Source organism: Chiloscyllium plagiosum, unplaced genomic scaffold (genome assembly GCF_037043375.1).
Source record: "Chiloscyllium plagiosum isolate Xiang-an unplaced genomic scaffold, Cpla_swu_hap1 HiC_scaffold_8, whole genome shotgun sequence".
NCBI classification, from domain to species: Eukaryota; Metazoa; Chordata; class Chondrichthyes; order Orectolobiformes; family Hemiscylliidae; genus Chiloscyllium; species Chiloscyllium plagiosum.
Genome location: NW_028270146.1, coordinates 86,284,171 through 87,244,789, shown reverse-complemented (window position 1 = coordinate 87,244,789; position 960,619 = coordinate 86,284,171). Strand labels below are relative to the sequence as shown.

The window sequence follows — 960,619 nt, the reverse complement described above, 5'->3', positions numbered from 1 at the left end:
AGTGAGCATCCTGTTACTATAGGTTGGTTTCTCAACAGATACCAACTGACAAAGATCATCGAAGCCTATCCTCCATCAGCAATATTCAAACCAGGAGAGTGCTGGAATATTTCCCACTTCCCAAGATGAGTACATCTCCAACAGCTCTTGAGAAACGTCATGAACAAAAGAACCCACCTGACTGGCACCTTTAAACTTTCACTATGTCTACCACCAAAGCACAGTAGCAGCAATGTAAGAACTTGCCAAGGCTCTTTCGAAAAGACTTTCCAATACCACAACCTCTACTACCTAGAGGGACAATGACAAAACCGATGCATCCAAGTACTATTCCCTGCACTTTCTCCTCCAAGCCACACACCATCCTGATTTTGCTCTGTTTCCTCAGTGTTACTGGGACAAAGTCCTGAACCTCCCTTCTGAGCAGTACAGAAAGTGTACTCAGAACACTTGGATCTCAATGAATCAAGAAGACCTTAGTCACTAAAACAAAACTCCCTGTCTGTAATTGCCGACAATATTGAATACGTCACCATCATAGTGACAGGTAAATTGGTGTCACCCCAGGAACACATGCTCCTCCATTTTGACTTACAATATAAAGATAATATTTAAGCATTGAGAGTTTGATGGTACATGTGACCTACATAGAGGCACAGAGGTCGAAAACACAGACCAAAGGCCCCTCTGCACCAGTCAAAAACAAGCAGCTAAGCCCATGTTCATTGGCTTTCCTGCCTTTGGCTAGTCTTAAATTTTGGTGATGTCCAAAACGTTCCACAAAGTGATTTTCTACATTTCGACTCCATGAAGTTTGTGGTCTATATTTTCCCAGATAACAATGAAGCCTGAAAGAAAATGAATCTTTAAAACTGAGGAATAAAAGTTGATTGTAAAGCTCCTTATGAGATGGATTCGTACACCAGATACAATCTCTGCAGAGCAGCACTGAGAGTAAGACTTGCTCTGTAAATGAACACTGGAAAGAGGGTTGGAAATGTTTGGAACAATTAGCATAGGGGAGATGAGGAGATTTTTTGTGACTTTGAGCGTACTACCTAAAAGGCTGACAGATACTCATTCAGCAGTGACTTTCGAAAGATGAACAGTTGAGAACGAAAATAAAAATTGAAGGGAGATCAGGCAGGAGAAAGGTGTGCAACTAATTGGTCGGCTTGTTCAAAGATCTGACACTGGTCCAGATGGGCTGAGTGGTCACCTTCAAGATTCGGATTCACTTGCCAATTTTTGGTACCGTTTCTCTTTAGAGTGTGGAATACAGCAATGTAAGCTGTTTCAGAAACCCATTATGACACTTTTTGCAAAGTGTCATCGTAAAAAGCACTGTCAGACAGTTTTTGTCACTGTATTCAGCAATCCAGTAATAAGAAATCACCCTGCTGTGGATTGTGTTCTGTGACAGTTACTCTAATGCTGAGCTGTTGTTGAACAGATAGGCTCAGTCAAGTGAAACAAATCCTTCCCAAAATTCACAATAAAATTTAAAGAAACAACTTGATGCCTTTTATTGTCAAAATCAGAAATATAAGGACAATATTTAAGTTTCATGGTAAATCTCAATGCATTACTATGTAGGTAAATGTGACCTACAGAGAGTCATAGAGGTCTACAACACAGAACAAGACCCTTCCAATTTTGATAATAAAAAGCATCAAGTTGTTTCTTTAAATTTTGTTGCGAATTCTGGGAAGGATTTATTGCACTTGACTGAGCTAACACTACCTTACGAGAGAGACATGAGAAAGGAGGTCTCATCACAGCAGAGTTCAGTGTTATTAGAGGATTTTATTTAGCTGGATGAATTCCAAAACAAAAGCCACTTTTAGAATTCATTAGATGGATCTAATTAATCGAAAGGCAGAGTAACTTTGAAAAGAGAATAAACCTGGCTGAGTGTCAGCACAGTGTGAGAATTTTGGCCCTGATTGCAAATTTGCCATTGATTTATCCAAATTTATACACTTCATTTATTGTCAGAAGGTAAGAGAGACTTAAGTTTATCTAGCGTCTTCCACAACCTCTGGACACACCCAAAGCAGTTTGACAGCCAATGAAGTATAGTTGAAGTGTAGTGACTCTTGACATGTGGAAGGTGGAAGTTTGCTGACAGCACAGTTGCTATATGTGCAGCAATGTGATAATGTACGTATTGGATAAGATAGAAATACTGCCACGGGATGTTTTGTGTTCACCTACTAGAGCACATATAACCTTAGTTTAAAGTCTCATCCAAAAGACAACATCTTTTTGATATTGCGCTGGAATGTTAAACCAGATTTTGTAGATTTTTTGGAACAGCATTTCATTTGGAGACAAGAATATTACTGCTGGGCCACAGAGAAATTGCAAAGATGCCACAATGAAAGAATTTTTAATCAGTGCATATTAAACTGCAACTGTAGCAATCTAATTCCGATATAATGATTTGATTATAGTTAAAAATTCATCATACTCAGAATCTGCAAAGATGAGTGCCCATGGTAATCACATCAATTTCATCAATTGCAGTAACCAGATGAATAACTGGTTGGATGCACTGTGTTGTGTTTTTTTTCTCCTTGCCCTGATAAACATCAAAGCACAGCAAATGCAAAATACTGCAGATGCTGGAATCCTGAAATAAGAGCAGAAAATCTCCGGTGCAGCATTATGGAGAGGAGCAGAGTTAACAGGCATGATTTTCCTCACATTTTAGCTGGTGAGAATCTTCTCTCCAATTCACCCCATCATTTCCCCTCTTGCTACCCACTGATTCAGGTTCTCGAGTTGCCTTTGTGATCCAGAACCAATGAAGGTCGTTGAATGCTCCATTAGCACTCACTTAAAGGCCACAACCTGCCACTGCCTGATTCTCTGCCTTCTTGTAGGCAAGAAATGTTGCTAGTTTCCTGATGGTCGACCAGCATAAGCTAGTGTGTGTGTGTGCACGCGCACGTGTGTGTGGGTGTGTATACACGTGTGTGTACGTGTGTCTGTATGAACCCGTATCTGTACTGATGTTTGTATGAACGTGTGTATGTGTGTCTGTGTACACACGTGTGTGTGTGTGTGTGTGCTTTGGGGGTTGGGCGGGTCCACCAATTGCCCATTCTGAGAGCAATGGGAAGCACACTAATGCCACTGAAAGCTAATACTCTGCCCTGACTTCCAAAACACCACTCACTGCAAACCCCACCTCATGAGAAGAATATAAAGAGTATTACCGTCACAACACTGGATTCCTTCAGGAGTAGGTCTGCATAAGCACTCCTTAGGACCTGGTAACTACCACCTTCTCAGTAGCCAGCTGCTCCTGGTGAGGCCTGGGATTCCCAGAGAAACTCACCCAGCCTCATAGTGAGCTGGTTGGCAGGCGATGCAGTGAGTTGTCTCAGCTGTAGGGATGATCCCGCTTGTCAGCATGCTCCTGCCCACATTTGTTTTTTAGAAAAAGGGAAAATTCATTCCAACAATTCAATAATTCAAGTCAATGATCTTTCATCAGAACTGATGTAGCAAGGTAATAATTGCAATGAGGTTAACCTGGTGGACCTCATGGAATATATGTTCCCTGATTGGGGCTGTTAATCTGATCCAATCAGGGAACCTTGGCTGACAGATATAAACAGGAATGTCAGAGGTTTTGTTCACTCATGAGGCTTGATCTGAGGGAGCTGGATCAGTGTCAAGGACTCTCCATGTATAAATAAAGGGTGACTTGGTGATGGGATACTGGCCTCTGTGGAGTTACTTCAGTATTAATCAAGGAGAAGATTAGCACAAAAATATTTTGGTTAATCTATTAAGGATTTGAGAAATTGGTAATGGTCTAACACAGGTAGAGAACTTGTAGGCGTTTCTGAGTTGGTGCCTTCCTCAGAACAAGCTGATACTAAGTCTGGATCACATGACATATTGCATTATTTCCCCTCCATCATTGTGAATGGAAGTATAGCACACCAATTTGTTCCACAACACAGTGTGCTCTGTCTGACATGTTAGAAGCACTACTTATTGTTAACAGCATCATAGCTTGTACATGAATCAATAGATGCTTTTCTGGGGGAGGCTGACTCATTGCCTCTTCATTGTGATGAAGAACTGATACAGTCAGAATCTCATGCCCTCTCCAGCATCCGCCTACATTCTACTTTGCGTTTTTGCTCCTATCATGCTCCGCATCCACATTTTCCTTCTCCGGTTTGCAGTGGGCATGCACAGAGAGCTGAAATATTACTCCTTGGTTGAGCTATGAGGAAATGTATGAATATAACTTCGCTCCCCCTTCGCCACATTACCATAATAGGGATCAGAAAAATCATTCTCGGTGTCATGACGACGGGCATGAAGAGGACAAATTTTCAAAATTTGGGTACTCTGAGATGCGGCAGTCACAGACAGACTGCCACTCTATTCATAAAGGCAGCGCTCCACACTTCTCACAGGACATTCCAATCACAGCAGCTTCAGAAATGCAGAGATTCCCCGAATTTTAGCAGATCCGATGTCATGCAGGATGCTCAGAAGAATTCAAACTATTCCCCACTTTTTACAGGAAGCTGTTATTCTGCAATCTAAGTGCCCAGCACCCCAGCCAACTGTTTTGACAGCTCCTAGGAAAGGGTATGCCTGGAAACAGGCTGGCAGTGGATCACAGGGTTAGAGTGCCAGGGTGGCAGGTAAGACTATAAGCAATAGGAACAGGAGTAGGCAATTCGGTCCGTTGAGTCTGCTCAGCCATTGGATAGGGTCATGGCTAACCTGACATTCCTCATTCCACTTCCCAGGCTTTTCCCCACAACCCTTGATTCCCGAACTGATCAAGATTTTCTCTGTCTCAGCCTTAATATACACAAGGACTCTGCCCCCCACCGCTCTCTGTGACAAGGAGTTCCAAAGACTGACAACCCTCTGACAGAAGAAATTCCTTGCCATCTCAGACTTAAATTGACACCCTTTTCTTCTGAGTCTATGCCCTCTGTCCTAGACCCTCTGACGAGGCTAAACTTCCTCTCAGCGTTTACCCTGTTGCGTTGCTTAAGAACCCAAAATGTTTCAGTGAGATCACCTCTGATTCTTCTAAACTCCACTGAATAGATTCCCAATCTGTTTAATCTTTGCTCATGCAACAATCCCTCCATACGAGGGGTCATTCAAATGAACCTTTTTTGAACTGCCTTCAATGAAAAGATAGCTTTTCTTAAATAAGGGGACCAAAACTGTTAACAATACTCGAATGTGGTCTCAATAGCACCCTGCACAGTTGCAGTAAAAACTTTCCTACTCTTACGCTCCAATCCCCTTGAAAGATGGGCCAACTTTACACTCGCCTTCCTGATTGCCTGTTGCACCTTGATACTAACTCTCTGTGTTTCATGTGCAAGTACCTCCAAGTCCCTTTGTGTTGAAGGTTTCTGCAGGTTTTTCCATTTAAATAATACTCTGTTCTTTTGTTCTCCCATCCAAAATGAATAACTTCACACTAGGGTGCGATGTAAGTCGGGTGCCAAGTGGATGGGGTGCTATCCATAGGGTGCTGGATGGGTAGGAATGCTATTTAAGTAGGATGCCATGGTAGGGTGCTAGATAAGTAGGATTCCAGGGTGCCAGGCAAATTAGGGTGCCAGATGAGGAAGATGACAAATAGTAAGGTGTCAACTGAGTGATGGAGTGCATTACATAGGTTGGTAGTGTGAATACTCAATGTGTCAGGGTTGGCAGAGGCAGGGACTGCATATATTGGTGCCAGTAGACAAGTGGGGTGGTTTTCAGGACCAATGGGTGGGGTACTAGGCAAAAAAGAATAGTCCATTGGAATCGTCAATATCCTAGACAATTCCCTCAGAGTCTACTGCCTGTCCGTTTCTGCTGGGTCATGACATACAATTCCAACCCACTGTACTGCAAGGATTCTCTAACTGTTGAAACATCCAGACTGTTGCCAAGGAGATCGGGTGGACTTCACAACTTTAACCCAGCAAGTGCAGATTGGAATCTTAATGGGTGGGAGCCGCTTCCTTGAATGGACTGTCTTAAACTGCTTTAAATGCATTTGTAACATTGTAAACAGAGTCAGTGGACACAGTGGGCTGAATCTTAGGTTGTTTTTCGCTAAGTGCAAGTTTTGATGAGGTTTTTTGGAGGTTCTCTAGCAGAATTGATGGGCATCCTTGGCGCCATCTTTAAAATGTCGTTTTGCATGCTCTGGGCAAGCTTTGACAATCCAGAGGTGCCCTGCATGGTTCCTGACCTTTGTCCTAAACATGGAAGACAATGGATCACACCACCCAGTTTTATGGGCAAGGACTTGGGCATCCTGCTGGATGGGGTGATACAGAAGCTGGATGGGGTGATAATTTTCCTCTTAAGGCCACGGCAGAGGTCACGACAGCGTCCATGCCAACCTAGTCCAAGCTAGAATCGTCTCCGCAGTCTGGAAGCATTCCCTCTACGGAATTGTACACAGTAATAGCACAGCTCAATACGGGTAAAAAAAGCACAGGAACTGAACGCAATGAATGTGAATGTTTTCCTTTCCCACCTCACACATCTTTTACACTGCAATTGGTTTTACCTTGTTACATTCAAAGTGGATTACTTCATAAACTGACATTTCTAGTTCAGTGTGTTCCTTCCACTGATCTGGAATGTCTGAATTATTTTGTTTTAAGTCAAGAAGAAAATGTTATTCTCTGTAAGAAATGAGGCACAGAACAAACACCTTTTGTGTTCTTTAATTTGCATTTTTAGGAACTTACATTAATTTCATGCTAATCATTAGGTGATACCAAATTGTCTGAACCGCTTGGTTGATTGGTGAATTCATGTGGAAGGTTTGCAGCCCATTGGGCTGAGGATGAGCAATGATCACATCTCGGAATAAACAGCAGTGAAAACTGATAGGGTTTCAAAATGGCATCCTCCAACTCAAAATGCAGTTACAGCCCCAGATAATATTTGCTTTTTCGATATGCATAAACTGTATATCCTTCGTGACTCCAGGATTCTCCTTTCTCTTATGGCTCTCTCCAGGAGATTAGGCTGTTCAGGTATCATAGACGGTTCACAATCCCAGCCACCAGCATCTCCGTGAACGCCGATCAGAGGTTCGTGTTGGAATAGGGAGCTCTTGGGTCTCAGTAGGTACTGCTCCAGATTTTGATCAGAAGGTCTACGTTCACGTACCTCCCGTGGATTCAATGGCCATATGAGATGCATTTATAACGTGGCCAGACACATTGATCACAACTGGATGGTAATAGCGGAAGCATCTTCTGGTCAGCCAAGTTGTGCAGGGGCACCCTTCAAGAAAAATAAATTCATATCCAACTCTGTTGGCTTAGTCAGGTCTATTGAGAAGCTTGCACTTGATCGAGAAGCAATAATGTAGTTATTTTATTAATTTGAATGGGTTTGAGTTTGGTTATTTATAAATGTTAAAATTAAGTCTTTTTTAGAAAAGAAATTTAATCTGATTTTTAATGTTTTAATGGTGGATAGACAAATTTCTTAACTTGCGATGGAGCGTGAAGGTTCTGTTTGTTGAGCCTAAAGGCCCTGGCCCAGATATCTATGGTAACAACAACTTGGATATCATTCCACTTAAAGTGGAACCTTTTTCAAATGACAAAGTTACATTTATATTTGCAATGGCACTGTCCACTTAGAAATTCCATGGACCATGCCTGTCTCAGGTGGTCAACAGCTCTCTTGCTGTAAGTCTGGCAAGTTCTTTAGACAGAGGGTGGTGGGTGCCTGGAACATGTTGCCAGCGGAGCTGGTAGAGGCGGGCCAGATAGCTCCATTTAAGATGTGTCTAGACAGATACATGAATGGCAGGGAGCAAAGGGATACAGACCCTTAGAAAATGGGGGAGAGGTTTAGATAGAGGATCTGGATCAGTGCAGGTTTGAAGGCCGAAGGGCCTGTTCCTGTGCTGTAATGACCTTTGTTTTTTTGTGCTTTGCTGCTTACGCTCCCTGCTGGTCCAAGAATGGAATTCACCTCTATTTGAGACACCAACAAAATAGCATTGAATTGGGCCTTTTATGCTGTTGGTTACTTTAAGAGGGCATTAGTGGACAATTGTAAATGAGCAGATAAAAGGAATAAACATCTATTAGACGTTTAATGGCCAACCTTCAATTGGCACTTTACTTCCTACCACTCTGCTGCTCACAGTATAGGCTTGCCCCAAGACTTACAGAACTTCCTGTGATAAAAGGACCAGTAGCTCAGCCCTCTTCTGTTGTTGTAGCTGTTTGTCTTTGGCCTTGAAATACTTTGACTAAATAATATTGAGAACCAATTTCATAATGCCATTTTGTTTTTATATGCGTTCAGGGCAAATGCAAATTATTTTAAGATTCGATATTACAGAGATGAATCAATATGGATGCCTTGGGACTGGAAAGGGGGATCACATGGAAGCAGCTTGAAGGAAGTGGGATCTCTTTGGAATGACTTGACCAATCGTTTTCTGAAGCAATGGCGCAAGGAAGAGAGCCAGGATTGTTAACAGGAGAAGGAGTTTTATTTCATCTTTACAAAATAGATTTATAGAGTCACAGAGTCACACAGCAACGAAAAAGATCTGTCAGTCAACCAATCCATAATCCCAAACTAAACTAGCCCCACCTGCCAGCGCATGGCCCATGTCCCTCCAAACATTACTTATCTAAATGTCTTTCAAATGTTGTTCACCACTTCCTCTGGAAGTCCATTCCACACACTCAGTGAATCACTCTCAGTATAAAAAAGTTGCCCCCTCATGTCTTTTTAACATCTTTCTCCTCTCACCATGAAAAATGCCCTCTAGTCTTGAAATTCCCCACCTTAAGGAAAAGATACCTGCCATTCATTTTATCTATACCCCTCAACCTCCTACACTCCGGTGAATAAAGTCCCAGCCTGTCCTTATAACTCAAACCCTTCATTCCCAGCAACATCCTGATGAATCTTTTCCGAACCCTCTCCTGCTAAATAGTGGTGACCAGAACTGGTCGCAGTACACCAGAAGCAGCCTCACCAACATTCTGTTCAACCTCAACACGATCATAGAATCCCTACAGTGTGGGAAAACAGGCCATTTGGCCCAACACCAAACAGCATCCCACCACAACCCTGCATTTCCCATGGCTAACGCACGGCTCCTAAACACTATGGACAATTTAGCATGGCTAATCCACCTAGCTCACACATCTTTGGATGGAAGCCTGAGCACCTAGAGAAACCCACATTGATCCAGGGCGAACATGCAAACTCCACACAGGTAGTCACCTGAAGGTGGAATTGAATCTTGGTCCCTGGCATTCTGAGGCAGCAGTGCTAACCACTGAACCACAGTGCTGCCCAACTCCTATACTCAAAGGTCTGAGCAAAGAAGGCAAGTGTGCTAAAAGCCTTTTTAAACCATCCTGTCTACATGTGACATGAACTTCAAAGAACTATGTACCTTCTGGTGATATATGATCATATCCTCAAAGTAAAATTGCCTTCATTGTTGTCAACTTTGCAGAACAAATTAGTCATCCAAACTGCGGTAAACCTTGCATGAGAGAAAAAAAATGCTCTTTTTGTTGTTTTTTTTTTGATTTGGTCATTTCCCAGTTACATGATGTGATCATGCAGTGACATTAATGGGACCAGAATGTAACACTTAGCAGTAACAGTGAGTGGTAGCTGCCTGCTTGATGCTGTCATCACATCGAATGGGAAAGCACTGAATTGATCATGGAACAGTTTGCTCTAGATTTCAAGGCAAGCCGTTTTCATCAATCACTTATTAACCAAAAATGTACACTCAGCATCTCAGAGAATTTCTAACTCACATAATTATACAGGGTAGGCAGAGGCTTTTCAGATCACTGCACGTTTGCTGTTGTCTTTAAAGGAGCTATCTAATTTGCCCCAGGATTCTCTTCCTTCCTATTAGCCGTGCAATTATTTTTACCTTCCAATAGTTATCCAATTCCCTTCTGAATGAATTTACTTACACCAGCCTTTTAGGCAATTCTTTCCAAATTGTAACAACTGTGTGTAAAATGAAAACCTCATTTCACCTTTCGTTTTTCTGGCAATTATCTTAAATCTATGCCCTCTGCTTCCTGATCCTGCTGCTATATCACTCTGGTGCCACATCCATTTGCTGTCATGTATTAAGTTCAGCTCACCAGCTGAAAGCTAATCAAGGTCGAGCATAATTTCCTTCGTTGGCAGTCCGTATCAGTCTATTTCGAATGACTGCCATAGCCATATAATGTGAGGCAGCCATTGATTCTTTTTGAAGGTTATGCTGTTGCACAATTTTCCTGAAGCACTCTGTTAATTTTAGAGATGGGGAATTGGCTTCCTGCCAGAAAACCGGATGTATTTTTGGAAGGAGAATCAACAGAGTAGAGATAAGCATGAAAGTGCTGGGAGGTGACAAAAAACTAGAAAGGTCCAAAATCTCTGCAGAAGTATATCTCCGGTTGCAGTGAAATCCAGTGAGGAGAGGTCTAACGTTCACTTTCTTTTATTCTTCCTTGGGATGTGAGTATAACTGGTCAGGCCAGACTCTGTGTTAGTCTCTCGTTGCTCTGGAGAAGGTCTGGTGATTTGCTTTCATGAGGCACTGCAATCCATCTCATGCAGATGCTCCCATAGGAGAAATGGAGTCCCAGGATTTTGACCCAGCCACAGTGAAGGAATGGAGATAAATTTCCAAATCATGATGGTGCGCGGCTTGGAGGGAAACTTTTAAGTGGTGGCGCTCCCATGCATCTGCTGCCCCTGTCCTTGAAGGCAGTGTTGGTCAGCGATTTGGAGGAGGGTGTTTGAGGAGCCTTGTTGAGTTGGGGCCAGACGTATGGTGCCCGTGGATGAGTTGGTTAAAGTGTTTGTCTAGCAAAGAGGAGATCCTGGGTTCAAATCACAGTGTACCTTAAACTTCCAGGGTGACGAGGTGGCTCAGTGGTTAGCACTGCAGCCTCACAGCACCAGGGACCCGGGTTTGATCCCACTTTCGGGTAACTGTCTGTGTGGGGTTTGCACATTCTCCCCGTGTCTGTGAGGGTTTGTTCCAGTTTCCTCCCACAGTCCAAAGATGTGCAGGTTAGGTGGATTGGCTGTGCTAGTTTGGCCATAGTGTCCAGGGATGTACAGGCTGGGTGGATTAGTCATAGGAAATGCAGAGTGACAGGGATCGGGTGGGTCTGCATGGGATGCTCTTCAGCTGATAAGCTGTATGGCCTGCTTCCACATTGTAGGGTTTCTATGATTCTATCTTGCAAATGGAGTACACTGTTGTCATTATCTATCAGTGGAAAGGGAGTTAACGCTGAAGATGGATAAAAAAGGCTGCTGAATAGTGTCAAGCTTGTTGAATGTTATTCAAGCCTTATTTTACCATTTGACTACCATCCTGTTTAGTGCTTTGCAGATGTTGGACAGAATTTGGGGATCAGTATTGGAGTCACTCACCACAGAAATCCCAACCTATTCCAATAGCCACAGTATTAACGTGGTTGGAGTAAATACAGAAAGTGGTGGAGAAATTCAGAAAGTTTGCCAGCATCTGTGGAGAGAGAAAAATAGAATTAACATTTCAAGTCTGGTATGAATTTTACTTAAGAGCACCAAACATTTAACATGGCTGGTTCAGTTCAGTCTCTGGGCAATCGCAATGCCCAGCATGCTGGTCATGGGGGATTTAGCGATGATATCACTGAATGTATTGAGGAAGATGATTAGATTCTGTCTTGTTGGAGATGGTCACTACGTGCACTTCTGTGGCGTGAATGTAACTTGCCAATAATCAATATAACACTGAAAGTCATCTTGGTCTTGTTGCATATGGACACAGGCTACTTCAGTATCTGAGGAGTCACAAGTGGTCGGAACAATGTCTAAATGAAGGACAAAGTGTAGTCAAGTGTAGGCTAGGGCAAGAAATGAAACTGAGATTTAGTAAATAAGGGGATTTAGAGGGAAAGCAATGGTAATTGATTAAATCCCAATGCACCTTCTTTTTCTCGAGTCACTGCCAAAGACAGGTCTGACCCTTTATTATTTAGCAGCTGTGATGATTCTGTCCTTGTTTTTTTCCAGAGGGGTTGTAAAGGCAGAGGTGCTGATCTGTCTGAAAATGGCTACTTTAAAACAATGGCAGGGGACTAGCCAATTCTCCCAGTTCAGGTTTTTTTTCTAGGAGAAAGTGAGGACTGCAGATGCTGGAGATCAGAGCTGAAAAATGTGTTGTTGGAAAAGCGCAGCAGGTCAGGCAGCATCCAAGGAGCAGGAGAATCGACGTTTCGGGCATAAGCCCTTCTTCAGGTTTTTTTTTCTAGTTTGGTTTAGTTTTAGCAAGCATTTGGAAAACTGCTGGGGACCTAGAGAAACAGCTACAGTGAAAAGAAGTTCCATGTTTCAGCAGAGGTCTTGCCTGAGCTTTCTCTATGAAAACTCCTGCCTGTAAGAACCTGTGCTTGATTTTACTTTTTGCCAAGGGGTGCGCTTATGGGATGTTGTAGGGATTTGAACAGCTGTGTTAAGTTGCGATATTGTGTCGGCTGGGTTATCAAATACGTTATTATAAATTCTGTTTTCTTTTGCTTGTGTTTTTCACCTGTAATATTGAAATAAATTCTGTTTTGTATAAAGCTGAGTGGTTTGACCAGCTGCATCACTCCTGGACTGTACACTCTACATCTGCCTAAAAGAGAATAAAAAGTTAGGGTCTAGGCTACCTTCTTAAAACATTTTGAGGGGCTCTGGCCCGGTCCATAACACTGCTCATTCCTGATGAAGGGCTTTTGCCCGAAACGTCGATTTTCCTGTTCTTCGGATGCTGCCTGACATGCTGTGCTTTTCCAGCACCACACTCTAGACTCTAATCTTCAGCATCTGCACTCCTCACTTTCGCCCAGTCCATTAACACAGTCATTCGAGCAGAAAAACAAAGTAGAAACCAGTCCTGTCCTGTTTTGCTGTTCACAATCTCTGCCATAATAATGTAAGGAGGTAGGTCATAAATCCATCCTGATTGGAGTGGGGAGCGAACCCCATGCTTTGATCCTAAACTGATCCAGACCACCGTTCACCCTGTTGGCCCCTAAAGAATCTGAGCTGCTTCAGCATCAAACCATATTGTTTACAGATGTAGATAGTGATGTTAGCGGTTCGAATTTCTTTCACATGGCTGACCTGGAATGTCTCCCACTCTTACTGCCTACCACAATTGTATGTTGAAAAGACTTTGCATGTTAACATACCTGCTTGTTGCATTGTTGGTGTGACTTTCCTTGCCATCATATTCTGGAATGGAGCAAAAAGAACAGAAGTTGCTGGAAAAGCTCAGCAGGTCTGGCAGCACCTGTGAAGAGAAATCAGAATAAACGTTTTGGGTCCGGTTACCCTTCCTCAGAGCTGGACCTGAAACGTTGACTCTGATTTCTCTTCACAGATGCTGCCAGACCTGCTGAGCTTTTCCAGCAATTTCTGGTTTTGCTTCTGATTCACAACATCCGCAGTTCTTTCATATTTTAAATTCTGGAATAGGTTTTGTACCTGAACCTTCTGGCTCAGGGACCTGGGCGCTACCTACAGCACCACCAGAGCACTGCCCACATATTGATTAATTGCTGATGAAGAACAAATTTGGCAACGTTCACATAATTATCACATCTCAAATGTTTCACTTCTAACCTGTAAACCTAATACAGGTAGCAGCCAATTTCATCATAGCATAATGAGGAATGATATAAATCCCTAAATTTGAAATCATTATTTCAATTGGTTTTGACCAGAGCGGTGGAAAAGATCATTTTGTCACTCAGCGGAAAATCCAGCTTGCTGTCTGATGGATGAAAGTGAATGGATCATATTGACCTTCCATTGGATTATCATGGTCTCTCATCCCACTAGAATAGCTATCTCCAACTTTCAAGGTGTCAAACAGCAACACAAGATGATTGGAATCAGCTTAAACACCACCCTTTATTTGGAAGAAGGACTTTGAACTTGTGGACGTCACATCATGAGGGAGCCATTTTTTTGTCAATTTTTAATCAGGTAGAAGTTGCTTGCTGGCAAAATATTCCACTAAATACCATTGAACAAGCTGCAGGATATGCAAACAAACAAAATGTTAATATACAGTCAAACCTCGAAAGGTGGGGATCTAATAAACAGAAGGAGTTGCCCCCACATTGTGTTATGTGTTTGAGAATTAACAGCCTGTTGTATTTTAAAACTCACAAAAATCTTGCTGCTAGAATAATTTATGGGGAACCACTCTGAGGGTAAGAAAACACAGAGTCATAGAGTCATAGAGATGTACAGCACGGAAGCAGACTCTTCGGTCCAACCCATCCATGCCGACCAGATATCCCAACCCAATCTAGTCCCACCTGCCCGCACCCGGCCCATATCCCTCCAAACCCTTCCTATTCATATACCCATCCAAATGCCTCTTAAATGTTGCACTTGTACCAGCCTCCACCACTTCCACCAGCAGCTCATTACATACCCGTACCACCCTATGTGTGAAAAGGTTGCCCCTTAGGTCTCTTTTATATCTTTCCCTTCTCACCCTAAACCTATGCCCCTCTAGTTCTAGTCTCCCTCATACCAGGAAAAAGACTTTGTCTATTTATCCAATCCATGTCCCTCATAATTTTGTAAACCTCTATAAGGTCACCCCTCAGCCTCCAACACTCTAGGGAAAACAGCCCCAGCCTGTTCAACCTCTCCTATAGCTCAAATCCTCCAACTCTGGCAACATCCTTGTAAATCTTTTCTGAACCATTTCAAGTTTCACAACATATTTCTGATAGGAAGGAGACCAGAATTGCACGCAATATTCCAACAGTGGCCTAACCAATGTCCTGTACAGCCGCAACATGACCTCCCAACTCCTGTACTCAACACTCTGACCAATAAAGGAAAGCATACCAAACATACTGATTATGAATACATGTAGTACAAATGCAATCTGGCTGGTGCTGGAGAGATTCAGTTGTCAGAGTGATTGGGGATGAGACATTCCATCAATCTGAGGCTCTGTTCGTACACCATGTCAACTGGGGTAATGCCTTCTTTGACCTTCGGGCAATATCCTCGTCCACTCTCCGTCACTTCTTCAAGTTGTTAGAGATTCCCTCGTTGTTCCACAGCTCCCCCATGTGGCCGCATGTCCCACCTCTCTTTCATTCTCCTCCCCACTGGAAAATTCAAGTTCTCAATACTATGCACCCATGGAGATGGAACCAGATGAAGGTCTCATAGCAATGAGTCTCTGAAACAGCTAATTCTACTCCAGTTCCTACTGCATACCTGGGAGACCTACTTCCTTGAGGACCCCTCACTACATTCCCACCATTTGCACTTGCTCCAGGCTTTCCCACCCGCGCTGCGTTGCTTTTGCATCACAGATTTCCAACCCAGGGAGCTGATAGCCTAGTGGTATGATCGCTGGCCTGTTAATCCAGAGATCCAGGTAATGTGCTGGGGACTTGCATTTGAATCACCACAACAGATGAATTCAATGAAAATCTGGAATTCGGAGTCTAATGATGGCCATGGATCCAATGTCAATTGTTATAAAAAACCCATTTGGTTGACGAATGTCTTCCAGGGAAGGAAACTGCCATTCTTACCTGAGCTGGACTGCAATGACACAACGAATTAAAACAAAACTGACTGCCAATCTGTGGCTGACCTGTGCTCCCCTTGTAACATCTCAATCACTGGACAAGTCACTGTTACGTGATTGCTTAACAGTCTGCTTGCCACTATTCGGTGTTAGGGTGAGCCTGTGCCAACTACAACTGTGAGGTTTGGCCAGTACTGCAGTGACCAGCCTGACATGGCCCCAGCATGTTTTATCAGCCTCCCGTCACTTTCTATCTCATGCCATGCGGTCAGCACACTCATGCTGACAGTGCTTAAACCAGGATATGCCATGGAAGGGCAAAATGGGTCAGCACATGCTTCGAGGGCCGAAGGGCCTGTTCCTGTGCTGTATTGTTCTTTGTTCTTTGATATATAAAGCAGCAAGTAGCAATTAGTTTTAAATTATACCTGGAACACAAAATAAAGACTGGGAAATAAGGATAGGAAATACAGAAAACAAATGCTCCAAAACTAACATTTTCAGGTGAAAAGATCCTTATGTTGTAAAGTTATATTTTCAGAGCCAATATTTATGCAAAAGTAACCATCACTTATCACGCTGTTAAAGTTTACTCACTCCTGAATGCATTAGCCCAAAATCTCCAAATTTTAACGGAGTGCTGCTGGGTATATATTCAAAATTCACAGGTTGCCGCAATCTCAGTGCCAAGTCTATGATTGAAGAAATGGCAGCACAATCTTACAGCAACTTCTGGATTTTCACATTCAGTTGCTTGTCCATGTCCCCCAGAATTGCATTTCATCATGATAACATTGAGTGCTGATCATCTCACCATTATTCTTATGACAAAAATGGTGCCCCATGTCTCCCCAGAAATCAGCAGATCAGCATCCACATGAGAACAAAGGAGCTTAGTTCTGGCTAAACATGCTGGAGAATCATAAGACCATAAGAGCAGAAATCAGGCTATTCAGCCCATTGGGTCAGCTCCACTACTCAATCATGGCTAGTGTTAGAGCATTTGATTTTCTGTATTTCCTACCCTTATTTCCCAGTCTTTATTTTGCATTCCTATCAGGTAAATCTAATTGATACTTGCCACTTTATATATCAATTGTGGAGCAGACGTTAGGCCATTCAGCTGCTGTTCAATCATGGCCGATCAGGTTATCAAGGAGGAGAAAGTGAGGACTGCAGATGCTAGAGATCAGAGCTGAGATCGTGGTGCTAGAAAAGCACAGCAGGTTAGGCAGCATCAGAAGAGCAGGAGGATCAATGCTTTGGGCATATGCTCTTCATCAGAAATGAGGCTTGTGGGCTGGGGTCTGAGAGATAATTGGGAGGGGCTGAGGTTGGAGGGAAGGTAGTTGAGAATGGGATTGGTAGATGAAGGTGGGTGGGAAGGTGATAGGTCAGAGAGGAGAGTGGAGCAGATAGGTAGGACAGATGATGGACAGGTCAAGAGGGTTGGAGGCTTGGGACTGGGATAATATGGGGGAGGGGAAATGAGGAAACTGGTAAAATCCACATTGATCCCATGTGGTTGCAGGATCCCAAAGTGGAAAACGAGCTGTTCTTCATTCAGGCTTCGGGTGGTAAGGGTTTGGTGATGGAGGAGGCCCAGGACCTTCATGTCCTTGGCGGAGTGGGAGGGGGAGTTGAAGTGTTCAGCCACGGGGCAGTGGGGTTGGTTGGTGCAGGTGTCCCAGAGATGTTCCCTGAAACAATCCACAAGTTGGCGTCCTGTCTCCCCGATGTAGAGGAGACCACATTGGGATACAGTAGATGGCATTGATGGAGGTACAGGCAAATTTCTGTCAGATGTAGAAGGATCTATGCATCAGTAGAACGAGTCTGGCAAGAGAATAAAAGAATTCACATTTTAACAGTGCATGCAACAGTTCTGATTTCCTCCAAATAATTTCATGTGCTCTTTCATTATTGATGTAATTCCATAGTCATGCTGAGTTAGATTGTCCTGCTCTTCAATGTGTACAAAAATGTCAAATCAATTCACTATCTGAGGTCAAGGTCTCTATGAATAGAAATGAAGATTTCAAAAGAGCCACGTACCTTAATTAAAATCAATAAAACTTCTACATTATGATATTCAAACACAGTCTGGACAGTTTTCTGGAATTATTAAATATAGTGGTTTGTTTATTTAAAAAGAATCAATTTTATTGAACTGCTGTCCCAGTCACCTCTGCACAGCTGCTTTTTGGAAACCTGTCCTTCAATCAGCCAGACTAGGTGATATACGAACACCTTAAAGATTCTTTTTTTTTTAAATTGCCATTTTTCTTTGAGTTAGTTCATCAGCTAATCTTATTCAGCTTAGGCACTCGGAATCGAAGATGGCTTGCTTGCACTTTGGGTTTGGAAATAGCTGGAAAGTCAAATGTATAAACTGCAGACTCTGTCACGTGTGGTTCAGGCCATACTTGAGGGTTTGGATAAATGAGTTATTGAGAGATCTGTGTGCTTTATTGGATGCCTCACTTGGCTTGGCCTCTGAGCAGAGTCTCTCAGTGTTTGGTTCCTTCCCGACAGCACCTTCACCCTTATGTTTGGTGAAAAATCATGGACTCCAAAGTGATAAAGAATCAGTTTATCGGGTTGATGATACGTGTTGAAGAAGGAGCATTGCCTACACCCTGAGAATAACTCTCTGTCATAGAGTCATAGAGATGTGCAGCACGGAAACAGACCATTCGGTTCAACCTGTCCATGCTGACCAGGTATCCTAACCTAATCTAGTCCCATTTGCCAGCACTTGGCCCATATCCCTCTGAACCCTTCCTATTCAGATACCCATCCAGATGCCTTTTAAATGCTGTAATTGTACCAGCCTCCACCACTTCCTCTGGCAGCTCATTCCATATGCACATCACCCTCTGTGTAAAAGTTGCCCCTAAGGTCACTTTTATATCTTTCCCCACTCACACTAAACCTATGCCCTCTAGTTCTGGACTCCCCAATCCAGGGAAAAGACTTTGTTTGTTTATCCTATCCATGCTCCTCATGATTTTATAAACCCCTATAAGGTCACCCCTTAACCTCCGACACTCCAGAGAAAACAGCCCTATTCAGCCTTTCCCTGTAACTCAAACCCTCCAACCCTGGCAACATCCTTGGAAATATTTTCTGAACCCTTTCAAGTTTCACAACATCCTTCCGATAGGAAGGAAACCAAAATTGCATGCAATATTTCAATAAACTGCTATGCACTCCCATATATCCTCATGTGTGTGCATATGCCACAATGCAGTAACTCTGACTTTAGGCTGGATTATGAGCTGAAATCCTATGGTGGAGGTTGAAGCCCACAAACATCTCGGTCACCAGCTTCAGTGCTATCAACATATCCAAACTGCTGTGCAAATGCAAACATCAGTGTACTTAATTTAGAACATCGCCGTTGAAGATGAGGCTGCAGCACAATGTCAGACAGATCATATTAGATTCCTGACAGCCCCAGGAGGGAGAGCAGAGAGGGAAGGACTTGGTATGGCAACTGGACCATTCAAGATCAGAGACAGTTACAGAGAGTGGTCTACTCGACCCGGACAATCACAAAGGCCAACCTCCCATATACAGAACCCATCTACCAGGCCCTCTGTCAAGGAAAGGCCACCAGCATTCTTATAGATCCATCCCACCCTGGCAATGTTTTCTACAATCTCTACCATCAGGGAGAAGCCTGAACACACACACCAGCTGGTTTTGAAACAGTTTCTACCCGACTGTTGTTAGAATACTGAATGGGCTCGCAAACTCTTAGCATTTACATGTACCTATGGTTTTTTTTTGTTTTTGCCACTGTTTACCTATTATTTACTTATCTATGCTACTTACCTGTGTGATCTGCCTGTATTGCTCGCAAGACAAAGCTTTTCACTGTGCCTCGGTACACATGACAAGAAATTCAATCAATTCAATTCAATTCAAGGTTAGGGAGGTTCCAGGGAAGTGGCAGCAACTAATCTTCTCACGGTGTGATATCTGGAATAAAGTGCGAAGTCTGGATACTAAACATCATCCGGCAGTCATGTTTAGCCCCCCCCTCCACCAGCAGATGTAATTAGTGTAGTTATAGTGTATTGGCTTGGAACATGAACTTGAAGCTTCTCCACACTTTGTAGACTGCCGCTTTGTGTCATCCAATCAATGATGGAACATTATACTTTCAGAACATAAGCTACAGTTGTGACAAAAGACTAAATTACTCATTTGCAAGCACAAGATTCCCATTATGTTCTACATACCTAAGGAAATTTGCCACTACATTGGTGCTTAAGACTTGGAGTAGCTGTCAGTCAGATCACTAATAATATTTCACTGAGCTGAAAAAAAGAAATACTGCTTTAATGATTGGGAGATGCCAGTGTTGGACTGGGGTGTACAAAGTTAAAAATCACACAACACCAGGTTATAGTCCAACAGGTTTAATTGGAAGCACACTAGCTTTCGGAGCGACGCTCCTTCATCAGGTGATTCTGAAGAATCTGGCATTTATATATTTCCTGACAGTTTGAGCATACATGTCAAGCCCAGGGCAGTGGCCGTCCGGTGGGGTCCATGTTGACACCTTCTTTGGTCGCTCCTCTACAGATCCCTGTGATGACTGTTCTAGTTCATCAGTGGGCTCAGTGGGATCACTGCCGGCACCTTGAAAGAATTCCCAGAGTCTCATTCATCTGATGAACTCCTCTGTGTATGTTGCCAGAACCAACGGGTCCATTTTGGTGGTGGGGCAGAAGTTGAGACCCCTCCTCAGGACTTCAATCTCTTCCGGTCGAAGGGTGTGGTCCGATAAGTTGACAATAGACTTCCCCGCAGTGATAATGTTGTCTACTGTGGTTCCAGGGCGGGCTTTGCTATTACTGGTGAGAATGCCAAGCTTCTCCAGTTTTTTGTTCTTGGCGTGCATGTACGATGTGTAGTTTTGTCGCCTTGTCTGTTTGGCGATGTCACGTAATTGTACTGATGTATCCTGTGTGCAGGCTGTGAGTGTGGATTCCATCTGAATTTCAAGGTTGTGGCGCCTTGTTGGTGCACGAGATGATTGAGAATATTTACGAGAGGTGCAGTAGCAAAGTCTCTCTGCGTAGTCTGTGTTGTAGGTCGACCTAAGTGGGTTCGTGACCCGTAATCCTTTCGGGATCTTTCCTCCTTTCCTGCTTGCCTGCTTTCCTATCACCTGATGAAGGAGCGTCGCTCCGAAAGCTAGTATGCTTCCAATTAAACCTGTTGGACATAACCTGGTGTTGTGTGATTTTTGCTTTAATGAAGTAATGCTTGCACAACTCAGTGATGAAAGTCAATCCAAAATTGTTTCTTTCAGATGGCAACCTCAGCCTGTCACCTTCTGTTTATTTATGAAACCTTTGAAGGCGTCCATGTGAAAACTCCACTTTTAACGATTGAGAAACAGAAATTGCCGGAAAGGCTCAGTAGGTCTGGTAGCATCTGCCGTCAGAACTCGGAGTTAACGTTTCGGATTCAGTGACCCTTCCATGTTTAATGATGTTCATCATAATCTGAGGGCAGCAGCACCATCTCAGTACTGTAGCTGTTTATGCTGTTGGCAAGAAATCAGAAATAGTCCTGCAGTCTAAGTCATATTTTCTTCCCACATTTGTCCAGAGGTCAGCAAAGGAGCTAAAAAAAATCAGGAATTTGTGCTGTTTTGGTCTCCCTTTCAGTTTTACCCATTCAGAATAGTCCTTCTCACTCACTTCTAAGTACTGGCATATCATTGATGTGAGCTCATTGTATATCATAGCAAGATCTTTAAATAATGGAACAATATTGTAAAATAGATGCAGCTTTTTCCTGCAGAAAGAATATTGACAAAGCACTTCATCGCAATTTTAAATTTGTTCACAGCCAAGCGATGACATTTCATATCTCATCACTGGTATGTAGCCAAATCACAGCCACTTTTCCAATAATAAGGCTTTTCCAAAATGGCAAGATGTACTTGACCATTTCATCTGTAATAGGACAAATTGATGAAGAGATAGTTTCCGTGGAGGGATGAATGTTGGCCAAGGGGTCATTTCTTTTTGTTTATTTAATCATGGGATGTAGGTAGAATTTAATGCCTATCCCTAATTACCCTTGACAAGTTGATGCAGGGCAGCCTTCATAGATCACTGCAGAGAAAAGTTGTCACAGAGCTGTTAAGCATAGAGTTCTGGGATTTTTGACCCAGCAATAATGGATAATGGAGATGTAGTTCCAGGACAGAAGTTGGGAATTCAATTCCAACTACTTTCTTTCCTAACTCCTAAATCAGGATGATTTGCAACAGGAGATGGGAACTTGAACATGAGGGTGTTCCTTGCACTTGTTGCTCTTGTCCTTCCTACAGCACAGGTTGTGGATTTGGGAACATGATTCTTGTTTATTGCAAAGACTGCATTTCTTATTTTTGTTTATTTTTGCTTGTGGAGTAAAATGGAAAAAGGGTTATTTGTAAAATCAAGTGCGGTGGAAGGAAATTCTGCATATTTGAAAACAAGCTACTGAAACTGTTGTTTTGCAAGCAGCAGGGCAAGACGGCATGTTACTCAGGTGTGTATATACAGTGTGATTTGGCCAGCAAACAGATCACTGATTGGCTTGTGCATTTAACTCTTGTGGTGACAATGATGGAGTTCAAGCATCAGTGCAATTTCCCAACTAGATCATAATAGTAAACTAAATGGAACAAAAATAAGTCATGGGGATTCTGTTCACATAATGGTCGCTGATGCATTTATTTTACAGCTGAACTGATGTATACAAGACAAAGTAAACTTCAGACACAGCCTGTACCTCAGTCAACTGTTCAAAGAATCTGTCTCAAGCAATTATCTGAACTCATTTTGGCATTTGGCTGTGAAAGGAGCAAAGGTGATAACAAAACAGAAAGTTGCTGTTGAAGAAAACTTGGAAGATCTAACCAGTCCGCCTTACAGGTTACAGGTTCACGGTTTGACCATAGAACAAATGTTTAAGGTGGATGGATACCAATCAAGGGAATTTTGTCACGGACGATTCAACACTATTGATAATTGTTAGAGCCACATTAATCCCAGCAAGTGGAGAGTGTTATTGAGTATCATTGTTATGTGAATTGAAGGTGGTGAACAGGACCTGGGGAATTAGGAAAGAGAGTATTTGGAATTGAATTTCCAACTTCTGTCCTGCTCTGGTTGCCAAATATTTATGCAATTTATCCGTTTCAGTTTCATTTCAACAGTGAACTCAAAATGTTAATGGTGAAAGTAATAATGTCTCAAGTAAAGTTGCTTAAATTCTCCCTTGAGCGCACTTGTGTGGAGCGAATGTTACCTCTTATCAACCAGAGCTTAAATATTGTTGAAATCTTGCCCAGTACAGGCACAAAATGCTTCATTCATATGACATTGTGAATGGATTGGAACATAACACAATCATCAAAGAGCATTCTTACTTTTGACCACATGATCGAAGAAAGTCGTTGCTGAAGAAGCTGGGGTTGGATGGACCTTTGACATCAAGTTCTTGAGGAACTGCAGCAATGTCCCGAAATGGAGATAATTGGATTCCAGCAACCATGACCGTCTTCCTTTGTATTACTGCAACCAGTAGAGAATCTTCTAGCTGATTCATGTTAGCTGCAATTTTAGTGTTATCCTTGGTCATATGTTTTTTTTTAGTTATTCACAGGATGAGGGTGTCGCTGGCTAGGACAGCATTTACTGCTCATCCTTAATTGCCCAGGGGGCCGTTAAAAGGCAACAGCATTGCTGTGGGCCTGGAGTCACATTTAGGCCAGACCAGGTAAAGGTGGCATTTATTCCCCTCAAGAATGTTAGTGAACCAGATTGGCTTCTTCTTGACAATTGACATCAGTTTCATGGTAATCATTTAGACTCTTAACTAAAGATGTTTAATTCAATCCAAATTCCACCATCTGCCATAGCGGAACTTGAACTCAAAACACCTGGATTAATAATCTAGCAATAATACCAATAGTCCATTGCCTCCTCTTTGCCTTGATGCCAAGAGGAATTGCTATCGCCTCTTACCTGGAATTTATCTCTTCTGCCCATGCTTGGATCACGGCTGAACCCAAACTGAGCGTGGATGAGTAGGTTATTTCTGAGTAAGTGCTCCTTGATGACATTGCTGATAACTCCTTCCATCATTTTGCTGATGATTGAGATTAGAGCAAAGGGGAGCAATTGGCTGCATTGTGTTTCTCCTGCAGTTTTCCACATTGTCAGGTAAACGCCAGTGTGGTAGCTGTAATGGAGCAGCATGGCAAGGGGCACAGATCATTGTCGACCGCAGGTCTTCAGCACCACATCCCGGGTATTGTCCAGAGCCCTAGCCTTTGCTGCGTCCAGTCCATTCAACTGTTCATTGTTATGATAGGGAATGAAATTAATTAATTCCAGCTCAGTTCCAAGCCAAGATGGATCATACATAGGAGGAATTCTGGCTCGAAATAGTCACTGGTTGTGGGAGTGCTTAGCTTTGTGTATTTTCACTGTTTCCATTGTTTATCAATTTATGCCTTACTGGAGTAGTGTACAGGAAATCAAGCCCTGTTGTTCCTGGAGTCAACACAAAATGTTTATAGGTATCCAAAGTTGCTCAACTTACCTGCTGAATAGACTTATGTTGACAGAAAATACAGACCATATTTCTATACTCAAAATGGTGTACTATTTATTATGTATAGGTAGCGTCTAACCACAGATAAATGACATGAACTGTCGACATATAATTCGATTAGTTAAAACTCTAACCACCCCCCCACCACCCCCATACAGACATATTGACCTAGACAGTCAGACAAAAGAGCAAAAGCATTTTGGATGGACAGGAAAAAAGACCTTGGAGAGCAATTCAATGGCCACTGTCCCCAGGGTTCACTGCAATGATCCTTCTTCAATCTCTCTTCTCTAAGCTCTTTTCCCTTCTTCACAGATGGCATAGGGTGATTGGTACATTACAAAGTCTCTTCGGTACTGGTTAAAAACCACAGCTTATAGCAACTGGTGAGGGAAAATAAACTAACTTTCTTTGGACTTTAAGTGTCTTACTGGAGACACGCGCACAGACAGACACACACACACACACACACACACACACACACTCTCACACACACTCACACACCACCTGCCCTTTTAGCAGGAGCTGAAGATGTCCAGGAAGGGGAGAAAGGTGTCAGAGACGGTCTAGGTGAATTTAAGGTCGGGGTGGAATGTGTTGGTGAAGTTGCTCAACCTCCTCGCTGCAGCATGGGGTGGCGCCGATGCAGTCATCAGTGTAGCGGAGGATGAGATGGGGAGTGGTGCCGCTGTAACTACGGAAGATGGACTGTTCTACATAGCTGACAAAGAGACAGGCATAGCTGGGGCCCATGCAGGTGTCCATAGCTACCCCTGTCATCTGGAGGAGGTGGGAGGATTCGAAAGAGAAATTGTTAAAGGTGAGGACCAGTTCAGCCAAACGAATGAGAGTATCAGTGGAAGGGTACTGGTGGGGACATCAGGAGAGGAAGAAAGGAGATCCTCATTTGATAGAGTGAGGTCAAAAAGCAAATGGTACAAATACAATTTGTGTGCTGTTAATCATGATCCATTTGGTGAGGGGAGTGATGGAGGTGGACTGATAGGAAGACAGAGAAGTGGGAAAGCCTAAGACCCAAGTGGCAAGAGACTTTAAAAATGGAATGAGAAGAGGATTGGGGGTAACTGTTGGGAGGAGATGTAGAAAGGTATTTAACCAGCATTGATGTTCCCTCAAACAAATGAGAGAAACCAAATGAAGGAGCTAAAAAAAAGTGGCCATGCATCTCATGCTATAAGTCTAATATGGCAGATATATCCTTCAGGATTCAGCCAGTTTGGTCAGTCATAGTATTACTGAGTTTACTGTTGGTGATAGACGTTGAATTCTCCCACCTTAGTACATTCTGCTCCTTTCTACCCTCTGCGTTTCTTTGAAGTGACAGCCAATATGGGGAATACTGACTCATCATTCGATGGGGGTGTGCAGTGGGTGGCAATCAGCACCTTTTTTTGTCCACATTTGATGATATGGGACGTTATAGGTTCCAGAGCCAATGCTGAGGACTCCCAATACTATGCTTTCTGTTCCTATCATGAGGGGAAATGACGTAATGTGTCATGTAAGTTCAACTCAGTTTGCTGTGAGAGAGCAAGTTCTCCCACCTTGTGATACTGCTTCAAATTCTCAGCTCCTTAATAAATAAACCCACATATTTATATGTTAATCAATCCTTTGTGTATGCTTGATATTTATCTGCTAGTAAGCACAAAGTGAAAAAAGACACATTGTTGCAATGAAGCTCCCTAAGTGTTGCATTGCCTTGCTTGATAACAGGAGATGAACTTGGGTGGGAGAGGGATAGCCCACACATGAACTAATGAGAGAGATGGAAGGGGAAATTACATCCTGCTGAAAGCATTTGATAAGGTAGGTACAAAGTAATAAACAGATCCTCAAAGGTAGTCATCTCTAAGTTGCTCCCTGAGTCCCATTCAAATTGTCATTGGATTAAACTGATCAGGGAGTTGACTGCGTGGATGAAATAATGTAAAGAAGAACAGTGGTTTTATAGAATCTTACAATCATATAGAGTCACAGCACGGAAAGTGACCCTTCGGTCCAACCAGTCCATGCTGACCATTTCGTTCCCAAACGAAACTAGTCCCACTTGCCTGCACATAGTCCACATCCCTCCAAGCATTTCTTATTCATATACTTATCTAAATATCTAAGCTGTAAGTGTACCCACATCCACCACTTCCTCTGGGAGCTCTTTCCACACACGAGCCACCCTCTGTGTAAAAGGAAATGCCCAGTGCCCCTCAGGTTTGTATAAAATCTTTAGCTTCTCACCTTAAAAATATGCCACCTAGTGAAATCCCCCACCCTAGGGAAAAAAACACATTCCATTCACCTTATCAACACCCTTCATCATTTTGTAAACCTCCATAAGGTCACCCCATAACCTCCAATGCTCCTGTGTGAAAAGTCCCAGCCTATCCAGCATCTCCTTATAACTCAAACCCTTTTGTTGAATGGGACATAAGCATCAGTACAGGGGTAAGAGGGAGCTGCTTTAGGCCTGGGCTAGCCTTGACCTGGGCTGGAATGAGTACCTTGGTGGATCAAATAAATAGGCAGTGGATAAGGTATCAAACTAGAATGATAGTGTGTGAAGAAAAATTTAAACATAGGAACTTTATAAATCTGAAGAGAGAAGGCCAAACTGTAGGACATTGAAGCAATCTGAGCAAAGATAAACAGAGTTAGCCAGGAAGGGACAAAGAATGCATTACTGGGGTCAGTGGTTAGTGGCTAGTACAGCTGCCTCACAGCACCTGGGACCCAAGTTCAATCCCACCCTCGGGCGACTATCTGTGGAGTTTGCACATTCTCCCTGTGTCTTCCTGGGTTTCCTCTCATAGTGCAAAGATTAGCTAGATTGGCCATGCTAAATTATCCATAGTGCATGGGCTAGGTGGGGTAGCCATGATAAATGCAGGGTTGCAGGGTATGGGGGTGGGATGCTCTTCAGAGGGTTGGTGGGCACTCAATGGGCTGAATGGCCTGCTCCCACACTGTAGGGAATCTATGTTCGAAATAAAGTCAAATCAGGCAGAAATAGGAAAAAAAAAGTTAAATGTGCTATTTTTTGGACAGCACCAAGTAATCATAGTGTACATGATGTAATAATGGCATAGAGTAAAATCATTACAGAATCAGGATTGCTTAGTGACCAAGTAGAGGATCTAAATATTCCAAGGTATTTGATGTTTCAAAAAGAAGGGCTAAATGGAAAAAGAAATGCAGTAGCCAGTATAATAAAGAATGAGATAAAGATGCTCATGAGGAAAGACCTTAGCTACGGGCTTAAATTCAGGCATAAATGTAAAAATAAACTGTAAGAGCTTCTACAAATCTAGAAAGAGGAAATGAACAGTAAAAGTAAACGAGGATCCTTGTTGACTGTATCAGGAAAATTATTATGAAGAATAAGGAAGTTATTGAGGTACTTTACAGATATTTAGTGTTTGCCTTTACAGATATTGGTACATTCTCGCCATAAATCACCGAAATGACTGCAACAAGGAACTTATACTGGTTATTGTTGGTAAAGAAAAATAATTGGAGAAATGAAGAGGTTAAAAGTTAACAACTCTCCTGGATTTAATGGCCCAGATCTTCAGGCGCTGAAAGCGTGTGTAGGAACAGGAGAATGTCATACTGTCCCATGAACCTGTCTCTCCATTTACTACGATCATGACTGATCTTCTGCCATAACTTGATTTTCACACTTGTTTGCCTTATTCCTCAGTTCCCAGAGAAATGAAAAATCCATCAGTCCAAGTCTTGGCTATAAGCGATGATGGAATATTTGGAATAGGCAATTCCAAATATCATCAACCCTTTCAGGGAAGAAATCCTTTATTATCTCTGCCCCTTATCCTGAGACACTCTCCCTGTGTTCTAGACTCCTCAGCTAAAGCAAAAGACTTCTCCATACCAGCCTTCAGAATCATCACAAATAATTGTGGCAAGTAACTTTTCTGTGATTTTCTTGCTTTTAAAAACAAGAAAGAAACTTTTTTCCAATTTTAGTTTTTAAAATTGCTTCATCTTTTGTTGAATGTAGCATTGCAAGCTTTCATTACAATCATAACTGGAATGATAGCACCCTCTAAAGATACAAACATGAATCGCATCAATTGCACAGACACAGGTACATTTCATCAATGCTTTTATTCTGCTTGCACCGTGCAGTGCTCAGATCACTTTTACTCACTCATGGGCTGTGACATCACTGGCTAAGCTAGTAATTGTTGCCTGCCTATAATGGCCATGAATAATGCAGTCCTAAGATTCTTCAGTCTAGATGATGTAGCTACATTCACAGTGAGATAAGTTTGGGAGTTCCAGGGTCTTGCCTCAGTGAAACTGAAGAAACAGTCTTTTATTTCCAATTCAGGATAATGCGTGGCTTGAAGGGGAATTTGCAGCTAGTGTTGTTCTAGGTTGCCTTCGAGTTGGTAATAGTCATAGTTTTGGAAGGTGGTTTCTAAGGAGTTTGCTGAATTACTGCTCTTACAATGGTAATGGAGAGAATGACACTTTGTAGATATGGTGTCATTGTCCTAAGCTTCTTGTGCAATGTTGGATCTGCTGTCATCCAGGAAAATGGAAAATATTCCCGAGCAATTTCAACTTGCGCTTTATAGAATGTGGACAGGCTTTAGGGAATCCAGAGGTGAGTTACTCATTGCAGGATTCCTAATCTCTTCCTGCTCTTGTAGCCATTTATATGGATAGTCTAGTTCAGTGGTCAGCCAATGGTAACCTCCAGGGTGCCGATAGTGTGGGATTCAGTGATAGTAATAATATCAAGAGATGGTGGTTAGGTTAGGATGGAATGGTCACTGCATGGCATTTTTGTGGCATGAATGTTACTTGCTATATATCAAACCAAGCCTGGTCATCATCCAGGTCATGCTGCATTTTGACATGGCTTGCATCAATATCTCAGCAGAAACAATTGGTGCTGAACATTGTGGAGTTATCAGGGAACATCCATATTTCTGACCTTATGAAGGAGGTATGGTCGATGACCCTCTCTGCTCGACCAAATTAAATGCCACAGTCTTCACCCATCCACCTCACACTCACTCTATCTCTGCCACAGTACTCAGCTTCCGCCAATCTCACCATTGTCTACAATGTCCTTTCCCTCCACAGCATTAATTCGACATGGCTTCTGCATCGCCTCCCCAGTCCTTCGGTACACCTTTTCCCACAATCACCAGCACTAACAGTCCTGACACTCACTGTCATCTTACCAATTCCCCCCATTACAAGAGAAGACAGCTTATAACAGGGTAGAGAGACTCCAGAAAGGTGGAGGGATACCTAACACCCATGATCTCACAACCCTCCCACCGCGAGGAGACAATCCTGACCCTCACAGGAGAATCCTGGAGGGATTCTGAAACATCCATGTCCCATCAAACAAGTAAGTGCCACTCAGCAATCCACGGCCATTCCCTTATTAACCGTGCTGTCACTCTCACTTGACAGATATCTCTTCTAACCACTGTCCGCAATGCCGACTTTCTCTCTCTCTCTCTTTTAACTTGCAGGCTCCCCCAGCTTTACCACAACCCCTGTGGAGAAATGGCCAGCTTCACCAAAAGCCCCATCCTCAACCTATGAGGGTGGGAGCACTGAGGTTTCAGAGGAAGTCTCAACATGGCTGCCTCTTGCAGCCTCCACTCACCAGCCCCATTACGGACACCTCGGTGGGAACCAACATAGTGGAGAATGTGGATGCACAATCTTCACAACAACAGTTCCATGGTTGGCCGAGGAAGAAACTGCCCAGATTACTGCCAGTGACCAGGCACCTTCTTGATCCCAGCAGTGTTCCAGTTGGCCACGTCTGCTTTCTAGAAAGGAAGACAAGAGATGGGGGGTGGGGTGTGGGGGGGGGGGGGGGGGGGAGGGCTAAGTGGTTCCTTGTAGTGAATCACATTCAGCAATTATAGTGCTCCTTGACATGTCTGATGTGAACCTCACTGTGTCGCTGAGCTGTGGAGGTCTACACAAACACTGTTACAGATGGATGCAGAAAAGAGATTAGGCTGAGGCTCCAGGCCTCAGCTAGGCCCGGACACCTGAAGGCGGAGAAGTAGCAATCTCAGCTCAGCATGGTGGTCTCCTGGCATGGACCTGCCTGGAGGTCTTCTTCATCTTCAGCGTCCAGTTATCCAGCAGCCCGGCAGATGGTCTCATCCAGGAGTGGGAGTCTCAGATCAGCGTGGTGGACTTCTTTGCCTGAGGTGTCCAGCCCAGTATTCCAGTGGCCTCCTGGTGTGATGATCTTATTCCGGCTGTGTCTTCAGGGTATCTCATCGTTATTTAATCAGCTTTCCTGAGCCTACGAGCCTATAAACTGAACTGTGATGAACATTGTCTCAATTATACTTGTTTTAAATTATATATGACTTCTGTCATTGATGTAAATAGGATGACTTATAAAACTTTTTGCTGTATTTTTCAAGTAAAAGCACATGTGACAATAAATTTTTGTTCTATTTCAATACGTTACCACTCTTCTTGGTATCAGACATCATTAAGTCATCCTTATCTTCAAGTGAAACTCGTTCAATCTCTTTAGTGCTTTAATAATCTTTAATTACACCCATATATAAGTTATTATATACAGTTTCCTTGTGCTTATACACTTCTCTTTGTTTACTCAGCTCAGAGGAGGAAAGAGAGTCACTATGGGGAAGGAAGTATGGATTCAGGAGCCACCTTTTGGACCATGAGGAACAGATGTGTAGGCATCTGATAGAGTTCCTGCAGCAGTGGGAGCTCAGGCATTGAAAGTGGAGGGGTTCTGTGCAGTGCCGCGCCCCACCCAGTCTCAGACGTGAGTTCCAACCATGAGAGAACAGCTAGCCACATCGTAAGACACACACAACTTCACTGGGAGTGGATACAAGAGCAGGGTGACCCCCTGCAAAGGCTAGCAGGCTGACTCGAGTAGCCTGCAGCAGTCCATTCGGCATCTTCACTAACACTCAACACTGGAACCCCCCCAGGGGGTGCGTAGTCAACCTCCTACTGTAGTCACTGTATACCCATGACTGTGTCACCAAATACCAGACTAATATCATTTACATATTCGCTGATGACACAACTATAGTCAGTCGAATCTCAGATGGTGATGAAACAGTCTACAGATGGGAGGTGGACTGAGAACAACCTAGCTCTCAATGTCACAACAGCCAAGGAACTCATTATTGACTTTCGGCGGGATGTTACTCATGCCCCCCTACACATTAACAGCACAGAGGTGGAATGAGTGGAGACTGTCAAGCTCCTGGGAGTGGTCATCCACAATATGTTTTCTTGGACTCTTCATGTGGATGCACTGGTTACAAAGGCCCAACAACGTCTCTTCTTCCTCAGGCAGCTGAGGATATTTGGCAAGATGGTGAATACCCTTGGCAACCTTTATAGGTGTGCCATCAAGAGCATTCTGTCACTGCCTGGTGTGGCAACTGTACTATTCAAAATCGGAGATGGTTACAGAGAATGGTGAACTTAGCCCAGACAGTCACAAAGGCCAACCTCCCATCTATAGACTCCATCTACCAGGCCCGCTGTCAAGGAAAGGCTGCCAGCATTCTTAAAGATCCATCCCACCCTACCAATATTTTTCTACAACCTCTACCATCGGGGAGAAGGTACAGAAGCCTGAACACACGCAGCAGCCGGTTTCGCAACAGTTTCTACCCTAGTTGTTAGAATACTGAATGGACTCACAAACTCTTACCATTCGCTTGTACGTGTGTTTTGTTTTTGACGCTGTTCCCCTATTATTTACTATCTATGCTACTTAACTCTGACCTGCCTATATTGCCTCAGTACACGTGACAATAAATTCAATTCAAGTCAATTCATTATCCACATAGGGAACTGGAATCCCTGAATGGAACATTCACCCTGGTGCCCCACTTAACACCCGAAGGATAACCTGGGAAGGTTAGAACAGGTTGCAGCAGGTGAGGATACTGACACCATCTTAGCATGCTCATCCTCACTCAACTCCCCAGCTCCTTGGCCTCAGCAATTGTCAGCTCGATGTATCCTCGTGACGACAACTGTCTCTGCAGAAACTATAATTGGAGGTATGTCCTCAACAGGACTCTACATAATAGCCGAGCCACCATGCTTCCTCAATGCCATGTATAACTAGAGACTAGCGGCCACCCTCCAACTCTTGTGAGGCAACATTAGAGACACTTTGACAGCTAATGGGTTGACTGGGGTACCACCATGTCTTTGCATATATCACAATTAAACACTTTCTAAAATGCACATCACTATATCCGAAAATGTCCTGCCCTGCTTTTGTTCAACACCAAAATGCTCCTTGCAGCATTTTCTTGCCCAGAAATGATTGACTTGAAAGGAGGACGAGTCTCAGAGATCAGACCTAGTTTAGAATAACATCAATAGAGAGCTTGAAATACTCAGCACATCTGGCAGCATCTGTTGACAGAACCAGCATTAACATTTTGAGTTGATAATCCTACATCAGAGTTAATGAGAAATAAATAGTGTTTGAACTCTCGGTTGGAGCCAGGGGACAGGAAGCACAAAGGAGAAGGTCCAGGATAGAGTGACATAAATAACAAAAAGATTTCATGAAGTATCAGGGATGGACAGAGAGAAGAAACAAAGAGTATGTCGAAATGAGGTGTACATCCCCATATAAAAACCATCTGAATACAATGTGAAGTGATACAGAAAGAAGACCAGACCTTTCCAATAAAACAAAGGGCAAGATATAAAAAGGCAGAAGACAAAAGAGAGGCAGAAACTGCCATCTAAGTTGTTGAACTTAGTGTTGAGTCGAGAGAGCTGTAGAATACGAGGTCAAAAGGTAAGATGCTGTTCCTCAAGATTGTGCTGAGCTTCACTGGATCGCTCCAGCAAAGTCAGCATAGGAGCAAAGCACAGAGCAAAAATGACCAGCAACCCGAAGCTCACAGTCATGTTTATGGACTTGTTATGGACCAAGCCAGAACCCCTCAAAACATTTCAAGAAGGTAGCTCAGACCGTAACTTTGCTCGTTGTTTTAAGCAGGTGTAAAGTGGATATTCCAGGAGAGAATCAGCTGGTCAAACCACTTAGTTTTAAACAAAACAGAATTTATTTATAATATCACTGAATGAAACACAAAGAGCAGAAAACAGGATACTGAATAAATTATCATATCTGAAAACCCAACAGGCTATCCTAACTTATCGATGTTGTTCCAGATACTTGCAACAATTCCCATAAACACTCCTTAGCACAAAAGGAAAAATCCAACAAGTTCTTACAGGAGAGAAGTCAGAGAGAGAGGGGGTCCAGGAGGCTTTCTTCACACATACACACACACACACACAAACACATGGCTGCATTAAAACCAAACCAGATTAGCTGAGTTGGGAGAATTGGCCACTCCCCTTTCATTTTACAAGATTTTTAAACTTGAAAGCCTTCTGTCTGAGGCAGTATCTGTTAGCTGTTATCAAATTGGCCCTAAAATCCATCCAAACTCAGACTTTTCAGAACCTGTGTTGTTTACGACCTTTCTGAAAAAAACCAAGGACAAAATAGCCTTGCTTAAGGAGTAGCTTCATCACACCTCCCCCCTTAAAAATAGTGAACCATCAATATCCAAAGATGGCTTCATTCAAAACCCCCTAAAAATTGATTAGTACTCGAAAACACACATATACATTACATTGGCTAATAATGTGCAAACATACACAATTACACTCCATTTCAGCCTGTTGTCCTCCTGCCACCAAACACCTCCATTTCTCATTCAGGTCTCAACAAAGTGTCAGTAATCATGTTTTCCCATCCTGCTACATACATAGTTTTAAATTGAATGGCTGTAACAACAAACTCCATATAAACAGTCTGGCATTTTTGTCCTTAAATTTTTCCCGAGAGTATGATTGTCTCAGATGCGTTGCTGGCAGCATAAACACTGAAATATTGCAATGACAACACCAAGCCCAAAGTCTCCTTCTCAAACGTCAAATATTTCTGCTGATGAATGTTCAACTTTGAAATACCTGATAGGTATTTATATCTTTCTATTACTCGACATTTTGTTGCAAACGCACAGCACTGATACCCACATCACTGGCATCGATAGCCACCTTGAATGGCTTTGCGTAATTAGGTGTGGCTAATACTGGGGCAGTGATTAACACAGCTTTCAGGCTGTCAAATGCCTTCTGACAGTCGGCTGTCCACTGAAATGTCTTGCCTCACTTTCGCAATCCAGTGAGTGGAGCAGCCACACCGCTAACATTTGGTATGAATTTTTGATGAAGTCCATTCAATCCCAGGAACTGTAGTACTGCTGTTTTTGTTGATGGTATGAGAAACTCCCCAGTTATCTTTGTTTTTGCATCCCATTTGTTCATGTCCAATAACATGGTCCAGGAAAGTGACTTGGGCTTTGGTAAATCTACTTTTAGCCAAGTTTATCACGAAGCCTGCCTTCCAAAGTCAAACAAACAAGTCTGATAAATGTTGCAAATATCCCTTCCATGTGTGACTAAAAATCACCAGGTCATCAATATAAACAACACAGGTGGGTAATCCAGCAATGACCTTATTGGTTAGTCTCTGAAATGTGGCTGGTGCATTTTTCATGCCAAATGGCATGACTTTAAACTGATTCCGTCCATTTGACATTACGAAAGCTGAAATTGCCTTTGCTCTTTCTGACAAAGGTACCCCCTTGTATCCTCTGAGCAAGTGCAAATTATAAATATAAATTGCTTGTCCCACCTTCTCAACACAGTCTTCCAACCGTGGAATCGGATATGCATTAGTCTTTGTAACTGCATTGACTTTGCAAAAGTCCACACATAACCGTTGGGTACCATCTGGTTTTGGCACCATTACTATGGGTGAGCTTAGTCACTGTAACTCACTTAGATTATATTGTCTTGGAGCATGTGTTCAATCTCCTTTTGAACTTTTGAGCTTGTGCCAATGTTAGTGGGTTATGCCTATAAGGATGTTGCTTAATTGGAACAGTTTTTCCTATCTCTACGTCATGTATTATTAGATTAGTACTTCCCAGTTTCTTTCCACATATCTCCCCCTGTGATAGTAATAACTCTTTCAGGTTTCTTTGGGAAGGTAACTCAATAATTTATCCCAATTTTTGACAACTTCCTCATTGTCCAATTTGATTTGAGGAATGTCCAATTCAGAACCCTCTGAACTTGGTTCTTCCCTCTGTGTTGTCATCAATAACACATTCTCCTCTTGCTTTCCTTCCCTGTCAAAAGTATCTTTTGATCATATTCATATGACACAGTCTGTGAGATTCTTTCTGTCTGGAGTCTGTAGTTCACCTCACTCAATTCCCTCTCGATTTGATAAGGTCCACTAAACCTTGCTTTTAAAGGTTCACCTATGACCCTACCCCCGATAGCAAAATTACGAATTGTTGATTTCTTGTCTGCTTCCTGTTTCATTGTATGCTGTGATACTTTTAAATGCTGTCTAGCCAACTCCCCAGCTCTATTTACTCATTCCCTAAAATTTGGCACATAGTCTAAATATGTGATCTCTGAATTCTGACGTACCAATTTCTCCTTTATCAATCCTCTCACTTCATGCCCAGATGTTAATTCAAATGGACTGAATTTGGTCAATTCATTTGGTGCATCTCTGATCGCAAAAAGCACAAACAGAATTCCCTTATCCCAATCATCTCAGTAGTCTTGACTATAATCCCTCAACTTGGTCTTTAATGTCTAATGCCACCTTTCTAGCGATTCTGGATGGTACGCAGTAGATTTGAACTGTTTTATTCCTAAGCTGTCCATAACTTCCTTGAGTAATTTTGATGTGAAGTTTGACCTTTGATTCAACTATATCTCTATAGGTAGTCTGCATCTGGTGAAATATTTAAGTAACTCCTCTATAATCCATTTGGCTGTGATATTGCATAATGGAATGGCCACTGGAAATCTAATTGTTACATCCATTATTTTTAACAAATACTGATTCCCACTTTTTGTTAGAGGTAGGGGATCTATGCAATCAATTAAGATTCTTGTAAAAGGTTCCTCAAATGCTGGAATAGGTATTAAAGGTACAGGGTCTAGCACCACCTGCGGTTTTCCAATTACCTGAAGTGTATGACATGCCTGGCAAAATTCAACTACATCCTTATGTAGTCCAGGCCAGTAAAAATGTTTACTTTGCATTTTAGCCTGTGTTGTGCTCACTCCTAAATGACCCCCAAGTGGTAGCTCATGCACCATTCGCAACACCTTCTTTCTATACCCCACTGGCAATACAATTTGATGAATTTCTGCCCAATTCTCATCTGCCTGAATACATGATGGTCTCAGTTTCTTCATTAAAATATCATTTTTAAGGTAATAACATTCAGGGATACATTTGGTTTCCTTTTCTTTGTATGCCTTTTGATACAATTACTTTACATTTTCATCTTTCTGCTGTCAAACAAGTTCTTACAGAAGAGAAGTCAGAGAAAGGGGGAGAGCAGGCGCAGCATCCTTTCTTCACAAACACACACTACTGCATTAAAACCAAACCAGAAGTTAGCTGAGCTGGGAGAACTAGCCACTCCCCTTTCATTGTACAAGTGTAAGGTTTTAGCCTTCTGCCTGAGGCAGTATCTGTTAGCTGTAAACAAATTGACCTTAAAATCCATCCAAACTCAGACTTTTCAGAACCTGTGTCATTTACAAATTCTCTGAAAAAAACCAAAGACAACATAACCTTGTTAAGGGAGTAGCTTCATCACAGACTGAACAGGGATAATCTGCAAAAGCGGTCACCCAGAATGCATTTGGTGTTCCTAATGTATGGGAGACCACATTGCATGCAGCAAACATATAAAACAGAACTTAAAGACAAATTAAACTACTGTTTCACTTGCAAGGAGTGTTTGGGGTTTTGAAAAATGAAAAAGGAGAAGGCAGAAGAGCAGGAGTTGCATTTCTGTCACTTCTATGTTCAGGATGATTGAGGATTAGAGTCATAGAGTCATAGAGATGTACAGCATGGAAACAGACCCTTCGATCCAACCCGTCCATGCCAACCAGATATCCCAACCCAATCTAGTCCCACCTGCCAGCACCCAGCCCATTTCCCTCCAAACCCTTCCTATTCATATACCCATCCAAATGCCTCTTAAATGTTATGATTTGGAGATGCCGGTGTTACCTGTTGGACTATAACCTGGTGTTGTGTGATTTTTAACTCTTAAATGTTGTAATTGTACCAGCCTCCATCACTTCCTCTGGCAGCTCATTCCACACATGTACCACCCTCTGCGTGAAAATGTTGCCCCTTAGGTCTCTTTTATATCTTTTCCCTCTCATCCTAAACCTATGCCCTCTAGTTCTGGACTTCCCGACTCCAGGGAGAAGACTTTGTCTATTTACCCTATTCATGCCCCTCATACTTTACCCTATTCATGCCCCTGTAGACCTCTATAAGGTCACCCCTCAGCCTCCGACGCTCCAGGGAAAACAGCCCCAGCCTGTTCAGCCGCTCCCTATAGCTCAAATCCTCCAATCCTGGCAACATCCTTGTAAATCTTTTCTGAACCCTTTCAAGTTTCATAACATCTTTCCAACAGGAAGGAGACCAGAATTGCATGCAATATTCTAACAGTGGCCTAGCCAATGTCCTGTACAGCTGCAACATGACCTCCCAACTCCTGTACTCAATACTCTGACCAATAAAGGAAAGCATACCAAACGCCTTCTTCACTATCATATATACCTGCACTCCAAGGCCTCTTTGTTCAGCAACACTCCCTAGGACCTTACCATTAAGTGTATAAGTCCAGAACGTTAAAGGTGGATGACAGGGAAAGATGTGCTGACTGGCTGCAACACACTGGAAGTGGCAGAGGTGGTGCAGGGTAATCTGTTGAATACAAGAGATAGTGGGGTGGATGGAGTCACAAGGGGAATCCTATCATAGAAAGGGAAGGGGGAATGTACATGAAATGGATTCAACTTGTTGTTGGGCCCAGTGATAGCTGGATTGGGAAGTTTCATCACTGGATCAGATGGAAAAAATACTGTGTAAACAAATGGAAATAGTGGAAAATCTTGATTAAAAGGTGAAATTTAACCAGGAGTATTGGGTTGAAGTCATTCACTTAAATGGGTGCTCAGCATATCAGGATGCTGTACGTGCTCGAGGGAAGAATGCTTGTGTGGTCCCCCCTCCGCCAACTTCATTGGAAACCTCTACACACCAAGGAGTAGAGGCTGTTGTTTCTAAGTGTGTTTAGATTTCTGGCAGCATTGGATATCATAAATAGTGTTCAGTCTTGAGATTACAGCAAGGCTGGACAATATGGAAGGTAATTAAAGAAATTATTTTGAGAAAGATGTGGCTTCACCCTGAACAATGTGCATTCATTGCAGTGCTGTTGGCACATACAATCATTGCTGTAGATCATTGGTGTAAAATTCTACTTCCTAATGGCAATCTCGGTATAGTGGGCATGGTTTGAGTGGGCACAAGATGGCATTTTGACCAGTTCACTGGCAGCCATTAACAATCATGTGTGTGTGCATGCGAGTGCGTGCGTACGTGATTTGTTTTGTGTGTGTATGTTGGAGGTTGGGATCTTCAGGTTATGAAGGAGTTCCTATCTGTTCACAGTTATGAGGTTAAGGGTTGTGGTTTAAGCCACATTGCTCCTGACCTTTGATGTGTGCTGGGGTTTTCTCTCAGCACCGCCCTCTTGACCTACAATCTTCTTCCCAATCTCTCTGTCCCCACCCCCTCTCCGGCCTATCGCCCTCACCCTCACCTCCTTCCACCTATCGGATTCCCAGCGCCCCTCCCCCAAATTCCCTCCCCCTTACCTTTTATCTCAGCCTGCCTCATTCCTGAAGAAGAGCTTATGCCTGAAACGTTGATTCTCCTGCACTTCGGATGCTGCCTGGCCTGCTGTGTTTTTCCAGCACCACATTTTTCAACTCTGGTCTCCAGCATCTGCAGTCCTCACTTTCTCCTAGTTTTCTCTCTCATGGGAAGCATGCATTTCATTAAAGATTAAAGTCTTCCATGTTGGAGGCTTATGATGTGGAAGCTGTTCACTGAGTCCAGCTGGGAGCTTTTTGAGTCTCAGTAAGTATATTCTGCATTGGCAGGCTTCTGATAATGAGCATCTCTTGATAGTCAGTCAGGGCTACCTCAGCCTGCCCTCAGCATTGTTACCACCATTCTCTTTCTCTTCCATTCTCATCCTCTTCTCCCACACCTCCCCACGTATCTGTATATGGGCCTCCTCCTCCTGCTCTGCACCTTCCTTATCATTCTTGTTTGGAGATGATTGCAGTGAATGATCTGGCCTCCAGTCCCTCTGGTTGTAGGTCCCTGTGTTCTATAGCAGAATGCAGAACATGACCACTGACTGGGAGACCATTGCAGGGGAATCCTGGAGTCTCCTCCTCCAGGGCAAAATGCAAAACAAGTTTGTGTTTCATGCGAGTCTGCCAATGGCCTGCTCTATTGTAATGTGTGTCACCATGTGACTGTTGTGATGGCAGCTGTCTGAAGGGGTTCATCACTCCAAGAGGAGTAGGAAAGGTGGAAGGAGTTGTGAATTCATCAGGATGAATGAATCGCCACACATTTCTGAGGAACAACGCCCAGACCATGTGGTGTGGTTACTGACTACCTGCACATTCCGGGAATCAAAGAACCAGATTGATGAGTTGGTGCCAGTCTGGTGATATGGGGTGCCTGCAATAGCACCTTTGATTCAGCAACTCCTTCCCACTCTGTGCACTTGAGATGCCATGTTCATCATGAAGTTAATGTGCTCCTACACCCAAGTGGGCATGAGGATTGGCAGAATGTTGTTCGAGATCTGGTTGAAACACAAGGCTACTTCCCAGGTTAACCTGAGCTGCCTTCTCCATTGGTTGTACGAGATTATGGAGATTTGGCTTCCTCAGGGTCAAACACCTCTCGGTGTACCTTTAACGTGAAGCCTAGTCCACTCTTGCTGACCTCACATTGCTCACACACCTCTTTATCATGAATGTGTGAGGGTGTCATCTCTTTTCTGCCACTTCTTTGCCAGGGGTGTGCACTCTTTTCCGCTTTCTGTTACACTGTTTATACTGCCAACTGGGTGCCTGGGTCATGAGAAGTAACAATATCTGCACTGCCAATGCCAAATATGCCATCCCCCACCCCACCTCTACTGGGTTTCAGTGATACACTTTTGATTGAATTTGTGGGCATTTAAAGCTCTCCTGAAGTGTACCTGATCATCACAGAGATCTCTGGAAACTTTAAACCTTCTCCCCAGATGCATAGATGCCATGCGCCATGTTTCAGAAACTCACTGAAGGCAACTGCACTTTTAAATCCCTTTCAGCTCCTAAACAATTTCAAACCTCAGACACTGAATGTAGATCAGAATGTTTAATGGAGATCCAACGTCCCAGGCTAGTCCTCTGAGATACTGGCTCAAATCCCAAATAGTGAAAATTGAATTCTATGAATGCGAACCTTATAAAAATGCCTTGTTGAGTGGTGACCATGTATCCTTTGTTGGTTATTATGAAACAAAAATACCATATTTTCTTTTCCGCTGGTCAGGCATGTATCTGACTCCAGGCCTACAGAAAGGTGGTTGATGCTTAAGTGGTCAAGGGAACTCAAGGGTAATTAAGAATGAGCTATAAGTGATGGCCTTGCTAGTAATATCTACATTTTTTAAGAATTCAAAACAAATTAGCACCAGGAAATCCCAAAGTGTTTAAAAGTCAATTAAGTACTTATGAAAAATGCTCACCGTGACAAGGCGGAGGAACACAGTAGCTACTGGGGACACTGAGAAGTCTCTCAAACATCAAGGTGTTAATGACCAATTCATCTGTTGCTTTAGGGATAAATAATGCTGGGGCACTGGGCCAACTCTCCTGCTCATCTTTAAAATATTTTTTACATTTTCTGCTTCTACCTTGGTTGAGTTGGAATCATATCTGCAACCTGCCAATTCTAATCTCCCTGCTTTAGGAAAGACGTTGTTAAACTTGAACAGGTTCAGAAAAGGATGTTGCCGAGGTTGGAGGATTTGAGCTGTAGGTACAGGCTGAATAGGCTGGGGCTGTTTTCTCTGGAACAGCAGAGACTGAGGGGTGATCTTATAGAGGTCTATAAACTCATGAGGGACGTGGATAGGGTAAATAGACAAGGTCTTTTTCCGAGGGGAGTCCAAAACTAGAGGACATAGGTTTAAGGTGAGAGAGGAAAGATTGAAAAGGGATCTAACAGGTAACTTTTTCACATAAAGGGTGGTGCGCATATGGAATGAGCTGCCAGAGGAAGTGGTGGAGATGGGTATAATTACAACATTTAAAAAATATCTGGATGGGTTTATGAATAGGAAGGGTTTATGAATAAGAAGGGTTTAGAGGGATTTGGGCCCAATGCTGGTAAATGGGACTAGATTAATTTAGGATATCTGGTTGGCATGGGCGAGTTGGGCGTAAGGGTCTTTTTGTGCTGTACATCTCTATGACTTTATGAATAGGGTTAACAAGGTAATAATGATCAGATGATTTGTCTGTCTTTGTTTTTGTGATGATGATCAAAGGAAAAGTATTGGCCAGTGTCTATGGGTTCTTCTGAGTACACCTAAATGACAACTGATCAGGACAAAAGTGAGCACTCCAAAACTTTTGATAGTTTTCAGACTTTTATTGTAAATGTTCACACATTTTCCCTTCAGGTTACTGTACAAAGCAACTCTGTATGCAAGTCTGGGGTGTTTACACCAATGGGCTCTGGGTGAACAGGCAGTGTGATTATTACCTGTCTACCTAGAGTCTTCCTGAAGTTGGTTTCCCACTGAAGTACTTCATGGTGAGCAAGCTGCCTTTTAACAAATCTAGCCACAATCATCAAGTACACTATGCATAATCGCAAATGGAAACATTTTCAGGAGCTGTGTCACATATGGCATCGTGTACAGAATCTCTTCGATGTAGTAAAAGAATGAAAATAAATTAGGAAAGAATAAAACAGAAAGACAACAGTGAAACAAAATAAATAATTAAACAATTCCAGTCAATGCACCATGCAAGGCATGCAAGGCTACGCATAGAGGATTGAAGGTTACAGATACCAATACCCACAGGGTGGTCTCTAAGTCGAACGTGGTCAGTTTGTGAATCAAAACGACTGTGTTCTTTTTGTTTGCATGAACAATAGGTCAGAAAAAAAGAAATGTTTGTATGCTGCAGGTGTTTTGTTTCACTGCCTAGTTTTTAAACTTGGTTTCTATTCATCAATGGCCTTCAATGCTGAAACTATTGCAGATAAGCCCACAAAATCTCAAACGTTTTAAACAATTTTCCTGAGCATTACAAGGGTAATAATGATGATTCATATACACATTTTTGAAGAGACAGGCACCAGTAGGGATAAAAATGGGACTTCATGAGACAGTGTTTAAAAAAAAAAAGTGATATGAATTGGAAACGTGTTTAATTTCCCAGTGTTGAAGCTGATGGAAATTAAAATTGTGAGAGATGTAAAACAGGCCAGTGACTCATTATTACCCATTTCACATTATTGCACAGTCAAGATCACATCACCCACCCAGCATCAGAAAGTGGTGTAAAAGCTACACGTTTTGCTGCAGAGAATTGAGTCAACATTTCCAAGATCAATTAATAAGCACTGTGGCAGTTACTTTCTCAAGGATTCTCAGGATTATCCTATATTTGCTTCTGAAATGAGGTTGAAACTTTGTAATCATCATTCCAATATCAATGTATAGTGTTACCGTGCTCAATGGTTCCTCCAGGATAAAGAGTTGCCTATAGGAAGTTAATACAGTGTGTATAAAGAGCCCCTGTTCATTAAGTGACTCTACAGAAATCACTTGCCATTAAAAGCATCGTTTATAAGGAGTATCAAGTGGGTAAATCACATTGTGAAAGAGTTTGGCTGGAGCAAATATACAGGATAATTGACCATGATCTAGTCTGTATTAAGAGTTAACTAATAAGGGATCCCTCTTGTGCAAAGACATTAAACTGAATTCCCTTCATGACCTTAGTGTGCAAACCTGGATGCAGCATGACAATAAGGCAGCACCCCTTGCTTGGGGATCAAACTGTTGTCTGATATGCACCCACACATCTCGACCATGAATCATGTTTGCGAAGAGGTTTCCTTCACCCATGCCTGAAAGAGCTTCCCATTCGCTTGCACATGCAACTAAGGGCTATCACCTGCTTCAATTGATCCTATCGCATCTTTGGTTTGCCCTGAGGCAGCCATGCCAGTGCTGAATGTCAACAGGGAAAAAGCAACACTGAGCATCACTGACGTGAGAAACAGGTTAGCATCTACCAGAATCAGGTCACTGTGAATCCAGAGATTTTCAACCACATTCCCAATCCCTGTTTCCAGGCTCTATCAATTCCCCTGCATTATTGCCAAGATCTGCCATCTTCCTGCCTGAACTTGCCGACAGTTTTCCTGTGGTCTGCAATCTTTCTACCTGATATCCATCCCCCCGTCAGCATATCTGGGCCTGACAGCTGAGTGTTACTCCAGGGTGCTGTGATCTTAACAGCCTATTGCTCCCCGAACCTTGGTCGGAGACCTGAGCCAACACCCTACCAATCTTCTGTCAGGCTTCCACAAATCAACCTGCTCTCATAGCTGGTAACTGGAGCACTAAACAATGTATGCTTCTACCGTAAAGCCATTATGATGAAACCTGAGGCTTAAAAAACAGACCTTGTCAGACCTCCCCAACTGACCATGTGTTGCTAACACTGTGTCCCTAAGAAACCCAACAGTTCACCTGAGTGAACTCCTCAGCCTTGGTGTTGGAGTATTTGATTAAAATGGGGGTTTCAATCATGTGCAAAATCAGGCTTTAAATAGTAACCATTGCATGAAGCAGTTTTGTGCATTGAAGTTAGAGAAAACATTATCATAGCAGTAATTTCACTGGCCAAGTAATTTAAATCTATGAACTACGCCATTGGGGGTAATGGGTACAAATTCTGGGAACATTTGAAATAAGCTGATGCATATGATGACTGCGCTATCACAGTAGCTCATTTTATTTTTAAAGATCTGTAAAAATTCATTTCATTCAACTGATGGCCTTTAAAGAAGTAAACTCTTAAGTTGTCTAGTCTCTTGGTGACTCCAGACCCACAGCAACATGATTGATTTGTAACTGCCTCTACAAAAACCTGTAAAACCACTCAATTCAAGGACAATTAAGAATGGGCAACAAACATTAACTTTGTCGGTGGTACTCAGACAAAATTATATGTAGACTGTGACTGTCCATGATATAGAAGGACCTCCTATCATTAAATTTGTTACTAGTTCAAGGAGAACTTACTAGGCCTGGCCAACCTCCATCAGCCAGATCATGTAAGGCCTTCATAATCATCATCGTTTACTGTATTTTGGTGCTGCAATCTCTCTGTGTGAACAGATCAAAGCTATAAATCTCACAATTATCAACAATTTCATTCATACCTTTGGGGTTTTGGTGAGGGAGTGGGCAAGTTGGAACTGAAGAATCAAAGTAATAGTTTACCTCAAGGCTTTTCTTTGCAATACATTGTTTTTAAAAGAAAGTCATGCTTGGATTTCTTCACAATACTTGAACCACTGTTTCTAAGTCTAACGACACAGCAGCCACTCTATTTGATGGTGATGAGGACTTTGTCTGGTGAACTGGCCTCAGACTTTAAATACACTATTATTGCCTCATCACTCACCTTTAACTTGACCTTAACTTGCATCTATTCTGTGAAATCAATCACAACCATGGGCAGACTACAGGAAGTCTCCAGTTTATGAATGTCTGACTTAACAAATGCTTACGAATGAGATCCCATATTAATATTCATCTTAAAGATCCAACATACCAACATTTGCTCGTACCTTCAAATGGCTCTTTTATATAGTACTACATTGTGTTCCGACTTGTGTACAAATGGACTTACAAATGTACTTAGCAATGGGATCTGTTTCTAACCCGGGGACTGCCTGTACTCTCAACTGATTGGCTAGAGAGGTTGGTTCTCTATCAAGGTTGGGATCTTTTCCCAATCTTCTAGTCCACATCACTATGTTCACTATAAAGTTACCCTGAGCATAGTGGACAAAAAAAACTACTGTAAGGATGAGTGAACAACTAAACCAAAGCAACCCATCAGTGAATTGTAGTCAGAGATAGTCACACCAACATTCAGAGCAGGTTTAACGAACAAGAAAACAAAGTTATTCAAAATTTTTTTTTGACAATTGCATTTTTTTCATAATGTTTACACAAATCTTTTCTAATCAGAAAAAATGAAATGCACACAAATATGATGAAATTATCCATGCAGACTTCCTCTGATAAAAAAAAAAGGTCTAATACTTTGGACAAAACCAACAATCCTATGAAATCGTCACCAGGAACTTGGCTACACAGACTGGCTACAACATGGTGGATGCCTGTCAAAACAAAATCTCTACTCTTATAGGACCAGCTTTTATTTTTCCATTGAAAAGAAAAGCATTAGATGCAGCTAGAGGGTACACAAGTCACTAGCAGCAGGAAATATAAGAGCACTTTTGAATATCCAGCTACTTCTTTGATTAACCCAGAGATTCTGCTTTCAAACTATATTCCCTCTCACTTCACTCTCCAACTATTATTGCCCAGGTCCTTAAGATCTCATTGTCACAACAAGTCACCTCTGGGTTAAGAATATCCTCCTCAAGTTATGTTATGGTTGCTAGAAGCAAGGGCTTGATTTTCGTAATTTTGCCACTGGGTCCCTGCTGTCTCCAAGTGTGGTAAGCATAGAATGTATTCTGGTCAAATATTTACAGTATGTGATGCACTCAACAACTCTAATGTTATGTGCTGCTTAGACTATAGAGAATGCAGCCCCCTTCGACCAGGCAATTCTACGTGCCGTTATATAGAAAGTGGCTGTGTTACGTCAATAAACATTTCAAAGTAGACTCGTTTCCAAATTGTTTGCAACGTTACTCTCAGAAAGTCGTACGACTGTTCTCTTATTGTCTGACTCTGTGGACAATGAGTCACTGTGATGCACAAAATGTGGTACAGTTCTCCCAACCCCATCAATGCTGTCACCTCTCCCTGACACCCCTACAGCAATCCTGCGATCATTTTTAAGATGCCAATCAGCCACCATCATACCCAGCAGCATGTCAGGCTTGAGGGACTGAATGGCCTTCTCCTGTTCACATGCTTGAGATCCATTATTAATGCATCTCCCGGAAGCAATACTTTAAGACTCTGAATGACATTTCCTTTCAGCTGCATGTGAGGGTGAGTTAAAATGATGTGACAGTATTTACAAGGTAACCCCCGGCCATTGGTTTTGTTAAACATGCCGTTCAAAAAAAGAACCAAACACGTTTTCTGAAGAGAGATGAGTTGATCTTTTCCTGGAACACCCCTTCCCCATAAGTGCTTTAATTCTTTCCAACTCGTGACAACACAAGCAAATTCCCAATATGTTACTGACACGTAAAAACCGGTTTCCAAAATTTACACGACATGTAATCAAATTAGAGGGCGTCTTTGCAACAGGCATGTTTTGTTTTCAAACTGCCAGTCGTGCTGTACCTAAGCACCATTGCCCAGTTCCTTCTGTGAAACATGATGTTTTTTTCTCTCTGTCTGGATGGATTAGCTCTCAGCAGCAAGGACTGGACATAATAATTACTTTGGATGACACGCAGCAGGCTTTTCCACTGAAGAAGGGCAGTCCTCACCACTGTATGCGTTCTGCTTATAACTGGCTCTTTGATTAGGCAAACCTTCATCCAACTCCGTCCCAGCAGCATCCAAATACCTCCTTCCCACCCTCCCCCCTTTGTAGTTTAATAAAAACCCTTCTGTAAGGCAAGAAAGCTCAGGAGTGCTTGATGAAGATACAGGACAGTCCTTGACAAAATGCCTTCTGTTCTTTTCATTTTATTTGTAGGACGTACACTGCCCTCTTCAATGGGATCATCTCCAGTAATTCTGTTTTCCCTTAAAGAGTGGAATATTGTTGGCGAGTATTGCATTGTGTTTGAAGAGATTCAAGGGGGTATGTGTCTCTTTGGGGCGTAGCGGAGGCCTTCTGTTGCTTTAGAACCCCTTGATGTAGCAGTAAGCCTCCAACGAAGAAAACAGAATGTACAGTAACCATAATCCCCCGAACAACATGGCAGTGATGACTCGGGGTCCCCACGGACCACCCAGCTCTCCCCCGATGTGCGGCCGCCGCCTGTACAGCAGGATGCCGATGCTGACGAAAGCAAAGATGGTGAAGAGGGTGACAGAGAAAGCCAGGGTGCCGGCATCGACTTGGAATTCCTTGCCCTGGGACGCCCAGTAGATGGCAGCCACGGACCATGCCAATCCAATGCCCAGGAAAACATTGACTGCGTTGCTGCCGGTGACGTTCCCAATGGAGGCGTCGGCATAGTGATCCTGGGCGGCTGCTACTTTGCTGGCGAAGGTGTCTGCAAAGGCAAAACAAGAGGTGCATCAGACCAGGGCACTGGCAAGCCAAAGGCTTCGATTTCAGCCCCTGAAACAACTTCCTCAAAAAATGCAATTGGCAGCTAGTAACTTCCATCTTTCCCAGTTCTCATTCCCCTCAACTAAGTGGATTACCTTGTGCTACTTCACAGGCACCACTCAGCTTCCAGTGCTGTGCCTAAACCTCCATTTCCTATAGCGATCTAAAGCTGTCGACCTATAGATGTTGCTAAGTTAACCCACCTTACAGCTCACAGCTTACAAAGGGAGCTACGGGGCGGCAATGAAGAGTGGGAACCCAGGTTGACTGGTAAGGCAGTAAAGAAATAGGAACATGGGCAGGAACTGAACCTGCTTCTCCACTTCATTAAGTCTGAATGTGGCCTTCACAGCATTTTCTTTCCTGCCCTCCTCAAAAACCCTATGCCTCCCTTTTTTAATTAGATAACTTACAGTGTGGAAACAGGCCCTTCAGCCCAACAAGTCCACACCGGCCCTCCGAAGACCAACCCACCCAGACTCTTTCCCCTATATTTACCCCTTTTCCTAACACTACGGGCAATTTAGCATGGCCAATTCACCTCACCTGCACATTTTTGGACTGTGGGAGGAAACCGGAGCACCCGGAGGAAACCCACGCAGACACGGGGGAGAATGTGCAAACTCCACACAGACAGTTGCCAGAGGTGGGAATTGAACCTGGGCCTCTGGCACTGTGAGGCAGCTGTGGTAACCACTGCGCCACCGTGCCTCCCTTGTTGATCATGTCTGTGCCTATCTCTGCCCTGAACATATTTAATGGTCCAGCCTCCACTACTCAGTGGGGAAGAGAATTCCAAACTCTACCCACGCTTTGAGAGAAAAAATCCCTCTTTCCAATTGTGAAGACCTTATATCTTTAAAGTGCGCCCCATAATTCTACATTCTCCCACAAGAAGAACCATCCTGTCAGTGTCTACCTTGTTAAGCCCCTTCACAATCATGTTGGTTTCATTAAGGTCACCTTTTATTCTTATATTCAACCTGTTTTTTGCTCTCCTCATAAGGCAATTCCTTTATCCCAGGAATTTTACAGTCATAGAGTCATACTGATGTGCAGCACGAAAACAGACCCTTCGGTCTAACTCATCCATGCTGACCAGATATCCCAGCCCAATCTAGACCCATTTGTCACCACTTGGTCCATTTCCTTCTAAACCCTTCCTACTCATATACTCATCCAGATGCCTTTAAAATGCTCTAATTGTACCAGCCTCCACCACTTCCCTCTGGCAGCTTATTCCATACATGTACCACGCTCTGCATGAAAAAGTTGCCTCTTAGGTTCGTTTTCTACCTTTCCCCTCTCACCCTAAACCTATGCCCTCTAGTTCTGGATGCCCTCACCCCAGGGAAAAGACTTTGTCTATTTATCCTATCCATGCTCCTCATGATTTTCTAAACCTCTAGAAGGTCGCCCCTCAGCCTCCGACGCTCCAGGGAAAACAACCCCAGCCTATTCAGCCTCTCCTTATAGCTCAAATCCTCCAACCCTGGCAACATCCTTGTAAATCTTTTTAATTAGCCTCGTGAGCAATGTTTCCTCTATGCTCTGTGGCTACACGGTCACTCCGAGAGTTTGTGTAAGCCGATCGGCCTGCTGACAATCTTTTCATGATTGATTTACAGTTTTGAAAGTCAATGGCATGCATGCACGCACTTCAGAAATCTGCAAAAATTAAAATCATTTGAGGGAACGCAGCTAGTGAATTTGCTCTGAATTTCTTCCATTGCAAGTATGTCTCTCACTTTATTCGTGCACCAGAATTATACAGATATTCCAAGTCCATAACCAATTCCCTGTACTGCTGTAGTAAGACTTCCCCAACTTTATTCTCCCTGACCTTCTTCAATATCGTTTACCCACTCCCACACTGTCACTCTTTCAGCTCAGCCAATTCATTTTCACCCATTTATGGTCCCGATTATCAGCCTTCCTTTCTTGCTGGCATACTGTCATCCACCCCTTTGTCTGCCTCACGTAATTCTCTCTCTCTCTACCTCTGTCTATCCGCTCACTCCCCACCACCCACCACACCCCCAACCCTTCCCTGACCCCGTCTTCACTTATATACAACCTTTTCCTAGCTACTATCCATTTTGAAAATATGGGCTCTAAACATTAACTCTACTTTCTCTCCACAAATGCTGCTGGATCTGCTGAGTTTCTCCAGCAATTTCTGTTTTTGTTAAACTGTAGAGACCATCCTGCTCTACACTTGTCACTGTGCGCCCCAATTTGTTGAATGGCCAGCTTTAGTTTGGCCAAGGATACAGACTGAAATCTTTCCCTGGGACAGGGTACTGTTGCCACCCATTCAGCAGGGTTGAAATCTGACAAGCTCCATTTTTCCCTGGTCTACTTGGTAACATTGCAGGCCTGATGCTACTGTCTGGAACTCTAATATAAAAGCACTATTTTATCTCAATGCGCAAAGGTTTCTGGGCAGTCCTCATTTTGATGAGCTACAAAATCCAGACCAGGAGCAGTTCTTCCAACATATCCCTGACCTCAGGAGCTCGTTGGAAGTTGGCAAGCTGGTGACTGGGGAATGGTCCTAATCATTTGAAACACAAATTTTGAGGTTACAAGCATTGCTGGGAAGATTAACATATCACAGCCGAATCGCACTCATGAAGGAGGGGCTGTGCCCTGACTGTGCGCACTGTGATCCTTCGTCCCTAACCGTTTTGCGGTTTCCCAGTTGGAGGTGGAGAAGAAAGAATAGGAGGGATGCCTGATGCAACATTTCAAGGCTCACTTTCAGAGGCTGAAGTGCCTTTCATGAGGCCACCACAGAAAATAGTAAAGTTGTTGTTGTGATATTACGCCCATGTCATTTCTGTTTGATATCCTTATGGTTGTCTACAATTCCACAGCAAGACCAACTCTGCTACTCCTTCCCCCACCTTCAGCCTGGAAAATAGGCAAAATCCCAGCAGGAACTCAGAGGGAAATCAGCCCCGTTAACAGCCCATTGACCCGATGTGGAATTTTGTTTAGTACAAAATGGGTGCAGCCAATGCCATCCTTTATTTTTGCAAGGGTATGTAGGTATCGCTGGCAAGGCCAGGATTTGTTGCCTATCCCTGATTGCCCTTGAACTGAACAGCTTGCTCAGCCAGTTCAGAGAGTAGTTATGAATGAAGCACATTGCTGTGGGGCTGGAGTTACATGGAGACCAGACAAGGTAAACTTTCCTCACCCACCACACACAGAATATAGTACAGCACAGAACAGGCCCTTCAGCCCTCGATGTTGTGCTGACCTTTTATCCTACTCTAGGATCAAAATAACCTACACACCCTTCATTTTACTATCATTCATCTGCCTATCCAACAGTAATTTAAAGAGTCCCTAATGACCCTGACTCTACTACCACTGCTGGCACTGCATTCCACGCACCTCTGTGTAAAGAGGTGAAGCTTCTTGAATGAAGCATGAGTGAAGCAGATGAGTTTTTCAATACCCATGTACTCGATGAATGGCAAGACACCAGGAAGCTTAGAGGAACACAGGGATCTTGTCCTTGAAAGCGGCTGGACAGGTTAATTGGGTTGTTAAGAAGGCATATGGGATACTTCCCTTTATTAGGCGTGCATAAGTTCTAAGAGCAGAAAGGTGCAGAAGTTTGGTCAGGTTACAACTGGAGGAGTGTGTGCAGTTCTGGTTACCACACTACAGGAAGGATGTGATTGCACTGGAGGGGGTGCTGAGGAGATTCACCAGGATGTTGCCTGCGGTGGAGCATTTCAGTAATGAAGAGAGGCGAATATGCTCAGGTTGTTTTCTTTAGAGCAGAGGAATGTTATGGGGAACCTGATAGAGATGTATAAGATCATGAGAGGCAATGGACAGGGTGAATAATAGGCAACAAATCCCCCTCGAAGGGTCAATAACAGAGGGGCATAATTTTGAAGTGAAAGGCAGGAGGCTAAAAGGGATTTGAGGAAAAGCTTTTTCACCCAGATAGTGGAGGTCTGGAATGCACTGCCTGGAAGTGTAGTTGAGATGGGAATCCCTGCAAACTTTATAAAATATTTAGATGAAGTTGAAGTGTCATAGCATTCAAGGCTTTGGGCCTAGTGTGGGAAAGTGGGGCTATTGTCAGTAGTAGCGTGTTTTTGGCGATACAGACTCAACGGGCTAAAGAGCCTCTTCTGTATTGTATGAATCAGTGATGAGAGTTTCAGGGTCACCATTTCAGAGGCTAGCTTTAGAAAGGACATTTAATTGAATTTAAATTGCACCAGCTACTGTAAATGAGATTTGAACCCATGACCTCAAAGCATTCACCTGATTCTCTAGGTCACTAATTCAGTGACATTACTGAAAGTCAAAAGTCACTAGTTGTAACTGAAACATCTGCAGAAATATTTGAGATGGTGCAACAAATCAAGAGATCAATGCCCCTTCACATGAATTGAAGACATTTCAGTTTAGTATGAACATTCTCAAGCAATTTTATAATAGTTTTTTTGCTCCTTATATTTATTTACCTGGTACTGAAGTGCCGAGAGCTACAAATACCACAGCTGTAACGGAATCCTTCAGACCAATGGTGCAGCCAAAATGAGAGGCCAGATCACCAATGATGGCTGTTAGGAGGCCAATGATGAGAATGGACGTGACAAAGCAGGCCCATCCATTCCAGTATTCAGTAGGAGGTACACAGGCAAACAGAACCTTCCAAAAGACGGTCAGAAAATGCATCACATAGTCAAAACATGAGGGCAGTCTCTCCTCTCCTGTGTCTTCATCCTCTTCATCACCTGTCAGATATATCAGAGGCAGATCATGTTAAATCAGCAGGCGATCATTGGGCCTCACAAGATGGGAGGGCTTTTACAACATTAACAGTAAAGTATTGTGGGATCATTGGCTTAGGCGGGTCCTTCCTGGCACTTATAATACTTACTGATACTGGCCTTATTGTGGCACTAAAGACAGCACTGAATAGAATTAAAGCTGCCATTTTCTGTCAAATGCAAAACTGAACAGAAGGACTGCGTTGGAGTGACATGGATGGTCGCAAAAGTCTAATAGCTGACTTGTTGAGAACGTTTGCTCAAAACAACAACATACCTAAGAAACAAATCTCAGACAGTCAATAATGTTGTGATGAATGAATGGAAGATCATTGAATGTCTAATTATCTAATGCTCTGTCCCTCAGCTAATAGGCACAGCATTACAAGTATAAGGTTGAAAGTTTCACATTAGTTTTTCAGAACTTTTTAAGCTGTAAACCAGAACAGTCTACTCAAATGTCGGATTGTCCAGTCCACAATTAGTTGCCAAGGGACTCTAACTGTAACTTAGTTTCCCTGTAACTTTTTTCTGGTCTGCCGTACATTTCCTGCAATTATGGCAGAAAGTCGATTTACAGAGTCAGGGAAGGAGAAGTATTGCCAATACTTTCAGAGGACAGTTCTGAAAATTTGAAAAGCACCCGGCTTCCAATAAAATAATAAAAAATCTTTTTGCTCTCTATTGCCTGTATTTTGCAGAGGCAATGATTGAGAAAAAGCTCGTTGTCATCACTACCTGAAAATAAAAGTAGTTTTGTGAGTTCTACATATGCGCAGAGTGATACAGAAATCCAGAATTTAATACGAGCAATTCTGTCTTTCTACAGAGGGTGAAACGTGCAGGTTGCAATCATGCGCAGTCCTTGAAATGATAAGATCTTTCTCACAGTGGAAAAATTCCAATCTCCAGATCGGCTAATAACGGATCTCGCACCAGAACTGTGTGTCAGGACCTTGTGTAATTTCCGACATGCAGATTTCCGTGGGAATTTCCCAGAAGTTGATTCTCAGAAAATACCTTGGGTAGAAACTTGTCAGGGGCCTCATCAGCTGGTTTGAGAGCCTGCAATGGACTCACCCTGACTCTTTCAGGGAAAGTCCTTGCTTGCTCGATGGAAGAGCATTCAGTGAGGTCTCGGATCGCAGAGCACCCAGGACAAAGGGTTAAATGAGATGGGGAATATTATTGGGTTGGGGCATCATGGAAATGGGGTGGGGGACAAAGGGTAGGCAATGGTAAGAAGCTTGGTTCCCAACAGCTAACTCCCTGCAAGACGTCTAGTCTCTCGATCAGGCACTGAGTGCCTCTTGTAGAGGAACAACACTGTCCCTCCCAACTGAGACAACTCGTCTACCCCACCCTTGGTCACTGCTTGTAGCTCTATGAGTCCCCACTGCAGTGGGGCATTGTTCCTTAATTGGTCATTTAATGGCATCGATTGGCTGGGGGCAGGAGACTGTGGGCCTTGCAGCCCAGGATTTAGTTCTGGTTGGTGTGAAAAGGTGGAATGCGGTTTAGCTGCACCACGATCCCAACTAAGTCAGAGTTCACCAGGTCATCACTCCTGGAGCACAAGATCTTACTCCTAGTTCAGTTCCTGGATAATTACAGGATAGAGCTTCTAATCAACCTCACCACCACCCTAACACACCCACACAGATAGACACACATGCACACACACACACGTGCACATATATACACACACAGACACAGACACACACACTCTCACATGCATGTGCACACACAGACACAAACACACACACATGTGCGCGCACACACACATGTCGACATACGTGCGCGCGTGTATACGCACACACACACACACACAGACACACTCTGCCTTGACTCCTACCAACAACCACTCCTCTTGGCCACCGACCATAACCGACTAGTCCCTTTTTCCCTTTCCCTCCCCTACCACCCATCCAATTGCCACCCGCCTCAACCTAACTAGCTCCTAACAACCCTGATCACCTGGCTGTTCCCCCAACCCGGTCTGATTGCACCAACCAATTTGGGGCAATCACCCAGCATTCACTCAACCACCATCTGAGCAGACCTGACAACCAACTACCTTCATCATTCACCTGCCACCCTCCACAACCACCTCATCCACTTTCCCACACCACCACCATAACCATTCACTTGTAGGAACATAGGAATTAGGAGCAGGAGCAAGTAATCCATTCCTTCTGGCCGCTCTGCCATTTAACATGATCATGGCTGATCTTATCCTGATCTCAAGTCCACTCACCTGCCTGCTCCCCATAGCCCCTTATCCTACTTTTCATCAGAAACACAGCGATTTTTTCTTGAATCTGTTGATTGATTCTGCGTCCAGTGCATTCTGGGTTAGTGGATTCAACAGATTCCTAACACTCTAGGAGAAGTCGTTACCCGTCAACTGAGTTTTGAACCTACCTCCTCTCACTGTATATCTATGATGTTTTGTTCTACACTGTCCCACTTATTCATCTCAACCACTGACTACCAGTGTTACTACCAATTTTAAGAGTGCAGCTTAAAACCTACTATACAGGAGTTGGGACAATGTGAACATTCCATCTTCTCCAGTACATCTCCAAACCGATGGAGTTCTCTGAGGGACACTGTGCTCCTTATTTTTTTGTGGAGCTGGATTCAGAAGGTCAGAGGAAAAGAGTCAACTTTAAGGAAAGTCTGAGTGGAATAGCAACCTGATGATGATAGTTGCACCACAGAAGATCTGGGTCACAGTCAGCGTCTTTGTGAAAACCTCTGAGAAAGTGACAGCTTTCTAAATAAAGTGTTAACAGCATTTAACATCAGAATTATTCTTACACACCCTGAAAGGTCAGTTACACATTTTTTGAAATCAACTTTTCTCATTATGTTAAGAAAGCTACGCATTATAAGAAGAGATTTTTCATTATATTAATTGTGCTCACCATTTCAATCCAATTAAAATGTTCGACTTTTAAAAAAACTTAGATGAAAATTATAAGCATTAAATGGTTTTAACATCCTGGTTTGCCATCTGAGAGATCACTTCAATGTGACTGGCTGCATACTGACAGGAACATCGGAACAGGAGTAGGCCATTCAGCCCTTCTCGAGCCTGTTCTACCATTCATTGAGGCCCTGGCTGATCTGTGGCCTAACACCAGAAACCTGCTTTTGGCTCACAACACTTAATGTCTTTGCTTAACAAAAGTTTATCTCAGATTTAAAATTAACAACTAATCCAGCACCCACTGCCAGTTGTGGAAGGCAGTTCCTAACATCTCTTACCCTTGCTGTAGAGACGGGCTTCCAAACATCTCTCCTGAGCATTCTGGCCCTAATTCACAGTTAATATGATCCAGTTCTACAACAGCCTTGAAGCATCCCTTGATGTGGTTCTGCAACTGCCATCAGGAAATGGGGGTATTTGCACCCTACACTTTGTTGGATCTTTTGGGCAGTTTTCTTCAAAACTGGTGTCAGCAGAGCCACTGATTCGTATGGCTCGTTGTCATGGAAACATCCATCACTTCAATAAACAATGCCTTTGCTGCTTGTGCATGGGGTTGGATGCACTCTATCCCTAGGAGTATCATATCAACAGCAAAAGATTTTGACTTCAGGAGAATCATCTTGTTATGATAATTCCTGAATGCAGTATTTCCTCCCAGCACTTTATCCAAACTGGTCTCATTTTCACCTCGGGTGGGCTATCAGCTATTACTGAATGCAAATCATCTGGATTGGAACCCAAGGGTTCTGTCTAATGTCTCATTTACCTTCATATTTCACATTCGTCTCATGAACCCAAGCTTTGAAAAACAACACTAGGATCATCTGCATCCCGTTAACAAAATAGACATAATTCATTAAAACTATAGTTTCCATGGCATTACAAAATTCCGTCTACAGGAGGCAAGCTTAGTCTTTCTGTGAGCTGAGCAATAGTGTTTGGATTCCTTTTCATATTCCTTTTGATACTCCTTATTCATGGGCAGATCAAGAAGGCTGCCATCGAAAACATGCACCTTTTTGTGTGCTGTGAATAAGGTAACATGCCACACAATGAGCGATTAACCTAAAGCCATTGTACCTCTCACTTGGGATTACGTGAAGATCTCCCATTCATGTTTCTGACATACTTCAAACAATAGAAAAGCAAACTGTACAACTCAGACTAAAGCAGAAATGGTATTTATTTATGAACATTTATTAATTGTTAACTCTTTTTGTCCATCTAGATGATTTTGATTGTTCAGTTTCTGAGGCTCACCTATTGGTGCATTTACTTACAGGGCGATGTACCTAATGTCCATGGAGATACATAGGGCGCACGTGGAGTATTGGCCAATATATGTGCCAACAGTTGGTGGGATATGGTGGAAGAAATGAAAAAGAATCTGTGGAAGGGAAATGCAGCCAAACAACAAAGTTACCCTGGCTGGAGAGACTGTTTCCATGCAGAATAGGATTGATGGAAGTGAAGTCATAGCATGGGAGAGATGGTGAAGAAGATGAAATTGTGGACAGTTTTTTATACATGTAGCATTATTTGAAAGCTATTCTTGGCGTTAAAAAGGAAGATTCAATCAACTTGATTGAAAAGGTTTTAGAAGATAATCAACTATATTCAGTGTAGACAAGGAAGATGAACAATCTACACCCTTTCAAGATTCTATAGAGTTGAGATGGAGAGGGTCATGCAACAGCATAGTAATAGAATCTAGAAAAGGCGCAGCATTAATGCTGCTACGAAACGTGAATCCAGACCAGGGTTCTTTTGTTGACCAAAGTTGTCATGAAGAATCTGATTTTTTTGATAGGGAGTGGGAACTGAAATTATATCGGGTGGATTGCAAGAAAATGGAACTTCTATTTCTTAAATAATATTGAGCCCATCAGATATAAAACTACATTTACAACTCAGGAGAAAGCAATTGCCAATTAGACTTTTGTATTCTATAACTATGAACGAGCTGTTATGGACCAGACCAAATCCCCTCAAAATACTTTAAGAAGGTAGGCTGGACCCCCATTTCTTCTTATTTTAAAGGTAGATGTGACATGCCGTGTTCCTGTTGCTTGACTACTTGACATTATGCAAAACAAAATTTATTTAAACACTGTAGTTAAAATATAAACAAAACAAAGAGAAATTTAGAATAACTTAAATATTGGAAAATTTAGCCAAATAATAGATACAGTAAGTATTGTTAACTAACTGATCCCATAAACACATCCCTTGACAAAAAGACAAATTTAGATTCAATTCTCACATGCAGTTCTCTTATCCAAGAGGAAAAAACATCAAGAGAAAATTCAGAAAGTGCAGCAGCCAGGAGACATTCACTGAAGCTTCCAACTCTTTCGAGTTCCTACCTAAAACTAAACCTAAAAACTTTAAAAAACCCAAAAAGCCTGGTCTCTGAGAGCTGGCCCCACTGAGATTGCTTCCATTGTTCTGATTTTAAAACAAAACCCAGGGCCTCACAAATTGTTTACTTTCATAGACAAAGCTCCATACCTCTGCCTTGAAGAAAGTTATTATGACAGTCATGTGGTTAACTTAGTGTTGCAATGTATGCCCGGGATCATGTTACAGGGCTCCATAACAGATAACGGTAGTGCATTGTGATAGGTTAGTTAAATCACTGGGAGATGAGCTAAAGCTGAAGATGTTGGCATTGTAATGTGATAGGTTAAGTGTGATGGAGGGAACCAGTATGACAGATGATGATTAGTTTAGAAAGGTAAAGCAAGCCAGCATGATTGACTGTGTTAACGTTATCCGATAAGTGCAGGACCAACAAATTGTACAAACTGGAAAAGTTAAGGGCAGTCAGGGAAGACATTTTTCTGGCTGCCACAGCGTTGATTTTGCAAGATTAAAGTTTAATTCTGTGAAGGATTTTCTGTGTCTCCTGGTAACGTTTTATGGAACATTGAGTGATTCTTCCACAACACCTTACAACCTCTCTTAAAAAAAAAACAGGACAAAATAACCTCTTAAAGTGACAGCATTGTCACAAAATCAAAAAGCCACACCTTGGAAAATTGTGTACTTTTGAGCCTTGTTTTTAAACAAGGACAATTTAAGTAGCTTTCTCTAGTGAAAGGTTTTGATTTTTTGACATAATTGTGAAAAATAACCAGAAATTTTTCATTTAAATAAGAACAGCTGAAATGAAAATCTTAATTTGCTTTGTGGGATTCTGCCAGACATTATAGAGTGCTAAGCTATAGAAGGACATTGAGAAAATACAATGGCCCACTGCTTAAATTGTTCTGAAATTAACAAATTTAAACCCTTCCGAGTCCATCATGCACCTTTTCAATTGATTCTCTGAGGAAATATTTGAAACAAAGATCCATGCACCTCATTACTTTTAGACAGACAATCAAAACAATGGGAATTAATAAATGTGAAAACTCCAGAGCTCTTAGAGAATTTTGTTTTCTGATTCTGAAGGACAGATGTACCCACTCTAATGTAAAATTTGGAAAAGCACTTAAAAGAGGTATTAATGAGAACTCAAACATACTCAGCTGGGTTTTGTACTCACCAAGGCCAAAACACAGTGCAATCTCAATTACAGTGAAACTGTATTGAGGACACAATCATTTGAGATAATGAGCTGCTTCTGCTTTTCCAATTTGCAATTTTCGATGCAATTAGTTTCTGAATACAAGCAACAACATCACACACACAGCCAGTTCAATTGATTCCTCACACTGTTTTACTGTACAGTACTGACTTTATCCCTGGTAAAGGTCTAGTTTCTCTCAGGTACACTCACAGCTGATCGTTTTGTTATTGTAATCTAAGCAAAAAAAACACAAGGATCTTCATGGAAGTCATATTCAAGGCATTTGGATTTGGATGCAGACTGTGGAGGGAAAGACACCAAACCTCTTTTTCTGAGTTTCCCAAATGAATTCTGATGGGACCCTGAGGGGAAGGATCGATTAAGAACTAAAATGGATGTGCCGAACTGGTTCTGTAATCATTGTCATCTATTGTTTAATAGCTGCTCTACAATGCACTGTTTTTTCTATTCCAAAGCAAAGGGAGTATGTCCCATTCACTCAGTATCAGTCAAGCCAGGTGCTGTTAAGATATCTGCATCTTCAGTCTAGAATAGTTATCTATGAGGATTATTCGTCATAAACAGTGCAAAGAATATACATAGCACACTTAAAATAGACTCTGCTTTCTTAACAAAGGTTAATCACAGTCAAAATGTCAAAAGCTAATCCTTTCATGTCTAATCCAGTCTCTGCTGAGCGTTCTTTCACTCTTCCTTTGACTTAGTTTCGTTAGATCACTGCATTATCAAGCATCACCAGTTAAGTTACATGACAAATTAGTCTAACCCTAGCTGCCTGATTTGGCCCACAACACTTGACACTATAAAAGACAAGCTATTAATTTATGTCACTTATGCACATTAGCAGACAGTCATGGATACTCAACCCTAATTAGTGAGATATCCAAAAAATATCATGCTGCTATACAAAAAAAGTTATTTCACTCTGCACTACCATTGCACTCTAAGAACAACTATATTTTGCAACTTCACAACCACAGATGGAGCCTTTTGTGTGCCAACTATAATATTAGTATTAATCTCTCATTATTATCATCAATTATCCATGTAGTTTTCATTACACATTACTCAATATCTTAAACATTTACTCCTTCCTACTACAGAAGCATCAGCATGTGCCATCTAGAAGATGCAATGCAGCAAATTGTCATGTTTCCTTTGACAGTACCTTCCAAGCACTTGATCTCTATACAGAAAGAATAAAGTGACAGAGAAACTCAGAAGGTCTGGCAATATCTGCAGAGAGAGAAACAGAGTTAACATTTTGAATCCAGAACTGTATTGCCACTCCTTCTTTGTCATTGAGTTGTCATACTGGAATTCCCAACTCATCATCATTGTGGGGGTATTTTCACCACAAATACTGAAACAACTCAAAAAGGTAGCTCATCACCAACCTCAGTTAGGAGATGAATCTTAAATGTTGGCATGTCAGTGATGCTCACATCTCCATAAATGGTCAAATTAGTTAAAAGTTCAAAGTTAAACACCCTAAAGTACACAAGATCTTGATGGATAAATCCAGACACTTGAGGCACAAGATGGAAGAGGTTTGGCAGTGTCGCTTTCCCATGGATTGTTAAATTTCTTCTTTATAATAATGGATTCTAGTCAATTTTGAGTCCAACATGCTTCATAACTGATGGACCTAATGTTAAGTAAATTTGGAATTTCACCATTTACCCATCACTTAAGATAATAAGAACAGACAATAAGGAAAAATTATTTTGGAAGTTGTGCATAGCCAGTATGATTAGAGTGGTGCTGGAAAAGCACAGCAGTTTAGACAGCATTTTTACTGCTCCTCAGATGCTGCCTGAACTGCTGTGCTTTTCCAGCACCAATCTAATCTAATCTCTGGTTTCCAGCATCTGCAGTCATTGTTTTTACATAGCCAGTATGATGCCTGGGGTTTAAAATCCTAAAACTTGTGGCAAAGCATGAGATTGGAATGAGTGGTCAGGATGACCCCAGGGCAAGGATGACTGGACATTTTTTAGATAAGTCTTTACTTTCGCACCACAGAGATTAAAGGAGGAAGAACATTTCATGCTGTATATAGATAAAATGTGCTGTGAATAAAATAGGTACTACATAAGTGTTATGGAGCATGGAGCCATGATGGAGTTGAACAGTGTACATGAACAAACACTTACAAACTGTTCTTCTGGGTCAGTTTTGGACATAAACCCCAGACAAGATAACCTCTGACACAATTCTCAGATTTCCAGTTGTCACAGCTCCTGCCAATTTTAACAGCACCATATATAGCTACCTTCACTAGAATTAAACTGAGAAGGGATTTGATTTAACAAGTAACTGACTATTGTGAGGTCAGGTATTTCTGCAATTTCATTGGAAATATCAGGGTTGCTCTCAGTCTTTAGACGCTCTTGATGAAATAATTAATCATATTTTCATTATTTACTGTCCATCATTGCTTAAAAAAAGTGCTGTGATCCTGCATCCATATCAATAAAATAGACTCATTAAAACTCAATTTGAAACACAGCATTCCCAAACGGCAGCTTGAGGATTAATTAAAATAGAGATTCCAATAAAATAATGACAGCACAGGCATCAAATCATTAGAAATAATAATTTAATCAAGATAAATCACCGTGTTCAAAATTAATTAGATTAGAAAAATTACACACGCTGGTTTTGGATGAGAGCAGAAGATCTCACATCTGAAATGGTTGGGTCCCTGTTATATTTTCAGCTATCAGGTTTCCTCCGTTTTCTTAATTGTTCTCATTCAAAAACAGTGTTGCAGTACTTGTGTGAGTTGACATTGTGAAGGTGAGATTCCAGCAGTTAATGCATGCAAGTGCCTTTGTGTGATATTGGTAATGAATGTTTTCTGTTTCAAATCCTATTTTTAGTTACTTTTAACAAAGGTTAAAATTTCTAACACAGGTATTTTAAATGAAAAAAAAACTCTTCAATGAAAGTATCAGGGAGAACAGTTTTATATATAAAGGCTATAGTACCTTCACTATTAACATCATATCGTGAAACATTCAAATTAACCCAATACTTGCATGAGCCCTTTACAAATTGGTGCTCCTTTTGCATTGTTCGATTTTTGCTCATTTTTAAGTTCCCTTTTTTGCCGTTATCCACTTTCAGTCTAAATAGTTACAGGTTCTCCACTATACAGCAAGAAACCATTCAGGTCAGGGTTTGCTTGTACGATTTGCTCATTAGTGTACTGAGTCACTTATAAACCAAAACTATGGGCAGAAACTTCTGTGCCCAGAGACGTAGGTCCTGAGGCAGGAAGTGAACTTAATTCGGCAAGACCAGAGCCCTGCCACCTTCCCACTTTTGTCCAAGCTTCCCAGCCCAATGTCAATTAGGGCAGCATGGTGGCTCAGACAGCGCCAGGGACCCAGGTTCAATTCCTGCCTCGGGTAACTGTCTGTGTGGCATTTGCACATTCTCCCCGTGTATGCATGGGTTTCCTCTGGGTGCTCCGGTTTCCTCCCACAGTCCAAAGATGTGCAGGCTAAGTGAATTGGCCATGCTAAATTGCCCATAGTTTTTAGGTGCATTAGTTAGGGGCAAATACAGAGTAGGGGATTGGGTGTGGGTGGGTTACTCTTTGGAGGGTTGGTGTGGACTTGTTGGGCTGAAGGGCATGTTTCTATACTATAGGGAATCTAATCTAATCAATTGAGGACTTGAAGTGGTCAGGCAGCAACTATTTCAGCTCCACATGCAATGGAATAAAAGAGTTGGCTAGTCTTTAACTACAGCAGGCAGGCTGTAAATGGGGTTGGGGGAGGGATGGGGAGATGTGGAACCCATTAATTTGCATTAATCTGATCAAATCTGTTTGCTTATTGCTCAGCAGGAAGATCTGGGTGGGATTCCCTATCTTCAATGAACATGTGTTTCCCTCTTCACATCTCTCCAGCCTTTGGATTTAGGCTATAGAGAGGAAGATCCTAGCCTATGTCTATCCTCCCTGCCCTTGGCAACTTAAATCAAACAAACATACTCTTGTCATTTTTTTTCTCTGTCCTTCTGATCTTTTTGTTCCCCGTCAACATGGAAGGAGCGTATCTCCACACAAAATCAGACGGCAAACTCTTCAAGGTCTGAATTGTCAGCATGTTGTGAGCAAAGCTTAGACAGTCTGCACTTACCAAAAAACACAACTCTATAAGGTCCTACTCTGATGCCTACGATATATCCTTGGCATTACATGCAAAGAAAGAATCACCAATGTAGTCATCCGGATGAGTGCAGCTCCAGCAAGAAGCTTGAGACTATCCAGCACAAAGCAGCCCACTTGATTAGCACCACATCCACAGGTACTAACTCCCTCCAATACTGACATACAGTTGCAGCAGTGGGCACCATCCACTAGCTGGGTCAGAAATTCACCAACACTGCTTAGGGAGCATCTTCCAAACCCATGACCACTTCCATCTAGATGGACAAATACAGCAGATGCATGGGAACGCCAACAGCTGAAAGTTGCCCTGGAAGCCTGACTTGGAAATATATCAGCATTTTCTCAGTGTTGCTGAGTCAAAATCCTGAAAGTCCTCCATAATATCGTTTTGGGTCTCCCTACAACAAATGGACTGCAGCATTTCAAGAAGGTAGCTCATCACCACCTCCTGAAGGCAACGAGGGATGGGTAATAAATGCTGGCTAGCCAGTGAAGCCTATATCCAATAAACACTTTGTTTAAATAGTCCTCTTCCATGCAAACATGCCAAGCATGCTGGTGCTAATCTAAGCAAAGCAGGTTTTGTTGGTTTGGGCATGTGTACAAAATAGAATTTGGCTGCACTATATGGTTAGGTTGCCTGTACTAAGAACCAACATGGATTCCAAAGTTTTAATTCAAAAACAATATTAAAAAAAAGGCATGAAGTTCCTCAACATCAATCACGACAAGTAGGAAACACCAGCCAATAATAGACATAAATGGTAACACCAGCTGTAAAGTTGTGAAGTAGATGGCAGCTTTAGAATAGGTTCTATCAACTTCTGTAAGACTGGCATGTCTGTTATCTATTTTTAAACAGTAGGCTAATATTTGATACTTTTCTCACAAACCTTATTGAGTTCTTTGAGAAGGTGACCAAACAGGTGGATGAGGGTAAAGCAGTTGATGCAGCGTATATGGATTTCAGTAAAGCGTTTGATAAGGTTCCCCACAGTAGGCTAATGCAGAAAACACGGAGGCATGGTATTGAGGGTGATTTAGCAGTTTGGATCAGAAATTGGCTAGCTGAAAGAAGATAGAGGGTGGTGATTAATAGGAAATGTTTATCCTGGCATTCAGTGTACCGCAAGGATCTGTTTTGGGGACACTGCTGTTTATCATTTATATAACTGACCTGAATGAGGGCATAGAAGGATAGGTTAGTAAATTTGCAGATGACACTAAAGTCGGTGGATTTGTGGACAGTGCTGAAGGATGTTGCAGGTTACAGAGGGACATAGATGGGCCGAGAGATGGCAAATGGAGTTTAATGCAGAAATGTGTGAGGTGATTCACTTCGGAAAGAGTAACAGGAATACAGAGTATGGGCTAATGGTAAGATTCTTGGTGGTGTAGGTGAGCAGAGAGATCTCGGTGTCCATGTGCATAGATTCCTGAAAGTTGTCACCCAGATTGATAGGGAAAAAGTGAGGACTGCAGTTGCTGGAGATCAGAGTTGAGATTGTGTTGCTGGGAAAGCACAGCTGGTCAGGCAGCATCCGAGAAGCAGGAGAATCAATGTTTTGGGCATAAGCCTGAATGAAGGGTTTCATTCATGATGAAGGGCTTATGCCAAAACATCAACTCTCCTGCTCCTCAGATGCTGCCTGACCTGCTGTGCTTTCCCAGCAACACTCTCTCAACCCAGGTTGATAGGGTTGTTAAGAAAGCATATGGTGAGTTAGTTTTTATCGGTAGAGGGATTGAGTTTCGGAGCCATGAGGCCATGCTGCAGCTGTACAAAATTCTGGTGTGGCCTCACTTGGAGTATTGCGTATCGTTCTAGTCGCCACATTACAGGAAGGATGTGGCAGCATTGGAAAGGGTGCAGAGGAGAGTTACCAGGATGTTGCCTTGTATGGTGGGAAGGTCTTATGAGAAAAGGCTGAGGGACTTAAGGCTGTTTTCGTTAGAGAAAAGAAGATTAAGAGGTGACTTAATAGAGACATGCAAGATGATCAGAGGACTAGATAGGGTGGACAGTGAGAGTCTTTTTCATCAGATGGTGATGGCTAGCATGACGGGACATAGCTTAAAATTATAGGCAAACTTAGACAATCCTGAACTTCTTTTGTTGGCCAAAGTTAACTTTGGGTTTTTCTGCCTTGAGGGAATGTATAGTTGCTGTATACGTCAAAAAGTTAAAGCTAAGGGAATTCTACCTGGATACATAGAGCTTTTGCAACAAAGTAGATGTTTAAAAGATCAATGGTTGTGATTGAATTGCATAGAAACATGACTGCTGCTTGACTAAGGCAGCAAACTGAACATTCGCGGATATTCAACATCTGGGAAGGATAGGAAAAAAGCAAAGGGAGGTGGAATTGCACTGATAATAATAGATAGAATTTTGAAATCTGCACATTAGTAAGGGAAGATCTCAGATGTGGAATGTGGAATCTGTCAGTCTGTACCTAAGAACAAGAAAGGGAATGTGGAATCTATTAGCATGTAGCAAGGGAGCAAGCAAGGAGTTGTTAATAAGTCAGATAACCCTAGTGATGGTGTGATAATAATAATACTTTAAAGAGAGTCCATTCATTGTGTACCATCATATGTTTGAATGCATTTTCTCAATCTACCTCAGCCAATTTGTCCCTCATAGCTTCATTATTTCCTTTTTTTCAAATTTAACACCCTGCTTTAGAATGAATTACCTCACTTTCAAATGTAGTATAAAATTCAATCATCTTGAAACTCAAGGTCTGACATCCTTAAAGGTTCATGAACAACAATATTATTCAGTAGTCTTTCAGTTCCTCAACATACTGCTCTGAAAAATCATCACACACTCCAGAAACTCACCATTCACAGTATTAGTGTTCATTAGGCTAACCCACTCTACATGCAAATTTAGGTCATCCATAATTACTCTTACTTATTCTTGAATCTCCTAATAGCATTACTCACACCATCACTACTGTTATCTGACTTATAAACAACTCCTTGCTTGCTCCCTTGCTGCATGCTAACCGGTCACACATTCCACATCTGAGATCCTCCCTTGCTAACGTACAGATTCCAAAATTCCATCTATTGTTATTAGTGCAATTCCACCTCCCTGTGCTTTTTTCCTGTCCTTCCCAGATGTTGAATATCCGTGAGTGTTCAGTTCCCTGTCTTAGTCACCCAGCAGTCATGTTTCTGTAATAGTAATTATATCATACCCATTGATCTTTAATTGCACCTTTTAAACATCTACCATGTTGCAAAAGCTCTATGTGTCCAGATAGAATACCCTTAACTTTGAATTTTTGACACAGTTCAGCTTTCTAAACTTAGTTGATGCTTGTCTTCATTTCACCTGCACTTGCCACTTTTTGTCTTCTTGTTCCCAGCTTTACTTCCTTCCAATGTGAATTTGTCCCTCAGGTTTCCATCAGGTTTAGACAAGCTAGTCTAAACCCTCCATAACAGTTTAACATATCTCCATGCAAGGATGCCAGTTCTTATCCTGTTAGGATGCAACCTGGCAAAATTGTACAGGCTCCACCTGCCCCAGAACTGGTCCCAATGCTACTGAAATCCAATTCCCTCTCTCCTAAATCAATTCTCCAGTCATGTGTGCAACCAAGCAATCCATCTCCTCCTATGCTCACTAGCATGTGGCATTGGAGTAATCCCAAGATTATCATATTTGAGGTCCTATTTCCTTCCGAACAACCTAGACCTTTCGGGATGTCATTCCTCTGCCTACCTCTGTCATTAGTACATGTGTCGACTATGACCTCTGCTAAATAAGGAGGTCCTGCAGCTGCTCCATGATACCCTTGACCCCGTCAACTCGGAGGCAACAATTCTGGACTCACGTTTTCTGCTGAAAAAAAAACCTGCCTGATCCACTAACTATGGAATTCCGTCTCACCAGTGCCCTTCCACTCTGGTGGAATAGACTTGGCTCTGGGTGAAGCTCCTGAGGAAATCATTGCCCCCACCAGTGTCCAACATGAAATAACAAGACAAGATTAACTCAGGAGGCTCCTGCACTCCCTGGCAGCCACCATCCCCCCTCTGCTTATACACTCTGAATCTATGGTGTGACTATGTTCCTAAAAGCACTATCCTGTTAGTCCTCTGCCTTGCAGATACACAAGGCTGCCCCAATTGCTGCACAAGTTCAGACTTAACATTGTGCAGCCAAAGACACATGCTATAGATGTGTTCTTGTAGGAATCGTGTGCATCCATGACATTGCATGCACTGCAGGATTTACATCTCATCTGGCTGACTGACCTGCCACAGCTCAATGGATGGGTGGAAATTTCACTCTTTCAAAGCTGTCTTTTATCAGAAAATGTAAGATTATACTTACTCCTGTTACACTTACACAGGCTTAGAAAATAGCCTGGTGAAGCCTACAAGAAGATGTTAGATTTGAAAAGCATCTACTCCTTCCACCACCAATGCTCAATAGCAGCAGTGTGTACTGTCTACAAGATACACTGCAGAAATTCACCGAAGATCGTCAGACAATACCTTCCAAAGCCAGAACCACTTCCATCTAGAAGGACAAGGGCAGCAGATACATGGGAGCAACACCACCTTCAAGTTCCCCTCCAAGCCACTCATCATCCTTACTTGGAAATATATCGCTTTTCCTTCACTGGATCAAAATCCTGGAATTCCCTCACCAATGTCATAGTGGGTCAACCCACAGCAGGTGAACTGCAGCGTTAAGGAAGGCAGCTCACCACCACCTTCTCAAGGGCAACTAGGAATGGGCAATTAATGCTGGCTAACCAGCGATGCCCATATCCCACAAATGAATACATTTTAAAGGAAGAATAAATAAAATTAGCATTACCCATTTAGTTTTAATTGCGTTTGACACATTAGCAATAGTGGCATCTTATCCATGACTGGTGCACCAATTTTAAATCACACTATTGCTTTGCAATCACAGGGCTGTATCCTTTAGGTGATCACAATCACTAGAAATTGAGCATCACAAAGATTGCACCTCCATCTTAGAAACCTCCTGCATCTAACAGTGCTTGAAGCAGCAAAGTGCATGTTTGTTTCCACTTCCACTGATGATTTTCCTGGCACAGAACGCCAGAGACTATATTTGAAAGGCATAGCTTTGCATCAAATACAGTTAATCGGAAGTCGCTCTCAACCTTAACATTGCCATTGGTGTACTGTAAGGTCATCCAGGTTGAGAATCAGTGACGAATGCACCCTCTATGGCTGTCATGTCCTGAAATGGGAGATGAACTTTGCTCTTCTGGTTCAGAAGTAGGGATGTACTCATAGCTCCATCAGACCATTATAATAAAATATTACCACCAAGTTGTAAGGGGGCATCCACACTCGCACACTGTCTAATGCTCCAACATCTCTTCGCCTCACCACCATACTCACATCTGTGTATAAAACGCTTTCATGTAATCCAACTAAATCAATGCAAACCTCCCAGTTTCAAGTAACAACAGAATATGCAGTAAAGACTAATGCAATTTCTGGCAGTAAGGAAATAAAGTCTGTATTGACACTTGAAATGTTCAAGAAGCATCTATCACGTTATAGGAAGGATATTATTAAGCTGGAGAGGGTTCAGAAGAGGAGAAAGTGAGGACTGCAGATGCTAGAGATCAGAGTCGAAGAGTGTGTTGCTGGAAAAGCACAGCCGGTCAGGCAGCATCCGAGGAGCAGGAGAATCGACATTTCGAGCGTAAGTTCTTCATCAGGAATCAGAAGAGACATACGAGGGTGATGACAGGAATGGAAGGTGAGTTATGAGAGGCTGGGTAGGCTGGGACTTCTTTCACTGAAGCATAGGAGGTTGAGAGGCAACCTTATAGAGGCTTATAAAATCATGAGGGATATAGATAAGGTGATGGGCAGGTGTCTCTTTCCTAGCGCGGGGGATCTAAAGACTAGGGGGTACCGTATATGTTTAAGGTGAGAGGAGAAAGATTTAAAATGGACATGAAGGGCATTTTTCTTTACACACAGAGTGGTTAATGTGTGGAATGAATTGCCAGAGGAAGTGGTGGATGCGGGAACAGTCACAACGTATAAAAGACATTTAGTTGAGTACCTGAATAAGAAAGGTTTGGAGGGATATGGGCCAAGCGCAGGCAGGTGGGACTAGTTTAGTTTGGGATTATGGTCGGCATGGACTGGTTGGACTAAAGGGTCTGTTTCCATGATGTATGACTGTATGTTGTCAGATCACTCTGACTGGACTCCTCTGCAGTAAATGCAATGGCAAGATGGATTTGATATTGATTGGGTCTGCCTGGGCTTGGTAGGTTAGCGTTTATTATTTTCTTTCGGAAATGTCAAGAGCTGAGCTACCTGATATTAAAATACATTCAGTTCAGTCGACTTCAGCGTTTGCCATGAATGTACATCAGTGACTCCAGCTGCTCTCCCCACACGGCGGACGAGGAAGAGGGTGCTCATTCTCTTTGTGTTACACAGAAAAATGAGTTCAAATAAAGAAAAACTGTAAATACCAATCCCTGTACTTCACGTCAGAGAAAAATGTCAACATTAACATGGTACAATGTTAGTAACAATTGGGAACAAAGTTCACTGTTTTAAACAGATTTGCTCAAGTGATATCAATTCCACAGAGTTGTGGCTAAAACCATCTGGTTCAAATGCGGTTTGCAAAGGGCAGGCCATGCGATATCATATTTGACGCATATCCTGCTGAAATGGTCCTAAATAGTGATAAGATTCAAATAGAGAAGTTGCTGGAAAAGCTCAGCAGGTCAGGCAGCGGCAGTGAAGAGAAATCAAAATGATCATTTCCAGTGACAAGATTATTTCATTGTGAAAAAATGAGCAATAAGTAAATATACTGCTCCCAGTCTCTGATGTTATAGAATGTTGGCACTTTTGACAAGAAGAAAACTGATTCGGTAGTCAGACATAGAGCTGAGGAGAATTGGCAGCTTAATTGATTCTTTAACAATTGTTCAATTTGTGTGTTTTTCTTTTACCTTGTAGCAGCAGGACATTGCACAGATCTGTTGCACTTAATTCAAATCAAAGGTGAATACTCGAACCAATACCAATACTATAGGCTTATATTTTGACAGATCAGAAGCTAAACTTAATTCTGAATGCTGAATAGAATTCTCACCGCAATTAATTATTGAATCAAAATCAGAAATTGCTAGAAAAACTCAGCAGGTCTGGCAGTACCTGTGGAGAGAGAAACATGGTCAATGTTTTGGGTCCAGCGATCCTACTTCAGAACTCAGTCAGTTCCGAAGAAGGGTAACTGGCCCTGAAGCGTTGACTCTGACCTCTCTCTGCTAGTGCTGCCAGACCTGCTGAGTTTTGTTGCCATGACACTGCTTGCCCCCAAAGAGATGTGCATTTTAATCAATATGGAACTAGGAGGGTCAGGAGTGCTGTCCACTTCACGGGTTAATCTTCCCGAAGGGAGAGCTGCCTGAGGAGGTGTGCCAGATAGTGCCAGCTCATTGAAGTGAGGTTGCCCATGGCTGAATTTCTGGTTGGCTCCTGGCCTTTCAGTGTGAGCGCAGACTAATTTCTATTGGATTCATTAAAGTAGACAAATAGGAATGAACATGTACACAGACAGAAAAGCAGCGCTGAAGTAGGAAGGATATTGTGAAACGTGAAAAGGTTCAGAACAGATTTACAAGGATGTTGCCAGGGTTGGAAGGTTTGTACTATAGTGAGAGGCCAAATAGGCTGTGGCTGTTTTCAGAGGCTGAGGGGTGGCCTTATAGAGGTTTATAAAATCATGAGGGGCATGGATGGATAAGGTAAATAGACATGGTCTTTTCCTTGGGGTAGTGAAATCCAGAACTAGAGGACATAGTTTTAGGGTGAGAGGGGAAAGAGATAAAAGGGACCTCATGGGAACTTTTTCACACAGAGGGAGGTGCGTGTATGGAATGAGCTGCCAGAGGAAGTGTTGGAGGCTGGTACAATTACAACATTTGTAATCTGGATGGGTATATGAATAGGGATATGAGCCGAGTGCTGGCAAATGGGACTAGATTTGGTTAGGATATCTGGTTGACATGGACGAGTTGGACTGAAGGGTCTGTTTCAGTGTTGTACATCTCTTTGACTCTGAAAGACAGATATGTGCAGATCGATGAAAAATTACAGCAAGTAAAAAGGTAAAGTTGCCATAGTTCTTTTGCACCATAGGGCTACTTTCTCACTAGAGAGAGAGAGAGATGACTGGCGGTGATTTAACCTGAGTACCACCATGTCTCCAGTGAGGGAAGAGGTGGAGAAGGAGATTCCTTCACAGCAACCTTAGCCAGTGCAGGAATTAATCCCACGCTGTTGACACCAGTTGCAAATCAGTCATCCAGCCAACTCAGCTAACCAACCCCCAAAAGAAAGTAATAATGGCCCAAAAAGTGGAAAAACAGAGAGTGAGTGACACATATATAGATATATAGATACACATTTATATATCTAAATGGATATTACATAGACAAGGACATGGTGTGAAAGAAGTGCAGAGAAATTAAGGTGAGAATAGTGAGTGAGTGGAACATAAAATTCATTCATTCTCATAAAGTAGCACACGGAATTGGAATAAGGATATGAAACCTCACCATGAATATTCCTGACAAAATAGCAGAATAAAGTAAGGCAGATGCTTCCAAAATAATTTTTGAAACTCTTCTCTCCACTGCTCCCTGTCATCATCTTAATCTAGCCTTCAGTGTTTTTTTGCCTGAATAAGGTAAGCCTACCTCAGGACCTTCCAGGGGACCAGACCTAAAGGAAATATAGCACCGAGAAAGAAAATGCTGGAGGAACTCAGCAGGTCCGGCAACATCTGTGGAGAATAAAACTGGTTAAAGAAGAACTTAGGGCACATACAAAGAAACCCTTCACCATGCAGAATGATCAGCAATTTAGCAAGTGAAGGAGGGAAGATGAAGACCTTAAATTCATTCAAGTGACATTTGGAGAAAATGATGAGAGTAATGTGAAGTCTTCCTTTGGACGGATGGGCTATAATGCACCAGCCTCCAACATGGCATTTATCTATTTTACACCTGTTTATTTATTACTGCGTGTGCTCTGCTACAAAATATCGTGAAAAGTATCGTTTAGTGTCACTACTCTCTGGCGCCATCTTAAAACACATTAAAATAAACCAAAACACAGAATGTAAAGCAGAAAAAGAAATAAAGTTCAACTTTCCAGTCCTTCATGTTAACTGCACCGCCACAGGCACTGGAGAGGTCAGCTATGAGTCCCCATGCCGAACCACTGAAATGGGTGTGGCCACTCTCCCGTTCCCCCTCATGGGTCCTTGGTGGACCTTGCCAATGCAGCCACTACTGATGCTGCCAGGTCTCATACTGGGCTTAAACTCGCCACCTCCCCTCGATGCTGTCCCAAGAATCTGCGCTGGATGCAGACACCGCAAGGGACAAAACCTTGCCTCTGCCACAGCAGCCATGGGTCCACCCTGGGCTCACCTCGCCACACTCTCCACAAGAGATGAAAAGTAAGTAAAAAGGAAAACAAAAATGAGAAAACAGAAAAAACACAGAAAAGAAAGGAAATAAAGCAGACGAGCCCCAGGCTCAAGAGTCCGGCTCTGCTGTCAGCTTGGACACATTATCCTGTTTATAACCAGTTTAATTCTGTTTGACTGCACATTACAGTTCAGGCCAAACTAAACTCACTTAGAGTCATAGAGATGTACAGCATGGAAACAGACCATTTGGTTCAACCCGTCCATGCCGACCAGATATCCCAACCCAATCTAGTGCCACCTGCCAGCACCCGGCCCATATCCCTCCAAACCCTTCCTATTCATATACCCATCCAAATGCCTCTTAAATGTTGCAATTGTATCAGCCTCCACCATTTCCTCTGGCAGCTCATTCCATACACGTACCACCTTCTGCGTGAAAAAGTTGCCCCTTAGGTGTCTTTTATATCTTTCCCCTCTCACCCTAAACCTATGCCCTCTAGTTCTGGACTCCCAGAACCCAGGGAAAAGACCTTGTCTATTTACCCAATGCATGCCCCTCATCATTTTGTAAACCTCTATAAGGTCACCCCTCAGCCTCCGACGCTCCAGGGAAAACAGCCCCAGCCTGTTCAGCCTCTCCCTATACCTCAAATCCTCCAACCCTGGCAACATCCTTATAAATCTTTTCTGAACCCTTTCAAGTTTCACAACATCTTTCTGATAGGAAGGAGACCAGAATTGCACACAATATTCCAACAGTGGCCTAACCAATGTCCCTGTACAGCCGCAACATGACCTCCCAACTCTTGTACTCCATACTCTGACCAATAAAGGAAAGCATACCAAACGCCTTCTTCACTATCCTATCTACCTGAACTCCACTTTCAAGGAGCTATGGACCTGCACCTCAAGGTCTCTTTGTTCAGCAACACTCCCTAGGACCTTACCATTAAGTGTATAAGTCCTGCTAAGATTTGCTTTCCCAAAATGCAGCATCTCGCATTTATCTGAATTAAATTCCATCTGCCACTTCTCGACCCATTGGCCCATCTGGTCCAGATCCTATTGTAATCTGAGGTAACTCTCTTTACTGTCCACTACACCTCCAATTTTGGTATCATCTGCAAACTTATTAACTGTACCTCTTATGCTCGAATCCAAATCATTAATGTAAATGTCAGAAGTAGTGGACCCAGCACTGATCCTTGTGGCACTCCACTGGTCACAGGCCTCCAGTCTGAAAAACAACCCTCCACCACCACCCTCTGTCTTCTACCTTTGAGCCACTTCCTGTGTTCTTCCCAACTATTCTACAAACTTGACAAATATTTACTGAACACAATGCCTGGTCTCAGCAGAGGGAAAGCAAGAGTTAACAGCTGCTGAGTGGCAAACCCTGACACACTGCAGTGAATGAAATGGCTGTGTTATCACAGATTGCAGGCGATGCTGATGACATTCTGATCTGATATCGTATTAGTCAGTAATGTAACTTTGTCCTAGAACCAATTACAAAAAGTTGGAGCTCCAATTGTTTGCAATTCTCTGATGAAATCTTCAAATCCTTTTAAGATATTGGCTAGATGCACACTGATACATAATGGATTTAGTGAAATGGTTAGGACATCAGTGCACAACATCAGACTATCATTTGATCACGATAATTTTAGTCATGGAATCACAAAGATATACAGCATGGATACCGACCCTTTCGTTCAATTCGTCCATGCCGAACAGATATCCTAAATTAATCTAATCCCATTTGCCAGCACTTGGCCCACATCCCTCTCAGTCACTATGAACTAATTCATCTGAAGGTTTGGATACTGGCAAGTCAATTTATTGCAATTTATCATGCTGTTAATAGATGTTCGGTAGTCAAACAAAGCATTCAAACCACTTGGTCTTGCATCTCTGAACCTCAGTTGCTCACCTTCTACCCATTCCTGGAGACTCTCATACCACTTCAAGTGGTGTAATGGTAGTGTCCCTACCTCTGAGCCCGGACACCTGGTTTCAAGCCCCACCTACTCCAAATATGTATAATCACATCTTTGAGCAGGTTGATTAGAAAACATCCACAACCGTTCTACCATACCTCTCTCCAGGGATCCAGCAACAAGTGAAGACCTACCTGCAATACCGGCAGCCTCCATCATTCCCAGTGCGCTGCTGGCAACAGAGAACTACAAACCTCTGACTGGCCAGCAGCTCTCAAGGTTTGAACTACTGTCCACGTAATGCCTCACAAGCTTGAAGAATGCATCAAATGTTCTTATAATTTCTGCATTGGCAGCCATTTCTGCAGTTATACCCCATTAGACCAAGATGTCATCTGCTATACCACGTTATGGCGGCAAGAAAGATATTTACTTATTCCTCGCTACATTTTTCTACTCGCCCTGATGCAGTCCTGTACCTCTCAAATCTACAAGGATAATTCAGCAACTTCTCAGCCAGATTTTGACCTGCTCCACTTTCAGAAAAATGTGGTGAGATCTCATAGAACCCTATGCAATTCTAACTGGACTAGACACGGTGAATGCAGGGAGGAAATTCACGATGGCAAGAGTCCAGAACCAGGGGTGATAGGTTAAGGATACAGGAGTACACTATTGAGGACTGAGATGAGAGAAACTCCTTCAGCCAGACAGTGGAATTTGCTACCACAGAAAGCCATAGAGGTCAAAACATTCTGATTTCACAGAGGAGTTGGATACAGAACTTGGGGCTAAAGGAGATCAATGGATCTGAGGGAAAAATGTGGACAGGTTATGGAGTTGGGTGATTAGCCATGATCATAATGAACGGTGGAGCAGGCCAGGAAAGATGGAATGCCCTACTGTTTTCTATACTTCTCAAACAAGCCAATAAGAGTGGGCTTTTTTATATGGCTTGTCTTTCATCTAGCCATAATCCACATGCTTTTTGATTGCTGATTGATGTCTTTGCCATTTCCTGCCTTATTTTTCTGGTGCTGTCCTTTCATTCACCATTTGTTTTGCTTGCTGCCTTTTCACTTGCCATCCTTTCCCATGCATTGTGATTGTTATGTAGTCACATTCAGGGCTAGAGGTGAGAGAGACTAGAAGAGTTGGCTGTTCTTAAACATAACCTTTATTCGAACATTGCCTTCTCCCTACATGCAGGACAAGGCTTTGCACAAGGGTTCACATCCAACCATCTCTCAGTACATTAGTTCTGGCAGTCACGAGATCTTGCATCCCGAAACGTCGATTCTCCTGTTCCCTGGATGCTGCCTGACCTGCTGCGCTTTTCCAGCAACACATTTCCATCTCTGATCTCCAGCATCTGCAGACCTCACTTTCTCCTCATTGATGATGTAGCCTATCTTGTTAGCGTGTTCACATTAATCCTTTACACTATAACAGTAACCCAGTGTTGCAGGCATATCTGTGTTAGCACCTATCTGAAGCAGACAGTGCAACAGGTAAAGGGCATGCAATGAAGAGAGATAAGGGTGCAGTGTGCAAAGATGTTTGCTACAATGTCAAATACCACAACTCAACCCAATTCAAAATTGCTTAAAAGATGAACATTTCTACTTCAAATTTCACATTGAGAACTTGATTGGACTTCTTCCTGCAGGCACCCGAACCTCTTTGACATGCTGCCAATGTCAAACTAAACTAAAATGTATGAAGCATCATTTATGCCTTGGAAGCCGGTGTGCTCAAATTCAGTTCCGGTCTGTCTGATATTCTCAGTAAACTGCGTTATGCTTGTGCAATCAACTTTCCGCTATTTTACTAGGCTTGGGAGAATCAGGATACCTGGTTTATGCAGCCATTGAAATGCAAAAATTGGGGATAGATTCAGTCTCTGACATGATCCCGTAGATTGTCTTTCCTCTAGCCAGTTGGCCATATGGAGTGCTCCATTGGTTGTCAATCTACCTCTTTCCAGAATCTTCTATAACCATATAATGAAGCCAAGAAACCACTTCTCACTAGTTTACAGGCACTGAAAGGGCGGGAAATTCTGGTTTAAGCTTTAAAATGCTTTAAAAATGCCCCAAGCTTTAAGATACTGCAGCCAATGAAAGGGGATTTAGTATTTATTGCTTTAGATGCTATGATGATTGTTCTGTGAGTTAACATGGGAGCGGTAGCAAGAGATCAATGGAAACTTCTCTACTCAAGAGAACTTAAGCATAATCTCTACAATTGTGTCCTCACGGTTTAACAATTTGTGAGCCCACGTGCCCAGGGAATTCATCCAAATCCTGGGCAGGAAAAGAGGAAAACAATTCTGCTGGAATTGTGTCCATAGAAGGGTTTAAGAGCAGGATGGGGAACGGGTTGTGTGGGTGTTGGTGAGTCTTGGTCTTGATTTTCTTGGCGATGGTGAGAACTCCTACAACTCTTTGTGATGATGCTGTTGCTTGAACAAGATTCGTTTGTCCTTTTTTTTTTGAAGAGAGATGGTAAATGCAGAGGTGCCAAGGAGTCCAGGGAGTTAAACAATTTAACTCCCTTTGAGTCTTTTTTTTTCACATACAGTGGGGAGGGTTTTAAACATATAAAAGGCCTTCAAAACCCAGGGCAGAGTATTTAATAATGGAAGGGGAGTGGCCAGTTCTCCCAATTCAGGTTTTCTTCTTGTTTGTTTTCAGGGGCAGCAGTCACAAGATCTGAGAGTCCAGGGGAGTTGCAAGCTTCAGTAAAGAACTCCTCTGACTTGCTTCTGAAATTTCTCTCTGGATGTTGTTCCCTTTTACCTTTTTGCCAAGGGATGTTACTGCATCAGAACATTTGATTAGTAATAGTTACTGTCGCGGATCGATTAAGTTTCCCAATAGTTAAGTTATTCTAAATTCCACTTTCTTTCGTTCGCGTTTCAACTATTGTGTCTAAATTCTGATTTGCATAAAGCCGAGTGGTTTGACCAGCTGCATCACACCTGGAATATCCATTTCACATCTGCCTTTAAAATAAGAAAACATTAGGGTCAAGGCTACCTTCTTAAAATAATTTGTGGGGCTCTGGCCTGGTCCATAACATACTCACCAAGGGTAGCTAAACGGCCAGACAGAAATCAGACAGAATAGAATTTAATGAACATGTAGATGTGCCTCTGAGGGAACCTATGGTGTCACCGTGACCTCAGTAGTCACGTGTTAGTACTCTGCTAGGAGGCTGGAAACTCTACGCTGCACAACAGCCTCACCATCATTGCAAAGCCTGTTAACAAAACATTGCGATGGAAGTCTGGCTTGAGAGTTACAAAGAGCCTAAGAATCAAAATTACAACAAAATTTGTCCGAATGAGAGGTAGATGTTAGCCTGAGAATACACGTGGGTGGAGATGGTGGAATATAAAACAATTGTCGAGAATCTAATGTCACAAGGGTGGGACCCGTGTAGCTCCAGTCACACTGATGTAACGTTCAATAGAGTTATACCTGGTCAACCAAAAGTCTTTGGGTCTTTATTTTTACATACAGGGGGGAGGATTTTAAACATGCAAAAGGCCTCTAAAACTCAGGGCAGGGGGGTAATATTTGCAAGTATTGTACACCAGTGTGCCTTTGCTTCTCATCCCATAACCTCCGTTTGAAAATATCTGAAAACATCTCCTGCCTTATCTCTGTTCATCTACAAGACTGTGGAATGCCGTGGAGGTGTGAAAGGAGCTGGATTAACAACAAGAAAAACAAAGATGTAACTTGTATCTCAACAGCATCTTGCATGACCTTAGAAGATCTCAAAGTGCCTCGTAAATAATGGCAGGACAGTGGCTCAGTGGTTAGCACTGCTGCCTCACAGCGCCACGGACCCAGGTTCAATTCCTACCTTGGGCGACTGTCTGTGTGGAGTTTGCACATTCTCCCCGTGTCTGCATGGGTTTCCTCCCACAGTCCAAAGATGTGCAGGTCAGGTGAATTGGCCATGTTAAGTTGCCCATAGTGTGAGGTGCATTAGTCAGGGGTAAATATAGGGGAATGGGTCTGGATGAGTTGCTCTTCGGAGGGTCGGTGTGGACTTGTTGGGCCAAAGGGCCTGTTTCCACACTGTAGGGAATCTAATCTCACTGACGAAAACAGGATGATTGTATCCCTGGGCTGGCAATCCAGACAGTGCGAGGTTAAGTTCCACCACAGCAGCTTTAAAATATGGAAATAATTTTTATGGATGTAAAGACGATGGCAGTGGTCGAAGTGGCTGTGAAATTGTCAGTTTGACCCAGAAAGCCAGTTGGATCACAGACATCATTACAGAAAGATATCTGCTGTCCTCACCCAACCTGACCTGTGTGTAACTCCAATCCACCACCAACACGATTACTTTCTGATCGAATGACTCAGTCATATTTAACTGTTACAAAGGGCTCCAGTGCAAGCAGGGATGGAGAATAAATGCCAGCCTTCCCAATGAGAAAGAACAAAACAATGAGAGCACTAAATAGAACATGCACAGATTTATTTCGGCATTTAGCAGGTCAATTTATTTTCCTTAATTACTGAGCTTGGTGGCTCAGTGGCTAGCACTGCTGCCACACAGCACCAGGGACCAGGTTGGATTCCCGCTTCAGGCGACTGTCTGAGTGGAGTTGAACCTTCTCCCCATGTCTGCGTGGGTTTCCTCCAAGTGCTCCGGTTTCCTCCCACAGTCCAAAGATGTGCAGTTTAGGTGGATTGGCCATTCTAAATTGTCCATATTGTCCAGCGATGTGCAGGCTGGGTGGATTAGCCATGGAAAATGCAGAGTTACAGGGATAGGGTGGGGGGGGGTGGGTCTGATTGGTCGGAGGGTCGGTGTGGACTTGATGGACCGAACCGGCCTGCTTCCACACTCTAGGGATTCTATGGTTTTTATGACTCCTGCTAAGTGCTGCTGATTTTTGCATTTCTGGCATCCATTGGGTAAATTCAATACTTAAATGTTGTGGCAGCGATGAAAAGTACATCTGATGGTTGTTTTGATTTCTGGACAGTCAACTCAGATTGTGGTATCTGATAAAATGGAGCATTGTCCCTAAATATTCTCGTTCAAGTAACATAACTTGCACTCTTTAACACGATGGCTGCTTGTCAAACCAAATCAGGCTGTAACTAAGCAAAAGTGCACTTTCAGTAATTTCAAAGTTGACAGATGGGATGTTTTGACATGGGCTTTCCTTGGGATATGGCCATCGTTAATTCCACAGAAAACATCCCGTTGCCTGTGACACAAGCTTGTCTGGATCAGATCGTCAACATGTCAGAACAATCATCAATAATATTTGCATGGTCTGGAAATTGCATAAGAATTATTTGCACAGCTGCTATGTTATCAGCCAGCATACTGTCTCATGAGATAGTCTGTGCAGTAAATGGAAGTACGCGTCCATATTATTCACATGTCACCTTTGTGACATTCGAGCACAGTTAAAAAAATGCCACTCTTCTTTCAAGGCAACAATTAACAATGGGTTTGAAAGATGATTTGTTTCCTCTGCTCCAGCAAAAATAAATTCCCAATATGTGATTCTTAGGATGATAGATACCTACTGCACAGAAGGAGGCCATTGTGCCCACTGTGCCTGTGATGGCTCTCTGAAAGATCAGTCGTGCTTATTCATAAGACCATAAGACATAGGAGCAGAAATTAGGGAAAATCAGCCCATCGAACCTGCTCTGCCTTTCAATTCATGGCTGCTTCTTACCTGCAATTCTGTAAATTCCTTGTCTGTTCGACTCTTTTAAAACTGCTTTTGGAATCAGTTGCTACTATCCTTTTCATGTGGAGCACTGCAGGCGCTCCAAGTGAGGACATCTTTACTCAGCTCTTCTCTGAATCTATTGTCCTCGATTTTAAATCTATTACCTCTGGTTACTCAAAGAGGACTTTTTTTTTTCCAACTCCAGACCTCATCAGCACAAAACCTCTATGAGCTCATTTCCTCACCTTGCCTGTTCCAATCAGAATCATCTTAACTTTTGCAAACTCTCCCTATGACTGAGGCCCTTAATTTTATATATATGTAAACACCAAGATTTCTTATACATTTAATTCTTAAGTCTACAACTTCCTGCATTTCTATTTATCATTGCTGAGTTGTATACAATGTGCCAACATTTTATACTATACCCTACCACCAAGGCTAAGCCATTTATTGAAATAGTAAAGTGCTTTGAACACGAAACTGACTTCCCAAAATCACCTCCCAATCTGAAAGACTTATGCGAACCACCAGCGTATGTTGTATTTCCCTGAGCCAATTCCATATCTAAAACACCACTTTCTCTAAGCTTCTATCATTTTGGAAATCCTCCCACTTTACCTTTTGATCAAAAACGTCTCTCAAAAATCCACACCACACCAGCTTGTTTAACCTTCTCTGTTACCACATCAAACAATTCAATCAAGTTAGAATCCCTACAATGTGGAAAGAGGCCATTTGGCCCATCAAGTCAACTTTGGCCTTCCAAAAGCATCCTACCCACCATCCCCCATCACCTTGCATTTCCCATGGACACTAACCCACTTAGCTTGCATTTCCGTGGACACCACAGACAACTTAGCATTGACCTTAACTACCCATCTTTGGACTGTGGGAGGAAACTGGAACACCTGGAGAAAACCCACACAGACACAAGGAGAATTTGCAAACTCCACATAGACAGTTGCTTGAGGGTGAAATTGAACCCAGGACCCTTGTGATGTGAGGTAACAGTGCTAACCACTGAGCCACCATGCCAGATGCAATTTGATTTGACAAATCACTGCTAGTTTGATTAATCCACTTGGTTCTAAACAAAGTTCATTTTGTTCTTGACAATGTTTCCAGTAACCTGCCGATTTTAGGTTAATCATTCTTTATTTTCCTGATTTATCTCTGTTCCCTTTCGTTGAATTGTAGTAGAGGATTCGAAGAATTGATAAGCGGTGGAAGACTTTAAAGCAGGTATTTCGTAATTCTCAACAAAGGTATATTCCAATGAGAAGGAAAGACTCTACAGGAAAGAGCCACCACCTGGGAATAAATAAGGAAGTTACAGTATAACATTGGAAGAGAAAGCCCATAATGTTTCCAAGTTTAGTGGCAGACCAGAAGATTGGGAAAATTTTAGAAACCAGCAAATGATGACAAAAAAGTGAGATTAGAGTATGAGAGTAAACTAGCAAGAAATATAAAAATAGAGAATAAGTTCTTGAAGTATATGGCAAAGAAGAGAATAGCTCTCTGGATGAGGCCTGGCAATTCATAATGGGAATCAAAGAAATAGCAAGTATTTGAACAAATATTTTGTATTTATCTTCAAGGTAGAAGACACAACAAGAATCCCTGGAATAGGAGACATATCAAGAGGCAAAAGGAAGGGGAGAACTAAAACAATCACGATCACTAGGGAAAATTGCTAGAACTCATAGAACTGAAGCCTGCATCACTGGGCCTTAAGTAAGTGACTGAATAGATAATGGTTAGAATAGCTGTAATCTTGTAAAGAGGTCCTGGTGGATTGATAAAATGGAAATCTAACTCTTCTGAGGGAGACAGAATGCAGGTAATGTAGGCTAGTTAGCTGAACTAGCCTACTGTCACTGGGAAAATGCTGGAATCCATTATTAAAATGTAGCAGGACATTTAGAGATTTTCTATGGGCATGATTTTCCAAAAGAGAATCATGCTTGCCAACTTCTTTTATAGTTAGTATATTTATTAATTCTGGAATATGCCGAGACTCCATTCTTACTTAGTCTCCAAAACCTACCAATATCCTAATTCCTTAGTCTCTGCGTTTGTTGTAAGTTGTTTATTTAGTTTGTTCTGGCCATGAGGACACATCCCTCTGCACTGGAGCTCATAAAGAAAATGGGACAAAAAAAATAAAGTTTTGGGTATGGATTCTGCAATACACTCACAATCACAGACTCTGTGCTCTGGACTACCCCAGTGGGTACTTTGAGAAAGATGGCCACTGGCAAACTGGACTTTTCAAATGGTCTGAATTCTTTTTGGAGAATGAATGCTGAAGAACACACATATTCCATGTGTAATGTCTCTGTGGGGTCAGGTGGAAATGAGGGACTGCTGGCCCCTGATTGGCAGGTCGGTTCCCAGACAGCAGGATTTCCAATAGTGCAAAACTCAAAAATGAGGAAAGTCAGAGAATCCCTACAGCACAGAAAGAGGCCATTCAGTCCATCAAGTTGACAATGACCCTCAAAACTGCATCCCACCCAGACCCAACCCCCATACTTCCTATGGCCAATCCCCCTAGTGTGGACATCTTTGGACTGTGGGCGGAAACTAGAGCACACAGAGCAGGCCCACGCAGACACGGGGAGAATGTGCAAACTGCACAAACTGACCGTTAACCGAGGCTGGAATCAAACCCAGGTCCCTGGCACTGTGAGGCAGCAGTGCTAACCACTGTGCCATCCTCAAAGGTGTCCAACAGTAATCACTTAAGTGCCTGAAAAGCATTTGATTCCATGATGCCTTTTCAATGAATCTGATGGGGCATGCTGCCATTCTCCAGCCAGTGGATATGACCTTTGTTGGGCCACTTAGCACTTACCTGATGACAGAGTTTGCATTTAATCACAATGCTGAAAATGTAGGTGATCAAACATTAAATCCTATCAACAAGCATCCCTAATGACATCATTCTTGGTAGTCAAAGAAAAGTGAATGTTTTTCTCAAGGGTCATGTTCATGTCTTGTTTCCAACTCACAGGAGGATTAGGTCTCATGTTAAAAACAGCCTACAGAACAGGCAGATCTTATGGTAATAGTTCTTACCAGCACTGACTGTGATGGCCTCCATGAACTGATCCCGCCAGGAATGTGTTCCTACCACGAGTGCTAGGTTCGTTTTCTTTATTAGCTTGTCCACTGTGCTCTGTCGGTGAAAAGGACACAGATTAAATCAAAGGACAAAAAAAGGCATATATCCCCACACACCAGTTGAGGCTACCACACAGGACTCTCCATCTCAACCTCTCTTTTTGCCTGAGGCATGTGACCCTCACACTAAACCATTACCAGTTGTCTCTCTCTAATGAGGGAATTGGGATAATGGTTTACTCTATGATACTGCAACTTATAGCTGCTATGCAAACAATATGGGCAGAAAAATGCCATAAATCTGTTCAGTTTATCGCAACCAGGCATGTCGCCTTACAAATCAGAGGACATGCACTCCTACTCCACCTTATGTCACATTAGAAAATCAAATAAGAACCAGGGCAAGATAGGAAAAGAAATGGAAAATTCCCCTTCAATTCCCCTTATTGATTGAAACTGATATAAGAGATCAGTCTTTCCCTGATTTATGTTACAGCTTACCTACCTGATCTCCACTCCAACTAAACAAGCATACAAGTTTCATTTGAAAGAATACAGTGAATAAACTGCATGACCTGGCAATCTGTTCCACATTTCATAGGGAAAAGAAACACAGAGCGTTAACTTAGGTTCACTGCTGCACAATGTGTAAACAGGACCCAATGTCTCCCCTAACCTGGTCGGTTGAAATAATCAGTCCATCACTGTTTCATGATCTTACAAACCTGGATCAAGCCACTCCAAACATTTTGCTAATGATTCCAGGCTAGGCTTATCACTGTCATCAAAGGTGGCTAAGGCATTAAAAATTGGGAATTATGTTATCAAATACCACTATACCCTTTCCAAAATCTCAGTATTCATTATCAGATGATGAGACCAAAGCTTGTGAGGCAAAAATGATTTTATTTTTAATGTAGCGAATCTTCCCACAAATACATGCTGGATTCCTGATTACTTTAGCTATTGATTAACAGCATTAACATTAGACCATAGAGATTCATATTCTAATTAAGCTTTTATTCCAGCACTCTCTGTCATTCTTTTCCCTGTGTGGCACATGTAGGTTTAGCATTTGACATTCCCAGGTGCCTCACCTGACACTTCCTATGTGAGCCATCATTTGTCAAACAAAGGTTTAGTTGTTCAGCCTATCTGGATCTGCATGTGGTAACTGAGTAACCTGCACTGTCCTGTCTCAGATATCTTGGTGTTAGTGCAAATGTGCCTTAAATCCTGAACACAGATATCTAGATCATTTTGCAATACACTGCAAAAGAACGGGTACCCAGTGAACACAGTCTGCCGATTTCTCAGCAACAAACTCAAACAAGCAGACAAAACACGTCTAGAAACCCTAGCTACTCTCCCCTACATCAAAGACATCTTGGAAATGACTGCCAGACTACTCAGACCTCTTGGCATCATGGTAGCCCACAAACCTACCAACACACTAAAACAGCAGCTAATGAACTTGAAAGACCTTGACAGACAACAAGGTAAACTAATGTCATTTACAAAATATCTTGCAAGAACTGTAACAAACACTACATTGGACAAACAGGCAGAAAACAAGCCACCAGGATACATGAACATCAACTAGCCACAAAAAGACATGTCTCACTCTCACTAGTATTCTTACATATGGATGAGGAAGGACATCACTTCGACTGGGACAACACATCCATCCTAGGACAAGCCAAACAGAGACATGCACGAGAATTCCTTGAAGCATGGCATTCCAACTGGAACTCTATCAACAAACACATTGACTTGGATTCCATTTACCACCCCCTGAGAAAAAGAACAGGAAATGACATCATCACAGGAAATGGCATCACTACAGGAAATGACACCGCCAACCCAAGGAAACCTAAACACATAAATAGAAAGCGGGCCATACCATCAGTGCTTCATCCTTAAGCTCACTGATGATGTTACCTAGTATGGTGACGAAACATCTGAAAACAAACCTTCCAGCTCAGCGAGCAAACTTACATCCAGAATGTCAACCTGAGCTTCTCAAAACTATCTAGATCATTATCAGAACAGTAAGTAACAAAGGTCCCAACACTAATCCCTGCAGGAAGCCAATGGTAATTGGCTCAATGGTGAAGTGGCAAAGGTAAGGCTGCCATAATCCCATCAGAATACTTGCTTTAGTAGACAGAGACAACTGATGGTGGTTTAATCTGAGTGTCACCAAACCTTAGGTGAGAGGAGAGGTTGAGAAGGAGAGTCATTCATGGTAACCTCAGCCCTTACAGGAATTGAACCCACACTGATGGTATCTCTCTGTATCAAAAATCAGCCGTCAAGCCAACTGAGCTAAGCAAGCCCCAAATGGGTAGCATCTTGCATGTGAATTGGAAACTTTGAGTTCAAGTTTCACTTCAAGAGTTATTGGCCAAAGAAGGTACTTTCACAGTATAGCCAAATGAATTGAGTTTCAATCTGTGAAAATCCTCCCAGCAATGGTTGGTGCTAAGAGTGGGAGAAATTCCTGGTCAGGCAAACGGTGGGAATAAAAATGCAGCTTTCATAGTTCTGGATGAAAACATGAACATAAAGGTGCTGCCTCACTCTTGTAGTGGGGTTCAGGTCACTTAGTTAGCTGGATGATGAGTGTGCATTTGATTGGTGCCAAAGATACAAGGTTTGATCAACTTTGCAGCTGGGGTGAATTCAGAACCTTTTCTAACTGTGAAGGAGATTGTGACACTGTGGGTCAGACTGGCTTTTGGGAGGAAAACTAAAGAAGAATGACCGGGCTCTGAAGCAGACCCAAATCCATTAACAGCACACCACGGTGGCTCAGTGGTTAGCACTGCTACCCCACCGTGCCAGGAGCATGGGTTCGATTCCACCCTTGGTTGACTGTTTGTGTGGAGTTTACACATTCTCCCCGTGCCTGCATGGGTTTCTTCTGGAGCTCCACTTTCCTCCAAAGATATGCAGGCTAGGTGGACTGGCCTTCCTAAATTGCCCATAGTGTTCAGGAATGTTAGGTTAGGTGGATTAGCCATTGGGAATAGAGGGAAGTGGGTGTGTGTGGGTTGCTCTTCAGAGGGTCAGTGAGGACTGACACACACCTTAGGGATTCTATGAACTGTTTACCAAGCAGGAGCATTCAGTCAATTATCAATTCACTGTAGCAGACTTCCACTAATTCCACACGATTCTATACTACAGTGAGGTACCTTGTCAAAATCTTCTCAAGCCCAGGAAAACAATGCCAATTGGGTTGACTTCATCTACTAACCCGAAGACTTCTTTAAAAAAAAACAGACTGGTAGAGTGTAATCTTCTTTTCCAGAAACCTTGCTGGGTGTCTAGTGTACCTTTCCTGTCTAAGTGGTAATATATTCTATCGCTAATGACTCCCTGAAGCATTACTGATGTCATGCTACTAAGACTATAATTACCTGGTTCTGCTTTATCCATTTTTAAAACAAAACTAAATCCACACTGGCATGATTCCAGTCTTAGTGACCTTATACAAGCAAATTATTCTTTCAAAACTATATACTCACTTTAATTATTTTCAATGTCAACAGCATAATTTAGTACAGTCGGTTACTCATCATTTTGCATAGTGAAGCAAGTACATATTTAGCAACTATGGGATGCTCTGAGGTTCCTTACTTATTTATTCTTATCTTCCAATGTCCTAATACAGTCCCTTTGCTAAAATATCTCTTCCCATTACTACCAAGGGAGTCCATGTTCCACTTTGCCATTAACGTGTTAGTGTTATGGATAGTAGATTTGGTTATTTTTAACTGCTTTTCCGTGCATCAACAGTTTTAATTGAAAATAAATTTTGATTATGTCTTACATATCTTTGTACATGTCAAGTTTGCAACTTGACGTCTTATTACCATATTCCCTACTTTTAGGGGCATATCTGACTTGAATCAGTTCAACTTTGCCCTTAAAACTTTCCATCTACATTTCATATTGAAATGGAATTAATTTGTTCCAAATTTCTGCCATTCAAATAAAGTTAGTCTTTTCTGAACCTGGATTTAATTGTAGATTTCCAATTGGTTTTGGCAGCTAATTGAAACCTCACTTTAGTTCATATGAACTCATACTTGGAGGTATGATATCAAGTTATGTTTAATATTAAATACTGGGTCTAGTCTATATTTGCCATTGGCTTACTGAAACAGTGCTGGATGTTTTAATAAATCTTATAGTTGCATTTCCAACATATCACTCATGGTACATACACCTTAACATTTCAAAGATCTTTACAACAGAGGACCATCTTGGTCTAATTTATTTTGTTTCTTGAGGCAAATGTATCAGTACAATGAACAAGGTAAAGCTTTCAGAAGAACTTTGAGATCCAACTCTTGAAAGCTGAATACATCACATTCATGCACTAAGAACCATTCACATCCAGAAAGCCCCACATTTGAATGTTTGGGCTGTGGCAGCTTGTCAGTCTTACTTTTTAAAAAAATATTCACAAGACGAGGGCAACGCTGGCCGGGCCAGCATTTATTGCCCATCCTTAATTGCCCAGAGGGCAGTTAAAAATCAACCACATTGCTGTGGGTCTGGAGTCATATGTAGGCCAGACCAGGTAAGGATGGCAGATTTCCTTCCTTGAAGAACATTAATGAACCAAATTGTTTTTTTCCATCAATCAATAGTGGATTCATGGTCATCAGTAGATTCTTAATTCCAGATTTTATTTTATTGAGTTCAAATTCTACCATCTGCCGTGGCAGCATTCAAACCCGCATCCCCAGAAAATGAACTGAGTTCCTGGTTTAATAGTCTAGCGATACTATCACTGGGTCATTGCCTATCTCCCCCCAACAATATATGGATCAACAAGTGTTACAATTAATCTCCGAGGAGAAAGTGAGGTCTGCAGATGCTGGAGATCAAAGTTGAAACTTTATTGCTGGAACAGCACAGCAGGTCAGGCAGCATCCAGGGAACAGGAGATTCGACGTTTCGGGCACAGGCCCTTCTGGGCCACCCGGACGAACCAACCCAACCACCCTGTAGCACAGCATTTCAACTCCCCCTCCCACTCCACCGAGGATATGCAGGTCATTAGACTCATCCACCGCCAAACCACAACAACGCGACGGTCGGAGGAGGAGCGTCTTATCTTCCGACTGGGAACCCTCCAACCACAGGGGATGAACTTGGACTTCACCAGTTTCTTCATCCCCCCTCCCCCCACCTTGTCTCAGCCGAATCCCTCCAGCCCGGCACCGCCTTCCTGACCTGCAGTCTTCTTCTTGACCTCTCCGCCTCCATCCTACTCCGACCTATCACCCTCACCTTGACCTCTTTCCACCTATCACATTTCCAACGCCCCTCCTCCAAGTCCCTCCTCCCTACCTTTTATCTTCTCCTGCTGAACTCTCTCTGCTCATTCCTGAAGAAGGGCCTGTGCCCGAAACGTCGAATCTCCTGTTCCCTGGATGCTGCCTGACCTGCTGTGCTGTTCCAGCAATAAAGTTTCAACTTACAATTAATCTCAGCATCTTTCCCTGAAGAAATGCTTCTATTCTTAATTTCAAGCATTTTGGCATGCCAAATAAAAGGATTGTTCAGATCTCTACGGTCAGATGCCATGCCAATTCAGAGGAGTCAAAATGCTGAGGTCCAAGGAGCCTGAATGTACCTCTGCGTATGCCAAAGGTTGTGTAAAAGTTAAATGTCTCCCTCATGGGGGAAAAGTGCAAAAAATAAATGTCATTGGGACATTCTTAGAGAATTTCCTGCGCCTTTCCAGGAATCTCACCACTCCCATCTCAATCAGGCACAATGTAATGGTAAAGATTGACACTAGTTCCACTCAGATTCCAACGAAAGCCCCAAGGTATTCCAGACGAAAGTAAAAAAAAGGTGAATAATATCAGAGTGCATTGTTCATTTTTAAACTCATGGTTCGAGTCCCCTTTGCAATATAAATAATTTGTGGGCTATTTTCGCTGGTCTGGGTGGGCATTTCACTTATTTTGGCATAAGGTTAGTGGATGTCTCCTCAAGCAGCTAGAATTTCCTCAATGCCATCCTTCTGGCACAGAGAGAATCACTGAATTTCAGAACGTCTGGGCCAGACCTACCTTTCCCAACCTGGGGACAATGTGAGTTTCTGAATTTAAACAATTCTGATGGAGGAAGGTGGGTTTTGGCAATGATGTCAATCATTCCATCACTGAGATGTTGTGTATTATGGGCAAACCACAGGATATGCATAAAGCATCAATTAAAAATACATTGCCTCCTTCACATAATGAAAATGTGTTATCTACTTCACATTATGAAAGGCTGTAGCACAGATTATCTCCCTTTTTATTGTATTGAGTGATCACAGTTCTTGGTTTTGAAAAGGTAAATGATAATTAAGTAATGTGATTACCAAGCTGTTACTTTTGACAATTCCCAGCTGTCAATAGCATTGAGAAAGTTGATTACATTAGAATAGACTGCTGGATAAAGCATTATTCTGCATTGTACAATATTGGAGACCAGATGCAAGTGCATGAAATATCCCCTTGGTTTTTATCTTATCCTTGAATTTCACATCTGTCAGTACTTTGACCTTCAAAGTACTGACAGATGACTTAGCTTCTGGCTATATTCAAAGTTCAAATTGATTCTATTCAGGAGGATTTGGTGATACAGTTGTTCAACAAAATTCCACTACGACCAGTTAGTTGCCTTCCAACTCCATTAACAGATTTTTTTCCCAGCAAGGTTTGTTGACACAGCTGTCAAAGTGAACTGAGAGCTTGTTGATTGTGACAGAACAATCAGATTTTTACGAAGATAATGAATATCCAATTAATGTTTCTTTATTCTGACAGATGTATGAGCTTTTCAAACACTTCCAAATGTTATTGAAATGGCCATTGAGTCCTAATTACAATGGCTACTGTAATTAGGAATAGGTTCAGCAAGGTTTGGTGGTGTAAGTGAGCTATGAGGGAATAAAGAGTGTTCAAGAATGGTAAGGAAGGAAGCTTATAATTGGTTCAGAGGTTCCCACTCTCATCTGCAGAATTGGCCAATGTCTCTTTGTACATAGGTAGTTCTTCTAGGCTCGGTACCTCGGAATTGGTCCACCTCAGATTCTGCCATGGTGCTGCTGCTGGAGGTGACAAGATAGAAGTAGCATCGGCAGGCACTGCCAGCTCAGAGACAACACTGCAATTCTTGGGAATCTCCAATTTCCCTGATTCCCACTTCAAAGTTAAAAATCCTGCCATCTGCCTCCAATGCTTAACAAGAGGAATAGCTGCGGCAGCTAAGAGCTCAGTGCATATGCTCAGGATGATGGCGAGGGGGCAGAGGTGATCATTGGTGTCATTTTACCAAGGATCAGAGAAACAGATGAAGAGGTCTATTTTGCTTGAAACCCTACATGTTATAAAGCTCAATGTTTAGTTGGAAGTTCAACACTAAGAATGACAATCAATCACTATTTTGTTTCACCTCCATGAAGAGAAGCATGTTGGCACTGCTGGCTCACAATGCCAGGGACCCAGGTTCGATTCCAGCCTTAGGCGATTGTCTGTGTGGAGTTTGCACATTCTCCCTGTGTCTATGTGGATTTCATCCCAGAGTCCAAAGGTGTGCAGATTAGATGGGTTAGCCATCGTAAAGCCCCATGCAGGGTTATGTGGTTGGGGTATGGGTTTGGTTCTGGGTTGGATACTCTTCAGAGAGTCAGTACCGACCCAATGGGCTGAAGGACCTCTTCCTGCACCTGTAAGCGTTCTACTTCACATGATTCTTTCATGTTACTGGAAATTACACTTTAACAAAGAACATACACACACTTATATAGCTCTGACAGAGGAAGGGCTGCAAGTAAATCCACATGTTAAATTATTGATACGCATCTCTGTAACCAGATCCTCACTGCTAATGCTATAAAATGGTTTTTGGGATAAGTAAGACTACCTGACAACACTATTTACCTTTACAACATCAAAACTGCTGTTCCTTACAAGCAGATCTATGCTTCATATGAATCAAGACTTCGTCGTGTTTGGAGTGAATGACACAGTATTGCCAGAAAGGATGCTAATGATGTGTTTTTGAAATTTTTGAAATGTAGGAGAGCTATATATAAATTAAACAGCTCAAGGTAAATCTAAAAAACTGCTCCTTTGTTAGACAGAAATTTACACAGAGGCAAATTCATGCAACAGATTGAAAAAAAAACGCAATAGTTTATAAGAGCAATTTTAACCATTATATTGGAATAAAAATGAACAAATAGTTTAGGTTCATTTTTCCTTTGTGACTCTTTAGATGAACAGAGAATAAATGCTTCAACTTGATTTGCTGTGATATGAAATATGCCTGAAAGCACCACAAAGCTTGATGAGCTGACAATTTAGAAAGAATTAGAAATATAGTTAATTGGCAGAAACCTCCAATACAAACAGTTCTTAAACATTGCCAAATTGTGATCAATTTATGTATGCAGATGGATTAGGTCAGTCTTGCAAATCAGACATTAGTGGGTTCAAGTCCCATAAGATTCTAACTGACACTTCAGGGCAGAGTGCTGCACTGTAAAAGGCACTATCTTTCAGATGGGGAGGTGGTTACCAAGTGGGAATGTTACTGGGTTCATAATCCAGAATAACAGGGATGTGGGTTCAAGTCCCACCATGGCAAATAGCCAAACTTAAATTCAATTAAAGAAATGTCTGGAATTACAATCTGGTCTAGTGCAACCATGTCAATTATTGAAAAAAACACAATCTATTCTCGTTCACTAATGTCCTGTCGGGAATGTAAGGTGCCACTGTTACGTGCTCTGGCACCAAACCCACAACAATGTGACTCTAACTACCATCTGAGATGGCCTAGTAAGTTAATCATTCACCTGAGCCCAGACAGGTCACCTTGAATTGACCAGATCAGAAACTACAATGGCAAATGATCCTGCAAACCCCTCCTTATCTCATCTGGGTATTGAACCAAAGTAGGGAGAGCTATCCCACAGGATATTCAAGCAATTGCCTGGCATCGTCTCACTCAAAGAATCATAGCTTACAGATAAAGTTCCGAATAGTAAGCTCACCATGCCAAGGTATGTCCTGCCCACTGACATGACAGACCCAACGACACAGTGGTATACAGTCGGCAGGGAGTTGGACTCTGAGTCCTCAACATTGACTCTCGGTCCCCTGAAGTTTCATGGTATCAGGCTAAACATGACAAAGGAAACCTCCTGCTGATTAACACAGTCTACCCAGCCGATGAATCAATGCTTGTTGACATTGAACACAAGTAGATTTTTTCTGCCAAGATGCAGTTGAGGCTCTGTTTGCTCCATTTGTTCCTTTTCTGAGTTTTTACTCTTTTCTTTGCTCTCTCGTGGGTTTTTTTCTGTCCCTGCACTTTTCCTCTTCTATAAGCAGCCTGGAGTGGAGATAGACAGTGGCTCGGAGCAGAGTGGGGATAGTCAGTGGGCCTGGAGCGGAGTGGGGATACACAGTGGCCTGGAACAGAGTGAGGACAGACAGTGGGCCTGGAGCGGAGTGGGGATACACAGTGGCCTGGAACAGAGTGAGGACAGACAGTGGGCCTGGAGTGGAGTTAGGATAGACAGTGGGCCTGGAGCAGAGTCTGGATAGACAGTGGGCCTGGAGCAGAGTGGGGATAGACAGTGGGCTTGGAGCAGAGTGGGGACAGACAGTGGGCCTGGAGCAGAGTGAGGATAGACAGTGGGCCTGGAGCAGAGTCTGGATACACAGTGGGCCTGGAGCAGAGTGGGGACAGACAGTGGGCCTGGAGCAGAGTGGGGATACACAGTGGCCCGGAGCAGAGTGAGGATAGACAGTGGGCCTGGAGCAGAGTCTGGATCGACAGTGGGCCTGGAGCAGTGTGGGGATAGACAGTGGGCCTGGAGCAGAGTGGGGATAGACAGTGGGCCTGGAGCAGAGTGGGGATAGACAGTGGGCCTGGAGCAGAGTGGGGATAGACAGTGGGCCTGGAGCAGAGTCTGGATCAACAGTGGGCCTGGAGCAGTGTGGGGATAGACAGTGGGCCTGGAGCAGAGTGGGGACAGACAGTGGGCCTGGAGCAGAGTGAGGATAGACAGTGGGCCTGGGGCGGAGTGGGGATATACAGTGGCCCGGAGTAGAGTGGGGATACACAGTGGGCCAAAGCAGAGGGGAGATAGTCAGTGGTCTGTAGTAGACTGGGGATAGTCAGCTGGCTGGAGTGCAATGGGGATAGACAGTGGGCTGGAGTGGAGTGAGAATAGTCAGTGGCCCAGAGCGACTGACGATAGTCAGTGGTTCAGAGCAGAGTGGGGATAGTCAGTGGGCACAGAGTGGATTGGGGATAGTCAGTGGGCAGGAGCAGAGTGGGGATAGACAGTGGGCCTGGAGCAGAGTGGGGATAGTCAGTGGGCAGGAGCAGAGTGGGGATAATCAGCGAGCAGGAGCAGAGAGGGAAGAGTCAGTGTCCTGAAGCGCAGTGGGGATAGTCTGTGGTCTAGAGCGGAGTGGGGATAGTCAGTGGGCACAGAGTCGATTAGGGATAGTCAGTAGGCCGGAGTGGAGTGGGGATAGTCAGTGGGCAGGATTGGAGTGGGGATAGACAGTGGGCCGGATTGGAGTGGGGATAATCAGTGGGCACAGAGTGGATTGGGGATAGTCAGTAGGTTGGAGTGGAGTGGGGATAGTCAGTGGGAAGGAGCAGAGTGGGGATAGACAGTGGGCCCGGAGCAGAGTGGGGATAGTCAGTGGCCTGGAGCGGAGTGGGGATAGTCAGTGGGCCCAGAGCTGACTGGGGATAGACAGTGGCCCGGAGCGGACTAGGGATACACAGTGGGCCCAGAGTGGAGTGGGGATAGTCAGTGGGCCCGGAGCGTAGTGGGGATAGTCAGTGGCCCGGAGCCGAGTGGGGATAGTCAGTGGCCCAGAGTGGAGTGGAGACAGTCAGTGGGCCAGAGCAGAGTGGAGATAAACGGTGGCCCAGAGTGGAGTAGGGATAGACAGTTGGCCGGAGTGAAGTCGGGATAGAAAGTGGGCCCGGAGTGGAGTGGGGATAGATAGTGGGCCTGGAGCAGAGTGGGGATAGACAGTGGGCTTGGAGCAGAGTGGGGATAGACAGTGGGCCTGGAGCAGAGTCTGGATCAACAGTGGGCCTGGAGCAGTGTGGGGATAGACAGTGGGCCTGGAGCAGAGTGGGGACAGACAGTGGGCCTGGAGCAGAGTCTGGATAGACAGTGGGCCTGGAGCAGAGTGGGGATAGACAGTGGGCTTGGAGCAGAGTGGGGACAGACAGTGGGCCTGGAGCAGAGTGAGGATAGACAGTGGGCCTGGAGCAGAGTCTGGATACACAGTGGGCCTGGAGCAGAGTGGGGACAGACAGTGGGCCTGGAGCAGAGTGGGGATACACAGTGGCCCGGAGCAGAGTGAGGATAGACAGTGGGCCTGGAGCAGAGTCTGGATCGACAGTGGGCCTGGAGCAGTGTGGGGATAGACAGTGGGCCTGGAGCAGAGTGGGGATAGACAGTGGGCCTGGAGCAGAGTGGGGATAGACAGTGGGCCTGGAGCAGAGTGGGGATAGACAGTGGGCCTGGAGCAGAGTGGGGATAGACAGTGGGCCTGGAGCAGTGTGGGGATAGACAGTGGGCCTGGAGCAGAGTGGGGACAGACAGTGGGCCTGGAGCAGAGTGAGGATAGACAGTGGGCCTGGGGCGGAGTGGGGATATACAGTGGCCCGGAGTAGAGTGGGGATACACAGTGGGCCAAAGCAGAGGGGAGATAGTCAGTGGTCTGTAGTAGACTGGGGATAGTCAGCTGGCTGGAGTGCAATGGGGATAGACAGTGGGCTGGAGTGGAGTGAGAATAGTCAGTGGCCCAGAGCGACTGACGATAGTCAGTGGTTCAGAGCAGAGTGGGGATAGTCAGTGGGCACAGAGTGGATTGGGGATAGTCAGTGGGCAGGAGCAGAGTGGGGATAGACAGTGGGCCTGGAGCAGAGTGGGGATAGTCAGTGGGCAGGAGCAGAGTGGGGATAATCAGCGAGCAGGAGCAGAGAGGGAAGAGTCAGTGTCCTGAAGCGCAGTGGGGATAGTCTGTGGTCTAGAGCGGAGTGGGGATAGTCAGTGGGCACAGAGTCGATTAGGGATAGTCAGTAGGCCGGAGTGGAGTGGGGATAGTCAGTGGGCAGGATTGGAGTGGGGATAGACAGTGGGCCGGATTGGAGTGGGGATAATCAGTGGGCACAGAGTGGATTGGGGATAGTCAGTAGGTTGGAGTGGAGTGGGGATAGTCAGTGGGAAGGAGCAGAGTGGGGATAGACAGTGGGCCCGGAGCAGAGTGGGGATAGTCAGTGGCCTGGAGCGGAGTGGGGATAGTCAGTGGGCCCAGAGCTGACTGGGGATAGACAGTGGCCCGGAGCGGACTAGGGATACACAGTGGGCCCAGAGTGGAGTGGGGATAGTCAGTGGGCCCGGAGCGTAGTGGGGATAGTCAGTGGCCCGGAGCCGAGTGGGGATAGTCAGTGGCCCAGAGTGGAGTGGAGACAGTCAGTGGGCCAGAGCAGAGTGGAGATAAACGGTGGCCCAGAGTGGAGTAGGGATAGACAGTTGGCCGGAGTGAAGTCGGGATAGAAAGTGGGCCCGGAGTGGAGTGGGGATAGATAGTGGGCCCGGAATGGAGTGGGGATAGTCAGTGGGAAGGAGCAGAGTGGGGATAGACAGTGGGCCCGGAGCAGAGTGGGGATAGTCAGTGGCCTGGAGCGGAGTGGGGATAGTCAGTGGGCCCAGAGCTGACTGGGGATAGACAGTGGCCCGGAGCGGACTAGGGATACACAGTGGGCCCAGAGTGGAGTGGGGATAGTCAGTGGGCCCGGAGCGTAGTGGGGATAGTCAGTGGCCCGGAGCCGAGTGGGGATAGTCAGTGGCCCAGAGTGGAGTGGAGACAGTCAGTGGGCCAGAGCAGAGTGGAGATAAACGGTGGCCCAGAGTGGAGTAGGGATAGACAGTTGGCCGGAGTGAAGTCGGGATAGAAAGTGGGCCCGGAGTGGAGTGGGGATAGATAGTGGGCCCGGAATGGAGTGGGGATAGTCAGTGGGCCCGGAGTGGAGTGAGGATAGATAGTGGGCCCGGAATGGAGTGGGGATAGTCAGTGGGCAAGAGCAGAGTGGGGATAGACAGTGGGCCCGGAGTGGAGTGGGGATAGACAGTGGGCCCGGAGTGGAGTGGGGATAGTCAGTGGGCCCGGAGTGGAGTGGGGATAGTCAGTGGGTCTGGAGTGGAGTGGGGATAGATAGTGGGCCCGGAATGGAGTGGGGATAGTCAGTGGGCAAGAGCAGAGTGGGGATAGACAGTGGGCCCGGAGTGGAGTGGGGATAGACAGTGGGCCCGGAGTAGAGTGGGGATAGTCAGTGGGCAAGAGCAGAGTGGGGATAGACAGTGGGCCCAGAGTGGAGTGGGGATAGACAGTGGGCCCGGAATGGAGTGGGGATAGTCAGTGGGCAAGAGCAGAGTGGGGATAGACAGTGGGCCCGGAGTGGAGTGGGGATAGACAGTGGGCCCGGAGTGGAGTGGGGATAGATAGTGGGCCCGGAATGGAGTGGGGATAGTCAGTGGGCAAGAGCAGAGTGGGGGTGGACAGTGGGACCGGAGTGGAGTGGGGATAGACAGTGGGCCCGGAGTGGAGTGAGGATAGATAGTGGGCACGGAATGGAGTGGGGATAGTCAGTGGGCAAGAGCAGAGTGGGGATAGACAGTGGGCCCGGAGCGGAGTGGGGATAGTCAGTGGGCCCGGAATGGAGTGGGGATAGTCAGTAGGCAGGAACAGAGTGGGGATAGACAGTGGGCCCAGAGCGGAGTGGGGATAGACAGTGGGCCCGGAGTGGAGTGGGAAAGACAGTGGGCCTAGAGTGGAGTAGGGATAGTCAGTGGGCAGGATTGGAGTGGGGATAGATAGTGGGCCGGATTGGAGTGGGGATAGACAGTGGACCGGAGCGGAGTGGGGATAGACAGTGGGCAAGAGCAGAGTGGGGATAGACAGGTGGGCCGGAGTGGAGTGGGGATAGACAGTGGGCCCGGAGTGGAGTGGGGACAGACAGTGGGCCCGGAGTGGAGTGGGGACAGACAGTGGGCCCGGAGTGGAGTGGGGACAGACAGTGGGCCCGGAGTGGAGTGGGGACAGACAGTGGGCCCGGAGTGGAGTGGGGACAGACAGTGGGCCCGGAGTGGAGTGGGGACAGACAGTGGGCCCGGAGTGGAGTGGGGACAGACAGTGGGCCTGGAGCAAAATGGGAAGAGTCAGTGGGCCCAGAGTGGGGACATTCAGTGGGCCCAGAGCAGAGTTGGGGTCGTCAGTGGGCCCGGAGTGGAGTGAGGATAGACAGTGGGCCCGGAGTGGAGTGGGGATAGACAGTGGGCCCGGAGTGGAGTGGGGATAGACAGTGGGCCCGGAGTGGAGTGGGGATAGACAGTGGGCTTGGAGTGGAGAGGGGATAGTCCGTGGGCCCGGAGCGGAGTGGGGATAGACTGTTGGCCCGGAGCGGAATAGGGATTGTCAGTGGCCTGGAGCAGAATGGGGATTGTACAAAGAATTAAGAACATTACAGCGCAGGAACAGGCCCTTCAGCCCATTAAGCCTGCGCTGATCCATCTATCTAAATTAGCCGTCTATCTTCTAAGGATCTGTATCCCTCTGCTCCCTGTATCTGTCCAGACACATCTTAAATTACGCTATCGTTCCCACCTCTGCCACCTCCACTGACAACGCATTCCAGGCACCCACCATCCTCTGCGTAAAGAACTTTCCGCGCATATCTCCCCTAATCTTTTCCCCTCTCACTTTGAACTCATGACCCCTAGTAACTGAGTCCTCCACTCTGGGAAAAAGTTTCTTGCTATCCACCCTGTCTACACCTCTGATGGTTTTGTAGGCCTCAATCAGTTCCCTCCTAAACTGCCTTCTGTCCAATGACAATAATCCTAATCGACTCAATCTCTCCTCATAGCTAGCACTCTCCTTACCAGGCAACATCCTAGTGAACTTCCTCTGCACCCTCTCCAAAACATCCACATCCTTTTGGTAATGTGGTGACCAGAACTGTACGCGATATTCCAAATGTGGCTGAACCAAAGTCTTATACAACTGTAACATGACCTGCCAACTCTTGTACTCAACACCCTATCTGATCAAGGAAAGCATGCTGTCTGCCTTCTTGACCACTCTATTGACCTGCGTTGCCACTTTCATGGAACAATGGACCTGAACACCCAGATCACTCTTTACATAAATTTTCCCCAGGACTTTTTCATTCACTGTATAGTTCACGCTGGAATTTCATCTTCCAAAATGCATCAACTCGCATTTATCTGGATTGAACTCCATTTGCCATTTCTCTGCCCAACTCTACTATCAATCTATACTCTGCTGTCTTCTCTGATGCTCCTCTTCACTGTCTGCTACTCCACCAATGTTAGTGTCATCTGCAAACTTATGAATGAGGCAATCTACACCTTCCTCCAAATCATTTATGTATATCAAGTGGAAATATTCAGTGGCCTAGAGTGGATTGAGGACAGCCAGTGAGCCTGGAGTAGAGTGGGGATACACAGTGGGCCCGGAGCAGAGTGGGGATAGTCAGTGGGCCCGGAGTGGAGTGGGGATAGACAGTGGGCCCGGAGTGGAGTGGGGATAGACAGTGGGCCTAGAGTGGAGTGAGGATAGATAGTGGGCCCGGAATGGAGTGGAGACAGTCAGTGGGCCCGGAGTGGAGTGGGGATAGACAGTGGGCCCGGAGTGGAATGGGAAGAGTCAGTGGGCCTTGAGCGGAGTGGTGATAGACAGTGGCCCAGAGTGGAGTGGAGATAGTCAGTGGGCCCGGAGTGGAGTGGGGATAGACAGTGGGCCTAGAGTGGAGTGAGGATAGATAGTGGGCCCGGAATGGAGTGGAGATATTCAGTGGGCCCGGAGTGGAGTGGGGATAGACAGTGGGTCTGAAGCGGAGTGGGAAGAGTCAGTGGGCCTTGAGCGGAGTGGTGATAGTCAGTGGGCCTGGAATGGAGTGGGAATAGACAGTGGGCTGGAGTAGAGTAGGGATAGTCAGTGGCCCAGAGCAGAATGGGGAAAGACAGTGGCCCGGAGCAGAGTGGGGATAGTCAGTGGGCCCAAAGTGGATTGGGGATAGTCAGTGGCCTGGAGTGGAGTGGGGATAGTCAGTGGGCGTAGAGCAGAGTGGGGATAGACAGTGGGCCTGGAGCAGAGTGGGATAGTCAGTGGGCCGAAGTAGAGTGGGGATAGTCAGTGGCCTGGAGCAGAGTGGGGATAGTCAGTGGGCCGAAGTGGAGGGGGGATAGTCAGTGGTCCCGGAGCAGAGTGGGGATAGTCAGTGGCCTGGAGCAGAGTGGGGATAGTCAGTGGCCTGGAGCAGAGTGGGGATAGTCAGTGGGCCGAAGTGGAGGGGGGATAGTCAGTGGTCCCGGAGCAGAGTGGGGATAGTCAGTGGCCTGGAGCAGAGTGGGGATAGTCAGTGGCCTGGAGCAGAGTGGGGATAGTCAGTGGGCCAAAGTGGAGGGGGGATAGTCAGTGGCCCAGAGCAGAGTGGGGATAGTCAGTGGGCCAAAGTGGAGTGGGGATAGTCAGTGACCCGGAGCAGAGTGGGGATAGTCAGTGGGCCAAAGTGGAGTGGGGATAGTCAGTGGCCCGGAGCAGAGTGGGGATAATCAGTGGGCCCAGAGTGGAGTAGGGATCGTCAGTAGCCCGGAGCAGAGTGGGGATAGTCAGTGGGCCCAGAGTGGAGTAGGGATCGTCAGTAGCCCAGAGCAGAGTGGGGATAGTCAGTGGGCCAAAGTGGAGTAGGGATCGTCAGTAGCCCAGAGCAGAGTGGGGATAGTCAGTGGGCCAAAGTGGAGTAGGGATCGTCAGTAGCCCAGAGCAGAGTGGGGATAGTCAGTGGGCCAAAGTGGAGTAGGGATAGTCAGTGGCCCGGAGCAGAGTGGGGATAGTCAGTGGGCCCAGAGTGGAGTAGGGATCGTCAGTAGCCCAGAGCAGAGTGGGGATAGTCAGTGGGCCCAGAGTGGATTGGGGATAGTCACTGGCATGGAACGGAGTGAGCATAGTCAGTGGCTCAGAGCAGAGTGGGGATAGTCAGTGGCCCAGAGCAGAGTGGGGAAAGACAGTGGCCCGGAGTTGAGAGGGGATAGTCAGTGAGTCTGGACTGGAGTGGGGATAGTCAGTGGGCCCAGAGCAGAGTGGGGATAGACAGTGGGCCCAGAGTGGAATGGGTTTAGTCAGTGGGCCGAAGTGGAGTGGGGTTAGTCAGTGAGCTGAAGTGAAGTGGGGATAGACAGTGGGCCCGGAGCCGAATGTGAATAGTCAGTGGCTCGGAGGGAATGAGGATAGTCAGTGGGCCGAAGTGGAGGGGGGATAGTCAGTGGGCCGAAGTGGAGGGGGGATAGTCAATGGTCACGGAGCCGAGTGGGGATAGTCAGTGGGCCAAAGTGGAGTAGGGATAGTCAGTGGCCCGGAGCAGAGTGGGGATAGTCAGTGGGCCCAGAGTGGAGTAGGGATCGTCAGTAGCCCAGAGCAGAGTGGGGATAGTCAGTGGGCCCAGAGTGGATTGGGGATAGTCACTGGCATGGAACGGAGTGAGCATAGTCAGTGGCTCAGAGCAGAGTGGGGATAGTCAGTGGCCCAGAGCAGAGTGGGGAAAGACAGTGGCCCGGAGTTGAGAGGGGATAGTCAGTGAGTCTGGACTGGAGTGGGGATAGTCAGTGGGCCCAGAGCAGAGTGGGGATAGTCAATGGGCCGAAGTGGAGTGGGGATAGTCAGTGGCTCGGAGGGAATGAGGATAGTCAGTGGGCCGAAGTGGAGGGGGGATAGTCAGTGGGCCGAAGTGGAGGGGGGATAGTCAATGGTCACGGAGCCGAGTGGGGATAGTCAGTGGGCCAAAGTGAAGTGGGGTTAGTCAATGGCTCGGAGTGGATGACCATAGTCAGTGGGCCCGGAGCGGAGTGGGGATAGTCAGTGGGCCAGAGCAGAGTGGGGATAGTCAGTGGGCCAGAGCAGAGTGGGGATAGTCAGTGGGCCTGGAGCAGAGTGGGGATAGTCAGTGGGCCCGGAGCGGAGTGGGGATAGTCAGTGGTCCGGAGCAGAGTGGGGATAGTCAATGGGCCCGGAGCAGAGTGGGGATAGTCAATGGGCCGAAGTGGAGTGGGGATAGTCAGTGGCCCGGAGCAGAGTGTGGATAGACAGTGGTCCGGAGCAGAGTGGGGATAGTCAATGGGCCCGGAGCAGAGTGGGGATAGTCAGTGGGCCGAAGTGGAGTGGGGATAGTCAGTGGGTCCGGACTGGAGTGGGGATAGTCAGTGGGCCTAGAGCAGAGTGGGGATAGTCAGTGGGCCGAAGTGGAGTGGGGATAGTCAGTGGGTCCGGACTGGAGTGGGGATAGTCAGTGGGCCCAGAGCAGAGTGGTGATAGTCAATGGCCCGGAGCAGAGTGGGGATAGACAGTGGCCCGGAGCAGAGTGGGGATAGTCAGCGGGCCCGGAGCAGAGTGGGGATAGTCAGTGGCCCGGAGCAGAGTGGGGATAGACAGTGACCCGGAGTGGAGTGGGGATAGTCAGTGGGTCCGGACTGGAGTGGGGATAGTCAGTGGGCCCAGAGCAGAGTGGGGATAGACAGTGGGCCCAGAGTGGAATGGGTTTAGTCAGTGGGCCAAAGTGGAGTGGGGATAGTCAGTGGGCCAGAGCAGAGTGGGGATAGTCAGTGGGCCCGGAGCAGAGTGGGGATAGACAGTGACCTGGAGTGCAGCAGAGACAGCAGCCAGTAAGCCTGGAGCAAAGTTGGCTACTGGTTGGGAATTGGTGGAGCCCAGTCAGACCACGTGGAAGCCCTTATTGAAAGACTGTACTGTCGATCTTTTTAACTTTATACTTATTTTCCTAACTTTTAAATGGTGTATATCAGTAATGCAGTGCAATGTTTTCTTAATTTTCTCTATTGTTTGTACCTAAGATAGTGTCATGTGCTGGTGATACTGTACACGTTTCATAGTAATCCTGTTCTTTGTAACTTGAGTACATGTGACAATAATGCTAATTCTAATTCTAGTATAAAGCACTTGCGTGGTAAGGGTGCAGAATGCCCCCTGGGTGGGAGACTTCAATGTCCATCACCAAGTGTGGCTGGACAGCCTCACTACCAGTCCTGAGTTGGCTGAGTCCTGAAGGACATTGGGGCTGGACCTGTAGCTGATGAGGGAACCAACAAGAGGGAAAAATGATTTGATCTCATCCTCACAGTCCACCTGCAGTAGATGCATCTATCTGTGACAGTATCTGTAGGAGTAACTATGGTACGCCCTTAATGAAATGAAGTTATGACTTCACACTTTGGAGAACTCCCACTGGGTTGGGTTGGCAATATTGTCATGTTAAAAGGGTCAAACTTTGAACGGACCTAGCAACTCAAAGCCTGGTATTTCTGAGGCACTGTGACATCAGCAGCAAAATTTCACTTAACCTTGATCTCTACTCAATGGCCTGGCATATTCCTCACTCTATCGTTATCATCACGCTGGAAGATCAACTCTGGTTCAATGGAAAGTGCAGGAGGACATGCCAGGAACAGCATCAAGTGTAGCTCAAAATAAGGAGTCAACTTGGTGAAGTTACCAAAGAGGACTACATAGGTGCCAAAACAGTGAAGCTACATGGAATAGACTGGGTTAAGCGATTCCACAACCAAACCTAAACTCTGCAGTAGCACCACATCCAGTTGTGAATGGACAATTAATGATGGTGCATAGGAGGAGGTGGGGATTTCACAATATCCCCATTCTCAATAATGGGGGAGGCCAGCACATCAGAATAAAAGACAAGGCTGAAGTATTTTCATCCACTTTCAGTCAGAAACACCATGCAAAAGATGCATCTTGGCCTCCTCACAGACGCCAGCCTTCAGCCAATTCAATTCATTCCACGTGACCGCAAAACACAGGTGGAGGTGCTGCAAAGGCTGCGGGGCCGGACAAAATTCAAATAATAATAATAATACTGGAGACCTGGCCTCCAGAACTAATCACTCTGCTAGTCAAGCTGTTCCAGTAAAGCTCTAAAACTGGCATCTACCCAAAAAATTTGGAAAATTGGCCAAATATGTCACATACACAAAAAGCAAGACAAATTCCACTAGACCAATTACCGCCCCTTCAATCTATTCTCCATAATCATCAAATTGATGGAAGATGTCACCGTGCTATCAAGCAGCAGTTACAAAAGAGTAACCTGTTCACTGTTGTCCAGTCTGGATTCTGCCTGGGCCACTTGGCTCCTGACGTCATGACAGTCTTGGTACACATATGGACAAAAGAACTGGATGCGAGTTGAGAGCGATTGCCCTGGACATCAAGCCACATTCGACTAAGTGACATCAAGGAGCCCTAGTGAAACTGGAGTCAATGATACTCAGGAAGAAAACTCTCTGCTAGTTGGAGTCATGCTGGACACATGGACAGATGGTTGTGGTTGTTGGAGGTCAGTCATCTCAGCTCCTAGGCACAAAACTTCAAACTGCTTCATCAATAACCTTCCCTCCATTCATAAGGTCAGAAGTGAGGATGTCTTGCTAATGATTGCATGATGTTCAGTACTATTCCCAAGACCAATGAATACTGAAGGAATTTGTATCTCAGTGCAGCAAAACCTGGACAACATGCAGGCTTAGATTGACAAGTGCCAAGATATATGGCCCTATGACATTCGATGGCATTTCCATTGCTGAATCCCCTTTTATAAATATCCAGGAGGTTACCACTCATCAGAAACTGAACTGGACAAGCCTTAGCATACTTCATTCATTGTTATGCACTTTGGCATATGTTGAAGACGCTACATAAAAACAGATTCATTACTTTCTTCAGTTTTTATTGGAAGAAAATGTATCTCATTCCAAACAGGGTATTGGACAAGCAGTCTGGTAATGTATTGGAGTGGGAGAAAGTGAGGACTGCAGATGCTGGAGATCAGAGTCAAAATGTGTGGTGCTGGAAAAGCACAGCAGGTCACGCAGCATCCGAGAATCAACGTTTTGAGCATGACCCCTTCATCAGGAATGTGGGGTGAGGGCCCAAGGGGGTGCTGAGAGATAAATGGGAGGGGGGTGGGGCAGGGGAGGAAGGTACCTGGGAAGGTGATAGATAGATGAAGGCGGGGGGTGATAGTGATAGGATAGGTTGGAGTGGAGGGTGGAGCGGATAGGTGGGAAGGAAGATTGACATGTAGGACAGTTCAAGAGGGCGGTGCCGTGTCGGAGGGTTGGATCTGGGATAAGGTGGGGGGGGGAGGGGAGACGAGGAAACTGGTGAAATCGACATTGATTCCGTGTAGTTGGAGGGTCCCAAGGTGGAAGATGATGTATTGGAGTGGCTGAGAGAGGGGATGGAGGATGGTGTTGAGAACATATAAGCAGAGCCCAGGTGTAGATGATGCTGCCAAGGGAGAACATGTAGGTGAGGAGCAAGAGCAGGCAAATGTTTGCTCTTTGATGGCAATGGAGGTAGTGACATGGCTGTGAAAAGAATAGTTTGAAGGTGCCCTGGCTGTAATGAGATAGCTATGTCAGTTGATGATAATACTGAACACGTTAGATTCTGGAAAGAAACTTGACTTGATAGATCATCTGCTTAATTCTTGCAGTTTATTACCGTGATGGTTAGTCACTGAAACATATTCATGTGAGGCTGCAGATGCTCCTTAGCAACTGAGTATAAATTTATTGCGTAAGAGAAAATAGAAAGCTTTTAACACAAACAGCAAATTAAAACTTAAACTAAAAACTGAAAAAAAGACCCAGCAGATGCTATAAATCAGAAACAACAAACAGAAATTGCTGGAAAAGCTCAGCAGATCTGGCAGCATTTGTGGAGAGAAATCAGAGTTAACGTTTCGGGTCCGATGAGCCCTCTGAGGAAGGGTCACCGATCTAAAACTGTTAACTCTGAATTGTCTTCACAAATAAAGTCTGTTTGAAATAGAATCCTTTTACAGAAACCCAATCCAAGACAAATTTCACTCCATACCAACTCTGACTCCCAGCTTCTCTTCACTGACCATGGAGACAATTTTCCAATTCCTTTCCAAGTCTGCTGACATGAACATTTCACAATTCTAGTACCTAAACATTTTCTATATTAATATCTACCCAACAAGGTCAACTAAAACACTTTGGTTATTGTGATTGGTCCCTGAAATTAAAACTTGAGTCTTCTACAAGGAGAAACTGTTCTCTCTTTTGAATTGAACTCCTGTGTTTTTCTGAACTCAGCCATTGAAACTTCTGTTTCAAAGTTAAAACTAAAACAAATGAATATTTAGTCAGTTGTAAACACCTCATCAATTAACACTACAGGGGTTCTCTCAGACATGACTGCCGTCATAAATGTTTTTTTCTGATTAATGCACATAGGTCACTGTTTCAAATGACTTTCTAACTTGTTAGAAAATTTAACTTCACAGAACGGACCCATATCCATATGCCTCTATTTTAAATTACAGTCCTCAAATATAGTGTATCATATATACTTTTTGTTAGAGGTGAAAATGAAACTAAGGGAATTGTACTGTACACGAGGATAGGATTGAGGCAATATATCTGACTGTGTCAAAGACAGCAGAGGGGTCAAAGAGAGGTGCACCCTTATTAGTCACAGATAATGCATTTTGTAGTGACGTTGATTAAAAGTGCTCTGCTGCTCTAGCAGTACAACATTTGCTTCAGAGAGATTTGAACCTGGCGTCCCAGCAGATGTCAGGCTTGTAAAAGAAAACTTGGTGAGAACTTCTACTTGGCTAGGAATTAATAAAGACTCAATCGTTGCCACATCATCTAGGGCTCCCAGGGAATGAGTTACCAGTATTCTTAGTACCATACAGTATATCATGTTAGTGACAAATGATAAACTCTAATGCAACGCCAAATTACTGGGTAGTGTTGTTGTTGCTCAGCCGTCACCTTCAGCAATTGCTTCCACTGAATGCGAAGAATTCCAATAGTCTCTTGCTGACTCATATAAATTAATTTTAATCATTAGTGCAGTTTTCAAAGTGTACAATGATATTTGCAAACAGCTTTTTAGTTTACTATAAATGCCTCCTGTCAATGTATAAATGGTTTTGTTATGTTAGAAACATTTGAACTTGTTACATTAGTGCCTCATTTTCTCTCTGTAGTATAACACAATGAAAGGCAGATGTAAATGTGAATAAATAGTTCAAATGAACTTTTTGTAGTAGGGAAAGCAAGGCTGCTTAAGACTTCCAAGCAGTTTAAAAATAGATGCCAAGGAAATGAAATGGAAGTAACTAACCTTTCAATTAAATGCAAAGCAATTCAATAATAATCTTGGTTTTTGTAAATAAAAACTGTCTCCTCCTTACCGGTTATCAAGCTTACTTGAATGTCCACCAATCAAAATTTCACCCTTACCCTTAGTATCAGCTCATGGTTAGTTGAAGATACTTTTCCCATCCCCAGTGTTCTGCTTCAAGACAGGATGAAGGAGACTGTCAGTGCAATCAGTTAGTGACCTTGTCTGGGAATTCGGTTGGAGACGAAGATGTCTGTACACTGAGATGAATGAGCACCTTTGCCTAATTATCTGTGAATGGGGATGATTGCCAGGCAATCAATAATGGTGTAAGTGGATACTGTCTCACTCTGTGAATCAATCAATATTTGGAAAAGGGGCCTGAAGAGTCAACAGACTGCATGCAGTGCAACATAGGAACATAGGACTTGGAACAAGAGTAGAATATTTGGTCTTTCAAACTACGTGCATCTTTCATCTGGCTGTGGTCCCACATTTCTATTCACCTCTCATTACCCTTACCTAATAAAATCTATTAAACTCAGCCTTAGATAAATTCAATGAGCCTTATGTTGTTGCTTTCCAGGGAAGAGAATTCCACCGACTAATGAGATAAATAATGCCTCATCAATATTTTAAACAGGTGATCTCTTATTTACAATTGTGTCTTAGTGTGTCCCCCACAAGGAGAAACATTACGTCCCCACTCCCCTAAGGATCTTCGAGGTTTCAATAAAGTTGTTTCTTGTTCTTGTAAAATCCAATGGGTAATGGCCCAGCCTAAGCTTCGGTGTAGGAATGAGTCAGACCTACTCTTTCTACAGAAATGTTATCACTTTTCAAAACTGTCACTGCCTTCGAATTATGGTCCCTCCAAAGCTCTGAAGTAAAATCTCCCTACATTTAGATTCCATTCCTCCTCCAACAAATGTCAATATAACTATTGTCTTCCTAATTATTTTCTGTACCTGCATCTTAACTTTATGTGAGAGTTAAACACCTGCTCACAATGCCACCCCTATCAAAGTTTCCCTTGATTCTCAATGTTTTATGCGGCTATATGATCTCAAATTTAACTATTCAATAAAGTCATCCCTGTTGAAGGAGTAAGTGACTAAATTTCTACACTTAACTACATGCCAGATAGCCAGTCTGATTTGGGTCTCAATGGAGTTCATTAAAACACCTGTTGTTAAAGTGGCTTTATCAGGTTCCCCAGCAACATACATCTCCCTCCAGACACCCAACCTGCTTTGTGTGAAAATCAAAGCCACCGTATCACAGGAAAGCAAATTCATCACAGTATTGATGAGAAAAGACACATTTGTCGAAGGTTCTTGTCTTGCACTCATCAGGACAACTCACAAGAAATACCAATGTAAAGAGAAAACATTCTTACTCAATTGAGGAGAGAGTGCTGATTGGTTGGCAAGTGGATTTTGATTGGTAGAACAGTTGCTGTGGAGAATGGACTAATTGTGTGATAACTGTCAGGTAAATGCCAAGCTTTGATATAATTTTAAACCAGACAGTTCAATTCTGCTTGCTCAAGGCATTGCCTTGAGAAATCAAACAGAGAATGGCTTTGAATTAGTTGTGTTGAAACAGACACATTGTATGAACATGTTCTTGTTGCTTGTAAAGACCACAGCCCTATGTATTAATTTATGTAGCTTCCAGTTGGAATGCACTGATATTCATGTGAATAGTTCTGATGAGTGCAAGACAAATAGCTTTGAAAAAAATGTATTTTTACACCAAACTCAACTTCCATGCTACCAAACAACTATTCTTCAATGTAATCACTGCCCTCAATACAAAGGCAGCTTGCCTTTAAAATTCATTGGGTGTTCTGCACTCATTGATTCAGCAGGTGGTTTGAATGTTGTTCTTCTGAATTGCTGAATTGCTCCTTGCTGATTAATTATGTTATTATCATCTTCTAGTGGTTCCAGCAAACAACAGCTTGATTTATGCTTGTTGTGCTAATATGTCAAATGGTCGTGCTAGTACACAACTTACAAACTGTAGCATTGACACTTTGAGGCAATGAGTCACCTTCCATTGCTTGGGTGTAATTCAACTAAGCCCCCTGCCTGTGCAGTTCTAAAGCTATCAGTCTCTTAATTCGATCTTTTTCTGTTATTTTTATGAAACTTGAATACACTCAGAAGTCATACAATGCTTTTCCTTACAGGAAGATGTTCTCTGTTCCCCATTGACAAAACAATGTATCGCGTAACTGATAAATTGCTACCACACTGCAGTGCAGCATGTGGCATGAGACTACCTTGAGTTGACATCTCTTCACAGACTGATACGAAGTGAAGTTTCAGTAATTCCAATGTGTGTTTTGAACATCCTAATTATCAGCTATGTTGCAATTGATGTTGAGATGTGAATAAAACTTGGCTCTTCCTGCTCCATAACACAATTTTCAGGTGCAGCTCTCAAAGCAGCAACTGGAATCAGAAAAACTGATAACACAAATACTGATTGCTTAGCCCACTGTGCCTGGTTCTGTTTTTCTCTAAATGAGCCTCTCCTTCGACATTATCACAATAACTCCATGGCAAAAGCACTCCATTTGGAACATCCTGAGATTACAGAAGGTGTTTTGAAGAAGTCTTTACTTCTTTCTAACCTCATAATCCTGATTAAGGATAGTCAACATGGCTTTGTGTGTGGGAAATCATGTCTCACAAACTTGATTGAGTTTTTTGAGGAAGTAACAAAGAGGATTGATGAGGGCAGAGTGGTGGATGTAATCTATATGGACTTCAGTAAGGCATTCGACTAGGTTCCCCATGGGAGACTGATTAGCAAGATTAGATTTCACGGAATACAGGGAGAACTAGCCATTTTGATACAAAACTGGCTCAAAGGTAGAAGACAGAGGGTGGTGGTGGAGGGTTGTTTTTCAGACTGGAGGCCTGTGACCAGTGGAGTGCCACAAGGAATGGTGCTGGGTCCACTACTTTTCATCATTTATATAAATGATTTGGATGTGAGCATAAGAGGTACAGTTAGTAAGTTTGCAGATGACACCAAAATTGGAGGTGTAGTGGACAGCGAAGAGGGTTACCTCAGATTACAACAGGATCTTGACCATATGTTCCAATGGGCTGAGAAGTGGCAGATGGAGTTTAATTCAGATAAATGCGAGGTACTGCATTTTGGGAAAGCCAATCTTAGCAGGACTTATACACTTAATGGTAAGGTCCTAAGGAGTTTGCTGAACAGAGACCTTGGAATGCAGGTTCATATCTCCTTGAAAGTGGAGTCGCAGGTAGATAGGATAGTGAAGAAGGCGCTTGGTATGCTTTCCTTTATTGGTTAGAGCACTGAGTACAGGAGTTGGGAGGTCATGTTGCGGCTGTACAGGACATTGGTTACAGGACTGTTGGAATATTGCGTGCAATTCTGGTCTCCTTCCTATCGGAAAGATGTTGTGAAACTTGAAAGGGTTCAGAAAAGATTTACAAGGATGTTTCCAGGGTTGGAGGATTTGAGCTATAGGGAGAGGCTGAATAGGCTGGGGCTGTTTTCCCTGGAGTGACAGAGGCTGAGGGGTGACCTTATAGAGGTTTACAAAACTATGAGGGGCATGGATAGGGTAAATAGTTAAAGTCTTTTCCCTGGGGTCGGGGAGTCCAGAACTAGACGGCATAGGTTTAGGGTGAGAGGGGAAAGATATAAAAGACACCTAAGGGGCAACGTTTTCACACAGAGGGTGGTACGTGTATGGAATGAGCTGCCAGAGGATGTGGTGGAGGCTGGTACAATTGCAACATTTATGACGCATTTGGATGGGTATATGAATAGGAAGGGTTTGGAGGGATATGGGCAGGGTGCTGGCAGGTGGGACTAGATTGGGTTGGGATATCTGGTCGGCATGGACGGGTTGGACTGAAGGGTCTGTTTCCATGCTGTACATCTCTATGACTCTATGTCAAACAGGTTGTATCCCAAACTTCTAAGCCCCGCAGCAAGTCATATCTTCTGAGTCCTCTCTGGGCTGCATTATTCAAAAGACCAGATTAATTTCCATTAATAATGTGGAAGCAGGGCTCAGGAGCAGAAGGTATCGCATCAAGAGTCACCAGTCAGAGAGCTGTCCTGATACAGGCAGTCAGCTTTGGATCAGGATGATAGGATGGGGTTGAGCATCAAGCCTGGTCTCTAGCTGGCAGTGAAAGAAATGGGAATTAGAGGCTTGAGAGGTCACATGGAGATGGTAAGGGTGGTTGGAGCTGTGGGGATAGGCCCAAGTGGTTGTTTAATGAGGAGAATCTTCTGCAGCAACTCACACAGGGAAGCTTGCAATGCTAGATGGTTGGCACTGAAACCTCAACTTGGGGCTCTCAAAGGGGAACTAATTCCCTACTTAACAGCATCGGTTGGCCTATTGGCTGGCAGGGGCAGGATTGCTGGAATGCGCCCTTCTGCCTTCAGATGCACTGGTCAGGTGCAGAAGTCTAAAATGCAGGCCTTCATTACGATAAGCTCTGGTGCCATTCAAATTAAGCAATCAACATGGATCCCATTTTCCTATATCCTTCCTCTGTTAGGCTGCCCAAAGTGTCAACCAATCAGCAACTAAAGCTGAACAGATTCGCCTCTCAATAGACTGCATGAACCCATTCTGTGTTTTGTTTCTATGTTGTTCAACAGTAAACAGGGAGAAATAAATCCCGCTGTGATCCACAACTATTTCTGTTTCGCTGCCTCTTTCAGGTCCCATATGTTTCACAGGCAGTCTCTCGTTTCATTCTCGATCTCCCTCATTTCCCTTACCCAGCGGCGAAACAGATTCCACTCTGTAGCTGTGCGGATGCTCCAGTGCACTCACATGTGAATGCCTGAACTGCAGCCACGCTGGTGAACAGGTGAAGCTGTCAGTCAAGTGGATTCTCGGCAAACTTCACAAGTGTACCTCCTTACTGGTGCGACAATCTTGGAGGAGAGAATTGTCACTCATGGTTGTTACTTTGAAGGAACACTTGACATTGTCTTTTTTCTAAATGGTGCACCAATCCCTGTGAGCAGGTTTAATTGCTGTGGTTATTCTGTCACCAATTAAAGCACCAGTCTGCCTACTCTTCTGTTTGTTTTGCTTTTCAAATGACACAATAAGAGCGTGCTATTTTTAAGAACAAGCGTTACTATTCTTATTCTCCTAACTCACAAGCTTAATACTTTCGCCCCTGTTACTGCCTAAGGAAATAGAGCAGGATTGAGCGAGAACAGACAACGGCAGTTAGTTCAGCACTCTCTCCGGCTTCAGTGAGCCAGCTGGAGTGACACTACACTTTAAACAATGTAAACCCTGTTTTTTTTAATTAGCCGAGTGTTAACAATGAGATGCTAGCATCCCGGCTACAGGATTAAGGTGCACTGCTCCTCAATGTTCGCCCCTTCCTTTATCTCACTGCCTGCTGGAAGCTGCACTGCTGACAGGATATGCAGTGAAGCCCTGAGCTGGATTTGAAACATAGGAGGGGGTGTCAGTGTCATTACGGCTTCTGCGGATTTCAATATGAATGGAAATTACAATGAGGCTTAATGAGACTTCATTATTGTTACTGATACCCACAGCAACCGAAGTTGGCAAGCTGTGCAGCCTACATGGGCCGGATTTTATTGGCCACAAAGGGACAACAGTCTCGTCATTTAAAGAGGCCATTCTCCTCGCTGTACGAGAAGAAAATCTTTGACAAAGATCATGCTTCTTTGCATTCCTTCCCAACGCTAAGGAGAGCGGTTACACAGGTTCAGTCAGCACCCCAACTGTATCAAACAGATGGAATACTTTTAAGTTGCTGCACCCTGACCTAGTGTCAAATATAGCAGTGGGAGCTACATCACTGCTCATCCGAGATCAGTGCATGTAGCCTCCAATTAAGGATTACAGGATAGGGTTCAAGAGATCTGATTTTTTTTCAGGTGAAAGTGAGTACTGCAGATGCCGGAGATTAGAGTCAAGATTAGAGTTCCTGATGAAGGGCTTTTGCCGAAACGTTGATTCACCTGCTCCTTGGATGCTGCCTGACCTGCAGTACTTTTCCAGTACTAGTCTGATTTTTTTTTTTGGCCACTCAGGACATCTGAATTGAGAGCAGTTCTTCCATCACCACCTGTCATATTCGCCTGGGGACCTCCCTGTTCTCTGAGGCTTAGCACCATGCGAGGGCAGTGCATTCAGGGATAGGAGCGCAGGAAAGAAATCTCAGAAGAACAGCAGACTTGAGTTTGTTCTTCCATATTACTCACAATGGCAGCAACTTGGGTAATGAAGGCGTGCATTCTAGGTTGGGCAGAGTGCTTTCACAGACAGGTCAGACCTGGACGTGGTGGTGAACTGGAGCTGAGTCTGTTACCAGGTCAGTAAACCACTGTTTACAGGGGAAGGGGAGACCAACTACAGGTTTACCCGACGGGTGAGCCCCTACATTCATGTGGAGGTGAGCTTCCTGTCCAATGAGAGCACAGCCTGGTCCGACAAATTGCAGGACTTGCTTGCATTCCCCTTTGCCGAGGATGCTGGTCCTCCCGAGGGATAGATCTGCATTTTGCACTGACCCCCTCATCAGCCGGAGATGGTGAGCGAGCTGTCACAGGCAGACACAGAGGTTTGGCACCCAGGGCACAGGAGCAGCCCCACTTCCTCAGTGTCGACCTCAATCCAATCTTGGATGCTATGAGGGAGAGGCAGTTTCCAACTTGGTTCATACCTGCCCTCAGTTAAACGAGATGGACAGCTCCTCCACCAAATTTAAAACCTTGGTTGCACACGTTTTTCATAAGACCCTGACCATTGTCAACGGCCTGAGCAGGAATGCAGGTGAGATTGCACATTCTCCCTGCGCCCATGTAGGAATTGGGGAAGTGGGCAAAACACTGGCTCACACAATGTTGCCATTATTTTTGGGGCACCCACCTTTGTACCAATCCGAGTTGGCACTCAGGGTGGGCAAGAGAAACACTCTTTGCGGTTAAACAGACACCACAGGAATTAGGGCCAAAACAACAGCTATAGTGGTTGTTAGATTCATGTGATTCTGACTGGCTTGAACAGTGCCTACCCATTAGAGAATGCAGACTACTCGTTTTTGATCATGTTAACACAAAGTCAATTACAATCCATTACTCTATTATTCCTGCTGCCTGAAGATGTAGAATACAGCTGTTGCTATGGTGGCTGCAAGGACAACATTACAATGTTAAATGCACTCATGTAAAAGCCACACTTCCAAGACTAAATCTTTCATTAAGAAGAGGTGGACTTTTACATAACTAACGTTTTGGAGAGGTTGGAACCCAGCCTCTGCAATGTCAGACACTGTTCCTGCCAACACACGCTCAAGAATTGTGTAAGAGACACCAAAAGCATTTTTTATTACTAAAGGTTTCTTTGTAATAGATAACCTTCATGATCAGACATTATTTTCTTATACTGGATTCATTAAGTTTATCAGATTTATCCAAAAACGGAAGCCATTTAACAAATTCATTCAGTTCCTTTTCGACAGTGCATAAACGAATAGCACTTAACAGCACAGTGGAGCAGGCATTGAATATGCATTAAAAAGTCACTCTCCTCCATGACTCCAGATTCAGATAACTTGCTCCAATCTGCAGCTTGAATTGATGCAGCATTTACTTTGTCATTAGCCGTATCATTCCGCAAAGAATCATCCCCTGTGCCATCAAGTACCTTGGATAGCCCACAATTTAGAATGGAAATGAGGAGACATTTCTTCAACCACAGAGGGTAGGCCTGTAAAATTCATTGCCACGGAGTGCAGTGGAGGCCAGGACATTAAATGTCTTCAAGTCAGAGATTGATAAATTCTTGATCTCATAAAGAATTAAGGGATATGGGAAGAGTGCGGGTAAGTCGAGTTGAAATGCCCATCAGCCATGAGTAAATGGTGGAGTGGATGCGATGGGCCAAATGGCCTTACTTCCACTCCTATGTCTTATGGTCTTAAGTTTCTTGAATAATTTGATGATAAGCTCTGCTCGGATTTTGTTTCAGGCCTCCACAGCCCATTCACCCAGGACTGCTAATGAGAGAGCCTGGGTGCTGCCTGCCTTGGGAAAGTGTCTTCTCGTCCAATCACAGAGTCACAGAGATGTACAGGATGGAAACAAATCCTTTGGTCTAACTCGTCCGCGCTGACCAGTTATCCCAACCCAATCTAGTTCCACCTGCCCACACTTGGCCCATATCCCGGTAAACCCTTCCTATTCATATACCCATCCAGATGCCTTTTAAATTGTAACAGCCTCCACCACTTCCTCGGGCAGCTCATTCCATACAAGTATCACCCTCTGCGTGAAAAAGTTGCCCCTTAGGTCTCTTTTGTATCTTTCCCCTCTCACCCTAAACCTATGCTGTCTAGTTCTGGACACATCCACCCCAGAGAAAAGACTTTGTTTATTTATCCTCATGATTTTATAAACCTCTACAAGATCACCCTCAGCCTCCAACGCTCCAGCATCCTGTGCTTCTGGACGAGCTTGTTTACAGACACAAGGCTGGTTAGGCCATCAGATTCTCTGAGCCATCACTGTGATCTATGTTCAGCAAGAAGTGTGGGGGGGTGGCACAGGGATGCAAACAAAGTCGAACAATACACGGTCAATGAAGGAATACTGTGGAATAGAGAGGAAGTGAGGGACCTTGAGCTGAAGAAGGGCCTGTGCCCGAAACGTCGAATCTCCTGTTCCCTGGATGCTGCCTGACCTGCTGTGCTGTTCCAGCAATAAAGTTTCAACCTTGAGCTGAACGTCTATGGATCCTTGAAGGCACAGTACAGGTCAATAAGGTGGTTAGGATGACATATGGTATTTATTCCTTTATGAACCGACATAAATCATCAGTCTAAGAGTGTGGTGCTGGAGAAGCACAGCTTGTCAGGCAGCATCCAAGGAGCAGGAGAGCAGGACGCTGCCTGATCGGCTGTGCTTTTCCAGCACCACATTCTTCGACAATGATCTCCACTCCTCACTTTCTCCGACATAAATCTTTAGTTAGGTCAAAACGTGAGTAGAGAGTGCAGTACTTCCTACCTCACCGCGGAAAAGATGGAACCATGGTAGAGAAGAGATTTACAATGATGTTGACAAGACTGGAAAAAATCCGACTGTGAAGAAAGATTGGGCAGACTGGAGTTGTTGGCCTTGCAATGCCCTCAGATTTGAGTGAGATACATGAAATTGAGGGGCCCCGGATAAGGCAGGTGGGAGGGACGATTTACTTCAGAAGAGGGGTCAGTGACTAGGGGGCATGGAGTCATAGTGTTTGGGGAGAAAAACTGGAGGGGAGATGAGGAGGTGGTAGAGGGGTGAAACTCACTGTCTGAAAGGATGCTAGAGGTAGAATCCTTCAATTAGCAGCCTGGAAATGCACCCCAATTTGATAACCCACAAGGCTATGGGCTAAATGCTGGAAAGTGACTAGGTGACTTGTTTTATTTAATGCTGTAGACACAATGGGCCAAATGGCATTTTTCTGTGCCACGTGTTGTCTATTATTGTATGAGTAACACCATGGAGAAGGAGCCGATTGAGCGTGCCACGGAACTTTTCGGTCTCATTACATAGAACAAAGAACATTACAGCGCAGTACAGGCCCTTCGGCCCTCGATGTTGCACCTCCCTGTCATACTAATCTGAAGCCCATCCCACCTACACTATTCCATGTACATCCATTTGCCTGTCCAATGACAACTTAAATGCACTTAAACTTGGCGAATCTACTACCATTGCAGGCAGAGCATTCCATACCCTTACTACTCTCTGAGTAAAGAAACTACCTCTGACATCTGTCTTATACCTATCTCCCTTCACTTTAAAGTTGTGTCCCCTCGTGTTTGCCATCCCCATACTTAGAAAAAGGCTGTCCCTGTCCACCCTATCTAACCCTCTGATTATCTTGCATGTCTCTATTAAGTCACCTCTCAACCTTCTTCCCTCTAACAAGAACAGCCTCAAGGCCCTCAGCCTTTCCTCGAAAGACATTCCTTCCATACCAGGCAACATCCTAGTAAATCTCCTCTGCACCCTTTCCAAAGCTTCCACATCCTTCTTATAATGCGGTGACCAGAACTGTACACAATACTCCAAGTGTGGCCGTACCAGAGCTTTGTACAGCTGCAGCATAACCTCCTGATTCCGGAACTCAATCCCTCTATTAATAAAGGCCAAAACACTATATGCCTTCTTAACAACCCTGTCAATCTGGGTGGCAACTTTCAGGGATCTGTGTACATGGGCACCGAGATCTCTCTGCTCATCCGCACTCCCAAGAATCCTACCATTAGCCCAGTACTTTGCATTCTGATTACTCCGGCCAAAGTGTATCACCTCACACTTGTCCACATTAAACTCCATTTGCCACCTCTCAGCCCAGCTCTGCATCCTACCCATGTCTCTCTGCAACCTACTACATCCTTCGTCACTATCCACAACTCCACCGATCTTAGTGTCATCCGCAAATTTACTAACCCGCCCTTCTAAGCCCTCATCCAGGTCATAACCCTCCTAATCAGAAACTCCAAGCTTTCCTCAGTCATAGTTTCAAGTCACCTTCATCCATCCATCCATCCTTAGTCTTAGAGATGGATGACTGCTCATTTTGGGAATGGCTGTTAGGGGAGCATATTTTTGTTTTGAATATTGCCATTAGCAGAAGTTATGTCCTGTACACAACAGCAAAATAGTGAATCTATACTTTACAAGACCAATTGTTTTCATTTACATTGTTTTCTCTCCAACTTTGCTCATTGTTGGATTCTCTCACTGCTGCACAACTATTCGCTCTGTGTATGAATCATTCCTTATTGACAGCACTTTGTCATATTGGAAACCAGGATTGGCAGGACAGTGTGCACCAATGAGATGGTAGACTTGACATTAAATGTTACTGTGTGTAGACACAGCCACATGCAATGATGTGCTATTCTGTGATTATACCAAGTAGGATGAGAATGATTTCAGTTGCCAACTGAATGTTAAGTACAAAGAGTTTGAATTATTTTGGTCAAATGTTGGGGGTTGACCTATACAGAAGGTAAATGAAAAATGAATGATTTTTGGCTTAAGATTGAAGGTCGCCGTTTACAGGACACTGATGATTACTCTAGTATCTATGGAAACCCGAATAGCAAAAACAAGTTACTGGCAAATGTGTAAAGAAACATTACTGTTAACTTGTTTCTGCCTCTCAAAACATCTAACCACACAGGTGATTCATGGCTATGTAGTGATTTTCTCAATATTGGTGTTTGTGTTGGTTTTTAACGAACATTTTACGTTATGTGACAAGTTAATTGTTGATAGCAGACTCTGCTTTAAATAGAGAAGTTCACTTTTAGAAATCAGGCTGATGATTAAATGCAGTATTATTATTTCTCTTTAAATAGTCATTGCTGCTGATTATATAATTAGATGAGTTGGCAGCCAGAATTCTACATTCTAATATATATTTAACAGGATACAGACAGCGATAAAAACAACACGAGCAGATGTGCTTGACTCCAATCTTGATTCTGAGACAACACTCAGGGTCACAGAGCGGAGGTGCAAATTTTCCATTCCCCTAACATTTAACAAAAAATATCTGGTTCACTACTGTCCTTTAGGGAAGGAAATTGCTGGCCTTACCTAGTCTGCACGTGGCTCTAGAGTTTCCCCTTATGCCACTCAATAGGGTTGCCATTAGACAAGCTTTAACTTTCAGATTTTTATTGAATTCACAATTTTAGCATAATGGAATTTGAACCCACATCCTCCCAGCATTTGCTTAAGGCTCTCAGTTACTAAGCTAGTGATATTACCATTCTGTCAACATCTCCTCAACAATTAAAGAGGTCAGTTTCAAGGGGAAGACAGTTGGAGAGGTTTATAGGGGGAACTCCCAACTTTAAGAGTCTGATACTTGATAGCACAGCTACCAAGAGTGCAACAATGAAAAGTGTGGAGAAGCTATAAATTAACATTTGGATTACTGTAAAGTTACAGAGGGAAGGAAAGATGAATAAATGGGAGGATTTGAAAACAAGCACGAAAATGTTCAAACTGATGCATTTCAAGACCTGGAAAAAATAGAGATTAGTAAGTGGATGGGGCTTGGTTTGAGTAACTCCATACACCGTCAAACTTGCCTGGTGCTCGTTCTATTAGCGGTGAATTTCTGACTACAATGGAAGTGCCATGAATTAAATAAGAACCATTGAACAGAGCTGGACAGCATCAGAGGAACATAATGCTCTTGAGCGTGGAAGGTTCGCACAGGGTTTGAGGAGGACAAAAACAGACAATGATCCATGGTCACAATCACAGAAAGGATCACTCATCATTGGTTCAAGCCATTTTGGTGTGGGGGGAGGTGTTGAATTCAAACAAGAGTTGCAGAAGAGATGGGGTTGATGACACTATGTTCAAGGTTAGAGTTTGGGCAATGATGAAGATTGAGTTCTAACAGGGAGGGGGAACGATAGGAATAGTTTTAAAAGCGAGGAGATTAACAGCTGCAGGGAGAAGTTGGTCAGAAATGTGAGAGACAGGGACTCAGAACTAGGAAAGCGAGAGGATTGGTGGGATGAGGTCAGGTCTTTGAATAAGGGGAAGGAGGAGTTTCAACTGTAGAGGTACTGGACTGCTTTGCAGACTGGTCACCCAACAGGTCCCCCAACTGGTCCTGGATGGTAACCCAAGTGGAACAAGCCTTCACATGCTCCAGGAAAGCTAAGTTGGTGGAGAGATATACTTATTTCTCTCAGTGAGAGGACATTCCACCCTTAAAGCAGTGAAAATAGAGGCATTGGTCAAAATATTCCAAAACTCTCTGATGCCCCTATTCAGGATGGGAAGGAGACAGAAAGCAGAAAATTTTAGATAAGTTAGGCCAATGTCTGTCATTGGGAAAAAAAAACTTGAGTTTATTATTAAAGGAAGAATTAGCAGGACATTTGGAAATAAGGCATTTGATCAGGTGCCACATAAAAGATTGTTGCACAATATGGTATCAGAAATAATAGAGTCATAGGGTCATAGAGATATACAGCGCAGAAACAGAATCTTCTGTCCAACATGTCCATGCTGCCCAGATATCCTAAGTTAATCTAGTCCCATTTGCCAGCACTTGGCCCATATCCCTCCAAACCCTTCCTATTCATATACCCATCCAGGTGCCTTTTAAGTGTTTCAATTGTACCAGCCTCCACCATTTCCTCTGGCAGCTCATTCCATAAATACACCAGCCTCTGTGTGAAAATGTTGCCCCTTATGTCCCTTCTATATCTTTCTTCTTTCACCCTGAATCTATGCCCATCAGTTCGGGACACCCCACCCCAGGGAAAAGACTTTGTCTATTTACCCTATCCATGCCCCTCATGATTTTATAAACCTCTATAAGGTCACCCCTCAGCCTCAGATGCTCCAGGGAAAACAGCCCCAGCCTATTCAGCATAATAGCATGAATTCAGAATTATTTAACACACAAAAGACAGAGAATCAAGATTAATGGGTCTTTTTTCAGATTGGAAATGCAACTATTGGTCTATCAAAAGGATCAGTCCTAGAGCCACAATTATTGATCATGTCTATTAATAGGGAGTAGAGTATCCAAATTTGCTGTTGTTACAAAAATAGATGTAAGGCACATTGAGATAAGTAAAGGACAAGGGATATAGATAGATTGAGTGTGTGGGCAAAACACTTGCAGATGGAGTGTAATGTAGGAAAGTGTGATATTATATACTTTGATAGGAAGAAACAAATAGCAGACAATTATTTAAATAGAAAGACTCCACAAATGTGCATTGCAGGGGAATATGAAAGGTCTTGGGTATGAAACACAAGTTAGCATTGAGGAGAAGGGGTTTTTAAATAGAGTCTAGATTAGAGTGGTGTTGGAAAAGCACAGCAGGTCAGGCAGCATCCGAGGAGCAGGAAAATCAACATTTCAGGCAAAAGCCCTTCATCAGGACTCCCGCCCACCTTCCGAGGACCCCTTCACCCGCCTCCAACACATTCCATCCACCTGGACACCCCGTGCTGGCCTATTACCTGCCCTCGATCTCTTCATTTCCAACTGTCGCCGGGACATCAACTGCCTCAATCTGTCCACCCCCCCTCCCCCACTTCAACCTCTCACCCTCACAACGCGCAGCCCTCCACTCCCTTTGCTCCATTCCCAATCTCACCATCAAGCCAGGAGACAAAGGGGGTGCAGTGGTAGTTTGGCGCATTGATCTCGACACCGCCGAAGCCAGATGCCAACTCGAAGACACCTCCTCCTACCGACCCCTCAACCATGACCCCACCCCCTATCACCAAACCATCATCTCCCAGATCATACAGAACCTCATCACCTCAGGAGATCTCCCATCTACAGCTTCCAACTTCATAGTCCGGGAACCCCACACTGCCCGGTTTTACCTCCTTCCCAAGATCCACAAGCCTGACCACACCAGACGACCCATTGTCTCAGCCTAATCCTGCCCCACCGAACTCATTTCTACCTACCTCGACACTGTCCTATCCCCCCGGTCCAGGGACTCCCCACATATGTTCGAGACACCACCCATGCCCTCAACCTCCTCCAAGACTTCTGTTTCCCCGGCCCCCAATGCCTCATCTTCACCATGGCCATCCAATGCCTCTATACCTCCATCCGCCATGACCAGGGCCTCCAAGCCCCCCGTTTCATCCTCTCCCGACATCCCCAACAGTAACCTTTCACTGACACTCTCATCCGTTTGGCTGAACTGGTCCTCACCCTTAATTTCTCCTTTGAATCCTCCCACATCCTGCATGGGCCCCAGCTATGCCTGTCTCTTTACTGGCTATGTAGAACAGTCCATCTTCCGTAGCTACACCAGCACCATTTCCCACCTCTTCCTCCGCTACATCGGTGCCACCTTGTGCTCTCTCCACCAGAGATATTTTCCCTCCCCACCTCTTTCCGCTTTCCACAAAAACCGCTCCCTCCGTGACTACCTGGTCAGGTCCACGCCCCCCAACAACCCACCCACCTGTCCTGGCACCCTCCCCTGCCACCGCAGGAATTGCAAAACCTGCGCCCACACCTCCTCCCTCACCTCCATCCAAGGCCCCAAAGGAGCCTTCCACATCCATCAAAATTTCACCTGCACATCCACCAATGTAATGTCTTGTGTCCGTTGCTCCCAATGCGGTCTCTTCTACATTGGGGAGGCTAAACGCCTCCTCGCAGAGTGCTTTAGGGAACATCTCCGGGACACCCGCACCAATCAACCCCTCCACCCCGTGGCCTAACATTTCAACTCCCCCCTCCTACTCTGCCAAGGACATGCAGGTCCTGGACCTCCTCCATCGCCACTCCCTTACCACATGACGCCTGGAAGAAGAATGCCTCATCTTCCGCCTCGGAACCCTTCAACCCCAGGGCATCAATGTGGACTTCACCAGTTTCCTCATTTCCCTTCCCCCCACCTTACCCCAGTTCCTAACTTCCAGCTCAGCACCATCCTCATGACCTGTTATACCTGTCAATCTCCCTTCCCACCTCTCTGCTCCCCCCTCCTCTCTGACCTATCACCTTCATCCCCACCTCCATCTACCTATTGTACTCTTTGCTACTTTCGCCCCAGCCCACCCCACACCCATTTATCTCTCCAACCTGGAGGCTCCCTGCCTCTATTCCTGATGAAGGGCTATTGCCTGAAATGTCAATTTTCCTGCTCTTCGGATGCTGCCTGACCTGCTGTGCTTTTTCAGCACCACTCTAATCTAGACTCTGGTTTCCAGCATATGCAGTCCTCACTTTTGCCCAGGTGATTTTAAATAGTTTACTCAGAGAGATTAACAGATGTCAGTATCACAGAGTCGTTAAAGTGAAAAGAAGAAGACCATCCAACTCATTGTATTTGCATCAGTCCTTCACGTGAGCATTTGTAGCATGGATTTCTTCATGACTGAATTGGAGAGATATCTCAGAGTGATGTACATTACCAGATAGAACTCTGAGGACAGCAGCAGGAAGTGAGGGTGGAGCTTTCTTCAGAAAAAGGTCTGGCTGCTCAACATAATTCCAGCAGTTTAAGGTTTTCGGAGGAGGGGTAGAGAACAAAGTGAGGGTGGGGAAATTGTGCAAACAGATATTCCATTGGCTCTTACATTCTGACACCACCTCAGGGTCTTCCTATTGGAACCAATGTCAGCTATCTGATGTGTTTTCTCAAACACAGCACCTTTATTCAATTGAGATGGAAGGAACATGTTGAATAATATATTACCCACCACTATAAAGAGAGTTCTCTGAGAGTTCTCAGAGTTCTTTTGGGACACCATGCATTCTTGGTATTGCATGAACAGGAGAGATTTACATTTTAGCTGAGAGTGCAGTCAAGTTCACCACTTCCGAAAACGCCAGTATTGATTTTCCCTACTTTCCCAAGGTAGTGTCCTGATAGGAGCAATAATCCTGCCAGGCACCCACTGAATATATTCAAATATTGCAGATAGTAGGTGAGTGAAAATTCTGCTCCAAACTTGTGAAAGTCTGTAAGTCTAGGACCACCATCAAAGCAAGGGGAACTGCAACAATAAAAGGGTCAACACAGCGTTCTCTGAGATTCTCGGGATTAACTGTATGTGTGCTCTACCAATATTTAGCACATCCCCCGGTTATCTTTGCCATTAATAATACACTTTTTTCCAACTAACCCATTTATTCTGATACCGGAATGTGAAATAATTGGCCTTATTCACCTGAATTTATGAGACAAGAGCTTAATATAAATAATCTTTTGTTCAAAGTCAATAGGAACATCGGGACTGGGAACTGGAGTTGACAGATTGCCTCTTCAAGCCTGCCCCACCATTTACCTAGACCATGGCATGACCTCCATATCATTTCCCCGGTATCTCCAAAATCTCTTAATACTCATGATTAATCTCTTATTTCTGTTATGATAAATTATCACATGCCCTATCACAGCCTAAAATGGAAAAAGAAGATTTTTGTACCTTGAATTCATAGGATTCTTCAATGATGACCTCCAATTTTGGATGCTCCCCCAGAATGGGTTTTCCCATTTCTGCAATCCGTTTTGCCTCCTCTTCTTCGATTGACAGCTTCCGACCAGAGTCCTCTGTAAAACAAACATCTCTTTCATTACTTACAGCTGTAGTGTGATCTGTGGATGCAACCTTATTGGTCAGAGCACCAAGTACAGGAGTTGGGAGATCATGTTGCAGCTGTACAGGACATTGGTTAGGCCACTGTTGGAATATTGCGTACAATTCTGGTCTCCTTCCTGTCGGAAAAATGTTGTGAAACCTGAAAGGGTTCAGAAAACATTTACAAGGATGTTGCCAGGTTTGGAGGGTTTGAGCTAGAGGGAGAGGTTGAACAGGCCGGGGTTGTTTTCCCTGGAACATTGGAGGCTGAGGGGTGACCTTATAGAGGTTTATAAAATCATGAGGGGCATGGATAGGATAAATAGACAAAGTCTTTTCCCTGGGGTGGGGGAGTCCAGAACTAGAGGGCATAGGTTTAGGGTGAGAGGGGCAACTTTTTCACGCAGAGGATGGTAAGTGTATGGAATGAGCTGCCAGAGGATGTGGTGGAGGCTGGTACAATTGCAACATTAAAAAGGCATCTGGATGGGTTTATGAATAGGAAGGGTTTGGAGGGATATGGGCCGGGTGCAGGCAGGTGGGATTAGATTAGGTTGGGATAATTGGGCGGCATGGACAAGTTGGACTGAAGGGTCTGTTTCCATGCTGTACATCTCTATGACTCTATGACCTCCTCCACTGTTTTTACAGCGACTGAAGAGAAACTGATATCACAGATATCATGCTGCTGTTCTGTGTATTCCAAGACAATTGTAGATTATTTAATTGCACTTTTATATTTATCCTGGTCCATCTCTGCAAAACAAAGTGGCTACAAAGAAAAAAATATAGAATCTAATAATATATTTAAAATTTAATCCTGCAGCTGGATGAACGCGTTCTGCTTTCGAGTTCATCATATTATCCTTGGCTGAGTAAAGCACATGGGCTTCAAATTAAGTTAAAGTTGTGGTTAAGATCAGGATTAACTTTTGATCGCAACCTTCTCAGTATTTCCCTCAGTATTTCTGCCAAAGAGCAGAAATGTGACTGTTTCAGTGAATACGAAGATTAAAGCTGAGAACCAGAGTTGGACACGCCGCAGTGTTGTATGGCAATGAACAGTTTGAGTTACTCCTCATATCTGAGAGGAGGAGTGGCACCTGGATGCAGAAATTCCGACACATGCCAGGCCCATGCTGAATCTTCATCTATATCAGATATTCATCTGGTGTGAAGCTTTGATCCAGTCAAAGCTTCGAATGTTAAATGTAATCAAAGGCAATTCAACCTTCAATCCTCCCTCTCACCTTCCATGCTTTCCTACTGGCAACTATCTTAGAGGACGGTGGTAAAATCATGACCTTTCTGCCTGGGAACTAGGAACATGAATCTATGTTCTAGATTTTATGATTTTGGCTTGTTAATACATCAAGACACTGCACTATTACTTCATACAATAGCATAAGGCACCGCAGGACAAATAGGTCATTTGACCCATGAAGACTGCCATTCATTGGCAGATTTGATTGCAGTCTTAAATCTACTTTCCTGTCTGATCTCTATAACCATTGACTTCCTTGCCAATGTCAGAACTCACACAACCCCAGGTTATAGTTCAACAGGTTTATTTGAAATCACCAGCTTTTGGAGCACTGCTCCTTCATCAGGTGTCATATGACTTCTGACCTTGTCAACCCCAGTCCAACACTGGAACCTTTATATCTTGCCAATGAAATATCTATCAATTCAGCCTTACTGAATATATTCAATAAACCAACCTTCACTGTTTATTTGAGACAAATTAAAGCTCCACATTTTTAAATTGTGCCCCCTCGTTCAAATTACTCCAGGTAAGGAAACATCCTTTCAACATCCACCCAGTATAACCCCATCAGACTCTTAGATGCTTCAAGTAAGATCACATCTCATTCTTTTTGACTCCAATGAGTATAGGCCCAAATTGATCAGACTTCCCTCAAAAGACATAGCCAGCCAATTAAATCACTGATAAGAAAGTGAGGCCTTTAATAGTATTCGTTACATTTTGCTGATGTTGGAATAATTGATTATTCTATGATGACTTTCAGCATTTTATAAGTGAAAGATTTAGACTTAGAAGAGTATAAAGGTAGTAGGAGTATATTTAAGAGGGAAATCAGGAGGTCAAAAAGGGTTAAATAGAATCCAATGGGATTTTGTAAATAACTTAAGGTCAAAAGAGTAACTAGGGAGAGAATAGGGCCCCTTAAAGCTCAGTAGGGCCGCCTATGCGTGGGACTGCAGGAGATGGGGATATGCTAAACGCATATTTTGCATCAGTCTTTACAATGAAGAAGGATAGGAAAGATATAGAACATCAGGAAATAAATAGTGAAATCTTAAAATTGGCCATATTGCAGAAAAGGAGGTGCTGGATGTCTTAAAATGCATAAAGGTGGATAAATCCTCAGGACCTGATCAGGTGTACCCTGGAACTCTGTGAGAAGCTAGGGAAGTGGGGCCCATTGCTGAGATTCTTGGATCATCAATAGCCACAGGTGAGATGCTGGAAGACTGGAGGTTGACTAACATGGTGCCACTAGTTAAGAAAGATGATAAGGAAAAACCAGGGAACTATAGACTGGTGAGTCTGACATCAGAGGTGGATAAGTTGTGGAGGGAATCCTGAGGGACAGGATGTACATGTATTTGGAAAGGCAAGGACTGATTAGGAATAGTCAACATGGCTTTGTGCTTGAGAAATCATGTCTCACTAACTTGACTGAGTTTTTTGAAGAAGTAACAAAGAGGATTGATAAGGGCAGAGCAGTGGACATGATCAATATGGACTTCATAAGACAAGGTTCCTCATGGTAAACTGGTTAGCAAGGTTAGATCACATAGAATGCAGGGAGAAGTAGCCATTTGGCTCGAAGGTACACGACCCCAGAAGGACATGGTGGAGGGTGCTTTTTAGACTGGAGGCCTGTGACCAGTGGTATACCACAAGGTTCGTTACTGGGTCCACAATATAAATGAGCACTGTTTTTTGTTGGAGAACAATGTTTGCAGGGTTTTTGCCCACCTTTAAAATTAAGGAAACCAGTTTTTATGTAGAAGCCTCACAAATAATTGTTTATTCACACCACAGCCCGAGATATTATCTCAGCAAAGTGCAGTGAGTATCCCTGGAAAGAAACATTCCCATTCCACTTTACTGCAGTCCCAGTTGGGTTTTAGTGTCTGCATTACATTCCATGTTAAGTAACAGTTCGACAGTTAAACATTTTCTTCTTTCTACATTTACCAATCATGTAAATGCAACCTCAGATGCTCATGAAGCGGATCAGTCAATTGGTTTTGTCACATGCAACTGGTGTCAACACTGGAGTGATTTTAAGGTCCATCCTCAGAACGGCTTGTTTGTTTTTCAACAAAGACATCAGACTACATTAACCTTTGTCATGTGTATCTTTAAAAAATGAATAAACAGGAATGTTATACAAATAAAAATTACTGGCTTTTCAGAACTCTTTTGATTGATGATCCCAGAAAACAGTATTGTTTGCAATGTGTGGGTGGTTCCTCAGAGCTCAGTATGGCCAAGCAAGGAAATAGACAGTGATGCCATCTTTATAATGATTAACTGGTTCAGCGACCAGCTTCTAGAACTTTCTTAGTCTCTTTGTCTTGCACATGAGTTTAGAATATTCAAGATGGTTACTCAAGAGTGAAATGTGGGTAAGGAGATTTAGCTTTCTTAGATTTCCATTTGCAAAGTACCCCATCAACCTCCTGCTTGCTTGTGTATCTCCTTAATTAATGTGATGCTTTAATTGCTACAACAGGTATGTGAAGAGCAATTATTGATTATCACATCACTGGCGAAAGGCAGGAGAAGATAAAGGACAAAGCACAAAGGAATCTCCTAAATAAACACAGTACAACAGTGCGTGGTCTTGGAATCTGCCATTATATTGAATGGTACTTGAGGACAATTAGACTCCTAAGGACGTTCACAAGTGAGGAGCAGTAATGACCACCTTAAAAAGGGCAACATAGGAAAGAGCAAAATGAACAAGATGAAATAAGATGCTTGAAATGGTTGTCATTTTTATGGATGCTTCTTCTGCAGTTTGAGGGACTTGGGAAGGACATTCCCATGAGTCAGAAAGTGAAGGTGCTTGTACACCTCTGTTGCTCTTGTTCTTCAAGGTAGTTCAGGTTGCTGGTATGGAAGATGCTCTTGCAATACTAGGTGTGTTGTTTATGATTTGTAGATCACACACACTGCTGCCACACTGCACCAGTGATATTAAATGAGGTGGATGGAGTGCCAATCTAGTGCTAGATGGTGTTAAGCTTCAAGTCTTGTTAAAACTGCACACACACTCCTGGCTTGTGCCTAGTAGAAGGTGGACAAGCTTTGAGAAGTTAGAACTCACAATAGAATTCCAGCCTCTGACCTGATCTTGTCATCATAATATTTCTATGGTCAGTCTGGTTCAGTTTCTGGTCAATAGTAACACAAAAACGAGAATGGTTGGTAATGTCATTCAATGTCAAAGGAAGATGGTTGCATTCTCTGTTCTAGGAGGTGGTCACGGCTGGACACTTTCATTCACCAATGTTACCTTCTGTTTACTAGCTCAAGCCTAAAGGGTTTCCAGGTCTTCTTGCCAATGGACAGAAATATTTCAGTATCTGAGGAATTACTGAACTTACTGAATACTGTGCAATTATCAGAGAACATTTCCACCTCTAACCTTGTGATGGAGGGAAAACTGATGAAGCAACTGAAGATAAGTGAACTGTTTGCACTGTAAACTGTTAGATACTGCCAATATCCCCACTATCATCCTGGAAGGAGCAAAACATGGAGAGGTTTGTAGCTCATGGTCATTTTATAAGTTACAGACCCTCCTGTGAGATTGGAGTTGTGCCTGATTGCAGATTTCTGTCACAACTTCCTTAATCAAACACTGAACTTCAATGTGGACCCCAGCAAGGAGAACGGCTCCCAAATGACACTGAGTGGTTACAAACCCTTGCTTAATCCGCTTCTCATCCTCCTTCTTCTCGTAGCTGGACTTCCTCTGGTTGACCTCCTTTCATTCCCACTATGTTGCTCATTGCTAAGGGCAGAGTCCGCTTGTTCACCCAGCTCCGGCAGGAAAGCTTTGTAGTCAGCAGAAAAACAACTGCACATCACTCGCTGTGAACATCTAAAACTTCAGAGAATTGTGGAAAACATCCAGAATGCTTAGAATTGCAGCAGCAGTGAGATGAGGTGAGCCAACAATTAACCAGGAAGTACTTGACAATCCTGTTAAAAATCAGTGCGATGGCGAGGGATGGGATTGCTGAGGTTTCTTCATGCTACATACAGTGGTGTGATGCTGAGATGGAACATTGTGGGGACTACAGGTTGAAAAGGGCAATGCACAATGACTGATATCTTGATGTGCCTGCTCTGCATTCTGTTGTCAGTCCTGGCACATCCACATGAACTCTTTAGCCAATTTGGTAACTGGCACCCTCCTTGTTAGATATGCATGCATGCGCCGCAACCCATTTACGAAACTTCAGGGAGCCCCGTGGCACCCCAAAAACAGGCTCTGGTGAGCTCAATTTCACCCGCGGGGAATCAAGTGTCAGGGTGAATCAATGGCACTTCATTTGCATGTTTTTCAATCATCACCCGAGTCTACAATTAAAATATTCTTTGTAATTTTCCATTTGGAAACAAATTACCTCCACCTCCTCCAAGATCCATCCTGGAATCAAAGATTTTATGGAACTGCTTTTCATTGATGATCATTATGTATTTCATTTAATTAAAAATTTACAAAGCCTTTTGGTCTAATAATTGCACAGGACTACTACTATATAAAACACCCACATCCTTTCATATTCATGAGCAGCACAGAAACCATTAGAGATTTCTTATGTTTATTACAATGGTTCATCATTGTGAGCTCTCATATAGCACAAAAAATTAAAACTTTATTAGCAATCTGAATGATGGATTGGGATGCATTCATATTTCAGTGTAATCAACTGTAAATTATTTCTTGATAAACTTGTTATAGCCTCATAACAAATGGTGATCCTTCAGGTGACAACTATGAGTTTTGCTGCCTTCAATGAAGCCGTTCAAATTGATCAAAACCAAAGCATTGTTCTGTCTCAAATAGATAATAACTGAAATCTGGATGCAATCCAGTTAAAAATCATTGTTTAACAATCAATAAAGTTAGGTTCTTGGTCTGTCTCAAGTGGATAATGTCAAAAATCTGGATGCCAAATATTTAAAAATCATTGTTTGACAATCAATACGATTAACATAAACTAAGTTTCAAATATTATGCGTAATCTCATCCTAGGTGTTCACAAAACTGGAGGTTCTTTGTAGTCCAGGGGTACTGTCTCTGACTCTGGGTCAGAAGCTCATGGCTCAAGACTTGACCCAAAAGCATTGATGGCCAAGGAAGGGTTTGCACTAATCAAAACCAAATCCATTGAGTATCCACCTGCAAACCTCCCAGCACACACCAATGGCAGGGGTTAAGAGAAAGAAATTCCTGGTCTAATACGTGCTGGGAAGAATATTGAAGTCTTTGCCATCACTAATCATAGCTCCAGATTACAATAAGTATGCTGCCATGGTAATTCAGACTCTAAGTGAACTGTAACACATCAATTAGTTGCATTGATTTTATTATTCATAAAACATTTCAATGCATTATCTTTTGAAAAGTTATGATTTTACTTATCATTATGGAGATTGCATTGAGTATAGGAATTGGGACACCAAGTTGCAGCTGTACAGGACATTGATAAGGCCAGTTTTGGAATACTGTGTTCAATTCTGGTCTCCCAGCTATGGGAAAGATTTTGTGAAACTTGAAAGAGTTCAGAAGAGATTAACGAGGATTTTGCCAGGGTTGGAGGGTTCGTGCTATAGGGAGAGGCTGATTAGGCTGGGGAGTGTCAAAAGTTGAGGGATGACCTTACAGAAGTTTATAAAATTATGAGGGGCATGGATAGGGTGAACAGTCAAAGTGTTTTTCCCTGGGTAGGGGACTCCAAAACTAGAGGATATAGGTTTAAGATGAGAGGGGAAAGATTTGAAAGGGAGCAACCTTTTCACGCAGAGGGTGGTGCATGTATGGAATGAGCTACCAGAGGAAGTGGGGGAGGATGGCACAATTACAGCATTCGAAAGGTATTTGGATGGGTGTATGAATAGGAAGGGTTTAGAGAGATATGGGCCAAGTTCGGGCAAATGGTATGAGATTAATTGCGGCACCACACTCTACCGCAAACCCACAGACAACCTTACAATGCTACACTTCACCAGCTTCCACCCAAAACATATTAAAACAGCCATTCCCTATGGACAAGCCCTATGCATACACCGGATCTGCTCAGATGAGGAGGAACGTGACGGACACCTGGAAGTACTCAAAGATGCCCTCACAAGAACGGGGTACGATGCTCAACTCATCGACCGCCAGTTCCCCCGTGCCACAGCAAGGAACCGTAATGACCTCCTCAGGAGACAGACACGTGCTGCAACTGACAGGGTACCCTTCGTTGTTCAGTACTTCCCAGGGGCTGAAAGATTACGCCATGTTCTTCGTGACCTGCAACACATTATCAATGAGGATGAGCACCTCACCAAGACCTTTCCCACATCTCCACTACTTGCCTTTAAACAACCGCCAAACCTCAAACAGATCATTGTTCATAGCAAACTGCCCGGCTCTCAGGACAACTCCATACAACTCTGTCACGGTGGACGCTGCAAGACGTGTCAGATTGTGGACATAGATACCACTGTTACGCATGGGAACACCTCCCACCTTGTACATGGCAGGTACTCATGTGACTCAGCCAACGTTGTCTATCTTATACGTTGCAGGCAGGGATGCCCAGAGGCATGGTACATTGGGGAAACCGAGCAATGGCTACGACAACGGATGAATGGGCACCACACAACAATCAACAGACAGGAGCGTCCCCTCCCAGTTGGGGAACACTTCAGTGGTCCAGGACATTCAGCCTCGGACCTTCGGGTGACCATCCTCCAAGGTGGACTTCAGGACAGGCAGCAGAGGAAAGTGGCCGAGCAGAGGCTGATAGCTAAGTTTGTTACCCATAGGGAGGGCCTCAACCGGGACCTTGGGTTCATGTCACATTACAGGTGACCACCATGGCACTATACACACACACACACACACACACACACACACACACACACACACACACACACACACACACACACACACACAGATATTCCTACACACACACACTCTCACATACACATGGACACAGGTACACACAGACGCGCACACAGACACCCACACACACCCTTCTAGACACACACACTCCCACACATGCACCCCCTCACAGACGTAAGACACTCTGCACTCACCACACACACACACACACACACACACACACACACACACACACACACACACACACACACACACACACACACACACACACACACACACACACACACACACCACCCCAGACAGAGACAAAGACCCACATGCACACATATATTTTGTGGTGAATTTGTACTTGCAGAGTTACATTGCACTTTGCTTAAAAACTGCATACATTCATGTAGAACTCTGAGCTCAAAAACTGCATGAATTTATGTAAAACTCTGTTATCTCACTTTTTAGATTAGAATCAATCTAAACATCAGGTCATAGACAGAGAACACAGGGGGCTAACACCTTCAACATATTGTCTAGCTATCACCATTGTTAACAGCTAACCCGAGAATGCAACTTTAAAAAAAAGGGTTTTGTGATTTACACATGAAAGAATACATATCACTGTATTCATCATGTGGCAATGTGTTGGGGAAACATTTTCAGTGCTGATGGGGTTAGTCAGAGGGTTAAAGCCAGTAATGCTTGGAAATACACTTACTGGCTGCATTGGTCCTCCATTTTGAAGTATACAAGAAAGACCAGGACAACTCAAGCATTAAGTTGAATGGACTTTCCTTCTGGGAAATACAGAGGTGATCCGACACGGAAATTCACGGCAGCCTGTCAAGGCTACTGGGCCATATGTCACATGGGGCCAATAAATGAATCTTTAAAGACCCATCAACAAAGACTGACAACCTTCTGTGTCCTCCAAGTCTTTCAGAAGATTGAGGAGTCAACACTCCAAGCAGGGTTGGAGGCCTTTTCCTGCCTCCTATTCACAGCTGGGGCTTGTCTGTTGAAGAGACTTCCAACTCTTTAAAACGTTAGGGAGTGGCAGTCTCAAAACCATAGTGTGCTCTCTCTCTCTCATTTGCCTGAAATGCAAGCTGCTGCTTCTTCCAACCTAGAGAGCCCCTTATTGAAAGTGACTCCCCCCAACATAGTTGGGGGGGTGCGGGCGGATAGGTCAGACTCCCACCTGACCCTGTTGCCTGGTAACAGTAAAAATGGATGCTGCTTCCTAACGATGGAAAATGCCAGATTTGCTACTACACATAAAGCTGGTTAATATTCTCAGCAAAAGAAATCACCACAATGTATCAAAACCCTGTTACAATAAAAAACATTCCTGCTTTGATTTTTTTTTCCGATTTTCTTTCTTCCAATGCACTTTCGGACGTGTGATAATTTATCCACAAGAATAAAAATCTTGAAAGGAACTCATATTTAAATATAGAATAGAATCCCTACAGAGTGGAAACAGGCCATTTGGCCCAACAAGTCCACACCAACCCTGCAAAGACTATCCCACCCAGACCCATTCCCCTACCCTATACTCTACATTTACCCCTGACGAATGCACTTAAATCTATACATTCCTGAACACTACGGGCAATTTAGCATGGCCAATTCACCTAACGTGCACACCTTCGGATTGTGGGGGTATACTGGAGCACAAGGAGGAAACCCACGCAAACACAGGGAGAATGTGCAAATTCCACACAGACAGTCGCCTGAGGCTGGAATCAAACCTGGGTCCCTGCCGCTGTGAGGCAGCAGTGCTAACCACTGAGCCATCATAATGAGGTGCTTCATGTTACGGTCAGTTGAAGGGAATTTCCCAGAGCCTTAAAAAGACTGGCCATCCTCTTTTCCTTTGCTAAGATGGCAATGAGCTTTTTTTCAAACGACAACACTTGGTGTCATATAATTGCTCCAACAGAGCTGAGGGACAGAGGTGGTTCCGTGGAAGAACAGTGCTGTGCAGCTTGGGAAGGAATCATTTACTCCTTGTCCTTCATAATGATGGACACTCTGAGGCACTGGCAAAGAAGTCCTGGTGAGTGGCCAGTATGTACTATCACCACGCTGCACCTCCGATGGAGTGGTCATTTAAGGTGCTGATAAAGTGTTTTTGTATGGTGTTAAGTTTCCTGGATACTACCACAGCTGCACCTGTCTAGGAGAGAGGGGAATATTCTGTCACGCTCCTGACTTGTGCTGTAAACACAATGGGTAGACTTTGGCAAGTCAAGTGAGAAACCATCTGCCAAATACACAGACTTTGAGAAAGTGAGGACTGCAGATGCTGGAGATCAGAGTCAAAGAGTGTGGTGCTGGAAAAGCACAGCAGGTCAGTCAGCATCCGAGGAGCAGGAGAGTCGACATTTCGGGTATAAGCTCTTCTTCAGGAATGAGGCTTGGGGGCCAAGGGGGCTCAGAGATAAATGGGAGGGGGGTAGGACTGGGGGAAAGAAGCTGAGAATGCGATAGGTAAATGAAGGAAGGGTGAAGGTGATAGATCGAAGAGGAAGGTGGAGTGGATAGGTGGGAAGGAAGATGGACAGGTAGGACTGTTCAAGAGGGAGCGGTGCCAATTTCGGAGGTTAGGACTGGGATAATGTGGGGGGAGGGGAAATGGGGAAACTGTGTTCAGTAAATTTATTGAGTTCTTTGAGGATGTAAAATGCAGGATAGATAAGGGGAAACAATATTTGTGGTACTTTTGGATTTCTGAAAGGAATTCAGTAAATTGCCACATAAAAGATTATTATACAAGACAGGAACTTAATGTGTTGATAATATTTTAGTGTAGGTAAAAGATTAGTTTGTTTATACAGTAAATATGTATCTATCAAATTAAATGGCAGGAGTTAGACTGTCTCTTCAACTGTATATTCACTCTGTTCCGTTTGACACAAACTCCAGACTGCTCTCCTGTTCTCTCAGATAGCCCCTGGGGAAAGTGGTTTGATACTTTCTAATTAACCTGGTTAAAGAGATTATGACAAAGCTCTGGGGCAGGTGGGACTTTAACCAAAACCTCATTCCTGATGCAACGTGAATTCTCCTGCTCCTCAGATGCTGCCTGACCTGCTGTGCTTTTCCAGCACCACACCCTCAATTCTGATCTCCAGCATCCGCAGTCCTCAATTTCTCCGGGACCTCTGAGCTCACATGATCACTGCACCACAAGATCGGCTACAGAGTCATAGAGTCATACAGCATGGAAACAGATCCTTCGGTCCAAGTATTCCATGCCAACTATGTTCCCAAACTAAACCACTCCTACCTGCCTGTGCTTGACTCATATCCCTCCAAACCTTTCCTATTCATTAACTTATTCAAATGTCTTTCAAACATAGTCACTGTATCTGCATCCACCACTTCCTCTGGCAGTTTGTTCCAAACACAAACCACTCTCTGTGTAAAAATGTTGGTCCTCATGTCCTTTTTAAATCTTTCTCCTCTCATCTTAAAAATATATCTCCTGGTTTTGAACTCCCCTCCCTTTGGGAGAAAGACATTTGCTATTCACCTTATCTATGCCCCTCATGATTTTATAAATCTCTATACCTCAACCTCCTATATCCCAGTGAAAGCCTATCCAGTTATTTTTTTGTAACGCAAACTCTCCAATCCCAACAAGATCCTGGTAGATCTCTCCTGAACCCCCCCTCCAGTTTAATAAGATCCTTGCCGTAACAGGGCAAGCAGAACCACACACAGTACTCCAGAGGAGGCCTCACCAACATTCTATGCAACCCCAACATGACGTCTCAACTCCAATACTGAAATCAGCACAGCTGCTCTGAACATAACTGACATGTGTCCATATCCACACTCAGGGCAATTAAAACAGAAATTGCTGGAGAAACTCAGCAGCTCTGGCCGCATCTGTGGAGAGAAAGCAGAGCCTCTCAAGATATGGAACCACTTGTCTCTGAGTGGAAAGGCTTGTGGCGGTGGTACTGGTAAGATAATAAATTAGTTAATGCCTGACTCCCACATTACTCACAGTGATACATTATCTGAGTTTGCTTGTCTTACCTACATCACGCACGCAGAGACTTAACTACACAAGTCATTGGACTCAACGTCTTAGCTCTGTTTTTCTCTCTCTCCACAGATGCTGCCACATCCTGCTGAGTTTCTCCAGCAATTTCTGAATTTATTCCAATACTCACCTGGCCACTTTTTCCATCTTAAGCCCTCCATACCGCGAAAGCCTCAAAAACTCATGCCAGGATCCAAACTCACCAACACCCATTCAGCGTGTTTTTTTTTATTTAAAATTTTGTTTGATAATGTTCTTTAAATTATTTTAAGGGCATCATAAAAGTGATCACACAGTACAGAATTTCATAATATCTGATTCAACTTCCACACAGTGAGTAGCTGTTTCTTCTTGTGCACTATTCAACAGAGAATATAAAATTCCATCAATACTCACTCACTGAAGTCAATTTAAATAGTGTGTCGGTATCAAACAACCCATGCTGGAAGGTGAGTGCCTGTGAATCATTAATATTCCAATGTAACACCATCTCCTCTCTCCAACCAAAGTTACCCAGCCTGCTAACACTCAACATGAAGACTGGCAATTGAGCTAATTAGCAGTATCCACCAACCCTGGAGTTGCTCTCCACTGACTGAAATGCTTTCAGCCGTAAACTTCTATCTGAAGGAGGAATCCTCACCCCCAAAAGCTAGCTATTGAACCAATAAAAGTCAATTACAAGTGGATATCCCTAAGCATTGGTCCTCGTGTTAAAAATAAATCTATCAAAAGTTTAAGCAGGTAGTCAATGCTGAGCTGGGGCAAATCTTGGTAATGTTCAGCTCATGCACAGTTATCCTAAACATGAATGCCATGTCATTAAATTGCAGTAACATTTCCACCGTCAGCACCCCACCAATTGTGACAACATTTTGAGGATTGCCCAAGTTCCAGAGTGCAACTGACAGGCTCTTGTCCCACAGCAGGTGGTGAAAACAATCACTTCAAACAATCAAACTGGCAAATGATGAATGAATAAATGAATGAATGACATTTGTCCATCTCAGGAGGTGATAAACAGCATCCAGAATGTATGGCATCTCTGGAGTGAATACCATATGTTCATTCTACCTGGCAAATATTAATCAAAAATAAACCTGCAGAGTTTCCACATGATAATAAACTGGCACAGCTCAGGCATTAGGTTGTTTGTTTAATACATCATTCCTGAAGTTGGATTCCATCCTCCGGTGACTATCTGTGTGGGGTTTGCACATGTTCCCTGTGTCCGCGATGTTTTCCTCCGATTTCGTCCCACGGTGCAAAGAAGTGCAGGCTCGGTGGATTGGCCATGTTAAATTGCCCATAGTGTCCAGGAATGTGCAGGCTGGCTGGGCTCGCCAGAGGAAATGCAGTTTCATAGGGGGCCGGTAAGGGGGGACCCTCTTCAGAGGGTTGGTGTGGACTCAATGGCCGAATGGCCTGCTTCCACGCTGTAGGGATTTTATGAAGCGTAAAACTTAACCTAAACATTTTAAAAAGATGAGAAAAAATTCTTTGCTTAAAATTTCTAACTAAGGAACAGTGATAATGAATAGCAGCTGGACTCATTGCTTTGTAGCCATTGTTTCCATGATAATTCCAAAAGTGTATGTTTTAATAGATTGAAAGTGAATAAAGTTTGTCCCTGCTAAATATTTCATGGAGATTTTCCACAGAGAATTGTTGGAACATGGACTATTTTGTGAGAGAATAGTTTCCAAGCTGTTTCAAGTGAGTAGATAAACAGGTGCGATCTTTGGAGGTAGTGGGTTTTCAGACACAATCAGTTGAATGGCTTCCTTTAGATTTGACGCTCTAGGATTCGTTTCAGGAAGCCTACTCGAGAAAGAACATTCGCATTTGTATCGCAATTAAACATTTTGGATTCACATATCCTTTATGACAGTGCCATATATTTAAATAAATATCTGCATACATATCAAGGTAAACATTTCACTCAGGGCAGTAAGGTGGTAGGCATTCAGAAGGATATGATGTGGAGGTGTTGGACTGGGGTGGACAAGGTTCAGAAGGCAGAGAACACCAGGTTATAGTCCAACAGGTTTATTTGAAATTTCGGAGGCTGCCTCTTCATCAGGTGAAGTCACACCTCAGCACTCCGAAAGCTTGTGATTTCAAAACAACCTGTCAGACTACAACCTGGTGTCATCTAGTCATATTCAGGAGGGTAGGAAGAGATAGGCAGTGCAGGAATCCTCTAAAAGTGTGCAGTTTACTTAGCAGTGCGGGATGAACCTCCTTGGTGGGGTGGGAAGTAGAAGGGTAGGGGTGGGGTGCATTGGACTATATAGTAAAGGCCTATACAGGGAGACAAAGTGATGCTTAGGACAATGCAAATGTAACAAGAATTGATTAGCTAGGGACATGTGAACACATCAGTACAGTGACACGTTCCTCCCGTGGTGGCAGGGTAAAGGACATGGTTATGAAGGCACAAGACACTTTGAATGAGAGGTGTTGAAAATGTCAGGGGGTAGAGGAACAGTCAGAGTGAGATGAGAGTGGGCACCAGAGTGAAACATACAACAGGCTCCTCAAGATGCAGAGAGGACTGGGAGAGGCAAATATTACGGGTAAGGAATAGCTCAGAAGTTGGAAGGACCAGACAGCAAGCAGTCTGAAATGTATTTCGAGAGTATGTGCAAAATGCATATATAATGACAAATGAAATTTGCAATCTTGGTCACAAGTCATCACATACAGGAATGATGTCATAGAGTCATAGAATCATAGAGTCATAGAGATGTACAGACCCTTCGGTCCAACCCGTCCATGCCGACCAGATATCTCAACCCAATTTAGTCCCACCTGCCAGCACCCAGTCCATATCCCTCCAAACCCTTCCTATTCCTATACCCATCCAAATGCTTTTCAAAAGGTTGCAATTGTACCAGCCTCCACCACATCCTCTGGCAGCTCATTACATACACGTACCTCTGCGTGAAAACGTTGCCCCTTAGGTCTCTTTTGTACCTTTCCCCTCTCACCCTAAACCGATGCCCTCAAGTTCTGGACTCCCCCACCTCAGGGAAAAGGCTTTGCCTATTTATCCTATCCATGCCCCTCATAATTTTGTAAACCTTTTTAAGGTCATCCCTGAGCCTCCGATGCTCCAGGGAAAACAGCCCCAGCCTGTTCAGCCTCTCCATATACCTCAAATCCTCCAACCCTGGCAACATCCTTATAAATCTTTTCTGAAACCTTTCAAGTTTCATAACATCTTCCTAATATGAAGGAGACCAGAATTGCACACATTATTCCAACAGTGGTCTAACCAGTGTCCTGTACAGCCGCAACATGACCTCCCAACTCCTGTACTCAGTACTCTGACGATAAAAGAAAGTATACCAAACATCTTCTTCACTATCCTATCTACCTGCGACTTCACTTTCAAGGAGCTATGAACCTGCACACCAAGGTCTCTTTGTTCAGCAATACTCCCTAAGACTTTACCATTAAGTGTATAAGTCCTGCTAAGATTTGCTTTCCCAAAATGCAGCACCTCTCATTTATCTGAATTAATCTCCATCTGCCACTTCTCAGCCCATTGGCCCATCTGATCAAGATCCTGTTGTAATCTGAGGTAACTTTCTTTGCTGTCCACTACACCTCCAATTTTGGTGTCATCTGCAAACTTACTAACTATACCTCTTACGCTCGCATCCAAATCATTTATATAAATGATGAAAAGTAGAGGACCCAGCTACGTTCCTTGTGGAACTTCACTGGTCACAGGCCTCCAGTCTGAAAAACAACCCTCCTCCACCACTCTCTGTCTTCTACCGTTGAGCCAGTTCTGTATCCAAATGGCTAGTTCTCCATCCAAATGGCTAGTTCTCCCTGTATTCCATGAGATCTAACCTTGCTAATCAGTCTCCCATGGGGAACCTTGTCAAACGCCTTACTGAAGTCCATACAGATCACATCTACTGCTCTGCCCTCATCAATCCTCTTTGTTACTTCTTCAAAAAATTCAAGCAAGTTTGTGAGACATGATTTCCCATGCACAAAGCCATGTTGACTATCCCTAATTAGTCATTGCCTTTCCAAATAAATGTACATCCTGTCCCTCAGGATTCCCTCCAACAACTTGCCCACCACCGACGTCAGACTCACTGGTCTATAGTTCCCTGGCTTGTCCTTACCACCCTTCTTAAACAGTGGCACCACGTTAGCCAATCTCCAGTCTTCACCTGTGACTATTGATGATACAAATATCTCAGTAACAGGCCCAGCAATCACTTCCCTAGCTTCCCACAGAGTTCTAGGGTACACCTTACCAGGTCTTGGGGATTTATCCATCTTTATGCGTTGCAAGACATCCAGCACTTCCTCCTCTGTAATATGGACATTTTTCAAGATGTCACCATTTATTTCCCTACATTCTATATCTTCCATGTCCTGTTCCAGAGTAAATACTGATGCAAAATAACTCGTTTAGTACCTCCCCCATTTTCTGCAGCTCCACACAAAGTCCACCTTGTTGATCTTTGAGGAGACATATTCTCTCCCTAGTTACCCCTCTGTCCTTAATATACTTGCAAAAACCCTTTGGATTCTTCTTAATTCTATTTGCCAAAGCCATCTCATGTCCCCTCTCTGCCCTCCTGATTTCCCTCTTATGTATACTCCACTACCTTTATACTCTTCTAAGGATTCACTCGATTTATCCTGTCTATACCTGACATATGCTTCCTTCTTTTTCTTAAACAAACCCTCAATTTCTTTAGTCATCCAGCATTCCCTATACCTACCAGCCTTTCCTTTCACCCTGACAGGGATATAGTTCCTCTGGATTCTCGTTATCTCAGTTTTGAAGGCTTCCCATTTTCCAGCCATCCCTTTACCTGCGAACATCCGCGCCCCCCCCATCCTCCCTTCACCCAATCAGCTTCTGAAAGTTCTTGCCTAATACCATAAAAATTGGCCTTCCTCCAATTTGGAACATTCACTTTTCGATCTGGTCTTTCCTTTTCCATCACTATTTTAAATCTAATAGAATTATGGTCGCTGGCCCCAAAGTGCTCCCCCACTAACACCTCAGTCACCTGCCCTGCCTTATTTCCCAAGAGTAGGTCAAGTTTTGCACCTTCTCTAGTAGGTACATCCACATACTGAGTCAGAAAATTGTCTTGTACACACTTAACAAATTCCTCTCCATCTAAACCCTTAACACTATGGCAGCCCCAGTCTACGTTTGGAAAGTTAAAATCCCCTACCATAACCACCCTATTATTCTTACAGGTAACTGAGATCTCCTTACAAGTTTATTTCTCAATTTCCCTCTGACTATTAGGGGGTCTATAATACAATCCCAATTAGGTCATCATCCCTTTCTTATTTCTCAGTTCCACCCAAATAACTTCCCTGGATGTATTTCCCGGAATATCCTCCCTCAGCACAGCTGTAATGCTATCCCTTATCAAAAATACCACTCCCCCTCCTCTCTTGCCTCTTTTCTATCCTTCCTGTAGCATTTGTATCCTGGAACATTAAGCTGCCAGTCCTGTCCATCCCTGAGCCATGTTTCTGTAATTGCTATGATATCCCAGCGCCATGTTCCTAACCATGCCCTGAGTTCATTTGCCTTCCCTGTTAGGCCCCTTGCATTGAAATAAATGCAGTTTAATTTATTAGTCCAACCTTGTCCATGTCTGCCCTGACTGCTTTACTTGCTTTTGTTCTCAACTGTACCCGTCTCAGATTGATCTCTTTCCCCACTATCTCCCTGGGTCCCACCCCCCACCTTACTCGTTTAAATCCTTCCGAGCAGCTCTCGCAAATTTCCCTGCCAGTATATTGGTCTCCTTCCAATTTAGGTGCAATCCGTCCTTCTTGTACAGGTCACTTCTATCCCAAAAGAGATTCCAATAATCCAAAAATGTGGATCCTTCTTCCATACATCAGCTCCTCAGCCATGCATTCATCTGCTCTATCCTCCTATTCCTGCCCTCACTAGCTCGTAGCACCAGGAGTAATCCAGATGTTACTACTCTCGAGGACCTCCTTTATAAATTCCTGCCTAACTCTCTATTTGCTCTCTTCAGAATCGCAACCTTTTCCCCTCCTATGTCATTGGTTCCAATGTGGATAATTACCTCCTACTCGCCCTGCTCCCCCGTGAGAACATTCTGCACCCTCTCTGAGACATCCTTGACCCTTGCACCAGGGAAGCAACACACCATTCTGATTTTTTGCTGCTGGTCACAGAAACGGCTGTCTGTACCTCGGATTAGAGAATCCCCTAACACCATTGATCTCTTGGAACCCGACATCCCTTCATTGCATTCGAGCCAGTCTCAATACCAGAAACTTGGCTGTTTGTGCTACGTTCCCCTGAGAATCCATCATCCCCTACATTTTCCAAAACAGCATACTTGTTCGAAATGGGGACAGCCACAGAAAGCTCCTGCACTAGCTGCCTACCTCTCTTACCTTTCATGGAGTTAACCCATCTATGTGACTGTATCTGCGACTTTCCCCCCTTCCTATAACTGCCATCCATCACATATCGTTGCTGTTGCAAATTCCTCATTGCCTCCAATTGCCTCTCTAATCGATCCATTCGATCTGATAGGATTCGCAACCAACAGCATTTATTGCAGATATAATCCACAGTAACCTGTAAACTCTCCTTAAACTCCCACATCTGACAAGAAGCACATACCACTATACTAAAGGCCATTTTTGCTCCTTCACAATCTACAGACTCAGAAAATAACATTATCTTATTCTTCTACAAAACACAGTTCCAGGTTACATTAATAGTTATGGCTTATATTTTACGGTTAATCAAGAGACATATCTCAAAAAACATACAATCAAGAAAGAACCCACTCTGCACACTACTGCAGACTTCCTGTAGGCCACACTTAAAACTGTTGACTTATCTGTTTCTGTGCTGTGACTTCACCCAAATAGTTCCTCCAAGATCAGTTGTGAATTTCACTGTTTGTTAATTTTCCCAGACACACTCCGATGTCCAGCGATGCATGAATTCAAACAGCAAAATATTAACAAAGACCAAAGAGTATGGTGCTGGAGAATCACAGCAGGTCAGGCAGCATCTGAGGAGCAGGAAAATCGAGCAAAGGCCCTTCATCAGGAATTAGGCTGGTGGCCTCAGGGGTGGAGAGATAAATGGGAGGGGGGTGGATCTGGGGAGAAGGTAGCTGTGTGTGCATTAGGTGGATGGAGGTGGGGGTAATTGTGATAAGTCGGAGGGGAGCATGGTGTAGATAAGTGGGAAAGAAGATGGACAGATGGGCCAGGTCAAGAGGACAATGCTGAGCTGGAAGGTTGGAACTGGGGTAAGGTGGGAGGAGGGGAAATGAGGAAACTGGTGAAGTCCACATTGATGCCATGGGGTTGAAGGGTCGCGAGGCAGAAGATGAGGCGTTCTTTCTCCAGATGTCAGATGGTGAGGAAGTGGCGGAGGTGGAGGAGGCCCAGGACCTGCACATCCTCGGTAGAGTGGGAGAGGGAGTAGAAGTGTTGGGCCATGGGACGGTGGGGTTGGTTGGTGCGGGTGTCCCAGAGATGTTCTCTGAAGCGCTCTGTGAGTAGGCATCCTGTCTCCCCAAGGTAGAGGAGACCACACCGGGAGCAACAGATATAGTAAATGACATATGTGGAACTGCAGATGAATGTTCATGGTGGATGGATGGATGGACATCCAGTCCCTGTACACCTCCATCCACCATGAACAGGGCCTCCAAGCCCTCTGTTTCTTTCTCTCCTGATATCCCCAACAGTATCTGTCCACTGACACTCTTATTCATTTGGTTGAACCGATCCTCACCCTCAATAATTTCTCCTTTGAATCCTCCCACTTCCTCTAGATGAAACTGGTAGCCATGGGCACCTGCATGGGCCCCAGCTATGCCTGTCTCTTTGTCGGCTACATGGAACAGTCCATCTAACGCAGTTACACCGGCACCACTCCCCACCTCTTCCTCCGCTACATTGATGATTGCATCAGTGCCACCTCGTGCTCTCATGAGGAGGTTGAACAGTTCATCAACTTCACCAACACCTTCCATCCCGACCTTAAATTCACTTGGACCATCTCAGACATCTCTCTCCCCTTCGTGGACCTCTCCATCTTCATCAACGGTGACCGACGCAACACTGACATTTTCTACAAACACACCAACTCCCACAGCTACCTGGATTGCACCTCCTCCCACCCTGCCTCCTACAGAAATGATATCCCTTATTCCCAATTCCTCTGCCTCCGCTATATCTGCTCCCAGGAGGACCTGTGCCAACACAGAACACACCACATGGCCTCCTTCTTTAAAGACCACAATTTCTCCTCCCACGTGGTTGATGATGCCCTCCAGCGCATCTCATCCACTTCCTGCACCTCTGCCCTCGAATCCCATCCCTCCAACCGCAACAAGGACAGAAACCGCCTGGACCTCACCTTCCATTCCACCAACCTCCGCATCATTCCACCGACATTTCTGCTACATACAAACGGACCCCATCACCAGAGATATACTTCCATCCCTACCCTATCCACTTTCCGTAAAGACAGTTCCCTCTGCGACTATGTCGTCAGCTCCACGGCCCCCAACAACCCACACTCCCCTCCCAGCACCTTCCCCTGCCACCGCAGGAATTACAAAACCTGCACCCATACCTCCGCCTCACATCCATCCAAGGCCCCAAAGGAGCCTTCCACATCCATCAAAGTTTCACCTGCACATCCACCAATATCATTTATTGTATCCGTTGCTCCCAATGCGGTCTCCTCTACATTGGGGAGACTGGATACCTACTTGTAGAGCACATGCCCGGAACACCCGCACCATCCAACCCCACTGCCCCAGAACCCAACACGTCAACTCCCCCTCCCACTCTGCCGAGCATATACAGGTTCCAAGGCCTCCTCCACTGCCACTCCCTCACCACCCGATGCCTGGAGGAAGAAATCCTCATCTTCTGCCTCGGGACCCTTCAACTCTATGGCATCAATGTGGACTTCACCAATTTCCTCATTTCCCATCCCCTCACCTTACCCTAATTCCAACCTTCCAGCTCAGCACCGCACCTCATGACCTGTCCCACCTGTGAATCTTCCTCCTCATTTATCCACTCAATCCTCCTCTCTGAGCTATCACCTTTACCCCACCTCCATCCAGCTAATGCACTCTCAGCTACTTTCTCCCCAGCCCCACACCCCCTCCTATTTATCTCTCTACCCCCAAGGCTCCCAGCCTCATTCCTGATGAAGAACTTTTGCCCAGAACATTGATTTTCCTGCTGCCCGGATGCTGCCTGACCTGCTGTGCTTTTCCAGTACCACACTCTTGACTCTAATCTCAAGCATCACTTCTCTAACTTCCCATAGATTTCGAGGGTACACCTGATCAGGTCCTGGGGATTTAACCATTTTTATACATTTTAAGACATCCAGCACCTCCTCCTCTGTATTATGGACATTTCTCAAGGAGGTACCATCTATTTCCACATATTCTTTACCTTCCATGTCCTTCTCCACAGTAAACACTGAAGCAAGATACTCATTTAGTATCTCCCTGATGTCCTGTGATTCCACACATAGGCTGCCCTGCTGATCTTTGAGGGGAGAAAGTAAGAACTGCAGATACTGGGAATCAAAGTTGAGAGTGTGGCGCTGGAAACGCACAGCAGGTCAGGCAGCATCTGAGAGCAGGAGAATCGAGGATTCGGGCATAAGGCCTTCAGCAGAAATGAGGCTTGTGGGCTGGAGGTCTGAGAGATAAATGGGAGGGGGATGGGTGTGGGGAGAAGGTAGCTGAGAATGCAATAGGTATATGGAGGTGATAGGTTAGAGAGGAGGGTGGAACGGATAGATGGGAAAGGTGATGGACAGGTCAGGAGGGCAGTGCGGAGTTGGAGGCTTGGGACTGGGATAGTGTGAGGGGAGGGGAAATGAGGAAATTGGTGAAATCCCCAGTGATCCCATGTGGTTGCAGGGTCCCAAGGCAGAATATGAGGTGTTCTTTCTCCAGGCATTTGGTGGTAAGGGTTTGGTGATGGAGGAGGCCCAGAACCTGCATGGCCTTGGCAGAGTGGGAGAGGGAGTTGAAGTGTTCAGCCATGGGGCGGTGGGGTTGGTTGGTGTGGTGTCCCAGACATGTTTTCCGAAACGATCCGTAAGTTGGCGTACTGTCTCCCCGATGTAGAGGAGACCACACTGGGTGTAAAGGAAACAGTAGATCACATTGGTGGAAGTACAGATAAATTTCTGTCGGATAGAGAAGGATCCTTTTGGGGCTTTGGATAGTGGTGAGGGGAGAGGTGTGGGCACAGGCTTTGCATTTCCTAAGGTGGCAGGGGGAGGTGCTGGGAGTGAAGTGCAGGCTGGTGGTGGGCATGGACCTGCCGAAGGAGTCGCGGTGCTCTCTCCGGAACACGGATAGGGGTGGGGAGGCAAATATATCTCTGGTGGTGGGATCCGTTTGTAGGTGGCAGAAGCGGCGGAGGATGATGCGCTGTATACAGAGATTGATCGGGTGGAACATGTGGACTGAGTGCTTTTGTCCTCGTTGCGTTAGGAGGAGTGGGGTTCAAGGGCAGTGGTGCGGGAAGTGGAGGAGATCCACTGGAGGGCATCGCCGACCACATGGGAAGGGAAATTGCGATCTTGGAAGAAAGAGGCCATCTGGGATTTTCAACACTGGAATTGGTCATCCTAGGAACAGACGCGGCAGAGGCGGAGAAGTTGCGAATAAGGGATGGCATTTTTACAGCAGGTAGGGTGGGAGGATGTGTAGTCTAGGCAGCTGTAGGAGTCAGTGGGCTTGTAGTAGATGTCTGTGGTTAGTCAGTCGCTGGAGGTGGCGATGGAGAAGTCCAGGAAGGGTTGGAGGTATCCGAGATGAATTAGAGGTCAGGGTGAAAGGTGTTAGTGAAGTTGATTAACTGTTCAACCTCCTCATGGGAGCATGATGTGACACCGATATAGTCATTGACGTAGCAGAGGAACAGGTCGGGGATGGTATCGGTGTAGCTGCAGAAGATGGACTGCTCCACGTGCCCGACAAAGAGACAGGCATAGCATGTGGGTGCCCATGAGTACCCCTTTGATTTGGAGGAAGTGGGAGGATTGGAAGGAGAAGTTGTTAAGGGTCAGGACCAGTTCAGCCTGGTGGATGAGGGTGTCCGTGGAAGGGTACTTGTTTGGACAGTGTGAGGGGAAGAAACGGAGGGCTTGGAGGCACTCGTCATGGTAGATAGAGGTGTATAGGGACTGGATGTCCAGGGTGAAGATGAGGCATTGGAGGCCAGGGAAATGAAAGTCTTGGAGGTGGTGAGGGGCGTGGGTGGTGTCCCGAACTTAAGTGGGGAGTTCCTGCACACCGGCCTGCCCCCTTGAGTCCAGGAACTCCCTACCTACTCCAAGCTGAAGGCCTCCAAGCCCTTGTGCTCCCATGAGGAGGTTGAACAGTTCATCAACTTCACTAACACCTTTCACCCCGCCCTCAAATTCACCTGGACCATCTCAGACACATCCCTCCCTTTCCTGGACTTCTCCATCTCCATATCCAGCAACCAACTAACCACAGATATATACTACAAGCCCACTGACTCCCACAGCCACCTAGATTACACCTTCTCCCACCCTACCTCCTGTAAAAACGCCATCCCATATTCACAATTTCTCAGCCTCCGCCGTATCTGTTCCCAAGATGACCAATTCCACCTTAGAAAATCCCAGATGGCCTACTTCTTCCAAGATTGCAACTTCCCTTCCCACATGGTCGACGATGTCCTCCAGCGGATCTCCTCCACTTCCCGCACCACTGCCCTTGAACCCCACCCCTCCCAACACAACAAGGACAGAACCCCCTGGTCCTCACCTTCCACACACTAACCTCCGTATACATCACATCATCCTCCGCCAATTCTGCCACCTACAAACGAACCCCACCACCAGAGATATATTTCCCTCACCACCCCTATTAGCATTCTGGAGAGACCATTCCGTTCGCAACTCCCTCGTCAGATCCACATCTCCCACCTTTCCCCTGCTGCCGCAAGAAGTGCAAAACCTGCATCCACACCTCCCCCCTTACCTCTGTCGAAGGCCCCAAAGGATCCTTCCACATCTGACGAAAATGTATCTGTACCTCGACTAATATCCAGTGTGGTCTCCTCTACATCAGGAAGACAGGACACCAACTTGCGGATCGTTTCAGAGAACATTTCTGGGACATCAACCAACACCACTGCCCCGTGGCTGAACACTTCAACTCCCCCTCCCACTCCGCCAAGGCCATACAGGTCCTGGGCCTCCTCCATCGCCAAACCCTTACCACCCAATGCCTGGGGAAAGAAAGCCTCATATTCCGCCTGGGACCCTGCAATCAATGTGGATTTCACCAGTTTCCTCATTTCCCCTGCCCCCACATTACCCCAGTCCTAAACCTCCAACTTGGCACCGCCCTCCTGACTTGTCCATCACCTTTCCCATCTAACTGCTCCACCCTCCTCTCTGACCTATCACCTTCTCCCCCACCTTCACCTACCTATCGCATTCTCAGCTATCTTCTCCCCAACCCCAACTCCTTCCATTTATCTCTCAGCCTCCAGCTCTTTGGATGCTGCCTGATCGGTTGTGCTTTTCCAGCACCACACTCTCAACTTTGATCTTTGAGGGGCCATATTCTCTCCGGAGTTACCCTTTTGTCCTTAATGTATTTATAAATCCCTTTGGATTTTCCTTAACCCTATTTGCCAAAGCTATCTCATGTCCCCTCTTTGCCCTCCTGATTTCCCTCTTAAATATAATCCTACTGCTTTTATTATCTTCTAAGGATTCACTTGATCTCTGCTGTCTACACCTGACATATGCTTCTTTCTTTTTATTGACCAAAATTTCAATTTATCCAGTCATCCAGCATTCCCTACACCTCCCAGCCGTTCCTTTCACCCTAACAGGAATATACTGTCTCTGGACTAGCATTATCTCATTTTTGAAGGCTTCCCATTTTTGAGCCGTCCCTTTACCTGTGAACATTTGCCCCCAATCAGCTTTTGAAAGATCTTGTCTATACCATCAAAATTGGCCAATTTTAGAACCGGTCCATCCCTTTCCATCACTATTTTAAAACTAATAGAATTATGGTCATTGGCCCCAACTGTATCAGTCTCAGACTGATCTCTTTCTTCACTATTTCCCTGGGTCCCACCGCCCTCCCACCTTACTAGTTGCGATCCTCCTGAGCAGCTCTAGCAAATCTCCCTGCCAGTATATTAGTCCCCTTCCAATTTAAGTGCAATCTGTCCTTCTGGTACAGGTCACTTTTAACCCAAAAAAGATTCCAATGATCCAAAAATGTGAATCCTTCTCCTCTGCATCAGCTCCTCAGCCATGCATTCATCTGCTCTATCCTCCTATTGCTACCCTCACTAGCTTGTGGCACTGGGAGTAATCCAGATATTACTACCCTCAAGGACTTCCTTTTTAAATTCCTGAATAACTTCCTATAGTCTCCCTTCAGAATCTTGTCTTTATCTCTTTCTATTTCCTCAGTTCCAATGTGTATAACGAGCTCCTGCTGGTCCCTTTCCCCTTTGAAATTATTCTGTACTCTCTCTGAGATATCCTCGATCCTGACACCAGGGAGGCAACACACATTTCTGATTTCTCACTGTCAGCTGCAGAAATGTGTCTGTGCCTTGGACTAGAGAGTCCCTATCACAATCGAGCGCTTAGGACCTGATATACCCTTTGTTACATTTGAGCCAGTCTCGGTACCAGAAACTTGGCTGTTCGTGCTACATTCCCCTGAGAGTCCATCATCTCCTACGTTTTCCAAAACAGCATACTTGTTTGAGATGGGGATAGCCACAGGACACTCATGCATTACCTGTCACCCTCTCCTACATTTCCTGCAGTTAATCCATCTATCTAACTGTACCCATGGCTTTCTCCTTTCCGAGAACTGCCATCCATCACACACCCTCAAGCTCCTGTAAATTCCTCACTGTCTCTAACTGCTGCTTCAAGCTGTTCCATGTGAACTGACAGCATCCTGCAGACATAATCATCAGTAACATGGAAACTCTCCCTAAAATCTCACATCCAACAGGAAGGACACATCACTCTATTAAAGGCCATTTTTGCACCTTAACAGTCTACAGACACAGAAAATAGCACCACCTTGTGAATTGCCTCATGCGGAAGAGACTGGATGAAATGCTAACTCTAGGTAATAAGTTGAGAAACATGAGACTTTGGTGGCATGGTGGCTCAGTGGTTAGCACTGCTGCCTCACAGTGCCAAGGACCTGGGTTTGATTCCCACCTTGGGTAACTGCCTGTGTGGAGTTTGCATATTCTCCCTGCGTTTGTGTGGGCTTCCTCTGGGTGTTCTGGTCTCCTCCCACAATCCAAAGATGTGTAAGTCAGGTGAATTGGTCTTGCGAAATTGTCCATAGTGTTAAGTGCATTAGTCAGTGGTAAATATAGGGTAGGGCAATGGGTCTGGGTGGATTACTCTTCAGGGGGTCGATGTGGACTTGTTGGGCCGAAAGGCTGATTCCACACTGTAGGAATCTAATCTGAAAAAAAATTTCAGGATGACAACACAACAAAATACTTTTTAAAAGAGTAACCATTCCTTGTAAAGTAATCAGACTCAGTCAGTTTGGAAAGATGGATACAGTATCCAGTGAAATATCGTTATTAATAATAGGCCATCCATGAATAAAATGCAGATGAAATTAATTTGGAAAACAACGATGTTATTACATTTGGAAAGTCTGTGAATTTACGATTTACAGAAATGGGACACAATTGTACTGCTTTAATAGAACATGCTTCTCCTCCAAAGACATTAAAGAAACGTTATTGACATCAAGAAGCAGAAATTTGGAAGGTAACGTGCTAATTATGTTAAAACTATGTCGGCAATTTACCCATTTGTCCTTCCAAGGTACAAAATGTTTTGTAAAGAATGAAGAATACAATAAGGGATCTTCATCAACTAGGTCAATGGGCTGAGGAGTGGCAGATGGAGCTTAATTTGATAAATGCAAGGTATTGCATTTTGGTAAAACAAACAAGGACAGCTCCTGGACACTTAAAGGTAGGGCCTTGAGTAGTGTTGTAGAACAGAAAGACCTCGGGGTTCAGGTACATAATACTTTGAAATTTGCGTCACAGGTAGACAGGGTAGTTAAAATGGTGTTTAGCCTTCATTGCTCAGACCTTTGAGCACAGGAGTTGGGAATGTCATGTAGAGGTTGTAAGGACATTGATGAGGCCTCTTCTGGAGTACTGTGTGCAGTTGTGGTCACCCTGATATAGAAAGGATATTACTAAACTGAAGGGGGTTCAGAAAAGATTTACTAGGATGTTGCTGGGATGGGAGGGTTTAAGATAATAAAATAGACTAGAAAGACTGGGACTTTTTCTCACTGGTTGAGGGGTGACTTTATTGAGGTCTGTATAGTCATGAGGGAGGCATAGATTTGGATATTTGGATAAGTTCAAGAATAGGAAAGGTTTGGAGGGACAATGGGAAGAGCACAGACATACAGAATTAGGTTAATTTGGGAACATGGTCGGCGTGGACTGGTTGAATCGAAGGATCTGTTTCCACACTGTACGACTCTATGGCTTTATGAGATAAGTATTAGATGTGAGATTTGCAAGAAATACCACCAGACAATATCATAGCCTATAATACATCTACCTTTAGTGATGGATTTCAATGAGATAATGGCTATGGATTTAAAGGTGTAGGATTAAGAACTAAGACAATTTTATTTTACATTTTGTAAATTTGGCAACCAAGTTTGGTCAGTCAACAATAATACAAAGTAATGATAAGTGAATAAGTGTTGCTAAAGTCATGGAAAGGTGTACAGGGATGGGAACTGAATGACCAGCAAAATATCTCACTGACCATGGCAGGGAATCTGCTGTTTGGTAATGACAGATTTAGGGATATGTCTGCAAGTATGAACATAATAGCTACGTATAGAGAAGCTGAAAGCCCTTTTAGCTATGGGGGTCTTGTGAAAAGATCCAAAATATAATAGGCAAAATAGTTCACAAAATTTTGGGAGATTGGTCAAGTTCTCTGCCTGCAGTAGAGTGGGCTGTCCATGCTAAGAATTCAACTCAGATGGTGGTGGTGGTGAGGCAGGGGGAGATCCTCCAGATCAGTTAGCTTTTGGTAGAAATCCTAAACTTCAATTAATAATAAGTGATCAACCCCTTCAGTTTGGGAAGTGACTGAATTAATTGCATCTTTTTTTGGAACATTTGAATGCACTGCATGCAGGCTGTTATTAAAGACAAAGTCTCAAAGAATTCAACGTGCCTTCAGCTAGAAAGTAGGGCTATCAAAAAACAATTTCGATCAGGAAGACATGGTTTATTAGGAAAGAGAGGAGTGTAAAAAGGGAAAGGCACAGAAAAAAACTAATTGTTCAAAATGGATAGTGGACTGTTTTAGCACATTCTTCATGATTTCTTGGGATGGATTACAAATTTGCAGATACTTGAAGAGTTATAGAACATAATAAGGAAACATTATTAGGCTACGAAAAATCAGACCTTTATTGGTCAATGCATTGAGTATAGGAGTTGGGAGATCATGTTGCAGCTTTACAGGACATTGGTTAGGTCACTTTTGGAATACTGTGTTCAGTTCTAGTCTCCCTCTTAAAGGAAAGATATTGCTAAACTTGAAAGGGTGCAGAAAAGATTTACAAGGATGTTGCCAGGGCCGGAAGGTTAGAGCTACAGGGAGAGGCTGAATAGGCTGGGACTGTTTTCCCTGAAGCACTAGAGGCTGAGGGGTGACCTTATAGAGGTTCATAAAATCATGAAGGGCATGGGTAGGGTGAATAGCCAAGGTCTTTGTCCCAGGGTAGGGCACTCCAAAACTAGAGGGTATAAGTTTAGGGCGAGAGGGGTAAGATATAAAAAGGTCACAAGGGGCAACTTTTCACGCAGAGGGTGGTACGTGTATGGAATGAGCTGCCCAGAGGATGTGGTGGAGGCTGGTACAATTACAACATTTAAAAGGCATCTGGATGGGTATATGAATAGGAAGGGTTTGGAGGGAAATAGGCAAATTCTGGCAAATGGGACTAGATTAATTTAGGACAGCTGGTCAGCATGAGCAAGTTGGACCCAAGGATGTGTTTCCATGCTGTACATCTCTATGACTCTATGACTGTGCAATTTACAGTTTATCTGATGAAGGGCAGATATGATCTGATGATCAAAATGAGGTCATTAGTTCCAATGGGCAACCAGCAAAAATGGGGCTATCAAAGTCAAGTCTCTACCAGTAAGGATGAAGTCAATGAAGAAATGTGGCCATTATTATCAGAGAAGGGAAAGCTGTGTTAAATATAACAACTGATTGAATTTATACGCTGAAGGGCCGGAAGTTAAGGCCATGGGTTGGGAAGAATAGGTCAAAAAATGGAAGGCAAGAGAATGCAGTGTAAGTTCAAACATTGGATCTGGCAGAAACATGTCCCTAGAAAAAGATTACAAAACAATGAAAGAAAATTTAATGATAGGAGGGGGAGATCAACAGTAACAGTCCAGAAATAGACAGAATGTAAGATAGAGAGAATAACTTGACAAGATCAAACTTTTCGAGGAGAAAGTGAGGACTGCAGATGCTGGAGATCAGAGCTGAAAATGTGTTGCTGGAAAAGTGCAGCAGGTCAGGCAGCACCCAAGGAGCAGGAGAATCGATGTTTCGGGCATAAGCCCTTCTTCAGGAATCTTTTTGAGAGTGAGTACTGCAGATGCTGGAGATCAGAGCTGAAAATGTGTTGCTGGAAAAGCGCAGCAAGTCAGGCAGCATCCAAGGAGCAGGAGAATCGACGTTTTGGGCATAAGCCCTTCTTCAGGAATCTTCTTGATTCCTGCTCCTTGGATGCTGCCTTACCTGCTGCGCTTTTCCAGCAAGATCAAAATTTTGGCAGAATAGAATTACCACAAGGAACAGAAACCCATACTTGTTGCAAATAAAATTGACAGCAAGTTAATGATCAGCAACAGTCAGCAGGAAGAACAGCTTAAATGGTAAGTCTTTTTGTTGCCTTCCAAAGGCTTTGGAAGTTAAATAAATCCATTTATGGGTTCAAATTATGTGTCTAGAGTTTGCTACTTCTCAATAAGGTCTGCCATTTTAAAGTTGGACTGTATTCAATTGGAAAGCTATTCTCCCACATTTTACTGGCCCCAGGTGGAGCACCTTGCAGGCATCTTTAGGATGCATGTGGATGTTCCTTTGTGAGGTATGAGCTGCGAATTTGAAAACATTGTCATAAGTGGGCTTAAAGTATAATTCAAAGTGGATTTTGGATTGGACATCAGGCAGAATGGATTCAGTGTTACTTTGCATCCACAATCTTAAGTGTTCAATATTAGCTCCATTGCTATTAGTCAAAGTGAGGCCTCACAAAAAAATGCAATGGATTCCAAGACTGAAATGGAGAAACAGAGAAGTTAATTGGACAGCTGAATTTGTTGAGTGCTGAAACAAGGCCAGACGCCCATTTTGAAGTATTAGAGCTGAGTAAACACTGAAATTCCAAGGTGGAAGATACAATTTGGGTGAACAGAATATTGAAGAAAGCAAAAATATATTTTGAAATTTCTATGTTTGGGAGACGCAAGAATCTGTATTGTTTTTCAATATGCTCCTGATGCAAATATCTGTGATAGGTTCTCAGGTGCAGGAAGACTCTTTTGTGAGAGGGGGAAAATGTTGCCCTTTCGCTTGGGAAGTTAAATAGTTCAGAAGGGTAGTAAAAGTATGTTAGTGGCAGAAAATCTTGAGGTGGTATATTTTTGATCTTCATGAAAATATTGAAAAAAAATTCTAAAAAGAATTCACCACTGAGTACAACATTGATGATAGTCACAATGGGATATTGTACATGTTTTCAAAATGCATGAATGAAAAAGATTTGAAGATTGATATCAATCATCTGTCCACTGGATTGATGTACAAAGAAAGGAGCAAGCGCTAAGCAACAGTTACAAACTCTAGAACAATGGTGTTTTTATGCATACTGAAAAATAATGAGAATACAACACACTGTCATTTTGTGTGATATGTAATTTTTTTTTGTTTTTCAGTATTACTGTATACAATTATTAATTTTAAAAGCATACTGGGGAAGCTGTTATTATATTATCAGATTTGGATATCTGACAGCAAAACGAACTAGGGATAGTTGGATGAGCACTGGGTATATTAAGTTATATATAAACGCATACAGATATATGGGAGTAAGCAGTGTGTTGGATTTTAGTGTGAGTTATGAAAGTTGGAATAAAACTCTGACCAGAAACATATATGGGGGCACTCTGTCTAGCCAATCTTTTAACCTCTGAGATTTATCAAAGAATATACTTTCTAACCCAGGCACTGCAAATTTTCAGGAAGTGTTTCTTCAAATATGCTGAAGTGAAGCCCTTATTAGTGCCCTCCACAGGTAAAACATTAAGCACAACCGATATACAATTAACATGCATGCATGAATGCTCACAGATAGTGACAGAGAAATGGCAGAAATGTCAAAGAACTATTTAATCTCGGTATTTAATTGGAATGGATATGATGTTAGAATACGTCATAAAGGTGATAAAGGCATTTATGATAGAAAAGAGGGAGAAAATTGATAAATGAACTGAACTTTGAGGGATGCAACCTGTGGTCCAGATGAATTACGTCTGCACATATTTAACACTAGGATACAAATCTCAAAGGCATTATGATATATTTTAAGAGTTAGTGGAAAATGAGTTTGTGACACAGAAATAGCAGTTAGGTATTGCAATACCTACATAATACAAAGGAGAATTAAAATAAGCCCACGGAATCAATTTCATAACGCCGGTAACATGAAAACTAATGGATAGGAGTTTTGGGATGATGGTGCTATTCAAACTTGCATTCCTTTTAATGGTGGAGTGAAGAGGGTTGGGAGTTCTGTCACATGAAATTTGGTAAATTGCTACAGTGCACCATTTGAAAATTCAATTTCTCAACCTGCTACAGTGAGACCTGAGCTTGTGTTTATAGAATCCTAGAATCCCTACAGTGTGGAAACAGGCCATTTGACCCAACAAGTCCACACCGACCCTCCAAAGAGTAACCAACCCATACCCCTACATATACCCCTGACTAATGCACTTAACCTACATATCCCTGAACACTATGGGCAATTTAGCATGGCCAATTCACCTAACCTGCACATCTTTGGATTGTGGGAGGAAACCCACGCCGAGAATGTGCAAACTCCACACAGTCGCCCAAGGCTAGACTCGAACCTGAGTCCCTGGAACTGTGAGGCAGCAGTGCTAACCATGTTATTTGGAACAATAAAAAAGGAACACAATGGCTACACTATTATATTTTCTGATAGCTCTTCCCAAAAGTATGTCCAATCCATAACATGGATATCCAGGTACAGTTATGGAAGTGAAAACCACCTGGATGTTTTAGAGCTGAATGGATGTTACAATGGGTGGGGGGGGGGGGGGGGGGGACAATGGGCATTCCATCTGGAAGAGCTCAGATCAACCAAATGGGAACCAAGTGTAACTATTTTAGAATACTGTGAGAATCTCTGGGCCACAGCACAATCCTAATGTAGCAGTATCCTTTTAAATGTGGTCGCCCAACTGTCCAGTAGTAAATTTGCAAGTCACATTCTAGATTGGCCCCTACCTCTTTAAATGTAAGTGCATCCATACAACTGAGAATCAGCATGTACATGATATTAGCACTTCATCTGCAATGAATATTCGTGAACCAATAAGCCCACAGGCCTTTTCCTGCTTCTTTACAGCTAATCTAAATGTCAATGCTGAACTTCTTATTTGGTACTGACATGTTCTTAGAAAGATAAATAGATTTTTGAATAGTAAAGGAATTAAGGATAGTATAAGCGGGTGGGTAAGTGGAGTTGAGTCCATGAACTTAATCATGGCCTTATTAAATGGCGGAGTGGGTTCAAAGGGCCAGATGGCATCCTCCTGCTCCGATTTCTTGTGTTATTTACTGCTGACCTAATAGCAACAAAAACTTGCACATCGAGTCCAAGTGGGACAGAACTGCATGTCATGAGTTAATGCCTCTTCCCTTTAATCTACCATCCTAGCCATGGGCTTATTACAGGCAGTGCAAAAACTGATATTTGTTGCCTTCATATGAGGAAGGTGTCTTCTGCATCCAGGCACACATAATAAGAACTGACCGATGTAATTATTCAAAATCTGAGGTAGAGTTTAGGGTTCATCAGGCACCTTTCTCAATGGTGCACATTCCGTACAATATCTGTTCCCTGCCACTTCATTCAACAAATGAAAGAACTAATCGATGACTCTGGTTTTAAGATGCCTCTCTATTATGTTAGTCATCACTTTGTCTGATTTAATTTGGCAATTCATTTCCCTCCCGCATGCTCCTCTAACAAAGATCAATTAGCACCTTTTCAGTGTCACTAAGATAAACTGCTAAGGAATGTGGTGTTTAATTCATTCATACTGAATACAGGGGTAGCCCAAACTGAATTAATCAGCTTGTGGACAAAATATCTGTTTCAGGAGGACAGAAGAATGAAAGTACTGTTAGAAGAATGGCTCCATGCCACAAATCAGAGGAAAACCAGGAGGTTGATGTTATGGGTGCGGTGTGGTAGTATGGGTTTCTGGTAAATTTATATCTATAACGGAGTTGGAAACACATTAAATGTTATTTCTGGCAGGCAACTTAACCTGTTAGTGTAAAAACACTTTGTCAGTTTTAAAGTCATTAACCTTGTTATGGCTTCAGCTTTTTCAAATCCTTTCATTTTGCACTCTTAACTTAGCTCATCTGCCATCTAGACCAATTTCCTTGCCTTTATTGCTTCCAGACTTGACAATTCCAACAGACTCCCAGTCAGCTCCAATTCTCAGGGCCCTACCATTAACTGCGCAAGTCCTGCCCTGGTTTGTCTTACCTAAATGCAGCACCTTGCGTTTATCTAAATTAAACTCCATCTGCCACTCCTCAGCCCATTGGCCCAATTGATCAAGATCCCTTTGTACTCGTAAGTAACTTCTTCCCTGTCCAGTATACCACCAATTTTGGTGTCACCTACAAACTTAATAATCGTGTCTCCTAAATTCTCAACCAGATTGTTAATATGAATGACAAACAACGTGGACCCTGCACCAATCCTTGTGGCACCCCACTGGTCACAGGCTTCCAACCTGAACAACAGCCCTCTTCTACCATCCTCTGTCTCCTACTGTCAAGCCAATTTTGTATGTAATTGGCTAGCTCTCCTCAGATCAGATGTGATCTAACCTTACTAACCCAGTCTACCATGTGGAATCTTGTCAAAGGCCTTGCTAAAGTCCATGCAGAGAACATTTACCACGCTGCCTTCATGGATCTCCTTGATCATCTCTTCAAAAAACTCAATCACATTTGTGAAACATGATTTCCCACACACAAAGCCATGCTGACTACCTTCAGAATTCTCTTTCTAAATCTCTACACCTTTCTAACATTTTTTTTCCTTTAGGACCTAATGTTTCAACTACCTGCACAATTATCTGCTCAATGTGGTTTAGTGTAATGCCCGTTATAATAGTCTTGTGAAGTATAAGAGAACATTTCACTGTACTAAGGACATAATATAAATGCTGGAATACCAATTTCACTGTTAGTGAGACGTGCCCCTTGTGTACTACTGTGTTACACACAGTTAATAATAATACCTTCTTCTCTTGTGATACAGGTGTCCCACTGGGCAAGAGTTAAAAAGGAAAATCTAATGCACAACTAGCATACCAGATTGCAAGAGAGAGAGACAGTATGAATTTTGTGAGCTCTGGATCTGCTTTGAACTATAACTTCAGAAAATGGTAAACAAAAAGTCAGTAGTTAAGGCAAAAGGTGCCTGGCCTTAAGAAATTATTAAAGGCAATCAGGAAGGCCTCAGTATTTTATCCTTTGAAGCTGGGATGTATTCTTGTTTTATTACATTAAAAGTGCTATGTAAATATAATTAGCTGTTTGTTACTGTTATCCAGCATTGTTTTTCTCTAACACCAGTTCTAAATTGATTTCTGGTTTGCAACTTTGTCCATTATTGGTATTCGTTTCGACCTGCAAAAGCCATGGTGTGCATTACACAGGAACATAATGGCTCATTGCCCTTCTCTCTTGTGTCATTATGCATCATCAATAACTAGTTTACAGCGTATTACAAATCAAGTCAATAGCCTGCTTTGTCTGGCACATCACTGTGCTTGAATATCTGATACATCCTGATGATTTGATCTTTTAATGAAATGGATATTTTCTCATATTTCCTCTATCCTGAAATAGGCCAGGAATGGGGTTAGCTGACTCCGTCATCAATGTTCGTAGGCTGTCATGTTTTGTTTTGTATCGTCTGACGTACATCTGAGGGCTTGTCAAACGTCACACGGAAAATAATTCACATTTGAGATCAAATCTCAAGTACAGATGCACACTCCAGTATCTGCCTATTTGCTGACAGTTTTACTGGTATCCTTGAAGGGTCAAAATGAACATGATTACCTTCTCATTGCCCTCTCAGTGCTCAAGCACATCTCTCCTTCAAAGAACTGTTCATAACAGGATGAAATAAATCTTTAACTTGGCAGTGCCTGGGCTCCTGGATGTGTGATTCTTTTTATTTTGTACGTTGAACAATGGATTGCTACTTCGAATTGAGTAGTGAAATGATATCATGGTGATGAATGGAAGCTCATCGACTAATTATACTATCTAGCTCTTTGTTGGTATCTGACTGATTGTATGGTGATAGGCAAAATAACCCAATGAACGTTGATGCATCAGTCATCCTGAAAGCATGTTTTGCAGAATGCAAGCAAAGTTTGAACTGGGAGTGACAGGCATTTCTCAATGTACAGTAAAATTGGGAAGGCCCCACTGAACAAAATATATATTAGAGATGAGAGTCGATTAGTTTGCACAGGGCAACAAAAGAGCTGTTACTTCGCTGAAGAATAAATTGATTACATGAGGATACTGGGAAATAGCATAAATATTAAAAGTGTTTATTGCATGTCTCCTATAATTTTTACAATAATGAATTCACATTTAAACAGAATGAGGTGCGATGCAAATTCCTCATCAGTACTTGGTGATCAGTACATGATCATTAAAGAAATGAACTATCCTATTGTAACTCAAATGCACACAATATGCTGAGCGATATGAGATTGAGCTTCAAAGTGTACTGTTGGTCCACCTGGTTCATAATACAGTTGGTGGAGTTACAGATAATGAGGAGGATTGTCACTGGATACGGCAGGACGTAGACTAGTTGAAGGCATGGGCAGAAATTTGGCAGATGGAGTTTAATCCGGACAAATGTGAGGTGGTGCATTTTGGAAGGTCAATTACAGGTGGAAATTATACAGTGGATGGCAGAACCCTCAGGAATATTGATATGCAGAAGGATCTGAGTGTGCAGATTCACAAATCACTGAAGGTGGCGTCACAAGTCGATAAGGAGGTAAAAAAGGCAGATAGCATGCTTACCTTCATTGGAAGGGGCATTGAGTACAAGGACAGGCAAGTTCTGCTGCAGCTTTATAGAACTTTAGTTAGGCCACACTTGGAATACTGCGTACAGTTCTGGTTACAACATAACCAGAGAATGTGGATGCTTTGGAGAGGGTACAGAAAGGTTTTATAGAGTCAAAGAGTCATAGCGATGCACAGCACAGAAACAGACCCTTCTGTCCAACTTGTCCATGCCGACCAGATATTCTAACCTAATCTAGTGCCATTTGCCAGCAATTGGCCTATATCCCTCTAAACCCTTCCTATTCATATACCCAAAAGATGCCTTTTAAATGCTGTAATTGTACTAGCCTCCATCACTTCCTCTGGCAGCTCATTCCATACATGCACCACTCTCTGTGTGAAAACGTTGCCCCTTAGGTCCCGTTTATATCTTTCGCCTCTTACCCTAAACCGATGCCCTTTAGTTCTGGATTACCCCACCCCAGGGAAAAGACCTTGTCTATTTATCCTATCCATGCCCCTCATGCGTTTATAAACCTCTATAAGGTCACCCTTCAGACTCCGACACTCCAAGAAAAACAGCTCCAGTCTATTCAGTATCTCCCTGTAGCTCAAATCTTCCAACCCTGGCAACATCCTTGTAAATCTTTTCTGAACCCTTCCAAGTTTCACAATATCCTTCAGGTGGTAAGGAGACTGGATTTGCACGCAATATTCCAACAATGGCCTAACCAATATCCTGTACAGCTGCAACATGACCTCCCAACTCCTCTATTCAATACTCTGACCAATAAAGGAAAGCATACCAAACGCCTTCTTCACTATCCTATCTATCTGCGACTCTACTTTCAAGGAGCTATGAACCTGCACTCCAAGATCTCTTTGTTCAGCAACACTCCCTAGGACCTTACTGTTAAGTGTATAAATCCTGCTCTGATTTTCTTTTCCAAAACGCAGCACCTCACATTTCTCTAAATTAAACTTCATCTGCCACTCCTCAGCCCATCTGATCAAGATCCCGTTGTACTCTGAGGTAACCCTCTTCGCTGTCCACTACACCTCCAATTTTGGTGTCATAATGCAAAATTACTAACTATACCGCTTACGCTTACATCCAAATCATTTATATAAATGACAAAACGTAGAGGACCCAGCACCGATCCTTGTGGCACTCCACTGGTCACAGGCCTCCAGTCTGAAAAGCCACTCTCCACCACTACCCTCTGTCTTCTACCTTTGAGCCAGTTCTGTATCCAAATGGTGAATTCTCCCTGTTCCATGAGATCTAACCTTGCTAACCAGTCTACATTGAGGAACCTTGTCTAACATCTTACTGAGGTCGATACAGGTCACGTCTACCGCTCTGCCCTCATCAATCTTCTTTGTTATTTCTTCAAAAAACTCAATCTAGTTTGTGAGACATGATTTCCCACGCACAAAGCCATGCTGACTATCCCTTATCAGTCCTTGCCTTTCCAAATACATGCAAATCCTGTCCCTCAGGATTCCCTCCAACAATTGACCACCGATGTCAGACCTGTCGGTCTATAATTCCCTGGCTTGTCCTTATCACCCTTCTTAAACAGTGGTACCATGTTAGCCAACCTCCAATGATACAAATATCTCAGCAAGAGGCCCAGCAATCACTTGCTGAAAATGTGTTGCTGGAAAAGCGCAGCAGATCAGGCAGCATCCAGGGAACAGGAGAATCGACGTTTCGGGCATAAGCCCTTCTTCAGGAATGAGGAAAGTTTGTCCAGCAGGCTAAGATAAAAGGTAGACTAAAATAAAAGATTTCAACCTACTGCGAATCCTCTTACAAGGATGCCTTCCTTGAAGAAGCTCGCTTCCTCCCTCTACAAAGATTTCAGTGAGTCCCTCTCTCACTGCACCCCCCAGGTCATCTCATTTCCGACGCCCCTCCCCCAAGTCCCTCCTCCCTACCTTTTATCTTAGCCTGCTGGACAAACTTTCCTCATTCCTGAAGAAGGGCTTATGCCCGAAACGTCGATTCTCCTGTTCCCTGGATGCTGCCTGATCTGCTGCGCTTTTCCAGCAACACATTTTCAGCTCTGATCTCCAGCATCTGCAGACCTCACTTCTGCCCAGCAATCACTTCTCTAGCTTCCCACAAAGTTCTCGGGTAGACCTGATCAGGTCCTGGGGATTTATCCACTTTTGTGTGTCTCAAGACATTCAGCACCTCCTACATTGTAAAATGGACATTTTTCAAGACGTCACTATCTATTTCCCCACACTCTATGTCTTCCATGTCTTTCTCCAAAGTAAACACAAACATAAAATACTCATTTAATATATCCCCCACACATAGGCCACCTTGCTGATCTTTGAGGGGTTCTATTCTCTCCCTAGTTACCTTCTTGTCCTTAATGTATTTATAATATCCTTTTGGATTCTCCTTAACCCTATTTGCCACAGTTATCTCATGACCCCTTTTTGCCCTCCTGATTTCACTCTTAAGTATACTCCTACTGCCTTTATACTCTTCTAAGGATTCACTCGATCTATCCTGTCTATACCTGACATATGCTTGCTTCGTTTTCTTAACCAAACCCTCAATTTCTCTCGTCATCCAACATTGTCTACACCTACCAGCCTTGCCTTTTACTCTAACAGCAATATATTGTCTCTGGACTCGTTATCTCAGTTTTGAAGGCTTCCCATTTTCCAGCCATCCCTTTACCTGCGAACATCCGCCCCCAATCAGCTTTCGAAAGTTCTTGCCGAATATCATCAAAATTGGCCTTTCTCCAATTTAGAACGTTAACTTTTAGATCTGGTCTATCCTTTTCCATCACTCTTTTAAAACTAACAGAGTTATAGTCGCTGGCCCCAAAGTGCTCCCCCAGCGATACTTCAGTTACCCACGCTGCCTTATTTCCCAAGAGTAGGACAAGTTTTGCACCTTCTCTAGTAGGTACATCCACATACTGAATCAGAAAGTTTTCTTGTACACACTTAACAAATTCATCTCCAGCTAAACCCTTAACACTGTGGCAGTCCCAGTCTATGTTTGGAAGTTAAAATCCTCTATCATAAACCACCCAATTATTCTTACAGATAACTGAGATCTCCTTACAAGTTTGTTTCTCAATTTCCCTCTGACTATTAGGGGGTCTATTATACAATACCAATAAGGTGATCATCCCTTGCTTATTTCTCAGGTCCGCCCATATAACTTCACTGGATGTATTCCCATGAATATCCTCCCTCAGTACAACTGTATTGTTATCACTTATGAAAAACCCCACTTCCCCTCCTCTCTTGCCACACTTTCTGTCCTTCCTGTAGCATTTGTATCCTGGAACATTAAACTGGCAATCCTGTCCATCCTTAAGCCACATCTCTGTAATTGCTAAGATATCCCAGTCCCATGTTCCTAACCATGCCCTGTTTTTATCTGCCTTTCCTGTTAGGCCTCTTGCATTGAAGTAAATGCAGTTTCATTTATCAGTTCTATCTTGTTCTCTGCCTTGTTCCTTCCTGCCCTGACTGTTTGATTCACCCCTTTTCCCAACTGTACCAGTCTCAGATTGATCTCTTTCCTCACTACAGCCCTGGGTCCCAACCCTCCATCTTACTAGTTTAAAACCTCCCAAGCAGCTGTAGCAAATCTCCCAGCCAGTATATTAGACTCTTCCAATTCAGGTGCAATCTGTCCTTCTTGTACAGGTCAGTTCTACCACAGAAAAGATTTCAATGATCCAGAAATCTGAACCCTTCTGCTATACACCAGTTCCTCAGCCATACATTCATCTGCTCTATCCTCATATTCCTCCCCTCACTTGCTGATAGCACCAGGGGTAATCCAGATATTACTACCCTCAAGGGCCTCCCTTTTAAATTCCTACCTGACTTTCTATATTCTTCCTTCAGAACCTCATCCTTTTCCATCCTATGTCATTGGTTCCAATGTGTACAATGACCTCCTGTTGGTCTCTCTCCCTTTTGAAAACATTCCGTACCCTCTCTGAGACATCCTTGATCCTGGCACCAGGGAGGCAACACACCATTCTGATTTTTTGCTGCTGGCCACAGAAACGTCTATCTGTTCCTTGGACTAGAGAGTCCCCTATCATAATCGATCGCTTGGAACCCGACATACCCCTCATTACATTTGAGCCAGTCTCGATACCAGAAACATGGCTGTTCATGCTACGTTCCCATGAGAGTCCATCACCCCCTACATTTTCCAAAACAGCATACTTGTTTGAAATGGGGATAGCCACAGGTGACTCCTGCATAACCTGCCTCCCTCTCCTACCTTTGCTGGCGGTAACCCATTTACCTGACTGTATCTGCGGCTTTTCTCCCTTCCTATAACTGCCATCTATCACATCCACTAGTTCTTGTAATTTCCTCATTGCCTCTAATTGGTGCTGCAACTGATCTATGCAATCTGACAGGATTCACAACAAAAAACACTCCTTGCAAACTAATCATCCGTAACATGGAAACTCTCCCTAAACTCCCACATCTGACAGGAAGAACATATCACTCTACTAAAGGCCATCTTTGCTCCTTCACAATCTACAGACCCAAAAAATAGGTCCATCTTATTGCTCTGAAAAAAACTGTTCCAGGCTAACTTCGTACATATAGTTTATATTTTTAAAATTTAATCAAGAGACAGATCTCAATAAAACATATAATCAAGGAAGAACCCATTCTCTTCATTATTGTAGACTTGCAACAAGGTTACACTCAAAAACTGCGCACTGATCTGTTCCTGTGCTGTCAGCTCTCCCACACAGGCTCCTCCAAAATCAGTTGTGAATTTTTCTGTTTAAGTTTTCCTAGGCACACTTCGATGTCCAGAGATACATGAACTCAAACAGCAAAGGCAGTAACTGTGCAGATTCACTGCTGTGTCAGTTAGCAGTGTAGGTTTCTTTCTCTCTCTCCCTCCCTCAATGACCACGCGGTCACTGCCTGTTGTCTGTCTTCCTACTTTCAAAAGTGCTGTTGTCTAAATCTTTTTTCCCCGAAGTTCCAAAGCAATGCAACAGTGTATAATACAGTAATTGCTGCTACTGGAATTTGGAGAAATCACCTCCAACACCTAAAATACTTCAAAAAAGGAGCAGCTCTTACAGATACAATTTTTTTCCCATCTTCCATCTTGGATTACCCAGAAACCTTTTTACCAGGATGTTGCCTGGTATGGGGGATTTTATCTGTGGAGAAAGGTTGGACAGACAGGATTTGTTTTCCAGGAGTTTGAGGGGCTACCTGATAGAAAATCTGTGCATGGCATGAATGGAGTGGAAAGTAGAGGCTTTTTCACAGGATGGAGGAGTCAATTACTAGGGGACACGGGTCAGGTGTGAGGGTGGAAGTTTAAAAGAGATGTGTGAGGCACGTTTTTCACACTAAGGATGATGAGTGCCTGGAACACGCTGCCAGAGTTGATGATGACACAATAGTAGCATTCAAGAAGCACCTGAATCAATACATGAATAGGAAGGGAATAGAAGGATGTGGATCCTGGAATTGAAGAGTTTTAGAATGGAAAGGCAAAACGTGGCGGTGGTGGCTTGGAGAGTCAAAGGGCCTGTTCCTGTGCTGTAATGTTCTTTGTTCTTTTCTTGGATGTTCTTGTGTTAAAGGGTGAGGCTCAAAAGTAATGGTTCTGCCTATACTGTTAGTTACCCACTCCAGTCCTTCTGGGATGTAGTTGGGGCAAGAGAAAGGTCAGAAAGGTCTGCGGTGTGAAGGTCCTGCCAAATGTAATGACTCGACCTCCTTATAATTAATACATTTCCCCTTCCCACCCTGCAGCTAGCTAAGTTCATTAGGTGGTTGGCTTCTGACTAGGAAAGCCAGCAGCAGCAGTTTCCATTCTGGAGGCTTTGGGACAGACTGCTGGTTTACAGAGGAAGCCAGAGATGCATGATTCAGCAGTGGAGTGGTCAAACATGCATAGAGCATGGGATAAAGAGAGATGGCATGATTAACAAGAGAGAGGCTAGAGGCTTCCATGAGGATCTGAGAAGATAGAGGTGCAACTCTGCACCTCCTGATTCACATGGAGTGCTATAAAGAGAAATTAGCTTCTTGTCTAGCTTCCAGCTTCTTGCCGCCAGGTTTCCCAATCACACTGGAGACTGGTACAATTACATCATTTAAAAGGCATCTGGATGGGCACATCAATAGGAAAGGTTTAGAGGGATAATGGGCCAAGTGCTGGCAAATGGGAATAGATTAATTTGGAATATCTGGTTGGCATGGACGAGTTAGACTGAAGGATCTGCTTCCATGCTGAACATCTCTATGACTCTATTAGAAAATCTGGGTGACAGCTATTAAATTTAAAGCATGTCTCCAGATACATTTCAGGGGGTCTGACTTAATTGTTAATGATTTATTTTGTCTCGAATGGCACATGAAAAGCTGCCGTGGGTTAGTGTTAAGGTTTATTTATGTTAGACTTTAAGAGTATCTTGAGGGCTATGGAAATATACTCAGTCGCGTAATGGCCTGTTTATGATGTCTAACTTCTAATCAAATAGATTCCGGCATTAAATCCTTTAGTACACAGAGACACATTCATTAGCAGATTAATCAACGAGGTAATACTCTTTCTAGTTATTGGGTACCTACTTACCTTGCTTACTTTCCTATCCTTCCTTACCTCATAGAATCATAGAGGCATACATCATCACCAAGTCTCTGTTGACCAACAAACACTGATCTGCAGTACTCTCATTTATCTGTACCTACCTATCCATAGCCTGCTATAGCCTGGCATTTTAAGTCCTCACCAAGATATGTCTTAAATGTTGTGAGAGTACCTGCCTCCAACACTCTCAGATCTGTTTTCTCAGATCTCCTCTAAACCATTTATTCCTCACGATAAACTTATACCCTCATGGGGAAGAGATTCTCACACGCTGAATCGACGTTTCGGGCATAAGCCCTGTTCCTTGGATGCTGCCTGACCCGCTGTGCTTTTCCAGCAACACATTTTCAGCTCTGATCTCCAGCATCTGCAGCCCTCACTTTCTCCCCTAAGAGCTTCTCACAATCTACTATGCCTATGCCTCATAATTTTGTAGACGTCAGTCAGATTCCCTTCAACCTCCTCTGCTCCAAGGAAGACAGACCCAGTCTCTATCCAGTCTCTCTTCATAACTGAGATTTTTCACCCAGGCAGCATCCTGGTGAATCTCATCTGCACCCTCTCCAGTGCAAGCATGATTTGATTGTGTGATGATCCTTTTGATTGTGTGATGATCAGAATGACACACAGTTTTCCATTTGTGGTCTAACCAATGTTTTATAACATTGTAACAAGACATCCTTGCTACTATGTTCGACACCCCAGTTAATGAAGGCAGGTTAATATGCCTTCTTCACCAGTTAATATGCCTTCTTGTCTATCTGTGCTCAAACCTTCAGGGACCTATGCACTTATACGCCAAGGTCCCTTTGATCCTCAGTAGCCCCTAGAGACTTACCATACATCATGTGTATCCTTCCTGTATTAGATCTCCTAAATACATTACTTCACACTTATCAGGATTAAATTTCTTCTATCATTGCTCTGCCCAATTTACCAGCTGATCAATACTAGACTGTAACTTGAGACCATCTTCCGCATTACCACCAATGCCACCAATTCTTTTGTGACATCTGCAAACCTACTAGTTACACCTTCTTCATTTACGTCCAAGTCATTAACTTCCATAACAAACAGCAAGGTTCTGTAATGACCTGGCCTATTCCTGCTGCCCTTCTTCAATAAAGGAACCACATTTGCTCTCCTCAAATCATCTAGCACTTCACCTGTGGCCAGCAAAAGTATTAAATATATTCACAAGGGCCTCAACATGCCTCCCCTAGCAGCTTGGGATATCTTTACGCTCAATAAAACATCTAATCACTCCTCCTTATTAATCTTAACATGTTCTTGAACCTCACCATTCCAATTAAAATTCCCGCTACAACGTGTTTCTCCTCTGTGAATGCTAACGAGAAGTATTCATTTAAGACACCACCCATGACCCCTGGATCCACGCATAAATTATCACTTTTAATACTTTTTTCCCTCATAATCCTCTACCTCTTTATATACTTCTAAAAAAGCATGGGGGTTTCCTTAATCCCATCTGCCAAAATATTAGATTACTTTAGATTACTTACAGTGTGGAAACAGGCCCTTCGGCCCAACAAGTCCACACCGCCCCGCCGAAGCGCAACCCACCCATACCCCCTACATTTACCCTTTACCTAACACTACGGGCAATTTAGCGTGGCCAATTCACCTGACCTGCACATCTTTGGACTGTGGGAGGAAACCGGAGCACCCGGAGGAAACCCACGCAGACACGGGGAGAACATGCAAACTCCACACAGTCAGTCACCTGAGGCGGGAATTGAACCCAGGTCTCTGGAGCTGTGAGGCAGCAGTGCTAACCACTGTGCCACCGTGCCGCCCAAAATATATTTCTTTTCTTTCTTAATTTCTTTCACCAGAAATTCCCTACACTTTCTATACATTGAAAGGACCTCCCCTGTTCGACAAGATACCTCACAAAAGATGAAGTCAGAAGATAAGAGCCCATGCTAGCTCTTGGAGGTAGTAAATTGGCAAGGAGAGACAGTTGGCTCATGGGCAGGGAAATGGTTTGCAACCTGTGACCAATGGGGTTCCACTGGGATCAGTGCTGGGGCCGGACTTGTTCATGTTATACATTAATGGCTTGGGGGAAGGAAGTGAATGTACCCAGATATGCGAATGACACTGAAATAGGTGGAAAGGCAGGCGGCGAGAGGAATACAAACAGCTACAGAGGGATTTGATAGGTTAAGTAAGTGAGCAGAATGTTGGCAAATGGAGGATTAGATTAGATTACATTACAGCGTGGAAACAGGCCCTTCGGCCCAACAAGTCCACACCGACCCGCCGAAGCGCAACCCACCCATGCCCCTACATTTACCCCTTACCTAACACTACGGGCAATTTGGCATGGCCAATTCACCTGACCTGCACATCTTTGGACTGTGGGAGGAAACCGGAGCACCCGGAGGAAACCCACGCAGACGCGGGGAGAACGTGCAAAGTCCACACAGTCAGTCGCCTGAGGTGGGAATGAGGCAAAATATGAAGTTGTTCATTTTAGAAGGAAGAACAACAGAATAGTATTATTTAAATGAAGACAAACTTCAGAAAGCTGCAACAAGAAAGGAATTTTTGAGGCATTTTACATGAAATACAAAGCTAGCACACAGGTGCAACAGGTAATCAGGCAATTGAATGCTGGCCCTTATTACAAGGGGGTTGAAGTACAAGGGTAGGGAAGTCTTATTACAAGTGTACAAGGTGCTGGTGAGATCACATCTGGAGTACTGTGAGCATTTTGGTCCTTTTCCTTATTTTATTGAAGGCAGTTCAAAGAAGGTTTACCAGGATGAACCCCGGTATGGTGAGATTGTCTTATGAACAAAGGCGAAACAGATTGGAACAATGAGAAGTGATCTCATTGAAACAAACAAGACTTTTAGCGGGTTTGACATTATAAATGTTGAGAGAGTGTTTCCCCTCTTGGGAGAGTTTAGGACCAGAGGGCATATTCTCAGAATAAATGGACACCAATTTAAGACTGAGATGGAGGAATTCCTTCTCTCAGCACATTGTGAGTCTTTGTGACTACTTGCCACAGGGAGTTGTGGGGGCAGAGTCCTTTTATATTTAAGGATGAGATGGATAGATTCTTGATCAGTAGGGGAATCAAGGGTTACAGTGAAAATGCAGGAAAGTGGATGTGAGGAATGTCGGATCAGTCATGATCCTTTGAATGGAGCAGATTCAATGGGCTGATTGGCCTACTCCTGTTCCTATTTCTTATGGTCTTATGGTCTGACTAAATCAATTTTGTCAGTAAGAAGGCTTTATCAGTAATTACGCGTTTACTTATCTGACAGGATACCAAGTACATAGTGTGAACAAAGGCACTCATTCTGTCATACATAATAAAATATGTTGACCAATCAAGGTAGATCTTTGTTGGTTACCCATTATACTTTCAACATGCAGGCATTGGGATTGATTCAAGATGCCGCCTGCACACAGCATTTCTAACTATTCCTAATAAACCATGACCTAGTCTCAGAAGACACAAAGACAAAAAAGAAATTTCAGCAGTCTTGGAAAAGTAACTGCAGAAATGCTTCAGTTGGTTGCAATCGTGTTTGAAGAGGGCACCGGTAGATAAAGGAAGCAGAGCTTAGCCGTAAGGGGCAGAGTAACAAAAACTGATTCCCTCACATGGTGCTTCAGTCAGTCAGATGCTGGCTTCTCACACCTCAGCAGACAATGCCGGACAATGAGCTGGATTTGAAAGTATTCTCTCATGTTTTTTCAGCAATAAGATTCTGGACATTTAGCATATTGTGAAGGACGAATTGGAAACAACGATTATTTCATTGTGTGGGTGTAAGAGCTCCTAGCTAAGACTCTCGATTTTAATTTGCACCTCCAATGGCCTCTGTTTAGATGTGTATGTAAGTTTTCCTTTCACTTCGTTTTCTAAGCTGATTGAGTTTACTAATATGATTCCTACACCGGGTCTGTAATACCAGTACCCAACTTCTAACAAATAATCCTTGGTTATTCATAAAAGGTTATTGATCAAGATATAATATGTCACTAAAAATAGCATGATTGGTTTATGAATATCATCTTGACTGGACAGTGAACTTGGAAATGTACAACAGGTTAAAATGACTTTCACAGGTATTAACATTATAGCGTATAACTTATTGGAGGAAGTAAAGATTCAACACATTGAGAACACTGACTATTAAGGTTATGAACTTTGAGAAAAACGCTTACATACAAACTAGGAATGAAAAACTCGGGCAAATAAACATGAAGTTGGGAACTCTGAAATTCAGAATTTGAGTTAAAAGTAAAAATGTGTAAAAGTTAAGAGTTGTGGAATGATGAGACAGTGAATTGTTTACAGAACATAAACAATTCACGAGGAATCATACCTGAAGGATTAGCCCTATGATGCCCAATTCAACCAAGTTTAAAAGCTGGGAGAAATCAAGAAACAGTGGAAGTAAAAAGCTTGCAGGATCGAGAGAATGCTGAGAGGGTAAAGGATCTTAAATTTATGTTTCTTGCAAAGAACAATTCACTCACTTAGATGACATGAGCTGCACCCTACCATATTATCAGCTAAGTATCCAAAGTAAAACAGAACAAATATAAAATGGATATATCTGTACAGCAATGTAATGATATTTTAAATCAGAAGGAGAATTACTCTCAACACATTTTGTGACTGTAGAACTCATTGAGTAAGTTTTGTGTGGCAGCTCTCCCCTTAATCACATTTATTAATTACAGACACTTCAAGAAATTCCTTCGAAACAACATTAAAATCAATACTTAAAAGTTGAAATGCAACCCCAGGGATTCTGCCCAGGATGATCATAAGTTTGATAAATCCATTTGAAATCACAATTTGTAATGATATATTTAGTTACGCACTACATCACATGCATTTATAATAATGTAATGGATCAATTGAGAACTATGAACTAGAAAGGGAGATGGAAGGGACTGGTTAATGCTTCTGGAATTACTAAAGGATTTTATGACATGTTCATCCACAAAATGCTTTCAGACTGCTTACATTTGTGAATGGTAAATTTGTCTCCATGTCTAATAGTTGAGAAAGTGACTGAGTTAGCTTGAGAAAAAAAATGGGGAACACACCAGTGCCAAAGCTGAAGCTATACAGAATGGTGTGTCATTCCAATTGACCTCTGCTGGCACAATGGATGGTAAAGGTAATTGAGCGAAGGTGGTGGGAGACTGAATTCTGCCAGCCTGATGGAGGACAGCAGATTCCTGTCCTCTGGACCAATGGCCACTCCTCCAGAAAAGTGCCTCAGCACTGATAGCAATATGTTGGAGGGCAGAGTGCTGCAACTGTGTGGAGCATTGCAGTTCCCTTTGCAGCCTGCTAATCCGAACTAGAACAGCAGCAAATCAAACTGGCATTGGTACAGTTTGTGTAATCACTGCAGCAGCAAAAACATCGGGTTGCAGCAGCTTGCGCTGTTCTGGAAATTGACACATCGGACAATGCATCACGTTTGGAAAAGCAAATGGGATAATGGAACTGCTCACATCAATATTGGAAAGAATGGGCTCCAGGCATTGCAACAAATCCTATTAAAACTTTTTTTCTTTATTCATACCTGTGATGAGGGCATCACTAACTAGGGCAGCATTTATTTGCCCAAAGGGCAGTTGAGAGTAAACCACATTACTGTGGGTCTGGAATGACACGCAGGCCAGATCATGTAAGATCATCATAGAATCATAGAATCCCTACAGTTTGGAAACAGGCCATTCGGCCCAACAAGTCCACACCAACCCTCCGAAGAGTAACCCACCCAGACCCATTCCCCTCAACCCTCTACATTTACTCCTGACTAATGCACCTATCCAACACATCACTAAACACTACCGGCAATTTAGCATGGCCAACTCACCTAACCTGCACATGTTTGGACTGTGGGAGGAAACCGGAGCACCTGGAGGAAACCCATGCAGACACGGGGCAAATGTGCAAACTCCACACAGACAGTCGCCCAAGGCTGGAAACGAGCCCAGGTCCCTGGTGCTGTGAGGGTCCTTTCCCATAATAATGGGAAAGATAATCTTCTTGATTAGCTTGAGATTTCCTAAGTGCCAGCTATGACCTCTTCAATGATCAATTCTAACACGTACCCAGGGCGGACATAATGCTAGCTAGCCTATCGTTTTCTGCCTCCCTCTCCTGTTGAATAGATGGGTCATATTTCCTACTTTCTTTGTAGAGTTGACAGCCAGTGTCCTAATCTGAGTCCACGGTAACAGAATTCATGAGGGACTTTGCCCTCCAGTGAGGTGGCACTTGGCCTGTCACCTGCTGAAGCCCAGGCCACCCATGTCCAGTGTCTTGAAGATTCCACCTCCAAGCTATCCTGGAAGGTATGCACATTGTTAGCATCTGAGCAGGCGATTTTGAGAGCATAAGAGCAAGCGACGAATACTAGGCCTCTTCCACCCAAATGAATTCCATGGAGCTCAGGTTTGGAACCAAAACAGAAGATGCTGGAGAAACTCCAGAACTGATGAAGGCTCACTGGTCTCCAAATGTTAACTCTGTTTTTTTCTCTGCAGCAGGTGCCACCCCTGCTAAGTTTCTCCAGCACCTTCTGTTTCTTATTTCAGATTTCCAACATCCACAGTGTTTTGTTGTATTTCAGCTCATAGGTGCCTTGTGCTATCATCTTATACAACCTAAAGGAATGCCTGAGACCTAGTGGAATAAGGAAGCAGATGATGGATATATTAACTAAGAGATAATCCAGTGTAAAATGATTGTAAACTTATGGGAGAGCTCGTTATGGGGTGATGAATTTTGTGACTCATTGAAATAAAGCTCTCTCTGAAAGTGTGAGCTTGAAGTCATTTTTTAAAATGCAGTTATCTTCCTGTATCCGACAGCCTTCCTGCCTGCTAATTGCTTGACTGGTGGTCTTTCCCAAAGGAGGCAAGGTGGACATAACGGGTCTGGTTGGTGGGGCGATGTGGAAAGCAAGATGTACCTGCTTGCTCCATCTGTAGCTTGTGAATGAGAAGACAGTGTGGAATGAGTGGCAGAGGCACGTTAAAAGGAGGACAAAATGAATAATTTGTGGTGTAGACCTGGTGCCTGTTGGGCAGGCACCCAGCGTCGAGGTCTCGTTCTGTTGTGGAGATGTTCTAGGGCGGGTATTCCAGCAGCCCAGCTGGAGGTCTAGTCCCAGCACGGATGTCTCGTCTTGGTGTGGAGCTCTTATCCTTGCTTTGGAACAAGCAGGTACATCTTGCTTTTCATACCTACCCTCCCAACCAGACCCTTTGTGTTTTTCTCCTACTCGATTCTCAGGAGCTGTCAATCTGTCCAGGCAGTTGTACGTGAGCGAAACATAGAAAGGCAGGAAGAGAGTGATGGTGAAAATAAACTGGTGGGGATTTAATGAAGGGAGGTGTCTTGCCTGCTAGCTGGAGGGGTGGTGAAAAATCCACTTTGTCTCCTTTGGGAACGCCCACCAGTCAAACAATTAGCAGGCAGGTGGGCTTTGGATACGGGAAGATAACTGCATTTAAAAAAAAATGAGTTCAAGCCCACACTTTTAGTGAGAGCTTCCTTTCAATGAGCCACAAAATTCATCACTCCACTCATTATGAGCTCCCCGATAAGCTCTCCAACCAGGTCTTCCAATGGCCCAGCATGCACGGCAGCCTTGTCTTAGCCCTGTGAGGTGGTTTCGGCCTGGGTTTTCTAACAACCAAGTGCAAGAGTCATTTATTGAACTTTTAACTTTTACTGTTTTTATCTTATTATTCATGACTTCAGCCATTAATTTAGGCGCTGTGGTATGGCAACTTATAAAACTTATTTTATTTTGTAAAAGTACATGTGGCAATAAATTGCTACTCTGTTCCATTCCATTCCATTTTGTTCCTATTCCATTCTATTCTATTCTATTCCATTCCATTCAATTTCATGCCATTCTATTCTGCTGTTTTTCAGCCCCTCTGATGGAGTCTCAGTCTCAGTCATGGCAACTCCAGTGACAGCGAACACTCCTTATGTTTTGGCATGAGGACATCACTGCCTCTGGTTTGGCACTAACTATGAAAAAGTGGGATGTAGCTATCACAGTTGAATAGCCAGTGAGATAAGGAACTGATGCTTCCAGTAATGTGAAGTTTTTGAAAAAGATGTAAAGCATGAATTAACTATGAGTTGTGATTATAGAGAGTGTTGCCCAGTCAGTAATAGCGGTATGACAAGATGATTAGATTAGATTACTTCAGTGTGGAAACAGGCCCTTCAGCCCAACAAGTCCACACCTACCCTCTGAAGAGCAACCCACCCAGACCCATTTCCTTACATTTACCCCTTCACCTAACACTACATGCAATTTAGCATGGCAAATTCACCTAAGCTGCACATTTTTGGACTGTGGGAGGAAACCGGAGCACCCGGAGGAAACCCACCCAGACACGGGGAGAATGTGCAAACTCCACACAGACAGTCACCTGAGGTGGGAAATGAACCCGGGTCTGTGGCGCTGTGAGGCAGCAGTGCTAATCACTGTGCCACCGTGCCACCCATTGAGGTACGCAAGATATTCAGAAAGCTAACAGGGTGCCCTCATTTATCAAGAGTGATAAATTGAATTGAATACAAAGAGAGATTACGTTTCAGATATACAGAACACTGGTGAGACTGAACCTGGACAACTGTGTGTAGTTTTGGTCATCTTATTTAAAGAACAATGTAAATACATTAGAGGCAGATCAAAACAGGTGCATCAGTCAAATATCTGGAATGGGTAGGTTATCGTTTGCGGAAAAGTTGATCAGGCTCATTCTATTTACTGCACTTTAGAAGGGTAAGAAGTGTTTTGATTGAACTACATACAATCCTGAGGGGGCATGACAGGGTAGATGTGGAGAGGCTGTGGCCTCTTCTGGGGAAATTCAGATTCGGGGGTTACATTTAAAAGACAGAGCCTCCAATTTAACATAGGGATGAGCCAAAGTATTGTTCTCTCAGAGGGTTGGGAATCTTTGGACATCTCCTCCTGAAAAGGTGGTGGAACCAGAGTCCTTGAATATTGTTCAGGCAGTGGTAAGACATTCTTGATATGTCAAGGGAGTGAAAGGATATAAGGATGGGTGGGAATGAGGATTGTAACAATCAAATTAGCTGTGGTCTCACTGATTGGCAGAGCAAACTCAAAGGACTACATGGCCTAATCCTGCTTCTAGTTTGAGTATTAGCATTGGAGAATGCTGGAGAGTAATGGCACAGTTAGCAGGATGTGGTATTTCATCAAATAGCTGAACTCCAATGGTGAGGTGAAGAAAGAGTGAAATTGTTGACATCAAGGAGTCCAAGCAAAACTGCAGCTGATTGGAACTGGTGGAGGTCTCTCTGCTGGTCACAGTCATACTTCACACAGAGGTTGTTGGAGATTAATCATTTCAGTTCCAGAACATCTCTGAAGGAGTTCCAGAGGATATTGTCCGAGGCCCACCCATCAATCAATGACGTTCCCTCCATCAGAAGGTATGGGGTAGCAATGACTGCGTAGTGTTCAGCACCATTAGCATTTCCTCAGAAACTGAAGCAACCCTATACATATTCAGCATGAACTGAGGCTTGGGCTGATAAGTGGCAAGTAACATATAGGCCATGCAAGTGACAGGTAATTAGCACCTCTAACAAAGGAGAATCTAACCATCTCATTTGATCATCAAATCATACAATGCCAGCAGTGTGGGAGCAGGCCATTCAGCCCTCTGAAAAGCATCCCATCCAGACCCACCCCTTCCCCTATCCCTAGGAATCTGTATTTCCAATGGCTAGTCCATCTAACATGCCCATTCTTTGACACTATGGGGCAACTCAGCATGGCCAATCCATGACTTACCTCCTGTCTCCTACTAACTGTCCACTGTCTAAAATTCCCAAGTCAAGAGTGTGATGGAATACTCTCCATTTGGTTGGACAGAGCTTCAACAACACTCAATAAGCTCAACACTATCCTGGACAAAGCAATGTGCTTGATCAGCACAACCTTCCCGACCTTCAACATTCACTTCCTCAGCCACCAACGCATAGTGGTCGCAAAATCATCCTAGTGGAAGAAGCACTGCAAACATTCACCCATGCATTTCCAAACCCTCAATGTCTACCACTTCGAAGACAAGGACTGCTGACACATGAGATGGAAATGTGTTGCTGGAAAAGCGCAGCAGGTCAGGCAGCATCTAGGGAACAGGAGAATCGACGTTTCGGGCATTAGCCCTTCTTCAGGCTAATGCCCGAAACGTCGATTCTCCTGTTCCCTAGATGCTGCCTGACCTGCTGCGCTTTTCCAGCAACACATTTCCATCTCTGATCTCCAGCATCTGCAGACCTCACTTTCTCCTGCTGACACATGCCAATACCACAACCTAAAGGATCCCCTGCAAGCCACACAGTATCCTGTCCTGGAACTACATCACTGCTCCTTCACTGTCATTGCATCAAAAGCTTGGACCTCCCTTCTTAAGAGCACTGTGGGATTAAATGGACTGTAGTAATTCGAGAAGACAGCTCACCATCATCTTCTCAAGGGCAATTTCAGCAAGGTAATAAATACTGGCCCAGTCAGAAATACCTGCACCCCATCCCTCATTATCAAGATCCTGTAGGTCACCATTGGCCAGAAACTGAACTGGACTCACCATTTAATTACAGTGATCACAATAGCATGTCAGAGGCTGGGAATCCTGTAGTGAGTATCTCACCTACTGACTTGCCAAAGACTGTCCACCATCTACAAGGCACCATCAGGAGTGTGATGGAACACTCCTTGTTGGCCTGGATGAATGCAGCTCCAATAGCATTCAAGAAGCTTGACATCATCCAGGACAAACCAAACTAACTGCTTGACTGGCACCACGTCCAAAAATGTTCAGTCACTCAACCGCTGGGGCTCAGCAGCAGCAGTGTGAACTACCTAAAAGATACACTGCAAACATTTGCCAACGGCCCTTAGTCAGCACATTCCAAATGCATGGCCACTTCCATCTAGAAGGACAGCGTCAACAAACAGATAAGAACATCACCACCTGAAAGTTCCCCTCCAAGCCGCTCACCATCCTGACTTGGAAATGTATCACCGTCCTTCACTGTCACTGGGTCACAATCCTGGAATTCCCTCCCTAAGGGTATTGGGAGTCAACCCACAGCAGGTGGATTGCAGTAGTTCGAGAAGGAAGCTCACTACTACCTTCTCAAGTGCAACCAGGAATGACCGATAAATGTCCACATCCCACAGGAGAATAAAAACAATGTAAACACAACTACTGACCTTGACCATTCAAGTGTGATTATTTAACTTCTTGCACCATTGCAGCCAGCTGCTCAAGGATATACTCTTGACATTGACTGGCGCATGCATCTGCCCACATTACCTCAACACTACAGATCTCCACTGCAACGTTAGCCAATCTTGGAGCTCACTCTCTGTCATTCGATGTTGTTTGAGTTTACACTCTCCTCTACAATCAATCCCTTTTTGAGAAGCGCCTCTACCTTTAAGTATCGCCATTGGGTATAAAGTGGCATTAGTCTCTCATGATGTTGTTTTGCCTGCTTGGGTTAGCAGCCACTCAGCAGCACACTGCAGCATTTCCCTGAGCAGGCAGGATTAAGTTTGTCAGCTGCTTGCTTGCAAGAACCAGGCATGTACTAATGAGGCAAAAGAAACCCCCCTTAACACCTTGGAGCCTTGCCGAATTTTGCTTCCAAGGAGCCTACAATGGAGCAAATAACCAGCTGATTGGAACGTTGCTATATTTAATCATCAAAGGCAACCCAAATATTAATGATGTGCACATTTCCATACTGGTGAAGGATTGTCATGAGAAACAGCTGCCAGTTTCACAAGCTTTTTTTAATTCATTTGCAAGATGAGAATGTTGCTGGTTAGGCAACATTTATTGCCCATCCCTAATTGCCCAGAGGGCAGTTAAGACTCAACCACATTGCTGTGGGTCTGGAGTCACATGTAGGACATTAGTGAACCAGATGGGTTTATCTGACAATTGATTCATGGTCATCATTAGATTCCTAATCCCAGATATTTATTGAATTCAAATTCCACCATCCGCCATGGCGGGATTCGAACCTGGGTCCCCAGAATGTTACCTGGATCGCTGGATAAACAATCCAGTGATACATCCATGAGGTCATCACCTCCCCATAAACGTGCTCAAAGTCCTATAACCTTTTCCTTGTGCTAAGTGGCTATCCACATAGACAGCAATTATACATGCAATTTGTTTCAAATAGTATTTCATCATCTATAGATACATTGATCAGCAATAAATGATTCAGATTTTAGCTCAAGCTTGAATGTATAGATATCTGTTGTTGCTGTAGTGGCAACACAACATTTCACTCAGGTGAGCATTTTTCGGGCAAATGCAGTGTGGCTGGGTGAAACCAAACAGCGGTCCAAGGAGTGGCTAACAACAAACCCCAACTCAATTATCATGGACAGGTTCTATACCATTCCAAACCTTTCCATTGCTTAGCATTAATCTGCAGGTACAAAAGGAGAAGGCGAGTGAATGGTTATTATGGGATTAATAAACTGTAACTGCTGGACTGCTCCAAGTTGAATCCATACACAGCCCAGTCGATGTGCACTTTCAGATGTGCGCAGAGGTCTAGTTTGCTGTGATAGTTGACTTTTCAATGACGCTGATTTACCCCAGGTGTAACATCAGATTTTGTCTCCACATGTAATGGGCTCCATCTTTCTGAGGCAAAGATCACAGCTCACATCTCGACTGCACAGTGAATATGATCTTTTCATCTCATGAAGTTAAGTGCTGTTGTTTTGCCCCTCGTCACGCTCAGCAGTAGTTTGACCTTCAGGTCAGCACCCTCTGTCATCATGCATTATCCAATTTCTTCATGCTCTGATGCATTTGATGCTCAAATTGTAAGTGACTGAGGTTGTCCCTACCAATGTCCATCATCTTGCACTTTTGATTGTCTGTTCTCATTCAAGAAATAGACAATAGGCTACATTCCACTGTAAAGATCACTGAGTACTCAAAGCAAATCCTCTGGTTACAAACTACAAAGAGGATGCATCGCCCGCAGAAGCATTTTACAAATTAATCTTTTTGTTTGTATGCTTCGATACATAGAGTGGCTGTATGCTAAATTAGATTTATTTATGCATAATGTGAGCTGTCTAAGCCTGCAACCATATGCAAGGGGCAATCTGTATTTTTACACTGCCATTCAGCTGATTAAACTATCTAATACAATTGTTAACCAATTGCTGATTTTCAATACTTGATTTTTCCTCTGCAATGTTTGCGTTCTGCTTTGCTACATGTTGGGACTGATCAGCACAGCTCCCGGTTTATTCTGCTCAGCAGCAGGTGTACTTTGAGTTATGCATACCTTGAACATTTAAGTTTCAGCACCTGGCCTTCAGTAAGTTAGCTGATCCCAGCCAAAATGGCTGGCAGGGTGTTCCAGTGATGTGCTTTCCCCTCCGTATCTACACTGTCCAAAGGTCACCGGGTAGGCAATACTGAGCCAACGCCTAATGATGATGGACAGGAAAGCCATCAGTTTCCAAAGGAAAACAACATAGGAGTTTAATCATACACTTTTTGGAAGGTGTCAGTGACGGTTACATAATGGTGATCATTACACTAGCACTCGTCTCTGCCATCAAGTTTGCTGGTTGACATCTTGGTAAAGGGCTTAACAGACAGGCACACAGTTAACATCCATAGAAGTATGCGTAGATAAATGGGTCATGATGCTAATATTCTAGTTGATGCTATCTCTTATGCCCCTGTGCATGGTGTTACAACCAAGGTTGGAGAGATGCACTAATTCCTTCCTAGTTCCATCTCTCCACGATGAACAGAAAATATTAAAGATAATCATGCTGATGTATGGTCAATTATGTGAAATTAAGTCTGTATCAGCCTGGCTTTATTTAATCAAAGAATAGCTAGTTTATTAGAAATAAATGTGCAAAGGTTATCAACAAAGAAACGAGGTAAAGAAGTGCATGATCACGCCGATTCTGGTGTGTAAGCTGGAAGAAATTGTGATGTAAAGGAGAGTGAGACACAAAGGATTTTTCCCAATAAAGGCCTCCATGGAGAGGGTTAGAGCTTGCAAAGACCTCACCCCTTCCTGTTAATTCCTGCTAGTTCTGATTGTGTACGATCTTCCCCTTGCAAAGGAGAGGGAGGTGCATTTCATACAAGATAAGACTTTTATGGTTGACAGTCAGGTCCAACGAATTAAACGTTGGTGTGAAGTTTACAACAGTGCTCCTTGGTTTGTGAAAGCAAGGAGAAATAGGGTTTGGAATTTTCTGGTGATGGGGTGTGTTGATTTGAGCAGTGGCAAAAACGAGGACTACAGATGCTGGAGATCAGAGTCTAGATTAAAGTGGTGCTGGAAAAGCACAGCAGGTCAGGCAGCATCCGAGCAGCAGGAAAATTGTCGTTTCGGACAAAAGCCCTTCATCAGGAATGGAGGCACGGAGCCTCCAGGGTGGAGAGATAAATGGGAGGGGGGTGGGGCTGGGGAGAAGGTAGCCAAGAGTACAATAGAAAGATGGAGGTGGGGATGAAGGTGATAGGTCAAACAGTAGGATGGAGCGGATAGGTGGGAAGGAAGATTGACAGGTGGGACAGGTCATGAGGATGGTGCTGAGCTGGAAGTTAGGAACTGGGGTAAGGTGGGGGGAGGGGAAATGAGGAAACTGGTGAAGTTCACATTGATGTTCTGGGGTTAATGTGTTCGGAGGCGGAAGATAAGGCGTTCTTCCTCCAGGCGTCGGATGTGAGGGAGTGGCGATGGAGGAGGCCCAGGACCTGCATGCCCTCGGCAGAGTGGAAGGGGAATTGAAATGTTCGGCCACGGGGCGGTGGGGTTAATTGGTGCGGGTGTCCCTAAGGTGCCCTGCTAGGAGGTGTCCAGTCTCCCCAATGTAAGGGAGATCACATTGGGAGCAACGGATACAACAAATTACATTGGTGGATGTGCAGGTGAAACATTGATGGATGTGGAAGGCTCCTTTGGGGCCTTGGATGGAGGTGAGGGGGGAGGTGTGGGCGCAGGTTTTGCAATTCCTGCGGTGGCAGGGGGAGGTGCCAGGAAGGGAGGTTGGGTTGTTGGGGGGCGTGGACCTGACCAGGTAGTCATGGAGGGAACGATCTTTGTGGAAAGCAGAAAAGGGTGGGGAGGGAAATATATCCCTGGTGGTGGGGTCCATTTGGAGGCGGCAGAAATGTTGGCAGATTTTTGCGAAGGTTGGTCGGGTGAAATGTGAGGACCAGGGGGAGTCTGTCCTTGTTATGGTTGGTGAGGTGGGGTTTGAGGGCAGAGGTGCGGGATGTGGACGAGATGCGGTGGAGGGTATCTTCAACCACGTGGAAAGGGAAATTGGAGTCTTTAAAGAAGGAGGCCATCTGGTGTGTTCTGTTCTGGAACAGGTCCTCTTGGGGGCAGATACGGCAGAGTCAGAGGAATTGGGAATATGGGGTAGCACTTTTGCAGAAGGTAGGGTGGGAAGAGGTGTAATCCAGGCAGCTGTGGGAAGCAGACTTGAGCAGTGGTTGAGGCTATTAGTGCAGTCGGTAGGACGTAGTGTTTGAATGTGTAATCCTTGATCGCTTCTGCCAGGCCACTGACCTCCTTGCAGCCCTGCATTGTTCAGTCTGTGTGACTGAGCTTCACAATTGCCTTCAATGGCTCTCTAAGTTCTCATTGTGAGCCTCCAGCCCTGTAGGTAGAAAACATCTCTCTTCATTTCTGAGACCTCTCGAAAATCCTTCTGCTTCCACTTATCGTACAATTCTTCTGGCTTACGAGCTACAACTGGCGTAAACATGCACTTCTTTTGTTTTCCTTCCCCTCCTCCCACAACCTAGGCCTTCAGTTCCCCCACTCATGACGTAATAGTCAAATGTCCACTACATGCTGAGAGACTGAAAACCTTTCAAATGGGAAAACCCTGGTGTATGTTCTGTCTCCTGGTCAGTCATCGTTCTTTCTTGCACATCATTATTCCAAATGGTCTCAGCAGCCATGATGCGCTTTTTCTCTGAGTGGTACAGGCCAACTTTAAGCCTCGTGAATAAGTACTGATGTTGGGCCCCTACCAATATGTGCAATCAGGAAACAGCATCATTGCTTTCCATTATTCTCCCATCAGACCAGTAAGGTGAACGGAGTGGCTTGCTCAGCCATTTCAGAGGCAGTTAAGGGTCAACCACATCTATGAGTCTATTCCTTCACTCAATCTGAATGCAAGAAGGAGTGGCCTTAAAATAGCATTAGATCATTTACCACTGCATTGATCTGATGCCTTGACCATTGTCACCTTGGGCAAAAGGCTATTTCTACGATGCAGGTCACAGTCCTCTGATCTGACCAGGGCCATTGAGGTGTGTGTGTGAGTGAGCATATGGGCATGTGTGCGCTGCCCCTATTCCCGGGCCTTACGCCATCTGTGTGTGTCACCACCACCAGCCAACCAGGATTGCAAACTCCTTCCCTGCTTCACTTAGCTGCTCCACTTAGCTGCCACAGCTTCAAATGGTGCATTACCTCAGAAAACCAACTTGGCATCAGTAGGACAGAAAAAATACCAAGCCTCAAATAATGACTGAGTAACACCCACATAAAGTGGCCCCCTCAATGATTTCAATCACTTGGCCGCATCTTCCCAATTCCCGTTTAATTTTCCACCGGCCAAACGATCCAATTGTAATGATTGTAATTTACTCTGCCTGAATACACAGGGTAGATTTACACTGTATGAAATAGTGACTGATTTAACTAAAGTGGGTCTATTTGGTGTCTTAATGAAACAGAGCACAAGATACTGGCGTGAAATGTGTGGTGCTGTGTCTTGTGTTTTCTGATGAGAAAACTTCCTAGTCCTATCCCCCACAGAATCTGTAGAAGCCACTAACAAGAAGGAAAGGCCACCCCTTGACAACAAAGCTGGACGCCATTCTGAAACTTGCTGTGGCAATACAATAGAGTCTAATGATGAAAACTTCAACTGATTCACTAATGTTCTTCAGAGGAGGAAATCTTCCAGCCTACATGTGACTCCAGATCCACAGCAACATGGCTGACACTTAACTGCCCTCTGGGCAATTAGGAATGGGCAATATATACTGGCCTGGCCAGTCCTTTTTCCTGGCATCCTGAATTGAAGATAGGAGGTGCTGTCTGTACAATTGAAATTTATGGTGGATTTCCACACAATTTGCAAATTAGTGCTCTTAAGGAAAAGCTACCTCATTTATTAGGCCCTTCTTAATTTCTATAATCTCCTTCAACCCTATAACTTTGTAGGTATTTGACGATGCTCTAACTCCAGCCTCTTCGCATCCTTAATTTCTTTCACTTCACTACTGACAATCATGCCTTGAGCAAATATACTCTCAACTCTGGAATTCCCTTTCTAACTTTCTACATTTCTCCAGCTCTTGCCACCTCTCTAGCTCTTTCTCTTGCTTCTTTTCCTTAAGAAGATCCTTAAAAGCTATATCTTTGACCAAACTTTTAAACATCTTACCTAATCACTCCATTAAATCTCAGTAGCAATTGTCACTTTGTCTAATTAAGTGGCTGTAAAGAGGCTGGGAAGTTTTTATTTAATTATGCAAATTTCTATAACTTTCATACAATACTATATAAATGCAAGTTATTCTATCATAGATCTAAAAAGTATCATAACTTATTATGTTACCTGAAACAAGACAATATCCTTATGTACTTAAAGTTAGGGTTAATTGTTTATCTCTGATTGTGCAACATGTAACCATATTTGTTTTTCATTATTGTTAAGGATATTATTAAACTGGAGAGGGTTCAGAAAAGACTTACCAGGATGGAGGGCGTGAGATAGAAAAACAGACTGGAAAGTCTGGGACTTCTTTCACTGGAGTGTAGGAGGTTGAGGGGTGACCTTATTTAGATTTCTAGAATCATGAGGAGCACTGATATGGCGAATGACAAGGGTTCTTACCCCAGAATGGGGGAGTTCAAAAAGAGGGGGCATCTTTTTAAGGTGAGAGAAGGAAGATTTATAAAGGACTTATATGGCAACATTTTTACGCAGGCAGTGTTTCGTGTGTGGAATGATCTGCCAGAGAAAGTGGTGGATGCGGGTACAGTTACAACATTTAAAAGAGGTTTGGATAAGCTCGTGAATAGGAAAGGTTTGGAGGGATATGGGCCAAGCACAGGCAGGTGGGACTGGTTTAGATTGGGAACATGATCAGCGTGAACTGGTTGGACTGAAACGTCAGTTTCCATTCTGTATGATTCTGTGACTTTATAGGCATACTTCAATACAGAGAAGTCCTATTACACGAATAAAAATCCTTCCAAAGTTTTGTAAGTGCTGGTGCTGTGCCTTTTGTATGAATAATGAAAACATATTGACAAGGTCAGACTGACAGAATAGTCTTCAATCCTTGTCATTGTGACATTTACAAAGGCAAAACAGTGAGCAATTTATCATGCAGCCTATAAATTAATCTGCCATTATACACCACAGAATCTGATGTGAACCTATTATTAGTGGATGATATTTATTTATTACAGTTCACAGGAAAACAAAAACTACTGAAATTTAACATGTTAGAAACAGTATCGCTAAAATAATGTGTATTTTATTGGAAGTTTTCATTTTGCATTTGTCAGGATAATTTGCAAGAATAACAATGTGGAGGAAAATCAAAGATTTCTATTGTCAATGAGGAGAATGCTGATTGTTTGACAAGAAGACTGATTAGTTGGGGAGTTGCCATGGAGAATGTATCAATTAATGATGATTGACTGTTAACTGCCAGCCTTTGTTTAAATTTTAAATCAGGTTGACTTGGTTTCTCAGGTCAATGCCCTGATTGATGCATTAGCCAACGGCTCTCACCTATTTTGTTGAGTTGAAACAGGCACGGTTCATGCACGTAATCTTTCCATCTGCAATGAATAGGACCTTGTGTATTAATATGTATAGATTTCAGTACATTCATGTATGCCACACAGTGAAGTTAAATTGTTTGTCAGCATAATTCTTTGCATACTCAGAATTATCCAGCAAATATTTTCCAAATATTTCGCCGTTATCAAATTTGCAAACACGGACAGGTTGGATATTGTCAGTATCGTGTCTATTGTGAACAGCCAAACAGATAAGCCATTTGATACAATCCAATAATCTTTGGGATATACAGTCTACATATCCAGATCACCAGCCCTGAAATTCATAAACCACGCTACTTATTTATGTGATAGGGATAACATCTTTTTTGGCTTGATGATAGCATCCTGCTAGCAGCGCACACATTTACTTTACTACAACATAGAAGCAGTGTGAATCAGCTAACTTCACCTTCACCTCAGCTGCTGTTCAAACTTTTGAGGTACCTTTCCTTTCCAGGGTAATCTAAGGTACTTTCCAGAACAACAAAGTGATCACCTTAGCACCTTCCATTTGTTTGCAAGCTATGCAGCAAGAAATAATCTGAATAGCCACTATGCTGCAGAATGGCCTTGATATGGCCTGTTTCGGCATCAGGTTTGCACTGAAAAAGAAGGGCTTAGGTCCTATTTGTGACTTTACCAATAGACCAATCTTATAGCATATGGAACTGTAGGAATTATGGAGAAGCATTTCTTTATGTTTTCAAAGGCCTGACATGAGTTGCATATTAATGGAAATACAGCGTCCATATGCTCATTTAATATTGCTTGCCCTTTCACCATTGGATCACTCCAGAAAACATAGACATCTGCACTGCAGCACTATATCATGACAAGTTAGACCTGCCACAACTATGTCTATCAGTATTCATTGAACTAATTAACTCAGCAGCTCGCAGAGTTGGGTTCAGTTTTAATGGCACCATGTATGCCCAAATAGATGGTGTAGGCATAGAATTCCCACTAGGTCCAGTTCTTGTAAATGTCGTGGTTTGATTCAATGAGAATCGCGTCTTAGACAGAATGATACCTAACCTTTTACCCCTTCTAAGGTTATGTTTGCTATATTTGAACACACAGCTGCATTAAGAATATCCTAATATATTGCAAGGGGCTCCATGCTGAGCTGAAATTTGGACTTTAAATGATACAGTAAAATGAGCTACCTTTCCTTGATGTGCTGGCTGAGAAATAGGCCATACAGTTTTCTACTGCAATGAACCACTGACCTACATTCATTGGTCAAATATGTGTTGGGATTCCTACAGTTCCATGTACTATAAGATTGACCTTATTGTCAAATTCATAAGTAGGCCCTGAGCCATTTTTTTCACCATGCAAGATTGGTGCTTAGATCATCTGGCAGGATAATGGCAACCCTGGTCCAATAACTTCATGAAAGGCCCAAGGGCAGTCATTCTTGGTCCCGGAAAGTGCCGGCTCTACGTCAGTTATGCATGAAATGATGAAGGATCTCAAAGGCTTCAGCAACAGATGAAGATGAAACCACATGCTTGATGCTGTTACCATATAGAGGCAACATGAGTGGTGTTCACCACTAATGGGATATTGCTGTCAATCCAAAGATACACTCACTTGATATGTGAATTTCAGTACCAGCGTGATGCTAGCTATGCAGGCCATATATCCCAAAGGTGGATAGATCACATCAAACAGCATATTCCTTTAGCTGTTCACAATAAGTAAAATACTGACTTTACTCAATCACCCCACGCTTAGCAAAGTCTGCAACACAGTGTCCCACATTAAATCTGATTCTGTAATTGAACATTTGCCTGATAATCCTGAGTGTGTAAAAAAAACTATACAAGCAACGAATTTAGGATTGTCAGTTCTCAGGGTAATGCCCTGATTAATCAAAATGAACATGCCTGGCTTGGAAGCTTAACAAAACTTGGTAGTTAACAGTCAATCATCATTAACTGCTGTATTCTCCATGATAAATCATAGTCCACTTGCCAATTGATCAGTACTCTCTTCTTGCAGAGTATCAACTTTGGATGTTTCCTTTTATCGCCATTTTTGCAAATTGCCCTGGTGAGTACAAGTTGAAAAGCTTTTAATAATATGACTTTTTCAGCTGTATTCAAGTTTTGTATTATAAAATACAATTATGTTATGCTTAATAATTTAGATTGGAAATTATGTATTGGAAGTGCTGTGAGAATCCAGTTGATAAGGTTTGACATATACTTTCTTATAGGGAGTTGCAGGTACTTGGGACTGTTAAATATTGTGCATGCATAATCCACTATTATTTAAATGTAAATTTAGATTAATATTCTTTTGACGTTTTCTTCTCCACCGTACAGTGTTCATTCTACTCCTGCAACCTCCCAATCAGCCCTTTTTGTTTAGAGAATTCCCACAGTTCATAGAACATAGAACAGTACAGCACAGAACAGGCCCTTCAGCCCACGATGTTGTGCTGACCATTGATCCTCATGTAAGGTAAACCTAATGTACGAACCCTCAAATTTCTGTGACCATATGCATGTCCAGCAGTCTCTTAAATATCCCCAAAGACCTCGCTTCCACAACTGCTGCTGGCAACGCATTCCATGCTCCCACAACTCTCTGCGTAAAGAACCCGCCTCTGACATCCCCTCTATACTTTCTGCCAAACGGTTTAAAACTATAACCCCTCGTGTTAACAATTTCTGCCCTGGGAAAAAGTCTCTAGCTATCAACTCTATCTATCAGTAAAAGAAAACATTTGAAGAAGTCTACTGATGACTTTGTGAAGAAGTCAATGATGCATGGTGCCTTGAGACATTAACTGGGATGGGATGAGAGCTCTTAGTCAGCATATTTACATACAAACTCCACGCAAAGCAATACTCAGCACAACCGAGGTCTCACCACCTTCACTGACCAGGAACATTCTGATCAACATTTAGCTCTGGGAATTAAAGTGAAAGGTCAGGCCATTAAACTTTTCTGTCTCTGCTAACTTAGTGCTGGTCTGAGTGAGCAATAAATGTGCACATCTTTTCGCCTTGAAGATGAGGGAAAGCGGGAGTTCAGGAATTGGCTGAGTAATGAGCACAGTAATTGGATGTATACGGATCGTTTTTGAAAATATATAAAAGATAACTTGAGTGAGATTGGATACATTTCATTAAAAAATACTGTGACTGCACATTTCAAAGTCTCTGCATTTCTCCACTGTACTAAGCAGCAATAGATTAACAGCTGGTCTGCCTTACTGTTGTGTAATGCTTATGATCAGAGAAATATTACATGCAGACATCATTTTGGCCCCTTGCTATGCTACCCAGACCCAAAAGTTATTACTCTAATCTCACTGTCTTGTTCTTTCTCTGTATAATTTTATAATCTTCTTCTTTAAATATTTACCTAGCTCACACTTAAATATTGGGATTACATTGTCTTTAATAGCCACTGCAGAAACAACTTTAATTTTCTAATAATCATATTATCTGACAGCACGAAAGGAGACCATGCATTCCTGATTGTCAATGTTGGCTCTTTGGTAAATCTACAAATTAGTTCTCCTTCTCAATTCTTCCCCTTAGCCCTAAGAATTGTTCTCTTCTTTAAGTATATATCTCCTTTCCTTTTGGAGGGTTTGTGTTCCAAGGAGAGGCTGAATAGGCTGGGGCTGTTTTCCCTGGAGTGTTGGAGGATGAGGGATGACCTTATAGAGGTTTATAGAATGATGGGGGGCATGGATAGGGTGCAATTTGAAGGTCTTTTCTCCAGGGTAGGGGAGGCCAAAACTAGTGGGCATAGGTTTAAGGTGAGACAGAAAAGATTTAAAAGGGACCAAAGAGGCAACTTTTTTCATGCAGCGGATGGTGTGTATATGAAACAAGCTATCGGACGAAGTGGTGGAGGCTGGTACAATTATGTTTAAAAGGCATCTGGATAGGTATATGAATAGGAAGCGTTTTGAGAGATATGGGCAAAGTGCTGACAAATGGGGCTACGTTAGGTTAGAATAACTGGTCGGCATGGACAAGTTGGAGTGAAGGGTCTGTTTCCATGCTGCACATCTCTATGACTCTATCAGCTTTTCAAGCAATTCATTTCAAATCATACAGAACTGAATAGAACTTTGATTCCTCATAGGTCTTCTGGCAATCACCTGTATCCTCTGGTTTCTAATCCTTCTCCATGTGGAAACAGTTTCCTTCAATCTAATACATTAAAATTCTAACAGCTTTATTAATTATCCCTGAAACAGCTTTGTTCTAATGAGAACAATCCCAGATACATTTTTCAAAAAGAAATTTCTTTAACCCCTGGCTCCATACTGGTAAGTCTCTGCACCTTCTCCAAAATGATATGTCTTCGAGAGTGTGGTGTTAGAATTGATATTTATTCTTTTATGGGATGTGGACGTCACTGGCCATGTCTGCATTTACTATCCCTCTAATTGTCCCTGAGAAGGCAGTAGTGCACCACCTTCATAAACCACTACAGTCCATCCCATAATAGTTTGGTACTACTCTGTGGCTTGCCTGACTATTGTAGAGGGTAGTTGAGACACACACACACACACACACACTAACAGAACTGGGACCCACAGATATGTGAGAGTACGAATCTATTCTATTGGCTGATGGGAAGGCTGCCTTTGCTTTCAGACGGCATTTCAATGTCGCTCACACAGAATAATTCAATAAAGGAAAAGGCTGCTAATTCAGCCTCTCTCTAAACATCTATCTCACGCAGGGATGTTATCATTCCACGTTATATTGCAGAGCACATAGCACAGACAGAAAAGGAGACCAAACATACTAGTATTTGAATCCATTCACTGCATTTTTCATTTTGTCATGAATTACACAATGAGCAAACCATTATTCACAACAAGCTTGTTCAAAACTGTGATCTTCGAGAGAAAGTTCATCATTAAATAGCAGAATAAAATATTGACAGAACAATCGGGGAAGAGGAAGGACAAGGGGACTAAAATATCTGGAAATGTAAGCCTTTTGGGGGAGATTATGTGGTGCAGTGATAACAAATATCTTCATACGACATTTCATTGTCTGCTACTTTAAGGCCACAATTAACCCATTTCAAGTGAAATGATCTGCTGTGAACAGTGCAATTTCAGCCCAGCATCTCCTCACGAATCATCTGAAGAGATAGACACTCAGAATATAGGATAGCCAGTAAATAAATTACAATCCTTAATTTTAAGTTTGACCATCATAAAGACATATTTTGGTTCACCACATATTACAATCACATGCATAACTGTGGAAATAATGCATTGAATCAAAAAATAAACATGTGCCAATCAGGTATCTGGAAGGAGAGGGTTTGATTGACAAAGTGACCAGTACTGGGAGTAGGTAATCCCAGGAGAAAATGATTCATATTGGATTTAATGGTTAATCCAGATTCTAACATTGAGAATATTTTAGGCCATAGGAGCAGGCCATTCAGCCCATTGAGTCTGCTCTGTCATTCAATGATACCATGGCAGATCTGAAAATCCTCAATCACATTTTCCTGCCTTTTCCCCATAACCCTTAAATCCCTTACTGATAAAACATCTGTCTGTCTATCTCAGCCTTGAATGTATGTAATGATCCAGCCTCTACAGCCCTCGGTAGTAAAGAATTTCACAGCTTCATTACCATTTGAGAGAAGAAATTTCTCTTCATCTCTTTCTTAAATGGGCAATCTCTTACTCTGAGATTATTCACTGTGGTCTTAGACTCCCCCACAGGGGAAACAACCTTTCTGCATTCACTCTGTCAAATCCCCTAAGAATCCTGTATGTTTCAATAATGGGATCTCTCATTCTTCTAAATTCCAATGGGTACAGGCCCAACCTACTCAACCTCTGATAAGACCATACTTGGGATCAGCTTTCTCTGGACTGTCTCCAATGAATATTTTCTTAGATAAGGGGTCCAAAACTGTTCACAGTATTCCAGCTATGATCTGATTACTGCTTTCCATACTTATAGCTAAACCCCCCTTCTTTTACATACCACTCACATTGAAATTAACGCAAATATTCCATTTGCCTTCCCTATTACCTGTTGAACTTGGATGCTAGCTTTGTGTGATTTGTGTTTGATTTTATACATTTCTGTGCTGTAGCTCTGCAGACCTTTTCCATTTAAATAATGTTCAGCTCCTCTATTCTTCTTGCCAAAGTGCATAACCTGACATTATATTCCACCTGCCAAGCTTTGGCCCAAATGTTTATGTCCCTCTGCAGTCTCTCTGAGTCACCCTGAACACTTGCGTTATCAACTTTTTTTGCAGATTGGTTTTTGACTGATTTTCTACGGTGTCCCCATTATTTTGTTCTCTGGCTTGTCAAAGCCAGAGCTATGGAGGTTGGTCACAGAATACTACTGACTGCTACTAATGACTCTACTGTGTAGGCCCACAATCAGCAACCTCAATAACAACAAAGGTCATTTTTAAAAATTTGGCCAAAAAGGCTGCAGTGGTGTTACTCAAATGCCACTGCACATTAAAAAAAAGAGACAGGGTGAATTGGGCATAATGTATTAATTAGAAGGTTAAATTATAAGAAACCATTTTAAATCTTTGGAGGGCTTTTCAATATCTGGGCAGGTTGAACACGAGTGTGGTGTTCATGAATGAACCACAATTGGCTGATGAACGATGGGTTGTAGACCCCTGAGCTATGTCTTTCCAGCATATCAGCTGAGGAAGGGGAAGATAAATAACAGTGCCTGGCTGAAGGAATGCACTGTCTTGCTCTGTCAGTTGAATTAGGAGGTGTACAAATATAGGAAGCAGCACACTACTCTCTTCTCTCAATGAATGAGATTCTGGTGGTGAAGGATATCACTGTGTCACAAATTGCTGCATTAATTCCTTCCTTCTAGTCGTGGGAGTGTAACTAAGGGCACATTTTTCAAACATGCATGTGATGGCAGAATGTCTTACAGGACAAATGCAATCAGAAAATTGGTATCAGTATTTCAATCTGTGCCAACTGCATGCCAAGTTCCGCTGATGCTGTGAGATCTGTGAAGACCCCTCTATGTTCCCAAATTGGCATGCATGACATTTCCTGGGTGAAAACCACATACCATTTTGAAGGTGTATAAACTCCAACTTTGTACAAGTGGAGTCATATTGCTGCCATAACTTGCATTTTCAAAGCAGACCTTCACGTTAAATAGAAATGTATTTGAAAAAAAGCCAAAGAAAGTTCTGCTTACCCTGTGCCAGTAAGAGCGCTGTGGAGAAAGAGAAGGAAAGAGAGAAAGGATCAAATTTCAGTTACAATTTCTTGCAGCCTTCCATTTTCACTTGGTACAGAACATGTGTACTGCAGCTACCAAATACTCTCAGCCCATTTCCATTCATTGGCTTGAAACAGTTGGCACTTTAATTCCATTGTTACTGCCATAATATTACATGTTATATATCAAAATGTATTTTATTTGCACATCTGAACTAGCACTTTAATGATATGGAACAGTCAGAAATATATGTGTTTTGAACATTATGCAATACAGTTATATCCTGATCAAGGCATAAAGTAAAAGGCATTTATTTTTACAGTTGATTTGAGCTATATTGCTCAGCTGGTTACTGAATGCTTCTGCAGTTACTGTGACATGGTATCTAAGATGTATTTCAAATGTCTGATCCAAATTTTTTTGGGAGGCATTGAGACAGCACCTTTTGTTAAAAAGGCTGAAGATGTTGCATAATCAGTCAAAGGCTGACACCAAAATAAAGAAAGAGATATTCAGACAAGTCACTAAAAGCTTGGCAAAAGAGGTAGGATCAAGGGAACTGAAAAGAAAAAAATGCTGGAGGTCACAGTGGGCCAGGCAGCATCCATGGAGAAAGAGCAAACTCACATTTCGAGTCTGGATGACTCTTCATCAGAGCTGAAGTGAAGTGTAGAGGGGGCAGCATTTATGCAATAGTGTGGGGGGACAGGGTAGAGTGCTGGGGGGGAGAAAAGATGTTGATAGTTCAGATTAAGTGATGGGAATTTGAGAACGGCAGAACAATGGGAAAAGGGGAGACAGGGCAACAGTGAATCTAACAAGCAAAACTAAACGAAAGGGAAGGAATGGCTTCACAGTTTGAAGGTGTTGAACACAACATTGAGCCCAGAAAGCTGTAAATTCTCCAGTCTGAAGATGTGATATTGTTCCTCCAGTTTGCACCGTGACTTACTGGAGTACTGCAGCATGCCAAGGACATGTAGGCCACTGTGTTAAAATGACCAATAAATGCAAACCCGATTGGGTTTTAGTATCCAGTGTGGGGTCGGGTAATATTGGATGCAGCAAATGAAATACACAAGGTTGGAGGAGGTACAGGTGAAATGCTGTTTAGGCCCTTGGATGGTGAGCAAGAGGAGGTGAAGGGGCAACTGTGCTCTGATCGAGGGAGTGTATGGGGTTGTTGAGCTTGTGTCAGGAGTAGAACCAAAAGCCCAGGCCAGGAGCAGCACCATGGTAATTAATTTATATCCTTACACTGCAAGGTCTGTAGCAGTTCAAGAAGGCAGCTCACCACCACCTTTTCCAGGGCAGTGAGTTAGGGGCAATATATGCTGACCTGACCAGCAATGTCCACATCCTGAAATTGGGTAAAACTTAAAAAAAATGCAAATTGTTAAACTGGATCAAATTGGGCTCAGAACTGTACTTGCCTTCATCAGGATATGTACATAAAGAAGTCGAGCGAAGCCATCTTCTGTATGAAGTTAAAAATCATACAGCACCAGGTTATAGTCCAACTGGTTTATTTGGAAGCACTAGCTTTCGTAACACTGCTCCTTCATCAGGTGGTGGTGAAGAAGCAGTGCTCCGAAAGCTAGTGCTTCCAAATAAACCTCCCAAATATAACCTGATTATATGACCACCCCAATCCAGCACTGGCTCCTCCACATCTTGTGTATTGGAACTTGACTTGGGAGATAAATGTCCATCAAATAAACCATTGTGGCTTGTAAATGTTTCAGCAGTATCACTTGAAATATTGAAATTCATGTCACCGAATGAAGGGTGCTGCACAATTTCCAAGATACTGTTCCATATCAAATAAAACATTCCTGGTTATCTTAAGAATGACTCGTTTGTAGCAACCGCTTGCTGTACGTAGGGATTAGATAATGAGTCAAACACGGGGAGTCAACAGTATCCATTCAGATTGACATGCACAGGCTGGATTTCAAACAATCCAAAGTAAAACAAACAGAACAGGAGTTTGACTACAATACACAGTGTGTAGTGGCTGGCCACTTAGTTTTGGGAGTGTGGTGCTGGAAAAGCACAGCAGGTCAGGCAGCATCCGAGGAGCAGGAAAATCGACGTTTCAGGCAAAAGCCCTTCATCAGGAATGTCTAATCTCCAGCATCTGCAGTCCTCACTTTCGCCTGGCCACTTAGTTTTGCACAGCTTCTCCAGAAGATATCTCATCTTGCAAAAAAATTGTAACGCCTTGGTCACATGTTAAAGAGAAGACCAAAGTAAAATCATTTCAAAATCTTTTTTTCAATCTGTGATAAAAATTTGGTTACAACAAATACAAAAAGCCGCATTAAGTTGGAGAAACTCAGTAGGTCTGGTAGCTCCTGTGGAGAGAGTAACAGTGGCCACATTTTGAGTCCAGTATGGGTCTTCTTCAGATCTGCTGTGCATTTTTCTGTTGCTGGTCTGCCACATCTTGTGGTCACGTGACCCAAGGCCATGAGGTGAAAATGGTCAGGCCCAAGCTTTTTGTGCAAATCCTTATTGAGTCAGCTACTCAGAGGTGATGTCTGCCTTCCCTCATATTCTTCTCAGCGTGAGGAGATAGCTGCCCTGTGCAGAAGGGCAACTGAAAGAAAGATCTCAACAGGTCAAGGGTCAGGAAAGGGCAGGGAATCAAATCTTTGCTGTGGCAATACCTCAACATCTTAGACAACTAATAGACAGCTACCAACAATATGCATAAAGTGTACACACCAGAAATCATTTTAGATCACAGAATGGAAAAAGTGTGCAGCTTCATGGAAATCTCGTTTTCTTTGGAAAGGACACCTGTTTAGGATTTCCTTGCTCACAAACTATTTTTGGCTTGAGGTGACTCACACCCGGTAGTGTATCTTGCCTTAACTTGAGGAATAAGTAAAAGCAAGCCAAAGTTCTGGACCAACACTGCCCACACTCAGAACTCCAGATCACATTCAAAATGATAAATACAAACAAGAGACATTGGATGGACCTCTTTAGAAATGATTTGAGTCCTGCTTTTTGGCTAATGTGAAGCAATTAGATGTCAACCACCTCCCCTCCCCTACCCCACAACATAGTATCACTTCTTTCCAAAACAAAGCAGGTCGCAATGTCCAATTTCTGACTGTAGTCACCGCTTTTTAAATCTTCGCAGTATGCATAAAGAGCTTTGCAAATCAGAGGTTAGTGACTCCTCCACCTTTTTTCAATGCAACCTTTAATATTGCCAAAGCAACAAAAGGATGCAGAGTTCCCAAGAAGGCCAAAGTACTCGAGGAGGGGAAACACTGTGCAAGTTAGATGTTTACATGATTGCTTTGAAGTGAATCCAGTTTGTGTAGATCACGTGAATGGTACCATTGCTTTGTCAAACCTGCAGGGCCTCCACATTTGGTAGTTTCTGCCATGTTAAGTCTCAGTGTTGCTGGCATGCTTTATTTAACCAAACCAAAACACAACACATTCCGGTCATTCAACAGGCAAGACAGCGACAGAACGGAAAAGCAAACAGGTGCAGAAGTGTACTTAACTGGTAACAGCACTATCACAAGCACAAATGAAGTGTTTTTAAAGAGACAGCAACCCCTTTGTACTTATTATTCAACCCTCTAGAAACTGAAAGCTAACTTCCGGCTGAATCCCAGCACGGAATGTTGACACTTTTCATTTACCAATGAAAATAATCAACAATCTGAAAGCTGCAAATTAAAAGAGCTTGTTTAATACGTTCCTCCTCTAAAAAGATAAACAGCATTTCATTAATCAAAAAGGGAGTTGAACATTGTTGAGTATTTCATTAAGTAACTGTAAACTGTGTTTGGAAGTTATGAATGATTTTAATAGGTAAATCTGTCACAGAAGCAATCAGAATAAAACGTGTTCTTTTGAAACTGAATTTTGGAGGTTTTGATTTCTACTTTCAAATGTTCAAGACAACACGTGCACAATGTTCTCCCAACGACACTGCTGAGGCAGAGCTCCCATTCATGGTTACAGAACATGCTAAATAGGATGTGAAACCTGATTGATTACTTTATACCAGGCATAAGCTTTACTCATGGGGCAACTTTGTCATTGGTTCCTAGTGGGGAAGTAACTGAAAGCATGGGGAGAGATAAAAGCCATTCATTGTGATAGGTCAGAAATGGCCCTTGCCAAGATTTTAAGCTACGCTCCTCTGAGATACACCTTTCCCTATTTGTAGTCTCTCATCCTATACTGTGAATCCTCACTCCATACTGTGACCCCACCTGAAACAATTGTGACTACTCACTTGCCCTATACTGTGACACCCCATGCTATAATGTGACCCTAATCTCGATGCTGTTACCCCTCACTTTATTGTGTGACACCTTTCACTTTGCTGAGAACTCATTCCAGGTTTCAGTGGCTCCAGGATGTTTGTACTCTACAGATGATACAGATCAGTGATATTCACAGCTTTGAGCTCCTCTGCTTTTGCAGTCTTTGCCTGAACATATGCTGTGAATCTTGGGTTAGTACCTTTGGTTCTCAAAGTTCATGGTAGAGAGCCTCACAACATCACAACAAATTATAAATATCAAAGAAGAGTCTAAGTCCTGCCATTGTTGACTTTTGCTATGAAATGCCTCAATGTATGCGCTGAGCAAGCCAAGAGCAGGTCCTGTTGTAATCCACTTGAGCTTCTCTTAGAGTCACACAGATGCACATCATGGAAACAGATCATTCAGTCTGATTAATCCATGCTGACCAGATATCCTAAATTAATCTAGTCTCATTTGCCAGCATTTGGCCCATATCTCTCCAAACCCTTCCTATTCATATACCCAACCAGTTGCCTTTAAATGTCATAATTGTACCAGCCTCCACCACCTCCTCTGGCAGCTCATTCATTATGCGCACTATCCTCTGTAGCCCTTAGGTCTCTTTTAAATCTTTCCCCTCTTACCTTAAACCCCTCTAGTTCTGGACTCCATCATAGGAAATAGACCTTTGCTATTCACCCTATCCAAGCCCCTCATGATTTTATAAACTTCTGTAAGGTCACCTTTCAGCCTCTGTTTACCCAAGAACTGCACACTGCAGAAGAAGACAGCTCACCAAGTGTCTGATTCTTCACAGCTTGACCTTCAATCACAAGAGAGGTTAAAGATTCTCCCACTAAACAGCTTATAACACACACCCCACCTCCCCCCGCATTCTAACTACTGTTCCGTTTCTCTGAAAACAATTACTTCTGGCTCAAAGACTCAGATGGTACAGAACACTTTTCTTAACCTAAAAATTGTAATGTGGTCATGGCAAAGTACAGTAATAACCTTGCTGGCTCTACCTTTATGAAAGAATTATTCAGCTATTCCCTCCTGCCTGCTCTTTGCCCATAGTCCTGTAGATGTTACTGTCCAAACGTTTCTACAAGTTCCTTTCAGAAGTTGCTATTCCATTGGCCTTTCAGGCAGTGCCTTTCAGATCACAACCAATCGCTGTGCACAAATACATCTCTCTTCATCTTCCCTCTTTTGCTAATCACCTTAAATCTGTACCCTCCCACCAGAGAAAACAATTCACCTTCTCCCTGGTCGATTAAAATTCTGAACCACTCTACTGTGAACCTGACCACCGTATCCTCTTTGCTCTGGGTGCAGCAATGCTGTCTACTCCATTTTCCCCAGGAGAGAGAAGGGGAAAGAAACATGAGGGGAAAATGGAACATAAAATAGGATTATGACACTGGATGCAGTAACTTAGACCATTCTCTGTTTATTCAATTGTCTGTGGCAAGGTCATCACTCATCACTATCGGAACCAAGCATGTGTTTTAATGCAGTAAACTTAGGAAAACACCATGCACGTGGCTTCTGCAAGATCGATGTGTAACTCTGGCGACAACAAATGCTTAAACGACATCTTTAGCTGCTCGAATGGAGGGGTTGCTGTCTCCTCAGTAATGGCTATGAATGGCCGATTGGCTGGGACGCATCTCAGAAGGATGCTAAAGTTGATTTTCTTTGTTGCAAAAAAAAGACGATGAATAAAAGAGCAACAGAATTAAGCTGATCACAGGAAAATGGAGACATGTGCATTGCCTCGGAACTTTTGGAGCCCAGCTTACAGAAATAAAGAGGCCACCTCACACCCTCACGGGGATGAGGCAATATGTACAAATAATCATCTAGGCCGAGGCAATAGTACACATTGTCTAGGAGAGAAACAAAAAAAGCACTAGGCGTAGATGACCGAAACAGGGTGAGAGCGGGAATACAGGAGGAAAAATAATAGATTTTGTCAAAAAAAAAGACGTTACATCTCAGGATCTCACACCTGATATTCCTCGTTTCATCCATTTCGGTTCACCAAGCACAATGAAGAAATGTTCTTGCTTTTCGTATTCCTCAGCATCATTTATTTTAACGCTTATGGCTTTCCTGTAAGGATATAAGAAAGAAAATGTACAATGGGTTGCTACAAAACCACTGCAGTCACACATGCGATTTTTTTTGTAAACTTGCTTGACGGTTAGTGGGAGGCAGCCTGCAGCACACCCAGATTGGTGTCACATGCCACCATTTTCTTGGCTTATTAGTAGAACAGGTTAGAGCCAAATTCAGGCCTCCTTTCTTCCACCCACCCCATCCCCGCACCATCTCCCACACTGCTCCCCGCAACCCCTCTTCCCCTCACCAAACTCAGCTCCTCCTTATAGCAAAGACTGGTCAAGGAATGACAGGAGTTTCCAGTCATATACCTGCCAAACCCTTCAAATGCCCAACTCTGAGTAGCTGTGTCCTGAAGCCAACTTAATTAAGTCAATGATTAACTCAGGGCAGAGTTTCCAGTTTTTAATTTAATTTAGTTGCCTTCGCCGCTGCATTCTTGCCTAATGAAATCCTGTTGCAGTCAGCCAGGAGAGATGGAGGAGGTATTTCGAGCATGTAACATGTGGTTATTTCTACAGAGCTCAGAACTAACTCAAGAGACTTTCCTAAAGGCAATGGTCTCGAGATCAGTGAGCTGCCTTCAATGCTAGCTCACTTGCTCTAAGCTAGCTTGTTCTCGCCAGTCTTAGAGTCACAGAGTCATACAGCGTGGAAACAGACCCTTCTCTCCATCAAATTGCAACCCGGATTTAAACCTCAGAGGTTCACGGCCAGCTCTTGCGTGACTCAGAACTAGCCGGACCACTGCCTGGAAGATACATCAACCAGATTGATGTGGAATTGGAGTCACAAAATGATTGGGTAATTTATATTTCAATAAATTAATGCATCAGAAATGTTGAACAATTTTTTATCAAAAACATTTAATTCCAATTCTTAAGTTTGCAATGGCGAGATTTGAATTCACATCGCATGGATCATGTCAGCCAGGTATTTGGCTGATAGTTTCAGCACCATAAGCACTCTGCTATCAAGTCCTTCCTGCTGCCACTTCTAGTTTCTCTTGCTAAAAGTGAAGGGATTCATGTTCTGTGTGTTTAATTTGCCAATGGTTTATGTTGGTCTCTGAGGCCATCAGGTCCCTCCAGCTTGGGTCATGAACTGATTGGAAACACTGCAGAACAGATTGGTGCCCTCTCAGGACCATCAGAGCTCTAGTGCGGATGCTCAGGATGCAACTGTGACCTGTTCCTGCCTCCAACATTCGGGATTATGGGTACTGCAAATTACGGGGCATTCCTCAAGCTGTCAGTCATATACTACAGCACCAGATTCCCCTAATGTCCCATGCTGTTTCTGTTCAATCCTCCCCTTCAACTGCAATTTGACCCGCAACTTGAAACCACACAGAAACAGTGAGATACTTTTACGTTTGCTGGGTCTGTGCAGAATGAAAAGTAATTTTATGCTGAAATCCCTTTGTTTTTGATCTGGGATTCCTTTCTTACTGGTTAATATTCAGCTGTACAGCATTGAAAATGTCTACACTCTTCACTTCCATGACATTGCACACTTGGCACAGGCTACTGAATGTGGACAAGTGTTGTCTTAATTTCACGCTGTACCTTCTACGGTGAGGCTTTTACTGTGCAATGTTCCCAGTGAAGGTTGTCTTGGCCTTTATGGTCACACACCAATTTGAATGTGATGTCCCTGCCAGCAGCAGTGAACAAAACCAACTCTAAAAAGGAGCAGCTGCCAAGGTTATTTCTTTCTGGCGACTGACATCCAAGCAATACCACAAGCACGGTGTTGGGGCTGGTCAGGCCTTGCCCTCTCGCCAGGCTGGGATGCCATGATTCATGATGTTTGAAGGTGTGAACACACAATGGCTCTCCCCCATTAGCCAGGCAGCAACACTCTGCTTGAAGCAGCTCAGAGGTATGTTCAGTTAAACCAAGGGGCTGAGGCGGACTGCATTCAGCCTGCATGGACCGAGGTCAGACCAGCACACTGAGTGACACTTTCTCTCACGTGCCTTCCTTTCTGCTGGGGCTCAAGAGGCAGGTGGGCTGTCGGCAACAGGACAAAAAGGCGCAGCGTCATTGCGAAGGGCTCAGAGTTGGCAGGTTAATTGGAGCAGTGGTGGTGGGTCAGGTTAGAAGCTCCCTAATGGGCCAAGATCGAAATGGGCAGCATGTGACAGATCTGACTGCGAGAGTGCAGCAGTGTTAAAATATCTCTTGGGAATCAAGCAATCAAACAAGACAAAGAGAGAGAGGGAGGGGGAGATCAGAGAGAGGGAAAGAAGGAAGGAGAGAGGAGGGTCTTCAGCAGTGGCTCATTCTGGCGAGTACTCCACCTTTCTGTGAACTCATATCCACCATGCGTGGGTCCGTCAGCTCAATGAAGAAACTCTTGTTTTTTTCATATTCCTCATCATCAATTATTTTGATCTGAGCTCTTTTGCTGCAAATGAAAAACAATAATGTCACAAGGGAAGGGAAAGGAAAAGGGCGGGGTTGGAAAAGAACGGGTAGGGGAAGGATGGGACCATGGGTGCAGTGATAGGTGAGTATCACCAATAAGGGTAATTCATTAGTACCCCAGAGCAAGAGATTACATTGTCAGTGATGAACTTTACTATACCTGTGGACAAACAACATACAAAACTTGGAAAACAACACTCTAGTGGTCAGATGCATTCTGTGCATTAGTAGCCAACACAGTAAATGTTTGTGTAAAATTCCTCTGTCTGACATTCTAACACAGGCCAGCCGACAACATGGAGGTGCACTGCTGTGTTAAAGTGCTGGCAAAGGAATTCACACCAATGATGCTTCGATTTATTTCTCACAAATTCTCCCACAACATGAGGCCTCCTCAGGATTAAGTCAAGGTGTCATTGCTATACAACACTTGTTAGGTAACACAATGGTTATTGGTTGCCTCCCACTTTAGCACATCACTGCTGCCGTAATAGAACAGAAAACCTTGCTACGTTCATTCAGAATTTCAGCACTACTTTAGAATAAAAAAGTATTGATAATCAAAAAAGCTCAACGAAAAAGACTTCCCTAAATTTTCCACAGAGTATAGATGTTACGGTAGAACATAATATTAGAACATTTATGCAAATGACAATGATCTTCCCTTTGCCTACATTTACATCTATGTTTTAAGTCTCTCTTTAATAGGCAATACTATCTACATTTGGATAACAGATGCTAAACTGTCAGTAACCAGGTTGGAATTTGACTGAAAAACCTAACAAAGTCAGAAAGCACTAGACCTTAAGTGAATTGGCAGTATTAATATTCAATACAGTATACTCTGTCACTAGTTGAAGGCTGAATCCTATCTTGGAAAAATACCAATAAACACATGGTACTATCTTATCATATCTGTGGAACTGCTTACTGAAATTAGACCTTTTATCATTCTCTGTAGTGCTTCACATAATTTATGTAAAGTGTGATGTATTTCTTCAAAGCAGAGGATCTTCAGGAGAATTCTGGAAGGGAGTTGGCAAGCTTCAAGGTCTCTCCCACTCTGGGCTTCAGTATTTCTGATGGCCACATATTGCTGCTGATGGCAACTGAATGTGTGGGTGCAGGCTGTGACTGAGGACAGAGCCAGGATCATTTGTAATGTTCCCATATTGGAACATCCAACTCACAGTCTGGTGTCCAGCATTGACACATGATGAGTCTCCCAGTGCAATATTTCCATATAGGTCACAGGGTTTGGGTAAAGTACGAAGGTAAAAGCATACACTTCAAGCCACTCAATGTAAGTGGTTGAATTCTCAACCTCGGATTAATAGCGTACCAAACAGAACAACAGACTAACCAATTCCAACTCCTTTAATACTATAAGCAATAGAATACCAGTCAATGCATTTAAAACCACACATAATTAAAAGAATTAAAGCAAACAAATAAACAAATAATACATTTTAATTATTGATTTATCATTTGCATCTAAAAAATACAGAAAATCAAAACACAATGTCCTTCTTTCACAGTGAAAACCACAGGCTGAATTTTCCTATTATTTCTGGAATTTCAATGGACGGTTTCCTGGTCAATGGTAAGAATGTTGATAGTGGTGGATTCAGTGATGGTGAGACTATTGAATGTCAAGGGGTGGTGGTTAACTTGTCTTTTATTAGTGACTGTCATAGCCTGGCATTTGTGTGGCATGAATGTTACTTGCCATTTGCCAGCCCAAGCCTGGATATTGTTCAGACCTTGTTTGCATTTGAACATGGAATGCTTCAGTATCTGAGGAGCAGCGAATGGTGCTGAATATTCTGCAATCATCAGTCAGCATCTTCACTTCTGACCTTTGGGAAGGCCTCTGATGAAGCAGCTGAAGATGGTCGGGCCTAGGACACTACCCTGAGGAACTCCTGCACAGATATTCTAGAGCTGAGAAGACTGACCTCCAACAACCATGACCATCTTCCTACATGCAAGGTGTGACTCCAACTAGCAGAAAATTTGCCCCAATACCCATTGATTCCAGTTTTGCTAAGGCTCCTTGATGACACACTTGGTTAAATGCAGCCATGATGTCAAGGGCTGTCACTCTCACCTCACCTCAGGAATTCAGTTCTCTGGTCCATGTTTGAAACAAGGCTGTAATAAGGTCTAGAGCTGAATGGCCTGGTGGAACCCAAACTGGGTATCACTGAGCAGGTTACTGCTGAGCAGATGCTGCTTGATAGCACTGTTGATGACACTTTCCATCATTTTATTGGTGATCATGAGTAGACTGCTGGGCTGGTAATTGGACAGGTTAGACTTGTCCTGCTTTTTGTGTACAGAACATACCCAGGCTATTTTCCACATTGTTGGGTAGATGCCGATGTTGCAACTCTACTGGAATAGCTTGACTAGGACAGCAACAAGTTCTGGAGCACAAGTCTTCATTACTAATGCCGTAATATTATCAGGGCCCAAAGCCATTGCAGTATCCAGAGCCTCCTACCATTTGTTGATATTACGTGGAGTGAATCAAATTAGCTGAAGATTGGTATCTGTGATGCTGGCAACCAGTGGAGGGCTCAAGATTGATCATCCACTTGGCACTTGGACAGATGCATCTGTGGCCGACGAATTGGTAAGGATGAAGTCAAGTTTGTTTTTCTCCCTTGTTGGTTTTGTCACCACCTGCCGCAGACCCCAGTCTAGCAGCTATGTGCTTTAGGATGCGATCAGTAGTGCTGTTGCCGAGCCACTCTTGGTGATGGACATTGAAATCGCCCACCCAGAGTACATTGGTGTGCTTGGGACCCTCAGTGCTTCCTCTAATTGCTGTTCAATGTGGAGAAATGCCAATTTGTTAGCTGAGGGAGGGCGGTATGTGCCAATCAGAAGGAGGTTTCCTTGGCCATGTTTAAACTGAAGCCATGAGACTTCATGAAGTCTTGAGTCAATATTGAGGACTCCCAGGCAACCCCCTCCCAACTGTATACCACTGAGCATCCACCTCTGCTGCGTCTGTCCTGCTGGTGGGACAGGACATATCCAGGGATGGTGATGGTGGTGACTGGGACATAGTCTGTAAGGTATGATTCCGTGAGTATGACTATATCAGGCTGTTGCCTGACTAGACTGTGAGACAGCTCTCCCAATGTTGGCACTACCCCTCAGATGTTCATCAGGAGGACTTTGTAGGATTGACAGGGCTGTTTCTGCTCGGAGAAAGTGAGGACTACAGATTCCTGAAGAAGGGCTTATGCTCGAAAAGTCGATTCTCCTGCACCTCGGATGCTGCCTGGCCTGCTGTGTTTTTCCAGCACCACATTTTTCAACCCCAGGGCTGTTTCTGCTGTTGTCTTTTCCGGTACCTTGGTCGATGCCAGGTGGCCTATCCGGTTTCATTTCTTTGTTGAGATTTTGTAGCAACTGATACAACTGAGTGCTTGCTAGACCATTTCAGAGGGCAGTTGACAGTCAATGAAATTGATGTGGGCCTGGAGTCACATGCAAGCCTGACCACACTTTCCTTTCCTGAAGGACATTAGTGAGGCAGATAGGGTTTCCTGAACATTGACAATGGTTTCAAATTCTCCACTTCAGCGTATGGAGGTGCTGCATGATGGGATGGGTTCCCACAGTCTGGACCCAGGCAGTAGCCCATGCGATGTGATGACATTTCACACAACACAGGAAGCACCACATTCAATAATCCTCTTGGTTTCAGGGACATTTGGCTCCCTTAAGTACTTAACTTTCCAAGTAATTACGACGTAGCTCAAAATTTCATTTAACAACAGGAATTAACTTGGCTGAAATCTAGCATGGGAACACAAAGAATTATGAAAACCGAACAGGTTCCACTGTGCAGCGAAATTACGTCAACAATTTATCTGGTGCCAAACACATACTATTTTCAGTGTAAGTCAAAAGTATTTGTAAACTAACCCTCAGATGACGGCGAGGAAGGGGATAATGATTATCTGATACTGTGACTGGCTATCTCTTGGCTATTGGCCAAAAGGGTACAGGCAATTGACTGACACAGAGAAAACAACCTGCCTCTGGAAATGTGATACAAGAGTAAATGCTCAGGGCAGAGGGTAGACCTATTTGGGTAATTCTCATCAAGCAGACTTTGTAGGTTGTAGTTCTCATCAGGAGCTTCTCAGAGAGCAGTCTTCATCCAGCAGTCCTCACCAAGTAGATGGAAGATGGACCGGAACAAGTGGAGGAGGATCAAGCAAGGAGTTCCCTGCCACCATGGCCAGAGAACAGGATGTTACACCCACCACTTTAACAAGACAGAAATATTTTATGCCAAAAATGTGATGTCAGTGAACCAGCTGTCATGGCTGTATACTTTCATTTTCTATTTCATTAATATATCATATCTAAACTGCTGCTTCTTAACAAACAATAAACTATCAAAATATATCATTTACAAATCATAGACTGTCTGTATGAGGTAACTGTGATTGCAAACTACCTAAAATCAACAATAGATGCTGGGAATGATACACAAAAGTTGGGGTTTAATTGGTTTGAGAAACTGGGAGAAGTAGCAGTCTTTGATTGAAGTGACTGTGTCACTGCAATAATCAAAAATGTGACTGATGGACAGTTTAGTGGAAAGGTCAGGATGATCAGCAGTGAGGGTCGTTATGGAAATTGTAGAAATATACAATGGCAATTAGGGCAGGAGTTCAGAAGTTTGTGAAAATATCAATTGAGTTAGAAACAGCCGGGAATCAGTCAGCCGATTGTGTCCATTTTTGTGCTTTGTATTGGATAAGGAAAATGAAAAGTTGGTACAGGTATTAGATTAACTGTGATCATGACCACCTCCCCCCCCACCCCAAAATCAACAACTCCTCAAAGGGAAGTAGCACCATTTTCTCTCTGCTACGTCATGCTCACTCTGTCTCGTCCTCACTGCTCTCTGTGCTTCCTACTCACCCACTTGGGACATCTCACCTCGTCTGCTACTCTTGAGACATTGCTACAGTGCTTTCATCCACTTTTGTCTTATTCAATCCTTTCACTTGCCTTATTACAGTTGAAAATGTCTTGTAACAGGGCAGAGAAGGCCAAGATGGGCAGCAGTGTGGCCAGCATTCGGCTCCTCGCACACCTCTCTGTGGGAAGATCCTCAAGATGGCTGATAAGGATCAAGGTGGGAACACCTCTGTGTCAAGGTAACTCAGGAAGCATCATTCCCCTGTGCAGCTCTTCCATTGCCCCCCAGCATTAACTTATTCTTAAGGTGCTCAACCTTCTACATTACATGACCTCCAGTCTCTTATGTAGTCACTATCCTGGGGGGGCACGGTGGCTCAGTGGTTAGCACTGTTGCCTCACAGCACCAGGGACTTGGGTGATTCCAGCCTCAGGTGACTGTCTGTGTGGAGTTTGCACATTCTCCCCGTGTCTGCGTGGGTTTCCTCTGGGTGCTCCAGTTTCCTCCCACAGTCCAAATATGTGCAGGTTAGGAGAATTGGCCATGTGTAAATTGTCAATTAGGTACATTAGTCAGAGGGTAAAGGGGTTTGGATGGGTTACTCTTCGGAGGGTCGACGTGGACCTGTTGGGCCGAAGGGCCTGTTTCCACACAGTCGGGAATCCAAAAAGGCCAGCTCCTCAGCCCTCTCCCCCACCTCTGAGGAAGAATCCACATATCCTCCAGAAGGTACACCTCCGAGGGTTTCTCCTGCACCCTCCACCAGCTCAGAGACTCTCACCTCAGTGGGTCACCTTCCCTGATTAAACACAGATGAAGTCTGCATGGCACATCACTGGCTCACCTCTGCACTGGTCAAGGAAGAAACGTCCCAGGATGCTGGCACTCAGGGTACTGCAGGTGACAAGGCAAGGGATCAGGCCCAGATGGAATATGCTCCTCAGGGATCAGCCATTTGCACAGATGCACAGAAAGATACAGAGCAGTGGGCAGGTTTGTGACAGGCACTCAGTAAAAACTGGCCTGAAAGATGGAGAAACCCCCCAGCCCCAAAACTATTTGTATTGTACTGGCCCTGACATGCATGTATGCATCTTGGTGACTTCAGGTACAGGCTAGCAGCCACCATGGGAAGCTGGGTCCAGCAGAGTGCTCACCAGCTGACAGAAATACAGGAAGACCCACACCTTTTCTCTCTCGCCATTATTTCTCAACGTCAAGAGCGAAAGCCTCCATCTCACTTCCGGGTGCGCCTTCTTCACAAGGAGACGGGGTGGTACCCAGACAGAAGGGCAATCAAAACAAGGCCCTCAAGCATCCTCTCAGGATACTCCAGAGATGCCAAATGCTTCCATCTCCAGCCTGCCTGTGAACGCCAACCCTGTGGAAGCTGCAGCCAAAATGGACGAGCATTCTTCTGGGCCCTCTCTCCATACATGCCCAAATCTTCCAGGTCTTTGCGATCCACTAAAGAGAAGGATCCCCAATTACAAAGCCTGAGACTTAACCTGGAGTGGGTGGGAGAACAAGGAAACACCACCCAAAACACTGAGGGCTCACAGGTAACGTATCATGGGAAACACACATTCACATCCGTAAATATTTGTACACTTTCCCTCGTTACGTGCATGATTGACTGTCATTTTAGCTATAGGAGTGGGTTAGTTGGACAAAATGCAAACACTAAGCAGTCTCCCAAGGAAGTCATATTGGTGAGGTATTACTGAGAGCATCCTAGATAGCAGCAATTGTTCAGGTTCATTCAACCCTTACTGTATGAGCACAGCCAAGATTTAGCCCTTCAATGAGTAGATCACTAAGGGAAAATGGTGATGTGTCTTACCTACACTCATCTTCCACACACTCAAGCATTTTGTGTGTGAAACTCTGTGACCATTCATGAGTGCAGATATCTCTGGAGTCCATTCTATCTATGCGCTTAACAAGGGAACACGCCCTTATTCAAGGATGCATGATAGTCAATGCTCAAATACAATCCAAACTTGGCCTCATAGCACAGACATGTGTACCACAACACCCACAGACAAAATTAAAGACATTTACTCCACCTACAGTGACTGTGTTAGCAGCCAGTTTCCTTCCTTATTGAGCAGTTCAGGTTTGTTTCAAGATGGCACATTATCTAAATTGCACTCCTGAGTTACAAGTTTTGCCTGATACTCATGATTCCCACCCAGCCACTGCCCACCATCCATGTTGCCTTTGGTGCTGCTGTCCCTGTCAACCCCATCACCTTTGAGGCCTCCCCACATAACCGTCTATCCCTTTTATTCAATGGTCAACATCCCGAACTCACCTCTCCCTCAACCTTTGGCTTACCACATTGCTGCCCCATGATAGCAATCCCCACCTCCCCGCCTCTGAAGATAAGGGGGAGGGAGGTGGTAGCTGGGAAAGGGAAAATTCCACTACAATTTTCAGCATCTGGTGCAAGGTCGCAAATAATACAACAGGAACCAACATGGGCTATGCTATAAGGATGAAGTCTAACATTATTAAATGCAATGTCAGATAACAGTTCTCTATGGATGTATAAAACAAGTTGGTTTAAAGGTTGGGGCTAGGTGGCATCAGGGTTTCAGCAAGGACATTATGACATGATGACATGGCATTAACCATGGTCGTTCCTGCCTGCTGGTTCTGACCCTTTACAGACAGGGCATCCTGTACGGGCAGCGACTGACAGCTTGAGACAACAGGGTCATGTTTCTGGCAGGCTGTCACCACAGGGGAGCCCTATCTTTACAAAGTCATCAAGGGTGCAGTGTGTTAGTATTAATGATCCAGCCAGCAGGTAATTCATGGCCATGGATTTATATCTTCAATTTGAGTTAGAGGTCTTTTCTTTTACCCCCTCCCCCACTCTCTTGATGTTATGCAGTGCAGTTAACAACGTCAGGTGAGACGCAAAATAAGCCTCTCTCCTTTGCGTCTTCAAAGACATACTTTTTAACAAGAAGAGCATCTCTACTAAAACGGCAATGACAGTTCCACCCAGGCCTCATACTGCCAGTTGTTGCTTTTACAGCTTTAACCCTTCTCCCTATTGTCTGTCGGTGGGAATTCAAACTGATTTGAGTTTCAGCTCAAATATGTCAAATCAAACCGATTTGACATATTTGTTTTAAAGCCTAGGTATCCGCCAGCAGTCTGAGTCAGGAGTTAGAATCCCTACAATGTGGAAGCAGACCATTGATCCCACATCAGCCCTTCAAAGGCATCCCATCCATACCCAGCCTCTTCCCTATCCCTGTGTCCCTGCATTTCCTATGGCTAATTCACCTAGCCCACACATCCCTGGAAGCTACGCGCAATTTAGCACAGTCAATCCACCTGACTGCACAACTTTGGACTGTGGGAGGAAACCCATGCAGACACAGGGAGAACATGCAAACTCCACCCACACAGTTGCCCAAGGCTGGAATTGAATCCCAGTCCCTGGCACGGTGAGGCAGCAGTGCTAACCACTGAGCCACCGTGCCAACCACTGAGCCACCGTGTCACAGGTTGACAGCATGCAGCTCATTGAGGACTCATGAGTAATTCCTGACCTTGATCAATTGAATCCATTTTCACATATTATCTTTCTTGTTGGAAAATAGCTGTCCCAATGCGGCTTAATTTGAAAAGAATGTCAGATATCAAAAGATCTCCCTAGCGATTAATATTTTAATACATAATAGGAGTTATGGAATGTTTAATCACAAATATATGAAATTCTGTCAATGCCATGCATGGATCAAATTGTTCTGCCAAGCAAAATGACCTCACGTGCCATCGGACTAACAATATATATATTGCCTGCAAACTGATCGGGTGGGGTGGGCCACTGACAGATATTGATGCTAATTAAATAGTTTATTTCAGTCTTTTCAGGGTGGTAGGAATATTATACTTGTTGGAAAGTATCACTCAACTAACAATTTTTTCTAAAACTCATTAAAACATTGTTAAGCAGCAATGCCATCTTTCACTTGGTCTAAATTCATGTCTGGTTATGAGCACCAGCTAAATGGTGCTGCGCAGAAATTCATAAATGTTTCTCTGTCTCAACCTTCATTATTGTGGCCATTTGAATAATGGAATTGTGTCTGTTGAGATAATGCACATTTGGTGAAGTTTTTAAGGTTGCTGAACCCTGGCATAAGCTAGCTAACAGCCAGATGCTGGAAACACAACCCTGCATTCATCCATTCTTCTACCCAGTTTGGAGAAAAAAAAAACTGTTCCAGGGAAAGAAAGCAATAGAGTGTAACATTTAGCTCGAAGTGAATGGGGTGGTGGTGGTGGTTGTTGTGCCCGGGGATTGCTGTAGGAGAAGCCCTGTAGTTGTGTCTTAACAATCATATTGTACACCAAATAAATTGCTGATTGGGTCCAACGTATTGGAGGAGTGGTACAGAACAGAACACATGACCAATGTGTGCTACCCTAGAAAGCATTGAACAAAAAGTCAAAGACATGAAGGAACCTGTTAGAACTGGGTGAGTGAACATCACCTACAGGAATAGCAGGACTTGCCTTGGGTCCCTGGCAGAGAAAACCTCCAGGGAGTTTCCTCTTCATGATGGTGCAATGTGATAGTCCACGCCGAAAATAATCCCCAACTAAACTAGTCCCACCTGCCTGCTCCTGGCCCATATCCTTCCAAACCTTTCCTATGCATGTATCTATCCAAGTGTCTTTCAAACATTGTAATAGTACCCCACATCTACCACTTCCTTAGGAAGTTCATTTCACACCCTCTCTGTAAAACATTTGTCCCTCATGTCCTTATTAAATTTCTCTCCTCTCACCATAAAACTGTACCCCCTAGTCTTGAAATCCCCCATGCCAGGGAAAAGATAACTACCATAAACTCTGTCTATACCTCTCATTATTTTGTAAACTTGTATAAGGTCAACCTCCTACACTGCAATGAAAAATGTCCCAGCCTTTCCAGCCTTTCTTCATAACATAAACCTTCCATACCCGGAAACATCCTGGTTAATCTCTTCTGAACCCTCTCCAGCTTAATAATATCCTTCCTATAACAGAGCAACCAAAACTGAGTATTCAACAATGTCCTGCACAACCTCAACATGACGTCCAAACTCCTATAGTCAAAGGACTGAGCAATGAAGGCGAGTATGACAAACGTTTTTAACCACCCTGTCTCTTTGTGACAAAAACTTCAAAGAATTATGTACCTGAATATCATTTGTTTTTTAAGGGGGGCGGGGGGGGGGGGATTTCTGTAAGAGATGGTTTATAAGAGAAATTTGGGCAGGCCACTGCTGAAGTGATGGCATACCAAATGAAGATCGAGGGAGAATGCGAAAAGTCAATTCAAATAGTATTCCCATGTTTCATTTACAAAAGCTGTACATTAGTTTCGACTGAAGGATTCAAATGTTGGAGACAAATCATATCCCTCACATTTGCCAAGCCAGTTCCTCACTGGAAAGGTTTCATTGGCTGAAAGCTAAAATCTGAAAATCAACCCATTTCTTTTCATTAAACTGGAGCCTTTAATCCTACAGCAGGAATTTATTTTATGACAAAATGGCAGAGCTGGGGGAAATCACAGAAAGAAGAACGGAAGACAAATTCATAGAGAGGTCAGGAATAATGAATAACTTGATGAAAGCTAATGTATTGCCACATCATAAACATGGATTTCCTTTGTTCACTGTTTCTATCCTTAACAAGAAAACCTTATAAATATATTGATGGTGTTGTTGCACATAATCAGAAGACTTCCCCTCCGTGACCAGCTATTATTTATAAATCATTATTCCTCGCATTCCTTCGCAGTTACTGTCTGAAGCTTCTAATGGGACACCACACATCATGGGAGGTGAGCTGGAGGTCTGCTCCCAGAATGTATGGAGGAATAAATAACCCCCTAGTTTTCTCTTCCCGTGCTCATTCTTTCCCATTCCCCCAGGCAATGAAAGCGTAAATGACATCCCAGTGAAAAATGCCTCAGTGAAATGTATCTCCATGAATCACATTGCTGTACCTCCTAGGAACCCAAGCTCATGCACAGGATTTGTTTGCAAATGCCCCGTGCTTTACTCAATGTCAAATCAATTGTGACTGATTCATCTGCACTTTGCCGTCTGTTTCTTTTAATACTCTGTTGTAGGAACCACCAGCTCCAGGCAATTTGTTTCTCCCGATTCTCATTACTTTTTCTTATAGGTATTCTATTTTTCTGTATGTTAAATCCAATGCCTGCCTACCTTTGGCTTCTGCTCATCTGAAAATTTCCTTGATAGCTACCAAGATGCTAAGAAGTCAACAATCCCAGGGTACGTCATCCGGGTGCAAGACAACTGACTGAAATAAACCAGGGGTTCCCACTCCTTATTACTCTCTGGTTAGTATCAGAAAATCTGTCTGTCAGCATTTTGGAAGCCATGGCAAAACGTTCTGCTCATGGAGATAATACATAAATCGTCATTTGGCAGTGCAGAACTTGTAATCAGGAGTCAGTTCTTCACTGACGGAAAAGAACATGTGCACACATGTATGACCCTGTTTCAGCTCAACAAAATAGATGATAGCCCTCCTTTGTCTCATTTATCAGGGCAATGCTTTAACCAGAATAAACCTTCCTAATTTAAAACGCTTACAAAACTTGGTAGTTAGCTGTCAGTCATCATTAACTGGTACATTCTCCATAGCAATGCCTTGACTAATCAGAGTCTGCTTGCCAACCAATCAGCACTCTCCTCCTATGCTGTATAAAGTGTTGCTTTTCCTGCACTTTGTTAGTTCTTGCAAATTGCCCTGATGTGTACATGGTTTAAAAAAAAGCTTCAACAAAATACATCTTTTTTCAGCAGAATTCAAAAATGATATATTTATCCCTCTGAAACTAAAGGTCCTGAGGTATAAATGTGTGTGTGCTTTCTTAAATTAACAGACAGAATTGGCAAGATGGTCCACTTGATCACCACAAATGCAAAACCAATGTCCCAACATCATATTGGCTTTTATGTTTTCAACAGGTAGTATAAAAATAATTGATAAAATGATGATAAGGGGACCTGGAATAATAAAATAAGGCTCCCACATCCCATGCCAAAAGTTCGGATGGCTAGCTGCTCCCTTTGCCATTAATGACCTCGTGTTTCTCAGGGTAGGCTGGGTATGTTCAGATCAGCTCCCCATGTAAATGCCTCAATGCATTAATCAAAGTTACCTGTGACTCACTGCAACCTTGTGTCATTGATGCTTTAGGCTGCAGTACTGAGTTATGTGCTGCACATCTCAGATTTATTTGTACTGCCCTTGATGAATATTGTTGTCTGTTTTCTCAAAGTAAAAGATTTAGTGTGTACATTTACACTAGACACACAGGTCCCTCCATCACTTACACTTGCTGTGTATTATCTCCTACTTAATCTTGTTTTCTTGTGTCAGAACGTACTGATTATTTCTATCTCTGTCAAATAATCACTATGGTGCAACAGGTGGAGAGAAAAAAGGCAGCAGACTTTTTTTTCAGCATCTGAGTCCTGGGATTCCATCTATTCTCAAGCTCGATAGAATGAAGTTGTCTTCTCTCTTGGTTGGCTGTAAAAGCATACATGTTAAACCAAAATAAAAAAAATCAATTGAAGCCCGTCAACAGCCTGGGAAAACTAACATCAATCTATTATATGCTGTTATATAGACTTTTTCAGAACTGGAACAGGTCATTCAGTTCAATCTGCTGAGGGGAACATTTATGCACCGCTGTACAGCATCAGTTTTATTTCACCCTACCAGCATATGCCTCTGTTTCTTTCCCCCCATCAGAAAAGATAAGCAGAAACAACAGTCGGCCATTTAGCCCCTCCTGCTCCACTATTCTGTAAGATCACAGCTGATCTGATAACAGCACTTTCCTGTCTGTTCCTTGACTTGGCTGTTGATCAGAAATCTGTGCAACCCAGCTTTGAAAACATTCAACAGAAAAAGAAATTGCTGGAGACAAACAGCCGGTCTGCCGACACCTGTTCGTGCTTTTCCATCATCGGAGTTGAAACATTAACTCTGTTTTCTGCCCACAGACGCTGCAAGGGCTGCTGAGTTTCTCCAGCAATTTCTGCCTTCGTTGCAAATCTCCAGCATCTGCAGCTCTTTGTTTGATTTGAATATATCCAATGGTCTCTGGAGAAGTGAATTCCACAGACTAACAGCGATGGGAGAGAAGAAATAAAGGCCTGGGAGGGTGGTGAAGATGAGAAACTTCACAACCTTTGGAAAAGTTTATAGATGCCTATTTGAAGGCTACGGGCTGAGTGCTGGAAAGTGGGATTATTATTGATTGGCCAGCGTTGATTTGATAGACTGAATGGCCTCTTCGTCGTTGTATGGCTTTATGATCTCAGTCTTAAATGGGAGACCATTTTAAAAGTATGCACCCAGAATATGAGTCGCCCTCCAAAGGGGAGAGGGCATTCCAATGTACATTTTTGAGAAAGCTTATACATTTCAATAAAATCACCTCTCACTCTGTGTATACATTTACCCAGTTCAAACATGCCCCAAACAATAATACTTACCTCAGTACGCATCCATGTACTTAGCTATATTCCTCTTAAAAGCATCAGTGCTATTTGTCTTTTATTCCACTACGTACACCATTGCTATTTATTGCCCATCCCCAACTGCCCTGAGTAAGCTGCCTACCTGAACGGCTGCAGCTGATGCTGCTAGAGCAGGAGTTTCAGGATTTATAACTCAATGGTTGGAAAGAAACAGTGGGTATATTCCATCACATTCATCATGTGTGCCCTGTTGGTGGCGGATTTGCTTTGGTGATGCAATATAGAACTCCCAGCCTCTGACCATAGTTTAGATATGGTTAGTCCTATTAAGTTTCTGGTTAATAATAAGCTCGGATGTTGATGATGATCCAAAGGGAATGCCTTTGAACATCAATGGTTAGATCCTCTTTTGTTTCTGATGGTCATTGTTTGGTATTTGAGTCCATGAAAGCTGCTTGCCACATATTGACCTGGCTCTTACTGCACAGAGATGTGTACTACTACAGTATCTGAGGAATTGTGAATGATGACACACACTATATAATTAATAGTGAACAACCCTAATTATGAACACAGGATGGAGGGAAAGTCTTTGTCGACGTAGCTGAAGATGGCTGGGCCCAGACCACTACCCTGAGGAACTCCTGCAGAGATTTTCAGGAGCTGAGATGACTGACCACCAAAAACCACAAACATCTTCTCAATTGTGCAGCTATGACTCCCAACATTTTTGAAACTTGTCCCTTCAATTGTCACTGACTTCACATTTTCAACAGCAACGTCACAAACAGAGCAAGAATCAATTTTAGTATGTATCAGTGTATCTGCCCAGTGATGAGTTTCAAAAATGCATTAAACAGCCCAACAACGACGCTGGTCTAAGCAAATGACTAAATTTAGTAATAACCTTCCAGAAATTTCTCAGAGGTCACATCAAACAATCATGTACCTCCTGAAGGGTCTGGAATGCTAACCACTGTTAAAATCTGCAACAGAAGTGATTGTTTCCAATAAAACCCCTACACATTGAAATTGTGAGTTATACCCATTCTATGCTATTTGTTAATGACTTTCCACTTAACCTCTAGAATGGGCCACAGTCAGTTGGCAATGTGCAACACAAGCCTTTGTCTCAACGATAACTGCTTCTCCATCCCCAAGAGGTTTAGTCACTTTTAACTCTTTCAAAGAACAGACACTTCATACAACATCTACTGACAATATCAAGATCTGTGACGTGGCCTACAAAGGAAAAACCTTTGGCCTATAAAAAGCAGCCGTCAACCTCTGTGGCTCTCTGCTAGAAAAACGTTCAAAATCTCAGAAGATGTTTGAAGAGAATTTATAAAGAAAAGAGACTAGCTACTAGAAACTGCTGGCTAGCCAATTCAACCATTCCTGCTAATGAATTCTTGACCGAAAACCTCCGGTTTATAATTTTGGACTACATCTTAAAAGCAAGTTAAACTGGCATCCCTCGGTTCTTTTGATACACAAGCTCTTAATCATCATGAATCATTTAATCCTTTAAGCTTCTATCTCTCTGTCTATGTTTGTAAGCGTGCCTGCATTGCAAAGTGATTGTCCACGTCTGAGACTGTGTGAAACAAATCCTGCTTTTGGTTTAACCTTACAGTGTTCTTTTGTAATCCTGACAAAGTCAGAGTTTGCAAACAGAGGGAGGGTGTGAAATAAGCCACCACTGTTTAAAAAAAAAGTCCACAGTCTGCTGTGGACGGGTGGTAAGAACAGGGAGACAGCATTTGCTTCAGTCTCAGGTTAAAGAAAATATATACGGAGTAGGAGGTTATTTGGTCCCTCGAGTTGACACTGCCATTCAATAAGATCGCAGTCACTCTGATTGTGGCTTCAACTTTTCTGCCTACCCCTCCAAAGACCTTGACTGCCTTGTCAGTCAAAAATCTTCTGAATTCAGACTGAAAGATATTCAATGACCTTTGTGGGGAAGAGAATTCAACAAACTAATGTTTCGCTGAGGGAAAAATATTCCTCATCTCTATGTTAAATGCTAAATCTTGTACAGTAAATACTCTTCCATGCGTTTAAAACAATGGGATCTTGTAACTAATATTTTCTTTTTAAATATCTGCAATTTGGATTCAGGAATGAAAGCAGAATGGATCTATTTTAAAAATAGCATAATTTTGAACAATGGTTTGATGTTATTTTATTCAATAATTTCCTGCAGTGGTTTAATACTGGCTCAATGCATCAACTTGATGAGAAATGCCTAAAATAATGTCAGGAGGTTGGTTTGAAGGTTAAGGACATGGTTTGATTAACCTTTGTCACTTTACTCAAAATGTGATGGAGGAATTCATGACAGAAAATTTGATAAGTACTGGATTAACAATAACAACCATTACAGCAGTAACGTGCTGTGCTGATGTGTGCACTTATCTGCACACATCCTAGGTTTACTTATTCTTTCATGGGATGTGAGCAAAACTGGAAAAACCCAGCATTTGTTATTCATCCCTAATTACCCTTGAATTGAGTGACTTGGTAGGCCATTACAGAATACATTAAAAGTTATCTACATTGAGGTGGGTCTCAAGTCACACACAGGCCTGACAAGATAAGGACAGTATTTTGTTTTGAATAGATTAGGTTAGATTCCTTACAGTGTGGAAACAGGCTTTAGGCCCAACAAATCCACATCGACCCTCTGAAGAGTAACTCACCCAGATGCATTTCCCTCTGACTAATGCACCTAACACTATGGGCAATTTAGAATGGCCAATTCACCTGACCTGCACATCTTTGGACTGTGGGAGAAAACCGGAGCACTCGAAAGAAACCCACACAGACACGGGGAGAATATGCAAACTCCACACAGACAGTTGCCCGAGGGTGGAATCGAACCTGGGTCCCTGGCGCTGTGAGGCAGCAGTGCTAACCACTAAACCACTGTGCCACCCCCCCCCCCCCCCCCCTTACCTAAAGACCAGTCATAAAACACATAGATTTTACAGCTATTGATAAAATTGTGTCACAATTGTTGGTACTAGCTTTATATTCCACTCCAATAATTGTATTTAAATGCACCCCCAGCTATAATGGTGGGATTTCAGCCCCATGTCTCTCAAAGATACATCTCAATTACTTTTCCAGTGATGTTACCACTATGCAAATATCTCTATCAACACTGATATAGGTCAGAAGTCACACAACACCAGGTTATAGTCCAACAGGTTTATTTGCAATGACATGCTTTTGGAACACTGCTCCTTCATCAGGTGAAATAGTTGGAAGGGCACAGGCACAGAATTTATAGGCAGAGAAATCAAAAGATACAACAAATGGTGTGAGTGGAGTGTTGACAGGCTGAATAACTGTGTTGCAGGTGATTAAGAGTGTGAGATGATGTGAGTAAAGTTTAAACAGCTAAATAGCAAGTGAAGGGATGACCTATTCAGCTGTTCACACTTTACTCACACTGTCTCACACTCTTAATCACCTGCAAAGACTTGCTATTCAGCCTGTCAACACTCCACTCACACCATTTGTACTATCTTTTGATTTCTCTGCTTATAAATACTCTGCGCCTGTGCACTTCCCTCCACTTCACCTGATGAAGGAGCAGTGTTCCAAAAGCTTGTGGTTTCAAATAAACCTGTCAGACTATAACCTGGTGTCACGTGACTTCTGAACTTGTTCACCCTCGTCCAACACTGGCACCTCACCATGTAGGATGTAGGAAAGGTAATAATGCAGTATATAGAATTTTGCAAGAGATCTTCCAAGTTTATCACCCTGCCCATCAACCACTCTCTTTACTCAATCAATAACACTCCATCAACCTTACACTTTGGGACATCTGCGTCCACCCCCCCCACCTCCCCCCCCCTCCCCCCAACCTCAAAAACCCGGGAACACTTGCAACTTAAACTTGCCAAACTCTTCACCCCACTAGACAACCAATGTAATAATCTTACAGAATGGAGACATAAATGGCAAGTGAATTTCATTGGAAATACATGGTTGCATTTTCGTATGAGAAAAGAAGGTAAGGAAGAATTGGCATTTATGTCATAATTTGCAATCTCAAAATCCCAGAGGGTCTTTGAACTCCTTTTGAAATGCAGTCACTAAAGTAATGTAGAACACTTTGCAGCCAATTTGTGTTGGCCCAGCTCTCACAAACAGATTTGTGATAATGACCAGATAATCAGTTTAGAGGTGCTGACTGAGAGTTAAATATTGACGAGAACATCAGTGAAAAACTGCTTCTTTGGGATAGCACCTTGGATTCTCACACATCCACCTCAGAGAGCAAACCCAGCCTTAGTTTTAGGTCCCATCAGAAATAAAGCATCTCCAACAATGCAACACTCCTTCTGTGCTGTACTAGAGTGTCAGAGAGTGCTACGGACCTAACCACAAATATGTAAAGAAAAATCTTCCTCATGTAATCCCTGGATATTTTGCCCAAAACCTTATAAGGCTGCCCTCCACCTCCAATTGCAGTTTTCCTTTGTCTAATCTACCTGAAACAACACAATAATGCTCAGCTTTATCTTATCTCTTTGCAAGTTCCTATGCTCCATGGGGAATGACATCAGCACCTGCAATTTAACATGCATCCTTGATTCATTTTGGTAAATTTCCCAACAATGTCTCAAGGATCCTCACATTCTTCCTAAAGTGTGGTGACCAGAGCTGGATGCAATTCTCTAGTTGTGGCCAGACCAGAGCTTTATGAAGGATCAGCAAAACTTCCCCATTCTTGTAATCCATACCTCTATTAAGAGGGCCAGGCAGCATCTGAGGAGCAGGAGAATTGATGTTTCGGGCATAAGCCCTTTTTGATTCCTGATGAAGGGCTTGTGCCCGAAACGTTGACTCGCCTGCTCCTTGAATGCTGCCTGGCCTGCTGTGCTTTTCCAGCACCACACTTTTCAACTCTGGTCTCCAGCATCTGCAGTCCTCACTTTCTCTATTAAGGGGGTCACATTTTCCACTTCCCAGAGGTCAGATGTCATTGCAGGACTGTGAATAGTCCCTGCCTCTGAACTGAAAACATAGGGTACAATCCCTGATCCCGGCGAAGGATGGGCATAGGATTTCTATTGTTAATGCAGCTAAGTAGAGGTGTTATCAAAAACCGAAAGAACTACTGAAACAAAAACAGAAATGGCTGGAAGATCTCCCATCTGAGAAGGGAAAGCAGAGTTAACATTATGGGTCCAGTGACCTTTCTTCATAACTGTGTCCCTGAAACTTCAATAATGCTCACATCTTCAGTTGGATTTAAACGCACATTAATGTTCAAAATACTTGATGGCCTTCAAACTCAATTTACAGCACTGGGATGGAACACAAGCCTTCCACATAAATCATGCTTGTAATACAGCTTTGGGAATGAGTTCCAAACTCAGGCGAGCTTCTGGGCCTCCTAAATAATCTGGATCCTGTTTCATGCCTGGCTGCACAGGGTGCAGCCAATCTCACTCCGCAGGTGTTGCTCGACAATAAGGTCACAAACTAAAGCAACAACGCAGACAGAAGTCAGATACAACGCACTGCTGTTGAGCTCAACTGTAGTACTCCCATAATTGAAATAAACCAATTAAGTGCTTCCGTCTGAAGTCCTGCCACTCTGCTTTTGCCATTGGTGACTGAAATGCACTGGAAACTCTTTGAGTGTAAGCTGTTAACCGCCTTTGTCTTCTGGCTTAAGTACTAAAAGCACTGTCTAGCTGTTTGAGTACTCAACCTCTCACCAACTATTTGAATATGACATTCAGAGTCCGGCTGCAAGCAATATTATTGTATGGACTTCAGGCTAAGCTGACTTGTGAAAGTTCTTATCCAAAGGCTATGTTGAGGTTTATACCAGGAAAATACAGTCAGTCAGTCAGGTGACACAAAGCTGGTCCCTTTTTTCTCAAAGCTGTTCCTTTTCTCAAGGAGACTGTGTCCTTGATTTTTTCTCAGAGGGGTCATTAACAAGCAGGCTCCGATTAGACTGGTTTGGTACAGACATTGAAGGGTATTGAGAGGCCTTTTTGCTTATATGTAAATAGATGAGACTTCAGGCCAAAGCGGTCATGTTTTAGAAGTGACCTGTATAATGGAAGAGGAGCAGTCAGCTCTCTAGTTGAGCAGTTCAGTCCAGAACTAGCCAGGGGTTTAGCAGTGGACTGCGTGATCAGGCTCTCTCTCTTTCCGCCCTTCTAACCTCAACCTGTAAACATCTGTTCCATTTTTTTAATGTGTTTTAAGGGGGTTTGCTTAGTGGGACTGTTGTGTATATTCAGAACAGCATAATTAAGTCTAATTTGGATAAACTGAGTTCTGCAGTGGTTTGCTATTCTGTTCTTTGTGTTTCATTGTGTAATGCTGTGAATAAATTTCTGTCTGTTTTAAAACCTAGTAGTCACCTAGCTAACTTATTCCAGGTAATTTTCACTGTACGTGGTCTGGGTTGCCTGCTCGAGAATGTTTTGAGTGGTCTGGCCTGGTCCATAACCCAGGTCCAAGGGGACTGTCTCATGCCTGTGATTCTATAGATCACCAGGTCATCAATGGACATCTTGGAAAGCACGGGGGTTGGGGGTGTGGGGGGGGATGGAGGAGGGATCCAGAAAATACACTTGCCAGCACCCAGCCACTAGTTTAGGCTTTCTCCCACTCATACATATCCAGAAAGTCGGACATGGACCATTCAGTCCATCCAGTCCATATCTGTGTCAATCCTGCACCACGTTAAACAATGGCATTTTCCTCTACCCATTTTCATTCAGTCTAATACAATCTAACCTTGAACACTGAACCTCAGCTTCAGTCTCCAATGTCACTCCAAGTCATGAATTCCTCCATCACATTTTGAGTGAAGAATTTGCTCCTGCCATGTGTTCTAACACTGATGCAGTTAATATTCTATCACCCCCCTCGTGGTTATCCCTCAAGTACTGCGGATACTACTGTCCCATCCTTTCACAAGCTTCAACACTTATATCCCAACTGACCCATAATCTGTTTTATAGAAGCTCATTAAACTTTGATGATGTCCTGCCCTGTCAGCTTTGATCTTTTATACAGAACTGTTCAACAGTTCAAAAGTAAGCTCCACTTCAGAAGCTGCAGCCCTTCGCGAGTTGTGGAAAGACTTGGCTCAGTTTTCAGTTTCCTCCTCTCCTGAGAGAAGCCTTAAAGCCCGCACGAGTACACTGCCTCATCCATGATCGTCTGCAGTTTATTTCTCCCCAAGGTCTCGCTGTTGCATGACTATTTCATTACAGCCATCAAATGCTGACAGTTCCTTCTAGGCCAACTGCAAGTGTGCTAGATGGTTTAGTGGGAATTTCTGAAAGGGAGTCGGTGATCTATGGAAATGGAAATTGCCTTTGCGGCAAGCTCAAGGGCTTCATGATTGAAGACACTGCAAATGAAATAAACCTTCAAACAGTCAGTAAATATTGATTAACCCGTAGAGTGATGTTGTTAACCGGCATCTATCAGTCAAGCTCCTTGCTTCACTGAGTTAGAATGGTACATTTCAAAGCAGTACGATACTTGATGGTGGAGTACCATTGCAAGATGGCAGAGTAGTAGGACATTCCAATCGGAGCTCGTCCACTAAGCCTGTTCTTCTCCTTCTTTTCTTCTTTTTGTTCTTACTTTTTCTCCCTCTCATCACTTTTTAATGTTCTTTTCTCTTCGACTCCCGACCTGTGGTGATGATTCCCTGCCTCCTCTGGCGCAGAAGACTCGAGTAGAGGCCTCCCGGCCAAGCACATCAGCCTCCTAGCATGGTGTGGCATGGCCTCTTGCTATAAGGGCCTCCTGGTGTGGTGAGGCATCCTCCTAGTCTGGCATGCAGCTTCCTCCTGTAAGGGCTTCCCAGCATAGCATGGCATTCTCCCGGCCTGGCATGCGGCCTCCTGCAATAAGGGCCTCCTGGTGTGGTGAGGCATCCTCCTAGTCTGGCATGCGGCTTCCTCCTGTAAGGGCTTCCCAGCATAGCATGGCATCCTCCCAGCCTGGCATGCGGCCTCCTGCAATAAGGGCCTCCTGGTGTGGTGAGGCATCCTCCTAGTCTGGCATGCGGCTTCCTCCTGTAAGGGCTTCCCAGCATAGCATGGCATCCTCCCGGCCTGGCATGCGGTCTGCCCCCATATGGGTCTCCTGGCATTGTGCAGCAACCTCCAAACCTGGCGCAGCAGTCTCCCGGTGTGGAATGTCGCCAATGTGGTGTGGAGCCAGGGCCCAGTGCAGACTGGAAGCTAGGTGCCAACGTGGTGTGCTGTACTGAACTTTTATCCTGTAATGCTGGATATTTTATTTCAGTACTGTCTAAAATCTTGTAACTAAAGAAGCTGTGCCTAAGTATTTTTGTATCGAAGTCAGTCCTGACATTGGCGACGTATAAACTTTTCACCATACTCAATGAGTAAATATGATAATAAAGGGTACTCTATTCTATTCTTTACTCAGAGAGTAGCAGGGGTATGGAACACACTGCCTGCAACAGTGGTAGTCAAGATTAGAGTGGTGCTGGAAAAGCACAGCAGGTCAGACAGCATCTGAGGAGCAGGAAAATCGACATTTCAGGCAAAAGCTCTTCATCAGGAATGAGCCTCATTCTTGATGAAGGGCTTTTGCCCAAAACGTCGATTTTCCTGCTCCTCAGATGCTGTCTGACCTGTTGTGCTTTTCCAGCACCACTCTAATCTTGACTCTAATCTCCAGCATCTGCAGTACCCACTTTCCCCTAATTGCAACAGTAGTAGACTTGCCAACTGTAAGGGCATTTAAATGGTCATTGGATAAATATATGGATGTTAATGGAATAGTGTAAGTTAGATGGGCTTTAGATTGGTTCCACAGGTTGGCGCAACATTGAGGGATGAAGGGTCTGTAGTGCGCTGTAATGGTCTATGTTCTACTTTCTATGCAGTGTAAAGTTTAGCAATATTTAGAATCAGTCTGCTTAGCTCAGTTGTAAACCAAGGGATTCATACAGTCCAGGTTGGGTGTTGTGCTTTTCAATTTTAGCCTGATTTCACAGGCTCCCTCTAGGAATCTCTGAATTTCTCAGCAGGTTGTTGAAGAAAAGGTTGATAAAAATTATGGCTTCAGGAAGTCTGAGCAGAATTTCTGGTCTGTCTGTCCTTGCACAATTCCTCAGTGCGCTGAAATAAATGGTAAATATTACACACTTCTAAAAAAATTCATTCAGAGGATGAGGATGTCACTGGCTTGGCCAGGATTTATTGCCCATTTCTAATTGTCCAGGGGGCAGATAAGAGTCAAAGGTCTGGAGTCACATGTAGGCCAGATCAGGCAGCTTCCTTCCCTAAAGTACATGAGTGAACCAGATCGGCTTTTCCAACAATCAGAATTGTCCAGCCACCACAATATCCAGAATCTTTCCTAAATCCTGACTGCAATATCCAACAGCCTGGGGACTCCACGAATGTGTCCTGACTTCAAACAGCAGAGAGATGTTCAAATGCTCTTAACTTCTCCCTGGGTTACCAACTACACAAACTCAATGTAGTTCAGTTGCCTTCATTCCTTGCTAAAAATCAGCAATTCTAACACAGATCTATGTTCTATCTATGTTGTAACTCAATGACTTTCTGGTCTTGCCTGAAATCTTCTGAGTCACTCTCCAATCAATCTGAACTATTCTAGATGATCATCTGAAAATCTCCTTCTTGCTGAGCAGGAATGAATGTTGCTGCCAAGTTACTCTTAGAACTGAGAGTCGATAAATAGATTCTTTGAGGCTCATAAATGTTCAAAGCACAGAAAGAGGCCATTTGGCCCATCATGCCCATACCCGTCAACAAAGACCTGACTACATTAATCTCATTTCCTGATTTTGGCCTATAGTCTAGGTGTTTATGGCTATGCACATGAATATCTAAATACTGCTTATTTAGCCTCAGCCTCCGACACTCCAGGGAAAGCAGCCCCAGCCTATTCAGCATCTCCCTATAGCTCAACCCTGGCTTTCTACCCCTTATTTTAAAGCTATGGCCCTGACTAATTGATTCTGGATTAGTGGTGCTGGAAGAGCACAGCAATTCAGGCAGCATCCGAGGACAGGCAAAATCGACGTTTCGGGCAAAAGCCTGACTAATTGACCCCAATGCTAATAAAAAAATGCCTTCTTAATCGCTCTATCTGAACCCCTCATAACGTTACACATCGCCATCGGGTTTTCTGTCAACGCTGACTGCTCCAAGGAAAACAATCTCACATCACCTCAGCTTTCCTGATCGCTCAGCCCTTCTACCCTAGGCAGCTTCCTGGAAAATTTCCTCCAACATCCTCCTCATAATGTTGGAGTCAGAAGTGTGCTCAGTCCTTAGTTATGGTCTAGACGCTTCATTTAATAGAAGCAAAGGGAGAGGCGACACCAAAGACCAGGGGGCTGCCAGGAATATATTGGGCAGCAGGTGAACCTGAGACATTACACGTGTAGTGTCTCCCACCCACCCTCCTCCTCTAACCAAAACAAAAGGACTCTGTGGTGTGTTGATAAGGTAAGGCTTTTCGATTCATATTTCTTCTATATTGTGTGATTGGTTAAAAGTTTATTCTTTTATTATTTATCTATTCATTGGTTATTTAAATAAGACCATAACAGAGAAGGACTGGAAATTATTTAACTCATAAATCTGTATAAATTAATTAACTAAGTAGAGATGGCTGGGCAGGTGATGTGCTGTAGCTGCATGATGTGGGAGCTGGCTGATCCCATTGTGAACGGCAGTGACCACATCTGCAGCAAGTGTTGGTTGCTGGAGGAACTCCGGCTCAGAATTGATTATCTGGAATCTGAGCTTCAAACACTGCACACATCTGGGAGGGGAGAGTTACCTGGACGCAGTCACACTTGATGGATTAAGTAACTCAAGTTCAGTTAGTGATCAGAGAAAATAGGGTGTTATTGCAAGTGAGGCAGGTAGGAGGGTCCTGAGCTCACGAGTGGAGGACCCTCAGCTCTTGACCTTATCCAACAGGTATGAAATGCTTACTTACCTGTGTGGAGGAGGAAAAGGGCTGCGGGGAGGCTGGGCCAGCTGACCATGGTACCATATTAGAGCTGGAGGGGGAGAGTCCAGTTATTCTGGTCCACGTTGGGACAAACTACATAGGCAAGGCTAAGATGGAGGACCTGTTTGGGGATTATCAAGCACCAGGAACAAAATTAAAGATTAGGTCCTCAAGGTCATAAACTCCGAATTACTGCCCAAGCCATGTGCAAATTGGCTGAAGGATAAGAAAATTAGGGAAGTAAACACGTGGCTAAGGGAATGGTGGTGTGGGAAAGAGGGGTTCCATTTCATGGGACATTGGCATCAGTTTTGGGACTGGGGGATGTGTACCAATGGGACGGTCTCCACCTGAACCAATCTGGAACCAGTGTTCCAGGAAAAAGGGTAAACAGGGTGGGCACTTGGACTTTAACCGAGTGAGTTGGGGGGGGGAGGGAAAGGGAAAGCGACAGGAAGTACGATGGTAAAAAAAGGTAAGCAGCAGGTTAGCAGGAATGCAGGAGGGGTCAAAGTAGACAATGAAAGAAGCAAAAAGGAAGGATAACTCAGGAGATATTAGAGATGTTGTGAATAATGACGGTAAGAAAGCTAGTATAAAGGCACTTTACCTGGGAGCATTCATAACAAGGTCGATGAGTTAACGGCACAAATCATCATGAATGAATATGATCCAGTAGCCATTACGGAGCCATTGTTACAGGATGGTCATGACTGGGAACTAAATACGCAGGGGTATCAGACTATTCAGAAGGACAGACACGAAGGAAAGGGAGGTGGTGTAGCTCTGATATTCAAGGACATCAGGGCAGTGCTGAGAGATAATATAGGTTCTATGGAGAATGAGGTTGAATCCACTTGGGTGGAAATTAAAAACTCTAAGAAGGAAAGGTCACTGAGAGGCAATGTATAGGCCACCAAATAATAACATCACATTGGAGTGGGCTATAAACAAGGAAATAACTAATGCCTGGAAAAATGGTACAGCAATTACCATGGGGCATTTTAATTTGCATGTAGATTGGGCGAACCAGCTCAGTCAGGGAAGCCTTGAGGAGGAGTTTGTTGTGTGTATCTGCAATAGTTTCCTTGAACAGCATGTAATGGACCCGACGAGGAATTAAGCTATCCTAGACCTGGTCGTGTGTAATGAGACAGGAATAATTAATGACCTCATAGTTAAGGATCCCTGTGAAAGGAGTGATCACAGTATGGTTGACTTTAGAATACAGATGGAGAATGTGAAGATAAAATCCAATTCCAGGATCCTGTGCTGAAACAAGGGAGACTACAATAGAATGAAGGACGACTTGGCTAAAGTAGATTGGTAACAAAGATTTTATGATGGGACAGTTGATGAGCAGTGGAAGAGCTTCAAAGCAATTTTTCAAAGTGCTCAGCACAAGTGTATTCTGGTGAAAAGGAAGGACGGTAAGAAGATGGGCAATCTACCATGGGTATCTAAGGAAGTAAAAGAGGATGTCAAATTGAAAGAAAAGGCATACAAAGTGGCCAAAAACAGCATGAAACTAGAAGAATGGAAAAACTTTAGAAGTTTACAGAAAGCCAGAAAAAGAGCTATAAAGAAAAGAACGATAGAACATGAGAAAAAAAAACTAGCACAGAATATAAAGACAGATAGCAAAAAAATTCTATAAATATATAAAATGAAAAAGTGTGGCTAAAGTAAACTTTGGTCGTTTACAGGATGTATAATTAATTTATACAGATTTATGAGTTAAATAATTTCCAGTCCTTCTCTGCTATGGTCTTATTTAAATAACCAATGAATAGATAAATAATAAAAGAATAAACTTTTAACCAATCACACAATATAGAAGAAATATGAATCGATGAGAAGGGGCAATTAGTTATGGGATATGATGCAATGGCTGAGGCATTGAACATATATTTTGTATCGGTCTTCACAGTGGAGGACACTAATAACATGCCAGTAAGTGACAAAGAGACAAAGGTAAGTGAGGACCTGGAAACAATTACGGAAAAGCTAGTGTTGGGCAAGCTAATGGAGCTAAGGGTAGACAAGTCTCCTGGCCCTGATGGAATGCATCCCAGGGTACTAAAAGAGATGCTGGGAGAAATAGCAGGCGCACTGGCAGTAATTTTCTAAAATTCGTTAGACACTGGGGCAGTCCCAGCAGATTGGAAAACAGCAAATGTGACACCACTGTTTAAAAAGGGAGGTAGACAAAAGAATTATAGACCAGTGAGCTTAACCTGTGCAGTAGGGAAGATGCTTGAGTTGATTATCAAGAAAGAAATAGCAGGGCATCTCAAAAGAAATTGTCCCATTGTACAGACACCGCATGAGTTCATGAAGGACAGGTCATGCTTGACAAATCTTTTGGAATTCTATGAAGACATTATGAGCAAGGTAGACAATGGGGACCCAGTGGATGTAGTGTATCTAGATTTCCAAAAGGCCTTCAACAAGGTGCCGCACAAGAGACTGCTGAATAAGATAAAAATGCATGGCATTACGGGTACAGTATTTGCATGGATAAAGGATTGGTTGTCGTGCAGGAAGCAAAGTGGGGTGGCACGGTGGCACAGTGGTTAGCACTGTTGCCTCACAGCGCCAGAGACCTGGGTTCAATTCCCGCCTCAGGCGACTGCGTGGAGTTTGCACATTCTCCCCGTGTCTGCGTGGGTTTCCTCCGGGTGCTCCGGTTTCCTCCCACGGTCCGAAAGTGTGCAGGTTAGGTGAATTGGCCATGCTAAATTGCCCGTAGTGTTAGGTGAAGGGGTAAATGTAGAGGAATGGGTCTGGGTGGGTTGCGCGTCGGTGTGGACTTGGGTTGAAGGGCCTGTTTCCACACTGTAAGTAATTTAATCCATCCAAAGAGTGCGGATAACTGAGTGCTATTCTGGCTGGCAAATAGTGACTAGTGGTGTGCCTCAGGGATCAGTTTTGGGACTGCAATTATTCACAATTTATATAGATGATTTGGAGTTGGGGACCATGTATATGGTGTCAAAGTTTGCAGATGACATGAAGTTGAGTGGCAGAGCAAAGTGTGCACAGGACTGTGAAACTTTGCAGAGGAACATAGATACATTGAGTGAGTGGGCAAAGGTCTGGCAGATGGAATGCAATGTTAATAAATGTGAAGTCATACACTTTGTGAGGAGTTACAGTAAAAAAGATTATTATTTGAATAGTAAAAAGTTGCAGCATGTTGATATGCATAGGGACCTGGGTGTCCTTGTGCATGAATCACAGAGGGTAGGTCATAGAGTCATAGAGATGTACAGTATGGAAACAGACCCTTCAGTCCAACCCATCCATGCCGACCAGATATCCCAACCCAATCTAGTCCCACCTGCCAGCACCTGGCCCATATTCCTCCAGGTCTGCAGGTACAACAAGTACTGAGGGAGACAAATGGAATTTTGTCCTTCATTGCCAAAGGGACTGAGTTAACAAGCAAGAAGATTACGTTACAGCTGTACAAGGTGCTGGTGAGGCCACACCTGGAGTACTGTATGCAGTTTTGGTCTCCTTACTTGAGAAAGGATGTACTGGCACTGAAGGGGTTCACTAGGTTGATTCCAGAGTTGAGGGGGTTGGCTTATGAGTAGAGTGGGATTATATTTATTGGAATTCAGAAGAATGAGGGGGGGAATCTTATAGAAACATGTAAAATTATGAAGGGAATAGATAAGATAGAAGTAGAGAGGATGCTTCCACTGGCAGGTGAAACTAGGACAAGAGGGCATAGTCTCAAAATTAGGGGGAGCAGGTTTAGCAGTGAATTGAGAAGGAACTTCTTCACCCAGAGGGTTGTTCATCTACGGAATTCCTGGCCTAGGGAATTAGTTGACGCTACTTCAGTAAACACTTTTAAAGCTAAAGTAGACTTATTTTGAAAAATAAAGGAATTAAGGGATATGGTGAAAATGCAGGTAAGTGGAGCTGAGTCCATGAAAAGATCAGCCATGGTCTTATTGAATGGCAGAGCAGGTTTGAAGGGCCTAGTTCTTATGTTCATATATTCTAGCCAGCATTTTATACAGTTCCAGCATCACCTCCCTGTTCTTATATTCGAGACCGCAGCTAATAAAGGGGTCTTGTGGCTTTGATCATTCAGGCCTGGTTTGAAGTTCCACCTGCTCCAGAGGTGTGTAATAACATCTCTGAAAGGGCCGCTTTGAAAAAAATAAAGACAAGTAACCCATATGCCTTCGAAACATCTTATACACTTGACCGTCAGACATCTGTGGACAGGGCCCCTGCTCTTCAGTACTTCCTAGGGCCCAACAATTCATATTGAAATCCCCTTGCCTGCTAGCCTTCCTCAAGTGCATGACTTCACACATTCCTGGATTGAATTTCATTTATCATTGCCTAGGTATCTTCTCAAAAAATTCATTATTACTGGTTGTAGGTTGCTGGCTTGTTCAGTACAAAAACAAAATGGATATAACAAAGAAGACTTTATCACACCCTATCAATGCCACACAGCTCAGGAACATATAACCATTGCATTCCCAATCACGCCCCAAACTCACTTCTACACCCAGCCAAATAACACAAAATCACCACTGAATCTAACAGTCTCCCAGGGTCTCTGTGAGATAAACGGTATTGGAGACCTTCCGCACGAAACTCGCGCATGACTCTCCAAAGTAATGGTACACAAACTACAACCGCTGTTCTATCAGTGTGGGGTGGCATGGCGGCTCAGTGATTAGCACTACTGCCCTAGAGCACTAGGGAGCCCGGTTCGATTCAAACCTCGGGTGACTGTCTGTGTGGAGTTTGCACATTCTCCCTGTGTCTGCGTGGGTTTCCTTCCGGTTTCCTCCCACAATCCAAACACGTGCAGGTTAGGGTGGATTGGCCACGCTAAACTGGCCACAGTGTTCAAGGATGTATAGGTTAGATGCATTAGTCCGTGGAAATGAAGAGTAGTAAGGGAATGGGTCTGGATGGGTTGCTCTTCAGAGGGTTCATGTGGACCTGTTGGCCGAAGGGTCTGCTTCCACACTGTAGGGGAATCTATGATCAGTGAAAGCAACTGCTGCTTGAGTCAGGAGCAATTGAGCAACAACTCCATGAAGAGGAACCCGGGCCGGATTTCCAGCCTCTGCTTGGGATGGTATTGGAGATGGGCAGTGCTGAACATGACTCCCTTCAGCTCGACTTGGACTCTAGACCCACTGTTCAACAGCGAAGACTGACCACTACCTCGACCAGGTTGACTAAGAAGCCAAGTGAATGCTTTTAAGGTGAGAGGGGGAAAAGTTCAAAGGAGATATGAGGAGTGAGTTAATTTCTTTTTTACACCAAGAGAATAGTAGGTGCTTGGAATGTTCCAGAGGTAGCAGTGGAGGCAGGTACAAGAGGGGCATTTAAGAGGCTTTTAGAGAAGCACAAATACACAAGGAATGGAAGGTTTTGAACCAAAGGCGGGCAGAAGGGATGAGTTTAATTTGGCGTTATGTTCGGCACATCGTGGTATGGAAGGCCTGTTCCTGAGCTGTATGTTCTATGTTCTATGAATCCAATTAAGGGGGGGGGGGCAGCTGAGATTTTCCAAACAGCCTCCAGCAGGAGGTGGGGCACAGGTTTGGTCCCTGGAGACAGGCACCTTGGCCACAGACTGGAAGATGTGGTGCTCCAGGCAGACTCAGAGATTACTCCATTCACTATGGTACAGGAGGAGGCACAAGATGACCGTCTCCCTTTCCTGGCGGTGGCCCGGTAGCTATGTTTCTATTTTAAAGTAAGATTTCAAGGAGTTTGAGAGAGAAAAACAAAGAGAGAATCGTCATTTTTCAACCTCTCTCTCTCTCTGTACTTGCCTAAGTGGGCGGCACGGTGGCACAGTGGTTAGCACTGCTGCCTCCCAGCGCCACAGACCTGGGACCAATTCCCACCTCAGGCGACTGACTGTGTGGAGTTTGCCCATTCTCCCCGTGTCTGCGTGGGTTTACTCCGGGTGCTTCGGTTTCCTCCCACAGTCCAAAAATGTGCAGGTTAGGTGAATTGGCCCTGATAAATTGCCCACAGTGTTAGGTGCAAGGGTAAAATGTAGGGGAATGGGTCTGGGTGGTTGCGCTTCGGCGGGTAGGTATGGACTTGTTGGGCCGAAGGATCTGTTTCCACACTGTAAGTAATCTAATCTAAACTCCGTGACAGTCTCAAGGTGGACAGCACTTTGCATTGATTGTGCCTCCAGTTCCAAAAGCCTGCCTGCTATCCTTAGTCGAATGTTTCCAGGTCAGCCATTGGCCGCGTCAGGGAAAATCATGGTTGAGTGACTATTTCAGTCCTCACACCTGTTTGTCAGACCTAGGAGATGTAACTAAATGGAACCGACATGAAACCTGATTCCTGCAGCAGCAATACCTACCCACCAGACTCTCCGATTGTGCTGTCTCTGCTCAGGAGGTGAGTGGCCTTGTAGACACGCTACAAGTGGAGTGTAGCAGATCCAATTGGGAATACGATGCCCTCATGGTTGAATAGCTCACCAGCCCTCACATCCACTTCCCAATAACATGGAATTGTCATGTGAGCTGTGGATCAAGCAGCTGATGCCCACGGAATTATGGTCCCAACCTTGGGTCAGCACAGAAGGGATGGAGAAAAGAAAATTATAGAAAAAAGTCGTTGCATACTTGACAGAGAAAGCTGCTATTTTTTAATAATAAATGAATACAGAATATTAAAACACATAATCAACTTTACTCTCCCTCATCCAGCGTGATTAAAACATAACCTTCAGCTGCCTCATTAAAGGATAATTCACTTTTCATGAAATACCCAGCGGCTCGTCAATTTGGAATGCTTATGCTGGATGAATGTTTGGAAGCTCCAGATCTATATTTCAAATTGCCGCAGCACAAAAACATACCTTGCACCCACGCTTTGCCTCAAAACACTTCAGCACTCCCCTGTTCCTAAGCACAAGTTTCATATTTTGCCAATAAACCTCCCACACTGCAGCAAAACAAATTACAACATTAGTACTTGCTAATGCGCCAGTTCTATTCCAAACATATACGTCCACACAGTGCATGCTGCTGCTGGTACGTCATACATTTTGCTTCTGGCTAAAGATTCTTATGAGGTTGGGGAGAGTAGGTGACAGCAGGGGAGAGCAGACATACTCGTTAAACATCATGCTACGAATCTTTAGGTTAAAGGATGGAAGGACTGTTTTTTTCAAATTGCACATTCCGAATACTGTATGAAACTTGCCCAAAAATCATGGACACTTAGATTCCCATGTTACACCCTTTTGAATTGCTAGACAAAAATCAGGGGCCGTATGATTTACTAACTTCTTAGCCCTGTGAATATCAATATTTCAAAATGGTCACTTTCTCTCTCTCACTTGACTGGCGCAGTGGGTTTGAATTTATCATCTCACCAAGCTTTGAGCTAGCACAGCAGAAGTGGTCTATGTTAGTCAGGTTAAGATAGACCAGGGCTCCATCCTCTCAGTACTTTATGCATTTGTGGAGAGGCACAAATAATGCTTCAATGTATGGACTAAAGACTAGATTAACCACCTTAAACTCAATAAATGAAGAGGTAATCATTTAGCTCTGAGGATTTGCAACTTCCAAATAAAAGTTTAATTAGCTTTTGTTCACAAGGGATCATAGGCATCTTTCTCAATTCACTGCAGTTCTATACATTGTTATGATCCCAGCTGATGCTAATACCAGACAAGGCTGAACCCAGAACCAAAACTGCCTTCTTAAATCCTAACTTTTAACTGTGAAGGTCACTCACTGAACAAATTTACAAGGACTGTGCTTTTAACACAAAGAATAAAGCATTTATTAAATAAGAAAGAAATATGAACTAAATTACACATGGCAAAACAAAAGTTTGGAACAGGAAATCAGGAAAGGACTGAAACTCACCACAATACTGTACTTCTTTCCTCAGCAATATTCTCACACACCCAAACCTCAGATTTTGGCTGGGACAGCTGTAATTGAATTCCTTCCAGTGAATTTCTGTACATTCACTGGATGCTATTTTCTTCAGCTAATATACTGCGAACTAAACTCAAAATTACTTTAAATTCAGAATGAATACATGTTTCCCAAACTCTGCTATCCAGCTGACATAACAATGCACAGGCTGCCTCTTACTGGATTATACTTTTCCTTTGTCTAGCTGAACCCCTGACAACAACAGCAATAGTGCTTTTTCTCCTGTTCTAATGATTCAAAAAATAATTTTTAGTGAACTGTTAATCACCCCTCAGCTCTTCAAGTCAAGTTTGTAAAATTTCACTAAATTGCGCTTAAATAAAACAGACCTCTACACGTCTCTGCATCATAGCCCCAAGTTCACAAATTAAGTTCTGGAGATGACAAACCACGTCTTCACATTCATAACACACAAAATACAAGATATATTTTAAGATTAATAAAGTTATACATTCTTAACACTATCACTGTATATTGCTACTTTCATCCAGATTATGTTGGTGTATGAGATCTATGTATCATAACAGCACTTTTGGCCTGGCAACCATTGCTTGGATTCCTAACCTGGATAGTTGGGACTGTCACGCGTCCATATCCAGCACTTAGCTCTCCCATAAAGATCCCAGTAACTGCCAGGGCATGGCAGCACCAATATCCCAGGGCATAGTGTTGGTCCTGTGACCAAACTGTGCATGAGTACCTGTGGCCTATTCCTAAAGTGACTCAAATCTCAAGAGGTTTAGCTGACAAAAGGCATATTGTTGGCACTGCTGGCTGCCAAGAGTTACAAAGGATCTTTTTGGAGGTCTTTTGTCAGCTGTACTTGATGCAAAGTTTTGCCTCTCAAGCTATAATTATTTGTCTCTCTCTTTATGAACTCTTTATCCTCATTGAGCCCTGAAGGAAACAATAGTACTGACAGATCCACAAGTCCCATTGTTTACCACATTCAAATAAATTCAGTATATTATTCACTGCGGTCTGATTCGACGTTTATTTGTTAAATGCTGTGCTATCTTTCTCTTTTTTTTAATGTTATTTACCTTGTAAATAAATCTAATAAAGTAATTTTATTCTGCGTACTCTCATTCTGTTACAGCTTTTTCCCATTCATTAGCAGAGACAGGAGAATATAGAGGACATCTCGTGTATTCTCCATCAGAATTCAATTAAAGATAAAATCTGATCACATCCACACATACATGGCATTAAATGTGTGGATTTCGCTTCAAAGAAGGCACAGCTTGTTTATCCTGCATTTATCTATCGCAACCTCACAGTGTCTTAAAGTTCTTTACAGGCAATGGAGTATTTGAAATTGTGCATAGATCTAGTCATCTTGTTATGAACAGAACATAGAAAAATGGAGAGGGTGCAAACAATAAATTACAAGGATGATACCAGAATTGTGAGGTCTTTGGCCAAATGGCCTGTAGGCAAATTCATACAGTGAATTTGCACGCTGTAGGAATTCTATGATTCTATGACACCTTTCAGAGTGAAATAAGCAGATGGCTGTCTTTTCTTTGGGATAAAAATGACTGAAGGGTGGCCTAATCGAGGTCTTAGCACATCTGAGAGATTTTGATGATGTCGACAAAGAGAGTTTCCACTTGTGGGGAGTGGCAAAATAACAGGCCATTAGCATAAAATGGTCACTCAGCTATGAGCCAAGAAATGTACTGGAAACATCAGATGCGATTCTCCCCAATAGGAATTGACAAGAGAGGTTACAATAGGGGAAATAATCAGATGAGTCGGTCCTGTTGAGGCACTCACCCCTGAGCTAACTCGCATAGATGAAATTAAGTTGAGGCTAAGTGAGGAACCAAGGAAAGCGTCACAACCTCATGGGCCAAATGAGCTGTTTCTCAGCTGTATGTCCTTTGTAATTCTACAAACTGAAATCATTGTTGTATTTTACAAAGTATGTTAGACAACTTTGGACATAGCTATGTCCATGAACAACAATGTGATGAATGATGTTGCTTGTTAGTTGCGACTACACTGTGGCTTTAAGATGTGTATTTTGTCCTGGTTTCTTTTAAGAGAGAGATTGAACGGGAAAGTGCCGAGCGGTCGGTGGCAACATAAAAAGCTTGTGGGTGTTTTATGTGAGAAAATCTGTGTCTGAATTGGCCTTTTTGCCAAGGGGTTTGTTTCTGGAGTGTTACATATTGGAACAGTTAATTAGTAGTATATACTGTATCCATTATTCAGTTAAGTTTTCCAATATTCTAAGTTCTTCTTTATTTTGTTGCATTTTAACTATAGTGTTTAAATAAATTGTGTTTTGCTTAATATCGAGTTTTGCTTAAAATCAAGTAGTTTGACCAGTCAAATTGCATCTGGAACACAGCATTTTATATCTTGTTTATTTTGTTGTATTTTAACTATAGTGTTTAAATAAATTGGGTTTTGCTTATCATCAAGTTTTGCTTAATATCGAGTAGTTTGACCAGTCGAATTGCATCTGGAATGCAGCATTTTATATTTGCCTTTAAAATAAAAAAAAGTAAGGTCTAGGCTATCTTCTTAAAATATTTTGAGAGCGTGTGGTCTGGTTCATAACAAAGTGAACAAGAGATATTGGTCAGGACACTGCAAAAAACCCTATTTTTCTGAAAAAGTGCCACAGGAACATTTCCATCTTATTTGAGAGGGCAGAAGCTTATTTGAAAGATGGCATCTCTAAAACTGCAGCATTCCCTCATGAATGTCCGTCTGGATTATGCTGTCAAGTTTACACAAATTGCTTTTGTGGCCTCTAAGATGGTCAATGTCACTGTGAAAAAGCCAGAGCTGTTATGTGTGGTAACTGAAATTGTCACTCTGCAGCGAGGCTGGGAGGTCAAGCAACATTCTCAGCATAGGGAAAGGGAACCTTTCCGCAAGTTAATATACAAGGCAGCGTTTCATTTCTGAACATAACTGAACTTATCGAGTAAATAAAAAGAAACACATAACCGAAAAGAGAAAGGACTATAGCAGGCAATCACATTGTTAAGATGCTCTTAGAATACTTTTTGGTTTGTAAAGTATGTTGGGACGTCATGTGACAGGGAAAGTTTCTGTAGAAATGTGAGTCCTTTACTTCACTTAGACCAATGTACAAAGGCTCATTTCACAATGGGCTGGGGTGTGGAGGCCCCTGAGGAATCTTGAGTAAATAACTTAGGAGGCTGCCCAAAATATGTTACTTTGAAAAACAGTGTTCAGTCAACAGTGTTTTCAGTCATTTTTATGGTAAAAGATTGAAAATGTGAAATTGGGGTGTGACATTCTTCCAGCTGTAAATTGGACGGTTAGAAGTACTTTCTAAAAGCTACTTAGCTTGAAACAAACACTACCTAAAGAATGATGATTAGAGTGGTGTTGGAAAAGCACAGCAGGTCAGGCTGATGAAGGGCTCCTACCCGAAACGTGTATTTTCCTGCTCCTAGGATGCTGCCTGACCTGCTGTGCTTTTCCAGCATCACTCTAATCTTGACTCTAATCTCCAGCATCTGCAGTCCTCACCTTCGACTACCTGAAGAATGACAGACGCTGAGTCCATATGTCACAAAAAAACAAAACATTTTAAAGGAGCACATAGTTGAAGCTAAGGAACTTAGTTCCACATCCCTGTGCTTGTTGTCATAACCCAAGGAGCAAGAGCTCTTTCAAAGAGCTAGCACGTTATATTGGACTGGATGGCCTCCTGTAAGATTCCACAAATCGAACTGATTGTCTGGCTACTGGCTCACATTTCTAAGCCTGAACTCTTATTGCCACATTTCAAATAATTCCAATAACTCAACCATGCTGAGAGGAGGTGGACTTGTTGCATTGTATACAAGTTACCTGCAGTTCTAAAAAATGTCTTTAAGAATAAAAACATTGCTAATTGACCTCTATGGTTTTGGAAGCTTCTATATTCCTTTACATAGGCTGGATCATCCAATTGCTTCTAACATTTTGAATAGTTTTACATTACAACATTTGTGAAATTGGCCCAGATGTAAGGAGGTGCAAATAGACAGCTGACCTTTCATATATCAACAGATCTGTTCAGACAAGAACAATTTTGTCTTAAAGCTGAGCTTGTTTCCTTTGAATCTCCTTTGTGAGGAGTTTGGAGCATGGATTAGATACTCAAAGAAAGTAGTTCACTTGGAGTCAACTGACAAATTTAACAAGGAGCTGGCTCAATATTTATAGAGGAGGATGATTTAAGAGGCAGAGAGAGATCAATAGTATTAAAATTGTACAAAAGACAGTGGTGGAATAACCACACAAAAGATTCTGAGTGGAAAACTATAAGAGAGTGTCCTTGGCATTGAAAATATTCCAATTGAATTGATCTCATATTTCACATGCTATGAGTATGTTATATAGATCAAGGTATGGGTTTCTGGTCATATGATAATAGCGTCAGTTGAAGCAGCAAACATTCTTTTTTATCTACACAGCCAAACTACTTTGAACCATTGACTCAGAAATAGCACCAATGTGCAAAGTAATTTCTCCATGTATTGCAATTTTGTCCCATGGCTCAATTACAAACACAAAAATAGCTAAGTATATAGTCAAGGGATAATATTTCTGTTACACCTCATGTTTACAGCAAATGAGATCTCCTCACCTCAGTCTCTTTCATTTCTGCTGTATTAAACTGTCTCCGGTATATTAACAGCCTAGGATTAAATTCCTCAGTTACTAGAAGGTAAGGGCCCTTTATATTTAAGTGGATGAACCTTTCACCACAATCATTCTATTCTACAGAGATGGAGAACAGCCTCACGTAACATTTTTCTACATGCAAACGGGGCCATGTTCTTTATTCTTTTGTTGGATGCAGATGTCACAGGCAAGACCAGTATTTATTATCCATTTTCAATTTCCCTTGAACTGAGGGGCTTGCTTGGCCATTCCAGAGGGAAGTTAAGAACCAGCTGAGTATCAACTACTCAGGACTTGGGTTTGAGGTAAGAGTAGGTTGCTGTTAACAATCCTTGCTATACTGTATCTAAAGGCCTGCTTAATTATTAATAGTACAGGATAGAACACTATGGAGTCTGAAAACAAAAACAGACTTACATAAAAGATATTGTTTACTGTATGATAGCAATAGATATAATGAACATTAACTGGTTAAGCACAATTACTTAAGATTATCAGATATGTCATTTCTGTCTCCATCAGGAAATCATGTTGGACTACTGATTCTCAATTCAAAGGCTGTTACACATCAGTCTGGGGAGCTAAATGCAACTCCAGCATCAAATTTCTCAGACCCAATAGCTTATACAACACCAAACACATTGCCCTGAATCTGGAGTCACATATAGACCAGACCAAGTCAGGATGGCAAATTTCCTTCCCTAAAGGACATTAGTGAACCAGATGGGTTTTTATGATGATTGATGGTAGCCTATCTGGTCACCCATAAAGGTCTCGTCTTCAATTCTAGCTGTGATAGGATTTGAACTCAAGTCTCCAGGGCATTAGCAGGACTCTGGATGACTAATCTGCTGACATAAGCACTCTGCCACAATCCCCTTAGAGCTATACAGCATTGCTGAAGTGCAACATCAAATTACAAAGAGCCCTACTATCCAGGCTACTCGTCAAACATCGCTGGGGGAACAGCATGGACGCGGCATGGTGGCTCAATAGTTAGCACTGCTACCTCACAGCACCAGGGTCACAGGTTCAATTCCAGCCTTGGGTGACTGTCTGTGTGGAGTTTGCACATTCTCCCTGTGTCTGCATGAGTTCCCTCTGGGTGCTCCAGTTTCCCCGCACAGTCCAAAGATATGCAGGTTAGGTGAATTGGCCATGCTAAATTGCCCATTGTGTTAGGTGCATCAGTCAGAGGGAAATGGGTCTGGGTGGGTTGTTCTTCGGAGGGTCGGTGTAGACTTGTTGGGGTGAAGGGCCTGTTTCCACACTGTAGGGAATCTAACCATGCTCCATATTTCCCTTTTAACAGAGCTCAACATTTTTGATTAGTGGCCCCATTTGTACGGAGTTACTGTTTGTTGTACTTTGGACCGGACAATGCCATTTAAGCATTGCTAAAAGGAGGCTAGAGATTGAAGTTTTTTGTCTTGCACTCATCTGAATTAGGTAAGCAAGAAACAGACTTGAACCGGGGACCACATGTTACACAAGAAGAGGACACTATTTGGTTGGGCCATCATTAACATGGAGTTGCAGCAAAAAACAGTTAACTGTCAATCTTAATTCTCATACCAGGCATGTAGATTCTGATTTGGCAGAGATTAGTATGGGGATACAGCATAGTTTAGCTATCTCTATGACCCTTTTATCTTTGAAATAAGTGCTGTGTGTGCAAATGCCTTTTGCTGATGTAAAACAGGTTCCTTTATATTTATGTGTGTAACTTCCAACACATGCAAATACATCACACAAACCCTAATCCTATCGCAGGCCTGACTGATGATGTTAAATAGGTTTCAAGTGTAACTCTTAGTGCACAGTCCTTGAAACCTCATGAAATAAGTCCACCAGTTTTGGCCCTGGAAGGTGCCCTATCTATCTCAGATTACCGTGGAAGGGTAAGGTGTTTCAACAATCTGAACAAGTGAAGCTAGCTGCTATATGGTAGTAAATCTACGAGTGATTTTCTCCACTAACAGGATACTGCTGTCAAGTCAAAAAAACAAGTTGTCCACCACAGAATTGAGTAATGTGATATATGAGTTTGAGTGCCAGTGTGATGCCAAGTACAAAGGCCATACATCTCAACGACTGGTGGGACATGTCAAACACGGCCCATTGACCACTCACAGTGGACAGCAAGTAATTTTATACATCTCAATCATGTCCCCTCTCAATCTCTCTGCTCCAAGGAAAACAACCCTCATCTGTCCAAACTCTCTTCAGAACTGAAAATCTCCAGAACAGGCAATTTCCTGCTAACGCTCCACTGCACCCTCTCTAGTGCTATCAAAATCCTCCTATAATGTGGATTCCAGAACTGTACACAATACCCTAGTTGTGACCTAACCATAATTTTATGCAATTCCAATATTAGCTCCATGCTCTTAAACCCCTTGTCTCAGCTAATGCACAGGACCATGTTTTATATGGGCAAAGGAGTTTGTACGTATATTGCTCCTATTTTTCAAAACAAATGCCATGGAGACAGTCAAATTCTGCTGCACTGCCATGGCAACACCCTAACCAATCAGAATCTGCTTTCGTTCCTGAGAATTAAGATTGACAGTTAACTGTTCCTATTGTATCTCCATGTTAATGATGACCCAACCAATCAGCATCCTCTTCTCATGCTCTATAAAATGGTGTCCTTGGGTTAAGGTTTTTTTTGTGTTTAGTTCTGATGAGTTCAAGATGAATACCTTCAATTTCTAGTCGCCTTTTAACAAGTGCTACCAAGCATTTATTTACAATCATTTTTAAATCTGGAGATTCAGAAATATATCAAGTGAAAACTAGATGCCAAAATGCTCATTTGGTTTACAGATGCTAACATTTACACTACTTTCTGTGTCCCCATGATATGGAGATATTAAAGATTTCATCAAATATTTACCAAGATCAAAACAAAAGCCAGGGTTCTGTCTATCCACAGTTCTGAGGAAGAGTCACAGTTGACACAAAATATTAACTCCCTTTCTTTCTTCACAAACGCTGCCAGACTTTCAGTATTCCCAGCATGTTCTGCTTCTCTTCCCACCCATTATTCTACTTCTTTTAGCATCCTGTACAATTCTGAATTTGAGAGACCTTCTATCAGGGCAAGGATGAGATCAGGGAAAGGTTCGCTTCCTCCATAAGGAAGGCATGCTTTTACAAGACCTGACTTTGTGGAACAGCTGCTCCTGCACAGCACCATCTGTTACAAACTGGAGCCAAGCTCTGTGCATATTAAATAAACCAAACAGCAAAACTACTCAAACTTAATATTCAATGTCAAGAACCTGGGCCTTGCAATGAGAAGGCTAATGTTACAGGGGTGACACAGGCTCCTAACATGGAAGCTTGGATACACACGCATTAATTTGCAATTTGCAGATTCTGGAAATAGGCTTGCCTACCTACTGTTTTAAGTCCCTTTCATAAAATCCATTTGCCACTGTTAGTGGATTGGCCATGCTAATTTGCCCTGTATTGTCCAGGAACGTAGGTTAGGTATGGTTAATGTGTGTCGAGAGTGTGGTGCTGGAAAAGCACAGTAGGTCAGGCAGCATCCGAGAAGCAGGAGAATCGAAACATCCTGCTCCTCAGATGCTACTTGACCTGCTGTGCTTTTCCAGCACCACACTCCCGACTCTGATCTCCAGCATCTACAGTCCTCACTTTCTCCATGGTTAATGTGGGGTCATGGGGATTGGGTAGGGGGTCTGGGTCTGGGTGGGATGCTCTTTGGAAGCTCAATGCAGACTAAATGGCTTCTTTCCACACTGCAGCAGTTCTATAATTTTACTGACAAAGTCTGAACTGCCCCTAGTATGGCCAGTGTTTTCAGTTTAGCATATTTTTCACTTTTTTTTTAGGACCACTCCTGCCAACTGCACGTTATTGTAGTCCACTGCAAACTACTCCTTGTATCCACTCTTTGTCACAACTCTACCACCACCATCCAATCCTTCCCTTTTCCCTCCCTACCACTCACGCCCACAACTGGCTCCAATATTCCGCACCCTCCCACAATCCCAGACTCCAGTTTTGACCTCAGCCACTGTCTAATCTGCACAATTTTGGCACCTCCCCAGATGCATGATCATTGTCTTAGTCCTGATGAGCTGTCGACAATGAGGTATACTCTGGCCCAACTGTCAACCTCCTCAGAGGCATAAAAAGCACTCCCTCATTCATAGTACCCTCTGAATTGGGAGCATTCCCATCCCCAGCCCATAGATCAAAACAGCATTTTTCAAAACGGTAGGGATAACCTGTGGGATTTGCAGGCAGAGACGTATATCATCTAAAGAATTCACAGAATTCCCAAGTTAAAATTGAAACAATCAATCTTCCTTCACAGAGACACTCACTGTCTGTCCCTATCATTCACAGGGGAAACCCAAAATAAACTCAACTGAATAGCTCCTGACCATTTAAGGAAGGAGTAAAAAAATTGCTAGCCTACGCTTCATGCATATTACAGCCCATCAAGTACATACCAACCCTCTGAAGAATAACCCACATTTACCCCTGACTTATGCACCTAACACAATGGGCAATTTAACATGGTCAATTCACCCGACCTGCACATCTTTGGACTGTGGGACGAAACCCACGCACACAGGGAGAACATGCAAACTCCACACAAACAGTCACCCCAAGGCAGGAATTGAACCTGGGGCCCTTATGAGGCAGCAGTGCTAACAACTGAGCCACTGTGGTTCTCCAGATATTGGATCTTTGCCTATATTACTGCGACGTTGCAGCACCTAGGATTCAAAATTACCAACACTGCTCAGTTTAAAGGGAAAGGAAAATCAGACTACAAAGGTACAATGTTGAAATGCAAGTGTCAGAGACTGCCTGTGCAGCAATTCATTCTACCAAATCGCAAGACTCCATTGGGATTTTTCCATTCAATTGCAACATGCTATTAAGTAACTCCTTAATCCCCTGTCTCTATTAATAGCCTCACACAGGGCTCTGGGGATATCCTCAGTTAGAATCAACAGTTCCACATACACTCCAGTTTAAGAGAGCAGGATCAACAGTGGCAGCTCATTATTGCCCTTTCACACAACGCTCCTCTGTTCTGCTGCTTTATCTCTTAGTTTAAAATATAAGAACAAGTGACGGCCATTCATCCCTCTGTTCCAACATTAAATTCTATAGCTGATTCTATAGCAGAACTCCATTTTCCCTTCAGTCTCGTAACCCTTAATACACTTGCCTAATAAATATGTATCAATCTTATATCTGACATTCACAGTTCTCTCCCACTGTTTGGGGACATGTTGAATATTTTCAATACTCTTTGTGTGAATAAATGTTTCTTGGCATTACTCCTAATGGATAAGCCATCATTTGAAGATTACACTCTCTTGCTCTGTACCTCCTACCCAACATTGGGGAAATCCATTCTACACTTTCAAACGTTTAACCACCTTAAGCAAATATTTTACAAAATCACGCACAGTTGACTTGATTGTTTGCAAGTCAAATAAACATTTTTCACATCTCAGCTTATGTACTGACTGTCGGCAGGTTATCCAAAGCGAGTGGCATATCAGTCCCCATTCTCAGAGTGTCAACTGCACTCTGCATAAAAGACAACTGCACAACATTGAATGGACTCAATGGAGATGCACTGAAATAGATTTTTTTTTAAAAATAGCTGGTTGAAAGAAAGTCATGAATCACATTAAACGAGTCAACATCTGACCTGGATTTGGTTACATGTGTGCCACAGAAATAGGCGTGGGGGTCATTACTGTTGAAAAATGTCATGCTGGAAAAACACAGCAGGCCAGGCAGCATCTGAGGAGCAGGAGAATCGACATTTCAGGCATAAGCCCTTCTTCAGGTCCTCACTTTCTCCTAGTGGGGGTCATTACTGTCTACCATCCACAAAAGAAAATCAGAATTTGTCGAAAGGTATCTAGAGTTTTCAGATGACACTAAAATTAAAGCATGAAGCATAAGGGGAACTGCTGTACATCAATTCGACAGCATTTGAATGTGTTAAGCTTGTGGGCAGAAGAGTTGGCAAATATAGTTTTAGCCTGTGATTATATGAAGGGACCCTTGTTCTGTGCGTTTGTCCATGGGCTATGCTGTACACCAGGTGATCCCCACTTTTCTGAGCTACATCAGCCCATGTGAGTTAACTCAACATGGTGGATCACTGAGGTGTTCATTGCGAAGATCTCTGGGGTGTGCAGAGATTCCCCCAGCTGCCACATACAGACCCCAGTCCATCTGGTGTTCAAGAAAGTATTGCTTTCACGCTGCCTGACCAGGACGTGACAGAAGATACTGAGACAAAAAATGGCTGTACAGCAGACTAGAAGTGGCATCAACAGGTGACTGACATTGGACGTAGCTGTACAGTGTCACTAATTGCCCATAAGATGATTGGGCCAATGCAAAAATGTGAATGTTAGATTCAAACAAGGTCAAAGTTGACAACCTGGCTGTTAAGTGCAGGTAATGTTCTGTCTGCATCAGTATCTGGTAATATACATCTCCAATAAGAGAAAGCCGAACAATTTCCTCTGGACTCTCAGTAGCAATGCTATTGATAAATCCTCAACTACCAGCATCATCATTCACCAGAAACTGAACTGGGCCATAAACTGAGCTGGGCATCCTAACTCCCCAAATCCTGTCCCCTGTCTATAAGCACACGTCTCTAATGTGATGGAATGGAACAAGCATTGGCCAGAGCAGCTGAGTCACCTTCATGGATGGCAAAGTCCTCTGCAGGGCACTGTGTAGTCAGGGAGGTAGGTGTGAACTCCTGCCTGGACAGCTAATCTCCTTGCTCTGCTACTGGGAACCCATGTTCAGACAGCTAACTCTTCTCGGTGCCACAGGGTAAAATACTACCCTCCCCACTCTTCACCCTTAGTTTGTTCTGGGAAAATGATGCACAGCAGGATGGCACTGGCAAGACACCCTGACCAGTGAAATCCTAACCTGCCAACCCCCTCCCCACTCCCACCCAGCCACGAGGGTGAAAATTCAGGCCCATGAGTGAGTATCCAGGCTACCATTCCTTCTAGAACCAAATGATTAACAGCAGGATTCTCTGTTAACCCTAAATCTGTTTAATGAATCGAGTAAGAAATGCAAGGGGGTCAAATGAAACGCTGACAGATCAGAGAGTAGACAAACCCACCCTCCTGCTTCCTCCCTGTGCCATCGTTCACAGCACCTGCATTTTGATAACAGTGACTCACAGGGAATAAATCAATGTCAATATTGACATTGGCTTTGGGAATTTCACACTTTTAAAATCAAAGGCCAACAAAAATGCTTAAATAAATGTGAGTTTTATGCCCAATACTTCAGGAATTGATGATAACATTTTCTTTCCCTATCAGCAGCTGAATATAATGAATGATGTGTCAATCACCTCCGGGTGGATTTAAAGCCAGCCTTTGACTTGGGGAAGGGCAAGTCACCTTCAGTCTGTACTGCTGTAATTGTTACTGCTCTAAACTGGTGTGGTGTGCATGCACATTTAAAGAGGCATATCTTCAACTGCTGTCCCTCAAAACCCATCATGGGACAGGGTAATCCCATATAATATTGTATCATCCCATGTGCTCCACAGACTGAACACAATAGAGGTCTTACAGGTCTCTACACAGATTCCCAGTTTCACTACCCGCACATAGTCTCACCTTCAAATGAAGAACCCAGCTTATTGTTTTACCAATTCTTGTTGCATGATTGATACTTTTGCAATAAGCAGGAGAAAGAAACAAGAACTGCACTCAAAAGGAGAAAGCAGGACAGACTTGGATTTTGCTTCTCACGATCAGTGTCGTGGTTGATGTAATGTAGGAATACCTGAAAGAGAGCCCACTCATTACCCACCTCCTCAGGTAAGTGGTGCCACCCTTTAGGGCACTGAGAAATGCAGATTGGGATTTGGTGGAGGAAGCTTTGATTCTTAGTCAGAGTGGAGATGTGAGATGGGGAAGAGGCCAATTTAGCCTTCTGCAAAGTATTGCATTTTGGCGCAATGCTGGCTTGGCTTACTCTCCATTGAAATACAATGAGCAGAAGGTGAAACCAGCATTCTACCTGATCCTGTGACGACTTAGGTCCTCCTTGCCCACATACCTCCCCACCAGCCAGGCCCCTGACCTCTCACTCAGTGGCAATGGTGATGCTGCCAAAAGACCTCATACTGCAGGCTAGAGGAGGGTATACCAGCCGGGATCCACACTCCTGATTCTTTGCCAGTGACTTGCACTGGTCAAGAAGGGCTTAGAGGGATATGGCCTGCGTGCCGGCAGGTGGGGCTAGATTGGGTTGGAATATCTGGTCAGCATGGACGAGTTGGACCGAAGGATCTGGTTCCGTGCTGTATATCTCTATGACTCTAAGTCCCAAATGTTGCAGTCAGGGGAGAATACAGGATTGAGCTCAGCTGTTGTGCCAATACCTGTGATGACACTATGGCTTTAAGACGCTTATTTTGTCCTGGTTTTCTTTAAGGTGCCGAGCTGTCCATAGACAGCTGGTTTTTTAAAAAAGTTGAAACAAAAGAAGCAGCCTGAATGGGTGTGGTAAAGCTCCCAAAGAACCAGGATTTTTAGTTGTAATATGTCAGCAGCAGTTGCTGGGCCTTGACGTTGAGTTTGAAAGCTGTTGTAGATCTCTCCCTGCTCCTGTCTCACTCGGTTTTCTCTTGATGTTTTCCTCCAGGACTGGAGACATGAGACCCATGCTAGTTGGGCAGCCCCATAGATTTAACAGAGTAGTTTGGTATCATGCAAGGAGAGACATACAGCCTTTGGAGGTCATGGCCTACCCACCCCCTTACCAACATTCCTACCTTTCAAAACAAAAAACCCTTATCCCCTTTGGTGGGCTCCAGTCAGAATCCCTGCTACCCCAAACTTACCACTCAGGCCCATTCCCATGAACCTCCCCATGTTCAGGAATGCCTGCAGTCAACTTTGGTGTGACTGGAACTAATGCATTACCAGTCAAACAGAGATGAGTGTTTTTCCAACTCTGTTTGAGAGTCAGATGGAGCAGGGATCTTTCCTCTCAGCCCCTCTGTTTTCCATGGTCACTGACCTCTAAACACCTCCCCACGGTCAGACCAGCTACCCCATTCGCTGCAACCATCCCAGGATCAGTGGTTCACCAATTCCCATCCCCAACCTCCCTTTCATTCCCTCTGTCATTCCCTTATCACCCTGTCTAAGTCCATAAATCACACCGATGCCAGCTCCACCCTTGTGAAGTCTAACCTGACCTCCAAGAAACCTAATGGGTGGTAGAATCCTCTGCAGCCTGACCCACTTCGTAGGGAGCCATGCCTGTAAACCAAGGCTGTTTCCAGATGGAGAACACTGAAATTCAGATTCCACAGCCTCATCCAATACTCCACCCCAAGCCCCTCGTCCTATTTGCAAATCGTACCCCAACAAATACTGGAGACAAATGGCTTTCTTTTCAAAACTGACTTCCTTTTTACAAGATGCTTAGCATGCACAAAAAAATTGTTTCTTTAAAATCTGTTAATCAATGCAGCCTCGACTTTTCATCATTATAAAGTGCTGTTTATCTTGTTCCCAAGCTGTGCTCAAAGGAGACGACACTGAGGTTACATGAGGCATCAATTTTATATGATAATCCGCTGCCACATCGAGAAAGAGTCCCACTGGACGAATCATATTTCAACATTTTCTTCCAGTGAAGGTCAGGCTGACGCAACCTTGTGAAATATTCTGCTTACCTTTTAGATGCACACTGGAACAGATTTCCTTGATGACAGGGGTATATTTCCCATTGATAGTATTGTTAGTTTACACCTGAGCAACGGTTGGGCAAAACTGGAAGATTTTAACTCTCAGCTCATCAATAACAAGTTGTGAGAGGAATTCTCACTGGTGAAATGTAAATACACATTGCACGTATGCCGATTATAAACTACGCAGCTCATGTTTTGGTGGGGTGGGGGTGGCAAGAGGCTATCGATTAAATGAGATAGTGCAGTCCATAGAAAGAAAATAATTTTGTGATAAAGCGCTCAACAAAATGGTCCTACTCAGGTGCAGAAACAGCCAGAAAATTTCTGTCATGCTCAAGAGATATGATGATTATTTCAGAACAGTGTATATCATGGCATTGTTTTCTCATAAGCACATACAGTCATAGAGTCATAGAGATGTACAGCATGGAAACAGACTCTTCGGTCCAACCCGTCCATGCAGACCAGATATCCCAACCCAATCTAGTCCGACCTGCCAGCACCCAGCCCATATCCATCCAAACCCTTCCTATTCATATACCCATCCAGATGCCTTTTAAATGTTGCAAATGTTGCCTCCACCACTTCCTCTGGCAGCTCATTCCATACACGTACCAACCTCTGTGTGAAAACGTTGCCCCTTACGGCTCTTTTATATCTTTCCCCTCTCACCCTAAACCTATGCCCTCTCGTTCTGGACTCCCCGATCCCAGGGAAAAGTCTTTGTCTATTTATCCTATCCATGCCCCTCATAATTTTGTAAACCTCTATAAGGTCACCCCTCAACCTCCGATGCTCCAGGGAAAACAGCCCCAGCCTCTTTAGCTTCTTCCTACAGCTGAAATCCTCCAACCCTGGAAACATCCTTGTAAATCTTTTCTAAACCTTTTAGGTTTCACAACATCTTTCCGATAGGAAGGAGACCAGAATTGCACGCAATATCCCAACAGTGGCCTAATCAATGTCCTGTACAGCCGCAACATGACGTCCAAACTCCTGTACTCAATACTCTGATCAATAAAAGAAAGCATACCAAATGCCTTCTTCACTATCCTATCTACCTGCAATTCCACTTTCAAGGAGCTATGAACCTGCACTCCAAGGTCTCTTTGTTCAGCAACACTCCCTAGGACCTTACCATTAAGTGCATAAGTCCTGCTAAGATTTGCTTTCTCAAAATGCAGCACCTTACATTTATCTGAATTAAACTCCATCTGCCACTTCTCAGCCCATTGGCCCATCTGGTCCAGATCCTGTTGTAATCTGAGGTAACCCTCTTCGCTGTCCACTACACCTCCAATTTTGGTGTCATCTGCAAACTTACTAACTGTACCTCTTATGCTCGCATCCAAATCATTTATGTAAATGACAAAAAGTAGAGGACCCAGCACCGATCCTTGTGGCACTCCACTGGTCACAGGCCTCCAGTCTGAAAAACAACCCTCCACCACCACCCTCTGTCTTGTACCTTTGAGCCAGTTCAGTATCCAAATGGCCAGTTCTCCCTGTATTCCATGAAATCTAACCTTGCTAACCAGTCCCCACTGGGGAACCTTGGCGAATGCCTTACTGAAGTCCATATAGGTCACATCTACCGCTCTGCTCTCATCAATCCTCTTTGTTACTTCTTCAAAAAAACTCAATCAAATTTGTGAGACATGATTTCCCATGCACAAAGCCATGTTGACTATCCCTAATCAGTCCTTGCCTTTCCAAATACATGTACATCCTGTCCCTCAGGATTCCCTCCAACAACTTTCCCACCACCGACATCAGGCTCACTGGTCTACAGTTCCCTGGCTTGTCCTTACCACCCTTCTTAAACAATGGCACCACGTTAGCCAACCTCCAATCTTCTGGCATCTCACCTGTGACTATCAATGATACAAATATCTCAGCAAGAGGCCCAGCAATCACTTCTCTAGCTTCCCACAGAGTTCTAGGTACACCTGATCAGGTCCTGGGGATTTATCCACCTTCATGCGTTTCAAGATATCCAGCACTTCCTCCTCTGTAATATGGATATTTTGCAAGGTGTCACCGTCTATTTCCCTACATTCCATATCTTCCATATCCTTTTCCACAGAAAATACTGATGCAAAATACTCGTTTAGTATCTCTCCCATTTTCTGCGGCTCCACACAAAAGCTACCTTACTGATCTTTGAGGGGCCCTACTCCCTCTCTAGTTACCCTTTTGTCCTTAAAGTATTTGTAAAAACCCTTTGGATTCTCCTTAACTCTATTTGCCAAAGCTATCTTATGTCCCCTTTTTGCCCTCCTGATTTCCCTCTTAAGTATACTCCTACTGCCTTTATACTCTTCTAAGGATTCACTCGATCTACCCTGTCTATACCTGCCATATGCTTCCTTCTTGTTCTTAACCTAACCCTCAATTTATTTCATTATCCAGCATTCCCTATACCTACCAGCCTTGCCTTTCACCCTGACAGGAATGTACTTTCTCTGGATGCTTGTTATCTCATTCCTGAAGGCTTCCCTTTTTCCAGCCGTCCCTTTGCCTGCAAACATCTGCCCCCAATCAGCTTTTGAAAGTTCTTGCCTAATACCATCAAAATTAGCCTTTCTCCGAGTTAGAACTTCAACTTTTAGATCTGGTCTATCCTTTTCCACCACTATTTTAAATTTAATGGAATTATAGTCGCGGGCCCCAAGTGCTTCCCCCACTGACACCTCAGTCACCTGCCATGCCTTATTTCCCAAGAGTAGTTCAAGTTTTGCACCTTCTCTAGTAGGTACATCCACATACTGAATCAGAAAATTGACTTGTACACACTTAACAAATTCCTCTTTCATGTTTTTTATTTGGAGATGCCGGTGTTGGACTGGGGTGTTCATGAAAGAGGTGAAACTATCACTGTATTCTAACAGATGAAAGGCTTAACAGACAATCAATTGTTCAATGTATAATTTCAGTTACATCACACTGCAAACTTTTGCTATAAATTCTGTGTTACGATCGAGACCTCCACAATCACCTGATGAAGGAGCGTCGCTCCAAAAGCTAGTGTGCTTCCAATTAAACCTGTTGGACTATAACCTGGTGTTGTGTGATTTTTCACTTTGTACCATTAGGTCAGAAGTCACGTGATACCAGGTTATAGTCCAACAGGTTTATTTGAAATCACATGCTCTCGGAGTGCTGCTCCTTTGTCAGGTGAAGGGAGAGGCTGAATAGGTTGGGTCCGTTTTCCCTGGAGTGTCGGAGGCTGACAGGCGACCTTATAGAGGTTTATAAAATCATGAGCTGCATAGATAGGGTAAACAGACAAAGTCTTTTTCCTGGAGTGGGGAAATCCAGAATTAGAGGACATAGGCTTAAGGTGAGAGGGGAAAGATTTAGAAGGAACCTAAGGGGCAAATGAACTGCCAGAGGAAGTGGAGGAGGCTGGTACAATTACAACATTTAAAAGGCACTTGAATTGGTATATGAATAGGAAGGGTTTAGAAGGATATGGGCCAAGTGCTGTCAAATGGGATGAGATTAGGTTAGGGTATCTGGTTGGTATGGACATGTCGGACCAAAGGGTCCGTTTCTGTGCTGTACATCTCTATGACTCTATGACTGTACTTGTGATATCAAATTAACCTGTTGGACTATAATCTGGTGTCATGTGACTTCTGGCCTTGTCCACCCTAGTCCAACACCGGCACGTCCACACCTTGACCTACCATTGAAAGTTACCAATGAAAGGTAAAGGTTACCAACAACTGCATGGGCTCCTGTAATCTGTATCAATATCAATTCCAGACACAACTAAAGCACATTCCCAGATAGCGATAATGGTCAAATGAGGTCCTGAGGAAACGTGATAGGATGGATCTCAGGAATAATTGGGAATTTGATCAACAGTTATGACACATGACAACTTATCAAACAAAGTGTGTCATTTCTGATGGTTTCAGAACGGCCAACAAAGACCACCCACTTTGAAAGTGTAACCTCTATTTGAAAGACATTTTCACACCTGTATCTTTGTCTGAGTCACACACTCACTTATGACAAATGGTCAAGCTGATCACCTGCCCAGAGATTCTGTCAACACATCGCTGAAGTCAGGCCCTTAAAATAAATGAGGCTAACTTCGGGATACTTCAACATTGAATTATTCTTCCTCCTCTGTTTCAAAGTGCCCTCCCTGTCACGTAGCATGAGCAACAGAGGAATGAGCCTACACACATCGTGCCCTTATCTCAGTATGTGAGTATTCCACTGTCATATGTCACCCTGCCATTGAGGAGACATTCATTTTAAATATGCTCAAGTCCTGACTAATGGATGTACACTTAGCTGGATTAAATGTCTGGGCTTCCTGTTTCATGACTTTAATTGGCTACCAAGCTATTTAACACCTGCTACATTCCTTACTGATGTAAGTTCTCTCTGCAAGTTCGTGGTGGGACACTTGCTGGGCATTTTGTATTCTAAAATGCACACCTCAATGTTTGGCGTGCTACCCAATATAGCAATTTATACATTGCAGATGCCAAAACTTCAAAAGCAAACTTCTAAAGCATTCATGTCACTCGGGAAATACAGTTGAAGAGCCTTGATTGACTTGAGTGTTCTATTTATACATTTTTAAGCTTAATTTTGATGAGCATGATGAACAAGAAAGATATGTATCACTTCTTTCTTGGCCACCTGTTGCCAGTATTCGGCACACCTCAACTCATGGAGCAGCACGGTGGCTCAGTGGTTAGCACAGCTGCCTCACAGCACTAGGGTCCCAGGTTCAATTCCAGCCTTGGGCGACTATCTGTGTGGAGTTTGCACATTCTCCCCACGTCTGCGTTGGTTTCCTCCCACAGTCCGAAGATGTGCAGGTTAGGTAAATTGGCCATGCTAAATTGCCCATAGTGTTAGGTACGTTGGTCAGAGCGAAATGGGTGTGGGTGGGTTGCTCTTCGGAGGGACGGTGTGGACTTGTTGGGTTGAAGGGCCTGTTTCCACACTGTAGGTAATCTAATCTAAAGCTGTACCGTCATTTTCCATGGAAAACGTCATCAACTGCGCATGACCAATCTGGATCAATCCACGTGTGCTGAGTGAGAGTGTGAACTTGAAAAGAGGTCCGGTCAGAGTTCTTTTTAAAGACGTATTAATGTGGGTTTTGCCTCCAGTATTATATCTTTACCTAATGCAGCAATGCTTCTATTATCTTGCATTACATAAGAAACTAGGACATGAGTAATGTGGTATTGAAAGATCCAACAAATATTCATTACAGCTCACTAATATATAGAAATTTCACAGGCTATTCTTTACTAACAACATCCTGGGAGATGGTATTGTCCCAAAACTGAACTAGACGAGCCATATAAGTACAACAGCAGGTCTTACGTGGAGGACTGAGGCAAAAATCTCACCTCCTGACTCCCGAAAACCTGTCTACAATCTACAAGGCACAAGTCAGCACTGTGGTGCAGTACTCCCCACTTGCCTGCATGGGTGCAGCACCAACAACACTCGAGAAGATTGACACCACCCAGAACAAAGCAGCCCACCTGAGTGCAACAAATATACAAGTATTCACTCATCCCACTACTGACACCCAGTAGTAGCAATCTGTATGATCGCTATCATCTAGAAGGACAAGGACAGAACACATAATGGGAACACCATCACCTGCAACTTCTCCTCCGAGTCACTCACCATCCTGATTTGGAAATATCTTGCCATGGCTTCAGTGTTTCTGGGTCAGAATCTTGGTACTACCTCCCTGAAGGCATTGTCAGTCTACCTATACTGAATGGACTGCAGCAGTTCAAGAAGGCAGCTCACCAGAACCTTCTCAATGGCAATTAGATCCAGGCAATATATGCTGGCTCAGCTATTGACTTCCTCTGAATTACTTTTAAAACATCATGTCAATGCCTGATCTAACATTAATGTTACAAAGAGCAGCATGCTTCCATCCACCAGTCATGCTTCAAGTGAACAAATTTAAGATAGAATCTGACAACTTTATATTCTCCTTCCGTAAAGATTTCTGTCATAGGTATATTGACAGACAAACTTTGAAATATAACACAACATTCCCCTTTTCCAAAATTTGAAAAGAAAATTATCGAACAGTTTGTACTGTTTATACATAGTTGGGTTGTATGGTTGTATACAGTCACATGCTGTCAACTGGCTTGCTGTACCAACAGGTATAAACCTAGTTTACAAGATTAATAATCCAAACTTCAATGTAAAACAATTGTGATAGCCTCCTTCCTTCTCACTCATCACATATCTCTTTCATTCTCCTCGAGATTTGAAGAACAATGTTTGTGTCTCAGAATGGTTGGACAATTGGTTGCTGGACAATGTCTTTTGGACTTGCCTTTTAAGCATAAATTGTGGTAGAAATAGGAATGTTTGCATCATTGGTTCCACACGGAAATTCAGCAATGCAGGGCGAAAAGCTTGTTTAGTTATTTGACAATTGATGTTCGTTGATTTGATAGCATATATCGTATGTTCTGCAAGATTATTTCAGCATGGATTGTGGAGTGACAATGTGATGTGGGTGACTGCCCACCTAGTACATCTTTAAACAGTTTGCCAATGAGTTTCAGTGTGTCGTCAAACACGATGTATTTCCAGATACTCAATGAACTGAAAACAGTGTCAGCATTGTGTTAATGATGGCAGTGCCCATTGTTGTTGACCCATCATGCAATGGGAAACTTAAGTAAGTAATCCATCACTCGGATGCAATCTTCTCCATGTGAACAGGCCTGTTACTACTTTCATCCAAGGAGAGAAGCTCTGTCCCGCAGGGATCGATAAGGTTTTTCATGTGTCACGTGCATTCTTGAGTTATTGCATTTTCGGATTCATCCCTGGCCAGTACACAGATTCATGTCTCGCCTACTTGTGTATTCAATACCTATGATGCAACACAGACAAGATATCTTGGCATAACGCTTTTGGAATTAGAACTTAATGGCTTTTGAAAACTGTCATCATCTAACACATTCATCCCTGTTTGGCTGAAGTGAACAAGTCTCCTCAGGTACTTCCTTAACATCGTTTGGTCTTCCCTAGATAATCGTGCTTGGCTAATGTTTTGGTTGCTTATCTTCAACAGTTGCTGATTGCAAGTGCTCACTTGGTTCTGGCTGGAGTATAACATCCTCAAATTCACTGTCTAGAGCATAAACATGTAAATCAAGAGGAAACTCTTGGTCTTTTTATGGACTGTGCAATCGGCTCAACGGGTCAGACATAATCAGCCTGAAGCCTGATGTATATCTCATTTCAAAATCCTACCCTTGCACCTTAACAACTAGATGCTGCAAATCTGACGGTGCCCTCATTAATTGTTTACCTCAGTGGTTTTGTAATCTGATTCAAAGGTGAATTTCTTGCCAAATAAGTATGTGTGAAACCAAGCCAAATGCCAGGCTTTTGTGCTCTATATTGCAATGGTTTGTTCATGCAGAAAGCAGGGCTTCTAACTTGAAAGAAACTGAGCTAATTTCTTTCTAATTATAAGCGTGATTCTAGCTGGTCAATGCCTATAGACAGATTTGTATTCACAATAGTTCTTGCTGCTGATTGTCTACATTTCTTTTCAGGAAGGTACATGGAAACAACTTTTCCTTTAGGGCAAGAGGCATCTCCTTTACAACTAACTTTCCGAAACAGCAATATGGTGGAGTGTTAAGCTGGCCGGTAGCAGTCTCTAGCCACAAATGTTTGAATGCAGTTGGAAACCTCAAGCTTAGAAGCCATTGTTGATGACTGGAGTTATCTGGACTGCTCCTCTACATCGGGGAGACCGAGCGCCAACACACAGAACGTTTCAGAGATCATCTCCCGTACACAGACACCAAACAACCCCACCATCTTGAGGCCAACCACTTCACCTCCCCCTCCCACTCCCCCAAGGCCAGGCAATCCCTGGGATTCCTCCACTGCCAAATCCTAGCCACCCGACGCCTGGAGGAAGAACACCTCATCTTCCAACTTGGGACCCTGCAGACGCACAGCATCAATACTGACTTCTCATCGAGTTTCCAAATCTCCCCCTTTCTCACCTCAACCCAGATCCAACCCTCTAAATGGACACTGCCCTCTTGAACTGTCTTACTTGTCCATCTTCTTTTTCACCTATCCGCTCCACCTTCTCCGCTGACCTATCACAATCATCGCCCCCTACCTGCATCCACCTATCGCCTTCCTAGCTACCTTCCCCCCCAGGTCCACCCCACCCCTCCATTTATCGCTCATCCTCCTTCCCTGCTCCCATCGTTCCTGATGAAGGCCTTATGCCCGGAACATCAACTCTCCTGCTCCTCGGATGCTGCCTGACCTGCTGTGCTTTTCCAGCGCCACTCTTTTCAACTGAGTCTCCAGCTTCTGCAGTTCTCACGTTCTCCCATCAGCTGAGGTCGTTTGTTTGTGTAATTCTCTGAAAGCTGCATCTAAGTTTGGATTCCAGTACCATATCTGGAGTACATCTGTTATATATCCAAATTGGCCAATTTTACTGTTTCAGTACACACTACTTATTACAGCTGTGTTAACCCAGATTAAGGTCTGCTTAAGGCAAACTGCCTGAGAGTTCCAAACGCAACAAGTTTGTGTCAGCCATGGCTCAGTGGTTTAAGGTCAGGCACTGAGACACAGTGGAAGAGCCAAAGGGAAGAAAGAACAGAAGAAATTTGTATGTGTGTACAGGAAAGGAAAGCAAAAGATTGACGATAAAAATGAAAGAGATGATATAATAATAGACATAAAGGGGGGGTCAGACAGGAAAAGGGCACATTGAAAGAGAAAGAAATGAAAAACACAGGAAAGACATCAAGGGTAAATAATAAAGGACAGTGAAAAAGAGAAGAAAGGAAGAACAAGTAGTCCAATTCACTGTTTTACAGAAATACTGGAACTCATTCTTGGAGTTTACAGCCTGAATGATTAGATCCCTTCCCTGGCCCTCTTCATTTTCTGATGCTTAAACGTGTTGCTGTTTTAGAGTTAGCATCCTGTCATTTCTGTGAAAGATGTCAGTGTTTACAAATCAATGATGTTCTCATTTTGCAACCAGGCCAAACAGAGATACTGAACACTTGTAATTCAGGGTTTCTCTATTCTGGTGCTTCAGCTGGAATGGGAAATAAATGGCAGCATGCCAGAAAGCAGTGGATACATTTTAAGCAAGGCGGGTTGTGAGTAGTGCATCCTATGCATTTGTCTGGGGACTGTTTCTAATTTATATGAAAATAATTGGAATTCAGAAGCTGAATGCAAATTGGTCAGATTACCAGAAAATGTCAAAATTGGAGTAGACATTAATTCTAAGCAGGAAGCCTTGAAACTTGAAAATTAGTTGGAAAGAATTCTTAATTGTTGTCATTTTTGGTAGATAAAATTTAATATGGACAACTTTAAATTGGTCTGCTGATAGCATGAATTATATTAATTTAGCTAAGATAAGAGTCTTAAAGTGTCAATCACCAATTGTGTAATAACTGCTATCCAATAATTATTGAAACAAGCAATTATGGAGATTTTGTCTCCATTGTCTAACCCAGAAGTCTATTTTCATGGTGAGGACCCTCCTGATATCGGTCTTAAGTTTGCACTTTATTACTTTGAATGTACGGAACTGGACATGATTCTTTGGAATTCCCTTTTCCATTATGTTTATAATCGGTACTCTTGATGGGAAACTCCAAAGGCTGAGGGTCCAGGCTGCTCCAGCCTTTCATGAGGATTCAGTCCTTTGTGCACTGCCTTGGGTTTCAGTGCCCAGAAACGGACACAACACCAAAGGACAGACCTGAGCAGAGGCCAAGATGGCGACTGAACTGCATTCGTTTATCTTGCTCGTGTAGATCAAAATCTTTCTTCCTCAAGATTTTAATGGCGGGTTGGAGGTTGGGGAGAGGAAGCAGCATTTGGGTTTTAGTGCACTGGCTGTAAGTTCTTCCTAATATATCAAAAAATGATATTGAAAGTTCTCAAGCAGCCAACTGTCTTTCCTTCATGATGTTTCAGATTACAAGTCCCACAGACCATACTTCTGCTTGAACCGCCAAAATATACAAATCATATTTTGCCCACTTGCAAAAGAATCTATATCTTTAATTTTGTTCCGCAATTAATTCAACAGATTTAACCTCTGCTTTGCTGTTCATTATCTCAAACATTGACAAGAAACTGTGATTAGCAGCAGTGTCTCCTCAAGACAAATGTGCATGTGTGGTGAAATTTCAGCTACTTTGAAAAATACTGCTAAAAGCAGGAAAAAAGCTCAAAAAAAGCTCCTTTTTCTCCAAATTGAGCACAGATTATTGGGACAGAGTTGGAATTTGTCGGAGTCAAACCAGCAATAGGAAAGTTAAAAATCACACAACGCCAGGTTATAGTCCAACAGGTTTATTTGGAAGCACTAACTTCCCGAGCGCTGCTCCTTCAGGCCACAACCACCTGATGAAGGAGCAGTGCTCCGAAAGCTAGTGCTTCCAAATAAACCTGTTGGACTATAACCTGGTGTTGTGTGATTTTTAATCTTGTTCACCCCAGTCCAACACCGGCACCTCCAAATTAGCAATAGGAAATGCACTCATAGCAAATTAGCAGCCAGTTTTAAAATTATGCCAGATTTTAGTTTATATTGACAAAATATTGTCAAGAATTTCAATTTCATGCCAAAACAAAATGATGGTAAGACTAAGAAACATTTCTCCTCGTTGGAATGATTGTTCTGTGGATCTCAGTGGGAACGGATCCGTCATAGAGAAAGAATCGGTCAAGTTGCTTCATCCCAAGTATATGTCCTCATTCTGTTCAGGGGCAACTGTACCATTTTGCACCAGACATTCCTAGGGCATCAGTAGCTATGAACATCAAAAATGGTAGTTGCCTCTCCCTCTCTCTCTCTTTCTCTGTGCATCTCTATCCCATCTCTATTTCAAATTACAATGCACTATCCTGAGAAAGATTGCCAGCAGCAGCAAGTATTGCGAGAAAGAGTAAACCACAGTAAAGAGTGTGTGATAATGCTTCTACTTTACATGTATTTATCCATTCTTGACTGAACCATTTTTTTCTAAGGGAGGGAGGAGTATACTTAAGAGGGAAATCAGGAGGGCGAAAAATGGACACGAGGTAGTTTTGGAAAATAGAGTTAGGGAGAATCCAAAGAGATTCTATAAATACATTAAGACAAAAAGAGTAGATAGGGTCCCTTAAAGATCAGTCTGGCTGTTTAAGTATGGAAACACAGGGGATGGGTGAGATACTAAACAAATATTTTGTGTCAATATTTACTGTGCAGAAGGACTTGGAGCAAGGAAACTTGGGGAAATAAACATTGGTGTCTTGAAAAGAGTTCATATTACCAAAGAGGAGGTACTGGAACCTTTAAAATACATAAAGGTAGGTAAATCCCCAGGACCTGTTCATGTATTTCCCATAGCTCTGTGGAAACTAGGGGAGAGATTACTGGGTGCCTTACTGAGATATTTACATCATCAATAGCCACAAGTGAAATATTGGAAGACTGAAAGTTGGATAATGCAGTACCATTATTTTTAAAAGGCTGTAAGGAAAAGCCAGGGAACTACAGACCAGTGAACTTTACGTTAGGTATGTCAGTACCAGTTTCCATAATTTCTTCTGGCAGCTCATTCCATATGCGTACCACCCTCTGTGTGAAAATGTTGCCCCTTAGGTTCCTTTTATATCTTTCCCCTCTCACCCTAAACCCTATGCCCTCTCGTTCTGGACTCCCCCATCCTAGGGAAAAGACCTTATCTATTTACTGTATCCATGTCCCTCATGATTTTATAAACCTCTAACCTGGCAACATCCTTGTAAAGTTTTTCTGAACCCTTTCAAGTTTCACAACATCCTTCCCTTAAGACTTTGACCAAAATAATAAGATTGTAATCTAATTACAATGATTGAAAGATTGCAGGTGGTGCCACATCTGTCCAGAGAGTAATGTGAAAGCTATTTATATACAATTTGTTCAAGTCTCTGTCAACAGAAGTGTTCGTGCAGGTTATTTTTGTCTCAGTCAGATTGTTCCTCTTGCGTAGCAGAGCTGGTCATTTCAACTGGTCTCACTAATTTGTATTAAGGACTGAGCCTGAACTGCTAATTGTACAACAGTATCCCATTGTAATCTTAAATGAACATGGAGCCTTTAATTCCTCACTCTTTCAATATGTGGACTAAGAGGCATTCTGATGACATGCATCATTAAGCTGCTTTATTGTACTGATGGCAAGTGAACATAGAAGTTATCAGTCGATATAAATCCTATTTTTGTCACTCGATACTGTCAAGTGGGTAAATGAGAGGAAGGTTTGTAATGCACCGTGTCCCTTTTATAAACTGATCGACTGATTATCTAGAAAGAAGGCTATAAAGAAGCATTCTAACCACATGAACTGACCAATTGAATTCTAGCTCCAGGATCAAGGAATAGCTCCTTGCAGTCTCCTCACTGAAATCTGATTGGCTGGCCTTATGCTTCCGTCTCCCTTTTCTCCTTCTGCTCTTTGAATGCTGCAAAAGATTCCCTAGTCACTTGGTCAACCAAGTCAACTACGAACTTCAACAAGTCTGAGGTTTTGCTGAATGTCAAAACTCACTTTAATGGTGAAAAGCGATTTGCTTCTAATGCTAATCTATCAAACACAGTGCTGTTGTCCTGTGCATTTAATGCTTGGTGATCTGCATTTACATTAAAAGGAGATTTTCTGACACAAACTACAGTAACGGCTGGATTATTGGTCCAATATTATGCAATGTGTCAGGTATCAAACCCCAATTCACATTTGTTAAATAGTAAAGAAAGAAATTTTCTATTCTCATATTGACATCCTTCACTCATACTGCACAGTCTAGTTACAGTTTACTGCTAGCTATCCAATCTCTATAAAAATTAGCCAGTGCAGAACAAGGCCATTCAGTCTATTGTGCTTGTGTATACTCTGAAAGAGCTATCCAATTCATTTCCTTCCTCTTCTTAGACAACCATAGAGATGTACAACATCTCAAGTAAGTCCAACTTGTCCATGCCAACAAGATATCCTGAAGTAATCTAGTCCCATTTGCCAGCACCTAGTTCATATCCCAATAAACCCTTCCTATTCAAATAGCCATCCAAATGCCTTTTAAATGTTGTTATTGTACCACACTCCACCTCTTCCTCTGGCAGCTCATTCCATACAAGCACCACTATCTGCGTGAAAAAGTTGCCCCTTAGGTCTCTTTTATATCTTTCCCCTTTCACCCTAAACCTAGACCCTGTAGTTGTGGACTCTCCCCACCCCGGGAAAAAGACCTTGTCTATTTAGCCTATCCATGGCTCTTGTGATTTTATAAACCTCTATAAGGTCACCCCCCCAGCCTCCAACACTCTAGGTAAAACAGCCCCAACTTATTTAGCCTCTCCCTGTAGCTCAAACCCTCAAACCTTGGTAATATCCTTGTCGATCTTTTCTGAACCCTTTCAAGTTTCACAACGTCCTTCCTATAGTAGGGAGACCAGAATTGACCACAGTATTCCAAAAGTAGCTGAATCAATGTCCTATACATTGGTTTGTGATCGGGGATGACTTCCTCCACTCCAAAGTTGTGGGTCCTGAGGTGAATAAACAATCCCACACTGGATCCGTACATCCCACTGCAGGGAAGGACACAGTACTTGACTAGACAGGATGATGTGATGCTTGGGATTTAGGACAGGTAACCAATCTTTTGGTCAAAGAGGTAGTTCTTTTTAATGGGTACAGGAAGAGAGAGAGGTGCAGTAGTTTCAGGAGGAAAATCCAGACTTTAGCACTTGGGCAGCTGAGGGCACATCTACCAGTGATGAAGGAATAAGAATCTGCAATGTGTAAGATCTCAGATGAGGAGGTGCCAGTGTTGGACTGGGGTGGACAAAGTTAAAAATCACACAATACTGGGTTATAGTTCAACAAGTTTACTTGAAAGTACTAGCTTTCGGAGCACTACTCCTTCGTCAGGTAGCTAGTCTATTTGGAAGTATCAGCTTTCGGAGCGCTAGCAGTGTTCTGAAAGTTAGTACTTCCAAATAAACCTGTTGAACTACAACTTGGTGTTGTCTGATTTTAACTAAGATTTCCGAATGAGAGGAAGGGTGATGGTTGGTGTTGGTGTTGAAGTGAATCATATATCTCTGAGATTGGAGTTATGATGGATTATTGACTGGAACAGAGGGTTGTTCCCCATGCTTGAAGTCAATGCTGGGTTTTAAAACATAAAAATAATTCCCCTGCACTGACATATCCTTCACCACAAGGACCAAATCACTCTCATTGCTTGCTTGTAATTCAATTTCTTTAACAACTGGTAAATACAAAAGGAGGTTCTTTTTCAGAAAGTGATCTGACAGGAGTAAAAAAAAAGATGAGATGTTTTTCAAGGTCATTAACTGGAGGTAAACAAATGAAACAGGTCTGCCACTGCGATAACCCAAGACTATTGTCTTTCAGAAACACCAGCAACAACCGACAGAGGGAGCAGCAGAGCTGTTGGGAAAAGTGATTGAACATTCATTAACAATAACAGAGTCCTGTGTCTCCTTTTAATTAAACATATCTGTGCAAGCAAAACTATGTCAACAGAGGATTGAATAACCAATAAATTCCTCCCAGTAGCGAGACTGCGATTGTTGTTATTGTGCAGCCATTTTCTGAATTATCAGTCCTCATATATTTTTAAAAGAGCTCAGCCTGAAAATCTGAACTAGCCTTCACCCTGGAGAAGTAGGTAAATAAGAATACAACAATTGTTTGCTTCCAGCTTTCAGTATACCATGCTCCAGGCATTTCTACAAAGATTACTCAAAGACTATGGGACTATGGAGGGCTCTCCTCCTGTCTCTGTGGTTTCAAGATTCAAAATCCTTGCTTTGACCCTGTATCCGTGGCAACCATCTCCACGCAGATTCATTTAGACAGCACAATCTCCGCATTTTTAAAATGAAATGTGTAACTGTCAAAAAAAACAATTTCTGGTGCATACTATTTGCATTTTTAACACATTCTAATGTGGTCATTCAAAGCGCACAATCCCCCTGGGGAAATCCAGCACAGGTTCATTTGAAACCTACTTTTTAAACATTGACTAATACCTTTTAGCTCCACGCATTGCACCTCATTCTGCTAAATCTTGGACACCTGTACTGTGCATCAGATACTCTTGTAATATTAATCCTGTAAGTAGACAATGAGAAGAGATGCATTGGTTTTATCAAAATATTTAAAACTATGTTAAAGGGACAACACTGGGATATAGGTTGGAAGTTAATTCTCACTATTTTTTACCTTTGGCAAGTTCTGAAGCAGGCCCTTAGACTAATGCTCTTGGTATTCAGTCAACAGCAAGGAGTCAACTCACAATTCAGGATGCTACCAAGTAAATCCCAATGAGTTTGTCAATGTTTGCTAGAGGAAGCTCCTGCATTCACGGTCATCCATATTTAAGCTTGTGGCATCTCGAAGGGTAGTTCCTTCATGAAGGCACATCTCTGACCTTGCTTCCACACATTTTCTCTCCCATGCCCCTATGGTAGGCCACAATGTAAATCTGGCTATGCCACTGCACCTGATTGGCCAGCAACTCTCTGGGAAGAGTTTTGCCGTACTGGGGTCTTACGCTGGGTGAGCAAACACTGCCCAGGCAAGTGTCTCAATACCTTGGAGTAATGCCAGAAAAACATAGCACTGTTATACACTGGAAGGTAATAGTATTTAAAAGGGAATCAAGTCCACACTTTTAGTAAGAACTTTATTTCAGTCAACTACACTCCGTAAAGTTCACTGCCACACAGAGGATTCCTGGCATCACACACTTATGGAACCAATTCAAATCCAATTACCCCCTAATTAGTTTTTCCATTACCTGTTCCCTCATCCCATTTGATTTCAGACATTTATTCAGACAATGGCAGATTATAACAACTTTTTTTAAAAAATCAACATGCAAAATAAGAATAAACAAACAAAATAATGACAAGATTTTTTTAAATGTGCAAAATTCCCCAATTCGCCTGATTTTTAGAGCCAGGTTGACAGAAAACTTGGATTAGGTCACTGTACTTAAAAAAAAAGTTTTTATTTATTACAAGTAATTAGACTCCAGTTACAGCTAACAATTATGAACAACTTACATATAATTCTAGAAATTAAAATTCTAATGCCCCATAAACTTCCCCTTACAAAAAGCAAAAAAAAAAGTTGTTGCGAATGGATAGAAAAAATGGGAAAACAGTTCAATGGTTCTTGTACACAAGGATTATTGAACTGATTCCTATGGTTCTTGTGCTGGTGAGAACGTTGTTCCTCAGTCATCCTTCTCCACATGCTTCCATTGGTTTGCAAGAGGCACAGCATGGCTAGTTCATTTATCAAATGTCTCTGGCTAATTAATTACAAGTCAAAGCTTGCAGTAACTGCTGAATGAAAGATAAATTGATTTCCTTCAGGTTTAGAGTCTCTTTAAGGCAGAGAACAAAGAGAGTGCTTGCTGCTGGTGGTTCAGCAGCTTCTCTGTCTCTTATTCAAAGCTTCAAGCTGTTCAGTTACCCGAGAACCAATCACAGAGCTGTTGGCAGGCAAAAGATCCTTGTCATTGCTAAGTGATCTCTAGTCCATAGACCAGTCAGCTTCTTGTTGCCAATCAAAGCTTCATTTGTACACAACCCCATGGCTCATGTTCATCTACACTTCAATTACTGGTTCACCAGCAATTGTATAAACAAGGCTTGTAATGAGCATCATGTCACTTTTTACTACTCTGCTGATTTTCTAAACTTCCCGAGCTAAAGGGTAACATTTATCTCTCTTTCTTCACCTGATCCAAAGTATTTGTTTTACTAATGGACTAATTCCATCTCATACTATAAATGTTACCCAATCAGCTTCCTGCCTGTCCTTGTCCAAGTGTCACATACCCTTTAACCTTTCATTCCCAGCTTTGATCCATTTGTAACCATGTATATGTAATGGCTATAAGCTCATACAAACCAACACCGCGCCCCCTGCCCAATTAACTTCTATGTGTCATTAATTCATTTACTTTGTTTCAAATATTGCATGCATTCAACAGACATTAATTTTGCCTTCTTACCTTTTATTCCCTTTTTGTTCCAATTTGCAAAGAGTTTTTTTTTAGGCTTATATGCTGTGTCCCATCCTGTCCCCTTTCAGCATCCCTCAGGCCATGTAAACATTTCCTAACTTTCAGAATATCTCCACTGAATTTGGTGCCTCTTTGGGAGGATCAAGGAACAATTCCTTCCTGAGCTATTCTCCCTGTAGAAATGTAGCTTTAATGTCAGTTTGATCTCCACTCCCAAGCAGTTGTTACTAACAAAGTCCAAAACAAATCCTCCAAATTTCTTTTCCTGCTGTCGATGAATGTACCTTTTTATCTTAATTACCCAGTTTTTCTTCAAAACTTTATGCCACTAGTTTTTGCCTTTGTCTTATAGGTCCCTTCAGGAGACACCTTTTCCTTGCATATCCACCAAAGTGATGGGGCTGGTTGATGGGGCCGATCTAGCACCTCTGCATGCACCCCAAATTCTCTCCTGCTTTGTATTTCTTGTTGTTTGACATCTTTTATTAACTTATCTCCTTGTTTGTTCATGAATGCTAATGCCTCATGGACATATCATAGAATCCCTACAGTGTGGAAATAGGCCCTGTGGCCCAACTAGTCCACACCAACCCTCTGAAGAGTAACCCACCCAGACCCATTCCCCTACCCTATTACTCTATATTTACCCTGACTAATGCACTTAACCTATACGTCCCTGTACACTGTGGGCAATTTACCATGGCCAATTCAGCTAACCTGCACATCTTTGGACTCCGGGAAGAAACCCACGCAGACATGGGGAGAATGTGCAAATTTCACACAGTCACCTGAGACTGGAATCGAACTCAGGTACCTGGCACTGTGAGGCAGCAGTGCTAACCACTGAGCCACGTGCTGCCCTATGTGTATCTGTTCATGGTGATATTCCTCATTTGTAATGTATTCCTTGTCCCTGTTAAATATGCCCTCTACCGTGTCTTCTATCTCTTTCTGGACTACTACTGTTGCATTTCTTTCAATGGCTTGTGATCTCTCTCTAGGGACATGTTCACTCCACAGTTTGAGTTTACATTGTGTTTTCTTGCCTTCCATCTTTGTACTTCATACTCTGAATCAATGCACCTAATCTCCTGTCCCTCACCTTAACATTGCTCCAGCTTATATCTTTCCCAGTCGCCTTCCCTGCTTTACATATAATAGTCACATCTCTCCATTTGGCAAGTGGTCGCCCCCTTCTGGTAAGTAATTGACGCTAGCACCACTTTTGGCAGTTGGCCTTTGAAACTGATGGCCTCAATCTGACCGTCAGAATTAATCTGACCATCATCACACAAACTGTCACTTGTGGCCAATTGAACCTCATGTTTGTGCAACACTTGATGATGAGGTGCCTGGCTCCTCATTATGTTCTACTTCTTCAGAATCTGCAAAGCTGGAATCCATACTGAATAAGCTTGAAGAGGGTTCCTGAACAGTTTGATTCTGATGCTGCACATTTATTACTTTTTCCATATTTACCAAGAACACTCCTTGGGCATTTCTATTCTTTAAACCCCTCTCCCTTATAATACGCAAATGTCATATCTTGCTACATTCTTTCTGAGGTGTTGGCTTTAAGGAAAGCCTTTCTGCCTACATGCAGCGCTTTCAAATGCTCCAACAAATTTCCTGATGAACACTTCTAAGCCCTACGAGAAAAACCAACTGATATGGATCATATCCTCCGACCATCTGCAACAAGTTCTTGGAATGTGCAGTCCACACGCGTACTGACAATAATTTACAGTCTTGCTGACCTGTCAATGTTTCTTTTCTTTTATGACTTCTTGGTTCCTTGGGTTCATGTTTTGAGTTTTGAATCACTGGAATTGAAACATTGACTGTGCTTTCTCTCCACAGATACCTACTGAGCTTCTCCAGCAGTTTCTGTCTTGTTTCAGATCTTCAGCATCTATGGTTCCTTGTTTTATTCCCTGAGCATACTCCCAGATGCAGACAAAATACAGTATTTGATGACCAACTGCAACACAAGCAAAAACCATCAAGCACTTTGCTGTTGAACTGCTAACTCACATTGAAGTCCTGCTAATCAGCTTCCTGCCACCCAGTCTTAGTCTATTCCTTTCATACTTGATTCATGCAAAGGTACTTCTTGGGGTTGCCTGAAGACCAGTATCTGTCATCCCAATGGATTGCTCAGGTCCCTCACCATTGGAATGGCAGCAACAGCACAGCACTGCTACCATCTGTCAGCATGGCTGGTGTTTGTCCTCCCCTGACTGTCACTCCACCAACCCTGCTGCTCATGCCAGTCAGCCTAGACTGCTGTCACTCACACTCTGGTGGAGCAGTCTGACTCCAGTTCTTCCAAACCAATAGCTGCTCAAGGCCATCCTGCAAAGCCTCTGGAAATCAGCAACTGTTAACTTGCCGTGCTGCAGCCACTGGGGTAACATTGTGGACGAGCACTAGGACAGACACTAACAGAACACACAAGGGGAACCAGTTCAGAGTTGATGACCAGACTACTCTGGCCCCTAAGAATTACAGTGGCCCACAAACCTACCACCACACTGAAACAGCTCCTGATGAATTCACAGGACCCCGTACCCACAGCCAGCAGAATGGATGTCATGTACAAAATACCCTGCAAGGACTGCAGCAAACACTACATTGGATAAACGGGTAGGAAACTAGCCACCAGGATACATGAGCACCAATTAGCCATCAAAAGGCATGACCAACTATCACTGGTATCCATACGCACAGACAAAGAGGGATACCTATTCGACTCGGATAGCACATCCCTCCTGGAACAGGCTAAACAAAGACACATGCAGGAATTCCTAGAGGCCTGGCAGTCAAACCAGAACTCCATCAATAAACACATCGATTTGGACCCCATTTACCAACCTCTCCGAAACAGAGCTGGAAATGATATCACCCACCACAACAATGCAAAACAGATATACAGCAAGCTGGACAGAACATCAACGCTTCACTGGAGGCTCACTGATGATGCTACCTAGCATGGTGACGAAACGTCTGAAAACAAACCCACCAGCTCATTGAGCAAACTTACAACTTCAACCAGTTGAGTTTAGCATGGACTGCAGGATGGGGATTGTTAGACAAAGTTGGCTAGAACCTGATTTTGCAGTGGCTGATATTTCAGCATTGTGGCCAAGAGGATACCATGATGGCCAGTAACAGACAGAAGATCATGTGTGCAACTGCAGTTTTTGGGAAATTGGATGCCACCTTTGTACTGTGGTTGAGTGCGTTGATCGTTGGCAGGCAAACCTGAAAGGGGATGTGTTGATTGCATCTTCCCAGCTTGCTCTTTTTCCTTGGTTGCTCATCATAGCCTGATAACGAGGCTTATGCCCTATTGGATGGTGAGGCTGTACCACATACAGTAGACCATGGCACATGCTCTGGAGAGTACTACAGGCTGCTCCAGACTGGTCGAAACAGCAGAAGCATATTCTTAGACACCTCAATATCCTGCTTAATTCCATTTCTTTGGCAGTATGGCTTTCATTATACTGGGTGGTCAATGCGTCACCCCTGTGGCTACACAATTGCAAATGGTATAGTGGACTGCATCCTGGCCATTGCTAGGATACTGGGCATTCACCTGCATGAAGCAGTGGGTGTGGTTGCCCACCCCCTGCTAGATACTGAGGGAGCAGAGGCCCTTCCAATTCCGGGAGATGTCAGTATTCCTTCCAAGGTGTGTTCTATAACTGACTGTGTGGTCAGTAGGGAAGCTGATACTCCACTTGCTGCAGCTGCTTTTTCCTGCAAAGAGAACATGAAATGCATTCATTTTTCATTCCAAACAGCGACCCAGTCATCTACACATACACCAGCAGATGGCAAACTGGTCAGAGCAGGTTAAAGGTGAGGGATAGTGCAGTGAGTAACTCATCTCCTGACTCCCCAAAGCCTGTCCACCATCTACAAGGCCGAAGTCAGGAATGTGATGGAATACTCCCCACTTGCTTTAATGGGGGGTGTAGCTCCAACAACACTTAAGAAGCTTGACACCATCCAGGACAAAGCAGCCCACACAATTGGCACTACACTCACAAGCATCTGCTCCCTCCAACACCGACACTCAGCAGCAGCAGCAGCAGCAGGTGCAGTGTGTACTATGTACATAATGCACTGCAATAATTCAGCAAAGATCCTCAGACAGCACCATGCAAACCCACGACCATTTCCAGCTAGAAGGCCAAGGGCAGCAGATACATGGGAACAACACCGCCTTTAAGTTCTCCTCCAAGCCACTCACCATCCTGACTTGAAAATATTGATCCTTCACTGTTGCTGGGTTAAAATCCTGGAATTCCCTCCCTAATGGCATTGTGGGTCAACCCACAGCAGGTGGACTGCAGCGGTTCAAGAAGGCAGCTCAGCACCACTTCTCGAGGGCAACTAGGAACTGGCAATAAGTACTGGCCAGCCAGCGATGCCCACAAAATGAATTGAGAAAAAGTGACAAAGTACCTAGCAGCTTAGAAAGCATCTAAAGTTGATGGCCCACGCTCACCATCACTTCCATTGACAAGGCAGAGATGGAATGTACAGCACTCATGCTTGGGACCAAGGTACGGGACCTTTGTTCTGAGAACTGCTGAAATCGTAACCAAAACTATCACAGCAGTAATGTCAAATTTGCACTCAAAACGCACCGCAAATGATCAAGCACTTCCACCAACTCAGCAGCAATCAATCAGCAATGAATCCAAGAGTAGGTGATGATCCTTTTATGTGGCACTTGCTGCTGCGTGCTATGGCTAGCTGGCTGAGGTCAAGAGGATCTACCAGCTGAAGTAGTAATGACACCACTGTGTTAAACCAGCGTTACGCACTGACTGATGCCACAATCTGTCACCTCTGCCTACTGCTGCTGCCCATACTAGCATTGCTACCACAATGATAGCCACCGTGGAAACGTGCACACAGGGTTGGGTGTTGTGTTCAACCCACAATGGCAGGCGCAGTCTCAAAACCGCAGGCAGTACATGACCAAATTTTGTAACCTGGAGCTTTCCAACTTGAAAAGGAGGGAGCTGCTAAGTGATCCCACAGGGTATATTATTGTTAGGGCCGCAGAAAAGTAGGTCTGATTATCACTTTAAGTTGAACTGAAGGAGCAGACATAGGAGGCACAGGTCAGTCAGCATGATGACAAGAATGCTCTTAAGAACTGGATGCTACAACATGCAGGTATTAGGATCTCCCTGGATGGATGAATTAATGAGCCAAATGTTTTAGTTACAGAAGGGAAAATAGCTTGTTGTTTGGGAGTAAGCATATTCATTTGGCACTTCCAGAGCTCCGATGTATGTTTAATCGCAGCCAGTTCTTTCAAGTATATGATGTGTACAGAAGTCTGGTTACAGAAACATTGGAAGGCACAACATTTATCAAGTTAATCCATCTTCAAATTCATTCCTGAAACATACTTCTGAGAAAATGTCATAATTCTCCAATAAATATGATCTGTATAAAGCAATGGATTAGGGAATACAGGCAAAGGGGCAGAGAATTATATAGAATTGTGAAGATGGTACAGAAATATTAGTGATCGCAAACTCCTGAGCCACAGAATTACAGAATTGAATTATAATTTCAAAACCGATTCAGGTATCCAGGGATTTACAGAAAGTCATGCTTGTGCAGATTGCACAGTAGCTTCTGTTAGCTAATCGCAGAGCTAAGATCTAATTAATAGCTAACACAGACAGAATATAATTGGCATTTGTCATTGACCAACCTTAAGGGTTTTGTACTCTATTAATTTTGGATCAGTAATTTTGCTAGGCATTCAAAGAACATTTACATAGCATTAAGTGCTCCATGGGCTGTGTCAGTACAAGCACAATATGCTCTAAAGCGAAAAGGATTTGAGCATGTCTCTCATTGCACCACTGCAAACTGACTGATCAACATTTTGTGACATATAAAATTACAAGAAAGTCATTGATGTACAAGACAATTAGCATGAATCTTTGAAGCCACCACTTTTGTCCTGATGTGGGGACAGTGCGAGGGAAACAGTTGTTTGATAGGTTGTTGCAAGGTGCCTATGTGAGGATGCCAAGAGCTTTGCACCCATTCACATCTTCTGAAACTATAGTCTGGTGAAAAAATGTTTTTGATGCTAGCAACAGTATGAGGGAGCCAGAGTTAGCAGCATAAACCCCAGAAACTAGCACACAGCTCTCGATCTTCCCCAAATATTATGAAAACGGAAGAAATGTGCATAGACTAGGAAAATGGTGGAAGATGTTTTTTCCTTTAAAATTAATAGGTCTGTATGCATCCCAAGGGTGGGAAAGCACAACGTTACAAGCACTGAATTGTAAAGCTGCTACCACTTCATCCTGCTGAGGAACTGCTTCCACCTCGGCCTGCTGGGAAATTGGTTGCACCCTCAGCCTGCTGGGAAACAGATTGTACCGCGGCCTGCTGGGAAAACGGTTCCACTTTATCCTACTGGCGAAACTGGTTCCACCTTGGCCTGCTGAGTAAATAGTTCCACCTCATCCTACTAGAAACTGGTTCTACCTCATCCTACTAGGAAAACTGGTTCCATCTCATCCGACTGAGTAAATTGGTTCCACCTTGGAGTGCTAGGAAACAGATTCCACCTTAGCCTGCTGGGAAACTGGTTCCACCTCATCCTGCTGGGAAAACAAGGTAGTTTCATATGGCAAAATCTGGGTGGCAATAGAAAAGTGACCATTATCTTATCTGATAAAATAATCATATGACTATTTTTGCTAAATCTATCTCGAAGCTGATTAGTGAGGAGCTTCTTCCACCGTATTCTACTGGGTAAGTAACTTCTAGAGGTTGATTGAGATCCATAAAGCTTGTTCAAAGCTATGTGAATGTTTTAATGATTAAATAGAAATGACAAGGTAGTTTCATATGGCAAAATCTGGGTGGCAATAGAAAAGTGACCATTATCTTATCTGATAAAATAATCATATGACTATTTTTGCTAAATCTATCTCGAAGCTGATTATAAACTGCACCAATGTGCATAGTCAAAGAGTAAGAATAACTCTTCTAGATAGATTTACAATTCAAGTCATTATTTGACAGTGTATTTTACATTTGCACCGTGGGATCTGCTTTAATAAATGAGCCTGAGCACATACTTTAATCCAAAACTTGAAATGTTTAATATGTATGACACAGCATGCCACTGGGAAAACTATCAATCCTTTTACAGTCCAGATATCCAGCAGAAAATGCACAGTTTGCGGACTACACCCTCCATAATTCTGAATAAACCACAACATCATGCTGGCTGACCATGGAGCTCAGGCTAAATATTATTAATCATGTTTATTGCAACTGTAAAGTTAAACAGAAGCAAAAGCTAAATGAGCAGATTAGACAGCATACATTAAGCAAGTTAATTTTCATAAAATGAAGACACTAAATAGTCTTTTGAGATCAACGTACTCAATGGTAATCAAGCTCCTCTGTCCTCCCCTTGAATCTCTGCAATTGCATTTGAACAGTATGTAATGGTCTATACTTACAGCTCCCCATAGCCTCATCTTGCCACATTGACACCTGTGATAAGGAAGTAAGTAGATTACATGAAGTGAATTAACTGGGGCTCCCCCTGCCTATCCCCAGGTTCAGACATATTCTAGATACAAATCAGGTTAATCACAACCAGGAGTGAAAATCAGTTGACAGCCTGCCATGTTAATGAGCATCTCTTCCCTGTGAAATCAGGGCAAGTTGATATTATACAATATACATCTGCCTTATTATACTACAACAGTGGAGTGGATTTTGCTGCTCGCTTGTCTGGATGTAAAAGTCTCTGTGAAAGGAGTTGGGAATACTATTAGTCTGTTTACTGAAACTTCTCAAAATTCCAAACTCAGTGCCAATTAATTTAAGGATTCAAAATCAGAAACAGCAGAAGCGTGATCAATATGAAAATAAATATTAATAACGTTATGGTCAAGAAGCCAAAAAAAGAGTTGCATTTACATAGCACCCTTCAGAACCTCAGGATTTCTTTAAATGTCCTATGGTCAATGATGTACCTTTGCAGCGCAGTTATTATTGCAATATAGAAAACATGGCAACCAGTTTGCAGGAAACAAATTAAGCAAAATAAAAAGTGGAGATTATTTATCACTTCAAATTAAGATACACGATTGAGTGCTGCAAATCAAGCTTTGGCCCAGGTATTCTGATCAGGACTGGGAACCCTATTAGTTTTATTTGAAAATCTATACAGTGTTGCCACTACACATTGTGATGAAGGCAGTGGAGAACAGACTGACAATCAAGTGGGTTGCTTTGTCCTGGGTGACGTCAAGCTTCTTGAGTGTTGTTGGAGCTGTACTATCCAGGCAAGTGGGAGTATTTCATCACACACCTGACCTGTGCTTTGTACGTGGTGAATGGTGGACTCACCATAGCATTCCTAAGCTCTGACCTGCTTTTGTAGCCACAGTATTGATCTGTCCAGTACAGAGCAGTTTCTTGACAATGGTTAAACCCACAGGATGCTGGAAGCAGGGAAGCGGAATTCTGGTAATGCCACTGAATGTCAAGGGCCAGTGATCAGATTCACCCTTGTTGGAAATGGTCATTGACTGGCACTTGTGTGGCACAAATGTTACTTGCCACTTGTCAGCTTATATGTTGTCCAGATTAAACTGGTTGCTGCATGTGGGCACAGGCTGCTATAATATCTGAGGAGTCACAAATTGTGCTGAATGTTTTACAGTCATCAGTGAACAACCCCATTCTGACATTGTGACAGAAGCAAAAGTTATGGATGAAGCATCTGAAGATGGTTAGGCCAAGAACACTACCTTGAGGAACTCCCGCAGAGATGTCCTGGGGTTGAGATAATAGCCAGAACCATTTTCCTTTGTGAGAGGAATGAGTGGAGAGATTTTCCTGCTAACTCCTCGGGGTCCTCACTCCACACTCGGGTCACATATGGCTTGAGGTGTTAATTAGCAAAAGGTCTCCTTGACCATGTTTTACCTGAAGCCTTGAAACTTCATGGGGTCGGAAGTCAATGTTGGGGACTCCCGAAACACCTAGTTCCACTAGCGCTGCAGAGCCTGTCCTGCTAGTGGGACAGGATATTGCCAGTGATGGTGATGTTGACCAACAAAGAACAAAGGAAGTTACAGCACAGGAACAGGCCCTTCGGCCCTCTAAGCCTGCAGCAATCCAGATCCTCTACCTACACCTGTCACCTATTTCCTAAAGATCTGTATCCCTCTGCTCCCTGCCCTTTCATGTATCTGTCTAGAGACTTCTTAAATGATGTTATCGTGCCCGCCTCTACCACCTCCATTGGCAATGCATTCCAGGCACCGACCACCCTCTGCGTAAAGTACTTTCCATGCATTCTCCCTTAAACTTTTCCCCACTCACCTTGAACTCGTGATCCCTCGTAATTGAGTCCCCACTCTGAGAAAAAGCTTCTTGCTATCCACTCTATCTATATCATTCATGATTTTGCAAACCTCAATCAGGTCCCCCCTCAACCTCCGTCTTGCTAATGAAAATAATCCTAATCTATTCAACCTCTGTTCATTGTAGCGCGCTCCATACCAGGCAACATCCTGGTGAACCTCCTGATTAGTTTAGATTAGATTCCCTACAGTGTGGAAACAGGCCCTTTGTCTCAACCAGTCCACGCCCACCCTCCGAAAAATAACTCACCCAGAACTACTTCCCTCCGACTAATGCACCTAACACTACAGGCAATTCAGCATGGCCAATTCACCTAACCTGCACATCTTTGGACTGTGGGAGGAAACCGGAGCACCCAGAGAAAGCCCACGCAAACACGGGGAGAATGTGCAAACTCCACACAGACAGTCACCCGAGTCGGGAATTGAACGTGGGACCCTGGTGCCGTGAGGTGGCAGTGCTAACCACTCAGCCACCATGCACTCTCTTCAAAGCATCCACATCCTTTTGGTAATGTGGCAACCAGAACTGTACGCAGTATTCAAAATGTTGCCGAACCAAAGTCTTATCCAACTGTAACATGGCCTGCCAACTCTTGTACTCAATACCCCGATGAAGGAAAGCTTGCCATATGCATTCTTGACTACTCTATCGACCTGTGTTGCCATTTTCAGGGAACAGTGGACCTGAACACCCAGATCTCTCTGTACATCAATTTTCCCCAGGGCTTTTCCATTTACCGTATAGTTCACTCTTGAATTGGATTGTCGAAAATGCATCACCTCGCATTTGCCTGGTTTGAACTCCATCTGCCATTTCTCCGCCTAACGTTCCAATCTATCTATATTCTGCTGCATTCTCTGACAGTCCCTGTCACGGTCTGCTACTCCACCAATCTTACGGTATCTGAGAATTTTCAGAGTATGACTATGCCAGACTGTTGTTTGACTGGTCTATGTGAAAGCATTGCACAGCCAAGTCGGAACTATTATTGCATAGTCGTTTGGAAGTCCACCTGAAAACCAGATAATTTGTTTTAAAAAAAAGATTAGAGCATTAAAGCAATGGTCTATTATCTGAACAAATCCATGGAATTGCTTATCCTTAGCAGTCACTATCAGGGGAAATCATCCACTTTGTACTTTTAAAACTGCAATTTACACCCATCACCTTCCAAATAAAGCAATTCAGATATCACACTTGGTTACAGATGCAATTTTTAAAAAAGTCACTGAACTGGAACCAAATATTAATGGGCATCTTCTGAACTGCAAAGAAGTCTAATTGACCTCACATTATGTTTACATAGTAGCAGTTAGACTTGTCATCCACAACTAACATTAACATCTTAGTAATAGAATGCATGTAACTCAGTTTAATTCTTTCCAAAATAACATGTCTACATTGTCATGAGCAATATCACTTGGACATTCATTAGATTATAAAATGATGTGTCAAAAAAAATAATATATGGGTCACAAGAGATTAGCAAAATTGTTTCTAGTGCTGAAACCAGTTTTATTATCCATGAACAATGTTCACTTTAACTTTTGTTTACTGTGAGAATCTGACATGTTGCACTGCACAGTCCCTTTAATATTGATGTGCAGGCACACATCTTAAAGGGAAAGATACCTGGGCACAATGATCCCAGATGATACTGAAAATACTCAGCAGGTCAGGCAATATCTGTGAACAAAAAAAAGTAGAGTTAATGTTTCAGGTTGATGACCCTTCATCATTGCTCAGGAAAGCTAGAAATGTAATCGGTTTTGAGCCTGATTGAAAGAGAAGAGGAACAAAACAGAAACCTGCAGCCTTCCGGACTTAATATCGAGTTCAACAATTGTAGGGCTCCAGCACCGTTCCCCATGCAGACACACACACACACACACACACACACACACACACACACACACACACACACACACACACACACACACACACACACACACACACACACACACACACACACACACACACCTATCACACACACACCTATCACACCCATTGTCAGTCCCCATTAGCAGCTCTCCATTTTCCCAGACTGGTCTTCATCCAGTCTTATGTATATCTAATTGTTATTATCTCCCTTAGTGAGCTGCACTGAACATTTACTCCTCCCTCTCCCTCCACACTACCTTCAGTATAGAGACCATTCCTTTCCAAGCTACCATCAGTTCTGAGGAAGGGTCACTGGACCCAAAACGTTAACTCTGCTTTCTTTCCACAGATACTGCCAGACCTGCTGAGTTTTTCCAACAATTTTTGCTTTTGTTTCAGATTTCCAGCATCCGCAGCTCTTCTGTCTTTTTGAGGAGGAATAGGTTAGGTCTGTGGTAGCGTGGAAGATATGGAAGATTAAATCACAAAAGGTAACGTTAAAAAGCATGGCTGAATGTGAAGTAAACAGAGAAGAGAAGTGTTTCGAAGAGTGGCTGGATGGCAACTTTGTGAATCTAAAATGAAGGAATAAAAACATTAAGATGAAATAAACTGAAGCAATGAAAGGAAACTAGATGGAGGCAGAGGGCATGATCTTAAATTTTTGAACTTGACAGTGATTCCAGAAGGTTGTAGAATGTGAAGTCAACTAACAAGCTATTCGTTAAACTTGTACTGAGCTTCATGGGAACTCTGCAGCAGGACCTGCATGAGTGGAAAGGTCACAGTGTGAAAGCACGAGGAAATTGAAATATCAACTGGCAAGAAGATCAGGCTAGTGCTCATGAACAGAAAGGACATGTCCTGCAAAACAGTGAGCTAGCCAGCATGTGTCTCTCCCTGGGTCAAGGTGACCACATTGTGAGAAGTGAATATGTTATACTTGAAAGGAAGAAGTACAAGTAAATTACTGTTTCACAGAGTCATAGAGTCATACAGCATGGAAACAGACCCTTTGGTCCAAACAGTCCATGCTGAACATAATCCCAAACTATACTAGTCCCACCTGCCTGCTCCTCCAAACTTTTCCTCTCCATGTACTCACGCAAGTGAGATGAGGAACTCCTTCAGCTAGAGGGTAGGGACTGAAACCTGTTGCCACAGAGGGCTGTGGCGGCCAAGTCATTGTGTGTATTGAAGATACAGAGAAGTTCTTTGATTAGTAAGGAGCTCGAGGGTTACAGTGAGAAGCCATGATCAAGTCGAGCAGACTCGATGGGCTGAATAGCCTCATTCTGCTGCCGTGTTTTATGATCTTGATGATCTTAAGTGTCTTTTAAACATGGTAATTATGTCCACATCCACCTCTTCCTCAGGAAGTCTGTTCCACCCTCTGTGTAAAAAAACTTGCCCCGAAGTCTTTTTAAAATCTCTTCTTCTCATCCAAAAATTATGTCCCCTAGTCTTGAAATGCTCCATCCTAAGGAAAAGCTAACTACCATTAATGCTTTCGATACCCCTCATGATTTTATAAATTGGAAGGAATTATGGAAGGGGTCTGGTGTGAGAAGGAAGAGACAATAGGGCAAGTGTCACATCTCCTGTACTTGCATGGAAGGCTGAGGTAGTAGAGGGTGATCTGGCAAATACTGTTGGAAATCACAGCCTCTTTAAAACAGAATTTTTCTGGTATTTTCTGTGCAGTGTGAGACCTTATCAAGCTGCTGCTAAAGTGCTATCTCCTTCCACCAAGTACATTAAAAACCTTCTAACAAACAAGGGCAAAAGGAAAGTGCATGAGGCTTGTGCATTTTTTAAAAATTTCTAATTGTTGACTGAAATAAGAAAAGAACTGTTTTTAAAACCAAGGATTGTTGAAGCATTACTGCAATTTTTAAAAGCAAATAGACTGACACTCATTGTAAGCACCGTTTACGCAGACCATAGTTGAAGTCTAGTTTGCAGATGAACTGGAGCTAAGGGTGTGTACAAATAGAGATTCAGCCAGCAACAAATAGCTGATTGGTCGGTAGTCTGGTGAGCAGTTATCAATGCCAAAAGCCTTCTGCCTGCCAATAACCATGTGATTGGCTTTCAGGTAGCTGAACAATTTGAGCCTGTGAAAAAGACAATGAGAAGCCATAAGCCTCCACCAGCTCAGGCGCTCTCTCTGCTGTCTGCAGTAAAAGCTACTTTAAGCTTGAAGAAAACATTTATCTTTCCTTCAGCAGTCACTGTAAGCTGTGGCTTTCAATGAATAAGTCAGAGAGCTTTTATAAGTCGGAAGCAGCCATCTTGTGCCTCCTGCAAGCCAGTGAAAGTATCTGGAGAAGGAAGACTGAAAAGCAACATTCTGATTGGCACAAGAACCATCTCAGCAGATCCTGTGAATAGATTGTTTCTCTTTGTCCATAACACTAATGTGTTTTTTCTTCCTGTCAGTGAGTGTTCAAGTATATAAAGGGAGAATTTATAAGGTTACAAGCATCTTAACTAGTAGAATTATGTGCAAACATTTCACAATTCTTTGCCAGTTGTTAGAGTCTATGTACCTGTAATAAACCAAAATTATGTACTGGTCCATGCTTTCTGTCAACCTGGAACTAAGAGATATGCATTTTGGGGATTTCCAGTGCACTTTCAGGTGACAATAAGGACCACCATTGCTACTATCTCCATGGGCTGAAGGTAGGGGATTATATGACACCATTGTGTACTCTATGTTCTTTATTATCAATGCTGTGCTCAGGCAAATTAAATTCTTGTTCCTGAAAAGACTGAAAACTAACTTTCAAATGAAGATGCTCATGGGGATAATTGTTATTCTGAGTAGTTGTCCTGTGACCATTGGTAAGAATGATTAAAAAATATGATGCAATGTAAAGTAGTAGCCCCTAGGAATAGAATATGATTAACAAGTGTTCAGAGTCAGGGGCTGTCCTTATCAGGTGCAAATACCAGACAGTGCTCCCTTCACATGGAAGTGGGTCAGGAGGGGGAGGAAGAAGACTCAGAGGGCCCTACAGCAGCCTCCACATTTCCAATTTCTTACAGGTCGCATGCTTCTAAGTCTAATTAATTAATGTATCAAATCTAAACTGCTATTTCCTAACTAACTTTGTACATAATCTGAAAATTTCTTACAAATGGTTGACTGCCTTCACACTAACTGCATTACTGAACCCTCAGAATCTAAAAAAAAAGGAGGCTGGCAGGGTGGGAAGTGAGGACAAGGGGAACCTTTGGGAAGGAGGTGTGTGAAATGGATTGAAGATATTGGAGGACCATGTCAACCACACCGGGGAGAATCCTCCATTGAGATACAAGGAAGACAGATTGGAAGTCTGCATCATCAGATCAGATGCGACTGAAGACCAAGGATGTTGAAGAATAGAAGAACACTTCTTACCATGTTGGAAACACATACATTTATGGATCATGAGAACTGCATAGAGATGCTTGGACACTACTGGATTGCAAAGGATTTATCATGCAATTTCTTGGAACTGTAAAGTCAAAATGTTGAAAGGAGACCACAATCCATTTACCATTTACAAAAATAAACAAGTGACTTTGGAAAGAAGTACCCAGCAAGGATTTCAGAGAGAAAGAAGGATGTAGTTTGAATGCTTTAATTGTTAAACAAGCAGATCTGGAAAACCCTAATGGGTCAGCTGTCGCCGTGCAAGTCTTTGGAAATGAGATGCTGGGTATTTTTTCCCAGTGCATATTGAAACATGGTGGGCCATTGCTGGAGACATTTGCAAGGATGCAGTACTTTCTCTCTCTCTCTCTCAGTCAGTAAAAGTCAGGACTTGGTGCTGAAAGCAGCACTTTCTGGGATTTCTTTGAGCAAAATAATTTGGATAGACCTGTTAAAGTTTCAGATATTAGGACTCCTAATTGTTTTGCAGCTGAATCCAAAATCTGACTTTCCATTGTTCTGTAACTGTTAGTAATCAGATCTCTTCAAATAGAATTCAAAAGAACCATGAAAATTCAACCCAGTTTTGTCCCTTGATCTACAAGGATGTTGTTGCTTTCTTTTCCCTTTTTTGTCTTTTTTTTCCACACATACTAGCTCTGCAGAGATGTGTCTGTGTATGAATGTGCGTATTTGAGATTAAGGGTGACTCAGATTAGCACTGTTGTCTCACAGCACCAGGGACCTGGGTTCAATTCCATCGTTGGACAACCATCTGTGCGGAGTTTGTACGTTCTCCCCATGTCTGCATGGGTTTCCTCTGGGTGCTCTGGTTTCCTCCCACATTCCAAAGATGTGCAGGTCAGGCGGATTGGTAATGGGAAATTGTCTGTAGTGTCCAGGGATGTGTAAATTTTGTGGATTAGCCATGGGCAATGTAGGGGGACAGGGTGTGGGGTGGGTCTGGATAGGATGTTCTTTGAGGGTCAGTGTGGACTCAATTGGCTGAATGGCCTGCTTCCACACTGGAGGGATCCTATGAAGGACGATATTGTTTAATTTACATAGCAGTTTTGTTGATAACCAGTCCACCACTTGTTTGAAGAAAAGTGTGTAGTTTTCATGAGTGAAAGTCTCTTTTGTTCTAGTTAATAAGAGAAACAAATCGACTCTTTTTAGTGATAAAGTAAGACAATTACATTGGTGGAGTAGTGGGGCTTGATTTTCAGTCCACTCCTTACTGTCAGAATTGTAATCACAGGAAATGGGGAATGAGAAATGTTAGACATTCCATTTCAATCTTTCCTTGGTTCTGATGGAAGAGCATTGACCTGAAATGCAAACTTTCTTTCTCTTCACAAATGGTGCCTGACCTACTGAGTATTTCCAGCATTTTCTGCTTTTAATTCCGATTTCCAGAGCTTGCCATATATTGCTTCCGTGTTACTCATGCTCAGTCCCGGTATGGCACATTTCCAACTGATGCACAGCCATGTCCCAGCAGGAATACAGTTTGTTCGAAGCAAAATAAACTTGCAATCCTCCAGAAGTCAAGGGGAGGTGATGGCCCAGTGATATTAGACAATTGTTGGGGTTGCCCATGGGTGAAGGGAATTGTTAGCTGAGGAAGCAGTTTTCAGTCAGAATCATGGCCTTCATGCTCATCGCAAGCAGATAAGATAATGAAATGCTCCATAGAAATCTTAGTGGGAAAGAGAAAACTTGTTATTTAGTTAAGTGTAGAAGGGAAAGACTGATCCCACCATAATCAAAGTGTTTTTTTAAGTAAGTGCAATTACAAATTGAAAACATGTGGGTAAACTGAAATTATAGGTGCAACTAACAAACAAACAAGCATTAAGGAATTTAGTTGAATTCCTTTCGACAAATGCCTGTAGATTGTAGAGAGAAGCCCCGTACTGTCAGCAAGGAGAACTGAAGGATGAAAGATATAAATACCAAATGATGTATAATGAAGGGTATAAACAGATAATCTCATGAGAGGACACTGGAAGATAGATAGCATTGCAAAGGGGCAATTGCAGAACATTAGTTTGTCATCATGACCTTGGGAAAATAAACAATTGCAGCTTCACAAATTACCAAACAGCACCCGCCCAGTATGATGTAGCTGAATCAGGGAGGGGCATAATAGTCAGAGGGAAGGTGGCAAATGCTAATGTCAATATTGCATGTAACCATTGTAACACAGGATATATAAATACCTGGTACTTCATTGGGAGGAGGAGAGTGACTTGAAGTCCATCTCCAGTGACCTGTTTCAAGCTGCGTGCTAAGGGGCTTCAAACAACGATTGATTTGTGCTGCTGAACACAGGACTAAGATACCTCTTTGAACTCCTTCACCAACAACCATTAATCCAGAGACCCAGGCAATGGGTACTCTGGGGACTCAGGTTCGAATCCTGCCACGGCAGATGGTGGAATTTGAATTCAATAAAAATCTTGAATTAAGAGCCTAATAAGGACTACAAAACCATCCATCAATTGTCAGAAAAAATCATCTTGTTCCCTTAGGGAATGAAAACAGCTGTCGTTGCCTGGTCAGGCCTACATGTGACTCCGGGTCCCCAGCAATATGGCTCACTCTTAACAGAGCAATTAGGGACAGGTAATGAATACTGGCTTTTGGCCAGGGATGCCCAGATTCCAGGAATGGGGATGGCAGTGCGGGCCTGGGGACCGGGTAGGTCGAGAAAATATTTGAAGGCTGCAGCAGCGATACCAGGAAGTGGTTTCCCCCATCCCCCCTGACCCCTTCAAAGCCCGCAGTCTCCTGGCAGATGAGGAGCAGGTCCCAAGGGTTAATCCCCTGGTAAAACTCACAGGCCGAGCTGAGGCTCCAGGTCTGTGGCTAGGCCCGAGTGCCTGACAGCAGCTGGTTTGGACCCTGTGGCACTGCCAGTGGCTACATCAGTGAGGTCAGCCCAACGTAAACTTATGGCGACGATGGCGTTGATAGAGCCAAGATGGCGCCGGACAGTGGCACCTCTTTGTTCCAGCAAAGTGCAGCAGTGTCATTGGCTTAGCAACACGGACCCGAGGATTGGGTTGGAGGAGCTGAGCTAGAAGCGGGAGCTATTCTGAAGACCGCCTAACTTTATTGAGGTAAGATTATAAGAGAAACCTCAATGTTTTATTTTCTGTATTTTGGTTTATTTTCTGTGATTTAAGATGGCGCTGGAGAGTGACGACACTTAACCACCACTTTTCACTCGATTTATTTTCTTTCTTTTTTCCGAGGGGATTCTAATCTTTTTTACTCTAGCACGCACCTTGTGTACGTGTAGGTGCAAGACGCAGTGAAAACACCAAGTGTGAATAGCTTTATTACAACTCCACTACCAGGAAAATCACCCATGTGGCCAAGCACATTTCACTCTATTTGCAATAACTCAATGAATCCAGGTCACATTGGCAGTCAAATGGGAGGCCCATCCTCCCATTCATTACAGAAATCAGGGACGAAACAAATTTAATGGTCACATTGGTTCCCCATACCACGGCTGGAGACAGCCTCGGCCCAGGAGACAATCAGCAGTCCCAGCAGTGCTACCAGGTGCAGCCACCAAAGCTGCGACTGCAGGAGGCCAGGAGCAGCATCGAAGGCCTGTAGAAAACCCGAAAAGGGGAGGGAGGTAGGTCACTGGGGAGAGTGAGGAAAGACCCTGGTGAGGGAAAGGTAGCAGTAGGGAGGGGGTGGAATCCAGTGATCAGTGTGGAGGGCTTCACAAACTCACAACAGTTGCCAAGATCATAACTGGCAGCCCAGCTACATGCCACAGCATCCACTGGAAGGCAATATAGACAATGTAGGCAACAGAAGGGACGGAATGGTAAAATTGGCAGTATATGTTTGCTGGTAATCACAAAGAACATACTGCAACTTGGAGACAAATGGAGATATGATGGAATAATCTAGTCATGTGTACTAACTTGCAATGTGAATGATAGAAACAACAAAGTTGAGATTGGGGTGAATGAAGTGTAAGGTTTTGATGGAAATCATTATTTGCGGGAATAGTCAAGTGGAGGCTTGTATTTGTAAAACTGGTACAACGCCTTTATACTGGTGATACCATTTGAGCTATACGCCATCTCTGGATATGCAGCATCTTTGGATACCCTTCCCATGCCTGCATGAATAAACTTGTAAACAAAGAATCTCGAATCTCATCCATGATGGGTTGAACTCACTCTTTCAGCCCATCCCAAACCCCATATCCCCGGGAGAACTCCAGAGAGCGTGGAATTCCTTCATGGCCCACTGAAGGAGCTTGATTAGCCGAGGGATGAGGAGGCTCACCGTAACCTTCTGCATCCCAGACTTCCATCAGGGAGAGTTCTGAAAGTAATGGATTCTCTGTCCCATACCCTGATGGCCTGAGTGATAGCCACAGCGTCCTGGAACAAACCAAGAGGTGAATTATTCCTATCACATACTCAATGTGGTTTAAGAGCTGATAGGAAATACAACTGGAGGAGAAAGCTGTTCACATAAGCCAACTGGGGCAAAGCAGCCACAACAACTTAAATGAGTCAATTCACAGAGACAGAGTAGGATGTTTCTTCAGGCCTTGATTTGCTTTTATAGGATATTCAGCAGCATCTGCCATTATTAAAGATACTTTGCATGTTTGCATTTCTATACATTTATGCGGGACGTTGCTCATAATAGCAATTCAAGTGAAACAGGGCGTCAGGGTCCTGAGTAACAAGGCAAGAAACTTTTATCTCCTTAATCTACAGAGCAAAGGTTTGAGAAATAACCAATGCAAGGCTTGAGAGAGACGTGGAGTTTAAAAGTTTACAGTTGGTGAATTCAATGTCAAATCAGGTACAGAAAGAGAGACAAAGAGAGGAAAAGGAAGATTGGTTGAGAGAACAAAGGGAGAAAACATAAACTTAATAGAATCCCTGTGAAAGCAGGCCATTCAGCCCACACTGACCCTCTGAAGAGTATCCCACCCCATCCCTATAAGCCTGCATTTACCATGACTAATTGACCATCCCTGGACACTATGGGCAATTAAGTACGGCCAATCCACCTAATCTTTGGATGATGGGAGGAAACCTGAGCACCCGAGGAAACCCAGGCAGACACGAGGAGAACACGTACACTGCACACAGACAGTCGCCCGAAGGTGGAATCGAACCCGAATCCTTAGCACAGTAAGGCAGCAGATTTGGTGTGATGTGTGCCAAACATCACCTGATAACCGTCAGTAGTTATCATTGCTGAGTTAAAGCAGTGCGATCAGGTAACTGAAGTGGGTCTTTGCTTGCCAAGAACACATGATCCTTATTAGTTCATGAGCTATCCACTCAGAGACTGGATGTCGAGAGAGTGGGCTTTGGGCATAAGGAAAGAAAATGAGGGAGGATTCCAGGATCTGAAGTATCTGCTGAAGCTTCTCCTTGCACCAAGATTAATCTGATTATTTACGGAGTTTGTGCACTCACACAGGTATACAGAAATATGTCATTTATTACAATGAAACACAACACAAAGCCATTGATTAGAAGGCTTTATCATCCCTGCACTGTTGGAAAATGATAAATACATGTAATGTGGATAAAGGGCAGCATAAAAGATCTGTGTTGTGGCTCTGTTCGCCGAGCTGGGAATTTGTGTTGCAGACATTTCGTCCCCTGTCTAGGTGACATCCTCAGTGCTTGGGAGCCTCCTGTGAAGCGTTTCACCGTGGGCGGCACGGTGGCACATGTGGGCGGCACGGTGGCACAGTGGTTAGCACTGCTGCCTCGCAGCGCCAGAGACCCGGGTTCAATTCCCGCTTCAGGCGACTGACTGTGTGGAGTTTGCACGTTCTCCCCGTGTCTGCGTGGGTTTCCTCCGGGTGCTCCGGTTTCCTCCCACAGTCACAAAGATGTGCAAGTTAGGTGAATTGGCCATACTAAATTGCCCGTAGTGTTAGGTAAGGGGTAAATGTAGGGGTATGGGTGGGTTGCGCTTCGGCGGGTCGGTGTGGACTTGTTGGGCCGAAGGGCCTGTTTCCACACTGTAATGTAATCTAAAAAAAAAACAGCGACAAATTTGTACATAAACAGGGACTATGATCTCAACCATGGAAAGCTTAAATCTCAAATCTATATTGCTTCTAGTCTTTCCAAATAATTGCAAGAAACCTTAATACTTCAAATTAGGCCTGCCTCCTGGAAACAGAAGCAACAATGACTTTATAAAATATATATGAAATAAAAATTCTGGAGCGTACGCAGAAAACAGCTCATTTGTTTGAAAGAGATTATCAACGCAGGATGAGCTTGGCAGAAAGATCTTTCAGTCCCTTTCACAACTCTGTTTCTCCAATACAATGGAAATTGTGATCAAAGGCATGGACAATGCCTGACGATGTCTGGCAGATATTACAGCTGAAAAGGGGAAGTCTGACTAACATTTTTATAATTCTTCATAACTATTTTATTATTACATCTTTGCCGCACGTGTGTGTGTGTGTGTGTCTGTGTCTATGTGTGTGTCTGTGTGTGTGTGTCTGTGTGTGTGTGGCTGTGTGTGTGTGTGTGTGTGTGTGGCTGTGTGCATATAAGTGTGTTCAAAGATAATAAGTATGGAAGATTTCTACAACTGCACAGCATTAGCCTAAATTCTCACTGGACTTGGGGCTGACGAGGCCTACAATTACAGTTCCGTGTTTTCAACTTCAACCTGACAAGCCCCATAAATGGCTGGAATGTGGAAAGGAAAGGCACTTGGTGTCATTTGATACTCAGCTTTATTTGGTACAGGATGATCCAGACTCCACTGTATGTATGCTGAAAGATAGCTTTTGTCTGACTTTGCTGCACTCTAAGGGATTTCCACAGCCACAAAAAAAAGTTATGAACAATTTTACAGCGGCAATTCAATCATTGGCTAAAAGCTTGTGAAATATATTCAGTATTTCAGATGCAATTGAAGTGACACTTCTGAATTTAGGCTAATGCTGAGCAGTTGTAGAAATCTTCTATATTTACAACTTCCCAAGTGACGTGTGCATCTCGACTGCACTGCATCCCAGGCCTGAGCCAACATTTCCGATGGAATTCAGCCTCACATCACTATTTATCATGCTCCTGAGAAGCATTTATTTTATTAAGTACATTATATTTATAAGTTATGTTGCTGTTATGAAAGGGATAAAGAGACCTAAATGATTAATGCAGCATAACCTGTGTCATGGGTGATGGTTGGCCCTATTGGTTTGATGGATCAGATAAACACCAAAAACACAATGTTCAATCCCCTTTTCAGCTGAGGCAAATTTGTGCCTGGTCTCCACACGCTATCCATACTAAAAGCTTACGGATCTTTGCTGTGCTTCAGTGAGTAATTCATTGGACCAGAGGTGAAAGTGTTTGTCATAATTTCATCTGAACGTACTCTCAGCACATACCCCAGAAGATGATTTTCCTTTAGCTTGTGGTGTAGGTTAAAAAATCTTCCATAATTAACAACGCGACAAACTGTTTCTAAAGCTCTGTCAGGAACATGAGCAGAACAATAAAAAAAGATGTGGTGTTGGCCTAGAGTAAATGTTCATACTTAGACTCTCTTAATAAAGTTGGACAAAGTAAAACACCATTCCTCAGGAGATGACTTCCTCAGTAATAAGCAAGAATAAGGACAGGAGTATCCATTAAAGCACCACTTTATCTCATCTCTATATTCCCCTGCTGAACTAAAGCATATTTCTGCGTAAGCTTCAGTATAAAATTAGGCCACAAGGGAACTAAGTGATGCTGCAGGTTACAGCACTCTCGTTTTACATGTGATATTTCAAAGAGGTAGACTGACGGTATGAAAAGTCTCATCTTGATAATTACTTTAATGGATTTTATCCTCCCTGTACCTTTCTTTTAATACTCGTGTTAGTACACTTACATGAATTCTAACTGCAATGAAAATGGCACAGACTGGAATTTACGCAAATATATTAACAAGTTCACTTCGAATGATATGCAGAGGGAATTCAATATCTAAAGATTCACAAGTCTTTAAATAAGTTTGTGTCAATCTTAACTCAGATCCTATGGGATTTAAGTTCACAATATGAAACTGCCACTCACTTGAGTCTTTAAATTTGCACCAATAAAGTGAAAGATACAAAATGCCACTACGTGTAGAATGGGCTGTTCACAGGTTATCAGTGAAGTATATTCGAGCGGATATTCTACATGCAACAAAAGTCTTCTATAGACAGAGAGTCATAGAGATTAACAGAATGAAAACAGCCCCTTCGCTCCAACTGGACTATGCCACAACATTTTCACAATTAATCTAGTCCCATTTGCCTGCATTTAGTCCATGTCCCTCTATACCTATCCCATCCATGTATCTGTCTAAATGCTTCTTTAAAGACAGAATTGTACTCGTTTCCACCACTACCTCTGGCAACCCGTTCCAGACAATTGACACCCTCTAGTGTGAAACAATCGCCCCTCTGGACCCTTTTGTAACTCTCCCCTCTCACCTTAAACCTATGCCCTCTAGTTTTAGACATCCCCACTAAGGGGGTAAGCTGTTGGCCATCTATCTCATCCAAGCCTCTCATGATTTTATTGACTTCTCCTAGGCTCCAGGGAAAAAAGTTCCAGCCTCTTCTCATAACTCAAATCTTCCAGTCCAGGTAGCATCCTAGTAAAACATTTCTGCACTCTTTCTAGTTTAACTATATCCTTTATATAACAGGGCGACCAGAACTGCTCGCAGTACTCCAAATCTGGCCTTGCAGCTGCAACACGATGTCCCAACTCCTACACTCAATGCTCTGACCAATGAAAGTAAGCATGCCAAAAACCTTCTTCACCACCCTGTCTACCTGTGACACCACTTGCAAGGAGCTATGAACCTGTAGCCTTGGATCTCTTTGTTCTATAATACTCCCTGGTCCCATAATTTTGATTGGGCACATTCCTCTGTGTCAAACCAGGGCAGTTGCCTATCAGCTGACACATCTCAATAGCCAAAACATTTTCAGGATGCTCCAATCAAACCTGCAAATCTCTCAAAAATATTGTGTGTGTAAAAGTCAAATCTTAATTTTTAGTTTATAAAACTTGTCACAAACTTTGATTTTTACAAGGGTAATAATAGCAATCATGCTGTTTTTCTAATTCCCAGGAAAATTCAGAAACACAGTGTAAAACTCAGGTGTCATAAATAACAAGAAAATGGGAAAAAAAGGCTCAAATGGTCTACTCTTTCGAGCTGCCCAATACTTGACTAAAAAATGTGTTTCCTTTCCACTGTCATCGTTGCCCATAATTCAGCACTACTGTACCTTCAACATCTCCCAAAGTGCCTCACAGAGCATAGAAAGACAGAGGTTGACAGCGAACCACAGAAGGACAAGTGATTGCCTACAAGCATTGATCAAAAGGTGGTCTTGAAGAAGAGCCTTAAAGGAAAAGAAAGAGAGAGAGAGGTGGGGAGATTAAATGAGAGAGTTTCAGGATTTTGATCTTAGGCAGCTGAAGGTGCAGTGGCCACTGCAGTGGTGAGAGAAATTAATTTGGACTAATGTGCTCATTGAGATTAAATCTTCAAAAATCTTCCAAATAGGCATTAAGAATTTCCATGCCAGGAGATAGTCTTCTCAACTTGGAGTCAAAGGTGGATTTATATTACTCAGCGAGTCGTGAGTTCATGGAATGCCCTGCCAGTAGCAGTGGTGGACTCTCCCTCTTTATGGGCATTTAAACGGGCAGTGGATAGGCATATGGAGGATAGTGGGCTAGTGTAGGTTAGGTAGGTTTGGATCGGCGCAACATCGAGGGCCAAAGGGCCTGTACTGCGCTGTATTTTTCTATGTTCTATGTTCTATATCTGCCCTCGGGCATGTGGAAAAAGAGGGGGATGAAAACTAAACTCTTTATTTCAAAACAATGTGATCAGGGTAAACCCAGCAAGTAATTAATGGCCAGTAAAATCTGTGATACATGGGTGCCATTGTCCAATGAATTGTTTCTTGTCTCAATAATACTTAAAGTTAAAATATTTATGAATGTGGATATATTGCAACGAATGCAATTGATCTGTGCAGCTACCTTCAATGTGTGCATTCAAAGAAAATTAAATGAAAATGAAAATGAAGGTTTAGTTTTGAAGAATGGGAAGGATAAGTGATAGATTAGGAACACATTTGAGAGTAAGCAACTTCAGTAAGGAAAGAGAAATGAAATTCCCGGCCAGTACCTCTCACTACACATTCAATCCTGGTCACAGTTTATGAGTTTTATCAATAATACAATTATAATGAGATTTCTCAAGTCCCATACTTAATACTCAAGGGAAATTATATTTCAGCTTGATATAGATTAAACGAAGGCACAGCGACATTTAGGCTTGAGTTTGCACAATGAAAAAGAACCTTGCCATCACTATGAAAATGGAACTAAGGCCAAAATCTGAGATGTTTGTCCATAAACACAACCCCACCACCTTAGAAAGAGGGGGGGGGGGGGGGGGCGGGGGTGGGGGGGGGGAGAGCTGATGAGTTATGTTTTACAAATCTTTCACTTATAGAGTCTGCTGGTCATAAAAACAGCAGATACCTCCAGTCACCTCTGATTTTTATTAGCTCGCAGTAGTGAATACAACACAGATTTGACTTGGTCAGAGCAGATCTACGTTTTGTCAATTGCCTTTGCAAAGTCTGTCCAGTCTTTTGGAGAGACCTGACACCCTTTTGGATATGGTCCTGGGACACGTTTGGAGGAGATGAGCTGCCTCTTTATGATTATTAAAAATAGATACAAATTGGTATAGAAAGTGCATTTGCTCATTGGAATTGTTGTGTCAAAAGGAACTGTCTACAGAATGTCCAAGGGAACTGTCAAGTTAGTAAGGCATTCAAGACTCCTTAAAACTGCACAGAGAAATTTTAGAAAAAGCACTGATTTCTATTTCACTCCATCAGTGATTAGTGCTGCAAGACTGACTCCACTACTTCCCACCATCGCTGGGGTGTGTATCTCACTTTGCAGCTTGACTGACATCTCCAAGAGGTTATAGACTCCTTGAAATGGAACTACAAATTCCATCACTTAATTTTATGAGGGATTAAAGGATGTTAAATGTAATGAATTTTTTTATTATCAATTATGGGTATATGAATAGGAAGGTTTTCGAGGGATATGGACCAAGTGCTGGCAAGTGAGACTAGATTAATTTAGGATATCTGGTCAACATGGACAAGTTGGACCAAAGGGTCTGTTTCCATGCTTTACATCTCTGTGACTCTATGGTCTGTAACAGTCTTTTTCAATCATGAATTCTTCAATAGATGCCTAAGAAATGTACTTTATCCCATCTTAGCATGAGCACTGAAATCCAACCATTATGGATATTGGATGAAGTGGCATTGTAGGTGTAAGGACAAAGGGTGATGGGTAGGCATATGGTTTGGGATGAGTTGGCACTAGAGTTTATAAAAGAGCTGATGAGAGAGGCATAGGATGGCATGGGGCCATAAAGGTCCATGGATGGTGGGCAGAGGGGATAGGTTTGCATGGAAGTAGTGAGGGGTCATGGTGAGGGCACAGATTGACATAATTAATAGGAGGAGCCATGGATTGGCATTGATTGGCACAGACAGTATGAAGGACTATGAGTGTAGATGATGGCCTGATGAGCGTGATTGGAGGCATGGGTGGAGAGAGCCATTGCTCATTTAAAAAAAAAAATTGTCAAATTTTCAATCTAACTAACCGCCTCCATCTTGTCTCCAGGGACACCCACCATAACTCCCAGAAACTACATTATTGCCCCCTCTCTGAACAAAGGTCAAAGGATTCCAGGTCACTTTCCTGGTTTTGGAGGCAGGAGTTATCCTGACTGCATTCCTCACCCAGATGTGAAAATTCTTGATGTTCTGTTAAATTGATACTACTATCAGAAGTTTGTACTGAAGATTTTTCTAAGCTAAGTAATGTTTATTGGTTGTTCATCAGCTTTGGCTAAAAAAATGACCATTCTATCACTGTCAGTGGGTGGGAAACTATTGGAGACAATTCTCAGGGAGCGAATTAATAGCCACTTGGAAGGGCATGGCTGATTAAGGATGGTCAGCATGGCTTTGTCAGAGGGAGGTCATGCCTAGCAAATTTGTTAGAATTTTTTGAAAATTTGATCAAGTTTGTGGATGAGTGAGGTTCAGTTGATGGAGCTGACATGGATTTTAGTAAAGCTTTTGACAAGGTCCCACATGGGAGATTGATTGAGAAGGCTGAAGCACATGGAATTGAGGGAAATGTGGCAAGATGGATCAAAAACAGGCTTATTCATAGGACAAAGGGTAGAGGTAGATGGTTGTTTGTGTGACTGGAGGCCGGTATATTGCAGTGTACTAGAAGGAATAGTATTGGGACCCTTATTGTTTATTATACACATAAATGCGATAGATGAAAATGTCGGGGGAATGTTAAACAAATTTGCAGACGACACTAAGATTAGTAGAGTGATTAATAGCGAAAAAGATGGTTGTAGGTTACAGGAGGATATAGATGGGTTGGTCAGATGGACAGACCAGTGACAAATGATAATTGACCCTGAAAAATGCAAGGTTATGCACTTTGGAAGAAGAAACAAGATAAGGGTGTCTTTCAAGGATGGAAAGACACTGGGTAGCTTGGGTGAACATAGGGATCTTGGGATAATTATTCACAGATCCCTAAAGTTGGCAGAGCAGGTGAACAGGATAGTTAAGAAGGTATGTGAGACACTTGTTTTCATCAGTCATGGTATAGAGCAAGGAGGTAATGTTGGAATTGTACAGAGTGTTGGTCAGGCCGCAACTGGAGTATGATGTGCAGTTTTAGTCACCTCACTACAGGAAGGATGTGATAACACGGGAGGGAGTACACAGGAGATTCACCAGGATGTTGTAGTTAGGAGATTCACCAGGATGTTGTAGTTAGGAGATTCACCAGGATGTGCAGGCTCGATGGGCCGAAGGGCCTTTTCTGCACAGTGTAAATCTATGAATAACAATTAAACCCCTCATCAATATTCCCACAAGCTACAAGATTCCAACCATGTCAGCAAAAAAAAAATGTTGTACTATCAACTAAGCAACAGCACTAATGTACCTGGAAGTAAACCGTCCAGAGACTGAGACAAGTCTCAGGCTCATTAACTAGACAGGAGTTCAGCCATTCTCCACTGGGTTAGACCATGTAGAACACAAATCCATCTTCCTCGAATTTGCTGCCAATTCAACGGAATACCTAAGTATTAATACTTGGTAAGTTTGAGATAGATATCCAAATGGATTCTATCTACATGCATAAAATACCAAAGGCAAATCATGTTATCTATTTTTCTGACACTGTTCCCAGGTCAGGAGAATGCTTTGGAAGTTTTTTTTTCCTTTTGGCTGAAAATAAAGGCAGTGGACAGTCAAATGAGATGTTTGTGACTATGTTTGACATCTGTGATAAGATCTGTTATCAGCCTAAGCATTGGCTGTAGGCTGTTACATGCTGAAGGAGAATATCAGCCCTACTTTATTCTAATTTAAAATTTATTGTGATTCCACTTACAACTCCATCTTATTACCTGGCGTTGCTGCGGATCAGTGATTAAATTCACCCTGCCTTCCTGACTGACCCTATACTTATATTTCTTCTGACAATGGCAATCCTGTATAAAGATAAATTTCCCACTAAAGATATCTCAGGCTCCACAGTCAGGGAACTAAAATGGGGTTTTGAAATTAGTTTCTGTGAGTAAAGCAGTATATATCCTGAAGACATTTAAACAGAATTTTATTTTCTAGTTAACACTGGCAGTACCCTGATAAAATGTGAGTTAACACTATTAAAATAATGGATAAAGCAATTAACATCATGTGTAACAAGCATTCACTAATTTTTTTATATATTCGTTCATGGGATGAGGACATCACTAGCAAGGCCAGCAATTACTGCTTGTTCCTAATTGCCCAGAGGGAGTTCAGCAGCAACATTGCTGTGAGTCTGGAGTCATATGTTGGCCAGAGCAGGTAAAGATAGCAGTTACCTTCCTTAAAGGACATTCATGAACCAGATGTCTTCTTCCCCAACAATGAATTCATGGTCATTATTAGACTTTTAATTCTAGAATTTTATTGAATTCAAATTTCAGCATGTTGCCGTGGTGAGATTCAAACCCAATCTCCAGATATAACCTGGGTCTCTAGGTTAACAGGTTAGTTATAATACCTTAAGGACATTGTCTCTCCTAATAATAATACTTAAAATAATAATCTTCAAAGGGCTCCAGTTTCAAGGTGTAAGATATTATGCACTTTTTTTGCATAATTAATTATATATTTCCCCCAACATTTCCAAATTTACAAGCATGTTGCCTGGACTGGAAAAGATTAGGCATGATAAAGATTAGATAAATGGGCTTGTTTGAAACAAAAGGCTGAGGCAACATTTCATTGAAATGTGTAAAATTATGAAAGACCTGGATTGAGTACATGCGAGAGGTCCCGTCCCGTTCTCAGAGAAATCAATAACCAAGGGCCATGAATGTTGTCTAACTGAGTGAAGGCCTACAGGTGAATCACAGGAAAAATTTTCCCTCACAGGGAGTGGTTGGTTTCTGGAACTCACTGTCTGAAACACATCACATTTAGATCAGAGTCAGAAGTGCTACAATACTCAGTGTAATACAGACCAAGAATTGGACAGCAGGATTAGAATTTCTAAACTATTCTGGTTGGTAGTTATTTGAGTTGAATGGCTTCCTGCTGTCCATGAATTGTTTGATTTTATTCCATTCATTGGGTGCCAGCACAATACAATATTTCTAACAGGGAGCAGCACCATGTGATGAGTGTATCTTTGGTAATCATGGCCATCAGGTTGTTGGAATGAGATGATCCAAGAGTCACTTCTTAGAAATCATCTGGCTAATGTATTATTCACATTAGGTTGTGAGTGAAAACATCAGCAAGAGGAGGGACATTGATTGGAATATGAATGCTTTGTGCATTTCTGCTGGTGGCATCAAGCTCTCTCTCTCACTCTGAAATGTCCCCTCCCCCACTGCCTTTCCTGCCAGAACTGCAACTTCTTGTGCATAGGTTTTCCAGAGATTTATAGACTCAGCGTGAAAATTGTGATGAAAATCCCAGGCGTACACGGGGGAGTGGATTTGAGTAAATTGTTGCATGTTCTACCATTATATAACTGCAAGGTTACAGAGCAACAGCTACAATCGACTTTATGAATCCATTATGCATTTGATCCCCACCATAGGAATCAGAAATAGAAGATTTTGGCAGGTTTGGCTGGATGAAACTGATTAAATGAAGACATGCCCGACAGAAAATGTGAGAATAAAAGAGTAGAATAAAAAGCAAAAAAAGCGTAGGACAAATGGCACATCATCAAACCTGGCTCATCATTCTAGAAGAGTGGGGAAAACAAAGCTGCAATTTCTTGGTGATAAATTGCCTCCTGGGACATTTGTGAAAGGTACTATTCAAAACAGAACAACATTTGTTTTCTTTTTAAGCATTCCTCAACAATTGAAGTTGATAGAAAAGGAATGAGATTCTGCCAGTCTAATGCAGTTCAGTGGAACGGCTTCGAGATTCATGTTCGTTCCGATGAAGATTCAATTAATGACAAAAGGTTCTTTGAATGGGTATTCAGCATCTGCCTCAGGAGAAATCTGTTATCCTAGATATGACAACCTGCATCTTCAGAATGTAAGGGAGAGCAAGAAAAGGTTACTCACTTTACAGTTTTATTAAGCTTGTTCCTCCACAGTTCATAAACATTTCATTCTTTCACAGAACATATCCATCCTATCTGGGAACTAAGGAAACTAACTAGTTACTAACAAACACTGTCAGGTAAAGCTCAAAATTATTCAATGGGGAGGCAATGGCCAAGTGGTATTATCACGAGAGCATTGTCCAGAAACTCAGCTAATGTTCTGGGGTCCTTGGTTCAAATCTTGCGATGACAGATGGTGGAATTTGAATTTAATTAAAAAATCTGGAATTAACTGTTTAATGATGACCCCAAACCATTGCCAATTATTGGAAAACCCATCTGGTTCACTAATGTCCCATTAGGGAAGGAAATCTGTATCATTATCATTGTAGCCTCCCAGAACACAAAGTGCATCATGTGCACAAAACAAGATTTAAAGTAAATGTGATACAAGCAAGGAAAGGGTGAATAAGGTTGATGCAAATAGGACATTACATATGTAGACTGGAGGTGCAGAACTACAGGATATATAATGCACAGAAGATTTTGCCCCCATTTCCAGACACTCCAAGGCTTCACAAGGCTTAGAAGGCCTAGTGAAGCCTTCTAAGCATTTTTTTTAGATTACACTACAGTGTGGAAACAGGCCCTTCGGCGCAACAAGTCCACACCGACCCGCCGAAGCGCAACCCACCCATACCCCTACATTTACCCCTTACCTAACACTACGGGCAATTTAGCATGGCCAATTCACCTAACCTGCACATCTTTGGACTGTGGGAAGAAACCAGAGCACCCGGAGGAAACCCACGCAGACACGGGAAGAATGTGCAAACTCCACACAGTCAGTCGCCTGAGGCGGGAATTGAACCCTGGTCTCTGGCGCTGTGAGGCAGCAGTGCTAACCACTGTGCCACCGTGCCGCCCAAAATTATGTAAATCAATGGAATAACCAGAGGAACACAGGCTCATTCTATTTATACTTTCTACACAGGACAACTTTCGCATCCGAGGAATCAATTGAGTGAATCTTTGTTACACTGCAGCCAAAGCAGGTACATCCTGAAAAGTATCGGATCTCTTCTCATTCTGAGTGACAACACTGAGATGTTCACCCTTTTCTTCCTCATGTTTGATTTAAGGGCAGCCACTGCTCTGAACACTGCTGGGGATATTGGACTCATTGTCAGAGCTGCTCCTGCAACTCCCAGAGAATTCAGTAAAGAACAGACTTGTAGTTCACCAAAACCGTAATCATGTATTCAGTCTAGCATATGGAAGGCAATATTATCCCAAACATAAAATAAAGTACTGAGCATGCTGGAAATCTGAGACAAAATCAAGTCTGGAGTGACAGCAATTGTAGAGGGAGACCATTTGGAGACCAGTGGGCCTTTATCAGAACTGAAAGTAGCTGGGAAATGTTAGTATTTATGCTGATGGCAGCAGGCAGGAGGTGGGCAGAGCTGAGGAAGGAGTGAATAGAAAGAAAAATCAGGATAAATACTAGCCTTTCCTGGCTGCTTTCACTTCTGAGGAAGGATCACCCCCAACCTATGTATTTCTCTCTCTCCACACATGCTGCCAGATCTGTTAAGTTTCTGCAGCACTTTCAGTCCATGTCTCTCACTACATTTTATGAATTTAGTAACATTTCATTTGTTAAATCTGAAACAGGACACAGTTGCCCCAGCATAAGGTTATATGTGGCTGCAAAACTGAATGAAATGAAATGTGGGTCCCCACATTTTCCTTTTAAGGAGTTTCTTTTTTACATACTGAAGAAGACACAGTTTTCACAAAGAACAACTGCTAAATAAGTATGAATAAGCATGTACATGTTTCTTTCACTACTGTTGTGTGTGAGAATTTCAATGTTCTCTACGGTACTGTGTCTGCTGTCAACTGTCAACAAATGGGACGTTAAGTGTAGATAGTTGCAAGTCATTAATTACAGAGATCAGGGTGATATACTATCAAGCTAACCTGTAATCCCCCTCTCTCAGTTTCATGATCACGACTGAAGCTTAGACAAATCCTCAAAATCGGATTCTGCACCAGAGAATGGCTATGCCATTTTAAACATTAATCTTCCTCGCCAACTGCAAACCACGTAGTGGAGTAACATGCAAGAAAAGCACTGCCCTGTCGAGACAACCGACAATTATTCATTATTAACGACAAACAAAAAGTCCTGTTACTTCAAAAACACAATCAGCAATGGTGACCTTATTTAGCTAGGTGTCAGCTTTGAAAGCTTCAGGAGTTTTTGGGGTTAAGCAGGTGACGTTTCAGCAAATATCATGAATAGATGTCGACAATTTATGGCAGCATTTCACAATGCGTTCTTAACTTCAAACCTGCTGCTCACAAATAGATCAACCCATGCCAGACTAATTGGCTTCTGAGATCTACTGGAGATAACATGGCGCAATTCCCTGCTGTGGGATTTATTTTAATAACATTGACAGGACCAGGCGAATGAACACTTAAATAAAACCATTGCTCCAGTTATCAAGCCAAAATACTCATGATATGTGAAACAATGGCAGCAGCAGTGATGAATCTGTATTAATGAGTTTGAGCTTGGCACCAGTAAGTTCAAATTTACCTCTGGAAATTCACGGCTCATACACATGACAAATGAGTTATCACAAGCTCTTTCTGCAGGAGTTGCCATTGCGGGGGGGTGTGTGTGTGTGTTGCAATTGTATCAGCCTCCACTACTTCCTCTGGCAGCTCATTCCATACACATACCACCCTCTGTGTGAAAAAGTTGCCCCTTAGGTCTCTTTTACATCTTTCCCCTCTCACCCTAAACCTATGCCCTTCTGGACTCCCCCATCCCAGGGAAGACTTGAATGTTTATCCTATCCATGATTTTATAAACGTCTATAAGGTCACCCCTCAGCCTCCGATGCTCCAAGGAAAACAACCCCAGCCTAGTCAGCCTCTCCCGATAGCTCAAACCCTCCAATCCTGACAACATCCTTGTAAATCTTTTCTCAACCATTTTAAGTTTCACAACATCTTTCCCATAGGAAGGAGACCAGGATTGCATGCAATATTCCAACAGTGACCTAACCAATGTCCTGTACAGCTGCAACATGACCTCTCACCCCTATACTCAACAATCTGACCAATAAAGGAAAGCATACCAAACGCCTTCTTCACTGTATCTACGTGCGACTCCACTTTCAAGGTGCAATCCAACTCAGCAACACTCCTTAGGACCTTACTATTAAGTGTATATGTCCTGCTAAGATTTGCTTTCCCAAAATGCAGCACCTCACATTTGTCTAAATTAAATTCCATCTGCCACCTCTCAGCCCATTGGCCCATCTGATCAAGATCCCGTTGTACGCTGAGATAACCTTCTTCCCTGTTCACTACACTTCCAATTTTGGTGTCATCAGCAAACTTACTAACTATACCTTCTATGTTCACATCCAAATCATTTATACAAATAATGAAAAATTGTGGACCCAGCACCGATCCTTGCGGGATTCCACTGGTCACAGGCCTCCAGTCTGAAAAAGCAACCCACCATCCTCTGTCTTCTACCTTCAAGCCAGTTCTGGATCTAAATGGCTAGTCTTCCTTGTATTCCATAAGATCTAACCTTGCTAATCAGTGTCCCATGGGGAACCTTGTCAAACACCTTACTGAAGTCCATATAGATCATGTTTATCACTCTGCCCTCATCAATCCTCTTTGTTATTTCTTCAAAAAAACTCAATCAAGTTTGTGAGAATGAAATTATTCTCTATTTCCCCGCTCCTTGTTTTCTACAATAAGATTTCTTAAAAGAATTGAGACAGGATATGCTTTGATAATTCTGTGTTCCACTATTTATCTGTTGAGGTTGTAAAGAATTACTCAGAGAAATATTAAGTTAAACAAAGAAAGTTTACTGAAACAATTCCAAATCAAAAGCACTAAAAGACATACAATTTGGGTGTCTCATTTCAAAGACATCAGAAGCCTCAGGACACTCTGAATGGTCAAGATAGCTCTCTCATGCTCTCCAGGAAGTTCACTGCCTGTCTTCATTCAAACTTTCATAGAATGACAGAATTGCTACAGTGTGGAAGCAGGTCATTCGGCCCATTGAGTCCACACCGACCCTCTGAACAGCATCTCATCCAGATACACTCCTCCCCTCCCACCTCCCCAATTCTATCCCTGTAACCCTGCACTTCCCATGGCCAATCCACCTAACTTGCACATCTTTGGACTGTGGGAGGAAACCAGAGCACCCGGAGGAAGACACGGGGAGAATGTGCAAACATTCACACAGCCCGTCACCCGAGGGTGGAAACGAAGCCAGGTCCCATGAGGCAGCAGTGGTAATCACTGAGCCACCAGGTCACTCTTTTAGAGATGCAAAATTGTATTATGTAGCAGCTGGGTGTGTTTGGGCTGTTTCTTTTGGAAGGGTTAAAGACACAGGTGTAAAAGAGCATAAAAGGCATAAAAAGTAAAAACGTGCTAATCATAAGGTGGAGTACCCTCATGGAATCGCAGTGCCAGCGAGACCATGTGTACAAATCTTGGAAACCATGTATGTTTGAAACTAAAATCAGCAGATTCAGAGATATGTGCACGTTACAACAAGATGATGATGTCCTTCCAAAAAAAGAGAAGATAAGGATGAGTCTCACTATGCTTTTAGTGGTTGCTATCAATGTCAACAGTCTACCGAGTAATGGAACTCAATTTGTACGTGATCATTTCAGATTTGTGTTTGCTACTTCTGAGTAAGGCACTGCCAACAATTTCTGTTCCCTGCAGTCACGCTGCTGGCAACTATTTGCAGAATCCCAGAAAAGATTCGGGGAAGAATTTATGACTGTGCCACAGCGTGTCACGAAATGTGATAAAAAATTGCAATTGTTTGGTTTTGAGAGTAGATTTAAGCCCCAAAGAGATCGGATTCTGAAATGGAGGCAGCTAAAGTGAGCCTTGAGCTTGTTTCACAAGGGAATTTTCGACAAAAAAATTAATGTCAGGACGATATTATCAAAAGCGACTGACAAAATGGGATTCTGACTCAGAAACTTCCAGATGTTGTTGGCTGCTGTTGACAGTACTTCAGAGCATTATGCATGAAACTGGAGTCCTAAGGATACAAAGGAGAAAGTGAGGACTGCAGATGCTGGAGATCAGAGCTGAAAATGTGTTGCTGGAGAAGCGCAGCAGGTCAGGCAGCATCCAGGGAACAGGAGAATCGACGTTTCGGGCATAGGCCCTTCCTGAAGAAGGGCTTATGCCCGAAACGTCGATTCTCCTGTTCCCTGGATGCTGCCTGACCTGCTGCGCTTTTCCAGCAACACATTTTCAGCTCCTAAGGATACAAACCTGCTTTATAAGGGTTCCTGATCCTGTGCAACATATAACTTAAAACATGGAAGCTTCAACCAATCTGAAGTTTAAATGTATATATATTTTTGCCAAACAATTCAGCAAAGGGAGATGACTTTAGTTCACCCAGTGACTACTTTCCATAAGACACAGGCACAGAATTAGGCCATTTGGCCCATCGAGCCTGCTCCACGATTCAATCACAACTGATATGTTTCTCAATCCCATTATCCAGCCTTCTCCCCTTAATCCTTAATGAACAATAACCTATCTTTCTCTGTCCTAAATGCACTCAATGAGTTGTCCTCCATAGTCTTCTACAGCAATGAACTCCACAGCCTTCACCACCCTCTGGCTGAAGAGATTCCTCCCTGTCTCAGTTTTGCAGGGTCACTCCTTCACTCTGACCCTGTGCCCTCAGGTCCTAGTCTCTCTTACTAGTGGAAATACCTTCTCCACATCCACTCTATATAGGCCTCTCAGTATTCTGCAAGTTTCAATCAGATTTTCCCTCATTCTTCTTAACTCCATCCAGTACAGACCCGCAGTACTCAATCACACCTCATACGACAAGCCTTTCACCCCCAGGATTGTTCTCGTAAACCCTCCCTGGACCTACTCCAATGCCTGTACACCCTTAGATAAGAGGCCAAAAACTGCTCACAATATTCCAAATGCTATCTGTCCAGAGCCTTATACAGCCTCAGCAATACATTTCTGTTGAAATGAATATTAACATTGCATTTACCTTCCTAACTGCCAATAAAAGCTGCATGTTAAACTTAATAGAGTCCTGAAGTAGCATTCCAAAATCCCTTTGTGCTTCAGAAAACTGAAGCCTTTCCCCACTTGGAAAATACCTCTATTCCTCTTACCCAAAGTGCATAACCTCAAACTTTCCCACAATGTATTCCATCTGCCATGTCTTTGCCCACTCTCCTAGTCTGTTCAAGACCATCTGCTGCCACCCCATTTCCTCAACACTACCCGCCCCTCCACTTATCTTTGCGTCATCTGCAACCTAGCAACAATGCCCTCTGTTCCTCTATCCAGATTGGTGCTGTACAACGTGAACAGTTGTGATCCCAGAACAGACCCCTGCAGAACTCTGCTAGTCACCACCTGCCATCCTGGAAAAGACCTCATCGTCCTGTCTCTCTCTCTCTCTCTACCTTCTGCCAGTCAGCCAATCCTTATCCATGCCAGTAACTGGGGTATAGTCCTTCTAGTCTAGGTAATTTATCCACCTTCAGCTTCCCCAGCACTCTCTCCTCGTGATGGCCACAACACTCACCTCTGACTCTCTTGAAGCTGTGATATACTGCTGGATTCTTCCACCATGAAGACTGATGCAAAGTGCCTATTCAATTCCCCCACCAGTTCTTTGTTCCCCATTACTCCTTCTCCAGCTTCATATTCCAGTGGTCCAATCTTGTCTCTCTCTCTCTTTTATCTTTTAGATATCTAAATGAACACTTGCAATCTTCTTTCATATTACTAGCTAGTGTACCCTCACATTTCACCTTCTCCCCCCCCTTATTGCTTTTGTAGTTGTCCTCTGCTGGCTTTTTCAATGATTCCCAATCCTCTGGTTTCCCACTAATCTTCACCATACTGAATGCTTTTGCTTTCGGTTTTATGCTGTCCCTGACTTCCCTTGTTAGCCATGGCTGCCTCAGCCTCCCTTTAGCATATTTATTCTTTCTTGGGATGGATTTCTGCTGTGCCTCCTGAATTACCCAGAAACCCTTGCCATTGCTGCTCCACCGTCTTCCTATTATGCTCCCCTTCCAGTCAACTCTGGCCAGCTCCTCCCTCACATCTTTCGTGTTACCTTTACTCAACTGCAATAATGTTACATCTGATTCTAGCTTCTCCCTCTCAAACTGCAGGATGCATCCTGTCATATTACGGTCACTGCCCCCTAGGGGTACCTTCGCCTTAAGCTCCCTAATCAAGTCTGCCTCATTACACCTCACCAAATCCAATATTGCCTTTTCCCCAGTGGGCTCTACCACAAGCTGCTCCAAAGAAAAACATCTCATAGACATTCCACAAATTACTTTTCTTGAAATCCACTACCAGTCTGATTGTTCCAATCCACCAACATATTGAAGTCCCTCATGAATATTATAATTGTGCCTCAATTACATGCCTGTTCTATCTCCCAATTTGTTTTCTTCCCTACATCCTGACTACTTCTATGAGGCCTGCATACAACTCCCATCAGGGTCTTTTCTGCAGTTCCTCAAATCTACCCACACAGATTCTATGCTTTCCAACTCAATATCACTTCTTGCTATTGATTTAATTTTATTTCTTACTGACAAGACAATCCTCACCCTCTGCCTATCTGCCTATACTTTTGATAGGACGTTTTTCATTGGATATTTAGTTGCCAGCTCTGATCCCCTATTAGCTATGTCTCTGTGATACCCACAACAACAGGCACAATTTACCTTGTTTCATATACTGCTTCTAAGAACAACACCCTCAGGGCTGCATTGATTGCTCCCTTCTCATATTTATACCCTCATCTGTTGTGCCTGATGTTGGACACCTCACCCTTCGCATACTCTCTGTCTTAGTATTTGTTCTGAAACTTTAATCACCGCTGAGCCATCCACCCCTTTAACTTTCTCCATAATTTTCCATGCATTAAGTGACCCACCCACTCGTCCCTCACCCCCCACTCTTTACTTTAAAGCCCGATGCAATTCACCAGGACTCTGGTCCCAACATGTTTCGGGTAGAACCTGTCCCCTCGGAACAGCTCCCTCCTTCCCCAGTACTGGTGCCAATGTCCCAGGAATTCACACCCATTTCTCCCACACCAATCTTTGAGCCCAAATGTTTTGTGCCCATGCTATTCTAATTCACCAAATAGCTAATCCAGCCCATCTGCTACACACCAAGCGTCAGGGCCACTGTTGGTGATTGATTGGTCAGAATTAGTCAGAGGCAGAAATTAACCAATGCTCCTCAGAGCACCTTCCAATCTCAAGACCACCTCCATCGAGAAGGATAAGGGAATACCACTGCCTGTGAATTCCTCTCCAAGCCACTCACTATCCTGCCTTGAAAATACATCACCATTCCTTTCAGTATTGCTGGGTCAAAGTCTTGGAATTCACTCCCTATGTGTTCACCGACAGCATATGAACTGCAGCGGTTCAAGAATACAGCTCATCACCACCTTCTGAAGAGTAACTGGGGACAAGTAACAAGTACTGGCCCAGCTAATGATGCCCACAACCCATGAGTGAACAAAAAAAAGTCAACCTTCTTCAGTAAAGGGACCTGTTGGACAGTCTATTTCACTGTGACTCACCTACCTTCGCAAGATGAAGGTGTCTCAGAACCAGCAGTCACCTAGTGTGAAATATTGCTGTGTATGTGTGCTGGTTAAACTGGTTACATTTGGGCAATATCTACATTCATACGAAGGGGGCCTGAAGTACTGACCAAAGAAAACAGGAACTTGACTTGGGTGGAAACATGCTGGTCAACATTTTCTCACACCGGATATGATCAAAGTATCTATTACCAGATACTCAGCAGCCGCCATACCAAGTTGAGAGAGAGAACATTTTCTTAAACTATCCGGGCTGTAGTTTTATAGATATGTTCTGAGATAATAACAGAAGTTATAACATTAATTGACACCGGTATCTCTGCTATTGTACAATGTTTGCATGTAACTCCACCAATAACCATTGTTAACACCCGAATAACTTAGCACAGTAATTACAAAGTAAATGAAGTGTCAAATGAAGAATTAACATCACAATAATATTTTGTACTTACATACTTGTTCATTGCAACTTCACAATTTTCATTCATTGACAAGCATTTCTCTCATGGGACATCTCAATTCAAGACAGAGAACGTGTTGTTTCATAAAGACACCATGCGTATGGACTATGATGTATGGTGTAATATTCAGGTATGCGGCTATTTGTCAATTAGTATGTCCCTTTAAGGCCACAATGGTTATGCTCTTCTAGGGGAGAACAGAGTTCAACTTGATTTTTTATTAAAGCTTTGCCTTTTTGCATTGTGCTTGCAAAAGACAAGTGATTGACTTGTATGACTGACATTGTTCCATCTTACTGACTTTTACCTCGAATTTTGATGGTGAGCTGCGTGGCTCAGCCAAGCTGCGGGGTCAAACAGAATTTAATTGTTTGGTGAACAAACTGTCAAAGGATAAGGTCAAAGCTTGGACTGTAAGTCTGATTCCAGGTCACAATTTTTGGCCTTGTACTGTTTGCATTTTTTTAAAAAAATGTGATTACAAAGCATGCTTTTGAAGTGGCACACTATAAAATGAATCTGATTCTGATGTCAATAATGTAGTTTTTGTTGGTGATGAATTCTTAATGTTCTAAATGACTACCTTTCTCATTTGCTTGGGAAACACCTGCAGAAAAGATAATTAACTGCACCAAATTAAATATGACATCTGACAAGCAGTTCAAATGCTCTCATGTTACGGCTTGCAGATTGCCATCTTCTGTTACTGATTGTGTCTACCATCCATTAAGACTGAGATTTTATCTCACATTTTCAGATAGACTGGGATGGTGAGAATCATTTCTATTACCACTGGAAGAGAAAGGTGAGACGGTAGTTGTTTGGAGAAATGCTTTAGTTCCAAGACTTGCTGGAGCCATACGGCCAATAGCTGTGCTGTACGTGCCTTTATGTACAGCTTATGGGAACCATTAAGCAAATATTACTTGGAACATGGTGTCAAGATGATGCGACTGAAGACGTGTGGATTTGCAAACAGAGCTAACAATTGATGGAAACATCAAGGAAGAAGTGAAAGAATAACAGTTTGCAAGTTTGAATTATTGGCTGAGTCAAAGTGGGTGAGAATTTTCCACTCACTGCTGCCGTGGAAATGAAAGGGGTTGTGGTAACTCAGGACGCCTGACTGGAAAGGAACATTATTTATTGTTGAACACTAAAATAGAGCCACTGCTCTTAGCATATGTGAGCTTGTCCCAGCCCAGGGCTAGGTGTTCCCTGGGTCTATGTTTTTTTTTAAATCAACCTATTCAGAGACATTATTACACAAGTCTGGATCAGCTGGAACTTGAGCACAGGCCTCCTGGCTCAGACGTAGGGACACTACCAGTGTGCCACAGGAGCCCTTGGGTCAGTTTTTCTTTTCCCTTTCTGGAAGTGGTATCACACACAACGAAATGGCTTTCCCACCGCCAAATTTTTAAAATATTAACCATCACCAGTAATCACTGTGTAGCCAATTAGAACTTTGCTTGGAAAGACCTTTATAAGCAATGCAAACCATCAAAGTGAGGAAGGGGTACAGAGAGGGGAAAGGGATTAAATCAAAATAGATTTGGAGAGGGAAATAAAGCATTGTATTTCCCCATGGTGGCCAACTCTCTTGAAAGGCATCAACAGCTTTGATGCACACGGTGTACTTTCTCGCTAAGGACACATGGGCACAAACAGAACTACGGTAAAGCGACAGACAGTTGGCAGATACAACCCTTCCACAGCACGCTATCTGGACCTGTTCATTGCCAGCCTGGGAAGGCCCAGAAACAGACTCACGAGGAGGCCCTCTGATCTGTCCGCAGCTCGAGATGCCCAAAGATCAGGAGCGTGGTGCTGAAGTGCAACCAAAAGTACGACAAATGGTTTTTCAAATAACTAACCTGTTTTCTTTTGTAGGGATATAAGCCAAAATTGACTTCTTCTGCTGCTTTCAGTAATAAAGCTATGAAAGCATAACAGCATTAAAAACCAGGTGAGTTATAAGAGTTGCAAAGCTGCGAGCAGTGCTGGAGGGTTACAGCCTACAATGCAATTTATATCTCACTGAGCAGCAGCAAAGTCAGACAGGGAAAGCTTTTGCAGGATTTCAAGGCACACTTTGAGCTGCATATTAATGTTAATTGTGAACAATATTTATTCAACATCAGAGTTCAAGGGACAGAGGGAAATTATTTATCAGTATGTGACCACACTGAATCTTGACATGACTGAAAGGTGATCTCATCAAAGAAAGGATTAGACATTTAAGTTCACAGAATCCCTACAGTGTAGAAACAGGCCATTGTGGTCCAACAAGTCCGAAGAGTATTCCACCCAGAGCCTTTCCCCTCCCCTTTACTATACATTTACCTCTGACTAATTCACCTAACCTACACATCCCTGAACACAATGGGCATTTAGCGTGGCCAATTCTGCACATCCTTGGATTATGGGAAGAAACTCGCGCACACATGAGGACAAACTCCACACAGTCTCCCAAGGATTGTCTTACATGTATAGGATCCTGCGTGAGAGCACATGTGCTGAGAGAGGGGCAAAACCTCTTTCAATAAAGGTATTGACACGTGTAGATGATCGCTCATCCGATAGAGCGTATTGATGGCAGAACAACCAAGGCTGTGCATTGGGCTGTGAGACATTTCAAGCCAAATGAGAGCAAAATATTGGGAAAACAAAGAATTAGTCGGAAAAAAGTCATAAAAAGGATCAAGCCCAAAGACACGATGTAAATATAATGGAGGCTATCACACAACAAATGCATACCTGACTGATGAAAGAATCATACTAGACATGTGGATCCCATCTCTCCCTCCTAGTTTAAAGGGCTGTCGCAGCCTGCAATTATTGTAAGTACAACCCTCCTCCAGAAATCTCTGGCTAATGTCAAAGGATGGAGACCAAGTGCTCCCTGTGGTTAGCATTCACAGAATCAGCATGCCTCAGAGTAAACCTCTCTCTGGCTCTTTCACCACTGTTTAAGAAATTCCTGAACTGTAAACATACACATCCTGATAAATATCATTATGCAACAGGAAATTAAATAAACAATGGCAAAAAAAAATTGAGAGCGAGATCAGACAAAAATAGCTTATTTGACATGAATTAACTGTCTGAAATGTTATCTGCATGAATGGGCAAACTCAAGTCCTAGCTATGTATTCCCCTCAAGGCACATGTCAAGAAAATCTATACTAGCTATAGCTTTTCCCACCACTGCAGTGTTGTGGACATCTCATGTAAAAGGCTGTAATTGTGAACGATATAATGGACCATGCACAAATAATTACATTATTCAAATGGGCACTGATCTGTTGACTAACTCTCCTGCCTGTGATCCCCAAAAACACACTGTATAATTGACTAGAGTGAGATCATGGATCATTCGTAAGGAATTCAAGCTCTATTTTTAAATAGAATGTGTATATAGGATGCAAACTTGCTTTGTTTTCATAGTCTTCTGAAATATTACGGCTGAACCTCAAACAGTCTGATTTACCTTAACATTTCTCCCATTTATCCCCCTTTCTTTCCTGAAGCTAAGACTTTCTGCATCTAAACACACACAAGATAGATGAAACATATGCTTAGGTGAGTCTTCTGTGGCTTATTTTTCCTTGAACAGAGGCTATAGCTTGAGAAGGTGCCACTTCACATCGAGCATGGCTGACCATCTCTCCATATTTTTACTGCCTCCCAGTTTTCATGCTGACGATAAACCTAGGTGGCTGTGCAATCAAGGTTATCAAGGCATGGAAGGGGCAACCCAAGCCTGGAGCTTCTGACTCAGTGCTAGGGAGCCCAACCAATGCAGCATCTCCATTTCGGTATAGTAGAGCGTGCTGACACAATCAGCAGCTTACTCAGGACCTTGCTGAAATGATCATCCCTCAAGCGTCAGCAGGTTAATCAATCATCATGTCAAGACAAACCAAATTGTAACTTCCGACAGGGATCACTGAATACGGGTCAAGGGTAGAGCCCTGTGACAGCTTTGGTCTTTCTCAGCCTAGCAGTATGTGAATCAACTGCACCATGTGCATCATGTTTGTTATGATGTGTCTGTCTGCGTGTGTTTCATGGAGACATATCAACGAGGCTGTTTGGGATGGCACAGTGGCTCAGCAGTTAGCATACTACCTCACAGGGACCCGGCTTCAATTCCACCCATGGGTGCCCTGTGCGGAGTTTGCACATTTTGCATGTGTTTCCTTCCACGGTGCAAAGGTGTACAAATTAGACAGATTGGCCATACCATATATAGCAGCTTGTAGTGTCCAGGGATGTGCAGGCTAGGTGGATTAGCCATGATGAATGCAGGTTTACAGAGTGGGGGATAGTTTTTGGAGAGTTGGTGTGGACTCAATGGGCTGAATGGCCTGCTTCCATTCAATAAGGATGCTATGAAATTATACACAGGAAGTTTCCCTGCTTTTTCTAAAATAATTGGTTATTTTCGAGGTACACAGTAGTGAAAATTAAGTGGTTTACTGATCTGCATCAAGTCACAACATATCATGATCCCAGAATACCAAAATATAAAGCAGAAATGAAGTATCGTTACCCTCTGCCAGGTGGAGAAAGATTCTATACACTTGCTTTCAGGTAGGATAGACTAATTTTACGTGATTTTAAAGTTGGTGTCTGTTATCGTCGTTAATCTGAACAGATTTTTGATCTAAACATGAAAGCTGTCACCTCCTTGTCATCAACAATCATTCCTGAAAATGACCTTTTGCTCCCAACAAACCAAAGCATGTCCTCAAAACAAAACATCAGATAACCATCCAGGGATTGAATAACACAACTTTCATCCTGGGATTGAGGCGTGAGAATTGGGATGACCCCTGGCCTTGCTGGGCTCTCATTAGTGGAAAAATAACTAAATCTGATAGGCTGGTTGGTTCAGGACATAAGCTCTGTACCTGACTCTTCCTTTTTACAAAGCAAAAGCTAAAACGTGAAACAGGCACTAGTTGCTCTAATTGACAATGGCTCTGGGCGTATCCAGATTGTTACCAAAGCTGAAAGGACTGCGGATGGAATAAATCAAAAGCAAAAGCAGACGTTGCTGGAAAAGCTCAGCATGTCTGGCAGCACCTGTGAAGCAAAATCAGAGTTAATGTTTCGGGTCCAGCGATGCTTCCTCAAAACGTTCTGAGGAAGGGTCACTAGATTGAAACATTGACTCTGATTTCCCTTCACAGATGCTGCCAGATGAGCTTTCCCAGCAACGTCTGCTTTTGTTTCTTCTTTACCAAAGCCAACAGGGTCAGCAAACACGATGGCACTATCACATTCCCAGCACTGAGACTGAATGATCCACTTGGTTGTAACATCAAGCCTTTCCTAACTCATCTTATAGACATGATGTCGCTCTGCCCTATAGAGATGGTGCTGTGGAATGGCAAATAGAAGCACTGTCCTCCACCTACAGTGATACACTGCTCTAACTCAGTCGATTCCTTGAAATATAACACACCCTCCATTTGCCTCTGCACCAGTGTTCTGCTCTGTATGTTTGTCCAAGTTTGATTCTGAAGTTTTGCCAATGAGCCGACCAAGGAAATCTCTGCGTCAATCTGTCTGAGCTCTGGACGCACAATGGCAGTTAATAATAGCACTAGGAAAGTCAAGGCAGATATCGTGCAAGACTGCGCTAAGGCTTTCATATCTTCCATACAAAGGAAAGCTCCTTGTGTGCGTATGGCTTGTTAAACAAGTCACACTGAATCAGTAAACTGCAATCAGTTTCATCAATCCTCTCTTCCTGGTGGGGATGAGGGTCTTTGGGTGATTGCTCTGTCAAGCTTGCCTGGAGTCAGCCCCCACTGTATCTAACTGAAATGGAATATTATGTAACTAATCTCCAATCACAACATATTGCCCAGAGAGATCACCGTCTTTATTAAAGAATGTGATGACAGTTTTAATCATGACTTCTGTTTGCTGAAGGACTCTTCCTAAGCAGTCCCTGTTTGCTGAGCAAGGTGACTTTATTTGCTCTAAAGTAGACTTTGCTGTGAGTTTCGCTGTATGTCATGCCCCACTTTCAACTCACTGGCTGACACAGTCATGTCAATGATGCTGTAAGCTTCTTTGCTAGTTACTGAATGCATTAGTGCCCCCCTGAAGAATGACAGACATTCGATCTCTAAATGTCAGCAACCATCCATCAGGGAATACTACTGACAAGTGTTTGTGTAATTTTGCAGAGCCGAAGAAACAGACTCATTCAATGGTAAGGCTGTCCATTTTCATAGTCACCAACCCTTCATTCTCTAGCTGTCCATTTTACTGGAAAGGAAATTAGGGGTTGTCCGATACAAGAAGCAGAAAATGCCCAATATTCTTTCTAGTACCTGACGTATCGATTGAAGATTATACTTGGCAAGGAGTTGTAAAGTCTCAAGATAGGATTTGAGTCACGAATGGCTTCTTTTGACAGAATGGTATTGTAATCGTTCAGATGTCAAGCTTTGTACCCAGTTTCTGGCTTGAACCTTAATTTTGCCATGACCATTACTCCAACATAAGTTGCTATCATGTATCAGTTAGAACATGCAAGTCTTATACTTAATAAAGTCACAGCACAGAAACTGACCCTTCCGGTCAACTCGCCCATGCTGGCCAGATATTCTACATTGATCTCATCCCACTTGCCAGCATTTGGCCCATATCCCTATAAATCCTTCCGATTCATATACCCATCCAGATGCTCTTTAAATGTTGTAATTGCATGCAACATGCAGAAAATTTACCTCAAGCATACGCTAGTATTATTAACAACAATTGTTTCCTTTAAAGTTGTGGCAATTGTTAGGTTATATTAACAATATGTTTAGAGAAGGATATTTTAGCTCCTTATAGTTTGATATATCATTAGAGTTAAGGAATCACATAGCACGGAAACAGACCTCTCAGTCCAATTCGCCCACGCCGATCAAGTTTCCCAAACTAAACTAGTCTCACTTGCCTGCATTTGGCCCATATCCCTCGAAATTAGTGTAGTTATCCAAATGTTGTAACTGTGCCTGCATCTACCACTTCCTCTGGCAGTTCATTCCACCTATGAACCACACTCTATGTGAAAACGTTGCCCCTTGGGTCCCTTTTAAATCTTCCTCCTCTCACCTTAGAATTTGCCCTCTAGTTTTGAACTTCCCAAAACTAGGGAATAGACCTTTGCAATTCACCTTATCCATGCCCTTCATGATTTTATAAAGCTCTATAAGGTCACCCCTCCACCTGCTATGCTTTAGTGAAAGAAGTCCCAGCTCATCCAGCCTCTCCTTATAACTCAAACCCTCCAGACCAGGTAACATTTTCTGCACCCTCTCCAATTTAATAATATCCACCAAAAAGGTTTATTTTAATTTGGTTCAAAAGCCAACATGAGGCAATCTCAGATGGAGATGTAATTCACAAGTTCAGCAATTTCATCTACTTTGTAATCTTGAGTCGATCAGTTGTTTCGGGTGAAATTGACAACCAGTCTTGGAAAAGGATGAATCTAAAGACTGTATCTTTTTTTTGTTTTTTTATTCATGGATCTATATGGTAAACCAACTGTTTTAAAGCACTGTCCTCTACCTATTCAGATATACTGCTTTAACTCAGTTGATTCCTTGAAATATAACACACACGCAGTTTGCCTTTCCCACTACTGTTCTGCTCTGTATGTTTGTCCAAATTAATTCTGAATTTTTTGCTAATGAACTGACCAAGGAAATCTTGTTGAAGGATTGCTGCATGTTATGAAAGAATGTGGCATTGTAAGCACTGTTTACACAGATGCTGGTTCAAGCAATAGTGGAGAAGGTGAAGATGAGCTGGAACCAAGGGCTAAGCACACATGAAGGTTCAGCTGACAACAAGAAGCTGATTGGTCTGTGAACTAGAAACCAGTTATTGATGACAAAGGCCTTCTGCCTGCCAACAGCTACGTGAATGGTTCTCAGGTAGCTGAGCAACTTGGGGCTCTCAACATGACTGACAGAAGTCTTTAGAATACTGCAGGCTCATGAGTTCTCTCTGTTCCCTGCATTAGAAAAAAATACTTTAAGGCTGAAGAAAACTCATTTAGATTCGATTCCCTACAGTGTGGAAACAGGCCCTTTGGCCCAACAAGTCCACACCAACCCTCCGAAGAGTAACCCCCCAGACCCATTTCCCTCTGATTAATGCACCTAATGCAATGGGCAATTTAGCATGGCCAATTCACCTGATCTGCACATCTTTGACTATAGGAGGAAACCCACACAGACGTGGGGAGAATGTGCAAACTCCATACAGGCAGTCGCCCAAAGCTGGAATCGAACCCAGGTCCCTGGTGCTGTAAGGCAGCAATGCTAACCACTGAGCCACCATGCTGCCCTCTGTGCTTCCTTTAGCAGTTGCTGTAAACTGTAACTTTGAACTAAAAGTCATGGACCTTGTATAAGTTTGAACTAGCCATCATATACCTCCTTCCAACCAATGAAGACCTGGAGAAGTAAGGTTGAGAAACAGGGTTCTGATCAGCATGTGAACCATCATGGCAGATCCTGTGAAACTCTGTATGTGTGTGTGTGTGTGTGTGTGTGTGTGCACACGTGTGTGTGTGTGTATGCGTGCACGCGTGCGTGTGTGAGAGAGAGATTTTATATGGAGATTAGAGTTAATGCATAGAGTTATATGGTTATATGCTAATAGTCAATAACTGTTTCCCTTAGCCAGAGTCTATTCACTTGTAATAATTAGCCATTCTTGTTAAGTACAGATACCTAGTCTATACTTTCTGTCAACCTCAATTTAAAAATTGGAGAAATTTGTGCACTTATTCAAAAATGTTTAACCTTTGTGATGATTCCAGCAAAAGCAGGGTTTAATTTCCAGCGCACCAGCCTAGCGAGCCCTGTCCCCAACTGAAGAAAGGCATTAACAATAAGTTAGTCCAAGAGGGTAGGAAGGGGATTTGAAGGTCTTTTCTCATGAGGAGTCTCGAGGTCCATGTGATTGTAAAGATCAAACCTTTTCTTATGGGGCTTAACAGAACATTCCTGATTATGTGACCCCGTTTTACATTTATTACTAATGATTCTCAGGACTCCAGGAGCAAGTTCAGTCACTGTTAAAATCAGCAGCTAAAATAACAGTGTGAGAAAGGAATTATGGTCTAATTTTTAACTATTCCATCCTAATTAGTATTTATAGCACTAATACTTGCTGCATGTTATTGATTCCAGATAATTATGCTGCTTATCAATAAATTTATCAATTAATTTTAGACAGAACCTTCTCAAAATACACAAGAGAGACCCTGGTGGTCTTTTTTTCTGGGTAAGGATATATGAATTAAAAGCAGAATATTGGCCACTCTGCATCTCAAGCCTGTACTGATATTCAACAAGATGGTGGCTGATCTGCTTACTCCATATTTCTACCTAACTCTCAATAATATTTCATTACCTTACTTGTCAAGAATCCTTGTGGTTGGTTACGCACTATAGTTTTCATGAGTAGTTAATTGTCTGGCCCATGACTTACTATTGTGTTCACGGCACTGAGTCACAGTTTGTATGCTTGAACTGTGAAGACAGTGTATTGGCAGATAGCTAAACTGTAACAGTTGTATGTATTGCAACTCTTGACTATTGTGACTGGGGAATCACATCTGGGATCGTCCTCCTGTTTCTGTACCCACAGAACCATCTGGGTGTTTTTTCTTTTCTTATCCACTCTCACCAAAGACTCAGAAATCAGCGTATTATACATCCTCCAAGAAATTGCATTCAAGGTGTGCAGAGCGTTTTTATTTTGGTAATAGAGATGCTTGTCAGTAAATATGTTCAATGAAATTGATTGGTAGCTGCTGAATACCAATTAGTCGAATCAGAATTGCACTAAACATGTTGCATAGTCTGTCAGCATTTGCAGCCCAGAGCTTGAACTGGAATGTAGTTGGCTTTCTCCCAAGCAATTTAAAATGGCTGGGGTCGGGGGGAGGGGTTTAGGGCCAAAGTCTTGAGGAATAAGGCTTCTTCCCCTGGTTGGAGATTCTTGAATTAGGGTGTCAGAGTTTCAGGATAAGGAGTCGGTCTTTTAGGTTTGAGATGAGAAGTATCTTCATTTCGAGTATTGTGAATATATAAAGTTCACTGTCACACAAAGCTGTGGATGCCTATAATCACTTGAGTATTTTCAAAGCTGAGACAGAAATATTCTTGGACGCTAAGGTAAGGAAAATAGGGGTGTGGTAAAAAAGTGGAGCTAATGACATGTTCAACAGAGATCTTATTGAAACATGGAAGAGGTTTCAGGGGCTTCTTGATCTACCCCTGCTCTGGCTACAATTTCCTTATGCCACTGTGTTGCAATGAGAGCCTGGTAAAGCTTCGGTTGTCCAATGCAAGAGATTTGATTGTATCATTAAGGATTAGCACAACTGATACAGTGCTGTCATTTGATGAGAATGTATTATGGGTTTGTGAACAATGTATGTGTCTGCCAGTCACTTGTTTTCTAAGAAGCTTGCTCTGAGATCCAAATGCAGTTTTGACAGGGTGGCATGGTTGGTCAGTGGTTAGCAGTGCAGTCTCATAGCACCAAGGACCTGGGTTTGATTCCAGCCTCAGGCAACTGTGTGGAGTTTGCACATTCTCCCCGTGTCTGCATGGGTTTCCTCTGGGTGCTCCAGTTTCCTCCCACAATCCAAAGATGTGCAAGTCAGGTGGATTGGCCATGCTAAACTGCCCATAGTGTTAGGTGCATTAGTCAGAGGAAATTCGGAGGGTAGGTTTGGACTTGTTAGGCCGAAGGGCCTGTTTCCACACTGTAGGGAACCTAATCTAACTAGCAGCTAAGTCGGAACCTTGGGTCCTAAATGCAATTTAGATAAGGAGCAGAAGATTGATCTTGGGGTTCAGGTACATAATGCTTTAAAGTTTGCATCACGTAAGAGTCCTTTGAATACAAGAATTGGGAAGTCATGTTGTGATTGTATAGGACATTGGTGAGGCCTCTTCTGGAGTACTGAGTCCAATTCTAGTCACCCAATTACAGGAAGGCTATTATTAAGCTGGAGGGGGTTCAGAAGGGATTTACCAGAACAGGAAATGACATCACCACGGGAAATAACATCACCAACCCAAAGAAATCCAAACATAGAAATGGAAAGCAGGAATCATGTACAGTGCTTCGCCTGAGGCCCACTGAAGATATTACCTAGTAGGGTGACGAAACATCTGGAAATGAGCCTTCCAGGTCAGCAAGCAAACCTACATCTAGAACACGACCATTCCACCCAATCAAAAGCCTTTTCTGCATCCAGAGAGACCATCAAGCCCGGAATCAATCTCTGCTGACATATTTGCACTACATTCAATATCCTCCTGATATTATCGGAAGAGCTGCGGCCCTTGATAAAACCTTTTTATAATAACGGGCAGTACCTTTTCCAACTTCAGAGTCAGCATCTTTGATAAAATTTTGAAGTCTACATTCAACAATGAGATGGGTCTGTACAATGTGCAATCTGCGGGGTCTTTTCCTTTCTTTATAATAAGGGAAATACCGGCCTCCCTAAGAGAGGACGGAAGGCAGTCCTGGCTATACAAATGACTATACATCTCCAGCAGTGGTTCAATTGACATATGTATAAACTCCTTGTAAAATTCACTCAGGAACCCGTCTGGACCGGGAGCCTTACCACCTTGGAGCTGCCTTCCCGCCTCTTGCACCTTCAGTACTGTCCGAGGTGCATTTAAAAGGGAGACCCGATCTGCATTTATACCGGGGAGGTCCAGGTTTTCAAAAAAGGATTCCACTCTCGCTTCTCAATCCCCACAGCCCTCTGACTGGTATAGCTCTGCATAGAATTCCCAGAATCTGGCATTAATCTTTTTCAGCTCACAAGTGATGTTACCCATTCTCTCCCTGATAGACACAATGGTCTGTGGAACACTTTTCTTCCAAGCCAGGTATCTAAGCCATGTATCTACCTGGCTTATCCCCATATTCAAACAGCCTTTGCTTTGCAAAGGAGACCCCTCTCTTTGCCACTTGTGTGAGCGCTGAGTCCACAGCAGCCCGGAGAGCCGTGACCCATTGCAATTTAACCACGGATGCTCTGGTATGATGTGCCGATTCAGCTGCCTTCAGCTGAGCCTCAAGCATCCGCTGCTGCTGTCCTCTCTGCCTCCTTCTCATTGCTGAGTATAAAATAATCAGACCCCTTAAATACGCCTTGGTGGTCTCTCAAAGCATCGATGGATTACTAGCCATGCCCCAACTGATGTCCCAAAGAGCCCTGAACTCCCTTGTAATGTACTGTACAGTACAAAGTTGCCATCCCTCAACAGAAACAGATCCATGCGCCAGTGCCATGTGTCTATTCCACTACCGTTGGTCTTAACATCCAAGTACACTACCGCATGGTCTGAAATAGTTACGTTCCCAATCCTGCAGGCCTACACCAAGTCCAAACAAACTGACGGAACAAAGAACATACCAATTCTTCTGTGACACTTGCGCGGGTTGGAGTAAAAGGTAAAATTTCTCCCATTAGAGTGGAGACACCTCCACACATCCACTAGTCCCAACTCCTTACACAAGTCCACTAACTGTTCAGACTGCCGAGGTGTACCCAATGGACCCCTTGGCATCCTGTCTACCCCAGGGTCCATGAGACAATTAAAGTCTCCTCCGATAATTGTATGGCACACCCCAAGAGCCATTAAGGTAGAGGTTCCATCAACTAAAAATTTGAGAGCATGCGCCAGAGAACAGTAAACGTTCAGGATGCCATACCCCAATTCTCAGGGCTCAGTGTACCAGAGCCCTGAGAATGATGAACACCCCATACTTATCCTTGATTTGTTCTATCACCTGAAATGGGAGGTTCCTTCATACCAGTATGGCCACTCCTCTACTTTTGGAGTTGAAGAAGGAGAAGAATACCCTATTGTATCCCCCCTGTTATAACTTCAGATATTCTCTATTGGTTAAATGTGTCTCTTGCAACAGCGTGATGTCAACCCTTTCCTTCCTAAGATTTGAGAGGACCTTCTTCCTTTTAATGGGGGAATGGCTCCCCTTTGTATTCCAGGTGCACCACCTGACCAGATCGCCAGCCATGACCACTCACTACAACCTGTGATTCCTCAAGAGGAAGAAGCCCATTCAATGTGCGACGAGTGGAAAAAACAATGACTCTTTCAAATCTCAAAAGTGTCCCTACAAACACAACTAAAATCACTAAAACTAAGAAACTAACCATTACTCCTAACTTGAACAAATAAACAAAACTACTAATCTCCAGAGATCTCCCCCCTCGCCTGTAGGAAACATTGATTCCCAATCTTACAGCTGCCTTGTTAGGGCCGTGGCCCAAACTCAGGCAATGGAAAAAGAAACATGTTATTTACACTCCTACAAGTTAACAATGGACACCTTCCCCTCTCCTCCACATCTCAACTCCACACATCTTTACACCAATGAAGTAACCACCCCTCACCCAGAAAAACAGAACAGTAAAATAACAGATAACCACCAAACAGATATAATATAAAACAAACCAGATTTTACACCAAAGCAATACCAAGCCTAAAAGGCCCGAGACCATGAAAGAGATGCTATTCTCCACACACATCTTTTTCTCCTTCCCCCTCAGTCCAAGTTTATTATTTCAGAGAGTTCACAAATTCTTTTGCTTTTTCTGCCGAGTCGAAGTTATAGACAGATCGGCCATAATTAAAACAGAGTACTGCCAGGTACCTCAGAGAATACTGCATACTTATGTCTCTTAACTTTTTCTTAACATCATTAAAAGTCTTCCTCTTCTTCATTATAGCCCCAGAACAGGATTGAAAAAACATTATTCTCGAACCTTTATATACCAGAGCCTGTGGGTCTCTTCCCAGTCTTCTGGCTGTTTCTATTATTAACTGCTTTTCATTCTCGTGGGGATGCTGACCCGACCCGGACGTGCGCATCGCAATCCGGTGGGCCCGCTCCACACTCACCCGGCCCAACTCCACCTCCAGCCCCAGCAACTCCAGGAGCCACTTCTCCAGGGACCTGGCCGGATTCTCGCCTTCCTCACTCCAGAAGGCCCACGACACGTAAGAATTTTTTCTGACCTTGTTTTTTGAGGTCGTCGACCTGTTCCAGCAAGGCCCGAAGCTGGCCTTCCGAGGTTCAGACCCGCCCTTCGGAATTCTCCTTTGCAGTCTCCGATGCCATGGTCCTTTGCTGGACCGCTTCCATGTGTCAATCCAATGTCTGTATCTCCTGCTCATGTTTCTTCAGCATGGCAGAAATCAGTTCCAGGACCGTTTTGATCTTTTCACGGAGTTTTGCAAACTCCAACAATAGGTGCTGCTGCTCCACCAAGCTCAGAGGCACTGCCACAGGAGTCGAAGCAGTGACTACGGGTGTACCTGACACAATAGGGTAGTGCCCTGCCTGCTGTGCTCCTCTTGCACCCTTTCCCTTGTTTGCCTTCATCTCGATTCAAAAGCCTCCAAATTCAAATTGAAAAGGTTCTAGGTCTTCTACCTGCTTTACACGGACAATTATTTTTAGGGGTGGCTAATGGGGGAAGGTGGAGTTAGAAGCCCACCTTGCTTAGGGTATGGCACAGGGCCCAACACAGCAGGCTTTTCAGACTGCAGCCATCTTGAATCTCCCCCTCCAAAATGTTTTTAATGCCCACTCCATGTTTAGAGTGTCAGACATGAAAAGGTTTGAAGTAAATTACAGCAGCTCGGACAAGGCAGCACAATTAGATACAGTTCTTAGTTTTCAGAACAAATGAGATCGAAGTGTGTGGGGAGAAAGTAGGAACAGGAAATTGAGTATACTTAATTGTGAAGACTTCGAGAATTACACAGCATGACAAGATTATTCCAACACTGTGATGAAACCACTGAACAAATTACGTCAGTAAGTTGTTTGACAACATTGACAGACAGCTGAGCTGAATGGACCAACTTGGTATTTTGACAGAAACTAACCTTTCATTCATTCATTCTTTAATAATTGGCCTCCTTGCTGTAGGTTCAAATTCTGTTTCCCACAAGTAGATAGCGTGGTAAAGAAGACGTACGGCATGATTGCCTTTACTGGTCGGGGCACTGAATACAAGAGTCAGGACGTCATGTTGCAGCTTTCAAAGACTTTGGTTAGGCTGCTCCTAAGAGTATTCCGTTCAGTTCTGGTCGCCACGTTACAAGACGGATGTGGAGGCTCTGGAGAGGGTGCAACAGAGGCTTACCTGGTTGCTGCTTCGATTAGAGGGTATGAGCTATAAGGAGAAGCTAGAAAAAATTGGGTTCTTTTCTCTGGAGTGATGGAAGATTTGATAAAAGTCTATAAAATTACGAGATTCATGGATAGGGTCAGAATCTTTATCCCCCAGAGTGAACTGTCTAATACTAGGGGGCATGCATTTAAGGTGAGAGGGAGATGCGACGTTCTGTCAGGGGTGGTGGTGAAGGCAAATATAATTGGGCCTTTAAGGGGCTTTTAGATAAGCACAAGAATATACAAGGAATGGAGAGATATGGACCAAGGCAGAAGGGATTAGTTTAATTTGGTGTCATGTTTGGCACAACATCATGGGCCAAAGGGCTCGTTTTTTTGCTATGCTCTAAATTGCATTTGTAAGCTTTCAAAGCTGAAATAACCCAGTATGATTAACCTTACACCAAATTCAGAGACCAATCCAGTTGAGGAAGATTAACTAAAATTTAGCTTTTCTCCATTGGTTGCACAACTTAAATCAGTTAGTGCAACCCTGTCCCAAGTCCCAGTGATTGCTGACATTACAAGTGTATGGTGCATTAAACATAAAATCAAAAGGAAATAAAATGTCTGGACAAAAATCAACCAAATGGCATCTGTTCAATGAATGAATGTGTGTTGCCTTTTTCTCTTCCATCACTCTGGAATATCACATGGTGTTACACAGCTAATTAAGTACGACAAACACAGCAACCAATGCAGCAAGGTTTCAAAATGGCAGGAAACTGAGAATAAACCATTCCAGGTTTCCAGGGAAAATTCCCTTAATTTTGGCATTGTTAGTGCTACACTGTACTGTCACTTTTATCGATTTAAGGGATAACGTGGCATTTGAAAGCCAACACTTCCAACAGTGTGGCACTTCCTCAGTACTGCACTGGTCGTGCTCAAGTCTATGTGGATGGCTTAAATTCCTAGCCTTCTGATTCAGAAACTGAAGTGCTGCCATCAAGCTGAGACTTATTTAAAGGGCCACATGTTATTCAGGGAAGGAGAAAGCCGGAAAAATCTATGCATCATAAATTCGCAACAATGTCAATACTCAATCAACCCATTGACTGCTCCCTGTGCATGTTAAGGTTTTTTTTAAGGAGAGCTTTTATCACAGAGTGAGGCAATGAAATTAACCAGAGTCTAGATTTATTTTATTTTTATGTCTACTTTATTTGTGATGATATCATTTTGCCTGGTCACTGCAGGTATCGGCATTCACTTTAAGAACACAATGACCTGAAAGTTCTTCATACTCAGCTCTGCACTCGCTTTGCACTTTAGAGTGCTGACTCACAGGAAAATTCCACTCTCACAGAACCCTCTGAGCAGCCAGCATGTTAACACTCATCGTTTTATTAACTACAAGCCGGGCCACATCTGAGTGTTTTCCACTTACCCCTATGGGACCGGATTACGAATGCGTGCAAGACGTTAAGCTTATTAAAACATTTTTTTTCCTCTACCTGCAGTACATTCCAGCAATCTAAAGGTGACCTCGTTCTGTGTTGTGATGTAACCTTCATCCATTAGTCAACCAGGACAGCATTGCAAAGTGTCTCTGAATATGCTAATAGGACATTCTTGAAAGGTGAAAAGGTAGCCCAGGTCACCTTTCTCGCATCACACATACACCTTGGATCTTCCCAGCAAGAGACTGCTGCACTCCAGACCCGCTATTTGAGCTTATGTTGCTTATTTGTCCTGTTTCAATTTACAACACTGAGATGCATTGGCATCTGCAATTCAAATGCACAAATTAACGTGAACATGAATTCCATCTTTACTCATGGTCCTCAATGCCTTATGGACAATAGGCCATACCTTCAAAGTGGGGTTGGAAACCTGCCTTCTGGATGAATTCCAAATTTGTACCTCAATTGGATGATGCGCACAACACAAATTCTGAATCTAAGTGTTTTAATTGACCAAGAATCAAGCTCAGTGCCTAACCATCGGTGCTGTGTTGAGGACCAATCTCACTATCAATGTTAGAGAAAGGGATATTGTCGAGCCAAAACAGAAGAGACACTTACCTGACTTAACAAGGTAGTTGATCACATGACACCCACACATAGTTTACTTCATTAATTAAGCCTCAAAAAGTAAAGACTCTCTGGAACTGTGCAAAATTTGTCAGCTACCTTTGGGTACTCAACTCAATGCATTACTCAACTGATTCCACTATGAGACCATCAGATTGGGTAGAACTCAATGTAATACAATTTTCAGATCTATTACACACCATCTCAGATCAAGCCTGGTTCACATCATAAACTATTATACATACATACATGTAGTTATATTACATTGATCATAACTCCATCTACTCCCACATCCCTGACTTCACAAGTGTATGCCCTCTGGACTTTATACAACTTTCCCAGGATTCACTGTCTTCACACTTGGGAGAATGATAGATGTTTTGTTGGAGGATTGGTGACCTTGATAATGATCTGCGGATCTCTTCTCCGTTGAAAATCTTGAATATTGCTCCTGGTTTCCATAAGTCATTTGTCCATTGCCTTATCTGGAGGACCTTTAATCTCCTGAATTCCCTTCACAGAGTAACTCTTCCCTGGTATCTCAGGAAATTGCCTCATGCATAACATGATCTGGGGACCTCATGGGAGGTAACTGTTCTGTTGAAACAGTATGTTCTTTGCAATATTTTGGATTTCTGGACCAGGCAACACCCTTTCAATTAAAACAGGCATTCTCTTTCTTAGCAATGTCCTGGATTTTCAAAGCAGGCAATTTCTTCATTTTGACTGTGTCCTGAATCTGTGGATGTTGGTCTGGTTTCCATGACATCACATGTAGCTCATGTTCTCTTTCTTAATTGGGTTGGACATCTTCAGTCACCGATCAGATGGGCCAATAGACCGAGGAGTGGCAGATGGAGTTTAATTTAGATAAATGTGAGGTGCTGCATTTTGGAGAGGTATATCAGGGCAAGACTTATACGCTTAACGGGAGAGTCCTAGGGAGTGTTGCCAAACAAAGAAATCTTGGGGTTCAGTTTCATAGCTCCTTGAAGGTGGAGTTACACACAGGCAGTATGTGAAGAAGGCATTTGCTATGCTTGCCTTTATTGGTCAGTACAGAGTCTAGGAGTTGGGAAATCATGTTGCAGTTGTACAGGACATTGTTAGGCCACTTTGGGAATACTGCATTCAATTTTGGTCTCCCTGCTATAGCAAAGATGTTGTGAAACTTGAAAGGGTTCAGAAAAGATTTATAAGGATGATGCCGGGGTTGGAGGGTTTGGCGATAGGGAGAAGCTGAATAGGTGGGACTGTTTTCTCTGGAGTATGAGATGCTGAGACGTGAGTTTAGAGAAGTTTATAAAATCACGGGGGGCATGGATAGAGGTATTTTTTCCCATGGTAGGGAGTCCAAAACTAGATTACATAGGTTTAATGTGAGAGGGGAAAGATTTAAAAGGAACCTAAGGGGCAACGTTTTCATGCACATGGTAGTGCATGTACGGAATGAGCTGCATGTGAAGGTGGTGGAGGCTTGTACAGTTACAGCATTTAAAAGGCATCCGGATGGGTATGTGAATAGGAAGGGTTTAAAGGGATATGGACCAAATGCTGGTAAATGGGACTAAATTAATTTAGAATAGTGGGTTGGCATGGACAAGTTGGACTGAAGGGTTTCTATGCTGTAATACCCTATGACTCTGTAACTCTGTGGTTGTTTGACTGGTCAACCAGACATTTTCACATCCTCAGTTGAGTTGGTGGGGAAGGCTGTTCACCAATCTTTGACATTTGCATGAGCTTTCCTGTTTTTGAAGAAAGAGGATTAGACAGTTTGATCAATCCCATTAACATCTTCTTGTTTTGAGTTCTTTCCTGATGACAGTATGAAACAGTTCCCTGATGTCCACAAAAGTACATAGCGTTGATTGTGAACCACATACACATTTTGAAGTCACTTGTAGCAAATCTTTGTCCTTAGGAATTTTCGATGTAACTTCTGTTTCTTCAGTCATGATATATGATCTGACAGGATAATGACAAGTTATTCCTGTATCAAACTTATAATTGACAAGGTGTCAATTGACACAAGTAAGCTCTATGAATGTTGAATTGGTTGAATCACTACTTTTATTCAATCAATAATTTCACTTTGGAATGCCTCTGGTATCATTCCTAATGGAGGTATGCTGTCTAATATGGTTACTTTTTTTAGTGGCTGTGGATGCTTAACTCTATAGATCGTTTTGTGTGAGTAACCACATGTACTTCCATTATTCTGAAATTCTGAATGTTAATTATTAACAAGGATTAATAACATCTGTTATAACACCGACTGAATAGTGTACAAATTTAGTGTTTACTATTGAAGCAATTCTATATCTGATCTTGTGTCTTCTATGGCCCATCTCTGACCTTGAATCTGTGTCAATGTATTCTCCTTCTGTTTCTTCTTGGCGAACTTATTAATTCTAATTACTGTAAAGTTGTTTTAAATCTGTAGCAATTCAGTAGAGTTTTAAATCTGTTTTTTAGCCTTGTATTTTTTTTATTCATGATGCTGTTTGAAGTTTTATTGCTGTAAAGTTTTCTAGGCATGTACTACATGCTTGTGGTGCAGAGGTAGTGGGCCAGGAGTCCTGGTTTCAAATCCTACTTACTCCATAGATGTGCCATGACACTTATAAAACAATGTGATTAGGGAAATACAACAGCAGCATAATCTTTTATTTTTTCCAGTCTTTTTAAAATCTGTGTTTCAGTGGTACTGTAGTAACTTCTTTAATACACTATGACACACTGGAGTAGTGCACTGTAAAATCAAGTAAAATCTTCCTGGAATCATAACAAATATTAAAAGATTTTTTTTTCAAGTATGCACAGTACCCTAATTTACCTGATTACCAGGCCAAGCTTTGTGGAAAGCAGTGACCAGGTTTCTATACTGAACAAAATTTATGATTTATTTTAAGTAATTAGACTATAGCTACACAGGTAAAGGGATATAAACCATGGACATATAACTGTACTGACTGAAACTTTAATCCTTTTATAAACTCTCCTTCACAGATGTGCACACGCAATGCCATCCTCATCTGGACTACATGTGACTCCAGACCCACAGCTATGTGGCTGACTCTTAACAGCCCTCTGAGCCAGGCAATAAATGTCTGCCTAATAGCGATGGACTCATTGCATTAATAAGAACACATACCCACAAATGCACACACACACACAGAAACACATACAGACAAACGTATTCACATACACAGACATGCCCACATATACGTCCATGTGTACACACACACAGAAATGCATTTACAAACAGGGGGAGTAGATTATTGGCAGAGGCAGAAAAGCTGGTAAGTCCAATTATTGTTCTTTGCTTCCGAATTCTGATGTTGAGATGACCCTCCTTCAGCTGGCCAGACTTCTTGTTGTTCAGTTGTTTGCTTCTGGCTACTTCCACTGGTTTGTAAGAAGTACAGAGTGAATGATTCACTTGGACAATGTCTCTTACTTATCAATTCAAAAGTCACAGCAAGTGCAATAGCAAAGGTAACTGGCTTTCTTCAGGTTTATTCATGTGATTTAACTGCAGCCAACAGACATCTTCTGGGCTTGGAGAAGATCTGCACATTTATTTTCCCCTCTCTCTTTTATTCTCTGTGCCTCAGTAATTTGTTTCCAGCTCCAAGCTGATCAGCCAACAAGAACCCGTTACACAACTGTTGGCAAGCAAAAGGTCTCTGTCATTGATAACCATCACCAGTCCACAAACCAATCGACTTCTTGTTTCAAACCACAGCAGTGTCACTACACATTCTTGGCTCCAAGTTTCCTGGAATCTGAGCTTCAAGTACTGTTTACTCAAGCAGTTGCTTGCAATGCCTACCATCGGTAAGACATTACCTGTTTTCAAAAGTGCAGACATCTTTCATACAACAGATTTTAAAAGAGAGTTTCTTTTTCTCATTTCAGACCTTTTTTTATAAAAACACAAAATCAAAAGATATAAAAACATAAAAAAAAGGTCCTTATGAATAAAGCTTTAAATTCAGTAAGTGGCTGTTCTGCAGTAACTTATTGCTTTCAATCTTTTAATTCTGTTTCCTTGCAATGTTTTTCCCAATGTCGGCAGCCAAGGTAGATTGTTTTTCCCACTTCTTCCCGGGCAAAGTAGATGCTTAGCCTGCTCCCTCTCCATGGATGCTGCCTGACCCTCTGTGATTTCCAGCACTTTTTGTTTTCAGTCAAAATAGATGCTCTTCTGAATTTAAAGGTCCAAAACAAGATCTACTTTGTTCCTTGGCTCTGACAAATCACAGTTGAAGTACGGAATGCCAGTCATTTATATGTTAAGGCTCTTCTGACTTTTCTTCTGCTAAACTCTTCCAAAATACGTTCTTTTACCTACAGTGTGGAAACAGGCCCTTCAGGCCCAACAAGTCCACACATACCCTCCAAAGAGTAACCCATCCAGACACATTTGCCTCTGACTAATTTTTTATCTTAAATAAACTCTGAGGCTTTCTTGATACTGTTGCCCCAGTACGAATTACTTTTCTGACATGTCTACCGTCAGTCAAAGCTGTGTGTCATGGAGCCTACTTGCAATGGTGGTGAGTTGAGAACTCTGTTTTACTCCCTCACCTTCACTTTCATAAGGTTTCTCCTTCTTTCTCTCAGAGAAACCTAACTTTACTCTTAGAGCCTTCCTCGCTCCCTACAGTTCCTCTTTTTGTCTTTCCCTGATCCACATTGTCATTATTGCATCTCTTCCTAAGCTCTTGGTAAAGATTTCTCCTTGGGGTGGAAAACCTGCTCATCCCACAGATGCTACAAATTGTTGGTTTTTACATTCCAACTGCTGGCTGGCACAGGCTGTGACTTCTAAAGTGGAAATACTCTTAAAGCGATAAGCTAGCTTTTCTTCAAAAGATTTTTTCTTTTTTCTTCCGGTTCCAATGAATTTGGTCCCCAACACTGATCACCAGTTTTCAAATACTAACATTACCAAAATCAGTCTATGTTATTCTGATTTGATTAGTTCACTACCACAAATCCATCCTTCTGTACGTTGAGTCTAGGACCTGTCTAATTAAATTCCTGATGAAGGGCTTTTGCCTGAAACATCAATTTTCCTGCTCCTCGGATGCTGCCTGACTTGCTGTGCTTTTCCAGCACCACTCTAATCTTGACTCTAATCTCCAGCATCTGCAGTACCCACTTCTGCCTAATTAACCATGGTAGCAAATCGACCATTGTGGAATCTAAACAGAAGAACTCGTTTTGCGTAACAAGGTAGTTTATGGCATGTTGCAATAGGTAGTTTACATTAACTTGCTAGGTATAATCACGAAAGACTCTCAGAAGCTTTAGGGATTATATAAAACATAGAACACAGAGAAGTACAGCACAGGATAGGCCCTTTGGCCCACGATGTTGTGCCGTGGCTTAATCCTAATGTAAAATAAAATGACTTAACCCACGCACCCCTCAACTCACTGCTATCCATGTACATGTCCAGCAGTCGCTTAAATGTCCCCAATGACTCTGCTTCCACCACCACTGCTGGCAACGCACTCTCTGCATAAGGATATGACATCCCCTCTATACCTTTCTCCTAATATCTTAAAACTATGACCTCTCGTACCAGTCAATTCTGCCCTGGGGAAAAGTCTCTGGCTATTGACTCTATCCATTCCTCTCATTATCTTGTATACATCGATCAGGTCTCCTCTCTTCCTCCTTTACTCCAGCGAGAAAAGTCTGAGCTTATACAACTTCTCTTCATAAGGCAAGCCCTCCAGTCCAGGCAGCATCCTGGTAAACCTTCTTTGCACCCTCTCCAAAGCCTCTGTACCTTTCCAATAGTAGGGCAACCAGAACTGGACACAATAGTCCAAGTGTGCTCTCACCAGGGACTTGTAGAGCTGCAGGAAAACCTCACGGCTTTTAAACTCTATCCCCCTGTTAATGAAAGCCAAAACACCATATACTTTCTTAACAACCCTATCCACTTGGGTGGCAAATTTGAGGGATCTATGTACCTACACACCAACTTCCCTCTGTTCCTCCACACTGCCAAGAATCCTGTTTTTAATCCTATATTCAGCATTCGAGTTCAACCTTCCACAATACATCACTTCGCATTTATCCAGGTTAAACTCCATCAGCCATTTCTCAGCCCAACCCATATCTGCTCCCTTTAGCTACTCAGTGCAAAACTGAACTGTATCCACCCAAACCATATGTCACATCAGATCAGAGCAGCTCAATGTTACATTAACATTAACTCCTTCAGACTATCAGACCACTACCACACACACCGTACTTCAATTCGACTTATTCACATGAGGTGCGTATCTCCGAGAACTTGATCTAACAATTTTGATTGGTGCCTGGATACAAGTTTCAGCCCAATTGTTTGTCAACCAGCAGTTTCCTGCTGTGCTTTTAGTGTGTGACTAGAGGAGCGAAGCATGGGTTGGATGAAGACCAGTGAGCTCTTACCAACTCCCTCACAGCATGCAAGAAAGAAGGCTGACACTGTACAAGAAAAGCACAGGTAAAATGATATCCTCTTTCCTTAATACGTTTGAAAAATACATCCAGGGGCCCTGGAGATGAATTGGCTGTAATAGAATCTCAGAGTACCTCATCAAACTGTCAAAGCATCAGATTTACTGCCAGGTTTAACCTGTTACAGGCTGTAAGTGCACTTGAATACAAATGACACTGTGGCTTTGCCCTGACAGCATGACAAATAGCCAGTGAAGCAAACTGAAAAGAACAAAAGGAACTGTACAACTAATGAGGGGCTCATCCGTGTTGTTATCTGCCCCTGTGCACACAAATGCAAGCACATGACTTAACCCCAAAAAGAAACATTTACCAGTAGGAAAGCCACCGTCACACAAATTTTTTTTTTCTCTGATAAGCCATATCGAGTTAGCACCCAGAGAAGTATTACTGGAAGATATCAGAGGCCATTTTGCTAATCATGGAGAGAAAGCAAGCTAATGTTTCGCATCTCAGTGACTCTTCATCAGAGCTGACCTGAAACGTTAACTTGCTCTCTCTCCATGGATGCTGCCTGACCCACTGTGATCTCTCGCATTTGGTCTTCTCGGTACAGATTCCAGAGCCTGCAGTAATTTGCTCCTTCATTTTGCTAACCGCCAGCGCTCCTGGTATCTGAAAGTTCGAAGTATTACTGAAAGCTGGGGAAAACCTGAAACAGGCATGACATTTTTTCCTTGATCTACATTTCATGTAGCCCTGCACAAAGGTTCTTTTCATTCAAGGCAGAGGCAGATTCTGACATTCCTGACAATTGGACACATGAATGCTTAATTTGGCGAAGTGTAGTGTTATGAATGTGGGCAGAGCAAACACTGAACATGTATACACCCTTCAGGAAGAAACATTAAAGCAGGTGGACAGAGAAGATATTAAGGTGTTCTGTGAGACAGCAGCAGCTCTCTCTAAAGAATTAGGAACAATGTCAGGATGAAGAGCAAGGGTTGATAGTTTGTTGGAGATGATGGGTTATCTGACAAGGTAGTTTGACCTTGTAGAAGACCTTATAGACTTCACGTGGCATTGGTCTCTTGAAATGCTGAGTGATCTTAAGGCTTTGGAAGAGCTGCAAAGAAGAATCACTAGATTCATTTCAAGCACGAAGCTTCTTAGTTAGCAAGACAGATGAGGATTAGGGGCTATCCACTTTAGAGATGGGTAGATTTAAAGGTGGAGAAAATGAGAACTGCAGATCCTGGAGATTACAGTATGGTGCTGGAAAAGCACAGCTGGTCAGGTGGCATCATGGAAGAGGAGAATCGACGTTTCTGGCAAGCGCTCTTCATCAGGAATGTGGCTTGTGAGCCGAGGGGCCTGAGAGATAAATGGGGGGGGGGGGGGGGGAAGGCAGCTGAGAGTGCGATAAGTAGATGAATGTGGGGGTAACGGTGATAGGTTGGAGAGGACGGAGGAGCGGGTACATGGGAAGGAAGATGGACAGGTGGTCTGATCAAGGTGCATAAGAAGATGAAGGTAATAGCTTGTGTTCAAGATGACCCTGACTTCAATTAAATAGTTTACAGGTGATACCAAGTTCACTTGGTATAAGGCCAGATCTGTAAGTGCAATGCCCCCTGCTGCCAATTATGTTGGGGCAGTAAAGTGGTTAGCACTATGGTCTCACAGCGCCAGGGACACGGGCGACTGTGTGTGGAATTTGCCAGTTCTCCTTGTGACTGCGTGAGTTTCCTGCAAGTGCTCCAGTTTCCTCCCACAGCCCAAAGATGAGCAGGCTAGCTGAGTTAACCATGAGAAATACAGGGATAAGGTAGGTCTGAGTGGGATGCTCTTCAGAGGGTCAGTATGGACTTGATGGGCTGAATGGTCTGCATCCACACTGTAGGGATTCTATGATATCAGGAAATGGTTGTTTTCCCATGCAGAGGATGGTGGGCCTCTGTCAGTTTGTGTGCTGGGGGCTGGCTATGTGGCATCAAGAGCTGGATATATGTTACAGTTTAGGACAGAATACACTTTTTACAAAAGGTCAGTTGTATGTGGGTTACAGAGCCTAAGGGAATCGCATGGACTACTTTTGATTGCCCTGAAGTGCAGGAGAGGAGAGGGGTACCCGGAATTTTCCTTTCCCCGGTTGTGCCTTGCGCAAAGGATCACACAGATTGTGGGTAAGGAGAATCATGATTCACAAGGTAGCACACAATTGCACTAGGCCTGTTGGGTAGATCAAAGGATCTGTCACTGCTTTCTAACTTAACCAAAGGACCAATGCCAAGAACAAATTCTGTGTGCTACTGAGATGCAATGTGAAGTCATCACAAACATCTGCTGTTGGTGTTGTGGCTGTGGCTACACAGATGGTTGGAGATTGCAACCCACAGGGTGCCAACAAGATTTACAGCAGTCTTCTTCAATAACAAGAACATAAACGGTCCCTCTTTAATCATTGTTACTCCCTCCAACATTCTCTAGCTAAGGGGACAGATAAAGTCATGACGAGGTGAACAGAGAAGGGGCTTGGGTAAAGGATCAAAGTTCCGAGAGGCATGTGGTGGTAGGGGATGAGATGAGTCATCTAGCTTTGAAACCAATTCGAACCGACAAGGCTACATGGAGAACAGTCGATTTAAAATCTTAAGGGAAACAAAAGAGAAAGGGTTTTTAAATATGTAGAATATTTTGGAACCTGTGGTCTTGCTTCCATAAAGTAATTCATCAGATTCTAATCAGAAACCTAGCTGGCTCCAATCCATAGAGTGCACATAGAACACAGACTTGGGACATACAGCACAGGAACAGGCCCTTCAGACCATGATGTCCGAACATGACACCAAATTAATCTAATCCCTTCTGCCTGCCCTTGGTCCATATCACTCAATTCCTTGCTTATTCATGTACTTACCTAAAAATTTGTCAAATGTCCCTACCATATCTGCCTTCACCACCATCTCTAGCAGCGCGTTCCACATTCCTACCACTCTCTGTGTAAAATGCTTGTCCCTCACATCTCCTTTGAACTTTCCCCCTCTCACCTTAAATGCACGCCCTCTGGCTTTAGACATTTCAACTCTGGAAAAAAGATCCTGTCAACCATATCTATACATCTCATAACTTCATAAACTTCTATCAAATCTCCCCTCAGCCTCTGCCACTCCAGAGAAAACAACCTGATTTTTTTCTAGCCTCTCCTTACAGTTCATGCCCTGCAATCCAGGCAGTATCCAGATAAACCTCTTCTGCATTCTCTCCAAAACCTCCACATCCTTCCTGTAATGTGGCGACCAGAATTGAATGCAATAATTTATGTGTGGCCTAAACAAAGTTTTATACAGCTGCAACATGACATCCTGACTCTTGTACTCAGTTCCCCAACCAATAAAAGCAAGCATGCTGTACACCTTCTTTGCCACCCTCTCTACTTGCATGGCCACTTCCAGGGAGCTATGGACCTGAACCCCAAAGTCCCTCCGTACATCAATGCTGTTCACAGTCCTGTAATTAACTCTATAGTTTTCCTTAACACTTGATCTCCTAAAGTGCATCACCTCATGCTTACCTGGATTAAACTCCATCTGCCATTTCTCTGCCCATATCTGCAACTGATCTATATCCCACTGTATCTTTTGACAATCTTCTATACTATCCACAACTCCACCAATCTTTGCGAGGTCTGCAAACTTACTAACCCACCCATCTACATTTTCATCCAAGTAATTTATATTTATATATATCACAAACAGAAGAGGTCCCAGTACAGATCCCTAGGGAGCGCCACTTGTCACGGACCTCCACCCTGAAAAACAACTTTCCACCTCTACCCTCTGCCCTCTACGGGCAAGCCAATTCTGAATCTACACGGCCAAGTCAAGTTGCATCACATTCATCTTAATCGTCTGGACTACCATGGGGGACTTGTCAAAAGCCTTACTAAAATCCACTGCTCTACCCTCATCAATAACCTTTGTCACCTTTTAAAATATTTCATCAAGTTAGTGAGACATGACCTGCCCTGCATGAAGCCATGCTGACTGTCCCTAATTAGGCCATGCTTTTCCAAGTGCATGTAAATCCTATCTGTAAGAATTTTCTCCAATAGCTTCCCAAACACCAATCTATAGTCTCCTGGATTCTCCCTATCTCTCTTCTTAAACAGAGGAACAACTTTAGCTACTTGCCAGTTGTCCAAGACCTCTCCATTGGCTAGCGATGATACAAAGACCTTTGTTCAGGCCCCAGCACCTCTCTTGCCTCTCTCAATGACCTGGGGTAGATCATTGGGCCCTGGGTACTTATCCATGTTAATGCTCTTTAAGAGACTCAACACCACTTTTTCCTGATTTGAAAATACCCTAGCATATTAGCATGCTCCACACTAATCTCACTATCCTCCTCATCCTTTACCTAGGTGAATACTGATACAAAGTACTCATTTAGGATCTCACCCACATCTTCTGTCTCCAAGCACAAGTTCCCATCTTTATCCTTGAATGGCCCTACCTTCTCCCTAGTTATCATCTTGTTTTTAAATGTATCTATTGAATGTCTTGGGATTCTCTTAAAGAAAAAATCCCATGTAGTGCAATCGACTGGTCATCTTCCCTTTTCTAAACATATCCCTGTTCTAACTTCTCTGAATCGATGAAATTGTGATTTTATATATGTTTACCTGAAGAAGAAACACAAACAATCCACTAACCCTTTAAACTGTTGGCGTCGCCATAGCAACAATCATGACGGGAGAGTTAGATGCTGCTGTCCTCCCAACATAAGATATAAGGAGAGAGTCTGCACACGTCAAACACACCAACAAATGCGGTAACTACCCATGCTCTTTGATTTCCAACAACAAGGCTACAGAACGAGTCCTTGTTGAAGTACTTGACAAACCTCTTAGCCAGCTTCCTAAAGATTTTAAGAAATGGGGCAAAACCTAAATGGGGAGCATAAGATGATTGAAGCATTTGGTAGGATAGTCAAAGAGAAAAACTACTTCCCCTGCTGGGTATATCTCGATCCAAGGGAACATTTTTCTTAAAAGCAGAGCCAGGCCATTCAGGAGTGACACCTGGAATTACTTCTTCATTCAAAACTGTTCTTGAGGCTGTCTCAATTCAAAACTAAGATTGATGAGTTCTTGTTATGGAAGGTTATTTCGTACCTCTTGAATGAGATGGAATTCAGATACAGGTCACCAATAACATACCTCAATAATGGAATAGGCCCAAAGGACTGAATGCCTTCCTCCTCTTCCTAAACGTAACTATATCACTAAATACCGTTGTATAATTAAGATTTGAACAGAAGCTGAACTGTGACAACTTTCCAAACAATTTGAACATTTGTGATTTCCATCTGAACTACAGCTTGATTGGAATAATCCATTGGGAGACAGCTGCCATTGATTTGATTTTGTCAACAAGATGCTCGGCAGACTGTGAGGATTCAGCCTCTCATACTTTGTTGTACACACTTTAAGTCAAGAAGAATGACATCTCTCATGATTTGTTATGAGTACCATCTCAACGGTGTCATTGTTGCTTTTTGTGTCTCTGTATGGGACCAAAATGTGATGCAATTCTAGTTCAGCACTACAGCTTAGTTAGTAACCAGCCTCGCCACTTGTCTTAAGAATAGGTTTGTGTTATAATAAACGGACTACTTTAACTTTATTGAATAAGCCTGTGGAAAATCTTGTTTATTCTGTATAGCAGGACCAGAGTGAAACAACTGGGCATTATAGTCACTGAATTGAAACATGTATATTCATGGTCTGACTCACAGAGTAGTAGAACTTGATTATCAATGCATTCCTCACATATAGAGCTACTAGGAGGCGATCAAAGTTAGAATGGAATCTGGAACTACATGGCTTGATACCATAGTGAGTAGTGCCTTAAGCTATGGAGGGAATTTCTTTTTCCCAAGAAAGTTCTCTTTTCCTTTTAGACTGTCTATGTGGACAGAACATCCTTGGTTCATTTTGTGAATTATTTTCCCTGCAGTAAAAGAGGCTGAGGGGTGACCTTGTAGACGTTTATAAAATCATGAGGGGCATGGATAATGTGAATGGCCAAGATCTTTTTTCCCAGTGTAGGGGAGTACAAAACTAGAGGGCATATGTTTAAGGTGAGAGGGGAAAGATTTAGAAGGGACCTAAGGGGCAACATGTTCACACTGAGGATGATGCGTGGACGGAATGAGCTGCCAGAGGAAGTGGTAAAGGCTGGTAATGGTAACCTGTAAAAGACAGCTGGATGGGGATATGAATAGGAAGGGTTTACAGGGATATGGGCCAGGTGCTGGCAAATGGGACTAGGTTAGTTTAGGATATGGGCAAGTTGGACCGAAGGGTTTGTTTCCGTGCTATACATCTCTATGACTCCAGTTGGAACAGAATGTTCATGGGAGTTCAAGTCCATGGATCTTTTTAGAAGGGAACTTTGGATAATGATCAATAATGGAAACCATGGTTAACTGTTTTCTGTCTACAGTTTCTTTAGCCATGTACTGCCTCTATCACTGTTCAAATAAATGCTCAAAGTTAGAATGGAACCTGGGTCTATATGGCTTGGTACCATAGTGGGTAGTACCTTAAGCTATGGGGGGGGGGGGATTTCTTTCTTCAAATAAAGTACTCCTTTCCTTTTCATACTGTCCATGTGGACAGAATATCGCTGGTTCATTTTGTGAATTTTTTTTCACACTTGGTTCCCCCAATTGATGTATGTTAACTGAAAAGCTGACACCAATATTATTTTTAGAGGGAGTAGAACACTACTGAAGAATAAGGGACATACTGGACTAGACGCCAGAGTGCAGCAGGGGCTGGGAGAGCTGAATGGCCTCTTGCTGTGCAGTAAATGTCTATGATTCTGCACTCCTTTGTAATGCAGTGCTTCATACCAATGCCCTCCATCAGTCAGTATTGTCATTGCTACTGCAGCCAGACTCCTTGCAGGAGTAGCAACACCATGACAGACAGCCATGGTAAGGCATGGGGATCTTTTAATTAAATCACTTTTATGTGCTGGAACTTCATAACTGTCACAAGATCCAGGACGACTTATTGAAATTGCTATGGAATCCATCAAACCAGCTGATAGGCATGATCATTCTCTCAGAGGGTGAGAGAACACACACAGTTAATGGAAAGAAGACATTTTGCCACATGATTTTACTTTTTTGTGACTTCACCTGGTGAAGGGGCTGCGCTCCAAAAGCTTGTGATTTCAAATAAACCTGTTGGACTTTGACCTGGTGTTGTGTGACTTCTGACCTTGTCCACCCCAGTCCAACATCGGCACCTCCACATTATTTAATATCGCTATGGCAACTGTTGTGCTGCCTTAATAGACCAAGTGCCAGACCAATCTCACCCTATAAGGATACTTCCAGGAGCACAGACTGTTAAAGGCAAGCTCGAAATTAAAACATATTTTCCAGAAATCAATTTGTTTCCAAATTGCCAGGCTATAAATCACAAGCTTACCAATACGTTAAAGATTTTTCTTTGTCCCCTAAAATGACCAGTGCTGGAAGAAGTGATCATTGAGCTAGGTCAGAGCAGCAATTTCTGTCCCTTCATGCAGGCAATGTCGATCTATAAATCCTTCACCTCCTATCCCATCTGCACATCTAATAAAACCAACAGGCCAGCTCATTGACGTCATCGCCTGCAAACTGGAGAAGATTACTGGGATGCCTTTATTACTTCCTCGCCTTTGCACCTCAGTTTAATAGGAAATTAATATTGGTCAGTGATCAGCGACTAATTAGTGAATGATGGGGATACAATCCCTGGAATTTCATTTCAAAGAATTACTTTAAATAATCTCCAGGTCAGATTTCTTCTGGGTATCAATGTGCGTACACTGGTTTAAGATATTTTTCTGCCAGGAAATCCGAGAAAAATCATAAATATAGCAAGTCTTGAATATCAATGAAAAGAGAAATACAACTGTAAAGCTTTTACATTTTTACTCATCAGGACAAACGCGAGAATGCCAAATTCTGAACGATCACAATGATTTATACTGCAGAAGAAAGGAGTGTTGATTGGTTGGCAAGATATGGAGGTTTAAAGAGCACTGGGGCACCTTACCAAGCAGGAAACAGTCCATGCCACCAGCTGAACCCTTCAAGGGTCATATGAGACAGACACCACGCCCCCGCCCCCACCACTCTGGGCCAAGACGAGGCAGATATACCCAGAAGTTTGCCCACCCAGTGGGAGCCCAACCCCCATGCCATTGTTGGTAGAATCCCATCCAAATACTGAAATGGCCACTATTTACCCAAGCAAGTGCTTCAATTGGCTTCTGGGTATGAAGGCCTCCTGTGACCTTGGACTTAACCTAAGGAAGGTAGGGAGGTAGCACCTGGAGCCTGACTTAACCATTTTAATCACTCCCCCCCCAACCCTTCCTCCACCACCTACTACCCCAAAGGCCCTGCCTTGCCACATACCATCCTGGGCCCACAATGGAAGTGGGTGGGGGTTCAGCAGCAGACAGATACGCTGGTCATTACATTCTGTCCAAAGACATCAGAAATTTTGCCAAAGAGCTTGGTTTGAAGAAGTGCCGTAAAGGAGGAGAGAGGGTTAGCGGTCAGGCCTGCTGAGGGGGAAGTTCCCACGTCCAGGGATATGGAGGTACAGGCACCAACTGAGGAGTGACGGACTAAGATGGAGGAGTGTGGGGACCTCAGAAGGGTATGATCCAAGTTCACTTCTGACCTCCTTGAGATTCACTTCCTGTTACATTTGACGTAAAGGAGCATTCAATCTGAAGTTAGGAAATAAGCGTTGCTTTTCTTTGAAATTAGGTTCTGACAAAATAAAGTTTAAATTGAATTTTTGCAATAAATTATTCAGACAAAATAATCATATTAGGCACAGGTTGACCCACATGTCAGGTTATTAGTCTGGCATCTATTAGAACATATCCTTCCCATTAAAATTTAAACTTATTCCGCTGTTGCTCATTAAAGAAAAGCTTTAATTGATTTCAGCAGACAGCAGTGTGAAGAAAAGTAGAGGTTTAAAAATGGATACAGAGAATGCATATTGGGAATCTCATTGTTGACATTACTGCCTTCAATGTTCCAGGAAATGAAACCTGATACATATTAATGTCAAAGCTGAACTGAACAACTTAGTCTGAGTGTTTCATACTAACTATTCCACTCAGCTGCCAACATTCTGGGTGAAATGTGGGAAGTAATTTTCTAGAATGTAAAGGTAAGTCATGAGTGAGAGAAAGACAGATGAAGGAAAGACTGAACAAAGAAAAGACAGAAAAGCAGAGGAAAAGAAACATTTTGCATTTCTTTATGGTAACAGTGCAAAAATTGTGACAGAAAGAAACATAACATCGCAAAAGTGTCATTGTTGTAAACGTGCGATATTCCTGCTGATCGTATTCATCGACATTTTTCCCTGCATAAAGGGCAATGGTTGTCCATTAAGGATCTTCACAGAAACGAATATGCTTTTAGCCTAATCACATTTGCCAATAGACAGAGAAAAAGGACAAAAGTGTACATAATTTGGCTTTAACAGCCATGACATTGAACATTCTGCTTGCTGGTTAGGGGGATTGGCACAAAGCTTGCCACTGTGAAAGCAAATTCACTGCTAAGGTTGGAGCGAGGGCAATTAGTTAGTTAGATCAGACAGCATTTTATATCACAATTGGCTTGTACTATGATTGACCTTGGAGACAAGCCTGGAAAAATATTCTATCCTTCACAGCATTAAAGTAAATGAATAAATCATTTACTTTGAACATGCATCCAGAACACATTCTGTGATCAGAGAGGCAACGCTGAAGCTTGTGGGCAAAAGCTTTAATCAGGTGAAAAAAAATTAGAAAAATAAAGAAATAAAAGGTCCAGCGTTACAGTTCGTAGGAATAAATTTAACAATGGAGGAATTAAATGTTCAGAACAACTGTCCTTCCAATGCACCGAGGCTTCAGTCCACACAGGGCCGTGATTCCAGTCCATGCTGGGCCTGGACTTCAATCTGTGCTGGGCCTTGATTCCAATCCGCATTGGGCCTGGACCCCAATCCATGCCAGGCCTTGATTCTAGTCCATGCCAGGTCTGGACTCCAATTGGTGCCAGGTCTTGATTGCATTTGGCGCCGGGACTAAACTACAATTCATGCCGGGCCTTGATTCTAGTCCACACTGGGGTTGGACTCCAATCCGTGCTGGACTTTGATTCCAGTTCACGCTAGGCCTGGACTCCAATCTGTGTCAAGCCTGGAATCCAGTCATTTCCGAGCCTTGGCTCCAGTCTGTGCCGGGCCTTGGTTCCACTCTGTGCTGGGCCATGACTCAAGTCCGTGCTGGGCCTTGACTCGAGTCTGAACCGGGCCTTGACTCGAGTCTGTACTGGGCCTTGACTCCAGTCTATGCCAGGCTTCCCCTCGAGGCCATGAGACCGTTCAGGAATCACTTTGAGGCTGGCAGTCACGTGCTGCCGAGGGACTGCCACGCTGAGACTAGGTCGGGATGAGAAACTGCCACACCGAGCCGAGAAACTGCCACACTGAGCCAAAAGAGCACTACGCCTCACCAGAAGATTGCCACATTGGGCAGGGAGCCTGCCTCTCTACACTGAAGCCCAGAGTCTGAGCCCACACTGAGGCTGGGAGTCCAAGGCCAAGAAGATATAAGAGAAAAAGAAAAACACAAAAGAGGAATAAAAGAATGAGAAACAGATGAAGCAGCCAAGCTCCAGCTGAAGCATCCTACTCCACCAACATATTGGATAACAAGGGATACTACCTGCAACAGGTATGTAGTGTGCTGCATCCACGTCTTGTCTGAACAACAGTGGCACCTTTTTTTCAGTGCACATCAAATAATCCATGTACGAAGTAATGGAGTAATGACACTGTGTCAGTGTCAAACACTCTCAGTCAAATTGGGTGTAACCTCAGAGTGCCTGTACAGTGCCACTTTCATTTCCCAACATAACTCTCAAAAGACATCCCTGTTCTACTCCAATGTGGCATTTTCATCCAGGTGAGTTCTTTGTGTGAAGCTATTGCATTACTACATGTTTATTCGCTGGAATGTATTTCAATGCTTATAATTCAATGTGGGACATCTAAACATTGATGCTTACATTTTTTGGGCAGACCCTGAAGCTCATGGATGAATCATTAGTGTTGCCCACACAAGGAGTGCCAGTTCAGAGCCAAGTTAAATCAATTCAAAGTGATTGAAGAACAAATAAAATCTCATTTCGCTTTACAATAATGGACTCTATCCAACTGACTCCATTTTGGGGGAACCAGCCAGTCACAGGTAAAGTTCCAAGCTCTGGTCCTTCTGCTACTCTCCAGATGCAGTCAAGAGGTTTGATCTAACTCTCACTCACAGTATTTACCAGTTGTACTATAGTGTAACTCTTTCCCGAATTGGAAGTGCAAGTGTTGGACTGGGGTGGACAAAGTTAAAAATCACACAACAGCAGGTTATAGTCCAACAGGTTTATTTGGGAGCACTAGCTTTCGGAGCGCTGTTCCTTCATCAGGTGATTCTGGAGTCCACAATAAACCTGTTGGACTATAACCTGGTGTTGTGTGATTTTTAACTTCATCCCTGAATGCAATAATGCAAGGTCATTGATCTGAAACATGGGCTTTTGAGTGAGTTAAAATTTATTTCATTCAATCACACAAAGTTAAAAATATTCCCAATAACTAGGTTTCCCTCTCCACAGATGCTGCCTTTCCTGCTCAGTACTTCTAATAATCATGTTTATTTCAGATTTCCATCATTGCCAGGGTTTCTGATTTAATGAAAGAATTATCGGGCAAAATCTCATAGGATGTGCAACATATGGACCATGGGGAAATACGTGGCAAAAATCGGACAAGGTGCTAAATGAGGTATATCTCAGTGTCAAGGTTATCTCACCATCTTTACCACTTACCATAAGTGGGCAGCAGCAAATTACCACTTGATAGTGATTAACACTTGTTAAAGTCCTTATTGATGGACCAACTTGCCTCATTAATATTCTGGTTGCAATCTTGCCAAACCTGCCTGCCAAACTAGACATCTGGAAAATCCACTATGGAATTCGGAATGGCGACTCCATATTGGACATTGATTAGATTAGATTAGATTCCCTACAATGTGGAAACAGGCCCTTTGGCCCAACCAGTCCACACCGACCCTCTGAAGAGTAACCCACCCAGACCCATTTTCCTCTGACTAATGCACCAATCACTATGGGCAATTTAGCATGGCCAACTTACCTGACCTGCACATCTTTGGATTGTGGGAGGAAACCGGAGCAACCGGAGGAAACCCACGCAGACATGGAGAGAATGTGCAAACTCCACACACACAGTTGCCCGAGGCTGGAAGTGACCCTTGCTCCACATCTCAGGGCACACTCCATGGGCACTGGCCACTGGCACCCCACATTCACAGACATTGGCGTCCATTATCTTCCAAGCTCTGAGAACTCCCATGGACCTTGCCTATCCACTTCCTTGTTGTGTCTGCCCTTCAGTGCTGCACCAGAGCTATCATTGTAATGCGGCAGCAAGAACACGATATGCTCAGGAACATGCATCCCATCTCATGGACAGGACCAGTCTGCATCTCTGAACTCTTTGAACACTGCCATTGTGCTCATTCGCTCTGGGCCTATCCGGATGCTCATGTCAACCCTGCCTTGCCTTACTTATTTTGCACTTTGCCTCCTCAACCAGAAACACCAGGACCATCTAACAGCTGTCTTGCCGTGACATTTAGCCCAGATGCCAAGCCAGGAGGCTTGCCATAGTTGTGAACAGGCCTCAGTGAAGTCAAGGAATACAGCCTTTCCTTCATGGGATCCTGGCACAGTAAATCAGGAGCAGTCTCTGATACCAGACATGGCCCTGCCCGGGACAGTAAGAGTCAGGATCCTCTCCTCAAGAGGGGTGACATGCAGACTGATGGGCAGCGAACCACCCGTTCTATACTTTTCGCCCTGTCGTGGGCTGATTTGAGAAGAGGTAGATATTAAGGAAAATGAAATGGGTGGCACAGCTATTACTGTTCGAGAAGCAGGGTATGGGTTAAGGTAGGGAGGTGTCCCAAATGAGTGAGTAGGGTCAGTGGTGTCAGGGGTTGGAGATTGATGACAACGAGTGAGAGAAGACGTTGCAGACTATTGTGAGAGACAGCAGGAGCGTTGGACCTTCTTTCTACAATACCATGCATTCCTCCAGATGGCTGAGACTTCACTAACCTGGGTGGCAACTTTGGACCATGTTGGCATGATTTGGAGTTGTGGTATTCATTACTGGTTCCTGGGTAGTTGATTTGATTTGATTTGTTATTGTTACATGAACCAAGATACATTGAAAAGTATTGTTTTGTGTGCATTCAGGCAAATCATAACTTACATACGTATATCAGGGTAATAGAAAAAATGCAGAAATAGTGTTACAGCTGTAGCAATGATGCAGAGAATGATCAATGCTAAGATATGAGGGATCCGTTCATAAATCTGATTACAGCGGTGAAGAAGCGGTTCTTAAATTTGTTGATATGTGTCTTCAAACTTTTGTATCTTCTGCCTGAGGGAAGAGGGTGAAAAGAGTATAACCAGGTGGGTGGGGTCATTGATTATGTTTGTTGCTTTCCCAAGGCAGTGGGAAGTGTAGACAGAGTCAATGGAAGGAAGGCTGGTTTGTGTGATGGACTGGGCTGTGTTCACAACTCTCTGTAATTACTTGAGGCTTTGGGAAAAGCAGTTGCCATACCACACTGTGATGCATCCAGATGGAATGCTTTTTATGGTGCATCTATAAAAAACGTTCCACCTTTACCCCACCCAGTGCAGCAGGAGCTCCAGTGCTCTGCCTGCAAAGTGGGGCACCAACTTCCTTCTGTCTATCTACATCCAGGGCAAATGTCAGCAACCATGCAGGCTAGCTCTGGACTGACAGTGCATGTCTGGGTGCACAGCCTTTTAAATGTGGCACCTGTGCCAGGTCAGTTCTGGAATATCCAGTGAGCGACAAGTTGTTCCAAGAATGGCGAGCCGTAAAATTGTGTGGAAATTAGACACAATGTGAGTTTGGTATGAGATGATGAGAAAACTTGCTCAGTTCACTATGGGAAACCTCCAACAAATTCAATATGACTTGCACTTAGCTAAAAGGAAAACTAGAAGATTCAGCCACTGTTTTGCATGGATGATGATCGACTTAGTCTATGCTGAAAGTTTCACAACTAGTGAACTCCTCATTCCTTCAATTGTTCCTTCAGTCTACTATGCACAGAATTTTATTGGGATTCAATAGCCATTAATCCTCAATTTTGTGACCAGCTTTGCTGTTCTATTTAACCTCAGTGATGTCCAACATCATGAGCATCAAACCTTCACTTAGATTTCCCAATTTAAAGAATGGCAGATTCTCTATAAGATTCCACCCCATATAGATTCTCTATATGAACAATATTGCTCAGATAAGTATGGGGATACTCTTTTAAGCAGAGAGTTCAATGCTGTGTTCTTCACTTCCTTGAACAGGGGCCAAATGGGCTCAAACACATTTTGCTAAACAAAACCACAATCTACATTTGTAGAGTTCTCAAAGGCCTTGGGCATAAAGTCCAGATCTTGTGACAGGTGATCCAACAGCAAAACATTCAGTGGTCAGCATGAGGATTGAGGAACCATACAAGAGTCTAACATCAGTGGAAAAGTCGGGGGGGGGGGGGGGGGGGCAGGGGCACTAAGAACACTAGAGGAGGTTAGAAAGTTAGGGAGAGTCAAGACATCAAGGGATTTAAACATAAGGGTGAGAATTTTAAGTCACTGGAGACATTGGCGAGCTAATGTTAGTCATGGTTGACTTTGAAAACATGCAATTGCCCAACAGTTGTTCCAACGTGTTGATTAGACTACGTTACAGAGTATAAAACCTTCTAAATTTTAAATTTCTCTCATGCACATTCCTAGGATTTGCTCCAACTTCCATTGAATAATTCTGTTTGATCCTATCAACTACAGACAAGGACAGATAAGCACCTATGATATCAATCATTCCATTATCACCATTGTTCTGCCAAGTCCTAAGCAGCACAAATTTTTTTAAAATTCAGCACTATCACACATTGTTTCAACCTCAGTTTTTTTTTAACCTGACTTATTTTTATATATGAGATTTTCATTTAAACAATGTAAAATGGATAAAGAAGTAAAATGGAGTTTTCTTTTGAGCAAAATCAATGGTAAAGGCCAAAAGTGTCATGACATCAGAAAATTTGACTTTAAAGTGTAAGTTTAATGGAAGCATTATTGACCTGTTTGGCATTTCTATACAGCAATACTGTAAGCATTGAACTTCTATAAGATATCAGCCTTTGTTCAGTGATGATCTTTGAATTAGAAGGTTTTGGGTTTGAATCCCAGATTGACTCTCCAGTGCTGCTCTGAGGGAGCACTGCATGCACATTTCAACAGTGACAATATTTCAGAAGGGCTTTGCTGGCCGAGAAATGGTTTGGGAATAGTCTGAGGTCATGAAAGGTGCTAGAAAAACACAAGTTGTTTCTTTCAGTAATCTGATGTGGCTCAAATGTACAAGTTAAACCATGGTTCCAAAATCTCCATATTTAATAATGCAAGTTGTTGCCTAAGTTAAATGTATGCGCTGTTGTTAAAGTGAATCAGTTTCATTTTGGAGGCGATTGTCCGAGGACCAGTAGTCTATTATTTCTGTGAATGAGCCAAGAAGTATTGTTCATTTTAATAATTACAATGCATAAGAAATAAATAAATTTATACCAAAGGCTTAGGACTAAAATTTTACAAGCATTTAATTGGCAGACTTGACAAGAACACTGGTAAAAGGAGTGGGAGTAGGCTGAGTAGGCCAATCAGGCCATAAATTCAACTAAATCATGGCTAATCTTCCATTTAACACATTTTTATCACTCTGTCCTTATCCTTTCATATCTTTAATATCTAAGAATTTATTGGTCACTGTTTGGAATACACTTGATGATTGAGCTCCCTATGATGGACAATTGCAACGATCCAACAACCTCTGAGCAAGAGTATCCTTCCTCCTTCTCAGTTCTAGAAGGCATACCCCTTATTTTGAGACTGTGTTCCTTGGTTCTGACCTGCTCAGCTTGCAGAATCACCTTTCCTGTATCTACTTTGTCAATCCCTTCAAGACTTTTGTGTTTCAACAAGATCACTTCTCAATTCTTCAAAACTCTACCCCATACAGGCTTGGTTTCCTCAACCCTGCTATCCCAGGAATCAGACTGGTGAACCTCCACTGCACTGCCTCTAGGCCAAGTATATGGTAAGGAGATCAGAAAAAAGACCAAAACCATATATAATAATTTACATGCAGTCTTGCAAAAACTCTGTAAAATTGCAATAAGATATCATTACTCTCGTACTCAATACCTCCAGCGTTAAAAGCCACAATACCATTTGCATGAAACGTTCAAATCACAAATGATTAGAATGTGATTTTGCACTTTTGTCTGGAACAACCAGTTTGTCAGAACTGTATGAAGTTATGGACCAGACCAAACTCCCTCAAAATATATTAAGAGGATGGGCTAGACTCTAACAATTTCCTTATTTTAAAGGGAAGTGCCAGGCGTTGTGATCTGATCAAACTCCCAGTTTTGAAACAAAACACACATTATTCTCGTTAAAAGACAACAAAGGAAAGAAATTGGAATAACTTAACTCTATTGGAAAACTTAACAGAATAATAGCTTATTTAAGTACTGAACTGTTTCAATATTGTGAAATCCCCTAAGCACACCCTTGACAAAAGGCAAACTCAGTAAAATAGATTGTTTCACGTACAATTCTAGCAGCAGGAAGAAAACCCCAGCTCTTAGCTGTAACAGAGAGAGGAATAACAGCTTCCACACCCAGCTTCAAGATCCGAGCAACTACTGCTACTGAAAAACTAATACTAAAAATCCTGGCTCAGCAGGAGCTCTCCCCCACTCAGTCAGGCTGCCTCTATTGTTCCAACTTTCAAAAAAAAACAAGGCTTCACAAGCGGTTTAATTTATTGACTGTGGAGCAGACTGCTTGACATCTCTGTCTCAATCATTCTTCATGAAATAAAAAGGACAAAATACACCTTTTAAAGCCACAGTATTATCACAAAGTCCATTCTAAATTTAATTACAAACACGAACCAAAATTAAGTACTACATTTTTCACCTTAAAGTTTATTTAAAACTTGGGGGGCTCACACTGGTCTTACCATTAGTTAAGCATCTGATGAAGTTGGCCAACATTCCACAATTATCAGTAATTCAAATGTTACGTGACTTAAAAACACCATTCTAATGGCAGGGAGAGAGGCTGGTGGAATCGGAAAAAATAAGTTCTCCAATTCACTACAGATAACACTCCCAAGAAAATCTTTGGGAACGTATTTAGTACTGTTATAAGTGTCCAAAGAGATCAATTTTCTCTTTTTCATTGACAAATCTTATAGCAACCACAATAAGTAGAGCGACTGAGTATATATAGTTGGTTCTCCTATAATGCAATAGTCCCGTTCTTGCATTATAAGAAAATTGCACAATAGCTGTGCTAGTTTAGACCAATGGGGCTGGAATCACATTATAACCAATACACACTTTAAGAGTTTGAGCTTTAGAAACAGTGTCCCCAGTTCGTTACTTGCATTACATTAAATTCGTGTTAACGAAAAGCACATTATGTCAGAATGATCTGTATGTGTAATGAAAGTGCAGATGAAAATCTGTTCCTGAGCTAGCACGCAGAAGCCTTTTTCCTTTAGCCCATTTAATCCCATGCAGGCAGCAATTCTTCATTTTAAGACAGAGAACAGTTTAACAGCATATGGCTGGAGTAGAATGCGTTCACTACATGCAAGTGTGACCCTTGTTACAGACAGAATGTAAGCTGATCTGCCTTGCTGTTGTTAACACATAATCTATGAGCTGTTCCACAATGTTTTAATTTTTTTCCCAGAATGTGAGTGTCACTGGCAAGGCCAACATGTGATGTCATGCCTAACTGTCCTTGAACTGAGTGACCTGCTCGGCCATTTCAGAGGATGGTTAAGAGTCAACCGCATGGCTATGTGTTTGGATATGTACCCAGGGAAAGCAAATTTCATTCCTTAAATGACACTGGTGAACCAAATGGGTTTTAATAACAATTAATTAAAGTTTTATGGTAGCAATTATTAAGACCAGTTTCATATTACAGACTTTTTAAAAGATTAATTAAATTTAAGTCCCACCAGATGCCACGATGGGATTTGAACCTGTGTCCCCAGAGAATTCACGTGGATTAGTTGACTGCTCCCATTCTGAGACAGACCGCTAAGCACAGCAATAGAGGAATGGGCACTTGTACATGGCAAAGCAGGGAAACCTGTGAAAGAGTACTCAGACTAGCTGCCGCAAGGATCATACCAAAACTGAGAGGTTCCAGAATGTGCCAGAGAAGTCTGAACAGACTGGAACTCACCTTTACAAAAGGCTACCAGGTATTCTGATAGAGGCCTTTAAGTAACGGGATAATGATGGTTTAGTGGTATTATCACTGGACTATAGACCCAGGTAATGTTCTGGGGACCTGGGTTCAAATCCCACTAGGGCAGATGGTGGAATTTGAATTTAATAAAATGTCTAGGATTAAGAGTCTAATGTTGACCGTGAATCAATTGTCAGGAAAAACCCATCTGGTTCACTAATGCCCTTTAGGGAAGGAAACTGCCATCCTTATCTGGTCTGGCCTACACATGACTCCAAACCCACAGCAATGTGGTTGACACTTAACTGCTCTCAGGGTAATTAGAGATGGATCCAGCCAGCGATGCCCACATCCCATGAATGAATTTAAACAGGAAAGGATAGTGCTATCACATAGACATTAAGAAACATGTGCCTCTTGCAAAGGATTGAAAAGATAGTCATTAATAAATCTAATGAGCAATTTAGGAGAAAACTCTACCTAACCAGTGAAAGAATAAGAAACTTGCAACTACAAAGCACAGCTGAGACAAACAGCTTTGATGCATTTAAGGAGAAGGCACAGCTGCATGGTAAAGAAAGGAAGAGAAGGATATGTTGATAGGAATAGATGAAAGGAGGTGGGATGGGATTAACAGGGATGTTGAACATCAGCAACCAACAGTTAAGCTGAATGGTCTGCTGCTGTGCTAAGAACACTGGAGAGGGGTGCCAGAGAATTTGATCATATTAATTGAGGGAATTGGTAAAGAAAGCATGTTAATGGAGAGGAAGGATTGGAACCCAGCAGTACATTGAATAAACACCAATCAACATTTTATAACCACATCCACTGGGCCTTGAAGATCCTTTCAACAGTATAGAGACATGGAGATTTGTGTTGCATTGTGATGGAGCTGTTTTGATCATTTTTCCTGAGTGCAATTTCCAATTAGACAGAAGTTTCCAGAATCCATGCCGACAACTTCTGATTGACAAATATTTCTCTAAATGCTCATTAATATGTATTTTAAATTCTGACAGATCATAGCTCAACCAGCCCTGGTTTCTGCTTGTTTAGAGAAAAGACAGGTCAATATCATTTACAGCTGCTAATTTATCTGCTGTAGACTTACAGCAGCTTTGGATTTTTTTTGTTCTGTTGCATATTTATTGCCTGTCTTTAATAAGATTCTGGTAATTTATATTCTCCATAAAACCTGTTAAAATCCACTCGAATACTACAATCTGCAATGTGTGTCAGAGCCCCACAGCAGTACTGGAAAGATCTTCACAACAGATGAATCTCTTTGTAACTATTTAAAACACAGTATTCATAACGGGAGTTTTATTTTAATTATTGCTGTCTGACTCTTTCCATTTGGGAGTTCCACTGAACTGAAATGTAGCAATCCAGATTTCTCAGTTTCTAATTAATGCTGACTGTTTTTTCTTCTCTCTCTCCTAAATCTCCAAAAAAAGGATAACAGTTAGTCAGCAAACAGTGAGGGGGTGTGCATTCACACCATTTAACACTCTGGCTGCAAATGGAATAAAACTTGAAGCTTTCTCAGAAGAGCACTTGTTAAAATGTCTAGCTCTGGGTTGTCACATTCATTAACAAATTCTTCAAATGTTCAGGTCTTGTTTCAGAGAATTATCTGAAGAGGACAAGTGTATGGAACGAGCTGCCCGAGCAAGTGGTGGAGGCTGGTACAACTACAACACTTAAAAGGCATCTGGATGGGTATATGAATAGGAAGGGTTTGGAGGGATATGGGCCAAATACGGGACTAGATTAATTTAGCATATTGGGTCGGCATGGACGAGTTGGACCAAAGGGTCTGTTTCCATTCTGCACATCTCTATGACTCTGACTACACTGGGCTACAAGGAAGATAGAGGGAGTGGGACTAACTGTGCTGTTTTTCTGAAGGGCTGGCACAGATATGATGGGCCAAATGATCTCCTGTGCTGTGAGCCATGTGAGATTCTATTTGTAGTTGCAAGCTCCACCAATCAACGCTTGCTAAAATCAACTATATTTTTACTCAAATATCCCACAACATTTCAAGGACTACATGAGGGCCATGACCCTGTGAAGTAGGTACTGCTGCTTTATTCAGCTTGGGGCAACAGGCAAAGGATTGTCGTGTTCTCTCTGAGCTACATTGCAAATTTTGTGTGGAGTCCAATTCACTACATTCGAGCTGAAGGCAACATCAAATGCATGTTATCTGAAAGGTGGAAGCAAAAGGCAATTGTCTGAAGAGGACAAGTGTATGGTGGCACAGTGGGTAGCACTGCTGCCTCACAGCGCCAGAGACCCAGGTTCAATTCCCGCCTCAGGCAACTGTCTGTGTGGAGTTTGCACATTCTCCCAGTGTCTGCATGGGTTTTCTCCGGGTGCTCTGGTTTCCTCCCACAATCCAAAAATGTGCAGGTTAGGTGAATTGGCCATGCTAAATTGCCTGTAGTGTTAGGTGAAGGAGTAAATGTAGGGGAATGGGTCTGGGTGGGTTACGCTTCTGTGGGTCAGTGTGGACTTGTTGGGCCGAAAGGCCTGTTTCTACACTGTAAGTAATCTAATACCATCACCATGGGCGGAATCCAAACATCATCTCCAAAAGCGAAAAGGACAGGACAATGTGGAGAAACCAATAGCCGGAACAAGTCTGCCAGAACCTTACTACCTCCTCTAATTAACTAAGAGCCAGAAATTCCCTGGATCTTTGCAGGAACTGGATTATTAAGTGGGGTTATACATTTGAAAATGATTATATACTTTAATTTTGATCTGCTGCCCATGCAGGCAAGTACCAGTGTGCATTTTGCTTTCTCATCCCCTGTCATTTTCATATGAGCATTTTTTTAAGCTTTTCCACTCAGTAATTCTGGTAATATTGAAATTCATGAGCACTTTGACTATGTTATTGGCATGACATAACACAGACTTGTACTTTTGCCCGTCCGTGGGAGCCGGTCATTTTGGCGTCAAACTCTTTTGAGCATTCTTGATCTTCTGTCACAACACCACACTGTCTTGTCAAATAAAGCAGCAACAACTGCTAAGTATTGCTCTGAAATCTTTGCTAGGTCCAGAGTTTTGGTTTGGCCAGCCTAATCTTCCATATGCGTATTTCATTTCTGATAAAGATATAACTATTCTGATGATTCAAAGATGAGTTATGATGCAATCTTGTTAGGACCAGGGCAGTGACTGGTCCACGTTCTGGTGGCTCATTTGGTCTTCAGCATCTTTTTCGGGTAAAATCTTCTCAGTTTCACCCCAGCTATTCACGAACCTTTAACTCTCTCGCTGTGGTTCAGTTGTGTGATGAGCGAGCAAATTATATGACCTTTAGTTGGAAATCAGCTTTGTACCTCATTTATTTTGCCAGAGGATCCAATTCTGTTTGTAGTTCACCATGTTTGCATGTCTTAAAGACCCACATCTCTGCTTGACAACACGGTCCATACTGCCTGCCTGACCCCATGTGCCACCTTACAGAGTAAATTGGACACATACTCTGAAGGTGAAAAATTAAGGCCTACTACAAGTTTAGCAGAAAAGGGAGTTGACCATTTCACCAAGTGTAGTCCTAAATTGAATATTTTTGCACTGAAAACAGCATCATCTTATACACTTAGCCAACTCATATGTCATGAATTGCAGTAATAGACCATAACAGATGTAGTTAGTAAGCTCAGAAAAAGGAGAATTATTATTGAAGAGAAACCTTGGGAAGTAAGAATGATTTGGTGCTGAATTTTAGAGGCAATACATGTACTATGTTGGCCAAATTTCTCAATAATGCGGGTATGTTGCTGAAAGGAACGCCAATCCTATACAAATGAAAGGGCTACAATGCAGTTATCAATCAGATATAGTGTCAGGTACCTCAGTAAGGTTGTGCTGTAAATATCTGACTGTGTTTTCTTAATTCACAATTCTGTCTGTAAAGTCTGCCAGTCTATCAATGGTGTTGCACACAAACGTAATGACGTTTGGCAGTAATGATCACAAACGGGACTGTGATGATACTGTAGATTTTGTGAAAATCTAACCTTGCTTTAAATGGGCATAAGGAGCCTTAAACTAAATGACTGCTGAAAATCACATGAATTAATTTGTGGATTCAAATGCAATTAACTAAAAGGAGGAACCACTCTGTAATTAACTTTAGAAGGATCAGCAAGACATTTGAAATTCAGTGTGTCTTGGAAACACAATAAAATCTTTAAAGATGTAAGAATTGACAGCTTCAATGCTCCCAGCAGGAAGAAACTCTTCAACGAATGTGATCTATCTATTTTCCTGGCCACAATTTGCATTTTGCTCCTATGTTTTACTTTTTCCTATGTAGCTTTGGTTCATTCACCTGTCTTGATAATGTCTGATAAGTCCAAAGATGGTGGATTGGCCATGCTAAATTGCCCCATAGTGTCCAGGGATATGCAGGCTAGGTGGGTCAGCCATGGGAAGTGCAGGGTTACAGGCATAGAGTAAGGAGATAGATCTGGGTGGGTGTTGCTCAGAAGGTCAGTGTGGACTCGGTGGGCTGAATGGCTTACATTCAACTTGTAGGGATTCTGTGATAAAGTCCCTATGGCAACCAGCCTTAATACTTCACGGAATAGCTGTGTGGAGTTCCTCTCTAATTTTCCTCTTCTTTCTTGAAGCTCCATTTCTCTCTATTGGTCCACATGACTGAGACAGGATCATCTGCTACCATATACAATTATCTACATACACAATTTTTAATAAGTTCAATAACTATGCTACCAGGTCTCTGGAGAGGTTTTAGTTTGTCAGTTGTTTAATTACATTGTCAACAATTAAAACTAATATGATCAGTATTATCAGAAGTGATTAATCGCCTACAGTGGTATCACACAGATAAAATAATATATTTGTCTGCACTTTTTAGTGAGATAATCATGGTGTATATTGCACTACTATACTATTTCACCATTAACTATGCTATAGAAATCTTTGACAGAACAAAATCTGAAAAAAACAAGAAAACCAAAATAAAGAAAATGCTGGAAATACTCAGCAGATCTGGCAGCATCCAAGGAGAGAGAAATAGAATTAATCAGCCAGATCTTAGCAGGGTCAGAATGAATTTGCTGGCCTTAAAGAGGAGAGCAGGATTCAATTCCGATCCCAATTTCCTGGCATCCCCAATCTTCGCTCAAGAGGGATAGAGGATGGAGGCAGCAAAGTTAGAAAGGTGGGAGTAGCATGATCTAGGTAATGAATAATAACAGAGTTTGAAGCTCAGCTACAAGGGATGTAATGGGAAGGTAACTGTGCAAAGTAACTCATTCAAGCAAATCCTTTGGGTAGCATTGCTCAGGTGTAGCACACAGACAACAAGATGGTTGGAGAAGGCAGCTCACTACTGCCTTCTCAACGTCATCTAGGAGTGGGCAATAAATGCTGGCCCAGCCATATAAAATGAGCAAATTTTTTTTAAAAAACAGAGCAGGAAGCTATGGACAGACCCTCATAAAAAAAAACTCTGAAATAATTGTTCCAGGTGTGGAAAGAAGCCAGCAATGAATTTGCATTGACTGCAATTGAGCAGATGTGAAACAGCATTACAGGAGTCAACAGCGAAGAAACAAAGGAAAATGGGATATGGTCAAGAAACAAATTAGTGTTTTATTTTATCTGTGACATAGAGAATGACTTTGGCTAAGATGGCGACTGTGACAGAAGGAGACCAGAAGACAAACTGAATGAATGGAGTTCTTGGGGAGATGGGTACAAAGAGCTGGGAGGGATGTGAGTCATCTTGGAGAGCTCCTCTATCTTCAGAAACTGATATGTTTTAAGAAAATTCCTTTTAGTACAAACGTTCCAGATACTTAAACGATAAATAAGTTAATTACTGAATGAAGACAATGAGCTGGTGAGATATAGTTCAATGAAGTCTGTGTGTTTACCTTCTCTGCCCTCCCATTGTGTAGGAGCATAAAATAATCCTCAATTATCTGTTATTTTTCCTAATGAATGCTTTCTACATTAAATATAATTAATCCAATAACAAATTGCATCCAGGGACAGCAGTGCATATTTGAAATCTAATCACTTTTAAGGAAATTATAGGCATTCGCTCATTATTTTCTGTTGTTTTCATTCAGATTGAATCATTGAATGGGTGATTAAATGGGCAGTCGTGCAAAGGTTTGCAAATTGGCTGGGTTTTTTTGTAGTGAGCAAAGGCCAATCAGTCCTTGTGCTTATTCTTTGTTGCTATTCCATGGGCCAGCATACAATCTCATCATTATGAAGTAGGTGGAGTGAGAGCAAACGTGAATGATGAACTGACAAATTGGCAGGATGTCCTTTCTTAGCTTCAAAGGCATCAACGCAGATAAGCACTGCACAGAAATAAGCTGGCTTCATTGATTAAGGCTCACATAATTTTTTCAGGCAGATATTTCATAACCTTGGATGGCACTGAAAAGATATAACACAGTAGAGGAAACTGCTTCCCCTTTGATATCTTTGACGATTTGCAAAGACTTGCTGAACACATTGTCACACAGCTTGATAGATTCAGCCTTTACTTGTCTCATCTGCCCATTCACTCTCAGCCTTGGTCCACCCCATTCCTCTCTGTCTGGGCTTTGTTTGTCTCTTTCTGCCCACGCCATGCCCTCACTCGAGATGAAGTGCACAGATTAATCACTTGTCGTCCTGAGATCCAGATATGAGGCTTTTCAGTACTGATACTCATCGAGCAGAGGACAATCATTTTTACCTGTCTTGGTTGTAAGTGTCTGCTCCTCTGAAATTAGGACATTCGTCTGCAGAAATCCTTGTCCAAGTGAATCCTTTCCACAAGGCATTTATATCAACCAGAATCGATTGCAGCTAACAGTAAATGTTATATAACAGTAGGTTGCCTTGGCATTCATTCCCCAGGAACACAGATCAGGAAGCAGCAAAGCTAACTATTTTGCCAGTTAACGATTTGGATTCTGAACATGATGGCTTCGACAGACATCATCAAATGCACAGGCTCAAAGAACAGTCTACTGGGATCACATTATCACTTACAAACTCCCCATTTAGTAGGTGAGTATAATATCCAGCTGGACCATCTGTTATAAACACAGTGAAGTATTGTCATTTCACCAGAAACAAACCAGGGCATTTAGATGCCAGTGCAGATGGGGTGAGTGCAGATTGAAGTAATAATTCACTTTTTGACAATGGTCTACTTTTTACATTTACAAGCCCACCTCCCCACAGTGATGAAAAATTTGCCATAACGTCGGGTTAGCAATGCAATGTCAGCACGTGTGTGTCTGTGTGTGTACCCTGCTATTTTGTTAGCGGCAAGTCTGTTAACAACTCAACTGGGGTGGCACAGTGGCTCAGTGGTTAGCACTGCTGCCCCACAGCACCTGGGATCCGGGTTCAATTTTAGCCTCAAGCAAGTGCCTGTGTGGAGTTTGCACATTCTCCGGTGTCTGCGTGGGTTTCCTCCGGGTGCTCCGGTTTCCTCCTACAGTCCAAAATGATGTGCAGGCCAGGTGAATTTGCCATGGGAAATTGCCCATCGTGTTAGGTGCATTAGTCAGGGGTAAATATAGGGAAATGGGTCTGGGTGGGTTACCTTTCGAAGGGTCGGTGTGGACTTGTTGGGCTGAAGGGCCTGTTTCCAAACTGTAGGGAATCTAATCTAACCAACAGCCTACAACGTTTCGCTGCCTGCTCCATTCCTTGGGTGGTGGAGGTGAAAACGTTTGGAATGGCTTTACAGTAACCACGACACGGCTGTTCTAAGGCAAAAGAGAAGGCCTGTTGCCTGGTTGAAGGCACCATCAGAATCTGAGGGCCAAGACGGATAGCACAGTGGCTCAGTGGTTAGCACCACTGACTCACTGTGCCAGGGACCCGGGTTCGAATTCAGCCTTGGGTGACTGTGTGTGTGGAGTTTGCATATTCTCCTGCTATCTGTGTGGGTTTGCTCCGGGTGCTCTGGTTTCCTCCCACAGTCCAAAAATATGCAGGTTAGATGGATTGGCCATGCTACATAGCCCATAATGGCTAGAGATTGGCCGTGCTACATGGCCCATAGTGGCCAGGGATGTGCAGGCCAGATTTGTTAGCCATGGGAAATGAAGGGTCATGGGATGCTCTTTGGAGGGTCAGTGTAGACTCAATGGACCGAATGGCCTCTTTCCACACTGTAGGGATTCCATGATTCTGTTTGAGCTTCCCATACAAAATAAAGATTGACCCTGAGAGGGTCCCTAGAATTCTAGTTGTGACTGATGGTCTATTTGCTGCATTACCCTTCTCCTTCAGAATGTCCTAGCCTACAAACCCTACAAGCAGAACCCACCCCTCTCCCACCCCTGCTCCTCTGACTGGCTTCTGTCCCGCCAGATGGCCACAAATTAGCTCTCCAATATCTCTGTCAACCTGCTGAACAATTTAAAATCCAATTGCAATAATGGAGCAATAGGGAAAGATCTAAGCAAAATCACCCCAGTCCCAAAGGGCCATTGGTCTGGCAGTGGTTTAACCTGAAGGTCACCATAGCTCAGGCCAGGGGCAAGGTTAAGAAGGCAGAAGCTGCATGGTAAACCCAACCAGTGTGAGAAGGGAAGCTATACTGTTGGCACACTCTGCATCGCGAAACAGCCAACTCACTCCCACACCCCAAGTTAAATGGGGAATAACACACAGGGGTTTCATTTTGAATGACATGACAACAAAAATATGGAAAACTATATGATTCATTTGATGAAAAAGGAATCCACATGCCTCCTGCACCTATGATAGCACTTATTCATTTTCTAAATCACTTCAGGGAGTTGGTCACCACTGCATCTCAAAGATCATCCCACCCACAGATCACAAACCATGCAAAATGCACACTATTCTCTTGTTTACTTTTCACCATTTGAGCAGAGAACAAGAAGAAGAAAAACAATTCTTTTTCAGACTGGAGGCCTGTGACCAGTGGTGTTCCTCAGAGATTGGTGCTGGGTCCACTGTCACTAATATCAGTGATCTGGATGAGAATATAGGATACGATTAATAAGTTTGTAGGTAACACCAAAACTGATGGTATAGTCAACAGTGAAGAAGGATATCTAAGATTACAAATGGATCTTGATCACTTAGGCCAAAGGGCTGAGAAGTGGCAGATGGAGTTTAATTTGGATAAACGCGAGGTATTGCATTTTGGTAAAACAAACAAAGGCAGGACTTACACAGTTAATGGTAAGGCCCTGGGTAGTGTTATAGTACAAAGGGACCTAGGAGTTCAGGTACACAGCTTTTTCAAAATTGCATTACAGGTTGACACAGGTTAGCACACTTGCCTTCTTTGTTCATACCACTGAGTATGGGAGTTGGCATGTCATGTTGAGGTTGTACAGGGTGTTGGTGAGGTCATTTTGGGGTACTGTGTACAGTTCTGGTCACCCTGCTCTAAGAAGGATGTTGTAAAGTTGAAGAGGTTTCAGAAGAGATTTACCAGGATGCTGCCAGGAATGAAGGGTTTGAGTTATAAAAATAGGCTGGATAGGCTGGGGCTTTTTTCACTGGAGCATAGGAGGTTGAGGGGTGACCTTATAGAGGTTTATAAAATCATGAGTGGCATAGATAAGGTGAATTGCAAAAACTCTTTTCCCTGGGGTGAGGGAGATTTAAAACTAGGGGGTATAGTTTTGAGCTGAGAGAAGAAGTATTTTAAAGGGGCCTGAGAGGCAATTATTCACACAAAGGATGGTTCATATATGGAGTGAACTGCCAGAGGAAGTGGGAGCTGGGAGTTACAACATTTAAAAGACTTTTGGACAGGTACATGTGTAGTAAATATTTAGAGGTATATGTGCCAAATGCAGAAAGAGGGACGAGTTTAGTTTGGGAAACCTGGTCAGCATGGATGAGTTGGTCCAAAGGGCCTGGTTCTGTTCTGTATGTCTCTAAGACTCTGTAAAAACTCAGCAAGTCAGGCAGCCTCTGTGGAGAGAAACACAGGGAAGATTTTAGCTCAATAAATTTTCTTCGGGACACATGATGAAGGGTCATAGACCTGAAACATTAACTCGGTTCCTCTCAACTGATGGGTTTTCCATTTCGTTTTTTGCTTTGATTTTGATTTTTACTTCAGATTTCCAGCTTCCACGGTATTCTGCATGTGACCCTGGCTTACCATCGTAGTTCTGCATAGATCATAGTTTAATATCTCTATTCTAGTTACTTTTAAACAGATGTCAATCTCTTTCATTCAGGGAGGATGCAATATTTTCAGAGTGTGGGAGAATTCCATTCCTCAGCGATGGACGTGTGAAAAAAAACCTAAGGAAAGCTGTCATTTCCTGCCAATATACTGTCCTCAATAATATTTCTCATCAATTGAACTTACAGGCTGCTTGTCAAGCTCAGGATAGATCCCTCATTAATTACCTTCTCAATGTTTGTTTAACCCATTCCATCCTGTGACAGTAGTCATCAAGGGAAAGGTCACGTTGACCATAGCCTGACAGGAAATTGTGCTATTAAGCTCATCCACGAAACATTAGCTGGTGCCTAAAAGCAATTCTCAGGCAATGAAAAAGAATTGAGTTACATCTTTTGGCACAAAGATAAACTTCCATTTAATTGGGAGCTTAGGTCACATTCATATTTATCTAATGTAGGAGTGGTGATTGCCGGTTAGAGTGGTAGCCACAGATGGCAGCATTGAGTGTAGAACATCTTAATGTGTGCTGTCCATTCAGGTTAGAATGGCACATCACTACCCAATATCACATGATGTGGATCATGCACTCAGTCAGTATCACACCCTCGTATACATGAATGGCCGACTTCATTTTACTTTTGACAAGTTCTTCTAACAAAAAGAAATACAATTGCATCGTCCTTTTTACAGCCAATGCAGTAAATTTTTAAGGGAACAGGCAGCCAATCTACACACAGCAAGTTCTCACAAACAGCAATATGACAATGAGCAGATAAAGTGCTTTTGTGATGTTAACTGAGAGAAAATCTCGGCAAGCACACCAGGATATACATGGTCTTCTTCAAAGTCGTGTAAAGCGCCCCCTTGAGAGTGCAGATGCAGCTTCTAGTTTTGATAAAACAACTGAAGGCAATACGTCTGACTGTGCAGCAGTCCCTCACTATCGTAATGTCACCTTGGCTTTTCAGCTCCAAGTTTTGGACTGGTGCTCAGGGTGAGAATGTTGCAACTGTGTCACAGCTACCACTGAAATGATGCAACTCCCTGACTTTATTCAATACACTCTGCACCATACCCTTATATCCACCTTTTGGCATATTGAAAGAATATTTCCAACAAACACTTTCAAACATCTGTTTTGCAAGCCACAGCACAGAGTCTTTCAAATATCTTTGCTTCCCAAATGCTGCTTCTTGGTATCTGAGTGTGCAAGAGGGATGTATCGACTCAAGAAAGGAGAGAGACAAAAAACAGGAAGCTTCAAGCCCATTAGCTTCGCACCTGTCATCAGACAAATGCTGGAATCATGAGGGGCACAGATAGGGTAAATAGACAAGGTCTTTTCTCCGGGGTGCGGGAGTCCAGAACTAGAGGGCATAGGTTTTGGGTGAGAGGGGAAAAAATTTAAAAGGGACCTCAGGGACAATTTTTTCAGCAGAGGGTGGTGCATATGTGGAACGAGCTGTCAGAGGACATGGTGGAGGCTGGTACAATAACAACATTTAAAAGGCATCTGGATGGGTACATGAAAAGGAAGGGTTTACAGGGATATGCGCTGAGTGCTGGCAAGTGGGGCTAGATTAATGTAGGGTATCTGGTCAACATAGATGAGTTGGACCAAAGGGTCTGTTTCTGTGCTGTACATCGAGAACATAGAACAGTGCAGCACAGTACAAGCCCTTCAGTCCTCGATGTTGTGCTGACTGTTATCCTACTCTAAGATCAAACTAACCTACATAGAACATAGAACTCAATGACTGTGATTCTAAGAAAGATGTAGGTGGGCACTTAGAAAAGCTATTGGAATCAGGCAGAGTCAACATGCTTTTGTGAAAGGAAAATATGTTTGACTAATTTATTAAAGTTTTTTGCGGAAGTAAGAAGCAACATTAACAAGGGGTAACTAGTGGATGTGATACACTTAGATTTCCAGAAGGCATCTGTAAAGGGCCAATGTCAATGGTTAATATGTAAAATAAATGCTCATGATCTAAGAGGATGGCATAATTTGGCTTGCAGAATTGAAAATAGCATACTATCTAAGTGGAGAGAGATCGCAGAACTCTCATTTAGTAATGTACTCTAAGGTTCCTTGAGCTACAAACGACTCTGGATCACGTTCATCTATGCAGTGCCTAATGGGTAAGTTTGAGTTTTTTGGAGGGTTTTTCACCGCGGGGTTTACTGAGTTTTCTCACTGTATCCGATGAAGCTCACCTCGGTATCTACCTGCTCTGCCACTACTGCATCTCTCATGTCTGATCCTAAACCCAATCTTACCATTTCTGGAACAACTCCACTCGGTGGAACTCATCAGTATCCCATATGCCTGCGCTGAATTTAAAAGCCTGTGCAGTACTCGAGCAAGCACTGCCAGTCCGGACCCATTTGTCCCAGAATTGGCAGACGGGTGAAATTGGCGTCCCGGTTTGGTAGGCAGGGAACTGAAGGTCCTATTGGATGGGGTGCAGCACAGGCAAAACTTCCTCTTCCCCCAGGTCCAACAGTGGAGACCACAACACTAGACCAGTCCAGCCTGGCCCAAGGTTGCCACTTTGACTCGTGTAGTCTCAGCCTCCTAAGGAATGCCCATCACTCTACGGAGAAGGTCAATGACCTTTGCCACTTTGCCAACATAAGTGCCACCATCTTCTCTCTGAAATGTGCTCTCACAATTGCAGGTGGTGGTATTTCCATGTATCTCCCTGCCCTTGTCCTTCTCGATGGAAGTGAATTTGTTGAATTTCTGGTGTGCATCTAGTAGATAGCATGTACTCAGCATTGAAGGAGATGGATGATTATGGATTGGTGCCAATCAAGTGGGTTGCTTTGTCTTAGATTGTGCCCCAAGGTCCAGCAATTAAGTGGAAAAGCATCCTGCAGAGCTGGCATATGTTGGATGACTATGGTCCGGACATGGGACAGTGCCCATGGTCAATGCTCATGGATGTGCCGTGAATTATTAGTGCCAGGTTTCCAACATGAGGACCTTTGAAGCAAGCAGTTAGCTGAATCCATCAGGTCCCTGCTTTGGTTTCCTTCTCAAGTTTTCTCAATATCTAGTTGATGGGTAAGTTTGATAAGGATCAGAAGGTGGGTAATTAATGAGGTGGGTGAGCCACTGAACAAGCATTGATCCCCAAAAATTGGCAACTCATCTCAGACAAGTGAGAATCTTGACCCACCACTTATGAAAGATGGTGTGAGATGGTCTCGATGTTGAGATAAACCTGACCACACTTCCCATTCAATTGTGTATACCTCCCACCGTACCCCACCCTGCTCAGACCTCAATAAGGCTCTGCTCTATGTCCACGGAGGCGGAAGTAGCCAAGAAGACAAGGTGATCTGGCTGTCAGAAAAGGTCCAAATGCCAGACTTTATAAAGTCTATACAAAAATAAGGAGCCCCAGAGCTGGAAACTGTAGAAATGATAAACAGAGAAGGCCAAGGAGATGGAACAGCAAAACAGACAGTATTAAAGAACAAGGAAGTCAAATGCATCAGACTGTGCGCATAGCTCAAAGTGTGACAAGTGATCAAGTTACTTTGTTTGTTTCTTAATGAATTGTCCTGATTTACTACAACATTGGTTTTCCCAAAGTAACTCCCAAGGGAGCCAAGCATCCAAGATAGCAATTTCTATTTAATTTTGTAACGAAATTGCTTTAGTTCCAATCTCAGAACAACTGCGTCATTATGTCATTTCCAAATGCTCTGTCCACCCTCTTTACATGATTAATGTCCAGTCAGGTAGCAACTGCCCTGTCACCTTTCTGTAATAATATGAACTACCCTGACTCGGCTGCTTGAAAGAGCTATCAGACTGCATTGATGCAGTCTCACAATTAGTTCCTCACTTCCTTAAAGGGCAGCTGTCACCACGGTAGAGTTTCCTCTGAGATTCTTTCAAGTCTGTATACGGCCGAGTGCACAATGATATGGTGATTAATGTTGCTATGTCTGGCAGCGCACGCCATTTCTTTTTATAATACACTGACTAAAAAATGATTCCACTGTAAAGGAGAAGAAACAAATGCATCAGAAATGTCACACAGCAATGATGGAGCATCTGCTACAGTGAGACCTTTCTTTGGCACTCACCAAACCAAATGTATGTGTGTGTCTCTGATACTAGTACAGAGGCTGCCAGAAAGTTATCCAAATGTAGGTCCTTTTGCAGTACCTCCTGAACTTATGTAGTTGTTTGTCTGTCTTAAATAATTGCAAGTTGCAGTTCTTACTGAATAGTGCTTCAAAAAAGTATTCATTCATGGGATGAGGGCATCACTGGCTAGACCAGCATTTATTGCCCATCCCTAATTGCCCAGAGGGTAGTTAAGATCCAACCACATTGCCATGGGTCTGGAGTCACAAGGAAGCTAGACTAGGTAAGAATGGCAGTTTCCTTCCTTAACAGAGATTAATGAACCAGATGGGATTTTCTGATAGTCGATTCATGGTTGTCACTATATTCTTCATTCCAGATATTTTTATTGGATTCAAATTTCACCATCTGCTGTGGTGGGATTTGAACCCTGGTCCCCAGCATGTTATCTGGATGTCTGGATTAATAGTCCAGTGATAATACCACTCGGCTAATGCCTCGCTGAATTGGTCCACGTTAGTTTCTATGAGCTTCTGTTGGGGGTCTTTTTCAAATGATGTAAATGTTGCAGTTCAATAAAGGAAACTGCTTTGGTGTGTATTTCTGAGCAATAGAAAGGAGTAACTGCAAATGGGCCTTTGTTCCTTTCAACATCCTCATGATGCCAATGATGAAACCAGCCCAGCTCCCCTTCCAAGGCCAGCAGAACTCTGTGCCATTTATAAATCACTGAGTAACTCATACAATATGTCTCCAATGTTTAAATAAAGACTCTTGTTCATTTTCACTTGGCCATTGATGATCTCAGGGTGCTCAACAGTCAGTGGAGCACTTTTGATGCAGGAGCATAAATTGCTGGAGAAACTCTGGTAGCATCTGTGGAGAGAGAAGAACAGAGTTAACATTTCGAGTCCGTTCAGTTCTGAAGCAAATTGATATCAGACTTGAAACATTAACTCAGTTTCTCTCTGCACAGATGATGACTTTCTCCAAGCTTTTCTGCTTTTGATTGTGCAGCATTTTGCTTTAAAGACACAAACAACCTTGACATGCAGGCAAAAAATGGAGATCTGATTTAGACGCTACATAACCAATCGAAAGACCAGACCAGGGAATCTAATTTTCCGACTGAATAGTTTAGATCCGAAGGAGCAAACATCTAACTAATGAGGGAAAACTGCTCAACAAACTCAGCGTTTCAACAAAATGGGTGTAACAAGCTCGAAGTACTCAAACTTCTACTTTGGATACGGGCTTACGGAGCTAAACACACACTTGAAAACTGGGCAAAACCAGAGCCTTCTGTACTTAACAAATCCTGAATATCCCCTTCAGTTATTACTGCAAAACTACTTTCCCTCGAGGTAACGTTTTTGTTGCATCTTTGTGCATCACTACATAAAGCAAGAGCTTGCTGAAGTATCTAGCAATTCTTATTGTTAATGGAAAGCAGATACAATAAACTTCTGATGCTGTCCCAGTCACGCACGAGAACTTTCTTGTCAGCTGCTGACAGCTCTGCCTGAAGGACCGCTTCTGCAAAGCCTTTTCTCAACATTAAAAGAACATGAATGCCAGCTTTTTCAGATGTGCAACTATATAAGATGTCCCAGTGGCATCCCCTACAACAGCTTATGAATGTCAAACACATGGCGTTTGATGTTGATGTGTGAAAGTCAAAACAATAATGAAAGTGCACTCTTGTCTTTAACACCACCTCACAAGAATATTATCAATTTCTTTCTGAGACTAAGGGCAATTATTAGCAAGCAGCAAATAAGATCTGCATTCAAAGGCGATGGCACATGTAGGTGAAAGTTCCTAAAAATACATATGCTCCACAAGGTAGAGGAAACTGATTCTAAAATAATACTATCATCATCATCGGCAGTCTGTCGCAGATGAGGAAGACTCTCTTTAGGGTGAGTCTGTAGACAGCTGTTCAGATTGATACAGCTACTGCAGGCTCTGTTACACTTAGGACAGAAGTTGGTTGTGGGAAGGAGTGGTGAGGCATTGGTGTGACAGTGCGTTCCTTTTGCTGCTTGTGCCTGGCTTCCATTTTTTTCCCTTTAGGCAAGTGTCAAGCCGCTCGACACCTTCCTGGATGCTCCTCCTCTACCTTGAACGGTCTTGGGCCAGTGATTCCCAGGTTTTGGCGGGAATGCCTTGAGGGGATCACTGAAGTGCTTCCTCTGTCCCCCTGGCAACTGTCAGGCAATGGGACAAAAGGATACTGATTCATGGTTGCTAAGGTCAAGTTAGAGCACACATTTCAGAATGCATTTTTTTCAGAGTGGAAAGCTCTTAAGAAAGATGGTTGAGAACAGGGCACTAGATTGATATAGGAATAGCCACAGGTGATAAATGGGAGAGGGTTGTGAGAAAAGAGGACAAGGATGTCAATTTGGATTTAGTGGTAAAATGCTTATTTCTAAATCAGAATGTTATGGGTCCAAGCCTCAGTCTGACCCAAAATCTATCTGACAACAAGGAGAGTGTCACTGTTAGAGATGCTGGCTACTCTCTCTAGTGATGTTAAAAGACACCATGAAAATCTTAAGATTACAGTGGTCCTCCCATATGATATTTATTCACAGCTAACATAACTAAAACAAAATATCTGATCCCTTATCCCACTGCTGTTTCCTGGGACTTTATTGCATGCAAACAGACTAAACCTTCTCTCAGATTCAAGATGACAGCAACATTGGGTGACTCTTTGCAAGGTCTCTACAGTGGATCTTATTCTCACATTTCTTATAAGCATTCCGCACTTCTCTGTCTAAGCAGCCTATGGTCTGTTTGTTCCTGTTTGCTGTGATCTTCCTGTACTGTTTGCAAAGCAAAGCTTTCCACTGTACTGAGGTGCATGTGATGACAAAAAATCAAATCAAATCAAACTGACTTCTCTTTAAAAGTGCCCTTTATAAAAGAGACATGCTGCCTAAGATTTTCAGCTTGCACTCATCAGGACAGATGCAAGAATACCACATCTCACAGTTCTAACTTTCAAATTTCAGTCTTAAATTTTTTAAGTAGTGGGAGCAGACTGATTTCCCAGACAAACAAGACCTGTCTTGAAAGAAAAAGTGTGATCATGATGAAAGATGACAATATATTTTGAATATTCAGAAACCAGCACACCAGGATTGGTCATTGGTCTATTATGTACATACAGTTAATTGTGTGTGTTTGTATGCATGCATGCTCACTTTAAAAGCTTATAAACACAAATAGTAGTGTTTACTTAGTTTCTCTTTTCACATAATGAGTTGCCTAGTGTGGTTTGTACTTTGATAATGATGCATTTTTATCTTAATTTATTCTTCCATTGGCATGGGTCCCATTGGCAAGCTCAACAATTCATGCCATCGCTAAATGTCCTTGAGATGATTGGCTCCTTAGATTATTACAGAGGGTAGTTTGGTTAACCACACTGCTATGGTTTAGAGTCACATGTAGGCCAGGTGAGGAAAAGATGGAAGTTCGCTTGCCTAAAGGATATCAGTGAGCTAGATGAGTTTCACCAATGATAGTCTCATGGTCACCATTACTGACAGTAACTTATAATTCCAGATTGTTCAAACTGAATTTAATTCCATCCACTGCCGTAGAGAGGGATGTGAACCAAGGGAGCCAGCTTGAACTCTTGATAGCTACCCCAGTGACATTACCATCACCAACACAATAGAATCCAGCAATAGACTGTCCCATTGTGTGGGATAATTCAATCTCACAGGTTAGCCAAGCCAAGGATACAAGGAAACAATAGTACATGATCTAGCCCTTCCATCCCTGATAGTTTTGACACACACTCCAGTCATCCTGGACTGTCCTAGTGAGAACTGTCCCAGTCCTACACTCCTTTAATTTGCAATTAGCCAGGGATTCAGCTCTCTCCTTCCCCAAGCACACAGCACTCCATTTACCACTCAAGAAAAACACTCGTCTTTTTATATTGCACTTGACTGTTTACACATTTCTACCCAATAAAAGGGACCAGAGGATGTTGGCATTGCCAAATCCATTATTTTCATATTAAAATTACAAATAGTAAACTAACATGTGGTCAGCAATTTCCTAGGTTCAATATCACTATGTGCAATATTCACATCCTTATCGTAAGTATTTACATGAATTCTGGATATAGGTTTGCTTGCTGAGCTGGAAGGTTCATTTCCAGACGTTTCATCATCCTACTAGGTAACCTCTTCAGTGAGCCTCCGGGCAAAGCACTGCTGATAATTCCTGCTTTCTATTTATATGTTTGAGTTTCTTTGGGTTGGTGATGTCATGAATGTCACAGGAAATGACATCACCAACCCAAAGAAACCCAAACATATAAATAGAAAGCAGGAAATATCAGCAGTGCTTCCCCCGGAGGCCCACTGAAGATGTTACCTAGTAGGGTGATGAAATGTCTGGAAATGAACCTTCCAGCTCAGTGAGCAAACCTACATCCAGAACCTCAACCTGAGTCACAAATCTTCTCAAAACTCGCTATTTACATTAATCTTAGCAGGTTCAAAAGCTTATAGCTCAGAGTGTACTTCTGCTATTGGAATATATCACACACTATATGGTTCTCTCCCCTGCAAGATTAATATTTGCTGTTTTTCTTCATTTTATTGCTGGGTGTCACCAGCAAGGCCAACATTTGATGCCCAATCTTAATTGTGCCCTGAACTGAGTGGCATGCTGGGCCATTTCAACAAGCAGTTAAGAGTCAACAACATGACTGTGGATCTGGAGGTACACCAGACTAGGTAAGATGGTAAATTTACTTCCAAAAAGGGCAACTGTGAACCAAATGGAATTTCATTTTAATAACAATCAATTATGTTGTCACAGTCACCATTAATGAGGCCAGCTTTAGATTCCAGACCTTATTAATAGAAGGCAAGTGCCCTCTGCAACTATGATGAGATTTGAATCGAAGACCCAAAGCCGTAGCCTGAGCCTATTCTTATGCTAAAGAAATGTGATTGAAACACTTCAAAAAGGTAATAGAGGAATACAGACATCATCATAATGTAAAACCAATAGCCAATTGAAATAGGTAGCAATCTTTGCTGAGGAATTTGTGATTGCATGTTATAGCTCCAACTGCGTCAAAACTTAACATCTGCATTCCCAATTCTGCTTCCCCATGTCCCCCGACCTTATGAGACTGCCATTTCTTAAAGATGATTTTTGCTTTCTTGTTGGGAAGTACACTGTGCAATCTTGGCTGGTAATCCCATAATTACACGCTATTTCTAACAAGACTTCTCAGAAGTTCAAAACCCAATACCAGCAGAAGTCCAGCAGCACTGTGTAACAATATAGCTACAGCGATGCTCATGATTTCCATAAATAGATGACATGCTGCCGTTGTGTTCATCCCTCACTTAGCGAGTAAAGATTTGGGATTCAGCAGTGCACCTGTAAAATACTGCATTCAGTTCATTACGTCTGGTCAAAGACTGCAGCTCTTCCCACTTTTGAGTTGTATATAACTGCATCTAGTAGAGCATGCTATTACTTCAACTTGGAAATAAAACAAACAACTATGCGACCTGACCTTATGTTCAATTGAATCTCTCAAATCCATTTATTAATATGTTAAAGAGTCTGCATTACGACCATACCAGTAAATTCTCGTCACACTCATTGCTGCTTTGTAATAAATTACAGTCTGTTTGATAGTTATTTTAATCAAAGATTGGACAATAACTCTTTCCTTTAACATAGCGTCTCTGCAATTAAAAATGGATTACAGTTCCAAACTCCTATTTTGATGTAATTGTCTTCCCACTGAGCAAATTAGACAGCTTGTGGTGTGAAACAGAATCCAAAAAATTTTGCATTTAAGAGCTAGAGTTGCTCATTAAAGCTAAACAATTTGTCACACTGTCAGAGTTAGCTTTCTTGTATTTCGAAAATCCAAAATCTGTTCCATTCACAATAAAGAGGGATGCAATCGATGCTTAGGTTCCAACCCGATTGATTGAAGCTTTGCAGTCAGTTTGCAATAAATAACCAAACTTATATTCTTAGCTTTCAATGTCCTTTCAAATCCCATTCAAGATGTTTACCACTTTGTGAAAGCACCAGCCATTTCATTATAGATTAAGCTACATTTTTTAATCCACTGACCTACTTGCTCATTACTGGTTTGGTGATTGCAGTACATTCCTTTATCCAGTTAGCGCAACAGCACAGTAGCCTACACCCCTGGCTATTACTCCATTAGCTTAGTATTTCCTCTCAATCACTGCCAATTCTCAACAGTAATGCAGCTAGTAACTTAACATGCATCTTCCTCTATCTGTGCACATGGTTAGTAATCTGGATGACATTCTCCACCATCATTAGTGGATGGATTATTTGTCCAGAAGCAACTCTTCTTGTCTGCCTTTGGCACTCGACGAAGCAGCCCGGCGCAAGTATGGATGAAATTCACCCAAACTCAGTCCTGCAACCTTAAAGCCGAATTCATGTCAGCAATCTGAAACTTGGCTTTGTATATCTGACTCAAAGTTGATAAAGTGTGGCACTGGAAAAGTACAGCAGGTCAGGCAGCATCCGAAGAGCAGGAGAGTTGACGTTTCAGGCACAAGCCCTTCATTGGGAAACTCTATATCTAACTCAAGCCAAACAAAACAATGTGAATTTTTATTTTACAATGTATCAGCAGGGATCCCTTTCTGTTACAACGGGCTGGATTACCTGCCCTAATCAATCAGCAGGAAATGATCACTCCAAGGAATGTTAACTGATTGGAGGTGCGATCGCTGCCCCTCACTTTAGGACTGTGTTTCCCAAATCATTTCCAATTGTTACCCTATTATGAGGATTGAAAATTGTCACAACTCCTCTGGTGTGAGTTTATGTTTTCCTCAGAACATTAGAAAATGAGAGACATATGTCATAGAAGGCCTACAGTGTGGAAGGAGGCCATCCAGCCCATCAAGTCCACATCAACCCTCTGAAGAGCATCCCACTCACCGATCATATCTGTGGCCCCACATTTCCCATGGCTTATCTACCTAGCCTGTATATCCCTGAAAGTATGGGCAACTTAGTATGGCCAATCCACCTAACCTGAACATCTTTGGACTGTGGGAGGAAACCAGAGCACCCAGACGAAACCCAAGCAGACACGGGGAGAATGTGCAAACTCCACACAGACAGTCACCTGCGGCTGGAATCGAACCCAGGTGCCTGGCGCCGTGAGGCAGCAGTGCTAACCACTGAGCCACAATGCCATCCAGATAACGTCGAAGAATCTGACAGAGGTTTATTACAACTGACAATTATGTACAAGCATTACATCCCTCAGGTGTCTTATTTCCAGTAGACTATCATGCTCCAAGAGATCCAAGATATTATAAAGTATAAGATCTTTATACCTTCCGCAGGTCTGGCAGCATCTGGGGAGAGAGAAACAGAGTTAACATGTCGAGTCCAATAAGACTGTACTTTGGAACTCTTTTTCTCTCTCTCTACAGATGCTACCAGGCCTGCTGACTTTCTCCAGCACCTTCTGTTGTTATTTCAGATCTCCAGTGTCCATGACACTTTGCTTCTATGTGGGAAATTTTCAATTTAGACAATAGGGCAAACCAGATGATTTTGGCCTGACCACCCATTAAAACACTGCTCTCCGTTTTGAAATTATGGACATGGTGATCAAGTTATTATTGATTTGGAGATGCCGGTGTTGGACTGGGGTGTACAAAGTTAAAAATCACACAACACCAGGTTATAGTCCAACAGGTTTAATTGGAAGCACCCTAGCTTTCGGAGCGACGCTCCTTCATCAGGTGATTGTTACGATCGAGCCCTCCACAATCACCTGATGAAGGAGCGTCGCTCCGAAAGCTAGGGTGCTTCCAATTAAACCTGTTGCACTATAACCTGGTGTTGTGTGATTTTTAAAGTTATTATTGAGGTTTTTTTTGCTACACTACTGTTTCAAGTCAAACTTTCATCTTTAGCTTGTTTGTAAGGGCAAATTTGATTTGATTTAATTTATTATTCTCATATGTACCTAGGTACAGTGAAAAGTTTATTTTGTGTGCAGTAAGGGCAGGTCATACCATTCAAAGTGCATTCAGGAAGAAAAAAACAAAGAGTACAATGTTACGGCTGCAGAAAAGGTGCACAAACAGCAAGGTCAACATTAGATTTAACATTGGAGAGGTCCATTCCGAAGTCTAATAAAAGTAGGGAAGAAGTTGTTCTTGAATCTGTTGGCAGGTGTGTTTAAGTTGTTAAAACTTCTACCCAATAGAAGAGATTGGAAGAAATTCTAACCAGGTGGGAGGAATCTTTGATGATGTTGGTTGTCTTCCTGAGGGAGCGGGAAATATAGATGGTGTCAATGGATGGAAAGTTGGCCCGTGTGATAGGCTGGGCTGGGCTAAGTTCACAACTCTCTGTAGTTTCTTACAGTCCTAGGCAGAGCTGTTTCCATGAGGTAAAAACAATGACTGCAGATGCTGGAAACCAGATTCTGGATCAGTGGTGCTGGAAGAGCACAGCAATTCAGGCAGCATCCGACGAGCAGCAAAATCAACGTTTCAGGCAAAAGCCCTTCATCAGGAATAAAGGCAGAGAGCCTGAAGCGTGGAGAGATAAGCTAGAGGAGGATGGGGGTGGGGAGAAAGTAGCATAGAGTACAATAGGTGAGTGGGGGAGGAGATGAAGGTGATAGGTCAGGGAGGAGAGGGTGGAGTGGATAGGTGGAAAAGGAGCTAGGCAGGTCGGACAAGTCCGGACAGGTCAAAGGGACAGTGCGGGCTGGAAGTTTGAAACTAAGATGAGGTGGGGGAAAGGGAAATGAGGAAGCTGTTGAAGGCCACATTGATGCCCTAGGGTTGAAGTGTTCTGAGGCAGAAGATGAGGCGTTCTTCCTCCAGGCGTCTGGTGGTGAGGGAGCGGCGGTGAAGGAGGCCCAGGACCTCCATGTCCTCGGCAGAGTGGGAGGGAGAGTTGAAATGTTGGGCCACAGGGCGGTTTGGTTGATTGGTGCGGGTGTCTCGGAGATGTTCCCTATGAAGGGCTTTTGCCCGAAATGTTGATTTTGCTGCTCGTCGGATGCTGCCTGAATTGCTGTGCTCTTCCAGCACCACTGATCCAGAGCAGTTTCCATACCAGGCCGTGATGCATCCAGATAGAATACTTTGTATGGTGCATCCATAAAAATTGGTATTCTGGATTAGTGGTGCTGGAAAAGCACAGCAGTTCAGGCAGCATCCGAGGAGCAGTAAAATTGACGTTTCGGGCAAAAGCCCTTCATCAGGAATACAGGCAGAGAGCCTGAAGGGTGGGGAGATAAATGAGAGGAGGGTTGGGGTGGGGAGGAAGTAGCATAGAGTACAATAGGTGAGTGGGGGTGGGGATGAAGGTGATAGATCAGGGAGGAGGGTGGGGGAAGGTAACAAAGAGTACAATGGGTGGATGGGGGTGGGATGAAGGTGATAGGTCAGAGAGGAAGGTGGAGTGGATAGGTGGAAAAGAAGATAGGCAGGTAGGACAAGTCATGGGGACAGTGCTGAGCTGCAAGTTTGGAACTAGGGTGAGTTGGGGGAAGGGGAAATGAAGAAACTGTTGAAGTCCACATTGATACCCCGGGGTTGTAGTGTTCCGAGGTGGAAGATGAGGCGTTCTTCCTCCAGGCGCAGGTGGTGAGGGAGTGGCGGTGATGGAGGCCCAGGACCTCCATGACCTCGCAGAGTGGGAGGGAGAGTTGAAATGTTGGGCCATAGGGCAGTGTGGTTGATTGGTGCGGCTATCCCAGAGATGTTCCCTAAAGCGCTCTGCTAGGAGGCGTCCAGTCTCCCCAATGTAGAGGAGACCGCATCGGGAGCAACGGATACAATAAGTGATATTAGTGGATGTGCAGGTAAAACTTTGATGGATGTGGAAGGCTCCTTTAAGGCCTTGGATAGAGGTGAGGGAGGAGGTGTGGGCGCAGGTTTTGCAATTCCTACCGTGGCAGGGGAAGGTGCCAGGATGGGAGGGTGGGTTGTAGGGGGGGCGTGGATCTGACCAGGTAGTCACGGAGGGAACGGTCTTTGCGGAAGGCGGAAAGGGGTGGGGAGGGAAATATATCCCTGGTGGTGGGGTCTGTTTGGAGGTGGTGAAAATATCGGCGGATGATTTAATTTATGCAAAGGTTGGTAGGGTGGAAGGTGAGCACCAGGGGGGTTCTGTCCTAGTTACGGTTGGAGGGGTGGGGTCTGAGGACGGAGGTGCGGGATGTGGACGAGATGCGTTGAAGGGCATTTTTAACCACATGGAAGGGAAATTGCAGTCTCTAAAGAAGGAGGCCATCTAGTGTGTTCTGTGGTGGAACTGGTCCTCCTGGGAGCAGATATGGCGGAGGCGGATGCCCTGCAACACATCTCATTTCTGGTTTCCAGCATCTGCAGTCATTGTTTTTACAATAAAAATTGGTAGCCTTCTTAGGAAGTAGAGATGATATTGTGCTTCCCTGAGTACGCTGTGACAGTTTAAAAATAGGGGCACCAACAAAAAGGAGGACTGGTCAATTTCAGAAGAACTCAATCCAAAGATTGAGGCATGTTCTGCAGAGTGGCGACAAACAACTTGAGAATCATGCAACGTCCCAGTTTTTTTAACCCAATATCAAGAACACTGTTTCTCCCCCTGTGAGTGAAGGAGCAAATTTTCTCCTCATGGTCTTCCTCGTCTGTATTTACCTTACAATCTTGGATAATACTTTGGAAGACCTGAAGAAAATATCCTTGGTTAGGAGGTAAGTGCAGTATCACTGTCATTTTCTTTAACAGGTCTGAGAAATATTCCAGTACCTCTGAATGAAAGACTCTGAAATCCCTTAAGCATGAAGTGCACAAATATCACTGTAACTAATCTTCATTGCCTGAAATTTATTTTCCACTGAAGTGAATAAAAATTTGAAACGGTATGTTTTCAACGAACAACACTATCAAGCAGATGTCCCAGTCTGATTTCTGCACTTTATTGCAGCAGCTATTAGAACAATCATGAATATCAAGCAACTAAATTGCATAGCTTCAGAGAACCTGGGCAAGTGCAGACTGCAAATGAGAGCTGCCACAAGCAAATCGTCAACTACACAGTTGCCGGAAATACCTTCTGCTTTTTCACTTAAGTCAATCTAACAAATGTGACCTCAGTCTCTTCACAGAGAGAGTAATGATATCTCACATCAGTGTGCTGAATTCTCAACTGAATGAAGCCACACTCTGCACCAGGATTATATGCATGAAAGCAACTAATAAATTCTACAACAGCTTCATGCTGGTTTATCTTCAAGCATCTCTCTTCAGTCGACAGGAAATGCCATCTGAGATTCATTTCCTTCGAATAAAATCATCTCTTGCATTTGTTTTCAGGCAGCTGAAGAGGAAAGCCTCACCTCCCTCATGATTTAACCACCAGCCTGAAAAGAAAGCAAGAGAGAAGGAAATAAATAAAACTCACCCTTCTGCTTTAAGAAAACGATTTAAATCTAGGGCTCTCGTTGTGGGTCTACTGCAGAAATCAGAAGATAAATGCTCAAGGTAATGGGCCAGATGTTCACAGAATTGCGAAGGTGCGAATATAGTGTTCATGGAATTGGAGAGGGATGAAAATAGTGACCCAATGGCAGGATTCCCTACCCCTGTCCCTGTGGCTTTCCAATTTCCAATAGGCCTTTGGAGTACGTAGGCTGGTTATTGTCCCAATGCCTGCATCATGCACTCCCGACCCAGCCAGCACCATAGGGGGACTGGCATCTCCCAAGACTTCCACAACCTTCTTAGAATCAAGGACTGTAGGTTCATGGCAACTCAGAGGCATGGTGCATTGTAACAGTTGCAAGGTAACAGTGCAAGGTAACGGTTCTGAAAGGGTTAATATTGGAGACTACATTAATTTCTACACTGATTAATGTGAAGACACCATTGGGCATTGGAAGGAAAAGCAGCTTAGGGTTTTTGAAGACGAATGCCTACATCCTAGGTCTTCTCATAGTCTCTGTAGAAACATCCATGTTGCTATTGTAATTTGTTGCTGGTTGCTGTCACAGAATAAACTACTCCAGGGAGCCTCGTCTCGTGAACACTCACTGCAGATTTCCCTCAGCACCATAAATCTAGCTGACCCTCAGACCCAGTCAAGGAAAGAGGATGATGGCATCAAACAAGCCCATCACCAGCTGGCACTGGTTGGCATCACTGCACACACAACATGAACCAGAGTTTGAATGAGGGAACCATTTGCAATTCCTACAGTGGCAGGGGAAGGTGCCAGGGTGGGAGGGTGGGTTGTAGGGGGGCCCTTCCTGCTAAGTCATGCCCCTGACCACGTTCTCACAACCCCTCAAAGCCTCAGGCCAAGCAGTGACCCCTAATCTGGAGGGCCATTAGGGGAGCTCTTCACTGATTGGACATTAACAGTCCCACTAGCCTCTAAAGAGGGAGAGAAGTAGTGAGAGAGAATGGAAGACCCGACAACAAGGTTTGATTTGTAAATGGTCACATTTGTAAATGGCCACTTCTCCACTGGATGGCCAACAGCCAGAGCTCTGATACAGTGAGCGCGGGGGAGATGGTCACTAGCAGATAACAGTCATCACACCCGTCTTAGAAATTAGGTGGTGGGGGGGTGGGGGATGGCACAGAAATCAGAGGCTTAAAATGACCAGTTATCCAGCCATTGAGCTTGTTAAGTGCAACTTTTCACAGTCCAGTGCATTTTCTGGGAATGGGACACAAAAGAGTATGGGATTGCTCTACATCAGGGAGATACAGTGGGGACTATGACTTCATGTCACACCAGAATCTGAAAGTGGATGGCATTTGGATAATCCCTGAGTTCATTTTAGTGATATTTTTCAAATGAAACAAAGGAACATTCAGAGAGCTAGGAGGGGACCTTTAAATCTGTAGCTATTCCCAACTTCCTGTTTGGGTATAACCCCCTGTAAGTTGAACATCCTCAGTGAGATCCCAGTCTCTCACCAATGCCGCCTGGCCTACCACCTTGCGTCCAACATTCAATTCAGCAGAGACAGCAGGAGGTAGGAGTGAGCAGGCCATTTCCTTTCCAACCCACCTCCCTCACCAGGTTGAGAACTACTAAATCCGGCTTGCCCTGATTTACTAAAGCAAGAACAGGCCGAACTAACAATGAGCATCATTCATTAGTCTAGCAAGAGGTTTTGGGGCATGATGTAAAAGGTTTACTCCATGGTTCAAGAGGCAGAGATGCAACAAATATCCATCATTTGGAACACCAAAAATAATCCTGATAAACATAGTCACAAGCAAGGGATTAGGTAGCTATTCTCATAGATATGCTCATCCATTTACAGCCACTAGCTACAAAGAAAGCAGACTTGGCTATGAGATGTTAACCTATTGTACTGGCCGCCACCACCCCACAAACCACAGCTACAATCAAAAATACTGCCTCCCCGACCACTGCAACAACGACCACCACCAAAACCATCGCGAAGTCTCCCCAGCATGTCACTTCCGCCCTGTAGTTGCAGCTGCCTCAGCCAATTCCGCCCTCACCAACATCACTCACCGCCGGTGAATACCCAGCCACCACCAAAGATATCACAAACATCACATGGAACATCATTTCCGCCCCCGCAGATGCCACTGAATGCACGGCATCCGCACTCTTGACCCCCATGATACACATCACCTCCATTGGTGACATTACACATAATCCTATAACCACACCAACTACAGAGACAGTCTCCGCCCACACTCCCAACTCCAGCCCCACACCAGGACCTAGCTCCTACCCCCATCTTTTTTATAACCATTCCCGCTGACCTCCCCCTCACCCAGAATGAACGATCAGTCCTCAGTAAAGACCTCACCTTCATCCCACCATGCACCCAGATCAATGAATTCAACACGCAGTGCAACATTGAATTTTTCTTCGGCCGCCTCTGCCTCCATGCTTACTTTTTCCATAAGGATTCCCACCCACCCTTCGAGGACCCCCTTCTCCCACCTCCATGCACTTGGATGCCCCATGCTGGTCTGTTACTCACCCTCGATCTCTTCATCTCCAACTGTCACTGTGACATTAACCGCTTCAACTTGTCCACCCCCCCTCACCCACTCCAACCTCTCACCCTCACAATGCGCAGCCCTCTACTCCAACCACGACCTCACCATCAAACCTGCAGACAAGGGGACACAATGGTAGTTTGGCACACCGACCACTACTCCATTGTGGTCACCTTGCGGACACCTCCTCCTACTGCCCCCTTTAACCACAACCTCACCTCCAATCATCAAACCATCATCTCTCAGACCACCCACAACCTCATCACCTCAGGAGATCTGCCACTAACAGCCTCCAACCTCATAGTCCAGGAACCCCACACCGCTCGGTTCTACCTCTTACCCAAAATTCACAAACCTGACTGCCCTGGTTGACCCATCATCTTGGCCTGCTCCTGCCCCACTGAACTTATCTCTGCCTACCTTGACACAGTCCTGTCCCATTTGGTCCAGGATCTCCCTACATTCATTTGAGAGACTACCTACTCCCTATAGCTCCTCCATGCCCCTAATGCCTCATCTTCACCATGGACATCTAGTCCCTATACACATTCATGCACCATGACAAATACCTCCAAGCCCTCCATTTCTTCCTCTCATGCCGACCCAACCGAGCGGCACGGTGGCTCAGTGGTTAGCACTGCTGCCTCACAGTGCTAGGGACCCAGGTTCTATTCCAGCCTTGGGTGACTGTCTGTGTGGAGTTTGCACATTCTCCCCATGTCTGCATGGGTTTCCTCTGGGTGCTCCGGTTTCCTCACACAATCCAAAGATGTGCAGGTCAGGTGAATTGGCCATGCTATGTTGTCCATAGTGTTCAGGGATGTGTGAGTTAGGTGCATTACTCAGAGGTAAATGTTGAGTCATAGGCTAGGGGAATGGGTCTGGGTGGGTCATTCTTTGGAAGGTCGGCGTGGATTGTGGGGCTGAAGGTCCTGTTTCCAGACTCTTGAGATTCTATGAATCAGTACCCTTCCACCGCCATACTCATTTGATTGACTGAACTGGTCCTCACCCTCAACAATTTCTCCTTCGAATCCTCCAATTTCTTCCAGACCAAAGGGGTAGCCATGGCTATGCCTGTCTCTTCATCTGGTACATGGAACAGTCCTTCTTCTGCAGTTACACCAACACCATTCCCCACCTTTTCCTCCACTACATTGATGACTGTATGTGGTGTCATCTCGTACTCCCACGAGCTCGTTGAACAGTTCATCAACTTCACCAACACCTTCCACCCTGGCCTCAAGTTCACCTGAACCATCTCAGGCACCTCCCTCCACTTCCTGGACCTCTCCATCTCCATTTCTAGTGACCAACTCAACACAGACATCTACTTCAAACCCACCAACTCCCACAGCCACCTGGACTACACCTCCTCCCATTCTGCCTCCTTATGCTATCCCTTATTCCCAATTCCTCCGTCTCTGCTATATCTGCTCCCAGGAGGACCAATTCCACCAGAGAACATCCCAGATGGTCTCCTTCTTCATGGACCTCAATTTTCCCTCCTACATGGTCAACGATGCCCTCCAGCGCATTTCCTCCATTTCTCACACCTCTGCCCTCGAACCCCGCCTCTCCAACTGCAACAAGAACAGAACCCCTCCCTCAGTCCTCAGCTTCCACCGCACCAACTTCCGGATACAATGCATCATCCTCTGCCATTTCCACCACCTACAAAGAGACCTCCAGCACCACAGATATATTTCCATCCCCATCCCTATATGCGTTCCACAGAGACCATTCCCTCTGCGACCCCCACATTAGGTCCACGCACCTCACCAACCCATCCTCCACTCCCGGCACCTTCCCTTGCCACTGCAAGAGGTGTAAAACCTGTGCCCACACCTTCCCCCCCCGCCCCTTACCTCCATCCAAGGCTCCAAAGGATCCTTCCACACCCAGCAGAGATTTTCCTACACCTCCACACATGTCATCTACCATGTCCGTTGTTCCCAATGGAGTCGCCTCTACTTTGGGAGACACGGCACCAACTTGCGGAATGTTTCAGGGGACATCTCTGGGACACACGCACTAAGCAACCCCATCACCCTGTACCAAACACTTCCACTCCGCCAAGAATATACAAGTCCTGGGCCTCCTCCACCGCCAAATTCGAGCCACCTGATACCTGGAGGAAGATCGCCTTAAGACCCGCCAACCACGAGGGATCAATGCTGATTTCACCAGTTTTCTCAATTCTCCTCCTCCCACCTTATCTCAGATCCAACCCTCCAATTTATCACTGCCCTCTTGACCTGTCCACCTTCCTTCCCATCTATCTGCTCCACCCTCTGCTCTGACCTATCACCTTCACCCCCTACCTGTATCTACCTATCGCATTCCCAGCAACCTATCCCCCCCCAGCCCCACCCCCCCACATCTCTCAGCACCTTTGGGCCTCCCCCACATTCCTGATGAAGAGCTTAAGCTCAAAACGTCGACTGTCCTGCTCCTCGAATTCTGCCTGACCTGCTGTGCTTTTCCAGCACCACTGCAGGACAATTGCCAGAGACACACCGCCCGTATGTTATTGTTGCAAATCTTCTGAAGGGTTGTCATGAAAGCTTGATTCACTAAAGAACAAGTTAGAGGAAAAAAGGAAGTCTTTCTGATTTGATTCTCAAATAAAGAAAACATTTCACCGATCACAAGGGTTCACACAAGGGCATTCCAAGGATGCACGACGCCTGATTTCTCTGTTGGCCAGTAACTTGACTGCTGTATTTTCGTCATTTGATGTCTGGTGACTTCTGCTGTGATTAATAGAACAGTACATTTTATGCAACGATGATGTCATTTTCCTTTGAGTAGCTTACGTGGTGTTTAATTGGGAGGAGACAAGGGTTTTGATGGGACTTGGCCGCTCGCTAAGAACTGCAAGGTGCCCTCAACATTGTGACAATCTTGACACTGCACTTCGCGGAATTACTCAAGATTTGTCACAGAGCAGTAGGTCAGAAAATCTCACCATTTTTAAGAACTCGCAAAAAAAACGTTTGAAAACAAACCACAACATGATGTCCGAGTATGCATTGTTTAAACAATTGTGGGGGAAACTCTTAAGGCTGTTCCACCACATACAGGCCTGAAGATCATCACTTGTTTGTTCATCGAGATGAAGGAGACCTGGATTTTTAGTAGGTATGTTCATAAGCCCATAAGATATAGGAACAGAATTAGGCCATTCGGTCCATCGAGTCTGCCCTGCCATTCGATCATGGCTGATGTACTCCTTATCCTCATTTTCCTGCCTTGTCTCCATATCCCTTCAACCCATTACCAATTAAAAATCTGTCTAACTCCTCCTTAAATTTACTCACTGTCCCAGCATCCACCCCACTTTGGAGTAGCAAATTCCGTAGAGTCACAACCCTTTGGGAGAATTAGTGTCTCAACTCTGTTCTAAATTTTCTACCCCTTACCTTAAGGTTATGACCTCTCGTTCTAGGATGCCCCACAACAGGAGGCATCCCCTCACTGAAGGGTCACCACAGGTTTAAACACCACGTAAGCTATTCAAAGGAAATTGACCTTTGTTGCATACGATGTTCTTTTTTAGTAATCACAGCAGAAGTCACCAGACAACAAATCACTGGCCAAAGAGAAATCAGGCCTTGTGCATCCTTGGGATGCCCTTGTGTGAACACTCTGTGATCGGTGAAATGTTTCCTTTATTTGAGAATCAAATCACAAAGCCTTCCTCTTTTCCTCTAACTTGTTCTTTGTTGAATCAAGGTTTCATGACAGTCGAGATGGATGTGTTTGGAAGGTTCTGCTGTAAATAGGACAGGACACTGCAGTCAGTGGAACTTTCGGGAAGTAGTTGGCTCACATTTCCTCCCTTTGTGTTGTCTTTTTGCCTCTTTTCTGGCACTTGTTTCCAAAGATTGTTGTGCACTTTGAGTGAAGTCAGAATCAAAATTCTGAAGTAGATCTTTGCACTGTCCTTGTAGTGCTTGATTTGACCACCCACAAAAGTGTATCTTTGGACCAAGCTGACCACAGAACCGGACTTCCCAAGCTGCACTGAGAACGCCAAGTCTCACCGTGAACTGCCATTTTGGGATGATGAGGATTGAGGCAGCAGTGACTTCCATGGAATTCTAGCCAAGTGGTTACAGCTGTACAGCAGTCCTCTGGCCCAATGAGGGGTCACAACATGTTCCAAGCTTCAAAGCAGAAGGGATAGGGTTTGGGAAGTACTACTGCAGCAAGTTGGCTTTGGGGAGCCAACGACAGGCATTCTGGCTACATGGTCAGTGTGGCACACTGTCTTAGTTTGGTGTGGGTGTTTGACAGTGCCCACTCGGAAGCCCAACATTCCCATTCTCCAACTCACGTGAAAACTTTGGCCTCACCATCCAGCATGGACAAAACTGAAGTCCTTTACAGATTGCTCCTGGAAAACACGAGCTTGAGTTCAAGGTTCAGACGATGACCAGAACCTGTTGGAAGTGAAGAAGTTCACTTATACCAGCAGCAGCCTCTCTTTTGCACTGTGTACGCTCACCTGAAAGAATTGCCAAAGTTAGTGTAGCCTTTGGCAACCTTCAGTCTGGGCATGAAGAGGGGTGAGCCAGAAAACTGAAACTCTTTGACGTCCTGCTCATTCTGCTCTTCGAATGTAAGACATGGACTATATATCGTATGTAAGACATGTATTGTGTGTAAGACATGGACTGTGTTTCGTATGAAAGACATAGACTGTGTATTTTATGTAAGACTTTGACTGTGTACCTATGTTCCCTCTAATCTTTCCTGCCACTCTACAAGCCATGCCAAGATAATCAATCACTTCCACTGTATTACACATTTATTGAGAAACATGGAGGGAAAAGACAAAGAATCCACCACATTTTTTCTTTTGTTGAAATTGTTACCTTTGCTTATAATGACAAGAGCGTGGAGGGGCCTATTTGCATTTAAATGAGTTTCTTTTGGTACAATGCACAATAGTGCCAATATTTTAACAGCTTAATCACACAGACATCTCTTGGCAGGCATTTATAAGTCAGGCTAATGACCTGCCTGAAATGTTACGGAAACAACTCAGACTTCCATCTGCTGGACTCAAAAGCAATGGAAGAAACAGACTGCTGAAGGTGCTGTCAGCGACAGAGGATGAGTAGAAGAATTACATGAGCATTGGAGTCAATGTTGCTGTAGGGCATTCATTTTCATAAATGACGTTACACTCTGCAAGACATTTGAGTATATAACTATAACGGACTGTCTTTAATCAGCAGTAATCTCCAGAAGTTGAAATTGACGTTAAATATGATGACGATGATGATGTTGTCCAGGTTTTTTTTTATTTTTATTGGTCTTTTTTTAAAAGAAAATCTTGTTTCAAGTATTTCACAGCAATTTTTAAGCTCATACAGATGGAGTTAAGGCTGTGGACACCGTAGGTTCACGAACAAAACAACAAAAAAATGCGCTTCAGTATGTATTATACAAAAACTTTGTCTGTACATTAGTCCCTTGGAATGCAGATGGTGCTTACTCCTGGCACAAATCACAGTCTTTTAAAATGAGGTAGCTGTTATGCTGCAGCTACCAAACATAGCTGTTCCACTGTGACCACCTACCTTGGCATAGCGAGAGCATGTCAACTTGTTTGGCTGATAAAAGCACAAATATTATCTGCAAACTCTTGGGCATTGACACTATAACATAATAGAGTCATACAACACGGAAGCACACCCTTCAATCCAACTCATCCATGCCGACCAATTTTCCCAAACTCAGCTAGTCACATTTGCTTGCATTTGGCCTCTCCGTATACCTCAAACCCTCCAACCCTGGCAACATCCTTGTAAATCTTTCCTGAACCATTTCAAGTTTCACAACATCCTTCCAACAGGAGGGAGACCAGAATTGCACGCAATATTCCATTTCACATATTTGTATGACTTGCCAACTGAAAGTGGGAATTTGCACACATCAAATGTGTGTCAAACTGAAATCAGAAGAAAGAGTGCTGCACAACATCCAACTTGAGTTAACCATCAGAAATCCCAAATTTGGTTCAGTTAAAATACTACAGCTCAGATACGTCGGTATTTTCTGTTCTGAATTACATCAGGGAGATGTTGGAGGCGATGGACAGAATCTTGTGGGTCAAAAAGGAATCTCGGCCATCTCTTTTTGTCAGCCATCATGCCTGAAATGTCACAATTCAGTGTATCCTCTGAGTCTCTAGTGCCGCAAGAGCTCCAAAGAGATGTCATGTCAAACTCGAGATGTTAATTCTATTTCGCTCTTCGCAGATGCTGCCTGAACTGCTGGGTTTCTCCAGCCCCTTCTGTTTTTACTTCAGATTGCCAGAATTTGCAGTACTTTATTTTTACTCGAATGCCACAAAAGAGTGGGATTGTGTTAAAGCAGAGTTGAAACGCAGGATCCAGGCCCACAGGGAGAATTCAATTCTCATCATAAGATCCACACATTTAAAAGTGAATCATTTATCTCTTCTAGCCTACATCAAGTGAACAAATGTGATCCCTCTTACCTGCCACCGCTTAACTTACCATTTCTTCCTGTCCATGCGGACCAGATATCGTAACCTAATCTAGCCCCATTTGCCAGCATTTAGCCCGTATCCCTCTAAATCCTTTCTATTCATATAGCTGTCCAGATGCCTTTTAAATGTTGTAGTTGTACCAGCCTCCAACACTTTCTCAGGCAGCTCATTCCATACACCATTACTTTCCGGGTAAAAAGGGGCAAGTCCCCTTTAAATCCTCCTCCTCTCACCTTAAATCTATGCCCGCTGGTTTTGGACACCACAACAGTGGGCCAAAGACCTTACCTATTTATCCTATCCACGCCCCTCATAATTTTGTAAACCTCTATAAGGTCACCCCTCAGCCTCCAACGTTCCAGAGAAAACAGTCCCAGCCTCTTCCCATGGCTTAAATCCTCCAACCCTGACAACATCCTTGTATATCTTTTCTGAATCCTTTCATTTTTCACAACACCCTCCCTATAGCAGGGAGACCAGAATTTGAAAGCAGTATTCTAAAAGTGGCCTAACCAATGTCCTGTACAGCCGTAACATGACCTCCCAATTCCTATATAGAATTGATAGTGCGCTGTTGTAGACATAAGCCTTTGTGTTACTGCCACATCTATGAACATAATCACCAAGCAAGGGACAAGATGGTGGGACATTAAAGGTGACCTCACTCGGTGTGGGATTTGAAACTGCTCTTGCTGTCGTCGTTCTGTATTTCAAACCATCTGTCCAACTTACTGAGCTAAGTGACCCTCTATGAGGGTCACTTGTGAAAGAACATTGCAATGATGAGTCAATTTGGACTGGAAACATTCTCTCTGTTTTTCTCTCTCTCTTACAGATGCGGCCAGACCTGCTGAATTTCTCCAGTGAACTCTGTTTTTATTTCTGATCTCCTGCACCTGCGACACTTTGCTTTGGTAATGAATGTCTGAACTGATGCATCAATTATTAGATTATCACGTTAAAAATCACAAATAAAATATGAAACTGTTTCACTTCTTTTAAAGGATAATACAAGTGAAATGCTCCCTGAAGACACACACTGTGTGAAACTCTGATCCAGTAAGAGGGCTCCAAGGTGACACATTTTTCCTGTCCAGCAGGTCACTGAGAACTGAGTTGTTGTGTGGCATGTCTGTAACTTGTTGCAACCTAGTTTCATCAGGTAAAACAAAAGCAAAAACCTCAAGCAAACGTGCACCCGGTAAAGGATTCCAAGCGATGGAAGTCCGTACGGTCACAAAGTGCAATGAGATGTCCACACCATCCATACTTACCGGGCTCTCACTCCCTTCTGCCCTGCTGAATTGTTCACCACGTCCTCAGGTGTGGAAACCCGTTCTTCCACAGACTAATTTCTGGAGCCGACTGAAAGGTCCTTTGGAGTTATAAACCAACCAACGGTGAGTGAAGTGCTTTTAAGCAGACCGCTCTTGCTGAGGAAGGCTCCAATGAATTGCTGAAAACTACTACAGTCTTTATAGTACCCTGACAGTGCAGGCTGGTGGGCAGACTCTGGCCACTGTAAGATATGATGGGCATGTTCCCATTGCCTACATGCCTGCCCCTGCAGCAACTGCAACCAAACGTGGTGTAGCTGTTGGGAGACCCTCCCAGCCATGGACCAATTCATCCTTTCAGTGACCAATCAATGTCCAGTTAAGGGCCCATTGTGTTACAGGAGAGACCCGTGCCAAGCATCCAGTCAAGCAGCTTTCACCTGTGCAGTCTGCTAGAAGGCAAGACAACAGTTTCCTTTCCTCTGGGCTTCTACACCCAGTCCATTGATTTCCAACACCCCATTCCACTCCCATCACTTATTATGACAGGTCTGCTCATCAGTTGGTTCCAGCTCTACAGTTACCTGAGGGACACCGTGTCAATCCCTAATCACAGGCTATGGAAAAGATCCACAAAATCTAACTCTCGTACAAATAGGTTTAGTAAAAAATTAAAGCCTCTGCTCTCCTCTCTCACGTGAAGGGACCAGCAAAAGCTCATGTTTCCAGTTCAGACAAAAAAAATGGCCATTTTAACATCTTGCAAGGAATGAAAGAATCTCCATTTAGGATCTTGTTTCTCCCACCTTACTGTTGTAAGAATTGCGTAGAAAAAAAATGCATGGTAAAAGCTGAAGGTGTTTACCAAACTTTAAAATTCCTTACTAATATATCCTGATTTGTAGTAGATGTAATAAAAGTTCAGTTGGACAGATTCCTTTGTAAGTGTCCAGTAGCCAAATCTGAAATAAGAGTGGGAAGAACCCATCTCCGAACAATATGAGATACTCCTGAAATGTCCTCAGCTCATCTGACAAGAAACCTGGATCCAACTGACATAGACATTCCATAATGAGACCAGTCTCACCCCAGTGGTCTCTGAAGCACATCTGATGATGGGCACAGGGAGTCACTGTGTGGGAGGAGAGAGAAATAGTGTAGATCAGTAAAACATGGGATATGTTGTAAAGATCAGTATTTTATAATTTCATCCCTCAATAACACATGCCGTGATAAAGCTGCAAGAGTCAGGGATAACTGAGAAGAAAAATAAGTATTAAAGATAATTTGAGTGAAGTACAAAGTTTAGAATACACTCCACCAGCTTCCTTGACAGATATGTCCTTTGTACAAGTAAACACACACTCACACCCATCCACACACACACACACACACACACACCCAGAGCAATGAGCCCAGCCTACTGTATATCACAGACATGTGTTGAACTGTAAACCAACTCACACTAACAAAACAGTGCATTATCAACACAACTGCACCATCCAAACGCAGCATGTGACATGTTTAAAATTTGGATCTGATCACTGCAGAAGTCTTTAAGGTTCCACTTCATTCATATTAGAAGACTTCAGTTGTGATTTTTTAAAATAGTAGAGGATTTTAGGGATTATTTTTAAATTACATTTGCTGTCTTATTAATATTGTACCACCCTACATCACAAATATTTCCCTTTCTCACTTCCCTTAACTGTTTTACACTGAAATCTGCAGCTCTGAACAGTTAGTGAAAAATCTACATTCAATTAAAATGTTTACAATCCAGCCTCACTCTCATCAAATTCACATTTTAATTAAAAAAACAAATACATAATACAAAATACAAAAAGTACTTCAAATGTCAAACGTGAATACTGATATGCCCAATAAAGTGTCAGATTTAATTTAGATCTTTGCCGACCTCATACACAAGGGATGCTGCATTCCAATCTACTTGCAAAACTTTAATTATTAGCAATTGTCAGGGAGGCAGAAACAATTTGCAGTCCTGAGACAGAAGTGAGATCTCATCATGGGGATAACAAAGTGAAGCTGACCTATTTGAAAAGGCAATTTCTCCATCAAAGTCTTGTTTGAGGAGACGGGCTGATTTTGCAGTGATCAAGTGAAATCACTTGCCTTACAGATTGAATTACTCATCCATGTCAAGGAGTTGGAAGTACACTTCTAGTACTCGGATAAGAGGGAAAGGAAGTGGAAAAAGAAGAGCTCACAACAATCTTCATTGAAGAATAGAATATGACCTAATCAAGGACCTGGGTTGTACTCTGCCTGATGATGGGCACTCAATATTAATTGGGAAATCTCAGTATTTAAATTCCTTAACAATTCCAAATGGCAAATTAAAGATATGCAGTCAACATATTGAAGTACAACTATACTCTGCTAAAGTTTCATAATTTGATTAGGCAGACTTAACCTAGGAGCACTAAGTACAATTCTAGTCATTGCATTAACAAAATACTCACACATTGAGGGTGCATGACAAACACTAAATCCTGCTCTTGTTAATAAAGTCCACCTCAGGAGAATGATATTTTAAAAACTGTGAAGCCTGGAAGACCAGGAACATTCTCACTTTGAACTACAGACCGTGCTGTCCATTAAACTTCAAAACATAGAAAATACGTGCTGGAGTAGGCCTTTCAGCCCTTCGAGCCTGCACCACCATTCAACATGATCGTGGCTGATCGTACAATTTCAGTATCCCACTCACGCCTTCTCTCCATACCCCTTGATCCCTTTAGCCACAAGGAGTATAGAGAGCTCACTCTTGAATATATCTAATAAACTGGCTCCAACTGCTTTCTGTGGTAGAGATTTCCACAGGTTCAAAACTCTCTGAGTAAAGAAATGTTTCCTCATCTCAGTCCTGAATAGTTTATCCCTTATTCTTACATTGTGACTCCTATTTCAGGACTGGAAACATTTTTCGCATATCTAGCCTGTTCAGTCCCATCAGGATTGTATATGTCTCTATGAGACTCCCTCCACTTTATTCTTCTAAATTCCAGCAAGTACAAGCCCAGTTGATCCAGTCTTTCTTCATATGTCAGTCCTGCCATCCCGGGAATCAGGCTGGTGAACCTACACTGGACTCCCTCAATGGCAAGAATGTCCTGACTCAGACTAGGAGACCAAAACTGCACACTATAGTCAAGGTGTGGCCTCACCAATGCCCTGTATATGTGCAGCAAGGCATCCCTAATCATGGACTCAAATCCTCCCAATTCCTCTTTTAATTCCAGCCAGGACAGTTGGCAGTTTATTAAAGCTAACTTTGTCACTCCTGAGACACAGTGGGCAAAAATATCTTCACGCTGAATGGAGACTACGCACGTTGGTGCCAAGCAAGATAAAAGCAACAGTAATTAACCTAAATGCAACAAGGGTGGGCTTATAATGAAAAACTACCGAATATATAATTGAGAGTCAATCTTCTGAGGTGGACATGGAATCAACAAGATGGACCCAGAATATTACTAACAATGTCAGTCCAGTCAGCAGAATTTGGCTTTAAACATATTAAGTTACAAACAGATCCTTATGAAACAAATATCCTCGTACATTGGCTAAGAAATGCTTCGAGGTAAAATAATAGAATTTAAGGAAATCCAGGATAAAATTGGATGCTACATTGGATGTGCTGAGGCATTGTTGGATGCCAAATTAGGTAAATTTCTCAGCGAAATCATCTTTTCTGACCCTGATTTCCTCTTCTGCTCTGTTTTTCATTGTTTGCCTTCTAGATTTGCATCTTGCACCTACTTGTACAGTTGCATAGAATTACAGTGGCTCAGTGGTTAGCACTGCTGCCTCACAGCGCCAGGGGCCCGGGTTCAATTCCCGCCTCAGGCAACTGACTGTGTGGAGTTTGCACATTCTCCCCGTGTCTGTGTGGGTGTGCTCCGGTTTCCTCCCACAGTCCAAAAATGTGCAGGTTAGGTGAATTGGCCATGCTAAATTGCCCGTAGTGTTAGGTGAAGGGGTAAATGTAGGGGAATGGGTCTGGGTGGGTTGCGCTTCGGCGGGTCGGTGTGGACTTGTTGGGCCGAAGGGCCTATTTCCACACTGTAAGTAATCTAATCTAATATCCAGTAGAGAAATAGGCCATTCAGCCTAATCAGTGTTGATACTCCCCTTGAGCCTCCTACCATACTTTCTCTCTAAATCTACCATCATAACCATCTTTTTCCTTCTCCTTCATACACTCGTCTAGTTTCCCCTTAAGCCATTTTTTGGTTATTCATTCATGGGATGAGGGTGTCACTGGCTGGGTCAGCATTTATTGCCCATCCCTAATTGCCGAGAAGGCAGTTAACGGTCAACCACATTGCTGTGGGTTGTGAAGTCACATATAGGCCAGACCAGATAAGGGTGGCAGATTTCCATCCCTAAAGGACATTAGTGAACCATATGAGTTTTTCCCTGACAAAAGGCAATAGCTTCATGGACATCATTAAATTGTTATTACTAGATTATTCCATCTGCTATGGCAGGATTCAAATATAGGTCCCAGAACTGGGTCTCTGGATTGATGTTCGAATGATAATACCACTTAGCCATCACCTATCTGCAAATGATTGTACTCAAGTCTTGGAGCGGGACTTGAACTCACAACCTCTTGCCTTAAAGAGGAGCCTACTATCTGCTGAGCTACAGGCTGGCCATTGGCTATGAGCTCTTCAGTTCCACTATTCTTTTGAGTAAAAGAAGTTTCTTCTGTATTGGATTGCCATTAACTCTTGTGCCTAAAGATTATTAATGTAAGATAGCTAGGGTGGTGTGATAGCTCAATGGTTAGCACTGCTACTTCACCACCCCAGGATCTGAGTTTGATTCCAACTTCAGGCAACTTTCTATGTGGAATTTGCACATTCTACTTGTGTCTTCATGAGTTTGCTCCAGTGCTGCCACAATCCAAAGGTGTGCAGGTCAGGTGGATTGGTTGTGCTAAATTGCCCATAATGTTCAGGGATGTGTAGACTAGGTGGATTAGCCATGGGAATTACAGGGTTAGGGTGGGGGAGGTGGGATTCTCTTCAAAGTATCAGTATGGCCTGCTTCCACACTTTTGGGGATTCTATGAGATACAAAATTGCTGGAAAAGCTTAGCAGGTCTGACAGCATCTCTGGAGAAAAATCAGAGTGAATGTTTTGGGACCATTGACCCTTCCTCAGAATTGCTGAGCTTTTCCAAAAATTTCTATTTTTGACTCTGATTTACAGCATCTGCAGTCCCTTCGGTTTCTATGACTCTACGAGTTATTTGTATTGATGGCTTCTAAACATGCACTTCCCACAAGAGGAACATTCTCTCTGTGTCCGTATTTATGAAATATCTTAATCATTTTAAGGATCTCTGTGATGTCCTTCTTACCCTTCAGTTCTTTTATAAAGATGAGAGATCCAGCCTGATGATACTTCCCTGATAAAAATTATTTTCAATTAAACTGTTTGAATATACTTTAATAAAATGAAGAACTGCGAATGTTGGAGATCTGAAACAAATATAGACTGAAATTGCAAGAAAACATTCAGCAATTCTGACACTGTGGACACGTTATGACATTCCTCTGGTGTCGGTAATAAATGAACCCAGACTTTCTGGACCAGAGGTAGGGGAATCACTACTGCACTACCAAGACCCCATAATCTTTTCTGATATGTATACCTATGCCTTTTTGATATTATATCTGTGAATCTTCACAGTACCCTCTTCAGTGCTTCCACATCACTTTTCTAAGATATGGTGACCAGAACTGCACTTGCCACAGTCTAGAGGTTTAGCACAGCTTTCCTACATTTCAATTGCACCCATTTGGAAATACTCTGCTGCTAGAGAACTTTGTCAACCTGTGGAACAAGTTTTAGTGATTGACATGTTCGTACTCCAACATACCCTTGGTTCCTCTACCTCACTGAGATTTGCATCTTTGAAGTAATGAATACCTCTCCATTTCTCCAATCGAAATAGATTACCTTACATGTGCCTGTGTTGAGCTTCATTTGCCGACTTTGAAAATTTCTTTCTCAACTTTAAGTCCCTGAGTATTGACTATCATCGTGCATGCCCCAAGGAATTTGGTGTCATCTGCAAATTTAGAAATTGCATGTTTGATTCGAAAGTCCAAATCGTTACTGGAAACTGTGAAGTACTGTTGTCCCAACACGGATGCTTGTGGAACTGAACACCTACATTCTGCTGAACTACCCTTTATTGTCATTCTTTTGTTTTCTGTCTTGACCTAGCTCGCTACAGCAATTTTTAGCTTAGAATTCTGAAGTCGACTTTCAAATGAAAATGACTTTTACAAGCATTGGTGTTATTTAGTTTTTCTGTCATCTCTCTATTCTCAGCTGTAGTATTATCTAATCTGAGCCAAAATGCTCCTATTCACGATATTGTTTTGATATTGATGTGCCTAAAAGGTATTTTGCTATTATTTATGTTCTTCGATAATTGAATTTCTAAATTTTGCTTTGACTTGCCGACTGCTTATTTCTCTTCTAAAGTCTTCATTCTCTTGTATCAGACACTGCTCTATTGCCAATGTATCTTCAGAACCCTCAATTATCCCCTTCACCCTTATTGGAAACTTGAAAGGGTTCAGAAAAGATTTACAAAAGATGTTGCCAGAGTTGGAGGGTTTGAGCTATAGGGAGAGGCTAAGTAGACCGGGGCTATTTTCCCTGGCGCGTCGGAGGCTGAGGCGTGACCTTATAGAGGTCTGTAAAGTCATGAGAGAGATCGATAGGGTGAATAGTCAGGGTAGCAGAGTTCAAGATGAGAGGGCATACGTTTAAGATGAGAGGGGAAAGATTTAAAAGGGACCTAAGGGGTAACCTTTTCATACAGAAGGTGGTGCGTGTATGGAATGAGCTACCAGAGAAAGTGGTGGAGGCTGGTACAATTACAGTATTTAAAAAGCAAGTGGATGGGTATATGAATAGGAAGGGTTTAGGGGATATGGGTCAAATGCTGGGAAATGAGACTAAATTAATTTAGGATATCTAGTTGGCATGGATAAGTTGGATTGAAAGGTCTTTTCCTATGCTGTACAGCTCAATGACTCTATCCCTGGAGTCCCATTGGGGTGTTTAAAAAAATGCATTTTTCCTGTACTCCGCTGAACTCCTGTTTTAAATTTTCCCACTATTTTCTATACGCTGTTTTCAATATGTCTGCCCACTTATTTTCCCAAGTTTTATTCCTAGACCCTCAAGAACAGGATTATATTAACTTCCATCCTATATTTGCAAACATTCCTGCTCTGACGGATGGTTCAGAATGCTTCAGAACTCGGTTGTCTTCAGGCATATTTCAGAGCTCTAGATACCTTTGTGACAGGCAGATCACCTTTTCTCAACAGGGTCGGATGATTCATTCATCAACAGTCTTCCAGAGAAAGAGGACGTCATTTCTGAATTATCAGCCACCAACAGAAACGTCACAGGATAACACAATTCACCTCCCATCTCACTGAGGGAGCAACCTATTTTCTTATTTTTCTCATCCAGAAGTCCGTTATGGGTCCTTACAAACAGGCCACTGAGCTTACCAGATGGCAGAACGTCTGTAAAGGGAACATGTCAATGCAGAACATGTGTCTAGGTATATGGAACAATCAATAAATGTTGGATGCTTCACTGAAGGATAAACAACACTGTGAACAAGTAAATGCTAAACAAAATATGGGAAAAACTTACACCTATCAAACAAAGCACTATTATTTTTTAAAATCACAGCAACTTTTTTTTAAGTAAGCCAATAGAATGAGGTCACAAAGGCACTAATTACTGACATTGAAGATTTCCTGCTCGTCATGTGAAGGGGTAAAAATTGGCAGAATTAACTCTTACTTTAGATATGTGATACCCAGATAATCGACTGGTCTCATTTTTCTTGTCGCTGTGCATTTGCATTCAGGTCTGCAATTCTCACAAGGGCTGCCTGTTGACATTCTCCAAGTGCATGAGCTGTGGGTCTATCCACAATCTTATAATTAATGGCTGCTGTGCGCTAAAACCTGTTGAGGAGGCAGCGAGGAGGAAGCAGAGGTTTGTACATCCAGCTGATCAATCCGGGCGATTTCAATTCCATTTACATATAAATTGGAAAGAGACAGGAACATTGTATCAATAAATCTGGCGCTTTTGTGAGCAGGTTCCTGATGTACAAATTAACAGCCACAATGGGTTTTATCTCCAACATTTCCTTGCCTCCCCCCGCATCCCACTTCAAATTTACACTGGAGCATCACGTATGACGATAAATCAAATGAAAAGCAAATTGCAGGAACATCTTTGGTGCTCATGGTCACCATGACAGTAGCACTGATAAATTACTTCAGTATTAGTGGAGCAGAACAATCTAAATATTATTTTGTCTGAAGACAAACAACAGCTTTTTTAAAAAAAAGAAAAATCTGAGACCTTGTAACGGAACATGACGTGTGTAGCTGGTCTGTAATGATAGTCTTCACTTGGTTCCATTTTGACCACGGAGAAAAGGTTATCACAGCATAAATATTTGACCATACTCGATGGTTGTGTCAAAGACTATTTAAGGGAAAACTAAATGTGAGGAAGGAGGTTGTGGAATTGTGACAATGCCCCTGGGCCAGTAATTCAGAGACATGCTCTGGGGGACATTATTCTCGGTGGAAGTTGAATTCAGTTTAATAAAATCAAGAATCCAAAGTTAGTCTCATGAACAGTGATCATGAAATTATCGTTGACTCGTGTAAAAACTCATTAGTTTCATTTTTGTCCTTTAGGGAAGGAAACGGGCCATCATTGCCTCGTCTGGTCGACATGTAACTCCAGATCCACAGCAATGTCACTGACTCTTAACTCAGGATTAGTGTAGTGCTGGAAAAGCACATCAGGTCAGGCATCCGAGGAGCAGGAAAATCAACCTTTCAGGTCAAAGCCCTTCATCAGGAATGAGGCTGGGTGTCTCGGGGGTGGAGAGATAAATGGGAGGTGGTTGGGGCTGGGGGAGAGGTAAAGTGCAGTAGGTGGATGGAGATGGAGGTAAAGGTGATAGGTCAGAGAAGAGGGTGGAGCGGTGTTTTAAAAAATTCTCAAGGTCAGGTTCGTAGGAGAGTAGTCTGACACAGAACAAACGACCAAGAGGCGAGACTGCTAGAATATGGGCATTTTATTCCCCGCAGCGTCGCACAACGGGTCTGGCTTATACTCACTCTACATGTTACCGGAACTGGGAGCCGTCAGTTCTCGTAGAGCGGTTGCCAACAACCCACGCTCGGCGGTTAAACGTAACCCCGGAGCAGACTCACCGAACTGGAGACTTTTTCCAGCTGATATACTCTTTTCCAGATATAAACATTCATGTGAACAGCAGAGCAAGGCTAAAAAACACATTCCATTCTGGTTACATACAGATAAGAAGATTCACACGGGGAGGTGTGTAATAAGATTCACACGGGACTAAGCAACACCTCCATTCCGGTTAGATTCACACATGTATTGGGACATAATTTTTAACCGTTTCACCACATTCCACTGCTTGGCCCAATACATGTGTTACATTATGCTTAATTCAGTTCAATTCGTTTCAGTTAATTTCAGTTCAGTCAATTCAGTGTAGTTCAATTCAGTTCCGTCCATTTCAATTCAATTTAGCTCAGTTCCATTTTGTTCCGTTCAATTTGATTCACTTCAGTTCCACTCAGTTCAGTTCAGTTCAATCCCATTCAATTCTGTTAACTCCGCTTCAGCTTTTTGGACATGCCCACATCCTCCGCTGTACCCCAGGCAAGGGGTTCTTCGGCAGGACTGGGATCCTCTCTCAAACAAACTGCCACGTACATGCCCACATCCATGCCATCCCGGGACGGTCGGGACCTCCACAGTTTGTTCTTCTGGTTTCTTAGTCTTTTTCCAAAACATTGTTCTGTATCAAAATCTATCCTCAATTGCGATTGACCCTGCTCGCAGCGCCAAATGTTTTAAAAAATTCTCAAGGTCAGGTTCGTAGGAGAGTAGTCTGACACAGAACAAACGACCAAGAGGCGAGACTGCTAGAATATGGGCATTTTATTCCCCGCAGCGTCGCACAACGGGTCTGGCTTATACTCACTCTACATGTTACCGGAACTGGGAGCCGTCAGTTCTCGTAGAGCGGTTGCCAACAACCCACGCTCGGCGGTTAAACGTAACCCCGGAGCAGACTCACCGAACTGGAGACTTTTTCCAGCTGATATACTCTTTTCCAGATATAAACATTCATGTGAACAGCAGAGCAAGGCTAAAAAACACATTCCATTCTGGTTACATACAGATAAGAAGATTCACACGGGGAGGTGTGTAATAAGATTCACACGGGACTAAGCAACACCTCCATTCCGGTTAGATTCACACATGTATTGGGACATAATTTTTAACCGTTTCACCACAAGCGGATAGGTGGGAAGGGAGATTGCCAGGTAGGACAGGTCATGAGGACGGCGCTGAGCTGGAAGGCTGGAACAGGTGTGGAGGGGAAATGAGGAAACTGGTGAAGTCCACATTGATGCCCTGGGGTTGAAGATAAGGCATTCTTCCTCCAGGCATCGGGTGGTGAGGGAGTGGCGATGGAGGAGGCCTAGGACCTGCATGTCCTCAGCAGAGTGGGAGGGGGGAGTTGAAATGTTCGGTCTTAGGGTAGTAGGGTTGATTGGTGCAGGTTTTCCGGAAATGTTCTCTGAAGCGCTCTGTGAGTAGGTATCCAGTCTCCCCAATATAGAGGGAGCAATAGATACAATAAATGACATGTGTGAAAGTGCTGGTGAAACTTTAATGGATGTGGAAGGCTCCTTTGGGGCCTTGGATGGAGGTGAGGGGGGAGGTGTGGGCGCACGTTTTGCAATTCCTGCGGTGGCAGGGCAAGTTGTCAGGAGGGGAGGGTGAGTTGTTAGAGGGCATGAACCTAACATAATCGCGGAGGGAATGGTCTTTAGGGAAAGCAGATGGGTGGGGAGGGAAATATATCTCTGGTGGTGGGTTCCGTTTATGGGTGGCGGAAATGACAGCGGATGATGCCATGACTATGGAGGTTGGTGGGGTTGAAGGTGAGGACAAGGGAGGTTCTGTCTTTGGTGCCATTGGAGGGGTGGTGTTCAAGGGTGGAAGTTCGGGAAGTGGGGGAGATGTGCTGGAGGGCACATGGAAGAGGAAATTGGGGTCTTTAAAGAAGGAGGCCACCTGGTGTGTTCTGTGGTGGAACTGGTCCTCCTGGGAACAGACACGGCGGAGACAGAGGAATTGGGAATAGGGGATAGCATTTTTACAGGAGGCAGAATGGGAGGAGGTGTAGTCCAGGTAACTGTGGAAGTCAGTGGATTTGTAGAAAATGTCAGTGTTGAGTCGGTCACCGTTGATGGAGATCCAGAAAAGAAAGAGAAGTGTCAGAGATGGTCCAGGTGAATTTAAGGTCGGGATGAAATGTGTTAGTAAAATTGATGAACTGTTCAACCTCCTCGTGGAAGCTTGAAGTGGCACCGATGCAGTCATCGATATCGCAGAGGAAAAGGTGGGGAGTGGTGTCTGACCATGTAGCTGACAAAGAGACAAAGAGACAAGCATAGCTGGGGCCCATGTGGGTGCCCATGGCTACCCCTTTCATCTGGATGGAGTGGGAGGATTGGGAGGAGAAACTTTTGAGGGTGAGGACCAGTTCAGCCAATAAATGAATAAGAGTGTCAGTCAAAGGGTACTGTTGGGAACACTGGGAGAAGAAAAAAACGGAGGGCTTGGAGGCCCTAGTCATTGCGGGTGGAGGTGTAGAGGGACTGGATGTCCATGGTAAAGATGAGGCGTTGGGGGCCGGGGAAACAGAAGTGTTCGAGGAAGTGGAGGGCGCGGGTGGTGTCCCGAACATTTGTGGGGAGTTCCTGGTCCAAGGGGATCGGACAGTATTGAGGTAGATGGAGATGAATCTTAACTGACTCTTAACTGTCAAATGAAAGGCTGCATTGGTCCATTAGAGAAAAACTTGAACTTCCATTCAAGGTGGTACCTCACCATCAACTTTGCAAGGGAATTTTGACATGGGTAATAAATACTGGTCTTGCCAGCGATGCCCATGATCCATGCATGAATTGTTTTAAAGATAAGAAGCAACCAAACTCATAGGCAGGAAGCAAGCTGAAGGGATCAATTTTGAATCATTAAACAAAGAGCCAACAGACACATCAAGGACCAAACTATTCCCTTCCCTATTGCAAACTTTGATTATTTTTCTGTTTAAAGTATCTGATGAATGTGCTGTGAGAAAATTGCTTATTCACTGTTTAAAGCTTCAAGATAATAGATGGCACTGAAATGTAATATGTAGCAATCTTTAAGAGGGTGTATCCTAAACTGCTGCCCACCATTACCATCCTCCACAAGAAATAACAGTCCCATACTTTGTACTCATTTTCAGAACAGCGGGCTATTGAGGAAGATGTGTGTAAAGCAGCCTCATCTTCAAATGGAGAACCCATGTGATATTTTAACAATCCATGTGATCGGTTAGTTTCTATCCAATGGGAAGGAATGTAATGAACACCATTCCATATCCACTGTCAATCTTAAGAAGCTGTCAACTGTCATCCAAACACCACATTCATTGACAAACTAAAACCATTTTGTTCAGGAAGTCTAGGGCTAAACAAATGTGACGTGGGAATTCAAAAACAAGAATGACACCTTGCAAAACTTCTAAAAAGTGAAGTTTGATATTTGTTGTTGTTGAGGAGACGACCTAAGAGATACAACATTTCCAGCTTTAGGACACTAAAGTATGAAGTGCTCCCAGTCTAGGCGTATCATGAGTCAGGTGCAAAACAAGGCTGCTCCAACAACAACAATCCTTGTGACGTGAGTTAAGTCACCAGTTCAAAAAACGAGGACTCAAAAATATACTCAGTAATAAATCCATTAAGAAATTCAGGAAAAAGTTTCCTGACTCAACTCATGAGAATGCGAAGTTTGCCACCACTCGAGGTAGTTGTGGGAAGCACACGAGGAACAAAGGAAGAGAAGGATATGCTGAAGGGGTACAGCGTAGTAAGCTGGAGGGAGGCTCCAATGAAACATGTATGTCTGCACTTGGCTGGATCAAATTAAAAAGCTGCTCTCAGCAATGGTGACTGTGAAACCATCATTGACTGTTGTAAAACCCATCAGGTTCACCAATACCCTCTCAGAAGGAACTCTGTATTGGAAGTTTAATTTGGACACATGCAAGCGCATTTTGGTAAAATAAACAAGGGCAGGACTTTTGCACTTTACAGTACGATCCTGGGTAGTGTTGTAGAACAGACAGACCTAGGAGTTCAGGTACATAATTCCTTTGAATTTACATCACAGGTAGACAGGGTGGTTAAGAAAGCATTTAGCATGCTTGCCTTCATTGCTCAGAGCTTTGTGCATAGAAGTCAGGATGTCATGTTGACATTGTACAGGACATTGGAGAGGCCTTTTCTGGAACACTGCATGCAGTTCTGGTCCCCCTGCTATTGGAAGGATATTATTAAATTGGAGAGGGTTCAGAAAGGGTTTACCAGGATATGGCTGGGAATCAAGGGTTTGAGTTATAAAAATGGGCTGCATAGAGTGGGACTTTTTTTCACTGGAGCATTAGGAGATTGAGGAGCGACGTGATAGAGGTTTAAAAATCATGGCAGGAGGTACACATAAAGTGTATAGCAAGGGTCTTCTGCCTTGGGCGGGTGAGTTCAAAACTATTTTTAAGGTGAGAGGAGAAAGATTTACAAAAGGATATAAGGGGTGAGTTTGTAACAGATGGTGGTTCGTGTGTGGAATGAACTGCCAGAGGAAATGGTAGATGCAGGTACAGTTACAACATTTAAAAGATATTTGGACAGGTACATGAATAGGAAAGGTTTGATGGGATATGGGCCAAATGTAGGCTAGGCAAATAGGACTAGTTTAGTTTGGAAACGTGGTCGGCATGGACTGGTTGGACTGAAGGGTCAGTTTCTGTGCTTGTACGACTCTGATTTTAAAACTCTGTACAGAACTGAGAATACGATGATTCCAGGACAAGCTAACCCGATGAGTGCGTGAAAAGGAGTATATGGGGGACACCCTGAGGCTGGACATTTTAAAGCCACATGTTCCCGAAGTGTTGATCATATTCAGCAGGTGCAATGTAAATATAAACTTCTGTGTTCTAAGCAAAGAACGCAGCAACAAAGAGACAGATGCAGGTGCTGAGGGTGCAAGGTTACAAGATGTGATGAATTCACTTCACAAAACTTTAGCTTACACCTAAGTTTTTTTTGTCCCAGCTCTGCAATTCGCTTCTGACAAATTGCCACTGGAGATTACCGAATGATACCCAGAATGGCAAACCACTTTGTTTTAATAATCAGGACTATTACTTAGTGATTGTGAACATTTTGATTTTGATGTCAAGCCAGGAAATAGCTGTTAATGCCACGCTGCAGTTGACTATTGAGGGAGGCAGATGTCATTATAACAGTAGATATGAAGAACAGCCTGTGAATGAAAGTTGTGTCTGTCCAAGCCAAGTAGATGGTCTGAGCTCTGAGGAGGATGGTGATAGTCATAGCCATAGATAGGCTGCTGGTAGGGGGACAGATGGAAGATGGAATTTCAGATGGGGAGTTATGAAGTGGCACATTTTGTTAAGAGAATGACCAGTGGCAATGCAAAGTAATGGGCGCAATTCCAAAGGGGGTGTAAGAGGGCTCTTCCATCCAGCCATTCACCAGCCTGATTTGAAAATATCACTGCCCCTTCAGTGTTTCTCAGTCCAAATAAAGGAACTCCCTCCCCATTGGCATGATGCATCTACCCACACCACATGGACTGCAGCAGTTCAAGAAGGCAGTTCACCATCACCTTCTCAACAGCAACTCGGGACAGGCAAGCAATACCCGCATCCACGAATGAAGGCAAAACAACACACCCTGGGACATAACTGCACAGATTGCTGAAGGTGGCAAGGCAGGTTAAAAAGACAAGGAATCTCATGCCTTTCAAATAAAGGTAAACAATATTAAAACGAGGAAGTTACGTGAAGCTTTACAACACACTGGCTTAGCTTCAATTGAATTTTGTGTCTAATTCTGGAAAATACACTCTCTGAAGGATGTGATAGCTTTAGAGGTGGTGCAGGAAAGATTTACAATAATGTTTCAAGGTACGTGAGACTTCCATGACACAGACAAATCTAAATTTAAAGTGCAGAAGCTCAGTAAAACTTCTGAGAGATATTACAGAGGAGATTTCATCGAGGTGTTCAAAGTCATATCGTGTCTTGAGAGAGATGACAGAGAGAAACTGGTCCCATTGCTGGAACAATCAAGAACCAGATGAGACAACTGAAGATCACTGACAAAAGAGAGTGCCCTCGAGTGTCCGAGCCCAACCATCTTCAGCTGCTTCATCAATGACCTTCCCTCCATCGTAAGGTCAGAAGTGGGGATGTTCACTGATGACTGCACAATGTTCAGCACCATTCACGACTCCTTAGACACTGAAGCAGTCCATGTCCAAGTGCAGCAAGAACTGTACCTACACAGATTTGACTGGCCAAGTGGAATGTAACATTCAGGCCACAAATGTGACAGAAAATGACCATCTCTAACAAGACGGTCTGCCGTCACCCCTTGACATTCAATAACAGTAATGTCACTGAATCCTTCAATAACCATATAAATACTGCCGCTACAAGAACAGGTCAGACAAGTCACACACTCCTGACAGCAAACACTGTCCACCACCTGCAATGTGCAAGTCAGGATGATGATGAAATATTCTTCACTTGCCTGAATGAGTGCAGCTCCAACAACACTCAAGGAGTTTGACACCACCCAGGGCTAAGTTGGTCATTTAGTCCATAAGAACATAAGATACAGAAGCAGAATTAGGCCATTTGGTTGATCGGGTTTACTCCATATTGCCTAGCCTGGCATCTCTATTTTAAATATTTCATACTGGTCTTTTAGTTTATAGCCTGTAAATATTTCCCCTTTTACATCAATTTGATAGTAATCTATAATAAAGTCAAATTTGTAGCTCTCACTAACCAATGAAATTACGGTTTACCCATATATCACCCTTTCGTGCTGAGCCCCTAATCCTGGGCTTCAATTTATCATATTAAAAAACAAACCTTACAAATTATGAGCCAAAACAAAAGCAAGCAGAAAGCATCTCTTCCACCCTACACCAAAGTCCCACGCTTCTTCCAAATTCCCCAAACTATATACTCACTCGGACTGTGTCTCAGTCTGGATGTGATCTCTCCTTCCTGACCATGCGAAGCTTACTGACATATTGACTGGCACCACATCTACAAATATTCACTCCCTCCACCACTGATGCTCAGTAGCAGCAATGTGTACCAGCTACAAAATGCACTGCAGAAATTCACCAAAGCATCTGAGACAACATCTTCCAGACTCATGAGTCTAGATTAGAGTGGTGCTGGAAAAGCACAGCAGGTCAGGCATCATCTGAGGAGCAGGAAAATCAACATTTCAGGCAAAAGTCCTTCATCAGGAATAGAGGCAGGAAGCCTCCGCAGTGGAGAGATAAATGGGAGGAGGGTGGGGCTGGGGAGAAGGTAGCTAAGAGTACAATAGGTGGATGGAGGTGGGGATGAAGGTGATAGGTCAGAGAGGAGGGTGGAGTGGATATGTGGGAAGGAAGATTGACAGGTAGAACAGAACATGAGGACAGTGCTGAGCTGAAAGGTTGGAACTGGGGTAAGGTAGGGGGGAGGGGAAATGAGGAAACTGGTGAAGTCCACATTGATGCCCTGGGGTTGAAGTGTTCTGAGGTGGAAGATGAGGCATTCTTCCTCCAGGCATCGGGTGGTGAGGGAGTGATAATGGAGGAGGCCCAGGATCTGCATGTCCTCGGCAGAGTGGGAGAAGTTGAAATGTTGGGCCACGGGGCGGTGGGGTTGATTGGTGCGGGTGTCCCGGAGATGTTCCCTAAAGCGCTCTGCGAGGAGGTGTCCGGTCTCCCCAATGTAGAGGAGACCACATCGGGAGCAACAGATACAATAAATGACATTGGTGGATGTGCAGGTGAAACTTTGATGGATGTGGAAGGCTCCTTTGGGGCCTTGGATGGAGGTGAGGGGGGAGGTCTGGGCGCAGGTTTTGCAATTCCTGCGGTGGCAGGGGAAGGTGCCAGGAGGGGAGGGTGGGTTGTTGGGGCACATGGACGTGACCAGGTAGTCACGGAGAGAATGGTCTTTGTGGAAAGCGGATAGGGGTGGGGTCCGTTTGTAGGTGGCGGAAATGTCGGTGAATGATGCAGTTTATGCGGAGGTTGGTAGCGTGGAAAGTGAGCACCAGGGGGTTTCTGTCCAGAGTCATGTCTACTATCAACTAGAAGCGCAAGGGCAAAAGACATATGGGAAGACCACCATATGCGAGTTCCCCTCCAGGTCACTCACCATCCTGACTTGGAAATACACCACCGTTCCTACATTGTTGCTGGATCAAAATCCTGAAACTCCCTAACTATCAGCATTATGGGTCTAACTGCAGGCACATGGACTGCAGTGGTTGAAGACAAAAACTCATCATCACCTTCTCAAAGCCAGCTTTAAATAGGAAACAGGTGCTGGCCTAGCAAGCGACACACGGAAGCCATGAATGAATTTATAAAAAACTACAGGAACACAAGGGTTATTGTTTTCATAGGATCTCTAATCACATTCCGTGGGAATAGTGGGATCAGGTATAGCTGTGGCTTTCAAAAAGGAAGTTGTCAGCATTTGAAGCAGGAGACAGAAACTGATGGAATTTCTCTTGCAGAGCTGACCTAGACGTGATGGGCTGAATGGCCTTTTTTCTGTGCTGTTACTACTTTATGATTCTATCCTGCTGTTTATCCAAAACATTTGTTTGCACTTCTCCTACAATTCCATATCTCCTTGTATTATGGAGGCCAGAATCGTGGATGAGACCCCGCTTATCATCTTAACAATGTCCTACACAACCTTAAAATCCCTTCAGTGCTTTTGAATTGAGTTCCTCTAAAAATAACCCCCCCCCCCCCCCCCCCCCCGTGCTTTGTTTGCACTTTTTTATGGCTTTGTTAGCATGTGTTGCTACTTTTAATGATTTATGATGCTGCAGCTCCAGCTCACTGTGCATTTCTAGACTTTTTTTTTTCAGAAGCAAAAATGCATCTTTCGAAGTGCATCACTTACACTGACCTAAACTGGATTTAAACACTCACTTGTACTCCCTCACAGTCTGTCTCGATTATACCTGTACAACACGTTGTGATGGCACGCAGAAATTGTGTGGGTCACAGACTTCTGGAGAGTGCATGTTGCCAGGGGTGGGGGTAAACGAACTGGGCAAGAGAGTAGCCAACAGTAGGCACCTCCCAAATTCAGTAAGGGGACACAGGAATTCTGTCCATTCACAACAGGACATCAATTAGAATCATTCTTGAGCCATTTAAAACTCATTATCCTTGAGCCGATCGAGATGTAAGGGTGGCTCAGGGATTTAACAGGCCTGTGCCCGGAGTAACCTGTCCAACCTACATCGAAGGTTATTATTCCACAGGCAATTTGTGCACAGTTGAGGCTGCTGGCCCCGATCCTGACTCCAGCACTGTTCAGTACGGTCCCAGCAGCATTCCCAATGACACTGCTGGTGAGAGATTACAGCCCTGCTGGGGGCGTGATCACATGGGAGGGGAATACATCCCAAAACTGTACTTTTTGAATTGTTGATTCCAACTTTAAACCTGATCAAGAGTGGCCCAGAACATCACTCTCCACCTTTTACCAGACTCTATCTGTTTTTAACTGTTTGGTAGCCTTCACTCTGCAAATGTTGCCTATTTCTGCACAATTGCAGATCTGGCTGCACAGTGGCTCAGTGGTTAGCACCGCTGCCTCACAGCACCAGGGACCTGGATTCAATTCTAGCCTTGGGCAACTGTCTGTGTGGAGTTTACACATTCTCTCTGGGTAGGTTTCCTCCCACGGTCCAAAGATGTGCAGGTTGGGTGAATTGGCCATGATAAATTGCCCATAATGTTGAGGGATGTGTTGGTTAGGGGAATGGCTCTGAGTGGGATACTCTTCAAAGGGTTGGTGTGGACTTGTTGGGCCGAATGGCCTGTTTCCACACTGTAGGTATTCTATTCATCCCTGGTCTACTGTGTGATACTTTCTTTGATAATTTTTGGAAAATCTATATATATTACATTTTTCTGTTACTTCTTCAGTGAAGTGTTATTCTGCATTTTGTTTTTTTTCTTGAGCATTCACAAGACTGATCATAATTGTTACAATCTGTTTATTCCTGTTGGGTAAAACCCTCTCAAAGATCTGGTCTCACCTCAGCTTGTGATTCTTTGCATTTTGGAATTTGAAGCAGTCCATGTCCAAATGACATGAATATCAGGTTCAATTCGTAACGGGACAACACTGTTACATCATCAGACCGGCAGAAAGCATGCAGTCTAAGTACACCGCCAAAAAATAAACTGCTCTAAATACTTAACGGGTGTGACTAACACCACTATACCTGAGAATGTGTAATGTGAGGCATAAGCATTCATCAAGGAATGTTGCTGACCAGTCTTTGTACCCAATCAGTACAGTAAGAACATTTACAAGGACATCCAAAATACTTTTACATTACCAGAAATCAATCACTGATTTCTGATCTAGACATAGCTCTCTCCCACTCTTTCAACAAGTTGTTAGTGACAGCATGGCTTCTTTTAAAAACAGTGGTACCATCCATATTCACCAGAGGGTCGAAAGACTGAATCTGTTTGATTGAGAGTTAAGCAACAGGATAGGTGCTAATGGTGCGTTTTGACTGCCAAACCTCCAAACAGTGAGAGGAGGTACAGGAGAATATCTGTTGGCAAATATCAGATCCCCTTACGGGTGACATAGTGGCTCAGTGGTTAGCACTGCTGCCTCACAGCGCCAGGGACCCGGGTTCAATTCCAGCCTCGCCGACTGTCTGTGTGGAGTTTGCATATTCTCCCTGTGTCTATGTGGGTTTCCTCCAGGTGCTCCAGTTTCCTCCCACGGTCCAAAAATGTGCAAGTTAGGTAAATTGGCAATGCTAAATTGCCCATAGTGTTCAGTGATGTGTCAATTTGGTGCATTAGTCTGGGGGAAATGTAGAGTAGTAGGGTAGGGGAGTGAGTCTGGGTGGGTTACTCTTAGGAGGGTCAGTGTGGACTTGTTAGACCAAATGGCCTGTTTTCACATTGTAGGGATTCTATGAGCCCCCCAAAAAAAGAAAGAGCAGTGAGAAATTCCAATTACCCTGAAGTTAACAAAGTGGGGAAATGTCATTGTGAAGGTTAGGGAGAATGGAAATGTTGACAAGGGATGATTTTTAACGGCACGTTTTTAGTCATGCACCCCTACCTCAAAAAATTCTCATTTTCAACAACTAAGAAATGATTTTCAATACAGAGGTGCACTATTGCATCCTGGCCAGAATACTCTTTTGGCTTTTTTAACAGTCTCTAACATTTGCTACACAGCCTTAGCAGTCTCAGGGTGAGGATCGATTGAGTGGGTGAAAGCTGACTGCTAATGGGGCCAATGATGTCAGCAACCTGTGTGTGACAGCATGAAATGACAGAGGTTTCTGACTGAAATACCCAACCTTGTCCTGACTGAGGTGAGATATCGCCACACTGTGCATACTGTTGGACCAGATACTTTCTTTTTGGAGTCTGACACAGATGTGTGGTGTTTGTCATCAACATTTACGCAGATACACACCTCAACAGCCTCTATAATCACAACTGGACAGCCTTCAGCCAGTAAGATCAATAGCAAAATATCAACTCACCTGGAACACTGCAATCACAAGCACTCTCTTTACAAGCCAAAGTAGTCTCATCTGTGTCTGCTGGCTTTTCAGTGGCCTGCAAGCTAATCCCATATTCACAGGAGTATATCACATTATCATGTTGCAAAGTTCTCAGATTCAACTCTTGCCTTATGCTTTCCCCCGTTTGGTCTGGGGTATCCTGACGTACGTTTTGCAACAGACATGTCAATTATTTCTCCCAGTCGGTAGTAACCTCAAACATACCTGAGTAACTGAGAAGCTGGAGGCTGCTTGTGTTGTTCCATACATCCAGATAAGAGGGAACGCAGGTCCAGCTGACTTTAGCCGTTTCAAAGTCGAAAATAAAATCAAATTTATTTTGGTTGCTTTGCTGACCCCTAGAAAATATAGTTGTTGACAAGTAAATCCTCACTGTACGCCAGCACCTGAATACCTTAACTTCTGTGTCACCAATAAAAAGTTGCTTTTCATGATTCCCCGCAAGGGTACAGTTCATGCCCCTCGTGAGTTGCCGTAATGAGACACCTCTTTACATCTTCAAGACTTTGGAGTGAATTCCCTGGCAAGATGCCTGACAAAACTGTTACAGCTTCAGCGTGTTTTTCAGCAGGGTTACTTACAGTCACGGGAGTTTCCCAAGCAAAGGTTAGCCGGCTTAAAACAGAAGTCCCTTAACAGGCATCTCTCAAACAGATGGAGATTCATATCACAGTGACTCGTACACAGCACTAACAAAACAATGGCAGCTTGGTCATTGCTTGCAACAAGTCCTTTCTCTGTGAATACTTTATTGCAGATTAGACAAAACTCCTGCTGACTCCTGACACGACCACTATTAACTCACAACTAACTCCAGTTAGTTACACTGGAAAGTAAGCAAATTAGTCAAACAATGATGAACAATGGGAATCAGTCCACTGGGCTGTTTACCACTCAGCAAATATTCTCTCTCTCTCTCTCATTCTCCCTGCATCCCCTTTCTCAAATCTCTGCGATATTTTCCTTCCCCATGGTTGGCACGTTGGTTTCACTTCTGTGTTTAGTCATGACAGATGAATTTTCCATTAAGGCTAAAAGGTTTAGAAGCAGAATTAGACCATTCGGCCTACTGAGTTTGTTCTGCCATTCGATCATGGCTGACACATTTCTCAACCCCATTCTCCTACCTTCGCCCAGTAACCTTTGATCCCCTTACCAATCAAGAACCTATCTATTTCTGTCTTAAGTAAACTCTCAGCCTTCTGCAGCAACAACCCAACAGGAAAATAAATAAAATAATTAAAACTAATGTTCTGGATAGACACAGAAAAGCTGATCAGAAAGCTTTTGATGGTGCATTTGCCTGACATCAAGCACAGATATGGAATGTTCGGAATTTTGGGTCAAAACAAAGAGAATCACTTATGGCTCTGCAAATGGCAGGATAAAATCAGAGTTAAATCATGGCACATACATTGGGTTTATTAGTTCAGTTGGTTAAATGGCCCGTGTGAGGCTCAGAATAACAGCAACTGCAGAGATTTGATTCCAGTTCCAACTAAGGTGCACTCAATGTCTGCCCCTGAGAGTAAGAGGCAATGACCAAACCACCATAGACAAAGAGAGGAATAAAACTTCAGGATGAAGCATCGCCAGACACTGAGCCAAGAGTCTGCCTTCAGGCAAAGCACATATGAAGATTGGGTAATGCGATGGAGCTTATATATTGTCAAAAGCTGATTGTGATAACAGGTACAAGAAGTCCTTGTTCGGACAAATACATGGAATTCACAGAGTTTGGAAAATAATGTGTTTGGATTCCCTGGCTAAGATTCCTGTTGTAAGTGCTGGTCTTTAATTGTATGTTTAATTATTCTTTATAATAGTTATTATTCTATAATAAACTGACCAGTGAGCACCAGAAATTAAGTTCTGTGAACCTTATCATTTTGTGGGGAAATTTATAAGTAAAAACACAGTCCTCTAACACACACAATAACCTAGGAGAAAGTGAGGACTGCAGACATAGACGATCAGAGTTAAAAAGTGTGGTGCTGGAAAAGCATAGCAGGTCAGGCAACATCCAAGGAGCAGGAGAGTCGACATTTCAAGCATAGGCTCTTCATCAGGAATGCTATGAGGAATCACAATAACCTGCCGACACAAGTTGTTGCTCTATAAGACCAATACAAAACCAATCCAAAAAGCTGTGGGTGCTGGAAATCTGAACTTCAGAGTTCTGAAGGGTCACTAGACCTGAACTGGACCTGAACTGTTAACTCTGCTTTCTCTCCACAGATGCTGCCAGACTTGCTGAGCTTTTCCAGCTTTTGTTTTGATTTGGTCACTACGCAACCATACTGGGTGTGGTTTTCAGAATCGGTACATGCCTCCACAATGGACATGCATGGGTTACACTTGAATATTGGAGGTTCGCCAATCTCAGTTATATCATTGTCAAAACAAAATTCTGAGCAGTGGACTCCACATGCTTTATCACACAGAGTCAGGGTAGCAGGTACGGGAGAAAATTGGAGATGGACTGAGGAACGCCCTGCCATCACATGCCTAATAATCATCAGCCTCAATAAAAGCGCAGCATGGGAGGGAATCGCCCAGAAAGCCTTTCTGCCACAGTTAGTGAATGATGTGACAAACCAGAGGAAATAGTGAAAGGAACACCCCTGTAGTGAAGGTGCTGATCCTCAGAGTGACCTGAGTAGCTGCTTGTGTGCCTCAGGATCAACGTTGTCCTCCTTCTGAATGTCGACTGAATTCAATGAAAAAGAGCACAGAGAACAAAACACTGATAACTTACTGACACTTAAAAAAAAGTGCTCAACTTTTTTTGCCTCTGATTCCTGGTGGACAGAGTCACTTTTTATATATATATATAAAACAATAGGTTTAAAAAGTCTTGAAATAGTGAACAAGTTACATTTTTAGATTGCAATAATGGACACATATCTGGAAAGGTAGTCAGCACATTTTTATTTCTTTTGTATGCTCCTCTACATAGACCATTATTGGGCACAGACAGAGGAGTGCAATGAAAGCCTCAACTATTCGAAAGGAATTTCTTTCAAAGCCACTCTATATAAAATTTAAGGGAAGGTAAGTCCTTTCATTCCTTTATGGGGTATGTGTATTGCTTTGTGGATGATGCCTTGTCAGTGGATCATAAATTGGTTGCATCGCAGAATGCGGCCATTTTGTTCATCGTGTCCACAGTAACCTTCTGTACCTACACTTCACCTCGTCCAATCCCATGCCTTAACCTGTAGTGTGGCAAAATATTTTCTCTAAGTAATTATCCAATTTGCCTTTTGGAAGCCTGAATGCATTTGCTTCTCCACCACACTTGCAGATCCTAACTCATTTTGCCATTCAGCATTAATCTCTGATTCTCAGTCTTTCCTTCAATGAGAACAATTTTTCCCTGTCTATCCTGTTCAGATCCCTCATCATTCCAATCACTTCTCTATCAGATCTTCTCTTAATCTTCGTTCCTCCAAGGGGAACAGTCCATCGAGCCACATAACTGAAGTTACTCATTGTTGGAATTAATCTAAAGAATCTCTTCTGCACACACTCAAATGCCTTCCAAACTTTCCATCAACTAGACACAGTATATCATCATTTTCAAGACTAAAAGGACTGTGAGGGAAATAAAGTTTCCCCTTGTGCTCTAGACTTCTGATTCAGAATTTTGTTTACAGTGTCTACATTCTTATTTTCACCCAAAGAATATATGTGATACCAGTTGTCTTTTGTCTGACTTAAAGGTGACTGAGTTTGTGCGTATTTGGGGATTTTGAAAGGTAGTTCATGATGCATAATTAGAGATCTGTTCCTCTCTGTGCTCTTGTTAAAGTTAAGTATATTATAATAAATATTTATATTTTTCCTGTTATTCAGAAAACCTGGTGTGAGTTGCTTTTGTTCTGAGTAGCAGTAAGGCAAATGGGACATTTTGGATCATCACACTGGGATTCTATATACTTATACGTTTTGTAATGGCTTGTGGAGCGATGGGGTGTGATTATCGGTGCACTCCTCCCAGTTAACTTGTGACAGGCCAAAAAGCCCAGTATCACTGAAGGTGCAGCTAAGACTCTGACAGCAGGGGCAGCTCTAGCTTACATGGAAGGATGTACTAAATAGCCTGTCTATTAGCTGAACTGGTGATAGTGAACAGAAATGTTGTGATTATATAACACACACACAAAAACACAAACACATGATTAAATGAATCAACTCTTGGTTTCATCCCTTCTTAGAAAACAATACCAACTCTTTATCGTCTTCTACATAAATATATATTTCCTATTATTTATCATAAACTTTATTGCGTCCACCTGCAACTCTTGTTTCATGATGCTGCTCAAAATCTGAAAGTGTTAATTCTAGTTTAGCTTGTCTATTCTGAAACTTTACTCATGTTTGCTCTAAAATATTTATCTTGGAGTTCAAACATTCCCAATTCATCTATTTGATCTGCCTAGCACATCCTTCTTTCTGTCCCGGTAGCCCCATGTTCTGTCCTGATCAATAAATCATTCCCAATTCATCATCCGATTTCCAGGAAATAGAATTCCCAGGACAGCTTGCAATGCTCTATTCTTTTAAGAATGAGGCTAACTGGGATAAAATCTAAGGAGTGGATCACATATCGGCAAGAATATTGATGGGTTTCTCGAAGCAAGCAGACATTTAAGATGAGACAATCATTTTCTCTCAGCGGGAGCAACTCTCCAAACAATAGTACAAACTCTGAAGACAAGACTGGAGGTTGGCTAATGTGATGTCACTATTCAAGAAAAGTGGTAAAGAAAAGCCAGGCAACTATAGATCAGGGGCAAAGTTGTTGGAGGGAATCCTGAGGGACAGGATTTACATATATTTGGAAAGGCAAGGACTGATTATGGAGTGTCAACACAGTTTTGTGTGTGGGAAATCCTGTCTCACTAACCTCATTGAATTCCTTGAAGAAGTAACGAAGAGGATTGATGAGGGCAAAGCGGTGGACATGGTTTATATGGACTTCAGTAACATGTTCGACAAGGTTCCTCATGTTGATATGTCAGCAAGGTTAGATCTTATGGAATACAGGGAGAACCAGCCATTTCGATCCAGAACTGGCTCAAAGGTAGAAAATAGGAGTGCTGGTGGAGGGTTGTTTTCAGACTGGAGGCCTGTGACCTGCAGTGTGCCACAAGGATCAGTACTTTTTGTCATTTGGACATGAACATAGGAGGCATGGTTAGTTAAGTTTGTAGATGACACCAAAACTGGAAGTGTCGTAGACAGCGAAGAAGGTTATCTCTGATTCCGACGGATCTTGATCAGATGGGCCAATAGGCCAAGGTGTGGCAGATGGAGTTTAATTTAGATAAATAGGAGGTGCTGCATTTTGGAAAGGTAAATCAAGGCAGGAATTATACATTTAATGGTATGATCCTGGGGAGTGTTGCTGAACAAAGAGTTCTTGGAGTGCATGTTCATATTTCCTGTAGAGTCGCAGGTAGATGGGATAGTGAAGAAGGTGTTTGGTATGCTTGCCTTAGTGTTCAGTGCATTGAGTATAGGAGTTGGGAGATCATGTTGCGGCTACAGGATGTTGGCTAGGCTACTTTTGGAATACTACCTTCGATTCTGGTCTCCTTCCTATAGAATGGACGTTGTGAAACTGGAAAGGGTTCAGAAAAGATTTATAAGGATGTTGCCAGGGTTGGAGGTTTTAAGCTACAGGGTGAGACTGAATAGGCTGGGGCTATTTTCCGTGGAACTTCGGAGGCTGAGGGGTGAGCTTATAGAAGGTTATGAAATCATGAGGGGCATAGATAGGGTAAGTAGCCAAGGTCTTTTCCCCAGGATACGGAGTCCAAAATTAGAGGGCATAGGTTTAAGGGGAGAGGGGAAAGATTTAAAAGTGACCTGAGGGGCAACTTTTTCACACAGAGTGTGATGCGTGTATGGAATAAGTTGCCAGAGGAAGTGGTAGAGGCTGGCACAATTACAACATTTAAAAGGCATCTGGATGGGTATATGAATAGGAAGGGTTTACAGGGATTTGGGATAAATGCTGGCAAATGGGACTAGATTAAAATAGAATGTCTGGTCGGCATGGACAAGTTGGACCAAAGGGTCTGTTTCCATGCTGTATATATGGTTCTATGATGCTACAACCATTGCAAACTGAAAGCAAAAGTTGTCAATTGCCATAAAGGTCCATCTGGTTCACTAATGTCCTTTAGTGAAGAAAATCTGCTGTTTGTACCCTAATCTAGCTGTGACTCTCACACAGCCATGTGGTTGACCCTTAGCATATTGCACAGATTACTAAATTGGTGAGTATTGTAAATTATTAAAGGTAGTAGAAAATAGTAAAATAAATTAACAACAAGTAGAGATTGTCAACAACTCTGAAATAAAATGATAAAAAGATATACTGAAATGAGTACAGGGAAATGTAGTTTTTACAACATTTACAGGACTCCATTTTTATCTTTAAGAAAAGTAAAAATAAAAGGAGAACAACTGGATCTAGTGACAAAAAAATGAATCAGAATAAATAACAGAAGTAAACATCTGGGAGCATCTCAGCAATAGTGATCATACCCTAATGACACTCAATGTGAATATAACACAAACCAAAGTAATGTGTTCAAAAATTAGAGAATGAGAAAGACACTAAGGAAAGTGAACTGGAAAATTTTCATTGGCCAAGATACCATTCAGAGCACAGTCTATTGCCTTGTCAGTCCTTCCTAAGCTACCTCAAACTTCACCAGATTGAATTCTATTTGTCATTTTAGCTCTGTCCAGCTCACTAGTCTGTTGATTTCCTTCACCAATTTATCAAATCCCACCTCATTATTTTACACATTATCGATTTTCATGTCTTTGTGAATGACTTGACCATAACCTCTTCATGTAAGTCCAAATCATTAATGTGCAACACAAATAGCAAGGCGTCCAGCATCAAGCCCTGTGGAATCTAATGAAATAGACTTCCAGTCACAGAAACATTCCTCTCGCAGCACTCTTCTCTTCCTGTCTTTCAGCCAATTTTGGATCTACTATATCACTTTGCCTTGGATCCCATGGGCTCTTACTTTCTTGAGCAGCCTACATTGAGGGATCTTAGTAAAGGCTTTGCAAAATTCCACATCAATGGCACTAAATGCATGTCTCGCTCGCTACCACTCTTCCTCAAAATACTCAATCAAATTTGTCAAACACGATTTTCCTTTAACAAATCCATGGTGACGATCTCTGATTAATGTGCATTTCTCCATGTGCAACTACATTGTGTGCCTCAGAATGCTTTCTGAAATCTTTCCCATCATAGAGCTTACACTGACTGACCAATAATTTCCAAATCTGTTTGGTTGCTTGGTGAATGCACATGCCTTGGCTGTCAAGTCCTGGAGTGGGACTTGAACCTGGAGCCTGCTGACTCAGTGGCAAATCCACAAGACCCCCCAGACTTTGCACGTGAATTTCCTCACTTTTGCAAACTGATTTAGAATTAAAATCCAATTTGAACAACTTCATCAGCACCAAAGCCAATTAACTTGTACCTCATCATCATCTGTCTAGCTCAATACTTTATGATGTGTTCAGTTGAGTCAGCAGAGAATCTCACAGATTAGGGACTTTTCAAGCTCCAATTTCACTCCTGAAAATGCTGTAGTAAGTAGCAAGGCAAGTGAAATATTCTATCAATAATACAGTTTCAGACAATAGCTTGCAGTCATCTATGTACCCAGGAGAGGGTGCTGGGTTTGGACAGGAGGTTGAGCAATGGAGGTATTGCCGTCATCCATTTGGTAAACTGCTGACTGAGATAGGATTGTTGTTGGATTTGATGGGAGGGGTTGGGTTGAGAGTGTAGTTAAAGATTCAGCAATAGCTCAAGGATTTGATTATTTATTTTGATTCAGGGCCCAGTTCTGCAAACAATAGTCAAAAACCCAGCAAAGTGATGTGATTACAGCGAGAATAAGATTTGAATCATAAAACAGAGGAGGCAGCCTTGTTTCTTGCTGGCTCAAAGAAGTTGTTCAATTCATTCCAGTGCCATGTCCTTTGTCCAATCTTTTGTCAAACGTTTACTTGACCAGAATAGGTGCTGTAGCAAAATAACACCTTCTCACCTAACTTTAACAGAACAAGCCTGATTAATAAAGCCAATCTCTGCTCACATCCAGCAGTAAACAGCTGTACTACATCGGCAATGTGTCCAAATCCATTACAGTCTGTGGGCTCTCTCTGCTGATCTATAATTTTCCTAGCTGTCTCCAGTTAGGAAAGGTGTAGTTGCCCAATGTTCTTGGGGCTCTTGTGCTAAAGTGGTCATGTACCAGTTTCCGCCTGTCAGAAAAGTACATCAAAGCATCTCAGTTCTGAAGAAGGGTCACTGGACCTGAAAGATTAACTCTTGATTTCTCTCCAAGACCCGCGGAGATGTTCCCAGCAATTTCAGTCTTTGTTTGTGATAGCATCTCCGAACAGGGCTGTTTAGAAAATATCTTGGCCGATGCTCTTGCTCCCGCTAAGAATTCCATGGAGCTCAGATGAGAACAGGCGTGAACAATGTCCAACATTTTCTGAACCTACTTCTGATGGAGGTGAACTCAGCCTGAACAAGCTGAGGAATGCAGCTTAACATTGACATTGGATCCACACCATTAAAAATACAGCACCTCCAAATGCATGTGCTTCTGTCTATGATATCCTGTTGATAGTCAAACAGCCTGTTGCTGTCACGCCTCACAGAAACAATGACTACTGGGACAACATCAGAGCGCAGAGGATTCGTTATCACCAGAACAGAACAGTAGTAGAGAAAAGAAAACTGGAGACAAAAATCAAAAATTAACAAAGAAGCCTACATTAGTGGGGGACTCACCAGCTGGGTGGAGGTTGCATCATCCAAAGGCTGGCTGCCTTGCCAAACAGAATGCATTAAAACAGACTGTAAGGTACCTGTGTGATCCTCGCTGAATAGCCCACCCACATAAGACATGTTAAACATCAGGGATTTTTGGTACCAAAGCCAATTTGTTTTAGAGTGATCATGAATAAATCATGGTATTAGGGAAAGTCGACATGAACAAGTCGACAGCAGAGTCACTCTAAGTAGGTTGGAGCAGACTTCATTTCTTAATTTAATGATGAAGGTTTTCAAACCTGAACAATCTTGAATACCTTTGTTGCAATTCCAGCATTACAGCACGACTGAAATCTAATTTCTCTTACTTTATTTCATTGCACTTTATAAAATATTTAAAATCCATTCTTTTAAAGCAGTACGCTTACGTATTCATATTAATCTGAAGCACAGGCTGGAAATAACATTTCTCGCCTCTATACAACATTACCCTTTATATGGAATAGGAAAAGATACTAGAAATATCAGCATCAGGAAAGACAGAGGCCGGATTACTATTTCGGGTCTAAACCTTTTGACAACTGACAAAGAATCTGCATCAAAATTCTTACTCAGTCTTTACAGATGCTGAAGGGTCATTTTCAGCATTTCTCTGGATTTATTTTGTTAACAGGTTTTCTCCCCCTTCTCACTTTTTGGCAGACCACAGGAAGGTGATGATCTCTCTTTTGCCTCTCAATGGCAGTTTAAGTTGGTACATTTTGCAGGAGAACTGTAGCTTTCATTGTGGGCACTGGCAATTTTTGGAAAGCGTAGCAGTACTGTATTCGTCATGGGAATGGAAAGGGTTATTGTGAATATGTGAATATGCAACATCACTGGGAATTTACTAGTTATAGTTGCTGCTTACTAAGTTCAATTAAGAAGGTAATGGCTGATCCAATAAAAGACTTCTGCAATATTTGCCAATCAATCTCCGTGACCCAACATCATTATAATCAACAACATGGAGCACAAAATACTTCACTTTTTTTCTGTATCAGTTGTTGCTAATTTAATAAAATGGAGTATTATTAAATTGCTCCAAATTTATGGGCAGCACGGTGGCACAGTGGTTAGCACTGTTGCCTCACAGCGTCAGAGTTCCGGGTTCAATTCCCGCCTCAGGCAACTGACTGTGTGGAGTTTGCACGTTCTCCCCGTGTCTGCGTGGGTTTCCTCCGGGTGCTCCAGTTTCCTCCCACTGTCCAAAGATGTGCAGGTCAGGTGAATTGGCCATGCTAAATTGCCCGTAGTGTTAGGTAAGGGGTAAATGTAGGGGTATGGGTGGGTTGCGCTTCGGCGGGTCGGTGTGGACTTGTTGGGCCGAAGGGCCTGTTTCCACAGTGATGTAATCTAATCTAATCTCTAAGATGTTCTTCAACCTGCACTTAACATAGGAACATACAAGGAAATGTGCAACATCTGATTTAATGAGAACCTTCAACCACTCTCTCTCTCCCTTCCGTACATTGCAATCGTAATTTGTACTTCTCGTTCATACCAATGTTACTACAGCCCTGCAAGACTTGTTTTGTTGAATTCACAATTTACAACACCTCCTCCTTCAACTCATTGCTTTTCAGGACCTCAGGATTGTAGAATATTTTCCCTCTCAGTTTTTCTGTTGTACTGCATTCTAAAACTCAAGCCTGTTTTCACTTTCTTCTTCCTGATTCAGTTAATAGTTTCTCTACTTGCTTTCAATCTTGACAACATTCTCGCCAAGATCACCTCCCCTTTTCATACACGTTTCTCAATTCAGAAATTCACTGCCTGGGCTCCAGTCGCATTCTCCACAGACTCAAAATGTGACCCTTTTTCCTATAAGTTTCTCTCATGCTCTCTAATCTCCTCCACCATCCTCTTCCTGCTTATTTTCCATCAGCTCTTTGATCTTTTTTAAATCTCCTGTCACTTCTTGTGGCACACTGATATTCTGTCCTGTATGTTTCTGCATAGATGCAGTGTCCCTAAATCTCCATCTTAAAATGCTGTCTGCAGCCAATAGATTAAATGCAAAACTTCCAAAAGTTTCAGACCGGAAAAAAGTTGTTTTTCTCCTGTTGTCACAGTGAATGTCTTGGGACAGTAACAGTTATATATTCAGCTCGAGACATGTAGAATAAGAACATCGTAAACTGATAAACATGGATGGCATGTCATCTCACCCTAGCAGAGTCCCTCTGCTGGTACACATCCATAGCGTAGCCTGAAGTGGAGCAGATGCACAATGCAATCTTCGATACACTGAAACTCTGCTTTTTTTTTTCTGTAGCCCTCCTACTCTTTTTTTGTTATATCCGTCATTTTAGAATTGTTATGATTGTTGATGTTTCTTTGTCCTTTTCTTACGTCACTGAATAAAAAGCGAAAGAACTGCAGATGCTGTAAATCAGAGACAAAGATAGAAATTGCTGGAAAAGCTCAGCAGTTCTGGCAGCATCTGTGGAGAGAAATCAGAGTTAACATTTTGGGTCAAGTGACCCTCCCTCAGAGTTTATGTCACTGACATCTGTCTCCTCTGAGCTGTATCTTTCTCTGCGCGTACCTGCAATATTTGTTTTGCTGCATTTACAATTTACCACATCCCCTCCTGCAACACATTGCTTTTCAGAACCTCAAGGCTGCCGAACTCCTTCCCTCCCTCAGTTTGTCTGTTCTAATATATTATGAAACTCAAGCCCTTTTTCACATCATTCTTTCTGATCCAGTTAATGTTTTCTCTAGGGACTTGGAAATATGATTTGATGTTGAAATATCTCGCTGTTCCTTCACCGTCAATGGGTGAAAAGCCTGGAATTTGCTCCCTACTAGTGTTGTGAGTCTACCCACACCAAATGGATTGCCATGGAAGTAGCTCACCATCACCTTCTCAAGGGCAACAAGGGATGGGCTATGAATGGTGACCTAGACAGCAGCACCCACATCCCATGTATGAATGAAAAAAGATTCCTCAGTCAGAGTTTCATGAGAAAACAGCTAATAAAAAAGATGCCTGATAAATGGGGATAAGGAACGTGGCTGATTTGATGTCAGTCGTAAATGACACATAAGGAGTTATTATAAAGCTGTCAAAAACAATCAGTTCATCTCTTTCCATAGGCTCTGTGCTTGAAGAGATTGCTCTTAATTCCTTACAAAATGGGCTAGTTTAAGCTAACTAATTGGACTCAAAGTTATTTTTTAAGGGAATTAAACTAATTATGTATTTTTGCAAATGAACTTTCGGTAATATAATAATTTATTTCAGCAAAAGTTAATGAGCATAATGAGTGATGGATAATGAAAATTAAATAGCCATTAAGCTCGAGGGCTTCCAGCACATGATCACTGAAACTGGGAGCCAACGTTAAATGTTCCTCAACTAAATGTGCTGTATAAAATGTTTCTTTAGAGTATTTATCTAAACTTCTCTTATGCTAATGTTTGAATACTTTATTATTAATCTCTGCGGTGTAATGTATTCTGGTCCGGATTGCTCAGATAGGGTAATTAACAATCAGAATGGCCCACAGAAAATTTCTTCTGAATTCACAAGAGGAAAATTTGGCAGGTTTCTGACACATAGATGGATACTTCAGTGCAGTTCAAACAACTCCAAGTGGGGTTCAGCATTAAGTGACTGTGCTATATTCACTTGCCAAGGACAATGAATGAAGAATAGTCTCCAGCATATGTAGGTCTTAAGGAAATGCATCAACGTGTGGGATGTTAGGGACACTATAGGACCCAGGAGCAACCAGACTTGTCAGAGTGGAATCCAGCACCCTGAGGGACAGGTTTGGAGGCTCAGGAGTAGCAATTAATTCCAGAGGAGCCCATCTATTCCTTACTTCCATACAATGAGACACAAGGCAGGAAAGGTCATAGATGGCATTCTGGCAATTATGCAATTAATGGGCGTGGGGAATTTGGGGGAGGGGTTTCTGAGGACGGTTGAGGGATTCCGGTTCAGGGAAAGTTTGGGTGGGAGGGACTATCAGGGGTAGGAATTGAAGAGGTGAGGGGGTCGAAGGGGTGAGAAGTCTTAACGGTGAGGACATGGGAGTTTCAATCTGCAGAGCGGGGAGTGTAGTAGCAACGTGGATTGGTTGGAAAGGGTATGATGGGGTGATTACCCAGACCCAGGGGTTGTGAAGAGCATCAAGCACCAAGGTGAAGGGCCTGAGGATTGAGAGGGATGATAGGTGTTGGGGAGGAGGTAGAGGAGGAAATTGAGGTGGGTATGGGGAACAGTGGTTGAGGGGGTGTGGGGAGCATGGGGTGAGGGGAGGGGAGGGAAGAGAGCAGTAATGGGTGTTGGGTTGTGGGCAGTGATGGGTAAGGGGTGAGATGAGGTTTGACATGCTGGGCTAATAATGAGGTGAGGGATGGGGTGTGGGGCGAAGGCTGAAGGTGGAGGGATGGGGGTGTATGAGGGGTGAGGCATTGGTGTGAGGAATGAGGGGGTAGAAAGTGAAGGGCAGGAATGGTGGCAGTAGGGTGAGGGGTTGGCTTGAGGATTGAAGAGGGAGGTGGTCCATTGATTATTCACAGTCCTTCAGCAATACCTTCCAGTGGAGCAACTAGTCCAGAGGCTGCACAAGATATATTTATACATCTCAAGGAGAGAGACAAATACAGAAAATATGACACTGTAAAGAAAGCTGATAACTTCCTTTTAACAAAGTGGCATGAGGTACTATTAGAACTCAGTTCTTTCAACTAATATTTGTTTCTCCAGTATCTACCTTAGTGAAAGTTGGAGTATTTCCACATGATTGAGGGATGGTCATGACAATTTGTGAGAATCGGGGGTTAGTTGAAGGATCTTATACTGAGCCAGTGGCTGGGAAATACTCCAATTTCTACTTTTTCATTTACCTTGCCTTGCCAGGGAGGATAAAGTTTACGATGCATTTCCAACAAAATAACATCCAGGGAGCAAGAGGGCTGCAGGGAATCGTGCTTTCAAGCTTCTGGCTGGTTTAATTAGCTTATACCCCATTACACTCACACACATACACACACACTCACTTGGACTCCCCTGCACACATATATATAAGTTTGTGGGGTGAATCTGTATTTGCAGAATTACATTTTATTTTGCTCAAAAACTGCATAAATTCATGTAAAATACTGTAAATCCCACTTTACCAATGGAATCAGTCTGACCTAACATTCGGACAGGGACAGACTTTAACTTCACACCTTCAATACATTATCTGAGCTGAGATGGCACCTATTGTTAAAACCCATTTTGAGGATGGAACTTGAAAAAAGTTCCAGGATTTACATATGAAGGAACCAAAACTAACATGATCATTCTAAAAGATGAAACACTCAAGCTAAATTTGTTTAAAATTACATTCCATGACACTGTAAACCCGTTGCTATAAAGTCTGCTCCACAACCGCCTGATGAAGAAGGAGTGCTTCGAAAGCTACTTCCTCTGAATAAGCCTGTTGGATTGTAACCTGGTGTTGTGTGATATTTAACTTTGTCCACCCCAGTCCAACACCACCACCTCCAAATCAAATTTCCTACATGTGCAAGCAATGCTACCCCTGTTTAAAAGATGAAGTATGCACTGTTTAAAAAGGTGGCTAGCAGTCAGGCCTCTGATGGTCCAAACCCTGATTACCATTCAGTTCTCGCTGCCCAGATAGTAGGACCATCTGGACATTCAGAACTCTCCTTACCCCACTGAGCCAAAAGTCCAGGATCTATGAATAATCCATGAAAAATGCTCACTGTTGTATTTTAACTGGTTTTGGCAAATTTAACAAATAGGCCTGCGGATACTCCCAAGTGCCAACAGCACGTTTGTCGGGAATGGAGTTTTTGCCTCGGTTCAAAGCAGGGTCATAGGGCTGCACTGTCTGATCTCAAGAGCCATCACTGCCTATCAAGCACAGAGTGGGAAAGAAAACAGACAAATAGGCATCTGTCTACACTTTCCAACACTGTTAGCATCCATCAGATGCAGAATTTCAGGTTATTCAAGTTCCCGGACCTTCAGTGGGTGCTTAATGCAGGAAATGCTTATGAACAAGATTGAGCCATTCACCCACAGGACCTGTTCTCTCACTCATTTAAGTCAAAGCTGATCTGTACCTTGATTCTATTAATCCACTTTAGCTTCATATCCCTAAAATAACTTTACCCAACAAGCTATCTACTTCAATCCTGAAAATTCCAATGGTCTGAGGGTGACAGAATTTCAGAATCCTACCATGCTTAGAGTGACAAATACCTTTTTAATCCAGCTATAGCTGATATCTGTTTATAACAGCCCTTCCATTAATGTGTTCCGACAAGTGTGAAAACACTGCAAAACATGGCATGGAGACAATAGGCTGCTCATTCTTTCCGAAATAATAGCTTCTTAAATATTTTCTAAATACAATCATTATAATTGGCCAAGTTTGTTGTGCCTTTTTTTAATGTACAAAGTGGCAAGTCCATAATGGACTCCACACATTGAAAATTGCTGTTTTGCTGATGCTTGGTTATGTCCTAATAACTTCTGCCTGCTGTGTTTCACTGCACCCTGCAATTTCTCAGGTTTAAAATATGAATTCATTCTCTCTTTCTCGGTATCAATCTCTCACGCCTCCCCTAACATGCTTCCCGTCTTGGGATTAGAAACATTTCTGGCTTTCCCTCCTATCTCTCTGTAATATGCATGTATTCCCACTGATATCCCTAAATAATACAGCCTCATTACACACCAGGCATTTAAAACATTTGTTGGTTTCTTTATAAATGCAATAATCAATTCTGGGCTAACATCAGTGTGTAGCCTTGTTGTGTACATGTCAGATTAATAATTGGAGTGAATTCAGTCAGGTTGTTGTTGAGCTGAATTTGATACAGAAGTGAGACACGCTGCTCGAGTTAAAAGAAAGACCTGCATTTATATAGCACTTCTCATGACCTCTAGATGAACAAAGCGCTTTACATCCAATTAAGTTATGTTGACTTGTAGTCACTGCTGTGATATAAGATATTGTAACCAATTGCACATAGCAAACTCCTCTAAACCATGTTGTGATAATAACCCTATTGTCTGCTTTTAGAGAAATTGGGTGCCAACAACACGAAGTTCAACTGCCTTGCTCCTCTTTGAAATAGTGTCATTAAATCTCGTATGTTCAGTGCCCAAATTTAACAACAAAATCTGAAAGATGGCACACACAACAATACAGCACTCATTCAGAACAGCCATGGAAAGTCGATCCAAATGTGCTGGGACCTCTAGAGGAGGGCGCTTGATCCCAAAGATGAGATTTCTGTTCAGTAAAATCAGAGAAGTAGCTATGTGGCACAGTGACTCAGTGATTAGCACTGCTGCCTCACAGTGCCAGGAACCCAGATTTGATTCTAGCCTCAGACAACTGTCTGTGGGGATTTTGTACATCCTCCCCATGTCTGTGTGGGTTCATTCTGGTATCCCCCCCACAGTCCAAAGATGTGCAGCGTTATGTGGATTGGCCATGGGAAATGCAGGGTTACAGCGATAGGATGGGTCTGGGTGGCACTGTAGGGATTCGATGCACTTGAATGGGAGAAGACTTGTGCAAGCACATGCACACTTCACTTCAGCTATTTTATGATGTGTACAGTACCACCCTCATCTCATCTGTATCCTCGAGGAAGGGTCACCTGGAAGTGAATGGCAGCTGGAAAGCAAAGTAGTCAAATTCATTCCAGTCAAGCAACCAGGAAAACTAGTCTTTTAATACACCTTCTTAACCTTCAACCTTTGCAAATCTGCTAACATTTCTTTGGTGTTGTTGCCAAACATGCAAGCCTGACACCAGACACTGATGTTCCTAACACAACACACAAACATTATAACAATTGCTTTCTTAGTCCCAATAGCTAGATAATCAATGCAGAGCTACTGGTGGTGGGAGACCTAGATGGAATTTGTCTTGCAATTGAAAAGTGTAGTCCAAGAATCTTTAGTGCATCCTGTAGAGTCAGAGAAGCTTGGAATCATACAGCATGAAAGCAGACCCTTTGGTCCAACCTGTCACTGCCAACCACATATCCCAAACTAAACTAGTTCCATTTGCCTGCTTTTGGCTCATATTCGTCTAAACCTTTCCTGTTCATGTACCTGTCCAAACATCTTTTCAACAATGTAACTGTACCTGCATCAACCAATTCCCTTGGCATTTTATTCCACATTCAAACCACCCTCTGTGTGAAAAACTTGCCCCTCAGATCCCTTTAAAATCTTTCCCCTCTCACCTTAAAATTATGCCCATTCTCCTATCGTAGAGAAAAGACCTTCGTTATTCAAGTCAACTATATCACTGTAGATCTAGAACAACACCAACACCTTTCACCATTCTGACTTGGAAATACGTAACTACTCCTTCATGATCACATGACCAAAATCCCAGAACTCTCTATGTAACCGCATGGTGGAAACATGTTCACGAGCAATTCAAGCAGACAGCTCACTATTGCCATTTCAAGGGCAACTGATGTCGACCTTGTCAGTGACAACCATGACATTAGAATACAGTTTCATGAAACTCTAGAAGGAAAGAGATATTTTCTTTCTTCTTGTTGATTATGTTTACACATTTCAAGTCTAAGCAATTTCTTTTTATTTTCCCTGTGCTGTCCTGTCTACTCTTAGGGCCACTTTCATCTTAATTTTTAAAGCACACAGGTTTTTAATAGTGATGACACAAATAGATATTGTATTTTATGCCTCGGAGATATGCAGAGATGAGGCACCAATTTCTAAGTTTGCAGGAGCTTTATTTACCATGTTGTAAAAAGTCTGCTCTTCATGGTCACAGCAGCTCACCTCAATTCAATCTCCCTCAATCTCAGTTAATGCAGGTTTCATTAATACACAATGGGGCAGTCAACAGAATAGTGTTCCTTCAGGAAAGAAATCTGTTATCCTTAACTGATTTGTCCAACGTGCAACTCTGGATCCCAGTGATATAGTTGACTCTTAAACTGCCCTCTACAAGAGCACAGCAGGACATTCAGTTTAATTAGAGATGGGCAACACATGCTCACCTTGCCTGCAATACCCAGAATTCATCAAGAATTATCAAAAAAACACACACAATCAAACAATTTGAACAATTGAATGCTGCCAGTGTAACATGGGTAAGTGAAATCTTTGGCAAAGTATCTAAAGTACACATGCTGGAACTGAATTGGTACAAGTGCTTTGCTAGTCTTCAACATTCCCCACGAGTGAAGAAGATGCTTCTTGAAGTCAGGAATTATGGGAAGGCTGCTGCACTTCAGCTGCCACATGGGTGTGACAGAGCAGGAAAGCCTCTCACTCCTAAGCATCTCTGAATGATTACTTACAGATGGTTTTATCATGTTATGGCAACTTCTGGTGTTGAGATTGTCTGTATCTGGCAAATCCTGAGATGAGATTTGAATCCTGACTTTCTGGCTCAGACATAGGGATACTAACACTGCACTGCAAGACCTCCTTGTGATTAAAGTATTGGAGTAAAAAAAGTGGAAGCCATGCATGCGTGCTCAGCTGGCTGCAGAAATGAGCAGTTGTAGTTATCTTCAGAAAGAAAGACTTTCCTCAGCAACGCTAAGACTTGAGGGTGTCCTGATAGAGATCCTTCAAATCAAGAAGAGTTTTGGCATTTTTGCATTTCAAGACTTGCTAGTGCTTTACACAAAAGGGATTTTTGATTTAAATTGTAACGCGTTTTTGATACGAATATCACATTCACATTCAAAGGATTAATTCCAAGGAGTGCTGTGTTTTTCAAAAAAAAATTAGAGAAATATAAGCCTGAAGCTGCTGGTATCAAGAGGGACAGTATAGTTTGATGAGCTGTTTCAAAAGACATCCGGCCAGCTGTCAAAACTGTTCTCCATATCAATTTGAGGCAATGGTGAGATTGTTAACACATTCTAACGCATCTAAGTGAGAGCCACATATGAAACATCAGAGCGAATTCATCCATATGAACACAGTGGGGATGCTGTTGAAAGAGGTCCAACAAGCTGTTCTTCAGTTGGCAGTGCTCTTGTCCTAGTCACATGCTAATCTGGGTCTTCAATACCCAGCTCCTTGAAATTGCTGAGGGAGTGTTGCATTGTCAAGGGGTTGTCATTTGGATGAGATCGCGAACCAAGACATAGTGGCTCAGTGGTTAGCACTGATGCCTCACAATGCCAGGGACCTGGATTCGAGCCCACTCTCAGGTGATTGTCTGTGTGGAGTTTGCACATTCACCTCGTGTCTGTGTGGAGTTTGCACATTCACCCCGTGTCTGTGTGGAGTTTGCACATTCACCCCGTGTCAGTGTGGAACTTGCACATTCTCCCAGTGTTGGTGTGGAGTTTGCACATTCTCCCCGTGTCTGTGTGGAGTTTGCACATTCCCTCCGTGTCTGTGTGGATTGCTGCTGGGTGCTCCGGTTTCCTCCCGAAGTCCAATGATGTGGATTGGCCATGCTAAATTTCCCATAGTGTTCAGGATGTATAGGTTAGCCATGAGAAACACATGGGTCAGGGTAGGATGATCTTCAGAGGGTCAGTGTGGACTTGTAAGGCTGAATGGCCTGTTTCCACACTGTGGGGATTCTATTCTATTCAAGGCCCCACCTTCCAATTCAGGTGGAAGTTGATTCCACAAAACTATTTCTGAAAGTGGAAGAAAATTATTCTGAGTGTCCTCATCAATATCTCAGAAACAGATTATCTGGTTGTTATATCATCGCTTTTTGTGGCAGCTTGCTATGTTCAAATTAAATGCCATTGGTTTCCTCCTTTACAACAGTACACTCCTGAGTATTTGACTGGCTGTAAAACACTTTGCGATGCCATGTGGTCTTAGAAGGTGCTACATAAATACAAGTCTTTCTTTTCGAGGGAATAGCCAGTAACCCAGATGATTGACAGCTGAACTGTGACAAGTAAAGTCAAAACTCAAGGCTCTCCATCCCTATCGAGCTAACAAAAGAAAGAATAGTCTAGAAAGAAGAGCTGAAAATTCAAAGTTTTGATCCTCAGTGATGAGCTAACTAACTTCGGAGAGAGTATGAGAGAAGTCTTGAGGTCTGGGAACATTCTTTGCTATTCTCTGTGTTAACAAGGGTATTACATAGTTGGTTAACATTGAGAGTACCAATGACTTTAATCAGTTGCATATGTGAACTGCATCAACTTGATGACATATATTTAGCCTCACTTCACTTGATTGTCCAAAATAGGAGGAACATGTATGAGATGCATTTGCCATGATAATGCCTAGTTCACATAACAAAGCATTTCAATATTACAACCTGCTTGCTGCACTGATCAGATATTGGTCAGGAAAGATAATCTCCTGATCATGAGGGGCTCAGGGTCCACTTAGAAGAAGAGACTGACTGGGGCAAAGTATCTATTCATTTATTCATTCAGGTAACCTTCTCTGCTGCCTGCTGACACTTCATCCCAAACTGTTTTCTTGCCAGTTTTTGTCAGTTGTGGTTTTCCAATGCCTTCCATTCAGCATATCTCTTACAGGCTGTCCATTTATAACAGGTACAGCAGAGTACACAATGACAGGTTGGTGTGGACAGTAGCAATAGGCCACTGCTCAAGGTAATCACTAATCGAAAGCGATTGAAAAACTATGCGCCGACACGAAAGGCGGTTAGAATTCAGAATTCTCCACAAAAATCTGTAAATTAGACTAAGAAGGTGTTGGACATTTTCCTGGAAAAGGAATATTAAATGTGTGGCAGTGAGTAGGCGATGGCAATAAAATTAAGAGCTCATGCGGTGAAAAACACCAGTATCAACTAGTTTATCCAGGTGGCTTTCTTCTGTGCTGCAAATCAATGACTCTCTGAGGATACTTGCCAGATGATTTTGTTTATGAGAATAATATTGGAGTGCAATTTTTGCTTTTAAACTTGAGTGCCTCTAACAACAGAATTATTGTGGATATGAAGACTAATTACCGTTGTTTCAAACATTACTTCTCCACTGTTCAATCAAACGTCAAAATCTCCAAACGACCCCTGAAATGCGTTGTCATGTAAATAATGAGTCTGTATGTTAAATGAAGTAGCAGATGATAGCAAGTGATCATAAAGTAGAAATGTACTGCATGGGAATTATAGGCCAGCATTTCAGGCTCTTAGCAACCATTAGTGGTTTCACATTAAACCTCATACACGTCTGACCATATCCCAGTGGTTCGTCAAATAAGCTGGAACTCAAATATTCTTCACAGGAGTACTGAATTGATCAGAATATTATTTCAAAATAGTGCTGTTGTTCTTGGTTTAATGAGACACAATTTATCATCTTTCAAATTAGCTATTCAATCGCCCTTTGAATTTGAAAACCTTCACCACAAACCAAAAACAAGCAATGAGCGTACAAATAGCACAGACGCACTGCATTACTAAACGCGATTACAGTGACACAGCTCCTTCCTGAGGCTGTTTCCTGCCTGCAATTTCAAAGCTGAAACAACACATCTTTTTGTAAAGAGCCTCCATCTCACTAAGAAGGCTTCAACCCAATCTATATCCATCAACCTGCTCTTAAAACTCGGCTTACAAATTCAACCACAGCAACCGAGCCAATACTCAACTTTCAAATGTAAACAATAAGCTTTGACATCAAACAAGCCACAGCATTTACAAAACAAAAAGTCTATTCTCCCATCTCTTAATGTTAAAAGATTATTTTTAATTTAAAAAATCCAGGATCTGGATACACACTTCAATAAAAGTGGATCACTCTTTCCTTGGGCCCTACTCTATCTGTGTACCAAATTTCATTGAACAGTTTTTGAAAAATATTGTTTACAGTCAAGAAATGTTAAACCAGAGTGAAATCATTACCACCTGCTCTTTCAGTGGTGAAGTAAGAAACTTAAAATGAAAATATTTCTTTAAGTCAAAACCATTTGTATTGAAATTCTGCTCATACAGCAAGTCAACAATTTTCTTTTTCACACACAAGATCTGGGCTTGAATCAAGGCAAACTGATGGGTTACCTGTTATAAGAGTTAGAAGTGAAAGAGGTTTGGAGCAATTCAACTTAATTCTTAAGGGACACAGTTATCCAAAACTACACACAGAGCAACACTAATTGATGCTATTGTCATTTCACTTAGCAAGGCTGCAAGAGTTGCTGGTGTGAATTATAAAAGGTTCTTCATTTTCTGCTGATACTATTTATCACTTGATAATTAATAATACTTCAGAATTGCCACAGTCTAATGTAGTGCATGTTGTGAAACTTGGCTTCCATCCACTGGTATACAGTGTTATCTCATTCCCTCTCTAGCACACTGTCAAAGGAGAGATAGGCTAAATGACCACTATTCTCAGTTTTGATTGCCTTTAGAATTTATGAAGAAGTTGGGGCATTACCTTATCGTAATGGCAATATAAAAGTACTTCCATCAGGGCAAGAGTCAACTTCCTGCATATCAGTTCCAACTCTCACAGATCGGAACATACATTCAAATCAGTGAATGGAGAAGTTCAGCACAAATTCTGGGAAGCTCCACTCCATTCATAATGCCCCGAAATCCAACTTGCAATTAACCTGAAACTTACCACATACTTTGCAATTCTAGTCTTGTCTACACAAAGGAAAAAGACAGTAGGCCATACGCCACTTCAGAAACTTCAAACCTCCATAAAATGGGGCAAATCAGCTATTATCCACTATCCTCAAATTAATAAGCACAATACAATGATCCAAAACCAAAACTTATCTCCTCCCATCTCCTCCATCACTCAGGCATACAGGACAGGGCGGTGAGTCACTGGCAAAGTACCAACACCACACCATCCCCCATGAGAGCAGTCATCTCGACAGTGACATCTAATAGGAGAAATTGAGGACTGCAGATGCTGGAGATCAGAGCTGAAAATGTGTTGCTGGAAACGCGCAGCAGGTCAGGCAGCATCCAAGGAGCAGGAGAATCGATGTTTCGGGCATGAGCACTTCTTCAGGAATGAGAAAAGTGTGCCAAGCAGGCTAAGATAAAAGGTAGGGAGGAGGGACTTGGAGGAGGGGCGTTGGAAATGCGATAGGTGGAAGGAGGTTAAGGTGAGGGTGATAGGCCGGAGTGGGGGTGGGGGCGGAGAGGTCAGGAAGAAGATTGCAGGTTAGGAAGGTGGTGCTGAGTTCGAGGGTTGGGACTGAGACAAGGTGGGGGGAGGGGAAATGAGGAAACTGGAGAAATCTGAGTTCATCCCTTGTGGTTGGAGGGTTCCTAGGCGGAAGATGAGGCGCTCTTCCTCCAGCCGTCGTGTTGCTATGGTCTGGCGATGGAGGAGTCCAAGGACCTGCATGTCCTTGGTGGAGTGGGAGGGGGAGTTGAAGTGTTCAGCCATGGGCGGTTGGGTTGGTTGGTCTGGGTGTCCCAGAGGTGTTCTCTGAAACGTTCCGCAAGTAGGCGGCCTGTCTCCCCGTCGCAGGCAGTGTCTCAGCCTGCTCCTGCCCCACCGAACTCATCTCTGCACCATTGACTCAGCCTGCTCCTGCCCCACCGAACTCATCTCTGCATACCTCGACACGGTCCTGTCCCCCTTAGTCCAAGAACTCCCCACCTACGTTCGGGACACCACCCACGCCCTCCACCTCCTCCATGATTTTCGCTTCCACAGTCCCCAATGCCTTATCTTCACCATGGACATCCAGTCCCTGTACACCTCCATCCCCCATCACGAAGGACTCAAAGCCCTCCGCTTCTTCATTTCCCGCCTTACCAACCAGTACCCTTCCACTGACACTCTCCTTCGACTGACTGAACTGGTCCTCACTCTGAACAACTTCTCTTTCCAATCCTCCCACTTCCTCCAAACCAAAGGAGTAGCCATGGGCACCCGCATGGGCCCCAGCTATGCCTGCCTCTTCGTAGGATATGTGGAACAGTCCATCTTCTGCAGCTATACTGGCACCACCCCCCACCTTTTCCTCCGCTAAATCGATGACTGTATCGGCGCCGCCTTGTGCTCCCACGAGGAGGTTGAACAGTTCATCCACTTTACCAACACCTTCCACCCCGACCTCAAATTCACCTGGACCGTCTCAGACTCCTCTCTCCCCTTCCTAGACCTCTCCATTTCTATCTCGGGCGACCGAATCAACACGGACATTTACTATAAACCGACCGACTCCCACAGCTACCTAGACTACACCTCCTCCCACCCTGCCCCCTGTAAAAATGCCATCCATATTCCCAATTCCTTTGTCTCCACGGCATCTGCTCCCAGGAGGATCAGTTCCAATACCGAACAACCCAAATGGCCTCCTTCTTCAAAGACCGCAAATTCCCCCCAGACATGATCGACGATGCTCTCCACCGCATCTCCTCCACTTCCTGCTCCTCCGCCCTTGAGCCCCGCCCCTCCCCTCCAATCGCCACCAGGACAGAACCCCACTGGTCCTCACCTACCACCCCACCAACCTCCATATACATTGTATCATCCATCGTCATTTCCGCCTCCTCCAAACGGACCCCACTCCCAGGGATATATTTCCCTCCCCTCCCCTATCAGCGTTCCGAAAAGACCACTCCCTCCATGACTCCCTCGTCAGGTCCACACCCCCCACCAACCCAACCTCCACTCCCGGCACCTTCCCCTGCAACCGCAAGAAATGCAAAACTTGCTCCCACACCTCCCCCCTTACTTCCCTCCAAGGTCCCAAGGGATACTTCCATATCCGCCACAAATTCACCTGCACCTCCACACACATCATTTACTACATCCGCTGCACCCGATGTGGCCTCCTCTATATTGGGGATACAGGCCGCCTACTTGCGGAACGTTTCAAAGAACAACTCTGGGACACCCGGACCAACCAACCCAACCACCCATGGCTGAACACTTCAACTCCCCCTCCCACTCCACCAAGGACATGCAGGTCCTTGGACTCCTCCATCGCCAGACCATAGCAACACGACGGCTGGAGGAAGAGCGCCTCATCTTCCGCCTAGGAACCCTCCAACCACAAGGGATGAACTCAGATTTCTCCAGTTTCCTCATTTCCCCTCCCCCCACCTTGTCTCAGTCCCAACCCTCGAACTCAGCACCACCTTCCTAACCTGCAATCTTCTTCCTGACCTCTCCGCCCCCACCCCCACTCCGGCCTATCACCCTCACCTTAACCTCCTTCCACCTATCGCATTTCCAACGCCCCTCTTCCAAGTCCCTCCTCCCTACCTTTTATCTTAGCCTGCTTGGCACACTTTCCTCATTCCTGAAGAAGTGCTCATGCCCGAAACGTCGATTCTCCTGCTCCTTGGATGCTGCCTGACCTGCTGCGCTTTTCCAGCAACATATTTTCAGCAGTGACATCTAATACCTTTACTCAAGAAAGCCAAGAACTTAAACATGAACTGACTGATAGGACCACAACAGCAAATGCTATAAATCTGGAACAAACGCAGAAATTGCTCGAGAAACTCAACAGATCTGGCAACATCTGTGAAGAGAGAAACAGAGTTAATGTTTCACGTCCAATGGCTTCTTCACCTTCATATATAACTTCCTCTCCCCTACTCCACAAAGACCCAAACTGACAAGGCCAATCCTTCTTCTAAGGAAATCTTTAAAGACAGCCATTCTTTTCTGAGCAAAATTACAGATGGTGTCAGAATAAATTTGTCTTCCTCAAACTGCAAATTGCTGTTATTTTCAATAAAATAGAAATGGAAAGTCAGGCCCTAAAATCACTACAAAGTCAGCCAGAAAGAAACTGCTGCTGTTCTTTGCAGCTTGCACAATCGTTGCACAGATTCAAAAGTATTTCTAAAATCAAGACTTTGGAACTCATCAAGCTAACCTCAAATAAACTAAAAGTGAGCATGAGATTGCTGTGCTCTCTTGAGTTTGGAGATCATAGATCATAGAATCCCTATAGTGTAGAACCAGGCCCAACACTGATCCTCTGAAGAGTAACCCACCCAGACTTATTCCCCTACCCTATTACTCCACGTTTACCCCTGAGTAATGCAAATAACCTGCACATCCCTAAACACTACGGGCTGTTTAGCATGGGCAGTTCACCTAACCTGCACATGTTTGGACTGTGGGAGGAAACCGGAGCATCCAGAGGAAATCCACGCAGACACAGGAAGAATGTGCAAACTCCACACAGACAGTTGCCTGAGGCTGTACTCAAACCCGGATCCTTGGTGCTGTGAGGTAGCAATGCTAATCACTGAGCCATCATGCCAAAGTTGAGCTAACTTGTTAGAGCTGAGTAGCAAGATCCTTAATAATTGTTATTCAGTTGTGAGACCATCAGACGTAGCAACAGAAGTAGGCCATTCAGCCCATCAAATCTGATCCACAACTCAAAGAGATCATCTAATAATTTTCAGCTTTATCTTTTTGCCTTTTTCCCATAACCCTTGATTCCCTTACTGATTAAAAATCTGTCTATCTCACTCTTGACAGCCCAGCCTTGACAGCGCTCTGTGGTAAAGAATTCCACAGATTCACTATCCTCTGAGAGCAGAAATTCTTCCTCATCTTTGTCTTATGTCGTCAATCCCTTATTCTGAGTCTATACCCTCTGGTCCTAGATGCTCCCACATGGGAAAATAACTTTTCCACATCTGCCCTGTCAAGTCCCCGAAGATTCTTGTGAATTTCAATAAGGTCATCTCTTAATCTTCTAAACTTTAATGAAGACAGGCCCAACCTACTCAACATCTCCTCATAAGAAAGTCCCTCCATACCCTGGATTGGCCTACTGAACCTGCTCGCAATACCAGAACACCTTTCCTTAGACAAATACTCAGAATGGTCTGACTTGTTCATTTAGATTAGATTCCATACAGTGTGGAAACAGGCCCTTCGGCCCAACAAGTCCACACCGACCCTCCGAAGAGCAACCCACCCAGACCCATTCCCTTACATTTACCCCTGACCTAAGCACCTAACACTATGGGCAATTTAGCATGGCCAATTCACCTACACATCTTTGGACTGTGGGAGGAAGCCCACACAGACACAGGGAGAATGTGCAAACTCCATTCAGACAGTTGTCTGAGGTGGGAATTGAACCCTGGCGTTGTGAGGCGGCAGTGCTAACCACTGAGCCACCGTGCCGCCCCAATTGTAAAGTTTTACCAGGACTTCCCTATTTATACTTCAGTCCTTTAGAAACAAAGGCCAATAGTCTATTTGCCTTCCCTAATACTTGGTAAACTTGTATCCTAGCATTTTGCGATTCATAGATGTGGCCTCAAAAATCCTTTGTGATGCAATTTTCTGAAATCTTTCTCCATTTAAATAATATTCAGCTCCTCTATTCTTCCCGGTAAAGTGAAAAATCTCACATTTTCACGCATCTGCCAAGTTACAAACATACGAATGAGGAACAAGGGTAGGCCATTAGGCCTTTGGGCCTGGTCCAACAATCAATAAGATTGAGGTTAACTTCAATCTATATTCCCTCATATTCCTGATAATCTTTCATCCTCATTTTTTGGTCCACTCACTTAACCTGTCTAAATTCCTCTGCAGACTCAACAGGTTATCCTTGTCATTGTATCATCTCGCAAACTTGACTATAGCATGCTAATTTTCCTCATCCAAGTCATTAATATATAACTACAAATAATTGTGGCCCCAGTAGCGATCAATATGGCACTCCACTAGTTACACGTTACCACCTGGACAATGTACCCCTTCTCCCAAAATTCCATCTTCGATAAGTTAGCCAATCCACATTTATATATCATTATCCATGCTAATATATTACCTCCATAAACACATGGATTTTTATCTTATTACCTTATCTCTCTTAAATTCCAGCACAAGCAGGAACACAAGGGCCCCAATAATAACAGCAACATATGGGCTGGGAGAGGGGGTGGGGGGTTTGCAGAGGTCTTTGTAGGGAAAACCCTGAGGAAACAGACACACAGTTGTTCTGCGATCGAATAGGATTGGTGTACTCATTTTTACAGGTGCCAGCTCATCCAACTAGGCAACTGTATCCAAATAAATAAAAAACAACAACTGTGGATGCTGGAGCTCTCAAACAAAGAGAAACAGAAATTGCTACTGAGGCTCAGCATCTGTGAAGAGAAAACAGAATTAACATTTTGAGTCCAGTGACCCATCTTCAGAACTTTATCCATCACGTGATCAGTGGGAGATTTAACTCAGAGTCTGCCACAGGTTAATAAAGCATATCGACTTCATTTCACACAAGCGCCTTTTCCGAATGATCGCTAAGTGGGGAACAGCATCTTCTTTCTGTGAGTTTTAAGGATTCTATGACAAAGTTCACTTGCTTGTTATAAATTCTGCTATGGCTCTACTGTATATAATGTCTCTAAAGTAGGAATCACAGGCAGAGAGACTGCCTAGGTGTTTGACCTTATCCCAAGGATGTATTTTCCCATTTAGCAGTCTCAGGCACACTGCACTGAAGGTGGAACTATCTTCAGCTTGGCTTCAGAATTTTGTTGGGACAGTGTGTCAAGTCTTCTATTGTGTACTCCTTGTTCAGACGCAATTGGAATTCTTGACAATGGCACTGGGTGTGCTTAATAATTAATCCATTTTCAAGCACTACAATCCCTCAACTCGATGAGAACAAATCAGCTAAAAAAATGCAAGCCAGTTCAAAAACCCTGCCAACTACAGTAATATCACTTGCTCCTTGAGCTGAGACTGATTTGGTTGCCTTGATTAACTCAGGACATGCCCTTAGTCTGACTGGTAAGAGTTGAGTTGCTTGTAGGTCTCCCATTTTTCATTACATTCAGTGAGAATTGCAATGCCATTAGTTTCAATTCAGCCACTGTGGGACACAATTAGTTAGCAACTGGCTTGCACTGTAGATCGGTTCTGGAGTGCACACATGACAAGATCATTGGTGAAGGAGTCTTTTAAGGAACTCTGCTATTCAATTAAATGAACAAAACTGTCAACTCATCAGTTTTTCGATGGCACAATCTTCCTGACTTCAAAAGCGAATGACAGACAGCTATTCACAGCAATTCCACACAGACACATTTGTTGTCAATGCGAGCTTGAAATGTTTCCTTTTTTTAAAATACTAACGCTGTGGTTTAGAGCTTGAGACTGCTAAATGAGAAAATAAATCCTTGGGATAAGGTCAAACCCTTTCTACAGCTAGTGCACTATGTAATTGTATGAGTGCTTTCCCAGAGGCACCTCATGCACTATTTAAACATGTTATTCTGGCTGTAGAAGTGACTCACGTCCTATGTACACATATCAGATTCCGCAAGTCGAACCACCAATGGCATTTCTTCCACTGACGTCATCTCTGACCTTGAAGTTGCCCAGAAATATTTCTGAATCATAGTGGGAGATTAACCCATAAGAAACAGATATTTCAAGCTGAGGCCGAGGGTTCCGGGAGGGGAAAAGTCATGACATTTTGAAAGGCTCACAAACTCAACCCAAACCCATCAACCTACTTACTGAATTCTGATTTAAAAGGATGTGAATGGGACATGGACAACCGAACATCTTCCAAAACAGTGGGTGGATCATTGATATGCTTTACTGAAGATACGTACCTCAAATCAAACCCATCTTACACTTGGATGGGCAAATTTCCAAACTTCAGGAAACCTAGCAGCTAAAGAGAGGCTGCTGGTGCTTTGTACAAATTATCTGAGCCTTCACAGCAATAGCAAGTTTTGAGAAAATTTGTAGCTCAGGTTGAGTTTCTGGATGTAGGTTTGCTCTCTGAGCTGGAAGATTCATTTTCAGACATTCCATCACCATACTAGGTGACATCTTCAGTGAGCCTCCAGATGAAGCATTGCTGATGATTCCTGCTTTCTATTTATATGTTTGGGTTTCTTTGGGTTGGTGGTGTCATTTCCTGTGGTGATGTCATTTCCTATGGTGATGTCATTTCCTGTTCTTTTTCTCAGGGGATGGTAAATCAGGTTCAAGTCAATGTGCTGTGGGTCAAAAAGAGGAAAACTGCTTCCCCATGTTGCACACCCCCACCAATGTTTATCATATTCCCTCCCTGCACACCCCTCGAGCAGTCGATCACCTACTGGCACTTAAGGTTGGAAACTGTACTCCCTCTTTCTCTGGAAGCATGGAGTCAGCACATGTGCCACTGTTCCCACCCACTCAAAGATCTGAAGTGCTTTACTTACCAATGGGCTGAAGGGCCTTTTCTGGTGCTGTGGACCCCAATGACTCCACACAAATACAAGCCTCCCAGCTGCCTCAAGTCTGCGGCCTCCTCTGGAGGAGGTTTCCCTGCCAGACGAGGAGTCAAGCCAGTCGATTTGGGCAGAGAATTCGCTTACAACTCACAGAAACGTGCTGTAACATTCTGGCAAAACCAGAATTCCAAACTTTCTAGTGATAACACTTTGCCCTCCCTCCTTCCACACACAAACAATTAGTCAACATTAGCATGGTGAGGATTCTAGATCTAGTGGACAATTCAAAGAAATACAGAGGGACTATCAGCAATGCAAAAATTTTTAATAAAGTGTTAAAGCAAAGGCTTGAGCTAGGAGTGCAGGAGGAGTTAAAAATCTATTTGCATTATTTAAATAGGAACAGCTAGTTCTGGGAAATGTTCCTCCCTTAACCAACATCTCCAAAAATAGAGTGACCAGCCACCAGCTAATTGACATTCATGTGATTGTGCACTTGGTGAAGTGGTTGCCATACTTGTCTGCTCAGTAACAGTGACTGCACTTCGAAGGTAATTGTATCTTTTCTTTCTTCCGTATCCTGACAATGTGTCATTATGTCAGGACTGTGCTGAAGCATCAGCCTAGATTATGTGTTCAAGTCCTAGAGCGTGGAGTGAACCTGAAATCTTCTGACTGGGAAGGAAACACAATGTCCCACTGAGCCAATGCTGTCGCTGCGTCGATTTCGTTTTGAATTCCTTGCTGACTGCACTAAACATCTCAGCTTCTGTTTCAAGGTCTGTCCTCACCTAATGTCCATGAGGTTGTTGCAATTGGCTGAAGTTTTCCAGATGGGAGAGGCAAAGACAATCTATCAATCAGTGAGAGTTCCTCCTTCCTAGTGTTCCACACTGGTTCTTGTTGCAATCTAAATACATGCAGCTGTCAGGTTAGGTGGAAACCAGACTGAGAATGTCCAGCCGAGAGGTCGGGCAAAATACAAAAGAAGCTACCACACGCCAATAGTGCCAAATGCACTTGAGTTGAGAGCAATTTGCTTTCATTGAAATCAACGGAAAGAGAAATTGAGTATTGAGCAAAGCAGGTAGCAATAGTCTGGTGCCTAGTTTGTACTACTGGAGTCCACACATGGGCAGTGCTTGCTGAATAATCCTGGCTATGCTAACATCCAAGACATAATTTAAAATAATTAGTAGACCTGGTTCCAAGGTTCATTTAATCTTGCTAGAAGCACCATACATTCAGACAGAAAAACCAGTAGGTCTCTCAAAAAAAACAGAATATGGGGCATTGTGCGAACTACCATGGTGATTTGGAACCCTATAACCTCCTGCTGCTTTTCAAATGGCAACACATTGGCCAATCAGAGTCGTTTTGCGAACCAATCAGAGTCGTCTTCGAACCAATCAGCACACTATCTGTCGTGATTGTCTGAAATTAGGCATTCTTGAGCAACATGCCTCTCTTTTCAGTGACACTGGAGCGAGCCAATTTCTCTCACAAGGCTTCCACTAAATGGAATGCAAGAGGGCTATTCATTGCCACAGAACGATATTCCCACCAGGCCAGGCAGCATCCGAGGAGCAGGAAAATCAACGCTTCGGGCATAAACCCTTCTTCAGCAATGAGGCTGGTGTGCTCGGGAAGAAGATTGCAGGTCAAGAGGGGGGTGCTGAATCCAAGGGTTGGGACTGAGATAAGGTGGGGGGAGGAGAAATGAGGAAGCTGGAGAAATCTACATTCATCCCGTGTGGTTGGAGGGTTCCTAGGTGGAAGATGAGGCGCTCTTCCTGCAATCTTCTTCCCGACCTCTCCACCCCCACCCCCTCTCCGGCCTATCACCCTCACCCTCACCTCCTTCCACCTATCGTATTCCCAGCGCCCCTCCCCCAAATTCCCTCCCTCCTACCTTTTATCTCAGCCCGCTTGGCACACCAGCCTCATTCCTGAAGAAGGGCTTATGCCCGAAACGTCGATTCTCCTGCTCCTCGGATGCTGCCTGGCCTGCTGTGTTTTTCCAGCACCACATTTTTCAACTCTGGTACTCCAACATCTGCAGTCCTCACTTTCTCCTAGATATTCCCACCAGGGCAGCATCTTCAGTGAGTGAATAGAGAATATTGAAACAAATATCATCTCATTCATTTAATCATGCCCTTCCAATTCCACACAAAAGCCCAGCACCAAGGCTAGTGACGCTAGCATAACCAATTATGCATAACCAATTCCGCACCTTCCCTCAGCATTTATAAAATGACAATTGATTCACAGATAGAAGAATTTCCGCTGCCCTCTGCTTGGCTTATTTTCTAACCAAAAGCGGAGAGGTAGGCAAAAGACCATTCGATTTTCTGTACTGACTTGTGATAAGTGGACACAATGACAAACGACTCTGCACAATTTCAATGTCTGGTTGCAAAGACGTTTTGCTCTCATCTGCCAATGCAGACAAAACTTGACAATTTAATCAGGCAGCCAGGCCCTGCAGTCATTGGGGACCTCCTCCGACATCACTCACCCTACCCTCCCCCACCCCACCATGTCTTTCCTTCCACATTCCCTCCCTCGTTTCTCTTCCTTATTCGTCGATTTAAAACTAATCAGACATTTTCTGTGCACAGTGTTACTTGCAATGTGCACATGGCAGCACTAACGTGTTTTATTTTTAGTCAACAGGCTGCAGAGAGTACTCAAAACACACCATGCTTGGCTTATCGGGAGCTTCACCATGTTCTCTATTACTGGAATCCCACCAACATGGCGCCACGGTGCCTCAATGGTTAGCATTGCTACCTCACATCACCAGGGACCTGGGTTTGATTCCTGCTCGGGTGATTGTCTATGTGGAGTTTACACATTCTCCCCATGTCTATGTGGGCTTCCTCCGGCTGCTCCGGTTTCCTCCCACAGTCCAAAGATGTGCAGCTTAGGTGAATTGACCATGCTGAATTGCCCATCGGGTTCAGGGATGTGGAGGTTAGATGCATTAGTAAAGGGTAAATATAAGACAGGGGAATGGGTCTGGGTGGGTTACTCTTCAGAGGGTCAGTGTGGACTTGTTGGGCTGAATGGCCTGTTTCCACACTGTAGGGATTTTAATCTAAACTAATCAAAAAAAAAAGTGCATGACCTCACAAGTGAAGAGGCCAACTGTGTAGGAAATTATGTGTGACTGAATGGACACTCAGCAGTGATGTGAACGCCATCCAGTTCTAGGCACTTATCAGATTAACCCTTCCCCACTTACTGCAAACATGTTACAAAGTTTGAAACTGTACAAAATGTGGCATTCCAGGACCCCAGGAAGAGGAAATGCTTTACATTGCAAAAAGAAATCCTAGATTGTTTCTTTATATTGTTCCTCTGAGCAAATGATATGCCTTAATATACATTAATCAAGTATCTAATCCAGCGACTGATGGAGAGATAAAGGGACAAACTAATTTGTCCCAACTATAGAAAGGATGTTGTGAAACTTGAAAAAATTCAGAAAATATTTACAAGGACGTTGCCAGGGTTGGAGGATTTAAGCTGCAGTGAGAGGCTGATTAGGCTGGGGTATTGTCCCTGGTGCATTGGAGGCTGAGGGGTGACCTTACAGAGGTTTATAAAATCATGAGGGGCACAGATACAGTGAATAGACAAGACTTTTTTTTCCCAGGGTTGGGGAGTCCAAAGCTCGAGGGTATAGGTTTGAGGTGTGAGGGGAAAGATATAAAAGGGACCTAAGGGGCAATCTATTCACGCAGAGGGTGATGCACGTATGGAATGAGTTGCCAGAGGAAGTGGTGGAGGCTGGTACAATAACAGCATTTTAAAGGCATCTGCATGGGTATAGGAATAGGCAGGGTTAGAGGGATATGGGCCAAGTGCTGGCAAATCAGACTAGATTAGTTTAGGATATCTGGTCGGCATGGACAAGTTGAACCGAAGGGTCTGTTTCTGTGCTGTACACCTTTATGACTCTGTGACTCTAAGCACTTGAACTAAATATATCGATTGTGAGTCATTGTTAGAGGAATGTGATCTACTTAATTATTTGATTTCGTCCTATTTAAGTTTCTATGGACCAGATTGTGGTCAAGTCCAGCTGTCTCAGGATTTCTATAGAGATGGCAGACATGAATGGATTCCTGGATTCCCGACTCTGTTCCTGGACATCCTGATTTTCACCAGAGCCTTTTACAAATGTACTGCTCCGAGTTGTCAGTCCATACCAACCTGGCCACAACATTTATTTCTTGCTATTTACATGGTGTTGCACTAGCTTTTTAAAGGTCATATAAACTATACTTTATATAAGGATGCTGTTTTAAAAGCTGAGCTCGAAAGGTTCTTCGTCATGCCATCCCCATATCAAAGTATGCCCTCCAAACTACTTCCATGGCATCTCATGAGCCCCATATGAAGGTTGGGTGCCTCTACAGCCAAACACCCAACTGAAAACACACGGTGAGGTTATTAGAAGGTTGTGCCCCTGCTTGATTAATACCTCTGGCTATCTGATTTCTATCAATTCCACAACATTTATTAACACAACACGAGTGGCTTCAAGTGCCTTACAATTTCAATTATTTGAACTTCTTTTCATTCATTCACAAGATGCATATATGAATGGATTCATTCATTCATTAAAAATAAGCTTTCAACTTTTTTTATTCATTCAGGGGAGATGGGTATCGCTGGCTGAGCCAGGATCTATTGTCCATCCCTAGTTGCCCTTGAGAAGGTGATGGTGAGCTGCCTTCTTGAACTGCTGCAGTCCATGTAGCTAGACCCACAATGCCCTGAGGGAGGGCGTTCCAGGATTTTGACCCAGTGACAGTGAAGTAATGGTGACTAAATTTCCAAGTCAGAATGGTGAATGGTTTGGAGGGAAAATTATAGGTGGTGGTTCCCATGTATCTGCAGCCCTTATGCTTCTGGTAGTGGTCGGAAGAACTTTGGTGTATTTGTGCAGTGCATCTGAGCACCAGTGGTGGAGGCGATAACCATTAACTCCTTCAGAACTAATGCTTTATACAACAGCAATGTAAAAATCGCTTTACAATTGAACCTTTCTTAACCTGAGGTAGGAAGGGATTTTTTGTTAACATGAAAAGTTGCAAATCAGTCATTTACAATTTTTTTTCCATCCTTCCACTTGTCACTCCAGGATTCTTTGCTTCTGGGTGAATGGGCACAGAAGTACATTGTCTTGGCATGAGGGCAGCATGAGATAGCATAGCAAGGGCAAGGGAAGTGTGAGGGCATCAAGGCTTGCTCCTAATGCAACTGGAATGAAGCTCCACAGCATCAAGGTGGACATTTTAAGCAGCCCACCCCCTCGGCACCCAACAGATGCACACTAACATTTCCCAGGGTCGACCAGCCTGGTGGTGGCCCAAATCCACCTACTGGGTTTGATGGTCATGTTCATGATTAGACATGGAGATGAATAGCAATGCGCTTGATAAAGTTAAGTCGACAATGTGAAGAGATGCACTTGTGGGATTTTGTACTTTAATTAAATACAGGTGGTTCTTCCACAACATGATGGTTGCATTCTTGTGCAACCGTCCGCACTATAGAAAAATCACACTTTAGAAACAGCGCTTAAAGTCTTGGCGATGCAACCATGTTACAGCCAACATATGTTCAAAAAGTTTGTGCTTCAGAAACAGTGAACCCAATTCGTCAATCGAATTCAAGTTAATGAAACATGTGCTATAGCAGAATGACCTGTATGTAACTCTGAAAATGTATCTCCAAAGACAGTTTCTGCAGTGGTAAGCACACAAAGCCAGGAAGGTTTCTGATTCCTGCAAACCAAACTGAGGATGAAAATAGTGTGCATGTGTGTGTGTGTCTGTGTGTGTGTGCGTGCACACTCCATTTCCGACTATGTGTCTATATTTCCATTCCACACTGTCTGTGCACATATACATGTGGATTTGTGTATCCGAGGGGAGAGATTTTAGCCTCAGTATTTCCTACTGTTGGCCAGCAGGCAGAACCTGAATGGGAGCCCACAGCTCCACAGAGAGGGCAGACAGAGGTCAGGGTAGTTGTCTAGGTGTGCTCTCCATCAGTATCCTGGGCAGGGGCTGCTCCATCCCACAGATGCAAAGGTCACTTTATTTTAAATTCTAATGCTAAAGGGATGATGCCTCCATTTTGGAGGTGTCCTTGATCTCACATACCTGCAAGAGTCACCCATCTACCATCCCTCAAGGTTCACCGGCTTAAGTTGAATGGAATTCTTACCCTCTGCCCACTAGTTTAATATTTTGGGAAAAAAATCACCATGGCTTTTCCCTAAGCAGTGCGGATCCCCAACCCATATTTTAGCACAACTTTGGAACATCATAGTCTGTATTTTTGTCAAACTCCGTGTATCTGTATTTCTGCATGGTTGTCTGTACTCCCATCTCTTGGTTGCATCATAGCCATGAGGTGCGATTCCCATCCACTGATCTGTACGTCGCTAATCTTTCAGCCGATTTCCAAAAGTATAGGCATTTTATTTTGGTCTGTAGGTGATTACAGCTGAGGGGAAGGACATCAAGTCTATGCAGTGGATTCATTCCCGGTATGGTTGTGACCTTAGTTTTAGACAGTTATAAATTTGTATTTTTATTTTTCAAATATTTGGTTCGGCAGGCTCACCCTTAATTGTTATGAAAAGTAAGATTGTTAAGAAAAATACAAAATCTCACTAAGTTCATTGTGTGCATATCTCCACACTGTGTATTGACAGTTATAAATTTGTATTTTTATTTTGCAAATATTTGGTTCGGCAGGCTCACCCTTAATTGTTATGAAAAGTAAGATTGTTAAGAAAAATACAAAATCTCACTAAGTTCATTGTGTGCATATCTCCACACTGTGTATTGAATTTTATCAGGTTCATTGCTATTCATCTCCATGTCTAACCATGAACATTACCATCAAGTCCAAGAAGCCATCCACACAATGCCTTCAGTGTCCTGATTTAAGCCACACTGAAGATTATTCTGTAAAACAACCTTGGAATCAAAATTCTAAATTGGGCCAGTATATCTCAATGCATGCAGTACATTATTATTGTTATTTGAAACCTGTTACATACAATAGGATTTTCTTGGCCTGAACTGTCTTTGTAAAAAAGAAATTAAAAATCCAACTGTAATTCCAGTGACTATGTTGTGAAGAAGTCAACAAACTCGAAACGTTAACTCTGTTTCACTCGCCATGCATTGGGCCACACCTGCCGCGGCATTTTCTGCTTTTATTTCACAAATCCAGTATCCACGGTGTTTTACTTTTAATTGTATTTTCTGTCGGTCTTCCCCAATTTGGATAACTTCCACATATATTCTTGGACAAATAGAGAATATCAAACTTTTTAAGAAGTCAATGACACCAAGGTTTCATCAACCGCAAATAATAGAAATTGTCTTGTTCGTTTAACCACAGCTGCTTCATGAACTTAATCTCTTCTGTTTTCCCTCTTTCACCATCTATAACACAACCTCACTCACTCTGCCCGTGAATCAGATTCATCATACTGTTCTTCCTCTGTAAATCCACTGGTCCTGCCTCTGTCATTCATAGAATCCCTGCAGTGCAGAAGCAGACCATTCGGCTCATCCTGACCCTCCAAATAGCATCCAACCCAGACCCACCTGTAACCCAAATTGCCCATGGCTAAATCGACCTAACCTACAAAATCCCTGGATGCTACAGGCAATTTAGCATGGCCAATCCACGCAAGTTGCACATTTTTGGACTGTGGGAGGAAACCGGAGCACCCGGAGGAAACCTACACAGACACAACTCCACACCTATGCACGCAGTAACCCAAGGCTGGAATCGAACCCAGGTCGCTGACATTGTGAAGCTGCAGTGCTGACCACTGAGCCACCGATATTCTCCATAATAATTGCATTCGATTTAAACATTTTTATTTTTTAGCTTCAAGGGTTTGAAAAATGTTTCTCCCAATTTTGGGCCCCGTGTTGTGTTATTCAAAGGCTGCCTGCATTTGTTAAAGATGAGGTGATAGCTAAAGTGCTTACGGTTATAGATCACTTAAGGAGTCTGGGTTCCTATGGCAAAATGCCCTTTTGTGGATGTTTCAGCTTGAAGCAATGGATAGTCATATTTGAGGCCCTAATGTTCTTTCTATCACATGGCACATGAGGAATCTATCCCATTCTTACTGCCTGCCATTGACAGGTGTATTTAACCTGGTTACCTTCATTTTGCCCACCCTTTCGGCTGGTCACAACAAGGTTATTTTAAAAAAGCATATCTTCCCATTCCCTCACACCCAAATGAATTAAAAAGAGCCAATTTAACCAGAATTTCTTGAGTTAATAAAAGAGTTAGTTATTTGTTACTAAGTGTGAGCAGAAATAATAACGTTTTGTTCCTAACCCGAATGTGAGTACAGAAAACAGGTTTTAAAAAGATATTCATTTCAATCCAAGTTGTTCGTGAAGACTAGATCGCAAAGCATTACAGACCTTACATTGGATGGTACCAGCGGCATTGTCATTGCTGGTTGAGTAGGTGATTTTGAGTCTTTCGGTTTTACAGGTTTGTTGAAATTTCTGTGCCTAGCTTCTCTTGAAGGTGGTGAGCTAGTAACTCTGAAGGAAAGGTTGTCTTTTCCCTTCCTTTACCTGCAGTGCAGAGGTGGTTAATGGCTGTTCTCCAACTGTGACCTTCACAGCACCCCAGTCTACATTCTAAGATGTCAAGATTAGAGGAGAGTCTTTGGGTGTAGCACACCTCTTTTAAAAAAAACACAAGTTGGAATTAAAAGTTCAATATATCGATAACGACCTCGAGTTGCAATGGCAGTCGAAAGAATTCTTAAATTGTTATTCAATCTATTTGACTGCCTCATGAACACACATTCCTGGCCCAGTTAGTCCTGGGGTGGGAATCGAACCCAGAGCTCCTGGTTAAAAGCTGCACTCTGAAAAACTCCTGCAAATTAGAGCACGCATCTCATTGCCCCAACTGTAGTGAAGCCCTGAACGACTCCCATACTCTCTGGGATTCAAACGGGCTGCCTCTGTTCACCATAAAGAACCATGTGACAAATCTGAGAAAATATATGCTGCAGACAGCCTTTCATTTGAAAGCATAGTCCCTACAGATGTGAAGAGTGCTGCAGCCCACACTTCTGGGTTATCCCTTTGGAGCACTGAGGGTGAAAGAAGATAGCACATCACTTTACATAAGAACTAGGAGCAGGAGTAGGCCATCTGGCCCATCGAGCCTGCTCCCACATTCAATATGATCTTTTTGGGGCCTCAGCTCCACTTCCTCGTCCTCTCACCATAACCTTTAATTCCTTTAACTGTTCAAAGAAAATCTATCTTTGCCTGAAAAACATTCAATGAGGTAGCCTCAACTGCCTCACTGGGCAGGGAATTCCACAGATTCACAACCGTTTGGGTGAAGAAGTTCTTCCTCAACTCAATCCTAAATCTGTTCCCCCTATTTTGAAGCTCTTCCCCCTAATTCTAGTTTCACCCACTGGTTGAAACGTCCTCCCTACTTCTATCTTATCCATTTCCTTCATCATTTTGTATGTTTCTATAAAAGCTCCCCTCATTCTAAAATCTAATTAGTATAGTCCCTGTCCACTCAATCTCTCCTCATAAGCCAACCCTCTCAACTCTGAGACCAAGGTAGTGAACTTCCTCTGCACCCCCTCTAGTATCAGTACATCCTCTCTCAAGTAAGGAGGCCAAAACTGTACAAGGTAGGAGATCAAAACTGTGTACAGTCTTCCACGTGTGACCTCACCAGCAATCTATAGTTTGAAGGAAAAAGCATCCCACCTAAGTGACTCTGCTCCCCCACCACCCCCCCAAACCAGCTTAGAAAGCTCCACATTTGGAAAAACACCATGTTTCCACTGGAAGGGGTGGTTGATGGGATGGGGAAAGGGAGTAATTGAGAATAAGCATCTGAAAAGAGAGTGGGTGTTTGTGAAAAGTTGGTTAATTTCCAAGATTTAATAACCTTACTCAAGGTGAGGGAACATGTTGACACATTACATCTCACACCCAGCGCCTCACAGTGCTATAATGCACCACGCTAGAATCAGTCAGCCAGCAGAACATCCAGAACTCACCACAAACATCCCTGAACGACACCTCACCCACACTGACCGTCTAGCCAAGCCACAAGACCTCAAGGTTCAGGTACTGTAGAAGTTACACAGTCGATGCCTTCCTAGTTCATAACACAGCTGGGAATCCTGGACTCGGCCTGCCAATGGCTTCAAATCTCTTTATGCTGCAATCTCACGAGTTCATGCTGTGTCACGTCTTCCATCACATGCATGTACTGCCTGCACCATGAGGCAGAGGTGCAGTACTACCCAGCACTGGTAAAACCACACGCTTATTCAAATTGCAGGACTGTCCCCTTAAAGTAACAAACTGCACCCGATGGGGCTAACTCTCTCCCATGTGAATGTGTGTCTGCATGCTGATGATGTGAAAAACATACCGACGATTGCTGGAGACAAACAGAGAAAAAGATTTGGCCTTTGACTATATTGCAGTCAGTGGTGTCTCAGGTCCAACAGCTTCTCCTCATTTTCCGCACAGTGACTATTCATCAGAAGCACAACTTCCCTATGGATGTAATGTTGCCAAGTGAGGTTTTTGTTATGCATTCACAAGATAAGACCATCACTGGCTTACAGCAGCATTTATTGCCCATCCCCAATTACCCAGAGGGCAGTTAAGAGTCAACGCATGGGTCTGGAGTCACATGTCAGCCAGACCAGGTAGGATGGCAGTCTCCTTCCCAAAAGGACATTAGTGAGCCAGATGAGCTTTTCCAACAATTGACAATGGATTAACCATCATCATTAGACTCTTAATTCCAGATATTTATTGAATTGCATTTCCATCATTTGCATAGCAGGATTCGAACCTAGCTCCCCAGAAATTTACCCTGGGTTAACAGTCCAGTGATAATACCGCTAGACATTGCTTCCATTGATCATTCCACACTCTAATAATACCTGTCACTGCCAGCAATACTCCATGACAATCTGCAGTGAACCTAGATTGGACATCAGAAACCAGCAGATGCTAACCTTCAGATAGCTATGGAGTCCTGTTGGAACACAGGGAGTGGAGGAAAACAAGCTTTTAAAATTCTTGTGTGTTTCCCCTGAAAGCAGATAGTGGATTTAAAACATAGGTTAGTGACAAATTTTAAAAATGCAGGGAAAAATATACACAGTATCCGCTCAAGCAAAGAATGATAGGCCTGATATATTCATCTAAGTTTTTTTTTCCTTTCTGCACGGATCTTTTCTGATCTGTTGAGTGGATTCCAGCATTTTCTGTGACAGTTTTGGTTATTTTCACGTTGTCTTGCGATTTGGCAATTAGATACAGCATTATTTTTGTACGGAGTGCCTGAAATTGCAAAGTGATACGGGCTTAGAAATAAAAATCACTTTTTTCCCCCACCACAACTCATTCCAAGTAAAAGAAAAAAATAGTTTTGGTTTACACAGGTAGGAATCCCTGCTTCTCTTTAGGTGGGGAGTTGAGTCACTGTTTAAATTGCCATGTGTTAATTTCAGTTAGAAGACAAAATGCTACTTTTTAATTCAGGTTGACTTTGTCCTAAATGCTTACACAAAACTCAACAATAAGATGTTTGGAAAGCAAATGAATAAAAGAGGAACATGTCATTTCCAGGAATTGTCCTCCCAGGTTTTCAGTACAAGACCTCACACAATGGGCAGGATTTCTTGTAGCAAGTTGAAGGGGGAAACATGACAGCTAGACCTACTTAATTGTGGAATAGGCAGCACCTCAGTTTCCCAATAGCAGGTAATCTCACCCCACACCCAGCCCTGCAATTACCATTCTTATGGACCTGACCAGATCCCCTGAAAATATATTAGGAAGATAACCTAGACCGTAACTTTTTCTTATTTTAAAGGTAGGTGTCAGGTGCTGTGTCCCAGATGTAATTTCGGAGTTGAGCGTGTGGTGCTGAAAACGTACAGCTGGTCAGGCAGCATCTGAGGAGCAGGAGAATCAATACTTCAGGCACAAGCCCTTCAGGAAGGGATGATGAAGGGCTTATGCCCGAAACGTCGACTCTCCTGCTCCTTGGATGCTGCCTGACCTGCTGTGCTTTTCCAGCACCACACTTTCCAATCTGGTCTTCCGCATCTGCAGTCCTCACTTTCTCCTCCCAGAGTTCAATTACTCGACATTAAACAAAACACAATTTATTCAAACACGACAGTTAAAATACAACGGACAAAGAATTTGGAATAACTTACCTCTATTGGAAAACTTAACAAAATAATAGATACAGTAACTATTACTAATTAACTATTCCAACATAGTAACATCCCATAAGCACATCCTTGGCAAAAGGCAAATTCAGAAAACAGGTTGGTCTCACGTGCAATCCAACATTCCAGGAAGAGAACCCTCAGTTTTTGGCTGTAATCAAGAGAAGGAAAAAAAATCTTCCACTTCTTCAAAATCCCAATGGTAACAGCTACTGAAAACTAAAACTTCCTGGTTCTGTGGGTGGGAGTTTGACCACACTGATTTAAGGTACTTCTATTGTTCCAGGTTTAAAAAAAAATCACAAGTTACTTAACCTCTCATCAGCACCTGTCCCCCAATCTCTCTCTTTCTAAAATAATCCAGGACAAGACAGACCTCATAAAGCCACAGCATTGTCACAAAATGGAAGTGGGAATGATCTAATTTCAGGAAACATTCCATGCATGGCAAAATGTCAATTAGGCACTTAATGAGCCAACTGACTTGGATAGCAATGGAGACTTGCTGCCCTCTGACTGGTTGACTTGCTGGCCTCTGATTGGTTGGCAATGGAGACTTGCTGGTCTCTGATTGGTCAGCAATGCAGACTTGGTGGGCCAGATCTCCAGCACCAGAGGCCTGAATTCTGGTACAAAAACAGAAATTGCTGGAAAAGTTCAGCAGATCTGGCAGCATCTATGGAGAGAAATCCGAGTTAACGTTTTGGGTCGAGTATTTGTTCAACAGTTCTGAATTCTGGGGTAAGCCTGGCCCTGACCAGATAATTTGTTCCAGTCTCACCAACAGTTCTCTAAAATGAAAATTCATCCTATCTTATACCTCCTTGCATTAGGATTGTGTTGGCAACATCTTACCCTCTAGGTCATTCTCTGCAAAGACCTCCACTTTCTCCTGAAGTTTTGTTCAGTCCCAAGTCAGGCATCCACCGAGCCATTATTTTATTCACCTCCCTTCTGAATCCTACTCCTTTCAGATTCGCTTTAGACATCCTTCTCAGATTGCCTTAAAATAGGAGAGCCCTGGAGATTGACAGTGAATGTGTTATGAAGGGTTGTTTGTGCACACAGCTTATACTATCTGTCATAGTGACAACACTTTTGTCTGTTTAATTGAGTACAGATACTCCAGAACTGCTCACTACAGCACCAGTCAGTTGCCAGCTAATTGTGTCCTGCAGCAGCTAGACTGAAGCAATAGTCACTGCCGAACTCTCTGAACATAATGAGGAATGGAGAGCTGTAGGCAACAGTGTTCCAGTTAGTAATCAGGCTGGAGGCAACGTCCTGGGATGCCCAAAGCAGCGGGAGTGTCAGTCTGTCAGAGGAAAGCAGCATGACTGTACTTGCTGGGGGTCGCGAAAATACATTTTACAACTTGACTTCTAATAAGCCAGTGAATTTTGCTCTTCTCAAGGTGAGAGGTGGGACTGCTTTGCTGTGAGATTGTCTGAAGTTTTCTGTTCTATGTATTTGGAATGCACAAATGGTCTCCATACTTCATGTTCGAGTCGAGACTCAATCTGTCATCTCTTAATCTTTCGGAACATTTTAATCGTGTGGGGCGGGCGGGCGGGCGGGCGGGGGGGGGTTACCACAAATTTTCCTTTCTTCTACTGTTCATTCTGTTTTAAAAACTAAACATGGAATCTGCTAATGTGTGCCTAATGTCTCTTATATTGATTGCTTGTTCCCCACACTAGAGGTTTTCGTCCGGGGTCATCAACAAAGAAAGGAATGCTCCACCTTACAAATGGAGGGTCAACTTGATCAACTGGGTCCGAGATTAAAAGCAGCCCCTCGCAGCAGGATCCCTGCTGGCAGGAGCCACTTATTCATAGGGACGATGGGTGCCAATCTCCCAATGAGGGTAAAGTCTTTCCCAGTTAGGTCAGAGGGAATCAGAGATGAACGTGCACATTGCTGTTGGCAACAGCAAGGTGTCAACAATGCTCATTAATGAGGGAACTGGCAGTGATTATCGCTGAGCCCACCACAATGCAGCTTACGTGAGCTTTCCTGCTCAGCTTCTGTCATAGAGTCATACAGCATGGAAACAGGCCCTTCAGTCTGATAGTCCACGCTGACCGTGTTTGCAAATTAAACTAGTCCCACCGGCTTCCGGCTCATATCCCTCCAAACCCTTGCTATTTATGAACTTATCGAAATGTCCTTTAAATGTTATAACTGTACCTGCCTCCACCACTTCCTCTGGCAGTTCATTCCACACGTGAACAGCCTTCCAGAGGGTATCCTTTGTATTAGGGACTATGTGCCTGATCAGTGACCCTCCCCCCTTCATAAGGGGATGGATGGGGAAAGGCGTGGTTGATAACAGGCGCCAATCCCTGTTGCCTCTGACCCATCTGCTCTCTGCTCTCGTACAACCCAGAACCGCAGTCTCCCTTGGCAAGCCTCCACCTCTGATGACTGCACTGGCGCTGAGGAACAAACGGGAGCTGCTGATTCGCCAACAACGCCTGATGGGCAGGATTTCGACTGCAAGGTCCTCAATCCCAGGAAATGACCCAATGGTGACCCTTTATGTGTCTGAAGGACATTTAGTGCTGTCAGGCCTCCCTTAGAGAACCAAATGGGATACAATCATAGAGCACAAAAACATAACCCTTGGTCCAAGCAATCCACACTGAACATAATCCCAAACTGAACTTGTCCCACCTGCTTATGCTTGGCCCATATCTCTCCAAATATTTCTTATTCATGCACTTAACTCAATGTCTTCTGAACATTGTAACTGTACCTACATCCAGCACTTCCTCTGGAAGTTCATTCCACACACAAATCACTCTCTGTGTAAAAGAATTGCCCCAAATGTCTTTTTAAAATCCTTCACCTTAAAAATATGCCTCCTAGTCTTGAAATCCCCCACTGGAAAAGATACCAGCCATTCACCTTTAACCATGCCTGTCATGATTTTATAAACTTCTATAAGGTCACCCCTTAACCTCCTACACCCCAATGAAACAAGTCCCAGCCTACCCAGCCTTCCCTTATAACTGAGACCCTCCATTCTTGGCAACATCCTGGCAAATCTCCTCTGATCCCTCTCCAGCTGAATAATATCCTTCCTATAACACGGTGACCATAACTGGGCATAGATGCTCCACCAGATGTCTCACTGGTACACAAGACCTTCCACCCTGCAACCAGTCTGACTAGATTCAGCCTTGGTCTCTACGCTCAGCTTCTTTACCAGTTTCTATGAGCTGGATGGTCCAGCTGTGTGAGTCTCACATTAGACCCTGGTAATTAAATATGAAAGCAGCAAATTCATTAAGATGTTGTCTGCACATCCTAGTACCTGATATATTCATGAAGCCAGGGTTGTCTGCTTTTCTGAGATACAAAGAATAACTTGGATGACAATAAAGCCCTTTTGCATACATACACAGTGTTCAATTAGTATGACTCATGAATAACAGCATAATAATTATAGCCTGAATCATAACACGGGCACTTGTATGTTTTAAATTATTTTGGATATTCATTAACAGATGGAGTCAATTATATAACGATCATCACTACAGCCTTTTGAAGTCAGGGCATAGAGAACTTAGAACCCCTACAGTGTGGAAACAGGCCGTTCCACCCAGCAAGTCCACACTGACCCTCCGAAGAGTAACCCAGCCAGATCCATTCCCTTATTTCTCTGCATTCCCCCTGACTAATGCACTGAACACTGCTGGCAATTTAGCCTGGCCAATTCACCTAACCTGTACATTTTTGGACTGTTGGGGGGAAACCAGAGCACCTGGAGGAAACTCACACAGACACCAGGAGAATGTGCAACCTCCTCACAGACAGTCACCCGAGGCTGGAATCGAACCCGGGTCCCTAGCACTGTGAGGCAGCAGTGTTAACCACTGAGCCAGAGTGCTACTCCTTTTAAGTTACTTTCAAGAGATTTTAAGTTAATAAACATCCGAAAAATTTTAACTGAGAATAGCCTGATTATATACAGTCTTGACTGTGTCCACCCACTTGAGACGTCTTCGGGAGTCTAAAAGAAAGAGTATTGAGGGCAGCCTTTCCCTTTACTTGCACAAACCTCAAAGGCATTTGCTGTATTCTAAAAATACCCATAAACACATTATTTAACAAGGAAATGAGACAGGATTGCAACCATTTCTTCTCCAACCCTTGGGAAATTTCTCGGAAAGTTCCTGGTGAGTTTCCTGATTACAAATCAATTTATCAGCCACTGACATTGCCTTCCATTTCCACAAGAGTGAAATGCGGTGATAGACAAGGATGATTAAGACACAAATACTTCAAGCCTCAGACAGCAATTTAAGAAACAAGTCACTTCAGCCACGGATCCACCTTCTGAATTGGTTTCCACTTTTTTGCAGTTTCTGTTTTAAGGTTTTCTCATCAGGGTCAGTGCTGTGATGTTGCAGGTGGAGTCTGTGAGAGCTGGTGGATGCACAATGACCACAGGTGTTGGCCGCTCACGGACATTCCACTCCGAGCGATGAAATGGAGTCCGAGTGTGGGCAGTGCAACACGTCAGGCAGAGAAAGAGATACTGTGTGTCAGTCACACCCATGATCAGGGACAGATGGGTGTGACTGTGAGTTTATCAAGTAACTACTGAATTTCTGAATTTCCGTTCCATATTCACTCATGGGACATGGGTGCCACTGGCTGGCCAGCATTTATTGCCCATCCCCTAGCTACCCTTGGTTGTGAGCTGCCCTCTTGAACTGCTGCAGTCTGCCTGCTGAAGGTTGACCCACAATGCCCATGGGAAGGGAGGAAGGAAAGCTTTATAGGTTTGTCAGGGCTGATTTTACCGTTGTCGCTTCCAGTGCGGGTAGTCGGGCCAGTTTCATTTCTTTGTTGAAATTTCAAAGCAATTGATACAACTGAGTGGCATGCCAGGCTATTTCACAGGGGCAAAGGATCTGGAGTCACATGTAGGCCAGACCAGGTGAGGATGGCAGATTTCCTTCCCTGACGGGTTTTTTTCTGACATTTCAACAATGGTTTCATGGTCATCATTAGATTTTTAATTCCAGAGTTCTTTTAACTGAATTCAAATTCCACCATCTGCCATGGTGGGATTGAACCTTGGTCCACAGAGCATTCGCTGAGTTTCTGGATTAATAGTCAGGCAATAATGCCACTAGGCCATCGCTTCCCCTGAATTGTTCACAATGAGCTGAGTTGAGATTGCCAGTAGTGTTAATGTTGATGATTGAACAGTCAGCTTCACGATCTTTAGTTTTACAGATGGGTTGAGATTCTGATGCCTTTCAATCGTGATTGAACTCCAACACTCAGGGTATCAAAGGGCTCTCTACTGTCCTGTTATTCTTTTAACTGGTTTGTAGCATTGCAGTGAGTGAGAGTCTTCCTTTACCTGTAACATAGGGGTAACCAGGGGATCGTTCTTTGACTGTGAACATCACAGGCCACGAACGCTGAAACCCAAGATGGTGCAGGCAGGAGCATTCTTACCTGCAGTCTACTTCTGCAAAGTTGAAACGGGCTTTTTGACAACTGTTTGTTGATATTCTATGAAGTGAAAAGCACAATATGTGTTTAGAATTTGGAGGATTACTTGCAGTTGAGTAGGAAGCCATCAGCACCCCCACAATCTTTGTCATCACAGGAGATTGCAATCCAGTTTCTTTGACATTTCTGGTGTCACAATCCATCCGTTTCTCTCTCTCTCTCTCTCTCTCTCTCACTCTGTCTTGACACAGCCATTAACTTTACATCAGAGGCATTTTCGACTGTATCAGCGTGCTTTTCAAAAGCACGTTTTGGATTCACAGTTAACAATGACTACTGCACTTCAGGGTTACAGCAATGTTCAAAAGGCCTTCATTAAGGTTACAAGGGACTAACCCACTGATTTTACATAGAGTCATAGAGGCGTACAGCACGGAAACAGACCCTTCGGTCCAACTCATCCATGCTGACCAAATATCCGAAATTAATCTAGTCCCATTTGCCAGCACTCTAAACCCTCTAGCCCATATCCCTTTAAACCCTTTCTATTCATATACCCATCCAGATGCCTTCTAAATGTTGTAAGTGTACCAGCTTCCTCCACTTCCTCTGGCAGCTCATTCCATACACACACCATTTCTCAGGTCGCTTTAATATCTTTCCCCTCTCACCTTAAACCTATGCCCCTAGTTCTGGACTCCCCCACCCCAGGGAAAAGACTTTGGCTATTCACCCTCATGATTTTATAAACCTCTACAAGGTCACCTCTCAACCTCCAACGTTCCAGGGAACATAGCCCCAGCCTATTCAGCTTCTCCCTATTGCTCAAATCCTCCAACCCTGGCAACATCCTTGTAAATCTTTTCTAAACTGCTCTGACATGAGTCACAAAACTGGCTACACATCAGAAAATGGCATTTAAAGGTAGCTACTCAGATTGGGACTGTAAGTTTTGTGGAACAGTAGTCAAAAATGGATCCGTTATATCTTTCCAGTACACTGACAGTAGGCAGTAATGGTGAGAGAGTCTCCTGGCCAGCCATCCTGTAGAAGGTTGGGGCAAGATCACTGGAGCTCTTTACCCATAAGCATGGGTCAAGTTGAAGACTGGAAGAAAGACAGGTCTGGACTCAGACAGGGAAGTGGTGTTCCACAGATATTAGCGATGGCACTGGTGTTCACATGAATGGTTAGGGCTCAGGAATTAGAAACAGAACATGAAAACGTGTAGAAGACACCAAGTTGAGGTTACAGGCACCAGAAAGCAAGACAGCAACAAAATGAAAGTAGACTTTAAATGAATTGTGAAATTGATTTCCCAAATAGATTTAAATTTAGATCAGGTTTAGTACCACAGAAGGAGGCCATTCTGCAATTGCTCTATTACCTAGCACCAATCTCTCGCCTTCTCCCCATATCCCTGCATACTATTTCTATTCAAATCATCATCCAATGACCTGAAACGCTTCAAATGAATCTGCTTCTACCACATTTCCAGGCAGAGCATTCCATACCCTCAGTACCTGCTGTGTCAAATAAGTTTTTTAAAATCACAACAGCTGGGCTTCTGTGGTAATATCTCAGTGACAACACCACAGCATCACTGCCTCCCAGAGACCAAAACTGTGTACAATAATCAAGGTATGGTTTCACCAATGTGCTGTGTTGTAAAAGTCTTGAATTGTAGAAAAACTTCTTCACTCTTTCCCTCTAATCTCAAAATCTAATACTTTCTTCCTCAGCACATGTTGTACCTAAACAAGGAGACTTTGTACAGGCATTTCTGAGTGTCTCATCACTCAAGAAACATATTTGCTGTTTTTACTTTTCCTACCACTTTGCACTTTACCAACTGCCATAAATCAGAGATGGCACATTATTGTACAGGGAGTGAAAGCCTCTGACCCCTGAGGAAAATACAAGTGTAAATGGGATATAGACACATAGTGACCCAGAGTTACACATCCTCACATTCATTACATGTAGCAGTATCTGTTCACAAAGTGTCACCCGGTGCAGGCAAATTCCTAGAAGAGAATTCAAAAAGCAGTTAAGTTAAATTTGTTCACAGTTAGAGTACAGTGCAGTTTCTGATCTCATGTTATGACAAAATAAATCAAACTGCAAACAAATGTCAACAAGAATGCTTACAGAACTGAGGGGGACAGCTTTCAGTGAAGATGCTTAGTTGCCATTCACATATTCTCCAAACTGAATTCCATTGTTATTTTTCCATCAACTGAAGTAGTTGTAATAGCATACAAAATAGGAACTTTGACCTTTGAACCTGCTCTGTCATTCAAGATGAACATAGTTAGCTTTCTACCTCAACCTCAAACTCCCATATTGTTTACATATCCCTTATTTCTCTGAGCACCCAATATCTATCTTTGAACATACTCAGCGCCTCAGCATCTGTATCTTTCTGGGGTCAAAGATTTCAAAACTTCACAACCTTTTGATTGAAGATTTTTGTCGTAATTTCAGTCCTAAAAGGCTGTCCTCTTATTCTAGAATTGTGACCTTATGAACTAGTTTCCCCAGCCAGGGGAGACACTTTTAGCATCTAACCTGCTTAAGCCCTTTAAGATTAGCTCTAAATTAGATTAGCTCTAAATCTTCTAAGCACAAAGGACAAAAAGGTCTCATCTACTCAAACTCTCATCAAGAGTCAATCCCTTCATCATAGGAACCAGACTAGTGAATCTTCACTGCACTCATTTAAGTGAAGAATACTCATCCGTAGGTTAAGAGTCTAAAACTGTACAGAATATTCAAGATCTGACTTCACCGATGTCCTCTACTGTATCTTCCTAAAATTACAGAAAGACCTTTCATTCTCACATTTCAATCCCTTTGTCGCAAAAGCTAATATATCATGTGTTTTCCTCGGTGCATGGTGTGCCTAAAAAAGGACACTTCATGCAAACATTTCCAACTGTCTCATCATTCAAAAATATTCTGTTCTTATTAATTTTCCTATCACTGTGGATAACTTCATCATTGGCACTTTATCTGCCAAGTTCTGCCCACTCATCCAAGCTGCTTATATCACTCCACAGACCTCCTCACCACTTGTCACCTAGCTTGATATCATCAACACAGTCGTATATGTTATAGAAACAGAAATTACTGGAGGAATTTGGCAAGTCTGGCAGCAGCTGTGGAGAGAAAGCAGAGTTAATGTTTCAAATCCGGATCCTTTCTTCAGAACTGGGATATTTTTATACTCAGTTATATTTCAACAAACAGGTTCGGAGGAGACCATTTGGCCATTAAGTCTGCTTCGCCACTTAACAAATTCGTGACTGATTTGATGTTAACCTCAACTCTACATTTCCACTCACAACTTTTCACCTCCTTGCTTACCAGGAATCTATCCACCTCTGTCTTAAAGGTATTCAAAAGACTCTGTTTCCACCATCTCTTAAGCAAGAGAGCTACACAGACTCAGAACCTCCAGAAAAACAAATTCTCCTCACCTCTGTCTGAAAGGGCCAATGCATTATTTTTAAACAGTGGCCCTTAGTTCGTAATTCTTCCACAAGAGGAAACATCCTTGTCACATCCATTCTGCTTGGACCCCTCTATGTTTCAACTTTAAAAAACAGGGGTAACTCATTGGTTAGCATTGCTACCTCAAAATGCTAGAGACCTGGGTTTGATTCTACTCTCAGGCAATTATTTGTGTGGAGTTTGCTTATTCTCCCTACTAACATGGGTTTCCTCTGGGTGCTCCGGTTTCCTTGCACATCCAAAGATGTGCAGGCTAGGTGGATTAGCCATGGGAAATGCAGGGTTATAAGGATACGGTGGGTCTGAGTGGGATGCTCTTTGGAGGGTCAATGTGGACTTGATGGGTTGAATGACCTACTTCCACACTGTCGGGATACTATGATTCTAAAATGATTCCCTCATTTAAGTCTTTAATATAGAGTGTAAATACGGCACCAGTAACAATCCCTGAACCCTCTAGTTACAGTCTGCCTGTGCAGAAATGTTCCATTTATTCTTAGTCTCAGTTTTATGTTCATTGATAAATCCTCAATCCATGCTAATGTATTACTCTGAGTCCCTTGATTGCTAAAAATGTGTGGCAGCTTACTATTGATTTTTGAAAATCCAAATACAAGATATCCACTAGTTGACTCCCCCTTATCTAATCTAACATTGCATCCTCTGAAGCTACAACAGAGTCAGTAAACATAATTATTCTTTCTTGAAAAAAAAACAAGGCATTGCGAATGCTGGAGATCTGAAACAAAAATTGGAACTCAGCAGGACCCATGGAGAAGGGAACAGAATTGGTGTTTTGAGACTAGAATGACCCTTTTTCTGAATGGAAGGGGCCTGGAAGAATGGAAGTTCCAAGGCTGTGGAAAAGGGGATGGAGGATTAAGTGGGACAGATGATGTGGGTGCCTAAGGCAATGGTAAAGGGGAGCTAATGGTAGTATACAACAGCCACGGATGGAGAATGGTTTTAATGCACTTGCTCCCGTACTAACAGTTCTGTACTGGATCTAAGTGCAGACCTATTTTCTGCTATTACTCTTCACCTACATCTCCCTTCTATTACCATTAGCACTCCCTTTTCCTTTCGATCTGGGGACCCTGACCATCTATTTCACTTGTTCTTCCTCTCCCGTTTGCTACAGCATTAAAAAAAATCACTTTACCAATTCCCTTTTGGTTCCAAACTTGGCTCAAAATGCCATAGATGCCACCACACAGGCTGGGTTTCCCCAGCACTGTTTTTATTCCCTTTCATAAAGTCAATTGACTCTGCTTAATGATATCAAGCTGTCATTTTCTAACTGTCCTGCTACCTAATGGCAGATTTCATAACTGACATGAGGTTATCTGACCCCTATAATACCCCATTTCTCTCTTTCTTCCTCCTTTCCTAAATAGTGGCATGAGTTGTTTACCACCAGATCATAGATGTTGGGGAAGTCCAGAACTAGGGGTCACAGTCTAACTGTAAGGGGTAAGCCATTTAGAACTGAGAGGACGAAGGATCTCTTTACTCTGAGAGTTGTGAACCTGTGGAATTCTCTCCCACAGGAAGCTGATGGGGCCAGTTCATTAGATATATTCAAGAGGGAGCTGACGTGGCTCTTGCTGCTAAAAGGATCAAGGGGTATGGAGAGAAAGCAGGAATGGGATACTGTAATTGCATGATCAGCCATGATTATATTGTATGGTGGGGCAGGCTCGAAGGGCCTACACCTGCACCTATTTTCTATGTCTTTATACATACAGACACAGAACTGCTGGGCTGAATGGACTGCTTATGAACTACAAATTCCGTGTAGTTCAATATGACTTCCCTATTAAAATACTGAGAGGGAGAAAAATGAAACATCTGACATTCTGATCAATCACCAACTACTGATCTACCATTGTGCATTCCTGGCCCTACTTTTTCATCTCTACCAGGTATCCACAAACAGCAGCCTTGTCAGACTAATACTGATCATCCAGTGCAGAATCACTGAGCTAAGGTTGACACTTGGGGAACAAAGACACCAGGTCTGAATGATTCTGGGATTGTGGTGATGAGCTCAGTTGTAATGAAGCCGTTTCCAATGTAACTCAGGCAGAATGGGGTGACCTCAAATGTAATACCATTCAAATGCAGACAGAAACATGCTTTTAAATGCACCATGTATAATACGCGTTACATTCTCCAGGCCTTGTGATGTTTCAGGGAACAACAATGCAACATGTATGTAGGTATTCCCCAACATCAAAGCATTTGATCCTTGGAGCTGGAACCCAGCATTTTGCCCAGATTTTGGTCTTTGAACTTCAGCAGCTTATATCTTCCTTCTCACATAGTACCAGAAGGGAGCACTCAAATATTTTGACGTGCACAACATATTAGTAATTTTTTTGCAGATATTGAATCTTGCATATTGTCAGTTGGACTACTTACTAAATCAGACAGCCTGCGATCATCGTGTTTGCCACAGGCTGACAAGGTTTTACTTTAATGCAGGTATTTTCCCTGCAATGCAGCAGCTTTTTAAAGCTTTCTGGACTGCTCAACATTGGGACTATCATCAGGTTTGCAAGAGAATCCAGTTTTTAATGCTTTAAAATGTGAGTTGCTGCAAGTAACTGTGAGAGTGGAATCCTGTATCCAGTAGAAGCCCTGGTTATTATAAATACCTCAGTAGAACACAACGTGGCTTTCACTGGCCTTAGGGAGACCCTATTATGACCCGACTAGAATATAAAACTATTGACCGGATGCAAAGGAACAGTCTGATCTCAAGAAGCATAGTGTCCGAGAATTAATCATTGAATCATCAGAAACTGTAAATTTTTCAAACTGGAAAGCAGATGAGAGAATTTACAGAGGCCGTAAAGCTCCAAAGTGAATAAAAGAAAGGAAAAGCTTACATTTGTGCCACACCTTTCATATCAAAAGTGTATCTTAAAATATTTTACAGCATTGATGTACTGTTGAACTGCAGTGACTGATGAGTTGGAGGAAATGTGGGTGTCAATTTGTATACAGAAACATCCCACAAACCTCAATGTGGTTATGATTAAAGAGATATTGGTTCAGATTTGGATCAGACACCAAGAAGAGCTTCACAATTCTTGCTTAAATAGTGACAGACTTCATTTACATCTACCTGTGAGTTTAACATCTCAGCCTGTACTTCTGAGGCTCTATAAATGTATGTCTGAGGCTCTATAAGGCTCTGGTCAGACCACATTTGGAGTATTGTGTGCAGTTTTGGGCCCCATATCTCAGGATGGATGTATTGGCCCCGGAGTGTGTTCAGAGGAGGTTCGCGAGAACGGTCCCAGGAATGAAAAGCTTAACATGTGAGGAATGTTTGAGGACTCTGGGTCTATACTCGATGGAGTTTAGAAGGATGAGGGGGATCTAATTGAAGTTTACAGAATACGGAATGGCCTGGACAGAGTGGATGTTGGGAAGCTGTTTCCATTGGTAGGAGAGACTAGGACCTGAGCGCACAGCCTTAGAATAGAGTAAAGAGAAGACCTTTTAGAATGGAGATAAAGAGAAAATTCTTCAGCCAGAGAGTGGTGAATCTATGGAATTCATTGTCACAGAAGAATGTAGAGACCTGGTCATAGAGTGCATTTAAGAGTGTGTTAGATAGGTTCTTGATTGTCAAGGAGTTCAAGGGTTACAGGGAGAAAGTGGGAGAAATTTGTCAGCTATGATTGAATGGCAGAACAGATCCGATGGGCTGAATGGCCTAACTTCTGCTCCTATATCTTATGGCCTTATGGTCTAAAGGCAGTGATTCCAATTTCACAGAATTGTTATGGTATAGGAGGTCATTCAGCCCACAGTGTCTGCTCTCTGTACATTTTGACTTAGTGCCAACTCATGCCTGTATTCCCCATAACTCTTTAATTGAAAACATCATCTCAGTTTCTTCTTGAATGCCTCAGTTGAAACTGTCTCATCAACAATCTGTGTGCAATTTCTACCCAGAACTTTTGGTCATAAATGGTTAAATATAAATGGTTAAAAACTGTACTTGGCTTTTGTTTAAAAATTCATTTTGTCGCACTTCAAAAATGGTCACTACAGATCACATGACTCACAATTAGTCAAAGCTTTGGAAGCAGTGGACAGCAGAGGAAAAAGGCTAGACTCACCATCTTTGTGGAATAATTATTATGAAAACACTGGATCAAGGAGTGCTCTGGTCTGGAACCTGGCCCAATAATATAAGTAACATCTCTAAGGTCATGGTGCCTACAGAGGTGCTAACAACAACTATTCATCTCCTGAGGATTTTGATGGATCTGACCAGGATCATGCTCTTGTGTTCACATTAGTATGAATAGTTGGCTCTCATTGTTGGCTACACATGGCCAGTATCACATAACTGAATGGGATAATTTTAGAATTTTTGAGATCTTTGCTACTGGAATCAATTTGCTACTGCTAATGTCAGCTTCAACACTTAAGGAATTCTACAAGTCTTAACTCTGGCCATCTGGACTTTGATTGTGAAACAATAACTATACTACTTAGATTTAATATATAGGGAGATGATGGCTTAGTGGTTTAATCCAGAGCCCAGGTAACGTTCTGGGGACCGGGGTTCTAATCCCTCCATGGCAGATGGTAGGATTTGAATTCAATAAAAATTTGGAATCAAAGCATGTAATGATGACCATTGTCAATTGTTGAAACAAACCACTTGGATCACTAATGTCCTTCAGGGAAGGAAACTGCCATTCTTACCTGGTCTGGCCTACATGTGACTCCAGACCCACAGCGATATGATTGCCCTCTGGGCAATTAGGAATAGACAATCAATGTTGGCCTCTTCCCATGAATAAATTCTCATACTTGAAACTTCTTTCTTTTCCTAGATCTTTTCTGTGTGTGTGTGTGTGTGAGAGAGAGCGAGAGAGAGAGAGAGAGAGAGAGAAAACTCTGGGTTTAAATATAAAAGAGAATCTGCAGCCAATCTCCTAAAAACTGACTTAATGCAAAACGGATTTGGGAAACACACCTCAGTTATTTCAACACTGTGTTTGTGGGCAGAAAATGACAAGACACAAAGGGACTGTGTCTGTCTCTCTCCCTTATCCACATGGAAGGTGCTGTAAAGATGGATGAATCTCTAAGTGTCTATGGATGGATAAATTGTAATGAAATTAACCTCAGTTACATCTACTATTAATGTATTGTAATAACATTATATTGTTAAGTTCTCAATGTACAAATCATGCATAAAAATTGGTGACAGAATAATGTGTTCCTTATTTTAAGAACGTATACAGGTAATGTTTACTAGGAGCTAAGTAGAATACCCCTAATCTCTATCATTGTTGAATCAGACTGCTTTTAAGTCTGAATTAATATGTCAAGGAACTAATATGTCATATCCTGTTGAGGTGATAATGATTGACAGTTGTCTAAGGCATGCTCCCTTAAAGATGTATGTCATGTCACAGCACTTGTTACTTTTTGAGTTTTAAGCAATAACGGGCAATGGTATTTGAATTTCCCAGATCAAATTTTCAGTGCAGTATTTTCTTCAGGCCATTGCTGTGATGACTATTCTGAATTTTGGTTCTATATACTCTGGCAGCCATCTAGTCCCCTTACCCAAGCAACCCATCCTTCATGTACATGGCAAGATGCTCACTAGCATTGGGGAAAATAAACATTAAATTTGAATTGACCTGGTCCTCAATTAATGTCCATTTACTCAAAATGCCAAATTGGAATTAGTAGCAAATATAACGTAGTCTGTTCCCTCAAACATTTGTAGCAACTAAACCCTCCCTTTCTAAAGGTGATAGATTCGATTAGAGATGTATAACCCAGTTCTACACTAGACAATTGGTTTATAAACTGTCACTGGAGGAACTCAGTACATTTGTTAACTATCACTGAACAAAGGTGAACAGAGTGTAACACATGAAAGTCCAAAATATTATAGCATTCCATTATATCACAGCTGAATTTCATAGGAAGATAAGAATCCATGGCTGGCCCATCCTTCAATCAGATCATGTCTGATCTGTGATCTAACTTGATCTGTTTGCTATGGTCCCATAATCCTCAAAACTTACAGATAACAAAAATCTATCACTCTCAAACGTACAATTAACAATTCATCAAGTATCAATTGCAATTTGCAAGAAGGGAGTTTCAAACATTACCCCATTTTCTATGTTTCCTATTCCCAAGCAGTGGAAACAGTTCCTCAATATCTACTCCATCAGTGCCCCTTAATATCCTGAACACACATTCACACCTTAACTTGCTAAATTCCAGAGAATACAATACTTGCTCATACAACATTTCTTTATAACTTACTTCTTGAAGTTCAGGTAATATTCTACATCACACTCACAACAAGATCAATATATTCTTGCAAAAGTATGATGAAGACAACTGAACATATCATTCATGTCCTTAGGATGTAAAGGCCAAAACAGCACTAGTTACTTTTTTCTGTGCCGGTCCATATTGTAACAATCTGTGTACTGGGGTCCCAACGTCTCTTTTTCTAGCTTTATGCAATTTTTAAAAATTCTCTATTTTATCCTTTTCTGGTCCAAGGTGAATTTTCTTATACTTGTCTCCATTGAAATTGATTTCCCATAGTTTTTGTCCATACATTTAATCTATTAATATCTTTGTAACTTTAAACTTCCATCTTGACTATTTCCAGTACCACTTATATTTGTCATTTGCAAACTTGGGACTATCTATCCCATCCCATAAGACTTAAATAGGTAGGGTGAATAATTGAGGTTCCAACACAGATTTCCGCAGGACGCCACTAGTTACATATTGCCAGCTAGAATATTTAATAATGACCTCCACTCTCTTTATCCTGCCACTCAGTGAAATTCCTAATCCAACCAATTATCTGCTTTCAACTTCATCAGCTTCAACTTCAGCTAAGGTTCATTTGTGAAGGTCCTTACTGAACGACTTCCGAACAGCAAGACAAACAGTATCGGCAGACATCCCTGTTCAGTCCTGCAGTCAACTTGGCAAAAGCTCAATCAGTTTCAACAGGGTTAACTTTCTCTCTGCAAAATTCATGCTGGTTCCTCAGCTGACGCTTTTTAATGTTCAGTCACTTTAAATATAATGATCTGGCAGGCTTTAAAATGACTGCAGGGTTGGATCCAGTGCAGATGCAAATTCAAATCATGGTCCCTGAGGTCACCTTAAGATTCCCATACCTCTACCAGAGCTTGGTACTGTCCAAGTGCTGGTTCAGTGGTGGGAGGAGGGAGCAGAAAATCCACTAACTGCCAGAAAGCAGCCAGTCCTGGAGCATGTCAAGCTTTCTGTGCTATCATAAATGCAATTTTCAATTTTTTTTTGTTGAACCTAAGTGACTGGTTGCACATTTGTGCGCAGCTGCTGAATTCATTGCCAGGCCAAATGAAAAGCTTACCTTGAGACAGAGAACATTATCAAGCCCTTGGATGTCTGCACCACAATGTGCCTAATATCCTGCTTTTGCCCAGTCATTAATTTCTGAAGTGTTTATCCGGCTGGCCCCCTGAGGAACTGTCTTCCCACTTCAGTAAGGCTGTGGCAGGCCTCAAAATGGCTGCCAACTGCATCTGGCACCAGGCAGGCAGCTCCTGCCTCCTGGAGGTTTTCAGCACCACTAATGGGGCACCAAATCTGCTCCCTGGTCAGTTAGAGCATTAGAATTTTATAAAGGCCACATCAGAACTACACAATTCAGTTTCCCATCACTGCTTCAAATAATCCCAGACGTTAGACTCCAGCATTTCCCAACAACAGACATTAGGCTAACTGACCTATAATTCAGTGGTTCACCACTCACGCCTTCCTTAAATACTGAGTATTGTAATCATATTCACAATGAAAATCAATAATTCCTGAATGAAGACACCTTTGGAAAAATTATTGCTAGGTTATGTGCAATAAATACACTCCCTTTGAAAGTCTGGGATGGAAATAATCTAGTCCTGGGAAAATCTATCACTGTTTCATGTTATTATTTTCTTCACTGCCATTAATGTGGTTACAATAATTTTGGCAAGTCCCCAGTCCCAATTCGTTGTTAGTTTTCTTGTCAAGTCCTCCACACAGAAAGCTTCCTCCGCTGTAAATATTGAGGGACCATGTCAGCAATGTCTTCAAGTTAATTTATGTTATCATGTTGGCAACTTGCATGGATCCCCCTTTTCTCTTCGCCCTCGTTCCCATTCTAACTGCCATCATGTTAAAAAATAACTGGGCTGCAAATCTCAGTCGTTGGCTAACTGAATCAAACAACACATTCTTTTGTTTGTTCACAATCGGGAAAGTATAGACCATGCTCAACTATCCCACAAAACAAAATGTCTACTGTCAGATGTGATTCCATAATTGGACAGCACTTGCTAAATTATTCTGAGTGTTAATAGCTATACTTACAACCAATTTAAGATAATTCATCGAGCTTACAACATTGTTTGTTTATGCTTACTGGGAGCTACACTCATACATGGGGATCCATTCTCTGCAAGCAAAAGAAATATGTTATAGAGTCATAGAGATGTACAGCATGGAAACAGACCCTTCGGTCCAACCCATCCAAGCTGACTAGATATCCCAACCCAATCTAGTCCCACCTGCCAGCACCCAGCCCATATCCCTCCAAACCCTTCCTATTCATATACCCATCCAAATGCCTTTTAAATGTTGCAGTTGTACCAGCCTCCACCAGTACCAGCCTTCCTCTGGCAGCTCATTCCACACACGTACCACCCTCTGCGTGAAAATGTTGCCCCTTAGGTCTCTTTTATATCTTTCCATTCACACCCTAAACCTATGCACTCTAGTTCTGGACTCCCCCACCCCAGGGAAAGGACCTTGTCTATTTATCCTATCCATGCCCCTCATAATTTTGTAAACCTCTATAAGGTCACCCCTCAGCCTCCAACGCTCAAAGGAAAACAGCCCCAGCCTGTTCAGCCTCTCCTCATAGCTCAAATCCTCCAACCCTGGCAACATCCTTGTAAATCTTTTCTGAACCCTTTCAAGTTTCACAACATCTTTTATCGGAGGGAGGCCAGAATTGCACACAATGTTCCAACAGTGGCCTAACCAATGTCTTGTATAGCCACAACATGACATCCCAACTCCTGTACTCAATACTCTGACCAATAAAGGCAAGCATAGCAAATGACTTCTTCACTATCCTATCTACCTACGACTCCACTTTCAAGGAGCTATGAACCTGCACTCCAAGGTCTCTTTGTTCAGCAACACTCCCTAAAACCTTACCATTAAGTGTATAAGTCCTCCTAACATTTGCTTTCCCAAAATGCAGCACCTTCCATTTATCTGAATTAAACTCCATCTGCCACTTCTCAGCCCATTGGCCCATCTGATCAAGATTCTGTTGTAATCTGAGGTAACCTTCTTTCAATCCTCGTATCTTTTTATCCAGAAGCAATGGGAGCCTATTGTTTTCTCCATGGCAATACCTCAGCCAACCAAATTCTACTTACCAATCAATTACTGCCCACTTTTTAGTTGCAAAATTAGGCCTTTTTGACCCTGTTCTGATGAATGCGAGAGGAAAATCATCCCTTTCTGGCAATAAAAGCATTCAGTGAAACATGTGGGACCTATAAGTACATGAATTGAAATAGGCGCACTAACTCTAAGAATAATAATATGAGCTGCTTTGTGTCTCTGTGACAACCAAGATTAAGCAGAAAATGTACTATGGATCAAGTTATGCGAGGTAACCAATTATAAGGAAGGGCTGGCTTCAAGACATAAGGGAAGAAATCAGTTAGTTTTAAAATAATTTAGATATCTTCAAAGGGATGCTTGGGAATAATGTGAAGTCAAAAATGTGTTTGCTATTCTCTGTTAACTACTGCTGAAAGGCTATAATGTTAGCAGTGATATGATGATGAAAGCTGGCTGCTGCATGCTGTAGGAGACAGACAATTAGGATTCACAAAACTAATCCTCTTTACTCAGTGCCTGCTGTACTGCAAATCACAAAGTGCTTGCATGATGAATTCTTCAGCACAAACCAGTGACCAAAAAGATAAGTTTTATTAGAAATCTGTCATGTAGACCTGAGATAAAGACAGACCTAATGGAAATGTATGCAGCTATATCTTATTATGGAATTACCAATGTTAAAAGTATGACAAATAAAGACTTTTTGTACCTTGATCATTTCTAGATGATATACGCACATGCAAAAACATTTTTGATGTGTTTATTGTTAAACAATAATTTTCTTTACTTAACACCAATAATATGTGTACCAACCTCACACTAAATTCCTTGTACCAATGTAACTCACCAAATTAACAGTAATAAACAGACATTCCTATCTCACACCATCATTAATATACACATCCTGACCGTACACCATGTGCAATATACACAATCTGACCTTACACCATCTGTAATATACACACACTGACCGTACATAATCTGCAATATACACACTCTGACCTTACACCATCTGTAATATACACACATGATCTAACTCCATGTGTAATATATACAATCTGACCTTACACTATCTGTAATATACACACCCTGACCTTACATAATCTGCAATATACACACTCTGAACTTACACAACGTGTAATATACACATCCAGACCTTACACTATCTGTACTGTACACACTCTGACCTTACACCATCTGTAATATACACACCTTGACTTTACATCATCTGTAATATCCACATTCTGACCTCACACCATGTGTACTATACATATTCTGACTTTACAACATTTGTACTATACACACTCTGACTTTACACCATGTGTAATATATAATCTCTGACAACACACTCATAGTAATCTAACAAGGCTATCGGTATTAGTAAAGGATGTTTAGCATTGTTTTGGGTCAACAGAAAATTAAAGATAGGGAAAGAGAGAAAAATCAGAGTGGTAAGCTGATGAGGGGTGTTAGAAGGAAGAGGGGAAAAGGGACGAGAAAAAGTGAAAATTGAGTTGATAAGAATGATGGAAAATGTGGATCAGTAAAGGGATGGATTAAAAAGTGGACTTCGAGTAGGAAAGAGAAATAAGACTACGACTTCAAAATTTTTGAAGGTAACATACGGCTCATTTGTAAAACATTTGAGAATATAGCCTTGCTGCATGTCCATGGCCAGCTGTCTAACTATGTACATTAATTAGAACAACAACTCCCTTGCCACTTGAAGCCATGTTTTTACTGAGAAGTAGGAAATGGTATGACTATAACTCGCTCCTTTGCTGTGTGAAGGCTACACAGTTTATACACTATCAAGATGTTTAATCAACAGAAACACAAGTTAAAGATGTTTTTTTTCATGTTCCCAACTCCACTCCAAATGGAGGACTGTATGGTGTGGGGTGTGGGGAGGGGGAAGGTGGGGGGGTGGTGGGGGGGGGGGGGGTGTTAGCAGTAATTAATATATCAAAATTGGGGAAAACCATCAATGAATCATTACTGCTCCGAAGGAAACCATTCAGTTCTGGGTGCCTGTGCACGGAAACAGACCCTTCGGTCCAAGTCGTCCATGCTGACCATAATCCCAAATCGAAACTCTTCCTATTCATATACCCACCCAGATGTTTTTTAAATGTTACAATTGTACCAGTCTCCACCACTTCCTCTGGCAGCTCATTCCACACATGCACAACCCTCTGTGTGAAAAAGTTGCCCCTTAGGTCCCTTTTATATCTTTTCCCTCACCCTGAACCTATGCCCTCTAGTTTTGGATGCTAGTTCAAGGTCTTTGTCTGTTTATTCTATCCATCATGATTTATAAACCTCTATAAGGTCACCCCTCAGCCTCTGACATTCCAGGGGAAACAGCCCCAGTTTGTCCAGCCTCTCCCTATAGCTCAAAACCTCCAACCCTGGCAACATCCTTGGAAATCATTTCTGAACTCTTTCAAGTTTCACGACATCCTTCCAATAGGAAGATTGGATTAGATTCCCTACAGTGTGGAAACAGGCCCTTCGGCCCAACAAGTCCACACCGACCCTCCGAAGAGTAACCCACCCAGACCCATTTCCCCTCTGACTAACACACCTAACCAAGGGCAATTTAACATGACCAATTTACCTGACCTGCACATTTTTGGACTGTGGGAGGAAACTGGAGCACACAGAGGAAACCCACGCAGACACGGGGAGAATGTGCAAACTCCACACAGACAGTCGCCCAAGGTTGGAATCGAACCTGGGACCCTGGTGCTGTGAGGCAGCAGTGCTAACCACTGAGCCACCGTGCCGCCCCCACAGCGGAGACCAGAATTGCACACAATATTCCAAAAGTGGTCTCACCAATGTCCTTTACAGCTGCAACATGACCTCCCAACTCCTGTACTCAATACTCTGACCAATAAAAGAAAGCATACCAAACCCCTTCTTCATTATGCGCTTCCTCCGTTTTCCTTCTTTTCATGAAAACCTAAACTCGTCCCTTTAAATTTCAAATTGAAGAAACCAGTCTCTGCACCAGTCTTCCAACTGCCACCCAGAGTTGATGCTACCTTGCCAATGTCAGGGGTCATATCCTAGGTGTGCCCTCACACCTATTAGCCAGGCTGGCAGATGAGAGAGAGAGAGAGTGAGAGCAGCCTACAAGGTGTTAATAACACCCGATTCATGTACCCATCCAGAAGCCTTTTAAATGTTGTAATTGTACCAGCCTCCACCACTTCCTCTGGCAGCTCATTCCATGCATGTACCACCCTCTGAGTGAAAATGTTGCCCCTTAGGTCTCTTTTATATATTTCCATTCTCACCTTAAAACTATGTTCTCTAGCTCTGGACTCCCTGACCCCAGGGAAAAGACTTTGTCTATTTATCCTATTCATGCCTCTCATGATTTTATAAACCTCTATAAGGTCACTCCTCAGCCTCTGTTGCTCCAGGGGAAACAGCCCTAGCTTATTCAGCCTCTCCCTGTAGCTCAAATCCTCTAACCCTGGCAATATCCTCGTAAATCTCTTCTGAACCCTTTCAAGTTTCACAACATCTTTCCAATAAGAAGGAGACCAGAATTGCTCGCAATATTCCAACTGTGGCCTAACCAATGTCCTGTACAGTGCAACATGACGTCCCAACTCCTGTACTCAATACTCTGACCAATAAAGGAAAGCATACCAAACACTCCCTTCACTATCCTAGCTACCTGCAACTCCACTTTCAAGGAGCTATGAACCTGTACTCCAAGGTCTCTTTGTTCAGCAACACTCCCTAGGACCTTACCATTAAGTGCGTAAGTCCTCCTAACATTTGCTTTCCCAAAATGCAGCACCTCACATTTATCTAAATTAAACTCCATCTGCCACTTCTCAGTCCATTGGCCCATCTGATCAAGATCCCGTTGTAATCTGAGGTAACCTTCTTCGCTGTCCACTACAACTTCAATTTTGGTGTAATTTGCAAACTTACTAACTATACCTCTTATGCTCACATCAAAATCATTCACATAAATGACAAAAAGTAGTGGACCCAGCACTGATCCTTGCGGCACTCCACTGGTCACAGGCCTCCAGTCTGAAAAACAACCCTCCACCACCACCCTCTGACTTCCACCTTTGAGCCAGTTCTGTATCCAAATGGCGAGTTCTCCCTGTATTCCATGAGATCTAACCTTGCTCACCAGTCTCCCATGGGGAACTTTGTTGAACGCCTTACTGAAGTCCATATAGATCACATCTACCACTCTGCCCTCATCAATCCTCTTTGTTACTTCTTCAAAAAACTCAATCAATTGGGTTTAACATTTCTGCTCTGCAAACAGCCAACCTGTCTCGCCATCACCTATAAAATCATGCAGCACAGAAACAGACCCTTCAGTCCAACAGTCCATGTAGACCATAATCCCAAACTGAACTAGTCCCACTTTGGCCCATATCACTCCAAACATTTCCTATTCACGTACTTATCCAAATGTCTTTTAAACATTGTAACTGCACCCACATCCACCACTTCCTCTGGAGGTGCTTTCCACACACAAATCACTCTCTATGTAAAAAAAACGTTTCCCCTCATGTCTTATTTAAATATTTCTCCTTTCACCTGAAAAATAGTCTTCCCTTGTCTTAAAATGCACCATCCTAGGGAAAAAGCCACCTGTCATTCACCTTATCTATACCCCTCATAATTGTACAAACCTCTATAAGGTCAACCCTCAACCTCCTGCACTCTAGTGAAAGAAGTCCCAGCCTCTCATACAGTCATAGGGATGTACAGAATGGAAACAGACCCTTCGGTCCAACTTGTCCCTGCTGGCCAGATATCCTAATCTCAGCTAGTCCCATTTGCCAGCACTTGGCCCATATCCCTCTAAACCCTTCCTATTCATATACCATCCAGACTCCTTATAACTCAAGCCGTCCATTCCTAACAACATCCTGGTAAATCTGTTCTGAACCCTCTCCAGCTTAATAGTATCTTTCCTATAACAGGGTAACTTGAACTGAAGACAGTACTCCAAAAGAGGCCTCATGGATTAGAAATGTTGGAAACGGAACGATTTTATATATTTCCCAAAATTATTGCTTCTGCACTCACAGCAGTAACAAGGTTGGTTTTCTTTCAATTTTGATTCCAATCATTTCCCTATTTGCCTGAGAAAACATGAATAAGTCGAATGATGGCACCTCAGCATTGAACCCTGGGTAAAATGGGGGTGTACAAAGTGGAAGAACAGGAACAGGAAGTACTCAGCCCCTAAGGATACAGGCAGTCATGTTTAATTAAGATATGGAAGTGCTGGCGGTGGACAGGGGTGGACAAATTTTAAAAAATCACACAACAACTGGTTATAGCCCAACAGGTTTATTTGGAAGCACTAGCCTTTGGAGCGCTGCTGCTTTTTCTACATGACGAAGGGTCAACACTTTGAAAGCTTGGCAAAAGTGAGGACTGCAGATGCTGGAAACCAGAGTGATGCTGGAAAAGCACAGCCGGTCAGGCAGCATCCGAGGAACAGGAAAATCGACATTTCAGGCAAAAGCCCTTCATCAGGACTGAAAGCAGGGAACTTCCAAATAAATCTGTTGGACTAGAACATAGTGTTGTGTGATTTTTTAACTATGTTTAATGATACATACCAACCAGATCTATTCTACTCTGACTTTTACATAGAGGCCTCCTCAGCTATTGATAATGAGAAGGATTCTGAGGTTGCTGTGGAAGCTTGTGTAAAGGTTGTAGACCAGTCAGTAATTTAAACTTTGTTGAAGTACCTCAGTGCAAAAGTAAAATGTGCTCTTTACCATATGTAACCATAACCACTCGTATTTGTCCAAATTTTGATTTAAAGGCTACTTCTTTGAACATGGAGTTATTGCATTAGGAGATTAAGTCAATTGGACTACTGGACCAGATTCGGCCCCTTTTGGAATGCTGTGCTTAATTTTAGCCTCTCTCCTATAGGAAAGATGTTGTGAAACTTGAAAAGGTTCAGAAAAGACTTACAAGGATGTAAGCCAGCTTTGGAGGGTTTGAGCTATAGGGAGAGGCTGAATAGGCTGGGGTTATTTTCCCTGAAGCATCAGAGGCTGAGGGGTGACCTTACAGAAATTTATAAAATCATGGTGAATAGGGTGAATAGTTAAGGTCTTTTTCCCAGGGGGAGAGAGTCCAAAATTAGAGGGTTTAAGGTGAGAGGAGAGAGATTTAAAAGGGTCCTACAGAGCAGCTTTTGCATAGAGGATGGTGCATGTATGGAATGAGCTGCCAGAGGAAGTAGTGGAGACTGGTACAAGTACAACATTTAAAACGCATCTGTACATGAATAGGAAGGGTTTAGAAGGATACGGGCCAAATGCTGACAAATGGGACTAAATTAATTTAGGAGACCTGGTCAGCATGGAAAAGTTGGACCGAAGGGTCTGTTTCCTTGCTGTACAACTCTGTGAAGGGTTTCTCGTGCATCTGAAGGGGCAGACCGCCCTCAGTTTTGAAATAAGTACCAGCTTCCTGATTGGTTCAGTTTGTACTGGATTCAGGGAGTCAGTTAGTTCAGTTGGCCGGATGACCGGTTTCCAATGCAGACTGATGTCAACAGTGTGTGTTCAATTCCCACACTGGCTGAGGTCACCAAGAAAATCCTGCCTTCTCATCCTCCCTCCTCACCTGAATCATGGTGACCCTCAGGTTCAACTCACCATCAGTCATCTCCCTCTGAGGCCCTGTGGACTTCTGAGACTTCTGGCAATGACTACTCCTGGACTAACTATTCCCTCCTGATTTTGAAATAGTGAAACATTTAAAATCCACATTGTTTGTGGAGCTGTTCCCCTGCATGGAATTATGTGAATTTAAATGCAACTAAAACTAACGCTGCAGTGCGGAACCAACAAGGTGTGGGAGCTCTCAGTGAATCTTTTAATTGCTGGGTTTTCCAGGGCACCCCCAGGTACAGCAGTCTCTCCCACATGGGGAAAGGCACAATGCTGCCTGATCATTGGCATCAGGCTAGCCAGCACCTACAATTGATTATAAGAAAAACTACAAGTGGAAATAGGTGAAAACACAGATAAAAATAGCAATATACAAGTGTTTAACTTTCAATAGTACATTAAACTACTATATGTGACAAATTATTCAGAAATTCTTATAGGTTGTTTTCAGATTCCTTAGAATCTTAAACTGCTGGGCAGCACGGGGTGGCTCAGTGGTTAGCACTGCTGTGTCACAGTGCCAGGGAGCCGGGTTCAATTCCACCCTTGGGCGACTGTCTGTGTGGAGTTTGCATGTTCTCCCAATGTCTATATGGGTTTCCTCCCACAGTCCAAATATGTGCAGGTTAGGTGGATTGGCTGTGCTAAATTGCCCTGTAGTGCCAAAGAATTTGCAGGCTAGGTGGATTAGCTATGTAAAATTCCAATGTAGTGTTACGGGGTGCGGTGGATGTGGGTGGGATGGTTTTCAGAATGTCAGTGCACACTAAATGGCTTTCTGCTTCACTTCGATGAACTTGGAGCTCAGAGAGGTCACAGTGATAAGGAGAAACTAATAAACTGATCAGCAAGTTCTGAGATGCGTCCTAAAGAGGCCTCCAAGTACAAAGCTGTCAATGAAGCAGCTTCAAAGATGAAGTGAAACATCTTCAGCCTGGCATCTTGAGATGAAATGACAGTTCACATCCTGTCCATGCCTTGCATACACAATCTGTGCTTTGATGAGGCATGATTAGCATTCTAACTGACTTGTAAATCAAACATCACAGCTTGTGTCCCGCAGACCAGTAAGCAAGATACTGCAAGCTCAGATTTGCTGACTTGTGGCCTGTCCAAGCCAGAAACCATCCTGATATGGAGCTATATTGGCATTCCTTCATTGTTGTTTGGTCAAAACTCTGGAACTCATTTCCTAACAGCACTGATGATGTACTTGTACCACCATCTTCTGAAACATAATTAGGATTGGGCAATAAATGCTGGAGTAATGCTGTGCATGAATAAATGATAGGAACATAATGACTCAGCCAGAATTAACACACACACGTGCATGCGTGTGCACAAACACACACATGTGTTTACCAACCTTTTGTTAAAAAAAGGCAACATCTAAATATTATAAATATAAAACACTACAGATCTCATTTGAAAGTTTTGACAAATATTTCAGGTTCTTGTGATACTGAGTGCACTGAGAAGAACATTTTTGGGCAATTGTTTCTTGGAGGTCATGACAGATGACATTAGTCAGTGTGCCAATGAAAGCAAGTGGCTGGGTGAAGGCTTAAGAATGCAATCTGTCTTCCAGTACATTCCTCACTCTCTTGTCATTATCAAAAGACAATCAGAAAGGAGAAATGTATCCTGAATTTCAGCGTCGCTCGCAAGCCATAAAAGGTTACTCTATCATCTGTATCAGACATGACACAAAGAAAAATATTTACTAATAAGGGATCCCTCACACTTCCCACCATAGCTTCTCGCTCCTTTTTTTTAAAAGATGTTTTGCAACCAGGATCATCACTTGCCTTGACTTTCCAGGTCTTCCTCCTCAGCACCGTCTCATCACACTCCTCCTCCCGCAGCAAGCTCCAACCACCATCCATTATTCATTCCTCTGCCAGGGTCACAATCAATCCATCAATCTACAGGTTTGTAAAATCAAAGCCTTCCATTACTGAACTGTCTTCCCTCAGCTGTTCCCTGCACAGCACAGAAAGAGACCCTTCGGACCAGTCCATGCAGACCATAATCCCGACCTAAACCAGTCCCATCTGCTTGTGCTTGGTCCATATTCCACACACAAACCACAAATGCCCCTCGTTTTTTTTAAATCTTTCTCCTCTCACCTTTAGAATATGACCCCTGGTCTTGAAATCCCCCGTCCTAGGGAAAAGATACCGGCCATTCACATTATCTATGCCCCTCATAGTTTTATAAACCTTTATAAGGTCACCCCTCAACTTCCTACACTCCAGTGGACAATATCCAGCCTCTCCTTATAACTCAAAACCTCCATTCCCGGCAACATCCTGGTAAATCTCTTTTGAAGCTTCTGTTGCTTAATAGTATCCTTCCTATAACAGGGCGACCAGAACTGGACACAGTACTCTAGAAGAGGTCTCACTAACCTCTTTTCAACCCTGGGAGCAGTTTTGCATTGAGAGTCTCAGTCTGTCTTCCAGCCTGGAACCCTAGCACAGGCAAAGCATTTTTGAGCAGACATCTTGAATCTTAAACAAACCCCCACACAATTATGATTGGCAGATGCGTGTTGTGCAAGATTATAAACACCAAATGAAAAGGTTAATAGTGTATACTGTAATTACAGTTCACAATTAAATTCTGACATGGCAGTGTCAACGCAAAAAAACTCCTTTTATACTGACGGCAATAAATAGAAGCCTAGTTTAGAACATAAGAGAATCAGTTATAAGAATACAATAATGTTTTATTAATTATATATTCAACTTCATTGTACTTGTGCACTGCAGTCAACTCTGTCTACAAATAGTCTTTTGTCTCACTTGTAAGAAAGATGTGGATTGACTCACTGGATATGTATAGGAATGAGATCAGTACCAACCTATGGTTTATGCCCAAATTAAAATAGATTATTCACCAATGATTCCAACACTTCTTCAGTTCAGAAATTCAAATAGTGGGAATGGGCACAGACCATAAATGACATGAGCTTAGCTGTTAACATGGCGCAGATCTTCGCTTTTGTAATATCAGAAGTCAACTATGCGCTTCACTTCTTTTCCCATTAAAAATAAAGTATGTTAAATTACATTTAAAGGGAACGTCTGGGGATTTACGTAATAATCCTCACTGCCTGGCACATCGATCCATTCAAAATGTCTCCAATTATCCAACAGTTGTTGCTATTTGTCAAATACATTACACAGCTGTAGTACTCACATATGGCTCCTCGACCACTTTCAGCTCACTTTCCCCTAGACACAATTGCTGCAACTTACTTTTTAAGAAAGGAGTAAATATTTAAAACTTACCGATTTTTTCCTCTGGTCCTAGACAATCCAACAAGGAGAAACAAATTCTCCATGTCTACCTGTCAAATCCACTAAACTCCTAAATGTTTCAATAAGGTCGCCTCTTATTCTTCTAAACTCCAACGAGTACAGAACCAACCTCTTCAATCTCACCTCACAAAACAGTCCATCCATATCTGGGACAAACCTACTGAACCTTCACTGAACAATCTCCAATGCCAATATACCTTTCCTTAGATAAGGGGAGCAAAACTGGTTACAGTATTCCTGCTGTTGTCTGACTACAGGTTGTATATTTTTAACAAGATGGTTTAGACTTTGAAATAAAGGTCAACATTTGTTGCTTATTCCTCAGTATCCTCAGACTGATTGTTTAGCTCGGGCCATTACAGAGGACAGTTAGGAGTCAACTGCACTGCTATGAGTTTGGAGTCACATAAAAGCCAGAACAGGTAAGGTAGGCAAACATCATTCCCAAAAGGATACTAGTGAAGCAGATGGGTTTTTATGACAAATTGACAGTTATTTCCAGTCTGTCTTCCAGCCTGGATCACGAGCACAGGCAAAGCTTTTTCAAGCAGACATCTTGAATCTTAAAGAAACCCCCACACAATTATGATTGGCAGATGCGTGTTGTGCAAGGTTATAAACATCAAATGAAACAGCCTGGTCAGCATTACAGTGGCTTCTATTTCCAGAGACATTAATTCAATCTAAATTCCACTAGATGCCATAGTAAGCGTTGAATTGATGTCCCCCCATAGTATTGGACTGGTCCAGTGACAGTACCACCATAGTACTGTCTCCCTGAATCACATAATTTTGGCATTAACAAGTGAGTAGACATCAGTCTAGAGTGAGCACGTAAAGAGCGACTCTACTCTAGACAGCTATCTCTGATAACCTGTTGTGTACAGATGTAAATTATTGAGTGTTACAAAAATACTGAAGCACATCATTTAGTGATAAGGAGCAAGCAGCTTCAGCGACAGTGTAGGTAGAGCAGACACTCACAGCCTGAGACACTCCAAACTGGTACCTCAATGTGCAGGAAGCAGTATTGACTTAAAGAAGATAAAACCACTGGGGAACATATTTTAAACAGAAAGGGTTGATCTCAAGAGACTATCCTTTGTCTAAGCTCAAGTGTAAGAAAACCCTGCTTTAGGAAGGATGTCAAAATCCTGGTGAGAGTGCAGAGGAGATTTACTCAAGTGATACCAGAGATGAGTGAATCCAGTTATGTTTGCAGAATCATAGAATTATTACAGTGCAGAAACAGGCTATTTAGCCCATATACCTATATTATCTAGTGCCAATTTCCTGCCCTTTCCCTGTATCCCTGCACACTATCCAAAAAAAAACATGCTATACATCTTGAATGCCTAAAATAAAGCTATCTCCACCACACGCACAAACAGTGCTTTCCATTACCTAACATCTCACTAAGTGGAAAAGATTTTTCTCACATTGACCTTGTTTCGTTTGCGCATCACTTTACATTGATGTCCTCCCATTCTTGTACCCTTCATAAACAAAAACAGTGTTACCCAATGTATTCTCTCTCCAGTGCATTCACATCAAGGTGGGGGTGGGGCTGGGGAATGCGATAGGTAGATGCCGGTGGGGGGTGATGGTGATAGGTCGGAGGGGAGGATAGAGCTGATAGGTGGGAAGGAAGATCCTCAAGAGGCCAGTTGTACCAAGCTACACATGACAATAATAAATCAAGTCAAATAAAACCAATGGTTGAGTGATTACAATTGGGAATGCTCCAGAAGCTAGAATTAGACAGGTGTGAAAACCCCGGATAGCTGTGAGGCTGAAGAACATTACAGAGGGTAAGGAGACAACATACAAGGGCAGGATTTGAAAACAAGGACAAGAATTTAGAAATTGAGGCCTTGCTTAACCTGAAGCCAATGTAAGTCAGAGAGCACAGCGGAACAGGATTTGGTGCAGGTTCAGGCATAGGCTCCAATTTTGGAAGATCTCAAGGTCACACAAAATAGAATGTGGGCAGCTGTTGTTTCTATTGATTGATTGAATGTGGACTTCCCAGGCCCACAGCCTCTGAGGGAGTTGGTGGCTCAGTAGTAGGGCCTGAGGCGGGGGGAGGGGTGGGGGGGGGGAGGGGGGGAGGGGTGGAAGGCAATGGCTTTGGGGTCTTCCCAACAATTAGCTGGAGGGAGTGAATCAACCTGAGTCCAATCACTTAGACCCAGTGGAGGGGTCAGGAGTGGTGGGGGTGGCAGTGAAGTAGGGCTGGGTATCCACAGCGAGCATGTGGTTACTGATGCTGTTGGAATGATGTCAGTGAGGGGCAGCCTGGGAATGAGAAACAGGAAGAAGTCAAGAGGTAAATTCTTGGAGGACACCAGAGACAATGATGCAAGAGAAGCCAGTGATGATGACCTTGGCTACATTGCACAGATGAACTGAACAGCGCTATGAAAGAGTTGACAGAGGCCCAATCAAAGAAATGCAATGTCCCAATAGTAAAACAATTACAATAGGGCTTAATGCTCAGCTCCAATGGCTAGCACACACATCAAAACACTTCAATACATCTTTAAAAACATCAATGATTCATTGAATGAGATTCTTAAATTTAATAACAAAGAAACTGTGAGGGGGATTTGAATGGGGGATTCTAGTGTGGAGTCCAGGAGAGAACAAAAAGCACCAACATTGACAAGATTATGCAAATATATTGAATTATGCAAATATATTTAAATACAGCATCTCCAAACATGGTTATAAACATCAATGCTTCTTGACGTGTTAAACTGAGGATAAACAGAAGAATTTGCATCCTTTCCCTACTAGGGTAATTGTAAATGGTGATAATTGTGATAAATCAACAAGCAAGTGTTGTTATGGAAACAACAAGAAAGGCCATTTTACCTCAGACAAGTTGGCACAGCACTTTAGTATAAAGGCAATAGAGTTCAAATCTCTGCCTCTGCTAATTCTGGCACTCACTCCACTCCACAACTGCTGCAGACTTCATCCTCTGATGGCAGGTTATAAGATGTAGCCAAAGTGGTGAAAACCCCTGGTGCAGAAGAAAATCTTGTACTGATTGTACACAAAGTGTTATTTCATTTTAAACTCAACACCAATGTTCAACAAACACGATAATATGTCTGAGAGATGAGCTTTAACCAACATCAATTTGCATTTATTTAGCACCTTCAGAGGAGGAAAACATGGCCAAGAATTTCACAGACAAGACAAACAAGGCAGTCGATAGAATGCTTTTAGGCTTTTCCGGGGAAGGGAGAAATGTTTAGGGAGTGATTTCCAGAGTGTAAGATGGAATCCTGCAACCCCAGCGAAGGCAGGAAGTGACTCATTAGGTGCGATGATGGCAGGCAAGATGGCAGTCACCTTCCTGCCTCTACCCGAGTATAGTTCTGGGAGGAAAGGTGCAAGATCCAGCTTCCTGGCCCGCCACCAATTGAGGCCCTAAGATGGTCAAATAATTGCCTAGTCAACCGATTAATCAGTGTGGGCTGACTGCTGGTTGGGAATCCTTCCATCATAGACCAGAGCAGTGATGTTTGTGGAACCTCCACTATTTGTTTGCTCTTTAATTGCCCACCAGCGTTCATGACTGGATGTGGTAGTCCTGCAAAGCTTAGATCTGATCTGTTGCTTGTGGGGTTCTGGATCCCTGCTTATTGCATGGTGCTTCCACTGTCCCATGTTGTAAATCCACCAGGTTGTACCTCAATGTTACTTACGGCTGGTGCTGCCTCTGTTCCTGTTTTCTTCACTGAGCCAAAGTTGATCCCATACCTTGATAGTAACTGGAGAGTGGGATATATGCCAGGCCATGAGTTTGTAGATTGTGGTTCAATGCAATTCATTGGTCCAGAGCATCTCATGGATGCCAGGTTTGAGTTGCTGGATCTGTTCAAAGTCTGTTCCATTCAGCACAATGACAGTTTACACAATATGATGGAGGGTATTCTCAATCATCTTCACAAGGATTGTGCAGTTGTCACTCTTACTGATACTATCATGGATAGACACATCTCCAGCAGTTGGATTGGTGAAGATGAGGTCATGTATTCATTCCTTCTTGTTGGTTCCTGAACTAACCCATGGCAGATGCAGTCCAGTAGCGACATTCTTTAGGAGATGACCATCTCAGTCAGTAGTGGTGCTGCCAGCTACACTTGGCAGCAGATATTGAGGTTGTCCACATGTTGTGCCCTTGCCACTCTCAGTGCTCCTTCCAAGTGGTGACCAACATGGAGGAGCACTGACTGGTCAGCCAAGGGGGAGCAGTAGATGATAACCAGCAGGAGGTTTCTTTGACCGTGTCTGAACTGATGTCACAAGACTTCACAGGATCTGAGATCAATATTGATTACTCCCAGGGCAATTCCCTCCCAATTGTGCACCCCTGTGCTGCCATTACTGATGATGGCACAGTGATGGTTGTGTCATAATCATTGTCTGTAAGGTAAAATTCCAATGACAGGGCCAGGCTGTTGCTTGACTAGTCCGTGAGACAGCTCTCCCAGTTTTGGCATGAGTTCAATCTCCCTCCCTCACCTCCCCATGCTCACTGGTCACGTCAAGTTCGCTCGGTGCTGCCCGCTCGCTTGGATTTAGGCACCAGTGGGGTGAACATGTCTGAGCTGGTGCCAGGGGCTGTGGTGGGTTGTGATGGTGCTTCTTCTGTCCAGTGTTTCCTCTGTCCAATGTTTCCCACACTCCCTCTCCTTCCTAGCCGAGCAAGCCAGCCAGGCTGGTGTGTGCCAGTCTGCAGCCCCAGCTCTAGCGACAAGAGGACATGAACATGGACAACTCTGCCAGTGTTGTGGCATGACCAACCCCACTGCTGATCGCAGTCTATGAGCCAGAGCACCCACTGGCATCATGCCCTTCACCTAAAACTATCCAATAGTTACACACTTGGTTCCCCCAACCCTAGCTTCACTATCAGCAATTGCCTGTCGTGATGTGATGTCCACCATCATGTCCTCCATGGCCAGGGGAGGCACCATCTCCCAGCTGGTGTGCCTTCCCTCTATTAGACTTGGTGTTGGTGGTTACAGGAAAATGTAGCAAGGTGCTGGCTATTTTGGATCCAATAGTCACAGATGGGGGGGTACAGAAACATGCACAGCATCCAGCACGGCATATTGCCCATCTGGCGCCAAAGTGTAGGATGGCTCTGGGAGGGTGCAGATCAGTGTATGGTAGGGAGAGGAACAATCAGAAATCATAGAATCCATACAGTGTGGAAAGAGGCCATTTGGCCCAGAGATTCTGCACCAATCCTCCAACATTATCCCACTCAGACCCAGCACCCACACACTATCCTCGTAGCTCCACATTTGCCATGGCTAATCTACCTAACCTGAACATCTTTGGACTGCAAGAGGAAACAGAAGGACAGATAAGCTGCAAAGCTGGGCTGAGAGGTGACAAATGGAGTTTAATGCGGAAAAGTGTGAGCTGATTCACTTTGGAAGGAGCAACAGGAATAAGGAGTACTCAGCTAATAGTAAGATTCTTGGTAGTGTAGATGAGCAGAGAGATTTCGGTGTCCATGTATATAGATGCCTGAAAATCGCCACCCAGGTTAATAGGGTTGCTAAGAAGGCATACATTGTGTTAGTTTTTATTAGTAGAGGGATGGAGTTTCTGAGCCATGAGGTCATGTTGCATAGTACAAAACTCTGGTGCGGCCACACTTGGTGTATTGCGTACAGTTCTGGTCGCCACATTATAGGAAGGATGTAGAAGCTATGGAAATGGGTTAGAGGAGATTTGCTAGGATGTTGCCTGGTAGGGAGGGAAGGTCTTACAAGGAAAGGCTGAGGGGACTTGAGGCTGTTTTCATTAGAGAAGAAGATTGAGAGGAGACTTAGTTGAGACATATGAGATAATCAGAGAATCAGATAGGTTGGACAGAGAGAGCCTTTTCCCTCAGATAGTGATGGCTAGCATGAGGGGACATAGCTTTAAATTGAGGGGTGATAGTTATAGGACAGATGTCAGAGGTAGGTTCTTTACTCAATGAGTAGTAGGGATATGGAATGCACTGCCTGCAACAGTAGTAGACTTGCCAACTTTAAGGGCATTTAAATGGTCATTGGATAAACATATCGATGAAAATGGAATAATGTAGGATAGATGGGCTTCAGATTGGCTCCACGGGTTGGCGAAACACTGAGGGCCGAAGGGCCTGAACTGAGGGCGCAATCGAACCTGGGGTCACTATGAGACAGTGATGCTAACCACTGAGCCCAGGTCCTAGTTGTAATCAACAGCCTATGGAGGGAAAGCACTGAGTTTGAACAGTTGAGTTTCAGAAGCAATAGGAAACAGAGAAAATAGGAGCAGGGAATAGCTCATTCCATCCTTCAAGCTGAAGAAGTTAAATATCCAGAACCAGAAGTAATAAACTGTGTCCAGTCCCAATGGCATACACACAACAGTGAGGATACAGGTAGTGGATTCAGGTTAAATTGAAGAAATGGTGCAGGAGAACTTCTGGATCCTGGGCCACTGAAGTCAAACTAAAGGCAGGAGGGATTTGAACAAGGGCTGTACCTCAACAAGCACAGAGCAGTGAGGAAGGTTAAACTATTTGGCTCTCAGGTAAGAAGTTAAAACAAAGGGCTGGTCTTCCACTAAGGCCACAAATTCCATGGCCCTATTCAATGAAGAGCAAGGAAATTCTCTCAGTATCCTGGTCAACCTTTCCCCAACACACACAAAACAGATTATGTGATTTGAGATTCAATTGCTGTTTGTGAACTACACAATGTACAATTTATCCCCGAGTATTTGCCCCAAGAATAACACTACAGATCAATGTTATATATAAGTGAAAAATAATGATTTGGCTTTCTGTGATAACATGAACAACACTTTATAAATGCGTTTCATTGCCAGAGATCAAGCAAGATGACAAATTATGTTACTAGCAATCGTATAGTCATGCGGAATTAGGATATACAGTTGAGTAAGCACCGTGTCCCTGTCACCTAGGAGTCTCGATCCAAAGTAATGAGTTGAAACTTTTACCTTCAGGTGGCTTAAGACTTTAATGAAACCTTGCTTGCATTTTCTTAATTGAGTTCCTGCTGAGCGCAAGGCGACAGAACAAAATTTATAAATCTGGCAAGAGTGGACAGTTTCTTAGCAATCCTCTGTAAAGGTGTCCGATGTGCAGAGGATAAGTCATCACACAGAATCCCTACAGTATGGAAACAGGCCCTTTGGCCCAACAAGTCCACACTGACGCTCCAAAGAGTATCCCACCCAGACCCATTTTCATACCCTATTACTCTACATTTACCCCTGACTAATGCACCTAACCTACATATCCCTGAACACTAGGGACAAATCACCTAACCTGCATGTCTTGCGACTGTGGGAGGAAACCCACAGAGCACCTAGAAATAACCCACACAGAGAATGTGCAAACTCCACACAGACAGCTGCCCGAGGCTGGAATCAAACCTGGGTACCTGACGCTGTGAGACAGCAGTGCTAACCACTGAGCCACCATGCCACCCAAAGAGCTTTTCTATTTGAGGTTGGAGTTGATGCATGTTCATGTGGAGATATGAAATAATGAGAATAATATTGAAAAGCAGTTACGTATAAAATAGATGAGGGTAAGTTGGCAAAAGCTAAATTTACACATGTTGAACTGAATTTGAAAGTGACAGCCAGCATTATAACTCACCTTTAAGACCCATTGTAATATACCCAACTGCTGCTTGAAGGAATAATTTCAGGATGGAAATGACATGTTTTATGGCACCGTAAAGGACTCCAATGTCCTGTAGTCTCTGCTACCATTTAAATCCAGACACAAAACTCCAACCTCAGGTATATCTTCAAGAAAATGACAGATGTTAGCACGTATCTTGTCTCACTCTCCCTGACCTGCGAGTAGTTATGTTTGTAGCGGCTTAAGTAGAAGTCTAAAATTAATTGATAATGTCCATCAACGTAACGTCCGAAAAATAAATACTGTTCAGGATGCATCCTCAAACTTAGCATTTATCAGTGCTTTGTCAAAATGAGCTTTCAGTGCAACTTTCATAACACTTTCAAAAAGAACCAAAAGAAACAAGAGTAGTTTGCAATCCATTGCTGTAAAGGAGGGGGCTAATATTTTTCATCCCAGGAGAAGGAAGCTATTGTGTCTGATGTGAAAGATGAAGGTGCTGAATTCATGCAGCTTTCCTCCGAAAACAAGCTCACCCCTGAGTGCAGGGTGCCACTAACTCCACACACATAGCTTTGCAGCTGCTGCATCTAAATGCAGAGATGTGCCACAATTGCAAAAGTCACCACTTGCTGAATGTGTATTCTGTGCACAGCCTTGCTCAGTCCATCAGGCAGCCGAATGCTGGGTGCCCAGGCGGCAGTCATGTCAACAGTACTGTTATCAAGGCTGCTCTAGAGATGCATCACAGTACTCACTAGAGCATGTGTCCTATTGTCGCCTGCATCAGCTTGCCATCGGTGAAGATTTGGGATATGGCGAGTAGCTAAGGAGGAGGAATATTAACAGGAAGGGGGAGGAGGAGGCCAGTAAGTAGGAAGTAAGGAGGCAAACAAAACATCTCTTTTTCAGATAGAAAGTCTGTGATTGCCATTCCTGATCACAGTTCCGATGATCACTCAACCAAAGTCCCCATTCTACAGCCAGCACTCCAAGCTAACTTTATCAAACCAAATATCCACGCTTCTACGGCAAAAGCTAACTAATTGACCATTGTCTAAGGACCTGTCTTGTGGATGCTTTCATCTGGCCATCCCACTGGCTTCTCTTTGAAATAAATAGCTGGATTTGTAGCTTACCCAATATATATTCCTGACTGGATAGAAAGATTAGAACAGTGCAATATCTAGAAATTACACAACCCTGCTATTCACCCTAGGAGCATATCCAGTGAGGGATAGCCAACCTGACCTATCATTTGGATCCCAACATTTTTTAGTCTGCTGAATTGATGCTGAAAGTCTTGAATCCATTGCAGGGGGTAGGGGACATTGATTTTTTTTGTCAAGGATTCTTCACTGGAACCATTGAAGTTTTTCAATATTGTTCTATTGTGGTCCTTAGCAAAGCCTTGGAATATTACGTGACATTAAAGGTGCTATATAAATACAGGTTGTTGTATGAACAGCAAAGTTCATTTTGCAGGATAGCAATGCCCAACCTGACCAAGACCACCTCATCATGTGAGATGGGGCAATTTATTTCATTTGAGCCATACTAAGTGATTGTTAACTGAATGAAGCAAAGAAGAGGATAAGGGAGTAGAGGTGTGGTGCTGATTTTGAAATAATATACCGTTGACAGGCAGAGAATCAGATTGAAAGGATTAGCTCTTAAAGTATGCCTTTAACTGTTATAATGTGAAGTCAATTTCATTCAAACTGAATCTGCCAAAATATCCCTATGTGTGTAAATTGCCCCACCAACCAAGGGACCAATAGTTCTGTTGTATCAACAAAGAATGACCTTGTGTTTATATTAAGACTTATTACTTTTCAGAATGTCCCAAAGCACTTTTAAAGTTGAGTATGAATTTTGAAGCACGGTGAGCAAACACAGCAACCAATTTCTGCACGAAGCAAATGGGATTGAACTGGCTTAGGGAAGAATGCCCGCCAAAAAAAAAACAGGAAAACTTCCTGTGGTTGATTAAAGAGCATCATGGGATATTTTAAAGGCCATCTGAGGAGGAGACCTTTGTAAAAGCCTCACCTGACATTGCAGCCTCCCCTTAGTAATGCACAGAAATACAGATCATCAGGGACCTGTATGCAGGGCTCCACATTCTCTGACTCAAGGCAACACTTATACACAGTGATCAATTTTAGATTTTGTTACCTTTGACTCATTCCTGACAATAAAGGATGTTAGCTCATTTACATCTATCTTGGCAATGATGATAGATCTTAAAGATCCCGGGGTACTATCGAAAAGCTGGAAGTTCTCTTTGTGTTCCAGTGAGAATACTCTCCTCTTTAAGTGAACAAAATCATCAGGGCTCCCTTGCAGATGAGGATGATTCTCTTCCACTCTCAGAGAGAGTCTGTAGGTGGCTGTACAGACCGATGCTCTGTTACACTTGAGACAGAAGGTGGTCACAGGAAGGAGTGAGTGGGTATTGGTCTGGCAGCACACTCCTTTCGCTATCTTTGTCTGGCTTCCACTTTCTGGGCGAGTATCAAGGTGCTCCACACCTTTCTGGATGCACCTCCTGCAGTTTGGATGGTCTTGGCCCAGTGATTCCCAAGTGTCTGCCGGAATGCTGCACTTTGTGAGTGAGGGTATCATCGAACCGGTTCCTCTGTCCACCTGGGGCTCCCCTGCCATTCTAGAGCAGCGAGTAGAGCACCTGCGTGGGGAGCCTCATGTCAGTAATGAGGATGACGTACCCAGCCCATCGCAGATGATCAAGGTGGGGTCAGTGCCTCAATGCTGGGGATGTTGGCCTGGCCGACAATGCTGGTGTCCAGGAGATATGCAGGATCTTACGAAAGTTGGCGGTACTGCTCCAACACCTTTAGATACCTCCTGTAGACAGTCCACGTCTCAGAGCCATGTAAGAGGGCAGGACCCACCACAGCTTACCCATGAACAAAAACAGATGAGGTAGACCTTGGTTTTGTGGTTGTTGGGGAGAAGTTTTATATCAAAGGGCAGCCATATTTTAAGTAATGGTCATAGCATCTCATGTATAATTTACGGTGCATGCAATAATTTGAGATATTTGAATGAGTGTAAAGATTGGGACTTCTTAATTAAAGAAGCCCAGTTAACCTGCCCCTCAACAGCTGTTGTAAAGTGTGAATTTTCACTGATAAGTCAGAGACCTTTTATAAGCAAACCAAACCCCTTGTGTCTCTTGCAAACCAGTTGAAGCATCTGGAGAAGGATGATTGAAAAACAACATTCTGGCCAGGATAGAAATCATATGGATCAGCTCAGCAACCCATGTTAGGACCCACTGAACTGCTTTCCAGTCCTTTATCCAACAATATCCTATTTCTCCCTGTTGTTTTCCTGTCTGTGTGCAAAGAGGTGTTTGTCAGAAGATCAGAGTTGTAATTTGTGGTGTTATGTTACTGTTTACCTGCAGCCTGAGTCTAATTTTTTGTAATAAATAGCAACTCTTATTAAATATAGAAACCTGGTCTGTGCTATCATCCTAGGTCTGAAAATCAAGCAAATTGGGGAATTTTGTGAGCTTAGTTTAAAATCTTTAACTTTGATAGTGATTTGGGGGATAGGAGGGATTAATTTCCAGCACACTATCCCAAGTGAGATGTGATAATGAGATAAAGTGCTACAGAAATTGTTCATCATTAAAGTATGATTAGATTCCCTAAAGTGTGGAAATAGGCCCTTCGGCCCAACAAGTCCACACCAACCCTCTGAAATGTAACCCACCCAGACCCATTTCCCTCTGAATGATGCAGCTAACACTATGAGCAATGTAGCATAGCCAATTTACCTGACCTGCACATCTTTGGACTGTGGGAGGAAACCCACGCAGACATGCAGAGAATGTACAAACTCCACACAGAAAGTCACCTGAGGCTGGAACTGAACCCAAGTCCCTGGCACTGTGAGGCAACAGTGCTAACCACTGTGCCACCCCAAACTTTGTGATCAGTTTCAACTGAATTATGTACTTCTTATGGGAACTCAAAAAAAAATCAACATTCCTATTCATTGTGAAAATAAAATTAATTAAAGCAATCGTTTGAATCACATTACCAAATTCTTGATTTTCTATTCTTAATAAGAGCATGCTATGCAAACCTTTCAACAGAATACATTTGTAAATGTGGTTTCTGTCATTCTCAGAATTGTGTGTAGAGTTGTAATGTCCTATTAGCTAATGCAAGTATTGTTTTAAATTCAAATGGGACTAATTATCAAATGGGAATAATGAATTGGTTCCACACAATTTGCTCTTATAGTAGTGGATTCGGGTCGATATCTTCATTCAATCAGCTACAGTTCCGTGTAAATAATTAGAAGAGAAAGCATTAGAGTAAACACTCTCTGGTTTCCAAGTCATGCACTTATTTCAGCTTCTTTGAACATGAGTTCTGCTCTCTGCATTAACCAATTATTCTGAAATCTCTTACTGAAATAACTGACATCGGGTCCCTGCACAACAGAACTGCAAATTCAAGGTATACAGTCAAATGGCTCTTTGCATGCATACATGAAGTTATCAGAAATGTTGTTATATTAAAACAGGGATACTCATAACAATGTATTACGTGAATTTTCCACTCTGATTTAGTGCCAATCCCAGAAATGAACCGTACATTCCCTGTGTCTGAAGTGAACATTAACCATTTAATATCTAGGTAAATATTAATAAATCACAGGTACTGAACAGAATCCTCAGACCACTAGAACAGAATCCTCTATTTAAGGATTGTGTATACCACTATACAAAGATCTCTTACTATGCACCATGTGACACCACATTATGTCCTAGTTCTTAGGAAGGCAACACGCTCTGATCAGACACTCTACGACACTGTGATTCTAGCCATAAACCAACGAGGTTTTTGCAAACAAACATTGGTTCAGTTAGTCGTACTCAGTCTAAATGGGAAATGTTGCAGAATTAAAGTCAACCAATTCCCTAAATACAGTATAACACAACAATTGACACTTTCCTTCCAACATCCCTCAGTTCCAGTCCCAGTGAAAATTTACATGTGCATGTCTTTAGTAAAATCATAATCTTATTACTAACTCATTATTTGTAGCTTCCTAATTTAATCTCAATACCTCAAGGGATTAGATGGGTTAGATAGTTGTTTTTGACTGGCACAGATACAATGGGCCAAAGGGCCTTTTTCTGAGCTGTACATTTTCATGACTCTATGACTCCACCCTGTTTCATTCGCTGTCAAACCAAATCTGCTTTTGGTCTTAAATGCTCCCAGCAGGATAGGGATTTTGTTTTCCTTCATTGGATGTGGCCATGACTGGTGAGGTCAGCATTTTCTGCCCGTCCAAAATTGCCCCTAAACTGAATGACTTCCTGTATTCATTTCAGAGGATAATTGAGAGTCGACCACATTGCTGTGGGTCTGGAGTCACATGCAGGCCAGTTAAGGATGGTAGATTACCTTTGCTAAAGGACTTTAGTGAACGAGCTGGGGTTTTCCTGAAAAGTTGACAATGGTTTCATTACCATCATTAGGATCTTATATTTTCTTTTAACTGAATTCAGATTTTCATTGAATGCAAATTCCACCATCTGCCTTGGTGGATTTTGAATCTCAGTCCCCAGAACGCAGGTATCCAGATTAACAGTCCAGTGATAATACTGCTTGGCCCGTAGCCTCCCTTTACTACTCCCTGTAAGATCTCTCTTAATATCCACTGGAAATCAAGCCAAAGGCTGCCATTCTCCCTGATCGCCAGCTGGAGTGGAATCTGAAGTTATGAGCATCATTTGCAGTTGTGATGAACTGCAGGGTATCTGGCATGGTTAGGCAGTCAGTTATAGCTCGTAGGTGGCTGCATCCAGTCCCAGTCAGACAACAGCAAGAATGTCATCAATACTGCTTCACAATAGCTTTTCTCCGTGACTGGTGTCAATGTTTCATCATTTTCCAGGGTGGAAAATGTAACCAGGTATCTGTTTGAGATCAGATACTACCTCCCCCCCTCCATTCCCCCATTTCCTGACGTAATGCCTCTGTGACTGATCTGATGCACTCGTTTGACTGAAAACTTATTGCAAACAAATTGGAACATGAAAATGATGCAAACCCACCACCTTAAGGATCAAAACTCAAGTCCTCAACTCTTACCCCAGCTTAATGTTTTCTTTCCTGGAAAGCTCTGAATAGGCCTTGATTGATGGGGTGAAGGGTGAGAAGAGGACGTTTGGGAGGAAAGGGTTTTATGACATTAAAGGCATCTCATTCTCTCATCACCAACTGAAAGGAAACAAGCCCTCAAAGCACAAGAAGCATTACAAGTATCCAAAACAAATCCAATTTACCTTGGTGAACTACCTTTGCAGTTCTGGGTTCCCCAGACAGAACAGGGTATTACAATAATTAAAAGGTTGTCAACACAAATTATGGACGAGAGGTAACAAAAGGATAGGGCATCAAGTAATGCCCTTCAAAAAGATACTTTTGGTTTTGGAATAACAGTTTAAAACCTGATTAAGAGCTGAAATTCCCAGCAATCAGTTATCGCGTGTAACCATTTGCTCTCAGCAGCCTAAATACCTCATCTCAAACCGAAGCTATTCTGGGAAGTAATTAGGCTAATGGGAAATACAGTGAGGCAATTGGAATACAGCTAAACTGATGAGCATGAAATAGATTTTTTAAAAAGTAGTTGGTAAGTGAAGAAACTGATTGGCCTCATAGAACTATTTCAGCACTCAAGCAATTTTCTTTTATATTTTTACTTACTTGTGGGACATGGGTGTTGCTTGTTCAACCGCATTCATCGCTCGTTCCTAGTTGCCCTTGAGAAGGTGGTAGTGAGCTGCCTTCTTGAACTGCTGCACTCCACATGTGCTGTAGGTTGATCCACAGTGCCCTTAGGGGTGGGGTCGGGGGGGGTGGAATTCCAGGATTTTGACAGTGAAGGAAAGGCGATATCTTTCCAAGTCAGGATAGTAAGTGGCTTCAAAGGGAAATCTCAAGTGGTGGTGTTCCCATGTATCTGCTGTCCTTGTCCTTGTAGATGGGAATGGTCATGGCTTTGGAAGGTGCTAATTTATGCAAAGCATCTGCTAGATAATACACACTGCAGCTACTGAGCATCAGTGCTGGAGGGAGTCGATGCTTATGAATGTGGTGCCAATCAAGAGGTCTGCTTTGTCCTGGATGGTATCAAGCTTCTCAAGTTTTGTTGGAGCCTACCACTACCTATAAGGCAAAGAACAACAGTGTGATGGAATGTTCCTCCATTTACCTGGATGGTTGCAACTCCAACAACACTCAAGAAGCTCAACATCATCTAGTTCAAAAAACCTCACTCAATTGGTATCTGACATCTAACATTTACAAGATGCTCTACAGCAATTCACAAAACCCTTTCAATCACACCTTTCAAACCCAACACCTCTAATGGCTAAAATGACAAGGTCAGGAGATGCATAGGAACACCACAACCTGCAAATTCCCCTCAAAATCAGGCATCATCCTGACTTGGAACTATATTATCAGCCTGTCACTGGCAACAGGTCCAAATCCTGGGATGTTATCCTTACAGTATTGTTGATATCACTACGCCCCATAACTGCAGATGTTCTAGATGGTAGGTCACTACCACCTTTTCAAGGGTAACAATGGCCAGCAATGCCCAAAATCAACAAACAAATAATAAAAAACCATTCCAATCTCATCTAACCTCTGCCAACCCTGTGAAGCATCATGAGACATGTTTCAACTCCTTAAATCTGAGAGTTGCGAGGGTGTGCAAAATTATCTTCCAATTGCTCTTGCTTTGAGTGAGACTCGGAGTGCTGGGGCAATGTTTGGTTTATTGGAAGAGAATATGATGACAGCTTTTCTTCAGCACAGTAATAAGTTCCTGCTTAACTATTTCCAGCCAAGGCTAACTTTGAGCAGAGAAGACAACAGCCCTGTAAAGGCAGTACCGACGCAGTTTAACCTAGTCAGCAGCAGCTCTTTTGTGTTAAATCCTTCCCTGCTCATCTGACTGTGTTACTTCCCCAAGCAGCTATCTAATTACACCTAGGCAAAATGGTCAACAGTACAGGACACCTCAGATAAACTTAAACCTGACCTAATTATCCCTGGTATCCCAATGTACAGATCTCACCAAGTGTTACAATGCTGAAACATGGAGTAGGATCTTTATTAACGTTTCATGTCCAATGAATCCTCTTCAGAACTTGGAGGGTCATGAACTCGAAATGTTAACTCCTGTTTCTCTCCCCACAGAAGCTGCTAGACCTGCTGAGTTCTTCCAACCTCAGGGTAGCATAATGGCTCGGTGGAGAGCACTGCTGCCTCACAGCACCAGGGTCCAGGGTTTGATTCCAGCCTTGGGCGACTTTCTTTGTGGAGTTTGTACATTCTCCCGTGTCTGCATGGGTTTCCTCCCACAATCCAAAGATGTGTAGGTCAGGTGAATTAGCCATGCTAAATTGCCCATAGTGTTCAGAGATGTGTGGGTTACTGAGAGGAATGGGTCTAGCTGGGTTACTCTTTGGAGGGTTGGTATGGACTTGTTAGGCCGAGGGGCCTGGTTCCACACTGTAGGGATTCTATAAACCTCTTTTGTTTTCATTTCAAATCTGAACCATTTTGCTTTAATTATAGGAAGGAAACAAAGATCCTAAGAAAATCTGAGGCCCGCTGTCAAGTCTCAACTATTGGAAGGTTGAGACTCAAGTAATGCAGCACAAACTGGAGTGGAGCCTGTAATGGCTGATGTTATGATTCAGTCCACACCATGCAGGCATTTATCCAGTACCTCACTGACGGACTGGCTGGCATTGACAGCTGGAGACAACATTTTACAACTACGTAAAGAGCCGTGTTTTCTCCCTCTTGTTGATGACTGGCCATAAGACCATAAGACACAGGAGCAGAAGCAGGCCATTCAGCTCATCAAAACTGTTCTGCCATTCAATGAGGATCTGTTAATCCCCAACTCACGAAACAATCTATTTTTAGGCTTTCAGTGCTTTAAAATTGGGCAAATCAAGCATGCACACAGAGATTTAGAATTAACGTGACTTAGCACAGTGCAGAACCATGTATTGATTTATTGCACTTTATTAAAAAAAAACTCACCAAGATTCACATTTCAAACTGAGAAATTTTAACTATCAATTTTCTATCCTTTAGCTTCCACTCTATTCCACATCCCTAGATTCCTCTAAGGCCATGATCCAGAGGGAAAGAGGGAATCTGACCATTAAATCATCTCAGGGATCCTTGGGGATGAAACGAAATCCTTGAAAGTAGCAATACATTATCAGAGAATTTCCCAGACAATGGCGGCACAGTGGCTCAGTGGTTAGCACTGCTGCCTCACAGCGCCAGGGACCCAGCTTTGATTCCAGCCTTGGCTGACAGTCTGTGTGGAGTTTGCACATTGTCCCCATGTCTGTGTGGGTTTCCTCCCACAGTCCAAAGGTGTGCAGATTAGGTGAATTGGCCATGCTAAATTTCCCATAGTGTCAGGTGCATTAGTCAGAGAGGAAATGGGTCTGGGTGAGCTACTCTTTGGAGGGTCAGTGTGAACTTGTTGGCCAAATAGCCTGTTTCTACACTGTAGAGAATCTAATGGGAAGTAATGTGAAAGCAGCAGGAAGCCGCGTTGATTAATTTTTCTGGAATCAAGTTCTTTCATGAGCGGATTTGCATGCGAAAATAGGGAGTGAGGTCACGGCAATCCCGCAAATGTCACGGTTTTGAAAAGAGCCTTCACAACTGCTGAAAAGCGTTTGAAATTGTATTGATTCTTAAAATCTGTAAGCTCAGAAGTCATTTCCCAATCGGAAGACTAGGAGGTGCAGAAGACAGCCATATGGCATTAAACGGTTGCACAGAAGTGGCTTAAGGATCTTGTGGTCAGAGCAAATTGAGCACTTAGGTCAAGTTAATTGGCACCAGACCTAATGATCTCTAGAAACAGCATAATTTTCCAGCTGCATCTTCGATTCTGGAATTTTCTCGTCTCCGTACATTTAAGCGACTTTGTTCCCAGTTTGTTTCTGTTTTGTCCGATTTTTCAAATGCTTCGACTGGAATGTTAATCATTTAGGAGAATCCTAAATTAAATTTTAAATCCTATTTTACAATCCCTTTCCATCTCTGTAACCTGCTTCAGCCACACATGCATTTTGCAGTATTTTTTCAAATCCACTCATGGAACAGTATTTATTGCCTGTCCCTAATTTGTCTGGAGAGCAGTTGAGAGTCAACCACATTGCTATGGATGTGGAGTCAGATGCAGCCAGGTAAGGGTGGCAGATTTCGTTCTCTGAAGGACATGAGTTAGCCAGATGGGTTTTTTCCCAACAACAGTTTCATGGTCATCAGTAGTCTCTTAATCCCAGATTCTTTATTCAATTCAAATTCCAGCATCTTCCATGTCAGGATTTGAAGCTGGGTCCCAAGAACATTACCTGGGTTCCCAGGTTCAATAAGCTTGGGATAATACCACTAGGATATCACCTTCCCATTTGCTGTCAAAGGTCTTTAATGACTTTCTCCCTCTGCCACCTGGAGTGTTCAGTTCACCTGGGCCGATTTCTTTGAGGGTTTTCATTTCTGAACATTTCCCCTCCTCGACCCTTTCTTACTATCTCTAGAGGTTGCCCAAGATAAGATGGAAGTCGCTTTTATTTCAAAGACCAGATGGCTGTCCTAACAAGGTGTTTCTGGATGTTGAAAATACTTAACAAATATTGGCAGAAATGATTATTGTAGTTATTCAGGTAGTACAACACAAAACCACTGTTATCATAATAATATAACAGTTAGGAATGTAGAGAAGTACAGGGACTATTAAGACTGTCCTATGTGCAGAAGCTAATATCAGTCAATTGGTCGCATGCTCAAATAACTATCAGCTTCTCTTTAAGAGTTTTCCACACTATGTGCCCCCCAGACATCCCTTTCCCTACCAGCCTTGGCTCAAACTGATTAAATCTTCCTTCTCCTCAGCTTGTGCTGTTGGGACCTAGTTCCAGAGATTGCAGCAATTTTGAACACTTCTCTGGTTTAGTTTTATTTACACTTTTAAGGATCACAGAATAATACTTCCCCTGAGCTTCCTCTTCATCGTACAAAACAATTGCAGGCTCTTAACCTTCTCAGAAGGTTGTGTTTTAAGCTAGGTGTTCATCCATTTGCCTTTGTTTTCACTGCCTTAAATGCCTGCCTTTTCTAGAATAGTACAGCGATAGGAAGTGCACACAGTACTTCAAGTATGACTATGCCAAGCTGAATCATTATTGCCTTTTGGGATTTGCACTCTACCCTTCTAGCAATCTGTTAAAACCTTCTTGTTGCTGCTGCACACTGTGCTGTTGGCTTCAGTGAGCTATATAATACCCTACAGCCCTTTCCAGTCTTCTGGAGCCTAGAGTTGTTCAGTCTACTCCCACGCAGTGTTCCACCTCTCCCCAGTCTCATTACTTTACACACCTTTTTTTTCCCATTAAAGGGCATTTCTCAGTCAACAAGCTTACTTTTCTGGACTGACCTGATGGTGAATTGTTTATTCATTTACACTGTTGGAACAGCTCCACGTCCACTATCCCATTAAAGGAAAAGATGTCCTCTGTGTCATTTGGCATGTGTCTAATGAATGCTATAGACTGTATGGTAACTGACCCAGCAGCAATTGCTCATTCCTCTTTATCAGATCAACACAGTGCCTTTTTCTATCCGCGCCTTTGTGCTTCCTACCTGGACAGGTCCTTTGCTGTAATTAGTCTTTAGATGCGGACACAGTAATCTCCTGATGACAGCGTGATCGATAGTAATTCAGTGATAAGGAGCTCAGGTCAGCCCAGACAACAGTGATTTGTGTCAGTGTGGTCACCACCCTCCTCTCCTTGGCATATTTCAGTTGCTGATGGTAGAAATGCAGCAGCAACTCTAACAACTCGAGGGAACTTTTCTTGTTTTATCGCACCGGAGATGTTCATTGAAAGACTATCATGAACTCACTGCACCTCGTATGTACAGAGATTTGACCTCCCTTTCGGCCCAGGCATCACATCTTAAAATCCAGGGCAAAACTTATTCCTCTTACTCTTACATTTTAGTTTACATCCAGGCACAGTCGTATAAAAGCAATAAATTAAAGAAAAACAATATATTATTTCAATGGAGAAAGGTTGCAGAATATCACAATGCCCAGCGATCTGGGTGTCCTGATACAGGAACTACACAAAGTTTGTATGCTGGAGCAGCAAGTGATTAGGAAGGCTAATGGAATGTTGGAGTTTACTGCAAGGGGAATTGAGTATCAAACTAGGGAGGTGTTGTACAGGACCTTGGTAAAATCGGATCTGGAGTACTGTGCAGAGGTTTGGTTATGTAAGTGCATTAGAATTCTGAAAGGGATGTGGGGTCTATGTGTCTGTCTGTCTATCTGTCTGTGTAAAAGAGATTTGCAGCAGATTTGGTCTGTACCTATTGGAATTTAGAAAAAAAAATTAGAAGTTGTCTTATTGAAACATTTAAGATTCCGAGAGGACTTGACAGAATGAATGCTGAGAGGATGTCTCTCTTGGTGCAGGCATTTAGAATTGGGAGAGACAGTTTAAAAAGGAGGCAAATTGAAGTTGAGGCCATAACCAGGTTAACATTGATCTTTTTGAAAGGCAGCACAGACAGAAGGGAACAAACGGCTCACTCTTGTTTCTAACTCGTGTGCTCTTGCATTGGACCTTCTGGTCCTTAACTGTGCATCAACATTATCTGTTTTTGTTCTTGCTGATAAAGATGTTATGTTTGCAACCAAGTCAGGCAGGTAGAACTCATAGAATATGAGTTCCCTGATTGGGGCTATTAATGTGGTCCAACCAGGGAGCTCTGGCTGACAGATATAAACAAGAGTGGAAGGGTTCTGTTCACTCTGAGAGCTGTCTCTGAATGTGCACATGCAAATAAAGGTTGCCTTGGTGATGTGATACCGGCCTTTGGGGAGTTATTTCAGAAGGTGCATCCAGTCCCAAGACAGTAGCATGTATTTTGATGGCTACATTACATTCTGACACATGTCCCAAAACCACTCACAGCTCCACACCCAACTTCAGGACGTGAAGGACTGGGCCACAAACAAGGAGTGATGCTAATAGGCCTGACCGCTGCACAATGAATTCCACTAAAGCTGCAACCCATCTACATGGTATCGTAAATCAAGCACAGAAAATAACTCGAGTATTCTTGGTTGACTGGCCTGAGTGCCCACATGGTTCTGGCTGTGTTACACTCTGGACCACAGGTAGCAAACGCATGCTCCAAGTGATTTAATCAATGAAAGTCAAATCTCTTACCTCCCCTCGTACGGTATATAATTTCAACATGCTTCTTGTTGCACTGAGCGTCACTAAGCTATTCTTTGGTCCTATGGGAACCTAGTCTAACTGAGCAAGGCACATGCAGTTAAGGGGGCACTGTCCTCCTTTGGGATGTTTTGTACCAGGTGCCCTGGTAATAATCTATCGCATTTACCTTGCTGATTTCTTAAACCCTTCAAAGACCATTTCTTCAGAATGTGTGAACAGAAGACTTCTGTTTTAAAATTCAATTTCACGACCAGTATTTCCTCTAAGACTCATGGTTCATAACCATGGACTTCATTGTGGTAGAGGTGAGCATGGACACATGAGCAACAGTACCTTTAAGCTGGGCACATACTCAGGTACATGACATCTTAAAGGGACTGTGCTGCACATCAAACATTCCGCACACAGCAACAGGAAATTACAGGGAATATTGCTCATGATCTTGCTTTCTAATAAAGTTTCACAACATTCGATATGTCACAGCTGTTGTAATTTAACATGGTAACCAGTCACAGACATAGCAGACTTGCTCAAAAGAGGGACATGTTAGTGAAGGTCTTCATCTTGCACTGATCAGGACAAATGCAAGAATACCAAATTTAAAACAAGTACAACAATTAACACTACAAGTACATAGGGTTGTGATTAGTTGGCAATTCAACTCCGCAAGCGCTTGGGGTAATTTGAGCAATAAGTGCATGAAATAAAGTAAAAGCATTGGTAAAAGGCATTAGCTGCCACAACATTGGCACCTATTAATTTGCACACAGAGTTGTCAGACTTGAATTGGTATTCTTTGAGCAAGTTATTCCCAATGCTGTCTCCAATCATCTTGGACAGATCACCTACAAGTTTCAGAAGGAGAAATCTGAGACCCCGACACCTGTTTCTTCCAAAATTAAAGTCTGCTTTTGCCAGTCCTTCTGAATCTCTTGAAGGGAAACCACCAACAACAAGTAATATTGAGGTTTCCTCAATATGTCTTCATCAGCTGCCAATGCAAACATCAGAATTCAACTGGGGGGAGCCACCCAATGCTACACAAACATCCTAACTCTGCCCAGTTTTGATCCCAGCAACATTGGCAGTGCTGCGTATTCCTAAGTCTGTCAGATAGAATGATGCCCCAAAGCAATATCAGCCTGCCCCAAGAGAAAAGTTAATTTTTAATCATTCATGGGATTTGCACTAGGCCAGCATTATTGCCCATCCCTAAGTTAAGAGGCAACCACATTGCTCGAGGGTTATGTGTAGGCTATAACCAGGTAAGGGAAACACTTTCCTTCCCTAAAGGACATTAATGAACAAGATGGGTTTTCCCAACAATCATCTGTGGCTTCATAATCATCATTAGACTCTTAATTCCAAACTTTTATCAAATTCAAATTCCAACATCTGCTGTGGCAGGATCTGAACCCAGGTCCCATAAACATTACCTGGGTCTCAGGATTAATAATCTGGCAATAACACCTCGAGGCCATTGCCCTCCCACAGCCTTGGTTTATGTAATTATTAAGTTCGATGAAACTGCACAACATTCAGCATTGCTGTTGTCAGGATAAGTTGAGAAGTTTGTAATAAAAACATCTGGGGTCGGTGGCTTTATAAGTTATGGTATGGAGTATGAAAGCAAGTTTCAGGATTTCCGAACTGTGGGTTACCACCCCACGCTGCAGGTGGCAGGAAGAGCAACTGAAGGTCGCTGGTTTTGTGGTAGCAATGAAACAGAGACACAGATTTGTCTAATGTGGGGTTAAGAGCTCAGTGGTTAGTATTGCTGCCTCACAGTGTCAGGGACTCGAGTACAATTCTCGCCTTGGGCAACTGTCTGTGTGGAGTTTGCACGTTCTCCTCGTGTCTGCATGGGCTTGCTCCGGTTTCCTTCCACAGTCCAAAGATGTGCAGGCCAGGTGAATTGGCCACACTAAATTACCCATAGTGTTAGTCAGAGGGAAATGGGTCTGTGTGGGTTACTCTTCGGAGAGTTGGTGTGGACGTGTTGGGCCAAATGGCCTGTTTCCACAGTGTAGGGAATCCAGTCTAATCTAAACTGCAAGGGTCCTTGAAATGGACAATGAGTTCCTTTGTCCTGCAGGTGTGACCTAATGCAATGAGCTCTGAGACCCAATCGCTGGCACCAACAGTACCAGCAAATGAGGCAATTGTTTTCTCCCGTGACCCTACCCCATATTGCCTTCACACCAAGAATGAAGTATTAGAAGGGAAGGAGCACAGAAAGAGGTTTGGGAAACACCGAGCTAATCTGTGCCAATGAACAGTCAAAGACTTGAAATATTAATTTTACTTCTGTCCATCTACTTTTCTTAAGTTTGGCCAAACCTTTATAAAAGCTGGTTAGGACTCAGCAAGCATATTGTACCCATTTCTGGACAAGATTTGAGGAAGGATGTTGAGATTTTGTTGAAGGCTGGCAGAGACTAGAGAAACAGAGGGAAAACAGGAAATACTGGACATGCTCAGCAGGTTGGCAGCACCTGTGAAGAGAGTTATCTGTACAGGTCAGTGATTTTTCATCAGAACTGAAATAAGATACCAAGTTCATTCGCCGTGGAGCAAGAAGCTTCAGGGAAGAATTATTCTGGCTGGTATAATGTTGTGGCAGAGTCGATAGGGAGACACAGCATCTATTCTATGGAGAATCCGCAACTGCTGGATACAGATTTAAGATAACTGGCAAAAGAACTCGAGGAGAAATGATTTTGGTTATGTTGAAAGCTATTATGACCTGATATTCAATGTCTAGAAAGGACAACGGATGCAGATTCAGTAACAACTTTTAAGGGGCTTTATCACACACTGGAAAAGGAAAATGTGCTGTAAAGAAGGCATCTTTACAGCAATCCTCACATATCCCTAACCCTAAGCCTGCTTCTTGAAGGTCGGATCAGGGGCTTGAGGATAATCAAGGTGTAATGGTCAAGGACCAAGTGGAATTTTCCCAGTCAGCCCATGAGTTCAGAACAATGATTGAACTGTTGAAGTGTGACACTGCACACTTAACTATTCTGCTGAATTTGTGTGTTTTGGGCATTCCTTACTTTTTTTTTCAATTATTTGTTCTCCTCTACCAGCTGGTAACAGCTTCGGAAATGATATTCCGATCTCTCCTCTGTCCCCTCCTCCAATTTTCTCAATGTGAAGAAGGCGACCAATTTAACCTTCACCAACAGCTGATGCTTTTTAAATTCCCAGCATGTTTGAGGCGGTCACATTTTGCTTTTATGAGCCTCTGTTGATCACGGGAGCACAGGTTGTAGAAGTAGGAGTAGGCCACTCGGCCCTTCGAACCTGCTTCACTACACAGTAACAGCTTTTTCTCAACTCCACTTTCCCACCCACCTGACTCCCTCGTCCAGCAAGGCCCAGCTTCCAAGGTACTCCGGGGAAAATAATTCCACAGACTGACAACTTTCTGCAAGGAATAATTCTCCTCATCACAGTCTTCAAACAGAGATCTCTTATTCTGAGTCTAGTTATCAGTTCACCCAACAAAAGCCAATGGCCTCCAGTTTATCCTCCCCACCTCACCCCTTATCAAATATACCATTGTTGTGCATTTTAAGTCCATAAACAGTGCGAACTTTGTATTTGTCACTGGTGATCAATATTTCCCCCAAGGATATGTGATTAAATCATTCACAGAACATATTGTTACTTTATACCTTTGCAGCGGCAATTAATAATTCTTAGGAGGATGGGCTAATATCTAACGTCACCAGAAACCAGTGGTAAAAATGTCACTGACAATTCAGGATAGTGGTTAAAGAAGCCATTGCTTGTCCACATATGCACTGAGTGTGTCTCGGCCTTTCCTGTTCGTATTACCATTACATCTGCCATGAAAATGTGCTTTATGCCAAATAATGATTTTTGATCCACATAACACATAATACTAAAGTCTTAACTAGGCAGGGGGCTTCATGGTGTGAAATTAGTTTGCAGAAGTTTCTTTCTCAATAGTGATTTCAAGCACAGATTAAGAGAAAAAAGCCAAATTCTCACAGCCAAATTCCACAGCATCTCTGACCTACAACCGCAGTCTGCACCTTCCCAAGGTTCACTGAGAGATCTCCTCTCTCCATCTTCCTGGACCTTCCTGCTCTGTGACCTTGTTACAGATTTTGAAATCACCACTTATGAGGAGTGCTTCCACCACCAAGGACAGAGAAGCAATTATCAAGTCAACTTCAATGCAAGGAAATGTCTGTTTTCATCCTGTTGTCAACAATTCCTGACTGCTCCTACCTCTGGTTTCTCACTGTATCCATTCCTTTGGGGTTTTCCCATCTCCGTGTGGCTCTTCCCACCACATGTGCTCTATTCTTCCACCAAAACTACTTACCCTCGCTCAAGTTCAAGTAATAGACTTTTAGTAAGAGTTTTAAAAAGACTCCAATGCTTTCAGTCTTGCACTGCACAATACTGTTTGGTGTTGGACGCAGTGGGTATCAAAGATGCTGCCAGCCAACAAGACACATGTAAAGGGCACTCTTCAAATGTCTCTCTTCTCAGGTGTCCTGACAATCAAGAACTGTGATCCCACTGCCTGCTGAAGGGCTTGGATAATCTGAAACCCTTTAGACTAAACGCAAGGAACAGGTTCTTTATTTTTGGTGGTTGCAATCCCCAACATTAGTGTCCATTCACATGTCCCAGCCCCATATGATATTGCTAACTGAAGCCCGATGCACTGTTTGAATGACTGGTCAATCAGTGGGCAGGTTGTGCATTCACTGTCCAACTGCGCTGGCATCAAATCAGTATTATAGAATTGTCTGACTCGACCCACCTCTGGCACTGACCACCCACGTTTTGTGCATGTGTGTGTGTGTGTCTGTGTGTGCGACTGCGTCTATGTGTGTATGTCTATGTCTGTGCATTTGAATGTGTATGTGTTTGTGTATGTGTGTATCTGCGAGTGTGTGTGTGTTTGCGTGTATCTGTGAGTGTGCATGTGTGTGTCTGTGTGTGCATCTGTGTGTCTGTCTGTCTGTGTGTGGGTGTGTGTGTGTGTGTCTGTGTGTGGGTGTGATTGTGTGTGGGTGTGTCTGTGTGTGGGTGTGTGCATGTGCACACGTGCACATGGGCTGGATGCCATTTTGAATCACTTGTTAGCAAACCTACAGGTGTGATGCAGCTGCATTTACTTACATAGACTGCAGGTTGGATGGGTATATGAATAGGAAGGGTTTGGAGGAATTTGGGCCAGGTGCTGGCAGGTGGGACTAGATTGGGTTGGGATATCTGGTCGGCATGGACGGGTTGGACCGAAGGGCCTGTTTCCGTGCTGTACATCGCTATGACTCTATGACTTCGCAAAAGCTGTTTACAGCCAACAAAATTAATCTTGAAGTGCAGAAAGCATCACAATGTCGAAAACATAGCAGACGATTTAAACACGGTAAGATCCCACTGACAGCAGTGCAGTAATGAGGAGGTCATCTATTTCGTTCATGTTAGTTGACAAATGAATTGAGGGAGGTGGGCAGAAACCTCCCTTGATTCCTTGCAAAATCAAGCCACGGTGCTGAGGAGGGTGCAGAGGGGAGCCCATTTCAAGATGCAAGAGATGACACTTCTGACATTGCAACAGACCAATTCGGTTCACCCCATGTGATATCAAGAAATGGGCACTGGATACTGCGACGACTGTGGGCCCTGAGAAATTCTGGCAGTTATACCGTTGACTTGGTGCTCCGGAACTAGCAATGCCCTCAGTCAATCCCTTCAAAGCGCGATTAAAACACTGGCATTTAGCTTGCAATGAAAAAAAAATTGCCCAGTTATATCCCACCTGAAAATGCAGGGGAGGGGGGGGGGGGAAGGAGATCACTGGACTGTTAATTCAGAGACCCAGGTAATGATCCAAGGTTTAAATCCTGCTACGGCGAATGTGGAATTACAAGTCTAATGATGGCTACAAAACCATTGTCAATTGTCAAGAAAAACCCATCTGGGTCACTAATGCCCTTTAGGGAGGGAAATTACCATCCTTACCTAGTCTGACTAACATTTATCTCCAGACCCACAGCAATGTGGTTGACTCTTAACTGCCCTCTGGACAATTAGGGATGGGCAATAAATGTTGACCCAGCCAGTGACTCCCTCATCTTGTGAATGAATAAGAAAAGCAACAAACCAGCCAAATATTGCCTCATCAGCATTCTCAATCGACAGGAAAGTGGTGGAAGGTGTCACTGACAATTCTATCAAAGAACATTAGCACAGTAGTAATCTGCTCAACATTCCAACAGGGTCACTTGGTTCTTAAGCTCATTATAGCCTTGGACCATATATGGACAAAATAAATTAACCGAGAGATGAGGTATAAGTGACTGCCCTTTTGTCAAAGAAGCATTGGCTAAGAGTGACCTTGAGAAGCCTAACCAAAATTCACATCCACGGGTTATCAGGGTGGGGAGCAATAATTCTCCTTGCATGAAGAAAGGTGATTGTGGTTGTTGAAGGACAGACATCTCATCCCAAGAGGAATGCTACACGAGCTCCTCAGGCTAGCATCTTCAGCCCAACCATCTTGTGCTGCTTTGTCAATGGCCTCCCTTCCATATATAGGTAAAAGTGGCAATGTTCACAAGTGATTGCATGGTTCAAGACTCCCCATTCTGTAGCAGTCAGTTCCCACAGGCAACAAGACCCGGACAACACTGAAGCTTGGGCTGATAAATGGCAAGTAATCCTAAGGCTGGTATGATGGTGACTTCACGTTACCTTATGCAAATACCAGAAAATGACCATCTCAGTTGAGAAAGAGAAAATCCAACCAACTCCCTTTGACATATGAAGACTTTGGTATAAGAGTAGGTGAGACGCTGAAAATTCTGAGACAAATAACTCAGTTCCTGACTCTTCAAATACTGTCCATCTTTTACAAGGCACAAGCCAGGCATTCGACAGAGTACTCACTACTTGCATGGATGGATGGATGCAACAACACTTAAGATATCAAAACCAGTTTACAAGATGGTGGCAGAGCAGGTCAGCTGAGCACCCACTGGCTTTCTTTCCCTCTTCTTTTTTGCTTGTCTTCTTTTTATTTTTGCTGTTTTTCTCCTTTTAGTTTTCTTTTCATTAAAGCCTGGAGAGTGACAGGCGAAAGAGGCAATGGGAGTAGTAGCAGCAGTAGCAGACTGACTCCCCCAGCCTAGACTGGCAGGCTGAGCTGAGGCTCCAGGCCTGCAGCTTGGCCTGGGTGCCTGAAGGAGCGAATGCATCGGCAAAGGGGGCAGACAAAAGACGGGCGGCAGCATCTGGAGAAGCACCAGATGTGGAAACATGATTGTTGGATGGAACCCGTGCATCCCATGGTTACAGTGCGGGAGTGGCAGCAGCAGAGGCCAGTAACCGAGACCCTAGAGCCCATTAAAAGACTGGAGAGTAGCAGAGGAGGAACAAGAAGAGAGGAAGATGAACCCTACTGCATGAGAATCCTGGAGTATATTTCATGTTTCAAGATGGTGCCAGAGCGTGGCGACACTCTGCGTGTAACACGTGGAAAAAAAGATTGTTTCACTGCACTTTTTATATATATGTGAACATTTAAATCTAAACACAGTCCGAGCCACATCAAGCTGTTTGATTGACACCACATCCACCTCCTCTCGTGTTCAGTCCTTCCACCAGGTGCCCGCACTGACAGCAATGTGTATCTAACACAGTATGCACTGCAGCTTCTACAAGCAGCACCTTCCAAACCTGCAACCTCAATTCCCTAACAAGGCAGGGGTAAAAGATGCAGAGGAAAAGCACTCAGTTTCCTTATGCATGTGCTACTAAGATCCAATGCTTACCATGCAGTGCTCAGGCAAAGACCATTATCACTTATATCAGAGCAGTCAACACTCACCGAGCACTTACAATAATCAATAATGGTGTCGTGCTCACTGTCAATTTGGAGGCCATCAGCCAAGTATCTCTGAGGACATTGATACATAGCATCACGCCTGGATCAGGAAACCACCTTTCTCAAAAAAAATCACTGCAGTGTGTAATAACTTTTATTTCTAAAGGTAGAAAATAAACCTTTTTGACAGGTTCAATGGAGCAAAACAGGCTAGTAATTACTGCTGGGAATATTAACAGATGAATGCCTATCACATTCCTTAGATGTTCCTCTAACCATTACCAATTTTTTCACTTACTATCATCCGCAGAACCACTTTTAATTTCACATACTTAAAACAGTGGAGTTTTTCTCATTTGATAGGGGAATGGGGTGCGTGGTTTCCAAAAATGTTAAAAGATGCACAAACGAAACACCAAAAATAAGACGTTCCTCTAATTCTCTTGCAAAAATCGCTCTTTCAATTTTAGTCAGCACATCTCTGCCAACTGCACCCCCTCACTTCAGACATTTCAATATTCAGCACTTCTGTCAAAGTGGTCAAATGTTAAAACATTCCTCTGGCTATGCTCCACTGTACTTTCAGACTGAACCCTGAACTTTACATGCCATCAGGACTGTTTCTGAGCTGTCACCTTTTCCAGTACAGTGTCAGCTTTCGTCACGTTGTCAGTCAGCTGCTGTTTGCCTTGTAGGTTGTCATGCAAGGTCTGATGGCTGTAAAAGTTCTTCTTTGTAAAAACAAAAGGTTTGGCTTAGAAAAGGACATAGTCTTAACATCGGCACACACTTAGAAACACACAAACATTATGAGACTAACAAAGTTGTTGACAAAAGCCATCATTAGCACAACAGCGCCAACACTTGTCGCCACACGAGTTAACTAACAGCCTCAGCTCAGGGAGCAGCGGGCGCTAGACAATTCACATGGCAACACTATCATCACCCACACAGTTGTGCAGCATTCGAATACCTTGTAGAATGTTTGATTAGTAATAAGGTTCATATATAATGATTTATTTTAAAGAAAGAAGACAACTGCCCGTGTGGAGTTTGCACAATCTTCCCATTTCAGGCGTGGATTTCCTCCGGGAGCTCCGGTTTTCTTCCACAGTCCAAATTGTGCAGGTTAGGGTGAATTGGCCATACTAAATTACCCATAGTGTTCAGGGATGCGCCGGCTAGGTGCATTAGTCAGGGGTAAATGTAAAGTAATAGGGGTACGGGAATGGGTCTGGGTGGGTTACTCTTCGGTGTGGACTTGAGCCTGTTTCTACACTGCAGGGATTCTATGATTCTATGAGAACAAAAATCAAAAGGAATAATGAAAAGAGATAAAGGCCACTGAAGTCTCTTATCCTGCACTCATCAGGACACACGTAGAATGCCAAATTTCCAAAGTTTTCAATAATTTATATTAGTAAAGAAAAGGGTGCTGATTGGTTGGCAACTTGCCTCTGATTGCCTGAGGTTTGCCATGGAAAACCAAAAGGCTCAACAAGCTACCAAATAATTTAAAAACAGCTTGAATGTTCAAAATAAAAGCAATAGATATTCCAGTCCTAGACACGGATGAGAAATAGCCGACATAGCTTCATTTGGATGGACAGCTATCACCTGCAAATACTTTTAGAGGAATTCAAAGTAAAAGAAAATCACTAGGACTTCATTTTCACGTTAAACTGAAGGATTCCAGCCTCCAACCCAATCCAATCCCTGACCCTTCCAACCCAGTTTCCCCTTAGTTAAGCCCTGTTATTTATAAAGCAAAGCACTGTGTAAAATATTTGCTCCATCCTGGAAAAGGTTATTTTTTGCCACTTTTGTACCTGATTTTAAAAAACCACAGCATTTCTTTAAAAGTGAGAATTGTAGCCAAACAAAACAGATTTCGTCTTTTCCTATTTGGATTCGCAAAAAAAAGCATAAAACAAGTTTAAATTCATGAAGAGTTTATAGAACAAGTTAAAAATAATGGTTTCTAATGGCTGAAGGGTCAATAATCAAATGGAACACATTTGAACCTGAGCATTGAACAAACATTTGAACAAAAGAACCTGAGGGGAGGTCAGGACAAACACTTTTATGGAATAAGTGGTTAGGATTTGCAGGTTGGTAAATGTGAATTCAATAACTGTCTATTGAAAGGCAACTATTCAAAGTGAATTCCCTATTCAGCTAGGGAACCTGCTAATATTTGAAAGAGAAAAGATGGCAGGAATATGGGAATAGTGCTTGTTCCTATAAAGAGCCATCCAGACTAGATGGGACAAATGGCCCCCTTCTGAGCTGTATGTTATGAATTTATAGCATGTGCAAATTTGAATTCTGAGATTAGAGCAGAAAATGCTGGAAATGCACAGCACCCATCAATGTCTGACAGTTCATGTTCCAATGGGTTTGCTTCCAGGTCTTGCCCGTAATCCCCTTCTGAAAACTTTGCAAAGGAATTGTCCAAATGGAAATGCTGGCATTTATATAACCTCTTTTGCGACTCTAGTCTATCCCAAAATGCTTTGCGGTCAATGAAATGTGTATGAATATTAGTCACTGCTATAGTGCAGGAACAGTGGCAGCTAATCAGTACACAATACAAGCCTAAACACCCATGACCAAATAAAGAAGGACCTTATGAGAGCAACATACATTCCCCCTTTCCTGCTATTTAATTGTACCGTGAATTAAATCAGCTTTTTTACTTCTATGCCTCACCCAGAAGTGTTGATAATGCCTTGTTTAAAGAAGAATTGCCTAATCACTGTCTTAACAAAGAACCACTGGAGTTCTTTTCCCATCTCCAATCCAAGGCCTTAGTGTACTGACATTCCTTGGTTTAGTGTACCGATACCACTTAATTTTTGCTAAGCTTGTATGAAGGAATCTAGCATGGCGGACTCAGAGATAGCCTGCCTGGTTTAAAATTTAAAGAAAACCTGGTAGTTAACTATCAGTCATTATTATCCGGTATATTCTCCATGGCAATATCTCTACCAATCAAAGTTTGATTTTCACTCTCTAGCACTCTCTTCTGTTACAGTTTTAAACTTCAGTTGGTATTCTTGCAATTAGTCCTTATGAAACACTTTAACAAAATGTATCAATTGTTGGCAATATTCAATTCTGTGTTAGAAACGACGAATCAAAGTTCTTTTTGTATATGGGTTAGAGAAGGTTAATACTGAAGAGTTCCATAAGCACCACCTACTATGAAGAGTTCATTTGGATTTGTGGGAAGACAGCTTAGGATCACACTGGAGCAAGATGTAACATCTGGTCCTCCTCAAAACCCTGTACCAGTGTCTATCAAATCAATTAGTCATGAACTAAACATTGTTATCTGTAAGACACTAATCAGGTCAGGAAGTGGTTTTCCTCTACCACAGCACAGCAAACAGACCATATACTGTAGTTTGTAACATTTAAAGGGAGATGATGGCAGCAAATATCATGAGCAGCAGCTCCCACACTGTCATGAGCTGGCATACCCACACAACAGAGTCCTCTCAGTTCTCTCCTTTAAAAGCTAATAACTCCTTTTTTGCTCCCAGTCAATCCTCATGATTCAATCATTCATTGCCTGAGATCGGTCCCATGCTGTTCTTGGTGCCAGTCTGATTGGCAATAATTGAATGCAAGTTCCATTTCCATGAGGCCTATACACTGTCTCCTCTTATCTCACTCACAGTAATTCTATTTTCACTTCCCACAGTCCGCTTTGTTAGGCTGCTCAAAAGGCAGGAGCTTAAACATCGGGCTCTCTCCTGTATATTCGACCTCCGCACGGCAGCTGTACAGGACTCCGCTCAGTCAAAACAGCTGACATCACATCGGGGGCTCACTGCCTCCATTCCTATTGCTACATAATCTCACAAATAAATTAAATTTTGCTCTTCACTTTAAAAATGTTGCAGCAGGAAACTGCCAAAACCAATTGCAAACATTCAAATTTGATAGAACGCACACCAATTCTTGCGACGGTGAGACTCCGATAGCTGTACAGATGTGAGGACAAATGGACAGGAGCTGTTTCACAGTGAAGTTGCTCGCAGTGGGTAAAATTTAACGGCCACTCAGTCACAAAACAATTTGCCCGTTTTAAGTCGATTGTACAATAAGTCAGTACTAGGTCAGATCTTGCAGAAGCTGGGTCTTTTTTGCCTCTATTTGTACTCTCTAATAGGATGTCCTGGGAAGGTCCTGGGGAGTGTTGCTGAACAAAGAGACCTTGAAGAGCAGGTTCGTCATTCCTTGAAAGTTGAGTCACAGGTAGATGAGATATGAAGTATGCATTTGGTATGCTTTCTTTTATTGGTCAGAGCATTGAGTACAGCAGTTGGGATGTGATGTTGCAGCTGTAAAGACATTGGTTATGACACATTTGGAATATTGTGGGCAATTCTGGTCTTCCTACTATAGGAAGGATGTTATGAAACTTGAAAGAATTCAGAAAAGATTTACAAGGATGTTGCCAGGGTTGGAGAGTTTGAGCAAAAGGGAGAGGCTGAATAGGCTGGGGCTGTTTTCCCTGGAGCATCAGAGGCTGAGGGGTGACCTTATAGAGGTTTATAAAATCATAAGGGGCATGGAGAGGGTGAATAGTTGAAGTCTTTTCCCCAGGGTAAGGGAGTCCAAAACTAGAGGTCATATACCTCTAGATGAAAGGAGAAAGGTTTAAAACTGGGGTAGGGTATGTTTTGGCGCCGTCCTTTTTGCGCTGATCATTTGGCCCCACCATTTTGGCTCTAAACTGTTTTGGCGCTCATTACTTTGGCGCTGAGCTGTTTTGGCGCCAATACAGAATAAAAAAAAATCTTGTTTGGTTAAAGAAGAGGGGATGACTAATGACCCGATGTACTTTTCTCAACTAGCAAGAGTTGATAGTCAAAGCTGTAATGACCCGCTAGAGATTCAAATCTCGTTTTGTAATCATTTTCTCATTTAACAATTGTTAATAGTCATCTACTGCCTTGATGATACTTAAGCCCTTCTGTCTTCACAGTGGAGAGCTGTAATACAATTTTCTTGTAGAGCCCATACCAGAAATGGTTGAAAACATTCTAAGCAAGAGAAACAAACCAAAATTTTCACACGATGGTTATCTACATGTATTGGCGCCAAAACAGCTCAGCGCCAAAGTAATGAGCACCAAAACAGTTTAGAGCCAAAACAGCGGGGCCAAATGGATGGCGCCAAATAGTCCCATTCCGTTAAAAGGGACCTAAGGTGCAACGTTTTCACGCAAAGGGTGATGCGTGTATGGAATGACATGCCAGAGGAATTGGTAGAGGCTGATACAACTACAGTTTTGAAAAGTCATCTGGATGGGTATATGAATAGCAAGAGTTTAGAGGGAAATGGGCCAAGTGCTGGCAAATGGGACTTGATTAAATTAGGATATCTGATCTGCATGGACAAGTTGGACTAAAGTCTTTGTGCTGTACATCTCTATGACTCTACATGGATGAGACCACTATCTGTTGCTATCCTTGATTGTCCTTGATCTGAGTGACTTGCTTGATCATGTCAGAGGGCACTTAAGAGCCAACAACATGAAATAACTCCATAGAGTTCGGTATCCCATCACCAAGTCACCCTTTATTTGCATGTGCATAGTACTTGATTCTAGTCTGGCTTCCTCAGAGTCAGCTCTCTGAGTGAATAGAACCCCAGAGACTCCTATTTATATCTGTCAGCCAGTGCTCCCTGATTGGACCAGATTAACTCCCCCCCAATCAGGGAACTCATAATCTGTGAGGTCCACCTGACTGTCCTCATTGTAATCACTACACCACATTGCTGTAGGTCTGGAGTCTCATTAGGCCAGACCACATAAGAATGGCAGATTTCCTTCCCTAAAGAACATTAATTAAGTTATTATGCTCACCATTACAAAAGCAATTTAAATTGAATTTAAATTGTACCAGCTGTCATATGGAGAGATTTGAATCCATAACCTCTGAACATATCTGGTCTAGTAACATTACTACTACACTGCCATCCTCCCATCTCTGGTCTGCCTGATTGGCAATTTTCCCAGCAGCCTTCAACTCACAAAGCACTTGCCCTCAAGCTGCCAAAGTGCAAGCATAAGACAGCATGATGAAAACAATGAGGCATCTGTGACCTTGGTGAGGCCATTCACCGTCAAGAATGTCATCTTAAGATTGAGAATAAACTGAGGGAAAGTGTTAGTAGGACTGAAGTAAAGAGAATGAGAATTCGATGTTTAAATCAGCTGCAGAAAAGGAAAGAGACCAAACGATCAAATGAAGAGAAAAATAAAAGCAGAAACAAAAATATTATGTTACACTGTAAAATGTGGCATTTTAACAATTTCTAGTAATTAAATCCTGAAGGAATGAGGCATCACATTTAAGATTGGGAACAGAGCTATTGAACTGCCTTCCCTGTTTTTTCCTCCACCCATAACACCAATTCTTTTGTGTCTGGCAGCATGTGTGTGTAAGGGGAGTTTTAAGTAATAGATATATGTCAATAATTGTTTTCCCGTTGCTAGAAACTATTTATTTATACTAAATAGCAATTGTTGTTAAGTACCGAAATCTGGACCATGTTTTCTGCCGATTCCAAAAATATCAACGTTCATGATAACTTTGGGAATAACAGGGCTGTATTTCCAGTGCAGCGAGGAGTGACATGTCCAATGAAGGTTCTCTGTTTCCTGAAATGGAGAGATTTCCTATGAGGAAAGATTAACTAGACTGAACCTGTTTCCTGTGGAGTTTATAAGAATCAGAGATGATCTTATTCAAGCATTACTACAGGAAGCAACAGGATGGATGCAAGAAGTTTCCACTGGTTGCAGAAGTCTAGAACCAGGGACACAGTCTCCAAATACAGGGCAAGCCATTTAGGACTGAATCGAGGAGGTACACCTTCACTTAGAGAGTAATGAACCTTTGGAATTCTCACTCCCAGATGGCTGTAAAGACTCAGTCATTGAGTGTGCTCAAGAGTGAGAATGAGAGGTTTCTGCACATTAAAAAAATTCAAGAGATAGAGGGGTAGTTCAGGGAAATAGTTTGAGGATCAGCTATGATCTCATTGAATGGCAGAGTGGCAAAGTGCTAAATAGTCAATTCTTGCTCCTATTTCTTACATTCTAATGGCTGTTTGTGGCTGCTCCTCCCAGAAGTTCTACTGCCAATGTTATGTCAACCCCATCTGTCTTATGCCATCCTCACAAATCCTCTGTAGCTCACCTCTAGCCACTCTGTTTCATCCGTCAAGCAACTACACTTGGTTTGACCCCACTTCCTGCTGCTCTCCACATTGCCTTCAGAGAGAGATCTCTGTATCGTTTCAGCTCTGATCATACGGCCAAAATATTTTAGAGTTATTCTTGCTCCAACTAAAAGCACCTCTTTATTTGTCTCATGTTTGTACATGGAATTTTTAGCATATGAATTAGTATCCACATTTTGAAGGCTCCTTTTTCTTCCATCTATGTTTATTTCATGCCCAGTTTCCACAGGCAAACAGGAAAGTGGGCAGGATGTGGTGATTATTGGCAATAAGAATTAATACTGTTCACATAATGTACAATGATCGCATTACTAAAATACAACTTGCACTATTAATTACTTTCTCTAATGAAAGTTCAATGAACAATTAATCTTTGCGCCTAGGAACCTCATGAATATCTCAGCAAGGTTAAGTGCAAGATGCCAGACGAACTCCAACAGTTAGGAGAAAGTGACGACTGCAGATGCTGGAGATGAGAGCTTAAAAATGTGTTGCTTGAAAAGCGCAGCAGGTCAGGCAGCATCAAAGGAACAGGAGAATCGATGTTTCGGGCATAAGCCCTTCTTCAGGAATGAGGAGGGTGTGCCAAGCAGGCTAAGATAAAAGGTAGGGAGGAGGGACTTGGGGGAGGGGCGTTGGGAATACGATAGGTGGAAGGAGGTTAAGGTGAGGGTGGTAGGCCGGATAGGGGGTGGGGCGGAGAGGTCGGGAAGTAGATTGCAGGTCAAGAAGGCAGTGCTGAGTCCGAGGGTTGGGACTAAGAAAAGGTGAGGGGAGGGGAAATGAGGAAGCTGGAGAAATCTGCATTCATCCCAGCTTTCTCATTTCCCCTTCTCCCCCCCACCTTTTCTCAGTCCCAACCCTCAGACTCAGCACCGCCTTCTTGACCTGCAATCTTCTTCCCGACCTCTCCGCCCCACCCCCATCCAGCCTATCACCCTCACCTTAACCTCCTTCCACCTATCGTATTCCCAACGCCTCTCCCCCAAGTCCCTCCTCCCTACCTTTTATCTTAGCCTGCTTGGCACACCCTCCTCATTCCTGAACTCCAACAGTTCACTGGCTGCTCTTTCCTTGTGACATTTGGCTGTCTGACTTACAAGTTAACAACAGCGTGTGTATATTCCAGCATATTTCGTCACACCGTTCGCTGTCCCTCCGCACAGTCTGTTGGGCAGCAGTGCCCATACATCATTAGTGGATCTGGCTGGGCTGATTTACTGAAGCCTGTGGCAGAATATCGTCATTTGAAGCTGAAACAGCTGGAGTAATATCCACTGTCTCTCTCTTACACACACACACATTTGAGCAACTCCACTCAGGTAACTCTCCCAAACAGTTCATCAGTATTCACATTTTAAAATGGCAATACATTCTTGAATATTGCAGGGGTAGAGACAAGCTATTCATCTTGTATTGATCTGGACCAACTCAAGGATGCAAACTTCCAAATGACCTCATAAATGCAGGAGAAAACGGTCACCTATCCCCACCTCATCACCCTGCCCCTGCCACCCCCTCTATCTGCAGCTCTCCCCACACCCACCCCCAGTCCTGAAGATGGGTTTCATCCAAAACCTCAACTTCTCCATCTCCTGCTTGCTGTGTTCTCCTGCCTGTCCATACCAAAAAATGCCAGCCAAAATGGTTTGGGATCAGGTCTCTCTTTTCCGCACTAGTACTTCTCTGTTTAATCACATTGTTTTCAACAAAGCATCTGGAATAGGTAAATCCAAAGAAATTTGATATGAGTGGCAAACAATAAACTGAGGTGCTAATCAAAATTTTGCTTCACAAAGAAACAATGTCTTTACAGATCACTCTTCTGTCATTTATAGTTACAAAGAAAGGGTTGGACAAAATGGGAAAGAAAGAAAACAAAACATTCATTTCATTCCTGGATCTTTCATAAATAGACATAATACTTTGCCTCATACACATGGATTGTCACAAGACACACGCCTGTCATAGTATGATACCATGAATGAAATTCACTTCCAGTTTCCCAGAATGTCTTCATAACATAAATACTATTGTAGCTATCTAGAACTTTTGGATAGTCTGTCCATCAAATATTGTCCACACTCCCTAAAAGGTGGAAAACCCAAGCCTTAGAGACTGCCCACGAAGCCCAAAGTCAAGTTTTCAAAAACCACTATCAGATTTCCTCGGCTACTTTGTTTTTATTTTAAAATATCATGGTCAGCATGATCCAGAAAAGATTATTCAATTTATTGCACGGTATCCTGCTTTTAAAAGCTGAGAGCTATTTTTAAGAACAGCTACTCACAAGGGAGTTTTAAACAATTCTTGTCAACTCTCCAGATGCATGGAAAACTGTGCTGTGGATAACTATAAACAGCACACTAGGTCAATTAGAAATATCAAACATCAGGCTGGAAAGTAGTCCACTTGTCTAGAATCACAAAGTGCTTTTTCTCCATGCAAAAAGAACTACAAAGCAAGAAAAGGTCAACCACCCTGTGGTGCATCTCTCTACACTGAATGCTCAACCCTTCAATTCTTTCCATCTCTACTGGGAATATCTTGACCACAAATGCTACCTGCAGGATGATAAAGCAAAATAATGTGAAATGACAAGGTAGTGACTAGTCAACCACACGGTCGAATGCTCCCCAGATCATTGACAGGATACAACTGTGATCCTTGGGAGATCTCTGTATGATTTGCGGTGTATAACGGTATGTCATTGATGCTCTGATGGTACAGTGGAAGTGTCCCTATCTCTGGACCAGGAGGCCAGGGCTCTAAGGCATGTCATAATATCTCTGAACAGGTTGATAAGAAAATAATGTGATGAATGAAGTCACACTGTTTTAGAAGATCATCCATATGATATTTTTCTATTCTTCTTTTGCTTTAGTAATGGTTTTATCCCATAGATCAAATATTTTCAGTTTAAGGGTGGAAGAGGGAGTGAAGTCATTCTTGTCTAGTGTGGGCATATGCTGATGTTTTTTCAATACCAACTTGTTTACAACAAAGCACATATTCAATAAATTTTCCAAACTCTACATATAACCAGTAAATATGTATCCTGCTCATGTGTTATTCTCCTATGAAAACTTCCATGTTGTGTCTTGGTTCAGTACTTAAAGTCCAGCCCATTTCAATGAACTCTCAACAATCTCTGAACATCCCTGTAGAATATGTCTTAAACACAGTAATTCAAGCTTGATTGTTTTGGACAAAATTTGTTACTCAGGCACCAATAATATAATAACTATTACAGTTACACAATAGATTCATACAACCTGGCTTCTTTCAGACCCAAGGTGACCAGACCTGACCTTTGTAGATGCTAGACCTCCAACTACCTTTTTGACATTAGAAGGGTTGTTCCCTGATATTTTCAATTCCTTTACTCAGTATTGAAGTAAAGCAAAGTGCTGACCATATCTAACCAGCCTGTGCAAGCAAAACTTGCAACACAGAATTCAACATGAACTGTGATTCTGCAATTGGACAACATTTGCTGGATAATCATGAGTGAGTATGGAATTACACTGATTTAGGATTGTCAGTCAGGCTCACGGTGTGTACTAGAACTATAAGCACTAATACACATCGCCCTGTTCTTTGCTTACTGAAAGAACATAGAATCATAGAATCCCTACAATGTGGAAACATTTGGCCCAACAAGTCCACACCAACCATCCGAAGAGTATCCCACCCAAACCCATTCCCCTACCCTATCACTCGACATTTACCCCTGACTAATGCATCTAATCTACACATCCCTGAACACTATGGACAATTTAGCATAGCCAATTCAACTGACCTGCATACCTTTGGATTGTGTGAGGAAACAGGAGCACCCAGAGGAAACACACACAGACACGGGGAGAACTTGCAAACCCACACAGTCGCCCAAGGCTAGAATTGAACCCAGATCCCTGGTGCAGTGAGGCAGCAATGCACCGTGCCGCCCCATATACATATTCCAACTTTACAAACAGGCAACAACCATTCGCTAGCTCACTTCTCGAAGCTCTGACCAATCGGAGTCAACATGCCTGGTTTAAATTTTAGATAACTGACAGTTAGCTGTCAATCATCGTTCATGTGCTCAACATCCATGGCAACACTTTGACCAAGCAAAGTCCACTTGCCAATCATTAAGCACTACCCACTCATGGAGTTTAAATGTTGGTTTAGCCCTTGAATTAGTGTTTTTGTAAATTGTCCTGATGAGTGCAAAGTGAAAATCTTTCATAAATTGTTTCAGTTTTTTCATAGCACTGAAGTTTTACATTATCAAACGACTAAAGGGTATATCTTTCCTTTGAGAGTAACATGATGCCCAGAATGAAATCAAGTTTTTAACAGTTCCTTTAATGTCTTGGAACTTCTACTGACATGGCCTGGAAGGCTTTTGTTTTTAAAAATTGCATGGTATGGCCATGTTCTCAGATTTGTATGCTTATGAGTGTCCGACTCTCAAATGTATGCAAAATATTCTGAATCAGTTGAATAGATTGATTCCTAAAATGAGACTTTAAAAAATGTGATTTTGCAAATTCTCCCCCAAGCCACACATCACCTCGACTTGGAAAAAGATGGTCATTATTGCATTAAATCCTGGAGCTCCTAGCCTAACGGCTGATGTCCACCATATAGACTGCAAAAGTTCACAAAGATGGCACACCACCACCTTCTTAAGGGCAATTGGGGATAGACATTAAATATTGACCTTCCCCGCAACACCCACAGCCCTGAAACATATATATTCTTTTAAAATGAACCTTAAGGCCTGAACAGAATCAAGTAATGGATGGCTATTTCACTTTTGTTGTTAGGAGAGTTTCGATTGCATTTCTCAGGTGGGAAACTCGATTAAAAAAAAGCTGTAAGCTTGCATTCCTCTTCAGGAGACAACATTGCGAGTAGAGTCTGATTCATTTCATGCCCAACATGCATTGCACTCAGGGTGACAGGTGATTCACTCACTGAACTGCAAGTCTTTGACAACCATATATGTTCAGGACAATGATCGTTGGTTTGGTCTGGAGATTTTTTTTGAGGTCATGAGAGACTGGTGAGTGGATCTTATTCTTGCTAGTAGCCTGAATCAGTAACAAATCAGTCACAATCACCGAATGCCCAATAAAATTCATAATCTTAGCAAGGTCAATGGGAGACAGGTCACCATTACTTAGTTAAGAAGAGAAACTTCCATTAGTATAGCAGCATGCAGGGCCAGAGGATGACAGATGGTGCTTCATAAGTAATGAAGTACAATGGAAGTATTCTAAATAAAGCACAACAGGCAACTTGCAAAAAGTTAACATTGTAAGTGATCAATGAAATTGTTTTGATGGCTTTAGTTGAGGAATGGCCATTGGCTAGAACGATAGGAGAACAACCACCTGCACTTTCTTACACAGTGGCATTTGATATTTTCACATTCCCGGAGACAGCAAATATGGCCTTGAATATACACCTGATGTGAAAAAGTAACAACTCTGAGAATGCAGTATTGAAACAAGCCTCTGGATTAGTAACTTGGGGTTATGTTCTGGGACAGGAACCAGTTCTCTGCTATCCCTCAGGACATGCGAGTAAGCCAGAAGTGCATCAATAATATGCCTTTTCTTCCATGTATGGCTGTTCATATACTCTTACTCTTACCCGCCCTCGATCTAACACCCCGTGCTGGCCTCTTACCCGCCCTCGATCTAATTCTCCCGCCTCCAACACACCCCATCCACCTGGACACCCCGTGCTGGCCTCTTACCCGCCCTCGATCTAACTCGAACTCAGCACCGCCTTCCTAACCTGCAACCATCTTCCTGACCTCTCCGCCCCCACTCCGGCCTATCACCCTCACCTTGACCTCCCTCCACCTATCGCATTTCCAAAGCCCCTCCCCCAAGTCCCTCCTCCCTACCTTTTATCTTAGCCTGCTGGACACACTTTCCTCATTCCTGCAGAAGGGCTTATGCCCGAAACGTCGATTCTCCTGTTCCTTGGATGCTGCCTGACCTGCTGCACTTTTCCAGCAACACATTTTCTGCTCATATATAGCAACAGACATGGGACAGTAACAAGGACTAGGCAACACTGGTTAATAGTCCCTTACCTAGTCCAATGTCAAGCTTAGAGTCCCAAATAATAACGTAACTGGGCACAATCTGAAGGTTCCATTGGTAATATGTTTTGAATGAAGACCATCTAACGTTGCCGAAAAAAACAACCACAGCTAGAATTTACAACACCGATAAATCTTTTCAAAGGGGTAACCAGACAAACTTTAAACATTTAAAATCAACGCTATGCAGAACATTAATGGCAACTTAAAAATGGTGTTTCTGTCTCAAACTGTGAGGCAGAGTTGTGCACCAAGTATTTCAACAGTTCTGGTTTAATTCTCTGCAGATACTGATGTGCCAAGACAAGAGATAATGGGAAGTTGGTCATTAAGAAACTATTCTGTTGCAGAAATATGAACACAACTAAAAATAGCACCAGCTTTAGGCTAATTCTACAGACATCCGTGTCATTAAATTCATCTGTCAGGAGTACATGTCAGACTGCTGGTGATGCTTATGCAAATTATCCACGCTGCGCACCACTTCAGAATATTAAAAATTATTGTAGTATAAATAATTGCTTTTACATGGTATCTTTCAAACAGAAACAGCTTTAAGCTTTTTTTATACGCTGAGTTAAGTTTTTAGAATGGCAGTTAACATCGTTGTACATTGTTGTATACTTTTCATGCCTCATCTGCTAGTCTTTATCCTATTTTGATTAACACCATCAGATAAGGCAATCTGGTCACGAAGCAAAGAAAGATGATTTCGATCTGAAAATAAAACCTTACAAGGCTACTAATGGAATCGGGCGAAAGAAAACTCCCAAACTGTGCTTATGCTTCCTTTCTCTCTTCCATTTCTGATGGGAGCTGGAAGGTATAGCCAGACAAGCCCTTTCACCCTGGGGTTGATGTCTCGAATTTGCTGCCCAGTTTAATGGGGGAGACAGAAATCCTCAACTCATACCAGATGTACACATGAAGTAATCTGCAAGGCTATGGGATAAAGCTGGAAGGTGGGATTAGATTGGCAGCTATTTTACTTTGCAGACAGTACGAACAAAATGGGCTGAATGGTCTTTTTCTGTGACACAACATTTCTATAGTTATGTAGTGTTACGTCACATCCACAGAGGAGGTGCAGAAGGCTGCACACCCTAATATGAGCCCAGTCAAACCCTACCTCTCTTCACTGGCTATTGCCGTGGAGAAAATATAGAGAAACACCAGAAGACACAGAGAGTTCTTCAAAAAATAGGTCTTTTATTTACAAACAAAAACCCTAACACTGAGAACCTCAGGGCCCATGGTTTTTTAATTTTTTTTTATCATGTTTCTATTAGCTTATCAGCATGTCCAACTATATTAATCAAAGACCCTCACTCTAGTTACACAATAAACCAGTGATGTTAGTTCCTATTATCTCTTTAGTTGTACATTCTACTTAATGTTATTCTAATGTCACGGTTAGATATTTCGTGTCAGGTTTTGCAACAATGGTCTTACATTCCAGACCCGACTTAATATTTTCCTAATGTCATGACTAGGTATTTATTGTCAATAGTTCAAGCAAGCTGACTCTATTAATTATTAATTAGATATTTAATATCATGTCCCAAATATTTATGGTCCCAATTTTGTCATAATGATACTCAAAAGATGAGGCTAACTTTACTAATTGTGTTATCTCATCTTGCCATAGTGGTCTTTCAGTCTCAACCTTACTCTGCCAATTGGTGTAAGAGCATTCCACTATTCTTATCCCATCCTGCATTCCACAGACCACAGACTGGCAGTGGTCTTCATGCTTTAACCCTTTCCATACTTTTGTGCTCTTTATTTTCCATAGCCCCCTTTGAGACCTACTGGTCTCACCTAGATAATGAAGACAATAAGCTCAGACCGCCAATACAATCAATGTAGGTCCCAACACAGACTAAATAATTTTCAGAGTCTGAGACTTAATGGGTTCATCCTCCCTTTCTGAGGTCCCTTGGGTCCAAAAGCCTGTCCTCTAATAACCAGAACAGGAAAAAAAAACCACGATCCCTCACAATCTAGGACCCGCACATTCTTCAGAAGTATCATTGATGTGCCCCCATGGACATATTTCTTGCACCATTGAGGTTGTCAGATCATAATAGTAGAGCAATGGGACTCCGTCAGAGGAGGAAGCACTTCCGGAGTAGCTGAAATGACCACAAGTTGCTGTGTTTTGCCCAAATATTTATGGTCCCAATCTTGTCATAATGACACTCAATAGGTGAGGCTAACTTTACTAACTGTGTTATCTCATCTTGCCATGGTGACCTTTCAGCCTCAACCTTACTCTGCTAATTGGTGTAAGAGCATTCCACTATTCTTATCCCATCCTGCATTCCACAGACGCCTTGCAACAGATCGGCAGTGGACTCCATACTTTAACCCTTCCCATGCTTTCATGCTCTTTATTTTCCATATTATCCACTGAAGTTCCAGCAGGCTGGCAAGGATAACATGAAGCAGCAAAACTCCTATGCAATCTCTTGACCCCTTTGGAATTCTGAGACCATTGGGAATGTCCCACATCAGCGACAACAGAAAAAAATAACTTTGCACAGAGGAAGAACCAACTGGAGTTTGACAATAGAAACCAGTGGAAAGAACAGAAGCCAGATAGCATACAGGTCGAGAAAGGCTTATCAGAAAGGTTGGCTCTTCATCAGTTCTTACTGCAGGTCCACAACTATGTTTTCTCCAATCTGTGTGAGTGTGCAGCAGCATGGAGGTTACCACACAAAGCATATTCCAGGACATATAAAGTGTGCGCAGGTCACATAAAAACAATGAAAGAGACTGAATACTGAGAAATGTCGTGGGCTACACTCAGAAACAATACATTTCACATCAAGCATGGGTCCATACCCAAGGCATTAATAATTCTCTCTCATCCCTTTGTGTTCCCTCCCCCATCAGATGCTTGCATTTACTTCTAAGTTCAAGAACCTTTTAAGAAAACAATTGAACTTGGAACCCTGTGCTCCGTCGGCCATGGTGTGCACCACAAGAGCCGTCAGGCTGCAGGCAACTGGAGAAGCAATAGGCGGGGGGGTGGGGGGGGGGGGGGGTGGGTAGTGAAACAGCTGCTACATCCTGGTAAGGAGCATGATGGCAAGTGAATACACACATTCCTGACATTACACAGCACTTGGCTGCAACTCCGATATGCCCCTGTTGCAGCGGAATCCAAACTCATCTCAAGTAGGTCAACGTGCTTCAGGTATTCACAAGGAGAATGCAGTTGCCTAATTTGTCCAGTCAGTGGAGTCATGCAACTTGCATTTGACAAGCTTGTAAAGTTACACGTGAAATCACTTCTGTTCCCTCTCTCACTTCCTTGTCACCTTTTCAAGACGTGATTCAGTGGAGCAGAGATAACCACTTAAAAGAGGAACAGTCCCCTGTGCTGGTCAACGCATATTAACTCAAAAACCTATTCTTCTGTATGCAAAGACACCTAACACAGCCATACGGATACTTAAAGAGAGACACACATATACGTAACACATAGCAACTCAGGTCCTCTTAGCATTCAGAATTGAAACATCTTTGCAGCAGTTCAATTATTTTGCATTCGCATTTAAAAGGGAGACATCAGGGGAAAGGCATTACAAATTTGGAACTCTCATGCTCCAAACTTCAATTTAACTGACCTCATCTAATCCCAAAAATCCAAACTTTTAATGGCAGCCATTATTTTGGAATTCCTTTCTCGCAAGAAAATAATCTGGCATTTAGAAACTGACAAAACCCAGACCCCTACTATGAATTACAGATGTTCTTGTCGGATATTTCGATGTGGGCCAACATGTCTGCCAACCTGCAACAGCTCAAAGAGTGGTGAGGGGAACAACAGGTTAACGCAGTGTTCAGCTCCAAACAAAAAAATAACAGCAAAACTCCATGTTCTAAATCAAGTAGTGAGACCTTTAATAGTCAACAATATTGCTGGACCAAATATGAGGCAGAATCAAAGGAGGATGAGTGTGACTGTATGTGTATGCCCGTGCAATGAGAATATACAGTACACCACAGCAAGCAACCCGTGCACAGAAGCTGACAGCAGAGAAAACAGCATAGGGAAAGAGAGAGCAGACACCAGGTAAAGCAAAATGGGGAGAGAGGGAGAGCCGACACCAGAGAAAACAGCATAGGGAGAGAGAGAGCAGATACCAGAGAAAACAGCATAGAGAGAGAGAGAGGAGACACCAGAGAAAACAGCATAGGGAGAAAGAGCAGACACCAGGTAAAGCAGAATGGGGAGAGAGGGAGAGCAGACACTAGAGAAAACAGCATAGGGAGAGAGAGCAGATACCAGAGAAAACAGTAAAGGGAGAGCAGATACCAGAGAAAACAGCATAGGGAGAGAGAGCAAATACCAGAGAAAACAGCATAGGGAGAGAGAGCAAATACCAGAGAAAACAGCATAGGGAGAGAGAGCAAATACCAGAGAAAACAGTAAAGGGAGAGCAGATACCAGAGAAAACAGCATAGGGAGAGAGAGCAAATACCAGAGAAAACAGCATAGGGAGAGCAAATACCAGAGAAAACAGCATAGGGAGAGAGAGCAGACACCAGAGAAAACAGTAAAGGGAGAGAGAGCAAATACCAGAGAAAACAGCATAGGGAGAGAGAGCAGATATCAGAGAAAACTGCATAGGGAGAGAGAGAGAGAGGAGACACCAAAGAAAACAGTAAAGGGAGAGAGAGCAGATACCAGAGAAAACAGCATAGGGAGAGAGAACAGACACCAAAGAAAACAATAAAGGGAGAGATAGCAGACACCAGAGAAACCAGCATAGGGAAAGAGAGAGCAGATACCAGAGAAAACAGCATAGGGAGAGAGAGAGAAAGGAGACACCAGAGAAAACAGCATAAGGAGAGAGAGCAGACACCAGAGAAAACAGCATAAGGGAGAGAGAACAGACACCAGAGAAAACAGCGTAGGGAGAGAGAGCAGACACCAGAGAAAACAGCATAGGGAGGGAGAGCAGACACCAGGTAAAACAGAATAGGAGAGAGAGCAGACACCAGGTAAAATAGAATGGGGAAAGAGCACACGGCAGGTAAAGCAGAATGGGGAGAGACAGCAGCCACCAGAGAAAACAGCATATGGAGACAGAGCAGAGAGCAAATAAACAGAAGCAGGGAAGACAGAGCAGACTGCAGATCAATCAGAATGATGAGAGAGCGCTCACAACAAATAGAACAGCATAGGGAGAGAGATAGACACCAGATAAAACAGCATGGGGCGAGAGAGCAAAAACCAAATAAAACAGTGTGTGGAGAGACAGTGCAGACAGCAGATAAAACAGAATGATGCGAGGGAGCAGATACCAGATAAAATAATGCAGGGATAGAGAGCAGAAGCCAGGTAAAACAGAATGGGGAGAGAGAGCAGACACCTGACAAAACAGCATGTGAGAGAGAGTGCAAGCAGATAAAACAGAATGGAAAGAGAAAGGAGACACCAGATAAACCAGTGTGTGGAGAGAGAGCAGATACCAGATAAAACAGAATGAGGAGAGGGAAAGCGTTCACCAGATAAAACATTGAGGGGGTGGGGGTAATCCGATGTAAGATAAACTGTGTGTGTGTGTGTGTGTCTGAAGGTGAGTCACTGTATCCCAAAAACAGACTCTGCCTTCCCTTACCAGATGCTGCCAGAGCTACGAGTTTTCCCAGCAATTTCGGTATCTGATTTCCAGCATCCACAGTTTTACCCCTGTACACAACTTGGTCTGGAGTGCTTCCAAAGAGCTAAAACATCCCTAGCCTACATCACATCTAACTCTGACAGGCATGCAACAGCAAAGGCTGCCTCTCCATCTCAGTGTAAGTGAAGAGACGATGCATCTTTGGTTCGGATTAATGCATACCCAGTTTTCCCTCAATGAAACCCACTTTCTGTTTCTAAAGCAAACTAGCCCAGGGTGTTGAAAATCTGAAATATCCTGGCCACTTTTAGTTGTCTTGTCTAAACTTGACATTGTTTGAATATTAAGTGCTGCAAATGTTGTCTTAACTAGATGCTCACCAGCCTTCATCAAAGCTGCACAAAATAAAGGCAGGATTTTGATGGTCAGGATCCTGAGCCTCTTGTGTTCTGAGGGACGGATATGAGAACTTCATTCTATTCCAGGCCCAAGCGGATGATCCACAGAATATCTACCAATCAGCAGAAATGAGATCGGGCCAGCCAGGTGCTCTGTCAATTAAACCATGCAGAGTATGTACTGAGGATTTAATCTCTGACGTCAGACATCCTGAAGTATAATATATGGAGCTGCAACAGCAGCATTAGCACCACATCGCAGCCGTGGACAGAAATACTTCACTGGCAAACTGTGCCGTGTTTATTTCTGGCCCACACCAAGTTGCCCAGGCCCAGGAATCCTGCAATGCAGGCAACGCTGTAGCATTTCAGCCTCTTGCAGAAAAGCCAGCCACGCATCACCAGGTCATATCCACTGGAAAGGTCGGCCACAGAGAAATTTTACTGAAATGTCACAATTCTTTCACAAAGCAGGGTATTTTCTCTCCCCTACTCTTGGGAAATAAAAACCTTGCTGTCGGTGGCAGGAAGCATTGGCTGGGAGTTCTCGACTATCGACAAGTTGCTCACTGGGTTCAATGTTAAAGAGAGGATCCAGGTTGGATGTGCGAGTCCTCAAGATGGTAATTGATAAGTGGACCTGCTACATCCAGATTGTACATTGCTTTAATATCCATTGTATAGGTGCAAAAACATATGCAACACACAAGATCCTCTTTGCAGAATATGCAAATTTCTCTTATGCTAATTTCATATTTGTATATTTGGGGTGGTGGGCTTTTTTTTAAATTTGGGTATCATTGGTGAGGCCAGTGTGTTATTGCCCACTCCCCAATGCCATGGAGAAGGTGATGGTGAGCTGCCACAGTCCACATCAGAGATATGGACCAGAATATTTTGCAATGCAAGGTTTCCCTCCCTACATAGCTCAGACAACCAACTGCCCTGCCCCAACTATTTTATACTTAGAGGGCAGCATGGTAGCTCAGTGGTTAGCACTGCTGCCTCACAGTACCAAGGACCAGGGTTCAATTCCAGCCTTGGGTGACTGTGTGGAGTTTGCACATTCACTCTGTGTCTGTGTGGGTTTCCTCCGGGTGCTCCAGTTTCCTCCCACAGTCCAAAGATGTGCAGATTAGGTGGATTGGCCATGGTAAATTGCTGGAAATGTGTTGCTGGAAAAGCGCAGCAGGTCAGGCAGCATCCAGGGAACAGGAGAATCGACGTTTCGGGCATAAGCCCTTCTTCAGGAATGGGGAAAGTTTGTCCAGCAGGCTAAGATAAAAGGTAGGGAGGAGGGACTTGGGGGAGGGGCGTCGGAAATGTGATAGGTGGAAAGAGGTCAAGGTGAGGGTGATAGGTCAGACTGGGGTGGGGCGGAGAGGTCGGGAAGAAGATCTCAGGTTAGGAAGGCGGTGCTGAATTTGATGGATTTGACTGAGACAGGGTGGGGGGAGGGGAAATGAGGAAACTGGTGAAATCCAAGTTCATCCCTTGTGGTTGGAGGGTTCCTAGCCGGAAGATGAGGCGTTCTTCCTCCAACCGTCGTTTTGTTGTGGTCTGACGATGGAGGAGTCCAAAGACCTGCATATCCTTGGTGGAGTGGGAGGGGGAATTGAAATGTTGAGCTACAGGGTGGTTGGGTTGGTTGGTCCGGGTGTCCCAGAGGTGTTCTCTGAAACGCTCCGCAGGTAGCCGGCCTGTCTCCCCAATATAGAGGAGGCCACATCGGGTGCAGAGGATGCAATAGATGATATGTGTGGAGGTGCAGGTGAATCTGTGGCGGATATGGAAGTTTCCTTTGGGGCCTTGGAGGGAGGTGAGGGGGGAGGTGTGGGCGCAAGTCTTGCACCTCCTGCGGTTGCAGGGGAAGGTGCCGGGAGTGGAGGTTGGGTTGGTGGGGGGTGTGGATCTGACAAGGGAGTCACGGAGGGAGTGGTCTTTACGGAATGCTGATAGGGGAGGGGAGGGAAATATATCCTTGGTGGTGGTGATATATTTCCCTCCCCTCCCCTATCAGCATTCCGTAAAGACCACTCCCTCCGTGGCTCCCTCGTCAGATCCACACCCCCCACCAACCCAACCTCCACTCCCGGCACCTTCCCCTGCAACCGCAGGAGGTGCAAGACTTGCGCCCACACCTCCCCCCTCACCTCCCTCCAAGGCCCCAAAGGAAACTTCCATATCCGCCACAGATTCACCTGCACCTCCACACATATCATCTATTGCATCCTCTGCACCCGATGTGGCCTCCTCTATATTGGGGAGACAGGCCAGCTACCTGCGGAGCGTTTCAGAGAACACCTCTGGGACACCCGGACCAACCAACCCAACCACCCTGTAGCTCAACATTTCAATTCCCCCTCCCACTCCACCAAGGATATGTAGGTCTTTGGACTCCTCCATCGTCAGACCACAACAAAACGACGGTTGGAGGAAGAACGCCTCATCTTCCGGCTAGGAACCCTCCAACCACAAGGGATGAACTTGGATTTCACCAGTTTCCTCATTTCCCCTCCCCCCACCCTGTCTCAGTCAAATCCATCAAATTCAGCACCGCCTTCCTAACCTGAGATCTTCTTCCCGACCTCTCCGCCCCACCCCAGTCTGACCTATCACCCTCACCTTGACCTCTTTCCACCTATCACATTTCCGACGCCCCTCCCCCAAGTCCCTCCTCCCTACCTTTTATCTTAGCCTGCTGGACAAACTTTCCCCATTCCTGAAGAAGGGCTTATGCCCGAAACGTCGATTCTCCTGTTCCCTGGATGCTGCCTGACCTGCTGCGCATTTCCAGCTCTGATCTCCAGCATCTGCAGACCTCACTTTCTCCCCATGGTAAATTGCCCATAGAGTTCAGGGATGTGCAGGTTTGGTGGATTAGTCAGGGGTAAATGTAGACTAATAGGGCAGGGGAATGGGTCTGGGTGAGTTACTCTTTGGAGGGTTGGTGTGGACTTATTGTGCTAAATGGCCCGTTTCCACACAGTAGGGATTCTATGATGATGATTAACTGGCTTAAGGCTGCCCCTCAGCTACCAAAAAACCTGCTTTAACCACAGCTTTGTTGTACCAGTGGTGTCAGATTTGTCCAAGAGTCACACCAGACTCAAAACATTAACTCTGTTTCTCTCTCCACAGATGCTGCCAGACATGCTGAATTTCTCCAGCAATATCTGCGTTTGTTTCAGATTTCCAGCAACCAAAGATGTGCAGGTTGGGTGAATTGGCCATGTTAAATTGCCCATAGTGTTCAAGGATGTGTAGTTTAGGTGCATTAGTCAGGGGAATGAGTCTGGGTGGGTTACTCTTCAGAGGGTCAGTATGGATTTGTTGGGCCTAATGTTTCCACACTGTAGGGATTCTATGATTCTATCCACAGTACTCTGTTTTAATTAGCTTGTTTACAGATACTTATCGCAAAATATAAAAATACAAACAACTTCCATATTGAACAGATGCAAGTGCTATTTTTTCTCAAATGTTTGAACTTAACAATGCAGAGCCACTTCCAATTTTTCAAAATGACCCAGAACAAAACTTGTAGGCAGTATGGAATATGTGACAAAATGATATATCATAGTGGGGACAGACAGGCTTCAAGATGATATAGACAGTACAGTGAAATGGTTAGGGGTATGGCAAACAAAGTTCAGAATATTAATATGGAAAGACTAAAGGTTATTCAGCTGCTAAAAGTAAGCACACCGGTGCAGTAGGCAGTAAAGATAACAAAAAGTATGTTAGCCTTCATAGCGAAAGGATTCGAGTATAGGAGCAGGGATGTCTCGCAGCAATTTTACAGGGCATTGGTGAGGCCATGCCTGGAAAATTGTGCGCAGTTTTGGTCTCCTTATCTGAAAAAGGATGTACTTGCTATAAACAGAATGCAGCAAATGTATAACTAATTGATTCCTGGATGGCAGGACTGGTGTACAAGGAGCAGGTGAGTGGGTTAGGATTGTATCCATTGGAGTTGAGAAGAATTGGAGGCGGGGGGGGGGTCGATCTCAGAAACCAATAATATTCTAACAGGACTACACTGGTTGGATGCAGGAATGAAGATCCTGATGATGGGAGAGTCCAGAACTAGGGGTAATAGATTAAGGATAAGGGATAAATCTTTTAGAATTGAGGTGAGAAGAAATTTCTTCACCCATAGAGTGGTGAGCCTGTGGAATTCACGGCCACTTCAAGTGATTGAGACCAAAGCATTATGCGTTTTCAAGAAGAAGGCAGATATAGCTCTCGTGGCTAAAGGGATCAAGGGATATGGGTGGAGGGTAGGATTAGGATACTGAGCTCGATGATCATATTGAATGGTGGAGCAGGAGTCAAGTGGCCGAGTCCTACTCCTATCTTCTATAACTCGCATATTTGTGAAGTATTGATGAAAACTTTGATGTCTACATGCAAAACTCTGGAAAGATGCCAAGCCAAAATGCTAAGGTGGTGTTTTAAAAAACATGCAGGCTACTCGGAAGAATAAATAATATATAAATAATAATGGCAGTAAATATGAAGAAAGCAGGCTGGAAATTTACAATTCACTGTAGAGGCCACACCCGGAATATTATGGACAATTCTGGGTAACACATTTCGGGAATGATGTAAAGGCTTTAGAAAGGGTCCATACATTTACCAGAATGTTACCAGGATCGAGGTACCTCAGATATAAAGAGTAGTTAGGCCTGTTAAGAGGTGTTCTGAAGTGAACAAACAAAGCTTTCCTGATAACTAAGAGATTTTGGTAAAAGTGAGGAGATAAAAGCGATTCCCTCCAGTGAGTGGTCTAATAACCACAGATCCAAAATATACTTGTAGAAAGATCTGGAGGGAAAACGGGGAGAAATTTATCGTTGTTGGGATCTGGGACAGTCAAACTGAAAACATGGTTGGACAGCAGAGTCCATACATTGTTAAAAGGGATTTGAACAGCTATCTGAGAATGTAGAACTTACACACAGCTATGAACAAAGTGTGGGGATGTTGAACTGAGGACAGCTGCTCTTCCAAAAAGCAAGCACAGGTTGATGGGCTCTTTCTGAGCTGTAATTTCCTATGATTCTATAGCAGAGTCTATGAGGCTCTGAATGATGAAGGACATGTAGAGGCACGTCAGTAATTAGTAATTGCTTTGCATGCAAAGGGTGGATCAACATCAAGTCCATTGTGATCTTTGGGTCAGCTTTTTCTAAATCTCTTACAGCAAGCTTTGGCTAACCCTGTTTTTCCCTTTAACACATCATTCCCCCAAGTGCTTCCAAGTGATTCAAAAGTGACTGAGGTCGGCATGGTGGTCTTTCATTAATGATGCCTCAAGCTGCACCTTCTTGTTCTATGACCTGATTAACTAATATAAAACAGGAGAAAAATCTAAAACAAAGGTCATTGGAATTATTCAAATTCACAAATGCTTTTTTGAGGACCATCCAATCTGTTTTTTGAGCGCAGGAATATCATGAGCAGAGTGGATAATTTTATAAATGCCATGTCAATTGAGTGTATCTATGTGCCTGCCTACTGGAATTAATATCCACTGACACTAACTGGAGTAAGATTAAGGTCCATTACGACGTTTCATGTGGCAACGTTCTGCCTTTAGAACCTGCAAAAATATTTTATGTTAAACCTCTCCTGGATAGAGTGTCCTGATATGTGTTTCTTCCCACAGGTTCCCTGCCTGAATTATGATTCACACACACATCCTGTTGTTCGATTGGAGAGTTCTTTGTGATTCCTTATCTGTGTTGTTGCCTGTCATTTACCAGGACCTGCTCAAAGTCTGCCACATGGTCTTTTCATTTGATGATGCCAATAGAACTCTAGTCATGTGTCAGTGGGTGTTCAGCTTGTAGTCAACACCTTTCACTAACATAAAACGATAGTGCTCACCCACAACAACACTAGAAATAGCTCGAGTATGTGATGGACTCCCACCAGAGCATACCTCTGCTCAGACAGAATTTCACACTGGTGTCAGCTCCCAAAACCTCCATCAGGAATCTCAGCCCTACAATCCCTCCAACAGCAGAGGTTGGAGTGCATGAATCCACCCACAATGATATTCCAAAGTTATATTTTACATTTGCTTTTAACTTCTTTTTTTTTCTGATAGTGCCCCTTTAAGGTATTAAAGGCACAACTGGTCCACTATTCACTCAAATGGGTGCAAGAACACCACCTCGGGATTGCAGGCAATATGGGAAGGCGTGCACTTGCCCACTAACTAACCAGGCATGAAAGAGCTGTGAAATAAAATGCAAATCTTGAGTATCTAAAAAAAAATCCTGAAAGACATCTTGGGCACACACAGCAGGTATAATGGCATTTGTGAAAACAGAAATGTCAGATTAATGTTTCAGGTGCAAACCGTTTGTCACAGCTGGCAATGGAAAATTGGTCCGTGGCAAAATGACAGTGAATGTTTATTATTTACTTTTCATTACCTTGTACATTTTCACACTATGTTTAGTTTTGACAGTTCACAGAACAGTGTTAAAAGGTACACAGAGCCATTTTGAGAAGAAGCCAGTCAGGAGCTCAGTGATCTGTTCTTCAGCACTTTATGTATGTTTTCCCTCAGAGATATTAGCTCTCCCTTTCCCCAATCACATACATTTTTAAATGTATTTACCATCGGCCTCACAATTGCTGAATGATTTTATCTTTATTGATTCAGGAGATTTGGGCATTGCTGCCTGGGTCAGAATTTCTAATTGCATTTCGCAGAGCTGCCATCAGGGCATACAGCAGTTCATTCGCAGTAGGTACACCCACAGTGCCAGTAAGGGGGCAGTTCATTCGCAGTAGGTACACCCACAGTGCCAGTAAGGGGGCAGTTCATTCGCAGTAGGTACACCCACAGTGCCAGTAAGGGGGCAGTTCATTCGCAGTAGGTACACCCACAGTGCCAGTAAGGGGGCAGTTCATTCGCAGTAGGTACACCCACAGTGCCAGTAAGGGGGCAGTTCATTCGCAGTAGGTACACCCACAGTGCCAGTAAGGGGGCAGTTCATTCGCAGTAGGTACACCCACAGTGCCAGTAAGGGGGCAGTTCCAGGATTTTGACCCAGTGACACTGAATGAATGGCGATATATTTCCAAATCAGGAGCGTGAATAACTTGAAGGGGAACTTGCAAGCGATGCTTTTCCCATGTACCTGTTGCCTCTGTCCTTCCAGATGGTCTTGCTCATAGAGCCATCAAGTCTTGGTGAATTTCTTCAATGCATCTTGCAGATAGTATGCATTGCTACTACTGAGCATTGTAGAGGGTGTGATTGTGTGTTGATGATGTGCCAATCGTATGGACTGCTTTGTCCTGGATGGTGTCAAGCTTGTTGATTGTTGTTGGAGCTGTACTCATCCAGGCAAGTGGGGAGTATTCCATAAATTCCTGAGCTGTACCTTGTAGTCAGGCTTTAAGGAATGAAGAGGTTAGTTACTCATTGCAGATTCCTAGACTCTGGCCTGCTTTTGTAGCCATTGCATTTGTACAGCTAGTCCACTCTGTTTCTGACCAAGGCATAAGAGATGCAGCAAAATGTTTCCAATGGCTAGCTACCTGACAAAGGAGCAGTGATGTGAAAGCTTGTACTTCCAAATAAACCTGTTAGACTATAACCTGGTGTTGTGTGGCTTTTAACAATGTCAAGCTTGACCTTGCTGGACTTCTCATCAGTTCCTGCCACAAATTTCACCATCGCCTATGTCGCTCAGTCCACAATCTCAGTAATAGTGACAATGGAACTAATGATTGATGGATAAAACTAACGTTGGGGGTCATGAATGTCCTTGAAGGAAATCTGCAATCCTTACTTGCTCTGGCCTACATATGTCTCCAAATCCACAGTAACATGGTCACAAAACAATTAGGAATGGGCTACAAATGTCAATTCACCAGTGGCATCTACATCTCAAGAAAGAAGTTAAATAAACCTCACATATTGCTACTGTAGCATCTAACCAGGGAATGACATCTGGTCACTTCATAGCAAGGGAAGAAAGACAACAAGAAAGGCATTCGAAAATTAAGTACCATTTTTCTTTGTTTTCTATGATTATACCTGCTTCAATATGTCCAATTTGACATGTTGTAAATCCAAACATTCTTGACGATGTCTTTTTTTCTGGCATTTCCAGTCTAACACACAGATTACACCATTTCAAGCACAGTGTGAAAAATATGGCAGTGAGAAAGATATTTGATTCCATGCATTTATACAATAATAGCAAACTATAAAAAGAGAAAGTCATAACAGAAGTGCAGCATGTGTCAGCTCTTATCATTGCAGATCTTCTAACTCAACAACTTGTTGCAATTGTCACCCATTATTTTTATCTTTGATATATATGTGTGTAGGTGTTTATGATCCAACCCTGATTTTGTCATTTTATGCCTTGGACCATATTGGAATATAGTAGCCATCAAGTTATTTTATTTGGACATCCAAAACTAGACTCATGTTGAAAAAGGCATGCTGTTATGGATGGGACTCTATAGGTTTAGTTCCTGGGATAAGTGATTCAGCGAGAAAGCTCTTTACTGTGGCAATTGTCGAGGGTCAGTTCTTGCACCGTGTATGTGACAGAAGATCTATCAGCTAAAAGTATTCAAAATCAATATAGGCACATTAGTCAGAGGGAAATGATTCTGGGTGGGTTACTCTTCGGGGTCGGTGTGGACTTGTTGGGCCGAAGGGCCTGTTTCCACACTGTAGGGAATCTAATCTAACCTGTTATTGGCTATTCTAGAACAACATCATCCATGATATAGTAAGGTGCAACTTATCCACCATAATGTTCCCAATGGATAAGAATGCTTCTTTCAAAGCAGAGGATTCTAGTCAAGTAAATCCTTTTTTTTTCATCTGCCTCTAGATTATAAAGTCAGAAAATTATAAAGCACAGAGACAGATCCTTTGGTCCAACTCGCCCATGCCGACCAGATATCCTAAATTAATCTAGTCCCATTGCCAGTATTTGGCCATTATCCCTCAAAACCGTTCCTATTCATATACCCTTTCAAGTTTAACAATATCCTTCCTATAGCAGGGAGACCAGAATTGAATACAATATTTCAAAAGTCGCCTAACCAATGTCCTATGCAGTCGCAAAATTATATCCCTACTCCTGTACTCAATGCACTGACCAATAAAGGCCAAGCGTACCAAACGTCTTCTTTACTATCCTGTCTACTTGAGATTCCATTTTCAAGGAACTATGAACCTGTACCTGAAGGTCTCTCTCTTTAGCAAGACCCTACCATTAAGCGCATATATCCTGCCCTGATTCACTTCACCAAAATGCAACACCCCACATTGAAATTGCAGCTTCATACCTTATCAATGCATCAATACAGTTGTTCAAAAAATACTTTTTTTTTACTTTTATTCACTCTCAGGACATGGGCATCACTGGTTGGCCAGCATTATGCCAGGGAAAAAGTATAGATTTAAAAAACTAAAAGGGCCAAACGACTTGGTAATGTGGTAGATTGCTGACCCCATGTCCAATATTACAATGCAAGCCCAGAGATAGCAGCTGAACAACCTGTTAACATATTTCTCACTGAGTGTGAGTGACAGAGTTTGGTGCTTGGAGGCTTGGGGAAGCAATTCACAATGTCAACATATTACCGTCACTTGAATTAAAATGCAAGGTGGGCCAAAAACGTGAAAAGAAGAACTTAAAATTATCACGATTAAAAGTTTTTATAATTGTAAAACTAGGACAAATTCAGATTAAAAATCTGGCGATTTTAATGACCAAAAATGAGCAGGAGGAGGAGAGAAACCTCCTAGAATATTAGCAACCATGCAGCTGAGTTCTGTCCCATAACCTTTGGAAGTGGCTTCACATAGGCAAGACATAACAACACAACAGGTTATGTTTTATGGTACATTTATTTAATTGGTGAAAAGATATCCAATCTTGTTTGAGATGTCGGCAGAGGAGTAGGTGAAAAAACTCCACAGAGGCCGGTATCCCGTCACCAAGTCACCCTTCATTTACACGTGGAAAGTCTTTGACACTGATCCAACTTCCTCAGAGCCAGTTCTCAAAGTGAGCAGAACCTCTGACACTCTTGTTTATTTCTGTCGGCCAGGGCTCCCTGATTGGATCAGATTAACAGCCCTAATCAGAGAACTCATAGTCTGTAAGGTCCACTTAGCTGACCTCATTACAATCACCACAGGAGGGAGCCTCTGATTTTAAAACCAGGAAGGCCTGTGCCTCTGTGAAATTCCCCCCTCATCTTCATACTCAGGTAAGCCAACTATTTCATCATACACTGTGCAGAAGTTCACCCAAAATATTTACATGAATGAATGAATGATTTATTGTCACATGTATCTAGGGAGATCCAGTGAAAAATGTTCTGTTGCCACAATCCAGTGCAATTGAGGTAGAAAAGGCTGAGGTACACCAACTGAGGTATCAAAGAATAAAAATAAAACACTTAAATACAGTCCATCTTCATCGGTCAGGGTCCCAAAAGTGGCTCCAGAACTTATGCAAGGTCTCTGCAAGCTCTCTGCTCCAGGTCTACCACAGCCAGGAGTCCCTGCTCTGCCATCGCTACAGCCAACACCTCACCGCCAATTCCTGGAATCCAAGCCTCAGGTCTATGAAGCCAGGAATCCCTGCTCCAGTCACCACCACACTGCTCCAGTCCCCCCATGACATTAGAAAGATGAAGAAAAGAAGAAGAGAAAGAAATATAGCCAAAAAGGAGAGAGGAAAAAAGAATGCATCCGGACTGAAGTGGACAGCCCACCGTGCCGGCACTACCACCTTGACCATGGGATACTGGGCAGGATCAGAAATGGCAGCAGTAAGTGTGTTGTTAATTGTACTTTTGTTAACATTTAACTGCATTCAGATGGATAACACTAACTGGGGAAATCACCTCAGTTCAGAATAGAAGTTAAGTGAAATTATGACTGTTGGCTAAGAAGATGCAGGTGTTCCTATGTTATTAAATGCTTCCACATGTCAAAAGGTGAGAGACCAAGTTCCTTCTGTGGAGTCAGAAAGACTCAACAGATCTTTAAAAATGGCAGAGTGGAATGGAAGGTGGAAATCCTGTCACAGCTCCAATATTTCAATTTTTTGCCAGCAGGCACAAGTTGGGTGGCAACCATTCTGGCTGTTACAAGGGCCTTGCCCAACATTGTGGGAATCACAAATTGATCCCAGATGAGCCCTTGTTATATAGGGGCGGCACCCACGGGTGACTGTCTGCATGGAGTTTGCACATTCTCCCTGTGTCTGTGTAGGTTTCCTCTGGGTGCTTCAGTTTCCTCCCACAGTCCAGAGATGTGCAGGTTATGTGGCTTGGCCATGTTAAATTGCCCATAGTGTTCAGGGATGTGCTGGTTAGGTGTATTGGCCATGTTAAATTGCCCATAGTGTTCAGGGATGTGCTGGTTAGGTGTATTGGCCATGTTAAATTGCCCATGGTGTTAGGGATGTGCAGGTTAAGTGGTTTGGCCATGTTAAATTGCCCATAGTGTTAAGGGATGTGCTGGTTAGGTGGTTTAGCCATGTTAAATTGCCCATGGTGTTCAGGGATGTGCAGGTTAAGTGGTTTGGCCACGCTAAATTGCCCATAGTGTTCAGAGATGTGCAGGTTAGGTGGTTTGGCCATGCTAAATTGCCCATAGTGTTCAGGGATGTGCAGGTTGGGTGGTTTGGCCATGCTAAATTGCTCGTAATGTTCAGGGATGTGCTGGTTAGGTGAATTAGCCATGTTAAATTGCCCGTAGTGTTCAGGGATGTGCAGGTTAGGTGGATTGGCCATGGTAAATTGCCCATAGTGTTCAGGGATGTGCAGATTAGGCGTATTAGCCATGTTAAATTGCCCATAGTGTTCAGGGATGTGCTGGTTAGGTGGATTGGCCATGTTAAATTGCCCATGGTGTTCAGGGATGTGCAGGTTAGGTGAATTGGCCATGTTAAATTGCCCGTAGTGTTCAGGGATGTGCAGGTTAGGTGGATTGGCCATGTTAAATTGCCCATAGTGTTCAGGGATGTGCAGGTTAGGTGATTTGGCCATGTGCTGGTTAGGTGGTTTGGCCATGTTAAATTGCCCATAGTGTTCAGGGATGTGCAGGTTAGGTGTATTAGCCATGTTAAATTGCCCATAGTGTTCAGGGATGTGCAGGTTAGGTGTATTAGCCATGTTAAATTGCCCATAGTGTTCAGGGATGTGCAGGTTAGGTGGATTGGCCATGCTAAATTGCCCATAGTGTTCAGGGATGTGCTGGCTTCACCTGACAAAGGAACAGCACTCTGAAAGCTTGTGATTTCAAATAAATCTGTTGGACCATTACTTGGCGTCATGTGACTTCTGACTCTGGCTAGGTTGATTAGCATTGGGAAATGCAAGGCTACAGTGATAGAGTTGGTGGCTTGGGGGGGTGGGGGGGGGGTGGTGTCTGGATGGGATGCTTTTCAGACAATTGGTGCGGACTATATGGACCAAATGGCCTGCTTCCACACTATAGGGGGTTCTCTGATTCTATGATGGACATTCTTGAAAAGTATACAAGCTCAGTTTGAGTACCGTAATATTAAGTTTCTTAAATGCTCCACCCTTTAAATATTGAAAGAAAAGGCTGGAGGCATTAGTGCTAATTTTAAAAAGGTCCCTTTTGGACCATGTTGAGTGACAAGCCATCTGGTGCAGGTTTGAAAAAAAATCCATTCGCATCTGTTCACGGAGTTTCAATGGATCTCTCGTTGACATTTCCCCAAGAGCTATAATGATGCAGTTATGAATACCTGACCACCTTTTAAACGCTACAGTCATTTCTGTGGAGATTCTGAGTTCACAGTTTGACTCACAGTTTAAAGTGGCTACTGAAGGATGACCCGCCTTTGACATGGGGTCTGAATCGAAGTTTGCTTTGATAGCAGATCAGCTACTTGTCATGACCAGACCCCAGATGAAGTTTCCCAAGAGATTCCTGTTCCCGGAGGGATACCACAAGTTGTCAAGCTCACGGGTGGGGAGATTTGAGCGGTCTCCCCTTCTTTATTCACGCATCCCTTAGGTTTGTTACAAGTACATCTCCAAGCCAGTCAATGTTCAAGACCTACCCCAGTAGGATTAATGCAAAGAAAGCAGTTGGCACCAGTCATGTGATTTCTAGGACGACCTTCACCAAAAAGAATTCCAACGCCCACAGGGAACCTCTTTCAAGAAACTACTCTCGGTTTGTCCACGAAAACTTGAAATAAATTGCTTTTTCAATAATCCCTCAAGCAATGTCTTCAGGCAATATTTTAAATATAATGCACTATCACAATAATGTAGATTGTGGAGAGCTCCAGGAGGAGCCAGCTCCAAGGAGTCTCCTATTTTAACGGAAAAATAATGTCCCACCAGCACTGCCAAAAGAAACGTTTTGGGCACTGAATACAATCTGAACCTCTGGATAAATTCAAATGTATTTACAAAATCTAAAATCTCGTTCAAAAACTTCCACTTCTTTTTTACTTGTGTGTACGTTGACAGCTACAAATATTGTTTTTACTGTCAATTCACAAATTTCAGTTTTTGCATCCTTTTAATTTCCATTCATAGAGGAGTGAGTTAGCGCAGAATGGTTAGACATTATTAACTCAGGATCTGTACTGCAAATAAAACTCTTCTTCTATTCACATGTGGCTCTTTTCTTTAAACGTTCACAAAGGTATTAATTAAATCTCACACCATGCTGTTACATACAGTGAATAGTTGAACATATCTTTAAGTCTGGTGTATAATCTTCCTGTAAAAACCAATATCACACAGGCCTGCTTTAAGTTATCATGACATTTAGAATACCCAGAATAATGAAACCATCATTTTAAAATGCTACTCAGTATTGAACAGCTGAGATTTTCAACTGCTTGAACAAGGAACTCATTTCTTGGATTCAAAAAAGCTTTAAACAGATCCTCCCCATGTAAATAAATTGCTTATAACATTGCTGATCTGAAAATAAGATATTCAGAATTTCATGAAACTATGATCAGACAGCTAACAACATTCAATATTACTGCAATAGAACCACGCAGCACATCAATTGATTCATCAGAGTCAATGTACTGAGCCGTCTGCACAGCTTGCTTTCTGATATGTACACTAACCACATGACCATGCATCAGAATGTGACCGTCATTTCAATGAGGAATAATTGCAATTAAATATTTACGATACCTATCACTTAGCATGTTTGAATAGTCTTTGATTCAATTCATCACTTAATTCATTTCAGTATTTAATTCAGCAAAAGCTATTTATAGGTATGATCCCTGTATGAACACTTCCTGGAAACATCAAGTTATTTGTTAAGGAGACAGCAGGACAAGCAACTGAGAGCAGAATCACTCGCCGGTCCTATTTTTCTCAGTGGTATGGAAGTCTCTTCATTAATCAGCTGTGAGAGGAATGGATTGCAAGGAGTGCACTCCAGATGGAGTCCCCCCTTTCAAAGGGGTAGCAGGCAGAAGGTCTGTGGAAACACTCCTCCTGCCTCCAGCTCTAACGCAACATCGTTAAACTAGTGCTGCTCTGCCTTGCCCTCTGACTCCACGTAAGTAACAGCAGCAACTGAGAAGCACAGAAACACATGCAAGACTAATGATTCCCAAACTGTTTGGACTGTGTACCCCAATTCATATTTGCCAACCTTTTTTCTACAAGCAATTTCAGAGGTAACTTGACCTCTCTAATGACAACACATTACCTAAGCCATTCTAATTACATGTTATGGGTCAGTTGGCACTTTTGTTAAAAAATTTCACTCGGTAGCCCCTCTCCCCAACTTCACTGAGCCTCCATCCTCTGCTTGGTGAGATGGTACCACCAGGCTGTTGGTCTTGGCCAGTCAGGGCATATCCCTCCCAGTAGCAGACTGACTTGAAGGTCCAGCCGCCTCCTTCCTCTCCCTCTCAGACAGCAGATGGGCTATCAGCACCCAACGGAGTCCGGGTGTTCACGTTCCTGCACCACCTCTCATTTCTCCACTGATCGCAGGTTGTTCCTGTCTGGGACTACGTTACAGTTGTGCAGCAAGAATGGGAGAGAAGCAGCCTGTGGTTTGGAGGAGCATTGAGAAGGTGAGTAACAGCATGTTGGCCTGACAGGCGATTACATTTGGAAGCACATGAACTCCAATGTGGGTGTAGGGGGGAGAACATGTCACATCCCTGAAAACCTGCCATTACACAATAAAGAGGAAAGCACTGCCTAAAGACATCTACTGCCCCCCTGAGGGGGGACACACACCCAGGAGCTGCTAGTCCAAGCTCACTATGGAAGCTTGATTATGAGGCAATACTTCTGAGATTAATAAACTTGTATATTTAATATAAATGGAGATTTAATATAAATCCTGAGGATTACAAAACAATTTACGTTCAAATTCTCTGATCACTTCATCTAAACATTATAACCATAGAGTTGTCCATCTTTTTTTAACGATACTTTTCCCATAGCCTATGAGTACCACTCAGAGGTACAATCAGCAGGGGGACACAGTTTTCACAACGAGATGGGCAGGTTTGAAATAAAAGTTTGAATAGGTTAGGCTCGTGTCTGGGGAGTTGGAAGAGTAAGAAAGGCTTGGTTGACAAGGGTGTATATAGAAAAGGTACTTTCCCTTGCTAGAGATTTAAGGATCATTGTTTGAAATAAGACAAGAGAAGGAGATTGTTTTTCTCGTAAAGGGACCTGGGATTTTGGAACTCTCTTCCCAAAAAGGTACAAACGTGGCCTCACACCTAAAGTATATTGTCTGACCTGAAGTGTCACCTTTATTCTGATAAAACCTGAAGTTATCTTAAGGCAGTAACTTGAAAGAAATTCTGTGATTTACATATTAATCGATCCAAGCCTGCATCTCCATTCTAACTGATTAAAAACTTAATAGCCATTTGGTTTGTTCAATACATTGGCATAAGTTGTATGACCCTTTGATCTTTTACTTACAAATTCTGTGTCCAATGTATTCCCCCTCACAAGGTCCCTGAGGTAGGAGCGGGGCTCAGAAAGCTTGCAGTTTGAAATAAACCTGTTGGACTATAGCCCGGTGTTGTGTGCTTTTTGACCTCGAAAAGGTGAGAGAGGAGGAGTGCTTGAATATTTTTAAGGCAGAGCAAGCTAAGGTAAACAAGGGGCTGCATGGCTACAGGGAAACCAGATCAGTGATAATCTTATTGAATAGCTAACTTGGCCAATTTATGTTCCTCAACTGTATGCAAAGTTGGCACAGGTTTCCACGTAAACTTCCAAAACATTATCCCATGAACATAAACTCGTCCAAGAATCAGCGCAGCCATGCAGCGTGATCGATTGAAATTAGTTCATGACTGGGTCTGGACATTCTCAAGCATCAAGAGAAGGATTGCCCTGAAATAGGCCTTCCTTCAAACACCTGATTTAATGCTTTTGGTCTTTCTTTCGAATTGGTTTCTTTCCTGTTTTGATCTTCTTTTGGTACGGAAGACCAGCTATGGATTTAAGCCACGCAGGTGCATCCTGCTTGGTTACAACTGATTGAACTTCGCCTAATTTAAACAGAGTTTCAAGTACCTTGAAGTAATTACAGCAGCAGCAAGGGGAACACAATAGGCTGAGGCACAACTGGTTGTTGGTCACTGCAGGCTCTTACTGCAGTTGATTAATGCTGGACTAGAATAACCATCGCACTCTGAGTGCCCAAGTATCCAGTATGGGAATCATTCCCCAAAGGGCACATTTGCCAAAAACTGACCAAGTTAATGCTGGGGTGATCCTCTTTTTGTAGATGGTAACTGCTTCAGTCAAATGAAGTTTTAAATAAGCATAAAAGATTACAGATAGTTGTACATGAAGTGGTTATGACTGCAACTACATTGAACTTCAAGTCTTTAAATCTATTGAATTATGCTGATTTATCTATTGATACAGAAGGATCTTGTATACAACACACACACACACACACACACAAACAACAGCAGGAATGTGATTGTGATTATTTACTAGAGATTTGATCCACATCCTGAAAGAGCAATCAGGCTGCTACTCAGTCATCAGCAGATTCCAGCACTTGATCCTAGGGAGAGATTTGGCCACACGTAGTATTCATGGCCATAAATATAAAGAGGGGAGGTTGCAGACTGACTCACAATCTAGTTGAAAAAGTTGTCCTGAATTCCACCAGCTGAACAACATTCAAATATATAAGCAATATCGTACCTAAACTAGTGGCCTTGGTTTCATTGCAATCTTTGATACTCAGCAAGCCAACACTTGTGAAACAACGTCTGAGCCAGTTAATGCCCAATTATATACAATAATATTTTGCAAATCTTGTACTTTCTTTTAAGGAATCCTCAGATGGGGCTGAAATTCAGGCAATTGTGTTGTGACGTTTCTAACTCTCCAGGGATGAAGTTAACGGATTCGAGTATAAATATAAGCTATCATTTTTGTGGCAATACTAAATCACAACATGGCTTATAAGCAAAGCATTTCCCAAAGTTGCAGTGGTTGGTTCTTTTATCCTAACCGAGCATAGCCATAAAATCTGCACTCTGAACAAAATAGACATTTAATAGGTTTTTTTTCCAACTACACATCAACACAGACATTCAAGGAGAAAAGAGAAGAACACTACTTACAGAGTCTCGTCATTTTTAAATTCCAGTTCTCCATAAGTGTCCTCAAAGTCTTCTCCGCCTCCTTTAGCCGTCCCTTCTATTGTTCTAAAGGGCACAATGACTGTCCCGCGTGCCCCAGATGTTCTTAGCACTTTCACCTCCATCACACCGATGCTCTCACTCACATGGACCACATCACTCTCAAAGGTGAAGATCCCGGCGTGGTCATCATCTAAAATAGTCACCGTTGCAATCAGTGGGGAGACGATTAAAGCTTTGGGGTAGGGCACGTTATTCGGCTCCAGGGCACCTTCCAGCTCCAGCACTCTGATGTTGTTCAGGCGCACGAAGAAGTGCTCGTCCTCCTCAAAGATGTCGTCGTCGATGATGCCGACGGTGATCTCCTTCTGCGTTTCGCCCGGCTTGAAGACGACCGTGCCCTCGCTGAACTCGTAGTCGGCGCCCGCGTTGGCCGAGCCGTCCTCCGTCTTGTAGTCCACCACCAGGGTCCTGGAGGTGTCGCCCCCTTTGCGCACCACGGTCAGCGAGACGGCCCCGCAGTTCTCCAGGCACTGGTAGGCGCACGGCTCGAAGTAGACCTGGGAGCACAGGTCTTCGGGTGTGTCCGCCCTGACTTCGTGCAGGCTGGCGCTCCTCTTGGCCTGCTCGGCGGCGTGCTTCTTGAGGATGTTGCCCGCCCCGGTCATCATGCGGGTGGCCTGGATGCGGTAGAAGGCCCGGCTCTTCTGCTGGTGGGACAGCGCGTGGTAGTTGGCCATCTCCACCAGCTGGTCCAGCTCTTTCTCGGGGTGCTTCTGCTTCAGCTCCTTGAGGATGCGGATCATCTCCTTGCGGGACTCGTCCACCTCCTTCCCCTCCAGGCCCACCAGCACGCCGTCGAGGACGTGCGAGTTCACCAGCTTGCCGTCCAGCTCGATGCCTTTGGGCGGCTCCCCCTCGGTCTCGATGACCAGGCCCCTGCTCTTGCTGGTGCGGTACCGCTTGTGCAGGTACTTGTAGAAGAGCAGGCGGCGGTCTGCCGTCCACGCGAGCAGCACGCAGACCGGGAAGAAGAGGAAGGTGACCAGCCCCTCCCAGACCTGCACCACGCCCGGCGAGATGACGGCGAGGATCATGTACAGCCAGATGTAGGCGAAGATGCTCCAGGCCGCCGTGACGAAGAACACGCGCAGGTGCTTGATCCTGCGGCTCTCGCCGTCGGGAATGGCGTACACACAGATGGCGATGATGATGAACATGTTGAAGGCGGCGCTGCCCACGATCGTGCTGGGGCCCAGGTCGCCCGCTTTAAACCCGTGGCCGCACACCTCGATCAGGGAGAGCATGATTTCCGGAGCCGACGAGCCCAGAGCCATGAGGGTCAGGTTGGACACGGTGTCGTTCCAGATGCGAACCAGGGTGGTGGACGTCTCTCCGTTCGGCTTATTAATGGTGATTTCCTTCTCCTGCGATGTAATCACTTCGATCGATGCCATAAAGCGATCGGCGATAATGGAGACCCCCAAGAACATGTAGATCAGCGCCACAAAATAAACTATCACCCGGGCAATCTTATCGCCCAGGGACGGGTCTTCTGGGTACCATATTGGCAATATGACACCTTGCTTGCATTCATAGCTGCCCACGCAGGATTTGTTTTGCTTTGGGGAACTTGTTGGGCCGGGTGCATCCGCGTCTACACGAGGAGGCTGCATCAGCAGTATGACTGCCAAGAGGCCCAAATGCAGGCAAAACGACATGAACGTCTGCAACCTAAACCACGCCATGCAAACAGGTTCACTCCCAACGCCCTCTGTGAATCAAAGTCAATCTTCCAAGCCAAAGGTGGCTCCGCTGCACAATCTGAAACAAATATGCAAAGGAAAGCATTAATGTCTGGCAATAGCAAAATGGCTAAGCTGTGTTCTTTGGACAATGCGCCAATAAGGAACCCTCAATGTGTCAACTTTCACTCCATCACAAAGTTAAGAAAACATGCAAAGGCTCACAGGGAAATGCAAAAAACAATGTGCAGTGTGGTTTCTGAGCTGTCTAAACAGATGCTTATTCCTGCTGTGCACAGTTTGGCACATGTCCTACCTGAGGGAAATGGGTTTCTAACAGCAAGAGTATGTGGTTTCACCCACTGAGCCAAACAGAGGTCAGGGATCTCTGCACAGGCAAGGACAATGACAAAGGGTTACTGTTAGAAATGAAGTCACCTCAGGCTCCTCCAGGGCTTAAAAGTCACCTTTAGATCTAACATTAGCAGAACCTGGGAGCAAATGGCCACAGTAATCTCAGCTAAAGAGCAAAAGTTGGACCGGGAAGCTAAACAAAGAATAAATATGAGCCAAATTCAGACATTCTTTCCTTATTCACAACTATCCAATCAAGTTAGTGTTTTCTTTTGTTATGTATCCTGCATTTCTGAACCAGTGGTTGCAAGGAGATGATTATCAGTTGGTATAATTCAGAGTTTATTAATGAGGGAAATTCTGATCATTGCAACTTCCTTATGCAGTTGAAATCTTAACTGATCACTACTCAGGGTGGAAACGGAAAAAAAGATTTCATGGGAAGTGTTTGTCAAAATTCAAAGCAGTTTATATGTTCATGCAGTGCACTAGCTCCTGATGAACAGCTTATGTTCAAAACATCGACTCTCCTGCTCCTCGGATGCTGCCTGACTGGCTGTGTTTTTTCCAGCACCACACTCTTCAGCTCTGATCTCCAGCATCTGCAGTCCTCACTTTCTCCTAGTGTGCTAGCTCTGTTAATAAATATTCATGCTCTAATGCTGCATTTATTGTCACAATGCTTCTGCCAGTAACAGGCCAGATTTCCGTGGCAACAATGTGCTATAAATGAGGCAGGACTACTGCACTGGACAATGTGCACTTTCATTTCAACTGGTACACAGAAACAGCTACACTTGATCAATTCAGGCCCTGCCATGTAAACAGGGACATTTTGCACAGGGCTGCAGGGAGTTGGGACACAGCTGCCCCTCAAAGACGTGTCCACAGCATTGCAAATGACGACTTTTAACAGATTGTTCAAATATCCTCCTAAAAAAGGCCAAATTCCACACTGCCTGCAGCTAGAATTTCCCTTTCAAAGTGTGTCTGCCTGAACAAGAAGGAGGACATGTGATGCATGGGAATAGTGAACTCCCTGCAAGTCGCACGCCATCCGACTTGAACTATACATTGCTGTTCCTTCACTGCTGCTGCATCAGAACCTTGGAATTCTCTTAAAGCTGATGCACGGGCATCCCATCATCATACAGACCGCAGCGGTGCAAGGAAGTTCACCTTCTCAAGAGGAAGTGAAGATGGGCAAGAAATCCCTGCCTTATCAATATCACGGAGGAGAAAGTGAGGACTGCAGATGCTGGTGTTCAGAGTCGAAAGGTGTGGCGTTGGAAAAGCACAGCAAGTCAGGCAGCATCCGAGGAGCAGGAGAGTTTGGGGCATAAGCTCTTCATCAATTACCATCATTACCAATGACAAGGTAACAACTAGCACATCCAAGAGGGTGGGGGACACAGTTTTAAGTTAAGGAGCAAAAGGTTTAGAGGGGATTTGAGCAAAAATTGATTTCACAAGGTGGCTGTCTGGAATTCGCTGCCTAAAAGAGTGGGAGAGGCAGGAACCCTCAAAACCGTTAAGTAGTACTTAGATGAGCACTCGAAGCACAATCGGCTAAGAGCCAAATGCTGGAAAATGGCATTAGAATAAGTAAATGCTTGATGGACATGATGGGCTGAAATGTCCTTCTGTGCTGTTAGAAACTCTATGACTCTAACATATATTTTCAAATACATCATGGAGATGCTGTAGTTGAGACTAAGCATGCCAAAGACTGTCTGCTACTTGTCAAGTGCCAAAACACTGCAGTTGAGTGGGATAGTTCTGCCTGAGTAGCTCCATTAAAATTTACAGCACTCTGTGTAACTAAGTAGAATAACTCGATCTAAAATGGTGCAATAGTGATTAGGAGGTGCAGGCATCAACACTCACTATCAGCTCATGGGTTCAATCCCCAAATGTGATGTGAAACCCCCCCTCCTCCCCAAGCAGCAGACAGCATTGCCTTACAACGTCACTGCATCGCTGTTTAATCTGTAGAAATGGCCTACAAGGGAAAAAAAGGGTCAAACAGCAGCCACCCTGCAGATTTAGCAAAGCTAAATGGCGTCTTGAGCAAAATTAACCAACCCAATAAACTGTTGGCAATGAACACATAAAATCCATCAATTGAAAAATTAACATACTAAAACCTCCAGCAGTTCAAATCTGTGACTGAAAGAGCAGAGCAAATTAAAATGTGCAGAGAATAGCTCAATGTGGGAACTTCACCAGGCCCCGCAGATTGAAAGCGAGAGACACACACACACAAGGGGCAGTGGGCAATTGAGACGGTCACGTAGGCATGATAACTGAGTGAGCCACTGTGTGGAGGGGGCGCTTGGCTATCAGGCTGGGGTATACAAGATGCTCGGTTGTGATAATGAAAGGGGCCTGGAGTATAAGAGCACCCCTAGACCCTTTCCCCCTACCCCCACAACGCCCCAGCATCGTCTAGCCAAAGGAGAGAGTGTTTGTCCTATTTAGGGAAGGCGCGGTGGCGCAGTCGCTAAATTTGACCGAGGTAAACAAGAGCTCAACTGAAGTGAATGAATACGACAGCTGTCACCGAAGACCCTGAAATGCAATCTGGATTTGCCTTAACTATCTGCTCATTCACACATAGCTCCTCCCACCCCCCAAAACACTGCAACTCAAATTAATTTAAAAAAATACATTGGGAACATCATTGCAGAATAGAACTAGGTTGCAAAGTATTGACGTACATTCTGACAGCTACACAGTGATTTCATTGTCAAAGTGAATTTGTTGCAAATTGCTGTTTGGGGGGGGGGGGAGGTTGACGACAATGCAACCAATCGGAAAAGCCAAGAGATCTGACTAGCCATTAAAAAATAAGCACAGCGATCGAGGATATTTGAGAGAGAGAGAAAAAAAAACACGTGTGGAGGATGGGAGAATTCGAAATGCAATGTTTATTTTGTCAGTTTTTAATAAGGAAAGAGATTGCCCAAAGTAAGCAGATAAGCCCAGCTCTCTGCTCCCCTTAAAGCGAGTCTACTGCTTCCCTTCTTGCAAAATAACGGCGAGTTGTGCAGATCATGTTATATAATCCACAGCGTGGCTTTAAATAACATTAAATATATACTGTATTACAGCAAAACAAAATGTTACCTGGTTGGTTCCTTTATCCACACACACAGACTGGATTTGTTTTAACAGTCCACACTGTATTCTCTAGTATTAAGTTAACTATCCAGATGCTCTGCTTGAGACCTACTTGCCTGACTCACTAAAAACCAGAACACGCTGCAGCTCCCGATGGGGCTGTGTGGTTGCTGGGACTCTGCTGGACAGCCAGCTCCATCTCCTGCTGGACCAAGGGTGAGAGTCGATCCTGGCGGGTGGTAAAAGACTTGTCCGAATACAACCTCACTGCGGTGACAGCCTGTGTGTGTGAGAAAAAAAAATCTCTCCTAACCCCAGAGAGGGACTTCCCTACAACCTGACGCTACTCGGAGCCAGCAGAGAGAGAGAGAGAGGATGGGTGTGTGTGTGTAGCGGGGGAGGTTAATGATCATTAAATCTGATATCCTAAACCAAACCAAAGCTGCCCTGTTTCAGCCTCTATCAATCCAATACAGCAAGTATATCACAGCCAAACACCTATCGCCCCCCATATTTCATTCAAACACAGGGCACTGCCAGACCGGACTGCACCTTTGTCAGACGGCTAGCATCCCACGGAGTGAGACCTGATTCTCACTGGGACATCTTATATCAGGCATATGCTCAGCAAGGGGCCATAGCCTGTCCTGGTATCTCTCGACGTTGGAAGGGGCTCCTTCATCAGTGCATTCCCCTGGCCATGATTCCCCCCGATTTCCAGCTGTGCACTGCTGGCTGCTGCTGTGAATCCTGAGCATGGCCAGGTCTGCTGGAACACAGCGACAAATGTATCGACTTATGATCTCGGTTACATAAAACGCTGGCGTTTGTGCAGCCTCCCGCTCGAACGCTTACCTCCAGACTTGCAGGTTTTCCTGATGGGAGTGGGAAGCTACATTCCACCCCTGGGCGAATGTGCCGTCTGGGCACCGGCAGCGGTCCCCATCCTCCACGCCGCTGCCTCTCCTCTCCACCCCCCACCCCAACACACGGAGTGATGGAGATGGATGGGCGCGCTGCCTGAAATGCAGGGGCCCACCGCGAGTCCCTTGGACTAAAAGGCACCTCAGAGCCGCCCGAACTGGAGTTGGGCAAGTGCACAGGCGAAAGCAACTGCCTCGGTGACACTTCCGTAAGACGAAGCGCACCGAAACGCTTCAAATGTGAAATGAACGCTGTGGAAGCCTCCTACTCCACCATCCAGCCCGACGCAAGTGCGCTGATGTGATAACACACGCTTCCTCTCACCCGGGCAACACAAGAGCCGTGCCACAGCGAATAGCACATTCCTGTCAGGTCTGCCCGCTCTTCTGCAGTCTTCTGACCAGCTTCCAGCACCTTTCGACGTACAAAAAGCTACCACAGACGATGCCTCCAACACAACGGGCAACAACAAAATAAGACCGAAGCGAGATGGCCAAGAGAAATGAACGACTGTCAGGATGATGGCCTCATTCACGAAGTCATCGTTGTTTCCTTCACATACCCTCGGTTTATGGATCAGGAATCCCAATACCACATTAACACAGGTTCAGAATGTGCCCAGAACCTGTAATCACGGTTTAAAATGTGTAAACCCCAAATCTGTAATCCCAGTTCAGAATGTGATCACCCAGAATCTGCAATCCAGGTTCAAACTGTGTATACCCGAAAACTATAATCCCGGTTCAGAGTGTGTATACCCAGAACCTGTAATCCTGGTTCAGAATCTGTATACACAGAATCTGTAACCCTGGTTCAGAAACTGTGTACCCCAAATCTGTAATCCAGGTTCAGAATCTGTATACACAGAATCTGTAACCCTGGTTCAGAAACAGTGTACCCCAAATGCATAATCCAAGTTCAGAATGTGTATACCCAGAATCGGTAATCCTGTCTCAGAATGTGAATACCCAGAATTTGCAAACTGAATTCAGAGCGTGTATACCCAGAGACTGTAATCCTGGTTCAGAATGTGTATACCCAGAATCTGTAATCATCGGACTGCATGTGAATACCCACAATCTGCAAACCTGGTTGAGAATGTGGATACCTAGAATCTGAAATCCTGGTTCAGAATGTGTACATCCAAAATCTGTAAATCTGGATCAAAATGTGTGCACCCAGAATCGGCAATCCCAGTTCAGAATGTGTATACGCAGAATCGATCATCCTGTCTCAGAATGTGAATGCCAAGAATTTGCAAACCCCATTCAGAATGTGTATACCCAGAGATTGTAATCCCGGTTCAGAATGCATATATGCAGAATCTGTAATCCCCGGTCAGCATGTGAATACCCAGAATCTGCAAACACGGTTGAAAATGTGGATACCTAGAATCTGAAATCCTGGTTCAGAATGTGTATACCCAGAATCGGCAATCCTGGTTCAGAATGTGTGCACCCAGAATATGTAATCCTGTTTCAGAATGTGTATGCCACAAACCTGTAATCCTAGTTCAGAATGAAATTAACCCGAATCAGTAATCCAGGTTCAGATTGTGAATATCCAGAATATGTAATGCTGTTTCAGAATGTGTCAACACAAAATCTGTAATCCTGGTTCAGAATATGCACACCCAGAATCTGCAATCCCGGTTCAGATTGTGACGACCCAGAATCTGTTATAGTGGCTCAGAATGTGTATACCCAGGATCTGTAATTCTGGTTCAGATTCTGAATGCCCAGAATCTGCAGTCCCGGTTCAGAATGTTCATGCCCAGAATCTGTAATCCTGGATCAGAATGTTGATACACAGAATCTGTCATCCTGGTTCACAATGTGTACACCTAAAACCTGTAATCCTGGTTCAGAATGTGAACACCCAGAATCTGCAATCCCAGTTCAGAATGTGACTCCCCAAAATCTGTAATCCAGGTTCCGAATGTGTATACCCAGAATCTGTAATCCTGGATCAGAATGTGTACGCCCAGAATCTGTAATCCCAGTTCAGAATGTGTATTCCTAGCATCTGTAATCCTGGTTCAGAATGTGTATATGCAGAATCTGATATCCCGGTTCAGCATGTGTATACCCAGAATCTGTCATCCCAGTTCAGAATGTGTATACCCAGAACCTGTAATCCCAGTTCAGAATTTGTATATCCAGAATGTCTAATCCCGGTTCAGAATGTGTATACCGAGAATTTGTTATCCCAGTTTAGAATGTGAATCCCCAGAACCTGTAAGGCTGATTCAGAATGTGTATACGAAGGATCTGTAACCCTGGTTAAAATTTTGAATACCCACAATCTTTAATCCAGGTTCAGAATGTGTATACCCAGAACCTGTAACCTCAGTGTAGAATGTGTACACCCAAAATCTGTAATCCCAGTTCAGAATGTGTATACGCTGAACCGGTAATCTTGATTTTGAGTGTGTACACCCAAAACTTGTAATCCTGGTTCAGAATGTGTACACCCAGAATCTGTAATTCTGGTACAGATTGTGAATACCCAGAATCCTTAATCCAGGTTCAGAATGTGAATACCAAGAATCTGTAAAACTGGTTCAGAATGTGCATACCCAGCGTCTGTAATCCCAGTTCAGCATGTGTATACCCAGAATCTGTAACCCTGGTTCAGAATGTGTAGAACAAGAATCTGTAATCCTGTTCAGACTGTGTATACCCAGAATCTGTCATCCCGATAGAGAATTCGCATACCCAGAACATGTAATCCCAGTTCAGCATGTGTATACCCAAAACCTGTAATCTGGTTCAGAATGTGAATACCCAGAATATCTAATACTGGTTCAGAATGTGAACAACCAGAATCTGTAATCCTGGTTCAGAATGTGTACACCCAAAATCTGTAATCCCGGTTCAGAATGTGCCGAATCTGCAGTCCCGGTTCAGAATGTGTCCACCCAGAACCTGTTATCCCCATACAGAATGTATATACACAGAATCTGTAATCCTGATATTGAACATGAACACCCAGAATCTGTAATCCTGATTCAGAATGTGTTTCCCAAGAATCTCTAATCCCGTCTAGAATGTTCATATCCAGAATCTTTAATTCTGGTTCAGATTTTGAATTCCCCGAATCGGTAATCCAGTTTCAGAATGTGTATACCCAGAACCTGTAATCTTGGTTCAGAATATGTACACCCAAAATCTGTAATCCCAGTTCAGAATATATACACCCAGAATCTGTAATCCCGGTTCAGAATTTGTATACCCAGAATCTGTAATCCTGGTTCAGAATGTGTATACCCAGAATCTGGAATCCCACTTCAAATTGTGAATACCCAGAATCTGTAAGCCTGGTTCAGAAGGTGTATACCCAGAATCTGAAATCCTGGTTCAGATTGTGAATACCCAGAATCCGTAATCCCGGTTCAGAATATGACTCCTCGGAATCTGTAATCCTGGTACAGAATGTGTATACGCAGAACCTATAATCCTCATTCAAATTGTGTATACCCAGAATCTATAATCCTGGTTCAGAATGTGCATACCCAGAATGTCTAATCCTGGTTCAGAATGTGAACACCCAGAATCTGTAATCCTGGTTCAGAATGTGTACACACAGAATCTGCAGTCCCAGTTCAGAATGTGTACACCCAGAATCTGTAATCCTTGTTCAGAATGAATATACACAGAATCTGTAATCCTGAATCAGAACGTGAACACCCAAAAACTGTAATCCCGGTTCAGAATGTGTTTTACAAGAATCTGTAATCCCGGTTCAGAATGTTAATACCCAGAAATTGTAATCCCGGTTCAGAATGTGTATACACAGATTCTGTAATCTTGGTTCAGAATGTGTACATCCAGAATCAGTAATCCCAGTTCAGAATGTGTACACCCTGAATCTGTAATCCTGGTTCAGAATGTGTATACACAGAATCTGTAATTACAGTTCAGAATTTGTACACCCAGAATCTGTGATCCGGGATCAGAATGTGTACACCCAGAATCTGTAATCCTCGTACAGATTGTGAATACCCAGAATCCTTAATCCAGGTTCAGAATGTTAATTCCAAGAATCTGTAAAACTGGTTCAGAATATGTATACCCAGCATCTGTATCCCAGTTCAGCATGTGTACACTCAGAATCTGTAATCCTGGTTCAGATTGTGTATACCCAAAACCTGTAATCCCAGTTCAGGATGCGTATACCCGGAATGTCTAATCCTGGTTCAGAATGTGAATACCAAGAATCTGTAATCCTGGTTCAGAATGTGTGCGCCCAGAATCTGCAGTCCCAGTTCAGAATGTGTTTCCCAAGAACCTGTAATCCCGGTTCAGAATGTTCATTTCCCAGAATGTAATCCTGGTTCAGTTTGTGAATACCCAGAATCTATAGTCCAGGTACAGAATATGTATACCCAGAACCTGTAATCTTGGTTCAGAGTGTGTACACCCAGAATTTGCAATCCCAGTTCAGAATGGATATACCCAGAACCCTAAATCCAGATTCAGAATGTGAATACCCAGAATCAAATCCTGGTTCAGAATGTGCATACTCAGAACCTGTAATCCTGGTTCAGAATTTATATACCAAGAATCTGCAATCCCGGATCAGAATGGGTATACCCAGAGTCTGTAATCCAGGTTCAGATTGTGAATACCCTGAATCTGTAATGCTGGTTCAGAATGTGTATACACAGAATCTGTAACCCTGGTTCAGAAACAGTGTACCCCAAATGCATAATCCAAGTTCAGAATTTGTATACCCAGAATCGGTAATCCTGTCTCAGAATGTGAATACCCAGAATTTGCAAACTGAATTCAGAGCGTGTATACCCAGAGACTGTAATCCTGGTTCAGAATGTGTATACCCAGAATCTGTAATCATCGGACGGCATGTGAATACCCACAATCTGCAAACCTGGTTGAGAATGTGGATACCTAGAATCTGAAATCTTGGTTCAGAATGTGTACACCCAAAATCAGTAATCATAGTTCAGAATGTGTGCACGCAGATTCATCAATCCTGGTTCAGAATGTGTGTACCCAGAATATATAACCCTGTTTCAGAATGTGTATGCCACAAACCTGTAATCCTGGTTCAGAATGGGATTAACCCGAATCTGTAATCCTGGTTCAGAATGTGAAGACCCAGAATCTGCAAACCCGGTTCAGAATGTGACTACCCGGAATCTGTAATCCTGGTTCAGAATGTGTGTACCCAAAATCTGTAATCCTAGTTCAGAATGTGTATACCCAGAATCTGTAATCTTAGTTTAGAATATGTTCATCCAAAACCTGTAATCCTGGTTCTGAATTTGTACACGCAGAATCTGCAATCCCTGTTCAGGATGGGTATACCCAGAATCTGTAATCCTGGTTCAGAATGTGTACACACAGAATCTGTAATCCTGGTTCAGAATGTGTATACACAGAATCTGTAATCACAGTTCAGAATTTGTACACCCAGAATCTGTGATCCGGGATCAGAATGTGTACACCCAGAATCTGTAATCCTCATACAGATTGTGATTACCCAGAATCCTTAATCTAGGTTCAGAATGTTAATTCCAAGAATCTGTAAAACTGGTTCAGAATATGTATACCCAGCATCTGTAATCCCAGTTCAGCATGTGTACACTCAGAATCTGTAATCCTGGTTCAGATTGTGTATACCCAGGACCTGTAATCCCAGTTCAGGATGCGTATACCCAGAATGTCTAATCCTGGTTCAGAATGTGAACACCGAGAATCTGTAATCCTGGTTCAGAATGTGTGCACCCAGAATCTGCAGTCCCGGTTCAGAATGTGTTTCCCAAGAACCTGTAATCCCGGTTCAGAATGTTCATTTCCCAGAATCTAATCCTGGTTCAGTTTGTGAATACCCAGAATCTGTAATCCAGGTACAGAATATGTATACCCAGAACCTGTAATCTTGGTTCAGAGTGTGTACACCCAGACCTGTAATCCTGGTTCAGAATTTGTACACCCAGAATTTGCAATCCCAGTTCAGAATGGATATACCCAGAACCCTAAATCCAGATTCAGAATGTGAATACCCAAAATCAAATCCTGGTTCAGAATGTGCATACTCAAAACTTGTAATCCTGGTTCAGAATTTATATACCAAGAATCTGCAATCCTGGATCAGAATGGGTATACCCAGAGTCTGTAATCCAGGTTCAGATTGTGAATACCCTGAATCTGTAATCCTGGTTCAGATTCTGAATACCCAGAACCCTTAATCCAGGTTCAGAATGTTAATACCAAGAATCTGTAAAACAGGTTCAGAATGTGTATACCCAGTGTCTGTAATCCCAGTTCAGCATTTGTATACCCAGAATCTGTAATCCTGGTTCAGAATGTGTTTCCTAAGAATCTGTAATTCCGATTCAGAATATGTATACCCAGAATCTATAATCCTGGTTCCGATTGTGAATACCCTGAATCTGTAATGCTGGTTCAGAATGTGTATACACAGAATCTGTAACCCTGGTTCAGAAACAGTGTACCCCAAATGCATAATCCAAGTTCAGAATGTGTATACCCAGAATCGGTAATCCTGTCTCAGAATGTGAATACCCAGAATTTGCAAACTGAATTCAGAGCGTGTATACCCAGAGACTGTAATCCTGGTTCAGAATGCGTATACCCAGAATCTGTAATCATCGGACGGCATGTGAATGCCCACAATCTGCAAACCTGGTTGAGAATGTGGATACCTAGAATCTGAAATCTTGGTTCAGAATGTGTACACCCAAAATCAGTAATCATAGTTCAGAATGTGTGCACGCAGATTCATCAATCCTGGTTCAGAATGTGTGTACCCAGAATATATAACCCTGTTTCAGAATGTGTATGCCACAAACCTGTAATCCTGGTTCAGCATGGTATTAACCCGAATCTGTAATCCTGGATCAGAATGTGAAGACCCAGAATCTGCAAACCCGGTTCAGTATGTGACTACCCGGAATCCGGAATCCTGGTTCAGAATGTGTGCACCCAAAATCTGTAATCCGAGTTCAGAATGTGTATACCCAGAATCTGTAATCCTAGTTCAGAATGTGTTCATCCAAAACCTGTAATCCTGGTTCTGAATTTGTACACGCAGAATCTGCAATCCCCGTTCAGAATGGGTATACCTAGAATCTGTAGTCCTGGTTCAGAATGTGTACACCCAGAATCTGTGATCCCAATACAGAATTTGCATACCCAGAACCTGTAATCCCAGTTCAGAATGTGTACACCCAGAACCTGTAATCCTGGTTCAGAATGTGTAAACCCAGAATCTGTGATCCCAATACAGAATTTGCATACCCAGAACCTGTAATCCCAGTTCAGAATGTGTACACTCAGAATCTGTGATCCAGGATCAGAATGTGTACACCCAGAATCTGTAATCTTCGTACAGATTGTGATTACCCAGAATCCTTAATCCAGGTTCAGAATGTTAATTCCAAGAATCTGTAAAACTGGTTCAGAATATATATATACCCAGCATCTGTAATCCCAGTTCAGCATGTGTACACTCAGAATCTGTAATCCTGGTTCAGATTGTGTATACCCTGGACCTGTAATCCCAGTTCAGGGTGCGTATACCCAGAATGTCTAATCCTGGTTCAGAATGTGAACACCGAGAATCTGTAATCCTGGTTCAGAATGTGTGCACCCAGAATCTGCAGTCCCGGTTCAGAATGTGTTTCCCAAGAACCTGTAATCTCGGTTCAGAATGTTCATTTCCCAGAATCTAATCCTGGTTCAATTTGTGAATACCCAGAATCTGTAATCCAGGTACAGAATATGTATACCCAGAACCTGTAATCTTGGTTCAGAGTATGTACACCCAGACCTGTAATCCTGGTTCAGGATTTGTACACCCAGAATTTGCAATCCCAGTTCAGAATGGATATACCCAGAACCCTAAATCCAGGTTCAGAATGTGAATACCCAGAATCAAATCCTGGTTCAGAATGTGCATACTCAGAACCTGTATTCCTGGTTCAGAATTTATATACCAAGAATCTGCAATCCCGGATCAGAATGGGTATACCCAGAATCTGTAATCCTGGTTCAGATTGTGAATACTCAGAACCCTTAATCCAAGTTCAGAATGTGAATACCAAGAATCTGTAAAACAGGTTCAGAATGTGTATACCCAGCGTCTGTAATCCCAGTTCAACATGTGTATACCCAGAATCTATAATCCTGGTTCTGATTGTGATACCCTGAATCTGTATTTCAGTTCAGAATGTGTATACACAGAATCTGTAACCCTGGTTCAGAAACAGTGTACCCCAAATGCATAATCCAAGTTCAGAATGTGTATACCCAGAATCGGTTATCCTGTCTCAGAATGTGAATACCCAGAATTTGCAAACTGAATTCAGAGCGTGTATACCCAGAGACTGTAATCCTGGTTCAGAATGTGTATACCCAGAATCTGTAATCATCGGACGGCATGTGAATACCCACAATCTGCAAACCTGGTTGAGAATGTGGATACCTAGAATCTGAAATCTTGGTTCAGAATGTGTACACCCAAAATCAGTAATCACAGTTCAGAATGTGTGCACCCAAAATCAGTAATCACAGTTCAGAATGTTCAGCAATCCTGGTTCAGAATGTGTGTACCCAGAATATGTAACCCTGTTTCAGAATGTGTATACCACAAACCTGTAATCCTGGTTCAGAATGGTATCATCCCGAATCAGTAATCCTGGTTCAGAAGGTGAACACCCAGAATCGGTAATCCTGGTTCAGATGGTGAATACCCAGAATCTGTAATCCAGGTTCATAATGTGTACACCCAAAATCTATAATCCCGGTTCAAAATGTGTTTCCCAAGAATCTGTAATTTCGGTTCCAAATGTTCATACCCAGAATCTGTAATCCTGGTTCAGAATGTGTATAGGAGAAAGTGAGGACTGCAGATGCTGGAGATCAGAGCTGAAAATGTGTTGCTGGAAAAGCGCAGCAGGTCAGGCAGCATCCAAGGAACAGGAGAATCAACTTTTCGGGCATAAGCTCTTCTTCAGGAATAAATAATAAGCATTCTTGTGAATAAATATGCTTGGCATTGTCTGCTTTTCAAGAATATGTGTTACTTCCTGCTTGTAATGTCCTGAATAATTATTGAATACATGTGCTGATAAACACAGTTGTAAGTTATTAGCTGCCTATGTCTTTTCCAGAACCACTTATGTCATCAATAAGTTTCAGTATCATAATAATTATCACTTCAATTCAGAATGTGTATACCTAGAATCTGTAATCCCGAATCAGAATGTGTACACCTGAAACTGTAATCCCGGTTCAGAATATATACACCCAGAATCTGTAATCCTGGTTCAGAATGTGTACACCCAGAATCTGAAATCCTGGTTCAGAATGTGTACACCCAGAATCTGTAATCCCGCATCAGAATGTGTACACCCTGAAACTGTAATCCCGGTTCAAAATATATACACCCAGAATCTGTAAACCTGGTTCAGAATGTGTACACCCAGAATCTGAAATCCTGGTTCAGAATGTGGACACCCAGATTCTGAAATCATGGTTCAGAATGTGTGCAGCCAGAATCTGTATCCTGGTTCAGAAACTGTGTCCCCCACATATGTAATCCAAGTTCAGAATGTGATTACCCAGAATTTGCAAACCCGATTCAGAATGTGTATACCCAGAGATTGCAATCCCTTTTCGGATTTATACTCAGAAGCTGCAAACCCGGTTGAGAATGTGGATACCTACAATCTGAAATACTGGTTCAGAATGTGTACACCCAAAATCTGTAATCCCGGTTCAAAATGTATGCACCCAGAATCAGTAATCCTTGTTCAGAAAGTGCATATTCTGAATCGGTAATCCTGGTTCAGAATGTGGATACCCAGAATCTGCAAACCCGGTTGAGAATATGGATACCTAGAATCTGATATTCTGGGTCCAGAATGTGGGCACCCAAAATCTGTAACCCTGGTTCAAAATGTGTGCCCACCCTGAATCTGCAATCCCAGGTCAAAATGTGAATACCTAGAATCTGTAAATTTATATCAGAATGTGTATACCCAGAATCTGTAATCCTGGTTCAGATTGTGCATAGCCAGAACCCTTAATCCAGGTTCAGAATGTGAATACCAAGAATCTGTAAAACTGGTTCAGAATGTGTATAACCAGCATCTGTAATCACGGTTCAGCATGTGTATATCCAGAATCTGTAATCCTGGTTCAGAATGTGCATACCCAAAACCTGTAATCCTGGTTCAGAATGTGAATACCCAGAATGTCTAATCCTGATTCAGAATGTTCATACGCAGAATCTGTAATTCTGGTTCGGTATATGTGCACCCAATCTCCGTAATCCCGTTTCAAAATGTGTACACCCAGAATCTGCAGTCCCGGTTCAGAATGTGTATACCCAGAATTTGTAATCACAGTTCAGAAAGTATATACACACAGAATCTGTAATCCCGGTTCAGAACGTGAATACCCAGAATCTGTAATCCTGGTTCAGAATGTGTCCACCCAAAATCTGTAATCCCAATTCAGAACCTGTACACCCAGAATCCATAATCCCAGTTCAGAATGTGAATACCCAGAATCTGTAATCCTGGCTCATAATGTGTATACCCAGAATCTGTCATCCCACTTCAGAATGTGTATCCCCAGAATTTATAATCCTGGTTCGGATTGTGAATACCCAGAATTTGTAATCCAGGTTCGGAACGTGAATACCCAGAACCATTAATCCAAGTGTACCAGTTCTGTAATCCCAGTTCAGAATGTGTACACCCAGAATCTGTAATCCAAGTTCAGAAGGTGTATACCATGAATCGGTAATCCTGTCTCAGCATGTGAATACCCAGAATTTGTAAACCCGATTCAGAATGTGTATACCCAGACACTGTAGTCCCAGTTCAGAATGTGTATATGCAGAATCTGTAATCTCGGTATACCAAAATCTGCAAACCTGGTTGAGAATGTGGATACCTAGAATCTGAATTCCTGGTTCAGAATGTGTGCACCCAAAATCTGTAATCCCAGATCAAAATGTGTGCACCCAGAATCGGCAATCCCGGTTCAGAATGTGTATACACAGAATCGATAATCCTGTCTCAGAATGTGAATGCCCAGAATTTGCAAACCCCATTCAGAATGTGTATACCCAGAGATTGTAATCCCGGTTCAGAATGAGTATATGCAGAATCTGTAATCCCCGGTCAGCATGTGAATACCCAGAATCTGCAAACACGGGTTGAGAATGTGAATTCCTAGAATCTGTAATCCTGGTTCAGAATGTGTACACCCAAAATCTGTAATCACCGGTTCAAAATGTGTGCACCCAGAATCGGCAATCCCAGGTCAAAATGTGAATATGCAGAATCTGTAAACCTGTTTCAGAATGTGTACACCTAAAATCTGTAATCCCAGTTCAGAATGTGTACACCCAGAATCTGTAATCCTGGTTCCGAATGTGTATGCACAGAATCTGTAATCCTGGGTCAGAAACTGTGTACCCCAAATATGTTATCCAAATTCAGAATGTGTATACCCAGAATTGGTAATCCTGTCTCAGAATGTGAATACCCAGAATTGGCAATCCCGATTCAGAATGTGCATGCACAGACATTGTAATCATGGTTCAGAATGTGTATACGTAGAACCTGTAATCCCCGGTCAGCATGTGAATACCCAGAATCTGCAAATCCGGTTGAGAATATGGATATCTAGAATCTGAAATCCTGGTTCAGAATGTGTATACTACAAACCTGTAATCCTAGTTCAGAATGGGTTTAACCCGAATTAGTAATCCGAGTTCAGATCGTGAATACCCAGAATGTGTAATCCCGGTTCAGAATGTGTATATCCAGGATATGCAATCCTGATTCAGAATGTGCATACCCAGAATCTGTAACCCTCATTCAGAATTCACATACCCAGAACCTATAATCCTGGTTCAGAATGTGTATACCCAGAATCTATAATCCCAGTTCAGATTGTGAATACCCAGTTCTGTAATTCTCGTTCAGAATGTGTACATCCAGAATCTATAATCCTGGTTCAGATTGTGAATACCTAGAATCCTTAATCTAGGTTCAGAATGTGAATACCAAGAATCTGTAAAACTGATTCAGAATGTGTATACCCAGCGTCTGTAATCCCAGTTCAGCATGTGTACACTCAGAATCTGTAATCCTGGTTCAGACTGCGTATACACAGAATCTGTCATCCCAATACAGAATTCACATATCCAGAACCTGTAATCCCAGTTCAGAATGTGTACACCCAGAATCTGTAATCCAAGTTCAGAAGGTGTATACCATGAATCGGTAATCCTGTCTCAGCATGTGAATACCCAGAATTTGTAAACCCGATTCAGAATGTGTATACCCAGACACTGTAGTCCCAGTTCAGAATGTGTATATGCAGAATCTGTAATCTCGGTATACCAAAATCTGCAAACCTGGTTGAGAATGTGGATACCTAGAATCTGAATTCCTGGTTCAGAATGTGTGCACCCAAAATCTGTAATCCCAGATCAAAATGTGTGCACCCAGAATCGGCAATCCCGGTTCAGAATGTGTATACACAGAATCGATAATCCTGTCTCAGAATGTGAATGCCCAGAATTTGCAAACCCCATTCAGAATGTGTATACCCAGAGATTGTAATCCCGGTTCAGAATGAGTATATGCAGAATCTGTAATCCCCGGTCAGCATGTGAATACCCAGAATCTGCAAACACGGGTTGAGAATGTGAATTCCTAGAATCTGTAATCCTGGTTCAGAATGTGTACACCCAAAATCTGTAATCACCGGTTCAAAATGTGTGCACCCAGAATCGGCAATCCCAGGTCAAAATGTGAATATGCAGAATCTGTAAACCTGTTTCAGAATGTGTACACCTAAAATCTGTAATCCCAGTTCAGAATGTGTACACCCAGAATCTGTAATCCTGGTTCCGAATGTGTATGCACAGAATCTGTAATCCTGGGTCAGAAACTGTGTACCCCAAATATGTTATCCAAATTCAGAATGTGTATACCCAGAATTGGTAATCCTGTCTCAGAATGTGAATACCCAGAATTGGCAATCCCGATTCAGAATGTGCATGCACAGACATTGTAATCATGGTTCAGAATGTGTATACGTAGAACCTGTAATCCCCGGTCAGCATGTGAATACCCAGAATCTGCAAATCCGGTTGAGAATATGGATATCTAGAATCTGAAATCCTGGTTCAGAATGTGTATACTACAAACCTGTAATCCTAGTTCAGAATGGGTTTAACCCGAATTAGTAATCCGAGTTCAGATCGTGAATACCCAGAATGTGTAATCCCGGTTCAGAATGTGTATATCCAGGATATGCAATCCTGATTCAGAATGTGCATACCCAGAATCTGTAACCCTCATTCAGAATTCACATACCCAGAACCTATAATCCTGGTTCAGAATGTGTATACCCAGAATCTATAATCCCAGTTCAGATTGTGAATACCCAGTTCTGTAATTCTCGTTCAGAATGTGTACATCCAGAATCTATAATCCTGGTTCAGATTGTGAATACCTAGAATCCTTAATCTAGGTTCAGAATGTGAATACCAAGAATCTGTAAAACTGATTCAGAATGTGTATACCCAGCGTCTGTAATCCCAGTTCAGCATGTGTACACTCAGAATCTGTAATCCTGGTTCAGACTGCGTATACACAGAATCTGTCATCCCAATACAGAATTCACATATCCAGAACCTGTAATCCCAGTTCAGAATGTGTACACCTAAAACCTGTAATCCTGGTTCAGAATGTGAACATCCAGAATCTGTAATCCTCATTCAGAATGTTCATTCCCATAATAATACCGGTTCAGAATGTGTACACCCGGAATCTGAAATCCTGCTTCAGAATGTGTACACCCGGAATCTGAAATCCTGCTTCAGAATGTGTACACCCAAAATCTGAAATCCCGGTTCAAAATGTGTGCATCCAGAATCGACAATCCTGGTTCAGAAGGTCGGACGGCCCTGCAGAAGTTCACCAAAGATCCTTCGAGAGCATCTTCCATGTTGTTGTATAAATAAAGGGGACTGAGAAGTATGAAAGAACAGGCGGGAGGGAAAACAATCAGTACATATATATATCTTTCCGGTGGCGAATAGTGTCCAGAGGTCAAACGACCCCAGTGGAGAAACGCTGGTGGCGAACCGGCAGTGGCTAATCGGTGGCGGCGAATGTGCCACGGCGAATCGTCACCAACCCTAGAGGGAGTGTTCCTTTGCACTTGTTTATCCAGGCAGCAGACGTCATGGAAGGAACTCTCAAAGCAATCTTGGAAAGTTGCAGCAGAACGTCTTGCAAATGGCACACACTGTGTGCATGTGATCACCGAGGGTCTGCTCATCGACAGCACACCTGAATCAGGGAGCTAACTGGGCCTGCAAACTCACATTGTGATGGGAGGGCAGTTGATGTGAGGTCGGAATCTGCATTGGTTGGCTCACAAACACAAGCCCTAGGTTCCTAACTGCAAGATTGGTGCCACTTTTATTGGTCAAGCTGATCAGGCTACTTGGCACACAGCGGTATCCCTAGACCAGGATCAGATGCACACCTACATGAATGAACCACCAGCTCACAAGTCATAGCAATCCACCTTTCCTGTCCTAGGGTTACCTCACACAAGAGCATTGAGTGAATGATTGCTTGAGGCACCAATGCCAAACAGGGTAATGGGGGGAATGGTAGGAATTCATTTCCTGTGTGTAGCACTTCCTCTTTCCCCCTCATTACTGGAGAATGAGGGACATTTCTGAGCTGGAATACTATGGCTATCACTACTGTGACTGGTTCAATGATTAGCTTTCTTATTGAACGTCTCTATCTACAAGGTAAGAAGGAAGGCTAAGGCAGTTTATTCTTCATTAAATTTGCCAATATTTGCTGAAGTGACATTTGTTAAAATTTACATAGAAGATTTGTCAATGCAAAGAGTTGTTTGAGATTCTAAACAGAGTTTAACATTTGTGGTAAAACAGATTGTAATTAAAGTACATTCTTGGGGTCAGGTTTATTGGATTTGCTGTAAAAATTTGTTGAAACATCTAAGTAGTGTTTAACTTTTTATTGACAACATCTTATTATTTGTAGCAATTCCCACTGAGAAGTTTAGTTTGGGGTTTAGGTTACCAGAATAAATAACTCTGGTTTAGTTTGGCATTTCTGGAACTGAGACTCCTTGTTTAAGGATATTTCTGTTTGGAATATAAGTATTCAACAGACTAACGTAGGATAAAGATATTTCACATTCATAGCATTGCCAGACCTTTAGGGTTTGAAATAGGGAAACCCTGCATTCTTGCTGGTGGTGAGTCGTGTCATAAACCGAAACCTCAAAACATATTCCTCGAGCCCTGATTGAATCCAAATGCCAGCACATTGTCCATCTTGGGTTATATCAGGAAGCAGAATGGCTGTCAGCAAAAACAAAAGTGCGAGTTTCTTCTATTTTGCTTTCTGGTTCTTTTGTGCAGATGGCTGTCTCCCAGGCAAAACCATCAGAGACACACAGGATAATCTTACTGTTGAGGTGACCCCGGTGTGACTTGTGTGTGGGTCATGACAATGTCAGGTCTGCAAACACAGTGAGTTAGTTCCTATTTTTCTGATCTGAAAACTGCTTTTTCTTTTGTTCTGATGTTTTTTTTCTTTTTTAAACAGCGTCCTTAAATGATCACTTGCTTAGTTAGAGTCTAATGTGAACCACCCAGCATCACTCCATTCGATCATTCGTTTTCCTGGCCTCCTGAATCAATAGTTCTATAATAGAATAGAAACAGTTTAGGTACGCATGCTTACTTCCATTTTCTCAATGAAATCAATAACCCAAAGCTCTACAAGAAAGGGATCTCATCAACATCAAAAATATTCTGTTGAATAACAATATTCAATTGTTACCACTTCAATTGGTAAGTGGGTAATAAAAGGGTGGAGTGGATCCTATTAAGAACAAATAACGTGATCTGTACTTGGAGGTACAGGACACGGTGGGAATATTTAAGAGTAGTTTGTATTGATGTTTGCACTGAATTTCAACAAAATATTGATTGAAGTTGAGGTGATAGAATTAGAAATTAGGATGGAAGAATGACAGAGAATGCTGGACAGTCTCTGCAGGTCTGGCAGCATCTATGGAGTGATAAACAGCATTGACATTTTGAGTCCAATATGACTCTTCTTTGGAACTAGAAGGAAGTGGTAAAGTTCTACTGCTAAAAGCACAACAATGAAAACAAGATATAGCGGGGGGGTGGGGCACTGGGAGTAACATATCGAAATAGAGGACATGGTCTGAAGTTGCTCAACTCAATGTTGAGTCCAGAAAATGCCCAAGTGGATAACGCAGTTCATCCAGCGTATGCTAGCCCACATGGCATCACTGCAGAAGGCTGGGGCAGAAATCTGAGCAAAAATGGCAAGCAACCACAAGTTTAGGATCATACTTGTGAACTTAGGGGAGGTGTTCCTCAAAGCAGTCACCCAGTCTGTATTTGACTTCCTCAGATTAGAGCAGACTGTATTAAGAACAGCGGATACAGTAGACTGGATCGAGTGAGGTACAAGTCAATCATAGCTCCATCTGGAAGAACTGTTTGGGGTGTTTCACAATAAGAAGGGAGGATGTTGAAGTATTACGCCTCTTGTTACTGTGAATGAAGGAGCAGTGGGAGAGGGGTGAGGTGTTGGGGGTGATAAAGGAATAGACCATCACATTCTGGAGGGAACGGTCCCTTCAGAATGTTGACAGGGATAGCAAGGAGAAGATGTGTTGGGTGGTGGCATCCTGCTGGAGTTGGCAGAAATGGCAAACAATGATACTTTGAATGAAGAAAGTGAGGCCAAGCTAGGGTTCCCTATCATGGTTCTGGGAGGGAGGGGAATTGTTGGGGTCATAAATGATAGGCATTGTATACCAGAAAGATTGATTTTCTTAGAGCAGATAAATCACCTGGTCCACATGGACTGCTTCCCAAGTTGCTAAACAGAGCGGAGGTTCTGGAAGGGTAAGCCATAATCTTCCATTCATTCCTAGATATGAGGGAGGTGCCAGAGGATTGACAATTATTGTGACAACTATGATGCCCTTATGTAAGAAAAGGTGAAGGGCATTCCTCATAACCAGAGACCTGTCAGCTTTACATCAGTTAACAGCAAAATGCTGCAGATGCTGGAAATCAGAAATACACACAGTAAGTGCTGGATAAAACTCAGGAAACCCAACTGAGCAAACCTCTCTAGAAAGAAAAAAAGAGTTTATGTGTCAAGTTCGATATGACACTTCCTTCGAACCTCTTTCAGTTTAATATCACTGGTTGGTAAGGTTTTAGAGGCAATAATCAGGGAAGTGAGTTTGCAGTCAATTAAAGTGATTTGTAAAAGGCAAATTGTGCTTTAATCAAACTGGATTTTCTGATGAAGTAACAGAAAACGTCGATGACAGAATGGATGTGGTCTGGATCTTTGCATTTAAAGAAGGTGTTGAACAAAGAGTCACCTTAAAGACTGGTTAAGGCTCGTGGAGCTGGAGGGCTAATGTCAGCTTGGATAGAATACCGGGTAAAAGGCATAAAATAACAAGTTATGGAATTTCCTCTCTGATGAAAAGTCACAACTTGAAACATTAATTCCAGACAGATTTTTACAGGACTGAGGAAGGGGTACACTACCTGATCCTGCCTAGAAAGAAAGTCAGCTGCCAGCTTACAGATCGAGAAGACATTTGTACCACAGCCATAACAAGCTGCAGGCTAGTTAGACTGGCAAAGAGAGGGACTTCTGCCTCTTAGGATATCATTGGACAGTGCTAGAGCTCAGTAACTGACCCAACTTGGACTACAGGAAGGAGCATGAAAAAAGCCCAATGGATCTCAGGAATGAGCAATCAGAGGCATTGGGCAGGGAGTGTTTAATGGAGAGATGGGACTTGGAGAGCAGTTAGGTAGGAAGGAATGGGGAAACCCCACTTTGAAATAAGTAAAGCCCCTTTCTCTCCACCATTTTGGAGGCATTTCAAATATATTTGACTGCTCACTGCTGTCTCGGAAAGCGGTTTGCTGGGGTCAGTTGGCTTGATAACAAGCTTAACTAACTCTTCATTGATCATTGACTGGCTTAAATATGGCAGGCAGGCAGCTGATTTCAGCCTCGCCCACTTAGGGCAGTGAGCTTGAAAGGTGGTGGATTGAGAAGCCAGATCATATCACAGGTGAAAACACAGCTAGTGGGGGCACGTAAAATCCAGCCCTCTCATTTTCTCTTTAGATACTGCGAGTACTGTTGAGTATTTCCAACATGCTTGTTTTCAAAGTCCTGATAAATGTTTGTTTTGCAGACTAGAGGATGATGGACAGTGACATTCCCAAAAGGGTCACGGTTGGGACCACTGCTTTTGATATATAGAGTCATAGAGGTGTACAGCATGGAAACAGACCCTTCAGTCCAACCCGACCATGCCGACCACATATCCCAACCCAATCTAGTCCCACCTGCCAGCCCCGGCCCATATCCCTCCAAACCCTTCCTATTCATATACTCATCCAGATGCCTTTTAAATGTTGCAATTGTACCAGCCTCCACCACATCCTCTGGCAGCTCATTCCATACACATACCACCCTCTGTGTGAAAAAGTTGCCCCTTAGGTCCCTTTTATATCTTTCCCCTCTCACCCTAAACCTATGCCCTCAATTCTGGACTCCCCCACCCCAGGGAAAAGACTTTGTCTCTTTATCCTATCCATGCCCCTCATAATTTTGTAAACCTCTATAAGGTCACCCCTCAGCCTCCGGCGCTCCAGGGAAAACAGCCCCAGCCTGTTCAGCCTCTCCCTGTAGCTCAAATCCTCCAACCCTGGCAACATCCTAGAAAATCTTTTCTGAACCCTTTCAAGTATCACAGCATCTTTCCGATAGGAAGGAGACCAGAATTGCACGCAATACTCCAACAGTGGCCTAACCAATGTCCTGTACGGCTGCAACATGACCTCCCAACTCCTGTACTCAATACTCTGACCAATAAAGGAAAGCATACCAAATGCCTTCTTCACTATCCTATCTACCTGCAACTCCACTTTCAAGGAGCTATGAACCTGCACTCCAAGGTCTCTTTGTTAAGCAACACTCCCTAGGACCTTACCATTAAGTGTATAAGTCCTCCTAACATTTGCTTTCTCAAAATGCAACACCTCGCATTTATCTGAATTAAACTCTATCTGCCACTTCTCAGCCCATTAGCCCATCTGGTCAAGATCCTGTTGTAATCTGAAGTAATCTTCTTTGCTGTCCACTACAGCTCCAATTTTGGTGTCACTGTCTTAGATTTTGGAACACAGCGTAATGTTTCAAAATTAGCAAACGTGAAGGTGTGGCAAACAGTGATGATGAGACCGATTGACTGTAACAGGAAGCAAATGGAATGTAATATAGAGGATGTGAGATGATGTAGTTTGGCAGATGAGATAGGGAAAAGTGATTTGGACTTTATTAGCACAGTTTTAAAGAGTGGGATCTGCTGTATGACGTATACTAAACAGTTCATCTTAGTGAAAGAAAGTAGTTTTGCTGCCACCAATTGGCCATGCTAAATTGCCCGTAGTGTTAGGTAAGGGGTAAATGTAGGGGTATGGGTTTCGCTTCGGCGGGTCGGTGTGGACTTGTTGGGCCGAAGGGCCTGTTTCCACACTGTAATGTAATCTAATCTAATGTAATGTAATCTAATCCTGTTTAGTGGTCAGATTCGAGAGGGCTTGCTGAGTCTAGTGTGGCAGAGGAAAACTATTTGGTTGTCTAACAAATTAGTTAAATGGTTAATCTTAAATACAATGTGGTTTGTTGCATGATTGCATCTAGAGGCAAGTTACTTTGGTACCATAATCATTGTTACCAGGCAACAAGGGAGACTGCAGAGATATTAAGACTTACTCCATCAAGCCAGTTCCCTGCTTCAGTCCATGTGACATCATTATATTGGGTAGTGTTTAATGCACTAACTCTTTCTGAGCCAAATGCACTTTATAACATCTTCCCCACCCCCCCTCTACCCCCACCAAGCTTTCTGCTACTAACATTTCATATATATTTCTGTACGTTGCACTTTCCCTTCTATTCCCCAAAGCTCTACTATCACAATTTCAGATGGACTGGAGGTATTTTGTTAAAATGTGTTCTCTTTGGATTTGGATGATTGGTCGGTCTCTATGTTGAAGACTGGAGACTTTGATTCTGTTCTTGACACTGTGAGGTATTTGTATGGCCCTTTAAATTGGAAGATTTTCAATCTCTTGGCTTTCATTCATGGAGGACATCTCGTATACCGCTGAAATGGGAATCTCTCCATTACAATCTCACGACTTTCCTTTGCGGAGGATGGCCATCCTGCTGGAACAGGTGCTTCCTTTTACAATGCCCAGGATCCCTGAGCCAAGCCATTTCTTTTTGACCATGTCCTAAATCCGTGAGCATCAGTCTCGCTGGTGGCTTCTGTAAAACTCTGTGCACCACAATCTTCAACCTGCGGATGCAGGGGTTTAATCCACAGATTTCAAGGGGACAATTTTCCACATTGTCAGATTGATACCTTGATGGTACTGGAACAGCTTGGCTCGGGCTCCGCATAATTCTGGAGCACAAGTCTTCGGCATTATAGGCAGGATGTTGTCAGGGTTCGTAACCTTTGCTGTGTCCAGCTATCAGATGGAGTCAATCAATTTGTCTGAAGATTATTTCAGATGCTGAAGAGAAGTTTGAGATGTACCATTCGCTCAGCACTACTGGCTAAAGATGGTTGCTCATGTTTCAGGCTCCCCTTTTGCATTGTCACACCGGACTCCACCATCATTGAGGATAGGAATTTTCCAGGGCTTCCTTCTCTGGTTAGTTAACTGACCATCACTGAGTACAATTGGATGTGGCAGGACCATAGAGCTTTGATTTATCCCTTGGTTGCAGGACCACTTAAGCTCTGCCTATGGCATATTTCTTCCACTGATAGACTTGTGTGCAGCCCTCTATTGTAGCTTCTCCAGGATTGCACTTTATTTTTAGGTATGCCTACTTCTAACCTTGACATGCTCCACAATTGCATAATTGAACCAGGATTTGTCCACCAGATAGATTGCATCACCACACAAATGGCCAATTTTGAGCTGCTAGATGCATCCCATTTAATACAGCGTTAGTGTCACACAACATATGTCCTTCGTCCTTCGTGTGAAGATGCAACCGTGTCTCCACAGAGACTGAGTGGCTGTCAGTTCAATCAATGCTGCCATGGATATTATTGTGATCGAGAATGCACAACATATTTATTGATTAGGATCTTAAAATTGAGGTAAAACAGATGTGTGGTTTTTGTTCAGTTACGGCTTATTTTTTAAATAGGTTAGAAAGCCATTATTTTACTGAGCTCAGTTCAGAATCAGGTTTGAGCTAAAGAAAAATCAGGTTTTCAGTTCAGAACAGTTTTGTCAAAGACCATAAGACCATAAGACATAGGAGTGGAAGTAAGGCCATTCGGCCCATCGAGTCCACTCCGCCATTCAATCATGGCTGATGCGCATTTCAGCTCCACTTACCAGCGTTCTCCCCGTAGCCCTTAATTCCTCTAGACAACAAGAATCTATCAATCTCGGCCTTGAAGACATTTAGTGTCCCGGCTTCCACTGCACTCCGTGGCAATGAATTCCACAGGCCCACCACTCTCTGGCTGAAGAAATGTCTCCGCATTTCTGTTCTGAAATGACCCCCTCTAATTCTAAGGCTGTGTCCACGGGTCCTAGTCTCCTCGTCTAACGGAAACAATTTCCTAGCATCCACCTTTTCCAAGCCATGTATTATTTTGTATGTCTCTATTAAGTCTCCCCTTAATCTTCTAAACTCCAACGAATACAATCCCAGTATCCTCAGCCGTTCCTCATATGTTAGACCTGTCATTCCAGGGATCATCCGTGTGAATCTCCGCTGGACACGTTCCAGTGCCAGTATGTCCTTCCTGAGGTGTGGGGACCAAAACTGGACACAGTACTCCAAATGGGGCCTAACCAGAGCTTTATAAAGTCTTAGTAGTACATCTCTGCTTTTATATTCCAACCCTCTTGAGATAAGAGACAACATTGCATTCACTTTCTTAATCACGGACCCAACCTGCACGTTTACCTTTAGAGAATCCTCAAAGCACTCCCTTTGTGCTTTGGCTTTATTAATTTTCTCACCATTTAGAGAGTAGTCTATGCTTTTATTCTTTTTGCCAAAGTGCAAGACCTCGCACTTGCTCACGTTAAATTCCATCAGCCATTTCCTGGACCACTCTCCCAACCTGTCTAGATCCTTTTGTAGCCTCCCACTTCCTCAGGACTACCTGTCCACCTAACTTCGTATCATCGGCAAACTTCGCTAGAATGCCCCCGGTTCCCTCATCCAAATCATTAATATATAATGCGAACAGCTGTGGCCCCAGCACCGAACCCTGCGGGATACCGCTCGTCACCGGCTGCCATTCTGAAAAAGAACCTTTTATCCCAACTCTCTGCCTTCTGTTAGACAGCCAATCCTCAATCTATCCCAGCAGCTCACCTCGAACACCATGGGCCCTCACCTTGCTCAGCAGCCTCCCATGTGGCACCTTATCAAAGGCCTTTTGAAAGTCTAGATAGACCACATCCACTGGGTTTCCCTGGTCGAACCGACTTGTTACCTCTTCAAAAAATTCCAACAGGTTTGTCAGGCATGACCTCCCTTTACTAAATCCATGTTGACTTGTTCTAATCAGACTCTGCTCTTCCAAGAATTTAGAAGCCTCATCCTTAATGATGGATTCTAGAATTTTACCAACAACCGAGGTTAAGCTGATTGGCCTATAATTTTCCATCTTTTGCCTTGACCCTTTCTTGAACAAGGGGGTTACAACAGCCATCTTCCAATCATCCGGGACCTTTCCTGACTCCAGTGACTCTTGAAAGATCTCAACCAATGCCTCTGCTATTTCCTCAGCCACCTCTCTCAGAACTCTAGGGTGTATCCCATCGGGGCTAGGAGATTTATCAATTTTAAGACTTTTTAACTTTTCTAGCACTATCTCTTTCGTAATGGCAACCATACTCAACTCAGCCCCGTGACACCCTTTAATTTTTGGGATATTACTCATGTCTTCCACTGTGAAAACTGACGCAAAGTACTTGTTAAGTTCTCCTGCTATTTCCTTATCTCCCATCACTAGGCTTCCTGCATCAGTTTGAAGTGGCCCAATGTCTACTTTTGCCTGTCGTTTGTTTCTTATGTACTGAAAGAAACTTTTACTATTATTTCTAATATTACTGGCTAGCCTACCTTCATATTTGATCCTCTCATTTCTTATTACACTCTTTGTTATCCTCTGTTTGCTCTTGTATCCTTCCCAATCTTCTGATTTCCCACTGTTCTTAGCCACTTTATAGGATCTCTCTTTTTCTTTAATACTTCAATACATTTAATACATTTCCTGACAAAGTCCCCAAGTTATGAGACTTGGTATAGATATTTACAAGTTGTCAGAGCTGAAAAAAGGTTTAGGTTCCTAGAACATGAAAGAAATTTCTAGGTCATCAAAACTGCAAAAGGTGCACTTAAGAAATTAAAGAGTTAAGATAACGGGTTATACTTAAATGGGATTGAATATCTGTGAAGGACATTACAGGGAATCCATTTGAAATTTTGTTTTGCTGCTTATGTTTAAGATCTTTCTAAATTGTCATATGTAATCTTTTTTTTCCCTTTCATTAAAGAGAACATAAGCAACCTCATCTGAATATGTTCAGTGACTAACCACTAGAGTAAAAATTAAGTTTATGGCCAATGAAATCCTCTGCATTGAACTTGTCCAGGTGTACTCTCACCTGGGATCATGCCAGTATCTATGACAGGTAAATTGGTGATGAGGACGACATAGAATTCATTGCCCCTGGTTGGCTTTCCCCATAAACTGTAACAGTCCCAGACTGGCTGATGTATCCTTGGGGACTTGGGCATTTCAGTTCATTGTGATGCCTTCAAGCCACTTTTGCTGATGGAGACTGAAGTAACCTAACTAGAGTCCAATCTGTGCCATTGTTTTGCCCAGTGCATTTTCCAAGCTCTGTTCATCTCGAGTGAACCCTGATTTAACAGCTGACAGATGTTGGAGGGTATTTTCCTTGCCCATGTTTGACCTAATGCCAAGAGACTTCATGGGATACAGAATGAATATTGAGCACTCTTAGAGCTACACACTCTCCATTGTTCAACCAATGTGCCTTCTTTCTGATGGGTCTTCCTGCTAATGGGACAGGATGTACACAGGGAATTATGATGTTGGCACCTTGGAGATTCACTGTGAGGTATTATTCCATGAATATCATTTACTTCAGAGTGCGGATTGACTAGTCTACAGGATAGCTCTCCCAGTTTTGATAGAAATCCACAGATATGAATGAGTCAGTCATTTTACAGTTGATTAAGCAGGATGTATCTTTGTGGTTTCAGGTGCCTAGAGTAATCTATCCAATTTTATTCTGATTGAGTATTTTTTTGACTGGTTTGATACGGCTGAGTAGCTTCCTTGGTTCCATCAGAGAGCAGGAAGGAGTTGAGCACAGAGTTGGGCCTAAAGATACATAGACTAGACAGAATAAGGAGAGCAGATTTCCTTTCCCAAAGGAGATTAGTGAACCTGCTGGGATTTTTGCAACAACTAGTACTTTCATGATTGTTCAGGGAAACGGGTTTAGTTCACCAAATGATGCGGAAAGCTATGTGCAAAACTATACAATGTGCTATGAAAATACTGAAAATAACAATGGATCTTCACCTCTGAAGATTTTTATGTGCTTTTCTTTTCAATGCAGAATGTTTTATCCCTCACTTTCTTTGATGACCCAAATACGTCAATCATAGTGATGTGTTTCATGGTTAAAGAGTGGAGTGAGCAGCAATGACATCCCATTCAATCAAGTGATCTGGCTATGAAGCTAGCTTTGCACCCTTTCATAGTTATTTAATTGTCCTGTACTCTTGCATTACAGCGTCAGAACAATTTCAGCTCTATCACATTTACTTCTCAACATCTCCTCCCAGATACCGTGCTCAGACAGTTCGATTCACTCCATGCAATATCAAGAAATGGCTAAAGGGAATGGATAGTGCAAATGCCATGGGCCCTGACAACATTCTGGCCATAGTGCTGAAGTTTGTGCTCCAGAACTTGCTGTTCCCCTGGCCTAGCTGTTTCAGCACAACTACAGCACTGGCATTTCTCGGAGAACGTGGAAAATTGCCTCGGTATGTCCTGGACAAAAAAAGATGGAAAAATCCACCCTGGCCAAATAACTTCACCCCACTTCACTCAGTTAAGTGATGGAAGGTGTCATCAACAGCGCTATCAAGCAGCATCTGCTCAGTGATGCCCAGTTTGGGTTCCATCAGGGCCACTCAGCTCCTGACCTCACTACAACCTTGGTTCAAACATGGACAAAAGAGCTGAATTCTAGAGGTGAGGGGAGTGTGACAGCCCTTGACATCAAGGCTGCATTCGACCAAGTGTGTCATCAAGGAGCCCCAGCCAAACTGGAATCAATGGGTATCGGGGCAAATTCTCTGCTGGTCGGACACATAAGGAGGTGGTTGTAGATGTTGGGGGTCAGTCATCTCAGCTCCAGGACACCTCTGGAGTTCCTCCGGCTAGTATCCTAGGTCCAAACATCTTCAGCTGCTCTGGGTGGCACGGTGGCTCAGTGGCTAGCACTGCTGCCTCATAGCATCAGGGTCCCAGGTTCGATTCCAGCCTTGGGTGACTGTCTGTGTGGAGTTTGCACATTCTCCCTGTGTCTACGTGGGTTTGCTCCGGGTGCTCCGGTTTCCTCCCACAGTCCAAAGATGCACAGGTCAGGTGGATTGGGCACGCTAAATTACCCATAGTGATCGGTGCATTAGTCAGAGGGAAATGGGTTGGGATGGGTTATTCTTCGGAGGGTTGGTGTGGACTGGTTGGGTCGAAGGGCCTGTTTCCACACTGTAGGGAATCTAATCTAAAAAAATCTAATCTAATTAATGACCTTCTCTCCATCATAAGGCCAGAAGTGAAGATGTTCACTTGTGATTGCGCACTGTTCAGCACCATTCACAACTTCTCACATACTAAAACAATCCATGTTCAAATGCAGCAAAAACCTGGATGATAACCAGGTTTGACATGAGGCAAATAACTTTCATGCTATCCAAGTGCTAGGCAATGACCATCTGCAATGAGAGAAGCTATCCACTATCCTTCACATTTGATGTCATTAACATTGCTGAAACCCTACTATCAATAACCTCGAGATAATCATTTATCAGAAACTGAACTGTATAAATACTGAAGCTACAAGAGTGAGTCAGTGGGTAGGAGTCCTGCAGTGATGAACTCACCCACTGACTACCAAAAGCCTGCCCACCATCTAAAAGGCACCAGTCAGGAGTGTGATGGAATTCTTTCCACTTGCCTGGATGGGTGCAGCTCCAATAACACTTAAGAAGCTTGACAGCATCCAGGACAAAGCAGTCTGTTTGAATGGCACCACATCCACAAGCATTTGTTCCCTCTACCACTGATGCTCAGGAGCAGGATTGCGCACTGCAGAAATTTACCAAAGATCCTGAACCAATACCTTTCAAATACACAAACATGACCATGTAGAAGATTAAAAGCGGCAGACACATGGGAATGCAACCACCGGCGAGTTTCTTCCCATGATATTCACTATCCCAATCTGAAATATATTGCCGTTCCTTCAGTGCTGCTGGGCCAAGTTCCTGAAACTCCCTCCCAGACTGCATGATGGGTCTACCTACACCTGATGGACTGCAGTGGTCAAAGCAGCTCACAACATCTTCTCCTGAGCAAGTAAAATGTGTGAGAATTGCTGGCCCATCCAGTGATGCCCACATCCACCGAATGATGTCTTATTTTCTATTGCTTCATTTATCAATCATCCATCCCTTCATTTTGTTTCTCTGCTAAATTTATTTAACAGCTGACACTCTCACCTTTCTCAAATGTTAAGAGAATGTTCTCAATTAAGTCAGGGTGTAAAGGTAACAACAACTGCCTGAAAGTAGGTGTCATATATCTTGCCCAAAAAGACACACAGTTCTGCAACAATATGGCAAAGTTTTACCTACTGTAAGACACAGGACTATCTGAAGCATTAGGGTAAAGAAGTTGTTTTGTCCTCTGATCAATGTGTCCAGAAATCTTACTGACTCTTAAAATACTGCAGGCGTCTGTGTACATTTCAAGAAAAACCCTTTAACTACAGGCTAAAAATAATGCAATCATGAACACTCTTAGTGCAGTTGTAGAGTCCCTATGTCTTGGCCAACTGCCACTTGCTCTAGAGGTGTGCAATAACATATTTGTACAGGTTGATTACAAATATTTACATGTAGTCATGGACCTACACAAGTGTATCCTCCACAAGATTACTTGGCAGCTTTGCCTTTGTTGTATGTTATCAATACATTATATCAGGACCTCTCAAACTCACATTGTTAACCACTGGAACCTGAAAGGGTTCAGAAACGATTTACAAGAATGCTGCCAGGGTTGGAGGATTTGAGCTACAGATAGAAGCTGAACAAGCTGGGGCTGTTTTCCCTTGAGTGTCAAGGGCTGATGGGTGATCTTATAGAGGTTTATAAAATCATGAGGGGCATGGAGAGTGTAAATGGATAAGGTCTTTTTCCCAGGGTTGAGGTGTCCAAAACTAGAGGGCATTAGTTTAAGGTGAGAGGGGAAAGAAGAAAAAGGGACCTAAAGGGGCAACCTTTTTCACACAGAGGATGGTGCATCTATGGAACGATCTGCCAGAGGCAGTGGAGGAGGCTGGAACAATTACAACATTTAAAAGACATCTGGATGGGTATATGAATAGGAAGGTTTATAGAGGGATGTGGGCCAAATGCTGGCAAATGGGACGAGCGTGGACGAGTTGGACTAAAAAGTCTATTTCCGTACTATACATCTCCATGACTCCCAAGGAGCTAGACAATGGTACAAAAGCAGAATGTCATAAAGATGCCCTTACGTATTTACACAAATTATGTACCTATATGCGATTTTACACAGTGCTTAAGTTGCTCATTGACTATGTATAAATATATAAATAGTGGCTTGGCCTGTTCTGGTTTGAATGTGCATTGGAAAATTAATATCATTTCTTGACAGATCATGCTTTGTTGAATCACACTCTCCCCTTTGTGTATTATACATAGCACCAGGAACCATTATTTGATTTGCACTTCTGCTGATAGCCTATGAATGAAATCAATTACCCTTCCTAGGGAAGGAATATTTCCCTGCAGAAATGTGTGGTACATTAAAAAGAAAATCATATATTTTGCTCCCTTGATTTCAGTGGCTTTACATCATACTCATTAGCGGAAGTGACTGAAAACAAAATCAATCCAATTTTTGACAATCAATTTGAATTTGGCATAAATCTCCGAATCTACATTAACCGGGTGTAAGAACGCACAGGGTTCATGGGACAAATTAAGCCAAAATAAATAGACAAATTAAATGCTGATACTTCAACATTTGAAAATGAAATTAAAGATAAGGTACCTTAGCTGCATCAAATAGAAAAGTGTTAAGAAATTGATATTGTAGTTGTGGCATGATAAATGAGTAATTAATCAGTTTTAATTAACCAAAAGTATTGCTATTTCAAGTGTTTTCTGCTTGTTGTCTCATGCAGACAAACATTATTTTACAGAGAGTTGAGTTTATGTTCTTTTTAAAGAAAACTATTCAATTATACATTCAGGCAACTTCCTTGTGTTTTATTCAAAGTTTGTTGAAGGGAAGAAAAGGCCACAAATCCCATCGATATTCAGCTTGTTTATTAAATAATAAAACCTCACATGTTACAAAACCCAACTACTCATGATGCAAAATCCCGGGGCGCACTGAAACAAAAGAATTAAAAGCACGGACAATCTCAGAATAAAATCTCAATGGCATTCCATTGTGTTTGCCTAAGGCGATCAACAAAGATGTAAAATGCATTACTAAAACATACCTACAGCTAGACCTGATCTGCTCCAATTGTCTTGGCAACTCAATACTTACGGCCTATCCTTCATTTAACTTCCAGGAAATTTCCCGCACAATACAGAATTCAAGAAAGAATGGTGCCAAAAATGATGTCGTTAGAATTGGGTGTTCTTTAATTTTCACCTAGAGTGGACAAAGCAGATTACCTCAGGGAACAAAGGTAACCTGTCTCTAGAATGTATTTGAAGGCATTTCCTGCAACATCAGGTGGAAGCTCATAGGAGCCTGAGCGACTTGCACTTCGGCGAGATTTGTTGCAGAAATGGATGAGAAATCTTGATGTTGGGAGCATCTTGCAGCATCTTTAATGCATTCGCGAAGTGGAGAGGTGAGACTCTCACTGGCATCTGATATGTGCCAACATGGCACCTCCCTGGTACACTTACAGGTCACTCAGGAGGTACAGACCTCAAATCCAGGGCATACCAGCAACAAGTATTGAAAGCCTGCTGGCAGAGAGACTTTGCAGAGAAAAAGAGAGACCGGACTGGGCCAAGCTGCATTTCTTTTAGTGATTGCTCACTTAGCGCCTGTCTGCAGATTCTCTGCTCCAGGTGCCAGCAGCTTACACAGCAAACACACTGCATGTGCAGCCAACAGGCAACCATTGCTCATGATCTCAGAGCAGTGGTCTTCACCAAAGTCAGTGGATATATCCATTAGTCTGGGGTCATAAAGACATACAGCATGAAACAGACCCTCAGTCCAACTCATTCTTGCTGACCAAACTAAATCTACTCCCATTTACCTGCATTTGGCCCATGGCCTTTTCAAACCTTTCCCATCCATGTACCTATCAATGTCTTTTGAACGGTATAACTGTACCTGCATCTCCCACAACCTCTGGCAGTTCATGCCACATATGAACCACACTCTGTGTGAATAAGTTGCCCCTCCGGTCCCTTTTAAGTCTTCCTCCTCTCACCTTAAAAATATGCCTCTAGGGAGAAGACCTTTGCTATTCACTATATCTATGCACCGCATGATTTTACAAATCTCTATAAGATCACCCACCAACCTCCTATGCTGCAGTGAAAAAAGTCCCAGCTTATGGGACTTATGTCTGAGTGGAGTTTGCACATTCTCCCTGGGTCTGCGTGGGCTTCCCCCGGGTGCTCCGATTTCCTCCCACAATCCAAAGCTGTGCAGGTCAGGTGAGTTGGCTATGCTAAATTGCCCGTAGTGTTAGGTGCGTTAGTCAGGGGTAAATATAGGGTAGGGGAATGGGTTTGGGTGGGTTTCTCTTCAGAGGGGCCAAAGGCCCTGTTTCCACATTGTAGAGAATCTTATCCAGCCTCTCCTTCTAACTTAAACCCAGTACAATAAATCAGCAGTAGTTTCTAAGGGATTGGTTGTTGCCAGGCATCCAGGCGGGATGATATTGGTCGGAGGGTCCATGCCTCTGCACTCTGGGAGTGCACTCATGGTCAGTCCTGTGGATGTATGGCAACCAGTTCTGGAGGTTGGTATTCAGGGAGATGCACAGCCACTAGTAAGGTTTGTGGGCACTTCTCACCTGAGGCTGTACAGTTAAGGTCCCTCATGGAGGTGGGATACAGCCAGTGTATCAGGGTCCATCCAAAGAGATTAAGTGGAAAGAGCAATATGGGGAGGTGGAAGGAGACTCGGAAACCTTTGGGATTTGGGGCCTGCAGGATGAAAGAAAAGAGGATGACAATTGCAAAAAGGAGCAACGGTATCTGTACGCCAGGTGATATAGTAAAACATAGATGCTGAGAGTCAAAGTCTTTTTCTCACAGCAAGTCACTTGAGTAAGGAAGACGCTGCCTTGAGTTGGGGGAGAGCCAAGTTCACAACTGAGATAAATCAAGAGGGTATTGGCTGATAATGTGAATAGAATCAGTGTGCAAGGGCATGGGGAAAAGGCAGGAGATTGGCACCAAGTAACGATTCTCTTTGAAAAACCTAAGCTGTAAGAGTGTGCTCTCCTTTTGCATGACAACAATTCTGTACTTCTGTGATGACCCCACATATGAGAGGCCATTTAAAAGAAAGTCCAAAAGTAGAGGGCATAGGTTTAGAGTGAGACAGGAAAGATATAAAAGGGACCTAAGGGGCAGGTGAACCCATGGGTGAAGCGTGTGGGGGTAGGTTGATGTGGTGTTTGTGTGTGGACACTTCAGAGATGATGAGATTAGATTAGATTAGATTACTTACAGTGTGGAAACAGGCCCTTCGACCCAACAAGTCCACACCGCCCCGCCGAAGTGCAACCCACCCATACCCCTACATCTACTCCTTACCTAACACTACTGGCAATTTAGCATGGCCAATTCACCTGACATGCACATCTTTGGACTGTGGGAGGAAACCGGAGCACCCGGAGGAAACCCACGTAGACACGGGGAGAATGTGCAAACTCCACACAGTCAGTCGCCTGAGGCGAGAATTGAACCCGGGTCTCTGGCGCTGTGAGGCAGCAGTGCTAACCACTGTGCCATCGTGCCGCTCAGTGAACCCTCCTGAGCTTGAACCAGTGTACTGAGCAGACACGTCTCAAGGCCTGAGTGTGAGGTTCCTCCTCCAACTCAGTCTTCCTGTGGGGAAGGACCAAAGCCAGGGTGATAGAATGCAGGTGAGTGTGCCTCTCCAACAGCCTGAGGAAGTTGAACCTGGGTCTCCATGGCGGCCACCAACCTGTCCGTGGAGACAGACAGATGATCGATGGCTTGAGAAGTCTGGGTCCTGATAGTATAGCTGCTTCCACAACCTCTGGGCCATGAGGCTCATTTCCTCCCAGATATCTGTCTGCTGCACCTACTCCTCCCTGTGCATAGGAATGTAGTCTCAGGTTGCTGACACCACAGGGCTCTCTCTCATGCCTGACGCTGAGCAGGTACCCGGACTCTGGCTGTCCTCCAAGGGCTAACAGCCAGTGTGTGCGAGGGGCGGGGTGGTGGGGGTGATAGAGATGTACAGCATGGAAATAGACCCTTCGGTCCAACTCGTCCATACCGACCAGATATCCCAACCCAATCTAGTCCCACCTACCAGCAAAGCTGACACAGTGAGGTGACCACCAGAATGGGTATCTGAGCAGGTGAGGGGGTAGGAAGGGACAAATTTCCTTCTGCTTCCTCTTGGTACACTTGCTGTCAGGGGTGAAGGACTTGGTTTTAGGCAGAAAACATTTTTCAGGTCAACGTTGTTTCTTTTGCTGGTTACTGTAAATCCTTTAGTGTTCGTTCCTTCCGCAAACAGAACATCCTTTTCCCTTAGTCCCTGTCTAACCCCCCCACCGCTGCCTGATCCATCATACGGCTTTGTTTAGTGTTGCAGGAACAGACACTCCCTCCAGCAAAACACTGGCAAGACACAAACCAATGTCTTCAGTTCCCCACCACAAACGCTGTTCCCTCATCAGCAATGTGCTACTTCTCACTTCACTGGAATTCATGTCATAACCTTCTGACTGCATCCCTCTTCACTTCGTCTGCTGCTGAAACCCTCAGACACAAAGTCTCCCACCTTCACTCCTACATAAACTTGCAATTGTGCTGAACCCTGGTGCTAGTATTCCAGCTTGCACCAAGTTACATTCACCTTGGGCTGGTAACACTTCAATCTTATATTTTTCAGCTATTGTCAATGCCACACATTGCCATAGTTTAGATTAGATTAGATTCCCTACAGTGTGGAAACAGGCCCTTTGGCTTAACAAGTCCACACCGACCGTCCGAACAGTAACCTGCCCAGGCCCATTCCCCTACCCTAAATCTAACTAATGCACTTATCACTATGGGCAATTTAGCATGGTCAATTCACCTGACCTGCACATCTTTGGATTGTGGGTGGAAACCGAAGCGCCCGGAGGAAACCCACAAAGACACAAGGAGAATATGCTAACTCCACCCTGACAGTCGCCTGAGGCAGGAACCCGGGTCCCTGATGCTGTGACGCAGCAGCGCTAAGCACTGAGTCACTGTGCCGCCCCTTTAGCCTCTTTCAGTAGTCTGCTCCAACTCTAAAAGCCTTTAAGGATATCTCCATTTCTCTAATGCTGATCTCTTCTGCATCTTATTTTAATTGTTGCACATTGGCAACCAATCCTTCAGCTCCTGGGTTCGAAACCCCAAACTTCCCTCCCTAAATCTTTCTGCTTCGCCATCAACTGTCAGCACACTCATTAAAACCCATCTCCTTCCAAACTTTTGGTCACCTGTTTTAATAGCTCCTTTCGTGCCTCCGTATCAGATTTTGTTTCACAATTATACCTGTGTAGGTGTTTGGAACATTTTACTGCGCTAAAGGCACTATGTAAATACAAGTTGTTGTTTACTGGGCTGTGTAAAAATGAGCAAGTACATGTAGCTAATAAATAAACCTAGCAATAATTCAAAATCAATCCAACAGCTACAAAGTGCTTCACATGTACTTAAGAGCCACTGTTGGAATATTGCGTACAATTCTGGTCTCCTTCCTATCAGAAAGATGTGAAACTTGAAAGGGTTCTGAATTGATTTACAAGGGTGTTGCCAGGGTTGAGCTATAGGGAGAGGTTGAATAGGCTGGGGTTGTTTTCCCTGGAGTGTCGGAGGCTGAGGGGTGACCTTATAGATTTATAAAATCATGAGGGGCACGGATAGGATAAATAAACCAGTCTTTTCTCTGGGGTGGGGGAGTCCAGAACTAGAGGGCATAGGTTTAGGGTGAGGGGGGAAGATATAAAAGGGACCTAAGAGGTAAATTTTTCGCACAAAGGGTGGTACGTGTATGGATGAGCTGCCAGAGGAAGTGGTGGAGGATGGTACAATTGCAACATTTAAAAGGCATTTGGATGGGTGTATGAACAGGAAGGGTTTGGAGGGATATGGGCCGGGTGCTGGCAGGTGGGATTAGATTGGGTTGGGATATCTGGTCGGCATGGACGGGTTGGACCGAGGGGTCTGTTTCCGTGCTGTATATCTCTATGACTCTATATGCAAGATCCTACATAAATATAAGAAAACTCTAATTTTACATTTTATTCCACCAACTTCCACTAGATTGACTTGTATGCTTCACTAGCTTAGATGTCAAACAACTAAACTGTTGGCCAATGTTGGTATTTGGAAGAGACAGAATAAACTGTTTTTATACATTTTGATTTTCCCTTGTAGACAATGGACTGACTCACTTTCAAGCCAAAGTTGAAACTTTATGGAAAGAAATCATGAGGTCTTATCCATACCCAATTATTTAATACCAGTCTTAGATACCAAAATAATAAATCAAGGCTTTGATATTAAACTGGTCTTACAATAAAAAGGATAAAATGGTTTGATGTTGACTGGTTGGTTAAATCTAGCTACTTTTCAACCTCCAGCTTTTCAACCAAATCGATATCCAACAGCAAATAGTTTTGTACATTAGAGTTCAGCATTCTGCACTAAATATTAAGCCAACTTCTCATTAACATCCAAAAAGATCTGAAGTTGTTGATATAAACAGATCTTGGTTGATTAATTGGGCTGAAAATGTGTTGCTGGAAAAGCGCAGCAGGTCAGGCAGCATCCAGGGAACAGGAGAATCGACGTTTCGGGCATAAGCCCTTCTTCAGGAATGAGGAAAGTGTGTCCAGCAGGCCAAGATAAAAGGTAGGGAGGAGGGACTTGGGGGAGGGGCATTGAAATTGCGATAGGTGGAGGGAGGTCAAGGTGAGGGTGATAGGCCAGAGTGGGGTGGGGGCGGAGAGGTCAGGAAGAAGATTGCAGGTTAGGAAGGCGGTACTGAGTTCGAGGGATTTGACTGAGACAAGGTGGGGGGGAGGGGAAATGAGGAAATTGGAGAAATCTGAGTTCATCCCTTGTAGTTGGAGGGTTCCCAAGCAGAAGATGAGGCGCTCTTCCTCCAGGTGTCGTGTTGCCATGGTCTGGCGATGGAGGAGTCCAAGGACCTGCATGTCCTTGGTGGAGTGGGAGGGGGAGTTAAAGTGTTGGGCTACGGGGTGGTTGGGTTGGTTGGTCTGGGTGTCCCAGAGGTGTTCTCAGAAACGTTCCGCAAGTAGGCGGATTAATTGGGCTATTTATTCAGCAGTATGACAATTATACATAGTTTGGAAATCTATTGTTTGACAACACTAGTTATCCAGAAATGTTTTGAGCAGATCCAAGACCTGTACTTTGGAAACAGAAGCATTGAAGATACAGTATTTGAATAAATAAGACAATGTTTATGAGTGCTTTCTAATATTTTCCCAATGTTTTATGCTTCAGACAAACATTTATATCTACAATGAAGTTTGGTATTTTAACATCTTTTTACAATTCTGAAATTACTTGGTCCCAAACTTATGGACTGGAGAGAGCACAGTGTATTTCAAATTAATTGTTTCAAAATCTTCTCGCTAACAAAATTCTAAAAACAAATGTACATGCAAAACAAAAAGGCTCAGGACCTGGGGCTTAAGCACTATGTGGCCAAGTGTTAGTGAACTACTGCCCAGGAGCCCTCCTGCATTATGGAGTATTGTGGCAGCTGCTTTCTCTCTAAGGAGAACAAAAATCAGAGCAAATCACTCCTCTGTGCTCTCTTGCACATCCTAGTGTTCAATTTCAAAAAGGTAAGACCAGCAACTTGGGAACAAAGAATCTGCTTATATTACATTCTATAAAAGAACACAGGAGAAAGTACAAAGATTCCTTCCAGAAAGGAATTTTATATACATGTAGATTGCCATTTTAGAAAACTCAGTGCTTTTAATCTAAAAATAATTAGCAAATATTAAAATTGATTGTTTATATTTTTTGTTCTAGAAAAGTACACAAATACCATATTTTATTTTATGAACATTAAATTTGGTAACAAGAGAAAGCCATTCAGCTCCTCAAACTTACTCTGCTATTCTATAAGCATCGATTTGATGGTGACCTTAACTGCACTTTCCTACCTGTCTCTCATAATGCTTTATCCCTTTAAGAGCAAAAAAAAGTTAAAAAAAAAATGTGTACAATGATTAAGTCTGCACGGCTCTCTGTCATAGGGAATTTCAAGATTAATGACCTTCTGCGATAAAATTCCTCCTCACTGTGGTCTTAAGTGGAAATGCTCCATTACTATTGTGAAATGATCCCATTAATACTCATTGTCAGTACTAAATATGCCTAGTTTTGGCAGGGACAGTTATAAACAACTTCTACATTTCTCTACATCAACGATACAGTCTAATATATAATATAACTTAATTTGATTGTACATTAATTTCAGAGTTTATGGTTAATTATACGAGAGAACCTCCTCAGTTTGGAAATTGCGCTTGTTAACAACACCCCGATGATTTATTTGAAACAGGCAGGCATTTAGTAGTGCTATCTCCTGGGGCTCTAACTACCTGCAAAATGTGTTTAATCACATTTTTAATTCAGAAGCAACATGCTGACATACAATAAAGGGCGGCTCAATGGTTAGCACTACTGCCTCACAGTGCCAGGGATCCAAATTCGATACCAGCCTTAGGTGACTGTCTGTGTGGAGTCTGCATGTTCTCCCAGTGTTTGTGTGGGTTTCCGTTGGATGTTCTGGTTTCCTCCAACAGTCCAAAGGTTAGGTGGGTTGATCATGCAAAGTTGCCCGCTCTTCTAGCCAGGTGGGTTACTTATGGTAAATGGGAGGTGGGTGGGATGCTCTTCAGAGGGTTGGTGCAGAGTCAATGGGCTAAATGGCCTCTAACTATATGGATTCTATGCACAATATATTTTCTAATGTGGACGAACAATTGGTTACTTTAGACACCCTTAAACATGACCTATAAGCTTGGAGGAACTTGCAATCAATAAACCCTGAATTTGCCTCTAACGCTTCACTTCAGATTATAGTTGTACTTAAGTCAGTAGTGAAATTACATTTTACATTTAATGCAATTAAGGATTATATCATTTGTAACACTGGTGAATTTCCTGAGCGTCACATTTCTTGGTGTAGCTTCTTATTCAATAAATATTTACTGAGTGTGTGTTTGAAGGCTACAAAATACTGGAAGTACAAAGGAATGTTTCTTGTTAATAAATCTAATTTGCCTGAATTGGTAGTCTATTATAATTCATGTGTTAATTTGAAATTGAAGAATTAGTGGCGATTAGTGGTGAAGTTGAAGAATTAGGTCCCCCCCAGTACCTCAAGTGAATGCACTTGGTACATGAGCTTCCACAGCAAGAGCATCAGATTACTTGATGTAAGAGGACATCATAAGAAAGACCATCTTCATGTTACACTTTTGTCTTCACTTTCAAGCATGACATTCCTATCACGGAATCAAGATCCAGAATCCTCATTGATTTCTCTCTTACTCCATCCTTTAACCAGGATGACCAAGATCATATATTGAACCCACATGACTATTCCAAATAATAGCTGCTAACACAGAGAGGACTGATCCTTACTTATCTTCATAGCTGAGTTCTTCTTTTAGAATGACAGCTTGGAGTTACATGTTGTATCAATACAAGACTTTCAGTAACAGTGTACATTACGGAATCTATTATCAAGTCTTCACATCTGACCTATAGAAGTGGCTACATTTAATTGATTTTAATTTTAGTTAAATATCCAAACACAGACTTTGCCGCATGCTGATCCAAGTAGAATACCACTTGATAACTGGTGGACAAAAACAGTTTCTCACTCAACTTCATGGAATATTTCTGTCACAGATAGTACTTCAGTGATGCAAGGAACTCTCGCTCTTTCTTTGTGAAGGCCATTTTAACAAATTTGTTTCAATTTAATCAGTTCCCATATGTAAAATGGACAATATCCTTCCTTTGGGATCAAAATAACTTGTTGCGATGGAAGCACTCTTCACTCTGGTTCACACGAAGACCTGCAAAGAAATATCATTTCTTACACCCTTGTACAAGGGAGATAAACTCACCCAATGGAGTCACAGGATTCTAGCTTCATAAATCTATCAGCAAACGGAGCATCTATAGCAGAGACTTCTGCTGAGTTCAAGTGCATTATTTAAATATTGTTGTCAATAGCTTAGGGAGATATCTTTGATGGTATTTGAAGTTGCTGGATAGCTGTAGCTCCATTTGTACCCAGTAGTACCAGTGGGTCAGGAAATGAAAAAGCTGGAAAAAATCGCCGTAGGTCAGGCAGTGGAGAGAAGCAGGGTTTAATGCTTCAGGTCAGTCCTTGATCGGATTTGAAGAGAGCTGGAAAAAGTGTGTGCATACATGGAGGGGGAAATAGTCAGTGGAAGCAGGCAAGGGGCAGAAAGAATGCAGAAGATCAGCACCCAGCCTCCTCCCTGGTTTAGAAATCCTCACATTTCTTTCTCTCTTCAGTTCTGATTGGAGGTTATCGACCCAAAAGCTCAACTGTTTCTCTCCACAGATGCTGCCTGCCTTGCTGAGTTTTTATAGCCATTTCTGCTTATTTCAGATTTTTAGCATCTGCAGGGTTTTGCTTTTGTAGACTTTGTTTCTAATTCCACCTTTACTTCCACCTGGTCCATCCCCAACACTTCCTGACCCTTCCTTGACTGTTCTTTTTCCCATTTCTGGATACAGGATTCCCATCAATGTTCACGACAAATCCGTGAACTCCCCACATCTTCATTACCATTCCATCTGGTGTATCTGACCTGTCTCGTGGCCATGGATTGGCCCAGTCTCTTGACAGTGTCACAGCTTGGCGTGCGAGTGAGTTCTGCTCAAGCATGTTCTGGAGACACCAGATGGGTGGCGGCTCCCCTCTGGTATCTATGGCAACAGCATTGAAAGCAGGCTGCTCTCCCAAAGAGCGAGATAAGTTCCAAAGGACTCAAAAGACTGTTGAACTTTTAACTTAATTCCTTCATTTTCTAATTTAAACTCAAACAGACTTTAATGTTAACTATTACCTTATTTCTTTATTTTTCTACTTATTCAATTAAGGTACTGCTAAACTTTTTGTTTCTGATCCAACTCCGTCAAAGGCAACTCTCAGAGTGAGCAGAACCTCTGACACTTTTTTTCCCCTCCTGTTTTTCTTTCATTTTTCTTTTTCTGCTCCACACTACTGCCTAACTGCATACGTGCTTATTTTTCCCAGTACCCATGTAGTTTATGTGCAGGTGTAGGACATGGTGAAGAACAAGTGTGTAAAACTTTATTGATATTCCACCATCAGGAAGAAAGGAAACACTTGAGTGGCCAGGGATAAGCAGCACCCTTCTCATCAAAGGGCAATGCTGCAAGATCAAACAGGAGAGGGCAGAGATTAAATCAAAATAGAGTTGGAGAGGGAAATAATACACTGCACTCCCTGCAGTGCCCACCTCTCCCTGAAAACCTCGAGGGTGTTGGTGGACACCATGTGCTCCTTCTCCAGGGACACCTGGGCTCAGACATAACCGTGGAAGAGGGGCAGGCAATTACTGATCCACTACCCACTGCCTGGGCCTGTTAACTGCTTAACTTATTAAACTGTTTCCCTTACTACTTTGTCACCACACAAAGGTACCTCGGTACAATGGCTAGACTAGATTCAGGGAGGATACTTTCCCTGTTTGTGGAGTCTAGAATCAGAGAACACAGTCTCAGGATATGGGGTTAACCATTTGGCTCTGAGATAAGGAAATAATACTTCACTGAGAGGGTAGTGACCTGTTGAATTCTCGACCACAGAAAGCAGATGGACAAGTCACTGAGTATATTCAAGAAAGAGACAGATAATACCAAGGGGTATGGGAGCAAGTAAATATGGTGCTGATATAGGAGGATCAGCCATTTATTGAAGGCACAAAGGGTCAAATGGTCTACTCCTATTTCAAGTTTATGTTTCTATGTTTATTCAGTATTCACAATCAACATTCCGTGTGTGATGCATGCACAAACCCCAATGTCCTGGACATAGCAATCAGCATACTGCCACCAATGCAACACACACTTCCGATTCTGCAAGTCGCTGCCATGCACAGAGTTTGAAGGTTCACCCAGAAGATTAGAGGGAATGCTGTTCACATGGCAGCCTTCACTACACTGGAGAGATTGAATGCAGACTGTGTACCCACTGAGAAGTGCAATCTGAGCTTCTAGTTGTTTGTCATATTAAATCTCCACCTTATTCCCGTGCTGACCTTTCTGCCCATTGCCTCCTACAGTGTTCCAGTGATGCACAACTCAAGCTCGAGAAACAAGGTCTTACTCAGCCCTCCACAGCCTTTGGGACTCAATGAGTTTAAATTCTGCAGGCCACACCTTGGCTCAACCTTAATCTACCGGCTTTTTGTTTATCCATTTTCCCCGCCACCCCCCCACCTCATTTCTTCCTTTATCCCTTCATATTGGTTTCTAATGAACCAATTCATATCTGAAGTGGACTTCTTCCACAACCTGTTTCTTCACAATATTGATTACCATTCTGTTTGGCTGTTGCATCATTAAATCTTTTGTTAATCAATCAATCAATCTCCTTGGACCTCCGAACTTTCACAGGTCTTTGCCTCCCTACCAGCAGCTTCAAAACTCTAGTATTCCTGTTTCTGTACAATTTTGATGAATGGTCATCTATCTGAAATGCTAGCCCGGTTTCTCTCTCCATGGATGCTTCCTGACCGGAGTTTTTCCAGCAATTTTTTAAACTTTCGCATTTCATATTTCCAACATTCACTTTATTTCACGCTTGAAAGTAGTCTGTTGGTTACACAATTGTTAACAATACCAGTCAAACTAAGCAGTTAAAAATCAAGTCTGGTTATACATCCAGAATGCTATACAGCCATATATTGATTATTATATTTGAAATAACCACAGTTCCTTCATTCCACATTATGCAAAACTCCATCTTAAAGAGCACTTCCACCCACATCTAGCCTGCCAGTACAGTAGCAAAACCACTGCAGGGATATTTATAATGAAAAAGAAAAACAGCATGGAAATAGCTGGTTGACTTTGTCAGCTCAGGGTTTTAAATATGTATTTACATTGCATTTCTACATTTATAATCATGACAAAGGTTTGAAACAAACAGCTCCCCAGGATTGGTGTTGCACTGAAATGTGCATGACATCATCCTCCATTCGAACTGGACACTAATTGAATTGTGGCTTCTGTGCATTCTCTCAGAGTAATGATTACCTATGAGCTGTGGGAGTAAAAGGTATTGAGTCATATTTTAATCACATTAAATTAGAGTTGCACATGAACATTTCTGAAGACTTTAAAAAAAAAGTGCTCAGTGGACAAAATTCAATTTTAATAAGGATTGAACCAACATTTTACTATTGTCAGAAAACAGCAAAAACTAGTTTTCAAAAGACTACAAATATTATTTTTTCTATCTGTAATTCATAATTTTAAAACAATTTTGTTCTTCCACTACTTTATTTTCTAGTTCTTCTGCTATGCTTTATCCAAGTAATTCAGGTCCTCCGAACATCTCTTGCCTTGTTCTGTCTATGCTATGCAAGATGTTGAGGACGGTGATTTCTCCACTTTTGCCAAATGAAATCTGATCCCAAACCTATTTTCCCTGTTGAAGGTCTGATACAGTTCTTGCTCTGGGACAAGTATCATAGTGCCTCCTCTACATACTTTGGTAAATTCCTTTTGTCCTATTTTCTTTAAGTCTTTGGTAGGATGCTTGGATGTGGAAGCACTGGAATCGATGTTCACAACGTCCTTCCCATAAGTAACCCACAAGGAGCATGCAACGGTTTCGCTACAATCTGCCTTCCATAGTAATAGAAATATCTTCCATTATGCTCAAATCAATCAATTCCCAGGGATTCCTATAACCTTGTAGGGAAAGGTTAACGTCACTAGTGTTTCTTTTGATTCTGGTCTCTGCTTTGTAAATGCAATCCATTTGGACAGCATTTCTTTCCATTATGTCAAAAGATCTGACAACCAAAACAAATAACATGCTTTGACTCTAAACTTAGCAATATTTAAATAACCTTGATGTTGGTACTGTAAAATTACATCTCAGTGCTATTAGGATTACTATGTCATCATTAAATACAGGTCAATTCTTTATCACTGCCTGATGCCCCCTCTACTCGAGATAGGACAATGTGACATATACGTTGATCATCCTTTAATGTAATATTCTTACCTGCTTACATTCTTCAGCTGATCTTCGGTCCATTTTATTGGTGGGACACTTTCCTATTTTAGATGCAGAAATGGGTCCATGCTCATTCAACTACCTTTCCAGAGGTGAAGTGCATACCTGAGTGTGCGATACATCCCTTTAACAATCGTACTGAGTAAACCTTCTTTGTTACAATCACTGGTCCATTTGTTAGTGACCAGGGTGTCAGTCAGGTCACATTCTAGACTGTAGGAGAAAAAGTTTGTTTGCAGTGACACTGAACTGAGGAATATATCCCAAAGGTTACTCACCTTTTCAACATACCTGGAAGTTTTCAAATGTTATGAAGCAGGACCTTGCAGAGTCTACAGGCAGATGTGCCTGTAATCTCCACTGCTTAAGTCAATACCAGTTGGTTCAACCAGTTTTATTCCTTTTAGGATTGTACGGCTGATACTGGGTTCAACTGAATACTTTGTTTTTTTTTTAAGAACCACACACACTGCTCTGGGGCCAGAGTGTCCCATGCAAATCAGACAGTGAAAGGAGGCAGATTTCCTTTCTTAAAGAACAAGATGTGTTTGCCCAACAACCATTACAAAGATTAGGATTTAGATTTGCTTGGATTTGAATCAGAGTCTTCACAAGGCACTAGCTCAAGCTCTGCATTATTAGTCCAGTGACATCACCTCCAGAGTAGAGTTTGCCCACGGATTAATTGCAAACATTGTTGGTCTAGGCACAGCAGGTATTACACAATGTTGTCTCTCAAATTGAAAGACAGTCAGGAATTAACTGCATCAGGTTGCGTTTTGACAAAACTAATTGAACGTCTGTGTTTGCATTTGAGAAATTTGCGCATGGTGGACAACAAATATACAAAGTGGTTCACAAACCTACAACTGTTTGGCCAAGAAGTTAGAGACATGAACTGTGTTCAGGCAGCACTTCTTCCTGCAACAATGCAACATCTGTGTTCACAAGTTTGAGTCAAGGTTATTTTGGGTACTGAAAGGGAAAGGCAAAATGATACATCTATTCAACATTTAATGAATATGATCAAGGTTACATTACTTTCTTTTCATGGTGAATAAACTGCAGCCGGCGACCTACAAATCAAACAGACAAACATTTTCTCCAGAGCTGTTTTACCAAGTTGTTACCTAAACAAATCATGTTCCAGTTAGGGTTCTCATTACGCAGTGAAAATTCCACAAAATACATTAATAGAATTGTCAGAGATGTGCAATTATAGGGGCAATTATATGATTGCCAAAATCAACTTCGCTTGGTTCTGGCCAACTACAGCGAAAGCTGACACCAAGATGAGCAGCACTGCACACAGGTCCAGTGTCACGTTAATTTAGAGTTACTGCAACTGGTTGCCAGGAAACAGAAGACGACTGCTGAACGAGAGCAGTGTACTAATACTAACTGGAGAAGTAAATAAAGATACAGCATTTGCTTGTCAATTTTCTCTCAGCAATAGTTTACAACTCACTTTTCATTGTGCACTCAATGACATCAAGGGCTATTTTATTTAAAAAGCAAAAGTCAATCAGATACATTGGAAAAGATTTACAATAGGCTCTGCAGTTCCTTTTCCAAAGTCTCCAATCGGCCATTTTAAATTATATTGCAAAAAAGTACCATCTCTATCAAATCAATGCAAACATACTCTTCAACTTTTCAGGAAGAGCCATCTTCAGCTTAGCTAGATGTCCAGTAAATATATCAAGATCAGTGTTTCGCGTTAATGATATTGTTTGCATTTTGAGTCTTCCGCTGCTGATCTTGGTAAGATTTTGAATCTTCCCAGGGACGTGGTCCTCGGATATTTACCCAGTCATCCAAGTTCTGTTGCTGTAGTTTCTGTTTTAAATAAAAGGAAAAGAATTGTACTTTCATACGGTCTCAGAAAACCAACATGTTCTTAAACAAGATGACTGGAAAGCTTATAGCTATTGAACATTTATGAAATAATTAAGATGGTAGCAAGGCAGTGACTGAAGAAATAAAGAGTTTTTACAAATGTAGTGGAATCTATACAATGCCCCACATCAAAAAGAAATTAACACACCATCGACATCAGGGGCTCACTGGTCTATAGTTCCCTGGCTTTTCCTTACCATTATTTAAGAAGTGTGGTAAGGACAAGCCAGGGAACTATAGACCAGTGAGCCTGATGTCAGTGGTGGGCAAGTTGTTGGAGGGAATCCTGAGGGACAGGATGTATATGTATTTGGAGAGGCAAGGACTGTTTCGGCATAGTCAACATGGCTTTGTGAGTGGGAAATCATGTCTCACAAACTTGATTGAGTTTTTTAAAGAAGTAACAAAGAGGATTGATGAGAGCAGAGTGGTAGATGCAATCTATATGGACTTCAGTAAGGTGTTCGACAAGATTCCCCATGGGAGACTGGTTAGCAAGGTTAGATCTCATGGAAAACAGGGAGAATTAGCCATTTGGATACAGAACTGGCTCGAAGGTAGAAGAGAGTGGGTGGTGGTGGAGGGTGTGACCAAAAGACATGGATAGGATAAATAGACAAAGTCTTTTCCCTGGGGTCAGGGAGTCCAGAACTAGAGGGCATAGGTTTAGGGAGAGAGGGGAAAGATATAAGAGACACCTAAGGGGCAACTTTTTCATGCAGAGGGTGGTGCATGTATGGAATGATCTGCCAGAGGATGTGGTGGAGGCTGGTACAATTGCAACATTTAAGAGGCATTTGGATGTGTATATGAATAGGCAGGGTTTGGAGGGATATGGGCCGGGTGCTGGCAGGTGGGACTACCCGTAACCCTCATGATTTTTTAAACCTCTATAAGGTCACCACACAGCCTCCGACACTCCAGGGAAAACAGCCCCAGGGTTGGGATATCTGGTCGGCATGGACAGGTTGGACTGAAGGGTCTGTTTCCATGCTGTACATCTCTATGACTCTAAGAGACCTTGGAGTGCAGGTCCATAGCTTCTTGAAATCGCAGGTAGATAGGATAGCGAAGGAGGCATTTGGTATGTTTTCCTTTATTGGTCACAGTATTGAGTACAGGAGTTGGGAGGTAATGTTGCAGCTGTACAGACATTGGTTAGGCCACTTTTGGAAAAGTGCATGTTGTGAAACTAGAAAGGGTACAGAAAAGATTTACAAGGATGTTCCAGGGTTGGAGTGTTTGAGCTATAGGGAGAGTTGAATAGGCTGAGGTTGTTTTCCCTGGAGTGTCGGAGGCTGTGGCGTGACCTTATAGAGGTTTAAAACTAATGAGTGTCACGGATAGGGTAAATAGGTAAAAGTCTCTTCCCTGGGGTGAGGGAGTCCAGAACTAGAGGGCATAGGTTTAGGGTGAGAGGGAAAAGATATAAAAGGGACGTAAGGGGCAACTTTTTCACGCAGATGGTGATACGTATATGGAATGAGCTACCAGAGGAAGCGGAGGGGGGAGGGAAGCAAGTACATTTGCAACATTTAAAAGGCATCTAGATGGGTATGTGAATAGGAAGGATTTGGAGGGATACGGGCCAAGTGCTGGCAAGTGGGACTAGATTGGGTTGGGATATCTGGTTGGCGTGGACGGGTTGGACTGAAGCTGTTTCCGTGCTGTACATCTTTATGACTCTATTTATCACCTCTCAGCTGATATCCTTTTGTTCTTTTGCTAGTCATTGCCATTACTTTCTCCCTGTTTAGGAGCCACCTTTTCATGTGTTTCTATACGAGGCTATGTTAGAATATCTTCACAAGAGAGAAAGTAAGGGAACTCTATAACAAGTTGCGTGCCTTTCCTATTGATTTCTCTCACATGCTATGGATATTTGATTTCCCCAGGCATCCTAATATTTGTCTGCACTGGAAGAGGAGAGGAGAGGAAAATACAACAAAAAAGGAACACTGTGCTCCCATCACCAACAACAAATTAGGATGACCACATTAGGAAAAAAATATCATCTCCTTAAAGAAATTATCTTTTTCCTCGCCCTTCCCAAGTAATTCATTTCTTTTAGCTTTTTTCTAATCTGATTTCTTTTAACAGACAATATTTTAGATATTATTTTAACATGGGATCTGCTCTCACCATCCCATTAAAATGGAAATGGAATTATCCATCCTCTCTATCTCCAACCTTTGATAGGAAATACCAAGCCACAGTCTCACAGCAGTTGTAAAGAGCACATTGTTTGGGAAGTCCCTGGGCCTTCTCTGCTTTCATGGAGCAGAATATGGAACATCTGAAAGAGCATTCAAGGAAGATATTTTGTTCAGGATTGTAGCCCTTGACAAAGAGCTTGAACGTGCACTGGTTTAAAAAGTGAGAAGCTAGTTACACAAGCATCACATCCACTCTGGCAGCTGCTTGCAAATATACTGTGTACAATTAGTTCATCATGCTGCAGTTTAGTTTGTGTCTGGAATTAATTTTTGTATTGAAATTGTCGTAGTACAAGGAAATTGCAGATACCACAAAAATTTTATTATTTGATGAGCTGTTTTATTTTTAAACCTTGGCCACATGCCAGAAAACCTTTGTTTCTCCTGTAAAAAGCGTAATATTGAAAGTGCCACAGGAATTCATGCCTGTGCTACACTGTGCACATCAGAGGGATCAGAATTAATTAGGCTGAATGAGAATTACCGATGGATGGCACAAATCCTTCTCATGGGACAGTATGGACATAAAGGTCACTTTAATCAATCCTATAGCTGGTGGCAGGGTAACATTAATCATCATGCTAACCTTAGTCAATCCCAGCAGCCTCAATCCTCCCAAGAACAGTACTCTTTCTTTCCTCCCTACCAAACAGTCCCCACAGACACTCCTGTATCAGTCAGGAGAAAGCAAAAAGTGCTCAGAACCACGACCATGTTAAACAGGGAGGTGTGAAATGTGATCTGGAGACGGGGAACAGCACAAGTCAGGAAGGGAATGGGGGTAAACAAGTCCTAAAGCCAGCTTTTGTGAATGGCCAACAGACATAATACCAAGTCAGAAAATCAAAAGGCCATTTATGGTGCTGTAGTATTCCACACTCTGCCTCATCCTTTTTCACATTCCACTGTTGGTGAGAATCATGTCAAGCTTAATACAATATTCAGTCTCAACTCTGAAACTGTTGACTTTGATAAATTTTAGAACAGCAGCTCTTTGGTCGTCTTGCAGGCATCCAGCTGAATCCATTCCCCTCCCTAAAACACTCCAAACCAAACAGCAAAAACAACCACAAGTAGTTTCTCTTTGCATAACAGGCAGTTCAAATTGTCTCCAGTTTGACTAAATGCATGGCTCCCGGTTGGATCACTAGTCCTCCAGCACCTCATGCAAATAAACAGAATTTAAAGCAAAGAAAAATAGCCATTGGGCCATCTTGTATATGCTGGACTTTGTGCTCTTCACGAGTCTCCTCCCATTCCTCTTTATTTAGCCTATTAGCATAACTCTGCCATACCTTCTTTGTGTATGTATTAAGCAGCTACCATGTACTTGTAAACCTAGACATTACTGTAAGCAGAATGACAGATCCCCAATAGTATCCCCTCAACATCTGTTGTTCAGATGTGTGTATGGTCAATAGGACTTTCTGGATAACAATCAAAAGTGGAATTCTTTTCAAAAGAAGAATTAAAAGAATAAAATATATCAAAACTGTGTATCAGGACCATCACTAATTAAAGAATAAAGGAACAAAATGAAATAGCCTCAAGCTTAGATGATGAATATTAATCATTTTCAGATCAGTTAATCAAGGCTGTCCGATTTGTATACTCTACCTCATACTCTGATTCCATTGAAATGTTATTTTTATTCTTGTTTAATTGAGCTTCAAGAGCTGGATCAATCTGCAAAGTGGGGGAAAATAATTAGTTTGCTTCGTAAGAATCTCAAAAAGAAACTAGAAAAAACAAAACTATTTATTGAGACTTGCCAGAATTCAATGTTTACTCTGGTCAAATTCATAAGCACAAACTTTTGTGCCATTTCTAAAACGATTAGCATATAACACTAAAACTGAGCACTTGACTCAGAATTTTCAACACCCACACTTTTGTTATTCAGGAGCAGGAGGTTTATTCCAATTATTTGGTTGGCTGTCTCAATAGTATCAAGAAACAGCAAGACAAGCAATGGTCTCATTGTCAAACGAGAGGCAATAAATCATAAGAAGTGGACAACAATAAGGAGCAGAAACTCATGAGTGTGGTCTGTCCATGATGCAAAGGCGTTCAGCTACGTGTAACAATGAATTAGGGTTAGGATTAAATCATCCTGGATTGGGATCTCCCATTTCAGCATTAAGTCAAAACTTACCTTCACTAAGAATTCGGAAAGGGATCAATCATGTTATTTCCAGAAGATCTCCTATTGTGACACCACATTCTGATAGCTCAGTGCAAAATTGTCTGCAATTGCTGATATGCTCTTTGAAGGATATGCAACAATAGACTTAAATAAATGGGTGGCATGATGGCTCAGTGGATAGCACTGCTGCCTCACAGCGCCAGAGACCCGGGTTTGATTCCAGCCTCAGGCAACTATCTGTGAGAACTTTGCACATTCTTCCCGCGTCTGCGTGGGTTTCCTCCAGGTGCTCCTGTTCCCTCCCACAATCCAAAGATGTTCATGTCAGATTAATTGCCCATAGTGTTAGGTGCATTAGTCAGGGGTAAATATAGGATAGGGGAATGGATCTGGGTGGATTACTCTTCAGAGGTCGGTGTGGACTTGTTGGGCCGAAGGGTCTGTTTCCACACTGTAGGGAATCTAATCTAATCTTTTTAATTAAGTTAGAACACTGGAGTAGAATGGTGCTTTGGGAATATTGAGGTTATGATGGAGTAGAAAACACAGTCTGTTCTCAGTGGAGATCCAGTTCCCAATCCAACAGCGTTAGAAAAGGTGAAGTTATCCCCTCCTCCAGCAAGTTCCCAGACTTTCTCACAACCTCAGGGAAAGACACTGAAAATGGTCAAGTCTGACCAAAACAAAATAACCAAAGTAGTACAGATGTTGTAAATCATAAACAAAAACAGCAATTGCTGGAAAATGCACAGCAGATCTGGCAGCACCTGTGGGGAGAAAGTGAAGTTACCATTTCAGGCCCAGCAACCCTTCTTCAGAAGTTTTTGTTATAATTTGAGACACTAGAGTCAAAGGTCTCCTAACTGTGAGACACTGTCGTCTGAGCCACAATGCTGTGACAAGTGAAAATAAATCATATTTGCATCATTACAGTTTGAAATTGATCCAGCCACTACACTCAGGTCAAAAACTACAATTGCATTACAAAGTTTATTTTGACAAAATGCTGGAGCTTTCAGTTATAGGCTTCACTAAAATTTGAAAGATTGTGCTGCAAGTATTGTGCCATTGCTTTAATTTGTACTTAGCTGACAGTTTGTTTTCCAAACTAGAGGTCAAAATAATTTCAGTTAGGCAATTGCTGACTGCCTATATATAAGCTGTTCTACTTAAAACAAGGGACGACTTAAAAAAAATCGCAAAATCTGAATTTTCACAAAGAAAGTTAGCAATCGACTGGATGTAACATTCCCAAAAGAGAAAAAAAACATTGAACAGTCATTGTTTAAAAGGTTTAATTTGGTTCTTGGAGCTGTGGTTTTTTTTAAAAAGCCATTTCATCTATTTGACAAGTTAAGTGGAAGATTGTTTCTTGCAACTATTAACTACTAACCAACCTTGGAAAACACTACACACAGGATAACAAAGCTAAATGAGATCTTTGGATGAAGCAGTATTAGCCAACTAGAACTAATGGGAGCAAGATGTGTTGAAATTATGACTGAATTACAGAGTTGCACACAGTTTTGCAAAGTCATTTTTATACATATACAGTTCAGTAAAGGAACTGAAATAGGAATAATGATTGGTTGGAACAGCAGAGTTATCCAACAGTACAGGTTGAGGAGCTGTGTAACACAAAACAGACTACAAAGCAATTTCCACTAGTGCTGTCAATTATACTGCAACACAGCTACAGATTCCTGTTTTTTAAAATGTGTATATTTATTGAAAAAATTTTTCACTTTTACAAAAAGCAAACTGAGAAAAGTTATAAAAGTACAAAAGTAGAAATATGATCGTATTATATTACAGTAACATTGACAATAAACTGCCTATTCTTCAAGATAGTCAACTCATATACACTTCAGCAAAATTAGCATAAACTCAAATTAAATAAAATGAAATTAAATTACAATCCACTAAAATTAAAGTACACTACATTGTACTATATTACATTACGCCACTCGCCGCAGCACCACCATCAAGTCAAAGTTGTAGACAGTTCCCCCATAATTGAAACGTAGCACTGCCAGGTACATCAGAGAATATTGAATGTTTAAATCTCTTAATTTTTTTCTTTACTCATTAAAGATCTTCCTTTTCTCAATTATAGCCCCAGAAAAGTCATGAAAAAACATTATCCTCAAACCATTATAAGCCAAAGCCTGTGGATCTTTTCCCATACTTGTGGCTGTTTCTATTATGAAGTGCTTTCCCTTATAATGCTGGAGTCGCATGAGGACCAGACGAGGGCGCTGAGCTAACCCGGACCTGTGCATCGTGACCCAGTGGGCCCGCTCCACACTCACCCGGCACGACTCAATCTCCAGGCACAGCAACTCTGGAAGCCACTTCAAGAAAATCAGCAAGGTTTTCACCTTCTTCATGCTCCGGCAATCCCACAATCCGTAAACTTTTCTCTCCGACCTCAGCTTTCAAAGTCGTCTACTTGTTCCTGCAAGGCCCAAACCTATCCACCACTCAAGCTCTCCGTCGTGGCCTCCAAGGCAGTGGTCCTCTGTTCTACCCCTTCTGCACGCTGATCCAAAGTCCGGATCTCCTGCTCACACTTTGTCAGCATGGCAACAATTGGTTCCAGCGCTACCTCAACTTTTTCACAGAGTTTTGTGAACTCCGTGAGTAAATACTGTTGCCTCACTGAACTTAAGGACGCCGCCACAGGAGTCTAGGTAACTGCTGCAGGTGTGCCCGTCATAGTAGGGGAGTGCCCCCGATGTCTTCATTTCAGCTTCAGATCTGGCAAATCTTGATTTAAAAGAGCTCTAGGTATTCTACTTACTTTACAAACTTTCCTCGGGAGGGGAGGGGGGAGCGGTGGGTAGGAGCCCACCTTACCTGCGGTATGGCACAGCGCACAACACAGCAGACTGTTCAGACTGCCGCCATCTAGAATCTCCCACAGATTCCATTTTTACTGTGTACATTTGAATTCATAACAGAAACTCAACAATTACTGATTATACATGATTGTTTGTGAAGAAAACTGGTATCTCAAATTGAAGACAATGATTATGACAAGGGAAGAAGCTTATTAGAATATTAGATAAGCCCTGTAACTAAAAGGTACATAACAGTTAGACAGGGTTTGCCACTGGTTATTTATCCTGGGCCCATTCCTAAAGCTTCATCTAGATCTTCCAGTATGAACAGACATTAAAGTATGGACTGCTGAGACTCGTCCATTAGACTGGCAATGCAAGTACAAGAATAATCTTGGCAAGAGGTTAGAAGGCTGCAGAACTTAAGCACATACATCTAGGCTGACACTTCAACTTGGTGCTGGAGAAAATGTCTATCATGTTTTCACTTATTTTTTCCCCCCACAATTGGCCTGGGAAGTATTTTTGTATCAGAGACATATAGTGAGATGCACAAGGTCAAGTTCAAGATTGTAATGAATTCTCAAAGGTTCAGCAAACCTTCTGATCTGAAAGCAATATATTAAAAAAATACCTTGGAGCAGCTGAAGCAAGGACTGGCCATGAATTCAGATGAACCGGCCCAAGGGTTAGGCTTTAAAAGCTGTGAGCACATCGATTTGAGCGCATAAGCTGAGCAACACATCCCAGAGAGAATTGGAAACAATGCTTGAATGTCTTATATTTATTGAGCACAGAAGTAGCCCTAACTGGCAAATCTATTACTATAGGTCCTATGCCAAAGGGAGGTATGGGGTCTGAGGCTGTTATTTTCCTGAACTGACAATAGGGCTTTAATGTTGTGAGGGGGTGATTGTGTTTTTGTGCGACATTCTGAAATTGCAAGAAGAGAGAGCACTTGTTCCCATCTGCTACCTGTATCAGTAACTTCTGCAAATAATAATGCATGAAATGAAGCAAAGCCTATAACCGTGGGCTAAGTTTACACAGATCCTTTTAGAAGTTTTAGAAATGATAGGAAGTAGACAAAATTTCAAAGAAAAATGCATTCTGCTCTGTGATGGTAGTGTCTAAAATAAACTGGTTTCTTAGTGAACAATTAGCATCAACTCAGTCCCGAAACGTCGATTTTGCTGCTCGTCGGATGCTGCCTGAATTGCTGTGCTCTTCCAGCACCACTGATCCAGGATCAACTTAGTACAGTTGATCTGTACACATCTGTTTGCCTGCCTTCTCCCAACTCCTCTGCCTCCACCCCACCTGCTTGGATGAGGAGACATTTCCACTCGCGAGCATCCCAGATGTCCACCTACCTTAAGCAACGTGTTTTTCTCCCCCCATCATCCAGACAGCTCTCAGACTCACGACCTCCATTCACCGTTCCATTGCTTTAAATACCACACCGCCCCACCAAATGCAATAAAGACAGAGTCAACCTGGTCCACACCGACCACCCCACCAGGCTCCACATCCAACACATCATCCTTAAACACTTCAGCCAACTCCAACTAGACCCCACCACCAAGAACATCTTCCCCTCCCCACCGCTCTCTGCCTTCTGCAAGGACCATTCTCTTTGAGAGTCCTTGGTTTGTGCTACTCTCCCCACTCTCTCCCCACCCCCTTCCAGATAAGACAGAGGTTCACCTGCCTCTCCTCCAACCTAGTTTACTGCATCAGGTGCACCCGATATGGTCCTCTCTACATCGGGGAGACCAAATGTAAACTTAGGGAACGGTTCACCGAGCTTCACAGCCGGGGCCACAGGGTCCAACCAGACCTCCCAGTCACCGTCCATTTCAATTCCCCCTCCCACACCCTTTCCGACATGACCGTCTTTGGTCTCTGCCATTTGCAAAATGAACCACACCGCAAATTGGAGGAACAACACCTCACCTTCCGCTTGGGCAGCCTACAGTCCAGAGAGCCTACACGGAGATCGCCAATTTCTAATAACCTCCCTCCCCATCCCCTGACTCCCTTCCCAGCCCCTCCCCCTCCCTTCCACTGCTCCCTGCCACCAACCAGATTCATTCATCCCAATGACCAACCAGATTGTACCGTCCACCCACATTCACCCATCCCCACTTCACCACCCTGCCCCCGCCATACCCTTTATCTGCAGCTAGCCCACACCCACCTCCAGTCCTGAAGAAGGGTTATACCTGAAATGCTGACTTCTCCACCTCCTGATGCTGCTTGGCCTGCTGTATTCTTCCAGCCTCCTGCCTGTCTATTTTGCCTGCCTTCTGGAACGTACAGATGGGACACATGAAACATCATGGTGCCTATTTAACATTTTACTTCTAAGGACACAGATCAATCTACGAAATATTGAAAGGTAAAGATATGCTCCAGCTTATCACAAGCTTGGAGTTTGCTTATAGGAGAGATCACTGACGCTGAGAAATATTTGGTGGAGACATGGAATTTAACAGATAAGGCATTGAAATGAGCATCTGTATGCCTAAGCTTCCATATCTCACTGCACTATACAAAGAACTGAGTTCTGCCAGCACATTGGTCAAAAACAACAAACTCTTCAACTGGCACCACTAAAATTAGATTACATGATTATTTAGATTAGATTACTTACAGTGTGGAAACAGGCCCTTCGGCCCAACAAGTCCACACCGACCCTCTGAAGAACAACCCACCCAGACCCCTTCACCTAACACTACAGGCAATTTAGCATGGCCAATTCACCTAACTTGCACATTTTTTTTGGACTGTGGGAGGAAACCGGAGCACCCGGAGGAAACCCACGCAGACACAGGGAGAATGTGCAAACTCCATACAGCCAATTGCCTGAGGCGGGAATTGAACCCGGGTCTCTGGCGCTGTGAGGCAGCAGTGCTAACCACTGTGCCACCATGCTGCCCAAATGTTTGAGAGATTTGATGTGCAGCAACTTAATTCACCTATTTACCTGTTGATTCATTTCACTTGAGACTCTGAAGTATTTCAGAGATATGGTTTCTCTATGCGAGTACATTCCTAGGGTGCTACGGTGGCTCAGTGGTTAGCACTGCTGCCTCACAGCATCAGGGACCCGGGTCCGATTCCAGCCTCGGGGCGACTGTGTGGAGTCTGCACACATTCCCCATGTCTGCGTGGGTTTCCTTCAGGTGCTCCGGTTTCCTCCCACAAACTGAAGATGTATAGGTTAGGGGAATTGGCCACGTTATATAGTGTTCAGGGATGCGTAGTTTAAGGGCTTTAGTTGGGTAGGGGAATGGGTCTGAGTGGGTTACTCTTCGGAGGGTCGGTGTGAACCTGTTGTGGCCTTGTTTCCCCACTGTAGGAATTCTATGATTCTATCCAGCTTGAACAGTGGGCAAAAGGATTGTGCAGTTCATCAGCTACGTGGTCATATGGTAGAGAAAGTGGGTTAGGTTACAAATTTGTGTGCCATTGTCCATCATCCAACATCTGTATGTGTACCAACTGGCTGTCAATGGCTCAGAAGGGGGTGGCACAGAAAGAGGAACCCCTCAACAGCACGTTACAAATACTCAACCCACCACTGAAAGGATACACTGAAAAGACTGACAAAGATGGTACCACATTTCAGAGGTGGTAACTGTCAGGAAAGATCAAACAGATTGGTGCAATTGTCCTTCGGGGAAAAAGGTCTAGAAATATTCTGGTAAAGATTCGAAGTTTGAAAGAGTAGGTGAGTGTAGATGGGGGGAGAATATCTCCATTTGGGAGATTCCAAACTAGAAGCTACCAATATAAAGACACTTACATAAATTAAGGGAGAATAAGAAGAAATGTCTTTATTCAGAGTGATTACATTTTGTTCTTGTGTTGTAGTTCGCTAGCATAGAAAATGATTGAGTTAAATGATTGGGGAGAAAAATTGAGAGAGTATGGTTTAAAAAAAAGGTTACTCTGAAAGGCCAAGATGAACTAAAAGTCAGAGGTAAATGGAAGGAGACTTGAATGCTGAGACATTTTAACTACATAAGTTGGGCAGAAGACCTTTCTGTATTATGCAATTCTGCATTATCCAAAATTAAAACAGCAACTTCACAATCAAAGCAGTTCACAGCAAAGGCGGTCAAAAAAGATGCTCTGCATTTTCAGAAGTAATTAATGCTGGATCAATAGTAACTAGGGCAGCAACCTTAGGATATTTGAGTTTAAATGCAATTTCCTCTCCTGTCTGGCTCAACCAAATGTACATAAATATGTAGTTAGTTTCACTGCTAATTTGACAGGAAAATCTGGGGCATCGCGTCCTTGCGGTGTCAATGTTCTAACCACTCAACGTACACTGCTATAACTTAGTTGGTAATGAAAGTGTAAAATTTTACACTAAATACATTAATGCAAGGTTTCTACATTTATTGAACAAGATTGGAACACTGGATTTATGATGGGACCATTATATAGAGCTTTATAAAATGAGATAAATAACATCTTAATTAGCCAGGAGCTTGGGTTCAAATTGCTGATATTATTAGCAAACAGAAAACACATGTAAAGATCAAAGCTCCAACTACAAGACTGAAAATTAAACCACTTCCTAATATAGATAGCTCCCCAATGCTACAGATTTTTAAGGCTCAGCACTGCAGCTATGAGTTCACCCAATGCCAAATTCCTCCTAGAAATAAGTATTTCTCAAAGTTAGTTTTGTGGAAATAGGTTTACAAAATCATGAGGGGCATGGATAGGATAAATAGACAAAGTATTTTCCCTGGGGCCGGGGAGTCCAGAACTAAAAGGCATAGGTTTAGGGTGAGAGGGGAAAGATATAAGAGAGACCTAAGGGGCAACCTTTTCACGCAGAGGGTGGTACGTGTATGGAATGAGTTGCCAAAGGAAGTGGTGGAGGCTGGTACAACTGCAACATTTAAGAGCCATTTGCATGGGTATATGAATAGGAAAGGTTGGGAGGGAAATGGGCCGGGTGCTGGCAGGTAGGACTAGATTGGGTTGGACTGAAGAGTCTGTTTCCATGCTGTACATCTCTATGGCTCTATGTGAGAGTGCATGCACACAATCATTGAAGGTGGCTTAATAAGCTGACTAGGTCACTTACAAAGCATATTGAATCCTTATTATCAGAGATTGCAAAAGCAGGGAAATTATGAGAAACCTTCATAAAACACTGGGTAAGGCACAGTCTTATTCAATTCTGCAAAACACTCTTTAGGGAGGATGGCAAAGCCTTAGTGCATTCAGAAGAGAATTACTAGAATAGTCTCAGGTTAATCAGTTCATAGAATTATACAATGCAGAAGAGTCCCTTTGGTCTATCGAACCTGCACTGACCTATCTACACTAATCCTCACTTCAAGTCCATGTGCTTTGTAAACGTATGAGGTTTCCCACCTCCACTACCCTCCCAGTCAGTGTATTCCAGATTCCCACCATTTTCTGGATGCCATTTCTCCCCCTCAAACTCTCCTGCTTCTCACCTTAAAATCACGTCATCTCATTATTTACAGTTCAACCAGGGTTTTTCTTTGGGGGGTGGGGCGCAGGGGAAGCAGCCTTATCCATTCCCCTCAATCAAGTCCCTTCTTAGCCTTCTCCACTCTAAAAAACAGAGCAACCGAGGTTACCCAGCCTCTCTTCGGAGTTGAAATGCTCCACCCCAGCAACATTCTGGTGAATCTCCTCTGCACTCCATCCAATGTAATTACATTCTTCCTGTAGTGTGGTGTGGCCTAACCAAAGTTCTGTACACCTCAGAGATAACTTCCCACTCCTATAATCTGTACCACGACTGATAAGGTTAAAAATCACACAACACCAGGTTATAGTCCAACAGGTTTAATCAGAAGCACTAGCTCCTTCAGCGGTGCTCCGAAAGCTAATGCTTCCAATTAAACCCGTTGGACTATAACCTGTTGTGAGATTTTTAACTTTGTACACCCCGGTCCAACACCGGCATCTCCCAATCATGACGACTGATAAGACCAAGTGCCTCATATGCCTTCTTAACAGTCCTATTAACCTGACTTGCCACTTTCAGATTTTTATGTACAAACACTTCAAGATCCCTCTTTTCCTGAGATTCCTAGCGCCCTACCATTCATTGAGTACTTACTCCCTTGTCTTGTGACTATTTCCAAAGTGAATGGCCTCATACTTTTCAGGGTTAAATCCCATCTGCCACTGATCCACCCATCTGTCCAGTCTATACCTTCCTGTAACCAAAGGCCCTCTTCAGCACTGTCAATAACCCAGCCAATCCTTTGTGTCATCCACAAACTTCTCATCCCTTCCCACATTCTCATCTACATTGCTTCAGTCATATAAAACAGCCTTCTACCACCACCCTCTGATCTTGCATTCAATCTGCCAAGTTACACTGGATTCCTTGTCCTTATACCTTCTTCAGTCTTCTATATGGGACCTTATCAAAGGTTTTGCTGAAATCCATCGACTGCACTACCTAGGTCTACACGCCTGGCCACCTCCTCGAAAAATTCAGTCAAATGTGCTAGGCTTGGCTGCCCTCTGACAAAGCCAGGCTGACTATCCCTGATCAAATCTTGCCTCTCCAGATGAAGATTACTTCACTCCTTTAGAATTTTCTCCAAGGTTCCCCTCCCACCAAGGAGACACAACCTGGCCCATAATTCCCCAATCTCTCTCTACCACCCTTCTTGAAGAGTAGAACCACATTAGAAGCCCTCTAGTTCTCTGGCACATCTCTTGTGGCCAGAGAAAAATTAAAAATTTGGATCATATTCTCTTTAATTCCCTCCCTCATCTCCAACAGCAGCCTGGGATACTACTCATCTGGATTTGGGAATATGTCCACTTTTAAACCTTCCAAAATCTTCATTACTTCCTCACTTCAGTTATCTGGAGAGATTGGATAAGCTGAGGTTGTCATCCTTAAAGCAGTGCAGGTTCAACCTCGCTCCTTAAAGAGAGGTTCAGCAGAAAAGTTCAAAATTATGAAGAATTGAGTAAATAATGAGAAATTGTTTCAGTGGCAGTAAGATCAGTAAGCAGAGGACAATGAAGAGGTTGAAAAACAGGCAGCCTGGTTTTAAAATTGCAACAAGTTACAATGATTCAGAATTTTAAAAAAGCGATGAAGACAAATTCATTAGTAAGTTTCAAACAAATAAGTTTTGCGAAAATAATTTCTAGGCTGGCGGAAATCAGGAGAAAGGAATGGGTGCCATCAGCTGAATGGCCTCTGTGTTTTATTATTGTATGAATTGTGTAACTAGGTGCCTCTTCAATAACTACAAAAGGTCACTGCAATACTGAATGTCCGCAAAACAGGATTTTAAGTAAGCCAATTCATTTCGATAGACAAAGGCAACTGGTCTGAAATTTGCCACAGGATTCACTTTTATTACTTTTCCAGTAGAAAGCAGCAGCTACTGGAGAGGAGGAAAAACCTTTGCCACTTGGTCGATTTTCCAGAACTCTGATGCTACAGTTAGCATCCTTGGAATGCTGTTTCATCAATAGTTATGTTTTGGATAAAAACAAATGAATGTCCTTTATCTTAAAAGCAACATTTAGCTTTTATTTGTAAGGCTCAGGCTATTTTCGATCTTCCCATGACCTGGTCCCTTCCAGTCTCTGTAACGTCATCTAGTCCTGCAACCTTCTGAAGTGTGGTTTGTTCCAATTCTGGTCCTTGCCTTCAGAGGACAGGGCTCATTGCTCTCGAATCTGCTCCCCAAACATTTTTACCCCCAAAAGGCTCTATAAAAAGCCAGTGTTGCATGTCCTATTCTTTAATGGGCTGCATTTGGAAGACAGAGATGGGGGTGGATTCCCATGAATTACCAACCTGCACTGCCTCAAAATTTTACAGAGGCAGGAAAAGTTTGGGACGGTAACTCACCCTCAAAGCCTATTGGTTGTCGCTTAAGAAGTTCATCCACCGGTCCTACTTCATGGCAAGGGGGACACCACATCATGGCGAAAGCTGGGGTTGCATTTAGCAGCATGGGTTGGTGTCAGGCAAAGGAGTGTGGGTGGGTATGGGGGTGGAGGGAGAACAGTGAAAGAAATTTGTCGGAACCTCCTTTGAGATTCATTACATCCGCTGAAAACACCTTTCCCCGGAGCTCGTCTGTAACTTCCCCTCTTCTGGCTTCTCAATGCCGGTTCTTCAAGAATACTTGCCCCTTGCCGCTACAAAATGAGATCCCGAGTCTGGGCTGACCTAGGCTCCTTGGTGAGATGGGGCTGCTTGTAGTCACATGGATGGTCCTAACTTCCAGGCAGCATTGTTGGGACTACAGAGGAGCTAGCAGCTCGAAGATGAAACGTTCTCTGAGAAAGCACTGGATGGCTCACTCTAAAGCAATCAATTGGGTTCCCGACATTGATGCTTGGAACGAGAGCTGGTTAGCTGGCGTGTGGGACGTGAGCGTGTGAGAACAAACTGAACCTCTCTAAATGCAGTCCCATTGGTTTCCATAATTCTCCACAGATCTTTTACTACATCAGGTTTATTTATAGAACCTGTAAATTGTGTTGTTAAAATCTTCAGTGGTTTAGATCAGCAACTTCAGCAGGCTGACGCAGAACATCTCTACAATTTATAGAAATTCTCCAAGGATCAGTAGGTGAACTAGAACTTACAAGATTTGTTTTTATCTACGAATATAATTGCGCACACAAATAACAAAAATGTTACAACTTTAGAAAGAAATTAATTGTCACTACACATTCAAGGAGGTGGTTTATTTGCTCATCATTTGTGCTGGTATTTTTAGATGTAGATCTAATTAGTTCTGACGGCCTCATACCTGAGTGACGCACAAGCTACTCTTTATGGATAAAGCTTTGGAACACAAGATCAGGAGTGGAGCAATTAGACCCTGCAAGGTATCCTGCTATTAATCAAATTACCGCTGGTCTGGATCTCACCTCGATTTCCTGCCTTTACTCCACTTCTTTAGCCAGGACAAATCGTGGGTTCTGAACAGGAATCACACTGGACTTGAAACATTAATTCTGACCCTCTCACCACAGATGAGGAGTTTCGCCAGCACTTTCCATTTCTGATTTCATGAATCTAGCATCACAATCTTGAATATTTCAATTAACTGAACAACCTTTGTATTTTGGAGGAAGAGCGCTCCATATTCTTACGAACCTAGAGAAAACGCTCCTTGATTATACTCAAAATTAGTCCAGCTCCAAGATTAAAATCACTCCTTTTTCTGGAGCACCACACAAAGTGGTTTCTTCCATGTCTAACTAACAAACCCTTTTTATCCTTTTATCATTTAAACAATGCAAATAGGTCAAAACACAACATGAAACAAAGAAATGCCAACTTCATACCTCTACTCACGTATTTGTTCCCCTCAGCCATGTTTCTTATTCTTCACATTTTACAGGAATATCACAATCATAAGGTTATTTATAACACATCCATTCCAATGATTGTGTTGACCCTCAGTTTGACCCAGAGGATAATGCTAACAAATGTCTTTTGAATCTCAAAACAGGAATATGTGCAGTCTCATTATTGTACACTTGAAACAAAAACCACGTCACAGCCATAAATCAGAATTATCTGCACTTGCTCATATGATAACTCATAACTTTATGAAACCACAAGTGAGTTTTTAAAATCAAACTCGTACAAACATGAGCTTCCTGTTGGTTCAGATAGATTTAGATTTAATCTTAATAAAACCATGTAATAAAGCATTTTAATGAAAGTCATTACAAAGATACTTGAACAGTCACTGCTGGATTATGAGAGTTGCCTCTCACTTGCTTGAGACACTAAACGCTATGAGCTACCTTAACTCTTAACACAAAAAAAGGCGTTTGGTATGCTTGCTTTTATTGGTTAGTGCAGAGGAGTTGAGAGGTCATGTTGCAGCCGTACAGGACGTTGGTAGGGCCACTTTTGGAATACTGTGTTCAATTCAGGGCTCCTTGCTTTAGGAAGTATACCATTAAACTTGAAAAGATTTACAAGGATTTGCCAGGGTTGGAGATTTTGAACTATAGGAGAGGCTGGGTCTGCTTTCCCTGGAGCATCGGAGGCTGTGGGGTGACTTGATAGAGGTTTATAAAATCATGAGGGGCATGGATAGGGTGAATAGATGAGCTCTTTTCCCCAGGGTGGGGGGAGTCCAAAACTAGAGGGCATAGGTTTAAGGTTTAAAAGGAACCTAAAGGGTAACTTTTTCCACACAAACGGTGGTACATGTATGGAATGAGCTGCCAGAGAAAGTGGAAGAGGCAGGTACCTTTACAACAGTTAAAAGGCATCTGGATGAATAGGAAGGAGCAGAAATTGGGCCATTAGACCCATCAGGTCTGCTCCGCCATTCAATCATGGCTGAGGGGTTTTTCACCTCCATTTTCGTGCTTTCTCCCCATAACCTTTGATCCCCTTGGCAATCAAAAACGTATCTATCTCTGTCTTAAATATGCTCAATGACCTGGCCTCCACAGCCTTCTGTGGCAATGAATTCTAAAGATTCACCCTCTGTGGTAAAGAAGTTTCTCTTTATCTCCATTCTAAAGGGTCTTCCCTTTACTGTAAGGCTGTGCCCTTGGGTCCTAGCCTCTTCAGCCAATGGAAACATCTTTCCAATGTCCACTCTGTCCAGACCACTCAGTATTCCAAAAGTTTCAGTCAGTCCCCCCTCACATCCTTCTAAACTCCATCGAGTATAGTCCCAGAGTCCTCAAACGTTCCTCATGTTAAGCCTTTCATTCCTGGGATCATTCTTGTGAACGCCCTCTGCACCCACTTTAGAGCCAATACATCAGAAGTATGGGGCCCAGAATTGCTCTAAATATGGTCTGACTAGAGTCTTATAAAGCCTCAGAAGGACATCTCTGCTCTTATATTCTACTCCTCTCAAGATGAATGACAACATTGTATTTGCCTTCCTAATTACCAACTCAACCTGCAAGCTTACCTTAACAGAGTCCTGGATCAGGACTCCCAAGTCCCTTTGTACTCCAGATTTCTGAATTTCCTCCTCATTTAGAAAATAGTCCAGGCCTCTATTCTTCCTACCAAATTGCACAACCTCACACTTTCCCATGCTGTATTTCATTCTGCCACTTCCTAGCTCACTCTGCTAACCTGTCTAAATCTTTCTGCAACCTTCCCGCTTCCTTAATAGTACCTATCCAGCTACCTATCTTTGTATTATCTGCAAACTTAGCCACAATGCCATCAGTTCCTTTATCCAGAGCATTAATGTATAAGGTGAAAAGTTGTGGTCCCAACGCTGATCCTTGTTGAACACCACTAGTCACTGGCTTCCATACTGAGAAGAACCCTTTTATGCCCACTCTCTGCCTTTTGCCAGACAGCCAATCTTCTATCCATGCTAGTACCTTGCCTCTAACACCATAGGCCCTTATCTTACTCAGTAGTCTCCTGTGCAGCACCTTCTCAATGGCCTTCTGGAAGTCCAGATAGATAACATCCATTGGCTCTCCTTGGTCTGACGTGCTCATCACCTTCTCAAAGAACTTTAACCGATTTGTCAGGCATGACCTTCCCTTGATGACTTTGCCCAATTTTACCATGCATAGAATTTACTCTGTAATTTGGGAGGGAGAAGATGGAATGTAACTGATCTACAATTGAATAAAATAACAAAGTATTCAGAAATTTAATCCTTCACAATGGACTCCAAAATCTTACCAACGACTGAGGTCAAGCTAATTGACCTATAATTTGCCATCTTTTGCCTTACTCTCTTCTTAAATGGGGTGTTACATTAACAATTTTCCAGTCCTCTGGCACCCTCCCTGACTCCTGTGATACCAGAAAGATCACTACTAAAGGCTCCAGTATCTTTTCAGCTATCTCCTTCAGGACTCTCTGCCATAGCCCATCTGCTCCAGGCGATTTGTCCACTTTCAGACCTTTCAGTTTTCCTAGGTGATGGCCACCATGCTCAGTTCTGTCCCCAGCTCTCTCGAATTTTTGGGATACTGCTTGTGTCTTGCATCATGAAAACTGACACCAAGTACTCATTCAGTTCCTCAGCCATTTTTTTGTTCCCCATTACCAGTTCTCCAGCATCATTTGCCAGCAGCACAATGTCCACTTTGCCCTTTATATATCTAAAGAAACTCTTGCAATCTTCCCTAATATTACTGGCTAGCTTACCTTCATATTTAATCATTTTCATCCTTATTTCTTTCTTTGTTGTCCTCTGTTGGTCTTTGAAGGCTTCCCACTGCCCTTCGCCACATCAAATGCTTTCTCTTTTGCTTTTATACTGTCCTGGACTTCCCTGGTCAGCTCCGTTTGCCTCATTGTCCCTTTGACACGCTTCTTTTTCCTTGGAATTAATCTCTGCTGTCTCTCCCAAATTAATCCCAGAAACTCCTGCCATTGCTATTCCACTATCTTTCCTGCTGGGCTCCTCTCGCAGTCAATTTTGGTCAGCTCCTCCCTCATGCCTCTGTACTTGCCTTTATTCAACTGTAAATCAGTTACATCTGATTCCACCTTCTCCCTCTCAAATTAGAGAGTAAATTCCATCATACCATGGTCACTGCCTCCTAAGAGTTCCTTCACCTCAAGCTGCCTTACCAAGTCTGCCTCATTGCACAACACTAAATCCAGAATTGCCTCTTTCCTAGTGGGCTCCACCACAAGCTGCTTCAAAAAGCCATCCCGAAGACATTCCACAAACTCCTTTTCTTGTCATCCACCACCAAACTGATATTGCCAGTCCATCTGCGTATTGAAATCCCCCATGATCACTGTAACCTTGCCTTTCCTATAAGCCTTTTCTATTTCTTGGTGTATCTTATGCCCGAAATCCTGGCTCCAGTTTGGAGGCCTGTAAATAACTCCCATCATGGTTTTGTCTTTACCTTTGCAGTTCCTCAACTCCACCCACAGAGATTCCACAGCATCTGACCCTATTTTGTTTATAGCTATTGATTTAATTTCAGGGATCTGGGTCAAATGGTGCCAAATGGGACTACGTTAATTTAGGATATCTGGTAGGTATGGACAAGTTGGACTGAAGGGTCTGTTTCCATGCTGTACAGCTCCAGGATTCTATAAAGGACAAGTCTAAGCCAAGGGTGTCATGTGGCAACTTGGCCTGGTTGGTAGCAAGCACAGCTCAGAGTCAGGAGGGTAATGGATTTAAAGATCCAACACTACCATGGAATCTAAGTTAAAAGTTCAGAACATAACCAAGGAAGCAACATTAGGGAAGGCACAAACACTGTCCGTTTACCTGCTTAAAATGGAGGGCGACTAACTCTGGCACAATTTAACACCAGGGAGCTTACCCTGCATTGGTCAATATTCCTGCCTCAAAATCGCACTAAAAAACAGATCCACTTGCCATTCATCTGTACACAATGGGATCTTATGTAAGTTGTGCACTTGTCTGCACAATAACTCAATGTGACATTTTTGATCTGCGATAAAGCAGTATATGAGCGCAACTCTGTGGGATAGCATCTCACTCAGATTACCACATATCAATTCATTACTAACCTTCACATTTATACTGCTGTAACTACTTGAAGCTTTCAATACCTTGTTTTGCATTTAATCATAACTACAATCTTATTAGCAGCACCAGCTCTGCACCACCCCTCTCTCAGTAGGTCTAAGGGCTCTTGCGGCACAGTGATAGCGCCTCGGCCTCTGAGCCAGAAGTCCCAACTGCTCAGAGGGGTACAATAACATCCCTAACAGGCTGATTAGAAAATATCCATAAAGCACTGCACATTAGCAGTTATTACAGCTGCAGCAGTAGAGGATGAGTGGGTGATGCTCACATTCTGAAAGACAGCTCAGAGTGTTAGAATGGAAACAACGCTGAAACAGGAGTTTGAAGTGAGAGAGGCAGGGAGGTATACAAAGGCACTTGGAATTGTGCAGCACTGCAGATGCACAGAGACAAATAGAAGCAGATGGAATAAAAGGAATTGTGCTGGTGCATGGAAAATCCTAAGTCGAGAAATGATGATTATAGTTATTGCAAAAATAATATGCGTTTTTGATCTGAGGTTGGTGTTGCTCAAAACAAACTGCACACAAATGATCTTACAGTAAACTCCACAATGACACTGTGTTGCAGCATGTTTGCACGCAGGAAAGCGAACTGACTGGAGCTCAGTTCTTGGTTCATTCCAACAGAAGAATTGGTGATGGCACAATTGCCAATCTCTTTGGGCTAAGAAAAAAAAACTCTGGCAAGGGAGAAGAGAACCTGACAGCCCATGTTCCTGACCAGCACCAGCTAAGCCAGGACGTTTACAGACATAGGCACTGGAGGAGGATAGGATAATTATCTGAGTTACCTCCTGCTCGAAAGTACACTGCTGAAACCATCTGGGCTAAGGTGGTCACATGGGCAAGACAGGTGGTGGCATGCATGTGAGCATACTACTGTCAAAACCTTCCGGAGTTGAAGGAAGAAAAGCCATATCAACAATGGAAAAGATGGAAGAGTTATGTGGACCAAGATAAAGGTCATCAGTCTTTGTAATTGATGCCACATTCATGAAACAATAGGTCATTCAACATATCTATGTTCTGCAGTAAAAAGTGACTGCAAGCAACAATTTAAACTATGGTATATATGCATGCCAAAAGAAGGAATGACATATTTTGCTGATTACCATGCAACTATACTAAATGCTTAATAAAGCTTCAGGAAGCTACACCATAAATGTCAATAGAATTCCTTCAGTGAACTATTGCTTCTATTTTATTTGGAGTATATACATTTTGTTTTCTAGCAGTGTTACACAGGTGACATATTGCACTTTGTAAATACAGCATAGTCATTAAAACATCGTTATTACAGTAGACAAAGCAGTAGAACTAAAGATATGCCTCTCATTTCACACGAGTATTTTCATAACTTGGACATGGCAATCAAAAGAAATGGTGTTCAATGATTCTTATATAGAAATGTGGAGCTTATTCAAGGAAAAGCTCCTGTGTGTCCTAGATAAGTATGTACCTGTCAGGCAGGGAGGAAGCTGTAGAGCCTGGGAGCCGTGGTTTACGAAGGAAGTGGAATCTGTGGTCAAGAGGAAGGTGGCGGCGTGTGTTAAGGTATCCAGGAAAGACCCAAAGAGAGAGCTCAGAAGAGCCAGGAGGAGACATGAGAAGTTGTTGGCGGATACGAACAAGGTAAACCCTAAGGCTTTCTATAGGGGTTTAAGGAATAAAAGAATGACAAGAGTAAGATTAGGGCCAATCAAGGATAGTAGTGGGAAGTTGTGTGTGGAGTCAGAGGAGATAGGGGAAGCACTAAATGAATATTTTTCGACAGTATTCACTCTAGAAAATGACAATGTTGTCGAGGAGAATATGGAGATACAGGCTACCAGACGAGGTGGGATTGAGGTTCACAAGGAAGCGGTATTAGAAATCCTGCACAGTGTGTAAATAGATAAATCCCCTGGGCCAGATGGTATTTATCTTAGGATCCTCTGGGAAGCCAGGAAGGAGATTGCCGAGCCTTTGGCATTGATCTTTAAATCGCCATTGTCTATAGGAATAGTGCCAGAAGACTGGAGGATAGCAAATGTGGTTCCCTTGTTTATGAAGGGGAGTAGAGACAACCCTGGTAATTATAGACCAGTGAGCCTTACTACAGTTGTTGGTAAAGTGTTGGAAAAGGTTATAAGAGATAGGATTTATAATCATCTACAATAGAATAATTTGATTCGGGATAGTCAGCACGGTTTTGCGAAGGGTAGGTCGTGCTTTACAAACCTTATTGAGCTCTTTCAGAAGGTGGACCAAACAGGTAGATGAGAGTAAACCGATTGATGTGGTGTATATGGATTTCAGCAAGGCATTCGATAAGGTTCCCCACAGTAGGCTATTGTACAAAATGCGGAGGAATTGGCTTGCTGAAAGAAGACAGAGGGTGGTGGTTCATCCTGGAGTCCAGTTACTAGTGGTGTACCGCAAGGGTTGGTGTTGGGTCCACTGCCGTTCGTCATTTTTATAAATGACCTGGATGAGGGCGTAGAAGGGTGGGTTAGTAAATTTGCAGATGACACTAAGGTCGGTGGATGGTGACGAAGGATGTTGTAGGTTACAGAGGGACATAGATAAGCTGCAGAGCTGGGCTGGGAGGTGGCAAATGGAGTTTAATGCAGACAAGTGTGAGATGATTCACTTTGGTCGGAGTAACTGGAATGCAAGTACTGGGCTAATGGTAAGATTCTTGGTAGTGTAGATGAGTAGAGAGATCTCTGTGTCCATGTACACAGATCCTTGAAAGTTGCCACCCAGGTTGACAGGGTTGTTAAGAAGGCACACAGTGTTTTAGCTTTTATTAATAGAGGGATCGAGTTCTGGAACCATGAGGTTATGCTGCAGCTGTACAAAACTCTGGTGCGGCCGCACTTGGAGTATTGTGTACAGTTCTGGTCACCGTATTACAAGGAGGATGTGGAAGTTTTGGAAAGGGTGCAGAGGAGATTTACTAGGATGTTGCCTGGTATGGAGGGAAGGTCTTCTGAGGAAAGACTGAGGGACTTGAGGCTGTTTTCGTTAGAGAGAAGAAGGTTGAGAGGTGACTTAATAGTGACATATAAGATAATCAGAGGGTTAGATATGGTGGACAGGGAGAGCCTTTTTTCCAAGAATGGTGACAGCGAGCACGAAAGGGCATAGCTTTAAATTGAGGGGTGATAGATATAGGACATATGTCAGAGGTAGTTTCTATACTCAGAGAATAGTAAGAGTATGGAATGCTTTGCCTGCAACGGTAGTAGATTCGCCAACTTTAAGTACATTTAAGTCATCATTGGACAAGCATATGGACGTACATGGAATAGTGTAGGTTAGATGGACTTCAGATTGGTATGACAGGTCGGTGCAACATCGATGGCTGAAGGGCATGTACTGCGCTGTAATGTTCTATGGTCTATGTTTTTTGTTCTATGCAACCATTCAAAATAAGCAACAGGTTCTGGGGGGTGGGAGTGTATTAGTTTATAGAGAGCAGTGTTCAAATGGATCGGTCCTATTTTGAATAGGACTCAAGATCCTCAGCATCTACCTGAACTCAAACAGGCAGACTGGATCAGATTGATATCTCACTGGGCAGCGACTGTCCAAAAACAACACTCCTTCCCACCGCTGCATTAAGTAGCATTCCATTGACAAACTTGTCCCTTTGTGAGGCTCTAGCCTTGGAGTAACCAACTGAATGTTTAGAAGAGGAAGGGAGACAAGAAGGATAGAGAAGTCAAAGCATTTGAGAAAATCAATAGTGCACAGCATATGAATAAATGATTAAATTTACTGCATGTAAACATTTAGATCATAAGATGTCAAACCAAATGCAGTATGATATCTGCGCAATGCACTGGTTTTAAGTGATACTTCTAATGACCATTTATAGACAGTCACACATCATTTCCCTTTAATTTTAAACCACTAAAATGCTAAAAGGGTAAAACATTGCCATTTGTTACATCCAATGCAATCTGTCACATATGTAGCTCTTTACAGCAGAACGCATTTTTCATTGAAATACCAACCTGCAATAACCAATCTGTTAAGAAAAAGCCAAATGCAAAACTGTTTCTCTGCTTCCCACTATTTGCTGGCCAACTGTATACAAGCAGTAGCAAGACAGATTCTAAATAAAAACTAAAAGAACTACAGATGCAGGAGAAACAAAAACAGAAAATGCTGGATAAATCTCAGTGGATCTGGCTAGACCATTCTGAGGAAAGGTCACTGGAGACAAAATGTTAACTCTGATTTCTCTCCACAAGTGTTGCCAGACCTGCTGAGCTTTTCCAGTATTTTCTGTTTGCATGTGTACCTGTTTAGTTAGGCTTAAGCAATATAGAAGTGGTCTTTGGACCCTGAAGTATATCCTCTCTTCCTTCATTGTAATAGTATCTTTGATACAATTACAAAATACCGTGCAAGAACTGTAACAAACACTACATTGGACAAACAGGCAGAAAACTAGCCAACAGGATACATGAACACCAACTAGTCACAAAACAACATGACTCTCTCTGACTGGTATCCTTATATACAGATAAGGAAGGACACCACTTCGACTGGGACAATACATTCATCCTAGGACAAGTCAAACAGAGACATGCACGAGAATTTCTAGAAGCATGGGATTCCAACAGGAACGCTATCAACAAAGACATTGAGTTGGACCCCATTTATCACCCCCTGAGAAAAAGAACAGGAAATGACATCACGAACCCAAAGAAACCCAAACATATAAATAGAAAGCATGAATCATCAGCAGTGCATCGTCTGGAGGATCACTGAAGATGTTACCGAGCATGGTGACGAAACATCTGAAATTGAACCTTCCAGCTCAGTGAGCAAACCTACATCCAGAACCTCAACCTGAGCTACAAATCTTCTCAAAACTCGCTAGCATCTCTGAATAACAAATGCCCTTATCCCACTCTCCTTGTGCCTTCTTTCTTTCCCTCAAATCTTGTAGCAGGAATGCTTAATTCCTTAGTTTGAGACAATGCACTATTATCACCACTATGTTATAACCACATTAATTTGCACTTGTAACTCACCAATGTTATTCACCACAAATTTAATAAGTTATTTTATCTTAGTCAATCTTGCATCGCCACAGTCACCTCTACCATCTTTGTATGTATAACTGCATTTTAATGCTGTTCACCTCTTCCACTCCTCTACAAGCCTTTTAACTTCATTGTACTATTTCAACATGGTGCGTTCCTGTGCCATATTAGTTTAAAGCCTCCCCAAAGCTCCAGTTGCACTCCATTAGGGCATTTATCCAAGCTCCGAGGTGCAAACCCTTTCATCTTATACTGATCCCTCCTGCCCGAAAATCTACTCAATTTTCTGGGAGCTGCCAACCCTACCTTCAGCATTACTCCACCAACCGCACGAATCTATCTTATCTCACTGCTCATGGGCACACAAGGATATAGTGCTTTCAAAAATCCAGGTAGCACTAACTTTAATGTCTTGAACTCTAACTGCAGGATCTCAGCTTTTACTTTCAGTTCAAAAATGAACCATGACTTCTGATTATTGTCCTTCATTCTCCAGAATGTTCTCAACTTCCCTGCTCTTCAGTCAGTCCTGACTAAGCTCACCTTTCACAAGGAAGAAGTTACAGCCAAACATGTACATCTTGAAGAACGATTAACCTGACTTCTTCCATTATTTTCTTCCTTAAATTTGTGGTCCAACTACCTTTACCATGGCAGCAGACTGCCCAGTGTATTGCATGGGATAACGATTCAACGTGAGTGTGTGCATCATCTGACTTACAGTGAGCAACACCAAAAATGATATGCACATTTTGTGCACAATATAGCTAGAGATTGTAGGGTTGCAGGTTTAAAAGAATAGCGACATGCTTCAGTAAGCTACAGCAGATGTTATCCAAACAAAATAGTGACCAGATATTGGTATGCATTGCAAGTAGAATTAGAAAGCTTATATCATTTCAAACCTGAATGCAGAAATTCTAATCCATAATAAACAAAGGCTCAGTAAACCAAGGTTGCTGAATCAATGAATGAGACAAGATTAAGTAATCTCATTTATTAACACATATAGAGTCATAGAGATGTACAGCATGGAAACAGACGCTTCGGTCCAACCCGTCCATGCCGACCAGATATCCCAACCCAATCTAGTCCCTGCCAGCACCCAGCCCATATCCCTCCAAACCCTTCCTATTCATATACCCATCCAAATGCCTCTTAAATGTTGCAATTGTACCAGGCTCCACCACATCCTCTGGCAGCTCTTTCCATACACGTACCACCCTCTGCATGAAAAAGTTGCCCCTTAGGTCTCTTTTATATCTTTCCCCTCTCACCCTAAACACATGCCCTCTAGTTCTGGATTCCCCAATCCCAGGGAAAAGACTTTGCCTATTTACCCTATCCATGCCCCTCATAATTTTGTAAACCTCTATAAGGTCACCCCTCAGCCTCCGACGCTCCAGGGAAAACAGCCCCAGCCTGTTCAGCCTCTCCCTGTAGCTCAGATCCTCCAACCCTGGCAACATCCTTGTAAATCTTTTCTGAACCCTTTCAAGTTGCACAACATCTTTCCGATAGGAAGGAGACCAGAATTGCACGCAATATTCCAACAGTGGCCTAACCAATGTCCTGTATAGCCGCAACATGACATATCCTTTTCCACAGTAAATACTGATTCAAAATGTTCATTTAGTATCTCCCCCATTTTCTGTGGCTCCACACAAAGGCTGCCTTGCTGATCTTTTTGAGGGGCCCTATTCTCTCCTTAGTTATCCTTTTGTCCTTAATATATTTGTAAAAACCCTTTGGATTCTCCTTAATTCTATTTGCCAAAGCTATCTTATGTCCCCTTTTTGCCCTCCTGATTTGCCTCTTAAGTATACTCCTACATCCTTTATATTCTTCTAAGGATTCACTCGATCTATCCTGTCTATACCTGACATATACTTCCTTCTTTTTCTTAACCAAACCCTCAATTTCTTTAGTCATCCAGCATTCCCTATACCTACCAGCCTTCCCTTTCACCCTGACAGGAATATACTTTCTCTGGATTCTTGTTATCTCATTTCTGAAGGCTTCCCATTTTCTAGCCGTCCCTTTACCTGCAAATATCTGCCTCCAATCAGCTTTCGAAAGTTCTTGCCTTATTCCGTCAAAATTGGCCTTTCTCCAACTGAGAACTTCAACTTTTAGATCTGGTCTATCCTTTTCCATCACTATTTTAAAATTATTAGAATTATAGTCGCTGGCCCCAAAGTGCTCCCCCACTGATACCTCAGTCACCTGCCCTGCCTTATTTCCCAAGAGTAGGTCAAGTTTTGCACCTTCTCTAGTAGGTACATCCACATACTGAATCAGAAAATTGTCTTGTACACACTTAACAAATTCCTCTCCATCTAAACCCTTAACACTATGGCAGTCACAGTCGATGTTTGGAAAGTTAAAAACCCCTACCATAACTACCCTATTATTCTTACAGATAGCTGAGATCTCCTTACAAGTTTGTCTCTCAATTTCCCTCTGACTATTGGGCGGTCTATCATCCCTTTCTTATTTCTCAGTTCCACCCAAATAACTTCCCTGGATGTATTTCCGGGAATATCCTCCCTCAGCACAGCTGTCATGCTATCCCTTATCAAAAATGCCACTCACCCTCCTCTCTTGCCTCCCTTTCTATCCTTCCTGTAGCATTTGTATCCTGGAGCATTAAGCTGCCAGTCCTGCCCATCCCTGAGCCATGTTTCCATAATTGCTATGCTATCCCAGTCCCATGTTCCTAACTGTGCCCGGAGTTCATCTGCCTTCCCTGTTAGGCCCCTTGCATTGAAATAAATGCAGTTTAATTTATTAGTCCTACCTTGTCCCTGCCTTCCCTGACTGTTTGACTCACTTCTGTTCTCAGCTGTACCCGTCTCAGATCGTATCTTTTAGAAGTTTGGCTACTCAATGTCAACTACAGCTAATTCTGCAAGGTAGATGCCTTTTCAGTTGCCTCTGGTTCTTTTCTTTTTAAATCATCTATCAAATTATTTTAGATCAATAATGGAATACTGTGTGACAGGGAAACTAGCAGACCCACAATATCACAGCACGGAGTTTGTTGGGAAAAAAAACTCTTCTACTTCTTCCAAACAGCCTTGCAGCAGAGCCTCCCCACCCCACCAGCAAAATGCCATTAAAAGAGATTTCTCTGTTCCAGCTGTTCTACCACATCTGTGTTTTAAATCTTGCCAATGAGCCATCTGCTGCTGACTCAAAGTGCTCCGAATTATCTGAAAACTTTGCATTTTGTGCTTGGTTCTTTTGCAGCAGCAGATTGCAGTTTTGAGCATTAAAAATAACAGAGGAGTGCAAATGAGGTCTTGCATGTCAATGCTATCACTTATTTTTAACTCCATAAAATCTCTGCAATTGGACAGTTCAGAATAAATAACAAAGCCAAGTAGGACTGACCTGATTAACCATGCACATGCTCACTGAACATCAAGGTTGGGAAATCAGCTTGAGCACGTGAGAGACAAAACAGAAGTCCTGAACTTGTCACAGCGAGCATTTTGTAAAAACAAAACGTAGAATGATGGAACAAAAATCACAATTTATTTAAAGACCTAAATGAACGCAGAAAGTGATTTTTCTCTTAATGTAGTGTTTCTGCTGTCTTAGGGTTGCTAATCATGACCAAGGTATCATTATGGGACAAGGCAAAGGCGCCCTCAAGAACGTATTCAGTTGATATGAGACTTGAACTGATGTTGTTGGCATTACTCTACACTCTGGCCATTTCGCCAACCGAGCTAATAAACCTGCAAGGTGATTACAGCAAGATATTAAAGTGGCTGATAAAAATGTTAACCCTTTAAATACTAAAAATGAAGGAGCTACGATTTCCAGTGCAATGAAATACATTAAATTCCCCAATGTAGCTTTTCCTGCTGCATTGGGTAGCCAATTCACCAATTACAACATTCACCTGTTGATTAGTGGGCAGCATGGTGGTTCAGTGGTTAGCACTGCTGCCTCACAGCGCCAGGGACCCGGGTTCAATTCCTGCCTCGGGCAACTGTCTGTGTGGAGTTTGCATGTTCTCCCCGTGTCTGCGTGGGTTTCCTCTGGATGCTCCGGTTTCCTCCCACAGTCCAAAGATGTGCAGGTTAGGTGAATTTGCCATGCTAAATTGCCCGTAGTGTTAGGTGGATTAGTCGGGGTAAATATAAGGGGGGGGGGTTCTCTTCAGAGGATCATTGTGGACTTGGGCCGAAGGGCCTGTTTCCACACTGTAGGTAATCTAATCTAATCTAATCAAGGTTCAACTGTTTGAATGCAATGTTTTGAGTATTAGAAGGCATCTTCAAAATTCATATGAGGTGTTGCAATTGTCAGGGCAGCCTCAGTGCAAAGTCTACTAACAGGCTATAAAATATCAAAATAAACTGTGTAACAAAATGAGATTTCGAAGAGAATATAGAGGGGAAACAGAACACACCAAACCACTGACTGAAACAATCCTCATTTTTATGCCAGCAGTATGAAACCTAAGGGAGTGACAAGAAAAAGTTACACAAGGCCCAAATAACACACTGGTTTCTGCTCTGCACTGTTCTAACAAAAAATCAAATGCATAACAATTGAAAGATATTGGAATTATACTCAAATAGTATTTCTGTCAAAATGTCTCAAGGATATAACTATTCCCAATGGCAACACACAAATGCACCTGGAACACACTAACACTTCCATTAAAGCAGATCAATCGCACAAGAGCCCAAATGTTTACCCTCAGGATGTGAATGAAATGCGACAAAAAGTGAAGAAAATCTAGAAATAATGGTACGGATTTTGAAATCTGATGGGATTTTGGAAAAAAACCTGAAATAGAACAATTTATGCCTTTAGTTAAATTTTCCAACCCAGTCAGCTGAGATGAGCGTTACTAAAAAGCAAATGCCATCACATTTCTGAGAGGAATAATGCATAACATAAAACTGAACACATTTGGCAAACATTGGTACTAAATCAGCATTGTCATAAAAACGTCTACAAGCTGGCTGACGTAGGGAACAGAAATATTACCTTGGTGCAATACAATACTCCCCCCCGACACCCCTCCCCACACCCGGCAGGTATATAAAACAAAGTCTGAAACAAAAATGCATTAAATTACTAGATTTCAGGAGATATTCAGAAAGAAGAACATCCGTCAATGGGTAGCAATCTTTAGGGGTCACAAGAATAGCTAGACATCCTAGTGCAGGTGAGCCAGATCACATTGCTGGCATTATGTACAAGCATTCTGAACCAGTCAGCAATTGAAAGGATCACAAATACTGTGACACATCAATGACTTTCAGCTGGTATCTGCTCTTTCCACGATTGGAGATCAGTTTAGAGTTCAAGAAGGTGAATTACCTAATTTTCAAAAGCACCCTCTGAAATGTACTTCAGGGCAGCACGGTGGCACAGTGGATGGCACTGCTGCCTCACAGCGCCAGAGACCCGGGTTCAATTCCCGCCTCAGGCGACTGACTGTGTGGAGTTTACACATTCTCCCCGTGTCTGCGTGGGTTTCCTCCAGGTGCTCCAGTTTCCTCCCACAGTCCAAAGATGTGCAGGTCAGGTGAATTGGCCATGCTAAATTGTCCGTAGTGTTAGGTAAGGGGTAAATGTAGGGGCATGGGTGGGTTGTGCTTCGGCGGGTTGGTGTGGACTTGTTGGGCTGAAGGGCCTGTTTCCACACTGTAAAGTAATCTAATCTAATCTAATCAGCGAACAAACATAGCTTTTTGCCTAAAAGCAGAATGTGCAATCTGCAAAAAATTACATGCTTTCTCAAAAAAATTGGAAGTCAAGATACAAAATTAACTTTAAAATCTGACGAAGGAGAACTAAATTTAAGATCCATTTTGGAGTTATCAGTATACTTGAATTTCTAAGATGGCGCCTAACCCTGGTTACTTCCACTAAAAGATGATATTAAGTAGCTTCCCTCATTCCATCTTCCAAAATCTTTCAAAGCCTTCACTGTAAATGCAATGGGAAGAAAATAATGAGCTATACTGCTTTGAGAAAAGAACCTACTCTGCTCCTCATCAGGCAACTGCAAAGCGTATAAACCTGTCCAAACTATTACTCACCCATACTCATCCATAACCAAAATAAAACGCAAATTAGTAAAAGGCCCTTTTTCCTTTTACAAGCAAAATGAACAAACTATCAAAAATTTAAAAGACAGCTTTGATGCCGCTACAAAGGAATCTGGGTCTTTGGCAGGAAAATTCAGCCTCCAAACACATAATTCATGTGAACAGACAACAAATGGTGTATGAAGTACAGCTGTAATTCCTTTTGCAGATCAATAGCCTTTGACAGTCCAGTGCTCACACTTCATAAACAGCAACCTAGACGAACCACAAGAGTATCGATAGCTTCAGAACACATAGGAAGAAATTGCAAAGGAATATATATAATGCACGTTTTTAAAAAAACAAAGTCAATCTTTATAGATGTGTTATGACACACTTCCAAAACTTTTATGTTCCGAGATGTGGGCTGAAGTTGTACCTTATAGCCCAGAGGTGAGACATGACCATTGCATCAAAAGATCCTTGGTAACATACCTACAGCTCCAATTCATTATATAACTACCAAAAAGTGTACAGCCTCTCAAAATTAGGAGGAAGAGGAAATTTCTAGCTCATTCAGTCTTTCTGATAGAATGCATCACACTGCTTCAAAGATTATTTTCATTTGCTAGTTTACAATGTTACGGATTTAATAGTGCAATTGCAGAGTTGCGTACAATCAGTTTCAGATAGTAATGCTGATCAATAAGCAAGCCTCAGATTATTATGCATTGCAGCAGTTCAAGGCTTTGAAATAGAGGACCTTTTATTGCTCACCTTCCTCTTCACTTTTTGAACATCATAGCGAACTTGTGTAAATTCACGAAGGCCAAAGGATCCACCAGTAATAAGCAGCTGTGGAACAAAAAATAAAAGAATTTACTTTGCTAACTTAAATAATACACAAATACTCTGGGGGAGTCTGAGAGCTCATGTTAATGCGTTTGCAAAAAGAGTCTTCAGTGACGGAGAGAGACTGGAGAAGTTAGGGTGGTTATCTTTAGGGCAGTGACGATTTTGGGGAAACTTCACAGTGTCATTCAAACTGAAGAAGGGATTTTGATGGCACAGAGTAAGACAGTTTCTATTCTCAAGGAGGTCAGTAATCATAGAACACAGATTTAAGATAACTAGCAAAGAAGTGGTAGGGTGAGGTTCCAACAGAGAAAGACAACTTTGAAAAACACATAGGAGCTTCTATGACCTGAAATTTGCTGCCTGAAAGATGTATTCTCTTTTAAAATAGGAATGAATGGCTCTTTTAAATGGTTGACACACCATGGGCAAAGTGACTTCCTTCGGTGTTGGCTTAATTCTCATTTCCTTTTGGTGACATTTACAGATTTCAATCCCCTGCAAATGGCTTTCAAGCTACACGTGAGGAAAATGAAGGAAAATAAATAAGAATTGAGATAAAAGAACAGCATTTCTAATTAAACTTGTAAAGTGAATTGTATTCCATGTTAGTACACCCTAGAAAAACAGTTTTGAGCATGGGCACAGTTGTACAAATTGATCACCAGAAGTTACTAGTTCATGAAACAGTGTAATTATAGAGAAGCACAAACATCCCCGTTCTCCCACACCAAGCTGAAAGTCAGTCTTTTTTTAGCAATGTGCAAATTTCTGGCAATCTACACAATATTCTGTGTCATTTACACTCCTTCAGATACTGATACAGTACATAGAGACAAGAAATTGGACGAGTCACATAAATACTATGGATGCAAGAGCATGTCAAGGACTGGGGAATTCTGTAAGCATATAACTCACAGCCTGACTCCCCAAAGTCTGTCCACCATACACAGGTCACAAGGCAGGATTGTGATGGAATACTTTACTCGCTTGCACCCCTCCAGCTTGACACCATTCAGGATAAAGCAGCCTTTCTTCATTCTTTTCTCCCTCCACTAAAGCACACGTTGACTACTGTGTGCCATCTACAGGATGCACTGCAACAACTCACCAAGACTGCATCAGTAGCACCCACCAAACCAATGATCTCTTCTATCTAAAAGGACAAGGGCAACAGATGCACTGAAACATCACCACACGAAAGTTGCCCTCGAAGCCACACATCATCTTGAACTGGAACTGTATACACTACCACTGGGCCTTGAGACTAAAATGTGTTTCCCAACAACACTGTAAGTACATACAAGATGGACAGTAGCATTTCAAGGGAGCAGCTCACCACTACCTTTGCAAAGGCAATTATGGATAACCAGAAATTGCTGTGCTCGTTAACACCCACATCCCATGAGCAAATTAAAAAAGGCTGCCTGAAACCATCCATCAGCCTCAGTCCTAAAATACTGCATATTCTCGTGTAAAAGTCAAATTCTTTAGACTATTTTTAAAAGTTCAATTTATAGGTTCGACTATTACACAGGCCCTAGTTTTGAGGGGCTGAAATTCATCCTGCAGTTCAAAATACCGTATTATTAGCAGAAGTCGATTTGATCACTCAACTAATCCCAGGTAAAGAAGAACAACACAATGAATTACGGTAAAGGGAATTACCAGATCAAAGCAAGAGAAACAAGAACGAATTACTGGTAGTAAATTTTATTTATATATACTGGTACAAAAATTTAACATGTCAAAGATTCAGTGAAATCCTGCAAAATCACAGTGTTCAACATCGCCATGGCCTGGTATAATGGCACACTTAAAATGAAACATTTATTAAATTCTGAATGTGTAAGCGTGTTGAACTTTCCCGCCAAATTCTTCCTTTCCCCTCCCATTTACTCTCGTATGTAAGGAACCTCAGCAATATTAACACATTTGTCAAAGAATTAAAGATATATGCAGCTAATATATCTCACTTTTATTCAGATATAATGGCACAATTAAAATGATTAACTTTTTAACGATATTGACTTTTGGATGTATAGTGAACAAAGTTCAGTGGCACGGTGGCTCAGTGGTTAGCACTGCTGCCTCACAGCGCCAGGGATCCAGGTTCGATTCCTGCCTTGGGCGATTGTCTTTGATGAGTTTGCACATTCTCTCCATGTCTGTGTGGGTTTCCTCCGGGTGCTCCGGTTTCCTCCCACAATCCAAAGATGAGATGCAATATAATAAACAAAGAGTGATGAGTAGAGTTACCAGTATGAATGAATGCGATTTTGTTTAAGTCGGTTAATAGGAACGTGTAGTTTCCTTTGTAAGAGGTTTATGATGCAATATAGTAGGATCAACTTTTACACGAGGTACATGGAAAATACAAGAATTGTTTGGCCAAAAATAAGGGGTCGACAAGTATATATAGTACATGATCTTCCATACCAGTCTACACCATAAAAGATAACAAGCAAAGGTGCAAAATACTCACTTTACAGTATAACACTCGATACAATTTGTGTTAAACACAAGGACATTAATCTGCCTTAGATACACAGTTGAATTATCTGGATATTTAATATTAGTTGTAGAACGTTGACAGAATCAATGCTTAAAATAAATGGGAAACAAAATGTAACTGTCTACACAGTTGAACTCAAAGCAAGAAACCGCTGTGGAGAATATCGTATCCCCAAAACTGTTTGTCAGGCATCATGAAAGAATGGACTCACAATGGCAGCACTTATTGGCAGTGTCTCAAGATTACAAAATATTGGGAAATCCCACTACAATAGGATAGGAACATTGCTGTGAAAGGTAGTGAGGGGAAGCTAAGTGGACATTTCCCATTCCATCAATTGTCTCATAATGGAGAGATTTTTGTCAGTTTTATCACTTACAGATCTGTTCAATATCATGCTCAGGTCATTACTCATTCAGCATATTGGGCACAACAGGTGATTAAAACATATCTTGGCCTCAAACTTAAGATGCTAAAATAGTAAAGGGAATACCTTTATTTCACATTAATATACACAACATTCGTAACTCACAACAAATTGTTGCGACAAATAATAAGCTCCTTTACATTTGTGATAACTATTCAAAACTCATTAGGCACTGCATGTACAGACAGAATCATAGATTCCACACCTGCAGTGTGGAAACAGGCCAGTTGGCCCAACAAGTCCACACTGACCCTCCGAACAGTAACCCACCCAGATCCATTCCCCTACCTATTACTCTACATTTACCCCTGACTAGTGCACCTAACCTACACACATCCCTGAACACTATGGGCAATTTAGCATGGCCAATCCACCTCATCTGCACATCTTTGGGTTGAGGGGGGAAACCGCAGCACCTGGAGCAAACCCATGCAGACATGGGGAGAATGTGCAAATTCCACACAGACAGTCGCCCAGAGGCTGGAATCAACCCAGGTCCCTGACGCTGTGATAGCAGTGCTAACCACTGAGCCACCGTGCCACCCTGATATGAGTTCAATGACCTTCTTCCTTAAAAACTATGATCACCCCAGAGGTTGTTCAAGGTACTACTTATTACTGACTCAAGCTAAACTTCTGTCCATCACACTCGATATGTGCACATCATGAATAGATTACCACCAAAGTCCTAATAAACTTGCATAAGTTTCACATCATCTGTACCGACTTGTTAGGTCACCTAATTGATTGAGGACTATTAGTTAACTAAAGAGGCAACTCTACTTGAGGAATACAGGTAGTTAACTAACAAATAAACCAATATATACATTGAGTATTTTGATTATACCCATTATGACTTAACATAAAAAGAATGGCAGGGCACCTCAGATCAATGAAGTGCACATCCTGTTATGAGTGATCGTCCCACACCTTGAGAGTTTGCAGGTACAGAGGGTCTGGGTGCCTGTCATTCAGAAGACGTGTAGGCTGATAGTTTCGGAGGACCATGTGCCTGGTGCCCTCCATAAGCGAGCAGAGAGATGGGAGGAGAAAACTAACTATGGAGCTGGAGAATGTGCAGGAGGGAAGCCTTTAGATTCTTCAGACATTGGGACCAGTTCAGGTGAAATTGGGAATCGACCAGGATGGTAGGTGCCCCTCAGCATTTGTCAGTGTTTTTGTTTCTTTTTAAAACCATTTCAGTCGATGAAAATCCCAAGCAGGGCCGCAGACACAGAAGGGAGAAAAGCAGGGCAGGTATCGAAAACTACCGAGGGGCTTTAGAAAGCTGCACAGAGATTGGAAAATAGACAAAAAGGAGTCTCAAGAAAGGAGGGGGCTTGGAAGTATAAATTTTAAGCTACATCAGAAAGATCATTTAGAAAAGGAACCGGAATGCAACTTAATGCTCCTACTTAACAGGGTTTTCAGAGAAAAGAGAGCGCGGGGTAAAGATGGAGATGGGATGACAACGTTGATTGAAGAAACAATTATAACTGTGACAAAGGGTGATACATTAAATGTCTTAGCTCATTTGATCCCTGTAAACCATGGAACAAAAGGAAGGGGGAATGGCCGTGCTGGGTACACGCTACAGACCTCCAAACAGTTTGACTGTCTCAATGTTGATAAAATATAGATTGTTGATTTCAGAATTTCATAGTTTGATTTTACTCCTTGGGATTTTCACAGAGTGAAACGGTTTTAAAAAGAAACAAAAAACACTGACAAATGGGCTACAGCAATTACCTGACCCCACGATAGACAAAGTTCACAAAAATCAACGTGGAATGTAGAAATAAAAGCAAAGTAGTGCAGATGCTGGAGGTCTGAAACAGAAACAGAAATTGCTGGAGGAACTCAGTATGTCTGCAGCATCTGTGGAGAGACAATGTTTTAGCTGTAAGAGGCCGCTTTATCACAAAAGGAATAAAACGAAGCCGGTCTAAAATGAAATTGGGATTTTATCAAAAGGCACCAAAACCAATGAACTCAGGCAGGTGTGACAAATCATCTACTTTGATGAACAACTTTATGGGAACTGGCGCACTGGAGATGGAACATCATTTGAGATTAGCAAATCAAAGTAAACGCAGCTTGCGGAGAGTGAATACATAAAACAAGCTTATATTTCAAGGTGCCAGTTCCAGCTGAAAAGAGATTAATTAGTGACTGTAGAACTGAAGGTGCAAAAAGCTCTGTGCGTCAACAAGGAAAACAGAGAAGTGATAAGACAGATCACAAAGAAACATCAGAACATGGAACTTAAAAGAAGAACTGCAACACTGACTATATTACAAAATAATAACTGTGATCTCAGATTAAAATCTTACAGCTCGATGACATCCCACTGACTTTAAATTGTATGTTCCTTTCACCTGGTTCTGTACTGGAAACTAAACCTTTGTAACTTTCTACTTGCATCACCACATGCATACTTGAAACTGCACCTTTACTTTCTCCCCCTCAGCAATATCAGATAATAAAATTGCTTCCTTTCACTCAACCTTATAATTGGTTCCTCTCTGATCAGTGGAACATAGTTAACGTTTTAATTGAAAGAGTACAGCGTCACACTAAAAAGGATGCATCTTTGTTCACGGCTGAAAAGGTGTGAGTGAATTCACACCTCTTCACCTAATCACAAAAGTGATGAAGAAAGAAGATCAAATCTGTAAGGAAACCCTTGAAAAATGCAAAAAGAGCAGAATAGTGGGGGAATTCAATTACCCTAATAGCTGAGATGCAGTGAGGTTAAACGATACAGAGAGCATGTAATTGCTGGCTACATTCAAGGTAACTTTTTTTTTAAGGTCACTATGTGACAAAATGAACAAGATGAAGGTGGAGTGGGGACTGGTAGACGATTTAAGTTCAGGCAATGGAGCTGAGCAGGTGAAAGGACTATTAGTGGGGGAGTACTTTTGTTGTAGTTAGTGTAATTGAGTTATACTTAGCACAATTCTGGAAAAGAACAAAGATAAATTGAGAGAAGGCCAACTTGATTAGGCAGAGCAACAACTTAAAATTGTATTGGAAACAATCATTTCAAGATTAAGTGGTGCCAGAACAATGGGAAGAAAAACAATTCAAAGAGTTTGGGTAAACATTGTTTTCTCTAAGAGACAAACAGAACAGTAGATTCCAGAGATCTATAAATGACAAGGTGATAGTAGGCATTGTAACACATAGAAAAGAAGCTTGCATGAAACACAAAAAGCTGGAAGGATATTATTAAATTGGAGAGGGTTCAGAAAAGATTTACCAGGAATTTACTGGGAATGGAAGGCTTGAGTTATAGGGAGAGGCTGGGACGTTTTTTACTGGAGTGTAGGAGGTTGATCTTATAGAGGCTGAAAAAAATCATGAGGGGCATAGCTGAGGTGAACAGCAAATGTCTTTTCCCAAGGGTGGGAGAGTTCAAAACTAGGGGGCATATTTTTAAGGTGAGAGGAGAAAAATTAAAAAAGGGATCTGAGGGGCAACTTCTTCACATAGAGGGTGGCCCGAATGAACTGCCAGAGGAAATGATAGATCCAGGTACAGTTAAAAGACATGTGGACAGGTAATGAACAGGAAAGGTTTAAGAGGGATATGGGCCAAACTCAGGCAAATGGGACTAGTTTAGTTTGGAAAACTTGGTCAGCATGGACGAGTTGAATGGAAGGGCCTGTTTCAGTGCTGTATGACTCAGAGTACAGAAGAGTACCAGAAATACAGGGGTGAACGTGAAATGGAAACTAGAACAGCAAAGAGATGGAATATTAGCAAGTAAAATCTAAAACGTTTATAACTGTATCAAAAGCAACAGAATAACGAAGAAAACAGGCAATCGGAAAGGTGACCAGTCCGTGAAGCCACACTTGTGGGCAAGATTCTTAATGAAGACTTTGCCATTGTCTCCACAAGTCAGGGGCCTATGATGAATTGCAGTTGATAAGTAACAGTGAAACATTGGATTAGATAAACATTGTGAGAGAAGGAGCATTAAAGTGTTTTGCACTTACAAAAGGAGATAACTCGCCAAACCTGGATGAAACGTAATTCGGGTTGTTAAAAGAAGCAAGGAAGAAAAATGCAGAGGCTGCAATCCTCAGATTTCATCCTTCTTGGCTAGAAGACCTGTGCCTGTCCTCTGGGGATCTGAGGACTTTGTTCTGTAATTCACAAAATGAGCGAAAATTGGAGTAACTAGAGGCCAGAGGGACCATATAAACCTTTATTCAGAAAACCATGAATCAATCAGGGCATAGGCAAATGAAGAAACATCTGCATGAAGTTGTGAAGGGAAGGTTGGCCTGAACTAACTTCCAAGATTTTGAGGAAATGTCATGTAACGTTGCTGAGGACAGTGAGTTGGATATGATCCATATGGCTTTTAGTGAGGTTTTTGACATGGTCTCATGTGGCAGGCTTATCAAAATGGTAAAGCCTTGGTATTAAAAGGAGATGACAAACTAGATCCAAAATTAGTTAGTGGCAAGAAATAAAGGATAACGGGGGTCTGGTGTTTCTCTGATTAACTTTTTAAATCAGCTAAGTCTTTCAGAGCTGAGTACATTTGCATTTTTATAGTCTATATGAGTGATTAGACCCAAACATTGAGGATTTCATAACAAAACCAAGCTGTAGATGGTGCAAAAATATAGGTCATCTGATTGACTGCGAGGAGGAATGTTTTAGAATGTGGCACGGTAGAGACGGTCTGGTCAGTTGGGCTGGAGAATGAAAAATGAAATTACTTCACACGTCTATGGATTCAATGCATTTTGAAAGGAGCATTAAGGGAAAAGAATGTATAATAAATGGGAGGGGAATGTGGAATAACAGAGGCACTTTGGATATATGAACACAGATCACGAGAAAAGTACAGCTTGGGTTATAAGATGCTTAAAAGGCACACTGCACACTTTGCTTTATCACTTGAAGCGCACAATACAAGAGCAGGGAAATTATATCAGAACTCTAGAAAGCACTGTTAATCCACAGTTCAAGTCTTCTGGTCACCACATCACAGGAAAGGTATGATTGCACAGGAGATGGTACAGAGGGGATTTATAAGGATGTTAGCAAGACTAGAAAATGTTAGCTGTAAATAAAGATTAAATACACTAGGTTTCCTTTCTTTGGAACAGAGGCAACTAACATTCAAAGGTGTACAAAATTATGAGGGACCTGGGTACAGCAAACAAGGGGAGCTTAGCATATGGGATCGTAAAACAGGGGAACACAGATTTCAAGTGTTTGGTGGGTTCAGAGGGAGAGGATGAAAGGCCTTTCCACTATAGGATTGTCAGGAGTTGGAACTCATCACCTGAAAAGGGAACAGCGGTGGTAATTCCACCACATTTCAAAAGTATTTTTTTGTCTACTTAAAAAGAGTGGGACCTGCAGGGCCATAGACCTAATGCAGGAAGGTGGGATAATTGAGTGTCATAGGCATGACAGACTGTGGTGTCATAAAATTTCTATACATTGAAGCCATCGATTCTCATTCCTGCAGTTTGTAAATTGTCCCTGGAGATTGCTTTTGTTCAAAAAAAAACAAACAGTTCTTGCTTTGCCCAAACTGCTCTGTCTATCCCATTGTAGTCCTAATTCATCATATCACAGTCTACATGCACATCTTGCTGACCAAGGTTCTTGATGCTGCATTGACTCTCTCCAGCATTATCAAGTTTTGCATCAGGCAATTTGTGATGCAAAACGATTAGGTTGGAGGCTGAAGAAAAAACACCTGAATAGGACACAATACAGCAAACTCTGGGCCAATGCTGCTGGTTCATGCACAATAATTTCACTTGCAGTCATTTTCTTCTGCCAATTGCAGCTGTCTGCACACAGCTAACTTTTGATGACCTTGATAAGCAATCACATTCACAAGAATTTTAATGACTGAAGCCATTACTACAGGTTTATTGAGCAATAATCTGCAGTTAATTGTGTGCTGTGAATTTTTATGCCAATTTAATTTTGCTGGTTTTAAATGCAAGAGGAGCTTCTCAGTTGCTCACAGACAGGCAGAGTACAACTGCATCTGAAATCCTTGCTGACTTCAGTCGCCCAAAGCTAGCTTGGCCACACCCTTAAACAAATACGACATACATACGAAATAGCTCCAGGCCAAGCTACTTTCCTTCAGGTTCAAGGTCAGCTACTATCATTTTAACACAATGTATGATCCGTTCCTATGTACAGAACATGGCTTCTTGAAAGCTGATCTTCACAAATTGAATACTCTGCCAGAAATTATCAACTTGTGTGCGAAGCTCTATCAGCACACAGGTGGGCAGATTTCCGATTTGAAGCAAAGTTGAGTACGTTTACATATATTTGACAATTCGAATTTGCTAAAAATGGTAAATAGAGCTCTTCCTTCCATGTGCACAAAATCAAGTAGAATATTGACTCTACATCTTCATGGCACAGTGTGCAAAAGGTCTATAATTTTGGTTGTGGCACCACTCTTACAATTCAAATAGCCATGATGTAGGGATGTAAGGAGTAAAGGAAATTTAGACTGCACTGAAATCATGACCACTCGTTCCCTGAAGATGAGCTATGACCATTTCTTTTCACAGGTCTAAGACCAAATAGTCTACAAGCCCAGTGGCCAAGAGCCAGCCCTTTCACAGAACTCCCATCGACTGCTCGGGCTTGTTAATTACTACTTTGTAGGTTGCAAACTATTCAGGAGTCCTGTGCACAAAGGGAATTAATCACCTAGGAAGTGCTTTTCAAAGTAGTGCATATGAATCAATATTCCCTGCTGAAAATGTATTTGCTGGAGCACATGGACTTAACATATTCCAAAGAAATCCAAATTAAAGATACTGATACCACACCATTCAACTAGTGGTGCCTGTTACAGAGATGCTCACATGGAGAGAGGCATATTTTGATAGCAGCCTTGTCACACTGTATAGGATTTCTTTTAGAAAAATGCTCGTCATTCTTCCAAAGGTTGTCCATCAGCAACTGCAATGTGCTCAATGTTAATTGCATCCCTGGCGATATTAGGCATGATATTTCCTATCCTGCTTTAACAGGATTTTCCAATTAACTGTGACAGTGTACAGCATACTTTAAGAACTGCTTGCGTGCAGTTGCATATTCTAGCCACTAGGTGGCAACAAAAACCTTTTGCCTCAGTATTTTGCATGCTTTACTCAAATTCATCTTGTGCTGAAGCTCAATTTTTCTGATTAGTTTCTCAAATTTTTATCTCTGCATCTTGTGATCTCCCTCTGCTAAGTGGCTGAAGCAATTTGTTTTGTTTTGCAAATGCAAACTCCATCATTTAGTTTGGTCACGTGCACATTCTCTCTTCATAAGCGCTTAAAGGGATCGTACTGAGGACCCACTGGTGGTAGCACTGGACTGGTGGTTTGGTTTAGTAAAGGCCACTTTCACCATGACAGTTCAAAGTGTGTTATTCAACAGATGTAGCTGGTCACAAGGAAGGGGAGTGCAGCTTCAGTTCTCCTGCCATTCTTACGGCTCTGAAATGCCATGGTTGGGAATCCTGGAGATAAAAGAATCCAAATTGCTTGAAGCTTTGCACCAAAACAGTGTTACAGAGAGAGAGGGAGAGGGAGAGAGAGAGTGAGATAACTTTCCTCACCTCTCAGTGGTCTGTAGCAACTTGTCTTAGAGTGCTCTCAAGCTCAAGTGTTGTGATTTGCAGCGACAACACAAAGCAGGACTTCTGCTAAGTTTTAAATTCAGAACAAAGGATAACATTTGCAACTATATTTTGAAAGGTAAAAAGCTCTCCCTCCTGTGCACAAACACAAACATAAGAAAGGATGGATTCTAGAGGCAAGGCACGTGTTTGGTTTATTAGCAGAAATAAATAACGGCTTCTAATTTTAGTCCTTTAAGATGGAAACTTTGCAGGCTTGGCTGGTGGTCCCTTGTTCTTCAAAAGGAGCAAGCTTTGGAATTTCCTTCCAGACAAAGTCACTATTACGTTCCCGTGGAATTGAATCTTTACCAGTTAGGCCACATCAGTATCTCATTTCACTGCCGGAGGTGACTGACGTTCAGGAGAAAGCGAGGGACTGCAGATCACAGACGAAGAGTATGGCGCTGGAAACTGATGTTTAGGAAGGATTGTATTCTTCTTGCTAAAGGAATATTCATGTTCTGTTCTCTCCCAGACTAGCCTTGACTTTGGCTAGTTCAAATCCCTTCAGGGCACCATTCCTTCTTAACTGTCCAATGCTGTCCATCCCAGCAACTTACCTGTGCTCTTCAAATTGTGACATCTTGCACCTCTATGTCCTCCACACAACTGACTTTTCTCCTTACATAAGCTCTTACAAGCTATTGATTAAGATGATTTCTTTGAAGTTGGTTTTAATTATCTGACTGACACACTTCCATTCTTCACCATAAATGATTCTAGATTGTAAACCACTGCTACATAAACAAAGTGTGGCGCTGGAAAAGCAGAGCAGGTCAGGCAGCATCCGAGGAGCAGGAAAGTCAATGTTTTGGGCATAAACCCTTCATTAGGAATGTGGGGTGGGGGTGGAGGAGGTGAGGAGAAATTTAATTCAACTAATATTACAAAGAGAAAGAGCATTTAGCCCAGCAACGCTACCCTTTCCTGTAGAAAATGGGAATAAACTTAAGAGTTTGCAATTTTAGCATCACATTCAAGACAGAAAAGATTGTCACCACATCTCTGTAATGTTGTCCAACTCTGACCCTACCTATAATCACCTGCTGCGTAACCACATATCCTCCAGGCTTTACTACTCCTACGGAGCCTGGACCAATCTACCATATTCCTGCAGCTATCCAAACCTTTGCTGTTATGCCTTAACTTGATTCAAGTCATGTTCACCCATCACCCTCGAGCTCACTGACCAACATTAGGTCTCTGTTGCATGACAACCATTTAAAATTTCTCATCCATCAGTTCAAATCCTTCCATGGCCACCATTCCTTCCTAATGTTCCGATGCGGTCCAGTCTCCTATCCCAGCAACTTACCTGTGCTTCCAAGCAGTGACATCCTGCACCTCTGTACCCTCCCTACAACTGCCTTTACTCCTTAAATAAGCTCTGAAAAGCTAGCCTCTGATTGAGCTTTTAATCACCTGATCTCATATCATTGTGAGTGGCTCAATGCTAACTTTGTTAGATCAGATGTAAACCATTTTGGAGCATCCAAGGCACTACGTCACTGTCAGAATGTAAAACAAGCTAATGAAACACCATTTTCTTTTTCTTGCAACACCACAGATGCTGCCAGAGCTGCTGCACCTTTCCAGCATTCTCTCTTTTTATCACTGATATCTGGGCACCTGCAGCATTTTGTACTGTAGCGTCATCATTGGCATGAGATTGTGGTTATAGTGAATAATTCAGTTATAAATTCCCATAATCGTGTTTGAGAAATTCCAATTGAAGTTTATGATAAACAAAAGCAACATTTGCACCAGAAAATAAGAGATGTTTCGTATTAAAATGATGGATTCAAGGACAAGGGCGCGTGTCAGTCGCAATAGCAGGATCAGAGACTGGAGAGGATGGGTTTGAGTTGGTGCAGTACCTGAACCATGTTCAGAGGAAGGGGTGACAGCAGGACAAGGAGAAAGGGGAAACAAGGCAATTGCTTCTCACAGTGAGCTAGATCTTCTAGATCAAGGTCACATAACATAAAGGACAATGACAAAGATCATACCCTTCGAAAGAGAGCAGAATATGATTTAGGACACGTAACACCTGGAGTTTGGTCATTCAAATGATCTTACTCTACATTTCAACTCCAGTCGCTCACCTTTGCTTCATGTATATTGATTCCTTCACCAAAAATCTTTCAACTTCATTTCACTAATTTACTTTGTCTCGCTGTCCACGGCCACCTGAGGAAAAAGTTCCACCATGGTGTGGAAAACTGCTTCCTGACATCACTCCTGAATAGTTCTAGTTATAGGAGAAAGTGAGGACTGCAGATGCTGGAGAGTCGAAATGTGTGGTGCTGGTAAAGCACAGCAGGTCAGGCAGTGTCCGAGGAGAAGGAGAATCAACGTTTCAGACATAATCCCTTCATCGGGAATATAGGGGAGGTAGGAAAGGGGGGGGGGGGCTGAGAGATAAATAGGAGGGGATTATGAGGCTGGGCAGAAAGGTAACTGGGCAGGCGATAAGTAGATGGAAGTCGGAGGTGATGGTGAGAGGTCGGAGCAGAGGATGGAGCAGAGAGGTGGGAAGGATGATGGACAAATAGGACAGTGCTGAGTGGAAGGGTTGGATCTGAGTGGGGGAGGGGGGGGGAGAGAGAGAGAGAGAGAGAGAGAGAGAGAGAGAGAGAGAGAGAGAGAACTGGTGAAATCGATGTTGATGCCATGTGGTTGGAGGTTCCCAAGACGGAAGAGGAGGCTTACTTCCTCCAGGCGTCGGGTGGCTTGGATTTGGCGGTGGAAGAGGCCCAGGACTTGCATGTCCTTGGCAGAATGGGAGGGGGAGTTGAAATGTTTGGCCACAGGGCGATGGGGTTGCTAGTGCGTGTCCCCCAGAGATATTCTCTGAAACGTTGCATGTGTTGGCGTAGAGGAGACCACATAGAGAGCAACAGACACAGTAGATAAGGTTCTGGATTAGTGGTGCTGGAAGAGCACAGCAGTTCAGGCAGCATCCGAGGAGCTTCTGCCTGAACTGCTGTGCTCTTCCAGCACCACTAATCCAGAATCTAGTTTCCAGCATCTGCAGTCATTGTTTTTACCACAGTACATGAGGTGTTTGGATGTGCAGGAAAATCACTGCCAGGTGTGGAAGGATCATTCGGGGCCATGGATGGAGGTGAAGGGGTAGGTGTGGCAAGAGAAGGTGCCGGGAGTGGAGGGTGGGTTTGTGTTGTTGGTGGTGGTCGTGGCGGTGGGGGGCAGATTTAACGAGGGAGTCGCAGATGGAATGGTCTCTGTGGAATAGTTTTAGTTATAGCCCAGATATGCTTTGCTTACCCAAATTCCCAATTCAACATAGTCTCACTAAGTTTATGCAAATAATCTTCTCAGTTTAATGTTTTACACCCCATTATCATTTTCATGTCTCTAATCATACTTGGAACAAAACCGAAACCTCTTTATGAGGTTTACTGGCTCCTTTTAATTCACAATTTTCCTGATGGAGGTCTGACTAAGCCTCTGCAGTGCCAGGTGGTATTCAGGGAGTTAAATGGGGTCATGGAAAAAGGAAGAGGTGGGTCAATAAAAGATGGAAGCGCAGCATGAGTCATGGTCTCAGGTGGAGTAGAAAATAGGCTAAAGCAGGAATCAATAGCAAAAGCTTCATGAAAAGAAAAAATGTTAAATTGAATTTACAGATGAAAGTTCCTCATCATGTTACCTTCTGTTCTGTCAGCATCCAGCCACCATGTTTAATTACGTTTCACTTTGTTCTAGTGCCTGTCCCATTGGCGATTCCTGGCTACCAGACTGGGTTATTGCTTTGGGGAACTCCTCTGGTCTACGCACAAGCAGGACCCTGACCTTTCTGTAGCCGGTCATTTTAACACAGCTTCCTGCTCACATGCCCATATGTCTGTCCTCGACATGGTGCAGTGCTCCAGTGAAAAGCAGCGCAAACCACAGGAACAGTATCTCATCTTCAGACTAGGTACTTTACAGCCTTCTGGACTTAATATGGAATTCAACACCTTCAAATTGGGAACCATTTCTTTCCTTTCTTTTCGCTTGTTGTCATGTCCTCCCCTCCCCTATTCCATTTACTGTCCTTTCAAGTCTGGCAGGAGACACATCATTGTTCTTCCATTCTCACATTCTGATCATTCAACATCATCTACTAACATCTTTTCTCCACCAGCATCTTACGCCCACTACCCCACACCCACTCCCCCCTCAAACTATAGCATAAATGCTGTCCCTTCCACACTTCACAACAGCTCTGAAGAGGAGCCATCTAGACTCAAAATGTTAGTTTGCTCTCTCTCCGTGGATGCTGCCTGACCCACCATGATCTCCAGCATTGGTTGTTTTAAGTGCTCCCATCTCTTCCTTACTTCCCTTCACTTTTCCACCCACTTCGCCATATCTGTCACTTCATTCAAATCGCTCACTCTCCCATTAGCCAGACTACCCCTTTCCCCAGTCGGCCCATGCTCTGCCGCTGCTGAACCCAATCTTCTTTGTAAAAGGATCAGAAACAGGGACAGGAGGCCGTCCGGCCCCTTAAGCCTATTGCCCTATTAAATAGAATCGTGGTTGACTGATCTGAACCGTCCTGAAGTCCACTTTCTTTGCCCTTCCACCCCCCTCCTTCAAAAACCATTGATTCCCCAACTGATCAAGAATCTATGGCACTCTCCCCCCTCCACACAGCCATCCTTACACCCTCACCACCATTAACCCTCCTCCTCTCTGCGATCTGAGAACATTTGTAGCTCAGGTTGAAGTTCAGGTTGTAAGTTTGCTCGCTGAGCTGATAAGTTTGTTTTCAGATGTGTTGTCACCATGCTACATAACATTATCAGTGAGCCTCCATTGGAGCACTGGTATTCTGTACCGCTTTGTATTTGTGGGTCTTGTTCTCTTAATGTGTGTGATATCATTTCCAGTTCTTTGTCTCAGAGGTTGATAAATGGGGTCCAAATCAATGTGTTTATTGATGGAGTTCTGGTTTAAATGCCAGGCCTCCAGGAGTTCCCATGCATGTATCTGTTTAGATTGTCCTAGGATGGATGTGTTGTCCCAGTCAAAGTGGTGTCCTTCTTCGTCTGTGTGTAAGATTACTAGTGACAGCTGGTCATGTCTTTTGGTGGCTAGTTTTCTGCCTGTCTGTCTGATGTTGCATTTGTTGCGGTCCTTGCAGGGTATTTTGTAAATAACATTCGTTTTGTTGGATGTTGACACAGGATCCTTTAGGTAGTTGTTTCAGTGTGTTGGTATGTTTGTGGGCTACATGGTGCCAATGAGTCACGGCAGTCTGGTAGTCATTGATATATGATATATTGATGTCTTTAATATATGGTAGTGTGGATAGTCTCAGGGCACGTGTCTTCTTGATTGAGTTTACTGTTTAAGAATCAGCAGATTGTATTCATGAGGTACCCATTGTTCTTGAATACACTGTACAAATATTTTTCTTCTGCTGCTCGTAGTTCCTGGGTGCGACACAGTTTTGTGGCCCATATAAATAATGTCCTGATGCAGCTCCGTTTGTGGGTTTTGGGATGATTGCTCCTATAGTTGAGTATCTGGTCTGCGTGTGTGGCTTTCCTGTAGAAACTGGTCTGCAGTTCTCTACTGACTGTTTGTTCCACTGTGACATCTAGGAAGGAGAGTTTTTTGTTGTTCTCTTCCTCTATGGTGAAATTTATGGCAGAAAGGACGTTGTTCCATTTTGTGATGACAAAGGCATCATCCACATAGCAGATCCAAAGCATGGACTGGATAATGGGGAGGGCTGTTCATATGAGTTTCTGTATTACTGCTTCTGCTAAGAAACCCAATATTGGTGATCCCACGGGTGTCCCGTTGATTTGTTTGTAGGTCTTGTCGTTGAAGGTGCAGTGGGTAGTAAGGCACAGGTGTTGAGGATGCTGTCCTTGCTGATGGAGTTGGTGCTGTCTGGTGTTTGTGTCCTTCGTTCCTCTAGTAGTGAGATCATGATTCCTTGGCTATGCTGATGTTAATTGATGTGAATAGAGTCGTTACATTAAAGGAGACCATGACTTTTTCCTCTTCTATCTTGGTGTCTTTGATGGTGTTCAGGAATTCTTGGGTGGAGTGGATGCAGTGCCATGAGTCTTCTAACAGTTATTTCAGTTTACAATGAAGTTCCTTTGCTAGTCTGTACGTCGGTGTGCCAGGGAGTGAGACTATGGGTCTCAGGGGCCCTTAGTTTGTGTACCTTAGGTAATCCAAGGAAGTGGGGTGAGTTGGATCCATCAGGTTTCCTTCTTTGGAGATCTATCTTGTGAATTTCACCATAACAGACCAAGACACATAAATAGAAAGCAGGACAGAACACCAGCGCTTCACCGGAAGCTCACTGATGATGTTACCGAGCATGGCAATGAAACGTCTGAGAACAAACTTACAACCTTTGCTCTTGGAAAGGCAAATCAGAGCAGGACTTAATGTTAAGGTCCTGGGGAATGTTGCTGAACAAAGACACCTTGGAGTGCAGGTTCATGTTGCCTTGAAAGTGGGGTTGCAGGAAGATAGGATAGCGAAGGCGGCATTTGGTTTGCACTGAACATAGGAGTTGGGAGGTCATGTTGCGGCTGTACAGGAAATTACTTTGGCCATTTTTGGAATATTGTGTGCAATTTTGGTCTCTCTCCTATCAGAAGGATGTTGTGAAACTTGAATGGGTTCAGAAAAGATTTACAAGGATGTTGCCAGGGTTGGAGGATTTGAGCTAGGGAGAGGCTGAACAGGCTGGGGCTGTTTTCCCTGGAGCATCGGAGGCTGAGGGGTGACTTTATAGAGGTTTATAAAATCATGGGGGGCATGGATAGGGTAAATAGGCAAAGTCTTTTCCCTGGGGTCGGGGAGTCCAGAACTGGAGGGCATAGGTTTAGGGTGAGAGGGGAAAGATATAAAAAGAGACCTAAGGGGCAACTTTTTCACTCAGAGAGTGGTACGTGTATGGAATGAGCTGCCAGAGGAAGTGGTGGAGCCTGGTACAATTGCAACATTTAAGAGGCATTTGGATGGGTATATGAATAGGAAGGGTTTGGAGGGATATGGGTCGGGTGCTGGCAGGTGGGATTAGATTGGGTTGGGATATCTGGTCGGCGTAGAAAGGTTGGACTGAAGGGTCTGTTTCCATGCTGTACCTTTCTATGACTCTCTATTAACCCCCGACTCTTCCCCCTCCCCTCCCCTCCACTCCACTCACCAACATGGGAAGTCCGAACCTCAGAGTCCTGCTCCTGTTCAGGAGACCCATGACGCCGGACCGAGGGAGGGGCTCCGTCCGACTGCAACCACCTCCTTCCCACAAACTCCGAGCGCCAAGAACGTAGCGGACCCCTTTGGGCGGTGCACCCTGTGCTTTCCCGTGTGCAGCGCGGATACCGTTCCGGCCGGTACAGCAGCCCCGAACACTCGGGCCCGGCCGACAATTCACCCCAATCCAGTCCCTGAGCCTCACATGCTGCTCATCCAGAATGTTTTCATTGCTCAGTGTGTCCATTCAATTTGTCACTTAGTAGTATGATGCTGGAGTGATTTTGCATTCTTTTTCTACTATTAGGTTGCATAGGTTGTTTTACTGACTTTTTTTAAACAAAATTTACCATGGAAGTCACCAGATACAGTGAAAGTCAAGTTCAAAAGCGTTTTCCCAGAAGAAACACAAACAGTAAAACTTGGGAGTAATGGATGACGTTCCTGTGGAGCTCCAGTACGTTTATTTCCAACTTTCAGTGGTGGTTAAGTCAAGATTTAAAGAGCCATTCAGCAGGAAAATTAGAAAGGGTAAAAATTATCAGTTCCTTTGTTTTTAAATTAAAAGGGAACACCACCATTTGCGAGTTTCCTCTGCCCAGGTCACCCACTACCCAGAGTTAGAAACATATCACTTATTCTTCCAAAATCAGTTTAAAAATTTACCTTCAGCATCAAAAATTACATAATTTGCAGAAAGTAAGCATTATTAATTGACATCAGGCTCTGCCCATAATTTGTATTCTGCTGGTACACAATTCATGTGCTCCCACAAGCTACTCACTTAACAAAATGGGAGGTGGCTCCCTCATGTCTTTGTGGGTCAACCGAAGCAAATTAAATTGCACGCGTTCAAGAAGGCACTACCACCTTCTCAAGGGCAACTATGGACGGGCAATAAACGCTGCCCAGCCAGCAACGACCACAGTTCATAATCAAATTTTTATACATTGCTACATTTGGAACACCAAAGCTGCAAAGTTTTGTGTAATGCTTGTATTAGTGGCGCTATGGATGCTGATTGGTACAGCTGCGTTTTGTGCATACTCTTCTGTTAATATAGGCCTCAGCACCTGCCATTTTCATATGTGAGTAGTCAGTACGAACAGAAGCTAATTCACCAGCAGAATGCAGATTATGGGCAGGTCATGATGTCAATCAATAATAGAGTCATAGAGATGTACAGCATGGAAACAGCCCCTTCGGTCCAACCCATCCATGCCAACCCAATCTAGTCTCACCTGCCAGAACCCGGCCCATATCCCTCCAAACCCTTCCTATTCATACACCTATCCAAATGTCTTCAGTATGCTATTTAAAATGACTATCAATTATTGTTAATTTAATTGCTGATTGATTGGTTGCTGCTAAATTACTCCAAGCGCATTGGTAGTTTTTGTTTTTATTCAAAGTTGCTGATCTCTGAGGGAGTGATTGGTGAAAATCTGGTTGTGACTTCAGTTCTGCTCAGAGTACCAGTCATGAGTGCTGTACATTTGTTATATTAATTTAAAAGGATTTAAGAGTTATGAGCTCTACGGAGAGGCTGAATAGGCTGGGGCTGTTTTCCTTGGCATGTCAGAGGCTGAGGGTAACCTTATAAAGGTTTAGAAATTCATGAGGAGCATAGATAGGATAAATAGACAAAGTATTTTACTTGGGGTGGGGGAGTCCAGAAATAGGTGGCATAGGTTTAGTGAGAGAGGAAAGATATAAAAGGGACCTAAGGGGCTACTTTTTCACGCAGAGGCTGGTGCATGGATGGAATGAGCTGCCAGAGGCTGGTACAATTGCAGCATTTAAAAGGCTTCTGGATGGGAAGGGTTTAGAGGGACATGGGCCCAGTGCTGGCAACTGGGACTAGATTATTTACAATATCTGGTTGGCATGAATGTATTGGACCAAAGGGTCTGTTTCCATGCTGTACATCTCTATGACTCTGTGACTCTAACTACATTATAATGTATAATAGAGTGGCACATTTCTCGATTGCAATATGTTCAATATTTCCAAAGCAACAATGTCCCAGATGGAAAAACCACTAAAACAAAATGAAGGCATCAGTGTTTGCTTTGATTTGTCACACAAAATGCATTTTGGTGAAATAGTCAATCACTAGAATGTAATTATGTCCTTGGACATGGCAAATATCAATCACTCTCTTGCACCAAGGTTCACAAGGAATCTTGTGTAGAAGAGCAAATTATCTTGGTATATTTCACATGACTTGATCAGCTAATCAATGTCCTTATTAATTCTATGCCAATAGATAGGTCCAAACACAATTGGGTGGTTTTCTTCGTGTTAGGTACAGAGTCTCATGTGCCTTAACATGGAGCTTGCAGAGCTGTTTGCCTTTGAGGATTACATTCTTGGAGAGTCCAAGTTCACCTTTGAAAATCCAACATGAACATAAATAATTTCGGGACCCTGCGAGATGCATTCAGCACACTTGATTGTTATGGTTATGATGATGAGCTGTTTGGCTGGTCAACTGACATAGTTTGCTACACCTGCTGTACTCAGCTGTGACCAAAACATATGAGATCATTGTTGTGGTTCAGAATCTTTGGTGTTGCAAATGCCAAGTTTGTTAACTCATGAATCCTAAGATAGATTGGTGCATGTTGGTAGACCAGTGAGAGTGAAAGATTTCAAGTTTCATTTGACATGAATAATGCCAATGTTGGGATGTTGGTCCCCTGTTAACAGTTAGCTTAACTTTTGTGGTCTGCACTGCATTGTGACAGTATCTCAAATAGATCTTGTGTAAAGCAATGATGTCAGACCTGGTACCAGAATAATTTTGGCACGTTGTGCAAATTGTTCATTCCTTTTGGGATATATCATTGGACAGCGTTAAAGACTTCAGTTTTTCAGTTGGGTAACTATTTGGTGTATCAAGTTTCCTAAATGTACTGTCTGACTGGGGTCTGCGAACCGAAACATTGTTGTTAGCTTTTGGACTTTGTTGACTTGCGTGCTTGCCATGCACAGAATATTGCACCAAAAACAGAAACTGCTGGAGAAACTCAGCCATCTGGTAGCATCAGTAAATTAATGCTTGAAATCCAGTGACTTTTCTTCAGAACTTCAGAAATGGCCATGGTATTGTTCTTTAGTTGACTATTCTTCACATGCAACTGTATTGTACTTTGGGTTTCTCTGAACAGTTGGAGTCCTATACATTTTAGCCCAATGATCCCTTATGGAGCACAGCTTTGATATGTTGTGAAATGCTGGACAGTGACTTGCATGTGAGACAAGTGGCACTTCTTGCAATATTTGAACATTTCATTGACCAATCAAAGGCGGCTGCAATTATTGTTGCACAGTCAAGCAGCTGAGGATGCTGGTGATGCATAACTATGGCTTTGACCATGCGTCTGTCATCTGATAATGTATCAATGGCATATTCTTTGGGTTTAAGCAGTGGAGCTTTTATGAAGAATGTACACCCAATGTTCATTTCCATTAGTGTCTCAGCTATATTAGCTTCGGAGAAATTACATTCTGTAATTTTTTTGGCGACATCTGACAATGGATTGGTCAATTGTTTCACCTGACTATTGTTGGTATGACATGAACACAATCCAGAAATTGTCTTGAATTTTACGTTGACCTTCTGAAATCTGGAAGGTTTTTTACCCCTCGGGATCCTTGCAGTCACCATCAGAAATAGCAGATAATTTTATACTTTTTAATGTTTCCGTACTCAAGAGGATCAAGGCTGATCAGGCAGTCCTCATTTGCACTTTCACGCTTTTTCCCTGGAAGCCTTGATTCCCTGACTGATCAAGAATCTATCTGTCTCAGCCTTGCATATACACAAAGACACTACCTACACAGCTCTCTGTGACAAGGAGTTCTAAAGATTTCCAACCCTCTGAGAGAAGAAATTCCTCCTCATCTCAGTCTTACATTTGTGCCCTTCATTTTGAGAGTTTGCCCTCTGAACCTGGACTCTTCCATGAGGGGGATCATCCTCTCTGTCAAGCCGCTGAAGAATCTCACATGTTTCAATAAGATTACCTCTCATTCTTCTAAACTCCAGTGAATGGAGTTCTCACCTGTTTAACCTTTGCTCATAAGACAATCCCTCCATGCCAGAGGTCATCCAAGTGAACCTCCTCTGAACTGCCTCCAAGGAAACCATATCTTTCCTTAAATAAAATGACCAAAACTGCTCACGGTATTCCAGGTGTGGTCTCACTAGCACCGTGTACAGTTACTATAAGATTTCCCAACTCTTATACTCCAACCCCCTTGAAATATGTGACAACATTCCATTGGCCTGCCTGACTACCTGCTACCTGTGTTTGATGCACAAACGTCTCCAAGTCCCTCTGTGTTGGAGCTTTCTGTAGTTTTCTCTATTTAAGTAGTACCGAACAGAATTACCATATTATGGAAGTTGGCGGTTGGTATCCCAGAGCTTGCTGAATAAACAGACATGCTCTTCCTCAAATGCAAAGACTGTACAGAACTGCTTTAGTAACCACGCATGTAAATAAAGATATTCATGAATAAGGTATATTTTCGCAATTTATAAAAATTGCACAGTTAGGTTTATAGTTAGAGATTTGTGGTCTACACCTAATATCTCTGGTCTCCACCAAAGGTCACCCAACATATTGTGCCAACATATCCCAATGCAAGCTGCAGACCTTGTTGGACTTTGTACCGAACAGCTTTCATAACTTGATGAAGGGCTTTTGCCCAAAACGTCGATTTTCCTGCTCCTCGGATGCTGCCTGACCTGCTGTGCTTTCCCAGCACCACTCTAATCTAGACTCTGGCTTCCAGCATCTGCAGTCCTTGTTTTTACCTAGCTTTCATAACTTGCAGTGTAATATCTAAGCTCTAGATGGCAGTGTGGTAAAAAAGAAACAATGGCAAAAGCAACTGAAATATTTACACTTATATAACACCTTATTGACATTCTCCTGTTCAGAGATGTAATGACCTACCTCTGGATAAGGTAGGACTTGAACCCAGACCTCCTGGACCAGAGATAGGGACATTACCACTGAACCACAAAAGCCCCTTCTAATACCTCATAAACTGTCTCAAAGGCCTCAAAGTGCATTGTGTGTTTTTTAGATTAGATTAGATTACTTACAGTGAGGAAACAGGCCCTTCGGCCCAACAAGTCCACACCGATCCGTCGAAGCGCAACTCACCCAGATCCATTCCCCTACATTTACCCCTTTCACCTAACACTATGGGCAATTTAGCATGGCCAATCCACCTAACCTGCACATCTTTATGCTGTGGAAGGAAACCGGAGCACCCGGAGGAAACCCACGCAGACACAGGGAGAATGTGCAAACTCCACACAGACAGTTGCTTGAGGTGGGAATTGAACCCGGGTCTTTGGCGCTGTGAGCTAACCACTGTGCCACCGTGCCACCCTAAGAAACACGGGCTCGTCCCCGGGATTGTTAGATAGATGAACACCTTGGGAGTTTTTTTTATCCAAGCATTTAGTAATCATAGCAAAAACGTTGCCATGTGAAACTATTAAATGATCATCTGCTATTTAATTTTGGAAGAACAGGATTTCTTTTCAAATGACTTAACCCAGCACCCGGGTTTCATAACTTTTAGACAATTATATTTCAAGCTTTTGATGCTGGGATAGGAATGAAGGTTTGATTGATAGGAGCCAATGACAGCTCCACAAATATCCCCATCCTCAATGATGGAACATCAATGCAAAAGATAAGGCTGTAGCATTCAGAGCAATCTCCAGCCAGAAGTGCTGATTGGATGGTCCACCCAGCATTACAGATACCAGTCTTCAATCAATTTGATTCACTTCACTTGATATCAAGAAACTGTTGGAGGTACTGGATACAGCAAAGGCTACGAGTCTTGGCAGCATTGCAACAATAGCACTAAACCAACATGGCTTGGAAATTTGCTGCTCCCTAGCCAAGCTGTACACTGGCATCTACCTGAAAATGTGAAATATTCAACAAATCCAACCCAGCCAACAATCCAGCAAATCCAACCTGTCCAATTACCATCATCAATAAAGTGATGGAAGTTGCTATCAAGCAACACCTGCTCAGCAATAACCCACTCAGTGACACCAAGTTTGGGTTCCACCAGGGCCACTCAGCTCATGACCTCATTACAGCCTTGGTTCAAACATGGACCAAAAGAGCTGAATTCCAGAGGTGAGAGGAGAATGACGCCAACGCTGTATTTAATCAAGTGTGTCATCAAGAAACCCTAGCAAAACTAGAGTCAGGGAATCAGGAGGAAAAATCTTTGCTATTTAGAATGCAAAGAGAAATAGGTGTAGTTGTTGGAGTTCAGTCATCTCAGCTCCAAAACATCACTGCTGGGGGTCTTCAGGGTAGTTTCCTCGGCCCAACCATCTTCAGCTGCTTCATCAATGACCTTCCTTCCATCACAAGTCAAACGTTGGGGTGTTCATCGATAACTGCACAATGTTCAGCAACATTTATGGTTTCCCAGATACTGAAGCAGTCTATGTTCAAATGCAGCAAGACTGGGACAATGCCCAACCTTGGCTGATAAGTGAATGTAATGTTTGTACCACACGAGTGCAAATAAAACACCACCTCAAACAAAACATCATCCCTATTAATGGCATTACTGTCACTGAGACTCCCCACTATCTCAGGGGTTACCATTGACCACAAACTGGACTAGACTAGCCCCATAAATACTGTGGGTGCAAAACAGAGCAAGGATTCATAATCTTGCTGTGAGTAACTCACTTCAGACTCCTCAAAGCCTGTCTGTCACCTACAAGGCATGAGTCAGGAGTGTGATAGAATCCTCCCCACTTGCCTGGATGGGTGCAGCTCCAATAACACTCAAGAAGCTTGACACCATCCAGGACAAAGCAACCCACTTGATTTGCACTACATTCACAAACACCAACTCCTACCATCACCAAGGCACAACAGTAACATTGTGGAGAAAGTGAGGATTGCAGATGCTGGAGATCAGAATCAAAAAGTGTGGTGCTAGAAAAGCACAGCCAGTCAGGCAGTATCTGAGGAACAGGAGAGTCGATGTTTCGAGCATAAGCTCCTCATGAGAAATGTCAGTAACATTGTGTATTCTCTGTGAAATGCGTTATAAAAATTCACCAACGCTACTTAGACAGCACCTTCCACATCCACAACCACTACCATCTAGAAGGACAAGGGCAGCAAGTACATGGGAACACCACCACTTGCAAGTTCCCTTCCAAGTCACTCATCATCCTCACTTGGAAATATATCGCCATTCCTTCAGAGACACTGAGCCAAAATCTTGGACTCCCTTCTGAACGACACAGTGAGATTACACCAAGTGGATTACAGGGGCTCAGGAAGGCAGCTCACAAACACCTTCTCAAAGACAAATTGGGATGAGCAATAAATGCTGACCAGGCCAGCAGTGCCCTATGTCCCATGAATGAAAGAAAATGAAGGCTATTCTGCTTATCGAATCCATTGAGTAATACCATCAGTCCCATTCCTTCACACTATTCCAGTAGTTCTGCAAATTTATCTCCCCCAAGTACCCATTCCAATTTCCTTTTAAAATCATTCATCATGTCCACCTTAACCCATTCTTGTAAGTAGGAATTCTGGGTCATCGCCACTCTTTCTGTCAAAACATTTTTCCTCGTGTTCCAGTCATCCCATTAAATCTGTGTCCCCAAGCCTTTGTGCCATCTCCTAATGAGAAAGGATTTTCTCATCTAAACTAGTGATGCAGCTCTTTCAAATCTACCCTCAATCTCCTTTTCTTCCAAGGAGAACGAGCAAGCTTCTCCAATGTAACCTTCTCCCTAAAATCCCCCACCCTGAAACCTGTTTGGTAAATGTCCTCTCAAAGACCTCCATGCTTTTCCTAAAGTGTACTGATTAACGCTGGACACGATATTATCACTGTGGCTAGACCAAGACTCAATACAGGTCCAGTACAATTTCCCTACTTCAGTCAAGAATTTTTAATAAACTGTAAACATTATCAGAATACGAAAACAATATTCAAACCCAACTAAGAACAGAAATATTTTTAGAATGTTCTCAGAAATAACTTAGTTGCAGATCTTCTCCCTCGTTTACACGCCATACTAATCCAACTGCTGATTTAAACAAATCATCGTATATTATTTTCTTCTATTTATTTGTTCAAAGGGTATGAGTGTCATTGGCTGGGCCAGCTTGTCCATGACAGAATGGTGTTGAGCTGCCTTCTCAAGCCACAGTAGTCCATGTGGGGGAGGCAGACCCACAAAGCTGTTGGGAAGCATTCCAGGATTGTGACCAAGCGATAGAGAGGAACAGCTACGTAGTTCCAAGTCAGGACAGTGTGAGGAACTTGGAAGAATGAGAGGGATCTTACAGAAACATAGAAGATCATGATGGGAATAGATAAGCTAGAAGCAGGGAGGTTGTTTCCACCGGTGTGTGAAACTAGAAACTAGCCTCAAAATAAGAGGGAACAGATTTAGGAATGAGTTAGGGAGGAACCTCTTCACCCAAGGGGTTGTAAATCTGTGGAATTCTCTGCCCAGTGAAGCAGTTGAGGCCACCACATTGAATGTTTTAAGCCAAAGCTAGATTGATTTTTGAACAGTAAAGGAATCAATGGTTATGGTGAGTGTGCGTGTAAGTGGAGCTGAGTCCACAAACATGACCTTATTGAATGGCAGAGCAGACTCGAGAGGCCAGATCGCCTACTCCTGCTCCTAGTTTTTTTTATGTTTTTGTGAAGCTTGGAATGGAACTTTGGTGTTCCCATGAATCCATTAATGTGCTATAATTACAATGCTGGGCATAACTTGGAGGAAGAGCTTTCCATTTTTTATCTTCTGCCATTATAGAGAATTTTATAAGTATTATCCCCACAGCATTGAAAAAGCCAAGTTCCACTTGGATCAAGCATAACAACCTCCAGGTGAGTTCAACATTGTCAAGGGTTAAATGTCTAAGCACAGCCCTCTGTGGCTGCTCTGGTGATTCAGTCTGCTGTTAAAAGTTCCATGGTGCTATTCAGAAAATACCGACAAGTGCTTCCAAGGCCTTGAACAGCTTCTTTCAGGCTGCTGCTGGATGGGAAATGGCTGACACAGTTGATGTATTATGCTGTAAAATAACCATGGAGCTGATAGTGCAAAGGGTTAACTGTACCCAAATGCCAACCGTGGCTACTGAGCATGTATGTAAAAAAAAACTATGTTATCACATCATCAGATAACATGGGACTGAGACCTGACAGAAGAAGGCACTAACGAAGTCTGCTTGACCATTATTACCTATGTAACTTTCCTCTTTTTAAAGCTCTTAAGACCAAGGATGACTATCTTCCACCCTATTGAAGAGCTTATGCCTGAAAAGTTGACTCTCCTGCTCCTCGGATGCTGCCTGACCTGCTTTTCCAACAGCACACTTTCAGCATCTGCAGTCCTCACTTTCTCCTATCTTCCACCCAAGTGTTGTGAAGAGGGTGGGGGTGAGATGCTCAGGGTTTCACACACACACACTCTATGTATTTATAGGTAAAAGATATTAACAGCTTGCACTAGCCTTGTATGGCTCCATGTCAAAGCACTTTATGTGGTCAAGTCTTAATGTGGTGCCTCAGCAGTCCATGAACTTGACAAGATTTAGCAATCCCAGAAATTCAGACCTAATGTGTAATGTGATCAAAACAATGAGTTTCATGAATCATATTCTCTCTTGCTGAGACCTGTAGTATTAGTTATGTGTTATATTCACAGGAAGAATTTAAATAAACCGACTGAGCGTCCATATGGATCATGAGAATGAATTGTTCTCCGATTATTCAAAGGAAGCATTTGCTGCAATGATTGTTATGTATTATTACAAAACCATGAGAGTCACATAAAAATGGAAGAAATTATCAATGGAACCTCAGTTGCACACATATCATTTGAAGTCATTCTTATTCTTTTTGTTGTTTCCAAACTTGATGTTATCTAATGCTGTAGCCCTTCTTCCTCATTTCTATGTTTCGAAAAAGACAGAGGGATTTAAAAACAAAGCGCAAGTGGTTATTGGAAATCTGATCGACAAACAAAGTAAATATGCTGTATATACGTAATGAGGCAGGCAGCTTCTGTAGAGAGAGTGAGACAGAACGAATACTTCCGCTCAAGACGACTTCTGATCATTTTGATCTAAATTTATCTTGATCGTAAAGGTAACAATGAATAATCTAACATGATTGCTATCACTGAATTGTGGTTGAATATTGTTGATGTGACATTGGTGATGTTATTTTATAGCTATCAAAATGAAGTAATTTCCAGCATTTCACAAGGTACATCAAAACAAGGCTCCACTACTGCCTGCAATTCTGTCATTAATTTGGCAATGGCCTGTCAATTTGACATGATTTATAATTTTTACCCATGATTTATAATTTGTGTTCTTTCTGATATTGTTTATAACTACTTCTGATGCTTGGGCATTCAGATGGCCAGCTTGAAACCTGATCCACAACCTGAGCTACAAATCTTCTCCAAAAATCTCAAACCCATCATGCTGTCTGGAATGACTGTGGCCTTAGATTCCTTATTTAGCGTCAATCACTGCACTGCACATTCAGCAAGCACTTTCCTTGACTGTTCCCAAGGTTGTTCCTGCATAGACATGACAATATGTGTAAATATTAATAAGATAATTACAGTACGTCATTATTAAATGATAATTTCCAGGTGATTTTCACAGAATTCATCATAATAAACTAATGACTTGCAAACAACAATGAACTTTACATTTAAATTTTAAAATATCTACATTTGCATAGTGCTACAAACATCTCAATGCACTCAGTAATTTGCCAAGTGCCATTACTACCATTATGGAAATGATGCAACGGTGACTCTCAACAAATGCCAACAGATGACACCCAACTCATCCTATTCATAATATTCCTGCTCCCTTGACCCCAATCTCCCTAAATAACTGACCATCCATCTTTCTTTCCCTGTCATGTTAATGATATTGTTAATGACTCCATCCCCCAGGAGTTCTACTTGCCTCACTTTCAAGTCTGCCCCCCATGGAATGTTCCTGTCTCTAAACCAACCAGGAGTGTTTGATGCTGACGTTAGTGGAATTAGCAGAAGATTTCCAATCCAATGCAGTAATGTCCAACAGAAAAACCTTCCACCACAATTTTGATTTCCTGAAAGCTCAGTTAGAAGTGTCAGTTATAAACTATATGGTGTGAGCAGAACTGACTGTAAGTTGGGAACAATCTAACCACTTGACACTCAATTAGTCACGGCTCACAATGCAGCCATAACAAATATTTCCATGTCCAAATCATAAGGATTTGTCACCCTTTTACAGTGCCAAGAATCTAAAGCTGACCACCATTCCCAGTCACATGGTATTGGAATTCCCGATGCCTAGTGGAAACAATTGTCCAACTTGCCAACCTAATATCCTGCTGCCATCCCGCAGTACAACTGTATAGATGTCACCCCTATTTGATTAGACTGGTAACGTGAATGCAACTTTCACAAAGCTGTGATAAAGGCTCCAGTCGGTGAATAGATCTCGACAGTGTGCCTCAGAAAAATTGCGCGGTAACAGCCTGAAGTTCGTGAAAATAAAAACTGGGACGGAAGGAGAATGAATTACCATCACTCATTTTAGATTTCTGCCTGAGGTGAAATCTTGGTCCCTTTGCCTTTGGACATCGTACTTAAAGACCCAGTCTTTACAAACAAACATTAATTTGAGAGATTGCTGCATCAGCGTGCTACTTGGGAACCAATGAATCCAATCAACTGAAGGGCTCAATAGATTGTGATGTGTTGGCCATTCTCCATTCCTGCATGTTTATGATTGTTATAACTCGAGTTTCTAGCCAACCTAGTTTGGATCTGACAGCCAGCATTTTATGTATGCCTTCCAAAAATGATCTAAAATATGAAATGCTTACTTCTTTTCTCCCACTCCCACATTTTCTGATGCATCAGCGATTGAGGCAGGGATTTGGCATCATGACATTGTCTGAGAGATAAATTAAACCCTGTATCACTCGATAGTGCAGTCTCCTGCAGTTTGGACATTTCTGCAGGCTTGCAAGTGCATTTTAACATCCATCCCTGGTGGCCAATTTGAAATGCTCATGTACGGACCGCAGCCAGCATATCTGGCAAAGTGAAAGGTGCAGAACCTATTAAAGGAATTCAAGCATTAAACAAAAAAGAGATCAGAGTTAATTGAAAGAAAAGTGTAGAATTTTAAATTAAATCACTATTGGCAAAGAACTGAACCCTTGCAACTAAAAACACTGACAGGCTGTTTTCAAGGATTCTTTACATGGGGAACCTATTGGTTTGGATTCTATCTTTCTTGTTATATCATTATATCGCTCAACTCTGAAGACCCCATTTTGCTCAGGATTTACTGCTGAAAAGGAGATGGCTGTTCATTTTGCAGGCTTTGTACCCGGGTCTCTGGCTTGTGGGGTCACAATCTCACAACATATAGTTACTCAGCAGCGAGAATGCAATCAATTAACCAGAGGAAGAACGTAATCACTAAAGCAGCATGCGTGGGGATTTTCAAACACTGGTCTTTGGCCAGCACATTTTCAAGACCAACATGTTTATTTGAAAGCCATTTTCTTAAAAACAAACAAACTAACATTTAAAATGGCAGTGAACTGGCATTCCATATCTCTGCACTATCAGGTGCTTATCACATTGAAAATTATGAGACCATATTTGAGCACTATGCAATCTCCCCTTGACTTTAGAAGTCATTACCATCCCTGAATCCCCCAACTCCTGAGGGTTACCAGAAACTGAACCAAACTCACCATATGAATAACTTGGTCACAAGAGGCTAGGAATCTTGCGGTGAGGAACATGTCCTCACAACATAAAAAGGCATCAATTTTTATCTACTCCCCTCCTCATAGTTATCAACAGCACAGAACAATGCTGTGCGGACTGGCCTTCTGGAGTAAAATTCTGTCAGAGTTAAAGATCTGAGGCACTTTAGAAGGAAATTAGTTCTGCATCTCACCAAAACGTAGTCTTGCATAATCTGGACCTGACACATGATATTTGAAATGGGATTATGTTCTACCACTTGGAATTAACTTTTCTCACTTTGAAAAGTGGGATCCTTCAACAAACAACAAAAGAATAGTTGCTGCAGCAACAGTTCTGACATCGTTGTTGGCTTTTACTAAAGCCAACGTATTAATAATGATCGGGACACTGGAAAATAGAATCAATCAGGCAGTATTAATACATACAAATATAAGTCTATATTTAAACACATATCTGGCATGTTCAAACTAAACATGACTGTGATGATGCTGTGGTTTTAAGAGGTGTGTTTTGTACGGGTTGCTTTTAGAGCGGGAAAGAGAGGTTAGGAGACAGGTGGCTAGCAGTCTATGAGAAGATAAACAACCTTTGAAGCCTTGGGTGTTTCTTTTTAAACAATAGAAGTACTTTGAATGGTTGTGGTAAAGCTCCTACCCACAGAACCAGGGAGTTTAAGTTTTCAGTAGCTGTTGCTATTGAGGTCTTGAAGAAGTGGAAATTAATTTTTCCTTCTCTCAATTACAGCCACAAGCTGGGGATGGTGGGGGGTGGGGGTGGGGGTGGGGGAGGGGAGGTTCTCTTCCTTTTGGATTGGATGTGAGCCAAATCTGTTTTCTGAATTTGCTTTTTGCGAAGGTGCTTATGGGATGTTACTGTACTGGAATAGTTAATTAGTAATAGTTACTGTGTCTATTATTCTGTTAAGTTTTCCAGTAGAGTTAAGTTATTCCAAATTCTTCTTTCTTTTGTTGTACTTTAATTGTAGTATTTGATTAAATTATGTTTTACTTAACGTCAAGTAGTTTAATCAATTGAATTGCATCTGGGGCACAGCACCTGATATTTACCTTTAAAATAAAAAAAAGTTAGGGTCCAGGCTCACTTCTTAACATATTTCAAGGGGGTCTGGTCTAGTCCATCACACTAAAATTCCAAGGGCTTTCTCCAAGGTTTTCAACATGCAGACTGGTAAGGTTCCCCAGAGAAATGGTGTCAATGATCAATTTTTAGTTGTCTTTGTGGGAACTCCTACTGACTTCCTGCTAAAATCACAACAAGATATTAGAAGAACACCAATACCTCACCATCAACTCCAGAATTTCACAGCTACTGTTTCCATAGTTAATGAAACTTCCTGAGGATATATTTTCCTCTGTTTCCTAGTTTTAGCCAATAAAAACAGGTCAGTATAAATTGGAAGCAATGCTTTCCACTCGAACAATTCTTCTTTCCAAAATAATATTGGCCAAGGAAAATATACCTCAAATTGATTATAGAGTACATGGTTGTTCTTTTCCAGGAAAGCCAGGTAGTGCTGGATAAATCTGAAGCCAAATTCACAAAAGCATTTTTCATTTAAAGAGATAAACATGACAAGATTGCACTTCCAACAAAAAAGAAGCAATATGTTCTTAGTGAGTCAAAAATCACACAACACCAGGGTATAGTCCAACAGGTTTAATTGGAAGCACACTAGCTTTCGGAACGACGCTCCTTCATCAGGTGATTGTGAGAGGAGCTTCAAGGGCAAGTTAATGATAAGTCACCTTCTTGAACCATTACAATCCATCTAGTTATTCAAAGCAGTGCTGTTAAGAGTGGGGTTTAGACTCAGCACCAATTAATATTGCAAAGTCATGATGGTGTGTGAAATATGTTACAATACTGAGACAGACAACTGAAGCAAAATCAGCCTTTCAACCTCGCAGCACCTGGAAAACTAAACTGTCAAATAGTCTTTCAACTCCAATAGTCTTTCCATTCATTCTTAACCAGACCATTGAATAACCAATCCCAGGTTTTGTGAATAGTTAATTTTTTAAACAGAAGAGTTAAGTATTTATTATATACACAATATCTTTATCAGAGAGAAAATTAAACAAGGTAATCTAATTAATATCTATGCTTTAGACCCACAACATTTGTTTTCAGACCCAATCACACTAAAGACAGACAGACAAACATAGACAGTTCATGGATAAATACAAGAAAATAATAAAATGGGCCAGTTTACTTAAATAGTTTTCACAATGCATAATTTCAGGTAGATATATCAATCCTTGTTTGCTTTTCTGTAACCACTGATTAGGGTCACATTTCCAGCTCACCCAGGCAGAGGCAGCAATACTTTTAACTCAGTTTTCTACATTAGGTGTTCCAACTGTTGGTGTGGTGGAATAGACACAGAGTTTCAAACGTTCTTGCTGTGTTGTCAGCAGCCAAGTTCGTTTCTTCAGAAAACACAGTTCAAAAGAGAACAATTTCAATTCTGGTTCTGCCCTGATAGACTGATCAACACCTCCTTAGCCTCAATTATCATTCAACCACTGCCATCTGCTTGAAAGTCTTCCAGACTTGCCAGAACCACTTCCAAGGTACTGACTTTGCTAATAATCAACTTCCACTATCTGTACAATGGAATGCTTTTTCCAGGTTCCCTGTGTCTGTTGGAATCTCTTTAAACAAGCATCAGCTTACAACTAGCCTTACCAGCCCAGGCCTCACAAATAAACAAAGCTTGTTCAGTTATTCTTTTCCTTTTACTACAAGCTGTTTCAAAGTCCAAAGGCACCCTTAGCTAACAACTCTTAGTTCACAGCACCAAACCAAAATCGATAAAAAAAAGTAATGGAAACTCAGTGCGTTTTCTAATGTATTGAGGAGACATAAAAGATGATGCACCTGTCCTTCTAAGTCTTGGGAGATTGTAGGTTTGAGACATACTTTTGAAGCAGATTTAGCAAGTTGATGAATGGTGAGATTTGAAGCTCAGGTTAAAGTTCTGGATGTAGGTTTGCTCGCTGAGCTGGAAGGTTCATTTCCAGACTTTTCGTCACCCTACTAGGTAACATCTTTAGCGGCGAAGCACTGTTCATCATTCCTGCTTTCTATTTATATGTTTGGGTTTCTTTGGGTTGGTGATGTCATTTCCTGTGGTGATGTCATTTCCAATTCTTTTTCTCAAAGAGTGGTAGATGGGGTCTAACTTGATGTGTTTGTTGACAGTCTCAGTGAGCAAACCTACATCCAGAAGTTGATGAATTGCACTATGCAGATGATGGGCACTGTAGTAACAGTGCATTTGAAACTTGAGATGTGGAGGATTGGTGCCAGTCAAATGGTATTGAACTTCTTGTGTTGTTGGAGCTGCAGTCATCCGAATAAATGGGGAGTGTTCCATCGCACTCATGACTTGAGCTTTGTCCTCTGACATGATTACAGTGGAAAGTTTACAAGTCGCCACTTACAGCACCATCTTAGGTACAAAGGTACCTAGGTACAGATTCTTGAGTACAAATTCCTAGGGAAGGAAAATTAGAAAAGTAAAGAAATAAAGAGTCCAGCATTACCGGCCCTCAAAATGGCAGTAAAAAATTAGATGAATGGAGAAACTGAAGTCCAGAAAAACAGTCCATCCATGCTAATATAAAAAATAAATTTTACAAAAAGAGCATTTAAGACACAAGTAACTGGTGCAAATTACCAAACAGTACCCTATGGAGGTCAACTCCAACTGTCTAACCATAGCTGCTGACGACAAGCCTTCAACTCCATGCTTTTCAAAAGATTTCTCCCTGCCTCAAGAGGTGGTGGAGGATGCGGGGGCGGGGTGTCATTTAATATTCTGAAGGTGAATATCTGGTTAGGCAGGGGCATCGAAGATTATTGGGAGGAGATGGGAAAGTGGAATTGGAAACATAAACAAATCAGCTGTGACCTTATTGAATAGTGGAGAAGCTTCTGCTTCTATTCCGTAAGTTAGTCACCCTCCACCCCAAGCGACCACTTCAATTACAATGATATCTTTGAAGGATTGAATTGATTTTCAACTTTGCAAGTCCCTTTTCTCTTTATTTTAAATTAATCACTCTAAGATATGGTTAATTTATTCAACACTTAATTAACTTCCAATGGAGTTTTGTAATACATATGTTTAAGACTAAAACTTTGTTCCTTGCTATATATAAGTTGAATCACTCACTAATTAAAAAGGTGCTAATGACACACAAATTCTGGGCTCACAGACCATTTTGAAACTTAGTTTTTGTCTGGGGATGTTTGGAGTAGGCTTTGAATACATACAGAACTGGCACAGTGTTTAACAATCTGGTGAATAAATAGGTTAACAGCATGAAATTCTACCCCGGTAATACTTTTCCTATCAGTTATCCAAGAAGTTCAGTTCAATTTAGTTACTAAATTGTCTCCGTGTAATTGCTCGTTGAGTGCAGCAGTAGATTGTCAAGTCACATACACCAGGAACATATCAGATTTGATCAGTGGCCAATTGGGAGTCAGTTGATCTTTCGCAATGGGGATGCTATAATTGGCTTTGTTGCTGCCAAGATGGCAAGGGAAATCAGCTGGGGTTTTCAGCACAATACCCCTCAAATGACCTCTATTAACAATGTTTGCGTGTGGACTTTGGAGGAGGTTCGAAAAGTATGAGGCTCCACTGTAATGCTGTCTCCCCACAGTTGCACAAGCAGCCCAGAATTCCATGGCCTGCAATTATGCTGAGCTGTACTGAACTGTATTGCTTGCTACTGTTTGCTGATTGTACACTGAATTGTACTGATGACTGTGTAGCTTACTGACTGTACACTGAACAGTACCGAAAAACAGGCCTGAACTGTCCCCACCCACCACTACCCTCCTCTGTCTGGTCAAGCTTGTCCTCACTTTGAACAACTTCTCCTTTAACTCCTCCCACTTTCTTCAGGTCAGAGGGATGGCAGTGGGTACCCCCATGCAGGCCCAGTTTTGCCTGTCCCTTTGCGGTGCACGTGGTGCATTCCTTGTTCCAGTCCTACTCCACAATTCTTTCTCCAGTCCATTGCCGACATCATCGGTGCTGTTTCCACCTCTCGTCTGGAATTGGAAAAGTTTATCAATTTCACTTCCAGTTTCTAGCCTGCTCTCACCTTGGGCTGGTCCATCTCTGACTCTTCCTTTCCCTTCCTTGACATCTCTGTTTCCATTTTTGGGGATAGACTGGCCACCAATAACCATTACAAACTCACCGACTCCCATAATCACTTTGATTAAATATTGTCACATCCCGCTCCCTGTAAAGACTCTATTCCATTCTCCCAGTTCCTCTGTCTCTGTTGCATCTGTTCTGCTGGTGCTAATATCAACAAGTGAGCCTCCAAAATGTCCACCTACTTCCTCAACCAAGAATTCCCCAGCACCGTTGTTGACAGACCCTAACTGGGTCTGACCCATCTCCTGCACTTTGCCCCTCACCCTCTCTCTTCCCTCCCACAACTAGTCCCCCTGTGCGCACCTACCGTCCAACCAGCCTCCACATCTAAAATATTATTAGCTGCCGTTTCCAGCTTCGGCAGGGATCATTCCATCCAGGATACCTTGATCTACTCCTTCTCTACTCCTAACAACTCCCCACACCCCAACAGCACCTCCCCATGCCATTACAGAAGGTGTAACACTTACCTGTTTACTTCCTCCCTCCTCACTATCCAAGGCTCCAGTCTTACCTTTCAAGTGAAGCAGCGATTTACCTGCATTAGAGTCATGGAGTCATAGAGACATACAGCACGGAAACAAACCCTTTGGTCCATCCATGCTGACTAGATATCCTAAATTAATCTCATCCCATTTGCCAACAGTTGGCCCATATCCCTCTAAACCCTTCCTATTCGTGTACCTATCCAGATACCATTTAAAAGTTGTAATTGTACCAGCCTCCACCACTTCCTCTGGCAGCTCATTCCATACACGCACCACCCTCTGTGTGAAAAAGTTACCCCTTAGGTCCATTTTAAATCTTTTCCCTTTCACCCTAAACTTACATTCTAGTTCTGGATTCACCCAGCCCAGAGAAAAGACCTTGTCTTTTTACCCTACCCCACTTCATTCAATCTAGTCTACTGTATTTGTTGTTTATTATGTAGTCTGCTGTACACAATGGGGATGTGAATTGCACACTGGGCGACTGCTTGCAGAACACCTACACTCTGTCCTCAAAAAAAACCCTGAGCTTCCTGTTGCCTGTCACTTCAACACACCACCCTGTTCTCAGACCGACATGTCTGTCTCAGGCTTGCTGTAGTGCTCCAGCAAAGCTCAGCACAAGCTGGAAGAACTGCACCTCAGTTTCCACTTGGGTACCCTGCAATCTTCAGGACTTGATATCGAGTTCAATAATTTTAAGGCCTGAGCATGTCCTCTCATGTCCTTACCCCAATGGGTGGTACGGTGGCTCAGTGGTTAGCACAGCACCCTCACAGCGTCAGGAACCCGGGTTTCATTCCTGCCTCGGGTGACTGTCGGGGGTGTGGAGTTTGCACATTCTCCCTGTGTCTGCGTGGGTTTCCTCAGGGTCCGGTTTATTCCTACAATCCAAAGATGTATATGTCGGGTGAAATGGCCATGCTAAATTGCCCATAGTGTTAGGTGCATTAGTCAGGGATAGATATAGGGTTGGGAAATGGGTCTGAGTGGGTTACTCTTCGGAGAGTCGGTGTGGACTTGTTGGGCCAAAGGGCCTGTTTCCATACTATGGGAAATCTAATCTAATCTCCACAGAAGTTACCAGGCTTGCTGAGTTTCTCCAGCAATTTCTGTTTTTGTTTACTGCTGACTTTACACTGAACTGTATTGCTGACACTAGGCTGAAATGTATTGCTGACTGACTTTACACTGAACTGTATGACTTGAAATATACTGCTGAAATTGAAATACAGAAGACAGTGATGTAGTAATAATATCACTGAAGTGATCATCCAGAGGCCCAGGCTATTGCTCTGGAGGTTCAAAATCCACCATGGCAGCTCGTGGCATGAAATTTGATGAATAATTCTGGAATTGAAAACTACTCTCAGTAGCAGACCATGAACCTGCCATGGATCATCACAAAAAAAATCTGGTTTCCTCAAATTCTTTCGGTAAAGAAATCTGATCTAGTCTAAATATGACTCCAGACCCACAGCAATATGTTTGACTTTTATCTGCCCCCACCCTGAAATAGAATAACAGTTTAAGGGCAATTAAGGTTGAGTAACAAAAACTTGTTAATGATGTCCACATCCCTTGAAAGAATGAAAAAGAAGTTAGAAATTAAGAACACTGTCCCATTGATCCCATTCAACCTGATGCTGACTGATCTATCAGCACCACACTTCCACTTTCTCACCATGTTCTTTGACACCACTGTCCTCTAGGAATGAATTTCTGTCCCACACATATTCAGCGACTTGGCCTTTGCAGTTTTCTGTGGCAGAAAATTCCGCAGGTTCATCACCCTCCGAGAGAAAATATTTATCCTCATCACATTTTGAAATAGGCTGCCCGCTGTACTCTGAGATGGAGCCCTCCTTGCTCTGGACCTGACAGCAACATCATCCTTGTATCCAATCCATCCAGCCTTGTCAGGGTTTTATATGGTTCAAATGAGGTGTCCTCTCATTCTTCTAAAATCCAGAGAACACCAGGCCAGACACCAATCCAGCCAATCCTCAAATGATAAGCCTGCCAATGCAGGAATCAGCCTGGTGCACCTTTGCTGAACTCCCTCTGTGGTAAGTATTATCTTTTCTTAGATATGGCCAAAATTGTACTCAGAACCCCAGGTGTGATCTCGCCAAGCCCAGTACTACTGCAGTAAGACACCCTTGTTCTTGTACTCAAGCCCTCTTACAATGAAAGCCACTATGCCATTTGGATACCTGACTGCGTGCTGCACCTGCATACTTGCTTTCATTTGGTCTTGTACAAGGCCACCTAGGTTCCTTCGCACGCCAATGTTTGCCAACCTATCACCCTGCCAATCTGATTTTTTTTCCTAATGGACTAGAAAACTTCGCACTGATCTAAGTTATACTGTGTCATTGAATAAAAAGTACATGGACTTCGAGTCCATTTCTCTTTGACCGTACTGTGTTGACTTCTAACAAAATGAAAAATGGTAGCGGAGTGCCTTTCAAGCGGGCCGATCTCAAAGTGTGACCTTCGCTTGTAAACGCCTGACCAACGTTTGAGGTTTCTGGGTGAAATTTGTTCAAAAGGAATGTGTGGTGTCCCCTTTAGCTTCCTACATTACATTAGCAGGTACACCTGGTGCAATTGCTGTAAAAAACTTTAAGACAATGGTGATAATGAAAAATACTGTGTTAAAGCAAATCTTTCCAAAATCGTTTCAAATTGGAATAAAATACAGATCACAACCTGGGACTCCATAGCAAGTAATTCTTTTCCTGTCTTCCCAAACCCTGTCCACCATCTGCAAGGCAGAAGTCAGAAGTGTAACAGGATACTGCCCATTTGCCTTAATGAGTCTAGCTCTGATGATGCTCAAGAACTCAACACCAGAACAAAATGGCTTAACAAAATATCTATCTTTCACTGTAACCATTCGCCTCCTCTTCCACTAACACTCAGTAGCACAGTCGGTATCATTTATAAGATGTACTGTGGTAACACATCAAGACTGTTTGGACCACAAACTCACAAATTATACCATAAAGGTGGGCGGCACGGTGGGTCAGTGGTTAGCACTGCTGCCTCACAGCACTGGGTACCCAGGTTCAATTCAAGCCTCAGGTCTCTGTCTGTGTGGAGTTTGCACATTCTCCCTGTGTCTGTGTGGGTTTCCTCCAGGTACTCCGGTTTCCTCCCACAGTCCAAAGATGTGCAGATTAAGTGGATTGGCCATGCTGAATTGCCAATTGTGTCCAGGGATGTGCAGGATAGGTGGGTTAGGCTACGGGATAGGGTAAGGGGTGGGTCTGGGGTGGGCTGCTCTTTGGTGGGTCAATGCAGACTTAATGGGCCGAGTGGCCTCTATCTGCACTGTCGGGATTCTTTGGGCAAGGACAGCAGAAGCATAGGACCACTATCTGCAAGGATACCACCAGCAACTTACCATCCTGACTTGGAAATACAAGCTGAACCTTCTGTTAGTAATGTGGAACTGCTGGATTTTTCTGCCAGTCAGGCAGTTCTGAGGAGATGGGTGGGTCTTCCTCTGTATTAAGGGCAAGAATCTGAGTGACCAAAATTGACTGGTGAAATCAGAGACCTGCTGCTTGTGCGTTTTCACAGAACCGCGGTGGAGGCTGCTGCCAGAATAGTGAAGCTGGATTCAAAGAATCCCTGAAGCAAAATAAGTGATTTTTCTTCGAGGTATATGGTTTCTAGGAGTGGGGTTCTTAAGTGGTGAGGCAGTTGGAGGTAAGGGTAGAGGTTGCCTATACGCACCTCCTGTCCTATGTACATGCCTAAGATAATGATTGCCTTTTCTTGAGCAACCTCCCCCCCACCCCGATACCAGCTGATAAGCAGCCTGTCTTTATTTTGCCTCCAGATCCATTCCATGACATCAGGCTCACTTGCCACTGGGTTAATCACAGCAGCAATGCTGTGAAGCCTTTAGGTGGTCAGCTATTTCTGAATCAACCTGTTCAGAGACGTGGTTGCACACCTCTGGAGCAAGTCAGTCTTTAACCCTGGCCTCCTGGTCCAACACAAAAGAGATTACTACTGCAGCAAAGTGCCCTCATTTGGATGGCCATGAATCAGCTTGTTAAGAGTCTGAATAGGTGGCAGAATGGGAACAGGAACAATAGAACCTCTCCACCCCCCAATCCAACCTAATTCTGGTGGAGGGTGCGAGCTGGTGGGAATTGACGAAGACATCACCCTTCCTAACTACCCACTTCCTACTCTATCACCACTGGGAGATTCTGCTCTGTATCATTATTCTTTCAATGTCGCTGGATCAAAATCCTGGATCTTCCTTCCTAACAGCATTCTCAGTACAATTACACAGCATGGCCTGCAGCAGTTCAAGTTGCATCCCAGGTAGATAATGTGGTGAAGGTGTTTGGCATGCTTGCCTTCATCAATCAGACCACTGAATACTGGAATTGGGACACCATGTTAAGGCTGTACAAGGCCATATTTGGAGTGCTACATATAATTCTGGTCGCTCGGCTATAGGAAGGATATTATTAAACTTGAAAGTGTGCAAAAAAGACTTACAAGGATGTTACTGAGACTGGAAGGTTTGAGTAATAAGGAAGGGCTGGGGAGGCTAGGGCTGTTTTCCCTGAAGCTTAGGAGGCAGAGGGTTGACATTATAGAGGTTTATAAAAATCATGAGGGGCACAGATAAAGTGAATTACAAAGGTCTTTTTCTCAGGGTAGGGAGTCCAAAATTGGAGGGCATAGGTTTAGTGTGAGAGAAGAAACATTTAAAAAGGACCTAAGGGACACCTTTTTCACACAGAGGGCGGTGTGTATGGAACGAGCTGCCAAAGGAAGTGGTAGAAGTGGGTGCAGTTACAACATTTGGACAGGTACACGGATAGGAAAGGATTAGAGGGGCATGAACTAATTGCAGGCAAATGGGACTCGTTCAGTTTAGGAAAACTGGTCGGCATGGATGAGTTGGGCCAAAGGGTCTGTTTCTGTTCTGTATGACTCTACGCTGCATAGCGGTCTAAGGATGTGAAAGGGATAATGCTGAGGCGTATGGTGATGTCTCACGGACTAGGGTGGGACAGCAGCTTTAGATCTTGAAGGTGTAAGACCTAACATTGGGGTGCCCTTCAGACTCTCAGTTACAATGTCGATCATGCCAATGTAAATTGTACCTTTAGGTTACCATCATGCAATAGCCAACATCTTCCTTAAGAGGAGAGCCTCTTCTCATGAGACTACTGATAGAATGTTCTGCCAGACCCAGAAATCCCTGTAGACCGGCTACCAGGAAAGAACATGGTGGCAGCAACACTACCAAATGGGGATCTGACACCATGATGAGTTGTGGTGAGGATTCATCTTTTCACAGCCAAGGGCAATTTGGGGTGGGCCATACATGCCAATTTAGCCAGTGATGCCCACATCCCATGAACGAATTTGTCAAAAAATAAGTTCACCAGGATATATCAACAAGTAATTATTTCACAACAGTCAGTCACTCTTCAGAATGAGAAGTGTTTTACAAACCATGGAGCAATGGTAATCTGACCTATCTACTGAGAAACTGACAGGATTGTATGCAGCTCTGGTTTTACATCCCAAGTGGCTGAACGCAATGGTAAGTAATACTGAACGAGGTGTTTCCAACTGATTGCATAGATTTCCCATGCAGTGAGTTCAGTTAAAATGGCCTTACAACAAGAATGTTTCTTCTCTTTTATTTGTGCATTTCACAATGTGGAGCTGCTGATTAGCCATTACCCCTTCAAATTGTTATCAGTAGCAAAGAACACTCTGCAAGTGAAGCAAGGATCCTTTGTTCTGCTCAATCTGATTTTGATGTTTTCTTTTCAAAAGGTGGCTAATTTTGAATGGAAGAAATGCAAACTTTTAGCTGCCAAATTGGAGTACTGAACTAATTGTTACATAGGAGTAAACTGGAAAAAAACCATGATTGGAAAGTCAGGAAACATTGGACATGGCCAACAAACAAAGTCCCTGAAGCTGCTACACGTCGTTGCCAGGTTTTGTCTGCTACAGGGTTCAGGACTGAAGGCTCCAGTCTGACTGGAGCCTCTCATTTCAGTCACACAACGTAGTTAATCAACAACTCTGAAAAATAAACACCACCACCACCATCAAATTGCATCTCGGTGATTTCAGTTTGCAGTTGTAGTTATTTTGGCAAGCATTTACAAATGAAATATAAAGAAAATTATGGACCCCATTATGCGTCCATTCTTTCTCCAAGATAGAAATGCCAGCTGTCACATTTTGAATGGTTGTCGCTTGTTTTTGAATGAGATATCAGTGGTTTTGGGGTCATCAATTTAATTGTCACCAAGAATGAAGAGGGAGGTTATAAAAAAAATCTTTGCATAGAGGGTTATCATGACATCCTCCATGAAAAGTTAAAGCAGCGATCTTTGGAATGTTAAAGTTTCTAAATGTTTAAAAGAGAGGAAGAGGCAAGACATTGAGAGAGATTTTACCCCGTTTGTGATTCATTCATTTCCAAGATAGAATTTCTCCTAGCAAAGCCAGTATCCATTTCCAAAATCTAAAAGGTGGTGGTGTGCTATCTTCAAGAAGTATAGCAGGCCATTAGAGTTTGTACATGCACGGTGTTCTTAAAGAGGGAGCTTCAGAACTTGACTGAGTGTGAGTCAAGTATCAGTGATGTCGTTCCAAGTCAAGATTATGGATAACTTGGAGGTAAACTTTCAAGTGTTGCAGTTCCCATTTACCAAGTGCTCTTATCTATCAAAGCAGTAAAGGATGTTGGTTTGAGAGAAACGGTCAAAGCAGTCTGGGCAAGTTGCAGTAATACATGCTATAGAGATGTTACACACTTCTGCCACTGTGCACCCAGTGGTGGAGTGTTCTGACCAGTCTCCCAAGTGAGGTTCCCCAGTTGGTTCCCATTTTGGACAGGATACCCCAAACAATTAAGCATTAGGGTGAGGAAGGATGAACTGGATCCCCTTCTTTTTTAACCTGCTCCCCATCGTTTAGTCAAAACAAGGTTAATTTAAAAAAGAATCCTTTCCCTCTTGGATACCTTTCTTCCAGATCCTAAGGAACTTGAGTTTTAAAAGGAGCCAATTTAACCAGGCTTTCTTGAGTTAACAAAAGAGAGAGTTTATTAGTTATAAATGCAAGAAATAACAACGCAGCACACGTACTTTTTAATTCCTCATCCGGGTGAGAGTCCAAAAAAGGTAAAAATTTAAGAACAAGAGTTAGTCTATAAGCCAGTTGTGAAGCTTTGCAGTCATAACATTAGGTTGTACCAATAGCATTGACATTGGTATGTGAACCAATCAATTTTGAGGCTAATTAGTGAGAAGGATGAAGAGGAACAAATCTGCAGGGAAATTACAGAGAGGTACCAACATTATCGTGTAGTTATAATGCGAGAGACTCAATTGACCCAATGTAAAATGAGTTACTGGTAAAGCAAGGGGCAGTGAAGGGCAATTCTTCTCTGATTCTGATTCTGGATTCTGATGAACAGTCACTGGATTCGAAATATTGACTCGGTTTTCTCTCCACAGATACTGCCAGATTTGCTGAGTTTCACCAGGAATTTCTGTTTTTAGTTAAGACACACTGTTGAACCTGATCCTTGGAATTGAGGTGGGCCAAATGGATCAAGTGTCAGTGGGAGAGCATTTAGAAGACAGCGATCATTGTGTCATTAGGTTCAGGGTGGTGGTGGCGAATTACATGCAACAATTCAGATCAGAAAAATTAATTGGCGGATAGGCGAGTCTAATGGGGCATTAACGTAATTGGCCAGGATAGACTAGAATGCGACATTGCTGGGGAGATCTGTAACTGAACAATAGGCTACCTTCAGAAAGGAGAAACTTTGGAAATTGTTGTGGTAGATTCCTTCAAATGGGAAAGGTGGAACAAACAAATGCAGGCTCCCTTGGAGGGAACTCCTGGGAGAAGATAGAAATTAAGATAAAAAATAAAAAGTGTGCTTTTGACAGAAGTCAGGTAGAAAACACAATTGAGAACCAAAAGGAATTCAGCAGACTCAGAGAGGAGGTGAAAAAAACAGATAACAGAAGAAACAGAAATGTTGAGAAAAAAATGACAGCCAACATAAAAGGATGCCTCAAGGCTTCCATAGGCATATACACAGTAAAAGGAGAAGTAGGGCTGATTAGAGACTAAAAAAGGAGATTTACATTTGGAAACAGGAATCATTTGTTGAGTTCTAAATGAATACCTTGCATTTGTCTTTACCAAAGAGGGAGATGGTACCCAGGCTATGCTGACTGAGCAGGAGGAAGGGATTAAAATTGATAATTTAGAAATTTTGGTTAGCTTGCAGGAACTTCAAATTGAAAAGGTACCAGGACTGAATGAGCTGCATCCAAGCATTTAGCAAGAAGAGAGAGTGAGATCGAAGGGGGAGATTGCAAGGAGTAGTTCTTGTATAAAACCCTGTGCCTGAAAATGTGGTTGAGGCAAGTTCAACTGAGGCATTCAAGAGGGTATTGGATGGTTATTTGGGTGATACTGTGGCTCAGTGGTTAGCACTGCTGCCTCACAGCACCAGGGAACTGGGTTTGATTCCAGTCTTGGGTGTCTGTCTGTGTGGAGTTTGCACATTCTCCCCGCGTCTGCGTGGGTTTCCTCCATGTGCCACGGTTCCTTTCCATAATCCAAAGATGTGCAGGTTTGGTAGGTTGGCCATGCTAAGTCAACCTGTCGCGTCCAGCGACATGCAGGATGGATGGGTTAGCCATGGGAAATGCAGGGTCACAGGTGTAGGGTGGGGAGAGGGGTAGGTTTGAGTGGGCTGCTGTTCAGAGGGTCTGTGCAGACTTGATGGGCCAAATGGCCTCTTTAAGCACTATCAGGTTTCTGTGTTTCTACGATTCTCGAAATGGGATGAGGGGAAAATAAAAGAATTTCACAGAATGTAAGAGAATTAGTGTAGGCACAGTGGTCTGAATAGCATCCTTCTGCACCATAAAAACTCTGTGATCCCGTGATCTGAGGTACTTCAGTTAGAAGGATAGATTGAAGAAAGTGGAACCGTTCTCATTGGAAAGATGAAGGTTGAAAGGAGATCTGACCGAGATTTTCAAAGTCACAAGAGGGCAGGATAGAGTGGATATGGAGAAACTGCTCCTGCTTATACAAGAAACAGGAATGAAAGGGCATAGAATGAACACGATTTGCAAAAGGAACAAATGTGACATGAAAAAAAACTTCACCCAGTGAGTATCCAGGTTTGCAAGGTATTGGAGGCAGGTTCAATTGAAGAAACTATTGGGTAATAATTTGGATGTCAATACTGTGCAAGGATATAGAAAAAAGTGGGAGATCGGTGAGAGGTAATGGTATTCATTTGGAGAGCTGGTGTAGACATGATGGCCTCAATGGACTCCTTTTGGGTTGAAATGCTTCTGGGATCCTTGTCTTTTGCAAACTGATTGAAATTCTTTCATCCTGGTTCTTTTTGACAGTGAGGATGTCTTTTACCCCTTTTTTAACCTGCAGCGCAGGAGTGGTTAATGATCGTTCTCACCTTCACAGAACATTCACCTTCACTACTAACAGGCACTAACACATATTGGCCAGGACTGCAGTCAGTTTTTAACCAATTCTTTTTGATTTCCCTAGAAATGTAAAGCATAAACATGTCTGCAGGAGATGGCTTCCTGCTGAGTGCAGGGTGCATAGACTTGGTCATCTCTTCCTGTTGTCCTGTTTGAAGTTTCCCTCACTCTGTCCAAGTGTGACATTCCATGGATCCTTCCAGTAACCCCACCAGACAGGAATGGAGTTTACATCCACAGTCATCTTTTGACTTTTATAAAAGTTTTATAATGGAATTACAAGTTCAATATGTCAGCTTGACATAAAACATTGACATCTATCTGACAATGTGTACAATTGCCTTGGTACATCCTGTGCACAAAAATCAAGACAGATCCAATCCACTCTCAATCATCATCACATTGATGGAGGTGTTATCAAGCAGCACTGGCTCAACCTTTAACTGCTCATTGACACTCAGTTTGAGTTCGCCAGGGTCACTCAGTTTCTGACTTCATTACGGACTCGTGCAAGTATGAACAAATGAGCTGAAATCCAGAGATAAGGTGAGATTGAGTGTTCTTTGTATTTGGGCAGGATTTGACAGATTGTAACATCAAAGAACTCCAGCCAAAGCGAAACCAGCGAGGAATTAGATGGAAAATTCTCCAATGGTAGCAGCCAGACGAGACTACTACCGAGAATGAGCAGGTGATCATTCTGAGGAAGGTGGGACAGGCTGGACTTGGATCTGCTGGAGTTTAAAAGAGTAAAGGCAACTTATTGAAGCATACGGGGAAAGGAAGTTTCTGCTTTTAAGATAATCAAGATCTCGGGCTCACTATTTAGATAAAGGGGTGGTCCATTAAAAACAGAGACAAGGTGATTTCTTTTTCCTCTCAGAGGATTGTGAGTCTTTGTAACTCTCTTCTTCTGAGAAGATGATGGAAGCAGAGGCGAATAGATTCTTATTAAGCTAGGAGTTGAAAGGTATGAATGTAGATTTGAGGTTACAATCAGATCAGGCATGATCCTATTAAATGGTGGAGCGGATTTAAGAGGCCGAATGACGTACTCCTATTCCTTGTTTGTATATTCATATGCACCTATCTAAAGAAAAGTCTTTACTTGGTTTTATCCAATCATCTCAATCCCAGGATAATGTTTCTCTGGGTAATGTCCTTCATTCCCTCCATCGTAACAAAAGAAGTGGGGATGTTTGCTAATGATTGCAAATTTGACCTTGCTATCACAAAGAGAGTCTAATGTGAACAGGCTAATTGTGTTTAAGGGAAAGCTGGAGGGGGGGCATTTTTGAGTCAATATTCTCTGGTGATTAGGAGACTGAGAGGAGATCTTATTGAAACACATGGGATTCTGAATGGGTTCGATGGAATAGACACTGAGACATTGAGGTTTCCCTGACTGGAGAAGCTAGAATACAGAACACGGTCACAGGATAAGGAAAAAAGAAAATAGCCACTGAGATGAGAAGAAACTTCTGCCCTCAAAAGGTTGTGACATTTTGGAATTTTCTATGTCAGAGAGTTAAGGAAATTCTATTGCTGAATATATTCAGTCAAGCAGATAGATAGAGAATCAAGAGATTTGGAGAGTATGCATGAGTGAAAAATGAAGTTGAAGGTGAGGAGGAGCCATAACCGTGTGTTATCGGGTCTGGCTGGTGTAGTGATTGGAACAAGGGCCAGGTGGATCACTGTGAGATCTCTGATTGGGGTTGTTAACCTGGGCCAAGCAGGGAGTCCTGGCTGACAAATATAAACAGGAGACTCAGAGAGTCTCCTCGTCTAGGGACTGGCTCTGTGCTGGCTGTTCAGATTCCATGTACTGTGCACATGTAAATAAAAGATGACTTGGTGATGGGATACCAGCCTCTGTGGAGTTATTTTAGTGGGAATATGGAATTGAAGCCACAATCCGGTCAGCTATGACCCAATAGAATGTCAGGACAGGCTCCAGGAACTGGAAGTCCTACTCCTGCTCCAAGTTGGTATTTTGAAATGTGCAAAACTTCAATGGGCCGTAAGGATTCTTCCGCACTGATTCCTTACATTTATACGAAAAAGAAGGGAAGAGCTGCTTACAGCGATAAACTTAGATGAGGAAAAGCACCGTTGTGCTACTGAGACTTTGTAACGCTCTGGTTAGGCCCCATTTGGAGTACTGTGTCCAGTTTTGGTCCCCACACCTCAGGAAGGACATACTGGCACTGGAGCGTGTCCATCGGAGATTCACATAGATGATCCCTGGAATGGTAGGTCTAACATACGAGGAACGGCTGAGGATCCTGGGATTGTATTCATTGGAGTTTAGAAGATTAAGGGGAGATCTAATAGAAACTTACAAGATAATACATGGCTTGGAAAGGGTGGACGCTAGAAATTGTTTCCGTTAGGTGAGGAGACTAGGACCCGTGGACACAGCCTTAGAATTAGATGGGGTAAATTCAGAACAGAAATGGGGAGACATTTCTTCAGCCGGAGAGTGGTGGGTCTGTAGAATTCATTGCCACGGAGTGCAGTGGAGGCCGGGACGCTAAATATCTTCAAGGCAGAGATTGATAGATTCTTGATGTCACAAGGAATTAAGGGCTACGGGGAGAATGCGGGTAAGTGGAGTTGAAATGCCCATCAGCCATGACTGAATGGCGGAGTGGACTCGATGGGCCGAATGGCCTTACTTCCATTCCGATGTCTTATGGCCTTATGGAAAGTTATAAAGAGATTTGAGTGGGGCGTAAATGCCAGGATGAACTGGTAAGGTCATGTGGCCTGTTTCTGTGCTGTTTATCCTACGTAATTCTCTATTCTGTATCGTTTGCAGCTCCACTAATGCTGAGGCAATCTGTGCCTGAATACAACATGACCGAAACAACATTCAAGCTTGGGCTGATCGTGGCAATAACAGTTGTACCATAATTGTGATACGCAGTAATCACCTCCATCAACAGAGAATCTAATCATCTCCATTTGACATTCAATGGCATTGCCATTACGGAATCATATAACACACCCTGTATGTTACCACTGATCATAAACTTAACTGGATCAGCCACAATAAATACTGAGGCGACAATAGTGGAGGGAATTCAGGCATTTTTGTCAACTAAAATGCACCTCCTGACTCCCCAAACCTTGGTGCGCCATTTAAGGAGAGGCCAGCAGTGTGATGGAATACTTCCCACTCACCACGATCAGGGCAGCTCTAACCTCAAATGATTTGGGAGATAACGGCATAATGGTAATGCCTTTTAACTGGTAATTTAACAGACTCAGCTTGATTCTGTGGAAAGCAGGCATTCAATTCTCATCATGACACCTTGAGGAATTTAAACTTAATTCATAAAAATCTGGACTCCCTGCTATAGAAAGGATGTTGTGAAACTTGAAAGAGGTTCAAAAAGGATTTACAAGTATGTTGCCAGGTTGGAGGGTTTGAGCTACAGGGAGAGGCTGAATCGGCTGGGGTTGTGTTTCCTGGAGCGTTGGAGGCTGAGGGGTGACCTCATAGAGGTTTACAAAAACATGAGGGGCATGGGGATAGGGTGAATAGCCCAAGGTCTTTTCCCTAGGAAAGGGGTGATAAAAACTAGAAGGCATAGGTTTACGGTGAGAGAGGCAAGATTTAAAAGGGACCTGAGGGGGAACTTTTTCACACAGAGGGTGGTGTGTATATGGAATGAGCCGCCAGAGGAAGTGGTGGAGGTTGGCACAATTATGACATTTAAATGGCATCTGGATGGATATGTGAATAGGGAGAGTTGAGAGGGATATGAGCCAAATGCTGGCAAGTATGACTGGATTAGGTTAGGATATCTGGTCAGCATGGAAGTGTTGGACCAAAGGGTCTGTTTCCATGCTGTTCAGATCTATGACTCTGGTCTCAGTGATGGCAACCATGGCAACTCAAAATGTTTTAAAAATCTATTTGGTTCACTAAGTCTTTTAGGGTTTGAAAATCTGTCATGGTGACTTTTGCATAAACTGAAGGGAAAAGCAAGGGCCTTGAATAATATCCCATCTGAAAAGTGGCACCTACATAAATGCTTCAGCAACGAGGATAAAATGGAGAGGTTGGGACTTGGACAGAAGGTGGCTAAGGTGGAATCTGATAGAAGTTTTCAAAATCACGACGGGGCGGGATAGGCAGGGAAAATCTGCTCCCACTCATAAGAGGATCACCAATGAGAGGGCACAGATTTAGAGTGATTTGCGAAGAGGCAAGCGTGATGTAAGGCAAAACAGAATTTTTTTTTTCACAACTATGAGTTTGGATCTGCAATGCACTGCCTAGGTGGGTGGTAGAGGCAGATTCAATGGAGGCATTCAAGAGGGCATTAGATGATTAATTATATGCAAATAAGGTTTTGAGGAAATGGCAGCAGAATGGAATAAATTCATGATGCTCAGTTGGACAGCTATGGCAGATACAATGCACTGAAAGGCTTCCTTCTGTGATAAGCCGATAATTCCAATGGCAAGAAGCCTTCAGTGGATTGTAGTTGAGAAGTGTAGCTTTGAGAGATTTAAACAATTATATTCCCAATTTAAACACAAAATCTAGAAGTGCCAAGCATTAGAAAAGAGTTTGGCGTGTTATTGCTGCTCTTTGGACCATCTGACATTAACAGAGGATCATGCTTAACTCAAGATACAATAGGTAAGTACATTCACCAGATCCGGTACCACTGAAACATAGATGTTGAAAAGCCATTTTTAAATGGTGAGGCTTGATGGAAGGATGCCATAAATATGCCCCATCCCCAGTAGCTGTCCGGCCATATACTTTGAGAGGGCAGTTGGGGTAGGGAGGCTGGTTCTGGTAAATTATTTGAAAATAAATGTGCAAGACTGGAGGACTGGGAATATTGCACAATCATGTTTGGTGATCAGCCAAGAGCTGATGGAGTGGCAATGTTTCCTGTTGCAAATGTTGCGAGGTAGCATTCTGCTGCTGTCATAGCAACACACTTACATTCAAAGGTAAAAGGGGTAGTTAACCACTGGTGCAAATCCTAAAGCTCTGTCCTATTGACTGTTGTAGTGATTGGTTTGAAGTGTTGTTCAGCCCCGACCTGCTCCTCAGCCTGAGGGAGGCAGCTGATATCCTATGGAGCAGACGGAGGAGCATAGAATGAAGCTAAGTTGGCAAAAACATTCCAACCGGCCTAGAGAAATACAACCTCCTGATACATTACTGTTCTGATAGATCCATGATAAAGACTGAAGCACACTTTGGTGCTGAGTACAGCCTCCTACAAACAGTGCCTTCAACAATGTCAACTTGTATTTTCATGGACCCTTCAATGTGGAAAGGCATCCCAGGATGCTTCAAAAGACCATTATGATACTTTTTGGACAGTTAGTGCCAAATGTAACCCAAATATATATTTGAAGGGGCATCTTAAAGATAATTGGTTGGTAGTGCAGAACATAAACATTGCTGAAGAGAGACATGGCGTTCAAACTGTTCATTTAGCATTCATCAGTACTGAAATGCAAGACAATTGACAGAAAGGAAAGAACAAGTCATACAACATGAAAAGATGATGCCAATTGGTTGGACTTTGGTTGGCATGGAAATGCAGGAGAAGATATCAACTTTCTTGGTTAACTGTTTAAATCCAAACCAGGCAAACTGAGCCTGATTAGTCAGGAGGTTGTTATGGGAATGAAGCATAGCCCCCTCCACAGTGAGAAAAGAGCAATGTACATCCCAATGATTTGTAGGACATCAAACAACACAGCCTTTGACTGTTCGCAGATGTCAGTGTGCCAACTATGCCAACTCGCCTATGCTTACAAATCTCAACACAGTAGCTGCATTAGGTGTGATTCTGTTGTTGAATAACAATTAATAAACAATCCTGACTATGATAAAAAATTATACCAGAAACCAATTTAACATCATCAGTCAGGTTCACAGTCTGATTAAGCTTTGATTGCTAGAAGCTATGTATATTCACATATATGACCCTATTCTTTATCGTCTGTTTATTGCATATTTCTCACCGACGTAAAAGATTGGTCATAGCCAGATCGACAACTAAAGAAGTGAGAAATTATAAGCAAAGAGAGGTTATACTGAGGGTGACATGATAAAGAAGTAACAAGCAAGCCCTCAGAGAACTGGAAACTCTCTTGACAAAGCAAGCAGCAAATTATCCTCTGAAGCATTTACCTGTACATCAATGTCCCTTTATACATACATTCAGTAGTCCTTAAGAAATAGGAGTAGGAGTATGCCAATTGTCCCCTCAAGCCTGCCATGTCATTCATCAATATTATTTCTGATCGGCCCCAAACTTCAATTCCTCTTTAATACTAATTCCTCATAGATTTTTGAAATTTTGAGGAGCTGATGTCTATCGAACTCTTTTTGAAATACTTTCAGTAATCCAGCCTCCGCAACTCTCTGGAGTAGAGGATGCCAGGCATTATTACATTCTTGGGAGAAGACTTTCCTTTGCATCCAAGATTTAAAGGAATATCTACATATTTTATAACTGTTTTCCCCCATTCAAAATTTGTGCAGGCATGAAAACATCTTCTGAACATTTTTTTTGTTAAGTCACCTCTGAATTTTGCATGTTGTAAATGATATCACCCCATATTCTTTTAAACTGTAATGGATAAAGGCCTAACATGTTTAGCCATTCCAGATAAGTCAACCCCTTCATCTAAGGAATCATCCTGGTGAATATATTTTGAAACATCTCCAATGCTAGCACATCTTTTTTTTAAATACAAGGACCAATACAGCAAACAGTACTCCAGATCCAGTCTCGCCAATACCTGTATGGTTATGACAAGACTTCCCTATTAATAAGCCATCAGCAACAAAGGCTAAAGTTTTATTTCCCTTCTTAATTACTTGCTGTACCTGTATGTTAATTTTTTTGGGTGTTTTATGCTCATGAATGCACAGATCCCTCTGAGATGCACTTGTTTGAGTATCTCTCCATTTAAATAAGTCTTCTTCCTGTCAAACTCGCTTTTCTACATTAAACTCCATCTGCCAGATATTTTTATCTGCTCACTCAACCTACTTATATGCCCTTGCAGATTCTGTGCCCTTACTACAACATACCCTCTCACATATTTTTGTATTGTCAGCAAATTTGGATCCATTACACTCTACCCGTCCTCCAAGTCATTAGTATAGATGGTGAATAATTGAGGCCTAAGACTGACCCTTGTGGCACAACACTAGTTATATCTTTCCAACCTGAGAAAGATTCATTAAAGCCAACTCTCTGTCTTCTGTGGGTTAATTAATCCTCAATCCATGCTGACACATTATTCAAAATTGGAGAGCTCCTATCTTATGCACTAATGTTTTATATAGTACCTTAATGAACGCTTTTTGGAAATCCAAAACATGATATCTACCAGTTCCCCTTTACCAGTCTGTTACATCCTCAAAATGATCAAACATGATTTCTCTTTCTCAACACCATGTTGACTCTGAGCTAAGCTTTTCTACGTGTCCTGCTATCCTTTTCCTTAATAATGCTCTGCAGCATCCTCCCAATGAGAGATGTTAAGCTTAATTGACCACAATTTCCTGCTCAGTGTCTCCTTTCCTTCTTGAATAAGGATGTCACATTAGCAGTTTCCCAATCCATCAGAAGCCTTCCAGGGTCCAGTGTGCTCTGCAATATTTTAATCAATACCTTCACTATCTCTGCAGACATGTCCTCTAAGATCACAGCGACCTGTCTGCCTTCCGTTTGTCAAATAGTTTGTCCCTTGTGATAAAGTTTGTTACAAGATCATTCCTCCTAGTAGCACCTTGGTAATTTGTTATCTTTGGGATGTTTACCAGGTCCTCCTGACTGTTTGTTTTTATATTTCTTGTCAATTTACCTTCATAATCAAATTCTTTCTTTACAAGCATTTTTGTCACCCTTTTCCAGTTGCTAAAACAATTCCCAATCCTTGGGCCTACCACTAAGATATTTTATGCATTAGTTTTCATTGTTGATTCTCCTTGGCTGCCTTAGTTAAGCAGTTATGTGGAGAAGCCAGTTTTGGACTGGGGTGGATAAAGTTAAAAATCACACAACCTGATGAAGGAGCAGTGCTCCAAAAGCTAGTTCTTCCAAATATAACCTGGTTTTGTGTGATTTTTAACTTTGTTAAGCAAGGATGGTTCAAAGGATCCTTTTTTGTTGATGGGTATGACTTTTTGAGCATCATAAAATACTTGCCTTAACATCTGCTTTTGGTCATCTACTAATCTTCCCTTTAGTCTATTCTCCCATCCTGCTTTAGACCATTTCTTCGATCTTTTATGACTGCTCTTCTTTAATTTGAGATCCAAGTTGCTCTCCCTCAAACTGAATTTGGAATTCCATCATGTTGTGATCATTGTCCCAGGGTGAATCATTAAAGAGATCCCCTATTAATCCTCTATCACTACAAAATTAGTAGATGTAAAATAGTCTGTTCCTAGATAGGCTCGACAATGTAGTCTTCGAAGAAACAATCCCTATAAATTCTATATATTTAATACAACAAGTTCATCATTCAGCATAAATGTCTGCCTATCACTCAGCCATATTGCACTTTGGCCGCACCAAGTAGAATTATATGAAAGGGCAATCGGCTGGTGTTTTTTATCTCCCAATGCTATTGCCCCAAATGAGCATGTGGTTTTTGGAGTCTGAATCATGTTGTGATACCACAATACTTACAAGTTAATAACGCCTTCAACTGTCAGTGACAGACAACTCCCTCATGAGGGAGTAAGGCAGTAATGCATGGAGACCAAGCAAGAATAGGGAGAAAGTGAGGACTGCAGATGCTGGTGATCAGAGTTGAAGAGTGTGGTGCTGGAAAAGCACAGCCGGTCAGGCAGCATCCGAAGAGCAGGAGAATCAATGTTTCAAGCATAAGCTCTTCATCAAACGTCGATTCTCCTGCTCCTCTGATGCTACCCGACCGGCTATGCTTTTCCAGCACCACACTCTTCGACCAAGCAAGAATCGCCCACCTCCCGCATTTATGTGCTCATTGCGTGGAAAGAGTTAAATTTGGTTCTTGCCTATTAGATTGACTGAGTTCACAGAATCACAGAAAGGTACAGCACAGGAGGTCATTTGGCCTATCATATCTGCATTAAAAGTTTGACATTTCACAGCGACAATCTTCTGCTTTTCTCAAATACCTTTGCACAGCATTTTTATCCAAATAATTATCCAATGAATACTCTGTGAATATCACTGTGTCAGCACTTAATTTTTCTCCAAGCCCAAGGAGTTGACTTTTGCTCTTGTTAATAGATCAGGCTGATCACAGACTATAGTGATGCTTATGGTATTTTAAAGTCATTTTACTAAAACAAAGAGGAGAAAAGAATGTGTCTGGAATCAGTTTTTAAAATTCCAGATTAGGAAGCGCCAAACAGTCTGGATTTAAAAGACCGCTAAATTTGCAGGACGTAAATTCGAAGGGCTTACAGAAGACATTTGACTCCATAATGATGCGCCAATTCAGACATTTCATCATTATAAGTTGGCAATGTTGCCTTTCAGACAGGAAGTCAGCTGCTTCCATTTAAAGCCAGTTAGAGGATCTGTGGATTTGGCTACTCTGTACTGTCTTGAATGCAAGTGAAACTGGAAAGGCTGCTCTCACGGGTTATTCACACTGTACAGACTGATCAATCCTTTTGCTCTCATTACATGTAAGGAATGTAAATCTGCGTGAAATAAAAGCTTTCCCCTTTGCAGAGAAGCCATGTGTCATTAGCCTATTATTTCATCATTTAGCTTGTGTTATGTTTGCCTCCCTTGTCTCTTCCAGACCCATACATGCCCTGCACACAATTGCACTGATGAAAAGGGGCAGACTTATCTCCGTCTAACTGTCAGCAAATATTTTTGTTGTAGCTATGAAGTGGCATCACATTTTTAAAAAAAAATTCCCTTTTAGTAAGACATTCCCTTCTTTAAATGTAAGCTGCTTCTCTCTTTTGTTTCTGAGTCAGAGGTCATGGATTAAAGTCAAAACTCAAGGACTTGAGCCCATAACCTAGGCTAACACATTATTAGTGATATGAGGGAATGCTTAACTTATGGGAGCTGCTGTGTTTGGCATGGACATTAATCCGAGGACCCACCTGCCCTGTCAGTGAGTGTAAAATCTTCCATCACTTAATGAAAGGAATTTCAGGGCAATTCTCCCCAGTGTTCTGGTCAATCCCTTAACCAGCATTACTCAGATAGGTAATTTAGTCATCCAAAGCTTGATGAAAAGATTGTGGTGAGGAAATAATATTCATCTTACTAATGCGCCAATTGCTAGGAAATGTATACTGAGAAAATTAAATCCCAGGAATTGTGAATTATCACAAGTTGTTGGATTCTCCGTTAGATCAACTGCTCCCCAAAAACTGGCAATTCACCCTATCATTCTTGACATCGCTGCATTTTACATCATCACAAAAACTGAAGTCTAGTAATTATTGTGCACATACCCTTTTATCAGTGAACTAATTCTTAAGGAGTGCCAATCAATCTCTCTGAGTGAACAATAATACACAGGGAGATTCATGCCTACAGTTGTTGTCAGTGATTTTAAAAATATCTAACTTGAAATATTTTTCTTACTTTCCTCCTTTTCTCTCTCTCTCTTAAACCAATCCATCTTTCCCTCCCGATTTCAGTTACTTGTCTGGATATTGAATCCATCTTCCTTCCAGGTCTTTCCCGCTTATTTTGTTGGTGAAGGAGATACAATATTGATGCAGGAATCATAGAAGATTAGGAGGAGGCCATTCGGCCCATCGCGATCATGGCAGATCATCCAAGTTAATGGCCTAATGCTGCTTTCTTCCCATAACCTTTGATCCCATTTGCCTCAAGTACTATGTCTAGCTGCCTCTTGAATACATTCAATATCCCAAATGTCCAAATGCCCCAATTCCACACATCAAGCCACTTACAGTGAAAATAAAACCATTTGAATAGGAAGATGTCTAATTAATCAGAGTGCAGAGAGATCAGGGAACTGAATGCTTTTGTACACAGAGTGCAAAAGTTGAGAATACGGTGAAAACTCTCTGATAATTCTCAAGATGAAAGTAAATGTTTATAATCTGACTTCGAACTTTAACCCTTCGAAGAAACTGCAAGCCATCTTCAGATGCTTATTTTCAAAAACTGCCTGTCAGGGGCAGCTAACTGCTGATCAATTCAGACTGGGTGCTGACCAGCTGTTAATTACCATAAAGGGCAGTTGATTTACCAACATTGTGAATTTTAACTTCTGGCTCACGTTAAGCTCCAAAATTTGTGTGATAAGGTAATTAAAAGGCTGATCATTTGTGGTTGCCAAAGAACCTAAGAAAGTTGTGGCTCAGAAGGTTATCCATCGGATAAATATTGTTATAATAATTGTTTGCTCAACATCAGAATTGAAGAGACAGAGTTTAAAATTACAGCAGGTGGACTTACTCAGCTGAAGAAGTTGTAAAGGAGGGTCAATCTGTGAATAGTTCAGAGCAAGCTAGCATTGCCTTATTGGACTTTGCTTCTTACAGGTTCCCTAGTCACATGATTACTTTTTCTGGTGGTGGAAGTATTGAATAAAATCTTTTGCACGTGGTGTCTTCACTGAATCCCTGCACTTGCGCACACACACAACATGGGTGCTGTGAAGAAAATTAAGCACTGCCATTGTACAGCAGTAATGTGGGGATAACCAAACAAAGAAGTATAAGCAGGGGATCTAGGATAAATAAAGGCCAGAGCGGACTACACTATCATGAAGAAAGGTAGAGATTAAGAAGGCTCTCTGGTTTCAATTTATCTGGTGTTTACTGGGAAAGGTTTGTGGTTGCATTTTGAACCATGTGTTGTTCAGCCCACTGAGAGCGAAAATAAATTACAAGCACTCAGACTTGCACTGTGAGAGTAAAATCCTAACTCCATCATTGACTGTATTGAAGATTGTTGAGGCTTATGCTCTGTTTGAATATTGGGAGGGAACCAAAGTGGGAAGATTGTCTGATTTAAAGGTAGTGGAAGAAACTATAAGAATCTCAAGTGTCTTGTGAAAAAACTGAATGAGGCAGGAAGTATTGGAAAAGTAACCAGAACAAAAGACTGAGGTCTCCATAGCCAAGAAAGTGTGAACAAATGATGCCATCTTTAAATATAGCTAAAGCTTATGAGAATTCTCAAGTAGGTGGTGGTATAATTCAGGATGGTCTCTATGGAAGTCAATAACTTTAAAATTGTTGCATGTAATATGAGAATTCTTCATGAAAGTTAGAAGTAAACCTGAGAGCATGTCATACATAGTTATACACCATATTTTTAGGTTAATAGTGATTTTATATATAATAAAGCTCATTTTGTTTTCAAAGTGAAACTTTGTGGTGCAGTACTGTTGGTATTTCTTCATTTATCTCCAAGTTAGCAAACAGATTTGCTCCTAATTTACTAAATTAGTAACAAATTAATGAATTAAATAACTAAATAAGGAATAGCAGGCATGATACAGTCGATGGTTTGACACATACATTACATCAAGTGGCTGCAGCTCAGGTGAGTTCAGCTCTGATTTGCTGAGCTGGAGTCTGAGCTCCAGATGTTGGGAGGTATCAGAGAAGGGGTGGGGGGTTGGGGTAGAGTTGCCTAGACACTTTGTCCCAGGAGGAAATCACACTGCTAAAGTTAACTTTAGAGTTGGACAATGGTCAGGGACAGGAGGTTGTGTCTGCGAGTGAGGAAAATATGGGAATTCAGGATGTAGGATGGAGCAGCGTCAGTTCTTGACCTCGACCAACAGGTATGATGAGGTTCTTGCTACCTGTCTGGGTGAGAACAAGGACTGCAGGGTGAATGGGCAGCTGACCATTGCACCATTTTTTCAAGTGGGAGGAGTGAAAGGAACATGGGAGGGATGGAGGACAATGTCATCAGAGATGATAGCTGCTGTTCACTGAAGCTACAACATGGAGGTCAAAAGGTTATGTCACCTTTAGGCAATGCTCTGGTGGTATTATTGTTAGACTAATAATCCAGAGATCCTGGTAATGACTGGAGACTGGGTTCCATGACAGATGGTAGAATTTGAATTCAAATAAATGTCTGGAATTAGGAGTCTAATAATGACGATAACCCCTTTGTCAGTAAAACCCATCTGGTTCACTAAAGTCCTTCAGAGAAGAAACCTGCCATCCTTACCTGGTCTGGCTGACATGTGACTCCAGACCCACAGCAATATGGTTGACTCTTAACCACCCTCTGGGCAATTAGGGATGGGCAATGAATGCTGGCTTCGTCAATGACTACCCACATCATGAGATTGAATAACAAAAGGTCCAGGGTTGTGCCTTTTTTGAGAAAAAGCAGAGAGATTAGATTACATTACAATGTGGAAACAGGCCCTTCGGCCCAACAAGTCCACACTGACCCGCCGAAGCGCAACCCACCCATACCCCTACATTTACCCCTTACCTAACACTATGGGCAATTTAGCATGGCCAATTCACCTGACCTGCACATCTTTGGATTGTGGGAGGAAACCGGAGCACCCAGAGGAAACCCACGCAGACATGGGGAGAATGTGCAAACTCCACACAGTCAGTCGCCTGAGGCGGGAATTGAACCCGGGTCTCTGGCGCTGTGAGGCAGCAGTGCTAACCACTGTGCCACCGTGCTTCCCAGAGGAGGGGAAGAAAATATTTATAAGCTGATACAGAGGTGCCTCGATTATCCGAACATCAATTATCCAAAAACTGGATTATCCAAATAGGATCTGAAGATCCCTTGAAACCATTACAACAAAGTGGTGTTACCAACAATGGTGCCCCATTGCATCTTTTGTTAACAGTACAGGGTAAATGAGGGTTGCCTGCACTGAAGAAGCAACCCTTTGCTGCATCAAAGAGGTGTTAATGACACTGGTGCAACAAACTTGGTCAATCAGTTGTCACAGTGTGAAAATAATTTTACCTGACCATGGTGCAACACTTGTGTCTTTAGTTTCACTGAGGAATACCTGCACTGAAGAAGATGTGCAAGTTTTGCAGCAAAGAAGGGTTAATGACACTGGTGCAACAATCTTAGTCAGTCAGTTGTCGAAGTGTTGAAAGAATTTTAACATAAAAATGACTGACATGCTGAAGAATTTAAAATGCATGACAAAATCAGTGGTGCCTTCATTCCCTCTATGACATTTTTCTGAGTTTGTATCTGGTCTAACTGATCGAGGTTTTGTACATACTTACAAGTCTGTGAAGAGAAAGCGGACCACAGTGACAACTGAACAGAAAGGCAAGATTTTACGTGTCTGGATTGTGGTGAAAAGGCGTCAAAGATTGCACAGGAGTATAACATTGGAATAGCGACGGTGTCTGACATCAAGAAAGCAAGACCGGCGATTGAGAAATTCATCAAAGTGACACTGCAAATGCTCTAAAATGAAAATCTATGAAACCAGCAAAGGATGAGCAACTCAACCAACCTGTATTTTGTGGTTTTCGCAGCAGCGTGAAAAGGGAATTCCCGTAACTGGCCTGGTAATACTAGAAAAAAAAATGCCAGTTTCCATGAACAACTCCACACCAGTGAGTCTGATCACAGCATATCATTGGGCTGGTTACAGTGCTTCAAACATCGTCACGGCTGAAGCAACTCAGCGTCCTTGGAGAGCAGAAGTCCGTGGATGACAGCACCGGGGAAGGCTACAGACACAAACTGCAATCCATCAATCATGAGGGAAAGTATGAACCTGAGCAATTGTACAACGCTGATGAAAGTGGATTGTTTTGCACTGCCGGACAAAACACTTTGCATCCACCATGGAAAAGCAGGTGACGGGACATAAAGACCATCATTGTGTCAACGTCACCGACACTCATAAATGACCACTTGTCTGCATCGGGCGATATACTAATCCACATTGCTTCAGGAACAGTGACAAGATCTCATTTCCCTTGAAGTGCAAAGCACAAACTAAGGCATGGGTGACACATCCACTTCTCTCATCCTGGCTCCATGAAGGTTTTGTACCTGCTGTCAGATCACACTTAGCAAGCGCTGGACCCGAGCAACGCGCCCTATTGCTGGTTGACAATGCAGGGGGCACGTCCTGTGAGAGGCAGCCAGTTAGAATCAGCAGACGAAGCTATCAAGTGTTTGTTTTTACCATCCAAGACCACTTTAAGGTTACAGCCGTTTGGTCAGAGAATCATCGCAATTATGAAAAAAAAATATTATTGCTGTGACATGTTGCGTGCCGTCCTGGGTGAAGGCAATGCAGAGAAAGGAGTGCAGGAAATTATGAGGCCTTCGCAGTCAAGGATGCCTTGTTCATGATTGCTGAGTCTTGGGACCGCATCAAGCCATTGACCATCGCAGAGTGTTAGTACAATGACTTGCCTGTTGGGAGCCAAGGCAGTGAAGAGGACACCCATCCAGAACAAAGGCTAACCACTGACATCACCGAAAACTGCAGACAGCTGGGGTTTAGGAGACTTTGTAGAGACTGAGATCAATGGTTGGGTGAACTGTGATAACAACATCGGAACAGATGCACTCAGTGATGATCAGATAGCCACCCCGTAGTCACAGAGGAACAGCAGGAAAGTACGGACAGCATGGCTGGTGAGGACACCTCCTCCAGTCCCTGTTAACGAAGCTATTGACAGTTTGCGACTTTTCATGGAGTGGCCTGAAGCACAGGTGAAGTCGGTGCCATTAAGTTGATGCATCTTTGCCAAATGTTATCATTTGCAAAAAAAAAGACAGCAGCACCTCAAGCGACAGCGGCTGGATATTTTCTTCGGAAATAATAACTGACCTCCACCCCAATGAATTTTATTTGCTGTGCAGGTACACAAAAAATGATCTGATTTGTAAAATGTGATGAATTTTTAAGTGATATCCAGTATTTGTCCAAATTTTCACGATTGAATGAATTAAACACTCTATAAGCATGCTTTTTAATGCAATTATGGGCAGTGCGGCTTCCTTTGTTTAAGGTCAAATCAATTAACTGAATAATCAATTATCCGAATAATCAATTATCCGAATGAAAACCTGCCTGCTGATCGACTTTGGATAATCAAGGATCCTCTATATTGCAAAAAACACTCGATGTCGTACATTGTCATGTGTTACTTTGAGAGAGCTTCCTGTGCACACATTAGCTCATGTTTCCTACTTTACAATAATGATTACACTTCAAAAGTACTGAGCAGGCTATAGATTCCATTGAGATGTCCTGTGACCATGAAAGGAGCTACATAAATGCAAGACATTTTAATGTAAAATATAGTACAGCAGAATGTTAGTCCTGGTATCAGAAATTCAAAATACCTTGAATGAAATATAAGAAACTTATACTACTTTGTTTAATGTTAAGATATACTAACCATTTTATGCCATATCTGTTCACACTACTTGAAAAAAAAATTGGCAAAGATATGTCGGTGATCACTAATCGTCTCAGCACAGCTCAGGGTTCTTCTGACCCTGTTTTAAATTACCCTGATTATTGTTTATGGTTTTTTAAAAATGAAATCTTCTGGTAGTTTCTGTGGCTGAAGTACAAACCTTACCATTACAACTGGCAAGCATGTGACAAATTTCGTTCACAGTGTTCATTTATGTTGACATTCGTACGCTTACAAGTGATGGCAACTTCTCTAGAACCATTATGAATGGGTTAATAAAAAAATTGAAAATGTCATCTTGAGAACAATCATGGACCAAATTTAAACCTCGAAGTGCTGACTGCCAATCTTTCCTTCTCACAGCTTCTTTTCCTTCGGTTAATAAAAACAAAACACCATGTCAAGTGTCTATAGCGTCACTAGCAGAATGGGTTGCCAAAATACAAACTATGAATACAATTGAGTCGAGAGCGTGGTGCTGGAAAAGCACAGCCGGTCAGGCCGCATCCAAGGAGCAGGAAAATCGACTTTTTGGGCATAAGCCCTTCATCAGCAATGAAGGGCTAATGCCCTAAACGTCGATTTTCCTGCTCCTCGGATGCTGCCTGACCTGCTGTGCTTTTCCAGCACCACACTCTTGACTCTGATCTCCAGCATCTGCAGTCCTCACTTCCACCTATGAATATAAGTGATACAATGAACCAAGAAGTGTTAGAATTCAAATGAGTGCTATATTTTCCCTTGTGATGAGCTCTATGCAGAACAGAGGTATGTACTTCCAGTGGGTGAGGAAAGAAAGCCAGAAGACTGTTCCGCTCTCTGAGTTGAACAATTTCCCTCTCACTGCGGATAACAGTCTTTGAGTTTTCTTAGTTTGATTTTTATTTCAGTGCAATGAGCAGGCCTCTTGCTTAAGGCATGAGCACAAGTGGAGTAATTGATAGAAGAGCATGCTTAAAACAAGAGTTTTTTTTAAATGTGAGGGAACTGGATCAGTGTATCGATTAAAACCTGAAAGAACTGTGGATGCAGTAAATCAGAAACAAAAACAGAAATTGTTGGAAAAGTTCTGGCACCATTTGTGAAGAGAAATGAGGGTCAACGTTTCGGGTCCAGTGTTCTGAGGAAGGGTCACCAAACCTGAAACATTAATGCTGGTGTCTTTTCACCAATGCTACCAAACTTGCTGGGTTTTCCAATGGATCGAGTGATTGGTTGCATCTTAATGTTGATAAGAATATCCAAAGTGGTAGAAAGAAATGCCTGATGCTTGTTTTTTCTTTGAGCCTCTGGCTGGGAACTGCTGCCAAAACTGTGGGAACCAATTTAGACTGGGAAATAAATTAAAACTGGAGATAATTGAAAGATACAGGATCAGTGAGACACCAGTAATCACCGCCATCAACCAGTCCCTGCCTGGCTAGCTTCCCTTCCCGCATCACCTTAAACTTGGTCAATCAAAAACTCTCCTGACCTACATTGACTCCAGCTTCGAAAGCTAGGCGCATTCATAACCTTACCCCAGCCCAGCAACCATCCAAGATCTCACACCCACCCCACCCCCAACTTCTAGCCTCTCGGGTCTCAGATATACTCCAGAATTGAAATCTGTTCTTTTAGTTTCTAGTCCCTAAACTCTGGAATCCCCTAACTAAACTTTTTTTTTTCTCTGCTTCTATTTCCTCCTTTAAAGTTATTGTGTGTCTAACGTTTTCATCGTCTGCAATATTATAATTGCTCTTACGTAACGTAGCAGCAACATTTGTTGGTGATACTCCTGAGAAGTACCTTTCGATGTTTTACCAAGTTAAAGATTCTGTCGAAAATATAAGTTATTGTTGCCTTTGCTGGCTTTTACTATTAGCACTTTCATACTATGAAGGCTGCCAGTTGTCAAAGTTGGGGCTGGCATTGATGACAAAAAATCTGGCATGGTTGCAACGTAAGAATAAATGTGAATTCTGGAATGTTAAAGTCTCATTCTTTGCGGGATAGGGGAATAAAGTTTTTCAATTATGAAGGAGTTTGCAGTTCTCAGATTGTGGCTGGTAATCTGTGGGAAGGTGTTTCAAATTTGTTCGTCCCTTGATATACTACCTTCACTCGATTTGTTCTTGTGATTGCCCTGCCACCAACCTGCTACATAATTATTGTCATCAGTGGGGAACCTACAAAACTTTTCAGTGTATTGTTATGATCTCCAAAGAGTCTGACAACCTTGAAAAAGGAAAGAATTCTTCAATGAGCAATGGAAACGATCAAGAGACGGGATGTCATGTTTTAAGATTTTGACTGCAACAAACTAAAATCAACATCGACGCAATTTATCTGAACAGGGAACAGACACACCAAAACAGTATTTCTCTGTTAACTAATTGACATAATTGAAACACGACATGTATTTAATTTGTACCACACTTCCAGCAGACATGTAGCCCTGAAGAATAAATTCCAAGCTCCACCCAGCTTTACAGCAAGCTCCCTCTTCCCAGTCGAGATTCCCAGTGTCCCTCTAAAAATCATTCCACTCACTTTTTGGAATACCCTCAAAGCGATCTCCAAAGGCAAGGCTGACTTTGGTGACCTCTTGTCCTTTAAAGCCCGTGCCCTTGACCACAGAACAAATTCTCATAACCTCATTCATGTCCGACACAATAAAGGAAGTAATTCCCTCTGCTCTGCAAAGCGTCTGTCTTTCTCTCTTTCTCTCTGCATTTCGGTGACTTTGCAGTCCTGGAGTGAATTTTCAGAAGTTTCAGTTTCATATCACAAGACCTGTCTCCGGGCAGATTTGATATGATCCCCACTCCCGATTTATCCAGGGTATTCCATTTCATCATAAATTGGAAGTGACATTTTAAAATGTAACCATGTTGCAATTTCTCGCATTCATAACAGTGCACACAGTAATTTTCCCCAGCCTTTGTATTTTGGATCCTTTGTCTGTCTTCTTTCTTTTCTCCCATAATTGCACACTTAAATCCAAACAGATTCTACAATGGCTGCCAATGCAAACACTACTTTGCGAATTAGCTGACAACCAAAGCACTTCCAGACGGGTTGAGCATTCGAAACAAAATCTCGACTTCACAACCACTGTGGGAACTTCAATCAGTGTCACCAGCGACATTAGACAAGTCATCTGGTCAGGGTCAAGAACAAATTGATGCAGCTTCATCTGGAATTTGCCAGAAGTTAATATTCAATGTTTGTAAGAACTTTTGGTCATCTAAACACCTAGGCCAGCACAGGGGTACAACCCTGTCCCAAAAAAAAGGAAGGGGAGAAAAGTAGACAAAGGTGATGCTCTTAAGGACAGAGGCAGCCTTGTTGACTACAGGCACTTGCATTTGAATGATTCACAGTTGAGAACTGTCAAAATACATACTGTTATTAATGATTTTATGTTACAGTATTAGATTACGTTCCCTGATCAAAAGACCCCTCTGTTATGTGGGTAATAATGTATCCCAAATATTCAACTCTTTGTTTGAAGTATTCAACATGCAGGGAACAGAAAAGAAAATAAATCGCAGAGCTACATTAATGCCTGGAGAAATTGGCTGGTTTCAACCGCACAAGATGTTGGGAATTCGTTCAACTTACAATGGGAAGCAGGTCCACTACTGGCAGTGGTGTGGCTTTCATCGTATGCAATACTGATAGAGGGGAAGAAGGGAAAAGGGGTTGGCTTAGATAACTCTAGGTCCAGGATATACTCACACACACACACACACACACGTCCCTGTGTCGGAGTGAAGAAAAATGATATGCTTTCTTCTCATATGGTAGGGAACTATCTCACATTCTAGCTGCTGTTCTCCAGTTACCTTACAATGAGAAAAGCTGTCAGGTCATCATTTATGATAGTCTGTGTAATAACAATCTTGACAGTCTCTTTAAATAAAAGTTCTCTGTCAGACTTAACCATGATGACTCAGCGGTTAGCACTGCTGCCTCACAGCGCCAGGGACCCGAGTTCGATTCCAGCCTCAGGCAACTGTGTGGAGTTTACACCTTCTCACTGTGTCTGCGGGGGTGTCCTCCAGTTTCCTCCCACTGTCCAAAGATACGCAGGTTAGGTGGATTAGCCATGGGAAATGCAGGGCTACAGAGATAGGGTGGGTCTGAATGGGATGCTCTTCAAAGGTTCGGTGTGGACTCGATGGGCCAAATGGCCTATAGGAATTCTATGATTCCAACCAGATTCATCACTAGTCAGCAAGTGGAAGACAAAATTTGGCTGCAAGAGGCTGTCGCCACGGGAACCAGTGAAAACTTCCATGGAGACAAAACCACTTTGTGTGATACCAGGGAATCGTGACGAAGCAATCAGTGTGGGGTGAGTATCCTGCACTGCCTCATCTCGGTGATTGGATGGGAGCAGTTGGGAAAGCTATCTAAAGTCTAAGGGAAGTGGGACAGGTTGAGTGTAGATGAAATCCTGCAATTCTTGCCCCTGAAGGAGTTTATAAAAAAAACACATATTACTTAAATAAAAAAACTTCACTTGGTTTTATTCTTGTATTTTAGGAGCAGGAATAGGCCATTCAGCCCCTCAAGCCAGCTCTGCCATTTTAGATCATGCCTGATCTGCTATCCCACTGCCATATTCCTATCCTGCCCCCATTTCCCTTGAATTATTCATCAATTGAAATCGATCAAACTCTGTCTTTCACTTGCTTAGTGCCTGAGCTTCAACAGCCTTCTGAATTCCAAAGCTTCACCACATTCTGAGTGATCCTCCTCATCTCAGTTCCAAGTGGCTTGCCTTTCGTTCTGAGACTGTGTCCCCTGGTTCCAGACCGCTCAGCCGGTGGAACATCCTTCCTGGATCTGCATCTTTTGACCGTGTCCATCTCTTTAAGGAATGAGATTGCATCTCATTTTTCTAAACTCTTGAGAATTCAGGCCCAGTTTCCTTAAGCTGCCCTTCTAGCACAGCCCCATCATCCCAGGAATCAGTGAATCTCTGCCAAATTCCCTTATGACAAGTATATCCTTCATTAGACAAGGGGACCAGAAGTACACACAATATCCAGATGAGGTTTCATAATATTCCCTATGACTGAAGCAAGGCTTCTATACTGAAATCCTCTGGTCATAAGTTGAATGTAACAGTTATCTTACAAGGTGGGCGGCACGGTGGCAGTGGGCGGCACGGTGGCACAGTGGTTAGTGCTGTTGCATCACAGCGCCAGAGACCCGGGTTCAATTCCCGCCTCAGGTGACTGACTATGTGGAGTTTGCACGTTCTCCCCGTGTCTGCGTGGGTTTCCTCCGGGTGCTCCGGTTTCCTCCCACAGTCCAAAGATGTGCAGGTCAGGTGAATTGGCCATGCTAAATTGCCCGTAGTGTTAGGTTAGGTAAATGTAGGGGTATGGGTGGGTTGCGCTTCGGCGGGTCGAAGGGCCTGTTTCCACACTGTAATGTAATAAAAAAAAAGGTGCTTGTTGCACCTACACGCTAGTTTTCAGTGACTTACGAACAAACGACATCTAGGATCCTTTGGACGTCAATACTATCTCATCTCTCACTTTTCAAGAAATTCTCTGCATTACCAGTCCTCCTATAAAAGTGGATAACCTCCCACTTATCCTCAATATATTCCATCTCCCGTGGTCTTGATTACTCATTCAGCCTGTTGCATGCTCCTCCCATGAAGTATTATATCATCTGCACACTTTAACACTCTACGTTTGGCCCCCACATCCAAAGTATTGATGCAGTTCGTCACAGTTGTTACAATCTCTGATCCTTGTGGTACTGAACTGGTCACAGCTTGCCAACCTGAGAATGACCCACCAATTCTTATTGTGCATTCTGCCTTTTAATCTATCCCAATCCCTGCTAGAATATTACACCTAGTCCTATGTGCTTTAACTTTGCCTGTTATCCTCCTGTGTTTATCAAAAGCCTTCTGAAAATCCAAATAAACCAAATCCACTGGTTTCCCATTATGAATTTACTAGTAACATTTTGTTTCTTGCTTATTCACATCGATACTGTATTCTCAATTTCTTGTTCCTCCTTTGTTGAGTTCTAAAATCCTCCCAATCATCAGGCTCATAACATCTTTTCAACAACTTTATAAGCCTCTGCCTTTGATTTAATACTATCTGTATCTTTATGTGTTATCCAGGACTCTCTCACATTTTCTGTTGGTTATTTTTATTTGTGTTTTTTATCTAAACGAAGCATTAATTCTTTAAATACCAGCTGTTGCCTATCTACTCAAGCCTTCTTATGTATTTTTCCAACCACTGCAGCCAACATACTTAGGAAAATTATAAATTGAGAGGAGGACATGTAGAACTTCAAAACATCTGCACATTGACAAGTTGCTAGAATGGGAAGGTTGGTGACAGATGAAATTCAATTCACAGTAGTGAATTTTTGCTACAAAGGACAGAGAGAAAGAGTACAAAACAAAGGATACGCAAGAAAGTGCGAGTGCAGAGAGACCTACGTACATATATGAACAAGTCATTCAAGGTGGCAGGAGAAGTCAGAGAGAGTTGTTCAGAAAAAAGCATACAGTATTCTAGCTTCATTAATAGGGGCATCGAGTAAAAGAGCAAAGAGACTGTGTTGAACTTGTGCCGGACACTGGTTAGACTCTATTGGAGTATTGTGTGTAGTTTTAGGTAGCACACTTTGGGAAGAATGTAAATGCTCTGAGGAGAATACAGAAGAGGTTTATGAGACAATCTCCAGGAATGAGAAACTTCAGTTATGAGGCTGGATTGGAGAGGTTGGGGCTGTTATCCTTGGAGAGGAGAAGGCTGAGAGGAGAATTGACAGAAGATCTCAAGATCATAGTTATCTCGACAATGCAGGGAGAAACTGCCCCGATTTATCAGAAGATTAAGAACTACAGAGTACAGTTTTAAAGTGTTTTGCAAAGGAAGCAAAAGTAAGGAGAGAAAAAATATTTTCAATGTGTGGTTAAGGTCAGGAATACATTGTTTAGGAATGTGATGGACTCAGGGGAAAAGACATTGAATAGAGATGCTCAGAGCACCAGTGCAGAGACAGTGAGTTCAGTAAAGATTCTGAGATTCTGCCTCATATTTTCATAAATGCCCTTGTTCAGACTTAAGACCCTCTAGTTTCAGATTTTTTTCTTAAATTAATGGAAAACTTTAACAAGCAATGATCACTGTTCACTAAATTTTCTCTTCTCTTCATGAGTTGATAGGATCTGAGCATCATTAGATGTGCAGCATTTGTCGACAATCATGAGTTGCCCTTGAGGAGATGGTGGTGGGCTGCCTTCTTGAACTGCTGAGCTCCATTTGGGATACGTAGACCCACAAGGAAGGTGTTGGGAGAGTATTTCTAGATTTTGACAAGAGGACTGAAGAAACAGTAATATATTGTGAGCAGCTTGGAGAACAAGTTCTGGTCTTCTTCTCTTCCCAAATGGAATTAGCTGTGGATTGGAAGATGTCGTCTTCCGACACTTGGTGAATTTCTGCAGTGCACATTGTAGTTGTCAGACGCTGCGAACACTGTGCTTTGATAGTGGAGGGACTGACTATTTGTGAATGTGGTGTCAACCAAGCAGGCTGTTTGCCCTGGATGGTGCTAAGTTCCTTGTGTGCTGTTGAAGTTGCGCCCTCATTCCAGGCAAGTTGGGAGTATTCCATCACACTCCTGACTTGGGCCTTCTGGCTGGTGGATACGTTGGGGAGTCAGGAGGTGAGTGACTCGCTGTAAGGTTCCTACCCTCTGATCTGCTCTTCAAGCTGTTGCTCTTCAATGGCGAGTCAAGTTCAGTTTCTGGTTAATGGTAACACCTAGGTTAACATATTGAATATCAAGAGGAGATAATAAGATTCTTTCTTGTCGGAAATGGTCATTACTTGGCTCTTGTGTGGCATGAATGTGACTTATTACTTGTCAGTCCAAATCCAGGCATTGTCCAGGTCTTGCTATGTTTGGACATGGACCTGGCATTATTGCCCATCCATTCTTCTTCTACCCTGCTTGTACAGCTAAGCTACATGTGGTGCCGTCGTTTTGGCTCTTGTTGCATTCCTTTGATGAACCCTCACTCTCACTGGTATTCAAAATGGGGAACCAGTTGATGAGTGAAGTGGTATAGGAATTCCTATCTGCCTGGCCTTTCTAGACTGCCTAGTGGTCACCATTCCCTCTCTGCCTATCCGGCCCTAATTTACAGTGTAACCACATTGTTTCACATGCTAGCCACATCGCTGGCATCTTTGCAAATGTACCACAATGACTCCCACGGCTGCAAATCCTTCCAGTACTTGTCAGCGGCAGCCAATGTGGACAGGAAATATTCTTGCTCAGACTGGTGTGTCATGGATTGATTGAAAATTTTAAAACAAATCTGTCTCCCTATTCTCGACATCAGGAGGTTTATATTTCAGTGAGCACACATTTCCTCACTTTATTTGTCTGTGGCCTCTACATTTGCAAGGAATGAAAGGGGTGGAGGTGGTATTTTGCAACACAGGCACCCATAGAAACAAACACAGAAAGAGAGGATTGAAAAAAATTACAGCAATCCGCAACACGTAACAACTTACGTACAAATAAACACAATGGATGAATATAAATTTAACAATGTTTTTTAAAGATGGAGTACAATGAAAGGAATTCCTTATTGCTAGGTAATTGGCAGCAATTGCAGAATTGTAGACAGTTTCTTTGAGTCATATAGATCTCAGTCAAAAACAACAACCTAACTATTCTAGTGCCATTTTCTAGCTTTGGAACAGCAAGTGTTTCTAAGTATTTCTTAAGCATTAAGAGAGCTTCTGCATCTACTACCCTTACAGGCAGTGAGTTCCACATTCCCATCAACCTCTGGGTCAAAACCTTTTCCTCACATCTCTTCTAAACACCCTGTTCCTTACTTTAAATCTATGTCCCTTGGTCATCGATCCCTCTATCAAAGGAAAATATTTCTTCCTGTCTACCCATGCCACCCATAGTCCTGTACATCTCAATCAAGGATTCCTGAACTTGAAACGTTAACTCCAATTTCTCTCTACAGATGCTGCCAAGTCTTTCACACAATTTCTGCCTTTGTGGTCTATGATAATACCTGTTACTTTTCATCCTTGGAAGTATTAGATTAGATTAGATTACTTATAATGTGGAAACAGGCCCTTCAGCCCAACAAGTCCACACCGACCCTTCGAAGAGCAACCCACCCAGACCCATTCCCCAACATTGACCCCATCACCTAACACTGTGGGCAATTTAGCGTGGCCAATTCACCTGGCCTGCACATCCTTGGACTGTGGGAGGAAACTGGAGCACCGGGAGGAAACCCACGCAGACACGGGGAGAATGTACAAACTCCACACAGACAGTTGCCCGAGGCGGGAATTGAACCCGGGTCTCTGGCGCTGTGAGGCAGCAGTGCTAACTGCTGTGCCACCGTGCCACCTCTTGAAACCCTCTCACTCTCGTAAAGTATTTATTCCTTTCATAAAGTACAGTGGCCAGAACTGTACACAATACTCCAGCTGAGTGCCTTATGTAGGTTCAGCCTAGTCTTCCTGATCTTGTAGTCACGTCTCTGTTATTTTTATTCTGCTTCCTGCCACTTAACCAATTTCATAATTAGGTTAATAATTTTCCTTAAATTCAATGAACTTTAACATCAGCTAACAGTTTCTTATGAGCGATGACCAAACGTCTTCTGGAAGTCCATACTAATAGCTTTATGGACATTCCCCTACTCTATTCACCTCTTCAAACAATTTAATCAGTTCCATCATTCATAACCTGCTCTTTGCTAATCAATTGTTTTTCTCTCTAATCAGTTTACAATCTTCAAGGTGTTCAGTCATTCTTTTCTTAATTACAATCTAACACATTGTTGATGTTGTGTTCTGTCTCAGGGTTAGTGCATCTTTAACAGTTATACACACACTCATGGCATTGTCAGTTTATCATAGCCCAACGTTAGAAAGATCTGAGACTCCACTGTAACTTGGATCACTTGAAGCATGGCATGTTGCAAATAAAAATAAATACCTTGATATAAGCCGAAGAAATGAGATGAGCCTGTGAATGTGACATTTGTAAGTACGAGTGAGCTGTAATTAATTCTTAGATCCTCTAATATGACATTATTGGCACCTAGTTTCTTAAGTTACAAAGGATAACAAATGTCAAGCTAACTGGTCAATAACTGCCTACTTTTTCACATTTCTTAAATAATGGAGTGGTTTGCACAATCTAAGAGAATGCTTCCAAATCAAGAGAACAGTTGAGATTACAACATTTGCTGTGCTTTTTAAAAACTTTCTGGGCTGGGAGCTTGTCACTCTTTAGTTATTTCCTTCATTAATGTTATCTTAATCACTTTAAACTTGATGAATCCATTTCTCTGATTCAATGTTCGATTTCTAGCTTAGTATGTTCAGCATGCCAATCTCTTCTATTCTGTAAATACTGGCAAAAAAGTTCTCCAATGTGTCCATTGCTTGATTCCATTGAAAATATGCATGTTAGTGGTTTCTACTTGGATCATCTACAGGTCATGTACTTTGAAGGTACCCAATTTGTTTATAATATTAGTATAATCTTTGACCCTGAGGTAAGCAAGGGGTAAACTCTGCTACCTGTGTCCTGGCTGGTGCCAAGAATTTTGTAACATGGACTTTTAACCCATCTCCCAGATCCTTGTGAGCCTAACTGGTTCCTAGTTGAGGAAAGCCTCTACCTTAAAATTCTCAGCCTTGTTTGATAATCTCTTCCTAATCTCACTCGTCTCACTCTACGTAATCTCCCTCCACAATACAACCCTCCAAGAGACCTGCACGAATTCCATTCCGTCATCTTCCCTCAAAACCTATGCGTTTCATAAAGTATTGAACAATTATCCTACTATTCCCCCCATGGGAATCTGTGTAACATTGCCTGATAACAGTCGAGAGTGTGGTGCTGGAAAAGCACAACAGGTCAGGCAGCATCCGAGGAGCAGGAGAATTGACGTTTCGGGCATAAGCCCTTCATCTGGTCATAGAGTCATAGAGTCATTGAGATGTACAGCATGAAAACAGACCCTTCAGTCCAACCCATCCATGCCGACCAGATATCCCAACCCAATCTAGTCCCACTTGCCAGCACCCGGCCCATATCCCTCCAAACCCTTCCTATTCATATACCCATCTAAATGCCTCTTAAATGTTGCAATTGTACCAGCCTCCACCACATCCTCTGGCAGCTCATTCCGTACACGTACCACCCTCTGTGTGAAAAAGTTACCCCTTTGGTCTCTTTTATATCTTTGCCCTCTCACCCTAAACCTATGCCCTCTAGTTCTGGACTCCCTGGCCCCAGGGAAAAGACTTTGCCTATTTATCCTATCCATGCCCCTCATAATTTTGTAAACCTCTATAAGGTCACCCCTCAGCCTCCGACGCTCCAGGGAAAACAGCCCCAGCCTATTCAACGTCTCCCTATAGCTTAAATCCTCCAACCCTGGCAACATCCTTGTAAATCTTTTCTGAACCCTTTCAAGTTTCACAACATCTTTCTGATAGGAAGGAGACCAGAATTGCACGCAATATTCCAACAGTGGTCTAACCAATATCCTGTACAGCCGCATCATGACCTCCCAACTCCTGTACTCAATACTCTGACCAATAAAGGAAAGCATACCAAACGCCTTCTTCACTATCCTATCTACCTGCAACTCCACTTTCAAGGAACTATGAACCTGCACTCCAAGGTCTCTTTGTTCAGCAACACTCCCTAGGACCTTCCCATTGAGTGTACAAGTCCTGCTAAGATTTGCTTTCCCAAAATGCAGCACCTCTCATTTATCTGAATTAAACTCTATCTGCCACTTCTCAGCCAATGGCCCATCTGGTCAAGATCCTGTTGTAATCTGAGGTAACCCTCTTCGCTGTCCACTACACCTCCAATTTTGGGGTCATCTGCAAACTTACTAACTGTACCTCTTATGCTCACATCCAAATCACGGTCGATATCCTTCTTCTGTCCAGCATCAGCATAAGCACTGTAACTGATCAACTGTTGGTCGTGGACGACACTGTACTTCAGTGTAAAACATTTTATGTGAAATGTTTTTAGGTATTCCTGAGAGGCGAGATGCAGCATGGTATAACTGCACGAAAAATGAAGGGCTTATGCCCAAAATGTCGACTCTCTTGCTCCTCGGTTGCTGCCTGACCTGCTGTGCTTTTCCAGCACCACACTCTTGACTTTGATCTCCAGCGTCTGCAGTTCCTCACTTTCTCCTAATTGCCTCATAACAGTCTTGCGACGCATTTTGGAATCTGCCATTCATGACATTCTGTAACCAGAAGTTGTTCAAGAAGTGGCCACCAGGAGGTGTGTGAGACTTATCTTTGCTTCTTGGTTGCTTTGCTTTCTGATTGGAAATGCCTGTTCTCCTGTCAGTGTCTCTTTGTGACAGAGCGCACTGGGAAATGAGGAGGTGAAACTATTCTATTGATTCTTTCACAAGAACTTGCAGTTATAACATGCTGCATCTCGCCTCTCAGGAATACCTAAAAACACTGCACATAAACGTTTTTACACTGAAGTACAGTGTTGTCCACAAAAAACAATTGACCAGTTACAGTGCTTATGCTGATATTGGATGGAAGAAGGGTATTGACCAGATTATCCAGAGAAACCCCTTTTCTTCAGATTGGTCATTGAAATCTTTAATGATCATAGGACTTAACATTTCATCTGAGGGACAGCACTTTTCTGGTGCTTCATTCTCTAGATGTTGCACTGCCAGCCTGAAGTTCTTGAATCTAGCTAATGACTAAAATGCAAGGTTGGGATGTACAGCCAAGAGTCTACGAACCAAATCCGTGCTGATACTTTCCTTTAATCCAATACACTCAGGAGATCACGCCTCATTCAGCTTAAGTTTGGAAAAACTAATGCATCGCTTCTCAGAGCTACAAATTTGTAGCACCCATGTAAAGTGGCATGGTGGCTCAGTGGTTAGCACTGCTGCCTCACAGCACCAGGGACCTGGGTTCAATTCCATCCTTGGACAGCGGATTGTGTGGAGCTTGCACAGTAGCCCTGTGCCTGCAAGTCCCTGCGGGAGCTCAGTTTCCTCCCACAGTCCAAAGATGTGCAGGTTAGATGGACTGGCCATGCTAAATTTCCCATAGTGTAGGCTAGGTGGGTTTACCATGGGAAATGCATGGTTACAGGGATAGGATTCATCTTGGGTGGGATACTATTCGGAGGGTCAGTGTAGATTCCATGGCCTACTTCCACACTGCAGAGCTTCTATGATTCCAGATATATAGATTGTTTCAAAAGTTAACTGGCCAAGCCATCTATCAGCCTTTATATCATTTCACATTTACAAGACAATGCACAATGTTGAACATTGAACCTTACTTTGGGACCCCAATTCACTGTATGTTGTCAGGCCATGGATTGACTTTAATAAAGGTAGAGACACAGAAACATTGAGGATAGGAGCAGGAGTAGGCCATGTGACCCCTCAAGTCTACTATGCCATTCAATATGGCTGATCATCGAGCTCAATACCCAATCCCACACTCACCCCATTCCCCTTCATCCCTTTTGCCACAAGAGCTATAATTGACTCATAAAGTCATAGAGATGTGCAGCATGGAAACAGACACTTCGGTCCAACCCGTCCATGCCGACCAGATATCCCAACCCAATCTAGTCCCACCTGCCAGCACCCGGCTCATATCCCCCCAAACCCTTCCTATTCATATACCCATCCAGATGCGTTTTAAATGTTGCAATTGTACCAGCCTCCACACCTCCTCTGGCTGCTCACTCCATACATTTACCACCCTCTGCGTGAAAAAGTTGCCTCTTAGGTCTCTTTTATATCTTACTCCTCTCACCCTAAACCTATGCCCTCTAGTTCTGGACTCCCCCACCCCAGGAAAGGACTTTGTCTATTTATCCTATTCATGCCCCTCATGATTTTATAAACCTCAATAAGGTCACCCCGTAGCCTCCGACACTCCAGGGAAAACAGCCCCAGCCTGTTCAGCCTCTCCTTATAGCTCAATCCTCCAACCTGCCAACATCCTTGTAAGTCTTTTCTGAACCCTTTCAAATTTCACAACATCTTTCCAATAGGAAGGAGACCAGAATTGCACACAATATTCCAATAGTGGCTTAAACAATGTCCCGTACAGCAGCAACATGACCTCCCAACTCCTGTACTCAATATTCTGACCACGAAAGGAAAGCATACCAAACGCCTTCTTCACTATCCTATCTACCTGCGACTCCACTTTCAAGGAGCTATGAACCTGTACTCCAAGGTCTCGTTATTCAGCAACACTCCCTAGGATCTTACCATTAAGTGTATAAGTCCTGCTAAGATTTACTTTCCCAAAATGCAGCACCTTGCATTTATCTGAATTAAACTCCATCTGCCACTTCTCAGCCCAGTGGCCCATCTGATCAAGATCCCGTTGTAATCTGAGGTAACCTTCTTCATTGTCCACGACACCTCCAATTTTGGTGTCATCTGCAAACTTACTAACTGTACCTTTTATGTTCACATCCAAATCATTTATGTAAATGACAAAAGGTAGAGGGCCCAGCACCGGTCCTCGTGGCACTCCACTGATCACAGGCCTCCAGTCTGAAAAACAACCCTCCACCACCACCCTCTGTCTTCTACTTTTGAGTCAGTTCTGTATCCAAATGGCTAGTTCTCCCTGTATTCCAGGACCTTGCTCACCAGTCTTCCATGGGGAACCTTGTCGAACACCTTACTGAAGCCCATATAGATCACATCTACCGGTCTGCCCCCATCAATCCTCTTTGTTACTTCTTCAAAAAACTCAATCAAGTTTGTGAGACGTGATTTCCCATGCACAAAGCCATGTTGACTATCCCTAATCAGTCCTTGCCTTTCCAAATACATGTACATCCTGTCCCTCAGGATTCCATCCAACAACTTGCCCACCATTGGCATCAGGCTCATCGGTCTATACTTCCCTGGCTTGTCCTTATCACCTTTCTTAAACAGTGGCATCAAGTTTGCCAACCTCCAGTCTTCCGGCACCTCACCTGTGACTATTGATAACACAAATATCTCAGTAAGAGGTCCAGCAATCACTTCCCTAGCTTCCCACCGAATTCTAGGGTACACCTGATCAGGTCCTGGAGATTCATCCACATTTTTGCTTTTCAAGACATCCAGCACTTCCTCCTCTGTAATATGGACATTTTTAAATATGTCACCATCTATTTTCCTACATTCTATATCTTCCATGTCGTTCTCCACAGTAACTACTGTTGCAAAACACTCGTTTAGTATCTCCCCATCTCCTGCAACTCCACACATAGGCCGCCTTGCTGATCTTTGAGGGGCCCTATTCTCTCCCCAGTTATTCTTTTGTCCTTAATGTATTTGTAAAACCCCTTTGGATTCTCTTTAACTCTAATTTGCAAAGCTATCTCATGTCCCCTTTTTCCCCTCCTGATTTCTCTCTCAAGTATGCTCCTATTGTCTTTATGCTCTTCTAAGAATTCACTCGGTCTATTCTGTCCATACCTGACATATGCTTCCTTCTTTTTCTTAACCAAACCCTCAATTTCTTTATTTATCCAGCATTTCCTATAGCTACCAGCCTTGCCTTTCACCCTAACAGGAATATACTTTCTCTGGATTCTCATCATCTCATTTCTGAAGGCTTCCCATTTTCCAGTCGTCCCTTTACCTGCGAACATCTGCCCCCAATCAGCTTTTGAAAGTTCTTGCCCAATACCATCAAAATTGCCCCTCCTCCAATTTAGAACTTCAACTTTTAGATCTAGTCTATCTTTTTCCATCATTATTTTAAAATTAATAGAATTATTGTCGCTGGCCCCAAAGTGCTCCCCCACTGATACCTCAGTCACCTGTCCTGCCTTATTTCCCAAGAGTAGGTCAAGTTTTGTACCTTCTCTAGTCGGTACATCCACATACTGAATCAGAAAATTTTCTTGTACACACTTAACAAATTCCTCTCCATCTAAACCCTTAACAGTATGGCAGTCCCAGTTTATGTTTGGGAAGTTAAAATCCCCGACCATAACCACCCTATTATTCTTACAGATAGCTGAGATCTCTTTACAAATTTGTTTCTCAATTTCCCTCTGACTATTAGGCAGTCTATAATACAATCCTAATAAGGTGATCATCCCTTTCTTATTTCTCAGTTCCACCCAAATAACTTCTCTGGATGTATTTCCGGGAATATCCTCCCTAAGTGCAGCTGTAATGCTATCCCTTATCAAAAATGCCACTCCCTCTCCTCTCTTGCCTCCCTTTCTGTCCTTCCTGTAGCATTTGTATCCTGGAACATTAAGCTGCCAGTCCTGTCCATCCCTGAGCCATGTTTCGGTAATTGCTATGATATCCCAGCCCCATGTTCGTAACCATGCCCTGAGTTCATCTGCCTTCCATGTTAGGCCTCTTGCATTGAAATAAATGCAGTTTAATTTATCCGTCCTACCTTCTTCTCTGCTTTGTCTCTGCCTGCTCTGACTGTTTGACTCACTTTTGTTCTCAACTGTACCGTCTCAGATTGAAACCTTTCCTCACTATCACCCCTGGGTCCCACAATCCCACGCCCCCACCTTACTAGTTTACATCCTCCTGAGCAGCTCTAGCAAATCTCCCTGCCAGTATATTACTCCCCCACTTTTTCTTGAAAATATATAATGTTTTGACCTCAACCATGTTCTGTGGTGGTTAATTCCACAGGCTCACCACACTCTGGGTGAAGAAATTTCTCCTCATCTCAGTCCTAAAAGATTTATCCCGTATCAATAAACTATGATCTGGACTCCTTGACCATTGGGAACACCCTTCCTGCATCTAACTTGCCTAATCCTGTTAGAATTTTATATATTTATATAAAATCCCTCTCCCATCCCCCATTCTTTTAAACTCCATGAATACAATCCTAACTGATTCAATCTCTCCTCAAAGATCAATCCTCCCATTGAGGACCTGTCATCACTGTGATGTCCTTGGGTCATGAAGAGATTATATATTGTTTTAAAGGCAATATTAGTTTATATTTTAAAATTAGCTCTGCTGGACTAAAACATAGCCATTGCTAATCACATCAGGAAGGTGGACCACACTATTACAAAAATGTTCCTATTGGGAGTAACCAGGATAAGTCTAGTTATCTTCCTGGAATGGCCCATCCTTGTGATGTGTGGATCTTCCAGCCATTCAACATCAAAAGACCAGTAGACAAGATGTCTCCCCAGCCCCTAGTTCTGAGGAAGGGAACCTATTGAAATACGTTATGTTTGAAGTGGCACTAATTCCATACAAATGAAGGTTGAGCAGAATCAGGGAAGGTCCTCATTAAGTTGAATTTGAACTCATTCAGAGCTGAAAATGTGTTGCTGGAAAAGCGCATCAGGTCAGGCAGCATCCAAGGAGCAGGAGAATCGATGTTTCAGTCATGAGCCCTGAAGAAGGGCTCATGCCCGAAACATCGAATCTCCTGCTCCTTGGATGCTGCCTGATCTGCTGCGCTTTTCCAGCAACACATTTTCAGCTCTGATCTCCAGCATCTGCAGTCCTCACTTTCTCCTTTAACTCATTCAGGCATGGTCACATGACCAGTCCCCCCAATGACCACCACTCCCAACCAATATCCTGGTTTCTGGAAAAGTCAATTGTGATTCATACCCTGCTTTGCTTCAGTTTGCTGAGAAGCAGTTTGTTGTTAATGTTGTGTCAGTCTGCTAAGAATCTAAGTGCAAGCACAGCCAGACTCCAGGCTTAGCTCAGCCTGACTGTAGTCTAAATCTCCTTAATTCTGGAAGAAATCTTGCAACGGCTGAATGAGTGGATAACAATGTCATATCAATGTATCTTCACCAACTTTAAAAGGAGTTCACGAACAACACTCACCTGAACTAAAATATCTACAGAGAGCAACATTCGCTGGACACTGACATGTTTGATTCAGTTAAATTTAACGTGATTTAATGTCCATGTCATAGAGTCATAGAGATGTACAGCATAGAAACAGACCCTTTGGTCCAACCTGTCCATGCCGACCAGATATCCCAACCCAGTCTAGTCCCACCTGCCACCACCCGGCCCATATCCCTCCAAACCCTTCCTATTCATATACCCATCCAAATGCCTCTTAAATGTTGCAATTGTACCAGCTTCCACCACTTCCTCTGGCAGCTCATTCCATACACGTACCACCCTCTGTGTGAAAAAGTTGCCCCTTAGGTCTCTTTTATATCTTTCCCCTCTCACCCTAAACCTATGCCCTCTAGTTCTGGACTCCCCGACCTCAGGGAAAGGACTTTTTACCCTATCCATGCCCCTCATAATTTTGTAAACCTCTAATAGGTCACCCCTCAGCCTGTTTTTATTGAATTCTTCTTATTTGCTTTCCTTTCCTTCTTATAATTTCTCGTCCTTGTATGCTTATGTGTGTAACGTTACAATCGTCCCACAGATTGGAATGCATGAATAGTCCATAGCTCTATTTTAACAAACAGGATTTTTCAGCAGGTCATTTTTTTTAAAAATTGGACGTTGCAAACAGAGGGTCCAGTCTACCTCAAAAGGGGAAAAAAAATGGAAAAATTGAAACACCTCTGCTTACAAATTGAAGAGGAGGACAACAAAGCAATCCAATTCACCTCATCCTCTTATCTCGAACAGTCATCTTATTAAAACCTGCTAATTTATTGGATTTGTCTAGACACACATCACCACTAGATGGAGCATCATGAATGCATGCACAGAATTAAAGTGTTGCAGGGCATGGAATCCCTGACTGACTGAGTGGGATGAGGTTTCTAATTGCTACTCCCATTGACTAACTGTTCACATGAAAACAATAAGCCACTTCCAACCACTGCTAGGCTTGTTACTCATCCACACTGGGGGACAGGGGCTATGCCACACATGCTGCATGCCGTAATATTGAGGAAACTGATTGAAAATGTTAGAGGCTGAGTCAGCTCAGTGCATATCCAGAGACTGCTACCACCAGCACTCCCTGTGATTGGAATACTAAGGCTTAGAACAGTCATCAATGGAAAGATCCCATTCCCTAGTAGAGAATGGGAAGAGGCTGTTATGGAAAATCATTGCTGTTTTCTCTTCTCAGAGCAGCAGTGAGTCTTCCTGGTTTAGGTCCAGTCTCAGGCAGTTTGTTGTTAGGCTTCCTATCCCAGGAATGTATCAATGGTGCCAGCATCACCAACTTCCTGTACCTTTGTAATGGCAGGAGATAGTCCATAATTTACTAGGCAAATACAATGTCAATCTTTTGGTGGTAAAGACATTGTAATCTGGCACCGTTACCACTATAGACATTAATTACAGAAATCATCAGTGACTCTATCAGCACTCTCCTCATTAAACCTGAATAAATGCCATTTCATTAACTCTGTGACAAATTAAATGATCAGACACAACTTATTTATTCAAAGTAAGTACACAAGAGAACTACAGTGAATAACCTCTGTGCCATCCTAAAATAGGAAATTTAATGAATTTGTTGAAAACTTGATTAAAATGTAATCTAACATGTAATTAATAAACTCTCTAGCAAGATTGCACAAGAGAGGGTGCAGAGGAAAATCACTAGGATGCTACCTGGGATGGTGAGTCTCTGCGATCAGGAAAGATTGAATTGACTGGTCTTGGTTTATTTGGAGCAGTGAGCATTGAGAGGGAACCTGATAGAAGTGTATAAGAGTATGAGGGGCAACAATACTGTACTTAGGAAGACACTTTATTTCCAATTAGTAGAAGGGCCAACAACCAGCAGGCAGAGATTTATTGTAAGAGTTAAAAGGGTAAGAGGAGATTTGAGGAGAAATTGATTCACCCAGACAGAGGTGGGAGACTGGAACTCACTGTCTGAGAGGGGGTTGAGTCAGGAACTCTGATAAAATTTACACAGTATCTAGACATTCACTTGTGTTGCCATAACTTCTAGGGCAGTGGGTTAGGAGCTGGAAAATGGAATTAATGTAATAAGATTTATGTTAACTGGTGTGAAAAGGCCTCTCTCAGTGCTGAGAATGGCAATACGTCTAAATAAATGAATAGTTATTACATGGGATTTGATCACTCAGTTGGCGCACATATGAAAATGCAAGTGACATTTATGGTATGAATCACAATTGTTACAAACAATAACTTTATAAATGTCTGGAGAAATTTGACAGGGTCATCATATTACTAGTTTGAACAGTGTCCTGGACCAATGCCACACGTTATGTAAAATATCCTTCATAAATGCAAATGATTAAATAAGCACAACATTATATTGTCTTGGTGTATTCAGGTAACATTTGTACTTTAAATGGATTAAAGGCATGGCACTGGGCAGCACAGCATTGCTGAGTTGGGGTTAGAGAAGCTGTAAAGTAACAAAATGGTAAATGATGCACTTCAGATATAGTGCATGTCCTAGCTAAGGGGTTACTGCAGGCATGCTGTGTGTGTGCATTGTAAATGTCAGGAGTGACCAGATGGTGATGTCTCACAACCGTTCATGCTGATCTGATACATTTTATGGGATCGTAGTCCTTGGATGTTCAGTGTCCGCGTACTCATCATTTTTGGTTGAACATGCATTAACCACATGGTACCCAACTTACAAGTGAGGTAACTTTCACCCATCTGTTTCTGTACAAAATTTGATCAGGTACTGTGATTTTCTTGAGAAGAGTTTTGGTGAATTGGTGCAGCCAGTCAGGGATGGCAGAGATCTTGGCATTCCAACTCAGAAAAGCAGGTAGTAAAGGATAAAACTCGACAAATAATTATAAATTTTCATTTACAGTAACACATATATACCTCCAAATGTAATGGAGATTTAGCTTTCTGATACATATATGAGCTTAGCTGAATTTCCAAGTTAACACTCACCATCTGAATTCCATTTAATAAACAAATAAATTGGTCAGCTGTACACATCAAATCTGCTACTGCCTCTTCTACATTAGTTGTGTTGGTTTCACAGACTAACATCTGTGTTCCACCAACATTTAAAAGGATAGTGCTAGCTAAACAAGGCCTCAGCTGCTGAGACAGTAGCCCTCAGACTGAAAACATTTAAATAGAAATAAACTGAAGACAAATCGCAAAGTTTCCACACTGTAAGTAATCGAAGTAATATCAAGTTGATGGGACTGTGGATATTTCTTTTCACAGCTTGTTTCCTTGTGGGACTGTCCAAAGGAAGAAAGATTGTCAGTGAGCTGTTGTGGTAAAATGATGGTCTTTATAGCTTGGATAGATGGCTCTACTGGTGCTGTGTCATTACTGAAGGATGGCAAGTACTTGTTTCTGTCAATCACCATCAGTCCATATGACATTTTATAGAATTTTCTCAATCTATGTTTCTTTCTGTAGTGATTCCCATTCTTTGATCAAGGATGTGATACAGGAGTACTTATCAAACTGATTCCTGCAGCATATTTTTATATTGCTTCAATCTAACTTATGGCTCTCATTGTACAATGATCCCAGACACAATATACCCTAGGAATGGACAAACAAGTGTCTGGTAATTTATAACTCTAATTTCCTCAGAAATCTGAGAAACTTGTTTGCTACCCACTGGAAGTGAAATCTCCATTGAAGTCTGCAACAGAACCGGGGGCTGTCACTGTTTCATCTTCTGTTTGGGCTGAAGTGACCCAATGGTCTATTAGCTGACTCCACAAGGCCCTGTATACATTTAACCAGTAACCTTTGATTTACAGCATGGCTATATACTTAGTCGTGGATGTGCCCAAGCTCAGAATGTCTCCTCCTGGAGATTTCTCTCTCAGGAGAGACAATTGATCTTACATCATAAGTAGATCATAATACCTTAGACTAATGTTGATAGACAATTATTTCACATCTCCGCCCAAGTCCTCCTTTCTCCTTTTTTATACCTTCCCCCATTTGATCCTAAACCATACAAAGTTAGTCTCTGAGTTTGTTTTACACCTCTTTCTGATCTCACTCAGATTTGGTTCTGATGTTTATGGTTCCCTCTCCTTTCCTCAGCTTGAGTCTAAATTTATTGGCTATTTGGGGAGTTTCGTGTGGGTTTCCACTCTTCCGCAGGATCAAAGTCCACGCTTGTACTAATATTCTTCTCAAGAATACAAAGGCTCTTCAATTTCTCCTTTTATGACCTTGTGGGGTTTCCACTAAATACGGTCCCAGCTGTCCATGTTAACTCAACAATAGTTCCTTCTTATTGTTGGTCTTGGATCCACCCGCCTTGAATTGAACTCAAATTAAGAATAAAAACTGAAAGAATTGCAGATGCTGTAAATCAGAATCGAAAACAGAAGTTACTGGAAAAGCTCAGCAGGTCCAGCAGCATCTGTGAAAAGAAATCAGAGTTAACGTTTCGGGTCTAGTGGCCCTTCCTCAGAACACCAGACCCAAAACGTTAACTCTGGTTTCTCTTCACAGATACTGCCAGACCTGCTGAGCTTTTCCAGCAACTTCTGTTTTAGTTTTTGATAAAATCAAGAATATTTCTCAATTATACAAGGCACCAGAGAGACAACACGATGAGTTCTCCAAACCATTTTGGTTTCCTTATTTAAGGATTGAAGGTGGTTCAAAGGAGAGTTACCATATTGATACTGAAGTGAGGGGTTGTCTTATGAGGAAAGGTTGGACATGCTGGGAGTGTTTCGCTGGAGTTGACAAGATTATTTTTTGTCATGTGTACAGAAGTACAGTGAAAAGCTTTGTTTATGAGCAATGCAGGCAGATCATAGTAAGCAAAAATGTGCAGATCAAAAAGACTTAGACAGAGGCATACAGGTTACATTGCACAGGGCGCGCGTGTGCGCCACGCGAGATCAACGTTGGCAAGATCAGAATTGTTTGGGGCCAGACAGTCTACTCATCAGTCTAATAATGGCCAGGAAGAAGTTGTTCCTGAACCTGCAGGTGCATGTATTCAGGCTTGTATATCTTCTGCCTGACAGAAGAGGTTGTGTGAGATCATTACCACAGTGCAATGGGTCATTGATGATGTTGGCAGCCTTTCCACAGCAGTGAGCCATGTAAATGGAGTCCATGGATGGAAGGTTGGCTTCTGTGATGATCTGGGCTGTGCACATCACCCTCTGTAGTTTCTTACGGTCCTGGGCAGAGCAGTTGCCATACCAGACCGTTATTTACCCAGAGAGTATGCTTTCATTGGCGCATCTGGAAAAGTTGGGTGAGAGTCTTTGTGGACATGCCAAGTTTTCTGACCTGCCTGAGGAAGAAGACCCGTTGTTGTGCCTTCTTGACCATCACATCTATGTGGGAAGTCCAGGACAGGTGGTTGGTTATCGTCACTCTGAGGAACTTGACACTCTCCGCCCTCTCAACCTCAGTTCTGTTGATGTAGATGGGGCATGTTCTCCACTTTTCTTTCTGAAGTCAATGATCAATTATTTAGTTTTGCTGACATTGAGAGAGAGATTGTTCTCATTGCACCAGGTCAACAAGCCCTCTATCTCCCTTCTGGATGTTGACTCGTCACTGTTAGATATCCGACCTACCACAGTGGTGTCAGCAGCAAACTTGTCAATGGTGTTCATTTCAAATTTGGCAACACAGTTGTGGGTGCACAGGGAGCACAGTAGGGGATCTGAGGATGCATCCTTGGAGAGTTCCAGTGTAGAGTGTTATTGTGGAGGAGGTGCAGTGACCTATCTTTATGATTGCGGTCTGTAGGTCAGAAAGCTGAGGATCCAGTTGCAGAGGGTAGAGCTAAGACCAAGATCATGGAGTTTTGAGATCAGTCTGGAGGAGATGAAGGTGGAGCTGTAATCAATGAGCAGGAGGTTGACATAGGTGGCCCTGTTATCCAGATGCTCCAGGGATGAGTGCAGGGCTAGGGGAATGGCATCCGTGTCCTGTTACATCAGTAGGAAAATTGCAGGAGATTGACACAGGTTGGGAGGTTAGAGTTGATATGGGCCATGACCAGCCCCTCGAAGCACCTCATGATTATGGAGGTCAGAGCTACTGGTGAGTTGATCGATATTTATATCCAGACAAGACACCCCATTACTTTTCACATTGGCCAAGGTCCTGCAATTAAAAAAAATTGATGTTTTCATAACTTTATTACCACATTTACCTGTACAAACAGAAATTAGCTCTGCAGCCTTCAGCATCCAATCAATGTCTGTATCGCGAGCGCCTGTCCTGGTGCTCTAATGCAGAAACCTTTTGGTCAGAGAGGTTACAGACGGATTTTCAGAATGGTTTTGAGCAATTCTGCACATTGAGGGCCCAACTTCAGACTGCAACAACCATCTTTTGATGACAACGGTCTAGGTCGGCTGAGAGGCTGGGTGGAGTGGTATGGTGGAAGCTCTAAGAGAAGAGGGCAGCTTCATGGAGCAGTGCTTCACAATCCTGGTGACCCCATTAGAGGGCAGACCATTGCGAGAGACTCTGTTGCTCCTTCAAGGACTGAGATCCACAGCCACTGTGACAGCAGCGTGTGTATCCTCATCATTGTTAGCCCGTATCCCCCTCCATCAAAACTCACACCTGAGTCCCCTAGACCAGAACCCATCTGCAATATTGCCCTCAGTTAGACTCCTGACTGCTACAGTGCCCTGTTAAATTCCACGTGTTTTCATGCTGCTGTTATCAGGCCTGAGGAGGTCAGGAGTCCTGGTAGCCCCTTTTGTGACCATCATGCCTTTCAGCCTGTGAGAGGGAGAGGAGAAAGTGAGGTCTCCATTTGCTGGAGATCAGAGCTGAAAATGTGTTGCTGGAAAAGCGCAGCAGGTCAGGCAGCATCCAGGGAACAGGAGAATCGACGTTTCGGGCATAAGCCCTTCTTCAGGAATGAGGAAAGTGTGTCCAGCAGGCTAAGATAAAAGGTAGGGAGGAGGGACTTGGGGGAGAAATGCGATAGGTGGAAAGAGGTCAAGGTGAGGGTGATAGGTCAGACTGGGGTGGGGGCGGAGAGGTCAGGAAGAAGATTGCAGGTTAGGAAGGCGGTGCTGAGTTCGATGGATTTGACTGAGACAAGGTGGGGGGAGGGGAAATGAGGAAACTGGTGAAATCCGAGTTCATCCCTTGTGGTTGGAGGGTTCCTAGGCGGAAGATGAGGCGCTCTTCCTCCAACTGTCGTGTTGTTGTGGTCTGGCGATGGACCTGCATGTCCTTGGTGGAGTGGGAGGGGGAGTTGAAGTGTTGAGCCACAGAGTGGTTGGGTTGGTTGGTCCGGGTGTCCCAGAGGTGTTCTCTGAAACGCTCTGCAAGTAGGCGGCCTGTCTCCCCAATATAGAGGAGGCCACATCGGGTGCAGAGGATGCAATAGATGATGTGTGTGGAGGTGCAGGTGAATTTGTGGCGGATATGGAAGTTTCCTTTGGGGGGAGGTGAGCGGGGAGGTGTAGGTGCAAGTCTTGCACTTCCTGCGGTTGCAGGGGAAGGTGCCGGGAGTGGAGGTTGGGTTGGTGAGGGGTGTGGATCTGACGAGGGAGTCACGGAGGGAGTGGTCTTTACGGAATGCTGATAGGGGAGGGGAGGGAAATATATCCTTGGTGGTGGGGTCCGTTTGGAGGTGGCGGAAATGACGGCGGATGATACGCTGTACATGGAGATTGGTGGGGTGGTAGGTGAGGACCAGTGGGGTTCTGTCCTGGTGGCGTTTGGAGGGGCGGGGCTCAAGGGTGGAGGAGCGGGAAGTGGAAGAGATGCAGTGGAGGGCATCGTCGACCACATCGGGGGGTAAATTGAGGTCCTTGAAGAAGGAGGCCATCTGGGTTGTACGTTTTTGGAACTGGTCCTCCTGGGAGCAGATGCGGCGGAGACAAAGGAATTGGGAGAATGGGATGGCGTTTTTACAGGGGGCAGGGTGGGAGGAGGTGTAGTCCAGGTAGCTGTGGGAGTCGATGTCTGTAGTAGATGTCTGTGTTGATTCGGTTGCCTGAGATAGAAATAGAAAGGTCGAGGAAGGGGAGGGAGGAATCTGAGACTGTCCAGGTGAATTTGAGGTTGGGGTGGAAGGTGTTGATGAAGTGGATGAACTGTTCAACCTCCTCGTGGGAGCACGAGGTAGCGCCGATACAGTCATCGATGTAGCGGAGGAAAAGGTGGGGGGTGGGGCCAGTGTAGTTGCGGAAGATGGACTGTTCCACATATCCTACGAAGAGGCAGGCGTAGCTGGGGCCCATGCGGGTGCCCATGGCTACTCCTTTCGTTTGGAGGAAGTGGGAGGATTGGAAAGAGAAGTTGTTCAGGGTGAGGACCAGTTCAGTCAGTCGAAGGAGGGTGTCAGTGGAAGGGTACTGGTCGGTACGGCGGGAAAGGAAGAAGCGGAGGGCTTTGAGTCCTTCGTGATGGGGGATGGAGGTATACAGGGACTGGATGTCCATGGTGAAGATAAGGCGTTGGGGACCGGGAGAGCACTGAGAGTCTGTAGCCCCATGTTTGCCTATCCCTCCCTGTATCAATGGACTTACTTAAGATGGGAGGCAATACTAAAATCTCTGGTCTAAGGCCAGATTTAAATGTTTCCCAGTTCTAGTGGAATCTGCAACAGCTCTTCGGGATTCTTGTTGACGTTTGGGCATTGTAGAGTGGGTAACAAATCCTGATGTGCGAGTTCACTGTGAGTAATGTAACATTACAGAATGCTACAGTTAGCTTCAGAATTAGTTATAGAAAATATAAGGCATGTTTCTGTGTGTGTGTATATGTGTTCAACCTGCAATAGCATTATATACTTGGGATTGCATGCAACGGCCTCACTTTTTCTTAGACATTGGCCTAAATTCAGGCTGCTGCCACCTTGTTGGGCCTCTCTAGAATACTCTTTGAGAGTTGTGCAAATGTGGGTTAGATACTTTTAACCAACCTGTTCTGAAATGCTACGACCCACCTCTGGAGTAGGTGGGAGCTCGAACCCAGACCTCCAATGTCAGAGGTAGGGACACTACTGCAAGAGCCCTATTGCAACTGTGAGTGATGTGTGAGGACATAGCAGGCTTGACTGTGATGCCCACAGGGACAAACTTGGCAAAGTATTATAGAGCAGTGAGCACAGGGAGATGAAACGACTGCCGAATATTAGAAATAAGAGGGGATTACCTCAGAAATTGGACTCTACAGCTAGATGTCCTCTGAAACTGCTGATTTTGGATCGCATCTTACAACTTATTGGGCTGATCAGATGCCATACTTCAGCCGCTGTGTGTGGCTTTTTGTTTTAAACATACACAGGAAATTTTCATCTTTTCCGATCGTATATTTTCATTATCTATTAAGGAACATTTAAGCAAAATACAAAGTACATGAAAGCTACATAATCAGAAAATTGCCTTCACCCACAGGTTGGCTGGAGTACAGTGAAATGATGTGAATTAATCTTTCATTTGTGAAAATAAATATCTTCAATGTTGAGCTGGAAATGCGATAAATCTTTAGGTTGATGCTAATAAATTAATAAATTTCCATTAGTGTTTAGAGAAGGAAGATCACTATTCATTTTCATATGCTTTCAGGACGGCCTTTCGAGTGCATCACTCCTGTGATATTCAGGGAGAGGTAGGAGTCCTGTCTGGAGTTTTTTTTAAACTTCCTAAATGAGTGCAATGAACTTAGTTTCTCTCCTCATATCATACACAATGCATTCCAGCCATGCCGATCAAATAGAATCTGTTTATTGTGCTCCCTTCTCCCCACCAAGTCTGGATCTTCTGTTATGACAAGAGAAAATGTGGCAGCAGCCAATTTCTAAAGGTTACCCATTTAAGGAATTTAAGGTTTTTGTTTTTATTCAACAGACTGTTTGGCTGATTGGGGAAGTGCATTAAAAAAAAACACTTTACATGAAGGACTATTCCAAAGGTTTTGTTTGAGGTTATTGCACATATGTGGGAATCACAGTGAGTACATGGACTTGCTTCAAGTAAGGTCTGTAGTTGCCTCATTTTCCAAATATAAACTCAAAACAGGCTAGAGACTGAATTCCTGCGAGCCCTAACTAGAGTGAGATTGGAAAGCAGTTTAAAAAGAAGGAATTTATAATTTCACCACATCCAATGTGCAGAAAAAAATACTTCTTAATTGTGTGGTTGCAGTGAAGTATTTACAGCACTGAAATCATTCAGCTCAGAAGGCCCTTACCCTTGCTTGTGCTCCACCAGTTAAATCTTTTCATGTAACCCTCATCAACATGTCTATTCATACTTTTCACCCTCACGTCCCCATGTAATTTCCTTAGAATGCATCTATTATACTCAATTTCTCTACTCCCTGTCAAAAAGCAAGTATTGCCTCTACATGGAGCAGTGCATAGCCACAAGACAATATTGCACTTTTGAAGCCTGGGCACTGTCAGAATGTAGGAAGCATAACAGCCCATTTGGACACAGCAAGGTCCCAAAAGTGGCAATGTCATGAGCACCAAATAATCCACTTTCTCTTTGTATTGGTAAATATAAATAAATATTAGGAGAACACCAGGGGTGGTTCCCCTGCAATTCTTCAAAACAGTGCCATTTCATCTCTTAGCTGCACCTTAGAGGGAAAATGTTTAATGCAGCGCTCCCTCAACACTATCGGTGGATCAGCCCTGCTTTTTGCACCCTGTAGTGGGCCTCAAATTCATAACCTGTTGATCAAGGGGCGATAGAGCTATCAAATGAGCCACAACTGAGCCTGAGTTGATCATGAATTCTGCAGTCCAAATCCTCTCTGGGTAAAGGTGTTCCTTCTGAACTGCTTATTGGATTTATTGATGCCTAGCTTATATTTATGACCCCTTGTCCTGGTCATACCCACAAGTGGAAGCATTTTCTCTACATTTACCCCATTGAACCTTTGACCAATCTCAAAGAACTTTATCACATCAACCCTCAGTCATTAGCCAAAGCCTGATCAATAGAGTGTTTTCATTTCCTGGATAATTCCAGTAATTGGTTTCTTCACCATCTCGAGGAACATTGGAGCAAGAGGCCATTTGGCCCCAAACGCATGCTCAACCATTTAATTGATTCATAGCTGATCTTCTATCTCAACATTTTCACCACTCACCCCGTATCCCTTAATCGTTTTAATAATTAGAAATCTATCAATTTAATTCTTAACGATACGCAATGACCAAACCTCCACAGCTCTCAGAGGTAAGGAATTCCAAAGATTCACCACCCTCTGAATGAAGATATCCTGACTCAACTCAGTCTTACGTGGCCCGCCTCTTACTCTGAAACATGTAGCACTCCAGTATCTCCGCACTAACCCCTGGTTCGTCATCAAGCCCGCTGAAAAAGACGGGACGGTGGTAGTCAGGCGAACAGACTTGCAAAGGCTGAAAGCCAACTCTGCGACACCACGTCCTACCTTCCCTTTGACCATGATCCCACCACGACCCATCAGGGCAAAATCACGCGCACTGTCCGTGACCTCATGCCTCCGGTGATACCTCCTCCACTGCCTCCAATCTCAAAGTCCCCCAGCCCTACAATGCCTGGTTCTACCTGCTCCCCAAGATCCACAAGCCCAACCACCCTGAACGACCCTTCGTCTCGGCATGGTCCTACCCCCCAAATTCATCTCATCCAACCTCGACTCCATCCTCTCCCCCTTGGTTCAGACACTTCCCACCTACATTGACAGTCTTTAGTTTGTGCCACTGTCCCCACCAACACCAACACCCCCCCCCCCCCCCCCCCCCCCCCGCCGAACCCCCAGGTACCTTCCCCTGCAACTGGAAAAGATGTAAAACCTGCCGGCACACGACACCCCTCACCTCCATCCAGGGCCCGAAACCCTTCTTCCAGGTGAGACAGAGGTTCACCTGCCTCTCCTCCAACCTAGTTTACTGCATCAGGTGCTCCTTATGTGGTCTTCTCTACATCAGGGAGACCGAACATAAACTTAGGAAAAGGTTCGCCGAGCATCGGAGCCGGGCCCACAGGGGCTAACCGGACCTCCCAGTCACTGCCCATTTCAATTCCCCTGCCCCACTCCCTTTCCAACATGACCTTCCTTGGCTTCCTCCATTGCCATGGTGAATCAAATTGGAGGAACAACACCTCACCTTCCACCTGGGCAGCCTACAGCCTGGAGGACTCCAATTTCAAATAACCTTCCCACCCATCTCCTGACTCCCTTCCCAGCCTCTCCCCCTCCCTTCCCTTCCTCTTATCGACCCTTCTTTCAGCCACCAACTGGATTCATTCCTCCCACTGACCAACCAGGCCGTGCCCTCTACCTGTCTTCGCCTGTCCCCTCTTCACCCCCCTGCCCCCCATCCCCTTTATTTGTAGCTCTCCCTACACCCACCCCCAGTCCTGAAGAAGGGTTACACATGAAATGTTGACTTCTCCACCTCATGATGCTGCCTGGCTTGCTGTGTTATTCCAGACTCCTGCCTGTCTACTTTGGATTCCAGCATTTGTGGATTTTTCTATGCCTCTTATTCTGACACCATATCCCCTGGTTCTACACCAACACTCTCCACTCTGCACCCAACCTCACTCCCACCAAAGGGTGCATCATTCCTGGATCTTAGCTGTAAACATTTTCTATGTTCGATGTAGACTTCACTAGCTAGAATTTCTTGCTTACCCTCAATTGCCAAAGAGAAGGTGGTAATGAACTGCTTACTTGAAATGCTGCAATCCATGTGATATAGGTACACTCCAATGTCTGTTCAGGGGGTATTCCAAGATTCTGCAAATTCCAAAATGGCTGAAACAATATATTGCACGTGGAAAGTATGATGACAGTATTCCATGCCTTACTGTCTGCTCCTCGTCTTCTACTCCCAGCAGATGCTCATGCTCACTAGAGCTCTGTTTGTTAGCTTGTCAAAATCCTTTGGACTACTTCCTCTGGACAGGAGAAGGAATTGGAATGAAAACTCATGAGTTGTGGGGCTAGAAATGTTCACATGTTCCCCTTATGTTCCAAGCCAACTCTTTGAACATTATAAACACCAAACACTGCATGAGGAACCAAAGGTTGAATCAATATAATGATGATACCTCAGGAGCTGAAGGCAACTCTTGTACTGTCTTAACCAATATGGTGATAACATTTCTACTGCTGTATTCTGGTTTCTCAGCTTCTCCTATGTGCTTTCTAACAAATAACAAAACTTCCTCCTTTTATGCACTTTCGTAAAGACTTGTCTTTTTTATGTTTGTGTTTTTTTAAAATTGTGGACTGAAGTTAGAAAGTCTGTTTTAAAACCAATGTTTTGAAGGGTTGCTGCATGTTTTGAAAAGCAAGTAACCTGACATTAAAGGCAAGCATTGCAGAAATAGCTGTTTGAACTCGCGGTCATTGAAGGTTATGTTACAGACAAATTGGAGCCGAGGAATTGTGTACAAATTCAACTTTGATTGACAAGAAGAGGTTGATGTCGTATCGACTAGTAACCAGTCATCAATACAAAGGAAGTTTTGCCTGCCAGCAACTGTGTGATTGGCTATCAGGTAACTGAACTGTTTGGGGCTGGGAACAACATAGAGAGAGAAGTGATCAGATCTCCACCAGCTCATGGGATGTCTCTCTGTTCTCTGCAGTCAAACCCACTTTAAATTTATTGAAATCCAATTTATCTTTCCTTCAGCAGCTTTGACTTTTAACTAATATGTCAAACACAAATAACCAACTTCATGTGCCTCTTGCAAATGAGTGGAACATTCAGAAAAGGAAGCTATGAGAAAAGGAAAGTTCAGGAAGAACCAACTCAACAGACCTCATGAACAAAGACAAATTGAACTATTTTCTCAGCTTCTCCCTGTGTCCATTTTTTTCGGTATCTGTTTGGGTATGTAAGTGGGAGATTATAAATACTTTAGAGTTTTAATTAACAATGTTGTAGGTTTAACCATAGCAAGACATTAAATACTTGTAAGAAAATGTAATTCTTTTAAGAACAGAAAATTGGTCAGGTTTTCTATTAACCTGGGTCTGAAATGCAGATAAATTGGGAAAATTTATGTATTTATTTCAAAATCCTTAACTTTTGTGATGCCTATGGGAAAAGCAGAGCTTGATTTCCATGGTGTTACTGTGTTGTATGACTCAATGACTCTATGAGTCATGACCAAGTTTGGGGGCATGTCTAGGATAGCCTTTCAAACATTGGTATCAAGGTGAATATGATATTAGTAAATAACATAGTTGAAGGAAAATATCCGGCATTTGATTATCCGAATATCAGATTATCTGGCAAGATCGCAAGGTCCTGATGTTTGGCTAAACTATGTTATCTGGCATTCGATATCCGGAATTTGATTAACCGAGCGAAATACTCCCCGCCCGAGTCCTTTGAATAACTGAGGTTCCTCTGTATCATGTTGCCTACTGCATTTAAGACATGCTATTGGAAATGACAAAGGATTGCTTGCAGGCGGTGGGGTTGTCTCTAGCTGCCATAAGGGAACTTTGAAAAGCCAGTTTGATTGACATGGCGCGTAAACCAGACACAACATTGCCTCAGAGCTGGAAAGGCAGAGATAATTGAATATGTGTGCGGCATCAGTGCCACTTAGGTGTTGAAGAGTTGAAATGTCTAAAACATTTAAGGTGAGGGGGGGAGAAGTTCAAAGAAGATGTGAGGGGCAAGTTTTTTTACACAGAGTGTGGTAAGAGTGTGGAACGTATTGCCAGGTTGGTGGTGGAGACAGGGACGATTAAGAGACTTGTAAATAAGCACACAAATACGCAAGGAATTAAGGATATGGGCCAAGGGCAGGTAGAAGGGGTCAGTTTAATTTGGCATCATGCTCGGCACAACATCGTGGGCCAAAGGGCCTGATCCTGTGCCATACTGTTCTACGTTTGATAAACGAGGTATGAAATACAATACAGGTGGTGAAACTTTGGAATCAGGTGATATTTGGTTATAGCAAAAGCAGCTTGAGCCTGAGGGGAAAATGAAGGAAGTGTTGAGAAGGAATTTTCAAAAAGACAAGGAAAGGGAAATGTAAAGAATGGACATGAGAAAACTCGAATTAGGATGGCAAGGGGAAAGAGAAGGAAAACGAGGGAGCGAGAAAAGAGAGAGAATGTGAACATCAGCTTAAAATGGTGCAGCTGAAACATGAGACATCAGATGCTGATGCAGGCTTTGGTGGGGAGAATCTGAGTCATCATTTGAAACCCAGTAAGGAAATGTTTACATTTGAACAGGCCCTACCAAAAGGGATATGGAGCAGTCTTCATGTCATTTGAAAAAAATGGCTATGCAATATAATTGGGCTAAAGAGGACTACTTATGCAGATTAAGTTTAGGGTCAGGAGCAGGAAATTGGACAAGTTTAATTTGGGATTACGTCCGGCATGGACTGGTTGGACCGAAGGTTCTGTTTCTGTCCTGTATGACTCTATGACTCTATGTCAGGTAAAATGGAGGAAATTATGCTTCACAGTCAAAGGGTTTCTTGGGGTCATGAATGACATTAGAAAAACTATCTTGGCTACTTACGTGCTAGTCCCTGCGTCATATAGGCAAAGGTTCCAGAAGGAAATAGCTTGGGCAAATTTACACTGAATTCGAGAAGGTTAAACGAGGTCATTTTGGCAGGTGGATAAGAGCATTGGAAACTGAAACCAAGTATGAGACTTTTGGGGAAGTTATTATCTTAAAGGAATTTAAAAACTTACTGATTGGTATCAACAGAGTTGAGGACCAAAGAGCTTGCAACAGTGAGCCAGGCAGCAATAATCGCTGATGATTATGATTGAATATATGAAAATATTTACTAAAATCACCCTCATAAATTTGAAAGTGAGAGTCAAAATATGGCAAGTAACCAAGGAAAGGAATGGTTAGCTGGGAGTAGACTGAAATCTCCTCCTCAGATCAGAAAGGATTATTCCGAAGTTGGATGTGAAAATCAGAAGCTAATTTGTTTGCATCGTAACCAAGTGGGACACATTCACCGGAATGCTAGAGTTGAGAGGGAAATTCATGGGTTCATAAAAATCAACTCAGAAGAAAGGCCCACAGATCTGGCTTTAGTTATGACTACAACAAAGAGGGCAGAAGCAGTCACTACTGTACAGACAGAAGACGTATATAAGGTAAATGAAATATAGCTAAAAGGAAGTTAACCCCTTTATCTTCAAAGGGAACAGTCAAGTCCGGAACAATACTTAAAGAAACAGGGGTTACTCATTTTTTTTTGCTGGAGAAGAATTTAGTTTTTTCTCCAGAGAGTTATTGAAAGCTAAAGTGTTGGTAAAGGGGTTAGGTGCAGGGTATATCAGTTCCATTGTACAAGATCCAATTGGAGAATGACTTGTTGTCTACATCGGTGGTGATCAAGGTCGGTAAGAAATTACCTGTAGATGGAGTTGAGTTTGATTGAGCAGGTGTGAAAGACATAACTTTGCCTATAATCATGGAAGGTCCAGCCGAAGCTAGAAAGATAGAGCCATCGCAGAGCTGGTTTGTGGTATTTTTCCATCATGTGTAGGTAACCAAAGCAATGACTAAACAAAGTCCATCACCAGAAGTCACAGTAAGATCACAAACAGCTCTTAGGGCAGATGAAACTCTGTTTAAGAACGAGGGTAGTTCATGAGAGGTGTTTGGCATGTCTTCATTAATGAAGGTACAAGAAGCTGATCCAGGGTCAGCAAAGTAAGTAGATTAGCAAAGACAGTTCACACTGAGGCTGAGGCTTCAGGAGTTCTACAGGGTTATTATATTAGAAATGGAATTCTGCTGAGGAAATATTCACATGACATACTAACTATTTGGACAAAGGAACTGGGGGCATTGCAGACAACACAGAGATAAGTGAAGCACTGGGTAGCATAGAGGAAGCAGGGAGGCTGCAGCGGGACTTGAACAGGCTAGGAGAGAGGGCAAACAAGTAGCAGATTGAATACAATGTGGAGAAATGTGAGGTGTGGAAGAATAGGGGTGGAGACTATTTTCTAAATGGGCAAAGGCTTCAGAAATCTGAAGCACAAAGGGACTGAGGAGTCCTAGTTCAGGATTCTCTTAAGGTGAACATGTAATTTCAGTTGCCAGTTAGGAAGGCAATGGGAGCATTTATTTCAAAAGGATTAGAATACAAGACTGGGATTGTGTAAGGCTCTGGGGAGTGTAGTGCTGGAAAAGCACAGCAGATCAGGCAGCATCTGAGGAGCAGGAGACCCGCGGATGCTGCCTGACCTGCTGTGTTTTGCCAGCACTACACTCTCGACTCTAATCTCCAGCATCTGCAGTCCTCACTTTCGTTTTGTATAAGTCTCTGGTCAGGCCGCATTTGGAATATTGCGAGCAGTTTGGGCCCAGTATCTAAGGAGGAAGGTGCTTTAGGAGCCCCTTTGGAAGGAATCCTGCGAAGGTTCTAAAAATGATCTCAGGAATCAAGGCCTCATCATATGGGGAGCAGTTGAGGACTCTGGGTCTCTACTTAATGGAGTTTATGAGGATGAGGGGGAATCTCATTAAAACTTACAGAATACTGAGAGGACTGGATAGAGTGGGTGTGGAGAAGATGTTTCCATTAGTAGGCAAGACTAGGACCAAAAGGCATAGCCTCAGAGTGAAGGGACGATCCCTTCGAACTGAGATGAGGAGGAATTTCTTCAGCTAGAGGGTGGTGAATCTGTGGAACTCATTGCTGCAGAAGACTTTGAAACCTAGATCATTTACTGTATTAGATAGGTTCTTGATTGGTAAGGAAATATGCTGGTAAGGGAGAAGAGAGGACAATGGGGCAGAGAAACATATTTAGGAGGAAGTGAGGACTGCAGACGCTGGAGATCAGAGTTGAAGAGTGTGGTGCTGGAAAAGCACAGCAGGTCAGGCAGCATCTGAGGAGCAGGAGAATTGACGTTTCGGGCATAAGCTGTTTATCAGGAATGAGGCTGGGATCCTCGGGGGGTGGAGAGATAAATGGGAGGGGGGGATGGGGTGGGGGGAAGGTAGCTGAGAATGCGATAGGTCGATGAAGGCGAGGGTGATGGTTATAGGTCAGAGAGGAAGGTGGAGAGGATAGATGGGAAGAAAGATGGACGGTGCAGTGTTGAATGGTCCTACCTGTCCATCTTCCTTCCCACCCATCTGTTCTACCCTTCTCTCCAATCTATAACCATCAACCCCACCTTCACCTTCCTATCGCATTCCCAGCTACCTTCCTCCACCCCCTCCCCTCCCATTTATCTCTCAGCCCCCTTGACCCACAAGCCTCATTCCTGATGAAGGGCTTATGCCCAAAACATCAATTGTCCTGCTCCTCAGATACTGCCTGACCAGCCGAACTCTTCCAGCGCCACACTCTTTGACAGAGAAACATATCAGCCATGATTGAATGGTGGAGCAGACTCATCAGGCCAAATGGCCTAATTCTGCTCCTACAGCTTCTGGTCTTTTGGTAAGATGAGACATCCTCACAGATAGTCAATTGTTCATCAAATAATGATGGTGCCCAGATATCATAAGGAGATCTTGCAAGTAGTACATGAAGTTTCTATGGCAGAACATAAAGAAATATGGAATAAACAGGTATTTTACACGGCCAGGACTTCATAAAGATGTACTGCAATTCCATAAAACATCTCATATATGTTAGATGGCAGGAAAACCTCAACATGCAATCATATCAGTTTTAAAAGAACCATTTAGTTGAATCTTAGTTGATTGCAAAGGACCATCATCAAAATCAAAAGCAGGACATCAGTATACCCTCATAATTATTGATATGACAATAAGATTCCCAAATCCTACTTCTTTAAGCAGAATTATAGGTAGGGTAGTGGTGGGCTTGTTGTGAACCACCAACTGAGATATCTTCTGATCAAGATCTTCACTTTATGTCTAAAGTTTTCAGGAATTCATCAACAGTTTGAATATAAAACTGGGTGGAGTCATCTGCAAATACAGGTAACTTTGGAGAGATACCATCAGACTTTCAATGATTAGGGCATACTGTCACGAATCTGCACAGATTTGGGACAAAGGATTAGCTTTATTATCATTTGCTTCCAGAAATTCCCCAAGTGAAGCAATTAGATTTAGAGTGGTGACATAATATTCAACTGTGGCTTTCAAATAAGAATTCATTAAGCACCTAATAATACAAACTGTAGTATAGGTTACAGGGAAATGGCAGGAGAATGGACTAGCTGAATTGCTGTAGCAAAGAGCTGACATAAACACATTAGGCTGTGAGACCTTCTTGTCTGTTGTGACTGTTCTGTGATACTTCAGGGGTGAATCTTTTACATTGTAAAGAAAATAAAATGGAAGGGAGGCAAATAGTTCAGAGGGAGAATGGGGAGGAGGGCAACATTGTCTGAAGATTGAAATTCTGTGACATTGGGTATTCAATGGGGAAAAAAAAGCAGACATCCATCTAAGAAGTTACACTTTCAAGTAATCACATCTTAGGCAGAATCTTCCTCTGTTTGGCAACTTTGTGGCGAGATTGTAGGGAAGAGGGAGTTGAGGGTCGGGTGAGGATATGGAGGGGGTAGAATGTGGGATTAGCCCCATCATTAACTTGTCCAAGTCTTCTTTCTGAACAGTTCTCTCACAAAGTCAGCGGCTCCTGCTTAAAAATATCAGTATTCAGCTGTTAATATAATTTGATTTAAATGAAATTCCATCCATGGCTAGAAAAGGGAAGATTTCAGTTCAGATAGTTATGTTTACAAAGTTGCTTCTAAAACTTTGCAGACTGTCACAGTCAATTTGAAGTCGGGGGATCAGTCCAGGCATTTTTCTTTTTTTCCTAAATGGGATTAAGAGGTTTCATGCACAATTAACTATAATGAACCTGAAAATGAGGCCCAGCAGTATCAGCAAGTGCACATGTGGAACTGCCTAGATTGCAATGAAGTGGACATGTTCAGTGACCAAGACCAAAGTACTATTATTCCAGGTGAACACATAGTGTTCATTTCAAATGTCTAACTCACCAGAACTGTAAGGTATTTACTTAAAGTCTCTGTATGACCATTAAACTGCACAAAAAACAATGCCTTTCTGCTGCATGTACTGCACCTGTAAGATCATAAGAATTAGGTATATAAGCCCCTCTGAGCTTCCCTGCCATTTAATAGCATCATGACTGATTCAACTCTTCTGCCCTTTCCCCATAACCCTGGATTCCCAGACTGAACAAGAATCTATCTCAGCTTTAAATATACGCAGGGACTCTGCCCCCACAACTCTCTGTGGCAAGCAGCTCCAAAGACTTACAACCCTTTGAGAGAAGAAATCCCTCTTCATCTCAGTCTTAAATTAGCACTCCCTTACTCTGAGACAATACCCTCCAGTCCTTGACTCGCTCATGAGGAAAAGCACCCTCTCAACATATACCCTGTCAAGCCTCTTAAGAATTCCATACATTTCAATGAAATTGCTTCTCATTCTTTAAATTCCAATGAGTAGAGTCCCAACCTGTTTAACAGTTGCTCATTAGACAATCCTTCCATGACAGGGATCATCTCAGTGAACCGTGTCTAAAATGCCTCCAATTAAATAATATTTTTGCTTGAATAAGTGGATCATAACTGCTCACGATATAGTCTCATCAGCACCTTGTACAGTTGTAGTAAGACCTCCCTACTCTTATACTCCAACCCCCTTGAAACAAGTGTCAACATTCCATTAGCCTTCCTGATTACTGCTGTACCTGTGTGCTAGTTTACTGTGTTTCATGCACAAGTACCACAAAGTCCCTTTGTATTGCAGCTTTCTGCAGTTTTTTTCTCCATTTAAGTACTGACAGCATTGCATCGCCATGGAGGTTATCAGTTGGTAGCACAGAACTCGAGTATTGCTGAGTAATTTTCAAGTTTCTCATCTTGCATTCTTCAGAATTGCAAGAATATTAAATCTTTAAGGGAATAATAATTTATATGATTTGAAAAGAAGGGGTTGCTGGTTGGCAAGTGGACTGTGATTGGTAAAGGGATTAACATGAAGAATGCACAGCGTATAGTGACCTGCTAAACTACTAAACCAATCCTAACCCAGAGAAGGTAAGCTTTGCATATTAATAACAGTATAGGTGGCCTCACAAAGCTATGCACTAGAGTGATTTACAATAGTCAATCTTAGGTCTTTGGAAATCGACAAAATATTTCATTTATAATGCCTAAAATGTGTATCATAGTGGTGGGCAAGGGAACTGCAGAACTGTTACCAGTATTTCTATTTGATGCAGATCCTTGTCCAGTAAAGATTTATATAATTGCATTTTTTTTCCATGTAGATACTTTAAGAAGCATAGGTGCCAATTTTAAATATCACTAGGCATTAAAGAGCAATCTGCATACATTGGAATATTTACCTTGCCTGTGAATAGCCTGACTGCTTATTATATGAACATATATACAAACATACAATAACACAAATTAGGAGGAGTAGACCATTCAGCCCCTCACACTTATCCCACCATTCAATAAAGTCATGACTGATATAATGGTGGCTTCAACTCTATTGTCCTATCTACTCCAATGACTCCCCTGTTAGTCAAAAATCTATCGACCTATATTCAAAGCCCCCACCTCGACTGTTCTTTGGGTTCCACAGACACATAACGCATTAAGAGGAAAAAAAAATCACTTCATATATGCCTAAAATGGGAGGCCACTAATTGTTAAATGAACTCGCCAAGTTCTAGACCCTTCCACAATGGGATCCACACTTTCAGCATCGACCTCATCAAGTCTCCTCGGATCTTATGAGTTTCATTAAAATCACCTCTCGTTCTTCGAATGTTTAATGGATTCAGGCTCAATCTGTTCAATCTTATACATAAAATAATTCCAACTCCCAAGAGTCAGCTAAGTGAAACTTCCCTGAACTACTTTTAATACGATTATATCCTCTCTTGTATATAGTGGCCAACAGCATACGCAGTACTCTAAATGTAATCTCACCAATTCCTCTTGCAATAAGTAACACGCTATTTTCCTTCCTAATCACCTTCTGTCCCTTCATACCAACTTGTTGTGATGCATATACCAGGACACTCAGAGTCTTCTGTAACCCAGAATTTTCAATCTGTCTCTATTTAAATTATTCTTCCTGCCAAAGTTGGCAAGTTCACACTTGCCCACGTTACACTCCACCTGCCAAGCCTTTGTCCTGTAACCTATCTATATCCCTTTGTAAACTCCTTAAGCTCTCTACACAACTTGTGTTGTGTCATCAGCATATTTAGCCTTCAGGACCTTTGGTCCTTTCATCACTAAATAGATATATTTTGGAAACAGCTGAATCCACAATTCCTATCCCATTGGCACTCCACTCATTACACCTTACCAACTCAAATGATGCTTTTACGCCTCATCTCTCTTTTCTGTTAACGAACCAAATCACTATCTATGTTGATGTAAACAGTAACTATTGAGTAAGTCCTCAGTATTAGCCTGCCTCAGAATCCCTAACTGCCATTAAGCCGCTAGAAGGATTGGTTGCACGTGGGTGCCGGTTGTTCAAGCTGAGAAATAAGCTTTCACTGACAATGTTTCTTTTCAGTTACCTCCCCATTTTTTTACCTGAGGATGTGAACAGTACTAGTTCAGCAAGAGCTGCGCAGTCAGAAAACTAATCGACCCAGCAGAAGAAAGCCCAATTTTGCCCCACTCCAATGTTTACAGGCACACACATTCCTAAGAGTGTCTCAGTTGAGTTGATTTTCATTTTGCTCCAAGCCCCGTGCTGCAGTTAATTGTAAAAATATTCCAACTCCCACTCCAGCTGAGACAGGTTTAAGCATCAGAGGCTGAACCTTAGCTGTATAGCTCTGCACTGGGTAAACCTCAATTCTGTCACCAGTTCAAACTAACTTTGAGAAAACAAATCTAATCTTTAGTTAATATAATGGCCACATCACCATCCCTCAAGGTTCTGGCACAGATTTAATCTGCTGCAAATGATGGTGTAGTTTATTCACTAGTTTAGATTGATCTTCGTCTCTCAAGCACTGTTTATTTATTTCTTTTTAACATTCTGATACTTATCTTTCACCGATGAATTACATCTTAATCTGACTCACGTTGAAAGTTGAAAAGTAAAATCTGTATCGTGGGTCTAATATATGGCCTGGATGAATCACACAGCCTTATCTGAGTCCGAAACTGTAAGATTGAGAAAGAACATCTGTATTGTAGACTTGTATATCTGCCATGGGAAATGGCAGTGCAGGCTTGTTGAAGTCTGCCTAATTTATAAAGCACATTCTTATGAAAAGAACAGAGGAGCCAACTGTTTCAATAGGGCGTGTTTCTTAATCTAAAAGCAGCCTCAATAAAATCAAATATAAATTCACTAGCATGGACTGGATCCTGAAACTTCATTGGGTGCACATTCAGGGTGCCAGTCTTTCGTGACTTCAAATATTTCATGACTTTCACCTTCCACCCAAATCAATGATATGTTCCTTCAAAAGTTAAAATCTCAAATTGAAAAAACTGAGATTGATTATTTGGAAGCTTTTCTTCACTTCTAACTTATCAGGTCAACAAATAGACTGCATTTAGCCACTCAGTACACACCACATGTCCCAAGGATAACAAGCCCGTCTTTTGCAAGGCTGGGCATATTACAAGCTCCTGACACTGGATTCTATCATACAGTGTCATCCAGTTCATTTTTCTTGCCAATATTATTGGAAATTGCAAATAAAAAATTTCCTTTGCCATTCACGATTTCCATATCAATCAGCAATTATGTTCAACTTGATCTGTAACATGCTCAATTGAAAAGTTCTATGACAACAGTTACTTTTGTTATAAAGAATATTCGCGCTGTTACTCTTACCTTCCACAGGATCTTCAGTCAACAGAGTTAAGGAGTCACATTTTAATGAGCTTGCTGCTCATTAATGTTCCACTGGGGCTCATAACTGTTCCTCATAAGTCACTTAAAATGCTTGTTTGTTAAAAAAATTGCAACTGCTGATTTTTCTCAGTAATTGAAAGAAGTCAAAAGTTAAAGTTTTTTAAAGATCTAATGAGGCAAAAATACATTTTCACATGAACATGAACACATTTATGAACCGATTAGTGCATTAACAAGTTTATTAAAGATTGTATTTTGAAATTTAGATGAAAAATATTTACCAATTGCTGTGATCTTCCCAGCTCATATGCTGAGTAAGTGCAGAGTACCAGTTTCCCCAGGTTTTAACAAAACCATTCAATCAACTGACTGTTTTTAATTCAGCTTTTAACAGTTTCAGTTCAGTTGTTGTCCTTTTAAAATAGAATGTACTCATGGAAAAACTTAGGGAGGATAATTTAAAATATTACTGAGATATATTTGTGTCAAAAATTTTCTTTAACAGCGGCTCTGCATATGTTCCATGTAAAACAACTCATGAAGTTACTGGTAACACAGCTTATGTTTTGTAATCTCTCAATTGTACTCAGCCTGGAGAAGAATTAACTTGTCAAACATTAATTTTTTTTTTCAAGAAGAGTTGAATTTTCAAATGAATAGAGATTCTATTTAACTTATCTCAATTTTGTGCGCAGTTACTTCCTTCTTATTTAATGAAGGGACTGAACTCAAGAAGTGGTAAAACCTCTGAAGGCAATTGATGACTGAGGGGAGAATGGAAGGTAACAGGTTCAAGGGAGGCTTCTGACCACCAACTTATCTTTTCTGGAATGGGTTGGTGGGAAATGCTGAGCTTTAAGGGTGATTGTGGAACACGCCAAATTGCAAAGAATTGTATTGTCGATGTGGACAGGCTTTGTGGAGTCAGGAGGGGAGTTACTCACCACGGTATTTCTAGCCTTTGACCTGCTGTCGTACCCACTGTGTTTATCTGGTGAGTCCAGTTGAGTTTCTGGTCAACGCTAGCCCCAAGGCTGTTGATAGTGGGGGTTTCAGTGATTTTAACGCTATTGAATGTCAAGGGGAGTTTGTTAGATTGTCTCTTATTGGAGATATTTTTTGCCTAGCATTTGTGGTGGTGCGAATGTTACTCGCCACTTATCAGCCCAAGCCTGAAACGTGTAGATCATGTTGAATTTGAACATGAACTTTTGAACTTCAGTATCTGAGGTATCACAAATGGTGCTGAACATTGTGCAATCATTGGCAAAAATCCCCATTTCTGGATAGGAATAAGGTCATGGATGAAGCAGCTGAAGATGGGTTGAGCCTAGGACACGACTCTAAGGAACTCCTGCAGAAATATGCTGAAGCTGAGATAACTGATCTCCAAGAACAACAGCAACCATCTTCTTATGTGCCAGGTATAATTCTAACCAGAACAAACTCTGTCCCCGATTCCCATTAATTCCTGTTTTGCTAGGGTTCCTTGATACCGCACTCAGTCGAATGCATCACCTCACCTCAGGAATTCAGCTCTTTATCTGTGTCTGACGCAAGGCTCTAATAAGGACAGGAACTGAGTGGCCCTGGCAGAGCCCAAACAGGGCATCACTGACCAGGTTATTGCTGAGCAGGTGCTGCTTGATAGCACTGTTGATGGCACCTTCCATCACTTTACTGATGATCGAGAGTAGACTGATCGGGTGGTAATTGGCCCGTTTGGATTTGTTCTGCTTTTTATGTACAAAACATACCTGGCAAATTTTCCACATTGTCAGATTGATGCCAGTGTTATAACTGTAGTTGAACAGCTTGGCGAGGGAACAGCACATTCTGGAGCACAAGTCCTCAGTACTATTGCTGGAATGTTGTCAGAGACGGTAGTCTTTGCAGGATCCTGTGTCTCCAATTGTTTCAGAATCAGCAGGTGGTTTCCTTGCCCATGTCTAACCTGAAGCCAAGAGACTTCAGGAGTCAATATCGAGGACTCTCACAGCTCCCTCCCGACTGTGCCACCATCTCTGCTGGGTCTGTCCTGCCAGTGGAATAGGATATATCCAGGGATGGTGATGGTGGTGGCTGGGACATTGCCTGTAAGGTAAGATTCCGTGAGTATGACTATTGTCAGGCTATTGCTTGGCTAGTCTGTGAGACAGCTCTCCCAATTTTGGCACTATCCCCCAGATGTTAGGAAGGAGGACTTTGCAGGGTCGACAGAGCTGTTTCTGCTGTTATCTTGTCCGGGTGCCTAGGTCAATGCTAGCTGGTCCATCCGGTTTCATTTCTTTGATGAGACTTTGTAGCGATTGGTACAACTGAATGGCTTGCTTGGCCATCTTAGAGGGTAGTTGAGCATCAGCCACATTGCTGTGGTTCTGGATTCACATGAAGACCAGACCAGGTGAGGATTGCTGATTTCCTTCCCTGAAGAACATTAGTGAACCAGATGAACAATCAACAATGGTTTCATGGTCATCAGTAGATTCTTAAGTCTAGATATTTTTATGGGATTCAAATTCCACCATTCACCACAGCAGAATTAAAACCCAGGTCCCAGAACATTATTTAATAGACTAATCTGGATTAATCGTTCAGTAATTATAGCACTAGGTCATTATCTCCCCTCTTCTATTCTTCCTGTACATTAACACTTGTACATTGCCAGTTACTAAATAGAGCTCTCTAATGTGGGTTGGTGACGATTCGCCGCGGCACATTCACCGCCACCGATTAGCCACTGCCGGTTCGCCACCAGCGTTTCTCCACTGGGGTCGTTTGACCTCTGGACACTATTCGCCACCGGAAAGATATATATATGTACTAATTGTTTTCCCTCCCGCCTGTTCTTTCATACTTATCAGTCCCCCTTATTTATACAACAACATAGTACATATTGATTAAAAAAAGGTGAAATAAATATCATTTTATTGGTTTATACATAAAAATGAGTTACAAACACTTGCGGTAGCTAATCGTCCTCAGTGGCCAATGGGCGGTGGCGAAGCGTCCTCAGTGGCCAATGGGCGGTGGCGAAGCGTCCTCGGCGGTGAAAGGGCAGTGGCGACGAATGGTCCCATCCCGCTCTAATGTAGTGTCTAAGACCTCTCTTTTCTATGTTAGTGCTCGTCTGCTTTCTTCTCTCCTACCAATATCAGAGTCACTTTATCAATTGCGTCATCATTACTTACATGCATTCCACTACAGAGATTATCCAGCATTCGATTATCCGAATATTGTATTATCCGGCAAGATCGCAAGGTTCCGATGCTTGGCTAACCTATGTTATCCAGCATTCAATTATCAGGAATTCAATTAACCAAACAAAATACTCCCCACCCATGTCCTTCGGATAATCGAGGTTCCTCTACATACGGCATTTCCAAATCCCGTTCCCCCCCACCCCCACGTTTCTCTCTGCTTGGTCTACATTAGCCCAATATTCACTTTAACTTACTTACGTAGTCCCTGTAATCATTAATATCTCCATTGAAATTATTATCACCACTATTACTATTAAGACAGTCTCTCTCCAACAACCCCCCTCCAAAACCCGAATCTCACAAGTGGAGATGATCTGGAACTCTGAGTGGACATTCCCATCTGTTTGCCTCGGGTTCAATACTAGGATGCTGGTGTTATGCTGTGTCAAGTTCTGGACTCACCCAACCCTATCCATGCCCCTCATGATGTTATAAACCTCTATAAGGTCACCCCTCAGTCTCTGACACTCCAGGGAAAGCAGCCCCAGCCTATTCAGCTCTCCCTATATCTCAAACCCTCCAACCCTGGCAACATCCCTGTAAACTGGTATATTTATATTTAATATTTTTCCATTACCAATTCAGCTGGCAAGTGCCCCTTATTCAACACTATAGTTCTGAGTACACTGGTCTCCAGACTGAATCTCCTGTTCATGAATTAAGATCCATTGCCTGATACTCATTCATCTGGGAAACGTTGTATTGCAAAGGTCCTTTGCAGGCGGTGACCACTCAGTCTGCTGGTGTGGAGTGAAGTCATGCCACTTCAATAATACTTGACTTGGACTCAAACACATCTTGAAATTTGAAAATTGAACAAATCCATTGCTAGCCTTTTCCATGACCTGTTTGGAAACCTTGACGATATCATTGGCTCTGTTAACACTTGGCTGCGTGTGGCACAAAACTGGCCTGAGGAAAAGTAACCCTGTGTGTCTTTCCGAATGCCCGGCCACTGCACTGCTTTTTCAGCTCTTTCTCTGCATTTTGTGATACCTAGATGTCTCCCACGGGGTTGCTATAGAATTTCTCACTGCATAGCCATCTTGTGAATCAATAAATCTTCTGTTCTTGTCAAGTGTTCTTTCTGCTTGAGGTACCTTTTCAGCACTTGGTTTGTTGCATCAAGTTTTATCAGTCCTTGCAGATTTGTTTGACCTTTTACTATTCCGATGAAGGGCTTATGCCTGAAACATCAACTCTCCTGCTCATCGGATGCTGCCTGACTTGCTGTGTTTTTCCAGCAACACACTTTTCACCACTGACTCTTTAGCATTTGCTTTTACAATTCCTTGCCCGAGTTCTAAGCTGCACAGATTTGTTGTATTTCCTCAGTTGCCCGTAAATTAATGGTAGAATAAGACACTATCTTTACAAGGATAGGATCTCAGGGAGATGATGGCCTTGTGGTTTTGTTGCTAGACTGTCGATCCAGAGACCCCCAATAATGTCTTGGGGACCTGGGTTCAAATCTCACTCACAGCAGATGGTGGAATTTGAATTCAATAATTAAAAATAAAACTGGAATTAGGAACTGAACGATGACTATATATCCATTGCCGATTGTCAGATAAACCTGGCTGGCTCACTAATGTCCCACTGGGAAGGAAACTGCCATCCCTGCCTGGTCTGGCCTACATGTGACTCCAGACCCACAGCAATGTGGATGACTCTTTACCGTCCTCTGGGCAATTAGGGATGGGCAATAAATGCTGGCCTGGCCAGCAATGCTGACATTCCATTAAGGAAAAAAAAGATCCTTTTTCTCCATTTTATTTCAAGAGTGTGCCTACCATTATGTGTCCCTTGCCTGGAACCTTATATCTCATTATATCCCATTGGCCAAAGCCTCAGCCTGCATTAGCATAGAGGTTATAATATTTTCAAAAATAAATAATCATTTAGGGTGTAGGCTTGCTCACTGAGCTGTAGGTTTGATATGCAGACATTTCATTACCTGGCTAGGTAACATCATTAGTGGTGACCTCCAAGTGAAGCGAAGCTGTTGTCTCCTGCTTTCTATTTATATCTTTCTCCTGGATGGGGTTCCTGGGGTTTGTGGTGATGTCATTTCCTGTTCATTTTCTGAGGGGTTGATAATGGTATCTAGATCTATGTGTTTGTTTATGGCGTTGTGTTTGGAGTGCCAGGCCTCTAGGAATTCTCTAGGAAATAAAGACACGACCCTCTCTCCCTCGTAGCCCTACACACGGATGAAAAAAACCACCATTTCGACTGGGACAACACATCTATCCTGGGACAGGCTAAGCAAAGACATGCTAGAGAATTCCTAGAGGCCTGGCACTCCAACCACAACGCTATAAACAAACACATAGATCTAGATACCCTCTATCAACCCCTCAGAAAATGAACAGGAAATGGCATCACCACAAACCCCAGGAACCCCATCCAGGAGAAAGATATAAATAGAAAGCAAGAGACAACAGCTTCGCTTCACTTGGAGGTCGCCACTGATGATGTTACCTAGCCAGGTAATGAAACGTCTGGATATCAAACCTACAGCTCAGCGAGCAAACCTACACCCTAAACCTCAACCTGAGCTACAAACCTTCACAAACCTTGCATAAATAATCATGTGATGCAATATTTCCTATCTGGTCATATTTATAATATGCAGCTTCTCTGCTGGACATTTGTTGTTCTAGTGATTTACAGGAGCATCTTGTATCAAAATATTGTCAATGGTGTTGATTCCCATTCTGTGTGTTTAGGGTGACCTGGAAGGTGACAATATCCAGCTGAAAATGTCAGAGGAATTCCCGATGTTTCCTCACCGAGCTGACCTAGTTTTGGGATCAGATCTGTGTCCATAGATCGAATCAGATTGGCCGTTTCATCATGAAATCCTCTTTGGATTGAAGCACCTTTGACAACGTCTCATACCAACAACCGTACTGTCTCTAATAATTCATGGTCATGCCTGTAACATCCCTGTGAGATGATGTAAAGGTTTTTATTGATTCGCCCAAACACTAAGATCGCTGATTTTGTAACTATTTTATTCCATCTACAACCATTTCTTTTGTGGGGAGTTGCGGGGGAGGGGGGGAGGGGGGGAGGGGGGGGAATTAAAGTATGTGTTGAGTGTTTTAATCAATCCATCCCACTCCAGAGTGCCTTCTTTGATGCTTTGCCATAACAGAACTTTGTTAGCTGTTGGACCTATAGCATTTAGAAACATGCTGATTGAAGGTGCTGCTCCCTCATGTATAATGCTAGAGACGTTCTATAGCACTGAAATGGCTGCTTCCAGAGCTCCAATGTCTGGCTTCACTATGGCCTTTCCAATGTTATTGAATGATTGTAGTAACTGCAATGTTTCTATTGGAACTGCCATTGTTATGGACTATCCTGCCTAACTTACTTGCACGAATGCTTGGGTTGTCCCTTCTTGCTTGAGAGTGTGGTGCTGGAAAAGCACAGCAGGTCTGGCAGCATCCGAGAAGCAGGACAATCAACGTTTCGGGCATAAGCCCTTCATCCTGATGAAGGGTATGTGCCTGAAACGTCTATTCTCCTGCTCCTTGGATGTTGCCTGACTGGCTGTGCTTTTCCAGCAGCACACTCTCGACTCTGATCTCCAGCATCTGTAGTCCTCACTTTCTCCTTGTTCCTTCTTGCTGTTGAAGTGTTTTGAATCCAAGCTTCTAACTCTCCAGACAATTGGCTTGGCCTTGAATTCTTCTGAAGTTCTTTATTGGCCTCCAAAATCTTTTACTTCTCCAACATTTTACTCAGCATCTTTCAAGATCTTTTCTCACCTTCCCTTTTGAGTTGTTTCCCTTGGACTCTGTTCAAACTTCAGATCCTGGCTCTAGAGGTTTTTTTCCCTGTAGCTGCCCGTATAATTAATCCCTCACTGCTTAACCTTGGGCTTTAAGCTAATACAGCTACCTGCATACTTACATATCAGTTTTGAGTATCTCTGGTTTGTGGGTATGTGCACATACACTGTCCCTGAGGTTGGTTACTGTTTTTTTTCACAAAAGGCTCTTCCACTCCTGATTATCTGCAATACTCCTTTATTTACATCTGTATACTGCAGGTTAATAATTGTGGTTTCCTCGTGTCATGTCTAAGACATCTCTTTTCACATGTTTCTTTTGAACTAAGTCCAAAGATATGAAGGTTAGGTGGATTATCCATAGGAAATACACGGTCACAGTGATAGAGTAGGGGTGTGGGTCTGGGTGGAAAACTCTCCAGAGTAAATTTGATGGGCCAAATGATCTGCTTCCACACTGTAGGGATTTTATCATCCTGTAGTTGATTCTATGATTCTTTTATCCTCTTAACGTCAGAGACACGTTATTGATCATGCCATCATTATTTACATTTAGCTCATTGTACAATACACAGGACATCCTATGGACACAACCATAGCCATTTCAGTCAACTTCTGACAATGGGCCCATTCCTGATGAAGGGCTTTTGCTTGAAACATTGATTTTTCTGCTTCTAGGATGCTGTCTGACCTGCTGTGCTTTTTCAGCACCACTCTAATCTTGACTCTAATCTCCAGCATCTGCCTTTCTGATAATGAACCTCAATTGACTCATAATTCCTGCTAATTGGCCACCCACTGTTTACTGGTAGGCAAGCCTGTTGGCCCTCATTACGTCTTTGGGAAGTTCACCCTAGGGCAGAATGGTGCCAGTCAAAGTGGCACGACAGTTGATGCCACAAACTTCTACACAGGGCCAACACCACATTTAGTTTCACTGGGGTCTAAAACTCCTGCCAATGTCCAGGTGCCCTGCTGCCTCGTTCACAGACATAGTCACATCTGCTGCCAGGTGGGCTGCTGCCATTGATCCTTCTACATTCAGTAACAATGAGCATATCTCTGACTTCTGTTGTTGTTGAGTGGAACAGGAGGTTAGTGGCTATTCTGGTGTGACCAGCATATTGACAGTTACTACAGATGCATCCTCAGCTGGTTATGTAGGATTCTTCTGTAAAAATCATTGGTGGTAACCTTCTTTGTTGGCATTGTCCCATGGTAGTGACTTCATGACCATGTTATGAAATTTCAAGGTTACATTTCAAAAACAAGTGACTGAGTTACAACTTGGTAGAACTGTGGAAAAGATAGCGTCTCCTCTTTTGATAGAACAAAGACAATCTTTAGTTGAATTATGACTCACTGTAATTTTATCAGACAACAACAAAGTCTCTCAATACTTCTTTTATCTTCCACTATTGGTGCAGTAACAACGTTTTGTAGAAATATAAATTTCACTAAGACAAGAAGAAAGGTCTCGAACACTTAAAGGAACTGCAAGTGGGGGAAAGGTAACAGATAGTGGTTTAAATTAACAGTCCCTTAGTTGGACAATGACCAGATTCTTGATGTGTGTTTGAAGAAATGTATATGTGTGCACCCTACACCTATACTGTGGAGGCTTCTTCTCCCTTCCCTACACACGACAAACAATGGCTTCAGCTAAAGATGCCTCCAAACCCAGCCCCAGTTAAAAAAAAAGCCCTTGATTTTGGTCCTGCTGAAAGGCTACCCAAGTCACTCTCTCACTGCTGTCACTGACTGGACTAAATGCTGGTATACACAAGTTTCTCCTATCCTGCGTTTGTTTTTGATAGGTTCATAGTAAGCCTATCAGTAGCAGGATCAGTTGCTGTGGGCTCAGGAGGGCTCAACACAGTAGATCGGCTCCTGGGCTGATTGCCACAGCCATGGCACAATACAGCAGACACAGCCTGCAAAGACAAAGCATCCATCTCTCTCTTTCTCTCTCTTCTCTCTCTATTTCTCTCTCTCTGTCTGTCACTTTTGTGTAGAGGAGTTAAAGAAAATCCATAGTCACCAACTACTCTTCCTCATCTTTCCCTGTCAGCTTTTCTCTCTGCAAATCTCCTTTTGAAATATAAAAGGAAGCAATCACCCTAGCACAGTGGTTCAGCGGTTAGCACTGCTGCCTCACAATGCCAGGGATCTGGGTTCAATTCCAGCCTCGGGCGACTGTCTGTGTGGAGTTTGCACATTCTCCCCATGTCTATGTGAGTTTCCTCGGGGTGCTCTGGTTTCTTTCCACAGTCCAAAGCTGTGCAAGTTAGGTGAATTGGCCGTGCTAAATTGCCCGTAGTGTTCAGGGGTGTGTAGATTAGGTGCATTAATCAGGGTAAATGTAGAGTAACAAGTTGGGGAATGGGTTTGGGTCGGTTACTCTTCGGAGGCTCGGTGTGCACTTGTTGGGCTGAATGGCCTGTTTCCATACTGTAGGGATCCCATGATGATTCTATGACCTTCCAAGGCATTGAAAAAAATGAATCCTCAACCATTGAATTGTTGTATCCAGAAGTTGTAATGTTAGCAATGAATTGGAAAGAGTCAAAAGAAAACTGAATGTAATCAAGTCTTCAATATCTACTCTGCAGACTGGTGTCAGAACTATGTTTCTTGGACTTGAATTTTCTTCCTTATATTTGTGTCTTGTCTCTTTCTGTATAGGTTTGTACATGTATGGGAACATTACAAAAGGGGTAGTGTTTAAGATTGAGAAGTATGGATCAGCAATTCAATTTGTCTATTTCTGCCATAAGTTGAAAAACAGCTTGATTACAATAAATGGCTATTTTCTTCTTAATGGAAAATTAACTTGGTGTGAATATTCTTTTAACCTAAATTGGACAGTTTGGTGGTTTGATTAAATATGTACATCTGGGACAACTCCAGTAATGGTAGGCTTTGATCGTGAGTGCAATAACCAGTGAATTATGATGAGATCAAAATCTTCTATGGATTGCCCCTTGATCAATTGGATGATGAAAAGGTCTTAAACAATAGTTTTATAGATTTGGCATTTTTTTTGTCACAGCTAAGTATTGCTTATGCTTCTGAGGTTTTTTTTGTTCTGCATGCTGACATTCATTCTTAATGTCTCATGTTTCAGCTGTTCTTCATGTTGGCTTGTCACGCCTGTCTTGAGAGTGTTTAAACCTTATGAACAGAATGTATTCCATTGCTGTCCTGAGATAAGGTTGTCCTTCACCTGTCAGGAATGCTCTGATTTTTCCTGGTTTCTGCTTTTGGCACAATCTGAATAACTTTCTCAAAGTCAAGTCTTCCTCAGACTGTACCCAATCTGACAAAGACCCATCAGTAATTTCAACAGCAATTCTCTCCCTTATGAATTCTGATTTCTAATGGTCCGTGGTCACAGTTTTCACAGTTTCCAAACCCATGACCTCTGCAAGTAGAGAGTAAGGGCAGCAGATGCAAGTTTTCTTCTAAGCCACAAACATGACTTGGAACCATGTCGCTGCTCCTTCAGTGTCACTAGATCAAAACCCTACAACCACCTCCCTAAAAGTTTCATCACATGTTTTGTGGTGGTCCAAGAATACAGCTCACTACCACTTTCACCAGGCCAATTAAGGATGGGCAATAAATGCTGGTCTAGCGCAACATCCTGTGAGTGAATTTAAACTTGCTGGGTTCTGATGACCATTGATCTATCTTAGCCCATATGCAATACTCATAAAATATAAATGGACTGCTAAAGAACTGTATGGTTGAGTCTTGAACAACCATAGCCAGCTTTCAGTTGCTGGATTTGAAAAGTCTCGTGCCATCAAAATTCACTGGTAAGATGTGGACATAGTTTAGTGATATCTGACACCAGCTCTCGAGATTTCACCCAGCACATCCCCACAAATCACCCTCTCACCAACATCTCCAATGCTATCCACTTCAGTGCTGTTAATACCCAGCTATGCAGCCCAGAAAGTTCCTGCATTAAGCCTTTGGTCTATGATGAATGAACTAATGTCTGTATGAGGTGAGAATTGAGCGAGGCAAGATGATGTCACCCCACAGGGCGATGGATTCCTGGATTAGAATCCAAACAAGAGCATTTTGGTTAAAACAGACTTTGCAAGCATGTTACACAGTCTAGTTAATGATAGAGGCTCAAATTTATCAACATAACCAGACATCTCTTCCACTCTGCCCACTTGCTTTTGTGTTTGTGTTGGAAACATTTAAATATTGATACTCTACCTGTTTGGCCACATTATGAAAGCACCTTCCTTAGCCATCAAGTCATAGAGGGAGCTTAAACCTGGTGCTTCTCACTCAGATACAGCGATGTTAGCCATTGTGCCACAAGAGATGACTGACTCCCTCAAAAATGACCACCTTTATGTGACTGCTGTTCTGCCTCTCTTTAAACTTTACGAGTTGAATTTTGAAGCAATTCTGCCTCCAATGCCTGCTGCACTGTGCTGTGTGCTGCAATTTGTGATTTACGACTGTTTACTAGCCTAGTAACTGTTTCGCAAACTGTTTTGTCTTGAGTTCCTCTGATCTGTCACTGCCACCTTCTGCCTCCAACCCGATTAAGCCCGCGGTGGAAATGTCTTTTCCACCCAATGCTAATCAAGACCCTGAAGCAAGCAGTTAAGGCTGACTGGAACCGTGATGTCTCCATTAAATCCAACTCTTCACTATCACTCTTGCTGCTGTTGCAGTTAGGTGAGGTGGACTGAATGGGTTCCCCTTTTTTCTCCCTCCACAGTTGGCCACAAAATCAAGCATACGTATAAAGAGGCACAAAGTTAAAAAGGCATAGTGTCCATTACGAAAGGAAGACGAAAGAAAATGAAGGAGGAACTTCTTCACCCAAAGGGTTGTGAATCTGTGGAATTCCCTGCGTAGTGAAGCAGTTGAGGCTACCTCATTGAATGTTTTAAAGGCAAACATAGGTAGACATTTGAACAGTAAAAGAATTAATGGTTATGCTGAGCAGGCGGTTTAAGTAGAGCTGAGTCCATGAAAAGATTGGCCATGATCTTATTGAATGGCAGAACAGGCTCGAGGGGCCAGAGGCCTACTCCTGCTCCTAGTTCTTATGTTCTTATGTAAATATACAGTTCAAGGTCCTTAGGGTGTCCTAAACGCATAAGGGTTTTAACCCGAGACCATGACTATTCAATTAGCATCTTGTATCCTCGGGAGCAGTAAAAACTTCAGCTGTCTTTTGAGTTTGTGAGCTCTTACGACTCTGTTATAACAATTAATTTGAAATACTGCTAGATTCTCTGTCTTGAATTGACATCAGCACTAGATTCCCATTTTTAAATGTCTGGGTTCGAGGTGAGTGGTGCAGGTAGAAAGGATGGAGGCCGTGGCAGTTATAGAGCACGAGTGTGATGTGAATCTCTGAAACTGGGCTGAGCAAATATAATTAGCGTTAAAATACACCTCATCGCCTTTTTATGTGGTCAAATCACTTTGCATCACGTCTACAAAAAGTGATTCCCAGTTGCCTACAATATTGTTATCTCCCTTGAGGGAACAACTCTTCTCTTATTTCTTATGATCTTAGGGAGAGAATTTACGAGTTTAATTTTGAAGCAATTCTGCCTCCAATGCCTGCTGCACTGTGCTGTGTGCTGCAATTTGTGATTTACGACTGTTTACTACTCATATAATATTGAAAGAGGTTAAAATTAATGTTGCACATATAAGAGAATGCTCCAGTTGCCATTTAACCTTTAACCTGCTGGTTGCTTGCTAGTATTTGCATCATCAAATATTGATAACAGCTTTTGATATACTGATCAGGATTAACTCCAGTTCTTTGATTTATTTGCCTGATCCATTAAACTTGAAAAGGCCTATTAAGGTATTTTATGTAAGCTTCAAAGTATTTTTGAAAAGTGCAAGGTTTTGTGAATCACATCTTTTTTCCCACAACACCAGGTTATGGTCCAACAGGTTTGATTGGAAGCACACTAGCTTTCGGAGCGACATCAGGTCCTGATGAAGGAGCGTCGCTCCGAAAGCTAGTGTGCTTCCAATTAAACCTGTTGGACTATAACCTGGTGTTGTGTGATTTTTAACTTTGTACACCCCAGTCCAACACCGGCATCTCCGAATCATCTTTTTTCCCCTCATTGACCAAATCTGATTTTGCAATTGTAAATTTTCATCACTCGCTACATGATTGCAAGAAAAAAACAACTTCAAAATTTATTGTGTCCTTTTTTGGAATGCTTAAAACAGATTTTTTTTAAAAGACAAAGAGAAGTTAAGGTGGTTCTATTCTCAGTAATATCAAGGCAGTGTGAAAATGATAAATTAATAATTTGCATTAATTTATTGCATACCATATTCATCTCAAAGAACTTTATAATTAATGAACTACTTTTGCAGTGTAGGCACCATTTTTGGAGATATCAAAAACAGCAACAAGGTAATGACCAGATAATCATATGCAGTCATGGAGATTGTAGTATTGGCCAGAGAACCAGGGAAAAAGCTTTGCCTGTCTTTGACTTGGTCCATATGATCTGGTACATCCTCCCCTGCCTACCCGTGAGGTTTCCCATCTCTTAAAAGAGACAGAACCTCTAACAGTGCAGTCCCTTCGCAGCCTTGCACTGGAGGGTCAAGCTAAACATTTGTCGTCATGTGAAGGGGGATGTGATCCCACAGTCTTTTGACTCAAAGGCAAGTGTTCTACAGCTGACGAATCATATGGGGTGAGAGGAAACTGGAAATTCTCACTCCTGGCAAGACCTTCTGGGGTCAAAGTTCTGGCTCTATATTTAAAGGCTAGCTGGACATCATTTCACACATTCCAAGCAAGTAGTCAGGGACACAATCTGGTAAATGCATCACTGAAACACATCCACAGTATGTGAAGGACAAAACACCCAGTTGCTGACACTAACCTAATCTATTCCCATTTGCCAGCACTTGGCCCGTATCCCTCTAAACCCTTCCTACTCATGTACCCATCCCGATGCCTTTTAAATGTTGTAATTGTACCAGCCTCCACCACTTCCTCTGGCAGCTCATTCCATATACTCATCACCTTTTGTGTGAAAATGTTGCCCTTTAGGTCCCTTTTAAATTCTCAAACCTTTGCGCTTTAGTTTTGCACTCCTAGGAAAAAGACTTTGGCTATTCACACTATCCATGTTCCTCATGATTTTATAAACTTCTATAAGATCTTCCCTCAGCCGTCAACACCCCAGGAAAAATAGCCCCAGCCAATTCTGCCTCTCCACTATACATCTTTGTAAATTTCTTCTGAACCCTTTTCAAGTTTCACACCATCTTTTCTACTACACTTACAGTATTATATTAGCTCCCAGTGAATATTATCTGTGAAAAAACTTACCTTCAAATTAACAAAAAAAGCATTATTATTTCACTAATTTTTGCACGTGATTGGTGTTTTTATAAGACGGTAACATGGTGACAGCTGGTGGTTTCTGAGGACTTTTCAAATCCAGCAACTGAAAGCTGGCTTTTCCAGCACCACACTATTTTTCTAAACAACCTGTTCAGATATGTTATTACCCACCTCTAGAGCAAGTGGGACTTGACCTTAGGTTGAGAGGTAGGGACAGTACGACTGTGCCACAAGAGAGCCCCCAAGACCTCACTTTAAGCATCGATGGGAGCATTCTCACATCTGTCGCTATCAGGAGCCTACAAAAAAACTTTGTATCACTGGTTTGCTTACCCTGTGAAGCAGCCAGCTCTATTTGACTGCAGATGTCTCGTGCGTGGGCAGTGCTTAAAATGTGAAACAGACAATAGACCATAGATCAATATAATAATAAGACGCAGGAACAAAGGGGATGAATTGTCATTTGACTGACTTCACAGAAGCAGGCTATCAAAAGAATAAATCAAGCTTGTGATAATGTTTACCCCAATGAAAGTGTTCCAAAAAGTCAGCTTGGACCAACCCAATGGTTACGCTATGGAAGTAGCATTATAAAGTAATTGCAAATGTGAAGCCATACTATTTGGAAGACAGGCCAGGCGTGACTTACCCACCATTGGTATGATAACCAATACAGGCGATCCCAGTAATCCCATAATAACCAATACAGGCGATCCCAGTAATCCCATAATAACCAATACAGGCGATCCCAGTAAACATTATGGATCATACACACATACAGAAAATTTCGAGCTGTTAAAACCATGCAAAACTGCAGAGATATTGAAAGCACCAGGGGAGAAAGCAAAGGCCAAAATAAATGGTTCAACGTTGTGAGAAGACACAAACACAAGCCAGACAGCTACTGCATTCTGGCTAAGCGCACGTATCGGACAGCATCAAGACAGGATCCATGAACTGTCCAGCCAAGCTGCATGATCAGACGATGAGGAAGACCAGCATATTGACCATAATAGTGAGCAGATATTCAGCATGCCAAATATCAAAGAATGTATTGGGACGGTGCTGCCAACACATGTCTTTGCCACTGTCCAGGTAATACATCCACAAATGAAGGGTCAATATATTCAACTTGCAAAATCTGTGAACACATAAGAAGCACATACATTACTGTTTCACTAATACTTCTGTCACCTTTCAGAGAAGAACATAACCTATCCCAGTTATTAGCATGGAAATACCATACTGCCAGCAAAACATGAGGAATTATTTGCCCAACACTGACCACCGTCATTCTGACTGGTGAAATGCAGTCAAAAATAAGTAATTTAAAATTATGTGAACAATCACATTTATTTTTTAGGTTTCTCATTGTATCCTATCTCCATTTTATAAAGAGAAAACTCTCAGAAGACGTAATGTTTTTGCCCAGTTCCTCTGGTGGGAGTGCACTGAATTCTAATAATAATGTTAGCATGAATCTTAGCCTCAACATAACTGGAGTTAGTTTGTACTCCCCAGTCTTCAGTAGTCCAACATTAGGACAAATCAACACAGAGGGAGAAAACCTACTCTCTCATACCCACCATACTTCCTCATGGATGATTGGCTGTAATGGTAACCAATGAGGGTAGACTGTGAGATGCCTCAGTCCAATGTTTCATCCTCATTGGAGAAGGTGAAACAACCGAAGCAAAGGCAATGGACAAAGGTCATTGGTAGAGTGAAAAACAATGCAATTTTTTTTCTATGTTCCTACAGCTTGTGATTGTGGTAACAGTCAGGAAAAAAGGAAATAAATGATAAAATAATATGCTAGCAAATTTACAGGTGTTCTTTTCCTTTTTAAATTTTTTTTGCTGTTGTAACATCAAGAAAGTAGGCACAAGGGCAGCAACACAGGCCTTGACTTGTCTCATTCAATCAAAGGGTGAGTGAGGGTCAGGCACAGCTACATCTACAACCAATCACATCAACCCTGATGAAGAGTCATCTCAATTCAAAATGTTAGCTTGCTCTCTCTCCTTAGATGCTGCCTGATCTGCTATGATCTCCAGCATTTGTTGTTTTCAACCAATTCTACAAGCTTATTTATGCAGGACATATAGATTGATGTGCTGCATGTATACCACGTAAACTGGGAGTAGTGTAAAGGGACATTTCCATGCATATCTGAGTATGGCAAGCCACTTGTTTTTGTCCCCTTCCAGTAGTTTTGCCTCACTCCCATTGTAAAATATTTCCCCTGCATCTTCCACAATAACCAGGTGAGATCAAAAAGTCACGGAGCTGAAAGAGACTCTGTTCGTGATATTAAGTGACACAGTTCCACACAATAAGGCATCAGTTACAAATATATCATCTTTTTTTTGGCAAGACACCAATGGGCAACAAAAAGCCAGGAAAAGAAAACTAATAAAGACAGACGTGTTGGAATGAAGACATTTTAAAACAGGGAACTGAGTTCTGAAGAGCTCTTATTTCTTGAATAAAAGCTATAGCTATTGCAAAACAAGACAGTTTTATGATGTTTGAAGCACACGATCAGTTAAAACCCCCCACTTGGAATTAAAGTTATTGACTGTCAAATCTCTGAAGGAACGCTAGCCAATATTAATAACAGTAAACATGAACTATAGCAAATCAGCACCTAACTTATCCCAGTCTACCAAGGTCAACCAGCTTTACATAAATTTTGTCCGGAATGGAGCACATACAGGAAACCATTGGCAAGTGTCCCCTCTCTTTTGTAAAGGGCCTGATTGCAGAATGCTATATATCAACCGGCTGTTCCAGTGTATTAGGAAAGAAACCAAGCGTGCTGATGTTGTAAAAGTGGGCTCTGAGATTTGTACTTTACTACCTGCAAATGTAACCAAAGCAAACCAGCTGAAAGAGGAAGACAGTTATGAGAACGTTAAATTGAATAAAATACTGAATTAAGAAACAATATTGACTGGGTTAATCTTCTGCTGACATTTTACAGCTGGCTGAGATTTTCCTTAATGCTGGGGCTTTTTGCTTGGTTTGCCAACACTTTCTAGACTTGAGGCTGATGACATTCAAACATCTGCCCCCTGGCAGCTGATATTCTTGGAATTGCTGGCAATTTTGTGTTGCACAGTTGTACCCGTTGGAAGGGGTGAAACTAAATGATCCAGGAATAACCAGCTTATTATATTCAAGTAAGCTTTTTGTTAACCAAGTTAAAATAGGCCGCCTTACTTGCTATCCATAGTTTTGCATGAACAATTCTATTGTATGCCCAAAACAGCTTCCACAGACAGCTGAGTGGTTAGCTCCTGAAAATAGAACGTAGGAGCTGATCCTCCCCCTCAATCCCATTTTATTCCCATACCCCTTGATCCACTTGTCTATTGCCGCCTTCTGTGGTAGAGAATTCCTTGGGTCACTCCCCACTGAGTGAAGAATTCTTTCCTTATCTCAGTCCTTATCCTGATCTCAGCATGGTGGCTCAGTGGTTAGCGCTGCTGCCTCACAGAACCAGAGTTCAATTCTACCCTCGAGTGACTGTCTGTCGCTCCCCCCAGTTTCCTCCAAATGCTCTGCTTTTCTCCCAAAGTCCAAACACGCACAGGTTAGGTAGATTAAATTGTCTGTGGTGTCCAGGGATGTGCAGGTTAGACGGATTAGCCATGGGAAAGGCAGGGTTACAGGGATAGGATTGTGGGGTGGGTGTGGGTAGGATGCTCTTTGGAGGGTCGGTATGGGCTCAATAGGCCGAATGATCTGCTTCCACATTGTAGGGATTCTGTAATTACTAAATAGTTTACTCCATATCCTGAGGTTATGCCCCTGGTTCCAAATAGGGAAAACATCCTCCCTGTAGCAAGTACAGCCGATTTGAATTATATATATTCTAATCAAATCTCCTTCTCAATCTTCTACACTCTGCTAAGTACAGGCTCAGTTGAACCATTCTGTGCTCACAGGCCAGTCCTGCCAGTCCCGTATCAGCCTAGTAGCTGGGAAGAGTTCAGGGTAATGGTATCTTTCATTAGACTTTTAATCTAGCTGGCAGAATTTAAGTTCATGTATAAAATCTGGTAAAGATGTCCATGAATCTGTTGTTCAGAGTTGTAAAAATCCAGCTGGTTCACTGATGTCCTTCAGGGAAGGAAATCTGTCATCCTTACCTGGTCTGGCCTACATGTAACCTAAACCCATAACAACATGGTTGACTCTCACTGCCCGCAAGGCCAACTCTGCAATCAGCCAAAAATGCTATCAGGTGGGCAAATCCAGTCGGGCAAATCTAGAGCTGCCTATGCACCACCCTCCCTGCACTGCTTCAGTTTTGATTTGTGAGCTGTATATTTAAATAGAGCTGGAACTGTGTGTATGTGGCTGCCCAGCATTCCTCCCAGAAGTGTTTTGACTAAGTGTGCTGCATCATATTCTTCCATTCACAGTCAGCCCCGCATGGTGAGCGCTATGGTTAAGAGGTTGTACATTTTAAACAGCAGTGAAAAGGCAGCAAGTGACACAGTCTATACCGCCCTGGATTAGCTCCAACGCACAGCATGAAGAAACCAACCAGCCTCTGCTGGAAAGATCAATTCTCTGTCATTAATTCCTTTTTATATGGAGCAAGCGAGTTCAGCATAACAAAAGAAACCAAGCAGTACAGAATAATTTAAGACCCGCTGACTTGTATTACATAATAGATTCTGAATTCAGTTCAGGGAGAGGTAATAAAGGGAAAAATTATCTATATAACAATACGAAACGGTCGCGAGTCATTTTTATTTTGCAGACACAGCAGAGACAGAAATGTGCCTTTTCAGCCAAGTTGTCTGAGCCTCTCATTTATTACCGCTGCAGTGCTACATAATTACACTTTCCCCATGTATAAGGTAAAGGGAATTGCACAGCCGAAAAGAAAAATAATGGTTTCCTTAACTAGCTACTTTCAAAATAAAACCTTGAACTAGGATCGAATCAGATAACGTGAAGCTGCTATATTTAAAGCACTGATCTCACAGGCTAACTCTTTCAGATATCTCAAAGGTATTGGTGTCTCTTTATCATCGCTGAGTCAGAATCCTTAAGCTCCCTACCCCATTACACAGTGAATGTATCTGCCTCAAAAGAATGGTGTGAGAATGCAGTTCACCGCAACCACTTATGGAAAACTAGCAATTGGTGACAAATGCTAATCATGCCAATGTGCCAACATCCCCAGAGCGAACTACCCAAACTGATACTGTCAGAAGTGAACGAGGCTTCCAGATGAAATCTTCCATATTTGATTTAAGATTTACAGAACCTGCAGTTCCTTTCTTCATTTTATCTTCATTTTGCCAAAATGTTTTCCATATATTTAATATGCAAATATGTTGAGGGTAAGGCCCCTGTTTCCCCATTCAGATACAACTCCTTTCCATTGCAATAATCACCTGTTTCTTAAATGATTCCAGTATTTATACCTGCACTTTTCGATCTGGAATTCTGTTTCCATGAAGGTAGTTCTGTGTAAAGAATTACCTTAATAGCAATGCCCTTCTCTCATTGCTTGGTGGCACGGTGGCTCAGTGGTTAGCACTGCTGCCTCACAGCACCAGGGTCCCAGGTTTGATTCCAGCCCCAGGTGACTATCTATGTGGAGTTTTCACATTCTCCCTATGTCCATGTGGGTTTCCTCCAGGTGCTCTGGTTCCCTCCCACAGTCCAAAGCTGTGCAGGTCAGGTGAATTGGCCATGCTAAATTGTCCACAGCGTTAGGTGCATTAGTCAGAGGGAAATGGATCTGGGTGGGTTGCTCTTCAGAGGGTCGGTTTGGGCTGAAGGGCCTGTTTCCACACTGTAGGGAATCTAATCATATTAGCCAAGCTTTACATTTTCCACACTAGTTATTATCTTATCTTTCCCCAATTTGATCAGATGCCTCCTTTACTCATGAACATGCCAAAAGACAAGAATTTCCTTAGAAGTTGTTCGGGCTCAACTTTGGCAGAGATTCTGTTCACAGCTGTGGACTGGAATTCTGTTAAGCTTAAGCCAATGATAAATAGTGGGAGAATGCCAGAGGAAGTGCCCTACACATGCCCCTTGAGTGTTTGCTTACTTTCATTACTATGGTAGGAAATGGGGAATGGATGCTCTGACTTGATGTGGCTGCAATGGGAAATCCAAAACTGTTATTAATCTAAACATTGTCAAATGTTCATTCTGATCTGGTCAGTTCTGACATCATGGTAAACCTATTATGAAATGGCAATAAGGGAAAAACAGTTGGATTCGATCCAGATTAAGGGATGCAATCCCATCTCTTTGTTTTGGAAACCAATCCAGAAATCAGGAAGAGGATGAAGTCCAATCTTTTTGTTGACCGGTGGGAAGATTAGTTAGCTGGAACTTGCCTGCACAGAGCTCACATTTGTGACCTTTTTTACCCTAACACCTCAATAATCAATCTTTGCCTTTATGGCATTGAAAGAGTGCATTATGGTCCTGATCCCGTGCGCCAAAAAGAAATTATGCCTTCTGTGAAGACTATATTCCTCACATCTCTGGAACAAGGGATGGCAAGAGCTGGAGGTGATGAATTGACCAAATAAACATGTTATCGCTGCAGAGCTCATGAGACAACCCCACAAAATGATGGAATGCCTGTAATGAATGGGTTTGAGCTCAAATACACCATCAACAGCTGCTAACTTAAGATGGCTGCCAGAGACTTGGGTAAAGTAATGGAGGATCTTCCCACCCTACCTGTTACAAAAATGCCATCCCATATTCCCAATTCCTCCGACTCCGCCGTATCTGCTCCCAGGAGGACCAATTCCACCACAGAACATACCAGATGGCCTCCTTCTTTAGAGACCGCAATTTCCCTTCCCACATGGTTAAAGATGCCCTCCAACGCATCTCGTCCACATCCCGCACCTCCGCCCTCAGACCCCACCCTTCCAACCGTAACAAGGACAGAACGCCCCTGGTACTCACCTTCCACCCTACAAACCTCCGCATAAACCAAATCATCCGCCGACATTTCCGCCACCTCCAAAAAGACCCCACCACCAGGGATATATTTCCCTCCCCACCCCTTTCCGCCTTCCGCAAAAACCATTCCCTCCGTGACTACCTGGTCAGGTCCACGCCCCCCCTACGACCCACCCTCCCATCCTGGCACTTTCCCCTGCCACCGCAGGAACTGTAAAACCTGTGCCCACACCTCCTCCCTCACCTCTATCCAAGGCCCTAAAGGAGCCTTCCATATCCATCAAAATTTTACCTGCACATCCACTAATATCATTTATTGTATCCGTTTCTCCCGATGCGGTCTCCTCTACATTGGGGAGACTGGGCGCCTCCTAGCAGAGCGCTTTAGGGAACATCTCCGAGACACCCGCACCAATCAACCAAACCACCCTGTGGCCCAACATTTCAACTCCCCCTCCCACTCTGCCGAGGACATGGAGGTCCTGGGCCTCCTTCACCGCCGCTCCCTCACCACCAGACGCCTGGAGGAAGAACGCCTCATCTTCCGCCTCAGAACACTTCAACCCCAGGGCATCAATGTGGACTTCAACAGCTTCCTCATTTCCCCTTCCCCCACCTCATCCTAGTTTCAAACTTCCAGTCCCCTTGACTTGTCCGGACTTGTCCGACCTGCCTAGCTCCTTTTCCACTTATCCACTCCACCCTCTCCTCCCTGACCTATCACCTTCATTTCCTCCCCCACTCACCCATTGTACTCTATGCTACTCTCTCCCCACCCCCACCCTCCCCCAGCTTATCTCTCCACGCTTCAGGCTCTCTGCCTTTATTCCTGATGAAGGGCTTTTGCCCGAAACTTTGATTTTGCTGAAGCTGCTCGATGCTGCCTGAATTGCTGTGCTCTTCCAGCATCACTGATCCAGAATCTGGTTTCCAGCATCTGCAGTCATTGTTTTTACCTCCTCAAGTAATGGAGGCCTGCACTTAAGAACTCACAGGATCAGGGTTCAGAATTTTTGTAATTTAAAAAAAATTACCATCATTGCTATAGGATTTACACTATGTAGAGAAGGAAGAGGTCTTGCACAAAATGACAAGTTTATTAAATACATATCTTAATTTATAATACTTTTCCTGCTAAGTAGTAAAGTTGTGCCCTTTCCTGCAAGTGGAGAAAGTGATGACTGCAGATGCTGGAGACGAGAGTCGAGAGTGTGGTGCTGGTAAAGCACAGCAGGTCAGACGGCATCGGAGGAGCAGGAAATTCGACATTTTGGGTATAAACTCTTCATCAGGAGTGAGTCTGGACAGAAGCTTCGGTCCTGATGAAGGACTGGTGCCCAAAACGTTGACTCGCCTGTTCCTTGGATACTACCTGATCTGCTGACTTTTCCAGCACAACACTCACGATCCTTTCCTGCGTGTACCGACTTGTTGACTTGTCAAAGTATGCCATGCCCATCTGTCTTATGCCATCCTCCCACATCCACTGTAACTTATCTGCAATTGTTCTGCTGCTCTGGGCAGTATGGTGGCTCAGTAGTTAGCACTGCTGCCTCCCAGTGCCAGGGGCCCAGGTTCGATTCCACCCTCAGGTGTTTACACATTCTCCCCATGTCTATATGGGTTTCCTCTGGCTTCTCTGGTTTTTTTCCACAGTCCTAAGGTGAGCAGGTTAAGTGGAATGACCATGTTAAATTGCCCATAATGTGTAGGTTAGGTGGATTACCCACAGGAAATATAGGGTATGGGTTTGGGTCGGGGTGGAATGCTCTTCAAAGGGTTGGTGCAGACTTGATGGGCCGAATGGCTTGCTTCCACAATGTAGGGATTCCATGACTCTACCATTTCCACTCTAAAAGACACCTCAATAGCCTTACCAGTCTGATCAAATGTGTAAAATATTTTTTTCTGCATGGTTGGTCATTTTTCACAGTTCCTTTCTGTTCATCTTTTGCAACTCCAAGCACCTCTTCATTTGTCTTCTGCTCGGTATATGAAGTCCTGGGCAAACGTCTTGGCACCACATTTCAAAGACTCAGATTTTTCCTTAGCACTTGGCCCCCTGAGGCATAAATGAAAGCGACTAGAATGGTGCGCCATAGGAGGTTTCTTTTGTTTCAAGCTCAGTTTTCTCAGTCTTAACCAAAACTCAGTGAGGGGCAAAAGTTTCTTTGCTTGAATTGGTGGAGACAGCAGTTATGGTATGGCAAAGGCAAACCAGACAAGGAACTGGCCTCTCTGGATAATGCTGTGTATCAGGAACCGGCCTCTCTGGATGGTGCTATGTATGAGGAACTGGCCTCTCTGGATGATGCTGTGTATCAGGAACTGGCCTCTCTGGATGGTGCTGTGTATGAGGAACTGGCCTCTCTGGATGATGCTGTGTATGAGGAACTGGCCTCTCTGGATGGAGCTGTACATGAGGAAATGACCTCTCTGGGTGATGCTGTTTATCAGGAACTGGCCTCTCTGGATGATGCTGTGTATCAGGAACTGGCCTCTCTGGATGATGCTGTGTAACAGGAACTTGCCTCTCTGGATGGTGCTGTGTGTCAGGAACTGGCCTCTCTGGATGATGCTGTACCTGAGGAACTGGCCTCTCTGGATGATGCTGTATGTCAGGAACTGTCCTCTCTGGATGATGCTGTATGTCAGGAACTGTCCTCTCTGGATGATGCTGTATATCAGGACCTGGCCTCTCTGGATGCTACTGTGTATCAGGAACTTGCTTCTCTGGATGATGTTGTATATGAGGAAGTGGCCTCTCTGGATGATGCTGTATGTCAGGAACTGTCCTCTCTGGATGCTACTGTGTATCAGGAACTTGCCTCTCTGGGTGATGCTGTGTATGAGGAACTGGCCTCTCTGGATGATGCTGTACATGAGGAACTGGCCTCTCTGGATGATGCTGTATATGAGGAAGTGGCCTCTCTGGATGATGCTGTATATGAGGAACTGGCCTCTCTGGATGATGCTGTGTATCAGGACCTGGCATCTCCTAATGATGCTGTATATGAGGAACTGGCCTCTCTGGATGATGTAAAAACAATGACTGCAGATGCTGGAAACCAGATTCTGGATCAGTGGTGCTGGAAGAGCACAGCAATTCAGGCAGCATCCGAGGACAGGCAAAATCGACGTTTCGGGCAAAAGCCCTTCATCAGGAATAAAGGCAGAGAGCCTGAAGCGTGGAGAGATAAGCTAGAGGAGGGTGGGGGTGGGAATAGAGTAGCATACAGTACAATAGGTCAGTGGGGGAGGAGATGAAGGTGATAGGTCAGGGAGGAGAGGGTGGAGTGGATAGGTGGAAAAGGAGCTGGGCAGGTCGGACAAGTCCGGACAAGTCAAGGGGACAGTGTTGCTGGAGGTTAGAAACTAGGATGAGGTGGGGGAAGGGGAAATGAGGAAGCTGTTGAAGTCCACATTGATGCCCTGGGGTTGAAGTGTTCCGAGGCGGAAGATGAGGCGTTCTTCTTCCATGCGTCTGGTGGTGAGGGAGCGGCGGTGGAGGAGGCCCAGCACCTCCATGTCCTCGGCAGAGTGGGAGGGGGAGTTGAAATGTTGGGCCACGGGGCGGTTTGGTTGATTGGTGCGGGTGTCTCGGAGATGTTCCCTAAAGCGCTCTGCTAGGAGGTGCCCAGTCTCCCCGATGTAGAGGAGACCGCATCGGGAGAAACGGATACAATAAATGATATTAGTGGATTTGCAGGTAAAACTTTGATGGATATGGAAGGCTCCTTTAGGGCCTTGGATGGAGGTGAGGGAGGAGGTGTGGGCACAGGTTTTACAGTTCCTGCGGTGGCAGGGGAAAGTGCCAGGATGGGAGGGTGGGTCGTAGGGGGGCGTGGACCTGACCAGGTAGTCACGGAGGGAACGGTCTTTGCGGAAGGTGGAGAGGGGTGGGGAGGGAAATATATCCCTGGTGGTGGGGTCTGTTTGGCGGTGGCGGAAATGTCGGCGGATGATTTGGTTTATGCGAAGGTTGGTTGGGTGGAAGGTGAGCACCAGGGGCGTTCTGTCCTTGTTGCGGTTGGAGGGGTTGGGTCTGAGGGCGGAGGTGCGGGATGTGGACGAGATGCGTTGGAGGGCATCTTTAACCACGTGGGAAGGGAAATTGCGGTCTCTAAAGAAGGAGGCCATCTGGTGTGTTCTGTGGTGGAACTGGTCCTCCTGGGAGCAGATACGGCGGAGTCGGAGGAATTGGGAATACGGGATGGCAATTTTTGCAAGAGGTAGGGTGGGAAGAGGTGTAATCCAGGTAGCTGTGGCAGTCGGTGGGTTTGTAGAAAATGTCATTGTCAAGTCGGTCATCACTGATGGAGAAGGAGAGGTCCCGGAAGGGGAGGTTGGTGTCAGACATGGTCCAGGTAAATTTAAGGTCAGGGTGGAATGTGTTGGTGAAGTTGATGAATTGCTCAACCTCCTCGCGGGAGCACGAGGTGGCGCCAATGCAGTCATCAATGTAGCGGAGGAAGAGGTGGAGAGTGGTGCCGGTGTAATTACGGAAGATCAACTGCTCTACGTAGCCAACAAAGAGACAGGCATAGCTGGGGCCCATACGTGTGCCCATGGCTACCCCTTTGGTCTGGAGGAAGTGGGAGGATTCAAAGGAGAAATTGTTAAGGGTGAGGACCAGTTCAGCCAAACGAATGAGAGTGTCGGTGGAGGGGTACTGTTGGGAACGTCTGGAGAGGAAAAAATGGAGGGCTTGGAGGCCTTGGTCATGGCGGATGGAGGTGTAGAGGGATTGGATATCCATGGTGAAGATGAGGCGTTGGGGGCCGGGGAAACGGAAGTCTTGGAAGAGGTGGAGGGCGTGGGTGGTGTCTTGAACGTATGTGGGGAGTTCCTGGACTAGGGGGGATAGGACAGTGTCGAGGTAGGTAGAGATGAGTTCAGTGGGGCAGGAGCATGCTGAGACAATGGGTCGGCCAGGGTGGTCAGGCTTGTGGATCTTGGGAAGGAGGTAGAACCGGGCAGTGCGAGGTTCCCGGACTATGAGGTTGGAAGCTGTGGATGGGAGATCTCCTGAGGTGATGAGGTTCTGTATGGTCTGGGAGATGATGGTTTGGTGATGGGGGGTGGGGTCATGGTCAAGGGGGCGGTAGGAAGAGGTGTTCTCGAGTTGGCGTTTGGCTTCAGCGATGTAGAGGTCAGTGCGCCAGACTACCACTGCGCCCCCTTTATCCGCTGGCTTGATGGTTAGGTCGTCCTCGGATGCTGCCTGAATTACTGTGCTCTTCCAGCACCACTGATCCAGAATCCTCTCTGGATGATGCTGTACATCAGGTCCTGGCCTCTCTGGTTGATGCTGTATATCAGGAACTGGCCTCTCTGGGTGATGCTGTGTATCAGGAACTTGCCTCTCTGGATGATGCTGTACCTGAGGAACTGGCCTCTCTGGGTGATGCTGTATATGAGGAACTGGCCTCTCTGGGTGATGCTGTATATGAGGAACTGGCCTCTCTGGATGCTACTATGTGTATCGGGAACTTGCTTCTCTGGATGGTGCTGTACATGAGGAACTGGCCTCTCTGGATCATGCTGTGTATCAGGAACTGGCCTCTCTGGATGATGCTGTACATGAGGAACTGGCCTCTCTGAATGATGCTGTGTATCAGGAACTTGCCTCTCTGTATGATGTTGTATATGGGGAACTGGCCTCTCTGGGTGATGCTGTATATGAGGAACTGGCCTCTCTGAATGATGCTGTGTATCAGGAACTTGCCTCTCTGTATGATGTTGTATATGAGGAACTGGCCTCTCTGGGTGATGCTGTACATGAGGAACTGGCCTCTCTGAATGATGCTGTGTATCAGGAACTTGCCTCTCTGTATGATGTTGTATATGAGGAACTGGCCTCTCTGGGTGATGCTGTATATGAGGAACTGGCCTCTCTGGATTATACTGTATATCAGGACCTGGCTTCTCTGGATGCTACTGTGTATCAGGAACTTGCTTCTCTGGATGATGTTGTATATGGGGAACTGGCCTCTCTGGATGATGCTGTATATGAGGAACTGGCCTCTCTGGATGATGCTGTATATGAGGAAGTGGCCTCTCTGGATGATGCTGTATATGGGGAACTGGCCTCTCTGGATGGTGCTGTGTGTCAGGAACTGGCCTCTCTGGATGATGCTGTATATGGGGAACTGGCCTCTCTGGATGGTGCTGTGTGTCAGGAACTGGCCTCTCTGGATGATGCTGTACATGAGGAACTGGCCTCTCTGGATGATGCTGTACCTGAGGAACTGGCCTCTCTGGATGATGCTGTACATGAGGAACTGGCCTCTCTGGATGATGCTGTATATCAGGACCTGGCGTCTCTGGATGCTACTGTGTATCAGGAACTTGCTTCTCTGGATGATGTTGTAAATGGGGAACTGGCCTCTCTGTATGATGCTGTATATGAGGAACTGGCCTCTCTGGATGATGCTGTATATGAGGAAGTGGCCTCTCTGGATGATGCTGTATATGGGGAAGTGGCCTCTCTGGATGATGCTGTATATGGGGAACTGGCCTCTCTGGATGATGCTGTTTATGGGGAACTGGCCTCTCTGGATGGTGCTGTGTGTCAGGAACTGGCCTCTCTGGATGATGCTGTACATGAGGAAGTGGCCTCTCTGGATGATGCTGTATATGGGGAACTGGCCTCTCTGGATGATGCTGTGTGTCAGGAACTGGCCTCTCTGGATGATGCTGTATATGAGGAAGTGGCCTCTCTGGATGATGCTGTATATGGGGAACTGGCCTCTCTGGATGATGCTGTATATCAGGAACTGGCCTCTCTGGATGATGCTGTATATGAGGAAGTGGCCTCTCTGGATGATGCTGTGTGTCAGGAACTGGCCTCTCTGGATGATGCTGTACATGAGGAACCGGCCTCTCTGGATGATGCTGTACATGAGGAAGTGGCCTCTCTGGATGATGCTGTATATGAGGAAGTGGCCTCTCTGGATGATGCTGTATATGAGGAAGTGGCCTCTCTGGATGATGCTGTATATGGGGAACTGGCCTCTCTGGATGATGCTGTATATGAGGAAGTGGCCTCTCTGGATGATGCTGTATATGAGGAAGTGGCCTCTCTGGATGATGCTGTATATCAGGACCTGGCCTCTCTGGATGATGCTGTATATGAGGAAGTGGCCTCTCTGGATGATGCTGTATATGAGGAAGTGGCCTCTCTGGATGATGCTGTACATGAGGAACTGGCCTCTCTGAATGATGCTGTGTATCAGGAACTTGCCTCTCTGTATGATGTTGTATATGAGGAACTGGCCTCTCTGGGTGATGCTGTATATGAGGAACTGGCGTCTCTGGATGATGCTGTACCTGGTCCTGACAGCTGATGCCCTCAGATAAATACAAAAGACTTGACTGAAGAGCAGGAATGAGACTCCACCATGTGCTCCTCCTACTGAGGTAGTGCCCGACAGTAGCAGAGGTTTTGGAAATAAATGGAAATTACCCACCCACTGATAAATCAAGCATTGGTGCAATGCATTCTTTGGAATTTTTGAAGAGATATAATGATTTTGATGTTGGGGTTTAATCAGTAAGAACAGCAATGGAGATCTGGATTGCCGTGTTGCTGTGGGGCAGGTGTCATCTGAGCTGCACCATTAGAATATATATTTTCATTAATCTTCTTGAGGTCATCCGCAGTATTGTGGCATAGTGGTTCAGCACCAGCATTGCACTGACGGAATGGAACACCAAGTAACTTACACTTTGCCAAGGAGTTACTCTTTGGTAAAATTGGTAGCATTGCCATTCATGGAGATAAATGTCCTGCGTCTAAAGAGATTTAACTTTGCTCCTGTTACTTGTGAACTACCTGTGCTTCTGCAATCTCCTGAGTTTGCTTGGAGACAGTCTCTCCCAAAGCAGGACACCCTTGAACCAGCCCTTCTTTTCCAAGACATCATGTTGCCTAATTACCCAGATCATTATTTTTAAAACTTCTGTGGTCCATTAATATCATCCTGGGTGATAGGCTGAATACAATCTGTTTTATTCCTTCCTTTAATAGAGTGAGTTTGCTGGGGTTAAGTTAAAACATGGCTAAATGGAAATGGATTTCAAATTTGCTTGACAGATAGATCAATTTTCCCTCAAGGAGAGTGCAACTTGGAGAAAAGGTTATCCAGGTTCACCCTTGAGAAATTTCACAGTAAGAAGAAAGAAATGACTGATGATGCCTTTGGGTTCCAAATGAAATACAAACTTTATGCATGTGAGCGATCACCACAATATTTCTTCATGTCAAGGAGGCTGATGGGCCAAGAAAGCTCAGCCTGGATTTTTCATTATTGCATGACTCCTGCCAGAAGTGTGGTGTGGCAGAGGGTGCTGGATGGAAATGTCACTGGCAGAGATTGTAGGATCAACTTAATGAGACTTACCTGATTGAGCTGCAGGCATTGCTAGCTGTTAGATGAGGAATTGATTGATTGTTCTCACATGTACTGAGGCACATTTCTTTAAAAAAATGAAGAACATAATCTTTAGTACCTGAAAATTCTGGATATACTCAGCAGACCAGGCAGCATTGGTGGAGAGAGAGAGAGAGGTAGAGAGGGCTAGTGTTGCTTTGCGTGCCCTCCAGGCAGATTGTACCATACAAAGTGCATCAGGTTAGCAGAACAGACTGGAGAATGCAGTGTTACAGCCGCAGAGAGAGACAGATCCGAATTAACATTTGAGAGGTCCAATCAAAAGTCTGATAGCAGTGGGGAAGAAACTGTTCTTGAATCCGATCATACGTGTTTTCAAGCTTTTACAACTTCTGCTGATGAAAGAGGGTGAAGAGAGTATAAATGGGGTGGGAGTGGTCTTTGATGATGTTGGTTGCTTTCCCGAGACAGAGGGGAGAATAGATGGAGTCAATGGATGGAAGGCTGGTTTGTGTGATGGACTGGGCTGTGTTCACGATTCTCTGTAGTTTCTTGTGGTCTTAGGAAGCGCAGCTGTCGTACCAACCTATGATACATCCAGATAGCATGTTTTCTAAGGTGTATCTATGGAAATTGGTAAGAGTCTTTGTGGACATGTCAAATTTCCTTAGCCTCTTGAGGAAGTAGAGACATTGTTGTGCTTTCTTGACTATTGCATCAATGTGGATGAGGGATTGTTGGTGGAGGGAGCTAGTGGAGGGGGAGGCAAGTATTGCCATAGAGTCTAAAAGCTCACAGCAATGTGGAGTAGGTACTGAGAAACAGTTCCCATTGTTTGAAGAGTTGAGCACCACAGGACACCAATTTAAAGACATTGGCCAAAGAACTAATAGTTTCCTAAGGGAATCTCTCAGTGAGAGTGGTTACAGTCTGGCATGTGCTGGTTGAGAGTGTGGGTCGAGGCAGATACAATGGGTTGTTTTTGTCAAGAATACAGCAGACCATTGCTTCCCCTGATGATTAGATGATTATTTGAAAAGAAAAATTATGCAATGATGTGGGCAAAAGGCAGGACAATATAACTGAGTCATAACACTCAGAGGGCCAGTGCAGACATGGCAAGCTGACTGTCCACCTACACTTTAACATTCTGTGTTTCTGTGAACAAACAAGAATTTGGTGTTGCACTGTTGCATCTTTGTGCAACTCCAATGGAGAAAAGGATTACCATCCCCAGCACAACTTAAGCTCAGAAGGCAAGTGTAAATGTAATTGCCTAATATCAATTGTAAAACCATTCTGAATCACAAGGTATTTTTCTTTAAAAATGGAAGATAATGAAAGAGATGCTTGACAAATCGAGAATTATCAAACCTGCACACTGGGCAGAGAGTGCGTGAGTTAGAAATACAAATGCTTGAATACAAATGTTTCTAAAATATGAGAAGCCATGACTGATCATAGTGTCGACAGTGAAGGAACCCAGAACTCAGACCTTTGTACAGCACATCAATCATGGACAAAGAGTGAGGAGTATGATGACGATTGTGGGGTGAAATTGAGTGACAGCATTTAGCAGCAATATAAGCAAATTGTCAAACATGTGCAATAAAGAACATTGTGTACCTTTCCAGAGAGATCTCCAGATTAGAGCAAGTTGTCAAACCTGCAAGGTATTCCATTGTCTTGCAAACTCTTGTTTACCTGTTTGTATAATTATAAATTGACAACACACGTTTACATGCAGCCATGTCAATCTGTTTGAGATAGGTTTTTATCTCTGGGGAAGAATAGGGATGTTGGGTAATGTCTCCTGCTGAGGGTGTTAATTTACCTTGAAGATGCATGGCGATGATGTCATCACAGTATCATAACATATAACCTGAGGGTATAAAGGTCTCATTTTCCATCTTGCCCCAGAATTACTTGAAACATGCTCCACTGCTGCAGTGACCTGATTAAATAGAAGCCCAGACAGTTATGTGTCTGAGAAATGTAACATTTGTGTTTAATACTAAAATGTAAGAAACATCTGTTCGATTCTTCATACTACAACAGCGATGCCCATTTTTAAAAATATTGTAGGAGGTGACACCACATAAAGTGTCTTAATGGAAGCAACTCACATCATATCCATTCCATCATTGTGTGATTCTTTGCTTCCATACTTCATTCCTTTCCCTGTGCCTTGCACCAACCTCCTTTACAGCATTCAATCTCTCCTGCCATTCAATCTATCACAAGATTTACCCTTTCTTCTTTGCTGTCATTGATGTTTTGCTTTTACTTCTCTACTTACTTACGACTGATTACACCTCTAACCTTACTCAGTTCTGACGAAAGACATCAACCTAAAATATTAATTCTCTCTCTCTTCACTAATGCTGCCTGGCCTGCTGAGTCATATCCAGAATTTTCAGGTACTAAAGCACACGTTATTCATGTTTTTTTTTAAAGTAGAGGTGTTATAGTGAAAAATTACCACTTGAGTCTATATGGGTCAATGAAGTAAAGATCTTATTTGAGTATTTGCAAGGCAAATTATCTCAGTTGCCCAAAGAACTTCTTTAAAAACTCCCTGAGGTTTGCAGCATTCACTTATAATTCTCAATTCCATGCACACCTCCTGTTATTTCAACCTTCAGCCTTGTGTCTGTTGGTTCCCAATGTTATTCAACTGTCCTGTCCGATCTTCAGTTTCCTTTAACTCCTTGCTCAGTGTAGCAATGAATGATATACCTACACAGGCTGATATTGTTGTAATGACTGAACTAACATTGATAAAATAACAATCAAGTATCTCATTGGGAAGAAATGGAGTATAGCTACAACACTTATTTCAAGACTATTACACACCTTAATTAAACCTTATTATTATTAAGAATCACCTTATTCCTATTTTAGAAACAAAGAGGGTAAAAACCAGGAATTTGTGCTAAATTTATATCAAAACACCAGTTTGTTGTCAACTGGAGGAATTTTGTCTACTACTTCACACTGTACTTTAGGAAGTCATTTGAGAAATTATTGAATTGTTTGAGAGCTGAGTCATTGCAGTTACCTGGATAGACTGGAAATGTTGGAATTGTTCTCCCTACAGCACAGAGCTCCTTAAAGCACTGGAACAAATTTGACTACTTGGAATAAGTGATAACAGAAGATGATGGATACAATGTCAAATAAAGTTTGGGATAACCAGGAAGTCAAAGGATACATGAACAAAAAAGAAAACCCAAAATTGTGGGGGGACAAAAGCTCATAAGATACTACATTTCATCCACTTTTCTGTATGCCTCAGATGTATGTGGACACTAAATAAGAGATTAGGAAAATTGAGGGCTTTGGAATGTGGCTTCTGAAACTTTTATTTAACATTCCATGCACAGACCTTAAGCTAAATGGAGAGGTACTTGAAATTGTATGAGTAAATATAACTGGAAGAAGTGACAAGCAGGAAGAAAAGCTGCAGTGATCTCTTCTGGAGGGCAAAGTGGAGGGAAAAATAAGGGTCAAACTCAGCCAAGTTGTTTGATGGATAAAACAGAGAGGTTGTAGATGAGCTATAGGAGGTGTGAGCATGCCACAGGACAAGCAGTACAGCAGACCAACGTTCTCCTGGTAGGAATAGCTACAAGTAGGAGATTTGATAACAGTGTTTAAAAACCATGAAAGGTTTATACAAAAGTAAATAAGTAGCACAGTGGCTCAGTGGTTAGTACTGCTGCCTCACAGCACCAGGGACCTGGGTTCAATTCCCGCCTCGGGCAACTGTCTGTGTGGAGTTTGCATATTCTCCCTGTGTCTGTGTGGGTTTCCTCCCACAGTCCAAAAACGTGCAAGTTAGGTGAATTGGCCATGCTAAATCGCCAGTAGTGTTGGGGGAGTGAGTCTGGGTAGGTTGCTCTTTGGAGGGTCGGTGTGGACTTGTTGGGCTGAAGGGCCTGCTTTCATACTGTAAGGAATCTATTCAAAAGGAAACGGTTTTTAAGGCTGGAAAGCCATAAACCCAAAGACACAGACTAATAAAAATGATAAAAGAGTACAAGACAATATGTGAATTAAAAGTTTTACTCGAGTTCAGTTTTCAAATACGTGGCCCGATGGAGAAATTGGATCAATAACTGAAGTAAAAAATAATTTAAGTTTGTGGGGAAAAGAGCAGCAGGAGAAAGGGACTAACTGGGTTCCCTTCAAATGTGGCACTGTAATGTTAGACCAAAAATCATCTTTCAGTGCTGACCTAGTCAATGAGTCTACATCAGTGGGACCTCTTGCTTCTTCTGAATCCACAATGGCTATTAGGAAATTAATTCACACCTATGTGTAACTAAGCAGTCGATATGATATTTAGAATGATCTTAGCAATGATATTCTTCACAGGAACAAGTAAGCAAATTCATCTGCGGTTGCCACACACACACATAGGATCGAATTTTATCTGCAATGTGGTGTGCCCTTGTACTGGCTGGAAATGCTGGTGTTTTTGAAATGCTGGCAAGGTTGTGGAGTCTCTGACAGGATGACACCCTCACTGCCTGTCATAAGGGTTCCTGAGCCTTTGGAGACATCGATCCCAGCCCTTGGAGCTGCTAGCTAATCAGTAATGCCACTGCCAGGACTGCAGGATCAAAAATGACACTGAGACCAGGAGATATAAGTAGGCAGCCTAGGGCAGCTGGGAAGATGCCAGTGAGATTAGGGAATGAGGGGTCACTACAGAGGGCAGCGGTGTGTCTCCCGCTAGGGAGATGCCTTGTCATTGATGGGACCAAGCAATGATCATAGTGTGGCCAATAAGAACCCATAGGTAAGGCTACCATGTAACTGGCCCAGGGACGTGAGGGTAAATTCATGGCTTTGACTGTCAGTGAGGATTAAAGAGGTCACAGACTCTCTGCTCAGCATCTTATAGTCCAATTAAACATCAGCCTGCCCCACATCTAACCCCAACCTCAGACTCACACTAAACTGTCAGCCTGCTGCAAATTCCATCCATATTTATTGTCCTTGTGGCTGTATAGTGGGACTATCCCAGAGGTGTATCTCTGAGATGTTTCATTTTAATCGCATCAGCTGGAAAAGAAGCTCCGGGTCTGATATGTAGCATTTCACAAGCACATTATTAAGGAAATAAATGCATTTACGTAACATCCTCATGACTAGTTTGCCTCAATGCACAATAAAAGAGTGCGAGACAATTTATTAACTTTTTCTTTATAGCCAAAGATTACAGATTAGATTACATTACAGTGTGGAAACAGGCCTTTCGCCCCAACAAGTCCACACCGACCTGCTGAAGCGAACCCACCCATACCCCTACATTTACCCCTTACCTAACACTATGGGCAATTTAATATGGCCAATTCACCAGACCCTGCACATCTTTGGACGGTGGGAGGAAACCGGAGCACCCGGAGGAAACCCACGCAGACACGGGGAGAACGTGCAAACTCCACACAGTCAGTCGCCTGAGGCGGGAATTGAACCCGGGTCTCTGGCGCTGTGAGGCAACAGTGCTAACTGCTGTGCCACTGTGCCGCCCAAAGAAATACCTTGTTTTGGAAGTCCAGTCATGCTGTACTTAATTAAATATATTTTGTTTCCAAATTGAATAAAATATGCATTTTTGCTGAAAGATACCCATTTCCCAACTAAACATACCATTCCACCATGCATATGTTCACTATACATACCACTCTCACAACTCACGTTGAATATTACCTTGCTGCTCGAATGATGTAAACCAATCCAGGCAGCATGGCTCAATGTTAAATATAGGTTTTCTTTTTAAATCAATTTCAACAGCAAAGTAAGGGTCATGCACAGTAACAGTTGTTTGCATTTTCTATAACTGTGTTTTTATTTCCCTATTTTGCAGACTCCAGGGAGTCTGTACTGCAAACCCAAGTGAAACCCAAGTCCAATGTAGCTATAAATCAATTTGAAATGCTCTGTTTCCCATTGAAAACATTGGGAATCGCACTGCAAACAAGTTTCAATGAGCTGACAGTATATTGGCTACAAACACATGTTGGATGGTGGAGATTGGGGTAAGGTGATGGGGAGTTCGTGTGGTGTTGCAGACAGCTCGAGATGCAGAAGAAACTGAATCATGACAAAACTCCATAAATTCATTGTCATTCCAATACAGGCCTGACCAAACATGCTGCTTTCATAAATTAAAACATTTCCTTGCTGCAGACAGAGAAATGCCAAAAGCTTTCTTAAATCTCCTCCATCTACCCAGACTTCCCACTATGAATAGTTGTCTGTTACTTTCTGAAGTTTGCTTCCTCTGTCAAACAACCAGAGACGTTTTCTCATGTTAAAGACAATGTGAAAATATAAAACAGCAGCATTACATCATCAGAGTCCCAGGGGAAATATGGCCATTATACATCATCTCCAGACATCCCAAAGTGCTTTCCAATCACTGAAGCACTTTCTGAAGCCCAGTCGCTTTTTACAATAGGAAGCTCAGCTGCCACTTTGCACATAGCAAGTAGCGACATGCAGCAACGTGACCTTGTCGGTTTTTGTGACATTAATTGGGGATAAATGCTGAACAGGACAAAGTTAACTACCCTATGGAGCTTCGAAATAGTACATCGCTTTCACATCGCACTTGAAAGGTGGCACCTCTCTACCACACCGGAGGGTCAGAGTAGATTTCATGTTTAGCACTGAAGGAGGAACATGAACTCACAAACCCGTGACTCAAAAATGAGAGTACTGTCAGCGGAGTCATAGCTGATAGCTGTTATACACTTACACCTATTTCAGAGGTGAATGCTATTCTCTTTCTTTCTCCTTCAATTAACTGCATGCTTGCAACATTTTGAAACCGTTACCTTCTTGGCTTAGAAGAGTTTTGCTTGAATGATTATTGTGTTGATATAAAGTCTAGTTTGACTCACAAAAAGGTTAATTCCCAAAGATTCTCATTTTGAATCCCTGTTTGGGTTAAGTAGATGCAATATTAGCTGGTCCACCCATTAATGTTTACATCTACATACTCATCAACACTGAGCCAATGGGAAGTCATTGAACACTTTCCAGTGCAATTCCTATCAGGATACTAGAAATCATTTTCACTCGGAACGTTGGGGAAGAACCCTGGGCTGAATGGATAATACCAGAGCTGCAAGTTTTGCACACAACATAATAAACTGGACTAATAGCATTCCTGATGAAGATCTTTTGCCCGAAACATCGATTTTCCTGCACTTCGGACGCTGCCTGACCTGCTGTGCTTTTCCAGCACCACTCCAATCTAGTAGCTTAGAGGACCATTGTCAACACTCAAAGTCTGGGTGGAGTCTTGTCTCTGCCCCTTAATCAGAAGGATCTCATTCTTTAGTCAGACAGGACAATGAGAAATTCCAAGCTATAGTGTGAATAACATAAGCCTTCTAAGGGAAGCTGGCTCATGCAGGGATTTCTATCTTGAAAGTGAGTTGAGTTGGTAACAAGGGAGAAGGTGTATACTTTAAATTATGGCATGAAGAGTATCCTGGGAAATTCATGTACCTCATTGGAAAACTGTACTCCATTCATGTATTTTTCTGTTCGATAACCTGGTTTAACGTCAGCCTATTCTCAATACAATACTTTTCAGGTCACACATCTGAAAAGAGAGCAGGAGGAAAGGAGACTTGGGGCATGCAGGGGCAATGATTGAGATGTATAAAATTATCAGCACCATAGACAAGGTGGAGAGAAAGAAATTTCCCCTTGGTGGAGGGATCGAGAGGGAACGAGAGGAAAAATATTTTCACCCAGAACTCACTGTCTGTAAATTTGGTTGAGGCAGAAACCCTCAAAACAATTAAGAATTATGTCGATGTGCCAAGGCACACAAGGCTATGGGCCAAGTGCTGAAAAATTGGATTAGAATTGTTAGGTGGCTGTTTTTAAATAATGGAAGGCTCTTAGTTAAGATTGAAGGATGAAACATCTATGTACTTTTGTAACACTTCAGTTATGGTACATATAAAATACAGTTGTTCTGTCTTTGACTAAGAATCTTGGAACTGATCTACGATGATAGTACTTGAATGGTTAAACTTGGATGTAGATTCAGAGCAAAACAAAACAGGCACACAGACTTAAGGTACTAACCTCTGAACAGTAAGCATGAGTGCTGCAATTTTGTGGTTGCAGAGATCTCTTGAAAATATACAAGTTGCAAACTCTGAAACTAGTGGTGTCTGATTTGTCTCAGAACATATTGAGATATGTCAAATATCCAAAAGTAAGGAATCTCAGTTGATAAGAACACTGATGACTGATATCCTGTACGAGGAGTATCAGTTGTAATTTTTGACTGGGTCACCACTATTGACTTGGATCATAAGCAAAATGGGGACTTGAGAGAGAGGCAGGGAGAAATACGGTTGTGGGGGGGGTGCAGATTTGTGAAAAAGGTATGAACTCATTGGAGCCCTTGAGGGCTGTAATAATGTATAAAAATAAATATATTGATTTTCTACAAAGTATACACTGGAGAGAAATGGTTTGACCATTCTGTAATTGTGAGATTGTCTTTCTAAGTATTCCTTTAATGGCGGAATCTTACCAGGCTATGAGTGACCTGAACTATGGTGAGAACTGTGGCAGAATAGAACAAGATGTTTGGTGAGACACTATATCTTTGACAGTTTTCTCAAGCACTGTTATTAGATTCTCATTGGGCAGTGATAGGTTCTCAACTGATGCTTCTGATTGCTTGTGAAATGCCTTGTGAACAGTCCAAAGCATCATTGGCTGCAATCTTACTAAACTTGCCATACAAAATTAACCATCAAGAAAGTTTGACATGGAAACCAGGGCATATTCTTGATGGGTTTAACTTGGAGTCATAGAGTCATAGAGATGTACAGCACGGAAACAAACCCTTCGGTCCAACTAGTCCATGCCGACCAGATATTCCAACCCAATCTCGTCCCATTTGTCAGCACTTGGCCAATATCCCTCCAAACCCTTCCTATTCATATACCCATCCTTTTAAATGCTGCAATTGCACCAGCCTCCACCACTTCCTCTGGCAGCTCATTCCATACACGCACCACCCGATGAGTGAAAAGGTTGCCCCTTAGGACCCTTTTATATCTTTCCCTTCTCGCCGTAAACCAATGCCCTCTAGTTCTGGACTCCCTCACCACAGGGAAAATACTTTATCTATTTACCCTATTCATGCCCCTCATGATTTGGTAAGTCTTGATAAGGTCACCCCTCAGCCTCTGATGCTCCAGGGAAAACAGCCCTAGCCTATTCAGCCTCTCCCTGTAGCTCAAGCCCTTCAATCCTGGCAACATCCTTGTAAATCTTTTCTGAACCTTTTCAAGTTTCACAACATCCTTCCAATAGGAAGGAGACCAGAATTGCATGCAATATTCCAAAAGTGGCCTAACCAATGTCCTGTACAGCTGCAACATGACCTCCCAACTCCTGTACTCAATACTCTGACCAATAAAGGAAAGCATACCAAACACCTTCTTCACTATCCTATCTACCTGCGACTCCACTTTCAAGGAGATATGAACCTGCACTCCAAGGTCTCTTTGTTCAGCTACACTTGTTGCTTGTTCCAAATGACCTAAATGTTGGACATTGTCCATGGGCACCAGCCACACATAATCTGCATTGTCCCACTTTCCAGGCCGCCTTGGTCAGAAATGGGGGACCCTGCTGTTAACCCTGGGAAGTGAACACCCTGTCTTGAAAAGAGTTCACTTTGAAGAATTCCACATGCTGTGAGTAGACAATGCTACGACTCTGTTAGCCTCCCACGCAGCCACAAGCTGTACACAGATTTCAATTTGTTTGCTGTAATGTCTGCTTCATATGCTTGAAATGCACTGTTCTGATTTAACTGAGTGACCCCACAGAGTTAATAATCCCTGAAGAGCAATTGATTATTAGACAATTATCAGTTATGTGACAGGAATTGGTTGACAGTGTTGGCTGGACAGCTGGCTTGCAATATAAAGTGACAGTGAAAGTGTGAGGTCAGTTCCCACAACAGTATGATGGACCTCAAGCTAAACTCCACCAGCTCTAAATGGGCATGCAGCCCGGTTGTCCTCTGGACAATGGCAATTTTATGATTAATATGATAAACAGGACCTGCTACTTGGAGGCACAGTGTAGTTCAACCCATGAGGGAATGTCCAGGACTTAAACTTCCTTCCCACTGCCACTTCAGAATTCACCATGCTCTCTGCATGTACGTAATTAATTAGTTATCAACTGCATAATTGCATGAGAAAATGCATCCCACCCACATGTGAAATTGACACTTCTAGTCTGGCTGCTGAGCCTTTACTCTAAAGCAAAAGATTTCAGGTTGTGACTGCCCTTACATTTCTGCCTCTCTTCAGTTCTCATGCAAGAGGTTTGAAGCCACCAGAAAGAAGGAAGGGACAGAATGTTAGCAATTTTGGAGCAAACTAGTGCAGGTGCTGGAATCTTTACTGAAAACAAAAAATGCTGCAAATCACAGCGGGTCAGGAATCATCAGAGCCAGCTGTGATGAAGAGTCATCTAGACTCGAACCATTAGCTTCCTCATTCCCCATGGATGCTGCCAGACCTGCTATGATTTCCAGCATTTTTTGTTTTCATGTGAGCAATCTTTTATTGTGTGGTTCAACGCCAATCTGTTGTAGGTGCAATTTGTAGAGTTTGATTTTAAAATTGTGTCATAAATGATTGGTTGTTTTTTTTTCTCTGAATTGTTTCATTTTTAAAAAGTAAGTAGGTCAGACAGTCCTTCAGAACAGTGACCTCATCCAGTATCTGTCAGAGCAGGAACCCAGAATGTTAATGAATGATACTTTTACTGTGGTGGTTTCTGACAGGTAGGGTAAACATTGAAGATAATTAGTTTGTTTTTGGTTTAAGATAAACAAGAATTGATTTTATCTTAAGAAACACAAAGATTGAAAGTTTTTAGGACAGTTCAGAGGAAATCTGCCTGGGGTCAGAAACAATTATAGATTCTCTCTTTGGAAGGAGTTTAGGATAAATCAGGGAAAGCACAGTATCTCAGTCGAAAAAGGTTTTGAATTTGTCAAACATCCTTACTAGCAGTGTTTGGTTAGAAATCTACAGATTATTAAAAACTGAGAAAATCTAAGCTCTCAGGTTTGTGACTCTTCATGTAAGAAGAATTCACAGTTCACAGGTAAGAGCTGGGGAGAATCAGTTAAGCCAAACTTAAAGGATTTGATATACAGTGATAATTTCTCTTATTTCAGTCTGTGCCAGGCAGTAGACTCCGTTGCTGATACAATGAAGCCATATCCATTTTGCTCATCAAAGTACTGACTACAGTAATCTCATTTTGCAGTTGTTGGTTAATGACTGTGAAGGATATGGCAAGTGAAAATCTGAATACTGTATAAATGTTATACAGGCTTCTGCCTCAATTGTCTTTCAAGACAAGTTCAAGACTCCCACCACCATCTGGATAAAAAGATATTCTCCTGAAATCTCCACAGCTTTCTTTCCTCCATTCTCAATCTACGCCTCCTGGTTACTGACCCGTCTACTAATTGAAGACATGTATTTCTATTTACCCTATCTATGCTACTCAATCTAGAATCATAGTATCATACTGAAGGTCAGCATTGCTGCCTCACAGTGCCAGGGACCCAGGTTAGATTCTAACCATGGGCAACAGTCTATGGGGAGGTTGCACGTTCTCCCCATGTCTGTGTGGGCTTCCTCTGGGTGCACTGGTTTCCTCCCAGTCAAAAAATGTGCAGGTTAGGTGCCTTGGCCATTGTAAAATTGCCCCGCAGTGTCTAGGGATGTGCAGATTAAGTAGATTAGCCATAGGAAAATGTGGGTTTACAGGGTTGGGTTGGGGATGCTGGGTCTGGCTGGGATGCTCTTCAGAGGGTCGGTGCAGACTCGATCCACTGAATGGCCTCTTTCTGCACTGGAGGGATTCCATGATTCTCTGATACTCAATCTTGTACACTACTTGCAGGTCTCTCTTCCTCATTGCTATTCCAAGGGAAACAATCTAACCTTTCCCATCTTTCCTGATAGCTGAGAACATCCAGCCAAGGCTGCATCCTGGTTAATCTCCTCTGCACTCTTTAGTGCAGTCACATCCGACTTTTAATGTGGTGGTCAGAACTGCATGCAGTATTCCAGTTGTGACCAATCCAGCCACATTTACAGTTCAAGCATAACCTCCTTGCTCTCATATTCTAGGTTTCAGTTAATAAACGGAAAAATATCCCTTCTGATTCCCTCACTACCTTACCTACCAGCCTTCCTACATTCTGGGACCTGAGGATATGCACATTATAATCCCCTCTGATCTTCAGTACTACCCAGAGTCTTACCATTCATATATAATTCCTTGCCTTGTTGGTCCTTCCCGAGTGAATTACCTTCCCCTTTTCCAGGTTAAATTCTTTTTGGCACTGCTCTGTCCACCTGGCCAGTCCATTGATGTCCTTCACCTACAGCTTACAGCTATCCTCATGATTTAGCACTCTAGCAATTTTCATGTCATCTGTGAATGCAGGAGCTGTACCCCCTACATTTAAGTCCTACTGTCAATAAATGGGAAGAGACTTTGTTTTGCTGTTTGTTTTATGAGCTTTCAATAGAATGCATGACCTTGTTTCAGTGAATGGCCACCACATTAACTCAAATAAAAGAGAAAAGCCAGGTTTCGTCTGTGATCTAACTTGTCCATTCACATCATTAGCTGGTATAACACTGGGTTTGGTCCCTGAGTTGGAGGAGAAGGCAAAGTCAAGATCTGTCTTCAGGTTTGAACTTCAAAGTAACACAATTTACTATGTGTTAAATACTACTGTGCATGGTAATCATAGATACACGAGTTTCAGACTTATAGTTACATCAAGTAAAGTCAATTATATCTACTTTGTGTGTTCTTATCCTTGTTATTGTCTGGGTCTGGTGCAGAATACCAAGCTTTAGGGTGTTCCAACTCCATAGTCTGTCCGTTCATACTCAGAGATGTACAGTTCTGTGACATCATCACAGGGTTGCTCCAGGGTCCCAATACTTTTGTATTTCCTGCAATAGGTTGGAGGCCCAGGAAGATTCAATACGAAAACATTGAATGATGCACCAGACAAACAGATTGGCAATGGTTTTAGTAAAGAAACAAAAGCTGTGTTCAAATGAGGATTTAATGGACACGTAAAATCATGAATGCAACATATAGAGGTAAGGAAAGAAACAAGTCTAAGTGAAATAAGCAAAGTAAAAGAAAGGGTAGAATAGATGGAAAGAGTTGAAGGAGAGTTTATATCTAAAGTTAAACTTCATGTTGTCAAGCCCAGAGCACCGAGTCAAAAGATAAAGTACTCGTCTTCGAGATTGCATTGAACATTACTGGAAAACTGCAGAAGCCATGGGTTACAAATGTCAGAGTCAGAGCAAATAGACCCGAGTTGTCCTCCACACCTCTAATATTCACTCCTCTCATCTACAAAGCAATAGATGAACAGCATTTCTTTTTAGCAATTAAGTTCAGAATTAAGTTGTCTGGTATTGCCTGTCTTCTGTTGTTTTTCCTGGACCTCCATGTTGATAAAGATCCAAGGACAATCTTCTAAGTCCTTAAAACCCCATGGGCCATGTTTTAAAACAAACATCGATAGCATTAATAATCATTTTTTTTCTTCCAGAATTTATGTAAGCATAAAAATAAAATTTTGTACCCTACATAATTAAAAAATGTATCATTTAGAGAGCCTTCTGTCTGTTAAAAGTTATGGGTTCTGCTGTTGTGAATTAGTACTTCATAATGTTCAACAGATGTACCCTTTTTTTAATAGTCAAACACTCTGCAGTTTGTTTGCCAGTTAGGTGTAGTAGAATTTGCCAAACTAGATTGCATGCAGGGAGTCATCAAACAGAGTTGAAAAGTAATGGCGCCAGTAACAGTAGCAGAACAGTTGGGGTGCCAAATACAGACAAAAAAAAATGAAACCAATTTACCCTTCACATTTAGAGATAGAATATTATTCCACAAGTACTCTAGAAGGATTAGAATGTTGCTATGGCTCATGCATTTAATAAACCACAGGCAGTTTGCTTTCTCTGATGGTTTTAGTGGTGGTTACATTTTACAGGTTCAAAACAAAGTTTACAGTTGCATCTAACCTCCATGGAAGGGATCAAGGTAATTTTGTCTTCCACAATTTTTTTGTTTTCTTTTCCTCTCCCTTTTAATATGGTTGTAAAACTATCAGAAATGGAATTGGCTCACAGCAGAAAAATAAGTGCGGAATTTGGCACCAATTTAGCAATCATGATGTAGCACTGGAAGACGACAGACTGGGAATGCCATGCTGCTGCTGTCCTAGCTGGTTCGGGAATGTTTGGATGAAAGTACTCTGAAACATTCATGAAGCTCAGCACCATCAAGGACAAAAACCTCCCTTGATTGGCACCCCAACTTCACCACTGGTGCACAGTGGCATTAATAGGTACCATTCACAAGATGTTCACTGCAGTAAAGATGTTCTTTTGACACCACTTTCTAAACCCATGGCCTCTCTACCCAGCAGGGCAAAGACAACAGACGCATGGAACCACCACCATTTGCAAATTCCCCTTCAAGCCTGATGCTATCCTGACTTGGAACTGCACTGCCTGTAGCTAGTTCAGGATCCTGGAACAGCACGGTGGGTGTACCTGGCCCCTGTGAACTGCAGCGGTCCCTGAGACCTCCGAAAGGCTCATATTGCACAGGTGGAAAGTTCTATACATGTATGCTCTGTGAAATGCCATGCCAGTAAAAACATGGCGATGGCCAAATAAGCACAATAAACATGCACAAATGTCTCAGGCAGGTGTACTGCACTGTCATGTCCTGCATGTTTACTGAGAGCCTTTTTGGGGGGCCAGTCAACATTCTCTAATCTGAATTTAACTGAGACATTGAGCAAATATTTGCAAGTTGAACCATCAAATGCTGATCAGTATTATTATCACACCATCTCGCACCTGCTTCTGCTGTATAAAGAAACGGCTCTGAAGAGGTAATGTTGGAGACTGGGTGCAACGTAATCCAACAGATGTTATACAGTTTTGCGTGTCAAAAAGAGGAGTCTAGCTCAATCCCAATGCATTTAGGCTTGTCATCCCTGGCTATGAATTGGTTAGTCAGGCACAATTATATAGACTGTGTAACTTGAACATATTGCTATCATGCATCAAGCTATGTCTTGGTGGTAAGACAAGTTTCTCTTCTTGTTAAGACTCTGTATTGGTTGATATCTGCCACTACTAATCAAAGTGGCCCTTGGACCCAGTATAAAATAGAGGATTGGTAGCTGTAGTCTACCCAACTATTAGTTGCTAGTGGTTGGGTTTACATGTAATATGACAACTTTCATTGAAGGTATGGAGTGCTCCAGCAGACTCTCAGTGACCTAAGGCAGGCCGGTGCAAGGACTACAGGAAAGTGTACACAGGATTTTGGAGAGGGAACAGGAGGTCCCGATGCAAGAGAAACAAGGATGCAAGCTTTCCTTCTCTTCAGCAGCAACTGGCGCTGCTCTGCCTGGCTTTGTGTTGTCCTCCTACTCTTCATCCAGGCCAAGAGGTCTCCTTGGTAAGGCTCCAATGTCCAAGCACTTCCTTTCCTCCTTGTGACTCTCAGGAAGTTCCCAATAAAATGGAGATGCATGGTGCTTAGGCTTTGTAGATAAAACCCTCAGAGAATTGTGCGAGATAATTGTTGCTGAAGAATTGACACCTTTTGTAAGATATGAAACTGATCAATACTATTAATAATTCTTTCAAAATTATTATTTGTTCATGGAATGCCAGGAATTCCAACATCATTACGTTGTTTGCACACTTCAGAGAGATTCAACTATGGAAAGTAAGGGGTACAATCAACAAACAGGACACATATATCAAACAAATAGCTGTGCTTGTGAAGATGTTACTGCGCCCAAGAATACTAATGTGATGCTCTCAGCCAAGGCTTGTTTGTCAAATTACTAGTAGTGTCCCTTTAGGACTCTCAAAGGCTCCTGCAGTACCCTAATAGACAATAGATAATAGGTGCAGGAGTAAGTCATTCTGCCCTTCGAGCCAGAACCACCATTCATTATGATCATGGCTGATCATCCTCAATCAGTATCCTGTTCCTGCCTTATCCCCATAACCCTTGATTCCACTATCCTTAAGAGCTCTTTCCAATTCTTTCTTGAAAGTATCCAGAGACTTGGCCTCCACAGCCTTCTGGGGCAGAGCATTCCATACACCCACCACTCTCTGGGTCAAGAGGTTTCTCCTCAACTCTGTTCTAAGTGGCCTACTCCTTATTTTTAAGCTGTGACCTCTGGTTCGGGACTCACCCATCAGCGGAAACACGCTTCCTGCCTCCAGAGTGTCCAATCCTTTAATAATCTTATACGTCTCAATCAGATCCCCTCTCAGCCTTCTAAACTCAAGGGTATACAAGCCCAGTCACTCCAATCTTTCAGCGTAAGATAGTCCTGCCATTCCAGGAATTGACCTCGTGAACCTACACTGCACTCCTTCAATAGCCAGAATGTCTTTCCTCAAATTTGGAGACCAAAGCTGCGCACAATATTCCAGGTGCGGTCTCACCAGGAACCTGTACAGCTGCAGAAGGACCACTTTGCTTCTATACTCAATTCCTCTTGTTCTGAAGGCCAGCATGCTATTAGCTTTCTTCATTACCTGCTGTACCTGCATGCTTGCCTTCATTGACTGGTGTACAAGAACACCTAGATCTCGTTGCACTGCCCCTTTACCTAACTTGACTCCATTTAGGTAGTAATCTGCCTTCTTGTTCTTGCCACCAAAGTGGTTAACTACACATTTATCCACATTAAACTGCATCTGCCATGCATCCGTCCACTCACCTAGCCTGTCCAGCTCACCCTGTAATCTCCTAACATCCTCCTCACATTTCACCCTGCCACCCAGCTTTGTATCATCAGCAAATTTGCTAATATTACTTAAGATACAATCAACAACCATAGGCTCAACTGTCATCAATGTCTATTTCTTTTCTCATTTATGGTGGTGTGTTCCACATTTTTACCTGTCCTCAAATATCCTTAAGAAGATGGTTGGTGAGCTGCCTTGAATCACGGATGTCCATTAACTCAGGCATTAAATTAAATGCAACTGCCTTGTTTATAAAATCTAAACTTACGTTAATTCTTACCAGGAGAGAAGCAACTTTGCCATTGCCAATGAACAAGTTCAGCATAATCCTTACCCAACTTAGATTAGTTTTAGATATTGATTTGCACAAATCCGTGCTGTGGAATTACACTAAGAATCATGATTCTCTTCTCACATCTCATCCTGTTCAAGATTCTGGTTCAGCACCACTGCCTTTTGGAGTATGTTTGTCCTGGCTGGGTGACCTCAACCTCATGGTTAATGTGCCTGGGAAACACATCTCCTTTGTTAAGGATTCTACAACTGGATGCTTCATTCAACCTAAATGTGATTTACTCAACTTGCGAGTCTTGTGTAGATCCGTGGTGCAAAGTCAAACACCATTCTCTATATTTACGGACAAGTTTTAAAACTTCTGAGCTTTAATCACATTAAGTCAGAGAATGTCTGACTGTTGAACCTAGGTTCTGTCTACATGCTCCAAACATAATGTCATTCACCAGCACGCTTTCATTTCTGTCAGGAATAATTCATCCCCAATTCCAAACAGTGAATCCTTCAGTACATGTGAAACCTTCATAAAAGCAATGAATGGCTTTTTCCACCGCACTCAACATCCTGAGTGTTACCATTGACCAGAAACTGAACTGGGCCGGATCATTTAAATATTATAGACTACAAAAGTAGATCAGAAGCTGAGTGAGTATTCTGTCTCCTCAAAGCCTGTCCACCATCTACAAAGCACAAGGCAGGAGTGTGATGGAATACTCCCTACTTGCCTGGATGAGTACAGCGCCAACAACTTGAAGAAGCTTGACACTATTCAGGAGAAAGCAGCCCACTTAACTGGCACCACATCCACCACTTCAACATTCAGTACCTCCACCACCACTGCACAGTGATAATAATATCTTTAAAATGGACTCCATCAACTCACCAATGATCCCTTGCCAACACCTTCTAAAACCACAGGCTCACCCACATAGAAGGACAAGAGCAGCAGAAGCATGGAAATACCACAACCTGCAAGTTCCTGCTCAAGGCACTCACTATCCTGACATGGAACTACATCACCATTCCTTCCCTTTCAATGGATCAAAATCCTGGAATGCCCTTCCTCACATCTTTGTTCTGTGCACCCACATCAGATGGACCACAGCAGTTTAAGAATAGAGCTCATTATCACTTCCTAAAGGTCAAGTTGCGATGGGGAACAAATATTGACCTCGCCTGCATGACTCAAAGTCCTATGAGGGCTTGATAGAGAGCTGTCACAGATGAACATACTGGTTAATTCACTACTACTAACCTCTTCAACTTGAGTTTTAAATATTCTGGAGCTTTGAAAAATTAAGACAAGTCTTTTTCTCCCCCCATTTTGTGACTCCTATTAGAGATTAAAGTGGACTTTATTAAGAAAGGATAATTTAAAAAATTAAGAAGGGGTATTAACATCTCTTCCCTAGCTTTGTCTAACCTCTGGCATCCTATCACCAGAAATATTTATCTCTTTTAATCACAGCTCAACAGTTTCAAATATGCTTTCAATTGAGAGCAATCATTAAATCGTTCACTCTCGTACATGAGCAATTCTTAATCAGCGCTCAGCGGGTGAATCCGCACTGATGGGTTGAGTGGCTGAGATTGTTTACACAGCAAGTTCATTCCAAGGGGACCCTTTGCTGAAGTAGATCATTTATTCTGGTACCTGCAAGTCCTAAGGAACAATGCATTTGTCGACATATTGGCTCGGACAAAAAGGTTCAGAGTCAGCAACAAATCTGTACGTGTATATACTGGACTGCCTCCATTTTTGGGTCACCCTCAGGCAATTGACCTGTAGGTGGTTTTGAGTCAGGCAGGAGCCATAAGAGCGTAAAAATCAGTTATTTAACCTTAGTTGGAGTCTGAGTCTAGGCCTATCAGCTTCAGTCAATGAGATGACCTTTTAACTATGGTTGTAGTAATACTTATTGTGTCTAACGTAATATTTTAATTTTTGTTCACTGAAAAACACATCTTTTTGCTTCTTGTCCTTTTTAGTTCAGAGATAGTTTAATTATTTTTTATTTTTCTCCATATAAGGAAAAGATGCTAAATATCTTCAATTAGGGCCACTTGAGACTTTGTAAAGCTCTGGTTAGGCCCCATTTGGAGTACTGTGTCCAGTTTTGGTCCCCACACCTCAGGAAGATCAAACTGGCACTGGAGCATGTCCAGCAGAGATTCACACGGATGATCCCTGGAATGGTAGGTCTAACATACGAGGAACGGCTGAGGATCCTGGGATTGTATTCATTGGAGTTTAGAAGATTAAGGGGAGATCTAATAGAAACTTACAAGATAATACATGACTTGGAAAGGGTGGACGCTAGGAAATTGTTTCCGTTAGGTGAGGAGATTAGGACCCATGGACACAGCCTTAGAATTAGAGGGGGTAAATTCAGAACAGAAATGCGGAGAAATTTCTTCAGCCAGAGAGTGGTGGGCCTGTGGAATTCATTGCCGCGGAGAGCAGTGGAGGCTGGGACGCTAAATGTCTTCAAGGCAGAGATTGATAAATTCTTGCTGTCACAAGGAATTAAGGGCTACGGGGAGAATGTGGGTAAGTGTAGTTGAAATGCCCATCAGCCATGATTGAATGGTAGAGTGGACTCGATGGGCCGAATGGCCTTACTTCCACTCCTATGTCTTATGGTCTTATTATATATGTGCCACTTGCTTGCCTATGTTCTCTCTTCACCTGAAATAGGTTGCCCCAAACTTTCAAGCTCAAAAGGTAGTTTTCCAGGAGCTAGTGTGAGAGCGGGGGGCATACACTGGATAGTCAGGGTAGAGACAGAGGGGACACAAAGAGTCTGGCCAAGTGGATGGGGAATGAGAGCAGTGAGACCAGGAAGAGAGACAGCATGCAACCTCAAAAGGCCAGAAAACCACACAACCAGGAACAATGTCTATGAACATACATGTTAACACTCAAAGGCAAGTTATATTCCTAGAGTAAGACATGAACGTTTCACAGAGAGAAACCTTGCATCAGAAATATTTATCTCATTCAATCACCAAGTGCAGAGCAGTTTACTAACCATTAGACATTAACAGTGTCACTGAAAATTTCTGCATGCACTTGAGTATACGTATAAGTTAAAAATAGCACATGCTACAATTCTGGCTTTAATCTCTGATCCTGCCTCAGAGGAGGCTCGTTAAAAAAATGTATTGCCCACTGCTAGGAGTGTTCATGACGTTTTGATGCCTAACAGTTTTTCTAGAGTAAACGTTGCACTGATATAGATTTCAGGTGGTATTTAAATGGACATTCACCAACATAGACTCCTTGCTGCTCGAACTGTAAAGATTACCTCTGCAACCTATCACAAGTTTTTCTGGGACACTTTTGTCAAGATTTCATCAATAATCGATGATGCTTTTTTTCTGGAAGTTCTGAAGCTCACTCCATGTTATACTCCTCTACCTCAAGCACCAGAAAAAGAGTGTGTGGTTATGAGCATCTTGTACAGGAATCTCTTTGTCCAGAGGAGGCGTGGGATGACAAAATGAGGCCAGGTAGGAGACAGGGAAAGGAAGGGAAAATGACATCCTGACCCCACTGTAGGTACCATCCTCTGGAACTCCTTCATCAGGATCTCCAGTGGCATCCAAGATATCTTCTCAGTTGGTCTGTGATCCAACTTGAGATGTACCAGACAGAGCACTTCACACCTTCAGCAGAAATTGGTATGAGGAAAGTCCAAAACATCACTCCAGGCAAATTGTATTCTAATAGTACTTGAGGCTAAACCTTAGTTCAGCACTTCTTGGAAAGTTCAAATTAAGAAAATCAGCAATTGAAACCAAAGTATTATGCTTCATCATGACTTTCAAATGGTTGTCATTTTTAAAAATTCTTTCATGGGAGCATTGTTAACTATTGCATTGTCCATGCCTCTCACTCCAGAGTAGGTGGTGGTGAGATGTGGCCTGGAACTGCTGCAGTCTGTGCTAGATTGGGACAATGCTAGCACTGTTTGGAAAGACATTCTAGGATTTCATCCCATCATCACAAGGAATGGCAATTATAGTCCCAAGTCAGGATGGTGTGTGGCTCAGAGGGGATCTTGCTGGTGATGGTGTTCCCATGCATCTGCTGCCTTTGTCCAGCATCGTGCTCGAGGTTGCAGTTTGGGAAGGTGCTATTGGAAGAGCATTGGGAGTTGGTGCAGGGAATGAGTGTTAATGGTGGCAAAGGGGTGACAATCAAGTGAGCTGCTTTGTTCTAGATGGCGTCATGTTTCTTGAGTATTGTTGGTCCTGCACTCATCCAGGCAAGTGGGCAGTGTTCCACCACACTCCTGACTTGTGTTGATGGTGGACAGGCTTTGAGGAGTGAAGAGGTGAGTTATTCACCATGGAATTCCCAGCCTCCGATCTACTCTTGGGTTGGCATAGTATTTAAGTAGCTAGCCCAGTTCAGGTTCTCGTCAATAGTAACCCCAGGGGATTAATAGTGGGGTATTCACTGATGGTAATATCATGGAATAGCAAGAGGCATGAGTAGATTCTCTCATTGGAGATGGTCTCTACCTGGCAGTTGTGTAGCATGAATGATACTTGCCACTTCTCAGCCCAAGCCAGGATGTTGCCCAAGTCTTGCTGCATTTAAAACAGATTACTTCACTTTTGAGTAGCTGTAAATGGATCTGCATTATTACTCTCATGACATTACCACTACTGATTAACTACTGCACTCATTTTGGGCCCACTTTCTCCATTCAGCTGAAATAGCCCTCCATTTTCATTGTAAATATTTCTCACGCAATTATTTCATGGTGATTCTTGAGGCCAAGGTCTTTGTGTTGACTGGTGGCAGCAACTTCCATAAACTGTTGGGTTATTTTTTATCAGTTAATTCCTCTGTTTGAGATCCTGATTTGAATGGACGTAACAGCACTTTAAGGTGTATTGATTATGTTGGATAATGATATATGGTGCCAAAATATATGAAGTTTTTTTTTATTCCAAGCCATTTCATATCTTTTAAAGATAAACTAAATCAACATTTGCTGCTGAAATGGTTGAATGTTAAAGGGATATTAATACATCTGTTTGCTTCATACCGAAGTTGTGACAAAATGATCATCCTGTTTTTTTTGCTCAGTAGTAATCCCTACTCTCCTCTTTTAAGAAGCTTGTTAAATATATAAAAAATATTGTGGATGCTGGAAATCTGAGACAAACATAGGAAGCTGGAAAAACTCGGTAGGACTGGCAGCATTTGTGGAGAGAGAAACCGAGTGAATGATCCGAGTCCAATATAATTCTTCTTCAAAACTGAAAGGTGTTGGAAAATGGTGTTTTGTTTCATACTTTTGACAGACATGGCAGGGGAACAAGGTGAAAAAATGGTGTATAGGGCTCAGTACAAAAGACAAAGGGATTGTTAATCATGGTGAAATAGAAAAGGAGATGTGAAATGGACGTAAATTAAGGTGTGAAAGGGAAAAATTGATCCTGTCTATTGAAGAAAGCATGAGTTGAAAAATGCCTCATCTTCTGCCTCAGGACCCTACAATCACACAGCATCAACATTGACTTCACTAATTTCCAATTCTCCCCTTCCTCCACCTCATCCCAGATCCAATCCTCTAACTCGGCACTGCCCTCTTGAACTGTCCCACCTGTTCCTTCCCACCTATCTGCTCCACCCTCCGCTCTGACCTATCATTATCACCTCCTACCCACACCCACTTATCGCCATCCCACCTACCCCAACAACCTCATGCCCATCCTTTGATTTATCTCTCAGCCCCTTCCCCCCCTCCACATTCCTGATGAAGGGCTTATGCCTGGAGCATCGACTCTCCTGCTCCTCGGATGCTGCCTGACCTGCTGTGCTTTTCCAGTGCCACACTCTTTGACTCTCCAGCATCTGCAGTCCTCACTTTATCCAAAGGAAAACATGAAAACAATCGCTATTCTTGGGGGGCCTAGTGATGTAAGTAAAATGGATGACAAATGTCATAACGTTAGGCTATGAAGTTGTGGAATTCAATATTGAATCCTGGATGCTACAAATTGTCAAAGTAGAAAAGGCTCGAGCTTGGGTTGTGTTGCATTGGACGACTGCAGCAGGTCCAGGGTGGAAACGTTAGCATGGGACCTAGGTGGTTTATTGAAATAGCAAGCGACTTGGAGGTCAGGGTCATTTGTATGGACAGAACAGGAGGTTTTCTGCAAATTGATCATCTCCACCTGCCTCTGGTCTTGCCAATGTAAAGGAGACCACACTGTGAGCAGTGAATACAGCAGGCTAGATGGAAGGAAGTGCTCTTCACCTGGATGGCTTGTCTGGGACCATGGACAGTGAGGAGACAGGAGATGAGTAGGCAAGTGTTACACCTTCTGTGCTTGCATGGCAAGGCAGTGTTAGAAGTGATGGACTCACAATGGTCTCCTGCAGAACGCTGACAGTGGAGGGGAAGGGAAGGGTGGTGGCATCCTGCTGAAAGCAGCAGAAACAGCAGAGAATGAGCCTTTGAATGCGGAGACAAGTGATGTTGCAAATAAGGAACAGTGGAATCCTACTGTTGTTCGGGGGAGAGGGGAGGGGGTGAGGGCAGAGTGTGGGAGACTGATCGGACACAGCCAAGGGCCCTGACAACTATGGCAGGATTGCAGGGGGCATGTTCTCAGTTGTGGAAAAGGAAGCCATAGCAATGGCAACACAGCGGAAAGTGGCACAATTGGAGCAGATATGTCTGAGCCTGGGAATAGAATGGAATCTGTACAATTTCCTCCCACAGGTTAGATGAATTGGCCATGCTAAGTTGCCCATCGTGTCCAGGGTTATATGGGTTAGGGGTAAATGTTGGGTAATAGGGCAGGGTGGGTTATTCTTGGTGTGGACTTGTTGAGCCAGATGACTTGTTTCCTCATTGTACCAATTTTATGATTCTATGATGCTATGATTCTATGAAATGTATCTCGTTTAGCAAGCATTTGGTCATGTTCTTAACTCAATAACAAATGTGTTTTGATACACTTGTTGATATCAACTCTCCAGCTAGACCTGAGGCAGCAGTTCAAGCTGTTCTTCAGGCTGTGACTCTCACAGCACACCAGTCCACACATTATGATGACCACACTTCAGCACTCTATCACTTATGAACATACATATCTTTAGCTACAGCATTGTTTTTAAAGTACACACAGCCAGAAGTTGGGTTGCAGTTGTAAATTTGATGACTGTCTGTAGAGAGAGAGAGAGAGTCTGCAATGTCACACGTGACAAAATGTCAAGGAAAGCTGCAAAGTGAAAAAAGATGCAGTACAAATTGAATTTATAATTCCCTAGGCGTATCTCAGACTGCGAACATGATGGCAAAACAGTCCAGCTGTCTGGGCGAGAGACATATTTGCATTTGAGCATCATCCCCCAACCCCACCTTTTCCAGAATCCTCAGAGGCGGGAGTCAAAAGCGAGCTTCAGTCTTGGTCTGTGTGTGTTAGTGGCCTGATGTTCTAACGTGTGGACTGGTGTGCTGTGAGAATCACAGCCCTGAGAACAGCTTGGACTACCACCTCAGGTCTAGCTGGAGAGTTGACATCAAGCTGAATTTTAAAATGGATGCAGCAGACTTGGATGGCACAGTGGCTCAGTGGTTAGCGCTGCTCCCTGACAGCACAGGGATCTGGGTTCGATTCCACTCTCAGGTAACTCTGTAGAGTTTGTACATTCTCTCTGTGTCTGCGTGGGTTTCCTCCAAGTGCTCCGGTTTCCTCCCACAGTCCGAAGACGTGCAGGTTAGGTGGACTGGCCATGACAAATTATCTGTAGCTTCCAGGGATGTGCAGGCTAGGTGGATTGGCCATGGGAAGTGCAGGGATTGGGTTGGGCAAATGGCCTGCTTCCACATTGTAGGAATTCTATGACACTGACACTCCACCCTCCATACCTAAGCTTTTGTCAACCACCTGCAGTGGCTAATAGACAAACAGTGAACACAGTCTGGTCTGATTTTCCTATTGAAAATCACTGGTGTGATTCCCAGTTACTTTCTAATATATGTGACAGGTTGTCAAGTCCAGGAAGCCCCAGCAACTGTTTCCAATTGTGCTGAACAAGGTGTAATTCATCAGCCTCCAGGAGCCAAGTGAGGCGGCGAGTGAGTTGGAACATTTAGGCTAGCTAGTTGCTATGGGTAGGAAAATCTACAAAAGGAAAACTGTATGCAGAAAGGAAAATTTGCCGAGTATTCGAAACCAAAAATGAGATCTAACGCTTTGCAACTTCTGAAAGACGAATTTGCAGCATCAATACAAAATAACAGCTTGTAACTTAATTTTCTATCCATTCTCCTTGGGATACAAATTGGAATGTGTGTATCAATCAGAATCAGTGAGGTCTTGAAACTGGAGTTACGAGAGCAAAGTATATTCAAAATATACTTAGTGCCCTGCAAGAGTGAGAAACTTGCTGCATTGGTAGAGCCTATTGTCCAGGCTACAGCACTGACCTTGTCACGGGGAAATGGGAATGAAGTGGCATGATCTGATACAAATTGCATCAGTAACAATCTGGATACATTTGTGGGTTGGGTTAAAGATTGGGAGATTGCATACAGGTGATCCTTGGAAGCAGCAAGTCACATTAAAGTTGAGTTAGTTGTTGCCTTGATGGCCACTGGGATAGGATGGTCATGCACCCCTTCAGGCCACAGGTACCACTCCAACAATTGGCATTGTTCTGTGCCAGTGTCCTGGGGATATCCGCAGTCTTTGGCAACACTGCTCTTCGCTCACCTGGTGGAAATGCCGTTGAGGACAATAGATTCTGGTCTTCCTGTGTCTCCTGCATACCTTGGGAGGACCCACAACTGTGCCTTCTTCATGTGGAAGCTACTCAGCATCTGCTGGAGGTTGGTGCTGTTCCAGGCCTTCCTGATACATCTGGTCCTCCTCAATGTCTCTACACCTTCGTAGCACTACAGCCACAACCAACATGACCCCTGCTGTGGTGGGATCCATGATGAACTTGAATGGGAAATATTAGACAAGTCCTTAGCAATATAAGCAATCAGCATTTACATCAGAGACAGTTTCACGTAGTCTTCCACACAGTGAGACATGGAGGACTCCAACAAGGAGAGTCAAGAATGTCTTCACATGGACCTTTGACATAGAGATCTTATACAGATAAATGCAGCACAGGACCTATTGTAAATGTGGTAGGATTGGTGATACCTTGCCCAACACTCCCACACCACCCAAACAAGGCAGCATTGCAGGTAAGAGCAACTCAGTGAATTGCCGAGTTGCAATGGCAGAGAAAGACAAGGCTCTATATGTTAGGAAACTATTTTTATTCCTGACTTCAGTTTTGATCTCTTCTACTCTTGTAGATGCCAACTCTCACTGTGATGTGGTTCTATGGCCACAGCAACCTTGGACATTCCACTAAAGTGAATGCACTTCATTTACAATTGTCGACACTCTTCAACTCTCTAGATGTCCCAAAGCAGTTGACAGACTGCAAAATACTTCTAAATAGCTTTATAAATTAACACAATGCATATCATGCACAGTTCAAAGTGTAAAGCAACTAAACACAGGTCGTTCAACTATAACACGACAGTTGCTTTCCGACACAACCTCGCACAATAGAAAATCACACTATGGAAAACCGCCACGGAAAACCGCACTGGAGAAGATCACTAATAGAAAATTGTTATACCCATTTAGTAGAAAATTCACATTATCCAAACAGTGTCCACAATTCGTCAATCGCATTATAGCCAATTCGCGATGACCAAAACGCGTATTATACCAGAACGAACTATAAGTTATTAGGTACCCGTGTCAATAACTAAGACAGGCACATCAACCTGGAGAAATCATTTCCAAATAAGCATAACAAAATCTTTTATATTGTTATGAAAAGCCGGACAGCACCACAATTTACCATTATATCAGAAAGATAGTGCCACCTGTAATACAAGTGCCTTTCACTGGTGTGTGCAATGGCTGGGATTTAACTTAGATGATAATAGTCTCATCTGCCAAGTGGAGAGTTGAAAAGAGCCCCATGTCATTGCCTTTTGCCACGGCGTGCCACATTAAGTGCCAATCTAACACATAACTGGGCAATGGTTGGCCTTTTCTGAGATAAAGCACTCCAGGGCTGGTTTTGTTGGTTTTCCTTGCTCCTGCAGACATGGTGGACAGGCAGGAGGCTGGAAGCACACAGCAAGCCAGGCAGCCTGGAGACACAGGGATGGATGCTGCCGTGTGGGCAGGGTGCTGCCTGTTCATCAGAAGCAGGTCCTCTTTATTACTCAGCAATGCCAATAGAGAGCTGGCAGGGCTGCTGCCTGGAATGTACCCACCTCAAAGCTCAGGATCCTTGTGAGACCCAGGGCCAGGGAAATGATGCTGGGAAGGGAATGACAACATGAAGATATGGGGAAAGTAGGTCGAGGGATTATTTAGCAAGAAACTTTTAGCGTTTCCTCCAACCCCAAATTTTTAATTTAAGGATTGCAGAGAATCAATGACTCTCTCAAGACGACCAGAGGAATTCTGCTAAGCTATGGGAAATGCAGCAGAGTCAGTTTCACATAAAAGTGAAATTCAGAGTTGCTGTCTTACAGGGTAACAATCACAAGAATCAATTGATTAGTTTATCGTTAGGCGCTGTAACAAAAGAGTGACTGATATTTTAAAAAGCCGGGGTGTTGGAGCAAGTAATGGAGCTAGTTCTCAGGTCAAAGTCAATCAAAATTTTCCAAAAAGACCTTTCAACATTGACATTTTGCTTAAAGATGTTACATTAGACACAACCAACCAAAGCACACATGCACCACACTGGAAACATGCCAGACTGACACAACAGCAAATATAGATGTGAGATTAGTATGACAAGTGTCAACATTCAGAGTGGGAGAAACCACAACCAGTAGTTGAACAGTTGTTCCATCTAAATGTGGTAGGGTACAGACAAAATGAAACTATTAAAGTTTTTATGACTATTGACACATTTGCCAAAGAAATTTGGATGAAAGGCACTAAAGATCAAAATTGACTCAAGTGCTACTGCAAACATCTTACCAGTTCCAATTCTGAAGGAAATATATGTGGATCATTAGAATTCAACGATATAACCAAATTAATTCCATATAATGGCACACCGACCTCTTGTGTGACATGTTAGCAATGAAATGCAGCTGGACATTTCTGCATAGATACTTCAAGTAATTTACCTGGTAGATATGAATGAACCAGCAAAAGCACAGAACAGAGAATATAGAAGAATACAGTACAGGAATAGGCCCTTTGGCTCATGGCGTTGTGTTGAACATGGTACATAAATTAAATTAATCCTTTCTGCCTGCCCTTGGTCCTATCCCTCCAGTCTTTTTATGTGTACTTATCTAAAAGTTCCTTAAACATCCCTGTTGTATTTGCCTCCACTACCACCCCAGTGACGCAGACTCCTACCACTCTCTGTGTAAAACACTTGTCCCACACGTCTCCTTTGAACTTTCCCCCTCTTACGTTGGTACCCCTTAATGTTAGACATTTCAACTCTAGGCAAAAGATTTTGACCATCAACCTTATTGATGCATTTCATAATTTTATAAAGTTAAGAATCACACAACACCAGGTTATAGTCCAACAGGTTTAATTGGATGCACTAGCTTTCGGAGCGCTGCTCCTTCAACAGGTGGTTGTGATGAACTATCTGATGAGGGAACAGCGCTCCGAAAGCTAGTGCTTCCAATTAAACCTGTTGGACTATAACCTGGTGTTGTGTGATTTTTAACTTTGTACACCCCAGTCTAACACCGGCATCTCCCAATCATAGTTTTATAAAATTCCATCAAGTGTTCCCTCAGCCTCTGCCACTCCAGAGAAAACAACCTGAGTTTTTCTATCCTCTCCTTATAGTTCATACCCTCTAATCCTTCGTGTAATGTGGCGACCAGAACTGAATGCAATACTCTAAATGTGGCCTAACCAAAGTCTTATAGAACTGCAACATGACGTCCTGATTCTTGGACTCAATTCCCCAACAAATAAAGGCAAGCATGCCATATGCCTTCTTTACCACCCTATATAATTGTGTGGCAAGTTTGGGGAGCTATGGACATGAACCCTAAGATCCCTCTGTACATCAATGCTGTTCAGGGTCCTGCCATTAACTGTATACTTTCCCTTAACATTTGATCTCCCAAAATGCAGCACCTCACACTTACCCAGATTAAACTCCATCTGCCACTTCTCTGCCCATATCCGCAACTGATCTATATCCTGCTGTATCCTTTGACAACCTTTGAGTCTATTCATAACTCCACTGATCTTTACACCGTCTACAAACTGACTAACCCATCCATCTACATTTTCGTCCAAGTTGTTTACATATAACACAAACAGCAGGGGTCCCAGTACAGATCCTCAGATCCCTGCAGAACACCACTAGTCACTGACCTCCAGCCAGTAAAACATCTTTCCACCACTACCTTCTGCCTTCTATGGGTAAGCCAATTCTGAATCCAATTGGCCAAGTCATTGTGGATCCCATGCATCTTAATCTTCTTGATGAATCTACCATCAAGGAAGGATCTTATCAAAAGCCTTAATAGAATCCATGTAGACAACATCCACTGCTCTATACTCGTAGATCACCTTTGCACCTCTTCGAAAAATTCAATCAAGTCAGTAAAACTGAGGGGTAAGCCATTCAGGACCAAGATGAGGAAGAATTTCTTCACTCAATTGTGAATCTGTGGAAGTCTCTATCACAGAAAGCTGCTGGGGCCAGCTCGTTAGATATATTCAAGCGGGAGCTGGACTTGGTCCTTGTGGCTAAAGGTGTGTAGGGAAAGCAGCATAATCAGCCATGGTCTTTGTGGTGTATGCTTAAAAGGCTGAATGGCCTATTCCTGCACCTATTTTCTATGTTACTATGTAAGACATGACCTGTCCTGCACAAAGCCACACTGACTGTCCCTCATTAGAAGTCACATAACTGCAGGTTAGAGTCCAACAAGATTATTTGAAATCACAAGCTTTTGGAGCGCTGTTTCCTCATCAGGCAAAGAGACCTGATGAAGGAGCAGCGCTTCAAAAGTTTATGATTTCAGGAAAACCTGTTGGACTATAACCAGGTGTTGTGTGACTTCTAACTTTGTCCGCTCCAGTTCAACACCGGCACCTCCACATCATATCCTTAATTAGAAGCATAGAATCCCTACATTGTGGAAACAGGCCATTAGGCACAACACGTCCACACCAACCTCCCACCCAGATCCATTCTCCTATTATATATTTATCCCTGATTCCTAACCTTACACATTCCTGAACACTATGGGCAATTAGCATGGCCAATTCACCTGACCTGCACATCTTTGGATTGTGGGTAGACACCAGAGCACCCGGAGTAAACCTGCACAGACAGAGGGAGAATGTGCAAACTCCACACAGACAGTTGCCCAAGGCTGGAATCGAACTTGGGTCCCTGACACTGTGAGGCACCAATGTTAACCACTGAGCCACCATGCCTCCCTGCTTTTCGAAATGCGTGTAATTAGACCATGCTTTACCAAATGTGTGCAAATACTATCTCTAAGAATTCTCTTGAGTAGCTTCCCAACCACCGATGTGAGAATCACTAGGTCTGAAGTTTCCTGGATTCTCCCTATTTCTCTTCTTGAATAGAGGAACAACTTTAGCTACTTGCCAGTTGTCCGGGATTTTTCCAGTGGCTAGCGATGATACAAAGACCGTGGTTAAGGACCCAGCGATCTCCTCTCTTGCCTCTCTCAATGAGCTGGGGTAGATACCATCGGGCTGGGGACTTATCCACCTTAATGCTCTTCAAGAAACCCAACACCACTTCTTTCTTGATCTCAAAATGTCCAAACATATTAACATGCTCCATATTACAATCCTCCATATCCTTCTCCTGGGTAAATACTGACACAAAGTACTCATTTAGGATTTCATCCACATTGTCTGCCTCCAAGCACAGGTTCCATCCTTTATCCTTGAGTAGTCCTACCCTCTCACCAGTTATCTTCTTTTTTTTATGTATCTATACAATACCTTTGGATTATCTTTAACTCTACTTGCCTAGGTCATTTCACAGTCCCTCGGTGCTCTTCTCATTCCCTGCTTGAGTCCTTTCCTGCTTTCTTTATATTCCTCACAAGTCCTCAGCAGGATCAAAGTGTGTACTGAACTCACTATTGTGACCATTCACCAGATCACCTGGATACCGAATGCTGCAGAAGAGACCAAGAATAATTGCACTGAGTCAGAAGAGGATTTATAACAATAGCACCCAGTCAGACCCACCATTACACGAAACTTTAAAGGTGATGTTGCACCCCAGGGAAGAGAAAATTCCACCAGTCGACCCTCCTAGAAAATTCAGTGTTCTCATGCAGGAGAAACCTAATGGTGAAGTGAACAGTCCATTGTAGAAATCAGCACAAAGACTGGTGCAGTTCCATTGCGTGTGTGCTAAAGAAAACTGGCAAAATCCAGACATGTTTGGACCCAAGATGTCGAAATATTGCTATAATGAGATGCACACAAAATTCCATCATTTTAAGAACTGAATCCCAAATCACCGGAGCTAATTTCTTTTCCAAGCTGGATGCCAAGCACAGATATTGGTCAATTCCACTTGGCAAAGGAATCTCAAGAAATCAATAATTTTGAACACCATTTGGAACATATTATTTCGAGCAGCTACCTTTCAATCTATATGTCAGGCATGATCTGTTCCAGCAGCATATGGACAAAATTACAAAAAATATGCCTAGATGTGTGTGTGTTGCCAATGATATTGTGATGATGGGGAAAAACCATAAAAGAACACAATCAAAATCAATATACCCTATTGGTGGCAGCCTGTCATGAAGGACTTGACTTCAATAGTAAGAAGTGCCTAGTGAATGTAGGTCAAATTAACTCTTTTGGTTTTCTGGTCTCCTTCCTATCGGAAAGATGTTGTGAAACTTGAAAGGGTTTGGAAAAGATTTACAAGGATGTTGCCAGGGTTGGAGGATCTGAGCTATAGGGAGAGGCTGACTAGGCTGGGGCTGTTTTTCCTGGAGTGTCGGAGGCTGAGGGGTGACCTTATAGAGGTTTACAAAATTATAAGGGGCATGCATTGGGTAAATAGACAAGGTCTTTTCCCTGGGGTCGGGGAGTCCAGAACTAGAGGGCATAGGTTTAATGTGAGAGAGGAAAGATATAAAAGAGACCTAAGGGGCAACTTTTTCACACAGAGGGTGGTACGTGTATGGAATGAGCTGCCAGAAGAAGTGGTGGAGGCTGGTACAATTGCAACATTTAAGAGGCATCTGGATGGGTATATGAATAGGAAGGGTTTGGAGGGATATGGGCCGGGTGTTGGCAAGTGGGACTAGATTTGGGATACCTGGTCGGCATGGACGGGTTGGACCGAAGGGTCTGTTTCTGTCCTGTACATCTCTATGACTCTATGACTCTAAATGACAGGATCTGCCCTGACCCAGGCTCAGTCAAAGTTGTGCAACATATGTTTACTCCTCAAGACAAAGAAGACCTGCAGAGATATTTCAGATATTTTAACTTCCTGGCACAATACTCAGTAAAAATGTCATTGATAGAACTTTTGAGGAAGGATGTACCAAACTGATGACAGGAGGGCCGTCAGCAAACGTCGGAATCACTCAGACAAGAATTGTCAGCAAAAACATGTATTCCGAGATCCAAGGAAGAAGACAATGGTGGGAGTTGTTGCATCTCAGGAAGGGCTTAGAACATGCATCATGCAAGACAGCAAACTAGTTGCATTTGAATCCAAAAATCTATCACAAATACAATCATTAACACAGAGCATGAAATACTTATTGTCCTTTTTGTTAGCACAAGATTCCATATTACCTATTCAGGAAGCAATTCCTTGTGGAAACAGATCACAAATAATTGAATATGATTTGGCACAAATCATTAACAAATGTATCCACTAGTCTACAACCACTTCTGTCAATAGAAAGGGATATGACTCTGTGCTACAAACCTAGTACCAAAATGGGTGCATCTCTGGACATGTGCTTACCATTAGCAAAACCGATCATGCTTGGAACACAGGTTAAAAGACCACGCCAAGCCCATCACTTGTGCACGTTCTCAGAGATGCAGGACAAACTTCTTTAAAAAAAAACAAGGGAGAATGGAAATGATGCATGACTGACTTGCAGATGCAGAATGGCCCTAATCCATGTGGTAAGACAGGAGGTCAAAATCATACCTTCAACACAGGGAATGTGGTTATCTGTAAAGGTATCCAAAACGTGCAGTGAGCTGAGATCATGTCAATTCACGACTGGGAATGGAATATCATTGTGGAGAAATACAAGCCAGCTTCAGAAACTGTATTATACTTCAATTGTGCACAAAACCCTCACACAAAGAAAACAACTTGGACAATGAAGGTGTAGAATGCCAGCAGGATAACAATCAACATGCAAACAACATGTAAGACTCTGACACATCTGCAATTTGAGAATACCCAAGTATGTAATCTAGATTTTTGAAAGGGTTTGTAAAGACTGTGTCTTTTTAGTTTTCTTTGTTTTTAATCGTGGGTGAAGAACTATCTTAAAACCATGGATTACTGCCGATCTTAAAAGCAAGTAACCTGACTAATTGTAAGCACTATTTCCATAGACCCTCATTCAAGTAGTTGCAAATGAGCTGGAGCCAAGGGTCAATACCTTTTCAGTTACAAATGGAGATACAACCAGCTACAAATAGCAGATTGGTCTGTGGACTAGAGAACCGTTAGTGATGACAAAGGCCTTTGTCCTACTGTGTGATAGGTTCAGCAGTATAGGCTGTGAACAAGATGGTAAGAAGCCAGAGAATCTCCACAAGCTCAGAAACTGTGCATGTTCTCTGCAGTAAAAACCCACTTCAAGCTTGAAGAAAACCAATTTATTCTTTCCATAGTTGCTGCAAATTGTAACTTTAATTAATAAAATGGAGACATTTCACAAGTGTTAACGAGGCGTCCTGTAAACCAGTGAAAGCATTCAGTGAAGAAAGACTGAGAAACAACGTTCTAATCAGCAAAAGAAGCATCTCAGCAGATCCTGTGCATGGGGACCACTGAACTACTTTCCCTGTTTATCCCCCTGTCCATTAAGTCATTTGTGTGTATGTGCATGTGTGTGTGTGTGTTTGGTTTATAAGTGGATAGAGTTTTAATTTGAGAGTTACATGCCAACAGTTTATAACTGTTTACCTGTAGCTGGAGTCTATTTACTTGTTATACATTATAATTTTTGTTAAACACAGAAAATTGGTCTGTGCATTTTCTCCACCAGGATTGAAAATCAAGTAAACTGGGGAATTCTGCACACATCTATAAAATCTTTAAATTCTTTCAGGATAAGTTTTTAGTTAGCAAAATAGGCATGTTCTGACATTCTGTGCTTACATCTCAAACTAATATCAATCATTAATCACCTCTAAACAATATGATGTCTTAGTCCAATGACTTTCAGGCAGTCTGAAACACAGTGATAAAGTAAACATGCTCTACTTAGCTTCCAGTGAATAGCAGCTGTAGGGAGTCTTCAAATCAGCAACACACTTCATTGTTTCACTAGTCCTTGTGTGTGAGTCGTACATTGGCATTCTGGAGAAGATTGTAACAACTGAGGGGTCTGGTATCCGTAAGGGGGCATATTGAAAGTCATGTCCTACCCTTGCTGCTAATGCCCTGGCTCCTCTTATCCATGAGATCCCTGTCCTGTGGTTGGGATCTCTCAGTATTCCTAGGTCTAGGAAGGTTATAATATTGGCAGCAGCCACTGCTGGTGAGTGGGATGGATCTGGACAGCAAGTGGGAATGGGAAGCTGATTTTTTTTAAATTATTGCTCCCCTAGTCCAGTGACATATGGTGGTTTGAATTCTGACTGAAATAACTTGGTTTAATATTAGACTTACTGATTTGAGGAATACAGCAGGTTCCCCTCTTAACCAGTTCATCCATGAGAGCTGCTGCTAAAAGCATGTTGAATTAGCACCTAACTTTGAAATTAGTATTAATGGACCTAACCTCTTGGTTTTAGCTGGAGTGTAGATTTCCTGACAAGTCAGGTGGGGTTTAGGGGGGAGTGGGGGCAGGTGTCAAGGGTACATTAAGCTCGTTCTTCTAATCTTCTCACATTTCTGAAAATGGCCTCTTCAAAGGTTGCCACCCCTTTTAAAGTCATTGAGGTACTGTTTGTATTTCTGTGCATTCTTGGATAAAAGTTGTGTTAATTTTAGAAAGCAGAGATGTATTTTCCCTTGGAAACTTTGATGCCAAATGGTTTGCAGTTAATCTAGAGACTTGCAATTACCCTTTTGCACTGAATGCCATGTATGACTGAGCTGCTACACTGTACTGCTACTCTGTGTATGTTGAGCTGGAAGGGCCCAGGCAACATTCTCTCGAAACACACAGGTTGTGCAGTCTGGAGTTTATCATTTTGTGGTTGGGTGGTGGTGGGGTGTGTGTGTGTGTATGTGTGTGGGTGGTGGAGGTGGAGACTATAGAAAGGCTGCACATAAGAAGGCCCCTTTAAGATGCATTCTCGCACCACAAAACAAAGTTAACAAGATCGGGCAGTGCAACAAACTGGTCTACAAAGGCAGGTGAAGTGGTATAGTGGTATATTAGGTGGTAAATATATTTTGAATATTGTGCGCAATTTTGGGCCCCATATCTCAGGAAGGATGTATTGGCCCCTATGTTCAGAGTGTATTCAGAGGAGGGTCATGAGAATGGTCCCATGGAATGAAAAGCTTAACATATGAAGAACGTTTGAGGACTCTGGTTTATACTTGATGGAGTTTAGAAGGATGAGGAGGGGATCTAATTGAAGCTTACAGAATTCTGAATGGCCTGGACAAAGTGGATGTTGGGAAGCTGTTTCCATTGGTAGGAGAGATTAGGACCCGAGGGCACAGCCTTAGAGTAAAGGGAAGACCTTTTAGAATGGAGATAAGGAGAGTGGGGAATCTATGGAATTCACTGCCAGAGAAGGCTATGGAGGCCAGGTCATTGAGTATATTTAAGACAGAGATAGATCGGTTCTTGATCGTCAAGGGGATCAAGAGTTACGGAGAGAAAGCAGGAGAATGAGAAATTTATCAGCCATGTTTGAATGGTAGAGCAGTCTCGATGGGCTGAATGGCCTAATTTCTGCTCCTATGTCTTATGATCTATATTGGGTTGATGCTTGATCTATTGTTGTAGAGATGCTACAGTCAGCATCACTACATTTGGGCAAGTAAGACTTTCTATTCCTGATTGCTGGTGAGGACAGGATAAGGCTCATTTGTAATGCCCTTTTAGCTGGTGGTATTCAGGAACAAAACAATTTCACTTTGGCAAGGTGCCAAAGGCAGCTGGTGTTCATGAAAATGATTTATATTCCAGCAAGAGCCAGGACCGTCAAGAGATTTGAGGAGAAAAGGATCAGATAAATTCTGCACACAAAGTTCTTTACTGCTTTCATCATCAGCAGAAATTAATTAACTGAAGAAGGCTGATTCACTTCTGATTAGGAAGGATCCTAATCTGAATTTAATCACATGGTTGGCTTAGTTCACTGCTGGTTATGAATTACAGAGTAAAATAACAAAGTGGCATTCTTGCGCTGAGCAGCTGAATAGAGTTGTTCCAAAAAAAAAGCAGACTAAACGTGTGTGTGTGTGCGCACACGCGCATGTGCGTGCATACGTGCATGTATGTGTGCACATGCATGTATGTGCGTATGTGGCGTGTGCATGTGTGTGTGTGCGCGCGCATGTGTGCATGCGTGCTTGTGTGTACGTACACGTGTGTGTGGGAATCAGATCACAAGTGGTTAACTGGCGTTATACATCACTTTTTAAAAACACAAATATTCAAAATGCAAATCAAGTTTGTCCTGATTAAGTTATAGAATCACAGACATTGACAGCACTGTAAAAAGCCCTTCAGCCCTTCCATCCTTCCTGGTCCAAAAATCAACCACTACTCAAAATATTCCAATCCCATTTTCCAGCATTCAGCTGGAGCCTTGTATTCCTTGGAAATGCAAGTGCACATATAAATACTTCTGAAATGTTATGAGGGTGTCTGATTCAACCACCTTTACAGAGGTACTCACTTGAAATGAGAGTTTGAAATCTGTTTGCTTCATTCTGGAGAAATAAATACCAATTTATTTCTTGGTGTTTGCCGCTTTATATTTTTACATCTCATGCTTCAGCATTTAATTTTTTAACGTGTTATTATTGGGGGGTTTTTTTGTGTGTCAGCCATGCTTAACTGGTGGCAGTTTGTCTTCACATGAAGGGGTTATACATTCAAATTCCAACACTTGGTTGTGACAATCTAGTCCAGTGCTGTACTTTGTGAAGAGATGTTAAACTGAGTTTCTGTCTGCTTTTTCAGGTCGATGTAAAAGATCCATTGCCACTACTAAGAAGTACAGGAGTTATCCGCAGTGACATGACCAATAGTCTTCTAACATCAGTACCACACAAGCAGATTATTTAGTCATTATTACAGCACAGCCTGTGGAAGTTTACAGTGCACATTATGACTGTCATGTTTGCTGCATTAAAACAATTACACTTCAAAAAGTCAGTCAGCAATGAGGTTATTTCAGATTTCGTTTGGTAATGAAATGTGTTAGATAAATTTGTCTACAAAGAACAGGACAAATCCACCCCAAGCAATTACCAACCTATTAGGTTACTCTCAATCATCAGTACAGTGATGAAAGGAGTTGTCAACAATACTATCAAGTGGCATTTGCTCAGAAATAACCTGCTCACTAGCGCTCGGTCTGCGTTCTGTCAGGGTCACTCAATTCCTTGTCTCATTAAGGTCTTGGTCCAAACACGGACAAAAGAGCTGAATTCCTGCGGTGAGGTAACAATTACTACCCTTCAGATCAAGGCTACGTTTGACCAAGTGAGGCATTAAGGAACTTGAGCAAAACAAGAATCCATGCAAATCGGGGTGTGAGGGTGGGAAGGAGGGGGGTGGTCTCAATGCTGCTTGGAATTATACCAAGAAGAAAGGAAGATGGTGGTGGTTGTTGGAGGTCAGTCATCTCAGCTTCAGGATATCTCTGCTGGACTTAGTGCCACCTGCCTGCTACTGGCCCATATCCCTCCAAACCTTTCCTATTCGTGTACTTACCTAAGTGTCTTTTGAATGTTGTAACTGTACCCACATCCACCACTTCCTCAGGAAGTTCATTCCACATGATAACCACCCGCTGTGTAAAATGTTTGCCCCCATATCTTTTTTAAATTTCTCTCAAAAATACACCCTGTGATCTTGAAATCCCCCATCCTATGGAGAAGACACCTACCATTAGCACTTTCTTTACCCCTCATGATTTAATAAATTTCGAAAAGGTCACCTCTCAACCTCCCACACTCCAGTGAAAAATGTCCTAGTCTTTCTTTATAACTCAAACCTTCCATACCCAGCAACATCCTGGAAAATCTCTTTTGAACCTTTTCTAACTTAATAGCATCGTACCTATAATGCTTCAACAGGAGAAACTTAACACACTAATAACTTCAATTTTGATGTACAAAATGGTTCTTAAAGCACAACTGGAGCGCTTAAGATGAATGAATCTCAAGCCAGATGTTTAAGATTGAAACAAACACACATCTTTCTCTTCAGAGTTGATTTATTTGTAGAATGCAGCATTACATCTGCCTGCCTTCTGCCCAGTAATGCCCAATGTCCCAGAGTTAATGATTTATATGTGCTTCAAAATACTTAATAGCCTTTATTTTTTGCATCCTTGATAAAAACAATTAACATAACATTACCACTGTGTATAGTATTGGATACTGCACCAAAGGAACAATGGTCCAGATATTCTGATGGTCAGACAGTCAGAGCATTGCAATCTGGAGATGCATCTCAGCATCATGCAGAATCCCAGATGCAGCTGACCTCTGTGGAAAATTGCCTGGGAAATTAAATTTTCCGATGAGCAATTCTTCTGCATCAGGAGATCTCTGAAAGTGTCCATTAAAGTTGAAGAATGCAGAAAATTCCAACTCAGTTAAACTTAATATCTATCCGGGAAAAGTTACAGGATTAAAAATCTGTGTGAATTTAGGGTAAATATTAAACTGACAGCCCCCCCCACAACTATATCACCTCTGACCTCTTACACTCTCTAGACCCCTGACATCCACCTCCCTGCTGCTCCCCCACTGATTATATCTCCCCTGATCCAACCTGATTCAATTACCCCTATCCTTGACCCAACTCTACCAGAACTGTTAACAAAGACAAAAGCTGCGCAAGTTTCCACATTATATTCCAACTGCATTGTCCTTGGCCAGCCACCAAGCCTGCCCAAATCCTCTTCACACTTTCTCATCTTCCTCACAACACGCATTTCCCACTTGATTTTGATCATCCGCACATTTGGAATGGGATACATTTTGTCATACCTGGGAAGTACTTCATGGATTTTTCAACACTGGCTGTCAATACCACAACAAATGCATGAACAGAAAGGATCATTTGATTGGATTAATTTACATTGTGTTCAAGGGCGTCATCTTATAAGAATAAAATGAACAGATTTATATGCGACCAGAAGTTTCCAAACATCAGATTCGCAAACTTTGATGCAAACAGCTGTACCAATTCAATTTGTGTAGATATCTAGATGGCCTGATGGCTAATATGGCAATATTAGAGCCTCTCAATGCATCTATCAGTACCTAATGTCTGTGATATTCTCTACACCCATTATGGAAGGTACAATGACAGCCTAATACCCATTAACTCTTCATTTGCTGCACTTTGCAACACATGGAAAAAAGTTACCAAAAGGAAGATAGAGCCATAGAGTCATACTCTAACCTAAATATATTCAAGCCTTGTGCCTTCTTAGCTACACAGGACTTTGAGCAGCCTGCAATTCCCTGTTACCTTCTCCATAGCAACATCTTATCCAATCACAGTCATCTTGCCAAACGGCACCCACTCTCGAGTGGTATAAGCTGTTGTGGTTGTTTGAAACTTGGCGTTCTGGCGTTTGTTCTGATGAGTCCAAAATGAGAAGCTGTGGCAACGTGTTTCTCTTTTCAGCAATATTCAATTTCTGTCTGACCATGCGCTTGTTTTCAAAAGTAGGCGGTTCTTAGGTTTGGAGAAGCAAGTTGGGATAATATCACTGGCTCGGTCATTGGGGGCAGCGCTTTGTGTTTCGAATGGAAGTCTTCCTTTAATCAGTTCAAATGAAAACAGGACAAAAGGGGCAAACAAAGTGGCGTGAAATTTCCTTCATGTCTGATTATTCTTTAATGAACACAAAAGCGGAACCAAAAAGCTAATAAAATGTTGTTCCATGTGAGGAATGAAAGCATGGGCTTTTATTGCAGTCTACTGCCACATTTATAGGGATTTCCGAGTCCAGCTTCTCAGGGCATGGGTGATGTGTATTTGACTAAAAAAGACAAGTGCTGTGCTCATTTAGTGTGGAGGCATTGCCCAGGTTTTGATACCCTTCCCCTGTTCTGTAGTGTCTGTTAATGACCGTAAACTGGACAGCGAAATCTAATTTGTGTTCCCAAAACAAAGTGCTGAGTTTATTAGTCATAGTTGGAATACCAGCTGTCAGTGTTTCAGGTCAGGACCAGATGGCTTTTGATTTGTGAGTTTCTATGTGTGCTATGCAAGTTACGTAACAATGTCCATAAGGTACAAATAATATTTAACTTTTCACGTTGGCAGTTTAACTATTGCCGATTATGTTTACCTCCGAAAAGGGCTTCCATCTCAATTACTGTAATAATTTCACTTGTTTCTCAGCATGTAACCCTTCCCAACAAATGGGAGGGAACATGTTTAGGGTTTGGTAGGAGGTATCACTGACCTTTTATCCTCTGAGAGCTCAGTGCATATCCAACCCAACAGATGTCAATATTGTCTCAATTCTCCAACGACTGTCATTTCCATGAGAGTCTCTGTTAGTGCAATTCTTTTGGAAAATCTTGAAATTGAGTTTGTTCCTCATGAGCAGAAACGGAGGCTTCCCTTATTCTCTCGTATCAATTTCCTTATTTTGTTTTGAATGCACTTTTAGTGGGATGGATTTTTGATCAGGCTGAACAAATGAAAAGTAAGCCCCATGGGACTTGTCATTTTAATTTGGAGAAAGTGTCCAGTAAAATTTATCAAATTGTCTTCATAGAAGGAGGCTGCTGATTCTGTGCTTGCTCTCTAAAGGAGCACTTAGTGCCACTCCCCAGACTTCTTCCTATAACGCTGAACATTCCTCCTTTTCACTTGAGAATCCGATTCCCTTTTTGAGTTCCTGAACTGAACTTGCCTTCTGTACTCCCAGGCAATGCTTTCCAGACCCTATCTACCTGCTGTGTGAAAAGAGTTTTTTTTTCAGGGTGTTGCCTTTGCTTTTGCCAATTTCTTAAATCAGTGCCTTCTTGTTCTTAATCCTTCCACTAATGTGGACAGCTTTTCCCTGTATGTTTTGCTCAGACCTCTCATGATTTTGAACCCCCCCTATCAAATCTCCCCTCCACCTTCACTTCTTGAAGGAAAATAATCTCAACTTCTTAAATTTATGTAGGTAACTGAAGTCTTATTTGATGGACGTCCCTTAATTGCCCTTTGTTGTAACTCATAAACTTATGCACTGGGTAAGATATTCTGGGTACTCTATCACCATTTTAAGGGACATCTTTTAAAATTGTATTATACTTTCCTGATACAAGCTCACAAGATAATAATGCATGAGGAAAACTGTACAACTCATCTTAATTGATCGATCCAAAAAGATGTGAACTGTTGGAACAACTATCTCTACCAGAATTGAGGAAACTGTTGTTTCTTAAATAGTTTCTACTTCCACCGTTCCATTTTTAGCTTTATTCCATGTGTCACAGATCCCATCTTATGAGAGAAACATTCAATTAAAGACCCCTCTCCCTGTTTGGAGATAGGCATAAAAATTCCATTGTGGTCTTTGAAGTAACATGGGGATCTTCTAAGTTTCCCAGCTAACAGGTATCCACTATTGTTACAACTTAGACCCACTGTACTTTTAAGTGGGTACAATGTGTCCAACCATTCCAAGGAGGTAGCGGTCCAGCTAGGCTTGTCTGCCTAAATTTGTCCAGAGTCCTGTCCAAAACTAACCAGATACACAGGACATGTTGGCAGGAGGGAGCAGGAACTCAGGTGGCAGAAGGCTAGGGCTGAGGCCCCCTGTCTATACATCCGAACATTCAGGAAGGAGGAGAGCAGAGGCCTGACCATGATCAAACGTTATTCTGTCAGCATTCAGGAGAGGGTGGAACCTGAAGCAGAACTGGGAAGGAGAGGCTCTGTGTAAAATGATTCCTGCACCCCTTGAACCACGAGGGGCATTCTTTGCTCTAAACCCAATCTGATGGGAGCAACTAACACTGTGCCCCCACTCAGTCCTCATTACCTAAATGACCGATCAGTATTCCATGATATTCTCTTCAAGTTTGGCTCCTGGCATAACAGCAGGTCTGTCAGCAATGAGGTATGAGTGAGCCACACCAGGAGCCACGTAACCATCAGCTGTGCTGTAGCATTCACCACTAGAATGTACTTTCAATAAGGACACTTTAGACAAGAGAAACTTAAAGAAGAGACAGTGATGGAATATGAAGATGGCACATCCTGTTCCTATATTTACACGTGTCTGGCATTTAGCTTAAAATGGCAGACATATTGAACATCAAATCTTGCTTGCAAATGGCTGCCAATGACTTTTGATGATTGCTGAGGAATCCAATGGGGCAATGTACAGATGTTACATATACGCAACAAAATATTCAGTGCATTAGCTAGATTCCAGTAGTTCCCAGTAGCTGGTGATGAGCAAGAAGATATTTCATTACATTATGCAGCTTAGAGATTCTGTTTCCTTCACTCATAGGATATGGACTTTTCTGGCTGGTCCAGCATTTATCGCCCATCACTAACTGCCCTTGAGAATGTGAGCTACCTTCTGGAACTGTGGCAGTACATTGGGTACAGATGAACCTACACTGTCATTAGGGAGGGAATTCCAGGATTTTTACCCAGCAACAGTGAAGGAACGGTGACATATTTCCAAGTCAGGATGGTGAGTGGCTTGGAGAACTTGCAGGTGGTGTTCCCAGATATCTGCTGCCCTTGTCCTTCTAGATGGCAGTGGTCGTGGGTTTAGAATGCGCTATCTGAGGACTCTTGATGAATTTCTGCAGTGCATATTATGGATGATTCAAAGTGCTGCTACTGAGCGTCAGTGGTGGAAGTGCTGAATGTTTGTGGATGCGGTGCCAATCAAACAGGCTGCTTTGTCCTGGATGATGTCAAGCTTCTTGAGTGTTGTTGGAGTTGCGCCCAGCCAGACAAATGGGAAATATTCCATCACACTCCTGACTTGTGCCTTGCAGATAGTGGACAGGCTTTGGGGAGTCAGGAGGTGAGTTACTAGTTGGACAATTCCTAGCCTCTTACCTGCTCCTGTACCCACCAGATGAAAACTGAAGTCAAAGCCTGTTTTTCCAGTCCAGTTGTGATTACAGATAACAAACTGATGTCTTGACTTTTGGTTTCACTTGCATCTCTCCATCTCCCCACATGCAAACCAGCTGCAGGTCATTTTGGGGCCAGATTGCAACAGATGTTTGCATAAAGGTATTGATCAACTTGTTTGATTCCATTGTCTCTGTGGACCAAATCCAACAGCTCAAAGTTAGAAAGTGCTGAAAGAAATAATTGTACATTAATGGCTCACGTGATTATTAATATGCAAATCAGTTAGTGACTTGCTGAGAGGAAGAGCTACTCTATTAATTGTTAATTGGTGTATACTTCTGCACCAGCCATCAATTCTCTATACATTTCAGGAAATTGCTGTCAATAGTTTAAAATTATTTAATTTTTGCTAACTGCTTGGACATGTGTCTCGACTAGGTGGGGCTTGAACCCAGACATTCTAGCTTAGAGGTAGGGACACTACCATTTTGCCATAAGATGAGGAGTTAATCTATTTGAAAGTTAATTAGTTGACAGTGAAGTGGGCTATGATCTCTGAGCTTAAACTGAAAGGTGAGGAAAAATGAATGGTGATGATCATAGAATTAGATTCTTAACGTGAGTGCACAGTCAGCTTTTATTTTCATCTAAATTAATCAACTAGAAAGTAAGACTTGATAAATTAGTATAAAACTAAAAGCTTCAGCCAATTTGCTAATGTGTAATATATTAAAGTCAGTGCTCAATTAATCAGTTAGATTGAGGGGACAATGTTTAAAACAAAATAACAGGGATAATAAAACTAAAGAAGGCTGATTATTCTCATTAATTAAAATCCAAGCTTTATAGATTGTTTAAGTAAAAAAACCTTACAGTTATCCTTCTTATAAAGTAAAATGGCAATCACACAGCCAAAGCAGCTGGCTGGGTGAGTGTATTTATTTAAGTCCTACAAGTAAGGAGACAGAACTGGTCACACTATTCCAGATGTGATCTCACCAATGCCTTAATTGTCACGACACTTCTTTGCCTTTCTAATCCAATCCTTTTACAATAAATGCCTGGATTCCATTTGCCTTTCTTATTATATGCTGCATCTGTAGACCCACTTTATGAAATTCATGCAAAAAATATGCCCAGATCCCTCTGCATTGACACACTTTGAATCTGTTTCACATTTTAAAAATAATTTTATTATTTTATTTTTCCGGCCAAGATGATCAACCTCACATTTATCCACATTAAACTCCATCTGCCAGATTCTGGTCCGTTCTCCTAGCCTGTCAATATCCATCTGTAAACTCATTATCTCCCCATCACGGCCTGCTTTCCTACATATTTTAGTATCCTCCGCAAACTTTGTTGTGTTACACTCTGTCCCTGCTTACAGATCATTGATACAAATTGTAAACAGTTGAGGTCCATGAACTGAACCCTGCAGCACCTCACTGGTTACGGTTCACCATCCAGAGAAGGACCCATTTCTCCCGACTGTCTGCTTTCTACCAGTCAGCAAATCCTCTGACCAAGCCAATACACTACCCTTAACCCCCCAGGATCTAACCTTCTGGATCTGTCTTTTATGCATCACCTTCTCAAATGCCTTCTTGAATTCTAGATATACCACATCCCCCAGATCCCCACTTTTTCAGCTTGCTGGTTACACTCTCAAAGAGCTCTAGCATATTTGTCAAGCATGACTTGCCCTTCATGAAACCGTGCTGACCCTGCTGATTTGAGCTGTTTTTCCAACTGTTCAGTTATCGCCTCCTTTAGGACTGACTCCAGCAACGTCCCCACCACAGAGGCCGAACCTAGTTCCCACCTTTTGCCTATCGCCATTTTTGAATAAGGATATCATTAGCAAGTTTCCAGTCCATTGATACATTTCCAGAATCTAGGAAATCTTGGAATATCATAATTGATATCTCTGCTGCTACCTCCTTTAATTCACTCAGTTGCAGGCCATCAGACCATCGGGACTTATATTTCTTTAATCCCATTAGTTTACTTCATACCTTCTCCCTCGTTATAGTAATTTCACTAAGTTCCTCTGTAGTAACTGCAGTTTGTGGGAAGAAATTATTATCTTTCACTGTGAAAACAGTGACAACATATTGGTTCAGTGTCTGAGTTTCTGAGAACTGAGCTAGTGGTAGAGAATTGAATAGTTAGGGAAACAGACAGGCATCATTGTAATAGATGTGAATCGCTGATGGTATTTTGCCTCTTTAGAGCCAAGTCTAAAGATATCACAGGGTGGCTGCTTGAGACCACATTGAGGGGGAAGGGTCAAAAGCCAATGGTTGTTGTCCAGATAGGTGCCAATGACACAACTACAATGATCAATGAGATTCTGCATGCAGAGCTAGGGAAGAAACTATCAAGCAGCACCTCAAAAGTAATATACTTTGGATTAAGGCCAGTACCAAATGCTAGTAAGCATAGAAATAAGATCCGATTCAATTCTCTTCAGTGTGGATACAGGCCCTTTGGCCCAACAAGTCCACACCACCCCTCCAAACCCACCCATACCCATTCGCCTATATTTACCCCTGACTAACGCACCTAACACTGTGGGCAATTTAGCATGGCCAATTCACCTGACCTGCACGGCTTTGGATTGTGGGAGGAAACCGGAGCACCCGGAGGAAACCCACACAGACACAGGGAGAATGTGCAAACTCCACACAGACAGGGGGGGAAATCGAACAAAGGACCCTGGTGCTGTGAGGCAGCAGTGCTAAGCATTGAGCCACTGTGCCGCCCCTTAAGTTTAAATTATTCTGTAACTGATTCTTATGATTAGATTACTTACAGTGTGGAAACAGGCCCCTTGGCCCAACAAGTCCACACCGACCCTCTGAAGGGCAACCCACCCAGACCCCTTCCCCTACATTTACCCCTTCACCTTACACTACAGGCAATTTAGCACGGCCAATTCACCTAACCTGCACATCTTGGGACTGTGGGAGGAAACTGGAGCACCCAGAGGAAACCCACGGAGATACGGGGAGAATATGCAAACCCCACACAGACAGTTGCCTGAGGCGGAAATTGAACCCGGGTCTCTGGCACTGTGAGGCAGCAGTGCTAACCACTATGCCACCATACCATCCCATTAGAGGATAGAGCAGCTGACTGCTGGAGAGATGATCCAGGAGGAAGAGATTTAGATTCCTTGGACATTCTGAATGATTCTGAGGAGTATGGGACCAGTAAAGACTGGACAAGTTGTATATGAACAGAAATGGGAACCAATGATCTTGTAGGGTTAATTGTGACTGCTGTTGGGTGGAGTTTAAACTAATGTGATTGATTGATTACTTGATTAACTTATTGTTATCACATGTACCGAGATACAGCAACAAGTGTTGTTTTGCATGCTATACAGGCCAATCGTACCAGGCAAAATGCATCTGGATAGCAGAACAGAGTGTAGAATGCAGTGTTATAGCTGCCGAGAAGATGTAGACCGAGATAGAGAGAGAAAGACCCGGGTTAAACATTTGAGAGGTCCATTCAAAAGTCTGACAACAGCAGGGAAGAAACTGTTCTTCTATCTATTCCCTTGGGTATTCAAACTTTTTTATCTTCTGCCCGACGGAAGAGGGTGGGAAAGCGTATGACTGGAGGGGTCTTTGGTTAGGTTGGTTGCTTTCCCGAGGGAGCGGAAGGTATGGATGGAGCCAATGGATGGGAGGCTGGTTTGTGTGATGGATTGGGCTGTATTCATGACTCTCTAGTTTCTGGCGGTTTTGGGAAAAGCAGTTATCATACCACGCTGTGACCATTCAGATAGGATGGTATCTATAAAAATTGGTGACAGGCATTGTGGATGTGCCAAATTTCCTCAGTCCCCTGAGGAAGTAGAGACGTTGTTGTGCTTTCTTGACCGAGGTGTTGATGTGAGAGTAGTGTACAAATCAAGAGGTCATATTAAAGAAGAGTATCAAGGCACACAAAGAGTTTGGTAAAACTGATTATATAAAGTAGAAAATAGCAAGCTATTAGGTGGGATCAGGATAAAAGAGAATGTAATAGGCTTTAAATTAGACTTATTGCGCATGTATATGAATGCACAGTGGGTGGTAGATAAAGTTGGTGAACCGCAGGTGCTGACTGCCAAGTGAAAATATGATCTTGTGGTGACAACTGAGACTTGGCTTAATACAGGACGGGACTGATTTAATTAAATATTCCTGCATAAAAAATACACAGGAAAAGCAGAGAAGGAAAGAAAAGTGAAGTTTTCATAATATTGATTAAGGAAAACACTAATGTGCTGGGACTTAAAGGGTCAACCAGTGAAGTCAAGCACAGATTCTACTTAGTTAGGGTTAAGAAACAACAGCGGTAATGTTACATTGTTGAGTCTATTCTGTAGGGCACCAACTAGTTGGAGTGAACTAGTTTGTAAGGAAATATTTGTAAGGAAATGATAGGGAGGGGCATGATTACAGACTAGATGCTGTAGGGAACTGAGTTATTACCACTGTCAAGATTGGGATTGTATCAATTGAAAAGGCAAAGCTAGGCAAGCTTTTCTAGAATGTGTTCAGAAGGATTATGTGTTTGCAGTCCTATGAGGAAAGGGCCATTGTAGAATCTGATTCTGGGAATGAGGTAGGTAAAGTAGGTCAAACATCATTAGGGACACATTTAGACCAGTGATCAGAGTATCCCCAGATTTAGGTTAGCTATGAAAAAGGGAAAGCAGCAACCCAGTATGAAAGCAATTAATTGGGGTTGGGCCAGATTCCAGTGGGTGAGAATGGATCTGCCCCAGCTTAATTTTAATCGAAGAATGGCAAACTAAACTGCAATGGAACAACAGAGTGCCTTCAAAGAGCAGGTAGAGTCAAGATACATTCCCATTAGTGGAATTATTAAGATAAAAGGGAATCCAGAGCCTCCTGGATGGTGATAGAGATGGAGAGCAAGGGTGTACATAAAATCTGATGTGGATAATCCTATCAGCCTCAATAAGGGAGAGTGAAAGAAAAGGGAAGCGAAGACAGAGTGTGAGAGAAGATTGCCTTTTATATTAGCTGCCAATCTAGAAGTCCTCTAGAGACTAATTATTATGAAAAGGATGATAAAAGAAATGAGTTTACACTTGGAATGGCTGAAGTACTAAATTAATACTTTTCATTTTTCACTGAGACAATTGTGTATGCTAGAGAAAAGGGGGTTAGTTAGTTAGGACATTGGTTGGGCTTAAAATTAATAAAATCAAGATATTGAAATAGGCTGGTTGTATTTCATATTGATAAGTCACTTAGACCAGATGAGATGCATTCAAATTTACCAAGGGAAGAAAATGTACAAATATCAGAAGCAGGAAGTATAAGTCATAACACAAAAATAGGGTTGGTTCCAGAGACATAGAGTCATAGAGATGTACAGCATGGAAACAGATCCTTCGGTCCAACTCATTAATGCTGACCAGATATCCTCGATAAATCTAGTTCACATTTGGCCCATATTGCTCTAAACCCAGATGCCTTTTAAATGTTGCAATTGTACTAGCCTCCACCATCACCTCTGGCAGCTCCATACACCTGCCACCCTCTGTGTGAAAAAGTTGCCGTTTTGTTCCCTTTTATATCTTTCCCCCCTCACCTTAAACCTACATTTTCTAGTTTTGGACTCCCCCATCCCAGGGAAAAGACCTTGTCTATTTATCCTATCCATGCCCTCATGACTTTATAAACCTCTATAAGATCACCCCTCAGGCTTTGACGCTCCAGGGAAAACAGCCTCAGCCTATTCAGTGTCTCCGATAGCTCAAACCCTCTAACTCTGGGGCAATGTCCTTGTAAATCTTTTCTGAACCATTTCAAGTTTCACAACATCCGTCCTATAGCAGGGAGACCAGAATTGCACACAATATTCCAAAAGTGGCCAAAACAATGTCCTGACTGGAGAATGTTACACTCTTGTTAAAACAAGGATGTCAGGATAAGTCCACTGACTACAGGTCCGTCTACGTAACATTGGTGGCAGAGAGAAATAATATTTTGGGCCAAATGGAAAAGATAAGGAAGGCAAGTATGGACTTTGAATATAGAACATAAAATTGTACAGCATAGAAACTGGCCCCTTGGCCCACAATATTGTATCGAACGTGACCCCAAGTTAATCGAATCCCTCCTGCCTGCCGTTGGTCCTATACCTCCACTCTTGCATATTCATGTGTTTATCCAAAAGTCCCTTAAACATTCCTATTGTACCTGCCTCCACCACCACCTCGGCAGCATGTTCCACACTCCTACCACTCTCTATGTAAAAAACTTGTCCCTCACATCTCCTTTCAACTTTCCCTCTCTCACCTTAAATGCATGTCCTCTAGGTTTAAATATTTCAACTCTGGGAAAAAGATCTTGACTTCAACCATATCTGTACATCTCATAACTTTATAAATTTCTATCAAGCCTCCCCTCCGCCTCTGCCACTCCAGAGAAAGTAACCTGAATTTTTCTAGCCTCACCTTACAACTCATGCCCTCTAATCCAGGCAGCATCCTGGTAAACCTCTTCTGCACTCTCTCCAAAGCCTCCAAATCCTTCCTGTAATGTGGCGACCAGAATTAAATACAATATTTTAAGTGTGACCTAACCAAAGTTTGATAAAGCTGCAACATGACATCCTGACTGCTGTACTCAATAAGGAGTAAATGAGGACTGCAGATGCCGGTGATCAGAGTCGAGAGTGAGGTGCTGGAAAAGCACAGGAGGTCAGGCAGCATCCGAAGAGCAGCAGAATCGACATTTCGGGCATAAGCCCTTCATCAGGATGCCCAAGATGTCTATTCTCCAGCTACCTGACCTGCTGTGCTTTTTGAGCACCACACTCTCGACTCTTGTACTCAATTCCCTGAGTAATAAAGGCAAGCATGACGTATGCCTTCTTCACCACCCTATATACTTGCATGGCTACTTTCAGGGAACTATGGACTTGAACCTCAAGATCCCTCTGTACATCAATGCTGTTCAGGGTCCTGTAATTAACTGCATACTTTTCCTTAACATTTTATCTCCTCACGTGCATCATCTCACAATTACCCGGATTAAACTTCATCTGCCATTTCTCTAACTGATCTATATCACGCTGTATCCTTTGACAACCTTCTATACAGCCCACAACTCTACTGTTCCTCATATCATCTGCAAACTTACTAACCCGCCCATCTACATTTTCATCCAAGTCAACTTTGGCAAATAGGATTAAGGAGAATCCAAAGGGTCTTTACAAATAATTAAGGACAAAAGGGAAACTAGGGAGAGAATAGGGCCCCTCAAAGATCAGCAAAGCAGCCTTTGTATGGAGCCACAGGAGATGGGGGGAGATACTAAACGTGTATTTTGCATCAGTATTTACTGTGGAAAAGGACATGGAAGATATAGAATGTAGGGAAATAGATGGTGACATTTTGAAAAATGTACATATAACAGAGGGTAAAGTGCTGGATGTCTTGAAACGCATAACGGTGGATACATCCCCAGGACCTGATCAGGTATACTCTAGAACTCTTTGGGAAGCTAGGGAAGTGATTGCTGGGCCTCCTGCTGAAATGTTTGTATCATCGATAGTCACAGGTGAGATGCCGGAAGACTGGAGGTTGGCAAACATGGTGTCACTGTTTAAGAAAGGTGGTAAGGACAAGCCAGGGAACTATAGACGGTGAGCTTGACGTCAGTGGTGGGCAAGTTGTTGGAGGGAATCGTGAGGGACAGGATTTACATGTATTTGGAAAGTCAAGGATTGATTAGGGATTGTCAACATGACTTTATGATAGATGACCCCAGAAGTGGAAGTGTAGAGGACAGCAAAGGAGGCTACCTCAGATTACAACGGGATCTTGATCAGATGGGCCAATGGGTTGAGGAGTGGCAGATGGAGTTTAATTTAGATAAATGCCAGGTGTTGCATTGTGGGAAAGCCAATCTTAACAGGACTTATACAATTAATGGTAAGGACCTCGGGAGTGTTGCTGAACAAAGAGACCTTGGGGTGCAGGTTCATAGCTCCTTGAAAGTGGAGTCACAGGTAGATAGGATAGTGAAGAAGCCGTTAGGTATGCTTTCCTTTATCAGTCAGAGTATTGAGTACAGGAGTTCGAAGGTCATGTTGCAGCGTACAGGCCTTTAGTTAGGCCACTTTTGGAATATTGCGTGCAATTCTGGTCTCCTTCCTATTGGAAGGATGTTATGAAACTTGAAAGGGTTCAGAAAAAATTTACAAAGATGTTGCCAGGGTTAGAGGATTTGAGCTATAGGGAGAGGCTGAAAAGGCTGGGGCTGTTTTCTCTGGAGCGTCGGAGGCTGACGGATGTCCTTATAGAGGTTTATAAAATCATGAGGAGCATGGATAGGGTAAATAGACAAGGTGTTTTCCCTGGGGTGGGGGAGTCCAGAACTAGAGGGCACAGTTTTAAGTGAGAGGGGAAAGATGTAAAAGGTACATAAGGGGCAACCTTTTCATGCAGAAGGTAGTGCGTGTATGGAATGAGCTGCCAGAGGAAGTGGTACAATTACAACACTTAAAAGGCATCTGGATGGGTATATGAATAGGAAGGGTTTGGAGGGATGTGGGCTAGATGCTGAGAAATGGGACTAGATTAATTTAGGATAGCTGGTCGGCATGGACAAGTTGGACTGAAGGGTCTGTTTCTGTGCTGTGCACCTCTATGACTCTATGACTCTCTGACTCTATTTGTATATATCGCCGTATCAGGTTTAACTCACTTGCTTTGAATTTTTTGACGAGGTAACAAAGAGGTTTGACGTGATTGATGTGATGTACATAGATTTTAAAAAGCATTGGATATAGTGCCACGTAACAAGCCTGCAGCAACGTTAGAGTCCATTGAAATAAAAGAAGCAGGAGCAGCATGAATACAAAATTGTCTGAGTGAAAGGAAACAGAGAGAGAAATGTAGAAACTAAGAGCAGTAGGCCATTCAGCCCGTCAAGGCTGCTCCTCCATTCCATATGATCATGGCTGGCCCTCTATTTTAACACAACATACAAGAACACTACCAGAGACTAGAGAAGAAATTCCGGGGACCCTGGCTGATATTTTTGCATCATCGGGTGAAGTCCCTGAAGACTACAGGGTAGTGAATGTTGTGCCCTTATTCAAGAAAGGCTAAAAAGAAAAACCTGGGAATTATAGACCAGTAAACTTAACATCTGTAGTGGGTAAGACTATTGAGAAGAATCTGAGATAAGATGCACATGCATTTGGAAAGGCAGGGTTGGATTAGAAGTAGTCAGCACGGCTTTGTGCATGAGAGACCATGCCTCACAAATTTGTTCGAGTTCTTTGACGAAGTGACCAGGAAGGCTGAAAATGGTAGGCTAGTAAACATAGTCTATATGGATTTCAGTAAGGCCTTTGATAAGGTTCACATGGTAGGTTGCACTGGAAGACTAGAACGCATGGAATCCAACCGGAGCCGGCAAATTAGATACAAAATTGGCTTGATGGGAGGAAGCAGAGGGTAATAGTGGAAGGATGCTTGTCGGACTGGAGGCCTGTGACTAGCAGAGTGCCTCAGGGGTCGGTGCTGGGCCCACTACAGTTTGTTATCTATATCAGTGATTTGGATAAGAATATGCAAGACATGATTACAAGGCATGTTTGCAGATGACACTAAAATAGGCAGTATCGTGGACAGTGAGGAATGTTGTCAGAAATTGCAGCAGGACTTTGATCACCAGGGGAAGTGGGCCAAGAAATGGCAAATGGAGATTAATATAAATAAGTGTGAAGTCTTGTGTTTTTGAAAGTCAAATCAAGGTAGGGGCCTTAAGGAGTCTAGTGGAACAGAGGGACCTTGGAGTTCAGGTACATGGTTCTCTGAATGTGGAGTCAGACAGGGCAATGAAGAAGGCTTTTGGCACACTGGCCTTCATCAGTCAGGGCATTGATTATCGCAGTTGGGACATTATGTTGCATTTATACAGGACGTTGGCGAGGCCACATTTGGAGTATTGTGTTCAGTTTTACTCACCTTGCTATAGGAAGGATGTTATTAAATTGGACAGAGTATAGAAGAAATTCTCAAGGATGTTGCCAGAACTCAACGATTTGAGTCATAGGGAAAGGTTAGACAAGCTAAGATCTTTTTCTTTCGAGCATAGGAGACTTATAGAAATGTTTAAGATTCTGAGAGGCATGGATAGGGTGAATTGTACCCAGTCATTTTCCCAGGTTTGAGGAAATCACAGACTAGAGGGCATCAGTTTAAGGTTAGAGGGGAAAGAATAAAAGGGAACCTGAGGGGCAGCTTTTACTACACAGTGGGTGGTACACATATGGAATGAGCTGCCAGTGGAAATGCTTGAGGTGGGTACATTAACAATATTTAAAAGGCATTTGAGCAAGTACATGGATAGGAAAGGATTAGAAGGGTATAGGCCATGTACAGCGAAATGGTGTTAGTATAGGTGGACATTTTGGTTGGCATGGACCTATTGGGCCAAAGGGTCTGTCTCCATGCTATAGGATTCTATGAGTCTATCCCTGCTTTCTCCCCACACCCCTTAATGCCTTTAACATTTAAAGCTTTCATTCTCTTTCTTGAATATATTCAGTGACTTATTCTCAACAGCCTTCTGTGGCAGAGAATTCCTTATGGTCAGTATTCTTTCAGTGAAGAAATGTTTCTTCATGTCAGAACCAAATGGCCTATCCCATATCCTGGGAGTGTGACCCCTGGTTCTGGACTCTCAAAAACAATGAAAACATTCTCCCTCCATCTACTCTGTCCAGCCCTGTTGGAATAGACATGTACTAACAGATTTAAGAACAGCTCCTTCCTCTCTGTTATCAGATTTATGAACACACCTCTCGTATATTGGAGTTGATCTTTCTCTGCACCTTGTAACACTATATTCTGCATTCTGTTCTAGTAATCTGATGTAAAGTATGACCAACAATCCTTTTCACTGTATCTCAGTAAATATGACAATAATAAATCAAATCAAATCAAATCAATTTGACATGTTTCAATCAAATCCCATCTCATCCTTCTAAACTCTGATAAATATGGGCTCAGTCAAATTAATCTCTCCTCTTAAGAAAACCCTGTCATCCCCAGGGTTAGTTTAGTGACTTTCCAGTGCACCCTCTTTGTGGCAAATTCATTCTTTCCCAGGTAAAAGACCAAACTTTAATACAATATTCTGGGTACGGTCTCACCAAAAGCCTTGTATAACTGTATTAAGACAGATAATACTTCTGAATTCAAATCCTCTTGCAATGAAGGCTGTGAAACTGTAGTCCAGATTGTGTAAGGGTGGCAGATTTCCTTCCTTCGGAATCTTAGAATCCCTACAGTGTGGAAGCAGGCCATTCAGCCCATCGAGTGCACACCAACCCTCTGATCAGCATCCCACCCAGACCCAGACCCACCCTTCCCTGCAGCTCTGCATTTCCCATGGCTAATCCATCTAGCCTGCACACCCCGGGACACTATGGGCAATTTAGCGTGGCCAATCCACCTAAACTGCACATCTTTGGACTGTGGGGAAAAACCAAAGCACCCTGAGGAAACCCATGCAGACAGTGAGCCGGATCGAACATGCGTCCCTGGTACTGTGAGGCAGCAGTGCGAACCATTGAGCCATCGTACCACCCTACTAAAGGATATTAGTAATCCAGAATTGTTGCCAGATTTGGTCACCATTACTGATACTGGTTCAAGGTTTATGAATGGAATTGAAAAATTCAAATGGCTGCAATGGTGAGATTTGAACCTGAGTTCAAAATGTTAGCCTGGTCCTCACTAACCCAATTACCTTACATTATGCTGTCAGCTTCCCCATATTGCCAGTGCCACAGGAGCTGTCATAACACGCCCGACTTTGGATGCTGGGCAATTTGAAATTTTACAATGGTTATGTGGAGTCTAGTATTGGCTGAGCTATATTTGTGCTTTTCCCCTTGTCATTGCTGGAAAGGTAGACCCAGCAGCAAAGATGGCGCCTGAGGATTGGCGACTTTGATGTCGGTTGGGTCCAGAGCAGGAGGCGAGACCCTAGCGGACAGTTGGGTGGTGCAGGTATCATTGATGGTGATGAGCTAGCTCAGGACTGATGGACTCTCTTCAAACTCTATACCTTTCTTTTGGTCGTTCTTAAATTATTCACTACAGCACCATTTTGTGGCTAAAGTTGAAAGCTTATCGCTGTATTTTATTGTATTCTTCCTGTAAAATGCCCTTGTCAATAAATTCAAAATCAAATAAAACATGGTGGGCTTAGGTACGTGATGAATGTGATGCAGAGGCCTTCTGTGGGATAGTGAAGAGAGGCTTTAAAAAAGTATCCATTGGACAGCCAGCAGGATCACAGACTTACTTGTGCATCGCTATTTCAGAAAGTCCCATTATTTCATGGCTCTCAAAATAAATTACAGCTTAAACCCTCGGCAGTATGAAAGCTGTTTTAGTTAAGCCTTAACTAGCTAATTCATTTCTGTTGAGAGCATTTAACGGGATATTATCTTTTCAATGAAATGCCTTGCAAGCCACTTATGAAAGCTTAATTGCTCAAAGGCATTGTAACAAAGACGCTAGTGTGCTCCTATAAAATTCATTAGTGCGTTTGTTCATCTGTTTAGTTTAAATTGGTTAATAGAGGCCCTAAAATAGCACACAGAGGTGTTTGAAATATCAGGTTAATACCATCATAAGTTATGCAGAGACCAATTTTGCCTCTTTAACGTCTAAATATATAATGAAATAATGGTGTAATTATGCACCCTTGGGCAGGTGAAGTTTGTAAATATTAAAACAAATCAAAGGACTGCTATGAACCACACTAGAAACTGGTGCAACGTAAATTACCTCTGGGTTCACATCTGGCCTTTTGACAGTTAAAAAGAAGTCAACGTACTGTCCTTTTTTGCCCTGCTCGTGCCAATTACACTTCAATGACTTTAATAAAAAATGCTTCACTGGACAGGCTTTCCATTAAGAGTTCAGCAATGATGAGGTGAGGAAAGCCCCTTGACACAACGTCAAGTACCATTTTCTTCAGGTCAACGAAACCCTCCCAGCCTGTTGACAGAGCGAAGGAACAGCCAGCAACCATGGTATATAACATAGCATGAATTAACCTGGCCATATTACATGTGAACAAAGGTTTATACTGTGGATGGTGGCATCAAGGTAATTCTTATAATTTAAAAATGGGGGGTTAACTTATGTGTCAAGTCTAAAAGTGATGACCTCGTTGGGTGTAAGTGATCGCCATATTTGTTGTTAACCAAACTCTGTGTGGGCACCTCTTAAACTCCTAGTTATCTTCACCATAAAACATCCACTGTCTCCCACTAATAAAGTAGCAATGAAAAACATTAATGCAAATACAGCATGTTGTTGCTAAGGAGCAGATTGACTTGTACATAACAAAAGTATGGGACGTTAGGCTGCCCTCAAATCAGACCAATGCTTACGTGATTGATTGTATAAATACAGAAAATGCAGGAAGCAGGCAAGAGTGCAGGGAAGTCAGAATAGTGTTACTGGGGGTGTTAACTTTAACATAGATTGGGAGAGGCAGACAAGCACTTGTCAGAAAGAGAGTAAATTTCTGGAGTGTGTTCAAGATAGTTTTCTGCATTAATATATCCTGGATACAACAAAAGGACAAGCAATTTTTGACTTGATTCATATCCTAATTGTGTGCAAATATTTATCAAACAGAGATCATAACATAATAGAGTTCAATGTAACATTTGTAAGCAAAAAGCACAAATCTGCTATTAGATTGTTAGATTTAGTTACGATGAGACAGAGACAATTGGCAGTAAACTGGGAAGAATCTGTGAAAAGGTAAAAGAACTGAAGGAGGGAGGCTCATATCCCATCACCAAGTTATCCTTTATTTATACGTGGAGAGTCCTTAACACTGATTCAGCTCCATCATGAGCCAGCGCTCAGAGTGAACAGGATCTCTGACACTCCTGTTTAATTCTGATTGGACCAGATTAACAGCCCCAATCAGGGAACTCATATTCTATGAGGTCCACCAGGCTGACCTTGTCACAATCACTACATCCCACCTCCTCTGAGTCCAAGGACACAGATCAGTTGTTTTTGTAGCTTCTCCTGGGGCGTTTTGGTACCCAGTCAGGTTCCTTCGACTGTACCTCTGATATGGCAGCGTGTAACGCATGGTGGCTTGCCTCTTGCACCTGGAGTGTCTCAGACAATATTCATTCTCTTCTTCAAAGACGTTGAGGTGGCGAAATCCGCTGTATCCATCTCAGATTCCGAGATATCTTCAACACTTGATGGAGAGGGAGCACTGTTTGCGAATTTGTAGCTTTCATGTGGTCCATGTCCTTGTTCAGGACTGGTGCATCTACCTGAATGTTACTGGGCCTAACTCCCATCGCCCATATCTTTTACACAGGCAGGGCCATTCCCATAGTTCCTACACCAAACTGTCTCTCTCGCTTAACTGCCTCTTGAGTGCAGCATTGGCATTCCTAATTCCGTTTCACCCTCCCCTCGTGCCCCTTAGATTCAGGAAGATCAGATTTAACGTGGAGTCTTGTCCCCATTAGTAACTCTGCTGCAGCTATCCTTGGAGTTGCGTGAGGGGGTGGTCTGATAATCAAACGGGAACCGGGACAGTTTGATATCGAGTGAAGCTGTAGGCTGCTTCTTTAAGCCTTTGAACTGTTATTTCTGCCAGACCATTAGATGATGGATGGCATGAAGCTGTACTTTTATGTCGCATAGTATTCGACTTTAGGAAATCCTCAAATTCGCTGCTGGGAAATGATGGCCCGTTAACTGTTACCAACATTTCTGGGAGCTTCTGTATTAAAAGATGCCCGCAGATTTTCTATCATCATACTCATGTTTGACGAATGAACTCAATGCAAGTCCACCCACTTTGAGAGCGTGTCCACAATGACTAAGAATATTGAGCCCATGAAAGGTCCTGCATTGCCAACGTGTAACTGAGTCCAGGGTTTACCCAGCCAATCCCATTCTCATGAATGTGGGAGGAGTTGGTGGCAGTAATTTATGTCCTTGTTGGCACTCTGGGCACTGCCCCACCAACTCAGCCACCATTGTCTATATCACGTCATAGAGATGTACAGCACGGAAACAGACCCTTCAGTCCAACTCGTCCATGCCGACTAGATATCCCAACCTTATCTCGTCTCATCTGCCAGCATTTGGCCTATCGACCTTCAGACCCTTCCTATTCATATACCCATCCAGATGCCTTTTAAATGTTGTAATTGTACCAGCCTCCAACACTTCCTCTGGAAGCTCAGGCCACACAGATGCCACCCTCTGTCTGAAAATGTTGCCCCTTAGGTCCCTTTTAAATCTTTCCCCTCTCACCCTAAACCTATGCCCTTTAGTTCTGGACTCCCCCACCCCAGGGAAAAGACCTTGTCTATTTATCCTATCCATGCACCTCATGACTTTATAAACCTCTATAAGGTCACCCCTCAGCCTCCGACACTCCAGGGAAAACAACCCCAGCCTATTCAGTCTCTCCCTGTAGCTCAAATCCTCCAACCCTGGCAACATCCTTGTAAATCCTTTCTGAACCCTTTCAGGTTTCACAACATCCTTCTGATAGAAAGGAGACCAGAATTGTACACAATATTCCAAAATGGCCTAACCAACGTCCTATTCAGCTGCAACATGACCTCCCAACTCCTATACTCAATGCTTCCCATTTTCCAGCTGTCCCTTTATCTGCGAACATCTACCCCCCAGTCAGCGTTTGAAAGTTCTTGGAGAAAGTGAGGACTGCAGATGCTGCAGATCAGAGCTGAAAATGTGGTGCTGGAAAAGCGCAACAGGTCAGGCAGCACCCGAGGAGCAGGAGAATCGACGTTTCGGGCATGAGCCTTTCTTTTGAACGTTCTTGCCTAATACCATCAAAATTGGCCTTCCTCCAATTTAGAACATTCACTTTTCACTGGTTTTTCCTTTTCCATCACTATTTTAAAACGAATAGAATTATGGTCACTGGCCCCAAACTGCTCCCCCACTAACACTTCAGTCACCTGCCCTGCCTTATTTTTCAAGAGTAGGTCAAGTTTTGCACCTTCTCTAGTCAGTACATCCACATATTTAATCAGAAAATTGTCTTCCTCTCCATCTAACTGTTAACGCTATGGCAGTCCCAGTCTATGTTTGGCAAGTTAAAATCCCCTACCATAACCACCCTATTATTCTTACAGATAACTGAAATCTCCTTAAAAATCGGTTTCTAAATTTCCTGCTGACTATTGGGGGGTCTATAATACAATATCAATAAGGTGACCATCCCTTTCTTATTTCTCAATCCCACACAAATAACTTCCCTGAATGTATTCCCAGGAATATCCTCCCTCAGTACAGCAGGAACGTTACCCTTTATCAAAAACACCACTCCTCCTCCTTCTCTTTTGCCCCCCACCCCCACCACCTCACTAGGTTAAATCCTCCCCAGCAGCTCCAGCAAATCTCCCTGCCAGTATAATAGTCCCCTTCCAATTCAGGTGCAATCCACCCTTCTTGTACAGGTCACTTCTACCCCAGAAAAGATGTCAATGATCCAAAAATGTGAATCCTCTCCCCTGCACCAGCTCCTCAGCCACACGTTTATCTGCTCTATCCTCCTATTCCTGCCCTCACTAGCTCATAGCATGGGGAGTAATCCAGATATTACAACCATTGAGGATCTCCTTTTTAAATTCCTGAATAACTTTATATATTCTCCTTTCAGAATTTCATCTCTTTCGCTTCCTATGTAGTTAGTTCCAGTGTGTACAATGACCTCCTGCTGGTCCCTTTCCCCTTTGAGAACATTCTGCACCCTCTCTGAGATATCCTTGATCCTGGTTCCAGTGAGGCAACACCCCATTCTGATTTTTTGCTGCTGGCTACAGAAATGTCTGTCTGTGCCTCTGACTAGGGAGTTCCCATCATAATCGATCACTTGGAACCCGACGTACCCCACATTACATTAGAGCCAGTCTCAATACCAGAAACTTGGCTGTTCAAGCTACATTCCCCAAGAGTCCATCACCCCCTACATTTTCCAAAGTAACATCCTTGTTTGAGATGGGGATAGTCACTGAAACTTCTGCATAACCTGCCTCCCTCTCCTACCTTTGCTGGCGGTAACCCATCTACCTGTCTATATCTGCGGTTTTTCTCCCTTCCTATAACTGGCATCTATCACACCCCCTAGGTCTTATAAATTCATCATTGCCTTTAACTGCCATTCAAACTGATCCATTCAATCTGATAGGATTCGCAACTAAAGACACTTCCTGCAAACATAATCATCAGTAACATGGAAGCACTCCCTAAACTCCCACATCTGACAGGAAGAACATATCACTCTACTAAAGGCCGTCTTTGCTTCTTCATAATCTACAGACCCAGAAAATAGCGCCATCTTTTGCTCTAAAAACTGTGCTCTCAGCTAACTTAGTACTTACTGTTTATATTTTTTAAATTTAATCAAGAGACAGATTTCAATAAAACATATAATCAAGAAAGAACCCACTCTATTCACTACTGTCACTTACAGCAAGGTTACATGTTAAAAACTGTGCACTTATCTGTTCCTGTGCCGTCAGCTCTCCCACACAGGTTCCTGCAAGGTTAGCTGTGAATTTTGCTGTTTGTTAATTTTTCCTAGATGCACTCTGATGTCCAGAGATACATGAATTCAAACAGCAAAGGCAGTAAGTGCACAGATTCAGTGCTGTTTCAGTTAGCAGTGTAGGTTTCTTTCTCTCTCTCTGTCACTGACCATGTGCTCGCTGCCTTTTGTCTGTTCTTCTCCCTTTTAAAAGTGCCGTTGTTTTGATCTATTTTCCCCAAAGATCCAAAACAATGCAACAGCATGTAAAATAGTAATTGCTACTACTGGAATTCGAAGAAACCACCTCCAACACCTAAAATACCTCAAAAAAGGAGCAGTTCTTACAGCCACAGCGTTTTTCCCGTCTTCCATCTCAGACGTGACTTCTTCCAACATCTTCATTTTGCAATTTCTTGGATGACCCTGGTGGAGTTCAGCCAGTATCTGGAGGTGACCTTTGCACAGGACAATCACTCTTGCTCCCTGTAATAATATGCTGCGCTCTACTGTGATCTGGTCTCTCTGGGTCCAGCAAGGTTTCAATTCTGGTTGTGACGGTCTTTGGTTTTTCCCCATTACCACCAACTGTTTCAGTTTTGCAAGGACCAGGCCATTCTAGTCCGCAGTCTGATAATGTCAGCTGTGACTGCAAGTGTGTCCAGAAAATTTAAAACCATGATGGACTCCTCCAATGGTGATACCATCAATGGTGTATCTGCCAGTGGGAGGTGCGTTCACTACCTGGCCTCCCGGTCAGTGTTCCAGCTTGTAACACATTGAGTTTTAGAGTCAACTGCTCAATTCGACTTGAAGCTATGTGTGGACTGCCTTATCCTCTTTAAGTAGACTTAGCAGGGGTTTATGGTTCATTATTATTACAAATTTACAATAAATGTATTGTGGAACTTCCTGACTCCAATTAAGACCGCCAAAACTTCCTTCACTTTCTGGGGGAATGTACGCCCTGCACTAGGCAAAGTCCTGAATACATATGCTAGTGGATGTTCCTCTCCATTGGAACACCTGTGAGCTAATACTATTCTGATGCTGTAAGGGGAAGCATCGCATGTCAATGCCAAATCTCTCTTGGGATCACCTTTGAGAATGATAGCTGTTTCTGCACTTCCCTGAAAGCTATGGCTTAGCTATGTGAACATTACCAGGGCTGACCCTTCTTTAAGAGTTGTTGTAAAAGTGCTAGGATGGAGGCCAGGTTATGTAAGAACTTTCTGTTATTATTCACCAGCCCAAGGGAAGACCTAAGCTCCGGTATAGACATGGGAGCTGGGGCACTTTGGTCACCCTCACTTTATCTTCAAACAGACGTAACCCAGTCTTGTTGACTCTGTAGCCCAAGTAGGTCATTTGGCATGCCTGGAATGCACATTTGTTTTCCTTTCTAAGGCATTAGCCTGCCAGGGAGAAACATTTAAGGACTATGTCCAAGTTCTCTAAGTGCTCTTTATTAGTCTTCTCTGTTATTAGCATGTCATCTAGATAAAAGGTGACCTAGGGTAGACCCTGTAAAATGTTCTCCATTGTCCACTGAAAAATTGCATGGACTGACGATACCCCAGGTGGCAATCTCATACTATGGTACAAACCCTTATGGGTATTAATTGCAGCATACCTCTGGGAATCCTCATCTAATTGTAACTGCAGGCATGCACGGCTCATGTCCAGCTCCCCGCCAGATTTGCGTATAAATCCTGTACGTGAGGGATTGGGTATTTAACCAGCTGCAAAAAGCCATTTATCATTTGGTTAAAATCCCCACAAAGGGGGGATCTAAGATGGCGGCGATCTGAGAAGATCACACTGCAGAGCCTCGCATCGCAGCAGGATCAGGATGGTCCTTTAACCCGCCCAACCCAGGTCCTCAGGATTCCTTGGGACTCCGGAAAGATCGTGGAGTCCCAAGAAACTCTAAAAATTAACTTACCTGTATTTTCAGCCATCCAGAGATGCCAAGAAAAAGGAGGAGGAGCATCCGAGGCCAGGTCTGCAGTTCGGCCTGCAGCAGCCTCAGAGCCGATTACTCTCCAGGACCTGGTGAACCAGCTCTCGAAATCTCACAAGATGTTGGGGAAAGAGATTGAAGAAAAGCTGGCTCCAATCTCTCTCATGCTGCAGAAGCATGAGCAGCAGCTGGGAGACGTGGAGAAGAGGACGGATGAGGTGGAGCACAGGGTCACAGTGGTGGAAGCTAATGCCAGTTCATCCAAGGACAGGATCCAAGCCCTGGATTTGCGGGTTCGTAATTTGCGTGATCAAGTCAATGATCTTGAAAACAGGGGCAGGAGGAAAAACATTCGGACCATCGGTCTGCCTGAGGGTAAGGAAGGTGAGTGGACTGTGGAATTTGTTGAGGATTGGCTGCCGACATTCCTTGACTTGGAGACTGGTATGAGAGGATTGAAGATAGAGAGGGCTCATTGGGTCGCAGTGCGGAGATCTGGTTCAACGTCCTTGTCCTCTCCTGGTGCGGTTCCATCATTATCGGGATAAGGAGAGAGTCATGGAGGCTTCCAGACTCCAGGGGAAGGATCCGAAGGCCCTAATTTACGAGGGCTCTGAGATCATGTTCTTTCAGGACTTCTCAGTGGCGGTGATCCAGAAACAAAAATCTTACGACAATGTCAAGAGAAGACTGAGGGAGCTTGGGATTCAGTACTCCCTGAGATATCCGGCAGTGCTTCGGGACACCTTAGAAAGTTACGTACATCTCTTTGACACGTCGGAGAAGGCAAGAGATTTTATGGACAAACTAACCTAATTTGAATAATTGTCCTATGTATGTATAGTGTTGTTTGGGTGTGTGTTTATCACTTTGTAAAGGAAACGGAGGAAATCTGATTTCTTTTTTTTCTCTATTGATAAATAATTTGCTTTAAACTATGTCTGGTAGTGGTTAAGATGTACATTTTCAATTTCTAAGTTAGGATATACCATTTATTTCCCCCTTTTTTATATAAAAGAATGTTTTTTTATTCATATTGATATTCTATGGAGTGTTCATACTTTTCTGCTTGTATTTGCGGTGCGGCTCCAGCTGGGAGAAGTGAAGGTGGCTGGGATGGTTAGATGCCTACTTATGGGCAGTTTGGGATGGGTAGTTGCCCCCTCTGGGCAGGGGGTGAGTTCCCCTACTTAGCGCTGTTGGCGCTTTATATGTTGGTTTGTTTTTTGGTTTTTGTTGTTTTTTATTTTGAATAATTTTGTAGGTTTATTAAATGTAGTGATTTTAGTTTATGTAGTTTTTATACTTGGTGGATCATATGACACTAAGGCTCAGTAGTTTGTGGTTCCTCCTCTCTGGAATTTAAATGTAATTGCAGAAGATTATGGCCAATGATTTGATTAAATGGTGAACCTGGAATATCAAGGGAAGTCACTCACCAATTAAGAGGAAGAAGATACTCTTGAGTCTGAGAAAGGAGAAGATGGATATTTCTTTTGTTACAGGAGACACATCTGGATGACAAGGAGCATCTGAAATTACAGCAGAATGGCTTTGACCAAGTTTATTTTTCATAATTTAATACCAGAAGCAGAGGAGTGGCAATATTGGTAAGGAAAAATCTCCCATTTAAGCTGCTGAAATGTGTTAAAGACACATCTGGGGGGTTCGTAATTCTTAAAGCCCTGATGAATGGGGAAAGAATACAGTGTTTTAAATGTCTATTAGCCCCCAGCTCAACCCCTTAAATTCTTGGTAGATGCTTTTTCTAAATTGATAAGTCTTGAGTCCCGGCACATCATTATAGGGGGAGATTTTAACTGTCTCATGGATCCCACAGTAGACAGGTTGCCCAAAGGTCCCTCGATACCCTCTGTACAAACTAAACAGTTATTGGGTTTGTGTGGGGAATTAGAGTTGGTGGACGTCTGGAGGCATCTCCACCCTACAGGTAGGGATTTCACATTTTCTCCAATCTGCATAGATGTCACACGAGGATTGATTTTTTTCTGACCCCTACGGTAACCCTGGATCTGGTGGCATCCTGTACGATTGGTAATATTACCATCTCTGATCATGCTCCAGTGTATCTTATGGTCAAGACTAAGGATGTTACAGTGGGTTCAAGGTGTTGGTGAATGGATCCCTTTATCCTCATGAATAATAAGTTTGTGGGATATTTCTCTAGGGAATTTTGGGCATTTCTAGACATTAGCATAGGCTCAGTTGATAGCTCATCCGTTCTCTGGGAAACTGCCAAAGCCTATGCTAGAGGGTTAGTTATTTCATATTCCGCCAGTAGGAAGCAACAGAAGGGTGAGCAGCAACGTCTCCTTGAAGCACGGTTGAAGGCAGCCGAGAAGGCCTACTTTGACTGACCCTCATTGGTCAAACTACAGAGGATTACGGCACTGCGGTCTGCACTAAATTCCGTGCTCACGCAGACAGCAAAGAAGGAGCTGGCTTTTTCAAAGCAAAGGTTATACGAGCATGGTGACAAGCCAGGCAAATACTTAGCATACCTTGCCAGAAAGAGAAGTGCCCCACAAACCATTACAGCGATTAGGGAAGGGTCTGGGAACCTAACATGTGATTCTAAAAAGATTAATGTGGCATTCCAGAGATTGTACTCTAAGTTATACCAATCTCAGGCTTGTGAGGAGAGACAGGCTAAAATGCATCTGAAGCTCCCGGGTGTGACTCCCAAACAACAGTCCTTTCTCAATGCCCCATTATCAGGGCAAGAAGTGCAGGAAGCTGTGAGGCAGCTTCAGAGTGGAAAGACACCCGGTCTTGACGGACTTCCCAGTGAATTTTATAAGGAATTTATAAATATATTGTCAGGCCCGATGCTCAAGATGTTTAATGATTTATACAGTCATGATTGTCTCCCGCCATCTCTGAGAGAGGCCAATATTTCACTGATCCTTAAAAAAGGGAAGGACCCAGAAAACTGTGCTTCATGCAGACCCATCTCGCTCTTAAATGTGGACTTTAAAATCCTTTCTAAGGCTGGAGACTGTGCTACCTTCTATTTTTAAAGAGGATCAGAGGGGCTTTATAAAGGGCCATAGATCCTCCAATAACGTTAGGAGTCTGCTTAACGTAATTCAAGCATGCCAACAGCAATCAATACAGGAATTGGTGATTTCTTAAGATGCGGAGAAGGTATTTGACCGAGTTGAGTGGCCGTCCCTTTTCTGATGAAGGGCTTTTGCCCGAAATGTCGATTTCGAAGCTCCTTGGATGCTGCCTGAACTGCTGTGCTCTTCCAGCACCACTAATCCAGACTCTGGTTTCCAGCATCTGCAGTCATTGTTTTTACCTCGTACCTTTTCTATACTCTAGACTGGTTTGGTTTGGGCGAAGTCTTCATAAGATGGATAAAGGTTCTCTATTGTGTACCTCTCGCGGTGGTCATTAACAATGGGGTACGATCAAGTAATTTTAATATTTTTTAGGGCAGCCGGCAGGGCTGTCCCCTTTCACCATTACTTTTTATGTTGGTGATTAACCCATTGACGGAGGCCATCCATGGGGATCCCAATATATCAGCTCCAGAAGTGGGGTCAAAATTATATAAGATTTCATTGTATGCAGACGATGTCCTAATTTTTTTGACAAATCCAGCAGTCCCAGTGCCTTGCCTGATACAATGCATTCACGCGTTTGGCGCTTTTTCAAAGTATAAGATTAATTTGCTAAATCAGAGGCTATGCTTATGGATGGCCTTATGATGGAGCTAGCTCTTGAGGGTGACTACAGGTTCCCATTTAAGTGGTCACAGGGGGGCTTTGTGTATTTGGGCATATTCATTACTCCAGTTCTGGATTGGCTGTTTAAAGCCAATTTTATTCAATTATTTGGAAAAATTAAACAAGTTCTTCAAAGATGGGAGGCATTTCCAGTCTCATGGTTGGGTCGGATAGCGCTTATTAAGGTGAATATTCTCCCTCATTTGCTATACCCTATACGGATGCTCCCCCTGATTTTCAATAAACAAACACTCAGGAGACAGAACGGTTGGTTCAGCTCCTTTATCTGGCACCGTAAACGACCCCTCATTAAATGAGCCAAACTGCAGTTACCTCACAGATTTGGGGGAGTGGACCTTCCAGATGTTAAAAATGACCAATTAAGCTCGCTTTTGTCCAATGTCAGTGATTGGGTTTGTGGGGATCCTCTTTCAATATGGCTCTATATCGAAGCCTCCCAGGCAAGGTGCCCCCTTACCAGTTTGCGGTTTTTGGACAAGATGAGGACAGTTAGGGAATATTGCCATAACCCAATAGTCATCAATACTGTTAAAGCATGGAGGGCAATTCAGCAGAGGGAAGGTAATATTGGCAAAACATCTTTGTTTACACCTTTAGTGGATATGCTGGGTTTTCAACCGGGCATGATAGATTCAGGATTTAAACGTTAGGCAGCTAGGGATGTGTCTTGCATGGGCGATTTATTTGAGGGAGACATTATGATGTCCTTTGATCAGTTAGTACAGAAGTATGAGTTATCTAATAGAGACCTCTTTTGTTTTTTTCAAGTTAGGGATTTCATTCAAAAAAAACCCACACTTTTGACTGATCCCAGCAAATCTGACATAGAAAGAGGGGTACTAAGGGCTAAGAGAGTATACTCTCTGTCAGTACTTTATATAATCAATTGAGGGGTGCCACCTCAGATGAGTCTGATCGACTCTGCAAGATGTGGGAAAGAGAGCTGGGTGTTGAAGTTTCCTCAGAGGCATGGGAGGACATTTGGGAGAAAGCAAGGAAGATATCAATTTCCAATAGGACTCATGCTTTACAGTTGAAGATTCTCCACAGGGTTCACTTGGTTCCAGATCGTTTGTCAAAATTTAAACCAGGGGTATCTTCAGCATGTCCCAAGTGCAAGGTCTGTATGGGTACTCTTACCCAGGTCTTTGGTCTTGTGACAGGCTTCAAACATATTGGAGCACTGTGGTGGGTGCAATGGAGAGGATTTTAGGTGTAGGGGTGGAGAAGGACCCTATCACTCTCCTTTTGGGCCTACCCATTTCATTTCCTGCAGACGTACATAAGATAAAACTTTTCAATATTCTCACATTCTGTGCAAGAAAGAATATCTTGCTAGGTTGGATATCTGAAAAAAGACCCAGGCCTGTCGGGTTGGTGGAAGATTGTTATGGAGCATATTCCCTTGGATTTTCTCACAAATATGGTACACCACAAAACTGCGAAGTTTTACAAGACATGGCAGCCCTTTTTGGAATACCTGGTCACAGATTTATCTGCCACACTAACAAGGGCTTTTATATCGCCGTAACGATTGTGTTTCACGAGTCCAATATCCAGGGAGGAGGAACTGTGAATGTACGAGTGTTTTGTTTGACTGGGCTGAGTTATTACTATTTATTTGTTTGTTGTTGGTTATTTATTTATTTAGTTAAATGCTAGTTTAGGTTTTTTTTTTAATTTTTATGTTTTTCTATATGTATTTCTATGTTTATACATTTGTACAGGAGTGTGGGTTGGGGATTTTTTTTATTATTCGTGTTTATTTTTGTACTGTTTTGAATTGCATTGTTTTGTACTTGTTGTAATATTTTTAAAAATCTATTTTTTCTCAATAAAAATATATTATTTTAAAAAAGCATCGGGCTTCACAATCTGTACGACTGGCGTTGCCAATTCCACGGACTGGACAGGTTTGATCATTCCTGCGCTTTCCAGCCTCCCTGATTTCTTCCTCAACTTTTGCCTGTAAGGCAAACAGCATTGGATGGGCCTTGCAGAGTCATGGAATTGCTTCCAGGTCAACACGCAAGGTGACCTTGGTTCTTTTGATAGTCCCTAGACCTTCCTGAAAATCTTTCGGATGTTTAATTAGGACTTCACTCAGTTAGCCATCAAAAAATGTTGAGCCAATCAAGGTGAATCTTTCTCAAACAAATTCACCCCATCGAGCTTGGGCTTTATAGAACATAGAACATAGAAAAGTACAGCACAGAACAAGCCCTTTGGTCCATGATGTTGTGCCGAGATTTAATCCTAATGTAAAATATAGTAACTTAACCTACACACCCCTCGACTCACTGTTATTCATGTGCATGTCCAGCAGTCGCTTAACTATCCCCAATGACTCTGCTTCTGTTTATGTTGATTGGTTCTGATTTAGATGTTGTTAGGCAATTTAACTGTTCCAAACCATATGTGGGTGGGCATTCTAGTGTGGCCTTTGAGTTGTCTTATTCAATTCAGGCCTGGTGGGACACTTTTGCTGAGTCTGCATATGGTGGCAACTACGATGCCTTGCAGGGCCCGGATCCTGAAGAAACTTTTAACTGTTTGTCGAGCCTTGGCTTTGTTTTGGAGTTTTGCTGGCCTAGAGTCCCTCTGATCAGGATACGTTGTGAGTAAGGCTATGCAATTGCCTTCACTCAAGTGGTATTCCCCAAGCTCAGTCAGACTGGCGAGGGTGTCCACTTCCATTAGAATACCCTGCAACTTATATGCTCTACTTTGTGCATTTTCCAATGGTAGTGCCAGTTGTTGTGCCTGTTGGAAGTCTAGGTGGGCTTCAGCGAGTAGGTGCCATTAATCCCACATCCCAACCAGGTCTCTCAGCATCTCATTAAGGGTTAAACCAAAATCACATACCTCTGCCAGTCATCTGAACCTTGTCAAAAATCCCGACATGGATTCACCAGTTCTCAAATTGCTGAGTAAAGCAGATAACGTCTCAGAATTAGAGGAGGCTTGGGGTTGTAATATTCCTTAACTCCTTTACTCTACGTGGGAGTTGATGCCACATCCTGAGAGAAACATTCTTCAGCAAGTGGTCAGCCCTCAATACAGCCTACAAGCGACCATCTCACAGCGTGTAATGAATCACTAATTCTATGCATTGGTAGAATTACCACAGTGCCAGTATGCAAGCTCTTCTCGGCTTCCTGAAATCTTTTAACGGGTAGATACCAAATTCCCAGAAACACCAGGACCTGGTACTGTCAGTATAGGCATAATTTATAAGGCTAAGGCCGCACCCACTGTGGGGCAATCGAATCAGTCAATAAACTCAATCATTTGACATTATCGGAAATTTCGAGGTACAGCGTCTCAAAGATGAAGCAACCCCATTTGTGGAAAGCACGTGCAGGGATAATTACAGGAGAAGCTTTGAACAGAATTGAATGCATTGGAGCAAAAGGTTTAATTCGGAAGGTCAAGCATTGCATATACTCCTTTATCTTCATTACATGTGCTATAAAGAAAGGTGGCACAATATGATAAGTGCAGATTCAAGCATCTCAGCCTTTCACTGAAAAGGTTCACTTAAAGATACTGATGTGGAAAGAATTAAATCCTGAATTTTGCAGTGTGAGATTCGTATCCAAGCTAAATACAAAGCATCATATTGGTCAGTCCATTTAGCAGAAGAATCCCAACCGCATGATCACAACCTTAATCTTTATTGAGGCCAGCAACTCAATGACCAGGATTGGGATTTAACAGCGTAAAATGCCAGGTAAGCATCAAGCAGATCAACTTCCTTCCAGCCATTTACTTTGACCATGGAGTCCATCTCAATCAGGGAAGATTGAGGATGTTAAACAAATGCCAACTCCACAGTGTAAAGAGGATCCATAACATTGACTTTAAATTACCTCTTATCATATATTCCAAACTTTTGCAAATAAGTCATCTCTGCTGAGAGCTTTTCTCAACAAATACATCACCTGTATGTTTCCGGATGATCACTGAAATGTCTTTGATTCTGTCAATCTGTCAGCAATACCTTGCTTACTGTATTACTATGACTATGAGAAAAATGCAATTCCTTTTGGAGACATATCACAATAAATGCCTGAGCTATGTCTTCTGCAAAATAAATCTTTTGCTTTTAGTAAAGGACCCTGTCATCCACATTAGCTAACTATTTCAATTTAAAACATGAGACAGTATCTCTGATATTTGGCATCCTGAAATTTCACAACTATGACCCGAGGTCATGATAACACTGGACAAGTCAGCTCCCAGACCAAAACCTGGCTTGATAGAATTTTGCATTTAGTATTTTCGCTTCATTAATTCATGTGATGGTTATTCACTGAAGTATATTTATACCAGGCTACAGACTTAACAACAAATCAGAACTTAACAATAAAAGAGGAAATAAAAACAAAGAGCTATCTAAACATGCCAGCTAGAGCGATCACAGCCCAAACAATGACCTGTTGCCTGACACTGTCCCTTACCCAGAATCAAGTCACGCAAGAATACCGCCATCTCAACTCTTTCTAGTCCTTATTAACTGACTCTTGAGTGCATCCTTGTCATTGACTGTGGAGCCGGTTTTTCAAATTTTCATATCTGCAAATGAGGACTTTTCCTCAAATCCAAGAGCCGAAACTTTGTCAGCTCTGACAACCTATAGATTTCTACCCAAACTCTCCTTGTTTGGAAGTTTCACAAACTAAACATTGCTACTGGAGTAATCTGTTCCCTGAACCGCCCTGAATCTTCCTTCGCGCAGAGCAGCTCAACACTGATGTGTTCTGAACTGAAATGAAACTTGCTTCTGAACTGAACTAAAATAAAAGCTTGTTCATCCTGGACTCTTTGGGACTGTTAAAGAAAAGCTAATGGAATTACATGATTTCTCTGTCTGTCATAACCCAACAGAATAACCATCTTTCAACGATCAAGATAAGGTCCACAGTCGATTGGGCCCAGTCTCTAACAGAATGTTATATTTAATCAGTGTTCTTAAAGATTTTTTAATTTCTTTTAATATGGATATGTAAACCCTTCTCTTGACAGAAGTAACCAACACACATCTGTATCTACTTTGAAATGCCATTAATATGCAGAAGTTATGCAGCTTTCAACACACATATTTGGCAAAAGAAATCACCATGGAAACAGATCAAAAACCACTCAAAATGATCTGCCACAAACTGTTAATATGTGAGCCATTATGTTTTGCAGTGACATCTTGTCAAGGTGCAAGAATATGACTTTAAAGTGAAATACATGCCAGGGAGCAGGATGATTATGTTTGACTCACTGAGCAGATTTCTCGGAACACCGAGATCCAGGATATTCCTCCAAATCTATATTTTGATGCCCTTGGCTGTGGACTAGAAGATATTTTCAATGTTGATCCATTACACTTTGGCCAGAGCCAATATGAACATTGCAATTGGCAATGCTGAAGGTGGTAAAAACAATGACTGCAGATGCTGGAAACCAGATTCTGGAGTAGAGTGGTGCTGGAAAAGCACAGCAGTTCAGGCAGCATCCGAGGAGCAGGAAAATCGAGGTTTTGGGCAAAAGCCCTTCATCAGGAATATTCCTGATGAAAGGCTTTTGCCTGAAATGTCAATTTTCCTGCTCCTCAGATGCTGCCTGAACTGCTGTGCTTTTCAAGCCTAACTCTACTGCCGAAGATGAACAACTACAAGAGTTATGAAAGATCATTATTTGGAGATTACATGACAGTATCAAAGAAATGCTTGATAAGATTCAGTCATTTTGTCCACAAACAGATGGAACTGGTATCTCATCAAAAGTCATTTGCAATGCAAACTAGTGCTAAGGACAAAAGGGTTACACCAAGATGTCATGTCCATGTTACACAAGGGAATGTGGGTCGTGAGCACGTTAGGTTGCTAGCATTTGAATCTGTGTACAGGCTAGGAAAAAGTCAGGGTATTCAATGATTCTTCAATCCAAAACATGTGTGATATGTCATTCATATCAATCCAAGCAGTAGAAGAGACATTGGAAGTAGAAGAGACCTATTCATAGCACAAGGGGAAGATTACATCCTTGTGATGGATTGCATCTTTAAATTTCCCATTGTTTGACAAGGTGGATGTGGAAAGGATACGTTCTCCTGTGGTTGAGGCCAGAACTAGCGGGGGGCACTGTTTTAAAATTAGGGGTCACCCCTTTTGGGCCAGAAATGAAGGGAATTTCTTTCTCTGAAGGTTGTGCAATTTCGCAACTTTCGGCCTCAGAAATCGGAGGAGGTGGGGTTATGGAATGTTTTATTCAGGCAGAAGAAGCCAGATTCTTGTTAGGCAAGGGAGGGAGGTTATTGAGGATTGAAGGTCTCAGCTGAATCTGTCTCCACCATGCTTCCAGGCAGTGCGTTCCACTCACTGTGAGAAAAGGTTTTCCTCAGCTCGCGTTTGATTCCTTTGCAGAACATTTTAAAACTATTCGCTCTGGTTCTATCTAGGTCCTTTCACAAATGGGAACGGTTTCTCCCTGGCAACTCTGTACAGGCCCAACATGATTTTGAAAACGTTAATCAAATCTCCCCTCAGCCTTCTCCCCTCCAAGACAAACAGTCCCAACGTCTCCAAGCTTAACTCATAACTGCCGTTTGTCATTTCCGCAACTTGTAAACATCTTTTGCACTCTCTCCAATACATTCACACTCTTCCTAAAATGTGGCGCCAAGAATTGTACACTACACTCCAGATGAAGTCTAATCTATGACCTATACAGGTTCAACCTAACAGCCCTGTACTTAGAGTCATACAGCATGGAAACAGACCCTTTGGTCCAACCAGTCCATGCCAACTATAATCCCAAACTAAACTAGTCTCACCTGCCTGCTCCTGGCTCATATCTCTCAACCTTCCCTATTCATGTACTTATCCAAATGTCTTTTAAACATTGTAATTGTATCCGTGTCCACCACTTCCTCAGGAAGTTCATTCCACCCTCTGTGTAAATAATTTGCTCCTCATGATTTTTTAAAACCTCTCTCCTCTCACCTTGAAAATGTGCCCCCAAATCTTGAAATCTCCCACCCCAGGGAAAAGACACCTACCATTAACTCTATCTATACCCTTCATTATTTTATAAAGTTCTATAAGGTCTCTCTTTCTATAAACTATAAGGTCCCAGTCTATCCAGCCTTTCTTTATAACTCAAACCTTCCATACCCGGCAACATCCTCATCAACCTTTTCTGAACCCTCTTCAGCTCAATAATATCCTTCCGATCAATGGGTGACCAGAACTGGACACAGTACTCCGGAAGAGCCCTCACCAATATCCTCTTATACTCAAAGAACTGCTTTAAAAACAATTTCAACATACTGCATGCTATATGAACAGTTCTCTCTACCCATCCTCTCACTTTAATAATTTTTGCACATAAACATTGAGGTCTCTCTACTTCTCTACATCCTCTGAAATGGTACCTTTTGTTTTATATTCTCTCTCCATGTTCTTTGTATGTAAAGTGTATCACCTCACCCTTCGCTGCATTGAACATCATCTGCCACATATCCGCACACCTCAATACTTCTCGATGTCTTGTTGAAGTTCCACACTGTCCTCTCTCACAATTTAAGATCCTTCTAACTTTTGAGTCATCCACGAACTTTGAAATTGTCCCCTGTACACCACGCGCCAGATCATTAAAATGTATTCGGAAATGTCAATCCCTAGAGAACTCCAGCTCAATCCTTCCTCCAACCTGAAAAATGCCTATTAACCATTATTCTCTGATTTCTACCCCTCAGCTAATGTTTTTTTCTTTCACTGGATGAGGGTGTCGGTGGCTAGATCGACATTTATTGCCCATCCCTAACTGTCCAGAGGGCAATTAAGAGTCAGTTGTTGGTCTGGAGTCATACATAAGGTAAGGGTGGCAGTTTCCTTCCCTAAAGGACATTAGTGAACCAGATGGGTCTTTCTGACAATTGGCAATGGAGTCATGGTCAGTGTAAGACTCTTCATTCCAGATTTTCTATTGAATTTCCACCATATGCCGTGGTGGGATTTGAACCCAGGTCCTCAGAAATTGCCTTGGTCTTTGGATTAACAATCCAGCAATAATCCCACTAGGCTGTCACTTCCCATAATTTTGTATCCCTGTTGCTACAACCTCTTTAGTGTCTTGACTTATCATTTCCTCACATGTCTGTTGTGTATTCCTGTGTCAAATGCCTTTAGAAATCCATGTATACCTTATCAGTAGCATTCTACTCATCAAATCTCTCTACTCTTCAAAAAACTCCAGCAAGCTAGTTTGACATGACTTTCCCTTAAAACGCCCAGACTGCAAATCCATACCGCAAGAAATACAGAGTCATGAAAACAGCCCAGTCCATTTGCAGACTCAGCAAAAGTGTCCCACGAGGCCTGAATTAGGGACTAGGCCCACTCCCTTATGGACATGCAGGTCCTGGGCCTCCTGCATCGCCAAACCCTTACCACTTGACGCCTGGAGAAAGACACCTCATCTTCTGCCTTAGGACCCTCCAATCACATGGGATCAATGTGGATTTTACCAATTTCCTCATTTCCCCTCCCCTCACCTTTTATCCTAGATCCAACCTTCCAATTCAACACTGCCCTCTTGAACTGTCCTACCTGTCCAACTTCCTTCCAAGCTATACGCTCCAACCCCTTTCCAATCTATCACCTTCACCCCTCAACTTCATCTACCTATTGCATTCTCATCTACCCTCCCCCCAGCCCCACACCCTCCCATTTATCTCTCAGCGCCCTTGACCCACAAGAATCATTCCTGATGAAGAGTTTATGCCCAAAACATTGATTGTCCTGCTCCTCGGATGCTACCTGACCTGCTGTGCTTTTCCAGCACCACACTCTTGACTCTGACCTCCAGCATTCGCAGTCCTCACTTTCTCCATTCAGCCCTTTGTGTTTGCTCCACCATTTGATCATGGCTGATATGTCTCTCAATCCCATTCTCCTTCCTTTTCCCCATAACCCTTGATCCCCTCACTAATCAAGAACCAATCTATCTCTGTCTTAAATGTACTCAATGACTTGGCCTCCGCAGCTTTCTGCGACAATGAGTTCCACAGATTTACAGCCTCTGGCTGAAGAAACCTCTCCTCACCTCCGTTCTAAAGTGTTGTCCCTTCACTCTAAGGCTGTGCCCTCGGGCCTAGCCTCTCCTTCCAGTAGAAACACCTTCTCCACTTCCGTTCTATCCAGGACTCATAGTGTTTCAATCAGATCCCCCCCTCATCCTTTTGAACTCCATCAAGTACAGACCCAGGATCATCAACTGCTCCTCCTACCTCAAGCAGAATACCACCCAGACTCAATGAAATGTCTGTCAAAGAAATTTAGAAAGGGAAATATAAGTCTGGAATTCCTTTCATCAATAAAAGCAGAAAATGCTACTGATGCTGAGCGAGACAGGCAGTATCTATGGAGAGATTAACAGAATTGGTCTTCAGGGTTTGTGATTTTCCATTGGAACTGGGTAGAGTTAGAAATGTAATAGATTTTAAGTGGCAAGGGAATGGATGGAGGAGATGAGGAACCATTTGCGGTAGGTCAGGTGAAATGAAATGACTGTAGGCTTTGTAGTACAAAAGCTGAAGGATGTGGGAATGGGCGCAGCTAATGATGAAAGCTAGGTCTAGAATAAGTGGGAAGCAACTGGCAAATGGAATATAAAAGAAATAAGGAAACAAGTTAGAATTATAATAAACCAAAAAGACACAATAAAAAAATGGGTAAATCATCCAACATTGTTCAACTCAATGTTGAGTCCAGGAGGTTTAGATTTCAAAAGTTGTGATGATGTTTTCTGAGTTTGCAATGGACTTCAGCACACCATGCACAGGAAGGTCACAGAGGGAGCAGTGTGGAGCATTGGAAGTACAAGCAACAGGAAGCTCAGTGTCAATTTTGGAAGTGAATGGCACTCACTCTGCATTTGGATTCCCCAGTGTGGAGCCCACCACATCATCACCTGAGGGTAGTAAAAGTAAATCCCAGTCAACTGAGGGTAGTAAAAGTAAATCATTGTTTCACCCAGAGGTGCTTGACAATTTGAATGGGGAGAAGGTTGTCAAAAAGGCTGGTGTTGGCATCCCCTGCTCCAGCATTGGAAGATGTGGGAGGGAAGGCGATGATGTGAGAACTGAAGAGATGTCCAGGGTGTCGCAGAGGGAAAGGTCTATTTGGAATGTGTATGTCGGAGGGAATGTGGAGCAGGCAGATGAGTTTGTTGGTGGTATCACATTGGACTGGCAAAAATGGAAGAGGATGGCCCATTGAGTAGGAAGGCTGGTGGAATGAAAGGTAAGGACAAGAGGAATCCTATCTTGGCACTGGGAGTGAGAGGCAGTGGGTAAGAGTAAAAGCGTAGGAAGTAGAATGTGTCTGACTTCCTCTTCCCTCATACCTTGATATCTGCTTCGCATTCTTCCAGAGGAGGAATGTTTGTGCTTGTACCCTTCTTTTCACATCACACCATTCCATGGTTGCTTGGTGATTTTACAAAAAACCCAAAGCACTGACTTATCCGAATTCCCATGTGAATGGAAACACCTTCTTCTGATACATCTGCTTGTGACATTTTAAATAGGATTCTCCTTTGTCCAAACTTTCTCTCACAACTTCACTTTTTCTTCTAATGTGTTTGTCAGGGCAAAGGTTGACTGCACTGGGAAATGGTACATTTTTCCACTTTTCACCCTTGTCAGACATGTCAAAATCCTCCCTGAAGTATAGTTAAGTCTAGGACCTTGCACTTTTGACTCCATCAGTTCTCGATAGGAGAGTTTGTTGACTTGCTGCTCGGTCTTAAAACCCATGTGGCTTCCCTCCATTTCTCATCAGCTGCAACTAACACCATAGTTGTCTGATTAAAGATGCTAAGACATTTATTTAAGATTGCCTATCAACTCATAATTTGGTGTCAATTTTGTCTCTCCAAACCGCAGCTAAAAACAAGTGACACCACCAAACTGGAACTGATTTTCCAAAGTTAAAGAAAAAATTGTAAATGCTTATTTTGGTTTTTCAACCAGGCATTTTTTTGTAAATATGTTTATTGAAAAGAAAAAGATTTTGAGGTTTTTTTTACAAAATTACAAAATGAATAGAAAATAGTGTACCCACTTTACAGTATAATAACGGCACCAATATAAAATTAAGAAAACTAACTATTAATCTACTCTACACACTACCACAACACAAAATAAGGTATAAGAAAGACGACTGTCGATATAAAAAAAGACCCACAGTATTGTGCATTGATTAGATTAGATTACTTTTTAGATTAGATTACTTACAGTGTGGAAACAGGCCCTTCGGCCCAACAAGTCCACACCGCCCCGCCAAAGCGCAACCCACCCATACCCCCTACATTTACCCTTTACCTAACACTACGGGCAATTTAGCGTGGCCAATTCACCTGACCTGCACATCTTTGGACTGTGGGAGGAAACCGGAGCACCCGGAGGAAACCCACGCAGACACGGGGAGAATGTGCAAACTCCACACAGTCAGTCACATGAGGCGGGAATTGAACCCAGGTCTCTGGAGCTGTGAGGCAGCAGTGCTAACCACTGTGCCACCGTGCCGCATTGCTAACAACAAAAAAGGAAAAAAACAGAAGATAAATAAATAAATAAATACGCATTCAAAATAAATTATATCAAGTCATAACAACACCATATTTATAGGGGATTCTTCCTCCCAGGGGCCCCTGAACCAACAACCATCATCCTCACGGCTAAACAAAGGCCCTAAACAGTATGGCTGATATGTCTGCACCAATGCAGTTCAAAAGGGCCGCCATGTTGTATAAAATAATTCCGTTTTTTGGTGCACCATTTTCGTAAGGAACTCCAAGGGAATATATTCCATAACTATCCTATGCTTAAAGAACGACTTACATTTATAAAGCATTTTTATGACCACTATATGTCTTAAATCATTTTTTTTTAGTTAATGAAGATGTTTTGTGAAGTGTTGTATTGTAGGAAACACAGCAGATTGATCAATGGATTGATTTGATTTATTGTCACATGTGCCTAAGTACAGTGAAAAGCCTTGTACGCAAGCAGTTCAGGCAGATCATAGTCAACAACGATGTGCAAGCCATAGGGCGAAAAGAAACTTGGACAGAGTAAGGCATCCAAGTTACACTGCACAGGACGTGCACTAGGCAAGATCAAAATGAACAAGATCAGCATTATCTGAAGTTAAAGAGTCCATTCATCAGTCTAATAACGGCAGGGAAGATGCAGTTCCTGCACCTGCTGGTACATGTGTTCAAGCTTCTGTATCTCCTGCCTGACAGAAGAAGTTGGAGGAGAGCATTACCCGGGATGCGACGGGTCTTTCATGATGTTGGCAGCCTTTCCGCGTCAACGAACTATACCAAATGGAGTCTAAAGATGGAAGATTGGCTTCCGTGATGGTCCGGGCTGTGCACACTGCCTTTTGTAGTTTCTTAAAGTCCTGGGCAGAGTAGTTGCCTTACTAGGCTGTTAGGTACTCAGACAGTATGCTTTCTATGGTGCATCTGTAAACGTTGGTGAGGGACCTTATGGGCATGTTGAATTTCCTTAGCCTCCTGAGGAAGAAGAGGCATTGGTGTGCCTTCTTGACTGTCGCATCTACATGGGAGGTCCAGGACAGATTATTGGTTATTGTCACTGCTGGGAACTTGACGCTCTCACTCTCTCAAACTCCGCTCCACTAATGTAGATGGGGGCGTGTTCTTCTCCTTTCTTTCTGTAGTCAATGATCAGTTCTTTAGTTTTGCCAACATTGAGAAAGAGGTTGTTCTCATTACACCACCACACCTAGCCCTCGATCCCCTTCCTGTATTCTGACTCATTGTTGTTTGATATCCTCCTACCATATTGGCCTCATCAGCAAACTTGGAGATGGCATTTATTCAGAATTTGGTAACACAGATAATTTGTACTTTGCAAGCTCTCACAAATGGGTAGATAATCTGTTATCTTTTGTTTTGTTGATTGAGGGATAGACCCTGGCCAGGACATTGCAGGAAGATTCTCTACTCCCCTGCCTCAGAATATTACACTTATTTTCAAATTTTGACAACCATTGCCATTCATTAGAATTAGAATTAGCATTGTTGTCACATGTACTCAAATGAATACAATGAAAAGTGTGCAAGTTGCCAATTAAGATGTCGTCTTAGGTGCAAAAGTCCCTAAGAACGCCAAGTGGATCATGGCATGGACAATGCATATCTTGTCATGAAACTTGTTAACAATGTTGAGACCCTGCTCCCCAATAATGGTGAGCTTGCTGCTGGTGGTAAGATGGTACACTGGGCTTTGGCCCTATTTCACCTGCCTTCATTCCACACCCATTGGAAGGTCACTCAGCAGAGGCCAGTCCCTGGAGTAAGTCCAAGAACCTCAGAGGCAAGTGTGCTACCAACTGAGCCTGAGCTGAGACCTCAGAAAACAATGGAGCCCAGCACAATCCTAGCTACAATCAACATCCACGCACATTCCCTGGATAGAAAGCCAATATCATTTCCATTGCTGATTATTCTACATTGTAGCCTCACAAACATAGTGTTTGGTGGTTGGTCAAGTCAAATCAGCACAGAACTGACAGTCAAACTGAAATTATCTTGACCACAATAGCCTTGGATCTACCTGATCTTAATTCTGATGTTAACATTCAAATTAACTTCATTAATTTAATTATACAGAACAAGTGTTAAAGTTGATAAATAAAAATTCCAATCATCATACTCAAACCTAACAAATAATGAAACTAGCTCTCAGAGATGTAAGAATGGTGTGCACATTTTAGAACAACCAGGTTGTAAGTGTTGAACAGAATCAGTACAACTTATGCGGAATTGAAGTGTTTGACTTAGCAAAGGGGAATGAGTATAAAGTGCAAATATTGCAACAGTGTTGGAAATATCCAAACACTCAAGTGTGTTGTATTTTCGTCTGCCCAAGTGAAATGAGACCTGGCAGAGGATTTTCTGTTTGTGCTGGGTGTCTCATTCACTTGCTCCAAAGCTGGCGAGGCACCTGCACTAATTCTTTGGAGGAAGCTCTGCCCAGTTCCTGCCCATCCAGCCATTCAGAGGGGCCAGGCCTTCCTCTCAATTCCAGCCCTCATCCAGCAAGGCAGGCAGCCAATCAGAGGGGACACATGCTCAGCAGTGATATGGCAAAAGCTACGGCACCTTTGCAGGGATGGGGCGTGGGGGGATCTGGGGCTTGAGGTCACAGAGAGGCAGAGGCAGGAGTTTCTGAATCAAGAGAAGTGGGTGTGGCTCATAATGGCTGCCCCATTGCCTTATGCCCATGCTATCAGTTGTGCACAAGTTAGTGCCAACTGAGGGATCCCCCCTCACAATCAGCACAGCACTCATACAGACAGTTTGCCTGCCTCTTACCGCTCCTACTGAGAGCTGAGCTAATTGCAGACCAGGAAAGAATAGGTTCTGAAGTGATCCTTAAGTGATCGTTAATTGATCACACAGATTTAGTTCTGGTGGAGGTGAGAAGGTGCTGAGATTCTGGTATGTCTCCACCTCATCCAATTGAGTTGCCTCTCGACTTTTTATTTCATTACTTTTCTAGTTTTTTTCCCTCTGAATTTGTTCTTAAGAGTCTGTACCTAGGCACCTTTGTACCTAAGATAGCACCATAATGTGGCAACTTGTAAACTTTTCATGGTACACATTTGAGTACATGCGACAATAAAGCAAACTCAATCAATTCACATCCAGACCAGCGACCTCCAGGACTGGAAGTTTCCACTTGGGCATCAAATCTTGAGCTTTGTTAACCTCTGGCATTGAATATTTTGTCGTATTAAGTGTTCTTCCTAAGCTTATAAAATTCTGATCTTTAAACTTCATTGTTAAATATGTTGGAACACAGTCACGTTCTTTACAATCTTTATAAATTAAAACATAACAAACAGCCACCTCCAATCCCATCAAACGCAGTTTCTGTTTCTTCTCATATGTGAGCACAATTGAAACCCCAGTTAATACAATAGATACAATTAAGGTCTGAGTTCTGATGAAAGATCACAGACCTGAAACATTAAGTTGCTTCTTTGTCTCCACAGATGCTGCCTGGCCTGTTGCTCATTTTCAGGATTTCCTGTATCCTTGTAGCTTTCCAGCAGCTGTAGCATTTGTCCTTTGTGTTACAATTATTAAAAACTCAGTTAATAAAGGGACAAGTTGCCATAACACCATCATTAGAGACAGACCCGTAGGTGGGGGCATAACCTAAGGATCACCACACCTCAGTTGAGGGGTCAGGATGGGAAGGATAGTCCTTCATGGTAACCTGAGCCAAAGTAGGAATTGAACCCACATTGTTGGTATTATTCTGTATGGTTTACCCACCTAGACTGCACATTGCTGGATAATTTAGCGTAGCCAATCCATCTAACCTACACATGTCTGGACTGTATGAGGAAACCCACGCAGACATAGGGAGAATGTGCACACTCCACACGAATACTCACCCAAGGGTGGAATCGAACCGGGGTCCCTGATGCTATGAGGCAGCAGTGCTAACCACTGAGCCACCACGCCGCCCTCCAATAATAAATAAACAGTACTCAGCAGTAAAAGTGACTCAACAATAAATATTAATAATAACCTATTGGGATAAATGGTAAGTTGTGAGGCCCACCGATCAGGAACTGTTTAATTGTAGCATTAGGTTTACTCGAGATGATGGATGTTATAAACGTTACACGGAACAGTGTAGTTATTTAACATTAATTTATTTCTCGTAGTCACATTTGCAGCACACTGTGGTCAGTCAGTCTAATTTTTCACTCAGACTTCAAATGTGCAGCTGGTTTTGAGATTAATACAAAATAATTAATCCCTACAGTTCCTGCAAGCTTCTCAGACTCACATACAACTTCAAACAGCCAATCCTGAGAAGATTACATCACTATCCTCTCCAACACTTCAGAAATGAGGCTTTAAAGTTAAAATGCTTTAATGGATACTTCTGTTTGTCTCATTGCAATGTGTATTCTTCTCTAACATTCACAGTCTGGCTTTGCTGTGTATGTTCAGCTCTACCTGACCTGCCCAAATTCAGAAAATTCAGAACTGGAGCAAAACCATTAGAAGAACGCTTGAGACATGGTGTCAATGATAAGACAGAACGACAACAAGAGACAGTGTTCAATTGTGAAGGAATTGGGTGAAGTAGGAATTGTTGAGACTTGGCAATAGAACAATTACTTGGAAGTGAACCTTGCAGAGTGTAATATATCTAGAAAAGATACAGTGGGACAAATGGAGACAGCATTGTTATTACTATTGTAGGCAACATGATGACATCAGAGAAAAGAGAGGCAACCATGAGTGAGATAGAAATGGAATCCATACTGGGAGAGACAAAGGGTGTTAGAAGATCAAACACACCAATGGGGGAGTCAACAAAAACAACCTGACAGTGAAAGGGAGATGGAGGAAGACATGCAGACAAATTAGAGAAATGAGTTAAGAAAAATAGAATAATAAATAGGAGGAATTTCAACTCTCCCAATGTGAATTGGTTGAAAGAGGTGGGTAACTGGGATAAGGGAATGGAGTTGAAGTATTGCACACAGGAATCATTACTGTGTGTAGAAGCCCAAGAATAAAAGATCCATAGTTGAATACATTAATGGGTCTTCAATTGGATCAAATGAGAGAAATAAAATTAAGGGAATATTCAGGCAATAGTGGCCATAACATAATACAATTGATAGAGAGCCCAACCGAGTCCAGACAAATAATTGTTTGCAAAAAAAAGAACAAACTAAACATTGAGATGTCATGTATGAATAAAGACATAAGGTAAAAATGATATCCTCAACACAATGCTTTACTAATTACTGCAAAGAAAACTGGCAACACAAGAGAGACCCAGGTCTGTGTTGTAATCTTATGATTCTCACCTCTCCCAGAACCAGCAGGAACAGGCTGTGTGTGTTATGAATCTGTGCATACCCTCAATATTACAAGCATGATGTAGTTTTCATTCCCACAAATGCCCCCATGTGTCATTTAATCCTAACAAAATTCTCCAGTATGACCAACGGCTTCAGTTGTCCTCAGTACCACCAAGGTACAGAGTATATTACAAACAAAAACCAATGTTGCTGGCAAAGCTCAGCAGGTCTGGCAGCATCAGGACTGAGGAAGAGACACGAAACGTGAACTCTAACTTCACAGATGCTGCCAGACCTGCTGAGCTTTTCAAGCAACTTCTGTTCTTGTGCCTGATTTACAGCATTCTGCAGTTCTTTTGGTGTTTTACAGCACTGTTAAATATCAAACATTTAAATGCTACATTCCTACACTGTGTGTCTGTTTGGTTTTACTGCAGGAGAAGGGGAGAAAATTGGACTCACCTGGATTCGGCCCTGTAAGGAAGCTAGGAGAAAGTGAGGACTGCAGATGCTGGAGTTCAGAGTCGAGAGTGTGGTGCTGGAAAAGCACAGCCGGTCAGGCAGCATCCGAGGAGCAGGAAACGTAAATTCTCCTGCTCCTCGGATGCTGCCTGATCTGCTGTGCTTTTCCAGCACCACACTCTCGGCTGCAAGGATGGTAGCAAATTCTGGTTGGATCAAAAATCAGCTTCTGCTCCTGTTACTCCATTTCGCAAAGAAATTCCAACCAAAGTGACACCTGCTTATTCCGTGTGAATTAACCACTGCTCTGAGGAAGTTCTGTACGGACCCAGTGCAGTCTGTGAGACATTCAAGGGATCAGACAACAAAAGCTGCAGGTGTCTGCCATTATAGTGTTCTGGGCTTGCTTTGTTCTTGCAAGTTCTCACTGGATGTCCTCTACTTCACTGGAGTGTTAGTAGAGTGAATGAAATTTGGTCTCACCTACTGTGGCTGAATAAAACGGCCGCAGCCATACTAAAAACTTAAGCCCATATTAAGGGTTGACAGGTAAGCAAGGACAAGTTCCTTGGCCAATCCCACTGATTTCTGGGATTGCCATAAGCAGCTGGATAATCAGCACCTGGGTCCTAAGGTCTGCCAGTTGAGACCTCCTGCATGGGGAGGGAAGATCCAGGGGTAAGAAAGTGTGTACTTTATCTTCTTCTCATAGGGTGGGGTTCTTGGGGAGAGGGGCATCAGAGGCAAGGGCAGCAGGTCACTTTCAAAGGCCAACCCCTTGACTCTGATTGCCCCAGATTAGATCCATTGGAGGCTCCACCCCAGTTGATTAGCTGTCCTGGTTTCCCAGTTGGGAGACGAGCCACATTTCACACCCACCAGCAGGGAGGTGTCTGGGGAGGTGCCATTGGATCCCTGTCTGCTTCAGAGCTTTCTAGGTTGCAGTTTGAGAAAGTCACCCAGGGATCTTCTCACCCAGAACTCAGTGAGGTGGTAAGAAGGGGATGAGTTTCCCTTCAGGGTTAACTCACCTCAGTATTTACCCCTTCTCTCCATCTCCACGGCAGGGAAGACTATGCATAAGGAGTGAAAAATGGGGATTGGCACAGTGATGTAAATTTATTTGTAAATCCTGATTTAGGTTAACAACTCCAAGTGGAAGCTAGAATTCTAGCTTAAAAACCAGATTATTAACCTCAGAGCTAAGAACCCAGGTCACTTGTTCCAATGCTACCATTCATGACTGCAATGCATATTGGGATATCCCACACCCAGAGCCTATGTTTTTCTGCCCCATTAAATTAATGATTGGAAAATTGCATAATTGGTATGTGTTTACTCCTATTGAAACAGACAATATTGGCAAGGATCCTTTGGAAGTAGTGTGGTTACGTGTTGATATTTTAATTGCAAAGTTGTCCCATTGGAACACTGCCCACTAATTACTTGCTTAAATTGAAGATCAACAACATTAGACTCACTCTAGCTTGTTACCTTGCTGATGTGTGAAAATGTGAATGAGGTGGTTGGAAATGCTGAAAACAAAAGGTTTTGAGATCAAACAGAATTTGTGGTTTTCAAAGTTATGTGACTAATAATTTTTACTTGGTTTCATCATGTCTTTCTGTGGTGAAAGACATCGTGACTGCAGACCTGTATAATTCATAGACAAATGTATACACACTTCATTCTGAGTACTGTACATTGTGCCATTCCAAGCTCTGCAAGGATATTTTCTAAAGATCACTTTGAACTGGTTTGTTTGTTTCATTCGTTCTGGATTTACTTTTGACAATTGTTCATGTTTTGTCATTTCTATAAATTGTTTTATAACCATGTTCAGTCCTGAACGGAAGGCATCTTGTCCAGCTGATATCTCCTCCTTGATGATAAAATGATAATTGAGTACTGAAGAAACGATGGTAAACTTGATGGCACTTCAATGTACCATACACACTGGTGATGAGAGTGCAACATGAGCTATTCCTAACGGCGAAACGGTGACAAATTGGTTTGTCAACTTTGTTAACAAGCAGAGGCAGCTTGCTGATCTCAAGAGAATGTGTTTCCCAGGGTATGTACAGTAACCCAGTGTGAGGGTATTTACAAATATCACCAGAAGCACACTACTCCAGATGGATTGAGTGCACTGCTCATCATATCAGACCCATTTCTAATCCTGTTCAACAGGTGCAACACAGTACAATTTCTAGGGTGGAACATCAAACATCTGATCATTGGGGATGAAATCCCACTCATGGAAACTATGGTTAATACTGGGAACAAAAATGATAATGAGAACAGGAATTATAGCATTGAGCAATTCAATGATTCAAAGGGTTGAATTGATGAAACTGTGGCACCAATTTCAGTGAAATTTTATGTATTATCTCCCCCTCTCCACCTCTATCTCTATAATCTCCTCAGGCTACAGGACAGATTTCGGCATACCAATTCTGACCTCTTGAACCTGCCCAATTTTAATCACTCTGCCATTGGTGGCTGTGCCTTCAGCCCTTTGGATATTTGACTCTGTTAAAGATTCTTAAAAAAAATTGAGGTTCTTGTTTTTAAATGAGTTTCCACAACAGAGACTCCCACAATAAAAGGAACACCTTAAAAAACTTCCAACAAAAGTACAAAAACTCACTTCCATCATGACCATGTATACAACTGAAGGAGGATAATCCATCATTGTAGCACTGATAGATTCAACTGTTGGTGTCCATGTACTTTACCATCAATGTCATTGCTGATGGAGATCAGTCTCAGCTGCTCTCCATTGCCATTGTTATTAATATGTTGCTGTGGATTGCTGTTCATGGCATAACTGTACATTTCCCAATTATCAATATTGTTACCAACATGTAAACCTCCTGTGATTCTAACATAGAAATTCTTCGGAGAGCTGGTGAGGGTTAAACCTGGAAGGTCAGTTTGGCCAGTCTGCATCCTAGCCAAGGCAGAAGTGGTTGCTGCAGATGCTGGAGATTAGAGTCAAGGTTAGAGTGGTGGTGGAAAAGCACAGCAGGTAAGGCAGCATCCAAGGAGCAGGAAGATCGATGTTTCGGGCAAAAGCCAAGTTTATCCAAATCTTCATTTAGGAGCTTAGTGTCCTATTATCTGATGTCTTGAAGGTTTCCTTTGCTGATGGAATAGTTCTACTTCAATATGAGCAAGCAATTGTTTTCTCAACATCAAAACTACAGCCAGCAACACTGGAAAATCTCCATCCCATCTCTTTGATAGATCATTCGCCCTTGATTGTGGGGCCGTTCATGACTAAGTGGCTACTATCAGTCACTGATCCTCTACTTGTACCATCAGAATGATAGCCAGGCTGGAAGATTGACAACCTGCTGGTAATTGGGAATAGCTTCAAACATTATTAACATGGACTTTTCAAAGACAGTTGACAGGGTTGGACGTTCAGTTGTGGTTAAGAAGTTGACAAATTTAGGTGTACATAAGATTCTAGTGCAATGGATTGCCAGATCTCTTACTGGCTGCACTGTGTGTGACAGATGCTGTGTCTGCCTACCTGAAAGCTTTCCCTCAGGGGAGTTCATTCCTTAATTCTTATTAAATATCCTTTCTTTTCTTCTAACCTCAAACACTACAAGTACATGGAAGATATGACAGTTGCAGACTCTAAGTGTAGCGTGTGGTCTGTGATATTCAGGAGATTTGCAAAATTCTCATTAAATGATGTCAGTGAAATAATATATAGCTAATTGGTACTATATGCAATACTATGCAAATAGACTTGGATGCATGAATACATATCCTTGCAGCTCTATAGGGGGCTAGTGAGGCCATGCCTGGTGTACTGTGTACAGTTTTGGTCTCCTTACTTGAGAAAGGATGTACTGGCACTGGAGCGGGTATCGAGGAGTTTCATTAAGTTGATTCAGGAATTGAGAAGGTTGCTTTATGAGGAGCGATTGAGCAGATTGGGACTGTATCACTGAAATTTAGAATAATGGGGGGGAGATCTTATAGAAACATACAAAATCATGAATTAGGTAAGATAGAAGCAGCGAGCTTATTTCTATTGGTGGGTGAAATTGGAACTAGGGGGCAAAGCCTCAAAATAAGGGGAAGCACATTTAGGACTGAGTTGAGGAGGAACTTCTTCACCAAAGGGTTGTGAACCTGTTGAGTTCCCTCCCCAGTGAAGCAGTTGAGACCACCTCGTTGGATGTTTTTAAGTCAAAGAAAGCATTTTGAAAAGTAAATGAATTAAGGGTTATGCTGAGCAGGTGGGTAAGTGGAGCTGACTCCACGAAAAGATCAGTCTGGGTTACTAGCCTGGGGATCTAATGGCTTCTAAAAATCAACATAGCTTAAAGCTCTGCATTGCGACAAGTCTGATTTCTATACTAATGACATCATCTGTGAAAAATTACAGAAGTGAATCAGCTAGTTCAAAATTTACACGTAAAATGAATCAAAATGTACTTCAAGGTTTTCAGCTCTGGAGTTACATTCATTGCAGCAAAAACCATACATATACCAAATATAAATGTGACCAACTGAAAATAAGCCAGCAGGTTATAACAAGCTTTCTTCAGTCTAAGATGTTTTCATTCAAGAGTAATGCCAAAAGTCTAGGGTTATTGCCAATATTAGCAAGTACCTCAGAATTACTTGTCATCTTCCTGATTGAAAGTAAGAGGAAAATCAAACTGTGGTATTTGTAGGAAAAGCTACATCCAATGGATTTCAGGATGACATGGAGAGTTGCAGCAGTGCCAGATAAAACTATTGACACATGAAGAGAAACAAATTAAGTCTAACAGGGAAAGCTCCAGGCAAGGTTCAAGTGAAGCCAAATAGAAAGGCTGCTATGTTTAATAGTGCAAAATAAAAGTTCAGTCAACTCTGATAAGTAAGCTTGAGCTGGATGTTGCAATGTCTGCTGTAATTTCCCAGTGGTATGACTGTAAAGTAAACCAAGCTTGCAAAACACTCTAAAGAAATTAAGCAGTTAGCCAATGAAATGCTTTACAAATTACCTAAGGGAGAAAGTGTTGGAAAGGCTTCATTTGAACTGGTCAAGTATAAATGCAGCTAATTTGCGGTTTAATTGCCAATCAGGCCAACAGTTCAACTTATAAAATGGAGCGCTCCAAGGAATTGGACATGTTTAGGGTGTGAAACCCAATCTGAGATGCAAAGGCATTCATCAAATCTTTCTTTACTTGTTCATGAATGCTTCTCTCTTTTACTTTTCTGGGTTGGATCTCTGGTGTATAACACCAGGCTGTGCAAACAATTTGAACAGCGTGCATACTGCAAGTCAGCTCGCCGATGCTGAAATCCGAATTAAAACAACATAATAAAACACAACTTGGGACTTGAGTCAGATATGGTAATAGGAGCCTCCGTGGCTGCGAAATATGAAAATGAAAGACAGACATCTTACACCTAAACAAAGCACGCAGCGAACCCTCTTTACTACTCCCCTCCATTGTATTTCTTTAAAAAGGGGAGTGGTCACTTAAGGGAACTTTTTAACCCTGACTGTTTTGGTTTTGCACAGAATGTAGGTAATGTTTCATTTATAGACTGATTTACTTATTGTTAATTAATTTATTTATTATAAATACAGTGAAAAGCATTGCTTAGTGTTGCTACTCTCTGGTGCCATCTTAAAACACGGAAAATATACACAGAATGTAAAGCCAGAAAAATAAAACCACAAAGTTCAGCTTATAATTTTATCTCAATAAATTTGACCTGTTTCTCAAGAGGGACATATACTAGAAAGTCTCTAGGATTCTTCATTGATTATATTTTAACTGTACTACCATGCACTAGAGGCCCAACATTGCATCAAGAGAGTAACCATTAGGTTGAAGGACAATAACTGTAGAGCACTACGCTCACCAGAAATAACGGAATGCAACTGATTCTACAAGCTAACCTTCCCTAAATATGTCTGCATCAATTCAAATTGGGGATGTGAGTTGCATGGGCCTGGGCCAAGGTGACCAAGGCCTCCATTCCTGACTGTCACCAGTAAAGAATTTTAAAATCAAGGTGTTTCCAAATCCTGAACCGATACAGAACAGCGAGCAGAGGCAAATAGGTGCACAGGACTTGAGATGAATTAGGAAACAGGCAATACAGTGTGAGGTGTGAAATAACTCCACAGAGGCCGGTATCCTGACACCTTTATTTATACGCGGAGAGTCCTTGACACCAAACCAGCTCCCTCAGAGCCAGCTCTTAGAGTGAACAGAACCTCAGACACACCTCTTCGTATCTGTCAGCCAGGGCTCCCTGTTGGGACCACATTAACAGCCTCAATCAGGGAACTCATATTCTATGAGGTCCACCCGGCTGTGCTCATTATAATCACTACAGGGTGAGCTAACGTTTTTGTATGGTTGAACCGAGGACACTGATCAGGAGAGCACTGGAATGATCAAGCAATCAGCTTGCTAACCTGCAGAACAATTGTGCTGAACAGACAGTCGGGAATTTGAAAGTGAAATTGTAACTGATTTGTAGGAGAGTTTTTGCAAGAGCTGGACACAGGAGAGATAGGAGCTCGAGGGAGGACAGTGGTGAGGCTGGAGAGCAATACCATGAGATGGCCTTAACACAATCTGAGTAGTGGCTATGTCAGGTCAAGTTAATGGGGCACTGAATAGGAGTTGGGAGTTTATATGGAGGGTGACATGGGGGTGATATGAGAGCACTGGAGGTTTGGCGGTGCAGTTAAAATTGTAACCTCTTCCACCGCTACCTGTAGCTGAAGGCTACAGCATACATGTAAAAGTACAGCAACCTGGACTCCTTTGATGCCAACTTAGTTGATTGAATAGTCAACCAGATCAGCTTGGTGCCAACAGCACGGGGTTTGCTTTCCAACCTAGTCGGGGAGGTAATCAGAATCTGCTTCCTTGCTGAGCCTATAGAGGAGATAGTAAGGCTATACATCGGAATCACCTTCAGACAAGGAACTCAAGGAGGAGGAGGACAGCAGTGCTCTGAGACCACGGGAGGTTAGACAGAGAAAAGGAGGCTGAAGTCAGCGAGGATGGGGGAGATACTCACTGCAGAGGATGAGGGAGTGAAGCAGCGAAGATGCAAAAAAGACAGAAACTGACGGAGAAAGTCATCAGATCTGGCAGTATCAGCAGAGAGAAAGCAGAGCTGAAATTTCAAGTCCAATGACCCTTCATCAGAACTCTGATTATGGTTCACTGGACGCTGTTTTTGAAATAACTGCGCAGACAGCAGTTTCCCATCACCAAATCACCCTTTATTTACCAGTGCACGGTGCATGGGGCTGTGGCTGTGGCTGTGGCTGTAGCTATGGCCAGCCAGCTTGGAGTCAGTCTCCTGAATGAAGGAGATTCTAAATCCCTTGATTATATTGGCCAGCTGATTGGCCCAGAGGTCTACCTGGTTTCAAGCATTATACTTTTCTCTCTGCAGATGTTCCCAAGCCTGCTATGTTTCTCCAGCACTCTCCGGCTTTGACTCAGATTTCCAGCATCCACAGTTATAGAGTCATAGAGATGTACAGCACGGAAACAGACCTTTCAGTCTAACTTGTCCATGCTGACCAGATATCCCAACCCAATCTTCTTTGTGTTTATTAGGAAGTGGAAATATCTCATTCAGTTGTGAGGTAGAGAATGAGCGGCAAGAGGGATGAAACAAGTGGAAATTCTCAAAGAAGAAGAAGAAGGAATAGACAGACAGATGTGATGAAACAGCTGCACCTGCATCAGGACAGTTTGGGTGAAGCAAGTGGTGCAAAGTATAGCCAAGAGGAGATGTGTCATTAATAAAGGAAGGTTCCATTATACATCATCCAGAATAAGCCAGAGAATGATACAGATAATGGGAGACCGACTGAGGGAAAGAGAATATGTTAAAATGGAGGGATTGGGAGGAGACATTTTGAAATATTTCAACAGCCTTTAGATAGGAGTAAAAATTTCTAAGTTATTAAACTTATGTCTTTATTTTAACATAGAAAATACACAGCTTATCAAATTGCACAATGGTCCTCCATTTCTGAGCCCAGTTGAACATTTTGGTGGAACTATACACTCCAGTAAATTAAAATGAGAATGTGCTTGGAACTCAGAGACTCCTCCCGTTGTCAAGAGGCTGAAAGTGATAATCAAAGTCAAGTTCCAAATCAAACTAAATCCAAGCATTCAATCTTCGAATCTTTCATCAAAATTGTGCAGGATGGTTTATCTGGCTCCACTTATCTGTTTCCAAGTCCTGAATCTGCCAGTTTGTCAAAGGCTGTACTTCATATTCAGTAAAATAGTTCGACAACTCTAATGATGTACATTCATCAATCCACTCATAATGTTTCAGATCCAGGTCTTTGATTAAAATTGTACAAGATTTTTATCATTTCCATTGAAAATGCAGCATTGGAGCAGACTGTGGTTTTTTTTAGAATTTGCATACTTTGATCAAAATGGTGCAAGATGTTATCATTTTGCATTGTACATTGTGCCGAATTTCACTTACCTTCCCATTCTATCATTTCTGATGAAAAGTCAAGCCTTTTGCTTCATTCTGAGTACAATACAATGAAGTACAATACTGCGCACCCTATAGGTGTGCTGAGAAACTGCAAGACTTTTAGCCACATGGAATTGTGTTGGCTTGGATGAACTGATTCAGCTGGGAAAAGAGCTTGCACAGAAGCCTGGATGATTTATCTGACTTGAAGCACCACGAGAAATATGAACAGGAGAAGGTCATTCAGCCCCTCGAGCCTGCTCCACCAATCAAACAGATGACAGGTGATTCAAAACTCCTCGCATCCCTTTTCCAGCCCTTTCCGCTTGATTCCCTGCTGATCAAGAATCTATCTCATCCTTAAATATGCACAAGGACTCTGCTCCCCAACAGCTCTCCACGGCAAGGAGTTCCAAAGACTCATAACCCTCGGAGTATCTATCTGGAGTGGTTTGAAGAAAACGAGCTGAGGAAATTGCTCCTGTCTCTGAGTGAACTGAAGACACTCTGTAAGATTTACAGGAGCTCAGGTTAGGATCGAGGTCTGAATTAAAGTTCTGAATAGTTGGGATATCACGAAAACATTTTTAAAAAGACCTGAGGGAGCATTTGGTGAGTACTAAGGTCTAAGAAAATGGCTGGCACAGTGGCTCAGTGGTTAGCACTGCTGCCTCGAGCACCAGGGACCTGGGTTCAATTCCAGCCTTGGGTGACTGTCTGTGTGGCTTTGCACATGCTCCTCATGTCCGCATGGGTTTCCTCCGGGTGCTCTGGTTTCCTCTCACAGTCCAAGAATGTGCAGGTCAGGTGAATTGGCCATGCTGAATTGCCCATAGTGTTAGGTGCATTAGTCAGGAGTAAATATAGGGTAGGGGGAATGCATCTGGGTGGGTTACTCTTCAGACGGTCGGTGTGGACTTGTTGGGCTAAATGGCCTGTTTCCACACTGTAAGGAATCTAATCTAAAAAAACTGTACAAAAATAGCCAAATCAGAAAATGCTGCAAACACTCAAAATTCAGGTAGACTGAATGAGTGCATGACCTTCAAATGAAAGAGTTAAAATGTCTTCATCTTTTTTTTCTGAGCCAGAGAGTATGATCCCAGTCACAGAATTTGTTGCTTTACATTTACCTACAAAGTTTGGAATCTTGGAAACTTAATTTCGAGAAGGTCTGTCTCCTCAGTTTACCCCCACTTTGTTCACCCCTGCAAACACCCAACTCACTCGTAAGATTGCCTCTCCCTTCCATGAATGAGTTACATGAAGCTTCATTGAACTATTTCTAATGCAACCGTATCCTCTTTCAAATACTCCAGAAGTTGCAGTAAAATTCCCCTCCTTTTATATTCTTTGCAATAAATGCCACCATTCCATTTACCTTCCAATCTTATGTACCCACATTCAAACTAATTCTGATCAGTGTGCCAGGACACCCAGATCCCTCTGTAACTCAGAGTTCTGCAATCTCTCTTCATTTAAATAATATGCTGCTTTTTTATTCTTCCTGCCAAAATGGAGAAGTTTGCATTCTTCCATTTTATGCTCCTTCTACCAATTTCTTAGCGCAATCACTTAATCTGTCCATACAGCTTTGCAGACTCATTACCTCCTCTTGACAACTTTGGTGGCCAAATATATATTTGGTCCCCAAGTCACTCATTAATCCCTACTCTCTTCTTCCTGATAGCTAACCAATCTGTTATTCAGAATAAATGCTACCCCTGAGGCAACAAGCTTTTTTTGTGTACTCTAAGGATATTTGCAACACTTTAATGTTACAGTCTGCTGCTGCATTAGGGAAGTCATTGAGGATGCTTCGAGGACGAGATTTCCAGATTGCCACTACTATTGGTCCAAAGAACAACCTCCTGACTGCCTTACCACTAATATTAAAGTTATACCAGAGGAAACACCTTTCTCTAAGTCCCTTCTTACTCAGCTGCCACTACATTCTATGACAAGTCTATGTATAATAGCAAAGATCCAGGCTGTCTTCAGCAGACAAGAATCTGAAGAGATTCTGTTATGGGATGTTGAATCGCAAGAAGCGTAATTATTTTCAGGTCAACAAACGTCACATGTGCTAACTCCACACAGTTTCCTTCTAATAACGCTATCTTTCAGTTCTCTGCCTAACTAAAGCAACAGGAACAGGTAAAGATAAATCTCCAGTTTGCTCCAGGAACTCAAACAAAATTTGACATTGAGCATCATATAGATATTCAGACATGTGGCCAATAGTCTGGTTAAAGAGGAAGGTTTAAGATGCCTCTTATAGAGAGAGAGAGAGAGACTTTTGCAGGTCGAGGGGTGTAAAGTAGGAAGTTGACATCTTAGGTGGCCAATGCTAAAAATCAGGGAATTGCAAAACCCCTGAGTTTTAGAAAAACAGAAGACAGCAGGCTACTATGCTGGAGAAGGTTACAGCGATCATTGGAACTTTAAAATGAAAAAAAAACCTCAATCTTTAGGTTTTAACTTTGGCTAACCCCTTGCATGTTTATTAAGTGTGCTACCACCAAAACTAGCAGAATATTAGACATTAGATTTTTCTGAGTAACCTTTTCAAGACTGTCCTCAGAGTTATAGATGCTTTCTACACATTGACATCAATCTTAATTGTAAATAGTCACTGGAAGGTTCTCGGTACTTCAAATCTTGAGCAAAATGATTAATCACAATTCCTCCACTTTTGCAAAACATGATCCAACTCAATGCATCTCAAGGAAGATTTTTATTTAAAGATGCATACCTTCAGTTGTAGGATTGGGAAGAGAATTCATTTCGGGCAGTCTACCGGCAAGAAAACAATCAACCTGTAATGACCCACATCACCGAAGAAGGGTCCCAGTTCCATGGGACTAGTGAGATCCTATGGTAAAGGTATGCAATTTTGGGGTTCTGTAACCAGTGTGCTTTTGGCAAGGGGGAGAGTGTGGAGAAATCAGACAGACTGGATTTCTCCATAAAGACCCAGAATGGCCTCAATGGATCAAACCTTCTGGACATAATAATGCAACAAATTTAACTGCTCAGATGTGCTAAATAATGAGATTTATAAAGTTGTACTATTCTGGGACCATGCCTTTGCTTTGTAATAAAGTAAAGGGAGCAATGTGACCTGTTCTTAAGTCTACGGTACAGAAGATTCAGGTGAGTTGTTGTTAAAGATTAAAAGGAGGCTGGGTTGTCTCACTGGGAAGGAGGTATAAGGTGCTCCTACTTAGGGACAATGGCATCAGCATTTGTGTGGACAGACTATTAGTCTCCAAAGTTGCAGAAAGGTGTTGTAAACAGTTATGCTAACTGGTGGTACACTTTAAATAGAAAAGTATGAATTTCAAGGGCAGTCAGTTAATGCTTAGCTCAGTTGGCTAGAACAGATGGCTTGCAATACAGCATGACACCAACAGCATCAGTTCAATTCCTGCACTGGCTGAGGTTACCATGCAGGAGTCTCCATCTCAATCTCTCCCCTTGCCTGAATGCAAAGTGACCTTCAGGTTACACCACCACTTGTCATCTCTCTCAATCTGGATACAAGGCCATGGAAATGGGCTTGTTACCAAGCTATCCATGGAGCTCTTGAAGACAGACAGTATATCAGAATCCATGGTAAAAGAAACAGCTAGAGACCAAGAGAATGTGGATGAAAGCTTAAATTAACTTTGTTGTTTGCATTAAAGTTCAAAGGTGCCAGAATAGTTTCTTTTTGCCAGGTGGGACAACGAAGAAGCTTCATTTCAATGAGGTTAATATAAACTGTAATGAAATATAAACACATGCAAATACGCCTCTCGTTTCACACTATGGAGATTCTTGTCTCCCCATTCAAACATTGAAAAATCATATTGTTTTCTCTTGAAGTTAAGAAACTAATTTTTTTGATATTGTTATATTTTCTCAAATGACTTGTCATTGGCCACAAGGTTCAGGGATTGGGAAGATTCAGATTCTTCTTTCCAGTGACAAAATATCAAACTGTGGCCTTTTGATCTGCTCTAGTTTTCAGTGCATTTTAAGCACACTTTGAATGCTTTTTGGACAACCCATGTGCTTTTCTCTCTGAAACTCCCAACTCAAAGGCTGGAAACTCTCTGAGCTTTGTTTTATCAATTTTTGTTTAAGCAATTCAAGAGGTCCTTTCATCTCGTGTCTATATATCAGTTCAAAAGGACTGAAATCTATGGACTCAATTTGAGTGCCTCTAAAGGCAAATAGAAAGACAGGAATTATTTTATCCCAAACATTAAGGAAATTCTTGACAATAGGCTCTAGTTATGCATTTCAATATTTGATACATTTTTTCAATGCACTTTAAGATTATGGATGATGGGTAGAAAATGTAATTGTTTTATTTCCAAACTAGTCACCACTTATTTTGAATAGTTGACACATAAAATCTGATTGTATTTCTTCGAGTAAAAACATTGAACAAATGTTTTCTACGACTGGAATCAGTCTCCCATTTAACCTCCAGCAATTGGCTTTGGAACGTCCTGCCTTATTACAGAGGAAGCATGTTGTTTCCTTTACAGCATTGTTTGGCTTGAGCCTTTGTCCTTTATCACATTGGCATTACTTCACTCTTCTGTTTTTCTTAAAGGTCTTCCCTTTGCATCTTTTCTATTCTTTCAGTTCTTTTCATCTCTCCAATGTACCTGTTTGTGTTAGATACTATAGTTATAGAGCCATAGAGTCATGGAGCCGTACAGCATGGAAACAGACTCTCCGTTCCAACACATCCATGCCAATCAAATATCCTAAATTAATCTACTCTCATTTGCCAGCATTTGGCCCATATCCCTCTAAACCCCTCATATTCCTTATACCCATTCAGATACCTTTTAAATGCTATAATTGTACCCAGCCTGCACCACTTCCTCTGGCAGTTCATTCCAAACACAGACCACCTTCTGTGTGAAAAGGTTGCCCCTTAGGTCCCATTTAAATCTTTCCCCTCTCACCTTAAAACTCTGTCCTCTAGTTTTGGACTTCCTTCCTTGGGGAAAAGACCTTGTCTATTCACCCTATCCATGCCCCTCATGATTTTATAAACCTCCATAAGGTCACCCCTGAGCCTCCGACGCTCCAGGGAAAATAGTCCCAGCCTATTCAGCCTCTCCCTATAGCTCAATTTCTCCAACCCTGGCAACTTTCTTGTAAATATTTTCTGAAGTTTTTCAAGTTTCACAACATCAGCAGGGAGACATGATTTGAATGCAGTATTCCAAAAGTGGCCTAACCAATGTCCTGCAACATGATCTCCAAATTCCTATACTGAATGCTCTAACCAATAAAGGAAAGCATACCAAAACCTTCTTCACTATCCTATCTACCTGTGACTTTACCTTAAAGAAACTATGAACATGCACTCCAAGGTCACTTTGTTCAGTAACCAGGACCTTATCATTAAGTGTATAAGCCCTGCTGTGATTTGCCTTTCCAAAATGCAGCTCCTCACATTTATCTAAGTCAAACTCCATCTGCCCCTCCTCGGCTCAGTCTGACCAAGTTCCCGTTGTACTCTGAGAGCACCTTCTTCGCTTACTACTACACCACCAATTTGGGTGTCATCTACAAATTTACTAACTATACCTCCTATGTTTACATCCAAATCATTTATATACATGTCAAAAAAAGCAGAGGACCCAGTAGCGATCCTTGCAGCACACTGCTGGTCACAGGCCTCCAGCCTGAAAAACAACCCTCCACCACTACCTTCTGTCTTCTTCCTTCAAGCTAGTTATCTGCCAGGACTGTTGCTACCTTGATTTTTTTTAAACATGTGACCATCATCTGAATAAGTTTTAAGTTTGAAAGAATATTATTTCTGAATTATTCCGGAATCATAACTTCCTTTATGCTCTCAAAACTTTTCTCTAAATCGACTGTTCGAAGCTATTGAAACCACAGCGTTATGTTTTACTTGTCAAACTCCACATTATGACTAATGTCAATCCTTGATCATCCAAAACCAAAAACAAGCTAATTGCCCTCAATGTGTAGACTCCTAATCATAAATCCATGATGTGGAGTTGCCAGTGTTGGACTGGGATTGGCAGTTAGAAGTCACATGAATGCCAGATTATAGCCTGACAGGTTTATTTGAAACCACAAGCTTTCGGAACGCTGCCCCTTCACCATGTGAAGTCCCACACCTGACCTCACTTGACAAAGGATCAGTATATCATGTGACTCCTAATGTTGTCCACCTTAATCCAACACCGGGACCTCTAAATCATAGCTACCATCGACACCACAACTGTCAGTTCAAAGAGGATCTCCAAGAAAATCGCACATGTCGATACAGACATTAACTTGCTGTAAACGTCAACTGATGAAGGAGCAGCACTCCAAAACCTTGTGATTTTAATTAAATCTTTTTGGGCTATAACCTAGTCATAGAGTCATAGAGATGTACAGCACGGAAACAGACACTTCAGTCCAACTCATCCATGCCGACCAGATATCCCAACTTAATCTAGTCCCACCTGCCAGCACCCGGCCCATATCCCTCTAAACCCTTCCTATTCATATACCCATCCAGATGTCTTTTAAATGTTGCAATTGTACCAGTCTCCACCATTTCCTCTGGCAGCTCATTCTATACACGTACCATCCTCTGCATGAAAACATTGCCCCTTAGGTCTCTTTTATATCTTTCCCCTCTCACCCTAAACCTACGCCCTTCTAGTTCTGGACTCCCCCAACCCAGGGAAAAGACCTTGTCTATTTACCCTATCCATGCCCCTCATGATTTTATAAACCTTTATAAGGCCACCCCTCAGCCTCCAATGCTCAGGTTTGACCAGAAGCAGTAGCAGTAAAGAAAATTTACAATACTTCAATACATTCAGGGAATGCACAATTGCTTTTGAACGTGCTCTAAAAGAACTTTTAAGAGTTTGTATCGTCAGTCAAGCGATCAACTGTAACTTCTAGATTCTAAGAAATACTGGTCCTTGTGACTGATAGCCTTTGATTCGGAAGCAGTGCCAATAGGAAGGAGGATAAATATGGAGGTCATGTGGACTATACTGAAACAGAGAGATGAAGGAAAGCATGGAGCTAAAGGTTTAGAAGCTTCCAAAATCAGGTGCGCCATATAGGAAAGATTGCATAGTGGAATCCTATTTATGTGAAAACTGTTTTCCAAGGAGAATCGGCTGGAGAAACTACTTCTCCCAAAGTGTTGTGAATCTATGGAATTCACTACCCCAAAGTGCGGTGGATGCTGGAACAGTGAGTAAATTTAAGGAGGAGTTAGACAGATTTTTATTTGGTAATAGGTTGAAGGGTGATTGAGAGAAGGCAGGAGAATGGGGTGAGGAGCATATCATCTATGATTGAAGGGTGGAGGAGGCTTGATGGGCCAAACAGCCTAATTCTGCTCCGATATCTTATGAACTTATGAGTCCTTGAAGAAAAGGAGATGGAGTTTTTCTTGGAAGTACAGTGTGATGGGGACTGCAACTGTCCTTGAAAGAATAGTGAGGCCTGGAACTTGGACTCTGTAGATGATCAAATTACAAGTATGATTTATGAGATTGTCTGGATGTAGGTTTGATCACTGAGCTGAAATTTTCATTTCCAGATGTTTTGTCACCATACTAGGTAACATCTTCAGTGGGCCTCCGGGCGCAGCATTGCTCATGATTCCTGCTTTCTATTGATATGTTTGGGTTTCTTTGAATTGGTGACGTCATTTCCAGTGGTGATGTCATTTCCTGTTCTTTTTCTCAAGCGGTGGTAGTTGGGGTCTAACTCGATATGTTTGTTGATTGAATTCCAATTGAATTGCCATGCTTCTAGGAATTCTCATGCGTGTCTCTATTTGGCTTGTCTTAGAATTTATATGTTGTCCCAAATGAAGTGGTGTCTTTCCTCATCTGTATAAAAGGATACTAGTGAGAGAGGGTCGTGTCATTTTGTGGCTAGTTGATGTTCATGTATCCTGGTGGCTAGTTTTCTTCCTGTTTGTCCAATGAAGTGTTTGTTACAGTTCTTGCAAGGTATTTTGTAAATGATATTAGTTTTGCTTGTTGTCTGTATAGGGTTTTTGAAGTTCATTAGCTGCTGTTTAGTGTGTTGGTGGGTTTGTAGACTACCATGATGCCAAGGGGTCTGAGTAGTCTGGCAGTCATTTCTGAGATGTTTTTAATGTTGGGGAGAGTGGCTAGGGTTTCTGGATGTGTTTTGTCTGCTTGTTTAGGTTTGTTGCTGAGAAATTGGGGGACTGTGTTCATTGGGTACCCATTCTTTTTGAATACACTGTATAGGTGATTTTCCTCTGCTCTCTGTGTAGTTTTTCTGCTGCAGGGTGTGTTGGCTTGTTAAAAAAAATGTTCAGATGCAGTTTCGTTTGTGGGTATTGGGATGATTGCTTCTGTAGTTCAATATTTGGTCCGTTTGTGTTGTTTTCCTGTAGACACTGGTTTGAAGTTCCCCATTTGCTGTTCGTTCTACTGTGACATCTAGGAATGGCAGTTTATTGTTGTTTTCTTCCTCTTCAGTGAATTTTATGCCGGTAAGTGTATTATTGATGGTCTTTATGATTTCCTCTCATTTGTTTCGTTTAGTGATGACAAAGGTATTATCATCAATGTAGTGGACCCAGAGTTTGGATTGGATGGTTGGCAGAGCTGTTTGTTCGGGTCTCTGCATTACTGTCTCTGCTAAGAACCCTGATATAGGAGATCCCATGGGTGTTCCGTTGGTTTGTCTGTAGGATTTGTTGTGGAAGGTAAAGTGTGTGGTAAGGTGTAGGTCCACTAGCTTGACGATACTGTCCTTGCTGATGAAGTTAGAGGTGTTTGGTGTATGTGTCTTTGGGTCTTCTAATAGTGTAGTCAGTGTTTTCTTGGCCAGGTTAATGTTGATTGATGTAAACAGGGCTGTTACATCAAAGGAGACCATTATTTCACCCTCTTCTATCCTAGTGTCTTTGATGGTCTTCAGGAATTCTTGGGGGGAGTGGATGGAGTGGTGGGAGTCTTCTACTAAGTGTTTTAGTCCTTGGTGTAGCTCCTTGGCCCGTCTGTAAGTTGGTGTTCCAGGTAGTGAGACTATAGGCCTGAGGGGGGGGCTCCTGGTTTGTGAATTTTGGCTAATCCGTAGAAGCACGGTGTGTTGGATTCGTCTGGTTTCATTTTTTGGAAGTCGGTCTGATTTATTTCTCCAGATTTATGAAGATTTTTGAGTAGGGCTGTGGTTCAGTTCTGTAGTTGTGGGGTTGGGTCTATCGCCACTTGTTGGTAAGTGTTGGTATCTATAAGTAGAGCTTTGCTTTTTCAATGTAGTCTCTTCGATTTAGAATGACTGTCAAGTACCCTTTTTCTGCAGGTAGGATAATAATGTTTTTATCTTTTTTTAGTCTTTACAGTGCTTTCCTTTCTTGTGTATTGAGTGTGTATGATTGTCTTTTTATGTTCTATTCAAGTTGTAATTTATAGTTTGTTCCAGCCATGATTTGTTCGTTAATTTGTGCGTAACTTACATTGAAACTGAATCACATTACAGTCGAAGTTGCAAATAAAATCTTGTTGGAAATGTAAAGGCCACTTCTCTCTGCTTTTGTTTCCTTTTGAAAATGTGTACTTCACCAGGGATTGCAAGAATTGCTGCAGGGTTTGAGAGTAAAGAACTTTACACTCATTGTGAACACTCTGTGCCCAGCGCTAGGGTGGAGCAGAGGTTGCAGACTGGAGTTGAAGGGTTGTGTACCTAACTTTACACAGGGTCTTGGGCACTGCCTCACCTGCATTCATTACAGCATGGACATTTTGGTCATCTCCATTAACACAACTGCAGGCTCATCCAAGACATAGTATTTCTTAGCTTCCACTGCAGCTCTTCCACTAATGTTCAAAGTACCATTGGAGACTCAGAATGGTGCCACGCAAGCGTACTCTGTTCTCAGATAAATACAGCAATGGGGTCAGATAATTTAAGACTGCTGTCATCATGGCTACAATATCAATGTTAAGAGGGGAATCTAGAATCTCACAGCAGTCAAGCAATTTGTTCTTCAACAGGTTAAAGGAGGTGTGTGTGTGTTTGTGTGTGAGAGAAATTATGTGTGTGTGTGCACGCATGTGTGTGTGCATGTGTGTATGTGTGTACGTGAGTGTGTACGTGCACATGCATGTCTTTGTGCTTGTGTGCATGCATGTGTGTGTGTGCACACGCATGCATATGTGTGTGTGTGAGTGTTTGTGTGTGTGCGTGCACACGGTTGCATGCGTGTGTATGTGTGAGAGTGTGTATGTGTGTGCAGGCGTATATGTGTATACACATGTCTGCGTGTGTTCACACGTGTCTGTGTGTGTTCACCCACGCATGTAAATGTGTGCGTGTGTGCATGTGTGTGAGGGTGTGTGTGTACGTATATGTGTGTACGTGCATGTGTGTGTCAGTGTGTGAGTGCACACATGTATGTGTGTGCACATGTGTGTCTATGTGTACGTGTATCTATGTATGTGCGTGTGCGTGTATGTGTGTGCACGCCCATGATGTGTGTGTGTGTGCACACATGTGTGTGTGAGTGCATACACGTCTGTGCGTACATGTCTCTGTGTGCGTGTGCATGCATGTGTGCCCACACACGTGCATGTGTGAGCGTGTGTGTGCATGTGCGCGTGTGTACCCACGCATGTTTGTGTGTGTGTGTGTGAGAGAGTGTGTCTACATGTGTGTGTGTGCCCATCCATGTGTGTTTGAGCGTGTGTGCATGTGTGCATGCGTGTGAGCATTTGTGCATGTGAATGTATGCATGAGTGTATGAGCGTGTGTGTATGCGCGGGTCTGTGTGTGTGCATGTGCCCATGCATGCGTTTGTGTGTGTGCACACGTGCACATGTGTATCTGTGTGAGAGAGTGTGTGTGTGTGCACGTGTGTGGAAGTGTGTGTGTGTGAGAGAGAGTGTGTGTGTGTGTGCATCCATGTGTGTGTTTGTGTGTGTGCGCGTGCGCATGTGTGTGTGCACCTACGTATGTATATGTCTGTGTGTGTGCCCACGCATGTGTGTGTGCATGTGCATGTGTGCATGTTTGTGTGTGTGTGTGTGTATGTGTGTCGGGTTGGGGCATGATACCAATATCTCCATGGAGCACAAACTTGAGCTCTCCTCTGGTGGGTCCACCTGCATCAAATGGAGTGCAGCAGTTCAAGAAAGCAGTTCAACACCACCTTCTCAAGGTTAACCATGGATGGTAATGAACATTGGTCCAGCCCTGGATAGATGCACTCAGTGGTACTATCTGATCTGGGGAAGACAGTGATCTTAGTAGGAAAGGGTCATCCCTCATAGAACAAGGATGGTCATCAGCAGCAAATTGCTATATGTTGCAAAATTCTCCTGTTCAAGCTTGGAAGAAGCAAACTGCAGAAAAGAACACTTATAGCCTCAGTCACTCAGGACAAGTGATCTCTACGATACTCTGAGGTGCTGTTGGTGTTATAATGAGGAGCAGACTTCATTAACGACTTTCTTCGTGAGGTGCAGACATCTGACATTTCTGAGTTCCTCACCACCTTGGGTGCCACAGTGGCTCAGTGGTTAACACTGGTGCCTCACAGCGCCAGGGACCCGGGTTCGATTCCAGTCTTAGACAAGCTGTGCGGAATTTGCACATTCGCCCTGTGTCTTTGTGGGTTTCCTCCCATAGTCCAAAGGTGTGCAGGTTAGGTGGTTTGGCCACACTAAATTATCCATAGTGGCCAGGGATGCATAGGTTAGGTAGTTAGCCGTGGGATTACTGGGCAGCATGCTCGTTTGAAGAGTCAGTGCAGACTTGCTTGGCCAAATGGCCTCTACTGCAGTGTAAGAATTAGCTATGAAGAGTCCTTCATCTCTTCCCCAATTCTGCTTGGTATCCCCTCTGCTCATTCCCCCAGTCTCTGTGCTCCAAGGAGAATAACATTCATGGCACTTGTGACTTTGCAGGTGCAGAAGCCTTGAAGTCAGGATCAAGTACCTGCGGGTATTAGCACCTTCAATAAACTTAGAAAGCACCAAGCATTCCTATATTCACAGCAACAATCGGTACAAATTCAAACCGCTACTAACCTGTGAGTAGTTGATGATCCCTTTAAATAGTCCTGGTGGGAGATTGCAGCTACTGAATGCCTGTTCACCATATGTGGTGAAGAAAGGACATTAGTAGAAATTTTGAATTGAGAGGATGGTAGTGCTGATGTTAAATCAGCATTAGATCTCGACTGCAGTCACGGTCTGACCATTACACAGGCTATGCCCACTTCATTGACCCAATTAACATGAAGTCATAGGTCAAAGCATTGAGTATAGGAGTTGAGAGGTCATGTTGTGGCTGTACAGTTCGGCCACTTTTGGAATATTGTATGCAATTCTGGTCTCCCTCCTCTCAGAAGGATGTTGTGAAACTTGAAAGGGTTCAGAAAAGATTTACAAGGATGTTGCCAGGGTTGGAGGGTTTGAGGTATAGGGAGAGGCTGAATAGGCTGGGGCTGTTTTCCCTGAAGCGTTGGAGGCTGAGGGGTCACCTCATAGAGATTTATAAAATCATGAGGGGCATGGATAGGATACATAGACAAGGTCTTTTCCCTGGGGTGGGGGAGTCCAGAACTAGAAAGTGTAGGTTTAAGGTGAGAGGGGAAAGATATAAAAAGGACCTGTCTGGTAACTTTTTCACAGAGGATGGTATGTGTATGGAATGAGCTGCCAGAGGAAGTGGTGGGGGCTGGTACAATTACAACATTTAAAAGGCATTTGGATGGGTATATGAATATCAAGGGTTTGGAGGGATATGGGCCAAGTGCTGGCAGATGGAACTAGATTAGATTAGGATATCTAGTTGGCATGGAAGAGTTGGACCAAAGGGTTTGTTTCCGTGCTGTACATCTTTATGACTCTAATTCCAGCATGACTCACACCAGAGCTGTATACCTGCATCACTGATACCACTTTGGACCTTCAGAGCCATGTATAGCATCTGCAGTGTGGTACGTGTGTGTGTGTGTAAATGCAGCACTCATATTTTGGGTTGTTAAATTTTACCCAGCAATACAATTTCTTGATTCCCAGTCAACTCTGACTTGCTTTGCCATTTTTGCCGCTGAATAGAACTGTAAAGGACATGACAGACTTGAAAATCCTGTCAAATAAACTGAAGGTCAGGACTACCCAGAAGTGACAACAGCTTCATGAATGTTGCTGTTTCAGCCAACACAAGGGGTTCACATTCACGACAGAGGAAAGGAAATGCCTGCCTGATTAAAGAAGGAGGTTTGCATTGACGTAGCGCCAGTGCAGCACATTCCAGAGCATCCTGCAGGCACAGCGGAACTTTTCAAAGCATCGTTGCTGTTGTCATATGGTAATGCAGCCGCCAATCTCTGTGCTTCAAGCTTCCACATTCAGCAATGTGACAACTGCCTGGTCGGTCTGTTTCTCACTTCAGTGGTGTTAACTTGGTGAATAAATATCAGCCTTGACATCGGGGAGAATCATTCCTCAAAACCATCCATCTGAGAGGATGCAAAGGGTTTTCCCATGTAACTGATGTGAAATGTGGCACAACCAACAATGCAGCACTCCCTCGATACTGCACTAAGATTTCAGCATTGACTCTGACACTCAACTCTTCAAAGTGGGGCTTCTACCCCCAAATTATAGTTCAGAGCCTTGAATGCTACCAGTGAACCAAAGCTGACTACAGTAACAGATAGTTTGTTGATCCCAATTCCAAACCACAAGCCCACTGTCTGTGGCCCAGATGATAGTGGTAGAACTATCAGTTGAGCATCTCTGACATGACACTGTTGGCCTCATAGCTGTATACAGTACATCTTTATAATGGACGATTGCAAAACTTCTTTGAACTTCACAGTCTCTGACTGATCCCACATGTTCCTATCTGAGGCAGATGTCTTCCAGCTGTTTCTTTCCTTGTCAATCACACCGTTCTCTGAAGTGCAGCTTTAACACATTGCTGATGCACTTACTACGAGATTGTTAATACCGAATAACTCTTGTGTTTGTAATATTGTGTTTAGGGGCTATTCAAGTGAAAGCCAAATGCCATAATTTGGAAGAAGTTTACTCTGTGAAAGAGAAACTTCATTTATTAAAAAAATTATCAGAGCAAAGCTAGTCCACACAGTTCTGATTCCTATATATCGTTCATCAAATTGATCCTTCAGGTGCAGTCATCATTTGATGAGTAAATCACAATTTCCTGTTTTCTCATTTCATGTATGATTGTCAGCAATATTCGCAATTTTACAATTGTGTTAAATTGCTTCAGTGCATATTTGCCATAGCAGTGTTTTACCCATTCATTCCACAGCATATTCTCGGATCACCTGTGGGACTGCTTGTACTATTTTAAGCTTTTAGTGAACATAGAGCTAATTGGATACATCTGAACAGCATACTTTGAAGATTCAAATCTTTGTGCTTTAAAAATGTCTTGGATTAACATGTGATGGTATTTTCTGAAAATGTAATGGTGTGGTGAGTCACTTTGAGCTGATTTCACAGACTTAATGAACATAGTATCCTTTTCCAAGATGCTTAGTTAACATTATTCCAGGGGGGAGAAGCAATACATTTTCAGTTTGAAATCAATTTTTCACAGTAGTTAGGGAGGTGAAGTATGGAAATGACCAGCACTAAATGATTTGTAATCTGCATGACATCTTGGTCCTTGTTGGTGTGGTGATGCTCCCTTAACAGGTCAAAATGCAAATAAGCCTAGTGCCTAGATTCTATGCACTTTCGCACTCTCAGCCCAGGCTATGTTCTGGAGATTATTCTGTAAATATGTATTAGTTTATCTATAAATAAACCCAACAGAGAGCTTCAAGTTACCAGAATCTACGTACCTTACGACAATTAAGAAGATTACTACATGGTGTCAGGAGTGACAATGTTATTTCATTGTGTGAAGCCTGGTGTTTTTTTAGAAACCAGCCTTACAAGCTCTGAGGCTAAGGGGGGACAGCAACAAACAAAATGAAATAACAGCCCTGAAGTTCCTACATTATAGAAAGCTGAAGATAATAAGATTCTTCACAATCTATGAACATTTCCAAGAAGCAAGAGATGACTCATACTCCATCATGCCTAAAGTTTATTCCAAATGTGAATGGCTATAAGGAACGACCCTGCACTGACCTAAGAGAATGCACGTTTTAAAGTCAAACATCAATTACAGAAACAGTTTGCATTCAGGAACAATATAGAGTGAACAGAACAAGTTTCAAGCCTATGTACATTCAAATGGCACCTGGAGCATAATTTAAGGGCCTTACAAAACAAATGTACGGAGATTGACTCCAGACCAGGGGATACAACAAAATGTTCTCTGGGGTGCGTCGGGAGTTTGAGAAAGAAGGCAAGAAATTTCAGGATATTACTGAGGACCTTACCAACATGCAGTGAAATCAGCAATGTAGTAATTGCAATAATAACTGGGAACACATCCCGAACAAAAAGAACTATACAAGACAGAGAAACTATACCTAAACCAAACAGCAACCTACAGACAAGAAACACGGAGGCAGAAATTGAGATTTGCTTGAACTGGACAAGTTGGATCAGGGGTGAATGTGATGGGAGAAACTGGATTGCAAATAAGAATAGAAGGGACTCATTAGATGCTTCAAAAATGAGACTAGGTACAGGTTGGAACTGGGGATCATGAAACAGCGGTAACCGCAGAAGATTCAGCACATTTATGAATCCTTTAAAATTAGATGCTGAAACTGAAGGGTGCGAGAGTTTCTGAATTCAGAAACGAGGCAGGATAGAAATTTCAGGGATATGAGATGTTCAGGAAAGGCACTTTGGAGGGAGTGCAATGTCCAGGACAATTTGATGGCAGTCAGAGTTCTCCAGTAGAAGGAGTCACTGTGCCTCAGGTGGGGAATGGAGATAGGAAAGTGGGGTCCTTTATTTGACCAATGAGGGAATTGAATCCATAGTATTGGTATCACTCTGCATCATAAACCAGCAGTCCAGCCAACCCCAGTGTCCAAGCTTCTCAACCTTACCTGAAGCATGGCGGCCTTCAAGTTAAATTGCCACCATTTTCTGGATTAGTGGTGCTGGAAGAGCACAGTAATTCAGGCAGCATCCAAGGAGCTTCGAAATCGACGTTTCGGGCAAAAGCCCTTCATCAGGAATAAAGGCAGTATCTCTCACTCTAATAAGAGAGCAGGACTATGGTCCTCTGGGACTCTGGCAACTTCAGCTCTGTTTTACATGTTGGAACAAATTTATAATGAGGTCAGGAACTGAGTGGCTCTGTCGGAACTCAAACTGAGCATCATTGAGGCTATTCCCAAGCAAATGCTGTTTGAGGACACTGTCATCACTTTGTTGATCATCAGGTTATATTTGTGTTGGTTTTTCTGGATGGGACATGAGCAGAAAAGGTTTGGAGGGATATGGGTCAAATGCAGGCAAGTGGCACTAGTTTCATTTGGGAACATGGTCGGCGTGAACTAGTTGGGCCAAAAGGTCTGTTTCCATGCTGTGTGACTCTATGATCTGCCAGGGCTGTTTTCCACATTGTTAGGTAGGTACCAGTCTTGCCAGTAATGTTATTGAAAGGAATGCCAGTGGATAGGTAATGGCACAAATACAATGAGTGAATGGGTGAGCTACAAAAACTGCTTCTTCCTATCTGGCGTAAGAGTGCAAAGAAAACAATTGCCAAACTGTGGCTGACAAAGGGAGTCAGAGATAGTGTTAGATGCAAAAAAGAGGCAAACAAATTGGCAAATTAAAACAGTCGACTTGAGGATTGGGAATAGTTTAGAATAGTCAGAAAAGGAGGACCAAGGGATTAATTATAAAGAGGAAAATATAGTATGAGAGTAAGCTTTTGGTGAACATAAGAACTGACTGTAAAAGTTTCTATTGGTATCCAAAGTGAAAAAGAATGGTGAAAACTAATGCATGTCCCTTACAGTCAGAAATGGGGCAATTTATAAGGGGAAACAAAGAAATGGCTGACAAACTAAATTGGTACTGTACTTCTGTCTGCACAAAGGAGGATACAATTAACAATGGGAACTTATGGACAACAACATCTCGTGTCCAGAGATATGTAGGTTGGGTGGAATATGGGAAATGTGGGGTTATGGGAATAGGGTGGTTCGGATGGAGGTTGGGGTGGGTCTGAATGGGATGCTCTTCAAAGGGTTGGTGTGGACGCAATGGGCCAAATGGCCTGCTTCCACACTGTAAGGGTCCCTTTCGACACCAACATTTTTACAATCTCCCACCATTACAAAATAATCCGCACTTTCATTCCTCTTACCAAAGTGGATAATCTTGTACTGATCTACATTACATTCCAGCTGCTATGCTCTTGCCCACTTAGTCAACCTGCCTAAATCCCAACACAGCCTCTCCTCAGCTTCCTCACAGCTCCCATTCCCACTAAGCTTTCTACCACCTGCAAAACTGGGAATATTCTAAATTTTGCCCCACACCCAAATCATTAGTATAGATTGTGAACAGTGAGAGAACAAGCACTGACCCCTGCTGTTCCTCCTTGTTCAAGTCTGCCAATATGAGAATTGGTCATTTGATCCTACTCTCCATTTCTTGCCTACTAACTAATCCTCAAGCCATGCTGGTATATTACCCCCAGTCACTTTAATTTTTCACAAAGCTGGTCCTATTTTCTAAAAGCTGTTCCTTTCCTCAAGGACACCGTGTCCCTGATTATTTTCATAGGCGTCGTAAAACACTTTGGGCTCCGAATCGGCTGGATTAGTACAGAGATGAAAAGGTTATTGGGAGGCCTCTTTGTTTATACGTAAACAGATCAGAGTTTAGGCCACAATTGAAAGGGTTCGGAAAAGATTTACAAGGATGTTGCCAGGGTTGGAGGATTTGAGCTATAGGGAGAGACTTAACAGAACGCCTCATCTTCCGCCTCGGAACACTTCAACCCCAGGGCATCAATGTGGACTTCAACAGCTTCCTCATTTCCCCTTCCCCCACCTCATCCTAGTTTCAAACTTCCAGCTCCGCACTGTCCCCTTGACTTGTCCGGACTTGTCCGACCTGCCTAGCTCCTTTTCCACTTATCCACTCCACCCTCTCCTCCCTGACCTATCACCTTCATCTCCTCCTCCACTCTCCCATTGTACTCTATGCTACTCTCTCCCCACCCCACCCTCTCCTAGCTTATCTCTCCACGCTTCAGGCTCTCTGCCTTTATTCCTGATGAAGGGCTTTTGCCCGAAACGTCGATTTCACTGCTCGTTGGATGCTGCCTGAATTGATGTGCTCTTCCAGCACCACTGATCCAGAATCTGGTTTCCAGCATCTGCAGTTATTGTTTTTACTTCGGAGAGACTTAACAGGCTGGGGCTGTTTTCCCTGGAGCGTCAGAGGCTGAGGGGTGACCTTATAGAGGTTTACAAAATTAGGAGAGACAGGGATAGGGTAAATTGGCAAAATCTTTTCCCTGGGGTCAGCGAGTCCAGAACTAGAGGGCATAGTTTTAGGGTGAGAGGGGAAAGATATAAAAGAGACCTAAGGGGCAACTTTTTCACGCAGAGAGTGGTACGTGTATGGAATGAGCTGCCAGAGGAAGTGGTGGAAGCTGGTACAATTGCAACATTTAAAAAGCATTTGGATGGGTATATGAATAGGAAGGGTTTGAAGGGATATGGGCCAGGTGCTAGCAGGTGGGACTAGATTGGATTGGGATATCTGGTCGGCATGGACGGGTTGGACCGAAGGGTCTGTTTCGTGCTGTACATCTCTATGACTCTGACACAGTGTTCATGCTTTAGCAGTAACCTGGATAATGAAAGGGGCGTGGTCAGTCCTAAGAGCTGAAGTCTTGGTTGAGTCAGTGCAGCAGTGGAACTGTGTGGAAACAGGCTGCTAGACTCTCTCTCCTTCAGCCCTTCTAACGTCAACCTGTAAGTCTCTGTTTCATTTTTACTGTGTTTAAGGGGTTAGTTTACTGGGGACTGTTGCTTGTATTTTTCAGAACAGCATAATTAAGTCTAGTTTGGATAGACTGAGTTCTGTGAGTATTCCATATTCTGTTCTTTGTGTTTCATTCTGTAATTTTGTGAATATATTTTTTTATCTCTTTAAAAATCTGGTAGTCAAGCTAGCTAACTTACTCCAGATAATTGTTACTGTACACTTACCAAAACAAATTGCAAAGTTATGGTCTGGGCTGCCTGTTTAAGAATGTTTTGAGTGGCCTGGCCTAGTCCAAACAAGTTTTATTCTCCTCCTGTGTTGGACTTTATTAAAAGCTTTCTGAAAATCTATGTTCACTATTCCACTGTGTGAGTAACCTCAAAAAAAGTTTCATCGAGCATCATTTCCCTGTTGCTTCTGTCCTACCAGATAACTAATTTGTAAATATCCAGTAAGAATATCGCTTATAATAAATTCAAATATTTTCTTGACTTCTGACTTTGGGCTAACAGGTCTGTAGTTTCTCGTTTACTCTCCTCTTCCTTTCTAAACAATGGGTTAAAATTTCCAATCTTCAGACACCACTGCAGAATTCACATCCATTATCTCCATAGCCATCACTTACAATATGTCATCGGGTGCTGGGGATTTGGCAATGTTCAGTCCCAATAATTTCTCCAACACTTTTCTTACTATTACTAGTTTCTTTCAGTGCCACACTTTCAGTGCCACACTTGATATTGAATATTTCATGGTGACTCCTGTGTCTTGCTCTGTGAGGACAGACACAAGGAACTGATTTGATCTCTCTGCCATTTCGCGATGTCCTGTTAAAGAATCTTCTGTCTCAGCCTGTAACAGATCCACATTTGCCTTTGCTTGTCTTTTCCTTTCGGCGTTCTCTTTACATTCCATTTTTTGTAATAGCTGCTATTTTAATTTTCTATTTTCTCTCTCCCTCTCAGCATTAGTTTCTTTGTCCTCCTTTCTAAACAAATTCTAGAAATTCTAAAACTATTGCAATCAAATGCCCACCCTCCTGCATTTTTAGGCAAATTCATAAGCCTTTTCCATTGATCAAATGCAATATTTGACTTCCCTGGTCAGTCCTTACTTTTTCTTTTGTTAGGTGTTTTTACCTTTAAGGAACATGGGTCAGGACATACCCAGGGCAGTGATGGCAGTATCTGGCATATTACCTGTAAGGTATTACTCCATGATTGTGATTATGTCAGGCAGTTGTTTGACTAGTCTGAGAGACAGCTCTCCCAATTTTGGCACAAGCCCCCAGATGTTAGTGAAGAAGGTTGACAGGGCTGGGTTTGCCATTTCCAGTGATGAGACTGATCCTGGATGGTCTATTGGTTTCTGGAATCTCAAGAACACTGAAAGATTGAAACATCCACTATCTCTACAACTTATGAAACTCTACTGTTCAGACCATCATGTCCTGGAACCACTTAATCCCACAAATTTCTCCAGGACTGATTTCCTTAAAAACCTTAATCTCAGTTGACTTTTGATTGTCCACAATATCTGGAATGTTGCAATGTATTAGTTTGGACCTCTAAAGTACTAAGCCAGTACTAAGTTACTTCGGATGTAGGTTTGCTCGCTGAGCTGAAAGGTTCACTTCCTCCCTGGTCCTACTTTGTAGTCTGATTTTGAGGAAGGGATGAGACAAATTGAAAATTCTTCACAGGCCATCAAGCTTATTTCTTCAAAATTGAACCATTTTGGGTTTTTTTTAAGTCTGTTTAACTCTGTAGGAAAGGAGCACATGGATAAACAAGTAATCAAAACACCAAACAACTTCCTCATTCTATAGTTTTATTAGTAAATCAGAAATGCACTGTGTTGGAAAACATTATGCATTTTAATTGTAATGGAAAGGAAAAGCCATAAGATTGAATATTTTTTTGTAAGCTTTGACATCTACAAGACATTGCTTCCATTAGCCATTGGAGAAGAGCTCTCTTCCATTCTAACAGTCTTTTTCACTAGTCGTACTTTGTTCCTCAGGTTGTGACTAAAGTTAGCAACAAAGGATCTGTCAATGAAAAGCCTGTTGATTACAGAAACCACACATACATTGTATGTGATTAAGGACAAGGGCAGCACTAAATGCCACAGACGCAGTGATGCAACCAACTGTACACCAGAACTGTACAATTAAATATCTCCTCAAGTTTTGTTCTGTCCAAACCACTAAGGTTCAACTTTTTTCAAACAAAAAAAATCAGTAGCTGTTTAGAAACTTGCATCGTTCTTCTATAATCAATCTATAATGGTATACAATCTATAATGGTATACAATTTTTTTTTTAAAAGTGCAAACTTTTGGCGACACTTCTTGCATTCAGGATATTGCCATTTCATCGTGCCCACTTATAGAAGCACTGGTTTTATTCACTGTCTCCCCTCAAGGCTCCACTTATCCTTCACACTAAACGTCCTACTACAAACAAAGAGAAATGAGAATGCATTAGTGTTCAGTTCGGCCAAGACTAACTTCTCAGATTGTTAATGTCGTTCACCTTCAACTTAACTGTGAAAAGAGCAATTACTAAGTAACTGGACAATTTTCAGTGTATCTAGAACTCGCAGAAACAAACTAATACCTTTACACTTAATGTATGACATGCCAGTCAAAGACCTCATCATCTGTAAAATTTGGCATGAAATAGAGACTTATACTTATATAGTACTTTTCACAGTCTCTAGATGGTTCAAATCACTTCACAGCCAATCAAATGCTTTTTAAAGTGTAGCTACTGCTAACATAGTAACTCATTTGCACTCAACAAACTCCCAGAAACAGCAATGCGGTGTTGCCCCAATGATCTGTTTGTTTGTGACACAGATTGAGGCATAAATATTGACCTGACCATTGGGATTAACTTCCCTACATACGACACTCAACTCAAAAGAGTGTGAATGGAACTTTAACATCGACCTAAGAGGAATCAGTTATGACATCTGCTCTGAGAAAGGGCTCCTCTGAGACAGCAGCCAAGTGTCAGCCTTGATCTTTGTGCTCAAACCCAGGAGTAGGACTTGAACTCAAAACCTCGTGATACAGAGGCGAGCATGCTACCCACTGAGCCACAGCCCAAAATGGAAAAAAGGGAGGGAAACCTTAACCCAAGAAGGAACCATTTACTTTGTAGTGAGGACATTCTGGCTTATGTAAAATAGGAACTAAAGCTTTAACCTAATGTAATATACTTGATCTTTTCACTTGCATTACAGTAGCTCTATCTTTTGATTACATGGTTCAACTTCCATTACAGATTTAAGACCAATGGGAAGTCTTAACATTGAACCTAACAGCCGTGCTTACAACAGTTGAAAAGGTGTTAAATGTTAATAGTGTCATACAGCATAGAAATCGACCCTTTAGTACAACTAGTCTATGTCAAAGTTTCCCAAACTAAACTAGTCTCACTTGCCAGCGTCTGGCCGATATCCCTCTGAACCTTTCCTATTCATGTATTTGTTCAAATGTCTTTTAAATGTTGTAATTGTACCTGCATCTACAGCTTCTTCAAGCAGTTTATTCCAAAAATGAACATCCCTTGGTGTGAAAAGTTTGCCCATCGGGTCCCTTTTAAATTGTTCTCCTCTCAACTTAAAAATAAGTTCCCTAGTTTTGACCGTCCCCTGAAATAGAAGGTCATTGCAGGGTGACAGCCAAAAAAGAAATGAATTAATCTTCCTGATATCTTGCATCTCCCAAGATCAACGACATATGCAACTTTACATGAAATGAGTGCAGACTGGTTAGAATACTCTTAAGAATTTGTAGACAAGAACAGGTAAGACCATAAGGGATAGGAGAGGAACTAGGCCATTCAGTCCATCAAATCTGCAAGCCATTCAATGAGATCATGGCTTATATGACAATCTTCAGCTCCACGTTCCTGCCTTTCCCTGTAAACCTTGATTTCCTCGGTTGATCACAGCCTTGAATACACTTAACGACCCAATCTCGCTAGCTGTCTGCTGTAAAGAATACCACAACCCTCTGATGGAAGAAATTCCTCATCTCTGGCTTAAATGGGTGACTCCTTACTCTGAGATTTTACCTCTGGTTCTAGACTCTTCCCACAAGGGGGAACAGCCTGTCTGCATCTGCCCTGTAAAGTCTCCTAAGAATCCTGGATTTTTCAGTGAGTCTCCTCTCAGCCTTCTAAACTCCAATGTGTACAGGGGCAACTTCATTCCATAATAAACAGTCTCCCCATGCCTGCTATCAACTGAGTGAGCTGTCTCTGCACTACGTCCAATACCAGCCCATCTTTCCTTAGGTAAGGGGCCAGAAACTGTTCACAGTATTCAAGCTGCAGTCTGGCAGGTGCCTTGTCTAGTTTTAGAAAAACCACTCTACACTTACACTCCAACCCCTTTGAAATAAAAGTCAATCACTGATCTCATCCAGGAAGTTCCTTGAATGAAGCCATCACCCGCATATATTTTGCTTAAAACAATGTTTGGAAATAGGGGTAGCAGCACACCCTCTGAGCAGCCCGAATGGCCACTTGTTGGTCGCTGAAAAACTGGTAGCACAGCTGGCATTGGGCAGGAGCATATTTTGACAGATCGGATTGGATCCAGATGGTTTGGCAGAGGTGAACCTCTGAGAAATTTTGGGTAATGAGTAAATTGTACCCTGTAGAAGCATAGCAGGGAATCGTTTTCTAATCTATGCCATACTTTTCCTTTTAGACAATGGCAGCTGAGCGTAATAAAATAAATATGCAGTGAATAAAACATCTTGTCAGAAGCAATTATTTTCATGTTTCACTTCCCCAGACACCTGACTCTGGGGAAGTTGGAAAGCAGATAAAATGCCACCAGCCATTCTAATTTAACATTATCATCACTGTTCGATGGTACATAGCATACTGGTGTTTCTTTCTCACGTTTGTGAGATGGGAGAGAGTGGGTCCATTTGATAGTTGAGCTCAGCAGCGATGGTCAGGATTGAGATGTTCTGAACCACCTTTGGCTAGAATTGCTGCTGAGGTTTCCACCATCATTACAGCCAGTCTTCAGCCAATGAGGTTTACACAATGAGGTGCGATATCATGGAATGTAGCCCAGTACACTAGACGAACCCTCATGGCATTCCAGAGGCTCGGAATACTGCGGGGGATAACTCACCTCATAGCTCCCCAAAGCAGCAGTGTGTACTATCTGCAGGATGCACTGCAGAAATTCACCAAAGGTCCTCACGCTGCATCTTCTGAACCTACAACCACTTCCATCTCTAAGGATAAGAGCAGCAAGTTCTCCTCCAAGCCACTACCATCCTGACTTGGAAACATATCACCGTTCCTTCACTGTCGCTGGGTCAAGATCCTAGAATTCCCACCCTAAGGGCATTGTGAGTCAACCCACAGCAGGTGGACTGCAGCGGTTAAGGAAGGCAGCTCACCACCACCTTCTCAAGGGCAACTAGGAATGGGCAATAAAACGTTAGCCAACCAACAATGCCCACATTCCACCAGTGAATTAAAAAAAAGAATTAGCACTGAAGACTTGGGCACCAGAGCAAAGTGAGCCTCTCAGCCAGGCTGATCCTGTCCAGCAACAACACTGACATCTACTTTTCAATGTAGAAAATGGAGCAGAAAGCTCCTTTCCACATTAGGTTACCACGCCATCTGACTCCTCTCAATCCTCAACACAGTGATGAATGGTATCGCCAACAGTGCTATCAAGCTGTTCCAACTCCCCGATAACTTCATTGCCAATTCTCAGATTGGGTTCTACCAGGACCACTCAACTCCAGATGTCACCACAGCCTTGGTCCACACGTGGACAAAAGTGCCGAATTCGAGAAGTGAAGTGAAAGTGACTACTCTTGACATCAGGGGAGAATTTGACCAACTGTGACATTGGGAACCTTTGTAAGATTGACCCACAGGGACTCAGGGAAATTCTCTACTGGTTTGAGTCTGGTACAATGGAGGAATATTGTGGATATTGGAGACCAATGATCCCACATCCAGGTCATTGCTGCAGGAGTTCCTCAGGGTAGTGTCCTAGGCCCAATTATCTTCAGTAGCTTTATGAGTGACCTTGCTTCTACCATAATGTCAGAACTGCAGATGTTCACTGATGATTGAACAATATTGAGCATCATTTGTGACTCCACAGCTAATGAAGCAGCTTCTCCCTGCACAGATCAAGGCCTAGACAACATTTAGTTTTGACTAGAAATGTGGCAGGTCCAGCAGCATCAAAAGGGTTGGCTGGCTTCAAGACAGGGTTCTGATCTGAAACATCGACTCCCATTCTCCTCTGATGCTGCTTGACCTGCCGCGCTCCTATATAATGTTACACTACTGAGTTTGATATCTAAGGATAACCAAGCTGACTTAACCTCGATTTATCTTTGATTACCTTCCACTTAATTGAATGCAAGTATGAAATGATCTGAGTAATTTTGAATTCAACTCTACGGGAAGAAATCTGTCTTGAGCTGTACCACAAAAGAGATGATAACTCAATTGCTCAACAAAAAGTCCCAACTAATATGGAAGTTCCTTTGGGTGTGTGTAAAAACAGCTAATAAAGTACTGCCCAAGATAAAATTTCTGTTTTCATTTTCTGTCATAGTTCATTCTTAAACTGGCGCCTTTACTGACCTACTTGTTCATCTCGAGTTTTAATACTTTGCTCTTAATGAACCATATTCACACTCACTCTCCATAGCTGTGGATTTGTTGTGGCTAAATAAAACTCAAAAGATCTGGAGGGGGGCTTGAGATTGCAGTACAGTTGGATATTTTTATCTCCAATGTAACTAAAGTATCAGCATGACCACGGGTAGAGGAGGTTTTCCAAACTCCTTTGAGGCAAGTTAAGAGTCAACCACATGGCAATGGGTGTGGTATCATGTAGGCCAGACCAGGTAAGGATAGCAATTTCCTTCTCTAAAGGAAACCAGATTGGGTTTTTCCAACAACAGATTTGTGGCCATCATTAGACTCTTAATGCCAGATTTTTATCAAATTCAAATTCCACCGTCCACCATGGTGGGTTTCGGAACTGGGTCCCCAGCTCATTACCTGGGTCTGTGGTTTAACAGTCCAGTGATAATATCACTAGGCCATTACCTCCCCATATTCATGTGAGAATGGGTCCAGCAGGAGATGGGGCGGGGACACAATATGTAAAATGTCAACCTCATCGGTCCAATACATCATTTAGATTTTCTTCAATCATTCAGCTTATGATGGGTCTCAACACTTGACTAGCAATATATTCAGTGTTAAGCTAATAACATTCCTTCACAAAGATGCAGTGATTTCTGAAATAAAAGATAGAGCCGATTAGAGTACGCCCAGTGCTTAAATGAACTTCAGACAGAATTGACTATTAATTGAAATATTTACACTTCAAAAAGTCACTGAAATATTTAACCTTTAACTCTAGAATCTGATATCTTTAAACAAATGACATTTTTATTTTATTCATAAACCTTGGTGAGCATGTTTTCTTATCAAATTGATGGGTATCAATCATGGAAGTGGATCATACATGTATTGACACTCTGGCCTGGATATTCATTCCAGGGACAAGTCAGTAAGTTATTCAACATTGTTGATCCACTTCCTGCCTGGCACTGCCCACCTCACGCATGGTGGGGAGATGGAGACAGACTAGAGTCCAGGTCTCGGCCTCTGGAAATAACATGGAGACAGGAATGGAGGTGAGGCAATGGACCAGTCATATAAATGAGTGTCTGGCACCCAAACCATCACCCCTACTAACCTTCCAAAACCCCAACACCCTTCCCCACACCAATCTCCTTCTATAATTCCCATGTCTCCTTCAAAATTTCTCATCAATTGTGTAGGTGTACCTACAACAAGTGGACTGCAGCGGCTCAAGGAGGAGGTACATTGCCTTCCCAAATAGGGATGAACAATAAACACTGTGTGATTAAAAAAAACCCTAGCCTTTCATGATTACTCACTAGTGACAGACTCATTAGTCCAATGGTAACACTTGAAAGTTTTCAAGATGCTCATAAAACTGTCAAAATAAATAATCATCCATCCAAACCCTCTTCAAAAAATTTAATGTCATTCAGAGCTCATAAAACAGTCACACAAATCAAAGCTCACAGTCAGTGGTTTATAATAGAGAAAATCTATCAGTGAGCCCTGATAAAAAGAGTTCATGTCTTGATCAAGATGCTATTTATTACCTGATAGTAATTAGGTACAAGCTACATGAGTGAGTTAGATATGTTCATTATTCACTCAATCACAGGATGTGGTGATTGCAGACTAAGCCAGCATTTATTGCCTATCCCTAACTATCGTAGAGAGGGGGACGGTGAGCTGCCTTCTTGAACTGCTGAAGTCCATGTGGTGAGGTATATCCACAGTACTGTTAAGAACAGAGTTTCAGCTCTCAAGTGAACCTTTCACTGCATCTCATAGATGGTACACACTGCTGCCACTATGGCGGTGAAGGAACTGAGTTTGGAAGGGGTTGGATAAGGTATTTGAATCCAGAATGTTGCTGTGTCGTGGATGGTGTCAAACCTCTTGAGTGTTGATGGAGCAGCGCTCATCCAGTTAAATGGAGAACATTCCATCACACTCTGGCTGCGAACCTTGTAGATGGTGAACACGCTTTGAGAGACATACAGCAAGTTACCTGTCACTCTATTCCCAGCCCCTGACTGACTCTTGTAGCCCACAATCTCAATGTGACAAGTCTATTTTTGGTCAATGGTAATGCCCAGTATGTTGACAATGGAAGAATTCAGCAAAAGTAATGCCATTAAATGCCATGGAAGGGGATAATGGATGCATTCTTCCTTTTTGGAAATTGCATTGTATGGCACTTGCTATGAAGACTATGGCATAGGTCTTCAATTGACAAAATCCTATGAGTCCTGATGAAGGACTTTTGCCCGATACATTGGTTTTCCTGCTCCTCGGATGCTGCCTGACCGGCTGTGCTTTTCCAGCACCACTATAATGTAGACTCTGATTTCCAGCACCTGCAGTCCTCACCTTTGCCAAAGATCCTACCATGTTTTACTTTTCCTAACCAAAGTTCTTATGGCGTCATTAGATTGTGTGGGGATTAACGTAGCCTCCACTATTAAGTCTTTCAGAACCATTATCTTATCTAATAATGCTCAGGTTGAGAATTGCTGCTGCTTCATTTTAACCCAGACAACAAACGTTGACAGAGAAAGGTGTCTCGGTGATAGCACAACTAGGTTTCTTTTAGAGCTGAGCTGATCATAAGGGAGGTCCCTTGGAAATAGCGATTAAAACTTGAGCAAAATCATGCTGTTGGGCTCAACCAAACTGGCAACGATTTCTTGGAGAAACCTTTAACAGTTATTTAAAAGCAGAAAGTGGGACAAGTACAGTTGTTTTTCTTCTGTCAAGAATTGACATGTTAATGTCAGGTTAACAGGTTTGTAGGGAAGGTTGGATCACAGTTCCACATGACATGAAATTGACAGGCAATGAATTAAATAGTTGGAGGTCAATTTACAGGTCAGAAAAGCATTGCACACGGCTGCCCTTGCCCTGGGGACAAGAAAAATAATAATAACAAATACATTTTGGAAGTCAGAAGCTCTTCGTTTCTGAAGTTCAATTGCTTTTCTTCCCTTTTCTTCCCTTTCTCCGACTTTCAAAATATATTTTCTGCACGTTTTAGGTTTAGACTGCTCGGAAGTGTTTGGGTCTTGCGCAAAAGCAGTGAATTTTCTGCATCGGATTAAGTACCCCTGTCTGTTTTCCTCCTTCATAAGCCATGGAGCATAACTCCATAATTGTGTGAGAGCAGTGATTCATTGTGCAAAAGACAATTGGAATATTGTCCTTCATTGCTAGAGGGGTGGTGTTTAAAAGCAGGGGGGTTATGCTGCAGGCATATAGGGTGCTGGTGAGGCCACACTAGGGGTACCATGTACAGTTTTAGTCTCCTTATTTGAGAAAGGATGTACTGGCACTGGAGGAGGTTTTCTTGGTTGATTCCAGAGTTAAGACGGTTGGTTCATGAGGAGAGATTGAGTAGACCCAGGACCATATTCATTGGAATTTAGAAGAATGATGGGGGATCTTATAGAAATATACAAAATTATGAATGGAGTAGATAAGACAGAAGCAGGGAGGTTGTTTCCACTGGTAGGTGAAACTAGAAACCCAAAATAACAGGGATCAGATTTAGGATTGAGTTTAGGAGCAACTTCTTCACCCTAAAGGGTTGTGAATCTGTGGAATTCCATGCTGAGTGAGGCAGTTAAGACTACCTCATTGAATGCTTTTAGGGCAAGGATAGATAACATTTTGAACAGTAAATGAATTAAAGGTTTATGATGAGCAGGCATGTAAGTGGAACTGAGTCCATGAAAAGAATGGCAGAGCAGGCTCGATGGGACAGATGGTCTACTCCTGCTCCTAGTTCTTACGCTCTCATAATCGTTCTTTGCAGGAGCAATTGAAAGTTGATCCCACAGACTGGACTCAATTTGCATTGCCTGTATTTACTTTGTTACCGCAATTATTTTCTTCCTTTATACTTTTTTGGGATGTGGACATCACCGTCCCTAAGTGCCCTTGAACTCACTGGCTCGTTAGGCCCTTTGGGATGGGGGTTAAGAGTCAACTGCATTGTTGCAAGCTTGGAGTCAACTGTAGGCCAGATAGTTTAAGGACAGCAGATTTCTTTCCCTAAAGGTTATTCACATACCTGATGGTTTTCAACAACAATTGGGGATAATTGTAACTTTTGGGCAAACTTCCAGATTTATGAAGTGACTTTAAGTTCTGCCATTTAGAGTGGGGGGATTTGAACTCTTTCCCCTAGAACATTAAGTTGTGCCTCTGGATTAGTAGTTCAGTGATATTACACAGTAATGCTCCCGCAATAAAGTTAATCACATTCCACTCGAACTAAACCACTCACTTTGGCAAATTATTTGATGAACCAACAACTTTAATTTAACATCCCTGCTTGCTCTCTGTAATGTTTTGTTAAATTGATGCCACATCTTTTACTCCCTGAACATTAAATGACTTAACTGAATCTCATAACTTTCACTGATCCTTTTGTCATTTTGATGGCTTACTACAGCTTTAATTCATTTGTTAGAATGGAATGCCAAAACAGTATGCAATACTCTGCAGTCTCATGTAAAAATGAGTCTGCTGTAAAAATGTACCTTTAACTCTTTGGCCTATGCTTCTAGTTATAAACTTGAAATGCCATATCCTACAAGGCTAAGAATCATGAGCTAGAAAGTGAGCAGAGGCTGAATGGCCTCTTCCCACACTGTAAATTTTTATGCTAAAATCCAGAGATGTTAATGCTGTTTATTTTGTGGCTTTATCAACAAGAATGCTCCGGGGTCTTACTTGGAAATGGGTGCAGGAATCATGTTGCACAATTAAAACACACACACACACACCTTAAAATAAAGGCATTATTCCAACTTTCCACTACTCGCTTACTTAAATTACCAGTGCAACACCAGCTAGTGATAACTATACTACACACAGGAGATGGTGCAAATGATGTGTGCAAGAGCAATTAATTGAGTTTTGTGTGCCTTACCCCATGACTCACTCCTTCAAGCTTTTCCCTGCTTGGTTAATGCTCTCTGTATTCATGTATGTCAGAGTCACCAGCCATTCCATCAGCTGGTATCTCTTAAAGGCCATCCTTTGACTTGTTGTGCCTGCTGGAATGAACACATAACTGTGGCTGGAGCACTATAGCTTTCTTCACATTCTTGCTGGACTGAGGGAGTGGAATCTCTTTTGACTAGAAATGGACGAGCTATGTAAACAGAGTGGCTACAGGAGCAGGTCAGAGGCTAAGGCTACTGCAGCAGGTAACTCACCTCCTCTCTCTCCCCAAAGCCTGTCCACCATCTACAAGTCAGGAGTGTGGTGGAATACTCCCCACTGGCTGGATAGGCATAGTTCCAACAAAGTTCAAGAGGTTTGACACCATCCAGGACAAAGCAGTCCACTTAACTGTCACCACATCCACAAATATCTATTCCATCCACCACCATTGCTCAGTTGCAGCAGTGTCTACTATCTACAAGATGCAATGCAGAAATTCATCAACGCTGCTTAGGCAGCATCTTCCAAAATCATGAAGGACAAGGGCAGCAGATACACGGGAACACCACTGCCTATAAGTTACCCCCAAATCACTCACTGTCCTGATAGTGTCGTTGAGTTAAAATTATGGCAACTCCTTCCCTAACAGCATTGTGGGTCTAACTACAGCGTGCAGACTTGAAGACTGTAGTGGTTCAAGATGGCAACTCACCACCACATTCACAAGGGCAACTAGGAATGGGCAATAAATAGTGGTCCAGCCAGCAATGCCCATATCCCACAATCAAAAATAACAATGGCAAATGGTGCTTTACGTAGATGGAACTTGAAACACAAAACACACAGAGTGGATGATCATCAGCAAGTGTGAAAAAGCATTTGCCTGTGACTGCATGGTGATGATTGGCAGGACACATGAGTGTTGAAGAGTTGAAAGTTTCAATAGTTGAAACCACCCTTCTGTAACATATCCATAGGACGGAGTTTGCAACACCTTGCCCAGGGTTGGGTGCTCTTCCTCTCAGAGAACACTAATACATTGTCCTGAGAAAGGGTCATCAGACCCGAAACGTTAACTTTGATTTCTCTTCACAGATGCTGCCAGACCTGCTGCGCTTTTCCAGCAACACATTTTCAGCTCTGATCTCCAGCATCTGCAGCCCTCACTTTCTCTCAATGTACATTAGACACAACCCAAGTTTAAAAAAAATCTATAGTCCAGAATAACAGAGCTGAGTGTATTGGATGATATAACTGGGCAGGGAATAATGATCCCAACTATTACTACTGCAATCTGCTCCATCGCCACTCTCTGAACCCTGACTTTTCAATCACCACATCCGACTCGTTAGAACTTTTGCCCGAAAGCACTGTTCTTCATCACCCTACTCCCTGCATTGACAAGGCTTCGAAACACATCACTTGTTGATCCTGTTTATTATTCTCTCGTCTTTGCAGATTGCCTTCACCTCTGGCTCACTGGTCCCCACCCAGTGGAGTGATGTTCAGTTGTTCTCTGTCATTCACACAAGTCTCCTGCAAAATCAGCTATAATATGGGCGGCACGGTGGCACAGTGGTTAGCACTGCTGCCTCACAGCGCCAGAGACCCGGGTTCAATTCCCGCCTCAGGCGACTAACTGTGTGGAGTTTGCACGTTCTCCCTGTGTCTGCGTGGGTTTCCTCCGGGTGCTCCGGTTTCCTCCCACAGTCCAAAGATGTGCAGGTCAGGTGAATTGGCCATGCTAAATTGCCCGTAATGTTAGGTAAGGGGTAAACGTAAGGGTATGGGTGGGTTGCGCTTCGGCGGGGCGGTGTGGACTTGTTGGTCTGTTTCCACACTGTAAGTAATCTAATCTAAAAAAAAGACCATGATAAGACACAGGAGCAGAAATTAGGCCATTCAGCCCATTGATTCTGCTCCGCCATTCAATCATGACTGATAAGTTTCTCAAACGATTGTCCCCACAACCCTTGATCCCCTTGACAATCAAGAATCTATCTATCTCCATCTTAAATATACTCAATGACCTGGCCTCCACAGCCTTCTGTGGCAGTGAATTCTACAGATTCACCAATCTCTGGCTGAAGAAGTTTCTCCTCATCTCTGTTCTGAAAGGTCTTCTGTTTATTCTAAGGCTGTGCCCTCAGGTGCTAGTCTCTCTGACCAATGGAAACATCTTCCCAACTATAGTGCACTGCACACCATGCATAGTTGATATTAAAGTATTTGCACATACCAGGTCCACCGCTCACAACTCTAAAATGGCCAATTTTCTGAGGGGTGACAAAGATAATGCTTAAAAGACACTGTGACACTCTCGTTGAAGAGTGGCAGTGAAGGTAAGCAAATCCTGCACTGCGGATCTTGATAGCCTGTTTGGCCCACTGGGTCAAGAATGGGTCAGTCACAAATGTACAGTCACGGCAGAAGCCTGCTCCCCTGAGTAGACATGGTCCTTGAATTGGGGGACAGTCGGCCATGATGTCTCAACATGCTCTGGAAACTTTCTTCCTCGTGACACATACCCTACTGGCACAAGCTTTCCCATCTTTCTTGCCAAGCATTGCCCACAAACAAACAGCTAGACATTCACCTTTTCCTCTTCAGAAATTTAACAGGCCTACAGCCTCCAGCCATGCCGAGGGATTTAGCGGGAACAGCACGTTCCTGAGCCCACCTGTCCGGGGAGGAGTGTGTTTCGAATGTGGGAAAATAACCATTTTGCTTTTGATTCGGAGGATTCAACATCACCTCACTCACCAGCTGCACCTGTCAATCACCCACCTATCCCTCAACCCCGCCCCCCTGGCGGGGTCAGAGCATAGTCTGCGATAGCTACAACCCATGAGAGAAGCTAAGCCTTACTGAAAGGGTTCGTTCCTTGTCTTCTTCCATTTGAGAGGCCACTCGCACTGCTACCTGCAAAGAAAAGGTGGAAAGGTCAAAGATTAACTTCATCACCCTGACAATAACAGAGAAACGTACGCAGTCTGGATTGACGACCAGAAAGGAGTGCAACCAAATGCAGACTTTGGGCTAGAAGCCAAAGCTGCGGCTCCATGGATCACCAGTTTACCGTCACACACTGTTAGACGCACACAGGTAAAGGAGAAAGTGAGGACTGCAGACGCTGGAGAGCCAGAATTGGGAAGGGCAGCGCTAGATGAAGCACAACAGCTCAGGCAGCATCTGAGGAGCAGGAGAGTCGATGTTTCGGCCATGAGCCCTTCATCAGGAATGTGAGGGTCACGTGAAAAGGTCAGCTGAGGAAGACACTGAAGCCCAATAGGAGAACAGCGAAAAGAAAAAAAAGGGCAAGAAAAGCAACTGAAAAAATTGAGGGTCTCCGGGAGGAGGGGGGTAGGGGTGGGGAGCAAATTATTATGACAGCTCACATGTTCGAACCCGAATAAATGAGGCTGTGGTCATTCTGAGGTTGTAGACAGAGGTGAGACTTTTCGCCCACCAATGAACAAACTGTTTGAACTGATTGATGGACAAAATGAAGGGCACTGCTCGTCCCTGGCCACTCAGGTGTTTCCTTTCTTCCTGGTGGTGGAATATAAATAAAGATTTACACATTTGTTGTTCTTCACTGTGTCCTACACCTGCACACACACAACATGGGTGCAGGGGAGAAAATAAAAAAACACAAGAAAAAAAACAGAACTATCAGAGGTTCTGTTCACTCTGAGAAAAAGGAAGGACCAAATGTGCCAACCACCCAGTTCCTGCTCAATTTTATTTCGTGCACTTGTTTATGAAACCTACAAGGGCCCGGTAAGATCCGCAGCTTAGTAATACCTTTGCAACAGCCAAACTGTACGTATTGCTGAAAGAAAATATTTTTGCACTTTAGATGATGTGCAATCTCTTAGTGAACCTTGTTGCAGCTGTAGGTAACACAACAACATGTGAAGTGTTTTATTCATCCTGTTCCTGGCTTTCTCAAAGACTGGGCCTTTATTTTCAACACTTCCATCCAGAACCAGCTGTCAACATTTAGGATTTGATTATTTTGTTTCACTCGGCACATTATGTGGGTGACAAAACAATAGAATGGTCAGATAGAAGAATAGGAGCATAAATCTGATCCTGGATTAGGAATTCCACGTGAAGAGCCAAGGACCATAGGAGCACGGAAAGTGGGGGAAATAATGTGGAGCAGATGACCAGATTAATTCAGGATAACACTTTGTTGATTTCTTTCGGAAGCCTGTCAGACATGTTGTCTTTTGGAGCGGAGGACATTATGTCGAAACACGAGCTGCCCTCTCAGCTGGATGGCAAAAGATACTGTGGCAGCACTTGGAAGAAGGACTGCGTCCAGTTCTGGTCATCCTGTTGGAGGAAGAGTGGAGAGGGTTCAGCAGAGATTTACCAGGATGTTGCTGGGAATGGAAGGATTGACTTTTAAGGAGAGATTGGATAGCCTGGGACTTTTATCAGTGGAGCATAGGAGCTTGAAGGGTGACCTTACAGAGGTTTATAAAATCATAACAGGTACAGATCAGGTGAATGATATATGTCTTTTTCCTAGGGTGAGGGATTAAGACTAGGGGATATATTTTTAAGGTAGGAAAGATTTGAAAAAAACATGGGGGACAAATATTTTCCACAGTGAGTGATTCGTGTGTGGAATGAACTTCCAGGGAAAGTGTTGGATGTAAGTACAATTACAACATTTAAAAGACATTTAGGTAAGTACATGAAAAAGACATGTTTGGAGGGATGCGGACCAAGCGCAGGCAGGTGGGACTAGTTTAGTTTGGAATTATGGTCAGCATGGACTGGTTGGACCAAAGGATCTGTTTCCATGCTGTATGACTCTATAAGTGAAGAATTATGCCCGATATCCTAGCCAATATTTATCTCTCAATCAATTAAGCAACAGATTCAGTGCTCTTTTATCACATGTTTGTGGGATCTTGCTGTGCACAAACAGAATGCGCAAGAATCACACAGTGCCTACATTTCAGAAATGTTTTATTGGCTGCAAAGCACCCTGGATGAGGGCGTAGAAGGGTGGGTTAATAAATTTGCAGATGACACTAAGATCGGTGGAGTTGTGGATAGTGACGAAGAATGTAGTAGGTTACAGAGTAACACAGATAAGCTGCAGAGCTGGGCTGAGAGGTGGCAAATGGAGTTTAATGCGGACAAGTGTGAGGTGATTCACTTTGATCGGAGTAACCGGAATGCAAAGTACTGGGCTAATGGTAAGATTCTTGGTAGTGTAGATGAGCAGAGAGATCTCTGTGTCCATGTACACAGATCCTTGAAAGTTGCCACCCAGGTTGACAGGGTCATTAAGAAGGCATACAGTGTTTTAGCTTTTATTAACAGAGGGATCAAGTTCCAGAACCATAAGGTTATGCTGCAGCTGCACAAAACTCTGGTGTGGCCGCACTTGGAGTATTGTGTACAGTTCTGGTCACCGCATTATAAGAAGGATGTGGAAGCTTTGGAAAGGGTGCAGAGGAGATTTACTAGGATGTTGCCTGGTATGGAGGGGAGGTCTTACAAGGAAAGGCTGAGGGACTTGAGGCTGTTTTCGTTAGAGAGAAGAAGGTTGAGAGGTGACTTAATAGAGACATATAAGATAATCAGAGGGTTAGATAGGGTGGACAGGGAGAGCCTTTTTCCAAGGATGGTGACGGCGAGCACGAGGGGGCATAGCTTTAAATTGAGGGGTGACAGATATAGGACAGATGTCAGAGGTAGTTTCTTTACTCAGAGAGTAGTAAAGGTATGGAATGCTTTACCTGCAACGGTAGTAGATTCGCCAACTTTAAGTGCATTTAAGTCGTCATTGGACAAGCATGTGGACGTACATGGAATAGTGTAGGTTAGATGGGCTTCAGATTAGTATGACAGGTCGGTGCAACATGGATGGCCGAAGGGCCTGTACTGCGCTGTAATGTTCTATGGTCTATGTAATGAGATTGTTAAAAAGTGCAACATAATTGTAATCTTTCTTTTGCGTTCGTGAGAAGAATGAAAAGCTGAGGGAAATACAGTCACAGAAAGGACAGGGTCAGATAGGATATTGATTTGATCTTAACGCAGTGAGAATGTACAATGAATGAAGGCAACACATCTCCTTAAAGACCTGCAGTAGGCCTGAAGAAATTGTCATTAGAGGCAGATCCTTCTTTAACTCAGTCCCAACACGACCTTTTTCTTTCATCTGCAATCAAGACTTTCCATCTACTTTCGCTGATCAGTGCACAAGCTGTACCCACTGGCTTGTAATAAAAGCCTGAAGATTTACTTGCTTGAAAATCGGAATTGGGATGAATTCCTGTCTCCACTTTACCGTCTGCTGCTCAAATGTGCCAGCCTCAACTACGACGGTGAAATTTAGTTAGCATCGCACCCCTTCACCACAAGTTAAGGAACAAAAAAAATTGCTGAAGGAATGTCTAAATAAAGCCAAATCATTTCTGAGGCCAGGAATCCAGTGTTTGCAATAGTGTTCTGTTTCTCCGTAAAAATTACAGAGCCCTTTATTTTAAACCGAAACATTCTGCACAAATCAACGTAGTCCACTGTATTCGAAGATGTCTCCGTGGCAAAAGAATGTTAATTTACTTTTGTAAACTCCTTCCAGTGTGGAAGCAGGCCATTCAGTCCATTGAGTCCACACTGGCCATATGAAGTACATCCCACCCAGACCCACCTCATCCCTGTAATTCCCATGGCTTACACACCTAACCTATACATCCTGGACACTGAGGGCAATTTAGCATGGCCAATCCGTCTCACCTTTGGACTGTGGGAGGAAACTGGAGCACCCAGAGGAAACCCATGCAGACACAGGGAGAATGTGCAAACTCACACGGATAGTCACCCAAGGGTAGAATCAGTCCCTGGTCCCCGACGCTGTGAGGCAGCAGTGCTAATGACTGAGCCACTGTGATGTCCTTTGTGGTCCATTTATAGCCCTTGACCATTTGGTTATCTACTAAATCTGTCTTGGTGTGTAATGTGTTCATAAAGTTTGAAACGCCTTTTAATGAAAAATTTTGGATTCTGTGATCTCTCTATCTGTGGGAAAACAAGTAAGTTTATGAAAGGAGGAAAGGCTGCTGACCAGTCTGACCATAGCTCAATTTATGGACCACTTTGCCATGCCAGTAGCCGTAAGGTGGGCAGTTTCCAAAGCAAGTTGATGAGAAGGTAAAAGTTCAGGATACAAGTGCGAAGGGGAATTCTTTTCATACATGTAGATCAAATCAGATTCTAAATCACTCTGGATTACTGGCCAAGCAAATTCTTCACTTACAAATTCTCATCCTTGCATTCAAATATGTCCATGGTTTTTTCCCCTCCTCTCTTTATAATGTTGTCCAACTCTACAGTGCTTCGAGATTTCTGCACTAGTGTAATTCTAGCCTCTTGAGCATTCCCAATTATAATTGTTTCACTGTTGGTAACAGTGCCTTGAATTGCTTGGCCCCAAGCTCCACAATATATGCTCTACTCCATTTAATCTCATCCTTTAATGCCTGCTATAAAGAGTTTGGATCGTCTCAACTAATATCACCTTTGTGGCCATATTTTGTTTTATAATGTTCGAACAAAGCACCTTGGAACACTTCAATTAGTTAACGCACTGCATAAATATATGTTGTTATCATTGTTGTTTGGAACTCTCAAATACTTGTATTTTTTTTTAAGGACAGCTGCATCAACATAGTACTTCATTAAATATAAAAATGTCATGCCTTATTTCCATTGTTCCGACGTTTCCCCATGTTTCTGCCCTCCACATCGTTCCTCTCTCGAAAGTTCTGGCTCATGCTGACACACATAGATACACAAGTGACAGCAACCTTATTGTAGTTGATGAAAGCAACAAAAGACTGCTTGATAGTCTGGATAATTTGGCCAGAGTCAGTCAAAGGTAAGCCCAGCCAAATCCAGTTCTGACCCTATTCCCCCAGTTTTCAAACAGATCCCCTTTCAAATGGCATGTTTGTTTGTGCTGCAACAAATAGGGAGCAGCATTTCCTGCACATGCTCATTGTCAGCATCAGCTGCTGCATTAATAGAAATAAATTGGCTTGACACAGACTAACAATATTAAGCAGTCTTTCACCAGTTGCAAGTCTTGTGTGTGCTTTAGCTATCATTAACTGTTCCCTCTGTTTCATTTTTTTGAGGATTCAGTGAGTAATGATGGATTTACAATCAGGAAACATCAGACAAGCTGAATTCCTAACTTCCAATGTGCTCATAGACTCTGGAGAAACTGTAATTATTTTTTGGTTTAAAAATTGCCAAAGTAGTATTCTGAATGAAAAGAAACATATTATCTCATTTAGGATTTAAAACAAAACTTTGCTATTAAAAAATAAAAAAAAAAGTGCTGTGGAGTCTCGGCTGGTTCCGTGTTATCTGTGGGGAGAACCACAGAATTGGAAATAAAATTGATGGTTTTTTTACAATTCCAGATGAGAAGTAGCTCCAATGCAGTCACTGATTTACCAGATTTTAGTCTAACCAAAAAGCTGGGGGCCTAAGAGATGAGAAGTTTGGTTCCTTGACTGATTTACTAGAGGATAAGTGCTTCCTGTAGAACTGCACCCTAGGAAGAGATTGTCCATAGCAAGGAGGAATGGAAATTTCCTCAGTGGCCAAATTACACCCAAATTACAGCACATATTCACCAAAGACACGATGGCAGAATTCAAACACCATCGGGTCACTATCTGCATGGGGTTGCACATTGTCCCCGTGTCTGCATGGGTTTCCTCTGGGTGCTCTAGTTTCCTCCCACAGAACAACGATATGCAGGTTAGGTGGAATGGCCATGGGAAATGCAGAGTTACAGAGATAGGGTTGAGGGGGTGGGAGGGGGTTGGGAGAGTGTGGGCCGGGTTGGGATGCTTTTCAATGAGCCAAATAGCCTGCATCCACACTGTCGGGATTCTCTGAAAGAGAAAAGTATAACTGCCTGAAAATCAATTGCTTACCCTTTAAAAACCCAAGCAACAATTCATTAAAATAGTGATTTGAGCTTCTTGATTTCTTACTTAAATTACTGACTAATTTAATACCAAAACTCAAAGGCAAATGATACTGAAGGGAAATCAATGCGAAGGCAATACGTTGTCTCCAAAATGCAAGAACAGAGATATTAAAATGAAGGTAAGGGAGAAATTGTACAAACGAATGCATCAAACATTCTTTGTCGAAGAACTTTGAAGGATTATGTGAAGAAAACAATAATCTATTATTAATAAAATCTCCATTGCTGAATGTGGTGTGACCAAGTGATGCGCTGGTGGATTCCACCTGCCACATTGAATTAATAAGGCCCTCACTATATTGGATGAAAGAATTTTGGAAAGTCAAACTATCAATGAAAGGGAAATCAAACATGAATTGGGACAGACAGAGAAATACATGCATAAATCAGACACATTTCTTCTGTTACTTGTTGTCTAAGGTTATTAGCCCTTTACTATTAAAGATGAAAGCTGTAAGCATCATAGGAGAATGAATGGGGCAGTACGTGATGTTTGTGAGCTTTAGAGCATATTTGGGAGGGGAAAGGAGATTTCCTCTGTCCTTTCAACCATGCAAGGTTTGCAGAGAATTCATCGAGACAGGATCCATGTATACTTTCACACACAGCATTACAGGAAAATGAAATGGAAGGCTTTAGATATTCTAAAACCTTCATAAGAAGCAACTTAGCTAAACAATGTCTTTAGGTTCAATAAACTGTTTTGAAATTAATGAGGCAGTACAGCCACTGCAGGGGAGGAGGGAGAAAGGCTGGAGAAAGAGAAATTTGTTTCAGGTAAAATGCCATTTTTTTTTCCCATTCAGTTAAAATGGAAATCAGTTACATTAAATATTCTGCCAAAATTGAAAGTTGCCAGACATAATGTGTCTCTGTCTAACCTGCAGTGTTTCATTCGTCATTTTGTAAATAGTTACTTGCCTCCTTCTTTCACTCCTAAGCATCCTTTCAGCTCGTGCAATGAAATGGTTTTATCTTCGTTCAAGTCACAGTAATCGGTGAATTTCCGCCCACATTTCTTTGGCTTGGCTTTCTTCCTCAAGAAGCGTTTGAATGGCTTCATTTCCTTCTTGTGGATGTTGTTGCTGCCGTTCTTATCCAGTTGACCAAAGTACCAGTGTACGACGCGTTCCTCCAGTGTGTGGTTTGGATCGGGCTCAGGAAACCTGCGTCAGGAACACAAGAGCTCCATCAGTTGTGACTGCCATCCAGCACAATGAATAAACACAAGGTGAGACACTTGGTGAGGCGTCCTGATCTGCTTCTCACTGACAAGGGACAATAACCTTTGTCTGGTTTCAGTTTCAGTAACACACACACACACACGACAAACAAACACGACAACAGTATCATAAAACAAGAGATGTGCTGGTGCCAACTACCATTTGGCAATCTGTGCTTATTTATGAAGCAGCCCGGAGGAAAGCTTTAATAGACTGAAAAAAAAACCCGAAAGAACCGCGGATGTTGGAAATCAGAAACTGAAACAGAAATTGCTGGAAAATCTCAGGAGGTCTGGCAGCATCTGCGGAGAGAAATCAGAGTTAACGTTTTGGGTTTGGTGACTCTTCCTCAGAACTGATGGTTGCTAGGAAAATGTTTTTTTTAATGCAGAAGATAGAATGGGGGAGGGAGTAAGGAGTAAGTGACAGGTGGAGATAGAGCCTAAAGTGAGAGAGAAACAGTTGGAGAGGCAAAGGAGAGGATAACAATCAGCGTAGGGGGTATGAGTAGCTGTTAATAGGGACTTTAAAGGCTAATAATGGGTTATGTGTAATAGCAGCTCATGTGACAACAAGGCCCGGTGTGTTTGTGCACGAGTGTGCATGTGCACGTGTGCGTAAGTGTGGAGAACTTAGGAAAGATGCTCATGTCATAAATTTGTTGAACTCGATTTTGAGTCCGGGTCAACCAGTCAACGCTTCACTTCTCCAATGTAGAGGAGACCACAGTGTGAGCAGCAAATACGGTAGACTAGATTGTGTGAAGTGCACATAAATTGCTGCTTCACCTGGAAGGTGTATTTGGGACCTTGGACTCAGAGGAGGGGGCATTAAATGGGCAGGGGAAGGCACCTTGGGAGTGTGTTTGGAGTGAAAGAGGAGTGGACCAGGGTGTCCCAGAGGGATCGATCCTTGCAGAAGGCTGACAACTGAAGGAAGGGGAACATGTGTCTGCTGGTGACATCCCAATGGACATGGTGGAAATGACAGTTAATGAACCTCTGGATGTGCTTCTGGGGCTGGGGATGACCTTCAAACTGTCCGCTTTTTTCCTTAATCGAGCATTCCCTGGCACTGTAGTTGGCAGGACCCTGACCCATCTCCCACATTTCAGCCCTCACTCCCTCTCATCTCTCCCATAACAGTGAAAGGGTTCCCCCTTTGACCTCACCCACTATCCCAAAAGAAGCACACCCAGAGGACCATTAGCCGCCATTCCTGCCCTGTCCAGCAAGGTGCCACCATCAGACACATATTCCTCTCCATTCCCTTGTCAACATTCCATAAGGACTGTTCCCTCCAGGACAACCTGCTATTACACACTACCCATTGGCAGTCACTAACAGTCCCCATTCACAGCCATTCATTATCCTGGCTGACCATTAGCCACACTCCTTTTACTGTCCAATTCTTTTTCTCTCTGGCTCTCTTTTTCTGGTTTTGTTTGGGCTTTATCAGGCTATTTGCCATTTAACAGGGAGGAATAATTCCTGATGCCAGCAACTTGTCAAAATGAAGGTTTCAGGTACTGGAAGCCATTGCTTAATCTTAAAATCTGGGATTGGAGATGGTTGAGGTGAATACCCTGCAAAATAGGATGTTTTAACGAACAGAAGAAGGGAATGAATTTATATCAGGGTTTTAGCATCCTTGGGTTTGCACCCAAAGCACCGACAGTCAATGAATTAATTTTGAATTGCAGGCATTTCAGTGACGGAGGGAAATACAGGTACCAATTTGGTCTTAGCAAGGAGGTAAATGACCAGCTAATCTGTTTTGGTGGATTGGCTGAGGGACGAATCTTGGTCAAGTCTGAGAGAAACCACTGTCCTTCTTTGAATAGCTAAAGGAATATCTTTACCTAATGCAGGCACAAGCCAGGCATGCAGGTAAAACAGGAACAAATAATCCATGACATATTGCCTCATTTTCCCGAAGGCATCTGAGTGCCCTCTGCCCGCTTGATTGGCACCACTTTCACAAGCGTCCACTCCCTCCACCCTGACACTCAATAGCAGCAATGTGTACTATCTACAAGATGCACAACAGAGATTCGTCAAAGATCCTCAGGCAGCACTTCCAATCCCATGACTTCTTCCACCTAGAAGGACAAGGGCAGCCGATACATGGGAACACCCATGTAATTGCAGGTAAGAAGCAAGTGCACAAATAAAGGTGATGATTCAAACATTTTTTGCATGAGTTTTTTGCAAGTTCCCCTCCGAGCCACTCATCATCCTGATGTGGAAATATGTCACTGTTCCTGCACTGTCGCTGGGTCAAAATCCTGGAATGTCCTCCCTAATGGCATCACGGTTCACAGCAAGTGGACGGAAGTGGTTCAAGAAGGCAGCTCTCTGTCACTTTCTCAAGGGCACCTAGAGACAGCCAATAGGTGCTGGCCAACCAGCCAAGCCCACATGCCACAAGTGAATGAAAAAAGGTTGAAATGTTCAAAACCATCCGGAGTTTAGATAGAATCACGAGAGAGAAACTGGCAGCTGGTGGTGAAGTAGATTAGTAATTCAGAGACACTTGCTAGTTTTCTGAGGCTACAGATAAGAATTTAATCATGGCAGATGGTAAAATTTAAATGAAACATTTTTCTAACCTGGAATTGAAAGTTACTTTCAAGTTTACTACGACACTGGCTATCATCGATTGTCACAGAAACCTATCCGTGTCAATAATGTCCTTTAAGGAAGGAAATCTGCCATCCTTAAGGTGGTCTGGCCTACATGTGACTCTGAACTGTTCTAAAGGGATTGGCAGTAAAAGTTGGCTGTGGCACAGACTCCTAAATCCCTTGAATAAATAACAAAGAAATTGTCCCCGTTGATAGGACACCAAAAACCAGAGGACACTGATTTAATGCAAAACAAACCAAGATCACTTAAGGAAAAGCCTTTGTTCCCGCAAGTCACAGCGAACTGGAAAACACTGCCTGAGAGTGTGGTGGAAGCAGATTCCATTGTAACTTCTAAAATGGAATTGGATCATTATTTACAGAGGAGAATTGATTTACACAGGTAAGAAATGCTTGTTACAGACTCATTTTGTGCTGTAACCATTCTACAAACAGAGAAGATTTCCCAAAAATGGCTTTTTTATTTAGCTGTCCATAAGGGAAGCCATTGGATTGTCAAGACCTCAGATTTACTGGCTATTATTTGTGAATTAGCAGCAGTGCATTGGCGCGTGCACGCACACACACACACAGACACACATATAGTTTCACAAACATATGCAGTCTCTCACGTATAGACACTCACAGTCACATGTACACACATTAATATACAGACGCACAGTTGTACACAGATATACAAATTCTCACCAAGATTTAAATGAGGCCATTTTTGAGCCGGGCTTTCAACCCTTGCTTCCGTGAAATCAACTACACATATCTTTAAGGTTTAACAGTCTAAAGTGGCCAATCTCACATAAAGTGAATCCTTCTGGAAGGGAGAACTGGACAATGTATGAATTTGTTTGGGATGGAAGTCACAGTAAATGGGTACTAATATATTAATGCTGGTCTCCAGCATGTGCTGAGAGTCCATCATTCATGAGATGGGTTTACTGTCAGGATGTTTGGCCTGTCATTGGACTACAAGCACCCACATTGGTGGCATTGTGTTGCTGGAAGTAACCCCCTCACCTTGAGTAAACAGTGCCCTGCCTCTGCTCATGCAAGTTTCTGTTCCTGCAGGATTCCATTATTCCAAAGCTCTCCTGGCTGATGCACCCTTCCACCCTGCATAAAGTTCAGTTCACCCTAGTTTCTGCTGTCCTTGTCCTTAGTGGTTACGAGCTCCATTCAACCCTCCTACGGGTTCAATGACCTACGCTGACACCTGACCTGGCAACAGCTCAATGTAAATTCTCACCATTGTTTTCAAATCCCTCCATGCCCTCACTACACACCATCTTTGTAGCTTCCTTCAACGCATACAACGTCCCAAGATCTTTGTGCTCCTCTAACTCTGCATTTATCATTTCCCTTGTTATACCAACCTTCAGCTACTTGGGAGTAACATTCAGGAATCTGCTCCCTAAATCTCCCTGTCTTCCCCTTCCTTAAGTAACTTTAAAAGCTACTGCTTCAACCAAGTTTTTGATCATCTCTTGTGTTGGCCCTTCAGGCCTGTCATTAATTTTTATCTGATTAAGCTCCAGTGCATCTTACAATAAAGAAGGTGCCACATTAATAAAAGTTAATGTTGTGAGAAATGGGCAATTTGGCCTTTTGGTCCTTCTGAGGGCAGCTAATCATGGAGAAAGCAACTATGGGCTATTGGCTGCACTCTCACAGCTGAACACTGTCTCAAGCATGCTTCTGTAAGATTAATTCCACTCACTGAAGTGAGCAGATCCATGACTAGAGATTAAAACTGACTACAAGCTCATATGAAAATCTGACAGTCACCTGATGTCTCTGAATGGCTAAATATATTGTGAGCACTGCCAACGGTACATGATGTAGCTTTCAGCCAAAATGCAAGATTGAACCTTTCTCCACCTGAGATTATTCGGTCAGATTTTCCTTTCGACATAACACGGAGGCTAACAGGACATGCTGCTGTTGTTCCTCTACAAATAGAAGAAGAACTGCAGCTAAGAGTCATAGAGATGTACAGCACGGAAACAGACCCTTCGGTCCAACCCGTCCATGCTGACCAGATATCCCAACCCAATCTAGTCCCACCTGCCAGCACCCGGCCCATATCCCCCCAAACCCTTCCTATTCATATACCCATCCAAATGCTTCTTAAATGTTGCAATTATACCAGCCTCCACCACATCCTCTGGCAGCTCATTCCATACATGCACCACCCTCTGCGTGAAAAGGTTGACCCTTAGGTCTCTTTTATATCTTTCCCCTCTCACCCTAAACCTATGCCCTCTAGTTCTGGACTCCCCGACCCCAAGGAAAAGACTTTGTCTATTTATCCTATCCATGCCACTCATAATTTTGTAAACCTCTATAAGGTCTCCCCTCAGCCTCCGATGCTCCAGGGAAAACAGCCCCAGCCTGCTCAGCCTCTCCCTGTAGCTCAAATCCTCCAACCCTGGCAACATCCTTGTCAATCTTTTCTGAACCCTTTCAAGTTTCACAATATCTTTCCGATAGGAAGGAGACCAGAATTGCATGCAATATTCCAATAGTGGCCTAACCAATGTCCTGCATAGCCGCAACATGACTTCCCAACTCCTGTACTCAATACTCTGGCCAATAAAGGAAAGCATATCAAATGCCTCCTTCACTATCCTATCTACCTGCGACTTCACTTTCAAGGAACAATGAACCTAAACTCCAAGGCCTCTTTGTTCAGCAACACTCCCTTGGACCTTACCATTATGTATATAAGGAGAAAGTGAGGTCTGCAGATGCTTCAGTCACGGAGGTGAAAATGTATTGCTGGAAAAGCGCAGCAGGTCAGGCAGTATCCAGGGAACAGGAGAATCGACGTTTCGGGCATAAGCCCTTCTTCAGGAAGGGCTTATGCCCGAAAGGTTTCCTGAAGAAGGGCTTATGGAAGGTTTCCAGAAGAAGGGCTTCTGCCCAAAACGTCGATTCTCCTGTTCCCTGGATGCTGCCTGACCTGCTGCGCTTTTCCAGCAACACATTTTCACCATTATGTATATAAGCCCTGCAAAGGTTTACTTTCCCAAAATGCAACACCTCGCATTTATCTGAATTAAACTCCATCTGCCACTTCTCAGCCCATTGGTCCATCTGGTCCAGACCCTGTTGTAATCTGAGGTAACCCTCTTCGCTGTCCACTACACCTCCAATTTTGGTGTCATCTGCAAACTTACTAACTATACATCTTATGCTCGCATCCAAATCATTTATATAAATGACAAAAAGTAGGGGACCCAGCACTGATCCTTGTGGCACTCCACTAGTCACAGGCCTCCAGTCTGAAAAACAACCCTCCACCACCACCCTCTATCTTCTACCTTTGAGCCAGTTCTGTATCCAAACGACTAGTTCTCCCTGTATTCCATGAGATCTAACCTTGCTAATCAGTCTCCCATGAGGAACCTTGTCAAACGCCTTACTGAAGTCCATATAGATCACGAAGCACATGCACAAATGAAGGTGATGATACAAACTTTTTTTGCATGCGTCTATTTACTCTTCTCTTAAGTTTTACACAAATGACTTCTTGCTTGCTACCTCATGAGTGAAACACACTGAATGATGTTGTGTCTCCGTACTTGGGAGGTAGATAATGTCAGCATAGAAGGTTAAGATCCATAATTTCAAATACTTAAGTACACTGTAAAGAATGTTAGAAAATTCAATTAGTGAAAATCGACCTCTCTGGCACTGAAAATAAAACTACACATGTGAAATCTCATTCCTTTAGGTTTTGACCATTGTTAAAGGCTTTTTAAAAATTGTAAATTTAAAACTGAAACTAAAACTTTCTATCTCCCTCTCGCCCTCAGGTATGTGTCAGTCATTATTCAATTGGTAGCACTCTGAACTCTATATTGCAAGGTTTCAGATTCATGTCCCATCCCAAATCTTAAGCTCAAAAATCAAGCCTGACACTCCAGTGCAGTAAACAGAATTACCTTAGGTGTCCTGACCAATATTACCCCCTCAATTCACAGCGCAGTCAACTAATTTGGTAATCTATCACACTCAAGCTCTGTGGGAGTTAGCTGTACATAAATTGATTACCTGCCTCAAGTTACTTTACCATTTGTGGAGAAAAGATCTACAAGGATGTTGCTGGGCTTGGAGGATTTGAGCTATAGGGAGAGGCTGAATAGGCTGGGGCTGTCTTCCCTGCAGCATCGGAGGCTGAGGGGTGACCTTATAGAGGTTTATAAATTCATCAGGGGCATGGATAGGGAACATAATAAAGATCTTTTCCCCAGGGTAGGGAATAACTAGAAGGCATAGGTTTAAGGTGAGAGGAGAAAGATATAAAAGGGACCTAAGAGGCCACCTTTTCACGCAGAGGGCGGTGCGTGTGTGGAATGAGCTGCCAGAGGAAGTGGTGGGGGCTGATACAATTACAACATTTCAAAGGCATCTGGATGGGTATATGAATGGGCTGGGGGGGGGGGGTTAGAGGGATATGGGCCAAGTGCTGGCAAGTAGGACCAGATTGATTTCGGATATCTGGTCAGCATTGGCGAGCTGGACCCAAAGGGACTTTATCCACGCTGTACAGCTCCTTGATTCTGTATGCACATAAAACAGCAAAAAGATGGTTGTAAAATAAAAATGAAATGCCTGGTGGCTATGAAAATCATGAAGTAAATACAATTCTTTCTTTTTCCTCTAATATTACTTTCCTTCTCTTGTGTCCCCCTTCCTGTACCTGATATGATTTTGAATTGCCCTTTACAGATCTATTTTTCAGTCTGCATACTGGTTGTTAGATTGGTAAAGAATTATACAGTTACTTGCCATATTCATTCCGGTGAAAGTGAGGACGGCAGATACTGGAGTTCAGAGTCAAGATTAGAGTGGTGCTGGAAAAGCACAGCAGGTCATGCAGCATCCGAGGAGCAAGAAAATCAATGTTCCCAGAAGGGATTTTGCCCAAAGCATATATTTTCCTGCTGCTCAGATGCTGCCTGACCTGCTGTGCTTTTCCAGCACCACGCTAATCTTGATTCATATTCATTCCAGTCCCTGGAGTCCTGTTCCCTCATTGCAAAGCCACCAGCTCCCATTTTCAGAAACTCATCAAACAAAATATTTAAAAATTCAATACGCAAAGGAAGTCGAACTAACAGTAGCTGATATTAGGGGCTCTGCTCCAGCAAAATCTGGTGTTCCATATTCCCCTCAGAAACTTGATTATCGTTTAAAAAAAGAGACATGTCTTGGTGAAACTTTTCTATCTTCTGCTCATCAGGACAAACAAGAATGCCAAATTTCAAACAATCACAATTTATATTGCAAGCGTCCTGATTGGGTGGGAAGTTGGCTCTGATTGGTCAAGGCATTGCCATGGAGATAGCAACAGGGGGAGTTATGGACTCCCCAAACTCCCAGATTTGTCAGAAAATGCAGAAGGGTTAAACATATTCAAATCAAAGAACAGCAACAATGTGTTTTTTTTTCAGCAGTTTTGTACAGCCAAACGACAATCTACAAACTAGATTATCTGATGACACGGGGAGTTGTCTATTTTTCATATGTATATTGTGTAAACATTGCTAATGCCCTGCACTAATCATTTAAACTACAGGCAAATTGCATAGCCCATTCTATTGTACAACTGTTTCCGAAACAGGGACTCATAGCTCAATGCTTCGGGGAATTTGATATTATCATGGGCTATACTGTCACTGATGTGCTGTTGGTTGCCAAGATCATTTTGTGTCAATGCAAAAGTGAAAGATATATATGGGTCAATAAATATAACTGATTATCGCATCTTGTGTTTCAACTTGCAATTGCTGCCTACCATAGTGACCCTGCCAGCATACAAAAAGCTAATGAAAATGGAAAAATAAACACTGATCAGCAATGACTAACTTTGTATATATTGTAAGTGCAATAGACTCCAATATGTTCTAAATATATCACAAGGTTGACATGCTATTGTCAGTTGAGGTCATCTCAACACCAGGATATATAATTTCATGACAAAACTCTACAGACAGTTTGTTGCTATATACAAATTCCCAAAATATATGCATATGATGAACAAAAATGATGTGTAAGCCACTGTTCAGGAATGAAATATAATTTATGTCAAGAAGACAATCAAACTTCAAGAAATTTTAAGGACCAGAAAGTGACTATAAAGGAGTCTTGAGATAGGAATCTTATAAATATGGATTGGTTTTCTAATCTGGCCACTGACTTGCTTTCATAATGAATGGTCCGACATATTTCAAAATGTGAATTAGATTAGATTAGATTACTTACAGTGTGGACATTGTGACGGACATTTTGTTTTCCATCTGAAGTTGAAGGTCTTCAGCCTTGTATTTGTTCAAATGGCCAACAACAAAACTGCAATTGGTACAGGTGAGAATAACAATCTTATGAAGCTATCATTCTTATCAGATCCAGCCCAAGTGGATAAAGTGAGATGAAGCAGATTTCTAGCAGATAACACCTTGTTGTAGCTCTGTCACAGGTATATAAATACAGAATTTCAGTATTACTGAAGAAAACACATTTTGTTGAAACTTGTACTCATTGGGGCAGTTCATAAAAAATACCAGACCAATCAACATTTTCCTCTCATCCTAAATGCTGTTCCCCTTTACAGTGGTATTCTTGTGAATTATGCTGACAAACGCAAGATGTAAAGCTTCAACAAAATACATCACTTGTCAGCAATTTTCAAGCTACCACTCATTCCTGTATGCAATACATGATTTGTGCTTATTCAAACTGTTGCCTTGTCAACGGTACTGTTACAATCCCATGTCCCCCAGCCCAAATGGTCATTTCAGCCATTTCCTTTTCTTTTAAGAAGAATCATACAAAATAATTTTCCTTTCTGCATAATTTTCTCAGAAACCTGTCTACCACGACTGAAACCGTGATAACTGGTTGAACCCTTTCATGTTCTCCTGCACTTTCTGGGCTTGGGTGACCGACATTGATGTGAGGAATGACTTATGGAACTGCTGAAGTCAGTGAGCATTTGTTATTTGAGGAAACACAAGTGTCTGCCCAGAGCTGTGTGTAAAACATTCTCAAAAGCTGGCTCCATAGAATGCATTGCTGTACATGAGAAACTCAGTATCTACAAATTGTGAATATGGAACTGAACATTTCTTTTCATGCGGTTTGGACAACTCAGGCGAAGCCAGTATTTATTGCCCATCTCTAATTGCGCTGGAGATGGTGGTGGTGAGCTGCCTTCTTGATGCTCAGCAGTCTTTGGGTTGTTGGGACACCAGCAGTTAGGGAGTTCCAGAATGTTGATCCATCAACAGTGAAGGAATGATGCCCCGGTTCCAAGCTCTGTTACCTGGAAGGTGCGCAGCCCTAATGTTCTGGTTTGCCAAGTCACCACCATGCATGGAGGTCTGCACACGGATAAAACAAATTAGTGGGCATATTGGTTCCAGGTCAGGAGGGTATGTAGATTGGGAGTGGAATATACAATAGTGAAGTTCCCATCTATCTGCTGCTGTCATCCTTCCGGAGGTCATGGGTTTAGGAGGTGCTGTTGTTATAGCTTGGGGAGTGCATCTTGCAGATGGCACATACTGCTGCTACTGTGCATTGGTGATGACGGGACCAGATATTGAAGATTGAGTTCAAGTGGGCTGTTTTTCTTTCATGTATGGTATTGAGTGTTCTTGGAGGTGCACTCATCCAGCCAAGGAGTGAATATTCCATCCCACTCCTTACTTCTGACCAACTTTCAACAGCCACAACCATCTTCCTTTATGCTAGGTATGGCTCTGACCAGTGGAGAGCTTGCCCCTGATACCTATTGATCCCAGTTAGAGAGGGCTCCTTGATGCCATGCTCGGTCAACTGTCAAAGGCTGTCACTCTCACCTAACCTCAGGAATTCAGCTCTTTTGTCCATCTTTGGACCATGACTGTAATTAGATCAGAGGCTGAGTGGCCATAGCAAAAGGCAAACTGAGCGCCAGTGAGCAGCTCACTCCTTTGAAATGGCCAATTGATGACGGTACTGTCAACAACTCCTTCTGCCATTTTGCTGATGATCAAGAGTAGATTGGAAAGGCAGTAACTGGCTGGGTTTGATTTGCTCTGCTTTTAGCGCACAGGAAGCGCTTAAGCAATTGTCAGGTAGATGCCAACATTGCTGCTGTAGTGGAACAGCTTTGCACGGCGAGCTGTGGGGCACAAGCTTTCAGTTCCATTGCCAGAATGATATCAGGGCCTGTAGCCTTTTAATATTCTGTGCCTTCAGCCATTTCTTGAGAATCATATCAATTGAAGACCTGCCTCTGTTGTCCTGGGGAGCTGCAGATGAGGCCAGGATGGATCATCAACTCTACCACTTATGAATCATAGAATCCTTCCAGTGTGCAAGCAGACCATTTGGCCCATCGAATCCACACTGACCCTCCAAAGAGCATCCCACACAGATCCACACCATCCCTGTAACCCTGTATTTTCCATGCATGATCCACCTAACTACGGTCAAACTATCTAACTTGCACACCTTTGGACTGTGGAAGGAAATCCACACAGTCATTGGGAGAATGTACAAATTTCACACAGGCAATCACTCAAGGCTGGAATTGAACCCCGGCCCCTGACGCTATGAGGCAGCAGTGCTAACCACTGAGCCACCGTGCCATGTCTTCTGGCTGAAGATGGATTTCAAATACTTCAGTTTTATCTTCTGCACTATGTCTTCAGCTCCTCATCACTGAGGTTGGCTTTCAGAGGAGTATTTTGTCCTTTTTTTTCTGAAGAAAGGCTTTAAGACAGAGGCTGGAGCTGTCTATTTGAAACCAATAAACAGCTTGGAAGGCTTCGGTATTTTTTTCAAGTTGGAATAATAGAAAGAAAAATAAAATGCACTGGTGAAATCAGAAAGGACAAGTTTAAAAAAAAGTTGTTTTTTGTGAACCTTGTTAAAATCAAAAACAAAGCAAGGGGTGAAATTAAAGCCAAGGTGGGCACATGCCAAGCAAAGACTAGAAAATTAATGAGGAAAGATTGGATCTTGTTGGTATTTTATTGCTGGAACAGCACAGCAGGTCAGGCAGCATCTAGGGAACAGGAGATTCGACGTTTCGGGCACAGGCCCTTCTTCAGGAATGAGCAGAGAGTGTTCAGCAGGAGAAGATAAAAGGTAGGGAGGAGGGACTTGGAGGAGGGGAGTTGGAAATGTGATAGGTGGAAAGAGGTCAAGGTGAGGGTGATAGGTCGGAGTAGGGTGGAGGCGGAGAGGTCAAGAAGAAGACCTCTCCACCTTCCTGACCTGCAGTCTTCTTCTTGACCTCTCCGCCTCCACCCTACTCCGACCTATCACCCTCACCTTGACCTCTTTCCACCTATCACATTTCCAACTCCCCTCCTCCAAGTCCCTCCTCCCTACCTTTTATCTTCTCCTGCTGAACACTCTCTGCTCATTCCTGAAGAAGGGCCTGTGCCCGAAACGTCGAATCTCCTGTTCCCTAGATGCTGCCTGACCTGCTGTGCTGTTCCAGCAATAAAGTTTCAACTTTGATCTCCAGCATCTGCAGACCTCACTTTCTCCTCTTGTTGGTATTTGACAAGCTGCTTAAATGATGTGTGCTGCTGTCACACTGTGCCAGATTGATCTATGTATGACAGCAGTGAATCTCTGTGTTAATCTGCTCTGAACTTCTGCCCCACCAGTCACCCTGAATGGCTTTTATACGGAGCTAAGCACCGGGCATGGCTGCTATCAATGAGTTCAGCCTGACCAATCTATGAGGAGAAAGACTGCGGTTAGCACAAGGACAGAGATAACACATCATTGAGCTTTTCAGTGGCCTATTGTTAAATAATTTCTAACAGATGCCTTGGAATGGCATTGCAAAGGCCTGGTACAGCATGTCCATTTGTCTTCTTGGTAGTTGGCTCAGCAACGCTGGTACTGAAGGAAAATGGAAAGCATGGGGGACAATTAAACGGTATCACAGTGTCAAACATAAAACAAACCAATGTAACATGAATGGACAAATAGCCAAAGTACTAAACATCTAGTCAGCACACATCATATTCTGCAGTGTGTCTGTGTATGTGCCCGTGCATGTGTCAGTATGTGTCTGGGTATCTGTATATGTCTGTGCGTGTGTCTGTTTGTGTGTGTATCCGTATATGCCTGTATGTGCATCTGCATCTGTGTCTGTGTTCATGTGTTTGACTGTGTATACACCTGTGTTTATTTGTGTGTGTGTGCACGTGATTGCGCCGTGTGTGTCTGTGAAATTGTGCCTATGTGTCCGTGTTTGTCTGTGTGAGTATGCGCTTGTGCATGTGGTTGTGCCTGTGTCTGAGCATGCGTATATGTCTGCACGTGCGTGTGTGTGCCTGCGTGTGCGTGTGTGTCTGCCTGCGTGTGCATGTCTGTGTGCCTGCGTGTGCATGTGTGTGTCTCTGCACGTGCGTGTGTGTGTGTGTATCTGCGTGTGTCTGTGTCTGTGTCTGCAGGTGGCTTGGAGGTTTGTGAATCTCTACCATGGGGCTCCTTCCTCACGACCAATAATGCACTGCTGGTGAACTTACCCAAATGAGCTGGTCAGTCAGATGCAACAATGGGTGTCGCTGTATATGGTATTCATGGATTTGCATTGGCTGAAGAGGGAAATCTTGGAAAGAAGGTTCTTATGGAGGCTGACTTCAGCCTAGCCTACGGATGCACAAGATTTTGAATGTTCTTCGAACTGAAGCAAAATCCAATTAAAGGTTATGCCTGGGTTCATATTTCAGGCACTCTTGAAATGCAGCAGGAGTCCCATGCCCTCCTGAATGAGCTTCAGAACCATTTATTATTTACCTTCTGCCACCATTTTGCATCATGGGCCTTCTTAAGTACGCTCCAGGGCAATTGTTCTGACTTCAAATTGCAGAATTACAGTCCAGCGTCAAACTAGTAACAAATTCACCAAAAGTTTGAATGCAAACAATTGACATTCCCTACAGTTGGCGGAAGAGTAATGTTCCTTCCCATCCCCAAGATACCCTACTGCAGCAGCCCATCATTTCTCTTAAAGAAGTATTTCTTGGGCTTTCAGTCTGAAACCCTCTGCAATTACAATGTTTTTCTTTTCGGTCTTTTTGTTTTGCCTGCATTTACTCTAAAGCCCAGAATCCAGCACTTTTCTTTGCTGATGAGATTTTTGTTTTGTTATTTTCCTAAGTGATCAAGATTTCGAGTGTTCCATCAGCTTTCTCTCCTGACTGTTCAGCTCCCTTGGATTTCCAGACAGGGATCTTTGCTGCTAAAAGTTTTTGCAGTTAAAAAAAAATTAAACAAAAGGAAGAAAAGCTGGCTTAATAAATATCTCCTGCAATTTAGACTTCTGCCAGGTATTGTGTACAGGAGGAATGTGGACTACATTACAAGGGGACATCTGCCTATATTTTGTAATTCTTGATGCCTGGAAATGTTTAAAACTTACAATTTGCAGGAAGGGGAAGTTGGTATTTAACTTGTCTCTTGCAGTTCACTGAACCTAAGACGTCAGTTGTATCTTTGGTAATAGTTTGAAATTGCAGATCATCCTCCTCACATTATTTGGAAAGATTTTTTTTCCGACTGAAGTGACTGTGATGGAAATGGAATATGCAAGGAAGCCTGTGGGAAATTTAAGCTTTTTGCTCAAGTTTGTACAAGAGGAGATAATATTTTCCTACATTTGCAATCCAAATATGTACTCAGAGTGTAAAAGTATCTCAGAAGTCAACCTTAACCTCAAATACCAATCATCCCTAAGGTTTTCCGCAGTAAGAAAGCGAGTGAATTATGGATATAAAGGAACAAAAGAACTGAAACCCTGAAATAAAAACCGAAACTGCCTCAATGAAAAATAAAGCAACAGTTTAACATTTTAGATCAAAATATTTTGATGGATCACAGATCTGATGAATGTTGGCCAATCTTTTTTTTATCGATAGTGTGGTGCTGGAAAAGCACAGCAGGTCAGGTAGCATCCGAGGAGGAGGAGAATCGATGTTTCGGGATTCCTGATGAAGCGCTTTTGCCCGAAACATCGATTCTCCTGCTCCTCAGATGCTGCCTGACCTGCCGTGCTTTTCCAGCATCACCCTATCAACTCTAATCTCCAGCATCTGCAGTCCTCACTTTCACCCAATCTTTTTGTACGTCTTCTGCCTTTTCTCGAGTCTGCCTTAGCACTTTATCTCTGAATGGCAAACCCATTTTCCAATCTGCTTACAGTCTTTTGACCCAGAGCCTGTGTAGCTGGAGATATGTTGCTCATTTCAACAGTCCTGAGGCTAGAGAGGAAGTAGCAATTATTCCCAATCCCAAGGTGAAAGGTCTATAGACCAGCACACTGCATCATGTAGAGGGTCACCAGCACAGAACCTAAGAAATATTTGGAGAACCAGTGCAGAAAATTAGCATGTCAGTTATCAGTAATGGTTGCATAGCAATCTATGCTCTACAGTCTGTTTCCCAGGAACACACCAAAACAAACATTGACTGCGTTTGGAGGACCATCAACTTGGTCAAAGATGCTCTTCGGTCTGCCCAAAATGCGTTGACCTTCCAGAACAAGGAGTTGACCTCAACTGAGTGTTGCAGACTGGCACATTCCAAAGTTCCAGTGCTGAGAGAAGCACTAAAGGTTGGAGCAGCTGCTGCCGGGGTACAGTGGGGAAAGGCCATTATACCAGGTCTTTCTGCTAAAGTTAAATGGGGGAACATTCAGTTATCAGAACCTCCTGGTGTCTCAATCGCATATAAATATGGTCTTGTACAAGTGAAAGATGCTTTTGGGTGGTTTGTTGGATAGAGTCAAACAACGTTTGCTTGTTTTCTTCATATACTATTGCACAGAACTGAACTGTGTTTGTGACTACGTATATGTATAAAAGGAATTTTTTATGAATAAAATATATTTTTGGAATATTTTTTAAAATTCTGATATTTTGTTTTCTTTTTTCTTTTAATGGGATGTGGGCGATACTGGAAAGGCCAGCATTTATTGCTGCAGCCTGAATTACCCCAGGAAAAAAGTGGCTCACTTGGCCATTTCAGATGCAATTAAGAGTCCACTAGAATGCTGTGGGTCTGGAGTCACACATAGGCCAGACAAGGTAAAAGTAGAGACATAGAAACAAGAAAGAGTAGGCCATTTGGCCCTTCGAACCTGCTCTGCCATTCAATATGATTATAGGTGATCCTCTAGCTCAACATCAACTTCCCACTGTCTCCCCATACCCCTCATTGCCTTTAATATCACAACAATTAATGATTTGTTGCTCAAACATATTCAGTGACTTGGCCTTCTGTGATAAAGAATTCCTCAAGTTCTTTTTGAGTGAAGAACCTTTTCCTCATCTCAGTCCCTAATGCCATTCATCAGTAATTTCTGGTTTATGCCCGAAACATCGATTCTCCTGCTCCGCAGATGCTGCCTGACCTGCTGTGCTTTTCCAACACCACATGCTTGACTCTGATCTCCAGCATCTGCAGTCCTCACTCTCCCAGTCCGAATGGCCTACTTTTTATCCTGAGCCTATGCACCCACCCCCCCCCCCGGTTCTAGACTCCCCAACCAGGGAAGACATCCTCCCTGATTCTAGTTTGCCCAGCCCTCTTAGAGTTTTACAGGTTTCAATCAGATCTCCTCTCATCTTTCTAAACTGCAATGGTCCAGTCTAATGATTCTTGCCCCACAGGACTAATGCTCCCTCTAAACAGCACATGCTCTACATATGGTAATCAGCATCTGCATGTTAGCAGGACATCCAGAAGATGCTGTCCAATCTCTCTCTCTCTCACACACACACACGTCACAGTCCCACACAGATGGACAGAAAAATAGAGGGAAACTGAATAGGTTAATCCCGACATTCCTGTTACCAGTCTAGTGAGCCTCCTCTTCACTCCATCTAAGGAGAATCCATCTTTTCTTCAGTCGCAAGATCAATGCTGCATGCAACACCCCAGCTGTAGTCCCACCATGGCCTTGGATAACTGCAGCAAGATATCCAATTTCTGAACTCAAATCCTATTGTAATGAAGGCTAATATACCTAATTACTAATTACTTGCTGCATCGGACTGTCTACTTTCCCAGACTAGTGCACAAGGAACCCAGAGCCTTTTGTACATCTACACTACCCAATACGTCACCATTTACATGTGCTGCTGTTCAATGTTTTGCAATATTGCATACAACTTCCCATTCAGCCAAATTGTACTGCACCTACCTGGGGATTTCCTTCTTGAAAGGGCACTCGTGAACCTTATGGATTTTCACAACTGATGACGACAAAGACCAGCTTTTTATATTCCAATTTATCAACTGATTTCAAATTCCAGCAGTTGCTGAAGTGGGATTTAAACCCACATCCCCAGAGTATTAACACCAATTCAGTGAATGTGTGTGTGTATTGGGAGGGGGGATTGGTGTGTGTTTGACTATGTGCTTGTGTGTATACGCTTGTGTGTAAGGATTGTACATGGGTGTGTCCACGTGTGCATATGTGTGTGTGTCTGTAATCATGTGCGTTCGCATGTGTTTTATGTGTTTGTACATGGGTTATAAGTGGGTATCTGTCTCCAAAGTGGGTGTCTGTATCTGTATGTGTGCATATGTATGTGTGTGTATGTGGTTTTGTGTGTGTGTATATACGTGTGTACATGTGTGTGTGTGTGAGCGCGTGTGTGTCATGGTATGAGTGTAGGTATGTGCATCTGTGTGTGTATATGCGTGTCTATGTCTGTGCAGGGTCATTTGTGTGTGTGTGTACGTGTGTATCTGTGCATCCGTATGTGTGTTCATGTCCATGTCTCCGTGTCTGTGTGAGTGTCTGTGTCTCCATGTCCATGTGTGTCCGTGTATGTGTGTCCATGTGTGTGTGTCCATGTGTGTGTGTCTGTCTGTTTTCCAATTCATCATTTGGGCATTTTCAGCATAAAGGGAGCAAAACTAAGCAAGATGTGGGCCTACAACTTAATTTAAATGGTCAAGATACCAAAGTCAGCTCATCCACAGCTCCCTGGCCAATCTGTCCCTGTGAGTAAAGCTCCTCAGAAATGGCCTGACACTCAGCAGACTGAATCCCGTTTCGCCAAGTGCAAGAGAGCATCTGCCAGAGTTCAGTCCTTCCAGTGTGGTTTCACTGTTGAAAGTTTCAAGATCTGTCTCATCTTATTCTGCTGTCTGGTATGCAGACTGCCTTTTACGGAAGTGTTTTTTACTTATGCTGCACAGTTTATGTGATGCCCCAGTGGATTGCTCCGTTTTTAATAAACAATTGACAGTTTTCTTTTAATCCCATTCAATGCATTTCCAATTTCATTGGTCTAACATCACCACTAGTCCGGTGCCCTGGACTCTGTTAAGTCTCTGGCATGTTCCATATAAACATTCCTTCAGTTCTGTTTTCTTTTTATTTGGTCCCATGTTTAAATATTTTTCTTTTCTCTTCTTACGATCTCCAGTGCATCGCACACCAGAGTCTCATGTGTCATAAGGGCCTGGAGAAATCCCATGGTGCCTTGCCCAATGACAACCTCCTCCTTGATGTGAAATCATCTGATCTCCAGATCCCTGTCACCAAAACACAAAGACTTATTTCTTCCCATCACAAAGTAGAAAGGAATGGGGTAAAACGTTGAGACTCCAGGAGGGGGGAAGGCAATGCGCCCTTGGAGTCAAAGGCAGTGACTAAGTGCCCCTTTGTGGCTCCAGTAAATTTCATCCACCATTAGATAACACCATTCTGCCCTCAAGCCATAGGATCAATACAGGAAGTAGGCCCATTCAGCCCATCATATCCACACCAACCCTCCGAAGAGTATCCCATCCAGACTCACTCCATCCCTGTAACCTTACATTCCTCATGGCTAACCCACTTAGCCTGAACATTCTTGGACACTATGGGACAATTTAGTATGGCCAATCCACCTAAGCAGTACATCTTTAGACTGTAGGACGAAACCGCAGCACCCGGAAGAACTGACAGTCACCTGAGGGTGGAATTGAACCCGGGTTCCTGGCACTTTAAGGCAGCAGTGCTAACCACCCCAGGCTGTAGACCTCTTCTGAATGCCAACTGGGCCCTGTTTGGCCAGCAGTTCTAAACTGAGAAAAGATTTCGATTTATATAGTGCTCTTCATGACTGCCGGTTGTCCCAATGCGACTGGCAGCCAACGAGCACTCAAAGTCAGGGGAAGCAGCTGGTGCATTCACCTCCCGAAAGACAGGTAGCTGATTATTTTATTCTTATTTATTGTGTTTAATCCTGTGCAACAACATGTGTGCCTTTCTGTGAACCTGGATCAGGCTATATGAAGGCAACCTAGCTTAAAAAAAAAGACTGGTAGCTGGCATGATGGGCTAGTTCACAATCTGGGGTTGGAGAAGCTATTGAACGAAGTGCCCTGGAAATTTATCCAGATCTCCACAAATAACGTGAGCTGAGCTTCAGTGCTAGGGGATGAAGCTTGAGGATAGGAGAGCAGGTTTAGTTTGAAGACCTCAGAGCTTTAGATGGAGAACACAGCAGCATTTAGAATCGAGTATGAAGTTCAATAGAGCAACCTTAACTTAACGAAATGTGCAAGGTGCTTCAAACTGCGAAACCTCAGGACTAACAAAGGGGCCAATGGAAGAGACTTGCCAGGAGTGTGTTGGAATTGTCCAGTGTAGAGATAACAAAGGCATGAATGAGAGTTTCAGTAAACTTACTAATAGAAAATTGTTGCACGATCATATCAATATAAAGGAGACCCTAAATGCTGTTCAACATAAAAACAGAAGGTAATGATAGATGTAACATGTCACGTAATAAAGGAGTAGGGTTAGGGTTAGTGAGTTTGAAAAAGAAGCGTCTGAAAACCAGAAAGCAGCTCCGGAGAAACAAACAGGCCTTTGAGAAAACCACAAGAGGAGCGCTTGAGGGAAAATAAATTATTTTGACCCAGAGAGCTGAAGAAATAATTTGAAGCTGCCCCTGTTATTATGAAGGAAACACAACAGTCTACTTGCACAAAGCAAGTTCCCAAACAACATGGTGTTAGCGATTAAATAATTGGTCTCGTGTTGACTTTGAAATAGATATTGACCTGGATGCTGGATAATGTCCCTGATCTACTTTGAAAAGGGGGCAGAAGGTCCTTTATAACCAGTGACACAGTTTAATTTCTTATCGAGGTGGAGTGCAGCACTGCCTCAGTATTCCACTGACAGTGTCGAGCTAACTCAATCAGTGCTGTTGGATCTTGTACTCAAGCATTGAAGTGAGACTTGAACCTGCAAACTTTGCAGATCAGAGGTGAGAGTGCTATCAGTGGAGCGACAAAGCGTAGACACCCCAGCTATCATCCAGGTGACATGCAGAGCCTCCAAAGAGAAATCCAAAGGTTACTGCATTTTAATTCTTGCGGGTCTCCTCCCTGGCCTGGAAACACAGCTCCTGTAGCCATCATCTCACCTCTCTAGACCCAACCGCTAACCCTCTTGGAGCAACCCCCCCCAACTCCCGACTCACCTCCAGTCCATTGCACATTGTTGTTTGACTTAGAGTCATAGAGGTGTACAGCACGGAAACAGACCCTTCAGTCCAACTTGTCCATGCCGACCAGATATCCTAAATTAATCTAGTCCCTTTTCCCTCTAAACCCTTCCTATTCTTATACCCATCCAGATGCCTTTTAAATGTTGTAATTGTACCAGCCTCCACCATTTCCTCTGGCAGCTCGTTCCATACACGCCACACCGTCTTTCCCCTCTGACCTTAAACCTATGCCCTCTAGTTCTGGACTTCCCTACCCCGAGGAATAGACCTGGGCTATCCTATCCATGTCCCCTCTGTAAGGTCACCCCTCAGCCTCCGAAGTACCAGGGCAAACAGCCCCAGCTTACTCAGTCTCTCCCTATAGCTCAAACCCTCCAATTCTGGCAACATCCTTCTGACAATAGTGTTCCTGGTGGTCACCATGAGCTAGGCTTTCCCCACGATGTGGCTGGGAAGGCAGACAGGCTGAATATGCCCTGACCCAGTCACCCAGAACCTTCTCTAGACACTTAACCACTCGATATCATGCCATCGGAATTTCGGATTGTGCAGTGGGGATGATCAGGAAACAATTAAGTCATCGCTGTTATTCATCTAGGGAAGCTCATAAATAAAACCTTTGGGAAGGACATTTTTAAACTTCAGTACATCACACTTCAGACAAGCCACACTTCATAACTCTTACATTCACTTGCTGTATTCCAGCAACGGCCACGACCTGGTGTGTTTCCAAGAATGACACATTTTTACATTCGCGGTCAAAGAGTCAGCTTCCATTATGTAAACTGTCGGTGGTTTAACACTGGCTGGAAGGACATCTCTAAAGCACCATGACTAACACAATGCGGCATCCAACTCCAAACAATGTCAGTTGGACGCAAGTCTCTCAGCCATTCTTCAATGTGCTGCCCCACCTGTGGAGACATCGTTTTGAATCATCACTGATTAGAATGGCTGCAACACAATGAGGCCATTCAGCCCCTTGAGCACACTTCGATGTTCAATCAGATCATGGCACACTGCCACTGTGACTCCATTTTCCAGCCTTTGCTTCTTATCCCTGGGAGCCCTTGCTTAGCAAAAATAGATTGCAGTGTTAAAAACTTGAATTACATTCCACCCAGGACCCATATGCACACTCCCCATCCTCTGAAGGCTGTAGAAGGTGGGAAACAAGCTCACAATATCCCTCTTCCCTTGTGGGAGAACCCACTGTACAGTTTCACTCTGAGATAGTTCTGCTCCAATTTGAACAGTGGATCCCCTTATTCTTTTTCTCTCTACCAGACAAAAAAGCCTCTTCCTGTCTAAGGTCTGCAGTCCCTTCTGACAGTTGTGGGGAAAATCAGAAAACCCAAATTAAAAGAGGTGGTAAGAGTGCAGAACTCGGGAAAGGTTATTAAAATCTCCAGCACAGACACAAATAGGACAGAGCACCTGGAAACGATTAACAATCAAACTTCTAGTACACTGCACAAACGAATCACAACGAGACAATGACAATGACAATTCACAGTGTGGTAGATTTGTCAACTTTAAGGCACTTAAATGGTCATTGGTTAGGCATACAGATGAGAATGGAATAGTTAGATGGGCTTCAGATTGGTTCCACTGGTCGAAGCAACATCGAGGACCGAGGGACCTGTACTGCGCTGTAATGTTCTATGTTCTATGAGAAGAGGGATGGTTAACAAAGGATTAAAGGCGTTATATCTGAATGCACACAGTGTAAAGAATAAGGTAAATGAGCTTGTGGTACAGATCAAAATGGGCAGGTATAACATATGGGCATCTCAGAGACATGGCTGCAAGGGGATCAGGATTGGGAGATGAATATTCAAGGGTTACATCTTATCGAAAAGATAGACAGGTGGGCAGAGAGGGTGGGGTTGCTCCATTAGTAAGAAATGAAATTACATCAACAATAAGGAATTAAGTAGGGTCAGATACTGTGGAATCTGTGTGGGTAGAATTGAGGAACTCAATGGTTAAAAAACGTAGTTGGAGTCATGTATAGGCCTCCAAACAGTAGTCAGGAGCTGGGGCGCAAGATACACCAGGACGCAGAAGTGATGTTTAGGAAATGCAAAGTTACAGTGATCATGGGGAATTTCAATATACAGGTGGACTGGGGAAATCAGGTAGGTAGTGGATCACAAGAAATGATTAGATTAGATTCCCTACAGTGTGGAAACAGGCCTTTAAGTCCACACCGACCCTTTGAAGAGTAACCCACCCAGAACCCATTCCTTTACATTTACTTCTGACTGATGCACCTAACCTATGCATCCCTGAACACTATTGGCAATTTAGCATGGCCAATTCACCAGACCCACACATCTTTGGATTGTGGGAGGAAACCAGAGCACCCGGAGGAAACCCATGCAGACACAAGGAGAATGTGCAAACTCCAAACAGACAGTCGCCCGAGGTTGGAATCGAACCTAGGTCCCTGGTGCTGTGAGGCAGCAATGCTAACCACTGAGCCATCATGTGGCATTGTGGAACGTCTACTAGATGGCTTTTTGGAGCAGCTTGTGATGGAGCCCCCACTAGGGAACTGGCAATACTGGATTTAGTGCAATGAGGCAGACTTGATAAAGGAGCTTAAGGTGAAGGAACCCTTAGGAAGCAGTGATCATAATATGATGGAATTTACTCTGCAATGTGAGAGAGAAAAAAGAAAATCAGAGGTAATGGTATAACAGCTGAATAAAGGCAATTACAGAGGCATGAGGGAGGAGCTGGGTAGAATTGACTGAGAGAGGAGCCTGGCAGGAAAGACAGTGGAACAACAATGACAGGAGTTTCTGGGAGTAAGTCAGGAAACACAGCAGAGCACATCCTGAGGAAAAAGCAGAATGGTACAGGGAGGATGAGGCAACCATGGCTGACTAGGGAAGTCAGGGTTAGCATAAAAGCAAAAGAAAAAGCATTTAATGTGGTGAAGGGCAGTGAGAAAGCAGAGGATTGGGAAACTTTCTAAGACCAATAGAGCAAAATAAAGAAAAGAAATAAGGAGGGTGAAGATTAAATAGGAGGATAGGCTAGCCAGTAAGCAAAGGAAGACTGTGAGAGTTTCTTCAGACATATAAAGGGCAAAAGAGAAGGAAAAGTGGACAATGGGCCACTGAAAAATGATGCAGGAGAGATAGTAGTGAGGAACAAAGAAATGGCTGAGGAACTGAATAATTACTTCACGTCAGTCTTCATGGGAGACACAAGTAGTTTCTCAAAAATTCAAGGGAGTCAGAGGCAGAGCTGAGTATGGTGTCATCACCAAGGAGAAGGTGCTGGAAAAACTGAATGGCCTGAAGTGGATAAGTCACCTGAACCAGATGGACTACACCCCAGAGTTCTAAGGGAGATAGCTGAAGGATAGCGGAGGCATTAGTGGTGATCTTTCAGGGATCACTAGAATCAGGGAGGGTCCCAGAGGACTGGAAAATTGCTAATGTAACACCCCTGTTTTAAAAGGGAGTAAGGCAGAAGATGGAAAATTACAGATCAATTTATCTTGACCTCAGTCATGCATAAGATCCTGGAATTCATCATGAAGGATGAGATTTCTGAATACTTGGAAGTGCATGGTAAAATAAGGCAGAGTTAGCATGGTTTCATCAAGGGGAGGTCATGCCAGATAAATCTACTAGAATTCTTTGAGGAAGTAATGAGCAGGTTAGACCAAGGAGAGCCAATGGGTATTATCTGCCTGGGCTTCAAGAAGGCCTTTGACAATGTGCTACACAGGAAGCTATGGAGTAGGATAAGGGCCCATGGTGTTAGAGATGCTAGCATGGATAGAAGCTTAGTTTTCTGGCAGAAAGCAGAGAGTGGGGATAAAAGAGTCCTTCTCAGGATAGCAGCTGGTGACAGTAAGGCGTTCGACAAGATTCCCCATGGGAGACTGATTAGCAAGGTTAGATTCATGGAATACAGGGAGAACTAGCCATTTGGATACAGAACTGGCTCAAAGGTAGAAGACAGTGGGTGGTGGTGGAGGGTTGTTTTTCAGACTGGAGGTCTGTGACCAGTGGAGTGCCACAAGGATCGGTGCTGGGCCCTCTACGTTTTGTCATTTACATGATTTGGATGCGAGCATAAGAGGTACAGTTAGTAAGTTTGCAGATGACACCAAAATTGGAGGTGTAGTGGACAGCGAAGAGGGTTATCTCAGATTACAATAGGATCTGGACCAGATGGGCCAATGGGCTGAGAAGTGGCAGATGGAGTTTAATTCAGATAAATGCGAGGTGCTGCATTTTGGGAAAGTAAATCTTAGCAGGACTTATACACTTAATGGTAAGGTCCTAGGAAGTGTTGCTGAACAAAGAGACCTTGGAGTGCAGGTTCATAGCTCCTTGAAAGTGGAGTCGCAGGTAGATAGGATAGTGATGAAGGTGTTTGGTATGCTTTCCTTTATTGGTCAGAGTATTGAGTACAGGAGTTGGGAGGTCATGTTGCGGCTGTACAGGACGTTGGTTAGGCCACTGTTGGAATATTGCGTGCAATTCTGGTCTCCTTCCTATCGGAAAGATGTTGTGAAACTTGAAAGGGTTCAGAAAAGATTTACAAGGATGTTGCCAGGGCTGGAGGATCTGAGCTATAGGGAGAGGTTGAACAGGCTGCGGCTGTTTTCCCTGGAGCATCGGAGGCTGAGGGGAGACCTTATAGAGGTTTACAAAAGTATGAGGGGCATGGATAGGATAAATAGACAAAGTCTTTTCCCTGGGGCCGGGGAGTCCAGAACTAGAGGGCATAGGTTTAGGATGAGAGGGGAAAGATATAAAACAGACCTAAGGGGCAACTTTTTCACGCAGAGGGTGGTATGTGTATGGAATGAGCTGCCAGAGGATGTGGTGGAGACTGGTACAATTGCAACATTTAAGAGGCATTTGGATGGGTATTGGAATAGGAAGGGTTTGGAGGGATATGGACCGGGTGCTGGCAGGTGGGACTAGATTGGGTTGGGATATCTGGTCGGCATGGATGGGTTGGACTGAAGGGCCTGTTTCCATGCTGTACATCTCTATGACTCTAAGTGGTGTTCTGCAAGACTCAGTGTTGGGACCACAACTTTTTACTTTATACATTAATGATCTAGATGAAGGAACTGAGGGCATTCTGGCTATGTTTGCAGATAATACAAAGATAGGTAACTGGACAGGTAGCAATAAGGAGGCGGGGAGGCTGCAGAAGAATTTGGACAGGTTAGGAGAGTGGACAGAGAAGTGGCAGAAGGAGTACAATGTGGGAAAGTGTGCAGTCATGCACCTTGGTAAGAACAAGAGAGGCATGGACTACTGTCTAAATGAGGAGAAAATTCAGAAGTCTGAAGTGCAAAGAGGCTTGGGAGTTCTAGCCCAGGATTCTCTCAAGATAAACTTCCAGGTTGAGTCAGTAGTTAGGAAGGCAAATGCAATGATGGAGTTTATTTCGAGATGACTTGATTATAAAAGCAGGGATGTATTTCTGAGGCTCTATAAGCCTCTGGTCAGGCCACATTTGGAGTATTATGTGCAGTTTTGGGCCCCATATCTCATGAAGGGTGTACTGGCCCTGGAGCGTGTTCAGATGAGATTCATGAGAATGGTCCCAGGAACAAAAAGCTAAACATATGAGGAAACTTTGAGGACTCTGTGTCTATATTCGATGAAGTTTGAAAGGATGAGGAGGATCTAACTGAAACATACAGAATACTGAATGGCCTGGACAGAGTGGATGTTGGGAAGCTGTTTCCATTGGTAGGAGAGATTATGATCCAAGGGCATAGCCTTAGAGTAAAGGGAAGACCTTTTAGAACGGAGATAAGGAGAAACATCTTCAGCCAGAGAGTGGGGAATCTGTGGAATTCACTGCCACAGAAGGCTGTGGAGGCCAGGTCATTCTGTATTTTTAAGACAGAGATAGATCGGTTCTTGATTGTCAAGGGGATCAAGGGTTACGGGGAGAAAGTGGAAGAATGGGGTTGAGGAACTTATCAGCCATGATTGAATGGCGGAGCACTCTTGATGAGCTAATTTCTTTTCCTCTGTCTTGGATATGGTAGCCATTTTGTTGTGAGCACCTGAGTCGAAAAGTGTGGTGCTGGAAAAGCACAGCAGGTCAGGCAGCATCTGAGGAGCAGGTGAGTCAACATTTCAGGCACACCCTTTAATCTCCAATATTCAAGAGCATTCAAGTTTCAAGGGCACTCAAGTTACCAATAAGCAATCAGATTTCTAATGGTTTCTTTGGCCTTTGTATCATTCTAGTGAATCTGATACTACTCCATGGCCACTGTATCCTTCCATAATACCCTGTACTCCACATGGAGCCTGGCCAATGCCCTTTACAACTGATGCATAGATCCTTTTTATTTTGTGTTTTCACCACCCTCAGGTTAAAAACCAAATTTCCAAAAAGTCTTCTTGTCTCACAAAATTTTCAATTTGTCTTTTACAGTTCATTCAATTAGATTCAGTTGAGCTCCATCCAAATTCCTCTAATGTCACATGAATATTTTCTCCTCCTTCCCCAGTTGCCCAAGAAATGCTCCATTTGTATTGGGAAATTTTCAACATGTAATTAGTGTCTCTTTTTATTTTTGCATCTTTTAAAATTGTGGATTGAAATGAGAGTGCATTGTTTTAAAACCATTGTGTTAAAGGATTGCTGCATGTTGTGAAGAGCAAGTAGCCTGATGCATCGTGTGAGTTATTTAAGCAAGCAGTCATCAAAGGCTGGGTAGCAGACAAACTGAATCTGAGATGTTCTGTAGTATTTTGCTTTCACGCAGGGAGCAGTGATCAGATCTCCACTAGTCCAAGAGCTGTCACTCTGTTCTCCGCAGTCAAACCCCACGACAAAGCTGAAGAAAACCAGTTTACCTGTACTTCAGCAAATGCAGTATGTTGTCTCTTCTTAACTGATCAGTCAGAGTTGTTTCCTGAGGGAACCAGCCACCTTGTGCATCATAGAGAAAGTGAGGACTGCAGATGCTGGAGATCAGAGCTGAAAAATGTGTTGCTGGAAAAGCACAGCAGGTCAGGCAGCATCCAAAGAGCAGGAGAATCAACGTTTTGGGCATAAGCCCTTCTTCAGGATTCCTGAAGAAGGGCTTTTGCCCGAAACGTCGATTCTCCTGCTCCTTGGATGCTGCCTGACCTGCTGAGCTTTTCCAGCAACACATTTTTTAACCATGTGCATCGTGCAAACCAGGGAAAGCACTTAGGACAGGAAGGCTGAGAAGAAACCTTCTGATCAATAAGACCCAAGCACTAAGACTGTGAATCCAGAGAACTGAGTAATGTTCCAAGAACCTGGGTTTGAGTCCCACCATGGCAAAAGATGGAATTCGAATTCAATTTGAACAGCATATCTGGGATTAAGAGTCTCAGGCTGACCATGAATCTATGGTTGGAAAAACCCATCTGATTCACGAATGCCCTTGAGGGAAGGAAACTGCCATCCTCACCTGCTCTGGCCTACACGTGACTCCAGATCCACAGCAATGTGGATGACTCTGAATTGCCATTTGGGCAGCTAGGGGTGGGCAATAAATGCTGGCCTCGTCCTGTCAATGGATTAGAAAAACTTAACAGATCTTATGAATAAAGACTACTGAAACTGTTTTCCTAATTTTATTTCGAAGTTTTGTGTGTGTGTGTGTGGGATGGGGGGTGGTAGTTAATAAGGAGATTAGAACTTTCATTGGTAGTGTTAAACGTTGATGGTTTATGACTGTTAGCCTGTAGGTACAGTTTTATTATTTTTTCATAAAAAGTACTTCTTAAGTAAAGAAACCTGGCCCACGTATTCTATGAGCCTGAGTCTGAAAGAACAGGCAAATTGCAGAATTTTGTGCATTTGAACATTTGTGACGGCACCAGGAATAGCGGGGAGTGATTTCCAATGTTTTGCCCACAGTGAGGCATGACCTCAGTGCTAACAATTAGTACAAACTGCTGGCATTACAGCTTTGAGACCATGTTTTGTAAGCCAATGAAAATTTTCATCACTGCAAAGTGAAACATCTACCACTACCCTTTCATTCCCATAGGGAATCACTGAAAACCATGAAGGTACTTTTCAGAGCCCTCCTGTTAACTGAATCTCAACCATGTTCTGGACCACGTAGAGGTCAGGCTAATGATGTAATTCACACCACTTTCTAGCTGTTCCAGATGAAATCAATGAAATATTGCTTGCAAACAGATTCTTAACTTGAAACCAATTGCAGCGAGACAGTATTAAGGCTCTGCTTCAGTCTTACATTGCCTGAACTGGAATAATTTTACATTGATTAACAATTTCACCTTTTACAGTACTCCAGTTTGCTTCATCCATCCCATTTCTGAGGCTCTCCATTGAAAATCATACTGAATGGCTGTCAACATTGGTTTACAATTTATCATCCATTTCAGATACATTAGAAGTGAGCCCAAAATGGCCAGGAATTTGTGTGCTGCTGCAGCCTTGAGTTTTACTGAACATTACTTTTGTGCTTTGTTTTAATTACTCATCATAGCTATTCCCATGAGTAATGGGAGTGGTTGGAACTGACTTCATTGAGAGTAGCAGGCTCCAAGATAAATATCAAAACAGGAATCGTTTTTCTTTGCTCGCACACTACTTCAGCTCCATGACATTACGGATAAAGGCACAGAGCTTCTAAAGATATGAAGTAGGCTGTGACCTCCTAAATTATCCATTAAATTGTGTGCTGGCTTGATTCTTTTGTTTTATTTGGTCACAGGATGAAGGCGTCACTGGCTAGACCAGCATTTATTGCCAATCCCTAATTGCCCAGAGAGCAGTTAAGAGTCAACAATATTGCTGTGGATCTGGAGTCGCATGTAGGCCAGACCAGGTAAGGATGGCAGTTTCCATCCCTAAAGGGCTTTATTGAGCCAGATGGATCTTTCCAACAATCTGAAATGGTTTCATGGTCATCATTAGACTCCTAATTCCAGACGTTTTTAAAATGTATCCGAATTCCACCAATTGCCATGGCAGGTTTCTAACCCTGGTCCTCAGAACATTACCAGTGTCTCTGGATTAATAATTGAGCAATAATACAACGACACCATCGCCTCCCCTTCACAGCCAATTGTACGGATTTCAGCACAATTCTTTTGTGTTAGCATGTCATTTACAATCTGGGTTACAATCTCCAAAACCTTAGATGGAATCACACACATTGGTGCTTCCCAGCAAAGCTATGCCTGTGACTAAATTATTTCCTCTCGAATCTCTCAAGCCATGCTCACCTTCTGACTGAACAATTCTCCAAAGCCCCATTCTCTTTGCCCTGCTGCTTCTTTCACCCAATCTATATTCATCGACCCCTTTCAAACCAGAAATCCTCCAGCGTTGTGCTGCCCACGATCCACTCCCAGTCGTAGGACCTATTCATGGAAACTCAGCTTAGAACGTTTCCCAACCCACAAATCCAGTCTGACCCATTTGTTTCTGGGTCATCACAAACTAGGCCAGCAACTATCAACCATCTCAAACTGCTAAAGGGCAGTTAAGAGTCTAACATATCACTGCGGGACTGGTGTCACGTGTGAGCCAGGGAAAGTAAGATTTTTCTTTCTTGAAGGACAATATTGAACCGAGTGGGTTTTTTTTTATGACACTGGGTGCCATTAGTCCATTTCTTTTACTTCAGATATTGTAATTGGATTCAAATTTCACTACCTGCCATTGCAGGATTTGATCCCATGCTCCCAGAATGTTAAGGTTGAGTTGTGGATTGCGAGGAGAAAGTGAGGACTGCAGATGCTAGAGATCAGAGTTGAGAGCGTAACGCCAGAAATGCACAGCAGGTCAGGCAGCATCTGAGGAGCAGGAGAATCGACGTTTTGGACATAATCCCTTCATCAGGAATGAGGTTTGTGGGTCAGGGATGAGAGATAATTGGGAGGGGAGTGTGCACAGGTAGCTGGGAAAGCGATAGGTGGATAAAGGTGAGGTAGAAGATGATAGGTCAGAAGGGGCAGTGATGGACAGGTCTGGAGGGCGGGGCCGCGTTGGAGGCTTGGGACTGGGATAACATGGGGACAGGGGATCTGAGGCAGCTGTTGACATCCACATTAATCCCATGTGGTTGCAGGGTTCCAAGGTGGAATGTTAGGCATAATATGGAGGCCCAGGACCAGCATGTCCTTGACGGAGTGGGAGAGGGAGTTGAAGTGTTCAGCCAGGGGGTGTTGGGGTTGTGAGGACACCTCCAACACCTCCTCTGCGCATTTGTGGGGACTTGGGGATGGGGAGAGAGTGCGGTGTGATGGAGGGGAAAGTGGAGCCATCCCTTCATTAACTGGGCACATAAAGGTTTACAGGAAGCTTGTTAAGGAGCTTGTGTCTTCTGATACTTCTGATTTTACAGACTTTTGATTTTACTGTCAAGTGTATTCTACAGTAAGAGTACAATAAAACACAGTGAATGGCTTCCGTTTGCCGCCATGAGGCGGCGCCACTTTGAATAGTTTAAGAGGAAAGGAAAGGAAAAAAAGACACAGCTTCTCAAGAGTTTCACAAGAGCAAGCCATTGTTAGGAACTCTCTGAAGGTGACCAGCTGACAGAAACATGGGGAGGGTCCTGAAACAATTTTATTGGCTGGAAACGTAAGTTTGGAAAAAAACCCGACAAGATTGACGTCAAAAAGAACTAGGCCCTCCACTGGCCCATGCCCCAGCTCTCCTTTTGCTTCAGCCAGTTTGAATAAACAAAACAACCCTTTCTCTCTTTACCGAGCAGACAAACAGCAATGGCTGCCGATTCAGGTCAGAGGGTGGCCTGACTTCACTGGTGCACCATACTATGATGATAACCAACTACAACATTATTCATACGTAACCAACAGCTATCAACATTGTTTGCTTCCTTGTATTGTCTGATTTCAGATAGAGTCATATCATAGAATCACAGAATCCCTACTGCATGGGAAAGGGCCTTTAGACCCATCAAGTCCACACTGACCCTCCAAGCAGCATCCCACTCATACCCACCTTATCCCTGTTGCCTTGCATTTCCCATGGCTAACCCAACTAGCCTGCACATCCCTCAACACTATGGGTAATTTAGCACAGCCAATGCACCTAACCTGCATATCTTTGGATTGTGGGAGGAGACCAGAGCACTAGAAGGGAACCCTCACAGACACGGGGAGAATGTGCAAACTCCACACAGACTGTTGACAGATGCCCCATATCATTTCCTTTGCAAAGCTTCTTCGCAATAAACGTTTCAATTTTGTGCTGAATCCTTCCTGTGCTGGAACAATTTGTAATTATTTCTCAGCCTCAAGCCTGTCCAAAGATGTACAGAGTACACCTCGGTGAATGAGACTGTCTCTCACACTGAGAAAACTGAAGAAAAAGCCTGTCACGTGACTCATGAGAATGATTCGAAGTTGTGAAGATGGATTTGGAGAAGTCAGGACTGTATTTCTTGGAGGACAGAAGGATGGGAGGAGATGAGCAGTGCAGCAGATCAGTGGTTAGCACTGCTGCCTCACAACGCCAGGGATCCAGGTTTGATTCCAGCCTTGGTGACTGTCTGTGTGGAGTTTGCACATTCTCTCTGTGCCCACGTGGGTTTCCTCTGGGTGCTCTGGTTTCCTCCCACAGTCCAAAGAAGTGCAGACTAGGTGGATTGGCCATGCTAAATTGCCCATAGTGCTCAGAGATGTGTAGGTTAGGTCGGTTATAGAGTCATAGAGATGTACAGCATGGAGACAGACCCTTCAGTCCAACTCAGCCATGCTGACCAGATATCCCAACCTCATCTAGTCCCATTTGCCAGCACTTGGCCCATATCCCTCTAAACCCTTCCTATTCATATACCCATCAAGATGCCTTTTAAATGCTGCAATTGTACCAGCCTCCACCACTTCATCTAGCAGCTCATTCCATACACACACCACCCTCTGAATGAAAAAGTTGCCCCTTAAGTACGTTTTATATCTTCCCCCCACTCACCCTAAATCTGTGCCCTCTAGTTCTGGACTCCCCCACATCAGGAAAAAGACCTTGTCTATTTATACTATTAATACCCCTCATGATTTTATAAACCTCTATAAGGTCACCCCTTAGCCTCTGGCACTCCAGGGAAAATAGCCCTCAGTTAGCTATGGGCTATGCAGAGTTACAGGGATTGAGTGGAATGCTCTTCTTCGGAGGGTTGCTGTGGGCTTGATGGGCCAAATGGCCTGCTTCCACTCTGTAGGGGTTCTATGTGACAACAATATTCATAGTCTTGAGGGGCCAGGACAGAGCAGAAAGCGAGATAGTGTTTCCACTTGAAAGTGAGAATGTACAGATATAAAATAATGAATAAATGTAGCAAAGGCTATAGGAGGATTTTATTTCCTCAGAATGAGGTTAAGGTCTGGAAATGCAGTGACTGAGAGTACAGTACAGGAATGGTCAACTGAAGCATTCAGAAGGGAATTAGACTAAAAAGTATGAATATGCGGATTTCATATTTGTTATGATCGTGGAAAACATGAACTTTCAATACTAAACATTTATCCAAGACCTTCATTAAAATGGACAAACACTGACCATTCTCACCTGACCACAGATTGAGCTAAGTTTTGTGAAACCAGTGTGAGAATATACAGACTTGTCTGCACTTATTTCATCTAAATACTGCACAATTAGAAAACTCAGTCAATGTCAAGAAATCTGCACCTCTTGTTTAATTCACATTTCCATGCTAAGTTCACACATTGGAAAATGAAAGATTGCCTGTGGAATACTCAGCAAGGACAGCAGAACTGGTCTCAGGAAAACACAAGTGAACCACTTTTCAATAGTTTGCTTCATAAAACAAGGACAGAAGATAAATTGATTCGTACACAGCTGGAACTCTTTCTCTTTCTTTTGCTCTCCCTGTGCTACACCTGCTACACCACCTGCTACACCTGCATGTTTGCTTTCAGTGACTGTTATACAAGGACACCCAGGTCTCAATGCACGTCCCTCTTTCCCACTCTATTGCCATTCAGATAAACCGCCTTCCTGTTTTTGCTACTGAAGTGAAATAGCCTTGCACTTACCCACATTACACTATGTCTGCCCACTCAATCAACGTGTCCGAATCACACTGAAGCATCTCTGCATCCTCCTCGCAATTCACCATCCCACCCAGCTCTGTGCTGTCTGCAAAGTTGAAGATATTACATTTCACTCTCTCATCTAAATCGTTCATATTTGGTAGCTGGAGTCCAAGCACTGACTCTCATGTACCTGGAAAAATACCCATTCATCACTTCTCATTGTTTCCTGCCTGTCAATCAGTTCTCTATCTATGTCAGTACGCTACCACCAATCCCATGCACTTGAATTTTACAGGGTAATCTCTTATGTGGGGCCTTATCGAAAGTCCAAATAAAAAACATCCACTGGCTCACACTTATAAACTGTACGAGTTAAATCCTTAAAAATTCCAGTAGATTTGTCAAGCATGATTTCCCTCTCACAAATCCACGCTGACCATGTCCGATTCTGTCACTGTTTTCCAAGTGCTCTGCTATTAAATCTTTTACAATGGACTCTAGCATTATCCACATTACTGATGCTAGACTTAACCTGTCTATAATTCCTGATTTCTCTCTGACTCTTGTTTTAAACAGAGAGGTTACACTGGCTACTCTCCAATCCATAGGAACAGTTCCAGAGTCTACACAATCCTGAAAGATGACCACCAATGCACTCATTATTTCCAAGGACAACACCAGGTACCCTGGGATGTAGATTATCAGGCGGTGTCCATTAAGCAGCCTTTTCCGATGGTAATATTGGAAAAGAATTTCCAACAATAGCGCACAGCTACGTCAGAGAAATATGGATGATGAGTCAAAGAAAATGTTATTAGAAAGGTAGCCAAAAAAACTCCAGCAAAGAGATGGATTTTTAGGAGGATCTTCAAGAGCAGAGTGAGATACAATTTGAGTTTTGATTGCCCATCCCTAATTGCCCATATGGCAGTTGAGAGTCAACCACATTGCTGGGGTTCTGGATTCATATGTAGGCCAAGTAAGGATGGCAGATTTATTTTCCTGAAAAACATTACTGAACCTTAACGGGTTTTTCTGACAATTGGCAACGGTTTCAAGGTTATCATTAGATTCTTAATCTCAGATTTTTAAAATTGAATTTTACAATGCCAGGATTTGAACCTGGATCTGTGTTTTTAGATTAATATAGTCATAGAGTCATACAGCACAGAAACAGACCCTTCAGTCCAACTCATCCATACTGACTAAGTTTCCCAAACTAGTCCCATATGGCTGCATTTGACCCATATCCTTCTAAACCTTTCTAACACCACGGGATATCACATACAGTCATGGAGTCATAGAGATGTACAGCATAGAAACAGACTCTTCGGTTCAACCCGTCCATGCCGACCAGGTTTCCCAAAACAATCTAATCCCACCTGCCAGCTTCCGGCCCATATCCCTCCAAACCCTTCCTGTTCACAAACCCATCCAGATGCCTTTTAAATGTTGCAATTGTACGAGTCTCTACCACTTCCTCTAGCAGCTCATTCCATACATGCACCACACTCTGCGTGAAAGAGTTGCCCCTCAGGTCTCTTTTATATTTTTCCCCTCTCACCCTAAACCTATGCCCTATAGTTCTGGACTCCCCCCACCCCAGGGAAAAGACCTTGTCTACATGTCTTTATAATCACCTTTCTTCAACTGTACCACTGTTACATCTGATTGCAGCTTATCCCTCTCAAACTGCAGGGTGAGTTATATCATATTATGGTCACTGCCCCCTAAGGTTTCCTTCACCTTAAGCTCCCTATTCCAGTCTGCCTCATTACACATCCAGTGATACATTGAGTCTCACAATTGTGAGGGACTAGCTGGTTAGACCAGAAGTTCTTTCAAGGTCTTTTATTTTTCACACATTTGTATGACTTTCCAACTGAAAGTGAGAATTTGCACATATCAAAAGTGTGACAAACTAGAATCAGAACAAATGGTGCTGCAAAACATCCAGTGTGAGTTAATCTTCAGAAACCCCAAATTTAGTTCAGTTACAATATCGATTGTTCCGCCGTAACACGCGTTTCGTCAACACGAATTGGCTGTAATGCGATTGAGAAATAGGGGACGCTGTTTCTAAAGCACAAACTTTTAAAACATGTGTTGTCTATAACGTGATTATATGTCAGATATGTCGACACTTCTGAATTATATGTCAGATATGTCGACACTTCTGAATTACATGACGGAGATGTTGGATTCAATGGACAGAATCTTGTGGGTCAAAAAAGAGTCAGGGCTGACTCTTTTTGAGTCCCCTCACCATTCAGGCAGCCAACAGGCCAGCAGGGGTCCTTCATTCAGACCGAAGACACCAGGGAGGAAGTACTACCTGCCAGCCAATCAGAGATTGGTAGCTCTTCTGTACTCAGCAGCACCAGCTAGAGACTGCTGTTGGTATGACATTCATCTGAGGACATGCACTGAAGGGTGTCTCAGGACATGGGAGAGTAATGTTGGGTTGAGGGCAGTGGGGAAAAAGGAATGAGCAGATCAGCACCAACAGCAGGGAGGTGACCCTCAGCTGGCTTCTTCCTTCTTCGTGTCAAGTCCCTTGGTCTGGGACCTTGAATGAGAAAACATTTCCTGGGAGTCTCAAGCAAACACATCATGTTCCCTACCTGGTCAGCCCCTTACCCACCACCATTCATACTTGAGATCTTTAAGTTGAGAGCCTCAATTTGCAGAAGGATGGGAAAGCCATCCATGAACCGTTCCGTCCCCAGGTTCATCGTGAGGTAGGGGTGGTAAGATGCCAGGGCCCCACTTGCCAACCTTCTCTGCCCAATTAAATGCCCTGCTCCACCACTAAACTCACCAATGAGGTGTCTGCATTGGCGGTAGATGCTTCAGGAGCAAGAGCATTAAGGAAGAGCAAAAGGACACTGGAAGCTGGGTTTAAAGAATATACAGGAATGAGACAAAACAAACTTAAAGAAATCAGGAATGTCCAGAGGATGTAACAAATGGTCAACTCTAGTTCCCATGGCGCCAGAATATGTCCTTGGTCCTTGGGCAGTGGTGATAAACAAGCCCAGGTGAATGGGAATCCCTTTTGCATTCCACCCAGTTTTCTTTTGAAAATGGGACAGGAACTTGAAAGTCACATGAAACTGCCGGAATGAATTTTACCTCCAACATTCTGAATTACTTGCAGTCTCTGATACTCAACCACCGAAGAACAAAGAACAGTGCAGGAACAGGCCATTCAGCGTTCCAAGCCTGCGCTGACATATTTTAACCCTTCCGCACAAAAACTAAAGGCATTTTAATTTGCTGGAATGCTGTGCGACAGGAAGTGATGAGATAAACACATTAATGTTGTGCTTCCCCATCTTTATGTCTTACAGGTCAGGACATTACCCCAGCTGGATGACAAACCTGCTCGCTGTTGGACATACACAGACGTTTACAACTGACTTCCTCTATTCTACCTGTTTAGGTACAATGCCAACATAAATTTACATTGCATTTGGTTGTTGCAAAACTTTTCTTTTCTGTGGTAAAGCATAATTTAACTATACACGTCTGAAATACATAGATTATGTAGTGGTGTGCAACGACAATTTAATTAGAGCATGCCTATTCGTAACTTTGAACTGGCTGAATGGTGAGTTTAAGATGTGAACGTTCGTCACAACTGCTGTTCTCAATAGAGACGTCCTGAGGTCAGCGCCATCCGAACTCTGTCACGCAGGCAATAAGGAGACACATACCTTCCTCCCGCTGCAGGCGCTGGTGAGTTAATAGCTTGCACCATGTCCGTGGTGAGAGCATCCAAAACACTGGTGATGAACTCCAACTTTTTTGCCCCGGGGCAACCTGCAAAAGGTGAAAGGTTAACAGTCATAACTAGCAGTGGGTAGCTGGTGTGCCTGAAGAGCAGCATTTCATGTCATTTCCCGAGTGTGGAGAACAGTGATTTATTTGAGATCATTTCCTTTCTGTCGGAATTTCTGCGGGTTAATAATCTGCAGGTGAGGTGACAGCTTCAAGGTGGCACGAACCCTACTCCACTCTCACCTGGACCATCCCATTCCGGGACAAATCACATCGTCGACAGGGACAAATTAATCAGAAGCTACACCAATCCGCGTCTCAAATTCTATTGCTTCATAAATAAGCTCCTTTACCTGCCAAGGTGGTACATGTTGTAAGAACAACCTAACCAAGGGTGCCCCTCACCACATGTTTGCCGCTACCAACCTCTTAAAAGTGTAGTGATGCACAGAGCCTGTTTGGTTTTGAGCAAAACCACTTCCTGGCCTAACCAGAAGAAGCTCTTGGAATTAACAAGAAACAGTTTATTGCCTGTTAGAAACAAGCTACAGGTTCCATTGATAATGATAGACATCATGACAGAGACTTTGAGTAGAACCAAGAGATACGTGTCTTTCCTTCAAGGTCCTAAGCAGTTCTCCCCCAGTTCAGTCTGTATAACACAACCATAAAGGTAGTGGGCGGGGCCAATGGTGCCGCTACGTATTAACACAAATAGGAAGGGAATAGAGGGATACGGATCCTGTAAGCTAAGACAGTTTTCGTATGGAATGGCAAACTGTGTTTGGAAGTACGCAGGGCTAAAGGGCCTGTTCCTGTGCTGTACTGTACTTTGTTCTAACCCTTTGACGTTGAGAGACAACAGAGCTCCACACTTGTCATCCTGGATTCAATCACCCCTTTTATGTACGTGGAATTCTGAATCTTGGTTCTCATCCGTATCCAGTCAGACCTTCTAAATTTAATGGACACCCAGTAAACAGACCAGCCTTGCTTCATTGGACAGCAAGTCTGCCCTCTGGCCGTTAATTGGACAACTCCAGGCCAGGTCACAATAAGCAAGACTTTCTCAGAAGTTTGGACTTTTGACCAGCATCGAGGCCTGAAGGTGGCGTTACACAGACCACAGGAAAATTTGTTCCTTTCCTCTTCTCTCAAGTCACCCAAATTAGTTTTTCACGATCTCACGACTGAGGAATTCCCCACCTCAGTCTTCCTGCAGTTAGCAGACATTTGTAACCTCAGCCTGACATCACCCTAACCAAGACTATCTGATTTCACCATTCCCTCCTACACATTACAATAATGCTGGTATTGTGCACTGTAGCCCTTCGCTTATATTCCTCAATGAATCAATCTTTGATTTTATTTCACCAGTCATGCTATCACACACGAATATTTAGTCAACATCACTTTACTTACGTCACTGAGCTTCTTGATGGCACCATCACCATCATTGTCAGACATAAGTTGGCAAGGGATATAATACTGTTCTCATAACAGCAAGTACAGGAGCCATTGTAGTCTGAATGTCAACACTACATAACTTGCTAAAATTTAGCAAAGCCTGTATGTAGTCCACTTACACCTATGAGCAGGTGTATGCAAATATATTCCTGATTTTGATAGCAACAATCAAATTAATTCCTACAGGCACACTGCCCACTTGTAATTGCTTAAAGAGCCCGAAGCATAGCAAAAAGAGTACCTATGATATGTGCTGACTTTTTCAGCAATAATAGTCAATCAATGACATTGTTAGTTTGGCAAGAGAGCTCCTTTTCATCTGGCCAAAGGCCATTTTGACTCTTTGCTCAAAGGGTTTCCTTTCGTAAGAGAAAAGAAATGGTGGAATGGTAATATCTTGGCGAGTGTAATGTAGAAGGAGAGGCTTTAGCAGGTGAAAAGGAGTAAGCACACAGAACAAAGGCAGCCATACAAAAACACACACCTTCAATCTTGCACATTAATAGTATTAGATTACAATTCAAAATGCTGTGTGTGCATTTTATTCACAAGGCTTCAGAATCCGCAAAATACAATGTGACAGTAAGTCGGGCACAAAGCAGACTCGCTGCTTTCCAGAAGTATTTTTAATCCCAGCCGCCTCCCTATAACCAGTGGATCATCCAATCTCAGCACCTTCTCCAAAGCTTCATGTCTTTTCAACTCAAGTCTGTACCTGTTCCATTCTGGTAGAATCCATGAGATTATTGTTTCAGTTTAAAACACCCTTCATTACTTTGGAAGGTATGAGAGGAAATTTCATCCAGTTGAACAAAAAAAAATCAAACCTGAGAACAGCTGACTGGAAATGGACAAGCACTATAATATTGTCTAGAGCTGTCTGAAACCACATACTCAGTTATGGTGAGAGGGCGGGTAAGTGGAGCTGCGTCCACGAGAAAGATCAGCCATGATCTTACTGAATGGCGGAGCAGACTCAAGGGATGGCCTACTCCTGTTCCTAGTTCTTACATTCTCACTGCCCTGGTCACACAGGACCTGCCGAATAAGTGGCTTGAGCCACATTTTTATTGGGTTTGCTCATTCCCTGGCTCCCATAACATAATAGGACTGCCATATTCCCAGAAGGAATACAGAGGAGTGCCACTGTAAGCAGGATGGGATATGGGAACTGAGTGGATCGGCTCAGGTTATGTTGTCTTTGAAAGCAAAGTCTCAGAGGGCACCTTGACATGAAATTGGGTTAATCTGGAACAATACGATGGAGTAGGGGCCGACAGGTTTGAGTTCAAACTGAGAAGGAGTTAACCCCTGGCAAAAACCTTCCCTCCAATATTAGGAGGGAACCTGGAAAGAGCGGAAGATAATCAGGCGAGCTGACGTTAGGAAATACCTGCCACCTTTTGGCTGCCACAGGAATTACACACTGGGTGGCAAGGCCTGACTTTGACATTCCCACTCCACCACCAAATAATGACACCTAAGGACTTCCTCCTCTCTGCAACTGTTGTAACTGTGAAAGTGTCGGTCTGGCCCAAGGGCAAACCAAATGCCAGCCATCTATCAGGTTGGGAATGGGTGGGTGGCTGAGGGTGACTCTGCCTTGATCTGCACTCATCTGTGCAAGGCCAAAGACGTGGACCTGAAGTACGGGGGAGGGGGGGAACACGGGGGTCTTGACATTGACAGAAATTCCCACCCTGGGCTTCCAACCCTCCGTCCCTCCTTGCTTGTGGAATCCCCAACATCAGATACCCCACCCCCAAAAAAAATTCCCCCACTTCCCACCGGTGATCATTCATGTGGGAGACTGGGGGAAGGTAGTCATGGTCTCTGCCCTAGCAACGCCAAGTTCTGGAACTTGGCCTTTCATTGGCTGCCGAATCCAGCAGCAGGGGTCCTCTTAATCTGGGGTCTTAGTTCCAGCAGAAAGCCTGCTAACAGCCAATCAGCTGCCTGACTGCTGGGAGATTGATCCGGCTTCTCTATCCCTGTCGGCTGTGGGGTTCCCTTTCGGAAGCTGTCCAGTTAGTAATTACATAAATAGTAATCATGTTCAAGGCTGACACTGTAATGTTTAGCTCAGTTGGCTAGAAAGCTGGCTTGTAATACAATGTGCTGTTAACAATATTGGTTCAATTCCTGCATTGGCTGAAGTTACCATACAGGAGTCTCCATCTCTTCCCCTTGCCTGATTGGATGGTGGTCAGCTCCCTCTTTCTTTCTCCTTTCAACTTTTTCACCTAAGCATTACCCTTATTGGGCTTTGCTTGTCACTGGTTCCCTGGCCACATGGGTGTTTTTCCTGCTGGTGCAAGTATTAAATAAAATTATTTGCACAAATGGCGTCTTCAATGCGTCCCTGCACTTACACGCAATACGGATGCTATGGGGAAAAATAAGTCTTGCTGTTGTGCAGTAGTGAACTACTGCGGGGATAGAGAAAGGAAAAAGATTTATCCAAGCAGGGGATTCAGAATCTCCTCAGTTCAGGAGACTGACTCTGAGCAGCTGGATAGAAGACCCTAGTTTGGCCTCACTTGGAGTGCTGTGTCCAGTTCTATATGCTGCACTTTAGGAAGGGTGCAAAGGCACTGCAGAGGCAGTGGAAAAGTTAACACCGCCCACACCTGAGTGGAGGCCGATAGTGGCACAGCAGGAATGGCACTATTCTCATAATCCAGACCAGGTGAAAATGAGCACTGCAGATGCTGGAGTTTAGAGTCAAGCGTGTGGTGCTGGAAGATCAGGCTATTTGACCTGCTGTGCTTTTCCAGCACCGCACTCTCAACTCATAATTCAGACCCCTGAGTCTAATGCGCTGAGGAAGGGTGTTCAAATCCTGAGATGTTCCACCCCTGAGGAAGGGTGGAAACAAAAGTCTATTCCTGATGAAGGGCTTTTCTTGCTCCTGCTCCTTGGATGCTGCCTGACCTGCTGTGCTTTTCCAGCACCACTCTAATCTAGACTCTGGTTTCCAGCATCTGCAGTCCTTGTTTTTACCCAGAAACAAAATTCAGTTAATTTAGCTGGAATTGAAAGGTGTTCTGAAGAAGAGCCACTAGACTTGAAACATTAACTCCGCTTTCCCTCCACAGATGCTACCAGACCCATTGAAGGTCTCAGCAATGTCTGTTTTTGTTTCAGCATCTGCAGTTCTTTGTTTTATTATGGAATTGAAAGATGGTCATCAGTAATAGTAACCATGAAACTGGTTGCTGTGAAAACCCATGGCCTGGAGACTCACCTCAATGGCGACTGGGCATGGGCAACAAATTTTAAAAAATAAGCTAAAACCTGTGACTGCCAGATTACGATAATGTATCATCTGTCACTAAGTTGAAGCTTGTAGGTTTATAAAGATTGGATCCAGTTCCATCCTTCACTGTTGGCTATTTCAATTGTAAAAGCAGATGAATACATAAGATCCTGTGCCACAATTCTGAATAAGACCAGGGTGGATCTCTCTGGTCTCTTCACCAATTGTTATCTTTCAACCAATAGCACTACAAACACAGTATCTGCACATTAGCAGTGATTTCTAGGGCTTTGCTATGTGCAACTTGATTGCTAGTTTGCAACAATGACCTCATTTCTTAAATACAAATTGTAGAGCGCTTGCCGGACAACAAGGGGTTCACATGTCAGAGTCAAAACAATTGCACGGTCAGTGGCTGAAATTCTGATAAAACCATTAAAAACACGGAAATAGAAAAAACACACCGGATCATCAACGCCACACTCACAGGAATCCGATTCACGAGAGAAGAATAAAAGGATAGCCAACTCACATTCCTAGACGTGATGGTACAGAGAACACCGAACGGAGAATTTACTACAAGGGTATACAGGAAAGCCACACACACAGACCAAGTCCTAAACTATGAAAGTAACCACCCCAACACACACAAACGAAGCTGCATCAGGACACTATTCAAAAGGGCCACAACACTGCAGTACACCAGGACTGCAAAAAGAAGAAGAGGAACACCTATACAAGGTATTCGCCAAAAACGGATACCTGCGCAGCTTCATCAACAGATGCCTAAGGGAAAGACCACGGAACGAGGACATACCACAACCAAAAGGACTAGCCACACTACCATACATCAGGAGCATCTCCGAACTGACAGCCAGACTACTGCGACCCCTAGGACTCATAACGGCACACAAACCAACAGCCACGCTCAGACAACAACTCACCAGAACGAAGGACCCGATACCCAACATGAGCAAAACTAATGTAGTGTACAAAATACCATGCAAGGACTGCACAAAACACTATATAGGACAAACAGGAAGACAGCTAACAATCCACATACATGAACATCAACTAGCCACGAAACGACACGACCAGCTATCCTTGGTAGCCACACATGCAGACAACAAGCAACATGAATTCGACTGGGACAACACTACTATCATAGGGCAAGCCAGACAGAGAACAGCCAGGGAATTCCTAGAGGCATGGCATTCATCCACAAACTCCATCAACAAACACATCGACCTGGACCCAATATACCAACCACTACAGCGGACAGCTGAAACTGACAACCGGAAGCGGCAGGGACAGACCACTATAAACACCGGAGGAAACATCAAAGAAGCGCTTCGCAGGAGGCTCCCAAGCACTGATGATGTCGCCGAGCCAGGGGACGAAACGTTTGCAACAAAAACTTCCAGCTCGGCGAACAGAACCACAACAACGAGCACCCGAGCTACAAATCTTCGCACAAACTTTGAACATCTGATAAAACCATCACACCATAGAAAGTAGCCAGTATATTCAGTGCACAAACAGTTTCAAGTAAAGACCTCACCTTGACTTATAGGTAGTTCCTCTACCACGTGATGGTTGTGTTCTTGAGCAAACCCGCGTTGTAGAAAAATCGTGCTTTAGTAACAGCGATGTAATCGCATTACAACCAACATGTTTTAAGAGTCTGCGCTTTAGAAACAGTGTCCCCAGTTTGTCAATCATGTTACAGCAAATTCACATTAACGAAACACGCATTACAGCACAAAAATCACACGAGTAGTGGATAAATAATTTTGAATTAGACACCACATTCAGGATTTGGTTTTATTCATTCACAGGATGAGGCATCAATGGTGAGGCCAGCATTTATTGACCAGAAAGCAGTTAAGAGTCAACCACATTGCTGTCTCTTAATTCCAGATTTTTATTGAGTTCAAATTCCACCATCTGCTTTTGTCAGATTCCAGGTCTCCACAACATTACCTGGACCTCTGGATTAACAATGTAGTGAAAATACCACTTGGCCATCACCGCACAGAGGATACTCAAACTGGAAAGAGTATGACAGAAAGTAATATGAATTAAAAATCACCGCACTTGCCACTACAAGCAAAACTGACACAGAGATTGTCGGATCAGAGAGGTTGCCAGACTAGGGAGGGGCAACCTGTAATTCATCATCCATGAACCCTAACTCTATCGCATCATGATATTTCGAAAAGCCCTACAGAAATGAAAGCCTTTATTTTTGTCTAACCTCATTAGGTCATCTGCTAACCAAATCCCCTCAGAAACTCAAAGCATTTTCCTTTGGAACTTTTCCAGCACTGAAAACTGCACCGCATCAGGTAACTGTCTAATCGCCAGCCTCCACTTCCATTTTGAGTAATTCTTTTGGTCTTGCCCCTCCCTCCATGGCAGATGTTGTACAGATTTCACAAAGCATTATAGAACATGTGGATATACGTGGAAATACGTGCAACCATCTGGTACCATTAACTGAGACCTCGGGGGATGATTATTTAATGGTTGCATGATTTTGCATTGCAAGGATTGTAAGGGTAGTTCGAGGAGAGTGGGGGAGTTGGGATCAGGAAGAGGAGAAATTAAGATCCAGGATCTCCACTATAGATACAGGATGTCATGCTAATCTCCAGTGAGGCGATTTCCTGAGATTAGTTGAACGTTTTCAATTTAGAAAAGATTAAAGTGACTAAAAGGCGAATGTCTGACAGAACCCATTCAGCCTAATCAGCAGGATGGATAGTGATGGTGCTTTTTCCAATACGTTCCAATGTAAGATACTGGCGACTGCAATTCCACTTGCTCATCCAATATTTTTCCTTTTTCAGCTCCTAAAGTTGCCTCCTGCTGTTATGTACCTTTCTTCAGCTGAGAAAACAGGACAAATTGCTCCACAGTCTGTCGAACTTCCAGAAGGCTCTCTGCATGGAATAATTCCTCTGCGATGGATTACATTGTGCATTAAATCTGTTCTTCTATTGAAGTTTTGAACATCTGACTGCATTTTTGCCGTTAAACTCGTGCACAGGTTTCCTTAAAGCAGGATCCTAGATCAAAACCTGCCTGGATACAAGGTGTCAAATACCGAGCACCTGACTTTCCTCTTTCCTTTCCGCTGCACAGAGTAATGTTCATCAGAGCTGGAAGAGTGTTCCAAACAGCCATAAACCCAGCAATGGCATGGGCTTGAAGTTTGAAAGAACAACGCTGGTACAGAACCAACATATTAGTTCTTTATTGGTATTGAAAATTGCGCACAAAACTCCAAGTGGAACCTAACATATAAACTTATAAAAGTGACATATAGAGGGTTAGTATAAGTCCCTTGCATTTGTATTCTGTCCAGTCTTTATAAAGCTAAAAATCCGATATGCCCTTTAACAGCTTTCTCTGTTAAGTTGCCCTGCCACTGTCAAAGATTTGAATGTACTGACTCCGAGGTCTCTCTATTCCGACACTCCATTTAAAATTTATTACATTTAGCTAATATTGTCCCTGCTTATTCTTATTTTACCTTAAATGTTGTCAAAGTACTGCTTCCCATGATAATGCCTTTCATACTCAATAAATCTCTTTCTAAAGAAATATGTTATCATTCTGTGTCACTGTGGGACTGTTCCACTGTGTATCTCTACCATCCTGAATTAAGCTATTGGTTTGAACCATCCAAAATCATGTTTAAAACAACTTCAGGTGATACACCTTTCACTTCCCGCTGCCTTGGGAAAGCAACCAAGATAATCAAAGACCCCTCCCATCCCGGTTATACATTCTTCCAGGCAGAAGATATAAAAGTTTGAATACAGGTACAATGAGATTCAAGAACAGTTTCTTCCTCGCTGTTATCAGACTCTGAATGGACCTCTCAAATGTTAATTCTGATCTGTCTCTCTCTGCACCTTCTCTGCGGCTGTAACACTGTATTCTGCACTTGGTTCTGCCACCCTGTATGGTACCTGCCTGTAGTGCACATGAAACAACACTTTTCACTGTATCTCGGTACGTGACAAAAATAAATCAAATTAATCAATCAAGGTTTCTCTGCACAATGAAATACATTTTCAGCAGCTTCAACCAGCAGGTTCTGCAAGTGTACTTTCATTGCTTCACAATACTGCATTTCCAATTAACTACTTAAGTGCAGGGACTACTGTAATGTTTTAATCAAATGTGGCCAATTTACGCACAGCAAGGCCATAGAAGTAGCAATGAAATTAATGCTTAGGTTTTTTTTTGTAGTGACTTTGGTTGAGGATCAAACCGTAGCCAGTACATAAGACAGAAGTTCTGCTTCATCCCTCCTTCCTCGCCTTTTTAGATGTCTCTGACAGGGCAGATGGCAACTCAGCTTGTCTTAATGCAAAGACAACTTTCCAGGAGTATCACACTCCATCAGTAATACACAGAGCTTATCAGTCTAGATTTCATGCTGACATTTCTGGATTGGGAGTCATAGAGTTGTATAACACAGAACCAGACCCTTTGGTCCAATCAGCTATCCTAAACTGATCTAGTCCCATTTGCCAGCAATCAGCCTCTACACCCTTCCTATTCATACACCCATTCAGATGCCTTTAAAATGTTGTAATTGTACCAGCTTTCACCACTTCCCCTGGCAGTTTGTTCCATACATGCACCACCTTCTGCGTGGAAAAGTTGCCCCTTAGGTCCTTTTAACTCTTTCCTCTCTCACCTTAAACCTATGCTGTCCAGTTTTGGACTCCCCTACCCTGGGAAAAAGAGCTTGGCAATTCACCCTATCCATGCCCCTCATGGTTTTATAAGCCTTCATAAGGTGACCCTGCGGCCTCCGCGGCAAATAGACCCAGCCTGTTCAGCCTCTCCCTGGCAACATCCCTGTAAACCTTTCCTGAACCCTTTTAAGTTTAACAACATTTTTCCTATAGCAGGGGCACCAGAATGGAATGCACCACAAGTGGCCTAACCAATGTCCTGTACAGCCACAACATGACATCTCAACTCCTAAGCACTGACCAATGAAGACAAGCATGCCACACGCCTTCTTCACCACCCTGTCTATCTGCGTCTCCACTTTCAAGGAACTGTGAACCTGCACTCCAAGTTCCATTGTTGGGCAACACTCCCCAGGACCTTACCATTTAGTATATAAGTCCTGCCCTGATTTGCCTCTCCAAAATGCAACACCTTACATTTATCTAAATTAAACTCCTCGGCACATTGGCCCATCTGATCAAGGTCCTGTTATAGTCTGAAGTAACCTTCTTCACCATCCACTATACCATCAAACCTGGTGTCATCTGCAAACTTACTATATACCTCCTACATTCACATCCAAATCATTTACATAAATGACAAAAAGCAGTGGATTCAGTATTGATCCTTTCAGCACACCACTGGTCATAGGCCTCCAGTCCAAAAAACAGCCTCCACCATCATCTTCTGTCTCCTACCTTCAAGCCAATTTTGCATCCAATTGGCTGGCTCCGCCTGGATTCCATGTGATCTAGTCTTACTATCCACTCTACCATGCAGAATCTTGTCAAATGCCATCCTGTCGTCTATACAGACACTGTCTACCGCTCGGCCTTCTTCAACCTTTGTCATTTCTTCAAAAAACTCAATCAAGTTAGTAAGACAGAAAGAAACACAGCTATAACCTTTATTCGAGTTGTGGTCAATAGCATGTGTAATTTGAGAATCTCGGGAATAGAAACTCTAAGATAAAGATTTCACTTTGAGGAAAACTTCAGCTTAGAACAGCAAGAAAATTTAATTACAAAATTGCAAAGTCAACCACCAGGAACCGATATAAAAACCACTGAAAAGGATTTGGTTGGAAGATGTTAAATTCTTGAGGGAGTGCATGACAAATAAAAGGGAAAGATTTCAAAAATTAACACAAAGCTTGAAAGTTATACGTTGGGAAGGAATGAAAGATAATTAAGGGCTATTATGTACTGTTCACTGAGAAGCCAAGGTGCTTTCAACTAACTCCCGGATCTCCCCACCACACCTTATTAAAAACGTTAAAGTGTGCACATTCATAAAGACTGCTGTATGAATGGTGGTTTTCTAGCTGGGAGCTTAGAACAAGTTTGGATTTGTAGGTAGGTACAGCATCAATACTGCTTCAGCACGATGTCAGCAAATACGTATCGGTTTCCTGTTAAATATATTGAAACGCACCAGGCAGCACCTGTGTGAGGGACTGAAGTGAAGCAATTTCTAATGTATTCAGTCTCTGATTATCAAAGGAGAATCAGCTCATTACTGCAAGACAAACATAGCCCAATGTTGTATCAAGACCGTGCAGCACAAAAGGCTACTGCCAAGATCTTCTCCTCAAAACATGTCATCTGTACTAAATCCTCTCTTGTGTTTTGCCACGCAAGAGGAACGCTCCACAATGTGTGAGCTTTCTTATCATGTTTAGCTTGAACGAATGCAGCTGGTGGAGAGAACATCAACTAATACTACATCAAACACATCTGACCGGGTATTATGTTGAGAAAGAAATTCTGAAAAGTGCACCTGAACAAACTGACCTGGGCATATAATGACAATTCCGCTCACAAAGCTCACTTCTCTTGTACTCACTCTGAACAAACTGGGAGGGATAAACTTAAAAAAAGAGGAACAATAGGTACAAGACACTGCTAATCTGCAGACCAGACATCACAGCACACTGGCTTAGGGAATTTCATGGAAGCACCCTTACTGAATTCAACATCTTTACGGGAAGCAGTAATGTAACATTTTTAAAGCTCTTTCTTTCTCTCTCACGCAGAGGTTAATCCAGCCCGTCACAGCAGGAAGCACAGCAGCCGTGTCCAGTTAATCATAGGGGATAACTGTCATCAGTCTCCCAGCAGTGGGGGAATTCTCACCGTGATCAAGACGATAGGGCTAATGTGGGATTCCTGCCTGCCGGTGGTGTGATGTCAATTAGGCTCATTAATGAGCCGATTGATACGCACTATCCCCCAGTCTGCTGCAATCTTGAAGGGGAGGGGGGGGGCTTTTCCATGCCACCAAAGACCTCTCAGAACCTTACTGGCAGGCACTTGGTCCCCAATTGTAGGACTTGGGAGGATCAAGGTCCCTCCAATCCCTCTTCCCTCCACTTTCGTGTGATCGACACTCCCCTCTCATTTGATCAGGCACTCCCTCGGTTATCCTCAGCCTCCGGTGGGTATATTACCAGGAGCTGCAACTGGTCCTGTTTTAAGATGATGACAATGGGCACTGCGGCTTCCGACTGGTCAGGATTTCGGGCATCAGAGTCCTTAATGGTGGGGCAAGGCCTCTCCGCTGCCTCATGGGTACTTGATTGCATGGGGCATCACCTATAGAATAGGATTCTGCGATCCACAGGCTTGATTGTTGTCAGGCTGATTAAGCTTCTACCCTGTTTCCTTCATTTCATAGAACCCTTCTCTTTGGCACAATTTTACATAATTTGATCAAAAATCCGTGTAGGATGCTGAAACTGTAAGGTAATTGAAGGTGTCTCCATCTGATAAATATCTGACAATCTTGCGAGTATCTGAGTGTTTTGTTTTTACGTGTAAAGGTGCAGTATAGAACCTTGTTAACAACACACCAAGTTTCCATTTACATTCCCCTTAATTTGCAAATGTCTCAAAGCTGCTGCAGTTGCCAGCTCTCCTTGATTCACGGTTTCTTCACCAATTACATTCTAGCACTAAGAAAGTTCCTTCCAAATCTATAGGTTAACATAATTGAAACAATAACAACTTGGATTTAAATATCAAATTATATTGCAATTATAGACAAGGCATATACAGTGACTTCAGGTTGCCTTGGCTTCAAGGGTTAGATACTGGGCACTCAGGGATCTCATACAGCCGATAGGTATCACAACTGATTTCAGTTGACAGCAGAGTAACTGGATCGTTGCTCCCATCAAACACAGCAAGAAAGAATTTTTCCGCATTAACAAATCATCCTCGATTTCAGATGCTCTGGGTTCCCTTAGAGTAAAGGGAAGGCTTTTTAGAACAGAGATAAGGAGAAACCTCTTCAGGCAGAGATTGGTGAATCTATGGAATTCACTGCCACAGAGGCTGTGGAGGCCAGGTCATTGAGGATAACTAAGACGGAGATTGATGGATTCTTGATTGTAAAGAGGATCAAGGGTTACGGGAGAAAGCAGGAGAATGGGTTGAGAAACTTATCAGTTGAAACTTTATTGCTGGAACAGCACAGCAGGTCAGGCAGCATCCAGGGAACAGGAGATTCGACGTTTCGGGCACAGGCCCTTCTTCAGGCCCTTACCAGCCATGATTGAATGGTAGAGCAGACTCAATGGGCTGAATGGCCTAATTTCTGCTCCTATGTCTAATGGTCTTACATGGCGCTTCCAAATTAAAGTATGGTAAAGCTGTTAAGCAGAAAAGGAAACAATCAAGCTGCCCATGTTATCCTTTGGGTATTTTTCATCAAACTGTTCAAAGTTGTTATAACACACTGAAGACAACAAATGCTGGAGATCACAGCGAGTCAGGCAGTAACCATGGAGACAGAGCAAGCTAACATCTCGAATCAAAACATTAGCTTGCTCTCTCTTCATGGATGCTGCCTGTCCCGCTGTGATCTCCAGCATTTGTTGTTTTCAGTACAGATTCCAGGAACTGCAGTAATTTGTTCCTACATTTTGTTATAATACACCTTTGGAGTAGATGGGACTTCAACCCGGGTCTCCCATTTCAGTGATAGGGATGCTACCGCTGTATCACAAGAGCTTTCATATTCTCCTTTATGTTCAGTCACCTCGCTGCTAACCAGTTTCCCTTTTCATGTCCATTCCACTTGAGGATGCGGTTGCTATGACTGAGGCCTTTGCTTTCTCAGAATTAAAACTTGACAGTTTTTACCCAATTAACCATTCTCCTCAATATGTAGAATTTGTATAAGCAATAAAGATAATATCATTCAAAACCACCAGTTTCTATTGACATGTCAATTCCAACATTCCACTAGAGGCCTTTAAACATCAAAAAAGCATCTCTCTTCCATCCACACAGTCCACTGACATAATATGAACAATACAGGCCACCAGAAAAGTTTCTACAGTGCGTTAGCAGCTCAACCTAATACTGTGTCGTGGAAATCTCTTAGTTTCAGTAGCTGCTGGAAGCAGACTCTATTGTACTATTATCTCGACAGCTGAGACACCAGGAAACATGATGAACAAACTGCAAGTTCATTTGGGATCTTATATCTACTCTCTCTCTCTCCTTCTTTTATACCAATGCAGTCATTAAATTTGACCATGGAAGACATGGGGTGACTTCCATTTGCCCTTCTATTGGCAAGCCTTGCTCTGCTTTGCGTGCAATCTAATTTCTGTGGATGTTAAAGGCATTTGGTTGAACCTAATGAGACAGTTTTAAAAGGGAACTGCTAAACTTTTTTTTAATTGAGACATGTTGGTTCAACTAGCAACTAAAATGTTTCCTAAATTGAAGAATTAGTGTACAAGGATACCAAGTGTAGACTTAATGAGATCCCCAGGAAAACCAGCAATCCCATAAGTGGTTGGAACAGGTAAAATGGCAACAAGACCCAAAGGTGTGCAGATTAAGCCATGCTACCTTGCCCATAGTGTCCAGGGGTGTGGAGGCTAGGCGGGTTAGCCATGGGAACTGCAGGGTTACAGGGAAACAATGGCGGGGTGGGACTGGGCAGGATGCTGTTTCGGAGGTTGTTGAGGACTCGATGGGCTGAATGACCTGCTTCCACACTGTAGAAATTTTACGACTTGATGAAGACTCTCACTGTGGATTTCAAACTGTTCCACTCGCAGCGAGACTGGCACACGAGGGTGGGGAAGGTTAGCTCAGGGACGGTGGGGCTGTGAACTCAGGAGCTCCTTAAACTGTTCCAGAAAATAACCACTCTGGTGGTTCATCACCAGCCTCTACTCTCACACAAGGATCTCGGGGTTTATTCCATCAGCGTGTAGTGCCCATCTCATGAGAGCTTACCAGTTTTAAACTTATCCTTTTAAATGGACATTTGAGGGCCAGAAAATATATAGCTCATGATGAAGTGATTCTGAGATAGAAAATATTCCCGTCCACTTCACGGAGAAGTAAAGAGACAAAAACTGTCACCCAGTGAAGGGAGAATAGATATTAGATGGGCTGATGGCCCTGATGGAGGGTAAAGCAAGAATGCCAATGGTGGGTAGCAAAGTGAGAGGCCTTGTGCACAATTGGATGAGGGTCAAGCTGCAGAAGGCTATACCTTGGCAGAGGTAGAAGGTACAAACACAATGATGAGAATTTGAAATCTGAAGCTTTAGCAGGCTGGAAGCAAGTGTAGAATATTGGATGAGCAGGACTTGATGCAAGTTATGACAGGAGCAACTAAACTTTAGCTAAACTGTGGTTTACATATCTACATAGCACAGCGAGGACAGGGAAATCAGATGGTACCAGAGCTAGAATGTCCATACCATCGACTCCAGCTGTAGCAGAGCCATTTCAGAATACCGTGAAAAGGAGAGGAAAAGCCCAGAATATAGACTCAAGTGGCCTAGGGTTTTGTCTTATTGTATGAATCAGCACCAGCAAGGGTATCATCTGTAAATGTACCTGTGCACTGTCTGAAAATCTCAACTAGACAGACATAAATACCATGAATTTTGTCTCATCTTCCCTTCTCTACATGTTAAGTGCAAGACCTTCCTTTCAATTGCTGTAGCAATGAGTGTGCTGTCACGCCTCGTGGGGGAATGAAGTCCTGCTATTCCCAGAGTTGTCACAAATGTTAAAGATGTTATTAACCTACACAGCTTTCCCCAAGTTACCTCTCTTTTAGATGCAAGCTGACAGAAAGCATGGACCAGGTTTCTGTACTTAACAAGAATTATGATTTATTATTTATGTAATCTATAAATGAACAGATTCTAGCTATAGGTGAGCATCAATGACTGCTAAAAGTCTAACACTGTATAAATCCCCCTCTACATACAGACACAAAAAAGTTTGCTGTTACGAATGGAGGGCAAAACTGGGAAGGTAGTTCAATGGGCACTGTCGACAGGAATTGCTGAAATGATTGTTTTGCTTGTCCAGCTCCACAATCTTTCTTCTCCAAGTATCTCCTCTGGATTACAGGAGGTACAGAGCTCCTGGTTCACAACTTGCAAAGTCTCTGAGCTACTGGTTAAAAGTGACACCTTGCAGGGAAATAAACAAAGCTTTCTACAGGCTGTGGGTGTTTTTCATGACAGAGAAAGGGACACCACAGAGGCGTACAGCATGGAAATAGATCCTTCGGTCCAACTCATTCGTGCCAACCAAGTTTCCCAAATTAAACTAGCCCCACTTGACTGTCTTTGGCCCATATCCTCCTAAACCTTTCCGATTCACGTACCTATGCAAATGTTTTTTAAATGTTGTAACTCTACCCACATCTCCCACTGTCTCTGGCAGTTCCATTCCACATATAAACCGCCCTCTGTGTGAAAAAGTTACTGCTCAGGTCCCTTTTAAATCTTTCTCCTTTTACCTTAAAAATATGCCTCCTAGTTCTGAATTTCCCCATCCTAAGGAAAAGACCTTTGGTATTCATCTTATGTATGTCCCTCATGATTTTATACACCACTATAAGATCACCCTCTCAACTCCAATGAAAAAAGTCCCGGTCTATCCAGCCTCTCCTTATAACTCAAACCCTCCATTCTCAGCAACATCCTGGTAAATCTTGTCTGAACCATCTTCAAGTTAATAATCTCCTTCCTATAGCAGGGTGACCAGAACAGTGTTTGTTAGCATTATTGATGGCACCTCCATCACCAGGCTGATGATCGAGAGTAGACTGATGGATACTATTCCAAATCAGAGGTCCAAACGTTTCTGGCTATATCCTTTTTATCCACAAGCTATTCAAGGACTGGGGAGCCAATCATATAGCTGTTGGCAGGCAGAAGGCCTTTGTTATTGACTACTGGCCAGCACTCCATACACTAATCAGCTAGTTGTCTTCAGCCGAATCTCATTTTGTACACACTCCCTGCTGCCAGTTCACTTGCAACTGAACTTTCCTTCACCAACTGAACAGTGTAAACAGTGCTTGCTCTGAGTGCTTGATAGCCTGCCTTCAAAAAGTGCAGCATTCCCTTCAGCAATCTTTGATTTTAAAGCATTTCCTTACCCAAAATACACAAATAAAAAGACATGATCTTTACTTTGTGAAAATTCCTGCCTGCTGTGTGCAAGCTCTCACAAAGCAGCCTATTGTGCAGGCAGGAGTACTCAGGAGCCATTCACAGCTTTAACTGGGAAGGCTGTGCACTTTATGTAAGGCGGGATCTCTCAAACCTTCCACATCTAGCAAAAAAAACTTCTCTTATCGGAAAGATGTTGTGAAATTTGAAAGGGTTCAGAAAAGATTTACAAGGATGTTGCCAGGGTTGGAGGATTTGAACTATAGGGAGAGACTGAACAGACTGGGGCTGTTTTCCCTGGAGTGTTGGAGGCTGAGGGGTGACCTTATAGAGGTTCACAAAATTATGAGGGGCATGGATAGGATAAATAGACAAAGTCTGTTCCCTGGAATGTGTGAGTCCAGAACTAGACGGCATAGGTTTAGGGTGAGAGGGGAAAGATATAAAAGAGACCTAAGGGGCAACTTTTTCACGCAGAGGGTGGTATGTGTATGGAATGAGTTGCCAGAGGAAGTGGTGGAGGCTGGTACAATTACAACATTTAAAAGGTATTTGGATGGGTATATGAATAGGAAGGGTTTGGAGGGATATGGGCCGGGTGCTGGCAGGTGGGACTAGATTGGGTTGGGATATCTGGTCGGCATGGACAGGTTGGACCGAAGGGTCTGTTTCAATGCTGTACATCTCTATGACTCTATGACTCTAAGGCAAGAAACCATTCAGAGCCATTGGTGAATCAAATCTACATTATGAGTTCAAATGTTTTCCACAAGTATACAAAGGTCGCGTATCAATATAGCACCATTCATAACCTTAAGATGTCCCAAAGTGCTTTGCACCAACAAAATACTGTCACCCCTCTATTGTAAGATCATTGAGTCAAAGTCCTGGAATTCCTGGCTACACTGTAGGGATACTAATCATCACCATTCCTCATGGAACAAGAAAACAGCCCATCAACACTTTCTCCAAGATTATTAGATAAAGACCACAAATGATGGCCTTTCCAGAAACACTCGCATCCCATAAAAGAATGTCTGGAAGCCTATTTGTGCACAAGCAGAAACATGAACAATGAGTAAATAATCTGTTTCTGTGATGTTGATTAAGGAATAAATGTTGCCCAGGGCTGAGAGAGAGAAGACCCATCAGAAGAAGTCAAATCAGACTTGACAGGTTAACTCAGTACTTCTCCCCATAGATGCTGCCAGACCTGCTGAGTTTCTCCAGCATTCTCTGTGTTTTTTATTGGTTTAGCATCTGCAGTAATTTGCTTTGGTTAGGACAGCTCTCCTGTTCTGTGAAATAATGCCAAGCCAGTAACCTGAGTGGAGCTACTTCCAGACTGATGGTGAGAGATTACTGTGAGGTGAGGGCTGGATAAATGAGGTTGAGGTGCATTGGAGGGATAGTCTCAACTGAAGGGCAGTACAGAGCCGAGAGGCTAAATGATCTCCTCCCCTTCCTAATTTTTCTGTGGAAATCCTCGAAAGTAAAACTTGGTGCATTCACAATCCTGACAGACCATGTTCTCACTCAAATAATGGGTCACCTGGAAAAGCTGGCTGAGGGCCACTGGCATCTGCAAACTGTGCCAGTCAGGACAGGCAATAACTGAGCTGTCCTTTCACTAAAACAATTTGAGCACTCTATTGACGTGAGCTCATAGATAAACCAGTTCCTCCTGCTATGACTTTGTTCAAGTGAATTCAGCTGCCAACACAGCAACCTTTGTGTATTATGAACAACAAAAGGGAACCAACCTGTTTCAGGTAAAGGTCATTTTCTGCTCTTTTGCTTTCCAGCTTATTTTGGTAAGAAAATGCTTTCAATTTTTATTCAAACAATTGAAGCAATCATCTCAGTTTTCCTTTTCTCTTACCCAATATTTTGCCGTGTGGTACTACTTTTATTTCGATCAGTATGTAAAATAAAGATCACTGCAAGAATCCCCTCACAGATAAAGGGTCTGGAAACTTAAGCAGCGTGTGAATTTGAGTACAGCAGCTGAAAGCAAGAAGAAATTATACGCTTTCGTTAATTGGGCTTGTGCTTTTCAGCCTTTTGAACATGAGATTGTCACAGGAACAAACCCCACCTGATGTATCTAGTGTTTTCATAGATTTAGCTGCTATTTTGGTATTAACTTTGTAAAATTTGCTAACTATCAGAAAAACTACCGTGAAAATACTCAGAAGGTGCTGCATTCTAACCACTTTCCTGTATTTTGCCTCAAAATGTATGGACAATATGTGAAGATCTCCAGAAGAAAATAGGGACTTTTGAAATCTGAATGTACGAAAAGATTCCATATACAAATCGCAAAGCAAATGAAGCTCTCTTGAAACTGCCAGAATAAAAATGACTCTTAAGAAGTGACATCCTGAAAAGAGAACATCAGTATTTCGAGACATTTACTCCAAGCTGAAAGGCTACAGAGATCTTTTCGAGAGGGTAAAGTAAAGGGGCCAGAGAAACAGAGTCTGCTCAGGTACAGTCAGATGTCAGAGTGGTTGCAGAGGAGCTGTAGTGGGTGTGTGAGAATGACCACACAGATGAACATGACATAGCAGGCGAATAGATCTCCTGGGAGAAATAGCTAAACACAGCAATAGCAGCTATAAATGACAGTCACGCCTAAGGCTTGACTGACTAATTTATTTATTGGAGTGTCTTTTCCATCACAGAAGCCCTGCTGTCCTCACTGAAGAGCATCCATTCATAAATGGAGATTACTACTGTCCACATCTATCAAGGTGCTCACATTTACAGAGGAGTGGGAATTGATTGCGTGAAATTATGGACTTCTAGTGTTATTAAGTTAATGGCTGTAAAGTTAGATGGGAGTGTAGCTGATAGAATTCCAGCAATACAGAAGTGACTTCAAACCACAGGTTTGTTCAATAAATGGCTTTGCATTAGAACTAAAACACTATGACATGGAATAACCACTCCAAAACTTCACATTCCCTGAGACTCTCGGAATAAGTGGCTTGGATGGAGGAAATGTGTCATCACTGTCTATTCAATTTAATGAATTGTCTGGTCGGATGAAAAAGTCACACTTTTGGATTTCTTTGAGATTTGAGGAAGCGACTGCTCTTGTATTGGCTACATGTTGCTTCACCCTGAGTGTACTTCTTTGTGTGAGGTGGTATCTGGAGTTTCAGGGAGACAAAAGGCCCTCTGTATATCAGCAGAAAACACTCTGATTGATGCAAACAGAGCAGGACCTCATTAATACCAGCACTAACTTACAAGGCCACCAATACGAATTATTGCAAAACTGAACTTGAGCTTTGATCTTTACTAGACAGATATAAATTATCTTTCTGAAGATGCTTAATAACTTTGTTCAATAATCAGTTGATTGTACTTTTGTCTCCCGTGTCATAAGGTTGTGGGTTCATACTTCTCCTAGAGATTTGCACTTAGAGTCATAAGGTCATAAAGAGATACAGTATAGAAACAGACCCTTCAGTCAGACACATCCATGCTGACCAGATATCCTAAACTAATCTAGTCCCATTTGCCAGCACTTGGCCCATATTCCTCTAAACCCTTCCTATTCATATACCCATCCAGATGTGTTTTAAATATTGAAATTAAAGCAGCCTCCACAACTTCCCTGCATAGATGCACCACCCTCTGTGTGAAAAAGTTGCCCCTTAGGTCCCTCTCACCTTAAACCTATGCCGTCCAGTTTTGGACTCCCCCACCCTGAGAAAAACCTTATTTATTCACCCTATCTATGCCCCATATGATTTTATAAACCTCTATAAGGTCACCCCTCAGCATCTGACGCTTTGGGAAAACAGCCCTAACCTATCCAGCCTATCCAGCCTCTCCCTATAGCTCACACCCTCCAACCCTAGCAACATCTTTGTAAATCTTTTAAGTTTAACAACATCTTTTCTGTGGCAGGGAGACCAGAATTGAACATAGTATTCCAAAAGTGGCCTAACCAATGTCCATTATAGTCACAACATGACCTCCCAACTCCTATATTCAATGCACTGGCCAATAAACAACTTTGTTCAACCATTAGTTGATTGTACCTTTTGTCTTCTGTGGCATTAGGTTGTGGGTTCATACTTCTCCTCTTAAGAGTCAGAGAGCTGTACAGCATGTAAACAGACCCTTTGGTCCAAAATGCCTTCTTTACTCTTTTGTTTACCTGGTAATCTTAAGTAGACAGGCAGGAGGCTGGAAGACACAACAAGCCAGGCAGCACCAGGAGGTGGAGAATTCGGCATTTAGGGTATAACCCTTGTTTGGGAATGGAGGTGGGGATAGGGGGAGCTGCAGATAAAGAGAGTGGGGGCAATGGTTATGGGTGGGGAGGGGGCAGAATGGTGAGGTAGTAATAGGTGAATACAGGTAAAGGGTATGATCTGGCTGGTCGTGGCTGAGAGGAGTGAATCCAGTTGGTCACTGAAGGGTCAGTAGGTGGAATGGAAGGGAGGGGAAGGGGCTGGGAAGGGAGTCAGGGGATGGGTGAGAAATTGGAGAACTTAATGTTGAGTCGTCCCAGTGTAAGCTATGTTGACTTCTCCACCTCCTGATGCTGCCTGGCTTGTTGTGTTCTTCCAGCCTCCTGCTGGTCTACTTTGGAGTCCAGCACCTGCAGTTTTTCTGTCTCTACCTGTTAATCGAGGCTGGCACTCCTCTGCAGTGTTGGCTGCCCTTTCAGGTAGACATCAAAATCTTAGGGCATTATTTTTAAGAAGAGCTGAGTTTCTCGTGATATCCTGGCCAATATTAATCCTTCCATCCAAAATCATTAAAATCATATGATCTGGAGATTAGCGTACTGCTGTTTGTGGAACATTGCTGTTCCAAATTAAGTGTCATGTTTCCCATATTATAAGAAGTCACAACATTTCAAAAATACTTTGTTGGCTGTAAAGGGCTTTGGAACAAGTTTTATCACTCCTGGCTGTTTTATAAGCAAAGAGTTTTCTTTGCGATTTAGAATGTCATCAGCATTGTAGAGAGCGTACAATAACTCCTGTCTTCACTGTCCATTAAGTAGCAGCTCAACTTCAGACGTAAGTACTCTGGGATGGTTTACTAAATTAAAAGTGCTAGATAAATTAAGTTGGTGTGGTTAAACTGGCATGGAGAACATTCTGGTTTATAAACAGAATGTTTAAGCGGTGAAATTCCTCTTGTGATAGAGGGTAAAGCGATGTTTGCTTTTCACACTAATTAATGACCTGCTAATATAAAGCTATTCTTTCAAAGCATTGTGATGCTGTAATTTCCAGCAGCGAGTCATAAATTTAATAGGTTGGATAAAGAATGTCACCACTGCTCTCCCACCACATATGCTCTCCCCACTCCCATCACCTTCAAGACACTCCTAAAACTGTTTAAATCAATTGTACTATTGTCTGTTATTTCAAAACAATTACATTTTAAGTTATGGTATATGTCTTCACTCATCTCCCATACTGCTCATCAATAAAATACACCATGTTCGAACCCCATAAGTCTGAACTAAGATTCTTCTGTGATTTATCTCGAACAGTAACTGGGAGCTATCCTACAGGATTACAGCAGCGATCCTAAGGCTCACTGAAATCTCCAGTTGATGTCTCAATGCAAATTCTATAGTTATTTGACTTCAGATAAGCACATTCCTGAATGCATTGTGGAATTTCAACACAGCAAATCATATATCAGTAAAGATTAATTAAATTAAAATATTTAAACGAGACTGGAAAACTGGGAGCAAAGGTGGATATGGGAACCTGAAAATGGATGAGGGGATTATTATGCATGATTCACTTAAGTCCCAGTATGATGCAGGCAGATCAACAACCTTGTTCTGCCTGCTCATTAGAATTATTTCCGCATGTAGCCAGCACTAACAGCACGGTCTTTTGGCTACATGTATCAACAGAGGCCTGATGTTCTTACTTGCTCGCACTGTTTAAAGCTAATCTACAGTTAGGTTCACTGTGGCTGCTGGAAATGTTGAGACCATTTTGAGTACTCCTGTGCAACAATTAACATTGCTTGAACTCAAAGCACTGTGTACACTAAGATTTACTGGACAGCAAAGGAGAGAGACGTACTGTAGCCCCAGTGGGTGCCAGGAACTTTCTCCTCCTCTTCATCATCCCTGTTCTGCTCCTCAGCATCCTGCCAGCTGGGACACAGAAAGACATTGCTCCCATATGACAGTGTGGGCATGTAGCAGACCACCACAAACCGCAAGGCACATCCCCATCCAGAAGAATCCAGGCAACAGAATTGATGCTTCAGTGTGCTCATGCCCTGCTCTACTGGATTCCTGCAGGAGGGTGGTCCTTCTGTGCACCTAGTGGACACCGTGACTTGAGCCGTGAACCATATTGCTGTGGAGGGACTTTGTTGTCGAGTAAACAGACTTGGGGTCACCACAAGAGCTCCAGTGCAGTTAGCCCAAAGAACTGCAGAGTGAAGGCTTCATGACTTCCGCCAACAGCACACTGATTGAGGGGTTTTTTTTCTAGTCCCCAGTATGTAACAGAGATGACATGCGATTCCCATAAAGTGGTGTGTGCACATACAGTGGTTCCCTGTGCCACAAAGAAGTCAATCCTCTCAAGTCTTCCAGCTCACTCCACCTGATTCTCTCTGAGAAGGCCATGCAATTAAGTTCCCTTTCATAGATAGAGATCCTCAGTAACCATCCTTATGGAAAAGAGCACTACAAACCTTAAGATGTTGCTAATATGTCCAGCACCAACTTGGAAGAAGCGAGTTGCATATATACAATCCCTACAATGTGGAAATAGGCCATTTGGCCCAATGGATCCACACAGAACATGATCCTACCCAGACCCATTTCCACACCGCTATAACCCTGCATTTCCCGTGGCTAACCCACCTAGCCTCCACATCCCTGGACACCAAGGGCAATTTAACATGGCCAATCCACCTAACCTGCATGTATATAGACTGTGGGAGGAAACCAGAGCACCTGGCGGAAACCCCTGCAGACACCGGGAGGATACACAAACTCCACACAGACAGTCGCCTGAGGCTAGAATCGAATCTGGGCCCCTGGTGCAATGAGGCAACAGTGTTAACCACTGAGCCACCGGGCCGCATCAACCTCAACTCCATGTAGGTCCTGGATCTGTTTCGAAGATGCAGGTGAGACTGAACACTTAACAGGTTTCAATGGGAACCTCCTTAGGAGCGATCTGAAACATTGTTGCCAATGAGGTTCTTTCAGGAAAACAGCTCCCTTAAAACCTGGTCGCATATGGCCTCCTGTGGAGAACCCTCCTCTCTGCTCCTCTTCCTCCCTCTTACAGCGGTTGATCCCTCTCTGCATGGTCTCCACACAAGCTCAACTCCAAGAGAAAAACCAACTAGTGCATTCCTATTATGCAAAACCCTTCAAATTAGCAAAATGTACTTTCGCAGCTTCCACATCAGTCCCTGTAGACATGTGAAATTTTGAGAAAAAAAGCTAGATGCACCTAAAAGTGTAGATACATAGCAACAGCCAGAAAAAAATGAAGCAGCAACCAGGTTTGATTTGGTTTGCTACCTGTGCATTTAATAATCAACCGTATTACCATGGCGTCTGGAAACCATGTCTAGGCCAGGTCAGGTAAAGGTGGCTGATATTGTTTCCCTAAAGGGTATTAGTGAACTGGTTCCACCAAGTGCAACAGCAGAATTTGAACCCAGATCCCCAGAGCATCAACCTGAGCATGTGGGTTACAACAACACTGTCCTATGGAGATACCTATGGAGTGCATCTTGGAAACTCAGGTGTAATTTCAAATAAGTGAATGACTCAAAGTCGTACCTGTGCATTCTGGCCTCACTACAATAACAGGTAGAAAAGATAGCCCTTGTTGCATAGTCATTCAGAACTTCATCCTCAATGCTTTCTCTCAATTTGAATAAATTTATACCAAGTACAGCTTTCCTTGGCTCAGCAATCTTCAGCTGCTTCATCAATGACCCTCCTTCCATCATAAGTGGGGAAGCACCCCAATGATTTCACACTGTTCAGCACCATTCACGACTCCTCAGATACTGAAGCAGTCCACGTTCCAATGCAACAAGATCTGGACAATATTCAAGTTTAGGCTGACAAGTTGTAAGTAATATTCAATCCACACGAAAGCTAGGCAATGGCCGTCTCCAAGAAGAGAGAATCTAACCATCTTCTCTTGACCATCAATGGTTTCACCATTACCCCATCACCACTGTCAATATGGTGGGGTTTACCACTGAACCACACTAGTCATGCAAATACAGTGGTGACAAGAGCAAGTCAGAAGCCAGGGAATTTTGCAGCAGGTAACTCAGCTCCTGACTCCCCAAAGCCTGTCCACCATCTATAAAGCATAAGGCAGGAGTGTGATGGAATATTCCCCACTTGCCTGGAAGCGTGCAGCTCCAATAAGTTTGACACCATGCTGGACAAAACAGTTCCACTTGATTGGCACCACATCCAAAAACATTCACTCCCTCCACCACTGATGCAGCAGTGTGTACTATTCTACAAGATTTGGAGGTGCCGGTGTTGGATTGAGGTGGACAAATTTAAAAATCACCCAACACCAGGTTATAGTCCAACAGGTTTATTCGGAAGCACTAGCTTTCGGAACGCTGCTCCTTCATCAGGAGCTGAAGGAGCAGCACTCCAAAAGCTAGTGCTTCCGAATAAACCTGTTAGGACTATAACCTGGTGTTGCATGATTTTTAACATTGTGCAAGATGCACTGCAGAAATTCATCACAGATCCTCAGGCAGCGTCTTCCAAACCTACAACTACGACCATCTGGAAGAACAAAGGTAGCAGATGCATGGGAACCCCACTGCCACGAAACCACTCATCACCCTGACTTGGAAATACATCGCCGTGCCTTCAGGGTCACTGGGTCAAAATCCTGGAACACCCTCCGTAATTGTATTGAGGGTCTACGCACACCAAAAGGGCAACTAGGGACAGGCAATAAATGCTGACCCAACCAGCGATGCCCAGGTTTGGTGAGTGAACTTAAAAAGAAAAATAAGTCGTTTCCCTAAGAGGTGGGGTTGCCATTTTCCAAGCTGTGTGTCTATAGTCAGTGCACCAAATAACTTGCTGTTGTGATACAACCACCAAACCGTTCAATTAAGAAGATCACCAAAGCTGCTGTGCATTAGTATTAGAATACCCACTGGAAAGATACACTATCTGAATTCTACAGCTCTACAGAGCAACTGCAAAAACCTTTACATCAATAGATAACCGGTTAATCTGGATTACATTTTCTCCAATAAATCATTGTGAAGTCCATGGTGAACGCTGCCACAGAGTTGAAAGGACTGTAGTAGAAAGTTCTTTGAAGTGTTGACATTTCAAATGCGACTTGATACAACTCATTGCCTTTTTATCTTTTCTCTCCCCCACCACCCCTCAACCCCCAGCACCCCCCCCCCAAACATATTCATCAGATGAAACCAGATGTGTACTTCTTTCAGCTGTGTAGACTGTGGTGTCACAATGTGATTGGTTTATCTTGTGGGAGACTGAAGCGCAGAGTGAGGGACCGTTTTGTACAACACCTCCAGTCAATTTGCAAGTGTGTCCTTGAGCTTCCAGTCACTCGTCATTTTCTTTTATTCACTCGTGGGACGTGGGCATCACCGAATGATGCCAGCATTTACTGCCCATCCCTCGTTGCCCTTGAGAAGTAGTAATGGTTTGCGAGGCAATTTCGGAGGGAAGTTAAGGATCAACCACATAACCATGGATTTGGAGTCACATGTCAGCCAGACCAGGTCAGAATGACAGACCTCCTCAATTAAAGGACATTACTGAATCAAATGGATCTTTTTTGACAATTGACAATGGTTTCTTAACTGCAGATTTTTTATTAAATTCAAATTTCACCATCTGCTATGGCAGGATTCAAACCCAAATCTCTGGTTATAATAGTCAAGTGACAATATCACAATAATATCATTTCCTCTAAGTCTTCCACCTTGTTCTCATGCTGGCATCTCTGTCCTTAGTCTCCTGCAGCATTCCCATGAAGTGTAACATGAGCTGAATGGACAACACACCATTTTTCAATCAGTTGCCTCCCAGCCTTAAGGACTCGGAGTGGAATTCAACAATTCAGATCATAATCTCTCCCTCCAATGGCTACCTTTTCCTCTGCAGAATTTGTTTTTACTTTATTCTTTTCTTACTTCTGCTTTTGCAGCTGTTTGACCTCCCGCCTTTCACACCTCCTCTAGACACATCTCTCATTTCTTTACTTCTCCATTTACAATCCTTGTCTGTCCAATGCCACAAGCTTTTATCACTTAACCGCCCTCTCCTCCATGACAACTCTGCCTTTAGCTCCCCCCTCCCTTCCCAGCCTAGCTCCTTCTAAGCTATTATATTTCAATCTTACCCACTTCTGATGATAGATTGTTGACTCAAAATGTTGACTCTGTTTCTCTCTCCACAGATACTGTTGAGTGACTTCCTACTTTCATTCCTGATTTTCAGCATTCACTAGATTCTGAAGCTACATACTAGTCATAATGGGGCATGTAAGAATGTGCAGAACAAAACACACACACACACACACACACACACACACACACACACACACACACACACACACACACACACACACACACACACACACACACACACACACACACACACACACACACACACACACACTTTCTACAGAGCCGCCACAGCTCCCAGAACCCAATGAAATGTGTTCACAGATGGACATTAGTACTGTGCATTAGAATTGGCAAAGACAAATCTGTCTTCTTTATCAAGCGTGTATGGGAGTAAGCTGCTTATGTTTAGTTCAAGCACTGAAGAGGCTATCTGCACATTGGAAACTGGCAAATATTACACTGGAATGTGCACCAACATATTGTTATCCAACACTGGATAAATTTGTCTGGTCTGCATTATGAACTGAACTTTAAATCATGCTACCAAAGCTCCATTTATAGAACAGCTTCAATAACACTGTGGATAAATTGCTTGGAATAACTAAATGCAAAAAGTTGATCACTGCTTACCCTGCTCAAGTAGGCAGTATGGGGTTGTACAGCACAGAAACAGACACTTTGGTCCATCTCATCCATGCCGACCAGGTTTCCTAAATTAATCTAGTCCCATTTGCCAGCACTTGGCCCATATCCCTCTAAACCCTTCCTACTCATGTACCCATCCAGATGCTTTTTAAATGTTGTAATTGTACCCAAGATTCCTAATTTCAACCCATCAACCTCACCTGAACATTTTAAGAGCTATAAGTGCCAAAATTTGAAAGAGATGTGTGTTAAAAAGTAAGCAGTTTAGTCATGCAGACTTTGTATATTGTTGGAAGAGCAAGTTATACAATGCACTCATCAGGACAAATGCAAGAATCCCGAATTTCAAACAATCCATCACAACTGCTTCCTCCATGGCAACTCCTTGGTCATTGACAGCCGACATGCCAACCCAGAACTTTTTATATCCTGTTGCACAAGCTGTTGTGATTGCTCAAAATATAGCATTGTCGTGTTTGAGGACAAGGCATTCTTCCAGGTGGCTGAGACTAAACTAACCCAGGTGGCAACCTCAGAGCAGGCTGGGCCGGTCTGGTGTCACGGCCTCCACTGCTGGTCCTGGGGGAAGAGGAAGTCACTTGTTGGCACCAGCCCATTCAGCAGGAGCTCCAGGAACACATGTCAGGAACTGTGCAGGGCTGTTCCATGCTGACAGTGCTTATCTGGGTGCATAATAGTCATTCAAATGTAACGCAAGCAATGCTGGTAAATGCCAGGATATCCGCTGAGTGGTGAGTTGTTCTGGGAATGCTGCATGGTAAGATGGAGCAGTAATCAGAGGTGCCGTCGGGATGAAGTAGGTAATTAATGAAGTGAATTCAGTAAAACGGTGTGAGAAAACTTCCTAGGTTTCTCAGCAACAAACCCTCCAGGAAAAACAAACCGATACAATTCAGACTTAGACAAAAAAGTGTAAGATTCAGTCCACAGACTTTGGGAATAGCAGAACTATATAAACAATTATGGTGTAATGTACACTGTTAACGGTTTTTGAGTTTCATGCAAGATCTAAGTTTTAGGATATAGGTACACCAACAGTGCTGTTACGGAGGGAATTCCAGGATTTTGACCCATTGACAGTAAAGGAACGACCATATATTTCCAAATTAAGATGATGCATAGCTTGCAGGGAACCTGCAGTTGTCTTTGAACTTCTAAGTGGTAGAGGTCATGGGTTTGGAAGGTGCTGTCGAAAGAGCCTTGAGGAGATGCTGCAGAGCATCTTGTAGATGGCACTCACTGCGGTGACTGCACGTTTGTGTTGGAGGGAGTGAATGTTGAAGGTGGTGGATGGGGCCACCAATCAAATGGTCTACTTTGTCCTGATGGGTATTAAGCTTCTTGAGTGTTGTGGGAATTGCATTCATCCACTCTGTACAATGCCATGGCTTAAGGGAGGGAAACCCTCAATCATTTCCAGCTGGACATAAAAGTGCCTGTGTCTTGAATAAGGACATAATACAGTTCAGCAAAGACACCGCTCAGAGTTAGTTGGCTTACCAGCACTCACCATCAGGGGCCAAACATAACCAATGGCTTTCTTGAGTCATATGCACATTAGTAACCTATATAACCATCATGACTGGAAAAAAACACTTTCCAGTCAACGAAGCATACTTCAAGAGCAGTCATTGTTTTAAGCTAAGTCATGAGAGTTCCAATTTACACACAGAGAATCACAGACAGTATTAAAGTAAACGAGCTATTGGCATGATATTTGAGGGATTGCAGGATTGATGGCCAGGGGATTGGGAAAACTCTCAAGTTCTCCTCTGAAATATGGCCAGGTCTCAGCTGAAGGACAGCCGATCAATAGTGCAGCACTCCTTCAGAACGGACTCTGCCTAGTGTTTGTTCTCTAGTTGCCGGATCTCTGAACTTTCAGATTCA

General features: G+C 42.9%; 3 protein-coding genes across 11 annotated transcripts in view; all 3 read right to left on the bottom strand.

Moving 5' to 3' along the window:
* Positions 1-45,489: 45,489 nt before the first annotated feature.
* slc8a3 (solute carrier family 8 member 3) lies at positions 45,490-550,093 on the bottom strand. Of its 6 annotated transcripts, none has more exons than XM_043698123.2 (8): positions 549,341-550,093; positions 542,853-544,694; positions 202,656-202,762; positions 193,911-193,928; positions 124,114-124,238; positions 83,696-83,795; positions 52,366-52,638; positions 45,490-47,807 (listed from the first exon to the last, which is right to left on the bottom strand). In XM_043698123.2, exons 2-8 carry the CDS (start codon positions 544,616-544,618, stop codon positions 47,431-47,433), a joined length of 2,766 nt encoding a protein of 921 aa, XP_043554058.1. In that variant the 5' UTR covers positions 544,619-544,694; positions 549,341-550,093; the 3' UTR covers positions 45,490-47,430. The 6 variants fall into 6 exon arrangements, with proteins under 6 accessions (XP_043554058.1, XP_043554059.1, XP_043554056.1 ...); XM_043698124.2 differs by lacking the exons at positions 202,656-202,762; positions 549,341-550,093 and adding exons at positions 200,238-200,341; positions 548,948-549,302; XM_043698121.2 differs by lacking the exon at positions 549,341-550,093 and adding an exon at positions 548,948-549,301.
* Positions 550,094-592,183: 42,090 nt separating this feature from the next.
* Positions 592,184-643,748, bottom strand: cox16 (cytochrome c oxidase assembly factor COX16). The gene is made up of 4 exons (XM_043698119.2): positions 643,617-643,748; positions 625,718-625,795; positions 596,919-596,987; positions 592,184-593,025 (listed from the first exon to the last, which is right to left on the bottom strand). Exons 1-4 carry the CDS (start codon positions 643,665-643,667, stop codon positions 592,894-592,896), a joined length of 330 nt encoding a protein of 109 aa, XP_043554054.2. The 5' UTR covers positions 643,668-643,748; the 3' UTR covers positions 592,184-592,893.
* Positions 643,749-873,631: 229,883 nt separating this feature from the next.
* Positions 873,632-960,619, bottom strand: part of smoc1 (SPARC related modular calcium binding 1) — a 246,871-nt gene continuing 159,883 nt past the window's right edge. For 3 of the 4 annotated variants that reach the window (XM_087990075.1, XM_087990077.1, XM_087990078.1), the window contains 4 exons: positions 930,653-930,758; positions 893,395-893,643; positions 886,306-886,355; positions 873,632-874,271 (listed from right to left, as the gene is read on the bottom strand). In XM_087990075.1, the coding sequence (XP_087846201.1) occupies positions 874,255-874,271; positions 886,306-886,355; positions 893,395-893,643; positions 930,653-930,758 (422 nt within the window). In that variant the 3' untranslated portion in view covers positions 873,632-874,254. The remainder of the gene's footprint in view (positions 874,272-886,305; positions 886,356-893,394; positions 893,644-930,652; positions 930,759-960,619) is intronic. The other variant, XM_087990076.1, reaches the window with a different exon arrangement.

What these genes read in the sequence shown, in the direction of transcription:
- slc8a3 (XM_043698123.2), bottom strand. Translation starts at nt 544,618, where the DNA reads ATGGCGTGGTTTAGGTTGCAGACGTTCATGTCGTTTTGCCTGCATTTG. An exon ending in TTTAAAAATGACGAGACTCT is followed by an intron (nt 202,763 to 542,852) that starts GTAAGTAGTGTT and finishes TTTCATTTGCAG; the next exon opens with CAAAAGAGCTCAGATCAAAA. An exon ending in GGCCATCACAGTCAGTGCTG is followed by an intron (nt 52,639 to 83,695) that starts GTAAGAACTATT and finishes TATATCTGACAG; the next exon opens with GTGATGAAGAGGATGAAGAC.
- cox16 (XM_043698119.2), bottom strand. Translation starts at nt 643,667, where the DNA reads ATGGGTCTCCTGAACAGGAGCAGGACTCTGAGGTTCGGACTTCCCATG. An exon ending in GGTTCGGACTTCCCATGTTG is followed by an intron (nt 625,796 to 643,616) that starts GTGAGTGGAGTG and finishes TTTGTTCCACAG; the next exon opens with CTGCTTATTACTGGTGGATC. An exon ending in TTCAAAAAGTGAAGAGGAAG is followed by an intron (nt 596,988 to 625,717) that starts GTGAGCAATAAA and finishes CCCACTTTGCAG; the next exon opens with ATTGATCCAGCTCTTGAAGC.